Source organism: Mauremys mutica, chromosome 7 (assembly GCF_020497125.1).
Source record: "Mauremys mutica isolate MM-2020 ecotype Southern chromosome 7, ASM2049712v1, whole genome shotgun sequence".
Classification (NCBI taxonomy): Eukaryota; Metazoa; Chordata; order Testudines; family Geoemydidae; genus Mauremys; species Mauremys mutica.
Window position 1 is genome coordinate 13,319,137 of NC_059078.1, and position 1,153,433 is coordinate 14,472,569.

The following is a 1,153,433-nucleotide window of genomic DNA, read 5'->3' on the forward strand; positions in this document are numbered from 1 at the left end:
TCAAATAGCTGGACCTGCCGCCCCAGGTAACTGATCTCTTTGTATATAGACTGCATCATACAAGGACTTTCCACTTCAGGGACTTTGTGAATCCACACAAAATAATGAGGATTCCATAGGATTTATACCAAAACTTTCATCCAAATTCTGTATTGACATGGGTTTCACAGATATATGAAATTATTAATATCATTATTGATAGTAAATATTTATATTATGATCATACCGGAAGGCCCATATTAGGATTGGGGCGCCATCATGTGCCGGGTGCTGGACAAACAAAAAAGAGACATTTTCTGCCAGGCATGGCTTGCAGTCTAAAGACACAAACCAATGAAGGGTAGGAGGATATATAGGCAAACATATATAATGAAGGATTGACACAGTTTTGTTAGTTACTCGTGTTGTAGTTGAGTTTTGTTTGTTTGTTTAAATGGGAGGAAGGTAAGGCAAAAAGGAGTAGGAAATAGAGGTGGTTGATTTTCTCTTTGGTCAGGATGATTTTTTTAACAAATAATACCATGGGGAAATTTGAATTTTGCTGAAAAAATTGATTTTCTGTTGGGAAAATTGAAATGACAGCTCCCCACCTGGAAGACTCTTGTCAACTTCATTTTCTGTCAGAGAAATTGACCACGGTCTTCCTGGAGGGTCGCTGACTCTGAATGTCCTGACTCTCTGCCTCCCTACTGGCTCCAGCCACATAGATAGACAACTGGAGTGTGAAGTTTCTCCGGTCTGGAGCTGGAGGGTGGGCTGAGTGGCTGGGCTTTCTGCCTCTACGGCTCCGGAGCTGGGGGGGCGGGCGGTAAGATAGGGAGGCTGAGGGTATGTCTACACTGCAATGTAAGTGCAGGCTCAGACTCAAGGTCAAGCCCAACCCCTTCCATCTACACATAATTCTGTCTAACTCAGGGTTTCTCAAACTTCGTTACACTGTGACCCCCCTTCTGACAACAAAAAATATTACATGACTTCGGAAAGAGGGACCGAAGCCTGAGCTCCGCTGCCCTGGATGGGAACCAAAGCTTGAGGGCTTCAGCCCTGGGTGGGGGGCTGTAACCTGAGCCCCACCATCCAGGGCTGAAGCCAAAGCCTGAGCCCTGCCGCTCAAGGCTGAAGCCCTCGGGCTTTGGCTTCAGTCCTGGATGGTGAGGCTCAGACTTTGGCTTCAACCCCGGGCCCTAGGAAGTCTAATGCCAGCCCTGGTGACCCCATTAAAATGGGGTCACGACCCACTTTGGGGTCCCGACAAACAGTTTGAGAACCGCAGTTCTCACTCATACTCAGACCCTGGCCCTGGCCACAGGATCCTGCAGGTGTGGAGGGTTTGAACTCAAGTCCAGGGCCGGCTCCAGAGCCCAGCGGGGCAAGCACCTGCCTGGGGCGGCCCTTTCCCGGGGGGGCGGCAGGCTGGGCCGGCGGACCTGCCGCAGTCATGCCTGCGGGAGGTCCACCGGAGCCCCGGGAGCAGCGGACCTGCCGCAGGCATGACTGCGGAGGGGACGCTGGTCCCGCGGCTCGGCTGGACCTTCCGCAGGCATGACTGCGGCAGCTCAACCGGAGCCGCCGGACCAGCGAACCGCCCACAGCTGCGGGAGGTCCAGCCGAGCCGCGCGACCAGCAGACCCTCTGCAGTCATGACCGCGGGAGGTCCGCTGCTCCCGCGGCTCGGGGGCGCCTCCCGGGCATGACTGCTTGGGGCGGCCAAATTTGTAGAGCCGCCCCTGCTCAAGTCCCACTGGGGCTCAGGCTTAAACTTAATCATTTTACAGTATAGATACAGCTCATGCCTAAGCCCCCAGACTTGTGTCCTCAGAGGCCACCAACGCTATCCCACAATCCCATGGGGCAGTTTTCTTTGCCCTTTCTATCTCAAGAGTGGCCAATGGCTCACAGGAAATGGAAGCAATGTCCCCGGCTCTCAAGTACAGCTGCTCGGCATTTAATCCTTCCATTTTGTTCTGACCACTGAGCTGCAAGCAAAGTGAACCTTCCCCTCCATTTGTAATGGCCGCTGACACAAAGAAATCCTTTGCTATGCGTGCTGCTAGCTGGGCATGTGATCACAGACTGATAGATTTTGGTTAATTTCTGTTGTAAGGTGAGCAAACAGTTTGTTTTTTAGCACGAGTTCCAGGAATGACGACACAGACTGGATAACAGCAAAGCAGCTGGCAGCGTTGGGGATTCATCAGACCAGTGACCAATGCAGGGAGCAGATTATGTGGCTCAAGACTGACCACTGGAAAGCCAGGGATGTGAACCGCACCTCTGAGAACACGCTGGCATCCTGCCTCTTCTACAAGGAGTTTGACTATGTTGGGTACAGTACCAGACACTGAGCTGGGTACTGCACTGAGCACAGTGCTCCACGACAGCCTGGTCAGCTGGGACGGTGACCTTGTCACCCCTGAATCCAGTACAGAAGTGGAGGGGAGCCAGCAAGCACTGGACAAGGCTGCCAAAATGACTCTTGTACTCAAACTGGTCCCTGAGGAGACCAAGAAGCTCTGTAATTTTTTTTTAATTGAAATTGTACGCAGAGGTGGTGCTAGCCCACTGAGGTCCCCGAGCAGCAATATTTTGGGGGTTCCCCACAACACATAATAAAAAGCGAATAGGGGGCCCTAAGCAATTGCTTTGTCTGCTTATGCCCACTGCTGGCTCTGATTGTAACTTACCATTGTCTGTGTGGTCTTTTCACTGTGATTAACTGAATTTTGTTTAAGGAGATTCTGGGAGTTGAGGCTTTCCTCTCAGAATATACTGAGCTTTGTTTTACAAAGTATAATTTTTTGGCCTTGAGATTCCACAGGGCTTTAAACCTGTTGTGAAGTACTCAAACAATAATGCACTGTTTGATGTCTGCCTTTAGGCCCTTTGAGCGAGGCTGCTTCTTTCAGCTCAGCAACATGAGCCCCTTGAAGGAGGTCCCTGGGATCAAGGCGGCTCCAGGCACCAGCGCACCAAGCGTGTGCCTGGGGCGGCAAGCCACGAGGGGAGGCCTGCCAGTCGCCGTGAGGGCGCAGTCAGGCAGCCTTCGGCAGCATGCCTGCGGGAGTTCTGCCGGTCCCGCGGTTTCGGCGGCAATTTGCTGGCGGGTACACCGAAGGCGCGGTACTGGCAGACCTCCCGCAGGCATGCCGCCGAATCCGTGTTACCAGCGGACCTCCCACAAGCATGCCGCCAAATGCCACCTGACTGCCATGCTTGGGGCGGCAAAATACATACAGCCACCCCTGCCTGGGATGCAGAGCAGTCATGGACCAGTCCAAGTGGAAGCATTTCGGTGATCAACTTATGGTGGACATTCTCGACAGAGCCAATAAACAGGTGCAGTACTATAGGGAGAAGGGTTCACAGTTAATAGAAAGGCAAGTGGAAAGGCAGTCAGGCCGCAGAGCAAGAGGACAGAATTTTAACACGTGAGGAGAGGCTGGCAGGCTGCCCTCGAGCAATTGTTGTGACACTGGAAGATCGGGGCAGGCGGCCCATAAAGCTCCAGAAATGCAGCTCTCTTCAAGAGAAAGTTCTGGAGCCACCACTGGTCATACCAGGTCTGCATGACTATGTGAACCCACCAGTGTGTGCTTGTGGCCCTGAACAAGAAGCATCGGTCTACGTAGGGGGCATTAGCAGCTATACGTAGAGTCACAAGCAGCAGCATCCAGTTGGATTCTTCCATGTCTGTATCCTCCTCCTCCTCCGTCGCCATCAGGCACCTTCAGTAGGTCAGAAACTGCCACTGGAATGTGTGCCATCATGTCATAGACGCTTTGCCTGTTTGCTGAAACAAGAGTGAGAGCAAGCAAAAGAAGCTCTTCAAGCAGTGACTCCTCTGGGTTGCTGGCTCTGGTTGCCGGGAGCTTGCAAACCCAAAAGAAGGCCTGGCAGGATGGGTTGGGAACTTAGTGGGATGCGACAACTTTCTGTAACATGGACAGTCAAGTTTTCACACATACCACCATGAACCAGAAGCAAAAGGGGCTACAGCAGGGGAAGGCAGTAGGAAGCTTGGAATATGGTGGTTTGACTTGGGTCTGCATACTGCAGTGTGGATGCTGGGGCCCCAGGTATGGAGCCTGGTCCCAGAAATTCTAAACCTAAGGTCAATATGCAGCATGGCTGCTCAAGTCTGGTCTTGCAAACCCAGGGTCCATGGACTCAACTCCCACTAAGCCTGAGCTTGGACTGAAGTGCAGTCATACCCTGCATGGCCTGCCCCTACATCAACTGGGCTGGAAGGCTTTTGTCATTTTCCCTTGTGAAATTGACAGGAGCCCTCCAGGAGGGCAGCTAGGAATCCAAAAAAGTCCCCAGATGGATTTTTTCTTGAAAACCCTTTGTGCATTTTTGACATTTCATCCTAGTTTGTGATTTTTTTTAAATGCTAAATTTTTTCTCTGGAAGGGTTTTCTATTTTCCAGCCAGCTCCTGTAACAAAAAGGGAATTAGGAGAGAGAGGAATAGTGCCCTCTCATAACCTGGCCTGCTGATCCTGTAGGCATCACTGATAGAGGTGGGTCTTAAGGAGAGAATTGGATGCTCACGACAATAAGGGCACTATGGACTACACCCCCCCTTCCATTGCTACTCAAGGAGAACAGCCATTTAAGTTCATGTTGAAGACACAGTGAAGTTAATGGGATTCTGCATAAAAGTCAATAGCAGAACACGGCCTTACTTCTTGAATTCACTCTGTGACGGAGCATGGGGTGAAGCTTTGCTGATACATGAAATAGGGGTGATGAACCTCAGTCTTGACTTTGATTGTCCCAGGACAATTCGGTATTTAAAAGCATTGGGCCACACCTTTGTGTGCACTTGCATCATGCTCGTACCAGCTCACTTTTGATGCAGAAGCTTGCTAAGTTATTAAGCAAGTGTCACCGCAATGCAAGTGTGATCCTGTACTGACATACAGCTGATGCTCCTACATATATATGTCAACATAGACTGGGGGAGGTGTGGTTACTAAGAAGTGGCTTAGTAGGGACAACAATGTGCTACAGCAATCCTAGGTTAGCTGTTTGGTACCTTGTGACCATTACACGCAATTATCTGGATGCTTTAATGCATAATATAGGACATGGGCAGCATCAGAATCAATCCAAGTAGGATCTTTCCTCTCCTTTTGTTCATCTGATCCTGAATTTCTGCTTTATGAACTTTATTGATGCCTAAGCATCTTGCTTTTTTCCCTTAGATTTATACCTGTAATGGAAGACCTAAATTACATAGGGCCAAATTAATCCTTGGAGTAACTCCCTTGAAGGTAGTGAGGTTATAGCAGGAATTAATTTTGCCCATTTTATTTATGCAAGAGACCATAGCAGCTCCAGTTTGGGTCCCATGGGAGTCAATACAATGCGGCTTTTATCTCCACTACAATGCCTTGCTTTTAAACTGTATATGTTTATATGAGGTTTGTGTCTTGTAAAATAAAGCACTGGCTGCTCTTCCCTGTCTGCTGTCTGATATGATGCATCAGTAACATCATGAACAACATGGCATGCTACACTGGGAAAGCAGAGGGAAATTTAGCAACCTAATGAGCAGTGTGTGCTTTCTTTTACTTCTTCTTTTTTAATAGTTACAGAAATTTGTTGTTCAGTCAACAAGCACAATGCATCATCCTGTGCTGTTGACTATCTGCGAATCAGAGAAGGTAATAAACTCAGTGTAGCTTTCACTGGAAAATCACCCCATAGTAACATTCTAACTTGTTCCACAGCTTTCTGAACTGCTTGTCACCAGTGGTCCAAATATCCCAGCATGAAGTTTTCAAATAATGTGCTGACTGCTAGCACCATGGGGTTAATACATGAACAAGAGCATCATAGTGAGCCTAAAAGAAAATGCTTGAATAAGCTCATCAGTAGTACAGTAAAGATAGTTCATACAAAGCTGAACCTGTTTCTATGATGTCTGCCTTTCAGTGTAGGGTTTTGTTTGGTAGTCCAGTGAATTTAGAATGAGGTGTCAATAGGGTTCTGGGCTCCAGCCACTCATGAGCTACTGACGCCATATGGGGTAAACATTCAAACGTTGTGTATTAATTTTCAAGTAACAGTAAAACAGTCAAATAGTTAAAGTGTTAGGAGATTCCCTTAGTATCATCAGATGCAGTGATTTGAATATTCCCTCCTGTGTGCCCCACTTATAGCCACATAATCATAAAGCCAAATGTCATCTTTAGTCACACCGATAAAATCCATCATAGGTAACAGAAGAGGAAGATTGGTTAGCACCGATGCAGCTGCTGTCATGCGTCTGATGAATATGTTCTAGGAGGATGGGAGAGCGCTCTTCCGTTGGCATAATTATTCCACCTCAGCAAGAGGTGGAAGCTATGTTGGCGAGAGAGTCTCCCGCCAACAGCGCTGGTGTGGATAGCGCTTAGGTCGCTGTAACGTGTGTTGCTCCGGGGGGGGGAGGAGGGTGCCTTTATCCACATCCCTGAGTGACACAAATTAGATTGACTTAAGCGGTAGTGACAGGTTTCAGAGTGGTAGCTATGTTAGTCTGTATCAGCAAAAACAACAAGGAGTCCTTGTGGCACCTTAGAGACTAACAAATTTATCTGGGCATGAGCTTCTGTGGGCTAGAACCCACTTCATCAGATGCATGGAGTGGAAAATACAATAGCAGGTATATATACATAGTACATGAAAAGATGGGAGTTGCCTTACCAAGTGTGGGGTCAGTCTAACGAGACAATTCAATTAACGGTAGAATACCAAGGGAGGAAAATCACTTTTGTAGTGGTAATGAGGGTGGCCCATTTCAAACAGTTGACAAGAAGTGAGTAACAGTAGGGGGAAAATTCGTATGGGAAAATTAGTTTTTGTAATGACCCATCCACTCCCAGTTTTTATTCAGCCCTAATTTGATGGTGTCCAGTTTGCAAATTAATTCCAGTTCTGCAGTTTCACATTGGAGTCTGTTTTTGAAGTTTTTTTGTTGAAGAATTGCCACTTTAAAGTCTGTTATTGAGTGACCAGAGAGGTTGAAGTGTTCTCCTACTGGTTTTTGAATGTTATAATTCTTGTAGTCAGATTTGTGTCCATTTATTCTTTTGCATAGAGACTGTCCGGTTTGGCCAATGTACATGGCAGAGGGGCATTGCTGGCACTTGATGGCATATATCACATTGGTAGATGTGCAGATGAACGAGCCCCTGATGGTGTGGCTAGGTGTAAGTAAGCTCAAAATGTGGCCCAGGGAATTATAGAAATGAAATATAGAAAAAATCACTCCATTTAATATCCCTGCCAGTACAGTACATGGCCTATTGATGAGTCCAGCCCTTTTTTTTTTAAGACTTTTTTTTTCATTTCCTTTGGCAGACTATTCCACAGCCTCATATTCTACATCTCACTATCAGGAAGTTTTTCCTTGATTTTCAGACTACATGCAGCTTATTTTCCCTTTCTTAATTTTATCTGTTTACACCTAGTTTTAGCCATAGAGAATTTCCCTCCATCCATAGCAAACACAATCTTCAAGTGTTTGTGGACAATGATTGTGTCTCCTCTTTGTCATCTATCACCCAAGCTATACATATTTATTTCATTTAGTCTCTCCTCATAAATCAATGTAACACCCCACCCCTGGTAAATTTTGTTGCTCTGCTCTGAGCTCACACATATATTTTGCTATGTTTCTGGTAGTGTGGGGCACGTAATACCCAGGTGCAATCACAGCAGTCATAAAAAGTAGTCTATTACCTGATGTCTCCACGTATTCAGCCCCAAGTCACATTCTTTTCTGCTGCCATATCACAAATGCATGTCTAAATTTGCTCCCCACTATCACCCCAGAGTCCTTCCAGCATAACAGCTTCTCCAGATTTTTAGAATGAAAATGTGAAATAAAACCAGATCTAAATCCAATTACTGTGGTAACCCCCTGAACTCCTCCTTACAATTTGATTGATTAGTCTTTATTGTTGCCCTTTATTTATGATCTTTGAGTCAGTTCATAGTCTACATGAGAATGTTCCTGTCCAAACCAAGTTTAATTAATGTCGACAGTAATATTGTGCATGGCACAAAATCAAATGCTTTACTAAAATCCAAATACATTTCATCTATTGCACTCCTTCATCCACTCATTTTGTAAGTGAATTACTACATTTAAATATTAATATTTAAAACAAATCAAGTGTGTCCAACAAGATTCATTATTTATATTCCCAGCTGCCTCTTGCTCCATATTCAGTTATGGCTCAATCCTGCAATGGGCTGAGTGCTCTGGACCCTATCTAGAAAATCTCTGAAGAATGCACTCAACTTAAAGCATGGCCTCAGTCTCATTGTTTTCAGTAGTAACTTTATGCACACACTTATGTGTTTACCAGCATCAGGGCTAACAGCCCATTACTATACCCTTACTCACATAATTAACGTTTTCTCACACGAGATCTCATGGATTTCATTAGGATAATTCCCTTGAATAAAGATCACTTGGTTAAGTAAGGTCAGGCTCTACTTTCTTATTCAAACAAAAAATATCCATTTAGATCAATTGTGATTTTGCCCGATGAACAAACAAATAGGTCTTCAGAATTGAGCCCTCACTTCAAAATACTGAGATCACTGCTTTTTTTTAACTTAGCTCCTGTAACATGAAATACGTTCTGCTAGATTTCTTGATTTACCATAAAAGTTAAGTATCACAGTTTAGCCAAATAAAAATGATTAAAATATGACAGCTGGCAAATTATGCTAACATCTGGCAACAAATCATTCTTGACAGTTCAACAGTACACTTCTTATAGCACAGCTATTAATAATATAAACAGTGAACTCAAAAACTGTAGTACTTGACTAACATATTACCTGAAGCGATAGAAGAAATGCACTGTTTATCTTAATGTGGAAGAAATGTCATCCTTTCCTTCATCAGTTTTGAGGCAGATTGAAAATGAATAACTATAAATACACAAATATTTTAAGTAACATTAATACTGTGTATCAAAGCAACTGAAATAGGGAAATTCAAAATGCAGGATGACGGTCTGGCCACTCAATGTGCTGATAATGCAGATATAATGTCCATGTATCAGCAGAGATTTAAGAATGTGCATTATTTGGATGATATCTCACATTGATTCTGACAAAGCCATTGTGATCTGCTATGTAATCATGGCAAACTGGGAATATTTAAAATAAATTCTATTGACCCAATAAATATAAATATTTCTTAGAGAGATCACACACTTATTTTTACCTGAATGTATTCTAACTTGTGAGGCCCAAATTTAAGCAAAACATTGAAGCATGCGCAGAACCTTAAGACTACAAAAGTAGTCCTATTGATTTCAGTGGGACTACCCTCTTGCTTCTTGTTTATATGAATGCTTATGTACCTGTTGAATCAGAGTTTAAGTGTGTATTTGGGGGCTTTCATACCATGGTGTCCAACTCTAACTGGAAACTCCTTAGTATTCATATCATGGATACCTAAAAACTCCCCAAATGGATTGCATGCAGGTGTAGATTTAGCCCATTGTGTCTACAGCCCATATGCATGCATGAAAGGTAACAGCTGCCCAGCTCACAAGCCAAAGAAAATGGTCTGGGTACTGCAGAAAACCAGAGTAGATGGAGACAACAGAAACCTCCCGCAGGCCATGGAAAGGAATCAGAACTACTAGTCAGCTCAGGATTGCAGTTTCTCCCATATGCTGTACCTGCCCCCTTTAAGCAGCATGCAATGCAGCATGCAAAAGATGTAAAGCTTTTGCACAGGCTCTTCAAATCCCATGGAACAAAGTCATTCTAGCCAATGGAAGTTGGAAGGGTGCATCACTTCTCAGGACATAGCACATTGTAAAGAGTTTCCCCCAAACCCATCAGTGCAAGGTACCCATACAGAAATTAAAGCAAAGATCAATAATCTAATACCCAATTATACTTGAAGGATTAGCCTCCATAAGGCAGCACCTCCCAGGGCTTGTCTAGCTCAGTATATCTCCACACTGCGTTTTACTAGGTTTTAAGTGCAATTGGCACAAAGACACACATCTTTGGCCCCTGTTCCAGCTGCTTTGTGCCCCTGAAGCTGGCAGGGGAGCAGCCAAATGTTCCCTTTAACAGTGTGGGGAGGGAGTCAGGAGTAGCGAGGGGGAAAGCAAGGCCACAAGGGGATGGAGTGAAGCAAGCAGCATTCTTCTTGATTCTCAGCCAGTGCCGAGTCCCTTATGGCAGCTCTAAGTTGCACCTGGGGACATTTTGGCCTCTAGCCAGCAAAGGATTGGGAAAGCAAAAATGTACCTAAGAGCCATCTCCCCCTCTCCCTTCAGCTGCACTCAGTGTTAAAACTCAACACAATTGACACCCTGTCCCTACATCTGTAAATCATAAAAGGTACTTAGTGTACACACATCTGTCACACACATTGAAAGTGGGTGAAATCTTTCAATACATATCAAAGTGTCAAACTATGTGACATAGACTGAAAAAATACTTCTGCATCCTAGTGACTGCTGTCTATTCTAAAATTAATCTATGTGATTTCCATGAAGAAATGAGCAGGAATTTCACAGTTGGATTTTGCACATTTTTTGATTAGCAATTTTTCTTTTAAATACGTGTGTTCCTAGTTTAATTTCAGTGTGCTGCCGTGAAGTAATTGTTTCCCTAATGAACATGCTGTTGTGCACAGTTTGAGGATCTAAAAATAACCTATAGCAGAGGACTCATAGATTTTACCACTTTTACAGATAATTTATGGAATGTTTTGCACTTCTGCGACACTCAGCTCACAATTCACGTTCCAATACATGAGGAGGTATTGCAATACATTCTTAATGAAATTCTCTGAGTTTTATCTTCTAAGTGTTTTATTTTGTGCTTGGCCAGAACATTGAAAGTGTGTTCACATATGTTCGTGCAATACAAGTGGAAATAAACCTACTGTACAAACTTTAAATACACATTGGCTTCGTAACATTCTGCCATCTAAAGTTAGTGTGACTAATACTGCCCTAAATGTACTATAAGAACTATGTCCTTGCATTTATCTGCAGGAGTTGCAATCTTCAGGAGTTCATTTCAACACATATGTGAAGTCTGAGGGAGAGACAATGTGACAACCCAGGCTGCAATATCTGCATCCTGTGTGACAGGAGGAGTGTTTTTCTTTTGTCTCTAAGGTTCACAATCTAGGAGTCCTTGTAGATCCCTGGGTGCTTCTGTGCTTCCAGGTACCATCACTAGCCTGGAGAACTACACACTTGTGAATTTTTGCTTCAGACATGATGAACCTTAACACAGTTGTCCATAACACTGTGTCCTCCATATTGGACTGCTTCAGTGGGATCAATGTGGCTTTCCAGTTGAAGAAAGCACACAGAAATTACAGGTAATGCAGAACACGGCTACCTGTTTGCATAGAGGTGATTACTATGTGGCTCACACTTACACCTGGGTTCTGTAACTTGCATAAGCTACTGATCTCTTTCTAAAATTCGAGACGCTGATTAATTTGATCTATAGGTTTTAGCTTACTTTGGGTCCAAGGTAAATTAGGGACCTTCTCTTAGGTATAATCTTGACAGTTTAATACAGCTGGGGTGCTTTTGCTAGGGTGGAGATCTATGGGTTGGAAGTAGGTTATTCTGAGTGGAGAGCCTTTGATTTTGGACATAGGTTCCTGTAGCGGGCCTGTCACCGCAGCGCCTCCTTGTGGCAGGGGTAGGATGGGGTGTCCACACCTCACCACTCTCCCGTCCTTGTGACCACCCCTCTTCAGGTGGCCTGTTACAGCCTCTCGGCCTTCTTCTCTACTGTCTCCCTGCCTGGAGCAGTAGCGCGGCCTAGCAGCCAGAGTCCACATAAACCCCTTTTCAAGCAGGGTAGTGTGGCCTAGCGGCCAAAGTCCATATAAACCCCCTTTCGAACAGGGTAGCATGGCCTAGAGGCCAGAGTCCATATAAACCCTCACGGTTTGGGGGTGAGGAGGTAGGGGGACTCGGACCTTCCATCTCCACCAAGCCCCAACCCAGGGCCCTGGCAGCGGCAAGCTTTCCTTGCCACTCACTCGGTGGGGATCCTCCTGCAACACGCCGAGCGTCACTACAGCTTTAACGCCATTTATCTCTATAGTTCCCCATGGTCACTTCCTACCGTGAATACTAGTTCCTCTGCAGCAGGGGGTCCTCTGGTCTGTTCCTCCCCTGTGACGCCCTCTGTCGGGGTCTTAGGTAGGGCCTCGGCTTGGCTGCCTCCTGGATCCTGGCTCGCAGGCCCTCCCTCTGCAGGAGCTAGTGGCATGCGTCCTTCTCCTCCAGTGGTCAGCCCAGACTGAGCTGATCTGCAGGCCTTTATAGCTGATCTCCAGTTGGAGCATGCCCAGCAGAGCTTCCGGGGCGTGGCTTCCTCTGCCAGAAGAGAAGAGTTAACCCCTGCTGTACCGGTGCAGGGCCGCTCTGCCCCGTCACAGTTCCCATATTGGTCTGGCTAAGCTTACGTTTGTTAACCCTCAGGTTATGGTACAAAGATCATCAGGCTTTTGCTAGCAGTGAGAAGGTGGCTTAGATGTAAAGGGCTCTTGATGTTATGGGAAGGAGAGATTTTGTTTGGGGCTGGCTTTAGTCAATTTGTTATTTGCAATATGATAATTTATGAATTTCTGTAATGTTTATTGATGGATTTATTCCGGTTTATACAAATACAGAAAACTCCTATATTAAGAACACAGTGAACTAACAATGTAAACAGATGCAGCACCAAGAAAAAATAAAGAAAGTAATAATAATTCCAGCTTCAGTCTTCCACCCACATTATACATATTCCAGTGGACACTACGTCCCCAAAAGCCTGGGGAAAAAATGAGAGTAGGGATTACAATCTATGTGTGCGTGTAAGAGACAGATTGCATATTTGAGGAAAGAAGCCTTGTATAGTATTTTACATGTGTGCACTGCTTGTGAGTGTGTGTTTGATTCTCTTTTCCAAACTCTTTATTCTGATCATGTAAGCATTTTGTAGCAGTTTGTTTTGTAAATTTAGAGTGACAACTTTCAGTAAATTATCTGAAGAAGACCATAAAATTGAAATCTTTGGATTGCAGTGTGCATGGATCAATGTTCTATTTTCCAAGGTTATGATAATGAGTTTATTTTAAAGATGTATTGAGTGATTTGACTTTAATTCTGCGATTAAAATTTGCCTCATGTCTGGGCAGCAGTAAGGTTTGCTACAGTGCTTGAGAAGAAATCTGGGCTTCAGAATGTAAATGAGACTCTCAACCCACAGTTTTGTGGTGACTGTGTAGAATGGGGAGGTGACGTACTTATAGGCAGGAGGGATGGTCCTGCAGGACTGGACGGCTCAGAGGATTGACAACAGTATATGATTCCAGTTTCTGTATGCAATGAGTTTAGTGTTTGAATCTAGTTCTCAGTGACAAGAATCCACATAATAAAAGCACCTCCACAACTTACATGCTTGATGATAGTCATAGCAGAGTGGTCAAGCTCTGAGGGCTACATTCCACCTGACCTTCTATGGAAGCACAGGTTAGGTGTAGAGAGTGTAAGCTTCACCCTTATACAGCCTGTGTAAGGGCCATGTGGAATTGCAGTGCCTGTGTTAAGGGACCCCAAGGACTGTTCTTTCCGTACCTCCCACAGGACTATGGTGCTATGGTAGGGTATACCAGGCATTTGTTGACCTTTGCCAGAGACACCGCTGCCTTGGCACACCCTGTTCTAGGAAACTGTTCTTTAAGAAGAGAAGCACAGTGAGTTTGGTCCTCTAGGTGTTGCCTGAAAAGGCTTGCCTGGTGATAGAACCAGTGAGACTTGGTCCTCCAGTGGCTAGAAGGGCTGGTAGCAGGAAGAGGCCAGTCAAGGTCCAGCACGCCAGGTTAAAAGTCCTGGTTGCTGCTATCAAATGTCAGTTCTGAAGAAAGCCAGGAGAGAGGGAGAAAGATAGATCCTCCCTCTGCATTAGCCCAAGAAGCCAGGCCTGGTCAGAGATCTAATTCTGACTGCATTCTCTGACTAGGTCAATGAGAGACTTTTAATGTATTTTGTGAAATGTAAGACCCAGGTGGGCCATCCTGATTTAGATATTACTTGGATTGCTGAAATCTAGCATACCAGATAGATTCAGGAAGCATTCTGAGTCAGATTGCTTCCCAGTGCTTCCCCTGAGGCACTGCTGCTCCACACTACCCTTATCATGGACCTAGCCCTAAATTATCATAACACCACCCTCTGAAGGGGTTTCCCCAGGACAAGGTTGAGGCCTATGCATGGTACATCTTACAAAAGCTTGCCTTGTTGCTGTCTGTTATGTACTCCAGCTGATCTTAACTCACTCTTCAGATCCATGCAAGAGGAGAAAAGTTATCTGCAGATGATTTCAGTGAAGACAATATTCCATAAAATAATAAGGAAAGGTTAATAGTGCAGAATCCCTCAACCACTGCTACTACAGCTCTCACATGGACCACAGCCTTCCTTTTTCTCCTGTTCCAGTGAGTTGATGTACATTGGCAGAAGTAATTCTGTGGCCATTACTGCATTCACATCTGCAGCTATTAATGCCTCAAATCCCAAACCACAAGCAGTTTCCTCTAAAGATCAGATAGATAATGTAAGTAATCCACTGCAGAAAGCTACTCCTTTCAATCTAATCAAGAGAGGGAAAGGTTCTGGTCTACTCTCCTTCCAGAGCAGACCAGAAAAAAATCAAAAACAATTGTAGCAATGCAATACATGAAAGCACTTTCATGTAGCATTTTGTTACTTGTGATCATTTATTTCCAAACTACCGTATTTTTCAGTTTGTCACAGAATTTAGCAATACAGCATGGGATACAATTGTTTTCAGAAGAAAAGGTAGATAAAAGTTTGGTACATCATGTTAGCAGGCATTTTTTCCACATTTTTATAATGCACAGTAAGGATGTATGAAACTGGCGAAACAATTTGTCATAAGATTTCACACCAGGAGTATCAATAATTCATTTTGCACAATTTCAAATCCTTAAAATCTCTTTTCATAACATTTGATGGAGGCTTTGGGGTTTTTTTGTTTGTTTGTTTGTTTGTTTTTTCCCCAAGATCCACTTGCCAGCACACGCTTTTAGCTTAAAATTTTGCATTTTCAGAATTTCACACATTTAAATGTTGACACCCCCGCCCCAAACCATCTTTGACAATTCTGGCTTGCAAATATGAGAAAGGGATAGGCAAAGCTACATATAAGTAGCAATACACAAATATATAGAATATTCTATTCATAGACATGCACATGTAGACATAAGCCACTTTGGAGGGGGAAGGGTGGTGGAAGCAGCTAGTGATATGCACTCCAAGATACCCCACTGAGGGTAATGTCGCCCTGGCACTAAAATCACAAGATACCAGCAGTGGCTAGATCTTACCACTGAGTGGAAACAAGCAGTGGCCCATATGAGAGCTGTCCCCTATTGATTTAGTGCTGCTCTCGCACAACAGGTCCATGCACAGGAGAACTATTTAGGGATGAGCCCTGAACAACTAGGGAATTGGTTGCGAAACAGGAAACACAATCTTATCCTACCACTATGCAGCTGATTCCAGAATGTCCTGCAACTGGTGATGCAGGTGACCAAGGGCTGGTCCACACTAGCACTTTAAATCGAATTTAGCAGCGTTAAATCGAATTAAGCGTGCACCCGTCCACACCAGGAAGCCATTTAATTCGACATAGAGGGCTCTTTAGTTCGACTTCGGTACTCCACCTCGACAAGGGGAGTAGCGCTAAATTCGACATGGCTATGTCAAATTAGGCTAGGTGTGGATGCGAATCGATCTTAGTAGCTCCGGGAGCTATCCCAGAGTGCAACACTCTGCTGACGCTCTGGACGCCAGTCCGAGCTTGGATGCTCTGACCAGCCACACAGTCAATGCCCCTGGAAAATTTGAATTCCTTTTCCTGTCTGGACAGTTTGAATCCCATGTCCTGGTTGCTCATCGGGGCGAGCTCAGCAGCACCGGCAACGATGCAGAGTTCTCCACCAGAGGAGTCCAGGCAATCTCACACTACAAAGAGGTCCCCAGCATGGACTGACCGGGAAGTCTCGGATGTGATTGCTGTGTGGGGCGATGAGTCTGTGCTTTCGGAGCTGCGCTCCAGCAAACGGAATGCAAAGACCTTCGAGAAGGTCTCCAAAGCCATGAGAGACAGAGGATACAGCCGGGATACAACGCAGTGCCACGTGAAAGTCAAGGAGCTGAGAGAAGGCTACCAGAAACTCAGAGCGGCAAACGGACGCTCCGGAGCCCAGCCCCAGACATGCCGCTTCTACGAGGCACTGCATGCCATTCTCGGTGGGTCTGCCACCACTGCCCCACCAGTGACCGTGGACTGAGAGGATGGGATACTGTCGACGGATTGTTCCTCGGAGATGTTCGCGTACGGGAAAGTTTAAGAGGACGAGGCAGTCGACAGCGCTTACAACACAGATTTCCCCAACACCCAGGATCTCTTCGTCACCGTCAATGAGATCCCCTACCAACACTCCCCACCCGTTACCACGGACCCTGAATCACGAGAAGGATCAATCGGTAACTGCTTCAAACATGTTAACATTTATTTTTTAAATAAACTGGGAAAACAACTAGGCGAACACAAGGTCTATGTACAGGTGGATGGAACTGTCATCTTCCTCTGACATCTCCAGGAAGCTCTCCAGGAGGTAATCGCCAAGCCTCTGCATGAGGTTCCTGGGCAGGGCTTGCTTATTGGGTGCCCCGAGGAAGCACACTTTTCCACGCAACGCTCTCAGCTGGAACTCGGGGACCAGCGCCTTCACGAGCATGGCAGCATAGGCCCCAGGGTTGTGTTGGCTTTCCTCCAGCATGCGCGCTCTCTCTCTCCATGACACTCTCCTCAGTGTGATGTCGCGTGCAGACTCCTGCATGTAATTAGAGTAATTTGTGTACCATTATTAATGGTTGTGCTTAACTGTTCCTTTGCATAACAAGAAGCGTCACTGTACAGCCACGTGTAGGAGGCTGCAGAGTGGGAGAATACAGGGATCTCTAACAGGGAACGGCCGCGAGGGGCTGCAACAGGGGCACCGATTCTGCTTTCATGTTTGCCTGCAGCAGGAGGACAGTGCTGTAGATGCAACTTAAAGCTGCAAAAAAAATTGGCTTACCATGCCTGGCCGCTCCATGGATTCTTCTTTCCTGCCCCGCTTCTCTGGTCTGCAGTGCAATACCACAGGCAATGAAAGCGAACCCAGAGAAATCGAACTTTCCCCAAGTGAGTGCTCATGAGAGAGGTGCTGTGCTTGCTCTTGTTCACACACACTGAGTAGACTTTGTTTCTTTTTTGACCAAAAATATCTCTCTATGGTATTCACTCACTTTTTCCCGTCACACAGGTGCAACTGTATCCCTACCTGATCCAGGTGCCTTGTCGATGTTCTGCAGCACCGCAGGAAGGAGGACGGAGCTCCCCTTCACTGCATCTGCGACCGCCGCCCCCCGCCGCAAAGTCCAATCCCACCATCACCCAAAATGACAAGAGGAAGGGGCACCAGGGGCCGTGAAAAATGTTAATGTACCACAGCAGAGTGCTAAACTTACAAAACGCTCTCAGTACCTTACTTTTGAGAAGTCCTTCCCTTAATGTGCTGTTCATTATAAAAAGTTTTTATTTTTTGGTAATTTCTTTTCCCGTCAGGTTTCTTTGCAGAATACTTTCCGTGAAGGGGGGAGAATGGTTTGGGAATTGCCTAGGACTTTCACCGTTAATAGTGGTACAGATATGGGGGCAAGATCAACAGCTGGTCACTCACAGAGTGCAGCCTCTAGTCACCCTGGTCAGTCTGTGGGGTGATTTTCATGTTCTGCTCATAGGCGGAAAGTGCCCTGCGCCAGGTATATTTGCAGGTGGGTCTCTCCACCGGCCATGCCTGGATCGTGCCCTGTCCCACACGGGTCTCCCCCAGCCCCGTCAATTCCCTGCCTGGAGCAGGTACCAGCCCCCACCTGCCACCCCTCCCCCGGCATATCGTCTCACATACCCCCCGCCGCGCCGCGTCCCTGTCTCACAGTAGAGAGGCTACCCGCAGAAATGCTGTCTGCTGCCCCAGGGTCATTGAGCATGCCATCCACAAGTGGCAAGGCAGGTTGCCCTCACCCTGCCCTTCTATCGTAGCCCTGAGCCTCTACAATGCATCAAACCATCAGCCCCCAGCCTGCAACCCCCTACACCTCCTCCCCATTATCACACACCACTCACACCTTCCTACGCCCCCAACCCCCAGCCCAGAGCCTGCACCCAAACTCCGTCGCAAAGCCTGCACCCCTCACCCATTCATGCACACGCACCTGTACCAGTCCTCACCACAGAGACCGCTGTACGAGCAGGAGCCTATCAGTCCTATAGTCTAGAAGCGGTCTCTACATCACTGCACACCCAACCCACCACGGTCACCGTCCTTGTGTCAACCCTTTCACGCGAAGTCAGTAGTCCAGAGAAGGTTGTTGCTGAACAATGCTCTATTAACTTTATTTGTACACGTGTGTTGGAAGGGGGCAAACGGGGTGAACGGGATATGAAACTGTAGAGGAGAGTCAACAGAAACTGGGTAAAGAAACAGGGGCAGGTTCCACTTCTCTATACACAAAGTTAATAGTCACAGGTTACCCTGCTCCCTGAGGAACCTGGCTTTCAAAGCCTCCCTGATGCACACGGCTTCCCGCTGTGCTCTTCTAATCGCACGGGTGTCTGGCTGAGCGTAATCAGCAGCCAGACGATGTGCCTCAAGCTCCCATCCCGCCATAAACGTCTCCCCCTTGCTCTCACACAGATTGTGGAGCACACAGCAAGCTGCAATGACAATGGGGATATTGTTTTCGCTGAGATCCGAGCGAGTCAGTAAGCTCCTCCATCTCCCCTTCAGACGTCCGAAAGCACACTCCACCACCATTCTGCACTTGCTCAGCCGGTAGTTGAAGAGTTCCTTGTCAGTGTCCAAGGCGCCTGTATAGGGCTTCATGAGCCAGGGCATTAGCGGGTAGGCTGGGTCCCCGAGGATCACTGTAGGCATCTGCACATCCCCAACATTTATTTTGTAGTCTGGGAAGAAACTACCTTCCTGCAGGCGTCTAAACAGACCAGAGTTCTTGAACACACGCGCGTCATGAACCTTGCCCGGCCACCCGACGTTGATGTCGGTAAACCGTCCCCTATGGTCCACGAGTGCTTGCAGCACCATGGAAAAGTAGCCCTTGCGGTTTATATACTGGCTGGCCTGGTGGGCCGGTCCCAGGATAGGAATGTGAGTCCCATCTATAGCTCCACCGCAATTTGGGAATCCCATTGCGGCGAAGCCATCTATGACGACCTGTACGTTTCCCAGGGTCACCACCTTCGAGAGCAGGAGATCAACGATTGCGTTGGCTACTTGCATCACAGCAAGCCCCACGGTAGATTTGCCCACACCAAAGTGGTTCGCTACTGAGCGGTAGCTGTCTGGCGTTACAAGTTTCCAGAGGGCTATGGCCACTCGCTTCTGCACACTCAGGGCTGCTCGCATCCGGGTGTCCTTGCGCGTCAGAGCAGGGGCCAGAAAGTCACACAGTTCAAGGAAAGTGCCCTTACGCATCCTGAAGTTTCGCAGCCACTGTGATTCATCCCAGACCTGCAGCACTATGCGGTCCCACCAGTCCGTGCTTGTTTCCCGGGCCCAGAATCAACGTCCCATAGCATGAACATGACCCATTGCCACCATGATCTCCACGGCGCGGCGTACCGTGCTTTCTGAGAGGTCTGTGCCACTCTGAGACTTCATGTCCTCACCACGCTGCCGTTGCCTTCTCGACCAAGTTCTCAACATTTCACTGTGGAAGAGGTGTTCGATAAGGTGCGAGGAGTTGACAACGGCCATAAGTGCAGCGATGATCGCAGCGGGCTCCATGGTCGCAGTGGAGTGCTGTGGCGTCCGCGCTGTCACTTATAACAGGAAAAGTGCGCGAACTGATTTCCCGCCGGCGGGAGTGACGGTTGAATGATGACAGTTACCCAAAACCACCCTCGACACAGTTTCCCCCCCCCCCAGCATGCATTGGTGGGAAATCCCAGCATTCCGATGGGCGGCGGGTAGTGCGGGAACTGTGGGATAGCTTCCCACAGTGCACCGCTTCAAAAGTCGACGCTTTGCCCGTTACTGTGGACTCACACAGTCGAATTACTGTATTTATTGTGGATACACAACTTCGACTACATTAGGTCGATTCCAGAAATTCGAATTAAGATGAATCGAAATAGTCTTGTAGTGTAGACGTACCCCAAGATGTCAATGGGGAGAAGCAATGGAATCAGGTATGTCTGTCGCATCACTGGTAATGGGATCCTTCTTTGGCCTTACTGATGGTGTTGCCACTGTGAATTACTCTTCTCCTCCAGTCCTTACAGCCCATGGAGAGTGGCATACTCCTGACAGCTGAGGACATAATAGTTTTGAGGCAGTAGAACAGCCAGCCTGTTTCTCAGCAAAATTCCACAGTATATCTAAACATTACTGATTCCTTTTAGCAGTAAACAGTGACAATAAAATAAACACCATGCAAACCCCAGCCCCAACACTGCAAAATGATGTAGATCCTGGGAAACTGGATAGATAGTGTCAGGGTATAGCTAGTGAGGAAAGGAGCATACAACCTTGATATTCTATGATTCTATGATTGTGGACGGGGAAGCCCAATGGAGTCAGTTCTTTCTCATTCCTCTGAAAGGTTGAGTTTAAAAGGAATAAAAGATGCCTTTGCACTATTGTCTCTTGACATTTCCTAGCCTGGGCAATCTTATGCCTTTAAATCTTCCCGCTGACAAACCCTACAGAAGAAAGAAAGGACAATAGATAGTAATCACTTGTATCCCCCACTACCTCAGTCTGTATGCACTATATTCTTCCTCGTAAACACTTGCAGCCTTCCTGCTCTATGGACCAAGTGTCCAGTACAACTGACAGGTTGGTTTATTAACTCTGCTCTGTGTTAGCTTTATCACTTCCAAATGGCCCAGGTTTCCAATTACAAAGACAGTTGCAGATTAGCTAAGCAATAAAGATATTTTTTTACAGTCATAAAGAGAGAGGAAAAATGTGGATACTCTAGGGAGGAAAAAAACCGCATTTTTTTTAGGCTTATTGTTATTATTTACTATTTTTATTAGCGTAGTGTCTAGGCGCCATCATCGTGGACCAGGCCCCTATTGAGCTTTTGGTACGCTTTTTGAGATGAATGATGTTCCTGTAGTTCAAAAACTGCAATGGGATACAGAACAGTTGGATTCAGTTCTCACCTCCACTACAATGTTCTTGTGTTACCTTTGGCAAATCGTTCAAACTGATTATGCAAGTCAGTGAGATTACTCAGATGCTTAAAGTTACATACATATCTTGCTGAATCAGGGGTTTAAACTCTCTGTTCCTCAATCCCCCTCAGTAAATTTGAGGGAAATAATATTTCCTTTTCTTCCACTCTTTATCTGTCTTGCCTATTTAGATTCCATGCTCCTAGGTGCAGGGACTGTCTCTTATGATGTGTCTATGCAATACCTAACACAGTGGGGCCCTTTTCTCAGGCCTGGTCCACACTAGGACTTTAATTCGAATTTAGCAGCGTTAATTCAAATTAACCGTGCTCCCGTCCACACCAGGAAGCCATTTAATTCGACCCAGAGGGCTCTTTAGTTCGAATTCGGTACTCCACCCCGACGAGGGGAGTAGCGCTAAATTCGACATGGCTATGTCGAATTAGGCTAGGTGTGGATGCAAATCGAACTTACTAGCTCCAGGAGCTATCCCACACTGCACCACTCTGTTGACGCTCTGCACAGCAGTCCGAGCTTGGATGCTCTGAACAACCATACAGGAAAAGTCCCGGGAAAATTTGAATTCCTTTTCCAGTCTGGACAGTTAGAATCTCATTTCATGGTTGGACATCGGGGCGAGCTCAGCAGCACCGGCAGCGATGCAGAGCTCTCCAGCAGAGGAGTTCATGTAATCTCTGAATAGAAAGAGGGACCCAGCATAGACTGACCGGGAACTCTTGGATCTGATCGGTGTGTGGGGCGAGGAGACTGTGCTTTCGGAGCTGTTCTCCAAAAAACGGAATGCAAAGACCTACGAGAAGGTCTCCAAAGCCATGAGAGACAGAGGATACAGCCGGGATGCAACGCAGCGCCGCGTGAAAATCAAGGACCCCAGACAAGGCTACCAAAAAATCAAAGCGGCAAACGGACGCTACGGAGCCTGCCATCACTGCCCCACCAGTGACCATGGACTCTGACGATGGGACAGTGTCGACGGCCAGTTCCTCGGCGATGTTCGCGGACGGGGAAGATGAGGAAGGGTTTGTGGAGGATGAGGCAGGCGACAGCGCTTACAACGCTGCTTTCCCCAACAGCCAGGATCTCTTCATCACCGTCACGGAGATCCCCTACCAACCGTCCCCGGCCATTAACCCGGATCCTGAATCAGGGGAAGGAGCAGTCGGTAATTGCTTTAACCATGTAAACTTTTATTCTTAATATAACAGGAATCTGAAGTATGTGAAAAGGAGGTCTCTCTATATATGGGGATAGAACAGAAATCCTCCTGGGAGATCTCCACGAAGCTCTCCTGGAGGTAATCGAAAAGCCTCCGCAGGAGGTTCCTGGGGAGAGCTGCCTTATTGGTGCTCCGTGGTAGCACACTTTTCCGCGCGAGGCTTTCATGAGGTACTCAGGGAGCATTGCCTCCCCGAGCACGGCTGCATAGGGCCCTGGTTTGTGCTGGCTTTCACGCAGCATGCGCTCTCTATCTCCTTCAGTGACCGTCCTCAGGGTGATCTCGCTCGGAGACTCCTGCATCTAATTAGGGGAATTACTGTAATGTTACGCCTGGTCCAAAGTATTTTTAAAAAATCTCCGGACAGACGGCATAGCAGAGACTCAGCATGCTGCTGCGTGACGAGCGTAACGGAAAGCCAAAGAATCAAATGGACGCTCATGGAGGGAGGGGGGACTGAGGACGCAAGGTATCCCACAGTTCCTGCTGTCTCCGAAAAGGATTTGCATTCTTGGATGAGCTCCAAATGCTTCTAGGGTCAAAAACAGTGTCCGCGGTGGGTCAGGGGATAGCTCGGCAATTTACGCAGCCCCCCACCCACCCCCAGAAGTGAAAGGGAAAACAATCCTCTCTTGACTCTTTTACATGTCACCCTATCTTTACTGAATGCTGCAGATAGACGCGATGGTGCAGCACTCAACACCAACATCCTTGCTCCCCCCACGCTATGGATGGATGATGGTACAATAAGACTGATATCCATCGTCATCATCAGCCTATTGGCACATGGGGCAGTGCAAAAGGACTGGTAACCATGCAGACTACCATCCGTTAGGTCGATCAAGGGCGCCTGGCCCTAATTTTTCCTGGTAGATGGTACAGTATGGCTGATAACCATCGTCATCATAGCAACAGGGGGCTGAGCTTCATCAGCCCCCACCCTTCATGTGTAAAGAAAAGATTCAATTGCCCCTGGACTAGCAGCAGGATGCTGGGCTCCTCTCCTCCACACTCCTTAACGTCCTATCTGGACTATCATAGCAACTGGAGGCTGCCTTCCACTCATTTCTCACTAACAAGTCACTGTGTCTTATTCCTGCATTCTTTATTACTTCATCACACAAGTGGGGGGACAATGCTATGGTAGCCCAGGAAGGCTGGGGAAGAATGGAATGAACAGGTGGGGTTGTTGCAGGAGCACCCCCTGTGAATAGCATACAGCTCATAATCTATGCAGGATCTGACACAGAGCAGCTGTGCTCTCTGGTTCTCTGATACAGTGGTTCTCTAGTACACTTGCCCATATTCTAGGCAGGACTGATTCTATTTTTAGATACCAAAAAGGAGGGATTGACTCAGGGAGTCATTCCCAATTTTGGCTTTTGCGCCCCTGGCTAAGAGCAGCCAGGGGCACTTATGACAGCAGCAAATGGTGCAGTGCAAAAGGACTGGTAACCATGCCCATCTTATTACCAATTTATGGTATGGTAGATGGTACAGTATGGCTGGTAACCATCTCTGCTGTCATGCAAAAGCAAAAGCATGCTGCTGTGTAGCGCTGCTGGACCGCCTCTGTCAGCGGCATCTAGTACACATACGGTGACAGGCACAAAAGGCAAAACAGGCTCCATGGTTTCCACGCTGTGGCATCTGCCAGGGCAATCCAGGGAAAACGGGCTTGAAATGATTGTCTGCTGTAGCTTTCCCGGAGGAAGGGATGACTGACGACATTTACCCAGAACCACCCGCGAAAATGGTTTTTGCCCCATCAGGCACTGGGATCTCAACCCAGAATTCACAGAGACAGACTAGACTGTGTTCATTGTTCTCAAAAATTTATCTTTGCAAGGAATTCACTCCCTTTTTCCCATCACACAACTTCGACTGTCTCCAGACCTGCCACAGCATCCCCCTCACAGAGGCTGGCAAAGATTAGGCGGCGAAAGAAAAAGACAGGGACGAGATGTTCGCTGAACTTATGGGGAGCTCCCGAGACGAGGCGGACCAGCAGAGCCAGTGGAGGGAGACCCTCTCTCTGTTCCAGCGCTCACACAGCGAACGGGAGGAGAGGTGGCGTGAGGAAGACAAGCAGGTGACTCAAACGCTGCTTGGACTAATGAGGGAGCAAACGGACATGCTCCTGCGCCTTGTGCATGTTATGCAGGACCTCAGGCAGGAGGACAGAGCCCCCCTGCAGTGTATCTGCAACCGCCCTCCCCCGCCACAAAGTCCCATACCCCCCTCACCCAAAATAACCAGAAGGAGGGGCGCCAGAGGCCGTGTAAACTGTCACTGCACCCCAGCAGAGTGCTCAAGTACCCAAAAGCTCTCATTCCCTAAATTTTGAGAAGTCCTTTCCTTCCCGCCTCACCCAAGCCCCCATCCCAGTTTCATCCCCTAACTGTCTAGTTGATAATAAAAAATACTTTTCTGTTAATTACTGTTTCCGTCATGTTCTTTTAGAGGAGACTGTGTTTGAAGGGGGGGAAGGGGGTTAGTAATTTGACAGGACAATCACCTTTACCAGGGTACAGACATGGGGGCAGGATCAGCAGCAGGTCACACACACACTGCTGTCAGTACGCACCCTGGTCGGTATGGGAGGTGGTTTGCAGGTTCTGTGTGGGTGGGGGGGTACGTGACTTTGTAGCGGGGCAGAGGGGTTACAGATCTCATGCAACGGTCCCTGTCCTGGACCACAGAGCCACGCAGCAGAGGAATCTGTATCCGTCCTCCCCCGCCAAAAGGCCACATAGCCCCCGCACACAGAGTCCCAAAAAGGAGGGATGGCAGGCTCCGTTGAAACATCCAGTCCGGCACTGCAGACCGCTCTGGGAGCAGGAGCCTGTCATTCCTCGAGTTTACAGGCGGTCTTTACATCACTGCACACACTACCCAGCACAGTCCGTGTCCCGGTTTCAACCCTGTAACGCAAAGTCATCAATAAAGAAACCTTTGTAAAGTTACAGTGGAACATGTATTTTATTTTGAAACATGTGTTGGAAGTTGGGGAAGCGGGGTGGGCGGGGTATGTAACTGCAGATGCTAGTCAACAGTCACTTGGTAAAGAAACAGGGGCAGGTTCAGCTTCTCTGTAAAGAAACTGAACAGTCACAGGTCACGCTGCTCACTGCTCGCTGGTACTTGAAGAGTTCCTTGTCGCTGTGCAAGGCGCCTGCACAGAGCTTCACGAGCCAGGGCATTAGCGGGTAGGCTGGGTCCCCGACGATCACTATAGGCATCTGCACATCCCCAAGACTTATTTTGTGGTCTGGGAAGAAACTACCTTCCTGCAGGCGTCTAAACAGACCACAGTTCCTGAAAACACGCACGTCATGAACTTTGCCTGGCCACCCGACGTTGATGTTGGTAAAACGTCCCCCATGGTCCACCAGTGCTCGCAGCACCATTGAAATGTAGCCCTATTTCTCAGCAGCTGACTGTGGAAGAGGTGGACGATAAGGTGCGAGGAGTTGACAACGGCCATAACTGCAGCGGGATCCGTGCTCAAAGTGCTGTGGCGCCCGCGCTGTCACTGAGCAGAAAAGTGCACGAACAGATTGCCCGCAGGCGCTTTCAGGGAGGGAGGGAGGGAGGGAGGGAGAGAGGGCGTGATTGACGGTTCAATGATGACAGTTACCCAAAACCACCCTCGACACATTTTTCCCAGCATGCATTGGGGGGAAATCCCAGAATTCCAATGGGCAGCGGGGAGCGGGGATAGCTTCCCACAGTGCACCGCTTCCAAAGTCGACGCTGGCCCCGTTACTGTGGACTCGCACAGTCGAACTAGTGTATTTAGTGTGGATACACAACTTCGACTTCATAAGGTCGATTCCACAAATTCGAATTAAGTTGATTCGAAATAGTCTTGTAGTGTAGACATACCCTCAGTTTAGATTGCTGGGGGCAGCAATAATACCAAAATAATAACTTTCAAGACGTGTTTTAAGTTTATTAACATATATCATTTAAAAGATAATACTTACAGGCTGGCACCAATAGCACTTTACATGTTTCAAAGTGCTACACAAATATGAAAGGAACTCTGTCTTGTTAAGTGGTCAATATTTGAAAAGAAAATCATGACAGTTTTAGGTTATGTTACTAAAAAAAGTTATTTGTTATAATGGATTCCTTTTTCACTATTTATGTTGCTTATTTATTTTTTGCCTTTCTGTCCTCTCAGAAGATGAAAACATGCAAGTCATTTTCACTCCTCCCCCAACATATTTTCTAGTAAATGTCACATTCTCATATACTAACCCTATGCTTCTAAGTTTAGGTTGCAGGCCCTGGAGACAATGGTAACTTTGTTTTGTTTGTTTATTTAATAAGTTGCATGCTATAATGCGTGTAATGGGACTCTACAGCCTGATTCTGATTTCACTCACAGCAGTGAGTCAGAAGTAACCGAGGTCACTGGAGATATTTAATAGGAGTTTTGCCATTGACTTCAATGGAGCCAGGATTTCCAAACTCAAGGTTTCCAAAATCAGGTACTATTTAATACTTGCTTCCCTGAAGCACTTTCTGGCAACCCAGTGAATTTGATGTCTACCAGATTTCTCCACTCATGTCCCGATGCAAGCATTTTAGATGACTCCAGTTCACAGAGTACATTTTTGTCTTAGATTCAGCATATTAATTGTGAACGGTATTTATTATTAACTAGGTATAAATATTAGATAGAACTATGTTGAATATGTCATGATAGAAAACCTGTGTCTGGATTTCTTTTCATTCCTGCACACAGGTTTGGCTATTCATTTTCTACTTAAAGGTGGTATAGCACTTAAGTGAAGAAGCTCCAACTCCAATGGGAGAACTTCTCCCATCAGCACAGTTAATCCACCCCTCTGTGTCACTTAGGGATGTGGATTTTTCCACCCCTCTGTGTCACTTGAGTGATGTAGACCTGGCCTCAGACACAGAGAGGAAAGGAAGGAGGGTAAAACAGCTGCGGGAGTTGCTAGACAGTTATAGATCATTATAATAAGCCATGAATACTGTGTCTCTATTAGGTTCATGATTTTTAGTGTCTAGCAAAATTATGAATTTAACCTCTCAGGCTCATCTTTTGAAAGTGTTGGGCAGGTTTCCTTTGAGGATTAGGACTAATAGGTCAGATATAAAATGATCAGTTTGTGAAAAGTGTGCACACACAGGTGATGTGGTGTTTTTTTTCTTTGTGATTATCTAGTTTCATCCACATAGTTGTTATTGGGGCATTTAGTACACTAAATGAGGTACGCCACATGTTGTGGGATCTTGAAAGGTGTGTGGTGGTGAGGTGTTGATCATTATATCAGTGGAAATATTCTGCAGGTGGTTGTTCTGGCACCCTTTGCGTTGGTGTCTCCTGGTTTGTGGGGAGCTTGTTTCTGATGATGAGATTGGAGAGGTTGGTGGGTTGTTTGAATGCCAGAAAAGGAGACATTAGTAAAGATTTATTTCAGGAGGGGGTCTCCATCGAGTATGGGTCATGGCTGTTTCATGATACCCCATTTGGGTTCCAGTGTGAGGTGGTAAGTGTGGTCAGATGGAGGTTTATTCACTATTGAAGCAAATTCTCTTAGAGTACTTGGGTGGCCCATTTCATGATGTTATCTACTTCTTTGTTGCAGTGTCCTTGTTTGGTGAAGGTGGTTTTGAGTTTAAGATGCATATCCTAGATTTAGTTCTGCCCTTCCCAGAGGTACTACTTCTGGAAGACAGTATATGTGGAAACAAAAGATTTGATGGTATGTTAATGTAAATGATGAAGGCATTATGGTTCATAAGTGGAACTTTCAAAAGTATGTCCACGTTATTGAAAGTTAGCGCTAAAAAAAGCTTTACTAATTTCTATGTAAAGTTGCTGAGGCAATGGAAATATTTCCAGATTCAAAGTCAGACACTTTACAAATCTTTTGTTAGAAAATAGGGAACAATCTTTGAAATGATTTTTTAAAGTTTTTTGTGGAAAACTTGTTTGTTAAAGGTAATTTCAGAAAGTACTTTCTAGACTGTCTTGCTGTGAAAGAATGTTCCTTTAGATTATGGTGTATTAGATTATACAGTACAGAGAATGTACCTAAATGGATATAGTTAAGCACCTAAGCCTGAGAAATGTTTTAAAGAGTATGATTATATAAAAAATGGCACATTACCATAATTGTCAAAGTAGCCATAAAGAAATGACAGAACAATATTAAGTGCCTAATTCTGCCCCCTTCACTCATGTTGATTAGTACCTGACTCCATGAGCACTCCCATTAAATTCAGGTACTACTCAAATTTAATACGAGTGTCCGAATCAAAGCCTAAGATTATTTTAGAAGAGCCAGTTTTTGTGAAGATACTTGCTCAAGTGTTTAGGGTTATTTGTTTTTATTGCAAGTGCAAGAAAATACGGTGAGATAGCTGTTTCTAGCTGTAGGTATATACAATCCTTAATCACACAATAGCATGGGAGTGGGCAGACCGCTACACCCACTCGAAACACTTATGAAGTCAATAACTCAGTGCCATGGTCCAGCCATGCAGATATTATTTCAGGATCAGTGCCATAAATAGTCATGCTTAGAGATGGGTGCAATTAAACAGGAATTATTTGTTTAGAAGTTGTCTTTTCTCCATTCTAATTAAAATGTACCAAACCAGCAGACAACAAAAATGCAGTATAATGGTCATAATGATTGATGACAATAATGCTATCTAGCTCATACATAGCACTTTTCATCAGCGGATCTCAAACACTTTGTAAGAAGGTAAGTATCATTATCCTTCTACATGTGGGGAAACTGAGGCACCAAGCGGTGAAGTGACATGTCCAAGGTCACCAGGAGGCTAGTTGCAAAGCTAGGAACAAAACCCAAATTTCCTGAGTCCCATTCAAGTGTTCTACCAAGTAGGCCACACTATGTCCAGAAATGATCTAAGAGAGAAATAAATTATGAAAATAACTCAAAACTCTGAGAAAACAAATTTTGATTTCCGGATAGCATTTTATTAAATAGTAGATTAAAGGTAGAGGTGGTAGGGAGACTGGTAAATCACATTATTCTATAACTTGGATTCTAAATTGTGCTGGAATTGCTTTTAAAAAAAAACTTTTCTGGCAGAATTTAAAGTGAATAATAATAGTAAAAGCACACATCCCACCTCTCACCCATGGGCAGCAGATGTAAGTGCAACTGATAAGCTAATTAAGCAAACAAACAGAAACAACACATATCTCAACACTTATTAATAGCTTGAAATCAAATGTGTGATTGCTCTGAAAATCCAGATTGCTCAACTTATTTTGGTTGTCTAAAAGCTGGAGACAGTTTGCCCAGTATGAAAGCTGCATACATTTTTTTTTCTCTGTCCTTGCATTTTGCTACATTAATTTACAGCATGACCACCGTGCTTTTGCACTACTGGAAACACATTTAATCTCCATCTCAGTGCTTTAGAAAACAATAGATGACATTTAAAAGATCAGCCTTCTGATTGCTGATTACCTGTTTGCGCCATTTCTGTATCTGGTGTAACATAAGAGCTGGAAACTATATTTGAAGATGATAATTTGGCACATTAAAATGCTGGACTATTTGAGCAGTCTTACTTTTTTGTAATATGAATTGTCCTAGTGAATTGGGTGTGCCTATGTCAATCTGAAAGCTAGGGATAGGAATCAATATAATCCGGTGACCAGTGCTTAATTTGTAGTGAAAGAGGTGCTGGGCGCAAGCAATTTTTTTACATTCAGAACCGATGCAGCTAGCCAGAGGTGCCAGGCCTTTGAACTGCCAAGCCTGGAGGTGCTGGGGCTCAGCCGTGACAAGCCCTGGCACGTAATAAGCACTGCCTGTGACCCTTTTGGTATTACTCTTTTAGGTCCTGATTGAAGGCCCACTGAAGAAAATGGTAATACTTCCACTGACTTCAGTGAGCTTTGAATCAGGCAGTTAATTCTATGACGGTTGTTTGGATGACTGTGGTTATAATAGAAGGAGTGGCAAGAAGGAGTTGCTCATAGTAAGTGAAAACATAACTGAACAACACAAATAAGATGTAATGGAATTGAGGTATTATAGATGCACATCCAAAGATTTAGGAGTAGCTCATTCTAAGCCTTTCTGAATGCCAGTAAATGGTGAACTATCCAATATACCTCACATATTAATTTTATACAAAAGTCATTTTAAAACTAGTTTTACAAAAGACTTGCCATATAATTTAATTTGGAATTGACATTTACTCTGTTTTTATCAGCAAAACTGGAGTGTGTTTTGGTGAACTCAGAAGCCATTTGAGTTCAAATCGTATCTCTAGAAATACAGTACAAAAGAAACGCGGGATCACGTGGAGGTAATTGGAGAGACTGTAACTGCAGATGATTGCCAATGTATTTGCATATGAGGCAGTTCTGTTTTATTTTGTTGTAAGTGGAGAAAGGTTTATAATGGACCAAACCACACTCATTTCATGAGACTGGGAGGCATTTGGTACATAGGATTCTGTGCTATTACAAAAGAGAATATTGAGTCTTGGAGCCATGGAACTGCACCCACTTACACAAGGGCTGCATCTAGCCCTTAGGTTCACCTATGATACCCACTGGAGATACATTATATAAAATCATTTATTTATGCTCAAAACTTGACGTGATTAGTAAGAAGCAGCAGAACTAATAAAAGTCATTCCTTGTCCAGAGATTTTAGGTTCACAGATACTATGGCAATGAGTGAAAATATAGAAATCTAGATAGATATTCTGCTGATACCATGCTCACTATAGCTGTTGCTTTGTGTATGCAGAATTTGTACCAAGAGCAATCCTTCTGGCAGAAAAGATTTTCACAAGCACTGTTTCTCATTCACTCTCTTCAACTCTTTTCCCTAGTGTACTTTTTGTCTAAGAAAATTTAGTATAAAACACAATGCTAAATAAACCCTAAAGTCATGTGTATCAGCCCTTTGGAGTTCTGGAGAAGAATCCAGAGACAGAAAGTTCCCCAGGCCAGCCTTATCATGGAAAGGAAACTCAGTCACGCCCCTGAATGAATTCAAGCCTAGTAGAGGTTAAGAAGTAGTTGAATTTGCAGGCAGGTGTTCCTCCTTATCCTGTTAGGGAAGCCAGTGGGACATAACCTACTGATTTGCTCAGGGGGTCACAGAAACTAACCGCAGACCCAGCACACCGGATATCTGCAAAATAATCTAGGTAAGTTATCCTTAGCATTATTCTACAATGTGTTAGTAGTGAACAGCATCTCTGGCCTATGACCTTCAGTAAAAGAGATCTTTGTTGTTTTTCACTTATTTGTTCTCTCAAACACTGAATTAATTTGAAACCAGGAAAGAGAACTTTTGTTTCACACATAACCCAGTGTAACTAGTGTCTGCTTCTACAAAGAGTCCCATTCTACATTGAAGCACCTTGATAAAAGACAAGAACTTCCAAGTCAAGGGTGACACCTAGGTTTTCATTATAGTTTGCTGTTGTTTCAACCTAACATTGGTTGCTTACTTAAACCCTTAATTCTTTTCCTTCCATTCCCTGTACAAAAAAATGGTGAATGCCCTGTGCAATCAGACATACTGAAGAATTGTTTTACTAAAGTATATGAATCACTTTGCATATCCCTTGACCATCTGAACTAATCTAAAGCAAATTCTAGACACCTACAGACTGATTTCTCTTAGGAGCTTAAGTAGGAAAGAATGTAGCTATAGTATCTAGTAATTTAAAGCATTAAAATTGACCATACTGTTATATTATTCATCACAGCCCTTACAGGAAATGCATAGACATTCATAATAGGTTGTAGACAAACTGAAAGATTTGTAGGCCACAATGCAATTGTAGCAATGAAGATTGAAATGATCGTTTCCTGCTACCATTCTTTCATCCGGGCCAGGTCCCCTGCTGGGGTTAATGAGCATAGCTCTTGTTGACTTCAAAGGTGCAGCTCATAATTTGACTTCAAAGGTGCTGAGGATCTGGCTTATAATATCTACAGTTTTCTTTTACTTCCACATTCCAAAAAAGCATTTCAAGAATTATAGTAAAGAAAAACAGCTGTGCATTTTTATCAGAGTATTATAGAGATAAGGTCTAAAATCCAGGTCACATTGTGTAGTACTTGATCCCACAAGTAGTCCGATTAAGGCCAATGGAATCAGAATCTATAGTAGTATGTGGATATCAGAATCTGCCTCTAAGAACTAAGATGTTAAAATTAAAATGTAATTCCTATTTTCAGCGGTTCTGCCTTAACCATCACTAGCATTTTATTTACAGCTAGATATAGTTATTGCCTGTACAATCTACTCACTTCCCATGCATATATGTAAATATCTGAATACATACCTGAAACTATTATCTACTTTTGAGGACTTCAAAGTTTTTTTTACCATTTGATCTTTCTTTCTTTCTCTGTGTGCAACCTGACAGTTTTCCTAGCTAACCCCCAGAGTTTTCATACCTTTTTTTATCCTTTCATCTTTTTTTATGATTATATTAGTTTATCTTTTCTCCTCTTTCATTAGCCTTGTTATTTCTGTTTAACAACCTGACAAAGAACTCTTGGATAAAACATCTCCAGTTTCTAGTTTCTAGAAAACACAACTCTTTTATTTGAATATCTCACACTAAAGCATCATTTTAAAAAAGAAAATGTGGCATCTTATCATTACAAAGGTAATGTCACTACTTTAGTAGTGTAGTGTCACTACACTTTAAGTTAAGGAAACCAAAGGCTCATGATAGAGCCTTTATAAAAAGTTTAAATTTTAATTAGACTGAGTTTTCTTTGTCCTTCTCACACTATCTAACATTAAAATTTAAGACAATATTCACGGAGACTTCTTGGTACTGACTGGCAATTGACTCTTGGGCTACATTCTTAGTGCAATGAGTAGAAATTTAATAACATTATTGCTATCCATTTTAAAAGGACATAACTAAAACCTGCAAAAGAAAAAAGTAGCCCTAAATGACAACAGAATTAGCTCTTTAAACAAACATTTTCAGTTTTTATTTATATATCATTTTTATTAATGTGCTGCTGTTGAGAATAGAGTTTTTAAAAATAGGATGTCAACTACTCTAAGGTCGTTCTCACTGTTTTCATAATCAGAGGGGGTATGTGTAGCACAGGAGAGAAGGTCAAAGTTCGAAATGCATTCTCCAAGTTGAAACACAGAAAATAACTCATCTAATATTTTGCACATCTCAAAAGCTAGAGTGATGTGAAAAACTGAGAAGCAAGACACCTAAAGCAGAGTTGTGCACACAAATACCTTTGCAGGAACAAGGCCTGTGTTTTTGTTTTTGTTTTTGTTGTATTCTGTGCAGGCAGAATGTAAATGTATACCCACCCAAATGGTCATATGCAAATATTGTTTGCACAGAGTAGGAGAGTCTAATTTAGAAGTTGGATTGAGAGCATTTTTCAAAATTACTCAAGTACACTGAGGTCATCTAATATAAGAGTCATCATTTTCCAAATTCCTCATCGTATTTGAAATGCTCACCCTGGTGAGTCACCCATTTTATTAAAGGTAAGTTGTTTAGGCCCACAATTCAGACACAATGGTGATGGCAGCTATGTTAAAAACCTCAGTAGATGGAAACATTGATTTTTGAAGTGTGTGTCATGTCTGAGGAGACTCCTCTAGGTAACATGCAGAGTGGCTTAAAAATATCTATCCTCTCCAAGGGGAGACATGAAATTTATTATTATTATTATTTATTAGGGCTGCCAAGTGATTAAAATAATTAATCGTGATTAATCACACTGTTAAACAATAATAGAATACCATTTATGTAAATATTTTTGGATGTTTTCTACATTTTCAGATATATTGATTTCAATTATAACACCAAATACAAAGTGTATAGTACACACTTCATATTTATTTTTATTACAAATATTTGCACTGTAAAAAACAAAAGAAATAGCCTTTTTTTTCAATTCACCTAATACAAATACTGTAGTGCAATCTCTTTATCATGAAAGTTGAATTTATCAATGAAGAATTATGTACAAAAAAACCCCCTGCATTCAGAAAGAAAACAATGGAAAACTCTAGAGCCTACTAGTCCACTCAATCTTACTTCTTGTTCAGCCAGTCGCTCAGACAAACAAGTTTGTTTACATTTGCAGAAGATAATGCTGCCTGGTTCTTGTTTACAATGTCACCTGAAAGTGAAAAAAGGCGTTTTCATGGAACTATTGTAGCCAGCTCGCAAGGTATTTACATGCCAGATGCTCTAAAGATTCATATGTCCTTTGATGCTTCAACCACCATTTCAGAGGACATGCGTCCATGCTGATGACAGATTCTGCTCGATAACGATCCAAAGCAGTGAGGACCAACGCATGTTCAATTTCATCATCTGAGTCAGATGCCACCAGCAGAAGGTTGATTTTCTTTTTTGGTGTTTGGGTTCTGTAGTTTCCGCATCAGAGTGTTGCTCTTTTAAGACTTCAGAAAGCATGCCTCTCACCTCATCCCTCTCAGATTTTGGACTTCACTGCAGATTCTTAAATCTTGGGTCAAGTGCTGTAGCTATATTTGGAAATTTCACATTGGTATCTGCTTTGCATTTTGTCAAATTTGCAGTGAAAGTGTTCTTAAAACAAACAACATGTGCTGGGTCATCATCCGAGACTGCTATAACATGAAATATGTGGCAGAATGTGGGTAAAATAGCACAGGAAACAAAAAATTTTCCCCCAAGGAATTCAGTCACAAATTGAATTAACACATTATTTTGTAACGAGTGTCATCAGCATGGAAGCATGTCCTCTGGAACAATGGCTGAAGCATGAAGAGGCATATAAATCGTTAGCACATCTGGCACGTAAATATCTTGCAACGCCAGCTACAACAGTGTCATGAAAACACCTGTTCATATTTTCAGGTGACATTATAATTAAGAAGGGGGCAGCATTATCTCCCAGAAATGTAAACAAACTTGTTTCTCTTAGCGATTGGTTGAACAAGAAGTAGGACTGAGTAAATTTATAGGCTCTAAAGTTTTGTTTTTGAGTGCAGTTATGTAACAAAAAAAACTACATTTGTAAGTTGCACTTCCATGATAAAGAGATTGCATTACAGCAATGGTTCTCAAACTAGGGCCGCCACTTGTTCAGGGAAAGCCCCTGGTGGGCCAGGCCGGTTTGTTTACTTGCCATGTCCGCAGGTTCGGCCAATCACAGCTTCCAATGGTCACAGTTCACCGCTCCAGACCAATGGGAGCTGCAGGAAGCGGCATGGGCCGAGGGACGTGCTGGCCACCCTTCCTGCAGTCCCCATTGTCCTGGAGCTGTGAACCGCGGCCAGTGGGAGCTGTGATCGGCCGGACCTGCGGATGTGGTAGGTAAACAAACCAGCCCAGCCTGCCAGGGGCTTTCCCTGAACAAGCAGCGGCCCTAGTTTGAGAACCACTGCACTACAGTACTTCTATGAGGTTAATTGAAAAATACAATTTCTTTTGTTTGCCATTTTTACAGTGCAAATATTTATAAGAAAATATAATATAAAGTGAGCACTGTACACTTTGTATTCTGTATTGTAATACAAATCGATATATTTTAAAATGTAGAAAAACATCCAAAAATGTAATGAATTTTAATTGGTATTCTATTGTTTAACAGTGCGATTAAAACTGTGATTAATCACAATTAATTTTTTTAATCTCATTTAATGTTTTGAGTTAATCATGTGAGTTAACTGTGATTAGTTGACAGCCCTATTATTTACAAATATTTTGACTCAGTTTTGCATACCGTTTATGCAGCCTCTGATGTGAAACTGAAATATTTCTGTTTGATGTTTAGTGAATAAGGGAGCAAATAATTTTCTCTACAGGAATTATTTACTTGAGGGATTTTTTTTTATTTTCTGTGCCACTGTAGAAATGCAAACTATAAATACTTGCCTAAATCATTCTTAATCCCACTATGCATTTAGGTAGGTAATCAATATATTGTTAAAATTAATCTTAGACTATAGACCCTTAGCACTCACCCTGCATCGGAAAAAGTTTGTACTGTGTCAAAATTACCTTGTACTTTGCACTTGCAATTATTTTTTCTCAACACTATTCCTTGTTCAGAGACTATGCAAATGCAAGTGATTTTTAATAGTACTTTGGAAATGCGGTATGCCAGTTTCTTGTTTAAATTTTGGAACAAGGATTCATTAGCTTAATGTAACTAGATGCAATTATCAGACAAAATAAATACTATCCTTTGGTTTGAATAGTCTTTGGTACTGTTGTGTACATATCCTGCTAGATGATTATAGTGACATTATGTAACTGACTGCAGTGGATATTTTTCCATTTGCCCACAAAACTGGAGATAAATTTTAAATTGAAGTATCACTAGAAAATGCATTGAAGAGATAGAATGGACTTCAGCAGCCAAGAGGAGGTATGCCTGCATTTCACATTTCAGGTGCCTTCTCTGGAAAGTCACATTGATTCCTTGGAGAAGTTATGATCCACAATCAAAGATCTTGCAAGTATAAAGAGCAACTGAATGTGGAACAGGTAATCTTCTTTCCCACAAATCAACAATCAATTTTAGCAACCAAAAAAGTGCAATAGTTTGCATTTATTTTGTCACTGTTAATCTAAATCCTGGAGTTCTTATCCATTTTTACTCATGCAAAACTCCAGTTGACTTGGAGTATGGGCTGGATGGATGGACTATAAGGTGGATAGAAAGTTGGCTAGACCATTGGGCTCAATGGGTAGTGATCAATGGCTCCATGTCTAGTTGGCAGTTGGTATCAAGCGGGCCGGTTTTGTTCAATATCTTCATTAATGATCTGGAGGATGGCGTGGACTGCACTCTCAGCGAGTTTGCAGATGACACTAAACTAGGAGGAGTGATAGATATGCTGGAGGGATAGGATATAGAGGGACCTAGACAAATTAGAGGATTGGGCCAAAAGAAACCTGATGAGGTTCAACAAGGACAAGTGCAGAGTCCTGCCCTTAGGACAGAAAAATCCTATGTATTGCTACAGACTAGGGACCGAATGGTTAGGCATCAGTACTGCAGAAAAGGACCTAAGGGTTATAGTGGATGAGAAGCTGGATATTAATCAACAGTGTGCCCTTGTTGCCAAGAAGGCTAATGACATTTTGGGCTGTATAAATAGGGGAATTGCCAGCATATCAAGGGACATGATCATTCCCCTCTATTTGACATTGGTGAGGCCTCATCTGAAGTACTGTGTCCAGTTTTGGGCCCCACACTACAAGAAGGATGTGGAAAAATTGGAAAGAGTCCCGTGGAGGGCAACAAAAATGATTAGGGGGCTGGAACACATGACTTATGAGGAGAGGCTGAGGGAACTGGAATTGTTTAGTCTGCAGAAGAGAAGAATGAGGGGAGATTTGATAGCTGCTTTCAACTACCTGAAAGGGGGTTCCAAAGAGGATTATTCTCAGTGGTACCTGATGACAGAACAAGGAGTAATGATCTCAAGTTGCATTGGGGGAGGTTTTCACTAGGAGGGTGGTGAAAAACTGGAATGGGTTACCTAGGGAGGTGGCAGAATCTCCTTCCTTAGAGATTTTTAAGGACAGGCTTGACAAAGCCCTGGCTGGGATGATTTAGTTGTGGATTGGTCCTTCTTTGAGCAGGGGGTTGGACTAGATGACCTCCTGAGGTCCCTTCCAACCCTGATATTCTATTCTATTCTGATTCAAGGGATTTTTGACGTAAAAGGGACTCAGTAAGAACTATAGAATTTCATCCATTAACAAAAAAAAAGAAAGAATAGTATATTTTTCCCCAAATAAAAATTGAAATATTAGTTATAAAATAATATCCTTAAAACACAATACAATGTGAGCATCAGTAGATAAAAGAGTAGGATAAAGTGTTTTATATTGGCCAGCCCTAGTATTTAAAGGGTAGGTGTTTCTTACTGAGGGACAAAAGGTAGGATTTTCAAAAGTACCTATGTGACTTTGAAAAACAAATCCCAATCACTGGGACTTCTCCTAAGTCACATAGGCATTTTTGAAACTGTCCCTGACTGCCCTCTAAACAGGTGCATATTGATAATGCTACAGATTGTAGCCAGCCTCTGCAAGGAGAGGTGGGAGGATACAAAAAATATTTCCTATGCATACTCCCTGAACAGGGCACTGCCACAACTGCATTTTTTGAGTATTTCTGAGGCCTGGTCTACACTGGGGCGGGGAGGACAGGGAATCAATCTAAGTTATGCAACTTCTAAGTCGACGTACTTGGACCTCCTCACAGTGGTGCCTTCACTGTGGTGAGTCGACTGCTGCCGCTCCCCCGTTAACTCTGCCTGCACTTCTCGCAGCGGCGGAGTATGGGAGTCGATGGGAGAGCACTCAGGTGGTCAATTTATCGCGTCTAGACTAGACACGATAAATCGACCCCCACTGGATCGATTGCTGCCCGCCGATGTGATGGGTAGTATAGACATACCCTGTTTTGTAAGGAATGCCTCTGGCTAGAACTTCTAGTCACATCACCAACCAACATAAGGGTGGTTGGAAGGCAGTGAGGTCACAGTTCCATTCCACTCAATAATAGCCAGGTTAGACAGGGCTGGCTTCAAAGGGTGATATGCTGGTGAATATGTTGCCCCCTGTATTCCTGGAAGCTCTGGGAAGCATTGGGCTACCATGCCTTCCAGAGGATCAGCTGGGGCAGCCTATCTCCACACCATCTATAATGAAGGCTTATTATATGAAGGTACAAGCAAGCCTTTTAATGTACACTTGTATTCAGGATAGCTGAAGCCTCTTCTAACAGCCATATCGATTTTATAATTTGTTTTGTAATTCATCTCTAAAGTTTCCCTACCACATATTATGCATATACCACAGTGCAGTATACTCCTGTTTACCACTCCGTAGCTGATGTAGGTATGACAGATTACACTTACACTCAGAATGCAGTGTCATAGCCTAGATTTGTATGAATATTCTCAGCATCGGATATATGATATACTGTACTTGGTTTGCTCAATTTTTATGAAATGTAGGTACACACTGGAGCTGCCAAATAAAATGTTAAAGAGCAGTGTCTGTGTAGAAGTTTTCATTTATGTTTCAGAGTAACAGCCATATTTTACAGTAGACTACATTGACTGTTAATTTGGGCCCAATATGCAAGTATATTACATTGCAAATATCACTTAAAACAAAGTGCAATATGGCCTCCTATTCTACTGCATCATGAAGCATCCATTTCACAGAACTTCATTCGTTTACATCAGTGGTCCCCAACCTTTTTGTCTGGTGGGCGCCAGATGAAGAACCGTGGTGGCGGTGGAGCACCTGCCGAAATGTCACCGAATTTCGGCGGCATTTCGGCGGCGATGCCTCTCGATGACATCACTTGTCAGCGGCAAGTGGCGTCATCGAGAGGTGTCGCTGCCGAAATGCCACAGAAATTCAGGGGCATTTCAGCGGATACTCCACCAGCGGCCAGGACGCGGGCGCATTTAGATGCCCCCGCAGGCGCCATGTCGCCCACGGGCACTGCATTGCGGGACCCCTGGTTTACATCATGCTGCATTGACTTGCATCAAGCCAGGAATTCATATATAAGATACACAGCCTACATAAGTGTAAATTTTCACATTTTCTCCCTTTTTTATAGGTACAAAGTAAAACCACAGATTTGCTCCTGTATTTTGTACGTGAAGTTTGCTGGCTCAGAGATAAGTATTTGGTCTCTGTCATATTATGGTGTGAATCAGATGGTTTAGAGGCACTGAAACTCAGATTTGCGTCCTCAATCCGTTCTTGAACAATGGAAGTAAAAGAAGTATGGACTTCTAAACAGGTGCAATGTACCTCTATACGTGTGCCTACCTATGTCAATACTATACATTTCCAGAGTTACTTTGAATTTATCCAGGCACACCATACTACAGCCCAAAGGAATTTTATGGCTAATAAAGTAGGAGTTTATGGTATGTGTGTATTATAAGGCCCTGATCCTTCAATTATATCCTTGTGTACTCCTGGAACACAACTGAGATCCACCTGAGTCTTAGCCCAGTAAGGACATTTTAAACAAAGTTCATGCTATTACTTTCAATATTTTTTTTGTTTCTTTATAAAAGTGGAGTGTAAAATATAATAATGGTTTAATTGAAAATGCAGTATGTTTATCAGAAGAGAATCGCTTGGGTTGTGTCCATTACTATTAGACATATATCCTGTTTATTATTTAACACACTTATTCAATTAGAGTCTCAGTGAATACAGCGATGTGATGTATGAACTGATGAAGCTCCATATAGCAGATGGTTAAGGCACTGGATATAAATAAAAGAAAGAACATGTTGCACTTCATTTTAAGTTGCATTTCTAGAGTACTGTATTTAAATTGTAGGTACTGAAATCAAAGCAATGTGCAACATGGCAAATGCACTGCAGAACGTATGCATTGTTACATGTAACATGTTACACTTCATTTTAATTAGGCACTCAATTCAGACCCTTCCTTACTTTGAGTAGACTGAGCATATAAGTATTGTGCAGTGTTTAGCACACACTAGATTTGAGTGCGTGATGACCTGGGTAACTGTAGGTCAGTTAGCCTGTCACGAGTCCTAGGAAAAATAATGGAAAGCTTGTATAGAATTCAATTAATAAAGAATTAAAGCACAGTTTTTAGGGAAAACAGGTATGATCAAACAAATATGTTATTCTTTGAGATAAAAAATTTGTTTCATAAAGATAATTAGGTAGATATAATATACTTAGACTTTTATAAGGCTTTTGACTCAGTACCATATGACATTCTCATGAAAAAATAGCACTATACAATATCAGTAAAGCGCATGTCAAAGAATTAAGCAATTAGCAATTAAGAATTGGCTAAATGACAAATCTAAAAAATAGTCATCAACAGAGAGTCATCATCAAATAAGGGTGTTTCTAGAGGGGTTCTGAAGGGATCAGTACCAGGCTCAATACTGTTCAACATTTTATTAATAATCTGGAATTGAAGATAAAATCATCCCTAATAAAATTTGGAGATGCCACAGACATTGGTGGAATGGTAAAAAATGATGAAGATGGGGCAATCCTACAGATAGATCGAGATCACTTGGTAAATTGAACCTATAGTTCTCATACAGCCAAATGCAAAGTTATATATTTAGGAAAAAGGAATGGAGGCCATACCTATAGAATGGGATATTGTAAGATGGAAAGCAGTAACTCTGAAAAAGATCTAGGGGTCATAGTGGACAAGCAATGCAACATGAGCTCCCAGTGCAGTGCTGTAGTAAAAGGGGTTATCGTGATCCCTGGATGTATAAACAGGAAAGGGTTAAGGAAGTGATTTTATCTCTGTATATGACATTGGACTGGAATACTACATAAAGATCTGGTGTCCACATTGTAAAAGGATGTTGAAAACTTGGAGAAGGTGCAGAAAAGAGCTACAAAAATGATTTAGGGATAGAGAAAGTGTCTTACAATTATAGATTTAGAGTGCTCAATCTGTGTAGTTTTTTTTTAAATAAAATTGAGATTACTTGATTACAGTGGATAAGTACCTTCATGGGGAGAAAATACTGGGTATTAAAGGGCTCTTTAATCTATCAGTGGAAGGCATAACAAGAACCAGTGGTTGGAAGCAAAAGCCAGGCAAAGTTGAATAAGAAATAAGGCACAATTTTTTTTAACTGTGAGGGTGATTAACCATTTGAACAAACTACCAAGGGAAGTGGTGGATTCTCCATCTCATGATGTCTTCAGATCAAGACTGGATGCCTTTCTGGAATATATGTTTCAGCCAAACACAGACACAAGTTATTGGACTCAGTACAGGGGAAACTGAGAAAATGTAAGGACCTGTGATATACAGGAAGTCAGACTAGATGATCTGGACTTAAACTGTATGAATCTATGGATATGATGCTTGGAATATATTGTAAATACCTTTCTTATATGTATTCGTGACAAGTATATCAAGCAATCAAATTAACTATAGCATGCTTCTGTTGAGGAGTTATTCTTTCATTTGCATGTGCAGCAAAAAAAAATCTGGATAAACAGCAGAGCAAGCATAGAACAAAGGGAGGAGAGAGAGCAACAAATACATCTTTTATAATGTCACACATATCTATGCACCATGCACTGATAGATAAATTATTGATAAATATGAGAAGCATCTGACCACGAACAAAAATGCCAAATTAATAATGCATCCTATTCCATTTATTCTTAGTCTAGATATGTATACCAGATACAGATGTTTTACATGTGAATTTGCAGCCGGTGTAAGGTTCTAGATGGACATCACTGGAGAGTGCAGTCTTCTTTTTTGGCTTGATCTTGAGCAACACTAGCTATGGGTCTCTCCTGTGTACTAGTAGTTGCAGATAGTCAACACTTCTCAGGGTCAGACCCATTGTGCATAGAACTAGTTCTCCATGGGCAATGACATTGCAGGCTTTATCACCCTGCCTGTACCCAAATGAAATGTGTTCCATTTCTAGCCAGGAGGAGCACTTTTAGAGGTGTAAGAATGCAAGTTAGCTTCATGTCCATTCATACCTTGACCTCTCCTGAGATGGTCAAGAACAAAAATAATAATACATATTTAGCAGTTGTATAATATTTTATGGCCTAATCATCAGAGGTGGGTGAAAATGTGTTTTAACCTGGGTGGACCAGATGCAACCAATTTATGCTGCTCATGAGGGTGTTATGACAGCCAGAGAACACCAGGTCACAGGTCACAAGTAAATGTTATCCGTGCCTCCGTGCCAAAAGTTGGGAAGGAGTAACATAGGTGCTACTACCATTAGGTCTAAGCCACCAGAGTATCCTCCCACACTATGGTAATCCTCTCTCATCTGCTTTCGCCAGGTCTACATCAGCAATGCCATCCCAAGCAGCAGCCCGGGATCTGACCTTATCTTTTCAAAGACCTGTATGAATTATAACTAAGGTTTCATTTTGTGGATGGTGGCAACTATCTATTAGGACCTGGATTGATATCACAATTCATTCCTCATAGCCCATTGAGCATCTGTTCAATGGTCATAAATCTCAGTCAATACTGAGCTGTTCTGGAACTGAACCAGTGAGAGAAGAGTAAATAGCTCCATATAATGCCAGATAATGCACTTTCAATCAGGTTCATACAACTGGAATATTGTATTTATAGCTAACATTCAGGGATTTTTTTAAATGTCTATTGTTAATACACTGCTTAAAAGCAAAGAACCATGAAAAATATGACAAGCTTTCAGAATCTGTATTAAGTCTAATGGATGATTCAGAGTAAAATGGATGGGATGGCACTTCGTGGGCACTGAATTAATACAGAGAATAGAAGTTTACTACAAGCCCATTTTACTCACATAGTTAAACTTTCTTAAAGCTGCTGGGGAAAAAAGATTCACATGATATATACACTTTCAATGCTTCTGGCTAACACCTGCCATTTCCCTGTATGTGGAACAGGGACAGGATATAACTCTTAGTACTTTCAACTAATCAAACTCATTCTGCTCCTAGTTCAACATAGTAAATCAAGAATAAAACAACTGGGCCTTGTCCTGCTCCCATAATATCACTTTAGCTAGAACAGGTTTGAGACCATTACCATCAGTGGAGTTGCTCTGAATTTACACTGATGCAATTGAGAGCTGAATTGGTCTAATTGTGTTTAAAACTTCAGCACTTTGGAAACAGAAGCAGAGAAGTTCCAAAGAGTGAAAAGATGAGCGCATATTATATACAGAGCAGGTGCATTTTGCCTATTCGTAGGCATTGTACAGCACATACACAATACTACAACCACTGAGAAATGATCATACATTTTAATAAAGTGAAGTAATAATACTTTGCCCTTGTATCAAATATTTCATGCACAGATGGCCAAATCACTTTACCTGGGGTGAAGCCTGTGCACCCTTTTTGAATATATAGTGGTTGGTTGCTTTTCCTATGTCTGCATTAGATTATAGTAGCAAAATGGAGTTTATAGTAATAAAATGGAGTAAAGTGCAGGACATAAGGATTTATGCAAACCCAAAACACCAGATTATTAGACAAATTATAGTGCTTCTTGCAAATGAGTTTCCTCAGACCTAAGATACATATGTGTGAACCTCAAAGATCAGGAAATAGCTGCTGATATTACAGCAAGTTCTGCTTATTAAATAAACTGATACTATCATTTAAACCCCTTTTCCTCAGAGAGTTATGCTCAGAATTCATATCCTCCCTTACAGCACATATGATTATTTGACCTGCAGGTTATATTATCACTGAGGTTTTGCCAAAGGGAACGTGAGGGGAAAAGTACAAATGAGTCCAGATATTTTTCTCAACCTGTTTTGTCAAAGGTTCTTGTCACCCTTGTCACTTGTTTGAACTACAGATGGTCAGCGCAGCAACAGCCTTTTATCATGGAACTCACAGGAGAATATCAATACCTAGTGTAATCCCTTAAAGACATCCAACAGATACTGAATAGCTACACTATTATTTACATCTCACCAGATAAGGGACACTGAGCTAGAGAAATGTGTGTCTTGTTACTTTCTGTTTTTTGCTCCTAGAATGCTGCATGCTGTCACAATCCTGTCCATTTTTCTTTCTTGGGATTACTAGTTAATTGGTTCCCTTCAAATTCTGCCACATTGCAGTAAAATTGTACTTAATAAGATTGGCTTGGAAGACTATGTCCTCACAGTTCCTAAAGGCCCAGAATAGACTATTGTTAGTGGTTTGAACATATCCTAGAAATGTTAACATTTTGGAAAGTTTATTAAAGCCAACCTAGGGGATGTGGAAAGCAATATAGATGAGGTGTTTTAATCTCTTAAGCATCTTTCAAAATCTCAGTGTTAGCACATAAATTTAAGAGTGTGAAGTTGACCATCAAATGTCAAACTACTCTGAACAGAATTTTCCATTTGACTTTTTTTATCTTTCCTATCTATAAATATCCTTTCCTTGGTTTTGGATGAAAAAGTTAAGAGTCAGAGGAAAGGCAAGTACAGTATGTGCTTAGAAGAGTGCAGTGGTTATTTTGTTGCCTAGGAAAATCATAACTAGAGGTAGGTGTGCAGCATTCTGCCTGTGCACTTTAAAATTGGCTTCAAATTGTATGTTATCTGACTTGTCAATTACCCGTTAAGAGTCAGTGGTGGAACATGTTCGTAACTCACTTGAGTAAATTACAGCTATTCAACCCCCTCTCCCATCTTCCCTCTCCAGGCTAATTAGAAAAGCTCAGTCATTGGGGCCTTTCTTTTCACATTACCCCTTTTGTCTGATACTCCCATCATCATCAGAAAACTCAAGAGACTTTCATCTTGACTTCATCTCTTTCTATTCTTGTATTAGTCACATCTGCCTGGCCTCAGGAGTTTGGCCTGAGGCTTTGTGAGGATTTCTCAGACTATTAGAGTGACTAACTGTGAAATTATTTGATTAAAATATGATCATGTAGATCATTGTTTGTATCACTGTTATATAATTGCAACAAATCTTGTACAAAGTATGTCAAGTAAGGTGTCTATGGAAAGGTTATGATTTGCTGACTATGATTATGCTATTTGTATGCATGTATCATTTTTTTATCTGAAGTTATGAATACTAACTATGTACCTGTATTTAAAATGTTTGCTCATATGGTAACAACGCACATCATGAAGGGACTATTCATGTTAAATGGCCCATCAAAGAACACTTAACACACAATGGACCATGGAAGATGCCTATCTACACTTAATGGATTTTCCTGAGAACATTCTAACTAGAGTATGGGTAATGGCCTCTGCTATGACTAAGCAAAGTCTGCATGGACATGTGACTTACCCATGTGACTCCAAATTCCATCTTGTTACCTGTAATTTTCCACAAACTAGAACAATGGGTTTCTCTTCACTTGGCAAAAGCTATAAAAGGCCCTGGAAACATCTCCATTTTGCCTTTTTCTTGCTCAGACCTGTGGACTAAGAACTTATACTAATGAGAGCATTCTAACCAATGGACTTGAGGACCTTCCAATGATTTGGAAGCAACCAGAGACTTAACAAGCCAGCTGTTTGTTCTATCGCTGCTACAAGCCTGATCCAAAAACTTTGCAACTATTGTATGTATTTGATTCCTTTAACCAATTTTAACTCTCACTTTTCTTTCTTTCTTCTTTGTAAATAAATCTCTAGATATTAGATACTAAAGGATTGGCAACAGCATGATTACTGGGTAAGATCTGAGTTTTATATTGACCTGGGTATGTGACTGGTCCTTTGGGATCAGAAGAACTCTTTTGTTTGATGTAATTGGTTTTAAATAACCACCATCATTATGTCTAGCTTCTGGGGGTTGAATCCAGGACTGGAATACCTAAGGAGGCTGCATTTCTGACTTCTTGTTAGTCACTGTGGTGAGACAGAAGTTTACTTTTGTTGCTGGTTCATTCTCATGGAAGAATAATCACCAGTTTTGGGGTGTGTCTGCCCTTTTTCCCAGCAGTTTGTCCTGAATTTGGTATTCTCATTTGCGACCCATGGAGGCACTGGGACACTAACTCCAAAATCTCAGGACTCACATTGAACTAGTTTTCATGGTTGCCACACATGCCATACTGATAGTTGTTGTAAAACTGAAAGTGAAGTTGAGTGGGACAGAGGTGATGGAATTGTTCTGGAGCTCCAATTAGGAAAAAATTAGTCACAATTATTCTCATTTGATAGGAAATATAACATCAGAATAGAATGTAAATCAGAAGGAGCACTGGCAGGCAGATGGTCCATACGACCCATCAAGCCTTTTCTATCATCCTCTAATTAGGTGAGTGGTAGCTGCTCAGAAACAAGAATATGAAGGGAGAATCACATCTCAAAAGAGAAAGGCAAGAAAAATAATCTAATCCAGCAGTTTCCCAAACTTTATTGGTTCACATAACACCTTCTTAAAAATTGTTGTGAGATGAACTGATGGAACATGAAGCTCTTGTACACATATCAGAGTTTGGGAACCCCAGTCCAGACACTTCACTGACCTTCATCTAACAAGTTAATAGGCAAGTCAAAAGAGTGGTCCAGGTAGCAGATTAAAAGGACCCCAATAAGTGGAATCTGAGAATTTAGCTCATCCCTTCCTGCCAATGTAGAATTGTTCCCTTCCATTTATCTACCATTCCCTTGTCAAATCTTGCTGTAATTGATTCAAGGAAATATGGCTTCCAAACATTCCACTGGAGAACTACTGCATTCCCAAAGCCAATAGGACTCATCAGGCCATTATATTCATGATGCTTACACTCATTTTGCCTTTACTTAATTTCATGTCATTAATCTTGGTTTTACAGTGCTGGCAAATTCTAATTAATTAGGGTTTTTTTGTGTTTATGTCCTTCAAATGATATAAATGGCTTCCACATCCCCACATAGTCTTTCATGGGCAAAATTCATACTATTAAGCTCATTTGCTCTTCCTCGATACTATAAATCCAGTGTCACCAACCCCTTACTCCTTTTTAGTGTTCTCCCATCAGTTTTTAAACAAATCTTTACAATGCAGGTATACAGAACTGGGAGCTCATGACTAGTTAGTCATGAAGAAATGTCTACAGTCTTTATTTGCACTGATCAGTGAAGTGGCTTAATAATGAGGGTTTTTTGCTTTTTAGTTTGCTAAAACTTGAAATGAATGATATCTAATAAACTAACTGGGTGGAAAAATAGCACTGTGGGCATTTGGAATATTTGCTTCTTAACATTTTCAAGAGGCTTCTTTTTTTTTTTTTTCAATTTAATCTGTGTAGCTGTTTTCAGTTGATAAAACCACAACAGAAACTCTTTTATCACAGTGGGGAGTTTACCTCTCCCTTCAGATTTTGAGCAATAACAATTCTGTGGGGTAATAATTATTCCAGATGCAGTGTACCATGTAAATTAATCTATTGCTTTGGTAGTACTGTTCCAAAAGCAATGCTGATGGTGAATGCTCAGAATGAGCAAATTAATTAGCCAAACTGTGAAATCAAATAAATCTCACAGCAGTGACCTCTGTGTCACTGAATAAAGAAAGACATTAAATTCCTATAGTCGCTTTAGTTGAAGTAAAACCAGAACTATCCCAATATAAATGATGATGGCTTAGGGCTAAATACAACCCATGATGATACATTTTACATAGTAAGGAAAGGAGAATTTTAAGGAGGGTAAAGTCAGCACACAGGCATCAGCATGTGGGTGTGCAGATAGTGCTCAGAAATGCAGTAGCCAATATGTACTACTTGGGGGGAGGGATAGCTCAGTGGTTTGAGCATTGGCCTGTTAAACCTAGGGTTGTGAGTTCAATCCTTGAGGGGGCCACGTAGGGATCTGGGGCAAAAATTGGTCCTGCTAGTGAAGGCAGGGGGCTCAACTCAATGACTTTTCAAGGTCCCTTCCAGTTCTAGGAGATTGGTATATCTCCAATTATTACCTATTACTACCACTGTAATGACCCAAGCAGCTTGGTAACATGGGTTGTGGTATGCAAAAAAAGGAACATGGTTAGCTCAAAATCCTGAGAGCATGTCTGATTTTGTCTACCATACAATGAATGCAAGGTAGTTCCGTTAGGCTTGAGTCTTTTGCTTCTGAAGACAGTAGGAATAAACAGTGCCCTTTTTTGGGCATCTCTAGCAATGTTCACTGACCTTTTGGCCTATTTCAAGAGTTTGATGCTGAGCGTTCACAAACAAGTGCTAAAGTTTTAGTCAGATCTCTATTGTTGTGGACGAATTTCAAAGGGAACAGGAGGAGGTTGTTGACTGGAGTTATGGACTTAGTGGCCGGGAGAGTCTTTAGCTGGAAAAAGATTCTTGTAAAAATGACATTCTGGGGTTCCATGTCGATTGTCAGAAAGTCACTCATTTCTATGTTAAATGTGATCAGTTTACAAGTAAAAAGATGGGTTTTTTTAGTCTGCAAACTCAACCTAAAGTTAGTGGAGTTATTGGCATGTCAAGCTGTTTTCTTTCTTTGTTTCTCAGGCATTATCCCCATTAATAAAGTTTCTGCAGATCAAATTAGGCATCAGTTATTCCTTGGCAACCCCAATGATTTCAGACTATGCCATCAGTGACAACTGGGAAAACATGTTGCCTTCAATTGATCTACATAGGAGTGACTGATAGGTGCTTAGCGAGAATTTATATGGATGATGCACAAGGTGGGAAAGATTCCATTGAGTTATAGATGTGTTGGCTCTGCAGGCCTGCTAAGCAGTAAAGATCATTTTGGCGGGAGGTTACCAACAAAAGCGGATATGTCACAGGTCATGTTTGTATGGGTGTTTTTCATGGTGGAAGTGCACTTTAAACAGTAATAAACTCCAGGGTGAGTATTTACAGCAAAAATAAATAAATAAATGCATGAAAATTAAAAGTGTTGAAACTTCTGTGCTGAGAAATGAAGTCGAAGGCTGGCACAGGGTGTAATTCAGCACAGGACTCGGCAGCACTTGGAAGACAAAACCCAATACAGAACCCAGCAGGAAAGCAGCACTTCATTCTCAACATCCCATTAGGTTTATAATATGGATTCTTTAAGCATCAAAGATTTTTTTCCATTAAAAGGAAGACTGTTCCTTTTTAAGGAATTTGTTGGTGATAATTTTCCTTTAGAGGCTTAATTTGTACTACATTCTCTTAGAAAAGAGTTCAGGTACTTTCTTGTGGAGCTTTATTTAATCTCTCCCAAGACCCTTCTCTGTTTGTTTAGGACTTTGTAAACTCATAACAGAGTGAGATGCAGTCTATGGCATGAGCAGAGTAGTTGGATCAAAAAAATCCTGTGTTTAAATCCTGGCAAATCATTTAAATTATCTTCCTCAGTTTTCCTATCAATAAAATGAGGATAAATATTACTTGCATAATTATTTCCCATGGGTAATATGAGGATTAATTTACTAATAATTAGAAAACACTTTGAAAATTAAAGATCATATAAAAGTGCTATTATCATATACATATTTTGAACATTGGACTGAAAGAGTGCTTTTTTAGATGCAAAGGGGATGAATCCAGAGTAATCCCAGTTCATGCTCTGTTGATGTCTACTCAGCTAAATGTCTTCTGGGGTTGAACATCTACAGCCTCATCCTGTTCTTGTGGAAGTCAATAGAAGGACTGCTTCTGACTTCAATGGGCATAGAAAAGCATTTTTTTTTTGCAGGGACAGCTGTGGGCAATTAGCTGTCTGTCCATGGCACAAATATTCTCATGGTGTCTGATAAAGCAAATTTGCCGTGTTTGGGTCCAGTTTGGCATAGTTCCATCCCAAACCATTTCCCTAGCTTTTTAGTTTCAAAGCTTGCCCTGAATGTTCTTTCCAAAGTGTGGCATGTTTTTGATTTTCCTTTCCAGAATGATTGCTGAAATGAAGTAATTGTGAATATATACTACTGAATGTTATTTCAGTGTCTCATTTAAGTATATACAGCTTGTTTCAACTTTTGTTTGTTCCAGTACGACTCCATTTATTTACTCTTGATTCGCACCAACCTCAGGGAAGAAGAAACAAGCCCACAAAGGGTTCACCAGGACAGTGGGTTCTTCACAGGAGCATAATTTTAGAGCTAGTCAGGAACCAGAATTTCCCTTTCATAGAAAATCATGACATTTCAAAACATATATTGTTCTGAATTGGAATCAAAAGCCAACATTTTAAAATTTCCCACAAAACAAAATGTATGAAACATTTCGATTCAGGCCCATTGAAATGTTTCATTTTGATCACGTCACATCATTTTCTTTCAATAATGTTAAATTATTTTATTTTGATAAGGAGAAAACAATTTGTTTCAATTTGACTTTTTCATTTCTACTCCTATTGTTTAGACTTTTATATTGGAAATATTATATGCACTCTATAACATTAAATATAATATACAACCGTATAATATATTAAATTTAATAGTTTAATATAATGTGCAAGTCTAAGCAAAATGAATTGAAATTATAAAGTCAAAAAAATTCAGTAGACCAGGCGGACTAGAACCTAAGTCTCCCAGGTGAGTGCTGTAACTGCCAGACTACAGAGCCATTCTCATGCTTGCTTTCTGTCTAGCCAAATGATTCTTTTATTATATATCCAGAGTGCAACAGTTTCAACAATTACATGCTTTTATTTGCAGTTAGTACAAACAAAAATAACAAGCCTACTCATTTCATCCCTTCTGCGATTTCCTCTGGGCTAATTAACGTGTATTCTACTGATACCTCAACTGTGCACCTACAGGAGATTGAAAGATTTAAAGAGACAAATGCCAAATCAGTGCAGTGGTCTCCATAATGGATTGTTTTTGAAAACAGGACTGAAGGGGTATTCATTAATATTACAACTGAGAAATTTCTGTAAAACTTGTAGTAATAGATTTACTATCACAGATATACAGAATGACCACCCCACACGGGTAAGCATGGGAGGGCGGGTATTTGGTTGGCTAGCTGAATGAAGGGAACAGTGCTTTATGGTTGGGAGGAGATGAAAACTGTTGCAAAAGAGGACAGCTGGGTTGCTGACTCATCCCCTAGGAATTCAGGTTTTAAAAGGGGCAAGCCTGCCTTTTAAGACCCTTTTACACAGAGCAATCTGAAGCATCAGGCGGTCAGTCAGTCGCCATTAATATGTTGTAATTCCATTCAATGGAGGCGGTAGTGTGGATCTGTGGGCATAGGATTGTTTTTCTGATGCACATAAGCAGACGTCCTAGTGGCCTTAACAGTTGGCAACCAGGGTCCAGTGATGAGGCGAGTCTGTGTTGGCAGGGAAAGAAAAGCATGTTATTGGACCAGCTCATGCCACTGCTGTGTGCCCAGGGGCCCATCAGCAGTCACTGACATGATGTGGCACATGTTGGAGAACGCTGTGTGTAAAAGGGTTCCATTACTGTCCAAAACAAGAAGGGACTTGATGCAGGTCCGGCTTGTCAGACATTCATTAACGCAGGGTCTGGCTGGGAGCCATGTGACACCACCTACGGGGACAAGGCTCGACAGATTCTAACAGGGGAGTGGCCAAATCCCTTGGGGTCATAAAAGGCTCAGCAATTTGGGCATTCTGGGGAACCACATTATTCAGGGAGGATGGGGTTCGCCTCAAAGCCCATTTGTTTTGGCCAATATAAAAGGGGGGCAGCAAGAAATGTCTGGGAACCTGACTGAGTTCGGGTGGGGGGGAGGCAGCCAAGCTAATTGCTGGTGCCTCCTTGTGGTGGATGTCCAGTGCAGGTACTCCGTAGGAAAGGTATACAGTGACCAGATAAATGGCTTGGAAAAGGACTTAAAAAGAGGTGTTTGGTAAAGGAACAAACAGGGGGAGGTTGGGGACTCCTATGATTGGTACAGCAGGGAGCCAACCCCCCATTCTGATAGCTCAGCTTTAAGCCTCCTACAAGAGGGTGGATGGTAAGGTCCCAGCAATGGATTTACTGGAGGGACTTGGATGGAAAAAGAGGAGGAGCTGGTAAAAGCCCCCAGTGTGACTACAGAATAAACATGGGGTTACCTGCACTGTACACTTTTATCTGCCGGGTAGTTAAAGTTGCGGCCTAATTAAACCCATGTCAAATGTCTCCTGTCCTTCTTTTGGTATAGACAATAGGCTTTATCATTCTGAATAAGGAATTAGGACCAAATTCATCCCTGATATAACTCATTCAATGTACAGTACACTGCTGAACTATTGGTATAACTCTGATGCAGTGCCATGCATACTGATATGACTGATATCTCTACTACTGCATTGCGATATCAGCAGTGGGTGTGGGAGGGGGGATATGCAAATAGTTTGTTTTTAATCAGAGTGGATGTTTTACTTTAAATATGTTAAATGATTAATGATTATCCGAACCATGATACATGATATGACATCTATTTTAGATACAATGTAAATGTCTACAATGGTCAGAAAAATGACTAGTTAAAATTGTCACCAACTTATCCAACAGATTTGTAAAATGAGCTCAGTCTCATTTAGGCACCTAAAGGAAGTGGCCAGATTTTCAGAAGCAAGAACAGTGGGAGCTGCTGGTTGGTGAGCCCTTTTGAAAATCTGTCTACTTTGCTTAGGTGCCTAAATGGGAAAATTACCCTTTTAAAAAAAATCTGGCTTATTAGGCAAATTTCCATTAATTTTTTTTACATTGACATTTGCATTTTTAAGTAGCATGAATAGAAAATTCTCTCTATACTGAGGGTATGTCTATACTACCTGCCGGATCGTGGGTAGTGTTCTATGTATCGGGGATCGATTTATCGCATCTCATCTGGATGCGATAAATTGATCCACGAATCGATGCCCATACTCCACCTTGGCAGGAGAAGTAAGCGGAGTCGATGGGGGATCCACGGCAGTCGACTCACTTGGCCGTGAGGTCGGCCAGGTAAATTGAACTAAGATACTTCAACTTCAGGTACGTGACTAGCATAGCTGAAGTTACGTATCTTAGTTCGAACCCCCCTGCTAGTGTAGCCCAGGCCTAACACGAGGATGGTATTTTTCTTTTCTATTTCTAGAACTTCTTGTTGACGAGACTTTTATACCAAAGTTCAGTGCATATTAATTTTTACAACCTTTAAAGCTAAAATGGATATGCTAACAGTCTCGGATCCTTAATTAGAACTGTACTATCATTCTCTGGTGTAAGAAATAACAATTCACTCAAGCTATTTGAATCTATCCATTAAAACAGAGAAAACTCTAGTGGTCTCCTGCAGTTTTTGTTTTCTCCAAATGTTAGTACTTAGCACAGTTAATTTTCTGTCTGCCATAAATAGTAAGGTTTTGATTGTTTGTTTGTTTTTTACCATCCCTTATGCAGAAATGTCAGTGAGTCTTAACAATTTTACAGGCATTTAGCCCCCAGGAAATGCCTGAGCAGTCATGTAATCCAACTGTAGGTTTTACACAGGGACATGTGCTTCAAGGATATTTAATTGTGTTCCATGTTTGTTGTGGCTTTACTTTTTCTTTTCCTTTATAAATGCACATCTGTCCTTTGCAGTGGGTTTGCTTATTTGTGATTTCACTATCCATTGCTCTTTGTCTTTTGGAAGTAACTGTAAGTCTAGAGCATAAGAAAGAAAAATATAACATAAGCATATCCATGAGGGAGCTTCTTTCATTTTATCCTCTTGCATTCCTCTTTTCATGGATTCATATCTCCTTATTTTTTATTTTTACCTTCTAATTTTTTTTTTCACTTTTAGTGTCAGGCCAAGACTGGAACTAGAAGGGCCAAAATACCATGATATGTGCTTTTCTCCCAATTTCTGGCCATAACCAGAAGAGAAACTGCTGGAAATATGAGACAGCCTGGTCTCCTGAGGTTTTCAGACCAGTTTCTCAGAGCCATGAGGGGGTTGGTTAGTTCATGTAAGCTTTGGAGCAAACATTTGAGTGGATACAAACAACCTGATCTCTGAAACCTTTACGCCTTTACACATCACTTGAAAATTGCATCTCCAGTATCTTTATTCGAGTGTTAACGGAAAAGACACTCATAATTTACAGTGTAGCAGAAGATCCCAGCAGTCAGATGGTTAACCAAGGTTGTAAAACACTGCTGTAAACAATAAAAGCCTTGCCACTGCTGCTGACAGAGAATAAAGGGTAATAGGAGTTAAAAAAAACCAATGTCTTAGTGGGAATTTTCCTTTTAAATATTCTAATCATAGCAGATCAGAGTCATACAAAATAATGTTACTCCACGAGTGGTCTCATTTATTGAAGTCGATTAACTATTCATAGAGTAATGTTCTACTCAGCATGAGTAACGGAATTAGAATCTGGCCCAAAGAGATTTTGGGGAGTTAGGCATTACTGTCTGTTTTGTTCTTAGCTTTATGCAGAAGTTGTGCAGTCATCTGTCTTGTCATTGAGCCTGCTGTGTTCCATCTGTATGAAAGGAAATCCTTGATCTTCTAATATGGAAATTAATTTGGCTAATCAGCTATTTGAGGTAATGTGACCAGCACTAGACTAGGACTTCTTAGACCTTGGTTATACTCCCAGTTCTGCCAGTGTCCGGCTGGGTGACCTTAGGAAATGCTTTCCAATTCTGTGTCTCAGTTTCCCCATCTGTAAAATGGAGATAATGACACAGACATTCTTTGAGAGCAACTGATGAAAAGCACAATATAAGAGCTAGGTATTTGCATTATTGTTATTATTTTGTTTAATGTTAATTGTGAGGGAGCTGATTGTACAGGGTAGATGTCAACATCCCAAGGTAAAGTACCCCATCATTAACATTGAAGGGTACTATAAGATAATAAGCACAGGCTGTCTGGCAGAGAAAATCTGTCCCTGGCATGTGTCTCTCCATCCGTTCTTAAACAAATGCTGGGAGCTCAGTCAGAGTGTTGAATTGGAGTTATAAATTTTCAAGGACAAGTATGATATTATTAGAATAACAGACACAGGACTGACCGAGAAAATAGAACTGGGGATTCAAAATACTAGAATACAGAATTTTCCAGAAGACTGGGCAAAATAAAAGAGGAAAGAGAAGCGGTAACACTGATAAGGGATTATACTGAATCTGCAATGGGAAATGATATTTTGGCAGACAAAGCAAAGTTGTTTTGATGAAACTTTAAGGTGACAAAGTTAGCTGTCATTTCTATTATTTCATCTTTTACTGCATTGCTCCTTTGCATGTGTCTTATAGCTCGTGATAGAACAGCAAGCAACGGACTCAATCTTTTTCTGTTCTCAGTCTCCCCAGCAGAGATGGGAGAGCCAATAAGAAACTGGAAAATGCTATCCCAACATTATCCTGGACCTACAGACATACAGTTGCTTGTTCAGCCCCCTGAAGATCTAGGACAGCCTTAAGGCTGCTCTAAATTCCACCTCTACTTTAATGGCTCTCCAGGGGCCATCCATAGCTGGAGACTATTGTAGCAGTTCACTCCAGCCTAATGTCCTCCTATTCCCAGCACACACAATGAACTGGGAGGGGAGTGTTGTAGTGGCAGTTATACCAGCTGCTGCCATTAGGAATTTGCCCCTACACCATACAAAGCCATAGATGGTTGTTTAAGCTAGCTATCTGGCCCCTTTGGAGGTGGCAACCATGATCTATCCAAATAAATTAAATAGATACATTGACATTGAAGACATTTACAATAAAACCTGTAAAACTAAGATTTGACATTAACAAATGTTTTAATGGATCACTCTCACCACCTACATGCACACTGTCTGTAATTATCAGCAGCCTTTTCTTTTAAGAATAAAAGTAGTTGAAAATAGTGTCATGACACTTTGATTTTTCTCATTGTGTTCACATGAAAAATGTTTTAGAAGCTGTGACACTGCTGCTGTGAAAGGGAAATCCAAATGAAATAAGATTTACCTTCCTTTAATGTAATATGTTGGTGTACAGTAATTATATAATTGCAAGTAAAGGAAAAAAAAGGGATGCTGAAATCTGGATCTGTATACAAAAATGCACAGGTTAACATACTTTTAAAGCTTTGAGAAATTGATTTTGCATCCTTGCACAGGATTTAGCACCATGAAAGCCAGTCCCATTTAATTATGTGCTATATAAATGCTCAAAAAAACAAAACCTGGAATGATATTCCATCTAGAGTAACACTGTAGCATTCAGCTCATGACATGCTATGAACACGTGACCTGGTAGGACACACACAAGCCTCTGAAATTTCATGGATCCTAGTCTGCGGGAGGTCAACCTATCCAACGAAGAGGTTGTCTTGCCACAACGACCTGTTAAAATCAAATAGAAAAAAGATTATAAATAAACCTACTGCTGAAAGTTACAAAGCTGACTATAAAGTGGAGAACTTACGGAAATGCATTTGACTTTCTGCAACAGTCCTCAATTCCTGCCTTTCAGTCACTTCATTCATTGCTATGCTTCACCACATTAGCATGACTTTTGGACTCAGCCATAGCTCGGTCGTCACGGTATCCTATTTGTGAAACCATTTCATACAGGACATTAGATCAGAGTGATTTCAGTCACTGTTGATCTGATCTGGGTATTAATATTCAATTATTATTGATGAATATCAATTCAATTAAACATTTTTTCATTGCTGGCACTGACTTTATTAGTACAACACTAGTGAGAGAGTTACCTGTATGCAAAGCAAACTGGAACCCCATTCATACTAAAAAATTGGCCCATTGTTGAAAAAGGTTATGGGAAACTGATGCAGGGAGAGAGTCAGAGCAGTGCTGGGTACCTAAGGGCACTGGAGACAGGGCCAGAGCTATGAGAACCTACACTGTACCCTGTTACAAGTTATACTGGTGTACTCCCCCATACTTCCAGGATATTCTGCCTGCTCAGTTTTCTGTTTCAGCAGCTCCTCATGCTTTGGTTTTGTCTGCACTGCTGTGAGCAGCTGCCTTGATGCCTTAGTCCTTAGCTTTAATGCAGACTAATAGCCGGTAGGTGGTTTGTTGAGCAGTGATCATCTTAGAAGGCGCAGCCGGCCTGGAATCATAACCTGAAGCAGCTGTTCCACACTCCCAGTCAGTGCATAGGGTCTGGTTCCCAGACTGGGAGTATGTAATGTCTCCGGCTGGTCTGGTAAATTTCTATAACAGGCAATTGCCCAATCACCCACTGGCCAAATTCTGACTGCATGCACATGAGTTCTCAAAAGTAAATTCAGCTCTGAATAGAAATAATGTACAGTATATCCTACTAACTCACACAGTTCTGTAAATCTAGATCTACATCCAGACCTCATTAACTGGCTTCTGTTCCCCTTTACAACAGTGTTAATCAGAGTAACTCAACAGAATAATGGAGGTACACTGGGATGTAAACAATGTGAAATCATCCTCTGGCCCCCTGGACCCAATTGTACCCTCTTTTGATCTAATGTAACTATTTTGACATTAGTGGAGTTACATTACAATCACACTAGTATAATGGAAAACAGAATTTGCAAGCCCATTGTTTTTAGTTTATTCATATGATCTAGCGTCAAACTCCAAGACAGATTCTTTCAATCTTACTTGAGTTGAATAGTACCTTCTTGAACATTCCCACTGATATCAATTGCATAACTTATTGGATAAGTTACTACTCAATGGGTGAAAACTTGTCCCCATTGAAGCCAATGGGAGCTTTGTCTTCAGCTTGAGTGGAGATGGGATTTCACTCAGTATGAGCCAGGGCAACATAATCTGGCTCTGCCATGGTTCTGGATTCAAAGGATCAGATTCTGATCCTCTTACTCAAACTGCTGAAGTACTGTACTACACAAATCATCCCACTGAGTCCTGATAAGGTTATGGACTGTTCTTTGTTACCTCTGTGGGCTCAGGTATGCTGAAATTAGGCTACATAGGTCAACTCTGTTCTCAGTTACACTGGTGTAAATCCATAGGAACTCCTTTAAGCTAGATCCTGACTTGCATTGAGGAAGCTTGGTGCCACTCTGCAGATGTATAGCTCTACAGCCAGCTAAACCAATTCCCAAAGGATCTTCCCTATCTACGGGGATTGTTGTATATAGATCCACTATAGCAGCTTCTGAGACACTCCCTAGGAGCCCTAGACTTTGAGTAACATCTGTTTACAACATAATGATGACTGGAGTGATTGAAACTGCCACTTTCTGGATTCTGCCTATTAAAACATATATTGCTTCTAAATGGTTCATAGGGTGTAGGATTTCAGTCACCAGGAATGTCATTGTGACCTTTTAAAAGAACTAAACTCACTTTAAAAAGTTAAGAATCCTCACCCTTCACTATTCCCCCAAAACCTCATGAAGATGAGTTACACGGTATTAATATTTTGAGGAGCTGATTTACAAGAGAAGGCCAACACTTATTTTAATTTGCAAAGAAGAAAGAAATCTACAAGACCATATAGCTACGACGTGGATCTATATTGTACCTCCACAATACAAGACTAAATTATCCTCTAATTCTAATAAGAAAGCTATTTCACCCTGACTAAATAGATTTTGAAAGCTTTTAAGACATAGAAGGGAAGAATCCCAGGAACAGGTGTGACTAGTGAAGTATTATTTGCAGAAAGTCAATACTATGGCTTTCATAACGTTGTTTTTGGGTTAACATTCGAGGGAATGAAGACTCCAGATACAGTAATTTTTGAAGGTGCAACTTGAAAGGCTTCAATTTCACATCATGTAATATGTTAAACCTTCTTCACTTATAATATGATACAGGTGTGTGTTCAAAAGCTCTATATTATTGGTGCAAGTTGAGCTCTGCACACCCATCATTAGATGTCTAGAATATCTGTGTTTTCAGGAAGGGTCTCTTGACCCTGCCACATGAATTTGCCAAACTTTTTGGTAAGATTTTAAAACACAGAGTAAGACATATCCCTGGAAGTTATTTAAAATAAATATTTGGGGAGAGCTTGTTTTAATAGAGTTAATCCATCCAGAAATGGATAACAGCAAGATATTTAAACCCGGCATATCCAGTTTAATCACATTTAGAGTCCTTGGAAATTGAGTTTATACAACTTCTTTAATTTAGAGGCCAGTATAATGCCTAAGTATTTAATCTTCTTAGAATTGATATTGGACTTAAGTCTTTTGCAGCATTTCACAGATAGAAATAACACCCATTTTAGGAAACTTCATGAGGAATTCAAATTAATAAATCATCCACACCCAACCTAATCCAGGTAAAAAATGCGGGGCTTGTTCTTTTTACCCCAAAGTTTGTTACAATCTGATGTTCCCTTGGATACTGACAACTATGACAACAATAGCACTGGCACTCGTGTTGGGTTGTGATTAGGGAATGGGTATTCCAAAGTGATGATTTCCTTCATTCGATCTAAGGCTGACTGAAAAACTTAGAGGGAAAGTGATGGGGTTAGAAATCCCCACTGCCCTCTGGAAAACCTGTACATTTTATAAATTGCTCTGGGACCTGTGTTCAACTCTATTTTAAACTACCAGCTTACTCCAGCTTGTGGCTTAAATATCATTGGCCACAAGCAATATATCATCTATATTATTGATTTTGTTGTTGTTGTTCAGTCACTCTAGATTTTCATCCAGCTGCTCGGTTTATCATATAGTGTTTCCAGAAACTTTTGTGTAGAATGACCAGATGCCAGTAATTTATTTCATAGCAGGCACAGAGCAACACTAATCCTGCTTTGCCTTTATATCTATGCAATCCTATTAAAGTCAATGGGATTGTATGGAAATAAATGAGGGCAGAATTTTAGCCCTTGATATCTATTATGATTCCTCAACCTTCTTTTTTGAAGAAGGAATGTTGCTGATGAGCAATCCGCTCTATTTTGTAGGACCTTAAAGGGTGCAGAACATAAATCTGCCTACTTCAGCAGAGACTGAACCTCTTACCTGCACTAGCCAGCATTTAATCATAGGAGTAACCTATTGAAATCAATGAGACTAAACAAGGGAGTAACTGTTCATAAGTGCGAGTAAAGAGTTCACAGTCTGTCTCTTAATTAAAAATAGCCTATGTGAAGAGAACCAAAAACTGAAGTACCAAAAAATAAAATGAATAAAGACAGTTTTTAATGGTAATGAAAATAATTAGTAATATGTGCCTGTTTGCTAGGACATCCTTTATGAGTTCTGAGTAGCATCCCTAAAAATAAGTAGCTCTTATCCATGGCTTTTGTTTTTTTTATATCACTGAATATCTATGCAGTTATATCTCAGCAAACAGAGTGACAGTTTGTCACAAAAGTGTTTTTATAGTGTTTGGACTTTATATCTAACAAGTTTGATCTTGCTAGGTTCATTGAATAAGGAGGTTGCTGTAAATTTAGTGTGAGCTCCTTCTCTAAAGAACACAAAATATTTTCCTCAAAAAGTTTGACATAAAAGTGAAATAGTAAATTCTAAAGCCATCCATGCAGATAGTTTCAATACTAAAGTGAATTCATGGGCAGATTTACAATTAAATTCCTCGTAGAATAGAAATAAAAAAATGCAATAGTCATTTGTAGCATGGATTCAGCTGGAAACATAAATCATATTCAGTTTCAATAAAGGCTTAACTCATGATATCTTCAAATATCTGATCAGAGTGGTTTAATTTAGAACATTCTTCTAGAAATGGAAATTTGTTTAAATCAAATGTTTCTACTGGCAGGAATCAAGCAAAACCAGAAAGGCCTTCTGGTGCTTTGCAGGAAAAATCCTGCAACTCTTGCATAGATGCGGGAAGTAGGGGTGCTGCAGCCTCTGCCACCCAGAGTCCTGGCCGCTGGCCCTGCTGCTGCTCGGGCGCTCCACTGCTGGTCCCGGGTCCCACTCAACCCCAGGTCCTGGTTGGCCTGCCAGCCCCAAACTTGGGAGCTCTGCTGCTGGCCCAGGGTCCCATTCCACTGTCGGCCCCAGGGTCCCAGCTGCCGGGCCCAGGTCCGCAGTCCTGGCTTCCGGCCTCACGCCCAGGGCTCTGCACCCGCCCCTAGCTGTGGTCCCAGCCTCCACTGCCTTACCCCTGTCCACATTCCCCCCCTCGTAGAGCCACAACCCTGGTCTCAGCCCCAGCTCTAGGGGGTGGTGAGGGGCATGGAGAGGGATGCAGCTCAGCACCCCATTCCAAAAATTGTTCCAGCATCACTGAACTCTTGCCATGTTTAGGTGAGATCAGGTGTCATTCTGCTGCAGGAGTTGAGACCATATACAGTCCCGCACATAGCATTGAATCTAGCTCCTGGGGCCCAGTATTGGGACAGGATTGGTAGCAGGGGTAGGACCGATAGATTCACAGTTGTATAGATTCACCACTTACTGCCCTCTGAAAGATACCAGTAGAGTACAAGCTACTTCAGCACTTGGGCTGTAATAATTTTTCCTGTGATGCTTGGTAGCCTGTGAGGGGAAGATTCCATCCCCCTAATACTCCTGTGGGACCACCTTTGGCCATGCCTGGCTGCTTATGTGTGTAATATAGATATATATTACATACACATATACATAATATATGCAACTCTTTGAGCACAGAAAGCATAATTTTTTGCTATAGAAGTGAATTGAAAGTGGTTTGCTGCTCAAGGCCACAACCAGAAAATGAATCCAAGTTAGTCATAATGAAAATAAAACCCCAATATTAAGTCTGTAGGTCATTTTCATCATGCATACTCAAACCATTGTATAATTTATAAATATTAGGACTTCCTCTTTAGGTGAAGATCCAATTAAAAGGTTATTTTCTTTTTCTAATTCATAGCATGTTTAGCCACTTTACATGGTAAACGATGTACCATACTGCAATCGAGTACTGTACTTGAATGTTCCTTAACCTTTAGGGAGTTTGCTGCTAGCTGAAGCAGAATATCAGTGTAATGAATAACTGACAGAAACAGCTTGTGATATAACAACTGTTTGCCTTGGCAATAACCTATCATTTTGTTTCATATGATGCTCCCATCTCTCTCCACAATGTTTGATCAACATGGAAACACTGAGTCAATAATTGAGCTATGTAAATCCTTACCTAAATATTTAGGCTTATGGGGACTATGGGTTGCTGAAACGTCTCCTATGAAGTGTTGAGCTTCATCAACAACTAGAGATTGCACTGGGAATTGGAGATATTTAGAGCCAGCTCCTCTGCTGGGATAAATTGGTGTAACTACACTGATGCACAATATTTTTGCATGATTGAACCCATAGCTCTTAATTATTGGGGCTGGCATAATTTGTATGGCCTTTAAGTAAGATTACACCTTCCCAACTTGCTTCCATCCTATGACCTCACATTTTGTTTAGCCCTTACAGCTGTTAAACAAATTCCAAAATTTCTAACGTAGATATTTTTTTTAAATAAATGCCTGGAATTTGTTTGTAACTGAAGCGTTCTGAAATTATTAATAGGCCTTAAGAGATCACATTGTATAAACTGAATTTATACTTAGCCAGGAACATTTTACATGAGGCTTAAGTATAAGTTTTGCTTTGAAAACAGGTATCATTTTCAAAAGTGAGTGTCATAACAAATGCTCATCATAAAATAGACACAAAGGCAACTACTCTGAAGGGGAGAAGTTCACCTATAGGTAGATGGGTACAGCTCCCATTGATATCCATTAAAACCCTATGGGCAAATTCCTGACCCCCTTTAAGTCACCGGGAGATTTGCCATTGATTTCAACAGGGCCAAAACATCACCATATCTCTTCATCTGAATGACAAAGGATTTACCTTAGCTCATTGATTTAAATAAAGATCATGATATTCATAAAGATGGTCATAAAATTGATTAAACTAAATTTATTTATGCCAAATGAAAACTAAGCCTGATACCAATACCATACAATTAAATTTCAGTAGGATCACTTTGACTAGAGTCATAACATAGCATGTGCATATATGAATGGGCTGACTCCTTCCTTCAATAGATTACTTCTAGGTCTTGATAATGAGTACCTTATATCCAATATATTTTAAATGTGATTTCAGGACAATATTAGAGATGTATCCATAGCAGGAGCCAATACTTATAGTAGGTCTATACAAAGCATACACTAATTGTTTTATTACGTATATTACTTATGATTATCATCTAGAAAATCTGAGGTAAATGTCTCCTATGATTCCACATGCACCAGCAAAGGTTTAGTGGTGGCTTTCACATACAGCAGATAGAATTATTTGTTGGTTGCACCATTTCCTAAACACAAAGACATCTGGGAACCATTTAATAAAGTGATTTCTAACTGAAGAAGGAAGATATTAATGTATGCAATTTTGTACATACTCATTATCCTCTTGTTACTATGTGAATCACTCTGATTTCATAAGCATAAACCTGTTTAACTATCAGTGGGTACATTGTTAATGCTGTAATGGCTTTTGTTGATTTCATTCATTATTTTTATACTATTAATATTTTTTTATCATCTGCCCTTTAAAACTATTGGGTTGAATGGCTCTTTCTGTTACAGGTGTCTCTGATCTCTCTCTCCCTCTAACTCTTTGTTTTTGGTTGTTCTGGTGGATAAAACATACCCATCCATTTTAAACAAGCTTTAAAATGGCTCACAATTATGTGCCTCTATTTAAGATTCAAACCAATTAATTTTTTGTGTAAATAACCATTTATATATCTCACTTACCTGTCTGAACTTGCAAATAAGATAATTTCATGTCTAAAACCTGTTATTTGTGCCTACAGTTTATGTGGATGCAAACTTAGTGGCTGGATTGAGGCCCCTTTAAAAATTTGCTCCACTGAATGTATGTACATATAAATAAAGATGACTATGCAAACTCTTTATTATAAGGACAGGACAACATTGTCAGTACCTTGAAATATGGAGAAGAGGAATCCAAGTCATTTCAAGGGCCCTAAGAACCCAACATTGTCTACCCTCCCACAGCCTGGTTATCGTTGGCAGGAGGAGAAACACACAAGAATGTCATGTCATCGGAATAAAACTATAATGATTTACTAGTGAGCACTTCCTCCCTTAGCTTTCTTACCCCAAATGCCAACAAGCAAATCTGAAGAAAACAGCTGTCTCAAGTACCTGCTGATGATGAATGTAAAGTTAGGAACATCATGATCTCATTTTGGATGAAACACCAAATCCAGCCTGCAGCACCAAGACCTGGTTTAATGTCACTTTTAAAGCTTAATCTGATCTGACAAGCTACTGAGTACATCTACAAATCATGAAGTAGCCTTGAAGAAAATGCAATGTATCAGTTGCATATACACTGAACCTTTCCTCAACTAACCCCTCAAGTCCCTGCCCATGGGTTCTGTCCACAGGGACATGGTCTTGCGCTCTATAGGATACAACCTTACTGGAGTCCCTACATATCCTGCATAAGAGGGTGAGATGTAACTGTGTCTTATATGCTGCATGTGAGACCTCCTCCTCCTACAGAGAAAATGGGAGCAGGATTTGACCAGTTATCAGCAAGAGCTTCCTTGTTTAGGAAAGAAAAACATACACTCAAACAATATTTGGAAAACAAAAGTGAAAATCCCAAATCTCACATGGACATCTATAAAATACCCCTTCAAATGACAAGGCAAACTCATTTATACGGGATAATGGGTTATTCTTACCATGCTATCATTCAGCTATATCATTAGAGTTTTCAGAAAGCAGGAACACAAACACGTGCATTTCATAATAACCCTATTGATATTTGAAGAAAGATCAAATACTATGGTTTTGCAGGAAAATGTGTCCCATCCTAAGTTATTGAAATGGAGATCAAACTGATCTCAGCTACAACGTCATTTTTCAGCCTATTTGTAAGACAGCTGTCAAATGGAAAAGGGATCTGTTGGCAGTATGACAACTGTTGAATTTGCTACAATATTCCCCTCTCCCTGTAATTTTACTTTTCACCTGCCAAACCAATCCATTTATATGCTTATATCCTGCTATTATATAAAATCAGGGTGACAAATTGTATGTCTGCAACCCTCTTTGTTCCCATTCTACAGCCCAGTGAACATTTGTGGTGTACATCAATTTGACGGGAGTGTAGGATGTTTGGGGTTGGTGAAAAATGTTACTCTGTGTGATTCATTTTCCTGCAGCTAATGCCAGAAAAACTCTACTGAAAACAATAGCATGGTTCTTGGACTTTGCACATATATTTCTTTTGTCCAGTTGTTCCTTTGTTTAAGCTGCTATCCAGATGGAATAATCAGGACTCTACAAGCAGAAACCTAGCAACAGTGGCATTATATATTATGATTTCTAAGCATCAGTAATGTGTGTCATTATGTGGGTTGTTTTTTCCCCCCCAGATATATGAAACTATGCCCATCACAGAGCCATTGGGCCAAATACAGCCCTGCTGTAAGTAGGTACAACTCCATCCACTTAATTCAGTGGAGTCTCACCCGCTTGCATCAAGATAATAATTGGTCTTTTGGATGAATTTCGTACATGCAGACAAAGAAGATGCCAACAATATCAGCACACTGCTGCATACACATGTGTTTCAAGGAAATACCTGGAGTAAAAGCTTGGCTCCATTGAAGTCAATGAAAAAACTCCCATTGACTTCAATGGGGCCAGGATTTTCTCCATGACTTTTATGGCATTTGGCATACAATTTAAATAGGGCTATGGGGAGCAGAGGAGAATCTCACCACCTTAAATACCATATGTTTGTGATTCTGGAAAATGATTAACTATTTTAGGATCATGTCAGATTTTCTGCTGGCAAATCTTCTTATATGTCAGTACATCGTAGGAAAGTCTCAGTAAATATCCTGTGATAAGGATACAGAGGAGAAATTCAGTGGTGGGGGAGATTAGGGTTCATTTTAACATTACAACTGAAAAAAATACAGTTTTGCTGAGTAGTTTTCCTACTTTAAAAGGGGGGAAAGTAAAAGACAGTGAAGATTAAGGAATTTCATGTTCAATCATGAGTTCAATTATGAATAAGCCAGGAAATGGAGATGGTGTCAAGCTCTCAGTACTAGGTAGTGAGGCCAGTGGTAGGAGTGATGGTCAAAGCCAGACAGAGTCAGGAATGAGCATAGGATGGAGCTGAAACTGGGGTTCAGGGACAGTCTGGGTGTCAGAACCAGGGTTAGAGTTCATAGGCAAGCCAAATGAGGATTGTAGTCAGGGTCCGGAAGCAGACCAAATGTCAAAGCCAGGTTGGAGTTGGTCTGGGGGTCAAGAGAGAGGTGCAGTTCTGGAGCAGGTCAGGAACAGCACTGGAACAGGGTCAGAATATGGCACAGCCAAGGCTGAAGCAGGATGGAACAAGGCTTGAGCACAGCTGGCAAAGGGATAGGATTGAAAGCAGACTAGAAATCTAGAGAGTCTGTAATATTGCAAGGCAGCAGGAGGGTTCCTAGCCAAGTGGCACTGTTGCACAGATTAACTTGCAGCTCTAGCAGTGAAGGTGAAATACCTACCTGTGCCCTGGGGTCATGACTTGAGCCCTGCCTAGGGATAGGCTGATACAGCATGCCTGAGGGTTGAAACACTGCAGGTTTTGCTTGAGGGATGAGTTGGTGCAGCAGTATGCCTAGGCAATGAGCCACCGCAGAGTCTACTGGAGGAGTGAGTTGTAGCTGAGTGAGCAGCCCTTGTCCTGCTATGGGTTAGTGTCACATATGGGTGCAATCCTCTTCCTAAGGAAGTCAATGGTAAACCTTTGAAAGGGCCCTTGGTTGGTTAAAAATATATATGCTTATATTTTTTCCTTTGCCTACTGTGTCTTTTATTCTGGCCCTGTACCATTGCATGTTACATTATTTTAAGAAGCTCATCAGGAGATATATTTGACACTTGTAGTTTTGTACATATCTTCCTTGTTTTTGTAATACCTCAACTGAGGCCTGATCCAAAGACCACTGAATCATTAGGAGGATATTCCATTGACTTCAATGGGAATTGATCAGGCCCTTGAAGAATAAAGCTTTAAAATGCCATTAATGCTCTTTTACTCACCATTTTTTAAAAGTCTGTAATTGAAAATAACCCACTTTACATTGCCTTTGTTTCATCTGTGAAGCTGCCATGTCATATACCAACTGTGCAGTTATCAGCAAAATGCCATGCAGCATTTTGTGGTAACACAGTATATATCTCGTGTCACTTCTTTATGAGACGTTAGCACAAAATATAACCCTATTAAAATTACAATGCATTTATCACCTAGCTCAGTTCAAAGAACTCACAAGCTGCAAAGAATTTAATTAAAAAAACGATGATTTAATAGGCAGGATCCATCTATTGTTTACTCTGGAGGTTAAGATTCTATTTAAAATTGGGTCCCAAATTTAATTTAGGCTTCCACCAACCTTGTCATAGATATGACTGCTTTAGGGTGAAGCCGACTTGTAAATGTTTCATGGAGGGCCCTTTGCTTTGAGTCTACTTCAGGAATGGAGCACAAAATTTAAGATGGTTTATGTTTCATCTTCATGTTTGCTGCAATGGAAATGCAAAGTGAGTAATTACAGCTTAACCACATGTCATATTCCAAGCGTGTGGAGGTGACAATGTGAAGCAGCTACCTGGAAAGGGTTAAGGGATCCCTGCCTGTCACATACTGGGCAGGATAAAAGAAGAAGCAGCTGGTCCCAGGGTGTAGAGGGGAGGGTGTGTTCTTTTTCCCCTGGCTGGTAGAGGCTCGAGGCACTGTGGCCAGCTTTGGCAGTTGAGTTGATTGATTTTGTTATTTATATCTTCTGTTTGCAAATAATAAATTGATCCCTGAGACCTTAAAGGACTACGGTGTGATGTTTATTTCCCTTGCCAGGCTGGTGAAAGAGTCCCCTAGCTTACAGAAGGGTTCCACAACAGGGCGTTAAAGAGGCACAATATTGTCAATAGAATACTGTAATATTAATAGCAAAAGATAACGCAAAGGGAAATACAATATGCAGGGGGAAAGTACAGTTCCATTTTGGGACAATCTTGAATACTTTAAACCAAGATGTGGGGAAAAGGTGTCGACAAATAAATGATTGCTTTATTGCAAGACTGTGCAAATTATACCCACAATGGGTAAGTTAACCCCAGTAGGGGCTACTTTCAGGAATATATGCATAGCAATATGACGAAGGGTTGCACAGTTTAGCCCTTAATTTCATATCTTGCAATACCACTGTATCTAAGGGACACAATGCTTTCCAGTGTGAACTCAAGTTACATTTTTGCTATCTTGCATGACATCTTTGCAATTGCTTAGTATTACATTGCAGGGCTGATTTATCCTTTTTTTTTCTTTTAAACATATCCGCTGGTGATCCATTACCAAAGTTTCAAATGCACACTCTGCTTATCTAATCCACAGAGCAGCATTCACCCTTTGGTATGTCTGACCTTCAATTTTGAAGAACAGAGATTCTGGGGTCAGAGTTTTTGTCTGATTTTTTTCAAACCAGTATTACAAAATGAAAATGAAACATAAATATTGGCTACTTGAGCTACAGTACTGTATTTGTTTTATCACTTTAGAAGTATAGATTAGATCAGTATAAAAATTGGGTGTAACTCATTCTGAAGGAGGATATGTTAGAGGATTTCACTGATTTTCAATAATTTATTAATTATCTAGAATAACCACAACCAGCATAAGAAAAGGTGTTTCTAATAGCAGTAAATTCTAAGTCACGACTATCTGGATTACACATTTTTAAAGCTCTATCAGGAGGCAAATGAAGCCCTGTTTGTACAGATGGATACTGGTGTGATTCAAACAAGATCTTGTACACACTTTCTATAAACAGAAAAATGTTAAACACTTGCCATCAAGAGCGTGATTTAATGTACAGATAAGGAAAGGCAATATGCCTATTTCTCACTTTTAATTGAAACTCTGATGGAAGATTTATTTATTTATTTAATTTGCATTTGAGAAAGCTGAAAAGCTTTCCTCTCCAAATGCCATGTTTCTGTGTATTGGTTGAGCAGTAAATTTGAGTTGTAGTAAAATGTTACCTAGGTTTTATGGTAAAAGACTTTTTTAAGCCATTTTTCTTTGAGATTATATCTCAGCTGTTATAGTTATATCCAACTTTGTAATAAAGACATTTTATGAAAAGTCTGTCCACTCTGCAAAAGGTCTCATGAAAATATGTGCACACATGATTTAGATGTACAAATCCATTGTAACCCTTCTGCCGGGCCGTAACGATAGCAGCAAGGGCCGGGTTCAATACATAGGGGTCCCTTCCCCACAACATAATGCAAAACCAGCTCGAGCCCCCACCCAGTGACCTGGGAAAATCTTACACACACCCCGGGCGCCTCGAGGAGGCAATACTTCCCCTCTCGCAAGCACAGAGTCTTGGTGTAACAGAAAAGGTTTAATACATGATAAACAACAAGCATTAAATTGGGAAAATACCTCAGCTAGAGTTCATGGGTCAAACCGTGAGCAAAGACCCACCCCAGCAAATTGGGCCGTGTCCTTCTCTCGGGGCCCTTGAGTCCAGCAACCCCCAAATCACCCACAGTCCCAAAAGTCCCGCAATCCAAAAGTCTCTGTCTTGGGGTCAGTGCAGCCCCAGAGTTCAAGAGTCTCTCTGCAGAGGTCCCCCTCCCCAGCCTGGGTAGAAAGGGCACCTTACGTGGTTTCGAGGCCAACTGCCCTGCCTCTTCGTGGGGTTCTGCTTCCACTAGTCGCCCCACAAACAGCTCAGCTCCGCTTGCTCTGTGGGCTGCTCCGCTCTGCCAGCTGCTCTGGTCCACCAGCTGTCCTGTGACCCACTCCAGCCGTCCTCGCGAGCTGCTTGGCTCCACTCACCCAGTGGCTGCACAAACTGCTCCACTCCGCTCTGCCAGTTGCTCTGCTCCACGGTATTGCTTCAGGCTCCCCCCACTCATTAGCACAGTGCTCTCAGCTCAGCAAGTCCGGCTCTTCAGTGATTTCAGCTCTTAGTGATTCCAGCTCATAGTAGGGGAGCCCCAGTGCCAGCGAGTTCAGCTCAGTAACCTGTATCTAGATTCTTAAGGGAATCAAAAATTAACTCTGACATTCCACAGTGGAGAGAGGCACAGGTGGAACTGGTGCTTCTGGCTCACACAAGAAGCCTGCACCACCCAGTACAGATATCTGTCCCCAGCCTCTCTCTCTTGACTGGGTTTTGGAACCCATGTCCCTTGTCTAGCAAGTGCTATTTAATTGATAATGAAACCCTCTATCATAAGACAGTTTTGTAGTTCCTCATTTACTTAATCGGGGTGACAACATTTTATTGCTCCTGCCCCAAAACAATGAAATTGGGGCTCCCACAGCTGTGAAAATAACCATCCCATGCTGCTTTGCGGTATGCTAAGTGGGGTGGGAGTGCTGATGCAAATAACCAAAATACCAATGCAACACTTTAAACTTCTTTCTGCACTCCCCATAATGTACCACCAGATGTCAGGGTGGGGCTCATCCTGACTCTGCTTACACCATTATATGTGTATTGTTAATGCATAGCAACCCTGATCTGCTTTATCAAGAGATCTGTTTGTCTACGTCAGTGATGTGCAAAACTATGTATGATTTTTTGTACACACATATTGGAAAATGTGTACCTATTGTGAATAGAAAGAAGTAAAGGGAAAGACAAGACTGTCTAAAGTCATTTTATATTACTGTTATACTATCTCCTGGGCAGATAAAGGGGGTATCAGATTTTAAAGTTCATAAGACTTTATTTTCAGCATTTTAGATATTATTGGGAAGCAGTTAATAAAAAAGGGGAGGGGTAGGAACTATTTTATGACATTTACAAGCCATCAGGGTAGTGGTTATTTCATTCAATCTCAATATGGAAATCAGAAACCTTTGGGAAATGTAATTAATTCACAAAATGTATTTCAATACCATGAAAGGCCAAATCTACCACTCAGATAAATGGGAGCAGCATACTGACTTCAGTGCAGATGAGCCTGGTTACATCAATGTCAAACGTCATGAAAGAGCCCAGGTTAAACACAGAAACTTGAGTTAAAGCTGAAACACCTGTTGTGTTTTATATGTCAGTAATTTAGATCTCACATGGTGATAGTCATGTTTGTTCAGAGAACTCTAGTACCGTTTCTGTCCCATTTGACCCCTGAAAATGGGATTAAAATGCTGAATATGCCCTTAGCACAGAGATTCATTTCACCCACAATTTTTAGAGATGGTAACAGTAATGGTACTAAGACAGAAATAGAGAGCAGTTACTATCATTATTATTATTTAATATTTATGTGCTTTGGTGTCCAGAGGCCCCAATCAGGATCAGAGATCCTAAGTACTATAAAAAAACATCTAAACACGGGATCCCTATCCCATTTTCAGTTTTAGAAAAAGGTTACAATTCAAGACAATGAGGTTATTTCAAAATCATAAACAATCATTACAGAAGTTCACTAAATATTTTTGGAAATCTTGTGTTTATATAATAAGATGGACAGAAGGGAATTTTCTTTGAGACACAACAAAGGCCAACCTCAAATTATCAAACTAAAGATCTTACTTAGGGACAGATTTTGTAACTCAAATTCACATAGGGACACCTTACTCTTGTGAATAGTCCTATTGGAATTCCAAGCTCTGTCATTGATTTTTTATAAGGCCTTTAGGAACATTAAGGCCAAAATAGGACTACTTGCAGTATAAGGTACTACTCAACATGAAGAGGGATCTAAGGCTATGTCTACACTACCATGGTAAGTCGACCTACGCTACGCAACTCCAGCAATGTAAATAACTTAGCTGGAGTCAACATACCTTAGGTCAAGTTACCGGGGGTCTACACCTCAGGGGGTGGACAGGAGAAACTCTCCCATCAACTAACCTTACTCTTCTCATTGGGGGTAGAGTACAGGGGTCCATTGGAGAACAATCTGCTGTCGATTTGGCGGGTCTTCGCTAGACCCGCTAAATTGTCCACCAGTGGATCAATCTCAGGGCGTCGATCCCGCCTGTAGTGCAGACCTGCCCTAAGGCTAGATTTCCAAAGGTGTTTAGCTGCCTAGAGGGATTTTCAAAGGGGCTGAAGCTGGTTAGGCACCTAACTCCCCAGTATTCATCTTCAGATGCCTTAATAACTTTGAAAATCAGATGTCTTCCTGTAGCAGGGTGAACCCCTGCTCCTGCCCTGAGGGGTTTAAAAATGGCCTGGCAGGGCTTGAGATCTGCTGCTCTCAAGGCTGGGCTGATTGAGGGAGTGGCTGCAGGTGAGGCCACGCCCCAAACTGAGTGACAGCTGGCCCCTATAAAAGGCCAGGAAAGCCAGAAGCTCAGTCAGTCTTCCTCTGCCTGAAGAGGAAGAAGGGCCTGGCTGCAGGGGCTATAGGCAAGGTACCTAGGGTGAAGCAGGGCTGGGGAAAGGCTGAGGAGCTGGGGAGCTCCAGCCTAGAAAGCCCCAGGCTGCGGCCGAGCAAAGGGCCAACTGGTACTGGGGGTTGCAGAGGGCAGCCCAGGGGTAGGCCAAAGCAGCAGGTCCAAACCCCTTTGCCTGTGATGAGTAGGCTGATACTGCAGTCTGCCCCAGAGTGTGGGGCTAGATAATGACTGGCAGTAGCCAATACTGAGGCAAGGTGGGGCTAGAGGGTGGGGGTTCCCCAAGGAGGGGAGACCCAGAGAGAAAGGGGTTACTGCCAGGGGCAGCACCCCATGTGAAAGGGCACCGGGTCCAGGGAGGGACACGGGGGCCAGAAGACAGGCGGATCACCGGCCTGCAGAGGTCATTCCAGCGCTGGACAGAGCTAATTCCCGGAGTCACCAGCAGGAGGCGCCACAGGGGTGAGTCCGACCCGTCTACACTTCCCTTCCTGCCACAGCCTAGAAAATTTGAAAAACAATGCACCAAACTGATCCCTGGTGGAAATCCATTGAGTTAAGCAGAATTACACTAGGATGCATTTGGGCCTAGAGTTGATGACCTAATTTAAATCCTGCCAAATTGCATCATCCATTACCTGTCTATAATAAAAAGAAAAACACTTTTTTTTGCAGCCTCCCTCTCTCTCTCATCACTTCTTCCCACCTGCCAACTGCTAGTCAGCTAGAACAAAATAACTTCACGGTGAGTATTTTTTTAATTTCTTCTGCTTTTTTCATCTCCATTAATCCTGTTTGTAATCCAGTCCTGCAAACTTTGCACATCTAAAACTCCCACTGACTTCATTGTGAGTTGTGGTTCTAAAAGGACTACTGGACCAAGCCCTAGATAGCTGCATATAGGAAGGTGTTATTTAAATATGCTAAATTTGTTCTCATCAGCACTTGACATGGAAGGTGATGCTGACAATACAGGGTCAGATTCTTATAATGATCAGCACTTCATTCCCTGGGCAATCTCTTTGAGTCACAATCTCTTCCATGATTCCCTCTTGCTTCTAGAGGGCAAGCAATTTACTTCATCCCTTTACTGGGTGCAGATTATTTCCCTTCTTGCACTGACTCGGTCCTGCTGGTCAGTGCATTGGAGAAGGCTTCCCCCACTTCATGACATTCCCTATCCACTTGCTCAGTGGAGAGTACAGGGCTTGCAGCCCGTACTGTGCCCCTGATGACTGGGAGTCAGGGTGAGCCGAGCTGTAACACAGATACACAAGGTCTTATTATCCTTTATTTCCTATGCACTGCTGCATATGGCTGTATCTCAATGCAGTCCCAATTCCATACATTAATTGCTCATTTAAAGAGAAAAAAGGGGTCAAATGTCTGGAGGGAGAAGTAGAAGGACAGTGGAACTGAATCTGGGGATTGCTGTGGGGGATGAACTGTTCAGGAAGGATAGGGGAAGGGAATTTAGTAGCCCAGATTCTTAGTCAATGTAAAACATCATTGTCTCACTAAAGTCAATGGATCTACACTGATTTACACCAGCTGAAGATCTGGCCTGATGTATTTAACTTTAAAATATAACTAACAAGACATGGGATCATCATTACTCTGATCATCTCACTATTACGCTGTATGCTGTTCCCCAATACCTCATCTCTCTTTATTTTTTAGACTTCATTCTCTTTGGGGGCATGGGACTGGGTTGAAAATCACCTAGCACATTTTGTATGGTACCCCCGATCTCAATGACAAGTAATGGCAAGGAATTACAAAACTACCCCCACACAGGGCCTGACCTTACCAGGTTCCGAGTATCATTCCCTTCCGTGGGAGTTGAGAGCTCTCAGCACCTGGCAGGTTCAGACTCCTATTTAGCAGGAAACAGTTTCATATCACTGGAGGTTTCCGTTGCTCAGCTGCTATGGAGTTTAATCGCGATTTGGAATTGCTTGGCTGAGTGCCCGTTCCATGGCTTCAGTGGGTTTCTGCAGTGAAGAAAGCGGCAGACCATTTCTGCTGAATAGATCCATAAATTATTAACATTACCTTCATATAGCATCTTATTGACTACAGCATTGTAAAGTACCCTATTAATGTTTTAAGCATTTCACTTTATTTTGATACAAGTAAATTATTTAGGAAATGTTAAAATGCTTTATGCTTTGACTAATGAGTAGAAAAAGTGTATACTGCATCTTATTTTAATTGGCTGTTTACCATATCCTGTGGAAATCAGGCATTTATTATTTCAGACTTAATTAACTATGCATACAATCCCTGATGGATATGCATTCAGTTCTTCCACTTGATTTAGTCATTAAGAGACATAAATGTGCAGATTGTTCTTATCTGGAAAAAATAATTCTATTTTGAGGGAACTAGGTTAGTATCTATGGAGTTCAACACTGATCATCCTGATTTATTCAGTTTCCTAAATTAATTCAATACAATAGGTTAAATTTGGGATAGTTTAAATTGATTCAAATAGTGCAGAAACATTTCCTCAACCTGAAGCGGATGATATCTTTTGATTCTCACTTTTATCTTCCATTAAAAGACAGAAATGTTCTTAAATTAATAGTAACCTGAAGATTACTTTCAATCACTGTTTATATGATATTATATGTACATATATTTCTGGAATGTGTCAAAATACCTTCATAATATTAAAAGTCTAGATTTTCTTTTGCTTTACCATGCAATGCAGGGGAATAAGTGATGTAAAGATCTACATTATTCCCTTGCACCATTTATTCATATCACAGGTAGCAGTTTCCTCTCCTGCACAGGTAAGCAGGAAGGAGTTTAGGAGGCCAGTGCACCAAGGGAGGTCATCTGCATCAGATTTTGTATTCAGATATCAAACCAGGGTGGGAATGAGGAACCAGATTGTGAATCTCTCATAATATGGTCCCTAATCTGTTCTTGGCACAACACAACTACACACTGTCTCTTACATAGGGCTTGTAGCAAAAACACAATTTAGACCAATGTCATTATTCTTTGTTTTATTACTGTATTTACATGGGTCTCCTGGGTGTTCTACTAACAAAAGGAGCTGAGATATCTGCCCTAAACACCTTACTCGGGGTCTGAGCAAGATTAGTGAAAGTCTAGAAGTCAATGCCAGTTAGATACTCAGAGTGTTTGCAGGATAGGGTCTTTGACAGAAAATACATGGGTCAAACAGCACATTAGACATTGCAACACTGTAGGTGGGGAACGAGAAAGACTTGGATGACAAATATCAGGGAAAGGAAATCGTAAACAGTTTAAAGTATTTTTTTCCTTTTTACTGTATCCATGAGCTGCTGTCATTGAATTATCTTACTTTTAATATTAGAATAAATAAATATTGTACAAGGTCCAGACAAGGGAGTGGCCATAGGTAGTGCCCAGGTAGGAATGAGTAGTTATCTAACCAACATCAGTGATGTTCATGGGGTAGAAGAATGTATCAAGTAGAGGCTGTTGGTGTGGGAAATGGTCCAGATTCGTGCATCGGTAGAAGTGATAATGGACTTCTAAGGTAACTTGGTAGAACATTGGGCACAGGAGAGGTTGAATCTGAGTCAACAGACAGAAACCCATTGACTCAAGGGGAGGACATGGTTGCAGTGCCGGGAGAGGAAGATGACAGTGGCTATATGGACTTTTATGAGTGTGCATCTTTTTAGCTACACAAACATTAATAAACCAAACATTCAAATCTGGGTCTGATTCTCCAGTTCTCTGTGCCATGAGTTGTAGTTTACACTAGTACAAAGTGGATATAAAGCACTATCGAATCAGAATGGCAGTGATTTACTCTTACTTTTCACTGTGTGAATGACTACATAAGGTGTAGGGCAATGGAAAATCAGAACACTTGTCTGTTATAGAAGTTGCACAGTATTGTGTTACATTATTTGAAACAAATTAGTCTTTCCCAGTCATAACGTTTTAGTAGTTTTCTTAAAACCATCCATTCAAGAATTACTTTCCAAATTACCACACATGCTTCATGGAACTATTATAAGAAAGCAAAAATTCTATTACTGCTATGCTAATTACCATATTGGCTTCTGATCATTTTGGTTGCCTTAATGTTGTGAAATTGAGTCTTTCAAGACAGATTTCCTGCCTGCATATGCTGTAGGAAATGACTACTGGGGGCAGGGGGGGAAGCTCTCAAACTTTTAAACTCAATATTTATGGCTGAGTCTAATTCTGCCCCAGAGAAACTTAGCAGCTGAGTTTTAGACATCTGCACCTACTAACCTCCCATTTTTCCAAGTTAAAAAAGATATTTTCTGATCCAAGTGGTTATGAAATATGCTACTAGCACATGTTCTTACAACATGAGTCCCATTGTGACTTCAGTAGGAGTTTATTCAGGTCTTGGGGTGAAATTCATCCCTGTGGAGAGGACCAGCCAAAGACTGGGGTGAAAGGAACACAGGCATTGCCATGCAGGATCAGACCAATGGTCCAGTTAATTCAGTTTCATAGGAAGATCCTATTTCTGGTATAGGGGAAGTGAAAGAAACATGCAATAGATAGTTATGGGATAACCTGCTCTCAGCAAACATTTCTTCCTCACCCCAAATAGCTAGAGGTTGGATTATACCATGATGCATAAAATGTTTCTATTTCATTTTATTTTTCTTTTCCAGTTTATTTTTTAATATTTACCAATAAAACTCTGGGCATTCTCATTGCCATATAAATATCAAATCTTTTATTTTTTGAATGCTGCTAAGTACTTGGCCGCAGTGATTTCCTGTTGCAATGAGTTCCCTAGGCTAACTGTACATTGTGTGAAAAGGCATTTACTTTTATCAGTTTTAAATGTGCTTTTTAGTTTTATTGAATATCACCCTTGTTCTTGTATTATATAAAAGGTGGACTAGCATCACCCAATCTACCTTTCCTATGTCATTCATTATTTTCATTCACTTGAATGACTTTCTGTGCTGCAGAAAAGGGATGATATCTCCATTATAATGAATTAGCCCAGCAGATTGCAGCCCTTTGAACAAGCATTATGTGGTACAGATATCATGTAAAAACATGCAAAAGGGACAATTGCTAGGTCTTTACGAATGCTACAATGCCTGCATTGAAAGACAGCCAGTCTAAACGGCTCATGGACCTGTGCGCTTTAAAAAAAAATCATGTCTATATTTTGAATTGGAATTAAAGATTGGGTCACCTCTTTTCTTAGTTAATAAAATAGCATTATGAGGAGACTTCAATGAAAATTGTATGTGCTCAGCAACTTTCTTGATCAGACCTAAATTTTGGATTGTTATTAGTACCTATCCATTTGTTTGCAGTATAATTTGAAAAGGGGAATGCAAAGAAAATAATACACTTGAACTTTTTATTATTTTCATCATTTTGACCAGAATCTACTTTTATAGACAGAGAGACCCAGCATCCTGGAGAAGTATTTGCCAAAGTACGGCATGAGCTCAATTAAATAAAAACCAATGAAATAAATTACTACATTGAACTAAGCAAAATAGGCCAGAAGCTCAGCTAGCTCCATACAATTCATTGGGTTATGTAGATTTGCACCAGCTGAGGATCTGGCCCATTGTGTGTCAATAATAAGATATGGGGGAAGAGAAAGGAAAGATATTTTGGCAGAAAGATTAAGTATGTTCTCATGACTCTGGGTTTCCTACAACTAGTCCTTGGTTCCCTGCTGCCACTATCAACCTTCTCACTTGGAAATTTTTTACCTCAGGGCACTCCTCCAGCTTCCTTGTCATAAGGACACCATCGCCAAGAGGGGGCAGGGCTCTTAATAGCTACAAGAGGTGTTCATCAAAGGCCACTCTAGGAATCACCATTAACAATAGTTGCCCTCCAGATTGCATTAACAAATATTGTTTACAATTAAAACCAGTTAATGAACTCTGGTACTGATGAGCTGTCCTATCAAAGTGCCAGAAAGTTTTATTTCATACCCCAGTTCAGGCTTCCTCTTCATAAGTGTAGCAGTGCACAGCAGGGACCCCTTGGCTCCTATCTCTGCTAGGTCCACAAAGTCAGTCTAAGACCCTGGGAATAGTAACCACTAGTGCAGTTTTATTCACAGGTTTGTTTCCACCACCATTTCAGCATGTATAGTTGGCCCTTCACCATCTGCAGGTAGGGGGAAAGAGCTATCTCCTTGCTTCTGCTCCCCCTGGCTTCCTTCCTCTGAGGCTTTATACAGCCCCAGGCTAATTAGTGGCAGCTATCTCTGCTTCCCCAATTAGAGCCAGGTTACCTCCAGCCAGCTCTAATTTATTCCCCTAAATGGGAGCTGGTGTGACAGAGGGATGAATCAGCAACTCTTTGCCCAGCACCCTATCACTATAAGCCATGGAGCCTGAAGTCTGGTCTCAACCCCCCACTCACTGCCCCCTCCCTGATGGACCACTCTCTAGAGTCTGGAGACCTTGCTTCCCAACTTCAACAAGCCATGACCAAACCACATCCAGCCAGCCAGTCTCCACACTAACCCCTCCAAGAGTCCTCAAACTGCCAACTTTTGAATGAACAATCTGAGGTTGCCCCTAGCAACCTAATGGGCCTTCACAGAGTCCTTAGGTTCCAAGCCACTTTTACCAGCATATTTTATATCCCAACTTCCTCATACCTAAAATAATACAAACATATACACTAACGGTCTCCACATATGTGAACAAGGTTTTATCATTATTTGCAGATTTGGTAAAACTGGAACATTTTGTGGAAACAATCCAATTTCATTGAAGTTCCAACAGAACTTGTCTGATTTCCTACCAGCTTGCACACAGATTACCAGTAGCCACCTTGGTCTTGGTGCTGAAGACCCCTGGTCTTCCAGGGTCCATGAACCCAGGACATCCTGCCCATGACTCGGGGTTAAATTCACTTTCACAGGGAATTTTGATATTTTTTATTTTGGTCCTGACTGGAATGAAACCAGATTTCAAAATATTGGTATCTTCCACGATGTGGAATTACTTTTCTCCACATCCTACCAACACTTCTGCATGTCAGTAACTTTATACGCTGAGTAACTACTGCCCATTAATATTACTTACATACACATCAGTGAAGGTTTGCAGAAACAGACCTAGCTTTGTTGGAAAAAAAATGATTAAAAACTCTCTATAGATCCATTAAAGAAGCAGTTCTGCACATTTAAATCTATCTATGTAAGGTACTTATATGGCCTCCATTATTGTAGTATTTGAGCGCCGCACAACCTTTAATGGATTTTTCCTCTCAACACTCCTGGGAAGTACGGAAGTGCTATTATCCCCATTTTACAGATGGGGGACTGAGACACAGTTTGATTTCAATGGGAGATAGGTGCCTAAATGCCTTTCAGGATCTGGGCCAAAGAGAGTAGCTGACTTGCCTAAGTCACACAAGACAAGCACAACCTTGACCCCAGGTCTGTTAAGGCCTAGACTAGTGTCCTGATCACAGGACCATCCTCCCTCTCTAAATGACCTAATAACATCAGTGGGAATGTTGGATGTATATTTGGAAATGAAGTTTAAGGTTGATACAGGGTATCCCCTACTACAGGGTTAATTTCTTTCTCTTTTGCCTCTCTGTCTGCTTAGTATTCATTCAAAATACTACTGGAAAGTTCTTATGGTATTTCAAAAACAAAGTGCAGCAGGTAATGAAACCATCTGGGAACAAAACAGAGCAGGTTTGGCTAAATATCGTATGACTGGAATTTATCATTAACAAGATTATAGGCCACTAAAGACCCCAAGACCTTAAAAAAGTGATAGCTTAAAGAAGAGAAAAGCAACTCAAATCACTCTGAAGAACCTACCTCAGAGGAAGCAGGTTCTCTGTGTTGCATTGACACACAGTTTGGAGGGTGTGTTTTAGCAGTTATAGCTAAAGCTGCAGAAAGCTAAGTATTAGAAGCAAATGCTGCATGGGCTGCCAAAGCAGGACAGAGGGAAAGAATTTATTTTCTCCTATATGGGTTCATACAAGAAATGGCATTTGTGGTCAGATCTTCAGTTTCTTCTAAACATAAGTCTAGTTCATGGATTGACAACCTTTGGCACATGACCCATCAGGGAAAGCCACCTGTGGGCCGGGACGGTTTGTTTACCTGCAGTATCCACAGGTTCGGCCGATCGCAGCTTCCAGTGGCCGTCCCAGGCCAATGGGGGCTGCAGGAAGAGGCGCAGGCTTTGCTGGCCACCGTTTCCCGCAGCCCCCATTGGCCTGGAATGGTGAACCGTGGCCAGTGGGAGCTGCAATCGGACAAACCTGTGGATGCTGTAGGTAAACAAACCATCTCGGCCCGCCAGTGGCTTTCCCTGATGGGCCACGTGCCAAAGGTTGCCAATCCCTGGTCTAGTTGATTTAAACCAATCAAGGAATGAATGTATATTTATTTATTTATTTGTCATATTTCCTTTGGCAGGTATGTATATTTTTAAAGAGCTGAATTTCAAGCCACTGCGTATGTCTCTAGCTCTCTCTGTTGAGAAAAATATTGATGTATGTGTTAATTTGATGTAATAAAGGCTTTTTTGTCTATTTTCCACTTAACACTACTGTTGATCTTATGTAAATAAAGTACAGATGGCTATAATAATATTATTATTATGTAACATTTCACTCTACATTTATAATTTAGGTACTGCACATTGCAGCCAGAATGAGATTTTCCTAGACAGAACAGGTAATTATTCGGACCATTTTATTTATAGTAATCCTATAATTTTGTTAAAAGAACACTTTCAAGTTAAAAATTACATAAGTATGGGTAAATATTTTTAAAAAATCTTACCTGTGTTGCTAAAAACATCCTTATTATCCAAAATTATTTTTAGGCCATGATTTTACAGTTAGATCTATTAGTGTAGCTCCCTGCAACCTGAGGAATCCAGATGACTTCAAATAATGCTCTAGTATGGAATTTGGTAACTGTAAAATATAGGATTTTTTGTAGGGCTAGTCTGAGCAATTAGTCTTAGCCCAGACTAAAGGGCAGAATATAGTCAAGTCATTCCGGGAACAAATTGTGACCCAGAAAGTCACATTTTCTCAACTGCTCCTCTCATTCTCTGCGGCGGGATTACTTAATGCCCTTTCAGGGCACCATTTACTTCTCCCAGGTACTCTGAGTAGTACTTCCTGGTCTTCCTCTGCCCACTTGTTCTGCCAGGGCAGAGTGTTGGATGAGACCTTTCAGCTGAGCACCTGGATCTTAGACAAGAGAAATGCAGAGAGGTGTTATATGCATACATATATTTTCAATGATGAGAGAAAGACGAGTTCAAACTGGAACAGGTGCAGAGAAGGGCTACTATGGTGATCTAAGGAATGCAAAACCTACCTTATGAGCAGTTACTCAAGGATTTGGTTTGTTAGGCTTAACCAAAAGAAGGCTGATGGGACTGAGCCAGAGGTTAGGGGGTCTATTACAGGAATGGGTGGGTGAGGTTCTGTGGCCTGCAGTGTGCAGGAGGTCAGACTAGATAATCATGATGCTTCCTTCTCACCTTAAAGTCCATGGGTTTATGAGAAAGACAACTGAACACTGCTAAGACTCAGGATCAGTGTTAGCTCATAGAATCATACGACTGGAAGCTAACACAAAGAGGTTTTCTAGTCCAGTCCCCTGCACGCAAGGCAGAACTAAGTATTATCTAGACCAGTGGTTCTCAAACTTTAGCAACCCAAGAACTCCCATTTTTATTTAGAATTTTTCACAGATCCCCAAGGCCCCAACTCAGCCCCAGACCCCACCCCCAGTCCACCCCTTCCCCCTAAGTACCCATCCCACCCCACTTCTTCCTGGCCCGCTTCATTCCTACCCCTCTTCTTCCCTGCCTCTTTCTGCCCCCTCCCCCGTGCGCGCCCCATCCCCACTCCTTCCCCTCACTCCCAGCACCTCCTGCATGCTGCTGAACATCTGTTCCCCACCGAGCAGGAGGCGCTGGGAGGAAGGCGGAGGAATTAAGGGAGGGAGGAAGAGGAGTTGATCAGCGGGGCCTGCGGACCCCCTGGAGTACCCTCAGACCCCCGTTTGAGAAACACTGATCTAGATCATTCCTGTCTAACCTGCTCCTAAAAATCTACAATGAAGGAGACTCCACAACCTCCCTAGGCAATTTATTCCAGTGCTTAATTACCCTGGCAATTAGGAAATTTTTCCTAATGTCCAGCCTAAACTGCCCTTTCTGAAACTTAAACCCATTGCTTCTTTCCCTATCCTCAGAGTTTACCAAGAACAATATTTCTCCCTCCTACTTGTAACAGCCTTTTATGTACTTGAAAACTATTATCATGTTCCCCCACCCTCCTGTATTCTCTTCCCCAGACTAAACAAACCCAGTTTTTTCAATCTTCCCTCATAGGTCACGTTTTCTAGACCTTTCATCATTTTTGTTGCTCTTCTCTGGACTTTCTCCAATTTTTCCACATCTTTCTAAAATGCGGTGCCCAGAACTGGACACAATACTCCAGTCGAGGCCTAATCAGCATGGAGTAGAGGGGAAGAATTACTTCATGTGTCTTGCTTACAACATTCCTGCTAATACATCCCAGAATGTTGTTTGCCATTTTTGAAACAGTGTTACACTGTTGAGTTAGATTGTGATCCACTATGACCCCCAGACTCCTTTCTGTAGTACTCCTTCCTAGGCAGTCATTTCCCATTTTCTATGTGTGCAACTGATTGTTGCTTCCTAACTGGAGTACTCTGCATTTCTCCTTATTGAATTTCATTCTATTTACTTCTGACCATTTCTCCAGTTTGTCCAGATCATTTTGAATTTTAATCCTATCCGCCAAAGCACTTGCAACCCCTCAGCACTTGGAATTGTCACAAACTTTATAAGTGTACTCTCTATGCCATTATCTAAACCATTGATGAGGATATTGAACAGAACCGGGCCCAGAACTGATCCCTATAGGACCCCACTTGATATGCCCCTTCCAGCTTGTCTGTCTATTCTCCGGGAATGGTTTTCCAACCAGTTATGCACCCATCATATAGTAACTCCATCTAGGTTGTATTGCCCTAGTTTGTTTATGAGAAGATCATGCAAGACAGTATCAAAAGCCTTACTAAAGTCGAGCTATACCACATCTACCACTTCACCCCATCCAAAACTCTTGTTACCCTGTGAAAGAAAGCTATTAGGTTGGTTTCAAATGATTTGTTCTTGACAAATCCATGCTGACTCTTATTTATCATATTATTACCTTCTACGTGTCTGCAAACTGATTGCTTAATTATTTGCTCCATTATCTTTCCAGGTATTGAAGTTAAGCTGAGTGGTCTGTAATTGCCCAAGCTGTCCTGTCTTCCATGACTTTTCAAAGATAATTTTTAACTCATTCTTCTCCATTTTAGCCTCTGATCCTACCTCATTTTCACTGGCAATCAGTATGTTAAATGTCCAATCACTACTAATATTTTTGGTGAAAACCGAAACCAATTCCTTTAGCAAGTCTACCATTTCCACATTTTCTGTTATTGGTTTTCTCCCCATATTGCATAATGGGCCTATCCTGTCCTTGGCCTTCCTCTTGCTTTTAATGTATTTGTAGAATGTTTTCTTGTTACCCTTTGTCTCTATCTAGGTTAATCTCATTTTGTGCCTTGCTCTTTCTAATGTTGTCTCTGTATGCTTTTGTTATTTGTTTATATTCATCCTTTGTAATTTGACATAGTTTCCACTTTTTGTAGGACTCTTTTTGGAGTTTCAGATCATTGAAGATCTCCTGGTTAAGTCAGGATGGTCTCTCATCTTACTTCCTATCTTTCCTACTCAGTGGGATAGTTTGCTTTTGTGCCCTTTGTAATGTCCCTTTGAAAAACTGCCAGCTCTATTAAGCTGTTTTTCCCCATAGACTTGCTTCCCTGGGATCTTATACAGACTCCCTGAATTTGCTAAAGTTGGCCTTCTTGAGATCCATTATCTTTATTGTTTTGTTTTCCCTCCTACCATTTCTTAGAATCATGAATCCTATCATTTCATGATCACTTTCACCCAAGCTGTCTTCCACTTTCAATTTCTCAACCAGTTCCTCCCTATTTGTCAAGATCAAATCTAGGACAGCCTCTCCCCTGGAGGCTTTCTCCACATTCATGTGTTCTCTTTTAACATATTAGAAGGCAGGGAAGTCTTATTGCTGCAAGTTACATTAAGTCTGCAGTATCAAAACCAAAGCCAGGGCAGAAGTTGGCAGGAAATCCTGATGTAACTATCTATGATTTGAATGGTCATAGGGCCAGGACATAATATCCAGTACACAAAAGCACTCTGTGATACTAAGCACTTTACTACAGATGCTCTCAGGCTGGGAGAGTCTTGCTGTTATATATAATTTTTCAAGTTCCCTGGTGCAATAACCTGCAAGCTGTATTGTTTTCAAACAGTGCAGATGTGGTAGATGTACAGTTTAGCCTTTTGTACACATTTTATTGTGTAAGGTTGAAAAGAATATCATCTAGTTCAACCCCCTGCTTAAAGCAGGACTGATCCTCAGACAGATTTTTACCCCAGTTTCCTAAATAGCCCCCTCAAGGATTGAACTCACAACCCTGGGTTTAGCAGGCCAATGCGCAACCCACTGAGCTGTCCCTCCCCCCAAAATAAAGGTCATCAAGTCTATTCCCCTGCCTTCACTGGGCAGCACAAGTACTGATTTTGCCCCAAATCCCTAAGTGGCCCCCTCAAGGATTGAGCTCATATCCCTGGGTTTAATCAGGCCAAATGCTCAAACCACTGAACTATCCCTTCTAGAATGAGTAGACATATAATGTTGCCTTTTTCAAAGTAAGATTGTATCGCCATATATAACTTCTTTACAGATCTTCTTGTTCAGTTGTGACACAGCATTCGTTAGGCTATCCTCTTTCTAAGTGTACTGCAGCTTGTTCCAATGGATTTGCCTTGCAGCAGACTGACTGGAGTTCTGCTTTAATGATAAAAAAGGAAAAGCATACAACTTTTACTCTAACAGCTTCTCTCTGTCTGCAGTTTCTTTGAACATTAGTAGATGCTTCTGGTCTTGCTTATGAGGCTCTCTAAGTCATGCTGAATCCCCAGTAATATGCTCAAAATTAGCAATGGGAAAACTGGATGTGTGTTGACTGTATAGAAGTGCAATAAAAGTCTGCTTCCAAAATGTAAATCTTTTATCATGGGAGACAAGAGGGTGAGGTAATACCTCTTATTGAACCAACTTCAGCTGGTGAGAGAGACAAACTTTTGAGATACACATAGCTCAACATTGCATAGAATCTTTTATCATACCAGTTTACTAATCCATATAATGCTGAAATCCATTGAGGGCAATAGCAAAACTCTCAGGAACAACCATGGTGTCCTAACTCCCACTGAGTAGAATCTTACTTGACAAGTAACCCCATTAACTTATTGGACTACTGGTGGCTCATTCAACGTGAATAAGTTGTTCAGAATCTTACCTTTTGATTGTAAATTCTTTGGGACCGGGACTATGTGTGTCCAGCTCCAATTCCGGACTGGGCTCCTAGGCACTTCCACAATACAAATAATTAATACCATTCATTTAAACAAGAGTTGGATTTGTACTATAACATTCTGTATACATACTAACTTTTATATATGTACAAACTGGTCAGTAATTTGGTAACAGCTGGGTATCAGTGACGGACTGAAATCAAAATATTATGTGGAAACTGTCAAATAGGCACAATATGATAAGCCACTGCTTTGGGGAAAGCTCTTGACAGTAATCCTCAATTTCTTTGGAGTGCTCACAGGTCAGAGGACACTCAGATACTACAGTAATGAGCACTGTTTAAGAATAGAATAAGTAAGGCAATACTCACCTCTACTTGCTGACAAAAAAATTGTTTTCAACCTGTTTGGCACTTGGTTTATCTGAAAAGTTGCTTCCTTCATATTTTTTTTTCCTGCCTCAGCTCTTTCTTGTTGTCAGGGAGGGATTTATTGAGACTGCCATCACAGCTTGAATTGATGACCATTATATGTTTAACATTCTGAGGGTCTGATGCTGCAAATAACTTTTAGAGATGTCCACATTTAAATGTTTACAATATCAGGCCCTTACTGAAGAGCAGCTATTTGAAATTTTAAAATGGTTAAAACACCATTTGGTTATCCCATTTTATGAAGAAAGTGCTCATATGTTTACAGCACAGGCCAGGTCCACTACACCTGGGGCAGACAAAACTCCCAATGAATGAAAATGAGAGTTTTGTTTATGTAAGACCCTCTGTTGTTATTCTATGCTTCAGTAGTAAATGGTCACAGAAGTACAGAAATAACTGGGAATGTTTGCCTTTCAGCATTATTCATCTTGCAATTCAATATACAGAGACCAGCAACTGAATAAAAGCATTTAAAATACAGGGCCTGCTTCCAATCTCACTTATACTAGTGTAAATCAAGAATAATTCCACTGAAGGAATGGAGTGTAAAACTGGTGTAAGTAAAATCAGAATCAGGACTATATACTACACCTCTACCTCAATATAACACTGTCCTCGGGAGCCAAAAAATCTTACCGCGTTATAGGTGAAACCACGTTATATCGAACTTGCTTTGATCCACCGGAGTGTGCACCCTCCTTTCTCCCCCTCCCCCGGGAGCGCTGCTTTATCATGTTATATCCGAATTCGTGTTATATCGGGTCGCGTTATATTGAGGTAGAGGTGTATAACCTTACATTTGCATGGAATGTATTGCTAAAGGTGTTTATGGATACTGCTATTATAACTAGCTTATTTTCTTGCACATTTCATAGATCAAAGGTGTCCAAAGTGATCTTCTAACATGACTAAAATAAACAAGTATATTTATTGCCACACAACTTGCAGCAGGATTGATACCCTTGTTGAATCTGAATACAAAAATAGTGATTGATTTTTGTTCTTAGTTTAATAAAAGGAATCAGAAAACACTATAAAAACATGCATTCATTTAATTTGACTGACATCTTCAATTTTGGATATATATTCTAACTAATGGAATGAAAATTGCAATACATGAATCAATTATATTTGTTCAGTTATCTGTTTGCAAAGTGAGAACAGCTTAAATTATATATGATCCCACTGTCTATATATCATGGTATCTTAATTGACAACAATACCATCAATAAATTTGTTTTTAATGAAGAGCTTATCAGTATGCATACATAGTTCATTTCTGATCTATTATTATTTATAGAAGCAATAGGTTTGTATTCAAGTGTCTTGAAACACAGTCCCCACATTTTTAATTCAGGACAATGGGAAGAATTTGGTTGACGTGTACAAGGATTTACTGAGATAATTAGCAACCCTATTAATATTATATTATTATTGTATCATAATTATGTTGCTATTAATAGAATTATAGCAGCATATTTTTTATTTAAGAGTTCAGGCTGTATTATCAAAGCCCTTTCATGGCAATGATAGGCCCCAGCCCTGCAAACACTTATCTGTTGACTTGACATTAAGCACACAAGGAATCCCACTGAAATCATGATGAAACGGTGTGTTTGCAGGACTGGGGTCATACTTTTGCGGAGGTTATAGGAAATAGGTTACAAACTTTAATTGGGAGTGGAAATATTTTTCTCTATCATCTATCTATCCATCTATCTATCTAAAACACTTTGAGCCTTTTGTTAGTGGTATGGGCTCTGTCTTACAGTCCTTACCTATGGATTAACATTCTGTGTTTGTAAAGAGTACATTCATTGAAACTTTCTGAATTTCACATTTTGATCTGCATTTTTTCCCATTTTTGACCAGCTCTATGATTTAGCATAAATAGGTTAATAAAAAAAATTAATGTGGTACCTGTGATGGAGTTTATATCCTCCTCTGGCACTAAGAGAGTTCACTTGGAGTGAGAGAGCTTAATTAAGGCACATGGTTGCACCGGGATGGTGGATCAGGCCCACCTGAACATGAACTCCAGCTGAGGGAAGAGCTATTGGAGAGCATAAATGAAGAGGAAGCCCATATGAGAAGGAGGCTGGCGAGAGAGAGAGGAAGAACTCTGCAGTCCCTCTCTGCTTTGTTAGAGAGTGAAGGAAGGACCTAGAAAGAGGTAGATATGCAATAAGCCCAGGGAGGAACTGTGGGAAAGGGCCTAGGCAGGAATAAATTCAGGGAGGTAGCAAGGAGACTAAGGAAATAGACTTACCTGCTCACCACAGGGACCCTGGACTGGAACCCAAAGGTGGTGCAGAAACACCGTGATGCAAGAGAGTGAAGAAATGTGAAGTGAAAGCCCTGAGAAGTGTTTCTCTGCCCAAGAATGGAAGGACAACCCTGCAGAGCCCAGGAAGGCATGGAGAGTCTGTGGAGGAGAGAGCCAGGGTAGGGTGAAGAGTTAGCTTCATTTGAGTTTAGTTTATTGGACTGTTTGGTTACCCCAAAATGGGTGGGACCAAATGTGACCTGGTCAAAGGGCTGAGTCATGAGAAGAGATGGGCAACCATGGAGCCAGAGAGAGTGGCTGTTGGCAGGGCTGCTAGAAGAGGAGGGCCTGCTATGCCACACCCAGCCACAAGGGGGCATGCTAGTAGTGAGTCCATTTTTCTACAGTGCCGGTCACAGATTATATAAGCATGCTAGTGGTCAAAAAGACCAAAGTGCAAAACTTTAAAAATCACTTAAAGAACCAACCAGCTCAAAAGAATGGCCAAGCAGAAATAAAAGGCCAGGTTCTGCTGTCCATTACCCTTCTGGAGTTACTTCAAATTTATATTTGGACAGCTAAGAGCTGAATTTGATGCAGAAGGATTGGCACTTAGAAAAATTTCATGACCCAAAGCAAATTTTAAACTAGGGGAAGAAGGCGCAGAATAGACAAGAATAGGCCAACCAAAGCAATCTGGACTTACAGTGTGCCCTAAAGACAGGCTGTAAGAGATTCTGATGAACCTCCTGTTATAGAATCTAATCCAGTGCCCATTGAAGTCATTGGAAAGACTCCCATTAACTTCAACAGGTATAGTCTGTTAAAAGCCAAGAGCTCTTTACTGAGCAACCTCATCCTCTCAGTGCTGCTAAAAGAAACGGTAGATCAAGAATAGACCCATCTTGGTTAAATGGTGGTTTCAGTTAGGATCATAAGGTGGGCAGTGTTTGTTCAAATACTTCCTAGTTAGATTATTAAGGGATCATTTATCTACTATTATTATGATTTTCCTTTATATACAAAAAGAAACTAGAAGAGAAATATATTTACTTATGATGTGGGCAAAGAACACTCGACAATTTGAAATAATTTTAAAATAGATGGGATACTGTATAGTGAAAGTGACTTTCTTTTAACTAACCTCTAACAAGGAATCATGGCAGGTGATGGGTTTCATTTACTTTTTGTAGGTTTTCCTCTGTGTGTGTGTGTAGTGCCATGCAGTTTGGAAAATCAGCTTCTGCACATGCACAAACAGTTTTAGAAGGGTGCAGTGATGCACAGTGTGTTGTAGAGGACAGGACTGAGTCCCTAGTGTGTAGGCACATCTGTTGCATTGACATGACAGACTATCATGTCTCCAAAGTATCCTTTGGCTTCTATTGGTACAGTGATCTGGGAACTAAAAAGGAGCAACATAATCGAGCATAACAGATGTGCATGATTCATTGCAGTCTACTGAGTAACTAATACCCTTTTTGGAAATTAGTAGGCAGACCAAAATAGATATTTACCTGATAAACTATAATACCATCAGTGAATTGAGTATATAATGCATATTGCTAAAATAAACACTAAATATTTCCCCAGTCCTATGGCTATGGCTACATGTCAGTTTCCATTCACTTCCAATTTGAACACTCTCTCTCTCTCTCTCTCTATATATATATATAAATGGTTGCTAAATCAATGAAATATATATAAATCAAAATCTTAGTAGGATTCGAAAAGAAATTGGCCATTACAGATAACAAAACATTCAGAATTACATAAAAAAGATCATTGTAAGGTATATATATCCTCATGCTTCATGCCGCAAGGCTAATTAATGGAGTGTAGGAAGGCTCTTTCTTGGTCGCCAGCTTATGCCATAATTGTCTGTGAGAGAGTTTTTTCTGCACCTTTCTTGGAGTAGCCTGTCCTGGCCTCCATCAGAAACAGGTTAATAGACAAGATGGATGGCTGCTATGAGTAAATGTAGCAATTCCATTGTTCCTGTAGTCATGATTGAGCTCCCTTTTTTCAGCTATGGCTGAGGACTGCCTACCACAGCTCAGGAAAGCAAAGATCATGCTACCAATCTTGGAACTGCTGGGCATAAGGTTAGTCCTTAACAAAACTTGAAATAGCCTGAAGGGATAAATATTGTGGCCCAGGGCATATGTAGAATCATCCTGTCCATATCCTTCTTCCCTGGCCATGCCCTCTACAATGGATGCAGAGAGGATGCACTGTACTGGCTCTACACCATCAGAAGATCCTCCATATGCTGGGTCTTTTTTTTCCCACCCAGAATCCGCACTGTAGCAGAGAATTGGCCCTTGATACTCAAGTCTTACTTTACTTTGCTGTTCTTAGGTTCTTCCATCACACATAAAATATGATGCGTCAGATTAATTCCTGGTGTAGATCTATTGATTTCAATGGAGGGGCAGGTTGAATTTAGCCCGGTATGAGTCAGTAATCTCACATTCCAAAGCAAACCAGGATAAACTAAACATCTTTTCCCACAAAAGTTGTAGCTCTTTGGGGTTGGGAGGTCCTCTCTGCAAGCCTTCTCAGAAAACCTTCCCTAGCCAAGGACACAATTTCTTGAACCTCAGACTTTTCATTCCCCTCTGGCTTCCGTCTGCAAGGAGAACTCTAACCCTAAGTAACTGGGAATACCTGGAAGACTCCTGCTGATATCATGGATTTTGTTGCTCATACAATATACTCTTTTCATTACTGTGAGGAGATTGAATGAACTATAACGATAGTTATCGGTCTGCAGGAGACTACGCACCTTGTGCTTACAAAACAGCCATCAAAAATCATTGTAAATCATTACTGGTATTCATGGTACTTCAAGCCATAATTCATAGAGACCAGTTTTTAATAAAATGAATTATGAAATACTTATCCATCACCATGAAATTGCTGTGTGCACATTCAGCAAGGAGAATTAGCAATTTATTTATTTATAAGTTTGTCTCTTTTTTTCCCCCTCCATCTTAAAGAGAAATCACAAGAAAGGTTGAGTGGCATGTTTGTTTATGAAATTGGCCAGAAAGCATTGTTCTCAATTTGATTTGCAAAGGCTAATGAGTAACATAATTTTTAATCATAGATTTTCAGGCTTGACACAATTGACAAGCACATCCTGCATGTGTTCTATTCTGCATGGCATAATGTAAGCTGTTGTGTATGCTAACAAGAGAACAAAGGCAATGTGAAAAAGATCAATGTACCATGAGAGAATAAGACTTCTTTGGCAAACAAGCTGTGGTGTAAATATCTTTTGGTTTCAGGATTAGCACAGTGAGTTTTTATACAAACTGAAAGATTTTCTTTGACTTGGAACACAGAGGAGATGGAGGGGGTGGGAGAGGAATTAAATCAGTCCTCCTGTATTAGTTAATTGAATGCTAGCAATCATCTGAAGTATAGAAAACATAAGATCCTAAAATCCTATGTTCCTGCAGGATGATTTTTAAGACACTCTAGATGGTACATCAGGAAATATTATAAGAAAATGCATACTGACAAACTTCATAAAATTGATTTTCCCTCACCAGCCTACCAAGAGCATTTTTTTCAATTATAATATAGAGCCAGATGTTCAGAAGTTCCACAATTTTCCACTCACAGGGCCATATTCTCAACCCTACTTTACTCCAATTGCACTGTAAAGATGATGGAAATCTACCCTAACGGGGTATCTGAGGATTCCTCCCATCTACGGTTGTTGAGGACTGGAGGAGTTGCAGCTTGCTCCTTGCTCCCCAGGGGACTGCTCTAACCTGGAGTTGCCCCCAGGATTGGAGGAGTGCAAAAGTTCCATAAACCCACATTTCTTCATCCTCCCTCCCCCACCTTCCAGTGGGCCATGGGCAGTTCTTTTTTGCCCAGGAGCCCCTTCCACTCTAGGAACTCCTAATAAGTGACCCCCTGTAATCACCACTCAAAGAACCCGGGCTTCTTTTGGATCCTGGAGGACAAGCAGAATTTGGGGGCAATACCACTGCCATTTCGTGGAGGGTGCAAACCCTCTACCTTCTTTCTTATGTAGCTTTTGGTAAAGAGTCATCAAGAGGAGTCTCACAGTCCTGCCATCCCAACACTCACATACCCCTTCCTTCCAAAGGATATTTCTGTGGATAGGAATCCATGCAGGAAGGTTCCTCTGTGCAGGGGGCACTCTGCACCTATATGATTTGCATCAGCTCGTGGCCCAGAAAGGAGTGGTGTAACAGGGGCCAGGGACTCCTTATTTATAATCCTGGATCTGTCTCTGATTGTCAAGTCAATTATCTTCTCTGCCTCAGTAAAATGGGGATTATAATGCTTACTTACGTACATCACCTCGGTACCTTGTGGATTAGGTAGTTAATACCAGCAAAGCACGTTGAAGAAGAAAAATGCTATCAGTATACAGAGTAAATGAATAAGTATATATTAGTATTCCCTGGACAACATCTTGCTTGAATGATCATCAGGTTATGAAGTCAGATTTCTTTATAGTTTATCCGTTAACACAAGACATACAAGAAGTCATTTTGGTCTGGAAAATGATCTTTGTCTCTATTGTCCCAACCACTCAGATCCAGTGTAAGTGGAATTGATGGTATGTGTTTCCCCTAGCACTCACTCATAATGCCATTGACATGCGTTGGTAAAGCTTCTATAACTTTTCTAGGTATTTAATTTTACTTATTCATTTTCAGCTGAGAACAGAGAAGGAGGGAGTGAGAATCTGCTTGTGTGGGTGAACAGCAAAGATCTGGGTAAATGAAATGTTTGAGAGGAAAAACAGGCCTGTAAAGTTTTTTGCTTTTGATTTAGCTTTGAAAGTTATTCAGTATTAGAATATCAACTTGCTTTGCATTTTAATCTCCATAAATCCCATCAGGATGTGATAAATGCTGCCAAGTGCTATCAGAAACTTGCTTCTCTGCTGCCACTATTTCTGAAATGACAGCGGAAGAAGAGGTGCGGGTTTCTGGCCACCTTTATCAAAAGAGACCACAGGCAGATGTAATTTGTAAAAATTGAAAACTAAAGAATATTTATAATACCCAGCCAGCGACCTTTATACAACATAATAAAAGGGACACTGACTGCAGTGTGTGACAATAAAAAGATTGGGCATTTTTTGTTGTTGTTTTTACTGGTAGCCTAATGGAAATAGAGCCTGATTATTTTTGACACATGTTAATGGTGCTTGTCACATTCTCTGTATTTTCATCATGACATGCATAATTTTTTATGACATGTGTCACCTTTTGTATATTTCTTAAATATATGTCATTTGCTAAAAATATACAAGATATTGGCAAAGTATGCATACCAACAATTGCATCTCACAACAGCAAGTGCACCAGTGATTGGCAGGAGGTAGATACAGTTTATTTTTTAAACTACCGGTAAGTTACAAAACAATTTTTTCCCCAAACCCTTTTTAAATAAAGGTGGTGGTTAAAGGTTATCTTTGGGGGTGGGGGATGATACCAGGGAGAGAAAGAGATAGCTGGAGTTTTTCTGGCAGATATTTGCCTTTTCCTGCTGTGGAAAAGCGGTAAAATGCTGATACAGTAATGTGGTAGTCATTGATTTATATGGTTTGGCAAAAGCTAGGCCAGCTCCTCTGAGGAGGAAAGGGAACAGGAGAGACACATTTCAGTCTGGCATTGAGAAATGGCTGCTCAGCATTCGGGATGTGACCTTCCGCCGTTTGAAGTGTATGGTTGATATTATTCTTACTCTGGGAGAAGCAGTTGGGGATTACTGGATGTTTTAATATCCCACAATGCACATAAAAACTGGGGCACCTGGAGAAACGGCAGGTGACCCCTTTTGGATCAGAATGGATGACTCACTTTGACTGCTGTTATCTTAAAAATACCTCTCAACAAATGTAACTGTCCTGTATACCTTGTACTGTATATATGTAGATATAACTATAGGGACACATTGTCCAAATAAGGTCCCATTCACTGGCTTTGTACTGATTTTTGTTGTTGTTACGATCACTTTCTTGACATTGAACTACAAGCAAGGCCTCAGATACTAACCCCAGAATCAGATTATTGTCCAAACTCCCCCAAAGTTTAGAGGAATTTGGTGCTCCGGTTTGGTCCATTATAGAAAGAGATCTAAAAAATGAAGGTGGGATCAAGACCCAATCTTTCCCAAAGTTTAGGTCGATTATTTCACTTAGCACCCATTGTTGGTACCTGGCACTGTACTGCTCAGTGCAGTCACCAGTCAGTGGTGAGTGAGCCCAGTCGCTGGTATTTCTAGGCCAACTGAGTCTCGGTAGATTCCAGACACTATTTCCAGTTCTGAACTCTTAGGGCACATGCCTTGGCTCAGCCTTCCTGTTTGATGCCTTTCATGAGGCATTGTCACCCAGGGGTGAAAGTAACTTACAGGACTTACCGGTACTGCCAGAGCCCTGAGGGGGGCGTGGCCTCATCCGGAAGAGGCGTGGCCTCTCAAGATTTAAAGGCCCTGGGGAACCAGCTGTGGCTGGGAGACCCAGGGCCTTTAAATCAACCAGGGGCTCCCAGCTGCAGAGGTGGCTGGGAGCCCCCTGGGGCTCACGGGCAAATTAAAGGGCCCAGGGCTCTGGCCGCCGGTGGGAACCCCGAGCTTTGTGGGGCTGGGGCAGAGATTTAAAGGGCCCAGAGCTCCTGCCGCTGTGGGAAGCCTGGAGCCCTTTAAATCCTGGCCCCAGCCCGGGGAGGAATGCAGAGCCATGTCTGCAGCCTGGCTGAGGAGGGGGACGGAGGAGCCGAGAAACCAATGTGACAGTGAGTTTTCATCTTCCACCTGCTTTTATTAGCTCTGGATTTAAGCTGTGCAGCCAAATGCTTGTATTTGTTGTGTATATTAGTACTGGAGAGTTCCCCTCATCCCAGGAGCAGAAAAGGACTGCCCCTGCCGTGGTCAAACACACCCTCCCTTCAACCCCCTCCCCTCAGCTACTGTGAGTGAAATTAACAAGGATGCCAGAAACCTAGCCCTGGGGGCTGAACCATCAGAGAACAGCTGAGTTTAAACTATTCTTATGCAGGGAACAGGCTTCTCTCTCCCTCCCTCAGTCAGTCTCCTTTTCTTACTGGTCCTCCGTACCGGCCCGTACCTGCTTACTTTCACCTCTGCTGTCACCCTAGACCTTGAAACCAATGTCTGAGACCTCCCTGTGTCCCCCTCCATCTGCTGCTTATACACATTCCCCCAGAGCTCCACCGAGGCTGTGGTCACCCTGGTATTCTAGTTTAACTCTGTCAAGTGCAATGTGGTAAGAAAGCAAGGAAAACAAGATTAGCAAAGGAATATCTTAACCAGGGTGATTTTACTCTTAAAGCACCTGAGAGTTATAGATTGTTTAAAATACAAAAGTCCTGAAATGCACCCTCACCTCATCTGATCTCACCCTTCCTGTCAGTCTGAGATTCATTAGCATTTCAAGTTAGGAAGAGTCCCTCCTTACCTCTTTCTCCTGCGGGTCCTTCTTACATGTTGCGATGGGCATCCCGTGCTCAGAGTAGCACCTCGCTCTCAAGTAGACTCTCTGCCAGGTGCTCAGCTGAGACTCTCCAGTCCTCTTCTCTACCCGCTTTTGTCATTCTTGCTCCACCTGCAGGCCCTTGTGTAGGAAAAGTATTGTTCCATGAGAACAGCAGGCAGAGACAATCAATGTCGATGGCCCAAGATTGCCATCTGGTCCTTCAACAAGGTATCAAACACCTGTCCTCAGCAGGGCAACTGTCTGTAACAGTAGGCAGAACAATAGGTTGTCTTTGGGCATGTCCAGGCTTGTGTTCAATACATAGTACACAATGGAGTTCATGGTTTGATATTGACATATCCCACTCTGTCACCCCCGTCTCCAGCTTTAAGCCTTGGAGGAACACTGACAGTTTGTAAGAGAAATAAATTTTGCGGAAAACATATACAGAATGAGTGTAATTTTCAGTCACAAATAAGCGCATATTTGACTAGTGAAAATCTCTATGAAAAGCAGAGCTTAGTATTCAGTTGATACATTTCTGCTTTTCTTTACTGAGTGTACTGTATTATCCTATTGTTTAACTGTCTGAATATAGAATCTGCAGGAAATTCTGATACATTGGGATGGGGAATCCACTTCAGATAAAAATAAGAACTTCTCTGAACCACTGCCTAAAACACAAGCTGAATTCCAGCAAAATGCTGTGTCATGCAGAAAGTTGAGATAATATGTTAGTACTCATTACCTTTTATTTTAGGGTTTGGTTGTACTCTGGGATATAGCAATATAGCAAGGATTGGAATGGAACGTACCAACAGTAAAATAGCAAAGTTGAATGGTCAAGAGTGTGGACAAATGCTTTCAATCTAATGGATAAAAGGACCAATCTTTCCAAGTAACTGCACTATAAAGATTAGATGGAATGACAATATTGACTATGTTAATAGAAGCAAAGGTATACTTTACAAGATAGTAAATTCTAGCCATACAAACACGATTTCTCCTTATGGAAAAGTACTATAGAATTTAGTAGCATATGAAAATCTTTCTGTAGAGCTTTTTATCAGGGATAAATATACTGTTACTTCCTCAAAGCTGGTTTTAAAAGTCTGTAGAGTGATTTCTACAGAGCCCTTTTTCTTCTGTTCCTTTTCTGGTCCCAATTCAGCAAAGCATGTAAGTCCATGTTTCACTTCAAGCCTATGAGTAATCCCATCCCTATTCAGCAAAGCACTTTAACCATGGGCATAAATACTTTGAGAAATAGGGATAGGATTACTCACATGTAAGTAATTTGCTGAACTAAAGCCTAAATTTTGTAGGACATTTTCATAAAACTGATGACAAAAGCATGAGGATTTGTTTTAATTTGATTGGAAACATGTAGCTATTGTAGTTCTTCACATACACTTCACCTGTAATACCCATTTATTTATTGTATATTGAAAAGTTGCAGTTATAGTGTACAGTAGACTGCACACCATGAAATTTACAACAGTTTTTGAATAGATGAGGTTTTAATACTTATTTTAAATACCTCCAAAATATTATTTTGATATAGAGAACACATACAAGATAAATAGTTAGATCCTACATTTAATATTCTGAGTGTATGTTGTAATGCATACACGTCTCCTTGTAAAATGAAACAAAGTGGTTGTGCATGTAGAGTAAGTGGCTGGATGACTGAATGGAGCTAGCAGAAGTCATAGTATATTAGCCTTACAAATGAAAAAGAAATCTTATAATGAGTGAAACTGGAAAGGATCTACCAATTTGGTTGTTTGACGGGAAACAAGAACTCTGAAATTTACTTTGCTTCCTCCCAACGAGTGTAGGTCATGCAAGAAATTCATTTTGAGGGGATTCAGAAAGTTCCCATTCATTGTAGTCATGCATTATAAAATATATGATGCTTATAAAACAGAAATGTTTCTAGGGGGAAAGGTGCTCATTTCATTGTTATGGATTTTAATGATATATAACTGAGGCTTTTAAAGACAGGCCTGTATTAGTAGGTTGGAACAGGAGGTGCACAGACCCCATAGCAGTGCTTGGAGGCATTACACCTGTGCAGATTAAGAAGAAAGATAAAGCTCTTGATTCTCCTGTGTGATGGAGCTTTGCTCGATGCACCAGGGAGTGCTCTCATGAAGCCACCTCAAGGTCTTTTGTTGTTAGGGCCTTCCCACCCGCAGTGTGACCTGATGCTTCTGAGTAGAGCTATGTGAACAGCTGAGTTTTCAGTTCACCATTTGCAATGTTGTAGCCACGTTGGTCCCAGGATATCAGAGAGACAAGGCGGGGAAGGTTATATATTTCATTGGACCAAAGTCTAGTGACTGCAGAAGTGTTAACAGGCCACTTCACCTTGAATGGTCTCTTATAATATGTGTTAACTACTTGTGCTAAACAATCTGTTCCACCTTGTATTCAGCTGTGACACTCTAAGGCCATGTCAACTCTAGCGAGCTTACCACAGAGCAGCTGAGTGACATAATTTTTGCCTAAATAAGTGGTAGTGTAGACATGGCATTAATACCTTTCCCAGACCTGAAGAAGAGCTCTGTGTAGCTTGGAAGCTTGTCTCTCTCACCAACAGAAGTTGGTCCAACAAAAGATATTACCTCACCCCGCTTGTCTATTTTTCAGTTCACTGGCGGGTCTGAACATTTGAAAAAGAAATTTGTTTTGCGTCAACCCAAAATGGATTCTTTGATAAATCAAAAAGTCAGAAAAAAGTTTCAGGTTGAACAAAATGTTCAGTTCAACTTAAAATGAAACGTTTTGTTTCCAGGCATTTTAATTGTTTTGTTTTTTTTAAATAAAAGCAAAACAAACTTGGAAACAATGAACTAGCTTAAAAAAAAAAACAAGAGGAGGAGAGGGTGTGCCCCCATTATGCCAATGGCTGAGGCACTCACTTGGGATGGACTGGAACAGACACTTAAACCCAGACCTCTCCCGTCCTCAGATGAGTTCACAAAGTTATTGTGTGTTCTCTAGTGGTGTTCTTCTCCTATTGGAACTGTTCCACTCTGTATAGATAATTGAACATGCATTGGCTCAGAGTGTGAGAATGACTCTATAGCCTGGTTGTTAGGGTACTCACCTGGGTTCCAGTTCCAGTGAACAGTTAAGTTAATAATCTGGTAAGAAAGATTTTTCACAGCATGTTTGAGCAGTACACGGGATTATGTTACTACAGAACTGACTAGGGATTACACAACTCAAGTCCTGGTTCCTCTCTCATTTGCACCAGTGTAAATCAGGTGTAACACCATTGGAAACAGTGGACATATTCAGCTGTATAATTGGCATAACAGACAAATAAGGTCCTGAGTCGTCTTGAATTAATATGCAGGTTTGGTCAGAACGACCATGTTGCTTAGGCCAACAGCTTTGAAGAAAGTGTTGCTTTAAAAAAAAAAAGCATGCAAGCATTCACACTTTAAAAATAGATACAAATATATAGGTACTGGATGTGAAAGGTAAGTTTATATTATAGAGCCATTAACACCGACTAGAAAATAAATTATTTTTAAAGTTCAAATATTGAGCTCTAGAAGAAAATCAAAAGTGCTTTCCTGCTGTTCTTTTCAATATTCACTTCATGTTTTATTCTGAAGTTAGATTCATCCACTCTCTAAAATGTACTCTACTTTTATCTTAAGTATTGCTATATCCAAAGGAACAAAGAATGTTTCTTATCAGCGTCTTCCTGCTGGACTTCCTAATGCATTTGATTTCCAGCTATTAACCCAGGAGACCTATGTTCACAATCACTTTGTGGTTCTTTAGACCCTACAGGTTTAGTGGTGTATAGACATTCTTATAAAGATTATTACTTTATTTTGTACTGAACAATGTTTGCCAATATCCTCTTGGCTTGTGGCTGAAAGATGACTAGAAAATCAACCAGCCAAACCACTGGGGATCTAAATATTTCTCTTGCACTGCTATTTGCTTTCAATAAAACCCCGGAAACATGAACTTTCAACAGCATCTTACACTATTTTAAGTGGGAAATATCATAGTGTCATCACACTCCAGCCAAAAATAGTTAGATGAACCTGTTCAAGGCTTCTTGTAAAAATAAATGTCAGACTCATCACAAAATCATACTGAAAACTGATTTACAAATAAAGGTCTCTTTGCAGTCAGTGGGCCGCATTCTGTTCTCACTTATACCTGAATAAATCAGGAGTAACTCCACTGAATTTAATAGCCATGTTGGAGTAAAACTGACATATGTGAGATCAGAATTTGGAGAAGAAATAGGGCCATTGCAACACACAGGCTTTGCTAGAATATACGGCACAGAAATGCTACAAATCAGAATATATACCCAATTCTCAGCTACTACCTAAAATGTCCAAATACAGATATTAACTTACTAATAAAAAGCAATAACTACTTGTAATATTCTGGGTTTTTTTTAATAACGTGCTTTAAAGATGAAGCTTAGTTATAACAAACTCCCAAACTTCATACCAACATGGCATTTTTTTTTGATTGGTAATTATCTTAATTTTCTTAGCAGAAGGCCATGCCCTCCATCACAGGCATTTTGATCAATTTTGCATTACCCAATTTTATTCAAAATCATAAGTCATGCATTAACTGTTTTTCTCCTGATGTGATTACAGATATATTTTTTCCTGCCATTTACATTTATGAGATTTATGGGACTAACTCTTTTAACATGAATAGGAATGACACATTTAAGGACCTGATTGAGGAAAAGACACTTTTTCAGAGAAGCACTTAAACATGTGTTTAAATCCCATTGAAGTCACAGGCTTACAGGTAAGCACAAGCTTAAATACTTTCCTGAACAGAGACTAAACATGGTTAATTACTTACCTATATCAGGAGCTACCGGCCCTATTCAGCAAAGCACTTAAGCATGTGCTTTACCTTAATAATAATCTTAAATGCCATTGACTTCAGTGAGAGTTGAGCATGCACTTAAAGTTAAGCAACCGTTTACATGCTTTCCTGGACAAGGATTCTAAGCCCTCCCCACCCAGAGCAATGGCAAAGTAGATGCCCAAAACTGCACAATTTATGGGGCTGACACATTCGACTCCATAGTAAAGTATCCACACTATAATATTCCATAAACTACTAGTGTTCTAAAAAGTAGGGAAAGTCCCATCTATAACAAGCAGACTGATTCTAAACATCTTAAAAATAACTTTTCCTGGGCAGGAGTTATCTTTTCTGCAGCTGCCAAAAATGTATCAGTCTAGTCATCAAAATGTATTCTTCTCCATTGTTGCAGGGTGAATTCAATCACAGGCTTGGTTCTGATATTATTCACTTAAAACTTTTTTCCAAAGCATAATCCTCCAGCATAATGCTTTATTACTCATATTTCTAGCAATAAAAAAGAGAGGATATATCATTTTACATTAATTGGTTCCTTCTAATCCTAAACTCTAATACCCATGGACTATGGCAACTCTGTGTGACAGAACAGGTTTATTTAATATACACACACATATACCAGCTCATTTTTGGTGTTGAAACCCACATGTAGAACTTGGTGAATATATCCAAATGCTTCCAAAAGCTGAAATCACTTTATTCACACCCATTTTGCTCACTTTTTGCTCACCTGAGGTTTGCATTACCCTTGCACGTGCCATAGAAACACCAGTCCAGCTTGAGTGGGACAGGTGGCCCCAGAGCTCTTGCAGAAGCACAAAGCCTTCATATGGAAGGTCTTATGCCTCTAGCATATGTCTTGAGATCTGTGCATCTCTTGGGAATCTAGAGATTGTTGGGCAGAACCTCCTGTTTGTTTCACTGTGGAGAATAATCCTCTCCCCCAGGGGCTGAATTATTATTTATTATTTGTATTGCAGTGGTTAGGAGCCCAATACTGTATCAGGACCCTATTGTACTGTATCAGGATCCCACTGTATAAACAAACAAAAAAAGATGGTCTCTTCCACAAATTGCTTACAATATAAGTAAAAGAGAAAAGACAATAGGTACATACGTACAGATATGTGGGAAGTGCATGGAAGCAATGAGACAATATTAGTCAGCATCACAGAACACCAGCTGCCAAAGTACATAAAAAGATAGTAGTAGTCTTCTAAGCTCCACCTACGATATAAGCTCCACCCCATGAGAAGCCAAGAAGAGACATCATATCACTATGTACTGCTCCAATTTGAGCCCTGCATCCCCCATGTTCTTTTTAGGAGAACCTCATAAGCATTTCTTTTCTGTTCCCTTCCCTCTTTCATATTTTGATTTTATTAGAAGAGAAGATTTTCTCATTGCACTACTTTTTCACAAACTACAGGGATGTACCAACAGGATTCATATAACACATGCTTTGCAAACAATCACGTAATACAGTAGCACACTCAGGTTGAAAAACTGCCTTCAGATTTGGTTTTCAGATCTGATTTGGCAGTCAGATGGATATTTGGATTTCATTCGTATTAGGATCAGAATTTTGACTGGGCCCAACATTTGTTTCCCAACTTTTTTTTTGAGGGCAGGGGGGAACCTCAACTTTCAACTAAATGTAGAGAAAAGCTATTTCTAATACATAGATGGCCTGTTCCTCTGCACAGTTTGCACTTGATTATGAATGGCTTTTTGTGTTCTAAATGCAGTACTGAAAACACTTCCAATGTGCTGCCTTAAGATTAGTGGACACTTTACCCATTCTGTGAACTCTACATAAATCCCAGAACAGCGGCAGGAAAAAAGCAACATAAGCTCAAACAGAAGGTCTCCGTTTATTGGAACTCCACAAACTGCACGCTTGAATGGCTCCAGGGTAACAAACTGCCATACCTGCCTCTATATACACACAAAATCAGAAAAAGCAGATGTTGACCTGACCTCCATCCAATACATTTGTGTTGCTTTACCAATCTGTATTTATTTGTGCTCTAATTATGTTGCTATCTTTATTTTTGCTACTTTAATTGTTCAGTTACTTGTAAGGCACCTATTACCCATGCTGCCTAGGTGTGTGTTATACCCACTAAAAAGAGCCAAGAATGGGGGCACATACTCTGGCACTTTTCAGGGAACCCAACTCAGTTTCCTTGAAGAAAACTGAGGTGGGAACTCTTCAGTAGATTAACTCTCAGAGGAATCTAGCAGCAGTCTTCGTTGGAAAACTTAAAAAGAGATGTATCTGATATCTCAAACTTGAACCAGGCCAGGCTGGGATTCAGATGTAATTCCAGTGGGATTGAGAGCGTGCTACCAAGAACGTCTTACTATGATGCTCTTGGTGTTCACATTCATGATATCTAGTCAAAGCTTTTTACTCAGAGTGGAATCCCAATTTTTGAGCTAGCTGGGTCCCAGAAATGAACTTGCAGCCAGTGAAGAGTTTGAAGTACATATGTGATAGGATCTCTTCCATCTAACTAAACTGTGGGCAGTAGTCGATTGCAATATCCAAAGTTTCCAAGTGGCATTCAAAGCTAGCCCCAGTTTCAGCTCGTTCCAATAGCAGAGCATTGAGGTGATAAAAGCATGAATTGCTCTGATGTGCTCCGCATCTGAGAGAAACCTTCTGGCCAGGCAGAGATAAAAGATGCTCCTGGTTGCTGCTGCCTTGTGTCCTAGGATCAATGAGGGCCACATTTAGTCCACAAGACTTTGAACCACTTTGGCAATAGGAAAACAAATGGAGGGCAGAGTCTTTACCAGTTCCTCATAAAGCTTCCTTCAGCCAGCCAAGCATCATTTATTTCCTTTTTATTTATACTGAGCCTCAGCCATCTGGCTTTCATTCAGGTCCTATATTTCTCAGGCACTTAGAGGACAGGGGAAACAGTTCTGTCAGGGTCCAATGAAAAGGAGACGGAGAGCTGAATATCATCAATCTATTGATAACATTGTAGGCCATACTGTCTCACAATTTCCCTTGGTGGTTTCTCATAAACATTATTTGAGAGTAGTGGCAAGTTAAAGCCCTCTAGGACTACACAGCTGAGAGAGAACAATTGTCCTGCACTACTGTTTGCAGTCTCTCTGAAAGGTCCCATGTCTCATAAGAAGTGAGTGACCCTTCAGGGTCTGCTTTCAAAGCCATTGATGCCAATGCAGCAAAAATGTCTGGCCTCTGTCAATTGCCCTGAGGAGATCATGAACCATTGTAATTAATGCATTGTCCCCATAGTATAATCTGATCGGAAGCCTAACTGAAAGCAGCCCCAAGACATTGCAGAATGCCAGGAATAGCAAGAGAAGGCTGGCCATTCCTTTGTTATTGAACATCCCTGGGAAGAGAAGGTTAGAGACTGGATGCTAACTAGTGAGGTTGTCTCTCTCCAGCATCATTTCTATAATCAAGGGTCAGTGCACAGCATGTTTAAGAGTTGTACTCCCATAGGAGGAAAACATGTATTCATCAGTATAGGGCCCAGCAAAAAAAGACAAAGATCCATCACAGAGCTAGTTGTGTGAATTTCTTCTAGTGTATCGAGGACTTTGTATTGTAAGAACAGATTAAATTTAGTCAGTGAAAATGGGGAACTCCTTCCTTCTACCACTGGAACTGCTCCTGTGACTGTGAACATTGCCCTGAATCTTCTAACAGATCCTCTCTCTGAAGTAAATTTAGAGTTCTACACAGAATGAGACTCTCACCTCAGGGGCTTGCTGGACAGTTTGGGTTTGGGTTAATCAAGTAGCTCCACTTCCTCAAACAGTTCTGTTAGTCAGATCTTTGCAAGTGGAGGTGCAAATGAAAAGAAGGACTACTTAACCTGTTCATTGACTTCAGTGCAGGGGCGGCTCTAGGAATTTGGCCGCCCCAAGCAGGGCGGCATGCCGCAGGGGGCGCGCTGCCGGTCCCGTGGCTCCGGGGGACCTCTTGCAGACGTGCCTGCGGAGGGTGCGCTGGGAGGGCGACAGGCGGCTCCGGCGGACCTTCCGCAGTCATGCCTGCAGGAGGTCCACCGGAGCCGCGGGACCAGCGAACCCTCCACAGTCATGCCTGCGGGAGGTCCACCGGAGCCGCGGGACTAGCGAACCCTCCGCAGTCATGCCTGCGGGAGGTCCACCGGAGCCGCGGGACCAGCGAACCCTCCGCAGGCATGACTGCGGAAGGTCCGCCGGAGCCGCCTGCCGCCCTGTCGGCAAAATGCCGCCCCAAGCGTGCGCTTGGCGCGCTGGGGTCTGGAGCCGGCCCTGCTTCAGTGAGAGGTCAAATGTACTAGAAGTTCAGGACTGGGTCCAATGTTTTCAAATACTATTTAAAGAAAAGCAATGCGTCTTGTTGCTGGCTTAGCTAATCAACCCCACACATATAAAAAAAGACACTCTTAAAGATAATATATTTCCAATGAGCTGATTGTCTGTCATGGGAGTTTACTCTCTTTCTCTTTCTATAGCTTTAATTACAAAGCCTATTTTATAACTGTGCCATTGGAGGGATAGCTCAGTGGTTTGCACATTGGCCTGCTAAACCCAGAGTTGTGAGTTCAATCCTTGAGGGGTCCACCTAAGGATCTAGAACACCGTCCTGCTTGTGAAGGCAGCAGGCTGGACTCAATGACCTTTCAAGGTCCCTTCCAGTTCTATGAGATAAGTATAGGTTTGAGTATGTTTGGGTTTTGTTGTGATTATAATTGGGAGACATTTTGAATCTATTGTTAGTTTTCCTGGCCGGTGTGAAAACTGGATTGGGTTTTATATTCATTTTACACCTTTAAAGCAAAAGTAAGCAGGTGAAACTCACCAGGTAGTTAGGAGTAATAGAAGAGCCTGAACGGATGATTATACTCATTTTGTGCAGAGGCTAGTGATAGTAAATAAAGAGCAATGGAAGATTTATCAAACCTTGTGACTTTAGAACCAAATCACAACAGAGAAGACTTTAACGAGATGATTGTGAGTAGGCAGAGGGAAAGTCTTTAGGTCGCACCGTGAGCAGGTATAGTGTAGCTTCACACTTTGCACCTTGCCACCCTGGTTTCTTCACACACCTGCTTCGGACTATGCACATGCTAGCATAATCATTCTATCCATGGCTAGCGCTACACATTTTGATGCCCAAAGAAGCAAGCCTCCCCTGAAAGCTTTCTCTGGAGGGCATCCTGCCCTCAGCAGTAGTCCTGTTTTGATCTCTACATGACATTCTGCTTTGCAGAGAATAGCTGCAGCTTCTCCTGCTAGGAAAGTACTATTCCGATAACCTTCACACTTTTATCAGCTGTCCTACGGTGGCCTCTGTGCAGAGCCTATCTCTAACAAATTTCTTAGCTCTGTAGTAAAGAAAGATAGTGAACATTTCACAGATACATAGATCCATCCAAGTTCCCCTCACTTTCCCCCCTTTTCATTTTACCCCTGTAAAGTTGATCCTTTTTTAATCCACCAGTAAAGCAAAAAATCATTTTGTGTTGCTGGGTTTCCTCACTTAGGCCTGGTCTACACTCGGGGGGGGGGGGGGGGGGGTGAGAAATCTAAGTTACGCAACTTCAGTCGACATACTTGGATCGACTTACTGTGGTGTCTTCACTGCGGTGAGTCGACTGCTGCCGCTCCCCCATCGACTCTGCCTGTGCCTCTCGCTGAGCTGGAGTACAGGAGTCAATGGGAGAGTGCTCGGGGATCGATTTATCGCATCTAGACTAGATGCGATAAATTGACCCCCGCTGGATCAATCGCTACCCACCAATCCGGCGGGTAGTGAAGACGTACTCTTACTCTTGCTGGAGTTGCTCCCTTGAGCTTCCTCTCTGGTTGGCGCCACCTCTTTCTCCTCATCTTCTAGGCCACCAATAGTTCATGGAAGATCAGAGATTTCAAGAGGTACAAAAGAAGCTAATGAAACATCAAGAAAAAGGCAGTTGATGAAGAAAAACCTGATATTTTGCTAGGATCTTGATTCTTCTAAGAATTGGATAGGACAAATCAGGTAAAGTCAATCTATCCCTATTAATAAAAGGATTGACTTTTCCTAATGAAAAAGGAAACATTCTTCACTGCAGCATGCACTCAGTTCTCTTCAGTGCTGACTGAAGCAACAGCCAGAGGGGTCCTAGTTTGCTAACCTTTGATCAACAGCTCACTTTATAATATAATAATATAGAAAATTTCCCAGACAGCTCCTTGCTCTCTTAAAACATACCCAAGGGATTCCGCAGACCCTAGAAGAAACAGTTGGCTCAAAATAATATTAGGTAATGATCCACTTGGGTGAACGACACTATTTTTATGTCTATCAACTGTGCAGGAATTTTTTTTTTCAGCCCATTCCACCTTGGTGTGAAATATAAACTGTGTGCAAGATATGGGCAGATGCGTTCATGCCATGTGTCTGACAAAGTGGGTATTGACCCCCGAAAGCTTATGCGCCAATACATCTGTTAGTCTATAAGGTACCACGGGACTCTTTGTTGCTTTTTACAGATCCAGACTAACACAGCTACCCCTCTGATACTTCATGCCAGTGTGTAAGCCATCTGTTGGCTAAAACTCCACACCAATTGTTAGTTTTGCGATACAGGTAAGAAGGGGGATCCAGGAAAAAAGAATTTGTGTAATCTTCTGATCTTCTGTCCCATAAAGAAAACCATGGTCTAAGCATGGTAAGATATTTTTGGGGACATCTTTCTCAAAGCAATCAAGACCTATTCTAAACTTGTTTAGCTTCCCTTGAAGATCAGACTATGGCTCCCTTTGGATATTTTGATAGTACAGCATTTCAGATTACCCAGATGACCCAGTACTTTCATTCCTTTCATATTTCTAATATGAGCCCTTTTCAGGAAATGGGAAAGAGATCATTAAATAGGTCTTTCAAAACCTGGATGAATGTTCTGCTTTTGCAGTCTGTTTTACAGATAACCTGCAATATTTAAGAATAGTAGTTCTCTCCACTTTGATTTATTTTGCACTGCTTCTAAAGACAATTTTCTCAAAGGGAAAGTTACCTTCTAAATTAGCTTTGCAAAGATCATATCTATAACCCATTTAAAATAGACACTATTGTCTTTACCTGAACAAACAGAATTAGGTCACCAGATGCATTAAGTGCACACCACAAATGATTTTTCTTCCGCTCAAACACACAGAAGCCAAGAGCAATGTGAAATCCCACGTGGACATTTTGTGCTTAGCATAAATGAAATGAATGAATGCTTATTGTTAGGATGAGGGTCTGTATATTCTGTGAAGCAGCAGTCTTAGCAGCAAAATAAATCACTGAAAAATGTTGAAGTTGTTCCCTGTAAAATTACAAAATATAGTCAGCACAAAGAGAATGGAAATTATTCATATTTTGCCTTAGCATATCAGCATTTACACTCAAAAAACCTTGAAACTCTGGGATTTAGTAGTAGAATGGCTGATTCTTCACCAGAACTATGAATGTACCCACAAACCTTGTGGTAAAGGGACAGCACAGAAAGGAAAGCTGACAATCCCACTACTAACTAACCCAACAGGGTATTTAAAATTTCTCACATCACAGCTACCATTGTGATTACTGATCTAAGCCAAAAGTGTCAGAGATGTAGGAACTTCTTTGGTTCATTTTGGGAGAGCTGAAATATAACCAGGACTTTAATGTCTAGCCAATTTGTGTACAACTATAGAAAATAAACTAATTATTTTACAGAACTGTACAGTTATCACTGATACCTGCAGGAAATAATTGTGCATGTATATATAATCTAATGTTTAACTCCCTGATAAGGTGAGTGCTTCAGTTCCTCAGGCACTGTTGAAAGTCCCACCCAATATAAATACATGGACAGGTAGAACCAACTACATACTTGTTTGATGTTTGGAATTTTTTTCAAATGAGACATATGGCTGAATTATGGGTCCTGATTTTCCAGAACCTGCACCAAAGTCAATGCATCATTTTGTGCATATTCAGCTAATGTGTGCAAACAATATATGAAATAAGTCATTTGGGGATTAAATCCTAAATGCCAGATTAGGAAGATAGGAACACAGTGTGACGAATCAGGACCTGTAGCACAGCCAGTCTCCAGGCAACCTAAAGAGCTCACCTGGACTGTAGTAAGCTGCCCGATTGACTACCGTGCATGATTGGTGGGAGGAGTCAGCAGACCTGTTCTTAGTCCCATTAGCAGCAGCTTAGTGGCTGCTTAAAGCATTTGCCTATGACTGTGATAGCTCATGCTTCAGACCCAGCCCTGGCGCTATACTTCCCCGTGTAACCTAGCTCTGACCTTTGGCTTTAGTTCCTGACTTCTGATCTCAACTCTGTCATATGGCCTCTGATCTGGGTTCATACACCTGGCTACCAATGCCTGCTCTAACCACTGGGCTTGAAGCCTACTTTAAGCACAAGACACAACTGCCCTTGTCCCACTCACTGACACACAGGTATTTCCATTCTGCCATACATACCTATCATTTGTTGTTTGGCTCATGCTCGTGGAGAAGTGTTCTTATCCCTTGTACATACTATGAAGAAGTTCTCATTAGCCGTATAAATTCCTAACCCTTTTCTCAATCCTACCATGCTCTTGGTATCAATTATATCTAGTAGCAATAAGTTCCTACTAGTAACTTTAATGGGGTCACAGAGGGTATCAGTCGGGGAAGAATCTGGTCCTACAGCAATACAACAGCTGAGAAATAAAGACTATTTTTCTTCAGGTTATGACTTCACTGCTTGTTTGGCTGAGCGGATTTTTAAAACAAGTGTGCAATCCAAAAATATATTGGTTAAAAACAATTGCAAGAGAAAAATAAAATTGTCTAAAACTTAGATTCTGTGCTGAAAATGGCAACGATTTGCCAGAGAGAAATCTCTCTATATTTTTTGTTAATTACTTAAAATTTAGGGACAGATTCTACAACTCTTACTCAGGCTGAGTAGTACCTTACTCTGCATCTAGCCCCCATTGAAATCACATGATTGTGTCCTTCTCCCTCCACCCATTTTATGTCTCTAATCTTTGGAGACTATAAGGCCAAGATCCACAAAGAGACTTAGGCATCACAACACTGAGCATTGCAGTGCCTAACTTTTAGGTGCCTAATAAATCCCAGAACAACGCTGTGATCCACAAAGCTGAGCAGATGCGTAGAGTCCCTCTACAATGAAGGGGGAGAGATGGGCACCTAAGATTGCAATCCATAAAAGCTAGCATACTAGGTGGCTCCCTGCCTAAAATAGCCAAGATACCAATGAAAGAGGTATGTCCTAAGCTTACTCCTCTCTCAGGGCTAGTCCACACTTACCGTCCGGGTTGACGCGGTGAGTTCGACTTCTCAGAGTTCGAACTATCGTGTCTGATCTAGACACGATAGTTCGAACTCCGGAAGCGCCGCGGTCGACTCCGGTACTCCACCACTGCAAACGGCGGTGGTGGAGTCGACGGGGGAGCCGCGGAGTTCGACCCCCGCCACGTCTGGACGGGTGAGTAGTTCGAATTAGGGTACTTCGAATTCAGCTACGCTATTCCCGTAGCTGAATTTGCGTACCCTAATTCAAGCCCCCTTTTTAGTGTAGACCAGGCCTCAGGCTAGGTCTACACTAGGCGGGGGAGTCGACCTAAGATACACAACTTCAGCTACACGAATAGCGTAGCTGAAGTTGGTGTATCTTAGGTCGATTTACCTGGCCGTGAGGACGGCGGCGAGTCGACAGCTGCCGCTACCCTGTCAACTCTGCTTCCACCTCTCACGTGCAGTGGAGTTCTGGAGTCGACTGCAAAGTGATTGGGGATCGATTTTATCGCGTCTACACTAGACGCGATAAATCAATCCCCAATAGATCAATCATTACCTGCCCATCCGGCGGGTAGTGAAGACCTGCCCTCATAGATAGGTGCCTATCTCTACTTAGTGATCCACAAACAGGAAACATCTTCCTGAGATGCCTAAGACATTTCCTAAGGGAATGAGTTAGGTGCCTCACTCCACACAAAATGGCCAGAGTTTTTTTTCCAACTCTATTTCACAGTAACAATGCAGCACATAAACAATAGCAATGGTAACTATTCAATAATTGATATTACAAAAGCCAAATTATATCCCGATAATGGTAAAATGAACTAGTGTCCCTGTTTGAAGAAGGGTGTTTTCTCCTGGAAGAGTGCCAAACCAGGTATGGGAGTCCTGGAACACCTTTTGTTTCAGTAATATATATTAGTTTGATTAAAGTTAATAAAGCAAGAACAGCTTTAGCAAATTGAACAAATGTTCAGAGATAATTTCAGTTATAATGAATGAACCAGAGATGGGGAGATGTAATTATAGGAATCTGCTAAAGACCTCTAGGGTGAAATGAACATGACCACAGCACACTGTAGGAGGAAACAGAACAAGCAACAAGACACAGTTAGTAATAAGATACTTTAATTACTCAGAAGTAAATTGGGAACAGCCTGTGGTAACAGTGCCAATATGTTTGTAACAATGTAGAGCTACTGCAGGATTTTCTAAAACCAGTTGGTAAGCAGTGTTGCAACCGGGGTGCAGGAAATATATAAAGTAAGTACTATTATAGATTCTGCCACTCTTCCTCACATGGAATAATACCTTACTATATCAACATTACCTTTAATTTCAGTGGGACTGTTCAGAGAGGTGCTACTCAGCATAAAGATACCCAAGACATTTAGGCCTTAAATGAAGAGAAATTGCAGATCTTTATATATTTTCTATAACTTTATGTTTACTTAAAAAAATATGACACTGGAGTAACAGTTTGAAGATCAAACTTGGGAAGAAATCATAGCAACAGGGAGCACTAGTTTGTCTATCAACTGGCCAGACATGGTTATCAGTATTGGCATCTGTGGGAACACTTGTTCAGCTATGATGAATTCTCACTTTTAAAAGTTGCAATAACAGTTAGTTGTGCTATTTTAATCAAAGACAGAAACCTTCGATCAATAAAAGGGTGGTTTTAAAAATCATCAATAACTTATTCATAATTTTTCAGCTTTTTAGCCTCCTAGCAACACTGATTATGATTTTTTTCCCCCGATGGAATGAAGTAATTTCATCATGAATGACACTAATTAATTTTGTCATTATAGGGATATACACTAGTTGCTACAATAGCAATTACTGAATAGTCACTATTCATTCTGTTTTAAAACACCATAAACACTGGTAAACAGGTTATAGATATTCTATTATTGCTTGTGTCTGTTTAAATGTTGTGCAATTATTATTCAAGTTGTTTGGGGGACAAGGTCACTTTCATTATATCAGCGTTAACTGTCTAATCTCATAATGCCTGTTATATTATCTTCTGATGGAATATGCCCCAGTGCAACATATAATAATCAATCAATTCTTACTTTATATAGGACTCAATTTCTGGAACCCAAATTAAATGAAAAATGCTGTTCTCTTCTGAATATTGTTTCTGTGAAAATGGCACGGTGGAGTGGCGTGTTTCTTGTCTCTCGAAGATGTCTGTATCAGATGTTTTCCATTTACAAATAAGGGGTTTTTTTTGGTTGGTTGGGTTTGTTTGTTCATTTTCCTAAGTGCTAGGCCTGCAAACACACCTTGGGCCCTGAGAGTCAAGCTGGGTTCTTTACTTCTTGTGTATCATCACCAGCAATAAGGGGTCTGCAGGTTCTTGGTTGCACCTGAACAACACATTGGTCCCAGAGGTGGATTAAGGTTTCCTGGGGCCCTGGGCCAGAGCAAGTGGCCCTCCCCTCCTTCCACCTGTGATCCCACCCTTGTTCTGCCCCCTCCACATGTGACCCCACCCATGGCCCCACACCTTTCCTCCCCTTCCCCGGGGCTATGTTCCACCCAGGGTCCCCCCCATTCTGTGCCCCCACTGTGGCCCCAAGATCAGAAAAGCTCTGTCCCCCATGCCTCGGCCCCAGGCTCCCCCAGCCCTGAGGCCACATCAGGTAGCTTCTTCCGTCCTGGGGCCACAGTGGGGGTCCTGGTGCTAGGGCTTCTCCTCCTGTCCCCGGCTTCTGCTGAGGATGGGGTTGGGGGGCACTGGGCTGGGGGCTTCCCCTGCTGCCAGGGATGGAGTCCGGGGGTGCTGGGGGTTCTCCTGTAGCCCCCTGGCTGCTGCCAGAGACAGCATCTGGGGATGCTGGGGGCTTCCCCCGCCACCACACCCAGTCACCTGGTGGGATGGGTCAATATCCCCATGCTGACCTGGTCTGCAGCTGCAGCCGAAAGTCATCCTTGGCTCCCTAGTCCTTAAAGGGGCACAAACCTTTTCCAGCAAATCAGACAATGGCCCCCACCACTTAAACTGCGGTGAGGTCATTCTTTTAATAATTGAAATAAATTCCTATGTCAACCATGCAGAACATATGAATTTAGTTCCTTTGTTCAGATAGTTTCACATCTAGAAAGAAACATCTCATGCCATTGGCTAAGTTTATGAACAACGAATAACTGCAAAAACCTAATTATAGAAGCAGTTCATGTGGTGATACACCTTGACTGGTCTATCTCAGGTGTTTCTAATGTGCCTATCTCTACTCTAACCTAGGCCTGTTCTACACCTAGAACTTAGGTTGACATAGCTACGTTGTGTGAGGGTGTGAAAAATTCACACCCCCAAAAGACGGAGTTAAGCCAACATAAGCCCTGGTATAGACACTGATAGGTCGATGGAAGAATTCTTCTGTTGACCTAGCTACCTCTTTTTGAGGGGTGGATTAACTACAGTGATGCAAAAACCTCTTGTATATAGTGTCTACATTATAACACAGCAGCACAGCTGCAGAGCCATAGCTGTGCTACTTGCAGGGATCGGCAACCTTTGGCATGTGGCCCACTGGGGTAAGCCCCCTGGTGGGCCAGGCCAGTTTGTTTACCTGCCGCATTCACAGGTTCGGCTGATCGCGGCTCCCAGTGGCTGCAGTTTGCCACTCCAGGCCAATGGGGGCGGTGGGAAGTGGCAGCCAGCACATCCCTCAACCTGCACCGCCTCCCACCATCCTCATTGGCCTGGAACGGTGAACCGCGGCCACTGGGAGCCACGATCGACTGAACCTGCGGACATCTCAGGTAAACAAACCAGCCCGGCCTGCCAGGGTACTTACCCTGGCAGGCCGTTTGTCAAAGGTTGCCAATCCCTGTACTATAGCATCTGTAATGTAGACAAGCCTAGAGTGTTTTTACTATAAATGGGGCACCCATAATTCAGATACAGGTCAGTCCTCAGAAGTACTTATTAACTTTTGAAGCATAAAATAACCAAATAACAAAAACCAAAACAAATACAAGTACAGAAAACAATTGTTACCTCAAATTGTTTTTTGCTTGTAACAATAATAGACACAACCTCATGTGTGAAAGGTGATTTTAATTTTTTAACAGCAAAGGTACTGTTTGCTTCTTTTGCTTTAACTGCAACATTTTTCACCCACCTCTCAGTACAATGCTTTGTCTTTCCCTGGTGTGATCATACAATTAAGCCACAGTGCCGTGTTTTTGACACATCTCTGATTTCTATGACAGCAGATTACAAAATCATGCGTAGCGAGAACGGGAGATGAAAACTAAGAAAAATGTTGCAGCTAAATGCAATTTTATTCAGTGTGCAGAGGGATGACAGAACGTAGGACGGGAGTGCACAACAGAAGCATTCCTGTGTAGGAGGGATGTTTTTCAATGTACGTTGCTTCCCTAATATCAAATGGCATAGGGTTTAGGTACCTCACACTTGAAGAAAGGAAAGGGTTAATATCCCACTGTGGTAAAAGAAGAAGTTTTACCCTGCTGAAGACAGTGGCCCTGATTCTACAAGGTACCAGAGCAGATGGCTATATTTAAGGACCATATGCTTAAAGCTAGGCACATGGTTAAGAACCTGGCTGAATCAGTGCTAAATAGCCCTCCAGGTGGGACTCAGAAAGGAGTAGGAGTAGAAGAGGAGGCAGTAGGATACTGGCTATTTGGGGAAGGGAGGGAGGGTAGAGTTGCAAAGGTACGTAACTCTCATTTTTAGGTGCACTGAAAGTCACTAAACTGCTCAGCTGCTGCCTAATCGTGTGGGCACCTAAACATGCTTGGCACATAAGGGCTTCATTCACAAAGGGTTTTAGCTGCCTAGCTGAGGTTTTAGGCACCTAAATCCAGGATCAGGCACCACTGGTAAACCTAGAAACCCCACTCACCTGCCAGTGAACCCTCTACATGCCCCAAATCACTCAGTGCCTATGTTTTTTTTAGTAAAAGTTTCCTAGAGACCCAGGCTTCTGCCTCTGGACATGCATAATGCTGCTTCCCTCTAGGCACCTTGTTTCCTATTTCCTGCCTGAGAGCAATTTGTGAGATGGAGGAAGATACATGTACCTCCCCCTAACTCATCAAGGGGGTCTTATCTGGTAGGTGTGCTCAGAAGCCACCTAGCCCCCTGTCATGGGATCTCACCCCCACTTTGAGCTTGTGGGTTCAAAGATGGGGACCCGCAGGTATTCTCCCCCCACCCTAACCCTTAGGGTAGGATTCCTTCTCGCTGCCACCAGTCAGGTTAACGTGTCTGATGCACTGCCTGTCCCCCAAGCTTCCCCTGGGGAACCCAGATTCAAACCCCTTGAATCTCTACACACAGGGAAGCAGCCCACTTCCCCCCTCCCTCTCCTGCTCTCTCTCTGCTTGGAGACAACCCTTGTCTCCACCGAGTGGCGCCTAGCTTCCTTCCCCTGAATCCACAGGTAAGGAACTTAACCAAGTCCTGAACTTAAAAGAGTTTATTAAAAGAATAAAAGAAAGAAGAGAAAAAAATACACAATCTCTATGAATCCAAGATAGACATTCATAGGGTCTAATCTTATTAATCCCTGGAGAAATTTCTCCCTTTTCCTCAGTACAAACAATACAGGCAAAATTACGAATAATCAATGCAAACACACAGAATTGCAGACACAGGATTCTCATATGAAATTACCCAGTTCTTTTAATACTCACTAGCTTGAATAGAAGAAATTAGTTCAGAAAGATGAGCAGACTTGGTTAAGCGTCTGGTCTGGTGTAGGTCCAGACGGCTAAGAACTCAGAACAAAGAACACAGAGACCCACGTTCCCGCTCTCTGGGATTTTCAAATTCTCTTCCCTGATTGGTCCTTTGGTCAGGTGTTTCACCAGGTCTGTGTTAACCCTTTACAGGTAGACCTTAATGCAACTGCACAGTCTTCCAATCCTGCTAGTAGACCATCCACCAGCCTTTGGAAGGTGGCAGGTGCATTCCGCAGTCCGAATGGAAGCACAGTAAACTCATACACCCCTGCATGGGTGATGAAGGCAGATTTTTCCCTGGCGGGTTCATCTAGTGGTACCTGCCAGTATCCCTTGGTTAAATCAATGGTAGAGATGAACTGGGCACGTCCCAACTTTTCCAATAGCTCATCAGTGCGTGGCATTGGATAGTTGTCTGGACGAGTTACAGCATTGAGCTTACGGTAGTCCACACAAAAGCGTATTTCCCCATCTGGTTTGGGAACCAGAACCACTGGAGATGCCCATGCACTGGTAGAAGGGCGGATGATACCCATCTCCAACATGTTGTCAATCTCCTGTTTAATAGCAACTTTGGCATGAGGTGACCCTGTAGGGTGGGGTCCTAATCGGGTGAGCATTACCTGTGTCAATGGAGTGGCAGGTTTGCTCAGTCCGTCCTGGGTTGGCTGAGAACAAGGGCGCGAAGTGAGTGCACAGCTCCTTGATCTGTTGCCGCTGCAGACGTTGCAGGGTTGTGGTGAGGGTCACCTCTTCCACACCACCATTTCCCCCCAGAAACCGGCTGGGAAGAAGAGGAGGTGCTCCCTCAGAACTTTTTGCCCAGTGGCTAGGATATGCAGCCAGGATGTGGGAGACCCCCCATTTCAAGTCCCCCATCTGCCTAATGAGGAGAAGGGATTTTGAACAGGAATCTGCTACTTCTCAGGTGGAGTGCCCTAAACATTGGACCATGGGATATTCTGATGTGGGGTTCCCTCTGTCTCTGCTGATGAAGCTCATCCACTGTGGATAAACAATTAAATATGAATTGGGCCTGACCAACACTGAGTATGGCTTTCTAGCCTGGTGGTTAGGGCATTCAGCTGGGTGGCCCAGGATCCAGTCCTCCTGCTTCAATGACACTTTAATCATTTATCCATACTGTGAAACAGCTTCAACAGGAGAGCCTGAGGAAGACCTTAGAATCCTAACTCCAGGAGAGGGGTCACAGCTGAGACACAAGCAGAGACAGGCACTTCCCTCCAGCCTAGACTTAGGCACCCGTCTCTGTGAGAGTGGGTTTAGGACAGACTTCTGTAATTAGCCTCTCCCAGGGCCTAGCTTAGGCAGCTTCCTGCCTTCCATACTGGCTTTGTGAGTTGCAGTCTAAGGTACCCATCACTCCCCCGTCCTTGTATAGAGAGCCTAGGTGCCAAACTGAGGCTTTGTGGATTATATTTGCAGAGGATTGTTCCTGTGGTTTTCTGGGTGCCTAATAGTGAGCATTGCAACACCCAAGTTCCTTCATGAATCTAACCCAGAACCTTCTTCATCCTCATGGAAGGAATGTTCAGGCTTTGATAGGCCCTGAAATGGAGGGCCAGTGTTTCTCTTTCTCTCCATGGTCAGTCAGAGGCAGAACTGCATGGTAGAAGCTGGCGCATGTTATGTTGAAAAAGGGATGAACAATAAGGTAGTGTGTCCCTTTAAGGTGAGCCTTGCACCAGTAAGCCCAGTTCTGAGGTAGAGCCCTGTTAAGAACAGGTGTTTGGGTCTGGTACAGGGAATGATCAGAACTAACTGGGGAGTGGTCAAGTGATTGCCTCATGGGCACTGATTGCTATAAAGGCTGAAAGATCCCATTAGGGAGAGCAGCAGTAAGAGCAATGGGAAGTAGATTAGTGTCTGTGGCAGGGGAGCTTTTTAGGTAGATGATCTCTGGGATGATTGAGGAAAAGCTGTCAGCAGCAGGGAGGCTTTGGGGAGAAAGCCCTTGAGTCAGCAGAAAGATAGATGTTGGATTTACACAGAACTCTTATTCTGAGGTTTGCTGAAGGTTGTTGGTGCAACCAATAAATGATGCCCTGAAGGAAGGGCCTGATCAAACTCTGGGTTGGGTGTTTAATCCTTCCTGGTCTGAAGTAACAGGATGTTTCAAGCCCAAAAAGAGATAAGATGTTAATTAAATCCTTGTTTAATGGTGTAACTATGAACATCTCAGTGTTCTCTGGAGTTTTGTGCTGGTAACTCCCAGTGTAACCACTGCCATTAAAATACCTGTTAAAATGTTTGTTATTAAAGATACAGAGAAAAAGGGAAAAAAACAGTTAAAGCATTTGAAATTCAAACTATTAAGCCTTTCATTTAACAGTCCCTTATTCTCTTTAGCTATAGAGAGTTCTAGAATTTCTTCCCCTACTCTCTCCTTTGAAGTCTTTCAGATGATGATAATTAGGTTTTGTTTTGGGGTGGGGATATTTTGGTGGTGAAGAAGAAGTGAGCTGAGATGGTCTGGAGCTGTTGTTGCTGCTGTTAAAGTCTGCTTCCAAAGCCCAAAAATGAGACAAAAACATACAAGAGGAGAGAGAAAAAATAGCAAAGTTAGAAAATACAGCTTCTGTCTCTGGTGCTGATTCTTACTTGCCACCTAGCAGCTAGAGAAATGTTTTGGCACAGTGTAGTCTTATCAGCCACTCCAAGACGTGGCAAATGTTGCCAGCACTGGGCTCTTTCGTACATTGCTCTTAGCTGCCTCGCTGACCGTTGGCTCAAAGCAGTGTTGCAAAAGATAGTTTTAGCCAGTTAATCCAGACTCTTACTGAACAGAAGATAAAAGGAGAAAGATAGGAAAGAAGAAACAAGATATGGAGGGGGGGGAACTGGGACACTGGGGTTGGGGAGACAGCAGGAACCCAAGACTGGCATGCCAGGTACTGTTCAGGATTTAGCTGAAGCCAGTGGCCACCTCTAGTGATGTCATTGGTTCCCTCTCTCTTTCTCAGCACTCACTCCTAAGGATGCCTTTCAGGATCAGGATGATAAAGCCCTGCCAGTGTGATAGTGGGGTCCAATGAGACACTGTGGGTGACGGCCATGATGATAAAACATATTCCTTTTAATCTATGCATTCCTCAACTCCCATTGAGAGACACCTAGATACAGTGTCCAAGAAACGGTGGCCTCTATAGAACATCCTTAGTATGAGACACGTAGCCAAACAAACAAAACTGGACTCCACACTAATTCAGAAAGGATGAGGCCTAATTAGGTTCTGCAGGCATGAGCAGAGTAGGCACAGAAACCTGACAGAGGGAGACTAAGTATGAAGTTGAAAGGAGAGGTCTGAGATAATATTTAGACTCCCTCTTACTATTACTGAAGGAAGGGACAGAATAATACCGTAATACGAAGGCTGACATTGTCTTTGATTTCCCATAGTTTCTTTTGATAATCCTTACAGTTGGGTTTTTTTTTCTTGAGGATTTTTCTCAAAGGTTGAGGAAATTTCTAGACTATTCACCACCAATTTATCTGCACTGACTCACAATGAAAACAGTTCTCACATCGTGCACAGAGGAGCGCTCCAGAAGAAACGCATAAGAATTTAAAAGGCTTGTGAATAGCTTTATCACTAATATACCCCTTACTGTGCTAAACTGTGAATTCCCTGGCATTATTTTTGCATCCCTAAACCATGCAATATACGTGCTATGCTGGCTCAATGTGAATATTACATATGTGTGAAACAGATTTGAGCTACACTAAACCTAGATAAATCTAAACTTCCACTCTATTGCAGGTGGAAATTAACATTGTATAAAACAAAGCACTATGCACATAGCTTTTATATTGTACTTGTACAATGTCCCAGTAGAGAGAGAGCATAATTCACATGTCTCCAGAGTTCTGTTGTCTGTAATAAATCATGATAATTGAAATATTCATCACAAAAAATAAATCAAGGTTTATAACCTCTTGGAATTCATACAACTTGCTGTAAATGAAACATGAGAAGTTTTACATCAGGGATCCAGACTGCCTCCCAAAAAATGTAAGACCAGGAACTATTGAAGAATTTGGTTTTTTCCCCCTTGTATGTTCATCATGTAAGTGATATTAGACAATAAAGTGCATTGGGTTGAGGTGATTGTTCATGATTTATTTTACAGTGATCTATAAAAATTTCCAAACACTATAATTGGTAAATGATCTAGTTGGAAACTGCGATAAACAATCCACTCCCCATACACTTTTAAAAAAAATAAATGGAGTGCCATACATTTTTATCTGGGGAAAGGAGGAGCCTGTTGATGCAATATTAAAATCCATAAAGTGTGCTGAAACCAGATTAAAGTAGATAAAGGACCTGATGCTGCATCCCTGGACTCAAGCAAAACCTCCCATTAACTAGGCTTTTTCTCTAACCCAGGGGTAGGCAACCTATGGCACTAGTGCCAAAGGTGGCACACGAGCTGATTTTCAGCAGCACTCACAGTGCCTGGGTCCTGGCCACAGGTCTGGGGGGCTCTGCATTTTAATTTAATTTTAAATGAAGCTTCTTAAACATTTTAAAAACCTTATTTACTTTACATACAACAATAGTTTAATTATAGAAAGAGACCTTCTAAAAACATTTAAATGTATTACTGGCACGCAAAACTTTAAATTAGAGTGAATAAATGAAGACTCGGCACACCACTTCAGAAAGGTTGCTGACCCCTGCTCTAACCCCTGGTCTACACTAAAAACTTACTTCAGTATAACTGTGTTGTTTAGGAGTGTGGAAAACCCACACCCCTGAGCAACACAGTTATACTGAGCAAACTCCAGGTGTAGACAGGGCTATGTCAACCAGAGGGCATCTACCATCAGCATGGCTACCACCTCTCGGGTAGGTGGGGCACTTATGCCGACAGGAGAACACTCCTGCATGGTAGGTAGCATCTTCACTAAGCACTACAGCAGTGCAGCTGTGGCGCCATGAGTAAAGACAAGCCCTCAGTCAAGGATTACAAAAAGAGGCCCAGTAGTAGTAAATTAGTTAGCCACAGATCTATTCTCTGGATGAAGTTTTCAGATAGATGTTTTATTTATCTAGGTATCTTATACTATATCCATCACTCTAGTTATGGACATTCACAACATTTTTTTCTAAACTGTGAACTCCCTGTCTTACGTGCTTGCCCAGTTCCTTGATCTTGGGGATGATACTGAAATATAAATATTAAAAGGGCCAGATCCTAAAGTAGTGTAAAATACTGTCAATGGAGCTACTTGAATTTACACCAGCTGAGGATCTGTCCTTCAATCATCATAAATTCTTCATAGCAAGCTTCAATATTATTTGGTGTAGCTGGTGTCTTTCGGGCAAACTGCATCAAAAATGTTATATGGAGTTATAAGTTAATATAAAAAGCAGATGGGGAGAAATTAAAAGGAATAATCAAGGGAGGAGAGATGAGAGGTAAAAATAGATGGAGCTGGTGAAGCATGGAACTTGCAAACAGGCTGTTCCAGAAGCCAGGAGCTGTGGAGAAGAGAAGTGTCTTATCAGCACTGGTGCAGAGAGGGCTACAAGTGTGAATTTGAGTGGTGAGGGGATATACATCTGAAATATCTCCCCACCTGTTTTCCCTCCAGCCAATGCTTCAGTGGAGCACCCACTGGTGACAGAAAATGCAAGGCATAATAAGATCATTATTCCTCAGACTACATGCATTAGCCTTGCTGATCTTTATGATCAGAAGATAGGATGAATAATAATAGGGACATGGGTTATAAATGGCAACATTTATTTCAGAGTATTAAGTCAACATTGGGTGAGTCAAAAGTCAAACAAATTTTTAAATTCTTCTGTTCTTAGAAATGACATGGTGAATTAAAAAGAGATGTATTTGTTCATGCCCCCATATCGTTATCTACTCTGAGGTTGACACCTTATTTAACTTTGACTTATCCTGGCTATATTTAAAAAGAAATGGATTGCTTAACATGATATTTATATCCAAATAGCTTGTTTGCAATCTTGATAACAACTGAGGCATATTACATAGCTATATAGGGCAATGAGCAGGCCACGTGTTGCTAGACACAGGTAACTCGTAGTTAAGGGTGTCTTTCAAAGGCCATTGAAGCCAACAGAATTCTTTCAAAGTTCACTTCAGTTGGCTTTGAATCAAGCCTGATCTACTCTGTCATCAAGTAGGGGCTACTGATAAGAAATTGTGGAATGGATTGCTAACTGCCATACACGCTCCTTGGATGGAAACCATTTGTATACCACTGTCACTTCATTTCTGTACTATCATTAGTATCATTTGTTTAACTTCTTAAAATTCTGTGCAGATGTCCAGTTTTAGCTAAGCACTCAAAACCCATTTACTGGCCAGCTGGGGTTGTTCATGTATTTTTAGGGCTATATTCTGCTCTAGCTCCTGTTGAGTAGCACCTTATTCTGAGTATAATACTATCACTAAAATACTTCTGGCAAAACGTGGCTTTTGGAATTTTGGTTTTGCACAAACATTTTCTTTTGAATATTATCGTATTTAAATACTATTCTGGGGCAAAGTCATCCCATGAGGTAAGCCCATAAACCCACATAAATCAAACTTGAAAAATATGTATTCACCTTCTATACTTCTTTTTAATCTAAACAGATTTTTTTTTAGGAAAACGTTAATTTCTTGTAGCTTCACTCCTGCTAGTCCACTGCTTGAAAAATGACCAGGTTAGGAAGAAATTCTTTCACTCCCAAGGTATCTCTGATAAATTCTGCCTTTCTGAAATCCATGGCAAACACTGGATACAAGTTTAATCTCCAGATTACAGGCAATTCTACAGTAGATGGCATTTCTATTTCCCATTGAGCATTCTCTACAGAATTATCCTCTGCAGCTCACTTATTGTCAGTCATTATTATAAAGAAACAGTGTCATTGTCACATAAGTTGTCTTCTCATTATTAGTTGTTCTTTCGGGATTGCTTTTAATTATAAAATGAGCCAATTTAATCTTGTTTTGCGTAATCCTGTTTACCAGATATTCTTTACCCAAAACAGTCTAAGTTTTGTCTTTCCTTCAAGTGTTTGTTACCTTGGATTCAATTTGCAGCTAACTCTAGGTACAGATACCCTGACTCTTTATACTGAGAATACCTACTTTAAGTAGTAGGCAAAATATCTTCCTGAAGACTTTTTAGACTGGAGAGAGCTTTGATAGCATGAATAACTAAGTTTCCCTATCAATACAAAGTTTAAACAATGTATGAGTATAGCAATCAGATCACATCGATGACAATGGCCATAAAATGTCAAGTATATTAATGATGTTATAAAGTAGCATTTCCTAGTTTTTCCTCAAACTCTTGTTAGGTTTACCCATAAATTTCTCATAAGCTATAAATATTCAGGAAGGGAAGCCAGTTACCATATAATGACCTCTAATAGGCACTATGAATGAATTCTATACTGTGTAATAGCCAGGCACCTGTGAAAAAGGACAAGAGGATGTAATTTATATGTGCTATATGAAACAGCTTGCTGTATCTGCAAAGAACACTAATTATGCTGTGTAGTTAGAAAATTAAAATCAGAGTGCATCTACCAAAGATGTTGCTTGAACTAAGAAATGTACAATACTAGTACTTCTTACTCAGTAATCAGTATAGTAATTAGTTTTGCATTTAACCAAATTGTAAGACCTTCAAAAATTCAACTAGTAAGCAAATATTTTTTTAATTAAAAAAAATATTTTCAATGCTTAAGTGATCGAAGTCAATGAATAATTTAAAGTAAAAAAAAAGTCTAAGAATATTAGAAAAACACTGTACCATATCTGCAAGCAGTCAGAGAGAGAGAGAGAGAGAGAGAGAGTTACTTAAATGCAGCCATTGCTGAGCTGATGGAAGGAAATATATTTCAATAATTTTAGTGCCTATTTTTAATATGCAGTCAATGTGCTCGCTATAGTATTTTAATAACTCTTAGGCTTTTTTTCCCCCTTCTCTCTCACCAGTAACAAAAAAGCAGCCAGATCCCTCTCCCATTGAAGTCAATGAGACTTTTGTCACTGACTTTGATGAAAGCAGGTGTCTCAAACTAAGGGCCTGCTTTTTCAAGTGGGCATTCCTGTATCCGAGCTCAAGCTTAGGGATCCAGCGGGCCAGTTCTGGGCCAGAGCCACAACGTTTACATAGCTATTATTAATGCACTAGCTTGAGCTGGCTAGCGTGAATCTGTCCACCTGGGCTGGGATGCCCATTCCCAGCTGCAGAGCAGACATATCCAGAGAGGCCACTCTGCAGACCCTCCTCAGTAGGTGCTGTGGAGAGATGTTCCATGGGATTAAGTGACATGGGCTGGATTGTTTTATATATGGCCTCTCACTTGGCAGTGCTCTCCCTACATGCTCTTCTTAAATCTTCTCTCCCTTAACATAGATTCTGTATGCTCCAGGGGGCAAACCTGAAGCCTATTCCCAATCCACACACCTAGGCTTGGCATACGGAAGTTGCAAAACTCCTGCCACTACCATGCTCCATGGCCACTGCTTCAAGCTCAGTAATGCAGGGACCATTCTGGCAGTGAACCCCTCTTCTGAGGAAAAAGCTGATTCCCAATCTCTGCTGGTTCTGTGGAAATTAGAAGTTTCTCCCTGTGGCTCCTAAGCACCAATTTGGCCTCAACTGTTAATAGAAAGAAAATATGATTAACATAGGAGTGATGAAAGTTATGTGCCTCATGAATTCATCTCAAGGTGAACTATCATATATTTAGGGAGGTGGGGAGAACTTTTCAACTGTATTCTTTCAGTTAAAAAATCATCAACAGCTTAAAGACTATGGGCTAGAATCCTCAGATGATGTGATAGATCCATTGATTTCAATGGACTCTATTAACTTACAGCAGCTGAGAATCTAGCCCCATATATTAAAGGTTGGCCATGGAGAGGCATTTCAAGGCTGTAGAAAAAAGCTTACCATGATTTGAATCAAAGTAATGAGCATTCTAGGAGGACTATAAAGAGAATTGAATTCTTTTTAAAATTTATGGGAGCCCTTTATCATTCAAACGCCACTGAAAATGAATGTTTTAAAGATTGTAACAGTCACACAGCATTCAGATGTTTTAGAGCCATGGAATGACTTTTAAACTTTATCACATTTTATTTTAAAATACAATTTTAAAAACCTGCAAACATAAGGTGTTTTTAATGGCAGGTTCATCCTTAACATCGTAGTCTGTGGACCACAGCTTCATTTACTTCTATTGATGTAAAATGTATACATGGTAAAACATTTGGGGCTAAATTGAGACACCGTTCTTTAGGACGTGAATAATCTCCTGCTATGGGTTTGTACTGTGACTATCACAATGAGGTTCTCAGTCTCAACTGGGGACTTTAGATGCTATTGTAATGCATTTTACAACTTTTACAACCCTACAGACTAATGTAGTTCATGGCACTATATGTTTTATTGTGAAACATGACCAACCCTAGTCTTCAACACTGGTGAAGCACAGAGGTACGTATGTACATAAATACTGTAGATGGGAAATGCACATTCTGATGTATAGTAAGAAAATTAAGATCCTATATTTCTTATCTGGGTAAAACTGCCTTAGCTTGGTGAATTGCACTTAGGCCTTAATTTCCATGAGTAGCGTATAATGATCAATAATATGAAAATTAATTGTATAGTGAAGCATATTGTGTACATTTACCATCTGTTCAAGATAACTAGCCTAATACTTTATAAAGTTGGAAATGGACATAAACTATTTTTTCCCCTTGCACACTATCACTTTTTGTAATAGAACAGAATTTCCCTCCAACAGCTGAATATAAACACATTTCACTTACTGAACTGTTAACCTTGCAAAGAATAGATTTCAGAGAATCTCTGGGAATTAGGAAGTGCTGAGGTATTGATCAAACTGCTAGTAGCCTTGTGTAGCTGGTATAATATCAATTTTTAACTTATTTAATTGAAAAGTGCAAAGTTGTACTTGGATCTCTATCAGTAATGCACAAAAAATCCACACTTAAGCAATGAATTGCCGTTTTGTGCACATTGTCATTATACAAGTCCTGAGTCAATATATCCTCTTATAAACTGTCTGTGCCCAGTAAATTTTCTGATTTACTTGGATGTTATGCGTGGAGAGAAAGCAATAAAAATTGTGATTATTAGTCACTATTCTCCTTTTCTGTTATGAGTCATTAACATCAATTACTAACCACTGCATTGTCAATTAAGACTATGGTGTGCTGCTATTCACTGCTAATGTGCTAATTGTCATCAATTTACTGCTCCAATTATGTGGTCATACACTTGCCTCAAGGTGTATTGTCTTCCTATAGTGCTGCCGAGGAGACAGTCTACTCCGTGTTTTCAATGTAAAAAATATTTTTAAAAAAAACAACTTTGAATGAAGCAAATATGTATGATTGCAATGTATTTTGAAAAAAAATGCTTCACCGGATTTTATTTTATTTAAGGGAACTGAGTTTAAGAATATAAACTATATTTTTAACTGAGGAATTTTAAGGCTTCCTAATCATGCTTGAGAATTCCAAGGAAATACAGGTTTCACCTGCAGTATAATTAGATTCATAGGTCCACTCAATCTATAGGGTGTGTGTGTGTGTAATATACATATTATACACACACACACACACATTGCTGACTCGTATCTGATTGGCCAGTGCAGGTTGCACTTTCTAATCATCCTTGAAGTCTCAATTTTCTGCCTGTTCTGAAATGGCTGATGAGAAGGAATATGAATGGTCACTTTGAAATCCAATGTGCTGTGGTCCCTTTGCAAAGCAGTAGCAGATTTTGACACTCTGCAGTTTCCTTTTGGTTAGAAGTAGGGCCTTACCAAATTCAGGGTCAATTTTTGTCAGTTTCACGCTCATAGGATTTTAAAAATCATAAATTTAATGATTTCAGCTATTTAAATCTGAAATTTCAGTGTGTTGTAATTATAGGGGTCCTGACTCTAAAAGGAGTTGTGGGGGGCGGGGTTGCAAGGTTATTGTGGCGGGGGAAAGGGGTGGCTGCCGACTGAGAGCCCAGCTCTGCAGGCAGCAATGCAGAAGTAAGGGTGGCAATATCCAGGGCCAGCTCCAGCTTTTTTGCCATCCCAAGCAGCAAAAGGTGAGGGAACCCAATTGAGCTGCTGCCGAAGTGCTGCCGAACAGGAAGAGAGGGAGTGAAGGACCCGCTGCTGAATTGCCGCCGAAGCGCTTGAGCTACCGCCAAAGACTCTTTCTATTGGCCGCCCCAGGCACCTGCTGCCTTTGCTGGTGCCTGGAGCCGGCCCTGGCAATATCATCCCATCCCATCCTTGCTTCTGTGCTACTGCTGGTGGTGGCGCAGCCTTCAGAGCTGGGCAGCTGGAGAGCGACAGCTGCTGGCCAGGAACCCTGCTCTGAAGGAAGAGCGGCCGCCAGCAGTAGCGCAGAAGTAAGGATGGCATGGTATGGTATTGCCACCCTTACTGCTACACTGCTGCCTGCAGAGCTGGGCCCTCAGTCACCATCCACCACTCTCCAGCCGCCCGGCTTTGAATGCAGCTAGAGATCAGCTGTCCCATGAGCTCTCTGCTCCCAGCCGAGCTGCCCCCACTCTGTTCCCCACTTAGAGCCGGGCTGCCCCCGAGGTCCCAGCTCCCACAACCCAGCTGCTGCCTAAGTACCGTGCTCCCAGCTCCAAACCATTACTGCAGTGGTTATAAGTCGACCTAACATAAGTCGACTTTAGTTTCTAGTGTAGACGGCCTGAGACACACCAACATGGCTCCAAGGATCCTTGATGTAACTTGATCCAAAAAGGACTGAAGCAACATTAAAGTATTTGTAGAATGCGATTTTAACATGCATGATTAGAATGAAATATTTAAAAGCAATATTGACTAGGTCCGGTCAAAATTTTTCCATCATAATTATTTTTTAATGACAAATCAGGTTTTGATTAAACATCATTATTTTTGCTAAAAGTATTTTCCATTGAAAATTTTGATTTTTTTTCCCCATCAAAAACCCACCCAAAATATTTTCGGTAAAATTCAGAATATTTCAATGCTGATATGATTCCTCATGGGGTTTGTAATATGGGTGCCTCGCGTGCTCATTCTCCTCAGAGCTAGACTATGTAGCCAGACTTCATCTCCCATGTTGCACTTTGGCCATGGGGCTCCCCTTGTGCGTGCCTTCCATCACCAGGAAAGGAAACTATGGTTCATTATAGGAGATATAGTCTGACCCTGGACCCTTTCCTTGCAGGAGAATGAGATCACGAAGCACCCAGAATACAACTCCCGTGGGTCACCGTGGCAGGATTTCCAAATAGAAATATTTAAGTGCTCATCCAAAATATTGTTTGTTTTTGCCGAAAAGTCAACTTTCACAGGAAACCCCCCTGCTTTCTAACCAGCTGCACTATACAGACCTACACATTTCTTGTTTTCCACTGAAGCAAAGAGTTTTGTGACATTTAATGGCAATCTTTTAGTAAGCAGTAACTCTCATTAATTGTAAGAGAGAGTTTTTCCATTGTTCTTTATAAGTGGAGTTGAGAACAAAAGCAGAGGAGAGTGGGTTCCCCAGTGCTGTGGCCTTTCTTAGTGCTGTGTACAATTACCTTATTCTATGGACCGCTAATGGTGCATGTACATAGGATTTTACGATATATCTGTCTACTAGGCTTTAATTTATGTCTGGCTCTGTAATTCTGCACCTGCTTCTAACTTTCTCATCTAATGACATTTTAACATGAGAGTTATTTTCCCATTAATCAGCTCTTACAATAGTAAATGACCCTTATACTCCACATGCTACTTGAGGGAGACAATGTTTACAGCCCTTTGCCCTTTGGTAGCTGGCTTCTTTGCTTTCTCTTGACAAGTCCAGATCTGATTCCAAAGCTATTTTCTAGCTAAACAGGTGCAGCAAGTGCACTGTATTAATTTAAATTCTAATGAAGGTGAATGACATTAAAACCATTTGGCCTGAAAATCAGCAAAGGGCACCAGTATTATGACTTCTCTCCATCTGCTTGGGAATCAATAGCTTAGTGTGAGGAAATTCAGAAAGGGGGGGGGGGGCTAACATTTCTAACCTGATGGGCCACGCGCTGCTCTCAGTTTTAGCACTGACTTCATGGACTTCAATGGAATTGCAGTGGTGAAATCAGAATAGGCTTTGCTCCATTAACTCCAATTTTAGTTTCCTGTTTATCTGCCGTCTTAGCTATGTTGCTGGATATGAATTTCCTCAGAGGAAAGTCATGTACAGTGTGATAGAGATTAAACCTAAGGGGTTTTATTAGATATTTAATATCGCTATAGAAATTTCTTTAATAAACATATAGATTTCAACAGAGAATTCTGTCCGTACTATAGTGATATTAAGATATTGTATTGAATTCAACAGCACTGGTATAATTCTCTGTTAAAAACCATAGATTGGTTTTAAAATGTATTAAGGTTATAATTTTCTGTTAAATTCCATAGTATAGTCCTACACTATAGACTGGGCAAAAAGTAATGTGCTTTGCTCAGTCTCTTCTGTGATTACCCTCCTGGCTCTGAAAGGGTTAATGTGGGCTTGAGAGGTCAGTTACGCTACCTGGCTGAACCTGGAGGGTGGGCCCGGCTTAATTAAAGATGAAATCCAGGTGGGGAAGGAGCTGTGTGTTGACTGTTGAAAAGGGAACGCAGATTAGAAGAGGCATTATATATTGCATGCAGTGCATTTCTTACAACACCTATATGTGTACTATAGATAGCTTCTAGTGAAAGTCCAGCTACGCTGTGAATGAAATTACTGGATGTAACTGTTAGGGCCAAGTGTAATGATGAAAGTACCAAACAAATATATGAGGACTGTTGGGATTTTGATAGGCGAATTATAGCATGCAATGTCAGAACTCCACATGCCATCTGAGTTAAAGTGTGCATGAGAAAGTTGAAAGACAAGGAAAAGCTATACAACATCAAAACTTTTTGTCATGGGAAAATTAGTTATCGATGCAAAGTCTCATGTTCAACCGTGGCTTGAGATTTATTTGTTGTGTCAAATATATACAGATGGGTCCTCCAAATCCCCCCCCCACGCCCGAGAGTGGGGACAGCATATTGTATACTGGAATTTGGAATTAGTACATCTAAAGGATTATTCCATTTTGTAGCTGTCGTGACAGCCAAACTAGCAGCAATTATGTTAGCAGTAAATTGGATCTGGGATTAATGCCCAGCGGTGGCCGTTTTTTCAGATTCAATCTCTGGTCTTATGGATATACAAAAGGGTGTCTCAGTACATAAGTGATTTAATCAATTAAATTATATTTCTAAGAAAGTTTGTGCAGATGGGGACACCTGTAGCTTGGATATTGCACATATCGCATGGGTGGCCAACCTGAGCCTGAGAAGGAGCCAGAATTTACCAATGTACATTGCCAAAGAGCCACAGTAATACATCAGCAGCCCCCGCCACCGCCAGCACCTCCTGCCCTGCCGATCAGCACCTCCCCATCCCTCCCCATGCTTCCTACCTGCTGCGATCAGCTGTTTCGCAGTGTACAGGAGACTCTGGGATGGAGGGGGAAGGAGCAAGGGTGCAGCAGACTCGGGGGGGGGCAGGAAGGGACGGGGGCCTTGGGGCAAGGGGTGGAGGGGAGACAGGGCCTGGGGTTGAGCAGTGGAAAGTTGGCACCTGTAGCTCCAGCCCTGGAGCCGGCACCTATGCAAGGAGCCACATATTAACTTCTGAAGAGCTGCATGTGGCTCCAGAGCCACAGGTTGGCTACCCCTGACATATCGGGATAACAGGGAATGAAATGGTGGACAAAACAGCTAAAAGGGCTGTAAGAAATGGAAATATTGGCATTGAAATACCCTTGTGTAAACAGGAATGCAAAAGCCTATTACACAAAAGTTTAAAAGAGGAACGGCCACCAAAAAAAAATTAATGAAAAAAGAGGAAGAGTTTTTTAACTGTGCCCTAGAGTTGAGGATAATGAAATACTTCAGGGCCTGGATAGGAAAAATGAAGTGCTTTTGTTTAGGGTACTAACTGTCCATTGTGACTTACACAAAAATCATTTTTGAGTAACCAGACATAGCAGTGGATTATGTGAGCTCTCTAAGGTGGAAGAAACAATTGAACACCTTTTATGGGTACGCAAGGGCTTTGATAAAGAAAGGGAAAAGCTTTCTGACAAATTTAAATGCCTTAAGGGAACAAAAGTTACATTATGTGATTAAGTAAAAATATTGGCAAAATGGGTTCGCATTAGACAAGTGTTGTTATGTTACCTGAAGAGCACAGGGCAGAGTGAGAGTATATAAACTGCTAAGTATTTAGGAATAATAATTAGTGGAGGCTATAAACTATTCAGTCAAGTCTGCTTCCCCATTAATACAAAATGAAAAGAAAGAAGGGGGCTGCATCGAAAAACAGTGGAGTTGCTTTCTGGCACTAGAGAGATTGGCAGGGTCAAGGAGGAAGCCCAGGGGGAAAGTAGGTCCTGGGATCCTATCTTGAGTGGTGAAGTTTGGTAGGAGGCCAGGAGATGCAGAGCTCACCCACCAGGAGCAACCAAGTTGATATTAGGGCATGATCTGGACTTCCAGAGAGAGAGCCCTGGGAGACATTTAAATGAGCAACAGAGAAGGACAAAGTCAAGCCTGAAGAGGGAAAATGGGGGATTACATCTGGGATTTTCTTGAGGAATATCAGGGGAGATTCCTATGAGTCCTGGCTCTGAAGGAAGGAGGAACATAGAGAGGCTGTGGGAGCGGTCTGTTGACAGATTATGGTAGGAAGAAGTTCAGGCAGGCAGCAGCATGGAGTCTGAAAGAGCAAACCTTGGCTGCTCGTTAGGGAGTCCTTGAAATGGAATCCAGTGTAGTTGATGGTCCTGGGTTCCCCAGCCACTGAGGAAGGTAGTGTGAGGCACCTGAGAAGATAAGGACAACAAAGAACCTGAGTGAAGGGTACGAGGACCCAGGGGGGACCAAAGATCTTTTGTAAGGACGCTGGACTGTTGTTTGTTGGACTTTGTTACTCTGGAAGGAGTGGGATAAAATGTGACCTGGCTGGACAGCCAAGTCACAAGAAAAGATGGACCACCATGCACGTGGAGCAACAGGGAATGCAAGGGGAGGAGAGACTGTTGTGCCACCCAGCGATGATAAGATGCTCTATCAGTGAGTCCACTCTTCTACACCTTCACAATACAACTGTAGGGCTGTAGCATCAGCATACATGCAAATTAGTTAGGCTTGGTAGAATTCAATTTTTATTTTTATAATTACTGCAGAGGTGTAGGGAACTCAGCCTTTCACCTCTGCCTGGTAAGTTTGAATTGTACTTAGGTCAACAGGGACAGAAAGACTCTCCCATGTGGCAACTCCTGGCTGACTTATGTGAAATGAGTTTGTTTTTATCATCTCTATTACTGTCGCCCTAGGAACTCCAGTCATTGACCAAGACTCTGTTGTACTAGTTACTGTACAGAGAATAAAAAGACAGTCCCTGCCCCAAAGAGCTTACAGTCTTAGTATGAGACAAGAGACAACAGATGGCTACAGACCATAAATATGCACAGCACCTAAATTGCCCTGAAGAGCTTCAAAAGTACGTTCATACCAGGGTTAACATTCCTCCTTTCTTCAGCTACCTACCTTGGGTTTGTTTTCTCTGCAGTTCTGCATAGAAAGGTGGGTGAACAATAATGACAAACAACCACCTGTAACCTTTCTCAGAACACAGAGACACTGTTCTTAAAGAGAGAAACTCTTAACTTGAATTTCAGTATTTTTATGGTACAAAATCTATCATTGATTCTGACTGTGCCTTTCAAAGTGAAGAAGTATAGAAAGAAAGGGAGGAAAGAGAAGACAAGAGACTATAATGAAGGGGAAGAGTAGCGGGAAAGGACTTGTCATTTTGTTTATTTCAATTTTTGAACCACTGTTCCAGTTCTCTATTGTGATACTGAGCTGCAACAATGGCACAAGTAGGCTGTAATGCCAGTGTAGCCTGCCCCGGGTATCCTCTTGTAGGATACACTGCCCCGGGTATCCTCTTGCAGGATGCACTGCCTTGTGACTGCCGTGTGACCCATGCTTTGTCAGCACCTTGTTAAGAATACTGCTGTGGTCCAGCTATTGCTGGGTACTGGAGTGGCCCCTTTGGTCATGGCCAGCTGGGGAAAAGTGAGAGCAGCCCTGTAGAGGTCTGAAAATGGATTGGCCTCATTGGTAAAGGTTACCTGGCCACATTCTTCTCTGGTGCAACACTACTGACTTCTGGGCAGTTACACTGGGATCCCATGAGGTCTTGTCTTTTTATTTTAGTGGAAGATGAATAGGTATTTGGGTGCCTAACACTGCTGAAGCATTTTTGCAAGTTGATTAATCCACAAAAAGCTTGTAATTATCTGAGTGTCTCCCTCTGGACTTCTGAGCATGTGTTTGTGTCTGGCGCTCTCTCCGCCTAGCATATGCTATCCATTTCCCAAATCTATTACAATCCGATCAAAAATTACTTTTCCAGAGTCATACCACAGAAATATATTCTTTCATAAGCAATGTGGTCTTTGCTTATCATGTTGTTCATTACTTTACATGGGTAAAAATTCCATAGCAACACACTGATATAGTTAAAGGTAATGAAGTACCGTACTGATTACAAGAGAACCTAATTAAAGACACATTTTAACATAACTTCAACTCTTGTTGAATTATGGATGTGAGGGAAGAAAGCAGCATTTAGAGTGATGTTATAAATGTAATTTGAGGAAACGTGTGGATGTTATAAATGTAATTTGAGGAAACTGTGTCCTGACATTTTTGATAGACAAAACATCTTGTTTATTTGTTCATTACTGTTAAGAGTAAACTGTGAAACATCTTTACCTTTTGAGGATATAAAACTAATTAAATCTCATATCTCTTGACCTATCAAATCTTCTAAACCTATATTGCTCCCCATAAAGTGTACATGGTCACCAATAAAATATCTACAATTACCAACCAGTTCCCAAATTATGGTATCTGAGAGCTTGATTCAGTGCCTATTAAAGTCAAAAAGAGTTTTTCCACTATCTTTAAATGGATGGTTTTTTTTCTTTGAGTTTGCAACTATGCACTATTTTAAGACACACTTTAATATGAGATGCCACATTGTAGTAACAGATTGGTAAATGATGATTTTTTTTTCAAATGACAACAAATGGAGTTCAATCAGTATCTGATCTCGTTGCTATAGGAAGACAATGGATGCTATTCTGTTCTAGTCAGGTTCTTAAACCACAACCATCATTGCGGTATTTAAGCTCTTTCTAGAATGAGAAAATTAATCAGTTTCCTCTCCATTTTTTTCCCCATGGGGAAGGGGAAAAGATGTATGTATAGCATGTGCATAGAGTGTCAGGGACTGGTGGCTTTGGGGGAGGCTGGTGGGTTGTTGTTTTTGTTGTTATGGGTGGGTGGGTGGTTGGTTGGTTGGATTTTTTGGAAGCAGAGGAAAAGAAGAAAGGGGAAAGTGAATAGAGTGTGCCTTACATTTAGACAGGAACCCAGTGAGGTTGTGGTATTTCACAGCTCCTACAGGAAATCGTTTTATCTTTTCTCTTTCTCTGTGTCATGTCCATCTGGCCTAATTACATTTAAAAATGAAGCTTTGAAACAGCAAAAAGTGTCAGAAAAGACACATTCTATCTCTGAATCAGATGTGGCAGGACCTTGCGGTCCTTCCAGCACGTTGATATCCCCTGTGACAGAAACTTTTATTACAATTGCTGTAATAAGTGGCATATTAGGTATCTCAAAAATGTTTGAAAATATTTAGTCAAATCAAATTTGAGCCCCTTTGTATGTGCTTTCTAGGACTATTTTAGCCACCATGATTAATAGCAGCAATGTTCACAGACACAGCAAATTTTAAGCACGTTGGTGGAAGGTGAATGTTGAACTAAAAAATTCAAGGACCACACTCATCTAACCAGGGAAGAGGAACAATATCATATGACTTATCTGTCTAAGAAAAATTTAGCTGGGATTACAAATATATACAATGAAAAGCTTGGGAACAATCTACAAAATAGGAGTTATTTGCCAGATTTATACAAAGATTAAGTTTAAATAATTAATGTCTGTGGAAAATGCAGGCTGTTCACAGACAATTTGTGAATAGAATAAGTGAAATGCATTGAATAAACTATTTGCTGAGAATTATTTATTTATCTCTAACAAAAACTTTCAAACCAGGCCAAACACAATACTCAGCATTACCTTTGGGTTTGTTTGGAATATTCTGAGTTCTCAAGTTTCCCTTGTTGAGTGGCCAAACGACCATCTTGTTCATTTCATCATAGAAAACACTTTTTTCTCATATTAATACCAAAAGCAGTTTATTTCCTTCTGACCTCAGAGACCTCTGGATCCAGTATATTACTCCAGTTTTTCTTATGTAGGCCTGGCTTCACATGAGTAATTAAACATGGGGGAAGCCTCATTTTTTGGAAAACAGAATTAGGGAGGTAACCAGATTAGCAGGCTAAAAATGGAATGTTTGTGTTAAGATAAGTAAATGGGTCCTTAAGCTAAAAGACAGCTAAGATATGAGGGCAACTCTCAGAGAAACATTCGCTAAGAACAAAATGACAATGGACAAGATAAGTCAGAAGCGTAAAGATGAGGTACGAGTAAACTTGAACATGAACAGTGTATGGGCAGAGCATTATACAGAGGGATTGGTTCCTGAAAAGTAACCAAGCCAGTTCCAAAACATGTGATGTAATGCATATTGAGTGCAACGTGATGTGTAAATCTATATAAAAGAAGGTGGTTTCTGTGTGACTTTGGATGTATAGTATACCCTGTACCTACTCCCTCCGTTTAATTCTAGTCAACTCAGTGTAGCTTTGCTGTATGCCAAATAAAAGAACATGAGCGATGAAATTGAAGTCAAATCGAGTTCTTAGCCAAGTGGCTATCGCTACATGGTGGTGCCATGACACTGATTGGGTCCATGTAACTTATAATTTATTATATGCGTAGCTTAACAGTTAAGGGTCACAACCCAGCAGTTTAGCAATGGCATTGGCAGGGTTTAAATTTGAGGAGGCTTCCAGGGTGCTGGAGAAGTAGGTTAAATGTAAGGGTGGATCCAATTGACTCCCTAGAGAGACAGGACTGGGTGGAGACGGAACGCCAATGAATAGCGCTGAATAAAAAATGCAAAAAAGAGATGCAAAAAACTTGTTATTGCAGGGACTAATCCTGGAAATAGAAGCCCTGTGTAAAGTAAGAGGTACACGTTATGTAGGAAATCTTGAGAGAGAAAAGAATGGGCTGAAAGAGCAAACAGAAATACTGTATATGATACATGCCATGCAGTCTAACAAGGCATTTTTAAAACCTAATAAAAGTTGTTAAAAAATTAAACAGGTACTTTAAATGCCTATGTAGAAAGTGCTTGGCAAAGCACACCAAAAGTTTGTGACACTAAAATGTTAAAAAATAGGAACCCAAGGGCAGCCATACAAAAATCTAGAGGGATTTGTGTTGGGTTTTTTTGGTTGGTTGGTTTTGTTTTAACACAAAACAAACAAAGGCAGCAGTTTGACAAAATTATTTCTCGTGGCTAAAACTTTACCAGCAAAATGTGCAACCTTGAAGACTGAATGCAAAAGCACAAAAAGCAAATCAAAGTTGTATAGAAGGAAACAAATAAATTAATTGAAAAAAATTCCTGAACGTTCAGGGAAAAAACAATATTTATCCAAAGTAAAAAGCAGCTGTCCTTGAAGGCCTATATTTAGGGAGTACAGCTTTGCGAGCAAAGTATACTTAGTTAAAAAATAAGTGCAAAAAACACAGAAGAAGCTTAAAACTGCAGAAAAAAAATCAGCTAAAAAGTGTCACTTTAAAAAATAAGGTGGTTTTTTTTAAAATTAAAAGTAATAAAAAAGATTTTGCACAAATTAAACACTTGGGGGTTAGGAAAATGTTAAAAAGAAAAGGGGGGGTTAAAAAGTGTTAAATTCTTGGTTTAATAATGAAACCCAGTTGTACCTACATATCTCAGTGCAGTCCTGCTTGGTAAAATTCTTAGTAATCAAACAAATTATGAAAAGGAAAGGAGAGGTGGTAACAATTACCACCATTATGCTTTTTGCCCCCAAAAAGCCTTTACAGTCATTCTAAAGAAAATTGGCCCTTCCCAATAAATGTGTATTGCATGCGGCTGTAGGTACAAAAACTATCTAATTTAAATAGTTTAGCTATAAACAATGTAGTTAAAATAAATAAAGGAAATACAGAAAATTTTATGATTTGACTGCTTCCAAATGTACCAGTAAAAATGTAATACAAGCCCCCCCAGTAACAAATTGTTGTGCTAAGTTTAAAAAAAAAAACAAAAAAACCAGCAGCTAAAACTGTCAGAAAAAGTTAAGTGTAATAGTAAGCTTATGAAAGCGTCAAATAACTAAAATAGAAAAATAAAACAAAATAAAAAAGTAAAAACAAAATGTTGCTAAAATATAGCAATCATCAAAGCCCATGCCAAAAAGTTATCTTGCCTATAAAAAAAGAAACCTAGTCAAAGCTTAAATATAAAAATCAAATTTGCAATTTAAAAAAGTAACCAACTTAAATGTGTCATCTGCTTATAATTTACAATTTACAAAAGGAAAACTTCAGGGCTGTAAAATCATTTAAAAAAAAAGTTCAAAGGCTCTGCTAGCAAGGCTAAGCACAGCAAGTTTAAAATATTTATTCAGCCTCTCATAATAAACTGTTTACAACATAGCAAGGGACCACATTTAAAAAAAAACTACTTAAAAATGTAAAATGTAAATGTAAAATAAATTATCTTGTTTAAAAAAAAAATCCACTAAAAACCCTCCAAATCTTTCATTCAAAGTTGTAAAGCTAACACAGACACTCTTTGAGCAGCAGCCAACATTTTCTGGCAGACTTAATTATGTTAATTAACCATTCGGGTATCTCAATACTTTTACAAAGTTTAACATTTTTTTTAAATTAAGTTATAAATGTTAAATATAAATTAGTAAATAAAAACCCAAAAGGTGGCCAAAACCAAAATAGTAAAAACAAACAAAAACCCCTCTAAATTCCTTTTTCAGTAACAAAGCAACAGCTAAAAAGCTGTAATATTAATATAGCTAATATTATTGCAAGTAAAGAGTGAATTATAAAAAGTGTGTAGTCCTATGAATAGGGACCTACCAAATTCATGGCCATGAAAAACGCGTCATGGACCATGAAATCTGGTCTTTTGTGTGTTTTTACCCTATACTATACAGATTTCACAGGGAGGGGAGACAAGCCCTGACCCAAAAGAGAGTTGCACGGGGGGGGGGTCACAATGTTATGGGTGGGGGCACAGTATTGCCGCCCTTTCTTCTGCGCTGCCTTCAGATCTGGGCAACTGGAGAGCAATGGCTCTTAGCCAGGCACCCAGCTCTGAAGGTGGCGCCCTGCGAACAGCAGAACATAAGGGTGGTAATACCATACCATGCCATCCTTACTTCTGTGGTCGCAACTCTGTCTTAAGAGCTGGGCTCCTAGCCAGCAGCCGCCACTCTCTGGCATCCAGCTATGAAGGCAGTACCGCTGCCAGCAGCAGCACAGAAGTAAGGGTAGCCGTACTGCAACCCCCGCACACTCACACACACACACACACCACTAATTTATGGCTCAGGGTCCCTAAAATTACAACACTGTGAAATTTCAGATTTTAATAGCTGAAATCATGAAATTGACCATTGTAAAATCTTATGACCGTGAAATTGACCAAAATGGACCGTGAATTTGGTAGGGCCCTATGTATGAACCATGTATACAGTAAAAGGGAGGAAAGAAATGTAAACAAGACATGCTACTTAATAAAAATCTTATAATTGCTCCAAGGAGGGCGGGGAAGGACCACAATGAGTTGGGGTATTTGTGGGTTTTTTTTCTTTGTTTGTTTTCAGATGTCTGTGTGCTTTTGAAAGCAGAAACAACCCAGCTCTAAGAAAATCAGTAAATATAAGAAGCAAAGTCCAACCATCAAAATCCTATTCGGAAGTTCTGTTTCACTGTGGTATAAAATAAATGCTAATAAGCAGGGCCAGCTCCAGGCACCAGCTAAAGAAGCAGGTGCTTGGGGTGGCCAATACCAAGGGGCGGCCCTCCGGCCGCTATAGGGGCAGTACGTCTGGGTCTTCGGCGGCAATTCGGCAGCGGGTCCCTCAGTCCCTCTCGGAGGGAAGGACCTGCTGCTGAATTGCCGCTGAAGAGTGGAGCGGCGCGATTGCGCTGCCACGGTGGGTTTTTTGTTGTTGTTGGTTGTTTGTTTGTTTTGGGTTTTTTTTTTGCTGCTTGGGGCGGCAGAAAACCTGGAGCCGGCCCTGGTAATAAGGGAGTAAAACAAACTTTATGGTGGAGTTTCATAAATATATAAAGAGATTAAAATGTCCTAAATTGGAAATAAGTCCAAATGGTTTAGGGTTCAGACCTATTAAGGAAATACTGTGCAAAGATATTCAATTTATTTATGTGTCAGTGTTATTAAATTTTACCAATCTGCAATTACCGGAGGCCTATAGCCATGACTTTGGTCTGAATTATTTCTAATTTAGTTGTCCTAAAGAGAGGAAGGATGGTCTAGTGGTTAAGGCACAAGCCTAGGAATTTGGGTTCAAATCCCTATTTTGCCATGAACTTCCTATATGATCCTTGGGCAAATCACTAAGGCTGTCTCTACACTGCCACTTTCAGCGCTAAAACTTTAGTTGCTCAGTGGTGTGAACCCCTCCCGCCCCCGAGCAACAAATTTTTAGCTCCGGCTCCCAGCGATAAAGGTACCACCCCTCATTTGGGCTGGTTATTTTTTATCACCGGGATAGAGCTCTAGCCCGGTGATAAGATACAGTGTGACTACACTGCCCATGTCACAGCACTGCTGCAGCCGTGCTGTAACATGGGCAGTGTAGACATACCCTTAGTCTATCTGTATCTTAGTTCCCCATCTGTCAGTGAGATGACAGTACTTCACAGGGGCTTAAATAGCGTGAGGTGCTCCAGTACTGTGGCCATAGGGCCATTTAAGACAGACCAGTAGGTTAAAGTGGCTCTCAACCTTTCCCAATTACCGTACCCCTTTCCAGAGTCTGATTTGTCTTGTGTGTCCCCCCCCCACAAGTTTCACCGCACTTAAAAACTTACAAAATCGGACATAAAGATACGAAAGTGTCACAGCAAATGAAAAATGGCTTCCTTTCTCATTTTTACCATATGATTATCAAATAAATCAATAGGAATATAAATATTGTACTTACATTTCAATGGATAGTATACAGATCAGTATAAACAAATAATTGTCTATGAAATTTTAGTTTGTACTGGCTTTGCTAGTGCTTTTTATGTAGCCTGTTTAAAACCAGGCAAATATCTAGATGAGTTGATGTACGCCCTTGAAGAGCTCTGAGTACTCCTAGGGGTACATGTACTCCTGGCTGAGAACCACTGGTTGAGAGCCTAACTTTTTTTTTCTTTTCATCTCAAGTGGGTGAGCACAGTTTAAAACTAGGGGAAATATTTACTAAATAAAAATTAGTACATAACTCCACAGACACACATCTATCTATCTATCTATCTAATCTAATATATTTGCTAGTGCAGACTCTTGATTTCTATGCCATGAGTCCATAACAGGTGAAGCTAGCAAATAGCTTTGAACTTGCAACAAAAAAAAAACAAAAAACCCTGTGCTATACCATTGTTGGTGGGGTGATGATAGGAAAAAAGTGGAATTGAAAAAGTAAAATCCACTTTCCATGAGAGATTTCCTCCAAATGAATCTTGTCCTTGTAATCAGCTATACTCAAACTATTCAAAGGAGGTCTTGGAACCAAAAAGTCTGTCTAGAAGCCTCTGAGAAACACTCTCAGAAATCTATCAAGCCGTAGTGTACTCAAGTCACCAACTGTTTGTGCGGTTTGCATTGTGATTACTTATCAGGTAACACTACGTTGCTTGTTATAAAGAAATCTAGCCAGTAAGACATAGGCATCATTAAAACAAAATGCATCTGGTTCTATCAAACACATTTGTTACATTTGTTAAGAGGATCTATTGGCCTCTGATCTGTTAAAAGGATTTGAAGCCATCTATTTAAGCAACTAGATATGCAGATATAGAGGAAAATGTGCAGACAGAAAATTAAATTGTATAGATCATGAACATCTCTGAGTTGATTAAATTGAATGAGAGTGCATTTCCTCTTTCATATGGAAAGAAGCTTAACATTAAAAAACTAATCTTTTTTAAGATAAAGTTCATTAACACAATGATTATTCATTTGGCTTTTATAATGATATTACTGCTTAATCACCAGAACATTGCTTCTTGTGCTCGATAGGAATCAGCAGGAAACATTTGAAGAGATCGTGCTGGTGTTAATGTGATGGCAGACGGAATGGAAATCTCACTGCTCTTCATTTCCAAAGCAGCAACACGTTCTTACTCAGGTTTCTAAAAATCTACCCATCAAACAGTATGAGTTTTAAACCCTCATTAAATGCAGAGTAAAGCTTCAGGTTTCCTGTTCTCCACAGTTAATGTGTAAGGTTACTGTAGGGTGCATTTTCATTATTTATTATTATGTTTTGGTTTAAGCAGCACCCTAGATTAGGATTGTAATTAGAAATGGGGCCTTATTTGAGTACAGTCATACAGGACAGGATATGGGCCCCTTGTGTTTATAGTCTAATTAGATGAGATAGACAAACGGTAATAGACAGATAAATAAAATGCTTGAGGTGCTTGTCTTGTTAGTTACTACTTTTTGGGTTGATTTCTCTGCATTGTCCCAACTAAATCCCTATGCCAAGCTACCACAGCTAATATGCACCATTGCTTATGGAATGTCCCTTTCCTCCACTCCACAGATGGCTTTTTATTTTATCTTTATCTTTGTTTAGTTGTGTTCCATTTTAATGCTTGGCTGTTAGCTGCTTTCATGGTAGTTTCAACTCCTAACTTAATGGAGACCAGTAAAATGAGGTAGGATCAGAGGCTAAAATAAGGAAAGAACAAGTTAAAAATTACTTAGACAAATTAGATGTCTTCAAGTCACCGGGGCCTCATGAAATACATCCTAGAATACTCAATGAGCTGACTGAGGAGATATCTGAGCCATTAGTGATTATCTTCGAAAAGTCATGGAAGATGGGAGACATTCCAGAGGACTGGAAAAGGGCAAATATAGTGCCCATTTACAGAAAGGGGAATAAGGACAACTTGGGGAATTACAGACCATTCAGCTTCTGTACCTGGAAAGATAATGAACAAATAATTAGACAATCAATTTGCAACCCCCTAGAAGGTAATAAAGTGATAAGTAAGAGTCAGCATGGATTTGTCAAGAACAAATCATGCCAAATCAACCTAATAGCTTTCTCTGACAGGATAACAAACGTGGCTAGAGGGGGAGTGGTAGATGTAGTATATCTTGACTTTAGTAAGGCTTTTGGTACTGTCATATGACCTTCTCATAAACCACCTAGAGAAATACAACCTAGATGGAGCTACTATAAGGTGGGTGCATAACTGGTTGGAAAACTGTTCCCAGAAAGTAGTTATCAGTGTTTCACAGACAAGCTGGAAGGGCATATCAGATCCACAGGGATCAGTTCTGGATCTGGTTCTGTTCAATATTTGCAGCAATGATTTAGATAATGGCATAGAGAACACACATATAAAGTTTGTGGATAATACCAAGATGGGAGGGGTGGCAAGTACTTTGGGAGGACAGGATTAAAATTCAAAATGATCTAGACAAACTGGAGAAATGGTCTGAAGTAAATAGGGTGAAATTCAATAAGGATAAATGCAAAGTACTCCATTTAGGAAGGAAAAATTAGTTGCATACATACAAAATGGGAAATGATTGCCTGGGAAGGAGTACTGCAGAAATGTTTCTGGGAGTCATAGTGGCTCACAAGCTAAGTATGAGTCAACAGCATAACTCTGTTGCAAAAAAAGAAAACATTGTTCTGGGATGTATTAGCAGGAGCGTTGTAAGCAAGAAATGAGAAGTGATTCTTCTGCTCTACTTCGTGCTCATTAGGCCTCAACTGGAGTATTTTGTCCAGTTCTGGTCATGTTTCAGGAAAGATGTGTACAAATTGGAGAAAGTCCAGAGAAGAGGAACAACAATGATGAAAGGTCTAGAAAACGTGACCTATGAGGGAAGATTGAAAATATTGGGTTTGTTTAGTCTGGAGAAGAGAAGAATGAGTTTAAGTACATAAAAGATTGTTACAAGGCAGAAGGAGAAGGCAGAAGGCAGAAGGAGAAAAATTGTTCTCCTTAACCTCTGAGGATAGGACAAGAAGCAATGGGCTTAATTTGCAGCAAGGGTCATTTAAGTTGGACATGAAGAAAAGTTTCCTAATTGTCAGGCTAAATAAGTACTGGAATAAATTGCCTATGGAATCTCTCTCATTGGAGATTTTTAAGAGCATATAGGGATGGTCTATACCAGGGGTCGGCAACCTTCAGCACATGGCCAATCAGGGTAATCTGCTGGCGGGCCGGAGACATTTTGTTTAAATTTCCCATCTGCAGGCACGGCCCCCCGGAGCTCCCAGTGGCTGTGGTTCACCATTCCCGGCCAATGGGAGTTGGGCAGCAAGCTGGTCCAGGAGCCTGGAAACCCTGAGGTCTCCAGCCTAGGGCAGTCTGCACGATGGGGCTACGGACCCTGGAATCCCTAACAGCTGGTGTCTGAAATTGGCATTGCATGACATGACAATGAACATTTTATGGAATAGTGGGTTGTTACCAAAAAAAATGTTTTTGGTCCAACTCAAAATCAACCGAAATTTGAATTGTGAAATTTTCCCATGAAACAGATATCCTGTTTTAATAGAGAAAACTGATGTGAGATCAAACTCAGATGTAAATTAAATTATATTTCCGTGTGCTTATTTAAATTATAGACAGAGCAATGCTAAAAGCAAAGGTTCCCCCAATCCACCAAATTCATATATATCTACTTAGATGTACATATGTGCCTGTTTGCTTTGCAGAAAAAAATGTATCCACTTAAGCTGTGGTGGAGCACTATGGTTTTTAACCCCCATCATTATCCTTAAATTGACCTCCTGTCAATTATATATTATATGATGGACTCTTAACCTTGGGATCTGGATTTCCTGTGGAAACAAAAGAAGGAAACACTGAAAATAAATTATCCAGCAAAGGCATAAGAAGTTATTACAGCCAGTCCAAGTCGATCATTACTGAGGGACCTATTCCACAGACCTGCTGCCAGATTTTGTAGCTTTGCTTCAATTGCACTTCAGGGAGAGTGGGGGAGTTTCCATCATATCGTTCCTTCTCGAGTTGCCAAGTGGTGACATTCAGAGGCAAGGAATACCTACAATGGGGTAGATCATGCCAGCTATGTACCACTTCTCAGCAAATTCTGTGACATGTCTAACAGCCCCGTTTTCTAATAGGTATGAGAAGAAATTGAATGTTGTCTATTAGCTGTCCAGTAAGTCTAAATCCCTACAGTAAATACTAATCACAGATAAGTGTAGAGCAAAGCAAAAGTGCTTGAGTCTGTACAGCAATACTTGAGGGAAAGATGCTGGTTAAGGGACAGCTTAAATGTCTACAAGTTAAAAACATCAGATATCAAGTTCCAACAGCATCATCTAGTGATGGGTGAATGTTCTTAATTAATAGATTTATTTTTTTCAGAGTTTAAAATAGCTTAATTTTTTGAAAGGGGAAACGTGTGTTCTCTCCATAGAGATATATTAGTGCACATAAAAACCCAACAGATTTTGATTGTCCAAAAGGGAATGTGTAGAAATGTGGAAGTGCCATGCCTTTTAACTTAATATAACTTTCACAGATTTCAAGGCCAGAAGGAACCATTGTGATCATCTAGTCTGACCTCCTGTGTAACACAGGTCATAGAAATTCCCCAACATAATTCCTAGAGCAGATATTTCAGAAAAACATCCAGGCTTGATTTAAAAATTATAGTGATGAAGACTCCACCATGATTCTTGATCAACTGTTCCAATGGCTAATTATCCTCACTGATAAAAATGTTTGCCTTATTTCTAGCCTGAACTTGTCTAGCTTCAACTTCCAGTCATCAGATTGTATTATCAGCTTTCTCTGATAGATTGAAGAGCTCATTATTAAATGTGTTCCTATAAGTTCTATAAGTACCTTCATAGGGTAATCAAATCACTCCTTAACCTTCTCTTTGCTAAGCTCGATAGACTCACAGAGCTCAATCTACCACTATAAGGCATGTTTTCTAATCTGATAATCATTCTCCTGGCTCTTGTCTGAAACCTTTCCAATGTATCAACGTCCTTTTATAATTGTATGGGAACCAGAATTGGCCACAGTATACCAGCAGCAGTCTAACCAGTGGCAAATATAGAGGAAAACTACCTCTCTACTCCTACTCAAGATTCCCCTGCTTATGCATCCCAGGGTCAAAGTATCTCTTTGGGGAACAGTGTCACATTAAGAGTTCACGTTTAGCTGATTATCCACTGCAAACCCCATGTCTTTTTTCGTAGTCACTGCTTCTCAGGATGGAGTCCTCCATTCTCTCAGTCTGACTGACATTCTTAGATGTGTATTCATGTTCCTAGATGAATACACTTACTTTTAGCTGAATTAAAACACATATTGTTTGCTTGCTTCCAGTTTACCCAGTGATCCAGATCACCTTGGATCAGTGACCTCTCCGCTTCATTATTTACCATTCTCCCAATTTTGTCAGCTGCAAGTTTAAGTTGCTTTAGCAAAATTCAAGATGTCTTTTGTTTTATCAGGAGGCAGGGTGGCCTCATGGTTAGAGCTCTGCAGTGGGATTTGAGAGACTTGGGTTCTATTCCTGGCTCACCCGCTGGGTGACCTACTCAAGTCATTTCACTTCCCTGTGCCTCCATCCCGCTCTGTAAAATGGGAGTTATGATACCAGCCTCCTTGGTAAAGGACTTTGGGAAAGTCAAGTATTATTAATATATTTTAATGTTCTGATCTTGTGCTGGGATGGTCAAGGCATTGGATGCTTGTAGATGGCCTGTGTAGAATCTGGGTAGATACAAAGGATAGCTCCTGGGTATCCATATTTGAAACACTCAGGCTCTATCATCACTAGCTTAAGCCCCAGATTGTTGTTAATATCATAAGCCTTTAATATGGAAACACGTAAAACTGCACAAGACCATAGTTTTTTCAATGATCTTTTTAATTAATAAACACAGGAGGGAGGGGGGAAGGAACCAGAAAATGGCCTGGTTCCTTTAAAAGGGCTTTCAATGGAATTCACCTTCTGCTCACACTGTCAGCTTTTAATTACAGTCTGTGTCACTTCCTGAAGTTCCTGTTCATGTTCCCTGTGGTTCATTTCATGGTTGCACGCAGCAGCAGGGTGGTAAGTAGATTTGTTGCTCATGTATGTTCATTGTTCCAGTGGGAACGCAGGATGCAAACAATAAAGGCGATTGTTTGAAACAACACATTTTTTGCTCTAATTGGAGCAGTCTCAATCCAAATTAACGCATAAAAATCATTCTAGAAAGCTACATGGCACTGAAGCAGCAAAAATGAACAGCTAAAATAGAAACTAGAACCCAGACCAGGTAGCAGGAATGAAGGTCCAGTGGTTAGGGCACTAGACTAGGTTTTGGGAGACCTGGGTTTAAATCCCTATTCTTCACCAGACTTCTTGTGTGATCTTTGGCAACTCATTCAGTCTCACTGTCCCTGAATTTTCCATCAATAAAATGCAGGTCATTGCAGTTCCTTAGCTCACAGTGGTATTGTGAGGATAAATGTATTGAAGATTGTGGAGTGCTTTACTAATGTAATGGGAGCCATGTAAGCTCACTATAGATGTAGTCCAATAGGGCTGTGCCTCTTTTCAGAGACTCCTCCCACACATATCCACCTTATGTTTCTACTTCCCTTTACTCACCCCTCCCATAAAACATACTTCTTAGAAGCTGCAGGGATCTTCAGAGAAGCCCCAGACAGGCTACATCCCTCAGCAAAGGAAATAGGAGTTGGGAAATAGCTGTCCATTGTCTGATGGCCCCATTTTTTTCTCCACAACCACACACTCCAGAGGAAAAAGGAAATGTGATGTGGGATATACCACCCGATGCCTCTGCTTTTTATTATATCTTTTCTTATTTGGATTTATAAAAGCACAGCTGATGCCTGCCTTACACTCTAGGCACCCCTAACAATTAATTAGAAACAAAATCAATACCATACAATCAATGCAAACCAAACAAGACTGAAAAGCTTAACAATAACTAAATGAACCATTACACCTGTCTTTGGTACTTGGAGAAGCACAAACTGGGCAGGGTTGGCAATTTTTCTGTGCTTGAATGAACTGGATAAAAAATTTTTACTTCTGAAGAGAGCATACTGATATCAGGTGATATCCTACACTACAAATGTTCTTCAGATGAAAACAATTAACTATTGACATCGATGGGAATTTTGCTCATAGGCAACTTTCTTCCCCAAGATATTTCTAACATAAGCAGAGTTCTTACGGCAGAAAAGGCTCTTTAATCTTCAGTTTATAAGAAAGTAAATGATGTTTTTGTCTCCTTTCATTGCCAATCACTGATATCATGAAAGTGATGGTGCAGGTTATGTCTGTGTAGATATGGTCTTGAAGCGCACATATGTTATTTAAATTACAATGCTGGGAAAAACACATTTGTGTTAGTAGCTTTCCATCTCCTCTGTGAAGCATTAAAATAATGGCCAGAAGAAAGCATCATTTCATGAGTGCTGCTGTATTTTCCTCTTTTCACAAGTCAGCTTGTATCATCTGAAGAGCTTACTCATGCATTCCCATCCAGTTCATTTTTATTACAGCTATGGCTTTGCTATAGATAAGCTCAGAGTATGCAATTACAATTTGGGTTCCTTCCATAGTCCATGTATTTTTCTAGGTTTTAATAATTACATAACACTACATCAAGCTGCATGGTTGCACTTGCCAAAATAAAATTGCCAAAATGTGCTTGTCAAAGTTTTCAAGGATTTAAAATTCAGATAAGAAAGACTGAGATATTGAACCGGATCATCAGTCAGGACAGGATCATTTAAGTTTCACACAATATAAAGGGGCTGATTTATTCTTTTCTTTTAAAAAATTTAGTCTTTTTTCCTTTTTTTATGCATTGTTTGGAACAAAGTTATCTCCTTTATAGCTGATTAACCCCCTTTCCTCTCGCAATATATCCAGCCATGTCCAAATCCTGCTGCTTTCTTCTCTATAGCATTCTAAAAGCTGATCTGTTCTTTCTATCAACACCAATTAAACTTGTGTCCAGGCCTTCATCGTCTAACACTCATGAGTATTATAAGCCCCCTTTTTTTGGATTCCCTATTATCCAACTCCAGTCCATACCAAACACAGAAGCTAAGGTCATCTCTCTTGCCCATCTGTCTGACAATATCACCAGATCTTTGAATCCCTCCAGAAGCTCCCTGCCTTCCATGTTGTTGTTGTTGTTATATTTATCAACAATATATAAGGCCCAACCTGCTTTTGTTGTGTATCCTAAACTCCTACAGAGTAGCTAACTTATAGCTGTAATTTTCTCTAAAACAAGAATAAGGTCTCATTTAACACCTCCTATTTTGTCAAGTCACAAGTTGGTGGTACTAGCCTCCATTTTCTGCTGAGATGTGTTTTCTTCCATGAACAGGGCTCTAACTTGATTGCACTTCTTCAGGAAGTAGATAATGAGCTATAATCATGTTAACGTCTCCTAAAGAGTAAATTTTCAGCAGGGTAAGTGGAAGATAAGATGTACTATTTTAGAGGCATGACCCATAGAAGTTAATCACAGAGGTGCAATTTCAGTGTGAACCAGAGAAGAATCTGGCCCAATGTAGTCAAAGTAAAACCAAAAAAGGACTCCAGCAAATTCTGAATTTTTAACTCCTACTACCATAGCTGAGCTGTTCTACTGGTTCAGTGTGAGTGGAATACTCCTTTTTTAAATAAATAAATAAATAAATAAAGGTTAGAGAAACAATATTCATTCATTCATAAAGAATCATCTAATCAATGCATATGGCATAGAGAATAAAAACTATTCTGAAATAGAGAATATCAGAATCCAATGAAGAGGAATTTATTCAAGTATAAAATGTAATGTCTCTCTCCTGCAAGCACTTATGCACATGCTTAACTTTAGTCCCATGATTAACCCCATTAATTTCAATGGGACTATTCATGGTAGTATAATAAAGCATTTGCTTAAGTGTTTGTGTAACGAACAACCCTCCTGCGTGTGGTGTCTGTCCCATCTAGTGGAACCGCGACCACTTAGCAAGAGATTAATGAGTCTGCTCTAGAGCCTTAGCTAAGAGCCATATGGCTTTTAGCTCATGCAGTACAGCAGGGATTGGCAACCTTTGGCATGCAGCCCCTCAGGAAAATCTGCTGGCGGGCCGGGATGGTTTGTTTACCTGCAGCGTCCACAGGTTCAGCCGATCGCAGCTCCCACTGGCTGCGGTTCACTGTTCCAGGCCAATGGGGGCTGCGGGAAGCGGCAGCCAGCACATCCCTCAGTCTGGGATAATAATACCTTTCATATATTAGTGCAGTCTCCAACGAGGCTCACTAGTGGCCTTATTTAAGTCAGTGGAAAAGACTCCTATTGATTTAATGGGCTTTGGAGCAGCCCTTTTCTGGCTTGATTCTGTACCCACTGAATTCAGTGGCAAAGTTCCTACTGACTACAGTGGTGCAAGATCAGGTCCTAGAAAGACAGGTGTGGTTTTATATTATCAAGCAGGAGAAATGCATCAACACAATGCATTCTTGATGTTGACATTCCTGCTTAATCTACACTGGATGCCTTTGAAGCTGCTTCACCCTTTTGGTGCCATTGAACACACTTAGGTAATATACCCTTGGGTATTATGTCATGAGATATTTCCTGGATCCTCAGATATAAAGACACAGACTATAGATTGCACACATAATATGGACCTAATACCAATGAACAAGGCACAGCATTACTGAATGTTCCACAGTTATGATGCTTGTTTTGGGCCACATCTAATGCCAACCAAATGATTCACATTGACATCAATGGGCCTTTAGAGTCCTGCCAAAAGTACATTTCATAATTTGGATCATGGTTCTCATTGTTCCAAGCTTTGGAGTCTGCAGTTGTGCTTGTGTGTGTGTGAGAGCAAGGAAAAGCAAACACACAGTGGAGCATTTTCCAATGGATTACGAACAGTAAGATGACAAATGGGCATCATTTTCTATTAGCAAAAAGTATTGTAAGAAAACTAGACTTTGTGTGACCATAATAAATGTTACTGTTTATGGTGTTCAAGGACAGCAGTTTGAGTTATTAAGATATCAAGTGCCTTAAAATAAACAATTTGGGGGGAAGAAGCCTGAGAGAATGAAAAGGGAAAACAAGAAAGTAGTGGGGATTTTTGACTTGGTCCCAAAACAGCTGTTATAAGTGTTTCCCAAAATAGGTTACTTTTATTTTATATTTAAATTTCATCTCAAAGGTGGAATATTCTTTCTTTGCATTCCATTTGTTACATCTGATACCAGCCAGAAAGAAATAGAAAAAGCATTGAGAAAATTATACATGCACATTAAAATGTTAAAATCACTAGGTTTGTATTTTATAAAAGAAATAGAAACAGTCTCACTGCTGATAGAGGAACCTGGGACTCCCCTGAAACACCAGGAACCACAATCAGAAAAGGAAGAGACAGGTTTACCAAGAATCCCCTCCTGCTCCTTTCATTGTTGCCGACAGCACCTTTCGGCTCTACTTCAGAACTGTGATTTTTTTTTTGAGTCACTGAAATGCAGTTAAATAGGTCTAAGCACAGATAAATACAATGTAAGACAAGACAATCCCAGTACACTGCTTTTAAAACAAATTATTTGGAGATCAGAGAGCTGTTGTCCCTGCCGTAATATATAATGATGCAATACAAAAAATACATGTCTCACACCTGGACGTGAAGCGCTTTCTTAGGTGGACTTGAGAATGTGTTTACTGGTGGGGAATTAAAGAAACTTTCCGCATGGGTCAGGTTTTCTAACCCTTTTATCATTTCTGTTGCTGTTCTCTGGACTTCCTTCCATTTTTCCACATCTCTCCTAAAGTGTGGTGTCCAGAACTGGACATAGTACTCCAGCTGAGGCCTCACCAGTGCCAAGTACAGCATGACAATGACCTCCCGTGTCTTACATACAACACTCCTGTTAATACACCCCAGAATTATATTAGTTGTTTTTTTTCCACTGAGCTCAGGGATATGGGGAAAAGGTTAGCTTGTTCATAAGACATGAAGTTCACTCCTAGGCAGGGGGTCAGTACAAGTTTATGTACCACTTATGTCCTGTTTAAGCCCTATTTTTAGATCTCAAGTGAGACCTGAGTGGTGCATATGCCTTAGTGCTGGCTCTCTGCACTGGGGTAAATTTCACTCAAGGTGAATTGCACTGTATTTCCCAAATTACAATCAGGGTAAAGAGTAAAACATTACAGCAGAATATTAAAAATAAAGTGAGCTGCAAGGCTTGAATATTTGATGTTTTAATATTCATTAAAAACAGTAATTATCTGATTATATCTGTCAATTCTGGAACATTAGCTTGCTTCATCCTTTAAACTCCACAGTTAATTTTTGTACAGATTAATTAAAATAAAAAGAACGCCGCTTTGTGTGGCTTTTTTATTCACAAACTTCTCTTTTACCTGAGCCTTTCTTTTTTCAAACAAGTTGGTATCATTTAAAGTAAACTAGACACCTCCCAAATGGAACAATCTCTTGAGAAATGAGAAATGAGATTCTACAAGAAAATGAAAATGTTTCATGTCTCACTTTCATCTTCTGAAAGGTTACTTTAAAAAGTTAACTCCGGAGGAAAAACAGATGTGTCCTGAAATTAAGCATTCAAAGCATCACTAGGAAAAGCCCATTGCACCTACACAAATGATGAAGGAAAACATGTCCTGAAAATAACATTCAATTCCACTATTTTAGGCATGAGACCAAGTATTGTTTTTTTTCTTGTTGAAACACAAGTTCAGTACTACTGAGATAATGTATTCATCAAATATAGGAATGACTTCTGAATTTAGAGTGTAGGGTCCAATCAAAATCCCATTGATGTGACGACTTCCCATTGACAACACTGAGAAATGGATTGTGCTCTACATTAGGTCAAAGCAAAATTGTCCTTCCTTTTTGCCAAAGTCTTCAAAAATATCTGTACATATATATTTTTAGTGAAACTGATTAGCTCATAAATCAGGGACAGAAATTTGGGCCCTGAATTTTCTCATTTGTAGAAGAGGGATAGTGATGCTTACCTGCTTTCTGTAAAGCACATTGAGCTCTGGCAATGGAAACTGCCATAGCAGGGTTAAATATTATTATTTAGAAATCATAGTTATCACTGAAGTGCAGCCACCAAAGGAGTGGATGCACACCGGGCATCTAAACCAAGAGGCATATTCAGCACTACTTCTCAGATAAAGAAATGTACACTCATTTATCCAGGGTAAGCCTCCAGAGGAAAACAGATAGACGGACAGTCCTATGAAAACTACATAGACTGAAAACAATATGTAATTATCTGATCTTGAATATGCCCATAATGCTAGGGCTAATATAACTCTAATCCTATGAAAAGGCTCATGCTCTCTAATAATAACAAATCATAGAAATGTAGGTCTGGAAGAGACCTAAAGAAGTCATTAAGTCCAGCCCCTGTGTTCAGGGAGGACCAAGTAAACCTAGGCCATCCCTGACAGGAATTTGTCCAACCTGTTCTTAAAAACCTTCAATTATGAGGATTCCACAGTGTCTCTTGGAAACTTAATCCAGAGTTTAACTACTCTTATAGTTAGAAAGTTTTTTCCTAATATCTAATCTAAATCGCTCTTGCTTCAGATGAAGTCCATTACTTCTTGTCCTACTTTTAGTGGATATGGAGAAAAATTGATCACTATCCTCTTTATAGCAGCCCTTAACATATTTGAAGACCATTATCAGGTTCCCCCTCAGTCCTCTTTTCTCAAGACTAAACATGCCCAGTTGGTTTTCCAAACCTTTTGTTGTTTTTATTGCTCTCATCTGAACACTCTCTAATTTTTCTATATCTTTTCTGCCCAGAACTGGACACAGTGCTCCAGCTAAGGCCTCACTATTGCTTAGTAGAGCAAGACAATTTTACATACAACATTGCTGCTAATACACCCCAGAATGACATTAGCCTTCTCCATAACTGCATCACATTGTTGACTCATGTCCAGTTTATGATCCACTATAGCCCCCAAAACCTTTTCAGCGGTACTACTGCCTACCCTGTCAATCCTCATCTTGTAGTTTTTGCATTTAATTTTTCCTTCCTTAGCACTTATCTTTATTGAATTTCATCATACTGAATTGAGACCCATTTTCCAATGATGATTAGGCTTGGCCAGATTTGGTTTTTATTTTTTAATAATTTCAGCTGGAAACATCAATACATTTTAAACATTTTAAAATTTTGTATCAATTTAAATTTTCACAGTTGTAGGAAATGATGGGAATGTCAGACCATGAGAGGATCAGACAATAATTATCTACTGACAGACACTGAGATTCAAAAAGTTAAAATCTTACAACCATTAAAACACAAATTGTCAACATCATATGTCAAAATAAGCCAAGTTCTAATAAGTCAAGTTCTAATACGTTCTCGAGCAGCATTTTTCTTACTTTCTCTATCTATAAATTTTGATTATCAATGGAAATATTTTTGTCAGTTTGTGTCTGTATGTGAAATCCTTGTTTATCAACATTTACCAATAAAAATAGAATCATTTCAAGCCTGGTATTTTGGTGCATAGTTTAACATCTCAGCTGAAAAACAATTCTGATGATACAATGCCCCCCAGAAGCATGCTGGGGCTGTGCTTTAGTACTGACTTAAAAGGAATTCATTCATTAACCCATGTACAGTCATCACGTAGATTTCCCACAGAGTTCTGTCATCCAGGTACCAAATCAAACCAGACCCTGCTTAGATTATGAGAGCTGACAAGATCAAAGCCAAAGGCAATATAACTGGAGGCCAGTAGAGCACATAAAAGTATTTATGCAACGCTAAAACTTGTTATTTGCGCACCTTATTAAAATGTACCAGTAAAGAAAGCAATTTGTATTATTCTTTTATTCTTCATTAATTAAGCATTTATAAGTGTTACATTAAATTTGACCAAAGAGTTTTGAAGTGTTTGAAAGTTCTGTTCACGTCAAGGCATATATTGGAAACCAAAATCTTTTTCTGACTGCACTGCATTGATAGCATTGTCATGAACACTTCATAGCGTAATGCAAATGAGAGATGACATGTATTGTTGTTGCTCTTGATGGCTAGGTCTTTACGCATTTTACTCCCACATTAAAAATATAGAGATTCCAAAGTGAAATTTCTCCTAAAGATAAACAGAAAGCAACAATTATGTACATGTATAATGCAGTAAACTGTTTTTCCATTTTTTCTCTACTGTAGTTGTCCTATAGAATATAGGTAAAATGATACTTGATGATTTTTTATATCCTTATGGTTGAACAAGCTTTGTCAAGTATCAGCAAGAGCGGATTACCTTATTATCCATACAGTTGGTGATTTCTGCAAACAGTTTGTTGTGTCATCTCATTACTTCAATAATTGCCCTGTTCTAATGCTTACACTTTTTGTTTCTGACTGAGTTGTGATAAAACAGCTACAGTATAACTTTGAGCTTGTTTTGAAGAAATAATGATGGGCCAGATCTTCAGCTGATGTAAGCCAACATAGCTGGATTGGGCCATTCCTGATTATGTGTGTTTAGCACAGAAGGTGCCCACCTCCTGGGTTTTTACATATAACCATCCAATAAAGTGCAAGCCCATACCTTATATGTGGTTTTTTTACATAAACAGTTTTCAAGTGATGTGTGGCATTTAAGGCAGAAACACAGTATCCACTTGATTTCTGGCAAACTTTCTCTTGGGCTGTCTATGACTTCATGCACCATGGAAAGAGATGTAGTCAAGTCACCCCTTAAAATTGAGAGGCTTGTGGGAATAAAGTCTTATTTTAGCTATCATCTGTAGCCTCTTGCATTTACACTAATAATTTCTTCAGAAATTCTCTCCAATTCATTTGACATCTAACATTAAAACTAAAAGTAAGACAGTGAGGCTAGGCCTTCGGGATCTGCAAATAGAGGAAATGGCCTAGCATATAATACGAAGGTGGAACACTATTCATAATGGAAAGCAGATTCTGCTCCTTGGTTTGTAGAGGCCATTGATGTTCAATTTCTTATCCGATAATAAAGGGCACCAATACCCTTCAATTATTTCTTTATGGAATCCTATTCAGAAATCAGGAATAAATGTAGTCCATTGAGCCGAGAAAGCCAGAGAGACCACCTCATTCCTGTTCCTTCTGCTAAATGACATGTCTGCTGTAAAATGCACTAACCCAAACTCAGCCCCCTTTGTCATTACTTCATCATCTGTCTGACTGTCGCACTGAAAGAGAACAGCTGTGCAACTACAAGTGAAACGAGAGCAGAGTGCATATTTGCAATGAAACAGATTGAGTAAGCTGGAAAAAAAAATCACTGGGCCAAATTCCGTTCCTAGCTGCATTTGGGGGTGTAAATCTTGTGATGCCAGTGGATTCACTCTTGCTTCGGTCTGGTGTGAGAGCGGGATTTGGCCCAGGCACTGCAGAGCAAGGCTTAGATGGAGTGCAAAAGCCAGCAGAATTGCTGTATATAAACAATAAGGGTTGGCAGACACTTTCTTTTTGTTTTAAATGATGAATTGCATTGTCTGGTCCCTTTGTCACGCTTGTCATTCAGACTAATGCATGAATATTCATGTTTTTATTTGCTAGTAGGGTTGTGTGTAAAGGAGGAGTAAACTGCTTTTGTTCTGAGATATTCAGCTAGATTCTCCACTCACTTTCACAGGTCTGAAACCAGGGTAACGCCATTGACTTCAGTAGAGTTGTTCTTAATTTATACCTGAGGGCTTGGCTACACTTACAAATTTGCAGCGCTGCAGCAGGGTGTGAAAACACACCCTCTCCAGCTCTGCAAATTGCGGCGCTGCAAAGCGCCAGTGTAATCAAAGCCCCAGCGCTGGGAGCGTGGCTCCCAGCGCTGTCCGTTATTCCCCACAGGGAGGTGGAGTACGAACAGCGCTGGGAGAGCTTTCTCCCAGTGCTGGCGCTTTGACTACACTTAGCGCTTCAAAGCGCTGCCGCGGCAGCGCTTTGAAGTGTAATTTGGTGAAATCTGAGCCACTCCCACCATGAGTTTCCTTATTTGCAGCATAAATTATGTTTTTGGTAGAAACATAAGTGAGTTAATGATGATTTTATTATTATGACCATTGTATACATTTCTAAGCCTGTATTATGTGCATTTGGGTACCTGCAAAACGAATACAAATCATATCTCTAAAAAAGCAGCACCATCCCTTGTTCCTCCCTTTTTGAGCCACTTTCATAAAGCTTTAGAGGCCATTGCATCTGCATTTCTGAGAATTTGTGCATGCTGAGTTGCCTCTTCATAGACTTTATAGCAAACAGAAAAAATAACAATAGAGTGTTTAACTAGCACTAGATGGAACTCAAAGGACCAGATCCTCAAATCCACTGGAATAATTGCACTAATATTAATCCTGGCATATGCTTCTGAAAATGCTAATGAAGCATTATGCAAATTCTGCAGTAGCTGACATTGCTAGCAGTTGTCTAAAGTAATGGTTCCTGGATACTGTACTGTATTCAGTAGTCCTTTCCTGAATAGAACAGTCTAGTTCTGTTCAGGTCCAGGTTTATGAGCTAGAGAGCCAGGGAGATCCCTATGCCTGCATATTTAATATGATGAACATGTTTCTGATGACTCCTACATCATTTTGGTTTTTATAATGTGTATTATGGCCTTTTGAAATTTGACAAATTGTCAGCTATACATAATCATACGAGATGAGAAAATAGCAAAATGTACCCTGATGTATGTGACAGCGTGAAGTGCAAATATAATAACAAACGTACGGTTAAATAATTCAAATGACAAGGACTTTACTAATGGTGATTAGTAAAAATGCATATCATTTTTTTTTCTTCCGCTTCTCTCGCTTAGATACCACATTGACTTTCTTTTAGCTCCCTTCATGCTCCGCCACCTGTGTGAATGCCTGTTGTCCTACTGCTGAAGTAAAAGATGGCTAGCAGCTCCTTTTCTAGAATCTCAACTGATAACATCGTAACATATTAATCTCATAATATTCCCTTTAAAATAATAGATCAACAATGTGCAGTGTTTGATGCTTGCTATGCCCCCCGAAGAACCTTCTCTACAAGGTGTGTAAAGAAGCAATGATAAAATGAAATCACCATCCGTCTCTCTCTGTCTCTCTCTTAATCACACTCGCGCACACACACACACATAAACACATACTTTTTAGTGGTTTAGGACTGAAGCCAGGGGAGTCCGCAGCGGCCTGTTTAGTACAGCTTTAACTCCTCTCTCCGTTGGTGAAGAGGCATAAAAGAGAATTAATTTGGATCAAAGTGGTCACATGACTTGCCTTAGAGCCCACTAGGCCTGATGCAGTGGCCCCTGAAGTCAGGGAATCTTTCCATTAATTGTCATGGGCTTTGGATCGAGCCCATTGTGAGTTTGACTGGGCAGGAACGAAACACAAACAGGAATCAATGTGATGAATATGTAGGTCTCGCTTATCATAGATTTTAAAGGGGATGAATACCTGGAAAGAAGCCTAGAATTAGTGCCAAATTTTATTTCTGGTGTTTACATAAAACTAGGTCATATTTTAAGGTCTAGTGGGCAGATTAACATTTCATGAAACACATAAGGACAGGTCAGATCAGAATAAGAGTAAATATGCATCTTGTAAATAAATATCTTCATTGCTTGTGATTTCCCCAGTTTAAGTGGTGACAAATCAGAAAGAGAAACTTGCTCAAGAACAAGTGCATAATGGCCAGAGCTAGACAAATGTCGTTGGAAGCAATGCAATAAAGTGTTCCAGCCAGAGCCAAATGAAATAAAGATGAGCTGAAGAGCAACTAGTTATTTTTGCTAGGGGCTTGTGGGCTTCTGAAAAGTGATCTCATCTAGTGAGCAATCAACTTTCCTCCCCAGGATTTCAGATTAAATTTAATCAATTAATAGAGTTTCCATTGTAGCCAAACAGCAGCGAAAGTAGAGTTTTATGTAAATTCCTCAAGCTTTCTTTTTAACCCCTGCAGAAAAATAGGAAGTGACTGGATAACGGGCTGTTTTTTTTTTTAATTTAACTAATATTTGTAAAGGCACAAAAATGACCATATGTGAGGTATTGGATCTGCTTCAAATGACGTGTAGACATTGTTATCCTGAGGCTTAATATACTTGGACTGGACAGTTCCAAGAATAAGGAAGGAGGGTTCTATAATTAGAATAATTGCTTTCTGCTGTAATCAATGACTGAAGCTGGTAGATGCATGCCTTTAAACTTTGGACTTAATCTGTAGATGAAGCAGTTCCTGCAACTGTACCTGCTGTTCTCTAAGGAATGCAATCGTCGGTCTGTAATCTGAGCAATAAATGTGAGTACCATCTCCTGCCATAATGGCTGTTTCCTGTGACCCACTGGGACAAGGCAAAGACTGTAAAGGGTTAACAGGTCCCAGCGGGTCACATGGCTGCTCAGGGCCACCATGTATAAAAAGAAGGAGAAGCTGAGCCAAAGAAGGGGGTCTCCTCTCACTGGGGACTTTTGCCCAGTGTATTTCAATTGATTTGCTTTTGTTGTCTGACCATTTTGGGGAGGGGAAATGAAAAATCCCTAAAGAAAGATCTATATAATGACTAGTGCTTGAAGCTTTATTTTCCTTCCCTGGCTATTGAAACTGTCCACCAGTTTATATCCAGATTCCTAAGCCGGGAGAGAACCACTAGCTCCATCATGCCTAGTCCTTTGTGTAAAAGGATTAGGGAGGCATGGTGGTTGATTTTATTCTTTTTCCCTCTGTCTCCCTGTATGGATATGTGTAAGAGATCCCATTCAGATTCCTGAGCAGGGCACCTGTATGCAAGCGGCCCTCCGTGCGTGGATCTCTGCCTTCTGCACAGAATGGACAGGGTCACCTGTTTAGGTTCTGACAGGGCTCACCGCGGTCTGCACCCCACCCAGAGCAGGAGGTAGAGCTGGGTAGCCTGAAGGGAAGAAAAGACTAGGCCATGGGTGGGGGGTGTATGTAGTTCTCCCCCTTCTGACCGTACAGCCATTACTCAAAAAATACAATACAGCTGTATTATCATTTCCATGAAGCTACCACATGCCTGGTTCTGGCTTTCCCAGGATCCACCAGGCTTGAGGGAGAGTGCTACAGACTGTTTCATGAGCAGGAAAATTCTGTACCTCTGATAGAATGACTGGGGAGGAATCCCATGTGGATGTCTTCATGGAGCTTTTTTTAAGGCTGTGACTTAAGAAAAAACCAGAGGAAAGTCTGTTTTCATAGAATCCATCCAGTTTTACACTGAACTGGCGTAACCCACACACTTCCCAGGAGTTGTATTCTGTACCATCTAGTGGCACCAAGACCACTTAAAGAGAGAGAGACAGAAAATGAGTCTGCTTAACAGCCAGTTGGCTTAAGGCTCATGTACTAAGCTCCAGAGGTCCCAGGTTTGATCCCAAATCAGATCTGTTGGTGTTAAAAATGGGGACTCATCCAGGATTTCAACTGGGAAGTCTCTGAAGCTTGGGATACACTTCCTCACCTAGGGGAAGTATGTAACCCACACACCTCCTGGGTGTGGTGTTCTGTCCCATCTAGCAGAACTTGGCAGGAGAGAAAGAAAAATGAGTCTGCTCTACAGCCTTAGCTAACAGCCTGTTGGCTTTTAGCTCATGAAGTAGAGGCTCATGTACTAAGCTCCAGGCATCCCAGGTTCAATCCTGATGACCAGGGTCTGTTGGCGTTACACTAGGACAAGACTTTTAGAGATTAGGCAGTGGTGTGTGCAGTGCAGCTATCACCATGCTGTGCAGCTATCCACAAGAAAGGTAATATAACAGTCTTTGTGCATCACTAATTTATTTGCCTTAAATTATGAGGCTGTTCAGTAACCTGATACATAGGTTTACAGTTTAGAACTGTTCAAATTAGTCTACAGACTTACAACTTTGTCTTAAAAGCTGATGCTTTTATCTTTGCAAAACTAGGGTATTTCTTTTCATGGTGGTTCATTAGTGCCATTTCTTTTAATGCCCATATTCATCCTTTCCCCTTCTTCTTCCTACTCCCCTGAATAAGATTCTCATAGTGCTTCGGTTTTTTAAAAAAAAGTCTTTCAAGCAGCTTTTACATCTAAACTATGTGAAACTTTACATTTTCCTTTGTTTAAAAAATTGTGATTTTGATACCATTCAAAACTGGCCCCAAAATTATGCAAAAGGTCATGTACATGAATGAATCTTTTAATGTACCTTATCCGAGTTTCATGTTAGTAATAAAACCCCAGACCAGGCAAGTTTCACTGCTTGTGATTTGTTGCGAACATTAGCTACAGCTGTAATGGCATGAATGGCTTATACAATGTCAGTAGTTTTGGTCTGGTTTCAACTGATTAACACTGAATTCTCCATATTCTCCTTGTACTATAATTCTTTCACATCCCAACCTGTTTGGTATTATTGTGGTTGTGTTGTTTGTTTCATATTTTTTCCCACTAGTTTTTTGTACCTGTTTATAACAACTGAATTAGATCATCACAAAGTCTACTGTTTCTCAGCAAGGATCAGATCAATTTTCTTGGATTTTCTTCCATAACTAAAATATCTATGATGTACTTTCTCTCTGCTTGTTCTAAACCATTACTTTTCAAAATCCGCTATATTCTTCATAAAGGTATTCTGTAATGACCAATCCGATGTTTGCCCAAGATGAGGTCAGACCGGTGAGATCAGGCCATCGTTGTTGATTTATATTCAAGATACCGAAGCATTCTGCAGCCTGTTTTCATTGCTGCTATACTCTGGATTGTAAGGCTGTGAAATTTCCCCTACACTATGGCTGTCAGCCTGCTTTCTGATTTATCAATTACCTGTACTGCTTGAAGCTTTTAAATTTCTGCTTGAAGCTTTTAATCCAATACTTTTTTTTTTGAATTAGAAAGGAGTTGGTCACTCAATCAAATGGTATATACAGTGAAACCTTTGAGAAAGAATCATAGAATCATAGAATATCAGGGTTGGAAGGGACCTCAGGAGGTCATCTAGTCCAACCCCCTGCTCAAAGCAGGACCAATTCCCAACTAAATCATCCCAGCCAGGGCTTTGTCAAGCCTGACCTTAAAAACCTCTAAGGAAGGAGATTCCACCACCTCCCTAGGTAACCCATTCCAGTGCTTCACCACTCTCTGAGTGAAAAAGTTTTTCCTAATATCCAACCTAAACCTCCCCCACTGCAACTTGAGACCATTACTCCTTGTTCTGTCATCAGGTACACTGAGAACAGTCTAGATCCATCCTCTTTGGAACCCCCTTTCAGGTAGTTGAAAGCAGCTATCAAATCCGCCCTCATTCTTCTCTTCTGCAGACTAAACAATCCCAGTTCCCTCAGCCTCTCCTCATAAGTCATGTTTTCCAGCCCCCTAATCATTTTTGTTGCCCTCCGCTGGACTCCTTCCAATTTTTCCACAACCTTCTAGTAGTGTGGGGCCCCAAACAGGACACAGTACTCCAGATGAGGCCTCAGCAATGTCGAATAGAGGGGAACGATCACATCCCTCAATCTGCTGGCAATACCCCTACTTATACAGCCCAAAATGCCGATAACCTTCTTGGCAACAAGGGCACACTGTTGACTCATATCCAGCTTCTCGTCCACTGTAACCTCTAGATCCTAAGCTAACTGCCTTCTCCATCCCTGGTGAAAAGCCATTATCCAGAGTACTACAGTGAGATTGCTAGAGTCTGCTCCAAGAAGAATCAAATGGTAAGGGTTGGTTTTCTCAAATCACCACTCCACCTAGTGGTAAGACACACCCAACACTTTCATTCAACGCTACACAATAAATCAACTTCATTTGATTTTGTGTCCAATTTACCCTAATCACCAGTCAGCCAGTTCAGTCTCTGCCTTGTGATCAGATTACCTCTTTCATATTTGAGCATTTATCTCAGGAAGTACAGGAATTCAGCCCGGAAAGATTGGAAGCTGCAGAAAATTCTTATTCAGCTTGTGAAGGAGAGGAAAAAGGGACTCCTGACACAGGCAGGTATATCATTGCATATTGCTTATGGCTCAATTTATTGAATCAGATGTTGCTGGCACAGTTTATGGCTAGCTGAAGACTGATCAAGGGCAACTGTCAGTTAATGTCATGAATTCCTCTCCCTGAGTTCATCAGGCTCTGGGATTCTGGCGATTCTTTCTTATATGGCGGGGTTGGCCTGAAAGGAAAAGGCTTCCTGACCTTATCTTGGCTTTTCAAGGTTTCCAATCTATGCTCACTATTCCTTACAGTACCTCCTTCTGAGGTTCCAGATGAATTAGGTGTATTCTCCCATATCATCATGCAACATGACCCAGTCAGATTCAGATTCAGTCCTTGCTCAGCTAGTGACATATCTAGGAAAAGCCCTGCCTAAAGAGCAAACGTCTTAAAATATCAGTTGTTGCATACCACACAGAGACTACATGTTCATCGTCCCCCCAAAAGTGATAGAAATGAAGAACAGAAATCACTTCTGAAATGGCTAAAATAGTTTCCTCAGGGTGACAAGGTCTTAAAAGAAATCAACTTCTAAACAGTTGGACTGCAAAAATCTACATTCATAATAAAAAAAATCTACATCAAATCAACATTCATTCATATGCAAAACCAAAAAGACATTTAAACATCTCAGGACTAATGGTCCCTATTGTCTTGCAAACAAAGCAGTTGTAATATTTTATTAGGGCTGGGTGACAGGCCAAGCAATTCCTCCTTTGGAAATTTCTGCCTTGACAGAAAAGTTCCTTTCAAATTTATCAAAATAACAATGAAAATCATTTTTATATAGAATCTGTATCCATATAGGCTATTTTTCTCACAATAAGTATCTCAGTTCCTAGGTTAGTGACTTACCATTGGATTCATCCTTTCTTTGTGTGTCCTATTGACATTAAAGCCCAAAAGAAGCTCTGCTGGTCACTTAGGAGTGGCTATTGTTTCTAGGACCAATTGCGAGAGGTCATTGTTCATGTTGGCAAGGTAGCCACTTAATACAGATGATTTATCATTGTAAAATACTTGAAAGTCAGGGTGGTTGCTTAGAGCAGATGATTTCTTAATAAAGCTTGGGCCTGTAACACAAGCTTCACCGTAATATAAATTCCAAAGATGTTTGGAAAAAATCCAACAAAACTTTTTTTTCAAAATTTGCCAATTTCGTAAACTCAAATTGTTTTGCAGAGGTGATTAGATTTCACAAAAGTTATGCAGAACCAAGGCAGATTGCTAGGGAACTGCTGGGGAGCCTGGGTTTCCCTGATCCATGGGTTGGAAGTTGGGGCTCCATTACATTTCATGGAGAATTTCAAATTGTTTTGGTTTTTGTTCCAAACTGGATTAAACCAAATTTTGAAATATCATAATCCTTTGTGAAATGGAATTACCTTTCTCTGTCCAGCTCCAGCAAATTCTTTTTTATTTTAGTTGTTTGTTCTTGGATATAAAGTGCTGCATAAGTGCTCAGTAGTTTTGCTTAAGGTTTATGGTGCTTTTAACCTCAAAACCACTGATCTCATTCTGGTCCAGGTCCAAAATGGCTGCAACTTGTTAACAGCTGGACAGTGTTTGAGGGTTCATGTGAAATCAGCTGGTGGTCTTAGTCCAGTTGTCTGTAGATGTGTCTACATCATGTAAACCCACAAACTGGGCTGCCTTGCCTTGTTGTATACAGTCTTGAAACTCTAAAGGGAGGAGAAGGACTGAATGGACATGGAGTGTGAACTAACTTTTTTTCCTCCTAGAGTCTCATCCATTCAAACTGGACGGGAGAAGCTATCCATTTTGTACCTGTTCTGTGAGTGAACTGAGGGCTTCATTTTCCAGTGCTATTCATAGATTCCAAGGCCAGAAGGGACCATTGTAATCATCTAGTCTGACCTCCTGTATAACACAGGCCATAGACTTCTCTAAAATAATTCCTAGAGCAGACCTTTTAGAAAAATATCCCATCTTAATTTAAAAATTGTCATGTTGGAGGATCTGCCATAGCTCTTTGTAAATTGTTCCAATGGTTAATGTTACCAGTCTGGCCCAGTTTCTTACTGCTTACATGTACCTTTTAATTAAAAACATGCCATTTTGTTCATTAAAATCATGCCAGAAAATGCACATACAAGCAAAATGACTGAATTACACCACTAGGAAATGAAATAGGGAGCAGGTAGAGTGTTATGATGTTGGCAACAACTAGGCTCTGAGATGCCAGACAATGAAGATAGGAAAGTTTTTAATTTTAAAAAGTTGGAATAAAAGACTGGGTCACTCAGGGAAACAGGGACTTAAGAAGAAAAAAGGCCTGGAGAAAGCAGCTGCAACAAGCAGAGCTAGCGATGAGGGAGGAAGGAAGGGCCCAGGTGCCCACATGCATTATTGCCAGTTTGACAAAGACTCCAACATCATCGGAGTGGGATTTGTTCTCTTCTATATCAAAAAGACAGCTGCAATGCAATCTGCTGTTTGTGTAGGAAAGGTGTTAGTGGAGAGCAGGATGGTGCACTCCTGGGAATATTTGCTTTAAGAAGACACTAAAACAATAATCATAAAATAATGAAGGAGGAAAAATACATGATGCATGCAGCAGGCTACCAATAGCGGGGAAGATGAGGGTACAGCTGTGAACCCTTCACTTCTAAAAAGGTAGGGAGGATGCACTAAGAACAAGCAGGCACAGTGTCCTAGGGTCTCACCCCCACTTTGAGCTTTTGGGTTCAAAGATGGGGACCCGCATGTATCCTTCCCCCCACCCTAACCCTTAGGGTAGGTTTCCTTTTCGCTGCCACCATGTCCTAGGGTCTCACCCCCACTTTGAGCTTGTGGGTTCAAAGATGGGGACCCGCATGTATTCTCCCCCCACCCTAACCCTTAGGGTAGGTTTCCTTCTCGCTGCCACCACTCGATTGATTCGGTGAATCAAGACACCCCTCTGTTCCCCCCTCCTCCTTCCAGAGACTTTCCTGGGGAAGCACAGATCAAATCACAGAGGGAGAAAGATTTCTTTCACTTCCCTCTCCCTTCCCTGCTTTCTCTGCTTGGAGACAACCCTTGTCTCTACAGAGTGACGCCTAGCTTCCTTCCCCTGAATCCACAGGTAAGGAACTTAACCAAGTCCTGAACCTAAAAGAGTTTATTAAAACCATGTCATAGGTCTCACCCCCACTTGGAGCTGTTGGGTTCCAATGTGGGGACCTGACTTGGTTTCCCTCTAAACTAAAATCCTAGTTTAGATCTAGTAAGCTGCCACCACTCAATCAGGAAATGTGGATTGAGACACAGTCCTTCCCCAAAATCCTAGGGGATTCCAAGAGCCCCAAATCCATGGAGTTCTTACACCCAGGAGAAACAAACCATTCCCCCTGCTTCCTCCCCCCTCCCTTTTCCTAGGAGAGATACCGGGATCTAACTACAGAGGGATACCTCCCCCTTCTCTTTCCCTGAGAATCCACACAAGGAAAGACCAAACAAGTCCTTAATAGAAAAGAATTTATTAAAGAATAAAAAGAAAGTAACTTGTCTCTGTAATTCAAGATAGAACAATACAGGGTCTAAGCTTATCAATCTCTGGAGAGAATTCCCCCTCCCCCCTTTCTCAGTAAAAGCAATATCAGCAAACAGGAATAAAGAATTTCCTTTAGCAAACACACAATTGCAAATATAGAAATCAAATCATAAGACTAATTCGCCTTTCTAATTAATACTCACTATTAATTAGTAGAAACTACTCCAGGAGAACTTGGAGACATGACTGTCCTCTCTTAGATCCAAAAAGAGTTCTCTGAGCAAAACAGGGAACACAGACAAAGGCTTCCCTCCACAGAGATTTGAAAAAATCTTGTCTCTGATTGGTCCTCTGGTCAGGTAGTCACCAGGTACTGCATGTTAACCCTTTACAGGTAAAAGAGACCTTAACCCTGATCTGTTTATTTATGACACACAGGAAATCTGGGGGAACCAGACTGGAACAGTCTCTCCTAGAACCTTTGAAAGGGGCCGGGTTTGTCTCTTTGAACATAAAGAGTTACCCTAATGAATGAGACTCTCAAATAGGGAATGAACCAACTCAGTGAAATCAATGGAAAGATTCCCATTCAATGGAATGGGTCTACGATGAAGCCATCAAGGGCAATGCAAAAAGGGGTGTTGTTAAGGCTGATAGGCACAACATTTGATTTTTGGCCTACTATGTTTTGGCTGCATATGAAAGGCCCTGGTAATATCTCTTTTTTCAAAACATACACTTTCCTAATCCTTTCCTATAGGAAAAATAAAGATGTTAGCCCAGCTTCTGTGAGCTTCCTTGCAAGAAGAAAAAAAGAGAGGGAAAGAAAACGGTTTTGGTAGTAATAAAGTAATTATAATTATAATGAGCACATATTTAGTGCTTCACATTTTCAAAGCACTGTACAAACATTAGCTAATGAATATTTGGTAAGCAAACAGATTTCAAGCTTCAAGGAGGATTATTACAAACTGTGAGAAAAATATTTTAAAACATTCAGGTGACTTGTTCTCATTGTTCCTATATTTACAAGGTGAGTAAGCATTGCTTCATCTGTATCTTAATTATAATAAGAGATTTTCTATGGTCTGTTATATTACTTAAGCTTTTCTGTCTTAAACAGGATCTTTTAAAAGTATATTGTGTGGAGATATGGTAAAGCTTTTTAAAGTCATTTACTGTTGTGGGGAGCAAATATTGAAATAATGAAAATCATTATAATGATACTAATGATAATCATACTTTTCTGCACAATAGTGACTTTCATCTGAGCTTTTATTACGTATATTAAGGCCACAATAATGCAAGATGCTTTGTGGAAGCATAATCCTGCACCTGCAAAGAACTGACAGGATCAGTAGCTAAGATTAAACTGCAGGACAAACTATGAGGTAAGTGCGGGACATTAGAAAGGTCACATCACCTGACACTAAATTAACAGCACACAGCAACACTACATGGAATGTGCCAGATGCTCAGCTGGTAGATGTATCTCCATTCATTTTAGTGGAGCTACTCCAATTTACACCATTTTAGGAACTAGTCCACGCTAGATCACCTGCCCAAATTGTGAGTCTGATCCGTATGTCTCAATGTGAACACTAATACATGTGTTAAATCTAAGTGAGGATTGGGGGTGGAATTCTCCTCTAATTATTGAAGACTTGCCCAGTTCTGAAATATCCAAATTGCATCCAAATCTGACTGTTTTACCTCAAATTCATCTGAAATGTGGTAAATATTCATTTTTAATGGTGGTCACTATAAAATTAAATGAAACTGCAGAGGTAATGTAGGGGAGAGAAATGTAATTACTTCAGCTGCTATTTGGTCAAGTTACTGAGATTGGAACCATCACTATTATGAAAGTTGCCCTGGGGTTTTAATCAACCACAACAGATTAGGAGGATTTTAATTTTACCTCTCAAATGCAATACATCCAATGGTTCAGCAACCCCTACCTTCTATTATGCTGACATGCTGGGCCTCATTCTCTTCTTACTTAAATCAGTGTAAGACCACTGATTACAGTAGAATTATTCTTACTTTACACTGCTGCAAGTGAGAGAAAAATTAGGCCCATTGACTCAGGAGGAATATGCCACCTACTGAATCTCCAACACACCTCTCTGAAGGTCTACCATCCAAGTCTTTACCTAGTCCAAATCCTCTTGGCATCAAAGTCCGAGGTAGCTAAAGATTTATTGTGGGTAATTCTTGATATGAGTCTCCAACCTCCTTTTTCTTGTTCTGCTGCTTGACTTCAATATTTTATAGCACATATAGCTTTTCTCCCAGTCCCTGACACACAATTCCATGCTAATGGTTCCTCTGATTCATTCATATCCTAGTCTTTTTTTTTTTACTTACACACGCTTACCTCTTCCTAATCAATTTTCTCCTTTCTAAATATCCTCAGCTTTGGCAACTATACAGTAAGCCTTCTTCACATGAAGTGATTAAAGTATTCAACTTGCTTGCTTTCTTCCTTCAACTTGTCTGATTCAGTTTGTGCTCTGAGCAGTAGCTGGGCAGTGTGTATTTCTTGTTTCTTAAATTCTCCAGGTTATGGGTGATCTCTATATTAGTTTCTCTTCCAATTACTTCTGCTTCACTATCCATGAACAATATGTAGTATTAACACGTTAGCAGTTTCAGGGAAACACTAATCTACCTTCTAGCTGCTAATACGTGTGAAAATGACAAATGCCTCCCTTCTCAAAGATTTTACCTTGTGTTAGTTACCATGTGTTAACCAATATAAGGTAAGAAAACATCTTTTTTCATCTTTAACATAGTCAGTCCCTAAACTCATTGGAGAACTCTAGAAATGACTGTGATACAAATAACCAGTAATAATACTATGTACCTTTTGCATTTTTCAAAGGGTAATTTAATTATAGCTGTGTCTCTTTTAGGTAGATAGAGCTAAACAAGTTCGAATAAAATAGTAACAACTAAAAACCTAAACAAATAAACTGAATTGAACTGACCTGAACAGCCTGGGTTTTTCTAGTTTTAAAATACTTAGTTAACAACTTTTCCAGTTACTTTTTATTTTTGTTCCTTACCTGTGTACTTTTGCATGCCATCAAGGCCTGGACATAAAGAAAAAGTACTACAATGGAATTTATAATAATAACAACAATAATAATGATAATGTCCAAAGGTGTGCTGTGCTCACTCCAATCAAAACAAGAAATCACTGCACTTTTCATGACAGAGCTTGATCTTGTGGCTTTTCCAGCCTAATTTTGCCTCTAAACTTTGAGGGAGTTTACCTGGTCTCTCAACGTTTTCATATCTGCCTGTCACAGTTGTGAAGACAGAAGAGAGTGTGTTTGTTACATTATTGCCTGAAATATTACAAAACAAAAAAATCCCCCAAACTTAAAACTGAAGAAAAAAATGTACAGGAACAGTCATATATCATGGAGTTTCAGTTTCAGCCCTTAGGCTTTAGATTAGAATTTTACAAAAAAAAAAAAAAAAAAGAAGCCTGATTTTTATACCTACTGCAAAGACGCTAAACTTAGCTGGTAGGCATCTTCAGCCTGCCCTTCAGCAGGGAGCACTGATTCATCAGCAGTGGGGTTTCCCCATTGTGTTTTACCCAGATCTTCTCCTTAGCATTGTCAGGGCTATTGTCAGAGAAGAAAAGACTTCTGCCTCCTGTCAAAGGGCTGACACTCATCAAAGTGATAACACCTTTTACCTTGAGAACCTTTTAGATGAGGTCCATGAAGCAATAAAGTAAAGGATGATAAAAGAGGAAAACGTTGGAGATGTTGGAGGGTTTTTTGCACTAAAATTTGACATTAGAAGGTTATTTTATCATTTTTTCCCTTTTTACTTTATAAAAATTCCTTGATAATTTCAATGAACTGGTTTGCTTTTAGGATTTCAGCCAAAGCCCACTGAGGTCAACAGAAAAACTCTTACTAACTTCAGTGGGCTTTGAATCTGGCCATAGAAGGCCTGAGGCTAAGAATTTAACAAGATTCAAAACCCCAATAGGGGGTTACATGTGTGGTTTTGTTTGTTTTTAATTAATGAAATATATATGAAGTTACTGGAGGAAAAATAGATGCTGAACTCCTGAACACAGATGAACAAGTGCTCACCCAAGCAGTCCCATTGCCTGCAGTGGTTGAAATGTGCTTAATTCATACTTCAGTAGGATGACTCATACGAATAACTTTCCCAGTCTGGTTCTAAATAACTTCAGTGTAGGCATGTGCAGACCCATTGCTTTTTTAAAAAAAGCTGATTTCACACTAACTTAACCCAGAGAGTAAATAGATTTCAGAACATACAAGTGGCTACTCAGGTTGAAATCACACTGCATGTGAGTTGCAAAATGGTGATTTTTTTAATGTAACAAATATATGTAGGTCTCTTTCTGCCTAATTCTTTTAAAATTATGACTAACTCAGTTTTGGTGGAATACTTGTGAACTGAAAGCTTACATTTCATTGCAGTGAATGTAGCTAATTTTCCTTCCTTTGTCTGAAAAGCTAAAAATGTTTTAGTAAGCCAATATATAGGCCACATTTGGGTTACAGATTAATATTCACTATAGAACACTCCCACCTTAATCACAGGTTCATTGCAACTGTAAAACCTGTGTGTTACAAAATAAGAAAATAAAATATAATCCTTATCAAACTTGGCACAACCTAGAAAAAGCTAAGAACCAAGCTCCAGTGTTTTTTAGATTATAGCACTCCAGTACCATTTTCAGCTGTCAAACATTCTGAAAACTCCTCTTTAACAGCTTTGCACAGACATTTTCCCCTTCAATCAGGCATGAGGAATCCAATTACTTAACATTTGAGCTGTAAAACAACAGTGTTTATGTGATAAGGCAAAAAGGAAACCTTTAGCAAAAGGTGGTTTTGTTGTGTGTCTGAATTACTTACATTTCATGAAGAACAAAATCTCTAAGAAAATCTCTAAGAAAAAGAATGGTGGATCAAAAAAAAACAACCAACCCAAGGTAAATCCATAAATTTACCATAATTTCTTCAGTAATTCCTTGCCCTTCCTTAAATTTACTATAGGAAAGGACTTAAATACTGCAATTATTGAGGTTATCTAACTGCAAATTCTTCCCGGTAGTTATCCAAGGCAATTGGAAAGTGTTAATGGCCTATTATTTTGGTCAAAAATTAGAACTTATGTCATAATTTATTATACAAATTGTGTGATTCAAGGTGAATGTTTGGACAGGGTCATATTTGTTCCCTAAGATGAAATTAAGTTAATTAATAATAGAGGTAGGCTTGAATATAAATACTTTATATCCTCTAAAATAAGCCAAACTACTGCTAGGAGTTTTCAGCAGCACTCATTTAGGGTTATTAGTGGCATCAAAGAGGGGGATAGTTAAAGTGCAAATGAGTTGGATTAATCTCCAGGTATTCATCTTAACACACTTCCTCCTAAAACGAGTACATAAGCAGTGTATTTAACTACACTTCAGTTAAAATACACATGAATGACACTAGAGCTAAGTTGTCTCTCTAATTTGCACTCTGTAGACATTATTGTATCTTTAGCTACTTCACTTAGGAGGGTCACTGCAGTGGAGAGGGTACCTAGGATCTGATCTTGCAAGATGTTGAATGCCTCTATGTTGTCATTATTATTCTTTCTGTTGTAGTAGAGCAGTGTATTCCAAACTTGGGACACCGCTTGTGTAGGGAAAGCCAAGGGACGTACTGACCGCCGCTTCCAGCAGCTCCCATTGGCCTGGAGCAGCCAACTGCGGCCAGTGGGAGCCGCGATCGGCTGGACCTGTGGACGGGTTAGGTAAACAAACCTGCCCGGCCCGCCAGGGGCTTTCCCTACACAAGCGGCGTCCCAAGTTTGAGAAACACTGCAATAGAACATAGAGGCCTAATCAGGAATTGGGGCCCCCTTGTGTTAGGTCCTGTACAAACAAGTAAAACAAAGACACTCTGGAATTAGGACAAGATTCAACAGGGGGCTAAAGACAGGAGGTAAAATCCTGGAAGTAAATGGGATCAGAACTTCACCCATGGGTTTGGGAATAGGGGACAAGGTACAGTAAAGATGACAGTGTCACCATGTTTCCAGTGAGGTTTTGAACTCCCTCAGTATCCATGATTTCAAAGGGACTTGAGGGCACTAAACAACTTGAAGGATCAGGCACTTAAATCTATGTTTCTAGACTCACCTCATTTTGGGATGCACACGCCTCAAGGATCTCAGTCAGGAAGAAGAAAAACGCAACAGGGTCACTGCCTTACAAACACTGAAGGGCTTGACAACTTCTGGTCCAGCTGTAATTAACACAACTGGTACTTGTGCAAGTACTGTGAAACTTACCACAAGCCCCATGGAGAGCAATCTATTAAATCACATCTAGGGAAAAGTTAAAATTATTCACCAAACCCTTTCCTAGTGTAACTTCATTGAAATCCAATAAGTCACTGTTATATTCCAAAGAGGACAGCATTGCAAAGATTAGTTACTTTGAAGGGACAGCATTGCAAAGACAAGCTGCTCTCTCTTCTCAGAATTAAGTGTCTGTTGATTTAAACTTCATTAAATATGGAAGTGTTTTTTTTTAATTAGCTATTTCTCTGTGCTTACCAGTATTTATCGAGGTGCACTTTCTGTTAAGGTCATGAAGAATGAAATAATAATAAGGAAACAAAACACTATTAATTTTGTTCAACCGTGTCTAACAACTCAGTCAGGTTTCAGTTTCAGAAACTGAAAATTTTCCCCCTTTTCTTTTAAAATTAAAACTGCTATTTCTTGTGTTTCTTGACTGTTGAAAATCAGATGAAGACAAGAAGCTGGGTCATCCTTTCTCATGGTAAAAACACAAAAGGGGACTAAAGTGAGGAAAATCCTCTGTGAGAATCCCCCAACACTGCTCTGTCGGGGGTTTGTGCCTCTCCCCACCTCCCATCCCCCCACCCCCACACACAATGGGTAATGGAACCAGCTCTCAAATCCCGCAGCTCTTCTGGGGTGAGCAGAAGGCCAGAATCATCTATGCAGCATCCCAGCAGACACCAGAATCCTCCTGCCCCATAGCAGCATGGTTCTGTTGGAGCTGTGACACTGTGAATGTGCCCTGGAGGCTCCTACAAAAAGGGGGTCTCCACGATGGAAGGGATTCTGTGGAAAAAGACAATACACATGGGTCAATGAGGATTTGATATACAACCCCCTGGTCCAGCCACTTGCCCTATTCTGATCCAAACCCAGAGATGACCCTCCATAGGGCATGGAGGAAGAAATATTCCATCTCTGTCAGCTCCATATAGTCAGGACTCTGCAGGGTTTGAGTGGGAAATGGCAAAGTTAAGGAGCAGCTGTTCTATGCAGCATGCTACTCTTAGGAACTTGTGGATATCATACTTGTATATCCATGCAGAAGTCAAATACTGTTTCAAGCAGCATTATCTTCTATTGCATGCCTTCATTCTTCTCAGAGATAGGAATACTGCTTTCAGGAGAGTAAAAGAGGCCAGGCAACACTATAGAAAAGCCAGAAAATTGTTTGGCATTCTTTTCCCTATTAATGTCTGGGGCCTATGTGGTTTGGAAAGCACATGCTCTGTCTCCTTCTTAACCCACAAACCTCCCTTTGGAAGGGGCGCATGTGTCAGAAATTCCAATAGGTGAATCTCATGAAGTTTTCTGAGGGTACATCTACACTACCCGCCAGATTGGCGGGTAGTGATCGATCTATCAGGGATTGATTTATCGCGTCTAGTGTAGACACAATAAATCGATCCCCGATGGCTCTGCCGTCAACTCCAGAACTCCACCACGGCGAGAGGAGGAAGCGGAGTCGACGGGGGAGTGGCGGCCATCGATCCTGCACCGCGAGGATGCGAAGTAAGTGATTCTAAGTCAATCTAAGATCATAGCTGAAGTTGCGTATCTTAGATCGTTTCTCCCCCGGGTCCCAGTGTAGACCTGGCCTGGGACTTCCATGGAAGGGTGCGATAAGGCCTCAACATGACTAGCGTAAGATGATCACAGAACAAGTCAGTGGCAAGACTGGAATGGCAAATGGTGCCTATCCATTACCCTTGCAATCAGACATAACATTCTCATAAGTGTGCAATGCACCAAAGACATTTCAGAGCCAGTCAGACCTATCTTTTTCTATAATCAGACTGAGAAGTGAAATAGCTTGAATAGCTTCCTTCATCCACTGAATTCTCCACATCAGTTATGTATTATTGACTTTACACCTTCCTCTTTCAACCCAGCTTGCTGCTCTATAGCAAGTGGCAAAATAAAGTGAGATGTGATGTTGCTGCGGTGCGGAACAGAGCATAAATGTTTCACAAAAAGGGCAGCTGATATGAACTCTTCAGCTTGCTCACTGGACAAACGGTCACACTTGGCACTTTGTGAAGGGTTAGGAGCCTTGGCATTTATTTAATGCAGTTTTCTGATCTATTTGCAAAACATTTATACCGATAATAAAAAATAATGAACATTTTCAGGGAATTTGCCTTCACCAGAAGCTTCACGTCACACTACACAGGCACCAGTGATTTGAAAAATAAAATAATAATGAAGCATCTTACAGCATCTGTTGTATCTCATTTCATGTTTATTCCTATTATGCAACTGGCTCCTAATTCTCTTCTTTTGTATGCTGTCCAGCAGGGAAGACACCAAAGTATTATTATTATTTATTTGTAGTACAGCCGGGATCGGAAACCTTTGGCATGCAGCCTCTCAGGGAAATCCGCTGGCGGGGCCAGGATGGTTTGTTTACCTGAAGCATCTACAGGTTTGGCTGATCGCAGTTCCCACTGGCCACGGTTCACCATTTTAGGACAATGGGGGCTGCAGGAAGCAGCGGCCAGCACATCCGTCGGCCCACGCTGCTTCCAGGAGCACAGGTTGCCTTTGGACATTCACATACATTTTTTTACATAAAACTTCATGTCTATGTGGTATGCTACTGTTACTTCCAACACTTGCCATTTGGAAAATGTCATGTTGTCAGGTGGTGTTTGAAAAAAAGTGTCTACGTTACTAACAATCACATTGCTTCTTGAACTAATGAATAACTCATGAATATATTTGATTTCTTTATAAATATTTTAAAATCATTTTTATTCTCAGCAATAGAAATGAGCTGCATTGTTTGCAATGAAGTCAACACTGAAAACAAACATTCTTTAATCATTTTCAAAAATAATATTGTATTTTCACTGTCTTTTTTTCTCTTCAGCTTTTCCAGTAGAGTTATGTGCTGGGTTTCCTTTTTTCTTCCTTCCAATTTATTAAAAGAAATTAAAGGAAACATAGATCTGCAAACACACAATTCAGGATACTAGCTAAATTGAATATAGTGATTATCATTGGAAAGTCAGAATTTATCAAAAGTTATCTACCAATTATTTGAAGTATTTCATAATAGTTAGTTCTTTTAAGTAGAGCTGAGTGAAATTTTTTCAGCAAATCAGTTATCTGCTGAAAATGCATTTTCAGGTCAGCTGAAACTGTTTGTAAAATGTTTTGTCCCAATGAAAAATGAAACTTTTGGGTTGACTTGAAACTTTCACCCTCCTTCTCCCCGGGTTTGGCCGCTAAACTGAAAGATCATTGATTCATCCAGATCTAATTGTAAGTATAGGCAAATACTGCAGTATCTCAAGTATCCCAGTGTGATAAATGTAGGAAAATGTTGATTTATTTATGGCAACCACTGTGCATATTAAGGAGTGCTTAAATAAAACACTTTTGTGCACTAAACCAGACAAAAAGAAATACAGTGAATCTGGAAAAAAACTTCACATGAGGCAGAAGTAAACTGGTATAGAAAATTGACCAGACTAACACAGATGGTACCTGTTTTGAACTTAATACACTTTGTGTGCAACAAATTTAAATCTATTTTAAACAATAACAGGGTCCTTCAATTAAAAGAAAATACATTAAAGGGAGGAAATTTGGAAATTCAGAATAAAGATGGTGTTACCAAGTAAACATCAGACTTCCTCTACTGATTTTATTAAACCTCATTTGCTTGTAATCCTAGTAAACCTATGAATTCGGTTTGGATTATGGCAGTTTATTGCAATGGAGCTGTGCATTAAAATAACAGTCTTCCTGAACATAAGACAGTTGGCTAATCAGGCAAATTTTCCAATTGTCACCCGATACTATTTTTCATGTTCAAGAATATAGAAAGTTTTATTAATTGCTTTCAGTTATGAGGACTTTACTAAGAATGTGAAATGGAATTTAGCTAGATTGAACCTTTTTTTCCCACTAACAAGTCCCTAATAATGGGTCTTTGATAAATACCTTATTAATGAGCATGGGGTAATGTGGACACCAAGCATAACACACTCTAAAGCTGGAAACAGACCGATTTCAGGCTATCCTTTCACAGTCTGATAATGTTTCTTCAGCTCTAATTCTTTGACTGGATAAAGGAACTACCATATGAAGGAGTTTATAGTATGCCACAAAGTGACAGATTGTCATGCATTAACAACAAGTCAGAGATCTATGAAAGAGATTTGTATTTTTTTTCCTTCCCAGAAAAACTTTTTTATGGGATCAGTACCTAGGCATTTATTGATGTAGATATTACATCTACAAATGAAATGTATCTTGATCCCATCATACAGACTTCAGAAATGGGGAACAAATCTTCAGAAGACAAATTAGTAGTGAGGCCTCATTTAAGGAATAAAAACATTGATTATCTAGCAGATGGATTCTGTTTTATTTTTAATTTTTGGAGAAAAATCCTATAGATAAATTTGTTTTGTTTCTCCCAGTGGAAATTTTTGACTATTTAATTAAAGGCCTCATTGCCCCATCATTAAATTCAAAGAAGCATATCTAATGCGAGCACTTAAACGTAATGTCACTCATTAGTCTTTAATGAAGAGAAACTTATTCTTTCTCTAAAGAACAGCTGTAAAAATAGTGTCTGTGTCATCCATAAAATTATGTATTATGAAGATTATTAATGTGTATGTAATGACTAAAAACTTCCCAAGCAATGTGTACATGCTCCCCTCACTCCTCCACTCTCCTCCCCACCTCCTGCCATCAGCTCCATTCATGAAAGTGGTTAATTAAAGCCAGGACACCTGGAATTCTGCATTCTGTAACAAGGGGTATGATAATTCTATAAAATCCCAATGACAGTGATAACATGAAGCTAGGTGCTCCGCCACACTGCGGAGATCACTGGTCTGTCTTTTAACTTGGTTCTAGCTTTCATGATTCAATGACCACAAAATCCACTATTAGATATGGGATTTATCTAACCCTTTTTTCATACTATGCTCTTTTATACATACATGGAAAGTGACTGGCATGTTTACAGCATTATGAGGGGGTGGGGAAAGAGGGTTGGAGTATGAGGAGGAAAACTCAGTAGGATTTGGGATGTCTTTCCAGCCACTGTGTTTTCCACAGAAATAATTCCAAACAAGTGCTGGTGTAAATTATGCTGCCATTTCTAGAAACTGCAGAGCCAAGATTTCCAACCTGCATTTGTGCATCAGTGTTATGACTATGATGCTAAGTTATTTAGCACCACTTTGCTGCCATCTTGGTTGATGATACAAAATAAGAAGCTGTGACTCTTCTCACAGCATCCAGGGCTGTGGGTCATCTTGTCACTATTTGCTTCCAGAACAAGGGAATTTTGCCTGAGACTCCCTAACACAAGCAACCAGTCAGCCACTCTCCTCTGAGCTGCACCAGCCCTTGCAGGCTGACAATAGATGCATCCCAGCCTCTGGGGTCCTTTCAAAGTGTCCCCTTTGATCACTGGATACCCTGAATCACTAATCCAGCCCTTGATCACTGGATACTCACAGAAATCGCAGATCCTCTATTTCCAAAGGAGCAGTGTAACTGTTCACTGGTTTCACCTTAAATCACCACTTCTGTAATACACACAGCACTTGAGTTCAATTATAAAACAAACAGGAATTTATTCAAGAAAGAATAAAGATTCAAATAGAAGCCAGTGTAAGTATTGGGAACAAATGGTTACATATAACATCATAACAGGTATTTTGGAACCTAAACTTAAATAACAAGATAACCTCCTGTCTAGAGACATTTTCCTCACCTTAAGTTGGATCGGCAACCTTTCAGATGTGGTGTGCCGAGTCTTCATTTATTCACTCTACTTTAAGGTTTCGCGTGCCAATAATACATGTTAACATTTTTAGAAGGTTTCTTTCTATAAGTCTATAATATATAACTAAACTATTATTGTATGTAAAGTAAATAAGGTTTTTAAAATGTTTAAGAAGTTTCATTTAAAATTAAAATGCAGACCCCCCCGGACTGGTGGCCAGGACCCAGGCAGTGTGAGTGCCACTGAAAATCAGCTTGCATGCTGCCTTTGGCCCGCATGCCACAAGTTGCCTACCCCTGCCTTAACTCCTTCCAGCATATTACAGCCTAATCTGACTGAGATCTTCTTTTTGCCTCCTCAGTGGAAGGAACAGCCTTAGTCTCCCTACCTACCATTATAGCTCAAAAGATCATTGTGATGATTTGTAAATGGAGCTCCCCCTGCTGGTTCACTTATTTCTGTAAATTTCCTCTCTTCAGAGACTGGACAACCCTTCATTAGCACGTGGGTCAGACTACAAATAGTTGCTCATGGTAAAGCAGACAATACTTCAGTTTACATGTAAACAGATAGATGGCGAAACATATCCTGCCTGGGAAAAAAAAACAACACCCTATTTTCATCTTTGCTGGAGACCAGCCCCCAAGTTACATACCTTTAGAACATTTTTGCAGTATATATACATAACTCCTTACATAATATTTGTATTTCACAATATTTCACAAGTATCCTGGTGATCAGCGTGACACAGGCATTCATTAGAGACCTTGCTTGCCAACCTTTGGTGAACTATTATGCATACATCAAACCCAGGGGATCTCTGTACCCCATCTATGCCCTTTGCCAGTTGGCATGAAGAGGTTCCTGAATCATAGAAGCCCAAAGCAGTATTATGGTAAGTCTTTTTTGAAAGCATGTGTTGGGGAGAGCAGAATATCAGCAACCCACATGGTGACTTCCATATCTCTGAATATTGCCATCAAATTCTAGAAATAGAATATAGCAGTCATATTCAGGTTTTTCAGTAAACTTGTCCAAACTTATACGGCCAGGGGGAGTTGCCACACAGTCTCAGTAGTTCATATGGTAGCATTGTTTTACACATACACAGAGGTGCTTCCTATTTGCTCCAGCAAGGGGTGGGTGTGTGTATGTATGAGAGAGAGAGACTTTTATTCATAGCATGCAGTGACTTATTACTCTGTGTCTACCCAGCATATTATTCTGCCTCAGTAACAAACTAAAGAGTAGATACAGAAAGGGACTTAGGTGCCTAACTGCCACTTTAGGAGCCTAAGTCCAAAATTTAGATCCTCCAAACCCCCACTAACCCTATAGGCACCTAAGTTTCCACAAATAAAGTCCCTATGGTGCCTAAGTTTCTGCTAGTGTGTAATTGCAAAGTCCTCACATTGCCAAGCAGCTCAGCACCTAAGCCCTAGTGCAGTGTTTCCCAAACTTGGGATGCCGCTTTTGCAGGGAAAGCCACTGGCGGGCCGGTTTGTTTACCTGCCGTGTCCACTGGTCCAGCCGATCGCAGCTCCCAGTGGCCACGGTTCGCTGCTCCAGGCAGGTACACAAACCAGCCCGGCCCGCCAGGGGCTTTCCCTACTCAAGCAGCGTCCCAAGTTTGGGAAACACTGCCCTAGTGGGATTCACACACGAGGCATTCCCTGACCTATCTTCCTTGTGGGGATGCTCTGAACCCACCTCATACCAAATGTGATGCTCCCCTCATACCAAATAGGGGCAGTGGCTAGAGCACTTAGCCAGAATCTGCCTGATTTGGAACAGAGGCTTGAAGCAAGATCTCCCAGGTGAGTGGCTTAGCTTCTAAGGTCTAGGGAAGTGTTTCCCAAACTTGGGACACCGCTTGTGTAGGGAAAGCCCCTGGCGGGCCGGGCCGGTTTGTTTACCTGCCCCGTCTGCAGGTTCGGCCGATCGCGCCTCCCACTGGCCATGGTTCGCTGCTCCAAGCCAATGGGAGCTGCTGGAAGCGGCGCAGACTGAGAGACGTACTGGCCGCAGCTTCCAGCAGCTCCCATTGGCCTGGAGCAGCGAACCGCGGCCACTGGGAGCTGCTATCGGCTGAACCTGCATATGGGGCAGGTAAACCAACTGGCCCGGTCCGCCACGGGCTTTCCCTGCACAAGCAGCGTCCCTGTTTGTGAAACACTGTGCTAGGGTATTCTGGCTTTCTCACTCTTCCCTGCTGAAGCTGCCCCAGTTTGTATAAAATACTTAAATATTCATTGGGCTAAAGAGTGAGAGAGTGATTCTACAGCCCAGGGGTTAGTGCTCTTACCTGAGAGACCAGGTTCCAGTCACTGCACCAACGAATATTTAAATAGCGTATGCAAAGCTTCAGCAGGACAACTGTGGCGCTGTAGCCTAGTAGCTAGCCCACTCACCTGGAAAATGAAGGCGAGTGGGGTTCAAGTCCCTACTCCAAATCAGGCAGTGGGTATTTGAACCTGTATCTACTGGGCATAAGGGAGACTCCTCCTCAGTAATTTGTGAGAAAGGGCTGACTGGGTTTTTGTGCCTAACTCCAGCATAGGGTGCTCGCCTGTGAATCTCAAGTGGAGGGGGGTGTCTAACTTTATCTGAGGGAGGTGGCTTAAGCCCTACCCTTTCTCTCTCATTTCAGTTCAGTCCTGGATAGGTTGTGCTGCTCTTTGCTCATTCTACTGGCTTCTGTGAATTCTTAGGGGTTTAACTCTCCCCCTGTATTGTATAGGGAGCCTGGGTACCTCACTCAGCACCCAGGATTCCACTAGGTGACAGGGCACCTTAGAGTTGGGCATTGTAATGCTGAGCCTAAGAGTATATGTGTAACTGATACACTCTGGGCCTTTTTTCTTCCTTTCTAGTTAAAAAGCACTGAATGCTTTGAACTGTGGCAGCTAGCACATTGCAATCTGAATGGCTTTGCTTTCTATTTACCCAAAGTTATCCTGACCATGTTCAAATCCATACGTTAATTACAAGTCAAGAACAGCCACGTAGGAGGGAAGGAATGAGCTCATTTGGTAGTGGTTAGCCAAGTAGCTTCTGAAAGCATTGACACACTTTTATATAATGGGAGTCTGATTCTGATCTCACTCTGACATATATCAGAAGTAACTCCATTGAACTCACTGGCAAAACACCACTGTGAAACCAGTGAAAGTGAGATCAGAATCAGGCCCTGAAGATCTAGTACAAAACCAATTCTTCCTACAGCTAATCCCATATTATGTAACTTTGCATGAACTCTCAATTTCTCTTTAATTGCATGACCCCAATGTACCCTGCAGCACAGCAACATTTATGAATCTCTTTAGTTTTAGATAAATTCTTTATTCCTATTTCGGGAAGATTGTGTGGTTCAGTGGACAGGACCCTGAACTAGGAGTCAGGAAGGGCTCTGGTCCCAAGTCTGCCTCTCAGCTGCTATGCGTTTGAGGCAAAGAGAATTGTCTATTTCCCAATGTGTAAAATGGGAGTGATATCACTTACCTTCCATTGGAAAAAGCTTTGAGATGTATGAATGAAAAGTGCTAGATAGGAACCAAGTAATTATGTCTCTGAATATAGAGATGCATCCATACAGCCTGGAGATGAGAAGGAAGACTAGAAACTGTGGCAGTACTTCTAAGATAAACATGGAATTGTGTTTTCATTTACAAATAGCTATGGTGCATTTTCTAAATACTTCCTGCTTTATAAGATTCTGAATACCAACCGGATGTTTGTTTAGTTTGATGGAGGTGAGCCTATTGAAAGCTTATGTTTTTAATGTACTATCTAATGCTTGAGAGGGTGGTGGGTTTTGTTTGTTTGTTTTAAGAATACTTCCCTTCCCATTTCACTATAAGATGTCAGGTACCATCATTCATGCTATTTTGCATTAAGGAATGGGGTGCAAATGTATTCACTGGCACACCTAATAAGTTATATTTTTTTTACTACATGAAGGCAAATCTATTTACTTTTCAAACAGCACTGGCAAAAAAATGGATTTAGAACAGTTCTCATTTCATTTACACTCATAAAAGCTAGTCTGGGGTTACTAAATGGATTTGGTGTAAGACCAGAATCTGTTCCACTTACTTCTTTGTAGCTTCTGAAGTAAAGAAGTCCTGCTTGTTTCAGGACCTATTCCTTAATACACAAATTACTTTAGTCTTATTGTCTGTGTCCCCCCCGCCCCCCGGCATCTAGCTTGCCTTAAACCACCCACAGCTGGGCAAGTGAGAGCCTATGGTGACGCTTTAAGGGAGTGGTTGGTGTGGAAGGAAAGTGCATTGCAAAGTCACTTATCCTAGATCAGGCTGCATCTCTTCTTTCCTGATACTAATCAAGTAAGGCACTTTCTACTTCCTCAAAAGTGCTGCATGTGGGATAACCAAAATAAATGTAAGCCTTTTAATCTTAACTCAGTTACTTGCACTCTAGTTTTTTTGTTTTATAGTTACTTGTTAATTGAAGGTACCTCTTTTGGTGTTCATTAGCTGGGAAGTTTTGTTTGGGGTTCGGCTCATCTCTTGAGGAAAGAGCTTTTGTCCAGCTACACCTAAACACCAATATCTCAGGAGCTCTGCTGGTCCTTTTAGGGTAAAAGAGAAGGGGTGGGGAAGGGACAAATTCTCCCTGCTTTAGGGATGGGTTAAGAGAACAGCACAATTTCTTTCAGAAGAAAGAAAAGGGAAATAGAGAATTATATACATGCTATGTATCACTGATAGTTTGCCCATATGTGGAAAAGACAGAGGTCCCAGATCTGGAAAGGGATTATTAAAGGGAAATATTCATACATACAGCAGAGGAAGAAATTAGTGTTACTGTGCAGACAAGAGAGATCCTCATAAATTAACAGTAGCACCACTAAAGAAGACCTGGCAATTATGGAGAGGCTTTACCAATTTTCCTGAAACTGTGGCTATCTTGGAGAGAAGGTGAGGAAGCATGGAGTAGGAGGCAGTCTTGCCTAAAGCTTTGACCTTTTAAAGTCAGTTTTGTTATAGTGAGACTAGATGTTACGAGCGTATATGCTATTCCAGTCTCTCTACCCTCCTTCCCCACCCGCCTTAACACAATCTATTAGTATCTCTGGAGACTCTTATGTGAGCAAATAAAAGGAGAAGTTGACAAAGAGAATGAGAGAGACAAAACAAGAAATATTGTTCTTTGGAAATAACACGAGGTCTTTTCCCCATGAGACTTGCGGCTTAGTTTGGCAGCTGTGAGAGGACAGTAGTGAAGAGGTTCGGATTATTATCAAACTATTGTGTGCTAAACTAAAAGGAAGCTAAACTAGAGCTGGTGGGATTGTTGTGTTTGCAAATCCAGGTAGAAAATGCCAGAATTCACACTGAATATTATTATAGACTAGCCATTACAATCAGTGGTTGGGCCCTGATCCTGAAAACTCATCCACACAGTTCTATCTATATCTCTCTATATAAGGTTAGACCCTGGTGCCCATGCAGAGTCATGGAAGTCAATGGATGAGAACACTAGATCCTATAGAGAGGGGGACTACAGGTTTTCTATTTATTTGAGCAGATTTAAGTTATTTGAGCAGATGTAAATATGGTTGAATAAAAATAAATAATGTAAAAAGTTATTCATAAATAACTTGATGACAATATTGCCAAAATTCATGATGACTTTTTGGTGTCGCGCTAAGCTGAAACATTTGAGGTTTGACTTCAAAGGACTTAAGCAGGTGCCTAAATGCTTTTCTGAATCAGAGTTTAAGGATTAAAACATGCGAGCAAGTGCTTTGTTGGATCAGGCTTAGAGTTCTCAGCACAATACAGGATTGAACCCTAAAACTCTCTGGGCCAAGGCCTCAGCTGGTGTAAAGCAGCATATCTCCATTGACATTAGTGTTACTGTTTTATGGTTTCCAGCCATCATACTTGCAAGGAGTTTTCTGTCCCTGCATATGAAACACCTTGTCTTTGGCTGGAAGTGATGGTTCACTTTTGTAACATCCTTCTTAATCTAGAAAGTTTATTTCAGACCTCTCACATTTTGCAGCTGCTCATGATTTTCAACAGTTTCATACCTGACTTTCTGCCAGTCTGTTTCCTGGCATTTCTGGCCTTTGCTTGATCTTCAATATTTGTGGGTTGTTTTTCCTTTTTTTAAAATGAGTTCTCCAATGTTCTAACAGCTGTTTGTTTGTCATTTGGAACTTGTATCTAATTATTAGATTTGCTCTCTCAGTCTGGAGCTAACCTCTCTCAACACCTTTCTGTTCATAATCAAAGCGGTGTTAACTAACATTAGAAGGAAAATTTGTCTGGCATCCTGAATATTGCAAAATACAAGCATAGTTGATGGGAAATTGTGTCTTGAATTGTGTAGCTGTTAATACAAGTAGCATTAGTCACTGTGGAATATTCTAATTTATGGCTGTCTCTAAAGAACATATTTGCCAATTAGTATCTTTATTAGGATACTTATTTTTATCATTTGGAAATATCATTTTAACTGAAACCAGCTATGCCCCAGAGAGGAAGATGTGTTTATTAAATAAATGAATAAATTAAACCTCACTGTCAGTAACCATGAGGGGAACTGGCTCATACCACATGGGAATCTTTATAGATCTTATCATCTACTATCTCTTTTAAATTCATCCAATTATTGAGAAACACAATTTCAGTTAACATGATATTGTCTTGCTGTGAAAAGTATAGACAGGATATTGGAATTTCCTTGTTTGTTAAAGCAAGTAGCTCATTAGGAATAATTAAGATAGAAGAAGCCGGGGTATTAAATTTTCATGGTGTGCTGTCAGCTAGATAGCTCTACTAAAGGCAAAAGCAACACGGTCCCTCAATTAGTACATTGATCAGTTGGTGTTTAACATAATTGAGATGCTGCTTTTGAGAACGTTGCAGTTGATATGGGGTGATTTTGGCATCTTTCATTAAAAACTTAGTAACTCTAGAAAAATAAACAGCATAATAGGGTTGGAGGGATACGCATCAGCCCAGAATTCAACTCAATGGACATTGCATCCATCTAAGGGCAGAACTAGGACAAAACCGGCTGATTTTTTGGTAACACAGAAGACCAATTTAAGAGAAATGTCCCACAGCAAGACTGATTGAGTGTACCCAGGCATCACAATGTTGCCATGATACACTCTTCCTCAAGAGGGATGAGGAGATAGGCCAAAGCTACTGTTATAAGTATAAATTCTGTCACCCCACAAGTGTCTGGCTGCCCAGACCTATAGTTGAGAAGCCATTACTGTGAGAGGGACCTGGAGTCCTTCAGGGAGGACTTACTCCCCGTTGAGTTCAGAGGAGTTGCATAGGGTGGATATCTGACTCAGTTCTATTCTATGCGAACAGAAACACTTCTTGCTCTACTGCTGGATAACTTCAGGATGATGATAAAGACCTTTTACATCAAAATTGCATTCTTCTTTGGCACTTCGATGCTACCTTGCACCACCATGGAACCAAAGCCAATGTTTTTAAAATATATTTCTCCACCAACCCCATCAAAAAAAGAAATACATTTGAACTAAGCTTGAAATAAAGACGTGGAGTTGGCAGGCATTTTGGCAGCATGGAGGCCAGGTTGTGCTTCTGAAAAGGGATTTCTGGAAACTTATATTGCCTGAGATGTTAAAATTCTATGTGTATGAGTACACCAAGTAGACACCCTGAGAAGTCACAAACTCTGTCATTGAAAAATAATTCCTCATCTCATATGAACTGCAGAGAGACGGCAGCAGGGAACAAGCCAAGCTACAAATGACTGAAGCTGATGGAGTTCAAAATATATAGTGTTGCCAACTCTCATAATTTTGTCATGACTCCCATAATTGTTTTCTTTAAAGCCCCAGCTCCTGGAGTCTAGTGGAGATGTGTTAATTTCAGCCTTAGTTTTTCTCTAAGAATGAAGTTTCGAGCCCTCCTGGCTGTGGAGGAAGCTTCAAAATGAGACCCCAGTGTACCGTAAAGGCTCAAAAAACAGAAGGCAAATAAGAGCACAAAATCTATTTTTTTTCCATAATCTCATTATTTTAAGGCAAATCTCCTGATTTTTGGTGAGCCTGACTCATAATTTTTGAACATTTGGGGTTAGCAATACTGGATATGTCTTGATTGAATATGAAAAGTGAGGTATGTGGTGATAACTAATCACTAGTATTAGGGCTTGTCTACACTTACCGGGGGATTGACACATGGCAATTGATGTATCGGTGATCGATTTAGTGGGTCCTAAATCGACCGCAGATCGCTCTCCCATCGACTCCTGTACTCCGCCGGATTGAGAAGAGTAGGGGGAATTGACATTGTGCAGTGTGGTCCCCGTGGTAAGTAGATCTAAGCTACGTCAACTTGAGTTATGCTACTCACGTAACTCAAATTGCGTATCTTAGATTGACTTTTCCCTGTAGTGTAGACAGGGCTTTAGTGTTTCTTTATTCAGGTTGTGAAAGAAAATAAACCTTTACTGGCTTTGGTGAAGGCAATGATACTGTTATAGATCAGCTGGTCCTTGTCCACCTACACACTGTGAATCAGTAGAAATTCAAACTGATTCATCTGGTTATTTTTATCAGCAGTTGGAGTCTGCAAATTCTCACTAGCAAAGTCTTGGCAGGTATAATCATGAAGTGTGGGTTTTTCTTTATGGGTGATCAAATGCAGGGCTGTTATTACCATACCCCGGAGAACCCTCGCAGTGTGTAAGTCATTACTTAATTGGTTCATGTCCTGTTTAGTCAGCAGCACATTATTATCATTAGGAGTATGGCCATCTGCCATGTATCAGCTTTTTGTGTAGGCCGGGGGGCATCTGCAAAGCCAGTCGTATGGTCACAGTTCTGCAGGTGTGGTGAGAAGATACTTAATGAATCGCACTTTGGCTCTGAGCCAGCAAAGCAAAGACGTCTCTTCAGTCTTCATAGCTGAAATAGCTTACCTTACACATTTTGCCATAGAAAACCCTTAGGTAGCAAATTATCCAACTTAATTCTAGCTTTCAAATAGCACAGACAGATACATACACATACCTACATGCATAACCACATGGTCTCCTGAATCCCCTGTGGTATTCCACTGCAAGGGAAGTTAAAATAACATCTCTAATGTTTTGTTATCCAATCTAATAAGATTTAATGTACAAACAGCCTGATAAATATTTAAGTAACAGAAGATTTAGGATTGCTTTGGTCTTCTGAAAGTACTTTGGGGCCTACAACTGAGTTCAGTCCTGCAAACTAAAGATCTCCCCCTCAGCCCACTGAATTTAAAGAAATTTGAGGGGGCTCAATATCTTAGATGATCAGGCCCACAGACTATAAAACTGCATTTTTATTTACAAAGTAGATAAGTTGGCAATTCCTTTGTAGAAAGTAAGTTTCCTTGATATACTGTTTTTGGATCCCCGTCAGGTAGGCATGCAGTATTTGGCCACAAATAAAATGTTTCTCTTATATGCAAACAATGTATATTTGTTTTAATTAAATGAATAATACCAGGCAAATTAGGTTACCATTCAAGTCATCAAATCAGAGATGTTATATTCTCAGAACATAACGTTGTGCCTCACAAATTATCTCCCAATCCCACCTGCTCTCAGCTCTTTATATCTTGGCTATCTGCTTTACTATGATTGCTCCATAGAAAAGAAACAGATGGGGCTGAGGAAAATCCAAAAAATAAATGGGGTAGAAACTGCCTCAGGCCTTTTGAACAGCATAAGGGTGTTTTTCAAGCAGGAGGGGTGGCAGGGGTGGGATGGTACCTACACACGTGCTGAAACATAAGATATTATTATTTAATTTTAACCTATATTTTTAAAAAAAAGTTCTAGCTCCTTTTAGAGAAAGAGAAATTCTGTTTTTTAGTTGTTGTTGTTTTTTTTAATCAGATAACTGCATGATCAATATTGGTATTTGAAACCTATATTAAAATGTGTGAAAATCCTTCTAAAGCAGGAGACTGTATATATTCACTTCACCATACTGAAAAACTTAGTAATCTCATTAATTAAATTGCTTTTCAAAAAAAGGCCAGTTCCATTGATACATGACAAAGATAAATTATGCCCTGGAATGGCTTATATTGTCCAGCATGTGCATGCCCTTTATGTGTTGACTTCCACTTAAAGAAAGCCCAGCTAAACATGGTTCCCCCCCCCCCCCCGCCCATGCTCCCATGATACATCAGTATATTGTCTGAGGGAAGAATGCTCTTCCTCTGTCTCTCACATTGTTTAGTGACTCTGCTCAGAGGTGACCTTACTAGTGGCCTTTAGAGATGATTCTTCTCTTGTCAGTCTTTACCTATATTTATTAACTAATTTACATAGGGGAAAGAAAAGAGAGAAGTAAAACTGAGATTATTTAGTGACTGAAATCTCATATTTAGACCAAAGTAGGATGGAAAAAACAAACAAATCAGATATAGAAAAGAACACTGTGTACTGTGTGGTGGATTTTTTAGAGTGTTTTTTTTTGTTTTTTACTTGATGGTGTCATTTTTACAGTGTATCCTGAATAACTACTGGTACTTAGCTGTTATGGTGGGGAAAGGGTACAGGAGAAATAATATTAGATATGATATAATTATTCCAGTAGGCAGGTAAATCCCATCTTTGTCAGGGGCCTGGAATTCATAGACAGAAATAGCAAATGAGTGTTTGATCTCAACAATACATTCAAGGCCAAGTTCATCTCTGGTGGAAAAAGGTGTAACTCCATTGAGTTCAATGAAGCTATGCTTGTTTTTGTGAGGCCTGAAGTGGGGCTGTGGACTATGGCTTTTCAGTGTAGTGAAGGTGAACCTTGCCCTTTTCATAGACTCCACACAAGGCATATGCATCATTTGTATTCTTTATGTGCAGCTATTGTGCAGGGCCGCCCCGGGGGGGAGGCAAGTGGGGCAATTTGCCCCAGGCCCCGGGTCCCACAGGGGCCCCCGTGAGACTTTTATGGGGCCCCTGGAGCAGGGTCCTTCACTCACTCCGGGCGGCCTGGAAAACTCTCGCGGGGCCCGGTCCTCCGGAGCTTCTTCCGCTCCAGGGCTTTGGCGGCAATTCGAAAGTGGGGGGGGTCCTTCCACTCTGGGACCCGACGCCGAAGTGCCAGGTCTTCGGCAGCAGGGGCCCCCCAACGCCAAAGACCCCAGGCCTCCTGAATCCTCTGGGCAGCCCTGTTATTGTGGTGCCTTGGGCCTTGTACTGGCCTCCTGTGAATGAATTTGTTCCTTACTTTGGTATGTGAAATTTAAACATTATCATTGTGTTTCTCATAATTGAGAATAATTGCATTTCTCATCATTCTCTGAGTCAACCAAGCCAATAAAATGTCAAGGGAGCCAAACAGAGCTTCCAGAATGACTAAGTTCTTAAGTCCACTTAAAACCTCTAAATGGGACTAAAGAGGTGCATAATCATTGTGTTGGGCCTGTGCACAGGGTGAATTTGGTCCCTTGGGCACTTAATCTCACCCTAGCTAAAGCAGTTTCACCAGTAGAAAGTGCTGCTTCTGTCAAACTGATGGAGGTGGAAGCTTCAGTGCATGCCTGATATCACTGTTGCAGATGCATGATAAATACCTGAGATAGAACTGAAGATCAAATTGGTAATCTAGACATTATATTGTTTTATCTTGAGAGATGAACCTCAGTCATGTGACCAGGAGGACATCTTTGAAAGAGTGGAAAGATGCAGAGTATATATGAGAGCTATGAATGTTTCAGGAAGTGAAATTTAAGGAGAGAAGTACTAAAGTTCCCAAGCTTTCCTTCAGTGGTGGTGGTCCAACATTTATATGTAATACCATATATATGCATGATGCTTTACAAATGTAGCATGATGAGCGGAGCTAGAGAAAGAAGGTTTGGTTTCAGGAGGGACCTACTTTGGAGTAACACCAGGACTCCAGAGCACATGCTGGGGTGAGGTTGCTAACAGACAAACTCTAGAGCTTTAGTATGTAATACTGGTCTCTCAGCACATTTAATAAAACTCTCTCTTTATTACAGCTTGCCACATCTCTTATTGCTAATGAAACATCAATGAGAAAAAAGCCATGTCCCCTGCCCCAGGGAGCCGACAGTCTACATGAAGGGAAGGCAGATATGATGGTTACACCTCAAGCTTTTAGAACCAGAGTTTCTAGGTTCAGTCATCACTGTCAACAATCCACCAATGGGCACAGCATAACAATGAGGCCATAGAATCAGCTCCTATTTTATACTCCTTACATTCCTCTTGAAGTAAACATCTCTTACCTGCTCTGAATTAGTGAAGCAATTTTATGTGGTCCTCAGTTAATGCAATGGTAAAGCATGCATTAGTTATCAAGCAGTCAGCATCCCATGTGACAGCTTCATGTCATCCTTTGGTATAATTAAGCCATGATCTATATCTGTGGTGACACTGAAATTGGAAGAGTACAGTAGCAATCGTACAGGGGGATTGAACCAAAGCACAAGGCTAGCTATTGAGATTACAAATATGAGTGCTGTAGGCAATGAAGTGATCCAGAACTAAAATGTCAAGCCCTACATCCAAAGGAAGGAATTAAACAAGACAGATTAAAATGTGGGAACTAATCAAGTAGTCATATATCCTCAAATGAAAGTGAGTGTATATTTATCTTGGTGCTGTTCTAACATTACTGTTTCATATAACCATGGTCTCTATTTGCTTCAGGGATGATGTGGTTGGGTGGGATTGGGTGAATAGAATGTTCTAGAAATGTGGGTCTATATTAAGAAATGGTCCACTCCATGGAAGAGTTTTAGAACTACTTCTGTTGTTAATCAAAGTGGTAAAGAGGAGACACCAAGCACACATTTGACCTGGCCTGGGGAGGGAGACGGGGACCAAATTAACATGATCATGAGGGGCAGGGAGGTGATGACATCTATATAAGCATCACAAATCACGGATGTTAAAGCTTATTATGTTCTTTGGGCTATATTAGGTCTGTTGGACACTGGCCCACATTGAGAAAGCAATGAAATAGTGCACAGCGCCAAGAGGAGCTCAGAGAAAGCCCATTTGCCCCATGGGCTGCACCATATTCACAATATACATGGTCTTCCTTGCAGGTTGGTGCAGACAAGGTGGCAGATCCATGGCACCGCCTACAGGCATTGAGCAAGAGAAGTAGTGGCTGCCGACAGGGACTGCAGTTTTCACAGACTCTTACAAGGAGCATGCACAAAAAGGAGAGAGGGTCCTTAAGCACTCTCCCCATATCTGTGCACTCATGCAAAATCCTGTCTGAATCAATGCCTTTCTCCCCTCCCTCAGTCTCCATATAAGAAATCAGAAATACAATAACTCCTCGCTTAACGTTGTAGTTATGTTCCTGAAAAATGCGACTTTAAGCGAAATGATGTTAAGTGAATCCAAGTGAATTAATGTAAATGGGGAGGGGTTTAGGTTAGGTTCCAGGGAAATTTTTTTCACCAGACAAAAAACTATATATTATATAGATATACACACAGTATACGTTTTGAACAAACAATTTAATACTGTTCACAGCTATGATGATCATGAAGCTTGGTTGAGGTGGTGAAGTTAGAGGGTGGAAGAGGGAGGGATATTTCCCAGGGAATGCCTTGCTGCTAAATGATGTACTAGCACTTGGCTGAGCCCTCAAGGGTTAACACGTTGTTAATGTAGCCTCTCACACAAGGCAGCATGAACAGGAGGGAGGGGAGACAGCATAGCAAACAGAGACACACACACCTTGTGTGTAGGGGAGAGAGAGATGCACACTGCTCCTTTAAGTAAGCTGACCCACTCTTAAGTGCATTGTCTTTTTAAGTGGATCAGGAAGTTGAGACAGCAGCTGCTGCCCCAAGCTCTCTCTGTCTCTCTCCCTCTGTGTCCCCTCCCTGTTGTATATGGGGTGCAGGAGCAGGGGGGAGGGAGACACCCTAACATTAGAACCCCTCTCCCCTGCAGGAGTCTCTGGGAGCAGCTCCAAGGCAGAGGGCAGGAGCAGCACATGGCAGTTGGGGGAGGGAGAGCTGAACTGCCAATTGACAGACTGCTGGGCGGCTGCAGCACAGGGAACTTAGGGGAGCGGGGAGTTGATGGGGGAGGGGGGGCTGCCGGTCCACCCTGATTCCAAGCCCCCACCAGCTAGCTGCAATGGGCTGCTCTTCCGGCAAGCAGTGAACAAAACAGGCGGCTGCCAAATGATGTTAGAAGGGAGCATTGCACAACTTTAAATGAGCATGTTCCCTAAATGATCAGAAACGTAACAACAAAACAACGTTAACCGGGATGACTTTAAGTGAGGAGTTACTGTAGTAGCAGTCAGGAGAAGACAAATGCAGGACTCCTTGTGGAACTAACAAAGCAAGAGAGTAGACCGCACGGTTTAAACTGCAGAGAGTGAGAGGATCTGGCTGAGAGTTGAGATGATATGGGGCTGAGTGGTATGGTATGCTGCTCATGAGAAGCAAGATGAGGAAGGAGTCACTTGCCAGTTTGCATCATTATGGAGCCTGCAAGGGAAAACGAACATCACGAGTGTGCAGCTTTTTTTCTCTTTAGGTCAAAAGGGCAGTGGCAACGCAATCTGCTGTTTGTGTAGAAAGAGTGCCAATAAAGATAAGACTGGGAATGTCTGCTCTAATATGCCACCTGCAAACTATCTATAATGTGGCAGAGACATCTGCATGCAAAAATCCCCTGGCCAGTGTATGTTGAGAAGACAAATCGCCAGCACGCTTAAACTAATGTTCTTAATTGAGATGAGTGCAAATCAAAAAGTATCAGAGCATTTGAACCTGGGGTCTTAGTTCAGAATTCCATAGAGATAAGAGACGGTGATAAAATGCAGATCCAAATCCCGGTTGAGATGTAGAACACAGGGAGGTCATGATATGTATATATGCAAATGTATGTATGTGAATCTGTGTGTGTGTGAGATCATTTATATACACCCCAGTCTCTGTTTGGTACTGCTGTTTTATTTTTATATTTTTGTTGAATTTTTAAGCAGAATACAGTAATACATTTGTAATATTACCCATATGGTAAGATACCTACTGACCCCAATGGGAGCCTCCTGCATACGCTAACTACTGGGAGTAGTAAATGTTTACGGGATCATGTTCAAAGACCACTGATAATTGTGACCACTGATAATGGACACAAGTCTTCTGTAGTCTATGATATTTCTGGGGTGCTGACTCCAGAATTTACTTGCCACTCTTTATCATCATATTAAGAATAGTCTCCTCCTTTCCCTTCCCTATTCAGATTCAGAATCTAGTTTTCCATTATTATTATTATTTTTTTTTTATTATACCTGAATGCCACAGCTGGATTGTACTGAATGTTTCATTTCTGGAAACAAAGGGAGCAGAGTTGAAAATGTGAATGACAAGGCCCAATTCTGCCACCCTTACTAATTGTGAGTAGTAGTACCTGACCAATCTGAGTAGTAACATGACTGGAGCTGGTTAACAAAGAGGGCTTTCTCCTCCCTGTGGAAAAATTTCTATGAAAACCATTTTATTTTTATCTACATCTTCCATGGAAAACTTTGATTTCCAGCAGAAATTAAAAAAACACACCCCAAAATATTTCCAATTGGAAATGCTCCCATTGTGCCACATGGGACTTTTAGTTTGGGAGTCTCAAGCTCCCATTATCCCCTTTATTCAGGTCTTACTTGTTAGACTACATAGCCCATGATACATCATGTTCTCCCCTCTCAGAGAGAGGAGAGAGTACCTGGTCACGGCGCATAATGGAAGACGTAGCCCAGATGATGAGCTTACCCAGGAGAACAGATGAGGACATGAGGCACTGTGGCAGCATTTCCAAACTGAAATATTTTGCCTTTCAGCTGAAGTACTTCCGTTTTGAGGTATTTGTTTTTTCAACAAAAAAATTGAAATTCTCTTCAGAAAATATTTTGCCAAAAATCTAATATTCCATCAAAACCAGTTTAAATGGAAAACTCTTGTGGACTTCAATAGACTCTTTTATACTATGGGCACCAGGGTAGGGAACAGCCATGCAATTCTGACCTGGGTGAAAATTTCCCTTAAAATTAGCTTTGTTCTGATCTGAGACTTGATATGGGTCTATCTCTAGTTTTTGATTAACATGTAAATTGCTCTGTCTGAAACCTGAAAAAGATCTTAGGTCCACAGATTTGCAAATATTCAAATTTAATTTGGATTCAATTCCAATATATTTCTCTGGGGGAAAAAAATCTATCTGTAAGTTTGAATTTTACAATCGCACTACCTGCAATCCTAGCAAAATGTCACATCGCATGTGTGTGACACACCACAGGAAAGTCTATGGTATGAAGAAGTGTCATAATTAATTGTACATTAACAGACTTAAGGGTTTCTGAGACTATTCGGTATAATAGTGATACAATCAGTGCCTGGATTTAGTTCGGAAGCACTGAAGCTGCAATATTCATTGTTTCCCAAACCATTATTTTTGCTCTACTGAACAACAGCTGCTGTATGGCAGTATTTTGAGCTATCCTGTTAAAGATCCATTCACTGATGCAAATAGGAAATGTTATGTCTTCTATTATTTTTGATAGATCTCCTGTGGATTTTTTTTTTACAGTTGAATATAAATCACATGTAAAATCCCTTCTTGTAAATATAGCATATGTACAAGGAGTAAATCAAGTTGATACAATCTATTCCATTGTCGTAATGCATCTCCTATGTGGAATACATAAGAGAGTGATAAATAATATTTCATATATTACTACACCTGTGCGATATTTCACTAGAAACTGACAGATCATGGGAAAGCAACTGCTGGAGAATTCTTAATGAAAAGTAAAGAAAACTAGTCATTTGGGGATTTTGTTCTGTATTTAATACAGCTGAATATATAGGGCTAAGCTATCTTTACGCACATCCCTGGGTAATGGGTGGAACACTGGAAGAAACTGAGAAGAATCCCTCAAACACAATTATTTCCAGGATTCCCCTGTTGCATTGGAGTAATTTGTGATATGCATTTCCCCTCCCTCTCCATGCAGCTAGCCAATTCTGTCCAGGAGGGGAACATTTAGATTAACTTCTTTCAGCACCTAGAGCTCACATCTAGGTAGCCCTAATGCCTCCAAGTAAGGGCGTGGGGAGAGTGTCCTTCACCCCCCCTCCCCCGCTCCTTTAGATGACTGCACTGAGGCCATGTCTACAGTACAAAATTATGCCGACCCAATTTACATAGGCATACAGAGACCACAGTTATTAAATCACTTGTGTGTGTGCACACTTAGCTCCTTGTGTTGTCGTCCTCACCAGGAGCACTTATATTGATTGCATTGTCAGCATGGGGACATTGTGGGATGGCTCCTGAAGGCCAGTAACAGTTGACGTAAGCAATCTAGTGTCTACCTTGATACTGCATCAACCTAATTACATCGACTGCATTGCTACGCTGCTCATGGAGGTGGTGTTACTAAATTGGCATAGAGAGACACTTATGTTGGCAGGGCCAAATTTAAGTGAAGACACTTCAACAGCTAGGTTAAATCAAAGCGCCGTATGTTGACCTAACCATGTAGCGTAGACCAGGCCTAAGGCTATTCCAACCTCAGCTCGGGATGCTGTAGGGAGCTTGGCCAGATGCGTCCCCCAAGGGGTGAGTGGGTGGAGAATAGGCAGCGGCATAGATCATTTACTCCTCTTCTTCTCCACCTCACTCTGTCCCACACACACACACACACACACGTTAATCAGTGGAGCTGGCTAGATGCAAGGGGTGAGGAGAAAGTTTGCTACATTCCAAAATGTTACAGGGTGTTACAAGTCACTATTCTTCTGTCTCCTTCTTCTTTCCCCCATCCCCCATTCAAACAAACAAACCTCACAGGGCAACAAGGGGGCCTTGTGAAACAAATATAGAACAGAGTGAGTTTAAAAAAAAACCTCTGGAATTTATAAGTCACAATTGGAGGGGAAGAAATCCCGTTATCTGAAAAGTCAAGTTCACAAAACCAAGTGTACCAATTGAAACACAGTATTTTGTGAGGATCTGAAAATGTATGCATCTGTCCCCCTCCCTCCACATGTATTGTGCCCCTCTATATACAAAGATGCATAGTGTAAACATAGGCCTACATTCTAAGTACAGCAATTTCACCTGGGTGAATTTTGAAGTAGGTCAGTGTCCCAAGGTACATACATGGCCAGGTTCTGCTGTTTCACTGTTGGTTGCAGATGCGAGTAGAGCTGGGCTATCAGGGAGACGGTTACAGCTCAAACCTGCATCTCTGCCAAATAGGACCAGTGCAGGTTAGAGCAGTTATGGGGCTGCTCTAAGCTGTGCTGACCAGCAACTCTCCACCAGCTGGGAATAGCTGGAGAGCAGAATGTTCTGATCCTCCCTTAACCCTCCTTCTTACACATGGTCCCCATAGCCCCAGGACCTGGCTACGCTGCCTGTACACCTGCAAGAGGAATCTGTTTGTGGAGATGTTTGTGGCTTTTGTTCCCTTTGCTATATGGCAGTTGAACAGGCCAGAGAATCTACCCCAGTAACTGAAAGCCATAATGAAAAGAGTGTAAAGTACATCCCTAAACGTTTGTTCATGGTTAGGCTCCCTACCCCCTCCCCTCTTTAAACAAGGGCTTTTTAACTCCAACTTGGAGTTCTAATTGCCAAATAGAGCTGGTCAAATAGTGTGCAATATTTGTATTGGATTACAGTAGGATGGATGCATGTAGTGTACTTGTAGCCATGTCAGTCTCAGGATACTAGAGAGACAAAGTGAGTGAGGTAATATTTGTTATTGGATCAACTTCTGTTGGTGAGAGAGAGAAGTTTTTGAGCCACACAGAGGTCTCCTTTAGGTTGTTTTCCCAGTCCTGAAAAAGAACTCTGTATAAACTTGAAATCTTTTCTCTCCCACCAACAGAAGTTGGTCCAATAAGAGACATTACCTCACCCATCTTGTCTCTCCAATAGGAAGCATGGTCTAGAGTGGGATTTAAGAACCCTGGGTTCAGATCATGGCTTAGCCACAGGCTTCCAGTGTGATCACTGCAAATCACTTAATCTCCCTCATTTTTTTCCCCATTCTGTAAATTAAGATTAATACTTCCCTACTTCACAGGGGCATGGTGAGGATAAAATCTCTTCATGATCGCGATGTGCTCAGATCCTAGGGTGGTGATATGAACGCCTAGCTAGAAAAAAGAGGCAAAACTTATCTATTCACCAATTGCCAAAAAACCAAGGGACACATCCAAAGCATGCAGAGGTGCCTTTGCCTGAGTATGTATTGGCATGTGTGAAAACTCAACTTGTGTGCACAATTTTCTGTAACTGCAAATACAAACATAGGCTGGCAGATGTAAGTGACATGCAGACCTCACTTCATGAAAATTTTTTGTGCTACTGCTACAGCTAAATGACACATCCTTTGCTTCGTTGTTTCCAAATTATTCTCAAACGATGTAGTGTGTCATTTGTATTCATGTATTTGTGCCTCCATGCTGTATTTATTACTAATCTATAATTAACCCAGTGTTATATGACAAATATTTAAACGCTTACAAATAATCATTCAGTGTTAGATGTCTCCTCTCATAAAATATTGGGTTTCAGTGCTGTGCCTCTTGTAACATTAAAAGGATACAAGCAATTATAAAAAGTACATTAGAATAATGACTGGCTGTGCTTACAGCTGGGATATTTTTCAGGTTTAGTCTTTAACAGTCACTGTTCCTACTATTCAATGCTTTCCCCAGAAATATTTTCATTAGTCTAATTAAAGCAGGCAGTGAAAAAGATCAGTTTCAATTAATTTCAGAAATAAGAAAGGTCAATGGAGAAAATTGTCATTTGAACTCACTTGTCATTTTAACTTTCCAGATTAGCACAGCCATTCTTTCTGAAAGTGCAAGTGTAGATGCATCAACATTTACATTACAGGGTGCAGGTAAACAGATTAATGCAGTTTTTGGCTTTCATAATGTACAATTGACACATTGCATTTCCACAAAGAGGCCAGAACACAGCAGCACACTGGAACTGCTTGTATCCATGGGAAATGGGTAGTAGAACTATAGCCTCAACATTATCAATATATACAGCACCTTGACGGTCAGGCTGATATTCAAACAGCTGCCATCTCACATCCCTTGCTGCCAGTGCCAGTACATCAGTGTTTCTCAAACGGGGGTCGCCGCTTGAGTAGGGAAAGCCCCTGGCGAGCCAGCCTGGTTTGTTTACCTGCCCCGTCCGCAGGTCAGGCCGATCGTGGTTCCCACTGGCCACTGTTTGCTGCTGGAAGCACTGCGGGCCGAGGGACGTACTGGCCACCGCTTCCAGCAGCTCCCATTGGGCTGCAGCAGCCAACCGTGGCCAGTGGGAGCCACAATTGGCCAGATCTATGGATGAGGCAGGTAAACAAACCAGCCCGGCCCGCCGGGGGCTTTCCCTACACAAGCGGCAACCCCAGTTTGAGAAACACTGCAGTACATGCTGTTGGAAGAGGAACGACGGGGTATACTGTGCATATACTTGTGCTGAAAGGAAGATCTGTCCTCTTAAAAGAATGGATCTAGGGCTGGTCAAATAAGTGGAAGCTCTTCCAGTTGCTCTTCCTTTACATCGTTGGTGGGGTGAGGAGAGTCATAGAAAGTGAAGTGGCGAAAGGCTGCTGTTGAGAAAGAGCCTGTTTGTTTCTCATGCACTGGACAAACTGTTTCAAATTGGCTAACCATGTGATGTTACAATACCCACTATTCTGACAAGGTCAAGGAGACCTTTGATCATTCGCTAAGTAAGTGCTGGGCAAGCAAATTAAAATTGCCTGGGGTGGCTTTTCCATATATGCCAAATTTATCTTAGAGTTCTGTGCTCTCTTTCGAACTTTAGCTACGTAGCCTCTCTGGCAACTTTCCAGAGATTCAAGAAGGATTCTTACCAGCATGTGTGAAATGGGAGAGCCCACACAGATTTGGGGGCAAAGCTGGTGAGAGGCCAATGGAATGCATTGTAGCAGCACAAGATACATTTTGAATGTTGTGAATTCAGTGACATAAGTAAATAGAAATTTGATAATCTCCTTCTAGCAAAGGAGACACAAAGACTCAGGTAACCGAGGAAGTTAGCAGACCATTTGCCTTCCTGTGGCTATAACAATGCCAGTAATGAGTCCTTACACAATTTGGCCCTGGTAGGTAAATTTGTACTTGCTCCACTTACCATTAAGAAAGGAGTTGATGCTAATGTTATCACCTGTTTCTGAAAAGTGAACAGATCCTTTGGTTTGTTTTAAATCCACCTGAAACTCTATGGAAGGGATGCTCTGAAAGTAAATGCTCTTAAAAGCTCTACAAAAATTAAGTGAACTACCTGGGTTTATCAAATATAATGCCTGTGACACTACACACAGTATTGTAACCCCCAAGAGCTGCAGTACAATGGAACAGATCCTCAGCTTGTAGTATAGCCTTCAGTGAAGCTGCACTAGTTTACACCAGCTAAGTGCCTGAACCACTAATTTGTGCTTCACCCCAGCAAAAGTACTACCCAGAACTCAGTCCAGAATCCAGTTTATAAGAGGTGGTATCAAGGATAATAACCAGAAGGACATGGTTGTTCCTACAGTTGTGTAAAAGTTCCATCCTGAAACCTGAATTCAGGTGCAATTCCTTTAATTTTGGGTCTAGTAGCTTTAGTGGATGACAACAGAATTTCTAGTGAGTTTGGTTCAAGTTCTGTTTGCTAAGGATTTATGGCTTCAGGTGGAAACCTGTAAAACTCAGTGGTTTGGATTTTTTGTTAGATTTTTTGGGTGTGTTTGATCCAAAACTCAAATCTTTTATTTATTTTATTTTATTTTATTTTATTTTATTTTGCAGGGGGGTGGAGGGGGGTAGGATTTAGAACCATAGCAAATGCTTGCCACATATCCCTGAAAAGTCACCTATCCAGTTTCCCATGGTTCATCCTTTTATATCAGTGAATGTTAGAGAGTTGCGGGGACATAAGTGGAACAATTTCACTTTGAGTGTATGTTGCTTGCAAAGATATAAGAAGCAAAACAGTGTGATTTGTACAAATATGGCATTCGTGGCTTTTCAAAACAAGAGCGACAACACAGATTGGCCTGCTGTAAAAAAAAAAAAAAAAAATCATCCCTGGTGTAAGTGAACACGAATCTCATTGAATGACTGCCTGGGGACACGCAACATTAAGTCTGATAGTGTGGCGGGGCGGGGAGAGGAGGAGGGAAGCAGGGTTGCTTTAGTTCATATATTCCCATTAGCTGTTTTACCTACTTCACTGGCTCTTTATTTAAATTGCACTCATTTAGGACCAGATTCTGATACCTTTACCAATAGGCACTTTATTGCATGATAATCTCAGTGGCTCTTTGTTGAGTAAAGTACTATTTCAGCATGAGTAAGGGTATCTGAATATAATCCTTGAATGCCTCAATGCTGCAAGATGCACTACTTGTCACATAGGTCTGTTTTCTGACTAATTTATAACTAGAGCTGGGCAAATATTTTTGCACAAAACTTTGCATTTCTCAAAAAAAAAAAAAACCATTCAGTGAAACCAAAACTGTTGTCATTTCCTGTCATTTTGCCAAATTGTTTTGGTCAATACAACAAAACCGGGGGCGGAATTCTGATCAATTTTTTTCTATTTGTCACAATTGCAGGCAAAAAGAAAAATCTATTTTTCGCTCAGCTTTACTTATCACTTATGTGTATTCTACTCCACTGTATTAATTGCAAGTGGATGGGCTCCTCCGACTTCCGTGGGAGTGGCACCCAACTCCTCCAAGCTGCTTTTGTCTGAATTTCTGCTGCTATCTGAAAAAAATGCACAATATCTGCTAAAATGTTTGATATTTTGCACCAAATTTGACTTAACTACCTTGGGTGATGCTAAGCATCATCTTTTCTTCTATGCCATTTTTGGTTGTGTTTTTGGGGTGTTTTGCACACACCAAAATCCATTGTGCTCTGACCTAACCTCTCATGTTGGCTCCAATTCCTTGCAGTTGCTTTAAACGTACACAAATCATTTCACCCACAGGAGAAACAAACATTGGAAATAGCTGGATCATGCAATCTTTTTAGCAGGCATAAAATAGGAAATAAGCTTAAGGTTGTTTTTGTTTGTTTTTAAAGCCTTCCTATAAATTAAATAGATGCTGGTCAGGTCTAAATTATTTCTCTCCAGCCATGCATAGATTATTTTTTAATGAGAAGATATTTCACAGGATGCAATAGAAATATGGGATATTAAAATGTCTCGTGGTCAGTGACAGCCACTATCCCACACCTATCTATGAGGAGGTGCTTCAGTGGTGGGTCTGCTCTGTCACATCTTACAGAAAATAAAACATTCTCCACCATTCAAACCCATTGGGTATATTTGGGTGAAGGAGGTACTTTCACTATAATCAAAATCCATTTCCCTTTGCTTACCTTCACTGCATTTCCAAAGCCTTTTAGGACTATGTGGTAAAGGTTGCTAAGAGAAAATTCTTTTCATGCTGGTCAGAAGCGTGCAGGCCAGATAGTCAGGAAGCAATACCCGATGGCTATGTCAACAGGTAACATAAAAGGGAAATCTATGGGTCTCCCTCTTTGTATTCCAGGCAGACAAAAGAGCCTCAAACTGAGAGAGACCGTGAGACAGGGCATGCATGAATAAAAAGAAATCAAAATGTAGCTGAGTAAGTTCCTGTCATAGAAGTTGGATAGAGGGCAGGGGACTTTGGGGTGGTGGTCGGGGGCGGGGGTGTGGGTGGTGGTCGGGGGGGGGAGAAAACAGGGGCAGGGGCCCCAGGGGGGCAGTCAGGAAGGAGGGGGAGATTGGATTGGGCAGCAGGGGACATTCAGGGGCAGGGGTTCCGGGGTCGGGCAGGGGACAGGGAGAAAGGGTGGTTGGATGGGGCAAGGGTCTCAGGGGGGCTGTCAAGGGACAAGGTGGGTTGGATGGGGCAGGAGTCCTGTGGGGGGCCACAGGCCCCTCCCCAACTGTCCCTCCATACAACTTATGAAACCCGATAAAGCCATCAGGCCAAAAAGTTTGCGTGCCCCTGCTCTATACTAAGCCATTCTGTAAAAATCAATCTAGACATAACGTTCCTATTTCCAATGATGGTCAGACAGGTAATGGATGAGAGATCTGTTGACCACTTGTCTCCAACCACGGTATCATTTGGTAGCCCGTGTAACTTCATTGGAAGTATTTGTACTGATATTGTTCTGTAGTTCTTTATCACAACACTTGAGGCTAAAAATGATTCACCACTTTAAAAACTCCAAAAATATATGCAAAAATGAGTATGTTCTTAGCACATCCAGCAATTGAGGTTGGAAGGCCTGCAACATTTAATTTTGCAACAGTCCAGATTGCATGATGAGTAACAAACTATAACACTTGAGCCAAGGCTGAGGAATTTTGTACCTGACTTGGAACAATGTCGTGTTTTCCATTGATCTAGTGTTGGTCTGACTGAAACTTTAACTTTCCAAGGTCTTTTGTACAACAGAGAGTTCCTACCATTACTATTTTTAACAGTAACTATGCAGCCAAAGCAGCATAGCTACACTTACACATTATTTTATAAACATGAATAAGCTGAGGACCTCATTGGGTATGTGTTAAAATCAAAATATGTTCTTAACAAAATAGGTGGTTGGGTAACAATTGCAAATGTGCACAAGGCTGTCAGGGGTTGCCTTTGGAATTTATTGGGTAGATACACACTTTTTTGTTATCAAGACTTTTTAATTTTCTTTTTTTTTTTTAAATGATTTATACAAAGCTGTATAAACGTGATGATGACTTATCTGCTTTAAACCTGTAACAAATCAGAGTTACAACTGAACTTCCATCTTCTGTTGCTCTAGATATTGCAGGCCACATAATCTTCAGAGCAGGGCCAGCTCCAGGCACCAGCACAGCAAGCACGTGCTTGGGGCGGCCAATGGAAAGGGGCTCTTCGGTGGCAATTTGGCAGCGGGTCCCACAGGACCTGCCGCTGAATTGCCGCTGAAGAATGAAGCGGCGCGGTGGAGCCACCAATTGCGATCACAGCAGCTTTTTTTTCCCCTGGAGCTGGCCCTGCTTAAGAGCTGATGGACCATTTCCTCAAAGCCATGGTAAAAGGCCAAAACATCCATGCTGGTACTGATAGTCCTACTGGTAGCCTTCCACAAAGTTAATCATGAGATCTAGCTGATTCACTCATGACCTACTGAGGGTGGATGGAGCCTTGTTGTTATTGCTTTGCTCCTTTTTTATTGCAGAGAGCAAATGGTATACAACCTCACTGTGGGTCCTCTCTTGTGGAGTACTAAATGTCTCTATCTTATTTTCTCTCTCAAGCAATTTATGGCATATGTGAAGCTGCTGGGGAAGACGGTATGGATTCTGTTGCCACTGACGTACTATTGATTCCCAACTCCATCTCCTGTTCCTTAAATCCACAAAGTGTGGTGGTTCTGTTGTTCCAAAATTTGAAGGAAATAAAGATCTGGGAAAAAAGCTAGCTCATATTAACATAGGCTAAAGTAGTGCTGACTGGAAGAGAGAACTACCTGGAGTAACTAGCAGGAAACTTCAGTTCTTCTATTAAGAATGTCTCTCCTTATATTTGTTAAAAATCTTGGGGTCCTACTACACCAGTCCCAACTCAAGAACATTGCAGAAACAACAGCCATAGATACCTTCTTCCACATTTTGACTAGTCACGAAGCTATACCCATTCCTTTAGGTGATCTGTGCTTTTGTCACTTTAAGGCTAGATTACTGCAATTTATTCTACATTGACCTGACCCAGAAGGCCATTCATAAATTAAATTTATCCAAAATGCAAAAGATAATGTCAGTTCTACCCCAGGTAAAATTCAAGCTCCTGGTCCTTATCTCAATATAATGTTAAATCTTTCTAATCTCTTCTGTAGCCATGTTCCCTGCAATTCCTAGGCAGTTTGCAATGAATTAATGAAGGAAACTTCAGATTTAGCAATGAATCTTCTAAATTGCACTCTTAATTAGAGATGTGAAATATTCATAATGAAACCTGAAACCAATTAAACATTTGTCTGGTTTTAATTTGACCTGGTTCCTAGAAAGGTGTGTCTAATGTGCCCCCAAAGGTTTGTGAACTCATGGTTTTGCAGTGAAATCAATAACTCTCAAGATGTTATCTGTAAAATATGGATGTACGTATAAGGAAACTGGGGCAAGACAAGATGATGTCTATAATCCCAGTGTCACACTGTGAATTTATGACAGAGCCAGCATTAGAATTCTTGTCTGACTTTGAGTTGAATGCTTTACCCCTGTGTCATGATGCCTCCCCACATGCTATAATTATTTGAGCTGCTTGGAACATTTTTGACTCAATTAAATTTTGAATCTTAAACTGGTCCGCTGAAGTGCTTGCAACCCCTCCTAGCTTCGTATCATCTGCACATTTTATAAGCATGGTCTCCACACCATTATCCAAGTCATTAATGAAAATACTGAGTAGTACCTGACCCAAGACTGACTCCACTAGATACGCTGTTCCAATTTGACAACAAACCACTGATAACTAAAACAAGACATAGATGATACACATCTGCTTTTCAACGTCACATTGTAAACAAGCATATTAATAGAAACTGATAAATGATTTTTGAAGAGCATAATGGCTTCTGTTTTCACAACATATTTACAGTAGGTTGAACATTCATTGTCATGCAAACATTTTGCCACTTTACCTTTGACAAAACTAATGCCAGTTAATAACTATGTTTCAAGTACCATTATGCCATCTAAAGTATCAAAGCACTGTGCTAATACTATATTTAAATAGATCTCTCAATATCTCTATGAAGAAGGCAAGTATTACTACATCCACTCTACAGATAGGTAATTGAAGGTACTCTTAACATCCATTGGTTTTATTTCTATTTTAGTTTTTGGTCAAACAAGGAGATACTTAGATGATCCCAGCAAGATGCAGCCTTGCACTAGCTGAGAACAAGACAAATGCAATGATGGGGTAATGCCCAACATGCAGAAGAAGGTATGCTTTTACAGAAGGTCTGTACAGCTGAGGTAGAAGAAAGTAGATCAGGCGACTGACCATGAATGAGATTGGAAGATGCAATTTTAAGGAATGTAAGAAGATTAAACCATTCCATAATGGCTCTTGCCAAAGGAAGATGACTTCCAAAGGACTGTTCATGACGGAAATCCATTCTGTGTGCCACCATGGCTACATCATAGCCACGTGAATCTGCTACTACTTCAGAAATGAAAGCACCCATAAAATAACAGACATGTAGAGCTGGAGGAGACCTCAAGAGGTCATCTGGTCAAACCCCCTCCACTGAGGCAGGATTAAGTATACTAAACTATCCCTGACCGATGTTTGTATAACCTGTTCTTAAAAGCCTCCAAGGACAGGGATTCCACAATCTCCTTAGGCAACATGTTCCAGTGTTTGTTTATCTTGAGAGTTAGGGTTTTCCCCCTCCCCCAATATCTAACCTGAATCTTCATTGGTGCAAACTAAGCTGATTACTACTTGTCCTAACCTTGATGGACCTGGAGAACAATTGATCACCATCTTCAAAACAACGATTTACTTATTTGAAGACTATCTCCCCGTTCATCCTTCTCTTCTCTAGGCTAACATGCCCAGTTCTTTTGACCTTTCCTCATTGGTCATATTTTTTAAACCTCTCATATAGTGTCAGAATATGAATAGGTTCCAGATAATCTGATTCCAAGTTAGTTGTGCTAATTCTTCCAAGTTAGAAATTGAGCTCACACATGTATGTCAAGATTGATTCATAGGGCTCATAATCCCTAAATTTGGGCTAGTATTTGAGTTAATTTGTTTCCCCATAAATCTCAAGTAGTGCAAAGTTTGGGTTTTCACTGGACCTGCTCGAGAACATCTTGGAAAATATCATGGAACTTGCTCTATGTAACACTTTTCAGACAACAGAATTAAAACTATAAATTGACTAACAAATACAAGCTTGACATTGTACAAATGTCCAGATAAGAGTGAGAGACATTCATCTGTATTTCTGGTGATGAGTTTACAGACATGAATACATTTGTGTGAATGACTCCTGGTTCCCAAAGGTAGGTCAAAAGCAAACCAAGGCTGCATTTTAATGAAACTGCGATTAAGAGTTGAATATCTCACATGCCTCTGTTTCTAGTATCCCAATTTCAAATGGTGGCCAATATTGCCTCTAAAATTTTTCCTTTGCTTAACTAGTACATTTCCTAACTAGTTAATGAACGGGCCAGGACAAGGTGTGTATCCCCGAAATGTAATCCCAGGATTAATATCTCAGAAGATAAACAAATGGCTAAGACACAGTCTAAAAGCTAACAAGTATTTCTCTTATGTAGACATTTCAATGAATATTTGCTGTTGAACATTCAAATTCCGTTGCCATTCCCGTTTAGAGCAAATGGCATAAAGCAAAGCTCTATCAGACACACAGTAAAAGTTGGTGGGCACAAAAATTTGACTCCTTTTGGTTTGGATTTAGGTCAGACTGTGACTCCCTTACTCACACTGTCGAGCAGTCGCTCTTGTGATCTATCCCATTGAAAGCAAGATTGTGGTTGAGGCATCGCTGCAGGCATTTCAGAATAGGTTAGATATGAATTTCAAGCAGATGGATTTTATTGCTTATGAGCATAGGTTCTACAGAACTCAAATCATTATAAACGCTCCCTTCCCCTCCCCCTCGCCAGGTGCCTCTTTAAACTAATGCCCTCCTTTCCCTTGTAAGGACTTGGAGAACTTAAAGGAACAGTGATAGCCTGACATCTTCCCCTCCTCCCACCACTTTCTCTTCTACTTTTGAGAGGAGAAGCAAACAGCTCCCCATAACATGCACTCAGGGGACCATAAAGTATAAAGTTCTAAATCTGGAGAACATAAGAATGCTCATACTGGTCAGACCAAAGGTCCATCTAGCCCAGTATCCTCTGTACTGACAGTGGCCAATGCCAGGTGCCCCAGAGGGAGTGAACAGAACAGATAATCATCAAGTGATCCATCCCCTGTCACCTATTCCTGGCTAAGATGATATTCTGAAGTGCATTGTAGAAAGCACCTACACTGCTGAGAAACACTCCTCTTGTCAGCCTTGTTCATGAATTCAATGACAACAATGTCATGTAATCTCCAGCAAGTGGCTGCTAGTATGCCCCTCTGGGGGTTTCACGAGAGATCATAGTGCATCTCTCCCCCAGCCTCAGTACAGAGGGAGTGTTTCCTGGCCAGTGTGATTATGTAAGAATAAGTATTACTATGATCAGAAAACCTCCACAGGCTCAAAACCTGTGGGTGGAAGTGAAAATGTACAATATGTTACTAGCAAGCTGTGTCATCTTTTTTTTTTTCCCCAGCCTCCACCACACAAACCCTATCCCATTTCTTTTTAATCATGCAGTTGAAAAAGACAAGGATAAGTGTGTGCGGAGGTGCTTTTCCCTAATTAGAAAGCAGGCAATGGTTGACTGGAAATATTGACGAGAGAAATTAATACAAGATGTACAAATTACCTCCTATACTTAAAGGAAATTGGAGCTGTTCCCCCAGCTCCTTTTGCTTCAGTTTACAAAAAAATTATTTACTATTTCATCATGTTCCAACTGTGCACTTAGCACTTTATAAACAAATAAGGAAACAACATTCCTACTCCTAGAAGCTTATGCAAACTAGCTCCGACACTGGCAAAACAGAGCAGAGACAAGTAGCCACGTGGTATTCCTGAATGAGCTGCTGGTGATTTAAAACTATAAAGCTGAGGTTAACTATCTCTGTGAAGTTTTAATTACAGAATTGTTTAAAATACATTACCATTTAAAAATTCCATGCGTGTTATATGTCTGCATGTGATTCAATATTATCCTAAAACTTGTCCTGAGGAAGACTGTATTTGGGGTCTTAAAATACCTTGATGCACAAATGTGTAATGACTTTCTTTAGGCCTTTGTGAGCATGTTGCAGAAACATGTTTATCGGCTACATACTTTCCTTATCCACATGTAATCTTCCTTTTAGAAGAAAACCTAGCATTTCAGGCTGCAGTGGATTTGTTCCAACGAGCACTCTTTTGAAAGAAATACATTTAGCATAATACAGTCACTTAGTTCCATAAAAATATCCTTTCTGTGATATATTTCGATGCAAATCAACCTTTTCAGGATGTATTCAACTATTCAAAACAATTGGAAATCTGCGGATCAGTTGGGAGCATCTATAAAGCTAAACATGTGTGGATCCTCTTTCAACAGACTAGGTCTCCCTTACTCACACTAGTAAGCAGTCACCCCTGTGAGCTATCCCATTGGAGCCAAGGTGGTGGTTGAGGCATTGTTGCAGGCTCTCAACAACAAGTTAGATATGAATTTTGAGAAGATGGATTTTATTGCTTAGAGGTATAAGTTCTACAGACCTCAAATGATAATAAAAACTCTCTTCCCCTCCCGCCATTGTTAGACTTACAATGAATAAAAAAATTGTTCAAAGACATTATTACTGCAGATTATCCACATGGCTTTACTTGAATATAATAATGTGCTAACCCTCAGTAAATGGTGACTTTTTAAAGATAACTATGCTATGTATCTGGGGTAGAGGTGGCTTTTGTATGTTTTTGTTTTGTGGGGTTTCTTTTGGAGTATGCATGTTTTCAATTGCACTTAGACTTATCCAAACAAACACACACACATAATAGGCTGGCACAGGTAAAATGGTCACTAATTAGGCATTATAGCCTCAAACTGTAGCCTGAATGGTACAACATATGACATGTAGACAGCTAATACAGGGCTTTAAAAATGACCGGCAAATGCCTGGGAAGAAACAACCACAGTAAGAAGGCAGGTAATTGCTGTACTTTCCACAGAACTAAAAATAAATCAGAAGGCAAGACAATAGTGAGACAGTCTGCATGTGGCTACATGGAGTACACAGTAGTGGCACTTGCAGCAAATGCAGAACATTTAAAAAATAACTTAAATTAGCTAGATTGCTCCAGAAAAGACGATATTCCTTTTTAGCTATTGTACCAGCCCCATATTTCCTCTCTTCCCTTTCAAAAAGCCATTAAGCTATAGTCTGTATTTTAAAATAAAGACCAAAATGAAGATGGTCCAAAAGTGACAAGAAGCAGATTCTCTAAAGTTCTCACTCTTCTCTGCCACTAAGTAGATGCTATGGGGATCATCAGGCTATGGATGTATGCTAGAGAATTCTCCTGTTGGAGGAAGAGAAACTCCCTGCTAATATGAGTGTGTAGGATCTGGGCCCTGACCCAGCAGTCTCCCCTGCACCCACACCCTGCCCCGTGGAGTAGGGGGTATGCTGGAGGCACAAGTAAATGGGACAGCTCAATTTCACTTTGCCAGTCCTCCACTGGAATAGGCTATTAAGGACCCTACACCAGTGGAATGATTTAGAGTAGCCTGGGAGCTGCTCTAAGGACATGTCTACCATTTGAGATAGTAGATGTGATTCCCAGCTCACATTGATGTACCTGTACTAGCTCAGCTTGAGCTAGTGCCTAAAAAGAGCTGTCTGTCTTCAGCAGCATAGGCAGCTGCTTATGGTTAGCAGCCCAGAGTACAATCCTGGGCATTACTTTGGCGGCTAGCCCAAGCTGCTGCCCATGGTCTCACACTCACTCTGCTACTTCTAGTGGCTAACTCGGGCAGAACGAATGCAGGTGCATATACATGAGCTGGGAATCACATCTCTGACCTCAAATGTAGATGTACCCTGCACCACACTGTGGCCAGAATCAAGGAGCTTTCCACTAACACCCTGAAAATATCCCCCCCCCCTTCCTTTTGGGCCCAGGTGAGTATCTAGTGCAAAGCTGAAATTGTGGGGGATAGTGAGTAAACTCAACTTTCACTGGCAGTATTTCCCAGCTGGCCCTTGGCCTCTCACAGGATTGGGCCCTGAATTTATTCACACAAAACTAAGTTGGATGCACACACGAGCATTTAAAACCGGATGTGATGGATGACACAGAGGAAAAATGCTACTCCTGTTAGCATTAGTATCTCTGAGAAGCTGGCTTCCATGGGAACAAGGAATGTTAACAGGGGACAGATGGATAAATCAATTCCAGCCCCCTCCTAACAGTTAGATATTCAACTTTTTCCTATGCTTTTTCGCATATACTCATTTGCTAGCTCAGGATACACTTGTAGCACTTCTAAGATCTCTTCTCCAGTTGTTCCACTAATAGCTAATGCCTATTGGAAGCATACTATTCACGAGATTGTCAGCAAATGTTCTGACTCCCTTTTCATCTGAGTGCAATTCAGTGTGTTTATTTTGGTCTCTAATGCCCAGCATGGCTTCAACCTTGGCTATCTGAGAACCAGCCTCTCTGCCTATGAACTGCTGATGTGAATGGGTGTTGCTGTAGCCATGTCGGTCCCAGAATATTAACGAGACAAGATGGATGAGGTAATATCTTTTAATGCACCAATGTTTGTTTGGTGAGCGAGAAAAACTTTTGAGCTACAAAGAGCTGAAGAAGAGCTCATAAGAATGGCCATACTAGATCAGAGAGGAGAAGCAAACAGCTCCCTATTACACACGCTCAGGGGGCCATAAAGTATAAGCCCCAATCTGGAGAACATGAGAATGGCCATACTGGGTCAGACCAAAGGTCTATCTAGGCCAGTATCCTGTCTTCCAACAGTGGCCAATGCCAGGTGCCTCAGAGGGAATGAACAGAACAGATAATCCTCAAGTGATCCATCCCCTGTCGCCCATTCCCAGCTTCTGGCAAACAGAGGCTAGGAACACCATCACTGCCCATTCTGGCTAATAGCCATTGATGGAGCTATCCTCCATGAACTTATCTAGTTCTTTTTTTGAACTCTGTGTGGCTGGTAAGCTTGTTTCTCTCACCAACAAAAGTTGATCCAATAAAAGATATTTTGTCTCTGATGTGAATAAGGTCAGCTAACAGTCCTAAGACTGAGGCATGAAGGGGCTGGTGACAGGGCAGTAGATACCCACACTGGACTGACAAACCTGAGTTTTCTTGGCCATCCAAGCTCAGTGCATATTTTGATTTCTCAGATAGTCACCTGGTAGGGATTGATTTGGCTGTAGGACTGGTATCTTGGCCACCTCTGAAAGATGTAAGTTGTATTCACTTGTGACAGAGTCCAGGTCACCTGATTTTTATGGAAAGCCACATTTCACAAAATGCCATAATCAAAACCAATCTGATTCCAAAACATTCTCATTTGAGCATGCTCTTATCCTAATCAAGTACCTTGTGCTCAAACCTAAAAAGATCAGTACAATTGTTTTCCTGATACTTAGTAAGCCTTCTCTGGCCCCTGAATAGTTGTAATAGAAGTAGATTCCTCACTGACAAGAAAGTATGGGAAAAGACTATTGTTAAATGGGTAGTAGGTGCAAAATATGGCTCTTATGGCCATCCAAACAGGCAGCTTCCAGCTGCTGTACCTTCTCCCCTTGCAACTAAACTAAGATAAGCTTCTCTGGTAGCTGATTCACTGCCCTCGGCTCTAGCTCTAATTTCCTCAACATCTGATGAGTAGCAGCTCTAAATCTGTCAATATGAAGCACAAAAGGATCTTATTGATGGTCCAAGTACTATGCCTTTCATGGATGGTGCCATCAATCTCATGTCGTACACATCCATTATTGCTAACAATTTATATTGCATGTTCGGTAACTCCTACGTGGTGCTTCGTGACTTTATGCTGCTGTCCAATATACCACAGTCTTTGTGCTACATTTATCAGACTTAATGTATGGCTGGAATACATTTTTGGGACACCATCCTTATTTCTAAAGTAGCTTGCTATGAGGTACTCTTTATTTTTCCAGATAAGTATTTTTGGCACACCTTGAATTATTCCCCATAGTTTGACTCTCTTCCTGAGAAGCAGCATTGTTCATTAAGACTGTCATCTAACGCTCATAAATCAATGGAATAGCCTTAATATAAGCTTTAGTGGAACAGCTCAGCATTGCTAAGGAAGCAATGCACTTCCTTAAAGCTTCAACAAAACACTCTCCCTTCCTTTGACTGGGCTACATTTGTTTATCAAAGGTTCTTAGCTTCTGCAAGATCCCAACTGCACTTTTCTCTACCCTTTTGTGATAATGAAATATCAGCTGACTCCCACCCTGATGCAGTGAGTATCATAGTAGATTACACAGAAGTAGAGTTGAGGGGCAAGATCTGTGCATCTATTACATTAATTATACTTCCTACTAATGCTGCAAGGAGATTACTTTTCTTTCTTGATCTGCCTGCATGGATCTGATTTGCAAAATGAATGCCTGGGTTAGGAATTTCAAAATGTGTGGCCTGCTCTACTGCAGCACTTCTGGGCAAAAGCCTTTTGGCAGCTGTAACCCTCAGTTGCTGGTGGTGACATGGTGAAGTAATTGCATCTCTGAAATATTGTTTCAAGGTGGCAGATAAGTCAATAAGATGGGACTTTGTGTAGATGTTAGTGGCATATACCACACAGAATGCAAGCTAGCATGGTCTCATTGCTAGGGTAGTGAACTGGAAGTAGTGAGTTCTATTCCTGGCTCTTGCAGTGATCTGCTGCTTTACAACTGGGACAAGACACTTAACCTTTCGGTGTCTTTGTTTTCCATCCCATCCTTTGTGGGCCATGTCTGTTTGAATCATAAGCTCTTGGTGGCAGGGACCGTCTGTTGCTATGTGTTTGAACAATTGGGCCCCAATTCTGATTTAGGTCTCTAGTGATTCAAATAATTTTAAAAATAAATAAATCTGTCCCTCCCTATAAGACCTCATATAATTTCAATATCTTAGGTAGTATATATGTACTGTGTTTCATAAGGATATAGAAAAGATGCAAATATTTAAACACAAATTTGAATATAATTTTCCAGACGTTACATAATAGCTCCATTAAGCTTTTTTATAAAAATTACAGAAATGGTCCTTGACTTAACAATAGTGCCCCCCCCCCACTGAAATCTTCACAGCTGCCGTTTGCAAGTAACTCATGTTACCATGTTATTCCTTATACTAACTAGCAGTAACATTAATTAAATAAAAGGTAAAATTCCATAGATTTTAATGGCAACCACTATGTATTTCATAGTATTGATACTGAAGTATTTTGGACCATCACTGAGAAATATTTTAGTACTTCTATGCTAGTTTGTCTTTAGTAGTTTTGGCACATATAGTATATACTTTAGGCTTAATTTTTTACCATTAACAAATTTGATCCAAGATCTTAATAAAAAAAAAAAGTCATGAAATGTATATAGACACATTATTTTCAGAAAATAGCCTTAAATACTGTTTATTATTAAAATGTCTTTGTTACATACCAGCACATCTTCAATTTATGATTTGCAGCATACTTTTAGAGATGATTGTTAATAACTAGGGTGACCAGATGTCCCGTTTTTAAAGGGACAGTCCCATTTTTGGGGACTTGTTCTTATATAGGCACCAGTTACCTCCCATCCCGTTTTTTCACAGTTGCTATCTGGTAACCCTATTATTAACTTGCTTATTAAATGTCCCCTATGCCCCTCAGAAGATTGATGGGAGGAAAATGCATCTCTGAGTTTGTCTTCTAATGGATTTGTCTTTACCTTTAATATTAACATACTACTACACTTCAACATCAAACTGTAACCTATCATTACCTGAATGAGGCTTATCGGTTATTCATAAACTGAAGAAGGATGTTTTCACCTACTACTTTATCATTTTCATTTTTTTCTCTCTCTTCGTGGTATGTAATGGCCTCTAGAGAAACCTCTCAAATAAAATTTCTTTATCACTTTTTTGCTTGGCACAAATGTATTTTTCCCTCTGTTTTTGAGCTGAAATTAACCTGGTTCTATTTCTGTCCTTTGTTGTCTCTATATTGATGAGACTTTCTTGCTCAAAATTGCCTCTGTGGCTGCTGGCCCAAGGGGAAGTCCAAGAGGTCTTACAGTTCAAGACTGTTCCTAGTTCTGTAGGGATGCATCATTCTTCCTAGCAGCCACATAGGATGTGGTCTTACATCACTAAGTCAATGGGAATTTTGCAGTTGACTTCAGTGGGAGCAAAATCAAGCCCACAATGCTAATTTTGGCTACTCACCTGTGAAATCACAGGGTCTACCTGTGACAGTGATCTAGATCTGTGTGTATCTACATATATGTGTGTAAGATATGTAAATGGTTAGGGTGCCAGCAGATGGTGCTCAAGAACAAGTAGCATAGTTTCTGGCTTCCTCTGGGCAGCTTTTTACACCAGCTCTTAACAAGGCCCAGTCCAATTGCCATGCTAATTGCAATTATTTTCAGGGTATAATGTTGAAGGGACACAACATTATCATTTCAAGAGGTGAACAGTGGGGTGCCTCAAGATTCCATGGTAGGGCCAGTGTTTAATGCCTCTATTCATGAACTGCAAAGAGAATGAGCCCTGAGGTAGTGACATTTGAGGATAACACACAGCTATGATTATTCAAGTCTAGGGAGAACTGTGAGAAAATTCAGAGGGTTTTCGCCAGGCTAGGTCAATGGGCAACACACTGGTACATGGAAGTTCAATATTAATAAATGTAAAGCCGTTCATGTTGGAAAGAAACATTTATAATTTTCTTGCACCTTACAGGGTTCAGACTCTTTGTAACAACTCAAGTAAGGGACCTGATTGTCATTGTGGACAGCTCTATTTGCAGTTGTGGTCAAAAATGGAAGCAAGATGTAAAAAAGTATAAGGGAGGAGATGGAGAGCCATGTAGACAATATTGTAATGCAATTAAATAAATCAAGATAGCCTCTCCTGGAATACAGTGTGTAATACTTGTCATCTGAACTTAAAAAGAGTATTGTAGAGTTAAAAATGGTTTAAAGAGGCCTATATAGTGATAGACTCAAGGAGCTCAATCTATTTGGAGCTTAACAAAGAAAAAGTTAAGGGGTGACTTGATCACAGTCTATAAGAACCTACTCAGTGAACAAATATTTGATAATTCTCTCTTCAGTCTAGTAGACAAAGGTATAACAAGATCCAGTGGCTGGAAGGTGAAGCTAGACAAATTCATACTGGAAATAAGATATAATTTTTTAACAGTGAGGGTGAGTAACCATTGGAACAATTCACCAAGGGTTGTGGTGGATTCTCCATCACTGGCAATTTTTAAATCAAAGTTGGATTTTTTTAAGAGATGTTCTAGTTCAAAAGGAATTATGTTGGCAGAGTCCTATGGCCTGTGTTTTACAGGAGGTCAGACTAGATAATCACAATGTTTCCTTCTGGCCTTGGAATCTATGAATGGTGACTAATGATTAGGGGCCATGAAAAAAGTCTTATATGAAGACAGATTGAAAAGATCAAGATTTTGTAGTCTTAGAAAGGAGATGAAAAGAGGTGATGACAAGAGTCTATAAAATAATGAATTGCCTAGAGAAAGAAGATGGGGAATTTTTGTCCTTGTTTCATACACAAGAACTAGGGGAAATTCAATGAAATTAAAATATGTCAATTAACTGATTCAAGGAAATAGTTTTTCACACAATATGTAATGAATTCCACAGTCTAATTGCCACAAAATGATATCGAGGCCAGAAACTTAGCAAGATACAAAAGAAGGCTTTGACCCTTAAATGGATAACAACAATATCCAGAATTATAATAGCATTAATATAAATTTTATAGTGATATTAAACCTGATGCTTTAGGACTTCAGCCTATCCATAACTAGTAAGGGTTAAGAGGTTTTTTGCATTTTCCTCTGGAACGTGGTGCTGGCCACTGTCAGAGGCTAGATAAAGGATGAGATGGACCACAAATATGATCCATTATGGCAAATCCTATGTCCAATGATTACCAACTCCCCTGTATCCTGACATGAGTTCTCCCTAACCAGTCATCCAGCACTCCATTGGCCTGAAGATCATATCTCCATGGCCAAACTCTCTTGGGAAGAAAAGCCATCCCTTCAGCCACACTCCTGCAACTGGATCCACATGAGACCACATGGAGATTGACTGAGGTCAATGGATCACCAAAAGGCTGGAGGCATGTGGATCAGATTGCAGACTTAGAGCCTACACATGGAATACTAATGAATTTCTGGTGCAGCACTTATGATGGAAAGTGACTTCAAGTGCCTGGACATTTTAAACTTTTGCTGAAAAGGCAGCATGGCATTTTTGATGGATGGTTAAACAGCCTTTTTTTCTTTCCTTCCCCAGTATCTCCACCATTTTCTCCCTCTTATCTGCCCATTTTTACTACCCACCCTCACTATATTTTTATCCTTGTAGCAACATGCTTTCTGAATTTAACACAATGGCCACAGACATTGTTTTGTTTTTCAGTGAGGTCCTGAATGTGCACAGTTGGTGCACGAAGTTGATTTTCCATCAACAGGCCCCACTAACGAATCTTTGGAAAATCCGTGACCACAGTCACCTGTGATAAGTGTTTCTTTAAATACATTAACCCAATATTTTGTTTTCCATTTAAAATGTTTACAAGTAATAAAGTATTCCACTGGCACTAGACTGTATATTTATTAGTCAATAGCTGACTAATAGGCTTTATTATGCAATGATTGTGTATCTCTTCTTCACATGACATTTAGAAATGTCAGCACCTTATCATGCCAACACAGTCTGAATGTTGTGTGTGCCTGTGTTTAAATGTATTTGCTTCTGATTTACATTTTTCCATATATGTTTTATAATTCAAAACTTCCCTTTTGTGCTGAACTCAAATGACTGTTGAACTTTTCTTTTAATAACTGAAATAATGAGGTGCATAGTGTTAAATGTAATCTGAAAAGTTCACAGCAGATAATAGTTTTCTATATAAATGTGGTTCTTTAAGTACTAAGATCTAGAGGTAGATGTCATCTTAGAATCCTAAACACGATTAAAAATAATTTACAGCCCTTGAACTGAGAAGCTGCAGGCTTTTCCTGTGCTGTTTTTTTTTAATGTGTTAAAAAATTACAAATTACAATTATAATGGTACCATTTATTTTCAAATTACATCATTTCTATTATAAAACCCCTAATTTCAGGATTTGGAAATTCAATCATAAAACTTTGCTTCGGACTTAGACATGGTATATAGGCATTTTGTTCAAAGAGTTGGGAGGACATTTCGATACCTTGGATGAATGCAACAAAAACAAAACAAAAACAAAAAAGACTGGGTTCAGATGCTCTGTTGCACATTTTAAGATTAAAAACAACCTTTTGCTTTTACAAGTCTAGTTTAGGGCAAAATCCTGCACTTCTTAATTCAGGCAAAATTGCCACTGACTTCCCTGGAAGTTTTGCTGAGGTAAAGAATGCAGAATCAGTAGTGGATTTAGGTATCTTCAAAAAAAATTGTATCTTGAAAAGTGAGTGCAATCTACATGCTACACTTTTATCCATGAACAGTAGGGACATAAATATGAACATCTCAAGGCTGTATTGAGGCTCTACGGATATTAAATGAATTGTTTGGTTTCCATCTGTGACAGATATGGCCATTTCCTGCCATATCCTTGGGAGACTTTACTGAATTAAGTTGAAATATCTTTTGGGATCCATTGTATTAAATAAATGGTTTATATATTATTGTTGGCCAGGATTGTCTCTAATCTTTCAGGGGGCAGATTTGACAGATGTAAGACCTGAGGGTTCAATGGAGTATACTGAACAACGTGCTCAACAATAATGGACTTTTGAAACAAAATGTTTAAGTGCTTTTCTTGGGGAATATGTTAGGGGAGGTGAATGCAAATTTTGGGCTAGGCAAAAAACCCAGCCATTTGAAGCTACATCCTGAGGAGTGAGGCATTGTCTGCTGATCACCATTTCCTGAGGCCAAGATCAATGGCCCAAACTGTGTAAAGGAAAGATTGAAATATTCATGGTGGTTCTGGTTCTGATTTGGAGAAAGTTATGATCACATAAACATGGGGAAACCCCAGTTCTGAGTTCTGAAGGATGGACTACTACTGGAACTCAAGGTTAGAGTTGGGGGTGACCCCGGTAAGCTTTATAGCATGTGTGAAGGGGTTTTATTGGCTTTTAATGTTTTCTTTGTAATGCTTTCACCTTAAGAATAAATGTACTTGCTTATTAAGCTCAGTATAGTAACTTGTAACTGTGGGGAATTACAATGTTCATAACAAAGCAAAGTGCAGATGCTGGCCTTTCAGATGGTCTGGCTCGCTGGGGATCTCACAGTGTAGGCAAAGAACTGTGCAGCCTAGAACATCCCCAGTCTGGAGGGAGAGAGATCAAGACAGGTGATGGCTGAGGAGCTGGGAACCTAGAAAGGGTTCCCTCAGGGGATGATGGAGGAGAAATACATGTGCTGTTGCCCTGAACTGTGAAACCACCCATCTCCTAATAGATAAATGTCCACATTACATAAACCCTCCACCATAATTGGCATCTCTTTTGGCCAGAGGCCAAGGATTGAATCAATTTGGAGAAAGGAAAACTCCTTCACTTTTAGAGATGATTTCTGAAATAAGGGTCAAAGCACACTGGCAGAACACCAAGGTGCTTCTTCCATTCCATCCCTTTTCACTGATGGGACTTCAGCCTCCAGGACTTTCAATCCAACACCTCTTCATCAGCCCTAAAATCACTTAAAACATTGTCTAAAAGATTTATACTCCCAGGATTCAGTGCATTAGTGCCATAGTCTTTGAAAACAGTACCATTTATGTTGTCGCTTATCTGTGAACTCTAGAATATTTACACATTATGCTGCAGATAATGCTCTGCAGAAGTTTGTTACAGCCTATTGCTTTTTAAATCTTCTTTAAAATGCATATTTGGAGTTGAATCTCTAAATGAGTGTGAATAATTATTTACATGAAAGGAGCTGCTGTGGCCAGTATATGAGAATTGAAAATGCATTTCCTTTTTTTTAGAACACTGTTAAGAAAACCCACACACAGGATTTTAACCTACATTGTACCAGGTAAGCAGAGTTGTACAAAACTTGCTTTAAGAAACTGTAAATGAGCTAAATCTTGACCTGGTTTCGGGCTTTGTTACAAATGAAGAATTCACCCCTAGTTCATTTTAAGTTTCTGAACCCAGAATTGGTTTCAAGCATATCAGGGCTTTGTTTTGAACAAGAAATGAAGTAAAACCATGGGTTTGTGTGTGAAAATGCTGTTTTATCTGAGTTTTGCTTTGATTTTTTGGGGGGATCATTTGAACCTGTGACTTAAAGTGAAACTCATGGGGTAAGAGCCCACACAGATCAAAACAGAAGAACATATCTGCACAAATCCCTTTTTACTGCAACCACTGAGCTACAAGAAGTGCTAGAATTAAAAATCCCCTGAGGAACTAGCAAATACCCTTTGCCTACTAAAGATAGCCTTGGTATTTAATTAAAGGTCAAACAGAATTGTACTGCAAACCTTGGGGATACTTTGAAGTAGTTACTTAAGACAGGGTTACCTAGTGAAGGCTTCAGTGTACAAGTAAAAATCATTTTCAAGAGTGACACAAGCTATAGGATAAAGAAGCTACTGCCAAGTGAAGTTGGGTGGTGGGTTCTGCATCCCTAATCCTGCGGCTTCACCCCAGCACTCATATATCTTGTCCTGACATTTTGTCATAGAATAAACCTCTCCAGAGCCATGCAATGGATGTACATCTCTACATGCACATTCACAACAGGCTGCACAATGAAACTGCAATGAGGAGGAAGGAACTGGATATGCAACCCGGTACATGTGTTTGCCAGACTCCTTAGGTCCTCATTTATAATTCTATATCTGGACATGATCGAATGTTAAGGATTATGCCAGCTTTTACATTTTACTTGGATTGGATTGCCAGCATGTGTTGAAACCTTCATGGTAATTAAACATAGGTTTTGTGTGTTTAATTACTGTTATCACGCTACGTACTGTTCTTGTTATGATGCCCTGAAACGGGTATTCTGATTGTCAATCATCTAGTACAATTACATAGCTGTGTGCTTCTGAAGGTTGGTCTGTAAGGCATTGGCCAAAATGTCAGCCTTATTATTACAATTGATCTTAAAACAGTCTGCAAGGCAGTTTTGTAGCTGAATTTATCATCCTGTCTATGAAATATTTTAGGCTATTTTCTAAACAGAATGCATCTGAATTTTGAGCTAAGGCCTTTGATTTGTGACTGCTTTTGTCCACCTTTGACTTTTTCATGAGTTTATTTGGAACAAAGCAGTTAGGCTTGTTCAGTGATGGGTTATAAAATTTGCACAGAAAATGTGCATGGGTGAAATGCTGCTTAAGCAAGTAATCTCTTCATACAGATGTCCCATGATTTACCTATTGCACATTATTTGCTTTTGCTCACCACCCAATTGAGGGGATGTGATGTATTTCTCTGGTGTTTGCAAAGATGTTGCATGCTCAGCTGGGCTATGATGATGTATTCTACACATGTCCTTTCTGAAAAATTCGGAAGCATTTTCAGCGTTGATTTCCCTTAAGAGTTATTATACCCCACACAGATTGGCAGTGCAGTGCCACAATACCTGGATTTATGAGGTGACCTTGGAGACACAGGCTTTCCCAAATTGAAAGCACTCGGAGCTAAACCTGAAATATATATATTACTGAACATGTTACCATTGTATAAATCAGAATGAGATTATGCAAATAATAAATAACATTTATGGAACATCTCATGAAATACAGCACTAGAATTCAATCATGTACTGGTCAAAGGCATCCCTCTCACATCTACCGGATCTGGCTCCCATCCAATCTCAAATCGGGAGTTGATTTCAGTGGAAGCAAGCTTGTGTCCCTCTTAAATCCACTGTGGGAGGCTGATTCATTTTATTATCGGATTTTGAGTCCGTGTATTTAGATTGTGCTCAGAGATGCTGAGCAATGGCCACTCCCATCAAAGACAGTGGGGGATGCTCTCAGGATTGGGCCATAGCAGGGATTTGGGGGTGGGGATGAACCCTGATACTGTGTGATTCTTTCTTCGGTACTGGGGAACTCACACATGCTGATATTTTCCCACCCACACTGCCTTTTGTAATATCCCAGGCTGTGCGGTCTGAGAATGCTGAATCCCTGCAATTTGGCTGAGGGAGCTCCCCTGCTTTCTGACAGAAAACTGGTCAAGTTGTTGTTAGGATCCTCACTCTCCTAGCTGTTTGGGAAAAATCAATTGATTTGTTATTAAAGCCAGGAGCTGTTCCAATAAGGAGGTGCTGATAAATGGCAATGAAACTGCAGAGCGGAAGCATGTGGCGTGCAGACCTAGGAACAGCAATAAAGGCAAACCCAACCTGCACTAATGTTAATTGTCATTTAGTTTATATCAATGTGCAGTTTATTAAACCATAAAGCAAGGCAATGTGCACAGAGAGCTGCACTGGAGATAATTAAATATAATCAGGGTTTCAGTTAATCCACCAAAACCCAGGAGATGCACGGTTAAGGTTAAACACCCTGTGTGCACTAAAGACACTGTTTGCACAGTCATTAAGAACATGCACTGAACTTAGACTGCAACTCAGGGTATGGCTACACTTACAAATCTGCAGCGCTGGTCGTCCAGCTGTGCAGGGCCAGCGCTGGTGTGTGGCCACACTCACAGCTACCAGCACTGCAGTGTGGCCACATTTGCAGCATTTGCAGCGCTGTTGGGAGTAATGAATTATGGGCAGCTATCCCAGCATTCAAGTGGCAGCAACGTGCTTTTCAAAAGAGAGGGGTGTGGGGCAGTGTGACAGGGACCGGGGGGGGGGGGGGGAAGAGAGAGTGGATTTTTGGAACTGACACTGTGCAAAATCAGAAAATTTTCCCACCCCCTTACTGTTAACTGCAAACAGCCTGCATCCAACATACTCTCTTTTCCCCCTCTGCCCCCTCCCCCTGTTTCTCTCAAGCAAAGCAAACACTCAACCCCTGTGAATGACTCCTTTTCTCGCTGCTGGTCAAGCAAAATGCAAACACTCAACCCCTGTGAATCACGCAGGGAGGAGGATCTCATTTGATTGTTCACAGATTGATCACAGCAAACAGGAGCTGATAAGCAGCTCCAGTAGAGCAGCTCCGGTAGCAAGGGAGCTCCGGAGGTTCACAACAAAACAAAGAGAGGCTGCATAACAAAACAAAGGGAGTAATTTAGTTAAAAGCATTCTGGGATACACCCTTATACTCTGGAGGCCAATAACAGCACTGGTGTGTGGCCACACTTGATGACCAGCGCTGCAATCCTTATTCCCCATGCTGAGTGAGGTGTACGGCCAGCGCTGCAGCCAGGGAGTTGCAGCGCTGGAAGTGCCCTGCAGGTGTGGCCACTTACTAATTGCAGCGCTGGAAAGCCTCCACCAGCGCTGCAACTCGCAAGTGTAGCCATACCCTCAGGTGTAAAGGCAGGTCCCACCTACAGCTTTAAACACAAATTTTCTTCCTTTTTATGTCTTGAAATAACTTTGAATCTCCAGGTAGCTGTTGGCTTACTTATTTGCATTGCAGTAACAGCTAGAGGCTCTAATCAGGACTGATATCTTCATGGTATCAGATGACCTACCTACACACAGGGAGAGTGGGTCTTGCTCCAAAGAGCTAAATCTGCATAGAAAAGAGGGGCAAAGGGCAATGTAGAGGGATATACCATATCTGCAAAACAATCATAGTGATGGAAAACACTATGTATGCTCCACTCTTCTCATCTGAGTTGATTTTTCTTTGGGATTTTTTTAAAGCGTGTGATGAGGGGTCAGGTTGGGCTGATGAAGAAGGCATGCAGGTAGGGATGGATACACAGGAGTAAGGGAATGGGAAGGACAAAAGAAGAGGACTAGGGAGATTGAAGGTGAATGGAAATAACAGGGAAGAAAAGGTGATGAGAAGCATGGAGGGCAAAGAGAGTGAGGCTGAGAGCAGAGCAAATGGCCAGTAGGTAAAATAGAAAACATCCAGAGTTGTAATTTACGAAGTCGGAGTCTGATGACATCACTACTGTTCACAAGTGTAAAACAGCAGGGTGCTGTGTGGGCTTCATTCTCTGATCCTTCTGAAGGGGATTGCTTTGGGCTCTTGAGGCTTGCTTAGACTCCAAGAGTTGCTGCTTATACTTCCACTGAGCCCAAGAGGGTGGAGGGCGTGGGCTGCACGGGCAGAGCCCTAATCACCAGGCTATTGGTTATTCTGGTGCCTGCTGCTCTTGTTTCCCCATTAAAATTTTTGAAATGTCTCATTTTTGTTCCCATGTAGAAAAAAAAAACTATTTGCAAAATTGCATTGTTGTTTTCTGGCCACCCCTATGCCTAAGGCTTGGTGCCCAGGCATGTGCTCTTATGATCATTAGGTCTTGAAGAGGGAGCACAGGTGGAGGAAGGAGAGCCACTTGGCCTTGGCCCTTCCCCCCAAGCAGTAGGGGGCGTGCTGCCGGGGTAAACTTTAGAGTTTTTCAAAGTATATCTTGTCTGAATAGAATCCAGGCCTTTTTATCAACATCAAAAGAAAAAAATTCTTAACATTCTGAAATGAAGCCTCTGAGTAAAAGTAAACCGAGAAATAAAGTTTTGTTTTGTTTTTAAAGAGGGTGGGAACATAGACTTGAAAGAACTTGATTTTTATTTTTTTAATTTCCAAAGATAATATCTACATTCACTTTAAGCATTTTTAAAAGACTTTTATCTATTAAAACCCACAATTTTGCACAACTGTGAAAATTTAAAGCATTTAAAAAAATTATTGATCACAATTTTCACAGTAGTGGGAAATTAAGGGCGTGTGTGCCAGGCAATCATTATTTTAATACCAATAAACATTGTGATTAAAAAGTTAAAGCTTTATAATCGTTATAACACAAATTGTCACCATCACACATCAAAATATACCAAGTAAGTATCTTTAAGTCAAACTCATAAGTTCTCAAGCAGCATTTTTCTTACTTTGTAAATAGCACTTGTCAGCCATGGAAATATTTTTTGTCCCTTTGTGTATGGGGAAATTGACATTTACTGATTAAAAATCTTAACTCCTCCAAGCCTAAACTTAGTCCAGGGAATAGAGCATCAGTCTGGGGGCCAGGAGCACAGGCTTCTATTCCTAGCTCTGCCCCTAAACTGCTGTGACTTTGGCTGTGTCTACACTGCAAAAACAAACCCTGCCACAGCCAGTCTCGGAGCTTAGGTCTATAGTACTAAATAGAGCCCTGTATATGTTCTGGCTCTTAAAGCGGGCCAGGGATGGGTTTTAGAGTTCCAGCCCAAGCGCATAGAGCTACATGGCTATTTCTAGAGTGAGCCAGAGTCTGTAGACCCAGGCCTCCAAGGCTTGTTGGGGGGCGTTGTTTGTGTGTTTGCTGTGTAGACATACCCTCTCTCTGGTCCTCTTTGTCTGGTGTTTAGCCTGCACGCTCTTTGGGGCAGAACGGGGTCCTGACCGAGGTTGTGCCTCCAGATGCCACTGTCACGTCAATAATCAGCAGTGAGATGTGACTCCTTGAAAGCCTTTTCTCCGCAAGGGAGAGCGGAATGACTCCTTCTGCAGCAAAGTTGTAAACCCGGCAAGCAGTTGTAATGAATGGAAAGAGGGGCTGAGCCGTGCACAGCTGCCTCCCTCACCGAAGGGGCATGTTAACACGCACAGGGAGGCACTGCAGCCAGGCACCTTTGCACCCGTTCCCGGCACGAGGAGCGGAGCAAAGGGGTTAATGGAGGAGCCGCTTGCAGTGAGCGCACCCGCCTGCTCTTTAATTCTCTCCTCTCCCCCACCCACCCACGGGCGGCCAAGGCTCAGGTTGGGGGGGGGGGGTTTGCTCCGCGCTCCCAAATCTCTGACGTTCCATGTTCCGGCCCAAGGCGGCTCGGTTTAACAACACACCTCCGGCAGAGCGGGCAGGCAGCGCGCGGGCAGAGGACGCTCGGCTCTTCAGCGGCACAGAGCCGAGGCGCCTCAGAGCAGCCGCCGCCGCTGCTGCCGCCGCTGCTGCGGGGGGACCCGACTGCGGCTCGGAGCCCGCTCGGAGGTAAGCCCGGGAGCGGAGCAGGGAGCTCGGCGCACAGGCGGGGGAGAAGGGGCAGCAGCGTTCCGAGGCGCCGGGGCTCCGGCTGCCTGGCCCGCCGGCGGGTCGGAGCTCCCGGCCGGCTCTGGGGCGCGCTCCGCAGACGCGCGGCTCTTTGCAGGCGGGTCCATTGCGCCCGGGGGTCGGAGGCGGCTCTCGGTGCGAGGGCGGGTACGTAAGTTTGTTTGTTGCCGGACGCGCGGCTTCCTCCTCCTGCCGGCCGGGGCTCGCCCTGGGGAAACCGGCCCCAGCAGCCCAAGCCGTGTAGGGTGGCGGTGGCAGCCCGCTCGCCCGTGGCCAGGCACCTGTCCCCCCCTGCAGCTGGACGCTACCGGTGATTTGCCTCTGTCCCAGCTAGGAGACTTTTTTTATTTTGCGCACGAACAGGTTCGTTACGGGAGGGCGGAGAGGGGACCGGCCGGTGTTTGGTGCTGCGGTCTCACGGCAGGGAGGGATGGGGAGGCAACATCACGCAAGGGGCTGAAGTTGTGTATTTGCCAAGGGGCTCGTGAACTAGACGGAGGGCGCTTCCCGGCCGCCTAGTCCGTATCACCCATCGCCCCGTAACCGCCCAGCCCGATCCTACGTTATCCGGAGAAGTCAAGGTTTTCCCATCAACTTTGCCAGATAGCGGCTCTCTGTGCAGTCACCTTGGCAATGAAGCCGAGACGGCTGCACACGGGCTGCATGGCTCGGCTCAGCTCAGCTCCCCGTTTGTGATAAGAGGCAGCGGAGCAGCGTGGTGGATCGCGGCGAAACAGACACTCGGCTGATCAGCCCTGAAGGGAATTGCGTTAGTTCTTCCGAATACTTCGGGGCGTGTTAATTTATCTCCCTTGAAGCAAAAAGGGCTGCGCTAGATCCCTGACATTCTGCAGCGCTGCCAAGCAAAACCCTTTAGGAGCAGGAGCCTGGTGCAAGCGAATGTTTCGCGGAATGCCAGGCTCTCTCCTCTGATCTTCGCAAGTCCAAAACGAAACGCATGACAGAGATCGATCAAGCCAGTGTCCTTGGGAGATTTTTTAGATGCAGAGTGCAGCTATCCGAGCAATAGGAGAGGAAAGGACCAAGCTGAGCGTGTGAACGAGGGGGGGAGGGGTGGGACCTGCTATTTCGCTTTCTAGCAGAAACCTATGCATAACTTTTGCTTGTTGCAAACGAGTGTTTCTTGATGTTTAGGGGTTTTGGCTGCTCTTGCTTTCTAAGGGCTGATGTTAGCTTTCCGTGTTATGAGCAACATAATGCAGCATGTTGTTTTATTTATCCCAGACAAGAGTGATTTACTCTCTAACCTACAAATTAAACGATGTTGCTTGCATAACAAGTGGAATTAGTTGGTATCTTACATACTAATTTTAGATCATCTCTTAGAATAAGTGAAAGCAGATTGCTGTAGGAAGAGATAAAGGCAGGCTTTTGCCTGAGGCAATGAATTTGTTTTTTTCTTAGTGGATAAAAGAGAGTAAAATATTAAAGAGCTAGATGCCACAAGTATTCATACAAAATTATTTCCTCTCTTAATGAATTTCATTTTTGTATCTGTACTCATTTTAAAAACATCTATCTTTATATCTTGATGTGGTCCCTGATCTTTATGCTAACACATAAGTTACTGGAGTTATGTGCCATAGAAATTGATGCAGACTTCATGTTAAAACTGTCACGTTCTTTTTGAAATCCTTTATTAAATAATTATTGGGGTATTTTTTCTTTAAAAAACAAAACACCTGTTTTCACTGCTGGGGATACCACGGGGCATAAGATCAGAGCATGTTTAACAAGGCTAGTTTGCCATCTGAAATAATCCAGTCATTTCTCTAGCTATTAGTAAATCTTTGGGGGGGGGGAGAAAAATTCCTGGTGCTTCTGCTGCTTCACTTTGCAGGAAACTTAGTGTCTTCTCTTAATGGGTTCATCAAAGCTTTTGTGTCTTTAAACTGCATTTGCCAGTTACTGAATCTGCCTAAATAGCTTCTGAATAATCCCTTAAAGTCCCCCACCCCTTAATCTTCTACCATAACTATTTATTTTATGTGGATAATCCCCCTCTTCTGCAGTAGTTCTATTAGTTTCTGTACTTCCTCATTTAGAGGTACGTAGTCAGCTAATTTCCCCAAAACTCCTGATTTCTTTTAGGCAATGGCTTCCAGTGGTGAATGCACTAGTATATTCATTTCATCTTCACAGCTCCAGAGTTTGCTTTTGGTGTGCACAAAGGGCATGATCCAAACACCACTGAAGTCAATGGGAAATATGTCCATTGACTGTAGGAGGCTTTGGATCAGGTCCTAAGTGAACTGTGACAGGATGAACTCTAAATTTGTAGGTATTTGTACATAATTGTGCATGTGCTCAGAAAAAAAAATTATTTTTTCATGTTTGAAAACAGTACCCATTACATGTTAAGTTGTTTGACGATCATGCTTAAGTATTGCATAGTGAAACCGTACACCAAATGCCTGGATTTCTTAAAGAGCAGTTTGATTTGAATGTATTCAGATGAGCTGGGATGAATAGAACTGAAGAATTTGGAAATCTCTTGCAGTTTAACTTCAGAGCTCCATTCTAGCCTCTTTCATTTTCCTGACACGTAAGCTTTTCTTGGATCACTGAATGTATCTGTTTAGATGTGACTAGTAGGAGGTGAAAGAGCTTTCCTTAACTAGAGGAGGTCCAGGGAGTTTTGCCTTAGCATAGGGAAATTTAATGGTAAAATGACACTGAGTTCCTTTAACCATGAACTTGCATGACAAATCCAGCCATGTGCTATGGATATTTGAAATTCTCTACTGGAATTGTGTGCAGCCATTCGGTGCCTACATATGTTGTGATGTGACACCAGTTGCAACTGGTGGCCTCTAGTCCTCTTTCCCATGACTTGAAGGAAGGGTGTTTGACTCATATCTTTTAGTCATAACTCAGGACAGCACTCTTTATGACGGTTGGTCTTTGAGATTTCCACAATCCTTCGCTATTACTGCCTTATTTATATTTGTAGTCCCTCTATTGTTCGTTTTCTGAATGCTGATGTTTTACTGTCAGCTGAGAATCACTTGTGCTGGAGTCAGAAATAATAGCACTGCAAGCCAGCAGACAAGTGGTGTTGCTGAGTTCAAACAACTTGCAGAGTGAGTGTGTGACCTCCACAACACATATGCCTCTCAGTCACCTGGAAGCAAGAACCTCTATTCGTTCCTGAACCTGAATCTCCTAGATGGATACAAATATTTGCTGTTGATCTTCAGGTTTACTTTTTAGTCTTTTTTACACTTATGACACGGTTGGGTTAAAATTCCTATATTTTATTTTTTAAGAAGCAGACAGTTCCTTATCTGTGTTATTAGTAACACTTGTGGTATTAAAAAAACAAAACTCATTTCGACCATCAACATAATGCTGTTAATGTTTTTACATTAATTTCAGCTGCATCAGCTTCACATGCCATTGTAGCGGGGTTCATGTTCGGGTTCCATTTAGCTATCTTGATCCTGATGTAAACTCCTAGTGGAAGACATGGCACAGGTAGTTTTCACCTCAGTGTAACTACTTGAACTCAAGACTGTGCCCCCACCCCACTGGAGTTCACATCCACTAGCTATATTGAGGAAAAAACCTACCTGTGCCTTGTAGGAGGATCTGAGATATATCTATAATCTAAGTACACATAGCATGGCCCTACACTAGCATCATGCTGCAAAGTTTGGGTTTCAGACACTGCTGGAGAATATTATTTCTTTAAAAATAAAATATTTTAATTAGAATCAAGGAAATGTAGGGCTGGAGGAGACCTCAGGAGGTGATCTAGACCAGCCCCCTGTGCTGACACAAGAACACATAAAACTAATTGAAATTAAGAATAATCATGGTCCTATTTCTGATGATGATGGATTTTGTAAAATGTGGCTTTCTTACCACACTTGTATTTGTGACCTAAATTGACCTGATAGTGTCCCTTTAAATATTGTTTCTAACTCACTTTCATGTTAGCTGGGATCTGCTACTTACAGCTATACACTAGAGTGGTGGTAATTTTGAGAAGTGTTTGGGGAACCAGATGGGAATTTTCCTTCAAACACAGGAATTATATATTGTTTGTTGCTGCATGAGTGATGTCCACCTCTGGTGCAAAAGTAATCACAAACACAGAAAAGTAACATGAATCACAGGAAATACACAGATGTCAGCTTTAAAACTCAAAATCAGCCAAAAGTATGAGTTGTACACATTCTTATTGTCATCTGTTACAATGGTTATATGAATGTTGTGATGCTAGTGATTCATTCTTTTGATTATTTGTTAGATAAATACCCAATGAGGACTCCTAACAAATCTAATGAGTTACATGGCGGTATATAATCACTTTCCATTCCCTCAATAATACACCTCCCCACTAAAAAATAATAATTGGGGATTGTGATGAGGTGTTCACCCCACACCAGTCTTGAAAGGGTTAGGGTATGCTAGATGGGCCAATTAACAGCATAGGCTGCACCTGGAGGGAAGCCAGGGCTCCGTAATGCTTAATTAAGGATGAAGCTAACATAGGCAGGAGCAGGTGGGGCTTCAATAAAGCTAAGAAGCTGAGAACAGAAGGGGAGCAGCTGAAAAAAGTAGTCTGCAGTCACTCCCTAACAGGAGAGAGATTTGTTGGCGATTACAGGGTCTGGCAAGAAGCCAAAGGGAGAAGTAGCCACAGGGAGTGGGGGAAGCCCAGATGGGTGGTAAACCCAGAGCTGCTAGAGGATAGAAGAAGGAAGTAAGACAAAGCACGGGGAAGTAGCAACAAAGTCTGGGATCATAACTGTAGACTATAACTGCAGAGCACAGGATCCCAGGGCTGGAACCTGGAGTAAGGGGTGGGTCTGGGGACCCTTATCAGCTGTTGGGGAAGTGGCACAGCCTTGGATGTAGGAGAGAAGACTGCCTGGAATGGCAGAGGACAGCTTGTTCAGAGAAGCATTGGCAGACCCCCGAACACAGGGACTATAGGGACCTGGCCAGAGGGTCAAGTCACAGAGAGTCCTGGAGGGCGAGGTTGAGATAACAGGCTGAGCATCTGCTGGAAGAGGCATCCAGCCTTTGTCAAACTAATCCCCAGATGAGCATAAGGAGGTGCACCTGTTACAGAGATATGAAACCCTCAGATGTCAATGTTAGGATACACAAGTTTAACATTTCCTTGCAGAACCTGGGCAACAACATTTCCTACATGAAGCAATGGTTGCAAGACTGTATATGCTGTACTGAGGAAGTAATTTTGTTCTTTGCTACTCCCTAGCTCTAAACACTATTTTTTTAAACTTAATCTGAGGAATGAAAACCTATTTTAATGTGATACCAACAAAAATAAAGGCAGGGATTTTAGAATTGTTGGGTCACTTACTGAAACGGTGGCCTTTGTTATCAACCAATTCCAAATCTTTTAAAAACATTTAATCTAATGATTTCTTAATTATGTGCATGATGCATAGGTAGTATACTACCCACCTGGGCAAAACGATCAGGCTGTGGCCCTATTAATATAGATTGGGATTTTGTAAGGAGCTTCAGGGTATGGCTACACTTACGGTTTGCAGCGCTGGTCATCCAGCTGTGCAGGGCCAGCGCTGGTGTGTGGCCACACTCACAGCGCTGGTGTGTGGCCACATTTGCAGTATTTGCAGCTCTGTTGGGAGTGATGCATTATGGGCAGCTATCCCAGCATTCAAGTGGCCGCAACATGCTTTTCAAAAGAGGGGGGTGGAGTGGGGTCTAGTGTGACAGGGAGCGGGGGGAAAGAGAGGGGATTTTTGGAGCCAACACTGTGTGTTTAGCTTCCTGCATTGAAAAATCAGAACATGTTTCCGACCCCTTAGTCTTAACTCTTAATTGCAAACAGCCTGCAGCCAACACGACTCCCCACTGTTTCACTCCCTCCCTGCCTGCCTCTCATTTGATTGTTTACAGCCAGGTACAGATGATCACAGCAAACAGGAGCTCTGTTTGTTTTTTAGATAAGCAACGGAGCTCCGATTGGAGCTCGTTCATAACAAAACAAAGAGAGGCTGCATAACAAAACAAAGAGAGTAATTTATAAAAGCATTCTGGGATACATCCTTATACCCTGGAGGCCAATCACAGCGCTGGTGTGTGGCCACACTTGATGACCAGCGCTGCAGCACCAGCGCTGGAATCTTTATTCCCCATGCTGAGTGAGGTGTACAGCCAGGGCTGCAGCCAGGGAGTTGCAGCGCTGGAAGTGCCCTGCAGGTGTGGCCACTTACTATTTGCAGCGCTGGTGGAGGCTTTCCAGCGCTGCAACTCGCCAGTGTAGCCATACCCTAAGGCACCTACCCCCCAACATCACAGTGTAGGTATAATAACATGAAGGACTTAAGTAGGGTAAGTGCATCACATTGCTACTCCATTTTAAAAAAAATCTTGGCTAATTTATTTGTAGCAATTATGGCCTATTTTCTGGAATACCTACTCTTTTAAGATCAATGTCTCAAAGGTAAACCAAATGATTGCATTAAAAAGCTTGAAGGGGTAAGAACTTGGTCTTACAATATTCATTGTTCTGTTAATTCTTCCATTAAGTCCAAGTGAACCACAAGCTGAGACTAGTACTATATAAAATTTCATTAAGGGCACAAGTTTCGGGGTAAAGCAAAATTGTTGTTGTTGTTTTTTTAACAAATACAGTGGATTATATATCTCCATATTTATATTGTCAAAAACAAACAAAGTGACATTTAACAAGCAAGCAAAGCACATATTAAGGGAGAATCCATTCAAATGTAATTTTTAATTTAATTAAAGGTTAACACGAGTTTTAAAAAAAGAAACACTCCTCAGTAATGGCTTAATAGTTAGCATGAATACACTCAGTTGAAATGAACCTTACATAGTAGAGCTCAATAAATAGAATGATACATTATGAATCCACATCAAATGGGTGTATGTTAAGGATCAAAAGATGACTGTTACTTAATACACATTTTTCCCTATTCACCCTTTTCCCTTCCTCTCACTAATCAAATCTGTACCCCTTCTCACCTGACCACCTCAGAGAATTGGCCTTTTCCCACATTCTACTTTCCCTTACCAAGGAGCACAACCTTCTTCCTCTCTCTCTCCCATGATGTTCCTTCCCCTTTCACACTTTGGTCCTTTCTCGCTCTTTTGCCCAGTCTAAGGTCTCCGCCACCCCTTTAATTATTCCCTCTACACTTTATAATAATCATTTTTTAGTCTATGGTCAAGTTTTTGGTATAGCTGCTATCTTCAAACTTGCATGTTCTGAGAGGTCCCTGAGTTAAGAGAGTTCTAGAATGTATCATATGGTTGACGCCAGAGCATCCAAGATTTGAGGACAGCACCCAGGAAAGTAGAGATTGCCCTATGTGATTCCACAAGGGGCCACATCAAGGTAGCAGGGTCTCTGATGGGCAGAGTAGATGTTATACTGAAGAAGAGGTGTTCTTATTAAAATTGATTCAAACCTTCGTTTGAGTTTGATGGCTGGTCTAGAAGGTTTAGGCCAATTCTACTTTGTTAGTAACTCAAAACTCATTTGCCCATCTGTGATAGGATAGTCCACCATAGAGGGCAGTAGCTTCCAGTGGTCAGCCCACTCTGCCACCTGACTTGAACATTTAAGGCTTGAGAAGGGTCCAAAAGATACATGTAGAGACTGAGTCCTGGTGCTCAGAGAAGGAATCAGGCTACTGTACCTTTAAGGGACTGAAACCCTGCAGAGAATGCAGGGAAGGGCAAGGCTCCCCTCTAACCCAACTAACTGGGAAGAGGTTGGGAGAAGAGGAGCTGTATAAAGGCTGCCTCCTCCCTCACAGCAGGGTGATGCTGACAACAGAAGGTTGGCTTGCTGTACCCTCCAGATTGGAAGGCTAATTAGGCCAGGCGTTCAGTGGAGGGGAGCTGGCGGAAGGCCTTGCAACTGACTAACCAAAAGCAAGAGACTGAGGCACCCTCCCAGCTCCAGGGTGATGGCTGAGAGGAACTTCTCCTCAAAGGAGAGAGCTACTGACTGCTTTAAGGCAAGGGACAAAACTTCTAGTAGTACTGTCCATCCACTGAAGAGAGAAATGGAGACTGGTTTGTAGGCAACACCTCCCGAGCTAGTCCCAAGAGAACCTGTGAGGAACCACAGAATATGTCTACGCTGTAATTAAATGCCCATGGCTAGCTTACGTCAGCTGACTGTGGGGCTCTGTCTGTGGAGCTGTAAAGTTGCAGTTTAGATACTCAGGCTTGGCCTGGACCCTCTCCCCACCCCCACGGGATCCCGGAGCTTGGGCCCCAGCCCAAGCCCCAACATCTGTACTGCAAGTTTTCATCCCCGCAGCCTGAGTCAGCTGACATGGGCCATCTGCGGGCATTTAATCCCATGTAGACTTGAGCTCAGAGTACAGGTGTTGATACTAGAGTCTGCTGATCTTGTGAGGAGACTGATAAGTGAAGTAAAAGTAGGAGCAGCCCTGGGGAAAATGGTGGAGGGACTGAAGGAACCGTCCTTAACCACCTAAATAGGGTTTGTTGGCTGGAACCCAGAGGAGAGGACAGGTCTGGGTTCCCCCATCTCTTCCCTAGACCAAAAGGGGAAACGTGGGCAACAAAGATTAAAAAAAAAAAAAAAGCTGATAGAGGCTGGGAGATGGGCGTGGTAGCCATTAAACTTTGAGTTTCCTATTTTGGCAACTTTTCTATTTACTGCCAAAGGGGACTGAACTGAACAGTGACCTGGCCAGAGAGCTAGGCTGCACACAACGACACATTGTTGAGGCCCCCAGAATGAGAGAAGTGGGCACTAGGCTGGGACAATCCCTGCAATGCCTCATCCAGGCACTAGAAGGCTCTACGGAGGTGAGAGGTTTGATGACACCGCCCCTAAATCATATACAATACAAGGTAATTGTAGGCTTGAGACAATATATGCCTTTGCATTTTATTTATATAAAACGTTTAACCTGATTTATATATTTCCCATTTAAACTTGATATGCATAAGGCTTAACAAGTAATTTTAGTCTTAAATTAGAGGACTAAGATAATGAGCAAACAGTTAAGATTATTTTGTTTATAATGGAAAAAATTTGCATTACAAATGGTAATTAAATCTTCATGTCCTGGGTGGCAGTAATATACAAGGGTTTTTAAACCAAACTTTAATATCCATCTTATGAAACACTTCTTATGCAGGTGATCACAGAGTATTATTGCCAATACTTACAAATAACATCAAACCTAGAGAATTATTCACATTTCCATATATATGCTTCTAATAATATATGGGTGTAAAGACTTAAATAGCTATCTGTGAAAGTCCACAGAGCTTCTGAATGTATGTTGCATGCATGTTTTTTTCATAATATAGTTAGCTCATTGTTCTGTTCTCCAGCCTTTGTCTTTTATTATCTATAGCTTGAAAAAAAGTTTGACCAGGTGCCTTTCCCAACTTGCTCTGCAAATGCAGTCCTCACTTTAGAGTCCGAACTCTCCTCCTTGAGTTCGGCTTTCGTTAATAATCAACAGTATGATAAAGTTCCGTTCAAGCTGTGTTTAGCTGTTGCCCCTCAAATCTGCTCAGCCCAATGCCTTGATCTTCATTCTCCAGATAGTCACTCCCACCTCCATTAGAGTGGTGACTCGCCACCAGGTTAGATGGTGACTCGCCTCTCTCCGTGAGTCAACAAAATTTGCAAATGATGCCAAGAGGGTTTTGTTTGCAATGCATCTCTGTATTTGATTAATGTGATTAAATACTTATGCCAAATTCTGAGCTGATTTAAACCTAATGTACTCCCACTCCATTTAGTTACAACTTTCCTGAACATGGTACTATAAATCAGGGCAAGATGTGGCCTCTTAAATTTCTATTATTTCTTAAGGTGAATTTACTCCTCATGAAAAGTGACAGTTTAATAGCTCTGAAATGTAATCTTCTGTCTAGCCACAGGACAGGCATAACAGAGTCATTGGGAAAAGCCAGCTTGTCTATGTCACTTCATCACTGTCCTGGAATTAATATCAGTAGAGTTCAGAAGTTATTCCAATTGTTAATCCTCTTAAAACCTTGGCTTTTTTGTGGGACAATCAAAGATATGAATTTTGCTAGGGTGGAAGCTTGTCCACTCAGCACTGGAGTGAGACCACCACAACTTTATTAGGCCACTGAACCCCTGTCGTCAAATAACTATGTTTTATCATTACTAGACTGTTCTGGTGGAGGGGGATGAAAGCTTTTTATTCCAGTCTTTTGAAATGAATTCCTGAACAGCACAGAACTCCTGGCTTACAAAAGAGTTGCTTGTTTAGCATCAAAGCAGAACACTTGCCTAAGATGGTTTTAGTCTTGAGAATGACTTCTCCTATTTAATTGTACGTATATTGTTGTTGTTCGGTTAGGAGATATCTAATGCCCTCTGCTGTGCGTGTATGGCTAGAAGTAGAAATCATCATGCACTGCAGGAGGGAAAAATACATTTCAAATAGCATCAACCCTTGGCAACATATGAAACAGGATTTCAAACCAGCCCTTGATATATGCATGTCAATAGGAGTTTTGTAGATACAGCAGATTGGTAATTTTTGCATGCAAATTATTTTGAATTACAATATTTTTTCATTATTCTGAGCATATTTGAGTGTCCATTTCTTCCAAATCATTATATAAATATGTTTTTAATCCAAAAGAACCTTTGGAATATTGTTCAGTGTTTGCAATTAACTGGAAGCAGCTTGTCAGGTTTTTTTTTCTTGAATCATGTCAATAACTTCATTTTCAAAACACATGTCCAATTCAGTGGGCAGTTACTTATGAATATAATCTCTGTTTGCACACACACAGTAACCCCTCTTCCACTAGATGGTGGCAGCCAATGCATAATAACTTTGATTATGGCATCCTCTAGTCATTGGCAAGTGGGTTTGAGGCCATCATTAGTGTGGTTATTTTGCAAGGCCTCCAGTTTTCATGAGATTGTGCACATAGTGGGCATTGCCCAGACTTGGATACCAAATTTAGTATCTAACATAGCATGCACAGTGCTCCAAGGAATCAGTGAGCCAGTCTGGATGCACACACAGAAGTTTCTCTTTAGGGCAAGGTGCTAGAGGGAGAAGTATTTTGAGAAAAAGGACGTGAAGGGAAAGTAATACCATGTAAAGCAAACAGCATCATCCTGTTGACCAGAAAATAACACTGACAATTCAGCTTTTCCAACACCCTGGCTGACTGTTCCTCTAGATCCCTGAAGCCTCAGAAGCAGATTTGTCTGCATGGGCTCAGCCAAAAGCTCATGGCAAATTTACATATACATGCAAACTATATGCAAACTTGCATTTAATCCCTAATGGTGTATGTCACTACCCAACTCCTCCACCAGAATCCATAACTTTTCCCAATACACCTCTATCCCGATATAACGCTGTCCTCGGGAGCCAAAAAATCTTACTGCGTTACAGGTGAAACTGCGTTATATTGAACTTTCTTCAATTTGCCCGAGTGTGCAGCCCCTCCCCCCCCAGAGCACTGCTTTACCATGTTATATTCAAATTCGTGTTATATCGGGTCGCGTTATATCGGGGTAGATGTGTATCTATGAGCTACCCCCACACACATCCTTCCCCTTTCTCACATTCTATCAATGTCCCCATCAATTCTCTGTCAACCCACAAATCCACTCTCCTCCTTCATTACCCTTCAGTTCTCTGCCCCTGGTTGCCCCTCACCATTATCCTCCTTTATTATGACGTCCTGGGTGTTGAGCTAGTCTTCTCAACAGCAGCAGCTTCTGTAGTGGTTTGACTGGGCTTAGATTTCCTCCCACTGCCCTGCCTTTGCTGGCTGTTCAGCATTCTCCTCTTTGATCCTCCCTAACTTCCTTTGTCTTTCATTGAGAGGGAAATGGGGGAGAACTCAGAACAAGCAAAGAAGGAGTCTTAGGCCTGGTCTACACTAGGGTTGGGAGTCGAACTAAGGTACGCGACTTCAGCTACGCGAATAGCGTAGCTGAAGTCGAACTACCTTAGTTCGAACTTCTTACCTGTCCAGACGCCGCAGGATCGAAGTCCGCGGCTCCCCCGTCGACTCCGCCACCGCCGTTCACGGTGGTGGAGTTCCGGAGTCAACGGGAGCACGTTCGGAGTTCGAACTATCGCGTCTAGATTAGACGCGATAGTTCAAACTCCGAGAAGTCGAACGCTACCCGTCGACCTGGCCGTAAGTATGGACTTACCCATAGATACTAGCCCAGCCCACTCTTGTAGCTGGCGCAACCCCCCCTCCCCGCAACAACAAAAAAACCCTGGAAGGATCAATGAGTCAGGTGGGGTCAGAAAGCTGGAAGTTGAGCAGGCCTGCTGTCAAGGTCACCCTAACAGTCTTGCTAGAACATGCTTGAACAGCTAACAGTTCCCAGAGCTCTGTGTTCTCTGGACCAAATGTTGGCAGATGTCTGGCTGGGCAGTGCAGTTGGTAGATGGGCAACAGTTTCAAAGTAAAGCAGGAACCCATGTGAAATGGTGACAGCAAGGTGGGTGCTTGTTATGAGCGCACATTCCTATACAGGGGTCCTGTGCTGAAATGCAGGGGACTTAGTACTGAGTCCTGGATAGAGCATAGTCCCAGTACCCAGGCTCCCTTGAGAGTTTTCTAAACCTACCTTATTCACTAGCTAACTAGTTGTAGAGACATCTCCTCCTGGGTATTCCCAAATACACACATAGTGTAGATAAGGGCCAGCCTGGTATTTCAGAAATCTACGTGGGCATGGGAATACACTGCTCAATTCACAGGAGGCAGGTCACGTCAGCTCTCCACAGGAGTTAAAGTGGCACCCAGTGTCCAAGCCATGAATCTCCCTCAGTAGACCAGGAGAGAAAGGTCTGTGGACTGGAACAACATATCTGTGCAAGGTCTAATGGGCAGTGTGTGCTGAAGGCTTCATAGCCTCTTCCCTTCACTCAGTACCGGCTGGAAGGTCAGTAAGATAAAGCAAGGGGCTGCAGACAGGTTTTTTTCCCCCTCTCTCTCTCTTATTTCCTGTTCTCTCCAAAACCTGTTCTTTTGTTGTCTCCCTTTCTAAACAGTTTTGCTCATCCTTTCCACACGCTCGGCTTCTTTACCTGGAAAATGGAGAAAAGCAATGTGCTACAAGAGCAGATATTCCCAATTCAGTGGGCATTCTGTACTGGTATCCTGGACTTCTCAGTTAGTTCCTGCTATGATCAGATGTTTCTTGCAGGAGTAAACCACACCATAAGAGGAACTTCACAGAAATACATCCAACTTGTTCATGCATGGCTCCCCATTTCTGTTCCAAGTCATGATAGTTTCCTGCTATTTTTTCCTAGTGTTTTGTGTACATACTGCACAGTGAATATTAAATGTACATATTAGACATTTAACACACTTTACTGGGGGGATATTTTGAAAGAGGAGGCATAATGTTAAATCTTTTTTTATATGAAATGCTAATAATACACTATTTTGAATGAAAGAATTGCTCAGGTGAATTTAAAGTTTGATATGCTGCTTGTAATTGCAAATGTAGAGAAAAACCACTAGTCAAATAGATCTGAGAATGAGGGAGCACAGATGTAGACTGACTCAATAGTTCCTGAAGTCAAGTGGAAAAAAAGGCTAGTACTAGAATCCTTTAAAGATCAAACTAATTTTTTACTCATGTGAAAATGGGAAATCCTTCTATCATTGATACAGTGACAGCAAAATCTCTTTTCACCACTATGATTTACTTGCTGGTAATTTAGAGGAATTTTAAAAAAACCCAAAGCGTTCCTCACCAATTTAATTTAGTTTTTGATCCCTTTGAAGAGCTGGAGATTCTAAAGACTTTGAAAGTTGTTTTTCTGAACTACTACTGCTGCTAGGGTCTGATCGAAAGCCCACTGACATCAATGGGTGTCTTCTCACTGATTCCCTGGGCTCTGGATGAAGCCCATGATGAAGATCCTAGAGTTTTTAAGTCACAGCATCACAGTTTTAACCCTTGTCATTTGATAGGAACAAAACAGAGAACAGAAAACTTGACCGTAACTTGCTGTTTCCAATGATGAATCTGTTTCTGTTTATTCCTTTAGATTCGGCCTTGTGGGGTGAATAGTGTAAATAACTAACATATACACGTTTACTATTGAAGCAGGAAAAGGTATCCAGCTCCTCACTCCCCTCAACTGACTTAAATAGCCTTGCTCATCCACAGCCTTCCCCCCGGTCTCTGCTATCACTGCCTGATGTTTGCAAGGGCTCTGATTTCTCCATTATGCATTTCTCCATTAATCATGGTGCATAATCTCCTAATTAGGAGGTGCTCAAGCCTCCTAATCATTTTTGTTGCCCTTCGCTGGACTCTTTCCAATTTTTCCACATCCTTCTTGTAGTGTGAGGAATGATCACATCTCTCGATCTGCTGGCAATACTCCTACTTATACAGCCCAAAATGCTGCTAGCCTTCTTGGCAACAAGGGCACACTGTTGACTCATATCCAGCTTCTCGTCCACTGTAACTCATAAGTCCTTTTCTGCAGAACCGCTGCCTAGCCGCTCAGTCCCTAGTCAGTAGCAGTGCATGGAGTTCTTCCGTCCTAAGTGCAGGACTCTGCATTTGTCCTTGTTGAACCTCATCAAATTTCCTTTGGCCCAATCCTCTAATTTGTCTAGGTCCCTCTATATCCTATCCCTACCCTCCAGCATATCTATCACTCCTCCCAGTTTAGTGTCATCTGCAAACTCGCTGAGCGTGCAGTCCACGCCATTCTCCAGATCGTTAATGAAGATATTGAACAAAACTGGCCCCAGGACCGACCCTTGGCACTCCGCTTGATACTGGCTGCCAACTAGACATGGAGCCATTGATCACTACTCGTTGAGCCCGATGATCTAGCCAGCTGTCTATCCACCTTATAGTCCATTCATCCAGCCCATAGTTCTTTAACTTGCCAGCAAGAATACTGTGGGAGACCGTATCAAAAGCTTTGCTAAAGTCAAGGAATAACACATCCATTGCTTTCCCCTCATCCACAGACCCAGTTATCTCATCATAGAAGGCAATTAGGTTAGTCAGGTATGACTTGCCCTTGGTGAATCCTGTTCCTGATCACTTGCTGACTGTTCCTGATCACTTTTCTCTCCTCTAAGTGCTTCAGAATTGATTCCTTGAGGACCTGCTCCATGATTTTTTCAGGGACTGAAGTGAGGCTGACTCGCCTGTAGTTCCCCAGATCCTCCTCCTTCCCTTTTTTTTAAAGATGGGCACTACATTAGCCTTTTTCTAGTCATCCGGAACATCCCCTGTTTGCCATGCAATCGCATCCGCCAACTCCATTAGCACCCTTGGATGCAGTGCATCTGGCCCCATGGACTTGTGCTCGTCCAGCTTTTCTAAATAGTCCTGAACCACTTTTCTCCATAGAGGGATGGTCACCTCTTCCCCATACTGTGCTGCCCAGTGTGGTAGTCGGAGCTGACCTTGTTCGTGAAGACAGAGGCAAAAAAAAGCATTGAGTACATTAGCTTTTTCCACATCTTCACTCACTAGGTTGCCTCCCTCATTCAATAAGGGGCCTACACTTTTTCCTTGACTTTCATGTTGCTAACATATCTGAAGAAACCCTTCTTGTTACTCTTAACATCCCTTGCTAGCTGCAACTCCAAGTGTGAGTTGGCCTTCCTGATTTCTCTCCTGCATGCCTGATCAATATTTTTATACTCCCTGGTCATTTGTCCAATCTTCCACTTCTTGTAAGCTTCTTTTTTGTGTTTAAGATAAGCAAGGATTTCACTGTTAAGCCAAGCTGGTCGCCTGCCATATTTACTATTCTTTCTACACATCGGGATGGTTTGTTCCTGCAACCTCAATAAGGATTCTTTGAAATAAAGTCAGCTCTCCTGGACTCCTTTCCCCTTCATGTTATTCTCCCAGGGGGTCCTGCCCATCAGTTCCCTGAGGAAGTCGAAGTCTGCTTTTCTGAAGTCCAGGGTCCATATTCTGCTGCTCTCCGATCCTGAACTCGACCATCTCATGGTCACTGCTTCCCAAGTTCCCATTCACATTTGCTTCCCCTACTAATTCTTCCGTATTTGTGAGCCAGCAGGTCAAGAAGAGCTCTGTCCCTTGTTGGTTCCTCCAGCACTTGCACCAGGAAATTGTCCTCTACACTTTCCAAAAACTTCCTGGATTGTCTGTGCACTGCTGTATTGCTCTCCCAGCAGATATCGGGGTAATTGAAGTCCCCCATGAGAACCAGGGCCTGCGATCTAGTAACTTCTGTTAGTTGCCGGAAGAAAGCCTCGTCCACCTCATCCCCCTGGTCTGGTGGTCTATAGCAGACTCCCACCACGACATCACCTTGTTGCTCACACTTCTAAACTTAATCCAGAGACTCTCAGGTTTTTCTGCAATTTCATACTGGAGCTCTGAGCAGTCATACTGCTTTCATATATACAAAGCAACTCTTACATACGAAGCAACTAGAGACCTTCCTGATAGTGCTTCAGGAGAAGGAAAGACATGACAGCTGCAGGGAAGTGAAGAGATGGAGAAGGGCTGGTGAACATGAGACAGTGCAAGAGGCAGGGAGAGAAATGCAAAGGAGTGATTGGGGATTGGTCAGTGGAGCGATGAGAAAATCATTGTGTTCAGTTATTCTGCCATCACTGACACCTGTCTTCTCCCTGCTGAATCCTTTATTTATTGTTCTGATAGCTCCGCCACTACTTTAAATGGAGCATGAAGAGATCTAGTTGGAAGGGTCTCACAGAGAATTGGACCATGGATGCTTCCCATCTGGCATCACAGCTCTTGGGGAAGACTCCTGCTGAAAAACTCTCCATGAGGGTCTCGATGCCAAAGAGGGGATTGCTACTTCAAGCAGCATTAATGCAGACTTAGAAATCCATGTGGATGCACTACATCGGGAGGGGAGAATGATGGTGATAGACTCATCTCAACCCTAGCCCACTCCCCCACCCCAGCACAGATTTACCCTTTTTGAGCTCTTCTGATGGGCTTCCACAGGGAAGAGAGGCCTGTGTGGCAGACACATCCTTTTCCCTTACATAAGCTAAAGAATGTCAGCAAGTGCACATGAACTCCAAACCAACAGAGCACTTGAAACATCTGCTTAACTTTAAGCACGTAAGTCATCCCATTGAAGTTAAGTGCTTTCCTGGATTGGGAGGTCATGCCATCTTCATACAAGATTGGGCAGTTACTGTGTCTCCACCAATATGATATTACTCAACTATAATTCAAAACTACATTCTATACATTTAAAACATTAACAAGAGGGAAACTCCTTCAAATCTTGTTGAAATGCATTTTTAATGTGGAATCTGAGGCTACGTCTACACTACAAACAAAAACTCTCCCACCTCACAAAGTCCTAGAGTCTGGGCTCTAGCCCAACCCTGGAAGTCTACACTGCAGTTAAACAGCCCCGTAGCCCGAGACTTTCAAGCCTGAGTCAGCTGGCACAGGCCAGCCATGGCTGTCTAGTTGCTGTGTAGACACACCCTGATGGTATTCAGAATCCAAAATGTACTGAGGACCAAATGCTTGGCCAGTTCCTTCCATTTCTCCAAGTGCAGGGAAGTTATTGGTGGCTTCGCAAAAATTTTTGTCATTAACATGTAGTTTTCTGGCTGTTTAGTGGGCCAACAACATCCCAAGACAAATTTCACAGTATTCAGAGAAAGGAGGGCTAGTTCTGTTGGCCTGTTTGTTTGCTATCAGTAGAGAATAAAAAGTCTCAGAACCATTTAATATTATTTATTAGTGTATTTCAGTACTATTGTACAAAATATGGAATTGCTACCACTAGAAAAGTAGATTATCTTTTCCTGGATAGTTAATTTCATTTCATTCAGCAAAATTTGATTCATATTTCTGAAATACTGCTGCCAAACAGCTTTCTAAGCAGAGTTGCAGTGAAAGACAAAATGAGATCCGGGTAGGGAGAAGTGAAACATCATTGTTGCAATTGTCCAAAGGGGATGAATGAAAATAATCTTATAGATCAAACTTAAATTGAGTTCAGATATTACAGAAATAACACAGTTCTATATCTATAAAATCAATCTGTCAACTTCAGGGTCACACTTCAAAATGGTACATCTATTCCTGGATTATCCATCTTTGTCTGTAACAGACATAAAATGTTAGTTCCTTACATTACAGTGATAAAAATCTGCAAACTACTTAAGGGTGTATCAGTTTTCCCACCAAAAAAACCCACCAAACAAAAAACAAAACCCCACACTTTCAAGGATTTATAAAATAGTTAAGCTGTTACAATTTGCTCTCAGTCTGAAATGGCACTGTCTTAGTCCAAAAGTGACCCTTTGGGGAAAAAAAAGATTCCAAAAATTAGACTAAGTCATTTATTATGGTAAAAGACTGAAGGAGGAAATAAGTTAATAGTTCTGAAGTGGGTCAAGAAACAGCTTATATCTATATTATCTGTCTCTATCACTTAACCTTTCAAAATGGGCAGAAAGGCACCTAATATTAACTTTTTATATCAGCCATGGATTGCATTATAAATCTATATCCTGCCTAATTAAAATAAGAAATGGTCTTGAGCTGCAAAGTTTTATTGTCTTTGCTTCTCCCCCCCCCCCCTTGGTTAGTACATTCCTCAAATTTTCCGTTTTAGCCATTGGAATATGTAGAATAGATCAGTAGTTCTCAATGTCGGTCCACTGCTTGTTCAGGGAAAGCCCCTGCGGGCCAGGCCGGTTTGTTTACCTGTCGCGTCTGCAGATTTGGCTGATCGCGGCTCCCATTGGCCGAGGTTCAATGCTCCAGGCCAATGGGGGCTGTGGGAAGCAGTGTGGGCCAAGGGATGTGCTGGCCGCCCTTCCCGCAGCCCCCATTGGCCTGGAGCGGCGAACCGCGACCAGTGGGAGCCGTGATCGGCCGAACCTGCGGACGCAGCAGGTAAACAAACCGTCCTGGGAGGCTAGGGGCTTTCCCTGAACAAGCGGCAGACCGGCTTTGAGAACCACTGGGATAGATTATCTCTAATGCAGAGTCTCTTAAAATTCATTACTCTTCCTATATTTGAAGGACTAAATTAAACTTCTGAACTTAAGGATTGAGTACCTAATCAAACACTCGGGTTTCAAAATGTATTTTATTAATTTTTCACAAGCAGAATTAAATTGCATACACATTATGAGCAGGAATAAACACCACAGGAAAACCTAATAATAACTAGATAGTAACATATATCAAACCCTTACATTACAATGGTATAAATCTGCAAACTACTTAAGGTTTTGCATAAAACTTATTTTTTATAATATCTCAATCCAAGTGCAATCATTTTAGATTGTTTCTGGCAGCCTTAATAATTGATTAAATGCCACATAACACAAGACTGTAGTTCTTCAGTGGAATATATTCTGGTGATGAAAATTGTATACGTTGTCTGGCTCAGATCATCTCCTTTATCCAATAGCATAAAGAACGCTGTCCTGCAATTGAAAATTCCACCCCATGAATTGTATTTTTAAAGTCAATTAAAGTGAACCATAAGTCTGTGATTACAGGTAAAGCTAAGCACTTGTGTGTTTGCCATATTGTGACAGAATGTACCCCTGTATTCCAGGCCCTGCACGCTATTGTGATAAGCTTTTAACAAAATGTGCCTTGTAAGGTATCATCTGAAAACTAATAGCTTGCTGGTCAAAAATACTGTGGTAAAATGTATGTATCAAAGTTTTATAAAGAGGTTTGCTTGACAGAGGACAATCTTAAAGGGATTTGTATTAACTTCAATTTATGGATAAGCTTTAAAAAGAGTCTTCAGACAGCAGGAGGGGGAAAAAAGAAGACCAAGAAAATCTGCATTTCATTGTACACAGGTGAAAAGAAACAGCATGAAGCCTCCTTCCTCCACTGGACTCCATGTCTTCTTGCTCTCAGCTGGAAAGAACTTTAACTAGAGGTCATACTCAGGAAAGTGCTTTTAAAGGGTGGCTAACACATAAAAATAAGTGATAAGAAAAACCCATCTCCTCCTATCCATCTCTCTCACCTAAGAAAACAACACACACAAAAATCCCAGTCATTGGACTTTGGGAACAGATCCTGGCTTTAAAGTTTAATCAGTAATGTACTGAAAACTTGTGGTAAGGACTTCACTTTGAATCAAATCAAGTTTAAGTTTAGAAAGTGTTTTATCTTTATTTTTCCTGTAGCCATTTCTGATTTAAAGCCTCATTACTTGGACTAATTTAAAATCTCTCTCTTTGTAGTTAAATAAACTTGTTTTGTTCTTTAGTGAAAATTAATCTAGCATTGTGAATTGTTTGGGTAACTTTACTGAAGGTGGCAAGCTGTTGTGTATAGATTCCTTTAGTCATGTAGAAAACACCTATTTCTGCCCATTTCTTTTCTTTGTGTTTTTGGGTTCATTTTCAAGGGGAAAAAATGTGGTGGCTGAACTCATAAGATTTACAGATAGGCCGAAAAAAGGTTGTGTAAATCCCTGAGAAGGAAATTTGCCAAGTCTCCCAAGGGCTCTATTACTGCAGAGTATATTGTGTATTATTTATATAAACAATGTGTATAAATGACTGGCACCACTTATGCAGGCTTTCTATGAACTTTATCATTGTTTCCAGTATACTCACCAATGCATTAGGCACTGATCAGAAAATGTAAGAAGATGGTCACTGTCCCATATAGTCCAAAAAGAGACAGACAAAGGGTGGACAGATAGGGATATAATATACAAGAGAAGTAGTCAAAGTGATATATGGCCATGTCTTGATTAATACAATGACTTGTTTTGTGATCTTATGGACTACATAGGAACATAAGACATAAAACTGGAAGGGAACTCTTGGGTCATCAAGTCCAATCTCCTGCTATCACGCACAACATTATCATATAATCCTGTTCACAAATGTATCAAGCTCCATCTTAAAATCAGTTTAGTTGTTTTCCCCACTTATTCCTAGCTCACAGCTAAGATGTTCTTTGTGTAAGCACGATGTGAAAGGAAGCACAGAGTTGATAGCTGAAGAACAAACAATGTGCCCATGTCCACATCACTGGCAGAGAATAGGGGCCTGGAGGGATCACTTAAAAAGAGACAGGAGGGAGGCTGTAAAACAAGGAGAAGAAGCTTGAAAATGTAGTGGAAGAAGAGGGGTAACAGACATGGAAGTATAATTGGTTGGATAATTTCCAATCTAATATTTTTTACTGTCAGAAAATGCCAATTTGTCAAAATCGAAACATTTCACCTTTGACAAAAATTCATTTTGAAAGACAAATTGAAATATTAGGGTTTTGATAAGCTTGAAATGTTACAACTATTTTGAATGGAGTATTTCAATTTTCCATTTCAAAATGACTGTCTTTTTTTTTTATATTATAACATTTTTTTAAAAGTAAAAAATAAGAACGAAACAAAACTGAAATGTTCAACCCAAAATATACATAATTTATTAATTTCTGTGCATGAGTAATTCCATTTTTTTGTTTTTTAACCATTCTGGAACATTACAAGAAATTCTGAAATTACATAACTTACCTATAAAACAACAAAAAAATCCAAATCCGCACGGCTCTACATGGAATTTAGACTGTTTTTTGTATGGACTGAAAAGGACTCATGAGTTTTACGAAGACCAAAGAGGGAGGAAAAACAGCCTTTAAAAAAAAAATCTTTGTGTTCCAACACACAACTGTAGAGGAAAGGATTAAAACTGTTTAAACATTTCATTCTATCATTATCCTTATTGGTATTTCAGAATATATTGAATATATATAAAATGAAATGTTACCTTTCAATAAGGTCAAAACCTTTTCATAATTCCCTAGTAATTCATTTCTATGGAACATTTTGATTTTTGTCAAATCAGCATTTTCCAATGGCAAACTGTTTCATCAGGGAATTTTCTAGCTCTACCCAAAACGTTCACTCATTTCAAGAAGTGAACACATTTTGTTTTGACCTTATAATTTTGTTCATGCTTTTATATTAAAATATTTTAAGATGATATTATATAATTATATTTTATGTATATATATATATAGAGAGAGAGAGAGAGAGAGAGAGAGAGGAAAAATACTTTATATTATAATGGCTTGACATTATCAAACCAAAATGTTTCCAATTTTTTTTTAAATTTCCATTCTATGGGAAACTTCTGACTTTTTCATTGTGAATGAGAAAGAAAACACATTTTGAAATGTTGGAATTTCTAGCAAAATAAGAACATTAAAACAACCCTATTGGCTCAGACCAATGATCCATCTAGCCCAGTATCCTGTCTTCTCACAGTGACCAGTGCAAGGGGCTTCAGAGGGAATGAACAGAACAGGGCAGTTAGCAAGTGATCAATCCCCTGTCATCCAATCCCAGTTTATGGCGATAAAATTCCCTTTTTTGACCAGCTGTAATTACGACCCTTAGGCTACGGCTAGACTACAGAGTTTACAGTGGCACAGCTGCACTGATGCAGCTCTAGCACTGCTAGTGCAGACGCTCTAAGTTGAGGGGAGGAGCTCTCCTGTCAACTTAATTACTCCAGCTCCGGTAAGTGGTGGTAGCTATGTGGGCAGGAGCAGAGCCGTCCGTTGGGTAGGGCGAATCAGGGCAACTGCTGTAGGCTCCGTGTTTTGGGGGACCCCGCAGGCCGGTGCGATTGGTCCCAGAAGACATAGGTGCGGGAACTAGGGGTGCTGGTGGGGTTCTGCAGCACCCTGGGCCCACACCCAGCACCAGGCCAGATCTGTCCCTCCAGCCCAGTCACCAGTGCAGAGCGGGGCCCCCAAGCCAGCAGGGGCTGATTTGTCCCAGGCCCTGCACCCCCTCTAGGGATGGCCCTGGGCAGGAGAAGCTCTCCCGCCAACATAGCTCTGTCCAGATGGCGCATAAGTCAGTAAAACTTGCATTGCTCAGGGGGATGACTTATTCAGACCCTTGAGCAACTTAACTTACACCAGCCTAAGCTGTAGTGTGTACATAGCCTCAGATAACAAATACAAAGCAAACAAATATACAATTAACTCAAAGTTGAAACTGAGTTTGGATTGTACAACTTTTGAAAGAATAGTTACAGTGCATATTGTATAACTCTGTTTTTAGAAGTAGGAGTGAATTGATAATATAAGCTATATCAAGTCTAAAATATTTTCTGCTTCTTTCACAGCTCTAGCCTTATCTCGCAATAGATCAGGGTAGAAGTGCTGGATTTTGAAGCATGTACCCATTGGCATATATTAATTAAAAAATAAAAAAGAAGACAAAGTCAAACCAAAAGCAAAGGTGAGCACTGTGACTGCAAGCTGGTATTACCTAATGGTTACCATTGCTGGTCTTCATAAGATACATTCAGATGTTAGCAACATCATTAACAGACATAACAGCAAAATGGAAGTTTCTTAGTGCCATCCCTTTGTACTGAGACACACATTCACACTGGAATCAACCCATTCTTCATTATGGTAATGATTAATGAAGGGAAAGAATGTATTGAATACATGACCTTGTTCTGTTTCCTCCATCCTCCAAACCTACTGTCACTCATTCCCTTCATTTTCAAACCTTATCATTTAGTATTCCAGGTATCAGGTTTGATCCATCCTTCAACTGTCACTAACCTGGCAGATACTCTAAACATTTCCCGATATATATTCTGTGCAGCTCATGCAACAAGATGAGAATCTCACTGTTAGAACTTGGCAAATCATTGATTTGATACGACTTTGTTCTTTCTATTTTGAGTTGTTTGCCAAAATTGGAGTTTTTCAAATGGGTTTGTTTGAAATTTTTCAATGAATAATTCCTGGCCTATAATTCATTTGTGAACATTTGTGAACACTTCATTGCAAGTATTTAAAATAAATGTTATTTTGATAAGAGACATAAGGGGAAATTCTTCCCTCAGTTACATGGATGTAAAGGCCTTTTTGATTTTTGTTTCTGTGGACTTCATTTGTTTCTGACTTGACTTAGTAATTCAAGTTGTATTTTATCTCCAACCTCTTCTGCATAATTAATGGGTAACAGCAAAACATGGTAGCCATTAGCTCCCATGTTTTGTTTCTGTTACTTAGATTCAAACATACTATATTCCTTCATTACATAACAAATTCTTTTCTAGGCCTTTACTCCATTTGGTCTTTCTTGATTAAAAAACAGAGCTGTTTGGGAAACAATTTTCCTTTCTTTGTCCAGTTCAGAACAGGAAATTTCAAAGTCAAAATCTCAAATTTTCATGAACCAAAATTAAAAATAAAGTCAGTTCAGGTTTCATCTTCCAAATTATTAAGTCATCTTTTATAAAGAGAAATCATGCCTCACCAATCTATTAGAATTCTTTGAGGCTGTCAAAAAGCTTGTGGACAAGGGTGATCCAGCTGATATAATCCACTTAGACTTTCAGAAAGCCTTTCCCTTGACAAGGTCCCATACTAAAGGCTCTTGAGCAAACTAGTCTGTCATGGGGATAAGGGTGGATCAGTAACTGGTTAAAAGACAGGAAATTATGTACAGGAATAAATAGTCTGTTTTCACAATGGAGTAAGGTAAACAGCAGGGTCTCATAAGGATCTGTACTGGGACCAGTGCAGGTCAACATATTCATAAATGATCTGGAAGAGGGAGTAAACCATGAGGTGCAAAATTTGCAATGATGCAAAATGAATTAGTCAAGTGCAAATCTGACTGCAGAGTTACAAAGGGATCTCACAAAATTGGGTGACAAAGCAACAAAATGGCAGATGAAATTCAATGTTGATAATTGCAAAGCAATGCACATTGGAAAACAGAATCCTAACTGTACACACAAATGATGGGGTCTAAATTAGCTGTTACCACTCAAGAATGAGATCTTGGGATCATTGTGTATAGTTCTCTGAAAACATCTGCTCAATGTGCAGTGGATGTCAAAAATACTCACAGTGTTGGGAACCATTAAGAAAGTGACAGATAATACAGAAAATATTATAATGGCACTATACCAGTGGTTCCCAAACTTGTTTCACTGCTTGTGCAGGGAAAGCCCCTGGCGAACTGGGCTGGTTTGTCTATTTGCCGCATCAACAGGTTCGGCCAACCACGGCCACTGAGAGACGCAATTGGCCGAACCTGCGGACGTGGCAGGTACACAGACCGGCCTGGTCCGCCAGGGGCTTTCTCTGCACAAGCGGCGGAACAAGTTTGGGAGCCACTGCACTATACAAACCCCTGGTACACCCACGCCTTGAATACTGTGTACACATCTGGTCATCCCATCTCAAAAAAGATATATTAGAACTGGAAAAAAAATGTTTAGAAATGGGCTTATAAAAATGATTTGGAGTATTGAACATCTTCCATCTGAGGAAAGATTAAAAAGCCTGGAACTCATCAGTTTAGAAAAGAGATAACTAAGGGGGATATGATAGAGGATTATAAGATCATAAATGGTATGGAGAATGACAGGATGGATCACTCAATGAATTGCCCTGTTCTGTTCATTTCCTCTGAAACACCTAGCACCAGTCACTGTGGGAAGATAGGCTACTGAGCTAGATGGAAAACTGGTCTGACCCAGGATGGACATTCTTATATTCGTATATTATGTTCTGCTTTTTCATCCCATATTTACAATTACTTTACTTTTCTACTCACAATGTATATAATAATAATTAATGCATTATGTTTGTGTCATTTGTACTAGGACAGAAGAAAGAATTAAAGCACATCCAATATTTTTGGGTAGTTTGTCATTCTGATAGCGCGATTCCCGTGCCCTCAATAGAATGTTAGTCCAATGGCAAATACTTGTGGAGAGAGAGAAAAGAAGAAAAACTTCCTGAGCTCCAACCTGCAGAGGCAATGTGTCTCTTTATTTAAAAAAAAAATTAATAACAATACAGCATGGCAAATATTCAGAAAACAATGTTCTCTTGAGACAGCAAAGTCAAACTGATTTAGAAATCCTAATTGACAGAAATAGCTACAAGAAAATATAGTTTTAATAATTTTGCATACACTATTAAAATACTGTGCACTGTATTTTTATTATGCAGCATGAATATTTCATATATGAACAACATCTTGTTTGGAGGAGAGAGACTTCTAGAAAACAGATAGAGGAAACCCTTTGAGACTCAATGAAGTCTTAATTTCAGCTTTTCCTTGAGCAGCCTAGCAGCACAATAACTTTTGGATGCTTACTGAGTTACCCAACTGTTTCATCAAGCCTAAAGGCAAATGAAAAGTAGTACCAATACTCAAACTGTAATCATGTCTGCTCATAAGGAAAACTCATGATTCAAACTTCTCTTCTTTAAAAATAAACATTAATATTAAACAGGTAGTGTTCCCCCCCAAAAAAACATACACTTTGCATAAAATATTGCAAGTTGCAAAACAATCTCCTACAACTGACAAGTTTATGGTTATGGTTGACTAATGAAACAACAGGAGTGTAGCAATATACTTTTAAAAAGTCCCCGGCAGACTAAAGGCATTCTTTTAAAAAAAAATTATATATACACTGACAAATGAACAGACCAGGGCAAAACTAGTGGTTTTAGTTCTCAAGGGTCCGTCTTTTTCAGTTTGATTTGCATGCGTTTGCAGTCGACTGAGTTTTGAGGTTCAAAAGTTAAACATAGCCAAAATAGTCACATTTTGCCCAGCTCTGTTTCAAAACCATACGAAAAAGCATGCCCTCTCAAACCATAAATTAGTCCAAGTTCAATTTGAAAATCAAGCTAGGCTTGCTCAAATCTGAACTAGCTTTGCTGAAGAGGTAGACAAGTGAGTTTTGCCTGGTTTTGTTAAAAATCTGTCTGACGTGTTTGTAAATTACACAATAACTCCCAAACGAAAAATACAAGTACAGTGAATAAAATGTACATAATTTAAGTAGTAGTGATTATTCCGTGATGGTAGTGACCTAAATATTGGAAGTGCTGTGATGTGTATTTCTGGGAAAATTGCATTAGTCCTTGACCTTTGCTTACTCATTATTTTGTCTACACATAATTAACACATTCATAATACCACATAAATGCCACTTATTGATATTGTCCCAGGGGCAACTAGTTATCTGGAAGGAACATGGACACATTAACATTTACTGACTCATTTAGCTTGTCTTCCACATTAAACTGAAGAAATCTCTTGTCAAATCCTATAAACATGTATATTAAATAGGCAGTATTGGCATACGTATAGCAAGACAGTGTTTTGGATTCTGTCAGACTCCAGTAACTTTAATTTAAAAGTACAGCTAAACAATGTGAGCCAGTATTGTGCTTGTGGGGTATAACAAATTGATATTTGGTTTATCACTGATGGAACATACAGACAGATGGAGATTTAGCCAAGTTTGTGATCTACCTATTAATAGGTCCCATATAATTGACTTATTGATCCAGATATTCTTAACAATCATCTTGAGAAGAGAAACCAACCATATGATTAAAGAGAATAGCCACCTGGAAGTAGACCTATGGGGTCAGATCCTCATTTGGTGTAAATCAGGATAGCTACAGTGACTTAAATAGAGCTCTGCTGATTTACACCAGGAAGAACCTGACCCATAAACTTGAAAGGTGGGTCAGATTACTGACAGATCAGCTTCCACTTTGGAAGGATAGCGGTGCTTGGAATCATTCAGCAGCATAGATGCTTATTCAAGTTATCCATATCTTGAGCTGGGCACCTTGCAATCTCAATGAATCAATAATAGCACTTCTCTTCTCCCTTCCCTTGAGCTATGGCTCTAGTCCTGCACAAATCCTATTGTGGAAGGTCAGGTGATGAGGGGGAGAGTGTTCGCATCATCTCAGAGGATTGGGCCCTTCTGTGATGGCTTTAAAAATCAATTTGTAGAAAGGAGTAATAAGACTGTGGAATCTCATGAGACCACAGCATCCTGTTCCATAATGAAATGCCAAAATAATAAACTGAACAAATAGCTATTGAATACAAGTGTAACAATTTGCAGTAAATTGTTAAGCCATGAAATCTTAAGAAACATATATATACTGTGCACTTGACCTAAGTTATAAAGACTTATAACATAATGCAATGTATTAGGTAAGGTCAGATTCCATCCTACAGAACAGGAAGGGAAAAAAGCATTCTGCCATTGAGAAGCCACACTATGTACTGCATATTAACACTGTCAACAGGTATCAATCTTCTGAATTCTCTCAATCTGGGCTATGAGTTAGGCCAAAATAAGAAGCATTCAAATTTGAACCAAAATTAACATTCACTACTTTTAAAAAGAAGTCTTAGCATGTTTAGACCATTTCTGGTTTGAGTTACAACTAGAAATACCCTGGTACTTCAGATCCATCTGTACCAGGAAACACGGGAAATCTAATGAGATTTTTTTTTCCATAAAATTTCCTGTTAGAGGAGCCTTGGTTAAGTTTTATCCTAACCATACTGAACCACCAAATCTGAGTTTTCCCATCACAATGGACATAGGATGCCATCCCTGATTGCTGCTCCCATTGGATATGTGACTTGGAACCATGGCTCAAGAGCATTGTATGCCTACGATTTTTAAAAGGGGCATCGTAAAAACATAAGAAGGGCAGTACTGGGTAAGACCAGTGGTCCATCTAACCCAGTATCCTGTTTTCCAGCAGTGGTTGGTGCTAGATGCTTCAGAGGGAATTAACAGAACAGGGCAATTTATTGAGTGAATCATCTCGTCATCCAGTCCCAGCTTCTGCAAGACAGAGGTTTATGGACACCCAGAGCATGGAGTTGCATCCCTGACCATCTTGGCTAATAGCGATTGATGAACTTATCCTCCATGAACTTATGTAATTATTTTTTGAGCCCAGTTGTACTTTTGGCCTTCACAACATCCCCGGGCAATGAGTACCAAAGGCTGAATGTGCATTGTGTAATGAAGTACTTCCTTATATTTGTTTTAAAGCTTTCTGACTATTAATTCATTGGGTAACTCCAGGTTCTTGTGTTATGTGAAGGGGTAAATAACAAATTTTTTCGCCACGCCATTTATGATTTTATAATCCTCTATCATAGCCTCACTTAGTCATCTCTTTTCTAAACTCAAGAGTCAGTCCTTTTTAATCTCTCCCCAAATTGAGGCTGTTCCATATCTGTAATCATTTTTGGTACACTTCTCTGTACTTTTTCCCAGTTCTAATATATCTTTTTTTCAGATGAGGTAACCATAACTGTATGCAGTATTCAAGATGTGGGCATACCATGGACTTTTATAATGGGATTAAGATATTTTCTATCTTATCACCTATCCTTTTCCCTATGTTTCCTAACATTGTTAGTTTTTCTGACTGCAGCTGCACATTGAGCAGATGTTTTCAGAGAACTATCTATGATGACCCCAAGATCTCTTTCTTGAGTGCTAACAGTTAATTTAGACCTCATCATTTTGTATGTATATTTGGGATTCTGTTTTTCCAATGTGTGTTACTTTGCACTTATCAGCACTCAATTTCATCTGCCATTTTGTTGCTCTGTCATCCAGTTTTGTGAGATCCCTTTGTAACTCTTCACAATTAGCTTTTGACTTAACTATGTTGAGTAATTTTGTATTTTCTGCAAATTTTGTACTGTCACTGTTTATCCCCCTTCCCAAATCATTTATGATAAAGGGAAGGAAGAATGAAAATGGAAAGTGGCTCCTGCTTTTCAAAGAGTCACAAATTCATCAATATATTTTAACACAGGTTAGATGGTTTCAGATGGCCTAATGGTCCTCTAATTCTCTATTTAGATTTTAAGGGTTTGATCCAATGCCCACTGATGTCAACAGAAAGATTCTTCTTGACTTCTGTGGGGTTTGGATGATTCCATAAGCTCTCAGGGCAGAGACCTTGTCTTTATATCTGAGTAAATTGGATCACATTCTGTCATGACACAGAAAACAAATAGCAATAATGATAATAGTCTCCTATAAACTGCTCTCTTGCATGCAAAAGCGTCTGACAAGGTTGTGACCTATTCCTTTAAATCAGGAAGCAGGGGGATGATCCTTCTGATCACATTAAATCATTGTTTTTAAGAACATATGTTTTTCACAAGTCTAAATAAGAATATTTATGCAATGCTAATTACCTTGTCACTGTAAAGATCTCATAACCTTGGATCAGATTGTCCCCTCACTGATCCTCTACCACTGCCTTGGGAATTTCCACCTGAAAGGGGGGGCAGATAGGTTGAAAAATGTCTAATCTTTTTGCTCAGCTTCTCCTGTTGTCTTGACTATGCTTGGAAATTGCCAGTTGCTGACAATGGGAGTTGGGTACAAGTGCAGCTGATTATGTGGTTATGTTGTAAGTGCAGACAAGGACAGGCTATATCTAGCCCAGGGCAGAAAGCATGCCTAGATCCTGCTCTGAGCAGATTCAATCTGGTGACCTGGTCTGGAGTCATTACATGTACAGGGGTACCCCCCCCACTCATGATTGCTGTCAGGGGTGAAGCTGTATCACTGTTAACAACGGTAGGGGATTTTGCAGAGGAAAAAGCTAGTGTAGATGCAGCCATTGTGGAAGAGATTCTGTTCTGACACTGGGGTGTGAATCTGGTGTAGTTCCACAGAAGTCAAAGGAGTTACTCAGGTTTTGCATTGATGTTAATGATCACACCACACCTTAAATGGTGGTGGGAGGGCATTGTCTTGCTTGCCGGGGAAAGGGGCATATCGCTTTAAAGATGGGGAGTGAGAGCAGAGTGGGTCAGTTTGAGGACACTGAATCATCCCCCAGGGACTGGAACAGCTGGGAGTTGATAAAGTGTAAGCCAGGTGAAAGCCTTTTCCCTGAACCAAATGGAGCAGCATCCCCCCACCCCCCTCCCACCCCACTCTTGGGGGTGGCAAAATACCACATCGTCAGGATCTTCTGTGGGCACTGCATTAGCTGCTCCTGTCTAGTGGGGCTGGAAAGGATTTTTTCCCTCACCACCAGATTGGCCAAGGTGGAGTGGGGGGTTTTCACCTGCCCTGCTGTGGGCTCGGGGGGTGGGGGGAGGTTTTGATATAGTGAGTAGGGAAAGGAGTTAGGCTATGATGTTGCAACTCATTATGTAGATGTGGGGCAGATGTCCAATGAAGGTACTGCATAGGGAAGGGATACAGTGATCAGATAAATGGCTTGGTAACAGAAGTGTTTGTTAACAGAGCAAAATGGTGGGGAGCGGGAGGGTTTTCAACACCTATGACTGGCACAACAGGGAGCCAACCCTCCATCCCCTTCCTTTGTTCTTAATTCTTGTTCGAGGGTGGGGGATGGTAAGGTCCCAGCAATGAGTTGGCTGGGGACCAGGATGAAAAAAGGTGGGATGGGTGGAAGCCCCTGGGAAAATATTTAAATGATCATGGAGTTACCTGCACTGTACACTTTTATCTGCCGAGTAATCCCTGACATCTAATAATAAAGTTGTGGGTTGATTTCCTGATTAAACCATATCCAGCATCTCCTATCCTTCTTCTTTTGGAATAACCAGACAATGACTAGAGTCTGGTCCAGTGTCTTTGTGAATACTCCTCCAAACTGGCTTTTAACATTTAATAATTCACTATATTGTTGAATTTTGTTGCATGTTTTTCAAACAAACATAATTGTGGATTCCTTTTGGAGTAATAGCCCCAACTGAATCAGTACCATGGCCAAGCAATATAGTACATTGCATCATAATCCCCAATTGACAAGATATTTGGCATTGAGGAAGTTTTATTCATGAGGCTGGGGATTTATGCAGCACCTCCATCAAAGCCACATTACCTAGCATTTTGTTATTAGAAACCCCAGCTATTTGCATCTTAATGACATGCACAGTTTAATTCCAGGAATACAGTCAATTGTATACCCTCAAAAATTGTTGTTCATTGTTTAGTTTACTTGCATGAGTATTTATCCCTGTGCCAGACTATCATTAAGACAGAAACGTTAATCTTTCTTATTCTTTCCATTCTGGCAGTACCCTTGGTGTACTGCTGATTTTTTTAAATACAAAATGCCAGTACCTGGTGATTTCCCTGGAGGACAATATTCTTGGTCTTTTCACATAATTCCTCCTAATTACTGGCAATATATTTTGTAAATTATATGGCATATTTTTGTTGTTGCTGTTTCACTGAAATAAGTATAATCAAGTCAAGTTTAACAACCGTATATAAACGAAGACATTTTTTCCTCAGGTCACTATCAGCATATGCAATAGAATAGAGCAAGTTAGAGAAACAGAGGCCATAGAGACATACCTATACAAACCTTTCTCCCTCATAACAAAGGGATTTGCTAGGCTGCAGTAGCTTCTCCTGCATTCCATCCTACTGAAGCATCACTCATAATTTGTCTCTTGCTATCTGCCTCTTGCTATCTGCCTCTATATCTTTTCAAAATCCATGAAGAGCATGTGTACCTTCTTGGCATGCTCCCAGTTGTTTTCAAGGACCAGCTTTTAAGATAAAATCAGGCCTGTAATGCTCTAACCTTCACACAAAAAGCATACTGCTCTTTCAGAAAAGTGATGCTTGGCAGCGATGAGCTTCTGTATTTTCCATTACTGTAGACTTTCCAAAGATTTTTAGCATGATTTCCTGATAGCTGGCAATCTCAGGAATCACTTCTTTAAAAGAAGTTGCTCTTAAAAGTCTTTCCCTGTAATAACTGCCTAGCAAGCTTGGTTTGTCACCATAAAGCGACGCAGACTCATTTGCTTAGGAGGCAGTGTGGTCTAGTGGGCAGATTACTGGACTAAGGCGTCAGGAGGCCTAGGTGCTATTGCTGGCTTTACAGATGACCTGCTTTGTGATCATGGGCAAATCACTTCACCTCTCTGTGTGTTTTTTTCCTACACACTTTGTTTCTTGTCTATTTAGATTCTAAACTCTTTGAGGGAAGGGGCTGTCTTTCTCTATATGTGTATAGCACCTAGCCTAATGGGCAACCGATCTCTATTGGGGCTGCTGGGAGATACCCATACTGCCAAAAATAAGTGGTTAATTTTGGAGATTGGTTTTAGGTTCAGCTAAGGTTGACAGCAGTGCACCTTGGAGTGTCTGACTGCTAGACTTAAATTTATTTCTGTAATTATATATGGAACAGATATTTTCTGTAAATCCTTCCCATGTTTTCAAGTTGTGGCCTTGGCTAGCTACATGACCCTGAATTTCTATAAATAATTCCAGCGGTCGGCAGGGGTATGGGGAGACTATCTTTTTGTGGACTCTGTGAAGGACCGTACTATCCCTTTAAGGGACAGGATGGAACCAATGGTTAGGACAGTATGGGGTGTAATCAAGGAGGCCCTGTACTAGGACTGGGATATATAAAGAGAAAGAGGAAGCTAAGGTTGAGAGGAGTAGAAGCCTTTCAGGCTGCAATGGTTTCTCTCAGGCTCCAGGAGACTAACCTAATCAGACTCAGAGACTTGGTGTTATGGATGCTAAATCTGGGGGCTCTGAACCAGGGTCCTGGGGTGAGAACCTTATCAACTGTTTGCTGTAATTGCTCCTGTACTGGACTCTTATGAAAAAAGGGGACTTACTATTTTGTTAATGTATGTTTGCCTTCTCCTTGTCCTGGGCTCATAAACTGAACCTGTTGCTGCCCCACCTGAAGAAAATTCAAGTGGCGCTCCCTCACAGTGCAACACCAGATCACAAGGGGGTTCATAAGGACTGCCCACACCTTTACAGGCTCCTTAGGGATTGAAATTCTCATGTGGCTGCTTGATACATATAAAATGCAGCAAATTCATCCACTCTGTGACCTTCATATGCATTAATTAGTCATGCCTAGTGTCTTTAAGATTATTTGCTGTCCAGGGAACTTTCTTCCTTTCTTTTCCAAACACGTTAAAATACAAGTACAATAAATACTGTTATTAGGATTCATAAGGTCTATCTGCTAACTAACTGTGAAAGGTCTCCATTTTATTTCCAATGACTTTAGTGTATTCAGGATTCATGTGGGCACTGTTCAGCATAGTTTTGTGGATTTTTTTTTTTCCCCTCAAGACATTTGTTTGATATGCAGACTGCAGTTACTCTGTCATCACCATTCAGTTTTTTCGTTTGGTTGTGCAATGCTTTCAAGTAGAATGGAAAAAAATATCCCTTTACTTACCTTGAAATTGACTGTAATCTCCTTTCTCAGGTTCTCTGTTCTGTTTAATATTGCCAGTCAGGTGAATAGCTAGGAAAACAGCCAAACACATTTAGACCCTTTTGTTTTGATTTCTTTCACTGAATGATTTCAGATATTTTCATATCTCGCCATGACAGAGATCAATTCCTGTTTTTTTATTTGATATTTTTGTCTCCCGTGAAAATAATAGAATCTACAGATGAAGAATGATTAAGATGTACATTTTAAAAAAGAAACTTTATCCTACCCATACACAAATAAATTGCAAACTGAATAATCCAGTTGAGATTAAGTAAAAAAGCTACTTGTATGCTTTCCAGTGTTTCATTTCCTCCTCCAACTGGAGCCATGTACCCGTGGCTTATTCCCTTTTATGAAATAAGTCAGTTCAGTTCTGATGTAGTAAAGGTATCTCAAATGAATAAGAAGGTTGGAGCCAGTGCCTTCGCTATTAGAGACATCATATTCCTATGCACTACTGATCTGATAACAAGCAGCGACTGGCATGCATATTAATGATCCTGCCTGTACACCATCTCTCAGAGGATTATTGTACAGCCTTCCCGTGATGGGTGCCATGAGGAGTGACTGCAGTGTGAAATACCTCTGCAGTGTTGGTAAAATGTCACATTAAAGCTGAAAGCTCTCTCGAAAGCTGTGGCTGTCATAGCTCAGCTTTGACCTTTTTTAATCTGGACCATAATAAGGTCAGTTTGGTACAGCATGATGGTTCCATCAATTAGTTCAGTCATACTCCTAACAAGCCTCACAGTCATGCATGTTCAACCTCCGGGTTACATGTATTTGCTAGTTAAATGACCTACAAATCAGGGTGCTGCCATTTCCTTCTTTATGATTGAACTACATGTCACCATCAGATTTCTCAGTCCCCCTCTCCCCTCCGCCTTCATCTCACTCACACGTACAGTCTCTCCCACAAGCTGGCCCATATGCTAGTACTCCCCTTGATTTGGTCCACCATGGCTCTGTTGTCTTCTCCCTTGTTTCTGCTTAAAACACACCCTTCAAAAGACCTATAAACATTAACACCTTCTACCTGTTAGGGGATTTCTAATGCTGCTGTCGGTCTAAAGTACCCTGCTCCTTGCATGCAGGGAGCACACTGGTTCTGCCTGTTGCCCCACATTGATAAGCACATGGGGCAGAGGGTTGCTTCTGGCCTACATTCTCCATGCAAAGGCACGCTGGGCTGAATGCACTCCAGTAATCATTGTAATTGCTGAATCATGAAACTGACGTTATGTATCAAGTTGTGCAAGCTAGAAAAGTGGGTTCTGATCAGAAGTGAGGTGTGTAACACTTGCATAAGTAAGTGTTAGTGTTAGCCTTGCAGAGCCAGCACTATTATAGGACAGTGAACTAGATTATTTTTGTTTTGCATATCAGTGGAATTGTTAGCTACATTTTAGTTTAGTGTTGATAGAGCCCAAACAAACTCTTCTCTTGACTTCAGATACATAGGATAAGTTTGCAGGGTTGGCAACTTGAAGAATATCCTGTTGCTTGCAGCTTCATTAGATTAGTTCTACAACTCACTGATGGATAATGAACATGTGCCTTCACTACGCTGTTTTTATAGAATGTCTTTTTGAACTGTAAGGTCACTTTGAAGATTTTTATGGTGGCCTTCCATTTTCATTCTTTTTATGTTTGGGTTTTGGCAGGCAAGTTGCAAGCTGCAGTCACTTGGTACCTGTGGAAGATTATATGATCGGGCACATTCATTCAGTGTTGAATAAATAATAGCGGTTTTGTTTTAAATATATTTTTGGTGACAGGGAAATTAAATACAGTTAAGGAAAGGCATGGCTTTAGAAAGGTGAAGAAGTCCACTTGGAATAACAGAAAAATGTTCAGACTCACTGGCAAACAATTTTTGAAGAGTTAGGTGGCTAAAAAAGAGTTCTCGGATATAAAGTCTTGAGTGCTACCTGCTGTCCTTGTTAATGTGGGTGTTAAGTTTTAGCAAAAAAGATGTATAATTAAAACTATGTAGTCAGTAGGGGAATAAAGAAGCTAGAAACATAATCCAAGAAGCACCAATAATTAGCTATGCTAGTCTCATTAATTATTTTAGACCCTCAGTGCATGCTGAATGAGTATTTTGGTTCCTGGTTTTTAAGTGTACAGTAATGAAACACGAAAACATGTATTAATATGAAGTGGATTCAATATGATCGATCTTTAACTGCATCACACTGAGGTAAAGATCTGTGAAGCATTCCATTTTTATATAAACTCCATACAGTTGAATAGAATTATCACCCCAGGTACAAAGCTTCTTGAATGCTTCAACTTGATATGAAAGTTTTGACTTAGGAAGAAACTGTCTAATAAACGCTGGGAGTAAAAGTTCATGTAGTGGAAAGTATTTCCAGAGGGTCTGGAGACCTTTGGTTTTTGTTTTTATACCAATTGTCTTTCCAAAGCTGATATGACATGCTGCGTCAGTTAACCTGTAGTGATTGTACATCATTTGTGCCTATTTTTAAGGAAAAGAAGACGCATACACCAAGAACTGTACTTCTTAAGTTTAAGTAATGGCGGACCACCCCAAAAATCCTAAGGATCTAATTACAGAAGCACTCAACATTAGCCTAAAGGGGAATTTTACCACTGAATTCAGTGGGAGCTGAGTTAAACCAATGCTGAATGCTTTTGAAAATCCTATTTTAACTATTTTATGTTTAAAACGTAGCCCTGCCCCCAACCCACAGCACAATGAGAAGTGAAGTCAATGTATCTCTGTGTGGGTCTGTTTGAAGATTCAGGCCTTTATTTCTAATAGCTGGGGATACCTCTGGTACCAGAAATATTTTTTTAAATGTTATAGCTATTCCCTGTGTACACTCAAGCTGTACGCAGCTTGGAACATAACATTCTAGCTTCTGTTACGATAAACTTCCTAAATACTCGGTGCGTAACAAATGATCAAACAAGCACTAGGTGGGCAAGGAATTCTTCACCACTTGCCATGTATAAATGCATAAACGTGCAGTTTTTGTTCTGTGTCTGTGCAGTGCCTAGCACCACAAGGCCCTGGCCCTTAACTAGGGATCTTAGGTGCTACGGTAATACAAATAAGAAAAAGTAATAATGCTTAAAGACTGAATGACTTGATTGAGGATTACCAACACTTTACATGGTAATGGGAAACTGATTTTCGGTGTTGCCAACACTTGTGATTTTATTACTAATATCATAATCTCCGATATTTTGTGATATTTAAAGCCCTGGCTTGTGGAGGCATGTGATTAGGTAAGAATCTCACATTGTTTACTTAAGTAAATTTCTAGTCCTCTTAGTTGCAGAAAGAACCTGAATAAGATGAACTGAGTGCACCCTAAAGGCTGACAAACCAGAAGGCAAATGAAAGGAACCCCAAATTTACTATTATTTTAAAATGCTCATGATTTTTTAAACCAATCTCATGATTTTTAGGGGACATGACTCATGACTTTTGAACTCACGGGGTTTACAATATAGTTCTCTCTACTTAAATCAGTCAGTATATTACTTTACCACATACATGCAGGAAATCATACATAAATGCCCACTCACTGCATTATTATTTTTTAATCCAGGCAAATTGGATCCCCCAAATAAACTATATCTTAAACTCCTAGTGATGACTATGCCAGGAGTTCCTTGCTATAAAAAAAACCACGTTCAGATTTCAGAAACTGAACAAATGCAGACTGGTATACAGCACGTACTAGCTGTTTCATGTAATCCGAAAAGCAACAAAGCACAGGCATGGATTGAGTAATAAGAACTATGCTCAACATAGGCACTAATAAAAGAAGAAATAAACATCATTACTAGGTCAATGTAGCTAAATTGGTATCCTCACTGTATTATAAGAAAGTAATGAGAAACACCTTCAGCCTCAAACAGAAGTCAATAGAACATCAACAAGCGGCGACTGCAGGCATCCTTTATCTAGCAAGGATCTGACACAACATGCAGACATTCAAGAATAACACAAACACAAAGAAATGTTTAAAAAGAGGACAAACAACTTCTAGTAAGCAGCAAAAACAACCATCCACATTTTTATGCATAGATTGTACTTTTTTTCCCCCCTGTAAGCTGGTGAAACAATGAAAAAAAAATACAGGTCAAAGCAGAATTTTGGAGGCATTCCATTGCAGACAATTGGTTGATAGCTGCAGACGGCCACACAAGTGAAATGAAATTGAGTACCGGATGAAGGAATCTGAAATGAAAGTTAAAGATAAGGTTTCAGAAATTTCTCTCTCCAAATGAAATTGCAACAGTCGCCTGTTGCCAGCAGCACTGAGAACGTAATGATAATGACAGAAATTATGCAGGAAAATTATGGTGGAAATATCAAAATGTGAATATGTGAACTCAGAAAATATTGTCATCCTTCCCCTCCCCTATACAGGGCACAAGCCATCATGTTTGATGCATAATGCAGTGGTGTATTGAAATAAAGATAAGTGATTAACTATGCATTACACTTAACATCTAACATAGTACTCAAAGTGTAATCACCCTAATTTGCAATTGTAAATCTCCTATCAATTAATTTACACTGCACAAGTAACCATCTGATTATCTTTTTACATAGCTGTATTTACACAGTAATTAAACTGTAAGTAATTAGCATGTAATTGCACATACTTATTTGCACCTTGTAAAGGGAATGGTGTATTTAGACATCATTAAATATTTGAATTTAAGGAAGTTGTCCACAAATCTTTCACCCTTCTTCCTCACCACGCTCTGTCAAACAGTGACTGTAGTAAGATTCCTCTGGCTGATGTTTTGGGTGGGGCCCAGCTTGAGTACACCTTAAAATTGGGACCCCTCAGACTATCTCAAGACGGGCAGTCAAACATTAAGGCACCCAAAATCACTGGTCATGTATGAAAATCTTGGCCTGAACCTACATGGCATTTTAAAATAATTGCCGTCCCTCATGGCACCCACCCTCTGCCGAAGAAGAGAGGTGAGACTGCTAGATCTGTTTGATAGAATTCCCAGCGTAACCCACGAGGAAGCCTGGAGACAATAACCTCTATTCTTGGCATGGAAGAACGCTTTCCATGTAGCAGCTATAACAAAAAATATTACCCCATTGAGATACCTACTAAGGGTACGCTCTATGAATGTCATCAAGGGCAATGGTGGCTTTCATGCCCAGTATTTCTAATGGGAATTTTATTCCCCTCACACTGCTATTCCTTTTTATTCTGTCTGAAATTATTCTGAAGGCAAGACTTTTTACAGGTGCACTGCTTCCTACCCAGGAGTCATTTCAGAAAAATGGGGGTGGAGGGAGGGGCAGGGGGAGACAAAGTTCTATCAGTGTAAGGAGAATTATATGTAATTATATTATGTCCTGTGAAGTTGGTAGGGGCAGTGAGTGGGGCATATAGGTCTATGAAAAATTTGGGGGGGTAAACTGAAATCAGGGGAGGAAACTGCTCCCCTTGCCCACTAGCAAATGCTGCCCCAGTTTGCCAACAGTTATCACAACTCTGTATCTGAGATCAACTTAATTTTTCCTTATGCTTAGAATAGGAAGGATCTGTGGTAACAGCTGGTAAATATTGGCCTTATAATAACTTCTGGGCTAGGGTTCCCTCACTGTGGCTTCTGCAAGTTGCTGACTGTCCCCTGGTGGGAGTGCTGAGTACCTTCTGTTCCCATTGACTTTATGGAGAGTTAAGTGTGTCCAGTACCTTGGAGATCAAATCCTGACTATGCCCATACCTAAAGGTCAATTCAGATTAGAGATAGGTAAACTCAATGAAGTTTGAGGTATTTGAGAGAATATTTGGGATTCACAGAATGAGTTTGAGTGGCATGGAAAGCTGTAGGACAATATTATCATTGGTACAGCCAGGTCTCCTACCAGGCTGGAGCTTTGTATTAAATGGTTTTTCTCTGCTCTGCTACATCGAACCCCCATGTATTTAATGAAGAATTTGCTCTCTACTCCTTAAAGATCATCTGTTTGAAAGAAAATCTTTGTCAACCTCTTCCTGTTCCTTTCATCCCAGCAACAGGATTTCACTCAGCCATGCCAGACTTCCATTGTCTGGAAATCTCAGGATGTAGTAATTGTCTCATTAGTTATAGAAATGCTATGAGGGGCATTAATCCACATGCTCTAGGTGCCTTAGATGCAATTTAAAAATACATATTAAATGTAGCAGTAGATTGCTAGTGGTAGGTTATCTATAAATCAGCCAAATTTAAAACTGAAATCATCTGCACATCCAGCAGTTCCCATCACTTGTAATTCCGGCTATGGAAATAAATGCATTGTTGCCAACTCTTGCAATTTTATTGCAAATCTTGAAATAATTGTCTTTTCCTAAAGCCCCAGCTGTTGGAAGCAAGAAACTGCATGACAATCTGCTTTCATTTAAAAAAAAAGTAAGTTACTAGCCCTCATATTTGCATCAGAAAAGCATGAAAATGTGACGCAAGTATAGCCTAAAGGCTCAGGAACCAGAAGGCAAATGAAAAGAGCCCCAAATGTATGTGTTTATTTTTTATCTTATTTTTAAGCCAATCTCATAATCACTGGGGACCTAGCTATGATTTTTGAGCGATTGGGACTGGCAATATCAAACATGAGTTTGACTAGAAAGCAAACTTACATTTATTCAGGCCAAATGGAATGCTCCATTTTTAACGGTAGACTTAAGTGAATCCAAAATTGAACATAACACATTGCCCTGCCCTATTTCAAGTAGCTTTCCCATATGTATTCTTGCACATTCTCTCTCTCTCGCTGTCATTTTCACACACTCATAAACACCACTTGTAGCAGGCAGCTGCATTAGTATACACAAAGTATAGAGAGACAAGATGAGTGAGGTAATATCTGGGTCAACTTCTGTTGGTGAGACAGATACATACAGCTCTTCTTCAGCTCTGGGAAAGATACTGAGAGTGTTGCAGCTAAATAAAAGATCGAACAGATTGTTTAGCGTACGTAGATACGTTCTCAACCAGGAGTACGTGTCACTGAGGATACACAGAGTTCTTCCAGGGGGTACGTCAGCTCATCTAGATATTTGCCTGGTTTTACAACAGGCTACATAAAAAGCACTAGTGAAGTCAGTACAAACTAAAATTTCATACAGACAATAAGTTGTTTATGCTGCTCTATATACAATGTACTGAAATGTAAGTACAATATTTATATTCCAATTGATTTATTTTATGATATGGTAAAAATGAGAAAGTAAGCAATTTTTCAGTAATGGTGTGCTGTGACACTTTTGTATTTTTATGTCTGATTTTGTGAACAAGTAGTTTTTAAGTGAGATGAAACTTGGGGCTATGCAGGACAAATCAGGTTCCTGAAAGGGGTACAGTAGTCTGGAAAGGTTGAGAGCCACTGTTCTAAGGGACCATTCAATGCGAAGTGGCCCATTAACACCCAGGGCCGCCCAGAGGATTCAGGGGGTCTGGGGCAAAGCGGGGGAACTGCGGCGCTTGTACTCACCCGGCAGTGGTCCGGATCTTCGGCGGCATTTCGGCGGCGGGGGGCCCTTCAGTCGCACCGCGTCTTCGGCAGCACTGAAGGGCCCCCCCGCTGCCGAAATGCCACTGAAGACCCAGACTGCTGTCGGGCCAGGGCTCGCAGGTCCCCTGTGGGGTCTGGGGCAAATTGCCCCACTCCCCCCCATGCCGGGCGGCCCTGTTAACACCCTTGTATTCATAGGACCAAAAGAGGGGTTAGTGGATTACAGATTATTGTCTTTTTAAAACCATTTGAGTGTCTTTTTAGTGTCTGAATTTAAGCTTCCAGGCTCGTCTTTTGAAAGTGTTGTTGTTCAGGTTTACCTTTGAGGATGAAGACTGATAGGTCAGATACAAGAGATCTCTTTGTGAAAAGTCACTACACTTTGATCTTAGCTCCAAGGAGCCGAGAAGTGTTCACCCTCAGGTAATATTGTGGGGTTTGTCTTTTTATCATTTTCCTACATGAGTTCATTCGAGAGCGCAGTGAATGTTTGGTTGCACCCACATCATTGTTGCTGGGGCATTTGGTGCACTGGATATAGGACACCACATGTGGTGACAGGCAAGTGTAGGACCCATGGATCTTGAAAGGTGTGTTGTCGTGGGTGTTTATCATTGTATCAGTGGAGATATATCTGCAAGTTTTGCATCTGTTGTTCTGGCAGGGTCTGGTGCCTCTGAGTTGGTGTGTCCTGGTCTGTGGGAAGCCTGCTTCTGATGATGAGGTTGAGGGGTTCTTTGAAGGCCAAAAGAGGAGGGTTCAGGAAAGATTTCTTTCAGGATGGGTTCCCCATCGAGTATGGATTGTAGTTGTTTGTTGATACCCACTATGGTGTGGTAGGTGATAATTGGGACAGAGGGAGTTTTATTTCTGTATTGAAGCTAGTTCTCTTGGGGTATTTGGGTGGCCCGTTCCATGATGCCATCTGCTTCTCTGGTTGAGTGTCCTGGTTTGGTGAAGGTGGTTTGAGTGTAAGGTGTATTTTCCAGACTTTCTCCTTGGAGCATATTCTGTGGTAGCTGAGTGCCTGGCTGTAGATAACAGATTTATTGGTGTGTTTGAGGTGGTTATAGGACTTATGATGGTAGGTGTGGTGATCCCTGGTTTCATATGTAGTTGTCTGTAGGATTCCATTGTTGAAGCTGATTGTGGTGTCCAGGAAGTTGATGTTAGTGTGGGAGTGTTCCAGCAAGAATTTGATGGATGCGTGGTGGAAATCTAGGAGGCAGATTAAGCCATCTGTCCAGAGGATGAAAATATAATCAATGTATCTCAGGTATATCATTGGTTTTTTCATGCACTTGTCCAGAAATTCTTCTTCAAGGTGGCACATAAAGAGATTGGAATACTGAGGAACCATCCAAGCTCCCATGGTTTGGACAAAGTGTTTATTGTTGAATGTAAAATTGCTGTGGATGAGGATGAAAGGGATGACCTTGGCAATGTGTTTGGGGTGGCTATCTGAGAGTTATCCATTGTCTTGTAAATACTTGAGGCAGGCAGCTATTCCATGATTGTGAGGGACATTGGTGTATAGGGCATGGTGGCAAGAATGGTATTCTGAGGGAGGATGTTAAATGTTGCAGAGTTGGAGAAAGTCGGCTGTGTCCTGAAGGAAGCTGATAGTGTGTGCGGTGAGTGGGTTTGAGGATGGTTTCTATGAGTTCTGATAATTCTTCAGGAATAGAGCTGTGGGCAGATACGATGGGTCTGCCTGGGTTCCCTTGTTTGTGTATCTTGAGAAGCATGTTACATGTCTCTGGGATGGGTTTCATAGTCCAGGTGTTAACTTGGCAGCTCTCAATGTTCCTAGAACAAGTATTTGCTACTGCATCTGTTTACCGACATGCAAAAATTTAAAAAAAAATCAGAAGTCATGGATGTTGCTTTAAAAACATATAAATAAAATCCATGGATTCTGTAACAGTTGAGACAAAAGTACAGCCTTAATCATTGAACCATGGATAAAATGGCTGGAGAACCAGGTAAATTCATGGTCATACTACAGTTGTCACATATAACATTAAATGTCATATTTGCTGTTTGATCACTGAACAATTTTACTACATGCCATTTCATAGTTAAATTGTAGATTCGTGATCTATGTAAAATGTTTATTCAAACCACTATCTGCAAATCAGTTACTATTATGGAGTAAAACTCTTGAAGCTGCAGATATTGGGCTTATTCTCATTTTCATAGAAGTCAATTACACAACTGCAGTTGATTTAAACAAATCCAGAATAAGACCATAACAACAGGTCCCATCTCTGATTCTCCCTGATTTCCCCCCCCCCCCCAATTAAATGTACGAGCAACAGAGTTGATACCTGCCTGTTTTTAAAACAATGTAATGCATTTTTATTAGAGCTGGTTGGAATTGTTTTCTGCAGAAATCTTTGACTTTTAATCGATTTTTATACTCTAGATATTTTTGGTTTTTCATTATTTTTTTTTTAAAAAACCCTAAATTTTTTTTCAAGGAAAGCACACTTGACAACATGAAAAATTTCACAGAAAACAGCTGTCTGTTGAAAAATTTCCATGCTTTTTTTTTTAAACTAGCCTTAATTTTAATCTTACCCAAACATAAAGATCACTTGTTTTCACTGCAGCGAAATAAGGACGTCACAAAAAGGAGGATTTGATTTTTAATTATTAAAATTAACGGGCAAAACTCAGCTCTATTTATTAAGCTGTACTAGTTTACTCCCAAGCTGAATTTGACTTTAATCAGTATGCAATCGTGTTATTAAAAATTGTCATAATGCATACATGCAAAGCAGCAGAATTGAGTATTCTTAATTTTGTCACCTTCTAATTTTTGAGTACTTGAGTTAGCAAAGTTAATCTCTTAACATAGTTTTATATATAGAATATAGATACAAATACAGACTAAATGTAACGCTGTGCAATATGCCTTCATAAACATACCTGCATACACTCAATTGAATAAATCTATAACATACACAATAACATCTTGATATATTACTAGACAGATATTATATTTTATATACATTATACTCTATGCACATATAAATGCAGTGCCTAGGAACACTGTAGGCTGATTTTTTTTTATGCTTACCCCCACAATTTCTATATTTGAAATAGACTCTATGGCATCATTTGTGCTGTGAGAATGGAACATATTTTCACATAGCCAATCATTGCACCGTAGCCACAACAAATCTGTTCTAGTAATAATAAATGCTTGGAGAAACAATGTAATTAACCAACTGGCTATTTTGCCATTCAAGGCTGCAGTCGAGTGACTAGCATTGCAGCTAGCATATCAAATATTACACCAAACTGTCAGACCTCTTCAAGCATATGTTTATGCAGGCGACAGCCAACTATGACGCTCTTTCTAATCTCACTAGGAGGAACCTGCTACAACATGTAATAAAAGCAATAGGTATCATTCTAAATGAAGCCTGTGATGTTCACCACATTGCCCATGGCCTTCCTGATTTTCATTTATATCCTTTTTTGGAGATCAAAGGCCCGCAGCTTTCTTGCAATACACTATAGGTAACATAAACATGCTATTTTATTCTAATAGGTTCAGAAATGTAGCTCCCTCACTAAATAAAACACACAAATGTCGACAATCAGTTTGTAGCTGAGTAGGAAATAGCCCAATAAATGTAAGTTCTTCCTTTCTGTAGCTTTAAACTGTAAATACGCTCCAAAACCCCTCATGCTTATGCTGTGGAGTATCTTACAGTACTCTGCTGAAGAGGTAACAAGTCTACTTGGAAAGCTGCATCTCACTTCTTTCTCTAATGGCCTGTGGGTCCCCTCGCACTGTAGAAGATAATTGAGAGTTTTTCCGCAGTGTTTAAAAAAAAAAAGTTTCTGAAGCTGCAAATAATATATTTTTTGTTACTTAAATAAAACGAAAAGACCAAACGTATTTAAAACTATTTTTTACTGTACACTTGCCCCTGGACTATAGACCTGTGAGGCGCTGGATGTGAAATTCTTCTATGAACAACTGAAATGGCATTTCATGATGAGTGTCAATGGGATCAAAACCTAGTGAACCAAAGTGTTCTAATATAAGGAGTACACATCAGGATAGATATTCTAGGTACCCTGGATACATGGTTTAGAATCCTAACAGGGTTGGCTCAGCCCTTCTTCCTTCCAAAGAAGAGGAAATTACTAGCAAGGAATTTACCCTGTGGGTAATTATCAGGTTCGACCTTAAAGAATAGGTCATGTCTGATGTGCAAGGATAATAAAACTCCCAAGGCACTTCTTGCTGGGTTTGCCTTAGAGTCCTAGTCAAACCATACCTTTCCCCCTCCCCTCAATTGTTGTACGGTAAACTGCGTACCAATGGGGGATTGCCTGGGTCTTCAGAAGTAGCTACATGGTAATGATGTATACAGTTTGGGAAGCAATCTGTAATCTTTGTGACCTCAATCATTCTAGTTATTTATATGGTCCCTATAGCTGGTATCTGAGAGCCTATTATTCTCTCATGGTTGAAAAGTGATGTGTTAATAAGAAATGCTGTTAGTTTAGAACATCATTAGTACTTTTGAAATTTTAGCAGCAACTTCTCAGCCCCAGCCTCTCTTTCTGCATGCCAGCTTTAGCGCAAAATCTTGCCCATTTTGCACAGAAGCAGACTCCATGTGCCCAGGTATTGTAAGCCCTACCGCATAGGCAAGAATAAAAATTTGGCTCACATCATCTCATGACATGAATTACTTTTATGTACAAATCACAGAATGAAGGGCTTGAATATGCTGCCACTTGATCAATGGCAGTAGGATCTGGCCCCAATACAATGCTGTATGTGTGTGTTTGACCCCATTAATGCCTTCTAGATTATCCAATGTACAGATTAAGGGCTAAATGCGGCTTTCCCTATTCATACAGGCAATCATTCATTTCAGCTATGCTAATTGTCTATGTAAGCAGGGCAAGGCTTGGTGGTAAATGGTGAAGAGGACTCAGGGTAAAACAGGTGAATCTGAGTAATATTCTTGCAATTGTAACCATTAAACCAATTCTTCATTAGGAATAGATCTTGCAATCTGTGGAGAGTGGGCAATTATACAGAAATCCAGGAATAGATTTTAGCTAACTATGGGTTTAATATTTTTCTTTCTTTTTTCCCCTCTAATTTCCCCTGAAAACCCATACCATTTATTCACGATGTTGTTACAATAATTGAACCAGTCTTGGAAACAGAAAAAATCCAACTTACAAATTACTACCCAAGACCTATGTTATTTTGACAGGTGTCATGGCTGGATAGTTTAGCTCGTTCTAATGTTTGAAATGGCATGGTATCATTGGGACACAGACTAATAGCTTTCTGCACCTCTGCATGTGGATAGATTACACTGCAGCAGGGTGCCCTTCCCCCCAACCACCTTTCTTGTTTCCTAGTCATAACCAAGCAGTTTGAAGTAGTGAATAAATTGGTAGAAAATTCCCAAGTACTTTACATGTCTTGTTAACACAGCAGTTTCTCTTCTGGAAGTTGCGGGCGGAGGCGGGGGAAAGAGTGGGGAGGAGGGGGAGAGGGAGTAAAAGCAGAAAGATCATTTCCTACAGGAGTAGGTGCCTATGGTGATTTATGAAGCTCACAAAGAATTACAAAATTCATTCATCATAGTTTCTGATATTTCTCTGAAATAATCCAAATATAAAAATAGCTGAGATCGAAAATGAAAAGCTGTCTGGCTACATATGTCCAGCTTTCCTACCAGGCTGTGATAATACTTTAGAATATAATTAGGAAACGTATCATGATCAGTGGAACTGCAGTCAGAGGAGCCATGTTCCCTGGAGAGACAGGGAATGCAGGGAGTGAGGCCAGAAACAATTTAGCCATATGGATAGAGCAGTCCACAGGGTTTAATGAAGTTCCACTTGTTCAGTTTAACCTGACTTCAGCACATTCTTTGCAAATGAAACATGGTGGCAATGTTGGAGCTCTGAGTTTTCTGCAGTGCAGCAGCTGTGGCAGTGTGAGCCATGGAACTTGGTCAGAAGCCCTGCAGAGCCCTGGATTTTGCAGACACAGACCTAGGCCACTGATGGACCTTTTGGAAGGTAGAGTTTGAACTGTATGCAGATGTGATAGTGCAGGAGAAGGACAACATCAGGAAAGTAAAACTGTTACTTTACCTTATTGGGGAACAAGTCAGAGTGGTCTGCATCTCCTGAAGCTCACCACTGCCTCAAGTCTCACAGCAGTTATAGGAGCCCTGGGACTTATTCCTTCCCAAAGCAGAATAAAACTGTGGAGCAGCATCACATGTTTTTCACTAGAGACGAGTCCAAAAGGGAAGGGATTAGACCTCTCTTTTACTGCCTTATGCACACTGGCTGCTACTTGCAATTTGGGGGAATTGACAGACTTCCTAATTTGGGACAAGATAGTCTGCAGCACTTGAGATCACCAGCTGCAGGAGTAGCTGCTCTAGGAAGGTGATGTCACATTAGACAGGTGCTTAGATGTAGGGCTTGCAATGGAAAGCAGAAGAGAGAAAATGAAAGCCCCAGGAACCATTAGACCCCCAGTAGTCCATGCAGTGAAGCCACAGTAAAAAAGAGCAGGGGGGCAGGTTTCCATACCCATAGTGAGATGCATTTACTGCAACAGACAGCGTGAGAAGGTAAAGAAAAAGTGCCCCACACTAGGACAGCATTGCAAGGAATGTGGCAAGCTGAACTAGTTTAGCCATACGTGCAAGAGCAGTGGAAGGTCTCAGAAAGAGTCAGTTAGACTTGTGCACAAGGGGGATGGCACATCAGACAGAGGTGATGACGATGTAACGCTCTCCTGGAGTTTGAGAGCATATCAGGTTCAGGTTGTTGGAATAGGAAAGCAACAAGGGACGACACCAATCTTTGTGCATGCAACAGTGGTAATCGGGAACTGCCCTGTGCAATTTTACTTGGATAGTGGGGCTTCCTTCAATGCACCCATTACCAAGAGCAGTCACAATCTAAAAATGTACAATAGGACCATAATGCATCCTGTAGGAAAATGTGTCCTCATAATAACTAACCTGAAAAATAACAGATGGTACCATCTGATGTTTGTGGTGGTTGGTGGTAAGCACACAGCCTCCTTTTGGTGAATACAGCCATGCAAGCCATGGATCTGATCAGGGCGCAGCATCAGAATTTTATAGCTGCAGTGCAAGAAGCAACGGGGAAGAGCAGTCCCGTACACAACAGACAATTAAAAACATTCTGGATATGTTTTCAAAAGCAACAGGTGCCTCCAAAAAAAAAGAAGAAAGAAAAAGCTGCAACTGGAAGTAGACCCTACAGTGGAACCTTTATGATTATGAAGGAAAATTCTAGTTCACTGCATAATCCAGTACACAAGGTGCTTGAAAGTCTGCAGAGCAGGGGTATCGTAGCATCTGTAGATGCCAGTACAACCTAGGAATGCAGTACAACGGTGGTAAATAAGCCATCAGGTAAATTATGCATCTGCAGAGATTCAAAACCACTGTACTGGGCATTGAAAAGATGCCACTATCCACTGCTCACAATTGATGACACCTTGCTAGGATTTTGCACAGCAAGAATCGTTATGGCCTGTGACATGAGGAATGGATTTTGGCACATAAGCCTGTATAGGGATTCCAGCATGCTGACAACCTTTGCAACACCACTTGGTCGCTGCAGATGGTTGTGCATGCCAATGGGTATAAGCCCAACACCAGAAGCATTTCAGTGAAGACTCACCCAAGTGCTGGATGGACTGCATGAGGTGAAAATAATTGCAGATGATATCCTCATTTGAGATGAAGGAAATAACGATACAGCAGCTGAACAAGACCAACAAAACTACAAGCTTTTCTACAGTGATGCAGTGATGACAACATAAGATTCATCCTAAAAAATTTGTGATTCAAACAGCATGAGGTGACATACGTTGGTCATCTGCTCACAACCTGGGCCTGAAAGCAGATCCATCCCAACACGATCAAGGTAGTCGGAGATATGCTAGCTCCAGTGGGTGTAAAAGGAGTGCAGTACTTCACTGGAAAAATGTTCTGTTCAAATTCTGTCCACATTTGGAAGCAGTAGTGGAACCCATATGGCAGCTCACGAGATTCTGAGTGGGATTGGGCAGGTCCCCACCAACAAGCATTTGACATCCTGAAACAAATGATGAGAGTGCCCTGTCCTGAAGTACTAGCAACCAGGAGAGCTCCAGTTTTGATGCAATTGGGTGGAACATTTTTTCAGGAGCAGCTGTCAGTTGCTTATTCCAGCAGAGACCTGTCAGACTGAACACAGGTACACCCAAATAATATAGCCACCCAGTAATAGTTCAATCAGACCAAAAACCTGTAAAGACAATCACAGCAAAGCTCCTGCTTAGTGCACCAAAGAGTTGATGCACATCCAGTGCAACCAGGTAGAGATTGGCGATTGTCCAGGATGTTTACTGGTATTAGTTGACACCCTGAGCCGGGCATGTATACTCAGCATCAGCGAGTTGGGAGGAGGGAATCAGGTGCAGCATGTTAAAGGATTTAATCTCCCAGTTTCAACAGTGAAGCTGATAATCAAAGAGCCTATAGGAAAGGAAGTCCAGCTACAGGCGTCAAGAGAGCAATACTAGCAGGGTGGCCAGAAAATATATTCATATTTTCAAATAAAAGAAATGATGAGGGGAGCGTGCAGGATGGAATCATAAGGATGTCATGCAAAAAATACATGTCTCATACCTGGGCATTGACAGCTGTTCTACAAGGACTCAAAAATGTGTTTAGTGACTGGGAATGAGTGCACGCCTCTGCTTCTTCATAGACTGGTGTGGTGTCTGCCACTCATGTGAAAACTGAAAGCAGAAAGAGACTCTATTACCACATGAGCTCCCCACCCTACTATTTATCTACAAGGAAAAGCAATACAGATTACTGTGGACTGTTTTTCAGATTTCTTGGAGGTCAATGCCCTCCTGATACAAAAAGAGTAGGGCTGTCAGGCGATTAAAATAAGTAATCGTGATTAATAGCACTGTTAAATAATAATAGAATACCATTTATTTAAGTAGTTTTGGATAGTTTCTACATTTTCAAATATATTGAGTTCACTTACAACACAGAATGCAAAGTGTACAGTGCTCACTTTATATTTATTTTTATTACAAATATTTGCACTGAAAAAAACCAAAAGTACTCTAATAGTATTTTTCAATTCACCTAATACAAGTACTGTAGTGCAATCTCTTTATCATGAAAGTTGAACTTACAAATGTAGAATTATGTACAAAAAATAACTGCATTAAAAAATAAAACAATGTAAAACTTTAGACCCTACAAGTCCACTCAGTCCTATTTCTTGTTCAGCCAATTGCTCAGACAAACAAGTTTGTTAACATTTGCAGGAAATAATGCTGCCCATTTCTTGTTTACAATATCACCTGAAAGTGAGAACAGGTGTTCACATGGCACTTTTGTAGCCAGTGTTGCAAGATATTTATGTGCCAGATGCATTAAAGATTCATATGTCCCTTCATGCTTCAACCACCATTCCAGGAGACATGCTTCCATGCTGATAACGGGTTCTGCTCGATAACCATCCAAAGCAGAGCGGACTGATGCATGTTCATTCTCTTTGAATCAGATGCCACCAGCAGAAGGTTGGTTTTCTTTTTCGGTGGCTCGGGTTCTGTAGTTTCCGCTTCTTAGTGTTGCTCTTTTAAGACTTCTGAAAGCTTGCTCTACACCTTGTCCCTCTCACATTTTGGAAGGCTCTTCAGATTCTTAAGCTTTGGGTCGAGTGCTGTAGCTATCTTCAGAAATCTCACATCAGTACCTCCTTTGCATTTTGTCAGATTTGCAGTGAAAGTGTTCTTAAAACGAACTACGTGTGCAGGGTCATCATCTGAGACTGCTATAACATGACATATATGGCAGAATGCGGATAAAACAGAGCAGGAGACATACAATTCTCCCCCAAGGAGTTCAATCACAGATTGAATTAATGCATTATTTTTTAATGAGCATCATCAGCACGTCCTCTGGAATTGTGGCCAAAGCATTTAGGGGCATATGAATGTTTAGCATATCTGGCACGTAAATACCTTTGTAATGCAACTACAAAAGTACCATGTGAACGCCTGTTCTCACTTTCAGGTGACATTGTAAATAAGAAGTGGGCAGCATTATCACCCGTAAATGTAAACAAACTTGTTTGTCTCAGTGATTGGCTGAACAAGAAATAGGACTGTGTGGAATTGTGGTCTCTAAAGTTTTACATTGTTTTATTTTTGAGTGCAGTTATTTAACAAAAAAGATCTACATTTGTAAGTTGCACTTTCAAGGTGGAGATTGCACTACATTACTTGTATGAGGTGAATTGAAAAATTTTGATTGCCATTTTTACAGTGCAAATATTTGTAATAAAAAATAATATAAAGTGAGCACTGTCTACCTTGTATACCATGTTGTAATTGAAATCAATATATTTGAAAATGTAGAAAAACATCCAAATATATTTAATAAATTTCAATTGATATTCTATTGTATAACAGTGTGATTAAAACTGCAATTAATCACAATTAATTTTTTAAATCACAATTAATTTGTATTAGTTAATCACATGAGTTAACTGCCATTAATCGTTAGCCCCCAAAAAAGAGACAGTAATTCGCAAATGTAAGGCTCACCTTGAGAGAGAACATTCTGGTTGCTATATTCATCAACAACAGCCCCCAATTTGCCTCAGAAGAATTCAGTGAATTTGCATGCAAATGGGAGTTTGACCACTACACCACCTCCCCAGCCTGCCCACAAAGTAATGATAAGGTGGAATCAGTTGTAAAAAAAACACCAACAGACTGTTACGCACAGCTGGTTCTTCTGGTTCAGGTCCCCTTGTTAGCATTTCTGACACACAGGAATACCCCAAAACAGGGGGGCCAAAACTGTCTCACGCAGGCCCTGATTGTGGGACAAAGGACCAAAACCTGCTACTGATGAGGAGAGACCTGTTGCAACCAGAAAAAATGGGTATATTGTAGAGTATGACAGGCCAGCCAAGGACCTGTCAGCCCTGCAGACAGGCACTCCTGTGAGGATCCAGCCACGAGAGAGACAGAGAGCGAGCAAGCACAAGGAGTGAACTAAAGAAGTTGTGAAGGGTGCAGTGGCACGCAAGAGAGACAAGTGATCTACAGGAACGAGAGACAATTACGAAGAAGCAGACACAATGCCCAGAGAAGCTAGAGAGCTAGAGAGATCATTGTAGAATGGAGAGACAGAGAACCATCTGGAGGCCAACTCCCCATGGAGGGAGGAGACTCCACAGATAGTTTTGCTAAACTTGGAGACAAGTGACAAGGGGACATAGAAAGGTAATTCCTAGTGTGGTCACCTGTTGAGGAAACCAAACTATCTCAAAAAATATGTAAATAGCTGAGTCTATGTTTTAAAAACAGGACTCCAGTTCAGCTTTAGGCTAGCAATCTCTGGCTGAAGGGACACGGGGTGGGGATCTGGGAGTCGATCATTTTTGTTTTTAATGCTTATGATAAAATATTTGTGAAACATGGAAGATATATCATGACCAATGGAAATAGAGTAGAGGGGACCATGTTCCCTGGAGGGACTGTTATTGACAGGACACCAGGAAAATAGGATCATGGGGGAGTTAGGCTGGGAGCAACTCAGCCATATGGACAGCGCAGTCTGTTGGGTTTAATGAAGTTCCATTTATTTAGCTTAACGTGCATTCAGCATCACTCTTTGTGAATGAAATGCACGTGTTTGTTTCAGATGATGTCTGCTTCAACGATGTAACACTGATGTGAATAAACAGCTATGTCTGCTAAATGCTTTTATTAGTTCTCTTTTAGCATGTGGGAGAGGTAGTGGGAATTAGAACTGACCTGAAGAAGAGCAGCAAAGTTAGGACTGTTATCTTCTGATATGGCCCTCACCACTGTAATATCTAAATACCTTACAGTCCTATCCTGACAACAACCCTGAGATGGGAACTGCTATTCCCAATTTACAGCTGGGGAATTGAGTCTCGGGGAGGATTAAGCAACTTGCTGATGATGGCACAAGAAATTTGTGATTGAGCCAAGAATTGAACTGTTGTCTGAGTTCCAGACCAGTGATATATCCCCTATAACATCCATCCTACACTATTGGTACTGGAGCATATATAACTTACATAGAGAATGAATGTGTATAATACATAGTCTTACTGGAAATGGGAGACTTCCAACTTCTCTGTGAGCACTTGCTTATAGACCATGAATGTCTTGAGATAAGAAACATTAAAATTATGACTTTTAAGTAGTAGAAAGCTAAAGGTTTTAAGAGTTTTATTAAAGGTTTTTATGGCTTCATCTTCACTCTCTACAGATGGTTACATATGGTAACCAAGGCACCTGCTTTACAGAAGAGAAATCCAAAAAAGTGTCTAAAAGATTCCTGAAATAGTTTCTCTGGCATGTACAGAATGCACGAAGGCGTGGACTGATGTACAGGTTTTATTGGCATCCGAGAGTAAAGAAAATATCCCAAACTCATGTTTTATAAAACCTTAGTAGTACACTTTTTAAAGCCTTCTTTGTAAGGACAAGCATTCAAAAGTTAGGCATAAGGCTACCTTAATTCTGGCATTTCCTTCCTGGCTGGGTCATGAGCATGTATTGAGTGCTGTGAGGTTGGTGCATACCAGTGCAGAAGGATGTTGGATATTTCAGTAGTAAGCTTCTAACAAGCTGTGATGAACGTGTGCAGAAGGTGGCTCTCAGAGGCTTATGACTTCTGAGTGAATTTTGATGAAAAAAACAAAAGGTATCTCTTTGACACTAAGATGGAGGTGTTAGAGCTCTGCAAAGAAATGGTTGGGATATAGGTTTTGTGAACATTAAAGCTATCATTTCCCTAAGCACCTTTTCAGAAAAGGCTGAACCACTTTTAGTGAAACTTGCCAAAAAAGTTCAGCCAGCGGCAGAGAGAAAACATGGAAAATTTTAGCCGGAATGGTTAAAGTTTAGCAAAATTATAAGCAACCGAAAATAGGAGTTTAGAATGGAAAGTGATGTTGTAATGTACATTGTATCTTTTGCATGGTGAACTCATATACAACAGGACATGTGCACAGAAACTACAAGCTAAATCCATGTATGTGAAAGGTATTATTATCCCACTATCTATTTACCTGAGCTATCTCTTCTCCATTACTTTCCAGTATTGCATGAATCCTCCTGAAGGAACAGTATGACTGAAGTTGTAATTTCATAACATGAGGTTTCTGATTAGTGGCAGAATTGCATTGAGCAATAAATCCCAAATGCTGTCTCATAGGGAGTAAGATTTATTGTACATCAGTTGCTAATGACATTCTCCCTTGCTTTGGAAATTTTCATGAGGCCTTCACTGTCGCTTTGTGCACTATCAATTTTATTATCATTCAGGATGTGTCTTATTTCCTTTCTTGCTCCCAGTGCATTGTTAAGGGAGACTGAACATAGGAAAAATAAAAAGTATTCAGATAGAACTATATTAAATATTAACTCAGAGTGAAAATCAATGTAAGATTTGACTGATGGTTAGAATGGGTGTTTATTGTGCTCCAAATAAGCATATGAACTCTTTTAGTCATGATAACTTTTACTAAGTATTATTACCCCTTTGGCCCAAGCTGTTGGCCAATATTTGGGGCCTTCCCTGTTTCCTTTAGGAGGAGAAATTAATGACATGAGCTAGGTATTTCTTTGGTGCAATTGGTGTGGTGGGCTTTTTTTTCTTTCCGGTTCTGTTTTTGTTTTTACAAAGAGTATACACGCAGTCATGTTTCCCTGAATAAAGTAGAAACTAACAGCAGTTTCCTTGCTCAGAAATCCAAGTCTGCCTTTCCAGCAACTACTGTAGCCAAAAAATCTGTGTCTCTGCTTCCTTCCAGAGCCATGCTCATGACCGCTTCCCTCAGTTTCTCTTGGCTTTCTTCATGTTTTCTGCCTCTCACAAACATAGCTGCAACCAAGCCCCTGTGTTTGCTGGAACTAAGAGTCTTGGGGGTGCTACCACACTCCCTGACTTGAAGTGGTTTCCATTATACACAAGGTTTACAGTTGGTTCAGTGGCTCTTAGCACCCCCACTATAAATGCTGTTCCAGCACCTCTGTTTACAATCAGTCCCAGGGAAATCTTTCAGGGTGTGTCTACACTGCAATGAGACATTTGTTGCTGGTCTGGATCAGCTGACTTTTTGGCTCCCAAGGCTCAGGTTTTATTTTGGTGTCGACATTTAGGCTAAGGCTGCAGCCCGAGATCTGGGGCCCTCCCACCTCAGAGAGCCCTAGATCCTGGGCTCCAGCCCGACCTTGAATATCTCCACTGTAGTTAAACAGCCCCTTAGCCCAAGCCCTGTGAACTCAAGCCATATGGCACAGGCCAGACACGAGTGTTTAATGGGAATGGAGCCATACCCTGAGATTAACTCTGCTCACACTTGGCTATGTAGCCTAGTGCCTTAGGCAATACCTTTTTCTTGTTTTCGGTTATCACTACAGAAAGAAGCATTTAATTGTTCCTTCCATTTAGCTTGAAAAGAGTGGTTAGCACACCAATCAGCTTTAGGCAGGTCCGTGACTGATGGCAGCCATTAACACCTTCCAGCATTACAGTCTATAACTGTGTTTGCATTGTGCTCTCAAAGCTGGCAGACAGCACAACTTCTAGTAATGCAAAACCAAAACAAGATTTTTCCCCCCCTCGGGATCATGTTCTCTGTCTTCAATTGGAGCTCTCCAGAGTACTGGATTTTGCTGGTTGTTTCACATATATATTGAATCAGGCATCACATGGAGTGGACAGGGCAGAGAAACTCCACTTCCCAAATATCCTGTAGGAAAAGAGAAACTGCACTGAGCTAGGAGTCAAGATATGAGTTCCAATCTCGCTTCTATTAAATGCTATTCACATTACTGTACACTTCATAGCTCGTACTGAGCGAGGCCATAAATCCTTGTCTTAGATGGTAGTCCAGTATTGTCTGCCATTTTACAACAAGCTTTTACAACTGAGAAATTGCACAGTCACTCCAAGTGGAACTGGGAATATAACTCAGATATCCAATGTGGAAAATGTAAGTGTTATCCTCTCCTCCTTTCAGAATCAATGTGCCAAATATACGTTCCTGGCTGGTGCTCTAGCCCCGGCACCATGGTCCTCTCTCTGAGCCAGGAACAGAATTCTTGATCCCCAATGTTCTATTATCTAGTAAGTGTTGTGTAAGCCACTGGCAAAGTGTGTTACATCATCTTCAGTGTATGGTCCATATAAAGGAAAAAACTATTTTTAATCAAATGATAGATGTTATCCTGTATTTTTTTTAAAGCTTAGTTAATTAACCTCCTTTGAAATGGGTTTCATAGCTTTTTTTAAAAAAAATTGTAATGTCAATTATGGGATGCCATGCAACAAAACCCAGGCATTCCATGTTTAATTTGTCATATTAGAATTACTGATATCACACACTGGTAGGTTTGATGGTTGACATGCTTCCCATACACATATGCAGCTCCCAGTGACATATATAGAAATTGGCCACTGGGTCCTGGAGACAGAATTTGACGCCAATCATAATCTTTGAACAACTAATATTTTTGGGTGTTATAAATTAAAAATCCAAAAAATGAAGTTAAATTGGTAATTTGGCCCCTATAATATTGAACACAAAAGTTATTTCAGAAAATAATTCATTAGAGGGTGACTTTTTCTTAAAAGTCTTTCCAAAGTTTTGAAGTATTTGGTTCCAGGTTTTGCCTTGGCCTGTTAGAGAGATGCGTGATGGCATTGAAATTTGGAGTTGCATCTGAATTTTGTCAGAGTGCAGAGTTATATGGAAACAGCATTTTAGTGGAGGTTCATCTGTAGGACAAATGTGATACTTAGGTTGAAATTTGTAGAGCTATTTTCACCATATGCATATGGGGAGCAGTCTGATCATTTCAGGCATTGTTGTTATGGCTCTCAATTTTTTTTAAGTTATGCAGATGACCAAAGATACAAGGTTTTTTTTTAAGTATCATAGGGGTAGCCATGTTAGTCTGGATCTGTAAAAAGCAACAAAGAGTCCTGTGGCACTTTATAGACTAACAGACGTATTGGAGCATAAGCTTTTGTGGGTGAATACCCATGCGTCTGATGAAGTGGGTATTCACCCACGGAAGCTTATGCTCCAATATATCTGTTAGTCTATAAGGTGCCACGGGACTCTGAAGTTGTTGTGTTTTTTTCCTACCATTTCATGGCTGTTCCAATATCAGAGCCACAGGCCACGTGGGCTAAGTTCAACCCAGATGACAGCTTTTGTTCAGAACGCAGAAAGAAATTAGCATGGAAGCTGAATCACGATTGCACTTCAAGAAAAAAGCATGGGCCCTTAGGTCATACGTCCCTTGGCCAAGAGATGTGGAAATGCTTCCACAAAATGTGTAAGTGCTGTAATTAGCCTACGCCATAAAAGCGTCTTTCTTTGATAGTATTAATCCATAGTTCTTAGGGGCATTAATAAAGGAAAGAAGCTACTGAAAGGAGTAAATGTTACTGCCTATGGATTGCTGGAGTCTATTGTCCTGTTTTTTTGTTTGCTTGTTTAGGAGCTGCTACAGTAGGTTCATGCAAACTGTTACTTAAAAAACAAAACAAAAGGATACTCTCTCTAGAACCATGGAGGCTTATACTAAACAAACAAATCAGACCCAAAGATAGACTCTGCAGCTCTGATTTTCACCAGGCTATCAACTGAGCCATTGATTTTTCTTGCTGTAATTATACACCTGGAAATAATTGCAGGTGCAATTCCGTGAGGGCATTTTGGAGCACATAGACCTGATTTGTTTGCGCAATAACACTACGGGTCAGATTGCAGTCAAAATCAGGTAGCTCTCTCAATGTCATGAAACATAACATCTCACACTCTGCTGTCTGGAGTGCGAGGATGCTTCCAGAAATGGAGTAGAGGCATGGAGATTTTGATGCAAATGAAAAGGTGCTTCTTTCACCCAAAGCCGAAAACTGCCATCAAAGGACTATACGCTTTTAATATCAAGTGAGTCAAATAAAAGAACATATGCCTAAAGAAAGCATTAACAAAGCTGAGCTATAAACTAGAGGGTTACACATATAGGCACTGACTTTTATTTTTCTCCAAGGATACTCTGCCTTTTTCCCCAAGGCTCATGCTTGCTACTCTCCACCTTCCCCAAAGCACCTTTTCAGACACCAAACAGCTAATCAGTGGTGCTGCCGAGCAGCTGTGTCTGGCGGGTGTTGAGCACCCACTATTTTTTTCCATGGGTGCTTGAGCCCCAAAGCACCCATGGAGTCCATGCCTATGGTTGCATACTTCATTGTTTCCATAGTCCAAGCTTATTGCACATGCCAGGTGCTCCTTGCAAGTCCCCTTTCCCCTCTCCACCAACAATCTGTAATTTGTTTAATTATTTTCTTGTTGTCTGGGGGAGGATGTGACGAGGTCCCTAGGGTGCAGCCTGGGATCATTGGTTAGTGCCCCCTTAACTCTCCAGCCTGGGCTGTGTCTCTCTCAGTGCTTTGCTAGTGACAAGCAGCAAACCTCTCCAGGCGCTGTGATCACTCAGCACAACAGCATGGAGAGCCCCCACAGCCAGCTGGATTGCATGAAAGCTTCCAGAGCCTCTCATGAATCATACAGAGTAAGGCACCAGCCAAATTCCCCCAGCTCCCAGCCTTGTACCCCAGGAATATACCATCTGTACAAAGGACGCCCATACCATATTACCCCAGTCTATGGTCAAATATATTAGGCACTACCTACAATATTGATCTGGGTATTGAGAGGTGCAAGTCCAGAGCCTGAGTTGTCCTGTTCTGGCCAGGCATGAATACGTTTTGATTGACCCTATACAAATAAATTTGTGAGCATTGTGCATTTGCAAAACATTGAGATATGTTGACTTTTCATTCCTTTTCAGGATATGAAAAAAGTTAAAAAATCTCAGAAATTCTGGTGGGATGTTTGACAGGGTGCTGGGCAAAGGGTTCCTGATTCAGCCCTCTGTCATGCCAGCTCCACTTTAGAGGGGATAGATTAGAGCTGGCTGGAGATAACCTGGCCCTAATTGAGGAGGCAGAGACAGCTACCACCTAATTAGTCTGGGGCTGTATAAAAGCCTCTGGGGAAGGAATCCAGGAGAAGGGAACAGAAAGAAAAGGAAAAGGCAGGGAGTGGAAGCAGGGAGGTAGCTCTTCCCTTCCTCCCTCCTGCCTGCAGACAGTGAAGGGCCAACTGTACATGGTGAAACGGTGGTGAGAACAAGCCTGTGAATAAACTGCACCAGTGGTCACTAACCCCAGATCTCAGAGTGACTTTGTGGACGTGGCAGAGGGAGGAGCCGGGGGGCCCTGCCACGCTCTGATACAGATGATGGGAAAAATAACATTTCCTGTCAAGCTGTAATGAAAGTGTCTTGCCCAAGATCATACACCAGGTCCGTTGAAGAACTGGGAGTACAACCCAGGTCTCCTGAGAGCAGAACTGGTCCACTGTCCACTGGAAACACTTTGCCTCATCTGTTCCAGGGTGTCTGGATCATCTACCCACACACCGTTCTAGATATCACCACTTTTGTTTTATTTATGAATTGTTGGTATTGGTCCATGATTAATTTTAGTGGGTATTGTGTTTTATTTCTTTAATTTAAAAACAAAAGGAAGCTGTCACAGTAGCTACTGGAGTCGACCACAATATAAAACTAAGTCCCTCACCCACACTCCTGTGTGTCAAGACTTTTCTTATACAGTGATGGGAGGGTCACTTTATTTATTTTATTGGAGTGAACTTTTCAAATTTTGTGAGATTCTATGATGAGAGTACATGTCTATGTCCCGTGACCCAGATACATGAGCTTGCAAAATTCGTTGCTAAATTGGTGTAGAAAACAAACGGTTCTTTGTTTTGTGGAAGAGAAGGCAGGTGTGGGGGAGAATGTGGGTGATCTGAGATTGCAGCTCCTAGTTTGTTCTGAAGCATAGCTGAGAACAAATTAAAGAAGTCTTAAGAAGTAAAGAAACAGTATATAAAAAAACCCCCACAAACCTACACAAGCTGAGAGAGATGGAGCTGTTATGCCAGGCAGGCCAGAAAGTGGGTGTATCCTTCTGATCTTATCACAGAAAAGTGAGAGAGCTGTCCTAAAATCTCACTTACCAAGCTAGTCATTAGTGACAGTAGAACCTTGATAAAATGTTTAACTAGCATTAAATATTCAAAGCCTTCATTCAGAGTAATCAATGGACTGGGTGGATGAATATATTAGCTGGCGAAGAACCACAAAATCACCACTTCAAATAAACAGGAGTTGAATTCTAAAGAAATGCAAAGTGGATGATACAGTGACGTCAATAATTACTACAGACGCTGTCCATAAAACATTGATTGTTTAGGCATTCTCCTGAGCTCTTGACATCCGGTGTCCCGTTATACTGGTCTTACTAAGAATCAAAATCAAATACACATATATAGCCATGATCAGGAAAATGCTAAATGATTCTGAACCACTTTTCCCCCCCAAAAACAAATTTGAAAATCAGAAAATTATAGATATTAGAAATGGAAAAGATCTGATGGCCATCTAGCCAATTACCCTGCTATATTAAGATTTTTGCCTACTGTATATCTTTCTTTCTGATGTGTTGTCCAAAGAAGATGCACTGACTTACCATGAAAAATCTTCATTGTATTGCATCTTTGCCTTAGTATGATATGATTCTTTGGCAAAAGATGTAGAAATACAACAGTTTGGAAATAGAAATAGAAATACAGAATCACAAGAAACCCACATTTGTTCATGAAAAGCTGTAGACATTTTGGACTTTTGAAAGTTATGGATTTTTTCCCTCCTTTAATCACCAGTGGTTGGCTGGAATTTTTCTTGCAGGAGGAAATGGGGCACTTCAGAGACTCGGTCAGCATTGTTCTTTCTTTGGCCAAAGGAGGCATTCTCTCCCCGCTTCCTTATAGGCCGACAGTGTTATGGAGACGACAATGACTGTTTGGATGCTCTAGAGAGTGAAAGACGAGGATCAGGAACTGAACACTGATCCTCCAAGAGAGAAGAGCTCTACCACTTGCCACCAGGTTGGCTGCTACTTATTAGACATCTCATTAAAAATAAAGAAGAAACAAATACATCAGCAGATTAAAATGATAGTGTATGAATTCTGACTGTTCACTGAAGACTGGCTACCACCTGATGCAACCAATAACCCTCTGTTTCTCAGAAAACCACTGTCTATTGGAAGATGCTGCTAAAGTGACAAGAAAAAGTTCAAATAAGCAAAGCAGAAATAACTTCAATGGTAAAAATGGAGATTTGTTGCTGATGGAGTCTGGCATACTGTTAAATAATCTTTTATGATAAGTGGCTGGGTTGATGTGCTGTATGCAAATAAGTCAAGAATCACTTACTCAGCAGTTCAGAGACTAGTGTATCACTTTGAGGAAATACAAAATGATGTATGCATTTCATTGCATTTAAAGTGGAAGGGAGATTAACATAATGTGTTCTAATCCAAACTGCATTCTTTAGTGATCATTTATTTTTACTGACAGATATACTTTAACCTGTTTACACCCACATAGCAAAATGTTTCCCTAATAATTTTTTTTCAGGTTCATGCCTCTCTTTCCTATTTTCAGTATATTGGTGTGTATTGAGCTTAGCTCAATGGAGGGTGAAAGCCCACTGTAAACAATAGAGGAGTTAGAAGTTTAAGATTATGTGGCTAATATTTTCAATTTATGAATCAGCCTGAAATCATGTCTACGTTTCTTTGACAATTTCTAAAGATGATTTTATTTGTCAACATGCAGTCAAGCAGCTCAATGTTCATTTGAGATCAAGAACATTTCATTTTAAAACCTGAAATCAGTAGAGATTTATAATACTGTTCTCAAGCTGATGATGTGTGTGTTCTGCTACCTTAAAAAAACATTTTCAGCGATCGAATTTTCACATTTAAGAAGTAACAAACCATCTGAGATCTTTGTTTTGACAACATTTTTCTTTGAAGTTAAACAGATGAACGCTGGGAGAGGTACCGTGGCTATTAGACTTGGAGTCCTCTTTCCATGAGACAGATTGCACTTAGAGTGCTTTTACCGAATGTTTAGATGAACAAGAAATGTGCTTATGACAAATACATACAGGATTTATATTTCACCTCTGAACTCATATCTCTTCAGTTTAGTTGTCATCATCAATCTATTGTGTTAAAGACTATGTATGAATTCAGGGGTAAGAGGAAAGCCAGGGATTCAAATATCTGAGAAAAGTGTTCATAATTTATCAGCTACAGCAGGTAGGTGAGTAAAATGTGGTATTCCTTTCAGGCAAGATGATTGCTTGCTGTGTGCACCTGCACAGGGGAGTAAAGCACGTCATTGTTCCCCTTGGTGGCTCAAAGCACAGGGGTGAGGCAAAGTTGTAGGTGATCAAGGAAGGGTAGGGGCTGAGTGGAGCTGTCCAAGTAGCACAGCTGAGCCGGCACCAAGAGGAAGTGATCTCCTGCTGCTCGGTAACAGTAACACATGGCTTTCTCTAGGAGCAAGAAGGCAACCAGGAAACGAATTGTGACTGAACCAAAATTCATCCCTTGGTCTGCTCTGGGGGCAGTGCAGCTACATGGTGCACTTTATTGAGGGTGGTTAAAAAATATCACAATCTAGCCATTTATTAGGGAAATAATCGACAAACGAATGGTTAAAAAAATGAACCACCTGCTGCCATAAATCAACTCTTCTGAATCTTTTCTCTTTTAGGAAAAGAAAAATATAAACCAGTGGATGCATACTGTGGATTAGAAGGCAAAAAATCACTAATGAATAGAGCCGAATTAAATCTTTTGGAAGAATGGCCTATTTCTCCCAAAATGTAGTTTAGAGTCAACCGAAACAAATTTGACACAAATTTGCCAAATTGTTCCACCAATTTCTTGAATTTCACAAGGGAACTTAAATACTGGTCACAAAAGCAGAGGTGGAGATGGAGGTAGCACTGGCAGCCCCTTTATGCCCAATACCCACTGGTTAAGGCCCTCACTTGGAAGATGGGAGATCCACGTTTTAGTCCCACTGAGTCGCAATTCCTATCTAGTGCATCTCGTGCGACTGTGGAACTGTATTCCAGCCCTGCACAGGACAAAGGCTCTGTCTACCCCTGGGTACTGCATATGCTTTGTGAACTTATTGCCATTTGTCTCATAGCTTATTTATTTTTATTATGTTTGTTTTTTTATAAATAAAGCGAAACAAACAAACAAAACCTGTTCCAGGCTTCCGTCACGGGACTGAAAACTACCATTCGTACAGTTGGAGAAGGATATATAGAGTCAAATTCTTGGCCTTGCTGTGGCCCATTTGCTTATACAACACAGTGGGGACTTAAAGTAATTCTGTCGGAAGGAGTGAGCTAGAAGGAGTGGCTTTGAGCTAGTGATTCCTGCTCTGTTCAATCTAGGAATTCATCAGATTCCTCTCACAAGCCAGAGGAATTTAGAACAGACCGGAGACTGCTCTGAATTATGCCAAGCATGAATTATGCCAAGCATGATATGAATCAGGCCCTGCATCAGTTGTCTCCCTCCTATAGGTACAGAGTGCTATTCCAGCACACTTGAGGATTCAGCCCCTACAGCTGAGTGACATCAGAACAGCAAAGATGCAACAAATTGTTGGGGCAATGATTTTTGTAACTTTATGTCTATAACAATAGCATTAACAATCGAGTATGTAATTAGCCACGACAGTACACATAATAGTATAATCCATAACAGGGCATGTTGTATGTAATAATCTGAACTGTGGGATTCAAGAGTTCAGAAATGCCAGGGGGCCTATATTCTTTTCATTGTACTCTGAGCCCTTCCTACAGCCCTAAGAAACTTTCTCCGTGCTCTCCACTCATCCCATCACTCATCATCCACTTATGAACAGCTCCCTTTGGAGTCAGTCAATGCCACTCTTAAATTGGCTGAATAATTGTTCTCCTTCCCTGGGCCAGAGCCTGCTGCATTCACAGCATAACCACGGGCAAAAAGATTATGTAAAGTTTCTGATGCCAATTACCTCTAAGTACTTCACAGTGAGGAATCACAAAAGAAGGAGGATAAGGAAGGATCAGATAGTGAATATGGTGCCTGCTAAAGACCTACGTTCAATTCCTGGCTCTACCACAGACTTCTGATATGAACTAATTCTCTTCCTTTCTCTGTGCCTCAGTTCCTCATCTCTGTAATGGGGGAAATAGCAGTTCTCTACCTCACAGGGTGCTGTGAGGATAAATGCATTAAAAACTGGGGATTGGATGGTAATTGGAGACACATAAGTGCCTGAGATAGATGTGAATGTGCATCTTTGGTGGTATGGCTTCTTTCTCTTGAAAAACAGCAGTCTACAGTAATGTCAATATAAACACAAATTGCAGACTCCCAGAACTGAGCAGATGCAGAATGCAGCGTAAAGATTTCTATTGCCAACCGACAACATCAAATGGTCTTTAGGCTGTCATCAGTAGCTCCCAGTAACCAAAAAGCTGCCTTCACCTGAAAAATAGATTTTATTTTTGTGCAATTAAGCAGGAGTTCTGTGAAATGAAGCGGTGTCTTTTTAATTTTTCTCCTGAAGTGATTGTTCCTTTGGAGCGCGTTACTCTTTTATATAAAATGAGGATCACTTAAAAATGAATCTTTTTCGTTTCTTGGAAGAGGCAACTGAGAGATCAAAACTCACAGGTGGTAACTGGGGAGCCACATTAAAGAACTGTCCCTTTAGCTTTTGGAACAACTTTATGTCTGCATTTTGCAGCTTTTGATTTTCAGAGAAAGGCGTACAGAAAATTCTGAGCAGCTTAAGAACTCAGGATATGTTGTAGTGTATTATATAGTGGCATCTAGGAGAGTGTTATGTTTGTTTCAGAGTAATTTCATAGTTATGAATTCCAGTGTGTTCCCCACCTGGGTATGAAGTGAGTGTTTGAGTTGATTGGAAGCTATGACTGATATTTATTCTAAAGCAAAATTGCTTGGGGGTTGCTGGTTGTTAGGTGGTAATGTAGTTTAAATGCATTAGATTTTCAAGTGTGGAAATCTGTGTTCAATGTGGCTTGTGAGGATACAAGTACAATTACTTTAATCACCATCTCAAACATGTGTCTACCAGAGCACTATACAGTTTGGGTTAGAGCGGGGTGAAATATCTGCAGGGAAATTAAAGCACTATAAACTTGCCCTTCTTCCCAGTTTTCGAGTCACCGTGTCCATGTAAATGTTGTGCTTTGCATGAAATTATCCCTAGAAGCAGTGCTTCTGTTTTGAAGCTGAAAGTTCTTCGGCTTTGACTATTTCACACTGCTAATAATCTTTTGGTAACACACAGGCCATCACGACGGGAGGAATGACTAGTTCCCTTCTCTTACTCCACCTTGTTTTTTGTGGCCTTGGCTACAATGGTGAATGCAACAAGAAGACAGTGGGTGGCGGCAGTTTTTGTCTGTCCATTGCCTCGGCTTGTTTGTGAGGGGGAGTTCCTTGAGCAAAGGAAATGTGGCTATGATACAGATAAAATATACAGCTAGCTGAACAGAAAACTGTATAAAATATACAAAGGTCAATGGAATGCCTTAGAACTTACATGTTTGAAAGTGTCTATTGCTGTGTATAGACAGACACATACGAACACAGGTACTTTAAAACATGTAGGTTCTAAGGTTTTCCTCTGACCTTTGTGTATTGTTTTATAAGTAATGTGAAATTAACGGTTGAATCCAGGAAAAGAGTGAGGGAAAAGATTTAAAAAAACAAACAAACAAACAAAAACCCAACCCGGAGAATGGAGGGGAAAAAGGGAAAATGGACAGAGGCCACCCAAGACAATCTGATGCTCTAGGCAAAATTTCAGGGTGCTGCCCCCCTCTGACTGAGATTTGGAACTGCATCAGAATTTCTGTGGGGGTGTAGTGAGCCTTTTTGATGGTTCGGTGGTTATGGTGGAAGTGGCCCTGGGAGAGGGGGACCTTGAAGCACCAGCTTGCAGCACCACTCACTCACCTGCCTGGCTCGGTAGCCCAACTACCACTGCCTGGCTAGGCAGAATCTGCCTCACTAGGCAATTACCTAATTTGCCTAAAGGTAAAACAGCTCCTGTGAATGGATATTTAAAGAATTATAACATTTTGATCTAATAATTTTTCCTTCATGTAAATGTTTTCATTTCCAAGTATATCCTGAAACTTAAAAAATCATTCTGGGCTCAAATCTGTCACCTTGAAAAAAATATCGCATTAAATGGACCCCGTTATGGCCAAATGCTTTTTTCTTGACAATGTGCAAAATCACAATGCTCAGGCGTGAACCTCACCCCACTTTAACAAGCTCCTTCTAAGGAGCAAGTGGACCGATATGCTTTTCATCTCCTTCTTGTGCACCTAAAGCAACAATACAGCCTGGAATGGTGAGGGAGGATAATGATCCTAAGCCCAAAACACTTGAGTTTGAGAGGAGGATGGGTAATAGAGGATGACTTGCTTGTATCCACAGCAGCACCATCCTGTGTTGGAGGGAGGCATAGGAGGAGTTTCAATCTTCTATGGAAATCGCCCTGAGATACATTTCACCTCCATCACCCGTTGCTCGTATTAACTAATAAGTAATGAGAGGAGGTAGTTAAAGACTGCTGCTATAGGAGAACGAGGAAGTGGGGCTAGTCTTAGGGTCTGGCAAGCAAGGCAGTTGTTCTGGGCACCCATCTCCGACAACATCAATTCAGCATCTGGGGGGGGAGGGAAGGAGGCACATTGATCAGTCACTCAACCAATCCACCTTAGCCAGGCTGCTTAGGGAAAGGGTGGTGCAAATAAAGTTTTCCATCCTGGGCAGCAAGCGACCTGGGCTCAGGGGTGGTGGTGGGGGGAGAGTTAAGTTTGTGTGCAACCTGAAGTGTGGTATTTCCTGACTTAGAGTGCTTAACCTCTTAAAGTAGGTTTGGGGTCTTTCTGTAGGATATATATTAATTTCACATGCACACATACATCTACACACACGTACAACTAGATATATTGTTGCAATTATTAGGGGGCAGTTCAGTGCTCTTTTGAAAGAAGAAATACGAGTGAAATAATAAATACTGGTGATGTTTTCTAATTCCATTCGTTTTTGTATCTGATGGGGTGTTTTGTCAATCATCTCTTTTCCTCTCTGCTAAATGTAAATGTATGCTTGCACCTGGCCAGCTAGTTATCTGTTTGTCAGTCAGTTGCCTTTGCCCTCTACTGTTGTGCTATGGAGAAGTGTATCTGTGGCGGAAATTAAATAAACGTGACACCAATTAATGAAACAATAAGAGGATTTCTGCTGTTGATATTTGAAGATATATACCACAAAAAGCTTGTAAAACATATTCGTCAACAGTGTGTCTGTAGAGTTAAATGAGAAGTTCCTTGAGAGTGTTTTTATTTTTTTAAGTACTAGTTAGTGAAGAGTTCATATAAAAGAAAATTAGTTGCAGAAAAACTAGAAAAACGCAGGACCCATATGAATGCAAGACCTCAACTCTCATAGTTCAGAGCTACTTCAAAAGATTTTGTGGTTATTTTGGAACTTATTTGTGTTTTAAAGGGCACAAGCTTAGGGGAGATTTTTAAAGACACAAAGGAAACTCGGGCTTTCAGCTCACATTGACTTTCAACTTCAATGCCTCTTCAGGGTGAAATGCTGGCAGATTCCTGTGAACCCAAGGTTATTTGAATACACAAGAATCTACACTTCAAATTCCAATAATGAATATCTGCACCTCTGGTTATAGCAAACCGTTCACATAGCCATATTGGAGCCTGGCTCTGACAAACACTCCTATGCGCTGGAATAATTTTCTTCTGACTGTAATGTAGTTGTACCATTTAAAGTTTCCATTGGCACGAGTGTGGGATGCCTTGGCTTTACCACTAGCGAGTAATGCATTCATTCTAAACTCATGCCGATGGAAACTTTAGATCATGTACCATGCAATGATTTTGCCCTCCTTTTTCATATAGAGATAAGCAAATAAAGAATATCCTTTCAAAAGTTATTCTGAGATCACAAAACTCTCTTAAGGAATACCAGTTTATACGTAGATCCTAAGGAATGAACGTTAATTCTCAGTTGTATACTTTGACTCTACTGGAGTGTTGAACAATGAACATAGAATAGTGACACTGTTATTGCCTGAATCCCAGGAGAAATCCTTCTAAGAAATGTTTCAGGCTGCTACTGCAGATCAGTTTCAGAAATATCCCAAAACAGTGAAATGAGGAGTGGATTAAGATCACGCTAGACTAAACTGATTTATGTGAAACCAAAGGGAAGTCTTAAGTAAACCAGTGGAAAACCAAGTGCACAGTAGAAAATATAACTACAAAACAAAAACATGTAATGTCTGGGAATCAAAAGGTGTAAAAGTTAGGACATCAAAACTGATTTGTGAGCTTAATCTGGCAGTTTTTATGCAGGAAAATTCCCATCCAAGTCCAGGCTTGGCTGTCCCTTATAGGACATTACTTGAAATACAAGCTGTCATTTAGCATGTCTTTATACAAATCTTGCAGAATCTAGCTGAAGAAAGCTACTAGATTTGTAGTTTGTTTTGATTAATTTTAAATCATTTTTAGATAAAATCTTAAATATAAATTTGCCCATGCACTAAAGTACTCCCATAACTTGCTATTTTATTCAACCCTTAGGGTAGATTGATTTAAAACAGAGCAATTTTAATCATGATTAAAATCAGTGTTCACTGCTTCCTGATTTAATTCATGTTTTTTTTGTTTGTACTTTTTGGTTATTTTCCTAAAGAAAGGTTGATTCTCACTAGTGGCTAACAATCAAAACATATTGATTTGTGTTTAAATATAGCCTTTACACATTTGTTACTTCCTTTTGTTAACCAGGGGGATATATTTATTTATATTTACATTTATTTAAGCAGTTTTATAACTTACATTTATTCAGATTCTTAATATTTACATTTTTATTATGTTAGAAAATGATGAATGAAGTATTTGTTTACTAGATTTTTTTTTTACTTCTGATGTGTCTATTTGGTTGGAAATGCAAATCCAATTAAAATGCACAAAAACATTTATTTTTAGAAACTAGTATTAAATAATTACCTAAAATGTCTTGGATACACAAGATAAAATGTATTAAAGTTTTGCATTTAAAACTGATTTATCAGACAAAGGAAGTATTATTTGTGGTTAGTGCAATGAATTCATTGTTTCTGGTAACCATGCCCTTAAGTTTTTAGAACTAGTAGCTCTCATTCTCACACCTAGTTTTTAGTTCATAGATTGGAAGAAGAAAACAGATTTTCCTGCTTTTGTCTCCCTTGGTTTCTTAACTTTGAATGAAGTAGTGTGTCGCAGCACACTATTACTGAAAAAATACTTACTTTCTCATTTTTAGCATATAATTATAAAATAAATCAATTGTAATATAAATATTGTACTTATGGTACATTGCAGTGTATAGTGTATATAGAGCAGTATAAACATGTCATTGTCTGTATGAAATTTTAGTTTGTACTGACTTCACTAGTGCTTTTTATGTAGCCTGTTGTAAATATCTAGATGAGTTGATGTAGCCCCTGGAAGACTTCTGTGTACCTCCAGTGCTGTGTGTACCCCTGGTTGAAAACCACTGATCTAGATTTAAGACAGAGTAAGCAAGATCAGAAATTCCCCCTCTTGGGTATGGGAATATTTGGAATTCTACTCAAGCCATGAATTCTAACAGATATTTATTTTTAACTGCAGATTCTTTAAATAAATGATAGTCACAGTGAATAAATTGTACCATATACATTGTTTTTTTCACCTTTATTATATGCATTCTTTTCAATATCAAGGGATAGATTCTGAGATGGTGTATATCTACATAGCTCCATTGACTTCAGTGGAGTTATGCTGACTCAAACACTGGCTGAGAAAGTCTGTCAGTCCTCAGGAAAAAGTCTAATTGCATGTGCTGTGGTAGATATTTGTAAAATGTGCCCATTACATTTCAATACAGAATAGCAATGTATAATTGCCCCACATGAAATTATAGTCAGCAAAATTGTTTAATAGTCTAGAAAGTAATTTAGAGCTTAATCTTGTTTCCAATAAATTAAATGGAAGAGTTCTACCAGAGACTTCAATAGAAGCAGGAATGGACTCACATTCTGGGCACTACATTGTTGAAAGATATAAAATTCCTTATTTCTTTCCCCTTCAGTATTACATCATGATATTAAATAATGCAACCAATGATACCTACCAGCCTCTCTGTATCAGACTTTCATTTTACAAAATAAACAAATGTTTTCATATTCAAAGCAAAATAGCAGATTTGGTTTGAAACTCAGTGAGGCACAGTGAAGGTGGTGATATCAGTAGCTCCAACTCCATTGATATCAGTGGACTTATACTAGGGCTGAATTTGGCCAATGACTCTTAGTTTTTGGCTATCTTGAAGAGTCAGAGTTTACAGTAAAAAAGGGATCTGCACTTATTCCTAAAGAAATACCCACACAAATGCTGCGTAAACATTCTTTTTCATATGGCAACTTGAAAAGCAACATTAAAGATTAACATCCAAGTTTGTCATCCACTCTATGGCTTTTGATGAAACAGAATGAATCAAGGCTATTCCTCTGGAGAAAGCAGCAGTTTATTAGATGTTCCATGGTTTGGATGTCTTCTTCACATATGCATACTGGCCTGTTCTTCATTTGTGTAGTAAGTAATTGCAACACCCAGGAGGTTCAAATGCAGGTTGCTGTGATCCATATTGTATGTGGCATGGTGAAACCAGGTGGTGGTCTGTAGGATCTGTAATCAAGTCTTGATTCTTGACATCACTGTTTTATCACAACTTCAGACACTTGTCTTTTCATGGCAGTCCCAAAGCAATGAGAGTTTTAGCTGTTAACCAGAAGTAGGTTTCTGGGCTTCAGGTGGCATCTCAGGGCTTCTTTGAGATCTTCATAAATGGGCAACTCTGAGTTTATCACAGAGATGTATTCTTGTATTCTTGCTGCTTCTCATAGACTCATAGACTTTAAGGTCAGAAGGGACCATTATGATCATCTAGTCTGACCTCCTGCACAATGCAGGCCACAGAATCCCACCCATCCACTTCTATAACAACCCCCTAGCCTATGTCTGAGTTATCGAAGTCCCCAAAATGCGGTTTGAAGACCTCAAGCTGCAGAGAATCCTCCAGAAAGTGACCTGTGCCCCATGCTGCAGAGGAAGGTGAAAAATCTCCAGGGCCTCTGCCAATCTGCCCTGGAGGAAAGGCGGGATGGTGGTAAGATATGCATGAGGACAGGAAGCCACCCTGTGACTTCAGCAGTCTGACAATTCTCATAGCAATGTTCAATTGCACATCGACAAGTTTCATATATATGCTTACCTGTCCATCCTGGCATGCAATATTCAGTTGCTAAGAAGATGAAGGCCCAAAGTGGCTATCCACAAGGTGTGAGCGCTGTTTCCCAACTGATCCTGTGTAGTTTGTGGATTACATTGTTCCTAGTCTTTATCTTGGCACCCATCCTCATCAGATGTTGTCAGTATGTGAGGCTATGATCCAGAATCACTCAGATATTTCAGGAAGTCTTTGTACCTGAGTGTAATGTTGAGGAAGGTGACATTCAGGCACCTCTTTGCATGTTGGTTGCCCTAGTAGAAAATTGAGACAGCTGGCGTTTTTTTAGGGTTCGGATCAGAGTTGCCATGACCAATAGTACTCCAGGTTTTTTTAGGTCTTCTGTGAGGATGTGTTCCACTTGGGTGAAAATGCTTGCTTGAATGATGAGTGCAAAATAATCCATGTATCCAAATTTCTGTAACTGGGTCAATGATGTGTCACTGATATAAATATTAAAAAGCAATGGTGCAAAGATGGATCCCTATGGGAACCCATTGTTCAGTAGTTGAGGTCTGCTGTCTGTTCCATTAATTATGTGTGAAACTTGCTATTGGTGGCATGATTGTCTGCAGGTGCAGCGTTGTTCTGCAACACGGTTTTCAACACTTTTTTTTTTTTTTTTTTTTTTTTTTTTAGAAGCAGGTCACTGAATTTATACAAAAGCTGACTTTTATTAAGCAACTGATGTTTGCATGTCCCATGGCTGGGTGTTATGCTAAGTATATTACAAACTTATTATAAATCCTTATATTGAATTGTTTCCATATTTTCAAATGTTTCAATTATTTCCTGTCATGGGGGTCCACTCTCCGCATGTGATGCCTCCTCTTGGTGACTCTGGGAATTAACTCTTGCCAGGCACTGCCCTCCTCTGGTGGTGTCTCTGCCCATCTCTTTCACCCTGCTCACGTTCCTGTTTGTGGCTTGGTCCTCCGACCAGGTCACTAAGGTCTGCCCTTTCTGGGGAATTCAAAATCCTTCCACACCAGCTGTCTGGCTAGTGTCTCCAACGTTCTGTGACACTTTCATTCGCTTGTAGGGGAACCCAGCCCCACCCTCTACACTGGGTTCCAGCCCAGGGACTCTATAACAAGCAGCCAAGGTCTACACAATCCTACCTCTGGCTGTTGTTTCCCTGGGCTTCCGACTTATCTGGCTTCCCCCTCTTCCTGGATTTGTCAGCCCAAACTCCTTCCCCCCAGGGGGTGACTATAGACTACTTCTTAAACCCCCTGCTGCTTGCAGCTCATCCACTTTATACAACCCCCTCCTGTTCCTGCCCACCTGAGCCCATTTCTAGTTTTTGCCCTTTTCCTGGTCTCCTCCTTCAGGTGCAGCCTGGGCAGTTAATTGGCCTGCCTAGCCACTTTAACCCCTCCTGGCCTTGTGTGGGGTGAGAACTCCATCACATTTACCCTAAACCAAAATTTGAGTAGATGGTAATTTGGGTTAACTGGCTACCTGCAGAGCTAGAACTTCTTGGGAACTGGATGGGCTGCAAGTTAGAGTGATCTGACACTAAGCTTTAGGGTTTGGGGCCTATACATTTTGGTGAGCTAGAAGCTATGAGCTAAAAACAGTTCTTTTTGCGGATACAGACTAACACGGCTGCTACTCTGGAAGCTATGAACTGTGATCTTCAGGAACTGAAAATCCTATCCATGCAAGCAGTGAAAGTCTGCCACATTTGGCAGACTGAGAACATTTGTGCAGCAGAGGAAGCTGGATTTTACTGGGAGGACTTGGCAGGCTATAAGAGCATGTTCAGCCCACAGTTAAGTCCAAGCCGCTGAAACCTTAAGTTCAAATAGCCACAAGTAGAATTCTTGAACTTGAATGTAAGCTACTGAGTGCAGTGATTGGTAGGTTTGAGAGTTGTATGCTACTGCCGAGAGCTGTTCAAGAGAGAATTAACTCAAGTAGAAGGGATCTGTGAATCATATGGTGGGAAAATCCAGTGGAGTACTTGGCCTAACTTACTTTTTTAACTCCCTCTGTTGAATTAACCTGTTGATTTTCAAATGATTAAGCTTTTAAAAAAAAGTTTTGACTTTCATAATCCAAGAACATATATGTATTGGAAGAAATGCAGGAAGAGAAAGGTTAGTTTTTTTGGAACGTGGAAGAGATGATTGCATTCAATTGTTTATGCTTGACTATTGTCATCACTGTATATATTTATTTGGTGTCTATGACTGCTTACATTTACGCTGTCACAGAACACTTTTTTTCAGATCAAGTAACTTTGCTGCCCATCATACCTTTGTAAACTTATGTTCCAGCATTTCAGTTTTATATTGTATTTTCTCCAAAACCAAAAAATCTATTTAGTACCAAATCCTGAAGTCTGTACTCAGTCCTGACTCAAGGCAAATTTGTATTGACAACAAAAAGTTTAGCCCTGAGTAAAAATAAAAGACATAGGGATCTGATCCTTGTAATACTTTAGGTCTCAGCTGCATAGAGAGACATTTGGGTACCATCACGCAATAAGTCTTGCATGGTATAGTCTCATCCTCCTTCATTAGCAGCACAGCACATGTGTGTTCATATAACTGTCTACTTGTCGTCTTATCTTCTGGTACAGTTTGAATTGCTAACCTGTAGGTACCCTAACTGTTTCATGTTGTAATAACCGTAGATTATATTCTGTTTTGTAATTCCAAATAGCTCTACCCATCCCTCCCCACAGGTAAAAATGATGTAACACACACAATTAATCAGTTTACTGATAAAAATCAGTCTGACTTATATTCTGTATGTATTTATTTTTTTCAGGTTATGGTGAATTGAATGAAGAGTACGTACCATGCACTGGAGTAGGTAGAGCTTTTATATTTTAATATTTATTGTTGAGTCATCTCTCATAATTCCTCTTATACCATAGTTTCTCAGTTTTCAAACTACATTAATTTATTGAATGATAGTTTAATTGGTAGCAAAGGCCCTCTTTCACTTCTGAAAACTGAGTGGAGACATTTGTTTACTGTTTACCTAGTTAAATGACACAGAGTCAGTAACATAGGTATAATTTTCGAGTTATAGTTTATATTGCATAAATTAGGATCGACAAAACATACATCACTCCATTTAACTATTTTCATCTTACTCTCCTCCTTTCCCCTCATTTTTCCAAAAGTAACCTCGTTTGAGATTCCATGTGCATTTCTGATAGAATGGCCTTCTCACAGAAATTGTGTTTTATGGTCAGGCTGTATTTTCTGTCCCTTCCTGTGATTCTATCATAACATTTCTAAACCTGATGGTTAGTAAATCATTGAGGATTTAGAATAAGAGTGTGTTTATTTTAATTGAGTTACTTTTAAGTATGTCATTTGAGTGTAAAATGCTGGGTGCTCAGCAAATTTACATTACCTAGGTTTGAAAATTTACTGGTTTGAGATGAGATTTGGGCCTCCGTGTTTTAAGTTAGGTCTGGCACGCCAGAGCTCCCATTGATTTCAATGGTGCAGGGTAAGGATTTAAATCTAAATTTCATTGTGAAAGACGTTTGAGGCCCAAGTCTGCTCCCATTCAAATCAAGATTGGCAAAAATGAGCTCGTTTGGGGTCAGATACTGTATCCCATTCTATAATCTGTTTTTCACCTTCTCTAATATTGAGGTAGCCAATTTCCACTGTTAAATAGCTATGCACTAGAAGTACTCATGGTAGTAAGTATTGCATTCAGTAATTTTGTTGGATCTATCTACGTCTCTTCAAAAGTTGTTCTTTGAATCATATTGTGGGAGATATGTATGAATTTGCTTGTGGTGTTCTTCTAATCTGAGATTTGATTACTCCATCTCTACTGGGTAGTTGCAGACTGCACATCATTAAAATATTTATTTTTCTCAGTTGTTCTCCTTTTCTAGATGTGAATAATTTAAAATGTTTCTCCTGGGCAGCTTGCATGTTGTGTAGAAAGCCAGTTGAAAAATTTTATGTGTTTGTTTGAATTAGAAGAGAATTCAAGTGACTTTGTCTAAGCAATGTGGTCCTTTTGGAGATTGGATCATCTTTCTTGAACTTGCAAAGTTATTTTTTTCTTTTTTCTTTTTAAATATTGTTTGATAAATTTTGCTCATGTGACTCATCAGTTTCTAATTGTCCAAAAGAAAGAGCTTAATTTCCTTTATCTAAAGGAACTATTATTCAGAAATATTGTGCTGTAGTATATTATTTCTAAACTGATCTTGCAGTCTCTCCACAAGTGAAATTCCCATTACTATGAATTTTCCTGCAAAATGATGAATAGTGATACTAATCTTGTTGTAAAGTGCTTTGAGATCTACTGATGAGAAGTGCTATATAAGAGCTTGGTGGGATTATTATTACTACTAATAATTATTATAATAATTAATAATTAACAATAATGGGGGTTTTGCCTGAATACGAACAGTAGGATCAAGGTTTGTGTTATGAAAAAGATATTCTAACTTTGCTAGGTCTGTGTTTTGCACTCTGAATATTCAAAGCATCATTTTGATACAAAGAAAAGTTCTGGAACAGTAATAGATGTGCTACTAATGACCCACAAACATCAATAAAACAACTGCCTTATATACTTATCTTCTGTTTATCAATGCTATACTAGATAATTCTACACGAATGCTGTTTCAATTTGCATATAAAATGTGTTCCATTTGTATTAAATGCCTCCTTAACCAGCATATTTGTTTCCAAATTTAATATATGTGACTAGTAATGTAGTTTAAAAACAAACATTTAGTCTCCAAGATTAACTGCTGAATATGTGTAGTCTAACACTTATATGCACACATGCTAGATGTATTCCCTTCATGTGACATTATAGCTTGTTTATGATAGGTGTGTATCTTTCTGTGGTCCAGTATGTAAGCAAGATGTTCAGCATCAGCTTTTCATTTTCTAAAAAGAGTCCAATAAGTAAAGATTTGTAGGCAAATATTTATAAACATACAATTAAAATAATGTGGAATCTGTTTCTTTATTACCTGTTGAGGTCAATGGAACATCTGCCTGCAAACAGTAATCTTAGAAAGCCTTTAGCTGCAATGCTTTGTATTCAACACCTAAGTTGTCAGTGTAATTTAATTAGAAATATTACCAGCAAACATACTGTACTGTTGTACATGAGCTTCAGTGCCATCATTTGCTGCTTGGAAGTTCTGGACAATAGCTCTAGGGTAGGAAACTGTAATGGATGCATATTCTATTATATGTAGAGCATGCATAGCAATTAGTTATTGAAAAGATCTGAGACTGTTTTTTCCCCTGAGTATTTATTGGCAAAGTGATAATTCTGGGGTGAAGGAGTAATTGTGGAAGTTGACTATTAATAATTGTCACAGACTGACTGATATTTCATTCAGTTTGGAGACGTTTCTCTATTAGTTCAATTAGTCAATGTCCTTAAATGGACTATTTAAGATGTAGATCTTCTATCTGTCTTCTTCAAAGGCACTGGGAGCTTTTGCTGTCCCTGTAGTCTTCTCAACCCCACTGAAGAGAATTATTTCTCCTCCTAGGACTTCCTTGATCATTACTAGGCTCTCTCTCGCTCTCTCCCCTGCCCCTCCTCCTTCTCCCCCCTGCAACATCCCCTATCTCCTCTTATTTAGGTCTTTTCTCTCTCCCCTACTTCTGTTCCCTCCTAGTTGTTTTCATTTCTCTTGCCAGATCTCCCTACCATTACCTTTAGGTACTTTTTTTCTCCTCACTATTCTTCTTGAAAATATTTGTTGGATTTCTGCTGCTACCATTACTTACTCACATGGTATTCTCATACTGTTCATGGGCTGTTCATGGAGGGTTAGCGTGAGGGTCTCAACATGCTGCTATTAAAAATGCAACTTTCAATGTCTTAAACTTGTCAATAAATAAATGCATTAGGCATTTCTTTGGCCTGATTAGGCAAATACTTTTTAAACCAATTGTTTTGACGTAATGTAAAAAAATCAGTAAAACTGTTATCTGATCTTATAACTGTGGAAGCTCTTCTTTCAGAGGAAGCGGGTTCTGTAGTACTCCTTCTATCAGGTAAATTAAAAGATTGCACATTATTTTAAGCACTGTGTAATTTTAAGTCTTTCCAAGACTGGTACCATATAATGAGACACAATGATGACCTATTACTGCAACGTGCAAAGCTCCTCTTGCAAGACGATGAGTTTTCTTTACTTCTCATGAAGTTGCATTTCAGAAGATATCCAGAGGAAGCTTTCTTTGTCCACAGCATATCCAGATGCGTTCCTCTTGACATCTACACTTTGGGCCACACTTGGTCGTAGTACAACGGTGTTTAGCATTGGGCTTATTATGACTTGGAGAATGAGGAAAGGAGGGAAACTATCTGGGGCAGTGCTCATTGTTTGGTGTTAATTCAGTAGTTTTGTACCCACTATGATCACAGGGTGAGATATTTGAAAGAACTCTGTGACTAGTTTAAATTAAAAGATGTGGGCAGCTATCCAAAACAGTGCGTATTGGAAGTTCTTCTATTCCTTTAACCGTTAACTGATTTTAGGGCTGATTATTTCTTTTGCTGTGCATGCCAGCTTTTCCATTGATCACTGCAAGCCTGGCTTTCAGAATGACTGCACTTGAGTTATATGGTATTTACTCTCCTGATAAGAGTGCATCGTGCTCAAAATAACACCAAATATCTATTAAATTAGCAAGTGTACTTACATGTTTATGAAATCAGATGGAGAAACAGTTTCTACATCAGCGCAAATCCACTTTTCTTCACTTGGTTGATGTACAGAGAGATTATCATGGTCTTCTGAGAAGGTTAAACTGTCATCTAGTTAAATATGTACTGAAAATAAATAATGCTGCTAAAGCTGCTGCCACTTGTGATTGATACTGATGACGGATGGTAGTTTTAAATCTTGTGTGTGTGTATGTGCAGATGCACACAAATTGCCCATTTTCCAGACATTTCAAGGTTCCTTCCTTAGATTATGATGTAATCTGGGTTTCTAGTTGCATTAGACATCTCTTCTGATTAAGGGGAAAGTAACCGCAATGCTGAAATAGCACTAAATCTGGTGCTACAGGATAGGTCTGGTGATTTATTGCCCACTTATTACATGAGTGACAGCATTATATTTTGGACAATAGGGGGTCACCCCTATGAGGATTGCTTTTCTGTGACAAACAGCTCGTGGCTTCTGTGTGATAATGGTGGCGGCATAGAGGCATAGTGCTATCCTTTCTTTTCTTCTTTTTATTTTTTTTAATTTTTTTAAAGCACTCATTACTATGATAGATAAAGCCCTTGAAGTGAATAATAAGGTTTAAGTAAGTGTTAAAGTTGGTCTAGTCCTCTCAACTTAATTTCTATAACATCACTGGATCCTGGTGCTAGCACACCCAACCCTTTTCTTCATGTGACACCAACAGTCATTTCTCCAATGTTGTTACTATGTGTGCTAAGCCCTGGCTGAATTTTAATTCCAACGCTTGAACAAAAGGGAGAATGAATAAAAACAGTTTTTTAAAGAAAAGGCCAATAATGTTTGTATCCATTCGGTAAACATTATCAATCAAAGTTCTCCCGGCTTTATACGGGCTGTTTCCTTAACAAATACATGTATGCTATGACTATTTATCAAAGCTGGGAGTTTAGGTGATGAGCTTGAGCACTCTCTCAGGCTAACAATAAAAATAGCCCGTTCGCAGTTTTGTTGAGTGAGCACTTGAAAATTGGCAGAATAAATGTGTTGTTCTGACATCAGGAAGAGCCTCTCAGAGCTTGTTTGTGTTTTAAGGTTGGGAGAGTGCTCCCACTGCAATCTCTGACTGATCTTTTGGAAAACACCCTTGTATAATACGGCGGTCAGGTCAGGTTTGGGAGTTTTTGAAGAAGTGTACATCATGTGTACTATCCCCTGCTCAAAGCCTATAAGTAGAGAGTCTTCTAATGGGTGTAAAGGTGGTTGGGGCTGAATGTGAAGAGGTCTGTCGGAGATAAACTACATTTATTAAATGAAAGAGGGAGAGAGCCTTAAACAACAATGATATAGGTAGCTGCTGTCATGAGTACTCTTTAAAAGGAATGAAAAACTGCTTCATGGAAAGAATTACTGTATTGAAAAATGAAATGTTGCATCACTGTAAGCAAGCATGTGGTATTGGTTCTAAAGGGCACGGCAAAACAATATGTCTGGTGCAATAAGAAAGATGAAAATTGCTACAGGAGCTGTTATTTCAGATATTGCATCAATCATCCCATGTCTCAGGACTGTAGATGACTCAAGGGACAGTTAAGTGAATTTAGTGCTCATGAAAGATGCCAGATTGACAGTCCTGGAAGTGAGGTTCTCTGTTTACTCACAGCACATGCAGCAAAGATGCAAGGTTTTTCCATGCTAACTTATACCTGACCAGAATTGATACTCTTTTAGGACTGAGGAAAGTGCAGCCTCTGTGTTTCTTTTTAAGACTTTCAAGCAGATTGCTAACTTATCTCAATTGCCACAGTGGTTTGGGTGCCTTAGGAACTGAAATGAGACCGCTATCTTATTTCCTGAAGCCTACCAAGTAATCAGCAACTTTGAATAGCTTATGCCTTGGGATGAATGAAGCCTAGGGCCTTAGGTACCAAACAGTATCAAAAGTACTGTACCATACTATATCATACCATAAGCACATAGAGAGATACATAGAGATTTAAGGTTTTGCATATCTCGCAAACTAATTTCAATTGCTGCTTTCCCCCTTGTAATTTAAATCCATTATTATTATTTTTTTAAAAAGAGAAGATGCACTTTTCCAGCTAGCAGAGGTTAGGAGTCTATTACAGGAATAGGTGGATGAGGTGCTATGGCCTGTAATGTGCAGGTCAGACTAGATGATCATGATGATCCCTATGTATTAGGGGGAGAAAATTACCTCTTTCCAAAGGTTAGACTCAGTGACTGGTTGGTATTTGGTATAGACTGTTTCACTCCCCCCCCCCCCCCACCACCACATAAACCCTTTCTGCTGTTCTTTCACAATCTTTCCACATTTGATTTGTAACTCCGCCTGCTTTTTGCTCCCTTTTTTGCCTCCTTGCATTTCTTTTGGTTTTCTCTCCTACCTTCAGGCCTGGGGTGAGGATGATAATAAGCAATACTTAAATTTCACAGAGGTAAGTGTTATTAGACTATACATTGTACAGATAAATAAAACAGAGACAGAGAGAGATTAAATGACTTGTCCCAGGTCGCATAGTCAATGTTAGATCCAGGAATAGAACCTGAGGTCTCCTGAATCAAACAGATTCGAAAGTGGGCAGAACAAGTTCACCCATCTCTAGCCTCTACCAATCTGTGCTGGATTTGAATTGGTGACCTTGATAAGAGAGATTCCATGTTCTACTATTCATCTCCTAAGCCAACTAGTCCCACTGCACATTTTAATTTAACATTATTCAAACTACTACCAGTGTGAGTGCTTGTTATAGGTAAGAGGAGTCACTAAACTTTGTGAGTCAGAATGATAAATTCACCCACTATTCCCATCTTAATAAGAATGAGGTAAAGGTAATGTCTGCATTCCAGATCGTCCACATTTCCATAATTTAAATATTCTCAGAGTTAACCAGGGCAAAAAGCATTAGTAATCTACAAAGTCCTTTTCGGAATGAAAGAGAATTTAGAGGCAGCAACAGCTTGATCAGAATCCTGCATCAAAATGAACATGAAAGAACTTTCTTGGGTGTGAAAGGCAAGGAAGTCAGAATTGAACCATAGCAAATATGAATGCAAAAACCTTGCTTGGTGCTGCAGAGTTGAAAGAGGAATCTCTTCTTTGGCTGAAGCAATGGCTGTCACAATTATAAATATTAAAAGGTATGGAGCACAAAGAAATGAAGGGCTAAAGAGGTAAGCCACAGCTTTAGCAAAGACCCACAATCTCTCCACAAAATTATAACACAGTGATGACACGCATATACACAGTAAGGGTTAAATAAGGCTGCAAGTCTTGAGAAAACATTCTGCCTAGAGAGAGAATTTGTTTAGATTTGTTTTTTCTCCCCAGCCAACTTTTCATGTTTGTTCGGGCAAGTCAAAAAATAGGCGTGGAATCCCTGAAGGGATATTCAGTGAATGCATTTGCATGTTGTGGAGTCTCTTTAGGGATTCCAAGCCTATATATAGGCCGGGTTCTTAGTCCTGCTGACTAGTTTCTTACAACATGAGTAGTTCTGTTGGATTTAAGATGCTCAGGTACAACTTAGTGTGAGTAAGCAGGATCTGGTCCTTTAATTATTTAGGTAGGGATTTTCAAAGGTGCCTGAAGGATTATTTATTTGCCTAAATCCTATTCAAATTCAACAGGATTGGGGAACCTACTTCTCATAATTTCTCTTGAAACTCCCAGCCATGCTCTACATCTGTTACTTGTTTTCTATTAGAAGAAAAGTCCTATTTTGCTGCTATCTTGCCAGTTTGTGCTCTGCAGCCTGGAACTCTGTTTCTGGCCCAACATTGACCCTTTATTCCCATTGTAACAGGAGTTGATCTCTAGCTCCCCCTCTAGTCAAAACAACCAATGGCTTTGGTCAGCTGTGATGCAAACAGTACCAAACCTTCCTTTGTCATGCAGAAGGTAAGTGAGATACCCAGGACCTTTAAAAGTGCAGTGGACTTTAAGAGGACCTAGGGTCATACTAAGTCCTATTGTAGGTGCACACAACTCCGTTAACTTCAGAGGAGCTGTATCAGAGTAAAATTTGACCTTTAAGATTTATTGGCTCTTCAGTCTATTGACCAAATAAATCAAATGTTCCTAATATCTATTATAAGAATAGCCAGTCTGGATTAGACCAATGGTGCATCTGTGGTTAGATATTGATAGATGTTTAGCTGCGTGTAGTTGTTCCCTCTGTGTGCCACTCCAGCCCTACACAGACAGCTGGCTTGGCAGACCTCGAGAGAACTGCCCAATGACCACAATATCCATTAAGGGATGAAGGCACCCTGCCAGGTTTATTGTCAATGAAGCATGGTACTAGTATCCTGCAGTCTCTACCGGACCACTAATACACGTATGTCCATAACAATGGACCAGCTCAGTAAACCGCGGGACTTTCCGTTCCTCCTTAGGCTAGACAAAAATACTCCCTCTGAGATAAATCTTTATACCCTGATACAAACAAGTTAGTACTGCCCCTCCAACATAGTTACTGCCCCCTCATGTGGCTAGTTATCACCCATCACCTTGTACATGTTGGTTCAGTCAAAACATCTCTATTGCGTACTGTCATCCTGACCTTATCTTTTAGGAGGAGTCAGTGTGTGCCTGTTATCCTTGGGGAACGTTTTTGTACCATACTTGATATCGGGATGTTCTGGTACCACTTGATATTGGGATGTATTTGTGTGAATACTCTGTGACTAGCACTTCTTAGGAATGTGTATTTCTGCAATATCAGCCCTGTTCTTGCCAGATTCTGTGAGCAGGTCCTGCCTTATGCCAGGGCTTATGTCTCAGGCTCTCTTCCTACTACACCAACTAGCCCAGTATCCTGTCTTCTGACAGTGGTCAGTGTCACAGGGAATGAACAGAACAGGGCAGTTATCGAGTGATCCATCCCCTGTTGTCCACTCCCAGCATTTCTATGTATTATTTGTGTTTGACCAGGACCCTACTATGCTGGGCATTATACAAATGGAGAACCAAAAGACTGTCCCTGCCACAAAGAGTTTACAGTCTATGTCGGGGTCGGCAACCTTTAGCACGCGGCTTGCCAGAGTAAGCGGCCTGGTGGCCTGGCCGGTTTGTTTATCTGCTGTGTCCGCAGGTTGGGCAGATTGTGGATCCCACTGGCCGCGGTTAACCACTCCAGGCCAATGGGGGTGGCGGGAAGCTGTGGCTAGCACATCCCTTGGCCCGCACCACTTCCCGCAGCCCCCATTGGCCAGGAGCGGCGAACCGCGGCCAATGGGAGCCGCAAGTGGCAGAGCCTACGGATGTGGCAGGTAAACAAACTGGCCCAGCCTGCCAGGATGCTTACCCTGGCGAGCCGCGTGCCAAAGGTTGCCGACCCCTGATCTAAGTTGACAATACTGTCTAGATAAAAATCTTGTTCACTAGGTAGTCTCCTTTCTTTTGTATGATTATTTATTGCAGTATGAAGATAATGCTCATTCATAGATAGGGAGGATATAAAGGCAGAGTATACTAGGAGGTGCCGATTGACTCTGGCAAGGTGATCAGTATCCTCAACTCCTTAGTAAATGAGATGCTTGTCACCTCTCAGATTCAGGCCCAGAGCCAAATTAAAAGTAGCCCTACCTTGAAATGAAAAAGAGAAGTCAAGTTTCTGAGATTAATAGTGTTTTCTGTCACTATAAATTAGATCGGCTTTACTAGCTTTTCAACAAGCTAAATAAGAATGAATGCTTTTTGCCACAGATAGTAAACCACCACCTTATCTGTCATCCTGACCAGTTATTAAAATAGTTTCCTTTTGCTATCAATTCTCCTGTTGTTAATTGCCTTGTACACCTTGACAATGCCACTGGCAATTTGTAATAGTGCCAATTAACATTTAGGAAATTCAGCCCAGTCATCCATTTTGCTCCAGGAATGCTAATAAACATTAAACAGTTAAACATTTGCTCTAGGAATGCTAATAAAGTGCGTTGACATTGTGTTTTCCAGGTTAGTGCAGAGTACCTTACTCTGAAGTAAATCTGATTTTGGACTAAGGTACTATTCAACAGGAAGAATAAGGGTGGCACAGCTGGATCCTTTGCTAATAAGAATAGCAACAATAACAATGCTTGAGTAAATGACTTCACTTTGGTTTACAAGGGCAAAATTTGGTCCTAGTACATTTCAGCTAGTACGTTCATAAACATCTCTAGTGCTGACTCCTCCACCATTCTCTTTGATTAAAACAAGGGAACAATGCATCAATCCATCAATGTTAAAACAACAAACAAAAATCCTTAGTCAAATCATGGAGTCTGCTCTCAGTGTTCTTTTGGAAGGCAAGGTTACCGTTGCAGCCGATGAGAATTTTGCATGAGGAAGAACTTGAGGATTTGACCCTTTAGATCATGTTTATTTTTTTTCCTTTTTCATGAACAGATCATTGCATCTAGTTCTGCAAGGGTAAGTTCTGTAAACAAACACCCTTCATTTCTTATACTATTTGCTTTTCACTGCCCTACTTTTCCTTTATCTTCTGGAGTTGTGTTTACCTCTTTCACTAACAATGACCCAATTCTCACTGACTAGGAGTAGCCATATTGATATCAAGGTGCCACGTGGCATAAGAAAGGACATCAGAATCTGGCCCTTGTTTTGCCTTCAATATCTAATTGCTACCTTATACTCCTGTCTTGTTACTCCCTCCCCTTTTCATTTAATGTACAACTCCCTGTCACCCTTCAAATCTTTCAGAAGTTATCACTACAGTCACATTTTCCTTCAATTTAATCTTGTAAAAGAATTGCTTTCCACTGATTGCCTTTGCTGTAGCATCTTCCCTGTATTCCAGGCTTTCTCTATCCTTTTCCCTCTTCCTATTTCCACCTATAGACTGATGCACGCTAGTTCTTCTAAACTTACTGAAATCAAGTGCAATATAGTAAACTCCCCAATTTGAATATCTTAATACAAGGCTTCATCATGCAGCCAGTGAAGTATATTGCAAAACCCCGCTGATTTCAGTAGTGCAAGATTGCACTCATGTTCAGCTCATAAGCTCCTCTTCACTAGCAGCTCCAGGATTTCACTTATTTCCTCTTTAGAACATAATACAGTCTAAAATTCCATTTTATCTCCTGTCTCGTTGACACATGAAGTTATCTTCTGTACAGTCCAATAACTTCCTTGATGACTTAACTCGTAACAAAAGTTTGAGTTAAAATAATTCATGAATAATAGTGGCCTGTGATTGAGTGAGTGTGTGTGTGTGTGTGTGTGGCATTTTCTATGTCTGTTCCAGAATTAAATAATCATTTCTGTCATGATTTAGGAATATGAGATACCTACTGCAAATTTGTATCCCTCATCTTTGTCTCTTCTTCTGTCCCCTAAAATGTCACTGTTGCCACTTATTTCATTATCTGTCTGTATTGTGTAGATAGTATAAATTCTCTTGCTGAAGTAGGTAAGCTCTTTGCACACACCCTTGTCCATTCAAAACAAATTGTACCCTGCAATAGTGACAATCTGGTGATCTGGTTTATTACCCCCTCTTTTTGTGATAACATTACAGATACAAGGGTCGTAATTCTTCTCCTGTACCTCTTATCGTAGCCTTTTCCTAGTTGTCTTCTATAAACTAGCATCCTAGAAGGTTCATTGCTTAGTCCATATGTATTTTTGGCCAGTTTAAACTCTTGATAACTTAAATTTACACTGGAGTTAACTCTACTGAGGCCAGTGGAGTCACTCTGGATTTACAGATTGTTCCCTCCCCGCAGTTGGCTTTCCATTGTGATATTTCCTGGGGGTACTTAGGGTTGTGAGGAAGCCTTGTCTATACCTGTTGGTGATCAGCTCCCCAACCCCACCAGTCACGGGCAACAAAAGCACTCCCCTCCAGGCCAATGCAGGCTCTGCTCACTCTCTATAGGTTAGTGATAGGCACACTCTAACCACTCCGAGGGTGCTCCTGGGGTGACCAGCCCCTGGTCCACTAGGCACACTCAGAACTCAAAGATCCGTAACTCCCAAAGAACCAGTACAACCAGCTTACCAGTTTCCTTTCAGATCATTGCTCTGTTTAATACACACAGAACTTAGATATGTTTGTCATGCTATCTGGAGTGGCTCACAACTGTGAGTGCCTACATCAGAGCAGACTGTTGGAAAACATGAGCAGACACCCCAAACTGTTGGTATGTTCCATAATTAAGTTTCACCAAGCCAGTAACAAATGTGACCTCCAGGATCACTATACCTATTTTACCATGGTGTCACAATCCCCTTAGACACTCCAGCCTATCTTGCCATGCAGACAAACTGGACTTTGATAAAAGGTCACTTAAACCCAAACTCACACCACGTCAGGTGTTTTGTCCAGTCCCAAGAGACCAGCCACTTACCCCAGATCAATTGGTACTCTGGATATTACACCAAAGACAATGCCAGTAGCCAGTTCTGTAGGAAACTAACTGAAGGTTTATTAGCTAAGAAAAAAGAATGAGAGTTACTGAAAGATTAAAGCTGGTAAAATATATGTACAGGTGAATCAGTTTGTAACTCCAAGTGGTGGCAGAGATGTAATAAACTGCCAGCTTCCCAAAAGTCTTTCAGGGTACCCAGGTTGTCTCTAGGGATCTTGACTGTGCATCTGGCACACTCCTCTGTAAGAGTCCAAACAGTTAGAGATAAAGGATCTTTCTTTGAATCCATATTTATATCTTCTTCTCACAGAAGACAAACTGACAGTTTCTCTACCCATGTGGGCTTTTCCTCTGATGACAGGGAGTGAGGAATGCACTTTGAGTCTCTGACCTCAGGTCATCATCACAATGGCCATTTGCTTTTGAATTAACACCTTTGCTGATAAAGTCCTTCATTAGCATTCTCCAAGTCTTTTTTTGATGTCTGAGTTCTTTAGTTACAGGCGGATTTACAATGTAAATGTTTTATATACGTTATGACAGGAACAGGTAAGTGAAAACAATGCATGTAACATCTCATTAGTTTTGTGAAGTGTAAATACCCAAAACACTAATCCCTTCGATCTATAATACACAAATGAATTGACCTGAAGACAATCTAGCATGACCTGGTCAACCAGCATCACAATGTTGATGGTGAAAACAAGTAAACGTTTATTTAACAATGTATAGGGATTTGAGAAGTTGCGAGTCAAATAGTGGAAACCAATGGTAATATGTAAAATAAAATCACAACATGCATCCTACAGCATAGACATGATTAACAAAATATTGCCTTGTCTTAAAGGAGCTGAGCTCACCCAAAGTCTTTGCAGCATTTTCGAGGCAGGTTGGTTAGAATCATAGGCTTAGCAGGGACTGCAAGGGTCATCTAGTCTATCCCCCATGCCAAGATGCAGGATTTTTTGTGTCTAAACCATCCAGCCTCCTTTTGGTTCCATTGTCCTATTGTTCTTACAGTTAGGATGTTAGTTTATGACCCAGCTGTCATAAGACCAGTGACAGTTTATCTCCTCATTGTGTCCCCAGCTATACCCCCTAATTCCATTGTCTTTACCTATAAATGCAATAACCCCTATTGTTTTTTGTTTGTTTGTTTTTTGCTGCATATCTTCTCTCATGTGAATTCACAATCTCTTCAATAGCCTCAGGTTTAGCAATGCAAATAGGCTTACACTATGAGACACACAATGATCAGCCAGAGAGTCTACATCCCTCTGCTTACACAAAACCTTATGACCCGTCATAACTCTCATATCTTAAGTATACAGTTTTCATGCATAACTCCTTAAATGTCATCTGTACATACATCTCACAATGATTAGGATGACTGGTGCATCAGTGGCTGTTGGTAGAGACCTCATGTGGCCCTTTGGGGTACTATTATGTAGACATTAGACCCAGAAGACCCCTATAAACCACTATGCACCCATTATGCCCTCAGCTAGTTGGCACCAATGATTCCGTGGGTGGCACCTTTATTTTGTCTTTGTTTGCTACTCATTCCTGTTTTACTTTCAGTTTGATTGTATAGCCCCACTTTCCTCATCAGTTATAGTCTAAATCTCCTAGATAGACTTTAAAATTGGAGAGCAGTTAATCCGAGCCCACTTGAAAAGTAAGAAAAGAGGGAATGTCTGACTTCTGCACCACAGAGACCCCCGTGACAGGGGAGGAAGTCTGAGCCAAGGATGAACTTCGTTATATACAATCCTGGAACCAAAAATTCTGGATGGGTGATGTCTGATTTAATTATTCAGTACATTCACCCAGCTGGGCAGGAAGGGCATGTGGCATTGCTAAGGCTCCCAGACTCGTGTCTCATGTTTGACATGTCCTCTAATTGCCTTACTCAATTTATTTTCTTTCTTTCTGTGTTCAGAAGAAAAAAGGTCAGCAAGGAATAGATTATTCTAGAAGAGTCTATACCGAGGGTCCAGTCCTACAATAGAATTTCACATGAATCATTTCCCCTCACTAAAAATGCAAATTCAGGGAGACTGTAATAATTCATGAATGTGGGTTGGTGTTAGTTGTTTCAGCTGGTAAATTTTTTCAGTTGAATAAAGAACGATAAATTCAGAAATATTGAAAAGGTTCGTTTGGGACATTTCTGAAGAGAAGTGTTTTGCCTTTTCTGTTTCAGAAAGATGTTTCATTTCAAAATGTCACAGTTTTATTTTTAAAAAATGTAAAAGCTTAAAAATCTCAAAACATATTATATGGGGAGGGGGAACCACCAAACCCAAAAAATCAGTTATTTGCACAGCTCTATCAAGAACCCAGTTTAAGGATAAGACTCCACACAGATGTAGCACTGCAAACAATTGCAGTATCTGGGCCCAAGACTCTGTACTTTTTGGTCTGTCATTGAGAATATGGAAAGCTGCAAATTATGATTTTTCTATAGATGGCTCATGTTGACTTTGCCCCATTTTCCTGATAATCGCCTACCAGTTTCCACTGGGTACTCAATTAACCACATTAACACAGGGGTTGTGAATGTGTTTTCAACTAGGATCGGAGTGTCATGCCTCTAAAGACCTCTGGTCTCATTTACCTTCTGACACAGAAGCGTGTCCATCAGCCAGCTCTTCCAAGCTGCTCAGATACACTTTGCAAGAGCTAGAAATAATTGTGCAGTATGTTGCAAGTAAAATGAGACAGGTGGTATTCTAGCTCTCTCCTTGCAATGCACTGTTGTGAGTCGGAAGTTAGTGGTTTAATTTCCAGACAAAACTGCTTACATTGAAGATGTCTGGGTATTCTCTGTTTGTGCAGTTTTTTATTATTGTCAGAACTGATCATATAAATCTGTCTCACTGTATGTGTGAGATGCATGCTAAAAGTGATTTTAGTATTTGCACGAGTCTCCAGCATGCTGTCGTCTTCATTTTATTTTCATTCCCTTCTCCTTAGTGCTTTCTGCAACTTACTGTAACTCACAAATCATATTGTCTCTGCTTATTACCCAAGCCCATCTCCAGCTGGTGAAATGCAGTTTCTGCACTGCTATTTTCAGGCCCTTTTTCTTCATCATGTCCTGAGTTTACTCCATGCATTTATATATATATACATACACACACAGGTTTCAAGTATTTTTATAACCCCCGTATAGAGCATATTCCATGAAATTGTTTGTACAAAATTCACACTCTGAAGTAATACACCCAGTGGTTGCTAAAAAGGGATGCATTATATTTCTCTTCTGCTGCTACAGCCAGATATGTTTTTCGCTTTAATTCCTATTCCAGCTTCCGCATATAATTTTGAATTTTGTACTAAAGCATTCCTATGTTGTGTAGTATTTTGACTAATGAGGTGTGGCTAGTACCAGCTTGGAATTTCTTGTACCATTGCAACCAAGTAAAGTTCGTGTTAAAGGCAGAGAAGAGGCAGTGAACATAGTGCCAACGAGTTAAAAGGCACATTCATTTTTATGTGTGAAAAGGATGAGAACTGGCCGAGGACCAAGTTATTTAACTGTTTCATTTAGTGAAAGATGTCAGTTATGAATTGATAATACCTTCCATCTGAACTGCTTCATGAGTAAAGAACAACATCTCTGTGTGAGCAGGTGGTTTCTGAATGACACTGAAATGTCAAACTATTGGGCACAGTTTTAGGGTTTGGTCTTTTACTATTGAATGTTATCTCTTAACAGACTTATCATTTCCAACTTTCCTATTAAGGATGGCAGCATCAGCAAGCTGACAAATTTTCTGCTTGAGAATACTGACACCAGAAAGACCAACGTCATAGAGTCAAAGGGAAACTTGTGATAGTTGTTCTTGTTCTTGGCTTTGGATGCAGAGGCATAAATGAATGAGGCATTGTTCATTATTAGAGAACTTTACGTGAACTAAAAGCATCTAACTGCATGGAGAATATTTAACAATCCTGTCCCTGCACCATGCAAAGGAGAGGGAGAAAACGTTAAGAAAACTGGGCTGGGGGAAGGATCTAGTAATGATACTTGGTCAAAGTCAAGCTACAAAGTGAGTTGCAAGGCACCATTCAATGGTAAAGCACTTGGGGAAGAAGGAGGCTTTAATAATCAAGTGTTTTCACTATTATTTCCCATAAGAGGCTTGAAAACAGCTCCGCTTCACTAATGTTTTATATCTATGCCTTAAGCCAGTAAACTGTGTTATGTGTCCTTGTTCTGTAGAAATGCAATTTCACATACTGTAGATTAGGTAACTTCAATAATCGTTTACTGATGTAATACTGCCCTCTGCTTAAGAAATGCCAAACTTCATTGAACAGTTATAAGCCTATTTTTTAAAAAAGGAAAGAAAATATCTGCAAGCAAAAGGTGAAATGTTTAGAGATAGGCATTTTTATCTGGAAATTTGATCAAGGGCCAGATGTGGAATTTGGATTCCAGAAACCAGATCTGCAACACAAAACAAAGCCATAAATAGCATTACTGTCTGAATCTAGTATATTAAAGTTGGATCCTATTGCTAATATTGTGTCATGTTCTTTTGCATCACTATAAAAGTATTAAATTTGTGCTTTATGCCAGAATAAATAACATAATTATTAGTCCATTAGGAGCTTCTTGATTGGGAAATGCCATTCTGCATAAGAAAGCAGGTAATTTACTTCTGTATGATTATCAGAAGGATTCATTGTGATTAACATTGTTGAAATAAATACCAAAGGGACAAATTATTTTTTGGCTACTCATCTGGGATGACCTAATGCACTTCTTGGTTCTGCCTCATTCTGAAACAGAGTAAAATGGCCATTTCAAAATAATGTATGTAAATATTGTCTTTTTCCCTTTTAACCACTGCAGGTATATTAATATAGTGATATTAATATAGTATTAAAATGACACATTATAATATCCTGAAGTCTCATTTTTAGATATCACATGGACTGTAGTTACTGACTGGAAAGGAAGTTCACTCAACAATGATCCCACTCCGGCTAATTAAAGTAACACAGATTCTGAAGGACCCTCCTTTTTTTTTTTTCTTTCCTTAGTGGAAGGAAGGTGAATACACCAAAGATCAATAGGATTGGGAGTGAAGATGGGGGCTGGGGAGAAATGGAAGATCCTTCATGAACTGAGAAAATGTTATGTATTCACAATGTCACCTTTTCAATGGCATCTCCAATTTGCACCTACAGTTTCTGCACACAGTTTACCCTGAGTGCAACTCTGCAGACAAGCGATGGTAGGTACTGTGTTTGATAAGCAGGTTGCTAGATCCTACAAGCCAGATTGTCCCCTATATGCTGTAAATATTTTTTCTCAATTCCAGCTGAAGGTATAAAACCAGAAACAATTTTTAAAAGTTAGTCCCAAGAGCACAGTAGGTACATCTGATTCAGTCGCACTGATTATGTTAACCTCTTTTACACAAGGAGAAATATAGTTAATGATATTCAAATATGTAAACTCCATTTGACTTTTTATCTTCATTGAATGTGACTTGTGCATCATCATTGCTGGTACTTCTGTACTGACCTCATTTACATACACTGGTGTATCCCTGTCATTATTTTGATTTAGAAGGAACTAAAAAGGCACCAATCCCAGGCTCTAGGCACCTGTGATGATATTGTGAGAAACCAAAGATCTATCAGCAAATGCTACTGTATATTTAGGGCCCTACCAAATTCTTGGTCCATTTTCGTGGTATAGGATTTTAAAAATCATAAATTTCATGATTTCAGATATTTAAATCTAAAATTTCATGGTTCTGTAATTGTACGGGCCCTGACCCAAAAAGGAGTTGTGGGGGTTTCACAAGGTTATTGTAGGGGGCAGAGCCATCGCCAGCAGCAGCGCAGAAGTAAGGATGGCCTGGTATGGTATTGCCACCCTTACTTCTGCGCTGCTGCTGGTGGGGCACCGCCTTCAGAGCTGGGTGCCCGGCCAAGAGCCACTGCTCTCTGAAGGGAGCACAGAAGTAAGGGTGTCAATAGCACGACCCCCGTTAAATAACCTTGCAACGTCCCCGCAACTCCCTTTTGGGTCAGGACCCCCAGTTTGAGAAATGCTGGTCTTCCCCATGAAAAAAGCACAGAAAAGACCAGATTTCACGGTCCGTGGTGTGTTTTTTCATGGCTACACATATGGTAGGGCCCTACGTATATTGGAGATAATACACCATTCCTAGATAGCCACAGTCGGGCATCAGCCGCCTCCACACAAGGCCTGGTAAAAAGGTGATCTTTGCAATGTTCCCTGAAGGTCAGCAGATAGACCTGGTTGTTTTGGACCAAGGGAGCACATAGTCCAGGGTCCTTCATAGACATGGTTTCACCAGGAGCACCTTTCCTTTCAGACTGAAGGAGCTCCATCTTGGGCATCTTTGTGAACCTCAGCTGTGGCAATGTGGCACAGGGAAATGTGTGATCTCTGAAGTAACAAGATCCCAAGCCACTTAAGGTCAAAACTAACACCTTGAGCTACAGAAACCCACAAGCAACCAGAGAAGACCTCAGAACCGCAATGTAATATGCTTGCAATTAGAAATCCTGTTTATCAGCAGGCTGTTGAATTCTGTATCAGGTTTGCTAAATTGATTTAAGATGTAGCCCCCAAGTAGAGCCTAACCTAGAGGTGACAAACTTATGAATCACTGTACTGAGGGCCATATCTGAAATAAAGGTCACAGATACAAAGGAGAATTGTGCTGATATGTGACTAAACAGCAATAACTAGAAATCTACTGAGACTTCCAGGTTGCAAACTCGGATGAAAAATGTCAGGCAAACGCGCGCAAGCAGAGAGACAGATAAAATCATCTATTTGCCCCTTGGATTTGCTTTCCTCATTCCACCAGTTCAACTCTTTTTTTTTATGTTGGCTGAGCCTCAGTTTGTTAGCTCTTGGTCATACTTCAATCTCAACAAGATACTGGACCAAGGCACTAATCTGCACCATTTAGACTGGAAGAGAAATGACCTGTTAAAACAAGTGTCATCAACATACTGAATGCACCGCAGCCCCTTCTTCTTCGCTAAGGCATGATCTTGTGCCTGTTGAAGTGAATGGGAACATTCCGACTGAATAAGCCCCTATGCATCCTAATGACCTTATACACATTTCTCTCTTGTTCAATAATATGGAACTTTTGTAGAAACCCACATGGTATTTTACAATATCCAGACACTTATGGAGCCAGGCCCTCAGCCAGTATAAATCAATGAAGCTCCGTTGGCTATTGCTTTATATTGATTTATCCCACCTGAAGATCTGTCCCATGTTCCATCAATGACTCCATGTGAAAAACAAGCCAATTTCTAAGCTCTTCTTTATGTCTAACTGAAGTGAGTACAATGAGATGACAGCGCTAAAACCGGGATGCATGTGTGTAATATATAAATATTAGATGCAATATTATGTTCTGCTTTATTTTTAAAAAAAATCTGTTTGGCACTGTGTGTTATGGAGGGCCTTACTGGGTCCATAGCAAGTGCATAAATTAGTGCTGCCTTATGTGGTACTGCTAATTTATGCACATCAAGTTTTGAAAATGTTATAGAATTCTTCAGAAGAGAATATGTGCAACTGTGGTAGGTTAACACAACTCTTTACACAATTCTGCCAAGCTCCTCCATCAGACACATGCTGTAGTTTATTGAAAACTCTGTTAAAATTGTAAGCTGTCACTTCAAAATTAAGAGGTTTTCCTGATCTTGCTTGCAGGTTAAGGGGCTTTGTAGGGATGTCTATGAACTGGGCCTTGGAACGGTCAGTCTGCAGACAACCTTTTTGTAGTAAAGTTATGTGAGTTGTGCCTCTCTGTTTTAGGGATCATCCTGCTTTGTGTCTCTCTGGAGTTCTTGTATGTTATCGTTGTGAACTCTAAGAAATAAAGTAGTGCTACATGGCAACCTTCCAGCAAGAATATATATGTATTTATGTAACTTCTCTACATGTATGCTGTGACCATAACACGCATTTGTGTGCAAGAGAGGAAGAGTAGAATGCCCGCTAGAAAAGGATAATTAATAAAAGGATCATGTAGACCAAGTGTTAGAAATTCATAGGGCAAACGATTAGGAGAATGAGGCCCATCAATGCTTCTTACCTATTACTAGAGCTGACTGAAAATTCACAACCTGAAATTTATTGCATGAATGCAGCATCCATGTGTTTCTACCAAAATATATGTGAGGATTAATCCCGCTAATTAATTTGTCCAAAATTATTCCATGAATATCTTTTCAGTATTGATGTGGAGAAGGAAGCAATGAGACATATACCAGAGAAAGGTTAATGTTGAGGCTGCAACTTTATTAAACAATTAACCAATGAGGAACCTCAAATTACCTGACAGGGCAGTAACAGTGCAGATTTTAATTGGACACCAGTGACCCTGGGTTCTGTACACCTGTGGATGGGTATGAGGGCAATCCTCCCTCAACATCCCCAAGCCTGCCTGGGGACCCTGGCAGGAACCAAAGTTCTCCCACACACCCAAAGAGTGCAGAAAGAAGGATAGAGTGGCACTTATGTCCCCACTGCTCCAGGTCCACAAATTACACACCACAGTTAATATGGTGAGTCTTTTTATCAACTCTGCATTGATCATTAATATCTGACATTTCAGCCGTGCTGCCTAGCTGTGGGTGATGAGATAAGTCACATTATTGTTCCTTGATTGGATGCTCTGCAACAGGGGTCGGCAACCTTTCAGAAGTGGTGTGCCGAGTCTTCATTTATTCACTCTAATTTAAGGTTTTGCGTGCAGTCATACATTTTAATGTTTTTAGAAGGTCTCTTTCTAGAAGTCTATAATATAGAACTAAACTATTGTTGTATGTAAAGTAAATAAGGTTTTTAAAATTAAGACACTGCATTTAAAATTAAATTAAAATGCAGAGCCCCCTGGACCGGTGGCCAGGACCCGGGCAGTGTGAGTGCCACTGACAATCAGCTCGTGTGCCGCCTTTGGCACACATGCCATAGGTTGCCTACCCCTGCTCTGCAAGCACTTCTAGTTTGAATCCCTGCATTTGCAAATCTAAAATCATTTTCTGCCAATATTTGCATACTGGACTTTGAAATTTGCCTTCCACAAACATTTCTGCAAGTGAAACTCCATCACTTAAATGTCTATGGAAAGTGAATACCAAAGGGATACAAATGGGACTAAAGAGACATATTTAGCCCTCAACCCTGGAGCTGACTGCACCTGCATGGAGCCCCAGTGAAAACAATTTATCCACCTGAACAGAGCCATTTGCAGGATGAACACATGCAAGTATTCAAATTGTAAGTCATTACTGCTCATCCAATCAAAGAACAAAAATTATACCACGTGATTCATTTGACTTGAGTGGAGTTCTGTGGGGGCATCCAATTCATCCATGCAGATTGCGATGTAGAATCGGTGCCTAAGGGATTATTGGCCTCATCCAGCTGCCATTAAGTTAATAGAAAAACTCATTTTGATATTAATGGGTGTTGGGTCAGGCCCTATCTCACTGACTCTAAATCAAATAGACTCGCAGGGACCCCCTTCCTTTTCAGAGATAATATGTATCTAATACCTAATTAGTAACTAATACCTAATCTAATACGTAATACTAATCTAATACTATCACCTCAGAATTTCAGTAGAGCTATAACAGGTTTAGCTACACCGACCGCTGCCAACATTTTGTACACATTAGCTGCCCTACTCTAGGTATTTATATAGCCTCCATTATTGGTTATTGAAGTTATCCATTAGGGAAGTATCACTATCTCCACTTTACAGATGGTAAATTTAGTCAGAGAGAGATTACATGACTCTCTCAAATTTACTTAAGAAGTCTGTGGCGTAGCCATGAAGAGAACCCTCAGCTTCTGTGTTCGTCTAATACCTTCACCAGAAGGCCATAATTTGTTTTAGGAATTTAATCTAGATTTTTTGAGCCATATTATTCAGTAGCAAAGTCTTCAGAATTACACCCTTGTAATTAAAAAAAAAAACATGAGAGGAAGTGAAATAAATAAATAAACCCATAAAATGAGTACGTGCTTACAAAGCTTCCATTTAATCAATAGTTATGTCACTGCTGATTGCAAAACTTTACTACATTAATTTAATCAGAGAGGTTTTTCCTGGCACGTGGGCAGCAAGTATACTGATTAATTAATTTCTATTCCTGGAATGAGACAGCCTCCCAGCAGAGCAAATCTGAACAGTTTGGTGACAGTGCAATATGCAGTAAAAATGTAAGCAGCTCCTTAGTTTATCAGGCCCAAGACAAAAACATAGCTACTGCTGCAACTGTTTAATGAAGAGAGCTAGTCCAAAACAGTAAGTGGCACAATTTAAGTGCATGTACGTGATAAAAAGGAAAAGAAATTCCAGTACTTCCTTGCAAGGTGGTATGGGAGAGTATGTGATTATTTTCTGGCTGGGAACATTTTTTTAAATAGTTTTTCAGTTTAGTGCTATCTTAGGATACACATCTTTCCTTTCTGATTTGTATAAAGTACCTTGGCTCCAATATTCTGCCCTTCCTAAATAAATGGAATTCCATTTGCTGTCACGGAGAAGAGAAGAGAGCATCAGAGACAAAATTTGCTATGTAGGTTGGACAGGACAATGTTTGTGGCTTACCTGTTGTTTTTTTTCAAATTGTCTAATGGATTTTGTCTTGATGTGCCTAAAGACTAACATGCATCATACATGTAAATATAGTGGACCAGATCCTCAGCTGGTGTAAATCAGTGTAGCCCTTCTGACATCTCAGGTTCCAATCCTTCTCAGGTGCTGAGGTGGTAGGTTTGGTTTAAGAACCTAGGTGGGCCTGAATGGGACAGTTCATGAGTTCAGTCCCGGGAAAGAATGTCTATAACATCTCAAGGTGGCAGTGCACAGGTGCTGTTCTCTGGCTGTTTGATCATCTCCATCACCAATGGAGTCCTAAATCTATAAAACCATGTGGGGATGTCTAGAGTGGAGTGTCTCTCTCTCTGAACAAAAGAAGTTGGTCCAATAAAAGATATTACCTCACCCACCTTGTCTCTCTAAGGATCTATTAGCCATGTAGTTCCTATAATTTTCTCTTTGTCCCCAGAATATTGAGGCTTAGGACAATTCCATCAGACATGAATGTTCTCCCTCTTGCATGTGTCTCAAGCATTATTATACATTTCATTTAAACTTCCTGGACTGAGCTTCCAATGATAGATATAGTACTTTTACAGTGATTTTGCTTCATTGTGTCCCAGAGAAAGAAAGTGGCAACCCATTCACTCTTTCATAGTCATTTCTTTTATTTGCTATCTTCCATTTTTTCATGAATCCACCTTTAACTTTTGTTTTCACATTCAATACTAGGAGCCTCTCTTCTGTGTGAAGAGAGATGGAAATGATTGGAACTGTTTAGTGTGGAGATGAATAAGTGGGGATGTGATGGAATATTCAGAATAATTAATGCTGTGGAGAAGGTACTCATATTCACCTTTTCTCATAATACGAGATCAAGGGAGAGATTCAATTAAATGGATAAAAAGATTTAAAACTGATTTAAAAAAATTAACTGTGGAACTCACTGTCACAAGATATCACTGGGATGAAGAGCTGCCTAGGATTCAGGAAAAAAGGGTGCAGAATTTATATGGACAATGAGACTACTAGCACTTAAAAAAAGAGAAAAACTCCAAATACAAACTAACTACTTCTAATTGAAGAAACATCTCTATGGGCTGGTAACAACGTAACTCCATAACTGTACTCTGCACAGTTTCCTGCACCTTCCTCTGTAGCATCCAGTACTGGAGAGATATGATACTGGACTGGATGGACCACTGGTGTGGCGCAGTTGGGTAATTCCTGTGTTCCTACAAATTCTTTGAAGTCACAGAATTAATCCCATATTATTTCTGGTCTGGTACATGGCTCTTTTTTTATGTCTCTGAATGATATTTTGAAATTTTCTTCCACTTTATTATTCTTTGAAGAATATTAACAAGATAGTCAAATGCCAGAATTTTTAATTCCATCATATTGTCTTCATAGAGCCTCTCTATAAATGTCTTCATCCTTCAACATTTGCTGTATTATCCCAGTCTCTCAGGGAGCTATAAGAGTTGATGGATTAAAAGTGGAGTTGTATCTAATAGGTGTTAAAGATGAAGGAGGGCAGCTACCTTTAGTTCTAACTGATAAAGGTACTGACCTGGAAAATAAGTCTAACACAGGCAGTTAGGACATTTATTTGTTGTCCTTGTGGGTTTTTTTTCATAGGAAAATAAATGACAAAATATTTTAGGGGAAATCCTGCTATTATTTGGATCTTCTTGATATGCTTCTCTATAGTAGTTTAGCAATTTGGAGATTGTGAATGAATCTGTCAAGATGGGTATGATTTCAAATCGGTATATCAGTCCTTTCTATGGGATTGTTATTTGTATTGCAGATTTACGAAATGGCCAATCTGAGTATTAGAGAGGCTCTTATATATAATGCCGTGCTCTCTGGTTCTAAAAGCATGAGCCTCTACTGCCTGAGCTAAAAGACCCAGATCTGTTAGCCAAGGTTGTAATAGACTCATCAACTTCTCTAATATCGTCTAGCCACCACCAGAAGTAGATGGAATACCACACGCTGCGTGGGTGTGGGTCACTTACCAAATAAATACAAACTAGTAATAGAATTCAGGACCTACTGCAGTTTAAAAAACATCCTTTACCACTTGTACTAATGGAGAGCCTCCATTGGGTGTTATTAACTTTGAACCTATCCTCTGTGGAGGCCACCCCTTCAGAGTAGCACGGTCTCAAACCCTTGGAGGAGCTTTGATTCCATCCAGCAGAATGCAGTGGTATACAACTGCTATTGCCAGTTAGCATGTACAATCAATTGATCTAATCTGTCTATCTGTCATTTGATCTATCTAATCATCTGGTAGATTGGATGGTCTTCTTATGTGCTAAAGGCCTGATTCTTATCTTCCTTACACTGGTGTAACTCCATTAAAGGCCATGGAGTTCACTGCTGTAAAATGAGTCAATGGGAATACTCAAGCGCTTACATGTGCAATAAATAGTACACACAAAATTAGTGTTTCATGGAACCTTTTAAGGTATTAGATGGCAAATGCCAAGTATGTAGTACACTTTTTGATTTTTTTTATTGGACAGTTGAAATTTGCTCCTGCTTGAAATTCTTATTCTGTTTCTTAAAAAAATAAGTAGATGAAATATATGTCATGATCCACTAAGCTCTAAATGAACTGAAAGTACTTTCAGCAGGGAATGAAATTAATGTAAACTATAACTCAAGTTCCCTCTTCTACTGCTCAGTATATGACAGGATGGTACACTGCACTTCTTCAGCATCCCACGAATTAAGGTAGTCCTGAAGAGGTGTGAAAAGTCCAATATAGACACTTTTGAGTTTAATTTATATTCATGAGACATTATGAATTCAGACTTGACTCTAATATTCAAAGAATTACAACAGTTAAATCATTCAACTGACCATGTTCAAAATTTCCATTAAGTATCATTGTCAGCACTGACTCTGAGAGCTGATTTCTATCCATGTTAAAGGAAAAAACCTTCTTTACTCCATGAAAATCAGATAATTTCGCTGAAATTAAGACCATATATTATGGAGCTTTACAGAGGAAAATATGAACAGTCCAGCATATCTTCTGCACCATCCACCATATAATTTGAACACTCCAATCTTATGAAAAGCAAAATTCTTATGAAAGCAAATGTCCTGCTGTTTGTAATTGTCTTTATTAAAAAAATTGACCGGATTTCAAGTGGTACTTTAGGCTTCTTAAGTGTATGTGTCAATCTTTCCTCCAAGATAATTTTCCCTGAGCACTGTGCAAATTGCATTTAGGGCCTGATTCAAAACCCATTGAAATCAGTTGTATTTTTTCATTGGCTTCAGTGGGCTATGGATCGTGCCCTTAAAATCTTTGTTTTGTAAATGTTTCTAAAAAATGAAATCTTCTAGAATTTAGATCCAATTCTTCAAAAGTGCGTCTGTCTAGTCCAGATGCATAAATTGTGTACATGCATTGTATATACCTAATTTGGACACAAGTAGATGCACACTTTTGTTCATGCATATTTGAAAATTTAGCTCTGTTTTTCTTTGGCACTGATATAAGGAGATGAAGTTGTGAAATCTGATGTGGTTATAATTTGCTTCAATGTAAAAGGGAGGTGTACCATCATGACATGCAATATATAATAGAGAATGTGAGTTGTATCAAACATATACTTGGTAACGTTGCTTCTTTTTTCTTTTTTTGTTAAAAGAGATAAACATTTTTAAATAGTGAAGTGGATTAGATAAAATTAAAACTAACACAATTTTTGGAAACCTTGAAATGAGCATTGTTTGGAAATAGTTTGGTTGATTTGGTTTTCTTTTTCCTTTGCATTATTTTTACCTCTGCTTTCCAGAGAGCATAAAGGACACTTTTATTTGATGATTTACAAACTGGCTGCAAACTGGAAGGACCACAAATCTCACAAGAAAGTATGTCCTTGAGATTTCCAGCCCAATTTTTATAACCATAAGGTTTTGAATAATTCCCATAGATTTTGAATAAGTCTCTGAATTTTCTGGGTGTTCAGCTGGACTGAATCCTGAATTCCAAATCTTTAGGGTTTCATTCATCACTATTCATTACAGTATGTCATTTGGGTCAATAGCGAACAGAGAGAGAAATGTATGAATATTAAGGGAATTAATTATGTTAAGAGCAAATGGGGAAGTTTTTCAAAGTCATATCAAGGTTGCTCTCCATGGTATGTATCTTATGCAGAGCTTAATATCCGTTTCACAGTTTGCAGACTTGTTGGAAAACATGCAGATGGAGTCTGAAGAGTGTCTGTGAACTCTGCCAGTCTTCCATAAAGTTATTTCCATTTTCTCCAAGATTTTAATTATTTTATGTCACTTTAAATAAGCAGCACATTACAACTTGTTGAACCAGATGCAGGAACCATGGTTGGCTTCTGGGGATAGGGGGGCTGTAAGGAATAGGGATGGCTGTAATTGTGTCTCTGTTCATCTCAGACACTCAGCAGAATTTCAAGAGGAGTCCCTAGGGCCCTGATCTTGCAAATTACTGCACTTGAGAGCAGCCACACAGCCATTCAGAGCCCTAGTGAAGTAAATGCAAAGCATTGAATACACCGGTGTAACCAGCAAATTTTTGATCAAAATCATAGAAATGTAGGACTGAAAGGGCCCTCTGTAGGTCATCTAGTCCAGTCCCCTGCATTCAAGGCAGGACTAGAATCCGAGTTAGGAACACCTTGGGAATGGAGATCGTTTGTAACTCTGAAATGTTCGTGACTCTGAAGAAAACATTATGATCGGTCTTTCAAAAGTTTACAGCTGAACATTGATTTTTATACAGCTTTGAAACTTTACTATGCAGAAGAAAAATCTGCTTTCCCTTTATTTTTTTAGTAGTTTACTTTTAACACGGTACTCTATTGTATTTGCTGTTTTGTTTTTGTTTTTTGTCTCTGCTTCTGCCTGATTGTGTACTTCCAGTTCCAAATGAGGTGTGTGGTTGACTGGTCAGTTCGTAACACTGGTATTTGTACCTCTGAGGCTCTACTGTAAGTAATAACTAGAATATTCCTGAAAGGTGTTTGTCTAACCTGTTCTTAAAAACCTCCAATGATGGAGATTCCACAGTCTCCCTAGGTAATTTGTTCCAGTGCTTAACTACCCTGACAGGAAGTTTTTTCCTAATGTCCAGCCTAAACCTCCCTTGCTGCCATTTAAGCACATTGCTTTTTGCCCTATCCTCAGAAGTTAAGCAGAACAATTTTCCATTTTCTCCATGTAGCAACCTTTTATGTAGTTGAAAACTGTGATCATGTCCCCTATCACAAATATGTGCAGTTTTGTGAAACCCCCAGGTTTCATTGGGAATAAAGAAATAAAACGAAAATAGAGAATTTTGGTCTGGCATAACTATAAGTATTTACATCATACTTCATGCTCTAATTCAATCAAAAGGTCTTTATGGAGGAATGACAAGGAGAAGTTGTACGGCTTGTGTTATGCAGGCAGTGAGATGAGATGATTATAATGGTCCCTTCTGCCTTTAAACACTGAATCTATGTTATCTTCCAAAGGGCAGTAATTAAACTATACAAGTGAGAACATCATGTTACAGGGGGAAAAAAGGCTTGTTGTTTGGTTTGTTTGGTTGTGTTTTTTGTTTTGTTTATATCAAAATGGAACCAGATGCACTTTGCTTTAAAACCGAGAAAAGAATGAAATTATGAATTATGGCTGAAGTAAACAGTCTGGGTATGTCTACACTACGGGATTATTCCGATTTTACAGAAACTGGTTTTTTAAAACAGATTGTATAAAGTCAAGTGCATGCGACCACACTAAGCACATTAATTCGGCAGTGTGCGTCCATGTACCGAGGCTAGCGTCGATTTCCGGAGCGTTGCACTGTGGGTAGCTATCCCGTAGCTATCCCATAGTTCCCACAGTCTCCCCCGCCCATTGGAATTCTGGGTTGAGATCCCAATGCATGATGGGGCAAAAACAGTGTCGCGGGTGATTCTGGGTAAATGTCGTCACTCAATCCTTCCTCCGTGAAAGTAATGGCAGACAATCATTTCGCGCCCTTTTTCACCTGGATTGCCCTGGCAGACGCCATAGCATGGCAATCATGGAGCCTGTTTTGCCTTTTGTCACTGTCACCGTATGTGTACTGGATGCTGCTGACAGAGGCGGCACAGCAGCATTCATTTGCCTTTGCAAGGTAGCAGAGACGATTACCATCCCTATTGCACCGTCTGCCATTGTAAATTGGCGATGAGATGATGATTATCAGTCATTTTGCACCGTTTGCATTTGGAAATTGGTGATGATGGTTATCAATCCTTTTGTACTGTCTGCTGCTGTCATGGGTGCTCCTGGCTGGCCTCGCTGAGGTCGGCCGGGGGTGCATGGACAAAAATGGGAATGACTCCCTGGGTCATTCCCTTCTTTATGTTTTGTCTAAAAATAGAGCCAGTCCTGCCTAGAATATGGGGCAAGTGTACTAGAGAACCAGAGAGCACAGCCACTCCGTGTCAGAGCCCCAGAGATCCCGCAGAAATGATGAGCTACGTGCCATTCTAGGGGGTGCCCCTGCAACAACCCCACCCGTTGCTTCCCTCCTCCCCCAACCCTCCTGGGCTACCATGGCAGTGTCCCCCCATTTTGTGATGAAGTAATAAAGAATGCAGGAATCAGAAACACTGACTTTTAGTGAGATAAAATGAGGGGGAGGCAGCCTCCCGCTGCTATGATAGTCCAGGCAGTACAGAATCTTTTCTTTAGACATGAAGGGGGGGGCTGATGGAGCTCAGCCCCCAGTTGCTATGATGAGGACGGTTAACAATCCTTTTGTACCATCTGCTGGGAATGACCAGGAGTCATTCCTATTTTTACCCAGGCGCCCCCGGCCGACCTCACCGAGGCCAGCCAGGAGCACTCATGGGCTGATGATGACGATGGATAGCAGTCATATTGTACCGTCCCTCACCGGGAAGGGGATGCTGGTGTTCAGCACTGCAGCGCCCCGTCTACCAGCAGCATGCAGTAGACATAGGGTGACATTGAAAAAAGGCGAGAAACGATTTTTTTCCCTTTTCTTTCGGGGGGCGGGGGGGAAGGGTGTAAATTGACAACATACACCCTGAAACACCCGGGAAAATGTTTTTGACCCTTCAGGCATTTGGAACTCAGCCAAGAATGCAAATGCTTTTCAGAGACTGCGGGACTGTGGGATAGCTGGAGTCCTCAGTACTCCCTCCCTCCCTCCCTCCATGAGCGTTCATTTGATTCTTTGGCTTTCTGTTACGCTTCTCACACAGCAGCGTGCTGAGTCCCTGCTGTGGCCTCTGTCTATCATAGCCTGGAGATTTTTTCAAATGCTTTGTCATTTCGTTTTCTGTAACGGAGCTCTGATAGAACAGATTTGTCTCCCCATACAGTGATCAGATCCAGTATCTCCCGTACGGTCCATGCTGGAGCTCTTTTTGGATTTGGGACTGCATCGCCACCCGTGCTGATCAGAGCTCCACGCTGGGCAAACAAGAAATGAAATTCAAAAGTTCACGGGGCTTTTCCTGTCTACCTGGCCAGTGCATCCGAGTTCAGATTGCTTTCCAGAGCGGTCACAATGGTGCACTGTGGGATACCGCCCGGAGGCCAATACCAACGATTTGTGGCCACACTAACCCTAATCCGACATGGCAATACCGATTTCAGCGCTACTCCTCTCGTCGGGGAGGAGTACAGAAATTGGTTTAAAGAGCCCTTTATATCGATATAAAGGGCCTCATTGTGTGGACGGATGCAGGGTTAAATCGGTTTAACGCTGCTAAATTCGGTTTAAACGCGTAGTGTAGACCAGGCCTCTGAGTCCCCGGCATTGCATGTTGCTCTACAGTAATAGTAATACTCTATTAGTAATAGAGTGAAGTTCAGGGTGGAATTTGAGCTCCTTGCTTATGGGGGTTGGATCTATTGTGGGAGGTGCGTCATTTGACAGGTGTCTAGGGAAGGCATGCTGTGTTGGTATCAACAGCTATCTCATTCCTAGAGTGGCAGTGGCAGACTTCAGAAAGCTCCGGAATGCTGCTCTCCTCACAAAGCAAGGACTGTAATTTTCATGGAAGAACCTATTATAATCAGTCTAGACAAGTTATTCCCTATAGCCCTTGTCTGTTGTAGGGCTACAGAAAATTACTTTCTCAGACATAATGATGTAAACATCTAGTTTTAGTCTTTGTTTTAATGCATGTGAGAATTTTCTGAGGCATTCCTCTTTATTTCTTCAGTGTGGAATATTCTTGGATCCATTGGTGGTTTCTTTTGACTCCTGCAAACACCTAACTGTTCAGCTTCAGCCTAATTAAAAAAAATTATGAATCTCACATTGGTTAGAATGTGGGAAACTAGATGCCAACTATTGGGAATAGAAGAAACAGATTCAGGGAAAAGGACCTCAGAATATGAGAAGAGGCCACAGAGGAGGACTACTCTCTCCAATCACCAGGGACTATAGTGGTAGAGCTATGGCACCATAGCTATAGGGGTAGAACCCCACTGAGGTAGGCGTTTTCCCATCCCTGTAGGATCTACACCTCCCTGAGTGATGGAAGCTAGGTTGATGGAAGCATTCTTTCTTTAACCTAGCTGTGTTTACATTGGGTGTTAGGTTAGCCTAGCTATGTCAGTGGGGGCGGGGGAGGTGATTTTTCACACCTCTGAGTGCTCTAGCTGTGTTGATGTCAGTTTTAAGTATAGATCAGGTCCTCAGCTCTCTGCACAGACCTATTTAAAGACATGACCCACTTAAATCATCTCCTAGGCAGACGGTCTCAATAGTTGGGTGTTGTGGAAACATATTTCGAATCAAATAAAATGCGCCAGCACCAACCCCCTTTTCTGTTTAAACCTAGTTGCTGTTCTCTTGACCACTTCTGCTAAGCTCATCAGTCACTGTATCATGTGACAAGATGGGCTGGCTCAAAGGACTGGATTCTGCCTGACCCTTAGGCAGCTGCACTGCACATGTGAGTTGAGGGGGAGAACAGAAAGGAGTCTTCAGCCAGCATAAGGAACCTCAGCTGTGTCCTAGGCGGAATAGCAGTTCCTGTACTCCAAGAAGCACAGGGATAATTCTCACACTGATGCCCTTGAGGCAGGAAGGAAGAAATGTCCTTATTCCACCCCTTCCTAAATGCCAGTCATCTCCACTGGCTGGCTGTTTGGAGGGCTAAGTGTAACCCATTTAGTGGTGTAATAGCAAGTATGCAATCTCTGTATATCTGGGGAGTGTGCTGGCATAATCCTTCCTTTTAAATAATTCTGGGCCTAATTCTTGTGTTTAATACCTGGGACATAAAATGGAATATTTTGCAGAGTAAAGCACTACTCAGCATGAGGCAGGTGGCAGAACTGAGCACCAACTACTGGCTAGCACATCACAAATCCTCATTGACTAAGGCTCTCATGTTATCCCAAGAAGAATAGAATTAGGGACACAGCATGTGTAGGACTAAAGTCACCGCTATGCAGGGGAACCATGGGTATTTTATGCTTAAGGGTAGAGTTCATGCTGCCAAAGTACTGAACGTGAAGAGATAAGTGGCTGTCATCTGTGGCTGATAGCCAGAAGCACCCTTTAATGCAGGGATTCTCCAATGCTCTGAACATTACAGCTAAATTAAAGAAGACAAAATAATCATAATGAACATATTTTAAAATTAAAAACAAATGTATTTGTCATGCCTTCTGAGTGAGAGTCTGTAAGGGCCATGTGGATGGTCTTTTACCAGCTACCATGAATTATTATTATTATTCAAGAGACTTAGACACACAAGATGGGTGAGTTAATATAGTTTTTTTGACCAATAAACAATATTATCTCACCCATCTTGTCTCGCTAATATCCTGGGACCAAGACGGTTGCAACAACACTGTATATTCAAGGGAAACATTAAAAAAAAAAAAAAGCAGAAGTTGTGGTGTAAGTGTCATTAAGAGTGTGTCTATGCTACAAAAAAGTTGTGTTCTTAATTTGGGTTAAATTAGCAGTGTAGACACACCAACTCAGTTTTTAGGTCAGATTAGCAGCTCCAGTGCAAGCCCGGGTCCTCTATAGCTTCTAGCCTGAGTCTACTCCCACTTTGGGCTGGCACATGCTCCATCGGCCATTTGTTTGAAAATTTAACAAGCACAGTCATACTTTCTCCTATGCTGCTCCTTGTTCTTGAGAGGAGCTCTTCATAAACAACTGCAAAGCCACCTCTTTGTCCTCCTTGAAATCCCTCCTTAAAACTTGCCTTTTCTGTGATGTCTACAAAAAACTTGACAAGAATTAGGCCATTGCTGTGCTGATACCACTGCATCCCATGCTGAGCAGTATTGTTTCCGTGAACTCCACTATCCGTCTGTATCCATCTCTTGTCTTATACTTGGACTGTAGGCTGTATGGGGCAGGAATCGTCTTTTTGTTCTATCTTTGTACAGCACCTAGCACAACATGATCCTGGTCCACAATTGGGGTTTCTAGGTGCCAAAGTAATACGAAGTTATTAATAATAGAATAATACATTTCAAATATCAACTGCCTGTTGTCATCAGTTCTCTGGAGGTTTAAAATATATATGTTCACAGAATGCTTTTCTGTAATCTAATAGTTTCTAGAAAATCTCTTCCGGGATAGTCCACATGAAAAGAAAAGGTTGCCTTCATCTGAGGATGATGATTCCATTTGTGCAAATGGATTACTCAACTCTAGCGTGTCTGGGCTGTGATTTGGAATGGCTGAAATCTTTCTTTAGTCGTACAGTTGGAGTAATATACCCTTTGATTCAAAGCAATTACCTGTCTTTAGTTAGCTATGGTAAGTCAGGAAATAGTTGTGAATACTCATTGCCTGTTGCTGCAGCTGATCTTGTCCTACTGCTGTTCTGGAGCATTTTAATTTGTACTACAAGCTCCGGATAACATAGGACATAATGTTACCATATACAAACCCAATGTGCAATGAATAGCATGGACATAAAATAAACCTTAATAGCTCATACCTTTAACTCCTGCTCCGTTGATAAATGTGCTTCTTGAGTAGAGTTGTCTTGTTTTGCATAATTACAGTTAACTTAATTCTACCTTCATTTAAATAGGTGCCATCTCATTGAATTCAATGGAAGTGCTCGGGCATAAATGAGACCTACATTTCAGTCTGTGTGAATGTCCTAATGATACATCTGTTGTCCATTACTTGTGACAATGTCATTTTCTCCGTGATAATTAAAATAATATTGTGGACCCTCTTCCACACCAGTTCCCCATGTCTGGCAGCCATTATTCATGCCGTAACAAAATCTACAACTTTATATGTAAATATTTAATTCTGAGAAGCCCCAGTGTACTTATAGATCCCATTGTACGATAACTCTCCTTCTGAGCAAACTGGTTACCTAAGGAATCTCTCAGTGCCTCTGTATGGGATTGACTGTCCACAGTCTTGAACCTGTGAAGTCACTTTCTCCTTTGCAAAATGAGTGTAAACCACCACCTTTCTGACATGCTAGCATATTTCCATCCATTTTGCCTCATGTAAATGTCAACAAGAGATGTGGAAAATTAAGCAACAGGTGTTGATCAGTGCTGCACTACAGCACAACCCTTCCTCTGTGGCTGAACATTCTGCTTTTGTGTATCTCTCTCAGTTCCTGCCAACCTAGGGGGGGAAAAAATGAGCTCTGTCCAAAAACCCTGAGTAGCAATAGATTCATCTGTTGGTATTGAAACTGGCCAGCCTCAAGCTTTGTTCTTTTGCTTGGGACTAAATTTGCAAGATGTCTCCTGCAACATGCCTTCTACCCCTCTGTGGGCATTTAACGTGAGATGAACGCTCTTAGCACACCCAAAGAGATGCACAGCATCTTGCAGGATTAGTCCCTGAATGAAGTTTGGATCTTTGTTTCATGTCCTGAGTTTTATACACTTTTATAAAAAAGAGAAATTAATTTTAGGAAGTACAATTATGCATACAAATTTTATTGGAAAGTTTTTTTTTTAAAAAGCAACAGACACTGATAAGTAGAAACCACACAATCAATGATTAAATGTGATAGGTAACTGCAAGATATTTGGAGCCAGGTCTACCAAAAGTAATGTGCTCCTTGAATAGAGTTGTCTTGTTTTGCATAATTACAGTTAACCTAATTCTGCCTTCGTTTAAATTCTGCCTTCATTCCTATAAAAGGAATAATGTTTACAAGGAACTGAGTTTTTGATTTAGTTGGGGATTGGTCCTGCTTTGAGCAGGGGGTTGGACTAGATGACCTCCTGAGGTCCCTTCCAACCCTGATATTCTATGATTCTATGATACCATCTGGTCAAGATGACAAAATTCACTTGTAAAGCAACAGCATTGTGCTTTCCCATTATGAGGCACTTCTTGCACTGCAACTAATAGGCCATCATGCTGTAACTTTGAAACTAGGTGCAATTTAAATGTGGCAGAATATGCAGTAGACTTTGTTTTTTAATATAACCGGTCTGTGAACAGTGACGGACCTTAATTGGCTTGACATGAATTCATTAAAGAGAAAATTGTGCCAAGCCATGAAAGGTCAGTGAATGAGACCCATAAATATTGAGGTCAAACAGCAAAGGATACAGCTAATAACCATCTGTTTAAAAAGTTTTCTCCAAAGAAAAATTATACAAGTTGAAAATTAGCATTTGTTTTTGAAAGGCTATGACAGATAAACATCATCCTTGTGCAATGGCACATAGTGAAGACCAAATTTGGATGCTTACATTTAATCATTTTAATCTGTGTTTGCATATGGATTTACAATAGGGGCAAAATATTTAATTCTGGGTACGTACAGTTAGGCACCTGAATCCATATTTATGTATTTATTTAAGTAGCCTGACTTTCTCAGAGGCACACATCTAGATGAAGTGAATGGGAGCAGTGAGGGCAAGCCTCTAGGCTATTTTGGAACTGATCCAAAGCTCAATGAAGTCAATGGAAATACTCCCAGTGAGTTCCGTGGGGTTTGGATGCCAGGCCTTTATTTATATTTACATATGGACGTAGGTGCCTAATATTAGGCTCTTATTTGTGAAAATGTGGTTTTAGCACTAGAATAATGCTGATCTAAATTATTTTCCTAGTAGGGAAGGTACCTATTTATTTGTACCTTTTTTTTTTTTTTTTTTTGCAATTGATATGATAGCAAAATTAACTGTAAATCTTCCATTCTCCTGGTCAGTGCCGGGGCAACCCATTAGGTGACCTAGGCAGTCGCCTAGGGTGCTAACATTTGGGGGATGGCGACCGCGGCGGTTGGATCTTCAGCCACTCCAGTTGTCATCGATATTTTGGGGGCGGGACCTTCCACCCCCTCTGCCGGGGGTGGCATTTCAGGGGCGGGACCTTCCGCCGCCTAGGGTGGCAAAAAAGCTGGCAGCGCTTCTGTTCCTGGTTGCTGTTTTTAAAGTTCTTATGCAGTTTAACTTTATTGGTTCACTTAGATGCTAAAGATTTCTTTTTTTTTATAATACATCTGTTCAAAAGTTGTATTAGTCATATGTATTATAAAAAGCCAAGGTCTAATAAATTTCTTCAATATTTATTTAATCCTTTAGAGATGTTCTGAACTGAAAATTGTAATTAAATATTGATTAAACAGTATTAAATCTCTGTAAAAATATTTTAGGGTTGTTAAATATTGAAAAACCTTCCCAGGAAACTTTGCATCATCTGGCATTTTTTTTTCATAGCAAGCGAACTCCAGCCACCAGAAAAGAGTACTGGGCTCCTTAGGGCTGAGCAAACCAGTCATGGTAAAAATCCAGCCCCATCTGGGACGTGTCTGGGTTATAAACTAGACACTCATGCTAGGTTCATGAAATGGTTCTTCCTCTGAAGTGAGCAAATCTTTTGAGTGAACCTGCCCTGCCTTGTGATTTTTGCCTTGAACCTCACAATCAAACTGAATTTTCATTGAGTTTCATCTCAATTTTGAGTTTCATCTCAATTTTGATTTAACTTTTTTGGTTCGTTCAAACCCAAAATTCAGAGTGAAACTCAAAGACTGAGCAGCCCCACAACCCAGTTCTGAAGACAGGGTTTGAACTGTGCTCTGTATAGGAAAGCAGCAATTTTTTCAGAGCACTCTTCCTTTGTCACTGACTTTGTGAGCACCAAGACCTTGGCATACAGTGTATAATCCAATGGCAGCTTTCAAAGAAAAGCAAAGACATTAAAAGCAAAGACCCTCTAGACAAAAGTCTGAGAACCCTCCCGAAGTTCTACTTTCAGAAGTAATAAAAGCTTTTATCATTTCAAAATTGCAGCTACCAGTACATGGAATCAATTCCAAAAGAGTCATATGGCCTTCCATGTTCGCCTGAGCTCAGGAAATATTTAGGGTAGCTAGGGAACACGCATATATTAACTTTCTGGGCAACTTGATCATAAATGCTTTTAACTTATTTTAGATTATTCATTTTGCATTAAAAATGTTGAGGGGCTGTTAATCTTAAACCATCAAATGGCTCTGTGTGTGTGTTGTGTATGTGTACAAAGTTTCTTGCTTTTAGAGCAATTATTTAAAAAAAAAGTACAAATGGATTGAGTTTAGAAAGAAAACTGTGTGTGTCTATATCAACACACACACAACAAGAGGACCATATGGCATAATATATCCATCCATCCATATATATTAGAGAAAGATTTTATGGTCCTCTTGTTATACGTGTGTGTAGTGTGTTTTTGTGTCTGTACACAGACACATACACACACGTCTTTCTAAAGGTTAATCTGCTTGCACTTCATATATGTTTTTTAATTTTTGCACTAAAAGGCATGAAATGTTCATAATGCTGATGAAATTTGAACAAATATCTTGTAAAAGTAAATTGCAACACCAATTATTTTAATTTTTGTATGTATTGCTTACTGAGATGCATTTTAGATGGTTTTAAAATAAAATATTCATTAATAGTATTAGAAACATGTAGTCCTTTAGTCTGGTGTATCTAAATGTTCATTAAATGTATTTCAGATATAAATGGTACTGTACCAGGATTCAGCTCAGAGCACTAATTAGACATAAAAGCTTTGGTTACGCTAAATGTTCAAGTACTTGTTAAGAATGTACTGTTCTCCATCATCTTTACCATGGATGTCATTAAAGAGCATTAAAGTTTATCAGAAAGAAGTGCTGACACTGACTAGATGTACTATTAGAGATATAATAGTTATCTGAAGATGGAAGTTGGAAGGCTGAGCTTAAAAAGCTTTTGGGCGGTCGGCAAATTCTCATGACAAAGTTCAGTCAAATTGAAATGGCAAAACTAGCTTTGAGGTTTAGTAGGGGAGTTTAAAAGGAGGGAGAGAGGACTATTCAGCTATCCTAAGTGACAGGTGTTGTAAGCAGAACTGCTTTTGGTTAATACACACTATCATTTTTCCCCCAAAGAAAATTTCACTGAACTAGAAAATTGGACATTAAGGACAGAATTCTTTTCTGAGATATGCACAGTGTACTCTGTATATTCTGTGTACCTGGACTCTGATATTCTTCTTTCCCTATATTCCTGGAACTTATGAAATCTGAAAGGATAATTTTGGCCTGAAGATCTACAACATGCTTGCAATTTGTGTTATAATTTTCTCTCCATCCTCTTGCAAGTCCTCTTTTATATCAGTTAATTTCAATACCAGTTTTGTCATTATAAATATCAGGTAGCCTGAATATTCTGAATTGCCTGTAGTATTTTGCTGGGCTTGACATAACCATAGCAAGCCAGAAACAGTTCCCAAATCAGGTCTTCTTTGCCTTCCCAAAGTCATCAAATATTTAACTCTTCACATTGGCCTACATCCTATGTTGGGTCCCCCAAATGGATATGATCTAAATACAGCAAGGGATGCCATACTTCACCTGCAATGGAAAGCAAGTCAGTGGAGAGCCCAGCTGGGGGATTTTAAATGTGCTCAAACGAGGCTGCAGAAGACTTCAATCTATCTTCACCTCCTCCTCTCTAGGGAGAGGGAAAATTGGCCATGCTGAAGGGCTTGTTGAGTAGGTAGCTCCCCAGCCATGGCTTAGATGGGTCTGATGGACATTCTCATTCAGAGGATTTCTTCCTTTAACCCTGATGTGCTCCAAGCAGTTCCCTCAGAACTAATCCCTTTATTTGTCTAGGCTCCATCTTCAGGACGTGGCCCGTTCTGTCTTTAAGCAAGAAAAGCATCAATGGCTTTGGGCTTAAGTTACAGCATGTAAACGCTGGATTAAGCACTGCAGGGAACTTGTTATAACAAGAACAAAAAAAACTTGTCAGTGAAATCAAGCTGTTCAGGAATGGCTTTATGATCTGCAGGATGCCAAATAAGAATGGACCCCCAAGCTCCAAAATGGGCTGGGATAGTGTTTGGCTCACCACCCTCACTCTCTAGTGGTACAGATGCAAGTCTAGTTGAACATTGTCTTCTCCATTACTGCCAGAGAAGGAGATTGTGCTCATGAGTTACCAAGTCCATGTGTGGCCCTCAGAAACATTAGACCCTATACAGCTGTAACCTACTGGTCAGTGGGCTACACAGGGATATTGCTTATACATAAAGCTACTTATGGAAGGTGATGGAATCTCCAACACTGACAATATTCAAGGCTAGACTAAACATCCCTCAGAAGAGGTTAGTTAAGGAGACAATTAAACCAGCTGTGCTATGATGTAGTTGAATCAGCTGACCCAGTAGCTCTACTTTTAACCAAAACAACTCTCTGAAGGTATTTGGCCACTACACAGTGACCTTGAAATAGCACCAAGACTTCATTATTTTCATGTCATCCTATTTGCATTATATACTTGCATGTATAAATGGAAAAGAGCGAAACAGATTATGAATATCTCTAAACAGTGTCATTATTGTTACTTAACAGTAAATTGCAGTATAAAGAAGAGATTTCAGTGCATCGTAAGTTATCCAGAGATCTCAGTTCTGGCATAGTTCCAGCATTGAACTTATGTTTTTTTTCTTAGATTCTTCTTTGTCTTTCCAGAAAAGCTTAATCATAAAGCTAGTGCACAAATGAAGTTTATACCAAGTCAATGGTGTTCACCAAGTCAGGTACAGTATTCCGCTCCACTTGAGTGCTAACAAATTGGATAATTGTGTGGGGGTGTTTTTATGAATAATACAGATGTTGGTCAGATTTCTGAGCGGAGCGGGCTTGTGCAAAGACATCCTTGCACCTTTGTCCCTGTGTCAAACTCAATAAAAGTTCATAGTGAAGAAGAAAAAGCAAAATAAACACCGTGAAGTTGACGACTGACTATGCGACATGTTGTCATGAATGCAGCCAGTCACCCTTTTAGTACCTGTTACTGTAAAATAAAATCTTTGTATGCACACACTAATTACCTCTGTAATGGAAAAGTAAACAAAAATCTATATCAATATAGGATATTATGCTCCATGTAAGTTGTGTTCATGAATAATCCAGTTTACGCATTTATTAAACTATAATATTTTTTTTTATAAATCTAGTTGACATTTAGGTATTTTATTAAACATGATAAATGCCAGAGAAAATTGAATTAAGAAAGCTTTTAACATGCTTTACTACTAGTTTTGAAATTTTGCCTAGCTGTAAATGGACCTTTTTTATATGAAGAATAAATCTGTTTGAAGACTGGAGAGTATTTTTTTTCTTTCATTGCCAGAGGCCCTGACCTTTTTGTTGATGGCTGGTTTTTAACAGCTTCACCTTATGGTTTTATTCCTTTTGATTCACAAGAAATTTGATTATCTGCCCTGAGCAGTAGTCATAATCACAGCAAGAAAGAGGTAAGCCATTTAGGGGATAGTACAAAATACCTTCAAATTCTGATAGAGTGAGAGTTTGAGGAAATCTGAACAAAACTCTAAATCAGTCATGATGCCATAAAGATCTTGCAAAATATAAGTGCTTCTCTAAACATATGTAGTCCTTTCCCAATGTTCTTCAAGCCACTAAAATCAAGAGCTCTAAACTTGTTCTGCCCCACCCCACCCCATACCCACAAAAAAAGTGTCAACCAAATGGTGTAATTACCTCCGTGAGGTGTGGTTCTTTTGGCACCAGCCCACAACTTTCTGTATTATTGCAAAACAAAGAACACAATTTGTAACATACCTATTGTTTTAAAACTGTTTTACGATCATTTCTCCTGCAGGAAGTTGATATTTTGTTTGGCTTATCAGTTTCCGGGTATGTAAAAATGCATCCTCTCCTTCCTTATGCCTTGCAACAAACACTGAGTTCAAAGTTTTTCTTATTTACATGTAAACCCTATAGGTTTTCATCCACAGAGAGATAACTCTCATTTTCTCATGAGTGTATATTTCCATTGTATACATGAGTGTGGAAGGGGTGGAGAAGGGAACTCTACAATTATTTTACTGAATAGGAGAATTTTCCTTTTGATGAGGTACAGTTGCACTCCACTTGCACATTAGATTTATGAAAAACAACGAGGAGTCCTTCTGGCACCTTAGGGACTAACAAATGTATTTGGGCATAAGCTTTTGTGGGTTAGAACCCACTTCATCAGATGCATGGAACGGAAAATACAGGAGCAGATATAAATACATGAAAAGATATGAGTTGCCTTACCAAGTGTGAGATTTGTGGTTACTTCCTTTTCTCATGGGGCTTTATCCAAAGCCCACTGAAATCAACAGAGACACTCCCAGTCATTCAGTTGTCTTTGGATTAGGACTGAATTTGCAAGAGCAATTCTATAGCTTAAATGAGACTAATTTTGTAAGGAAGTCTCACTCTAGTCTAAGAGAAGTCCAAGAACATTGCTCCAGAGAGTTGTAACTGAGAATGGAGTTTAGCCCTTAGTCTTTTAACATGCCATTCAGCAATAACATATAAATCTGTGGAGTCAGAAGGGTAAAAACCTCTAATTCTGCTGCTGAGTTTTCTTATTTAATTTAATTGAAGCTCCAGTTCAAGGAAGCATACCTATCCAGGACAGCATTTAAGCATACGTTTAATTTTAAGCATATTTAACTATTATAAATAAGGATGAACTTAAACATGTACTTAATTGTTTTTCTGAGCTGGGGTCCAGGGAGATGAGGTTTATGGAATATTGCAAATACCTTTCTGCTTATTAGGAGGATTATTAACCTAAACACATTACAATGGTATAATGCACTATAAATATTGGCCAAATCCTCAAGTGGTGTAAATTGGTTTAGCTCCACTGGCTTCAATGGAGCTCTGCTGATGTTCACTACCTGTTGATATGACCCTGTGTGTGTGTGTGTGTGCGTTCAACATTTTTCAAGCTTGAGAGTCTAAAGTTAGGCAGGTACTTAAATGTCCAGAATGTTAGTGGTGCTGAGCACCTGTAGTTTCTGTTGAAAGTGAAAGGATATAGAAGTACCACTCAAAACCAAGCTACTTTTTATTTTGGTGCCTAAAATTAGGCTCTCAATTTTGGAAGTTTGGGATATAGTTTGGAAACGATTCCATGTAAATTAAAATATCTGTTACTTACCCTGGTTAATATTGGGGATGGGAGAAGAAGAGGGAAGGAAAGGGGCATTCATTTATTGACATTGCAAACACTTACCATCTTTTCCACTTCAGTTTACAATATGATTTAAATCTTGCACTGCTGGTCTCAGTAATTAGGAAAAATAATGAAGTGCAAAAGCCAGACTCCTCATATGACCTGAGCCAGAAAATGAGATGTCATGTGACATTGTATAATATCTTGATATATAACACACCAAAATATACCCGTGTGCATGTGAGAGACTGTGTAATTTATTCATTTAGACTTCAGTCTTATGCTAGCTTCACAGCAAAGGGTGACCAAAGCTCTGGACAACGTTGGAACCTTCCCCTAAGAAGTAACAGATCACAGCAAAAAAACCCTTATGCAGCAGCGAGTGTCAGAGCCATGGTTAACTGATTCGGCTTTGTGGGGCTTGTGCTGCCAGGCTAAAAACTGCAGTGTAGACTTGTGGGATGGGACTGAGCTCTGAAACCTGGTGCAAAGTCCTCCTTTGGTTGCACATGGCAGATATATTCTGGATGGGGTAGAATTCTAAGTATAAGATTTTTTTTTTATTTGTGGTTATAACATAAAAGGTTTGTTTGTTTTTATCCACTGACCCTTTAGGTATCACTTCAACAGAATGCCATTATTGTTTGCTTTAGCTGTGAAACTACCCTCATTTTTATTGGCCAGTAGCCATATCACCTCGGGCTCTGAACATATCAAACCTAAGCTAAAACGAGCCAATTCTGGTTAATCTTTAATGTAAAATCCTTGAGGAACACACAGGCTACTGTAAGATGTGATGATGGTGATTCAGAACATGGCTGTCTTTTCTCTTGATACTCCCCCTCTGCTCCCAGTACAATTTTATGTGGCACTGTGCTGCCGGAGATGCTGTCTTTCAAGTGAGTCCTAAAACAATGGCCCTGAGTACTTGATCATTCAATATCCCGTCATATTTGTTTCCAAGAAAAGAGGTATCTCAGTCTTCTTACATTTTACATAATTAAGCTCTACCTACATAAATCTCAGCTAGGTGATTTCACTAGCATGTGGGACGATTCTTCACATCTGCCATTAAAACATTATAGAGCAGTGGTTCTCAACCTAGGGTACATGTAACCCTGGGGGTATGCAGAGGTCTTCCAGGGTGTACATCAACTCATCTAGCTATTTGCCTAGTTTTAACAGGCTACATGAAAAGCACTAACAAAATCAGTACAAACTAAAATTTCATACAATGACTTGTTTATACTGCTCTATATACTGTACACTGAAACATAAGTACTATATTTATATTCCAAATGATTTATTTTATAATTATATGGTTAAAAATGAGAAATAATTTTTCAGTAATAGTCTGTTGTGACTGTTTTTGTATTTTTATGTCTGATTTTGTAAGTGAGATGAAACTTGGGGTAGCAAGAGAAATCAGACTCCTGAAAGGGGTACAGTAGTCTGGAAGGGTTGAGAGCCACTGTTATAGATAATGCTGCTCTGTGCTATCAAGTACTTTCCAAATTTAATCTAAGGATTGATTTAGTTGGGTTTGGTCCTGCTTTGAGCAGGGGGTTGGACTAGATGACCTCCTGAGGTCCCTTCCAACCCTGAGATTCTATGATTCTATGATTCTATGATCAACTGCATCTTTGGGGAGAAGGTGGGGATGAAGTGATTCTTATCTGCCATGTACACAGATATGAAATGTACAAACAAAATATATTATGATTTATGATAGTTTCTCACGGTGAATTTAGGATATTGGTATAGGCACAGAATAGGGTGAATGGGCCGTCAAAGCAATGTCTCCACTGGTAAAGTGGAATCTCTAGTTATATTTTCAACATATGCAAGTAAAAATGAGACTGTAAGCCAGGCTTCCTTATTGTACATTAGGGACAAGCAAGTGATAGCAAGAGGTAGATTTCCCCATCAGCTTAGACCCTGATTGACCGGGGAAGACCTACAGATTCCAGCTGGATACATGTTTGTCAAAGCTCTAGGGAGCACATTTCTGACAGGCATGTCTACCACAGGTTCATTATCTGCATGGTTTGGTATTTCTCTTTTGTTTGCTGCCATTTGTTGTTTTGTTTATGTGCCAAGATTCAAGGGTTTGTTGTCGAGAATTAATAAAGTGGTGTCCTGAAGTTTCAAAAGCGAGAGTGCGCTCTGGTTTAGTCGTGTGGAGGAGCATTGTGTTTATGCTTTTCAGTGAGTCAATTGACCTAGAATATTTTCCCAAGGACGTAGCTGTTAAGGGATGAGGAAAAAACAAATCTGGTTTTAATTCCTTATCATTTCCCCCCTCTTAGAAAATGAAAATGGGAGAACAAGTGGGTTTTCTGAAACTTGGTTTTTCTGGTGTCTTTGTCTTGGGCAACAGGGGGAAGGAGAAAAAGGTATATTTATAGCTTCTTCTGGGATGCTGGTGATCACACGAGTGTGTCTAAGCCTAACAATACTTTTTCATACTGTTCTGTTCATTGAAAGCTTCCCCTTGCAAATACTGTAGATGTGATAGGCATATTCTTTTCAGCCCTTGTGCTTTTCAATAGAGCATGTTCAACAAAGGAATAGCCTTCGTGTCTCACATAATGTAAAATGCCTGTCACTCACTATTAGTATAAGTAATATCCTCTATGATTTAGGAAGCTACTGTGTAAACATGTATCTAGAGGAACAATCAGCATGACCACCTATTCACTGCACTGCACCAGAAATCAGCACGCATGCTGCATTTTCCTGTCATTTTCATTTTGATCGTGTAATTTTCAACATACACAATAGCAAGACCTATCAGTTTTATCTCTGTAAATTATGTTGCGCTTTCTTCTGACATGTTTCCTGTTTTAACCCCTCCCCCATGGCCCCTCTGCTGAGTGGCAATGTAACCCACACAGCTCCTGGGTGTAGTGTTCTGTCCCTTCAAGTGGCACCGAGACCCCTTAGAGATTAATGAGTCTGCTACAGCCTTAGCTAGGAGCTATGTGGCTTTTAGCTCATGCAGTAGAGGCTCATGCATTTAGCTCCAAAGGTCCCAGGTTCGAACCCGCCTGCCGCCGAGCAGCATCTGCCAGTGTTACAAGTGGAGGATCATCTGGAATCAAACCTGGGATCTCTGGACCTAAATGCATGAGCCTCGACTGCATGAGTTAAAAGCCACATGGCTCTGAGCTAAAGCTGTAGCAGAGTCATTAATCTCTGAGTGGTCTCGGTGCCACTAGAGGGGACAGAACACCACCCCCAGAAGGTATGTGGGTTTCAACAGCACACATATTCAGGACCATACGAGTTAGCTTCCTGTTGAAGGAGAAATCAGTGAAGTGTAGCCTGGGTATATTCTAAGTGGAACTCTCTTTATTTGCAAACACATATCAATCCTGAAATAAATGATTAAACACCATGCACGGCAATCCCTTCTTCCAGGAATCTGAGCCCAACACCAGTGCCCAGGTCATGGGGATAACCCCACCTCAAGAATTTACTCATCCTTCCATTAGAGGTGAAAGTTGTTAATTTTGTTTCACAGGGGTTGTGCAAACTTCCTTTAGTTTCAACTAATATATATATAGGCACAGCCATTATTATTGCACAGTTTCACTCTCAAATACAAGTTTAAAGGGGGAATTCCTGCCCCCAAACTCACAAACTGAAAGAAGCAAACTGGCTTATTTCACAGCTAAGCCATGTGAAACCAGAAATCTTTCCAAATTCCCTTGGATGTGGGCGTAGGTATGCTCAAAACTGTGCCACTATATTTACAATACTGTCATACAGGGCTGGGTGAAAATTTTGTGTAAATATTCTTTGGAAAACAATCTGAAAATGTAAAATATGTTGAGTTGGATATTCTGCTGTAGTGTTTCATGGGAGAGGTAGTTTGGTGTCCTCATATCCCCATTTGTTGTGGGTTGGGCTCTCCAGCTGGACTACATCTCCCATGATGAATCATGGCCTTGGATTCCCATGATGCATCATGTCTCCTCACAAAAAGGAGAGGCCACAGTGCATCGTGGGTGGCAAAAGTACTGTGATGGGGGAGAGGGGTGGGTGGGTACCGGAAGCATCCGGACTACAATTCCCATAAGGCACTGTAGCATTAGCAAATCAAACAATTTTGGTTTTGGACAATATTTAGTTTGTCCTCAAGTCACTGAAAAATTGAAACTTTGTGCACTGGGGGAGTACATTTTCTGACCATCTCTACTCTCTGACTCTTTACCTAACTATACCAAAATGGTTGATGTTAGATCACATCCTGAAAGCAAAACTTATAAAGAAAGATGCTACGGCAGCAACACAGCAACTTTGTGAGTTCTGCACGTTAGTGCAGACTACAATCTTGTGAGTTAAGGTGGACCAATTGCAGATTATTACTGTTTGAAAGGGGTTTTTAAACTTAGTGCTTATTCTCATAGAAATAATTATCTCCTTTTTTTTGCTTTCTGTGAACATTGTTACATTTTTTTCCTTGTAGTTTCATTTTCCAGTTTCAAAACAAGCATATGAGAAAACTATGAACCAGAAATTGGTAGTAATGTAAAGCAGTTCTCTTGATGCTGTTTAAATGCAATGTAACTCTACTGAATTAATTGTATTGCAGTAAGTGATTGGCTAGTCTGGATTTACAGCAGTACAAATGAGATCAGAATCTGGCCCACTGCATGACATCTGGTAATGTTCTTTCTTTTATTTATGTTGTTATCCCATTAGAAAGTTGAAAGAAATAAGGAAAAAAAAGTGTTACATGAATAAAGCCTTAGGTAAATATTAGTTGTTCACCACGTGGCCAATCCTTTCACAAGCAATAAGGCTGCTTTGCGATGGCCATATTAGATTTATAAACAAAAATCATCATCTTCTGTTTGTGTGGTTTTTGTAAATCATTTCCATTTTGAATAACCTAAAATGGAGCCAAGCTCTCAAGGTTTGTTTTGTTTTGTTTTGAATTCTATGGAAGACCATAGCTTTGTTGTTATCATCTAACAATATATAGATGACAATAATTATCTCAATGTTCACCACCCAGGCGCCCGTGGTAGCTGCAGTGTCTTCCTGTGCTTGGGATATGAGACATTCTGGTCTGCAATCACTGCAGAGTGGCAGACCTTTAGTTTATAATGGCTTAACCTGCAGTGCAGCAGGCCCTAAACTGAGAAAGAGAGAAATGGCTGGAATTTTCAAAGAAGAGAAAGGTACTGAATACTAAAAACAAAAACAAAAAAATTCTCCTCCATTAAAATAGTATTAAGGGCTGATTGGAATTGATGAAAGAAAGGGAGTTCTAATTGCTGCCACTCTGTTCTTTACTCACCCTGTCCTGTCTGGCTATTCCAGCATTCATGAATCAGAAACCGTTTTAAGATTTAGCTACAATGGATTTAGTTAATAATGAATTGTCTGCTTTGATTTTAAATATGTTGCTCATGTCTTCTGAAATCAGCTTCTTAATATTATTTTGATATCCGTTCTGTATTGGTTAATTTGCTGCATTATTTAATTGTATAATTGAAATAAAACATAAGAAAGAAAGTACTTTAAATTCTGCTTACACTAGAATTGTTAGGGGTTGTTTTTATTAAAGTGTTAGCAATTTCCTTAACATCATAGTACCTGTTAATGGCATTTTGTGTAATGATAACCCTGCAGATTGCATCTTATTCTGACAATGGAAAACCTCATCACTTACTAAGAATATTACGCAAGATCCTGGCAAGACAGGGACATCATAATTGCTTGGAAGTGAATTGTTATGTAAATATTTGTACTCCCATTCAAACCAAATTTAATGTGATGTTTTCAGAACACTCATGAAGTAATTCGTAGTATGGAATGTATTGTGTATGTGCATTAGCATCTGTTATGAAAGTTGCTAAATGCATGCAGTGCTACTTTCCAAATATAAACAAGCTTAGTTATATTCTCATTTGGTTTCAAATGCTGAAAGAACTGAGACCACAACATGGTGAAATATGAGGCTATACATGTAAGTTCTAAAAAGGAAGTACAAGTTGATATCTATCTTGATATGCAGCACACGAGAATTCCCCTAACATCTGCAGATTGGTACTCACAGACCTTAAACCTGACTTAGGAGTCATGAATATGTGTCAGCTGGGACTGTAGAATATCCCCCCATACTCATGTACGGAGGTGGACCAAATCTATAGTTGACATTTGACTGCATTTTTCATGTCCAAGTATTCCTCTAAACTAGAGTGGGCAAAAAAGGTTGGGCCAATTTTTTTTCATGGAAAAATGCGGATTCAGTTTGACTGAAACATTTCATGAACTTCTGTAAAATTTGTTGAATAGTTTTGGTTTTAAAAAAAATCTGAAAAATTGATATGGTGTGATTTTTTTTTCAATTCAAAATTCCTTTGTTTTGAATTTTATTTTTAAAGGGTTTAAAACACTCAAAGCCTTTTTGTAATTGAACATTTTGTTCTATCCCAAACTAATTTGATTTTGACTTTTTAGTTTGCCTAAATATTTCAAACATTTTTTTGTTTGTTTGGGTGGACCTGAAACAACTCTCTCCCCCTCCGCCCCACACACATTTTTTTGGTTTGACCAGAGAACCAAAAAATCAGTTGTTTGCAAAACTCTACTCTAAGCTTGTTTCTCAGTTTGTTTTGGTTTTGTATTTGACAGTGCCTTGTGTTGCCATTTTCACTTATCCCCCCAACAGCACAGTGATCCAGCAAAACATTTAAGACATGCTTAACTTTATTTATATGAATGGGCCCAGTAACTCCAGTTACTTCACTATTGGGACACCCTTCTTTAAGGTCCATTCTTATGTATATTGCCCCTTCATTCTGGAAGGGCTGCAGCCAGCACAATCTTTCATATACACAGTATTAAATTCATTGCAACTTGTCTAACAAACACAATGTGGGTTGGTTGCTTAGCCTGAGGATATCACCAAGGCAAAAAGAAGAATTACAAGAGTGGGACAAGAAGAGCATAGGGAATGATATGGAGAGTCAGAGGAAGTGAGTGCAGTGATTTAGATGCCTTTAATGTTTGGATAGGAAACGAGAAGCCTGAGCCTAAGCACCTATGGCCTAAAATGATCTTAAAGCTGTCTGGAAGAGGGGAATCCTCTGATGGCAAAGTGAGCTTGCGGGGATTGTCTAGGGTGGAAAGCGGGTCTGACAGGTCAGAGGGGGAGAAACTGGAGTGTTGATTCCTCATTGGTGGAATGGTGACAAGGGTACATGCTGGAACAGAACATACCTGTGATTCCTCTAAGTTGTGTAGGAGCTGGTTTGGGTCCTAAACTTCCCAAACACGGGATGAGGAGCATTAAAGGGGGTTTAGAGAACTGGAGGATTGAGCCCATTGCTTTATTTGTTTCACCAGCTAAAGAATGCAGCCTATCTGGACATCAAAGGGTGTTCACCAACAATGTATAGATTTTATTTTTCACTTTGAAGCTCTACAGGTAGTGGATACCTCATTAGAATATCCAGTTCCTTTTTCCTTTAAAAAGGGTGGGACTTACAGAAGAATAGTTCAACTGCCTGGCCATGCTTGTCGAATGGCTCAGAGGGGTGTAAAAGATTAGATTCAGGATAAACCTGCTCCTTCTGTAAGTCTGTGGAAGGGAGCAAGCACTTTCTCATGCTGGAGAGCTCCCAAAATGACGCTTGAAACCATCTAAATTGTTTTATTTGTTGTTCTTTAAAAAAGTGTGACTGCACAAATTTCACGGAAGTGTTGTGTATCTAAAAGGAGCACACACATATATGTATATATGTGTGCAAGTTTGAGAACATGCTGTTTGAAGCCTCTGCTTACATGCTGATTTGAATGGCTGAAATATGAACTATTCAAAAATGAGATTTTTTTAATGGAATCTGATAGACTTCTGACTAAAGCTATGCTGTGAGGCAGTGCTCTGTCCATAGCATAATGTGATGTCAGTTCAAGTAATAAACAATATAATAAAGTGTGTTTCATATCTTGTCTAGCCAATAAGGTTAACATCATAACCGGCCTTTGAAGTTGAAAAGACTCAATCCGCAGTGCTTGTAATTCTTTGGAAAGAGAGCATGAATTTAATGTGTTTGTGATATTAATTTATCCTTTTAGATCAAGATAAATAACACATGTAGACACATGTCATGAGCACTTAGTCATATGCATGTCACGCTTGCTGAAGTAGCGAACTTCAAGTGTTTTGACTGGATTAACACTAATCCAGTGAAGTAGTAGGGGTTTCATTTAGCTTAGCATCAATTTCTGTTAAGATCAGATATTTTTAATATTTTTGTAACGTGAAGGACAGGTTGAGAATTCATCAAATTAAAACTACATATACCGAGAAAAATCAATATGTACATTTCTGCTCTAGGTAGTGCTCCTTACCTGAAAACACTGTCAGGCAGAACACCAGAGGTTCCAATTGCTGGGTCAGGGTGTGTGTGTGTGTATCTTTCTCCAGAAGCTTTATAGTACCACCAGCTCATGTTACATTTGATCGCCAAAGCATTCCTTAACATGTTATTCTGAGGAGTGTAATTCTTTTCTGTTGGGCAGCCATAGTTTACAGTTGCTTTCGAGGCTGCATTCTATTTAATTTGTCAATTTTTCTCATACAGTGTAGCTGCTGTGAAAGAAATTGGAGCTGTTACACTGTGTCCTTTGATACACTTTGTAAAATGCAAGGTGGGAGACAGTAAACCAAACACAGCATGCCAGTAATTTCTTTAAAATTGCTGATGTTCCAGAAGTGTGATTCCATACCCTAGTAAGCTGTCACTGCTTCCCCGCAAAAAGGATAGCACTGTTTAAATGTTTCCTTTTCATTTGCATTGACATTGTGGTACTGTATATTAAATGAAATCCTGGGCTGCGGTTGGGAGGTTTCACACAATTTCTTGTCTCTAATGAGACAAGTCTGGTTTGTATGTGATAATACAAGTCAAATCCCAATTTATCTGAATGAAGAATGTTTATCCTTGGAAATAACTAAATAACTAAGTTCATTGATCTTTCCTGTATTTTATGAACGTGTCTAGTAGTTGTGACACTTCTACATAAACAGAAAATACTCTATAGCAAAGGGATGGCTAATTCCAAGCTCTTTAGAATTTTCAAAGTATAGAGTGGGAATTCTCTTCTTTTTTCAGACAGAAAACTTTGATTCATGCTAGTAACAACAGGCAACAGATCCACAATTGGTTTAAATGTTTATAGTGGCCAGTAAAATTGATAAAAATACACTGTCAAGCTTGAAAGCTTGTCAGATGTTTCCCAGTTGCTGTGGTCAAACAGTCCCTGATGGAGCAAGGTAGTGGCAGATTTGTCATATTGCCATTAACCATTTTGAAGCAAGGTGCATTGACACGTTATGTGAAAAATATGAACAGTGCAAAGCAAGGATACAATAGCCTGCAACAGTCATTGACAATCTTGTCTGTCCCACAAATAACTATGTTTGTGTTTCTTGGGTTGATCTAACCTAGCACATACATATTCACCTATAGTGTTTGCTGAATCCTCATATGTTGACAGTGACATGAGATTCCATCATCAAATTCTCATAGCTCTACTGAAGTCAGTGGAGCTACAACTACTTATATGAGCTGTGGATCTGCCCCTAAGAATCAACAGGTAAACTCCAGAGCCAGGTGCCCTAGTGTACTACCTGCTGACTCAGCTATCTTTGGAATGTGAGAAGACTATTTCTGACATTGAAGAACTGAGGAGTTCCAGGCAGCTGGAGTGATAAATCAACTCAGGTGAAAACAAACATGACTTGGGCCGCCATTTCTCTGTCTCCCTTTCCCCAGACAAGCTGAATCTTTTATAGCAAATTTGAAAAGTTAACTAGAAAATATACTGTGTAATATTGAGGAGCATTGAAAATCCTCTTTAATATCTACAATATTTCAGACTAGATACTTAGTTTGGTCTTTTGGGGTGGATCTTTTGTTTAGAAATTCTACTACAACCCATATTGTAAAAATAACAAGCCAAGATGTATTCGGCAGCAATGCTTTCCAAACTATATATTGTGGATTCGAATAATACAGAAAGAGGGTGTGTGGAATGCACACTGTTGAAAGAAAAGTGAGTATGAGTTCCATGAGTCAGATCAAGAATCTATGGAGATTTTCCTTATAAGACCACCCTTCAGAATTCATAGAGAGGAAATGCATAGGATTCCAGAGAAATTATAGTTGAACTTTTGAAATTTTACAGCCCCAAAGAAAAGGGATGTTCAATTAGCTTTAGTTATTATGTTCAAATACATTTTCTTTGTATACAGGTTTGGTTGTCTCCGTTCTCAAATTCTCTGTCTCTGCATAGATAAAGGGATGGGGAAAAATCAGTTCACCACATCATGGGTGATTATAAATCTTCTATTACTAAAATTGCTGCATTCCAAGCAGAGTGACTGGAAAGTACATTCTGATAGTCTTCTAGAAACAATTTCCAACATGAACTCACGTGGGGACATACTAAATCAGAGCCAGATCAGATAGTCCAAAATACGACAGATTGTATTTTCATACTGCTGCTTGTTAGAGAGTGCTGCTGTTGCTGATTCTGTGACACACCTGCTATCTACTGTACTGGCTTGTGGAATGTGGATGATGGTACTCTTTCCTCTTTAATTCCACTGTGACGGGGGCCCTGCGTGTCGAGCTGGGGGGCTCCCATCAGCCCAGTGCGGGGTTAATATCCCCCATCACCCAGTCGTCGGGATTCCTTGTTAAGCAGGTGATTTCAGTCAAGTGGTCCTGGCCCCCAGATGGGTCACTTAAACGAATAGTCCATGGGTCCCTGAGCGGGCAAAACAAACAGTCTGTAGCCCTGAAGCTTCCTGGCTGGGGCAAACAATAGTACTTAGCAGCAATTAGGCTGCAGCAAAGCAAACCAATAGTCTGGAGCCCGGCAGCCTCCTGGCTGGGGCAGTCATTAGCACTTGGGGAATTACCCCCTGGGCAGGGCAAAGCAGCAATCAGGTTGCAGCTCCCAGGCAGGGCAAAGCAAACAAACAGTCTGGAGCCCTGCAACCTGGCTGGGGCAAGTGATAGCCCTTGCGGGTGGTAGGGGAGCCCAGCCTCTCCCACTCCACCAGGTTCTGACCCAGGGCCCTGTGAAGCAGGGGACTCCCTAGTTAAAGGATTAGGCAGCAGCTTCCACTATATCCCCTGGGTCACTTCCTACCACAAGCTGTATCTCAGGTGTCTCCTTGGCTGGCAGCGATCTGGCATCCCTGTCAGTCTCTGTAGTCAGCAAGTTATCCACAGTGTACTCTGGGTTATCCACGGGCCTCTGGAGGAGCCCTCAGGACATGTCCTTCCTCCTCCGCAGCCAGCCCCGACTGAGCTGGGCTGCCTCCTTTTATCTGGCTCCTCCACTTGGAGCATGCACAGAAGGGAAAAAGGGCATGGTCTCCTGGGTTCATAATGATTGTTCTGTCCCCATTGGCCCAGTGCGGCATTGGAACAGCTCGTCACATCCACTTGCTTAGTTACTCTTCTGCTTTCTTCATTCATTTCTGCTTCTCTCCTTATGCACTAAAAAGAGAAGTACAAAATTTGGAAATTTCTATCATCCTATTTTATAGTTCACTATGAGGAACTTTCACCTTCATTGTCAATTAGTCTAAAAGTGTCCTGTATTCTGTATAGTATTCTAGGATTTAACAGAAAATGGTAAATTTTCTGTAAGTTTGTTGTAACCATCCTCATTAATTCTATTCTACTTTGTAAGATACTTCAAAAACCCATAGGAGGTTGATCATTCTCTATGAAATTCTAGATTAATTTCTGTAGATCCTGGTTATATTTTTAAATTTCCAGAGAGCCTCCATAGTTTGATCCCAAATAATTCTAGAAGACTTTTCAATAGGGAAATTAAAGCATAGAATCAAATTTATTGAGGGGATTGTTTCTGATGTTACTGTTTGTATGTACACATTTTTTTCTGTTTTTATCCCCTGTGCATTTTCTATGTGCCAACACAGAAGCATTGATCATGGAAAATGGAGTGTTTCACCTTGATAACACAGTTTCCAATCAATCCCATGTCAGGAATGATTACCACCCCCACCTCCCTCAAATTTACCATCTAATGGTTGTTCAGTGGTTTGTTTTTAAATAGTTGGTAGTTCTTAATTTACCTCCTAGCTGTATTTACATCACCATAGCAATCATCACAACTGGCAGCAATTTGGCCCCTTTACAGGCAGCCTCATCAAAGAGACCAATTAATGAATAATCCCTCAGAACAATTTTAATGCACCTAAAGATGATCCCTAAAGGGTTGCTTTGGTAGACCAGTGTGAGGAAATTTGCACTGCTACTGCTCTATCTCTGGATATATAAGAAGACTTCAACCTCCAGGACTGTCATTCCAGCACCTTTCACAAGCACTATATTATCTTTAAAAAATGTATAAATGAAAAAAAGAAGGAACATTACATGGATGCTTGATGTTGAAGAACTCATTTCTAGGATAATGCATATTCTCAAAAGTTATCTTAAAGCAACAGTTGTCTCTCTAATGCTGTCGAATCCAAAGTCAGAATGCTTTTCTACCATATAAGTGAAAATGAGGCAACTTAAACCTGCCTGGAGGCTGGAGTAAATTCTGTACCCAAGTCTGTGTGCATTATTTAGTGTATCTTTTATAGTCTTGGTTCCAAATTCAGGACTCGTGGAAACAGATGCAACTCCTTTGAAGTTAATGGAATTGGACCGGGCCTGAATTTGTATTATAATCTCTTGTTTATGATCTCTTCCTCTCATCTCTCTGTGAAACTTCCATATTGCAATTATAGGTGACTCTGTGTCTGCTGACAAATTGATGTGTATCCAGAGTTAGTTTCTTCTTGCTATTGACCTTCATAGCGTACCTTTATTGATATTGATAAGCTCAATGGTACATTCATTTTATACAAGTTATCAGTAACTGTTCCTTTTTAATTTACTATGGTAATATCTACTAGTGTATTATGCTCGTGTAGCACTTTACCGCAGTAAATTATCCTGAAGCAATTATCAATATGAATTCAGAAATGTGCATGCTGCCGTGTTCTAAAACCATTAATGCTACTGCTCAGAACAAAAACACGAATCTATGGTTAGTTGTCTGTTTCTCTGGGATGTGATGAGTATATTCATCATAATGTTTGTTATCTTTTCACTGACTGGATAGGAACATCCCTTATGTATTGGTCTGAAGGAGCATTTTAATGAATGATACGAGTTTGTTCCCTATTCAAATATTACAAAAGCTATGTGGAAACGTTATTAAGGTGAAACACTGAAAAGTTAGGAATGTCAAAATTAAAGTCACTCATGCAACCTTAATTTTGCCTCCTCTACACTTAGTGTATATTAATTACAAGTACAATATACTCATTAATTACATGAAGACATGGTGTTTTCTCCACAAGTCTCCTGATCTCGGTAATCATCTGATCTCAGTCTTCTCCTCCACCCCAGGTTCCTTGTTCAAGTCTCTTTGCCCAGCCAGTGTGGATGAAGGTGTTTATGCTTCAAGCCCTGTCTACACTAAAGAAATTTTGCCCAAATTTCTCACAACAGCTAGGCTAGGTCACTTCCACAAGTGTTAACAACACTGAAGGTCTTAGTATATCTGGGCCACAGGCTGTGATTAAAATTTGTGGGATCTGACTCTGTGCCCTACTCAAATATCTCCAGTAACCTGTAATCAGCACATATGATTAAAACTGTCAGTAACCTCTTATTTTAAGTCTGAAAATTCTTGCATTTATACTCTATCTATATGTTTCAACTGGTTTTATTCACCTGATTAAAGAGCTAAAATCAAACGAAAGTATGACTCAAAAGCTGAGGGCTGAGCACTGTACAGTATCACTGAAGCTTACAGTCATGAGTTACATGGTTCAGCTCCCTCTGCTGCTATATGGGTCAGGAATTGTAACTCTGACTGCACAGAGCTCAAAAGACTCAGATTGATAAGCAGAGGCATTATTGGTCAAGGCAGCTCTAGCAAGAATCTTAAGTGATTTTTCAATATGAGCAAGAGTACTCCCAAGGAATCAAACTGTCCCAATTTAATTTCATGAGCATACATGCAACTCTGATTACTGCTTGATGAAATTCTGCTTGGTGGGTCAAAAACTTGCCATAGGAGGACTGTATAGGATGTGGCTCTACAGATTTCTAGGCTCTCTTTGCCTGTCTCATTGGAACAGTGTAGTCAGAAACTAACAAAGCCCTTTGAGAGAGATACATTGAGCTGGACTCATATCTCATATAGCTGTTAATCAGGTATAACACCATTGTCCAGGTATGTTGAAAAAAGTTTTCACATTTGGAAACAGTGAAGGTACCAATGCAGTAAACAAGTATCTTAATTAAGGATAATGCCTTGTTACATCAGAAAATAGAGACGTTAGAAAATGTTAGGAAAGCCCCCAACATCTACATATAAGGTATGTCTTCAATGTCCAGAGGAAGGATCTTATTGGTGCATCACTGTGTCAGAGCAGCACTCCATTAAAGTGAATGTGTCGCCACGTGGAGGCTTGGACATGTTAATCTATTTGCAAGGCTTGCCCCTAATTCTGAATTGCTTCTGTTTTTATTCTTTGCAAATATTTGATCTTCCCCTTCAGTTACCTAAAGATATGTCTACACTGCAATTTAAAAACTTGCTGCTGGCCCATGCCAGCTAACTTGGGCTTGTAGGGCTTGGGAGAAGGGGCTGTTTAATAATGGTGTAGATGTTTGGATTCGGGCTGGAGACTGGGCTGTAAGACCCTGAGAGGTGGGAGGTTCTTTTGTTATTTTTGGTTATGAATTAAATCATTATTAGAAGTAGTAATGGTATTACAGTAGCATGAAGAATCTTTAAGTAATGTTAGGGCCTCTTGCTATGTACCATATTAACACATTGGCTTACATCTACACTACGAGCTAGGGGTGTGATTCCCGTGCTTGTGTACATGTATTCACTCTAGTTCTCCTAGAACTAGGGCAGTGGTTCTCAACCTGTGGCCCGTGGGCTGTTTGCGGCCCAATCGCCACACTGTTGCATCCCATGTGACATCTTCAGGGCCATACAGATAATATTGCATGTGGCCCACAATGGTAAATAGGTTGAGCACCACTGAACGAGGAGGAGTATAAATAGCAGTGTAGCCATGGTAGCATGGGAAGTGCAGCAAAGATATGGAGCAGAGAGTCTGCTTATAAAATTTGCAGATTACACCAAGCTAGGAAGGGTTGCTAGCACTTTGCAGGACAGGATTAGAATTCAAAACTACCTTGACAAATTGGAGAATTGGGCTGAAATCAACCATGCAATTCAATGAAGACAAATGCAAAGTACTACACTTAGGGGGGAAAATCAGATGCACAACTACAAAATGGACAATAATTGGCTAGGCAGTAGTATTTCTGAAAAGGATCTGGGGGTTATAATGGATTAAAATGGAATAAGAGTTAACAGTGTTATGCAGTTGTGGAAAAAAAGGTGATATCTTTGTGGGATATATTAACAGGAATGCCATATGTAAGACATGGGAGGTAACTGTCCCATTTTACTTAGCACTGGTGGGGCCTCAGCGGGACTACTGTGTCCAATTCTGGGTTCCACACTTTAAGAAAGATGTGGACAAATGGGAGAGGGTCCAGAGGAGAGCAACAAACATGACCTATGAGGAAAAGTTAAAAAACTGGGCATGCTTAGTCTTGAGAAAAGAAGACTGACTGGACCTGATAATTGTCTTCAAATATGGTAAGAGCTGTTATAAAGAGGACAATGTTCAATTGTTCTCTGTATCCACTAGAGGTAGGACAAGAAGTAAAGGGCTTCATCTGCAGCAAGGAAGCTTTAGGCTAGATGCTAGGAAAAATCTTTCTAACGGTAAGGGTAATTGGTTCCGGAATAAGCCTTTAAGGGAAGTTGTGGAATCCTGTCACTGGAGGTTTTTAAGAACAAGTTGGACAAACACCTCTCAGGGGTGGTCTAGGTCTGCTTGTTCCTGCATCAATGCAGGGGACTAGATGACCTCTCAAGATCCCTTCCAGCCCTATATTTCTGTGATTCTATAATTAAGACATGTCAGACAAAAGGTGTGACAGAGGACTCATTATCATTACTATTTTGCTGCTAGTGAACTAAAAGCACAAAGAGATTAAGTGACTTGCTCAAGGTCACACAGGAAGTCTATGGAAGAATTCGGACTTAATCCCTAATCTTCTGGGTCCTAATCCAGGGTTTTTATCACAATACCATCCTTATTAATGTTACAATTATTCTGAAATAATAGATTTTTAAAAAAAAAATCTTCTGCCTTTCATGGATTCTTTACTCTTCAAGGTGAAGCCCACTGAACAACATTGCATTCCAGTACCAAAAAAAAAAAAAAAAAAAAAGGACACTTTTTTTCTGCAAGATGAGAAGTGTTTTAACTTTTAGGAATACAAAGAATCATGTTGCTGGATGCAAAGAATACATTGTAATAGCCCTTAGTTCACTGAAATAGCCTGGTCTGTTCTATGTCATTTCTAAATCTAGATAATGTATTATGTGTCAGCTCTGAAAAGAACTCTGATTTTGATCAAGTTCGGAATTGCCTTGAAATGACCCTTCATATATAGCAGAAACGTCGTTCAGATAAGAGAAGTATTGAATCATCCAGTACAGAATAGTGGCCAATCTGGGTAATTTAGTCTGTGTGCTTTATTACCTGTGCAAATATTCAAGTTAGCTACTTCCTACGTGAGATGCGGGGCACGTAACTTCAGGAAATACTATGTTTCGAATTTCCAATATATTATTATATCACATCTCATAAAGTGACATATTAATCAGCGGTGATGTGACACAAATTGGCATGATAGAACTAGAAAATGCAGAGTGACAGGTTTCCATTAGAGCTGTGCCAAGGGTTCTGCACTATTGGTGAAATCAGCAGAAATTCATTTTCTTCACTGGATTTGTGAAAAGCCAAAAGCTTGGCATTTTCTCCCTGTCTTTCCTTATGGGAAAAGCTGTTCCTTGCAGGCACAAAGCTTGTCTTTCTGGTTGATGGAGTAGCCAGCTGGCAGCCCAGCCTAAATAAAATGAAGCACCTTTTCCTAAGAATTTTCATTCTCTCTCCACCAGCACCTCTAGTGTTTCCTGCTTTGGGGCTAAGCTGTGCCTTGAATGCACCACTTGTATTAGGGATGGTGTAGGCATTGTGTTTCAGGCAGCCACACAGCACCATTGCTCTTTGGCATGGTGAACTGTGCAGTCCCCCTTGTATGGGGCCACGTTCACTGACTGGAGCTAGGGTGACCAGGTGTCCGGTTTGGTGCAGCAGGGCTGGGGCCTCAGGAAGGGTCAGAGCTAGAGTGTTCGGTTTTGTGCAACTAGGAAGTTGGCAACCCTAACTGGAACAGAGGAGGTAAGAGATCACGCCTCACTTCTTGCTCTTCTTTGGGGGTTTTAGATCCCACAGCCAGTAATAGAGACCCCAGCTTCTTGCACTCAGGGAACAGAAGGTCTGAGGTGCGCAGGATGAGGGATGGCTCTTTGCATGCTGTCTCTCTCTCCTTCCGTTTGCACCCTTGCATGGCCAGGCCCAAATGAGTTATGAGGAAGACTCTGACTCCTTGTAGAGTGAGTGGATTGTCCATAAACTAACCACAGTCCTTGGGTATATTCAGAAAGAAGGTTTGATAGACACCCCCTCCTCAATTCCAAATAAGTCCAGAGGGGAGCCACAGATGGGGGGGATGAAGCTCCCTGTCTTTTATTCTTTACAGGATTCTAAAAAGGAGTGGGGGAGAGGGTCTCTACCAGGATGAGTCTCCTACGAGGAGTTTTAAGATTTCACAAAGCACCTCTTAAGCCTATGGTGGAATGAAGCAAATTAATTCCTTCCATCTCGCAGGCAGCAAAGGAAAAGAAAACTCAGAATATATTGCAAAATAAACAGCAACCACAAACAACACTTCTATCTGCCATACAAGATAATCCTGAGGTGATTCTTAGTTCATTGTCATATAATTAATTTACTACTAATTACAGGTAATCTACAGCCCCTTCTATATCATAAAAGAGTTAATGGCTTCAGGGCTATCCCTAGGGCAGTGCGGGGCCCGGGACATAGGTGCCGGGACATAGGTGCCCGGGGGTGCTCCCCTTGGTTCCCCTCCAAGGCCCTGCCACCACTCCACCCCTTCCCCGCCCAGTCTCACCCCCTCTCCTGAGCCTGCTGCACCCTCGCTCCTTTCCCCTAACCCCCCAGTATCTCCAGACACAGCAAAGCAGCTGATTGACAGTAGGTGCTGGGAAGGAGGGGAGGTGCTGATTGTCTGTGCCCACCAGCAGGCAGGAGGTGGAGGGAGGTGGAGGTTGATGGGGTTTCTCCTTGCCCCACCTCACCCACCCATCCGCTGCCTCACCTCCCTGCCCACCTCCTCATGAAGCGTGGGGCCCCTGAAAGCACGGGGTCTGGAGTGGTCACCCCGATTTGCCGTACCCTAGGGATGGCTCTAAATGGCTTAAACAGTCGCTTGGCCAGAATCTAAGTAAATAACAATATTTTGAGAGGAAAATATTTATAGACAATCCCTCCCCCCATTCATTAGTACTGAAGAAGGAACCTGTTTGGGGTAGTCAGTTCTGCTGATGTAAACTTCTTGCTTGTGCCTCAAAAGACTGTAGCATTTGCCTGCAATTCAGCTAATCATAGGACTGGAAGGGACCTCAAGAGGTCATCTAGTCCAGTCCCCTGCACTCATGGCAGGACTCAGTATTATCTAGACCATTCCTGACAGGTATTTGTCTAACCTGCTCTTAAAAATCTTCAGTGAGATTCCACAACCTCCCTGGGCAATTTATTCCAGTGCTTAACCTCCCTGACAGGAAGTTTTTCCTAAGGTCCAACCGAAACCGCCTTGCTGCAATTTAAGCCCATTGCTTCTTGTCCTATCCTCAGAGGTTAAAAAGAACAATTCTTCTCCCTCCTCCTTGTAATAACCTTTTATGTACTTGAAAACTGTTATCATGTCCCCGGAAGAGAAACCCTACATTACTTGGAATGGTCTGTGGAAGTCTCTAGTTCATAGAATCATAGAATATCAGGGTTGGAAAAGCTGTAGCACTTGCCTGCAACTCAGCTAATCATAGAATCATAGGACTGGAAGGGACCTCAAGAGGTCATCTAGTCCAGCCCCCTGCTCAAAGCAGGACCAATCCCCAAACAGGTTTTTACCCCAGTTCCCTTGCATGAGAAGCTGGCTGGAGATAGATGCACATAAAATGAAGAAACCTAAGTCTTTAACATTCAGGGTTTTTGGTTTTAGTTTGGTTTTGTTGTTTGTCTTTCTTAGACAAATTACTTGCATGACATTGTAATTGGACCAGTTCAGAATGGGAGGGGGGTCAAGATAAGGGATAACACATTCCAGGAGATGCATTTAGAGAGGAATTCATGCCTTTGGTGCCTAGTGAGGCCTGAGGCCAAGTGCCTTCTGTTCTTGAGAAGAGAAGTTATTATGCAAATAACACATGCCCTGATATGTATTTGTGCTTAGAACATGGTGTGTTTCACTTTTCTGAGTGAAAATAAAGACTTGATAGGGCTAAATAGCACTGGACCATATAGTTATTATCCTATAATGGGAAATTTGACTTCAGTGAGAAACGGAGGGTGCTTAAATAAAAAATTAAGTAGTGTCTTTCTTTCTATGCATTTGTTCTTCTCCTAGTCATCATAGAATCTGACCACCTCAAACCATAATGAGTTTATCAACACAACACAACATCCCTATGATGCAGGGGGATATTAATATCTACATCCCAAAGAAAGGGAAGTGAGACCGGGAGATTAAGCAACTAGCATAAAGTCTTATAGAAAGTTGGTGACAACAGATCTCCTGAGACCTACTCCAGTGCTTTTGCCACAGGACCATCTAATTAATCTTGAGGTGCACATGCATTCTCACTCTCTGGACACACAGTTTGTCCAACAGTCAGTTATTTCACTGAAGAGCTTCCAAAGGTTAGAACATATAAGAACATAGCATAGCTTACTTATAAAACTTCTTGGAATAATGGATAGTTTGAAGTGGCATGATTGGCTGGGTCACATCGACAGCTGGCTATGTGAAGTGAGCATTGCAGGTAAAACTGCTGCTCAATAGTCTAAACTGCCAACTTCATGGTCACAAACAATAAATACCCATTTTCTTTTCTGTAATGAGTTTTTATGCAACAGTGTGAAAACTCCAGGGACTCTTGTTATCAAGAGATAATCATATTCTGGCAGTGTCACTTATCATATCCAGTAAATGTCCCAAGGATGTGATTATCTCCTGATATCTCTGTAGCCTGTATGCTTTGTTATTTACTTACAATGGAGAAAGTATCTGTAATCTTTGTATGTAGTTCATATTATTCATTGTGATAATGATAAAGGAATAAAGTGACCATTTACTTGTTAGTGTCAGGCTTTGTGATTAGAAGCCTAAACATATTAAATTTGTTAATGCAGAAAAGTAAATGCATTTAAATATAATCTCTTTCCTGGTCTTATTTCAATAACTCTCAGTGTTCATATGGTTTTAACCAAGCAAAATTAATAGGAATTCTGGAAACAAATAGATATTTTAATATCTGTATGACCTTTTCTTCCCACAGCAAATTCAGATTGGTTCTCAAATACCTATATAGGAAGCAATTGAAATTTCCGAGGCTTCCCACAATTAATCAGGTGCTAATTTAACTTTAATTTAATTTAACAAGATTAAATATACGCAAAATAATGTACTGGATTTTAATAAGAGTGGGAGGAAGACATTTTGAAACTGTATTGGTGTCTTTGTGAAAAGCAACATGGACTGCGAGTGAATAGGTTACTGGACTGAAAGTGGGCAGACCAGAATTTTATTCCGGCCTCTGTCACTGCTGAATTTTTGTGACCTTGGGGAAATGACTTTACCTCTCTCTGCCTTAGTTTTCCCATCTGTTAAATGGGGATAATGATATTAGGCTAACTTTGTGCAGGTCTGTGACAAAAAGTAATGCAGTATATACTTGATAATTGTTAGCAATCATTTATTGCTTGTACATATACATTATATTTAAGACTGGAGACCAGCTGTATATTTTTAGGCAGCAGACACATAGCCTGTGTTTGTTCTCAAATAATTTCCACCCCCAAAGAGGAGATTATAATTGAGGCTCTGATAATCCTGCGCAGTTTGATCATATGGAATTCATAGCCGGTTGCGGCAGTGAACTCAGATCCATCCCCTTGTGTGCAGCAGCTAGAGAATCCGTGGATGTTTCCTAGCTTCCAGGCAGTGGATTGGATGCCACATAAACTTGACTACATGGTTCCTGGAACTGCCTATTTCCCATATATGTGCTGTGCTCACTGCAGCAGTCACAGGCAGCATGAGCAAGAGTCTTTCTGCTGCTGTGGAGGGTAATCCCTGCGCATCATCCCTTGAAGAATATCTAAGGATTGAGGCTCAGTGGTACTTACTTTTCTCTCTTCTTTCCACACCCCCCCCAAAGAATTTATTGAGGCAACTGACTGGCTCTCCCTGAAGACCTCAACTAGCTTCATCCCACCAGCCTCAGGTTGGAGCAAGGAGGCAGTTCAGGCCAGAGGCTGCCCATAGGCAACAAAGATAAGATCTTGGGGCCTTCAGAAAAGGAATAAAATGGAGGAGGAGGGGTGGGCTGTGTAAACAGCACTAGCTGGGGTTCATTGCCTGCTTGTAAACCTGGGTTAATATTTGAGGTTGCAGGCAAACTCTAGTCTAAATAACTTCTGATACTTAAGCACAACAGGATCTTCCCCTGATCAGGGTAAAATCAATAGAGGGGCTACCTAGCTGCATTATAGAATATAATGGAGAACTAGATACTTCCATACTTTTTAAAGACTACCTATAGAATTCTATAGCCGGATGTAATTGACTATTATATTATACTGTATGGTTTAAAATTTATAGAAAGGTTATCATTTTCTATTAAATTCTTACAGGAATGTTCTGCTTTTCATCACCCATGTTCCTCTCCTCTTTTGGAGACTCCTGCTGCTTTCTCTGCAGTCCTTTCCCCTTCTCTTTTCTTTTTTTAAAAAAGGAAAGAAATCTTCTACCATTCCACCCCTTGAGGGATTTTCTGGTACTAACAATCATTCACTATGTTTGTTAAAGGGACATCACCTAAAAAAAAAAAATGCTACTTGAAGCAGAAAATATGTACCCTTTGGGAATTCTTAATGGGTGCACTTAGGGGTAAATCCTGCAGCAAAGATTAGCAGGGATGCAGTCTGTACACTCTCTGCCATAGACATCTTCCCAACCAGGGAGCAGGGGCGGCTCCAGGCCCCAGCACGCCAAGCGCGTGCTTGGGGTGGCATGCCGCGGGGGGCGCTCTGCCGGTCGCCGGGAGGGCGGCAGGCAGGCAGCCTTCGGTGTGCCTGCAGAGGGTCCGTTGGTCCCACAGCTCCAGTGGACCTCCCGCAGGCATGCCTGCACAGGGTCCGCTGGTCCCGCGGCTCCACCATCCACAGACACGCCTGTGGGAGGTCCACCGGAGCCGCGGGACCGGCGACCGGCAGAGCGCCCCCCGCGGCGTGCTACCGTGCTTGAGGCGGCGAAATGTCTAGAGCCACCCCTGCCAGGGAGGATCCCACAGGGCAGTCTTGGGGATTATACAGCAGGGCATGTTTTTATGCTACTTTGAATACAAGCAGCATGTATCCTTAACTAGTCCTTGCTGTTGATAGGAGTATATGCATTAATCAGCCAATTCCTGGAGAGCCTCTTCTCACCCAAACAGCACACAACCTCTGCTTGTCATGCCTCCTTCAAGCACTAGAGATGGATCCTGCCCTGTTACTGCATGCATGGGGGTGAAGGTGAATGTGTTTGGAAAGGGCAGAGGTTTAGTCCATAAGTACAAGTTATATTCTGAAGTCATATTCTGAAAATACTGTCATCTTTTGGGCTATTTCAAAACAAGATTTTCAATGTGCAACCCTTGCTGCAGTTTTATCTATCAAGGTTTTTACCAAATAAAAAGAGAGAAAAAAAAAGTTAAAAAGGGGGGGGGGAACCTACATCTCATTCAGTCTATTACATTAATCAGCGAAAAAAATAGAAAGGGGGATTTTTTTAAAATTGGTTTTAGAAACATGAAATGAAACAAATTTCAACTGGAAAGCTTATTTTTGGTTTCATCTTGAAATTTCCCAGAAAATTTTTTTTTTTCAAAATATCCTTCTCCAGCAATATTCCCCCAATGTTTTTGACAGGAAAATGTTTTGGTCAGAAATTTTCAACTAGATCTAAAGATAGCTCTTCTGATGTCAGGATTTCAGAACTGATGCTTAAGTGTCTAAATCCCAAGGTTTATTTTGTTTATTTTGCATAACTCAAATGCCATTTGAATTTCACTTGTTTGAAGAATGAGTTTTTGTGTGCAAAATTTTTATCCAGTCATTATAATTCAAAGCTTAACTGATTCTTAACAATTGAAGACCTGTAACACTTGAGTAGCTAACAAATTACATTTGCAAATATCTTTGGGAAACAAGAAGACTAGATGTCACTGGAAGACTGTGATTAGTGCGGACCCTTTAGCTAATGCCTGATGAAAAATGCTGATTCATTACTTTTAATCAAATTACTGCATTGGAGGTATAAATGTTACTATGTTTTCTTTCTTACTATGTTTTTTCAGTGTTTAAAAATTCTGTTTATCTTGTATATTCCTTTTTATCTTCTCCAAAAAGCACTTACATCACCTGTTTAGAACCACTTTTGCAGCCATTATATTTAGTGAGGCACTTTTAACCACATTTCTGAGTCATGTCTGCTAACCAAACTCGTGGGCTCCGAGAGCTCCACTTGGCCACTAAGAATGCTATTGTTTGGCTTGGTGAATATGCAAATACTAACTAAATAAATAAACCACTTGGGGCCAAATTCTGGTGTTGGTTTCTCGGGTGTAAATCTGGTGAAACCTGATTTTGCATGAAACCTGGAATTACTTCAGATTTAGTGCATTAATTTAAATGAGAGCACAATTTAACCCAGTGCCTTTACCCTGGCCTGTTTATCATGTGCAATGTATATATCAGAATATATTTCATATGTATGGAACTAGATTGGATGTACAATTTTCAGAGATTACATAAATGTAGTTGCCTGTAAAACTCAGCTGCAGGCAAGAAAAGATGAAGCTCTAAAGTAATAGAGGGAAAATATCTTTACACATAGGCTAATTACCATGTGGAATGGATTAGAAAAGGCACAACAAAAGCTGCAACCAGGAAGCTATTTAAAAAGGAATTAGACATGCACTTTAAAAGAAAAAGACATTACAGGGTATTAACATTAGTAATATAGGTAGATGGGTCAGCGTGAGCTGTCAGTCCTCCTTACTCCCACTACATGACATAGTTTTAATCCAATATAAGACTGGTCCACACTGTTTTGATCTGGATCCAAAATCATATTTTCCTTTAAGTTTCAGGTGTTCAGATATACAGAGTTTTGACTGCGGCCAATCTCTAGTTGCAGATATAGACTTGTGCATATCAATAATAGAATCATGCAAGATCCGTGTGCTCAGAGTGTCGATGTTTTCATTCCTTTGAACAATGCCCATGCACTTGCGTGCTTGTGAAACAGAAGTGTCCAGTTAAATATGCCTGTGGGATGGCGCATGCATGTGTTCCATTTGTGTTGTGTTTTCTAAGTTAAATATGGCTAGCTTGAAGTTAATCATTTTTTCGTCATTTGCCACAGGGCCCACCTTGAAGGGCTCCCTGTGTGGTAAACAAGGGTTAATTGTAGATAATATTATAACCTATGCAGGTTTACATGAAGGGCCAAATTCTGCTGCCCTTACTCATGCTAAACTTCTGTTGAAGACAGTCTATCAGTCTACATCTGTATCCACCTATCTATCTTAGAATATATATTGTGTTTATGTCTCAGAGCAAATACCCTTCGCAGAGAGCTTCTAAATAAAAATGCAGTGAAACACATAATTGCTGGGGTTTGCTGAATTTATTTCATTGTTAATTTAAATATTATTTCCCTTTAAAATCTTAATGTCAGCCACTCACTTTATTATAAGTATGAAAAGTGCTGCAAACACTGCAGAACAAGTAAAGACTGAAAATACTGTGCTTAGGTACATAGAGGCATAGTGAACCTGGAGGATTTAATGGCACTGCCATGGAATTTGTCATGAACTTGTATTTAATATATTTTTTTAAAAATATATAGCACTAAAATCTGGTAATGTAGTTATTATTTAGACTTCTTTCAGTATGCAGCACTTACATTAACAATTGTAACTCCATGGTACACAACCAACAATAGAATCTTAGTTCAGAGACAGGCCCACAAGGGGAAAATGTTCACATTATACACATAACATGCTTAGTTATCAGATAGGAAAATGTCATCCACTTTCTCTTTGGGCCTTTACACAGAGTAAGGCAGAATTTGTTTCCTATGAGAGACTACATCTCTGATAACATTATTATACTCGGTGGTGATATGACAGGGATCATAAGGTGAAAAATAGACTCACTGACGCAAAGTACCATACTGAGTATGTTTGTACTGTACTTGAAATACAGCATCTGTACTAACTTGTTTCTAGAGAGGATAGCAGCAAAACTTGGTAATTGTGTGAAACAAAAGCCAATTGGTATCCTGTAAAAAAGGTGGTTTCAGCATGAAGAAGACTCAAATGCCCTACAGGACTTTACAGGGTAGGAGGTCTTAGCAACAAAACAAGACTGACCATCCATTTAATTGGGGCCTAAAAGATCAAAATTTTAAGGCTTTGTCAGGGATAAAGAAAGAATACGACTTGGTTCATTTAGCAAAGTAATTCATGAAGAGAAGCTTTGGAGATAATGCTTGTGCTCCTGATTTCTGGGTGTCAGCTCAAAACCATTTTTCTCTTGATAAAAGATGTAGACATCTTAGAAAGTGAGATTAGATTCTAGATGCACGTGAAAGAGACAGATGCGGTGAAAAAGCACTATTAAATCTGCCTAGACATTTAGAAAAAAAGATGTTACTCAATGGAAAAACATGCCCTTTCATTGGCAGAAAGTGGGTCTTATTACTTAATATTCAATGCATCAGAAGTCATCTGTTGCAGTTACAGCAGATAAAGAAGATACTGTACAGTCATTGATGGGATTTATGTTACGAGTAAATGAGACCTTATTATTTTAAGCCTCAATTCCATTATTGATTGTAACATCCTTCTAATAAATCAGGTAAAAGCCTGTATTTAAATTTCAAAGACTGCAAATTCCTTTTGTACCATAATTTCTGTGTGGCATGCATCTTTTAATGAATGTTAAAAGGATATTGTTCCTCAGATAATAGCCACTTATTCATAATTGTCCAAGTAATTCAATTGTAAGTTTGGCAGATCAGGTGTTGGATGAATGTGCATTTACCAGTTGTCAACATATTGTGATGTTTTCCTGATGCCTTAAAATATGTCCTTTGTCTACACTCCTGCTATATAGAAATCCAAGTCAAAATTTCATTGTGTAATTATTTCTATTTCCATTCCTATGGCATTGGGACTCATTATAAATATTTTTAAACAATGGAGTCAATTTATCTGCCACATTTTCCCAATGTATACTTCCCCAACCTCTCATAAGGAATTTTTCCCCAATTATGTTCCCCAGTCAAACACTTGAGCAGCTTGGTTATTTGTCTATGCATCTTGAATAAGACCTATATAAGAATATGTGATTAATCTTTTTAAAGTATCCAAATATTCCTTGTGGCCAGTATAGTTTCCCCTCCCCATCACTTAATGAAAATCAGAAAAAATATAAAAACAATTAACTGAAAAAAATGCTAGAAGGAATTTATGGCTAATACATACACATGGCACGCATGAACAGTTTAAGAAAATAGGGAAAATCATAACCCTGTACTTTGGGGTACAAGCTTGGAATCATTTAAATGAAATTTTTAGGTTGGGTTTTTGGGGGAATTTAGGCACATAGACTCCATTCACATATATGCATGGCCAAGATTTTAAAAAGTGAATATTGATTTTGGGTGTCTCAGTGTTTGGATGCCCAACTTCACACATTAAAGACGCCTGATTTTCAGGAAGTGCTATTCATCTACTTCTGAAAACCTTAGGAATTTCTAGTTGGCCACCCAAACTCATTAGTCGTTTTAGAAGATCTTGGCCATGTATATATGTGTGTGGCTGTGTAACCTAATCTAATAAATGAATTGATATGAATAATTTTAATCTTTTATTCCAAATATGGAGTGGTCCTAAACCAATTTTATATTTCTTCATGATGGTGTTGAGATTTTCCCTTACAATGACATTGGGGTTGCTTGATTTTGCTAAGATAGAGTATTTTAAACCACTTAGAGTCCACATAAAATATTATTCAAAATGTATTAGGCATATTTTGTGAAGTGACAGTGCCTCCAATTTCTCCCAGTACATGATAGCTACTTGTAAATGCGGCAAAGAATTTCAGGGATACAGGTGAAGAACAAGGTTACATAAGAGAAGTCCTGACAATGATCACCATATTAAGAAAAGCTGCAAAAGCTTCCTGTTTGATAAAGCTTTTCCACCATGACCAGAATGACATTCACAACATCAAACACTCCTTTACCATCACCCCCTTAAAATAAACCAGAAAAACATAAATAAACAAACACAAAGCAGAGCTTTCTATAACCTAAAAAGGGAGATGTGTCAGAGACTAAAATGTACTGGGGCTTCCCTACTGCCAGTTCCACAGAGAGCTCAGATACTGTGGTGATGGACAGCAGTACAAAACTCTAAGGAATTGTCTACACGGTGCTTTAATCCACACCAGAAGGGTGCACCATTTAGCATGTGCTAACTGGCCCGTGTGAACTCTGCTGGTGCACAGCAAAAGTTCCCTAGTGCATATTCATGTAGTCCTGTTTCAAACATTACTATGTTAGTGCTCACTAGGGAACTTGGAGTGCGCCCCAGCAGGATTCACATGGGTCAATGAGCATGTAGACTAGGCCTAGGACACTTGACTGATTAGATAGATGATGGCTTGTTTTCACTTTTGATGCAAAAGATGTATCAACACTGTTTATTCTTGGTTTTGTTCACAGCTTTCTTCATTTGTTAATCCAAAAATATAGTTGCATAATAGTTATTGGAAGTATTTTCAGAAACAGATGACAATATAAGGAAAAGACAACCTATGCTACACCTTTAATTATAACACAGGTTTCCAGATTAATATCTACCAGTTGAATTCATGCAGAAACAAGAGCCTATCCCACTTGACTAAATGCTCCCTCTGCCTCAAAAGAAGTTGCTCCAACTCAATTTTGTTTGTTCCTAAATAAATATATTACATTCAAAAATAATATGATGCTGTCATGGGAGATAAATCTGTTCAGGCAAGGCATGATTAAGTCTGTGATGGAGGGCCTGAGTGAGAATTTTTACAGTTAGCATTGATTAGGAAGATTGTATGATAATTTATACATTATTCCCCATCTTTACCTGGCTGGAGAATCAAAGTGTTGAGATCAGTTCTTAAACTAAAGGGGAAGACTAATACTACAAGCCGATTTAAAGGTGTTTAGCAGCGATGATGTGATCTGATCCATACATTACTTATAAAATTCAGCAGGAAAGCCATCCAACTCTGAACTCCTAAAAGACTGCATGGATTTTATGGCCTCCTTTATCTTCCCTGCTGATACAGCTTCCTGTAATCCATCTCTCTGTTTGTTGTTTAGCATGGGGACCTGAAATCCCATGAGGAAGAGGCTCAAATCTGCAGGCTCAGATATAGTACTTTCAGAATATATATATATTACAATATAAGGTCTCAAAGGCCTCTTATTTCCTCAACTGATATTTCCTCTTTAGCATTTGGAAATACTTTGTATCCATTCCTTCTTTTCTAACCCTATTACATAATAAACCTGTACACTCCCCAGACTGCTAGCATTTTTGTTATGATTGAAAAACCTAAATTCAGGGCTTTCATTATATACCTTATTAATTCCATATTCTGTCTATGTAAACCTCATCAAAGTGGTATAATTTAGTTTGCCAGCATTGCCTTCATTCAGTTCAACTTTACCAATAAGTTTGTTCACTGTAATCAATGGACAGACGGTACAAAAAGTAAAATACAGTCACTGCCTGAAAGAGTTTATAGGCTAAATATGTTTTAAGTACAGTGGTCAGAAAATTTTTATTCTCCAGGAAATTCCAACATTTTGAATTTTTTCTTTCCAAATGAGAATGAAAAGCAGAAATTTACCACGGAATAAAAAAATCCACACAAAATAATAATAAATATTCAAAACCATCAGATATTTGTATTTTGATGTCAGACATTGCCATATTAAATAAAATATATTAAACATAATGTGTAATCTACATATAATAAAATTAACATTAATATAATAGTCAAAACTACATACATTAAAATGGTAAAGTCCAAATGAAAGGAGAGAGTTAAAGTCCCACAAAATGTTTACATTTTGATTAAACCGGGGTTTTGACGGAAAACCCTTCTACTGAAAATGTTTTCAACCAGCTCTCATTTTCGGTTTACCCTTCTAAGAAGCCATATTTGGCTCACCCAATGTCTGATTAAACTGTTGTATTTCTTTATTCAAAATCTTGTGAAGAGGGAGGAATTAAAACATCACTTAGGAGTTGTCGTCTATACATTTCCTACCTATTGTTAGGTGAATTGTTTTACTTCATTACACTTAGGGAAACCACACAGAAGTTTCACCTAAAATAAACATGGCAAACTTCAAAAATAAAGATCTGTAATAGACTTTGCCCAGCCCCTTGCATATGGGACTTGCTACTTGTATCCCCACCTGCACACCCAGAGGAACTCGGCATCATTACAGTCCCTGTGTTCAGGTAAGCAAAAAGACTGTGGGTCCCAGGGCCGCCTGGGGAAGGGGGGGGGGGCAAGTGGGGCAATTTGCTCCAGGCCCTGGGCCCAGAAGGGGGCCCTTCAGTCGCTCCGGGTCTTCGGCAGCATTTCGGCAGCGGGTCCTTCAGTGTTGCCGAAGATGCGGAGCGACTGAAGCCCCCCTCCCCCCCCCCCGCTGAAATGCCGCTGCCGCAGACTCGGAGCGCTGCCCGGTGAGTACAAGCCCCCCCACTTTGCCCCCTGAATCCTTCTGGTGGGTCCAGTCCTGTGAGGTGTTGAGTACCTCAGCCCTGATTATGTGAAACACAAAAGTGTGGGTTTAATCTGAGGCATGCACGTAATCCCACTGACTTCTGGAACTGAAATACGTGCTTCAATGGGCTTTGGTGTATTGAGACCGGAGTGCTCAGCATCTACCGGAATTGAACTATCAGCACTAACACTCTCAAAGGGATCTGGGAAGGGGGCCAGGCCATGCTTCATTTCACTCCCCCTCTGCACCAGTCAGTAGCTCTGATTTAAAACTCCTGTAGAATTCAATAGAAAATAATAAACTTTATTTAGTTGGTGGAGTTATTTCCCCCTTACTACTCGATAGACAATCCGTTAGGGAATTATATCCCTGGTATAGAATTCTATAGAAAGTTCCAGAAACCTACAGAGGAGATTTCATTCCTTGTTCAATCCTATGGGATTTTTTAGTGTAATTTCTATAGAACTAGTTTCATCCCTCGTAAATTCTATAAGAAAGTAGTTCATGCTGGACCCCAATAAGGTGGGGTGATGTCTCTCTGTAACACTGTTTATGTAGTGATAATCACCATGATTTCTAAGAACCTTACACATTCTGAAACCAAACCCATTAAGGATCCACCACATCTTTCTTTCCACTCCTTGGCTGGTATGTGATATCCGTTCATCTTAGTGGGGGGTAGGGGTGTAAAAAAGATGGGCTTCGTAGTTCAGTCTGACGATGGTGTGGCTTCTGCAGTGTCGGGCAAGCTCCCCGGGAAACTGAATCCCCTTTACTCTCGTGACTGATTTGTTCCATTGAAACATGCATGGGACCTTGGTAATGAGAGCTCAGATGGCTCGGCTCTAGGGTGACCAGACAGCGAGTGTGAAAAATCAGGACTGGGGGGGCAGTGGGGGGAAGAATAGGAGCCTATATAAGACCCCAAAATTGGGACCGTCCCTATAAAATCGGGACATCTGGTCACCCCTACTCGGCTCAGCCAACGGAGGGCTGTGAAGTTAAGGACCCAAATGTGTCACCTTTGTTTTTGAAAGGGAGCCAGTGCAGAGAGCAGAGCACCAGGGCAATGGGTTCTAAGCAATCTGTGTCTGCATCCTTTCATCCACAGCAGGGCAGTGCACTGTCACCAACGTGAGGTAATCCTTGTAAGGCACTATTTTGCCAGTAGTTTCTTTCAATTGACATTGGTAGCCTCCAAAGATCAACCAAGTTTAAGACCATATACAGTAACTCCCCACTCAACGTCCTCTCGCTTAAGGTTGTTTCGATCTTATGTTCCTGCTCAGTTACAGAACATGTTCCATTTAAAGTTGTGCAATGCTTCGCTATAACGTTATTTGGCTGCCTGCTTTGTCCACAGCTGGCAGCCCCCACCCCCACAGTGCCTCCTGCCTGCTGGCAGACCCCGCAGATCAGCACCTTCCCCCTCTCCCCCCCGCCTCCTGCCCATGGCAATCAGCTGGCTTGTGGCATTCGGGAGGGAGCGGGGAGGAGTGAGGACATGGCATGCAGAGTAAACGGGGGGGAAGAAGAGGAGGGTTAAGGGTGGGGGCTTGGGGCAAGGGGTGGAGTGGGCGAGCCGAGGGTTGAGTCCCCCGCCCTTGGTGCTTGCAGAGTAGGGGAAGCTGCTGCTGCTGTGCAACGTGCTTCCCGGAGCCTACAGCACCTTCAGCCTCCTTGCCTGCCTCATTGTCTCCAGTGCCAGTGAGCTGTGCCTGTGTGGGGTAAGGAGGGGGCACCTCCCAACTCTAGTACTGGACTGTATGGCAAAAAATTTTTTTCCTTGGAACCTAATCCCCACTATTTACATTCATTCTTATGGGGAAATTGGATTCGCTTAACATCGTTTCACTTGAAGTTGCAGTTTTCAGGAACGTAACTACAACGTTAAGTGAGGAGTTACTGTACCTTAGAAGTACAGCACTCTTCATCAGGGAGATCAGTATTTCTGAAATGCATATTTCTAGCTCTGCCTTTTCCCTTGTGGTTGTGTGCTAGAGACTATAAAAATGTTCAAATAACTAATATTGTATTCAGAGGGCAAAAATAAAATATCTTGAGGCAAACGAAGAGACAGATAATAATGCTGGTTCCTGAGATTACCTTATGCCCCTGCTTTGGGCTTTTGACAGCTTAGACATCTATAACCTGACATGTTTTACTCTCTGAGACATGGCAAAAAATGAAAGTGCTGCTGGATTTTCTACTTGCTCTTAATGAGCTTAATAAGTCCCCATGGGGCCTTTGATATAGCAGAGAACTCTATTTTTTTAAGCTCATGTTTTTAATTTTTCATATATTTCTCCTGATAGTAGAGCGACTTTCTCCCATTGACACAATATTAGCTGCCTTACAAGAAGAGCATTAACATGTCATAAGGGCAATGGCTGAACTGATGGAATGTGTAGGATCCTTACCTCATTTTGGTATATTCAGTTCACAGATGAAAATAAGGCCTTTTCTGAGCAGATTGGGACTTAAAAAAAAACAAAATTTATTATTAGGTTCTAGTTCAAATCTGTTAATTCAATACCTTTACGATTCTATTTGGGACTAGCAAATAATGTTATGGGCACAGAAACAGAGCTGTATAGCCTAATCAACAGATTTTTTTCCCATGCTCCTTTTCTTTTCTCCCTTGAGACTTAAGAATTTGATTTTCCCTTCAGCAGATTAACTTCTTTCTATATTTCTTCTATTTAAATACTGTATGAAAAAAATTAAGATAATTATTTCAAGGAAACATGAAACAGAAATGTACCTGATCAAATTTGACAGATAAATTAGCTATATTTGTACATGCTTTCTGTGGATTCTTTTTTACATTTATTTTTTATGTGCAATCATACAACTGTATGAAATTAGGAATTGGGTGTTATACGCATTTTAATTAATTTTGATAATTAAGATGCCTACATGTTAGTAGCTAGCCAGTGAACTATAAATCAATAAAAATATTGGATCTGAAATATCTGATCTTACAGCAAATTAAAATGCCAACCTCAATGTGCACAATTTATGCACGGGGTCAAGATTTTCTCTTGGTGGTATCTATGCAATCCTTCTGAGGCCAATAGATTAGCAGAGAGGTGTACATCACAGCCAAGGACCTTATAAAAATGAGTTGCCCAGTTTATAGCTCGAAAGGTTCTTTCCCTTTAGCAGCAAGGAAAGCTGTTTTTTCTACAGCAGTGGGGTGCAAGGAAACAGATGAGTCTCTTGTCTCCAAACCCCTTCTCCTAAAAGATTTTTTCCCACAGATTGGGGGAAAACTTTACTCAGCTAGCCCTACAACACTGATTCAAGGTGGAGGGCTGCCTGTCCTCGTACCCTCCCTGATGCCTTCCCTTTGTCCTCACAGGATTGAGATTAGTGGGAGGGAGGGTTTAATGCCCTTAGTGCACTGGGCCTGATTCTATGTTGCTTCATGCTTTGTGTAGTCATCTGCAGCAGTGCCAAGTGAGTGCAACCTATGTGTAATCTGTTACCATTCTGATACGGTAACATTTTGTACCTCTTTGGTCTGGTGTAAACATACAGAGCAATAGAGACTCAGATCCACTGAGTAAGGAGGCATATCCCTTTAAAATGGAGGGATTGTGTTTAGGGATTAGGACCAGTTCAAGATAAACTGGGCCCCTTTGCTAAGTGATTCAGTTGTTCTAATATCCCTTTTCCACCAATCTGTATTAATTGTATAGTCTGATAGTGGGCAGGACGTATACACTAACTGTGGCTACACTAATTGGTTGGAAAGAGGAGAAGCAATAGATATTGTATCAAGAGCTAGGTAGTATGTGCCTAAGAGAGCTAGGAGAAAATGTGGATGAAGGTTCCTTGCTTAAAAACAAGGACCTGAGGAACCTGTCATATTCCCCTGCCAGGACAGGAGTCAGAGAAGACATTCTGTTTTCCCCAGGGATTCAAGTTATAACTATAGGTTTCCTAGTCAGGAAATAGCAATTCTCACTCAACACCATATGGCACTGAAACAAGAACAATACAGATCCCATTGGCAACTTTGCCCTATTGGAATGGGGCACCTTGTAATAGCAGATCTGGAGGTATCGCCTAAACCAATGTTGCAGGGAATGGCAAACTGTGAGTCAAGAAATCTTGGAGGCTCTACAGGAGGGAGCTAGGGGAGGAAATGCAGCTGCATACACAGAGCTGAATGGTTTCCAGTTACTATTTGGAAATGACTTTCTCCCAAATAGAGTCAATATTTGGGCTAGTTGAGAATCTGTTATTCTGTTCACACAATTTTAACTATTACCAATACTGGGTGAAACAGCAAAATCAAACAGATGGCTATAGCCTGAAAGTCAATCAGTTTCCCTGAAGTCTGAATTAATAAATTATCTACTCTAGCTAAGGAAGGAGCATAACCTGCAAAGGTGTGATCTATATGATGCAGTTCATACACATGGAACAAATGGTAGCCATCTGGAGGTTGAGTGATGTGCCAAAAGATTGTATAAATTGGAAGACTTGATGCTTTTAAAGCCTTGAAAGGGAATAGAAAAGAAGCTTCAGCTCATCCTACTCTATCTAAATTCTCCAAACATTGGGTAAAGTAACAGACCTGGTAAAATGCTTCCTTTTCCAGAATCTGTACTACTTGTTGATCAGATCCTCAGCAGCAGTAAATTAGCATAACTCCATTGACTTTGATAGAGTTATACTGACTTACACAAGCTGAGTATCTTGCCCAGTGGAGAGCAGAATCTCATAAAGACACAATTTCAGTAAATGAATAGGATGAATTAAGGTTTCAGAGATCAGAATAGGAAAGTGTAAGTCTGTCTTGCTAGATTTCCAATTAATATAGTGTTCTTAATAATCTCCCTTAATTCCCAAAGCCCCATGAATTATGTGAAAGACAAATGCCATGATCATTGGAGGAAACCATAACAGATAATACCTGAGGCCTCTGAATAGGTGCACTGATCAATACTGGGTTAATTTAGTTTGTATTAAAATGTAACAAATTGCTGCATCTATGACTGGATTTATGCTAAACATCAAGTTGCTTCCTGAGTTCTGCAGGAACAGAATGGAATCAATGAGTATTATTGGCATGGGTTTTATACTGCAAATACAGAAGACTGAATGGTACCCTGTGGGAGCATACAAATGCAGAACTAAATATGATCTTGACTGGAACTCAGGTGCCCCGGTGCATCACACTGTGGAGGCTAAAGCAAATAGAATCATCATCAATCTAGAACGGTACCTGGAAACCAATACAAAAAAAGCCACGTGAAATAAAAGCAGGTAATAGCCAATATTATAAAAAGCATAAGAAAAATCCTCCAGTGCTTCATGCCTGGTTAACAAATATGTGAGAGCTGCTGAACCCTTGTGTCTCAGCAGTGCTGCGGTCTGTTCAGAAGTTGGGCTAAAACTTATCATAAAAGGTCACGCTCTCAAATATATTGCAGAGTTTTCGTCACTTCCTATTTTACTTTAGAGCTGCCTTAGAAATAAAAGGAAGATTAGTAATTAGGTGAAAGCTAGCTAGTTACTTGCTAAAAAGAACTGAGGCCTTATAAAATCAGTAATTGCAGTCATCTTCAAACAAGACGGAAAGGAGCCTTGAGGAAGTGAAAGATTAACAGTGTTAGTAAGAACTGAGCCCAAAGTATGTATACAATGTATCAAGAGCCATCAAAGCCAAGGACCAGAAAAGCAGGTGGAAGGATGAAGCTGCTGAATAGTCTTCTTAATTTCATCAATACTTACCGGGAAGGGAAACAAGAGGGGTGGGGAAAAACACAAGTTGCCGATGGCAGTGAAACAACAACAAAAAAATATATGAAAGCTACCAGGAGGGGCACCACTTAAAAGTAATTGTGCCCTGATTCTAGTAACTTTGTAACAGAAACTTGCATCATACTGTGGTTCTATTTATTTATTTATTTTATTTATTGTACAGAATAATGAAATAAAGAGATTTTGCATAAATATATTGAGGAGTAAAATACTGGGACCATGTTTACTTCAAAGCATTCAATCACTCCATAATATTAGAGAGCCCAAGAGCTCTAAGCAATTCTCCTCCTTTCCTTCTACTCCATAAAACACCATGAGAAGTAGTGGCTGGCTCTCAGCTGTTTGGTTCCCAAAAATGCTATTTCATCAGTTAAATAATAGTTGAGTTAAATTTTCTGTCAGCTCTCAATGTAGGGAAGAAATGCAGAGTCACAATAAAAAATGAGGTCAGGGAAGATATTATAGATCCCTATCTTTGTCCATGGTTATCTTCAGAAAGACCTGACTGATCAACCAGAAAACAGCAACAAACTCTACACACAGTCTTTGCTGTAACATATGTTGTTCACTGTGGCCCCAATCCTACAGACACTCAAACTTCAGTGTCATATTCTTTCTCATTCATCATGTGGGCCTTTGGGGGCATAACAGACCCAGGGCTAGAATGCAAATCATGCACAGCTAGGATTGTACCAACAAAACAAATAAATAAGTTATTTTAAAATGGGTTTTTAAACAAACATTGGAAGCTATATTTCTACAATTTCCATTTTTCCCCAGTCCATTTTTTATAATTGATACCAATACAGGAAATTCCTCCAGGACCTCCACCTTCTTATACATCTCTGTCTGACGAAGTGGGTATTCACCCACGAAAGCTTATGCTCCAATACATCTGTTAGTCTATAAGGTGCCACAGGACTCTTTGTTGCTTCTTATACATGATATTTTAAGTCAAGAAACTCCTTAGTCCAGCTCGTAGCTTAGCTTCCTGCAGACCTGGGTCCACGTCAGTGGTGATGTTCACAGCAGGTAGGCTGCAGGAGGAAGAGGCACTCTTGAAGCATTGGGTGGTTTTACTCAAGCAGCAATGCTTCAAAAGGAAACCATTGATTCTCTGAGCAACCCAGGCTCAGAGCTCAGCTACCCACCTCTGAGAAATAACTGGCCATCTTCAGAGTGGACGTTGAGTGCAGAAGCTGAACTAAGAGGCACCTAATTCACTATCTTGACTTTAAAAGGTCCCATTAAAATAATGGTTGAGCTTGGGGAGAGAATGACTGAGGAGACATAGACAACTGGCTACTTTCAAATCACCTCTTCCCTCCTTCCATGGCCCTAGCTCCTGTTTCTGCTCAGGTTGAAGATATCTATTCTAAAAACTAGATAGGAAAATAAATCGCAATTACTAAGATGAAGAATAAGGGACCTAACCAGTGCTAATTATGCAAGCAAAACTCAAGGTAAATGCCAGAGCCCAAGATAAAGTGCAAGTTCTTTTGTGAATGCATTCACTGTGACAAAATCACGAGGTTTAAAAAATTATTAAACCTTTCAGAAAGTAGATGTTCAGGAACATCAACGTGAATATTAATGTTTCCCATAAAAGAGCTTTTGTGCCTGAAGTCCATGTTCATACAGTCAGCAGAAAATTCAAAATTAATCTTTGGTGTATGATAAAAGACCAAGATAGAACAAAAGAAAAGAAGAGCCTAAAGGAAAAAGTTAGGCACAGAAGAAATAATATCCTACAAAAATACCTTGCACAGCTGTAGCCCCTTCTGAAATAGGCTGTCCTCTCTTTACCCCGATGATTAGAGACTGTACCAAAAGAGAGATTTAAAAACACCTCTTATACAAGTCGGAGCAAACCAACCCATTCTCTGTCACACTCCAAGGACCTGATCTGAAGTCCGCTGAAGTCAGCGAGAGCCTTCATGTTAACTTCAGTGGGCTTTGAATTAGGCCCTATACATCTGATTTATTTTCAAAAGCAAAGCCATAAATTGTGGTGGTAGTGATTCAGTACTTAGAGAATTTATATTACGATTTTAAACCAGGTTCTCCCTCCCCCCTATTTTGTACTGCAAACACCACCACCTGGTTAGGCATAAACCATTGATTGTGTACACAGATTTCTTTGTCATGTCAACCACCCTAGCATGCTTGTGCTGCTTAAACACAATCTCAGGAGCTCCAAAAAAGGTGAGATACCTCACCTGCCCCACACACCTGACAAGTTGCCATAGCCTATTCAGGGATAAATAAAAACTGAAAGGCCTGGCAGTGTGCAACAGCAGCATGATCAGGAAGTGTCCAGAGCTAGGACATCTGGGAATATGTTAACATGTGGTCCTGGAGAAGGTCCAAAAAACAGTCCTCATGTAAATTACAGAATATGGTAAAGAAGAATGCAGTAATAGAACACACATCTCTGATTTTCGTCTCAGCATTCCTCAGTCACAGCTCTGCAACCTGCAAATCGACCCTACTTGCAGTTTGCCAGCCCTCTCCACAAGCAGAACAGGGACTTTCCCCTACATCGTGGGTCACTAACAGGGGTTTGCCTCTCTTCATTGGCTCCGTGACAAGGGCTCGTTTTGGCTTCCCAGCACAGCAGTCAGGTCTCTTCCCGGTTCCCTGGCTCTTAGACAAAGCATTAAGTAAGACAGTCCAATGTATTCCTACACAATACATAAGAAATTGAATTAAAATAACATTTCTTTATATTTTATTCTCATCCAAGACTTGACTAGTAAATCAGTAAGTGGGAAGAGAATAGAATAACTGGATGCGGTGGTTTGCCATTGAAATATTGAAGTAAAAGTAGTTCAGGACCTCCGTAATCAGAACACAGAACTCAACCCACACTAAGGTTTATACTGTGGAAAAAACAATGAACAGTACTGGGATTTTCTTCATAATCATCCTATGATTCTCAAGTACAGTAAGTGCAGTAAAGCTATATAAATGGAGTATGTCTACTCTGGGCCTGATTGTCTTCTCCTATTGGTGTAAAAGAGGAGTAACTTCATTCACTCTATTGGGGTCACATTGGTGCAGAACACTAAAAGAGGGAATCAGGGAGGGTGAAATTTTCATTTTTCTCCCCAGTCAAGTCCTTTGCAGTAAATGTCAGGAAGCAGAAGTTAGTTATGGATGTTAAAATTGCTAATGGAGCAAATCTTTCAGTACTCAAGGGACCATTGGGTACCATCCATCCTGAGCTGTAAACAGAAGCCAAGGAAAGGAAAGTCCACCAATGCCGACTAAAGTCAAGGAACGAGGAAAGTGGCTGTGTTCCCTGCTCCTCCACTTCATTACAGCATTTGTTTGGGGTTTTGTGGGTTTAGTGAGGCGTTATTCGGGTTTGAGAGCTGAGGTAGAGAACAATTGCTGTGTGTGGCATGTTTCTAAATGGAAACATCAGCTGGACAGGAACTAATGGCAGGGTCCCATCCCCCTCTGCAATGTTTCAGTCTCTACCTGAGGGATGCATTCCTTGGAAACTCTGCAAATTCAGACCCCTTGAATTTTCTGGGCATTTCCCTTCCTTCCATACAGAACACCAGTATTTGCTTAGTGTAGTTAGTATTCAATTCCTTCGTTTCATCAAGGATGTAAGGAGACCCCGTGTGGGTAACTTGGGACTTGCCAGGCTGTGTTAGTCTGCTGGGTAGAGACCCAATAGCTGTGGATCAGTCTGTGTCTAATAGCCTCAGTAAATAATCACTGCAATGCCATGTGGTCCTCTCAGCTCCCTTGTGCAAGACAACACTATTAGTAGTGAACACTGCTATATGCCAGAAGACCCAGACTTTCCAAAAGTGGTAACTGCCCTTGCAATTACTTGTAAGCTCAGTAGGTCTAATATGCCTAGTAGCACAGAATTATATTATTTCTAGGATTGCATGATCAATCTATTGTAGCCTTTTAATGAGAATCGGGAAAGTGAGGGTGACTGTCAATGAAAGTCTGATGCCACACACAGAAGCAATCAGTTCTGTACCATTTAATTCAGTAATAGCCAGTAATTTACAGCGAGGCTGTATTGTTTTAACAAACAGGAATACAAATGAAATCTAGTGGCTTCTGTTTGAATTTAGCAAGGTCACTGGTAATAGGTTTTTTTTATTGTGTTTTAATTAGTTTTTTGTGTTGTGCAGGGCCTGGAATGTATTGTTGGTGTGGGGAAAAAGTGCAAATAAATAAAATTAATTATTTTGTTATTGGTCAATATTATGAATAGCTAAATATCAACATACATGCACGAATATCTTCTATATGTTATAGATTGCTGTAAGCTTGTAAAGATCTTTGGAACCCTTCAGGATGAAAAGTGCCATGTAAATGTAAACTATTATTAATAATAGAGGCTAGATCCTCGGCTGATGTTAACTGGCTTAGCTCCCTAGACTTCATTTTACACCAGCTGATAATCGAATCTGTTGTTGTGAAAGTAATCCAGTTATATTATCTAAAACTCTACTCCACACTACTGCTTCTGGTGAAGCCTGAAACCAGGACCTATAGAAATGTAAAATTTGTTTTCAAAATATTATGAAAACTTACTTTTCATATTTTGAACTTCAGTAAAGGTCTAGATTTGGCTGTAAAAGTTCAGGCCAGTTCTTAATTTATTCAAACTTGTTTAAATTCTAGTAGCCATGTTGCTTCCTCAACTCTTTGAGCTCAAGTTCTCTTGTGTAAGTGATAATGACTGAAGTGCTGTGGTCGTGCCTTTAACAGAAGCTAAGAAAGAGCGAGACGTTCTTCTAGTGCTAGTGAGTTGTGAAGATGTTCTGCCTACACCCCTCTAGTCACCTGGCAATTGGAAATCAGAAACCGCTTAACAGTATGTACTGTGGGATAGATAGAGAGAGAGAGGTTTCCCAGCAAACTGAAGTTTTAATTATATACTGTTGTGAAAGTCTTATTCTAAGAGTTCTGCTCTCTTGGGGCATAGTCTAACACTTCAAGCACGTGAATAGTCCCATTGACCTAGAAATGTGCTGACATGGTCAAAGTTAAGCACATGCATAAGTGTTTGCTGGACTGGGACCTTAGAAGGCCATCAGGGACCAAGTGAGGGATATGAGTAAATTGGATTGCATCTAGACCTCACTCAGAAGCTGGTTCATAGGATGGTATTGATAGTAACTTCAAAGGTGGTCTACTAGATGAAGGAAGAGAGTTGTGCAATTGTTCTTGCTAATGGAAGTGAGGAAGAGTGAAGAGTTAAATAGTTAGAGTACGAAAAAGGTGATCACTAGACCATTCTCCAATGCTAGTAATTCTCCACAAATGGGAGAATAAAGGGAATTGTATGTTGCTATTAGGGCTGTCAAGCAATACCATGATTACTTGCACGATTAATCGCACTGTTAAACAATAATAGAATACCATGTATTTAAATATTTTTGGATGTTTTCTACGTTTTCAAATATATTGATTTCAATTACAGCACAGAATATGAAGTGTACAGTGCTCATTTTATATTTATTTTTATTACAAGTATTTGCACTGTAAAAAAAACCAACAGAAATAGTATTTTTCAATTCACCTAATACAAGTATTATAGTGCAATTTCTTTATCATGAAAGTTGAACTTACAAATGTAGAATTATGAAAAAAAAAAAAACCTGCATTCAAAAATAATACTGTAAAATTTTAGAGCCTGTAAATCCATTCAGTCCTACTTCTTGTTAAGCCAATTTCTGAGACAAACAAGTTTGTTTACATTTGCAGCAGATAATACTGGCTGGTTCTTGATTACAATGTCACCTGAAAGTGAGAACAGATTGTCATGTCACTGTTGTAGGCAGAATCACAAGATATTTATGTGCCAGATGCACTAAAGATTCATATGTCTCTTCCTGCTTCAACCACCATTACAAGCGACATGCATCCATGCTGATGACAGGTTCTGCTTGATAAGAATCCAAAGCAATGCGGACTGACGCATGTTCATTTTCATTCTCTGAGTCAGATGCCACCAGCACAAGGTTGATTTTGGTGGTTCAGATTCTGTAGTTCTGCACTGGAGTGTTGCTCTTTTAAGACTTCTGAAAGCATGTGCCACACCTTGTCCCTCTCAGATTTTGGAAGGCACTTCAAATTCTTAAATCTTGGGTCCAGTGCTGTAGCTATATTTAGATATCTCACATTGGTACTTTCTTTGCTTCTTCTGAAATCTGCAGTGAAAGTGTTCTTAAAATGAACAACATGTGCTGGGTCACCATCCGAGACTGCTATAACATGAAATATATGGCAGAATGTGGGTAAAACAGAGCAGGGGATGTACAATTCTCCCCCAAGGAGTTCAGTCACAAATTTAATTAAGGTATTATTTTTTTAACGAGCGTCATCAGCATGGAAGTATGTCCTCTGGAATGATGGCCAAAGCATGAAGGGGCATACGAATGTTTAGCATATCTGGCATGTAAATACCTTGCATTGCTGGCTACAAAAGTATCATGCAAATGCCTGTTCTCACTTTCTGGTGACATTGTAAATAAGAAGAGGGCAGAATTATCTCCTGTAATTGTAAACAAATTTGTGTGTCTTAGCAATTGGTTGAACAAGAAGTAGGACTGAGTGGATTTGTAGGCTCTGAAGTTTTACATTGTTTTGTTTTTGAGAACAGTTATATAACAAAAAAAAATCTACATTTGTAAGTTGCACTTTCATGACAAAGAGATTGCCCTACAGTACTTGTATGAGGTAAATTGAAAAATATTTCTTGTGTTTATCATTCTTACAGTGCAAATATTTGTAATAAAAATAATATACACGTTGATTTCAACTACAACATAGAATGCAATATAAATGAAAATGTAGAAAAAACATCCAAAATATCTAATACATTTCAATTGGTATTCTATTGTTTAACGGTGCAATTAAAACTGTGATTCATTAATCACGATTAATTTTTTTAGTTAATCACGTGAGTTAACTGCAATTAATCGACAGCCCTAGTTGATATGTCATTTTGTGTATTTGTTCTGGATATCTTTTAAAAGGTTACTGTGTTTAGGAATTATCAATTATAAGAGTAATAATAACCCAGCAAGTCTGTGGTTAGTGAAGTAAATTGTGCCACATTCTTGGGTAGCTGATGAGTTGTGGATTCACGTCAAGCTGCAAAGCCTACTTGAGTTACTTGAAATGAGCTACGTGGCCCTTTGAGATATAATATTCACTCAGCCTTTACTCTCAATTGACTCTTAAGCAAATTGAAATAATTGAGATGTATGTACCTCTTGTGTATAGGGTCAAAGTAGATGTGCAGTGTGTTGTGTTGTGTAAGTTGCAAGTAAGGCAAAAATACAATAGTACATCATTGTTTTCTGATATATGAAACTCATGTTATTGGTTCTAGCCACTATATATTATCCCCTACAGTTTGTACAGGACCAGACCTGGTGGCGAATCTAGGGCATTGCCATGACAATATAAATCACTGGAACTTCATTCTTTTATATAATTTTGTTCAGACCTCCCTCCTAGTTGTAATATCGCAAACAGGGGGAACTGGTTTATTTTTAGGTGTGTAAGTAAATAAGACGACAAATAACTAAAATGTACCAAAACCCTCCATTTATTTTTCTTTTCTTCTTTCCTTTTGGAAGCAATAATTAAAAACATTTTGCACTTCCTTTTATGTGAGAATCTTAAAACACATTAAAAACATTACTTATGACCTGTAGTAGGCCCCTGAGGTAGGAACAGTTAGTCCTGTACTTTGACTGTAATCTCTTTGGGACAGGGACCATCTTTTTGTTCTGTGTTTGTACAACGCCCTAACACAATGGGATCCTGGTTTCTGACTGAGGTTCTGCTGCACTACAAATTATAAATAATCATACAGACTAACACGGCTGCTACTCTGAAATAAATCTCTGGAGCACGGACCATCTTGTCATTATGTGTACCAAGCTTTAGCGTAATGGGCACAAATCCCTGACTGGAGTATTAGGTGTTAATGTAATATAAATAATAAATACTAATACTTTTACTCATTTTGCAGATGGGTAAACTGAGGCACAGAGAGGTTTGAGTAAGCTACATAATTCAAACAGAAAGCCTAAGCTAGAGTTGAGAGTAGAGAACAGCCATGTTAACTTATTTCTAGCTGCTAAATTACATCAAAAGAAATAAAAATGCATTACATGCCTTCCTAAGTTTAGTTTCCCATGTACAGAGTTGCTGTAGTTGCCACATAGGTATTATATCATCATGAATGAGGGTGGAAGTGGTAAACAGGACAATTTCTCTAGTGGGATGTTGTTCACACTATAATAATAATAATCAGGGTGACCAGATGGCCCGATTTTATAGGGACAGTCCCGATTTTTGGGTCTTTTTCTTATATAGGCTTCTATTACCCCCGTCCCAATTTTTCACACTTGCTGTCTGGTCAACCTAATAATAAAATAATAATAATAATAATAAATATAATAAAAAGTTTGAGAACCCCTGACTTAGATCATAAAGTGTTGAGGTTAGCACATCTGTGATGCCTGGAAAACATGAAAGATTAAATAGGTGCACTGTGCATTCTTGAGTGGAACTAATGCAATATAGTATTGTTCAGGAAGCTATGTCAGGATGCTGGGCTTTTCTCTACAGTGTGTTTATGTAGGATTTGCTACAACTGCAATACTTGCAGGGTTATGTATTATGTGTTCATTTTGTATGCTGAGTATAAGTTTGCTCTGGTAAAAGTTGAAGCAATACACTTGATTGAGAAAGTGTCTGCCATATGTTAAGATTGTGTGAATTTAAATCCTGTTGGGATTGCGGTTTGTTTTTGTTTGTTTTTTCACACACATCTTTGTTGACTAACTTTTCACTCCCAATTGCCTTTAGCATCCTCAAATATGCTGCATTTCCTTAAAACACTTCAGTAGTTCCTTTTTGGTTGAAGAAGAAAAATAAACAGTACGTTGTCTGATTTTTCATTAAATTAATGTGTGCATGTAGGTAGTCACATGACTAGAGCATCTTGGTATCTGTAATTGCTACATATGAGGTGTAACTCTTCTGCTGCTGGGCGTGACTCTGTGTCTGTGCTGTCATTGAAACAAGTTAGATGACAGCACAGTAGATATTGTTAGTCCCAATGGGCTAGATCATCCCCCACCATCCATATCAGAGGTTCTCAAACTGTGGTCCGTGGACCACCAGTAGTCTGTGAGCTCCATTTATGTGTTCTGTGGCTAGGTCCCTCTAAGTTCCGCGCCTGGGCAGCCGCACATGAGAGAATGAAGGGCCACCCACCTAATTAGGTGTCTGGACCCTGGAGAAGACGCACATGTAAGGTGAGGTGGTGGACTTAGAGGAAGTATGGGGTAGGTGGGAGGGGGCAGTGGGGTGAGAAGATGGAGTGAGGGGGATTTGGGATGTGCAGACCTGCGGCAGCCAGAGAAAGTGGCACCTTTCCCCAGCTCCAGGGCTGCAGCTGCCAGGGGAGAGAGAGCCCTCCTTCCCAGCCTCAGCTCTGTGGCTGCTGTGGTGGGGGAGAGACCCCCATTCTTTCCAGCCCCAGTTTGGGGGCTGTTGCAGTGTGGGAGAGAGGGAGAGACCTCCCCTCCTTCCCAGCCCCAGCTCGGGGGCTGCCGCAGCAGGGGAGAGAGGGCACATCCATCGCATTAGAAAGGTAAGACTACCAATATTAAAATATGAGTTGTGTGCTTTTATTTGTAGAACAAAAAAAGTTTATTATTAAAGTTTGGTTTTTTTATATAGCGCTTTTATCCAAAGCACTTTACAATAGTTAGCTAACGGTACAAACAACATTTGGAAAGATCATTAAGTGGTTCACCGAGACCCTCAGCAATTTTCAAGTGATCCACACAAAAAAAAGTTTGAGAACCACTGATCCATATGATTGGAGAGGGTTCAGATCTGCCTCATCTACATGGGATGATGATTTTATGCCATCACTTCCTTCCATCCCATTTCCTCATGGAATACACTCGGGTGCTCTGTACCGATGGAGAGGAGAAGGAGATAGATGAGTTGGGCTCCTTATGCAGCCCCATCTTGCCAGAAATCATAAGGAAGGAGCAAGCAGGATTATGCTGATGATCTTGATGCTATGCACAGAAACCTTGGCAATAAACACACCTTAAGAGACTAAATAGACTAAAAAATGAAATAAAAAAGCCCTAGATCTTCATCCTAACTGACATGACCACACTCCCCCCCGCCTCTCCACACACACTTCCAAGAGAGGGACAGGGACAGGTGCTCAACAAAAAAGCCTGGAAGCTTCTACTGAAAACTTATTGCCATGGCTGGGAAGCATTGTGAAAGCACTGTGACTCCATAGAGAGACCTGCATGTTTGGAGGGGGCCGATCCCATCCCTAGCTGGGACACAATGGTAGGAATTGAAAGAATTCTTTCTCCCTGTTAGAAACAGCCAGATATCATGTTTTCATGAGATATCCACTCTACTCTGTGCTGATTAGGCCTCAACTGGAATATTCTGTCCAGTTCTGGGCACCACATTTCAGGAAAGGTGTGGACAAATTGGAGAAAGTCCAGAGAGAAGCAACAAAAATGATGAAAGGTCTAGAAAACATGAGGGAAGATTGAAAAAAAAAAAGGGTTTGTTTTGTTTGGAAAAGAGAAGACTGAGGGTGGACACGATGACTGTTTTTAAGTACATAAAAGGTTGTTACAAGGAGGAGGGAGAAGAATTGTTCTTCTTAACCTCTGAGGATAGGACAAGAAGCAATGTGCTTAAATTGCAGCAAGGGAGGTTTAGGTTGGACATTAGGAAAAATTTCCTAACTCTCAGGCTGGTTAAGTGCTGGAATAAATTGCCTAGGGAGGTTGTGGAATCTCCATCACTGGAGATTTTTAAGAGCAGGTTAGACAAACACCTGTCAGGGATGGTCTAGATAATGCTTAGTCCTGCCATGAGTGCAGGGGACTGGACTAGATGACCTCTTGATGTCCCTTCCAGACCTATGTTTCTATGATTCTAGGTTTGTGTGTGTTATATCCATAGGCGGTGAGTTATATTCCCACGTGGTGCCTGGGCACCAGCAATATTCAGAGCCCAGGAGCCCAGCTCCACCCATCCCGAGTGTCCCCTGGCCCCCTCTTGCCTTCCCGGGGCCCCGGAGCAGAGAGTCACTGACTCTTCCATGCAGCTCCATGCCACCTCCCTGCAGCAACTACTGCCACATGGTCCTAGTGCTCCTCGTTTCGACTGCCAGGCAGACTGACTCTGAGCCTGCCTTTCCACTCTGAGCCAGACCCTTCCCTTTTCCGGTGGGACCCTCCACCAGCACAGGGCCCTCCTCCACCCGCAGTCACCGCTCCTGCCCCATGCTGGGCAAGGAGGCAGCCCCATCCCTCACCCCCATTGAGGCTACAGTCAGGGGTAACAGCAGGGGAGGAGGCGCACACAGCACTCCCTGGCACCCACCACGGGGGAGGCGAGGAAGATTCCTGGACCTGAGAGAGGCCCTAGGAGCACATGCAGTGAGAGTGGTGGGGGTGAGTGTGCTGCTGGGGTGGGGAAGGGGGGATCCTCCCCCAGAGCTCACTGCTGCTGGCAGGGAAAGGACTGGGGGGAGTCCTCCTCTCTGTCCCCTGTCCCAGAGCAGCCTGCCTGCACCCCAAACTCATCCCCATCCCTGCCCCATCCCACATCCCTAACCAGAGCTTTCACCCCCCCCACTGCACCCTCAACCCTCTACCCTAGCCCTGAGCCCCTCCAGCACCCCAAACACCTCATCTCCAGTCCCAGCCGGAGCCCTCATCCCCCCCACTCCCCAACCCTCTACCTGATCCTGAGCCCCCTCCAACACCACAAGCCCCTCATCTCCAGCCCCAGACAGAGCCCTCATCCTCGTGTACGCCAACCCTCTTCCCCAGCCCTGAGCCTCTAACACCCCAACCCTCCCCCAGCCCCAGACAAAGCCCTCACCCCCACACTCCTACTCTCACCCTGAGCCCCTCTCACACCCAAACCCCTAATTCCCAGCCCCAGACAGAGCCCTCACCCCCTATGCCCCTACTGTCACCCTGAGCCCCTCCCACACCCCAAACCCCTCATCTGCAGCCACACCCCACAGCCCTCACCCCACAGCCCTCATTCCTGCACCCCCCTCTGCACCCCCTCCCATCCCCAAACTCCCTCTCAGAATCTGCAGCCCCTCCTGCCGCACTCCCTCCCATCCCCAAACTCCCTCCCAGAGCCTGCACCCTGCACCCCAGTCCCCTGCTCCAGCCTAGGGCCTGCACCCCAGACCTCCTCCCCCACCCATACTCCCTTGGGCAGGTTGGGGGTGGAGATTGGGCGGGGGCGGGTTCTGGGCACCACCAAAATTTCTACAAACCTGCAACCCTTGGTTATAGCTAAACTAGTTAGAGGGGCTTTCTCATGTCAAAGAATGCTAATTAAGATATTGTTGGGATTTATGTTTTTATCTATGGAAAAGGATAAATGGACACAAATCAGATATTAGGAATGGCAATATACAAAAACCTGTAGGAGAACATTTCAACCTCCCTGGCCACACAATAGCAGATCTTAAGGTGGCCATCCTGCAGCAAAAAAACTTCAGGACCAGACTTCAAAGAGAAACTGCTGAGCTTCAGTTCATCTGCAAATTTGACACCATCAGCTCAGGATTAAACAAAGACTGTGAATGGCTTGCCAACTACAGAACCAGTTTCTCCTCTCTTGGTTTTCACTCAACTGCTAGAACAGGGCCTCATCCTCCCTGATTGAACTGACCTCGTTATCTCTAGCTTGCTTCTTGCTTGCATATATATACCTGCCCCTGGAAATTTCCACTACTTGCATCCGATGAAGTGGGTATTCACCCACGAAAGCTCATGCTGCAAAACGTCTGTTAGTCTATAAGGTGCCACAGGATTGTTTGCTGCTTTTACAGATCCAGACTAACACGGCTACCCCTCTGATACTTGTTTTTATCAGTGTTGCAAACAAGGCTAATTTTTCAATGGATATCAAAATATAAACACACGTGAAATGGAGAAAATACATAAAGAATTTGAAACACAAAAATACAGTGATACAGTGCTAGTCATGTGAGCTCAACATGTTAAGAAAATAACATTTTGTTCCTTTTGATTAATTCCTTTCCTTTTGGCTTTTCTCATATTGATGTGTGATAGAGAACCATTTATCATATATATTAGATGTCTCTTTCCAACTTGGTTCTTGAATATTAACTTTAAAAATATCACCTCTTAATACAATCAACATTTTCTTTTTCTGACATGACTGGCTTGGAACATGTTTTAAGATTTTTAATCCAGTATCTCCCTACTTCAAACACCATTAATTGAAGCCAGTCATTTTCCATGTACTCCATTTACTGTATCTATCAATAATAACACTGGGATTTTTCCCCCTTTTAATTTGACTTTAAACCCTAAAACATTTCTATGCAGGGTCAGATGCAGGTTGGACACTAAGGAGAACTGTATGGATGGATGCATGCTGCATCTTCAATGAATGCTTTGTTGTCTATTCAGAATGGATTGAAATGTGCTCTAATTTCAGAAACACTCCACTCGTTTCATGGTGCTACATCACGAAGAACTGACAGGATTTATTGACATGGATGTGCAGATAATCCATATAGAAATTCCCATGGACAAGATTACTTACCCTGATTTCTGTTCTGAAATAGGAATGAGAAAAAGTGAGATACTTGGGCTTTGATTAAATCAACACTAGGTGAAATGGGCACATTTCCTACCCAGCTGGGATTCAGGGAAATGCTGGAAGGTTTAATAAATGGAAGAACAATTATTTGCTTATGCCCTACCTGACTGTAACACCCTTTGAGAGAAAAGCACTAGGATTTGGGAAGCTGTGATGCAGTACGGTAATGCACTGCATCTTTGAAATGAACATTAAGAGAAATGAGAGCCAATAGATGGGGTGTCATCTTCTGGAAGCCACAGACTTTCATAAACAACTGGCTTTTATTAAAGAAAATAACAACACTCTCTAAACAGTCATTCATTACTAGTTTAATTAGAAATGTAGGTCTGGGATGCACCTCCAGAAATCATCAAGTCCAGGCCCCTGCACTGTGATAGGACCAAGTAAACCTAGAGCATTCCTGACAGGTGTTTGACCAACCTGTTCTTAAAAACCTCCAATAATGGGAGGTTGGAGGCCTCCCTTGGAAGCCTATTCCAGAGTTTAACTTTTCTTTTATAGTTAGAAAGGTATTTTTCCTAATAACTAACCTAAATCTCCTTGCTCCAGATTAAGCCCATTACTACTTTTTCCTACCTTAGATGGACATAGAGAACAATTGATCATCCTCCTCTTTACAAAAGCCTTTAACATATTTGAACTCTATCACTAGGTCTTTCCTCAGTCTTCTTTTCTCTAATTTAAACATGACCAGTTGGTTTTTTTTTAACCTTTCCTCATAGATCAGGTTTTCTAAACTTTGTATCATATTTGTTGCTCTCCTCTGGACTCTTTCCAATTTGTCCACATCTTTCCTAAAGCTCCTAGACTGGGGCATAGTACTCCAGCTAAGGCCTCACCAGTGCTGAGTAGAGTGGGACAGTTACCTCCTGTGCCTTACATATGACACTCCTTTAATGCATCCCAGAATGCTATTAGCCTTTCGCACAACTGCATCACATTGTTCACTCATATTCAATTTGTAATCCACTAGAACCTCCAGATCCTGCTCAGCAGTATGACGCCTAGCCAGCTACTCACCATTTTGTGGTTGTGCGATTTAATTTTCCTTCATAAGTTATGTACTCTGCACTTGTCTTTATTGAATTTCATCTTACTGATTTCAGACCAATTCTCCAATTTGTCAAGGTCATTTTGAATGTTAAACCTGTCCTCCAAAGTGCTTTCAACCCCTCCCAGCTTGGTGTCTTCTGCAAATTTTATAAGCATATTCTCCATTGCAATGTGCAAGTCATTAATGAAAATATTGAAAAGTACCAGACCTATGACTGACTCCTGCAGGACCCCATTAGATACATACTCACAGTTTGACAATGAACCATTGATAATTGCTGTTTGAGTATGGTCCTTCAAACAGTTGTACACCCACCTTCGAGCAATTTAACCTAGACCACATTTGCTAATTAGAGTGTCATGGGACTGTGCCAAAAGCTATACTAAAATCAAGATATCGACAGCTTCTCTTCTGCATACTAGGCCAGTAACCCTGACAGAGAAGGAATTTAGGTTGGTTTGACATAAGATTTGTTCTTGATATGCTGGCTATTCCTTATCCTATTATCCTCTAGGTGTTTACAAACTGATTGTCTAATAATTTATTCCAATATTTTCCAGGATATCAGATTTATGCAGATTGGGCTATAATTCTTCAGGTCCTCCTTGTTCCCCTATATTTGCCCTATTCCAGCCCTCTGGGACTTCACCTGTCCTCCATAAGTTCTCCAATTAATTACTAATAGTTCCAAGATTTCTTCAGCTAGTTCCTTAAGTACCCTGGAATGAATTTTGTCAAGCACTGCTGACTTGAATTCATCTAATTTATCTAAATATTCTTTACCCATTTTCCCCCTGATTTGGCTTATGTTCATTCCCCCTTGTTGTTAATATTGATTGTGTGGAGCATCTGGTCACCATTAACCATTAATCTTTATCCTTGTCTTTTTTTTTTTTTATCAAAGACCACTCCCTTTCTTGAATTTTCAGTATAGAGCAGAGACATTGAATGGCTGGGTAGCATAACCGCAGCTATATCTCATTAAAAGGTGGGGGACAATTTTAATTGCTAGTGAAAGGAAAGATCACCATTTTGTAATATAATTCAAACTGCATATACACAAAAAATGGAATTGAGGTTAAATGCTAAGAAGGAACATCTGCCTTGTAAATACAGACCATACAAGTCTTCCAGATACCCTCAGAAATTCCCCTCCGTTTCTCTTTCTGATTGTGATCTTATCTAATGAAAACCATCTGCCACAGAGATGCTAGAGAGCAGTGATGCCTAATGGACAGAGTATTGTACTGGTCTTTGGGGACTAAGGTTCTACTTCCAGCTCCACCACTGGCCTGTGGGCTTACCTTGGACAAGTCACTTAAACTGTTCTGTGCTTCAGTCTCTCCATCTGTAAAAAGAGGATAATGACACTGATTTCCTTGGTAAAGTGCTTTGAGACCTACCTATAAAAGCCCTTTATGAAAGCTAGGTATACTATTACTTGTTAACTTCTGGGTCACAGCTGGAGTGGCCTTCCATTGCTGTAGACTTACTCACTGATGTTAGACTAATATCAACCAAGCTTTTTGTGTGTTCAGGCAAGTGCCCAATATCAGTTGTATCAATTAGAACTGATAATTCTTTAATTAAAATAATCATTTAAATGAATAAAAACAAAGCTTTAAGCTCTGTGGGTTCCTTCTTGAGATCCAAGATTTTTCTGATATTTAGTTTCATGTATTAAGGAGGGCCTACTGAAAATCTTAGGCTCTGGGACAAATTTTAAAACTTCCACATCTAATCCAAAAAGATGATTGCTAGTCCATCCTGAACAAATCTTCATGGAAGAAATAGAACCAGTGAACCAGATACCAGGATTATAGCCCTGGTATAAATATCAGAATAGGTGGACTGTGAACTCTCTTCCTTTCCTAAAACCCCGACCACCTCATACCTCTCAAACCTCCTCAAAAAGTCTCCTGAAATATTGGTCCCCAGCAGTAAGGAAATCAGGTTATTTCAGAACACAGGTGAAATGAACTTCAAAGTTAAGGGCAGTGCATGGAACAGTTTCTAACATCTTTTAACCAAGAGGCTTCTGAACTTGTCACTGTGGCAAACAATATCAAATGTATAGGCACGTCCCAAACGACTTGGGTATTCATAAATAAAAATGAATACAGATTATGGAAAACCTTCATTGGAGTAATAGCGCAGCAATTTTTCTTCAGGAGCTACCACAGTTTTTAGTCTATGACCCTGTATGTGGTATATGAAAATAGATCTCTTCATGTACCTATTATATATGAATGTTAATTGTTGGTTATTACTCCTTTTATTATTAATTAATAATATGCAAAATATGGGCCTGAGCCCTGGTTCTTTATTCAGGCCAAACTTCTTTTGGCCTCAGTGGGGTCAATGTGAGTTTTGTGTTAATGTATAAAATTGCAGCATCCAGATCTAACTTTGTAAATCTCCTTTGTATTTCACGTTGGCCTGATTCTGTGAGCTGCTGCTGAGCACAATCAGCTCTCTCAAGTTGATGAGAATTGAGGGCTGCCAGCACCTCACAGGATTGAGCCCTGTATGCTTCCATAGATTGAGAGTATGCCAATGCTTTTTTTTATAATCTTTGTGAAATCTTTTTATAGACATAAATACCATGGGTCAGGAAAAGCACAGATGCAGTGATCTTATGATATTTTCCAGTATAGTCAAGTTTAATGACATTTGAAAGAGCTAACTGGACTGAGGATAAGTATGATAGGGTGACATATGGCAAAGTAGATATGGGCTTACCGCCTACTGCTTGCATTCATGTTTGATCTAAGTATAGAAGGAAATCTGCCTAATGAGAATATTTGATTCCAGCTTGTTTTGCATCTTTATTTCATCTGGGAGAGACCTTCTCTTGAGCAGCGAGTGGTTCTCCCAGCTGAAAATTGGTATCTATCACATTATGAGTTCAGCGAGAAGTAGGTGTTTTGAAAATACATTAATGTGCAAATAGTTATACGCATCTGTAGCACATAGGTGCATACTCTGCACCCTACTGACTTGACAGTTTAAATAAAAAAGCATGCCAGTGTTCTATGAATAATAGTTAATTGGACAAAACACCTTTGCTGGTATTTGAATTACTATAGATGAGTTCATGTCAAGGACTTAAAGTTTTGAGGAAGCTCTTATTTTGTATCTGGATACACTGGTGTTCTGTCAAATAGTGTGAATAATCATCTGAATTTGTGTTAGCAGAGTGAATGAGAAAATAAGTAATACTGGAAAGGAAATGGATACCTTCTCTTGTGTATAATAGCTCACTATGTCTGATTGCATGGTTATCTGTCAGTCTCCATTGATGAACACATGTGTATGTAGTAAAGGTTCATTACATTTACACTATAAGGGCCAGCTCCTCAGCTGGTAGAAATTGCATAGTTCCTCTGCTGATAATGGAGCTAAGCCAATTTATAGCCAGAAGGGGATCTGGCTAAAAAACTCTGTCCTGCACAGACCACTATGTAGAACAGGCCTGCACAACATATGGCCCACGGGCTGCATGTGGCCCGTGTGGGCTCACTGTGTGGCCCGCAGGGTGTGAGTAGGCAAGCGGCGGGGTGGGACATGCCAATGGCTGGCCGGCCGGCGGGTGGGCGGGGTGGTGAGGAGGCCAGTGGCAGGCTGGGGAGTGAGGGTATGCCAGCATCAGGGGGTGGGGCAGTGGCAGAAGGTAAGAGGCCAGCGGCAGGCAGGCAGGTGAGCTGGTGGCAAGGGGAGCAGGCGAGCCGGCAGCGGACAGGCAGGTGAGCTGGCGATGGTGGCGGTGGAGGGGGCTGAGGAGGCGAGTGGGTGGCGGGGGGGTGAGTAGGCGAGCCGAGGGGGTGGGCGGTGATGAGCCGAGCGGGCGGGCAGTGCCGGGGGGGCAGGTGAACCGGCGGCATGGGAGAGGGGCTGAGGAGGCGAGCGGGTGGTGGGGGTGAGTAGGCGAGTCGGGAGGTGGGGAGTTGACGAGCTGAGCGGGAAGGCAGTGGCAGGGGGGCAGGTGAGCCGTCAGCGGGGGAGAGAGGCTGAGGAGGCGAGCGGGCAGCGGGGGGTGAGGAGGCGAGCTGGGGTGGGGTGGGGGGATGATGATGAGCCATGCAGGCGGGCAGTGGTGGGGGGCTTTATACTTGGGGTGGGGGGGCGAGGAGTGAGCAGCGAGTCGGTGGCTGACCTGTTCTACTGATCTTGTCTCTCATAAAAATTGGTCCTTTTTGATGCTTTTCTCGGGGCAGGGGGTTGTCCCAATGCTGCAAAGAGGGTGTTCCCAAGGGAAGGTGCTTGCTTCTAACCCCTGAGGCCATCAGTATGTTTGCTCTTCTCTAGTCAGCCCACTTGACAAGTTTGATTGACCTTTGTCTGGTTCCCATGCCGTCTCCAAGGGTTGCAGCTGTCTGGAGGTGCTGCCTTCCACGCCTTCCTCAGTCACACCTCATTCATTCAACAGGGCAATTGATTATAAAGTGGGGAGAAGATCATATTCTACTTCTAGCAAAAAGATATTTTTCTTTTACCTTAATTATAATACTTTAGGGGCCCACTATAACATATTACCAAGGTTCAATACCGCTGTTTTGGCAGGGCAGCGCTGGGAAAAGAGGGTTTGTTTCCGTGGGGGGGGGGTGTTTCCGGGGGGCTGGGTGGTGCTGGGGGGAGTGTTTCAGGGGTGTGGGGGTTGGCCCTCAGCTGTTTTCTTTGGAGTAATATGGCCCTCTCTGCTTTACAAGTTGTGCAGGCCTGATGCAGAATATGCCACTAGCTTATCAAGAAGTTAGGAAGATTCTGAGTGTCAGGAGACACCCTCCCTTTTTGTTTGGGCTTCCTTTCTTTTTTCCATACACTGGACTGACGTGCATGCTGGTATTCAGTTTCTTGTTTTCAGAATTTGAGGTGGGCCTGTGGGTGATTTCTTTCAAAACATATCCTACCAGTGATCAGAAACTCTCCTGAGCAGTGGTGCCAGGATATCACAAACTCTCAGAAGGGAAGAGCTGGAGCTTCTAGAGGGAGAGTCATTTGTGCTATTACCTAGTTGGGAAATACAAAATGACAAATGATTATAGCTGCTGTATTTCTATCTCTCTCTCTCTCTCTCTCTCTCTCTCTCTCTCTCTCTATATATATAAATTAGGGCTGTCAATTAATCTCAGTTAACTCACGTGATTAACTCAATAAAATGAATCACAGTTAACCGCACTTATAACAATAGAACTGAATTTATTAAATATTTTTTGGTTTTTCTACATTTTCAATACTGATTTCAATTATAGCACAGAATAGAAAGTGCACAGTGCACACTTTATATTATTTTTATTACAAATATATGCACTGTAAAAACGATAAACAGAAAAATAGTTTTCAGTTCACCTCATACAAGTACTGTAGTGTAATCTCTTTATCATGAAAGTGTAACTTAAAATTCAGGGTTTTTTTGTTATATAACTACACTCAAAAACAAAACAGTTTAAAACTCGAGAGCCGACAAGTCCACCCAGTCCTACTTCTTATTCTGCCAATTGCTAAGACAAACAAATTTGTTTACATTTGCAGGAGATACTGCTGCCTGCTTCTTATTTACAATGTCACCTGAAAGTGAGAACAGGTGTTTGCATGGCACTGTAGTAGCTGTTGCAAGGTATTTACTGCCAGATATGTTAAACATTTGTATGCCCCTTCATGCTTCGGTCACCATTCCAAAGGACATGCTTCCATGCTGATGATGCTCGTTAAAAAAATAATGCATCAATTACATTTGTGACTGTACTCTTTGGGGGAAGAATTCTATGTTTCCTGCTCTGTTTTACCTGCATTCTGCATATATTTCATGTTATAGCAGTCTTGGGTTATAACCCAGCATATGTTCATTTTAAGAACACTTTCACAGCAGATTTGACAAAACGCAAAAAAGGTACCGATGTGAGATTTCTAAGAATAGCTACAACACTCGACCCAAGGTTTAAGAATCTGAAGTGCCATCCAAAATGTGAGATGTGTGGAACATGCTTTTTGAAGTCTTAAAAGAGCAACACTCTGATGCAGAAACTAAAGAACCCAAACCATCAAAAAAGAAAATCAACCTTCAGCTGGTGGCATCTGACTCAGATAATGAAAATGAACATGCGTCAGTCCACACTGATTTGGACCATTATCAAGCAGAACCCATCACCACCATGGAAGCATGTCCTGTGGAATGGTGACTGAAGCATGAAAGGACATATGAATCTTTAGCGCATCTGGCATGTAAATATCTTGCAACGCCAGCTACAACAGTGCCATTCGAGTGCCTGTTCTCACTTTCAGGTGACATTTTAAACAAGAAGCAGGCAGCAATTATCTCCTGCAAATTGTAACCAACCTTGTTTGTCTGAATGATTGGCTGACCAAGAAGTAGGCTGACCGCAGTGGGGCGGGGGGCGATTCCCCGCTCGCTTCCTCCCTCCCTCCCTCCCAGAAAGTCCTAAGCGCCACCAAACAGCTGTTTGTCGGCAGGGGAAGCACTGGGAGGGAGGGAGGGACTTGTAGGCTCTAAAGTTTTACATTGTTTTATTTTTTAATGCAGTTTTTGGTACATAATTCTACATTTGTAAGTTTAACTTTTGTTATATGAGCTGAATTGAAAAATACTAGTTTTTTGTTTTTTACAGTGCAAATATTTCTAATAAAAATAAATATAAAGTGATCACTGTACACTTTGTATTGTGTATTCTAATTTAAATTAATATATTTAAAAATGTAGAAAACATCCCAAAATATTAAAAATAAATGGTATTCTATTGTTGTTTAACAGCATGATTAATCATATTATTTTTTTCAATTGTGCGATTAATCATGATTAATTTTTTTAATTGCTTGACAGCCCTAATAAAAATAAAATGTTGTGTGGTTTGACTATAGATGGATAAGCACTGAGACCAAGTGTGTATGTACGTATACACACACACTGTAATTATCCTTTTGTATTGCAGTAGCACCCAATACAGTAACTCCTCACTTAATGTTGTAGTTATGTTCCTGAAAAATGCAACTTTAAGTGAAAAGATGTTAAGCAAATCCAATTTTCCAATAAGATTTAATGTAAATGCGGGGGGTTAGGTTCCAAGGAAATTTTGTGGGGGCAGACAAAAAGGCATTATATATCGTACAGTACTGTACTATGGTGGGGAGGTGCCCCTGGCTTATACCTGGGGGGAGGGGGTGCAGGGTCTAGGAGGGAGTTAGGGTGTGGGAGGGCGCTCAGGGTGGGGTGCGTTCTGGCTAGCCCTGCCTGCGGTGGGGCGGGGGGTGATTCCCCGTTCGCTTCCTCCCTCCCAGAAAGTCCTAAGCGCCACCAAACAGCTGTTTGTCGGCAGGGGAAGCGCTGGGAGGGAGGGAGGAAGGGAAGGGGAGGAGGCGGAGAAGAGGAACTTGTGCAATTCTCCCAAGTAAAGTCAGCCAAATGACGTTATAAGGGAGCATTGCACAACTTTAAACGAGCATGTTCCCTAATGGAGCAGCGACGCAAGTTCAAAACAGCGTCAAGTGGGAGGACGTTAAGTCAGGAGTTACTGTATGCCAGGTGCTGTACAAACGCATAGAAAGTCACAGTTTCTGCCTCTGAAAGCTTTCATTTTAAAGGGGAAAGGAGAAGATTTTCAAAGGCACAAAGGGCAGTTAGGTCCCCAACTCCAGTTCAAAATCACTTATAATTGGGCATCCAGTCTCTTAAATGCTTTTGAAAATACTCCCCCCCACACACACACACATTATCACAAAGATTATCTTACTGCACACTTGCATAATAAAACTAGTCTAATACATACACACACACCTTTCTTTGTAAGCTGCTTAACTTTGCTTCTTAAAGATTCTAAGCATGATATGAAAAATATATAGTGAGTTTGCCATACACCAGAGGTCTTATAAATAGGCTTATGCCATTTTTCTTCCACTCCCTGGCCGATTTAAGAAACACGTTATTCTCCTCACTACTTTTCTTTTATCTCCCCTCTTTCTCATGTTTCTGCATTATGTTTCCTCCTTCAGTCCCTGGCAGTAGCACTAGATGCTGATTAGATAGTAGTCAGTCCATCCCAAGGCAGAAATTTTAAGGTCATTTCCTCAGGTTCTTTATTGCCTGCCCTGCTCATTTCCTTGTACTTGTGTTTCAGGTTAGCCAATTATATGCAGTTATTTTTATGATACTTGCCCAGCTTTACTAGCCTTAATTTCTTTTCCTCTTCATTTCCAGTAACATAAACCGTCTCTGTAATCTAGTCAGAGCTGAAGTTCATAAAAGGAATCCCTTAAGCTGACTGTGTGAAATGAACAATCAGCCACACTCACATGAAAAAGAAAAAAGAAGAGGAATTTTTATGGGAACTAAGTAAAAGCGAGTCATCATGACTAGTGTGGTGATGCCATTGCATTACATGCTGCTGCCAAGGGGGAAGTTACCAGGATTTGTGTAAATTTTGGGCTCTCATTTCCATTTTTATATTTGTTGGAGATCCCAAATTTTGGCTTCCTGGGCAGTGGGGAACAGAAATATTAAAAAGAAGACTGGCCTGAGATGTGATCCCGTAAAACCAGGAATTGAAGGGTCAGGCCATTCATTTCCAACTGGGTCGGGTGTGTGGCCAGCAACTACCTAGCCCTATTCAACAACTTATTCTGATTCAAGGATAATCTTGTTATTCTTCAGCTTAGTGTTTTCTGTCTGTTAGTATTGTGTCAAATCATACAAACCTTTAATAAATAGGAGTTTTCAGAATTTGGCCCACTATTATTTATTATTATGGTTGTCTCAACGTTGCTGCAATGGTGTTTTAGGAAAAGGAATGTAGAGAAAGATGACAAGTTCAGGAATTAAAACATGAGCTTTCCTATGCTCAACTGTTTGAGGTCCACACACTGTTAAAGGTCGCCACGACCAGCAAAATAAATTCCCTTATTATTTCAAATTCAGTTCCTGGTTCCACTTTGTTAAACTCCAAATAAATACTAAATTAGTCCCTGAAAGTTACAATTCAGAGTAAAGGAGCAGACCCTTATTATAGCTTTAGGAACAATAAAAAAATAAGAACATTGAATATAATTTGAGTGTAATTTAAAATGGATGTTGGAAGGCAGCACCATTCCGCTGGAAGCGTCTAATTGAACTTCATCTTCTAACAGCAGAAAGATGATGATATAGAGTAGGAATAAACTTTCTTAAAAGACCTTACAGCAAAGTTGAAAATGTATGAGATAAAGTGTCGATTTACAGTTTTCTTGCCTTGTTCTCTATAAGGGATTGTGAGGGATGAGTGGTATTTTATCATTATTTAATGAGACCTCAGTTCCAATCCTGATATTATGATAGTTCCTACAGGTTCCAGGCAGGATTGTAGCACCGTTTTGTCACGTGCTGTACAAACACACATAGGAAGGCCCAGTCCCTGCCCCAGAGAACTTAAAATCAGTGGCCCTGAGCCTTCAAGATTCTCTGTACTAATGCAGGAGTCTGCCCACCTTTACAAATCCAGGAGTTAAATTAAGACAAGATGCAATCACTGAGCTGCCTCTGCGTAGGGGGAAGTATGCTGTAGTAGTCTCTATGTTTCCCCACATAACAGAGAGCTCCAAAAGGCAGCCATTTTCCCTGGGACAGAATGCCCTAGCCATGCTGTTGTACCACCCTGCCCTAAACACAAGGCTGTATCTGAATCTAGCCCTTAGTTTGCAGTTTATTGGCTTTGACATACTATACACAGAAAGCCCAGATAATAGCTAATTCATGTTTGTTGCTGCAAGGAGTCCATGATAGCTATATATCTGTAGACAGTAGACCAAAGTAAGTTGTAGGTTGAACTTTCCCTCACTCACTTGGTCAGTAGGGATTTTAGTGAGGAGAAAGCATTATAATCTCCTTGCATGGATGTCAAGTGGAAGTTGTGCTTTGCTGTTTAAGTGATTTGCCATAAACTGGAGAGATTGGGAACCAGGCTGCGTAATCAAAGAGGCAGCATCTTTATGAGATACCAATTTGTCAGGTTCTCTAGATATTAGAAACATTTTCAGAGGGACAATTTAAAGCTTGAATCTCTTATATTTTTCTGGCTGGACAAAAACAATTTTAGTCCATGTAAATGAACAATTTGCATATTTGTGTACAAATGGTGATAGTCATGGCTGTTAAGGTCACAGAGTTTTTGTTCCCACACAAGCCAGGAGAATTCTATAAATGTGATAAGTGCCTCAGTACCACTCATGAGAATGATGACATCCTGGTCGTTACCCTTTCACATCAAGGACAGGCACTGTAGAAGTTTAAACCTCAAAGGCTGAAACAACATAATGAGACAGCTGATTTGTATGCATACTGAATACAATAAAAGTCACTTCAGCATTACAAGGAATGAAATATACTAAATATGTGAAGGGCTTGCCTTCTAGAATTTCTTATATTGATTTATTTCAATTTATTTAAAAAGTGCACCCAGACCCCACCATCCAGTGCTCTAGGCACATGCATGCTTACTATTAGAGCATAGCAGCAATTAAGACCAACAAACTGAATCCACCAGACCCCACCAAAAATCTTCATCCTTTCCTACCGCTCCCACCCACCTACTCATCCCTCCACCTCCTGGAAATGTCTGGGAGAATAACTGGGTCATGTAGCATGAGTTGTACACACTTTGCTGTTCCGTGCACTCACCTGGCCCATGTACAGAGACCTAAGGAGAGAAAGCTCCTTGCCATCTGTCCTCACCTACACAGGGGTGGCATAAGCTAGCTCTCTAGCATGTGTAGCCAGGTCTGATTTTCAAAGAACTATGATACAACTACAATTGAAGTCAACTGGAGTTCTGGCTGCTCCACATCTCTAAATCTCAGCCCTTATGAGTGGCCCGTGAGGCCTACATAGGACACAGTAAATATATTCATAGAGTTTCAGGGAAGAAGAGACCACCAGATCAATGGCCATCAATGCCAGCCACCCAGCACTAAACCAAGCAACCAAAATGAGACCCAAGTATTACAGCCCACAGGAGACAAGCCTATTGTGTGCCACAGGCAGAGAATAGGAAGGGCCATCGTGCACTAGTGCCTGAGGCCCCCACAATGGCAGGGAAATAATTAAGTGAGACACACCCAGATAATCATGACAAGTGACCTGCAGCCACATGCTGCAGGGGAAGGCAAAAAACAAACAAACAAACACAAAAACCCAAGGTAACTGCCAATCTGATCTTGAGGAAAAAAATTTCACAACCCCATATATGGTGATCAGTTTGACCGTGAGCATGTGAGCAAGAACCAGCTAGCCAAGCACCTGAGAGAGAATGCTTAGTGCCACCTCAGAGTATTGGCTCATCCCATCCAGTGTCCCATTTCCAGCCATGCCCATTCCTGATTCTTCCGAGGAAGGAAATTTAAAAACAACAACTACAACAAAAACAGAATACATTATGCGTGGTTGGGGAGGGGCGGGGGCGGGGGCAAAGGGGCTGATACCCTGAAGCATGAGCTTGTAGGAACATAAGACATAAACTGGACGTGAGCCCCAAGGCTGCTGAGTCCAGCCCCATACCATCACAAGAAACCCTGGTCATACAATCTGCAGTTAGCACCTGGAACGACATATTTGGATAAAGCTAAGCACATGTGAACAGCTTTGCAGGATTGGAACCTTAGTGGCCTGATTTTCAAAAGTGCTTAGCACCCAATAGCTCCTCTTGATTTCATTTGTCCTGCAAGTCCCATAGGAAATCAGCCAATCTATGAGAATAAATAGATAAAGTTCATTAATTGAAGTTGCAGCCTTAAATGTGCCTTTAATTTTCCCTTCAGTTGTGGCCTTTTATCCACGTCTGTTAAAACTTCACAGCTGCCCTCCAGCTGATCTGAAACCAATATCTGAAAACAGCTGATGCCCTGCCTTAGCAAACCTACTGCTCCAACCTGGCAGCACAACTAATCTTGTGCCAGAAACAGCCATTTACCAAAAAAAAAAAAAAAAAAAAAGTCCAGTCATATTTAAATGTGTTTTCCTGTAGCAGCACTAGCTGTTAACAACAATAGCTGTAATGTTTTGCTGGATGGAATGACACTAAAATGAGAGTCTGGGCACCTTAAAACAATTCAATTAAAATAAACAAATTGCATTACAAATATACACACAGCGGAAGAGAGACACTCTCTCTTTAAACTCTAAACTGGAATTTGATAGGCAAATCACTGTAGGCTCTTAGAGAGCATGTTCATATTCAACCCACACGCTATGGTGCATTTACTGTGTATTATCAGATACGTTTCAGACATCTGACAGAGACCTGGAATCAATTTTTATCCATTCAGTTGATTATAGATGCTGGCTGTTGTGACTTCCAAATCTCAGAGGGTGGATTATGGTGGGATCCATGGATATACGGATCTGTTCGTGGTGCTGGGAGGATCAAACTTTGGATTCAGGGGTGCTTGGAGGGGAACACTGCCAGAGGGGACTGAGGAGCAGGAGGTAGCTATGGCAGAGCAGGGAGCCAGGAATCCCACAGACACTTTAGCTGAGGAGTTGGGAAAAAGCCTTTGGTTGCATTGCATTTGGACCCCAATTCCCTGTTTTCCAATTTACAACTATATTTCCAACGTAATAAGGTAGGTATGGAGAGGTGACAGACATGTTCATGAGGTACCTTACAATAGAAGTAAAGTACATGTCGCTCCACATACATATTACAAATGAAATATTTTACTGTATCCCATGCAAATATGTACACATAGGATTTGCTGCAAGTATTCCAACGTATATGAGAGATGAAATGCTAATATAAGGGAACCAAAATTGATCCCAGGCCTGACTCAGTTGACTTCAGCTAAGTTACACAAAGGATTGCATTGGCCCAAGATGTGTGTTCAAAGCTTTTATAATTTTGTTTGAGCAGACAGGAATATGAGTGCATCTTATTTTAAAGCATTTAAAGTTCTCCAGAGCCTGAAAAGCTCTTTAAAGGTCAACCTAATTAAGACTAAGTTTGTTTGTACCAATATAAAGTAGATACTATTATTGGAAATTCATTGCAATGCAATATATGGCATTTTCACTTACAGTTTAAAGTTTTTCAAGCTCAATTTGGAAAGAGCAGAAATGATCCTTTTGGTTCCCTGATGTCTTACTTAAAATGACATTTTAATCTATTATAATGATTTTTTTTTGGTTACGATTGAAACAAGTTTCACTGTTCGTGATGTGTAACGGAGTGCAATAATTAAGCAACGATTTACATACTCTTGAAAATGGGGAGTGGATATATATAGACTGGGGCTCCATTATATTGGAAGCCATGGAAATTTTGAAGCAACTATTGTCAACAGCAGTATTTACCTTCTCTGTGTATGTTTAACATCTCTTAGTTCAGGGTACTCCCTAATAGCAATATTTCCTTTTTCCTTTTTTGGTTTGTTTGTTTTTGTTTTTGTAATTTCATGACATTTGGTATGAAGATATGTGAGCTCCATAGCTCTTGTCAGAACTCAAGAAAATGAAGACCTGCAAATTCATGACACTATCTAAATGACAAGTACATCAGTTCCTCCTTCGCTTACCTGATAGCTACTGTGCCTTCCCTCACCTACTCCATCTTCCCCAAACTAATGATACCATCACAATTATACAATAAAGAGTGTACAGGAAAATGCTTCCTGCTTTGCTGGAGAGACAATAAAGAAATGTGATGTCAGGACTAGGCAGATAAGCAAAAGAAGAAATTATGTTCAGATAGAGTTGGAACCAAAGGACATTGACGGCAATGGGGAGTCTTTCCTCTCATTTCAGTAGGCTTTAGATCAAGCCCATAATTTTTTTGTTTGTTTTTTTTAGAAAGTGGGTTTTGCATTTCTCCCTCCCTGCAAACAAAACCAGAATAATTAGGTTCTGTGTATAGGATGGAAAGAAGGGATCTGTCTGAGCAGACCATGAGGTTGCAGAGCAGGCCGGTCCATGACTCCAGTTCCAGTCTCCAAGTTGGAACAGTGGCTGCTGCCATGCTCCTTCCAAAGCAAACAATAGAGAGTCAATATTGACTCTCAAACAATAGAGAGTCAATATTGCAACGGGGGAGGTTTAGGTCGGATATTAGGAAAATTTTTCACTAGGAGGGTGGTGAAGCACTGGAATGGGTTACCTAGGGAGGTGGTGGAATCTCCTTCCTTAGAGGTTTTTAAGGTCAGGCTTGACAAAGCCCTGGCTGGGATGAGTTAGTTGGGGATTGGTCCTGCTTTGAGCAGAGGGTTGGACTAGATGACTTCCTGAGGTCCCTTACAACCCTTATATTCTATGATTCAATGATGGGTCTCCAAGTCATGTTTCAGCTTGATTCTGCCAGCCTATTTGGAGCCCTCTTCTACCCTGTAGTATGCCAGCAATGCAGAAGGCCCACTTGTGTGGTCTCTTTGCCAATATAGGACTAAAATAGCACTTCTGTGGCAAATAAGGCATCAAACAGGACCTCCATTCACCCCTCCTAAGATGGGACCTTAAAATATTATTTTCAGCTTTCTTAATTATAAAAGGTATTAAATAATTCAGTTTAGCAGTTAAATTTTCTGATTCTTTTCTTTGTAATGACCCTGCTCGTGTTTGAGGGTAGGCTCTAAAAGATGCTTAGCCAGGAGGGAATCAGCAGCAGCAGCTAAGCAATATACGGAATGCTCCTGACCCAGACTTGGATTGCTTACAGAGCAGCTCTAGGCTGGGTTGACTTTTTTATCACCTGCTTTACACTATTTTTATGGTGTGAGAATATAAGGATTTTTTGTTATCTAAATTCCATAAAGCGAGATGGCACTATAAAATGTAAAAACTATCAATCATCCATTTCACTGAGTTTCTTGGAAATATTAAATACTTTGGGTTTTGTCCAGATGTTCTCCTAGCTCTAGTTATGTCTGCCCTAAATATATCAACTGGAAAAGAACAGCTGTTCTTGCATTGCCGGAACTCCACTCTTTCAACATATTGTTCAATAGTTTTCCTTCTTCGGCTAACCTATTTTTGTGCCAGGCAAAATTGGTCCCAAAACATTTGCACAACCTTACAGTAAAAACTTCTCATCCCATACCTTTCAGGGAAAAGCATCTCTCCACATCAATGGCTATAGAACACACGCTAACTCAGTTACTAAACAAACACAGTTAGAAATAAATTAGCTGAGATGTCAAGAACAGCTGAATGTCAACACAGTATCTATGGCTGAAGGTGGGGACAATAGGGAAACCCCAGCCAGTGTCCTGTCCCCCTCCTCAGGAGCACTTGGAGACCATAGCTCACTGGTACTCCACATTTTGTACTGGTTCCTGGTTACTTCTGGCATCAAATCAAAACCCTTAATCTTAAATGTTGCAGTAGTTTAGAGCTTGACTGCATCAGGGTCATAGAGACAGCTGTACTTTTCTGGGAAAATGCAGATAAGGGTATAACTCTTGAGAACTAGAGATAAGGTGTTCTTGTCCAAGTGCGCTTGACTATGGAACAACCTACTGGAAGAGATAAGAGCTCAAGAGTGATTGTTATCAGGGTTTGATTTTCAGGTGTGCAGATTTTGATCAAAATCACTAGGAGCTGTGAGTGCTCAGCAGCTCTGGAAATGATACTGTCATCATTTTTTGCAAATACATTCCTGCTAAAACTGGAGAGGAGGAATTACAGTAAAGAAAGTGGCTGTCTCAAAGAGTTGTGCAAACAATATGGGCCACTCTATATGAATCTTAATGACTGTATTTGAAGCTCAGACTATATTGTGATGGGAACCTTTGATACATAGATACCGTATCACGTCATTCCCATACATGACATGGTTGAGGGTTAATTTTTACTCTTTAAAAAAAAAGATTCAACTAATTCATAAATATTGTTCCTGTCTCCTTGTTGCACTGAGATTTTGTCCAGCTGTTGCTGCCAGTGCTGTCCTTCAGCATGCTGCTAAGTTGTGTCATTGCACCTTTATGCTACTTGACTACTGAGTTGATGTCTTTTATTATCACACCCTCCTTTTGCCTGTCCATCCTTGTGAAATGCAGATGGAGAATTACATTACTAGTATAACTAAAATAGAAAAATGTACCATTGTAATACTTGAATTCCTGATACACTATCCAGTGGTTTTACATGCAGCAGATTAAGATTTTACCCTGATAGCCTTGCTATCTGATAGGTACCAAGTGGAGTGGATTGTTCACTATCTAAGCATCTGTAATATAAATACCAAGTTGTGCCTTATGTAGAGTACATTAATAGGATGCTCAGCAGTGCCTGCCTGTCTCAGCCTCTCTCTGTCTCCCTTTTACCCACACACATGCCCTGTGGTGGCAGCACGGATGTGTTTTCGCTGTGCAGCATTACAGTTTTTTCTTCAGCGATGTGATGTCTGCCTGGGAAAGGTCAGGTTGGTGTCCTTGTTGTTCACAGTGGCTTCCTTTTTGATTTTCAGAAGAGAGAGCAAGATTAGGGTTGTGCTGAAAAGTGCAGCAGAAACACAAGTTGCAGCAAACAAAGAAATTACTCTCTATATGGTAAAAAATCTTGTAACACTTTGTTTATTGCTTTGTTTTGTGTTTTTAACAAATGCCAGGAAGGTGGAAAAATGTATTTAGTCAAAATTAGTATAGCATGAGCTGCTAAGTATGGACCTAGGATTTAGCAGAACCTGTTGGAGTGGCACTGTGGTACAGTATATAGGGCATTGGAGTGGAAGGCAGGTCATCTGGGTTCTGTCGCTGACTGTGCTAGTGACATCTTGGCATCTCATTCACTGCCTTGTGCCTTAGTGTCCCCACCTGCAAAGTAGGGATAATGATGTTTATCTTCCTTTGCATCTACCCTGGAGACAGATCAATTTTAAGGAGCATGTGTGTGTGTGTGTGTGTGTATATATATATATATATATATATATGTATATATATATAACTGTAAGGTACTTTGAGATTCTTTTGAGATGAAAGGCCTTATACCAATGTAAAAAGATATTATTTCTAGAATGATAAAATAATATTCACTGGCCAGGTTAATTTTACCCAGGGGTGTTTTTTTCTGAGTGTGCAGGGGATCTCTGTGAGGTTTTGCAACACACTGAAGTGCTTTTATTCAGGGATTAAATGAACTGTCTCATACTGGGAAGGTTTTCTAGTGTCGGAAATGAAAATGTTCTTTAATTAAAGTGTATGGCGCAGTTCCGATGTGCAGACATATCTTGCTAATCTCAAATATGAACTTAGAATTCCCATGGAATCTAATGTAGACAAGACTGAAGCACAAACATATATAGTATAGGAATCAGATTTTCAGAAATGCTGAGCATCCACAGAGCCTATTTGGGCCTGGATCCACTTCTGAGAACCAGGCCCTAAATGTTTTTCTTGTGTTTGTGCTCTCTGTTTACACTCTTCTAGCCAGGATACTCTCTGACCTTCCACAACATTTGTTGCTTAAAAGGGCAAAACGATAACTTATTAACAATACTTAGGCAGGAAAGACTTAAAAGATCTGATTCAATTCTTAGTTCTACCAAAGACTACCTATGCGACCTGGACCAATGACTTAATTTCTCTGTATGACAATAACCCAGCTGTAAAATGAGAATGATAATACTTCCTTTCCCTGTCTTCTCTATTTACACTGTAAGCTATTTGGGGCAGAGACTGTCTCTTCTTTGTGTGTACACAATGCCTGCCACAATAGGGCTGCAATCTTGGTTAGATTTCTAGGCACTCCCATAAGACAACCTGAGAATATTGATTTAACTTGGCATATGCACTTCAGGCATCCAAGGGATAAAAAGACCTATTCCTTTCCCCAAGTAATGTGCGTTCTGTGCAGTTGAACTTAAATCTGTCTTTTACTGTATGTATGGCTATAGTGCAAGTTGTATAAGAATAAATCATGTCAAATCTACCTATTATCTGTCTTTGAAAGGGTAGGAAGGCTTGTGGTTAGGGGGGAAGCTGTAGATGTGGTATAATCTTGACTTTAGAAAGGCTTTTGATAGTCTCATGCATGACTGTCTCATAAACAAACTAGACAAATACAGCCTAGATGGAGCTAGTATAATGTGGGTGCATAACTGGTTGGAAAACCGGTTCCCAGCGAGTTGTTATCACTGGTTCACAGTCAAAGTGGAAGGGCATAGTGAGTGGTATCCCCCCCAGTGATTGGTCCTGGGTCTGGTTGTGTTCAATACCTTGATAAATGATTTAGATAATGGCATAGGGAGTACACTCATAAAGTTTGTTGATGATATCAAGCTGGTCGGGTTGCAAGTGCTTTGGAGAACAGGATTAAAATTCAAAATGATCTGGACAAACTGGAGAAATGGTCTAAAGTAAATAGGATGAAATTCAATAAGGACGAATGCAAAGCACTCCACTTAGGAAGGGGACAATCAACTGCAAACATACAAAGTGAGAAATGACTGCCTAGGAAGGAGTACTGCAAAAAGGGATCTGGGAGATCACAAGCTAAATATAAGTCAACAGTGTAAAACTGATGCAAAAAAAGCGAATGTTGGCCGGGGATGTATTAGCAGGAGTGTTGTAAGCAAAGACACAAGAAGTAATTCTACTCTACTTACTCCACACTGATTAGGCCTCAACTGGAGTATTGTGTCCAGTTCTGGGTGCCACATTTCAGGAAAGATGTGGGCAAACTGGAGCAAGTCCAGAGGAGAGCAACAAAAATGACTGAAAGTAAGCATGACCTATAAGGAAAGATTGGAAAAAAAATGGGTTTGTTTAGTCTGGAGAAGAGAAGACTGAGAGGGACATTACAGTTTTCATGTACATAAAAGGTTGTTAAGAACATAAGAAAAGCCATACTGAGTCAGACCAATGGTCCATCTAACCCAGTATCCTGTCTTCCGAAAGTGCCAGGTGTTTCAGGGGGAATGAACAGAACAGGCAATCATCCAGTGTTCCAGGAGGAGGGTTACAAGAAGGAGGCTGAAAAATTGTTCTCATTAACCTCTGAGGATAGGACAAAAAGCAATGGATTTAAATTGCAGCAAGAGTGGTTTAAGTTGGACACTATTTGTCAGGTTACTTAAGCACTGAAACAAATTACCTAGGGAGGCTGTGGAATCTCCATCATTGGAGGTTTTTAAGAACAGGTTCTAGTTATTACTTAGTCCTGCCTTGAGTGCAGGAGCCTGGACTAGATGACCTGTTGAGTTCTACACTTCTATAATCTGATATTTAAAATACGTCATAGGTAATTATGATGCAAGACATTTTTTTTAGCTTTTGAAAGAATGTAAATAAAACACATTTTGTATTACAAGAATAAGACCACTATCAGGGTAAATGTCTTTACAGTTGCTAAGATGCTTGTTGCTAATTTATTTATATGCTCTGACAGACATGATGAAGACATCTGAAGGAAAAACTTATTTCTGCATATCTTATTTCCTAGTGGGTATCAACAAGACACATGAGAAGGGAATGGCAATTTACATTTACTGCATCTGTGCTACCACATTTCCTCCCAAATGATCTCTAACAACATTATATTATTACACATAAATTGTAAACTATACAGCATTACAGGAATCACTTTACCCAGTACAGAAATGCAGCTACCTCTGGGGTGAAAAGTGACATCTGTTGAACAGCACACAACAACTCTCCATAATGAGAGATAGGGAAGAATAGCTTATTCAACTGATATTACATGAGGAATTTAGGATGTTAGGGTGTAATTACTGAAATAGAAATTTGACTAGCACAATGGGGCTAAGACTTCTACTCTTGGGAAAAGGGGCCAGGGGATATTTAATAATGACATTTAGTCAGTATTTCAGTTTTGTCTCATCAAAAGACTTGGAAAGAGCAGAGAGTTGATTTCTTGATTCAGAGGTCCTAGTTTCCAAAACACAGTGCAGTGGAAGAGATAAGACAAATTGATTTTAAATTGTTCTGTTAATAATGAGTGAAGACTGAAATATAATAAGGTCAGTCTCTTAAACATCTCAGTTCAAAAAAATCCACTTTTCTATTTGAATGTACATTTCAGCTCAGCAGCATGGCACGGAAATAGTAAATGATATAACGTAAGAAATATGATGCTGTTTAGAGGAAACGTAGATTATAAACAGATTAAATATTTAGCTGACAGAGAAAATTTCCAGGGTTAATTTCAAACTTAGCCTGGCATTTTGCCAATCTATCTAATGCTCTTTTAGCAATGTGAGGTTCAGCTGACACATCGCTCTCACTAGAGTTTGAGTATAATTTGAAGTTAACACTGGAGATATAGCTGAGCTTCATTATACTTTTTTTTAAAAACCTGGCAGCAAAGACAATGCAGATGTAGTAATTACCAGCAATTTTCATAGATAATACAGTTAAAAAAAAATCAGCTGAGCACATGAAGCAGTATAGATGTTCTTTAATTGGAGACATCGCATTTGCAGCTTTATTCATGGAGCACACATTGTCTGTTCCTAAGGATGGATGAACTTTGCTCAGCTCAGTATTTGTGCCCTTTTTTTTTATTCTGAAGTTTAAATGACACAGCAGTGGAAATCTCTCATGAAAATCATTGGCATTTTACAAGAAAAAAATCCACACTGGTGGCACACTGAACCCTTTTGATTAATTTAATTTCTCTTTAGCAACAAAATGGTATATTTGATATGCACATGCGCACTCTGCTGCACATGGACCTCATCCTTCACTTTTCATGGAGACTACTTCCCTTTGAAATCAACAAGAATTCAGCCCATATTAGGACTGTAGAACTTGACCATCTGTTAGTTGATAGGGAGAGGGACACATATATGTAAGTTGTGTATATGTATATAGATACAATACTTGTGCTTCATTTTATATGCATGTGTAGTTGCATCACATTCACAACGAGGGGAGAATACAACTCATAGGATTTTTTTAATGGTTTCTATAGGATGCCAGTTTCATAACTAGATATGAGAAAAATAAGGCAGTGGTTTAAAACTAATCTGTCAGTGGGGAAGGGTGATTTTGTCAGATGAAGGAAAAGATTAAATTATATTTAATTGGTATAGACTTTACTTGAATAGAGGCTGTCTACTAAAGAATCACTAACTGTGTTTTCAAGCTCAAATCGTTGCGTATATTCTATGTTCTCTATTGTGGCTTTGCTTTTATCTTTTGACTGAAAATGCATATTATTGCTTTAATCATTTACTGTGCCAATTTAGCAATACATTAAGCACGCGTTCTTTTATTTATTCATTTATTTAAATACCTATTTTAGTAGAGCAAATGCAACATTTGAGTGTGGGATTTTCAGTGCTGCTGGGAGGGGTGGGGTTTGAAAGTCCAATTCCCATTAAACATATTGGGATTTGTGGGTAACATTTTCAAAAGTATCTAAGCCCCATTTTCAAAAGAGATTTAGGCACTCGGGAGCCTAATTCCAATTGACTTTCATTGATACTTAGGCTTCCTCAGTGCCTAAATCACTTTTGAAAATGGGTCTAAGGCTCCTATGTCACTAAGGGCCAGATTTTCAAAGGCATTTAGGCACCTAGAGATGCAGAAAGACACCTAGTGAACTTTTTCAAACATGCTTAAGCAGGCTATGTACCTAATTCCCATTGACTGCAATTCACTTTAATGGTATTGAGGCAGCTAACCTGCTTTTGAGAATCCCATGTGGTACCTATCCATATCTTTAGGCTAAATACCTTTGAAAATCTGGCCCTAAATCACTTTTGAAAATTTTACACTGGATATCCAAGTCCTGTAAATGCTTTCAAAAATCTCAGCTTTAAAGTCTAAATTCAGGCAACACAAGCTTTTATTTGAATGAAGGGCTAAGAAATTGCACATAAAATGGCAGGATGTTTGCACATGACAGTCAGATTGAATTCCTACCAGAATCTTTGCAAATGGCATCCATATCTTTTATCATATCAAATGACGCGAAGTACGGATGCGCAGCTACTAATGACTGTGTGAATTCAAAAGCTACAGATTGACTTCAGTAAATGCTATATACACATTTTGTTCAGAAGGGAACATTATTAAATCCACAGGAAAAAAAAAGTAGCATAAACAGAATTGTCGGTGAAGATAAATAATCTTTGATAAACTTACACTTCTAAATTCACCTTAAATTTGTTTCTTTGAGGATGAGATTGCTATTTCTCACAGGAGGTTTTATGTTCTGTTTCTATCTTGTAAAAAGATATAATGCTTCTGCTCAGGTCTCCTTGGCCGTTGCTCTCTATTGTTCTTGATGCCTCTCCCATTATACGTGCACTGCGAGCCTCTCTAGAAGGCAGAAAACAATGTGAACTGAATTGGGATTAAAACTGGACTGTGCTAGATTAGTACCCATGTTTTAAACCTACATAATCTTGTTCAAAATGATGGGATTAGAATGCCATTTAGAAATTCTTAGTTCACATACAGTGATTTGATTTATAAAGCTGACACCGGGGTCTTTCTTAGAAGTCCTTCTTCCAGATGCATGGCTCAGTCCCCGCCCCGGTGCTGAATGCTTTCTTAGATGTGCTGAGGATTATCATCTCCCATTAATGTCAACAATTTTCTGTATATATAAATTATATACAAAATAACCTATTTCATTGAACCATTTTAGATCATGCTCAATCACATGTTTAGCACAGGATAATTATTAATAACAGTTCAACTCTGTTGGCCTAGTTAACTTACATTTAAAAAAGCAGATACAGATAATTAGGTATCAGTTGCCTGTTAATAGTCAACACATGCTTTTACTTGAATGACGCTCCCAAGATTGAAAAATGTTTCAAGCCTCCACTTACAAACATGCAAAATTGCACATGTACTTCCACTTTTTGCCCCAGATCATTCCCTGTAAAGTTACTCTCCCAAGCTCTGCCCTGTATGAAATGCCAAAACAAATGCCATTCACAGTGAATTGTTCAGACCTTCATTATATGATTGTCCCTGGCCTTTCTTGCATACTTTGCACTGCAGTGAAATAGTATGGCGTGTTCACATTTACATTATCATCATTAAGCTGCAGAGTTTAACATCCCTGTTAATCTAGGCTCAGGCAGATATCACTGGTTTAAATTTAGTTAACTTAGAAAGGGCTGGAGACTTTTTAGTTTTTCAATCCAAGTGCCCACCACAAAAACTACTGCTTCAGCCAATTTGGCTGTTCACTTGAATCTGAAATGTGTAAACAGTTGTGTGCATACTTTAAAATATATATATGGCACTCTGCAGGGCTTTACATTTTGAGCCTACAAAATCCGACATAATCTTTTCCAAACAGATCAAATAAATACATACATATAAATAGATTTATGTTTTTTTTCAAAAGCTCCTGATTGATTTAGGAGCCTAAGTCACATTTTCAAAAATGACTTAGCCCAATGTTAAGACTTAGGCACTTTTGAAAATTTGACCCCTACACAATATTCTCAAAATCCAAACAAGAACTGTTTTCTTCTCAACACCAGTTTCAATTTGTTTTAAAAAATGAATCAAACTGCTTGAGAGTGCTTTTGTGAGATTTGTACAATGCAAAATTAACTCTGAACAAATAACCAGGAATTCAGCAGGCCATTTTAATTTCTAAATAATTATTCCTCGTATATTGCGTAGAGTGGAAGATTTTGTTCGGAGTCTTGCCAAAACTCAGTTTTCAAATGAATCCCTTTTAAATAGCATGAGTTCCAAGAGGCATTATGTTTTTATGGAAAATATAGTGTTGTTCAAGCATATTTTGTGGCTTTGTAAAATACGAAGTGCCAATCAGAAGACTTAATGGCTGTTATCTGGCCTAAAACTTTAATAACAGGTGTTACTTGCAGACTTTCAATAGCTAGTCTCTGATAGAGATGGCAGCTTTATCTTTTTAAGGATTTAATTTTGGCTCTCATGGTAAAGTAGCAGTGGACATCATACTAGCATTATACAACAGTTACAATAGAAAGACTATCTTTATTTGGAGGGTAATTGGATATCTGCCACTTATTCAAATCAAATAGCAGGTATCCAGTTGAAATATGCTAAGCAGATAAGAGAGTGAACTAGAGGACACAATAAGAGAGTATGGCAGGGGTAGGCAACCTATGGCATGCGTGCCAAAGGTGGCACGCAAGCTGATTTTCAGTGGCACTCACACTGCCCAGATCCTGGCCACCGGTCTGGGTGGCTCTTCATTTTAATTTAATTTTAAATGAAGCTTATTAAACATTTTAAAAACCTTATTTACTTTACATACAACAATAGTTTAGTTATATATTATAGACTTATAGAAAGAGACCTTCTAAAAACATTAAAATGTATGACTGCACGCGAAACCTTAAATCAGAGTGAATAAATGAAGACTCAGCACACCACTCTGAGAGGTTGCCGACCCCTGGGGTATATGTCAAACCCTATTTTATTTTTCTCCCGGATTAAATCTACACGATAACCCCGTCTATAACCATTTATTCATAAAATCTTAGTGTCTGTTATAAAAACATTAATTATTACTCATTAGTCAGGGTAAACACTGAAAATTAAAAATGGCTTTTAAAAAGAAATAGAAATTTCTCTGTGTGAAAATATTGATCTAACATGGGTTTAGTTTAGATCAGTGTTGGGCAACCTGTGGCCTGTGGGCCGCACATGGTCCATGAAGGTAATCCACAGCTCCTGTTGGCCGGGACCGGTGAACCGCAGCCAATGGGAGCTGTGGGCGGCCGTGCAAATGTAAACAAACAGTCTGGCGGCCGCCTGTGGATTACTCTGAGGGGCCGCAGGTTGCCCACCACTGGTTTAGACATGCTGAGCATGTCTCATTCAAGTAGATTATAAAGCTTAAAACTTACCCAAACTTTTACAATTTGTGCTGAACCTTATCATGGTGGGCATCTGCCTCAGGGTGAATTGTTTTGGAAAATTTCAGCCAAAACAGTTTGGTGGTTTCCGAGAGTAAGGCTATGTGCTTTTTAAAAGGCCACTATCTGTGTCTTTAGACACTTAAATACTTTTAAAAATCTGGCCTATCACTTTTGAAAATGGGAATTATGCACTTTTGAAAATCCCAGCTAACGTGTGATTGGGAAACCAAGATGAAGTGGTTACCCTATAAACCTCGTAGTCTGTCATTTTTCATTGTTTCCATATGTGGGCTTCACATCAGAAGTGGGTCATGAGGAAAAAAACAAGAAGAGGCTGGGGGCCAGACAGACTGGATTGAAAAATCAATCCATGAAGGGACTGCATGTAAGACAGCAGGAAAAAGGGAGCATTGAAAAGAGGTTATGAAGCCTAATGAATCATTGAATGGCCATACAGCATTTCTGGGATATAAAAGAGAGAGATTTGTGTTGAGGATTATTATCAGCCTTAATATCCAAATTTCTGAGTGCCCGAGAAAGTTAATTTTTTTTATAAATTTAACTTATGTCCTGAGATGACATTAATGCCACCTATGTTTATTTAGACAGAAATGTCGTTGTATACCGTACCTCTTTTGCAAGGACAGAAAAAGGAATTAATTTTAAACCTAAAGTAGAAGTTTTAACTTTTCCTTTTGCTCAGGCTCCTACACTGTCATACATAAATCAGTGGAATATGAAAGAACTAGTAAAAGTGACTGTATCCTTCTGGGGCTGTAATTTGGCGCCATGAATTATTAATTATTAGACCAGTATAGCATCAGCTCTTCAGAACTCAATATAAATGTAAAAGGCTCACCTTATCAGTCATAATCTAAGAAGCAGCAGTAATGTAATTCTTACCATTTAGCACTTTGTGGTATGTTGAAAAGGAATAGGATATTAGACCATTTAAAGTTTCTGAAATGTAACACAAAGTAAGGAAGTATTTTTTCTTACCTCTGTGAAATACTGTAAAAAGAGATGAATGTGCACGGATTTCTCAAGGTTTTTGGACTTGTACAAGTGACGAAGCTGTTTCATTTGTGAGAGAGTCTGTGGTTGAAGGAAACTGTCTGAAAATAAAGGGTTGAAGCTACTTGTATCCACAGCACTGGTAAGAAGAAAAGAAGAAATACACTATGTCTTGAAATTACGCTAATGCAAACGAGAGTACAAAGACATCTCATACTGTAAGTACAATTTTTCTCCATAAGAAATGTAGTTCTTCTCTTCATTTTTAACATACAATATTAGAAGGGTGTGGTGTGCATTAATTTGTTTCAGTGTTATTTAATAGAGGCTTAAAATGTTGTTTCACTCTAGTACATATTGCCGTAATATTTAAACGGTCTGAAAAGAAATTAGAACTTAAAATTCTTCATTCTTTTTCTTATCACAAAATTATATTTGCATAGGACACACTTACAAAGGTATCAACATTTAAAGTGGATCTGGGTACAAATTTCAGTACTCCAGTTTTTATTTGGTCAGTTGAGAACTAAAATTTAAAAATCTTTTGGAAATATTTTTTCTTCACCTATGAAGATAATCTGTAATAAATTAACAAGGAAAGAGGTTCACATGTCAAATATTATAGTATTGCCGTTTGTTTTAAATGTTCTGTTTTAATTTTAATAGAATATAGAATGGAATTAATGAGAAATTGGGTCAAGATTTTTTTTAAAAAATTACAACTCTTTAATCACCATAACAGTATAAAATGCACATATGGTGATATTATAGTGAAATTCTAATGTGAAATTTTAACAGGGACAGCTGAAAGAGTATAGCACATTGCATAGTTAGTACCATTTGTACCTTATTTAAAAAAAAATTGCTTCCATCTGTTGATTCAAGCAATTCAGACAACATTATTAAAGGAGTAGTTCAGGGTGGTGAAGAAAGTGCATATAAAATTGGTTCTCAGAAAATTAATTACTCCATATAAGATTTCAAAGGAAGTATGCAAGCTCCTACACTAATTATGGATTTTTTCATGATTACATAGAACAGTGAGTCATTTGGTATGTGATACCATACTGGGAAAAAAAGTTGAAAATATTTTTTTTAATCTTGTTATTTTTTTCTGACTTACTGTTATCCCCCAACTGCCTCTGAGAGTGTAGAGCCTGAAAAAAGAACTGATTTCCTGCTGGGAAAATATGAACATTATTAACATCCATATTTCTAAAATATCTCTATTAAAAAAGGTAATTTTCAACATAAGCAAACTTGGTAACACAGATTTTGATTCACCATCTGCAGTCCCTAAGGCCCTGTCAGGTGCCTTGCTGCTATTTAGTATCATCTTGGAAGCGTCCTCTTCAGAAATCACTTCTTTCTGGAGTTCAATTTTCCTGCTGGAAAAGTTAAATCAACCATTCTGTGACATTATTCCTGGAACTACTGCCATTGTTTCATCATGTCAAGTAAAAAAAAAAGGGAGGGGGGGCAAGGGGGACCGTGCAAGTATAGGTAGCTAGTCTTTTGTAAGTCTGCATCTATATTAATTAAAGCTGTTCTGTAAAGTATCCATATTAGGACCGCATGCAGGCAAAGATACATGGATATCACACACATGCTGCAAAGATTATGCATGCAATCTACAAGATAGAAGAGTGAATGTCTTAAATCAGACATGAACATTGCATTAAACCAGCAGTTCTCAACTTTTCAGTGCTTTTACCTTAAAAAGACATCAGCTCCCATTTAGCCTGGATTTAGATGAGACCCCTCTCAAATTTAGCGACATTGGAAGGACAGGATATTTGTAACTCCTGACAGCCATACATGACCAGCTGGGAGATCACAACGTCCAGGCTGAGGATCCCTGTCTTACAGAGCTTTTGTTGCAAGCTGTCTGAAGATTCAGGCAGACATCACCAAATTGGTTTATGTTCAGTTCATGTTTCCAATACCCAGGTTAAGAACAACTGCATTAATTCTTGAATAATTGATCTTGGCATGCCCTGCACGACCCCTGTGTGATCCTTGCACTTTTGCTACTGTGGGGCATATTCTGTCCTTAATCCATATGTGACCTATTCTAACTGAAATCAAATCTGTCCCATTTACTTCAATAGGAGCTGCATTTGCCACTGTCAGAGCTGACACAGAACCTCAATGCACCACTTTGGTTGGAAGGAGATTAAATTAGTTCTTTGTCCATCTATACTATGAAATGCTGCTTGCGGAATTGTGGAAGGAGAAGTTCTAAAGTTTGCTTTGTTCAGGCTGTGAAGCAGAAGGCTTTTCTTTCATTACTAACTCACCACATAATTGTGCTGTGGTGAGGCACAACCTGTTAAAATAACGTCTGCATTTTATTTCCGCTATAGGCAGTGGAAGAGGGCGTTTCATTAATTATAAAATCTTTCAAGGCAAGGTGCATTTGTATGCAGCGTGTTGAATAATTTAATGTGGCAAAGGTAATTAGGAATGATTTCTTCATAGAGTTAAACTTTTTTATGATATCAATTCCCACTATGTTAAAAAGTCTTGAGGGGCATACAATGTGTGATCTGAATATTGGGGCCTAAATAGCAGACCAGTCCTTGAGCTACCTCCAGATTAGCTGGTCTCACTTGTTCAGTTGCAGCTTATATCTCCCGTAAGTCATTTAGAACACCGTCATATTTACGTCAAAGTCAGATGACGGAAATCAAAATGTTAAAGGAATGAGTCACTTCTTTTTTTGTTGTTGTTGTATACTTTTATTTCCAGTCTTTGACTATATTCCTGGTCAAGCCAAAATACCTACTCTGTACCTATATTTCCACTGTGTTATATCTCTGATGGCAAAACAGTCCTATTCAGCTGCTGTACAAATGCAGAAGTGCTGTTGTATGCCTACAGCCATTGCATAATGCTTGCACAGGCGTGAAGCAGGCTGACCAAAGCAGTTGAAGAGGGTCTGTTTCGTGCCTGACTTATGCCTGCGGCCATCATACTACTCTGCCTATGAAAGCATGAAACTGGCCTGCTACAGTAGCTGAACAAGTCCTTCTTCATGCCTGTCTGCATTCAGCTGCCATATTCTTCTTGTGTATTTGCAATATCTCCAGCAACCCTGCAGCTGAAAAGAGAGGCCCAGAGTGTCACTACCATTGTGTCTCATTCACTCTTATTCAGAATAATAGAAGGTTCCTTCTGTCAGGCAGTTCTTTATTGTGAGGAAAATCCTGCCCTTCCGTACCCACCTGAGTAACACTGCTGAATTGAGTATATTCACACAGGGAGAAAGCTAAGGCCAAATTTGGCCGTAAGATTAGAGGAACATTTCAAACTCTTCTTCCTGCTTTAGTTACCTGGCTTAGTCACATAATATTTTTAGATCTCGTGTGGGCTAAGTTAGTGTTCCAGGGTGTGTTACAGATGAAAGAAGCAAATAAATTGCTGTATTAAAAGAGTAAGTTTAGTGGGTTCTCCACAAATCATCCTTTTTAACATTTGGATGCTTTGAAATATTTGCTTTGAATGCTTTGAAATACCTAGTCTAAATCCCATTTTCAAAACAGAAGTTAAATCGATCTAACGCTGCTAAATTCGACCTAAACTCGTAGTGTAGACCAGGGCTTAGAGAAATCGATTCCAAGGCCAGAAAGGGACCATTGTGATAATCTAGTCTGATCTCCTGTATAACACAGGCCATAGAGTTTCCCTCAAAAAATTCCTAGTGCATATGTTTTAGAAAAACTTCCAATCTTGATTTCAGAATTGTCAGTTATGAAGAATCCACCACGACCCTTGAAAAATTGTCCCAATGGTTAATAACCTTCACTGTCAAAAATGCACACCTTATTCCCAGTCTGAATTTGTCTTGCTTTCACTTCCAGACTTTGGATCGTGTTATACTTTCCTCTGCTAGGTTGAAGAACCTATTATTAAATAGTTCCCCATGTACATACTTTATAGACTGTAATCAAATCACCCCTTAACCGTCTCTTTGTTAAGCTAAGTATATTGAGCTCTTTGATTCTATCACTGTAAGGCGTGTTTTCTAATCCTTTAATCATTCTCATGGCCCGTCTCTGGACCATTTCCAGTTTATCAGCATCCTTCTTGAATTGTGTGCACTAGAACTAGACACAATATTCCAGCAGCAGTCACACCAGTGCCAAATACAGAGGTACTCTACTCCTTCTCGAGATTCCCTTGTTTATTGGTACTCCTGGTACTTTTGGTATTCCTCTGCTCCTACTCTAGATTCCTCTGCTTATGCATCGCACGATTGCATTAGCTTATTTGGCTACAGCATCCCATTGAGAGCTCATGTTCAGCTGATTATCCACCATGACCCCCAAATCTTTCTCAGAGTCACTGCTTCCCAGGACAGATTCTCCCATTCTGTAAGTATGACATACTGTACATTCTTTGTAATTAGTCATATACATTTAGCTATAATAAAATGCATATTGTTTGTGCCCAGTTTACCAAGTAAACTTCTTCGCTTTGAATCAGTGGCCAGTCCTCATTAGTGTTTACACTTCTCCTCTTCTTGTGTTATCTACAATCTTTATCAGTGATGATTTTATGTTTTCTTCCAGGTCATGAATAAAAATGTTAAACAGTGTAGGGCCAAGAACTGATCCTTGTGGGACCCCACTGGGAACACACCCATGCAATGACGATTTCCTATTTACAAGTACATTCTGAGACCTATACATTAGCCAGTTTTTAAACCACACAGTGTGTGCCATCTTAATTGTATATCATTCTGGTTTTTAATAAAAATGTCATGTGGTACCAAGTTTAATGCCTTACTGAAGCCTGAAGTATATTATGTCTACACTACTACCTTTATCAACCAACCTTTGTAATCTCATCAAAAAAAGATATTGAATTAATTTGATAGGTTATATTTTCTATAGACCCATGTTGATTTGCATTAATTACATTACCTTCCTTTAGTTCTTTATTTATTGAGTCCCGTATCAGCTGCTCCATTATCTCACCCAGGATTGATGTCAGGCTGACAGGCCTATAACTACCTGGGCCATCCTGTTTACCCTTTTAAAAAATGGCACAACATTAGCTTTCTTCAAGTCTTCTGGAACATCTCCAGTACTTCCAAGACTTATTGAACATCAACATTAACAGTCCAGTGAGCTCCTCGGTCAGCTCTTTTAAAACTCTTGGGTGCAAGTTATCTGGACCTGCTGACTTAAAAATGTCCAACTTTAGTAGCTTCTGTTTAACATGCTCCAGAGATACCAGAGGAATGGAAAGAGTTTTATCATCAACTTACGATGAGACTATGTAATCTGTTGTTCCCCCACATACAGAAAATAAATATTTATTGATTTTAATCAATTAATATTTATTGCCTTTTCTGCATTATTACTGATAAATCTACCATTTCCATCTAGTAGTGGATCAATACCATTGTCAGGATTACTTTTTTCACTGAAGACTTGGGAGCCCAAGTCTCATTGAAAGTCAATAGAGTTTAGGCTCCTAACTTCTTAAGTCATATTTGGAAATGTGTCTTAGTCTCCTAAACTATGTAGGCACTTTGTAAAATTGTTCCCTAAGTCTCATTGAAAGTCAGTGGGTAAAATTGTAATTTGCTAAGGCTGTGGTTGACAGACTATATTCTCTGCCCTCCAAACTGTAAAGGGAAATCATACCTCACCAATCTACTAGAATTCTTTGAGGGGGTCGACTAACATGTGGAGAAAGGTGACCCAGTGGATATAGGGTACTTGGACTTTCAGAAAGCCTTTGACAACGTCCCTCACCAAAGGTTCTTAAGCAAATTAAGCAGCCCTGGAATAGGAAGGAAAATCCTGTCATGGATCAGTAACTGGTTAAAAGACGGGAAACAAAGGGTAGGAATAAATGATCAGTTTTCAGAAATGAGTGTGCATGTTCTGTTTGGGCACACACATAAGCATACACACACACACATCATTGTGCGTAACTTCCCCTTTCCACAGCTAGGCATTAATGCTTGATGGACTGACCTCCCCTTCTTGAATATCATTAAAATCTGTATATTTAAAAAATATATATATTTTTAGTTGGCTCCAAAACAGATTTTCCCTAGTTTTCCCTCAGTCCTCTTAAAGGTAAATTGCACATGCCTGGATAGTTCCTTTACCTGTATTCAGAACTAGCCACACTGCCACAGAAAGCTCAGGAGATTTAATATTTTAATCCCTCAAAAGCAATTTTGTAAGGCTGCAAAATGGTAGCTAGATTTTCAATTTTTCTCAGAGGAGACAGACTTTGAATGTAAAATATGTTGGAACTCCTCTCAGGGCAAAGAACATCTGCTAGGCTGTAATCTAATAAAACAGAATCAGCTGAAGATGAGGTCTTTGACATGTGCACCGCTTGTAACCGCACCTGAGCAACCCCTGCATTTTTTTATACATATTGTTAAAAGGGACAGGCACACATGGCTACCAGAGTAGCAGGAGGGACAAACATCTTTCTACCACTATTCTGTCTGAACTGAATCCTCTAGTGAACTGCGGGCACAATGTGATTTATAGCCTCTCATATTGTCTGCCCTTAAGTATAGTGGTGCCTAATGGTTAGCCCACCCTGTCATTTTGAGAGGCCCAATATGTATATGTGTCTGTTTGTCTATAAAAGGATCTCAGGGATATTGACAGAGAGGAAGTGATCCTGGGAATAAGCGGTGATTGGGAGATAATCCCATCACTGTATCTTTAAGGACTTAAAGCCAGAAGCCTTGCAGAGGAGGCAGGGCGAGGCTCAGCTCTCACCCAGACAATTGTAGATGAGCTGGGAGAAGGGGAGGGTGTAGACACCAGCAGGGGCCAGTTGAGGGATAAGCTGGGTAAGGTCCTGCAGCTGGCTAATTCACCACCCCACTCCAAGAAGGTGAGCTAGGGATTCCTGTTAAGGGAAACAGCATTTGGAGCACAAGCCCGGCCCCTCAAGGGGGACTTGGGGCGGGGGGGAGGGGGGTCCAAAGAGGGATAAAAGATGTTTTGGTAGCATTCAGCTTTGTTTGTAGTTTTGGACGTCTAGTGGGGGGCCAGGGAGAAGTAAAAGAAGAGTGTGATTCTGTTTGACTTGTAAGGACTTTGCTGCCAGCCTAGGGGAAGCTGGGTGAATGGACCTGCTGGGGAAAACCGGCTTGGGGCCTGGCCAGTTACAGCTGGACTTGGATACCTGAGAAGGGGAATGCATGTCTGAGTAACCTGGATGCAGGGCTAGACCACAGAAGACTCAGACACAGGCAGCCAACAGGAGGTGACCAAGGGTAAAATACAGCAAACCCACAGCCAGCCACAAGGGGGTGCCAGCCAGCGCGTTGCTTCTGTGCAAATGGGGCTTTCTCTGGGGTGGGACCCCATCACACACATGTATTTCAAAGTTGGAGGGCCACATTCTCCTCTCAGATTTACGCTGCAGATCCCTGAAATTTTGAGTCAGTTGTACTTCAAAGGAACTAATGGCAGCCTCACCTAGGCATATCTCACTAAATCATTTCCCTGACATTGCAGGGACCTTGAACATTGGTTTACCTTGGTCTTTGTTGTTCTCTGCCTGTGATATACAATAGTTTAGTCTCCTGAGTGCTGTGATACTTTTCTCTAATTCTACTTGTTGATCTTGATGGGGAGGGCGTGGCGGGGGAGGGAGTGTTTATTGCCCTGTCATAGCTGGAGGTCAGACTGGATGATATGGTTGTCCCTTCTGGCCTCAGAATCTAGGAATCTAATGCTATGGGAACTATTAGTTTTCCGGTATCCTCCTAAATATGTTACTCCTCAGAGAGAAATATTTTCCTTGTCTGTGATGACAACTGCATCAGAGGGTGTCATCTCCCTGTATTGGGAGAGTTGGGTTTCCTTCAACTAATTCCTACGATTCTGCTTGGGAAAGGTGGGCCTGAAAAAATTTAGTGAGCACAAATTACAAATTGACTTTGGAAAGAATAATTTATGCTATCTGGCCTTTTTAGATACATAAACAATAGCGAACTAAAGCAGTGTTTATGCATCTTTCATTTGAACCAGACATCTGAATGCAAATTGGAGCATTCAAAAACACTGAATAGATTTATAACATAGTCTGGAGGACTTTGGGTGCAGAAGACCAAGGGCTGGATCATGTTCATCCAGGAATGGTGCTGTCTTTATTAGTGAAAATTACAACACTGAGAGCTAATTTAGTGAACCGTTTCATAAGTCCACGTGTAAGAGAGAAAGCAGAGATTGTCCCCACATAAAGGTAGGTATTTGAAGCTTTGTGTAGTTTTGGCATGTCATAACCCAGTTCTCAGCTGTTGGATGCCTCTTCATTTCAGCTTTCCTCCACCCTACGTGCTCAAAGGCAGGGCTATAATAGTGGCAATACAGGAGAGAATGCAGTTTGACTCTGCACCTCATGGAACAGGGTTGAATTTCAAACTGGGATGTGTTTCTGTTTACTTTTCTACAATGTTAAATTATTGGCCTTGCTGGTTGTAAATATTACACTTGAAGAAGAGACCTTGCTGACTCTGGCTGTTTTTTATTCTGCTGAGACATTCCTTTAGCGTACAGCAGCCTAAACCATGAAATGCAGCACAACAAAACAGTGAAACGGCAATGTGCAAATGTTTAAAGGTTTGCAAGTTTGGCTTGAACATGCATCCAGAAGTTCAGACCCCAGTTTTTCCCAAAGCCTTATTGGGAAAGGGGCAGAACAGCTTGTGAAAACAGCTGTGCTGACAAGCTCCCCATTGATCTTTACGGCCTCCCCAGCTGACGGCGGCTGGAAGCACTCATTCAGCAGGTCCTAAGAATAGATGTCTTTTTAAGGTCTTGTGCTATCAGGATCCTAGAGCTATAGTTGCCCTTGCTCACTTCTTCCTAACCTCTGTTGAACGTGGTTTGGTCCAGAGTGAAAGAGAACACTCTGACCTGCCTCACTATAGACAGCAACAAAAACTCCCCTACTCCTATCAAGGCAGATTTATTCTAAGTGTGGTGGAGTGAACTGCACCAGCCTATGTGTTCCAATGGGGCCTCTGGGCCACAATTGTAATATAAATATGAAATAATAGTAAGTAGAAATAACAATCAACGTATTTCAGGATTTAAAATAGTAGCAATACTAATACTATGAACAGGTAATCTGACAGATATGTAGCATTCCTAACAGGGTGTCCTTGGTAATAATTCCAGCCCATAAATAAGATCCTAGACATCCGGCTAAGTGTTAGGACTTGAAGAAGGTGAGGGGAATACAAATCCAAAGAGTTAGGCATCTAAAGTAGATATTTTTTCCCCCAAGCAGATTATTCCACAGTGAAATACATCTCTAAATGAAGACACTAAAAATAATTGTGCTTTGATGGCTTTTAGATCTCACAAATTAAATCCATTTAGAACATCTTAGCTTTTCCCCGTACAAAATTACACAGCAGAAAACTGTCTTAGTCCATGTTCCGAGAAGTAGAGAGAAATATGTACTTTATGGGCCTAAGACCGTTATGGAAATGCATATTGCTGGAATGGAAGTACATAAGAAAATGGATGGCTATTATCCAGCTGTAACTTCCACTATTTAAATGCAAACAAAACAAGAAAATGAAATGCAATTTTTAGTTTAATCTACTTTCATGAGTCTTCTGGGAAGCCCAGAAGTATCTGAAAAGAGCCTCTGGGACCTGCTGGGTTTAAATATGGATTTTGAAGTCTGTTCAGTAATAAGTGGTATGCTACATTTGGTCTAAAAATGAAGCTTAGCAAGTGACATCTGTGTTTAAATGAATATACAGGCATCACATTGGGAGTGGGGGGACAAGGAGGGGAATGTGCTAAATTTACTGTTCACTTTAGTGATGTATTAACCCTTTCTATTGCCCAGAGTTCAGACTAAATTTATCCATGCCCCAATCCAGTCTAAAAACAGCAAGTTAAGTATAAGTACTTAACTTTACACCCACTGTAGATTGCTTAAGTAAAGCTACTTTGGTAGAAACAGTTAAAATTTACAACCAAATGCATTGGACGTTGGCCAAATTATCAGAGATCATCCAGGAGGGCACAGTGAAACATGATCAAGATGAATTGCAATGAAAGGGGTATATAATTGTCCTGCCAACAAACCAACTTCTAAGGAAAGAGATTTAATAACAGGTACTTTATGCTATGGAAAATCATACTTCCAAATGTCGAGTATGGTATATAAAGTGTGGTATATATAACTGACCCTTGATGCAATACTAAATGCTTTTCAAATCACAAATAAATTCCATTCTAAGAAGAGAAGAGTATGAAATGGAGTCTGAAGTTAATATTTTCTATAATTTTAAGCACTAGATTGGCCTGGGACATCTCTGCATTGATGTCCTTAGAGTTACATTTCCCTTGAGACCAATTACAAAGGTTCACAAGGTTGTTTTTATTTTCCTTGATGCCTTTTTAATGAGGCCTCCTAGTAAACAGCACGCATTATGCTTTCCTGTTGTATTCCTGTCTGCCGCCTTCAAATGTTTATTACTAATACATCTGGGAAATGATTTATAAATTAAATATTAGGAAAATGTATTTTAAAAAAATAGTAGTAGTATGGAGGTATAAGTTATAATTCTCATATGGGGGGAAATTATGCCAGCTGTTTGCTAATGGAAGTGCAGAGAAAGTCACTGTTAAAGGACTGTCATGGTTTTATGTAATAAATAGAGCTAATAGATGGAGAGGATTTTTAGCACATATTTGGACCTGTGGTTCATTTTAATAAAATGTGGATATGAGAGCTAATTTTTGTTTAGAGCAGCCCATGGATAATTAGGAATGAAGCTAGCATAAAAGACTGAAATTTAATGTTACAAAAACTTAGCATTTAGGTGATACTTTATCATCCATGTAAAGATACAGATCTAGTAAAATCTCCTCCTTCTACAGCTAAGGCATAACGTTGGTGGGGGGAGAAACGCGTGTACATGCAGACACATCTGAGACATTTTCATGTGAGTCTCTGTTATTGTCTCCTGTTTGAATTTAGAGTAACATTATGATACTTTGCAAGTACATCATTTCCATTTTCTGAGAAGCTTAAGTTAATCTTTTCCTTGGTGTCCTACAAGTTAAACAGGCGCCCTGATATTTACAATGTTGAGGCCCCTCAGCTCCACCTATTCCCACTAATGGGAGTTGTGAGTCTTCATTACCTCTGAAGATCAGACCACATATTTAGTTTGGTGCCTAAATATGGATGTAGGTGGCACCCAAGGTACAAAATTTGTCATTAATTAACCTTCCTAAATGCTGCTGCGTGTCAGCGTTGTCGTTCTCCAAAGATTCCACGTGTGCAGGATTCTCACTGCTGACTCTTAGTGCTTTAGTGCATGACTGAGAGAATTCACGAGAGGGCAACAGGACAAATAGCATTCCAGGTCACCTACTATCCACTGCTCTGGACACTATAAATCCCAGCCCTGGAATGGTCCAACCAGCTGCTTCTTAATTGTGCTGCCTCTTCAGTCTCCAACTCTTCTAGATTGCAGAGACATCTTCTGAGGTATTCTTTACCCTCCATTACCTGCTAGTTGGTTTTAATATGCTTGTATGCTAGTGTGTGCTCAGTGTTCAATCACAGGAAGACAAAGAGAGCCAAGACAGTGCAATATTCAGGCTTCTGTTCCTTCCTCCACATGTGGTGTCCTTTCCATGAAGCACTTCCTGCAAGAGTTCTCCAAGTTCCTAGACTTAACGCTATGCATACACACACTACAATGCCTCCTATAGGAAAGCCATCTATCATAACACTCAGATTCCTGGTCTGATCTCTCCTGGTTCCCACTCACTTTCTTGCCCCTTTCTGTTAAGGAACTCATCCCTATCCCGGGTCTTATGCTTTGTAGCCCCCAGTAAGGCTGCCCCCTCTTTCTTTTATTCCCTTCTTTCCCCCGTCTTGGGTTTCCCTCTTTCCCTGCCCCAGGATTAGGGATTTAGCAGTTATTTCCCATTTCCTAGACAGTATATCCCCCCTCTCCCCCGATTCTTCCAGTGCTTCAGGGTGTGATGTCACCTATTGAAGTGGTTCTATGAGCAGGTACTGCTCTCCTAATTCATCTCAATGCATCCTAGTCCGCAACATATTACCTCAGCATACTCTGATCCAATACCCAGTGAAAGACTCCCATTGGATTCAGTGGCAATTGGGTCAGACCCTATATATCACTGAAACTACGTAGTCTGGAATCTCTGCTTACGTTCGGGTCTCACCTCTCTCTTCTACTCAGCCTTCTGTGCATCAGTGGATATGTTGTTGTTTTTAACTACATATGGTTCTTAAGGAAGTTCGCTGTTGTATGTGGTTTGACTTTGAATTTTTTTACTGGTGTTTTTCTTAAGTTGTCTTCAGTTCAAACCTCTAAACTCCCTCTGATTCCTTCCATTTCTCCGTTGGTTTTTACGTCCTTTTGCAAGGGGATGAAATCAGTTCAATCCGCTCTGTGCCCTTAGCAGTAATATATTAATGACATTGAGAGTCTATTAGAAAATTTAAAGAAGTATCCAGAGGGCTTTATATTGGTCTGTTCTTTTCTATTAATTGCATATTTTTGGTGATGCATCGTTATACATTTACACTCTGTTTGATACAAGATGCTTTTCTATGTTATAAAGTAGTGTACAAAAATGTGGGAGCTCCGATCATGTGATATATTACAGTACTTTGACCATTTTGATCATGTATATCTTAACTGGTTCATCCCATTCATTTGGCATATTTACGGCTATACTACCCTGTGATGAAAACAGTAGGTTGGCTAGCTAATCAGGATGCAAAATATCAAAAAGGTCAAAATGAAACAGCATAGTGCCGTAATTCACATAATATAATAGGTACTACATTCTTATGAGCACAGACCATTACCATAACATTAATCCATTCAAAGCAAAAAGAATTGCAGTAAGGAGGATTAACAATGTAGATTTAACCAAATCAAGTTGTCTCCCACAGATGTTGTTCAGGGAAGAATAAGAAGATTGAATAGCTCTGATAAATCTCTTGTGTGTCTTTTTTTTTCACTGCAACTATATTGAAAACATAAGAGATCCATAATTAAACCAAACTAATAGCAGTCTTTACATTATGAGGAGAACAGAATGTTAAACATTCACAAGACAAAAATTGGAATAATGGTACTCTGATGCAAAACTATTTTCTTCTTATAAAAATCTTTAAATTACACCACATGAGTAAAGACAATGGTATGAAATTCATGTAACCCTTCCATATCAGGGAATGAAAACAGAAAATTATATCAAATTAATTCTTTCTTCTTGCCAGTTTTAAGATTGTAATCCTCTATATTCATCCTCTCAAACCAAGTTTGAAGGGTCTTTAATTCTGCTATTTTTCATATCTTCTTTCTTATCCCATTGTGAACAGTATAACTGATTTCAAAGATGATTTTCTGTGGAGGTTAAAACAAAAATGATTCATCCTATCCATTCTGTGATGAAGATGTTATTATCAGGGGAATAAGTGGACTAGTTTTCTTGATTTTCTCTTAATTTTTGGAGTGAAAAATGATTCTCTCTTAATTTTTGGAGTGAAAAATGATTCATATCAAATTTTCAAATGGCAAATATTTTCCCCTCTGAGAAGCTGATGAACAGTGTGTGTGTGAATGTGGATGTGTATTAGAGGGCTATTATAATTGGTTGTAGGGGTATTGACATTACATTGTTATTTTTAACATAGTCTGTTTAATTGAGTGGTGGGTTCTATCAGTTTAATTCCATTGATTTAATTGGAATTTTGCCAGTGTAAAATTAGAGTAACACAGTGGTGAATCAGTGGAGTTTTGATTGATTTACACTTGCATAGCTGGGTCATAATCAGTCACCAAGAGTTTATGGTCACCCCAACATGTGCTATTATCACTTTAAGATGTTCAATTGACTTCACGCATCTGTGGCTAATTTTCTTGCTACTTTTCTCCCAACGACTTCAAAATGGTGTAGTTGATCTATTCCATTTGTTCTCACTGTGTGGTTTGTCTCTTGACACACATTTTGTTAGACTTTAGGATTCTCAGATCTTCCTTGTTCAGTATTATTTAGTATTTGTTGCTGCTTGAATTTAATTTTACCAAAATAAGTACAGTAAAGTGTTTTCATATTATTATTTATTACCAACTCTCATGTTAGCAATGGGAGTTTATTTCCTGTCCGTGGCATAATTAATCTTGTATGTTAATTTGGAGACCCCTTTGTCAGTTATTCATAGTTCGTTGGTGATAGGAAACATTTCAGTATGTGCTTGCATTATAATTTAGAATGAATAAAAGAACAGGAGTACTTGTGGCACCTTAGAGACTAACAAATTTAAGGTGCCACAAGTACTCCTGTTCTTTTTGCAGATACAGACTAACACAGCTGCTACTCTGAAACCTGTCAGAATGAATAAACTGTCTCTTAGTATTTATTGCAATCCATTGAAGTGGAATATAGGGCTCCTTTTTGTCCTTAACAGCATCAGTGGCATAATCAGGATGAGTTTCACCACACATTTTGGCACATCTCTATGTGTATGTGAGCGACCACCTCAATCAAAAGGTAGACAACATTCTGATCTCTGATTTTCACGGATCTGTGTTCATGGATTTGGCTATCGATCTAACTTTTATTCTGCACTTTTGGTAAATGAGGATACTGTTTAACTTAAGAACATAAGTGCAGATTTTTCCTCTGTGTGGGGGAAAAACTCTATTAAGGGAAAAGAAATTCTGTGAAATCCTCCTCAAAGAGTTTCCACCAGATCATACAATTGTCCCTGTATATCTCCCTGTCTGCTTTCCATGAAGTGGGCAGAGTTTGGGCCCAATGAACCTGAAGAGGCCAGGGCTACCTGTGTACTGATGTCATGGTAACCTGCAGCTCTTTTACCCCCTGACAGAATGAATGCCCCTCAAAGCTGCCTCCATTTCTTTCACTACCACCCTGGCCCCCTGCCAACACACAGAGGGCTGTATTAGTTTATAGACTTGGGTTGTATCAGTGCTTCTGTGAATTCCCTGCTGGTTTCTGGGGTGACGAATGACATGCATTGCACACTTATTACAATAGCCCCATGGCAAACACCTCCTCACACATAGACCCAGGACTCTATGGAAGCCTCTCCATGGCATGCAGGATGAAGAGTATGATTGTTCAGAGGAAGCTGACTCCCCCCGCTCCCCGCACACACACACACACCTTCTGCCTCCTAGCCAGAAATATACTGGATTTTCATCCACTTTGTCTAAAGGCACATTGGACAAATCCAGTCCAGAATACACTTCAGCCAGGTTTGCTCTGTCCCAGAGGGAAAAATGTTCAATACATGAAATTCACTTATTATTCTGTCTCTAAAATTCTCTGGAGAGTGTTTCAAATCTGCACAACAACTGTCCTGAGCAGAACTGGACAGCTCCTGCAAAAAGTGTCCCTGACTCTTCATTTTAATACTTAAATAAATTAACTTCAGTTGTATTTGTGTCCATTTCATATGTGCTTTCTGAAAATATTCTTATGAATGGGGTTAATGGCAGGAATGTTCTGCAAACATTCCGTGAGTATGAAGTGAACATTGAAGACTATTCTTGGAAAGCAACACAAAAATCCTGAGTGTTTATCCAGGTAATCTTATACTGAGAGTATCAGAGGGGTAGCCGTGTTAGTCTGGATCTGTTTTAGCAGCAAAGAGTCCTGTGGCACCTTATAGACTAACAGACGGTTTGGAGCATGAGCTTTTGTGGGTGAATACGAGGAAGTGGGTATTCACCCACGAAAGCTCATGCTCCAAAATGTCTGTTAGTCTATAAGGTGCCACACGACTCTTTGCTTCTTATACTGAGAGTTTTACACATCCAATCAGGGAACAGAAACATTGCACTTTACCTATGGGTCTAATCAAAACTAACCAACACATTGTAATTCAAATATTGAATACTCACAATCATGCATACTACTCATGAATAGTATGTAGACCACAGAGAATATTTGCTAAATGATTTAAATATTAAAGAAATCTGAGAAAATCATAAGATGTTTGTGGACAATTTGCAAACAAAATTATGAAATTCAGCTAATAAATTATTCACTCTGAGTAATTTGCACAGTATGTGAGGATTATTCTATATCTGGCCAAAAATTGGATGTTAGATTTTTGTTGAAAGATGCCTAAAATCTAGTTTAGATAGATAGCTATATTGACTACTTTCTTACTTAAGCAAGAGCATTATGTTGTTCCAGCAAAAATCAGGAATAAATCTTAGTCAATACATTGGCTCCATAATCCTAACATAAGGGGCCTCAGATGGTGTAAATTAGCATAGTTCCATTGGCTGTCCTATCAGTGGAGCTACGCTGATTTACGCTAGCTGAGAATCTTATCCACAAGTTTAGAAGGTATTTTAGGAAGAATTTTAGGCGTATCCCTTTTTCGAGATCTGCTGTTGTAGACATGTATGATGTGTGGATCGAAAGTTCTCTCCACTTTTGTGAGTTTAGCAGAATACTTGAGGGATCAGCAGTTTAATATTGTTTTGCATGCCCCTTCAAAACAAAAGGCCATCCCACACTCTGGACATCAATACAGTGGAACAGCAGGCAGCCCTAATCCCTTAACACTGGTATATTTCAATTATTGTGAGCGGTGAGAGTCTTGAACTCCCTTTGATTTCACTGGGTATTGGAGGATGTGCCACACCTTGTAGGACCAGTTCCTAAAGGAGAATTTATAAAGTGTGACTAGAGACAATGATCAGCCATTTAAAGGAGAGGGGTATCACTAGAATGGCCATTTAATCATACATCATGTTGTCAAATGTACTTTGCCTTATCACATTTCATGCTAGAGTGTTGACTCTTTCTTCTGGTTTCTGATCCCTAACCTTCTCAGCATGACTGACCATGCCAAGAGCCGACATATTTGTACTGGTATTGATTGTGTTGGTTTGTAAAGGCTCCTTAATGTTCTACCCAAAGCAAAATAGAATTATTTGAATGAAGAGAGCAGCATAGTGTGTGCCTCTGTTATATATGATTGCAATTTATATTTCAGTTTTGCAGTAGCATGCAGTACTACGCAATTTAATCAATGTATACTCAGATATACTGGGCATTTAGACTATTTCTATATTTGTCAGACTCATTGGATCTGGCTTCAAAGTTCTACAACAGAGCAAAAATATACATACATAATTCACAGAGAATTAATCGTGTTCATTTTCTTTCTATTTTTGACAGTATTTTTAGTACAATACTGACTGAAGGAGGAAAGAGAACCCTAGATTAATTTTACTTGATTTTCGTTAAAGACCAGGACTGGACATCAGGATGCCTGGGTTCTGTTGCTGGCTCTGCCACAGACTTCCTGTGCAAGGCAAGTCACTTAATCTTGGTTTTTCAATCTGTAAAAGCAGGATAATGATATGTACCTCACTGGGACAGGGTTTCACAACGTGGAATGGGCACCAGACACATACTGTAGGATAGGAAGAAGGCTGCACTATGCAAAAGGGTGTTACAGAGGCAGGAGGAAGTGAGAGGGCCAGATTCTTCCACCATCAGTGAATAATGCAAGGGGATTTACGAGGCCTTACAATGCAATAGTTTTTCAATCTATAGCCAATCATTTCCAAAATTTCAGGGAATGTTCTAAGCATCGGTGGGCAGAATCATATCGATTTTGGTGAAAATCAGAAGAAAACAAAGGGCGGGGGGATGTGTGGGAGACACATTGCTATCAGCTTCAACCACCTCGGAAACTAGAGCAGCCATTAACACATTCTAGCAAAACAATAATCCTCATTTTAGCTCTGCCCTCCCTCCCAATACAATGTAAAAATGCTGATATCCTGAAAGAGAGAGAAAAATAAGAACAGTGGGGGAAATAGGGAGGCATGGGATGAGGAAGGAGACAAACTGGGGGTGAACCCAGAATCCCTGGCATAGGGGGAGAATGGGGAGAAGGGTGAATAAGGGACATACCGAACCTTTAGGATGAGGGGGCAGGGCACTCAGAACTCCCAACAGAGGGTGGAATAGGGAACATGGGGGAAGGGAGACATGGGGGCACGCACAGCCCCTGGTATTAGGGGAGAATGGGGGACACACCGACATACCTGATGGGAGAAATGAGGGGCACACAGAACCCCTTGTTAGAAGGGGGCAGAATGCTGAAGAAGAGAATGTGGCACCCCTACAATCCTATGGGGAAGGCGGCAGAATGAGGGACTTGGCATGGAGCAGGAAGGAGGACACACAGAACCCCTGGCATTAAGGAAGGAAGGTGAGGCATTGCTGGAAACCCTGATGGGGAGATGGGAGCATGGCACACAGGGACCTTTTTGGGTAGAATGGAGAGATACAAGGAACCTCTGGGGCCTGTAATCTGCTTGGCCTACAGAAGCTATGAAGTGTGTGACACCCTTGTTGCTATTGTTGTGAATTCAGATACTACTCAGCATGAGAAAGGGAAGCAGAATCTGGCCAAAAAAGTTAACAAGACATTTGTGAACCTTATAAATTTGACATTCAGTTCTAGCTGTGAGATGGTTCCTTTATTATCCAAACATGCTAACATGTACATCTCTAATAATTAGTGTTGACATCGGGAAGGGAAGGAAACAACAGCTTGGAAGCAAGCCCTCAAACCATTCATTTCCTCAGACTCCTCTAACCAAAAAGCTGCAAGAGGCTTCTTAAACAGCAGGCGCTCAGCCTAAAGGCATTGAGTCTGGCAGGGCTACTGACACAGGGAGATAAAAAAAAATGAGAGGAACAGACACAGCTGTAGCAATTGCTTTAGGTTATCTATGCCTATCACTTCACAGGAGTATTTGTAGCTGCAGCACCCAGTGCGGAGGATCAGATGCGTCTCCTGCTGGGAGACGTCTATGCCTGTGTTCTGTGTTAGAGTTCCAAAGTAATTTGCTGTCTACTAATCAGAAAGGAAGAATATGCAGCTAAGATTTACTCATCTTCTAATTGTGCCATTGCCAATGTACCAGTTCCTCTAGACCTTTCCAGCTATAAGCCAAATACAGTCCTCACTTGAAACCTCACTGAAATAATAGGGCTTCACTGGAGGATAATAGGGGCAGATGCTGGCTCTTTGTTGAAAGCCATACTGCAGCAGAAGACAACATCAGTATAACGTGAGTGTTTGCCGTTCGGCTGAGCACTGTGCTCTGTGTCCATCACCCACAATGGTGGCTTTAGTATAAGAGGTGAAAGGTCAAAACACCTGCTGTAGACGTCTGATGTTAGCCCAGGTAGCTGCTCAGAAATGTGAATGATTTGGATAGTCTACCTGAATTTACCTGCGGAAATATACTCTACCTAAAACTTACTTGAGGAAATATGTAAGTATATGCTCTTACTATATTTAAAATAAACTTTGAACATTTTTGGTAATAAACTCCACCACCTATAATAACTAAATGATTCAGGCAAGATAAACATTACCACTTGCAGGGGAATTTCTTCCTGGCATCTCATTTGTAACTGAATTTTAAAGCCTTTTTATATTTAAAAGTTTATTTTGATGAGGTTTTTCTTTTTCTTCAGATATACTAGTTTTGCAAAACAGATTCCTTCTAAGGGCAGTCAAGTGTCAAATGCAAAGTTATGGATGGTGCCAGCTGCATTTGGAAGCACACGCTCCATTTATTCATTATAGCTGTGAAAGCTTAGATGCACAAACATCCAGTGCCGTTTTGTGTACCTGTCACTTTAGTGCTTTTAATGAACATTGATCATGTTCATCCAGACATATATTTGAATAAAGCAAATAGGCAGCAGTTTCTGAAAACACTTCATGAACTTTTCTTTTAGCATAATATTTCAGAGAGCCCTTAAGAAGTACCTGGAAAGATGTTCCCTTTTTTCAATGAAGCATAGGCAAATATAAATCTCAGTAACATGCTTCCCTCTTAAGTAAGTAAATAAATAATCCTCTACAGAATGAGAAATAGGTTAGCACAGATTCACTTCAGTCTTCTTGCTAAAATTCATCAAAAAGTTTATTTTGTGATTCATTTGTACACTATGAGGATGGATTTAATCCCCATGGAGTCACTTTATAGAGCAGCTTGCTGGGAAACCAATAAGTTAAAACAAAAAACCTAGAACTACCCTTATAAATTCACATTGGTGCAAACATTACGTAATATTCCCTTGAATTATTATTATTTTGCTTGAGTTTGAGAATCTGAACTTCATGTTGGTAATTCCTTTCTTTCTGGTTCTGCTTACAAGAAGCACTCCTTAACAGTGTTCATATATGTGAGGGTTCTGTAGTTTTAGGCAAAAATGTCTACCTGTTCGCTTATTTCATATCATCTTTTGTCACATAGGAATTCCACTCTTCAGCATTGCACAGTCATAGTTTATTTCTAGGTGGTAGGTGTTTTGATACTATATTTGTATGGAGATTTGTGTATCTATAGATTGTCTACTGCACTGGGCCCCAAAAACTTGGAGACAGACGTGGAAATGTAGAACTACCCAATACAAATATTTGCAGACAAACCGAACAAACGGACTTATATTAGAGTAGGTGCTTGCTGACGACTCCAAATTACTACCGAAAAAGATTTCTCTTCCAATGGACTATAACTGGAAATCAGTCAGTCATTCAGTCAACTCTTCAATCTCTCTGGCCCATTATAAGCAAAGAAACAGCATCTTCTGAGTATCAGCTTTGTTTGCTGGTATTCCAGAATAAAGGACAGAAATGACGTATAAAAGAAGAGGGATAAAGAAAACAATAAACTTTTATTGGCAGGTTTGATTAGTTGCCCTTGCATGAAAATAATCATTTCTTCTGCAATTAACCCATAAAAGCTTAACTAAAATGCAGTAGATAAGTATTCAGAGTGTAGGTGTGTTGAACATTACTGTTGTGATAGTGCAATAAGTTTTGCTGACATTTAAATTTAAGGCCGGTCTTCCATTACAAACACAGAGTTGAACCCCTAATCTGAGATCACCAGAAGTAAACCAGCCCCGACCCCACTTTTTTCTGGAAAGTTTAAGGTAAATTGGATGAAGTATTTGGGAGATATTGGACTTCAGAGTGACATATCTTGCTATACATTCTCCTAAATCTTCTTATTTTACTTGACAGACCTCCAAATGGCCCAGGGGTGCCAACAGTATTAATCTATTTTGCTTGGCAAAGACCGCTGCCTTTGTCTAGCTGTAGTGGGTTTCTTTATGTAATTATTTAATAAGAGCAGGTTGCACAGAAGTACCACGCATGCCTTAGGAATGCTGCATAGTGTGGCTGTTCCAAAATAGGACTTAGGAAGTAAAATGATTAAGGACCTATGATGTAGATATTTACTGTACTTTAGGAAGCCTGTAATCAGCAAACAGAAGTTTCCTAAACCACACGTGACCAGAAGATGAGCCACTTAAGTAGAGACCACATGGACTAAAGGAATGAGTATAGGGACTGAGGGTGGCAGAGGCAGATCAGCAGTGAGAGCTTTTCAAAAACCTACCTTTAAATGTTATTTAGGGCTGATCCTATGAGTTGCTGAGCAGGACCGGGCCCTTAGAATTCACAGCAACCCTTTGATGTGAATAACTACCCTTCTATAATTGGGTACCCTGAGACACAGAGACTAAGGGACTCTGCATTCCCCTCATTTACAATGCTTTCTCCTTTTTTGTTTTCTTTTCAAAGTATAACTTTGAATTTCCTTCATTTGAAGGAATGTTGAAGCAATATTTCTGAAACTGTGTAGTTGAACTCCCTATTTCTATAGATCTTGAAGACTGATTGATCCCAGTCTACCCTACAATTGCTTCTGTTTTAACTACAGCTGATGCAGAATTTTCCATTTACTTTTTTTTTATCAGAAAATGCAGTTGATGCAAAAATCAAAATTGATTGATTGATTTATTTTACCGTTGGGAAAAATGTAGCACAATATTTCATTTTGGGTCGGGTCAAACTTGGTGAACAGTCCCCCAAAATTGCCATAAGTCTAAGCCCATACTATCTCTTTTGCAGTTACACATTACACTTTTGGGGTTCTGAAGGAAAGATACATAAATATTAATTCTCCAAAGGACTGCCATCAGAATTGGTGGAACAACAAAAGGTTTTAATGATCAATTAGATATGAATCTAAGAGTTTGGATTTTTACACAAAGCATGTTAAAATGTATGCGTAACTCTTAGGTCTAGAAATTAGTATAGAAATCTCACAAAAATAGGCTGTTTTGAGATTTCTAATAATTTTAGATTCTGGCCAGTTTGAAAGTACCTTTTTCATTTACAGGTTCTACTTCTGTGTTCCCAAATGAAACCAGGATATTGACACGTGTGTGAGGAATAAAAGCAAATGTTAAACAATTTAAAATAAATAAAATTTGGTTGGGATTTGTTGGACTATAGAAATTTTCACAGTGGAAAAGTCAGATGATCCTCCTAATTAGCTAACCCCTTGCTGACAGCAGCTAATGCTGAATTTTTAGCCTGATAGAGCGAGTCAATTTATTCACTGTAAGTAATTGATCTGATGAATTTTGGCATTTTTGTTTGAAGAAATTATTTGACACTTTTTTTTTTCATTATTTTAATCTGCGCTGTAGAGAGTTGACCAGCAAATAATTTATTCAATGAAAATCCCTGTCAATTTTTCAGTACATTTTATGAGAATAAATATTTTTAACATTCTTCCAGAGGCCAGCACTCTGCTTTTAAATGGTTCATAATGACACTGATTTAAAATTTGATAGCCAATATTTTTTTCCAAGTGATTTGTCAGAGGAATTCCTTTTAATTTAAATAGCTTTTCCCCTTAATCCTCATGTATTGTACTTTCTACTGATACCTAATATTTATGCTCAGATATACTGTCAGAGCACAGACTTTCTGGCTTGTCATCTCTAATAGGGAAAAAGGAGTAACTAGACTGCTTCTCAGAATAAGGATGCTTAATTGGCCAGCCACATGTTTGTTCATTCCAGGAGTCACTTGAGCATAGCACAAGAAGATTTCAAATGAAATGGAACCCACTGTTTCACAAAATATTGTGGAAACTCATGTTCCTGCTTTTTGCATAGTAGATAGTGCCTCCAGAAAAGCATGTTATAATTTGGGGAATCTGTCTATGTACAACTTGTGAATTCCAGCTTGATTTTATGAACTCTCTGTATCCTTATGTGTTATGACTGTAGCGTGCTGTGCTCTGCCTCATACTGCTTGTGCTTTGGAGACATGAAAGTGGGGCCTACATGTCTGCCTATGAATAGGTCTGTCCTTAAAGATGATCAGCACCTGAGTAGTTCTGGCCAGGGAAAATAAAAAATAGCCAAGGCTATGGCTGCACTATCACGGTAAATCAACCTATGCTATGCAACTCCAGCTATGTGAATAACGTAGCTGGAGTCGTCGTACCTTAGGTCGAGTTACCGCGGGGTCTACACCACAGTGGGGTGACGGGAGAAAATCTCCCTTTGACTTACCTTACTCTTCTCGTTGGGGGTAGAATACTGGGGTTGACTGAAGAGCAATCTGTAGTCTATTTGATGGGTCTTTACTAGACCTGCTAAATTGACTGCCGGTGGATCTATCTCAGAGCGTTGATTCCCGCTGCAGTGTAGACCTGCCCTAAGGGAATAACTGAATCCTAGATAAAGCCAGTTTTCTCCAACTTGTGTGTGTGTGTGTGTGTAAGTGTTAATGCTAGCATTTAAAAACTCAGAGAGACTAAAAGCAACCAGAGCATCTGGAGGAGTCTGCACTACTCACAAGGCATAGCTAGTTGGAATGCCGGAGTGTGCCTATAGATGGAGCGGTAGTGTCTGGACTCTGCTCTGTCTCAGGAAGCTTAAAGCACATGGCTCCAGTGTTGGGACCTGAACACTGTAGCCTGGTGAGCATCCCGAGGGAGGAGCTCAGCTATGGCTGTGACAGAGCCCGGTAAACTAATGTCTCCGTACTCATGAAATAGAATCAGATTTTCACAGTTTCATGAAAAAGCCAAAGGATTATTTTTGGCAGTGCAGTTGGTTTGTGTGTGACTGACACATTTTGCTGAAACAAAAGGTAATTTCTACAGGCGGAAAAGTTGTGCTTTGTTGTTGTTGTTTTTTGTTTTGCTACAGGAACTTTGTCTATAAAAAAATGGCAAAATTTGCAGTGAGTATGGGATTTCTTTTTCTGGGTGTAAATATCATTACAATTTCAAGGTTTTATCCTCCTAGCAGAATTTTGGAATTTCATCATGAAAAGATGGATTTGAAATTGCCAACATTTCATCTTGGTTCAATGCATAAATATTTGCAAGAACAGGATTTTGTCAAAATGTCGGGAGGATTTATTTATTTATTTTTTTACAAGTGAACAACTTTAAAACAAAACTGTAGTTTGGAACAGCTTTAGTCTCCATCCTTGAGTTGAGGCAATTTGCATATAGTAAGCCAACATTTCATGCACTGCTCCTAAAACAGTGTATGTTGGCTATCACTCAGATAGCGGTTGTTAGTAGCATGGCATGTTCCTGTGGCTGCCATTATTTTAGTATATAATATGGAAATATTTTAGTATGTAATACAGGGATCCTTGTCAGTTGATGGACTCTTCTAATGTCATGGACACATGGGTAACCTTCAGAGCCTATCAACATTGAACATAGCAATGTATTTTCCTTTCTTTCTTTGTGTAGTTGGTGCCATTAATCTCTAAAAGATATTCTGACCTACTCAGTACATCAGGAAAAATGCATTTCTAGTGCTGACTTCTGTAGTAGGTTGAAATGCAGAGTTTTTAAATGAAGGAAAACACTTCAAAGTAACTGTACTGTATCCTGTGTCTATAAAGGAGGCCCAACCAACAGAGATGGGATCACTCAGAGAATTTATAGCTGCCTCAATGTCATTTTCCTGATGGTGATATTTTACTTTAACATGTTCTCTCTTCCAAACGCTTCAGTCTTGTTTTAATAACTTAATATAGTCCCCTTTCCATTGAAATAAGTGCAATGTATGGCCTCTGGTAGAACTTTATGCACAACTTCTATGATTTGCTTCCATGAGCACTTTATTCCTTTGCAAACAATGACAAGTCTAAACTCCGTTGATGCCCATTTTTCTCTTTCCTATTGTAGTTCTTCCAAATTAAGAGCTGGTCTTTTCAGAAATATTATTTAACAGGGGGTATGAAAGCCATTATTTAGAGTGACATCATACCAACAGGAGAGGCAGTAGAAGATGGATGCTCTTTGTATTCCTTACTAATGGAACTGATTAGCATTTTTTGTCATAGTGGAAGACCCCATAGGACTTGGATTGACTGTAGCTGTGTTGTTTTGTATTCTGTTTCTCTGTAGTTTCAAATTATTCCAGTTGTTATAGTGAAAGACAGAAAGGAATATTAAACATAGATAAATGGAAGTCAAGTCACAGAGTGTCCAACACTGGCAGTCCCTTTTACAGTCAGGTTGTTATTATATGAAATAAAGGTATATATTCTATCCTGCTTCTCAAATTTCCCTATGTAGTTGGAGGAGAGGGTGATCAGTTAGTGATAAAGATAGCTTATGGCAGTAGGTTGATGAGACTGTCAAGTCAAGTAAGAAAGCAATAAAGCACACAAAAATATTAAAATATTTTGATTCTTAGTGGGCTCTACTTCTGATCTTTAGTTTCTGCTGCCTGAGGCTCTCATTTCATCTACAGGCTAGAGAAAAGATTCTGAGACCCCCGCCAATACTCACTCTTTAACACAATATACCCTTTCTCAGGAACTTACATAGTGTGTATGTTAAACCTTTCAAATCTTTTGTGACTACAGAGGGGAAGGGGTAAGAATGACAACAAGAGCCTCAAATAAAGTAACTTCTCAAATCAATTAAAACTATATTGAAAATTAAAATAATTAAAATAAAGAAGGTGCTATTGGTATCCAGTTGATAAGCTTCTGGTCAGCCAGTTAAGATGGAAATGTTTCAGGACACACAAATCTGCTCATCCAACATTCATTAGCATTTACAGCCAATGGGGGATCCTCTGTGTGGCTTTGAAAGAGTCACATGGAGAGACTGAAAAGCAAACTAAGGAGAAATGTATAACATTTTAAAATTTTGTCTCTTAGTGACTAATAAGGTATGAAGAGATCCTCAAAACCAAGTAATGCTCTCAATGTGAGAAAAATAAATCATAACCTGTCTCACCAAAACCATGAATTTGAGCTCTTCTCTGGAGGACAGTTGTGTCCTATTTTTAATATCCCATCACATGCCCTTTAGTGACACACTGTTGCCTGTAGGGAGAGTTCAAGAAAAAATGGAAAGATTTACCTTCTCTAAAATTATCTTGCAGGATTCAGACTCCTGGAATTTAGCTCCTTAGTGTGAGACGACCAGAACTCCCCTAGCTTTGAAGGTTTGTGAACTATGAGGTGCAAGATGGAGCACATGCCATCCCATCCCTTGCCAAATGTAAATGCTGCCCTCTGAATGTTTTACTCAGTTCCTTTCCTTGCTCAGGAAGTGAAGCTCCCAGAAGCAAATTACAATTCAAGATGATTAACATACAACCAAAAATATGACTTCAAAGAGTAAAAAAAAAAGTGCTGGAGAAAAATACCCCCGAGAGAGAAGATCAAAACACTGAGAGGAGATGGGTGAATGGATGAATGGATGAGAATTCTACACGGTGAGATGGTTGAAAGACTGTACTCAGAGTACAGTTATTAATGGTTCACTGTCTAACTGGGAGGACATATCAAGAGGGCTTCCTCAGGGGTCTTTCCTTGGTCCAGCACTATTCAATAATATGCTTGCAAAATTTGCAGATGACAACACCCCGGAAGGGCTTGCAAGCATTATGGAGGACTGTATTAGAATTCAAATGATTTTGATAAATCGTAGAATTGGTTTGAAATCAGTAAGATGAAATTCAATAACGACAAATGCAAAGTGCAAAGAAGGAAAGAATCAAATACACAACTACAAAACAGGGAATAACTGGCTAGCCAGTAATACTTGAGAAAATGATCTGGGGGTTATAGTGCATTACAAAATGAAAGAGTCAACAGTGGTGCAGCTGCAAAAAAGGCATATGTCATCCTGGTGTGTATTAACAGGAATGTCAGATGTCAGACATGGACAGTAATTGTTCTGCTTTACTAGGCCCTGGCGGGTCCTCAGGTGGAGTACAGTCTCCAATTCTGGGCACCATGCTTTAAGAAGAATGTGAACACATTGGACAGAATCCAGAGGGGACTAACAACCAAATATGAAATGTCTTAGCTAGGTAGGGTAGCCTTGGGAAAGATGAATGTCCTCCCAAAGTTGTTGTTTTTGTTTCAGTGAATCCCTATTGGTATCCCTGATATGACATTAAAATTCATATGGAAACAGAAAAGACAAAGGGTGAGTTCTAAAGGTTCTATATAAGCCTACAAAGTGGCAGTGGGCTAGCTTTTCCTAATGTGACTTCTTATTTTGTATCACAATTAAAAGATGTGGTCAGTTGGGTTAACAATAAACCATCCAAACATTGAATAAAACTCAAAGAAGACTGGAGCCCAAATATAGCTATTTATAGCAATTGTTAGGTTAAAAAGAAATTTAGGTCACCAAAAATAAAATTTAAAAAAATCACCTGTTCATCCAGACCACTTTAGCAGCTTCGAGGACATTTTTAAAATTCCTGTCACTGAGGCCTTCTCCCTTAGCTACTTTCATTCATAATCAGGAATTTAGCTCTAGAAAATAGCCAAGTGACTATTAGCTTTTGATAAGAGCTGAGATTATTCAATTTGGATAGCTGTTCCTGGGTCCTGATTTGAAATCATACCAAGATATCTATAATAATGTCTACAATAGAAAGGTCCCATATTTTCAATATTTATAAGTCCAACATTTTATTGTGAAATCTGGATACAAGACGGCTCTGCCAACACCTATAATGACATCTGAGGAGTTGACCTGGGGCAAGCTGGAAAAAAAAGGTTTAATTTGTAAGATAATATACCACTTTGACTGAAAAAAGATATTGACAGGAAAGCAACCCAGATGAAAAGTTGGGAGAGGGATTTGGACAAAGAAATTGATCCAGGTCAGTGGATCTCAAAATGGGAAAGAAGATATACATCTTCAAATTGTGTAGCTCACAAAGAAAATGTTTATAAATTACCGTGTAGAAGGTATTTGACTCCAGTTAACAGCCATCATATTTTTGCTACTAGGGATGCACTCTGTTGGAGCGATTGCAGGGAAAGCCACTTGCACATGTAGTGGCTATGTCCAGGAATTAGACTGTTTTGGGCAGACATTATTAAAGAGACCATTTTATAACAAAATGCCAGCTTCAAAGTAAGAAGGTCTCCGCCCTATTTACTTCTTGTTTCAGCAAAGGATCAGCATTTTAATAGGACAACTTAATTCCTTTTTTTTTATAGTTAGCAGCAAGATTTTGTATTTCATATGATTTGAAAAATGTGACTTCTCCTCCTATGGAACTCTGGCAAAATAAAATATGGACTGTCCTTGTAATGGAAAAGCTTTCATACGAAGTATGTGTACACACGCAGATACGCGTGCACCAAGAAGAGGTTAAGTGTTTAAAAACTCAATCACTCTCTTTAGCATACTCAGAGGAAGAGGATGCTCCAGCCAACAAGCCAGAATCTATAGAAAGGTGTATTGAATATTAACCTGATCCTGAATAAGTAAGGTATGATGTAGTTAAGGTTTTGTCGTAACTAGGTTTTAATAAAAGGGGAAGAAGGGTTGTTGTTTTAAAGAGGTTCAGAAAAATGACCTATGAAGAAAGGTTTGAAAGAACTGGGCATGTTTAGTCCAGAGAGGAGAAAGAGAATCCCATTTGTACTGTATTGTTCTCTTGCTCTCTCTCTTTTTTAACTAGAAAATATTACAGTCATTTCACCAGAGGTAAAGTTGGAAATTATTTTTTAAAAAGTAAATAAAATAAGTAGGTGATAGTTATGATCAGAGAATTAACTTCAGTATCCACAAGGCATGATTGAAGTCATAGTGAGTTCCAAAATATATTTTCATTTAGAAGCTATATTGCTTTTCTTATAAAGTACTGCTTTAACCTTTCAATCAATTTATCTTTAACATTTCATCTAGAGGTAATTCTGAATTTGTTTTGCAGGTCAGACTATAGCAATAGCTTTCTTTTTGCACTCGAAAGAATACCAGAGAGACCAACTTTGTGTTACCTTATTCAGTTTCATATTATGGTTCTGACAATGTATTAGAGCTAAGAAGGGAAACTCCTGACAACTTTTCACTAGAGACTTTCCAAGATGCTGCTTTTGTTTTGATCCATGTCCCCATATGTATCTACAAAATAATCTTGTTCCACACATGAAAGGAACCATCAGTAATAATATGTTTTAAACTTAACAGTGACTCAGTAGGTGGCACTCTTCCCTTTGAGTCAGTAATGTACCATTGAACCAGAAAGGCGTTAGTTGGCACAATGTTGCTTGAGGTGCCAGCTTCTGGATCCGATAAGGTGTCAAACTGGGGAAAGGTTGTGGATCCTTCCCTCCCCCAAGCAAAACATTGGTCCAGCTTTTTTCAAAACTTTTTTTTTTTCAAATAGAAGCAGTCAGATATGTGTGTATATGCTACAACTATCTATTTCCTTCCTGCCCGGACACCCACTCATCCAAGAGCCTACCCATGAGTCACACTCAAAGTCCTTAATCTGTGTCTGCACCCACATGTCAGCCTGAATTAGTCCAATTGCAGGACTGGGGCCTTATTTTATATGGGTTCATCCCAGGATCCTGGTCTGGACAAATTTCAGTTTTTGTTAACTGCATAGAATCTCCTTCCTTCCTTCCCCCATTAATTTTACATAAGTCAAATACTATTCATCTACTGCCTTGCACTTGCATAATGTTGCTCTGTGCTGTTAATCAGTTGCTGTCTCCCATCTGAGAGATGGCTACATTTGGGTGTTCTCTCAAAGCAGGGGGGGTCTATGAATTTGGCCGCCTCAAGCAGGGCGGCATGCCGCAGGGGGCGCGCTGCCGGTCCCGCAGCTCTGGGGGACCTATTGCAGACGCGCCTGCGGAGGGTGCGCTGGGAGGGCAGCAGGCGGCTCCGGCGGACCCTCCGCAGTCATGCCTGCGGGAGGTCCACTCGAGCCGCGGGACCAGCGAACCCTCTGCAGTCATGCCTGCGGGAGGTCCTCTGGTCCGCAGCTCCGGTGGACCTCCCACAGGCATAACTGCGGAAGGTCCGCTGGAGCCGCCTGCCGGCAAAATGCCGCCCCAAGCGCGCGCTTGGCGCGCTGGGGTCTGGAGCCGGCCCTGTCTCAAAAGAGTGATATAAGGAGAGTTCCTTCCCACATAATGTCCAGCATAGAAGAGGGGGAAACAACACTTTCTCCTTCCCAACTTTCACCCTCTTTTCTCCAACCTTGGAGGGGGAAGGAGGAAGGTTGCGAGGGTACTGGGGGAGAAAGCTTTCAAGCTGTTAAGTGCAGCTCAGCATTCTCCTGTCTTCCCCATTGACCTACTGTCCGCTGATAGACTGAGCCAGGAAGGAACAGCTGATATTGCAGTAATGTCATTATGCTGGATAGGCAGGTGGCTGCTCTCTGGAGCCACAGCTCCCTTTCTTCATTCTTCCTTCTGCCGGTTGTGAGTGCAGCTGGGGCAGGTAGAAGGCTGAGTTGGCTTTGGAGGAGAGACCAACCCTTCCCAGCAGCTCCAGCTTCTCCTCCTCCTTTCCACCTTCTGAACGAGGTTCAGGATTCAGGATTGGAACTGAAGGATGTGCACAGGTTCGGGGGGGGATGGGACAATGAGGGTTCAGGCACAGGCTGAGGGGAGGCACAGATAGCCACAGACTCAAGGATGTAGGCAAGGTGGAAGGATTGAGGGAGAAACCCTGGGGAGGAAGGATGTTGCAGGGAGCACAGGCTACAGAGGGAGACCTGGGGAAATGAGGATGTTTGGGGGGGAAAGGGAGGAGAAAGTTGGAATTTGGAAGGAGGAGCGAGGTGAGCAATGTTTGGTTAGCAAGACAGTTTTAATGGTGGGGACGGAACATGTTCTGCTGGGGCCGCCTGTGATGGGCTTGAATTACTGAGCATCTGTATCCCCTTCCCTTTTCTTCCTCCCACCCCCCACAATGAAATTTGCTGGTAAGATTTGGTCACTGGTGATTCCTGTAAACATAGAATCAGATTATACCTCAGATAAACCTGTACAGTCTTGATCAATTCAATAGGGTTGAGACCATTTAAGTGAGAGCAGAACTTGGACCACCACAGGTAAATCAGTTTGAAAGTTTTGCAACACCCTGGGGTACTCTGGATCAAAGGCATTACATACAGTATATGTGCAGTATTAGTCCCATAATTAATTTGAAATGTGCCAATTTGCTAGAGGCTAGCAAGGAGGCAACTTTCTTAGAATACTTGCTGTTTTCAGCCAGACTGTGTTATCTATGTTTAGTGGGTCACAGTGGTCCAGAATAGCACAACATATTCCCTCTGCTTCCCCTCAGATACCCACATTTAGAAGTAAATTTCTGAATCTTATAAGACAATTCATATATTTTTACCCCAAAATGAGCTTCAAAAGCTAAATCTCAGCAAAAGTTGAAACAGGCATCTAAAGTGCATGCCTTCAGTAATGTTACTGTTTTAACATTTTCTGCCACTCAGTTATTGAAGCAATTTATTTAACAAATGTATAAAATACAGCTGGGAAGACTAACTGTAAAAACAAACAGCCAGTCTCTGCTCCTCCAGAGGAAAGAAAACATTGTTTGGGGGATTTGTCCATTCACTGTAATTGGTACACTGACTCCCTCCCAGTTACCAGTGACCCAGCCAGAAGAGAGTAGGAAATGGTGCAAGAAATGGATATTATAGTCTAATTTGTCACCCAAAGTCTACAGTGTCTCTCAGTCTATTCAGGCTGCTTGTGTTTCTTCCACCTACTCATGGCCATCCATCCTCATCGCTTTGGTTGTCTTCCCCCCCGTTAACCACAGTAGTATGGCTGCCCTCTCAATACTGTGGTAACACTAACTTCCTTCAGGGTGATTCAACCTCTCTTGAAACAGAGAATGCAATAACCAGGCAAGCTCAGCAATAGAATTCGAGAGGGCAAGAATCCTCTCTGAGCTCTTTGGAACATTCTAGATGTAGCACAAAATATTTTGGATGCTTTCCCTTTAAATACCTAGATAGACTTTTAAAATTATTATTATTTTAAATAAAGTTTTGTTTAGCAGAGGAATGTATAGAGGATCCCAGATTCTGATCTCAGTTACAAGTGTAAATCTGGAATAACTGCCTTGAAATCTCTGGTGTAAATCCCAAGCAGTTGAGACTAGAATCTGGCCCAGAAAGTTTTTTCTCACTAAACTGAGAAGTTTATATCTTAAAAAATAAATGCAAGCAATCAGGCTGAAGACTCCTTTTTGGTCATTATATTATAGCCTTGTGGGGTCCTTTAGTCTCGGCTTTCTCTCTTTGGAGTCTCCTCTTTCTGCTTCCACGGACTCCCTAAATCCCACCCTCTTTTCTTTCCTACCACAGACACAGTGTTTCATCTGACGAGTCTTTTCCTGACACCCTCTTATGCACTCTAACCTAATGCCTCTGATATTTCAGTGTTTCTGTTCCCACCACTTCTGAAACTGGCTGCTAGAATCACTTCTCATGCTCCTTTCACTGCTTCCTCCCCTTCTTTTTCCTGTGACACCACTTAACCAACCTACAACAATTTGGCTGGCTGAGTAGGTACAGGGAGCTAAGAGAACTATCACTCAAACTCTCACTTTCCCTTGCCAGCCAGCCTTAAAAGGAAAACATTATAAATAGAAACTGAACTTCATAATATTCAGTTCTATTGAGAAATTTTGAACCAACAATACTGAAGTGGTTTTTAAATTCCCCAAAGCAAGTTCTTACCATCCTTTGTAAGAATCAGTGTTGAAAAACAAACAAAAAATCTGTTTGCTAATGGAGATTTTCTTTTGTAGTATGCCTGTCAGCAAAATGGATTGCTTGGAGAAAATAACACTGTCTGAATATTTCTCTTTAGCTGGAAAAAAACAGTCTTTAGGGTTTGTTGCTTAAAAATGAAAAGCTGTCATGCAGCTATCTACTGACACCAGCCACTGTCCAAAGAGAGGATACTGAACTATATGGACTATGGGTCTGACCCACTCTGGCCACTCTTATGTTCTTAGGTACTTTCTCTAAAATTGTGTAGAAAAACAGAGTACAGAATGTTTCCCTTTGTGAATTGATACTTCCTGTTCTGCGTTGTCTTTTGCTTGGTCACCTTTTGAAAAGGAAGTCAAGGGAAAATACATAAATTAAGAATTAGTACATATTCTTGAACATACAAACTGAATGCTTAAAACAAGTTTTGTTTTGTTTTTTAAACCCAAGCAACCAAAACTCTGCAAATTCACTAGAGATGACTGAACTAATCCTGAAAAATGTAACTGTCCCCTACCTTTTCTTCGTCCACCCTATAAATTCCTGGGATTCTCCCCTCTCCCCCCAATTCTGGAAAAAACTTGAGCCAAAGTTTACAGATGTTTGGCTTTTTCTTTTCTCCTCACTGAAGGGTTCCAGCCTGAATTAAAACCAGAAGTGATAAAATAATGTGGGAAGCTTTTTCATAACATTTTATCCAGGACTGTGATGTGTATTTGATAACACCTTCAAGAAAAGGACTTGTGGTACGGGTGACAGTTTTATCTTCAGTTGTGCCAAATTTTGCCCTCCTAAAACAAAGGAAGAACGTTATATAGATCTATGGGCAGAATGTGTCCCTATGTTGCTATTCTGAGAGGCTTCTGGTCTGTGGACAGTGTTATGCTCATACAAAGCCCACGGGATCTTTATAGAGGAAGGTAAATACACAGCATTTATTGAGAATACAATAGTTAGCATATGCTTTTTAGTCACATACGCACACACATAGTCCTGCCAGTGATGTTCATAGTTACCAGGCTGTTGTAGCTCGACTCAATCTAAGGGCGAGTTAGATTGGGCATGAGTGTGGAGCTGGGCTCTTGTCAGTCATGATCCGATGCTCCTGGAGTGTGGCAAGATGAACCCAAAGTTCTATGGCCAAGCACCCTGTTCTTATAGGTTACAGAGTAGCAGCCGTGTTAGTCTGTATCCGCAAAAAGAACAGGAGTACTTGTGGCACCTTAGAGACTAACAAATTTATTTCAGCGTGAGCTTTCGTGAGTTACAGCTCACTTCTTCGGATGCATAGAATGGAACACACAGACAGGAGATATTTATACATACAGAGAACAGGAAAAGGTGGAAGTATGCATACCAACAGGAAGAGTCTAATAAATTGAGATGAGCTATCATCAGCAGGAGAAAAAAAACTTTTGAAGTGATAATTAAGATGACCCATAGAAGGTGTGAGGAGAACTTAACATAGGGAAATAGATTCAATTAGTGTAATGACCCAACCATTCCCAGTCTCTGTTTAGGCCTGAGTTAATTGTATCTAATTTGCACATTAATTCGAGTTCAGCAGTCTCTCTTTGGAGTCTAGTATCAGAGGGGTAGCCGTGTTAGTCTGGATCTGTAAAAGCAGCAAAGAATCCTGTGGCATCTTATAGACTAACAGACGTTTTGCAGCATGAGCTTTCGTGGGTGAATACCCACTTCGTCGGATGCATCCGACAAAGTGGGTATTCACCCACAAAAGCTCATGCTGCAAAACGTCTGTTAGTCTATAAGGTGCCACAGGATTCTTTGGAGTCTGTTTTTGAAGTTTTTTTGTTGCAAAATTGCCACCTCAGTGATAGACTTGTAGCTCACGAGAGCTCATGCTGAAATAAATTTGTTAGTCTCTAAGGTGCCACAAGTACTCCTGTTCTTTTTCCTGTTCTTATAGTTTTTTTTTTCTGTTGAAGTCAAGTCTATGGATTTTGCTGCATCAGTTTGTGACTGGTTACTTCTTAATTGGTGTAAACCTTCCAATACACCTCCAAGAGGGTCATCCTGTCCTTTGTTCTGATTTAATCAATTGTCCTTAGGGGTGCCAGCCTTCACCTCAGGGTCTTCAATCTGCCATTCATTATGGATGCGCGTTGATCATTCTTTGATGTCCTTTAAGTCTCTTTACTCCTTCTTTCCTTGACTTTGGCTATAACCTTATCTTTTCCTGATGCATATATTCCTCATTCACACAAACAGATTGAGAATACAAACAGTAGTATTTTATATTGAGCAAAAAGGCATTGCAAATTAAACCTTGCTAAGTTTTACAATCAATAACCAAGACAATTTACATTGAGACCCAGGCCTTCAATGTTTCTCTAATCTACTTAACATAGACACAATAGAGAATCCTGTCTCTTACTAACTAAATCTTAAAACAAAGAGTTAAAGAGGGCCCAATTTGTAATGCATATGGGAAAACAGAATTTCATAGTCCCAGAGAGTCATTTCTTTCTGCTATTCAAAAAGGATGGCTAGCAGGATGAAATCAAATCATACATTAATTCTTGTGGGACATTATAAAATCCTGCTCCTACAACAGTAGCAATTATGTATGTTAGGCCAAATGTGCTGCTGATGTCAGTAAGGGCAATCCATTGAAGTTGGAACTACGGCTGCTTGTATTGTGGACATGCTCCACATAATCTGTATCTGATGCACACAGTTAAATAAACATACTTTACCCAGTCACACATAATATCTGCATCAAAATTCACTCACTCACAAACGGTAACTGGTAATAATTAGAGCTGCACAACTTGGCTCTTTTGCTTTACAAGGATCTGTGCAAACATTCCTTTAAGTCTCAATCCACATAGCTGAGCTTAGCCTCCCACACCTCTAGTCATCCTGTTGGGTGTAGTTTGACACACTCAGGCCAATACTCACATTTATTAATTCAAAACTTTATTTGAACCAAAAGCGTTTTTGCAATTAACTGCTATTGAAGCAGTAACAGATACACAGAACAAAAGAGAATGATCAATTAACTTCTTCTGGAGCTTTGGAGGTTCATGATGGATTTCTTCTACAATACTCCACCTACCCACATGCATTCTAGTATATATGTGTATATCCAAATTACATATTCATTAGCACTCTTGCAACTGGCATTAAGCGTTATGTATCTTCCAATTCAAATCAGGAATGTATGCAAACTTAGACATTAACTGTTTCATTGGTTAATTATCATTGGTCATACATAAACCATATATTAAAGAGAAAAGTAGATAAAGTCATATTTTTATTGGATTAAGTTCTGTTGGTGAAAGAGACAAGCTTTAGAGGGCTCGTCTTCAGGTCTGGGAAATGTTCTCAGAGTGTCACAGCTAAATAAAGGCAGAACTGAAGGTTTAACATAAGTAGCTGACACCATGAAATGTGGGAGTGGTGCTCCAAACTGTAGAGGAGGCAGGTATTTGTGTGTGATGGCTCTGGCTATGTTTAAGGATTACTGGATTTAAAGACAGTATGGCCTCAGTTCATTCCCTCAGCTGTCCCTTGTGCTGCACCATGAAACTGCAAATAGCATGGTTTTGATGCAGAGGCATCTCTTGGCCAAGGTTCATCAGTGCTTGTTCCAGGTTTGTGACATCTGTCAAACCTTTCATCCAGCATGATCCAGATTTCATGCGTTGCAGTCAAACCCAAAAGCAGGTGAATGTTTGCAGCTTTCACTCAGAATATTTCTCACAGCTCTAATCATAACTCAGAAAAGCAGAGACACTTGCGTCAAACATTTGAACACTCAATTTGAACTAGAATTTAACATCTGATTTCAAAGTAGCAAATGTGCTTTCCATAAAAATTCCTTTCATGTTCACACTCCACTTTAGCTACAAACAGAATCTTTCTATGGCTTTCGAACCAGAAATCATCTCACCCTTTCTTCTGTGTAGTTCGTCCCTGTCTTTGGTTCCAAAATATAGTGTAATACACATAACATATGTGTAAAAATTAGATTTTCCCCTTGCTGACTCAGGCAGAAAACATAATAATATGACCTGTAATAGATTTTATTTTGCTCATGCACAGTGTTCTCTGGATTTTTTTTTTAAAGAACGTGGCTATCCCATTAAACTGACACTTCTCTTAAAGGTCTGTTTGTCTTCATGCCAATTATTCTTTTATTCTCTTTCTGCTTCCCTTCACTAGAATTCAGCAAATGCACATCTTCCAGCACATTATTGTTATAGTTCATACCTTCATCCTCAGTTTGTTTGAACTTATTCTGTATCTGATGTTGAACTTTTTCTCTGAATGTGAAACATCCTCTGCTATAAATAAATAGGGCATAGTTATCCTTAGAGCTGATACCTATACTGGTAATATAAGCATGTGTTCTGTTTCTTTCCATTAATGAAGTACATGGGGATCTGTAGTTTCCTTTTTAAGCGAGACAATTCTTACATTTCTCTTTGGGCTCCAAAGAGCAGCAAATAACCCGTGCTCTCCTGTTAAAATGGATACTTATTTGGAGAGCTTCTTAGCCTATACCATCAGAGGCACCAGATATATGGGTATTAGGACGGGGGTTAACAGAAATATTCCAACAGCTACAGCAGCAGCAGGCTTCTTAGGGCAGGTCTACACTGGGGAGGATCGATCTAAGATACGCAACTTCAGCTACGTGAATAGCATAGCTGAAGTCAAAGTACCCTAGATCGAATTACTTACCGTCCTCACGGCGCGGGATTGACGTCCGCGGCTCCCCATGTCGACTCCGCTACCGCTGTTCGCGTTGGTGGAGTTCCGGAGTTGACAGGAGCGCGTTCGGGGATCGATATATCGCGTCTAGATGAGACGCGATATATCGATCCCCGATAAATCGATTGCTACCCGCCAATCCGGACGGTAGTGAAGATGTACCCCAAGCCTCTTTAGTTTGAGACACTGATGAATGGTTTAAAGCAAGCAGGAGACTAAATGAGCAGCCTAGCCACCGTGCTGGTGGATTGTATATGTGCCAATGATGACTTGGGGGAAGGAAAGTCATTCAAAGGGATAGAGGGTGGAGCTGCATATGACATTGCCTAAAACACCTGCTAAAGTCAGCCAGAGTACGTACACTGCAATTTTGTATGTGCAACTGCATTTATTTATTTTTCATGGTCTCAAAGACGGGGACTTCTATAAATATAGCTAATTAGGTACCTGTTGTATCTGAGGGACTGATGGAGCAACTACTTTTGGTTCTGTTTTCTAAGTAATAAGGAAGTTACCATGGGTAGAGTTGGTTTAAACAATAGCCACTGCATAATTTATTCACCAAAGTTAAATATTTTAAATAAATATATTTCACTTTTTTATTTTCCACCCCACTTACATCTCTATGGAAACAACGTGTGCACATTAATTATTGTAAATAGAAAAATCATTAAAATTTTCACATCAAATATTTGTATTTTTGCCATTATTTTCAGATTAGGAATGCCACCATGCTGGTGGATTGTATATGTGTATGGATTCTTGCTAGTGTTGTTTGAGGTGAAGGAAGATTATTCAAAGGAATAGAGGGTGGAGCCGCATATAGACTTGTGGTTGGAGAACCTCTAGCATGGTTTGGATATAGCTTGGATCTCAGAATAGAATCCCTGTCAATACTAAGTGGAGAAATGAAGCTAGAATCAGGCAAGCTACAATTTTGTTTGAATACAATCATAGTTAGCACAGTTTTAGCCGTAGTACAGAATGAAAGGAAAAGGTGCAGAGAGTTAAGTAGAGAATCTGTACATGATCTACAATAATCTTTGGTTTTCAAACTACTTTTTGGTCTTTTCTGCCTTCCAAAGAAATTGCAATAAAAACAGTCATAAATGAAATCTTCCATCTCCTGGAAGCTATTCTAAAATAATCTTTGTAATTTGTTTTGTCATTTTGAATAAACCCTAGTGGGGGAGAGACGTTATTTAAATACACAATAATGTTTACTGCTCAAACTAAGAAAACTAAATAAAACCATTTGTTCACATCTGCAGGGAGAGCACATTAGAGACAGAAATAAACTGCAAATATCTTTTGACAGTCCTATCAGCACAAGCCCAATCCAAGTAGTTAACATGCTTTTTAAAAAAAATATTTTTCCTAAACAAGCAGAAAGTTCTCTCAACTGTCTTATAAAATCTCTGTGCTCTCTTTTTTCCCCTTCAGTTAGACCATACCTCCCTTTTAGATTACTGATTTGAATCCAGCTGAGGAGTTGGCACAAAAATCTGTTACCACCTCAAGACTGTTCAGAGGCCTGTATGATATATGCTTTTTTTTTCCCCTTTAAAGATTTTTACATTTCATATTGGCACTGATCACCCTTTTTGTTGTTTTCTAGATAAAGCAGCTGCTTCAGAGCTGAAAGAAAATATGGTAGTCTTAACCTAATAGCATTTCTGGTAACTTTTAGTCCCCACAGTTAAAATTACTCTGAGGATCCCAAAACAGAAGAAAGCCACAGCTATGGGTTTCAGTCAGTCCAGAAAGACCATCCATAGATGGCTTACTAGATTATGAATAATATGAATTTCAGGAAAAATCTGTGAGAAACTCTGACCCCTAAAGACCAGTTTACTCTTACAAGTTTATTACCACAACAAAAAAGAGCCAGAGACCTTCCCCATCTGAATCAGATGAGTGTTTTTGAATCCCCCTTGGAATGTATCTATAATTGGTAGAACTGACTGGAAACCAGAATTTTCTTTCAATGGGAATTTTTTTTTAAAAGTTCCAAAATGAAATAAAAAAAATGAAACTTTGCAATTTCCCATGGAATAGGAATTCAAAAAGGTCATTTAGAAAAGGTTATAATGGTGCTGGTTTAACTTTTGACCTTTTTTAACAAGGTTCTGAATCTAGAAAAAGTTATAGTTAGGCTTGGAAGAATTAGAATTCTTTACCTGTAAATGTCACTAAACATCAATTTTGCCAGCCCACACAAATTGACAAAAGTATTCCATTCCTGGTCATTGAAATTTACAAACAGACGATATAAGAAAATGCTATTTGAGAACTTATTAGAGTTTGATTTAGGGATATTTACTTTGTACGTTTTGACATGTGACAATGACAATTTATGTTTTAACAGTTATAAACCTTTAACTTTTTGAATCTCAGCATCTGTCATTAAATAATTATCTCATGGCCATGAACTTTTAAATTGATAAAAATAAAAAAAGCTTAAAACTCATAATTTTGTGCACTGTGACTTTATATTGATAAAAATTGAAAAATGCTTAAACTAAACATTGATGATATCTGTTGAAATTATAAAAAATAAAAACTTAATTCTGCCAAGCCTACTTATAATAATGCTTTGTTTCACTTTTAACCTTTTCAAAAAGGTTCTGAGGCTTCTCAAGCTACCCGGAGCCATGGCAGATGGCTGAACAGCTTTGGAGCCTGGAACGGTTGGCTGCCCAGAAGTCCACCAGGCAGGCTGCCAAGTAGCAGGGGAGCCATAGAGTCGGGAATGATTTTCCAACAGAAAATTTAAATTCTCTATCAAAATTTAAAATTTTCACATGGAAAATTTTGATTTTGTGGAAAGTGAGATTTACCTCAGAAAATCATTCCAATGGAAAATTCCTGACCCGTTCTAGGAACTGGTGATCTCTCTTCTGTTTGTTTACAGGCTTTTCTCTGGCTCTCATCTCAATATTAACTCTACCACTGAGTCTAAGAGCTTGGCTGACTGAACTAGAGTACCAATATATTTAAAAAAAATCCAGAACTTTGGGGCAGTTCTAATGCAGATTAAAACACTGTATGTAACTCACTCACGTTGTCTGTGGCTGTGATGCTATCCAGATGAAAGCAAATTTATGAGTGCACTTCATTTTGCTGACAGTGGCAAGAGACATACCATAAGAACACTAATATACACCATTGGTGTGTTAGGTAGTTGTTATCAGGTAATTGTTTGGCTTTTGTTTGCCATAGGGATTGCCAGTTATTGTGAGGTAAATTCAGCCAAGACTGCATTTACTGCAATAATAGAAAGCACAATGCTGTTGGCAAAACAGGACTTTATAGACGCCTAGCACTGCAAAACCAACTTCTTTGTTATTCCATATCTCAGAACAACTGATGCATTATAATGTACCTGTAAGTACCAAATGTACTTTAGTGATTATTTTTCCATCAGCTGCAAGCATCCTTAGCTCTAGGAAGAATTATCTCATTAGAAATGCAACTTTGCCAATCAGAAATGTGTAGTAGATACTAATTTTCAAGTGATGGCTCCTTACTTATTCATTCCCTTGCTGTGATGCATTTGGCATCAGTGCAGGCTGACACAGCTAGTCCCTCCTCTGTCAGTGAGAAAGGTCCCAACTAATGGGAGTGAACTATGTAGCCCTTTTCCCCTCCCCTGAAGATCAACCCCTCCCTCTTCTGACTAGGTTCAGAATGTGTATTGAAAGGTGGCTCACGGCTTTGCCTCTGCTAGGATTGTATATTCTTTGTTTGCAGTCCTTTATTTTCAGATTTCAGAGTAGCAGCCGTGTTAGTCTGTATCCGCAAAAAGAACAGGAGTACTTGTGGCACCTTAGAGACTAACAAATTTATGCTCAAATAAATTTGTTAGTTTCTAAGGTGTCACGTGTACACCTGTTCTTTATTTTCAGCTCTTTTACCAATCCTTATTCAGACCTGGAGTAAACGAGGAAAAGCCAGTACTGTTCCACTTGATAGTTTCCATTCACAGGGAGGAGATTTTCTTACAGGATCATTCCTTGCTATGACTAGGTTTCACTGATGCCCTTGCCCTTCAGTAATGGTGAAGCATCCTCAGTTAATTTTTGTTGTGGCCTATCCTAAGAGCCTGATCCAAAGCCCATTTGACTCAACAGAAAGTTTCTCATTAATTTCAATGAAGTTTTGGCCTGAGATTATTACAGTTCTGGATCATCTGGATCTGTTGTAGTACATAGGAAGAACTGGCACTTTGGAAGGCACCAAAATCTCTATTGTCCTCTAAGTCACATTTGGTTGTCACCGGTCTACCTGAAGAGCAGAAGATTACTGATAACTTTTTGAAGATGTGGCACTTAAAAACTTGTCTCTTTTACCAGTAGAAGTTGGTCCAAGCAGCAGAAGAAATATCCATTAGCTTTCATAAATGGAAGTGCATCACAGAAGAAAATGATCAAATAAGTAATTGTACTTTTAAGATGCCTTCGTTGGCTAATAGGTTAGTAATGAGATATAAAATATTGCAACATTGCAACGCATATTGTTTGCTTTTGTCCAGCTTACCAAGCGAACCGGACTACTCTTTGTCAGTGACCTGACCTCTTCGTTAGTTACCTCTGCCCCCATTTTATTGTTATAGGTAAACTTTATGACTGGTGATTTCGTGTTTTCTTCCAGATCATTCAAAACATGTTAAATAACATGGGGCCAAGAACTGATCTCTGCAAGACCCCACTAAGCACCTATTTGATGATGATTCTTGGTTTACAATTATGAGTTGAGATCTATCAGTTAGGCAGATTTTAATTTATGTAATGGATAGCATGTTAATTTTATACTGTTCTAATTTTTTAATCAAAATGTCCTGTGGTACCTAGTCAACTACCTTCTAAAAGTCTGTTACATCAACACTATTACCTTTATCAACCAAACTTATAATCTTATCAATAGAAGATATCAAGTTAGTTTGACAGGATATATTTTTCAAAAACTCACATTGGCAGTAATTTTATTACTCTCCTTTAATTCTTTATTAATCAAATCCCATATCTGCCACTCCATTCTTTGATCGATATCAGATTGACAAGCATATAATTATCTGGTTTGGCATGTTAATACTTTTTAAATATTGGCACAACATTTGCTTTCTTCCAGTCTTCTGGAACTTTCCTGGTTTTTCAAGACTTATTAATGGTACAGCGAGTTCCTCAGCCAAATCTTTTAAAACTCTTGGATGCAAGTTATCTGGACCCGCTGGTTTAAAAATATCTAACTTTAATAGCCACTGTTTAATATCTTTCTGTGATACTAGAGGAATGGAAAGAATTTTATTATCACAATATGATGAGACTATTTAATCTGATTTTTTTCCTCCAAAAACAGACCAGAAATATTTAGTGAATTTATTCTGCTTTTTAATAATGCTTTTTTCTGCATTATTGATAATTTTACTGTTTAATGTCAATCTGACTCAAAATTAAACATTTTGTTACTATTCAATACAATGAATTGACACATTTCAATTCAGCAATGTTATAACATTTTGTTCAAATTGAAACGTCAAAACAAAATGTTGAAATTTCCAAATTGAATATTTTTTAACTTTTCATTCCATTAAAAATTTTGATATTTTGATTTTTCATCTTGAATCAACACACAGACGCATGCACACACACACACACACACACACACACACACAAAGTTTAAATACCTGAATTTCCCAAAGGATTGAAATTCTGATTTTTCACTCAGCTCTACTGAATAAATGTCCACTTCTTCACAACTGCCACTAATCGATATCCTTTTTGGCAGAGGGGCAAGGTTGAACACATATAGGAAAAAAGAAAAAGAAAAAAATAATGGAGTAATAAAAAGCGTACTATGACTAATTCTCTCCACCTCTAGTCAAAATGTGTAAGTTTATGGGAGAGATGGAGTTGAAAAAAGTATCTGTGGGTTAAGTTTAAGTAAGGTAAGAGAATGAATAAGAAATTATAGTGACACTGCTAGGATCATCATCTGAAAGACAGCTCAGTTTACTACCAGTAGATCCTGTTATCTGGAGATTACAGGGAGAAACTACCATACTGGGTGGGGGAAGGGGAGGAATTCTGCAGAATACCAGCCTCAGAACTCCAGAATACCAGCTTCGGAAAGAATTTTGGCCCCAAAGGATTTGGATATGGCCAGGGAGCAGGTGCCCTTGTTCATGCTCAGTGAAGGAGTAAAATCCAAGACTGATTATGATTCAACAAGACTCTTCCTCTGCAACAAGGCCAGGGCCGGCTCCAGGCACCAGCAAAAGAAGCAGGTGCCTGGGGCGGCCAATAGAAAGGGGCAGCACATCCGGGTCTTCGGCAGCAGCTCAAGCGCTCCGCTTTAGTCTTCTGCGGCAATTTGGCAGTGGGTCCTTCACTCTGTCTCTTCCTCTTCGGCAGCACTTCGGTGGCAGCTCAATGTTTTGTTTTGTTTTTCCTTCACCACTTGAGGCAGCAAAAAAGCTGGAGCCGGCCCTGAGCAAGGCACAGCTTAAGTGTTACTAGTTACTGTGAAACTGACACTAGTATATTATAATATTGCTTATGTTGAACTTTTACCAAATACTAAACCACTACATATTTCTCTATTTTTCTTGTGCACCACATGTTCATGAATACTATATTAGCACTGTCAGTCCTCTTCAATAAAGCTTTGGGGGAACAGGGAAAGAGTTTATGCAGCACAGGGAGTTTATGGACATGGAAAGAGTTTATGGAAGAGAGACAGGAGAGACAGAAGTAGAGAGAGGTTTAAAATCTGAAGCAGGGGGAGCAGAGGAAAGAGAGAAACAGGCACTAGGCTTGCAGCAAAGTCAAGTATGTAGTAATAGTAATTTGTTCTAGAATAAAAGTGATACATTTAAAAAATGAAGATAGACTCTAGAAGTATATTTAAAAATGCTCCATAAAAATACCTGTAGACTATCCCGGCTTCTTGTTCTCTTATATGCTAATAATAACCATAACATTATGGTCAAAGCATGAAAATAATGAAGTAAGAAAAAGAAATAATTGATTTCATAATTTCTCTCTCAATACTGTTCATTAGGAAAACAGGGTAGGGAAACAAATGAACTTACATTTGGAATTTGATTAAATAATCAATATTTATAGCAACAATAAAGAAAAATACTGGAGTAAGGGAATTAAAGTGACCTTGAGTCCAGGTACATTATTACTGTATAGGTATTGTTTGACTTTAATTTTTATTAATGTAGATAATGGCTTACACGGGCCTTATGTCTGCATTACTAGAGCTCTAAAATTTAATTAGATTTTTAGAGCAGCCGTTAATGTCTTCTCTAGGATTATATAATTCAGTGGCAATACCAGCAAACTTCATCCATTTCATTTCATTGTGCTTGGAAAAGAAGCAGAAATGAGGTACTTTGTCTGAAGTACTTATCCTGGATTTTTGAGCCTTTCCTGTAAAGTAAGTAAATAAATATGGCCACAGTGATTGCTTGTTATCCTTGTGACACAGTTTGAATGTGGTGTGTACAGCATGGAAGGCAAAAGGTCTTATTAAAAGAACATACTTTAAAGAATGTTTTCAGAATTAGGATTTGCTCCCCCCTCCCTTTTTAAATTCACATTTTAGGGCCTGATCCAAAGTCCATTGAAATCAATGGAAACACACCCACTGACTTCAGTTGACTTTGTATTGCAGTCCATATGTAACCCATGCCTGCTCGGTGTGGTGCTCTGTCCCCCTCTAGTGGCACCTAGACCATCTAGAGATTCAAGAGTCTGCTGCAGCCTTAGCTAAGAGGCATATGGCTCATGCAGTAGAGGCTCAAACACTAAGTTTCAGAGGTCCCTAGTTTGATCCCAACCTGCCAAAAGTCGGAGTCTATCAGTGTTACACATATACAACAAAAATAAACACAAGTTCCCTTAGGTAGATGTTTACTCTGCTAAAGCAGTGTGGGTACAACCACCCAACCCTGCACTCATTCCTGTAGGATCATGGATCATCAGTATAGTAGGCATATGTGTCCTTAGTATATTCTCAAATTAGGAATTGTTTGCGCCCTTGCCCTTTCAACTTTAGGCCCACTTTTAGAATGCCTTTCGGTAGCTCCTATCATGGTCAGCCTGAAGAACTGCTCCTGCCGATATGTGGGACCAGCATTGGGTTGGAAAATATCCACCACCCTCTTCCTTGCCACTAGATGATGAACTTCTGGGCTTAACCATTGATGGACAAGTGTTAATCTTATCTTATAGTGTTAATTTCCATTATAAAATAAAAGGGTGCTAGATTATTCTCCTGCATTGCTGCATAGCATAACACCCATTTTGTAATGCATTGTAGAACTTTTAAAGTAAGGGTTACAGGATAGGTTGAAAAATATAACAGATTTTAAACTGGTTTTACATTTTCAAAACTTTCTGCAATATGGCAGGGAACTTTGCAGTGTCTAAATTGCAAGGTTAATCTATGTTGTCACAGACTTTTTCCCCCTCAACTCCTACTGACTGGAGGTGAGACAAGGATGAGAGTGTTGCAATTTTGGGAAGCAAAAGGAGGGCATCTTTCAGTTCCTAAGCAACTACATTTTTAAATCTTATCTCCAAGTGAGTTTTCTTAATAACTACGATCAAACAAATCTGCCTGACACTACAGAGTTCATCCGGTTATGGCACTACTTACTTGATGACTACACTACAGGCGTAAACCGCTGGCAGCAGTTTGGCACATGGCTGATTTTGATGTCCAAAGATATTACCAAAACATACACAGCTACTAGACAAGAAAATGATGGATATCATAAATGAGCAACGTATGAGTGAAAAATGAACCAATTTATATGTGGTTTCATCTATTTTAGTTCCTGTTGGGAAAATGTATTATTTAGACTGGACTTAGCATGTGCACAGAGCATTCTCATTGAGATATTGAATGTGATCTAGCTATTTTTGCATTTGTCATGGCATCATTCATATGACCACATCTTGTCTTTTCTACACAGATATGAAATAAAATTAGCTGGAAGAGAATAATGCACTAGTTTCAGAGACTTTGGCCCAAATTTTGTCCACAGATAACCACATAAATCTTCTGTTGAAATTAATGGTCACTCCTGCATATGCTGTCACCTAGACAGAGCTGAACAAATAACTTACAGTGAATAATTCATTTATTTAATTTAATCTTTTTCCATTTGTCAGTTGTTCACAAGCAGCGTATTGTTTTGTCTTATTTATTTATTATTCAAAACTTTTTGCTGAGTAACTTTAGCAAACAATTCTGTCTGTAGATTGTTTGTGAGTAGTTTGTTGTGATTATTCCTTATTTTCATAATGCATATCACTGTTCTAAAAACAAGCGAACACTGCTCTATTGTGTTACCTTTAAAAGGATGAGAGAGTTTATTTTAAACACTTTATTTATAATCTCACTTTGATTAATCAGCCCAGACTGAAGACATTTCTTCTACTAAGCTTTTTCTAGAAAGCAGTTAAGAAGTCCAGAAAAGAGGAGGGAGGAAGGAGCAGTTACTGCAGGTTTTCATCACTTTCCTTCAAACAGAAAACTATACATTGTGTTTCTTCTAGTTTACTGTAACATGTCTGTAAACTTTTCCCACAGTTTATAAATAATTAACATCTAGTCCAGGAAAGAAATATATGATTGTAAACTGGTGTAGCAGGGGCTTCTTTTTTTATATGCTATGAACTTCATTTGGTCAAAACCGCTTATACAGATTAAGTCAAATAGCTGTTCATTTCCAATTAATACAAAAAGTTGTGAAGAAATAGTGTATTTTGCTGAGTAAATGCAATGGGGAAAACTGGAATGAAGATTAGGCATCTAATACCAGTAAAAACTTTTGACCAGATGCTAGAGGGATTGTGTAGAAAGAGGAAAAAATTATTCCTGGTCCCAAACAAATTAAAAATGACTAAGGTAAATTACTAAATTTACATATGTTTTATTAAAAGGTTGATATGTAACCTACATGCATACTCCTTTTGACTGGTATCTTAAGCTTTAATTTACATTTTAATGCACTACAATGTATAATTCCATATAAGACCATAGAGTTAGAAAAACTTTCAAAGAAAATATGGTGCATTTGAATATTATATGATACATAATTCTGTAAAAGATCATGTGGTTAAACAATCCCTGCTCATTGGCAAAACCAATGGAGCGTGTTTTTTCCCAAGCTCCCAGCAAAAGGGTTTCTGCCATTAGGCTCTCGGTGCTTAATGGGATTAGCTGCTTTTCTTTCTTCTTCTCTCTGCCATTTTTCATATATATATAAAAACTTTCTTGGACAACTCTGAAAGTAAGTTTTCATTTTTTAACCACATTTCTCACAAGATGTAGAGCAGCTGCTCTCTGTCCATATTTTCCCCCTCACTTTGCGACCATCATATATTAATTTAAAATGCCATTATTTACAATTGTAGTAACTGAATAAAAGAACATTTCCCTCTGGAAAGAGAAGGAAGTTGCATGATATATATACAAATGTCTTATTTATTTCTTTGTCATTAAATTAAATAATTGCACAGTCTCATTTAGAATTGTACTAATTGCATAAGAGGAAATGAGGAATGAGGAAAATCAAATGAAATATATACTTCCCATGTATTCTTCACTTACTATGCCTTTTTTGCAGATATTTGTTGTTTCAAATTTTACCAGCAGTTTTGTGCAATTATTTAATCTTTTTTTAAAAAAGATGTTCTAATTGTAGAAAGAACATATTTTCCTCTGAAAAAGGAGAAAAAGGCCTGGGATCTATATTTATTAATTTATATGATTACAGTAAGGATAAACTAAATACATTTTTAAATTTTCCCTTCCAAAAATTGCTGAATGGTGACATAAATACACGTGGCCAAAAATGAAACATAATGTACATTTACACTGCAGATGTCAAGTGCTTCCTAGCACAGCTAGACAGACTGCACTATTTCCACTCAAACTAGTGTGCTAAAAATACCGGTGTAGCTGGGGTAGCATTGACAGCAGCTCGGGCTAACAGCCCAAATGTGTACCCGGGGCCCAGGCAGGTACTCGGGTGGCTAGCCCAAGCACAAACCCGCCTGGACCCCCTAGGTACGAACTTGAACAGTTATCTAGAGCTGCCACCTGTGCTATTGTAACCTACACACCTTCTGAGTGTGATATCCTGTCCCATCTAGTGGCACCGAGACCACTTAGAGAGAGAGAGATAAAATGAGTCTGGTCTACAACATTAGCTAAGAGGCAGTTGGCTTTTAGCTCATGCAGTAGAGGCTCATGCACTAAGCTTCAGAAGTCCCAGGTTCAGTCCTGCTCAGAAACAACCGGGGTCTGTCGGCATTACACTGTCATAAGCTGTTAAAAAATACATGATGAGGAAAGGTAGAGAGTTATTACTACTTTGCATATTTACTTAAAGACAGCCTAGAAAAAAGTAATATCACCCACCCAAGGTGACTTCGGACTTATCTTTAGACAGTGTAAGTGCTGCAGTAATTGCTTAGAACTTCATTGGTATTAGAACAATATATTAGAAGATGTGTAGAGCTGGCCCTTAGCTGCTGTTATGCACCTTCTAATGAGGAAAATTAAACAGAGAGGGAAGGAGGGCATATTTCAGGCTTTGTAAGATCTTGTCAGCTTAGTTCTTCATTGTGTCATGGTAATTATCAAGAGTAGATATTAACTGGAAAAAAATGTTACAAAGTAAAAATGGATGTTAACAGATCAAAAGACTGGCTAAGTTAGGTAAAAAAATTATAATAAGTGACAGTGACCTAATTCCTGGAACAATTTTCCAGTATAAAATAAACTACTAATTTGTAATTATATGATTAACTCACCAAGAACAAAATCAATCATGTCAAAACCATCAAATAATGTATCAACTCGCTACACGTTTTGCCACAGTGCCTTGAGTACTGTGGAACCTCCTCTGTTGCTTTCCGTTAATTCTCCTTTTGAATTCAGTGCTGAAGATTAAGATGCAAAGTCAGAGGGCAACAGCTCAATTGTTTGATATTAGAACTAAATGGGAAAGGGGCAAGGAAAAATGTACCATCACGTTAAAAATAATTTCTAAGCTTTGAAAGAGAAAGGTTAAGGCCATGTTTGGTGAAGGGTATCCATGTACTGTGGGTACAGTTTGGAGCTAAAAGACGAATACACAATTTGAAAGGCAGGTGAACCAGAGTTGGAAGTAAACACAGGAGGTGCAGCTGATCATGTTACAAATGCGATGATAAGGGTAATAGGACTCAGAACCCTGAGGGGAAGCTGAGAAGGAGGCAAGAATGGGACTGAAATTCTCCCTACTGAGTCAAGAAGCTCCCTGGTTCCCTCACTACTGTTCTGCACCACTAGAAGATAAACACACACAACAATCAGAGCATAATGTAGAAAAGGTCTAGCAGTTGTCATGTTTGGAGTAGTGCTCTGCAGAAATCTTGAAGTAATTAGAAACTTCTTTCCCTGTAGAAATACAGTCTTTAAAGGACTAAACCCCCACCCGCAAAAACTGGATTTCACTCAAGTCAGAATATTACTGTTATTGCTATAATACTGTAATTAGACATACTGTAAGCCATTTAGAAATAGAAAGCCAGACAGATTCGAGTGCACTTTGCCATAAATATCTAAGAGCAGTGGCTAAATCGCTAAATGTTAGATGCATTTTATCTGTCAGCAACTGTAGAGACAAAAATAAAACCTGTAAATACGGCATGGAAACAACAGATCATTGTACAATTAAGTATATTTAGCAGACTGTAAAGCGTGTGGGTTCATATTCTACTCAAGGAAAAAGTATGTAGTTTCATCGTGCTGAATACAGTGAACAATGGACTGTGCTAGACAAATTGTTCAGAAAACACCATGCTAATGACCATAACACACCTTTAAGCAGGGGAAGGGGGAATTTGATTGGCTGGCCAAATTAAGGGAACAGTGGTTTATAGCTGGGTGGGGGGAAAGAGAGGAAAACTGATGGTAAAGAGGAGAAGGGGCCAGCGTGATGACACTGACTTAGCCCCTGAGAACCGGATGGATGGAAGGGTTTAAAAGGGACAGCTCTGTGCATGAAGCCTCCTTTGACATGGAGCAGGCGGAGGCAGCACCTGCCCTCCTTCTCCTTTAGGTGGTGAAATACCAGGTTTGCTTGCATATATAGACCTGCCCCTGGAAATTTCCACTGCATGCATCCGACGAAGAGGGTATTCACCCACGAAAGCCCAGGCTCCAATACGTCTGTTAGTCTATAAGGTGCCACAGGACTCTTTGCTGCTTTTACAGATCCAGACTAACACGGCTCCCCCTCTGATACAGGTTTGGTCAAGACCTGCTGTGGGCATTGCACTAGGTGCCCCTTTTCAGAAGGGCTGGGAAGGAATTTCTCCCTTACCACCAGATTGGCATAGGTGGAGTTGGGGGGGCCGGTTTGCCTTCCCCACAACGCGTTTCAGGAAGGGCTCTGTTCATGCATGTCATAAAGGTCAGTAGAGGCTGTATGTCGCAACTCATTATAATGTGGTAGATGCACAGTGCAGGTACGCCATAGGAAAGGTATACAGTAACCGGATAAATGGCTGGGAAAAGGAGTTAAAAAGGAGGTGTTCATTAAAGGAACGAAACGCGGGGGGGAGGGGAAATGTCAGGGACTCCTATGATTGGTACAGCAGGGAGCCAACCCCCCTTGCCTATAGCCCATCAGCCTACGGGGCAGGGTGTGGATGGTAACATTGCAGCAATGGATTAGCTGGGAGGACCCGGATGGAAAGAAAGGGAGAGCTGGCAGAAGCCTCTTGGGTAATTATGGAATGAACATAGGGTTATCTGCACTGTACACTTTTATCTGCCAGGTGGTCCCAGACATCTAATAATAATGTTGTGGCCTGATTAAACCAATATTAAATGTCTTCTGTCAAGAAGTTCAGAATCGTAAAGGCTGAGACACAAAATGAGTTACACCTAAGCAAGGGACATACAAGGCAATAAGAACAGGTTCATTAAATCCATTAGCAGCAAGAGAGAAAGATGAAAGAAAGTGTTGGCCCTCTATTTAGCAGGGAAAGCTAATAAGTGATGAGATCAAAAAGATTGAGGTGTTTCATCCTATTTGCTTCAGTCTGCACTAAAAAGGTTAATTATCACCAAATACTCAACACAATTAATATTATCAACAAGGGAGAAGGATTGAAAGCCAAAAGAGGGCAAGAACAGGTTAAAGACTATTTTGATTAATTAGATGTATTCAAGTTGGCAGGGCTTGATGAAGTTCATCCTAGGGTACTTAAGGAACTAGCTGAAGCAATCTTGGTGCCGTTAGCAATTATATTTGAGAACTCATAGAGGACGGGTGAAGTCCCAGAGGACTGGACAAGGGTGAACATAGTATCTATCTTTGAAGAGGGAAACAAAGAGTACCCAGGGAATTAAAGACCACTCAGCCTAACTTGGATATCTGGAAAGATACTGGAACAAATGATACAAAAAATCAATTTGTAAACACCCAGAGGATAATAGGATTATAAGGAATATCCAACATAAATTTGTCAAGAACAAATCATGCCAGACCAACCTAATTTCCTTCTTAGACATGGTTTACTGGATGGGGGAACGTAATAGAGGTGATATATCTTGATTTCAGTAAGGATTTTGGCACGGTCCCCCATGATGTTCTCATAAGCAAACTAGGGAAATGTGGTCTAGATAAAATTACAATAAAGTGGGTATACAACTGGTGGAAAGATTGTACTCAAAGAGCAGTTATCAGTGGTTCACTGTCCAACTGGGAGGGCATATCTAATGGGGTGCCGCAGAGGTGAGTCATAAGTCTGGTACTATTCAATATTTTCATTAATGACTTGGCTAATGGAATGGAGAGAATGCTTATAAAATTTGTAGGTGAAACCAACCTGGGAGCACTTGTGTAGGACAGGATTAGAATTCAAAATAACCTTGGAAAATTGGAGAATTGGTCAGAATTCAACAAGATGAAATTCAATAAAGACAAGTGTAAAGTACTTCACTTAGGAAGGAAAAATCAAATGCACAACTACAAAATTTAGCATCACTGGCTAGGTTGATAGTGATGCTTAAAAGGATCTGGGGGTTATAGTGGATCACAAATTGAATATGAGCCAAAAATATGCCTCTGCAAAAAAGACTAATATCATTCTGGGATGTATTAACAGGACTGTTGTATTTAAGACACCGGAGGTAATTGTCTTACTCTACTTGGCACTGGTGGAGTAGTGTGTTCAAGTCAGAACACCACACTTTAGGAAAGATGTGGTCAAACTGGAAAGAGTCCAGAGGAGAGCAACAAAAATGATAAAAGGTTTAGGAAAACATGACCTCTGAGGAAAGGTTAAAAAAACTGGGCATGTTTAGTCTTGAGAAAAGAAGACTGAGGTGGGGACAGGATAAGTCTTCCAATATGTTAAGGACTGCTATAAAAAGAACAGTGATCAAATGTTCTGCATGTTCACTGAAAGCAGGACAAGAAGTGACGGGCTTAATCTGCAGTAAGGCAGATTTAGTTTAGATATTAGGAAAAAACTTTCCAATGATATGGATAGTTAAGTATCAGAATAGGCTTCCAAGGGAGGTTGTGGAATCCTCATCATTGGACGTTTTTAAAAATATGTTGGACAAACACCTGTGGTCTAGGCCTCAGCACAGAGGGTGGATCTTGATGACCTCTTGAGATTCCTTCTAACCCTCATTTCTATGATTGTGTGATTAAGAACAAACTGTATTAAATGGCTAAAATGTCCAAAGTGCTATGGGAGAAGTGAAACAAAATCCTGAGATTGCTTTGAAATTGTTACAACAGTCTGTGACAAGCCATTATTCATTTAGGAATTAAATGATGCAACAGTAGATAGCCTCATTATTCAAAATAGAAACAAAGCTACTACTACTATGCACTTTAAAGAAGTCTTCTTGTATTTTCAAGTACTTCTAAATTTTGTAATATGATACTGTGAGATAGAAAGTGTCTGTCTTCCTTCCTCATTTTCACTCTCTGAAAGTTCTGTGAAAGCAGCTTAACTTTACCTATGTTCCTTCAGAATAAGGTACTCTTCCAATGAATCTGATTCACTTTTTAGGAAAGCTTCACTTCAGAAACTCTGATATAGATTTGAGGTCTAAATCAAAATTATTTTAAATTCAAAGATCTCTAATCTGTAATTTGCAGACCCTTTAAAACCATGGTTGATGCAAAAGGGCTTTTTCTAGTTGGTATTTAATAGAGCAGAGTTAATAATTCATAATTTCATAATGTATTTTATTAATTTTGCCTCTTTTTCCTGGAATGTCCTCAAAGGATCTAACAATTATCTCTAATGTATTTGTTGTCTGAATTTATTCAATGATGTTTTTCTTTTGTGAATATCATGTGCAGTTTGGCTTGCTTTTTCAGCTGTATTGCTTTGTTTTAATTGTGTTTCTATTCCCTGATTGGGTGAGCCTAACTACGGCATAAGATTTCTCTTGTGAAGGCTTGCAGGAACTGAATTTAAAATTTGCTTCTGATGAGTATTTTAAGTGTGTAAGTTTAGCATGCACTTTCTGTGAGCATTCTTGTTAGTAATATCAATTGCACACAACATATATGGAAAAGGGGTGCGGACACTGCTGAGGTGAGTTTTGTTTAAACATTCAAATCAATATTGCAGCAAATGTTATACACTATTGGCACATCTGTATTATTTAAATGAAACCAAGGCAAGAGAACCCCAGTAACACTCAAAATATTAAGAAAAGAAGATCTTGCTCTACATACTGCTCATGGAGCCCTTTGACTTTCTGAATTGGAGAAGAAAAAAACCTGAAGGGTTTTCCAGTTGCAAACAGGAGCTTTGCATGGTCTCCCTGACACCAGGTTTCCTTGGTGAACAGCTGCTGGACTGTGATAGTTATAGACTATATATTAACGCCTAGTTCTATGATCATAACTCTCAAATAATCTAGTGAGGCCCCTCTGTTCTCTTGGAAAGACCCTTTGTCCCCTTTTCATTCGTGCCTTTGATATATTTTCTTCCTGCCAACAGAGGAGATTTATATCAGTTAAACATATTTTTTTAAAAGCTAGGAACTAACATGATGCTTACTGTATACCTAAGCAGCCCCATAGCCTTGGGGGTTTTGTTTGTTTGTTTTTTCCTTCTTCCCTCCATTGCCCTTCCCTCTTAGCTCCATTGCTCTCTTTGGTTTATCATGCTTGGATTGAAAACTGTTGGAGCAGGAAGCAGGTCTTTGCTTGCTGTGTAAAGTGCTAGACTTGTCTATTGTGCTATATTCAAATGTTAAAAGAATAATAATATTTAATACGTAATCTGTGTCCTAGCACAAGTTTGGAGGAGTGGACGATACTGAGAACTTTCCAACTTGTGTTTGCATCAGAAAGCAAGAACATTTACCTCACTATCTCAAATATTTGAGAGTTCTCAAAGTGCTCAAAGTAAAACAAAATCTCCGTAGTTATCATTTTAAGTGCTCTGGAACTGTGCAGTACTGGTCATGTATTGTTTTTGTTCTTATCTGTTTTGTGGAACCTTTTCTCTTAAACTAGTTATAAAAAAAAACAATTTTTTGCACACGTTTTCAACTTTAATTGTGACCTGAAATCAAGTTTGGTGATTCCTGGGCCACCGACCAGCAACCGATGCTTTCTTTACCCTCTGCCATCACCACTCTTTTTCCTGGTGGCCATGTTCCCTTGTGGCAGTTAATACTCTATTTCTCAGCACAACCCTAACTTTTTCTCTGCCACCACTCTCACTTTGAGGGCACATTCACGTATGAAAATTCTTTTGAACTGATTAATCGTGTCTTTTAATTCACAAAGCCCTTACAGAATTTTAGAAATGAGTTAGAACAATCACTTATTCTGATATGGAGGACTTTCAGGGCTACAGTTCACTTCTTTGGTATGCATCCGAAGAAGTGAGATGTAGCCCATGAAAGCTTATGCTGAAATAAATGTGTTAGTCTCTAAGGTGCCACAAGTACTCCTGTTCTTTTCGCGGATACAGACTAACACAGCTGCTACTCTGAAACCTGTTATTCTGATATGTATTTACAAAGTAAATGGGAGTGGATGGGTCACTACAAAAACTAATTTCCCCATACTAATTTCCCCCTACTGTTACTCACACCTTCTTGTCAGTTGTTTTAAATGGACCACCCTGTTTACATTGGCCTCATTACCACTACAAAAGTGATTTTTCCTCCCTTGGTATTCTACTGTTGAGAATAGCCACTTCCACTTTAATTGAGTTGTCTCGTTAGCACTGACCCCCCACTTGGTAAGGCAACTCACATCTTTTCATGTACTGTGTATATATACCTGCCTACTGGTTTTTTTCTACTCCATGCATCTGATGAGTGGGTTAAATACAAGTCACTTACTCACGAAGTATCTTTTTCCACAAACCAGAGGTTAAGACTAGCTGTGCTACATGCACACGGACAATGGTAGTAGTTGCAGAACACTCAAACATTGATCACCACCAGCTGACATAGAAAAGCTATTGCCATCTCTGTCAATACCAAGTATATCAAACCGGTTGATATCTTGATATTATCAGATTCAGTACACTGTGTTGTCATCACAACTGCAACATCACATGCCATCTCTGTTGCTAAGTAATAGCTATATTTACACATAAATGCTAAGCATACAGGGAGAGGGGCAGAGAAAGTGACTTCCATTTCCTTGTACATTAAAGGGAAAATCTGGTTCCAGGCACCTAAGCCTAGCAGTTGGACTGGGCTCTGCAGAATTCTGTAGGTGTAACTTGGAAGGATCCTCTCCAAATTTATGATGGACGTAGTAGTGGAGCCTCTCTAGTGTTATGAGGGTTAGAGGAGCCACCATAGCTTCTGTGACATCACCTCCATATAAAGATGTGCATAGTGTCAGAGCCACCTGCCCAGCTCCAGTCCAAAGCCCATCTGAATATGGGCATGCAGAAATCGCTTGCGGAGCTCGGATCTGTGCTGCAGAGGTGAGCTCTTGAACTCCTACTCCTCTCAGTGAAGCAGAACTTCAGTGGTACCACTGCCCTTTCCCACATGCTGAAGAGGAACAGAATTTGGAGCCAGGGATAGTACATGGATGATTTGAGGCAGAGGTGAAAGCAAGCCATAATATTAGAATATCTGTAGAAGTTTAGAATTCGCATCCAAAATTCATAGCTAGTATAAAATATTGCTGGACTTCATGTCTTCATGGAGACCACCAAAATTCATAGTGATCTTACTTACAAAACTAAACATTCTGAAAGGGTTTGGAAATATATGTCATAGTCTCAAAATCTGAGTGGGTAGGAAATGTATCAGACTGGGTTTTGTGATGTGATGTACTCATTTTCCCTATTCATTTTTTCCCTTTTCTGGAATTTATGAATTCCCAGTATGCTCTGACTGAAATCAAACTACACAGACATGTTGTTCTGGGAATAGATAGCTCTTACCCAATTGATGAAAATCTAACCATACAAGTAGCTAATAAGCTATGTCCTCCCCGGTGGCAGGTGCACTGAAATGTGCAGTGTTCTAACAAATAATTTAATGACATGCTATATACTGTTGTATGCATATATTTGTTAAATTAAAAGTTCAGCTCATAGGCAGTGGAGTTACAGCAAGGCTGAATTTGGCCCAAGGATTGAATGCATGCTTTTCATTATGTGGAAGTTATTTCTTTTAAAAGAAATGGATGAATGAAATAGAATGAAAAAAACTATATATGGATTTAAAGTTTCATGGCTTCATCAAGTGTAAAGATATTAATTGGCCATTATCTTTTCTCCACCTCTGATGAGCTGTATATAGTGGTCATTTGGAGTGGACATGCTAGTGAAATTTGCATGCAATTTGCAAATTAATTTTTAAAGAATTAATTTTCTCTGCTAAGACAGCACCCATAAATATTAGTGATTTCTTTTACGGTGGTCAGGGACAAAAGGACGTCTAATGACTTTCTTGTGATAATGAAGATCTTTACTTATTTTGCATACTCAAAGGTATTTCTCGACTGGTCTTTTTCATTAGTACCTTTTATACATTAATGCAAATGAAACAGTGGCTATTAGAATAAATTGCTGGGTGAAGGATTATAACTTACTGTTTTGCTATATTAAATTCCCCCAACATACTGCCAATTGCCAGTGAATTTTATCAAATTGGACCTGGTTAGTATTTTAAGGTTGCTTTTGGGTTTTATTCTTAGCCATATTTGATTTGAATAACCTTTTTTTTAGAGTAACACACTTTCTTGCAGCTAAAGCAGCTAAGAGGTGTCAGCACTAGATTTTCCCTTTAAGTATCAAATCTGATAAATGGATATCCCATGGTTAGGAAAATTACATACACTTAATACCTGAGGCAAGTGAGTTGCAATCTCAGCAAAAGCTTAAATGATAACCCTGCTCCTTGTAGATGCAAAAGGGAGTATTAACACTTTCCTAGCAGCATTCATGGTAAGGAATTATCGTCATCTCCTTCGTATATTCATGGGGAATATACCCCAAAAAAACCCCAAAAAACGTGGCTGGTGACTTTTAACAGAATGTTACAGTAATATATATTTTAAATATATATTGTAGCTATAACCTTATTAATCCCTGCACATATTCATAGAGAATTTGAAAATTGGAAATACTCAAGTTTTAGAGGTTTTTGATTATATTAATTAGTTGTATACCTTACCCCCACGCTTACATAATCTGTTACACTAGTTGCATTATTACTGGCTTCAGAATGCCATATCCAGGACAGATCACATCTTTCAAAGTAATGGCTATGGCATTTCCACTGACACCTTTAGTTGAACTGCTGTGTAAAGGTCTTACACAATAGTAAGGTTGTGTTATGCCTGAAGCTCTACATGCCTAGGATGGGAACATGTAAGATCTCATCAACAAAGCCTGTTTAGTAGTTGGATGGGAGATCTCTGTGGAACTCTTGAGATTCTCTATGAACTGCCGTTGGTGATTCTGCTGCTAGTCTTTCCTCTGAGTCAGGACCGTGCCAAAAATGTCTGATCTGGTGTTGGGGGCCACAGTGCGGTTAGAGCTGTCCTCTTTCCAATGAGGCAGAAAAGTGAGTTTATAATAGCCTGTGGTCATTAAAGTTCTTGTGACACTTTTAGTATTAGTAAGTATGGTTGTGATCCTGCAAAGACTTGCACATGTTCTTACCTGTACCTGCTACAACTAATTACATTGACCTCAATCTGACTAGTCACAGTACATAAAGTTAAACATGTGTTATCCATTGCGGGATTGGGGCCCAAGCTAACCTCAATCTCCTAGGCAAAATTCAGTTTCAGTAACTACGTGGTACTTACTAAATTCCCTCTGTGATTCAGATACGATAGTGTTCACTTATCGTTCTAAATCCTTGAGTAATGATTCTGTCAAATACCAACCCAGAGCTTGCCACATTTTAATGGTGAGTGGGAGTCCTTTGTAGTTTGTAAAGACTTTACTATCTTATGCCCTGAGACTCTAAATAAAAGTTGTTTTAATTAAGAGTTTGAGCATAAAGGGGAAAAAAAGAAATTCTCATTTTAAGTGGCAGCCTACAGTAGAAGACAATAAAAAGTCAACATCTGTCAGCAGTCTTCATAGATATTTTTTCTAATCTAAGCGTAGGGGAAAACTGTTGTATCTTCCAAACACTATTTGGTAATCACTGGAAAATACAGTGGCTGCAATTAAACTGGCAATGTTAATAAATATTTTGTTTATTTTAATCATTTTTTGTGCAATGAAGTCTCGTGGTATTTAAAAGTAGACGCATACAATTAGAAAAGCAATGTTCAGGCACATAATTTGCATACGGCTGGGATGAGGATCTGTGCAAAGGCCCATTCAGAAATATGCAAAGGAATGCCAATTGAAAACTGAGTTCATTTAGGATATAACATCCAAAGAAGAACAGACACATTTTTAAGGAAGAATGAACAGAGACTGGGTGAAGAGCAAGTTGTTTCCTGTTCACACTAAAGTCGTTGTCAGAAGGATAAATTAACGTTAAGGTATTTCCTGTTCAGTACACACCTCAAGAATGGAGAATATCTCTCCTAAATCATAGGAATTACTGTAGTGGAACATGCTACTATGATCTTTTTCAATATTTAGCATTTCAGTTGGCTGTCTAAACTTCTTTTCTCCTATTACAGGCAACAGCCTCGCCGCTCTGAGAGGCAGAGGTATATATTCATAATATAGAGTCAGCTTTGTACTGAGTAGTGATAAGTGTCCAGGGTATTGCAGGTCAGCACCCTGTTGCAGGAGGAATCAGTGATGCAGAGTATATTTTTAGTTTGCTTTACTTACAAATTGCCTATCCCTGGAGCAGAGGTGGCCAAACACCATGGAAATCTCTTCTTTCCAAAACTGCAGCCCAACAACAATGCCCGCTTCTCAGGGAGAAACTCTGTCTCAAGAATTAACTCTACTCAGGCCTTGTGTACATTACACAATTAAGTTGACTTAAGTTAGGTCGACACCACCAAAGTAATTACTACAGTAGTTCATGTCGGTGGTGTGCATCCTCACCAGGAGCACTTCCACCGACTTAACTGTGTGGGGCATTGTGTGGCACTAACAACTGGAGCCCCCCAGCCCTAGGGCCAACAGCCCAAGCTATCAGTCTCTCACGGGGCTCTCAGCTGGAGCCCCACTTCTCTGGGGCTGACAGCTGGAGCTGAGAGCCCCATGTGGGGTGGGCTGCCAGCCCTGCATTGGTGGGGCTTCAGCTGTTAGCCCCGCATGGGACTGACAGCCAACAAGCAATGTAAGTAATGCAGAGTCTACACACATACTGTATCACCCTAAGTACATTGACCAAAGCACTGCACCTCTCACAGAGGTGGTTATTAGGCTGGTGTAGTGGGAAACTTATATTGGCATGAGCAACCTTCTAATGTAGACACAGCCTTAGACAGATTGAGCCAAGAGTATATTCCTCTACTGCTTGTCACAACTTGCCCTACCCCAAAGAACCTGCAACAACAAAATTAACAGTACATTGTTGCTTGCAAGCAAAACAAAACAAATGTGCACACACGCACCAAAACTTGTAAGACCATGCACAAGAGTGCCATCTGGTGAGTATTTCAACAACAGTATTAATTCCTTTTGTTCTGCTTATGACCAGGCCTGATATTAAATTTTAAAATTGTAGCAAGAGTATAGGCTATAACAGATGTTTTTTGGACAACAGATGCGTAATAACATGTTAACTTCAAAGTCTTCAGCATTGACTCTCCAGCCCACATATGGGAGATTTGAAAATGCAAATCTCTTTTATAGTATTTATTTTTCTATTGTAGCAGCATGTAAGTACGCTTGGAATCATTAGATTTTTATTGCTAAATGTTGGTAAACATTGATTTCACTGTACATACACAAACTGATGAAAAATATTTCCATCAAAGATCACTGAAATGTACAGATAGGAAAAGTAAGAAAAATGCTGCCTGAGAGCTTATTAGAATTGGATGTAAGGGCGTTTACTTTGTGTATTTTAACATGTGACGCTGGCAATTTGTGTTTTAATGGTGATAAACCTTTCACTATTTGAATATTAATGTCTATTGTCATTAAATAATTATTGTCTGATTTCCCACAGCTATTGAAATAAAAAAAACTAAAAAAATTCTCATAATTTTGTGCAACTGTGAAAATTTAAATTGATAAAAATTGAAAAAGTTCTTAAATATTGATATTGTCTGTTGAAATTATAAAATAAAATAAAATAAATTGAGTTCTGCCAACCCTAACATAAGGAACCCAAGCAGGGATCATGGCCTCATTTTTTATTAGGCGATGTACAAATAACTAACACAAAGGTGAACCCTGCCCTATAGACCTCACCGAGTGAGTATTTTGCCTGTGTAAATAGTCAGTGCATCTACAGAAGAACAGACCTTCTTAAGAGTAAGCTGTTCTCAGAAGACACTTTAACCAAGGCATGTAATACAGCTGAGTTTCATCCCAAAGTACTCAAAATAAACTTGTCCTTTTCATCTCAACAGTTTCAGGAATTATAAATTGCTACATATGGAATAAATTCTATTAATAAATTTGTAATAGGAAGGGAAAGGAAACAAAGAAAATGGTTCACAGATAAACATTTAAGTTCAGCCTTTATAATTTTAATATTGGTCAATTCCCATCTGCCATTGATTTACCATAAGATCATGGGCAAATCACTTAGACACACTATGCCTTAGTTTCCTTGTTTGTTAAATGTTATGACATCACCTATTGGGTTCTATTTCCTGTTCTGCCATCAACTTCCTACATAACCTATCTTGAGTTTTTTTCCACATCTGAAAGCTGAACTTATACACTCTCCTTCTAGGCTACTGGGGGGTGGGGTGGGGGGCTTTTCTGAGAAATGTAATAGAAGGAATAATTTTACCAGGTCACATGGTTTCACTTTTGAACAGGATCCCAGTCTGGTTGAGAAACTGATAACATTGACCATAATCTGAGGGTTTTTAATATCAATGTTTCTGTTGACTGGGGATCCTGTCTAGTTTTCAGATAATTGCAATTTCTTAAATAATTTACTATTCTTGCCCTTGAAACCCTTCTCCACTGACCAGTGTCAAAAGGCTGTGCTACCCAACGGCTCTAAGAGGCATTGTTCCCTCTAGAGTAGCTGCTGGGTTGCTGAAATACCACGTTACACCCAAATCAGGAATGCGGCTATATATATATATAGTATAGCACAGAGTAAAGAATGCTATGAGTGTAGCAGTTTGAAAATCCTAAACTTTTGGTAGGCAGGATGCTTATAAAACTTCACTTTCCTCAAAATTTGGGTTCTCAGTTTGGCCTTCAGTTTTGAAGAAACAATGGTGATACAGTTTTTCCTCTGATTTCCAATAAAGTAGGGAGAGATGGAACAGTGTGATGTATAGTAAACTTTGTCGATTTGATAAATTAATTTCAATAATCCTCCTATAAATCTGGATCGCTTTTTCCATTTTATAATTTGAAAACTTTAGTTTGAAGGAGTTGTGTTCAGTTTATTGCTCAAAAGTTTTATCATTTGAAAGTGACTCAGTACATCAATTCACATTTTGTTATGGACAAGGTCAAAAACATCAAGTGTGCAAGTACTTTGTAATTGACTGTCTGTTGTAAACACCAGGGGACTCAATCTATTACATGCACTTCAGTGCACTAAACCAACACTGCATGAAGCCATCAGAGCATAGAATAGGTTTGCTAATCTCTCAGAGTAATTAATGCAGGTGATCCTGCTCATATAAAATGGACATTCATCATATGATGGACTTTAAAAAAAATCACTAAAAGCATTCAATAATCAAACACATCTTGAACCTTCATCAGACATTAAGGAAAATAAATTTAAAAAAGAAAAATCTCTAAAATGGAAATTCTGATCAATAGTAATGTTTCTCTGGCCCATAAAAAATTACTGTAGATAAACATCATGGAGGAGTTGTTGTTTTTTTCACATTAACTATTATAACTCCAGTTGATATTCATAGAAGGTACATGTGCAAGGATAGAAAAAGAGACATCTCTGAGCCTGTTCCAAACCACCTTTTGAAGTCAGTGGAAATTTTGGGTGCACAAGGAATGTAGGATCAAGCCCAATGTACTGTATATTTAAAATGTTAAGGTCATTTTACACAAAATAACAAAAAATAGGGAATTCAAAGTTAAGACTGACACCGTTCTTATGAGGTTGAAGGTGTGGGAAGGGCAAAAAGCACAAAATTATGGTCTAAAGAATGATTGATAGCCTTCAGTTTGATTTCTCCCCACCCCCTTGCCCTCCATGTTTGAAACATGGGACTATTGTCTCATTGTTTCCTTGTGCTCCCTCGTTTATCTTTCTATATTTGCCTCTTGTCTCATGTCTTACTTTTAGATTGTAAGTTCTCTGGGGGCAGGGACTGTCTTTTTTGCTACGAATTTGCATAGTGCCATGGGCCATGACTGGGGCTCCTACTTACTACTGCAGTACAAATAATTAATAACAATCATACTAAATGGTAACTACAGTAGACATTGCATTTCTCTCTTATCTAGTTATAGTATTTCTAAATTCCTGGTACATAAACTAATTCTAATGTATGTTGTATTATGTCAAAACTAATTTCTCATTTATATACATATTTCAATTAGCAATACATGATTTTGACATGTTTATTTTAAATGAATATTATTTAAATCTAATATTTTAAACTGATTATCATGTTTTAGCTATATCAATAATTATTTATGTCATGAACCATAGTGTCAGCAGAATTATCATATGTTATACATATTCCACTGTTTACAGGTTATTATTTCTACACTCATAAAAAGATCTATTGTATTACTCAGCTACTGCAGATTTTCCTAAAATTAAAACATCCATATCCCATTACCAATCACTAAATCATCTGACACCTCATTTAAAGGTGCCAAAGTACTTAGTCACTGTTTAATTTTAACCTTGACATTTGGACTAAATACCAGTCTTTCCTGTTTTAAGATTCAAATCACTGCTGATCTATATGTTTTGTTTTGTATCATTAATTACAGCCATATTAAAAATAACAAAAAGTTCATAGTATTAGGTAACCGCAACAACAACAACAACAACAACAAAATAATATATATGAGTGTGATAGGGTGCTGCTACAGAAGCCCTTAATCAGCTCCTACCACTCCTGCCCCAATCCCGGAGAATGGATTGGGACTGGGTGAACTGCCCTATGGTTGCCTGGTAACTGATCACATTTGAAGCCAAGATGACATGTCCTCCATATCTTTATTTCTAAACATAGAGGTAAATTATCAAAGCATCATGTGCTGTTAGCCATGTAATTCCAATTAATAACAAAGGAATTTCTGCAAAAAGAAGTCAACACTACACTTTGAAAATTAACCTTATAACAAATTTAAAAAAACAAAAACAAAACTGAAATCTGTCTACAAAGCTTAACGGATGGCTCTGTGAAGGCAGGATTACTATTTTGTCAAATACTGGACTTCGATATATTCTCCTCACAACAAAGATTTCTCCTTACCCTACCATAGCCCATAGCTAACCACACTTCCTCCTGAGAACTGTAATCAAGATGTAGTATAGAGAGTCAGTAAAGTAGAGAGTCTACTGACAGAGTAAGGTGACCAGATAGAAAAATCGGGATGGCGGTGAGGGGGTGATAGGAGACTAGATAAGAAAAATACCCAAAAATCGGGACTGCCCCTATAAAATCGGGACATCTGGTCACCCTACTGATAGAGTCACACCAGACACATCTGTTCTGACTTGAATAGGTCTGAGTTTTACCTGCATTCATAAGCATAAATAGTCTTGCTTTTTCTTTTGGGGGATTTTTTTGTCAGTTGCTTTTTTCCTGTGTTCTTTTATTCTCTGTTCTTTTCTCTTTGTTTTTGGGAACTTGTCTTGCTTTTGTTATCCTTTCTGCTATGCTTTTTTTTAATCTGTTATTTAATATATGCTTTTTCTGTTGTCTACCCTTTCTTGTATATATTTTTTCTTCCCGGTCTTCATATTCTTATCCATCACTTCCTTGCTTCCATTTGTCTGTTTTTTGTGCTGGCTCTTTTGATTCAAGCTTCCTGGTTCTGGCCACAAAGAACACAATAGGCCTTTCTTAGTAATTTTCTTGCTTGAAAGTAATCCAATCATCTTTCTAACCTGGACCATTGCTATCTAAAGCACATTCTTGTGTGTGTTGAAAGACCAGAATCTTAATATATGAAGGGAATCTGCTAACTGGATTATTTTTTAAAAAATTTTAAATAAAAAGATCGTATTTCTGAGAGGACACCCTCAAAATAGTATTTCATTGTTTTTATAAAGGTTTTGTGTGGGCCCTAGAACAAAACACATGAAGACCCACCAGACTCCCTATCTTGTCCTCGTTGTATGCTCTTATTTCAGTTTCACTGTTGCTCCTGCTGTAACTACTAAAACATCTTCTTGCAGGGCCTGTACAAATGAGCAGTGCATGAGGATGCACCAGAATAGTGTGTGATATCATGCTAGTACATGAGACCGGAAGTGTAACTGACCATCCTCAAAACAATGGAATGGACTTTTTACTGTCCAAATGCACAAAGTAAGCAAACTTGAGTGGGGGAGTGTGGGAAGGAGGGAACAATGTTGCCATCTCTGATCTTGTTCAGTTATAGTAATTTTAGGAGGTTGCTTATAATAATAGGTACAAAAATTACAGATTAAACTATGATTTTTTTCTTTTTTTTAAATCTGAAAACTTGTTCCATGATCCAAGACAACATTTAGCAAAAAAGTCACAAATAGTGTGGTATGTGGAGCTGCATAATATTCTAGGCACCAAATTACTGTGTATCTAGGACTGTAAAAACTTTATAGGGTTCTTGTCACAGCAGCACTATAGTGTCCTACCAGTATTTCAGTTTTAGTCTTTTGGGCTACTGTCGGACATTGAATGTTATAGTCTGGCCATTCAAGATACCTGTCTGGCATGTATGACCACTTCATGCAGCAGGGATTGAGGAATTTTGTGATATGGAGTATGCATAACACATACATGAGTGTTGGTTTTTGCAAGTTACCTAAGCTGTGCAATGGCACTATTAATTTAAGGCACAGCGTTGTATAAGGAAAAATAATTATTCGTGCCATGTATGATGTACTGCACAGTATTGTAATAACATATCACATTTTAAATAGGCATTTGTTTCTGTTGTGTTCTCTTACCCAAACAATTTAACTTCACCTACTCGTTGGTATGGCCATTCCCCCGTTTTATGAAAATTGACCAAGACAAACATATATATGTGTAATTCTTGGAAGCTCCCCTTTTTGGGGGGCTGGCATCATACCAGATGAAACAAAATTTAGTACACAGGCCATTGCCATGTCCTTAAATGTACAAATAATGCCAAATTACAAAGGTCAGGAGTTTGGATCTGATAACAGATGAATATTGTCTTTTTGGACTGTATCCCATCTGTATGTATTTGCAGCATAAACTTCCACCTAGATCATTTTTTCCTCACTTAAGTCCAAGCTTTGTGGACCAGGATTTAACTGTGGATGGTTCCACTACAGGTGGTTTATAGTCTCTGCATCTTTTCTTAGATTAGTATTTATTTCTATTGTTGCTACTGAAGGCCATAATCAACAAAGGGTTCTACTGTGCTAGGGCAAAAACCCTAGCACAGGGTTTTTTCTTTGGGCAAAAACCAAACCCAAAGAATCTACAGTTTAAGGCCTTAACCCTGCCAGTTTTTATCCATTTGCCTAACTTTAAACACATGGTTAGTTCCAGTGCGGCCTAAACTGATAAGCAGCGTAACAGGACAAACAGGGTGGGAAAGTGGAATGCAATTTTTTAAAGGACACACACTTTAAATGTAATTAAATAGGAATTGATTCATTAGGCAAATTTGACCATTAATATGAATTAGAGTGGCTGGATTGTGCAACATTATGAACAGAAGATGCACTTTTTCAGCTTAAACAAAAAGGCAAAGCCAGCCTTATACTCTTCATTCATCACTATCCTCCTCCTTACACATTTTTCCTGACAAAATGCCCTTTGATAAGGTTACTTGAGCCTGGCTACCAGTGCTGATGTATAAACATTCTGATAACATTCTACATTTTTAGGTAATGTATTAATCAGGGTGCCATATACATCTCTCAACTCATAGTACTTTTATTACCTGCTATCCCAATTACGTCGTGACTGTCTGACTCATACAGCAGCGATTGCTTGGGTGACTTCCATACAGTGAAATAATGCAGACCCTGTCTGCTGCTTTTCCTGCTCTGCTTGCTTTATGCTGTAGAAAAGAAAGTGCACCAATGTGTTTCTGCTTGTTTCATCTCATCAGCCCCATCAGCTTTTGCTCAAGGTTTTTGTGCTTGGCTTTGTGCATTCTCATCATGTCATCCTGATTTTAAATACTCTTTACCACATCTAATACTTCATCTGTTCTCCAATCCTATTTTTTAATATTTTTCTTTATTCTTTTGTTTAGACCAAGGGCTACTGTCATCAAGAGAAAATTGCTAGTATTTTTGCCTCTTCTCGGTGCCTCCCCACAATCTTCAATGTCCTTTGATGTCACAGCTCCTACTACACACCCTCCAAACTTTTTGTGCTCCTTATGTATCTCACTTTCTGTAATCTCTCTGTCTCTCTGCCAGTAGACTAGCATGTTTATTCTTCCTATACATTTCCGTCAAGTAGCCATTGGTATATTTCTAACACAATACAAATTGTTTCTGTCCCCACAGTGGTCCTAAACCCCAACTGACATCAGTAGCTCTCTGTATGAGAAAATTACTTCCCTAGCATTGTTTGAACAGAGTGAAATTGATGCTTGTACGGAGAGCCTGAACAAGGCTTATATGTCCCTCTAAAGACATGAAAATAGGACTTAAGTGATGGAGAGGGGTCATGGGGTCAGAGACCTTGTCTTCATACTTGATGGTAAAGCGCGATACACATCAATGGTGCAGGATACATCATGAGAAAACATGTCCTAGTGGTTAAAGCAAAGCATATGAATCAGGAGTTCTGGGGGATGTTCCTGCCCATATCACTGACTCACTGTGTCACAAGCGCTTTTCTGAAGCCCTGTTTCTCCATCTAGCAGGGACACTAATATTTTTCCTATCTTACAGAGTGGTCTGTGACTTAATGAGCAGAAAACACTTTGAGAACCTTTGATGGAAGGTGCTTTAGAAGTGCAAACTGTTGTCATTTTGGAGGGTTATTTTTAAACTAATAGAAAAGTACAATATTCTCTTCAGGGCCCACAATAAAGGATTCAGAGGGTCTGTGAAATCTTCCCGGGAAGCAAGAGACATCTGTATTACTTACAAATGTTTCCTGCTCTGAGGGACCTGGCAGGAAGCCTTGTACTCTTCAGCTGTCTCCATTGTACATCACGCTGCATTTTGTTTCTGAAGTAACACCACTTTTTAATCTGATATCCAATACCTTCAGGATGGAAGCTCTCACCTCAAACCACAACTCATGTATTTCAGCTGTCTTATAAGTTTGACATTCTAGTAATATCACACTTTCCATCCTGTAGTTGCCCTCAGTCAGTTTTAAGAATGTACAGAGAAGCATTACAACTGTGTTCTCTTATAGGCAGAATTTAGCTATTGCAAATTAATGGTTATTATTTCCTTATCACGGCTATCACAATAGGTCAAAAGATGTATCAGTTGCCTGGGCACTGGGTAACTAAAACAACAACAAAGATTCAAGCATAGTTAATGAACAGCTTCCAAAGAAAGGTAGGATCTTTGTGTGTAAGGGACACAGAGAGGAAGGCTAGGAGGTATGGTTGGGGGAGGGATACGCAGGACTAAAATGAACAGCACTGTTCCCAGTCCTTGATTACAGCTTATGGGACCAATGCCTAGGGTGTAACTTGGAGAAACCCTTTGGCTGCTCTAAGTTATGTTATATCTTGGCCCCCAACAATCCATGGATTGTGGAAGGCAGAAAGGTAATGAGCAGCCACCTTCCCCATTCCTCAGCTCCTCCAAATGTGAGCTGGGCACAGCTAAGAATTCCCACCATACCTCTGTAGCTCACATCCACTCCATCTCCAGTTATTTTTTCCAGTGTCCATGTTTAGCCCGTTTTGCTACCATCATCCTTAAAGCATCAACATTTTCATGAGAGATGTGATAACGTCAAGATGTCTATGGTACACACAAAGATCCTTCCCCTCAGTGGGGAATGCCACTGAATTCAGTAAGCACAAGAAGGTCAAAATGGGGGGAAATGAAATTCTTTCCTTTGCAGTCTTTAATTACAAGTAAAAGGTTTTTCAAACTAAGGAGGTTGCAAAGCAGCTTTGTAAGCTCTTCAAATAGCTACACTTTTTAAAATGTAATATCAGAGCATGGTTCTGCTCTAAAAAGAGATGGTAAAAGGGACAATGTGGAGTTCCAGGCGTATTGCGTCTCAGTAAGTTCAGTTTACAAGTAAAAAGATGTTTTTCTTTTCTCCAACTGCTAGCTCTGCTGGCTCTGTATGAAATCTGAAAGTCAAGCTGTGCTCTTTCTGGCTTGTACATCTCCATCAGCAATAAAGAATCTGCAGGACAAATTCTGTCCTTAACTACACCTGCGCAGCCCCATGGTTTTCCAGGATTTCACAGGTGTAACTGACAATAGAGTTGGCTCTGCAGTTCCTCTGAAAATCGAGAGTGTAAAGAACAAGAATAGCTGAAGGGAAAAGCTCCAAGGAGTGAAAGGATCTAATTAAAGTTGTACAAAAAGGTGTGTAACTAGAAGTGAAAGGTGAAAAAATAATCAAGATAACATTTAAGCTGAAGAAATGTATTGAGCATGAGCTGTATTGGACTGTAGAATATTCTCCCTGGGGGAGTAGAGGAAAGCCCTTTACTTGAACGTTTTAAATGAAATTGGCTAAACACTAGAAAATGTACTGTAGGGAACAATCCTGCATTGGCAGAGATGCCCCAACACACACTTAAGGGGAGAAGGTAAACGATACACTTAGCAGGATGTTTTACTGACTAATGTGTTTACTAACTCCTAGGATTTAAAAAAACTAGCAAAAGTAGCCACTAGCACTCCGTGAGTTTATCACTTAGGATTTTTTTCTCAGAACACAATATTCCAAAATCCATATGCTTTTCGAAGTAAGAGATGCATATGACCATCTAATGCAACCAACTCATCTATAGTCATTTGACATAGTCCACTTAACACGCTGTTTCCATCTCTAATGTCTATGATTCCATGAACAACAGAAGCCATTAGAATTTAAGAATCCTGAATCTAGCTGAGGGACTGAATGACACAGGGGACTGATAAGGGGATAGAGGGCCTTTCACTTCTAGATTGCCATTTCAAATTCAGCCTAGGTCAGCAGTGACTGTTACCATGTGACATCTGATTGGGAGTGTAGATGAAATGTCACAATTACTAATTGTCAGCGGAGTGGAAACTGAATAGATATGGAGAATAAACAACCCATTTGCCCTGCATACGTGCTGTCCAGAGGTTAAAGCATGCTGATGGCACAGAATGATGAGGCCTGTACTGCTGCTTCCTTGGATAGATCCCATTCTCTGTAACTACGCATTGTATCATCCTAGGCTGTCAAACCAGGCACCTCTCCTGGATACTACAGTCTCCCACTAACATATCCACATCTTTGGGGATATGGGGAGAATGATTCTACTTTCTGAGAAGTTGACTATAAAGATTCTCCTAGCATTCTCCTAGCATCGAGGAGATAATAAACAGGGAAGGTTGAGATTTGTCTGATTCTTAGGAACAGAGGGCTGGATGTCAGGGAAAACGATGTTCGGGTTTAATGAGAAAAGTTGCCTTTAACCAAACCATCGTGAGACAGCAATAGGGAAGCATTTAATCCATCACACCCTCTTATTCTCATCAGACTGTTGAGAGTACGAAGATATATCAATCCCTCAGACCACGAAACTCATTTTTACCTCATCCTGTGGATATAAAAAGATGGAAGGCCCCAGCCCTTATGTGCAGGCTACTATTAACAATAAGCAGGTAAAAAGAAATGGTAACGGTACTTTCATCTTAACATTCTTACAACTCAGGGTGTTTGTCCCTAGGAAGCACTGTTCTGCAATACTAAACATTTTGAAATAGTTACTGTGCTCAGGAGATTGTTTCCAAGAGATTTACTGAGGTTTGAACTAGTTATTTCATAGCTATATTTATATATACACATATTAAAAAGGATTATGGTAATGGCTCATTTTGCCCATATCAGTCCTGTTTACTTTTAACAATCTCTGTAAAGCATTCACGTTTTTAATATTCAGTTTAATTTCCATGAGCAATTCATCATTGTGAAACCACATGTGCCCCAGCCATTAACTCATGCAAAAATAAACACAAACTTAACCATAAACTTTTCAAAATGGTGGAGCTTTTAAAATCAGAAATGTTGAGCCAATGAAAATACACACGGAAGAATTTTGCTTTTTTTTTTTCCTTGTAGAAAAAAAGACTGAAATTTGCACCAAATTTGAAATTAAGGGTTCAGTTCATCACACATTCATGTCTATGTGACCAGTTGTGATTTAGTTGGTGTTGGTCCTGCTTTGAGCAGGGGATTGGACTAGATGACCTCCTGAGGTCTCTTCCAACCCTAATATTCTATGATTCTATGAGTTGGGTTTCTTTAGTGGAGAAATTCAACAGAAGGAAAATCACTTTTGTCACACAAGCACATGCAAAACTAATATGCCAGCTACATATAAATGGACTTTTACTGCACCACAATGAAAGCAAATAAATTCACTGTGGAATTTTATCCACTGTTAGGAGGGTGAAACACCAGCACCATTCCAGACCCCTTTAATTATTTCCTTTCTTTTCTTCTCCTTTTCGTTCTTCTCCTTTCACAACTCACAACTATAATACAGTATTCATTTACTGTAGGGATGAGTGTGTGTGAGAGAGAGACAGAGAGAATTTATGAAAATGCCATTTGCTGCACTGTTCTGATTCCCTCTCACAGCACAAACAAAATGGTGAATTGAAGACAGCTGCCACATCAAATTATCTGGCTCCCAGCCACCATTGCTCTCTTCTTTGAATCTCTCTCCCTTCCCCCCCCCTCCTTTGCCCTATGGTTCCCTTTCATAAGAAATATTTTACAAAACGTGCCAAGAAGAATGGAGGCATTCTTAAAAACAACTTGCTAAAAATAAGGGAAATATGCCTGTGAACCAGAAGTCCTTAAAACAAATACACTACCCATAACAGATTCAATGAGCTCAAAAGCAGTTACATAAATTAATATAGAATTGAACAGCCTTTAAGCTAGTCACATTTTAATTAAGTTGAATAGGTTTCTGTAGATTACACAACAGATGATGCAATCTCATCATATGGTGGTGTAGTGAGTCGGTGTGGCTCCCCTCCTGCCCAGCAGAGGGAGCTCCCTCCCAGACACCCAAGTGGGTGGAGCTACCGCCACCTGTCCCCACCCCCTGGAAGTCAAGGGGCGGGACAGGAAGTAGAAAAGCCGGCAGCCTGAGCTCAGTCAGAGCCCAGCCACCGCCGAGAGCAGACGTGCCGGCGGGAGCTCCTGACTGGGAACCCTCCAGGGCCCGAGGCAGCTGCCCTGACTGGCCGGAGCTCCCTCGCGCCCGGTACGACGAGGAACCCCGGGAGCTTCCCCGTGACCGGTACCCAGAGGGGCCGCTGGAACTCCCCGATGCCCGGTACGAAGAGGAGCCGCCGGAGCTTCCCCGTCCCTGCTGCTACCCGGAGGAGCCGCCTGACCGCGCCGGGTCGGACTTCCCGGAGGAGCTGCCGGACCTGCCACCAAGCCCTGGTCCTGAGGAGCCTATGCAGTTAGACTGGCCTGCATCCGGTGCGACCCACAAGGTAGGCCCCGAGGGGGATATGGACAGTAGCCCGGGGGTAGCCGACCCCTGTCAGGCTACAGAAGGAGAGGTCCCGATGTCAGTGTGTTGTGGTCAGGACCCCACTGACTAGCGGCAGTGATAGCCACTGCTAAGGCCCCGGGCTGGGACACAGTGGAGTGGGCGGGCCTGTTTCCCCCCTGCCACCCCACTCACGGGTGGCAGTTTTCCCCCTCACCCAGGTAAGGGCCTGGGCCTATACGCCTGAGCTCACTGACTATTTGCTGCTCCCCCCTGCTTCACAGGGCCTGAGCTCACTGACTATTTGCTGCTCCCCGCTGCTTCAAGGGGCTGGAGCTCATTGACTAATTGCTGCTCTCCCCTGCTTCAGAGGGCCTGAGCCTCGTGACTATTTGCTGCTCAACCCCTGCAGCCAAGGGCCTGAGCTTATTGTTCTGTACTGCCGCTCAGCCCCTGTACCGAAGGGCCTGAGCATTCTAATACTGTTTCCTGTCGCTCAGCCAGCTAGAGGAGACAAGGAGCGAGTCGGTGTGGCTCCCCTCCTGCCGACGGGAGGGTCGAGCCCCGGCGCAACTGATTACAGGTGGTAACACTCTTTCCATTCTAGTAGTATCTCTGGAGATGTTAAACCAAAACTACTAATGTCAGAGATTTTTAAATCAGCATGTCCAGATAAATTGCATCCAAGAGTTTTAAAAGACCTGGGTTTCTGAACCGTTAATGTTGATTTTCAATAAGTCTTGGAGCACTGGAGAAGTTCCAGAAGACTGGAAGAAAGCGAATGTGCATATTTTAAAAGCTTAAATGATAATTATAGGCCTGTGAGCCTGATGTTGATCCCAGGCAAGGTAATGGAACAGCTGATATGGGACTTGATAAATAAATAATTCGAGGAGGGTAAAATAATTAATGCAAATCAACATGGCTTCGTGGAAAATAGATCCTGTCAAACTAATCTGATATCTTTTTTTTTTTTGATGAGATTAGAAGTTTGGTTGATAAAGGTGATAGTATTGATATAATATACTTACACTTCTATAAGGTGTTTGACTTAGTATCACACAACATTCTGATTAATAAACAGAATGATATAAAATTAACATGGCACAAATTGCACGGATTATAAACTGGCTAACTGATAGGTCTCATAATGTAACTGTAAATGGGGAATCATCGAGCGGGATTGTTTCCAGTCGTGTCCTTCAGGGATCGGTTCTTGGCCCTACATTATTTAACAGTTTTATGAATAAAATCATCATTGATAAATTTTGCAGATGACACAAAGATTGGGGGAGTGGTAAATGATGAAGAGGACAGGTCACTGTTTCAAAGTGATCTAGATCAGTGGTTCTCAAACTAGGGCTGCTGCTTGTTCAGGGAAAGCCCCTGGCGAGCCGGGCCGGTTTGTTTACCTGCCACGTCCGGAGGTTCAGCCGACCGCCACTCTCAGTGGCTGCGGTTCGCCACTCCTGGCCAATGGGAGCTGCAGGAAGCGGCGCAGGCTGAGGGACATACTGGCCACTGCTTCCCGCTGCCCCCATTGGCCTGGAGCGGCGAACCGTGGCCAGTGGGAGCCGCAATCAGCCGGACCTGCAGAAGTGGCAGGTAAACCAGCCCGGCCCGCCAGGGGCTTTACCTGAACAAGTGGTGGCCCTAGTTTGAGAACCACTGATCTAGATCAGTGGCTCTGAACCTTTCCAGACTACTGTACCCCTTTCAGGAGTCTGATTTGTCTTGCGTACCCCAAGTTTCATGTCATTTAAAGCTATTTGCTTACAAAATCAGACATAAAAATGTAAGTGTCACAGCACACTATTACTGAAAAAATTACTTTGTCATTTTTATCATAACGTTATGAAATAAATCAATTGGAATATAAACATTGTACTTAAATTTCAGTGTGTAGTATGTAGAGCAGTATAAACAAGTCGTATGACATTTTAGTTTGTACTGACTTCACTTTTCACGTAGCCTGATGTAAAACTAGGCAAATATCTAGATATGTTGATGTACCCCCTGGAATACCTCTGCATACACTCAGGAGTGTGCATACCCCAGGTTGAGAACCACTGACCTAGATCACTTAATAAAATGGACACAAGCAAACAATATGCATTTTAATATTGCTAAATGTAAATGTGTGCATCTAGGAATAAAGAATGTAGGTGATACTTACAGGATAAGGGACTCTGTCTTGGGAAGCACCCAAAAAACTGTGTGACTGGGCAACAAACGGCAGATGTTGATAAATAAATTGTATTTGTAGACATGCCCTTATACCTGCCTTGAGTGCAGGGAATGGACTAGATGATCTATTGAGGTCACTTCTGGTCCTACGCTTTTGATTCTATGATATCTCCACTGCTACAACGATCAACACCCCTCACAAAAAACCTTTCAAGATCCATGGATTCTACACATGCCTATCACAATGTGGTAAATTATAACATAAGACTAAATAACGGGTATAATGGGTATATGGTAGATGACAGTCAGCCAGCCAGTCAGTGTGGTGCATGAAAGTTACAGAATAAGGAGGTAAAATGAGGAACTGCAGAGAGGAAAATGGTTATATTTTTTGTGCATTAAAAAGGAGAACTACCCTAGAGCCACTGGAGGGGAATTCAGCAGGCAGGATTAAGGCAGATTTACAGGATACAATGAAGGAAGCTTGCCCAGTTGCCTCCTGCTCTGGGGGTAAATAGAGGATTTAAGTTTTCATATCTGTCAATCTGACACATTTAATGAGCATGAAATGTCATTAATAATATTTGTGAATTTGGGTTTGCTGAGTTGTTGCAAACAATGGAGCAGACTTAAACAAGTAGTGAAGACTACTTCACCCCATCTGGTGACTGTACTTGCTTCATTGGCCAAATCCTGTAATCCTTAGTTAGTCAAAACTCCTTTTTGTAGTCAGAGGAAACGTAGCAAGCATAAAGACTGCTGATTTTGGCTCTTCTGCATCTTATCACAGCTGAGGTTCAAATTCATGGTTTGAGCATCTTTCCAGGCTGAGGTAAAAAGAAACTCCCCAAAAGGAAGTTAGACTTGCAGGAGATGAGCTGAGTGTCTCTGCATAATGTATATAACTGAAATAAACATAGTATTTACAAGTTTCAGAGTAGAAGCCATGTTAGTCTGTATCCACAAAAAGAACAGGAGTACTTGTGGCACCTTAGAGACTAACAAATTTATTTGAGCATAAACTTTTGTGGGCTTCAGATGCATAGAGTGGAAATAGAGACGCTATTTCCCCATGTTAAGTATCCTCACACCTCTTGTCAACTGTCTGAAATGGGCTATCTTGCTGATAATATCTCATCTTAATTAATTAGCCTCTTAGAGTCGATATGGCTACTTCCACCTTTTCATGTTCTGTATGTATATATATATCCTTATTATATGTTCTATTCTATGCATCTGAAGAAATGGGCTGTAGCCCATGAAAGCTTATAGTATTTACAAGACCCTTTTGGCAGGCAAGCAAAATTATTCTTCAAAACAAGAGCTAAATACATACACTGGGCAGTAATAGTTTTATCTGAAAAATAATTAGGTCTTCTTTGTCCTAGGAATGCTTGGGTCCTTGAAGGCTGTACCCACAGTACATATGGTCAACTCATGACTAGCAAATTTGGACGCCTACATGGGCTAGCCGACCCTTTCAGTTTCATTCTGCCTCTCGTTCTCAGTGTACTTTGCCAATTAAAACACCAAAAGCAATTAAACTGTCTATAATTATCCCGGATATCAAGTTGGCTTTCTGGGCATTAGCCACAGCACATTTTACAATCACTTACACTTCAAATACAGCAATCAGTAATTATCTAAAATGCATAGGCTTAACAATTAGCAATTCAAGTTCTTGTTTGCCGTAGAAAGTGAGCAAAGAAATTCCATACCATACACAGTGAAACAATAGCTGGGAGCTAGCACAAATCCTAACTTTGGTATTAGTGCATTAACATCAGCTTCAGCTGAAGTGGCTTTTAGGAATGAGAGAAACAACTGACTGTCATAATATTATTTAAATTGAGTGTAGGCACCATTTCTGGTAATGGATAGTTTAGAATTCATAGATAAAAAGGCATGATAAATAATACAAAAGAGGCCGAATCATTCATCTTAGCATTGCCCTATAGAGACTTGCTGACTTGCATTAGCTTTCATTTGGCATACAGCCTTGTTTTGGTTTTGCAAATTATTTTTTTGTCTTTGGTTATGCAATGAAATGTAGTTGTTTCCTGATTTTTATTTATTTATTGATAAAACGATGAAACCCTTTACCTACATCAGCTGTTCAAGGTTTGCTGATAGTCTACCTGGAAACTGTTCATTTGAAATAAAGGGATTTCTATTTTATTTTATTCTTTGACCATTGTGATTCATTTAGGAAGTCATCAAAGATGTAAGAGAGAAAATAGTCCCCTCCACAGACTGATTCTTTCTAGTCTAAAACTGCATAAGATGATTATTTTCCCTATTTTATTGCCAAACTAAGTTCCATTTTCTGAGTCCTCCAGTATGATTTTCCACTTATGCAGGATATCCTTTCAGTAGATAGCTATGATGTTTTGTGGAAGCATTTGCTGAAGTTCAGTAATTAATGTCATTCTTGACCTCTCATATTTACTGTTGGCAACTCAGCAGGATCATAAAAGACCATAAATAAGTAGAGTGCTTTGTTTGAATGGTTTCCTATATATATTGTTCCTGATGAGTAATGCTACAATGACATACGCAACAAAAAAATAACTGGAATCTAACATTAAACAAAGTTTAAATGATACTTTTTCAGCACCCTCAGCTCCACTAATCTAGACTGGAAGATCTGTCCGTTAGAAGATGTGCAGCAGCAGGAAATGCTTGTGACCAAAGCTTTTAGTGTCAAGGGTCTCCATGTCCCTCTGCTTCTTTTCCTAATCTCATTCTACCATAAAGAGACAGTTCCAGCTGTTCCTTCTGTACCTCCCCATTGCCCTTGTTTTCCTTTACAAAATGTTTCATGACTTAAGTAGACAAATGCAGTAGTGAAATAGTGATCTTCAACCCATTATTATTGAACCCATTTGCCTTAGTGGTGCACAAGACCCTAGCTCCTCATTGGCCTAGCATACAGGGTGCCAGACACCATGCAGATTCACCTGCTACATCCCTCAGTCAAAGTAGAATGCTGCAATGAGAGAGGGCACTTTCGCAACCCTAATCCCGTATTAGTAGAGACTGTGGTGTCACAGGACCGCTCTCCTCCAAGATGTAATCCCTCACCTTTTTCCCCCCCTTTACTAGCCAGTCAGTGATTACTTCTTGGCTATGGATCTACTGGAAATTGTGATGGTGACTCTTCTCCTTGTTAGGTTAAGACTCATCCACCCTGATTCCTGTAGCAAAGATGATGAAGATAGCATGAGAGGTCTCCTAGAGTAAAATCCTTTCTGGTAAGGGCAAGCCAGTCTCTTCTAGCTTTCCTATGTAGAAGAAACGATATGATTTTCCCTAACAAGAATAAAAGAATTAGAGCTAGATTCCTTTTTATTTTTACACACACACACACAAGCCTGGTTCTTGGAGGCAGAGAAGAGAGAGAGAGAGTGCATTACCATCTTTTAACTCCTTGGCAGTGCTCAACATACAGTGGTCCTGGCCACGGTAAAGCAGTCCTCCAGAGGGCCAGGGCCATGCAATCTGGCGGATCAAAGCAAAGTTCGATATAACGCGGTTTCACCTATAACACAGTAAGATTTTTTGGCTCCTGAGGACAGCGTTATATGGGGGTAGAGGTGTATCATTAGTCCCCTCATATGTCATAGTATATAGTTTGGGAAGAGATTATACCGCTTTCTTATTTTGGAGGTGCCTAAAAAGCCTTTGGATGTTGATAGTAATTAATGAATATAATATTGATAGACTAGTTTAAGTTTATTTATATTTTATTGTCAAGTCAATCAATTTTACAGGAAAACATTGCAAAATACAGTGTCTGGGCATGTTGAGCTGTACAATTTTAATTGTATGAACATAAAAATTGATTACCCTTGAGCATTATAAACTATTTTTTATGGATTGAAAATATTTTCTCTGCATAAATGCTAATTCTTGTAAACAAGTGTCTATTTTGCTTTCAATATTTAAAGTCTTTTAATTGTAGGCATAACTGGTTATCCTCTGTGATAATTATGACCTTTCCCAGAGGCATCAAGTGAGAATGAATTAAAATGGTGGCATTCTCTTCTTTAATTTATTTGGAATGCCATCTTCTGCAGAGGTCTAGAACTCAAGGCGGGGAGGTATTTTACTCAAAAAAATAGGAAACAAGCTGATGCAGAGAAGGTGTGTTCATGGGGGAATATAAATCAAATAGAAGATGTGATGAGCTATTGTGGATCTCCCATAATACCCTTCCCACAAAGCTATGAAATATTGCAAAGTAGAGAAGACATCAAGAACCAGGAAAGTAAATGAAACACCTTCTTGGGCTGATTTTCTTCTTCTGAAGTAGCAGTGGCATGCTTTGAGTTTTGTGATGGAGAAGAGCATCAGCAGTTCTACAATGTCTTGGCAATGCAACATTGGAAGCTAGAATTACATGACAGCGTCAGTGATGGTGGTCTGTAAAACAGCCTACTCCATTATGAATAATGAATTATCAGCTTTGATGAAGGATGACTGTTGCAGTTCAGGCTCCACCCTGAATTTTTTTATTCTTTTGCCTTTGATGAGGGGAGAGCCGAGTAGAATTCCAGTCATCAACTTGAAGAGAAGAAAGGTGACCCTTCTGAATTATACTGATACAATAAAAACAAATAAGGGTCAGGTATGAGTGGAGGAGATCCCAAGCCAACCTCATCTTAAACAAAGCAGTTGGCAAGTCCCATGTTCTTTAGTTGGATCAAAAGTGGCAAAAGTTATCAGAAACAGCAGACAAATTATGCACAGCATATTTGACAGCAAAAATGGAAAAACAGTTTATCTCTCTTCTTCTTTATTTAATACTGGTATTGTGGTAACACAGAGAGACCATAGTCAGGATCGAGATTCCATTGTTCCAGCTGCTGTTCAAACACAGAGGTAAACATGCCCAATCAGCTATAAATAAATTATCGTTTTTGCTGCCTCTCTAGACATGTGCACTGAAGTGTAATCTGACTACCCTGATATTTATTTGGCCATCATCATTGTAGTGTGTGAGCACTTGCAAGAGAGAAGGCACCTGGAAATAACTTTTCCAGTTTTCTTTTAAAATGTGAGGCTTTCATCTTTAGCTGAATTCAGCTGGGTCTGGCAAGTGCCCCCAGCATGACTTAAGATATACTTTGAGTACATGTTGGGTGGTTGTAATTTTTGCTAGAGGTGCTTGTAGTCCCTATTATTCTTTCATTAGTTTCTTTGGCACTCCCAGACATCCAGGAAGATACTCTGTTTTATATGATATACCTAACATCCACATGGGACTTCAGGAGATGGAAGAGGGTGAATGCTATGTCTTCTGGCAATTTGCTTATGAGAGCATCCTTCCAAAAATCAAAGTCTGCCTGGGGAGGGATTTTTTTTTCAAGTCTTCCCAGGAGAGATGGATCAAGTAATGTTAATGGCACATAGTCTTCACTTTCAGACGTGCATGCTTTCCCCCCTGCCCCACTGCTGTTGCTGTTGCAGCAGGTGAAATCGATGTGGCTGTTATTTCTCCAATTTCTTTTGTCTTGTCCAACATTCTAAAAAAATGATGTGTTTTAAGATATATACCTGACACATGGGATCTAGGGAGATGGAGATGGAGGATGTTGAAGATACAGCCTCCAGCATTTTGTTCATAAGAACATCCTTCAAAGCACATTTATTTCTGTGTAGGTTGAAGTATGGTAACCCTCTAGTATTTGAGATACAGACTTGTTGACAATATCCCTTTTGAGCATATTTGATTCCTAAATCAGTTAACATCCTGAAACGGGGTTTCCTTCCACCTTTGTGACTACAAGTGTCTTTCTTTAGTTTAAAAGTCACTTTGCAATTATTTTTTTTTAGTAGCAAAACTGGTAATATGAAAGCAACGGTTCTATGGAATGAATGTTTAAGGAATAGATATATCTCTGGTCAGATAATTTTAGAGCTCTTCACTCACTCAAAAGATTGAAGCTCAATAAATACTGAGATTTTTGTTTCAAAATATGAGCTTCTCCATACAGAATTGGCCATATTCACTCTGGGTGAATGTAAGTGCTGGCCAATGAAATTGCCTCCACTTAACATCCTGGGAGAAATGTAGCAAAATAATCTACTATCTTAAAATGAGCATAGCTCCATGAACTTCAATAGACCTCCACCAATTTGCCCTTGCACCCTTGAGTGTAAATTTGCAACAAAACAACTTCATCCTTTTACTTATTTTCAGCAGTGGAATCTAAGAACCATTGTGTCCGGACCAGTTATAACCATTCCAGGAAGGATTCTGGAAGACTGGTTTACAGTGTAATAATTGTGTATGTGGCTCTTTTCAGCAGTTAGAGGTAACACTCTTTGCCAAACATGGGGTTACCACCAGTACCCAACTGACCGTTCTTTTATCAAGAATATCTGGAGGAAGAAATTCTGCCCAGTACATTCTTCAGAGTTGGCAGCTCTGAGTTGGCAATTGGAGAAGTGATATGATAGTTGCCTGCCTGTTTGGATGGAGAGTTTGATTCAGAATAATATGTTTAAAAACCTACTTCTGATGCCTACTACACATGGCTAGATAAATATCTTGCAGCTCCCGTGATTTGAGGGTATTAGCTGAGAGTTTTTTTCTCTTTTGGTTTTGTTATTTCTGCAGGAGCACCTCCCTTCTTTTTTTTTAACCCATTTTGTTCCACCTGGCACACCATGGGCCTCTCTGTTCCATCAGGTCCCCTAATTTTCAATAAGAAGCTCAAAGACACTGAATATACATAGGATTCAAAAAGAATCTGAATGCTTCCTTGCATGTAGTACCTGCTGCAAAATCCACTGAGGTCAGGGAAAGACTCCTATTAATTTTAGTGGACTTTGCATTAGCGCCAGAATTTGAATATACACTGCCACTCAGTAAGGCAAACTATTGGATTTGAACACTGCTCTGTTGACAATAGGGGTAGAGCAGTTGGTCCGAGGTAAGTGGAATATGCTATTACATTAGGAATCAACCATGAGGAGAAGTTTAATGTAGAATCTTGTTTCCTAATTACATAGACAGGTAGTAAAAATAATAATGTGCACTTGTATATAGTGCCTTTTGTCCAAGGATATAAAACTGCTTTATAAATATTAATTAAGCCTCAAAACACCTCTGTGGAGTAGGTAATTATCATTGTTGTAACCAGTTTACATATAAGACAGAGAGATTAATGGCCTTGTATTCCACAAACATTTACTTTACCAAAATTAGACACATTACAGGATGCCTAATATTTTCTTTCATGCAATTGCCATAGTTGCCTTTGAAAATTGTATATTTATGCATTTTAATGGCAAGTCATGCATCTATCTGGTCATTTGTACATGCAGATACCTGATGTGTAGAGGTAAAAATTAGGCACACACATCTGATGTGCAATACCGTGCCTGACTTTTGGAATATCAGTCTTGAAGTGACTTGCAAGGCCACGTAGTAAGTCAATGGAAGAGGATCAGGAACAGGAATCCTGATTCTGGTTTTTAGTTGTCTACTCATTAGACAACATTCTAGACAACTGATTGATTTATACAATAAGAAAAAAAGATGAGTATCTAAGATTCAAAGTGCACCGACAATAGGTTTGCCAACCACCCAGGATTGTCCTGGAGTCTCCGGGAATTAAAGATTAATCTTTAATTAAAGATTATGTCATGTGATGACACCTCCAGGAATATGACCAACAAAAATTGGCAACCCTAGCCTGTGACACATTACAAGAACAAAAATGAAATTGAATAGCTGCTTTATTCCTGACAGCCAGCAGAACTCAACCCCTGTCAAAAACACAGAACTCTTTCCCCCATGCAGATCGAACCTCGCTTTCTGCAGTGCACACAAATAGACATGCTTGAAGATCAACAGATTTGGGCTTTTTCAGAGCAGGGGCCTAAGCTTGACTCAGAATTGAATGTTCATCCTGGAGAAGGCTTTACCATCCCCAGCCCCATTTATTAAACAGATTGAGCACCTCCGCTGATCACAAAGTGTGGCACTACATCTTTAAATAGGGAAGAGTCAGGTAGGGAGGCCCCAATCCATGTAAGTCCTTATAGATAAGCTCCTTGGGAAAGGATCCAATTTTTTGTTCTCTATTTATATGGCATCTAGCAAAGTGGCATCCTGGTCTCTGACTGGAGCTCCTAAGTATTACCACAATATAAACAATACCACTTTCTAGCTTCCTACAAAGCAATGAATGTCAAACATTACCAATTCAGATAGTTCTTTTTGTTATTTTTATTTATTTCAACCTATCTCTTTTAACAATACCTATACATGTCTTGTTTGACAGCTTTCTGTTGGAGAAGGTCTGTCTGTTTTCTTCAGCCTTTCCATAAATAAATTATAAAGATTCCAGATTTTATAGTTCTTATTTATTTTCTCATCAATGTTGGTATTCCACTTTCAATAAAGAAATAATGATTACATCACACAATTGAAGGCTTTGTATGATTCTGCTTTATTTTTCTAATAATTTTCCTCCAAGGGGATTACACGAGCGATTGATGGAGTTTAAGAAAATTGTGGTTACTAATTATCACTTATATTTTGAAACAAGTGCAAATCACTGGGCACCACAGTGTATCCAACCCAAACAATAATCAAAAATGAATCTAAATAACTACCCAGCAAATAAGACTTGAATAGAACTTAAAATCAATTAAACCATTTATTTTCAACTTTATTACTGAATAAATACTTCAGAATATATTAATTTGCTTCTCTTTTTATTTGCTCCTGTGGTCTGCTTACTAATATGACTGAGATGCACAATTGCTATTTAATTAACCTTTTTTACGGTCTGCGTCTCACATACTCTGTGTGAAACACATAGGCTGAAGTTCCCATAATGCCAAGAATAAAAATAAGGGACTTGTAAGCATCAATCAATTAGCAAGTAAATTCCCATCAAGCCCAATATCTGAAATTTTGGACCAGACCCTCTGTCTCTGTAAATCAGAATTCAGTTCAATTCACTGAATTCTGAGGAGCTAGGCCAGTTTACGTCAACTGAGAATTTGGCCAAAACAATTTTCACCAAAGGTGTGGATTCAGATTATTGCATGTAAGTTTGACCAGTGTCATTTTCATTTTTTCACATTGAACGAACAAAAAATTATTCACTACTTGACATGCAAGTGAAGGCTATTTCATAAAGCTGAGTTGTGTATTTTATTCTTCATGTTAATAGGGGTACGTTTACTCCTATACAACACAGCGATATTTTTAGCCTGTCTGGGAACTGGGAGTCATTTGCCTGTCACTGCAGAAAACCTTGGTCAAAATCCTGACTTGGGTCACAAGTGAATGTTTTACTTCATCTTGGCTCTTAGAAGATTTATTGTTAGACTGTTGCACTCTTTCCAAGGCCAAAATCCCTGATCCCACAAAACACTAAGAGCCTTCAGTTCCCATTGGGAAAACTTGAAGTTGGTGAGACTCAGGGTAGGTCCATACTTACCCGCCGGGTCGACGCGGAGAGTTCGACTTCTCGGAGTTCGAACTATCACGTCTAATTTAGACGCGATAGTTCGAACTCCGAACGCGCTCCCGTCAACTCCGGAACTCCACCACCGCGAATGGCGGTGGCGGAGTCGACGGGGGAGCCGTGGAGTTCGATTCCGCGGCATCTGGACATGTAGGAAATTTGAACTAAGGTAGTTCGACTTCAGCTACGCTATTCGCGTAGCTGAAGTCGCGTACCTTAGTTCGACCCCCCCTCCGTAGTGTAGACCAGGCCTCAGCCTCTGAAGAGATTGTGCCATTGGAGAGTGGCATGACAATGAATGAGGTGTCCTGGGAGTTCTGTGAAGAAACTTTCATGTGGTGGGCTCAATTCTTAGCTGGTGTAAATTGCTGTGTGCTGACCAATATTTTCTGTTTACTTGTACTCCCGGTCTGTATCCATCCCTTGGCTGTTGTCTTATTCTTAGATTGTAGATTTTTGGGGGCAGAGGACCATCTCTTTGTTCCCGTGTTTCTACAGCACCTACCACAATGAGGTCCTGATCCATGATCAGGTCTCTGAGGCACGGTGGTAGTACAAATAATTGATGACAGAGTCTGCTATCCCTCTGCCTTGTCCTAACTGGTTTTCTCAACAAATAGAAAAAGGTTATTTTTTTAAAGCTAGTGTATTTTAAAGCTACCTTACATATAGACGTGTGAGGATGGAGAAAACACCTTTCAAGAGATGAATTTTACACCAACTGTGAGCCCAGCCTTTAAACGGCTAGAATGGCTCACTTTCACAAAATGTGGCAACTGGATACACACCCTTTCCTACACAGCCTTCTTATGAACTAGTGGATTTGAAACTTAAATAAAACATGCCCCCAAAAATAAAACCACCGTATATTAACAAGAAAAATACAAGTACAATAGTGCTCACTTTTTAAAGAAAACTAGGTCTGCTTCTGATTCTTGTGGCAGGACTGTTATCCTCAGTGAAAAGACTCTTCAACACTAGGGTCAGAATTCACCAAATCTCTGTTCCCCAAAGATTAAACCTGAAAAGGATATAAATATTACACAGAGAAGGGGTGAAAATGATACCGCAGTGTGTATGGCACCATGCAATAGTTAAATAGGAGTGCAGAGAAGACCTGACACAGACTTGTTGGATTATAACAGCATAGTTTACTGTATATGTAAAGCATCTAGTTTAATTATACGGATTTGTGTAATCATCTTATATGTGGTCATAGCAAACATAAAGCCCTCATTGAAACCGGTGAACAAGTATATATATTTTATCTGGGTTTTTTTGGTAAGGTTTGACACACTTGATCAGTGAACAAAATTGATTCCCTAATCAGAATCTGTGTTAGGATATCCAGTTAAAGATGTGTGCAGCTCTCTCTCAGTATGCATCTTTGATTCATGTGCTAATTGTGTAGGTCCTTTGGGGGAATACAGCGGCGAAGCAGTGTACTTCCTGATTAATGCTGGGGAAGAGACATGCAGTGCTCAGTGGATAGCAGTTAAGCATCTCTAGTCCCAGCTGAGAATATGGTTCCATTATCTCCCAGCTGCATAGACAATCCATAAGGGCCTGTTCTGCCTGGCTGATCAGCATAGTGGAAGGAGTGACTTGCTGAGAGCTGAAATCTTTGTTTGATTTGCTGTAAAATGTAAAAGAAACTGGGACATTTTACTTTACAGTTCTGTAAGTACCAGTTTTTCCTCTAAAGCTGCATGTGAATGTGACTTTGCCCAATGCATTTGATTTTCTATTCCACTGCTCTTTGTTGAATCTAACGGGTGAGACAGGGTATAATCTGTTTAGAGCTTGCAGTTTTCTTTGGCTCCTTTATACAGGCATGTAATTGATTCACTTAAGCAAATTAGTTGTCTTTTTTTTCCCAAATGCTTTTTATGAACATTAAAGATCTCGCTACATAGGTAGTATTGTGTTGTTTCAAAGGCTCGTGTGAGACATCTTAAAGCAGGCATTTTAGTCTTTTACAGTTTTTCTATGCATATCAATGACAAAAGTATGACCAAAAATTATTTAGCTGAAACAGGTGTTTGTATTCTGTATTATAATGTAGAAAATACTTGTTGACAAAATAGTTCATTCAAGCTGCCAGCTTTCTGTCTTCCCCATAAACACAGTATGGGAAAAGAGAAGTGAAGTGTTCAGTGAGTTGCGAAGTGCTTTAAAACTTTCTTTTTAAAATGTACATACATATGTATAATGGAATGCCTGTGATATTGATTAATTTCACTTAAATGTTGAGGATTGAGTTAAAATGTAAGATAAGCATGTGCTATATACAGTAAGAATCTCATTTTGTTTGCAAGGCATATTCTGAACACAGATCTGACTAACTGAAATTTGGAGTCGGTGTTTTATTTATTTTTAGGAAAAGATGCAATATATCAACATGCTTTATATAGCCCTGATTACTGTAATATCTAAGCAGCCATCATGTTAATATATGTCATTTACAAAGATGCATTAATCTAGCACTATACTTGCAGAAGTAATAAGTTTTTGCAGTGACTTGCAAATTATAAGTGACAGCTGTGGCATTAAAATTAATATCAGTATTAATATTATTTTTTTCTGGCTTTCATGGGCTTTGTGTTCCAGTTCTATACATTTATGTAACATGGCTTTACATACAGTGCCCTTAGACTTCTTGTGCTATAGATCAAGCCCTGGAATAGATTAAAGTAATTCAAAATTGTTCTGATTTGAAGGGTAGAATAGTCAGACAAGCTGAATGAAATCCTGTGATGCAGAAGGTACATAAGGAGTGCAAATATTTTTTTTCCTGTATAGGCAATAAGTCTCAAAGCTAAGAAAACCACAGGCTGTGAAGTATGAAAGTGTCTTGCTAGTGAGGACAGAGTATGTTCTCATTAGACTTGGTTAAGGGGAACAGCACAAGAGTCACAATAGATGGCTACCTGCGGTAGTACAGATATTCTTCGATCCTAGGGATCCAGGGAGAAAATAAGGAAAATATAACATTTAGTAAGAGGAGATGCTAGAGAATGAATACAGTATTTCCATGTGCCTTCCATATGCTGGGATTTTAGTGTGGAGGTTTCTGCTTCCATGGAAAAGGGTAAGTCTGAATTAAGTATTACAGAAAACATGTTTAAGGTTAATTGTTCTCAGCAACTGCCTCCTAAGCATTTTTTTTCCATAATTGAAAGAAGAACGTGTCCTCATTTCAAAATAGAAGGCATCTCCAATGAGCCCCGCTGTAGAAAGAGCTACATGGGGATTATGATAATTTGTTTCTTTAGTAACGGTGTTATTTCAGCATTTCTGTAATGATTATGAGCACATGCAGCATGAAATGTGATATTGCTTTAATATGCGTTAGCTAAACCAATGTACTTAGTTATCTGTCAGCCTTTTGCAAATATGTATGTTTTCATAAAAATGAGAGCTATCATTTTCATTTGTCTCAGATTTTTACACTGGGAGATTTGTTTGCTCGAACTTGACCTCCTAGTCAAACTTCCCTAGCACACTTAAAATTTACTGTTTTGCGACTATACAGCATGATTTCTCCAAAGATTTTGTTTTTATTTTCATATCTGTTATTTAGTTTTCAGTTTAGTTTAAACTTATAACTAAGATGTGGAGGAGAGTACGAGCTATGTGGGAATGTTCACTAGTCTTACTTAGCCTCAAGACACAGATATTTTGAATATTAGTGAGCAGTGTTTGCGCTTACTGATTTTTGTAATGTTTCTAATCATTTTGGGAGATTTGAAAATTTAAGCATCTGACTGCAATGGTGATGGAGTAATCAGAAGCAGCTATGCAAAATATCCCAAAAAGGAAATATACTTGTGGAAGGCAAAAGTTGAATTACGGACCACTGCAGTTTGTTGCATAGTGCTAGCACACCTTGTGGGCCGGTGTGAACTTGAAACAAAGGGTTTTGATTTCGATCCAAATTTGCTTAAAAATGTATGAGGGAATTAAAAGAAAACTGAATTGCCAGCAGTGCTGCAGAACAACACCACAGCAATTATTATTGTCCATACTAAGTAATCAAGTGGGGAGTGATTTTACTGGTCTTGTAAATAATAATGCTTAAGCTTACAGCCCTGGGTCAGCAAGATACTTAAACATGTGTGTGGTTTTTAAGCACATGGGTTGAAGTCAATGAGACTCCTTGTGCTTAATGTCAAGTTCATGGTTAAGCACTTGATTGAATCAGGGCCTTATATAGCACTTTCCATATGAAATTCTCAAAGTGCTCCACTAACTGATGAAATAAGCCTCACAAGGCACCTGTGCCCTGGCTCAGCATTATTATCACTCTTCTACAGAAGTGGAAATTGAGGCACAGACTCACTTGGCAGAGACTTGCTCAAGGTCACAATACAGCAAGTCTGTGATGCAACCAAAAGTGTAAACCTTTGCACCCAGTTTCTAGTCTCCTGTTCTAACTACTGGTCACTTCTGATGTACAAAAACAAAACAAAACCACTTGTTGTAAGGATTAGGAACAGTGCTTGTTGCTTTGATCACCTGCATTGTTCGTGTCTCTCCACAGCATTAATTAATTAATTAATTTCCATATAAGACAAAAGAAACTTTAAAAACACACTGTACTGGTTATTGCAACTTAAAAATATGGCATAAAATTGCCATAACAATAATAACATTCATCTTTTCAGCGATACAGAACTTGCTGAATGCCAAATGAGTCATTACCCATTTGTTTCTCAGAAGTGGAGTTGTACATGGGGAATTTTATTTCTCTAATGTTAAGCTATTGACATGACAAAATTAGGTCAATGCAAATTATTTGCTAAAACTGGGGACGTAACACGATTTGTTGCATATTACAATCTCTCTAACCCAGTAGAAGTTTTAACTCTGAAGCAACTCAGATGAGCTACTATTGCTGCTCCCTCCACCCCCTTACTGCCCCGCCCACCCCGGGAAAATAATAATCCTGGGAAATACTTATGTTGCATTGATTATGGCTTTATAGTAAGTACTTTCAAACCTGTGGTTCTTATAGGACCCTACTTTAAACATATAGTTACTGACCTCCAATTGTTGCTTCATCACATGAGGATATTTTAAAATGAGCATTTGTTAAGTAACTGCAAGAGGATCAGATTACTATGATTTAGTTTTCCACAGGCTAATTTGTTGAAAGAAAGCAAGAAGGAAAGAAAGCTAGTGGAGAGTGTAAATTTGTTCATGTACTTTACACATAAATGGCGACAATCAGAAATTATTTAATGAGCACTTCTTTAAGAGCTGATGGACACTGATTCTCACTAACATTCAATGCTTGTATGCTGATGTGGAGGAATATATGTAATATAAAACAGGACAATGCAGTATTTTCTGGATGCTATGAGTGTATGGCATACAACTGTACGTAAATGTAAACAAACTTCTTGAGAGATAACGGCATTATTTCAGGTTTGCTGTGCTGTACTTTAGGAATTCTAATTTCACCTCTTATTAAAGTTATATAGTGTAACATATTGAAGCAGGAAATAGTTAATTTTTTATGAGATCAATGCAGTATGTGAAAATCATTTGCTTTTGGTTTCCCAAGTATCAGTATGCTTGCTGGACAGCACAGAGCCAATTAAGTGAAAGCAGCGATGCAAGATTATCTATACAGTTTTTGTCATTGCATTCTTCCTCTCCATCCAGGAAATGAATTTCCATATTAAAGTAAAATATACTCTTATCCACATAGTCTCTCTCTTATGCAGAATAGAATGATGACAGGCAGGATTTCTTTACACTGTTAATTCTTTAGCTGCAGTCTTATATATTTTCTTCAATGGCATCATGCATTTGGGTTAAACCAATGAATGAGAAGATTTTGGAAACACAGTTCAATATTGGTTAGTTAATGGTTCCAATGGTGTACCAGACAGTTTTATTGTATTGTATGAGAAAGCTATAAATCATAGATAAGACATGGCTGTATTTACACAAGGACCATCCAGTTAGAGTCCTTTTTTTTTCTATAATTAAACGGTACATGTTCTCAAGGAAGGAATAAAGTAGTAGTTTTTTATATAAAGTAAAACAGGAGTAGCTTGTTTTTCAACAAGGCAAAGCCAGTGATTTAATATTAAAAGGAAAGCATCAGAAGAACTGCAAAGAAATAAAGTATATCTTATGGCAATATATAGAATGCAGTGCTGTAGATTTTAGAGGAGATGGCAGAATTTACAGAAGCTGACTATCCCAGGCAGTTGGCAGAAGGGACTAAAGAAGACAGATTTAAGACTTGCCAAAAGGAAACCCTATATCAGTGGGTAGATTCAAGTGCCCTGCAAAGGAAATGTAAATAAGGCAGTAGAATCTGAGAGTTCTGTGGTCAAATGGTATGCACAGAAAGAGCTTCAATCCGAGGAGGGAAGATGTGGTATATATGGAAAAATATCAAATATAAGACCACTGGGACAAATTCAGAAACAGCTGCCGCATGCATTGGTAAGTTACTGTGTAAATGATTATGAAATTTGAATAGCTTGTAGTGAGATGTTTAAAAATAGTTTCGTTTAGCTGCTTTTTGATACCTAAACATGTTAATAAAATTACTGTGTATGCTTTTAAAAAGATTTAAAAAAATAAAAACTACTACTCTGTGGGAAGTGGTTATGGTGATACTAGAAGTGCCTAGGATTCTGCTTTAGAAACACAGAATCTCCCTGCAAGGTTACGTGAATGTGGTTGCCTGATAGGTGTTACTAAGCAGTTTTCAGTGTTGCAATGTTGTAGCCGTGTCAATCCCAGTATATTAGGGAGACAAAGTAGGGTAATATCTTTTATTGGACCAACTTCTGTACATTTCCCAGACCTGAAGCAGAGCTCTGTGTAAGCTCGAAAGCTTCTCTCTCTCACCAACAGAAGTTGGTCCAATAATAGGTATTACCTCATCCACCATGTCTCACTAAATAATAGGAAATTTGTATCTATAAAGTACACTTTCTAGTCTTGGGAGCGTATTATTGTGAATGAGTGGTTCAAGCTGAAGTGTGTATGTGTAATTATACCACAAATATGGAAAATGTGTTTAGTTAGCAAAAAGCCATGTATTCAGATGCTATAGACATTTAGTAAAATGTTGTTTGTCTTCTGGACATATTAATGAACCAGGTCAGTCATTAGGCACAGTAATTTGAAAGTGGTTTCTTGTTCTGCTTCTTTGGATTTTTGTACGTTCAGGCACCTTTTAGAGTAGAAGAGCTGCTTGCACAGAAATAATTTCATGACACTAAAAGAAATCCTTGGGGTGGCTCTCAGAACAGAGTAAATATTGTGATCAAATATGGTTTCTAGGGAGTGTAAGTGATGTATGTTGCAAAAGCAGATTCTGTAATTCGAAGTTTTCTGTTTGTCTTCTTCAGCTGTTGATATATTTATGGTGTGGGAAGATGCAATGGCTAAGAGATACTCCTGGGTCCCGCACACTCCCTGCCCTGGCAATACCCCCTTTGGGAAAACTTATTTACTACTATAACTTCTATTAAATTATTGCGTTTCTTGTTGAAACTATGTAGAATACAGTGCACTTAAAAATTACATATGTTAAATAACTCTATAGCTACACTTGTATGAGAGAAAGTGCTATTTCACTATTTTACAGTAAATGTAGGCAAACTATTGAGATAATATTTAGCAAAATGTTCTGTTTTGAAGGTTAATGCTTCCCTGCAAATTAGAAAACTTGTGTAAAGATACAAACACAGTATTTTTTTTATCTTGGAAAGTTGCCGTGTAGATGGAGTAATATGCTAAATGTGTAATGAAAGAGGTGTACAAATCTAGATTTTTCACCAAGTAGATTGACGTCAACATATCTCACAATATCCTCTTTATATGCTTCATAAGATGGAATTAGTATCCTACTTGAAGGACTAGATAAAGACTAGAGACAGTTCCCTGACTTCTTTTTTTTCAAGTAAAACTAAGCAGCTGCAGTTAATGAAGAGCTACTAGATCATCCCACATCTGTCAGGGAGTATTCACCCAACAGAGTGAAGAAATGACGTTAAAGATTAGTGAGGGAAAGTAGGATAGTTGCTAAATTGAGCAGAATAGGCAGCATTGCACTGCACTATTAATAGAAATCCCGTAATAATTTTAATCTGTGCAAGATGTATAGTTCTAGAAAGAAAAGCAACGTAGAATAACAGCAGGTAACTTGTCTCATAATCCTATATTGGGCTATGCTAAACTTTTCCTATGTGAGGTTGAAAATTATGAACCTAAAATGTGGGAATCAGCAAATACTGGTGCAATGTGTTGGCATAACAAACATAGGAGAATATACTTGTACATTCATTAAAGCCAAGTGCATTTTCTGATGGGCAAACAAAACCTCCTTCTCCTTTAACATGATTGTAAAGTCTGGGTTTGTGGCTGATTTTCTAAATTTTCAAGATAGTTTTACAAAGCTGAGTTTTATTAGAGATGGGCCTAAACTGTTAAGTTCAGCTCTGGGTCCACACTTCCCCAAGGTTCGAGGGTGTTTGGATCCAGGATTTCAGCTCAGACATCTAGGCATTTTGGATTTGTTGCAAAAATGAACTGCTGGGGAAATCTGAAGAAAAGAGTTTGTGAAAACTCAAGGTTTAATATCATGTTCGACTGAAGACCCATTTTCAAAAGTGACTTTCAGCACTTAGAAGCCTTATTCCCATGCACTTTCAATGACATATAAACTACTACCTGCCTAATGGCCAGATTTTTAAAGGTATTTAGGTGTCAAAAGATGCAGATAGGCTTTAGTGGGCTTTTCAAAATCACTTATATGCCTAACTCCCATTGATTTCTATTTGTGTAAGGTACCTGTTTGCTTTTGAAAACCACATTAGATGTTCATGTACATCTTTAGGTGTCTAAATACCTTTACTAATCTGGCCCTAAGACTCTTGAAAATGGGACTTGGGAGCCTAAACCACTTAGGTACTTTTGGAAATGTTACCCAGAATCTTTGATTGTATATTTATTTATTGGCCTTACGGAGTGAAGTGTTTCAGTGAGTCTTATGAGTCAATTTCTTTCATTTATGACATCCCTTGTTCTACTCTTAGGATGAAGTTTAGCTCCACTGTTTCTCTAGCTAAGTTTGTGGAGATTGTTGGCATGAATGATGTTTCTGTGCAGAAAAAGAGTTCAGAGGCTACAGTATTATTGGTATTGCCTTTGTGGTTGTTGCTTTTGCCAATCACAGTGGTTCTGGGGTTTCCCAGCACAAGCCTGAGCAGGAAATACATTAGTTTCTCCAGTAATTCTATAGTTCCTTCTCCTGGAGGTCTGCTAACCACTAGTGGGAGTTGTGCTTGCAGGGAGGTGACAAGGTAGGGATGCTGTATGTAGCAATCTGTGGCCTTGGGATTGTATTATCCTTCATTTTTTGATGGTAGCTATCACTTTACAGAAGACAAGTTGCCGACTCACTGGTCAGTGTGTCTCCACTGCCCAGGCACTATGCTGGTTAAAAAGTAGTAAGGCTGATTAGCCCTAACGGATACGGGCTATTCTATTTCCAGGTCAACCAACAAAAACAGAATTGATTCTAAATATACACTATAACCACCTTGATGCATATTTTATTCCACAACTCTTTTGTTTCACCACTTCCTGAATTGTTTGAACTGAGTAGCTTGAAGTCCTACATGAGATTTGAGCTAGCCATTGAAAATGATTTATAGCTGACAGCTGTCTTTTTGCAATGTCCAGAGATCGAAGATTCATGTAAGATTAATTGTGATGGAAGGTGCTTGCATTTCTTCTAGCGGTAGAAAAGTGGGGTTTGGTATCTTTATATAGAATGTGCCTCGGAATTCTCACTAGAAAATCCCAAATTTTCACTGTCAAGGCTATTATTAGCAGTTCCCAGTATCCAACATGTTGATATTGGCAGCTTTGTTTAACACAGAAAGGACATGAGTGACGGAGTAGTCCCTGATATTAAAAGACTAGGTCACTGTAAAATATATATATAAGATATTATGTATCTAATATTGTGGTCTTAAGGGACAAGGGGATGGTAGGTAGATTCTGATTCCTTAACTCACAGTAAAAAGAAACACTGCACTCCACAAATAGTCCCATTGAAATCTGTGGGATAACTCATGGGGTAAGGTGCTATTACATGAGAGCAAGGCTATCAGAATCTGCCCCTAAATGTGCACCTGCAATTTTTTGTTCATGATCAGTTGTGGGCTCTCAAGTATTCAGACCTAATTTTGCCCTTAGCTATGGAAACTAAGGGACCACATTTTCACGATCATCTGTGCCTACCTGATTGGAGTCTCCATTTGCTGACACATTCTGGGTTTTGTGGGCATATGCAGTGGTGATTACAGATTTTAAGTATAAATAGAATACACTTAATGAACCATTTTGAAAAAATTAAACAAACAAGACAAAACCTTATGTGACAGGTAAAATTATAATGTTTATAACGTTTCCAAAATTGGTTTCTGTCTCTATAGGGTCATATCCTCAGCTGGTATCAAATGGGATAGTCCATTTAAATCAAATGAGCTATGTCATTTTACACCAGCTGAGGATCTGACCCAGATTCTTTAGCACAAAAACGTACCTCCTGACTGTTTCTTAGTAGCCTAGAAACTCCTTTTATGCTAAGTGGCAGATTGCCTGGTATCAAATTGATGTAGTATTTTAAAGTTAAAGATCTATACACACAGTGTTAACAAGGTTGTTGCATTTTCCACAGAGACACTAACAAATGATGCAGTCTTAAATATCAATTGATTTAGAATATCTTTTAACCTTACATCAATATTAGGGCTTAGTATAACTCTTCCACAAGAAATCTACGATGTGATCTTTGTACTTCATGTTAGAGTGCATCTTACATACATCCTGTTATGTTAAATATAATCTCTTTCATAAATTATCAGACATTTTTATCCATTTGATTGTATTGTTGTTTAGATTTTTCTAGTCACAAACATGTATCTGTGGCATTGGTAAGCAAATAGTCAAGCAGCCAGGACTTTAGAAACTTGCTTTTGTATTGTGTTTTGCAATCTTTGCAGCATCTTTCCACCAGTGCTATCAGTAAAGAACTATGTTCTTCTCAATTCTCGCCAAGCTATGCCAGTTTCTATACCCAGGTCAAGATTTTCAAACTAGATTAGTGATTTTTGGGTCCCCAGTTTGGCCAAAATCAGGCCAACTTAAATGGGCCTGATTTTCAGAAAGAGCTGAGCATCTCCTTTCTGAAAATTAGCATCCTGGAAGATGTGTCAAGTTAGGCACCCAGAATAGCTTAGTCACATCTGAAAATCTTGCCCCAGTTTTTAGGTTCTACTTTTATACTGGGCCTGCACATTCTTGGAGGACACATGTATTATGAAAAATCCATTGTGCCTAGGGAAGTGTAAACTCATGCTGAATTTCAAACCCAGTCAAACCTTATAGGTTTGAAAGTCTTACTTGATTGTTTTTAGCTTATAGTCCACTTATCAAAGGCTGGTGGGGATGGAAAGAGTAGAGAACAATCTGAGGGGAAAATATAGAGAGACTGATTTTTTTTCTTTAAAAAAGAGGAGATAGAATGGGGAGAAGAAATGTAATAAAAAAAATAAATACAGTAAACATCTCACATATAGTATGTGGCAGTGAAATCTGTGTGATAAATTGTTTTTAACATTCACCTTTGACCACTTCACCTGCACGTTCTCACTAATCCATCTCTTTTGCTACTACAGGGTACTTCCAACATTCCAAACCTATGAAAAGCCTGAAACAAATGTGTTAGTCCATCATACCCCTTTAAAAAAGAATTACACTGGTCTGAGGGCCAATTCAGATAATGTCCTGGACCAATGTCAGGGTTAAAGTCTGATTTCTCTCATCATATCAGGATTAGAAACAAGAGGATGTTTCCAGCTTTCCCTTGAGTTGTACAGCACTTGATTCTAGGGTGTGAGTTCCCAAAATATCAAACCTTAAACTTATTATAATAATAATATATATATACACAAAAGGCATTTTCTATACCACTTTAACATTATGTATGAGTTATCATTTTCCTCTCCTGCAAAGTCCTGTACAGTTGAACCCCATAATAATGTGGAGGAATCTGACAAATTGTACTAACTCTCTAATTTTTCCCCTGTAAAATATGTGGCACGTACAGAAAACAGGATGGTGTGACAGATTTTACTAGCAATCACATAGGCCCTTCCCAAATAACTCACTCAAAGCTTCATCACTTGTGTGGAACCCTTCCATCTCAAATTCATGCCTGCCAAAGAACTGTGTCTCCCACCCCACAGTAACATATTTTGCCATATGTGGAGGGCCAAAATAGCTTAATACATAACATAGATTTCCTTTTAACTAGTTGACCCACCTACTGATTTAAAGTAGCGGAGAAAAAGGTGTGCAAACTCAAGCAAGTTGGAGCTCTTTTAAACTCGCTGGATGGCCTACTGTTAATTGTGATTGTTTATATTAAAAAAAATAAACAAAATAAAACCCCTCAATTAATGAGCTCTCATGGCTTTTAGGCAGGTTCAGGCTGCCATCACATTTGCTGGAATATTTTTTTAGACTTATTGTAGGTGGGGAGAACAACTTCTCTTTCTGAGAGACGGAAACAAGAAACTCTGACTTTGGAATTTATTATCTATGCTCTCGGTCTGGAGTATGTTTTTTCCGGGGAACTTTATTTTCCCCTACACAGTATGTTGTGTGAGGTGACCAGGGTCTGCTAGGAGCTTTACATCCTGTGGCTACCAATAAAAATGTTTATTTTTCTTCAGCGTATTGCATATTTCATTGCTGCTAGTGACAGCTCTAGGGATAGAGAGACACTTACTTCTCCCTGCTATAGTGACATGATGACAGCTGCCATGGGAAGGGGGAAAAATAAAGTGTTTTTTCAAAGTTCTCCAGATGAAGGTATATTCAGTGCTATAGTTTAAGGGAAGTTGCTTCAGGTGACAGATTTTGGAGCACTCAGGGCATATCTCCACTGCAATTAAAACCCCAGGGCTGGCCTGTGCCTGTTTGCTCAGCCTAGGGGGCTATTTAATTGCAGTGTAGGCATTTGGGGCACAGTCTAGAGCCCAGGCTTTAGAATCCTATGAGGTGGGAGAGGCCCAGAGCTCGGACTGCAGCCCAAGTCCAAATGTCTACACCACAACAAAACAGCCCCTTAACCCGAGCCTCACAAGCCCGAGTCTGCTGGCACAGGCCAGCTGCGGGTGTCTCCTTGCAGTGTAGACATACCCTTAGTGGTCCTTTTTGGACCACGCACAGTCCTACGGAATGTGACTTTCTCATCTAATTTATTAAAGGTCAGTTGTTCATGTTGCAATAAAACACTCATCTGACATATGAAAGAGGCTTGTATGAGTCCAGAAGTGTGTGTGAGAGAGAGAATGTGAAAAAAATGGAGGAGCAGTCCTAAGTCAGCCTTAATTTATGCGGAGCACTGCACAGGATGTCACAAATCTTGGCAGAATTAATGGGGTGTCTTTAAGATAAACGGTTCTTTGTAAAGGTTTCTGAAGAGCAATATTCAACACTAAATATTTTTAGTACCAGGAACTTGTGTTTCCTTTTCTACAGGGAAATGTTTTCATTGTGGTGAGTGTAAGACAATTCTTCTTCCCATTTCCACCAAGTCTTTCCACTTCCCCCAACTGGAACAAAACTAATAAGAGCAAGTGAGATAGAAAGAACTCAAAATCTTGGGAGAGCTCTCCAGAAAGAAAAGTTCTGCAAAGTTCTGCTCTAGTTATTACCAGTGTCCAATGCAATGGTACCAAATTGTGTTTTTCAGTAGGGCTTAGCACTCTAAAAACTGTTTGCATAGATTGTTCTTGAAAATCATACAGAGAATGCATCTATGCTGCTGCATAAAACAACAGTGAGAAAAAGAGTGTGTAATTTATGTATGTATCCAAAGAACAATATAAGAATGGAACTGCTCAAAACAGGCTAAAATAAGAACGACATAAAACTTCACCCTAAACTCAAACAAAATTTTTAGACTTGAATGTATTTTCTTTAACAACTTGGTTCTGGCTTGGTGCAGACATGCTACTGTGAGAATACTAACTGATTAACTTTTTGAAGGTGGGGGTACCGTGGATATTAAGAAGTTCTGATTAAAAAGTAACTTTCAGTGGTACGGTCTCAATCACAAAAATGGCTTTCTACTTTGTTTATAATTTTCCTAATGATTTCTTTATACAGTCTCAATAAAATGTGCAGATATTAGCACTCAGCATCACAGTAACGGAAAAGTTATATATGATGGGAGTGACATTGCCTTATCCTAAAGAGATGTCCTTTAGACCCAGATTCTGGCATGCTTACTCATGTTGAGTAATACATAGCTTCACAGCAAGTCCCATTGATTTCAGTGAGGTGGGCAAAACAGAGTGCACAAGGTAGCGATCTGGGAATAGTATAAATTCAAGAAATATATGCATCTGTCCTAGATGAGTTGTGGTATCCTCATCAGAGGACCTGTTTCATGGATTGGTGCTATCTACTTTTAGCAGCAGAGTTGAATATTTCTCATTACAAGGAGTTTATTTGTTGCGTATTTGTGAGCAAGATCACTTGGATTTAGATTAAGCTAAATAAAAGTGGTCTTACTTTCATAAGTGCTGAATTATCCCTGGTTTCCAAGTCATTTATCATAGATCATCTGAGGCTCTTGAGCTAACAGTTACTAGTTTAATTGTGACTGGAGGCAGGACATTTCAGTGAGAGGTTCTTGACCATGGAACTCTCTTCAGTTCACCAAAGGTCAGATCTTGTTCTTTCAGATAACACTCCAAGACCATTGTCTGGCTACACCAAAAGAAAGACAGGAGACATTTGACATGGATTTAATCAAAACGCAACTTTATTATTAGATGTCTGGGACTACCCAGCAGATAAAAGTGTACAGTGCAGATAACTCCATGTTTATTACTGAATTACCTGGGGGTTCTTACCAGCTCCCCCTCTTTTTCCCTTCATGTCTCTCCAGCAAATGGATTGCCGGGACCTTACCATCCACCCCACCTCGTAGGGGGGTTAAGGATGGCTATACAAATGGGGGGTTGGCTCCCTGCATACCAATCACAGTCGTCCCCAATCTCCCCCCATTTGTTCCTTTAGTGAACACCTCTTTTAAGTCCTTTTCCAAGCCATTTATCCGATCACTGTATACCTTTCCTATGGAGTACCTGCACTGGACATCCGCCACAAGGAGGCACCAGCAATTAGCTTGGGTGACCTGCCCCCGCAAACCCAGTTGGGTTCCCAGACATCTCTTACTGCCCCCTATTATATTGGCCAAATGGGCTCCAGGCTTTACAGGGGAACCCTATCCTCCCTGAATAATTTGGTTCCCTAGGACGCCCAAATTGCTGAGCCTTTTATGACCCCAAGGGATTTGACCACCCCTGTTAGAATCTGTCGAGCCTTGTCCCTGCAGCTGGTGTCACATGGCTCCCAGCAAGACCCTCCGTTAATGCATGTCCGACAACACGGACCTGCATCAAGTCCCTTCTTGTTCTGGGCAGTAATGGAACCCCTTTACACATTCCCATATAGTGTTCTCCAACGTGTGCCACATCATGTCTGTCACTGCTGATGCACAGCAGTGGCATCAGCTGGTCCAATAACATGCTTCTTCCCTGCCAACACAGACTCGCCCCGTCACTGGACCTCGGTTGCCAATTCCTAAAGGCCACTAGGACATCTACTTATGTGCATAAGAAAAACAATCTTGTGCCCACAGCTCAACACCACTGCCTCCATGGCCGGTCTTCCAACATTGTTCTGCTTCCGCATGGAGCCATGCGGCTGAGATGTGCTGAAGTGCTGTGTTCACTCCTGCTTCAGCCTGCTCCGTGCGAAAGAGAGGCTTTAGATGCAGAGCTGCCCCTTTGAAACCCTGCATTCCTAGGGGATGAGTCAGCGACCGTGCTGACCCTTTTGCAGCAGTTTTCATTCCCTCCCTCCCCCCCAGCCATAAAGCACTGTTCCCTTCATTCGGCCAGCCACCTAATTACCTCCCTGCTTAAAGGTGCAGGGCAGTCATTCGTTCTTCCAGACTGTTCTTCCAAAAGAAAACAAGTTGATGGATTGGATGTCAAGAGGAGTTTTGTTAAGAGGGCTTTTGGGGAGAGTCCATTTGTTGACCCTAACTTTTATTTTGACATCGACTGTACATGAGCCCAAAGCACTAAATACACGTTTGCCTATAAAGTGAAAGCGAAAAACGTTAGTGAAGCTAAAAGATGTTAGATGTCACATGACTCTTCAGGTGTAGACCACACTACGTGGTTTTTCAATACAAATATATACCTATAATCTATATAACTGTCAGTCTGTCTCTCTATATAGATGCTTCTAAGCATTTATCCCTTTGGGTGTATATGTGCGCTTTCCTTTTCCCCAGGTTGCTAGGAGATATTTTTCTTACAAGATTTGTCACTATTTTTTATGATCTGAAAATGGAATTGGAAGAATTGACTTTCTGTCTATGACGTTTGAAGGAATATTGAAAAGAGGAATTGTTAAAGATTAAATTATTTGGTCCACAAAATACCATAGTAAATTAATTTGAGGGTGTTTTGGTCTGTATTTTTTTTTAAATGTTGGATGAGATGAAAAAATATTTGACCAATCTGTGTTATTTCTGTACTTTGAAATAATTCCTTCTCCTGTACATCTATACTGGGGTGATTTCATTTTAAATTCCAGCAGTTTGATTAATATTTGCTCAATTCACATGTAGCAAGGCTAATCAAGTGAGCTTCAAAATGTAATAATGTATTGCAGAAGAACTACCTCCAGTTTCATCCATAGTCTTTCATGATGCATTATCCCGTTTGGAGCAAAATTCTGACTGACTGGGCCCTTGGGTCCTTTGGATTCGCAGATTCTACTCTCCCCCTCTGCTACCTGATGGGAATTCCAACGGTGATGGCTTGCATCTTTGGGGGAATATAACCACTGACTTCAAAATGTATGCCTGTGCATTCCATGTTTTGGCAGGTAGCAGTACTGGCAGACTATGCAGGGGGGCTTGGTTTGCCAAAGTGCAAGCACACATTAATGATACTTTCATAATGGTGTCTATATATGCTGGTTTGGGGGATGATCTGGCTCAGTGCCAGCATTTATTACTTGCTCTGAGTTTAGCCATTTCTGTGTTTATTTGTCCAATAAATTAAAAATATTTTTGCTTGTAAGTGGATGTGGCCGCCCATAGTGCCCCTGCTGGACAAATGTTGTACTGCAAGGGCTCCCTGCACCGGTTTCCCTTCCTGAGATGGGTTTCCTCAGCTCTCCACACACCAGTCAGTTCTGGAGCGGTATCTTAACTCTCCAGCCAAGTCACAAAACAAGAAGTCTAAACTAAAAAGTCCTAATAAACGAAAAAAGTTCTTCTGCCCTTTGGGGCTTATCTTCAGGCTATGCTCTGGGCCCTATTCCTAGCCCCCTTCTGTGCTACCTTTTGAGAGTCTCTTTCTCTGGTCTGGGCTAAAGTGCTGGCCCCAGGCTGGTTTTCCTTTCCCCTCCGAACCCTGGCCCAGTGCCTTCCACAGTAGCCTACCTGCCTGCTCTCTGTGGCTCCAACTACCAGACCGATCCCACTGTCAGTCCTTTTATAAGGCCCAGGTATCCATTAAGCTACCATCTGACTCTCCTTAGTCCTTCCCTCTTGGGCTGGAAGCAGCTGCTTAAGTCACAGGTATGGCTGGCCCCATCTCCCCTTAAAGAGGCCAGTCACCCTATGACACTGCTGCATTGATTGGAAGCTGAGAAGTGCTAGGTGAGTTTCAGGTTCTTTCAATTGTAAAAGTCACAGTGCAACTCAGAGTGAGAGCTCCTGCAAAAGAAACCGGAAAAATCTGGTAAGCATTTACCCATCTCTAACACTGACACACTTCAGCCCATGTGATTATCACTGAACAGAGTTGCCTGCTGTGAGTTCGCTGTCATTTCCATTCTCGTGTGCAGTGACTTTAAAAAAAGAAATAGGATTCTTCCTTATACCTTTGTAGCCTTATGCCAGTTCTGTTCCTTTGCCATCTGTCTCTGAATTCTTCTCAGTGAGGCCCCATATCCCTCCTCACTCTTCCACTGCAGAAATTGAACACAGTATATCTGCAATGCATATAGCATCTCTCTTGCATGCGTTCTCTGAAAACCCTGAATCTTATCCCAGCTTACTTCCTGCTGCCCAGTGCCTGGCTCATGTAACACCTCTGATCTGGCTATGTTACAAGCATCATCTTTATTGAAATATTTATCTTACTCCTAGATTATTTATGAGTTTTCTGGTTCTCTTCTAGTAATACTTTGAGTTCCCTCTGAAGAAATAGTATAGCCATGAAATATTGGGGGGGGTTGTTATGGGAATGCCTTTGGATGCTGCTTTAATTTGGTAAAAAGTGGATATTAAAGATGCTTCTTTAATTTAAGTGTAGGGTTTACCATCTCTGTGTGTTTGGTCTATTGCCTCTCTGTCTGTATATTATCTGCACACACAGCACCAGTTTATCTGACAGGCTGTGATTTATCTCATGGCAATATTTTTTTCCCACTAAATGCAAATAATATAACTGTTTGCACTATGGGGCTGATCCAAATGGTTTTCCATTAACATCAGTAGTCTTTGGATCAAGCCTTAAAATGGGTTACTCCTACCACCATTCGTATTACAAGATATAGTTACTTATGGTGGTTGTAACTATTTTAATAGGAGAGAAATTAACTGTGATTTTACATAGCTGGATTGAAGTTTATTATATGCAGTAAATTCTTATTTGGCTACTCAAAAGATCACTTTAATGTTATAGAATGAAAAAGCAAGAAATACAAAGAAATAAAGATAATTAGAATCACAGCCCCCATAAATGAAATGAATTCCCCTAAGCTGGATTCCCAAGCCTTCCCCTTTAGCCTTAGCTCTCTTTCATTTTAGAGCCTCTTCTTTCAATTGTAAAGGTCACTTTTTGTTTCTTGTGTCACGGCTTCCAAACCCACACTCTCTCTCATTCATTCCCTTCCTCCCTCACCCACCAAATGTGTATTTTTATCTCAGGTCTCCTTCTATCTCCCACCGGTTTCTGTTTTGCTTCTAGGTTTCTCTCTGTGTCTGCACTTCCTGCTTCATGTGCTTATTCCTGTCTTCCCTACTATTGATTCTTGTCCATGCTGCCCAGTCACTCTTAATGATTTTTGACATATTTAAGGGAGGAGTGCTTCCTTGTGCACTCTACTCTGATTCTCCCCTGGCAGGATACAAGTAACTCCCATCACAGTCAATGAGTTATAGCTGTATCCTGCGAGGGGCCCACCTGAAGAATCCTTTTGCATTTAGCCTGATCCATCTCTGGTTTCATAGCTGATGTGCTCTACTAAGAGTATTCTGTATGAAGAATTTCCTTAATGAATGCATTGAAAAATCTTCCCATTTGATTATATTGAAACTTTTGACCTTTCCAGCTGAAGACTTGTCCTCCAGTGGGCTCAAGAAATTATTCACCTCTCAGAGACTGTTTTAGAAGGGATTATATAACCAAAGTAAAAACATACTCGAGGCATGAGGTGACACTACTGAGGTCAGGCATTAAGAACATTCTGTGTCTTTCATGCTGCAAAACCAAGAACAGAACCATGAGCTGCTAAAAAGTCTTACTTTATTGCTTGCCTTTATTCTTGCTATTGTGATAATTTTTGGAAAGGTTAAAGCCAGATCCTCAGTTGATGTGAATTGAGCTACACTGATTTACACGAGTGGGACATCTGGCCCTGAGACTTTAAGGTAATTCAGGGAAGCTTCAGGTCAATGAGTTTCAAACCTACAAAGATGAAGTGTGTGAAATGATTAGTCAAATGTATCTTTTCGTCCCCTTTTTTAATTCTTAATTCTCTGGCTCCAAGCTTGAGGTTTGAATCCTGTATCTAAAATCATTATTATACTTCTCTGATGAGTTGGTATTTGGACTCTTAAGGCTTTTTTTTTTTTAATTAAGTAGTTTTAAAACATTTAGTCGTTAAAACAATAAGGAGTTCTGTCAAATGTTGAAAATATTCAATCTGGGTTAACAAATATATCTACAGAGGATGAGCAACAGAAACTGTTGACCATGTCCGGAATTGAATTGGTACTTAAGGCCTGTAGATAAAGAACAGGTGAATGCTGAAAGGTTAAAAATTAGCACTCATAGATAATATTAAACCAGAACTTTGATGGGCAATAGAGAGGAGAATTTCTACTACATCAGATTGTTTTAGACATAATCTGACAGATTGTTGGAACTCTCTGTGTTTGCAAACAATGGGCACTTTAGTACTTTTATAGGGGAGTAGCCTACGTTGTAGAGTGGATACAGGGCTGCCCAGAGGATTCAGGGGGCCTGGGGCAAAGCAATTTTGGGGGCTCCTTCCATAAAAATAGTTGCAATACTATAGAATACTATATTCTCATGGGGGCCCCTGCAGGGCCTGGGGCAAATTGCCCCACTTGCTCCCCCTCCCCCCCCCGGGCAGCCCTGGAGTGGAAACCCCATGAGTTTGCACCCACTGAATTTCCTCGTAGACTTTAAGACCAGAAGGGACCATCATGATCATCTCATGACCTCCTGCACAAGCTCACCAATCCACTTTGTAATAGGTCCATAACCTGTGGCTGTGTTACTGAAGTCCTTATGTCTTCTTTTAAATGCTTCAAGTTACAGAGAATCCACCATTTACTCTAGCTAAAACCAGCGAGTGACCTGTACCTCATGCCGCAGAGGAAGGCAAAATAAACCCCATAGTGTCTGTCAATCTGACTCAGAAGGTGGGGGACTCCTTCCCAGCTGCAGATATGGCAATCAGTTAGACCATGAGCATGTAGACAAGACCCACCAGCCAGATACCCAGGACAAATTCTCTGTAGTAACTCAGAGCCCTCCCCATCTGTGGCCATTAGAGATGCTTGCTAATAGCAGTCACAGATGCACCATATGCCACTGTAAGCAAGCTCATCATACCATCCCTTCCATAAACTTAGCAAACTCAATCTTGAAACAACTTAGGTTTTTGCCTCCACTACTCCCCTTGGAAGGCCGTTACAGACCTTCACTCATAAGCATTTCGCCTGTGGAAGGTGGGGGAAGGGTTTGCCACTCCGCAATGTGCTTAAACCCCCAAACCTGGGAATCCATTGAGATTCAGGGGGACTTGCTTCTGGCCTCCATACTAAGCCCTTACTCCTGTCAGCTCCGCCCCTCTTCTCCTGTGTCTTCCCCACCATCAATTTGCTGTCTCCCCACCTGAACTGCTGGAACCCAACTCCTCCTGCCACTCTGAGCTCGTCTTCACTGCAAACTGTAGCTCAAGGGAGAGTGATCACATTGGGCAACAACTGGAGTTACACAGAGTGATTTGATTAGCAGCACAGAGTCACTGGACTAGCAGAGTGATTGGATTAGCTCTTGATGAACTGTTGCTGTTACATTCCTAGCTCGAGCATCAGTGTCCCTGGAGCTTCTTCCACCCACTTTTGCCAATGGGCCAGCTGGTTCAAGCTTAAAGCCCCACTTCACTCAAGCTAGAGATTGTTTGTGTGTGGACAGGAGTCAAGGTAGGGGTAACACCCAAGTTATAACTTTGAGCTAACTGTGCTACGAAGACACACTGTGAGTGACTTGAGGGAGGCGGGGTTCTGGAGGGCTGTGGAACATGTCAAAGATGTAGGACTTCCTCACGTTGTGGCTCAAGGAGAGAAGGGGAACATAGAGCCCGAAGCTAGGGATAACAGAAGTGTATATTTCTCTTCTCGCACCGAGAAGCTATTATACATAAATCAATGTTGTATTCAGGTTTGCTTTCCTTTATTTCCTTTCATCTGCTGCATATGACAAGAAAACCAAGGGATTAATGTGACATCTCAACAAATCCTCTCACTGCCATCCGGCCATTCCTGAAATTCCATGCCGTTCAGATCATTTGACATTAAGTTCTCCACTGCAGAAATACTTATCTGGCCACGGGGTTGCTTCCTCCAATAATTGATATTCCAGAATGGGAAACAAAACAGTCTTCGGTGCCCCCGCGTTAGCATACCACAGCTGGCTGCAGCACACTTACCAGCTTGACAGCCTGTGGCTACGAGGGAGCACGCAGACAGTCTGATTTTTTTTTCTAGCAGGAGCCAGTCCTTTGTGCAAGGATGTCTTTAAACAAATAAATTTCTTCTGTGAAAAATGAAAGAGGCAGAAAAAAGCAATAATATCACATAATCTGCATAGTCAATATGTGCAACTGCAAGCATGTTTTCAGCCCTCTAATAGAGCATCATAAACATGCAGGATTTTATGGCATTCAGCTAAAGAATAGCTTACATAAATTAGATGAAATGCAATTTCTTTGTTTGCAGTCTGAAGTTTATTTCCTTTTTATGTTAGTAATTAAATCAGGGGGAAAATACTGCATCGTGGAATGTACCAAAGCATAGCCATGATTACATGAGGATACCATAGGAGTGACCTCCTTTTGCTCTGGACACTGTGTAGATTGTATCTTTGGACTACCAAGCATGATTCATGTAGCTGAGACAGTCAAAAACAGTTTTGCATGGTTGCCCTCCCAACTCGTCCAAGGGGCTTGGTGCCAGAAGAACTATTGACTGGCTAGTCAGGGCTCAGTTGTGCTTTTGAAGTCATGGGCCTTCATTAGGGGGTGTGCAGAGGTTTATTGCCCCAGTGGGATGCATGTTTAAGGTGGAAAACATTTCCAGGAGCTCCAGATACACAGGAGACTCCATCCCTAAAAGGGCTGCTGGCCTCTCCTTTATGGTTTGCCAACTCCTGTAGCTAGTGGGAAGTAGGATATTGGTGGTCCCATTTCTCTGAGGTGGCTAGATGCCTATTCCTGTAGGGAATGGCAGTTACTTTAAAATAGGCATTTTAAAATCTCCTGTGTCTAGACAGACCAGTATGCTGTTGTCACTACTGCCCAGTTCTATCCACAAACCTCCGACATAACATGACTCCTATGGTTGCCACCTGAGAAGCAGGGCTCTCTTCCCTCTATATATTGTGCCACAAGGGATTTGCTTCTTAAGCAAGGTTAAATCAGCTAACAACACAGAGCATGGCTAAGCAATTCCTATCGGGAAAGGATGAAGTCCTTTTTGCTCTTCAGTTCAAAGACACTGAACGTTCTTTAAGCTATGTTGTAAATGTGGGAGATTTGTCCTTGATCTGCCCTGGGGGATTTGAGTCCTACCAATCTACTGATTTCTAAGACAGTGAGCTAGTTCTTTCTGTGCCGACAACATTCAGGACTGGATTTCCACACAATCACTTACCTAGAGGTCAACCAAACACATTGAAAGAAAAAATATGCCTTTCCTGGTAGGATTTTGACACATTTGCTACTTAGTTGTTTTAGATTTCCTAGGCAAGTAAGTAGTCACACAATCTTTGGAGTATACGAAATGGTAAATATGCACACAGGTATATGATGGATATGCTTTGAATTCTATGGGTGTAATCCTGGCCCCATTAAACTTAATGGCAAAATTCCCCTTGGTTTCAGTGGGCCGAGGATTTAACATTGTCATTCTATTACTTTGCCATACCATCATCTTTGCTAGTGTTATTTAATTCCATATTAGAAGAAACTCAAAATTACATTAGAGCAATTTATAATTGAGAAATCAGTAGTCAGAAAATGGGGAGTTTAAATAACAACTTCAGTGTTTATTTTGCCCTCATGCATAAACATAATATTTTAATAGCATAAAATGAGTTGAATATAATGTTAGGTTTAACAAAAGTACAAACAATTGTATTGTATTAGATTTTAATTTTATATTAATAAATAGTTTATGAAATAACTGACGGTAAATGCAGGCAATAATACAAACTGGAATTTCTTTTGCAGTCTTGAACTGTTAGTTTCAGTCCAAGAAATAGTCTTCAAACTTGTCTGCTTTCATAGGTCTTAATAAGATTTGCAATGTTAGTTCACAAGTTTAATTTTAATTTTTGTATTAGAAATTCCATTTTGCTTCTTGGATCTATAGAAGTATCCCACAATATATTGTGCATTTCTATACAGAAATTAGGGTTTTGAACTAACTGAAGGTTGAGTAGTTCATAAAATTGAACATCTCAAAGTTACAGCATGCATACAGTTACAGTTCGGTGCATAAGTTGCAGTATGGCGCACTGCATCTATTTCTTCTTTTTCTTCAAATCACTGCAAAGTGATTTCTAATGCACTGAAGGCATCAGAATATGAAGGGATGTTGACTTGTCCTTCATCACTTCCATGACATGATCTTCTTTTTTTTTTATCTATTGTGAGGAAAAACGGTTCGTATAACTGGTCGGGTCTAAGACTGGCATTCATAAAATCTAGGTTATGCTGTATACAAGTACAGAATTTATAGGAACACTCCTCTGACTGATATGTATTAAGTCATTGATGTGTCATTGTTATGTATATAGCATTAAAACATTTGGGGAACGAGAAGAATTAGAGAATGCAGTACAATAAAAGCCAGTAACAAAGTACATGAGCCCTTGTTACAAAACAAATTCAGTAGTAAAGGGTTCGTGTTTTTACATTTTTATTCTTTAGTACATCAGCTAGATACAATTTCCAGGGGAAAAAAAATCTGTACTTTTTCTACCGGGCATATTTATATTTACAGTGGTGGTAACATACAAGTTAAAGGGACATCACTGACACAAATATCACTCTGCTACCTGAATTTTTTACCTGATATTGTTGTAACAATAAGCATCATGTAAGCTTACTACCACAAAAGAGATTTGAGAGAAAATAAAATAAAAAATCTTTTTTCTCAGTTTATTTATATGCATTTGGTGGCAGTTCTTATGTAGTCTCCTGCTCAGGCCTGACACATGACTTTAAGAATTCTTTATTTAATTTCCATGGCAATCAATTGGATTTGATTGGTTCCATTAGCTGAAGCCAATGAAACTACTGACATGAGTAAAATGACTTCAATGAACATGTGTTTGTAGGGTCAGGCTTTACTCCGCTCCCTCCTCTGTGTGGCTTTTTCACACCACACTGAGATGAGAAAAATATTTTTAACATAAAAATATAATGGGATTGTTAAATCACAAAACTTGGCTGGGGGATGGAGGGTCTGCTGTAGCAGCTGGAACTCAATTTCTCCCTGGTTTTCTGAAGTGACTAATTTCCGAGTTGGCTGTTTCCCTTTACAATACGATTGGCCTCATTTTTGACAAAATTGAAGAAAAAAAAAAGTTAAGACATGATTGTAATGTCGAGTGTTGCCCACTAATATTAGGAAATTTACTGTAAATGTCCAAATTATAAGGATCACAGATACTACTGACAACTCTTCAGGAAAAAAAAGGTACATATTGAAAACTTGTGGGGCTTAACCTTTTTGACACCTGTTGTCAAACTTTTGTCAAGAATAACCTCTTTGGAATATATTTTTTTAAAAGACTTAAATACATTTGTTATAAATTAACTGACAGCCAATGACAGAGGCTGTAGTAGCCAAGATGTTTCAAACAAGCACAAAAAAATTCACTGTAAATAGAACCATGCACTAAGGGATTCTGGATTGATGTCATGTAGAGTTAAAGGACTCCTTTAATCTGCTAATTAACTTGGAATGAGAAGGAGCAACTTTTACTTGAGATTTGTGCCCTATGAAATATACTCTAGTTAGATTATGCGTCAGAGACCTTGCAATGCAATTCTTCACTGTTTTTAGCTAAAATGGTGAGAACATAAATGTGCTAGTTACAGTACATGATTTTAGACTTTTATTTTAAGCTTAATCGTGGCTGAAGAAAATATTTGGTGCAAAGTTTAGATTGATAAAATTACCCCTGCCATGCTAAACTGAGCTGAATGTTAAAACTGTAAACAACTGGGACAATAGTCGTGATGTGTCTCTCTGCTGTCGTCTGGAGCTGCAATAAATTGGTTATAAGCTTCTGAGAATATCCAAAATTTATTTAAAACAAAAAAGTGTGGTTACCTTTTTTTGGAATTTGAACAAAATAAATACATAGGCAACGATAAGAAGTTGACCAAACACGAATGGGCCGTTTAACGATAACTACAGAGTAGGAATAAGATATTTTAATTCTTGTATGGAAAAGCCATGTATGTTAATCATGATACTACATTAAAATCCTTTACCAGAGCAAGGTTAAAGTTTGATGTTTTAAGGTTTTAATAATTATTTATTAATAATAAGTAGTAACCTGAACAGCTATGTAAAACGCTAAGACTGGTGGTCATAAAATCATAGCAATTATAGATGGAAGAAACAACAAATGTATGGAGCCAGATTTTCAGCCCCTCTATTTTCAAGTGCCAGTTTTAACAGACGCAGCTCAGCACATCTGCAACATTGAACATATTCCCAATTTTTGCCTGGAAACAGCTCTCTGTGGACAAAATTTATGTGGGAGGAAGGGTGAGCAAAGGGCTAGGGTGTTAGGGTGCTTCCCTGGGCTGCGACTCAACTCCCTTCTCTGCCACAGGCTGCCTGGGTGAATCTGGGCAAGTAACTTAGTCTCTCTGTGCCTCAATGCCCCATCTGTAAAATGGGGATAATAGTTCCTTAGCTCACAGGGTGTTGTGAGGATAAATAAATTTAATATTGCAAGGTGCTCTGATGCTGTGTACTATATTGATAGATGAAACAGGTGTGCCTGTTTTTGAGATTGTAATTTACTCTATGTAGAAAAACAGAAATGAAAGCCAGTTTGAGTTTGACTGATTATTTTGTGCCATTAGTTCATGTGGGCCACCACTCTGCCACTGCAGGATGTTTGCTGCAGTACTTTGTGCAGAATAATTTCTTATACTGCTGTTCAAGGAGTAGTCTCTCTGAAGAACCCAATGTCTTAGGGTATAGTTCTTTTTCATTCAATTGCTGTTTTGACTTCAAACCATGTGCAACTTGAAACAAAACTCCCTTTCTCAGAATGGAAATTTGGATGTCGCCAAGCGTGCTGTTCATTGTGAAGATTGAGGCACAAATAGTTACAGATTAGTTCTAGGGCAGTGAAATAATTTCACGGTATGAGAAACCTATTGTACCTGATTTGCTTTTAGGTGGTTTGGATGGATTTTGTTGTAAATATTGCCAGAATAGTGTGGAAGTTCTGTGTTATTAGATAAATTGGAAAAACAGAGCTTGGTGACTCATTGGCAGAGTGAAAGCAGAGCAGGCTGTCATGTGGAGACACCTGCATTCTGAACCACACACAGCAGTTACAGCACCAGTTTTTGTTCCTGACTTCAGGAATATCAATTTCATTATGAAAGGAGTGACTGTGGTTTGTGCTTTGAGTTCCCATTGGTGGTAGATGTATACTGCAGACTTGGCATACCTCTTGAAGGAGAATATTTTCCTGCACTTCCAGCTTGATTACTGTAGAGTTTGAGGCAAATCCTGCGTAGGTGTATTGTCTGTTGTAAAGGAAGAGGAGAAGCACCAACTAGATATGACACATTTTGCACCTTTTCCTGTTATGAATTGTGCCCAAACAAATTATTTTCATGCATGTATTAATTATCCATAATTATTTGTTGGATAATTACTTCAAATCATTTTAAGCCTGTTTTGCTGCTGTTGTGAGTATTCAAGTTCTTTTGATTAGCATGTATAGGTCATCTGGTATATTTCTGTTCTCTGACTGAATAAACGTAAATGTCAGAATCACATTTTTGGTGGGTGGGAGAGGGGAGAGAAGCCTAGAGGATTCTGATTTGAAAATGTGCTTTCTCCAAATATTCTGCCATGTCTCTGAAGGACATTCCTGCAAGTAAACTCATACACTAGAATTTTCCTAGAATGTAATCACAGAAGAGGCGAATTTGTTTAATACGTTGAACAAATTCAAATTTTTTTAGTGCTCACCCAACTCTGAACCCAAACAATGTTAATTTTATGAAAGGTCGCACACATCTAGAATTTTGGGCCTGGCTGTGTTAGAGGATGCTGAGAGATAAATCCCCTCACTATTTAGTTCTGCTTCCAATTGCAGAGATTGGAGCCTATTTTTGTCAGTAAGAGAAAATATATGGCTCACCAGATGCCATTAGTTTGAAAAATAAGGAGGATGTCTTTTTGTCTGAAAGGAGTAGAACATTAATGGGATCACAGCAGTAATGAAGAGCTAAGCTGCTAACTTTAGCTTTGAAAAAGTCTTAGGATGAAGACACCGCTATTCACTTACAGCCATTCAGATTCAGAAACAACCTTTTAAAGTAAACTCGGAAGAAAAAAATAAAACATTCCATAAGGAAATAGTAAGAGTTACCAGGGAGTGAGATTTTTCCCCCCTCCATAGGAACAGGCACTTTTTTTAACAAAATAGTATAAAATATTTGGACCCACAAAACTTAATTTTCATGTTTGAGGACCTTTGCTGGCTACGCATGATCTTGTGTAAATAGACAACGCTGACAAGGAATATATAGTAGAATATAAGATGCAAGACTTGCACCTCTTAGAAAAGTTTAAAGAAAGAAAAATCCTCAGTAAAATTAAGTGAATTTTATACTCACCAGAGGTGCCAAGATTATAGCATTGAAGGTACAAAACAGGCAATGCATGCTTCATGTGCCATCACTTTAATATGTCACATTCCTAGTGAGAAGGAGCCACTGCCAGCAGAGACAACCTGTAACTCTTGATGGTAAGGGTGGAGAATTTAAAGGTGTGGGTTGGTTTTTTTTGTTTGTTTGTTTGTTTTGGGGGGGGGTAGTGACTGCCCCACATGTCGCCTCTGGCTCCTTTCTCACTCCCCCTGCACCTCCCACACCCAGTCCAAGTCGGCACCACCTTGCTCCCACTTTCCTCACAGCTCATTTCCCCACTTACTTCTCCTCTAGCCTCTGTGCTGCGGGCACAGGGCAGGCTGGAGCAGGCTCTGGACATCTATTGCCAAGCAGACAACTGCGGCTGCGGGAGAGGAAGGGACGGGTTTCGGAGGGCTTCCCTGTGCATCCTTTGGCGAAGCTGTGCTGCTAGCCCTGTCTCTTTTTTTCCCTTCTCTGGTCACCTCCTAGCAGAGCTCAGCCGGAGCACTACCTACTGGAGCCTTTCCCAGGCATGTCCCTCCCTCAGCCAAACTCAGCCTGACTCCCACCCGGCAGAAATCTGGGGGACCAAGTGACCCCTCGTGCCCCTGCCACACATCACCTCTGACCGCCAGAGATGGTCTAACTCAGCATCCATGACCATTCAATTTCTTCACCTAGTGTTGGAGTTTCAGAGAAAATTGCTGTTCTTGGTGATGGCGTACTTTGTGGTGTGGACTTATAGAAACTTTTTTTCCCTACAGGCTGTTGAACACCCACTGGATAATAACTTTGTATTCAACTTACCTCTCTTGGTCCAGACTCAAACCAATATTGTAGAAGTACAACAATCTTTGTCACTGTCAGTCCCTTGAGCTATCTTTCCTAGGGAAAAAGTTCAATGGAATTAGCCACTGAGATACTGGTAATTTAACCCCCCCTACTTTTAAAAAGAAAACCAATCCTTGGGAAAAGAAGGGCAATAGGCAAAGCTAAACGCTACTCCCACTGCCCAGTTATATCTCTGAGGCATTAAACACCAGATCTTGACAAAGAACAGCACTTCTATGGAAAGGCCTCCAAAAATGTCTTGTCCACTGTCTTGTACAGCACCTGATGGGCTATTTTGAATTATTGGTGGAAGGGAGACAAAACAGTTTGGAATATACCTGTTTGTGTTGAGGTGACTTTGGGACAAACATCTCCTGATTTCTGCTGCACACTCTGCACTGTTTCATGTGCAGAACTCCCATTGGCATCCATGAGAATGCTTCCTGAGAGTATGCGTCAGATACCTCCTCTGCGGATACAAGATCTGCTGTATGGCAAGAAGAGGTACATTTTATTTCTTGAATATAGAGCCTAACATCTTCCATGTGGTGCTGTACTCCAAGGTTATAAGGAATAAAGCTTGCTGTCTCTAAAACCAGCTTCTTTAGCATGTTTTACTGTTAATTCCTTGGGTATACAGAATATTTATTTATTTTAAATTTGCCAAACAACTAAAGGGATAATCTTATTCTGCATGCAGCTGGGAATTGTTTGCAGGCTAAGGAGAAGATAGGATGGTCATTCCATAAGAACACAGTTTTTTCCAGAGACTACAATGTCATTTATAGAAAATGCTAGGCTATGAAATTCCACTCCTGCACAGCGGGATACTTCAGTATTCAGCAAGAAGTTTTGGGAGTTGTAGTGGATGCTTACATGCAGGTGGTGAGCAGAAATGGCTGTCTTACATAGGGGAGAACACTGTTTTCTCTGTGTAAGAAGAGTTGCATGTTAACTGATGGTGTAACCTTGGCAGAGCACTCCATCTCTACCTGCACGAGGGCATGTTTCAAAGTTGAACCATAATTAAGTCCCACTGATGGATCCAGAGGCAGCTACATTAGTCACCCAATTGTTCTTGCCTTGGGAGGATTCTGGCTACAGTGTTGGACCTTACCAGTGCAAGTAAGCAAGCAAGAGCAGTGAAAATCATAGACTCATAGAATATCAGGGTTGAAAGGGACCTCAGGAGGTCATCTAATCCAACCCCCTGCTCAAAGCAGGACCAATCCCCAACTAAATCATCCCAGCCACGGCTTTGTCAAGTCTGACCTTAAAAATCTCTAAGGAAGGAGATTCCACCAGCTCCCTAGGTAACTCATTCCAATGCTTCATCACCCTCCTAGTGAAAAAGTTTTTGCTAATGTCCAACCTAAACCTCCCACACTGCAACTTGAGACGATTACTCCTTGTTCTGTCATTTGGTACCCTGAGAACAGTCTAGATCCATCCTCTTTGGAACCCCCTTTCAGGTAGTTGAAAGCAGCTATCAAATCCCCCCTCAATCTTCTCTTCTGCAGACTAAACAATCCCAGTTCCCTCAGCCTCTCCTCATAAGTCATGTGCTCCAGCCCCCTCATCATTTTTGTTGGCCTCCGCTGGACTCTTTCCAATTTTTCCACATCCTTCTTGTAGTGTGGGGCCCAAAACTGGACACAGTACTCCAGATGAGGCCTCCCCAAGGCCGAACAGAGAGGAATGATCACATCCCTCGATCTGCTGGCAATGCTCCTACTTATACAGCCCAAAATGCTGTTAGCCTTCTTGGCAACAAGGGCACACAGTTGACTCATGTCCAGCTTCTCTTCCACCGAGGGATCTGTGGTGGTGTGTGGGTCCCTTAAAAGGCTTTAATTTGTGGGATTTTCTCAATGGTAGCTGCACTCTGATTTGAAGTGTGTAAAAGGAAAAGTTATACAACTGGGAATATTCAGCACTTCTCTGAGGCATACTGCTGCTTTTATTATGTTTTTCTTTGCAGTAAATGACAGTAGGGAATATTACACCAAGCAGAACTGTTAGCAGATAATGATCATTATGATGATGATTATTTGGTATTTTTGTTACACTGGTGGCCAGGGGCTCGTATCAGGATTTGGACCCTTTTTATGCTAGGTGCTGTACAGCAATAGAAGCAGGCACTGTCACTGCAAAGATCAGATTGTTTGTTTATGATCAAAGACGATACAGACAAAGTGATGCAGGCAGGAGGCTGTAGAGTATATACACATATTTTTCCCTCTTTTAAAAGTTTGTAGTTACGTGGCTTAAAAGAGTTTTCTTAACTGCCTCTCCACCAAACCATTGTACAATATGAGTATGTAATATGAGGCCTGTGTGTTCCACACAAGCCAGCAAGAACAAATTATGCTCAAATTCTGTTGATCGTAATGCACCAGACTGGACATCATCTTGGTTACCAGACCATCCCTTCAGTGAGCTATGCTGCTGTTAATTGTGCGCATGTTTGTTCTCTTAATCTATTTTGAATAGTCTAGTTCAGGGGTTGGCAACCATTCAGAAGTGGTGTGCCGAGTCTTCATTTATTCACTCTAATTTAAGGTTTTGCGTGCCAGTAATACATTTTAACTTTTTAGAAGGTCTCTTCCTATAAGTCTATAGTATATAACTAAACTATTTTTGTATGTAAAGTAAATAAGATTTTTTAAATGTTTAAGAAGCTTCATTTAAAATTACATCAAAATGCAGAGCCCCCCCAACAGGTGGCCAGAACCCGGGCAGTGTGAATGCCACTGAAAATCAGTTCGCGTGCCGCCTTTGGGGGGTTGCCTACCCTGGTCTAGTTGTTTATATAACCATTAAGGGTAGGGTGACCAGATGTCCCGATTTTATAAGGACAGTCCTGATATTCATGGCTTTTTCTTATATAGGCACCTATTACCCCCACACACACATACCCCAGTCCGGATTTTTCACATATGCTATCTGGTCACCCTAATTGAGGAGCAAGTTTATGCGTGATTATGTTTCTATAACTGGTGCCACCATGCAGTATTCCCTGCAATATGTTGACATCATCATTATCTGATAAATTGTTTCTTTGTAAACCACCATAAATTTAAAATAAATACATTAATCCTGGCATATGGAGAGTATTGCATGCAGATGGAGCTGAATGTGCCACAAGCCTGTTTCTTTTTTATATGTTCAATCGCTTTCCTTGGTCTTCTAATAGTTCAATTAGTGAATGAAGAAGAGTTGTAGGAAGTGATGGTCTATTACTCTTCAGTAATATGACTGGGTTTATGGCATTGCCTGCCGGTAGCGTTACTTAGCCCAACCCTGAGAGATACTGTGTGACTCAGTGAACTCAGTCAGATCTGATGGCAATCAGAACCTCAAAGGATTTGGATCCATTGTGCTGATCTTCTTGGAATGTTCTTTTCCTGGGCTTGTATCCCCATGGTACAGAATAGTAGAAATGATACTAAATATCTCTAGGTTGGATTTGTTTGAGGTGGTTCAATCGAACAGGAGCCAGCTTACTCTCTGGCAGTTGCATACCTTTTCATTTTCTTCAGATTATGATGACTGAGCTTTGTGACAGCCTATGGCAGATGTGCAACTGAGAGATGAGACTTCATATGCAATGCATGCCAAAGACCGAAAAGGTCTGACAAATATAAATGACTAGGGTGAGTTGGAAACTTGTTTCTTGAGGTGTTAAAACTTCTTGAGAGGCAATGAAATGAAGTCTCTATCTAGCCAGTAAAAATAAATGCCCAGAGGAGACAGCAAATTTGATGAGGGTGGGTTTTTTTTTAAGATATTCAAATTTATGTTAAAAAGAGCATCTCTCTTCAATTTATGATGAACATATTCTGTAAATGTGTTACATATAAAGTTGTATATCGTTTGCTTTATCAACCACCAAATATTAAAATGCATTTTATAATGGAGTTTTGAAGAGGATCATTTCAGCAAATGAACTTGAGATATTTTGGTATGTGACAAACATGCTGTGAGAATAACAACAATGAGTAGAATACAGTGAGAGATGTCATTGGTACTCTTCCATTACCTTCTCTTCTAGCTAGCTCTATTTTATGTTATTATTTATTTATTTTTGTAATGTGAAAGGGCTGTCTCTGAAAAGGCCAATTTTGCATAACTTTTTTTATGTCGAGATTCACAGCAACACCTACAACAGTGAGAGGGTTAAAATCAAGTCCTAGGTTTTAAAAAAGATTTTGGCAATGTATATTAAGAATATAGATTTCTGTAAAGACTTGGATTTTGTGGGACATACATTGTAGGCAGCTTCTATTTTGGTACATCAGGTTTTGTGTGGGTCAGTGATTCCACCTGTGAAAATGAGTATGTATCATTTAGTGACACACGGTCTACATTTGTGACCTACACCTTAAAACTACTGGAAAAGTGTGGCTACCTACTTACAGTGTGTTTCATGAAGAAAGGATCATGTTTATGCTCTGTGAGTGGCACAAAATGCCTGTCGATTTTCTGAATGAAACTCAGGCCCTGAAAAGCCTTGCGTTGTTTGAATCATAGACAATTTTGAAGCCACCTAAACCACCTCTTCCATTGTTACCAACTCTTACTAATTATTCCTCAGTGACATCATTTTGGCCTCTGTTGCCAACATGCTCGCAAAGTTGTCTATCCTTCACACAATCTTGATGAAGAAAAATATGAGACAGACAGACTCTCCTCACACAGTACCCTGTAGTCTAGGGGAAGCTGACTTCTGGACACATCTTTTCCACTAATAATTGTTAGTATTTCTGTGATCTTCACAACTTTATTATGAATCAGAGCCTCGTACTACTTTGAAGGTAACCATCTTCCACCCATTTCACAGATCAGAGTGCTCCCACAAGGATACTTTAGGCATAGTTAAGGGTAGCACTCCTGTGTTTTGATATAAGAGAGCTAAGTCTCATTTGTTTTGGCATGCAGCCTTTCAGAAGGAATGTGTCGAATTAGGTGCTTCTGTAACCGAGAACAACACAGTATTGATATATAGATGTTTGACTGCTATCTCTGATGCTAGCAGATATGATTAAGTGGCAGAGGCTCATTCTTTTTATATCCAGAGGTCCCAGGTTCATTTTCTGCTCACAACCCAAACAGAGGTAGTGTTACATTTGATTATGATATTCTGTCTATAACCACTAGATCACACTCTGCTTCCAGAGCCAGGAACAGGAATGCTGATGCCCAGAATTTTTCTGCTGTCTAGCAAATAGCAGTGTATCCCACTGGCAAAGTATAAGTTGTGTTTCTGTGTACTGGTGGTCCACATATAAGAAATCAGCATGTTTTTATCCCACTACTTATGCCTCTAGTTAAAATAGATGGGGTATGTGCTGTGGATCTGAAGGTTATGAGTTTAAACCTTATGGAGGACCTACGTGGACTTTAAAAAATTATACACATATGTTTAAATGTTAATACAAGGACCACAGAGCAATAGCTGAGATTATTATATCTGCCAAACGTTGACTTAAGAAATGATTTTGAACATTGTGTTAATATTTGTTTTGTTCTTGCAATTTTATTGTTTGTCTTTTGATTAATGGAAGCTGTGCCTTTAAGATCCTGTGTTTGAGTCTGAGTGTGTAGGAGATTATCTCTGTGTGTCCAGAGACTGGAAGACCCAATCTATGCAGGATACATTAATGTCGGAACTTGATTTAGTAAATGTAACTTTCCAGAAAGCAAGCCACGTTCTCAAAGGTGTGACATTAATATTTCCGGGGGACTGGATGCCTCAGTATACTAATAACACACCTTTCACCTGAAGTTCACTAGTTTGTATTCTGCTTAATTAATGGGTCTTTGGTGGTCCAAAATTGGATAACTTTTGTGGTTCCTGGTTCCAGCTCTCTCATCACAAATTCACCACTGTGTTCTGCACTAGACTGCAAGCTCTTCAGGGCAAAGACCCTCTCCCACTATGCGTTTGTACAATACCTGGCATAATGGTGTCACAATCTTGGTTGGGTCTTCTAGCAAGAGCTCCTGCAGGCCAAAACTGCCTTATGATAAATTTGCAATTCGGCAATTGTCACGTACTTTCAAGGTGGGCAGGGTGAGTTAAAAAATCAGAAGATAAACCTTTTAAAATGATTTTTTTTAAATCTCATGATTTTGGGACAAACTCACAATTTTTATTTATTTTTTTTTAACATATGGGGTTGTCAATACCACTCCACATGTGGGGATGTGGCAATTATGAGCAACTAAAGTGCTTGAGGTGACAACCACTTAAATGAAAGAGTAGGTTTGGGGTGACAGGATATGCCCAGAAAGGAGCCCTTGACTCTGGAATTCACTTACTTCCCTTGGTTTGACAGAGCCTGGATTTGTGACCTTCAGGTAGGATGACCAGATGTCCCGTTTTTAAAGGGACAGTCCCGTTTTCTGGGACTATTTCTTATTTAGGGGCTTATTACCCCCCACCCCCTGTCCCGTTTTTTCACAGTTGCTATCTGGTCACCCTACCTTCAGGAAACTCTTATGGGGACTTTGCTGAATTTTTGAATGTTAATAGTGATTCTACAGCACTTAAATGCCTAGTCCACACTTCTTTAGTTGGGAATAAATGCTGTTATGTGCACAAATGAGGAGAGAGTGCCTGCACCCTACAAGGCAAGTTGAAGCTTTATGTAAAACAATATCTTTCTGATTCAGTTCTGACTAGTCTTCTGAAATATTAAACCAGGAGGGATCAGATAAAGTGTATCTAGGAAGTAAAGTACTCTCTTAAGATCTGATCTTACATGAGCAGTCTTTATACACACAAGCAGCAGTGGGACAAATTGGGTAAGAAAGAACTGCTAATTGGTGTAAGAATTTGTAGGCTGAGACCCTCAATAATTATCACAGCAACTGAATGCTTCTGAAATAACTTAGTTCATTTGTGCCATTTTCTCTCATTTCTTTTCTCAAAAAATTGACAAAAATAAATAAAATTAAAACAGCACAGGACATTTGATTACAGAACTTAGAAACAACTCAAACTAATGAGGTCTTTATTCTCAAAAGTGATTGGTTTGGTTTTTCGCATAATTCAGCCATTTGTTATTCACAACCGGTAACAAGAACTACTGAAATTCTTTGCCCCTACAATATGTCCACAATGCTAATTTAAGGAGCTAGGTTTATGTCATGATACAAACTTAAATAGTGACATTGCTATTGTGCTTATTGTTCCTACATTTTTATAATGATGATTGTATCATGCTCTGTGTAATGTGTCTTTGGAACGATCACACATTTCTAAAGACAAACTTTTTTTTTTTAAATCTCAAAAATCCTACTCTGGTTTATTTTCAGCCTTTTTCATGAAAACAGGATGAATTTGTTTCTGTTTGTGGTCTAATCTGAACAGTCAGCAATATATTTTATTTAATTGCCACCCAGCTACAACATTGACAATATTCATTGTATCGTGTGATCTAAATAATATTTCACTATTTTTTTTCTCTAACCTTTTTGGCAGCAAGTAGCTATTGAATAATCTATTGAAGATGATAGAATCAGGAGGGTAAATATTAAATTTATCCCACAAATTCCAAGCTGTCTGTCACATTAATGTTTGTTTTAAGTTTATGTCAAACAGAGGAAGAAGGAGGCACAGAGTCTGCTCTTGGGAAGGTCCTTGCCACTAAAGGCATATAGCCAATATCTATACAGACAGGAAGACAGTACAAGGCTGAGCAAAGTCTCAAAGGAGGCACTGTGATCTAGCAGCTAGAGAAGGGGATTGGGAGCCAGCTTTCTTGGGTTCTGCTACTGATTTGGTGTGTGATCTTGGGCAAGTCTATTCACCTCTCTTTTCTGCCTCAGTTTCCTTATCTTTAAAATGCTAATATTAAATCACCTTTGCAAAGAACCTTTAGTTCCTTGGATGCAAGTACAAACTGTAATAACTACTTTCTCGTTTACTTGTACAGCATTATAACAAGGAACATAAACAGTTTTTAAGAGCCGTTGGTAAGTATCATGGTGAAATGCACTATTTACATGTCTTGCAAGGTAATGCTCAAAGGACTGAATCCAAATGCTTCATCCTTTCGGCATGGAGGGCTCTGAAGGCAGCATAACCAATGCAATTCTATAGGGTAGAAGGGTTGACATGCCAAACATCTGTACAAGGTGTCTTCACATCCCCGTGCTCCATGGAGTTGTGCTCTACGGGACCCTTTCCATATGTTTACGGTGATTATGTTTGAAGGAAGAATGGGCCCAGACCGTGTCGCTCTGTGACTGCACAGATGCTAGTCATTTACCTGTGTGTGGTGAACAGTTCAATGGGGTAGCTATTGAGAGGCTCTCTTTCTTCTCTTCAGTTTGTAAGGGAGGAATCTTCACTTCCAGTAGAGCATTGCTGCACCAAGCCTTTCTATTCCTGTTTCCTGGGGACTAGTATATGACTCGTGTTGCATGTTGCATCCTGAATTTCTGAGTTTGAAAATGACCAAAAAGACTCCTGGCTTTGAGAGGTTACTGGTATGTGGCTTGAAAGCTAGTATGTAAAATAGATGAATCTACACTTAAATCTTTGTGCTCCTAACTGCACTCAGTTGAGAGCTGTGAAAATCATAGGGTACTTGCCACTTTAAATCTGACAACTCATACATTAGGTTTTGGAGTGTTTTGTGCTTACCTTTAGCTCTTCTTTTGTTTAGGTGATTAAAAAATGCCTGTTGCTGTCTGTATGTGCAACATGCTTCATTAACAGTGATTTATTTTGGAGTTTAGAGGAATTGGCAGTCTGTAGCACACCAATGGGTAGAAGAAAAACAAACGTGAGATGATTGCTAAGAAATCTTTCTTGCTACTACTAGTTTAGCTGAGAGCCTGAGGCATTTTGCAAATTTTATTTCTGAATGTCTGCAAAAGTGGAGGGTTTGTATGCTGGACTCTGGGCACTAACATTTTCATCAAAGATTACAGTGCTTTCCTTTACACTGGAGGGAAAAAGAGGGATCCATCTATTGGTGTTTTATTTCTGTACAATGTGAACTCACCAGCCCAAGTGCCCTGAAGGCTAAAGGTCTCTTTGGTTTTGTTTGTTTGTTTGTTTGTTCAGAAGCATTAAGCACCCACATGTACAGTTGAGATTAAAGAGAGCAATGTGTGCTCAGCATCTCTGGAAAACCAACTCCTAAATGCCTCAACAACTATGCACATCTTCTTTCTTCTAATGCCTTATCATGCTCAAAGCTTGTACAGTCAACTTTCTCTGTCAAAACCCAACTATGAAAAAGGTGCCTTTCAGACCAAATTGATACTGATGGAGGCATTACCAAAAGTAAGGTTACAAAAGCATCTGTTTTGAGGTCGGGTATATCAGAGGGGATATAATTAGAGTTTAAATCATGAGTCTCTCATTTTAATAGCTTAAAAAAATTGTATGATACTTCGACTCCATTGATATTTCCTTTTTAGAATAAGAATTCCTTTTATGAATGTTCAGGTTTGCATTCCTTTCCAAAAGTGATACCAAAGGCTTTTATTCAACCAGAAAACAGAAATTTGAGATGGGAAGGATCTTTTCAATTATCAAATTCATTGCCCAGGCTTGGTTGTTTCCCTTTCTAAGGCGGTAGTCATAAAACATGTACCAACACATACAGCACAAACATAGCTGTCAGCAATGGGCCTACTGGCATAAATAATAACTACACATGTGAGAAAAGGTTTTCAGGATCAGGTTCATTGATATGTGAAATGGGGAGAAGAATCTGGGATTCTAAGTATAGGAAAATGAAGCATATTTAAGATACCACCTTATTTAAATATTGATGAATATTATTTCTAATGGTGTGCTCGCCCCCACCCCTCACACACACATTTACTTTTTACTTCCTCTCGTGATGGGGCTTGCATTATTTCTATTGGAAGATTTTCCCATAGCCCATTAGATGTCACATTTAGGGACCGGGGTAGGTATTTTATCATGCAATGCCAACGTTGGGATGGCATGCCAAAAATCCAAGTGCCTGTTTGCAATGGGGCTTCTGGGAAAGCTGTTATATAGTACCAGGAAAATAATGCTTCTGAAACTGTAATATCATTCCAGGAAATAATTGCTTTCAGCAACGGCATTTCTGGGAATGGCATCAAAACACGGTACTGGTCCATGAATTTGGTGAATTTCTATATCTGCTAGCACATCCTCAAGGAATATATTATAAAGCAATTACTAAACCTGATATACCTCCCCACCCCTTATGTGCATGAAATTCTCTTTGAGATTCGTGGAAGTTCTGAAGGAGACAAGTGCCATATGTAGGCTGGTCCTTCACGTCACAAATGATGAGAATTTCAACTTTGATTATGTCATGCTGGCTGGAGTGGTTCATGGCAGTGAGTGCCAACCTCAGGGCAGACACACCACACTGTCTATTCTGTAATTAGATTTCACCAACCCAGTAAGAAATGTGAATTCTGAAGCACTATAACTGTCTTACCACAGAGTCATAGACAGTCCCCTTGTGCATTCCAGTCTGTCATGCCACCCAGGTATGCTGAACTAGTGATAGCTGATTGCCATACACTAACGATTAATAAAGATTCAGGTTGCTTCCAGTCCAAAGAGCCCAGTCACTTACCCCAGGTCAATTTGTACCTCAGATCTCACACCAAAGACAATGGTTATAGCAAATGAAAGAGTTATTTACAGGTTAAAACACAACATACATAAACAAATCAGTTGCAGATATGGTTCCAAAAGGTGACAAACATGCAGTAATCTGTCAGCACTCCATGTCTTTTAGGGTTAACCCAGGTTGACCTTTGGGATCTCTGCTTCTGTTTCCTAGCTGCAGCAAACAACAAAGAGATGAAGAATTTTCATGCCAGGTATCTTAATTTCCAGAATTCAAGATAAGGGGACCAGCTTCCTTGCACATAGCACCTTCATCAGTGTGAGAAGGCCATTAACCCAGTCTTTGTATTGTGATGTGTTACAACCACCCATTTAGTATTGATAATCTTCCTCCTCCTGCCTGGGCTCACAAATTCAGAACAGACATTTTTACAGTTATGAAGCAAAACTTGCATATTGCCTTATAGCATGAGATACAGACATTACAAATAAGATTCATTCATGTAGCAACATACAAGTGTTAGACTCGCAAAGATACGTATCTTGAACATGCAGATGAGCTGGTCTGGTTTCCAGCTATGAATTTGTCTGTGCTCAGCTGAAGCCTACAGCCTTGGCAAGAGCTGGCACCTGGTCTACCATCATCGCATATTACTTCAAAATGCTTCTTTAAAGCAGACACATCTCCCTTTGATGTCTTCTGATTACATTGAAAATGTTGAAATAAGCAGGATTTTAGGGAGATTTTCACATTTTCCATGGTATTTGATAAATAACTGTGCTGAATAGTAATAAATAAGTGTGTCATCATTTTGTTTTCAGCTAAAACCAGGACAGGTAGTTGTGGTGTTAAAATGATTTTATAGAAGGGAAAGAAGCTGCCATCTTGAATGCCTTTCCTAAATGTTTAGAAGAAATTTATGGTAATAACATCGTGTCAGTCAATGATCTACTTTTCTCTTTCTTTTCCCTGTATATTGAAATTTTCTATACGAGTTTTGAAAATGTGAATAGAGATATATCTGCATGTTGTGGTATCATGTATACTTGGAAGCCACCTTAATACTTTATCCCACTAAGACCAGACACAGCACAAATATGAAAGGTCCCAATTACTCCCCTGTGTGTGAGCACCCCAATTTCTGGAAGTAGGATGGCAGTACTTGTGACGGCCATGGCATGTTTTGGGGTTTCTACCAAAAGATAAGCACCTCAAGAGAAGGAGTTAGAAATTGCAGTATGAGCCACATGAATGACAGATTGCCATTCGGTTGCTTTCTGATGCCTATGGAAAAATGGGGAAGAAAACAAGCCAGAACTCCAGGCGTCTAGTTCCAGTTCTGTCAGTGACTGACTTGGCCATCAATTTGATTGAGTTACCTACAAACTGATCCCCAAAGTCCATTGAATCAATGGAAGTCTTTCAGCAGGTTTTTTGGATGAAGCCTCTAGCCTCTGAATTCTCAGTTCTTCATCTGTAAAATGGATGCTATAATACATCCTTACCTCATGGGGATGTATGCAAACCACCTGGAGAGTTTTTTCGCTTGAAATTGGTACTGTTGTTGTTTAACCTTCCTACTAAAATGTGACTGGGTGAATGGGATCCAGGAACCACTTAGTGCCAACTGGCAAGGGGCACAGAAGGGGGTACAGGGATCTCCTGGGTCTGGTATGTCCATTATGGTTCACCAAAAAATGTCATGTGAGGTCTCAAATAAAAGCCAGTGTCACACTGGTTGTCATTTCGAAATGCATGTATAGATGTTGTGTAAGGAGTTATGTATATACAGTGAAAATTGTGTTCTAAAGACTTTGTCTAGGGAATGGTCACCTGCAAAGGTGAACACATTTTCTGTCAGATATGATTTTTTTTTATCTAGGGGGCTTTTACATGTAAATTAAGTATTTACAGTGGACAAGAAGCTGGATATGAGTCAACAGTGTGCCTTTGTTGCCCAAAATGTCGTTAGCCTTCTTGGCTGTATAAGTAGGAGCATTGCCAGCAGATCAAGGGACATAATCATTCCCCTCTATTTGATATTGGTGAGGCCTCATCTGGGGTATTATGTCCAGTTTTGGGCCCCACACTACAAGAAGGATGTGAAAAAAATAGAAAGAGTCCAGCAGAGGCCAACAAAAATCATGAGGGGGCTAGAGCACATGACTTATGAGGAGAGGCTGAGAGAACTGGGATTGTTTAGTCTGCAGAAGAGAAGATTGAGGGGGGATTTGATAGCTGCTTTCAACTACCTGAAAGGGGGTTCCAAAGAGGATGGATCTAGACTGTTCTCAGGGTACCAAATGACAGAACAAGGAGTAATGGTCTCAAGTTGCAGTGTGGGAGATTTAGGTTGGATATTAGGAAAAACTTTTTCACTAGGAGGGTGATGAAGCACTGGAATGCGTTACCCAGGGAGCTGGTGGAATCTCCTTCCTTAGAAGTCTTTAAGGTCAGGCTTGACAAAGTCCTGGTTGGGATAATTTAGTTGGGGATTGGTCCTGCTTGGAGCAGGGGGTTGGGCTAGATGACCTCCTGAAGACCCTTTCCAACCCTGATCTTCTATGATTCTATTGTGTAGTTTATCAGGGATCTCTTCTCACCAGTCTGAACTGAAGGTTAATGAAGTATTGTGGGAATTTGAAAGAAGAAAATTAACAGGAAAGCAAGCAGCAGGGAAGAGAGGACATATCTTGAGCTGTTCATCAAGGGTTGCTCTACTGTATTTGGGGGACATCCTTTCCATCCTTCACCAAGGAAGTAAGCAGACAGTGAGTTTACTGCATGGAATGGGATTACAACCAGGCTTGGTTGAAATGGCTGGAGAGAAGTTTGAATGAGATAAGCTTCTCTATAAATGAGAGGATAACTTGTTGGTTAAGTTTAGAAAGCATGTTGTGATTCTCTAGAAAGCATGTTGTGATTTTATTTTGCTTGTAACCATTTGTTTCCAATATTCTTACTCACTTTCACTTGAATCTCTGTTCTTTGACAATAAATGTACTCTTGTTTTCACTATAAGTATATTTTAAGTTGTGTGGTGTGTTAATCAAAGTAATGATCCTGAGTTAAATTTTACACGTTGGTGTGTACCGTTCCGTTGGGAACAGCAGACCTGGAAATTCTGAGAGTGTTCACTGGACAAGGGGTGGGCACTACAGGGAACAGCCCCAGGATTTGGGAGTTGATGTGTGCCTATTGCTACCTGTGCAGAGAGAGTGAGGTGCATGTGTTGCCAGGGGCTGGTGGTTTCAGGGAGCTGATCCACAGCAGGCACAGACCAGACTTGCTAAAGCCAGGTGTTGGTGAGGTGTCTCACAAATCTCAGTGCCCCTGGGGATCATCATAGTTAGTCTTTCTATATGCTAGTAGCTGTGTTTTTTGTGGCATGTGTCTGTGTGTGCATTGGAGATATTTTCTGGCAATAGATTAAGTTAATTATAAGAGTTATCCTACCTCTTGTGTTCTTAATTAGGTATCAAAGGAAATACTACATGTAAATTACTATTCTGCTCAAGTTCCACTCCGTTTATTCCATGAAGTGAGAAGAATAATCCTAAACCATTGAACTGCCCCAGTATAGTTCAAGTTTTATAAATAATACCTTATACATAAGGATCTCTGCTTATTGGTGAGAATACATAGTTGGAAAGCCAGAATGCAAAGAAAAAATTCACAACATGATGTTGAACGTAGGACAAAATTCTACTCTCAATTGCATTGATGTAAATTGAAAATAACTGCCTTGAGTTCTATGGAGTTACCCTGTACTTATGTTACTGTAACTGAAAGCACAATTTGGCACAAAGAGCATAACTAGTTTTTTTACCTAATATGAAATCTGTATTACGAAATTGGATACTTTTCCGCATTAATTGCTGCAAGAGAGAAACAGCTTAACATTGTAGATCAATTCAGAGGTCAGTCATGACTTTTTTAAAAATAAAATTAATTATTAATACCCTAATCATTCACTTAAGATGTTATTAGTTTCATTGATCAGTCCTTCCTGCTTATCTACAGCCAGTCTAATCACCAGTCATGTCAGAATATCTGAATATATTCAGTTAGTCTTCACCCTCTTCAAATTACATCTTCAGATCAGAAGATAAGGATTCTTAGTCTTCTCAGCACATTGAACCTGATTTTATTAGAAGAATCTTATCAATTTTAGCTCACAAAAGCAACCAGAGACTTCTAATGATACTACTTCAGTTTCTATTAGTCATGCAGTTTGTCTAGCAAACATGAAGGCTCCTTAACTTCCAGACATCAGAGATATGAATAAATGATAAGAATGTATGATTGGGTGGAATTATGTATTTATTTACAGTATTTAAATGCCTGCTGTGGTTATTTCCAGAGAGGAGCACTATGTAGAAAAGGGGTATTTTCTCCCCCTAATTTGTCATGGAGCTTAGAGTGCCAGGAAAAGATCAGATTTCATTTGGAAATGCTTAGATGATGTGTTTCGGGTTCCTTATCTGAGCATGGGTAAGAGTGCAGATGGTTCCCAGAGAAGGGGTGGGAAGAAAAAAGTCATGCTCTACAGAAAATGTATTGACTTGAGACAAATTGATGTGACTCTCAAATGTTTTACAGCACCGTGATCCTTGGCTGGCTTGATGGTCTAGTGGCAACATGACATACTGCCATGCAGGAAATCTGAGTTACAGTGTAGAAATTAGTCCCAAGCTGACCATGTCACTGCAGGCTCATGAGGAGGAGAGGGAGTGCCCTGGTTCAGTAGGCAGAAAGAAGCCTCACCGCCTCTAGAGACAGTCTCCTTTGGACAGAGTGAGATTTACGATTTCTGGAGGTACACCTCTACCTCGATATAACGCTGTCCTCGGGAGCCCAAAAAATCTTACCGCATTATAAGTGAAACCGCATTATATCAAACCTGATTTGATCCGCTGGAGCGCGCAGCCCCGCCCCTCCCACCCCCCACCCTCCCGGAGCGCTGCTTTACCACATTATATCCGAATTTGTGTTATATCGGGGTAGAGGTGTAGCTACATTTTGCTCAGTTCAGTTGCTGAAGTACTTTGAAGTTGTCAGACAGTGAAGAGGGATCATAATAATACTTTCATCTTCAAAGTGTTTTACAAAATTAACTAACTAATAACAGCTCCCCCATGAGGCAAACAGGTGAGTTTACAGAGGCGAAAAATGAGGCAGAGAAGTTCAAATGACTTGCCCAAGGTAACAGAGAAAATGGAGGACGCAGAACCATTATATCACAGGAGTATGCCTTCCAATCCTATGCTCAGATCACATAGTCTGCACATCTCACAGATATAGTGCTCCTCTGCAAATACCAACACACACTCTGTAAATCCTCTTCTTTGTTCTTCAGATCCATAATTTTTAATTCCCGCCTCCCACCCCCACCCCGTCCAGACTGACTTTATAAAACAACAATTTCTGTTTCCCTCCAGGTGTTAATTTCATTTAGCTCACATGGAAAGATACACTCTCATAGTGTAAAAAGCTGTAATCCTAAATCTCGTTGTAATGTGTCTCTCTTTTTTCCCCCCCACAGATTAAAGGTTGTGTAAAACTTAAAAGAAGCAGCATTCTATTCACTAGTTATTGGACTCAAGCCTCCTTTGACCTCGGAAACTGAAAATGAGGTTGCTATGGGAACTGCTCGTGCTGCAATCATTCATGTTGTGCCTTGCAGGTAAAGTGTCACTTTAAAACTTTTTGATTTAAAAATGCCACTGTATTTCACACTAATTCAAAAGTACACCAAGTTTTATATGCCAAAGATAAAACACCAAAGTAAGACTCCACTCTGTGAACTGCATTAACAAAGGCTGCTGAACAAACCAAACGAACGCTCTCAACCTGGTTCTTTAATATTGATTAGTATCTCCAAAGCTAGACTCTGCTATTTCAGATACCAGTTCTACCCATTTTTAATTGAGTTGCTGTTGACGAAAGCTATTGTTTTTCCCATGTTCCATGCTAAGCAGTTCAATGCTCAATTAAACGCTGGTATAGTGTAGCATTAAATCCTATGAGAACAATATTGAGAGGAATGATACAAATCATTTGAATAATATGATGCAACAATGTACTCATCTTTTTAACTGCTACAGCACTGTTGTGAATGAACTGCAGAGTTGTCAGTATTTCAGTCCTCCCTCCTCCCTTAATGCAATCCAACACTCCTTCAAATGCTTCATCCCTGTCCACCATAGTCCAGATCTTTTCCCACCTATATTGTTATCTTGTTTTTCCAACACCAAGGTTGCGTAGGCCTGAGGTTATGAACAGACTCCATCCACATCTGTTCTGAGGCATAATTTGAGCCTGTTGGGTGTTGCCTGGATGGTTTTATGTTATACCGCTGTCTCCTTGGACATCCTTGTCCCCTTTCTTTCCGTGCACACGTCTAGAAAGAAAAATTTCAGGCGGTCGGTAATGGGTTGTTCTACCTGTTATAGTTGGCACCTTCTGATGATTATAGTCATGCACTGCACTTTCGGTCATCTTCAGATGTCATCATTCTTAGTCTGTCTAGCCTTGTGACATTTAAGATATGGCACAGGCACTTCATCTCAAATTTTGCTCCAGGTATTTTTTCAATACCCATGTTTCACAACCAAAAAGTAATGTGGGTACAACGAGTGTTGTTTGTAGTTGTGTTGTAACTCGTATGGACACTGCTTTTAAGATCCACACACTTTTATTCAGGAAGGCGAACATTGTGTTGGTAGTAGCTATCCGCTTGTTGATGTCATCTTGATAGCAGTTGTCATACAATGGAGCCCAACTAGCAGAAACTCTGCTTGTTCAATGTCTACACCATTAATGACTAGTTTAGCCTGTTTCTGGATTTCTTGATGTTATCATTGGTTTTGACTTTTGTTCCTTCATTTTTAAGCCCCATTCTATGGATGTTGTGTACAAGATAGTTGCTGCTTCTTAGTTGTATTCCTCTATAAACACAATAATTATGATATCTTCTGCAAAGTCAAGGTGATTGATAATTTTCCCCACTGCAGGCTCCACCAATATTGCTGAGGGAGTTGAACAAGACATTTTCAAACTGTACAGTAAAAGTATTGGACTTTATATGCATCCCTGTTTGACTCCAGTTTTCACTTCAAACCACTCTGTCAGCTTGCTGCTGACTCATACTGTATGTCAAGCTATGTTTTACAGACTCTGCAGTATTGAAATCAACTTGCTGCTAAAACCATACCACTTGATTACTTGCCACAGAGCCTCTCTGTTAAGAGTTGAATACTTAGTCAGTGAATATGAAACAGGTATTCGTTGAACTCTGTGTGACTCCAACATTTGATGAAAAACAAGTATCTGATATGCCATAGAACATCCAGATCAAAAGCCAGCTTGTGACTCAAAAGATTTCCTCTGCTCTTTTTTTAATTTGGTCAAGAATCATTCTACAGCAGTGCTGGGCAACCAACATGTCCCTGCAGCCCGTGCCACTTCCCGCAGATCCCACTGGCCAGGAACAGCAAAGCGTGGCCACCGGGAGTTGTGGGCAGCCGTGCCTGTGGATGGTTGATGTAAAGAAACTGTCATTCAGCCTACCAGGTCATTACTCTGCTGGGCTGCAGGTTTCGATTGTATTATGGTAGCAGGATCATGTTTCCCTTGTAGTTTAATGCTCATTATGCATGATGAGACACAGCTAAAGCTTTTCAAAGAGCTGTGAATATTTTCTGATAGGTTGAAGGCATCTCCTTCATTCTGGGCATTGTCTGTGCTTCCACAATAGATGACTTTATGGTGCTTTGTGGAAAGTTCACCACTTCCAGTCCAGTGTGTCTCACAAATGCCAAAAATGTCTATGGAAAAAGATGCCACTCTAGTTCTGAATTCTGCAATTAAAATTCTGACTTTGTCTCATTCATCCACCTACTTAGAACTATAATCCTCCCTGCAAAGATGGATAAGTTGATTTCCCTTCCCTGTCTCCCAACCTTCTCTGCCCTGTTTCAATTTTTTCCCTGCCTGCATCTCAGCTGAACCTTCTGACCCAGTGCTGTTTTCTAGTTTGATTGTCTGCTTTACAATATGTAACTGGGAAATGAGTGCTGTGGGGAGTGTAGGCCTCAACTAAGTGAGAGTTTCTGGTATATGACTCCTAGCAAGAGTGCTATACACCCCAAATCCCTACAGTGGGAAAATCTCCAAGTCCCACGCTATGATCCGTAATTCACCCCTCCAGACGTTTTAAGCAGCCTGTCTCCTAGGTATTATCCACTTGGGACATATTCCATTTCTTAAACGTTAATCTTCAAAATCACTTCACACACCATATCTTTGCAAAACACAAGCCCTGCTAAATAAGTTAGTATTATTTTTTTCTAGAATGGAGGCCTGCTTTTCCCCCCTCTCTCCAGAGACATGTAACTTGCCTGAGAAGCAAAAGCACTAAGGCAATCCAGCCAAGCACACACCCTAATTCAAACAAAAAAGCGGCTCCTTTGCAAACAATGGACCTGATTCTGATCTTATTAACACAGGTGTAAAACAGGAATAGCTACATTTGCATTCTACTACTAAAATCAGTGTGCGTGAAATCAGAATGAGGCCCAAAACTGTGGTGACAAACACATTCAGAGGTAGAACAAAGGGGTGCTCATGGATGATAAAGAAATACAGAAAGAGCATTTTGAATCTTCATCCTCCCTCGTTAAGTCTTCATTGATGGCTTTCTCATTACACAGTATTAATGTTCTTAAACACGTGCTTTGTTCTGAATGGGGGTAGTTAGGTTTTAATTAATGTTTTTTGTCATCTTGTTGTTCATCTTGATTGCTCCAATTTATCCAGTGATTGTTATTCAGAATTCTTAAGTGTTTTCTTCAGTAACTTGTGTTTTTTCTCCCTTTTATATTTTTTGTTTCTATGTTACTTTTGAGTATTCTCTAAAAGCCAGTTGAAAATATGTTTATTCTCTTATACTCAGTACCACTGAACATTAGGCCTCTTTGTCTAGGTGCCTAAATATTGATTTAGGTACCTAACTTGAGGTACCCACATTTGAAAATTTTGGCCCAAGTCTCTTAAATGTACTATGACAATTTCAGAGCAGGATGAAAACTAGTTACAAAGTGTTATGCTATTCCATACATGGTGCTAGAAATTCTAACTCTAACAGTGTGTCTTAGGTATAGCTCTAGTATAATTCTATGTTGTTTATAAATAATAATAATAAATTCACCCAATCTCACAAACCAAAAGAATGCATGTTTATTTGCTATCATTTCCATTCTAAAAAACTCATAAATAAAAAATCTGTTTCTCCATGAAATAGAAAGCAATTCAGTAAAAGAATATTTCAGAAGATTGTGTTTGGGTTTTTAGGCCTGATGTTTCTTACATTCCTACTTCCCATTTAATTTAAATGGAAACTGGCCTTAACACATATTGTTCTGCAGCAGCAGTTTTTTCCTCTCCTGTGCTTTGCAACGAATTTCCCAATGACATGGTGTCACATTCTGTGTTCCAGTTAAGTTGCACTCACTCCAGGAATGGAGGGGGTGATATCAAGTTTTGGGCAAGTTTTATTTCAGGTGACTGATGAATATATGAGGCTTGGTTTTATGGCAAGACAGAGAAGTGCTGCTGCTTTGAGACAATGTTTGTAACTCCTGCATTATTGTAACTTCAGTTGTTTGCCCAAGATGGCCAAAGCTTTGGATAAGGACATCCTTTGATGTGGAATTTTCCCTTAGAGTGAAATCGAAAATAAATAATGTTGTACTGTCCTGGGACTGTTCTAACTTAATCTCAGCTGTAATGCCCCCCTATGGGCCATTCTGCGATGGAGAATAGCCACAGCCTGGTTTGCTCAAGCCATGACCCCACCAATGGGGGAAATGTGGCAAAAATGTAGAATATGACATGGTTAATTACAATTTGTTATATTAGTATGATGGCGGTTAATCACTAGTTCTATAGCTGCCTTACTGTATGATGTACATTACAATACATAAAATATATAATATGCTAAAAAACCCACCACCTATATTAAAGAGTTTGCAGTCTTTATTTTATGTTATGTATTTTTAGAGCACCACCTATGTCTAGGCACCAAAATAAAGTAAAGTTAAAATATAAGAGTACTATACTTTCCTGTTCCTAGGGAAAAGTATACATGATTCAGGCTCCCTTCAGAGCATCTCTCAGTAAAACTGAGATTTTCCCAAAAATATGTCCTAATTAGAAACTAACAAGATGAAAGGGAGGTTAAGGCTCCCCAGTTCCTAATTTCTTGAATTGATTGTATGGGATTTAGTCTCTTGGTTTTATGGATAATCCTTGTTCATCACTACAGACAGGGAAGGAAAACTTACCTTCCAAATATGGCCTGGACCAAACATCATTACTCTCCCTTTCTGGAACTCCTAAATTAACTCCTTGTGATATCAGAACATTGTTTTTACCTGTGAAAACTTGTAAGACTCTGCGAAGAAAGAGGGGTGTCAGAGAATCCCACTGTGGAACTAGCACCATGAATCAAATCAGACTTTTTGAGTTTCTTTAAATTTTCAAAGATTGTGTATTGTTTTGTTGGGTTCAAAAGAAACCATTTTTTAAAAGTCCCATGGTGTTAGCTACAAAGCTTTGTTGATGCCACCTCTTCCAGAAAAAAGTTTCAATCAAATCAAAAGAATATAATGAGGTAATTTTCAGTTTTCATAACAAATTACGGTTTTGTACTGTAGTAGTCTGAGATTAATCCAACCTCGAACTCAAAATCTGAACACTCCTGAACCTTACTCTTCAGAATCCAGATTTGGATCTAAATTTTGAAGCCTTTTCCCATCTCTTAAAAGTAATTAATTCATCCCAATTTCCAGAAACCACCTTTTTAGGGCATTACCAATTGTCATTTTAGGTATCCAGTTAGGAAATCAGCCACTTATCTACCTTTCTGGTTATTACTATGAGCTTTAAAGGTCAGAATTCTTAGCTCTTTTCTCACATTGTGGAGCAGTTGCTCACATGAGCGGTGTCACTGAAGTCAGTGGGACTATTTGTGTGAGTTGTCATCAGTGTAAGAGGTTCACAGTCTACTTTAATATTAACTCTAATGATCCAACGAGGAGTGTTGGAAAAATAAATTATATATAGACCAATCCTGGACTGTATTTAAATGTTACCTACTGGTGAAAGTCTATTAATAATCCCCTGAGCTATCTAGTCTCCTTCATATCCTGCACTGCTGAAGGTCTACCTAGAACAAAATAAAACTCCCAACATATCCTATTCAACATATACAATATACCCTTGGATCAGTCTTCAAAGTTCATTTTTACTTTGGTCATTCCAAGATTTTGTTCATGGACACTGATGGCATTTTCCCTGGACATTATAATTAATGCCAGTTGTGACCTCTCACCTGGGGTGCTCTTTACAATGCTTTGCTGCTGTAGCTTCCAGCCTGGACTGCTCACAAACAGCCTCCAGCATGTCAGTCACTCCCAGTTATGTCTCTGTGTGTGCTGCAACCAGCCAGCCACACCTCGGCTCTTACCAGCCTTGGTTATGGTGCTGGATGACCTCCAATACCCCCCAGTTTTGGAATTTCCCCCCCAAAATGTATGTTCTGTACTGCTCTGCCCTCTTATGGAGAATACACATATTTTAAGTCTGTTATTCTTTTCAGGGAATAATGTGCCAGTTTATTATTTCAAATAGTTATTCAGACACTTCAGTTTAAATTAGATTATTATTATAAAGATTATTATTATAGATTATTAGATAAAACAGTAAAAGAAATTTATTAACTACACATAGATTTTAAGTGAGTACAAGTAATGAGGCATAAAAGTCAGAAATGGTTACAAGAAAAATAAAGATGAGACGCTTACTAATGCCTAACTTAACAAACTATATTCGATTCAAGCAAAGTTTCTTATCACATGCTCCAGTAAATTACTGACCACATCAAAAACTCTCATATAAGACCACTCCCCCAGAGCTGAACACCTGCTTTCTTTGTCTCTGCGAGTGCAGTGAATGAGATAGCCAGACACACAGAGAGAGGTGTCTTAGGGTATATGTCCCTCTTTTTTATTGTTTCAGTCCTCCTGTCGAAAAACATTTCCAGATGAGAACCAGTCTATGTGGAAGGATATTCCCTGCTGATTTTTTCACCTGTTTGAACTTCCTTTGCCTTCCTTTCCTGCTGGATGACTCTGTTTACTGCTTAAATGCAAATTAAGACAACCACACATTCCTTTGTTTAGGAGAGACCTGTTGCCAACTTCTGTTTGGGCAGGGCTGTGAGGTTAGGAGCCATACAAAGGGATCTTATAACGTCACATATAATGTTGCCATAGATATTTTACAAGGACAGTGCTGACCAGGAAATTAGGAGTTTCCAAATGAGACCTTACGAGGCATATTTTGTACAAAGATTATTACAGTAGTGTGTAGGGTGTGAATGCAAGGGTGTATTCTGTCAATATTCTTAAAGGCTCTGCTATATTTTCTATCAGAGAGGTAGCCGTGTTAGTCTGGGTCTGTAAAAGCAGCAAAGAATCCTGTGGCACCTTATAGACTAACAGACGTTTTGCAGCAAAAATTTGCTGCTATATTTTCTAGACTCTTTCCTTGAATTTCCAACTTTGTAGAACTGTACTCCCCATAATTACATGAATACTACAATGCCAAACAATCCTTATTTGTTAGGGCTGTAAAAATCCTGATGCTAATAATTGTAAACCCAAAGGAGAATAGCCCATAAAAAACACTTATCAGGCTTTAGCAAAGATCCAGCAATATCTTTCTTGGAAAGTATGATATAGCCATATGTCACTGAATACAATATATGTGGATAGGGATGGGAAACTGAAGCTATGGTATACAATGGGCCATGTGAAGTCAAAAAATGACACCAGGGATATATATGGTCCAGTATATCTGCCATATACTGCAATTCTCATGCAGAAAATATCTCCCCCACATCTCCCAGAATTTTCTGAGCATTTATACACAAAACTAAAGCAGAAGAATGAACTGAGGGGAAAAAAAGATTGTGTGTTGATTGACACTTTGTAGTAATATATGGCTATAAATCCTGCATATAAAAATGACACATTCTACTTGGAGATGATATTCAGATGACATGTGACCTTGAAGAACTAAAACCAGCCTACAAAGCAAAATCTTCCAAACCCCACTGCAATTTAATTAAAATGATCAAAGCATAAACAAATGATAAATTCCACTCATGAGACTAAACTGAATCCAAGTCAACCAAAACAGTAGTAATAAAGAAGGACTAATATGAACCATAAGAGAATCTAGGAAAGTGTTGTGGTGATAAACAAAATACATCAAGACCTCACAGATGTAGCATATAAAGCTGAGTTAGCAAGGTGAATAATCAAAATGCAAAGCCACTGATTAAAGTGTAATACTCCAATGTAAATGATACCTACACCAGAAATAAATTAATACACCAGAAAAGCACTCCCATTGCTACAAAGAAATGAATGTCAAGACAACCAGCTAAGCATAAACTTGTGATTCAGGAGCAAAGCACTGTAATAATTTTTAGGGAGCATGAAGATTAAACTTTATAGAAAAAATCAGTTAAATCAAGTAGGTTCTGATCTCAGTGAAATGATCAGATTAATTTTTACATATGGTACCAGGCCATTCTGACCTTAGGTGAAGCCCACAATTCATGGGGGTATAAAATCAAGTTTATCAATCTATTGGATCTTTTGTATTCAGATTAATATGATCTACCTGTGGCATGGTGGGGTCTGTGTTAGTTTAGTTGATTCACTTAACTTTTCTAGGAATGATACTTTTGCTTACTGGGTGGCATATTGTCTAAAGTTGAATCCGTTTAATGCAGTTTTATTTATTTTGTTAATTTCCATAATGTAATGTTTTGAAAATTTTTGGTTGCCCTCAGCAAGAGTCTTTCCTAAAAGGTCATTTACCTCTCAGATGGTTGCTATGACTCATGGAGCATGTAGAACAAAGCAAAACTCCCATTGATTATATTGGGGCTGGGATGTCACCAGAGACTTTTTTTTCTTTCTTGAGATGAATTTGTGTGCTCATGAAGGATGCTGGATTGACAGCACTGAAAACAGAGGCCATCTAATTTATCCATAAAAGAAATAATAGAGGGCAAACTTCTCTTCCCCGTCCCAGTAATGGACTGTATCCTCAGGTGGTGTAAATTGCTCGATTGCCTTCTCTAGAAGCAAAGGCACAGATTCATTGTCTTCTACAGAGCTATGACAATTTACACCATCTGAGGATCTGGCCCAACCTGCCTAAAATCTGATTAGAAGAGACTAGTACTACAGATAGTAGTAGTTCTGTATGCATAATATATACTTGACCTCAAGTTCCCAACAAAGGCGCTTCTTGAGGTGGTGGATTGTGTGATGTTGTCCACCACTTCATTTAACGTAGGCCACCAAGGAGCCATCAGACAGTAGAAGCTTTAGGTCTGTCTTCCTTTCCAGGAGAGTATCGTCACTGATTACAGCAAAGGGGAAACGAGGAAAAATATATTTGCAAACATGCTTGCCAATTGCCGTACAATTTCGTACATGCACTTCTTTTCTTTTCCTTTCTTTTCTTTTTCTTTCTGTTTCACAAAAGAAACATAGGAATTGCCATACTAGATCATCTATGAGCGCCATCTAGTTCTCTATCCTGTCTCTGACAGTGGCTGGTACCAGATGCTTAGAAGAAGATATAAGACCCCCTCAGCAGGCAGATGTGGGATAATCTGCCTCCAATATTAAGTCTCATCCTGGTCTCTAATAGTTCCAGACTGCCTTAAACTCTTAAACATGAGGATTAATATCCATTTCTAAATTGTTACCATTAATTGTAATTCTGGATATTCTTGTTGCTCATATAAATGGCCAATCCCTTCCTGAATATTGCTAATTTCTTGTCATCACTGACCTACAGTAGCAAAGAGTTCCACAGTCTAATTACACATTGTGTGAAAAGTGCTTTCTTTGATCAGTTTTGGACTTGCCACCTTTTAATTTCTTTGAATGATCCTGTGCTCTTGCATTATTAGGCAGCCAGAGAGAACAGAAATTCATGATCTACTTTCTCTATACTGTTTATTTATTTGATATGCTTTTATCTTGTTGCCTCTTATTGATTTCCTGTTTAAGGAAGTCAGGTCTTTATTCATACATTTGGAGTAGGACCTTTTTTGTGTACAAATATGAGTAGTCACATGCGACCAAGCATATTCACCTGAAATGTTTGCGGTTGAGCTCTCTGTACCCTCCCCACTCCCCCTTTTATAGATGTATAAAATACACAGACGTGTGTTTGGAAGTGAGGATGTTAGAAAACATGGAGAAAGAGAGTAAGGAAACCAATGACTTTTAAGCAGAATTTGTTTGCTTCTGTAATTTTCCTCTCTCTAGATCTTCTGGGACAATTGGATTTCTAGTCTTGTTGTTCATAACAATACTCAGCACTCTTTGCAAAGCAAAACTTGTCAAGTAAAATTGTTTGCCTTCCTTCCTTTTTTAGAATGAAGCTCATAAACTCACACTCAAATAAACGAATCCATAAGTGACAACTTGTTATGCAGTTTTATGATAATGCTTTTGTTTTTACTAAGTGTGTTTTGTCATAGGGAAAATGCTATAAAGAGTTTATCCATTTAGTATTTCTGAGTGATCGGTTTTAAAATTAAAGTGGCCATTTAACAGACTGCAAAGTGTGCAGGCCAAAATACAAAGGCTTGATGTGTCACATCATGAGATTTATATTTGCTTTATTGATTAAAATGCATGAAGAATTTTATTTTTACTCTCCAACAACATAGCTTGGTAATGAAACTTATTGGATTGTCTGTATAAGTCTTTGGTTTATAACCAATGAAGTGATACATATAAAGATGAGTTTGTTGTCATCGGTTTGTTGTAAGATAGGACCCGATCCTGATAGGTGCTGAGCACTGCTGCTAGCTCCCAGAATAGTTTGTATATATAAAAGGAAAAGAATAGTTGAAATTTTGGGGGGGAGAATGGCAGGGATGGGGAAATTATGTTGGAACCCTGCTAAGAAAGAGGCTGAATTGTGCCTAACATGAAGGTGGCCATATAGGGAGTAAAGAGGAGTTAGGATTCCACCACTCTTCAGAGATCATGTTAGAGCTTCCCAGATCCTAGCTCCTGGCACTGAGGAGCAGAAGGGTTGTTCCTGAGGTGCTCCTTCCTTGAGAAAGTGTGTGGTGAGAAGGCAGAACCATGACACCCAGCCCCCTATATGCACTGGCGAGTGGAGCTGGTTAGATGCATGGAAGAGAGTATTTTATACCCCTAAAAGGGGTGTCACAGATTGCTTTCCCATTAGTACAACATGAGAGCCCTGGAAAGAACACTATCCTGCTGAGCGGTGTCACTGCCTGCCCTACTGATCATAGAGGGCAGGGATTAAATTGAATAGGTGCAATAATTATGAAAGCTAGAGATGAGAGGGATACATAGTTAAAACAAGGCTACTGCAGAGAAGGAGAAAATGATACCAATCTAAAACAAAATAAGAGGATTGTAATGAACACTTACTACAAAATGAGAACCTCTTCCTCCTGTCACACCCTAACTCCACCTCAACAGTTTTTCTTGGTTGTCTGCTGGGATGTGTTGTGTGTTCTCAGACTGTGCTTGTGTGAAGCATTATGCACACTTTCCTCGCAGTGTATTTTCCTTTCTCTCAATGCATGTATTTTCTTTCAGAACATGAAGTGGAACCTTTACTGTTATGCAGTACTTGAGATTAAAAATCCCGTTGCTCTATTCAGTTTTTTCAGTTAAAAATCTTTGCCTGTTACCCATAACATAACTAGTATTTTTTCAGCACTCCAGATCATTTTCAGGGTCGCATACTCAGCAGTAAAGTCAGTGGAGTTATGCTCATTGAAACCAGCTAATGTTCTGTTCCTCCAATTCTAATTTAGGTAGGGATTCCCTTTCTTCTATCTGTATGTCCAGTAAAATTGTCCTCTGTACATCTTGGGTTTCTGAAGATAACCAGTCTCCCAACTCTGGTGACACTTTGATACATAGATCTCCGGGTATCTCTCGGACGTAAAATGAATGTGTGCTCAAAACACTCCTGTTAAAACTGTTGTACTAGATGGAGACTACCTCTATATAGATGGATAAGGTGTGATCCATATTTTCAAAAAGATGTGTGCAGATGTGTGCACATTTCATATGTTGCCCCTGATCACGCAGCAATTCACACTCAGCAAAGTGAAGGTCTACCCATGCTAGCTTTAATCTATCTAACACTGGTAACAGTAGGGAAGATGTGTTGGCTCAGGCTTTAGCATGGGCTAGAAACCCATGTACGTACCCAGGGTTCCCAGTAGGTTCGTATTTGGGGGTCTAGTCCACATTGAAACCTGATCTGCTTTATCTTCACTATTATTGTTACTTGTGCTGGCTAGATCAAAGCTAATATAGATATACCTGCCTGTGCTGCAACCACACCAACACTAGACTCACCCCAGTGGCAGAGCCAGAAACTGAATCCAAGAATCCTGACTCATCACTCCCAGATTTAACCTCTCTTCAGAACTCCATCCTCAGAAACGGAACAAAACAACCCTCCCACCCCAAACCAGTGGCAGATTAGCCACTGTGGCCAGGTGCCCCAGCCACTTGGGGGACCTCAGAAAAATGGGCACACCCATGCCCCGACCCCACTTCCCCCTAGCAGGAGGACCAGGTGGGCAGAGTGGGGCAAGCCCCTGCACCTCAACCCCAGTCCCCCCCACAGGAGTTCCGGGGAGGGGCTGCAGACAGAAGGGTGGGGAGGGGCCCCCACTTGCTCTGGCCCAGGGCCCCACAAAACCCTAATCCACCATTGCCCAAAACACAAGCAACCAAAATGCCTAAAACTTTTTTTATTTTAGCATAATGTGCATTCTTTCATACTTGCTCTCAAATTGCTATTAACCAGTATCAATTATTCTCTATCGTGAAAAAAAAAAATCAGAGGCTTACACACCATAAGTCACATATGTCCAGGTTTTCAAAAAAGCCTCATCACCAGATTTTTCAAATGTGCGGTACCTTTTGGGGAGCAGATTTTCCAAAGTGCTCAGCTCCCATCAGTTCCTATTATGACACTTAGGGCTAGATTTTAAAAATGGATCAGCACTCTAAGTGCAAAGCTCTTTCAGAAATCTAGACCCCTATTCCGGTGCCTAAATGCCAAAAACTCCTGAAAATCTGGCCAACGGTATCAAATACCTATGTTGTCCTGTTACTTTATGAAGCATATGCTGTTTTAACATTTGAAACATAACTGTTAATGGTGACTTTGTTGCTTATCACCACCTTGTGTCCTGGCCCTGAATTGTTCTGAGTTCCTTCAAGATGTCTGACTACCACTTCTTGGGTTTGGGACCCTTTCTCTGCTTACACATTAGTTCATTGGCATACACAGCACAATCCATCCTTTTTTTTTATTAACACCAAATGAACAAAACAACACTGTAATTCTTCATACAACGGTGAGATGAGATTCCCTTGCTGCTCAGTAGCTTTCAGTTAGTCTCTTTGGGTTTTTGACCATTATGCCACAATGTGTCCTCGTCTCTGCTGTAAGTCTTGGGCCAGCATCAGTTTCCTGTGCCTATGGCAGTGTTTCCCAGATAATCGACCTGGGTATCCGATGATCTTGCGTCTGATAAGTCCACATCCATAGGCATCTCAGCAAGCTGTATCATTTTGGTATGTGTTGATGTGACTACTGGTATGTGCCCAGTTTGATGTGTAGGTGGTCCTGCAAGATGTGTGGAAGTAGCTCATCTCAGATACTTATCACTGGTACCTGTAAGAGATGCTTACGGTTCCATCTCAACAACCAGTCCTGTTTTGTTTTGATCTCATATGATCTTGGAGCAACCAGCTTAATCACCTCCGTCTTATCTCCCCAAGAACCATTATTCTAAATGTTAACAGATTCTCCAGCACTTGTTACCTCAGGCACACTGAGGTTTTGCCACAGTGGAGCCTTTTAATACTTTTACGTATTTCCCTGTTCTTCTGTGCATCTGTTCCTTAACTATACCTTGTTTCATCTTCAGATGAGGAAGTGGGGTGGGATAGGTCAGTGGTTTGAGCATTGGCCTGCTAAACCCAGGGTTGTGAGTTCAATCCTTGAGGGGGCCATTTAGGGATCTGGGGCAAAAATTGGTCCTGCTAGTGAAGGCAGGGGGCTGGACTCGATGACCTTTCAAGGTCCCTTCCAGTTCTAGGAGATTGGTATATCTCCAATTATTAAAAAAAAAAAAAAAAAAAAAGTTTAATTCTTATCTGATGTCCTAACAAAAGCTCTGCAGGTGACTTACCACATTGGTATTGGTACTGCTCTGTGATTCAGCAAGGCAAGAAGAGGGTCTTCCATCACATGTGTTGCATTTTTAAACAGACACCTAACAATTTTATGCCACATTTTGCAAGCTAATTACCCATGTGGCACAGCTATTTACTATGTCAGTGATGTCATCATTCATGCCTGGCCAATAGAGTGCTTCCCATGCCTTTCTTTTGCACTTCCCTATACCCAAGTGCCTTCAAGAATGGCCTTTAGCATGTTTCTTCTGAGTTCAAATGGAATCACAATGCTCTTACTTATGAGACGGACATTATCAACCATAGACAGTTTGTGCGTGAAAGGAACATGCAGCTTAGGCGTGAATTGTTTTTTCCCTCCAAAGTGTAGAGCATGAATCATGAACTGCAGCATCTAATCTTTCACTGTAGCACTTTTTAGCTGTGCCCACATGTGAGGTGAAACAGCTTTTGAATATTTTGTCACACTGATGTGAATATCTCTCAGGTTCAGTTTCTGTATCCACAGCTCTCTGAGATTCATCCCAGATCCTGGATAGTATATCTGCCATGATTAAATGATTTCCCAGAGTGAATTCAATGATACAGTCTTATTTTAGAAGATTCATTAGAAGTCTTTGAATTCTAGGCAGTTCCTTCCACTGGTACTTTTTGAAATGATTATCAACAGTACTTGTGACTCACTCTGCACTTTTGTCCAAATGCTGGGCATTGTGAGTACATGCATTTGGTTCCACACTTCCAACACATTTATTTGGGCTAACCCTGACATAGAATGTTGTTGGGTTTTTTGCCCTTCCTTATATTGTCTGTTATCAGTGTACCACTTGTTTGTGTATGTTTCCTTCTTGTCCTCCTATAGAGTCTCCCTGTTATCCTCTTTGCTTAAAGTCTGCATTTGCAGTTTTGCCTGCTCTGCTGCTTTGCACGTTTATGGCTTTTCCCAAAGTTAAATCTCAGTTTCTCAGTCGATGCCCCTGCAGCTTTGCATCATTGTAGACTGCCACCAACCTATCTCTAACCAAGAAATCTCTCAGGGGCCCAAAATGGCAAGATTGGCTCTTACGCTTCAAGTCTATGATGTAATCGTCCAGGCCTTTTTGTTTTCCTTTTCTACTTTTGCGTGGGAAAAGGAGTCGTTCATGAGTTTGTCTTTCTAGGAGTTCGGTGTGCCTCAAATTGTTCTCAGACCTTATCAAAACCTTCACTCTCTTCTGTAAAAAGAACTAGAGCTTCACACACCAGCTTTGGTTAGCAGTAAGGCTACTTTCCAGGCTCAGCTCAGAAAGCTTGCATCGACTGCTGTCATATATAGCAAAACAACACTGGGTAAGCCTCTTCCAGGATTCCTCCATGTTCCCCGCTAACCTGAGTTCCAGCGGTGGCTTTATGCTATCTTTTTTTTTTTTTTGTCTGTGTTGCAGAGGAGGTGGGTTTCTGGAGCGGGGGTGGGGAGAGGGAGGGTTCCTCTTAACTGTTCTATAGTGTAATGGCGGATTGAAGCAGTCCCTCTCTCCTTTATATGCTGACTTTAGATGTTTTCCAAACAGTGCTCTCCCATCAAGCCACTTCTGGTACCATGTGTAGTTCTGTTACTTTATGAAGTGTACGCTGTTTTATACAAAGGATTTTTGTTTAACATTTGAAACATAATAGTTAGTGATTGCTGATCACTGCCCTGTGTCCTGACTCTGCATTACTCTGAGTTTCTTCAAGATGTCTGACTACCACTTCCTGGGTTTGTGACCCTTTCCCTGCATGTGCATTTGTTCATTAGCACAATGAGCACAACACCTTCTCTCATCTGAAATTGTAGAGTGAAATTCACAGAGCACCAGTGCAAGGCATGTGCACCACTCAGGCAAGTGGGACTTAAACACTGCAGTCCTTGTGCTGGTCTTCTCTACATGGGAGAATGTCAGAAGTAGGGAGTAATGTACCATCAGCACCTGTCCAGCTTCAGACATTCAGTAGGATGATATTTTTCTCTGCATAATCATTTATCCCACCCACAGTGGATTTTTTTTTTAACATCGAAACATGTACGTGAGAACAGAGATTCTGAAACTGGAGACAGATTTTTATGAGGTATATTTTCAGTGTAATTTTCAATACTTTGTTTTCAAGCATTTCAAGCATTATCTCTGGACATTTTCTCTCACATGATGGTATAACATAACCAAAGACCTCAACCATATATTTCTCAACCCAACAATAAAAAATGATACAGACCAATATTCTTCAAACATACTTCTATGCTTCACAGAAAAACTCCAGTGTATTTTCTACAATCCTTGTATTTTCATACCAAAAATCAATGTAACCAAATCAATGAATTCAACATATAAAGGGATTGATTCTGCTGTCAGACATATGGCCATGCCCCAGTGAGAACCTTGTATATGAGCCAAATGCACATGCTTGTATAGGAAAAGTTTCCAAAAGTGAATACATTAATTAAGGCAGGTTTCAGAGTAGCAGCCGTGTTAGTCTGTATCCACAAAAGAACAGGAGTACTTGTGGCACCTTAGAGACTAACAAATTTATTTGAGCATAAACTTTCGTGGGCTACATCCGAAGAAGTGGGCTGTAGCCCACGAAAGCTTATGCTCAAATAAATTTGTTAGTCTCTAAGGTGCCACAAGTACTCCTGTTCTATTTAATTAAGGCAATGATTTTAGATGGTTACAAAGTCCATGATGTAGTATATGCGTAAAAAATATATATATAAAAGAATATGTTGCTTAGATACATAAGCCAAATGTTTCAGAAAAATGCAATATTTAAACTAATTTAGACACAGATTACATGAAGAGGAATCAGACAAAATGTATATACAGTATTGTCGGTGTACCCCAATATACCAAATAAGATATAAGGAGATTTTAAAAGGCACAATGGAAGTTAGGAGCCCATTGAATTTTAATAAAATCTGGGTGCCTAAGCCTCTCAAATGCCTTTAAAAATCCAGATAAATGCTTAGGGAACCTAGTGGAATTCATGTTTCAGTACAAATGGAGACTACAAATACAAGAGAAATTCTGTTTGTGTCTATAGCTAAGTATGAACCACTAACTCAGGAAGTACTTTTTACTGGTGCGACGTAGTTTCCACACCACCTACTTCAGTGTTAACAATAGATAGGAAATGATCAGTTTTAATTATATAATTCCTTTAATTTATGTATTTCCAGTAATTCCAGTACCTGACTGCCTAGTTAATATTTGTATAGCACTTTGAACAGGTAAAAATGGTATAACTGTTTTTATCATCAGTACGTGTCTAGCATAATAGCACCCCATTGTATCAAAACACTAATGGCTTTGTGATGCATAATCAGCTCTCGCAGATATCAATGAGAGCTGCTTTTATGGGTTGAGATCACGATATGGCCCTTAATATTCAATGTTTTCCTGAAGTGATTTGTCATTTCTATTCAACAGCATAAACCAATGTATTTTTAAAAGTAAAAAATGAAGCAAAAGAATGCATGAACATCTATAGAAATAATGGCGCATATATGTAATTACGGTTTTGCCACAAAAACTAATAAAAAAATTACCCATATGTACCACCCAGCACTATCTGGAGAAGCCATGGTAGTTAAAGAATATTGTCACAAGTACAGCACACTCTGCTTTGGGTAAGGTATAAAAATTGGTGCCTAAAAATATGCTTAAAGTTGCCTCCAATGGAAGATGCTAAGTATTTAGCACTTTTGAAAATTAGGCTAGTTATTTAAGTATTTTAATAAGGACTGAGGAGCCTAACTTTTTTTGGAAAATTTTGGTCTTTTAGGTACAATCAATATATTTAAAAAAAAAAGACTTCAGAAATAAACTGTTATTTCTTACTCAGATAAGTACAATCACTTTAATTATTTGTTTCATCTTGGAAACGGAAGGTAGGCTTTATTACTTTTACCTCTCTGACTTAGAAGGTTCTATTTTTTTCCCTGATGAACATTTCTTGCAACTGTACGTATTTTAACAGGCAGGCGGCTAAAATATTATTCATGTCTTGGTTACCTCAGGAATTGATTTTAGGAACTGATACTTTTTTATGGCCTTCCTCCCGAGGCTATTTCTAGATTGCAATTTGCCCACAATCCAGGCACTATATTTGCCTCTCTTTGATCAGGTCTCCGTTGACTCCGTTTTAACCCAGATAGTCAAGTATTTTTACATTAATATCACCAAACAGGGTGTGGGTGGGTGTGTACATATACATCATATCATACATAATGATATTACTAAAAAGTATGATCACACACTCTGGAACATCTTATAAAACATGTCCTGTGGTATATAACTAATGGGAGGAGAAAAAAATCAAAGTATTCCTCTGGTGCTTTTTAATATTCTAATCACAGTGGGTTTGACTTTTCAGGGACCAATTTTAATCTCACTATTTGGCACATCTCTATTTAAAATTAAAGTTGGAAGGTGAAAATATGTGTAATATTTTGGTCTGCAATAAAGCCAGAGTGCATGACCTGACTATAATTATTTTTTTTCATGATTCAAATAAACCAAAGGGACTTGACTGGGAATTCAATGTAACTAGACTTAGAAACTGAATAGAAAAGGTTGCTAGCAGCTACTGTAATGTATATTAGTTCAATTAGTTGATATACTTATGCATGTAGTGATTTGACATTTGTACAAACATTCCCCTAACATATGTACAAAGGATATTCAGTGGTTCTCAGCCAGGGGTACGTGTGCCCCTGGGGATATGCAGAGGTCTTCCAGGGGATACATCAACTCATCTAGATATTTGCCTAGTTTTACAACAGGCTACATACAAAGTATTAGCAAAGTCAGTACAAACTAAAATTTAATGCAGACAATAACTTGTTTATATTGCTCTATATACTACACACTGAAATGTAAGTACAGTAAAAACTGTTCTATCCGGCATGTTCGGGAAATGGGGGGTGCTGGTAAGTGAAAAATACTGGTTAACTAAGAGGGAGGGAGTTTGGGTACAGGAGGGGGTGCGGGTCGCAGGCTCTGAGAGGGAGTTTGGGTGTGGAGGGGAGGGGCTTGGATTGGCGGCGTGGGGTGCTAGATCTGGGGGGCACTCTCGAGCGGCTCCCCAAAAGTGGTGACCTGTCCTGGCTGTTCCTAGGCAGATGCGTGGCAGGCGGCTCCACACTCTGCCTCCGTCCCATCCCAGGTGCTATCTCCGCAGCTCCCATTGGTTGGGCACTGCGGCCAATGGGAGCTGCGGGAGCGGCACCTGCGGGCGGAGGCAGCGTGTCAGCTGGACTGTAAACCAGAATTTCAATGAAGATCAGAAATGCCAATCTATAGAGCTTTCCGGTTGGTGAAGTGTGGAAAAAACAGATTTTACTGTACAATATTAATATTCCAATTAATGTATTTTATAATTATATGGTAAAAATGAGAAAGTAAGCATTTTTTCAGTAGTAGTGTGCTGTGACACTTTGTATTTTATGTCTGATTTTGTAAGCAAATAGTTTTTAGGTAAGGGAAAACTTTGGGGTATGCAAGACAAATCAGACTCCTGAAAGAGGTACAATACTTTGGAAAGGTTGAGAGCCACTGATATAGATGATTAAAAAGAATGTGCATGTTTCTCTATGTCACTGAGTTACATAGGTAACATACTCTAGGATTTGAAGGCAGCAGTTGCAAATACTTTAAGGTGAAATTCACCTGTGAAGTAGAAAGCACTCTGTACCACATAAGTCCCATTTTGGGGCTGTGCATGGGGTTGGGGGAAAAAGGAATGCAGGAGAAAGAGCCATCCAGCGGACGCAGAAGGAGTTTCCATGCTGGCCCACTATCGGGCATTGTGAAGGTCAGCAACTGGTTCATAGAATCTATATTTATATGGATTGGCCCCAACACACTGCACAGGTGATAGGAAGAGAAAGCAACCTTTACTGTAGCTATAGGCTGCAATGGCAGATGTGTCCTGCCCAGGGTTGGATGAGTATATTTAACCTTCCAGCCCACCAAGAGTTCACTTGTAAAAAGCCTGGTTATTTGGGATTTATGCAGGTGAAGTAATTCCACTCTTAGTGTGTTTGTGTACGATATTTTGGGTTTTTTTTCCCTCCGGAATATGACATTCTTTGATTCCTTGGCATTAGTTTACAAACACTTCCTTTTCAGTGGAAACTGCAGTTGTGTTGTGTGCACCTCAGAGCTTTTATCTTCACAAACTTACAGTTGAACATGTTCAATGAATATAATACTTACTGTTGATATGTATTGTTCCTTGCGCACCATACATGTGGGTGAGTCTATACAAACGTAGAAGTCCCTGACCCAAAGGAGCTTCCAGTCAAATTGGCCACAATTAATACAGTGGTCAGGCAAAAACCTCACATAAGTTGGGGCAGAGATTTTCAAACTGTGGGACGCACCAAGGAATATTTGGTGGGGCGGGGAGCGGTGATGCCAAGCGGCTCGAGCTTCAGTCTAGCGTGGTGGAGCTTATGCTTCAGCCTGGCAGGGCTCGGAGAGGGAGTGCCACCTCCACCCCCTGACTCACTTCTTTTTGTCTGGGTTGAGGGGGCGCAACCAAAAATTGAAACTCAAAGAGGAGGTTTACCTCAAAAAGTTTGAAAACTGCTGAGTCGGGTAGGGTGACCAGGTAGCAAGTGTGAAAAATCGGGATGGGGATGGATGGTAATAGGAGCCCATATTAAAAAAAAGCCCCAAATATCGGGACTGTCCCTATAAAATTGGGACATCTGGTCACCCTAGAGTCAGGGGAAAAGTAATCTTTGTTAAATGAAAGATCATTATCTATCCAGTGGACACTCGTTGAAAGCTATTGTGGAAGGAGTGACCTAAAGAGGAAATTGTGGAGAGGAAAGAAGAAAGTGTGGGTGATTCCCACACAAGGGGTTGGAGATAATTTTAAGCATAAAGAGAGGCATGGAAAAAATTTAAAGTCAGGAATTGGAAAAGAGATAAAATATCACTTCCCAGAATAATAAAATATATCAATTGGCATGTGCCCCAGGTCACAGATTAATTTAGCCCAGAAGTATTCCCTGTTTGTTGGAGGGGGTTTTCATTGGTTAACATACTTTATTTTTTTTTGTCTCGTTGGCAAAGTCTGGTCATCTTTTAACTTTCAATCATGCTTCATCTCTCAGCCCTCTCCCAATAGACTGCAGGAGTATAAAGAGCTGGTGTATACCACAAAAAATGTTGGAGGATTACGATACGAGTTCTGTTACCCCAACGCAGTTAAGTCATGGGTCTGACTTTTCATAGACTCAACCTGTGTCCCAAACTACGTTACAGCCTGTTAAACACGGTTAGATCCCATCAAAATTTTAAGCGTGTTTTCACTATGTCTGGGGACAATTCTGTTATAATAAGCAGGAGTGGTTGTAGCGTTGATAGGACTTGCTACTGTAAAAGTAATTGCTTGTGGCAAGAAGAACTATGGGTGATCAACCAAAGGAGGCCAAACATCACAATTTGCAGCTGACAACATGTAGCAATTTGAGATCAAATCACATAGTGGTTCCACCAATGTGAAGCATTTTATAAGATTTAAAGACCTCCCAGGCTTAGAGTTACTCTCCTTGTTAGTACAGAAAGCTTTAAATGTTTTGAGGAGTTTTCAGATGCAGTACAAAATGCTGTGCAGAGACAACTGCCTAAGGAAAGCTACGCCTGCATGCTGCTGATAATTGTCTGAATAAAACAAATTAGGGGAAAGTGAGAACGAACATAGACATTCAATATTCCCTAAAAATGATGATAAATGCTTATTAATAGTGCTCAACATTCCTAATCACTGTGGAAAGGCATTTGTTTCTTTTTCACACAGGGTTTTCTCAATTACAAAGGTAAACTTGGTAGCTGTAATTTTAAGATGTGCAGCATCCTCAGATAAAACACACATTAAACATTTTCATACCAAATGTGCTGCTAAATTTACATTCGTAACAGATTTGTCCTCCTTTTAATTCCTTTTAAAATGGTCCCAGACATTTTATTTTCTATATAGAAAATTCCAGTGGGGAAAAAAAAACATGCCCAACCCTGCAGACTTTTTTTCCCTTTCAGTGAGGAAAGAGAGCAGTATCAGGCCCATCATGAAAAAAGGATACATGGCTTGTTATATGAGCAAGTCCTATCCCTTTTGCAGGGGATACTCTATTAGCTAAGTCAGGTATAGCACATCTCAAAAGGCTTTGGCAGTTCAGTTCAGAAAATTACCCTGAATCCATATGCTTATCTGTTTGGTCTCTTGAATCCCCAAAACTGGGCTAGTAAGCTCATGAGAACAGACTGACTTTTTTTAAATCTAATTTGCTTGTACATTCTGCTTCTGATCAGGATCCAAGTACTTCATTTTCTAGTGCTGTTCAGAAACCAGGAAGTACATTGACATGTAATATGGCAGGAAAGTTATTCAGCCTTTATAGATTTTGTACAATTTCCATTTCAATTTGGGGCTAAAATTCAGGAATTATACTCAGCTCTGTTAGTCCCTCTCCTGACAGCTCTGTCTCAGGGTTCTCTGGTCCAGGTCTCTCAGCAGCTTGCTGTATGACCTTGAACAAGTGCTATCCACTTTACAGGAGTACTCGGAGTCATAATTAATTAATGTTTGTGAAGTGCATTGATTTGGATTTAAGGCACTGTAAAGGTATCACCACTAATAATAAATATTATGAGTCATTGTGCCACATCCTCTGGTATTCCTGATACACAGAGGGTGGAAAGATGATATGCAATGCTAGCATGATGCACCCATTTGATCATATATCATTTAATGCATGTCCTAACCATGCCCTTTACTAACACAGCATCAGGGCTTCACTAAACTATGCTGGTTTGTAACAGCCACACAGGGCAGAATACTTAACCCAGCACTGATATAGAGGAGTGTCATCTCAGCCACAACCTCTTTTAGATGGTGACGCCCCTGTTCCCAGTAAGCAAGCAACAATGAGGGGGTGTGGCCTACGTCAGCTAACTCCATTGCATTAAAGTGATCATTCATACAACTTCAATGGCCAAAATCCTCCAGTGGTGTAACACAAAGTATCTGACCCATAATTTCCAGCTTGTGGTTAATGCAACAAGTATGAAAGTATCCATAGAGAGAGGCAACAGCATTATAATTTGCCCAGCTTTGTTTTCCACACAAACTGCTAGGTATTTTGTGGTTCTATCCTATCAGTCCCAAATCTATCTGGACGTGATTAATGACATCTTCTAAGAAAAAATTATTGATCATAAAAATATACAGAAGATCTTTTGTAAGAAAATGTTCCAACTATTTGGTTGCATATTGATCCTTTGTGTATTTTATATGATGTCTCTTTTCATTTTAGTTTCTTTGCTTTGAAAATTAGTTGTGTGGAGATTGAAATTAAATCTGTTAGGGAGCCATAACATAGCCTCCTCTTAAATTAGGTGAGAACGCAAAGTATCACTCTGTTGCTAGTAAGTACCAAGTGCCATGGCATTGTTGATTGCTATACTCTTAGGTCGTTTAAAAGTTTTGTGTTCCATGGAAAATCTGAATTGTGTGATGGGGTAGGAAACTATCCTGTAATCCTTATCCAGTCATTGAAGTAAATGGTAGTGCTGAGAGAGAACATGGTCCAGGAGATGTCGGACTGAGGATCAGGAAATCTGGGTTAATTCCTGGCTCCAACACTGAGCATCTGTGTGACCCTGGAAAATACCCTGTCTCTTGTTGTTTTATATTATTAGCTCTTTGGGGCAGGGCTGTTGTCTGAATACAGATTAAAGACAGGATCTAGAAAAAGTGCCATTTGAATTCATTGCATGTTATAATGCAAACTGTCGCCAGCTCTATTACTGGTTTATTTAATGTGGATAATTAAGCTTTGTGCTCCTTTTGGTCCCTACCCCCATCTTGAACTGCTAGGAAAAAAACCCAGTACTCCTAATCAGAGTATCTATGGCTGTGTCACAGTCACTTTAACGCCCTCTGACTTTCCCTCACACACAAAGGGAATTACTTCACTTATTCTATCAATTTTTTTTAAAAAGTCCATCATTTATAATAGTAACGATAATCACCAAGGGCACTTAATTTCAGTTAATAACTATTTGGGTTCAGGTCCCATGACTTAGCCTCATGCCCCTTCTCCAGTTTATCATTAACTGCCAAGGAATGCAATTGCCATTGGTCATTATAGCTTAAATAAAGACCTTTCAGCCATGCAATCAATGGATGGGTCACTTCCAAGGAGGATGGAATGACATGGGAAAAGGGGCATTTCAAACCCTGGTAATTAATGATACTGTAAGTGTGGGGAATGATTAGAATTGCCCTTTTCTGACGATATAAAGTGTAAATATTATATCTGGCTAATATTATCTCGTGGGGAAAGCAAGCGTTTCCTCATATTCTTTATTTAGTTGTTGAGGAACAAACCCTGAAGTTATTACTTAGACCTTACACTGACTACAAATAGGAATTTTGCATTAGTCAGATTGCATGATTTTTGCTGTTTGTCTGTAATAAAGAAAGAAAGAGAGAAAATCAGTTCCACCGGCATTGGACCCCTTTTTGGCTGGAGGACACTGGAGAATCTTGGAGCCAGTGAGCAGGACTGCTGTACAGCTCCTCCCAGTAGATGCCGTTCCATCCTATCAGCTGGAAGAACAGCCATAGCCACTCTGCACTAGTTGTGCTGGAGTTTGGGGCTACAGAATCTGCAGAATCGTAGATTATGTGGTCTCTCTTCTGGCCCACCCTCATTGTTGTCTTTCACACCAGCCTAAGTGGTTCACTGCTGCATGACTGCTCCCCTCATATTTACTGCATGCAGCTTGCTATGAGAGTTTGCTGTCACTCTGCATCATGGGCTGGATTCACTGCCATTTTAGGTGCTTAAATCTCAGAATCAGACTCCAATGGGATTCTGCCCCACACCAGCATCTGGAGGCCTAAGCCCTAGAGTGATTCATGTACTGAGGAAAATAGGCATTCCTCTGCCTAACTCACCAAGGGTGCCCAGTCCAGTAAGTGTGCTCAGACATCACCTACCAGATCAGACCTTTATAGGTGAACTTACACACAGCGGCTTAGGGGTGAAGGTAAGATCTCCCTCAGAGCCTTTAGTTCAGTGGTTAGGGTACTCATCTGATGTGGGAGACCCCAATTCAAGCCCTCCCCCTATCTCAGGAGGAGAAGATACTTAAACGGGGATCTTCCTCCTTTCACTGAGTGCCTTTGCCACTGGGCTATGGGATATGCTGATGTGGGACCCTCAGTCTCTCCTGTTGAAGCTGTGAACACATAAGGAAAGAATCATGGAGGATGGGGTGGAAACAAGAGGCAAGCAAGAGATGACACGGTAGCCTGATGGTTAGAGCACTCCCCTGGAAGCAGGAGTTCAAGGATCAAGTCCCTCTGTTCCAGTTTTTTTTTTATTTATTATCCACAGTTGAACAGCTTCAGCAGGAGAGTCTGAGGGAGCCCACATAAGACTAAACCATACCTCATGGTTAGAGCGCTCACCTGCAAGGTAGCAGAGCCCAGTTCTAGTCCTTTCTCCCTCTCAGATTTAGATGGGGGGCTTGAACCTTGGATCTCCCACATTCCAGAGGAGTACCCTCCCCACTGGGTTAAAAGTGATGAGGGAGGTCCCTCCTCATCTTTCTCCTCCTCCTTTCCCCCACCCGCAGCTTCTTGCTAAAACAGTGTAGATGCCTAATGCCAAGAGGAGATTGGCAGCTGAGAATCCCAAGCAGAGGTAGGTATCTCCCTGTAACGCAGGCTTGGGGGCCTATGTCTGAGAGAGAGGTGGGGCTTTGTGCACACCCCTCAGCTTGGAATGTCCCATTGGCTAGTTTAGTCAAAGAACTTCATAGTGTGCTGGCCTTAATAAATCCCGTTCTAAAGCACCTGTCTTTCCACATTCATTGTCAAGGCACTGAACTGAGGCTTTATGAATCCCAATGATTTTTCTAATCACCTAAAATTAGTCATGGCAACGCTCAACATCACCACAGCGAAGTTTCTTTGTGAATCCAGCCCCATGTGTAGATTTCATCCAAAAGCCTGAATCTGAGAGGGTGCTGGGGTACCCTCACCTGGCTGTTGAGGGTGCTTAGCATCTCTCAGGATTAAGCCCTTACCATGAAACAAGATCCTTATGTATTCCTGCAAAGGAATGTTATCTCCCAAAATGGCAGGTATGAGGATTGTTCACAATAAATATTATTTTTAATGAATACACCACAAAATGATATAGTGCAACTCAGTCATTGAACATTGTTTAATGCTGGTTTATTGAAGCATTTGTCAAGTATTGTGACAACTTGCACACTGAAATTTATTTACCCATGACAGGCTGCACTGAGTCATTATTGCAAGTTTTAGAAAAGTTTTCTTATAAATTATGATGAAAAAACAAAACTTGTAAGTTATCACCTCAGTGCTTCAGTTTATTTCTTTATTTTTTCTTGTGCATTATTTTTATTTAGCAATAAAATATTCAGATTTAGCATCATAAATCAAACTAAGACACAACTGTTAAATAGTCTATATCATATTAATTAGGCACTGAAACAAGGCAAGCATTACAACCATTTATAATCGAGTACTACACAAGTTGCTAATCAATGAGAAAGGTAACTAATTAACAAGCTGGCAGTCAGCATCTTGAGCAGAAGTTGGTGACTTTCAACTTATTTAAACTTTTCAGGTGCCATGGAGGCTATGAAAGAATTTTTACTCTGTGAAATATCTTAATTCCACCTTTCTTGATTTTGAAAACATTAAAGATCATATCTGTTTTAAGGAAAATGATGTGGCTTAAAAGCAGCGTCATCCACAAAGCACATTTTATTAGAAGGAAAAACAAATCTCCAGCAATTAAAGCATCCTATTTGAACTCTGCACGCAGTTCATCTCAAGCACAACTTAAGTTAAAATATCATCCGTATGACCATGAAGGTTAGGTACATCCAAATGCTTGTGGAGAAATAACGAGTATAATACATGGTGCAGGAGAAAACTGAACTGTGTTGACAATGGTTTTCACAATGTGTGCCCTTAAATTGGTATTGAAAATGCTTGCAATATGTAGCGAAGACTAAATTGCTTTCTGTTCTGTTTCAGAAAGACTCACTGAAACTTTGTGGATCTATTGCTGAGAGCCATTATCAGCAATAGTTCAGTTCTCTAGTGTAGGCAGGGCTGAAATGGTTTTTGTAAAGTGGAGCAGAATGGATGAACATTCAACTACTTGTTGATTTAACTCTAGTCTCACACAGGTCAATGGGAGTTTTACTAGTGACTTTGGTATAAGCAAAGTTAGACCAATGCTGAGAGCTTTTGAAAATCCCTTTCTCTCCATTTGGATTTGTAGATTCCTACTGCATGCTCAGTTGGAGGTGCATGTTTTCTATTCTGTCTCTTTTTGGACTTGATCCTAAATTGACAGCATAGCATATGTGTGTTATCGCCTAATGAGTGACTAATTAGTGATATGTCATCAGCTTGCTTGGAGAGACACAATATACCATTTCCCTATCAAAATTCTGTGAATTTTGGATGTGAGCCAGGCACTCATGTGGTTGGAATGGGGTTCAATAAATTAATAAGGTCAATGACAATTACCGGTACTTTAAGTTGTATTTTATTGCTCAACTAATATGTCTCTCTCTCAAACTTTTGGAAACTTGGAAGTGGCTTTGTAATAAGAGTTGTCATGTATAATTTGTAAAAGGTAGTTGTTGAGCCTATTCCATAGTGTCAATTCTTTGCCACTATACTACAAGAAAACAGAGGTGTGGTCTCCTCTCAGGATATCAAATTAATTGAGGTAAATCAGAAATCTTAGGCATTAACAAATATGCCCCCAAAATGCCTTTTCTCAAATTGGGACTTTCAATGGCAATCCTTTTATATGAAATACTTAGGAATACTGATTCCCAAAAATATTCATAACATCCTTAAGATAAATATAGAACAAATTATTGTGCATGCAGCTAACAATTTGGGGGGATGGAGTTAATTAACCCTCAGTTTGTGGGGTAAAATGAATATGCTGAAAATGAATGTCCTTCCCAGAATTTTGAATGTCTGGGGTCTCTCTATTTCTGTTCCTCAAACTTATTTTTAAGAAATTAAATATTATTTTTAGAACATTTTTGGGGGGTACAGGTAAGAAAGCTAGCCTAGCTCTGAGCAAATTACATCTCCCTGTGTCTCTGGGAGGATTTTGTATTCCCAACTTGGAAAATATCATATCTCCTTTTTGTTAAACCAGGCATCTAAGTGGCTGTTAGATACGACCCCACAGACCCCACCTTGGGTTCAGATTCAACAAGAATTGGTACACCCTGTCCCCCTTTCAGGCATTGTAAAGTCAAATTACTATACATGTTATGGCTCCAGAGCTCCCACAATGATGTTTATGAGGCAAGCTTGGTCAAACTTGGCTAGAAAGTTCTGCTTCCAACCATTTTTCCATGTAGAGGTGGTCCCATGGTGCACTCCTATCCTTAAAATCACTGGCAAAACCTTGATGTGGAGGGATTGTGATGGACAGAGGAATTATGACTATGTCACAGCTAATTGACTATGATAAATTTTAAACAATTTGTAGATCTTCAACAATAATTTAGCTTGGCCTGCTCTGGAGCATGGACATATCTTCAGCTAAAGTATTTACTTACAAATGTATTTGGACTGGATGCACTGGGAACTCCAGAACTTTTATTTTGGAGGAAACTTGTATTTTCTTGGCCATCGGTATCCTTTTACACTTTTCTGGCCCAAAACCCTGTTGCAAAGATTGATCATTTGAGAGTTGCTTGGAATAGAGATTTGGATACTCTATATCCAACCCATTGGAATACAATTGTATCTAATGTTTTTTTTAAAAAAAAAACATTTAAGGTAATAATTGGAGATATACCCATCTCCTAGACCTGGAAGGGACCTCAAAAGGTCATAGAGTCCAGCCCCCTGCCTTCACTAGCAGGACCAATTTTCCCCCCAGATCCCTAAGTGGCCCCCTCAAAGATTGAGCTCACAACCCTGGGTTTAGCAGGCCAATGCTCAAACCACTGAGCTGTCCCTCCTCCCCAGGGATTTATACACCTGAGACTACAGATTATTCATCAAAAGACACTTTTTTGAATATAATGGCCCCCACATAGGCTAATGGTAATGGATCTCATACATGCTTACCGCTGTTGGACATGTAACTCCCTTGGTGCTTGGTTAGCTATTGTGCTTTGGAAGTGCCCTCGTATCAAGAATTTCTGGTATGCAGTGGATCAAAGGATTGATTCAATATTGGCTGCTAAGTTGGAGCCCTCCCCTTAAATTTCATTCTTGTATATACTCCTGATACCTGGAGATTGCCTGGTAACAAAGCGGCATGGTTCCAATGTGAAGCTTTGGTCTCTAAAAAATGAATCCCGCAAAAATGGAGAAGTCAGTCCCCACCAATTTATGGATGCCTGGCTCCGTGAGATGGCTGACCTCACAGCTAACAAATGACTTGCATTCCACAGAAAAGAAATATCTGAAAAACTCAAAGCAATTTGGTCTGACCTTTTTAGAAGTATATAATGAACATAGACTCTAAAGATAGGTATTCTGCTTCCCCTCCCCTCCCTTTATCCAAACCCTTTATCCAAACCCTCTTTATTTATTTTGTGTATTATGATGAATTTGATGTTATGGAATATTTGTTATATTTGGAAAAATTATAATTATAAATAAATTAAAAAGAAAACAGATCTGTGTGCTTATATATGCAATATAACCTATTTATCTAGGGATCTGTATAAGCAAGCACTTAGAATAACCAAGATTTAAATTTTTGAAAATATGTGAATGGGTGAAATAGGAAAACTTGAGTTAGCAAACTTTGTTCTGAAAAAAAAATGGTTTGTTGGACCTGGAAGGAAAAATAAATGAACACGCGCACAAAGACCTCTACAACTATCACATGTGATGTGGAAACCTAAAGAAACAAAATAATTGGGTTGATCAGAAAACTCTAAATGTAGAATGACAATATGGGCTTGGATCCTCAGATCAATGCATTCACTTCTATCAAGTTGTGCCAGTTTATACTGGCTGATGGTCTTGCCCATGCTTTTATAATGACATCACCTTGCATTTCTACTTTCTATTTTCATGCTTCTTATCAGTTTTCTGTGCCTTAGTTTGTTTATGCGATAGATAGATCATATTGTGCAATATCTACATTATTGTGGTAATCATCAAATTATGAATGGGGGAGAAAGGTCAAAGGAAAAGTAAACACTGATGTGTGCAAACAAGCATGATGGATGTTAGTTTCCAAAAGTGTTCTTTCTTTTGTTCAACTTCTACATTATCAGCAAGAACAGGGGGTATGAATGATAAATCACAGGAGCTTTCCCTGGTGAAATGGCCACAATAGAAACAGCAACAATAACAAGGTCTTTGGGTTACATCATGGGAACTGGGAGTAGAGAACAAAACGCATTAATACGGTATCAGCACTGATGAAACATGAAATTACTGCACCCGGCAACTGAACAAAAAACAAATCGCACTAGGAGCAGAGTTGAATAAGAAAATGCAAAACATGATGGCAGTGTGTTATAAACCAGTACAGAAGCTTTTTAGACTTCAGTCACAATGACTGAAAACGGGCAGAGATAGAAGCATTCTGAACTCTTCGCTTCTATATCATTGCAAACCTGACCACATTCTGCTTCAAGTGCAAGGTGCGTTTTTGTCATTGCATTCTCTCTAGTGGTATGTAAATTTTTTTAAAAAGTCTCTACCAAAACATTTCATTAGGTACACAATTCTCTTCTGGGGAGAAGATGACAGAGAGAATGAACCACGTGACACATGCCAGTCACATCAATTAGTGCACAAGCAGGATTTGGTCAGATGCTACAATGAAGAGGGAGGTATAAGAATCTATATAGAATAGAAAAGAATGTATCCACATTGCAAAAATACACTGTCAGCTATAGCTGATGCAAGGAATTCACTTTATTGGTAATCTTGGCACTGAGCCCAAGAAATGAATGAGACAAGAGACTGTACTTTTCTCGTCTTGAAGTAGTAAATCCTGCTCTTCAGGGGGAATGTCGTTTAATAAGACTGAGTTCTTGTTTAAAAACAAAACAAAACACTCCCTTCCTGCAGGACAGGTCAGATTCAAGGTGCCAGAATCTATGCTGTGTGTCTCAGAAATCAAAGCACAGAAAACACAGGTCAGACAGAGCAGAGCAGAGGTGGCTTCTGACCATTTTTGCGTTTCCCATATTCTGGTCTGATTCAGAGGCCAGTGCAGCCATTGGAATAAGTTAGAGCAACTGTGGACAACTGGAGCACATAACGCTTGAGCCACTCCCACTCCCCACCCACACTCCTCCCCTTCCTACCTTTAATATGGCCCTGTACTGGTGGTCTGCCTCTGATGGCCCAACGCTTGATGTTATGCCCCCTTTACAGAAGTGGAATAAAAGGACCACAATCGGGTCCAGTATTTTGCCACAGAGCTCTGAGATGAAAAAATAGATTTTATTCTTTAGCGATGTCAGTCTTTCATGTTTAATTCTTTCAACCTTTTAATGACTGCTAACATTTTACTTACACACACATACACACACACGCGTGCATTGGAAAACTCTATTTTAACATTTTATGCTGACCTAGAAAGAAATCATGACACTTTTATGACAAAGATGTTCTCGCTGAAATGATCATTACAACCAATAATAAAGTTTGCTTAATTTTTCATAAGTGCATTATTCTTTTCTCATTTAAATTTGTTCTGAATCCTGTTGAACCAAATGTACCTTAAATTATATTTTATAAACTTAGTTGGAAGCTCTCTGTTTTAGTTTATTCGAGAACCATGAAAATCTGTGTGTGTGTGTGTGTGTGTGTGTGTATATATGTGTGTGTGTGTATATATGCTACTTTTGAAATAACCTTGCTATGCATAAAATATACTTATAGCTTCACTTTTTCTTAGTGATGCAACGTTAAAATCTGTCTATCAGATGTTTGCAGATTGATGTGTAAAAGGTTGTTAGCCTTCTGTTAGGTCTTACACATTTGAGTCAGCAGCAGAATTCACAGTTCGTGTTAGGTGATGTAGTTAAAAACTAACACACAGCCTTTCAACACAATTTTTTTTTTAGCATTCCTTTATGTGACACCCAATTACTGGTAAAAACTACCTCAAGCCCCTGTCACAGTGGAATTTACTGATTATCTGGAATCTTTAACTGCTTGTTTCTAAAATTATTCCTTTTTGAATATAAAAGAGAGGGAGAGATACACATGAACAAACATAGCAATTAAAGAGTATTTTGCATACATTGATAGAAGCTGCAACATTCTTTAAGAAACAAAATAAAGCACATTTTTAATATTTATCAATTAATAAAATGTGGTCCTACAATTGATGGGATTATTCACATAAATAAAGATTTGCACATGCTTAGAGGTTTGGAGGATTGGGACTATGGTGAACATGTTCATCTTGGGTTTTAAACTTTAAAATATAACAGTGAATACTTTGGCAATGAATACTTCTGCATTCTTATGCAGTTGGATGTATTACCGATGTGTCAGAGTACTCCAGTGATGGCCAGGATGTAAATGGGAATTAAACAGGGAGGTCCAGGACTCTGAGGTGGGACCGAGCATTCTCTCTCAGATGCTTGGCTGGCTGGTTCTTGCTCACATGCTCAGGGTCTAACTGATCACCATATGTGGAGTTGGGAAGGAACTTTCTTCCAGGTTAAATTGGCAGTGACTTTGTGGGGAAAAGTGAGGGGGGCACCTTCCTTTGCAGTGTGTGAGTGTAGGTCATTTGCCAGGGTTGTCTGGGTATTTCTCCACTTAATCATTTCTCTGCTATTGTGAGAGCCTCAGACACTGGTGCACCATGTCCTTCATATTCTCTTCCTGTGGCACATAGTAATTTAGTCTCCTGGGGCTGTAATACTTTGGTCTCATTTCAGTTCTTGGCTATAGTGAGTGGGTGCTGGGTAGGGCTGGCGGCCTGTGATATACAGGAAGTCAGACTAGATGATCTGCTGGTCCCTTCTGGCCTCAGACTATATGACTCCCACACTGAATGAAAAATAAGGTGTCTTCAGCCCCAGCCCTCTTTGGTGAAATCCAACAGCAAACAAAGCAAGTGTGGCTCCCATGGGTTTCATTTGTTGGTGTTGTCACTTACTCTGTGGCTGAATGTGGCTGTTTTTGTTCAGAGTTAAGAACTTCAGCACATCTGGCTTTCTTAGTTGATCAGAGTGTGATCTAGTTAAAGCCAAACAAATCTTTAAGTTTCATAGATTTTAAGGCCAGAAGGGACCAATATGATCATCTCATCTGATCTCCTAGGTAAAACAGGCCATGTAATTTGAATCAGTAACATGTGCATCAAGCCCTTAGCTTCCTGGTTGAGAGAGAGCATATCCTTCCTGCTGAATTAACCCCCAGAAAGGAGCTTGGTCTGGGGCAATGGTCTCTGCTCTTGGTGTTGCTCAGAGTTGGGTTTTTTGGTCCAACTTGTTATCATTGGTTCACTGAATGAGTCAAGTGTTGTCAGTGAAACAGGATATGTTTGTGGGGTAAAAAAAGCAAAATGTTTTCCTAGGGTTACAATTAAATCTGTTTGGTATGCTGGGTAACATGGCACCAGAGTTGTTTCTAGGCCCAAGGTCATTAGACATTCCTGGCTCACTCCCTTTATCAATTTATCCCCTTCTCTCTTTTCCCTCTTCTTGTTCCTCTTCTAGCTCATCACTCTATTTTCTCCCTCTGAATTTTTTTTAAGTCAAATATGTTGTGGATGCCTAGATCGATGAATGTGCTCCATCCACCAGGGTATGGTGATTGGAGAGCTATTGGTGAGTTCTCCAATGGCACTACCAGGCTTCTCCTATTGGGATCCATTTTATCCATGTTCTACTCCGGAGACAATAGAATGGAGACAAGGATTTGCCTGACAGTTCTTCCAGGACTGCAGTTAGTATAGAGAGATTTGGGACCTAACTATCTTCTCTTTGCTTGAGAGGTCTGCCTGATGATTAAGGAATTTGTTTCCTGCTTATATTCAGACAGGATCCTGAACTGTGGCTTAGTGGATAGATCCATGTACTGGCCATCAGAAGCCCTGGATTCTATCTTGCTGTGCTGTACGTGTACCAGGATGTTGGGCAATTAACTTCACCCACCTGTGACTCTGTTCCATTTCCTACCACTTCTCTGTGTCATCAATTTAGTTTGTCAAATGTGTGGGGCAGGGGTTATCTCATTTTGTGTTTGTACAGCACCCACCACAATGGAGCTCCTATCTTTGTCAAGGCCCCTAGATGCTACTGTATTATAAATAATAATAATCAGAAAGCTGGGACAATTTTTTATTTTAAATTGAAGATTTCAAACATTTAATATGTGTTTTGGTGCTGATTTTATTTGTTTTTGCATTCTAAATTGCCTTGACTATTTGAGATGATATTTAATGATAATAGTATCAGAAACTTCACAACAGAATATCTTCTCAAATTGTTCTATAGAGCAAATGGGCCCTGAGAAATATCCCAGTCCAACTGTGCAGCCCTCACCTAGAAGTCCTGGTACTAGCATCTGTGGAGGCATTAACATTGTCTTCTGACCTCTAACTTTCTCCTAGTCAGTACTCCTGGGGGAATTCCCCACCAAAATATTAAAAATTCTGCACACAATATTTTAAAATTCTGAATATTTTATTTGCCAAAATAGCACAATATAATCATGCTGGTTTCAGTTATTTTGGTAGGTAATTTATTTAAACTACAATACAATGAATGGAGAATAGGAGTGGGGCTCATTAGAGGAAATCTCCAAACCTCCTTGTCTAATAGTAATGTAGCTAGGTTTGACCATTTATTTCTAGTTATTACTCAATCAATATACGCACCATATGTTCAGTATTACACCATAGGCAAGTAAGGGCTGGTGAATCAAACTCACAATTTGTAATTACTACTGACCATCTCCAGAAAGGTCAGTAGCAAATAGTTCATGGAGCAAATTTTGATAAGAAATATTTTCAGTCCAAATATTTAGACCAGTTCTAAACACTAAAGCACCATAAGCATTTATAAGCCATACTGTCCTTAAAATAAGACTCTTCTACACCACAGAAGTAATTTTTCCATGGGGAAGCAAAGACATCTGCAGGGGACATGAATTCTGCACACACTCAGTGGCATATAATTCCCCCAGGAGTAAGTCACTATATTAACGGCTCTCAGAGTGAGGCAGGCATAGTGAAGAAACATGGAGAAAACATGAGTTTTTAGTTACTATCGGCTTTCTTTAGTCCTAGTTGATAGTAGAAATAAATATGCTGACACACTCTGTACAAATGATATCCTACTCATTACCATCATTGCTTTTTGTGAACAAGAGAATACAGTGGCTTAAAAATGATTTAAATTGTTTCTGAGGTCTTTGGAGGATCTCATGTAAATTCATTAGTAACTCTGTAGTTGCCCACATTGCATTTAAAGTAATGAAAAATGTATTAGTTTCACTATACAAATGTATTGGCATCCACTCTGTAGTTAAATGAAAAATGTATTAGCTGAACTATACAAGTGTATTAGCAGCCTCTCTTTACGTTGATATACGATGCTTAACTTCACCTAGTCCTTAAAGTATAAATAATATTTAAAATATACAGTAAATACTGGATTATAAACTGCTTCCTTTGGTTTCTTTTAAGTGGCAGAAATGATTGTTCATAGAATATTTCCGTATGATAGTAAATATTGTTATCACCCATCTTAAAGATGGTTGAACAGCAAACCTTCCCAAAAAACAAACAATCTCTGATTTGTGAATATCCTTGTGATATGCTTTGCTTTGATATAACTGATGAGGTCTTTTTTTGTGGAGTAGGAGAGGCATTTGTGAGTATTCAGAGGACTGCCTCATAGTCCTGAAAATGCTTGTGGATCCCAGAAGTTTCATGAATTAGTGTTGCAAATGTTTGTCTGAATATTTGAATCAGACATGTATTAATTCTTTATTAATTATTTTTCCATTTCAAAAGTTTCACTTATTCAGTCAGTGAGCAGAAACAACACCATAGGAGATAGGTGAGCAATAACAAATAACTCAAGTTAACAGCTTGTGGACATTGCCTAGGCTGAAAATGATTTGTTGAAACTCTTGAGTAAATAGTTATGAGTAGCAGTTAGATTTTCAGAACCCAGGACTAGTTCACAACTAAAGACGGAACTTGTATGGATGAACATTCTTAGTTTGTCTCCTACATCACATCTGAATTATATACTGTATATGTTGAAAAGAGGATTTTCATTTTTACATAAGATCCAGTCTGGAGAGATTTTAGATTCGTCCAGATTCAAGGTGGGGAATCCTAGCAGGTGCAGAGTATGTGGTCAGGGAGTTTGCAGTACAATGCACCCACAAACTCCTCTCCCTTCCCTTATGTGATGAAAGTCGTGTATAATTTAACAGAATATGAAAACTTCCTCTCGGTATGTTGGACTATCCTATATGTTTTAATGGATAATTATATCCTTGCTACAGGTTGAAAAACATGTAGAGAAGATGTCAATCTCTAATACATTGTATAGGTTTTATTAATTATTTCTATAAACCCTTATTAAGGGTTCAGTCCTGCCAAGTTCTGAGGCCTTCTGAGAGATACTGAACACTCTCAACTCCCACTGAAGTAGGCAGGAGCTGAAGGTACTGAACACCTTTCAGGATTGTTCAATACCACACAGGACACAGCCTTTATAGTTTCCTATTGGTTTCATCCCAATTAAAATTTTTCAGGACTTTTTCCATAAGGCCCACTCTGCCAGGGACCTTGCAGCCAGCTAGGGCTGCCCCAAAAGTGGGTGTTGCTGGTGGAGAAGAAGTATTGGCCAAATCAGTCCATTGGAGTGCTGATTTGGAACAGCTTCTCCAAGGAATGCTGCTGTGGAGCCCTAAGTTTCCACAATATGAAGATGTTCTTCACCTGTGCCACAGGACTAAACTACAATGCATTGGTGACCTTCCAGAAAACACCACCTAGCCACCATTGATGTAGCTACACAAACATCCCACACACAGATGGAATCACTCACGCCCCTTCTCTACCTACGCTACATTGATGACATCTTCATCATCTGGACCCATGGGAAGGAGACTCTGGAAAAATTCCACCACGATTTCAACAGCTTCCACCCCACCATCAATCTCAGCCTGGACCAATCTACATGGGAGGTCCACTTCCTAGACACCACGGTGCAAATAAGTGATGGTCACATTAACACCACCCTATACCGAAAACCTACCGACCGCTATGCCTACCTTCATGCCTCCAGCTTCCATCCCGGGCACACCACACGATCCATTGTCTCTGCTTTTACAGATCCAGACTAACACGGCCTATCCCTCTGATACTTCTTCACTTGTGCAATTCCTGGGAGAGGGCAATATGCAAATGCCAGCTGTTTTTCTGTGGGAGTGGGGGAGGTGGGGAAGCTCCCAATGACACACCGATGCTGCCTGGCTCAGGGAACGCAGCTTGCCTCACTTCCCTGGATATGGAAGGATCAAGTCGTGAGGTGTTATGGTAACTTCGCTGTGTTTACACTGGTTCAGTGGGTTGTCGTGTGGCCCTAATAGTTCTAATCAATGTGGTAATTTCAGCTTAACAGCATACATATCCTTACTGTCCTGAGGATTTTTGAACAGTAGCCTGCCTTTCCTGTAGACATTCCTCCAAGGGAATTTACTCCCTGGTCTGTGGGTAGTTTTCTGCCCCTGTCAGTCTATATGGTTTCACCTGCTTGATAAGAGTCTCTTGTAGTGACAGCATTACAAAAAATTGGCTAGTTTACTTTCTGAACCAGCATAGGCCACTGATAAAGTAAACTTGGGATTAGTAGGGTTGCATCTATGGTGAGGCATGTGGAAGTGATACCTTTTGATATGGGGTCCAAAATTTAATTCCCAGGACCACTTGGGTAGTAGCTTCAGCAAGATCATCTGCATGTGTCAATTGAGCGGGATTTGGCCCTACGCGAGTTAAATTGCCTTGCTAAAATAGTGGTTCAGATAAATGTGATCTGTGGAACAACAGCTTCCTGGGATGCAGCCTTTGTGTGAGAAATTTGCATTCATGGATGTGAAAGTGCATGTATCCTGAATTTCTGCCTTGTGCAACTTTTGTGTATTATGAAGCTGAAGGTGACTAAACTGCAAAAGTCACTGAGGGATGTTACTGTGGATATGAGCCCTATTACTGTGACAATCAAGGAGCCATTAATGCACAAGCAAGGTGCATAGTTACACTATACAGTGTCTGAGCTTTACTTCTGCAGTAAGCTGCATTGAGATGATCACAGTACAATGTGGTATAATCTTCGTTATTACAAGGAAAGCTTAACTGAAAGCCTTAACCCCAGAGCTAATTAGCCCGTCTAAACACGCCTTTGTGGTGTGTAGCGCTGACATAGATCCTGAGAATACTAGTATATCTGTATAATTATATAGAACAGTGGTTCTCAACCAGGGGTAGGAGTACCCCTGGGGGTACACAGAGGGCTTCCAGTGGGTACATCAACTCATCTTGATATTTGCCTAGTTTTATAACAGGCTACATGAAAAGCACAAGCGAAGTCAGTTCAAACTAAAGTTTCATCCAGACAATGACTTGTTTATACTGCTGTATATATTATATCAGTGTTTCTCAACCTGGGGGGTCATGATTTATTTTATGATTACATGGTAAAAATGAGAGAGAAGCAATTTTTCAGCTACAGTGTGCTGTGACACTTTTGTGTTCTTATGTCTGATTTTGTAAGCAAGTAATTTTTAAGTGAGGTGAAACTTGTGGTATGCAAGACAAATCAGGGGGAAAGGTTGAGAAACATTGATGTAGAACATTTCATTCAAGGACTCCAAAGGTCAATCAAACTATAGATGAAGCTTCACTGCATCCACTTTGTAATGACACCTCACAGAAGTGGAGAGTTGGGGGCAGGGGGGAGGTTGTCTTTTGTTCGTTCATTTCTGTGGTTTCTAAAAGGAGTCCCAACACATACAATTGGTTGCAACTTGGAGAATCTAGGGCTCAATTTCCTCTTACTTCTCCCACTGTTCCCTAATTAATCCTCGCTTCTTTCTGCCCTGACCTTCCTTGGCATGTAGCTGAGTTTATCTGGGCCGTTGTCATTACAGTCCTGAAAATGGTATGGGGAGGAGGGAGAAAATGGAGCACTCGGTATCACACATCTCAGACAACACCTCCTTAATTTAGCAAAACTGATTTTTATTTTTTCTATACTTGGATAGCAACCCAGGATGCAGGAAATATGGGTCAAGTATTGAATCATTTCTAAGAACACCTGTGGAATGAGAACTAGCTTTAGCACCAGCATCCTACCCTGAACAGTGAAGGCAGCTATGCAGGGAAGAAGATGGAAGGATTTTGGAAATGCCTGTTGTGAAGAAAATTCATCTTCTTTAGAGGAAACTCACATACATACATTGAAACGGAACGCAAAAAACTGAGCTGATCAACAAGGAAAGATATTGTATATTCATTCATTATCCCATCTGTCCAAAGGTGCTGCATCATGTCCTGCAGGGATGTATTCGGTAAAGTATTATCCCATACATATGACCTTTTAGTTAATGGGAATCAGCTAATAAATGGCTCTGACACAGAAAGATGTTCTTATGCAGCATGATACAGGTTATTTTGTGTGTAGTTCTGTGTCTAATAAAAGAAACTCCCTCTTCTTTGGTAGAGGTAGGTGTGTTGGAGCCACGAACTGCAAGACTGGGGCACCATTTTCCCTCATGCAGGAATTGCCCTCATATGTGAGAGGACACTTTGTGAGTTTTAAGTCATGGTATTTCCTTGGAATTTTTATATTCGGGTAGTATGGTTCTCTCTGCGCACACACAACAGAGGATCTGCCCTTAACCCTGTACTTCCAGCTGCCTTTCTTGCCTTGGCTGGCCCAGAACTTTTTCCATGGCTGGGAAGGGAAGCAGCAAAAGTTAATATACAGGCCATAGGCCTTTGTGTTGGGGAGGAGAAGATCCAGTGTGCTGCCCTCTTCAGTCCATGGTGCTTATGTAGGTTGGGAGAATGGAGTGAGCTGCTCCTGGGACAGAACCCTTCTCTATTCAACCTGTCCTCTACAGGAAATCAAATGAGGGAACCTGGAGGCAGTTAGCTTTTCAAGGATAGTTAACTCTGTCCACTGGAGAAAAAATGTTCATTTCTGTGTAAAATGAAATCTGTTTTTCTATAGGGTGAAGAAAATCCAGCCAGAAACAAGGTTTTGCAAATGAGTAAGGGAACAGTTTGACTTTCTTTCTTTCTACCTTTCTACCTTCAAAAAAATCCTTTAAATCTCTGTAGCCTTAGCAGAAAAAAACTACAGTGTTTGGGAATCTTTCCTTCAACTGAAAGCAAGGCAGGCAATAAAGAGGTGAAGGATTATGACTGTTTCAATAAACTAACACTTTATCACATTGGAAAACCGACAAAAATATTCATGAGAAAGATCAACTAGAACCATAATCTGCCTGGCTGCTAATGTGACTCAGGGTTAAATGTTTACATTCAACACATACATTCAAAGCAGGAGTGTAGGCGGGTGGGCTGGCTAATTAGGATGCTGTCATCTTTCACTAAAGAAGTGATGCTTTAGTCATAAGAACTTAATGCATTGTGGTGCTCCTCTTTTGGTTGGAGGATCAACAGTATCAAAGATCATGTTAGATTTTTCTCAAAGTAATGGTGTAGTAACCATTTAACTTTTTAACAACGAACAGTAACATGTTGCTTACAGAGATGAAACAAGAAAATGCCTGCAAAGTGATTGTAATGTGTTTGGGTCCAGCTGCTGCTTTCAATCTCCAGAGGTGCAAGATGACACTAGATTGCCTTTCCCACTGATACACGTACAGTGGAACCTCTTCTTAGTCAGGTTGGATACAGTGGAACTCTGTGTAGAGGAGCCTCTTTTTCCCATAGGAGTAGTGGGGGCAAACTAGTTTTAAGATGGAGATTGATACATTTGTGAATGGGATTATATGACAGGGTGGCCTGTGGTAGCAGGGGACAGGACTGGATGCCCCAGAGGTCCCTTGCAGTCCTCGGTTCCTTAATACAATTTGAAGTCAAAAGTTATTCCATTACAAAACAATCTGTACATTCACAGTTCCTTTTATAGTTCACTTCTAGTTACCATGCAGATGTTATGTATGGGGAAGGAGGAAAGGCATCTCCATAAAAGGGACTGGATGTTTTAGGTGAATTGAGAATAGGCCTTTCATTTCAGGTGGTGACTAAGGGAATTTGCTCACTAGTTGTCACTTGAGTTTTTAGTTTAGGGCATGATTCCTATCTGCTTTCAGGTTATCAGATAGCAGGTATGACCAAGAGAGGTTTTTTATTCATGCTCAGTGGTTTGCAACAAAGGGTGTAGATCTGACCCTCGCTACCTTGATCTGTGCCTTTGTCACCTCAAGAGTAGACCCCTGCAAAGAGCTCTATGTGGCTCTTTGCCTTGTCCATTTGGGATCGGAAGCTAGTGTAAAATGCAGCAGCCCCCTCGTTAACTAACTGAAGTTCATCAGAATCTGGCATGGAAGAATAGACGTTTTCCATCCTCCTCCCCTAAATAGCAGCAGCCCTATTCGCTATTCTTGTTTCCCTTTTCTCCATCCGATTGGGGGGATCCAAGGGAGCTGCTCCAGGGATGGTGGGGTCTCAGGGTGGGAGGAAGAACAAAACCCATCGCTGCAGGTATTTCCATTCTGTCTAATGAAGAGACCACGCCAGTTGCAGAGTATAACGGGACCTACTGAACTTCAAATGTTAATCTGAGGCCGTTGAAGGCACATCTCTTGCTTTGTAATGGGGAGGAGCTCACAGGACTGGAGACAGGTCTGACAAGGGGGTGAGGAAAGGGGGACAATTGTACTGGGACCCAAGCTTGGGGATGGGGGACAAAATGTCTCTAACATCCATGTAAATAAAGTGAAATCGAGAGGTGGGGGGCCCAGTGAATGATGTACACTGGCCCCAAATTTCTGTCAACCGGCACAGCTGGAGGTCTCTATCCCATCCCAGCTTCTGGGTGGAAGCAGGTTGTGTTTCTGTCCTTAATCTCCTGCCTGTGACTATAGAGCTGTCCTCCGAGTGCAGTTATAGTCAACTTCACTATGAAAGAAGTCTCACTTCCTTGTCCCAGCACTCACTGGAGTTAGAGAAATCTTTGTGTCAGAAGGACCTTTCTCTTCTTTTCAGGCAAGCTATCCCGCAGCTGTCAGCCAGGAAGCAGGGCCGGCTCTAGGCACCAGCACTCCAAGCATGTGCTTGGGGCGGCACTTTCCAAGGGGCGGCACTTTCCAAGGGGCGGCACTCAGGCTCTTTTTTTTTTTTTGGCCTGGGGCGCAAAAAGCCAGGAGCCAGCCCTGAGAGAGGTGAGGTGGGGCTGGGGATTTGGGGAAGCGGTTGGAATGGGTGGGGTTGGGGCGGGGCCAGGGGGGGCATGGGAAATTTTTTTTGCTTGGGGCAGCAAAAAACTTGGAGCCGTCCCTGCCAGGAAGACCCACTTAAAGCCTATTTGAGGGGTAGGTTTCACTTACAGAGAGCCACAGTCCCTATAGTCCAGGGGGAGGGAAGCGAGGGACGACTTAAGGGGGAATTCTTTGTGTTTCCCTCACTCTCTTTGCACTCCATCCTCTGGGCACATACTGGCTCTGGAGCAGTTATTTTTTATCTTGTTGATTTCTTGAATTATTTTTCTCATATATTAACTGTTTAAATTTTTAAAAGTATAGGTGAAGTATAGATGCAGGTCCTCACATCTGTACCCTAGAGTTCAGAGTGGGGAAGGAACCTTGAGTGCTAGTGGATTGTTTCTCTACTGTATTTTACTATATTTTGTTGTATTTTTATTAGAAATGAACATAGCAAATAATTTATTTGATGGATTTCACCCAGTTTCTGCTCATGAATTGTCTGGAAACAGATTGGGACATTGTCAATTATTTACTTATTTGTTTTTGTTAATTTATTTCCCAATAATTACTGCAGTTTGCTCATGAGCAGTTTGTTGTAAATATTTGATATTGGGTAGTTGAGTTTTATTGCTTAGTGTTGATTGGAAACACAGGTCACATGGTATGTTTCTGGTAGGATCAGTATAACTCTTAGTAGCAGGTTTCTGCTTTGAACAGTAAAGTTTGAGTTTGAATTCATTAATTTGGAATCGTCTCTTTAGATGTGTGGTTTCCTTGACCTTTCATGCAAGGAAACTCATTTGCTAAAGTATTTGTGAAAAGAATGCACACACACAGTCAAATCAGATTGGTTTAGAAATACTAATAAAAATACACACAACTTTCAGCAGTATTCACCCAACTCTGACTGTTACTTTTATTAAATGGGTAAAACTTATTTTAGATTGTTATATTTTAATTTTCTATAATTAGCAGCCTGGCTCTCTCCCAGGAACTCCTCTGATACAAGTGAAAAGGCCATTTCCATTCTTATAACTGACTGTGGACAGTATATTTTGTTGACCATCATCATATATGTGAAGTTATTTAAATGCTGGATTTTAAATTACTTATTCCCATTAATGAACAGTAAGTTGAACAAGAAGTCCTACTGATTTCAAGAGGCTACTTATGCCAGTACCAGTTCAACAGTTGGAATAGGAGAGTTATAAATGATCAGAAGTCTCTCTCTTCTAAGGAATTGTTTTCTCATTTTTTCTTTGCATTCTGTTAACATTGTCCTGCACCCTTTTGTTTTATCAAATGTGCAGTAGTAAAAGTTAAAACATAAGCTGATTTTCCTAAAGGGATCATTTAATATACTGTACTGGTAGCGGTTTCAGGATCACTGAGCTTAATGTTAATGTCAGATTACTAAGGATGTGTGCAGTGTCTCACATCTCATTCATATGTGTTCTTTTTTATGTTCCTGGATTTTCTAAAGTCAGATAAGAAAAAAAAAAAAAAAGTTTTCTGCTGAAAGTCTGGTTTTGTCTCTGAAAGCATGGAGTGTTTTAAAGATCAGTGTGTTTTGTTTACATATTGTCTATAGCTGACATAAAAAACTGGAGAAGTTGTGACAATGTTTTAGTAAATATTAGAAGAGTAATAATACAATATTGTAAATCAGAAGCGTAAGCAGGATTCCTCTTTAGAAGGTACTCTTGACAAGATCTTTGAAGAGCATTGTATTATTAATGCTGACAATGACTGCCTATAAAATATAGCTTTTGCATGGCACTTTATTGTGCTACAGGTGGTTATTTAAGACAATCAATTTACAAAGAACAATTTATTCTTTTTTCATGCTGTTAAAGAAAATTGGCATGTAATTAGATTTATATACTGAATAATCTCATTTGCATATCCAATTAATTCTTTCTGTTTTAATTTGCTAGGGTTGAATTCACATTAGTAGTAAAAATAACACTTAAATTATCAAGGACTCAAATTTTCCTTTGCTATAATTTGTTCAAGATGTTTCATTAAAAGTTAGTCCTGAACATCCTTCTTCTTTTTAGAGGCTATAAAATAAAATTAAATTAAAAAGACCCAACCAAACCAAAACAAACCCACCCTCCCTGTGTTAAAAAAATATTTTTCTCTTTTATGCTGACCAAAGCAAATACATTTTGAATGTACGTTATTTAAACAACCCCACTGTATCTTGTAAGTATAATAGCTATGGATCTGAGCCTTCACCCATGAGTTTAACGATAAAACTCCCAGTGATTTCAGAGGGGGCCCAAGCATCTTTTTTCTAAAACAGTTTTTTTTCAAATCACGAGTTTCTAAATCTGTACTTAGAAATCTATGTAAAAATAGTCTGATTTGCAGAGATGCTGAGCACCTACAGATTCCCCTGGCTTCAACAAGAGATGAAAAGGCTCATTACCTGTGAAAATTATGCAACTTTTACTTAGGTGCCTATATATATATATTAGGTGCCAAACCTTAGGACCCTGTTTGAAAATATTGGCTGAAGATTTGTTCACTACATCCTTATTTAAACCTTTGTATTTTGCATCGTTTGTAATTTCAATATTATTACAGTATCGAAACATTATGAAAAGGAAAAGTATCTTCCTTTTACTTGCTTTGGATCAGTAGGTCATTTATTAAGACTAGAAATCTTATCATTCAAGTGACTGTGATATCAGCCTAACATTGTGATATTCCATAGTAAAGAATGTTGTTTAAAGCAAACATATTAGTCCAGTTTAAAGCATTTTAGAACTCTATCATATTTGCATTAAAAGCACATGAAATATTCCAAGTTTTAAGGCTGGTTTTGTGCTTTTATTTAAGATCAATTTTTTTAAAAAGTTTTTATATGATAATATAAATAAAGTAAGTATCAAGCTATCCAGGTTATTGGAAATAGCTATAAGGAGGATAATGTTTTCTAAAACATTATCTGATTTTTATAGTTCAAGATTTTTAATGGAAATGTTGTTCAATCCTGAATGAAAGTAGCAAGGGTATTATTCTGCTGTACTTACCAACCATTGCCTCCTCCCAAATCAGAGAATACTGTGAAAGATGAAAAGGTGTTCACCTTTTTCATTCTTCTCTGACACTGACAATACATACACTTCATGCAGTGTCTTGATGGCTTCTAGGTATTGTAGGAAGTGTGTGATTTTTATACATTACTTATACTGGTGAAAGACAGAGTGCTGAAATACTCCAAGAAACATTTGTAACACAGTGTTTCTGGTCTGGATGGAGTCAGGAAATACCTGAAATGTCATGATAGTCTGTACTTGTGAGATTTCTGGCAGGTAATGGCCTGATAATCACTCAGACTTTTAGGATATGATCCAAAATCCATTGTTATCAATGGGAGGTCTTCCACTGATGTCCAGTGTGTAGGGGCCACAGCAAAAATAGGGAGGGGAGGGTGAGTGCTTTCAAGAAGCCAACTCCCTCTTTATCTGAAGATGCATGAGCACATCATGTTTTCAATGTGTGGATATGAAGTCCTGCTTCCAAGCTACTCTTAGTAGCTCGTTTACTTAGGTTGGGGAACATGGACCTAATGGCCCTATAAATAAAAAAAAATTCTATTTTCTGTGACATGACTCACAACCATGAGAGCTGGATGGATTGAGTTTTGTTATAGGGCAGATTTTTCTTTTATAGTACTTTTCATACACCGGGTATCTCAAATTAATGGGATACTTGTAGTACAGCGAAAGTGTAGGCAATTAAAGGAGTGTCTAAATTCTCGTCCAGACTAGGATGTTAGAACCTATTGTACTAAGATTGGGAATGGGGTCAGGACAATGTAACCTAGCTGTTTCAAATGTGAGTTTGATGCATTTACCGTCTACGTGGGCAAAAGGGACATCACCGAGCATCTCATCTGAAGAAAACCCCCGTACCATGCTGTAGTAATAGCATGTCAGTGTTATATACAGTCTAAACTTTGGTGTGCAACTTGAGCCTCTGACCTTTTGTCTGGGGAGGTGAGTGAGCTGGATTGGGCACTGTCCCCACTGAACTCTTACCAGGCATAGGTCAATGGGGATACACGGGGATTGCCAATGTTACAACTTTCATGCTCCTCTGAGTTGCTGTGAATGTGTTCTTTAAAAATAATGAACTTATACAAGTAAGGGTGAGATGGGAGAGGTGAAAGAATAGGGAGGGGCAACACTTAGCAGCCATTGGGAGAATGTAAATGCAGGGGAGAGGAAAGGAAAAGAAGAAAAAGTGAGGGAGAGATGAAGGGGAGGGATGGAACTGAACTCAAGGCCCAAAATGGGTAGGTACGGTGGCTGAGAGTGAACGAAGGAGCCAGACACAGTGGGGAAAGGAAATGGCAAAGGGAGGGGAATGCGTTGAGGGGACACAGACACCAGGAGGGAATGAGTCCTCTTGTGGGTAAGCAGGGCTTTACATGATTATACATCACATAATGATACTTCTGGGGATTGTCTGTAGGGGCTGTGCTTTTGCTGCTATGTCACACCTCAAGTAGATCATGGCTATGGCCCTGCTACAGCATATGTCTCAAGAACAAGAATGTAGTTGCACCAGTACTGTTAATTGCTAGGCTGGGAAATGCTTGGAGGTTAAATAGTAGGCTAAATTATATTGAGTGTGCAAAAAAGCATCTTGTATTCCAGATTTCTCATGACAGGAGTACTGAAATGTAATTGATTCCAAATATTTAATTGATTCCAAATATTTCCTAAGGTAAATTGCAATGGATATCAATTAACAGTTAAATCATAATGGCAAAGATATCTCATGCAGTTAGCTACATCCAGTGCACAGAAATAAAAACTGCTAAAGAGAGCTATGTGTTTTATTGCCTGCATCTCCTGCCACTGCAGCCATTCTATGACATTGTGCTGTTTCCACTAAGGTGAAGTAACTACTGGAGTGTTCCTGCCTTGCGGGGAACAAGGAATACCTTATTTGTGTTCCAGCAAGACAACATGAAATACAAGCAAGTTAGAAATCAGTGACAGCTATGAATAGTACAAAACAATTTCTGTCTGCTAGTCTTACTTGATGTGAAACACTTCTCCTATTCCTACTTAGTAATAAAAAATAAATTACATAATGGGACCAGCAACTGTATTAGGTTTGGAGGTAGATACAAGAAAAGAATGTATATAGATAAATGTTGCAAAGTACTTGACCAAACTACAAACACAGCTTTCAGATTCTAAAGAATGGAAAAGACTGTAAACATCTCTACGTGTCAGAAAACTAAGTGAAAATGACCTTTAGCTCTGAGGCACTTATTGAAAACCTATTTTAAATTGAATACACAAGCCAACATAATACAGGCTGTTTGATAAGAAACATTAGAGAAATCCATAACATGAGGCTTTTTATTATAGGTTTATTACATCAATCTCTCCAGTGGGTAATGGAACTTGTAAATATACTCTTATGTAGGAGTCTCCTTGCGGGCTTTTTATTCATGCTGAAGTAAGCACAGCAAACTTATTTGCTGTCAGGGTACATTGAATTTAAGATTAGTATTTATTTTGGTTCTAAAGAGGTTTTGCTTTTGTGAATTGAAAGTTGGAACAGCTACATGAAAGGAAGATAGAACTACAGGGAATGCAGGAAGTAAATTAGTTTTCTAAGTGTTCTGTAAACTACTATTACACACAGGGTGTTGGTGTGTATATGCAGAATTTGTGTGGTTGTGTATGCAGCCTGGCTCTTTATATTCTTCCGGGTCTTCAGGAAGAAAGTATTTTATTTTTGTTTTTGTTCTTTAGGAACTCAATGCTTTTCAATGGCATTCACCTAACAGGGGAGGAAATCACATGTGGGATTGGAAAAATTTAAAAAAGCCAGGACTCTATGTGTATGTGTGTGTGTTTACGTACATCTATACTATTATAGATGGAGCAGCTGGGATGCTTATAGTGACGATTGCCAAATACTTTTTGTTAAAGTTATAATGGAAAAATATTTCAGCTGCTGCTAGCTTTAACAAACTATAATTATTCAAGTTGAAATTTTCCTTTTGTCTAGTCTGACCATCTGTGTATGACAGGCCACCAATGGCACCTGCACACTAGTCCCAACAGCCAAAATTAGACCAAAGTATCACATCCTGAGCTATTGTTTGCCACAGATAGAGGATAAGAGGGGCTGTTGTGTATCTGACTGGCAAATTAGGTGTCAATTTCTATTTTCAGTGACCAGCACACAAAGAGGATGACAGTTTTCTAATGATACCGGCTAACTGATATCAATTAATCTTTTAGTTCAAATGGTAGAGGAATGTAGTGTGAAATAAAGATCCTGGATTCACACTCTGCCTATGTTATTGCACATTATTATTGTTTTCAGATTTATTTATTTGTTTGTTATTATTTTATTAATTTATTTAAGGACCCTATGAAATTCCATTAAATGAACACTCAAACACTTTAATGTAAGAATATGCCAGAATTAAGGTTGCCTATGCAACCTTAATTTTACACCTTTATGTATATCATAGTCATTAATTATATGATCACATACTATTTTTTTCTCAGGAACTTTGCCTCATTGAGGATGGATGGTGAATGAAACAAGGTTGTGTAATTAATGAGGTGGTTGTCTTAGGACCTCTGCCTTGTTCATTACAGAAACGAGAAGGTGTATAGTGAATGAGAGGGAAAGGGTTGTAGAAAGAGAATATATGGCTTTGTTATTAAGATACTGGTCTAGGAATTAGAATCAACAGAAAGGGCAGCTCTCAGGATTTGGTTTTTACTTCACTTTACTGTGCACATAGAACCAGATCATAGAATCATAGAAGAGTAGGTTTGGAAGAGACCTCAGGAGGTCATCCAGTCCAACCCCCTGCTCAAAGCAGGACCAACACCAACTAAATCATCCCAGACAGGTCTTTGTCAAGCCGGGCCTTAAAAACCTCTAAGGATAGAGATTCCACCACCTCCCTAGGTAACCCATTCCAGTGCTTCACCATCCTCGTAGTGAAATAGTGTTTTCCAAATATCCAACCTAGACCTGAGACCATTTTTTCTTGTTCTGTCATCTGCCACCACTGAGAACAGCTGAGCTCCATCCTCTTTGGAACCCCCCTTCAGGTAGTTGAAGGCTGCTATCAAATCCCCCCTTACTCTTCTCTTCTGCAGACTAAAGAAGCCCAGTTCTCTCAGCCTCCCCTCGTAAGTCATGTGCCCCAGCCCCCTGATCATTTTCGTTGCCCTCCGCTGGACTCTCTCCAATTTGTCCACATGCTTTCTGTAGTGGGGGAGCCAAAACTGGATGCAGTACTCCAGATGTGGCCTCTCCAGTGTCGAATAGAGGGGAATAATCACTTCCCTTGATCTGCTGGCAATGCTCCTACTAATGCAGCCCAATATGCCGTTTAGCCTTCCTGGAAACAAGGGCACACTGCTGACTCATATCCAGCTTCTCATCCATTGTAATCCCCAGGTTCTTTTCTGCAGAACTGCTGCTTAGACAGGCAGTCCACAGCCTGTAGCAGTGCATGGGATCCTTCCTTCCTAAGTGCAGGACTCTGCACTTGTCCTTGTTGAACCTCATCAGATTTCTTTTGGCCCAATCCTCTAATTTGTCTAGGTCACTCTGGACCCTAATCCTACCCTCCAGCATATCTACCTCTCCCCCTAGCTTAGTGTCATCTGTGAACTTAATGAGGGTGCAATTCATCTCATCATCCAGATCATTAATCAAGATGTTGAACAAAACTGGCCCCAGGACCAACCCCTGGGGCACTCTTATGCTGATCAGATCCTAGGCTGAAGTGAACAGCACTTCATAGATTTACATCAGGTGAGGATATACATCTTTTGTGTATGTTATATGTACTGCTCTGGTAGCCATTAAGGAAATCAACATTTACAATGTGTTAGTATCTGAGAGGCATCAGTTACTACTTCTTCGAAGTTATTTTCCTATGTTATTTCTCAGAACCCACAATGAAGTATCTATTAGTAAATATTCACTATTTTTTTAAATTGTAACCATTGGATATATATTTGCAGTTTAATATATATGAAATTCCTCTGAGATGATATTATGGGTATATTGATATTATAAAAGGGTTAACTAAAACTTTATACATTTCCTCTGAAAGTTTATGTAGATGTGAAAGGAACAAAAAAGAGAGAAAAGCAAATTAAAATTAATCAAAAACACTAAACTGAAATTGTTTCTCAATTTATTTTCAGTTAATTTCGTGTGTGGACAAAACTGCTTAACTGTGGGATGTTAATTGTTCAAGGGTCAAGAGACAGGATAAATAAAGTGTCAGCAAAGTCAACACTTAACCACATTGTGGCAACTTGGCTATTGCAGTTAATTCCTAATATACGGTAATGCTATAACGCATGTACTCTGCAATAAATATTTGTTTTGGTTTTATTTTTATTGGAATTATACTTGAATATTCTGCACTTAGCACGATGTCACATATACCTTGCAACCTTCTTCATTCATCATGTTTTTTTGAATGCTGTTTGGAGTCCATCTTTATATTGGTCTTATCTACAGAACTGAAGTTTCTCAGATCTAGTTTTCATTTGTAGTCAGCAGAAGATGTAAGTTTCTTAATAAGCACTTAGCATTAGTATTGTTCTATATACAGACTTCCCACAACCCTTCCCAAGAGCTCCTCTTGATTGCTGCTCCGACATGAGGGCAATGGCTAAATGCTTCACTCTGGCCTTAGTTGAAGCTAGTGGGGGGCATGGAGAGTGTTGCCCCTCCATTATGGAAACCTCGGGTAGGGGTAGAAGTTGCCCCATCCCCACATGTGGCCCCATTGGCAGGACTGGAGATGCCCCCCCAAATATAGATGTCAAATTACACCTATGCTGAAGCTGTAGTGGTTCACGCTTTTAGTTCACACAAATTGGGGCTTGTCCAGTATCCAAGCTCCTGTAGCCTCAGTGCCTCAGGATGAGCTTTCTCTGACTCTTTGTGTGTGTGTGCTACACTTTCCCCTCTGTGACTGATCCACGTAAGATGTAAGTCTGTCACCGCCCCCTATTAAGTGGCATGGCTTTTAGTTCAGGCTATAGAGACTCATGGCTTTCAGCTCTGGAGATCCCCAGTTCAATCTTCTGTGTTGGCCAAAATGATGGCCATCACATTTTCATATTGTTTGGAATGCCAGTATTTTCTTCTATTTACTGAGATACATGTATATACTGTCTTTCAAGTGGATGTCCCCATCACCACAATGCAAATCCCAAAAAGCAAGGATATAACAAGGCATAGGTAGGCCATCGTTAAGCCATATACTTATACCATAGCACAGTAGCACTGACAGTAACAAGACTTCACATTGTCACAAGGGAGCGCCTGCAACTGATAAGGAAACATGCTACCCACAGCATAATCTCTCTCTCAGTATAATACAAATCTTAATTACAGTCTCAGGAACATTAGCAAATATGCAGGTTTGACATATATAAACAAGTTATGCCTGGAGTGGGCTATATGTTTACGTGAGAAGCATGAGTCCAAAACTTAGGTTTGCCTCTACAATACAGGAATCAGTTCATAAAGCACTGAAATGCAGCTCCTTTTTTGTTGGAACCCGATAGTAAAGTAGATAATTAGTGTTTGGCATACTGCAGAACAATGTGCATGTATGTGGGAGAAGGTGTGGAGCTGAAGGTGGAGGCATTTTTTGGCAGAGATCCCAGTAAAAGCCCCTATTTCACAAAAGGGACATAGGATCATTTATGTCAATAGAAAAGGCAGGACTGGTAGTCTCAACGATCATTTCCATTTGCATCTTCGATAAGAATCTTGCTGTTTTAAAATATTTGATCTGAAAGATCATTTATAAATAAAGCAGAGAGGTGTGTAACTATCCTTATTGCATTTTGTAGTTGTAAAGAAGTCTGTTTATGTCAAACCTGATGTTTAGACCGCCAACCCAACCATGTACACCAAAGTCATGTCCATTCTATTTAGAATATGCTTATGAACGTTTTCAGATATAGTATTGATGCCATATGTTTGATCTGTGTTCATTGCCTTTTTACTGAGAAATCTTAGGAGATCTCGGTGTGAAGATGTATTCTAGAAACAGTGGCTGTAGCAAAATTAATGAGCATTGAGGTGTTAATGACACCATGTGTTTATATGATAATGCTGCTGTTGACGTGGGTCACCAGTACTATGGTATTATTTTCATTAAGATTTAATGAGATATTATCATTAAGCCCATTCAGCTTTCACAAGTTAAATGATTTTTTTTTTAAATTAAATTCTCTTGACTATGAACTAGTTGTTGGCAATCCTCTAAATGTGTTAGACTTTTCTTCTGCTAACAACAAAATATTAATGGCTCTGATACCTTTCATTTTAAATTCTATTTCATATACAGCAGGTTGTGAAACAAACAGGTCAAGAAAAACCCTTCTGAACATCTTTGATTTTCTGCTCTTTTCTGAGCATTGTTCTAATAAGAAAGCAGAGTGCAACCAAAGCAATCTATAAATAGTTATTCTTATTTTAATTACTTTGTCTGCAAATTCCTCATTATGACATGGAATGGCTTACTTTTTAAATAAGTACAGCATAAAGTTAAAACTAACGCACTCAGACTAAATAAAAGACTACTTAGAAAAGTTCTTATTTGTCATCAAGGCATTTAAAAAAATAACCTGTAGACTCTGTGTAGTGCAGTTCTCAATCCAGTATAATCCTTTAATTTCAATATAGAGAAACCTATTATTTAAATTGTAATGAAAAAAAATTGGGGAAGCAGTGCGTACATTTTGATTCCCTACTGAGCTCTTCTCTCATTGAATAGGAAATTATATTTTTCTTTAATAGTCTTTCTTTTAGCTTCTATAACTTGTAATTTAAAAAGAAAAATACCTGAGACACACCGCTCTCAAACTGGCATGTGACCACCTGATAAAACACTGCAGGTAGTTATAAATTCTCTGACTAGTAACGTAGGTGTATTAAGATTCTTCAGCTTTAGTGCCTTGTGAATGTTTTGTTTCATGTGTTAATCCTAGTAAAATATGTCAAAGGGTAACATTTGTTACTTTCCATTGAAATTCTAGTCTATGACTTTGCTTATTTCTTAAGAGATTTTCTTAACATAACGTCCTTCATTACAACATCAAAACAAGAGCTTCCACAGGGGGCAACTAGCTGTGTTCCATCTCTTGAGATACAATTATTCTGTGTTTATCCTTAATGCCTTGGGGGTATGGTGATGTAGGAAATCCTCTATGCAGCATACAAAAGAACCTCCTTATTTGTTAGTGCTGAAAATAGTCTTGCATCATACCTAGGTATCAGTTAATAACTGTACTGTGCAAAAGTTCTACTTTGTCATTAACCTGGTTCAAAGGCCTTTGTAGATTTGATAGACAGCTGTACGTCTATAATAATAATTGGAGATATACCTATCTCCTAGAACTGGAAGGGACCTTGAAAGGTCATTGAGTCCAGCCCCCTACCTTCACTAGCAGGACCAAGTACTGATTTTTGCCCCAGGTCCCTAAGTGGCCCTCTCAAGGATTGAACTTTCAACCCTGGGTTTAGCAGGCCAATGCTCAAACTGCTGAGCTATCCCTCCCCCCTTACTGTTGTCTGTTACTCTCATGCTTGTTTGTAAATAGTTTAGAAGGAAAGACACCTTTTATCTTTCCTGGCTTTATGTATCTAAACTAAAGCAATTGTTCAGGTACTGCTGGATTAAGTTTGAAGTGTAACTTGAAGTATGTGTTTGAAGTATCAGCATCAACATTAATAGCCTTTCCACTGGATGTACATCCCTTGTGACAAGAAGGACCATGAATGGGATCCATCTTGTTGGATGCCTGAACAGAGAGGTCAAGGTTTGAATGGACCACTGAAAATGAACAACTCTTTCACCTCTACAGGTGATACCACCAGGTTAGAGTTGAAGCATTAGGAAGTTTAAATTGTCAATGCTATACCAGGTATGTGGATGACATCTCTTTCCCCGTGTCATACATCTTGACAGCTTTTATGAGCGCTACATTATACTGAAAAATGGGGTAATAGTGATCATGTTTCTATATTATACAGAGGTGTTGTGAAGATTAATTACAGTTTATAAACCCTTTTGAAGATTCAAATATTTATATTATATGTGCAGAAAGGATCCTAAGCACTCAGATACATTTTAAGTTTATACCAGTAGCTCTGTGGAAGTCAACGGAGTTACTCTGAATTTACACTGATGTAACTCAAGTATCAGAGGGGTAGCTGTGTTAGTCTGGATCTGTAAAAGCAGCAAAGAGTCTTGTGGCACCTGATAGACTAACAGACGTTTGGGAGCATGACCCACGAAAGCTCATGCTCCCAAACGTCTGTTAGTCTATAAGGTGCCACAAGACTCTTTGCTGATGTAACTCAGAACATTAAATTAAATGTTGTGTTTTTGTGTGGGATTTTGTATGCGTGTGTTTACATTCAGTGGGTCCAAGTTCTCAAGTCCCTCTACAAATGGAACACCAATTAAAGTAAATGGGCACGTGAAAGGGTCTGTAAGATTGTAGCCCATAAAAGAAAGAAATGGTTGATGGAACATTACTGGACACTTGTGAAAAATTTCTTGTGCCAAAAGCTACTTTGCTCATACTAAGCAGGCATAAAGGAAGACTGTAAGCATATACCCCAATCCCAAATAAGGTATTGTAAAGTGTAAAATCCAGAGAGAGTGCTAAAGAAAGTCCTCTTAAGATCTAGTGTTCACAGGTTTTCCACAAATGATTCAGCATTGTGTGTAGCCATTCCAAAGGTTGTCCTGGCAATGTGTGCATTAATTATTGTACATCTGAGGAAAACTAAAGTGCCTTATAGCTGCTTCAGTTTTAGGTCACAGTCGCTTTAAGATTGAGACCCTGCTCCTCAGACAGTGTAAATTTGTGTAACTCCAATTACTTCAGTGGAGCTACGCAGCTGAGAATCTGTCCCCATGTCCAAACAACATATATCAAATAACATAAATCCATTTATACATGGTAGCAACTTGGAGATTATAACACTGGATCCTGTTTAGAGGATTGAACATTTGGGAGAAGTGGGAAAAGCTAGTGAAACTTTCACAACTGCCCACAACCACACGCCATCCGTTTTTGAAGCTATGATGTGATATATGTTGGCCAGAGCATCTGAAGAGGGAACTTGATATAGTGAAGAACAAAATCATACAAACTTTGCTTTGATGTGGCATTGGGACATAGTAGTATAAGAGAGGCTTTTGGCTTTCCAAATCAGTTCTCTTTAAATTCCAAGCAGACGGCTGGATTTTTGTGGTGGTAGGCAGGCATTCTGATCAATGAAAAATCAAAGAGACAATTGCAAGCTGCTGATGCCTAGGTTTGCACCAATGAATGAATGAATGAAGATGAGGAGGTTGCCATTCCCTGGCAATTCTTCCAATTGTGTTGAAATCTGTGCATAAAAATATTTCTTTATTGTGCCTGCCTTTGTTGGGCTATAGACTGTAACTGCTGTCAATAATAAGAGAGGGCAGGATGCATGGTTTAATTTAGGGTGTAATATACCAGCCTGGTTTGTGTTATGAAGCAAGCGTTTAGAAGCTAAATTTCTCTAGCATTAGAATGTAATAGAAGGGACATAAGTAGTAGAGCTGGCTGGAAAAATAAGAATCAAGCAGAGTAGAGACTTTAACCTCAGTCTCCCACCTCTCAGGTAAGTGCCTTAACCATTGGGTCATTGGCTATTCTGGAGAGAGAGAGAGAGAGAGAGAGAGAGAGAGAGAGAGATTTTGATTGATTCCATCATGGATCTGAGGAACCTTCTCAATGAAATTTTTGTCAGAACCAATACTTGGTGAATTGGCATTTTTTAATGAATAAAAGTTTTGTCCAAAAATTCCCGGTCAGCTCTAATAAATAGATACACTTCACCCTCCAAGTTCTCTGGTGAGTATCTCCCTCCCTTATGGTGGTTTTCCCCACAACTTACTACAGAAGCTTTTCTATTGTGAAAAAAATTTGCTCCTGGGCAGAGACCTGGAACCAGGGGCGGCTCTAGGCACCAGCAAACCAAGCTGTTGCCTAGGGCGGCCAAATCTAGGGGGCGGCAGGCTGGGCCGGTGGACCTGCCGCAGTCATGCCTGCGGGAGGTCCACCGGAGCCGCGGACGAGTGGACCTGCCGCAGGCATGACTGCGGAGGGGGCGCTCGTCCCGCGGCTCGGCTGGACCTCCCGCAGGCATGACTGCGGCAGCTCAAGCGGAGCCGCCGGACCCGCGAACCGTCCGCAGTCATGCCCGCGGGAGGTCCGCTCGTCCCGGGGCTCCGGTGGACCTGCCGCGGGAGCTCAACCAGAGCCGCGGGAAGAGGGACCCGCCGCGGGACCGAGGAAGGGCGGCGCAGCACACCGCGCTGCTTGGGGCAGCCTATTTTCTAGAGCCGCCCCTGCCTGGAACGTCATGTTTAATATGTAGTACAGACATACTCTGAGTTACGTACATCCCAAGTGAGGGAGTTATAATCGAGCTATTGACAGCCTTCTCCCTCCAAAGCATAAGCATATTGGTCCCACTGGTAACTTAGGTATATAAAAATATATGAATATTATCCAAAGTAATTGTAGATACAAGTAAATCTTGGGAAAGACTGTGCTTTTCTCCCTTGTGATCCTTCCTTATTCTTCTCTTTATTGAAATTCAATAGGAAAAATGCAAATCCCAAACTCTTTTTTTGGGAATCTGTTTACAGTTTAATTCAATTGCAGTCTTTCTATAAAAGCAGCTGTAATGTCAATAAAAGGGGTCTGTTAAAAGTGTGACTGTTTTCAAAATGATCCCATATAATTTTAAGGGATTAAAACATGAGGGTAAATTGATTTATACAGGGAACAGAAAGGGCTTTCTCTTCAACCTACTTCTTTTAATCTTTGCTTTGCTAGATCAGATCATTGCTGGTTTTCTCAGCTGTTTTAAGCATGATCTAGGACAACCAACGTGAAAATAAGACGACCTTACTTTCCAGGTATTGCCAGGTATTTTTCCAAAACTATGATTGTGGCTCCAATAATTAGAAACAGTCCGTTTAATATACCATTTACTTGAGTGATTAAACCAGTATTAAAAGGAGAGATTAACCTGTGTGAAATAGGGAGAGAAGAATCTAATCGAAATGGTGAGCCCCTGAAATCATTTGAATCTGTATCCCTCCCTGTCATCTCAACAGGGCCTGTCCCTCTCTGCTCCCTTTTTGGACTTTAACAGTCTTACCCCTCTCTGCAACCCTCACTCCTACCTGTCTTTAAAAGAGCTTCTTTATACAACACAGTAGGTGGCCACCTGTCAACCAGGCTTGGCCAGTCAACTCATTTAAATTTGTTATGCTTCCTCTTCAGAAGTGTCTCCAGTTTAGTCGGCTGACCTATTTAACAGCTACTGCTACACTGCTTACTAGCCTGCCCCCCTCTTTTTGTTTTAAAATTAAACTTTACATTGTTCTGTTAAAAAAAATCATCTTTCCATTCCATCCATTACATGGTCGAGGATGTGACTATAACACTAACATGTAAACATCAAAGCCACTATATAAGAACAGACATACAACAGCCAAAGGGTGAGATTTTCAAAAGAGCCTAAGTGAGTTAGGTACCAATCTCTCTTTGAATTGTCAATGATGCTTAGGTGCCTAACTCACCCAGACTCTTGAAAAATACCATCCAGGCCTGATTTTCCCACCACAGGATACAAGCTGCCTATTACCCCTATTTTGTGATGGTAGAACTGGGGCCTTTGCTCTTTTACGATGTCTCTTGACCATTCCTGCATAATCAATTTACTGAATTAACTTCAGTTCCTTTAAAAAAAAAAAAAACCTCTCCCTGCTGAAAAAGAGAAATTTCAGTACAGTATTTATTCAATACAGTACAGTTATTGTGCTCTTACGATAATTATTTATTATTTGTAACACAATAGCACCTAGGAGCCCATTATGGCTCTGGAGTGTATTGTGTCAGGTGCTGGTACAAAAATGGTCTCTGTCCCAAAGAGTTTACAAACTAAGTAGAAAATAGTTATACATTTAACTTTTATAATATACATTTAATTCATATATGGCTATAGTTATCTATCAATAATTGAAGCACCACTCAGTTTTGGAGAGGAAAACCAACAGAGGATCCCTGGAACAGTTACACTGGTCAGTCTTGAGCCATGAAAGATGCAGTCAAAACAGAATGGTAAAGACTGGGAGTTATAAAACTTGGTTCCACCCCCTGGGGCCTAGAATGAGAGAGACAAGTGTTTATGCCCATCAAAAAGCAGCCAGACGTCTTTAAGTTTGTTTTTCTTAGGTGGGGAGGGGAATCAGGGTTACCAGAAGTCATATTACAGTTCATTGGTAAATCTGTGGGAATGTTAGCACAGAATTACCTTCAAGTACTTTTAACCAAATCTAGAAGAGAGAGAGAGCAAGAGAGAAGATGAAGACGAAGAACCCAAATCAATCACTCAGACAGTGCATGCTTCTTTAATCATAAAATGAAATACAGCCATGGAAAACACTTCCTTTTTGACAGGTGGGTATGATGAAATTTCATCACACTCACTCACTGGAATCCTGTTGTTATGTCCTCCCAAGAGCACTGTTTTAAGTGCTCCTATTGTCAAGACAAAATATGTAGGTAGAACCACATGGATTTTTATTGAATTGGTTAACTAGCATTTTACTCTTCACTGTGTATAAATTTAAAAACCTGCTTTTGATCTACTATTAGCATTAAAACATGCATGTTAAAATTAACAGCACTCTCCTTTTAAAAAATATTCCCAAGATTTCCATAATTGTGCAGCAGCCTTGCTTATACTGGATACAGCCAACTACATATTTATACCACTCACCAGCTCACAATTCTTACATGTAAGCGCTAGTCCTCTTAAAATGTTACCACTATAAACATCCAGGGCCTGGTGTATCCTGTTGCCTTCATTGAAGCAAGACCAGTAGTGCTGTTACTCTGCAGTATTGTGTCATGTTTCCTGCTTTATTTACAAAATATGCAACTATGACATAGAAAAATGTATTTTGGCTGCTCTGTTAGGTAACAGAATACAGCACAATTGCAATCTAGTGAGTGCAAATTAGGTTCCACATCCTTCAGTTAAAGAAACATGCCAGACAGATTATCTAGTATTTGCTCCTACCCAGGAGAAGTATTTAATTACTCATAGGTAATTTTATCTGCTTATTCACAAATATTTGAGAACTGAATCCCTTGCCTAAACCTTTCTGTAAATAGCAGGATAAAAAGTTGGCAGGAATCAGCTTTACTTCTGATGGTCCTGAGGTACTTCGACCTGAAAATAAAAACATGAGGCTCTCCACCGAAGTTGTGATTGAAAGAGAATTCCTTTCACTTTGAGGATTTCTGCAAAAGGTTGTTCTCTTCAATTAGTTTAGAACCTGTGCATATATGTTAAGAATTCACTTTAGCTTTCTAACCATTAGATGATACAGGGATTAATGGTTACTCCAGTCTCCAGTATTTTACAGACTTGTGTAAGGTGGTTATTCCATAACTTTTATTGACTAATGTTTTCTTTAGTGGAAAAATAGTCTTTCTAGCCTGGCTTTTGTATAACACTTTCCTTTCCTTAAGAACCCTCATGTTTATTATCTAGAGATTTTGAGTTTAAGGCGCTCAGATAACCTAAATTGTCATGAAAGCACCTAAAGAGACATGAAGACTCTAAGCTAGACAGGAAGCTGTTATATCAAGATAACTATAGTAACGCCTCACTTAACGTTGTAGTTATGTTCCTGAAAAATGCGACTTTAAGCGAAATGATGTTAAGTGAATCCAATTTCCCAATAAGAATTAATGTAAATTAGGGTGTTAGTTTCCAAGGAAATTTTTTTCACCAGACAAAAGACTATATTTTATATATATACATACACAGCATAAGTTTTAAACAAACAATTTAATACTGGTACACAGTGATGATAATTGTGAAGCTTGATTGAGGTGGAGGAGTCAGAGGGCGGGATATTTCCCTTACTGCTAAATGATGAAGTAGCAATGGCTGAGCCCTCAAGGGTTAACTTTCTCACTCTACAAGGCAGCAGTAATGGAGGGAGATGTGCACAGTTCCCCTTTAAGTACACTGCCTTGTCTAGCCTGATTTAGGGTGTATTGATAATATTAATTTGGATAATATGGGAATTTAGTTTATTAATGTATTTTATTTGATGTTAATAATAATTATTATTATCAGTATTAATTAGTATGGGTTTTAGGCTCGCCAATCTGTTTGATCAGAAGATACAAGTTCTTGTCCTGAATCAGGCTCCACAGAATTTATAAAGGACCCTCGGGGTATGACAGGGAGCTCACACTGGGACAGATATAGCCTTAAAGACTTTTTATTAAAATCAGTAATAGTAAGTAAAAGGTAAAATACTTGAGTTACAAAGTTACAATTGCATTACTGCTATTTAAAAGATACCAGGGCCGCCCAGAGTGGGGGGCAAGTGGGGCAATTTGCCCTGGGCCCCGCAGGGGCCCCCACAAGAGTTTTTCGGGGGCCCTGGAGCGGGGTCCTTCACTCGCTCTGGGGGCCCCGGAAAACTCTTGCGGGGCCCAGGCCTCTGGAGCTTCTTCTGCTCCTGGTCTTCGCCAGCGGGGAGTCCTTCCGCTCCGGGGCGGGTCCTGGAGTGGAAGGACCTCCCGCCGCTGAATTACCACTGAAGCAGGGGCCCCCCGCCGTCGAAGATCCCAGGCGCCCAGAATCCTCTGGGCAGCCCTGAAAGATACATATGAGAATATAGTATTATATGGAACAAAGCTTTGGTTAATATACACACACCCTTCCTTGATAACCTGGTGGTAAGAGACACAGGACCAGCCTTGCAGTTCAGGTTTCTGAATTCTTGAGTGAGGGATGCAGTGCTTAGAAAATGCTTAGAGCTGTTAAAGCTGACTAGGGTTTACTTGACTATCTTAAACTTAAATCAAAACCTAATAAACAAAGAATAAAACTTAGGGAAACCAAGCTTAGCCTAGTTCCCTTGAAACTTAAAGTTTAAGAAGAACAAGTTTAGCCTACAAATAGTAGCAGTCATCATAGATAGATAGAGTGGAAGAAGTAAGTGAGAAATGGAGATAGAGAGAAAAATGGAGATCTAAAGCTAGTAAGAAAATGGAGATAATGGAGATACTCTATTGAGGTGGTTACCTCTTTTATAGGGCAAATGCCGGACCTCCTTCCTCTTATGCCCAAATTTCATTCCTCACCGACAGAAATGTTAGGGTACACTTACCCCGTAGGCTAGTATTTATGTGTGTATTGGTCACAGGTATGTACGCACATCAGTCTCTTGTGGTGTACTTGTTAAGTCTGTGGGAAAACCCCCTATGCCATTTGTCATTGTTGATCAGTCTAAATAAAAGGTCATAGACATAGGCATGGGTACTCATCTATTTAGGTAACAAGATATAAATCAACTTTGCCTTCTGAATAAAAGGTCTTAATATAGATGTGCTAACTTTGCTTTAGCTTAACATACAGGATATGGCCTGTAGGTCTCTTGCATTACAGCCAAACTTACTTTAATATAAATCTATAAACCTAATACAATATATCAAATAACAAGATATTTATGCAAGCAGGTTAGTCCTATAGGCTACACTTGTTAATTAGATCAGCTTGCTGAGACCATAGCTGTTGCAAGCTCCCTCCGTCCTGAGCCCTGGTATGTCCCCCCTGCTCTATGGAAGATGGGGTAAGTGGGGTGCAGGAGCAGGGGGAAGGGGGACACCCTGACAGCCCCCCTTTCTTCCCTCCCTCCCTTCCCCCCCCCCTTGCACAGCAAGCAGGAGTCTCGGGGAGCAGCTCCAAGGCAGAGGGCAGGAGCAGCACGTGGCAGTGGGGGGAGGGACAGCTGCAATTGCTAATCTGCTGGGCAGCTGCTGCACAGGGAACTTAAGGGAGCGGGGAGCTGATAGGGGGACTGCCAGTCCACCCTGGTTCCAAGCAACGGGCTGCTATTCCTGCAAGCAGCAGACAAAGCAGGTAGCTGCCAAACGACGTTAGAAGGGAGCATTGCACAACTTTAAATGAGCATGTTCCCTAATTGATCAGCAACGTAACAACGATAACCGGGACGACTTTAAGTGAGGCGTTACTGTACTTGAATTGTACTAAAAAATGAATAGCAAACCAGGACGGTCCCTAGAGAAAATTCATAACTTATCTAACAACATTCTTCACTAGAGAAAGCTCCTGAGCGATCTTCTAGAGTAGCTCAAAGTAAAGTTCAGTGCAATAATGCAGCATGGAAGTTGCATGGATTGCTGTGGAGAGAGCCAGATCAGATAGGAAAGGCCACATGCCAGTGAAAAAGATGTTCTTGGTTATCAGACCCAAATGATACTTTGGTAACAGAAGTCTCCAAGGGTGCCCACAAAATCAAAACTGTTTGACAAAGAACAAACATACTTTCTCAAAAATAGAGGCAGGAGCTATTTGTCAGCCCACAAGCATCTTGTCACTCTTGTCAAGACTTAACCACAGCTAGTTTACCCCGATCCAAGTTCCAATCCTCTAATGGAGGAGGAGCTCATGAGAAACTTGTTAATAGAATAATTTCTGGTGTATACAAGCAATAAGCTTTGAGTTACAAATACTCAAGGCCACAGTTCATCAGATATGGAACATGGCTTGAACCTCAGTGTAGTATCTGTGACAGACCATCAGCGTGGCTTGTGAGGATGAAGAATAGAAAGAAGATGGTTAGAAGCTATTGTGTAAATGGTTGAGAATAATGACATTCTTGGAGCAGGCTACCAGCAGCAGAAAAATCTCCCTTAAAAAAATAATGAATCCCAGTTGGGTCCCCCTGTCATTGACTGACCTCCCCAACTTGAACTACAAAAAGCCCTGACCTGGAAGAATTAATTATAAAATGTGCAGTAATTTTCTTGAAACTGTATGTTCACTAGAGATGTGCCTGAACTCTGATGTAAAATAAATGTACAATGCTATTGAAAACCAAACAAAACAACTGACCCCATTTTAGTTTTAATGTGTTAGTCAAAGATACAGATTTGATGAAGTCCGACTACAATTAGTAAAATTTACTGTGAAGAGTAGTACATGAATGGGCGCACATACTTCGGAACAACTTCCAACTTGACCTTCTCTTCCTCCTCCCCACAAATATGACAGAGCTTACATAAGCCTGGGCATAAAATTTCTGTAATACTGTACCGTATTTGTTTAGCTTGGTTCTCCGTATGCTAGTGGAGGAGGAGCTCATGAGAAACTTAATAGTGCATATAAGGAATAAGCTTTGAATTAATTAGGTAGATAGCATAATACCCTCAATTTTTACTGTATGTATGTGTGGGAGAGTGAAGAAGGTCAAAAGGGAAGAAATAACCAGCAATTGAAGAACCAAGTTTCAGAGTGTGGGTTTGGCTTGGTTCTGATAAGTCCCAAAAGTATGGATGTAGTGTTCAAACTCCAATGATGTTCTAACAGTTATGGGAACAACCCAAACTCATAAGAAGAGGCGCATGTAAAAGAAAAAAATAGATTAAAAACACTTCTAGATGCAACTTCTTTAATTCCTGAAATAAGCAAAAGTTTCAGTGGAGTTTTTAACTTTGACTTAATTCACCTATTGCTAGCTGTAAAATTCATACAGCTCGGCTAAATAATAGAAAAATTCATTCTCCAGCTGCTTTTGAAGATGCATATTTATTCCTGTTTCTCTTCCTGAAGTTCTTTGTATATTTTTCTTCATCCTATAGTACCGCTACAGGTATAGCTATAGTTAAGGGTTGGTATTTCGAAGTTCCCATTATACTCCTGTATTTCCATGGATGTACAGCATTACTCTAATGATTTCCTCTAGGCTCAGACTTAACTAATAAGACATCAGCACAGGACTGATTTTGTTTTTTAAACTACTTTTCAGAAATGTCCCTTGAGCAATTCCTAACTTTCAGAAATTGAAAACAACAAATGACTCGGTCATTAATAAATATGCTGTGGGGCCTGTCTCTCCTTGATAACTTATCTCATGTCAAGGGACTTAGAGATGTCCCCTTGTGTTTTATGTATTCTTAATATGCATTGTAATTATACATTGTATCATTGTATCATGCATTGTATTCGGCTAATATAAGTAATCCTAATGGAGTAGTGTGAATATATCCGCTTATTAGCTGCGGTCAGCTGTGGAGGACCAACTATATGGAAGGTTGGTGTCAGAACATTTGTGTCAGTAATCCAGAAACTCTGTGCTTTTGTCCTGTACTGAAGAGAAAGCATCTGTGATCATGATCATAGTGTGGAACTAGAGGGATGACACAAGTTACAGTCTAATAAAAAAAATAGAGGGGGGGGATGGAAAATGTTGATACGGTTCATTTGACATTTTAAAAATGAAACATTTTAATTTCTCAGGCTAGATTCACAGGGAGACTGGGGTAGTAGCAGTGACCCTCTATATCCGATAGCCCAGTGGTTAGGGCACTCACCTGGGATGTAGCAGACCTACAACTGAAGCAGGGACTTGAAGTCAGGTGTTCCTTCTCCCAGCCTAGCAGCTTTTCTGGGGTGGGGCACTCTTGGTACCTGTTGAAGGCATTACATTTTGTATAACTAGTTAAAGATGAATTGGAGCAAGGGCTGTCGTTCCCACCCCCAGGTGAGTGCCCAGCTCCAAGGCTTTAGAGTCATACTCATTCTCCCTGGCTCAGTGAATGATGGACTCTGCTCCGTGACTTTTGAGTAAAGCCCACTTCTATTGGGCTGGAGGTATGTTTAGCCTTGTCTTTGACTTTGATTCAAATATTTCAGACACTTAATTTACTCTCTTACGGTGATCTGTCCATTCCCACATCCATTTCAGTGCTGGAACCCTTCCACAGCTAAATTAACACTGGAATAGCTTTATTTCTTCACATCCTCAGAGGCTAAGGAAAACTATGGATTTTTTGTGGTCCTGTTACTGGTGACAAGGTATATCTGACACAGTGTCAATTGGCTCAATGATGTACATCACCTGTTAGACAGTTCTCTCCACTCCACAGCTGCTTACACTCAGCATAACCGTGATCTGTAGGAAGTGAAGGAGAGACGAGAGAAGATAACTGGGGGAGCTGCTTGGAGTATGGTCTTTTGTAGGCCTTTGTTCAGAGTTGCAGAAGTGATGTGACTGAGGTCAAGAGGGATTGCTTGTACTAACCTACAGAGACCACCAGCAACCACGCATCCAGGTGTTTGCCATTTTACTAAGATGAGTGCCTCAACTTGGTAATACTCCCTTCAATTATCTGTGATGAATTTGTTCTGTTCTCCATGGCTAAAATAGATCAGCTGTGGGTTGGTGTCGCCAGACCCTTTGTCTTTGAGATCTGTGAGTATGATGATATTGATCCTCAAAGGATTCAAATTGGTTTATGATGAGAATGCTCATGATTGCATGTCTGATCTTGACCCTCTTGGTTTCTTAAAAGCAAGCGATGTGGCTGTGGTGCAGGCATTATCCACAGTTCTGTTAGCAAGGGAAGCATGCCAAGCATCCGTAAGCATGCAGGGGTTGGAAAGCCTCCTCCATAAAACAGCTCTTTATGCAGGATTGTTAACATTTTTTTTTTACTGTTGCGCATCACACCAAAAATGCCGGTTGCAACTTGTTTATTAAAAAACCCAGATTATTATTAATATTATTATTTATTTATTGTATTAGAAATGTCCTATGTGAAATCTCATTCTTATCAGTTAAATATTATTAGCAAGATATGTTTGTGCACTGGATGTAATGAAGGTAATTGACGTGATAGGCAAAAAGGAAAAAAATAGAGAGAGAAATTGAGAGTGAGTTTTAGTTCTTTTCTGCTCTGGAAGTCTTAGTACAACTGACTCACCTTGAAGAGCATTATGTTGTTTTAATCAGTGATGCCCTTCAGCTGTCCAATCTATCTGCCTTTTTATTTTCCTGAAAAGAGTTGCTGTTCCCAAGGCACAATTTTGTCTTGCAGAAATACCGATTTGTAACTCTGTATGAAAATACACTGGCATAGGTAGTTAAAACTAATTCCCTAGGAAGAAAACAAGGAAAGGATTTTCATCATTTAAACTGGCTATATTCCAAGAATTCTCTGTTCAGTTTTATTAGCTTTCCCTACGTATGAAATATTCAATTAAACCATCTCTCAGATTGGCTATAATTTTCAATGGAAATTTTAAAAGTTCCATTTAGCTAACAATATCAATCACTGAGTATAATGTTCAGAGAGAATAAGAACGGCTTCCACCTGTTCATATGAAATAAAATGTTTAACCTACGTTTACTTTAAACACCTTTCAAGTTTCATTTTAATAAATGTACAGACAGACAACAAATGCTTAGTACTTAGCAGCCTGCTGAATGCTTTCTTATTTTGCCTTGGGTTTTGACTGATGGATACAGAAAATGTACTGTAGATAAACAAAAAGTTTGCAGGATCTTCATGGTTTCTTTTAACCAAATGTTGTATTAGATTTTGGAAATTGAGGAAACCTCTAGCTTTAAAATTGTAGTGGACCACCCCATGTGTAAAGGAAATATGAGTTTCATATACCTAAACGGTATATAATATCTTTTCAGATGATGCATTAGTGACTCAGTAACATATGAAATAGTACATTTTCCTATAACTTTAAATATCTGAATAAATACGATTGAACATAAAACCAAGATGTCAGATATAAGTTGCATACATATCATTTGCATATAATTTAAATACCACATGGTATTTCCACATGGAAAATATTCTAAAGAGCCTCCTAAAGTGTATCTTCAAAATATGTGTGCATACCCATTTGAGTCTGTAAATCCTATGGTTACTGTCAGGAAATGGGTAATTGCATTCAGAAATGTAAGATTTTGTACAGGCAAATAAGTTCACTTGCAATTTTACATGTACATACTAGGAGGATATAGAAAATGTGCCCCAAAGTGTATATGGGGGGGTGGGATGTGCAAACAGGTTTGCTTCTATCATATTTCCTGCTATTTGTATGCTGTTTATGGCAAAGCAAGTAGAGGGAGGGTCAGATAAAATTGACCTCAAAGTTTAAATAAATAAATAAATAAATGAAGGTTGGGGAGAAGTGAGAGCTGTGGGGATATAACAGCTGATTTCAATATTTTTATTAGATCTTACAAACTGACAAATAGCCAACCTATAATGGGTGACTTAAACCAAAACAAAACTAGGTTATTATGATGCCGTTAAACCAGTATCTATGCTTTAAACTTATTACTGAACTCCTTGTGATTTGGCAGCGGAGTCAACTTTTTTGGGACGTGGCCTGATGGGGATCCCCTTAAGCTCGATTTTTTTGATCTGTGTGATAGATTCATGGCGTAATCAGAGGAAGCCAAGTCCAGCTCTTGGAAGGATGCCCTGATGCTGATATCAACAGGAGTCAAATGTATATATCCTTGGGCAGATCCCTGCTTGAGTAAAATATCCGAGTCTTTCTGTGCTTATTCTGTGCATTTTTTCAGAAAATTATACAATATTAATTCAGATTTCTTCCATAACAAGTGATAATGAAGCTTCAGTAAAAGTAGCTGAGGTGAATTAAATATAGAGCGGTGGAGATGAGTGGAAGAAAACAGGGAAAGGGCTTTGCATAAATGGAAGACTTAGAGGGGAGAATCGTCTGAGTACAATGCATTGAAGATGTTATAATGCTAAGGGAACATTACAGGCATTTCTCTACATACGATTAAGTCACATCTCAAAGAGATGTGAATAAAGTTAGGCTAGAAGATCATTAGGGCGAAACATCAAATTGTAATAAATAGATGAAACAATGAGATGAAAAATTCTGACAACAAAAAAAGGAAGGACTTAATATGCATGGTATAAAAGTTTATTTTTCAGTCCATGTGGGGAAGCATTCAGACATCAGCTAATCAAAAGGGAGGATCAAATGGTTATAAAGTATCTTAAAGCTCAGAAGAGGTTTGATTCTGAGTAGCACTTAATTGGTCTGTTCTTTTCCACTCCCCCAAGATGCCACTTTCCACAAACAGCCCTGCCACAGTAGTTGAGGGTAGTTGCAATAGTTGCCATAGTAGTTGGGGGGCTTTCAGTCATGCAAAAGACAGATCTGTGAGCAAAATATCCCGGACCAGTGTGTGTTTTAGGGAGGGAATAATAGATGTCAGTTTTCTATTAAACAAGAGGGCAAAACCTGTGATGCGCTCCAACAAATGTTGAGATGGGATGGAGCTATCTTCATTTTCCAGGCAGCTTACCTATTATTTCCACAGAGCAATCAGCCACCAGATAGCAGTTTGCGAGTCAAGTCACGTGGCACTAGAATTTTCACACAAGTGAATTTTGCTCCCGATGGTGACAGAAGACTTCTGGCTTGGGTCCCCTGTAGTTGTAGGCTGAGCAATCCTTCCGAGCCAGACTTGTCAACATAAATTCAACAGCCCTCGCCCCCCAAGAAGTAATCACTTTGTTGGGACTCCCCTAGAGCTGGTTGGAATTTTTCTGATGGAACAGTTTTCCATCTGAAAATGCTGATATGTCAAAAGTGAAAAATTTTGCAGAAACGTGTTAATTTCAACAAAATTTCATTTTGAGGACAAAATGAAAAAATATTGATTGACCCAAGAGGATTTTTTTGGTTTGGGTTTTTTGGTCTCATTTTGGAACAGAATTGGTTTCCCACAATTGTGGAATTTCCCTGAAACAGAAAGTCCAGTTCATGCCCAGCTCTAGACACCAGTGACATGGGTAAAATTTTGTACATTAAAAAGACTGAAACTAGACAGCTTGGGACAAGATTTTTCTTTTTTATTCCGATAAAGAAATTCTCTTTGATAGAATAAACTGCAGTTAGTAAAGAAATTTCCAGATGGGTTTTCCAATTACTTCATTTACTTTTTTATAGTGAATTTAGTGTTTCTGAAAGCTGAGGGGTTGACAGCCCAAGAAAACCATGGCTTCTGTGTATCTATGGAACATACATAATATAGACAGTGGCTCAGGACTGGGCTCTCCTGCAGTGCCCAGCGAGTGTGTTGGAACCTAGACATGAAGGGTGAAAATGTAGATACTTTCCTATGTCCACTGTGTTCTTGGGACCTGATTCTCAACTATATCTGAGCTATGCTTGGACTTAGTAGACGGGGTGGCTCTAGACATTTCGCCGCCCCAAGCACGGCGGCATGCCGTGGGGGGGTGCTCTGCCGGTCGCCAGTCCCGCGGCTCCGGTGGACCTCCCACAGGCGTTCCTGCGGAGGGTCCGCTGGTCCCGCCTGCGGGAGGTCCTGGGCACACCTGCAGGAGGTCCACCGGAGCCCTGCCTGCCACCCTCCTGGCAACCGGCAGAGCGCCCCCCACGGCATGCCGCTCCAAGCACGTGCTTGGCGTGCTGTGGCCTGGAGCCACCCCTGTTAGTAGACTTTGTGGCTGCAGGGGGCCAGTTGCTGATCACTGATCCACAGCTGTCCGGCCCCAATAGAAATAGAACAGCAAGGGACTTTCCTCTGCAGTATTTATTGCTGGACGCTCTGTCAAAGACAGGATTCTGGACTAGATCCAGCCTGGCAGTTCCTATGCTACTGTGATTAAAAGAGAGTTTTTCTCCTAAAATTCAATGCAAGTTGGTGTGTGTTGGATGAAAGCCTCACAAGCATAGAAAAGCATGCTCCTTTCAAAGGAATCGAAACCTTGATCTTCGCTTCTGTCTATTTTTGCTGATAGGAGAGGAGACGCCTTTTGGAGGTGAATCACTGTTTGCAACTGGCCTTAAGCTTAAGCTTGCTCCATGTTCATTTTGGGTCAGCTGTGTCTGTCCTGAGTAGCAGATGCAACTCAAAAGGAATCTATTATTGTGAAAATACATAAACAGGAAGCTTAGCTTACGCATGAAGGGTATTTCTTGTGCTTTCACAGAAAAGTAATAGATCTGTAAAGACTAACACAGACCAGACAGTAGGTGCTGGAAAGTAAAGGATCAAAGAGAGCGCTATGAATCATGTGGTAGTAGATCTTTGTAAAGGTAGGTGCATCGAATCATCATTTTATAGGAGTAAAAGAATAACCATGTAAATGTTCTCCCCACTTAGGGCCAGATGTAAAGCTCACTGAACTCAACAGAAGGGCTTCCATTGATGTCAAGGCTCTCAGTTGGTAAATCATGGCCCATGGCCACTACTGATATTTCATATTATTTTAACGATACCCACGGTGTGGTCTGTTAGTCTTTACAGATCTATCCATCTATCAATCTTTCAGCCATGGTCCCTATCAATATAGAGAGATCTATAAAAAGTAATACTATCTTTATCACTTTATTTTAACAATTGCATCTAGTAAACATATACTTAGATAAGGAAGCCTTTTGGTGCAAGGAGCATCTTTTTGGTGTGTGTTTGTACACCGACTAGCCCAATGGGTCTTGAATCTGTGATTGAGATCTCTTGCCATTACTGCAATCTAAATATTCATCATTTTTGTGGTGAATTTAAATGCTATTGCCTATTTTACAATAACAAGCATCATATAACAAACCTCTTCCCACAAAATGACATGTTATAGTAAAGTAAAATGTATTTGCCTCATGATATACTAGATTCTGTGTATATTAAATTCATTTTTTATCCAGCAATATTGTAATTTAATCAAGACTATCATTTATGTGCAAACAGTAGTTTTCCACATACAAGAGACCAGACAGCAATTTTGTTCTGTTTATTAATTGCTGAGTATTTAGAGTTCTTTGGCCCAGATCGTCATCTGGTATAAATCAGCGTAGCTCATTTGTTATCAGATACGATCATGTCCTGGTTTCAATAATACATTGGATTGTGGCAACAAGACTGTGTGGGCTATGGGCTAACCAGTTTGGACTTGCTTATCTTGGCTATGCACAGGCAGTGATTAGGAAGAGAAAGAAGAAGGAAGAATAGCCACTCAGAAATACATTTGAGAAATAAATTTAATTGTGCGTTGTTATAATTTTTCTCTTCCCCTTTTGTTCTACTTTTATGCTGACAGCTGTTCCCAGAATTTCTCATTTATTTTCCTTAACCAATGCAATTTTCTCTTTTGAAAGCCAAGTAGTATTTTTAGCTGTGCCTGTTGTTGTTAGGTAGCAGAAAAGTTGGTTGGGGGGGGGGTGGAGTTGGTGAGGAGGGTAAAAGACAAATGTTAAAAGGTGTCAAGTGCATGTATTTTAGTATGTGGAAAGCAACTTGATCTAATGATCCGTCATCAACTTACACTTGATGTCATTTTGTTATTGGCACCTGTGGGTTTGATACCAATTAATTAAATCAATGAACACAATTATTTTACCTAACTGAGGCCATTTCTACCTTTGAATTCTGTATCTCTTGAGTGTTGTAACTAGTTTTCTTACTACCCAGTACAATGCTTGGACATGATATAAATAGGTTGCATTTATTTCTTAGAAATAAGTGCCAAATCAAACGTCTGTAGACATTTTATGAACCAGTATGGATGAAGCTTGAAAACTGGTGTCTCGTCTGCTTGTCAAAATTGGTGCACTGGCAGAGGATGAAAGAGCAAATTCTTTAGGCACCAGTCCTGCAATCAGGTCCGTGCAGTAACTAATCCTCTTCCATGGTCCCTCTCGAGCCGTGCACAGAGTGAGGTATTTATGACCCTCTGGCACACTGTGTGTACTTGCCCCACCTTTCATACCAGAACCACATCAGTTCTGTAGGAATAAGCCACTTAAAACAACCTTAAAAATTACACCTTGGCGTCAGCCATCATATGTCTGCCAAAGACCAGCAATAAAGAAACAAGTTTGCTGTGTGCCTTTTTTATGAGTTTGAGTATCTGAGCTTAACGGCAACCATCCCCTTTTAAACCTGAGGTATATTTTCTTGTGATCCTGTGACTTTTAGTATGATGTGACGCAATGTAAACTGACACCCCACACTTGAAATAATGTGAAACGACAACACAGTGTGACTCAAGTACCTCGATGTGGGGTAACTTAGATAATGTAGTCGATACAGTAGATATCTGCGTCAGCATGGTTCGCTGCCTAATAGAATTATGAGCGGATAGTTTGTCTTATCCCCGCCATGATCAATCAGTCTACCTATGATATTTCTAGGCACCATAGTATCGGAGCATCAGGACAACACATCTATTGAAATTAGTTGTTTATTAATGCTCATTTCTGTTTTTGACAATTTGGAACATTGAAGAAATTAAAATGTCCTTAATTTTTTGTTTTAAATCCAAACAGTATAAAAGTTGAAGCTATAATCCCTATGGGCCAGATTTCAATTGCCTTCCTAATGCTGCATGCTTTACCCCTGAAGTAGTCCCTTTGAAGCCTATACAACTACTCAAGGCATAAAGTACCTATGCATATCAGAAGTGAGTAAGGATATCCCAATCTCACCCTGAGGTGGTGGTGGTGATTATTAGTTGTTGTTATTATCTTTCTTTTTCTGCCAGCAACAGTAGCTCCTTGATAATCTTTGTGCAGAGTCTCGCTCAAATCATTACATAACAGAAGCAGAGTTTTATTTCTGAGATTATTTGCTATGGTTCTTCTGACACCCCTCAAAACAATTCAGTAGAGTTCCTGAATATCTGCTAGAATCATACGTTACCCCCACCAGCTCTACTCTCTCACAGCTGCCTGGCCATGAGTGCCATGGATCCACTGAGACGCATCTTCCTCACATCTGATTGCTTCAGAGTATTATATCACAATATTATTGCTCCTCTTCTCATTTCCAGCTTCGTTGTCACTCCTCTATGTGACTCCCTTTCTCCCGCCCTCTCCAATTTTCCTGAGAGTTCATTGAGGAGGCAGTAGGGCACCAGAACAAGGTGGAGGGGTAATACCAAGAAAAACGATAACCTAACCTCATGTAAAAATTATTTAAATGGTTAATTGAGTTGAGAATCCTTATCCTTAATTAGGAGATTGGCGCCTCTTAGGAGGCTTCAAATTAAATCCATACTTAGGTCACAATCAGTAGTGTAGTTGACAGCAAATGTGTAAACAGAGTCTACCTCACTTCTCATTTGTGGAATACAGAGTTTAGGTTAGATTATCTTTTCTTTTCTATTCGCCGATGCAACAAGAGCTCTCCAGGTTCTTGTGCAAGAGTAATGGCCTGTGCAGATCCCTGTTGACTTGACTAGGATCTGCCGTGTACATTGTGTTGTAGCATTAGGACCTATTCCAGAAATTTTATAGATGGAGAGGTCAAACTCCTTTTAAGGTCAATGAAAAGTCTCTCTGACTTCAAATGGAGTCTGATTGGGCCTTGTGACATCTAGCAAGGAGCCAGTATTTATGATACTGAATAACAAAATTTAAAAAAACAACTGGTTGACAAAAGCAAGAAGAAAGATTAATTATTTTTGAGAGAAAAAATTAGATTTTGCTTTATGTTGTGTACAGTTATTCTAAAGATAATATCAAATCACGCAGAAACATGATCTGTGATGGTAATGAATTTATGTTATAATACAAACTGTGTGTGTGTGTGTATATATATTTATATATACAATGTTGGTGTTACTTTTTGAAATACTATTTTATATTTAATTATGCCACAATGCTAGTGAACCCACAAGAAATTCCTATTAACATATCATAAGAATGTAAGAAGCTCAGAAATTGTCTGGATAATTGTAAAAATATGAGTCCTTTACAACATTTTAAAAAGTCCAGTTAGATCACAATGGGAATTTGCCCTAATTAGTAGTTTTAAAATATCTTTGTGGCCCGTTTTAGTAATTACTGGTCTTTGCGTTTGTGAGAAACATGAGCCGTATTTGTCATTTCCTATCAGCTATATCTAACATAACTCCTAGAAAATAGTAGAAGGAATTGTGGGTAAGAATGAGTCCAACAATATAGTGATAGATTTTTAACTCAGACATTGACTATGAAATCAGGACATTCTGTGGTTCAGTTAAGCATGCAAAATTCAGGTGTTTTTCCAGTTTCTGTACAGGTTTATCCATCAAAGCTCTTAGGTAAGGTAACTGGACAGAAATCTTGTGATAACTTTTTTTGTGAGTTTTTTTTCTTTTATACTTTCAAGTTGAACTTAGGTCAGAAGTGCCACCTGCATTGTCTCCCTCACACAATTTAAATTCTGTTGCCATTTTTAGTCTAGGAGGCACAGAAGCCTGAAAGCAGAAGATGGGAGATGAAAAGTTAACTGAACTTTTTAAACTCTTCTGAAAGGTCTAGTAGTCAATGTTTGGCCGAAGGTTTGGGTTGCTTTTTATTTTCATTGAACCAGTTCACCTGTATCTCGTAGCAATGCTCACCTTTAGCTCCAGGCATAATAAAGGTTTAAAAAAAAATATGGAGAAGGTTAGGTAATAGGAAGGAGGGCCGGGGGGAATGAAAGGATTAACAGAAGATAATAGCAAGGAGGGTATAATAAATACAACCCTAGCTAGGTTTTCATCCACACTCTCCCTCTCTAAATTACTGTAGAATATTAAGAGGCTATAGCAAGGGTAGGCAACCTATGGCACGTGTGCCGAAGGCGGCACATGAGCTGATTTTCAGTGGCACTCATACTGCCCAGGTCCTGGCCACCAGTCTGGGGGGCTCTGCATTTTAATTTAATTTTAAGTGAAGCTTCTTAAACATTTTAAAAACCTTATTTACTTTACAGACAACAATAGTTTAGTTATATACTATAGACTTACAGAAAGAGACCTTCTAAAAATGTTAAAATGTATTACTGGCACGCGAAACCTTAAATTAGAGCGAATAAATGAAGACTCGGCATATCACTTCTGAAAGGTTGCTGACCCCTGGGCTAGAGCATTAGTTTCATTTCATATTGGGATGTTCTTCACTCTTGACTCTTGTACACCAATTTAGGACATTTTTAGTTTACATGGGGCGGGAGGGCAGAAGGAAAACCACACATTTATTTCTGAAAAGTTCAGAGCCCATTTGCCATGAGCTCCACTCAGCCAATTCTGAGTAGCTAAACATACAAGTGCTCTTTTTGCAATAAACTTTGGCCTGGTCTACACTAGAAAATTAAGTCGATTTAACTACCTCACTCAGAGGTGTGAAAAATCCACACCCCTAAGAAGCATAGTTAAACCGATCTAATCCCTGGTATAGACAGCGCTAGGTCAATGGAAGAATTCTCCTGTTGAACGAGCAATCACCTTTCAGGGAGGTGGATTACCTATACCTATGGGAGAATCCCTCCCATCTGTGTAGGTAGTGTCTACACTGAAGTGGTGCAGCTGTACCGCTTTAACATTTTAAGTGTAGAGATGCCCTTACTATGGGTGAAGAGTTCTGCCCATATGTCCATGTGGCGTTCATTGCAGGATCAAGACCATAGAAAGAAGCACTTAACTCCTTCACTGCTGTATCGTGTACCAGGTACACGATACAAAATGCTCTTATAGTAATTGTTGAATGCTTATGATAATAATGATGAAAATATCATAATAGTTGATGATAACATAAATAAGGCTACATCAAGTGGTAACTGTGTGCTTGAAACTGTACAAAACAAAAAATAAATAGAGACAGTGTCTGTGTCAAGGATCTGATAATATGAAAAGTATTTTACAATATTGTGTGGCAAAAGAACCCCTTAGAAATGCCAGTATTTCAATGAACTCTTTCAGTACACAGGGGTTTCAGTACACAGTGAGTTAACAGTACCCAATTATCATGCAGGATTTTAGCAGACCCTATAAATACCTATGAACCTACAGCTCACATTATTTTAAATATTGCATTTAAAAATGGTTTCAAAATAAAATGCTTCTTAAAGATAATGTCTACATCAAATTATGTAAACAATACACACAAGAATAATAAATTCTTATTTTAATAGAAGTATGTGTGGGCCTGGGGGATGGGCCTGTTCACAATCAATTGCAGAACTGGGGCCTATGTGAAATTCAAATCTGTCAGCTGGTTATGTTTACGTTCTCTCTAGTGAAAGTCCAACAGTCAGTGTGAAGATAGCAGTATAAGAGATTGTATGATTGTAGAATCAATCTTTTGGCTTCTTTTCCCAGTAAAAAAGTTGTTGGTCATTTCTAGGGTGAATGATATACCAGATGCACCCCTCTCTTAATATGTTTCTTTATATTTGTAATATTAAGATACTGTCCAATACCTGTCACATTTTTGTTCCATGTAACACAGATGACAACACGCTGCATGGGCCAGTTTTCATTCAGGAACCAAACAATGTGATTTTTCCTCTGGATTCTGAGGAAAAGAAAGTGAAGTTGAGCTGTGAAGTAAAGGGAAATCCTAAACCAACTATCAGGTTTGTTATATATTTTTCTATTCTTTAGCATGCCCTCTCCAAGATCGTGTCTCTCCAAGACACATGTCTGCATGCATCCCACACAGAGAAGCTCTTTCAGAATTTGGGATGTGATGTATCTTTATTTGCTGGTGTGTTTCGATTTTGAATTGATACAATAGTTTAACCTTGCTTAGCACTTTTAAAATCCATGAAACACACCAAATACAATAATTTAGTTAATTTGAATCCCATTCATATATTGCTAAGGCTTTTAAGAGTTGCATTGACACGTTAAATGAGACATTTGGAATTAAAATCTTTATTGCAATACATTGAATCTACCTAAAATCCCCTGAACTTTAATACGTTTAAAAATCTGGTCCCTACGCCCAGTTTTTTCCACAAAAATGGCACAGTAGCGCTGTGTGCAAATAAGCAGTGTGATGTCTAACTTTCTGTCTAGCAATCATGATAATTTCACCGAAATTATCTGCATGCAGAACTGAAAATCTGTCCCTTAAACTCTGTGCTCAATGATCTTTAAAATCTGTAAAATTTCAATAATGGTATTTACAGTTCCTAGCTTTATAAAGTGCTTTGAGAACCTTGGTGAAAGAAGCTATATCTATGAAAATATGCTGTTGTAGTGGTGCTGTTGTTATTACATAGAATTAATCTGGGTGTTTTAACCAATTTAACCTGGTGTCTCCCTTCTTATTTCCCCCCCCCACTTTTGCTCTCTAGTGTAAATGCCACTTTGAAACCGATTAAAATCATAAGACCCCAATCCTGTTTCTGTCTTCTGGCAATACTTAGCATTTAATGCAGTAGAATATGTTGATTCACTCATGCAAATATATTCAAATTCCTTCCCCATAGCTTCCAATACAGGGAACTGCTCTGAGGATCTAATCCTTTATATGTTCCATCATGGGCTGCTAAAGATGGCCGTTGTAATTGGAGGGATGTTTTGTTAGAAAATCTTGATGCCCCAGTTTGTTAAAACATCTGCTGTGAGTGAGTTTTCTTAAATTTAAAAGCAAACAAACAACTAAGGCAGAAAACGAAAAGAAGCCACTAAAATTCTGTTTCTGGGGCTTCCCCTTGCAAAATGATTAATTCTAAAGACTAACATCATCAATAACAACAGCCAAAACAATAAGAACATTAATCAAATCAGTGACTGAAATATATGTTAAGGATGTTGCTCTATAAGTGAAATATTAGAACGTTTCAATGCTGTGCAGGAAACCTGCATTTTCATGCTGGGTTTAAAAATAAGAAATCAAATGGGTTTGAATGTTTTCTGTATTTACTGCATGTTGCTTTAGAAACGTACAGAAATATTGGTTAATGGTAGCAGAATTCAACTCCTGCAATTTTTATACGATAGGTGGAAGTTAAATGGAACCAGTGTTGATGTCGGTATGGATTACCGCTACAGTATAGTGGGAGGCAGCTTGCTGATCAATAACCCCAATAAAACCCAAGATATTGGAATGTACCAGTGCATAGCAACAAACTCATTTGGGACCATTGTTAGCAGAGAGGCAAGACTTCAGTTTGCTTGTAAGTAGCAATTATAACCCTGGGCAAATACTTAATCCTTGCAATATAATGCTGGAAAAATGGTAAGATGATGACTGTCTTTTTTTTAAACATCATCTAATTTGTTATTCATTATTCTTTGCCGAGCTGTTTGTTTTGTTTAGAAAATATCTTGACTAAATCTGACTGAGGATTGGAAATGTTCTATTTTGTGGCTATTTAAGTAAATGGGCGTACAGCACAAAATGTGTATATTTGCCTATCTGTGAGAGACAGTGGAAGTGTGAGTACGTGGCTGTAGGAAACATTCTACTAACACTTTTTACAAGTGAATAATAGAAATGCTCAAATGTGATTTTTTCCCTCCAATGGAAAACATAGATTTTAAAGCTTCAAAAGTGCCCAAAGGGACATGCCCTTCAGAAGCAGCAGTTCCATAATGGCAATTTCTATCACTCCTGTGATACAAGATCCAGTAGGAGGCACATATCTGACAGTTTTTAACTGCTGATGTAACCCACACACCTCCTGGGTGTGGTGTTCTGTCCCACTTGTAACACCAACAGACCCCGGACCTCTGGAGCTAAATGCATGAGCCTCTACTGCATGAGCCCTTAGCCATATGGCCCTTAGCTAAGGCTGTAGAGCAGACTCCATTAATCTCTAAGTGGCCTCGGTGCCACTACATAGGACGGAACACCACACCCAGGAGGTGTGTGGGTTACACTGACACTGTGTGTGGGTGAATATATACACAATATTGAAATGAGTGTAAAGGTGATGTACAATGTATAAAGTTCTTTATATGTGCTGTTTATGTATCATGTACATTGATTTATTTGATCATTTTAGAAACACCAAAGTTGTTTTTTTAAAGGCTGCCTTATAATATTTATTTAAGGCCTATTCAGCACTTTTGACACACCTTCATGAATGAGGAGAGCTAAACAGGTTTTTATGGGCTTGAACCTGCATCGTTTGAAGCCAGTAAGAATTCTGCATTTGACTTCATAGAGTCCAGGATGAGGGTCCTTTAAAAGGAAGACCATGGATTATAAAGAGCCATGGCCAGCCTCCTTGGCTAGCTGGCATCAGAGCACTGAGGGCAAGTCCCTCCTCCTTCATACCTGTAAGCTCTGAAGATATGTCTACACAGCAACTAGACACCCTCAGCTGGCCCATGCCAGCCAACTTGAGCTTGAGGGGCTGTTTCATTGCTGTGTAGGTTTCCTGGCTTGGGCTCAGGCCCAGGCTTTGCAAAGTGGAAGGTTACCAGAGCTCAAGCGCCAGCCCAAAAGTCTACACAGCCATGAAACAGCCCTGCAGCCTGAGCCCTGCGAGTCCAACTCGGCTGTCATGGACCAGCAGTGGGGCCCTGCTACTTTCTGTGTCTACTTGCTGTGTAGACGTACCCTGAGAAGCCTTGTGCTGTGAAAGGTGCAAGCTATACCTTAACAATAATTTTCTTCATGTGCTTTTTTTGTCAGACCTTAGTATTTCTGAAGCATAATTGTAATGTTAAGGTAAAGCTAGACTTTTAATATAATGCAATATGTTTAATGGACTGGCTAATAGCTACAATTAATGTGATCCTATTACACAAGTAAAAGGGGTAAGATGTCAAATTTATGCCCGATGCGCTGCACGCAAAAAGGTGATTTGTGATGAGAAATAGAACTGTGGGAAGCTAAAGTCTTCCCTCTCTCAGAGTTGTTCACAATATATTATCAGTTTTTCTTATGATCTGCTTCTGTTTTTCCATTACTGAAGATGCTCTTTCACTGTAGAGTGCTAATGAACGGCTTCCTCAAAACTCATCTAATAACGTTAGATTTCAGTATGTCAGGGGGATTGTTTCATAAATATTGTTCTGGGCCTGCTTCTCTGCATATCACATGCTTCACAGCATCCCGAATCTTACAAATCAAGGACTTTGAATATCCATCAGGCTAAGCCTTTGCAATGTCATTATTCATAGCTAAGCACTTGAAAACAGTTTGTGCTGTAATCGTATCATTTATGAAAGTCAATAATGATCTCAACATCTAGCTACCTAGAGAGTGAGAGCAGGTGTACTAAGTTAAGAGTTCAGTGATATAAGGCAAGGTCCTGCTCTCATCAAAATCAATTGTCAAATTCCCACTGACTACTTGAATGGGAGCAGGTTATGCCACTATATTCATTAAGCCATTTTGCATCAATTGACCATTAGCTGGTAATCACAACAATGCTGCATTTAAAAAAAACCAACCAAACATAACATTTCATATTTATTTTCAAACATGGAACCTTAATGTCTATTACATTTATAATTAATTGATTTATCTTTCTTGACAATAATAAATCTGGACTGTACTTGGAGTTTTGATAGATGACCAAGCATAAGATAGGCTTGACTGATTCTTAATTAAGAAGGTTGCTTTTAGAAGCAAATTTTGTTTCTTAGCACTTAGATGGTGATGGATGAGTGTTTGGATAAATAAATTGCTCAGATTTAGATCAATTAGATTTTAATCATGTTAGGAACATTTGGATTGGAGATGGGGAGAAAAACAAGCATTTGTTAAGTCAGACTCCGTTCTTCAGCAAAATAGTAAGTCATTCCGAGTTATATGATCAAAGAGATTGCAACCAGAACTGGCTGAATTCTGAAATATCCACTGTAGTTTTAATTTTATCACACAAGCTTTGCCTCTGAGAAGTGTGAATCTGTTTTAATAATGCATGTTTTTTAACACTGACATGCCAAGATATGTGGATGTACCAGTGCTATTTAATACAATGAAATCAACAATAAGAGGCACTTGTTGCAGGAACTGGAAGTCCTAGCTAATTCAGAGCACGTAACCTCTTTCCCTTATACTTTTTTCTGACATTATCATTTTTGAATTGCCCTCTGTAGGTTTTTTATGGAATAATCTAAAAATATTTCCTAGCAAGAATCCATTCTAGCAGCTTGAAGTGTCTCAGTAAAGTCCATTTGCCCTCAATTCCCCTCTCTGGATTTTTTCCTTTTACCAGGGTCATTTACCCTGAATTTAACCCCTTTGTCTGGCATTTGGAGACCTAGAAATTTGCTATTATTGCACTTGCAATCTCTGACCTACCTGCAGCTCCAGCAATTCAACTGTGGTCTCTCAAGCATTGTTACCATTACGTGTTATGACATTTTTAGCTGTGGAAAGCCATTTTGTTATAGAGTCCAAGACTCAGTTGTTTTACCAGCCAGCACCTTTTACTGCTTTGCCTTTAAAATGAACAATCAATTTTTCACCGGGCTGCTCTGTATTTATGCTGTTTGTTATCTCGTTCTTATTTGTGAGCTAAGTTATTGCCAGCCCTTTTGAGACTAATACTCGCTTTTAAGTGCAAGGGTTAAATTCCGAATCCAGGGGCATCATTAAAAGATGTTCATTCTTATTTCAAGGGCTAAATTATTCTTCTCTAGCCTTTTCACTGCAGATTAAACTCTGAAGTAGCTATTCAGCCTCCTGTAGAGGTCAGAAAGGGTCAGCAATTTATCCCTGAAATATGTATTTAGGTTACAAACTAATTATGATGAAAGTGCTAATATATGCCCCCAAATACTTGCTTTGTTATACATCATTAACATTTCAAATTTGCTCCTTTTTTTCTTGACATGCTAGTTGTCTCTTAAATTGAACACATTTTCGAAAAGGAAGGAGACTGCTACACCACACTAATGGAATATGGATTAATGATTCTTTAAACCCTGTGCTTGTAGCAGTACAGATTCACAAGGGGGAAAAAAGCCTTAAACTCTTAATATGAGACCCAACAATTGCTTTTCAAAATGATATATGAAAACACACTTAAGCTAAATTAAATTGTGTGTTTTCTTTTTTGTGGAGGAGGGATAGTTTGACAATTTTATTTGCTGTTCCATAACTTGTGTGCAGAACTAAAGGGCCTGAAGTTGATAGGGAGTCTTGCCTAGGTAAGAAATGCAGCCTCTGTGATGTAGTTTTAAATGTATTCACCTATTCAAAGATAACATTAAAAATTCTACTATGGCCTCAGTCGTGCTTCCATTGAAGTCAATGGTAAAACTTCTACTGACTTCAGTGGAGTCGGATCAGGCCCTGATAGCACATCGCTTCATCACAAAGTGCCTGATCCTTCAAGGTATTGAGGATGGATTACACCTGAAATTCTTAACTCCACAAGTATTCTGCCTGATCCAGCTCCCACTGACAGCAATAGAAGTCTCTCCACTGATTTTATGGAGAGTCAGATCAAGGCCACATGGCCTAGTTTAGGCGTGAGCCCTTTGAGAAGTATGTGTGAAGGGGGAATACTGTTCAGACTGTTCATGGGTTTAGGAGTCAGTAGGACCAATCTACTGAGCAGATATTTGGAGGGAGAGGGGGTGTCTCAAGACAGGAGCTTGAGGAAGTCCTTGGGAAAGATGTATACATCACAAGATATGTCTATTAATTTTTTTGAAATCCAGCCACATTCAGAAGTGTATTTGTAAACTGATCATCTACTTTCTGCTTTAGTGTGTGTGTGTGTGTGAATTTTCATTTAAACTAAGGCTCCTTTCAGGGAAGCTCTGACTGGGGAAAAAGTACAGGGAACTTTCAAGCTTGCCTTCCCCATGTAAAGCCTATGGTGAAAAAGAGGTGTGCCCATCACCACATACACCAAAGAAATTCCACTTAAAGAAACACAGTTATACCTATGCCTTGACACTGAAAACCCTTTTTTGATGGGTAATAAGGAGCACAAGGCTGTACTCCCATCAGTGGCGGCTCCAGGCACCAGCGCTCCAAGCGCGTTCCTGGGGTGGCAAGCTGCGAGGGGTGCCCTGCCGGTCCCTGAGAGGGCAGCAGTCAGGCAGCCTTCAGCGGCATGCCTGCAGGAGGTCTGCCAGTCCCACGGATTCAGCAGCAATTTGGTGGTGGGTACACTGAAGCCGCGGGACCAGTGGACCTCCTGCAGGCAAGCCGCCGAAGGCAGCCTGCCTGCCATACTTGGGGCGGCAAAAAAGCTACAGCCTCCCCTGACTCCCATGCACATGGGAGCAGAAGTTACAAATGGGCACAAGTAACGTTGAATACAGGGGGCTTGATCCTGCACAACACAGGTGCAAAGTGTTGTACATATAAATGTAAAGTAATAAGTAATGAGCTTGGACAGGAAGGGTACACAGGGAGTGTGATCCTAGCACTGCGGCATGGCTGCCAAGTAATTCCTAGATACTAGCAAGAGTAAGATGGAAGAGGGGAAGTATTTAACAAAGCGTCTCCTTTCCATACTGAGGACTGCGTGTGACACCCATGTCCTCTCAGACATGGCCATTTTTTAGCCTCACCTCAGGTTGTGTGTATGCTATTAACAGTAATAACAGCAAGGTGACACGTGGGCTTAAGATTTATTTCCACTTGTCTGGGAACTCTGCTAGTTCCTAGTCTTACCTGTGCATAGTTACCCCTACTCAGACTTGTCCTGGAGTGCACCAGCCTGTGCTTTGACTTGCAAGATCAAGGCTTAAATGTTGTCCACAACTTTTCTAGAAGTAAGTCGCAAGCCCCCTAGCATGCACGCTCCCTTATTCTCAAGAGCATGGGGTACAAAATGCTTGGACCAGTCTGAGTGCTTAATTGCTGTTCTCAGCATAAAAATTAGGTGCTCGGCTAGCCACTCCTCTCAATGGCCCTTGAATGGGGTAGCACCCGTGTGACTAAGAGAAGAATGTAGGCCCCAAAACCAGTTATAGAGAGACAATTGTTACAGGATGCGGGTCTCCTACGGCTGCATAAACACTGAAGGAACATTCTGGGGCACGTATGCAAAATACTATAAATGTGAAGGCAAAGAGGAGACATTTTCTTTATAAGAAGGTGATGTTGATTCCATGGAAAGATTCTTTAACAATTACTTCATTATTGTATAAATGATTGACATCCATTTTATCACTACATCAGATGGATATACAGTAGAGTGACGGTTGTTCACTGTAATATTATTGAGTGGCCATATTGTGATTGATTGGCAAAACTGAAAAAAACCCAGCTCTGTTGTATGTTTCAGCTAATTGGAGCCCAGCTCATATGAGAGGCTAAACCTACCTTTGGTTTACTGACCTGTTGGGGTGCCAGAAATCTCCAACAACTCATGCTTTGTGACCGCTTCCTAGCAGAAACTATGTTGTTGTAGAGAGAAACCTTCACGGCAGAGCTGAAAACCCAGGGATAAACCCCATATCTATGCCCCTGGAAGAATCCCAACTATCACAAACATTTTGTCCAGTCTCTTTCGATCCAGCCATCACTAACCAAAGAATGATGATGAAACAAATTCAGTTGCCTTTATTCACATTGGGTAGAGCCTGGGACGACTTGCAGAATAAGATACCACTAAAAATGAGTAAGATTTGCAGAATCAGTGCCAAAGAAAAGAGGGTAGCTTAGAAGGGTTGGTAAAAAGCTGTGATATTGTTTCAGTTCCTTTGCTTTTGTTCACAAACCTTTGTTAAATGACTTTTTTTTAATTAAATCTGTTGTTTTAAAATCCATTTGAGTTAGTGGAAGGGAGGTGAAGGATGACAGTAATATCTCTGTCTCATACGCACACTGACACACACACTCTGGCATGTATAATATAATATAATCTTACATTTCAGATAACTCACTTTATTTTCTGTGAAGCACACAGTCTCCTAATATGATAAACTTAATGTCATATTTTATTTCATTAAATGCTCAACCGTGACTTTACCACCAGGCCCGAGTAAGGTGGGGTGCATTTAGCGCTGCCTCAGGAGCAGCCCAGGAAGGAGATTCTGACTCATTCTCATAGTCTCCCTCCTGCTTGTGCTGCTACTCTGGGGACTCCGTAAACTGCACCCAGTCTATAACCAAGCCAGCGTATGTTGTCTGGTACATTGAGGATGGAGAGCCAAGGCTCCGCCTGCCCACTTCCTGGATACCAACAAGACCTGCCTGTGAAAGGGGTGGGATTTAGCAGCTCTGTAATGCCTACTCCCTCACTGCTACCCAGGATGCTAGCAGCCAGCAGCGGGATGCAAGGAAGGAAGGGGGCCCTGATGTTGCTATGGTAGCCAGAGTAAAATTTGGCCTGAAGTACCTGAATTCTTCAACAACATATACAGCTAGACATGCAAAGATACACAGGCAGTAGCTATATGTAATAGCTTTCATTTAAAAATAAATAGACTGCCCACAAATTGGGATTTATTATAAAATGGCCATAAGGTGAGCCAGATGAATATATTTATTACAACTACAGGTTCTCATCACATGATGATGATCATGCAATAAAAATCTAGAGGGACAAAAACAGCACACAGGGACAGGAAGGAAGTGAGGTTGTGTCTGCCCTGTACTACAACCAGCCATTGGAAATCAGTCATGAAGCGGGGTAACAAGAGGTGCTCTGACTCTGCATATCTGGAAGCTCCTCCTTGAACCAGAATGTCTCCCAGTGCTCTCCCTGGGTAGTGCAGTCCTGCACGGCAGGGCTGTGCCTACAAGGAGTCCATAGTCAGGGACTAGACTGACTCCTCTTGGAATCAGTGAGGGATTATTACTTCCGCTTGGAGCCCAATCTCTGCTGTCATTGTCAGTGGGAGTTCTGCTATTGATTTCAAGCCTCTAATGAATTCTATTGTATATTACATTTTAGCTTAGTTGCAGTGTAAAACAGGAAAATTTATGCTAATTTGTTGCATAGTACGGTTTTCACTCAAATTATACGTGTTCTCCATTGGGTGCGGGAGAGGTATTCTCATATTCTCACAACCAATGGAGTCTTTTCTGGGTGCACTTTACCTACCTACGTTTGCATCAGATACACTGTAAATTTTACTTGATGTTGTAAATTTAGTTCTCAGCATATCTTTTTCACCAGCTGCTATATCCAATGACCATCTCCTCTCAAGCAGTTGTTTCCCTCATATACAACCTACCGCAATCAGGGCAAGAGGGCTCCTCAAAATAATGTTTGGCTATTTCTGATTGAAGAATGTGGAGAGACCGGCTGGTGGGTGCTGCACGAGATGGTGCAATTCTACACACCCTCATATCCCACAGCCAAGTCAGTCAGCTCTTCAGAGCACTTGTACTCTAATCTTGTTAATAGCAAAATTCTCATTGATCTCAATGGGAGTAGGATAGGCCCAGCTGTGTAGTCGCATTGCTTAATGCACTACTGGAAAGCATTCAGATTAGTACTATGGTGAATGCGGTATCTGAACCTGGATAGAATAGAGTAGCTTTTACCAATCTAAGACCCAATCCTGCTCTCCTTAAAATCAATAGCAAAACTCCCATTGACATCAAAGGGAGCAGAATTGGGCCCTTGAAGGGAAATAATCCTCAGAAATTTGCCTACCAGCTGAAGCTAACAAATGTAAAATGTTTTGCAGATGTTTATGGTCAATGTTTTAGTATCGACTCTCCAAGATGCATTCATTCATTATTCATGTATCGTCACACCGAGTACCTTAAAGATGAGACTGGGGGGAGGGAGGACAAGAGAGAGAAAGCAAAGCTCATGATAGTGCAGATGGTACAGGTGAAATGTGCCCAGCAAAGGAGTTGTTAAGAGCAAGTACAGTGTTATGTGAGAATGAATTGCATTTGGGAAACCTGGTGCATTGGGAATAGCAAGGGTCCAAAACTAACACTTAGTAAATAGCACAGTGCCAGGAGAGACCTACGTTGCCAGCAGTGCTTGGCAACAGGGAGCACACAAGGTCTACTAGATACTAGATGCAGACAGACAGGTAAAGCCAAGTTTTATTCTGCTGCTGAGCCATAGGCAACAGGGAAATTCAGAAGAGGTTTATTTAACAAAGGGGGGTGAGGAATCACATATTGGGCCCTATGCTCCCTTCCACTGCATAGTGCAGGCAAGAGAAGGAGACAGAGATGGAAGGGAAATGAAAATTGTGAGAAGAGGAGTGGAGCAGAACTGATGGATGCACTCTCTTTGAACTGCCCCCTCATGCCTGGGGTCCCCTGTGAGTTTGGCGAGTACGGCTGGCAGAAGGAGGAAAGCGCAAATAGGAATAACAGGATTGAAAAACACAAGGTGAATATTAGAAGTGCAACACGTTAGGCTGTGAAATAGTCCCCCAAGGAGAAGTCAGGAGGCTTCCTTGCTGTGGATAGCTGAAACAAGACTGGACAGAATACTAGTTGTGCAGCAGGGAACAAGCTTGCATTGGCCTCTAGGTGATGGACGGGATGGCTCTTTGGATCTAATGAGTCTTTTCTCTAATTTCTGTTGTACAATGAGCCATGTACAGCCATCCTAGGCAGTTTGATTTCTTAGGAAAAGCACAGATTTCCTGTCAGACTGTAATGCTTCTCCCACCCTGATGTGTAGGAACTGGGGAACTGAGCGAATGGAACACTGCTAGGAAGTGAGATGTGCAGCTCAGGGAGTGACAGGGCCAGGATAACATACAGAGGAATGTATTCCCCGGGCAGCTGACCTCAGATATACTGACTTGAGGCTAGGATTCCCCACAGATCTTTGGAGTCCCCACAGTTCACAAGAGAAGGTGTCCATTGTGCACACTGGGGATATTTCTTCATAACCCCTGTCAGTTAACCAAGAAATGTTCCCTGGATCGAGAGGGCTTATCTCCTGAATGCATTTTTATACTGTCTGTTGTAAATATGGGTGATCTTACTGGAATTGATTCTGACTTCATTTACACTGGTGTAAATGGGCAGGCTTAAATGAGGTCAGAATCAGACCTATTTTTCCTATAAAAGTTTAATCCTTTTAAAAACACTACTACATTCATTGCCTCTATCTCCCGGCAGTGAATGCCGCAGGTTTTCCACAGTTTTAAATCTGTTGTCTTTAATTTATTTGGGCATCCCCTTTTTCTAGTATTAAGAGAGAGGAAAAATAGGAATGCCTTGCTCATCGTCTCCAGAGCATTCATTATTTTATAACCTTCTCTTATGCTACCTCTTATTACTCTCTTTTCTAAGCTAAAATAATTCTCATTTTCTAAATCTTTAGTACAGAACTCATTCTCTGATCATTTCCCTTACCCTCTTCGGATATGTTTTCTACTTTTCATTTTAACTTTTTTGACATGTGGTAATGCTAAGCTCGGCATCCGGTCTTTATTGCTCACTCATCATCTACTGCTTCACTGCAGGCCATACGGGCTCTTCCACAGACACAGACGGTGGTTTGTTTCCATTCCTAACCATAGAAATCACATACTGTGTAACAGTGGTCCACGCATTGCCTTCGCTCAGGATATCTGACCACTAAAATGTAGAAAGTTTGGGGACTTTACCTATTAATAAATATAGTATTGAGTCAAAGCCTGTCCCTTCCTGGACTGGTGTGATGGACTCTACCTGCAGAAGAACTAAGCAAGGTCTGCTGGGCCAGGATCATGGCTTCTGGGACTATTTTGGCAGAGCCCATCTCTGCAGTGGCTCCTTCCATGCCACTCCAGAAGGTTAAGGTTGTAGGTGAAGCAGAGGCAGGCTGGGGAGGGAGCTGGGGTGGAACCTGTGTAGATCCACCAGTTCGTTGCACATGCAAGGGTTGGGGACAAACAGTCAGAGAAGCTACATTACTGAATTAGGTTTACCTTAATGGTTTTGGAGCACCTGGAGGGGAGGTTTCTCTCCCCCATAGATCTCAGGCCAGTTATTTGAGCTGTTTGCCTATGGCAGCATTTACCTCTTGGCACTTATATTTTGCAAAGGACTGCACAAACATGAGCTAATTAATCATCAGAATTTATCCATGGGGCAGGTGATATTATTAGCCCCATTTTACAATTGGGGACACTGAGATGCAAGTCTAGCCCTCCCCAAAATAATTTGATTGGGTTAAAAATCATGAGATTTAAAAAAATCAAATACAGTGATTTTTTGGTCTGCTTTCCGATTTTTAAGCCTGAGGAAAATCTTCAGTCCCAATTAGTATGTAATAATTTCATTTTGAAAATTTAGCTGGGGATGCACTAAGAAATGTAGGTGTTACCTTTGTTATTTAGAGGAGGGAGATTCTACTTACACACTTCTAATGTTTTGGGTTTGAGGATCTACCACGCTAACATTCTTCATCTTCCTCCGAGCCATCTCCCACACGCATTTGTCTCTCTCCTACCTATCCCCAGCCTGGGTCATGGAGAATTAAGGGAAGCCATCTTGTCTGAGGGCATCATCACTGCAATCCCATTGGAAATAATAGGAAAAAGGTGATTCTTTACTGGGGGTAAACTTTCCATTCACAAGTTTTAAAGAATCAGCCTCTTGGCTTCAGTCAGTTTGAAAATAATGGGAGATGGTAGCTATTTTCAATAAGGGTAATTTTGCATTTCTTCAGGAGAAGCTATTTATTTGAAGTTATCAATTTTATTATTTCCCAAGGTTTCTGCAGCATGTCTGTTTCTGCTTCACTCTGGTGTAAATCAAGAGCAACTTCATTGCAGCTAATAGAATTACCAGTGTGAGCCTGGTGTAAGTGAGAACCGGGACCAAAACTGATTCATAGCCAAAATATTTTTAAATGTCCACTATATTTGGATCCCTCAATTGTTTGGGAGCCAGCATGAGATACCTACGGCCTGATTTTCAGAAATGTGAGCAGCTCTCATTTAAAGGGTAACTGAGCACATTTAAAAGTCAGGCTTATAGTTTTCCAAATTGGTTATCCAAAAGCAGAGGACGTTTTTGAAAACCTAACCTGAGTGACCTGCCTATTGTCAGAGGTAGTGAATCAGGGTCACAGTTGATATTAGAACTCAGGAGTTTCTGGTTACCAGCCACATGCTTAATCCATTAGAATATGTTGCATCACATTTATTTTTCTTCATTGTTTCTGAAAAAATCTGAGGTTTCTACACCGTAAACTTCTTAAGGGTGAGATTGTTTAGACTGCAGAATAGCTGTTGAAGCCCTACCGTCTGAAACATTTACAACTAAATTGGACAAAGCACCACAAGAATAATTCTGCACTGGCATGGTGATGAAGTAAATTACCCAATAGGGTCCACCTTTGATATCTGTGGACCAAATAATTTCTAACGGAAGTTTTGACCCTCCATTTTAACATCTCCTGGATGCATTCTCTAATTAGATACAACTTTAATAACATACATTTATTTCCTTCTGATGCTTGGTTTGTATTCTTATGATTCAGAACTGATTTTGATATTTAAACCACACAGACTCTCTTTGGTGGATGCAATTTGTGCCAGCAAAACTTCTGCCAGCAACTGAACAGTGTGCACCAACATGAGTATCTGCACTTTGTACCACCTGATTGTGGGCCAGACTAGGGAGTTAGAGATGCAAGTATTCAAACCTATCCCTGCACTTCATTTCTGATGGAGCCAAAATATTGATCCTTGCACCCACCAAACAGAGGTTGTTCCTAAGGCTGGCTAAATATTTGCTACACAACATTCATATTTTCTAAAAAAAAAAAATTAATAACATTTTATGGGGGATGGAGCGGTTTCTTGAAAATCTTATTATTTTGGTGTGATTATTTTTTGATGAAAATGTGGGCCACGAGTCTGATATTTGTATGGAAACTGCTGAACTGTAAATTCCCCGAACAATTTAATCTAACAGATCCACTCACATTTTGTGGGCATTTTCTCTATTCTCTATTATGGTTCCTTTCTTTAAAATCCTTGTTGATTTCATTCAGATCCATTACAGAAATTTTAATTTGCTTTAACCAAGAGGATGCTTTTTTAAGTGCAGGAAATAGCTTGGAGACCTATTCCCTCCCTCCTCCCCCATGGTTTATTAAAGGAATTTGTTTTATAGAAATGGTACCTTGAAAATAATTACTTTGCATGACTTAACAGACAGTGTGCAGCACAATGCAATGCAATGGAAGTAGCAAAAACAATAATAATGCACTGGTAATGAGACTACTTTTGGGGTTTGACCTACCAGTCCCAAAATAATTTCACTATGATAGTGGAAAAAGAAAATTACTCCCAACATTATACAATAAAGCATTTTTGCAATATTCCCAAAGCTGTAATGATTCCTGTAATATTTGGTGGTAGAGCAAATCCCATAATTTTTGCTATTAGTTGCTAAGAAACAAATTATAATTGCTGCTCCAATTCTTTACTGTTGTAGCCTCTTATTGCCCTGAAGTGCATTCATTTTCTTTCTGAAGATTAAATGATCAATGAAGTAATTCTTTCAAGAACAATTAATAATGAAAACATTTACAGAAAGCCACCAATGCCTCTGCATTTTTCAGGACAAAAATAAATATATATATAAATAAAAAACTCAACAACAAAACTCCCTAATTAATTTTATTGATGTTATTGTATGAAACTGAACAAAGCTTTTGGCACATCTCAATGAAATCATTTCCAAGGTGGTAACTGTAATTTCTGGCTGCTGAGAAAAGATGGTGCCTTTAATAATCAGTAATTTAATTATCAAGCCTCTTGGAAGTCATTATATTAGATGAAAAAATAAAATCTGGAAATTAAGACCTTGTGTGCTGGTGGTTCTCTCGCTGGCCCAGAAAGGTTTGGCAAATGATTGCCTGAGTTCATCTCAACCTTGAACTTTCTTCTTTTTTTATTTTTTTTTCCCAGATCTGCCAGCAAGGGGTAGAAATCTAGTTCTCCAGGTTACTCCCTATCTCCTTTCCTTTGTCCAGTTGTTTTCTGTGGATGTTTTTCTCAGTCTCCATGTGTTTCACCCAGGCATTGAGATCCCACCCACCATCAAATATGAGCTGATGGACTTACTGGCCCAGGAAGTTTGCCAGACAGTTGCCCAAATCACCTGGGCAACCAGATGGTGAGGGATGCAAGTCATTTTAGGGACCTGGCTATGCTGAATGCTGACTGAGAGAGAGCAGTTCATATGCAACTCTCAGATAAACGGCCAGTGGAGCATAATCCTGTAGAGATCAGTCAGGAGGAAGGGCCAAGAGCTGAGTGGAGTGAATAGGGAGGTGTTAAGGAGTAAATTGTGTCCAAAGTCAAGGGCCTGAGGTGAACTCAGGTGATCAGCTGCCAGATTTCCAGGGCCTGTGAGTGTCCATTGGCTCAGGAGCTCTGCTACCCAAATGGCCAAATTATATAACAATTCACTGTCCACATAAGATTGATGTATCTCATTAACATGTGTGTCATGGTTTCCTTGGAAGGTTTGTGAAAGGAACAGAGTCTTTGGAGAGCTAGCTGTACGACTCTCAGCATACATAGCGAGCCCACATAGTGATCTAGTCCCACATTCAGTTCAAGAGCTAGTTCACTAGGATGAACAGCTGATACAACACTTAGTGTTATTTTTTTTCAGTCATGGTTTGGCTTTTAGCCCCCTCAATTCACATTGACTTTCATGGGATTGTGGGGCTAACACCTTTGCAGTTCTATGAAAATGTCGGGGTGTTATATTTTTGATTTTCTGTGCCAGCATTTACACTGTGTACATAACCACTGCACCAAGGCACATAACCAATGCACTTCTGCCCCCTGCTCAGAGTCTCCACTTTTTCACAAAACCCAAACAGGTTCTTTCAGCTGCAGACTTCTCCGGGAAATAAAACATCACATGCATTTTCTAAACTGAAGAAGCGGTTTTCTTTGTTTCACTAGCCATTGCCCAACAGAAGGCTGATCCACCCATCTTAGAGCTCAGGAGACATCCTTCCTTGGTGACTAATGTCTTTGACCCATAGCCAATAAAAAGCTGCTTATAAACATTCAGTCATGCCTGTTTCCAAGCAATAATCAGGCAAACAATCAGTCACTGTAATACACATGATGTATTTTGTACCATCAATAAAACACTGTGAGGTGAGGCCCCTTAAAAATAAGCTTCATTTTTTTGTACAGTTTGTCCTTTAGTTGTTTGAAAACCCAGATGGACGCTTACATGTTCACATGCTGACTGCCTGACCCAGGCAATCTCACAGCTGAGCACAGTTTAGATTATCCAATTTGAATGTCCTCAGCATTTCCGTGTTCTTTCTGATTACTGAGTGCCCAAGCTGTTCACAGGGTAATTTCATGAACTAGGCTTCAGATGCATTAAGAAAAAAGACCAGAAGGTTAGAGGCAGCAAACCCTGGTTTCCCTGCACATGGCCAAAGAATTGCATTATTGCAGCATCAATGCATTCTTGAGCAGCAGCAGCACCATATGCAGAAATAATTCCCCTCTCTCAGCAGTATCGCTAAGCCAAGCACAGTTGTGTACAGCCCAGCTATAACTCAGAAACCCAACATTCACTTCCACTAAGCTGACATTTACTGTCCCAATACTCCCAGGTCCATACTGATTTCATACCATTGGGATGTAAAGCCAGTCTGTCAAATGCAGTGGAGCATGTTAGGGTCTTTACTGGTTCCTTAATCAACAGGAAAGCATCAGTGTTGCTGTATCAACCAAGCAAGGTACTAACAACTTCAACAGGACTTTATTTTTTACAGTGGAAACCACTGTACCAAGCTGCTGCTGCACCCTCTGTAACTCTCACTCAGCCTCCTCAACGCCTCCCCACTCCTTCCTGTTTCCTGTCCTTTCAGACTCCCAACAGCCAGTGCTCCCAGTTCTAATAATTACAACCACAGTTGTGAAGATGGTTCTGGGCCTGGTTTACAGCTCTCCACCATGGTACATGCAGGGCCAAAGCCAGGCAGGGAGGGGAATCAGTAGCATCTGACATAATTTTGAAAGAGCAGATCTCCTCCTTCCATTGTAAGCTCTGTGGAGAAGAGAGCTGTGTCTTCCTATCTCAACACTTAACAGAGTAGGTCCTCAATCTTTTTTTGAATTGCTATTGTTTGTCTTACAGTAGGACTTTGATGTTCATCCAGAATCGGAGCTCCATTGTTCTAGGTCCCATGTGATCATGTTTACTATGATGCAGGAGAGTGTGTTCTGTACAAGATGACATGCAAACTCCTTCCCTGAATTTCTGCTCATACAAATGCTTCCAAATTACATATTTTCTTCTTTTCTTACATCATCGTTTCACACACAGCTGTAATAGGCACATTAGCAATCTTTCTGGTATCAGCTGTACAACCTCTGCACCTTTTCAACCACATACTCTGAGTAGGAAAACATTCTAAGCACCATCAGCTTTTTTGGATGAGTAGGACTAATATGCAGTACATTACAGAGGATTGTTTTATAACCTTAATGAACAAGAAATAGAGGCATACGGATTTATATCCAGTTTGTTTCTACTTGAGGGTTCTGAATAAAATAACCGTGTTATTGTTATTATTTAAAACAGTGGCAGGGTGTGTGTAAATAATCAGCTCACCCTATCCCAAAGCTAGTAATTTTGTAAGCCCCCTTTGATATTCAGAAAATGGTTTTCAATTTATATCACACAGAGAGGCTACTATTGAAACAAGAAAACAATGCACAAGGGAGTGTTCTGTCCTAATATAGATACAGTTTAAAAGGACTATCACAGAAGTAGCTACTCTAAATGTATTGGATAACTGCCATCAATTTCTATGTTGTACCTGACACAGCGATATGTTAAGTAACCGTGGGCCAATGTAAGCTAACCTGTTTGTTTAAAAAAAATTGCTTTAGAAGTATAGCCAGAAATGCTGCAAAAGTGGAATATCTGTAACATTTGTCCCTCCTGGCGACCTTGGTATTTATAAATTATATCTATAATCTGCGAATGCAGTAGTGCCCACATTTCAAAAGTGGCCTCAAATTCTGGAGACCTCCATTTCTGGCTGCCAGATCCTCAACTGCTGTAAATTGAGGTAGCTCCAATGGAAGCCAATAAAGACCAGTTAGCTGCCCTGATTTACACCATTTGAGGATTTAGGCCCCAATTGGGCATCCAAAGGTGGAAGCACCCAAAACTGAAGGCAAGTTTGAAAATTTGGACATAAACGCTTATCTTACTCGATCCCTAACATAGCCCTTGAAATATGCATTAGATGTTTTATAGACAGGACAGAGTAGATGATCCTCAAACATATGTGGGGCCAGCTTTACCCTGTCTCACTTGTTACTCAAAAATTCTGTTAATCTTTCCTTTAGTGAAAAATAGCCAGATGCAATAACAAGTCCAAAAATAAAAATAAAAAAAACCCCTGTGACCTGTCTGAAGTTAGAATTGAAAGAAGACTACAATTAAAATGGGATTGAGGGAGATTGCATTGATGGTTAATGAAACATGTTATAGTTAGCAGAGATTTTTCGGTATACTGAGAGATAATGGACTGTGAACTGAATTCCCCTACCTGAGCTTTAAGCACATTATCTCTTGAAAGTGCCTGTAACAAAGAAAACTACTGTTATTGGAGCACTTTCTTTAAAAAAAACTAGTCATTCTTAACATCTAAAATGACTGGCTCTTCTGATGACAAGGTGAGGTGGGGTGAGGTAATATTTGGTATTGGACCAGCTTCTGTTGGTGAGAGAGACAAGTTTTCAAGCTTACACAAGGCTCTTCTTCTACTCAAAGAGTCATAGCTCAGGCTACGTTTTAGTCATGGGTACTTTTAGTAAAAGTCATGGACAGGTCACAGGCAGTAAACAAAACTTAATGCCCCGTGGCCTTTCCATGACTTGTACTATATACCCTGAGTAAGTCTTGGGGAGGGGGCAGTCCCGGAGGGGAACTCGGGGGGGCAGCCCAGAGGGGTGCTGTGGGGACTGGGACCCCCCGCTGTTGTAGATGGCGGCACATGGCCCAGGACCTGCGCTGGTGCTGGAGGGGAGGGAAGTGTTAGCAGGGCTGGCTGGCTCCCTACCAGGCTCTGCGCCCTCCCTGGAAGGAGCAACATTCCTCAGTTCCTAGGCGGAGGTGCAGTCACACAGTTCTGCATGCTGCCTTCTCTACCAGTGCTGGCTCTGCAGCTCTCAATGGCCAGGAACCACGGCCAATGGGAGCTGTGGAGGTGGTGCCTGCAGATGGCGGCAGTGTGCAGATCCCCCTGGCCATGCCTCCCCCTAAGAGCCGGAGATAAGCACCACCCAGAGCCCTCACAGAATCATAGAATCTCAGGGTTGGAAGGGACCTCAGGAGGTCATCTAGTCCAACCCCCTGCTCAAAGCAGGACCAAACCCAACTAAATCATCCCAGCCAGGGCTTTGTCAAGCCTGACCTTAAAAACCTCTAAGGAAGGAGATTCCACTACCTCCCTAGGTAACCCATTCCAGTTCTTCACCACCCTACTAGTGAAAAAGTTTTTCCTAATATCCAACCTAAACCTCCCCCTCTGCAACTTGAGACCATTACTCCTTGTTCTGTCATCTTCTACCACTGAGAACAGTCTAGATCCATCCTCTTTGGAACCCCCTTTCAGGTAGTTGAAAGCAGCTATCAAATCCCCCCTCATTCTTCTCTTCTGCAGACTAAACAATCCCAGTTCCCTCAGCCTCTCCTCATAAGTTATGTGCTCCAGCCCCCCTAATCATTTTTGTTGCCCTCCGCTGGACTCTCTCCAATTTATCCACATCCTTCTTGTAGTGTGGGGCCCAAAACTGGACACAGTACTCCAAATGAGGCCTCACCAGTGCTGAGTAGAGGGGAATGATCACATCCCTTGATCTGCTGGAAATGCCCCTACTTATACAACCCAAAATGCCATTAGCCTTCTTGGCAACAAGGGCACACTGTTGACTCATATTCAGCTTTTCGTCCACCGTAACCCCTAGGTCCTTTTCTGCAGAACTGCTGCCCAGCCATTCGGTCCCTAGTCTGTAGCAGTGCATGGGATTCTTCCATCCTAAGTGCAGGACTCTGCACTTGTCCTTGTTGAACCTCATCATATTTCTTTTGTCCCAGTCCTCTAATTTGTCTAGGTCCCTCTGTATCCTATCCCTACCCTCCAGCGTATCAACCACTCCTCCCAGTTTAGTGTCATCTGCAAACTTGCTAAGGGTGCAGTCCACACCATCCTCCAGATCGTTAATGAAGATATTGAATAAAACCGGCCCCAGCACCAACCCTTGGGGCACTCCACTTGATACCGGCTGCCAACTAGACATGGAACCATTGATCACTACCCGTTGAGCTCGACCATCTAGCCAGTTTTCTATCCACCTTACCGTCCATTCATCCAGCCCATATTTCTTTAACTTGCTGGCAAGAATACTGTGGGAGACTGTATCAAAAGCTTTGCTAAAGTCCAGAAATAGTACATCCACTGCTTTCCCCTCATCCACAGAGCTGGTTATCTCGTCATAGAAGGCAATTAGGTTAGTCAGGCATGACTTGCCCTTGGTGAATCCATGCTGACTGTTCCTGATCACTTTCCCCTTCTTCACCCCCTCTCACACCTCAACCCCCAGCCCTAAGCCCCCCACCCAAACTCCTGCTGCTGCTGGTGGGGGCAGTGACTGCTGCAGAAGTCACGGTGGTCACAGAAAGTAATGAAATCCATGATTTCCGGACCTGCATGACAGACTCGCAGCCTTTGTTATAGCTAAATACAAGGTGGAGCAGATTGTTTAGCTTAAGTAGTTAACACATATTGCAAGGGACCATTCAAGGTGAAGTGGCCCGTTAACAACTGTCCAGTCATAGGGGGGAAAGATTGGGGCTGGGCCGTGAGGACCACCTGGGGAGTTGTTAATGAGTTATAGATCGTTGTAATAAGACATAAATCCAGTGTCTCTATTCAGTCCTTGATTTTTAGTGTCTAGCAAAGTTATGAATTTAAGCTCCCAGGCTCTTCTAAAGTTTACTTTAAAACCTGGCATACCATTGAAATGTAGATATACTAGAAGCCTCAGTAAAAGACTTGAACATTTCAATGACATTCTAAGGTGAAATCTGACCTGGTTACATTTTGTGGTGATTGTTTTCACATGCATTAGATCCAGTTTTGAACTGCAAAAAAAATCTCAGTTTTTACATGTGCAAGGGGGAAAAAAACAGAGGCTTTTTTTTCACCTCATTCATCTGACATACTTACCTGAATCAGTATCATCTCCAGAACTGATATAAAGTCATTATTTTTTCTGGTTGTTTATTCTTTTTATTAAAATAAGCGAAGGTGCCATTTCTAAGTAGAAAATAAAACAAAGAAATCAAGATAAAAAATACTTTTTTACCTATGTTTAGATCTTTAGTCAGTGTAAATCCCATTAATTAATTAAATTAATTGGGTTACACGGGGTATATGAGTCAGGATACAATTTGGAAGGGTTTCCAAAATTCTGTCTTTGAGAACATAGATTTGTCATTTACTTACTTATTTATTTATATATAATTGTTAAGGTCTCGAACATTTTTTCTGGCCAATGAGGTCTGTAGAAGGGCTGCCAGTGACTTCAGAGAGCTGTGGATTGGGCTCGTGTTGCTTATTAAACTGATGGTAAAATAGCACTCATTTGAGCACAGCATAGCTAGGGTTGGAAATGTGAAACATTTTTTGCAAAGTTCTGCTAATAAACTTTATATATTGCAAAGCATGCTGCTATTATGATTTACTCCGATTGCTACTAGATTGAAGTGAATATAAAACTTCCCATTTTTTTCTGTTATTTCCTGGATATTAGGGACAGGTTTTCACTTTAAAATAAACCAGCTGTCCGTGTTTTTAAAGGTTTACACACATACACACACGCACATAATTATATGTAAAAATATACTATTCATAAAGAAGCCAATATAAACCTTCAATAGTAAGACTGACGAAGGTCAAGGTGATTTTTACCTTTTACCTGTTTACCACAGCCTTGCAGAGAATCTCATACTGTACTATTATCAGTGAAATTTCCTGTTCTCTTCTATCTCATTCCCAAAGCCGTTATAACCTACCTGTATTACCACCAAGTTAGTTCCAGTTCATGGCCCATTTGGCTGTTTACTCCTGATTATTAGAAACTCAGTGGAGTTTGTCTGAAATCTAGCCCAGTCTTTGAAAGCAAAAATAAAGAAATTAAAAAAAAATGGGAATGCTAATAGTCCCTTAAAGGTAAGTAGCCTGTTATGAATATTAATGTCTCTTTAGCTGTGGTGTTAATCCTCTGAGCATGAATATATTCACCAAATATTTTTCTTGGCCTTTTGTTTTTGTTTATAAAGACAGGAGTAATTGAGTAATATAGATTGGTAAGTAGCTTTTATTATATTGCTCATCTCTGTGTACATGGAAAAAATTGTGCTATATTCATTGACTATAGAACATCTGCAAATCATCAGTACTTGGTTTATTTATTTTTGCAGTAAAATAGCAGGGATATATAAACAGAAGTAGGAAATATACTATGAAATGAAATTATTTTTTCAACAATAAATAGAATAATCGAGTAAGGCAGATGATACTGTAAAGCATAGTGTCCAAGACAGCTGTAACTATTCAGGGATCCTGATTATTCAAAAGGAGAATACTGAGATGTGTCCTAATTGAAGGGTACTGACTTTTCAAAGAAATGGAGACTAGTGATGCTGGAAAACTATCTGAGCTATTGTGTGTCACATATAAGACCAAAATGATATGGCTCAGGAACATTCTTGCTAAATGAATATAATTATTTTAATTCTTGGAATGTCTTTAAACAATGATTATTCAGAAAGGTACACAAAAGTCAGAGATCAGAACAGTTGGTGTAAGTAATTTCATCAGGAAAAAATATTGTGGGTTACAACAGGTCTCTCAAAAGAGAACATAATGACCTAAAAATCCCTCTGTCTTCCTTCCATCCTACAGAATTCTACTAAATATAACTGTTTTGTTATATAAATAGCTGTTGTATAAAAATGCCTTCAAGCTTCTTTAACATGAATAGAATGAAGTTTGGTACTGAACCAAAGGGGGGAGGGAGAGAGAGAGAGAGAGAGAGAGAGAGAGAGACACACACACACACACACACACACACACACACACACACACACACACACACAGAGTATCCATAATGATTTGATTTGAATTTATCTGAATTGATTTGATTTGACTTGAATTTATAGTTAAGAAAATCCTTGATATTTCTAAGGCTTGAAAAAAGGAGACCTTTCCTTGTAATATGTTATGATTATAGTGTTGCCAACCCTCCAGCATCGTCTTAGAATCTCTAGGAATTAGTCTTTTTAATTAAAGATGTCATGTGATGAAACCTACAGGAATACGTCCAACCAAAACTGGCAACGCTAGTTATGAAGGAGAAAAAAAGAACACAAAATAATTGATTTTTTTTTGCAGATCACCTTTATGACCTACATATTAGCACATTCCATTCTAATTGTCTAGAACCATATTATCGACTTTAATTTCTATGTGCAACTGTTGCTAGTATCAGTGAAAGTTATACATAAAGATGAACAACATGGTACGACCCTTAATATATAGTCAAAACAAGAATTCAGTTATCCTCTCTATTTCTTTGCAAATTATATTATCTTTCTGTATCTGCATTTTCATTTTGTATATATCCATTGTTTTCAATTTTCCATTTTCAGTGTAGATAAATGCAAAGTAAATGCACATTAGAAAACATAATCCCAACTAAACATCTAAGATGATGGGGTCTAAGTTGGATGTTACTACTCAAGAAAGAGTCATTAGCGATAGTTCTCTAGAAACATCCATTAAATATGCAGCTGCAGTCAAAAAAGCCAACTGAATGTTGGGAATCATTAAGAAAGCAATAGATAATAAGACAGAAAATATCATACTGCCTCTATATAAATCCATGGTATGCCCACATCTTGAATATTGCATGCAGATGTGGTCATCCCAACTCAAAAAAGATATATTGGAATTGGAAAAGGTTCAGAAAATGGCAACAAAAATTATTAGGGGTATGGAACAGCTGCCATGTGAGGAGAGATTATTAAGACTGGAAGAAGAGACGACTAAGGGGGGATATGATAGAGGTCTATAAAATCATGACTGGTGTGGAGAAAGTAAATAAGGAAGTGTTATTTACTCCTTCTTATAACACAAGAACTAAGGGTCACCAAATGAAATTAATAGGCAGCAGGTTTAAAACAAACAAAAAAGTATTTTTTCACACAACACACAGCAAACCTGTGGAACTCCTTGCCAGAGGATTTTCTGAAAGCCAAGATTATAACAGTGTTCAAAAAAGAACTAGATAAATTCGTGGAGGATAGGTTCATCAATGGCTATTAGCCAGGATGGACAGGGATGGTGTACCTAGCCTCTGTTTGCCAGAAGCTGGAATGGACAGTGGGATGGATCACTTGGTGATTACCTGTTCTGTTTGTTTCCTCTGGGGCACCCGGCATTGGTCACCGTCAGAAGACAGGATACTGGACTAGATGGACCTTTGGTCTGACACAGTATGGCCATTCTTATGTTCTTATTTTTTCTAACATGGGAAGAATAATAGAACTATATAAAACTTACATAATGAAACCTTAAGTAAACAAAATTTGTCAGGTCTTTTCATTACAAAACTAAAGCTTCAGTGAGATTTGTGAACTTTTTGGTTTTAACATGTTTCATCTAAAACCACACAGATTTCTGTGGCTTCAGTTGAGGTTTGGATTGGTTCAGTTTCTTTCAGATCTTAAACTGAAATTAAAATTCAGGCCTATGAATGCACCTGAACCAGAATGTACACAAACCCCAGTGAAAAGCAGTCACCATCATTCATAGAGATCAAGAGGGCAATGTCTATAACTTTAACACTGTTGGGATGGAATGCACAAAGCTAATTGTGTGCATATTGCATTCAGCTATTTAATTTTTATTCAGCTCTGTCTAGTGAATAGAGCACAGGACAGGGAGCCAGGATTCAACTCTTAAGATGACTTGCTGTGACACCTTTGTTAGGTCATATCACCTCTTTCAGCCTCAGTTTCTCCATTTTTCTAATGAGGATAATAATACTTGTCCATCTTTAAAAAATACTTTCCAATTGCATTTGCAGTAGGTAATAGATAGCTTGTGTTGGACCAGGCTATCTCTGAAGTATAGAACCCAACTGCATCTTTTCAATTTCTCTCCAGGATTTTAGACAGTGCCCACCAACATAGTATCAAAGTGCCCCCATGAGCATTTAGGGCTATATCTTGCCAGATAGTTGAGTGGTGGTTTTGAATGTCCTCAGCTCCCTTTGATATCAGTGGGAGTTGAGGCCACTCAGCACCTGGTAGGATGGGGCCTTGTGGATTGTGGGTTTTATTAGGACATTCTAATGAATTGAAAACAATCAATCTAATTTCAGTGCATGAGCTTCCTTTCCTTCCTTTCTCCTTTCCCATTTTCTTTTCTGGGAGGGGAAAATACAAAACAATGAAATTAATTGTAAGTGAGGGACAGTGGGACTCTAAACACATGTATGTCAGGATATCTCTTGTCAGTTCCTTTTGCCTATCTGCCACAATATATGACTACTACTTTATAATTCACTAGAATAGAAATACGAGCAGCAAGAATGAAATGTCTGTTATTGAAATCTGGTCTTGCGTTGCATAATAATATACATCTTTCATGGGCAACCTGAGTCACCACCTAAACTGTAATGCTCAGAGTGTCTGCTGGGTGCTTTTTATTCTACAGTAGAACACCAAAGTTATGAACAGCAGAGATATGAACTGACCAGTCAACTACATGCCTCATTTGGAACTGGAAGCACATAATCAGGAGAAACACACACACACATGAAAAAAAGCAAATGCATTACAGTACTATGTTAAACATTAACTACTTTAAAAAAAGGGAAAGTTAAAAAATAAGATTTGACAAGGTAAGGAAACTTTCTGTGCTTGTTTCATTTAAATAAAGATGTTTAAAAGCAGCATTTTTCTTCTGCACAGTAAAGTTTCAAAGATGTATTAAGTCAATGTTCAGCTGTAACCATTTGAAATAACATAACGTTATGCTGAGAGTTACGAACGTTTCAGAGTTATGAACAACCTCCATTCCCGAAGTGTTTGTAACGCTGAGGTTCTACTGTACTTCTGTTGAGTTCAGAGAAATCGTCCTTTTGAAAATTCTAACTCTGTGTGCTTGTGTAATGTTATGTTGCCTCATTTTACTGCCATGCTAGTATACATGCAGCAGCCCAAAGTAACAAGGTGTGATACAACATAATCCAACAGGTTTGGTGTGCTGAAGGAGGTTCTCAGAGGACCCTTAATAATGTGCTGTAATCAAGCAGAAGAGAGGGTTAGAGTGCTTTTCCCTGCCTCTGATGGAACTCTTCTCTCTTTAGATACTGCTAAATAATCTACCAATAATCTTTCAATGAAGGTCATGAAGATACTTCTGAAGAATAGATTGATTTTGAAATGCATCAAATTGCACTAAAACAAAATCTTAGGGAAGGCAATGTCCAGTACTCCACACACATGCATGGTCCTCACACAACGTTCCTTAAGCTCAAATAAAGCAAAGCACTTAAATCTCATTGAAGTCTATGGGACTTAAGTACAGGCTCAAAAGTTTTTTTTTTTCTGACAGGATTGTTCATGTGCTCGAAATTAAAGAATATGCATAACTGCTTTGCTGAATGACAGCCATAGTTCAGATTACACATGTTGAATGCTGTACTATAACAGAAACAAAGGAGAATCATTTCCAGCAGATACATTTAGTATGCACCTGTTTGTGTATTTGTCAGCTTGCCTCCTGGTTATAATAAAGGATTTTGCTTCCATGAGTAAGCAAACGAATGAATAAATTTGCAAGGCCCTCAACCTTGCTCTTTGCAAACACACTTACTCCTTGTCATGGGGAAGAGGGTGGCAGGAATTTTGTTGGATCCCCTTGCTCCATCCTCAGTGCAAGAGAGTGTTACAGTACAAGCGTTTATGTACAGTATGTTGTTGTTGTTATTATTATTTACTTGTATTTGGATTACCGTAGGGCCTAGTAGCACTAGTCGTGGACCGGGACCTCACTGTGCTAGGTGCTGTATAAATACAGAACAAAAAGATGGTCCCCAAGGAGATTCTAATCTAAGTATAAAACAAGAGATGGATTCAGACATACAAGGGAACAATAAGACAATACTGATGATAGTGCTCACAGAGCACCAGCAGCCCAATTATTGTCAAGTAGTTTTTTGAGGCATCAAGGCAAAGGAGAATTTTCTAGAGGGATGTGAAGGAGGATAATGGGGGTAGTTCTGTGGTTGTTTGAGGATATCCTCCCAAGACTGTAGGGAAGGATGGTAGAAAGCAGAAAAGTGCTCATCTGAAAACTTTACAAGTGGGTGGTGGAGGCTGACATCATGGGGTGATTGAAGGCGATCATTGACAGCTCACTGAAAGACAGGGTGGGGAAAGACCAGGAAGGGCCTTGAAAGTGTTGACAAGCAACTTATGACTGATGGGATAGAGAACAGGGAGCCAAAGGAGGGATGCAAAGAGAGGGGTAACATGGTCAAAGCAATGGGCTAGGAGAATGGTTTTTACAGCAGTGTTCAGAAGGGGTATGAGCAGGGTACAATTGTTTTATCAAGACTAGAAAAAAGTGTGTTGTAGTAATTGAGATGTGAGATGAACAAGAGTTTTAGCTGTGTGTATAAGAGAGGCCATATCTTACAGATATTATGCAGAAATAATCTGCAAAATTTAGACATAGCCTGGATGTGAGAATCAAGAGAGAGATTTGAGTAGAAGTTGAGACACAGTTACAGGCCTCAGGAATAAGCCCCTCATGTTGTCCACAGTGATCAAGAAAAGAAAGGTAGCAGGGAAGGCTTGGGAGGAAAGATTAAGATCTCTGTTAAAATTATATACACATTTTGATTATATCCCTCTCACTAACCCTTCATATATTGCTTGCTTCTTAGGACCTGATCCTGCAAAGTCATAAGCATGTGTTTAACTTCCATTCACTTCAGTGGAGCTAACATGATAAAGTTAAGTCATCGTGGGGTCTTAGATTGTAAGTTTCTTAGGCCAGGGACTTCCTTTATGATTGTATAGATCTTAGCACAATGAACCCTTGATACTGATTGAATTTTCTGCATATTATTGCAATAAAAATAATAATGATTAATTATGGAAAATATTTTACAGAAATATTAATTACCCTAGAACAATTAAACAAGACATGACATATTCGGTTTAGTAATTAGCACACTCGGTATGCGATTAAGTGAAATCCCCAGTATTTATTTAATACTTTCATTTAATAAAACGGAGTTTAACAAAAACAAATCTGTAACAGAAAATAAAAATGTTCAACCTTATACTGCCTCTTGTTTAATGCACACAGTAAAAATCTCATAACATTATTTTCATAGGGAGTAGGGGAGTTGCGGGCCTACCCTCTGAAACTTCTTCCCCTCCCCCTCAATTAAATTCAAATCCCAGTGAAACTTCTATTCCAAAGGTCAAATTAGAAAGCATCCATCCTAAAACTTGTAAACTATTTCTCAAATCAGTGACTCTAAAAATTATTCATTAAAACACAAGCTCTTAAACTCAAACACTATTAAGCTCTGTATCAACAGAGTTTATTCTAAACTACACAGGCAGCTGTACAGTCCTGACACCACAGCAAGGACACAGGCAGAAGAACTTAATCTTTATGTCTTTGTGAAAGGGATGACATAAAACCCTGCTTTTAAAAAGTCAGCCACAGGTTTTATACAGACAGTGTTTAGCAATATTAGACCCATAAATATCAAGAGGGAAGTCTTGTCTGGTGTTTCGAGAGCAAAAAGCTTTACTGTTTTTTGGGTGCTACTCATCAGTTAAAGTGCTTTCAGCCCACTGTCTTATAGACAGGCTATGATTTCCTTTAAGCTATGTCCTCTAAACTCTACAGCTTATTGAGTTGGCCTGGAGTATGCTATTTAAAAGCTATGTTATGGGCCAGATTAGAAGATTTTATAGTCTACATCTAGTGAAGTCACATTACTCCATATGCAGCAATGCAAATGGCTTCTTTTTCCATCTGTTTGTGTATTTGTGTCCAGGATATGAAAGCATGGCTCTGTTGTGTGTATTAGAGCTATGCAAATCTGGTGAAAGCAATTTGGAAGACTGTGTATGAGCAATCTCTTGATAGAACATGCTTTATCCAATCTAAAATGAGCAGATATGCCAACCTCTTTGGTCTGTGCTTTCAATAATATGTCATTTCTGACTTACTCATAATCACTTGGGGCTGAATTCTGTGGTCCTTAATCAAGCAAAATGTCCATTGATTTTGTTAAGGACAACTGAATTTTACCTTAAAATTCATACTACATCAGAGATCCAAGATACTTTACATCTGAAAAGGTCATACACTATTGAAAATATTTGAAAAAAATAGCGGGTACAAACACAAACCATTGACTATTAATGGAACTTGGGCTCCTAAATCTTAGGCCGTTTTCAAAATCTCCTTGTGTTTCTTGGCTATTATATATCTGAAAATATAGCTAGGTAAAATACTATAACTTAGCCTTTGCCTTAGTAAATTACCATATTAATTATGGCTTGGGTCCTCAGTGCAAGATCAGGTCTTTAATATGGGAAATGGCTGGTAAAAATTCTTAAGTTTGCCAAAATATGTGCTAACTATAATTTTTCTGGGTTGTGAACTATTCACACCATTTTTACACTTGTGCCACTAGAAACATAGAGTATGGGTCGATTGCAGGTAGGAGGGTTGCTTCCTAGCATGTGTAGACAGACACATATTAGCTCTGCTCAATCTAGTGCGCTAAAAATACCAGTGTGGTCTCAGTGACACAGGCAGAAGCTTGGGCTACATTCCCAGGAGTCAGGCAGGATTGTACTTGGGCAGCTGGTCTGAGCCATTGTCCATGTGATCATAACCATACTGCTATTTTTAGCATGTAGGTGGAGCAGAACTAGCATGTGTCTGTCTACCCATGCTGGGAACCACCCTCCCAGATACTGTGTAGACATACTCTTTGAGCCAAGTATAGCAGCATAATAACATCCAATATTTTTGCTGTAGGTCCCGAATCATGTTAAATCGGGATTTAACAACGTATAAAGAATTGATCTATTGATCAAATTTTGATCAAACTAGCCAGAGACATAAAGAGTAACAAGAAAACTTTCTACAAATACATTAGAAGCAAGAAGAAGACCAAGGACAGGATAGACCCATTACTCAATTGGGGAGGGAGGGGGGAATGGCAGAGGTGCTTAATGACTTCTTTGTTTTGGTTTTCACCAAGAAGGTTGGTGGTGATTGGATGTCTAATGTAGAGAATGCCAGTGAAAATGAAGTAGGCTCAGAGGAGGCTAAAATAGGGAAAGAACAAGTTAAAATTATTTGGACAAATTAGATGTCTTCAAGTCACCAGGGCCCAATGAAATACATCCTAGCATACTCAAGGAGCTGAATGAGGAGATTTCTGAGCCATTAGCAATTATCTTTGAGAAGTCATGAAAGACGGGAGAGATTCCAGAAGACTGGAAAAGGGTAAAGATAGTACCCATCTATAAAAAGGGAAATAAATACAACCCAGGGAATTACAGACCTGTCAGCTTAACTTCTGTACCCAGAAAGATAATGGAGCAAATAATTAAGCAATCAGTTTGCAAACATCTAGAAGATAATAAGGTGATAAGTAACAGTCAGCATGGACTTGTCAAAAACAAATCGTGTCAAACTAACCTGATAGTTTTCTTTGACAGGGTAACAAGCTTGTGGATGGGAGGAAGCGGTAGACATGGTATATCTTGACTTTAGTAAAGCTTTTGATACTATCTCGCATGACCTTCTCATAAACAAACTAGGGAAATGCAACCTAGATGGAGCTACTATAAGGTGGGTGAAAAACTGGTTGGAAAACCATTCCCAGAGAGTAATTATCAGTGGTTCACAGTCAGGTTGAAAGGGCATAACAAGTGGGGTCATGCAGGGATCAGTTCTATGTCCGGTTCTGTTCAATATCTTCATCCATTATTTAGATAATGGCATAAAGAGTACACTTACAAAGTTTGCGGATGATACCAAGTTGGGAGAGGTTGCAACTGCTTAGGAGGACAGGATTAAAATTCAAAATGATCTGGACAAACTGGAGAAATGGTCTGAAGTAAATAGGAGGAAATTCAATAAGGACAAATGCAAAGTATTCCATTTAGGAAGGAACAATCAGTTGCACACATACAAAATGGGAAATGACTGCCTAGGAAGGAGTACTGCAGAAAGGGATCTGGGGGTCATAGTGGACCACAAGCTAAATATGAGTCAACAGTGTAACGCTGTTGCAACAAAAAAAAAGCAAACATCATTCTGGGATGTATTAGCAGGAGTGTTGTAAACAAGATCACAAGAAGTAATTCTTCTGCTCTACTCCTCTCTGATTAGGCTTCAACTGGAGTATTGTGTCCAGTTCTGGGCGCTACATTTCAGGAAGCATGTGGACAAATTGGAGAGAGTCCAGAGAAGAGCAACAAAAATGATTAAAGGGCTAGAAAACATGGCCTTTGAGAGAAAATTGAAAAAATTTGGTTTGGTTAGTCTGGAAAAGAGAAGACTGAGAGGGGACATGATAACAATTTTCAAGTAAGTAAAAGATTGTTACAAGGAGGATGAAGAATTTTTTTTTTCTTAACCTCTGAGGGTAGGACAAGAAGCAATGGGCTTAAATTGCAGCAAGGCAGGTTTAAGTTGGACAACAGGAAAAATATCCTAACTGTCATGGTGATTAAGCACTGGAATAAATTGCGTAGAGAGGTTGTGGAATCTCCATCATTGGAGATTTTTAAGAGAAGGTTAGAGAAACACCTGTCAGGAATGGTCTAGATCAGCGGTGGGCAACCTGCAGGGCAATCGGATTGCAGGCCGCAAGACATTTTGCTGACATTGACCATCCACATGCATGGCCCACCGCAGCTCTCCGTGGCTGCAGTTCACCTTTCCTGGCCAATGGGATCTGTGGGAAGTGGCAGGCCACAGGGACATGCTGGCCGCTGCTTCCCACAACTCCCATTGGCCGCAAATGGTGAACTGCACCACTGGGAGCTACAGGGGGCTGTGCCTGTGGATGGTCAACTTTAGCAAAATTTCTCATGGCCCAGAATCAGATTACCCTGATGGGCCGCATGCAGCCTGCAGGCCGCAGGTAGCCCACCACTGGTCTAAATAATTAGTCCTGCCAGGAGGGCAGGGGACCGGACTAGATGACCTCTCAAGGTCCCTTCCAGTTCTATGATTCTATGATTGATTTAAGCATCTGCTGCTGTTACAATATATCAAAATGAATAGTTATTTCTCATATAAGCTGTAAATTTAAAAAAGGAAGTTAGAAGTATAGTAGATAAGAAATAACATTGAAACTTTCTGTCCCAATCATTATAAAATGCTTTAAATGATAACAAAGGGTTAACCAATGGAGTATGATTTTTTGACAGTGCATCATTCAACCAAATGCACAACTGTGCTTATTTTTGCAAGATACAGTCACATAAATTGGCTTTCTAAAAGACATGTAGACACCTGTCACAACCAATTTGAATCATTTTTCTACTGTATTTTTGTTTAATAGTTATGAAATATTCCTCATATGTGTGTAACACTCTTTTAGTTTCGGAAGTGGAATAATTACAAAAAGCATTCTGGATTCTAAAAATATGCTAAGCATTTTTTCATACAAGCTTAAGGAGAAACAACCATGGAAACACTCCTCTGGCAAAGAAAGAAATGCAAAACAGAGCTTAGCTTTCATAAAAGATAGGAAGCTCTTTGTCAAATCACCAATGACCTGAGACATGCAGCCTCCTTAGGGAAGTCTTACTGTTTTCATTCTTGTTTCCAGGGTGCCTGGAGTTCAGTAGTTGAATTATTTCCACATTGTAGCCAACAACAGGAAGCAAGTGGACCTAGTATACAAATGCTGTAAACATGCCTGACTTCAGATGTTCAAAATTAATCAATTACGTGAGCAGTAAATGAAAATGGGTTTAAATACTAACAATAGAGGTCAAACATTACATTATCTGTAGCTCATTCTACCCATGAATCCTTAGTAAAGAGAGATCATCTTGCCTTTTTCTTGCCACTTGGTGCATTTCTGATCTCTGCTATTAACTGATACGACCTTGGCATAAAAGATCAAATTGTGACTTTCAAGACCTCTCTGGAAGTAAAAGTTATATGCTAGAGTTTACAGATTTTATATTGCTTTAATCCCTGGCCATGTGGACCCTAGTCATTCATAATTAAGGAAAAATACAGCAGCCCTGGTTTGCTTATTATTTAATCTTCTTAGCCTATAAATATTGATGATTGTGCTTTCTGTGAATGTTAAAATATGGGGAAAATATTACCTACCTCGGCCAAAGTTGGATAATTATAACCATCAAATGTTATATGTTCCAAGTTAAAATTTCTGTATGAAGTTTACGGAGGTAAACTACAGAGGCTTGTGGGTTTTTTTAAGGGTTTTTTTTGTGGGGGGGGCTTTTATTCCATCACATATGATGTTACAGAAGTGAGTCATGCAGTACCCTATATAAAATGATAAACTGGAAGGAAAAGTTAAATGTGGTGCGATATCATGCTAGCTGCAGCTGGCAAGTTTGACTGACCTTGGACATTTTTCAGAGAGTTAGTATGGTCTAATCTGCTTCAGACTGTCGTCATTTCATTCTACCAAAATAAGGTGCATTCATAAAAGTAAGGAGTTTCAATATGGCATGTTAATAAAGGTCACAGAAAAAACTAGTATTGCACTAAAAAGAAAATCAAGTTTGTACTACAGGAAGGTTGTTAACGCATGCATTCGAATAATATCTTGCACTTACTTGGTATGTTTCATCCTAGGATATCAACTCTCTTTGCATATATTAATTAATTAAGCCTCTTTTGAGGTATATAGTTCGTTTTATTATAACCATCTTTACAGATGAATAAACTTTGACACTGAGAAGTTAAGTGACGTACTCAAGGTCTCACAGTGAGCCAGCGACACAAATCAACATTTTCTTCACAGACTAAATATATCACAAATTTTCTTACAGTCGCTTGGGTTCAATGACAGTTGATTAAGGGTGACAATACTAAAGAGATGATACAGTCTAAGCAGTGTTCCTCAATTTTTATAGGTTGTTTCTTCACGTTTTGAGACTTATCCAAAGTAATTGTGGTGTGCCTGTGACTAATCTTTATTAATTTTCATAAAGAAACCAACAGTAAAAAGTACAAGAGAAAAATGACCTACAGCATGCATGTTAACAAATACTGCATTTTCACAGGATAGCCAATAAAATGATGCAATTTTACAACTTGTCGAAACCGCGAGACCAGACCACACAAAATCAGACAGTATGACACAGACATAACAGGTTAGGAGTCTAACTGGAGCAGATGCAGAGAAGGGCTACTAGGATGATCCAATCAATCCTTATAAGAGGAAACTCAAAGAACTTGGCTTGTTTAGCCTAACCAAAAGAAGGCAGAGGGAAGGTATGATTGTTCTCTATAAATACATCAGAGGGATAAATACCAGGGAGGGAGAAGAGTTATTTAAGTGCCAGTGTGGACACAAGAACAAATGGCTATAAATTTGCCATCAACAGCTTTAGGCTCGACATGAGGTGAAGGTCTGTAACCATCAGAGTAGTGAAGTTTTGGAACAGCTATTCAAGGGGAGCAGTTGGGGAAGGGGAAACCTAATTGACTTCAAGGCTCAGCTTGATACATTTATGGGGAGAATGGTATGATGAGACTGCCTACAATGGCACGTGGCCCGTCCTTGACTGTCAGTAGCAAAAATTCCCAGCAACCAGAGATGGGACACGAGATGGGGGAGGCGTGTGAGTTAGTACAGAGAATTCTTTCCCAGGTGTCTGATGTGTCTTGATCACATGTTCAGGGTCTAACTGATCGCCACATTTGGGATTGGGAAGGAATTTTCCGTTGGGAGATTGGCAGAGACACTGGGTGTTCTTCACCATCTGCAGCATATGGGGCACAGGTCACTTGCAGGTTTAAACTAGTGTAAATGGTGAATTCTCTGTAACTTGAAGTCTTTAAACCATGATTTGAGGACTTCACTAACTCAGCCAGAGAATATGGGTTTATTACAAGAGTGAGTGGGAGAGGTTCTGTGGCCTGCAATGTGCAGGAAATCAGACTAGATGATCATGATGGTCCCTTCTGATCTTAAAGACTATGAGTTTGAGTCATAGATAACAATATATATATGTACACACACACACACACAAGACGTACACAAATAGGCAAAAAAGAGAAGGAGGGGACCAGGGACAAGGAAGGGGCAGGAAGAGGAAGGAAAAAGGCTGAGGTCAGGTGGAATGGAAGTTGATTGTTCTTTGAGTTATCTCAGCATCCTTTATCAAAATATATAATGAAACAGGATCCAATTTTTTTTCAACTTTATATAACTGCTCTTTACATAATTTATTATAATACTGCTAACTCAGACAGGACTGAATACCACTGCTCTCTTCTGGACATTCATCTAGTCCATTTTTGTAAAATCATGCCTTTGGTAATCATCATGGCCCCCAAGAACCTTTGTAGTGGAGTTAAACCCAGTTTAGTAGATAGGTACATAATCTAGGATATAATTTGCAGATGAAATTTGGTTGCTGAAAGCCATGCTCTATTTCACCCTTGTGTCCACCTCTTTCCATAGCTGCCTGACCATTGAACAGTCCCACAGCATATGCTTCACGGTTCCTTTTTCTCTATTATAGCACCAACGAATCATGGAGAAGGTCCCCATCATGCACAGCCTCTGTGGTGTCCAGTATATTTTGAACAGCACCTCTTGCTGTGTTAGGTGTACTCTTAGGTCTACACAATGTAATTCTTCTTAATATATATTGTATAAGGCAATGGACCAGATTTGAAGGATCTGTATCAGACCACCTTACACTAACTTAGATTCCCTTATGCTCAGTCAGCTTTAGAGCTGATTACATCCATTTTACTGATATCTAAGAGAGTCTAAGTCAGTGTAAATTACACACCAAAGAACTGGAAGAAGGTATAATTAAAGTAGGATGGTGACTACTTTAACTTATACCTCTATACACCCTCAACTGGGCCGCACATATATGTGCAACAATAACTTACCCTCCGTTAGACATCAGTAGAGTGAGAGAAAGTAGCTCTAAGAGAATTGAAGTCAGTCTAAGGGGATCATTACACTTCACCCCTGAATCTGGCCCTATGAATATATAGCCAAGGTCTGAATAGTTAATTCTAGATGGAATCTACATCGGACCAACATACACATTGAGGGGAACTTAATTAGACTCCCTTTAGGCTTTCTTAAGGTTATGATTCAAATCTGAATTTGTAACTTTTGTGAGTTCCATGTCTACATCATGGAAGGCTACAGTATTCTCCAGCTTTCCTGTTGCTGATATTTAATAACATGAGAGTTTTTGAATTGTTAGATCAAATTCTGCTCTTGGCTACTCTTGATATGCACCCATTTAACTTGGAGCAGAATTTGGCACAATCCAGAAACGCTATTTTGATTGGTGTTGCTTGATTTTATTTTAATCTGTGTTCCTCATTTTTGTAATTTGCATCACATAATGAATTAAAGCGCCTCACTAAAGGCAAATAAGTCTATTTTTTAAAATACATGGTTCATCTTTGCCTCCACTATTTCCTTAGGAATTTTATCTGCAAAGTCAGGGCATGCCTTATTTATAGGTATAATTATAGATAAGTTTTGATCTCTACTATGCAACACACAAAAGCAAGATAATCAGCAAATATATATCTCCAAATGAACAGCAAAGCCAAAGAATACCAAAAGATGCAATTTGCAGAAAGAATCAAGATTCATAAAAAAATAATTTTCTAATGATCAAGTCATCTTTCTGTCACCCATTCTACTTTACCATTATTCTTTCAAAAAGCTATACCACTAGATGTGGCCCTGACAGCACACTCCCATCCTAAGCAAGAACAGGCTGGAACAATATATGAAAGGGGAAATCTCTATGGAAAACCAGAAAGTGATGCTGGTGATTCAGCACATGGTACAATATTTTGAATCAGCACTGGGTCAAAGCTGCTGTGCTTCTGGACATATGTTCTGGAGAGAGACAAAAACAGGTCTTGAACAAACATGGTCATTACAGATCCTGTCGCACTTTTGCTAAGATTGACTATGTTAATCCTGGTGGCATACCCATATTCAAATTACTTGCTGCCTAATAATCACCCCTCTGCAGCATCAGTTGGAAAATTTACTGTTTGCTTCTTAATAGGAATGTGATATCTCTGTGCCCTGTTAAATATTTGGTACCTTGCAATGGCTGATGAAGGGATCCTTCTGTCTGGTTTGTATAGACCTTTTGGTTGTTATGAAATGAATGTAAACTCATAATAATCTCCCTGTAGTATAACTTTCATCCACCAAAATTATCGTTGCTTAACAACAAATGTGTGCTATTTTGGAATACTCAGATTAAATAGAACCAAAACTCTCATGTGCATATTGATGTTAATTCTGGTTTTTTAAGCAATTATAAAAAAGAAACCCTGTTTTATTTAGTTTGGTATCAAGGTTCTAAAAATAAAAACCTGATTTGAAAGTAGGTCCCTGATTCAACCCTTTCTTCTTCATCTTCTTTTTTTCCAATCATTAAATAATCACAAATTATGGAACAAGACAGTGCATAAGTTACTGATGCTCAAGGGCCATAGAAATTTACATACGGTATAATTTATGCAGATTTTATGTACCTACTTGATTTGTATTTCTTTCTTCCCTACATTTTAATTCTAACATAAAAATTTTATTCTCTGGAGTAATTTTCAATTACCAGTTCTTTTTATTTTATTTAAAATGTCCACTTAGTGGAATTGTGCAGACACACAACAGTTGTTGTACATGTGAGGTCTTGGTTTTGGGTTGGTTTTTTTTCCCCCAATACAGTAGTTGATTTTTTTGCTGATATTTGATTTGATGAAAACAAAAATATATGATAATTTAATACTCATTTGAACAAAATACAGCATATATTGTAGTCGCTGATCATGCAAGCAATCTGTGATGAACGGGGCATGGGATTTTTTAGACATATTCAGACTATCAGTCCATCCAGTTAAATATCCTGCTTTTGACAGTGGTCAGTATCTGAGAATAAGTATTATATTCAGAATAAGTTCCCACTTATATTTTTATCATCTGCCAAAACAAACGTGAAATGCAGTATCAGGGTATGAAGTGTCTTTCTTGATCATGTGACTAGAAAGGGTATTTCCTACTCCTCACACATGACCTTGCTGCCACAAAAAAATCTGGATTATCCTGGCATACCCTGATTGAGGGCGTGATCTAACAAAGTGCTCGAACATGCACAGAGCCTAATGTCATATGATTTTTTAATCATCTCAGGGGTCCCCAATTTTAGTCACGTCGTATTTGTCTTACATATAAATACTCTTATTGACTTGACATACAAATATAAAGTCGGCTCCCTTCTTCCACAAACATTGTAAATAAATGAAACAAAAATATCCTCAAACCTTTTAGTTAAATCCCCAAGCTGCAGCATTCCAGTATTGGTCTCACAAATGTAAAATCACCTTCCTGCTCACTACTGCCCTGGGTATACATCCAAGGATCACATTAGCCTTTTTTTCCCACAGTATTGCGCTTGGCGCTCAGGGTCAGTTGCTTCATCACTATGATCCCTAAATCCTTTTCAGATTCGCTGCTTTCCAGGATACCGTCTCCCATTCGGTCATTATGGCTTGCATTCTTTGTTTCTAGATATGTAACTTCGCATTTGGCTTTATTAAAATGCACTTTTGTGGTGAAGAGGCAAGTACCTCGATGGCATCATAGTCTTATTGATGAAGGCGTTTGGGCAAATCTTAGGAGCTGGTTGTATTCCCAAAAATATGGGTGTCTACTGACTTCTGATTAGTGGATTGGGGGAAGCACATGTACTTACCTGTAATGAAGGATGACATAGTATACCCTGCTCTGAACTGATCTCTTATTACATTACCAATATCTTATTGGGTGTGGAAGGATTGTACTATATAGGAAGTGGCTTTTCATTGTCTGTGGATCTCAATATCTAGCACTACCAATATGTTACATGGAGAAGGTAATGTCTTGTAGAGATATTATGTTCATATAGTACAATGTATCCAGGTGGGTTTGTAAGCAGATGAGCTAAACAGGGTACCTACCATGGGCAATCAAGGGCATCACAGAACATATGAGTCACTAATATACATCTCCTCTTGATACTATAACTTGCAAATTTTGACTAGATTATGGTCTTGATTCTGATCTCAAACCAATGTAAATCAAGGGTAATCACACTATGAAGTCTGTGGATTTCAATCTGTGTGATCAATGTAATTGAGGTCAGACTCAATCCGTAAACCTTTTCTTATAGCCTGACTGTTTTTTCCCCCACAGTCTTCAAATAAAGCATTATTTTTCTGTTCAGTTGTTTGCAAAGCTCCATTTAAATTTATTTAATTTCATCTACGATATTGTTGATTTTTGTTATGCGAAGACATCTTTTATTTGTTTAAACAAATAAAATTGTTTAGAAACCAAAATAATCAAGAATTCATTGGAGATTTATACCGTATAATGATTGAAGCCTGTTTCTTATATAAAACTCACATAATCCTTTGTGGTTGTGATATATAGTTTAATTCTCAATGTCATGCTTGGTAGCCTATTAAGTTATAAAACTCCCATGGTAAATGAAGACCAAATAATTGTATGATACATCACTGACAGCGTGGTGAAAGTACTACACCACTGGTAACCATATCTATATATTTTCATGATGCTTAATGTTTTATTCATCTCAGTCACGTCACATTATTTGAGTTCTTCTCACTGGGAAGTTCATTTGTGTAAGATATAGGGAGCATTAACATTTCTTGTATCTCAGAATTTTCATTTTAAGTAGAGTTAATTATCCAAAGTCTTTTTATAAAGAATATTTGGAGAAGGTTAGGAGCGTGCCTTTTCTCTATCAACATAGCTGATCTTAGCCCATCCAACATGTGTACGTATTCATGCCCATATTACCAAAGCTGTGCTGTTACCTGCTATTTAAGTGCTGTAGGAACCTGGGCATTATATTCTGTTTGGTAGTTACTGAGAAGGGGAAGGAGTTATCTTGTGTTGCTGCAGGGCTGCTGGCTGAATCCTTTTCTTTGCTTGCCACCTTTTGGCTCCTGTACTCTTCAATGTGGGTTTCAAAGAAAGGGAGATGATGTCATCATGGGAAGGGGGTGCTATGAATTGGTGAAGTCTGTACTACTTATGAACTCTGATTGATATTGTGAAGTTGTACTATGAAAAAGTGCTTTATTATGAGTGCCTATATGTATGTGGGTCCACCATTGCTGACAGCATCTATAGCATGTACACCCCAGAGAGATACAGAAGTAAATATTTAAGGTTAAGGATGGTACTTACACCTCACCGAGAAGCAGCTGCATCCTTAGAGACAAACAGTTTACCTGGTTCCTCTGGAGGGAGGAGGGGAAGGTAGGAGCAATGGACAATAATTGGGAGGAGAATAAAAGAAGGGTTTAAGATAAAGAAACAGACAGGAACAGGGGCCATACAGGAAGAGGAAGCATGGGGCAGGAGAGGGCAAGGTCACAGCAGCTGGATAAGGGACTCCTTGAAAGAGACTGAATAGCACGCAGCAGCCTCACAGCGACCGGCAGGTCGCCCCTCGCGGCTTGCCGCCCCAGGCACGCACTTGGTGCGCTGGTGCCTGGAGCCACCCCTGCTGCATGAGGTGTGGACACACTCCTTTCCTGGACCCAGATGGTTCCCCAAGGACTCACAAGAGAAGAATCAAGTAGAAAATAAGGGATATTTGTGGTTTCAGATGTTTATTGTTTTGTCTGAGCTGTTGTCTCCTGTGCTTTGCAGCATTAAGTATAAAAGAGCATAATAGTGTTAGACTGTACTCTGTGTGTGAGTGGACTGCTTCACCGCTTCGGCATGCCCCTGAGAGAATTAAACTGTAAACCAAAATCTTCACACCTTTGGCGTTCTGGGAAGGGGGTGTGCTTAGGTAGCTGGGGTATCTTGGGTGTCAGTGCTGGTCCTGGAGGCCCCAAGCAGGTGGGCTGAGGAGCCTCATTTCCAAGCAGGGGTAGCAGACTGGGAGTCAATACCCAGAAAATGTGCCAGAGAGGCCAGCCAAGGGCTTCAGAAATGTAACACATCTCAGGAGATGAAGGGCACAGAGGCTTGGCTGTCTAGTGTGTGGCTGGCAGGAGGCACTTGCTAGGATCTGTGACTGGGGGAAAGAAAATAAAATAAATGGTATATTTGAAATTAGTTTAAAGTTTGGGAGCAATGGGGAAGAAAGAAGATGGTGGAGAAGAAAAAGTTGAAGGGATGAGAGATGGTGAACTTGGGTCAATGGCAGACAGAAAGGCAGAGCACAGGCGGATCTTGGCAATCGGAGCATGAAACTAGGGTGACCAGTTGTCCCGATTTTATAGGGACAGTCCTGATTTTTGGGTCTTTTTCTTATATAGGCTCCTATTCCCCCCCCCCCCGTCCCGATTTTTCACACTTGCTGTCTGGTCACCCTAAGTGAAGCATATGGGGAGAGTCAGCAACAGAAAGGTGCAGACAGGAACTGGACAACAGAATATGGGCAGCAAGAGTGGAGGGATGTGAGAGAGAGAGAGAGTGAAATAGACTGAGGAGTGGAGCAACAGGGGCTGAATGAGCAACATAAGGTGCAAGACAGGAGAAGAAAGTGAGTTATTTTTGCACTTTTTTGGCATGGCAAATTACTGTGGATAATGTGCACCCCACTTGCTCCTAATTAGGAAAATGCCCGACTATGCAATATGTATGCTATCACCTCACTCAGTGTAGATCTAAGAACAAGCTTGTGATTTTTTTTTAATTGAAAGTCATTAATCATATTAACAACCAGTCGATGGAGACTAAGTGATAAACTCACTCATGGCCCCTGAGACCAGTGAGAGAAACAAAACAGGAATAGAATCCAGGTTAGGATTAAACAAATATATCTCAGCCACCAAAAGAAAAATTAAAACCTCTACAATTGCTAATGTATCTGGTAGATATGGGAAATCCTTACAAAGTGTTAGGCACCTTCTTAGAAATTCAGAGTGCCCTTAATTCCCGCTCTCAGGAAGTGCTCATTTTCTTGTAGCATTAGTGTCTAGAAATACCATGCTTCTTTTAAAAAAAAAAAAAGAAAGAAACAAGATTTTCAGATACTATGGTAATGGGAGTGATTATAAAAATCTGGTTAAAGGATTTTTTTTTGCATCTATCGTCACTGCAAAGTATGTCAGGGAGATTCCCACACCTGAGTTATTTTTTTTAGGTGATAAATCTGAGGGACTGTCCCAGATTGAGGTGTCAGTAGAGGAGCTTTTGTAGCAAACTGATAAATTAAACAGTAATAAGTCAGCAGGACCAGAAGGTATTCACTCAAGACTTCTGAAGAAACTAAAAAATTACTGAACTACTAACTGAGGTATGTAACTTATTCCTTAAATCAGTCTCTGTACCAGATGACTGGAGGATAGCTAATGTAATACCAATTTTTTTAAAAAGGCTATTTTGGAAAGAATCAACATGGCTTTTGTAAAGGGAAATCATACCTCACCAATCTTTTAACATTCTTTGAGGGTGTCAACAAGTATGTGGACTTTCAGAAAGGCTTTGATAAGTTCACATACCAAAGACTCTTAAGCCAAGTAAGCAGTCATGGGATAAGAGGGCAGGTCCTCTTATGGATCAGTAACTGGTTAAAAGATAGAAAAGGGTAGTAATAAATAGTCAGTTTTCATAATGGAAAGAGGTTAATAGCAGGCTCCCCCACAGATCTGTCCTGGGATCTTTGCTATCTAATATATTCATAAATGGTCTAGAAAAAGGGGCAAACAGTGAGGTGGCAAAATTTGCTGGTGATACTAAATTACTGAAGATAGTTATGTCCAAACAGGCTGCAAAGAGTTACAAAGAGATCTCACAAAACTGAGCAACAAACTGGCTGATGAAATTCGGTGTTGATAAGTGCAAAGTAATGCACTCTGGAAAACATAATCCCAACTATACATACAAAATGATGGGGTCTATATTGGTTGTTACCATTCAAGAAAGAGATCTTGGAGTCATTGTGGATAGCTCTCTGAAAACATCCCCTCCATGTGCAGCAGCGGTTAAAAACACTTAACAGAATATTAGGAACCATTTGAAAAGGGATAGATAATAAGACAAAATGTCATAATGCCACTATATAAACCTACGGTATGCCCACACTTGAATACTTCATGCAGTTCTGGTTGCCCTATCTCAGAAAAAGATATATTATAACTGGAAATGGTACAGAGAAGGGCAACAAAAATGATTAGGAGTATGGAACAGCTTCCATATGAAAAACAGATTTAAAAGACTGGGATTATTCTGCTCTGAAAAGAGACGACAAACGGGATCTGATTGAGGTCTATAAAATCATGACTGATATGGAAAAAGTGAATAGGGAAGTGTTATTTACCTCCTTTACATAACATCAGAATCCAAGGTCACCCAATGAAATTAATAAACACCAGGTTTAAAACAAACATCTGTAAGTACTTCTTCAGAGAATGCACTGTCAACCTCAGGGGATTGTGAAGGCCAAAAGTATAGCAGTGTTCAGAAAAGAACTAGATAAGCTAATGGAGGATAGATCCATAAATGGCTATTAGCCAAGAGAGTGAGGGACACAACCCCCTGCTCTGGGTATTCCTAAGCCTCTGACTGCCAGAAGCTGAGACTGGGTGATAAGGGATGGATCTCCTGAAAATTACTCAATTCTGTTCATTAATTCTGAAGTATCTGGCACTGGTTACTGTTGGAAGACACAATATTGGACCATTGGTCTGATCCAGTATGGCCATTCTTACGTTCTTATGCATTGTGGCAGAGCCGTTGCGACTCCATAGTTAAGCAAGGGTTTGGTTTTGCACTTGATGCAGGACTTCACTCTTGGTTTTTGTATGAAAACCACAGCATAACTGCCTCAAATTTTCAGCACGTAATCTCAGAGTGAAGCTTGAATTTTCTAAGGAGTTTCAAGTAAGTCTGTTAATTACTTTCCTAGTTCTAACTAATTACAAATTGGCTAAAAAAAGTTCATGTTCTGAGTCTCATGACTTTTAAGAGCTCATCTAGCTTTCAAGGAACAAACTGTAGAAAGTCAGAATACTGTAGCAAGAGCTCTTTTAGAGTTGTGTAATTATTTTTTTAATTAACTAAAAGAAAAATAAAACCTTCCTTATGTTATCTAGAATCTGAGAATTTGTGGGCAAGCCAGACTGTAGAGAATACATGACCGGTTAGGAGTGATAGTCACAAAGGGAAATATACATAGCTGTACCATTTGCACTGTAAGTCACCGTAATCGGAAGTTGCAAAGGCTTATTTTCATTTCTTCTCCAAAGCCATCCCATTGATCTTTATGGTAAAAAGTACAGAGAACAATTTCCCACCTACTCTTCATGCAGGAGTGGAGAGGCACTAGAAAGGTGTGTGGCCTATGATTGAGGATAGCATAAATCAAAGGAATAAAATGTACATTTAACTTTTGTATGGCAAGTGGTCTTGCTCCCATGTACTGATTGTTCAATTGTGCAGAATTTAATTCTGAAATGGAACATTTTGTACCCACTTGAATACAAGTTTCTAGGCAACATCTCCACTTTGCACAGCATCCAAGGGTACAGCAGAACCTCTTTAATTGGCACTTCACCAATCCATATATTTTTATAAATAAGTCAAAAAAAGCCATAATTTATCCTCCCGTCTCACAAAAAATGTAATAGCAAGATACTGTGTACCACAGTAAATTCATTTGTACACTATGGAGACGCATAAATAAAACAAAACTATGCACTTCAAAATAAGGGAATGAAATATGGTTTGTGATGCATCAGCCTTTAAGTTTTATTCATGTTTGTTCACTTAGGACTAGATCAAAAATCCTTCTTACACACATTAGTGAAAAGTTACTCACAACCGAAGCCAACTGGACTACTCCTGTGAGTAACAGATTCACAGTCAGGCCCTTGTTTACAGTGTAAGGCTGAGTAATGCATGAGCACTTGCCTAATTTACAAAATTCAGTAATTTGCAATGTGAGCATGAGTGATGAATGATCGTCTATATTCATAACCTGAAACATACCCGGAAATGAGTTCTGGCCATTATTCTGTCATCTCTCTGCAGCTCACTCAAGTGGAGACATTTTTTCCCCTGGTTATAACCATTTTCTTGTCATAAATAGATTACTGGCTGTTTTGCCAACAAACTGGTGTCCTCTGAGTGATTTTCTTACACCCACAAAGAAGCTAGAAGAACAGCTCTGGGTTAAAACTTACCATTATGTCGTGTACTTTCTCCCCATGCTGAAAGAACTAGAGTTACTGATGTCATGACAAATGACCTAAGAATTTTTTTAACCATCCTTACCAGCAAAATCCCCAAGAGAAGTAAATCAGAATATAAAAAAAAAAAAATTCTCCCTTTTCAGCCAATGGGATTATTCACAGTTTTAAAATTAAACTCCCACATAAGTGTTTGCAGGATTGGGGCCTGAAAACTGTATTACGTACAGTCTGTACTGTGCCTTTTTATATAATGCAAAATTAAATACTTCAGTCTATGGTGGAGGAATAATTGAATAGCTGAGTCACTGCTTGAAAAGTCTATTACTATGTGTCTTCAAGACTTTGAGATTATAATACTTTTAAAATTTTCTTACTAGATAGATGGACACATTTTAAATACTGTACATACATCTCCCTTGATGAGTGGGACCATGATGCCTTTTCTGTGGAATTTTTATTTATCATCAATATTAATCATTAATTTTTTCTCCAAATGCATTCATTTGTGCAGTTTTAACTTTAGATTTCCCAGATGATTATATTAATTGGTAGTAACAGTGGTTGTGGTAGTGCAACCCTTACACATGTTGGTAACCATTACTCATGCAAATAGTCCCACTGAGGCCAATAGGACGATTTCAATGATTAAATTCTCATCGATATGAGCTAGCCCTTAGCTGTACAGTATTGGTAACCTCAAATGTTGAAGCCTGGCCAAAAAAAATACTGATATTGGCTTAAAAAAATCATGAGATTTTTTTCAAAGGGGTTCTTTTTATTTGCCTTCTGGTTTCTGAGCCTCAGGTGTGGCCTTGCTTCATGTTTTCAAACTTTTCTCCACAACCACAAAGCTGGAAACTTACTTTAAAATAAAATAAAAATGAGATAATCATAGAATGATGTTACTCATGAAATGGAGAGTAATCGTATATTGCATGTTTTGTCATAAAATAGCCACAGTTGGCAACACTGACTTTAATTTCTCTAGAATCCCATCTTTTTGTTTGTGAATGCACGTGAAAAAGTTACCTGCATTTATTTGCTGCTTTTTTTCACTAATCTCATTAATCTGCCGTCACTGTTATTGTTGACTTGAAGAGAAGTGATGTTGGTGAAGTCTGATACCTAAGCAAAGATGTCTGTGTGGATGAATAAAATCGCAGCTGAACTGACTGGAAAAGATCTCCTGAGTCATCTAGTCCAATGGCTCTCAACCTTTCCAGACTACTCTGCCCCTTTCAGGAATCTGATTTGTCTTGTGTGCCCCTCAAGTTTCACCTCACTTAAAAACTACTTGCCTACAAAATCAGACATAAAAATACAAAAGGGTTGCAGCTCACTATTATTGAAAAATTGCTTCTTTCTCATTTTTACCATATAACTATAAAATAAATCAACTGGAATATAAATATCGTACTTGCGTTTCAGTGTATAGTATATAGAACAGTATAAACAAGTCACTGTCTGTGTGAAATTGTAGTTTGTACCGACTTTGCTAGTGCTTTCCACGTAGCCTGTTGTAAAAATGGGCAAATAGCTAGATGAGTTGATGTATCCCTAGAAGACCTCTGTGTACCCTCCCAGGGGTACATGTACGACTGATTGAGAACCACTGATCTAGTCAGTCCCCCTGCTCTGGGGAACTGATCCTGCAGCCTATACCCACGTGAGTAGCCCTGGTGGAAATCAACGATCAGTGACTACCTCATATGTTTAAAGCTGCAGTTCAAGCCCCTGGGGCAGAATTGCTGTACAACAATCTCTTGAGTCTGTTTTGAAAATCACTGGTGCTTTTGTTATTATGTATGACAACCTCCCTTGGCAGATTATTCCATTTTCAGACAGGTTCTCCAGTTTAAAAAAATCCTAATATTTAATTTATTTTCTCCCTACTTTGGTTTCAGGCTATTAGTTCTTATGTTACCATCCGCAGCAAGAATGAAGTTCACTCGTACATTCTTTGCACAGTCATAACTAGTCAGTGGGAGTTTTGGGGAGGATGAGGAATGCAGGACTGGACCTTTGAAAGCATCACTTTCCCTTTTGTGTGTTATTAATTTTGAAGGTATATTTTTGCCTGTTTGAAAAGACATCACCATTGTTTTTTCTCTAGGCTACAACCACAGTAATGCGGTGTGAATGGAAGGGAATTCTTTTCACCCACAACTGTCTGTTGCTTGATTTTCAACATTTAGTAACTTCCCAGTCAAGGAATATGACTCTGTTTTTCTTCCCTATTTATGCATGGTTTTGTATTCTGCATTGTTTTTGTTACATATGTTCCCAATCTTGAATCAGGGTTGCCAGTATAAACCTCTGTCTCACTGTGGAGTGCTATCGCAATGGTCCACACTAGTTGATCCAATGCAGAATTGGGGCCGAAATTATTATGACACGTTATTTAATTTGGATCATAGCTTTGAGACCTATGTGTTACTTTGATCTTCCCTAAGGGTCTGATCATGTAAAGCGCTTAGCCAATTGCTGACTGGCCTCAATTTGCTTATCATTGCCTCAGTCTACTAACTTCAAAAGAAACTGAGACGTGTTGATATTTTGGACTGTAATAATTTTCACAACACATTCACAGTGGAAAAGGGCTTTCCTTCACCCCCTTCCCTGGTTCTTGTTACACAGGCAGAAAGCAGAAGACCGGAAGTCTGAAGTGCAGGCAATGCAAAGTTTATGGGGGTTTAGTTCTAAGCAAACATATTTTGAAGCCCTTCACACCAGTCAGGCTTATTTTTATACGCCGATAGTTTCCCCCTTTCTTCCCCCAGCTACAGTTCTATACACCAATAGAACCCCTTCTCCTACCCCCTAGCTACACACACTGCTGGAGCTGTCTCTTCCCAGGGTTCTGTTTCCAGCTCTGATGCCACAGAGCATTTATCCTGCGTCCCCCTTGCCAGCTCTGACGCTGAAGAGCCTTGCCTGTGTCCCTGTTCCTCCTTGCCCCATTGTGCCATTACCATTCCCCTTCCCACTCCTCCTTCTCAGCAGGCCCAAATATACCTGCAATGACGCATCTAGTCACATCCCTTATAACTTATGGTCATTTTCCGTTCTGGAGGGTCGTGAGTCGGGGGTCTTCATCCCACCCCGTTTGTACACCATAAGGGGAGGGGTAAGGAGTGAGGCTGTGCTCTGGTCAGGGGCAGGCATTTCTCTGATCTTTTAGTGTTTTACCTCCCACCCAATCACCCCTTACCGCTCCCGACTGGTTGCCTGACCTTGCTTTGAGATAAGGAGTTGTGGCAGTCGTCAAGTGTGCGCTCATATATTACACTCCCACTGTACCCTGTACCACTTTCAGCTCCATCGCTGATCTGTCTCATTGTACTAAAAGCCCCATCTGGTTGTGGGAAATGCAACACACAACATCTTTGTCCTTTGTTCTTCACACATATTAGTAAAGATGTAAGAATATTAAAAGTCAAACCCAAAATTCTGTCTCAGGCTAACAAACAGGCTTGTATGCTAACACACAGCAGTGCACAAGTTTCCTTATCTCCCTTCACAAGCCATACACCCTCTGAATATTGTGCAATATTATTCAGTCATTTTAAAATATTAAAATGTATAGCATAAGGACACAGCAGATCTGTGCTAAAATGCGTATAAATTTTAATTGTTGCCCATTATTTGCATTCTGATGACTGTTTTTACTTAGATTGTAAACTCTTTGGGGTCAGGGCTGTCTTTTTGTTCTGAATTCATACAGCACCTAGCGCAATGGGATACTGGACCATAGAATCATAGGACTGGAAGGGACTTTGAGAGGCCATCTAGTCCAGTCCCCTGCACTCATGGCAGGACTAAGTAATATCTAGACCATTCCTGGCAGGTGTTCGTCTAACCTGCTCTTAAAAAACCTCCAATGAGGGAGAGTCTACAACCTCCCTGGGCAATTTATTCCAGTGCTTAACCACCCTGACAATTAGAAACATGGCTGGGCTCCTAGGTGCTACCATAATACAAATAATAATAAGCCCCTGCCTTGTCCCCAAAAAGTCTTTTCATGATCGGGCAGAACACTCAGGCCAAGGTGTAAGAGGGGACTTGGCCCCAACCCTGCAAAGAGTTTGCACATTGTGTAGCTTTACTCCTGAGTAGGGTTACCAGATAGCAACTGTGAAATAAGGGACAGGAGGTGGGGGGTAATAGGCGCCTATCTAAGAAAAACTCCTCCAAAAAGGGACTGTCCCTTTAAAAACGGGACATCTGGTCACCCTACTCCTGAGAGTAAAGGTATGCGCATGTGTAAGTGTTTTGCAGGTTCAGAATCTAAGACACTACTTTGAGATTAATACCTGAATAGCACTGTGGTTAAAGTGAAAAATGGAGTTTTCTTAATAGCTAAGAGCACTACCGATGGACCTGTGTTAACTCTTCCGTAGCAAAAAGATCTAAAGGGGATAAAAATTCAGTGTAATGTTTTTCACTTTGTAACAGTGTAATGACATTCCTGTTGTTCACTTACCTCCTGTGTATTTTCTGTGTTTTTCTGCTGCGCCAAACAGCAGTTTTGAGATCAGCAAACAATGGCTCCGTTGCATTGAAAGGAAAAACAGAATGGAAATTTAAAAACAAGCCACTATATAAGATAAAAAGGCTATTGGGGTGACTCAATATACTAGAGATCTTGCACAGAATTCCCATGGCAGCTGATGCTGCTGATCAATACTTGGTGCTGCTAGTTGGGTCACAAAGTGTAACTTCAACAATTAATAGTAACTTTCTCAAGATCACTGTGGAAGACAGAGAGAGAGGGGGTCACATTTTCCCAGTGTCTAATACCTCCAGGACAGGACAGGAGAGAAATGAAGTGAGGAATTTAGTGCAATAAAGCACTGTGCAGCTAACATACATTGGTGGATTAATGTCAGTGTTAGCAGGGAACTTCACTATGGGGAATCTTTCCCATGTTCCGAATTGCAGATTTGCATCCACATGTGGGTTACATGGGACATCAATAACAAAACTCATCCAAAAGGGAAAGACTCATAATCTGTGGGGAAACAGACATGGATTATAAAATAAATGAGGATAAATGGCAATTTAGGGCAATAATTTCTTCTATTGTGTGTTATAATATTAACTGCACAAGCATAATACATTGTTATTTCTGAGTTTACTTTGCCCTCAGTGAATGTCCACCAGTACCAATCCACAATCACCCAAATATTTATTGAAACTTTTGCTTCCTCCGATGTTTTGCTACACTAGGCAACAGCCTGTTTTGCCTGTGTCTTAGGAGCAGACTTCTACAAATATCTTTCCCAAACTGATGTTCATTTTGTATTTCCCTCAGAAAATAAAATAAACAACCCTAACATATGCAGTCCTTCCAGAAGAGAATACTAATGCCATTTCATGCACTCTTTCTTGTTAACAGACCTTGAAAACTTCAAGACAAGAACAAGAAGTACAGTGTCAGTCCGACAGGGCCAGGGAATGGTACTGCTGTGTGGACCACCACCACATTCTGGAGGTAAATCATATCAATAATGCTATTTTCAATATTCAGTGGCAATTTGCAGGTATCTCTGGCTTTTGCTCCAGAATAGGGTTTCAAGAGTTCTTAAAGCTTCCATCCAGGGAAGAAGCAGGTGATAGTGTTGGATTGAGAGAATGATCCAACCTGAATGGTTCTTGCTGGGCATACAGACACCTTGATAAATCTGCTAAGATCTTGGTGTGATAAACCCAGACAAAGGATAAAGTTTTATCATCTAAATGCATGCATGGAGAAGAAGAAACTAATGCAAAGGTCAGTGTGTGCCAAAGTGGAGCAGATGAACCTAGATTAGATGGAGCCCATACATCTGTTTAAGATCTGCATGTTTGGTTTTCTGCAGTTTTCAGTCAGCAGGGAGGGTAACCATGTAGAAAGAATGTGGGTCACATGTTGAGCCTCTTTCCATTGCGTTATTATTTCATTCACAATAATGAATTTCACCCTCAGTGCAAGAGAACTTGTATCCTCTGCACCAAATTTAGCCCTGAGGCACAAGTCCCATTGAAGTCAATGAGATTTGAACCCACCTATTCCAGAGCTAAATTTGACTCTGTATTATGTGGTTCTAAGACTTTAAATAATGTGGGGAGAAATGAAAGGATGTTATCAAGTTAGTGTAACTTCCAAATATGAATTAGCTTAAAACATGGTACAAAACATCCCCTATATTCTAAATATATTGCTTTTATAAAGAAATATTCAACAATCTTTAACAGGGAAATGAAAAAGAACACACTACAAATGCTCGTGTGATTTGTTCTCTTTTGACAGTGTGTGATATCTATCAAATCCTTGTCCCTAATGGGAATCAGCATCATCGATGCTGCCGTTCAGACAAGTTAACAGGGAAGTTTCAATAATAACTCAGTGTTTTCTCAGTGGCAAAGAAAGTGGTATATGGCCCCCAAAAAAATCAAGTTTCTAAATGGATTTTATAAACTATGAAGACTATAACAATTACTTTACTACAACATCATTTTAAAAGGGGATGATAAAAAAAGTTTAGAAAATTCAAAGCAATCATTTTCAACTAAAATTGTATAAAGATTTCTTGTTATATCCTATGTAGATATGTAACGAGTGGTGCCAAAACGATCTTGGTTGACTGGGTATTTATACCTGTGTGTTTCTGTGTTGCAATTCTCACAAATCAAGCATCGGAAAGATAATTAGTTAGTTGTCTATTATATCAATTGATTGATATTGGACTTGATCGCGGGCAATGCATTGTGTGCCCAGCAGTCAATGAAGTGTGTCATACGACTTCAGTGTATTGTCACTAATCACTATGATCAGCAGCCATCTATTTTGGCTGGGTATACACCCAAGTGGTATTTCCAGTAATCCACATATAACTTTTCAGGTAATTTCTCTCTCCTTTTTTTTTTTTAATTGTAATCATGTTTTTAAATCTATGTGCCATTTGAGTCCTCACTCATCAGCTAAACATTGCCTAGCAAACCATTTGCCACTGTGGTGCTTTTACTGCTCAGACACAATGAGGCAAGTATTTACTGAGCCCATTTGTTTTTGACCAGCTGTCAGGAAAGCTTGACAAGTCTGCCAGCCTCCCTTGGCCCCTGGGCTTCACAGTCCCCAACTAGACTGCCACTTGAAAGAAACAAATTTTTTTTAAAAATGGTTTGGAAGGCCCCTGGGTCTGATACTTTAATGACCTGTGTGATCTGCTCCTGCTTACAAATCAAGAAATCTTTTAATTCTGAATATCATCTGTAAGCCTTGACCAAACCTTTTTGAATCAGGATAAACCCCATACAGACATCCCACTGACCCCTATTGATCTGAGTAAATATTTTTTGCACCAACAACATTGTTCTGCATTTTAACTTGTGGGAAGCTCTGAAGTTTTTCTTCACCAAAGGTACATTCCGTGCTGTCACTGTATGGGGGAGAGGGAATGCCATGATAAAGGATAACCATCTACCTAGTTTCTGTAACTAGGACACCTTTCGCTTTCATTTTTTTAGGCATTATCCCTTTCCTTCAGTGTATAATATTACCATCAGAATTACAACTTCTGGAATCTCCATGGAAGTACCCGTTACAGGGACATGGTTGTTTCATCTGCAATCTAAGGCACTTTGTTCCTACCTTAAAGGTTAAATTTGGGACCTAACTGCACTGTGCTGCATTAGGGCATCTGCATTTATTAACTGCTGAGCACTCGAGCATATAGTGGAAGGATTGGCTCTTGTCAGCTCATGTAATCTGGTGTGCCTAAGGTTTTATAGAATTCCCAGATCCCAATGCATACCAGCTTACCCAACTTTTCAGTAGAGATGTGAGGTCCAACACAGATGCAACGAAACCTGCATTTTTAAGGTAAAGGGGCTGTTACTGGAGGGTTCTGCTGGAGGAAAAAGACACTGGGGTTGTAGTGGTTGACATTTGAAAAGTCAGAAGTAAGTGTAAGAGCTTGAAGGGTCCGGTAGGAACTTTTCAGTAAAAAGTACCCTGAGCTGACTCCTATATTACAAGCCTGTTACCTAACTCTCATCCCCAGGTGCACAAAGCCTCCATCACCTGCCACCCACTACCACCTGCTTCAGCTTTTCTCCCCCCACCTGCCCAGCTATAAAACCTTGTCTCCCTCCCTGTGACAAGTTTCCTGACTTGATTTCCCCAGCTGCAGGCTACACCTCCCCTACTCCTATGATGAATCCCCTTTTGTTTAAAACAAACAAAAAGAAATATTTTTTCACAAAACACAAAGTCACCCTGTGGAACTCCTTGCCAGAAGATGTTGTGAAGGCCAAGACTATAACAGGGTTCAAAAAATAATTAGATAAGTTCATAGAGGATAGATTCATCAATGGCTATTATCCAAGATGGAGAGGGATGGTGTCCGTGGCCTCTGTTTGCCAGAAGCTGGGAATGGATGAAAGGGGATGGATCACTTGATGATTACCTGTTCTGTTCATTCCCTCTGAGGCATCTGGCATCGGCGACTGTCGGAAGACAAGATACTGGGCTAGATGGACCTTTGATCTGACCCAGTAGGGCCGTTCTTCTGTTCTTATGTTTACCTTGAATTTAGTTCTTGACAATGTGACATAAATTGTTTTGCTCCTCTTTTAGTCATTGTTGTTTAGCCCTCGCCTCCCAGGTGCTCAGCCTCCCTCTTTTCATGCCATAGTCTTGGGAGGAGCTTTTTGGTTTTTTTATTTTGATGGGGGTTGGGGAGTTGTTTCCCTTCTGGGCTGTTTTAGTGTTATGATCATGTTTATTACCATGCTGAAATCAAAGCTGTGCTGAACTTTGAAGGAGGCTGATACTTGATCTACATTCAAATCTCTGTTTTTGACTAGAGAAATGGGATTCAAATATATCTCCTGAGATACTCATAAGAATTACACATCTATTATAACCGTACCAGTAACTAGTCAGTCTTTGAACCCATTGCTTTATAAAAATGCTGAACAAACATTATTCTAAAATGCTTAAAATTGGCTTCTTAAAGATATAATAGTTTCAGGTACTTTTAAGACGTATGTATGCAAATGTCTATCCATTTATTTGTAATGAGTTCACCATCATAGATAGAGGCACTGTATACCAAGAATAAGAAAAGCATATTACTGGCTGAAGGCACCATCTTCCCCCATCACACCCCGTTCTCTCCTCCCTCTGTCCTCTCCCCTGCTTTCTGTGTGCTCTATGCAGTTAGTTTCTGTGGCTGTATATTGGTTACCTAGGAAACTGCTGTAGGCTGGAATTCGACTGAAAATGCTACTGGACTGAGTGTCAGAATTGTGGCCTGTGTTTCAAGTGATGCATGAGTGCATGTACAATTTTGACAATTTTATTATTATTTGTGACATAAAATAACGTCAAGCACTGGTGCCAAATCCATACATGGTGTAACTACATTGATGAATTTGGCCCACTCTCTATTGCAGGCTGTCAGTGCCATTTAAACCAAAATGTACACCCATAGAATCAGTGATACTCCCCCTGCATACATCCAATACACACTCTCCCATAAAACCAACGCTACCATCCCAGGCTCTCTCCTAACATCATGAGCCCTCACAAATTATCCCCCACCCCTATCCTGACAATATTGTCACCAAGTAAAGAGGCTGCCATTTCCCAGTAGGGGCAGGTAATGTAGAAACTTATAAACAAGAGATAAGACACAAATAAGGCTATTCACAATGACTCTCTCCTACCCAACAATTAATTCAGCTGCCTTAAAATCAAACCATGCTCCTTTTATACCACCCCTGATGAGTCTGACCTCACCCTTACAGAGAATTGGTCTACATACCAAAAACTCCTCTGCCACGAAGATTAAATGCATAAATTAATTTAGCGTGAGCAATGGGAATTCCAGATTATGTGCTGAGGGTTTTTTTGTTTTGTTTTATTTTATTTATTTTATTTTTTTGCTGTGAGGAATTTTGTTGCTATTTTGCAGATAAAATGGCTGAGATCCAGATTGAACTGTCAGATTGGTGTGTTGTGTGTAAGTGACTCAAAGACATTTTAATGTAAATGTATTCAGTGATGACAGTAACAATCTAAAGAGCTGATAAAGTTATTTCCCATTACTGTGATCTGAATATATACAGCATGTAAGGAAAGGCATGTTATGGTGTCTGTGAGATAAGCACACTCACTTCTGGTGCCCAGCAAGGCAGAAGACTGAGGATATTATTACTAGATCCACAGTTAGTTTAAATTGGCACAGCTCCATTGTTGTCAGTTGGCCTGTGCCAGTCTACAGAAGTTGATGTTCTAAACCATTTTCAATCAGAAGAAATTTTATAAAAGGCAAAGTAATTCCAGTCTATTCTGCCCTGGATCCTGGTAATCTCACTTGCCCTGCATGAAGAAAATGTCGTCATCTTTTTTTTTTTAACAGAACCTAATTTGTATTTAATATAATTCACCCTGCTCAGCAGGAAATAACCTGAAGGAATGGTAGAATTTTTAGGCTCCAGAACTAGTGATTATTTCCAAATTGCATTTTAGTTAGCCAACTAGCTTGCTCACAATAAACGTTGGAAACTATTTGCTAATGATTACTGCACAATTACTGCAGATATCTCCTTTTCCAACTGTGGGGAGATAGAAGTGAGCATGAGAATATCCGATGTTCCTGGCAGGTACTCTTTCTAGGGATGTTTTATCAGTGAAAAACTATAGCAGCTTCCATCCCAAGGGATCCCAAAGTAGTTTTTACTGACCAAAACTGTAGAGATCACTTCATCCAATACTGTAGTTCTGCCATCTCTGGGATGTAACATAGCAATTGTTTAATGCTTTACTACAGCAATACACAGCAGTTTTAGGCTAGACGCGAAGAATACTATATGTAATTGAAAATACAAGAGCAATTTAGAGAGAGAAGATACAATTATCTGATTTGGAATTTGATTAGGACACTGTGCTTAATGCCATCCCCTGGCAAATAGTGCCATGGACCTGTAATTTACCTGCTGAGGACCAGAAAACAAGAAATCTGTTTCGTGAAAAATCTTGAGATATCAACATTTGTTTTCCTTTCACATCTAACTCTAGACATTTTGAATTTTTTTCTCAAAAAAACCCCACAAGAGAGAGACACACACACACCCCAGAATAGCCAATGGTGCAGTAGTTAGCAAGTGGGAGATCCAGGTTCAAGTGCTTGTTCTGCCTGATTCAAAATAGGGAGTTGCATCTGGGCTTCCGGATCTCAGGTAAGTGCCTTAATCTCTGGCCTATTGCCTGTTCTGAGGTGAGTCTCTCTCCAAAAAGCTTTGGTTTTGACAGATTGGCATTTTATGACAAAAAAAATTTTGTCCAAAAAATCCCAACTATCTCTACTGAGGACAATGGTTTTACATATCATAAAAAGAACACAGTGCCTCTTCACACTGTGACTCAGATGGAATAGCACCATCTAGTGAATCATCACTAGCACATCCTCAGCTACTCCTTGGAGAAAACTCAGCTGTGGAGTGGCCCAGCCCAACCCTCCTTCGCTTGGGAGATCAAACAGGGTGAAAGCAGTAAATGTATGGCACCAGGACAATTTTTTCCCCTTTGTTTTATCATTAAGAAAAACTATTAATGGTTCATCGTGTTTAAAAAAATAAATGGTTCTACTTCTTTGCTTCCATCCCCTACCCTCATTCCTCTCAGCTGTAGTTTGCTACATGTATGTAAACAGAAGTTTGGTCTTTGGGATATATCTGTTTCTCAAAGAATTTTGCCCTCAGCGGCAATCCATGTTGGATTTCATGTGCTACTTGAGCTTTGATCCATTTACTACCTTAGAGATGCTAAAAAAAAATCAGCTTTCTTCTATTAAAATTCTAGCCGTAATTTATCCTAATATGAGGCAAATGATTAACAAGTATTTTCAGCTTCTTAAAGGGGACCGAATACAGTTCATACATAATCATTTGGACTTTCAAATGCAAGATGCATCACAACAATTCTTATTTTAATACAAGCTGGAAATTCACTGTATGAATGTGTCGAAGAAAAACTCAGTTCTCGCTTTTTGTTTGGGTACAGCAAAATTAAATACTTTATTATTTCTCCAGTAATTACCATGGAGGGAGAGAGTGCCATAGGACACAGGGTCCTGGACAGGTCTCTCAACTGGTAAACAATTACATCAAGCCTTTATACCTTTGTTACGGACAAGCTTAGACACTCATGGAGACAGTAAAAAGCAACAAATACATTTTGTTTATACATAAGCTTCTCTGCTATCTTACTAGAAAAAGCAAGACTGCACATTGCAAGGTCGTAATACTTTCACACAGTTCACTCTGTCTTACGTTATCTTGCTTCTACAAATCTCACGTCATAAGGGTCACAGTATGGCCTGACTCTTGCTAACTGACTAACATGCATTAAAATCCCCTTCAAATCCTTATTAATTCTTCCCTTGCTTCCACAAATGTAATCCTTTTTTTTTTTCTCCAGCTGAAAAAGAAATGTGTATTTCTTAGGAGACATTTTCAGCAGGGAGTCAGCATTTTGTCAGGTCAGTGCATCATAGTGTTACATTGTGTTAAGCAGCATAATGATGCGACATGCTGAAATGCTAAAATGCTGGCTGAGCGCTGGAAATTTGGAAGTAGACACCTATTTGGAGCTGAGGAATAAAGGCAGGAATGGATGTAAATCAAACATTTGCCACTGTCAGATGTTCAGCTCTTGAAACATTACATAGATGGGCACAGAAGATTGGCTTGCTGTATTTATAGGACCCTATCTTTTAGAAGTTCGCTTTTTTTTCCCCTTCCCCATTTATTCACTCATACCTATTAAGCAAGTATAAAATAGGGAAGTAGTAAAACTAAGAATAGTAAAGCTACCCAAGTCATCATCTTTGTTCCTTAGCCATTTATCCTATCACATTCATGTATTCCTTCCCAATACTTCTCAGATCTCTCATCATTAAAAAGTCAATTTCTAATAATTCCTTCATTCATACCACGACACCTAGATCCACTGGTTATTGCTGACAAAGTGCTTTATAAAGATGGGGGACGTTAACAATGGCAACGGCGCCAGTAACTTCCGTTCTCTGAAGGGGAATCACAGTGTTGAATATACTCTAGGAAAGAGCAGGATTTAACCGTTGTAGTAACAACTTCAATCATTTTACATTGTAAATACTTCAGACAAAAGACTACATCTATCTCTGTTTTCACAGCAGCTAACAACATTGAGTCCTGATTGCAGCCTCTGTGTGCTACCATAAAATTAACTAGTCAATAATAGTAAATCCTAGTATCTCCTACTAAGTACATTAAAAACCAATGGCAGTTTTAGGAAATGTTAAGGAACTTAAAACGTTTGGGTGGCTTTCTTGATGAGACAAGTTGTGGGTTTTCAGTGTTTCTCAAGATCAGCCCTATAATTTGGAGGTAGCAAAAATAGTACTTATAGTGCTTTACATTTTCAAAGTACTGCTAGATCGATACCATCTGAAGATGTGTACACTCCGTAGGGAATGAGACACCCCCGTCCCCTTGGAAATATTTCAGGGATTCTTTCCCTTTAAATGAATTCCAGTACAAATCTCCATATTTAATATCTCTTCACTAATTCATGTCGAATCAGTGCTAATACACTGGTACTTTATTCTGTGCATTTATGGAAATTGGGACATTTAACTGTCATATTTACCAGATTTATGTTGTTGCTGAGTGCTGCATTACCTACTATACAAATAGTAATTTAATTTTTGAATACTTGCTAACAATATCTCTGCTATTTCATTATGAGTCTATAGATTAAACAGTGACATTGAACTATTTAAATCTGAGCCGGCTTCAATTGCACTGGTTTACTGAACACTAACAGCCTCTTTTTGTAACTCTTGCAGCCTGCAGGGACACAGAACACACTCTTGTAGTAAAAGCCACAGGAGTGGGATGGAGGGCCCTGGAAAGTTCATGCGGTTGTCCTTTTGGTGTTCCTGATGTACGATCTCCTTTCAGGGGCAGTGCACATAGGAATACAGGGCAGGCAGCTTGCCAACATCAGTGACCTATGGGGGAGTATAAATTCTGTCACCAGCTTCTCTGACCTGTTCTGTTTTGGGGTGACTCCCTTCCTTCTGGAATCAAAGCACTGCAAGAATCAGATCTGCATTGGCTGCCCCACCTATATCTGTGCTATTCTGCATCTCCATGAGGAGAGGACAGTGTGGAATTTAAATACATATCAAAGCATCAGTTCTGGTTGATTTTGCCATCAGTGTCCCTGCCATCTGCGAATCCTGTCAGAGAAAGTAATTATTGTGTGCCCTTGATATGTCCCTCCCATCATCGAGTCCTGGCAGAGAAGATTTAGCTGCTGTTGTTGTTGTTATTATTTATTACATGCAAGAGAACTATATTAAAAATTATTAAAGTTGCAAAGTCAAGCACTCAAAAATTAGGAAATGCCAGAATTAAGGTTGCCTCTGCATGCATTATAATACTGTCTTTAATTACATGATCATATACAATTTTTTCCACAGGACCCCAGTCTCATTTCCTACACAGGATTGCTGAATGTTGTGTAGTTAAGGGGGCTGTTGTCTGGAGGACCTCTACATCATTTGTTGCAGAAGTTGGAAGGTGTGTAGTGAATGAGGCAGGGTACTGCAGAAAGAGAAAAGACAGTTGCATGGTTGAAGCAGTTGAATGATGCCCTGGAGAACTGGGTTCTGTCCCTGCCTTTTCCATAGAGTTCCTGTGAGATGCCAGTCAAGTCACTTAAACTGGTCTTTTCAGGGGTGATCACTAATTGTATGTTCCTCATGTTCTGAATTCCTGATTTCAGACCCTGGGTATGATTTGCAGGAGTGCTGAGAACTGCAACTGAACTCAGCGGGAACTAGGCTGTGAGTAAGTGTGTGAGTAAAAAGTGCTATATAATGCTAAGTACTCTGCAAAATCTGGTCCTACATATCTCGAATTGGGCACCCAAAATTAGTAAATACTTCTTTACCTTTTTCTCTCTGTGCCTCCATTCCCCATCTGTACTAAGGATGTAAAAGGTTAACCAGTTAACCAGGAAGCATTAGGCTTACCGTTAACTGGATTTTAACTGGCCAGAGGGATCCCAGCCCTGGCCGCGGCGGGCAGGTTGGTGTGGCCCCAGCCACCACGGACAGCATGGCGGGCTGGCTGGGCCACGCGGCGGGACCCCGGCTGCAGTAGGCTGGAGCAGCCCCGGCTGCAGCAGGTGGGCTGGGGTGGGATCCCGGCCGCAGTGGGCCAGGTGGGCTGGGGTGGATTGGTCTCAGCCATGGTGAGCCAGGCAGGCGGGACCCCATCCCCAGCTGTGCGGGACCATCGGGACCTCAGGCCCACAGCCCCAACGGGACCCCAGCCAGGCCAGTGGGACCTCAACCCCTGCCACCCCACGCCGCCCTACCTGGGTGACCTTGGTTAATGGTTAACCAGTTAAACGATGTAATTTTAATCATTTAGCCAGTTAACATCCCTAATCTGTCTGGGGGGGGGAGTATGAAAATAATTTTCATTGTGTGTGAAGCACTTGTATTCTATAGTGATGAGCACCACAGGAAAGCCCATGAGGAAATGTATAATTCTGTCTTCAGAGCAGGGCTTGAATAATGTGATGTAAATAAGGCATGAGACCACACATTGAGCAACATGGAGAAAACAAAATATGGACTGTCTGTTCTGTGCACTGAATGGGGCAGGGTTGCTGTGCAAAAAATAGTATGAGATCAAATTAACCTATTCACATAAAGGGACCAAAATAAGGTTGCATCGCCAACTTTAATTCTGGCATTTCCTAACTTTTGGGTGTTTGACTTTGCAACTCTAATAATCTTTTAACGTGGGGTTTTGTGTGTGATTTCATACCTCTTAAAAAAAGCAAACTGAAAAAAACAGAAATTATATCATGTGGCATCATATTGATATCTGCGTAGATCATTAGCAGGCGTGAAGTCTTTAGATATGCCACACTGAGCTCTGCCACTTAAACTACTGGAATAACCGATAGCAGTAGTAGGTCATTATTCTCCATGTAGGCCAGCTCTAGAGGGAGATGGGACATTTTGCCAGTGGGTTTCAGAAATATTTGCTGACAGAGGAGGGTGCAATTCAAGACTCTGGAAGTGTGTGCACTCTAGTGGACATAGACTCTTCTGACCACAGGCACTGACTTTTAATTTTCCCTATGGGTGCTCCACCCCCACTCTGCCCTGAGGCCCTACCCTTGCTCCGCCTCTTCCTGTCCCCGCTCCGGCCCCGCCCCAGAGGCTCTACCCTGGCTCTGCCCTGGCCTCCCCCGAGGCCCTCACTGCTCTTCATCCTTCCGCCAGCCGCCAAACAGTTGATCAGTGGCCCCACCCCTATTTTTTTCCTCTGGGTGGTTGAGCCCTGGAGCACCCACGGGGTCGGTGCCTATGCTTCCGACCATTGCCCACAAGCTTGGCCCTTCTGCCCTGTTCCCCCGAACATTTCCCTATTCCAGTCTTGTCTCTGCCCCACCACTAGCTCCTCATCGCATTCCTATTCTCCTTGCCTACCCAGCCCCAGTCTTCGCTCCTCGGGCTGCTGATCCCAGTCCCTGTCCCTTTGCCCAGTAAATCCTAGTCTTACCCCTTCACACCTCCCATCCCACTCCCAGTATCCTTGCCCAGCCGGTCCCATTTCTCTTCCCTACTCTCGGATGTGTCTCTGTTTCCCTCCAATCTCCCGTCCCTCCTACGCACATTTCCCATCCCCACGAGTTCCCAGTCCCAGTCTCTCTCTCCAGGTTTCTCATCCAATTTGTGTCCTCGACTCCATCAGTTCCTTACCCCAGCCTATACCCAGCCAGTGCCTATTCTCCCCTTGTATCTCCTGGCTCCTTGGCAGATCTATTTTCCCTCCTTCTCCACCCCACACTGGCTCCCAGACCCATCCCCCACCTGTTTTTTTTTTCATCTGATCTCAGTTTCTCCCCTACCCAGTTACATTCCCTGGTTTCTCAGTCTCTGCACCGTGCAACCTTCCTGTCCCAGGCTCCTTGTCCCAATCCACTATCCCAGTCCCCCCCCCCACAATGGCCTGTCTCTTGCCCCCTTCTGAATTTGAAGCAGATGGTTTCTTTCTCCATGCTACCTAGGTACCAGAAGGAGTTTACTGAAGACACAGGAGAGAGAGGCTTCCTGCTTTCAGTCCTGGTGCCCAGCCGCATCCTTGCCCAAAACAGCTGTTACAGGGGAAGGCTGGCTTCATCCCTGTATCTCTGGGCTGGAGCACACTTAGTTGTTCTGTGAATACAGTACATGTGCTGTCCAGTCACGTGCAGGAAACAGGAGGGGATACAGCATGATCGGTCACTCTCTGAGGATGGTGTATACACAGTCTGGTCACACACAGGAGCTGTGAGGGGATGGAGCAGGCTCAGTGAGGGTTGCAGCTTCAGAGCTTTTAGATGTTAAGCTCTAGAAAGTCTCTACTGAGCATGTGCAAACTGTGATTTACCAGGTCTGGACAGATTTTCATGGGGATGGCAAGCAGAGCATCTGTGGCACAAAGGCCACCCACATGACAGATTTCATGTCCCTGCTGCAGAGTATGGAGGTGCTAGAGCTTTCCAAAGAAAGGATAGAATATTTTTTTTAATATCGAAAATATTATTTTCTCTAGTCTCATTCTCATAAACAGCAGAACTCTTTGGGCTGAAATTTTCCAGAAAGATTCAGCCCAAGGCAGACATGTGGCATGGAAAGTCTCAGCCCAAATAATTCAAGTCTGGTAAAGTTATAAGCAACTGAAAACAGGATTGTATAATTGAAAGTAGTGCCCCACCTATAATTATTTGTATTGCGGTAGCACCTCAGAGACCCAGTTGCAGATCAGCATCTCATTGTGCTAGGTGCTGTACAAACACAGAACAAAGGGAGTCCCTGCCTCAAACAGCTTGTAGGGAGCTCCCAACAGGCTTTTGAGGAGACTGGGGCTTAGCCACAATGAGTCATTCTCCTCCTCTCTTTTGCCTTTTGGGCTTTTCTTCCCCATTTTTGTTTTGTTTGCTCACCTCCATGCCTCTTCATAAGAGGAGCCACATAGGTCTATTCCCAACCCTGGTGGGAACATCCTATAGAATAATAGAGATGAGACTTCTAGGGTGTTATAAATATTACTTTAAACCAGCTGTAGGATTCACCAGCAAATTCCATAGAATGGTTTATATGTTCTCTCTCTGTTTTAGTTATATGGTTTCCCATGGCCATAGCACCTCACAATATTTAATGTATTTAGCCTCACAGCACCCAAGTTAGATACAGGAGTGTTGTTATGCCCATTTTATACATGGAGAACTGAGGCACAGAGCAATTAAGTGACTTGTCCAGCATCACACAGGAAGTCTGTGGCCGAGCTGGGAATTGAACCCAGGTCAGAAACTAGCACCCTGAGCACTGAACTATCCTTCCCCTCCCATCATTTCTTTAGAAATTATACCAGATTATCAAATGTCTTCAGTGGAATTATGCAGATTTACACCAACCAGAGGATCTGCTATAGTATTTTCGGTTAAATGCTATAGTATTTACCCATAAAAGAGACTTTTAAAAGATAGTTCTAAATTTGTATCCAGAATCTCACAGGAATTTCAATGCAACACAACCCTGATCATTTCATAGCTTGATCTGTGTTGTCTGAACACAGACAGAATTCAGCTATTTTTCTTCCACCTTGTTCTATTAGAACTATAAAAGAGGTACGTTTTACTAATTAAAATAGAAATATGCACTCATGTTCAGATCCAAATGCTTGAAATGAGGCTCGTACATTTGTATCTAGTCACTTATTTTTCCATTTAGGAGCCTAACTTTAGGTACCCAGTTTTAAAACGTTGGCACTGATTAGTAGGGCTTTGTTTGGAAAAACAAGATTTAAAGGAAAGTGAGTTGACACCTTGTTCTTTGGAATTATTATATGCATACATGTTACGAAGATCCGCTTGCTTATTTCCACCTTCCCAAGGGGAAGGGAGTTACTAAAGATCAACCTGTTGAAATAACTCTTAACTATCTCAGGCCATTACTTTTGATGGAATTGCACTTGTAAGCTCTGTGCCTTTGAGCTGCTATGTTGACAGGGAATTATTTTCACATCTTTTTCACATAATGGATGAGCTGCTAAAGGTTCTCTCTTTTTTTTGTTCTCTCCTGACTTTTTCAATAGCTGAGAGAACTTTTGGTTCTGTTGCACAGCTTAATCAAGTAGAACTAACTAAATTTTAGCATTTGACAGAAGAGATGGCAATTTTGATTTCATCTCAATCTCAGCCTTTCATGCTATATGGTAGGTAGTGAAGTGCAGCTGCCAGCCCTGTTTTCAAAATACACTGCCAATTATAGCAGGAAAGCGCTGCAGACAAGTCCTCAGCACAGGGTGTCATTGGCTGGGGAAACACACAGAGTGGCCTTACAAGTGGGCAACACGGGTGACTGCCCAGCCCCAGCAGGCCTGGGGAGTTCCTTGCAGGGCAGGATGGGGCCAGGACTGGCTTTGTCCCTGGGCCATGCGCTGGTCCGCACGGAGACTGGGGGGTGAGGAGAGCGCCCGGGGGAGAGCTGCTTCCACCCTGTGTCTCCTGCACTCACCCCAGGCTGCCTGGTGCAGCTAGGGGGACCAGACAGCAAGTGTGAAAAATCGGAACGGGGTGGGGTGTAATCGGCACCTATGTAAGAACCCCCTCACACCCCGAATATCGGGACTGTCTCTATTAAATCGGGACATCTGGTCACCCTAGACACAACCTGCCTGCCAGGGTAGCTGCTCACTGCCCCTGAATGCCCGTGGATCAGGGGAGGATGGGGTGTGCCCAGGGTAGTGGGGGTGCACAGCAGTGTCTGAAGTTGGGCAGCACTGGGGAACAGAGGCAGCGGGGCTCCCTGGGCAGGTTTATGGTAGCTCAGGGAAACAGACCCTGTGCCAGGTGCGTGCTGTGCTAGGCTTCAGTTCGTACCTCGCAGCCTTGCCATCCCCCCGGTGCTTCGCACGGTTGCCAACCTGGTGTTCTTGCCGCGGGTGCCAGTGCAGTGGTACACACAGTCCCGACTGTAACTTAAAGCTTCTCCAGTGAACTCAAGGTGTGTGACCATACTGTACTTAAACTCAAAGAAAGGGCGGCAAAATACAAGTTCGCCCCGGGCACCATTTTCCCTAAGGCCTGGCCTGAAAACACATTTGTCTTCACTTGAATTTTTTGGAAAACAATGGCAGGCATTTCACAGGCTGAAAACACTACAGTGGTTTTGGTTGTAATCATGAGGAGGACGAACTGTTGTGTGGAATGAACTATTTTTTGCCTGTGCAATCATCTCTGCATGGATCATGTCCCAAGTTCTCCCTCACTTACCCAACTCTGCTGAGGAGGAAGTGGGGGAAAGCAGGAAAAGTTGAGCAGGACTGTTCAGTAGGAGTCTCTGCAGACAAGAGTAAGGTACTACTCAAAATAAGAAAGGCTCTCATCTCCTCTAACAAAAGTTTTGGAAAAGGAATTTTTTCCTGCAGTAAAAAATCTGTATATGTCCAAAAAGGGACTTTGCAATGAGCAAAGTCATTAGAATAGGCCAATATAGAACAGAGAAAACCAAAGCAGCCTGCATCATTTACCTGAGTATAATATTAAAAACTATGCTAAAAAAAAAAATCACACCGTTGTATTCAGTCAAATTAATGGAGAGACTTGATTCACTGGTTTAACTAGTTGTCTAACTGCTGAATCTGTGCAAAATACATTGTTGATTGTGGTGAAGGTTGGAAATGTGAAAATGTGATCGTTCCCTGGTGCCTGGGGGGGAAAGCAGCTATCACTAAACTGCTTGAATTAGCACTAATGACATAGCTGCTGCCTTGAAACATTTAAGATCTCAGAAGGTGAACTTTCGTCTGTGCCACTGAGACACATGTTTACTGAGGTGAATGAAAGATGCAGTGAGGGAAGACAGAAAAGAACTGGAGATGAAACAGCTAAATAAACCCTAGCCAAATGGGGGTGTGGTGAATTTCAGAGATCTTCAGGTGGACAAGAGAACTACTTCACACTCACTCTCTCTCTCTCTCTCTCTCTCTCTCTCTCCACCTTGAACTAGCACTCCCACAGGCACATGTTTAATATTGTAATTCTGGGTTATACTTCCTGGAAGCTGGTGGGCATAACCATAACCTTCATTCAGAATAAATGTAAGAAAACAGTTAGGCTCCTTTATACAATAGATAGCTGAAACAGTAGGAGACTCTGTCAGAGGCAGAGCTATGTTGGTAAAGGTTTTTCACTGGTTATCATTTGTTGGAGGTGTGTGTGTGAGAGAGAGAAAGAGAGAAGATGCAACCAGAAACACCACTGAAGGAGACAGAGAAGACACATATGCAGAAGAATTGGTACCATGACCCTGAGAAAAGGCTAAGAGAAAGAACTTTGGGCTAATTGCAGGCTGGAAAAAGGCTTGGAACTGTGAGCAAAAAACCTGGCTCCTCAGATTCCAGCTATGTTTAGGGAAACAGGATTTTGTGTTCATTCTTTGTAATAAAATATGATTTGATCTATCATGGATTCTTCTCTCCCTCCCCACCCCCCCACCCCGCCCCAATGGAAACAACCCACAAGATCCTACCAGCCATTTGGATCAAAAATAGTAACAATATTAGAAACTGCACCCAACACAATAGAGAACTGGTCCATGACTGAGATTTCTAGGTGCTATGACAATACAAATAACTAATAATATAAAAGTGCTCTCTATTCTGCAGAATACATGTTTGGCTCTGAAAGCCATCAAGTGACATATTGCAGTCAGAGAACCCAAACATTGCTGCTCCAAATCCTGCACACTGCAGTATGAATTTTTGGGCCAGATCCTCAGCGGCTGTGAATTAATGTAGCTCTATTGAAGCCAGTGGTTGAAATCCTGTGTACCCAGGTGCAATCATTTATCAACAGAACAAAATTAATGTAAGTTATCTCATTAGGTACTGGTATTACAAATAGCCTGTAAACAATGAGTCAGAATCAAGAATCCATTGCTGGACAGTCCCGCAGCATATGCACCAGGCAGTATTTGAAAACAAATACAAGCTATAAATCATTTACCTTTTTGTACTTTTCATTGTCTGTTCTTTTATGAAAATCAGTTTTAAAAAATTATAGAAGAAGAGGCCATTGCTGAATTAAATATGACATTACAGGGTTCGGAAACCTTACAATCAAGCATAATTCTATTCTCTCTGATTCCGCATGTTGAAGAAGTCTCCTGATCTGCAGAACAGGTTTCTTGAAACTTAAAATCACTCATAAAAACTCTACTCTAATTTAAATTAGAACGGGTTGAAAGTTGTAACTTCCATTTAAAGTATATGGTCCATCATTTACTTTTTATATGCAGCCTTAGCAACTGTTTAAATTATTAAGATCAAGAAGTAAAAAGCTTCTCAGGAGATAGACATGGAGGAGATTAAAATTAATCCTCCATAGTCTTTGTTTTAAAACTGCTCAGTCAGTGTGTGTACATGTTTATCAATTTATTTAAGGGTGGGAGGGAAATAGATTACCGTATATACTCATTGATTAGCCTGTTTGTTTATAAGATGACCCCCCCAAAATGGATAGGTAAAAATAGCAAAAACTGTATGACCCTTTCATAAACCGGCCCTATATTTCAGGGGTTGGAAAACTTTGGCTCTCAGCCCATCAGGGTAAGCCACTGGCGGGTTGGGATGTTTTGTTTACTTGGAGCATCTGCAGGCATGGAGCCCCTCAGCTCCCCGTGGCCGCGGTTCACCGTTCCCAGCCAAGGCGAATTATTCCATGATTCCGTAGAATTTAAAATCATCAAATTTTGGTGTAGAGCCATTTATAAACCGACCCGCACTCTTTGATGCATCACTTTTCTACCAAAAATATTTGGCTTATGAACGAGTATACACGGTACATATTTTTGGTTTTGGAACTTCTTTTTTAAATGTCCCATCACATGTGTGTCCTTAAGCATTTTACTGGTCTATCACCTGTTTGATTCTAACATTATTACAGATAAGATTGTTTTGTTGTTGTTTTGTTTTAATTGGGAATTCTAAGAAATTGCAAAACTCTACTCCTGGTTACACTGGTATAAATCCAGTTTACTTTGGATTTACACTTCTTTAACTACTTGATTTTACAACCCTTTCCAAAGTAAGTAGTCCCGTTGATTTCAGTGGGGACAACTTTTGTGAACTGGAGTTGCAGAAGTGGGCCATAACCGAGAGTAGAATTTAGCTCAGATATTTGGAGCCAGTTGGTGTAATTCAGTGGTTCTCAAATTTTTGTAGTGGTGACCCCTTTCACACAGCAAGCCTCTGAGTGAGACTCCCCCTTGTAAATTAAAAAGCTTTTTTATATTTAACAGTATTATAAATGCTGGAGGTGAAGCAGGGTTTGGTGTGGAGGCTGACAGCTTGCAACCCCCCAAGTAATAACCTCGTGCCCCCCTGAGGGGTCACAACCCCCAGCAGGGCCGCCCAGAGGATTCCGGGGGCCCGGGGTCTTCGGCGGCGGGGGGCCCTTCCGTTCCGGGACCCGCCGCCAAAGTGCCCCGAAGACCCGCGGTGGGAGCCCCCCGCCGCCGAATTACCGCCGAAGCGGGACCGCCGCCTAAGCGCAGCCCGGTCTTCGGCGGTAATTCGGTGGCGGGGGGGGGGATCCCCGCCGCGGGCCTTCCGGGCACTTAGGCGGCGGGTCCCGGAACAGAAGGGGCCCCCCGCCGCCGAAGACCGGGCTGCGCTTCGGCGGCGGCGGCGGCAGGTCCCGCTCCCACCCCCCGCCCCCAGTCCTGGTCCCGGTCCCGTTCCTCGCCCCCGCCCCGGCCCCAGCCTCTTACCAAGCACGTCTCCGGCGGGGCCTGAGCTCCGTCCCGCTCAGAGCCGCGTGGTGAGGGGGCGGGGCTGTGAGCTCCACGCCGAGCGGAGGCAGCTGCCCCGCCCCCTCCCCACGGCGCTCTGAGCGGGGCGGGGCTCAGGTCCCGTTGGAGCTCCCAGCCCCGCCCCGCTCACCACGCGGCTCTGAGCGGGACGGAGCTCAGGCCCCGCCAGAGACGTGCTCGGTAAGAGGCTGGGGCTGGGGCTGGGGCTGGGGCCGGGGCCGGGGCCGGGGCCGGGGCCGGGGCGGGACCGTCTCTGAGCGGGGCGGGGCTCAGGGGCCCCGCTGGAGACGCTGAGGCTCCAGGAGAGAGTCTTGGGGGCCCCTGCGGAGCCCGGGGCCCGGGGCAAATTGCCCCCTTTGCCCCCCCCTCTGGGCGGCCCTGACCCCCAGTGTAATTGATTAGCACTTTGACTTCAGTGGTGCTACACTGATTTATACCATCTGAGGATTTAAGATTTCTATTTATGAAAGGAGGGAATAAATTTGCCTACAGTTTCCTCTTACAGCTGCCCTATACCTCTGCAGGTTTAATATATATATAATTTTTTGGTAGGGTAACCCCACTATGTATCATTTATGCACTATTCTTGTAGATTTTTACCCTTCAGTCACTTAGGAGCTGCAACTCTTCATGTAGACTAATGATCTCCTGCTGACTGACTGCCCACTTGCAGTTCTGTCTTCAGCACATCTGTCAGTGCAGCTTCCCCAGGGATCTGTATTCAAGTTTGAAACGGTGACACATGTGCATTAACAACCCAGTGACTTTTCTTGTTAATAACTGACTAAATCTTCGAAAACAGCAAGTTTCCTACCAAACACCTACTATTTTCCCTTATATGCCAGTTGGGCTGGTTGACTGCCACAAGATAAACAGCAAGGGAAAAGACATCTGGCATATGTAACTTATGCTGCAGTCACAAAAACTAAAACAGAACAGATCCATCTCCCCGGTAAAGACCCTGGATGATATTGAAATAATAAGGAACAAGACATTAATGGATTTGTTTTATTCTTTTTCAGTAATGGCTCATGACAAGGATTAAAAACAAACAAATAAATATTCTTAAAGTTAGGTATGTGCTTAACTACCTCGCTAAACTGGGACCTATACTGAATGAATATTGAAGGGAGACGACTAATGGCTGACACCTTTCACCTCTGAGTAAATAGACTCTGTAAGTTATGTTACATTATTACCATTTCATGGTCTATGTACAATACATTGGAGACCCGAGTCCTGTTACTAGTGTACTTTTCATCACATCACAACCACACACACCTTCCCATAATAATTTGAACTTTGCTTGGCAGTCTCCCACAGAGATGTCAAAAAAGGAGCAGAGACTGTGAGCAACCTTCAGGTCCTTAGAAACAGTCCTTATAGAACACAAACCATATGAGTGAGACAGTTGTCTGTGTACATGTACCCACAAATTATATATGCAAAACACTACACTGGTGCATCTCCAATCTTGCAGTTAGATCTGCTTGCTCCTGTAGAGTCCCATTTAAGTTAATGAATCTGACAGCACAGTCGTTTATTCACGTAGTCATTTAACACATATGTTAATCCATGTAAAATAAGATGATTGAAGGCAAAATCTGACCTTCAATTAAAACAAAAATTCATGAGCAAGGTCATGGTACTGTGAAAATCCTAACTTGTGCATTTCCTCTGTGTGTGTAAATATGTAACCTTAATATTGTCTGAACATGGGATAATTTCCATGATTTTTTTAAAAGAAAACAGAGAAACTGCCCAGCTTAAAAATAAAATAAAACAAGTAAGGTTTTAACCCCCAAATGCAGAGTTTTTTCAGAAAACAATGTGTCTTAATAAAGTCCTAATATAACTTTACTTACAGCAATTAAATCCAGCTCATCTATATAATGTTGTTTTACTATGCATGTTACAGTAGCATCATATAATGTAATGCAATCATAATCTACACAGATATCAAATATTTTCTGTAGTCTCATATTTCCTAAAAAGGACATCTCTCCTCTACTATTTTGCTAAATATTTCAACCTTGGAGTTGATATAAATAACTTCAGTAAGAAAATTCTCCACAAGTAACTTTCTTTTAAAGGTTTGATCTAATCTCTTATAGCTACAATAAGAGGCTGATCAAAAGTAGTGAAAGCCTGGTATTAAAGGATTAGCTAGGTCACATTGAAATATGTTTTAAAACAAGCACAGGGCCTTTAGATCAGGCTCAGCTCGAGCGAGCATACAAAAGGGCTTTAAGCTAACTCTTCATGACTTTAAATAGAAAACAAACTGACGGATTAAATCTGTGAATCACTCTTTAAGGTGATATTGTATATAGCTTTATATAGTACATATCATAAGCTTGGGAAATATAAGTAATGGTTGAATTATGTAAAGGACAAATATCTTCTAGCGTTAAAAATCAATTTTAGTATCATTTAAGTCAGTGTTTCTCAAACTGGGGCCGCCGCTTGTGTAGGGAAAGCGCGTGGCGTGCCGGGCCGCTTTGTTTACCTGCCCCGTCCGCAGGTCCGGCCGATCGTGGCTCCCACTGGCTGCTGTTCACTGCTCCAGGCCAATAGGAGCTGCTGGAAGCAGTGACCAGTACGTCCCTCGGCCTGCGCCGCTTCCAGCAGCTCCCATTGGCCTGGAGCAGCGAACCGCGGCCAGTGGGAGCTGCGATCGGCCAGACCTGTGGACGGGGCAGGTAAACACACTGGCCCGGCCCACCAGGGGCTTTCCCTACAGAAGCAGCGACCCCTGTTTGAGAAACCCTGCCTTAGCAGGAAGACAAGATTAATTCTATCTCTGGCTGCTATTAGGAACTTCAAAAGTCTTCTTTGGAACAATATGTATGAGGTGGATTTCTAAGGAAGTATTTTGGGGTGAGGGAAATGCAAGTTCTCCCCTCAGAAACCAACTTTTGGAATAGAGAGACTAATTGTGTACTAATTTTGGAAGAGAGAGTCTAATTGTGTACTAATTACCTTCTTCTGACAATTCCAGATTAAAGACCCCTGAACTGTATAAAGAGTGAACTGAACAGGTTATGAATAAGGCCATGATTTAGTCACGGGAGGTCACAGCCATCATGGATTCCTTGACTTTGCCAGACCTCCGTGACTTCTAGGGCTTCAGGAGGAGGAGGCGGGACTGTGCGCCCCTGCCCGCAACTAGGGCTGGCTGGAATCAGGGGCTGCAGCCAGGGCCACATGCCCCAGCGCCGTAGTGACCCAGGCTTGGCAGGGTCCATGTGCCCCACCCCCGTGGCTTTCACCGGAGGCTGCAGCTGGGGCCACGTGCCCCATTGCGGCTTCCCAGGGCCGTGTGCTGCCCCCCCTTCCACCCTATGCTGTGGCCGGAGCTTGGCGAGGGCTGCAGTTGGTTACACACCTCTGTCCCGCAGCTAGGCCAGTCCTGGAGCAAGGGCTGTGTGTCCCCCGTGACTGCGATCCCTGCTGCAGCCATTGGAGTAAGGGCTGTGCCCCCTGCCATGGCGGGGGGGGGGCTCAGCCTGTCAGTCCCCATCCCCCCTCCAAGGGACTCCATTCCTCCCCCATTCCTAGCCCTGCCCCCAGTTATTTTTGGTAAAGTAAGGGACAAGTCACGAGCTCCGTGAATTTTTGTTTATTGGCTGTGACCCGTTGGTGACTTTTACTAAAAATAACCGTGAAAAAATCTTAGCCTTAGTTATGAGCGTGCTTGTTCTGAGCTGAAGCTGTGATGAACTGGTAACCACAGGACATCCCTAAGGTGTGGGGTTGGAGGGCTTATCCTGTCGGAATCCATGTTAGAGTTTGGGTTAACTCTGGGAAGCTTATTAGCATGCATGCAGGTTCTTTTATTGTTTTAATACAGTTTCTCTGTCATGCTTTCATGGGAAGCCTGTGTGGGTACCTATCTGTAGCCTTTACACTTGGTATCTGCCTCTAAAGAAAAAGCAAGCAATCGTCCTTGGGCAACCTGGCTGTGATGGGAAATAAGGCAGAGAACTGTGCAGCCTGGGAATACCCCTCAGAGGAGAGAGGGAAGCAGGTCTCCACCCATGAGAGGCAACAGATGGGGACCTGGAAGCCTCAGAGTAGGTCCCCTTCTTGGGCCACTGAAGGGTGCAGTTGCCCTGAACTGTGCCAGTGCCCATGCAGTTCTTATCCATACAGTTTACTCCAAGACCTATCTGTCTGCATGCTAAGCTGGGCAGGGGAAAAAAAATCTGCTACCCATGAGAAGTTTCTGAAATAGGTTTGTGTATTTAGCTGTAATAAATACAATACAGAGGACTTTCAGTCTTGTAATATTTTCCATTCTGTCATAGATGGAGGCTACAGATGATTTTTCTCCCTGAGGGAACTTTTAAGTTAAGACTGTGTCAAAATCCCCAATGGTATGTTGGGGTAATAATCGTTAATGTTTATAGTTGCTATAGCAACTAGGATAGCAACCTGTTTGTAGGAGATAAGCTAGGTCAATTATTGAACAACTGTCAAATCTTTAACCATTTTAGAGATCTAGAAAAGCAGAGATAAGGAATGGGTCAAACTGCTTATTGACTGGAATCCATATAATACGGTAGTTCTTACACAGTTTTAGTTCCTTAATGAAAATATAATTAATTTGTATGTTCAAAATATTGTAAGTGGGAAAAGATAGGTTTAAATGCAGGAACATATTGTACAGGAGAGTGTATATGTGCATGCCTAATATGTATATATATCTTCATATATTATGGTATAGCATCTCCTCTATCACTTATTACTGTGAACTTATGATACACACGTGATTAGTCCCATTGAAGTCAAAGGGACTACTCGAGGTAAATTTAAGCACGTGCATAAGTGTTTGCAGGACTGGAGCCTATGATATTTATACTGGTCTTTATTAATGTTTCCCATCACATAGGCCTTCAGCTTGCAATTTTCATTCCTTTAAAGTATATTCCAAATTTCTTAATTATATAAATTTCCTGTTTTGCCTCCTGAAACCCTCAGGTATGAGGCAAGTTCTTAAAGAGGTGGCAATTATTTTTAAATATGCTTCTTAAGTGCTACATTCCTATTGGAATACACCTTGTATCAGTCACCAAAAATCTTCTGATGTTTTACTTATTGAGGGCCACATCATATCCTTTTACATAGAACTGGTCAAATACAGTAGTACAAAAAGATGATTCCTGGATTTTTTGAGGCTAACAGTAGTATATTTTCTCTACTGCTGTTGTGGGTTCATATTATTTGTTGTTGCAAATAGTTAGATGGCTGCTGAGCATCTGTGACAATATTCACAAATCCTGAAAGTTCTATACATTTTAGCACAAGTATGCCATGTGGCATGTGCCCAATCACACACCATGGTTAGTGCCTAGCAAATAGTCAAAGTGAAGAGTAAGTGAATAAATCAATGGTCTTAAATTTGGTTCCTCTAAATTATTAAGCAGATCACTTCCCTTCACTTCTTGACTCCTTTTTCCATTTACTTGGGGTCACAGGTGCCCCATAGTTATTTGCCCCGCCTTTCAGTCCACAGCACGTTTTCAAAGGTCTTGGAGTTCCACTCCTTTTCTCTTCAAACCTCTCTTGACAGCGTCTTTCCATTGTATCCTCAGTCTTCCACATTGTTTCTTGCTGTCTTCTTCCTCCCAAGCAATTCAAACATGCACTCTCCAGCCTATCACTCAGATTCCCAAGTTGATCTTCCGTGTGCCCTGATTTCTTCCATGCATACTCTGTCTACCCTTCACTTACCTGCCATGTTCCTCATTATGATGTTTTCCCCTGTCTTCTTTGTCCATCTCCACAAGACCTACCATTTCCAAACCATAGAGCAGGCAGGCACAAACACATGCAACATATGCTTTTCCTTTCAGTTTGTTACTTAATTGCCTGCCACCTTTTCCACTACTGCCCATGCACATTTTTGGTTCTTCTTTTCATTTCTCCAGATCACTCTCTAATGGCACTGAATGTACTTCAGAAGTGCACAAATTTTTTGTTCTGATTCAGCTTCTTTCCTGAAACATCCGTCAACAGCTCATTGTCTACCTTCCCGTAACTTCAGTTTTCCTTGTGTTTACCTTCAAACCAGGATCTTCAAACACCAGTGCCCCTCTGATACTGTATTTACCAATTCCTCTCTGCTATCAACCAAAACGGCCAGATCATCAGCAGACATCATTTTTTCTCGGTGTCTCCACAGGCTTGGTTCTCCTACTAATTAACTCCATAGCCAGGATGAAGAGAAGTAAACTCAGCACACTGTCTTGTCTCAGTTCCATGGTCATCTCAAAAGTCTCTGAAATTCCATGTATTGTTACACCTTAGCTCTTGACCCGCTATCATCTCCAATTCTTGCAGGCCCCCTCCCATCCAGCTCAGTGCTCCAAACACCAACTGCTGCAGAACCAAGAGACGTGCTTTCTCAAGATCTATAACTGCTACATAGCAGTTATGGCCTCCATTTATCATTCTTTCAAACTTCTGTCTCATTGCCAATATTGTATCTGTAGTACTCCTTCCCTTCCTAAAGCTATGTTGCTCATCTCCTAAATTTTCCTCCATCTCGCACCTCAATCTTGCCTCCAAAACTCTCTCAAGGACTTTGAGAGGCTGACTTAACAGGCTGATGCCCCAATAGGTGTTAAAATAATTTGCATCACACTTACTCTCCAAAAGAGGCACCATCAACCCCATTCTCCAGTCATCAGGGTTGATCACAGCTTGATCCCAGTAAACACATAATAATCTGTGAAGACACTCTACACCAGTATCTCCAATCGCCTTGATCATATCAAGTTATCTCACTTTCACCATCTGCTTTACTATTCTTCATTTTATTCGGTGCTGCTTCTGTCTCCTCAAGAGAGATCTTTTGAGTTGTGAAGAGAGAGTTGTGAGTGCAAGCACCACTGACCATTAAATTATTAAGCAGATATTTTTTTAAAAATTAATACATGGATAGAAATTGGGGGATCAACTAATAAATATTTTGTGAAAAGAGAAATGGGCTAAGCTCACAACAAATATTATGCATAACTAATAATATATCTAGCTTTACTGCCACAGTACAGTTCACGGGAGAGAGGCAGAGAAGCCAGGACACTCTACAACAGGGGTTCTCAAACTGGGGGTCGGGACACTTCAGGTGGACGTGAGGTTATTGCATGGGGGGATTGTGAGCTGTCAGCCTCCAGCCCAAACCCCGCTTTGCATCCAGCATTCATAGTGGTATTAAATAGGAAAAAAAGTGTTTTTAATTTATAAGGGGGGTCTCACTCAGAGGCTTGCTTTGTGAAAGGGGTCACCAGTACAAAGGTTTAAGACAACAAATCTTGCAGAATTCCAGACAAACACTCCACTCAAGTGAGAAGGAGCTTGGGAGGCTGGAGACAGGGCAGAATTGTGTTAATCAAATCTCACAGATTGGTAGCTCCAACCCCATGATGAAGCCTTGTCTTCTCTTCCCCTTTAGTTGCATTGTGCCACCAGTCACCAGACTGCCCTGGGATCAACCCTGTCTTCATCTAGAGAAGTACTAATTCATCTACCTGGCTGAGAAGGGAGTATTCCATGAACAATGGTTGCTCATAGACTTCATTCCCCCTCCTTCTGCCCTAGAGCTGCAGAGCCCCATCTGTACAGTGGAAAACGGAAGGATTTTTGCAGGCTCACTGAGTAGGACCAAATGAAGGGACATATCACTGCTTTCCTCTCCTGCTCCTTTTGTGGTTTCTCTGACAGCTTCACTACTCATGTCTTTCTTCCCTGAGGAGCGTATTGGTACTAGACCAGTAGTGTATCTTTTTTTAAAAACCTGTGAATGCAAGTTGTAGCAGATTCTTTGAAAATTCAGTGATAAAAAGTAAGAGATTGTCCCTCTCATTAAGGGTCTGATCCTGCGAGATGCTAAGCCTCTTCAATTTGTGCTGAAGTTAATGGGAGCCCAGTTTTTTGCAGGGCCTCCTCTTTTATTTTAAAATTGAATGAACATCAACAGTAAAGACTAGTTAAAAAAGAGAGAGCGAGCAAAGGTGCTAGTGCTTTAAAGTGTGGATTGAAACAACCTAAGAATAGGTCACATTCGTCCCCACACCATAGGCACAGGAGTTTGACTGGTTGTAATAACAAGAGCATATTGACAACAGCCATATTTGCATCTTTGGGTATGAGCTTTGTGAGACAGTGTTGAGCTTTGTGAGACAGTGTTGCGTGTCTCGGTGCACAGTGTTTGTTCAGGGTAATATCTGGCAGGAAACAGCCATATTCCAACGCTCTTCAGCTCCCCGCCCTCCCAGAGCCTCTGCACTTTTTATGTTACAAAATAGATGATGGTGTAAAGAAATAAAAGTGAAGAATAGCAGCATTTGGGAGAAGGAATGGAATGGTAGATACCAGAGACAGCTGGGATGTATGTGATGTGTCAGTTCTGTATTCTTGTTACCTCCGTTTGTGGCTGCTAGGGGAAATGCAGCAAAATACTGGCTCCTGTTACTTTGTTAGGTAAGTCTCCATGGAAATTACTATGGAAATTCAAGCAAGCATATTAAATATAATGTTAAGAGTCTGCTTTCAACCCTCCATAGCCAAGACATTTTCAGATAAATCTACCATGGGCCCTTTTGCTTGGTATCGTTGAGGCTTTGCCATGATAGCTTACAGCACAATATATGGTCTTCTGTCACAAGCTGCTGTATTATATGAATGGCAATAGCATATTTTTATCCATTACCTATAGCTTAGCAATAATCGTCATTTATCAAGGCAAATGCAAATCTGTTCTCTAGCCACAATACCAGCCACCTAATGTCAAATATGATTCCTATGTAGGTGGTTACATTCGCATGCTTGACCTATCACTAGTTTGTGTATGGATGTGGGTGTGGGTGTAAAAACAAATGTGATCTGTAATATAGTGTTCAGTACTTCACAGGAGCAAAGGGAGTTGTTCTTAGGATCGCTAGTCTGGAGTACTCAGAGCAACATGAGCTGTCCTCTCTCCTGGGAGATCAGGAGTGCGGTACTAAAGCAGTGGATGTGCTGCTGGTCTCAGGAAGCCATGAGAATGGAGGGAACTGAGAATCCTGCAGAGCATCGAGCCTCAGGAGCAGGCCTACAATTTACAGAGGAGGGGGACAGAAGAGGTGACTCCCTTCATACTCAATGAAGACATTAAAAAAAGCCCTCACTTCCTCCTCCTCCCACCCCACGCTCTGTTTAAGAGCCAGTTTTGCAGCATCTTCATGCTTGGAGTTCTGCTAATGAAGTCCCTGCAGACTGGGGCTGGAACTTCTTCTCCACAGGGAATGGCTGCATTTAAGGGGATGGAGTGTTCATGTAATGTGAACGTGTTTGGCCTGGAGGAGGGTTTTCTGCAGGAGAGCTCCGTTTCTAGTAGCCTCATGCCCCTTTTCTCCAGCTAATCTGCTTCTCCTCTTCCAATTCCTGAACCTGCCATTAGGTTTAAACTGGCAATGGGGAGTGAGAATGACATCCCCCTTCCCCCTGGCCTATGTTCCTGTACAGAGAGAGACCCAGAACGGAAGCAGGCAGATGAGGGAGAAAGGGAACACAGACACACGTGGGAGGCGCCCAGTTAGGGCACTTTCCGAAAGGTTGCAGAGTGTCAGGCTATGTGCACACTACAGCTTAGGTTGCTCTAAGTTACATTGCTCACGGGTATGAATATGCCACCCCATTTACACTGACCTAAGCACCGATGTGGACAGCACTATGTTGGCGGGAGAGCTTCTCCTACACACATCACTACCAGTGCTCGCGGGGGCTGGAGTAACTAAGTCGACAGGAGAGCTCTCTCCCGTTGGCTTAGAGCATCTGCATTAGCAGCACTACAGTGCTGCCGCTGCATCGGTGCAGCTTCGCCGCTGTAAGCTCTGTAGTGTAGCCATAGCCTAACAAAACTTGGCTTCAACCATCTCTACAGTGGGAAGAAGTTTGAGTGCCTGTTGCAAGGATAGAGGGGAGTATGTATCTGCATCCATCTTCACTTCTTCAGGGGGAGGCTTCAAAGCCAATAATCGATCATTTGTTTTCAGCATTGTAAAATAATTTGTATTATTTATATGAGACGCCACCTCTCACTGAAGGGTGGGCGGAGTGGTTTGCTAATCTGATTGGTGAAGAGGCAGTGCAGTCGTGACAGGTGCCGGAGACAGTAATTCAGGTTGGAAGCCTTTTTCTGTCTGTCATACCATGGCTTTAATCTAAGACACTTTAAGGAGCAAGAAATACATTAACTGACATTTTTTCCCCTCAATTTGAGCACATACTCACTGTTGCAGCAGCTTGGAGACTTAGCCTACTTTCCAAAGAGTAAAGATATTTTTTGTGTACAATGAAGACAGCCAAAAGAATTGTCTCTTTCTGCAGAATTCAGCAGGGAGAGATTAGACATTTTGCAGACTAATGTAGTGAACTCTGTTACAATGGTATGCCCTACAGTGCAATCAGTGTCCAGACGTTGTGTGGATGGGAGCATTAGAAATGCATAGATAAGATACATGGAGATAGAGCTTTTGGGTGCTGCCATTATATGAATATTTCATAACAATCTCTGAGCTTAAGTGAAGTCCCTAGTAGGGTAAAAAGTCCTTTTGGGGTGGGCTTTTTTGTTTTGTTTTATGTTTTTAATTATAAGTTTGATTTATTTCAGGAGTTTTTGCTTGTTTGTTTGCCATACTAGCAATAATGATAAAGTAGATATTTTCCATTTAAAGTTCATAGCTAGAGCCATATACTATCTGAAGAGAATAAATAAAGATACTTCATACTGAGGCTCGACCCCTGTTGAAATTAATGGGAGTCCTTCATTGACTCCACTGGTAGCTGGATTAGGCCTTCCCATACCACTCTCATCCCAGGGTTAAAGATAGTTTTTAAAAAGTGGTTAAGGTATAAATATCCCCATTCTACCAATGATAAACTAATCACAAACATTCTGAATGATTTTCCCAAGATCATACAGTGAATTTGTGGCATACATATCTTTTAAAATCTGTATACATTCTTTGTCTATATGAGATTTTACAGCAAATGTTGCAACCTCTGTGATTAAAAGGGAGTCGCAATTTTTACCCACTTGTTGAGGATGAAATATTGGGTGATAGTATATAAATTAGAGGAACTATTAATGATCTGATATATCTTTGTAACTTTCAGTAAAGCCTGTAAAATCTAACATTGCATATTACAGCACACTGTTTGTATTAAAAATTATAAACATTCCCCATTTTGTTGTTAATACTCATTTACATTTTTTACTCTTCCATTTAGCTTTATGGTACATGAAATCTTGATGTTTTAATAGCTTTTTCCATAATCATTATATAGACCTTTTAAATTTGCTCAGTGACAGGACCTCTCTTTATGGAAAATGTATATTTTGTCTAAAAGCAATACCAAAAAGGAAGCTGTTAATGTATGAGACATGAAATCTGCATTTTGTATTCACTAAGAGGAAAAAAAAAGGTTAAAAATACATGGTAGCCTGAGAGAACATTATTTTGGCAAATCATCTGTCTAATTAAAATAGTAATTCAAAGCATAAGTCCTGTTCAGATTTCAGTAACATTTTTGACAACTTTGTAAAAGTTATTATTTGAGAACATTTTGCAATTAACATTAACTTCCTTTAAGTCTGTATCTTTTCCTAAAGTAGAAAGTATGCTGCAGTGTTGTCCTGGGGATGTACTGGGGATTACGCTCTGTTTCATATAGATTCTCATCAATTAATTAGAAATGTAATGAAATCTGACTCTCATCAGCTAAATGCAAATCTGCCAGGGTTCTGGGCCATGCCACATATGCTGGGCCATGCCACATAACAGGGAGTAATGGAAATGTGAAAGGGGAAGGATATATACAAAAATGTTAACTGTTCAAGGTTTATATATTCAGATGTGCTCTAAGCAAAAAATTGCCAAGCACTATATGTGGGAAAGTGCAATGCAAAGAATATATTTCCCAAATGCTCTTTGGAAATATTGTGGGCAAAATTTTGCTCCCATTCACACCAACATAAATGCAGAGTGGACATTGAATACCACAGAGATCATCTATATTTCATGGTGTAACTGAGAGCCACTTTGGCAGAGCCGGGCAAAAATTTTTGGATCCGTAGTTTATTCTCTAAAAGTTCAGTTTCGGTCAACCCAAAACAGTCTGTGAATTTGGCCCAGGTGGGTGAGGTAATATAATTTATTGGACCAACTTCTGTTGGTGAGAGACAAGCTTTCAAGCCACACAGAGCTCTTCTTCGGATCTGGGAAAGGAATGCCTAGTCTCTCAGCAAAATGCAAAGTGGAACAGATTGTTTAGCAGAAGTAGTTAGCTCAGATTGTAAGGGACCATTCAAGATAAAGTGGCCTGTTAACACCTCTGCAGTCAAAGGACAAAAAGTGGGGGTTAATGGTAATAAGCCATAAATCCAGGGTCTCTGTTCAGTCCAGGTGATCTTTGGTGTCTAGCAGAGTAATGAATTTAAGCTCCCAGGATTGTCTTTTGAAAGTGTTGTGCGTGTTTCCTTTGAGGATGAGGACTGATAGGTCAGATATAGAATGATCCATTTAGTTTCGGTTAGAAAAATGGTTTTCAGGGTCAGCTTCAGAAGTGAGAGAGAGAGACAGTGTGTGTGTCTATGTGTCCATTCCTTTCCTTCCCCATAGCCTTTAGCCCAGTGGTTAGGGCACTTGTCTGGGATGTCATGTGGGAGCCCGAGGTTTAAATCCGCATCCTAGAGCAGGGTTGAACTCAGATCTTCTCCTTCCTGGTGAACATCCTAACCAATAGGCTACCTTCTCTCCTATTGAAGGTGTTCTACTTTGTGTTCATACTTATATATTCATTAGGCCAGAGAGAGAAAGTAAGAACAACTCTATAGCCTGGTGATTCAGCTCTTCTCTCTTCCGGATTCATATGTAGGGATTTGCTATAGAATGTGGTAAAATCATATTTCTAGTATGACTGAAAGTAATTCTCAGTTTGGGCAGAGGTTTGAGTTTCTGGAGAGGAGTGTGGAGTCTGAGGTATTCCTCGGGTAGGTCATGCTTGATTATGTGCAGGGGCGACTCTAGCCATTTTGCCGCCCCAAGCACGGCGGCACGCCACGGGGGGCGCTCTGCCAGTCGCCGATCCCGCGGCTCCGGTGGACCTCCCACAGGCATGCCTGCGGATGCTCCACCGAAGCCGCAGGACCAGCGGACCTTCCGCAGGCACGCCTGCGGGAGGTCCACTGGAGCTACCTGCCACCCTCCCGGCGACCAGCAGAGCGCCCCCTGCGGCATGCCGCCCCAAGCACGCGCTTGGCATGCTGGGGCCTGGAGCCGCCCCTGATTATGTGCCTGCCTTTCAGGAGAACTGAATACTATTGAGAAGTGCATGATGGTACTCAAGGGAATAGTTCTTGTCAGAGTAAAGAGAATCCATGGTTGCTTCCCGAGTAGCACTCCCTTGAACCAAATTCAGAAAATAATTGGGTGACTCCATCCCTAAGCTCTCATGCACAATGACAGGATCCAAGTATCAGAGGGGTAGCTGTGTTAGTCTGTATCCACAAAAACAACAAGCGGTGTAGTGACACCTGAAAGACTAACAGATTTATTTAAGGTGCCACCGGACTCCTCATTGTTTTAATGACAGGACCATTTGTCCACTGGCATCCCAGGCACCTTGTACCTATAGATAACAAGAATATCTTATAGAGGACATATATAGAGCACTGGATTGGGACTCAGAAGACCTTGGTTCAGTTCCTGGCTCTGCCACTGCTTTTCTGGGTGACCTTGGGCAAGTCAGATCCTTGTGCCTCAGTTTCCCCATCTGTAAAATGGGATAAATAATAATGACCACCTTTGTAAAGCACCTTGAGATCTACTGATGAAGAGTGCTGTGTAAGAGCAAGCCATTATTATTTATTTATTATTTGCATGTACAGAAGGTTTTTGTTGTCCAGGGTATTATGAATGTCCTAGGAAAGTAACTAGTCTTGGCTACAATGCATATATTTTCAGGTCATCCAGCGCAGCTAGCTTCTGAAATCTGGAGTCATGGACTTATGGTTATTTAGTCAATCTAGCATGCAACAAGATGCAAGACATTTAAGACAGTATGAGGAATGTCAAATTACATATTCACAAGTCATATGGTTATGATTCAAGGATTACATTTAAAGAGGAAATTGGCCAATCTCAGTTCTTAGAGAGCTATAACGAGAGTCCCAGAGAACCAGGCCAGTGACCAAGAGAACCTTTGCCAGCTTGAAGAGCACTACAGTTATTTAGCTTGCACCTTGGAAAGAGCATCATGTGTTCACAGTAACATGCAAGCTCTATAAAAGAGCCAGAATGGGGTAATCCCTTTTTCATCAGGTTTAGCTGTCAGAGAATGAAGACTGAGCACATCTGCAGCAAAACTGGTCTCTCAGATACAAATGTTCCTGAAGACACTGCACTTTCTACTTACATTATAAAACCTCTGTGAGTTGAATGAGATGATACTATAGCAAACTAAGCATGCATCTGAATGTAAGGTACTCTAGAGAAGCCAGACAGGAAGTAATGACACAGATGATAAATCAAACAGAAGGCACAGATATCTCAGTATGAGCGAGCAAGTGGATGCTGCTAGCAGAAAGAAGACACAAGGGGCAGACAGAGTGATGAGGCTGCTGATTCCTTCTGTCCTCCTCCATTGCCGGGCTAAAATGCCATTTTTCTCTGTGTCTGTATGATGCTCTATACATCTTTCTACACTTCCGTCTCCCGTCATTCCACAGTCAGGCCATGTCTAGTGATACTGTTTCTGGTGCAGAGTGATTGCCTTTGTCTGCTTTATCTGTAGATTCTCTAGTGGCAACTTGTGTGAGAGGTTTCTTCAGCAAAAAGCGGAACTTTGCCGGCATATAACAGGCCAGAAGAGACAGTATCTGGGAAAAGATTTTTAAAAATTAGTGTCTTAAATTAGGTTCCAAAATCTTTATTTAAGTAACTTAAATAATTGGTCAGTTTACAAAAGTGTTAAGTGAAGTCGATGGGAGTTATTGGATGTTCTAAACTTTGGAAAATCAGGCCATTTATTTAGCCATCTAGGAATGGACTCAAGAGCCTAAAACTTTTTGTTTTTAAATCCTGGCTGAGATTTGTAAATGGGTTCTTTTTGTTTGTTTCTTATAGTATAGAATATGGATTTGTGATCAACATACTCGATTCTGAAATGCAGACATAGTCCAAACTGTTGTGGAGCGAAATTGTCACGCTCAGGCATGTAGTGGGGGAAATCTATGAAGATGATGAAATAATTTAAATAAAGGGTTCCTATCTTTTAATATTGCACCTGAGTAGAAGCCAAGAACATTCATGGGGCTTTGAACTGGGATAAAGGTTGATGTCCTTTAGATCAGGGGTTGTCAAACCGAGGGTCGGGACCCCTTAGGGGGTCAAAAGGTTATTACATGGGGGTCGCGAGCTGTCAGCCTCCACCCCAAATTCCGCTTTGCTTCCAGCATTTATAATGGTGTTAAATATATTTTAAAAGTGTTTTTAATTTATAAGGGGGGTTGCACTCAGAGGCTAGCTATGGGAAAAGGATCACCAGTTCAAAAGTTTGAGAACCACGGCCTTAGATGGACGTGTTTGAAATGTATATTCCACGTGTAGCATGCAGTCTATCACATTCCAGTGCTGATCACTAATCCATAACATAAAATTAAATATATTAATATTAATAATGTTAATATGTTCTCTGTTATCGCTGTGTGCCCAGGCTTTCCCTAAAAGCTTATGGTATTTACTCTTGTTGGTGAATGTTGATGGCTAACTAAATGCAGTACATTCTTAGGTACTACTGTGTGGTACATTTCTCTGTCATATGTTTATATGACTTCCATTTCTGTGACTATATATCTTTGCACTTCTCTTCCACCTTTTATTTTAGCCAGAGTGAGACCAAACTTCTCTCAACAACCTAATGTGTTCCCCACCTTTTGCTTCACCAGTCTTTACTTGTGCTTGAATTTACCAAAGGCTCTCTTGAATTCTGAGGGATATTATAGAGTTTTAACATGCTGTTCCATATCTGTATTATCTCTGCTTCATTGCTCCAGAGCCTTAGAGCAGATCCTAGTATCTTGTGACCTTGTGAACAAAGAGGTTCATTCTTTGACAAAAGGAAATCTGCTTTCCTTCTCTTGGTGTGCGATAAGCTTACTGCTATTGCACTGAGCATCCCAAGTATGTACAGCACTAACAGCAGCGTAAGCTGATGCCACCAGTTTTCCTTGATCAGCAGCATACATGTGTGTATATATAAGGAAAAGTTCTTAACATGGACAGTATAGTGAAAAAAGTTTCTTCTTTAACGTCCTGAATCCAGTGAATTTTAAAAAGTTGTGGAAGCCTGTGATCATGCCTTAAAAGTTCAGAAATAGCAGTTTTCCTCTGTCCAGGCCTGAAATCCCTGTCAAAGTGTGAATTTGCCAGCAGTCTTTTAGATTTGTTTGACACACCTTTATCTCTTTTGGAAATGCATGCAGTCAAAACACCTCCCCACGTGGAAAGTGCATCTCCCTAGGAAAAGAAAGGTACATTATGTATAAAAGGCCAGTTCCTCGGCTGGTATCAATCGACTGAAAACCAATCAAGCTTCACAGATTTTCACCAGTTTCAAATCTGGGTCAAAATGTGTAAAATAGTGCACCACATGTAAGAGATTTAGTTTAATGTATTTTTAAAAGGCAAATAAAACATTTTATGCATTGTAGTAAAACATTGTCTGGTAGCCAAAATTACATGCGAAGGAACCCAAGTTAGAAAACAGAACATCACGTTAAGTCTTCAAAGGATACCTGGTATAGTCTGTGTACAACCTTTACACTGTGAGGCACCTTGTTATAACCCACACAAGTGTTTCAGTCACCCACCAGAATCACCAAATGCTATCTCGTTCTGTATTTTAAGTGTCTGTTTACTCAGATGTTACAAATTGCCTATGGGACAGGAACTGTCTGTCACTTCCAGAGCAATTAGTATGTGAAACCTTATCAAAATAAATCTGTCAAGTTTGAAAAGACATAAATATTGCACAGGGATCTCTAAGGAAATCAAATTGAGTATGGTACAGTATGTGTTTATGTATTGCTACACAAGGAAATGTACTTAAGGCTTCTCCAGTCTGTTTTTTTTCCCCCATCCTTTTTATTATATCACTTGATTCAAACTCACTGTAATTCTACAATAATAAAAACTCCCCAGTTATTTTAGAACAAAAAAATTAGAACTCTGAATAGTATCACCCAGTTATTTTAAATACTACACAGCACAGCTGACTTGGTAATGCTGTCTCATGCCTTATAGCTACAGCAGTTATTGGTCATATAGCTGTAGTATATGTGCAGTGTAACTGTGTTAGAATCAGAGTAAGGCAGAGATACTAAATCATTAGATCTTTATTAAGGCTGAGATTTTCAAAAGTGGCTAGTGATTTGGGGTTCCTCTTTTTGTTTTTTGAGGGTGGGGGAGGGAAACCCAACTTGAGACAACTTAAAGGAACCTGATTTTCAGAAAGTGCTGAGCATCCATCCTCTGTAAATGTGTCCACTTTAAATTGCCTCAAGATGAGCTCCCAATCATTGACGTACTCAAAATCACTAGCTGGTTTTTAAATCAGTCTTCCCCATTGCATACAACATCCACACAGCCCTCTTCACTCTTGCAATCTGCTTGCCCAGGGTTTCTAAACTGGCACTGAATTCGAGTCAAACAAATTGTGGAGTACGCTATTAATTGCCTGTGCTGTAGTTACTACATAACATTTTTGTCTTAGGCTTTTCCGTATTTTGCTGGGGGGACCAAGGTCTGGGGAGATTCACTCAGAGCTAAAAGCTGCTCTTTGCATTCCAAAGCGAAAATGTTTGTCTATTGTTGGATGCTTCTGGGGGAAACAAGTTAATTGTTCACCAAGAGTAAATTAAAAAAAAAAATCTAAATACTTGCAGAAAATAATAAGCCTGCTGAGAAGTGCTACCTTGTTTACTCGAAGTATCCTCTTGACATCAGCATGGGGTTACTTATAATTAGATGCACATGTGTAAATACAATGATTAGATATTCCCACATAAACATAATTATATCTTCCAAGAAGTCTAAGCAGACATTTTATAATCCTGTCATTAAAAAAATAATAAATAAAATGAAAAACACAACAATCTGCATACCCCCTCCTATGTGTGTAAACACTGGAACATTAGGACAGACTGTATTTCCTAAAGTACATAACAGTACTTGAGGTCAATTACAATTATGGCTCATTAGAGTATTAAACTAGGAATATGCTGTTTACTATAATTAATGTTCCCTTTACAAAGCTACAGTGATCTTTCCTTACTGTAATTTCTCAAACATTTTCAGTGTTTGGGTATTAGTCTTAGACAAATATAATGGGGTTATATTACATTAACCTAACTTATAAACTCTGCAATCAGAGTATGCAGTATGTCACTCACTGTTTTTTTCTTTTGCAAATAACTTCCAAAGGCATGTTATAAATTAAAATATTATCTAATTAGTCACATTAAAGATTATAGCTACTTAATTTAGTGTATTAAAAAAATCCAAAGTATAAAACCATACAGTTCACAAGAACAGAGTAAGGCAGATTCCACCCTAATTTATCTTGAAAGGAAAGAAGAAATAAAGTTAAGAGTATTCTTCATGACTCAGGAAAAATGAGATTGTTATGGGGTGGTCCCCTGTGAGTCCTTTCAGGCCACAGACCACAACTTCTCCAGGTCTCCTTCACCACCACCTTTATTTATTGTATTCTTCCAGTAGGCCACAGCATATAGGGTTGTTCACATATAGTTATAGTTCATAGCCAGCTTCCCCACTTGCTGCTAGCAAAGGGAACAGTACTACTAGCAACAGTCAGTCCTGTCTACTTCTGCCTTCCTTCAGGCTCCCAACTCTTCCTGCTGCCCTTCCTTCCTGTCTGCTTATATGGGCCCAGATGTTGGGGCTGCTTCTACCCACTTAGCCACTCAGCTGTATCCCCATTCAGTTAATTATCCTCTTTTGTCAACTGCCTGTCTTTCAATCAGAACTCAGTTAGTAGAAACAAATGGGGATTTGAGTGACAGAGTGCTGAGTTAGCTCCTGAGTCAGCACACCCGGTTACAGATATGTTCTTGGGGACAAAGGCATAACAATTGTTCCACACTTTGTTTCTGTGTAATAAAGCTTCCTGACTTGTCAAACCATTAAGTCTGAATTCTCTGTGATATGGTGGATGATAAACTCAAAGAAATTTGGATGTGGAGCCAAATGAGTTATGTGCACATACAAACATAGTCACCCACAATTTTGATGCGCAGTTTTGGAAGCGAAGATGTAGATATTTGCTTGTGAAAGCTGGTCCACTGTCCACTGGTCCTCAACAGTTCTTAAAGGTGAACTACAAAGTAAGTTTCCCTGCCAAAGACAATGGTTCGTTTCATTTGAATAATGGTGGAAGGCCTGATCCTGCTAAATGATCAGTGCAGAAAGACATTTGTGGGGCCGTGACTTGGGAATTCTACATGGGCATAAAAGTCAGCCAGCACGGTAACTTTGCAAGATTGGGACCAAATGCTATGGCAGCAGCTGTATTATTCCCTGTTATACTTTGTGTCTAAAGTTTTTTCAACACTTGCAAGAGAAAAATAGAAGCCTGGACATAGTCAGTATAGGAGGAAAATATATTCAGTTTTAACCAGCTTCTTTTTAAATATGTTAATGTGTAAATTTTTAAGACTACATACCTGTTTTATTGTCGGTACAGGATATCCTGGTTATTAATTTGTAAAAAAAGACAAAAAAACAAAAATCAGATTGCTTTATACAAAGCTGACATTTTTGGTGAAATTGTTTAAAAAACTGAACCTTTGGGTATAAATCAAAGAATTCCCACAAAAATCAGCATTGCAATGGATGTAAAAGTCCACTAAACAAGACCAGCATTATCTATACCCAAATGTGACAGGTTTTCTTACTATTTTTTTCCCCAAATTAATGAATAGTCCAGAAAAAGAAGCGAGATAGTGAGAACCCTCTATTCTATAAGTTACTCTCTATCTGCATTTCTGCTTCTTTACAGAGCCCTCCTAGTTTATGCAAGGCTGCTCTTGAGTCATCTTTGCCATAAATAGCTCCAGCGCCTGTCTGTGCTACAGCTCATCACTTTTCTAAGCCATGTGAAATTGGCATGATTCTTGACAGTTTCAGAATATCATTAATGAAATTCTCGTTAATTTCATTTTGTTCTGGTTTGGAAAAGTTGAGGGGCAACAGAGGCATTGGAGCTATAAGCTGTCTGTCTGAAGACTCAGAAAGACAGCACTGCACCAGTACACATATGGAAGATTATCATCATAATTGTACAAACAAGACATTTTCATTTCATTATGAGTTAGTGTCCCCATACTGTAAGTACAAGTGACAGGGAGAAATTCATTTTCAGAGTTTCAGTTCTGCCCTGGGATGACCATATTTTAAATTTTAAAAAGCATTAAGTTAATAATACTAATAATACCTTTTACTTCTAGAACTGACTTATGCATGGATCTTCAATGAATACCCATCATTTGTGCACCAGGATAATCGTCGCTTTGTTTCTCAAGAGACTGGGAATTTGTACATAGCAAAAGTGGAAACATCTGATGTGGGCAACTATACATGTGTGGTGACAAACACTGTAACAAATAATAAAGTTCTGGGCCCCCCAACTCCTTTGATACTGAGGAATGATGGTAAGATATCTGGTTTGATTTTTTTGTGTGTGTGTGAAGCAATCATTGTGCAAATATTAAGAAATAAAAGATAAATAAGATATAAAGATAAATGCATAGTCTCAACTTTCTAAAGATCCACTGAGGATCTGAAGAATGCACAGACTCAGTTTTCAGTTCTATGTCATAGAAATCAGTATTTTTTAAAGCTGTAGTTGTGAAAGATACTTTGTCACTGGAAGATGCCACAATAGCACGCAATGGTTGTAAAATAAAATACAAACTTGGAGACACTTGACCAAGGACAGGGAAGAAAACAGATTTTAGTGGATTTGCTGCAGTTTTGCTCATTTTATACAGCCCAAAAATGATCACACAAGTACTTTGCTGTTTTGGAGGCTAATAGCTTAGGCAATAGTTCCCAGTAGAATGAATGCTATTTTTAGTAGTCAGAGGAGTGGTACAAAAAGGGAAAAATAAGTAAAGATTTCTAATTTTATACCGCAAATCGATCTGTATCACATTAAGTTTTTTAGTAGATACATAAATCATATTTTCATGATTACTTGCAGTGTTTAAATGAGGCTTTAGGAAGTCAATGGAGTAATGGATAGCAGAATTTGGCCCTTAAATCCAATATAGGTTATCCAGTGCATGAAAGAAAAAGGTGAAAGCTAAAAGCTGTCAAGTTTTCTATTAGCATCTGCTTCATATGAGGAATAAACATAGCCTGTATGTTATGCAAGATCTTCAGTCACAATATTTTACATAAATCATACCATGCTCTGCTTCCACTGACTTTAGCAGAAGTAAGATTGGGCCCTGTATATGCTGCTGTTCTTGAAATGGAGCATAATGTGATGATGTGTACTAGTTGTACTCACTGTGAAGCATATCGCCAAAGGTTTTACCTTAGCAAACCGTTCCTCTGCACACTCACACTATCATATTTACAGGGTCCAATTGCCTTCCTGAAGTAATTCACACAAACATACTCCAACTCCTTTGATATTTACTCTAGAGTTTATTATGGACTTGAAATTTTAATTGAACTGCTGAGGAGCCCTGGAAAACATTGCATTAAACAGGAAAGGTGCTATAATGTCCATTTAGCAAAATATAGTCAGATTTCCCCAGCTCAAAAATTAGTATATTTAAGATGTGCTACATTTGTATTTTGAAACTACGCTTGTCACTAACATTGTGGGCAACATCTAAAATCATTTCCAACTTAGTTTCTAATACAACAGTTAGTAATCAAATCTGGACCTAACATGTTACGATGCATCAAAAGAAAAAACACAGTACATTTCAGAAATACAAAGAGCACAAATGAATGAAATGGAAACCACAGAATAGCCACATTGTATTTAAACTGGCAAATATGTCTTGCTTGTCTTTTGGATTTATGCCGACATGTCCAGTACATCTTAATATATGACATATTATTCTCATTAGACCGCTGTATCATTAAATTAGCAGACCAAGAGGCCAATTCATCAACAATTAATGTCCTAGTTACATCTAATTTCAATTAGAATTACATGGGAAAATTTCACAATGTACCTCTCCCACTTTACTTAAAATATACTAAACTGTTATTAATCGATCTACTGTAGAGTACATATTATTAAACATGGAACCATGTAGCAGAATTCCTGTCTATGGTGAGGTAGAATAGGAAGCCTCTTCTCCTGTTTTCCCCCCCAAAATATAGGCTAGACTAGGGATGAAATTCTCTCCACCTGTAGAAAACCTGAGGTTGAGATCCTTTCCACCACTTTGGCTCCTTTATGCTGCGTTGAAGGGCCTTAGTAGCCAGGGGCGGCTCTAGAAACTTCGCCGCCCCAAGCAGGGTGGCACGCTGCGGGGGCGCTCTGGCGGTCGCCGGTCCCGCGGCTTCAGTGGACCTGCTGCAGAGGTGCCTGCGGAGGGTCCGCTGGTCCTGCGGCTCCGGTGGAGCATCCGCAGGCATGCCTGCGGGAGGTCCACCTGAGCCGCGGGACCAGCGGACCCTCCACAGGCATGCCTGTGGGAGGTCCACCGGAGCCGCCTGCCGCCCTCCTGGCGGCATGCCACCCCAAGCACGCGCTTGGCGCGCTGGGGCCTAGAGCCGGCCCTGTTAGTAGCATAAAGGGGGCCTTAAAAATCCCAGTTCTGCCTAGGGAGGATTCCCGCGGCACAGGCATTATAGAAGACAGCCATAAGACTATCTCCTGAGGATCTCCTTGCAAACCCTGATGTAGGGTGTGTGTCAGGAGCTGAGGATGGGAGAGTGTGTCTGGGATGGGGCTACAGCACACATTACAGCAGAGACCCCATCCCAGAGACCCACATTACAGCAGAGACCCCAGGTAGCAGTGCATTCCCCCCCTACACCTTGTCCAGCCATTCCTACCCTCCCTTTCTCCCTCCAGCTCCTAGTCCTATCTCAGTGTTTCTCCCCAAGCCAACTGGCTCCCAGTCCTGCTCATTTCTATCACTGGCTCCCAATCCCAATTTCCTTGCCCAACCAGCCCGAGACTCTCCTCCCTCCCTCTCCTCGCCAGTTCCCAGGCCCAGTCTCCTTGCCCAGCCCGTCACAGATTCCCTCCCCCTTTCAGTCCCAATGGCACCAAATTCCTTGTCCCAAGCATTTTTTCCTCACCCCTGGTCAAGCTTCTGTCCCTTCTGCATTTGAATCCTATGGTTTCTTCCTCCATGCTGCTGGGGTGCCAGTGTAACTTTTGGGTGGGCCTCATTGCCTTTCTCCAGTGCCTAAAAAACCCAACTCCCATAGAAAAGTACCTGGAGACTCAGAATTCAGTCATGGAGGACGTTCAGCAAGGATTGCACAGGGTCAACCTCCACACCATCAAGTCCAAAAGGAATGTACTCTATGCTTAAGTACGAAATTTATAACTTAATTTTAATAACAGAACATGGCTACTTTATAAGCCACGTACATTATCTTCACAATTATGTATAAACATAAAGAAAATAAATTTAATATAAACAGGTCAGTACCCACAGAAACACAGTGTGATGAAACCAAGGGTTTTCACAAGCATAGGTGGAGTTCACCCGTGTCTCAGTTAGAAACTTAGGTCACCAAATCTATACAGTCTGCTGAGTCAAAAGTAACATCTTCCCTCTACTTGCTCGTAGAAATCTTCAATTGGAATCCATTCAGACTCTTCCTCCTCCTCTGCTGAAATCACTCAGTTAGTTAGTCAGCTAACCAATTAACCAACCACTCAATTAAGTATACAGATTTTTAAAAAACCTGTTACAAGAAAAATGCAAAACTGAGAATAGCAGAATAAATGATTCTTTCCCCATTATCACATTTATATAAAAGAAAAGTTGGTGAATCATACTAGCTGAGACCATTTACCGTATGTACTTGTTCATAAGCTGAATATTTTTGGTAAAAAAGTGGCACCGCAAAGAGCTTATAAACGGGTCCTCACAAAAATTTGATGATTTTAAACTCTGTGGAATCATTTAATTGAATATCTAATACATTGTCATTTTGTTTTAGCTTGAGCGTTTCAGGGGCCGCGGTTCACTGTTCCCAGCCAATGGGAGCTGCGGGAACTGGCGCACCACTTCCCGCAGCTCCCATTGGCTGGGGATGGCGATCCATGGCCACAGAGTGCCGGGGGGCTCCATGCCTGCAGACGCTCCAAGTAAACAAAATATCCCAACCCACCAGCAGCTTACGCTGACGAGCCGGGAGCCAAAGTTTTCCAACCCCTGAAATATAGGGTCGGCTTATGAAAGGGTCATACAGTTTTTGCTATTTTTACCTATCCATTTTGGGGGATTGGCTTATAAACGAACGGGCTAATGAACGAGTATATATGGTAACTAAAAAAGAGTTTGGCTAAAATTAAACATTCAAAGTATACAATTAAAACAAAATAAATTAGTTTTCCTTCTCAATTTCCTTTTTCTATAATGCACACTTCCAGGGCTCCCTGTTGGAGGGCTAACTAACATTCTGCAAAATGCTTCAGCCTGCTTTCTGCTCCTGTGGCTCAGCTTCTCACCACCCACACAGTGCACATGTGGCCTTTTGCAAAGCAGCTGTCTTTATTACCTGCCCTCCTGGAGTCTGAGTCCAGCAACAGGGAACCTCTTAAGCATGCACAAAACTACCACACCCGATTCCAGAAACTTCTGGATGTGGAGTGCTAATTGTGCATTTGCCAGGGCCGGCTCTAACTTTTTTGCCCAAGCGAAAAAAAAGAGCGCCGCCCCGCCGTACCCCCCTGCAAGTGCTGCGCTACTGAACCCCCCCGAGTGCCGTGCCGCCCAAGCCCCCACCCCCCGAGCGCTGCACCGCCCAAGGCCCCGCCCCCGAACTCCACGCCACACTGCCCAAGCCACCCACCGCCCCCGAGCACCACGCCGCCCAAGCCCTCACCCCCCCGAATGCCGCGCCACCCAAGGCCCCCCACCCCTCCGAGCGCTGCGCTGTGCCGTGCCACTCAAGCCCCCGCCCCCCGAGTGCCGCACCGCCCAAGCCCCCCACCCCTCCGAGTGCTGCGCTGTGCCATGCCGCCCAAGCCCCCTGCCCCCCGCAAGCGCCATGCCACCCAAGCCCCCCCCGAACGCCGCACCGCTGAAACAAAAACAAACAAAAAAAAACCCTCCAGCGCCGCCCAGCCGAACCAAAAAAAAAAACGAGCCCCGCCCCACCCCAAGGTGCCGCCCCAAGCACGTGCTTGGTCGGCTGGTGCCTGGAGCTGGCCCTGGCATTTGCCTAGCAACAATGACCCAGACACAACTCAGTCCTTTCCTCCACCACCACCACCACCCCGATAGATCTCTTAAAGGGATATCTCCTATTAGGCACATGAGTTACATTAGCACAGGGTCACAGAGAGTGTAGGACAGACCACCTTCCTGCTCTCAGTTCCAGTCCTCAACCCTGCCCCAGGCCAGAGCAGCTGAGAGTTACAATTACAGGAAAAGTCAAACTTCGTCCCTGTAGCTGTGGGCTGGATGGTGTGTGCTCGGACACTGTGTGGGTATAGCTCATGCACGGTCTGGGAAGCACTAGGAGCTGTGAAAGGCTTGAGCATGCTCAGTGCAGATAGAATCTTCAGAGGTTTTAGTGGTTAAAATCTAAGTCTTTAATGGAGCATGTGTCAATTCTGATTTTTCAAAGATTTTCAAGTTGCCAAATTTGGGCAGATTTTCATGGGGATAGCAAACAGCACATCCCTGATACAAAGGCCATGCCCCTGCAAATTTCAAGTTTTTGCTCCAAAGCATGGTGATACTAGAGCTGTTCAAACAGAAGGTAATCAGAATTTTTTAACATAAAAAACCCATGTATTTTTCTCTAGCCTTGTTTTTGGAAACAGACAATCCATTTTGGCTGATATTGTCAACAAACACAAAAAAATCATCCTGAGGCAGACACCAAGAATAGAAAATTTTAGTCCAAACGGTTGAAGTTTGGGCAAGTTTTAAGCTACTGAAAACAGGGTCTTATATTGGAAACTGTCAGGCAGCCTTAATAATGGACAGCGCTATCAGACCCATCCATATTATAATCTCCAAAGGCTGAAAAGTATTGGGCCTAATAATTCAGACTGAAATGCCTAGGATAGTGACATTCACTTGTGAGTTCCCTGGTACTTTTATGTGTCTTGTTGTTTTGCTAGTAAGTGTTGTGTATTCATATTGTTAACAGACATACTTTGTTCAGATGACTGATTTTATGTGGCAGCTGCTTTTTATATAATGTACAGACAATGCTCATTTGAAGCAAATGGATTGAAGGAAGGTAATGTAACCTGTTCTTGTATCAGAACAAGTAATATATAGGTCAAGAAGTAAAAGTGGATTTGATGTATATCTTAGCCCACACACACACTTATCCTGGGCATTTTTGATATAAAACAATCCCAATGTGAAAATGCAAAGCAAATAGCCTCTCTAGCTTCTTCTTGCTCTCATTAAACTTGCACCATGCAGTACTTTTTATAAAGCAATGACACACATGGCAATACAGCAGATAAGAATAAAAGACCACCAGAACTACTTCAATACATTTGATTTACTCATCACAATTAACTCTGTGGGAATCTATGCTGCCCAAATTCTGAATCAGTATGTATTGGTAGCAGTCATTTTTCTTCATCAGGTGTGCTGTTCCCTATCCCCAAAACTGCAGGACTGCCCCCATTCTTGAACACCAGTCCTGCATGGTGGGCCCTCAGAGAGAAACAGTTAAGATTTAAACTACGATCATCAATTAGTTTATAATCACTATCGGTGAAATTATATGTACCAGTTTTAAGACGCTGCAGTCAGTAGAAATGTGGCAATTTATCATAAATTTAATGGCTTTTTTATGTGCACAAATTTTTAAACACAATTTCATAAAAATCCTGCCATGATACATTATTTAATAAGGCAGTTAAAGATCAAGAAATTACTAGTACAGTATATGATCTCTGAGCATCTAAATCCTTAATAGGAGCCCTAATTAGCCCCCAGTGTTTTAAAAACTTTTTCTAGTGGCTATTTGTTCCACATTACATTATTCAAAAGGTGGTGATCTTACTTTATCATCTCTTTCCTTCTTTTACAAGATACCTGCAAAAGAACTAAATATTAAAAAGCAAAAAAGTAATGGAAGCATGAAGAAATTTAATCTTAAACAGATGGAGGGGAGCTGTGATGCAGATTTTCCTCTGGCAGTAAATGGGAAGAGAGCCCACAGTACTCGGCTGTTAGAGACAGGCCCTGTTTTAAATGAGCAGATTAATTGGGCAAGTAATGATGTATAGAACAGCTCTGCGATAATGCAGGAACACTTGAGAATGTATTACAAAAATTCAGCCACGCTTTAGCATCTATGATGTGTTCACAGGGGTGATGGGTGAATATGAGCCAAAAATAGAAGTACAGGTCCCAGAAACTGTTCCGTCTGCAAAAGGAACAACTGTGAAACTGGAATGCTTTGCCTTGGGAAAGTAAGTTTTGGTTCATTATTATTACTTTAGCTTACACAGATATAATAGTACTGTATATTAGAGTATGCTTTTTTAAATCACTTGCTTTATTTGTAGTATAGCTATTTGCTGATTTCCTTTACATGCAAGAGATTTATCTTACATTAACCAGCCATAAAAATGTAGATTGCTAAAGAGAAGAAAATAGACAATTTATTTGGTAAAATTGCATCTAGGTATATTCTGTTACTAAGATTCTTTTGGCACCTGAGAGGCTCTGAAAAGTGTCACATGTTGCAATTAACATACATTTTCAGCACATATACAATTAATATATGGGGCAGATAGGAAAGTGGAGTTGTTGACCCTTATTCATTGACTCCTGCTCAGCAGGCCAGTGCAGACAATGTGCATGATGGGCTAGCTGGTAAACCGATTAAAAAAATAAATTATGCAATCAGTGACCAAACTACTCCAGTTCCTGGGCAGAGTATTCACCCTGTGGAGAGAGAAGTCATCATATATTTAACAGATGGAGCTGATCAGATAAATGGTTATCTTAATCAGGCCAATACTATACCAATATGGGGCCCAAACCTGCTCCCTCTGAATTTCAGTGGGAGTTAAGCTTAGTCCCAGGGAGACACAAAATCAAAATGACAGCAGTGTTCACTTTCCAAGAGAAGTATCAGGAACACACAATTGAGCTTTGGGTGATCAAAACAAAGAATTAAAATTAAGCTTGTGAAGTGCTTGTTGAAATGTTTTCAAGAGGGTAACCAGCTCTCACTTAGCAGCATTCATAATATATCGAGATAGGTTGATGTGTGTGTGTCATCACCCTCTAGTGACTGGCCCACAGAGAGAATAAAGAACCTATTATTGTAACCAGCTATTGAACATCCTCTTCACCTCAGGTGATACTCACCTGTGTTTTTGGAGTTAATGCATCAAAGTTCTAGTCCTGATTTCCAAAGTCAGAAGGGAAGGTGGGGAGCGGCTTATCTAGAGACTGGGTCTGTTGCTTGCAGTTTGGATTCACTGCACAATGTACTTAGTATATGAACAAAATTATTGCTTTTAGAGAAACAGAACTTCTACTGGTTCTACTTTTTAAAATATGAATGAATAACCCAGTAACAGGATGTAGCTTTTACTATTAGGCTCTTTTGCTTTATTCTTATTATCAGCCCAGTTCCTACTATTAGTTGGAGAAGAGCAGATGGTAAACAAATACCCAGGAAAGCCAGGAGACAAAAATCGAGTGGAGTTCTCGAAATCCCAAACTTTCAGCAGGAAGATGCTGGTCTATATGAGTGCGTGGCTGAAAACGTGAGAGGAAAGAACATGGCACGAGGGCAGCTTACATTTTATGGTAAACAGCGTGACAACTTTCCTGCTTTTTTTTATTGCAACACAAGCAATGTGTAGTAAACATTTTGTCAGGATGTCATTGTTTTTTTATGTTTCTTAAATTATTTTATTTTGCCAGCAGTCGTGCTCAAAGAGTGCAATTTGAAATAAAATAAAATCTTTCTGAGTAGGGCATATTGATTGTGACTAAGAAGTGAGGGGAAATGAAAACATGCATTGTGGAAAGGAGACTGGCATGGTAACACACAGAAAGCAATTGTAAAGCAATTTATTTGCCTTTCCCTACAAATAGCTGCAAACCTAACACTCCTGTGAGGCATTCTGGTTGTTATGATTTGTGATTTATTATGAGAGCTGTGTGCTGCCCTTCATTAATCATTGGTAATTGCTCTTAGCTGGTTAAGGGCTGTTTTTAGAAGGGGTTTTGGTGGTAACACTACACAGCCTGAAAACTGTTGGTGATTAACCAAGTCAGTGCCTGACCAATCCTTCCCACTCCAAAGACTGTCTGTATCTGCTCTTGTTAGAGTCAAATCACAGATATTAATCCGAGCACGATTTAAATGTGAAATTTCAAATGCCTGGGCCTCCTATTAAGCTTGTATTGGTGCCTCTAATCCAAATAGAAGTGTCTGCAGATACATGATCATCTGTTCGAAATTCAGCCCAAATTGTGTCAGCCTTTAGGAAACGAACTGAGCTTGCAGTTGCAAAGTTTGAGCTGGTCTAAATTACATTAGATTTACTCATTAGGGATCCAAGGGGGAATCATGTTGCATTTTTTAAAGGTAAGAAAGCACTGGCTAACAATGTTCATGGTTTGGGATTTATTTTCATTTTGGTTATTTTTTTGGAACCTGCAGAATATACAACTGTATGCGCATGCACGCACACACACACACGCGCACACACAAACACGCACACAGTTGTCCTTGCTTTACACTCCCAACAGGCTTCAAAAGTCCCTGTGGCATAGTTACCACTCTATTTCCAGACACAGCTTCTTCTGGAGCACCTTGGTGTCCTCCACTGAGGGAACAGTTGTTCAAGCGTGACCCAACGTTCTCTCTCCTGCACTGGTACTGAGCACAGTTATTCTTTAGAGTGCAGAGTTCTAACCGCCTGGGAGACTGGATTGAACTCGAGACCAAATCTATGTTCCCCACCAAGACAGTACAGCATGTCTGCACTGCACTTGCTGGCACAACCTTTGTTAGATTATAAGAAGCAAGCATAATGAATTTGGTGACCTCAGTCCAATTCCCAGTGGACAACTGTCCACATCACAAAAGCCACAACCACAATTGCTGTCAATTGTCATACTTATCAGCAGTCTTGGCAGAGAAGCTAAGGCTTTTATGGGATGATGGAGACTGAGCTACCCTCTTATCCCTAAAACCTGTTCCTCCAAGTCAGGGTTGAAGCACATTGCAGTGCAATGCTGAGAAGCTTGTTCTACTGCTGTCTGTGCTCCTATCTTTTCTCTGGGTAAATAGAGGAATTCAGTTTCCAGAACTGTCCATCTGTTACCAGTGACCAGTGCTAATTCCACTTTTTATTTGAAAGATATTAAATTAAAATATTATCTTTTTTTATCTTCACTAGTGTCATTTTGAAGCTGGCATAATCGGTCCAGTTTTCAAGGAGACCTTTTTTTTTTTTGGCAGCTATTTAATGTTGAAAATGTAGACCGTTTTCAAAACTTAGGCCCTGAAACTTGACCCTGAGTTTCATACAAAGGCTAAAAATTGCATTCTGAAAGCAACTTTGTATAAATACTTCATATGAACAGCTAATACTGAATTAAAGCATATTCCTTTAATCCTTTTTCTTGTTGAAGCTGGGAAATGTTATATTTTATGGAAATATAACTAAGGTTGTTACAGCTTTTCAAGTTGTTTCTAGTGGGTCAAAGGTTCACATCCTAGAAAGAGGAACACTCTAGAGTATTTGATATGGAAAATCAGACATGTCACTTACTTGCAGCATTGCTCAGGGAAATGTTCTACCTCAGAGATTAAAATCTGGCTCTAACAGTGTTACTCTTTTAAACTGAGTTATCTACTTCTGTGAATAGTGGGGGGAAAAAAGAAAATGAAATTCAAATTTGCCTGCTTGCTTTAGATAACCCAGGCATTCCTCCTGTGTCGCCACTTTTGGTGCTTCAGAAAGTTATCAGGAAAGGCTGACTTTTGTTGTATTTCACTCTTGTATCAATGCTTATTCTTTTGTGTGACTTTTCCCTTTGCTAGCATATCAGTGACACCAAAGTTGTCTGGCATTCTCACTGCAGCAGGAAAGAATAATTAAACATGAAAGATGTATTCTTCCATAGAGTTCTCTGTTCTGAGACACTAAAATATGTTGTGGTGTTCTTTTCCAAAGGCATGATTCCTGTTATCCAGCTGTCCTATTTCATTATTAGAAAATGTATCAAATTAATATAATTATAAGTACTTGTATTTCTCAACCAAAAGTACATGGCAAACCCTGACTTGAGCATTGCTTTCCTTGTTATTTTTACCATAAGATGCTGTCATAACACACACAATGCCTAACAGGTGTTTTGTGTCTGAGATTAACTCTTGAATACTAGTGAATTAAGTTTGGAAATGTACCTCTCTCTTTTTTTAGCCCTTATGTATTGCTTATCCATACAACATCGTAGCAGTCACAGGTATGTTGTATGGTATACCTGGTTTTGCAATCTGCTCCCTATTGAACTGGAAAAAAATGAGCTTTTCATAACAAGATCTAGTTTGAACCTCTGCTGCTGAAGAAGGTGTGCAAATTCCCTCTGCAATGCAGTGAGCCTTCAAACTTGAGTCTATTACCAGATCCAGGGCTCCCAGATGGTAGGAATGCATTATTGCCATATGATTTGGACTGGCTCCTGGGCTTCTGCTTTCTCATTGAACTGTTTGAACTTGGAAGTAAGGTTCCTCAGAAGTCAGAGCAATATGTTTTGATCCAAAACATTTCTGAAGTATTCACTTTAACCTGACTTCTATTTTTAATCTGACTGCTCGTAAATTTTAAACTTGATAACCTTACATGAAGCAAAGATTTATATCTTACGCAGAGGTAAAAACCCAACACTTTTAGGGTTTTCCAAGGTGACTCTTCTGAGCTAATTCTGAGAGAGAGCTGCTTTTCCTTTCACCAAACTGGCATCAAGATAACTTTTTTATTTATTATTATTTTTTATTATTTGCCATGGCTCCTGGGAGCCAAGGTGATGAGCCAGGGCCGCATTGTACAAACACAGAACAAAAAGACAGTCTCTGTCCCAAAGAGCTTACAGACTAAATATAAAACAGGAGACAGTGAGTGGACACAGACTGATGGGAGAACACAAAAAAACAATGGTGTTGCCTTTTCAGCTACTGTGATTAAAAACATTCCTAGGAAAAATAGGCCAATTACATTCCTGCTATAATTGTACTGAAATCAGTGAACCTAATTCTCCACTGTCTTGCACTTAGTGGGAGCAAAATGCTACCACATCATAGCATTTTATACTCATGTTACATTCCTGTTGTAGAAGTGTAAATGACTAGAGCTGGGCATAATTTTTAGCTGAAAATATTTTCAACAAAAAACACTATTCGGTGACTCTGAAATGTGCCCCAAGTTTGTGCCAGTTTTGACAAATTGGGTCAAAAAAAACAAAAAAAAATATGAAAAAGTCAGTGTTTTGTTTTTACATTTCTTAAAAGAAATGTTTCAAATTTTTGATTCAAAATGACTTTTTGTTTCAGAATGTCCTTTGCTGGTATTTTTTAAAAAGTTAAAAACTGCTTAAAAAACAAAACAATATTTTTTCCATTTTTCTATTTGCTAAAGATTTCAGTTTTGCGTTGACCTGAAACAATTTTTTTTTAATTTTAGAATTGCCAGCAAACTTAAAAATCAGTTATTAGCAAGCTCTATACATGACAGAAGTCTAAGTATGTTACACCAATGCTATTACCTTTGGTGGATACAGATAATAGTGCTGGCGTAATATACTTAGACTTCCACCTCGCATGACATTTTGATTAAAAAACTAGACACAGCTCCAGTCGAGGCTTCACTAGTGCTGAGTAGAGAAGAACAATAACTTCCCATGTTTTTGATATGACTCTCCTATTAATACACTGCAGCTTGAGATTTCTCTTTTTTGGCACAGCATCACATTGTCGGCTCACATTCAAGTTGTGATCCACTGTAACCCCCAGATCTTTTTCTACAGTAGTATCATTTAACGAATTATTCCCCATTTTGTATTTCTGACCAGTTCTCCACGTTATCAAGGTCATTTTGAATTCTAATCCTGTCCTCCATGCAATCCTGCCCACTTGGTGCCATCCACAAATTTTGTAAGCATACTCTTTACTCCATTACCCAAGTCATTAATGTATATATTGAGGAGTACAGCACCCTGGACAAAACTTTGAGGAAATCTACTGGATACATCCTCCTAGTGTGACAGTAAACTATTGGTAACTACTCTTTGAGTCTTTGATTCAAGGAGCTGAATCTATTTAGCTTAACAAAGGTAAGGTTAGGGGGTGAGTATCAAATATTTGTAATTACCTACAAATATTTGATAATGGGCTCTTCAGTCTATCAGACAAAGGTATTGCACAATCCGATGTCTGGAAGTTGAAGTTAGACAATTTCCGACTAGTAATAAGGTGTAATATTTTAACAGTGAGGGTAATTAACCATTGGAACAATTTACTCAGAGTCATGGTGGATGCTTTATCACTGGCAATCTTAAAATGAAGATTGAATGTTTTTTTAAAATCAGATACTCTAGTTCAAAGGGAAGTATTTGGGGGAAGTTCTATGGCCTATGTTATGCCAGAGGTCAGACTAGATATCACAGTGGTCACTTCTGGCCTTCCAAGCTATGACTATTCAAGGTGCAAAATACGTTTTCAGCTCTGATTTTTACTTCCACACTGTGATGTAGTCCTGAATGGACAACTACGAGGATGTCCCCACCAGCATGACCTCAGATGCATGTTGTGCGGTGGACGCCATTTTGCTCTGCATCCTCCATGTAGTTTGAGGTTGCGCTGTGTGGAGGACACCATGTTGAGAACAAAATGTCATCCTCCACATGGCAGACATCCCAGTAAGCTGTTCCAGTGTGAACTGGCCCCACTACAGTGCTGTATGCCAGCTGAGCAAATGCACTCAGCTTTGCCATGCACCCTTTTACAAGTCCCATGTAAAACAAGTTTTCACGGATAGTTACATGATGTCTTTAAAAGGCCTTTTGCAAGTGAAATAAATTTTCAAAAGTGCCATCTCCGATTTTAAAACAGTGATGTAAGCACTGGAGCACCTAAACCCTATTGACTTTTAATGAGACGATGTGTTTTTTGAAAATTTTACCCAAAAGTGACTTAAGAGCCTAAACCCCATTTTCAAAAGTGAATTAGGCATTTCAGAGCCTAAAGTCAATGTCTAGAGTGGATAGTGCTTGCCAATCAGCTACAGTGGGAACCACATTGACACATACTCAGAGAAGAAAGAACAGTTACCCTACAGTGGTTCTTTGAGATTGTAACAGGGTGGCTTACATCATGGGCTGGAGAGGCTGGAGATAAGCCAACCTCCATTACAGAATGATCTCCACGTGAGAGGAATCAGGTAATTCCAGTACAAAAAGGAGCGGGAGGTTGCAGTGAAGGTGGGAACCCTAGGAAACTCTGGCTATATTTGTACACACTGCAGGGAACAGCAAGTCTCTGAGTCAGCAGGGGAAAGCTCAAGAAGTGCAGAAAGCTCTTGAAGCAAAGAGGCCTGAGAGAGACCCTGTCCAAGCTGGGGAGGGACTGCAAAGGCCCAGCTGCAGGAGAAGCAGAAAGGCGGTCCCTCAGGGAGCTGGGTTTGTCCCAACTGAAAGTGGGGTGAAGACTGTGTTTGAGTTTGTGGTCTATGTTTGAAAGTGTTATTTTGATACTGAACTGGGTTTGAGGCCCAGAGGGCCAGTATGCACCTGAGAACTCAATAAATAGGATCCTAGGAGGGGATTGTTTGAACTACCTTTAAATTCAGTTTTTAAAGGCTCTCGAAGAGAGTGGGAAGCTGAGGCAGGGTGCTGTAGAGTGACCTCTGGCCACTGGGGGGTGCTTGGGTTACAGAGATTGTTGTCAGTGCAGATCCCAGGATCATCCTCCATCCCCACTTTTCAGTGTTCTTGGTGACATGGGCTTTGGATTGTGAGGGATCTGAGGGCCCTGCACCACCCTTTATGCCCTCATATGGGAGCGCTGAGAGGCTTGGGGCATATAGGTGACCCTGATGGTAAAAAGGCTCCAAATTCCTATAATGGACTCCATGCTGATGACATCATGAATAACCACACTTATTGTAGGGTAAGAAACTGTTCTTTATAGACTGTGCCTTTCTCAAAGAACTTACAAATGAAAGTCATGATCCTGCAAACCCTTATGCATATCCTTTACTTAAGCACATGTGTAGGCCTATTAGCATCAATGTGAATAAAGTGAAGTTAATTTAAGTAAATGCTTGCAAGTTTGGGGGTGTGAATGTGCATGACAGACAAAGGGAATCTTAAGCTATGACTATGGTAGACACCTCACAGCGGCATAACTGTACTGATGCAGTTGTGCTGCTGTAAGATCTCCCATTTTAGCCACTCTATGCCGAGGGGAGAGAGCATTCCCGTTGATATAATTAAACTGTCCCTAATGAGCGACAGTAGCTATGCTAGTGGGAGAGCGTCTCCCACCAACATAACACTGTTCACTCCAGCGCTTCTGTCGCTATAACTTATGTTGCTCAGAAGGGTTTTTTTTTTCACACCCCCGAGGGACAAAAGTTATACCGACAAAAGTGCTAGTGTAGACATAGCCTTACTATCCTAATTATACAGATGGGGACCTGAGGAGCAGAGAGATTAACGCCCAATGTCGTTCAGAAAGTTGGTGGCAAAACTGGGAAGTGACCCCAACTCTCCTGAGTGCCAGTATAGTTCCTTAATCCCAAAGCCATCCTTCCTCTCTGAGTTTCTTGACTCTGCTGTCAAACTGGCTAGAGCAATGGAGGCTGAATTTTGGAAACCTAAAAAAAAAAAAAAAGCATATAAAGTATTCAAATGTCTAAACAAAATAGGGCACTACTAACCAAATAGTAACAGAAAAGTTCCAATAGAGAATACTTTCTACAAACTCCTTTATTTCTATATAGTATCTATTTCTATAGTACATGAGCACACCAAACAAATCTTTAGACAAGAAAACCGGGTCAGGCTGAAGGGACATTCAAGAAGTTGCTGAGTTTATATCTCCCTTGAGATAGTGTTCCCTGCAGAGCACTTCACAGATAAACAACGATGGGGGAAAACATTAAGGTAGGCATCATGATTTCTAAAAATAGCAGAGTAGAGACGAAACAGCATTCTTCTGTAATGAATTGCATTTATTTATTTATTTAGTAATAAATTCTTAATTGGGACGGTCCATTCAGAGTAAATAACCTTCCAATTCAGGCCCTGATCCTGCAAAGAATTATGTGAATGCTTATCTTTACACACATGAGAAATCCTATTGTAATCTGGAGGCCTGATTCTCATTTATACTAAGGCCACTTTATACCATTCTGGCAATGTAAAGCAGCCTTAAATGTAAATTATATTATTCCTGCTTCTAGGTCTCTTTTACACTGCCAGAGAGGTGTACTGAGAACCAGGTTCAATAAGTCTTTGTAGGGCTGGGGCTTGAAATCACAGGCTATTTTTTTAAAGTCCAAAAAGACTTGACGTGAAATAAAATACTGTTCAGCTAAAATACAATTAAATCAGTATGATACTTAGTATAGTTTATTAGTTAAAAATAAGTTTGAATGATGATCATAAGACCTTCCAACTTCCCACAGTCTCTTGCAGTATCTGCAGTCTGGTGCATAAGTGAGTGAATAGCAAAAACTTCAAGCATACTGCTTCCCTTTATAAATGTATACCGAGTCTGTAACACATGATCATCAGATCCATTGCAAAAGGCAAAAAAAGAAAATACATAATTGTACAAAATGTTTTATGAAACAGGAAATAGGCTGGTATAACTAGGCAACATAATGTCAAATGAAATTCAACATAGATAAATATAGTGTAAGGCACATTGGAAAGACCAATTTAAATAGTTGTTTTTAACTGTTCTTTTGTTAACTCCTTCAAGTTCTTCTTCTACTACTTCTGTGATATTATAGTATTGACCAAATGCCCCAGTCAGGATTGCTCTGCTGCTGTACAAAGAGAGCAAAGACAATCCCTTCCCAGAATGAGTTAACTTTCTCCTAACACAAACAGGTGAAGGGTAGGATGATGAGGGTACAGCATTCAAGCCAATGAACTTGCTGAAGTTGCACAGCTTTGTTAGATGAATGGATTATCATTTGTTTTTTACTGAGAGTAGAGAAAAGGAAACAGCTTGTCACCTGCCTCCACATGGTCACTAAGAATTCTAACAGATTAGGGATGAATGAATTAGCGAGACTACGTTCTTCTTTCTCCCAATATAACATGTGTGCTTAATGGTCCCTCACAGGGGGCAAACATCATTCACTGTGTAAATGCTTCAGAACAAAAAAATGCTTTATTGTTAATTATTTTGTTCAACTGTTTTAGTCAGCACTGGTGTTTGGCTCTCTGGTCTGATTCCCAGGTTCACTTTCAGCGTCTTCATAAAGGCTAGATACAACAATAGGCAGTCTTCTAGCCCTTCAATAGAGTATCTGCTGTTAATGATGAATTACACAGCCTGGGCCAGGTCCTCTGCTGCTATAAATTGCCTTAGCTGCACTGAAGTCTATATACAGCAATTGTGAATCTAACAATGTGTGTATTAGTTGCTCTTTTGCTCCAGACACATCTTTGCTAGTTTTGTCTATTTCATCTTCAAACTTGCTTTTAACCCTTTTAGTGCAGGATTTCGGGTCCAGCCTTAGCTGCGTCTCCTTTTTGGCGCTTGCAATTTGGGCATTAATTGCAACACAGCTTAGGCTATTTAGACATATAAGTGCCAGACTATATTTGCACTTATTTGGATTAGGGTGGCCAGGTGCCTGGATTTTGACCAGAAAGTCTGGTCCAAAAGGGGACCTGAAAGTGTCTGGTCAGCTCTACTGCCAGAACACCCAGAGTCCAGTTACCATGGGCGGGAGAGGCAGGGTGGCGCTGGGTCATCACCCACTCCAGCCCCTACTGTGCCAGGGCCGCCTTCTACCTGCGTCAGGCAGCTGCAGCTCCCAACTCCGGCAAAGCAGGCAAGTCCCTCCTGACCCGGGCAGGGGAGTGGGTGGGGAAAAGCGAGCGAGGGGAAGAAGGGGGAAAGAGGCATGGATAGGAGTGGAGCCTTGGGGGAAGAGATGGGCAGGAACAGGGCCTTGGAGGAAGAGGCGGGGCAAGGGAGGTTCTCGCATTCCTACTGGAGTGTCCGGTTTTTAAATATTACCAAATTGGCAACCCTCATCTGAGTATAGTTACTCACTTAGCTGTCTAAATGTCCTAAACTACACCTTTAAACCTCTGAATGTGGTCAAAGGTGAGCAGGGCTTTGGAAATGTGTCCCTTAATCTCCACTTTACAGAGACTGAGATCCAGGCCCTGATTCCATCACTTGAGATGGATTTCTTTTCTTTAAAGAATACTCGTATCCATCCGTTCATCCATTTCTGTATGTTTTTCTTGCCCTTTTTTTCCTTTCTCTCATAGATGTGACATATCCCAATTTCTTGTGACGTTAATATCATTCTTAAATTAGCTTCCATGCTGGTTTTATGATTTCTAATGGCCTAGCTTTTCCCTTCAGGGGTTTTCAGGGGTCTGGAAAAAGCTCTACTAACAAAGGAGCAGTTTTTTCAATATAGCTGCCTTTAAACTAGCAGCTGTTGCCAGCACAGCCATGTCAGTCACACATCACACCTCTTCACACCCCAGACCTATAGAGCTGTGGCGTTAAAAGTTTGTAGTGCACACCTGGCCTTACACCCTTATTCTATTTTTTTTTTAATTAGCCTGCTTGAAGCTTTGTATCACTTTACTGCTTCTTTGTATGACCCCCAATGGGAGGACGTCAAAATTTCATTATATTATGGCAGCTGGTTTTGGTGGCTCAAACACACCTATTTCATGAACCAGCCCTGGTGTTTTACATTAGACTAAATTAGGAGAATGTCTTGTATTCTCTAGAACAAGCGGTTCAATGGAGAGTTTGACCTAATTAGGAATGTCTCCCAAAGAGAAGCAAAGAACTGCATTCCTGTGAAACAATGGGCCCTGCTGTTGTCACTGAGATTTATTATTGACCTACTAAGCTTTCACTATAGCTGTCTGCATCATAAATAGCATTAGGATAAAAAGTTTAACCAGTTCACATAACTAGAATGGATGAACACTGAACTATGGTTCAAGTCTGTGGCTCACAGGTGCTGCACAAGAGATTATAATAAATAGCTTCTGTAGCTGCTTGGATCATTTCCAGCATCAGAAGTGAGAGTCTCAATGCAATTACTTGCATTAGGATTTAAGATTTTGTAACCTGAATAAAATAAAGACTGGAACGTTCTAAAAGTAGGGATCAGATTGCTCCTTCCAGTTAATAAACACTGGCTCAGTCCTTCAATCCAGGACTGGACAGGCAAAAATCTGCCATTTGCATGGGTGAAATCTTTGCTTATGCAAGGAATGTAAGATTGATAGCCACAAAAGGAAAAAGAAAGATCTAAAATCTCACCTATTATAGAATGAGTTCTTATCATTTCACCTGAGACATTTATATGTGACATTCCAATATAACTATGCCACAGAGCACACTGTACAGATTATGTAGATTTTCTTCATTAATGTGGGAGCTGCTTTTGATTACTTTGTCTATTTTTTAAAAAGAGCAACTTGTTTTATTGGGAAATGGGAAATGAACAAAACAAAAAGGAGGTTTTTATAGAGCACCTTTTATAACATAGAGTATCCTAAGGCTTTCTTCAAAGTTATGAGTTAGATGCTAATAGTAATAGTAGCCATGTAAACGAATTGTGCTGTCAGCTGTAACTTGCAAATAGCATTAAATCTTGGAACCTGTTGCACTGAAAGAAGGAATGTATGCTGGAACTCATTACTTCATGTCTTATTCAGTACAGGGCTAGACAGTTGCCACCCATCTTGCTCTGTTTCACAGCCTCCCCTTTTTATGTCTCTCTTGGGATGCATGTTCTGAACAAGCCTTAAGTCACAGGTGGGCAAACTACAGCCCACAGGCCACATCCAGCCTGTGGGACCCTGCTATCCGGCCCCTGAGCTCCTGGCCCAGGAGGCTAGTCCCTGGTCCCTCCCCTGCTGTTCCCCCTCCCCTGCAGCCTCAGCTCACTGCGCCACCATCGCAATGCACTAGGTGGCGGGGATGCCTGACCCGGTGCTCTGTGCTGCACGGTGGCGTGGCTGGCTCCAGCCAGGTGGCACGGCTGCATGTTCTGGTGCTCTGGGCAGTGCGGCTCTAGCATCGCCAGCCACCAGTGCTCCAGGCAGCGTGGTAAGGGGGCAGGGAGCGGGGGCGGGGGTTGGATAGAGGGCAAGGGAGTTTGGGATGGTGGTCAGGGGGTGGGGTGTGTGGATAGGGGGTGGTCAGAGGGTGGGAAACAAGGGGGGTTGAATGGGGCCAGGGGTTCTGGGGGGCAGTCAGGAAGGAGAGGGGGATTGGATGCGGCAGCGGGGGGCAGTCAGGAGTAGGGGTTCTGGGGAAAGTCCAGGAGAAGGGGTGGTTGGATGGGGCAGGGGTCCTGGGGGGGTCCATCATGGGGCGAGAAGCAGGGGGAGGTCAGATAGGGGGTGGGGGCCAGGCCACGCCTGGATGTTTGGGGAGGCACAGCCTCCCCTAACTGGCCCTCCATACAATTTTGGAAACCTGATGTGGCCCTCAGGCCAAAAACTTTGTTCGCCCCTGCCTTAAGCATAACACTAGGAAAGGAGGAGAGGGGTAAACCTTGTCCACCTCTCCATTTTCGGTTGTGACGTCAGTTTAAATTCTACATTAACATTCAAGAGTCAGAGGGGTAGCCTTGTTAGTCTGGATATGTTAAAGCGGCAAAGAGTTCTGTGGCACCTTATAGACTAACAGACGTATTGGAGCATGAGCTTTCGTGGGTGAATACCCACTTCTTCGGATGCAAGTAGTGGAAATTTGCTGCTTTTACATTAACATTGTTTCACCATATTAAGTTTGCCTTTCTGCTTTTGTAATCCCCACTGAGTATTTCTGTGGTGTATTTCAGATTCTATGCAAATTTCTGTGTTTTTTCCCCCTTTGGTTTGTTGTTTATAGACACAGTGGGAGGGGAAATATTCAATGTGGCATATGCGGAATTAGGTGCATATCTGTCATGAACAGCAACATCAGTTGAGACTAATTCCCCAGACAGAACATTTAAAAAGTATCCCAGCTCTCTGAGGTTTCTTGGGTCTATCAGCAGGAACATATAAAGACAGACGCAGCAGTATTTAAAGTGTAGTGATGTCAACTTTCCATTCAACTTAACATTTTGTGTTTGTTATCAAGTTTGTTTTTTTCATCTATTCTGTCAAACCTCATCTCAGTCTAAACGGGATTTATAAAGCTGTTGTCTTTTGTTTGAGAAATCCTAATTGTTTTATCTGATTATCGAGGGAAAATATAGAAAAATATTATCCAGGTTCTTGGAGACCTCTGCTGGTAAAATATATTTTTTTAATTCTTTCAGGTTCTGTTTGTTGTTTTGAAGTAGGGGAAATCTATCTTTAAGAAAAACCTGAAACACATCTGATTTTAGTACAATCCTGAAGCTCAGACTGAGGTGTTTGTTTTTTAAAGGGTCACTGGGGTTTTGGCAGTGAACTGGACACAAACCTGCGCTAACATAAACTCAGTGTTTTTTCAAGGTTTCCAGCAAAACTTGAGACTTACAGCAGAAATTTGCTCTCTCTTTTGAGTATGGATAATCTCAGGGTGTGAAAACCTACCTGACACAAGACTAGGAAAAGGTTTATACAGACACCTGAGAATGACAAATGCCAGTTTTCACGGAGATCTTTTTAGAAGATTAAGTATGTGAAGTCAGTACTTTAAAAGCTATTGTATTAAGGTCCCAATCCTCTGAACCCTTATTGATATGAAATGCCTTTTTATACACATGTATCCTTTATTCACACGAGTAGCTCAAGTTTTGCAGGACCTGTCCCTAAATGAGCAAGAGGCCAAGATGTGGTATTAGGATCTGCAATTAAATCTAAATACTAACTATCCAAAATTTGAATTTAGGCCCATTACAGGGGCATGACTGAGAATAGTGCTTGAATGTGAATCCCAAAGCGTAAAGGGTTTTGAATGAGAGCCGCGATCCAGCAAGTCACTTAGGCTCAGTTCGTGAAAACATCAGGAAAGCACTAACTTTAAGCATGCCAGGAGTCCCATTTATTTCAATGGCACTTCTCATGTGCTGAAGTACTTCATTCCTGAAGATGCGATTTTTTTAATTAAATACTTATATTAAAAATAAAAGTTGGGAAACTATAGGTCCTGATCCTGTTCCCATGGACTTCAAAAGAAGCAGAATTGGACCCCTAAGAAAAAAATCCTCAAAGCAAATCCAATAGTATTAAATATGTGATTCTTTGAGGAAAGCTATTTGGGGGATTTGCTGGCATCTAGAAAATAGACTCTTGTTTACAAACGTGGTTTTATTCATTACTTTCTACATTGCAGCACCACCTAACTGGATTCAGAAAATAAGTGATGCGCACAAAGCTATAGATGAAAGCATCTTTTGGGAGTGTAAAGCAAATGGGAGACCAAAGCCTTCATACAGCTGGCTAAAGGATGGTGAACCACTGATGCCTCGGGTAAGAATATTTCTGAAGTCTAATGCCTGTGTTCTTTGAACGAGGTGGTCTCTTGCAGAATGTTCTGTATGGATTCTGCTGATTTGGCAAATTTCTCATGTCTGCATAGTTCACTGCCTTTGAAATAGAAGTTCAAACAGTGATGGAGCCTTAAAATTCAAGCTAGAGCATATTTTCTACCCTCGTGGGTCAGTGCCATTGTATGACATTGAGTTCCTGTATTGGAGAAAAATAGTCCTTTACTTTCTGTAGGATGATGAGGAAGGCTTCAGGACAGGTCCAGAAGAGATTTATATTAGGGAAAACAGGTTACATTAAACAATTCTACTTTTACAAGTATCTATAGCTCTGTGGAAAGAGTAATTCATAATACTAATCTGATGGTCAAGAGGCCCCAGTAAAATCAGCGGGGGTTTGGGACATACAATGATTTTAATTTGATAGTTTTCAGCTGAACTTCAAATGTTAATGAAACTTTGGCATTTCCTCCAGTCTCTGAACAATAATCCAATTCCTCTTGTTCAGATTTGTTCCTGTACAGGCGACCAGAGACTTGACCTGCCATTAGCAGTGCCATGAAGAACTGCCTACAGATTAGCAAGCCATAGAAGTGTGGGCTAAAGCTCACTCTCCCCCCACCCCACTCCTTCTCTCACTAGAGGGCAACTTTGAGTCCCAGGATTGTCTCAATTATACAGCAAAACTAAAGCAAATTACTAAAGGGTTATCAGGGTAGCCTGCATTTTTCTCCCTCCACTTAATGTGAAAGGAAATGGCTGCCTAGATTGGATCAAGTTCTAATAAAGATTGCACAAACATTAAATTGCCACCCTGCAGCCAAGTAGAAAGCCAATAGCTCTTTATATTCCTTATTTTTTTTAAAATGGCAGAACTCCCAGGGTGGGAGGGAACATTTTGCTGTACTTATTAAAATTGATAACATGAGTTCCATATCCTTAGGCTGAGAAATGATACCATGGTCTTTTGTTCCACACGCTAATTTTACTTCATGCTGGTCACTAGCAGATGGTCTTGTTCTTAAATCACGTTAGTGGCAGAAATAAAGTAAAGGATCATTAAATTATTAACATCTACATTTTTTCCCCAGTAAACTGCAGCTGATTTTAAATGTTTCTCCCTGCATCACCTAAGATGATTACTATGCCTATTAACCTTCAGATGGCTACAGGCTAATAACTCAACTGTTTTAAATGCTCTCAAGAATGTATTTGACCATGATACACTACCTTAAAACAGAAGTGCATTTTTAGATTCGAGTTTATCTCTTTGAAGGGGATATTAATCTGAATGGTTTAGGTATTAAATCAATGAGAACTCAAGGGAGAGTCCTCCAATTTAAATTGCATTTACCAACTACGGTATTGGTTTTTCCATTTAACGTCTAACCTGATATAAATTTAGTTGACAGACAAATAGATTGTAGCATGTAAATTGTTCATATTACTATTTTTTTCTTGTCCCCTGTGATATAAGATATGACACAGCTGCTGTAATATATAAATTCTAAGGTGAGGTTTCCTTATTTATTTTGTTGTTCTACAGGACAGAATTCAGATAGAACATGGAGCACTTACAATAACAAATGTGAATCTGTCAGATGCAGGCATGTATCAGTGTGTAGCAGAAAACAGACATGGAGTCATTTTCACCAGTGCGGAGTTGAGTGTAATTGGTGAGTTTCCTTTCCTAAAAACCGAAAATCTCTTGTAACCTATACCAATGTTGTGAAGCTTAAATGTCTCTGCCAAGAGTACATCAGTATACCTCCAGCACCAAGAAAACAAGTATAATAAAAATTATTGAGGCAGGTGGAGATACACAGAATAAAGAATTCCCCATATCAGTCAATCTGGTTGTTAATACAGTTACCTGAGCATGGAAAGTTGGTGGTGTACCATACACCTCTTGGTGTTTAGAAGCCCCTATATCAGCCTTTTAATAAGACAGTGGGAACCAGTGATAGTGCAGTTGGGACCTGATCCATGTTGAACTCAGTAAATCTGTCTATTGAATACCGAGTCTGAATTGAATCTCTTTAGGAAACATTGCAAAACTTTCCTCTTTGAATAGCCTTTTCATCCTAAGAGTGACACTCACAATGCTGACACCCTCTTCAACCCCTAAATCCTTAAAAGACCTCTACCTTAAGCAGAGTTTTGACACCACAAAAAGGGAAGTGCCAGAGACTCTGTAACATCTCGTAGGGACTTCATTATTGCTACTAATTTTATGTGGAAAGCAATATAAAACCCCAAGACAGAAAGAGACAGACTGACTTCATTGGGTCATGCCCATCTTATATATCCATATTAGTGAGCATAATGACAGCTATAAATTGTGTCAATGTATTGCAATAGTAAAATTGCAGTTCTTCCTATATGTCTGCTTATAGTCAATTGTTCTATGCATTTTTTTTTTGCAACAGTCTACTATGAGTGTGTGCTGAGCAGCTCATTTGTCAAGTGATTGTCAATCCACACATGGAAATTTAAAAAGTGTTATGCACTCTGAGGCCAAACACTTTGGACCTGGTATATTGGCCTCTATTGCACTGGAGTACATTAAGAGTAACTCACTGAAGTAAGTGAGTAATTTTACACTTGGTAAAATTGGTGTAAGCAAGAGGAAAATCAGGGTCAATTTGTGTAGCACTAGAGCAAATCCAGGCTGTTCATTGGTGTTGCATATTGTAAATTCCATTTAACCAGGGGTTTTGGCTATCCCTTCATACCATAAAATAAAAAGAGTTTTAGATAATGAGGAGACAACCAGACAGTTTTACAAGGATCCATGGACTGAGCCTCAGACCATCACTTTGAACTAGAAATCTTGTCTCCTTATCTTATCTGCAGAAGGGGAAGCTGGAGCACAGAGAGACTAATTCTGATTCTCCTCTCACTTATTCTGGTGAGAATCAGGAGTAGCCCCATAGTATTCATAGGCAGCATAAAACTGGTGTGAGATCAGAATCAAACCTAAAGGGATTTCCAGGAGGTGTATGTCAGAGCCAGGGATAGAACTCATGTCTCCAGACTCCTAGTCCTGCATTGTATTAGAAAGCTGCCCTTCCTTCCTTCCTTCAGTATAAGTTTGCGAGTAGCTAATTTGCTCGCTTACAATGCTGGGAAAGTTCTTTCCATCAGAGAGAAAAGAGGGAACTAATAAAGAGCTCAGATTACATGCAGCATTTCCAAGTGGAAACTAGAGTTTCTGATTTAAGCAATCTAGTTTTAGGAGTTTTCAAAGAGAATGTTCAGTACCATTGTTTGCTTTGTCCTTAAGAACAAGGCACGAGGTGTGTTCTGCACATCACATTTCAATGTAGGTCATCCTTTTATCAACCTGAGAGATGCCTACATAGAAAAAAACATTTTCATCTGGGAGTTTGCTGCTCAAGGAAAGTACAATTGTGTTCAACAAATTAGGCTTCACAGCGATAAGATTTTTTGGGCATGTTGCCTACTGTATAAAAGAAATCCAGATAAACCCACTGATGCTTTTCCAGTCTATTCAGAACTGTTATACAAATGAGCCTTGTAAGGTAGGCAGAACGTAGCATGAGATAAAGACCCTGGTTCTTCCCTGCATTCAGGCAGCTCTTGGTAAAAGGGGCAGATCCAGGGCTTACCTGTTCCCTAATAATCTCTGGATGGTAGAATGGCCTCTTGGAGCTGTTGGCAGCTGATGTCATTTAGAGTAGCCCTGAGACTGCTCTCTCATTCCTGTGGCCTGGACCAATTCACAACAGCCCTAAGATCAGGAGTACAGAAACATGGCTGAAAGTCACTTTTACTTTTCCAGTGTTTGGCTGCCGCTGAGGCTCTAGGCCAGTATATTGTGGAGTTGGTGGGTGATCCTAACAATAGCCCCTAGAGAACACAGAGAGGAAAGTGTATAGTGCAGTGGCTTCCCATATCCACACAGGAAACTGGGATGGATTTTAGATGGCTTTTGCCCTGATCCTTCACCTCTAAGAAAACCCAACTCATCAAGGTCAGCATCTCTTAAAGCAGCAAACAAAATCCCTGTTTCTCTATTCTGTGTGCCTCTTCAGTAAATCCCTGTGCTAGTACGACACTCTGCCTGTCTGATGGCAGTCCTATTCTGTATTATACCCCATTTCATCAGGGCCTCTGCAAAAATTGTAATGGATAAGCAAAGAGTGCCTGGGGTCTTTACATACAATGTTTTCCATCTTCATCAAGCTCAAATGTAGAACAAGTCTAAGAGAACTGCTCCATGCATAACTAGCAAGGACCTTAAAGAGTTAGCCTTAAAAGCCTGCAGATCAAGAGAAAGATATGTTTAATTCTAGATTTGCTTTCTTCACATTAAGGTTGCAATGACTGTGCTGTTGAGGAACTGATCCTTCTTCTATATTAAGACCAGTTCTTTGTTCCAAATAAATGCTTGAAATAGAAGAACTAGTAGAATACCGAAAAACCTGCTTTACAAATATATTGGTAAATCCAAGACCTGAGTTCAATTTTCTGTGATTCCTAGGGTTATATTATCTGTTCACAAATATTTAGGTTGTTGCTGAGTATTCAGTATCTTATACGTAAATCATAGTACGCTTTGTGTGGTTCCCCCCCCCTTCCGCACACACACACAGAAAATGACAAGAATGATGATTCTGCAATAAATGTAGTGTTCATTATTTTCCAGTTTAAAAAGTTACAGCCATCGCATACCATCAGGGAGCAAAAACAATAGTACTGTGTGACTTGGGTTACTATACACAGAACACGTGTATACGAGTAACAAAAGTGAATAGTCAATGCAAACACTTTACAAGCAAACCATACTCTGAAAATGAGTTGTCTAAACAGTTCCGTAAACATTTAAAAGTAACTGATCTATTCAATAATTGAATTCCAAATTATTTTTCAATCGAAAAAAAGTGGCACATTTTATTTGAAAATTGGTAATTAATATTGTTCTCAAAGAGCAATGTGACCAGCTCTGATATATATAGTATATTAATATGTAGAGGTCCTCACTGTGTGTCTTCTATTTTGAAAGGTTTTTTGACTCCACTGTTGTTTTTCTGGTACTTTGATAATCTCCTATATAACATACCGTATGTACTTTCCTCTATGCCAAAATGGAACTCTCCATCTATGATTACACATAAAAGGCAAGACAGCCCAGATGTTAGTTGACTCACAGATTCACAGAAACTGGAGATAAAAGAATTCTCTCATGGGTTCTACTCTCCAGTTTTGTGCTACTCTGCTGCTTCAGGAGCATTTTAGACCTAGGCCTAGTTTGACTTCTATATTTGAGGGGGCAGCACCAGTGCAGACAATGGGACTATGCATGAGGGGGGGGGCAAAATCCGTGCCTACCTGAGATTGCATTTGGGGGGGGGGGCAATACCTCCCTCCCTGTCCCTCCCCAAACTACGGCCATGATTTTAGATCATTATGTGTAACATCTACTTGATCTATAAACAGTGAATTAAAACTCTCCTGAAGTGGCGGGGTAACACAAAACTGCCGAGCCAAACCAAATCTTTGGGCTCACTTCTAGAATTATATGCCATAACATGAAAAAGTTTTTAATTTTTGCCACAAAGCATTTTGGCTACGAAGTTCGATGTATTATCCAGCAGAAATTATTTGCCAAAACAAACAAGCAAACAAAAGGTCTGCATCCTAGAAGGGAGTTTGTGAGGGCAATCGTGCATTGGAGCAATAACAATAGATTTGAAAATAGAATGCAAAATGAATGTCAGAACTCTTAAAAGCCAAACATGGTGCCAAAGCATTGTATTCAAAAGTTTGTAGGTGTCACATTTATAGGGCTGGCCATTTTTTAAACATGGATTTGTGCATACGTGTTAATTATAGTAAATACAGTATGTACTCCATAACTGAGTTGAATTCTGGAAGTTGTTGAAGACATTTTAGCAAACAAAATGTACTGTATGCTTAAAGATAATTCAAGTCACAAACTCTTGGCTTGACACTCTGTGTTAAGTCCTAGTACTTTCCATTATACTGCACAAACCTTCCAGGTTAGCCACAGCTGACAAACTATCCAGTGAGCATGGAGAGAATTGATCATTGTTCCAGGTGGTCTGTGGGTTTCTGAATGAAGTCTTCAGGGGACACCTACAAAATGTGGTTTTTTTACTTAGTTTGATTTGTTTTTTCCACACCTGTGGTTTGAATTATAAAACATATTTTTTAAATAAAACTTGAATGTCTACTGAAATGGACCAAACTTTCAGCAGGCTTCCTTGCATCTTCCAAATTTCCAGGCACTTCTGTTTGCACATGCCTGTGTAGGCGATTGTTCATGCAAATGGGTGCATCTGTAAAATGTGCAGATGTATTTAAGAAGGCCTGAAGTAAATGTTGCTGTGTAACAAGATTTTTGTTCCCAAAATCCTGGATGACTTACAGATCGAGGGGGAGGAGGAAAGTGCGAGCACCAAGTTCAGTCAAAAAGCTTCATTTTGGGTTTGGGACAAGTAGATAAAGATGTATTTGGTCAGCTGAAAAATATTTATCAAACCCTTTAACTGTCACTATGTGTGTTAAGTTTGATTCTGAACCCAATGAACATATTTATATACTATGGGGCTTATTTTGACCTAAAATTGGTTTTATACAAATGTAATTCCACTGACTTCATAGTACTTCTAGCTTATTTACGCTAGAGTAAAAGGAGAATCGGTTCTTGTATCTATACAAAACTATGCAGCTTATTTGAATATAAATGTTACTTTTTCTGACTCGTTAAATTGTAGACACTATTAGCATGTCAACATCTGCCAAGAGCTCCAACATGATGGAAACCGAGATATCACTTTTATTCGGCATTCTAAGTATAAAGTAAATTGCGCTATCTCAGAAACCGCTCTGGAGTAATTGTTTGCAAATGCTGAAAGTTTAAAGCTGATCACTGTACCCACAGTAAAAAGTGTTCAAACAAGAAACATTTATGTTATAATAAAAAAAAAGCTGAAAACCTAAATGTCCCACTAAATTCCCTGAGTCACTCAACCCCTATTCAAATCACAGCATTTATTGTCCTATATTATGTGTTCCATTCCATAATTATGGCAACAATCACCTCCCTGCATACTGTTGTATTATGCACACACAGTACTGGGGAAGAGATCTGTAATCTCCTGTGTACTGTTAGGCATCTTAGCATATTTTCATCGTCACCACACACTGTTATGTTATAAACATGGAAGAATGACACCCACTGCACATATAAGTATTTCTGATGTGAGCTTCTCCAAATTGCACTATATAAAGGGAGCCTGATCCCTAGGTGGTGTAAATCAGCAAGTTTCCATTGACTTTATTAGGGCTACACTGACTTACACCAGCTGAATATTTGGTCCATGATCTTTAGGTTTCGTTACCAATACATTTTGCTATTAAGTATATCTTTCCAAATAAATTAAGCTTTTAAGCACAGAAGTATCTATTTTCCTAATCAATCTGCATGTGTAGCTCCTGATGCTGATAATTACAGAAGTTACAAATGTAAATTGGTGAGAAGATACACCAGAATATTCTAATGTTAAAAAAACTGATTGGTTCTTTCCAGAGTGAATTCTAAGCTTCTTCTACTTTTGTTTTTCAGCTTTGGGTCCAGACTTTTCCAAAACCCTCTTGAAAAGATTAACTCTTGTTAAAGTGGGCGGTGAAGTAATCATAGAATGTAAGCCAAAAGCTTCCCCCAGACCTACTTATACTTGGAAGAAAGGAAAAGAGATCCTAAGAGAAAATGAGAGGTAAACTCTTAAAGTAACCATTACTTTTGTTACCTTGCTCCAACCCAAGGGCTTTCAGCAATGAAAGCTAAAATGGTCATTAATAGCTTCCTGGAAATGACTTGCAAATAAATGTGAAAACAGCTAGTGTTCAATCTGTGGTATTTGGGGTGGGAGATCTGCTCCTCTTGTGTTTATCCCAGGCTCTGTTTAGTGTTTTAAAAAAACTGCCAAGAAGCTTATCCACTAAAGATATAGTCTAGAGCAAATATTTTGCTTTTGGATTGCTCCATATAGCCATAGTTCTTCAAAAAGATTTCCCAGGAGATCCTTTCCATGAAACTCTCTACTGCAAATTACTGTCCCCTTGTAAATTATTCAGTCGCCCAGCAAACAGCAATTATTTGGGGTCAGTAACTAGTTTGGCAATTGTAATGTCTGACTTGGAGACAGTACTTTCTGAGTGGCCAAGTCACATTTATTTTATACCAAGGATGATATTTGCAACCAGCCTCAACATGGCCTCTAAATTTGCACATGCACATTTTGCACATACAGTCAGGTGTTGGTACTGAATGTTTTGATATCTGATGGCTTTATCTACCCAATTTATGCAATAGCTGTGCTTGTAATTATGCACAGGAAAAAAATAGAAACCATTCTTTGAAAACTTGTCTCAAGGAATTTATGAGATAGTGTTACATGCCAATTTTGGTGGCATTAGATCAATTAGCAGAATCCTGTACTGCTAGCAGATAGCTGACATTTTATAGCTCTTAAAATTAATGCATGTAGCTCTATGTGTTTATTAAAATATTGTCAGTGGAAATTGTCAAAGCTTCTGGTACTGTTGGCTTTCACCTGCCCACAAGGATGACTTTATCCTTCATCCTTCAATCAGTCATGCGCGAAATCAGCAAATGCAGAAGTGCCCAAATACTACTTTTCAAAATATGTACCAACCTTTTTCAGAGCTTAGACTGGCTCAGGTTTGGTTCACCTGAAATTCTAGCCTCATGCTTTGTTTTATCTGAACTGCTTACCTGTAATAACCCCATTCTCATTGCAAACATTAGAATGGGTATGTCAAAATTTAGGCTCATTTATGGCCAGATGCTAAAACATGATGAAGATAAGGGTGCTCATTGCTTTGCAATAGCTGGCATTTATTTATTAAGCTAATGCATTATGAGCTGTTTGCTTTGAACTCTCAAGATGCCATTTTCAATTGGCCAATCATTTTGCCCCACTCCCTCTTTAAAGTGGGCTACACCATGCATTGAACCCATTGAAGTAAGTGCAAGTTGTGCCTGGATGAGCACTGCAGAGTTTTGTTCAGTCTTATCCTGTGGATGAAGTATAGAGCTATCTCTGCCAACTAGACTATGAGGCAAGTCTAGATTAAAGTTATAAAAAAGTGCTTAGGACTCAGGATGTATTGGGTTTTAAAACTGAGATATCGTATTCTTCAGACAAAAGACTGTAAAGAGAATAGAAAATGTTGAACATTTAAGCCTTTACTGTCTCAGAATTGTGAGCTCACTGTTCTCCTTGCATTCTGCACTAGCCAAACTCGGTATCTGGAGTTTGCATAAGCATCACCTGTGCACATTTTCTCATGTGCAGTGGTGGGGAGGTGACTGAGGCTTGGTTTGTTTGGACAAAGGGCTACTATCTAGAAGGAAAAGTATATGAATATATATTTCTCATCTAAATATTTACTCTGACTGTGATACAATGCTGACCAAGCACAATTCTTTGGACTTTAACCTTATCCTCCCAGAAGAAAATATGAACTAAAACATGAAAACTCTCCTTTAACTCCTATAGTTATTATTAGAAAAGGGTTGGATACAGAACAGTTGGAGTTGGAAGGTAATAGATACCATTTGAATTTAAGCAAGTGTGGTTCACCAAAATATTTCATGAAGGTGGGATCATTTTGGCTTCTAATGGGGAAAAAATAATCAAATAAATGAATGGTTCAACAGGACACAGATTAACTACGATATATTAACTACTCATTCATAAAAGCCTTAGCAATTCACAGTATTCCATCTGTTCCATATTCACTGGAGAGAAGCAGGCAAGAGCCAGATGCAATTGTGGAAAAAATAGCAAAGAAGATAATGATGACTAATGCAAGATCTGAAGCATGACATCAATATATTCTTTCATATGGACCCAAATAGTATTACTGTTCTTCCAATTATTTCTACCAGCCCTAATGCCTTAATAAGACAATTTTCCTTCTAAGTTTCCCGTACTGTATTTATTACTACAAATCCATGATAACCTACACGCCCAGATGTAAAACTGGGTACCACTGGGGTTGCTGGCTGCTTGGAAATATAAAAAACTCTCTCATCTGCTACATTTCATTTATTGTTAGAATGAAATTCAAACTCAAACTTTTTAAAGGCACCAAATATTGAGAGGGTTTTTTTTCCCTGCACCCCTCCCCCTCCACTTTTCGTTTTTCCATACCATGGAAATGTCTCTGAATGCACCCAGCTCAGATCTCGAGTCTTGCAATTACTTGCTTTGGGGTGGAAATATGCAGTCCTCTCTCTCTTAGGGCTTCTCTACCCAGTGAATTAATGTGCAGCAAGCCAGGGTGTCAATCTACAGTGCACTAGCCTGCTGCGTGCTAACTGACCATGTGAACTGTGCACTAAAAATTCTGTAGTATGCTCTGACATACTAGCCATGTAGACAAGCCCGTAGAGCAGGTCCTGAGTTCATTACCCCATATATACTAACCATTTATCACTCTGCAAGTCCAAATAGATTTGTGGACATCTGTTTGATCCTCCCTTCAGGAATCCATGGCCAGTGATATTGAACAACAGCCTTCTTCATACAAAGTACTCATATTTAGCAGCTGGAACAATGTGTCAGAGAAAAATGGATCTTAAAACAACAAACAGCCTGCATGCGTATTTAGTTTTATCTAATCTTATGCTTCCCTTCAAGCTATGTTACATAGGCTTTCCCTGTAAGTTACAGGAACAGAGACAATCCAGCTTTCATTCTTCTCACAAAGCTCAGATCCTCCAGTGTGTCTGTGGGTCTCCCAGTCTCTCTCTGACTGGTTCAAGAAAGCTCCTCCCCATTTCTGTGTAGGGTTCTGAGCCCACTTACCATATTGGTCAATAGTTTCTCTGCTTACAAGCCAAAATGTGGCATCTTCTGGTGTTTCAACCTGAGTTCTTCCAGTCAGCGGGATCTCACACCTCCAGTTCACCCAGCTGCAAAATGAGTATCTTATGCATCAGGTTACGGCAGTCAAAGGCAGTGGGATGAGATGCTGGGCACATCAGTCCCTTATGTACTATTGGCTGTGAAAGTGATGTGCCTTAACCCTCTCAGCTCGATGAGCCATTGGTTCAGGGATCATTCAGCAGGGCCTATCCAGGAGAATGCCCCTGCAATGGCTTCTGCTCCACTGTTTGGGAAATTAAACCCATTCATTCTCAATGGGGTACAACCAGTGGCCTGATTCCTGTCTCCCCCCTTGCGGGAGGGTGTTGAAACTGCCTGATCCCCTTGCTTAGTCTAACAATCCATTTTAGAAGTCAAGCACACAGCCCGCATTTTAGCTACAGATCAAAATAGGCAATTTAATGCAGAAGCCTTATGGTCCTATTTGATCCCACCAGGGCACACCGAGGTTGAGATTGTTTGCTTTGCCTCTAGGAGACTCAGCACAGAACTCGCAGCCCCAGAGGAGGGGGAGGCTCTTCCCCCCCCCATGTAATTTAGACAGCTTTAGGGGCCTAAGTTACAGCAACCACTGTAGTTGCCCTCTGGGCAGCAGCAGTGCTCAGAATCTGTACAGCCCTGCCATGCCCATCCTGCCCCAGCTCATCCCTGTGCCAGGGTTTGCAAGGGGATCCTCACAGCACAGTCTTCTGGATGTCTTCTGCAGTGCCTGTGCCAAGAGAATCCTTTGGCAGGAACCAGGACATCTTAAACCCCTTTATGCCGCTGCAGCTCTCTTACCAGGCACAAAGGGGCCAGAGCAGGAATGAGTCCCTGGTTTCAGACTGAAACTGAAAATGCTAAAGGTCCAAAGGCTTGTGGTAAATCTTGCATCAACTAGAGCAGGGGTAGGCAACCTATGGCATGTGTGTCGAAGGCGGCATGTGAGCTGATATTCAGTGGCACTCACACTGCCTGGGTCCTGGCCATCGGTCCAGGAAGCTCTGCATTTTAATTTAATTTTAAATGAAGCTGCTTAAACATTTTAAAAACCTTATTTACTTTACATACAACAATAGTTTAGTTATATATTATAGACTTATAGAAAGAGACCTTCTAAAAACGTTAAAATGTATTACCGGCATGCGAAACCTTAAATTAGAGTGAATAAATGAAGACTCGGCACACCACTTCTGAAAGGTTGCCGACCCCTGAACTAGAGCCTTTAAATCCAGGATGGATGTCTTTCTCAAAGATATGTTCCTGTTCAACCACAGTTTATTGGACTTGATGCCGGACTCATTGGGTGAAAGTCTCTGACCCGTGTTATGCAGGTCAAAGTCGTTGATCATGACGGTCCTTTCTGGTCTTAAATATATTGAAATCTGTGGAAAAAAGAGCATAAATAATAGCTCTTGCTGGGATATTTTCATCTGGGCTGGAAGCAGACGTTTGGGGTAGCACGTGAGAAAAGCTGTTCCCACAACATTTCCAGCCTAGCCGACTCTGCAAATTTGTGAACTTTGAACGAGCATCTGAACTTCTGGATACTTCTCCTAAGTGAACCCCAGCTCTGATACTGTGGAGGTTAATTGATGTGGATAGTCCTTCCATTTCCAAGAGGAATTAAAAGCAATGTTAATGTGCCAGTTCCCTGAGATGCTTTGAATTCTGCCATATCATGGCAATCATTCAAGTTCCTACCTTGGGGCTCTTATGACTTTGCAGACAGAGTGTAATATTAGGGAATAATGTCTAGAGGCAGAAATAACATGTCTCATGTGCTGCTGGGAATCCTGCTCTGGGGGCTACTGCTGTCCAGGAGGCAGAACGAAATGCGATGCTCAATGTTTGCCTAGAAGGCACAACCTATCTTGGAAAAGAGAGCTTTATTGCTTTAGGTTTTGTATTCTTCTCTGGAGGCAGAACTACTGTGTACTGTGCCCTTAATGAACAACCTGCCCTGGAGGTATCGCTGACTGGTGTTTGAGAGCTCTACCATTGTGTTGTTAGGAATTCTGCCCTGGGGTACAATTATATTATTGCAATCATTAAAGGCAGTTCATCTCCATAATAATGGAAATCCTGCCTTGGAGGCATAACTGCATCAAAGTAATGTTAGCAGCCTGGCTCCAGAAGCTAAATTATATATAGCTATAGCATAGATATAGACATGCTGCACAATCAGCTCTGGAAATAAAGACCGCTCCTACATAGCTATGGATCCAGAGTTCATTACCCGTTCGTGGTGCTACATGAACATCCAACACATTATTCACTGCCAAGAGCCTATTATGTCCTATAGGCAACACAGAACATAATCCTTGTGCAAAACCACATGACATATGGCTGAAGCAGCCCAGTAGAGGATTTCCCTGAACTGGGGTAACTCTTAGTAATGCGGTGCTACCACAGCAGCTCCCACCCTCCAAGCCTTCAGCATAAGGGTTATGGCCAGATGTCCTAGATTCTGGCAATTTGTGGTTCTCAGAGTAGACCCTTGAGACTCTGAGCACCTGGTAAAATGTAGAGTAGACTTGCTGCTCTGCCTTATGCCAGATAGGTGTGTATCAGGAAGAGGAGGTTGCAAACTTTTGCACCACCACCTCCCTCCATTCTGCCAAGCAATTTGGCCCTATAATTTTTTGAAAGTACTAGTAGACTAGCAGCAGGGTCTGAACCAGATCGACAGATCCTAATATCATGTGGAGGAGAGAGGAGACATGGGCCCTACCTTTCTTCTCCCTTCCCCACCCTTTTGGAAACAGAACCAGGGCTCTAAACATTGAACAGTTAATGAGAGCTTTGATCAGAAGAAAATGCTGATTGAATCGTGGTGGTAATGGAAACTGAGCCATGTTCAGTCACAGGGCCTGATACTGCTCTCAGTTACACCAGTGTAAATCAGGAACAACTTCACTGGACTGAATAGTTACCCCAGTGGGATGCTGGTATAAATGAGAGGAGATTCGTATTCTTTGGGGAGACTCTTCTCTTAAACTCTTGCACCTTTAATGCAAGTTTTTGATCAAGCATTTTATGTTTCACCATATTCCCTATTTGTGACAAAATTTCTTAGCATTAAATGCCATATACTGTTGGTCAGGAAGACTGGGTTGGGGGAATCATGACAGACTTGTTCCTACGGGGTTTGTGAATCCTCTCATAATAATTCAGTTACACTGTTAGATAGATTTGTTACCTAAACTTGTGTTTTAACGCCTTTATTTTTCAGGTGATCTTATTACAGAAAGCTTTACATTTCTTTATAATTACAGTATGGTTCCTGCAGGGAACTTACTCTCAGTTATAGATAGAATGCCTGATTCAGCTCTAGCGTACATGGGTGTAAATCAGAAGTAACTCCACTAAAGTCAGTGACTATAGTGGTTACTCTTGGTTTATAATATAAGTGAGAGAGAATCAGGCCCTGGATGAGTACCAATAAATACAGGTGGTACACAGAGCGCTGTCAACTAAAGCTATGATGTCAAGTATCAGAGGGGTAGCTATGTTAGTCTGGATCTGTAAAAAGCAACAGAGAGTCCTGTGGCACCTTTAAGACTAACAGATGTATTGGAGCATAAGCTTTCGTGGGTGAATACCCACTTCATCAGACCTATGTTCACGCACAACCATGCTCATATTCCAAATTGAGTAAGAAATACCCTATAATTTAGGTAACTATCCACCTGGAACTATGTAGTTATATCAGAAGGCATATTTTTAAATATTTATAAATAAATATTCCCCTTCATTTTAGCATAATCCTCCATAGTCCAAATAATTATAACATTGCACAATCCAAAAAGCTTACAAGCAGTACCATAGATGCTAAATGGATAAAGTTTGGCACGTTCAGCCAAAGGAGCATTGTAGTTAGTACAATATGATTTATTAATCTGCATTACCAAACTCACTGAAGCCTCAAGGTTGGGTTTTCTGTAAATACCTTATTGCATTTTTGTGTGTTTGTAATATATGGAAAGAATATTTCTGTCTGAACTGATCTTATTCCACAGAATGTACCTCACTGTTGTGAAACCATGTTGCTGTTGAGGAGTGTTGGGCAAGGATTAGACCATAGGTCTTGCATCCAGAAGTTATAGGATCCTTTTCTTGCACCATCATGGATGGCCTGTCACTCTCTCTCTCTCTTTCCCCCTTAATTTACACCCTTATATATTGGGGATAATCACACTTATGTACTTCATGTGTGTGGGGGGGTTAACGAGGCTAAATGAATGTTTGCAAAGCACGGACAGTCTTCAGATGAAAGGTGCTGTTTTAAGTCGTAGGTATTCATTTTAGAATATCAGTCTCTCTGTACACACGTCAAAGCTTATTACTTTTCCATGACCAGTCACAAAGAACAGAATTTTTAGTAACTGTCTTGTCTAAATGCCAAATCCTACTCCCCAAACATTTCTGCATAGCTCCAGTAAGTAGCTTTTGCAGGGATGATCCAAGAAGGGTTTAGTTGAAGGAAATCTTCCCCAAAGCCCCGGAGCTTGTTGTGGGGGTGCTGTGCACCCATTCCACTGATGTTTCTATAGCCTAAGGACAATAATGGCACATGGGAGCACTGTATACCCCCCTATCTGAAAGAATTGAGGACTATGGAACTGCATAGTGATGAATCCACTCACTGCTCTCCACCCCCTAACTCCTGCTGTGTACTGCTTCTGAAGACAGGCGCTGTAGAGCAAATCTCCACAGCACAAAGGGTGTACTCGATCTGCTTTCATGGCAGCTCACAGCTAGGTTCCGCCCCGCCCCCCTACTGCAGAACCACAGTGATTCAGTTGTGATTTAATGCCTTCCATCCCCATGAAGGGGATGACCGCATTTGGCCCTTACGCAGGCTAAGACGTGGACATGCTCTCTCTCTCTCTCTCTCCCTCTCCAGGTGTAGGTAAGTGAAAAATCTTATCTTCCCTTTTCAGACTTCGAGCTGTGCAATATGCAAAGATAACAAGAGACCCTATGCGTGTGTCTTGCCTTCAGATTCAGTCATTCATCCTTTTCCCCTTCCATCACACATTGAGCCCCATAGTCTATTGTCAGTTATCCAGTTTGCCAGCTCATATCAAAACCAGAGCTTGAGCGTTTCCAAACCAGTTAATTTTCTGTTAAAATAATTAGTATTTAAAATTCACAAATGAGAGGCTCATGTTCCTAATGTTTTCCTGAAAGACACTGAATATTAAACTGACGCTGTTAGAAAACTAACTTTACTTTTATGCCAAAAAAGATTACTCTCCTCCCATTCTGGCTCATGTTAAGCTCCTTTACCATTAGAATTCTCTCTTTTGTATGAACATACAGTGTGTGAATTGTTTATTCAGTTCATTTGTAAGGGGAAAAAATCATAAAAAGTAAATGATGTTCAGGACTGCTAGCAAAGAATGTGAAAGTGTCCAATTAAACAGCCGCTCACAAGGACTTGTATAATAGCAACATCTGTTATCTTAATTAAACAAGTTTCTTTATAAGGGGCCTTCATGGTGCGCTTTGTTACAGCACGATCTGACCTAGATACTCTAGGCATGCGTGCTATCTTCATGGGAATTTTCCCAGTTGGTCCCATTTATGTTGCAGCCTTGACAAGCTTTGTGATATATGAGTGCACAGACACATGCACAGACACAAAGCCGTATTGTTTAAGTCCAGAAGGTTTTCTTTTTTATGAAAACCAGTAAAACAAAGAAATGCAACATTCAAACTGATCTCCTTCTGTTTAACTCACTGAGCATAGGTACTGCAGTACTTGGAGGCCTGGCGCATCGCTCCTTAAATGTATACTTCTGCCGTACGAAGGCTTGAGGGGACAAGCTAAGGGGATATGGTAGTATTTTCAAATGTGCCTGAGGGCCAGATTTTGAAAGATATTGGGAGTTAGGCATCTATCCCTAAAGCCAATTTTCAAAGGTAACTAAGGAGGCTACATCTCACTGAAAGTCACTTAGGCCTGGTCTACACTGGGGGGAATCGATCTAAGATACCCAACTTCAGCTACGAGAATAGTGTAGCTGAAGTCAATGTATCTTAAGTCAACTTACCTCGCATCCTCACGGCGCGGGGTCGACTGCTGCTGCTCCCCCGTCGATCCGCTTCCACCTCTTGCCACGGTGGAGTACAGGAGTCGATGGTAGAGCGATCGGGGATCGATTTATCGTGTCTACACTAGACACGGTAAATCGATCCCTGATACATCGATCACTACCTGCTGATCCGGCAGGTAGTGTAGACTACCCTTAGGCTCCTACCTCGCTTAGCTTGGCTTTTAGAAATTTTACCCCTAGTGTCAGCACGGACATTTGGATTTCTTTGCATTGACTTCTTGGTGTCACAGACCATCTTTACTTAAACACAGAAGACCACAAATTGTATATGATTCAACACTGTGATGCAGTGGCAAAAAAGGCAAATGTCACTGTGGGATGTATTAACAGGAGTGCCACATGTAAGACATTGGTGGTGACTGTTCCACTGTACTCTGCAATAGTGAGGCCTCAGCTGGAGTCAGCGCCAGAAGAGCCTTCCCAGAAATGGGGGGCCAGGGGCTCTACCCCATCCCTCCCCTTCTGCCCGAGGACCCGCCCCCAGCCAAGCCGGAAACTGGAGCAGGCCGAGAGCCACAGACCTTCCACCTGCCTCACAGCATCCCCCGGACCGTGTCCCCGCCCTGCAGACCCCCTGCCCAGGGCAGGTGGAGGGTTCATGGCTCCCAACAGCTGTCCGCATGGCTCTTACCCCAACCGAGCTCTGGCTGGGGTATGGGGCCTTGGAGCAGCAACCCAGCCATGGTAAGAGCTGGGCAGCCAGGCCCGTGAGGTGCCACGGACCCACCACCTACCCTGGCCAGGGGGCCCAGGGGTGGGGACATGGCGCGGGCACTGCTCTTGGCCCCTACCCCAGGGAGGCAGGGGGTCTGTGGTGGGGCACCCCCTGCTGTCCGGGCTCCCCAGCTGGGCTCCAACTGCCAGCCTGGCCAGGGGGCCTTTAAGGGGAAGAGTAGGAACAGGGACGGGGGGGGCCATGGCAAAAAGTGAACAGGCCAGGCACTGTACTCTGCAAAAACACTTTCAAAAAGTGGGAGGGTCATGTCCCCCAGGACTCCCCTCTTCCAGCGCTGAGGGCTGGAGTACTGTATCCAGTTTTATATCACACTATAAGAAATATGTGAACGAATTGGAGAGTCAGAGGAAGAGCCACGAAAAGGTTTAGAAAACCTGACCTATGAGGAAAAATTGAAAGAACTGGACATGGAGTGGATATGTTTAGTCTAACGAAGACTAAGGGGACATAAGTCTTCAAATAAGTAAAAATAATTATAAAGAGGACGATGATCAATTGTTCTGCTTTTCCGCTGAGAGTAAGAAAAGAAGCAATTGGCTTAGTTTGCAGCAAGGGTGATTTAGGTTGGATATTACAAAAAACTTCCTAACTATAAGGATAGTTACACCGTGGAACAGATCACCTAGGAAGGTTGGATGGTTGTAAGAACAGGATAGACAAATACTGTCAGATCTAGGTATCCTTTGTGCTGCCTCAGCATGAGGTGACAGGCTTAGAGGACTTTTTGAGGCCCCTTCCAGGCCTACATTTCTGAGATTCTGTAGTTGTTTCAAGGCATCCTACTCTCTGCTATAATTATAGCGTTGGAGTAAAAAGACTGGAGTTTATTGAGCCCTTCAAATAAACAAGAATCCCATCACTTTAAATCATTTAGCATTTCATTTCACCAACACCATTAATAGCACATCAATCACATACTGAGGATGAAGTAGTATTGGATATTTCAGCTCTCTCTTGATATCCTTACTTCATTGATTCACCAATGAAATGACTTGCCCAGATTACCTCATCAGCTAGGAGCTCGGAAAGGAATTCAGTCCTTCTGCATAACCAGAGCAACCCTGAGAATACTGCGTAGTCAAAACCAGACGGAGACTATCTCTGTCACTTAGATGGATTTTTTCTGTAAAGAAAAATATTTCTTATTGCAATACATAAAAATGACACAGTATCATGCAAATTAAAGTTATCTTGTCAAAGCATGCATTAAGCCATTTCCGATTTCTTGCTTTCTAAAAATACACGGCTGATTTTTCTGGCCCTGATTCAGGAAAGTGCTGAAGCACATGCTTACATCCATGCTTAATCATATAGCACTTAAGCCTGTGACTAATTGCTGATCCCGAAGGATGCTGTTCTAAATTTGGGCTTCTAATTGTGTCAGTTTCACTAATGTAGCATGAAATCTGGACCCTGTTGAAGTCAGTGGGGCCAGGATTTCATCCTTGATATATGTACGCTTAGGTCCTAATTCTGCAAATGTAGCGTCTGCCATGTGGAGCTCCTTGCAGGATCGTGGCCTCAGTGCACTCAGATCTGTGACAGGAGGCGAGAACACAAAAGCTCCAGAAGAGTCCATTCATCTTGGCACCACTACAACCCAGGAGGTATCGTCCAGAAGCTAGGTGTTCAAACTGAGAATTTCAAAGTAGTGTGTGCAATTCAGGCACACTTTTTTCTGCAAAAATGATATAATGTGAATCAGACTCCCCTATTCTACTTTGCAAATCTCAACCTACATGCTCAGTTGTCACTCTTCTAACTAAAGTTAGTTCGTGGAGAATTAGCCATAAGATATGTTTGTGATTTTTAAATGATAGCAGTTCTTGGGCTCACTAGCATTACTTAACCGTCAAATTGGACTTTTAGAATTGTATCTGAATAGCCTGGATGTGATGGACTTAATTCATCCCCATTGTGCTACTTCATTACTTTTATCCTACTGCAATTCACCTTATTCACAATAATGGCCATATTGACGACTAATATTAATAGAGTAAGAAGAATTTAGCCTGTTATTTGAAATCTAACTTATCTTTATTTTGACAGTGTACTGTATACAACCCCCTTTAAAAAAAAATCTTCTAAAAGCTCCCAAATAACTAGCAGCACTACTCCAAAATACGAAGCTACTGCCAGTTAGCCAAACTATTGTTTTTTATGTTCGTTACTTTGCTTACTCAACTGAGTGTATTTTCTTCACAAAATTGAATATTTTAAGTTAAGCCAGTAGGTCCATATTCCATAATGACTTACCAAAGAGGTTAAAATTTGGCCCATAACTTTAAATAAGTGTGTGTGTGTGTGTGTGTACCGCTTTCTACTTTCTCTGCAGGGGGTAAACTGAATTGAGTGATAGAAAGGTAGAGATTTTGCTGTTCAACTTTTATTTTTTGGAACTTTTGATCCTTAAAGAGGTTTAACAACTTTGCTTTTCTAGGGGAAAAAAATATATTAATCACTGTTTGCTTCCAGGCTGTCATTTTGCATGCCAAGAACCGTGTTTAAAAAATAAAATTTTTGGTCTTACTCACAAACCACTAAAAGTAGAAGGATTTTGCGTAATGGAAATTCTGAGGTTATATTAACTATAGTTCTATATAACTGTACCATTTTAAAAACAACGAGTAAGGAAAAATTGCAAAGCCAGATAAGAAAGAGAACGCAAATTGGTTTTCGCTAGCATTTTAGATGTGTCTCGAGTTAAAGAGTATTAATACAGATTCGGGGGAGAGGGGTTGATTGCCTTGAACGAACTTAATTATTTCTTAACTGTTCTGAACATCAAAAAGAAAATGACAATAGGATAGAAAACACATAGTAGCCACATGGTGCCTGTGTGCACACAGAGATATTAGTTTCATATTGATAACTTGACAGATGTAGTGTAAGAATTTGTTTTGGACATGGAGTCTAGTGGCATTCCAGAGAAGACCAAAACCCCAAAGGAAGCTTCCAACCATTGTCTTGCATTGATTGTGCTGGCTTTTTTTTTTTTTTTTAATAAAGCACCTATGCAATTTCTTTTAGGCAGGCAGGTAGCCAAATCATCAATAACTTGTCGTTTTTTCATTACATCCTGCCTTGGTAGAGTGAAAAATGACACTGTGTAAATAGCTTTCTGAGGTTTGAATCGACATTAGAGCATTTATCTTATTCTCAAAGAGGTGGCTTTACCTTGTTTGAACATGTGAAATAACTGGCCTGTCAACTTATTTTAACCCATTTACTGCAAAAGAGAGCTAAAATGAAGAAGTTAACTACTTGATTGGACAGAGAGAGGTCCAAAATCACTGGGTATTCTGTCCTTAAAAGGAATCATTTAAACTGATTATTTCTCAGCAGAACCTGTGCTTCTCTGCATTTTATTCAGAGAAGGATCAAAGCGTGATGTCGCACAAGCTCATGGATATGTGTTCAACACTTTCAATCTAATTTGTGGGTTTGTGGAGTTTCTTTTATAAAACACCTTGGCTGCCTTTTCTACAGGTTTAGCTCAGTTGGCATTTGGAGGTGACTCTGAACCACACATTGTTCTTTTATGCTCTGATGAGCAGCCAAAAATGAGCCACGTAGGCTGATCCATGAGATTCCTGGCATTTGCCAAGGCTGCTCAGAGTTCTGAGGAATAGTAACTTGTCCAAGTCTAGTCCTGCAGCTCCACGTGAGTCATTTGTGACACGGTAGCTGCCTATTCCGAAGGGAAGATACCATGGGCCAAATTCTGCCATCAGTTACAGCCATGCAACTGTACTGAGTCAAATGCAGTATTCAAACCTCTCGTTCCACTTTGCCTTATCGTAATTATGACAATTGAACCATTGCAAAGGATATCAAGAGGCGATGGCTGTAAATAACTGAATATTTGGGTCTGGCATAGGTCTGGGAAAAAATGTTTTGGGTCCACACAAAATGAAAACATTTCCAAATTGTTGTGAACCACAATGTCAACAAAATTGTGTTGATTTGGGGATTTTAAAAACATTTAAAATGTTTTTAAAATAAAATTAGGGAGAAAGCCAAAACAAAATGTTTCAGAAATGTGGAAATAAACTGTTCTGACATTTCCAAATTTCTTTTTTTTTTTTACCAAAACAAATCACCAGAACCAACCCGAATTTGCAAATTGTTTCAGTGGACCTGTATCTGCATTTTTCAGCCAAAGAAAGGTTTTTGCATGAAAAATTTCACTCAGCTCTACAAAAGTCTGAGCTCACTTTGTTAGTGAATTGAATGAGTTCCAAGATTTCCTAACATGAAATCAGGTTTTGCTTCCCAAGCTGACTAAAGATCACTGGTTTATGGAATTACTTTAAGGAGGTTAGAGTCCAGACTCTCCACTGGTGTAAATCAGCATAGCTCCATTGAAGTCAGTGGAGCTATGCTGGTTACATCAGCTAAGAATTTGGCTCTAGATGTATTGTGCTCTTTTTGGTTGACAGTTCCCTCATAACACCCCCAAGGCTCAGGAGATGAGCAGGAATCCACCCTCATTTACAGAAATATAGTATGTTTTATTGGTTTTAAAGATTCAGTTTTAATCCTCAGATTCAATCCATTTGGCTCATCTGAAGCAGCACATGATTATTACTCTGAGCAGAGAATGAGGCAGAAAATGAGGTGGTGGGTGAGACGCGTTTCTCTTTGCTTTAGTCTTCTTTGTTGCAAATATTCAAAAAAAATTTAGCCATTTTGTTCCAGGAATTGATTTAGTGAAGTCTTGAGCACTTCCTAAGAGGTGGCTCAGCATCCTTCACTCTCGATTAATGCTTCAGTTCAGCAAGTTACTAAGAACGTGCCTAACTTTAAATGTGTATTTGCTTCAATACTTTGCAGATTTGGGGCCCAAGGCAATGAGAATTGAAGGTGCTTAGCGCCTCTCGAGAGGAGCTCGCAGAATCAGACACCTAATGACTTGCACTTGGAGGATCATAGAAACATGGAATCCTGTTTTGAAATTATGAGTCTGTCCTATAGTCCACTATAAAACCAACACCAGGTGTTTCATCCACTGGAACCTTAAAGTATTACAATACCAATTTCACTTTCCCCTGTGAAGGGCACCTCCACAATGACGCGAATTTGAAAAGCAGATAAAAATTCACTGCATTAAAAGTCGTTAAGATTTGTGTTTCACTATAGGTAGGGTTTTAAACTTCCTGTGAAACATAGGGTGTGGCACCCTCCTATCCATTATTTAAGCTTGCCGTAGTGCACTTGCTACAATGAAGGTCTCCTTCTACTCTTAAACAAACTAATTTCCCAGTGAAGCCTCTTCCTCAAATGAGTATAACATTATCTGAACTCTTCATTTAGTGCCATTCTCTCCTCCCTCCCCCTTTGTAAAATAGTTGCAGTGGTGACAAAAATGAGCTAGGTCTGTCACTTCATCTCACCTAGCACTAGGAAATGGTTTATCATAATCATCCACAAATTCCATGGAGGATTATGAACACGATCAATTTCTATGAGGGGACTGAGGTCTAGACCTCTTCATATTAAATTGTCACAATGTCAGAAGTCTGATCATCAAAAAGGATATTGCAAAGAAATTGCAATTATATTTATCAGTTTTTTTCATTGACCTTTGAATTCAGTTCTCCATCCCCATGGTAGAATTTCAGAACGTGCTATCAAAATCAATCTGACTGAAAGAGGCTTACTTCATACCCTCCTAATAAGGGCTTGTCTACAGGGGGACATTCAGGAAAGTTAATCCTAACTAACCAAGGGCTGGACTACACTGGGAATTTACCTCAGCATACCTTCGTCACTCAGGGGGGTGAAAAATTCACCCCCCTGAACAACATCATTTAGCTAACCTAACTCCTGATGTAGACAGCGCTAGGTCGACAGAAGAATCCTTCCATTGACCTAGCACTGTCTACACCAGAGATTAGGTTGGCATAGCTATACAAAATTTTTAGTGTAGACCAGCCCACAGAATTAAAGTGGCCTTAATTTTGTTGAGTTTAAATCCTTTCCAGGGGTTTAAAGTGAACTAAACTAAGCTGAATTAAGACCATTATAATTACAAATGAGTGTGTCCACACAAAGATTTAATGCATTTTAACAAATCCGTGTTAAATATCTACCTTTAGCTAATTTGGATTAATTTTTCTGAGTGTCCCCATGTAGCCCCAAATGTTCTCTGCATAGGACAGTGGTTTGTTTTCATTATAACATAACCATCCTACAAACTATAAAATTAATAATTTCCTCTAATTTCCTAACTTTATGGATATTTGAACCTTGTATTATATGGACTTTTTTGATGTAGCATTTAGTGTGTATTCTTTTGTGGTCATTTTTCTATTCTTTAAGGTTTGACATTCTGATCCATATGTAGTTTTCAATATTTTTTATGCAAAAATTGCTACGGTTAGTTGGAAAGTAAGAAAATGCAATAAATATACTTAGCTTTTATGAACGCATACAAGTTCAATGAAAGCTAATGGGAGTTGTGTGCATATATTACTATTTTCTTTGGAAAAATTTTAAGTAAAAGAAAAGACATTCTAAAAATAATTTGAATACATTGTAAAACTGCAGATATGTTGGTTAACTGATACCACATTTATCCATAAAGACCTAGTTGCCTCTTTCTTGTTCATTATATTGAACAGTCATTTTGTGTCATGTCATTGTCATCAATACTGGACTTTAGAAGCATGTCTATTAAAAAGTGCAAAAAATGGATACTTGCCCTACCAAAAATAAAAAAGAAGGAAAAATCAGAAAACTGCTCATTGGAAGCAAAGGTGTTTTCTGCTTTTATTTTTATTTATTATTAATGCTTAAAGGCCCTGTAATAAGCTCAAAACTTAGCTTTCTTTTTAATTAGAGAATTTAGTGTTTCTAAAAAGGGTTGGATTCATAGCCCTGGAGAATGAAGCCCTCATTTTATCCCCAGAAGAGTTATAACACTAGCAATAGCAGTGCAACTTTCACCAACTAGTGCTCCTTGACTGCTCAACTGGAAGGACCATCAGTGAGTGTCATGGAAAAGTTCAATGTCCAGGCCTCTAAAGTCTAGTGAGAACATAAGAACAGTCATACCGGATCAGACCAATGGTCCATCTAGCCCAGTATCCTGTCTTCTGACAGTGGACAGTGGCAGATGCTTCAGAAGGAATGACTAGAATAAGGCAGTTATCGAGTGATCCATCCCCTGTTGTCCAGTTGGAGTTTAGGGACACCCAAAGCATGAGTTCCATCCTTAACCATCTTGGCTAATAGCCATTGATGGACTTTCTGGTTTCCAACTAATGTGTATTTAGGGACAGATTGTAATTATACAATTTACCCTGAGTAACGGGCAGTGCGTGGTTCCACACAAACAAGTCTGAGTCGCAGTTCAGTCTTTGGCGTCACCTTGCTCCATGGAGGAAGTAATCTACCCCAGTCCTTTGCCAGGTGAATGCCAGCTGAATCAAGATTTGCACACTTCCCACTCCTGCCTGTGCATTTTGTATGAGAGGAAGAGTGGCAGCCGCAAGGAAGGTATTTTCCTCTGGATATCCCACCTACTGGAGTAAGCAAGCATCTTCTACCCTCTTATTCCTCTGTGCAAGTGCACAGGGCAAGCCATGATCTTGTCCTTAGTACGATCATTTGTTGACTAGGAGTGGAACTCCTCAGTTCATTTTACAGAGGTCACCTAGCACATTCAGGCGATAATGAATTTGTTAATACCAACCTAAGCCATATTTCAACCAGTGACCCGTAGCTGACAGGCTCCATAGCCCCTTGACCTATGCAGTGCTCTGTATTGTCAGAGATGTTTTAGTATTGAGCGTTTCATGCATGTTATTCTCATGGAATGAGAGGGAAAAGTACTAAAACAACGGTCTCCAACCTTTTTACACACAAGATCACTTTTTGAATTTAAGATCAACCCTGGATCTACCCCGCCCCTTCCCTGAGTCCCCGCCCTGCTCACTCCATTCCTCTGTCCCTCTGTCCCTTGCTTCCCCCCACCCTCACTTACTTTCAGGGGGCTGGGGTGCAGGAGAGGGTGCAGGCTCTAGGCTGGGGCTAAGGGGTTCGGGGTATGGGAGGGGGCTCCAGGCTGAGCCTGGGGCAGGGGGTTAGGGTGCAGGAGTGAGGGGTGCAAGCTCTGGGAAGGAGTTTGGGTGCAGGGATCATACGGTCACACTGCACCTAATCTCATAGAATCCACTGGACATTTGATGGATTTTACTTTTTATTAGTGTCATTTGTGGTTTATAGATCCAAAATCCTTCAAGAACTGTCACAGATCAGGGTAACACTCTCCACTATGGGGTGTGCATTGGCTGAGCCTGGGGCAGGGGGTTGGGGTGCAGGAGTGAGGGGTGCAAGCTCTGGGAGGGAGTTTGGGTGCAGGAGGGGGCTCCAGGGTGGGGCAGAGTGTTGAGGTGAGGGGTGTGGGTTCTGGGAGGGAGTTTGGTGCAGGAGGAGGCTCCGGGCTTGGGCAGGGGATTGGGGTGCAAGAGGGGGTGAGAGGTCTGGGAGGGAGTTTGGGTGCAGGAGGAGGTGTGAGGTGCAGGCTCTGGGCTGGGAGGCGCTTACCACAGGGGGCTCCCAGCCGGCGGTGCAGCTGGTCTCAGACAGCCTGCCTGTCTGCCGTGGCCCCACGCCACTCCCGGAAATGGCTGGCTGCTGGCACGTCTCTGCAGCCCCTGGTGGGAGGGGGGCAACGGGTCTCCATGCGCTGCCCGTGCCCGCAAGCACTGCCCCCACAGCTACCACTGGCCAATTCTGGGGGTGGAGGCAGCGCGTGGAGCCACCTCCGCCCCCCAGGGGTCACAGAGATGTGCCAGCAGCCAGCCACTTCCGGGAGCGGCATGGGGCCAGGGCGGGCAGACAGACTGCCAGAGGCCCGCTGTGCCACCGGACTTTTAGCGTCCCGGAGATTGCGATTGACTGGCAGAGGCTTCAGGTTGGTGACCACTGTACTAAAATATTTGCTCATTATGCAAGTGTTGAGCATTCTGTCCTCCTCGTCATCATTGTGTGTGTGTCTCACACACACACACACACACACACAATGCTAGTTAAGTCTGCCTAGTCAAAGTAATGACTAACCTTCCAGCAGCAGTTTCACCTAAAGAACCCAAAGCTGTCAACAGACTTCTTAACCTTGGGCTCAGTTGTGACTTTTCTCAGGTGGCGTTTGGTGGGTCACAAGGGGGTGGAGGGCAGAGGGAGGAACTGGTGCCTACAGACAGCATTGCCTCTGACAGGCAGCATGCCTCCTGGAGGCAGTGAGAGGCATTATGTGCTTACACCTTCCTAAGAAATAGTGTCATTTGCTCTGGGCTTTTAAACAGCTGTTGCTTTTCATACTGGAGATGGCTACATTTCAGTGACTATTAAAGTTATCCCAGTGTACTGTACATAAGGCTAAATTATTACTTTCACCCTGTGAGTGCATTATAGCGAAAGATAGAGCTATTCCCTGCAGTGAAACTACACAGGAGACTGATGTAATCTGTCTCCAAGTAGCAGGGAACTTTTCTTAGGGGAGGGCCTAACACCCCCTCCCCCCAATCCCGCACACACCCCTCCCCCAAATTTTCAAATATGCTAAAATGCTAGATTCCTAAATGCAAGAGTAGATTCATTCATTCACACACACACAGTATTCCCCTAATCCAAAGAAACTGATTTCAGTAACTTTTATGCATTTTAAAGGAAAACATTATTTATTATCAAGTATTTCTTTTCTACGATCTTTCCATAATTTAAAAAAGAACAAGATATTGATTCTACATTCAAGACTAAGCTTTAAGAAATTTGTGTAATGAATTTAAAATCTGAGGAAATAAGTATATGTCTGGGGGGAGGGGGAGAAAAGGATTTCTAAAGTAACTTTTCTCAGATATTCTAGCATGTTCTCATAGTATTTTTGATGAGTAATTAAATATTATGTTTATGTAGTTTAAAATGTGTCTTTGGGACTTTAAAATCCATGTTAATGTCAATTATAAGTGAAGTGGGTAATCTATCTTTGTACCATGGACATTTTTCATTGAAACTAACAAAAAAAAGAATGTCTTGTATTTGAAAGACTATGCCTTTGGGCTTCTGTTCAGATGGTATCAGCTGGAACAATAAGCTGAGAATGCATTTACTGCTTCTTTTCTAATCTCATGAATGGTTCCAAAAATGGTTTGTGTCAGCAGCTGATTCACATAGAAAATCTGTATGAATGTACATATTTTTCCACTTTAGAAAATAAGTTGCTTTTTTACAAGAATGTGAAGAGTTTTAGTTTAATGCTTCTGTCCTTCAACACACCCAAGTGCCTAATGTAAATAGAGAGGACTAGAGCTTGTCATTCCAGCTGGTAGAACTGTTAGAGCAGGAGGCTGGAAGTCACAATTTTTGGGGTCTCTTTAGCACTTCCACTGAATCTGAGTCACCTTGGGAAAGCCACTGTGACTGGTTACAATTACTCTTTGTAAGAATGGGCTTCCTGATACCTAAAGTACCCCCACTGGACTTCAGATAGGCTGAATGAATTAGTTTTTATAAAGCACCTTGAGACACTTGTGTGGAATTCACTTCACCTGTATAAATCCTGAGTTTATTGGGCTTATATAGTAACAGAATGATATGTGTGAGCCCTTCTCCCCAAGCCATGGCCTGTCCGCTGCTCCTGCTAAAAGCTAGAGTAGCAACTGTAGCTCCTCCTCCCCACTTAAAATGTGTTTTGGGGTGACTAGGGTATCTGTGGAACTGATGGGGTTGAAAAGAGGTTGGGCAGGGCAGCTGAGAGACAAACAGAGGAAGTTAATACGACCCCAAGCTGTATTTACTTCTGCTGGTGTGGCTGCTCAGCACTGTGGAATTTCCACTGGGGGATGGGGATGGATCATTCCTGGGGCAGATGCAGATGGCAATTGGCAGATACAGAGATTCTGAGGGGGTTACACTGCTGGTGGGAAAAATCTTGGAGCTCTAGAGATGGTGTAGTGTCACAGGGTCTCTGGTGGGTGGCTGAGTCTCTGGGGTGTGTGTGAATTTGTGCAGTTTGTACCTCTCGTGGATCCTCTGTGATCTGTGTGATCCTCTGGAACTCTGTGGCTTCTGGCCTGGTAGCTGAGCATTTGACTTCGCTGTAGGGAAAATGCTTCCCTCGCAATGGAAAAATAAGGCGAAGGACTTTTTTAAAGTATTTTGTAAAATTAGACCAATTCCCTGATGCATCTGAGTGTCAATGAGGGGTGTCTTTCACCCTGAACCAAGGGCATTTTTAGTGGGGAGGGGAATCTAAATTTGAAATTTTATTTTGACTAATATTAGTTTTCTCAGCAAAACGAGAAATATCATGCTTTATGGGGGAAGCTGCATTTGGCAACATATTGAGGAAGAGTGTTTTGTACAGTTTGTACTTGTGAATTACAATCACCTGGAACATCGATTCAGTTATGTAGGTGGTAAATTGGTTAGAAAACTCTGAGGTAAACGGAACCCTGCATGATTCAGTGGAGCTGGTTTTGGGAGTGCTCCGAGACCACAGAAGGAAGCCAAAGTTAAAATAAAATGAAACTTCCAGGAGGTCTTTCTAATTAACAGTCACATAGGGCTGCATTTACCCGATTGTATTTTAAAACATAGGCAATCAGACTTTTTTAATATAATCAGTTCATAGCTAATTCCTGATACTTATCTCCTACAGAACACAAAATGGACTTCCTTCAATGAAGTGAATTGCGATTTAGGAACTTATTTCCACTTTAATTATACTATTGTCAGTAGAGATAGTATAGTTAAGACTAAGGAAGATATAAGCTATAATTTTTCGAGATTACTGTTAAGAAGAATTGCAAATATTATTCTAAAAGGAAAAGAAAACATTTTTACTGAGAGGGATAAATCAGTATAGCATCATAGACAAACTACGTCAATTTACACCTGCTAAGAATCTGGCCTCTTATGTTTTTTTACAATGAAAATAACAAATGGTTAAGCCACTATTACAGAATATTTTAGCATGGTTTGTAACTTGAACCTGAGAAAAGTTACATGTGAATACTCCCAATGATTACTCCCTGATTTCATGTGTGTTTTTCGGTTATTGGGAATACAAAAAGCTCTTCGTTATCATCATCTCCTTAGAATTATGGAAAGGCCTTTGTCATTCTGGAATATTGAAATTTTCCAGAAAATGCAACTCTTTAGCAAAATGTCCTGCCAACTGATTTAATTAGTCATTATAGCGAATTGCTTGGGTGATTTCACAGCTCTTTCCAGATTGGTTGCCCATCAGGGTCTGAGATTCTACAGTACAAAAAATAACTGTCACCTGGGAAGGAGATGATAAGAGGTGATCAGTTAAACTTTGGATTTTTCACATGATGGTTGGTTTGTCTTCTGTTTACAAAATAGCAGATATCCATTTCACTGTGAACAACTATTCCCTAAGGCAGTGTTTCCCAAACTCGGGACGCCGCTTGTGCAGGGAAAGCCCCTGGCGGACTGGTTTGTTTACCTGCCCCGTCTGCAGGTCTGGCTGATCGCGGCTCCCAGTGGCTGCGGTTCACTGCTTCAGGCCAATGGGAGCTGCTGAAGTGGCGGCCAGTACATCCCTCGGCCCACGCCGCTTCCAGAAGTTCCCATTGGCCTGGAGCAGCGAACTGCAGCTAGTGGGAGCCGCGGTCGGCCGAACCTGCGGACACAGCAGGTAAACAAACCGACCCGGCCCGCCAGGGGCTTTCCCTGCACAAGTGGCATCCCAAGTTTGGGAAACACTGCCCTAAGAGAAAAGCACATACTTTCTTTGCATCTATCAGACTCAGGTGAGAAGTGAAATCCTGACCTCACTGAAGTCAATGGCTGTTTTTCTGTTGACCTCAATAGGGTCAGCAGTTTACCTGATTTTTTTTTTTTTTTAGCAAATGTAAACCTTTCCTGAGATTTAGTTACAGTGGTCACTATTAAAAGACCTGTCAATTATAATAGACAAGTAAGTGCAACATCCAGTGCCCCCTGAATCAATGGAAAAATTCCCAGTGACTTAAATGGTTTTTGATCAGTCCCTAAATAACATTACCTTAGTATTTGCAGTAATCCCTGAATATTTCCCATACTATTGGGGGTTGGACTAGATGACCTCCTGAGGTCCCTTCCAACCCTGAGATTCTATGATTCTATGTGCTGAGGTTACTATCTGCTTAACTAAAGCAAAACTAACAAGAGAGGCAATTGTGTGTGCACAATGCAGGACTTAGCCATCTATTGCCTAGTTTTTCATTCAATTCTGAGTTTAGTTTGATAATGAAATTAAAATACATTCTAATGCAGTGGTAACAAAAACTGCCTGTCTTCCCTGTGGTCCTATCTAATGTAATGACTGTATTACATACCTGTGAATATTGTTCAGGTCCCTCATTTCTATTTCTCAGTTAATAATATGATCTTCAAGTAGTGTTCAGTCACTCCCACAACTGTAGTAGCATGGATTTTCCCCATGCCACAGATTTTAAAATGGGCAGAAATATCATATGGTACCCAATCATCCCATCAGAATGATTTGATCAGACCAGTCTATAAGAATATTTTCTTCCCATGCTTTCCCTATCTTAGGCTTTTATATTGCCACCTGTGTCTGAGCCATCTTCCATGTAAAATCAGTAGCAATAGTGAAGTTTCTAGTGGAATTCATGGAGTCTCTGGCATTTGTCCCTTTATGGGGTAAAAACCTTGCTTGGGGTATTTGTTTGTTTTTGAGTGGAGAACTATACTGTGGTGACAATTTTTGATCACTGTTCTGCAATATACGGTTTTGCATCAATGTCTTATCTGCCACTTGGTAGAATCTGATCTGGGAGACGGTGATCACTGCCTGTGAGACGGTGAGCGCTTTAAACTTCCATTGATTTAGGGTGTGATCCAGTTTCCATAAAAGTAAATGGAACTGAGGTAAATGGGATTTAGAATGGGCCATTAGGGCAAAACTCTGCCTTCACTTTGTTAGTGATTAATTTCACAACCGTGGTAAAGAATGGTCTGAAATGCAATATTTGATCATTATCAGAGGGGTAGCCGTGTTAGTCTGGATCTGTAAAAGCAGCAAAGAATCCTGTGGCACCTTATAGACTAACAGACGTTTTGCAGCATGAGCTTTCGTGGGTGAATACCCACTTCTTCAGATGCATGACCCACATGACTTACATCTGAAGAAGTGGGTATTCACCCACGAAAGCTCATGCTGCAAAACGTCTGTTAGTCTATAAGGTGCCACAGGATTCTTTGCTGCTTTTATTTGATCATTGTTTGTTTGTTTGTTTATACAGAATGCAGGGTGCTAGGAACTTTACACTCAAGTATGAAGACAAGCATTTTACAGTATGTGGGTCATATTCTGAACCAACCCCTTTCACAATGTGTTGAGCAGTCACTCACAATCTCACTGAGTTCAGCAGCAACACATTTGTGAGTCATCGTGAGTGAGGGATTCACAGTCTGCCCTGTCAGCATTTTGCTTATTTTACTGAAATCGATTAATGGCTAATGCTTGTTATGGGATCACTTTAATAATCTCAACCTTCTGCTTAGTTCAATGGCAAGAAATAGAAAAGGGTAACAAACTTCGACAAGGCTATTAGATAGAAATAAATTAAGAGAGATAATGTGGTAAATAATAAAATGCACCTGAATCATCCAGATGCTGAGCACCTCCGAAGAGGAGATGCTGAGCACCTCGGGTGCTCAACAGCCTCACCCTTCCATTGAATTCATGGCAGAATTGGGTCATGCGTTAGGTTAAATAAGCTCTTAAAATGCTTTAGGGCCTGATTCTGTCTGTAGAATTATGGCTAGAGACTGAGCAAATAAATTGCTAGGAATACAGTGTGGTCTGTCTGATCAGTGCTTCTTTTTTTCTCCCATAAGGTTCAGAGGACGGCCAGTGAGCCATTTATCATACAGGCTGAAACACAGGTGCATTTAACCTAAATCTTCCCAGAGAAGACAGATTACCTTTTAGAAGAACTCTGTCACCACAGTCTCTTTTCAATAGCCATGTCAACCACTGCCACAAAGGCTGTACATGAAGGGATCAATGGTAGTTTTATCTGAAATTGCACTCAGTGTGTGTTTCTTCCAGCTGACATTCATTTAAATTCTTGCTCCAAGACATCTTTTCTCCCCGTAATAAAAAAAGGATCAGACATCCTAAAAATTGTTTCTTGGGGAACTAAAATTTAAAACATTCACTTGGCTAAGCATGAAATATTTCTGATTTATATGTTTAATCAACAGCCAAAGCAAGTAAAGATCTGCTTGTAATTCATAAATTGCAATACTAATATTATCACATAAGCAGCAACATAACTGATTTCATTGCAGAAGAACTAATATGCCCAATCTGGAGAAAAGCCACCATATAATTGTGAGTAGTTTGCTCTAAAGAAACCATCCTTCAAGTCAATACTGATATCCCAAAAGTCCTGTAGCCTGTGTCCATATCACTTCTTTATGGAAGGTAAAAATGTTAATGTTGCACACACCATATGCACTGCCTTCTCCCCCGCACCCGTTCATATCACAGAGCAGTAAAAAGAGGCATGTGGAGAATTGTATAATTGTATACATGTTGCACATTGAGAATTGTATAGATGGCTCAAATCTAATTTTTCAAACATCGATGCAGTCGCATGTACTTTGCAGGTTAGTAAATAACTCAAAATGAAATACATTAGCATTTTGCATGCCAGCAGAGCACCTACATGCACATGTACAAGGGCATCTTTCTCCCTGATCGTTGCAAGGTACGATGATGCTGTCAATCCCTGGCCAGCAAAGGTGCTAGATTTAGTGCTTGGATCCCTTATAGATTTTTTTTAATTCAACATGCTGCTTGGGACAGGTTTTTACAGTAAATAATGCAAGGTTTGGGATTTCTAAGTGAATACAGGATTGAAATAGGAGTTTGAAACTGAAGAATGGATCAATGGCATGTTTTGGTCAAAATGCATATCTTCAGACACACAAAAGATCTGTCAGATTTCCTCTGAGGTTTGGTAAGGGGTTTTCATTGATATCCAGGTTCGTGATGAGTTTAGGAGATCCTTTTCCTGTGTAACTTCAGGTCATCAGACAAATGATGCCAGAGAGCCACTCCTGGTGGTGAGGTGGTGCTCAGGAGGCCGGCTACCCATTTATATAGCCTGATCCTGTTTCCATAAAGTCAATGATAAAAACTCTCATGGACTTCAGTGGGGCAGAATCTGATCCCAAATTTGTTACTCATTGAAAAATATAACTCCTACTCAAAATTCTGCTTTCAATATTTACATTTTTCTTTCATAAGAGAGGCTTTGGCCTGTAATTCTCCTTTGTGTGTTCTCCTTTCCAAGGTCCATGCCAGCCACATGAACAAATGCCTTAAGACACTTTCTCCTCTTGCTTCAAAGACAGTTAAGGGCATTCGCTATCACATGGGCTATCCAGCATCAATGAAGTGCTGTCATGAAAACTGCGTATGTATCAGTTTTGGGATAGACCTCTTCCTTAGGGTGACAGGAAGTGTGCAGCTTTTGTCATTTGCTGCTGCTGCAGGGGAAGAAAAATCAGCATTTTTACCATCTCCTCAGACTGGTTTTGATTTACACGAAGAACAAGGTCAACTCTTCAATGGTTAGAACCCAAAGCCTCATTTTAAGAAACAGAAATTCAATTTATCTCATAAGTCCAGATATGTTCCTACTCTCAATGGATCTGAAATCTCTAGTTGACAGCCAAGACCGGCAGCTTCTGTATATTACAGATAATGTAATATGTAGCAGATAAGATGACCTATCTTTATAAAGGGGTGCTGAAGTACTTGTCTCTTCTTTATTTTTCCACCTTGATACTTTTATCTTCTTTGACTGTTCTGTGATATTGTCAGTGATTAAAAGGCAGCCTACAGGTCTGTCAGTTTCACTAGCCTATGCAAGAGTAGAAGCAGATATACATTTTCAGTTCTGATCTAATGTTATCAGGATTCATGGGAATTAATAGGGAACCCGATGCTCAGTATCACATTAATAGTTGCAAGTCAGTCCGTTGTTTAAAATTTGAAGGCCTTGAATTATATCGACCCCAGAACCTGGAACATCCAACCTGGACAACAAACTGACTTCAAAAGAAAACTTCATATGAGCATGAACAAGGACAGTTTAATCAGTCGCAGTGGAATCTTTCAATCTCGCTGATACTCATGGAAAGAACAAGTAAATGTGATTAATCTGCCTAACCAGTTATTTGTGTATAGTCCTTATCCTTTAATCAAATAATAATATTATTATTTACACAGATAGTAAGCATTTTGCAATCCTAAATATTGGGTAAAGGCACAACTGAAGTAGATTCTAAGGGTCTAATTCTGAAAACACATTAGATCAATGGGAATACTCTGTGAAATCATTGGGAGTATTCACATATAACTTTTCTCAGGTTCAAGTTACAAACCATGCTAAAGTATTCTGTAACAGTGGCTTAAGCCACTAGTTAAAAAAATTACTATGTCCAGTCCTTTTTAAGAAGACACTTAAGCCACTAAATGTGGGTATTTCAGATATGAATTATTCATTGTTAGGATGATGGTTACCTTCACAAACCTATCTGCATGAGCCTGGTTTCATTGAGAGTATGCATGTCTTCTACCACAGGCGTTAGAAATACAGTTTTAACAAATATGGGGCATTTGAAAAAGTTCATAATTGAAATGCTTATCTCAATGGGCTAGACCTGACTTTAAAGGGTGCTGAATTCTTTGTTGTAGAAAACCCAAAAAATGAGCTTCAACTCTCACAAGCCCAACCTATTTTTGGTTGAATCAGGCCCAAAGCTACCAATTTTTGTCTTTAATTTTGCAGTCATGGGCGGCGGGTAGCATAGACAGGGGAAGGCTGTGCCTCTCCAAACAGCCTGGCATGGCCTTGCCAACGCTCCAGCCCCAGTCCCCCTCCTGCCTGCTTCCAGTTCCCCTCCCTTCCCACTCTTCTGTGCCGAGAGGCTGGGGCAGGCAGTCTGGGGCCAGTGCACAAAAGACCCCAGGGCTGGGACCATGCCACGCCATGCCCCCCCCCCATCCATTCACCCAGTGCTGGGACTATGCTGCCCACCCAGTGCTCCAGGGCTGGGGGCACTCCAGGGCTTGTGTGTGCTCCAGGCTCCAGCGCAGGAAATGGCGGATGGAAGAGGAGGAGAGGGACCTTGGGCAAAGGGGGAGGAGCCAGAGGGCTAGCATCCTCCATGAACGCATTCACCCACCACCCATGTTAGCAGTTATATAAAGACAGACTGTCTAATACTCTTGATCCTGCTCAACGTAAGATACTAGTCTAATAGCTACCTTAAAGATTCAGAGTTTCATGGCCACTCTATAGAACTGGAAGTGGCAGACACTTTCCAGTTCAGTTCTCTCTTATGGATAGAAATAACTAGCCATGCAAGCGGAAAGTCCGATGTATAATCCTACAGCACGTTGTAATATCCATATTTAAGTGCTATGTGCCAGATCCAAAGCCCATTGAAGTCCGTAACAAGGATCTCTTTGATTTGAAGGGTTCTGGGTCAATTTTAAGGATTCTTTATTATTTTGAGCCTACGTAGCATCTTAATGTATGTATTGGCTTTGCCTAAAAACTTTTGCTCAGTATACAAATAAAACTTCAGCTTTTGCCACTCAGCTGTCCAGTATCATTGCTGCCAGGTTGCTATGCTGCTGCTGAAGTATTCTTCTTAAATTCATTCTTCCTAAAGATCTGGCTTCTGCTGACTTTAGATGCTTTGGGGAATTACACATTTCATAAATACCTTCTTAGTACTTTGGAGATGATGGGAGAAAAGAATAGGAGAAGAGAGCGAAATGAAGAATGGTGAAAAAGATAAGTCTGGCAGGCCTTTCCAAGAGGTGAAGTTATGATGAGCCTGGTGGTTTCTGTAGCATTAGGCTTGCTTGATGTCAGCAAAGTGATTATTGCCTGTTGAGTCTGGATAGATATTTCTGTAGCCCTAATCTGTCCCTTGTGGATCTTTAGGATAAGAGTAACTCTTAGGGGCCTAATCCTGAGCCTATTGAAGTCAATGAAAGTGTATTACAGAATAATATTTAGATAATACTGTGCTTGTATGGCTCTATATAAATAATAATGATTCACAGACTCTGAAAAATCATTCGCGTTGAGTTGCAATAAACAAGGCAAGAGTTTGTGGAAACTTTTTACATTTTGCTAGACACATATAACTATAAATTAATTGCAAATAATAGTACAGTTAACACAGTCTCCAGGGAAAAGTACTGGGTATTTTTCTTATTTTCAAGTTTGAAGCAGTTTTAAAGGACTATTTAATTTGGAAAAAAATGTACTCCGCGATTGACATTTGATTCTCCACTAAAGTAATACATGCATTTATGGAAAATGTTGCTTTAGTTAACATCGTTCCTTGCAACTAATTAGAAAATGTGTTGGTGGGTATATTTTAGAACAAAAAGTATGCTGAGCAAAGCTTCATTTAATTTGAACTTCTCATCAGGAAAGAACATTTTTAACCAAACTGCTGAAAATGGTTGATGAAGACATGTTTTCTTTCAACCCAATTAGCAGTTAGAGAGCTTTCAATGGCCTACAATGAGCCTTTTCCCTTGTTTTAATGTGGCTACATCTACAAAGAAAACTTGTGAAGCAGTGGAAGTCAAGTGCTGAAACAATTGTTCCTGTTAACTTCTACCACGTGAGCTTCATATTAAGGGGCAAAATGTACAGGTTAGAAGAGTACTTTCAGCAAGATGGACCATGAGGCCCACTTAATCAACGAGTCACAGTTTAAACAATAAGCTTGAAGATCTGATTTACATTTGTTTTACATAGGTATTTGTCAGTTTTAACGTAATCCTTAGAATGAAAGTAAGAGGGATTACGTACTGGAGTGTGGTTTCAGAATTATTAGAATGCAGGTGGAGAGGTTTATGTAGGTACTTAGTGGACTGCTGGCAATCTCATATCATCATTAAGAGACACCCACCTGTCAATTTTTAGAACCACCCACATGAACCTCAAAATTAGAAACAGAAGTGACATAGATCCTCATTCAATAAAGCAGCACTACCCCCCCTCCCCTTGAAGTGTGCACAAAGCTGATATTAGACTCACTGGCATCATCCAAAGGTCACTTCTTTGGAAGCTGAAATCCAAAATTCTTTTCAAGTGATCAGCAAACTAAATTTATGCTGTGAAGGAAGCTCATACAAAAGAGAAAGGGTAGCATTTGGAAGCCAGAGAGAGAGAGAATTAGACAAAACTCAAAATTAGAGCCATTTGAACACTGGATAAAATTAAAATGCATTATTCATGAAATACATTAGCTGATAAATAGCTTCCAACTAGCTCTATGCGAAATAAAGATCTATGATCCATCCCCTTAGGAGCATTGTGCCAGTACTTAATAGCACTTATCTAGCACTTTTCATCCACAGACCTCAAAAGATTTTCCAACATACATATGGGGAAACAGATACTGAGTAATTGACTTACCAACTGTAACAAAACAGGTCAGTGGCAAAGCTCGGAGGAAAACCCAGGTTTCCTGACACACTGTTTGTGCCCTATGGACTAGGCAGCACTGCCTTCTGAATTCTGCACATAAAGGAGTCCCATCAGACTCTCTTGTTCACCCTTGAACTTGCCTCGTGCCTTTTTGAAATCAAATAATCACCTTTTAACTAAATTTGCTCCATCTGTTCTTCCCCCCTGAACCACACTTGGCTCTTTTCAGCCATGGTCTCATTTCATGTTGCCCCCGGACTCCTTTTCCAGCAGACCCAAGAGCGTCATTCTCCTGTCTGTACAGCTTTGGCTTCTGTTGAAAAAGTGAAACGGTAAACACGGACACACAAGGGTGGGGGTTTTTTTTCAAACTTTTTTTTTATTCTAAAAAACTAAATTAAAATACACAATAATTTTCCCTTTTTGGTTTCAAAAATGTGATTTTTTTTAATAATGTTCCTTTTGTCCCTTTCTTTAAGTTCTGAAAACCAAAAATAAAATATAAAATTATCACCTTTATTGGGCTTTTGTGTAGAGCAGGGGTGCTGAGGGCCAGGTTAGGTTGGGGGTGGGGGGAATGTATGCTGCGGATGGAGAGGGTGGGTGGGATTCTCTTTTGAGGATTGGAGAATATTTTGAGTTCTTGTATTTGTTGTTTCATAGAATCATAGAATCTCAGGGTTGGAAGGGACCTCAGGAGGTCTTCTAGTCCAACCCCCTGCTCAAAGCAGGACCAAACCCAACTAAATCATCCCAGCCAGGGCTTTGTCAAGCCTGACCTTAAAAACCTCTAAGGAAGGAGATTTCACTACCTCCGAAGAAGTGAGCTGCAGCTCACGAAAGCTCATGCTAAAATAAATTTGTTAGTCTTTAAGGTGCCACAAGTACTCCTGTTCTCACTACCTCCCTAGGTAACCCATTCCAGTTCTTCACCACCCTACTAGTGAAAAAGTTTTTCCTAATGTCCAACCTAAACCTCCCCCTCTGCAACTTGAGACCATTACTCCTTGTTCTGTCATCTTCTACCACTGAGAACAGTCTAGATCCATCCTCTTTGGAACCCCCTTTCAGGTAGTTGAAAGCAGCTATCAAATCCCCCCTCATTCTTCTTTTCTGCAGACTAAACAATCCCAGTTCCCTCAGCCTCTCCTCATAAGTCATGTGCTCCAGCCCCCTAATCATTTTTGTTGCCCTCCGCTGGACTCTCTCCAATTTGTCCACATCCTTCTTGTAGTGTGGGGCCCAAAACTGGACACAGTACTCCAAATGAGGCCTCACCAGTGCTGAATAGAGGGGAATGATCACATCCCTCGATCTGCTGGAAATGCCCCTACTTATACAACCCAAAATGCTATTAGCCTTCTTGGCAACAAGGGCACACTGTTGACTCATATTCAGCTTTTCATCCACCCCCGTAACTCCTAGGTCCTTTTCTGCAGAACTGCTGCCCAGCCATTCGGTCCCTAGTCTGTAGCAGTGCATGGGATTCTTCCGTCCTAAGTGCAGGACTCTGCACTTGTCCTTGTTGAACCTCATCATATTTCTTTTGGCCCAATCCTCTAATTTGTCTAGGTCCCTCTGTATCCTATCCCTACCCTCCAGCATATCAACCACTCCTCCCAGTTTAGTGTCATCTGCAAACTTGCTAAGGGTGCAGTCCACACCATCCTCCAGATCGTTAATGAAGATATTGAATAAAACCGGCCCCAGCACCGACCCTTGGGGCACTCCACTTGATACCGGCTGCCAACTAGACATGGAACCATTGATCACTACCCGTTGAGCCCGACCATCTAGCCAGTTTTCTATCCACCTTACCGTCCATTCATCCAGCCCATACTTCTTTAACTTGCTGGCAAGAATACTGTGGGAGACTGTATCAAAAGCTTTGCTAAAGTCCAGAAATAGCACATCCACTGCTTTCCCCTCATCCACAGAGCCGGTTATCTCATCATAGAAGGCAATTAGGTTTATGTCGATTTGAATTTTTAATGCATGTCCAGGGCATCTTCAGCTTTTAGAAAAATGCTTCTAGGTCTGTTCTTAAGACTTGAAGTGAATAATAGCACCAAGTGTTTCCTTTGAAACAGCTGGTGCTGGCCTCTGCTGGATTTAGGATACTGCACAAGATGGACCATTGGTCTGATCCAGTAGGGCAATCTCTATGTTCCAATATACAGTTCATGTCACACGTACATTGATACCTGGCAGTATACAGGTAAAGACAAGTAACAACATAACAGTCTCCTCTAATTATTGGGGAGGTAGCACCGAATCTAATATGGGGCACTAGATTTCTGTAACAAAGTAAAAATATTAAAGCTGACTGCAATGACCTTATGAAAATCCCTAAGCTATTCAAACTACACACACTAATGAAACACACGCCGTATATTCTGTAGCCTGCCAAGTACCACTTGGCCTATCCATAGCTCCTGCTATGTAGCCTCCACATGATGGCACAGCTACCGTTGTGGATGCATCGTACAGCAAGCTCAGAACCTCTGCCGCCGCGTTAGCCAGCTCCATGCATTGACAGTGGACATGTCAGGCGGTGTCTGTCTCCTCATTGCGCACGTTGACAAAGCACACAAGTGGCACAAGGGCTGGACTAGCACTGGCTCTTGTGACTGAAACAACTCCTTAGTCAGAACAGTGATTGTTGGTAGCTGTCACATCCAACTCTGCATGCGCCTGAGAAGGTTCCATAAATGGCTCAGACAGATGTGCTTTGACCTCATCTTTAGCCCCGTGGAAGAAATATTTCCCAATATTTCACCTGGGAAGAGGCCAGATGAATATGAACACATGATAAATGGCAAGAAACTCACATTTGTAGATGACATGACAGAAGGTTTGATGATGACGGAAATGGTGGATTATAGCTAAAAATACATTACAGGACTTTTCTGCTGCTTTTTAACACAACTATCCTTTTCCTTGAACATTTACAGCTTTGTTCTTTACCTTACTTTTAATATCTAGTTTTGCTAGCGTACATTCGGCTCCTCCAATGCCAACTCCTCAGTCTTCCTCCAACAAATGTCTCTGGTGCTCCATGCGCTGGGGGTTATAGCGGATCACAAATTGAACATGAGTCAAAAATGTGATGCAGTCAATAAAAAGGCTAATGTCATTCTGGGGGTGTAAGACATGGGAGGTGATTGCCCCACTCTACTCAGCGCTGGTGAGGCCTCAGCTGGAGTATTATCTAATTTCAGTTGCCACACTTTAAGAAGATGTGGACAAATTGGAGAGTCCAGAGAAAAGCAACAACAATGATAAAAGGTTTAGAAAAGTTGACCTGTAAGGAAAGATTTTTTTCAAAATGGGTATGTTTTGAAAAAAGAAAATTGAGGAAGGAATTAAGTCTTCAAATAAAGAGGATAGTGATCAGCTGTTCTCCATCTCTCTTGAAGATAGCACTGGTAGTAGATAGTACAGATAGTAACTGGTTACAGATAGTAATTGGCTTAGTTTGCAGCAAAGGAAATTTAGGTTGGATATTAGGAAAGACTTTCGAACTATAAGGATATTTAATCTTCCAAGGGCAGTTACGGAATCCCCATCCTTTCAGGTTTTTAAGAACAGGTTAAAGAAATACCTGTCAGGGGTAATCTAGGTTTACTTGTTCTTGCCTCAGCACAGGGGGCTGGACTAGATGACCTCTTGAGGTCCCTTCCAGCCCTACATTTCCTTGATTCTATAATCATATGTTGTACAAGGAAAAAGTTAATTCAGCTCCGAGAATTCCTCTTAATTTCTATTGCCTCACAATGTGGAGAATATTTCAGAAGTTTCTGAACAAACAGAGAAAGGGAAACGCAACATGTTGCTAAAGAGAATCAATAGTGTTGGTGTGAGATTTCCCCTGGAAAGGGTTTGGAGAGAGTGAAACACTCAGGGACCCCCAAACCCAGCATTTGCTGAGTCTTGACAGATTTACCACACCATGGAAAGCTGGTTATATTTGAATGGATAAGATGTCAGCTCCATAACGTGAGTGTGGATGCCGGGTGCCGGGAGAGTTAACGGCAGAAATAGGCTTCGATGAGGAATACATGAGCGTTATCACAGAAGCGTAAGTAAGGCACTCAGTGGGAAAGTGAATCGCTTTAATGGAAGCTGGGCTGTCATAACCCCACGCCATGTGAGAAAGTGCCAAGTGCAGGCAGAGTTGCCACACACTCGGCGATTGGGCTTTAGCATGCTGAATTAGATATAAGCCAGACAGCACCCAAACATGCATACTTGCCACCCTAATGGTATAGGGATCAACATCCTAAGCACTTTTTGGTGCTCCCATTTATGTACATAGCCTGTGATGCAGGGAATTTCATCAGTAGGAATGGAGATATTCTGTGTCCTTACTGAGAGTTGCAGCAGTGAAAAAGAAAATGATTAGCACAGAAAAAAAGTAAAATGACACTGTAAGATGAACAAGCCCTTAAAGCCAGTCCTGGCCTAAATCTAACAGAACGTATAGAAGAGAATGGACCAAGTATCTATTCCCCCCATGCTATATGTTAACATTCAGTTATCCAGCTGCCCCCTGCTGTGCAAGCAAGATATAACACAGCATGTTGTAGGAATTCTATTGCAAAGGAAAGTTTACAGGACTTCTCAAACCATGATTGTGCTGTCAGACATGTCATGGAATAACTGCAATTAAAACATCCAGGTGCTAGGTGTTCAATAAGCAGAACATTTTGTACCCTTATTTTAGAAGCCACAAAGTGTCTTACAGAAAAATCAAAGAAAGCAAGTCTAAATTTTGTAAGAACTTGGTTTTGCAGTATTAAGTAATTGACTCTAGATTTTTAGGTGTAGCATGTGCACCGCATGTTGCAAGAGTTGTTCCGGTGAGCACTGACTGTGCAGATTCACATAAAACCTACACATGCTGCTAGTGTGTAAATTAAAGTTGCCCTCAGGTAAAAACACAGAAAACTCATGTAAATGGTACATGCAGCATTTATGAATTGGGCCCTCTGTAACTGGCAATGGACTATGTACTGTTCAAAATGAAAATAATTGATACAAACTCAAAATAATTTTATGCTATCTTAAAAAAACCCTTCATGCCTGATTGTCTTTCCAGAATCAATATTATGGATGATGGAAGCCTCCGAATTGTCAATGTCACTAAGGCAGATGCTGGAAGTTATTCCTGTATAGCAACAAACCATTTTGGTACAGCTAGCAGCACTGGAAGTTTGGTGGTGAAAGGTAACAACAGCCCTTATTACACATCGCTTATATCTCCGTCTTACTCTTAATCTCTAATAGAGAAAGAAGAAGCCACACATGTTCCACGCTTTTTAATTTCTCTGCTCCTGAGTGGTACTGAATCCCAACAGCTCCCAGTGAAGTCATTGGGACCTGTTGCCATACATCCCCTTCTGCTGAAAGGCTCTATGGAGTATACAGAAATTACTGATTCTCAAATATCAAAGCTTACCTAATGCCATTTAGTATCACTGAGGCCAAAGATATGTTAACAGTAAAATCTGTTTGATGTCTTGAATAATATATATAGCAAGTTGGTACTATGTTTTGTAATATATATAAGATTAAACTGAATGAAATATAGGAACATAAGAATTGCTGCACTGGATCAGATGAATAGTCCATTAAGTCCACTGTCCTGTCTCTGACATGCTTTGAACTACATGCTTAACTTGAAATCCATTAAATTCAGAATATCCATGGAGGAATTTTTTTTTACCCTAAGCAGTTAATGGCTAGTTTGTCCTTTTAAAAATGTTAATCTAATCTAATGCATCTGCAGATGTCTAATCCTTTTAACAGTCCTGGTAAACTCTTAATACATGCAGGTTTGCAAAATAATATGCAACTTTTTCCCTTACAATACATTTTTTTATTTTCCAAAATATAATCAGTGTGTGATTTAACACTATTTAATAATTCTTGCCACTGAGTGATATCTTTATACATCCCATGAATCCCAAGTGTATGCCCAGAAATTCTCTCTCAACAATTTTTTTTTAAAAGGAAACATAAAATGTTTGACCAAGGAGTTAAAGTTCAAATCTGTTAAATGCAGTGACAGTGACAAATGTTTTAAAGTTATGCACTGTTATGAGAAGTTGCGTGTCTGATAAATTATCATAGGCAACAGGCATATAGATTATTACATTGATAAAAACTCTCCATCTCTCTCTTATTTGTGGAAAATGCTGTGTTGGATAACAGATCAGGAGAGATTGATTTATTATTTTGTAATCAATCACAGAGCTCTAATGCTGTCAGTTTTAATTCTCCCATATATTGGCACTTATGGACAATATTGGTTTAGAGGTTCTCCCTATCAATTATTTCTATAGTATACAGAGACTTCTTTAAAATGCTTTTAATGCGAGTTTAAATGGGTGCTTTTTATAATCAGAGTTAAAGCAACGAATCTCAGGATAGCTGGCCCTGAGAAACACAGTGATCCTCCATGACGCTTTACCTGCTACAAACCTCCGTGTGTGTGAGATGCAGCACCAGCACATTCATGGAGCAAAATCTTCCCTAAAATATTGAGTGTGCACATGTGTCTGAGGACAGGAACCGTCCCAATTATATTATTAAATCTTCTCTCTCTCTCTCTAATTTTACATCCTTCTCTTTATATTAGAAAAAGGTTTTAAGCATATTGGGGCAATCCTCAGCTGGTGTAAATTAACGTGGCTCCAGTGAAGTCAATGGAGCTTCATGGAATAACACCAGCTGACAATCTGGCCCTTTGTGTTTTGTGCTGGATTACCCCGACTCTCTCCCCTTGGGATCTCTGGTTGTGCAGTGTAACATCCTGTCTCTTCTGTGATACCATCTCAAAATTTAGCAGTCCTTTCCCAGATAGAACTTCCATTGATGAGGCTGGTACATGTGTAGGAATTGAAGGGACAGTCCCTACAGTAAGACAACATTGGGTAAATACACCTGCATAATACATATTTCTTTTCTTTCGTGCATGTTCCTTTGTGCAATTTTTATTTTAAAATTAAGGCTATAGGGGGACTATATTATGTCTTAGAAATAAATTGGACTTAACGTAGTCACTTCCAGTTTGTGCAGCTTGTACAGCATGTGCCTCAGCAGATATTAGTCTCTTTGAACAGGAAGTCCCTAAGGTTAGCAGTAGGTCTGTGTTTAAGATGACTCTGGCTGCCAGAGTCATTTTAAACATTAATCCCTGTTATCCTCAAGCAGAGGCATAACAAATAAGTGTGAGTGAAATTCTGGAAGTTCCTGAGAACAGGACAGCAGGAAAAGTCTTGCCCAAGGTTCTGAGCACCTCCTGTAAGGGGCAGAAGGCTTTGTGCCCCACCACTGAAGTCAGCTTTGGACTTCAGCAGGCACGGGAGGTCGCCCTGAGTGACCGCTGCTCCTACTGATTTTAGGAGAAGCTGAGGGTGCTCAGCCCCTTGTAGATTTGGATCTCAATAGTCTCTCCTCAGGGAAAAGTCTACTTGTGGATCCTTTGTAAATTAAGGTACTAATTTAAATACATTGTTATTGCATGGAAAACATAAACAACAGAATATAACAACCGACCTTATTGACACAGAAGGATACAGTTCTTAAGCCCTGTATGTTAGTACAAGAAAGCAGATAGGCTAGGAATGTGACTGGGTGGTGCAATGGCCCTTCCATGGACTATGATGAAGTTGCACTCACTTATGGCAGCGGTGAAATTGACTCTGAGCTCAGATCTTGAAGATGGAAGCACCAAATGAGTGTGAATGCCAATGTGTGAACCCTCATTTTGTGGACATCTCAAAGCCACCATACAACTTGAAATAACTAACCCTGGTTGTCAATCTCAGGTCAGGAGAGGGCCAGGGCTAGACTTAAGAATTTGTCAGGCATTAGGTGCAGTGGTAGCTATATGTGAGAACAACGCTTACCCAAAGCATAGCCAGGTCAAGTGGGACACAGAATTTTCATGGGGGCCAGTCCAAGACTCTGGAATGAACTCTCCCAGGAACAAAGGACCATCATAAACCTCACTGTGTCTGCTCTAAGTGCAAGATTCATTTCTTTGACTTTGCCTTCTCTAACAAAAAAATGTTGCCCCTTTTCAACCAAAGCACCTGGTCAAAGTTCATGGCCTTAAAGATGTTTCAGTTGGAAGTAGAAATTGATGGAAATCTGATATTTTCTTTGATGCAGTTTTGGTTATTTATAAGGAAGGTACAAAGTCCTGTGTCTCTGAATGCAGAAGGAACCAAGAACAAAACTTATTTTACAGTGCCACACTAGAACTTAGCTTTGTCCATGGTCACACTGTGCTTACAGGCTCCTGCTTGGCTTTCTTGCCTCTTCTGTCTCTGTTCTTGTCTGGTCTCAGTTTATGTGTGATACCTTTTTCCCCTCCTCTCCCCACAAACATCCCCACCCAAAACAATACTCAGCCAAAAGCTCCTGGGTGGGTTCACACACGTCTTTTGTCTGACACACAGGGCCGGCTCCAGGTTTTTTGCCGCCCCAAGCAACCAAAAAATAAAAAGGAATCCCACCCCTTGATAAGGGCTGCCCCAAGCTTGAAACGCTGGTGCCTAGAGCCGGCCCTGCTGACACAGGGGCTTATGCTAACAGTTATGTTAATTGAAGGGTGGTTTCACACCTATCCGTCTCAGTGGGGTTTTCATTCAACCCATAACAATAAGCAGCAACATGTATATTTATCAAACACAACCAAAACCCCTGGGGAGCAGATGAGAGAACAATCCATGACAGATGTCAGTCACGTTGCTCAATACTAGAAGGTGCCCAGAGACTATGGTAATGAGAGTGGTATTAGAACTAGCACTGCTGGGGGCGCTACCACACTCCCTGGCTTGAACTGGTTTTCATGGTATACAGAGCTTCCAGTTTGATTCATCAGCCCCACCATACAAATTGTTCCAGCACTCCTGCCTCTATAGATACAGAAGCACACTTTCCTCACCTTTGTGTGAATTGTAACATACTGTTTTAAATAATAACAATTGAGAGCTCTGTGTCTGAGGACAAATTTGATTCTAGTCAGCCCTAATGAGGGGTTACATAGGTGTAAATGGAGGCAGAATTTGCCCCTAAGTTATGTCTACACTGCAGCTGCACACATACCTACCGGCATGGGTAGACAGACACGAGCTAGCATGCTAAAACTAACAGTGTGGCTGCAGTGGCATGTGCTGTCGTTTGGGCTAGCCACCCAAGTTCAAACCCGCCCAACCCTCTGGGTACATACTTGATGGATAGTCCAAGCCACCTGCCATGGCCATACTGCTATTTTTAGCATGAGCTAGCAGAGCTAGCACATGTCTGCCTGCCTGCGCTGGGAAACACGCTCCCGGCTGGTGTCCAGACAAACCCTTAGGGACTGATTCTGATCTCACTTGATGTAAATCAAAACTAACTCTATTGAAGTGAAGAGGGTTACATGGATGTAAAACCAGCATAAGTAAGATGAGACCCATACCCTGGGTCTTTAGTTTAAATACAATTGATACAGGGTCTGATTTTCAGAAATGCTAAGACCCACATCTCCAATTGTAGTCAGGTGCGCCTCCACAAATCAGGCCCTGACTGCACATCCATAAAAGGTTAATATTTAAAAATATTACTTTGTTTAGCTGATGCTGTTGAAAAGTAGTCATTTTGTAATTTAAGAATTATCTAATTCTTCCTTATTATTATTATTATTAGAGGCAGCCTGTTTGCTACTTACTGCAAGAGTATATATTACATCTCGTCATTCTTTATTAGTCACATGGTTTAAGTATCACTTCACATTGTGTTAAGGTTATAAGAGATTAGCAAGTATTATTTTTTCATCTTCAATGCTCAGTAGGAACTTGATCCCATTAAAATGAATAGGACCTATACATATGTGTGAAGCGGAGAATATACCCCGAGGTCTGAGACATGGATATTAACAGTGAACACAATTTTAGAATCTAGTCCACAAAAAGTATAAAATCACATAAAACTGTTCTGAACTCTAAATGACTGTGTAAAGTATTGTATTTTACACTGAAATATCTGAGTTTCTATGATTTAAGTAACACATGTACTAGTTGGGGTGAAATATTTCTGAATGCCATATTTTAATTCAATGTTGTGGTCTACAAAAGGACTAATTTATCAGCTGATGTGTTCTCTGACCTTAAAATATTTTTTTTATTCTTTTTGATCTCATCATATGTCATTGATTAAAAAACAGTGAAGGTCATACATCAGAAGACATCTTTTCTAACCTTTCTGTGTTCTTCCATTAACAATAAGCATTTCTCTTTTTTAAATCCTATTGCCCTCTTTCCCCCTCCCCCACCAATTTGAAGAGGGATGTCAATAGTGTCACATATAGGGTGAGCAAGGACGGAGGATTTTGGGGGGGGAGGAAGGAGAGGAAGGATAATATCTGTTACACCAGATCCAGGGAGGCTTAAAATAATCTCTGGCAAACAACCAGAGAGATGAATAAATATTCGTATTATGCATGAGTAGATGTCTTAAAAATATAACATTCTGACAGGTGCCCATAGGGCTGTTTATTAACATGCCATTGTCAGAAATTCTGAACTTCAGTGGTTTTCGAAACCGATCAGAATACATTTTTGGTTTGTTCTGTTAGTTCTAAGTGAACACTGTCCTGGCCTTTGAGACCCAAATTCTTGCAAACCTTGCATGTATGGTTTGACCTTTACATTAAAAAGCAGGGATTGCAACTTTATGGATAGGGAACAATTCAGCAGATATTATTAGGAGCTGTGTAGAACACGGGTTGTGTTTACATGCAGCATATACATATTCATTTTCAGTCATTTTTCCATTTTCTCTGTACCTGAGGCTAAATGTTCCAATTCTTCCATGACATAAAAAGACTTAGTACTGAAGTGTTTACATGACAAATAGAGTAAACAGTGTTAGGCATATACTGTCGAATGCTGGCTTATTTGTACTTTAATGTAGTCACATAAGTGGCTTTTTATAGTGGTAGCTCTGAGCTGCTGGAGGACTAATTCAGATTTTAATGGCAAAGCTGAATACATTAACTATAGAGAGACTTTGGGAAAGGGAGCTCCTTTAGTTACCACAGTAGCAACTTATTTCCAACTAGGTAGCTCCCCTGCGCACCACAACTGCCAATCCTGACTCCTGTCTTCTGCCTCTTTCAACTCCACATTCTCAGAGTGGGCGCATGCAGCCTGCTGGAATGGTTCCCCCGAGCCTTGCATTGTCAATGGCTAAGGGAGGACCAGCTTCCTTCATCTTCCCTGATGTGTTATTTTGTGTCTTGTTTACGTGCACAAGTCGGATACCATTTGCTTGCAGAACGGCTTAATTACCAACAGTTCCCTTCTCACTCGGATAGCAATGACTAATACACAAATGAAGTTTCTCTGGTGCGCAGGGGTTCCGGCGGGAGCCATGTAAACAAGCTAATTAAAGCAAATGATCTTGCTACTGCTCCCTTCCCAAAATAAGATAATCCTTCCGATACAGCTTGGTGCCTGTGAGTTACACTAAATACTTACATGAGTTTGTGGCAAAATTACTTTGACGTACATGATCGTCTTAATATGATTTAGTCCTGTAACTTTGGAGAAATGGAATGATGATATCAGTTCTTAACACTCAAACTATGTAAACAGGTGCAGTGTATACCTGTTTTGGTATAACCCTCTGTATCATGTAAAACAGCTTGTAAGTCCGAAACAATATTGGTTTAATTGTTCGGCCAAGTTTGGTAGTATATGGCTTCACAGCAGAGGCCTTTGCACTATCCTAACAGGAAATAGTGATGCTGCAATGATTATTGAACTAATGGTTCGTAAACTGTGATTACATTGGAGAGATAGGGTCGTGTTCCTCACTGCCCTGCACCTTGTACTACTCAGTGTATGTAAAACACTACACATTCCAAATGGTAATGATTTGCATCCACTTTGCCTTGGTGTAAATAGCTAGATAAAGTTCAGGACAAGGGACAATCTATGGGGTTTGTAAGTAACAGTCTGGTGGGAGTGGCTTTATCACTTCCTGGTGTCCTCTATCACAGTAGGTAGGGATAGAGTCAGTATGTTTTGTAGAGTGATGTTTCATGCTTACATGCTACCAGGGCAAGGTCAAGTTCTAATTACATTATTTACCGGTTTCATTTTGGGAGTAGGGTTCCAGCTACCATTGTGCCAGCATTCAAAGCAGTGAATGGCTTAACAGATTTAAATAGTTGTTTACTTTTATTTTTGTTTGTGTCTCAGACTAGCTTGCATCCATCTCATATTGGCTGCTTTGGTTTTCAGCTGTTTACCTCCACGCAGGACTAATGAGCAAAGATATGGCCAGTAGGTGTATTCCCACCCTGGAATAGACTGAGATAGAGATCTTTGCTAACAGCCTCGGCTCTCTCCAGCAGCTCGGGTTTGGATTCTTTTCTCCCACTCCCAGCGAGAATGTTACTTTGCGGATACACTGATTTAATGAGCTGTTTTTTAAAATCCTGTGATTTGGCAAAATTCATCAAATTCCTCTGAGAAATATTTACCTCCATTGTCTGGGAGCTTTTCAGGGATTCTGTATCTGACAATTCATGGATTATTGTAATTAATTATTGTAATACCTTTGATACTGTTCAGGCTTGTATTAATCAGTATTGATACAGGCTTTATTGTCCCACATAAACCACATCCCTGGTCTGGAATGGTCTTGCAGACATTAATTTGCAATCTATAACTCTTTTGTCTTTCACACACACCTTTTGTTTGGACACTTTGAAATAAGTGGTCAACTTGCTGCCATGTGCCAGGCTGAGACAATATGTCCTTACCTCATGTTTTGTATTACACCCATAGAACCCATGTCGATTTGCACTATTGTATCTTGTTTTAGTGGATGTGAAATAACTGTTTTCTCACCTTCAAAAATTAAGATTATGCCATCCAAGATAGAGCTGAAAAGAACTTAACTGTCTTGTTCCAAAACTTCGCTGCACTAGAAAAACGTTGCTGTCTAATGTCTGGCCATCTATCCAATATTGCATGTTTCAGAAGTTTTGTTCTGAAAGTGATTGGTGCTGGAGAATTTAGTGTTTCTTCAAGTGATTTAATTTTTCTATAATAGAGTGATTGAGCCAATACTAATGATCACACTTGCAATCAGATGGAATTGCTTTTCTGCTTGTGCATAATGCTCTTCAGCTTGGTCTGAGTGACTTTGTTACATTCAGGAGTAGTCAGCCTTTCTGAGGCTCTACTGCACCAAGGCCATTCATAGAAGCATCTGTTTGGCAAGGTCGACTTTTCAAATAAAAATGCAGGAAAACACTTTGGACCGGGTTAGGTTGTGAAAAGTTCCTTCATATTATGGGAAGCAGTGTCATGTTCTTTATCTTAAATGGAATTCGTTGACTTGTTTTAGTATGGCCACGGCGGTGCATTAATTTCAAACAGTTTGGTGCAAACTTTACCAGCTACAGTTGTTAACTTTGAGAATGTAATGTAACTCTGCTCCTTTATGTGGTTGTTTCATGTTCTTTATTAGAATGATTTAAACTGGATTGGTTTGATCCCATTTCCATCAAAAAGTGTTCCAACTAGTTTACCTCCAGTACACACAGCATATCAGACATATCACTGAGGCTGCTTAGAAGAAGAAGCCTCTTCTGTATTGCATTGCAGTAGAGTTTTCAGACCCTTGCAACTCCTTCATAGGTCTCATCACTCTTGCATTGTAATTCTTCTCATGGTCGGATGATGCTTAGAGTGTCAGATTTCACGTTGTCAGCTGGATCTGCAGATAACCCCAGTTTAATAACTGCAAGATTTAAACATGAAGCAATGGGCTCAAGTTGCAGTGTGGGAGGTCTAGGTTGGATATTGGGAAAAACTATTTCACTAGGAGGGGGATGAAGCACTGGAATGGTTACCTAGGGAGGTAGTGGAATCTCCATCCTTAGCGGTTTTTAAAGCCTGGCTTGACAAAGCCCTGACTGGGATGATTTATTTGGGGTTGGTCCTGCTTTGAGCAAAGGGTTGGACTAGATGACCTCCTGAGATCTCTTCCAACCCTAATCTTCTATGATTCCAGATCCATAACTGAAGATGCTTGAGTGTTCATAACAAAAATCTCAGTCCTCAGCATGTCTGCGTTTCTGCTTATATTTGTGCCTTATACTTTGTCATTTAGTTCCAGAGCCATAGAAACTCTTACCTGTACAATGCAATGGAACCAGAAGGCTGAATTTGCCGAATACAGCATGTGCTTTGGTATAACGTTTCTTTGGGCTCTCCAGTGTCAAGTTTAAATCTAACATTATGAGATCAGCAAATGCTTGGCCTGTGCATGACAGATTTGTTTCTCAAACATTAATGCTGATTATATCAATTGTGTTGTGTTCAGCAACTTTGTCCTTTATCATGTATTGGTCAAAAATATATATGACTTGGTTTGAGTCATATCTACATGCCTTTCCCAAGTTTTTCAATGTATTAAGTTTAGTACAGTGACCACCATTTTTGGGGTATATTATTTCATTTACAGGTCTTTAACTACAACATTTCTGTGCTTTATGGATATACAAAGTGCAGATTTTCTGCAAGTGTTTGAGCTGTCTTTCTGTAGCCCCCTTTTTTTCCCCCCATCACTGACAGCACGTGCATTTTATCATCATGCATTTCACCTGCTATTGTTCCCAGTTATGATTGAGGTACTTCCTGAGACACATCTATATCAATTGTTTTTCACTTGAGGACAGCTGGACTCCTTGATCAAGAAGATATTCCCTAGGAGAGAATTTGCATCGAATACTTTACCATTACTCTAACCATTTCATCACTGTCTGCATAGTATTAGCCACAATGTTTGACTTAAGAATTCTAAATCACTGGTCAAATGTCTCTTTGAATTATTCCCCATAGAATTTTTGTCTAAAAAAAAGTCTGAATTTGCTCCAGGCATAAGGTATATTTCATATTTACCAGAATAAGATTTTAGAACCTTATCATCCTCTTCACAGATGCTCTGTGAGTTATGACCCAGTCTTTCACCATATCAATATAATAAATTGCTGCTTTTTCCTTTTCTCTGAGATTTGTTTTGAGATGGTGGTGCTTTGTGACTTGCAGTTGCTTTACATTTCTTTCCCAGTTGACTGATGTACATCATCCAATTTTAAACTCCTAAAAAAGTTCATCCTAGCGCCAGCCAGGAAGTCTGCTTTGAACTGTGAAAGTTAGTATGATCAGGCTGTCATTTCCAGAAGCCCTCATCGTTCTCTCTGACTCTGCCATTGAGAAGAGAGCAAGTTTCAATGGCAACTGAATGTTGAAATAGAGGGGGATATACCTGTCATGCTGCCTGGCATGGGTCACCACTGAGAATGCCACATTCAGGGCAGACACCCCAAAACTGGTGGTTATTCCAACATTAGAGTTCACCAAGTTGGTTAAAAAACTGAACTCTTGTATCACCACACTGGTTAACAAGAAGATAAAAACACAGTCCCCTTAGGCATCCTAGTCCCCAGCTTACCACCCAGACAACTGGGCTTCTGTGATTATTAAAACCAGAAATCACATATAAAGATCTTCCAATCCCAAAGGATCAGACACGCACCCCAGGTCAAAGTATACTTCAGATCTTACCCCAAAAATCACACATAGCCAATCCTTTAGGAACTAAAAACTTTAATAATATAAAAGAAAAGGAAAGATAGTTATTAAGAGGGTAAATGAAATGTGCACATTACAGTTGATTTCAGAGTTTGTAGATCAGGATAATACCAGTGATGTTAAATCTGGTAGTTTACAAATAAATTTCTTTAGATCATACAAAAGATTAGAGCCAAAATGACAGCTTAGCTGTAGTCTGTTAGAGTCCTTTCATGAATTATCCAGGGCAATCCAAGAAGTTACTTGGACATCTCTGTCCAATAGCTTAAACTTTCCCTGTTTAAAGTTCGACAGACTAGAGATGGCAGGATCTTGCCCAAGGTACAGTATTTATAGCTCTCCGGCAGGCTGACAAGCCTCCTTACAGAAATTGTCACAGCAAGTTGGATCTTATTGTTAAACTACGACCCTTCTTTGAAATTAACCTTCTGCTTCCCATGCATAAACAAACAAACCAGATACTGTACATTGATTTACATAAGGTAATTGCTGGCCATTCATTATAACAGGGATGGATATTTGACAACCATCAGTTATTATCATTAGTCCTCATGCATTATATACACATCTTTGGTTTTAAGACTGATTGAGTACAGTCACATACATCATCTAAAGAGACATGAAAATGATTTGGCATCTATAAGCTGATTTGGTGACATTGTTAAACTTCTAACAGGATATAGGTAAACACGGACAAATATATTTAGCATTTACTCTTGATTCTTATCACTACACATGAACAAGTTAGTGATTGCTAGTCTAATTAACCTTTCTTTGATACTCACACACAAGTGAATTGTCCTGATTTCAACCCTATAAGGGTCATACTGGTTTGCCAGTGTCACAATACCCATTCAGAAAAAGGCATAGTTTCTGTAGACCAGCAATCAAAGAGAGGCAATTTGGGCTGCCTATGGCTTGTTTTTTGGTAATTATATTTGATGGCACACTGCGTGTTGTCAGCTAGTATCAGAGCCAAAACTATTCAGTTACCCATCATCAAGAACTTTAAAATGGTCAAAAGAGGGGTGGAAAGACAATTTTAAAATATTAAGTAGTGGAGGACCATTTTTATGGGAACTCATCGTATATATGTAAGATGTGAGCATTCCATAAAAAATAATACTAGTTTAAAGAAATAATTTTGGGTAAAGAAATCCCAATTTTGGCTTAATGTTTTTAAAAACAAAAAAAACAACCACTGTTCATCTCATGCTTCAACAAATCCAGATTTTTTTAGGTAAAATTCTATGGGGAAAAATACAGGGGATATAGAGACATTTGACCTCTGATTTATTCATGGTTTTGTTTTGGTTTGTTTTGTTTTGGTCTTTCTTACTTAGTTTTGGAATAGAAATATAAAATTGATTCCAACTTTGGTTTTCAGTAGATAGACCATGTCTGTCCATTTCTTTACCACTTTCTAAAGAAAACTGTGATAATTTTCACATAGTCTGTTGACTACTTACCAATGTGTGTAAGTATTGAAAAATGTTTCCTGTCGTCTGACTCATAAACAGTTAGAAATCAGTAATGAACACTAAATTTTAGCAATTAACAAAAGCAATAACATTTGGCCATAAAATTGCAACTGAGTACATTCTCCCTAATTGGACTGTTTCCAAGGACACCAATTATTTTCTAGGACACAAGTGTCTTCTAGTAGGATTAAATATGATCCAACGCATACACTGTATGAAAGAAAAGTTTTTAAATGAGAAAGTTATCCATTTCACTGATCCTTCTTTGTCACCTCCCCAAACTGTTGTAGCCATACTCCCTGGGGCTGTCGTTCTGGTAGTGGATCTTCTAAGCCAGTGGTTTACAACTGTTTTTCATTTGCAGACCCCTACAAAATTTTGAATGGAGGTGTGCACCCTTTGGAAATCTTAGACATAATCTGTGAAGCCCCGGGGATCCATGGATAACAGGTTGAAAACCACTGTTCTGTGGTAACGAGAACCTTTCGTGGACCCACAGCCGTAGTCTGCCTCCCTCCTGGGGTCTGCAGACCACCGGTTGAAAATCACTGTTCTAAGCTAAGCCTGGTCAGTAGTTGGACAGAAGTGAAAGATGTGTTGTTGATGTCCAGTAGGTGTAATTTTGCAAGAGCAGTATTACAGTTTCAAGCAGAATTCCAGTGTGTTGCCTAACTGCATTTCCCCCATAGTTTTAGTTGGGGTAAATTATTCTTCACTTTTTCTCCTAAATACAGTAGTTGAAAGTCTCATTGTAGACCACTTTGGGATCATCATTGTGAGACACAAGTCATTTCCACTCCAAATCATATATGTAGGCTCAAATATTCAGAAATCATCTTCAGAAATCAAAATTTGTGGGGGTATGCATTTTATGCATGCAAAACTTGCATTTAATAATACAAGGTGCCTTTCACCTGAGGATCTGAAAAAGTACTTTGGAAACATTGACTATCGTTCAGAGAACACCCTTTTGAGGTAAAATAAATTGCATTATTTCAGTATCTCCATTTTTCAGATGAGTAAATTAAAGCACAGAGATTGCAAATTGTCCAAGGTCACACAGCAGAGCCAGGATAGAACCCAGGATCCATGCTATAACCTTTGAATCGTATTCCCTTCACCCCTCAAATTTTTGCAGACACTGTTAAGGAGGACTGATGAAAATGTGACCCACAGAGTATAAAGTGTGTGCGTGCCATAGAATGTGTGATTTTTACCATCCTCGTAGTTCTTGTTAGAATGTCTTTTCCTTTTGGTTTTCTTAATGCCAACATGACAAGCAGTACGGCCATGGACCATTAGCACTGTGTTGTAGTAGAGAAAGGTCAGTAACTTTCCATAACATTTGGTAAAGATTTTAGCAAACATAATGGCATACTGAACGTGGCCCTTGTTTAGAGCCCCATCCAACTACCACCGAGTTTTTCCATTGACTTCTCTGGGAGCTGCGTCAGTCCTATAATTGGTTAACAACTGTATATTGTTATAAAACTGCATTCCTTTAATTTATGATCATTGTTGAACAGAAAGTGCTTTGAGAAAAAATGCTTGTTTCTTGCCCTTTTTACATTTAAGTTCAACTCTGATACCTAACGGATTTAAAAAGTGAATAGAACACGCTCAGGCAGCTGAATTAAAGTGTAAAGTATAATACTTTTCACTTAGGAAAGGCTGCTCAAATGAAATAGATTACTTTTTTTTCTTGTAAACACTTACTGATCATAACAAATAAAACTTGTAAACATAATATGACTGTTTAGCCTCATTAAACTTGTAGCAGACACTTAATTTTTTCAGGCAATTCAAATGGTCGTCTGTAGTACTGATTTAGTTTAATTGAACCATATTACCATGAGCAGATAATAAGAAATATATTGAAGATATCCATCTGGCTTGCATTGAAAACCTTGTGCATTTCATTCTCCATGGCTGTCACAGGCCTTACTAATTGCTTCATTTTGGCTGTTTTACAATCAGTATGATTTAGCCATTAATGTGATAAAAGTCTTACTGGAGAAAAGCTAGATATTAAAAAGCATAGATCTCTGACCTACCTCACTTGCCAGTTTTGGACTTATCTCTAGCATTATTAAAGTTATATTTTTAACAGCAGAAATAAAAATATATTGACTCCTTCTGAGCTTCTTCTTTCAGTTCAGTTTCTTATTTTGCCTATCCAACTCTGATTTAAAGAAAGCTGGGTGCTGTGAAATGTCTATTCCATTAAATATTAAATTCAGAAGGATTTTCCTCCCCCATTTACTCTTTTAGTCAATTAGTGGTTTTAAACCAGATAATTGCACAGATAAATAAGCATGTCAAGACAGGAGCAAGTGTCTTGTGTTTCTAAATATTTCTGTTTCAGTATGTAACACTTATGGGAAAATGACTTTTTAAAAGAGGTCAGCCATATGTCTACATTCCCTGTAGAAAAGGAGAAGTTTTTCCATTTGTCGCCCTGTATTTTCAGCTTAAGCCCACAAGGCATAGCTAACAAATTTACACAAGCTCACATGTTAAGACTAAGAATTATTACAACCTCTCCTACCATAAAAAAAAAACTTAGAATAATTCATAAAAAGGTTCATGACTTCCGTTTTAGGAATTTACTTACCCTCTCAGAGAAAGGAAGAGGTTCAAGAGGTCTCACTTAATTTCACTGTCAATAGATGATTCAGTCGATTTGCCTGTCGTTGAAGATCAAATGCATATAGCAGTTCAAAAAGGAGATGACCTGTAGGTTAAACACAAATGCTCAATGAGATGAAAGCAGGTTAATTAACACTGTTTCATCAACTTGTTCCAATTTAGTTTAACATTCTCCCTTTCAGAAAGGTTACAGTATTTTGCAGTTTTCTGAATACAAATGAAAGTTCAATGTTATTAAAATGAAAGCATTCTCAAAGCACACATAGTTGTTTTCTGATATATATCTGATGCCTACTTACATCTGCATCTGAGCGTGTATGTGTACGAGCGAAAATATCAAGAATAAGTTACTTTGCACATGGCCAGATGGAAGCTGTTTTAATTGCATAGCGAGGGAAGACATGTAAAGAGCAGCAAGGGCTGGTTAACTGAAGATTATCAGCATGGTGAGTGTGTTTACAATAAAGCGGATACATTTGGTTTATCATCCTACCCACTTTCCTCAGCTATCAGTAATAGAAAGTAGCTCAACTTTTGCTGGACTCTGACTTAGGGAAATGAGAATGTTTGTAACTTATAGCATATGAGAGAATCTTTGAATCCAGTAAGTCAGGCAGTGACAACGTGGGAAGAAGGCCACATATGCCTTTGACAGATTAAGTCAGTTGGAGGTAGCTGCAGGGTTAGAACAGGAGTGATGAGCTGACTAACCTTTCCTTCATCACTAAGCTCTGACAGTTAACAATTTGTACAGCTAACGCCAATGTCTGCACCATAAGAATAAAAAGAAGAGTCCATTTCTAATTGGATACAGTAGGCCAGATTCTTAGTAGTGCAAATTTGAGTAGCTTCATGGACTTCATGGAGCTACATCAATTTACACCTGCTGAAGATCTGGCTCAGTGAATTTGTATGTTTGTTTGTTCCTTTGACTGTTTTGATTCTTATAAAGTTAAATGTGACGGCTGTGCGGCCATGGCTTAAAATTCCTACTGTCCCAGAACATCCCAGTGCAGGAAAAACCCACATCATAGGGGCTAGTCAAACTGAGTGACTTTCAACTCTTAGCATGTCTTCCTACTCATCCACTCCAGTCTGAGGGGTGGGGTTTATCCCTTTCCAGAGCAGGCAGGGAATAGACCTCCAAACGCATCACTTTTACAAGGATCCCACAGATCTGGGCAGGGTAGGGGAGAGAGGGCAAGGGACTCTGCAGGATTGCCTCATATCTCCTTTGCCTTGGCAGCATGACTTCAGCAGGAGGGAGAAATTGCAGACAGGGTCGCTGTTCTTTTATGCTGTTATTTCCCTGATATTCTAACAGGAAAGGACATCACAGAGAACAGCACAATCCCTCCCTGAATATGCAACCCTGACTTGGAGGAAAGGGAAAGCCTGTCATCAAGTCAATGGCTGTCAAAGTGTGGGGAGCAATCTGACTCCCCTCCATTCATGTTACTGAAGGAGAATGGAGACCTAAACCTAGATATTACACACATTGAAAATGTGACTGAATGTCTCAGTGCCTGGTGATAAGCCAAAGGGAGCAATGGGGGGGGGATGGGAAAGGACAGCAGTGGCAAGAATTTTTCAGTGCTGAAAATTGTACCCAGTGAAATTTGAAAACAGTCACTCTGAAATCAGAGTAGCAGGAAGTCTCTTTCTAAAATCTAAATTACTGATCTAATGAAAAACATTATGTAAGAGCTGGGTATTATTATTATTATTGTTGTATTTACTAGAAAAAAATAGAGAGAGATGTGGTATAGTGATTCACTCACATCTCAACACTGGAGGCCTGAATTAATATCCTGACTTAGGTTACAATAGAAAGTGATCTTAATGATTTACGGCTAGACATAAGTTGCCCAGATATCCAAAGTGTCTGATATATTTCAAGATGACTGATCTTCTCTGTTCAAGAGAACCATGAATGTGAACGGCAAGGAGTGGTGTTGCAGATAATGATTAAAGGGCATCAGCAGAGCTAGGTCGGATAGCTACTATGGTAGCTACTAGCACTGGCCAAATTCATCCATGGTTTAACTGCGTTGAGGTTGGGATGAATGCCCCAGTATGTCTTGGAGCAGGTACCATCTTTTCTTTATACACCTCTACCCCCATATAACGCTGTCCTCGGGAGCTAAAAAATCTTACCGCATTATAGGTGAAACCGCGTTATATCGAACGTGCTTTGATCTTCCGGAGTGCGCAGCCCCGCCCCCTGGAGCGCTGCTTTACAGCGTTGTATCCGAATTTGTGTTATATCGGGTCGCATTATATCGGGGTAGAGGTGTGTATATATATATATATATATATATATATACAGTGCCTAGAACAGCTGAGCTCAGATCCCTTATTATTGTCTATACCCAATGCAAATAATAAGTAGTTACAGCAAAACCTAACACTTTTAGGCTGTGGCTACACTTAGCACTTCAAAGCGCTGCCGCGGTAGCGCTTTGAAGCACTAAGTGTAGTCAAAGCACCAGCGCTGGGAGAGAGCTCTCCCAGCGCTGTCCCTACTCCACCTCCCTGTGGGGAATAACGGCGCTGGGGCTTTGACCACACTGGCGCTTTGCAGCGCCGCAATTTGCAGCGCTGGAGAGGGTGTGTTTTCACACCCTGCTGCAGCGCTGCAAATTTGTAAGTGTAGCCAAGCCCTTAGTTGCTCACTTTTATGAACACTAAACCCACTCTTTTATTTAACCATTTAAAAAATTCTTGAAACTAAAGTTTGAAATATGAAAATTATTTTACATGTTGGTATACTATAGTTTGTCTCTGTTTGTATATCTTTATAAGTTAGCTCTTGAGTCTCATTATGAAGTGATCTACATAAGGAAACCTGTGATTGATTTGGAGTAAAAATCTGTGAAGGGGGAGCAACATTAGGGATGCTTTCTAATAATGCTTCATATTGTACTATTAGTCAGGAGTGGGAACTGGAGATTTTCAGCCACCTCTGAAGGAGGGATGATCTTGAGAGTTTTTTATTCTACACATGATTTTTCATTGATCCTTCCACTTTTCTCCCCCATCAATGCCAGGAGGTTATCAGTAATAGAAGAAAAGCTCAGCTATCGAAATAAAAGTTTGCTGTCTCAAGATCTGTCAATGGGACAAGGAAACATTAATCAGTATCTTGCAGGATTCCCAAGTAAATTGAGAAGAGGTTATCCTCTTCACCAGAAAACAAATTAGTCTCTTCTGAGCATGGAATTTTTTAAAAAAAGGTTTGTTTTGGAGGGTTTTGTTTGGTTGGGCTTCTTTCAATTCTTGGCATTTGGTTCTTTTAGAAAGATGTGTTTTTTCTTCTGTGTTGGATGCAATAATAGGGCAAAGGATCAACAGGATATAGGCTAAAGATGTATTTTAAAATAAGAATTATCTACACTTATATAGTGGTATTTCCCTCTATTATGCGGTCATGTCCCAGGGCCTACTTGTCATTCCCCGGTTGGTCCATATACAGGCAGAATGTAACTTTACATGGAGGGCCTGATCCCACACTCCTTATCTTTTTGTGCAAGTCCCAAATATGTTAGGTTGGAACCAAACCAAGTGAGCTGTAACAACCACAGGTCGTGTTATGACCTACACCTCTGCATATATAACAGTAAGTTAATATAGCCTGCAGTCTAGTTTGTTTCTTTATTGTATTACAAAAGCACAGTGTGGTTTTTAGTGTGGTTTCTAAAAGGCTTAAGGGTCTTAGACTTGACATTTGTGTTATAGAATCTTTTCTTTCAGGGAGCTATTTGCTAACACTTCTACTAATTTTCTTCTAATTATAAAATAGTGGCAGCAGATGCTGTTTAGAGGAATACTTTGGTTGAAGTCATCTGTGGGATTGACTCAACAACCCAACCTGCAGAGAAACCATCATAATAACAAAAGGCTGTTGCCACTCATTGCTGAAAACTGAGGTGGTAATTTTTCCGGAGGAGAAATAACTGTAGGTCCCAGTGTGAAACTCTTTGCTTTGTTCTTCTTTTACAGTGTCTTTTGTGTTCCTTCACAGATTCCAATATACAATAATAGAATTTGGTTTCCAGTAAAATCAACTCTGATAGGCCACTTCCTGTCTGATAGTCCACTTCCTGTCCAAAAGCATTTTAAGGTTGGAACAGGGTTTTTTGGACACAACGATGGGGAGGAGGGAAGGAGAGGTAAATTGTGCATCAACTCAGAGATAAAAGGCCTGATTCTCAGCTAGAGCTAAGCAGTGTAGCTCTCTTGAAGTCAAAGAAGCTAAGTCAATTTACACCAGTTGAAAATCTGCCTGACTGTGTTTTTACTTTAAATGTAGGGCTGTGAGTTTTGTTCAACTTGCTAAATAGAATAAATACTGGGAGTCCGCCCCAGTGATAGTTCTGTTTAAAAAAAAATTAATACTTTGTGGCATTCAGTTCTCTGTATCACTGAGGGAGTCACAGATAGAGAAAATAATTGAAAATTGGTTAACTAGTATGAAAACACTTACTGTTCTTTATTTTTGGAAAGTTTTTCTTCACCCCCTGGTGTCTCAGGTTGCTGAATTGAGGGCCGCATTTGCTAATTTTATCTTCAGACATTTCAGCATAGTCCTTTGATGCACATTCTATAGCCAAGACTTTCAAAAGTGTCTGGTGATCTAGGATGCCTAGATTGTGATACTGCCTAAGGGTCTGGATTTTAGAAAGGACTGATAAGACACCCTTCATTGGTACTTCCAGTGGGGCACCAAAAAAGTGAGTCATTAAGAATTACTAATTAACCCCTGTAAATGAAAGACAATATGTAGCTGTATTTAGATATGTTATGTCAGCAGGTGGCACTGTTACATAGTCGTGGATGTTCTTTTTCTCAGTGTGCAAGCACTGTTCAGTCTTGGAAAAAATGATTGTATTATTGTTAGTTTTGTTATGTAGTTTCTTCTTGTGGGACTTACGGCAAGCAATAAGATGGAGCTGCTCTCTGCCTTAATCTTGCTAGTTAGGGTCAATTCTTGTGGCAGAGTTGCCCCTTGGGAGCCAGGCATTGGTGTTCAGAGTGAGATGCCAGAAAGTGGATTGTTTGTGTGCTGTTTGTGACCATGACTGTTCAAGGACTGATGTATCTATTGTAAAATAAAAAAAAGTTGCACTAAGACTATACCTAGACTCCACATCATTGATTTCTCCTCCACCAGGGAACCAAACTGCAAGGCCCTGATATCTGCTTCTGCTCAACAGAGGACGATAGATAGAATTTTGTCTTTCACACCTTGAAGAAGTTTGTAAAACTTGCAACAAATTGGCATGAAATCAGGAATATTTTATTTTTTTAAATGTGCAAGAGGTGTCCTTCAGTAACCCAGTACAGTTCAAATGAAATGTTATGGCCAGTAACTGTGTTATTCTGGGGCAAAACAGGAACTTTTGTGAAATAAACATTAGAACTTGACTCCTAGCCAAATGGAAGAAAAAGGAGATGTTTTCCTGTGGCTTTATCTGCAACATGAATTGAGATCTAAAAGCCAAGTGTGTGGCCTTTATATTTTTTACTATAACATCTGAGAGACAAAATACTTATCCGTTGAGTATGATCCCCTGAAATAGATTGTTGTCACCCCCTAAGACATGTACAATCAAAATAATGGCACCAGGATATGGGCAGCTATATACCAAGATAATGCTCCTCATCCATTCCCAAACACACACATGCACATATGCATGTGTCCATATACTGGCATACAGCTGCCCCATATATATATTTGTGTCCTATAAAATAATACAAAGTACAGATTTGTAAAGAAACTTCATTACAAAATATAATACCTAAGAGTTTTGTCTTAATGAATAAAACTGACACAAAATACAGCTTGAGGTTTTTATCCATTTCAAGCAGCCAGATACAACAGTTAATATTTTACATCTGATTAACATTGCACAACATCTGAGCAGGAAGAGAAGGAAATGAGTGAGAGAAGATGGGAAGAGGGCAATATAAAAGAACTGAATAGGGAAAAATCAGAAGAGAGGGGTATCCAGTTTTGTCTCATTATTACCTTGTGCCCTCTCCCCCGCTCCAGTAATATCTATGTCTTGTCTAGACCAGGTCTACACAAGGAAATTAGGTCGGTATAACTACATTGCTTGGGGTTGTGAAAAATCCACACACACACCACCGCCGAGTGACACAGCTAAACTGATCTAATCCCTGATGTAAACAGTGCTAAAGTGACAGAAGAATTCTCCGTTGACATAGCTACCACCTCTCAGGGAGATGGAGTGCCTATACCAACAGGAGAAGCCTTCCTGGTGGCATAAATAGGGTCTTCATTGAAGCACTACACGGGCACAGCTGTAGCATTTTAAGTATCAAGCTGCCCTAATAATTAGACCGTAAGCTCCATGAGGCCATGGATGTCTGTTCTGTTTTACAGTGCCAAGCACAGTGAGGCTCCAGTCTATGACTGGGGCCTTCTGTGGCTACCACAATACAAATAATAAGTAATAATAAATTCATTAACTTTGATTCCAGCAACTTCAGCTTTCCGGGAAGTGGTCATCAGACAAAAGGATAGTGTCCGTAAGTGGCTGAGAGTACGATAGTCTATATAGTAAATGTCCTGGAAGGCCTAGATGTTTGCCTAACCCTTGGGACCAATGACCAATTCATGGTATGACATCCATGATACTAGGGATTAGAAACTAATGCTAACGTTCATTGGAAATCCCGGTTTTCCATTGATGTCTAATGGTATTCTTTAGCTTTGGTGACCCCGGAGATATTAGGCTTTAAAAATGGTTTATTTTGATCTTACTGTTGCATGTTCACTAAATCCTGAGCTTTAGAATAACTTCTTAGCCTACATCCTGGGTATGGCGGTAGCAGAGCAGAGATAAATATGGTGGTGTGATGGGCATATAGAGAAATGTAAGAATACATACAGCTCCATACAAATGCACAAACTATATTAATCACCTTATAGCTGATGTGTTTGAGTGCATGCATATTAGTTATTTTTTATTGCTCACCTGTAGCCCCTTGAAAATTTAAGCCAGCGTTTCTCTGTATTTACAATATCATTCTAAACATATTTTAAAACACCACAAATCAACAATCTCAGCAGGCTACATTGTTCAAAGTGGCAAAATTCTTTTGGATGCCGGGCATGTGACAGTAGAACACACTGCATGTCATCACATTTGTGCAGTAACAATGGCTCGTTGCAAGGGGAACTGATGATTGATCCTTGAGTGACTTGTAATTTATCAAAGACCAGATATGATTGCTCCTGTATCTGATTAACCTTCCTTGTAAGATGGCCATCATTTTTTGTAATGACAGTAGATTATTCCATACTTGCAAAGATGGATATCAGCTAGTATTAATCAATAGCCCACAAAAGGTGACACCTTGAATTCACTAGTTTATCTATAAAGTCTGTCACAAATGGTACAATCATTTGTCAACTATACCAATTTCATATACGGTACTTCTGAAGTGAAGTGCCTTTTATTTTAGTGCAAAATACAAAGCGATACATGTATAGCAAAATGTATGCTTTGTTTTCCTAGCGTAATCAGGCACCAATGCTGACTGCTACAAAAGAGCAAGTAAAAATTTCTCTGAGTGACAGGTTTGATTGTCATTTCCAGACCCCATTACATAGGATTCTCTTTGTCACATTTGATTTAATAAGATAGCATTGCACAGGATAAAATGGAGGTTAAAATGAAGTATTGTTCCCTGTTCTTACTTAAGAAACACCCTTTGTGCTCTCTCTCTGAACCAGATATATTTTCATTTATTTTTGTCTTCATGGTGTTATATGGTGCATCCCTCCCCGGTATCCTTTGATGCAATTCTATTCTTAATGTGTTTTCAGATTTAAATTAACCTTCATTTACTATTCAGCCACACAAAGAGTGTGTATTTCAGTATGCAGAAATGCTTGTCTGCTGATTGACTGCCTGGTCCTTTTCTGGGAGATGGGAGGTGTTAATTCTGGGAGGGAGACTCTTACATCATATTTAGACAGTTTTCAATCTCTGGGAAGCTTTTTTCCAATGTCGTTTTAAGAAATGCATTAATAAGTTGTACGAAAACAGCCGTTCAGGTATGAATGGAGCTAAGAAGGAAACCGCCCCTCTTAAAAGTGAACAGATGGACAGCATAGTAGGAAAAGCAATGGAACAGTATTTTGCTCACATTTTACTTAAATAGAAAAATTGCCCATGTTAAAATGAAATGGATGGTCCTAACAGAAAATGGCTCAGGAGACACTGTAACATACATCTAGAAAGTATATAAGCTCTCTCTTTATAAAATGTGGTTCTAACGTAGCAAAGACTAAACATGTTAAGTTGCCAGGGTTGAAATCATGCAGACCCCCACTCAGGAAAGCATTTAAGCATGTGCTTAATTGCTGAATCGGGGATGAACTGCTGAATCAGGACCTTTGCTCCTTCAGGAAAGACCACATCTCTCCCCCTCCAAGCCTCACTCCCAATTATATACAGAGCTATAAATCACTGACATCCCTTATTACAGAAGAGCATGGCAGGAGTATATAGAAACACTATGGGTTAACTTTTCAAAAGCACTTAAGTCCTATTTTGAAAAGTGACTCAGACACTTAGGAGATTAAGTCCCATTGACTTGTCATGAGACATTTTATTCTATATCTGGCAATATCATACTACTGCAGAAAATAATCAATAACAGTCAAATGCTATACATTTTCTTATATGGATCATGACTTACAAATCAGTTCCTTTGCTTGAGAGCACACATGTACAATGGTTCATTGTACAGAAAACATGGAAACATATACTGGTGTATGAAAAGAGCAATCCTGAGTCTCATTTATGATATGTGGACCATTCTGTGCTGTTGCCTTCCTGTAAGATTGACAGCATATAAGTGAAAGCAATGCAGGTGGATGCTGTGATATTGTAAAACAGAAGATTTTGTTTAACCGTTCACCTTTGCTCTGACCTTTCCCCGTTCCTTACTAAAATGAATTTTGGCCATGCCCCATAAACTATTCAAACAATCCATTAGGATAGCTGTAGAAATTAGCATAGCCAACTATCACATGTTAGTTTAGCTATTCACCGGTTATTAATCTTCTCAGTTCAGGGTCACATTATCCTGTCTTCAGCATTTTTCACAGTGTCTGATGATGTCTAGAGTGTTAAGAGGTCTCAGAAGTTTGATAGTCACCAAGCTTCAGATGCTTTTGACTTTGTCAATTGGCAGTTCTTGTATAAATGTTGCATTAGCAAATTAAAAAAAAGGAGGGGGGGATGCTGCTTGTCTGAATATTTAGTGTATTCCTGTAGGTGATTTCCAGTCTTTGATCACATATCAAAAGCAGAGTGATTTAAATGCTACTGTTGATTTGTATTATCTCTAGTCACTGTCTTGTCCTGCAAGGTCTTTCATAGATTGTCAGGCTAGAAGAGACCATTATGACCATCTAGTCTGACTCATACATAACACAGGTGATAAAATGTCACCCATTAAGAGACCTGCATTATGACCAATCATTCTTGGTTGAGCTAGAACATTCTATTGTAGAAAGTCATCCAGTCTTGATTTAAAGACTCCAAATAATGGAGCACATACCACATCCCTTGCTAAACTGATCCAATGGTTAATTATCCTCGCTGTTGAGAATTTGCATTTTGTTATGTCTTTGTGGAATGCAGGCATATGCTAGGGAACTGGATGATGATTATAGATTTTTAAGGCCAAATTCAGAGGTAACATAAATGACAGCATAAGTTTACGTGTCACCTCATCGTTGTAAGTGGGTGAATTTGGTTCAGTCATTGGAATTTACTTTTTTATTGTGTTTTCATTGGGTCATTACTCTGGTCCCATTTACCTGGATAGGTAGATATTCTGCCTGTGTTACATGGATGCCTTAGGCTTTTAACACTTCAGTTTAATCTGTATCTGCTAGCTCACATTGCCACTTTTAAGGCAGTCATTATTTTCTTTAAAAGTTTGACAAATTTGATGATTACACCAAGACTGTTGATGAGCATATTTGCATGATAACCCACGTTTTATTTCTGCCTGCTCAAAAACAACAGTGTGGCATTCAATCTTCACTGTCTGCACAGGCAAAAATGTCACCTACTTATGCATGTTTAAAAAAACAAATCTGTGTGTCTTTTTACTCTCTCTTTGCTGTCACGGTGCTGACTGTTATCAGTCTGCTTCTGGGGGCTTTTCCAACCACTTCATATGGTCCCCCATCTGCTTAATCTCTCTCCTTGTTTGTCAATATGCCCTTTTGTCACCAGCATCCTGCTTCTTGACCAAACTACAACTGCAAGTACTTCTGGTTCCATCACATTATCGTCTATAGAAACAGAAGAAGAGGTTATTTAATTTATATCCTAGCTAATTTATATCAAAACACTGGCAGACACCCAAATAACCCTTTCCCGGAGAATTAAAGTCAGTCCTAGCATGGCAAGGGAAAAGGCCACTGAATTATTTACATAATAGAATAATTTAGTCACAGACCAAGAATGACCATAAACATCACTCATAAAATAGATCACCACTGACTCCAAATATTTTCATTTTCACTCTTTTCCTGCTTTATTCTACAGTCTAGAATTTAGGTGGAGGTGTACAGAAGTTGTTGCAGCTTTGTAATTCTCTTGTCCTTTTTGAAAAATTCTGACTTCTTTTTTTCCTAGAACAAACCTTGAAAATATGTTTTGAAATCACACACACACCCTCTCCATGTAAGGTTTCCTGTTAAACTTACATTCAGGCACCAAGTGTGGTTTAGTACCAATATTATGCCATTAAAATATTCCTGGAAAATGGTGAGATCATCTCTTATCTTACTGGTGTTTTGTTACCCTTACAAGACAACCTAGCTTCTTAACCCCTGATGTTGAAGCCAAAAGTCAGCAAGCAAAATTTCAACAACACCAAAATGACCTAAATTTGAAGGTGCAAACATCTGCTCACTCAGGTGAGATACACATGCAAGGAACGCTTTAAAATTCTGCAGTTTACACAAAGGAAGATAAGACTCAGTCTTACTTGAAACCAACATAATGCTCTACAATGCAGGGCAAAATCTAGGGCATGCTGTTTTGGTATGCTGCCCATTATCTCCCTTCATAATAGATTTCCAAAGTAAGACACATCCAAGGCAAAATGAAATGCCTGGGAGCAGTTTCGGCTATATCCGTCTAATCCCTGGTCCTTGTCAATTGAAACTAAGTAATGGAGATCTTTGAACAGCTACTTATGGCAAAAATAAATAAATCAAACAAAAATATTTCAAAAATCATCCCCAAAATTCTGGGGTTATAATTTATCTTTTAAAAAATGAATTTACATCTAAATCCTTGTAAAGTTGTATGAGTGCCTAAGCAAAAAATCAACTTTGAAAGTTAATTCTGATGTTTGCATCAGAAAATCAGGTAGTTAAATGGGTGGGGCTTTTATTTGCACTTGAAAATCATTCCATATCCACAACTGCAGGCACAATTGTTTGTATCTACAAAAATAGATGTGGAATGGAGGCAATAGAAAAAATATAGCCCTGTATCTGCTTTTGCTATGGGTATGCACATCAGGGTCAAGCGAGGCCTATGAAATCAGACACAAAAATGAATCAATGTAATTTATTGAACTAGCCTTTCAATATTGTTAATCAAAGTAATTTTCTCCAGAATCAACCATGAATGCACAATCAAAAGTGATAACTTCATGCTTTTGAGTGGAATTTAGTAAAAACTGTGGTCTATTATTCTTCCACGGGAGAAGCGGGGGTGGGGAGAGAGGTGTTCCTAACATTGTTAAATACCTGAAGCCATAGAATGGCTGGCCTCAAATATGTAGCTACTGCATAAATCCCCAGACCCACACAAAGGATGTTAAAACTTTACTGAACCTTTTACCTAACCCTGTTGTGTCTTATCTGATTACTGTACATCAACAGCAAAGGCAACATTCTGTCCATTTTCAATAGTGTTGGACTTGATCCTTTGTGCTCGGCATTGCTTTCCTTTGTCTTACTGCTTGTTTAAAGCAGCTGGTAATTGAACATAAACTCCTGCACTTGAGCATTCATGCTTGAACCTGAAATTACCTTGTCTTGACATTGGCTTTCATTAACATCTAACAGATGCCCTGGCATGCTCCAATGACAATACATGGTATAGGAAGTCAGCACATTGTGTGCTGAAATGGCCTTGGCCTATACAGCACTCTCCCTTCCAACTCAGAATAAAATCCTCTTCATTGCTTTCTCCAGCAGCCACTTCGGCCATTCTTTGCTAGAGCTACTCAGGCTCTCTAACTCAGGCATTGCCTCCAAGTCAGTTGCTAATATGTGGGTACCAAATGGTACCCAGGAGCTTGAAGAAAACTCCATGAGTTACCTGAGCAAAGACTCACTTTCTATCTTCCAGGTAAAGAGCCAGACCAGGTTTGTTCTCCCTCCATGAGCTAGCTTCTATTCTTATGTATGTAAAACATGGGCAGTAACCGTCCCTCTCTGTTTGGCACTGGTGAGGTCTCAGCTGGAGTACAGTGTCCAGTCCACTCTAAGAAACATGTATAAACTGAAGAGTGTTCAGAGGCAAAATACAAGCTGTCTAACTATACGGGTAATTAAGCACAGCAATAGGCTTCCAGGGAAAGCTGTGGAATCCCCCACACTGCCGGTTTTAAAGAACAGCTTAGACAAACACCTGTCAGGGATGGTCTAGGTATACTTGGTCCTGCCTCAGTGCAGGAGGCTGAACTTGATGACCTGTCAAGGTCCTTTCTGGCCCTACATTCTGTGATAATAGTCTAGTCTTCTGAAGGCTATAGTACTTCGATGTAAGTTTGAGTGGTGTGTTTAGCGTGTGGATGCTGGGTGGTGTTGATGGCATGTGATATGCAGAAGGTCAGGCTAGATGATCTCGTGGTCCTTTCTGGTCTTAAACTCTGACTCTATGAAGCTCTTTGGGGATCTGGGTCTGTGTCTTCCAATATGCTTATACAGTGAGAAGCATAATGCTAATCTTCTGGAGATGTTAATAATAGTGGAGAGCAGAGCGAGACCAGGTGCCTTATGAACCCTGTCCATGCCATTCTTTACATCAGTCCAATGGGGCTTTATGATCAGAGCATGAGAGCTAGTGCAGCGGTTCTCAAACTGTGGGTCAGGTGATCCTGTTTTAATGGGGTTGCCAGGGCTGGCTTAGACTTACTGGGGCCCGGGGCTGAAGCCGAAGCCTGAGCCCCAGCATCTAGTGCTGAAGCCCAAGCCTCACCTCCCAGGGCAAAGCCCGAGGGCTTCAGTCCTGGGTGGCGGGGCTCAGGTTACAGGCCCCCTTCCTTGGGGTTAAGCTGTTGGGCTTCGGCTTTGCCCACCCCCGCCCAGGACAGTGGGGCTCGGGTGGGCTCAGGCTTCAGTCCCCCCTCCTGGGGTTGTGTAGTAATTTTTGTTCTCCAAAGGGGGTCGTAGTACAATGAAGCTTGAGAACCCCTGATCTAGTGATTACAATATAGGACGGGGGGCCAAGGCTCCTGGGTTGTTTTTCTGTTGAGCACTTCCAGTGACTGGTATAACCCTGAGAGAGTCAGTTTGGCAAAAAATGTAAACATAGGGACTTGAAGCCAAGCACTTACATATGTATTTAGGCACCTAAATAAGCTGTCTGGTGCTCAGAGGTGCTAAATTAATGGAAATGGTAGGTGCCCATTGTTATGGTGATTTTTATTTGTACTATAGTAGTGCATAGGGACTCCAATCAAGATGGGGGACATTTGTACAATGCACCCCACATACAGAGGAGAGAGTCCCCACTCTGAAGAGTTTATAATCTAAATAGACAAGGGTGGGGGAAGGGAAAGTGCTATTATCCCCATTTTACAGATGTGGAATTGAGGCACAGAGAAACTGATTTGTCCAAGGTGTTGTAACAAAGCCAGGAACTGAACCTCCAGCTCACGGGTCCCAGTCCAGTGTCTATATCACAAGGCTTGCCTTTTTCAGCCCAGTACCTTTGAAAATCAGGTCACTTGTTTAGATGACTAAATACATATTTCGATCCCTAACTTTAGAGACCCACATATGAAAACATTGGCCTTATGTCTCTTTGGGACCAATCATTTGAGATGCTCAGCTCCCACTGAATCACAACTCCTTTTGTTCGTCTCAAGTCCTGAGCATGTTGTAAACAGTATTCAGCCTTCTGGGGTTTAAAATACTCTTCCCCCCCCCCCACCTCATTCAGGACTTAGGAGGCTTCATCCTTTGTTTGCTACATACTTTGATGTCTTTGAATGAAAGGCACTGCAATTATTAACATTATAGCATTCCCGTCCCTGAGCACACAACATTGCCAGGTTGGAAATGAACACACTTGAAATGGGATCCTGTGTGGCGGTGCAATGCAGGGGACCAGCAAACCAGCCTAGCTCTAGTTAGAAATCACCAATTCATTTGAAGTCTTTTTGGTCACTAGGGATAAACTATTATCCACTGTGGTGTCGTTCATTACTCTGTTTTTGCTCACTCGTTTCATTCAGAAGCTGACACTTTCACATCGGGCACCGACTTTAAAAAAATGCATCTGTCTCTGACTGTCTGCCTCTGATTTATTTATGTTGCTTATTGTGTCCCACAGCAGATTGTGTCCCACTGTGTCATGTACTCTAGATCAACATGACACAACACAGCACTGCGTGATCTACAACAAGCAAATATGGCAATGCGGAGCTGTTTATTCTAAACAAACAATCCCTCCTAATGGACACAGAATCAATAAAAAAAAATCAGGGCAAGCTGGTTTCTTTTCAAATTGGATAATTTGTTCCCCTCAGACAGTATCGGTGATACATACAGCTAGGCGGTTTGTAACTATAAAATGTGTTGCAACTTCCCGAAATGAGACATGAAAACCAAATAGTGCAAACAGCCAGAGAAGATTTTCTTCTGGTAGAATGCAAGTGACAAAACCAACAGTTACAGCAGGCAAATGCTACCCACATTGATGACAAATGCTACCCACATCTTCTCACTTTGAAGGTTAACAGAAATACTCTTGCTAAAAATATAGTGCAACATAAGCAAACTAAACTAAACTAATCAGAAATACAGCAGATTCTGGTAGCCTGCCATCAACAGTAAAATAAAGAGAAACAATGCAGATCAAAAGATAAGTCAGGAAAGCTTGAATTCTCTCTGAGCGTTCTTTTGTATGTATTATGGGCCAGATCCTTAGCTGGTGTTAATTGGCATAGCAGCACTGAAATCAAAGGAATAATGCTGATTTACAGTAGCTGAGGATCTGGCCCTGTAAGCATATTCTCTTCTCAAATGACCTAAGCTTTAATCAAAACACACTGGAAACTCAGCCAGTACATGATCTGTCAGATATTGTTGGCATGCAAAGAAAAATTGTATGTAAAATAAGAAAATGAAGTTTCCTTTACATGATAAGCACTAAACCTTTGGTCCTGAAAATTGCTGACTTGAGGGCAGCTTTCTTATTCTACTGAGCTTTCAGTGACACCTACAGGCAAGAGTGTTAACTACTCATCGACAGTGTTTGTAGCAATGAGTCAGATCAAACTGTAAATCTCATCATTTACTGCCTGTCCTCTCAATACTTATCTAGGAAAGCCTTTCTATTAATTATGGTTGAAAGCCATCCCTTGGCAATGGGAATTGAACTCTTTCATTGTACGCCAGGGCTGCATTTGGCCGTACGTATATTAATCTACATTATACGCTTACATATATGCATACAAAACATGCTATTTCACTCAATTGCTCATTTTCTTAATCTGTCGTTAGTTCCTTTTCAAAACTGGAAAGTGGATTTTCTTTTTTTACCCATTTGGTGTTTGAAGAAGATAAAAACCTCTAGAGGAACGGAACATTACCTTTTTCAATTTAATATGCGGCTGTATTTCCAATAGTGTCCAGGCAGTAATGCTAGCTGAACTTTCTCAGAACTCCCGTTAAACAATTTTGATTGCTCTTATTTTTGAAGCCAAAGTGCACAAGAGGGCTTCCAAAACCAAATGTTCACTTGAGTCGCAAATAAAAAAACCCTTTGTTTGACCATTTTTTAAAAACAATTAGCTGCCCTTGGAAGTCTTCCTCTGTGTAAAGGTTACTTAACAAAGATAGCTGAGGAAAATAATCTGTATTTAGGAGAACATCATGGTGGAAGAACAAACCCAGCTCTGCTGTAGTATATAGGTGAATGGTTCGTTCGTCTTTCTTGCATAGTAACTAAGAGCAATAGAGAATGAATAATAAATAGTTATTTCCTGGCAAATTTTGACTCGCTCATAAAGATTCTTTTTGTAGCTAACTTTGAAATATGGAGGCGAACCAGAACAAGTTTGGTGTCATTGAAGCACTCTCTTCAAACTATGGTGCTTCAAACTATGGATTTTAACAATGCAAATCAAATAACTTTGATTACCATTTGGCCTCATATTGCCAAGGTCCGTCCACTTGACTGTCCTCAACTGGCTTGTGCATAACACTTTTCATTTGCTGCTGCAGCTAGAACTATTAAATAGAACTTTTCCTTACTTTTCCAGTCCTTGAAAACAGATTGGTAAGCATTCTCCCCAGAGTGATTGGGCTCACATTCATGCTAAATATGACTAGGATCAAAGTCTTGCCTGTATTCCACTCAGGTGTCATTTGTCATCAGGCTGTATCAGCCGTTCAGTGAAAAACAGTATGTTAAAATATAACATCACTGTGCTTCTCAACACTAAGGGATTAGGAACCTGAGGCAAGGGCACCTGTAACTCCTATCAATTTCCTCGGGGATTATGCTTAGCATCTCTGAAAGCGTGTGTGTGTGTGTGGTGTGTGTCTCTGTGTCTGTGTGTGTGTTTCAGCAACCAGTCCATGCCCTTCCCTTCCCTTTTGTACTGATGACCTCTTACATTTTTGCAGGATGTCACAGGGAAGTACAGACTAGACTCAGCAAAAACTAGCCACTAATATTTGTTTAGGGCACAATCCTGCAAGATAAATTATAGGACTCTAGTGGAAGCTGAAGGTGATCAGGACAAAAGCTGTGGGGGAGGGAGGGATTTTTCAGTTTGTTAGCAATTCCAAAAAGTAAAAAAAAAATCATTTCAGATCCACTGAAAAATTTTGTTTTGGAAAAAAAAACATTTTATTTTGATTTTGAGCATTTTAAACCTTTTGATTCTTTTTAAATAAAATTACTGGAAATTTGGAAAAAAAATCTGAACTAAAAAATCTAAACATTTTATCTTGAAAATGTAGAAACTGGCCATTTCAACATATCTGGAAAATTTTATTGACTTTTTTCCAAAATAAAAAAAAATTCAGCTAAATCAACATAAATTCAAGAAATATTTTGGTGTCACCAAATCAGTATTTTTTAAACTAAGGAAAATGGTTAGTGCAAAAAAATTTGCCCAACTCTGCTCATAAACATGTAGGAGAGACTCATTTCTTCTCAGGATCACACACTTAAACATTTTATAGGGTTTTTGGAGAGGGATGAGGGAGTTCCTGTCCAAATGATTACTGTAATCCTGCTAGGATTTTATGGTAGCATTAATGATGTGTTAGGACATCTAAAGCCTTTGATAGGTGAGTTTTTTTATTATTATTCTTTGAAATTATTCGGGGAATGAGTGGACAGAAATGGTAAATTAAGATTTCCTTTGAAATGCTAAGTGCCCTCAATTTCCATTAACTTTACTTCACAGGATCAGGCCCACAGGGAATTTTGCATGAGTGTAGCAACACCAGTGAAACCCTCACTGGTACAAACCCTAGGATAACATGCTGGACTGGTTTAAGAGTAGCTTGTCTTAATCAAGTGTGTCTTAATCTATTCCAGGGGTTTGGGGGTGGAAACCAATGTACTCAATCTTTTAGACTCTGAACCTCTAGCTAAAATATAACATTTATAATGAAACACAATAGTCAGTACAGATGTTGTAGGCCTACTTATGGTAATACTGTACCTGAGTTGGGAGGTACAATACTGCAGGGCCGGCTCCAGATTTTTTGTCACCGCAAGCGGCGAAGCGAAAAAAACAAAAGATAAAGCTGATCGGCAGCACTTCGGCAGCAGCTCAAAGACTGAGGGACCCGCTGCCAAATTGCCGCTGAAGACCCGGACGTGCCGCTCCTTTCCATTGGCCGCCCCAAGCACCTGCTTCCTTCGCTGGTGCCTGGAGCCGGCCCTGCCATACTGTATTTCCTTACCTGTTCTGCTAATTTTCCTGCTATACATTATGGAAATCTGTATTACCCAAATCTTCTATTCCTTGTATTTATGTAGTTAGTGAACCAACAACAGTTCAGCTTCATTCTAAAGTCCATATGGTTTGAAAGCATGATCCAAACCCTAACAAAGTCAGTGGGACTCTTTCTCTTGACTTCAGTGGAGTTTGAATCAAGCCCTAAATGCTCAGATTTTAAACATTTACCTTTGGATTAGATACATCATGTAGGAGATACCTGCACGATAATTTTATCAGCCTACTGTGGGAGGCCAACCCAGTTATCTCAGCAATCTGCCAAGCTACTGTGCTCTTAAACCCTGCCAAATTGGGCTCCTCAGGTGAGTTAGGTGGCCAGATGCCTATCTTCCCCAGCTTGTGAATCACTTTGGGGCATAGGCAGGAGATGAGCACCCAGACGCCCACAGTAAGGCAGCAGTGTGCATGCTCAGAGACAGAAGCAAAAATTTAGGTGCCAAGTGAGTTTAGGCACCTACAGGGTTTCAGTGGAAGTTTTGTGCATCCCAGTGGTCCCCAAAACTGGGACTTGGATGCCTAAAACAGACAGGTGCATAACTCCTTTTGTACATTTAGGGCCTTGTCCCCTGGCCTTGTCTTTTAACAAGCTGTAAAATGTTCAGCAGTGTTTATGCATAACGTTTGTGTCAATGCCATCATGAGAAATACTCCTTAATATCATTACATTAGTGAATTTAGTCTTCGTCAGTCAGGTATATGGTGGAATATTTGCTTTGTGGTATCTCTGGGAATGTCACTAGGATCCTGCTGTCTAAGTATTGAAATATCTGATATTTCAAGACAGAATGAGAAATTCTTCATAAAGAGCTGTTTGGGAGGAAGGGTCACTGCTATTTTAGAAATGAAATAATTCTTTTGGCTTCAAAGGCATGTAAATCAAGGGGTGGGTGGGGGAGGAGAGAGGTGGTTGAGAGAAAGTATCTGTTGAGAGCTACAATATAAGCTTAGAAATTTTAATAATGGTAAAATTCATCCTTGTGCAGGGAGCCAGCATAAGGCTTACGCATCACTTAAAATCTCCCATTTAAGAGGAATGTGGTGCATAGGCCTCGTGTGGGCCCTCTTCAAAACAGAATTTCACCCAAAAGGAACGGACTTAAGAGCATCAGAATTGGGAAGATGGTAAACAGGTGTACCAAACAAACACAGTTTGCGATAAGAGCCACTGATAAGCAGGGGCGGCTCTAGACATTTCGCCGCCCCAAGCACGGCAGCATGCCGCAGGGGGGCGCTCTGCCGGTCACCGGTCCCGCGGGTCCGGTGGACCTCCCACAGGCGTGCCTGTGGAGGGTCCGCTGGTCCCGCGGCTCCACCGAACCGAGGGACCAGCGGATCCTCGGCAGGTACGCCTGCGGGAGGTCCACCGGAGCCCTGGCTGCCGCCTTCCCGGCGACCGGCAGAGTGCCCCCCATGCAGGGTCGCCCGGGGGGGCAATTTGCCCCAGGCCCCGGGCCCCACAGGGGCCCCCACGAGAGTTTTTCGGGGCCCCTGGAGCGGGGTCCTTCACTCGCTCCGGGGGACCCAGAAAACTCTTGCGGGGCTGGGCCCAGGAGCTTCTTCCGCTCCCGGTCTTCGCCGGTGGGGGGTCCTTGCGCTCCGGGGCGGAAGGACCCCCCGCCGGCGAATTACCGCCGAAGCGGGACCTGCCGCTGAAGTTCAGCTCGGTCTTCAGTGGTAATTCGGCGGCGGGGGGCCCTTCCGTCCCGGGACCCGCCACCGAAGTGCCCCGAAGACCCGCAGGGGGGGCCCCCCGCCGCCGAATTACCGCCAAAGACCGGGCTGCACTTCGGCGGCGGGTCCCGCTTTGGCGGTAATTCGGCGGCGGGGGGGGCCCCTCCGCGGGTCTTCAGGGCACTTCGGCGGCGGGTCCCGGAAGGGCCCCCCGCCGCCGAAGACCCCAGGCCCCCGGAATCCTCTGGGCAGCCCTGTCCCCATGGCATGCCGCCCCAAGCACACGCTTGGCGAGCTGGGGCCTGGAGCCGCTCCTGCGGATAAGGGAGGTTCTGACTGTCTTTAGTTTGATTTTAGTATGTTCTTGCTTCACTTTGATTGCTGCTGCTTTAGCATTCTGTATGATTCAGATAAGAAGTGCACATTAGTCCATGAAGGAATGGTATCGAGGTAGTGCTCAGTTTGCAGAATACCCACAACATTTTTTGATAACACTAGTGAACCAATACATTGGCTGATAAACCTTGCAGCATGTATTCCCAGATAAAAAGAGGGTGATAAACTGACAAGGGGAGGATAGACAGGTTCTGATGAAATATTCTCTAATCTTTGGCCCCTTCCCTACATTGGAACCAAACCTTTCAAATTTGATTTCCCTTCTCCCCACCCCCTCTCTACATCTGGCCATTACCTTTTTATTTTCATACACCTCTCCTTACACTTCCAGGCTGAAAGATTTGCAGGTGGTATTTTCAACTCAGCTGAAAACAGAGGACTCAAGGGCCTGTTTTTACAAAATTCCCTGCCCAGTTTTACAAACTTAATAGTTCAAATGTTCCTTTAAGCATCCTCCTAACTCTTAAGTTCTTGTCTTAATTGAACCTCTTAACCTTTTAAAAGTTCACCCACCAGTAAAGAGGTTGCAACAAGACACCTAGTGTTGTAATCAATTCTTGAAATCTATGTATTTCTAAAGGAGAAGGGATTCATTCTTCTCTTGTGTGTTCTCTGTTTGTTATTTACAGATCCAACACGGGTAGTGGTGCCACCTTCCAGCACGGACGTCACTGTTGGAGAAAGTATTGTCCTGCCTTGCCAGGTATCTCATGATCACTCGCTAGATATTATGTTTACTTGGTCATTTAATGGACACCTGATAGACTTTGAGAAAGACGGGGATCACTTTGAAAGAGTTGGAGGGGTAAGTATTAACAACCCCCAAAAGCCATTCACATGTTATATTGAGACACAGTAATGACTGCAGATAACTGAGAAAAGGACTGTCTACCCAGAACCAGATTTAAAGAGAAAGAGAAAGTATATCCCTGCTAATAGTGAGAACTTTATCTTGTGTTTTACTGACTACTAAGCAAAGCATTAAATAGGTACTGTATCCTAGTTTTGTAGTAATTCATATAGCCCAATATGAATGAGATTTCTCAAGGTCTATTTTTCTGTGGATTCGTGGGGAACATATTTTATGCCAATAAATCCCACTAATGCTAAAGAGACCTACAATACATTGGCAATTCCCTTTGCGTAGAACAGATTTCTTAATCTGCCCCAGGGTGGATAAATTCCGTAATGTTCTCCTCCTTGCTGAAGCAGCCAAATATAAATTGAATGTAATTGTAAAATTCTGTATTCACATAAAAAATGGAAGGAATTTGGGGAACGTGCTTTTCTGGAGCTCTGTAACCTGTTTGATTAGTCTTTGTCATTTTGTCAGCATGTTTCTATGCCCTCATAAATCAATGTGTACTCACTTTACATCTTCAAAATAAGTATCCCCCCCCCCCCCGCAAACTACATAATCTGCATAGTATTATGGACAGTGTTGCCTCTGGGATCAGGTTTTCTTTCAATGTTTTACCATCTGATTTTTCTGTCTGTGATGTGGCTGGCTGGTATTAACGCCACTTAATACTTTTTTGTTTATCTGAAATCTAAACTGTGGCACCAGATAATGCAAATATTTTCAATGACCAAAGAATATGCTACTCATAGGTTGGAAAGATGGGGCCCATGAAAATACTATATGGAGTAAAAGAGCAGGTTCGACAAGGGTTGTAACCATTTTGGTCACATTCAAAATGTAAAATCGCTCATTACAGAATAGACTATGGAATTAGGAAAGCATCCATAAAAATTCCCTCTGCCTTGTGAGTTACATTATTTCATTTCAAATTCACTTAACTAGCGACCCCACACCTTTCACCTCTAGGTCACTAGTTCAAATGCAGCAGCTCCCAAAGTTGTTACTGTCTGATCACTGCCTAGCAGCCTGTGTGAAATGTGTCCACGTTCTTCTAGAGTTGTTTGGAGCACATCAGAAAACAACTGCCAAATTCAGCACTAATTAACACTTTTGCTAGCAGCCTCCAAGGAGAGTCTACGAGCTAGATGGGCATGAGGCATGAACCACCCTCTCCCATCTGCTGAATGAGGCATGGTAAATTGGTGTGACAGTGTGGGGAAGTTTGCCCGACTGCTACCTGTGCCAAACCTCTTCTGTCTGTCAGTAGAGGTCTCCATGGCTGTGAATCTAGTACCCTTTGTGGCGATTAAACTCACTGAAAATACCTCCATGCCTCAACCTTATCGTTTTCTTTTGTTTTTAAAACAAAAGATGTTGGGCCCATTCCTGGTCCCATTGAAATCAATGGGAATTTTTTAATTTAGTTGTATGGGATCAAGATTTGGCCATTTTTATAGTATTAATGGGTCATATTGTCTTTTCTCTTCAAGGATTCACTGCATGGCAGCAGGAAGAGCACCATGAGGCAGCCAATCTTTCTGCATGGTACCTTGTCTGTGACAGTATGTTTGAGATTTGACTTAATAGATGTAGGTTGGTATTTTCAAAGGAACCTAAAGGAATTAATGCATCCAAATCTCACAGAAATTCAGTGGAAGTTGAGTGCTGTTTATGGATGGGCCCTTTTGAAGATCCCAGCTGTAGTGAATATACCAATTGTCAAAGCCACTAAGTTGCAGTCATTTCTCGAAGTCTAAGGCCTTAAATATACCTTTGCAATCAAGGTCCTCTGTATGAAGATGACAATCTCATGGTGCTTTTGATGTTCCTGCAGTGTTCACAAGCAGGTTTCCTCATGGGGCCTGTAGGAAAGAAAAATGCCATACTACTTCAGTACAAAGTCCTAGAGATGCCTTTGAAAAGAAGACAAGGGAGCAAATCAGGAATAGAGTCTATTTCATTAATCACATTAGTACTTGGCCTCTCTACTGAGATTATTGACATAGGTATCTCATTTGAAAGGGGATTTAGTAATGTGAAACCACATCCAATAAGAATGAGATCTCATTACAGATGGACTCATGAACAGCCATCCTGAGGTAATAACTTTCACTACCAACAGTAGTCAGGATCGAACTGTTGACCTAGAGGTGAAAAGAGCCCCGGAGTCATCCAATGCACCTTAACATCTAAGTTCTTAACAGTCACTTGAGGCAATCCAAGGCACTATTGTCAGTAGTTTGAAATATGAATAATACACTCGCTGGTTTAATGTGTTTTCACCTGTAATTGTTTTTAATTTTCACACTCTTTTGTAATACCAACCATCTCTGGGAGTCTTACACATTGGATGCTATAAAATGTGTGTGATTAAGTCAGGGCCGTCTCTAGGGAAGTGCGGGGCCCGAGGCAGAAGTGACGAATTCGTCACTTTCGGGACTGAACCATCACTTCCGGGACTGACCGCAATGGCCAATTACACCGGCCCACAGGGTTCCCCAAAGCATGAGGCCTGGAGCAGTCACCCCAATTGGCCATATGCAAGGGACAGCTCTGGATTAAGTCATTATAATGGAGGTTGAAAATAGGAATAACAGATCCATGAGTCTCTCCCCACAACCAACCAAACTTTTGGATGTTATTATTCTGATTGAAAAAAATTGATAACACAGATGAAAAGTTTTCACTCTTTAAATTTTCAAAGGGGTAGACCACAGGTTGAGTTGTTATGTGTGACTTCTTTTGAGGTCACTTGGGCCCACAGGACTAAAATCCCTTGCAGTTCACTGAAAATATAAGGTTTAGGTTCACTTGTGTTTCATTTAAATAAAAAGTTTGAGAACTGGGTTGGGTGAAGGTACAGTGCAGTATTTCATACACAGACAAAGTCCATGTATCTTATCATATTACATGCTTACATCCCCAACTGTGGTAGAAAAGATAAAATATGATGCGTGCTTAAAAAAAACAATGTGTCAAACAAAAGCATTAGCTGTCACATACTCAGAGCATGGATGGAAAGTTTGCTTTCGTTTGGAAATTCTATGCTATTTTTCACATTTCCGATTTCATCTAGTTGTACCCACTCCATTTTGTACAGGTCTGTTGAGGGTTTAATCTCTAACCTAGCTGCAACAGAAAAAAATATTTCATTTTTTTCCCTTGTCTGCTTGCATTCAATGTAGCTAGCAGAAAAGATGGAAGAAACCAACTATGTACTCACTAGAAGTAGTGGAGGGAGAGAAAAAGGTTTTCGCATGTGACTTTCATGGACATTTCACAAAGTTAGAGCCTTTTCTAGACTTTATACAGAGTGATGGTCTCCATTTACATTTGTCAGGTGTGAAATTTAGTGCTGCAGGGAAAAGCAAATGCAATTTATGAGCCTTTTGTTATCATTTTGAGGGTGGGGGCGAACAAAATTAATTTGAAGATGCATCATATCACTCAAAGATCTGCACTCTAGGGTACACAGCGACAGAGACAGCTGTTTCTAGTGATTGCACTTGATAGGGCTACAAAACTAAAATTGCAAACTTTATTAATATTCTTCACTGAAGATGCCGTAATCACAATCTTACACTGAAAGAATTGTGTCTGGTGAAGAGTATAGAAATACTGAGATACATATACACCTATAAACATAATTAGTTCTATTCAACTGTTAATCAGACATGCATTAGTGTTGTTCCACTCCAGGTGAAGCAAGATTTCCTTAGAGAGTGGTGTTCTCATGATCTTTAATATGTGAATTGTGGGCAATCAAAATGCTGGCTGTAAGACAAGGCTGTCAAACTATTGCAGATGCCTCATAATTTAGGCTGGTTTTCACCTATGAAATGACTGTAGGCAGAACATAGATATCTGAATACCAATTAAGTCTATAAATTGGACGGCTGGAGAGAGATAAATAAGGAATCATACAGAACCTGCGTCACATACGTTTTGTCACATCATTTTAATGGTAAACTGTCTAACTGACCCAAACCCGACTCCCCCATCCCTTGTAGAAACTATAATTTTAGAAATGCTACTGCTCTTATCTTCAAGGCAGGTTCACATATTTATAATAGGCCACCCAGCTTCCATTACTAATGTTTTCATCAGCCGGTGTAAAATAAATCCATTAGTCACAGTGTCCTTCATGTGGTAATGATGTTTAGAGCTCATTAAAAAGTAATTGTAACCACTTTTCCCTACTTTATCAGCAGGATTCAGCTGGTGATTTGATGATCAGAAGCATCCAGCTGAAGCATGCTGGGAAATACGTCTGCATGGTGCAAACAACTGTGGACAAGCTATCGGCTACTGCAGACCTGATTGTAAGAGGTATTTGAATTTTGTTGCTGTTGTAAAACTACTTTTTGCACTATCTGCTGTTCTTGGTAATACAATACATGGTCTCAGAGAAATTCATTAAAATCCCAACACCTTATCGTTATTGTAAGAAATAAGCTCCAAGATACCACACAGTATATTTTCCAAACACTGCACACAGAAATCCTTGTATGTGTGTTTATATATCCATCACAAAACTTTCATAACTTGCAGAAACAAGATTGTATATTGTTACTTCTGCAACTGAAATACTGTAATATTAATTCAATAAATTTGTTGCTGTCAATACTGCATTGCTTCTCCAGATTAATCATGATCTAGTAAAACCACCATCATGGTTAACTTTGAGATTAAATCCTTAGTGTGCTTAGATGATCTGTGAATGTGGCCTTTAATTTGAATGTATTAAATCTCCATTCTGGGTCACTAGCATGAATATAGTCTGTATTCAGTGTGTAGTTGCTGTGTCGGAAAAAATAATTGTTAGTTTCAACCAAACCAGTCCCTAAACATGCCCATTCTGCTCATGCCAGGTGCTGAGAAATCTCAGTTCCTACCAATTGCAGCAGAAGTTGAGGATGCTCAGTACCTCAGAGGAATGGACACTGTCCCAAAACCCAGACCTGCAACTTGCTCTAGTTGCATTTGTTAGGTTGCCTCAGCAAAGCAGTTATGAATGGGATGGGAATTGAGATCAAATTGGACTCTGACCCCGCTTAAGATGTCCCTCTGGGTCAAGGTAAAGGCAGGTACATATTGGGCAGTGTGAGGAGAAGCTTGCATTCTTATCTGCCAATGGAAGACTTCAGTTTTTATTGCTGTCTACCCAATGCATTCCTCAAACTTTCATTTCACTCCAAAAGGGAAAAGAGAAAACTATGTAGCAAGGGCTAAATCCTGTACCCCTCATCTCATGAACAGCCATCCTGAGGTAATAATTTTCACTACCAACAGTAGTCAGGATCGAACTGTTGACATAGAGGTGAAAAGAGCCGTGGCAGTTTTGTAATAGTAAAACATAAAAGATTAGGCCAGAAACCTACCATCACAAATGTACCCCTGTGTATAGATGGGAATTCCTGAAATCAGCATCCTATTTTATGAGTTTAAATATGTTTACTACTTTAGGAGGTGAATGCTGAAGTTCTTTAACCACAGGCAAACCGTCAGAGTCTAGCAGAGAGGAAATTATTATTGTCCATTAAGAAGACAATCATTGTTTGTCACTCCTTCCCTTGTAGGATAAAAGACATTGTTGATGTTCTGAATGTATACTCCATTTAATGAGGATGATGCTCAGATCGGCACTTAAATGTCAATAAATTAAACTACGAAGTATTTAAATTAGTAGTATGTGAAGTTTGTAAGTGATATTGCATACTTCATTTTATAGGAAATAACATTAAATTCTGCTAGGAATTTGTCAATGCCATTCTTAGAAGAAAACATATTCTAAAAAGCCCAGTGAACACAATGAATGATTTAGGTCTTTTGTTCCTAAACTCTGAATTTCTCTTTATTTAATTAGCAAAATAGTTGAGAAAAGCTACACCTATGGGAGGAATGACTGTAACATTCATGTTTTCTCCTCATGACTCTATCAACACATGCTGATGACAGCTGTTGATGAAATGGCATGTGCCAGATCATCAAATCATTGTTTGTGAGAGCATGTGTGGAGCAAAAACTCATTAGTTGTTATATTCAACATTCCCTGTCCAATAAGGAAAGCTGCTACCCGGTATCCCCAGAGAGCTCAGCTACTACAGTTACATTTCTGTTTCATATTTTTTGTCCTTATTCTTTTAGATAAATATTTTTGCATACACATTTCAAAACAGTCCGCTGATGAGAACATGAGTTAGGTAACTTCCCGTAAACCAGCTCTGTAATCAGTCAACAAGAACATGATTCTTACAACAAAATGACCACAATGATATCAGAAATAGTGACCTTGCCACCACAAAAAACACCAGTCTGAAACTTTTCCAACAAGACGGTTGTCCCATGGTGACTATGCACACTCTTGTTCATTTTGCCACCTCAATTGAAAAGCAGTGCCATTTTTGTTGCTATTTGTACCGATCTTACCAAAATAAAGAAATCATTCAAACATAAGTGGAGGGGAAAAAAGGGGCCAGGGAAACTGTGGGAACTTTCTGTGTCAGGATGGGTGAGGAAACAGAAAGCAGGTAACTTATTGATAAGGGTTTATGCATGCCACAAAGGCAAATAAATGTATTGTCAAAACATTAGGGTGTGCGACCAGGAGCCATAGCTCCCGAGCTTCACTTTTGGTTCTGCCACTGACCCTTATGAGTAGTCATTTATGTCCTCAGCTTCCATAACCATATTAGGCTGAATAATACCTATTGCACCATTGTGAGGCATACTGAGGGCTGTCCTTACTAGTAGAGCTGGGGAAAGATTCTCAGACTAAAAATTATTTGACCCAAAAAAAAGCAGGCAGGCTCAGTCAGTGGCGGGATTTACCACTGACAAAGACATCCACTCAGGGATCCATTCTTATACACAGGTACAAACAAGTTACACATCACACCTGACGCATCGAGGTACAACTCCTCTGCATGTTGGGGTGCTGCCTCTCTCCTGTTGGTTCGAACAAACCAGTCTATCCATCATATTATCCTTTTGACCCTGTCTTTTAGGATGGGTCAGCCTGTTCCTCATTATCTCTGTGGAATGTTTTTGTACTGGACTGTTCTGGTGCCATCCTGGCACATGTTTATCCTGTTAGTACTTGATACCCTTTAGATATGTGTTTAAGTCCAATTAGCAGCCTTCTTCTTGCCAACTTTTGTGAGCAGGGCCTGCCTCTGGCTCACAGCTTAACTTTGCTTTATGTTAGGCAAGTCTTGACTATTACTTTAGTTCAGGCCTTATACCGGGCCTCTGATACCAAGGTTTTGTGTTTCAGGGCCTCATCTTACTACATTCCCCTACTTTTTTGTCTTTTTATGGGGAGGATGTTTACCCATCGTCCCAGAAAACCATAATCATGGACTCCAGATAAACCAGTGGGCTAAACACTGTTATGTGGTTACCTCATTTTACCATCCTTACACTCATGCCCCACCTGTCTTTTCAGTCTGCACATTCCCTCATACGACTAATAGACAGATTTTATTATCCAATTATTTTTTAGTGCCTTATGGTGGAACTTGGAATGTTAGTCCTGGGACCATGACTGAGAAATGTAGTATTGATTGAGTGTCAGAGGCACTCCCAAATAATTAATATATGTGAATAATATGGATATGGTGTATATATTTGTAGAATATATGCTTATATATGTATAGTATGTATGTGTACATATGACACCGCCTTATATCCAAGCATAACCATGTTTTTCCAGTCTGGTGTTGTACTCTGGCCCTTTTACTTTGGTGACACAGATAGAAATACAATTGTAGTTATCACCTGTATCATCATTAGTAATAGGCTGAGTGTTTTGAAATAGTGGGATAGGCATTGTTACTGTGTTCCACAGTATTATGTATATAAGTAAAACAGAAATTTGGAGTAGTGACACTACAAATGAGGCCTTTATATATAAATGTCTTGTAATTAATTACTACCCAGTACTGTTCATTCATGTTATAGGTCACCCTTATTGCAGGTTATCACCCTCTGGTAAGCTTTGCTGGGCAGGAAACAGGAATGGCTAGCTTTTTTCTTCCTTGGATTGCATTGCCCCGTGATACACCAGTAGTTGACGTAGATCCAGCTGTTTTTATGGGTGTTGTTTTCCAGATAACCTACTGAATGGACAGTAGCCAATTTATCAGATATTGCTGTGTCAGGATGTAGTATTGGTATCCAGACACTAAGCAAGATTGTTTTGAATAACATGTGCCTTAGTTAGGATGCAGTGTCAGTAATCCAAATTATGATGGGTACTAACAGGGAATTTGTTTACCCAATTTGTAGCTACTGTGTAACTTAATTTCTTTACCAATTTGTTTTGTCCTTGCCTTCATGTTTGCTGCCATTCATTTGTTGGTTTTTACCTGTGTGTTGGTTAAGCAGTTTAGCAAAGTTATGCACATTGTAAATGTTGTATGGAAATACAGCAGTACAATGATAATACAGTAGTACAGCAGTAATACAGTTGTTTTTACACAGTAACCAAGTTGAAATTAAATGAGAGTTTATCCTGCTCCAGCTAGTGGTTTTTAGCTGATTGTTAACTTAGTTGTCCATATGTGGTAGATAGAGGTGTATATGACCAGTCTCTTATTTATAAAGCACTTCATTGTTCTTTTCTTGATGCTTGGGGGTTTCTTCACTGTATTCTGATATTTTTCTGGTGTCTTTGGTCTGTGGGATGCAACTTAAACAACTTTTGTTAGTTAACATAGTAAAGTTTTTGTTTGTTTTCTTGTTTTTGTTTTCAGAAACCCAAACTTAATACAAAATTTAACTAAGTTTCTTTACAATGTAATAGGGACAATGTAATAGGGACCGAGTCTTTTATAACACAAGCTATACTTTTGCAATTGTTGTATAGACATTCATTTTTATTTGAGGTGCATTACTAATATTTTATACTAAATGTAATGCTTAACTGCTAAAATAAATGCTCACAATCTTCTGTGCGAAGGCGTATTGCTTTTTTTTCCTGATGAACACTCTGTTTTAGCAAAAGAGTCAATAGCATAATTTTTACCAAGCTTTTTAGAGTTAATTTGCTTGTGATACCAATTTCACTCTTAACTGTTTAGAAGCACAATCTTTAACAACCACTGCTTCCCATTAACATAATAAAAGAAAAGTGTATAAAATTAAACCAACTATAAAATTAAACCAAAATAAATTTTAAATACAGGTCCATGCAAATACTTTGACAATATTAAACTTTCATGATGCTTTGTTCTGTTTAGGATCCAAAGGTGAAAACCTATTGAAAACGTGGAAACCTGTTGAAATTGTTTGGTTTGCTTTATGCCTAAATTGATATTTTTAAACATTTTTGCTATCACATTCTTATAACTATATTTAAAAGTGCAAACAAGTTTATAAAAACCCAAACAAGAAATTTACATTTTGTTAATATTATCTTTACCTTAATGTTGAGGTTTCCCCTGACATTTTTCCTTTGAATAACAAATAAAAAAAACTTAAAAAACAAAACAAAACCATGACTAATAAAAGAGAATTATTTTTGTTTGCAATTGCATTATTTGTTGAGACAGAAACATATGTACACATATTTGTAACTGAAACCTTTTTGAACTTTGCACAAAAAAATTGGTGTTGGTAATATTATGATTATACCCCATCCATGATCTTAAAATAGTGTGGTACCACATATACATATATTTTTTAAAAGGGTATAAAATTGACTTTTGTTGCAACAAAATAAAAATAATAAAAAATAGTCACATGACACACACAACACAGGACAACACACATGACATACAGGACTAATTTACAATTAAAAACAAATGGTGCCAGAATTTTCATAAGTATACCAAATAAGGCAAACAAAAATAAAAAGGGTTAAACATTTGAATAAACAAGTTATTACCTTATTTAAAACTTTTAACAAAAATTGATAGAAATATATATTAATATTTGCCAAATGTATTGTATTAATTTGGTAACAAGGAATTTTGCATTACTTTGTATTTAACACTATTTTAAAACTGTGCTATATGGAAATAAGAAAAGCCCATGTTTCAAATATTAGTGAGTGATTAGGATTAGAAGCAGAGTGCTTGGCAACCATATCTTCAAGAAAGTTAGGAATAATTCCAGCTGTTGCATTCCTGAAGGGTTAAAATAATTAATTTACTGGTTTATTTGAAGTAAAGTTTTTACCTTGTTTTCTTTTCGTTTCTTGTTTTGTTCTGTTTTCAATTGCTTTATCTTTTGGAGGTTTCTGTAAAAACTATAACTTTTAACACAGAGAAAGAGTCAAAGTGAGGAGAGGCAGGGAAAAAGGAGTATGGGATGTTGAAAAGCTACCTAGGAAGGTAGTGAGATTTGAGCCAAGAAAGATTAACTCTTAAGGTACAGGCAGTAGCAGCAAGTTTAGCAAACTGATAAAGGATATAAAAGAAAACATGCTGGTATGTAAAAATATTTGAGAAAAGAAGTTATATTTTTAGCTGAGTGCAGAGTGTGGTTCCGTGGGTCAAAGCAGTTGGGAAACCGCACCCTGGGTTTTAACCCTGGCTCTGAGATGAGAGTGGGAATAATTATCTGCTCTTGTGAAACCTGAATTTGTTCCCCCAGTGTCTGTTGCTTTTGTCTGCATGCCAAACAGATTGAAGGAGAGCCCTTTTCTTCCTGCAGTTAACTGTTTTTGGGCAACTCCATATGTTAATGCATCAATTCTAGGTGTTAACCTGCTCAATTTTAGTTTTTGACTTTGAAATTCCTTTTTATTCACTCCCCCACAATTCAGTCACAGCTCCTGTGTTGTAATGTGTCCTGTGAACTGTTCCACCTTTTCCTTCATTTGATTTACCAATTCAGTGAAAGTAATTTGTGCACTTACTTGTCCTCTTCTGACAGTCTAGGTCCTGGTTTAGGTTCTACCAGAACCTGGCTTTTATCATAAGTGGTTGCACTGCAGTGGACCCTGTTTCATCTTTTAATTTTACTAGGGCACCTTTTTCCACTTCTATCCCCATTCTTCAGGCACAGGAGAGCTACCTGAAGCCTGCTGTTTGCCACCAATATTAATAATAGGAGACGGCACATGGGTTTTTTGGTAGGTTCCTTGCAGCTGTTTCCAATGTTTTATTCTGTTCCTGGTTGTCTCTGGGCTGCTTGCCACCCTGCAAGGGAGGTGGGAGCATTCCAGGTCTGTGTAGCATCTTTTGATTCTTTTAACTCTTTCTTTGTTACTGTTACTTGCCCTGCCAATTTTGCAGTGTGCTGTTTTAACCACTTAACAGCCATGGTTATAGTTTGCACTATAGTTCTACATTTCAAGGCTACTGTCTCTGCTCTAGCCTTACAAATTACATTACATGTTTCTTCCCCATTATATTTTTTAAACTCTGTGGGGATTTGCAGGGAGGGGTTAAGGGGATTCCCTAGCTCGTGGTTTTCTGTCATGTTAGATCGTGATTCCTACAGCGGACAGCTCGCTTACTCACCAAATCAGCCGTTGGGGTCACCCACGTTTTCAGACATCTGCTCTGTTCAATGATGATAACAGTCGGCTACGTGCGTGTGTTCCCTCTGTGTGCTGCCCCAGCTCTGCGCAGATAGCTGACACAACAGACCCCGAGAGAACCGCCAATGACCACAGACTCTGATAAGGTAGGAAGTCACACACCCAGGTTTACTGCCAAACAAAATACAGTCTGTAGCTCCCCGAATCAGATGTCTATAATTCTGCTAGTATGTATGTGCTCCCTGACAATGGACGGGCTCAGTCAGTGGCGGGATTTACCACTGCCCCCTAGGTCAGACAAAGACATCCACTCAGGGATCCATTCTACAGGTACAAGCAAGTTACACATCACTCCTGACACATTGAGGTACAACCCCTCTGCGTGTTGGGGTGCTGCCTGTCTCCTGGTACATGTTGGTTCAAACAAACAAGTCTATCCATCATATTATCCTTTTGGCCCTGTCTTTTAGGATGGGTCAGCCTGTTCCTCGTTATCTCTGTGGAATGTGTTCATCTCTGTGGAATGTGTTATCTCTGTGGACTGTTCTGGTGCCATCCTGGCACATGTTTATCCTATTAGTACTTGATACCCTTTAGATATGTGTATAAGTCCAATTAGCAGCCTTCTTCTTGCCAACATTTGTGAGCAGGGCCTGCCTCTGGCTCACAGCTTAACTTTCCTTTATGTTAGCAAAGTCTTGGCCATTACTTTAGTTCACGCCTCAGGCCTCATACCGGGCCTCTGATACCAAGGTTTTGTGTTTCAGGGCCTCATCTTACTACAATAGGTAGAGCAAAGGAGCAGGAAGCTGGACCGAGGTATGAAAATAGGAATTGGGAGCAGAGGAAGATCTGGGATAAGGAGGACAGGAACTAGGTAGGGTACAAAGTGGCAGCCAGCCAGGGATTCACCTAGTTGCTCAGATAACTTCCTGGGCCTCCTGATGGCTTAAGTTGTGCATCTGAGCCAATCTGTCGGGCCAGACATCTCCCCCAATCAGGATATTTTGTGGACGGATCCCAGAGTGAGCTAAAGCTCTGCTAGTCCTCTTCTTCAGTTCCAGCGAGCTGACAGATGGCCACTGCAGTCCGAGCACTACCTGGGGACCTGTAGGCCCATGTTCATGACCTGCAAGACCTTATGCTGTTAAAGATCCATATGTCTTCCAGAAGAGGGGAGCCATCCTTTGCAAGGTTATGGTCTATGGTCTCATAACAGAGGAGCAGCAGGAGGGTCACGGCTCTGTTATTTTCTGCCTTTCCATACTCATGCTGGAGAGGCTACCTCCCAAAACGACAGCACCCCTGCCTGGGCAAGAATGCTGACTCTTTCAAGACCTCCTTGAATGCTCACATGTTCCGTGCTTTGTCTAGATGAGTTTCATTCTCACTACACTGTAGAGTGACCAGACAGCAAGTGTTAAAAATCGGGACCGGGTGGGGGGTAATAGGTGCCTATATAAGACAAAGCCCCAAATATTGGGACTATCCCTATAAAATCGGGACAAGGTCACCCTACTACACTGACATTTTGTTCATATTTTTTGCCTTTGCATAATAGGCAGAATGACACCACACAGACACCCTCCTATACCTCCCAAAAATAAAAATAAAAATAAAAAACCCATAACAAACAAATAAAACAAAAAACACCAAACCAGAGTTTGAGCCCAAAAAGGAGGTGAGCCAGAGACTCCATAAAGTCTACTAAGGACTTATAGCTACCAAGTTTCAAGCAAGACACTCAGATACTGTGATCATGGGTGAGAGTATAAAATCATAAAATAGATTTTTCTGTTCTTCTCTCTCCCCCTTTACTGGGGCACACAAAAATTGTTCCTCTGTAGAGACCCACTAAGATGCTGTGAGGATAGGCATGGAGAAAGAGGATACATCCCATAAAAGTGTGTTGTTAAATGCAAAGAAAAAGTTTTAATAAATGTACAATATAGCCATTCAAATTAGGTTAAATTAATAACACAGATTAGATATGGTGTGTTATTCACATCTAGAATTCAAATAAATTAGGTACCTTATGTCAGAGGATACAAAACAAGAAAAACTGACAAGATAATACTGAACAAGCATACCTGTGGCATTGTATAAATAACAAATAAGCCACCCATCACAGGCTTAGCGTTCTACTCATTCTGAAGCTATGTAATGATAGTGTCTCTAGACTGTGCATGCTTGCAGCTAAAACAGGCACACATTGCTGAAATGAGGGTAGATCAGTATCTTAATTTCATTTTCTCTTCTCTCCCTTTTCCAGCTGTGTCTCTAGTTTTCAGTAAATTTAATTAGTATAACACTGAAGAACTTCTAAGATGTTATCAAACTATCTTGTCTAAGGAGAACTGTACTCTCCCAGAGTCTTGGAAGTAAAAAGTATCACAGCAGTTGCTTCAAAGTTTGGTGTTATTGGGGAGGGTTTGTTGTCTAATTTGTAAGACACTTGACCAGGCTGGTTGCAAAAGAAGCAAGTCTTACAGCAGGTAATCTAAAGTGATATTATATTGGGTATTTGAATAAGGTACTAGGTGAGAGGCCTGTTGGTCTAAATAATCTAGATTTAAAAGCTGGAAAATCTTGTAAATCAATTTCTGCCAAATTTTGCAAAAAATACTTTTGATTTTTTTTCCTTTGGAATTTTGAAATTTGAAACATATCCACCAATATTACAGTCGGCAAAAATGAGGGGATGAGAGGGAAGAGGATTGTGAAAATGTAGGGTTTTTTTTCTTATTTTAGAATTTTGAAATGTCATTGAATTTTTAAAAATTTCAACCAGCTCTAGTAAAGCCTTCTCTTAACCAGGTTTTAAATAGGTCTTTATCTCAGGGCCGCCCAGAGGGGGGGGCAAGAGGGGCAATTTGCCCCAGGCCCCGGGCCCCACAGGGGCCCCCACGAGAGTTTTTCGGGGCCCCTGGAGCGGGGTCCTTCACTCGCTCCAGAGGGGACCGGAAAACTCTTGCAGGGCCGGGCCCAGGAGCTTCTTCCGCTCCCGGTCTTCACCGGCGGGGGGTCCTTGCGCTCCGGGGGGAAAGGACCCCCCACTGGCGAATTATCGCCGAAGCGGGACCCGCCGCCGAAGTTCAGCTCAGTCTTCGGCGGTAATTCAGCAGCAGGGGGGCCCTTCCGTTCTGGGACCCGCCGCCGAAGTGTCCCAAAGACCCACGGTGGGGGCCCCCCGCCGCCGAATTACCACCGAAGACCGGGCTGCACTTCAGTGGCGGGTCCCACTTCGGCGGTAATTTGGCGGCGGGGGGGGCCCGCCACGGGTCTTTGGGGCACTTTGGCGGCGGGTCCCGGAACGGAAAGGCCCCCTGCTGCCGAAGACCCCAGGCCCCCGGAATCCTCTGGGCGGCCCTGCTTTATCTGTATCATACTCCTGCCTTTCTTCTTTATAGAAGGAAATCAGAAGTTTGAAGTCTTTGTCCTTTCCTGTGCACTTACACTCTAGACCTATCCAAATCATGGCTTGAGTTTGCAGGAAAGTTGTCCGTTTTATCACCAGAGGAAACCCAGTTGGCTATCAAGCAAAGATTTTCCAACTTCAGTAGTTAGTAAAGAGGAAGAGTCTGACTTCTTGGAATTAGGAGAACAAACTTTTATGTTTCTTCTTTTGGATATTTGGCACTACAGGTTAATTCTTTTCAGGCCATTGCTGTTGAATGCTCTCTGATAATAGCTATTTCACACAGAGGTCTGTACAAATTCTAAACTAATTGCATTGGATTATTACTACAGTAAAGTGACTGAACGAGATATACTATCGCTTTAAAGCCCTGATTCTGCAAATCATTTAAGCATGAGTTTAAGTTGTCTAGAAAGCACCTAAGCACATTCTTATGTGTTTTTCTAATTAAATTCTCTGCTGTAAAGTCTACTTCAACTGTAGCAATTCTCTTCTGGATGGGCTACACTGCCCATGGTCTGCCAGTAAGGTCTGGTAGGTCTGGGTAGTGCTGGTTCTAGGGCTGAGCAGTAGCCCTGGGCACCGACTTCCTTGGGGATCCACCACACCACTGGGTGCTTCTTTTCCCCTCTCCTCTGACAGGCTGTTTTTGCTCCACTCTGATTAGCCAGCTGTTTTTGCTCTGCTCTGATTGGCCGGCCTTTGTTTTGCTCTGCTGATTGGACAGTTGTTTGGCTGTTGTGGGTTTTTGGTTTGTTTTGGGAGATTTTGGTGTTGTTGTTTTTTGCCATACCTCTGCAAGGGGGTATGTGCCAAGTACATTTTTCACCCCAGGTGGCAAAACAGCTAGGGCTGATCCTAGGTCTAGGTGCTAGAGGCAAAAACCACAGAGCCATTCTGTTCTAAGGCTGAGCTTTCTGTTACTGAATCTTAAATGAAGAATAGAACATTCCTTCCTTCACATGCTATATTATGTCATCTCAATGATTTGAGCTGAACTGTTTTGTATGTATTTTATCACAGGTCCACCAGGCCCACCTGAAGCCGTGACAATAGATGAAATCACTGACACTACAGCTCAGTTATCCTGGAGGCCAGGAGCAGATAATCACAGCCCCATTACTATGTATGTAATTCAAGCAAGGACCCCATTTTCTGTGGGATGGCAAGCAGTGAACACAGGTAAATGCAGCACTCAATAGTAACTAAAGTTGGCCATGAAAGAATTCTGTACATGTAAAAACTGATCCATCAGTACACACACATACAGAAAGAGTAATGTTAGCTATACAGCCAGAATAACTCATCTTCCAGCACAGTGATTACAACTGGTTGGGAATTTTTCACCAAAACCCTTTTTGTCTGAAAATGCCAATTCAGTGAAACTGAAACTTTTTCCAGGAACCTACCCGTTGAGATAAAACTTTTGTCAGGAAAGGTTCCTCAGGTCTGTGAGGGAGAGAGAAACAGACAGATATGCAATCCGCCACCTGCTCCAGGATAGCCAATAGCCTGGTGGTTAGGGCACTTACCTGAGATGTGGAAGACACAGGTTCAAGTTCCTGGTCTGAATCAGGAATTCTCCCCTAGGTCTCCCATGTCCTAGGTGAGTGCCCTGACCACCTGGCTATGATTAGGTGGGTCCCTCCCATTTTTCACAGAAAAACTTCAGAAAGTCTCAGGTTTGTCTCAAGATGGAACGGGAAAAATGGCTAAAATTTCAAAAAGTTTCATGGAATGGGAAAACCACTTCCTGTCCAGCTCTAACAGCGATACATTTGGTCTTTCTTAATCCTTTTCATGATTTGCCAACCTTGCTGTGGTATTACTCAATCAGTTTTTCTCATCAGTTTTTCTCAATTGTATTTTCGGGGAAAGGTTTCATTCCATTCTTTCAAATATTACACACTACTACGCCAGTAGAGTGACCAGGGGCGGCTCTACAAATTTGGCCGCCCCAAGCAGTCATGCCCGGGAGGCGCCCCCGAGCCGCGGGAGCAGCGGGCCTCCCGCGGGCATGACTGCGGAGGGTCCGCTGGTCGCGCGGCTCGGCTGGACCTCCCGCAGCTGCGGGCGGTTCACTGGTCCGGCGGCTCCGGTTGAGCTGCCGCAGGCATGCCTGCGGGAGGTCCAGCCAAGCCGCGGGACCAGCGAACCGTCCGCAGTCATGCCTGCGGGAGGTCCACTGGAGCCGCCGGCCGAGCGTCCCCTCCGCAGTCATGCCTGCGGCAGGTCCGCTGCTCCCGGGGCTCCGGTGGACCTCCCACAGGCATGACTGCGGCAGGTCCACGGCCCAGCCTGCCGCCCCCCCGGAAAAGGGCCGCCCCAGGCGGGTGCTTGCCCCGCTGGGCTCTGGAGCCGGCCCTGAGGGTGACCAGACAGCAAGTGTGAAAAATCGGGTGGGGGAAATAGGAGCCTATATAAGAAAAAGACCCCAAAATCAGGACTGTCCCTATAAAATCAGGACATCTGGTCACCCTATACGCTGGTGATGTACAACCATGACAACAACTATGGTACGGTAAAGACATCTTTCAGGTGACAGACAGTGTCATCTGGAGCACCGTCTCTTTTGGCGGAATTACTTTCTCCACTGTATATTTGCTCATTCTTAAATATGTTCATTTGATTCAGCTAATTGTTATGAAAGACACAATTTATAAAAATTGTTTCAACTGTTGTAAGCAAAAAGTTCAGAATGCTACAGTATGTATGGAAAGCCTTCTCTACACATGAACGTTGTACTGTTTTAACCAATCCCATATAGTTAAAATTATACAGCCTCCCTACAGAGAACATAATTATACTGATATAAATGTGCTTTTACTAGTATACCTATTCCTGCATGGGAAGGGAAATAAGCTATAATGCTATAAGGCACCTTCTTACCTGTGTAACTGAATCCACACTAGGGTTTGAACCAGTATATCTCTATTAGTTAAACCAATAACCACCTAAACAAAATAATCATATGGTACAAAAACTGTGTGCAGATCAGGCCTAAGTTGTGTTACCTTTTAATGAGACCCTATAAGGATACTGTGGTAATTCTGTGAGGATGAAAAGTCAATTTCCTTGATGCCTGCATATTGTTTGTATACAGCCTGCTTTGCTTCCCCATACTAAGCATTGACAAAAGAGTAAAATGGGAAGACACACTAAGGGCCCAGATTCATAGTCCTTAATCGTTCCGCTCTCAGGATGATCTTCTATTGTTTAATAGTTTCAAGACTGTGCCTATAGATCAAGAGGCTACTGTTCTTCAATGACTGAATATGTGTAATTGCTCTTACTGTCCAACTTTCGCTCTCCTAACCTGGGGGTATATTTCAGTTCCAGATATCATTGATGGCAAGACATTCACTGCAACCGTGGTGGGATTAAACCCTTGGGTTGAGTATGAATTCCGAGCAGTTGCAGCCAACCTCATTGGGATTGGGGAACCAAGCAGACCCTCAGAGAAAAGAAGAACTGAAGAAGCTCGTAAGTAGTAGAAAGGAAGCTCAATAAAGTCTTTTTATAAAAGCACCCTGCCATAAGCAGTAGGTTACCTGGAACAAGGTTAGGAAGTATTTTCTATATGACAGTTATATTATCTAGTTTCTCCTCTGCCTCATCATATAACATTTACAAAGAGCACACACAAATAGAGTAGAATAGAATTAATAGAAAAAATGAGGCCAAGATGGGCTTTAATCCATGCTTTCTAGAAGTACATGACCGGGAAGAATTCCCCCAATTCCCTCATGTCCTGTAAAGCCCAGCTGACAAAGGGCATTTGAGGAGAAGTGAATTCAGCTTCCTCTGAAGATACTGATGTGAACCAGTCTAGTAATCCCTATGTTGTCCCACATATGTGCGGAGGAAACACTCTAGAGAGTAGAGTACAGTATGATTACTTTTTTCTACAGATCGGAGGAGAGTTTCTGGTCTACTCCTCTCAGGTACATTTACACTTCGCACTCCTTATGGCGGAGTGTAGAGTACATACATTTCACACCCTTTCAGCATGGGTATGAATAGCAGCATATACTGAGGCACTGCTTGGGCAAGTAAGGATGCTCCTGATCTCTCAGGTTAGAGTACGTAATCTCTACAGCACTGTACACACCCAAGCAGTGCCTTTCCCTGAAGCGTCGTGTCCCACTGCCAGAGTCTTTCCCTGTCACAGGGAAAGGCTCTAGCAACATGGAAAGGCTCTGGCAGGGGGGAAGGTAGCCAGGAAAGGCTCTGACAGCTCCCCACTGCTGGAGCCTTTCCCCACTGCAGTGAAAGACAAGATGCTGGTGCTGCATGTGCCTCTTTCTTTCTCTGTTTAAAATGAATCAAACAGACAACCTTCACCACTAGGCTTTTGGCTACTCTGGGGTGGGTCTTTCTTGAAATTCTCACTGACACCAGTATGTTTCCATGACACATTTTGGGTTAGACAATGCAGCATTTCCACCAGAAATAATGTTTGTCAAAAAAATTTCCACCAGCGTTATTTACTGCAGCCTCTCTGGATTGTCCTCTGGGCCACAGCACTGCCCATAATCTCTGCAGCACTGTGGGCTGTATCCTCACTCCTGACAAGCAACACTCCCTGACACCTTTTAAACTAGTGCTCATTAGGAGACCCTTACAAGGCAGCCTTATAGCCGTCTCCTGCAGTGTCTGAGCCAAGGGCCCCTTTATGCGGCTCTGGCCCTTTCACCTGCCCTAAAGGTCTTGGAGCGGGGTTGGAGAGATCACCCCAGGCAATTATCACCAGGACTGTTCATTATGGGTTCAATCTTGTAGTTCTTGCTCTGTCTTAACTCAGGAAAAATTCCTACTGACTGCAGGATTTGGCTCTAAATTGAAAAGCAGGAATCAATATTGTGAAAATTAATGGACCTTGTTATATAGAAAAATAAATATTTAAAACAAGCAATTAGCAACTAGGTAGATGGATAATAGACATGCTCTTTGTCCATCTGACTGACAAAAAGCTGGAAGTATCTGTTCCCTGTGCTCCTTTGATAGTCAGGCTCATTGTCCCAAAAGGGAAAAGTCACAAGATGCCAGTGCTACATGTGCCTCTTTCTTCCTCTAGTTAAAATGAATCACACTTCTAGCTTCAAAATTAATTGCTTGTGCTTTCCATGCTACCTACTGTAACATTTCTTTTACACAGTTCCTGAAATCACCCCAGCTAATGTCAGCGGAGGTGGAGGGAGCAAGTCGGAGCTGGTCATTACCTGGGAGGTAAGTGAAGTATAAACCAATGGGAGAATTAATGCATCTGTTTTATAAGGCTGGACGATCGAGGTGCTAAAGGAGCACTCAAGGACGATAAGGCCATTGCAGAGAAACTAAATGAATTCTTTGCATCAGCCTTCATGGCTGAGGATGTGAGGGAGAGTCCCAGATCTGAGCCATTCTTTTTAGGTGACAGATCTGATGAACTCTCCCAGATTGAGGTATCATTAGAGGAGGTTTTGGAACAAATTCATAAATTAAACAGCAATAAGTCACCAGGACCATATGGTATTCACCCAAGAGTTCTGAAGGAACTCAAATGTGAAATTGCAGAACTACTAACTGTAGTCTGTAACCTTTTATTTAAATCAGTTTCTGTACCAGGTGACTGGAGGATAGCTAATGAGATGCCAATTTTTAAAAAGGGCTCCAGAGGTGATCCCGGCAATTACAGGCCTGTAAGCCTGACTTCAGTGCTGCGCAAACTGGTTGAAACTATAATTAAGAACAATATTGTCAGACATATATATGAACATAATTTGTTGAGGAAGAGTCAACATGGTTTTAGTAAAGGGAAATCATGCCTCACCAATCTACTAGAATTCTTTGAGGGGGTCAACCAAGGGGATGCAGTAGATATAGTGTACTTGGATTTTAAGAAAGCCTCTGACAAGGTCCCTTACCAAAGGCTCTTGGCAAAGTAAACTGCCACGGGATAAGAGGGAAGGTCCTCTCATGGATTGGTAATTGGTTGAAAGATAGGAAACAAAGGGTAGGTATAAATGGTCAGTTTTCAAAATGGAGAGAGGTAAATACTAGTGTCCCTCAGGGGTCTGTTCTGAGACCAATCCTATTCAACATGTTCATAAATGATCTGGAAAAAGGGGTAAACAGTGAGGTGGCAAAATTTGCAGATGATACAAAATTACTAAAGATAGTTAAAACCAAGGCCCCAGGCAGACTGCAAAGAGCTACAGAAGGATCTCTTAAAACTGGGTAACTGGGCAACAAAATGGCAGATGAAGTTTAATGTTGATAAATGCAGAGTAATGCACATTGGAAAGCATAATCCCAACTATACATATAAAATGATGGGGACAAATAAGTTTCAAGAGGCTAAATTAGCTGTTACCACTCAAGAAAGAGATCTTGGAGTCATTGTGGATAGTTCTCCAAAAATGTGCAGCGGTAGTCAAAAAAGCAAACAGAATGCTTGGAATAATTAAGGAAGGGATAGATAATATCATGTTGCCCCTATATAAATCCATGGTACGCCCAAATCTTGAATCCTGTGTGCAGATGTGGTCGCCCCATCTCAAAAAAGATATATTGGAATTGGAAAAGGTTCAGAAAAGGGCAACAAAAATTATTAGGGGTATGGAACGGCTTCCATATGAGGAGAGATTAATAAGACTGGGACTTTTCAGCTTGGAAAAGAGACGGCTAAGGGGGGATATGACAGAGGTCTATAAAATCATGACTGGTGTGAAGAAAGTAAATAAGGAGATATTATTTACTCCTTGTCATAACACAAGAACTAGGGGTCATCAAATAAAATTAATAGGCAGCAGGTTTAAAACAAATAAAAGGAAGTATTTCTTCACACAACACACATTCAACCTGTGGAACTCCTTGCCAGAGGATGTTGGGAAGGCCAAGACCATAACAGGGTTCAAAAAAGAACTAGATAAATTCATGGAGGATAGGTCCATCAATGGCTATTAACCAGCATGGGCATGGATGGTGTCCCTAGCCTCTGTTTGCCAGAAGCTGGGAATGAGCAACAGGGGATGGATCACTTGATGATTACCTGGTTCCTTTCATGCCCTGGGGCACCAGCCACTGGCCAGTGTCGGAAGACAGGATACTGGGCTAGATGGACCCTTGGTCTGACCCAGTATGGCCGTTCTTATGTAGTGTGCAGCACATGAGTGATGCTGATCTGCTCACGCCGATTCTATCCCATTGTATTTTCATTCTCCAGTGGAGATACTGCTGACTTATGCCTGTGTATGTGAGCACAAGACCACATTTATTGAAAAGGTTCCTGCCTTTCAGTCAATTGGACTAAAATCCAGCCTGTTCTTCCATGCCCATGGAAGCTCTCCAAGCAATGGAACTAATGCATGTTTGCTGTGCAAGGCGGGTGGAGCTGGCTGTGGGTGGGTGGTGCAGAATGTGTGCCCTACTGTGTGGCAGTGAGCTCAGCTCCACGATGACCCCTGCACATCAGCACGGACAATGGCAGAACACGGATGGGCTGAGCTAGGGAGTAGAGAGAGAGAAAGGATCCTCTTGTCCTCCACCCCAGGAAGCAGCTCCATAGTCTGGGGACAGGGGGTAGGATTCCTCCATTCTTGGTCCTCTACATACCTGCCCATCATCTGATCTGATTACTCAGGCCAGCCACTGCACAGAGGATTAACCTTGGTGTATAAAATAAGTTTCAAGAGGCCAAATCCTGAGAGGTGCTGATTTGCTTGGTGAGTTGTGGGTGATTAGCGCCAGGCTATTTTCGTTGTATAACAGTAAATGATCTGAAGGTGTCTCATATAGAACTTGCATTACCAGCTGATTTCAGTCTATCACAAAGCCTAGAGAAGAAGAAAACACAAATGAAAAAATCTTGAAGGCAATTGAGGATGAAACATTCGTTGTTTTGACTGCTCATATTTTCATATTGTGGTACGATGGAGTGAGTTAAACTAGCCATTAACGTCACTAGATTTGATACTGCCCACACTCAGCACCTCTTTTGAGCACCCTGGCAGCTGTGAGTCACCAGAGGTATTTTTTAAGATTATTAAAAATCTGCAAATGTGTTTTTATCCTCACTACATGGCTCAATGTGTTGAACCTTATCCTCCCTTGGACTAATTAGTTTCACTGAATCCCTTAAAGACACTCAATATACTTTTTTTTTAAAGCATTAAAGAGATGTCAAAAACATCATCCATGACTTTGAATCAGGCTTTGCAAGTATCTTAGTTTAGGCTCCTCTAAAATGATCAACACAGAGTCATTTTCTTATCTTTTTTTTTAAATCCATATAACACTGATTATGGAGCACTCATTTAAAGTAACTTTTTTTTTACTCTGATACTCAGAAAAAGCACACACGTAAGATTCATTGACTTTAGTGAGACTAAAGTACATAATTGAGTATAGGGATGCTTTTACTGACTTGGGGCTTTTACTGCTTATGTTCCTTTTCTAAGGTTAAAAATATGAAGCTAGGCAATTGCAGCATGTACAAAAGTGACTTGAAGGGGACAAATCTCTTCATCTAGATGTGATACATCATTTGCCTGCCATTCTCCATCACTTTTATGACATGCCACTCACTGCTATCTTACAGCTATTAGTATACTTCACACTATGCTCTTTGCCTGAAAACAAGCTACTTACCATGACCAGGAATTTGGAAACTGCACACAGAGTAGCCAGAGGAGCACACAAGCTAATGCCTTTGATGGTTATAAAGTCAGAGATCTGAATAGTAAATACACATGGTTGATGTCAGTTTATATAAACAATGGAGCCACATATTAACTTAGAGATGCAGATGAAAAACTGACTGAAAACAAACGGGAGCTGTTCTGCGGATTTAATTTACCTGGGATATGCTACAAAGATAGGTGCTATCACAGGGCTGTAGCCAGCCCTAAGAGAGGTAGACAGTTGTGTCTGCAGTTATGATGTGGCTCAGAATGTTTTATACAGAAATTTCTATATGAATTTGAGGAGCTGCCTTGCAGATATTTGGCAATTAGATGCTCTGGCCTAATTATTAGCTGCTCCTACTGCAGAACTACCGTTGTTTCCTGTTTTGAATGTGCCATTTATGAGGGAGTTTCTTAAAGGGACCAAACTGAGAATGGAAAACCTGCGAGAAGGAGAAATAAATCCAGGCAATACCTGACACTACTGATTATTCTGTGTATGATCTGCCCTCCTTATAGACGGTGCCTGAAGAATTACAGAACGGAGGTGGCTTTGGTTACGTGGTGGCTTTCCGACCCTTGGGCACAGTGAGCTGGATGCAGACTGTAGTAGCTTCTTCTGATGCCTCCAGATACGTGTTTCGAAATGAGAGCCTGCCGCCATTCACGCCCTATGAAGTTAAAGTGGGCGTGTACAACAATAAAGGGGAAGGTTCTTTTAGCCCCGTGACAGTTGTATATTCTGCAGAAGAAGGTACAGTAGGCTGCGCACTGCACTCCCTTCCTTTGCATTGTCTTGAAATCCGATGCATGAGGCATGCCGCTAACTGTTTTTGAAAGGGTTTAGTATCCCACGTGGACACATCCATTGATATCTAATCCTTGCTCTGATTTATTATAAATGGTGAGTCACAACTAATTCTTTTGATAGTAATTAAAATAACATTAATCACAGTGAAATCTTTCGATATTAATGGGAACGTAATACGTAATCTTGAAAGAAATTCAACTGAGATTTAACAGGAATTAATGTCCACTGATTAGAAAATGTTTCTCTTGTCCTAATACCAATACATAGTGTCCTGCTTTAAGTGCCCCCAATGACATCTGATTATTTATTACACATTGGCATAATGAATTCCTGCCTTGGCCTGATGGGTCACCATTTTAATTTGAAACATTCTTTTTGGCTGCCTAACCCCACTCTCTTCCAGTGAGAGGAGTAAATCCTGAAGCAAAGTTAAGCCTAGAACCTATACTGAGTCCTTTTTTTCCCCCAAAACTATACATATAGAACCCACCAGAGCTCCAACCAGCGTCTTTGCCAAAAGCCTTTCTGCTTCGGACATTGAAGTTTATTGGGCCTCTCCACGTGAGAATCAGAGTAAAGGAAGGATACAGGGTTATGAGGTATGAGAATAAAATGTGATATCAGGCTGGAACAGACTTAATGAGAAGATCCTAGCAATATATAATTGAAGGTCACCTAAACACTGCTTCTTACACATGCATCTGCTGGCTGACGATGACGTAAAGCAGTGCTTGCTCACTGTTTTTTCCCTTTGTACACGGGGATGTCTCTTTTTAAGGTACAAAGGAAAATATCCATGTAATCCATGGTGAAAATGGGTGGCAGTCTGTTGGGGGAGGAGGGGGAAATCTGCCTTCTCTAGGGACTTGTGGAGACCACAGTAACCCCCCAGTAAGTACTGTTCAGTGGAAAATTGAGATCTATAAATCTATCCATCTCAGAGTCCACTGAAGGTCAGAAGCACTGACCTCTGGGTTTATGAACATTTCCAGTTGTGGTCTTCTCTAAGATGGAGAGAATGGCAAAATTTACAGAGTGGAGCTGGAACATTAATACAATTCTCACTTCCAGGGTGGTGAATGGCCCTTTTCCATTAGACAGTAGTTAAGGGCATGTTATCCATAGAGATAAATTTTACATTATTAATCTCGGGATTTCACTTACTGCTGTACCATATCTATGGGGAATTAAGACACGGATAGGCTCAATATCACTGAGTTAAGTAGGTAAATGTACATATTCTGTTTTTTTTCAGGTTAAATGTTGGAGACATGAAGATAAGGAAGAAAATGCTAGAAAAATCAGGACTATTGGTAATCGAACATCTACAAAAATCACTAATCTGAAGGGCAATGCATTATATCATTTAGCTGTCAAGGCATACAACACCGCAGGGACAGGACCCTCCAGTGCTACAGTCAATGTCACTACCAAAAAGCCACGTGAGTATTCACTGTGATAGATCATGGTCTAACATTGGGATCCCAACAAGCACTTTCCTTGTTGGCATTTTCCAGGTCTCTCTCTAATTTGAAGATGCTGTGAGGTTTGTTTTTTTTCGGTAGCTATGTTCTTCCTGCAAGAGCTTTGTGGGGTTGTTGTGGTGGGTTGGTTTTTTTTAAACGCTTCTGAAATCATTACTGTGCAGGAAAGTTAAACATTCATATCATCATTAAGGGGGGCTATCTCTTCTGGTCAGACTCACCTCAAGTAAGCAACAGAGTCCCTCTTCATTTATACCACTGTGTTGTGTAAGGGTATGTCTTCACTATCGGCCAGATCGGCGGGCAGCGATCAATCCAGCGGTGATTGATTTATCGCCTCTAGTCTAGACACGATAAATCGATCCCCAAGCGCTCTCCCGTCAACGCCTGTACTCCAGTCCAGCGAGAGGTGCAAGGCAGTGTCGACGGGGGAGCGGCAGCAGTCGACTCACCGTAGTGATGACACCACGATAAGTCGATCTAAGTATGTCGACTTCCGCTAAGTTATTCACGTAGCTGAAGTTGCATAACTTAGATCCCAGTGTAGACCAGGCCTAAGACCTGCTCTGACCTGGAACACAGACCTCGGTGCAACAGCTCATTAACTTACCAGAGCCATAGGATTCTGTAGATGTTCAGCTACTATGGTGATGGAAGCCATATAAGTATTTAGATAGATTAAGCTAGAAAACATTGCTACTTAACCATATAATACTTTGTATATTTTAATATAGCACCGAGTCAACCCCCTGGAAACATCATATGGAATTCGTCTGACTCCAAGATTATACTGAACTGGGATCAAGTTAAAGCACTGGATAATGAATCAGAAGTGAAAGGATATAAAGTGGGTAACTTCTTAGCATGGGCACATAGGACTGGTTATTTATCTGTATTAACTGCCTCTTGACAGTAGGCCTGTGATGAACTCATCAGATTCTACTCCCCTGGGTTTTTCACACTGGGTTAAAGTGAACCTGTCCATGAATCCACAAAACTGAGTTTAGAGTTTGCAATAAAATCAGAACTCAAGAGTAGGGTGAACCTACGGCCCGGTTTGGCTGGAACAGTCCCTTTTTTAAGCCCTGTCCTGATCATCAGTTGGCAAGAGCAAAGGAGACAAATACTCAGTTTTGCCAAAAAAAGTGGGGTGCGACCCCTAGCGGGGCACAGAGGAACATCCTGGGACGATGTGTTGGGTGAGCGGCTCCGGCCAGGCCAGCCTCACACGGGCGGGGAGGCGGGGAGTCGCTCAGGTGAGTGGCAGGGGCCAAGGGGGGTGAGCAGTGCAGGCTGGGCCTGAGTGGGCAGGCAGCTCAGGCTGACCCCACGTGAGCCAGGACGGGGGTGAGGGCCTCGGGGCGGGGGGGTCAACAGCACAGGTCCAAGGATGAGCAGCATGGGTTGGCGGCTCGGGGCCTGGCCCTATGCAGAGGGGGTGGAGGGTTGGGCCAGCGGCTGATGCCAGCCCCATACAGAGATGGGGGCAGGCTCAGGCCAGCCCCGTGGGGAGAGAGAGGGCACTTTGGGCTAGCCCCAGGGCATTCACCTCTAGAGATTCCTATCTGTGCCAGGAAGAAAGAGATTTAAACTCTAGCCAAGTTGGAGCTCCTCTGACAGAAGTGATGAATTTTCTGGGCTGTACTAGCCAGAGCCAACACGTTCAGCCAATCAAGGGTTGTGGGCAGCTTGCACCACTGTACCCCTCCCCTTAACAGACTGGCTCCCTGGGGCCCACCAGTGGCTGAAATATGCCCACTAATTGCAGGAGACAAGTTAAAGTCCTTGCTTGATGGTTCAGCTTTGTTCATAAAGCAAAAGGAAGGAGGGCGTGAAGTCCCAGTTAGTAGCAATCTTGGTAGGGTATCAATTATAAGGAGAAAAATCTTGGGTAGAATTCAGTCCTAGATCTATTCCAAGACCTTACTTTGGCCTGAGAAAAGCAGTGATGGCAATTTTGCCAGCAAGTTACATTGAGTTTCAAGCTCTGCAAACCTTTTGCAATGGAACCTGAAACCACGGAAAATTTTACGAAGTTTCCAGTTTTGTTAGGAACATGAAACTCAAGCCAGATTCATTTACATTCATGAACCTGGGCCAAGTTTCGTGCATGTCTGTGCTGATATTAGACCAAATCTAGACCACGTTTTTGTATGGTCAAAACTTGTTTCCATCCAAACGCAGGCAAATCTCAGCAGTTTTGGCCAAGCTTCAGGTCACGTTTTTGAGTTCAAAATTCAACCAAAAGTCAGCCTGAAATGGTGGAAGAGAAGCCCTCCTGAGCTTTCCAAAGCCGTCTCATCTAGTAGTGTGTCTTTTTTGTAGCTCCTCTTTTTCTTTTTTGTTACAGTTGTACAGCCACATTATTGCACTTATATGCAGAGAGCAAAACCACTTCTTTTTTTCTGGAAATATGCTATTTTGTGGCAGGGTTTATATTCTAAATAAGTTGAATTTCCAGATCTTAGGAAAAGAAAGAAGGTAAATCAAAGAAGCAATTTATTCTGTGAAGCTGCTAGTGACACTACATCAAATACGCCAGTCCAGTTTTCTGAAGCACTATAATAAGATGTTATGACATCTCTAAATAAGCCAAAGGATTTATTTTAGTTTGATCCTTAGCAAGGACTAAGGTGATACTGAATTGGATGTCTCTGGTGCCCAGAATTGAAAAAGGAGGCTTAGGGATCTTGCTAATTTAAGGAAAATCATATTCAGCTCCTTGCATTTAACAAGTATAAATTAAGGTGATCTAATGCTACTTTAGCGAGGGAGGAACTCAGTGTTTCTGAATAAAGTTTATATGTGCCTGGTTAGCTCTTTGAATGGAAGGGTGATTTATGCCAGGCTCATCTGATCACAAGCCACGGCAGAATCACTTTTGTTTTTTATTTTCCAGTAGAAGTGCTCTTCCCTGCTACTCCCAACAACCTAGTGAATAAAGAGCCCAGCAGCAGCACCTGTTCAGACTGATTTCTGATGGTTGACCCATAAATTAGATTGCCCTTTTGCAGCACACCCGCCTGGCTAAAGCTGGCTGTGCTGGAGAGCTTCTGAAATTGCTCCAGCTGATGGGAAAATGAAGTTTAATCAAGCTGAGAGGCAGAGGTGCTCTGCCAGTTACAAGGGCCTCTGCTGAGTGTCATGTGGCTTTATGACAGGGCTACACATCAGAATTCCAACAAGAGCCGCGTTCCGCAAGCTCCCTCCATAGTTAGCCTTCAGTGCCCAGTGGCTTCACATCAGCACAAAGTGAAAAATTCACAAATGTGACTTCCTAAAGCACCCATCAGGTTCAGATCAACACGTCTGTGAAATCTGCCGGGCTTCTGATGATAATAGAAACAATTCTGTTCTCTGGGAAGGAAAAGATCAATAGTAAATCTTCAGGTTGTTATGGAGATGATCAGTTCTCTTTTCTCTCTCCCTCCCACCCCCACCCATTCTCCACTCCAATGTTTTGCAGGTTTTATACAGATGGAACAGACAGAGTAGCACATCTGTAATCGAAACTAATAAAACATCTGTCGAGCTTTCTTTGCCTTTTGATGAAGATTACATCATAGAAATAAAGCCATTTAGTGATGGAGGCGATGGCAGCAGCAGTGAACAAATCCGAATTCCAAAGATATCAAGTAAGAATGTTGTCATTGTGCTTGTGTTTCCAGACCATGGAGCATGGATTCGTAATGGATCAAGGGCCAACATTTTCGGATGGCGTCCCATTTTTTGCATACTAAAATTGAGCTGTTGGGGGCACTGTGGCCCACTTTGCATATGCAGAATATCAGCGGCAGCCACAAAGAAAGGTTTTGTGCAAGCAAAGTGGGGTGTTCAATCACAATGAAGGCGGGCTTCAAATTTGCCCAATTCCGCATGTACGCAGCGAGGTATGCTGAGAAACAATAAACCAGAGACGAGACTGAGCTATAGTGCTCATATTCAAACCTGAACTTTCCCAGAATTTATGGGCATTCAAACCCAAGGTTTTGCTTTGGCCCTTACTCAAGAATAAACTATATGCAACGGCATAGTAAAAAGGGTTCTATTTTACTGAGCGTTTCTAGACTGACACACTCAGGGTTTTTTTCATTTGTTATTACAGGTTTTGATAGTCTCTTCGATACCAATATATTGAGTCTGTTGTTTCACTGCAATCGGTGATCAGAAAGTGTCCAGTATGAAGTGCAAAAACGTATTAATTTATACTGTCGCCTTATATCAGTACTTCACTCTGTGTTGTGTGCATATATACTCATTTAGGGAAATGAGGCTTTATCTCCATGTAGAAGCTGATATTTTCCTTTTAAATAGAGAAAGGAGTAGCTATTACAATGCACTGGTCTTATAAAATGTCTGTGTTCCACCTTCCCAAGTGATTTCCATGAGTGAAGCAACAGCTGGCAAACTGATTTAATCAGGTGGGTGAGGGATTTTGTGGCCCTGGGCCAAATCCTGCCATCATAACTCAGTCAAAACTCCCACTGAAATAGGATGGCAGGATTTGATACGTACCATGGGAAAGTCAGGGGGAAAGCCCCAATCCACCTGAGATGGCTGAAATTCTCCAAGCAGGATCAGAGCTGATAGAGCAAGACACAGAGCTGAAAGTTTAGGCTGGCTATTTTTGCAGGTTCTTCAAGCCTGACCCTGGCATAAATTTGTCAGAGGAGAGGGTGTTTATGGATGTTCTGAAGGGAATTTTTAAGACTGGGTCGCTTTTGCTTGCAGTGTTTGACTAGATTTGGATTTAAATCCAGATTGGTGGTTTTACTGGGAATCTTTAATATTTCTCAGAGTTCTGGATGCACTACTCACGCTAATCCATTCTAAGGGCCTGATTTTGCCCTAATTTACAGAGTAACTCCACAGCAGTCAGGAGAGTTACAGCAGTGTAAAAGGTAATAGGCTACGATTCTGATCTTATCTATGTATATATGTACCTTCTTTATACAAACATGTCAGGAATCTAAGCATCAGTCACAGAAAATCATAAGATCAAAAGCCGGTAACACACATGCTATTTTTCTCTGATCTAAAATGGAATCACAGATTCCAAGCTGGTATAAATCAGCTAGCCACATAAGGATCTGGTCCATCATGCCATGTTGGTATGGTGTTTGGTAACTTCAACTTTGTTCTGTTCTAAAGAGATACATTCCCTAAAGTCATAGAATTTTGCATGTACCTTGAATACAAATGACTGGGGGAATTCAAGTACAATCCATAATGCAGAATGGCTAATGAAAGTAGTAGGTCCCATTAAATAAACAGAATCTAGAAGGGGAGAAGAGGTTGGTTAGGTCCAAGAAAGAGAAATTCCATCCCATCTTCCCCCTGTGTTCCTCAAACTAGGACTGGGAGATTTACAAATCTTGGGCATTCAATATGCTTGGCTAAAGTGAATTGATTTGTGTGGGAGTTTGACCAACCCTGTGCCTGTACTCATGATATCCCATCAGAAGGCTGTTGTAGTAAGATTCTTAGCCCAATTTGCAAATGTACAGTTTGGCTAAACTTTGCAGGAATATGTAAACTCTTGGGTCTGTAGCCAAACTTACTTTGAACTCTGGACCTTCGGAGGTCACCACCTCCTCGTTTGTGGTTTGTTACCCATTTTGCTGTCAAATGCATTTTGGGCTCATCATGACAGGATATAATGGCTGTGGGCTGAATCCTGCTCTCCTTACTGTTTCTTTTCTCTCTCCTTTTTTCAGATGCATATGCGAGAGGATCTGGTACTTCTACTTCAAATGCATGTACGTTGTCAGCCATCAGCACAATAATGATATCCCTCACAGCTAGATCAAGTTTATGACAAAAATTACATAAAGGACTTCCTGTTTATAATATAAGCAACATTTAGCTAGTTGTTTTGAAGACACCCAGTACTAAGTAATATTGTTGTTCAAGTACATCTTACTACTGGAAAAAAATGTTTTATGCTTCTTTAGGAATGGCATTATACAGTACTTCCTCAAAGCAAATATAGCTTTGTTTGAAGTTTCCTTGGAAACTCTGCAATGCACTGAAAACATCTGTAATATGATGTTACCAAAGCAGTTTACATATGTCCTTATATGCATATTTTTTATTATATATTTAGTGTTTTATAGAATTTTTTAAAGTTAACATATGATGTAGATATTAATTTTTCCTCTGCTATAAAATGCTACAGATAACACTATCATAAAAATATTGTTTGGAAGTTTTTCCTTTAAAACTGAGAGTTCAAAGTTGTTCTCAGTAAATTGGTTACAAATTGATTGTACAGTTTTGCAAGGGTACACATTGGGAGAACTGTTTAGGACTTGGTTCGTAACTCAAGGCAGCTGTATTTAAACGACAGTTATGATGGTTCCTATGTTAAATCAATTGCTTGAGATATTTTTTTCATTTTGGATCAGATGAGTATACAAGATAAACCTGAGATAACCTTCAAGAACAGCTACAATCTTCAAAAATAAGTATACAGATTTTTGTTCCTAGCCAATACTTTGACATCATATATTAAGCTTTCATTTTATTGTCTTTAAGTAGCTTTGTCTTGATCATAATTAACATTAAATTGAACATTAAAGTTGATATTACATAGTCGTAATCTCTTCCTATAGTAACATAGACCAAAAGTTACTGCAGCAAAAGGACCAGATTCTGACCTTAGTTACCTTGGTGTAAATCCAAAGTAATGCTAATTTAACTCAATTATTTTACTCTGGATTTACACCAAGGAAATTATAATCATAATATGCATGTCTTTAAGATTTAAAACTAATTCTGGGTTCCACTGTCTGAATATGTATTTCTTTTCAGTCTACATTTTAAATGTAATTCATAAATCTTCATAATTTAATCACAAAGTTATGTTTTCTTATGTAATCTCTTTTGAGTGTAGGTCATAAACTGAATCTGACAGATGTATCATGTTTCTGGTGAATAACTCTCTAAAGCACATTTTTCATATTAATTTGCAAAGTATCTTTGTGTGTATGGTCCCTTAATAGTTCTGTGCTAGGAAGTCTTTGTTTCTTTACAAACTCTTCATACAAATATGAAGTTTTAATAGAATCATATTGGAAAATGACAATATCAACAGAAAAATAACTCTTCTTGAGAAAAGGACTGTTTGTTACTATGGGATCATTTTGTAAGTCCACTCAGCTGGATCAATGCTGGTAAAAAGGCAATGGAATTTTCTATAAAAATTTTCAAGTTTAAATGCGCTGCAGTGCTTTATTTTTTTCCTGATAGCTTAAATTTGCCTGTAACTTGTCTTTTTTGCTTACAAAATACTAAAAGTTAACTTTTAAACCTTCTCAATATATTTATTCAGTAACTCATAATTGGGATTCCACTTGTGTAAAAGTCAGGGGTGTTAACCAGAGAAATATTGTCAATATTTCAAGCTGTGTTCCTTTCTTAGTTTGATATGGTTACTTCTATGTAAACACAAAAACAAAAAAAACCACAAAAACAAAAAAATGAAACAAAAAAAAGCCTATGTAGTTTTCTCCCCGGTGTAAATGATATTTATCGGTGATCTAGCAGATGTAATCTTTTTTTAAAGGTATTGGTAATAAATATTCTGTCATTTGTAAAGATACTGGTCTTTCGGGAGCATTTTTCCTAAATACCTGTTTACAATTTGAGACAAACTTCAGCACTGGTTATCTCGGATTGCCACTGACTTAAAAGTGGGAAGCAGTCCAACCCAGACTGCTCCTCCTAAGGGGAGGCAGAGAAATCAAATTACATGAAGTCTCTAGGCTTATTCTGCTTCCTACACTATAAAAAAAGAGTATCTGATGAATTTTGGATGATTCCAAACTCTGGTGTAGCTCTGTGACCTTTCAAAGCTTATGTGAACTAATATCATAGAGTCTTTACTGATGGAGAATCTCAGTTAGCATCTCATTTAGTTATGGAAAAAAGAAACAGATGAAATGTTTATCTTCACAAACCCATTTAACACTTCTGACAGTTAAGGAGGAAGGACACGAGCTACAAAAGTTCAGCAGGTAGGAAGGAACTGCAGTCAGAACAAGTACAGGTGCCCAATTTGCTGATAACATTTGCAGATAGTGCAAATACAGTCCAGAGGATGAGAGGACCTTTCTTCTGGTGCCTGAGGGAATATTAATTCTGTGCATAAGGATAAGCTTTATCAAGATTCCTGCTGGCTCTTGGTGTTACTGCTGAAATTTTCTTCTAAATGTTCATCCAATTCTAAGTTATGCACAATTCCAATGAACCTTCACCTGGAAGGCTGTTGTTTTGTGTTTTACAATGTACATCCGGGTAGTTAATAGGTGGACTGCAGGCCAAATCCACTTTTGAACAGACCCCAAAATCTTTTTAATTACTTATTATTATTCCTGGAGTCTGGATCTTGACCAAGAAATTTGGACCTTGACAAAAGATAATGCACCATCCCTGAATTTAATGTGCAGGGTGTCAAGAATGTATATATTGTCATTTATACTGTGAGGGTTCTCTTTGATTCAACTCTAGAGAGGCTAACAGTTTCTTTGATATCAGTATTATCCTCAGTTTGTCAGTGCTGCTGGATTTAGGGTAATGGTAAATTGAAAATGGCATTAAAGTCAGGAGTTGGCTTGTATATGGCCCATACTGCGGTTTCATAAACTCTGTGTTCTGCTTGTGAACGTGATCTCTGGATCTGGATATGAGCTCTCACTGGATGCTATGTGGTAAATTTAACAGTAAACAGACACTCCTCAAAAGGGTGTGGAGGGAAGTTAATTGCAGCCCTTATGTGGATTTAAAGAGGAGTCTCTATTGAATGGACCAAGCAGGAGGTCCAGGCAGAGCAACAGGCTATGTGAGCGAAGGTGCAAGATTTCCAGGCAGATCTTCCCAGTTTGATGCTAGCTGGCTTACCACTCAGTCCAACATAGCTCTTCTTACAGACTGCAACTTTCCAGTGCTCAGTGAACAAGGAAATCGATCTGCACAAGCGGGGTGTGAATATCCTGCTGTATTACATTTCTAACATTGAATTTAGGGCGTACCACTATGCAGAGGCGATATGATTATAGCACTCCAGTGACGCTGTACATTTTCAAAGGAGCCAGGCTCCACTTTATGATCAAGGGAGCTTAAAAATCAAATGGCCTGGTAGCATAACTGAATTTTAAATTTGCAATATTCAGTCAAGTTCAGAATGTAGTGGTAGGCATTCCCCGTGCTGACTCTCCAGCTGATGTTATCTCAGATATTTTTGTGTTGATGTATATAATGAATGAATTGGGTTTGTGTATCCTAATTGAAGACAAAATTTGTGTGAAGTATTCACTTGGGTGTCTAGCATAAATGTACTGAACCTACTTGTAATTCAGATCTAAAAACACTGGTATAAACAGGCTCAATATTTGCTTCAGCACAGTTGTAGCCGCCACGCCAGTGGTAAATTTGGCCCATCATCTCTGCCATATTACATGGTAAAGAGGCAGTAATCACTAAATGATAATACTGCAATTAACCATGAATATTATGAGTGTATTAGAAATTTTTCAGGGACTCAAATTACTGTCCTGTGGCTTAAATTGCTAACTGACAGTAAGGAATGACTTACTAGAGAGTTGTTTTATTGTGCTTTTTAAATAAATGGCTAGTCCCTTTAAGGCACAAGCAAAACTTCTCAATGTACATCTGCATAAGAGCGGCAGTTCTGTGATGTCAACAACAGCAAATACAATGGGCTAGATCTTCAGCTGGTAGTTAATGATTCTATGTTGATTTATATCAGGTTAGGATCTCATCCCATTAAAAGAATAAACCCAGTATAGATCTGTGCTGTTGGCAGTAAGAGGTGCTGTAAGGAGGGAAAATAGTGATTGCCTTGAAAAATACTTACTTCCTATCATCCGATACACACAAACATTTTGTCTTCAAAGGGAAATTTACATCTTGAATATCTTTGATGATGTAATAATAATATTTAGCTCTTCACTAAGGCTGTTAATCTGCAGCTCTCAAAGCATTTTACAAAGGGATGTGAGGTCATGATGCCCTTTTTACAGAGGGGGAAACTGAGGCACAGAGCGGCAAAGTAACATGCCCACAGTCACACAGCTAGGCATAAAACCTAGGCATCTTGATTCTCAGTCCAGTGCCTTATTCACTGACCACGCTGTCTCTTTCAATTATATTTACAAACTTGCCTGATTAGACTTTCTTTCTAGAATCTTATTGGAAATTTTGTGGTTTAGACAAGACAACGCCTCTCTGGAGATGGGGTACCTGGATTTCAGAAGAGCGCATACCAGCATAGATACATGGAGATGCAGTACTGCTCATCTGTGGGCAGAACGAACAAATCTAGGTGTCAGATCCTAACAGTTTGTTGCTGGATATATATCTTTCATGTTATATTTTATTTAAATGCATTTTTCCAAGAGCAAGGCAATGGCTATGGTCCCCACACAGCATTTATATTCGATGGGCTAGATTATAATACCCTTACTCTCACTGCATAATACCTTACACGTTGTGAGTAAGGTTTTTGCAATCTGGCCCTTCTTGAGCAAGCGAGACATTCCTAGAAGTGCTAAGAATCTGGAGCATTGTGTCTGGCTTTATGAAAATCTGTACACATTCTTGCATGTTTTCATCAAATCTTTGCAAATGTTTGTGTAATTTCCTCATGCACCATCCATCTGGCTCTTGTCAATAACACTAAAACTTGAAAGATTGTCTTTCATTTTTATTTGAGACGTTAATCAGGAACACAAATATTTGTCCAAGTACGCCAGCCTAATATACCTGTCTTTTATGTTTGGTCACATCGCTAGCTTGGCTGGTAAATTCTGAGCATTTCAGACAGTTTCTAATCACTTGAACCTATAGTAATACAATGCAAAAATTATTTAAATATACTGCGTAATCCCTGCAGTAGCCTTCTATTAAAAGGGGCTTAATAAATGAGAGAGAACTAGATTTAGCATTCTTATATATTAGGATACTTGGTGGCATAAAACAAATAAAATGCATCAATAGCAAATTTATTCTCCTGTGTTCTCATTTTAAGTTTCTGTTGATCTAACATACTGTTTTTAGGCTGTTATATCTTGGCTCCTCCGATCCATTAAAATCACCTGAAGGGAAATTTTTAGGCACAAAAATTCAAAGGAGTCATACCAATTTACACCAGTTTGAAAACTGACTAATTAAAATAAAAAAAAATGAGGCACCTTAGAGACTAACAAATTTATTTGGATGTAAGCTTTTGTGGGCTAAAATGATGCATGGAGTGGAAAATACAGTAGAGAGGTATAAATACACAGCATATGAAAAGATGGGAGTTGCCTTACCAGGCACCTATTTAGCAACAGCACTGGACAGTGGTAGCACTAACTTCCTGGTAGTATTAGGAGAAACTCTGCACAAGTTGCCACACCTCATGAGCATCAGCAAAACAAGTTCCCTTTCAAGACAAAGTTGCCTGTGTGGTTCTGAGATGAAGGTTTATTTTACAGTGTGCTCTGTGGATTACACAAGGCAAGCATACAGATTGCAAGGGAGGCAACAAGATTAAACTAGAAGAACAAACACTGGCTTAAACTCTGCTTCATTGGGGTTGGACTGGTGCAACTGAGAGCTGAAACGTGTAGCATACAATGTAGGCAATACCAGAAAACTGTATTGATTAAGGCTGGAATTCTCAAGTATCCTAAGGGAGCTGAAATGAATGGGGAGTTGGGGGCCTAACTCCCTTTGGCTCATTCAGAAATCCCAGCCAAGAGCAATAATATTTCTCTGAGGGTTTTCTTTCACCTTGTCACAGGTCCAGCTTCCTTGCGCCAGAACAGGCGCTCCCAGGCTGGCTAGTTAAGAGGGCAGCACAACACCTGGGGCTATAAAGGGTCAGGGAGAATCTAAGAGGAAGAAAGACGGTGAGTCGAGGTTGCCAGAGTCAGTCAGGAAAAGGCAGTTGGGAACTGCCCAGGTCAGTCAGGAAGGGCAGGTGAGAGCTGCCAAGTGTTTCCTGAGGCAAGGTTGAAGGCGAGGAGAGCCACAGGTTGGGTTTGCCAGCTGACCTCCCCAAGCCAGAGAGCCATAGCTGAAGGGGGCTGAAGGCAGGAGGAGCATCGGAGGGAGGTGCTGGCTGGTTCTAAGCGGGAGAGCCAAAGCTGAGGGATGAAATCAGGGGAACAGCAGTGGTGCTCACCCACTGATGTCTCCACTCTGCAGAGCTGGACTTGGGAACAGTGAGAAGGCTGGGGCAGCAAGCAGGGCTCCCCTGGTGAGGATGCTCTCCCAGCAGAGACACTGTGGAAGTTCCCAATGGAAAGAGCAGGCTTGCACTTCAGTCAAAGAGGCTGGGGTGGCTGTCCTGGAAGAGGGACTAAAAAGGACTGACAAGGACCCTAGGTGTGGTGGAAGATGCCAGAATGTGGTATGTGTTACGTTAAAGGCCAAGAGGATGTGTGATTTTTTTTTAAGGACTATAGGCACTGATTGTGATAAATGGACTTTGTGGGACTTATGTTTTGCACTATTTGTGTTACATTTTTTAATAAACTGGCCCCCAGGAGGGATATTATTCAATCAAGAGAGCCCAGCATGGAGTCCCTCATTTACCTGAGTGGACAATCTGTGATGAGTGGACATGTTGTGCCATGGCCTGCCACAAGAGGGCACTCTCATCAGGATGACTTTACGAAACATCCATATATATTTGGGGACTTTCCCATGCCCTCTACTTTTCCATGCCAACCTTTTGCAAGTGTTACTTAAGACCACAGAACTGGGCATGCTCCTGTTTTATGCACAGAGATCCATTTGTCCAATGGTCGCTGTCTGTGGCTACAGAATGGATGTGCTTCTATCATTACAGGTGCATTCAACTGTTTTCATAAAAATGAGCATGTGAAAACAGAGGCTAGGGCTGAAAACATAGTAACTGAAGGGCTTTGTTTCCCTCACTCTTTCTGGGGTTTCTTCCATCTTCACATATTTATAGCCTAGGAAGTGTGCCAATGTGCCTAGAGACAGGATCTCACAAACTTACTGCTCCAAACAGGGTTCTTTTTCAGAGTGGAAAATTACTTGGTCGGGTGAGAAACATGATTTTCAACATTTACTCTAGCACTCAGTTTTTTGCTTGGGCAAATGGCCAGGCCTCAGGTTAAAAGCATTCCTAGCACAACAGTACATTGCTGAAGATATCGGGCACTCAATCACAGATGTTGTGAAGAACATGCTTGAGAAGAAGCCATGAGAGGGCACCGGACATGCTCCAGAGAGGTGCTAAGTGCCTGCCACTCCCACTGACTTCAGCACGTAGGCCCAGAATTTGTTTCATCTGCACAAGCAGAATTTTCAAAGTAATGATGACGATTTATTAGTTAAGTGCTGATAATGTGCACAGCACTGTCTGTAGACGGCACGTAGTACAGATGGGCTTTATGCTGATAGGCTAACCATTTCACAATGTTTGAAAGGGCCACTACCAAGAATCTGTTGTCTTCCTCTTTCCATGTGAATGTGTGACTTTTGTTGGTTTTCTGTTGAACTTTATAGATGTTGCCCTGAATGCTTTTCAGTATGAATTCATCAGTGTTTGAATTTGGCACACTGATACCATTGCAGAGCACAAAGCTATTATCCTGATGCATAATATCCAAGGTTGCATTGATTGCACAAACAATGAATTATCTGAATGCACACAATCACTTATAAAAAACTAGCTTTTTGCATGCACACAATCACTTGTGTGCATGCAAAAAGCTAATTTGCATGCAAAAAGCTAGTTGTGCATGTGCAGTTATCAATTGCATATGCAAATTAAGCAGCCTATTTTGGATGCTGCAGAAAGTAACTAACTTGTTAAAAATCAGGCTCTCATGATCTCACAGTTTACAAACTCTTGTTACTGTAATTTAAGAAGACCAGATGAGCCTGATCTGCCATTATCCTGCACCTGTTTAGTCACTTACAGCAGTGCAAAAAGAATGCAAATATAAAGTTTTATACCCATTTTGTACTACGGTAACTAACTGTACAAGGTAATGGAGAATCGGGCCTTGATGTCTGACCTCTGGTTAAATACTATGAAACAGAGTTCTGCACATCAAATTTCACACACCATTAAAGCAGTTCTAATTACAGAAAAAAAAAAGGGGGGGGGGGGAGAAAATCCACATTTTACATTAAATCGAGTACAGTTTGCCTAATTAGGTAAGTTGTTAGTATTTGCTTATACTTCCACTGATATAAATTACACTTTACAGATATTAAGACACAGGTCTTGCAAACTGAAAAGCTTACAACCTAAGATGAGTTCGACAAACATAGGATGCTGAGGGAATTAATAGTGAAAAAGGGAAGGCTGGAGGGAGGATGGAGTTCATAGTACCAGATATTAGAGCAGCTAAGGCGACAAAGGCTGTATCATAATTTCGTTCCATTTTATATCGGTGGGGGTTGTTTGTATGGGAAAAGGTGAGTTTAAAAAGGGAGCTGAGGGCAAGGGACTTGCGTAACAAAACACAGATAGAGCCACTACCTTTTGAAAAAGTTCTTTCACTGTATTTTGATTTTTGAGTCTTTCTGGCCATGCCCCTCCTGCGCTCACAAAGAGCAAAGACTCAAATGTGATTTATATAAGTGTGGTAGCTCCCTAACCGCTTCCTCAGAACATACAGTTCCAGGAACAAAAATATTCCAGTTATCGGAGAACAAAAGCAGCAATAGGAGACCAGTTCTTCAGCCCACTCTTATAGGAGAGGTTCCACTTGGCCAAATTCAGCTCCGATGTAGCTTCACTGCGGTTAGTGGAGTTCTCTCTCTTAGCTGCCAAGCAGAAGACGTCTTTGGCTCTCACGCTTTGATAAGAGATACTTACAGAGTGTGTGATGTTGACGTCTGGTGTTGCCTGGACCAGTGATCTGCTAGGTCACTTCAATCCTTGACTCTGGGAGCCAGCCTTATCCTGTTCTGCTGTGAGAACCCCCACCCCTGAGCTGTTCATGCACAGCCTCTGGCATGTCAGCTGCTCCCAGCTACTTGCAAGCAAATGACACTAGCCAATAAATCTGGTCTCAGAAACAACCCTAGGAACCTCAGTCTTGCAGTGTCCAGTTATGTCCACTGGACGCTGCAAGCTTATATAAATTCATCAAAGAAATTGATATGTACCAGGCTTGTTCTCCCAAGGGGAGTCTCTGACACACTGCAAACCAAACACATTGCTTCAGGTAGAATAAACAAACAGATTTATTAACTATAAAGGTAGATTTAAGTGATTATAAGTCAAAGCATAAGTCAGATTTGGTCAAATGAAATAAAAGCAAAACGCATTCTAAGCTGATCTTAACACTTTCAATGTCCTTAAAAACTTAGATGCTTCTCACCACAGGCTGGCTTTTCAGTCAGGCTTTCCTTTTGCTCAGTCGCTTGGTGGCGGTGGTGTCTGTAGGTGTTGATGGAAGAGAGAGAGAGCATGGCAAAATATCTCTCCCTTTTATCATGCCCTATCTTTCCTCTTGGCTTTGCCCCCCCCCCTTCAGAGTCAGGTGAGCATTACCTCATCGCAGTCCCAAACTGCCCAAAGGAAGAGGGATGACTCCCTTGAGGGTCTAACAGATTCTTTTGTTGCTGCCTAAGCCATTGTTCCTGTGAGGCTGCGCTGGGTTTGTCCTATCCATGCCCTGATGAGGTGTGAACTGCCTCTCTGTTCTTGGAGAGTTTTTGCCTGGGCTTGCTTTAAGCCATGAGGATACATTTTCAGCCTCATAACTATATACATGAAATTATAACCTATAACCTTACTGTAACATCACTATAACAACCATGCTCAGTGCATTATGAGCCTTCCAAAGACACCCAACATGACAAACTTTGCATTGGCTACCACACAATCATTTTATAAAGATGAACATGGGGGTGTAGAGTGTCCCCTCGAGGTACAGAGCGTCACAGAACGTACTCACTTTTTTCTTTACAAGCTAACACGTACAAATGTCACTTTTTATTAAGCAATTTCACCTTTTGGAAGCAACGCATTTTTCTATGTTTGAAGCACTGATGATGGTATGATCTGAAGGTTTATCCAATCTAAGCTGTTGTCACTTGCAGTAACACTGCTGTTAATTTCAAGCTCATGAATGGATTAATCGTTCATATTACAAGAATCTTCAAGGACATCCGAAGAAAGGTCTTCAACATAGCTTCCAAGATCTTCCAAGCAACTTCCAATTTCTGTTTCCGTTTCACTGGTAAAGGTACGTGCTCTCTGAAAAAACAAACACTGCTATTAGCTATCAAACGGTAGGTGAAAAATGCTTTTGAGCTACAATTCATGACAGTTCAAAGTTCACAATGATTAAAAACACACAACTGAAAAATATATATTTTTGCTTGAGATTTAACCTCTGAAACTTGTGTGTTCCAGGAGCAACGCCCATTAACTTATCCAAGCAGTATGAAATTTTGCAGGGTGCAAAGTATGTCTCAGCAGGGGATAAACTGTGTAAAAGTTTATATTACAATTAACCCAGTTGCTGGTTGTGGCCATTTTGCTGATGCATGTCACTTTTGTCATGGCAGTGTGAGATCCATTGACAAAGGTCACAAATGTAGCTTTGTATAATATTGCCTTAACTGGCAGAAGAAAAATGCTAAAGCACTGACTGTGGGGAAAATGGCACTATCTTAGACCACAGATCTGCCCCAGGTGTATTTGATGTCATATCTAATTATTTTCATTGCAAAATCAATGCTTGACTTCTTTTTTTACTCTGTCCTGTTAGCTCCAAGAGCAGTGTGGTACACCGTACCAGCATGCAAGAGACTTGGGGTTCTATTCCTGGCTTGGCCACTGGCCTGCTATAACCTTGGACAAGTCCTATAAAATCCTGGTCTCACTGACTTCAGTGGGGATTTTGCCATAACTTCAGTGGGATCAGACAATGTAAAGTGACAATGATATTTTCCCTCCTTGGTAAAATGCATTGAGATCTATGGAGGAAAAGCACTATGAATAATATTAGGAGAGAGTGAGGGGGCTATCCATCATATAGAAAATGCTTAAATAAGAATGGTGGTGCCAAATTCTGACCTCTGAACCCCAAATGGGCTTTAACAGGTGTAATTATGGGTAGAATGTGACCTGCAGAACCTTAATACATGAACCAGAAAGAACACAGTTGGACTTTCATGATCCAAAGGTACGTTTGTAGGGCTGGCAGAGAGATAAGATATCTGTTTCCTTGTAAGTTGAACAAAGCTGCCTTGGAGTCACTGAAACACAATAAATATGGAAATTGTGAATTGCCATTTTTACACAGGCCCTTTTCTGAGTTGAACCATACCCTAACGTTAAATATTTAAGAACTGACGGGCAACACCACGATGCTGGCAATCTCAGCGGAGACACCAAAATTGATCTGGCACAGAAGTGGTCCCATCAGAACAAACTAAAGCAGGGGTCAGCAACCTACAGCATGCATGCCAAAGGTGGCACGCAAGCCAATTTTTGATGGCACATAGAGGCGGGCTGAGCGGCTCAGCCCACCGCCACTCTGGGGTTCTGGCTGCTGCCCCGCTGCCAGTCTGGGGTCCAACCACTGTTCCCGCTCATCCCGCTGCCAGTCTGGGGTTCCATTCACTCAGCTGGCAGCAGGCTGAGCGGGGCCGGTGACCGGGACCCCAGACCAGCAGCAGGTTGAGCTGCTCAGCTGGCTGCCGGTCTGGGGTTCCATCCGCCAGCTCCTGCCAGCCGGGGTCCTGGCCACCGGCCCCCTTCAGCTCACTACCAGCCTGGGGTTCTGCTCACCCAGGCCGGCAGGAGGCTGAGTGGGGCCGGCAGCCGGAACCCCAGAGCGGCAGCGGCCTGAGTGCTACTGGCAGCGGACTCGGCCACTCAGCCCCCCGCCGGCCCCACTCAGCCCGCCACCAGCCTGCTCAGCCCACTGCTGGCTGAGTGAATCAAACCCCAGGCCGGCAGCGGGCCGAGCGGGGCCGGCGGCTGGACCCCAGACAAGGATCCCAGGCAGGGATCACACTAAATTGCTACGAGCTGCATTTTAATTTTATTTGAAATGAAGCTTCTTAAATATTTTAAAAACCTTATTTACTTTAAATACAACAATAGTTTATTTATGTAATATAGACAGAGAGAGGGACCTTCTACAAAGGTTAAAATGTATCATTGGCCGCAAAACCTTAAATTACAGTGAACTTGGCACACCACTTCTGAAAGGTTGCTGACCCCTGAACTAAAGCATGTTGGTGCGGTGGAGGGAAATTTGCACTGCTGGCTGCTCACGTTGTGTTGTATTCTATTGCTAAACACAGGCCTTCGGCCTCTAGGGCTATCAATCTGGTTTCATTCACCTGCATTAAATTTACTTTAAATAAAAAGATTGCTAAGTAAAACCCAGTGCTGCTCTCAGTAATGTAAAATGCTCTTTGTCTTAGTTCACTTTTTCTAAGGATTGCTTAGCTGCTATGTTAATATTTGCTATTTCTCTTATTCTAAAATCATTTTGTCATACCCAATCATGTTATTTTCCACAGTTGACTTTACTTTAATTAAAAACAAACTGAACGCTTATACAATAATCTCTTAAGCCTGTTTCCTTGATCAGACTGTGGAATAACAAAGGAAAACTTTTCAGAGGGTGGGAGGGGGAATTAGAAGCAAGTTACTATACAGAAATTCTCCATGAAAAGCCAAGGCGAAGTTACACCTTATCTGTAAGGCAATTATATTTTTTCAGGAACAGCAAACATAAGAAGGCATAAAAACTGCTTAATATTAAGTCCAAAGGATTTCTCATCAGTTTTCACAAAGTAAATCAGGTCAGAAGACAGAAGTTAGATGGTGTTTGCATCCGTGCCAACACAGGGCTATCTCTCTATGGTACTTCCATATCCCCCATTACCGTAATATCTGAGTGCTCCCAGTCTTTAATGTACTTATTCTCACAGCATCCTTGAGAGGCCATTATCCCTATTTTACAGGCGGGGAACTGAAACAGAGAGACGAAGGGTACTTACATTGCTATCGGAGGTATGGTTGCAGCTGGAGTAGACATACCTGAAGTAGCTTTGCTCTAGCTAGCTTGGGTACCAACAGCAGATTGCAGCACAGGCCCGGAACCCTGGGTACCTACTCGGACAGCTAGCTCATGCTGCAGTCCGTGCTGCCATGGGTTCACCGCCATTAGTACCCAAGCTGGCTAGATTAAAGCTACTCAGGCAAGTAACATACTACACTCCTACGTCCGATTGCAGTGCCCCGTTTGACTTGCCCAAGAAGTCGGTGGCAGAGCAGATAATTGAACCTAGAGTTCCCAGCCAGTACCATAACCACTGGATCATCCTTCCGCCCTAGACTGTTTCCTAAAATACATTCTTTAGAGCTTTCTCCATTCAGGTTTCAAGTTTCCTCCATTCAGGTTTCAAGTTTCTCCATTCAGGTTTCAAGTTTCCTATGTGATGGACTTTTCCAGCACTTCCCACCATTCCTCCACCACATACATCTTGCTGTCAGCAAATGTTTCCAGATAAATCTGTCTTGGTTTTCCCTTTCTTCATTTCATCAGATTAGTCCTAGTTACACCACTTGTACTATCTTATACAAATCTGCCATTAAATACCTCTGGACTCAAACTCCACTTCACTGTTTAGGAGACAGCTCCTTTCCCCATCATAGCAATCTGGGCTCACTTTGTAGCAATCTGGGCTCACTTTGGAACACCTTGTGGGCACAGCTTCCAAAAGTGAATTCTAAATCGTAAGTGCAAATCCGATAGCTAACTAAGCAAGCTGGCACTCTGGCCTTCCAATGGGTAGCTTGCTATGCACCTACATGCCTCTTTGCCTGAGCAAATGTGTGATTTGGGTGCACTTTTATGTGGTCACCCATGAAAATCTGGTTATTTCTCTCAAACCCTGAAGGAACGTATATGGCTTCCCCTGGTTTCCTCAGTGGGAAAGCTACAGGCATGGCAGGACGTATCATGCCTCACATTAGAAGGTAGTAGCAGGCCACATCCACTGCTCTCCCCCCCTCCCCGCCCCACACAAATACACAATTGTAGCCAGCTCTAGTCTAGCTACAGATATTTCTTCAAGCAAAGGCTCCTACCCAGGTTTGTCCTTTTACCAGGATTTGTTCTTATACCTTTAACATTGTGGCTTATTTTTAGTAGAGCTATGTAATATATAAGGCAACCCTTTAGGATTTCACAAAAATATGCAATGCACAAACAGGGCTAGGTCTAAGGTCTTCACTAAAGTCAACAGATCTTTGCTCATTTAAACCAGTTTGAGAGTCTGGCCACAGTTGCCATAATTGCACACACAACCTCACTAACTGCAGGTGCAAATGGCTAATTCGGTTTCTAGCTCATCTTTTGTGCTTGCAGTTAGGATTGTCTGAGTTATTGCATTAATTGCACACACAAATTACATGCACGCATTTCTGCATGCACTAGTCTGAAAATGTGGCTCACAAGTAACATTTATGTGGGAAGTTATAAACAGCAGGAAGGGAGTTCCTAATCAGAGCAATGTTAGTTGCTCTCCAGAAGGACAATACACAAGAAATACAGGCTTAGCATATGTCTAGGAAAGAGGCAGCAGCCAAAGACTGTTAATTGTCTTCTCTGTGCAAATAGTATAACACATTTCTTTTACCTGATAGCTCTTATTTAAAAACAGATTTTTTAAACTGTTTTGGGGTGTTGGAATTGGTGGAAATAGTCTGCTCCATAAGTGATACCTGTGGAAACAGTAAAGCAGGTTTATGAAATAAATCAGTTGTTTTCTTCACTCTACCATGATTAACAATTATTTGATTCCCATGGGCTCTATTGTCACATACACTCAACTCGCCTGCCCCAACTCCTTTTCAGATTGTGACTCCTGCCACAGGGAGGTGAGCTGGGGGGCTACTCCCCTGTTAGTAAATGCCTGAGGCCAGTGCAATGAGGGAGGAGACTCCACTCACCCCTAATGACTGGCCAGAGCAGCTGACCTAGCACACAGTGGGTAGTGAAGTGCTGCTCAGTGAAAAAGGATGCAATAACTTATGCTTTCCCCAGGGAAAAGGAGAGGGAATGTGACTCTGTGTCATAATCTGTTCTCTGAGGTGCTCCTGGGATGGTGCAGCTGTAACCCATGTGCCTAACAGAGAAAGATCTCTTTAAGAGATCTATGGAGAAGGGGGGAAGGGGTGGGGGTTTAGAAATGACTGGGTCATTGGTGCTTGGCAAATGCAAAATTAGCACGCCACACCCAGAAGTTCCTGAAATTGGGTGTAGTTTGGGACATGCGCAATAGGTTCATTGTAGCTGGATTCCATTGAGGGTAAGTAGACAGGGCTTCTGCTTTGCAAAAGCCCATGTGGCCTGTATGCCGTGTCCCGTTTGGGTGGGCTAGAGTTTACTTCCCTTCTCCAGTGCCTTCAAAACCCCATCTCCCCTAGGAAAGCACATGGAGACCCAGAATTCAGTTGCTGAAGATTTTCAGCAAGGCTTGCACAGGGTCAACCTCCCCAAACCAATTCTAAAAGGAATTAACTTAATTCTCAACTACTAACTTTATAAAATCTTATAATGCTAAAGAAACAGAACAACAATTTCTGCATTATAATGAGGCTACTTTATAATCCACATACATTATCTTCACAGTTATACATAAACATAAATAAAACAAAGTAAGGTTAAACAGGTCAATCCCCACAGAAACACAGTGAGAAGTAACTCAAGAGCTTAGGTTGAGTTTATCAGAGTCTCAGTTACAGTGTTTGATCACCAAAATGAAACCTATAGTGTCTGCTGAGAAAAAAGCACTATTTCACTTTCTTAATCATGTCAATGCAAATATGAGAATCCCACAGCACCATGACCTGCAGAACCCACCAAAAACAAGATTAAAATCCCGCAACCCCCTATGGAACCATATCAAGATCCTTACACCCAACTTTGATGCTAAGGCTCAATGTTGCACTTTCACCCAGGCTGGTAATCCACCTACTCTGCAATATGGACACCGGCTCACTCATTTGAGTGCTGATAGTCCTCCACTACCTTCCCACAATTCCTCTTTTGTGCCCAGAACAGACATGATCCTGTGATCTCCATGACAAAACTATATCCTTAATATACATGCCCTAATTGTCCATTCCGTTACATGCTGGTATGATTTAAGTGAAATGACACTGGGTTAAAACCAGTGCAACAATTAGGGTAATCTCTGTTGATTAGATGCTCAGCTAGCATTACATCTTCACCACTTTCATCTGTGTTGGTTGGGGTCAAGGTGAGAACTGCCTGTTTCTGGTTCACTCTGTTATGTGCTGCTTAAGGAAGAGGCAGTCCTATACTATCCCCACTAAGCTACTGATCCTTTTATTTTATGACCACTGTCTCAGGTCATCTGGTTGGTTGAACTCCTCCATTACCATCACTTTGCCCTTGTCAAAAGCCTTTTTGGTTCCTGCCAAGCTCTTTTTAGCCCACATTCCTTCTGATCAAATTGTCTAAAGTAAATATATGCTACTAACTTAGTCCCTTTCATGAATCCCACTTGGGCACTTAATTATACCCCAAAGAGAGCTCCTTCAAAGTCTTCCATGACTATCATGCAGTATCGTAGTTGGTAGACACAACCTGGCTAAAACGGCTACCACCTCAGTAAGTAAATGTTAAAACACATATTTGTGCTTAGCTAATTATTTAGTGACATTATGATGAAAATTACAAGTCACATGTGACTACACAGCCACATTAAAGTGCTACCACCATTTTTTTCACAACCTGTGCTTTTAGTTTGACAAAAGAAACTTTGTGGGAAGGAAATCAGCTGAGGACTCATCAGGTGAGCAACTAATTTAGGAGCCATTAAAGAAATTAACAGGCAGTTAGTGGATTCATGGACAGTGCTTAAATTATGGGGAGCATTTTTATTGTGAACCTGATGGTTGCTGCTTGATATATCTCTTAGGAAGAGGAGTTTGTAATTACATTATTGATTCTTTGAATCATCATTGATGAACTGACTTCATCATTGATTTATGATTCTCTTCCTTGATTTCTGGATACTGCCACTGAAATCCAAAGTATTTCTGGCTTTGTTCACACAATGTCTTTGGAAGGTTGGCTACAAGGGCATCCATTGGGCCCTAATATTAAAAAGAAGCTGCTCTAAAATACTTGCCAGACCAGTCCTAGAGAATAGTTAAATGTTAAGGGTGTGAGTCAATACTGGCTTAGTTTTCTGGTGGTGCTCAACACCTTTGCCTCCCAGTGAAGTCAGTGAAAATCAGGCCACATGTACAGGTGCCTAAATATGGATTTCAGGTGCCTGGTTTTAGACCACAAGTTTGAAAATACTGGCCTTTGTCTTTAACCATGAAAGATGGTTTCTCTGAGCAGCTTTTGTTGGGTCTCGAGGTGGCATTCTTCTATGGAGATAAATGGCCAGCAGGGTCCATCTTAGTGAGGACTGAGCAAAGTAGATAAGTTAGCGTCCCGACAGTCCATCTCACACTGAGACAGTTCAACACATGGCTTTGGAATTTGAGATTAAGTTGAGCATTCTCCTAAACTTCCTCAAATTCACTGAACAACTTTTATCATGTTATCAATATTCTTGATTTGTATTAATCATGTTTAATACCAAAATAAAAGCCCTTTGAGTACAGAATAATTCATTTAATGATTCCTCTTGCAAATTTATTCTATGCTAATTAGTTATTGCCTAATCAAAAATACTTACTTTCTGCATATTATAGCAGTAAGCAATGCCGTGGAACATACAAATACTATAAGTGCAATGAGAACCGTGTAGGCCTTGGAGTCTACTGGAGTCCTTGGCTGGTTTTTTCCTAGATTTAAAAAAAAAAAAGAAAGAAAGAGAGAAAAAGGTGGTGAGATTTTTTCCTTTGGAAAAAACACATTGGGGAAAAATTCTTCTAATAGATAAGCCCTTGGAACCAAGCTTACTTCATTCAGTGGGTTTACATGGATGTAACCGAGATCACAATTTATCTCTCTCCATATAAAATCTTTTATATCTGTGACTGGGGAACACTCTGTAGCAAATTCAGCATTAAGAACTTCTTCCACATGGCTAGGTTTCAATGTATGCATAGAAGAAAGAAAGCAAGCTAAGAATTGTCATAAATCAGGGCCACAATCATTATCAGTACAGTACACCCTGCTATGTTAACATACTGAGTTGTGCAATTCCACACAACAGGCAAATATGGCTGAGTCTGCAAAAAAAGAGACAGTTTGCTTATAATCGTGGTCACAAAAAACTTTTTCCGTTAAACCAGCCTTCAGTTATTTATATTAATCCTTTCAAGTCAGGAGTTGGATTTTCCTGACTTAATAGCCATGGCCAATAAAACATGCAATGAGACCACCGATCTTTCTTTGAAGTCTGTTGTTTATCCTCCCTCAGGAAGAATGTCACTGCTCCAACTGCCTGGGGGCAGAAACACCTATTACATTAAGGACAATGTTCCTGTTTGACAAAGGTGTTCCTAATGTCACATTTCACCACTCTGAGCTATAGAAAGAAAACATTTACATTTGAACATTAAAGTCCGCCCCCATGTCTATGAGAATGGCACAAGGCCCATATCGAGGTGACAGAATGACTGTCACTGAATAATTGAAAGGATATAAATTGGTGAGTAGCACAATACTCAGGTTTCAAAAAGAAATAATATTCACCTTTGGAACAGATCCTTTTCTGGGGAATGAAGGACTAAGTGTCTAAGCATGCAGATCTTAAGTGAGTAGTCTCCCTGTAGTCACTGGGACTACTTTTGTGGGTATGGAGTGCTCACATGAGAAATGATTGCAGGATTGGGTCCTGTGCCATTGCAGCTCAGCGACCTGGGCTAACATTGTGTATATTAATTACCACCATTGATTTAAATAGGTTTTTTTTTAATTCTGGTTACATTATATACTATAATGAAGTATATTCTTCATTATACTTCCAAGAAAATGAAGCCTAAGGCCAAGCTGGGCTAAGGGCAAGTCTGGGAGGGTGGGGTGGAAAGTAGCCCTAAAATGCATTTACATTTTCTTAGTCCTAAAACTGGAGTGAGCTATTCCTGGTTCCCAGCACAAAGTAGAACAGTCTGAAGCTTCTGTGCCTTAATTTGGCTGCCTGTGATCCTAAAGAGCCATAAGGTAAGGCAGGAATCAGGAATACAAATTTCTGTTTGTAAATAAGAGAAACCTAGCAACCTTAACTGAAACTGAATTAAGTTTGTTGTGGGGAATTTAATTGGGTTTTTTCAGGTTTTAAGTGAATGATCCTGGTGAGACATCTAAGTGCATTTTTAGTTTTTTCATCAGTTTGAATACGTTTCATGTTTGCAATTAATTAGTGATGCAACATATGAGGTTGCAAGTTCAAGTTCTGCAAAACACATGTGAAACCAGTTCTCCACTGCAGACGCACTTGACGCATAAACAGTTCATTGTCGTAGGCTAGATCAGGTCTAATAAATTCTCCACAGACAAGCAGACTAAGATTTACCCAGTTATCCTCTGCAGATTCAACGTTTGCCAAAGTTATCACAGTGTGCTACCTGAGACAAGGCAGTATTTCCTCATACTTCAAATAAGAAGTAAGGGCCCAGCTAATGGCAGGCCAAGCCTACACTATGATTTTAGGTCGAATTTAGCAGTGTTACCTCGATTTAACCATGCACCAGTCCACAAAATGAAGCCCTTTTTTTTTACTTGAAGGGCTCTTAAACTCGATTTCTTTACTCCACCTCCGACAGGGGATTAGTGCTGAAATCGGCCTTGCCGGGTCGAATTTGGGATAGCATGGATGTAATTCGTCGGTATTGGCCTCCAGGAGCTATCCCAGAGTGCTTCATTGTGACCGCTCTGGACAGCGCTCTCAACTCAGATGCACTGGCCAGGTAGACAGGAAAAGTCCTGCGAACTTTTGAATTTCATTTTCTGTTTGGCCAGCATTGCATGCTGATCAGCACAGGTGACCACGCAGAGCTCATCAGCAGAGGTGACCATGGAGTCCCAGAATCGCAAAAGAGCTCCAGCATGGACCGAACAGGAGGTATGGGATCTGATCGCTGTATGGGGAGCTACCTTGGCAGTTATCCCTCTGTGTGATGAATTAATAAAGAATGCATGAATGTGAAGCAACAATGACTTTATTGCCTCCGCAAGCGGTGATCGAAGGGGAGCGGGGAGGGTGGTTAGCTTACAGGGAAGTAGAGTGAACCAAAGGTGGGGTTTCATCAAGGAGAAACAAACAGAACTTTCACACCGTAGCCTGGCCAATCATGAAACTGGTTTCAAAGCTTCTCTGATGCCTACCGCACACTCATGTACACTTCTAACCACCCTGGTGTCTGGCTGTGCATAATCAGCAGCCAGGCAATTTGCCTCAACCTCCCACCCCGCCATAAATGTCTCCCCCTTACTCTCACAGATATTGTGGAGCGCACAGCAAGCAGTAATAACAATAGGAATATTGGTTTTGCTGAGATCTATTCAAGTCAGTAAACTGCGCCAGTGTGCTTTTAAACATCCAAATACACATTCTACCACCATTCTGCACTCGCTCAGCCTATAGTTGAACAGCTCCTGACTACTATCCAGGCTGCCTATGTACAGTGTCATGAGTCATGGCATTAAGGGGTAGGCTGGGTCCCCAAGGATAACTATAGGCATTTCAACATCCCCTACGGTTATTTTCTGGTCTGGGAAGAAAGTCCCTTCCTGCAGCTTTTGAAACAGACCAGAGTTCCTGAAGATGCGAGCGTCATGTACCTTTCCCAGCCATCCCATGTTGATGTTGGTGAAACGTCCCTTGTGATCCACCAGTGCTTGCAGCACCATTGAAAAATATCCCTTTTGGTTTATGTACTCGCTGGCTTGGTGCTCCGATACCAAGATAGGGATATGGGTTCCATCTATCGCCCCACCACAGTTAGGGAATCCCATTGCAGCAAAGCCATCCACTATGGCCTGCACATTTCCCAGAGTCACTAACCTTGATATCAGCAGCTCTTTGATTGCGTTGGCTATTTGGATCACAGCAGCACCCACAGTAGATTTGCCCACTCCAAATTGATGCCCGACTGACCGGTAGCTGTCTAGCGTTATAAGCTTCCAGAGGGCTATCACCATTCGCTTCTCAACTGTGAGGGCTGCTCTCATCTTGGTATTCTAGTGCTTCAGGGCAGGGGAAAGCAAGTCACAAAGTTCCATGAAAGTGCCTTTACACATGCGAAAGTTTCGCAGCCACTGGGAATCATCCCAGACCTGCAACACTATGTGGTCCCACCAGTCTGTGCTTGTTTCCCGGGACCAGAATCAGCATTCCATGGCATGATCCTGCCCCATTAACACCATGATGTGCACACTGCCGGGGCCCGTACTTTGTGAGAAGTCTATGTCCTCATCACTCTTGTCACCGCGCTGCCGTCACCTCCTCGCCTGGTTTCACTTTTGCAGGTTCTGGTTCTGCATATACTGCAGGATAATGCGTGTGATGTTTACAGTGCTCATAATTGCCACGGTGATCTGAGCGGGCTCCATGTTCCCAGTGCTATGGCGTCTGTGCTGAAAAAAGGCGCGAAGCGATTGTCTGCCGTTGCTCTGACGGAGGGAGGGGCAACTGATGACATGGCTTGCAGGGAATTAAAATCAACAAAGGGGATGGCTTTGCATCAAGGAGAAACACAAACAGCTGTCACAAAGAATGGCCCCCCCTTAAGGATTGAACTCAAAACCCTGGGTTTAGCAGGCCGTTGATTTCACGGAGGGAGGGGGAAGCCAATGAATACAAAACAAATCTGATCTATTTCTTGTTTTGAGCCACTCCATCTATCTTATACATCTTAGGCTGGCAGCAGATGGTGCAGTACGACTGCTAGCCATCTGCTTGGCAGAAGATGCTGCATTACGATTGCTGGCCAGCGTCATCTCCTGGGTGCTCACCAGAAGATGGTGCAGTACGACTGGCGAATGACCTAGCTAAGTCACTCCCACGTCTGCCCAGGCGCCCCTGACCAACCTCACCGAGGTCAGCTAAAAGAGCACCCAGGAGTATGATGACGATGGCTACCAGTCCTAATGTACTGTCTGCTGCCAAAAGGCAATGAGCTGCTGCTGTGTAGCAATGCAGTCCCACGTCTGCCAGCACCCAGGAGACGTATGGTGACGGTGAGCTGAGCCGGCTCCATGCTTACCATGGTATGGCATCTGCACAGGTAACCCAGGAAAAAAGGCGTGAAACGCTTTTCTACCGTTGCTTTCATGGAGGGAGGGAAGGAGGGAGAGGGAGACCTGACGCCATGTACCCAGAACCACCTAGGACACTGTTTTTGCCCCATCAGGCATTGGGCTCTCAACTTAGAATTCCAATGGGCGGCAGAGACTGTGGGAACTGTGGGATAGCTACCCACAGTGCGACGCTCTGGAAGTCGACGCTAGCCTTCATACTATGGACGCAGTCCACTGAGTTAATGCACTTAGACCATTTTGTGTGGGGACATGCACAATTGACTGTAAAAAAATGATTTCTAAAAAAATGACTTCTATAAATTCGACCTAATTTCATAGTGTAGACATACCTGCAGCTGAAAGCTTAACACAGGGCCTTAACCTGGCAACTCAGAAATTGTGAATGTGGTAAATTTTGACCCCTGCTCCAGTAGGTTCTCAAACTGTGAGGGAGTGGAATGTATTTAGGGGAAGGGGGTGAGAAGCTTTAGGAGAGCAGCGGTTGGTGGCTGGGCATCCAGCTCTGAAGGCAGTGGAGAAATAAGAGTAGCATGGTATGGTATTGCCATCCTGACTTCTGCTCTGCTGCTGGTGGCGGTGTTGCCTTCAGAGCCGGACGCCCCATCAGCAGCCACTGCTCCCTGCTCTGCCTTCATAGCTAAAGTGGCCAGATATGTACTTGTGGGCCGGGAGCGGGGCAGGGAGGATTGTAAACTACTACAGACACAAAGGGGGTATATGCAATCAAATCAGTTTGAGAACCACTGGCTTATAGGAGCTATAAATGAGTCATAAAGGGTTGGGGAAAATTTCTCCAGCATGGAAAGAGAGTAGGGCCAATGTAAGCAGCCCTATACTGCCTTCCTTCATTTTGTGGGCAGAGCTTGGTTAGCACCAGAGCACTGCTGTGGCCCCACTTCTGAAGGACGCGCTGTTACCAGGAGCTGGGTGAAGGTACCCAGCAAATTCATTAGAGCCAACTAGGCAGATTAGCACATTAATGTTCATTAAAGAAGAGGTATAAGGGCGTTGAAGAGTTTGGTAAACAGGAGAGAGCAAAGTGAAGAACATTTTTTTTAAAGAAAATCAGGAAGTAAAGAAATATAACTCCAAAGATAAGAGTGAGAGGGGATGGCTGAGTACAAACAGTCGATAATGTGTCATGATAAGATAACTGCTACTTCTATGAAAACATGTTCAGCAATCAGGAAATGCAGTATCAAGTGGATCAGATCTAGGCAAATTAATGCCTTCCAAAGATGCTAATCTTCACAGATCCCCATGGGAGTTCAGGTAACGTCTAATAAGGAGTACCTGACCTCACTATTTGCTTTGACTTTTGGCATTAGCACACCAGCACCCATATCACCGTGGGGGGGGCGGTGTTTGTGGCAGGTATGTGTCAAATTTAAAGAAGTAAACAGCTAGCAGGACATGCTGATTTCTTCAGGTGTGATGCATGTCAGACCCAGCTGTGCCAGCTCAGGCTAGGATCTTGTCATATTTCACATGGAGAACAAAATTGCCCCAGGCTAGTAATTATATGGAGACATCTAAGGACACTGCAGGTTACTACAAGAGGTAGATTCAGGAGGTGGCATTCATTTCTCTGAAATAGTATTCCACCAATCATGTCTACACTTGCCATTTAAAGCGGAAAAAGTCCCTTTTTTGTGAAAAACCAAAGGAGCGTCTACACTTGCCAATGACTTTTTCCAGTAAAACTCAGAAGTTTCACCGCAAAGAGAGAACCACCTCCACGAGAGGGGTACAGCTCTTACCAGTGACGCTTTTGCGGTGATGTGCAATTGATGACACGTTCTTCCTGTTTACACAGCTTTTAATCTCTGCAGGATATCCCACAATGCCTAGGTGACCACTCTGGCAGCAGCTCTGCTGCTGTGACTCCAGGTAAACAGACATTCACCTCTCCCCCTGTAAAGCCCCGGTAACTTTGAAATTCCCCTTCCTGTTTTCTTGCAAGTGCTCACTTATCATCTGGCCAGGTGACAATGCCTGCTCCAGGGAGCCAATGATCCCCTGCTTGGAGCAATGCTGAGCTACTGGAGCTGATCAGTGGTTGGGGAGAGGAGGCTGTGCAGGGACCCAGGATGCCCCACAATTACCCCCCCCCCCCCCCCCCACACACACACACACTTCCCACAAGACCTATCCTCAAAATGGAGAGAGCTGCACTGTGGAATAGCTGCTCTCATCGTTGATGGAAGTGCTGCAAATATAAACACTCTCTGATGCCTGTGGAAGTAAGTGAGTACACAAACCAGCACTTTTCTTTCATCAGTTCACTAGCACCGTTGAAACTGAGAGCGCAAAAACTCTGCAAGTGTAGACATAGCCAATGCTCCAACATTGTACCAATAGGCAGGAGGGAGCTCCCCTAGGATCCTGATTTCAGAGGTGCCAAGCATGCACAGCCCTCATTAACTTCACAGAGAGTTGTGGGTGTAGTTCAGTCAATCCTTTTCAACCAGCTCTAAAACTTGAACCAGTCAGTTTCATTTTCTGGTTCTCATGTGTTAGCAATACAATTGCATTTGTGTTTACAACACCATGTTTATTTTTAGGAAGCTGTTTTTATTGATTCTTTTAATTAAAACCTGAATTTGGGATCTAAACTATTTTCAAGTGTTCTTTCAAACAAATGTTTCATTTATCCACACATTTCTTTATGAATGGAACCCATATTCTGGCCTACCCAGAGGTAGCAAGTAGTAGCAACAATTAAAGAGTCAATGTACATCCTCAGATACACTTGCATAGCTTCCATTGAAGTTAACGGTAGCAGTATATGCTCATGATTAAACAGAATTTAGCCTTCAGTAACATATGTATTAAAATACCTATTAGACAAATACATTTTGATTCTTACCAATATAAAGAGGTTCAGTCCAATTACTCCAAAATCCTTCAGTACACCATGATTGATGATTAGCTCTTATCTGTACGGAGTATCTGCAGGTGTCATCAATACTTAAACTGAAACTATTTAACTCTATTTCCAGTATCTGTTAAAAACAACATAACTCTGTCATAGATTTCTTAAGACTAATATGGTCAAGACAACAACACTTAAATTGCTACAGTTACTAAACTTCAGAAGTAAATTTACAATATTTGCTTTAGGCATAAATATAAGCATTGTTACAAATTGATTATTGTGTTTGTTCTTCTTTTAAATTAGCTTTAATAGCATAGAGGTGGATGCCAAAGACTTGATTTTCACACAAAACCTCCATATTTGTGGGCACAATTTTGCACCCACAATTAATTACATCCACCATTTTTCACCTGCAATTCATTCAGGCCAAAATTTTCAAAAGTATTCACTGGTTTTGGGAGCCCAGTTTAAGACTCTTAATGTTGGGTTTTCAGAGTTGCTGAGCACCTGTACCGTTGACAGAATGGACCTGGATGCATCAAGATGAGCATCCAAAACTGATGAACATTTTAAATTGTTCCATTAGTGTTTTCCAAGCTAAAATGTGGGTATAATTCATAATTATGGGTGAAATCCTAGTCCCACTAAACTCAGTGGGAGTTTTCCCATTGATTTCAGTGGGACTAAGATTTGACACTAGATCTGTAGATTTTAGAGGATGGTAGTTGGAGTTCTGGTTACATGCATAATTTGAAACTCAAAAGATGTCCATGAACCAGAAGACTTTTTCGCTAGATTACATATGAGACCTTTTCTAGACATATAAGAAAGACAGTTCATATTCAATTCTATACAGAATACCTCAACTTTTAACAAGCAGTTACCTGTTTGTAATCCATCTTCCAGTTGTAGATGTAAAGTTGATATTCAAAACAGTCCTCTATGAAAGAAGAAACTGGCATTTCCCACGTGATCAGGAGGTTGTTTTGTTTTAAAGACACGGTGACATTTCTGGGCGGATTCACTTTCTCTAGAAAATGAATAAGATACCAGTGTGTTACCAATAAAGCAAGACTCTTGGCAGGAGGTTGTTCAAAGCTTGGCTATGGTTTGGATCTGGTTGAATGTATAGCCCATGAGTTTCACTTTGAGTTTGTTGTATGATAGGTTTAAAAGAACTGAATATATCAGTGGAAAAACAAACACTGAAAAGTAGGTAAAGCCACTGATATATCAACAATTACTGAGAAACTGACCTCCTTTATTAAAATCCTTTACAAGATTTAAAAAAAACAAAAAACAAAAAAAACCCATTCAATTATTTCATGCCGTGTAAGATTCATTATTGACAAAGAGAAGGTAAGATTTTTTTCATGCAAAATATGTCTTGTTGCTATAACCTTTCCCCCCTTTTCTCCTTAGCCTCCATCAGCTTTTGTAGGGTGACCAGGGGCGGCTCTAGCTTTTTTGCCACCCCAAGCATGGCAGTCAGGCAGCCTTCGGTGGTGTGCCTGCGGGAGGTCCCCGGTCCTACGGATTCGATGGCTTGCCTGCGGAAGGTCTGCCGGTCCCGCGGCTTCGATGTACCCGCCGCCAAACTGCTGCTGAAGCCACGGGACTTGCACCTCCAACATCAAGCCACCAAAGGCTGCCTGACTGCCGCCCTCGCAGGATGGTGGATATGGACGCTGCCCTCCACATACAAATCTTGCCTCTCCTGTGCCAAAGGTGCTGCTATATGTCCTGCTGAGTCCATCTATGTTGTAAAACCTTCCCATTTTTCAACATCCTTTTGGTAATATGGTGACTGGAATACAGTACTTCAGTGTACTCCAGGCACCATGATGCCATAAAGTTTCTGAAAAATTGCAAGAAGTTCAGAGAAGAGCATTGACATGGAATATGTGGCTACCTCTAAAATGTAAGTTTAAAAAGTTAAATATGTCTCTCTTAGTTAAGCAACATATGAAAGGAGATGTGATAAGTCTATAAATAAGTGAAGGTTGTAAAAACTCAGAAGGGGGAGGAATTATATAAGAGAATCAAAGGAGTTTAAACTAGACTAAAGGGATGACATTAAGAAAAGTAAAATTAACCTATCAGGAAAAGCTTCCTTCCAATGAAATGTGTTAAACTGTATAATAAAAACTGGTAAAAGCTGCATTGCTTGGGACATTTAAAGCTAGACTGGATAAAGCAGTAAAAAAAATATTATGGGAAACCATACTTTGGCAGACAGATAAATTAGATGAACTAATAGGTTATTTCTATCTCTTATTTTTTATTGTCCTAGAATTTAAACCTAACTGTTAAAACCACACAGTTAAAATCATCATATTTCCCCTAGTTCCACACTAACACATCCACTTTCAGAAAATATCCATGCAAAACCTTAAACTAGCCCATATCTTAAACTGGACCATGGATCATTCAAAGCACCAATGAACTTCAGCAAATCTTTAAACCAAAATGCAGAGCAGGTTTGAGTTTTATACCAGAATATTTAAAGATTTCACTGAAAACATTTCACCAAGATCTAAGAAGTTATACTGATATTTTAATGTGTAAAAACTAAAAATATTTACTCACCAATGGCATTTGGATTAAATAATTGTTCAAAAGGTTTGATTGCAGTGTACTTGCTTGACCCATTAATGTGTATGATGACTTCATCAGCTTCACTAGTCTTTATGTAAGTGTTTGAAAATCGGCAACCAATATTTCTCTCCCATTTGTCTTTACTATATTCTTGGCATTCTTCAGTGTAGCTATTATACCTAAATTAGATTAGTTTGTAAGACACTATTATCTTAAGGAAACTAACATGGGGTAAAAATAGAAGCAGACCCTTACCTGTAAAATAGAAAATATTTTGTATCTTCTGGTGCCTCTTTGCCAGCAAGCCAGGTGCAATGAAGAGATGCAGTATTATTAATGTCCGTGTAAATCACACAGGATAAGTTAGTAACTGATGTCTCAACAGCACCTATAGCACCAACAATACATAAAAGGATGCACTTGTAAGATAATAAGTGCTAAATATTTACTAGCATGTTCTTATTACTCATGAATATAAAATAACATAAAATACAATTGATTACAATCTTTGGTTCCTTGTATATGTATATATTCTATCTAATCTGTCTAGATATCAAATATTTATACAAGAGTGGGATGAAGCAGTTCATCCCAAACACTGCAAATTGTTATTTTTATACCAACGGACACCATCACGTTGTCTGTGTATGCCCCTCGGTTACGGGAAACAATGTTTAGAAATGTTTTAGAAAGTTTTAAAATATTTTCTCTTAGCCCCATTCACTTGAAGCAATTTCTTTAAACCCCATTCCAGCAAACACTTAAGCACGTTATACTACATTTGATGGTCTATATGAGTACAGCCCTACTTCATTTGCGACAGTATGCAAATTGCAGACCTTGTGGCTTCCACTGCAGTTTTTATTTTAATTGGCTTACTTTGCACAGTCCACAATTTTGCAGACATTTTTATTATGCAATTAATACTGCACTAACGTTCAATGCCTGTAAAAGGCTAAAGTGACTGGACTCGATTTCTACAGCAGTTGTGTTGAGACTTTTACTCTTCTGAATTTTATATTGTATCAGTCACTGTTTTAAAATGAATGTAATATAGTTGCAGCAAAATGGTTGGTGATCAAAAATTAGCAGGCATAACATAATACTTCAGTGTTTATATAATTCCAGTAAATTTTTCTTAAACAAATAGGTCTACTTTGGCTTTTCCAAATTACTACTATTAATAAAGGTCCATTATTACTTTTCCACGATTTTCCATGTCTTGTTCACAACTCAGCCATAATTATTTAAAGTTTGTCCCAATATTCAAGTCAGGCCTTATATATCAGCCTAAAGAGTTAAAGGTGTTAACATGACCCTGTAACTTTCCAACATTAAACAGTTTTAAACAACCTTTAACATTTGGAAAACAAAGACCTCAGCCTGCTTAGTACCATTGCAAACACATCATTAAAAAACCTTTTAACCTGTTATTCAAGATGGAGAAAAGAAGGGAAAACAGTTAAAACATTTAAAATGTAAAGTATTAAGCAAGACTTTCATTTTAACAGCATCCCTTGTTCTCTTTTCCTTTACCTATAGAGAGTCTTTAGAAGGAAAAAATCTTTGTTTATTAGTCTCTTAAATGGCCCTTTTTGGGGAAAAGAGAAAAAGTTAGTTGAGGTGGGTTGGAGCTGCTGTTGCTGTTCTTTTTAAAGTTTGATCCCATTTCCTAGAAGGCAAAACAAGACAAATACACACAAGAGAAGAGAAAAGAACAGGAAAGATAGAAAATGCAGCTTTTGTCTCTGGTGTTAACGCTCATTTGCAAACTTACTGCTAGAGAAACACAAGCATGACACAGTCTTATCAGCCACTCCAAGACTTGGCAAACTTGTACAAGTGTTGGACTATTTAGACACTGCTTTTATCTGCCTCTCTAGGCACAGGCTCACAGACATATTGGAAAAGTATGCAGTCTTGGCTGGCTAAGCCAGACTTCTATTAAATAGAAGGCAAATGAAGAGGGATAGGAAAGAGAAGAAAAATAAGGTGGGGCGGGCAAAAGATATACAGGCAGAGAAGAAAACAACACAGTCTCAGACCCCAGATGGTGTCCGGGATTTAGCCAGAGCCAGTGGGGGTAGTGATATCATCTGGGTCTTGCCTTTCGGCCGAGTCTGTTCAAAATATCTCTTGGTAGTAGGATGACGAAGACCCACTGGCGTCACAGTGGATCCCAGGGTTCCAGTAGGCAGAGGAGGGAGGAAAGCCATGGTGGTGAAGCTTGCTTGTTCCTGTTTTCCCATCTTTCAGTCGCTGGTTATTGGCAGACAGCTGCTGCTTGACAAGGCTTTTCTTTTAAGGCACCCAAAAGGCAATGATGGGCAGAATAGCCCATTGCCTCATTATTTTGTTCACCAATTTTGGTTCACTGAGTGCCAGTCCCAGACTTTTCTTGTTTATCAGGCATGAGCTTAACACAGTGCTTAAGTTATAACAGTAGGCTAATTCTGTCTCCCTTTTGTACCTTTCCCCATCAACATTTATTGTATGGTATGGGGGAAGGATAGCTTAGTGGTTTGAGCATTGGCCTGAGCATTCACCTGCTAAACCCAGAGTTATGAATTCAATCCTTAAGGGGGGGCCACTTAGGGATCTGGGGCAAAAATTTGTCTGAGAATTGGTCCTGCTTTGAGCAGGGGGTTGGCCTAGATGACCTCCTGACATCCCTTCCAACCCTGGGATTCTATAATTGTGACATTTTCTGAACTTTCACTCACTTCTTACAACTGAGCTCACAATTAGGGTAAATTTGTAGGCTCAATTATTACTACACACATGCATAATTTTAAGCATCTCCATAGTCCCATTGACTTGTAAGGCTTCGAATCAGGCTCAATAGTATAAGGCTTTCTCAAGCAGTTTGCATGATGTCTGACAAGTACACATACATACACACACACATATAAACAGACCTATCTCTCTCTAAATAAACATGTCAAACATCAAAAGCTTCTTAAAATCACGTCCATTTCATTCTTCTGCAGAATTGGTTGAACGTGTTTGCATAAAGAAAGTCAGGCTAGAACAGATACGACACTGCCCTTCAGGCTTTATGATGTAATTGGCACATTTAGACTTGAGCTGGTCTAAACTGTCTCTAGAGCAGAAGTGAACTGAATTATTAAATAAGAGGGGATTAGATGATCTCAGCTACTGTCTTTCAAGAACTCTGTTGTAAGAATTATCAAAGTTGTACAGCTGCAGTATGTATTCCAGGCTTGAGGGCTTCAAAGAGTGAGTCTGGCTAGCATGGAGATGACAAGAGCTCCAGAGAGATTGAAATCAGATACAGATTGGAATGGAGATAGAAGAAGCAATGGAGATAACTATGATTCTCTGGGGCCTGTTTGCTTAGCTTTTTTGTAACACAAGGCTCTGATTGCTGATATTGCTGGATATCAGGCCAACAATGAAAACAATGCAGGATAGAGATGAGGACAACTGGGAAAATGAAAATTCTGTAAGAGACGAGTGCTACAGACTTGTCTCATGGAGAATTCAAAATCCTAAAACAGGAGTATGTTTTTTAAAACAAAGGGTGGGATGGTTAGATTTGATTTAGAAGAATGCGAGTCCATTTACAGGATGAAATCTTACAACAGCAGTATAATCTTCTACATGCATCCCTACCATCTAAAGTGCCTCTATCTTGACCTTTAGGGATCATTTCTAAGGTTGAAAAATAGTGCCCATCTCCATTCAGTACTTTCAGCATAGATAGACAATTAGTTAAAACTGTGATGAGGAATCAGCTCCACTAGAAACCAAACAGGATTCCCCAACTTATTTCACAGACCTCTCAACAGTTTTTAAGTAATAGTAGTTTAAAGTCAACCAGTGACCTACAGGTGAAAAAGGCTGTTATTCTGGTACCAGTCCCCTGAGCCAACTAATCTTCCAAGATGTGCATCTTTATGTTCTTTTCATTTCAGGATCCTACACATCCTCATGATATCTCTGCCCACTCCCTGCTCTGACAAAACCACTACTCCACCTCCTCTTTATCAATTATATTGGCAAAACCAGGCTAATCTTAACTGATACCCTAAATCTCAGCCATCTTCTGCTCCTTGGGAATTTATGTGTTGTCTCTCCTGCAGGACAAATTCTGATACCCATACTCAGACTGAATAGCACCTTGCTCCACAAGTAGTGCCATTGACAAAATGAAGTCATGAATATTCAGTGTGAATAAAGATATACAATAGTTTTCTTCCAGATTCCAATAAGAACAATGTCATGTAGAGCAGGAGATGTGGCTTCCTTTTGAAGTTTTTAACCTGTCATCCTTTTTCATGCTTTCTTGTCTACAGACTAGAACATAACATAAAATTAAATCCTTGTTCGTAACACATCTTACCTGGTGGAGCTTGAAGTTTAGCTGTAACCCAGTTACTTTCTATTTGTGAGTTGTTATAGAGAAGCAATGTCCGAATACGTGCAGAAAAACCATTATGAAGCACAGCCGTACGGGTACTGCAAGTTTTCTTTGTCTCATACTTGAAAAATAAACAATTTATTAGTATCAATTGCAATTAAACCTAACCTAGGTTCTCACTCAGGGGACCAGCAAAGGTTGATCTCCTAACAAAAGTGGTCTTTAACTAAGGTTCAAATCATATGATATTTGAACCTATATGAAGGTACTTTAAATGTAGTGCTTAAGATGGGGGATTGCATACTGGAAATGGGTTAAATGAAGGTTTCCATGTACAGAATTTTGGTGAAACATGGACTCAAATGCTATCTATATACTGGTGTCAATCTGCAATAAATACAGTAACATCAGTGGTGGATTATACCATCCAGAAACAGTGCTGATTCAATACCTCTCCTGGACAGCCTTCAATGGGCCAAAAATTAACACTGCCCTCACTTAGTAGAATTCCTTGGGAAGAGTGACAGCAGTACTGACACCTGCTATCTCCTGGGGTTAATCTCCCTTGGAACAGAGTTGTTCCCATAGACAGAGAGAGAGAGATGGATCTGGGTTAATATATTTGTTTATGATTCAAAACCAAAAGTAAATCTGATGAGCCAATGTATCTGAAAGTCATATCTTAATCAGTAAATCTTGGGTTTGAATTTGATATAGCACATTTAACCCAACATGTATTAGCCATACTTTACACTTACCGGTTCCGGCTCAGGAGTCAGAATTTCCACATTGTATTCAACAGTGTAGTTCTTTTCTTGATCAGGGTTTGGTTTCCATTGCAAAAGTACTTCTGCTAGTGCAGTGACTGTGAGAGTGAAGTTAACAGGTGGGAGAACCTGAACTGTTGATTAAGGTAGAAAACAAAAGAATTAATGATATACTAATGAATAAACTAGTAATAGTGAGTAGTTCAGAGCAATAGCTACTTTCAAGTAACTATCACTACAGGAAAAAGGTTACAGACTTCATTTAAATGTTAGACTGCATTCATTCAATAGCTTCTTATAAAACATGTTTCTTATATGCGGGCAAAAGGCTGAGAGTTAGGAGCAAATTGATTATTGAATAGGAATTTAATTAAAACCTAACCAAGCTAAAATTATTATGAAAACCAGATTACTTTAAGTTCATGAAGTTGAGTAACCTACTATCACATCTAGTTTGTTTAAAAAATATAGTTTTGGATCCTTCAAGTTGATTTACATGGATGGATCCCTGAGGTCCATGGGCATTTGTGTTGGCCCAGGGCTGTCATCCACAGATCAGTTTGCACAATCAGGGCCTTACAAACAAGATGGAATTGAGTTTTGTCCTTGGGGTAAATGTATATTAAACCATACAGAGAGATTTAATGGAAAACACAATAATTTATATGTGTAGGCTTCCCAGGATTAGATTTTTATTGTCAAATGTCCGTATACATCGCTTTCACCCTACGCGCACACACACACAGAAACCGATGAAAAATATTTCCATCGGTAATCAAAATTTATAAATAGGTAAAGTAAGAGAAATGCTGCTTGAGAACTTATTCTTGTTTGATTTGAGGATATTTTCTTTGTATATTTTGACATCTGATTTTGACAGTTAGTGTTTTAATGGTATAAAGCTTTAACTTTTTTAATAACAACACCTGTTGTCATTAAATAATTGTCTGATACACACACCCATAATTTTGCCGAACTGTGAAAATTAGAATCAATAAAAATTGGAAAAAAGGCTTAAAATAAACATTGGTATTATCCATTGAAATAATAAAAAAAAATGAATTCTGCCAAACGTACATATATGTGTGGAACATATGTATGCTGAACAAGGAAACAAGGCATAAATATTAGCAGAGATAGAAGGATGGGATTGACAATTTAGAAGGACAAGGTGACAGAGACCCCCGGGAGAACAAATGATGAAGCGTGAAAAATGTAAGCATATAAATGGCAAAAGAACAAAAGCTTCAAGTATCACTAGAAGAAAATTACTTACTTCCTTTAGCTTGCAATAAGTTTGCCTGAAACGCCATCATTCTCCAAAGGAGAACTGGAAAAATGCTCATCACGATGGCCATAGCCTGTCGGTAATAAACGATAATGGTTAGTTATCAGCACACGCCTCAGCCCATTTCAACTAGACAATACAAGATGCAGCCCTTTATCTATAAATTAACACACAAAGTTTGTAGTGTAACATCTGAGGTTGCTACATGCAAATAAACAAAATTAAGGAAATTAGGTTGCCACCTTACAGTGCCTACCCTCCACTCCTTCCCCTGCAGGTACACATCTTGCCATTACCAAATTTCTGTGGACCACCCACCTAAAGAGGACATGGGGGGGGGGGGGCATGTGGGTCACATGGTGTGGCAGATCCCCCTTCCCTGTGCAGCAGCTGTTGGCACTGGTGAGCTGCAAGCTGCACCCTGCAGGGAGAGGCAGGAGCAAAATCTGGGAGCTTAGGGAGGGGCCGCTGCTTTCCGGAGTGGGAGACTGAGGGTAAAGGAGCGGGGTCAGCCTGGGGGGCGGGGGTATGACTTGAGGCCAAACCTTTAAATTGTGTCCTCTCCCCCTCCTCCCCCCACTATCAGCAGGTACAGGTTGTCTCTGCACACACCACAACCTTCATTCTACCCTCCTTCCCTTCCACATACACTATTTTACTAACTTACCTCCTGTCAACACTGTTATTGCTGGATGTGCCTGAACTGTTACTTCCATGTTCTTGCGGTATATAATAAAACATGCTAGCAGGCTAGCCCTATGGGCTACAGTCTCCAGGGACTTGCATGTCTGTGTTTATTACTGGGTGTAAGAGAAGCCATTTTTGTTTGTATTAGACCAGGGGTCAGCAACCTTTCATCAGTGGTGTGCCAAGTCTTCATGTATACACTCTAATTTAAGGCTTCGCGTGCCAGTAATATATTTGAATGTTTTTTAGACAGTCTCTCTATCAGTTTATAATATGTAACCAAACCACTGTTATATGTAAAGTAAACAAGGTTTTCAAAATGTTTCAGAAGCTTTATTTAAAATGAAATTAAAATGCAAATCTTATTAGTTTAGTGTGATCCTTGCCCTTGTTTTTCCTGGCTGAGTTTTCCAATGTCTGGTGGCACCTATTTAGATACTTTAAGCTGCACACAGGCTTCTGAGTTATAAGTTGCTAACCGGCTGGCAGGAGGTCAGCGGCTGGAAGCCCAGATCGGCAGCTGAGGTGAGTGGAGCTGGCAGCTGGTAGGGCTGAGCAGGGCCGGAAGCCTGGACCCTCTCTGGCAGGGGGCCTGCACTGGAACTACAACTGGAAGCAAGGTGAGTGGGGCTGCGGGGACCCCGGCTGGTAAGGGGCCAGCAGCAGGAACCCCAGTGCGGCGGTCTCAGCCCGCTGCCAGCCCGGGGTTCCTTCCTGCCCGCCCTGTGTACCCTGAAAAATCGGCTCGCGTGCCAGGTTTGGCACGCGTGCCGCAGGTTGCCGACCCCTGGACTACATCTTAAGAGAGAGACTGTCTCACTAAGAACGTCCTCAGGCATGATTGCATTCCCTCCCATTCCGACTCACATAATTTGTCTGTGGCAACTACAGCAATTCTTTACATGGAAAAATAACACCGTGAAAGTATTTAGTGTATTTTAGTTTCTGTAAAGTGGTTTAGCAGCTGGAAAGGAAAAGAGCATCCCATGACCTAGCAGTTTTCCATGACCCATCAGCAAGTACTCTGCCGATCCCCAGCGATCTAGCAAGCGCAGGTTTGGAAACTTCTGCTGCAGAGGAACTATTTTTAATGTTGAGTTCATGAAAACAAGATGTTGTGTAACATCCAAGTCCTACTCCATTCTCTATGTTTATATCCTGTGGGGAGCTAGTTCTTTGCTGGTCAGGAAAGTGCATGAGTCTGGTTGGACCTGTGGTGTTTCTAACTGCTCAGTCTCAAGGGAGCCAAGCTTGGCCTCCATCTGCTACTATGGAGTTGGAAGCAAATTTGGCCTGACACTTGATGCCCTTCTGAGATCCGTGCGCATTTCAAAGAATCATGCCATGGCCATCCACATGCCTGCACAATAGCTCCAAGACCACTTGTGCTGAACGGCAGTATAGCTCCTGAAAAGCCAGGCACCTATGGATTTCACCATTGGCTGTCATTACTGTGGAGGCTGTAAGTCAATAACATAGGTTGAGTTAGGGCTACAGTGGAGACAAGCCTTAAGATGGGCTATTTAATTGTTGCCTAATCTGTATGTAAAGACACAGAAATCATACCAATAAAAATGTCTTTGTGTAAGAAAAGACCCAGTGGGTCTTGTAAAAATATGAAATGTAGCATTTCTTTAAAATTCCGTTTGCAAGCCTCATACAGATGTTCAGTTCTTCTTCCATAAACATTACTAATGATACAAAAATCTACAGACAATGGCTAGATCATATTTCTGCTAAAACACATTCAAATGACTGAAAAGTTAGACTAAACACATACATAGTCTAACAGGGAGGTCTGAGCCTCATAGAGGCAATGCAACAGTACTTACTGTTTAGTTCTGGTATTATTTAAGCCAATGTAATCAGAGTATTGAACTAGATTCCACTTATGATTACACTTTTTAGCTATGGGAGGTGCTTTATTATTCTATCATAGCTGCAGCAGGTGTGGATTATTATGTAATGTTTTAAAGAGAGCTTTATAATATTCCTCTCAGTAAATGGGGAGCACAACACCGGTGATCAATTTTTTCAAACACAGGTGCCTAAAGTTAGGCACCTGAGTCCACCTTTAGGTTTCTAAAATGCCCAGCTTTTCAGATGTGCTGAAGACCCACCTCTCGTACTGACTTCAGTAATTTCAGAACATTGACTTGGATGGAGGCAGCTGGTGCTCAGCACGCCTGCAAATCAAGCCATCTATTTAGTAGCCGAAAGATGGATTAGGGTGCCTAACACCTAAGTTTGTAAATTTTCACCTTGGAGCCAGGAGATGTGGATTCTAATTCTTCTTCCACCACATATTTTCCCTGGGACCTTGGATGGACACTAGGCCCTGGTCTGCACCACAGAATTACTTCAGTATAAGTACATCGCTCAGGAGTATGAATAAGCCACACCCTTGAGCAAGGTAGTTATACTGACCTAAGCTCCGGTTAGACAGCACTATGTCAGCAGGGGAGTTTCTCCCACCGACATAGTTACCGCCTCTCCTGGAGGTGGATGAACTAAGCTGACGGGAGGGCTTTCTCCCATTGGCTTAGAGTGTTTTCATTAAAGTGCTACAGCAGCGCAGTTGCATTTGGGCAGCTGTGCCGAGCAGCATTTTAAGTGCAGACCTGCCCTAAGATTCCTGGACCCTCAATTTCCCCATCATTTTCATTTTTCCATCATCCCAGTACAGAAAAATTAACTCTTTAAAGAGGCATTTCCATACTCATGTGATACTACAAACTTTTCAGATACATTTACCATTGTACTGTATCATTTACTGCTGGGTTTGTATGTTAAATTACTGAAAATGTAATCAAACGAAAATGTATGCAGGGTAGATGTAGCCGTGTTGGTCCCAGGATATTTCAGAGACAAAGTGGGCAAAGTAAAATCTTTTATTGGTGTTAACTGGCCACTTTACCTTGAATGGGCCCTTATACTGTGTGCTCTAAGCAATCCATTCCATGTTGCATTTTGCTATGACATTGCAAGTACCTTTTCCCAGACCTGAGGAAGAGCTCTGTGTGCCTCCAAAGCTTGTCTCGCTCACCAACAGAAGTTGGTCCAATAAAAGAAATTACCTCACCCACCTTGTCTCTCTGATCAAACAGAAGTGTAATTTTAAATCATTAGACAAGCTGATTAGACATCTGCAATAGCATTAACAGCCTATTCATTAATAAGCATGATAAGTATTCACACTGAAATAAGAGGCAAGCAAATTTTGATTACGTATGGTATACAATAAATACTGTAGAAAATTATAAATAGTACCTTCCATCTTAAAAGACAGCAGAAAAGCCAAAGTTGCAGAGAACAGCTGCTAGAAGTTAAGGTTTTTCTTACTTATTAGCACAGCTGCAGTCTAGTCCACTGTCAAGAGTTGACTGACTGGGAGCAGGTTCCAGACTCTCATTTCCCAGTGCGTGGAAGACAAGGTAATCTGTAAAGGGATACCCAGTCACTCCTCCAGAAAATGTTCTTTGAGGTTCCCAGCAGAATCCTACGGGTGCCTTTCAGATTCTTTGCTCTGTTTCTGAAAACTGGCCTCTGGGCAGCTCTCTCTGTGTTTCTTTTATAACTCTGCTCTCTGTTTAAATGCAACTCTGAGAGGTACGTTAGAAATGATGACGGATGATTAATTAGGAGCCCGTGCAAAAAAAAAAGGGAACTGTGCATATAACCACAGAATGAAGAGCTTTCTTAAGCCATGAAATGGTTTTACTTCTACCTGTATTGGCTTAATTATATACCATACTACGGTGGGTCTATAAATAATTTGGCATATAGCAATATGATATAACACACCACAATGATTTCTGTCTTTCATACAAACTGCATCCCCAAATGCTCTGCGGGGTTAAAGATTTCTGGCACAAAGTTACAATTAAAAGTGATAGCAAAGGAAATGAGAAATTAAGAAGCAAAGGAAAAAACAAATGTAGAGAACTGATTTGTAGGGAAAGCAACCTTGTCATTATCAATGGACAGTTTCTGTAAAGGAGGAAAAAGGAGGCTAGTTTTAGGCTTGGTCTACACTTAAAACTTATACCGGCATCACTATGTTGACAAACACATCCAGTATAAAGAACAGGAGTTCTTGTGGCACCTAACAAATTTATTTGAGCATAAGCTTTCATGGGCTAAAACCCACTTCATCAGATGCATGCAGTGGAAAATACAGTAGGAAGATATATATACACAGAGAACATGAAACAATGGGTGTTACCATACACACTGTAATGAGAGTGATCAGTAAAGGTGAGCTATTACCAGCAGGAGAGAAAAAAAAAGTGTGAGGAACTGTAAGGGGCGGGGGAGGAATAAATTTTGTGTAATGACCCATTTAAATTAGGCTTGAATAAAGTTCCTCACACCTTCTTGTTAACTGCTGGAAATGGACCATTTTTTATTACCACTACACGAAGTTTTTTTTTCTCTCTTCTGCTGGTAATAGCTCACCTTAACTGATCACTCTCATTACAGTGTGTATGGTAACACCCATTGTTTCATGTTCTCTGTGTATATATATCTTCCTACTGTATTTTCCACTGCATGTATCTGATGAAGTGGGTTTTTGCCCACGAAAGCTTATGCTGAAATAAATTTGTTAGTCTCTAAGGTGCCACAAGTACTCCTGTTCTTTTTGCAGATACAGACTAACACAGCTGCTACTCTGACACCCAGTATAGATACAGCTACACTAACAGAAGAGTCCTTCTGTTGCCAAAGCTAATATTATTTGAGCAGGTAATGTTCCTGCACTGGCAGAAAAAACGCCTTCATAGCTATGCCACATCAGCCTCAGAGCTGGGACAAATTCATGCCCCTGAGAGCTGTAGCCTGTAGTTATGCTGACCTATCCCAGGTGTAAATGTGGATTGGATAGGTCAGTGACAGAATCCTTCCATCAACCTAGCTACCGCCACTCAGGGACAGATTCTTAGTATTCTTCCCATGTTACACAGGCCATTATATATATATATATCAGATTTTTTGGAAGAGTTCATTTATACTTGCAGGCATTCACTCTTGCAATGTCTTTTAAGTGTTGAATGCCAGGAAAATCTTTCCACAGCAAAATGCTAATGTGTCAGATTACTTTGCTTAAAATGTGAGAAAAAAGATTGCATTTATGTATAACATTGCCTCCCATTTGCAATGAACATTTGAATACACTTGCTGCTGAGACTGAGCTTTATCCAGGCTGGGAGTTTCCAAGGAGGCAAAGGAAGTCAGACACCCAACTCCCAGTGACTTTCAATGAAATTTGGATGTGTAACTCCTTCAGGCTCCTTTGAAAACCCCAGCCTGCCTTCTTGTTCTAATGAGCCAAATTTGTCCCTTTACCTCAGTCAGTAGTGTCCTTCTAACTTTCTAAGAGGTAATTTACCCATTTTTTAATCATTCCCTCTCAATAAAGTTATACCAAATACCCAAACTATTATGCAGTGTCACAGAGCATTGTTGAACAGCTCTCAAGTTTAATACCAGAAGTTCATTACTTGAAGTGATCTCTGTAATTAATGTATCAGTTATAAACCCATTAAGGTCTATATAGGCCCCACAAGGCTCTGTGTGGGTGGACACATTTTGCAGAACATTTGGGGGCCTATGTTTGTAAAACATTTCAGAACGGTAAACATTAGTTACATTTCAGATAGAGTTCTATTAATTTTAAAGTGGCCTGAAGATTATGAACTTGTATTTAATGATGGGAATTTTTCTGAACACAATTATAAATGTATTCTTTCGTAATCATTGTCTGTGTTTTTTATTAAGAAGCTGAAGTAACAACACTGACTGTTCCTTTCTGTTGTTTTCCCTGATTATCTGTTTACCTTTTGTTAAAATCTCATTTTATCATCTCTCGATACTTGTGTGTTTTTTTTCTTTACTGTGTGAGTACTTGCCTGACTGCAGCTGTGCTCAGGAGCACCTGCAGCCTGATGCACAAGGGAAGCATTGCCAACTGTGCTCACCTTAGGAGGGAGGTCACATGCTACATTTGCCAGAAATCTGAACATTTGCATTATGATGGTTCAGTGAATAAGAAACAAGCAGGATCAGGGTAAGTACTAAGCAAACCCCTGTGGTACTTTTCTTTGTGATTGTCTTAAATGCGCCAGAGGATGGACCAACATCAGCATCTTCCCAAGTTGATTTTAGCTTAACAACAAAATTTGTCAATGGACCCAAACAAGGTCTCGCTACACCAGTATATTCTATCTAAAGCCTTAATGAAAGGTTTAAGTGAGGCATAGTGCCCTCTGCACTGGAAAATGTAGGACTATCAAGTTTGCAATACTAGGACCAGTATCCTAACTACTGTCATTATTTCACAGGAAAGCAGAATGTCCACCAACCTAATGCACCTCAGAAACTGTGAAATGCTTTTCATGGGGAAGAGATCCTTCTGACCCTGGGGCTAACATTTAATACCCGGAGTATCAAATTCAATGGGCTCTAACATTGCCTTTGTAGCTATAATTTTGTTTTTCTGGTCACAGAATTATCCAGGCCATTATTAAAGCCAGCTACAGCATATAATGTTCTGACCTCCTGTATTAGTGAATTCAGCTCACTGACTAAACACACTGTGAAGAATTATTTTGTTTTATATCAAAAGTACCAACCATTAATTTCAAGTGACCCCTTGCTCTTGAGATCAAAGGTAAGGAGTACACTGGAAAACTACTTAGCTAACAACAGGAAATTAATCCATGAATTTGTGGACTCTGAACTGACAGGGCCAGATGCCTTATTATGTTCTTTTACAAGGGACCACATAAAAAAAAAACAGGTCTGATTTTTAATTTTAAATACCTCAAATAAGTGCTTATATATCTTTCACAGTATTTCTAATGTACCTGTCCCCACAGTCTAGGCTATGATATAATACTTAAAGCTGTTAGAGTGTTTACATTTTCAAAGTTTTGTTCAAATAGTAATTAATGCTCAAAACTATATCATTTGGTAGGTAATATGCAGATGAAGAAACTGAGGCAGCAAGGTTAGGTGACTTGCTCAAGGTCAACAATGAGTTACTAGCAGAGCTGAGATTAGAACTCGGGGAGCGCCTGGCTCAGAGTACTAGCTCATTATATTTTGTAGTTTACTGTGCTTTTGCTTTTCAGTCTCTTTCTACAGACATATCCTCATAAAAGACTTCTAACCATCTTTACTGTCCTTCACTGAACCTTTTGAATCTCAGCTATATCTTCAAATTGTGATGCCAACACTGAAAACAACATTCCAAATGGGAATGTGCTATTTTATTATTTGCATTTGTGGTGTATTGAAAGCTGTATTAAAATAAGATGCTATCACTGTAATTTGTAAGGGGTTTGCTGGTCCTGCTTGCAGGTTTGGGGGCTATATAGGGAAGCATGTGATCTGGGTCTTTCTCAGCAGACAGTCTGCAGAGAGCCAGCTTTAAGTGAGTTGTGTCTCTCTGTTTTAGGGAGTCACCCGCTTTGTGTCTCTCTGTTTTTAAGTTCTTGTGTGTATTGTTCTGAATTCTAAGAAATAAAGTAGTGTTACGTTGCAACTTTCCAGCAATAGTATTTTATGTTTTTATATAACATCTATATATCATGTGAAACACTATTATATTCAGTACCTAGAGGCTCCAAATGAGATCAAAGTTCCATTTTGCTACGCACATATAATAGGAGATGGTCCCTGCATACAATTTGCTTACAATTAACAGTTAAACTATGTTCTGCATTATTTTGGTTCATAATGCATCCAGGCATGCTGCACACGGGACCTCTGTTCTGCTTGGGCTCTCTATAATGAAATCTAAGGACTAAAGACTTCGGAAATTTGATCTATTTGCATACATCTCTCCATCCAGGCAGAGCCCCGCCAAAGGTAAGCAGGTGCAACTAGGGTGACCAGATGTCCCGATTTTATAGGGACAGTCCTTATATTTGGGGCTTTTTCTTATATAGGCTCCTATTACCCCCACCCCCATCCCAATTTTTCACACTTGCTGTCTGGTCACCATAGGTGCAACCAGGCTGATCTAGCTGAGATTCTAGTCCTAAGACTTTACCACAGAATACTCCTCATGTTTACAGCTCATCAGCAGAGTGGCCAGCTCCGGTGATATTATTGCAAGACTTGCAGGACTTTTTATTAAAGTTCAGACTGCTGGAATGAGGGGATTGCATGTGAATCTCAGCTTTGATTTTTTTATTTTATTTTTTATTTTTTGCAAATGTAAATTTCTAGCACTCATAATTGCATAGTAAAGCACCCTTAAGGCTCAGAAAAGTCCAAGGCAAATAAACACATTTTTTTATTTTTTTAATCTCATTATTTCTAAACCAGCCAGTCATGATTTTGGGGGGGGGCCTGAGTCATGATCTTTGAACTTTAGGGGTGGGCAACAGTGCATCTGTATGAATTAAAGGACAGTATGGAGTCCCTCATGGGAAGTTTTTAAGTACGAGTTGGACAAGCATCTGTCAGAGTCAGGGATGGCCAAGGACGATGAAGTTCCCTCCAGCCACTACACTTCTGTTTGCCAACATACTGTAGTAAGATGTGGCCCTGAAACATAAACCCTTGTATCAGAGGCCCGGTATGTGGCCTAAGGCCTGAACTAAAGTAATGGTCAAGACTTTATTAACATAAAGCAAAGTTAAACTGTGAGCCAGAGGCAGGCCCTGCTCAGAGAAGCTGGCTAGGAAAAGGCTGATGTTGCAAAAATACACATACCTAAAAGGTACCAGAACACTCTGACACTTGCACATTCCACACAGATAACAAGGCTGACCAATCCTAAAGACTGGCAAAAGGGTAATATGATGGATAGAGTTGTTTTGTTTGAACCAACATGTACAAGGTGAGAGGTGGAACCTTACTACGTAAAGGGGTTGAATCTCAATACGTCAGGAGTGATGTGTAACTTGTTTGTACCTGTGTAAAAGAATGGATCCCTGAGTGTATGTCTTTGTCTGACCTAGGGGGCAGTGGTAAATCCCGCCACTGATTGAGCCGGTCCATTGCCAAGGAGCACATACGTACTAGCAGAACTACAGACATCTGATCCGGGGAGCTACAGACTGTATTTCATTTGGCAATAAACCTGGGTGTGTGACTTCGTACCTTATCAGAGTCTGTGGTCATTGGCGGTTCTCTCGGGGTCTGCTGTGTCAGCTATCTGCGCAGAGCTGGGGCAGCACACAGAGGGAACACACGCACGTAGCCAACTGTTATCATCATTGAACAGAGCAGAGCACCACACCAGTGATGTCTGACAACATTGGTGACCCCAACGGCTGATCTGGTGAGTAAGCGAGCTGTCCGCTGTAGGAATCATGATCTAACATGACAGAAAACCACGAACTAGGGAACCCCCTTAACCTCTCCCTGCAAATCCCCACAGAGTTTAAAAAATATAATGGGGAAGAAACATGTAATGTAATTTGTAAGGCTAGAGCAGAGACAGTAGCCTTGAAATGTAGACTATTGCAAACTATAACCATGGCACGCCACAAAATTGGTGGGGCAAGTAACAGTAACAAAGAAAGATTGTGAGCATTTATTTTAGCAGTTAAGCATTACATTTAGTATAAAATATTAGTAATGCACCTCAAATAAAAATGAATGTCTATACAACAATTGCAAAAGTATAGCTTGTATTATAAAAGACTCGGTCCCTATTACATTGTCACTATTACATTGTAAACCAACTTAGATAAATTTTGTATTAAGTTTGGGTTACTGAAAACAAAAAAGGAAAACAAACAAAAAACTTTACTATGTTAACTAACAAAAGTTGTTTAAGTTCCATCCCACAGACCAAAGACACCAGAAAATATCACACCCCGAAGACACCAAAAGAAACCCCCAAGCATCAAGAAAAGAAAAATGAAGTGCTTTATAAATAAGAGACTGGTCAAATACACCTCTATCTACCATATATGGACAATTAAGTTATCAATCAGCTAAAAACCACTAGCTGGAGCAGGATAAACTGTCATTTAATTTCAACTTGGTTACTGTGTAAAAACAACTGTATTATTGCTGTACTACCGTATTACCGTTTTACTGCTGTATTATTGCTGTACTGCATTATTGCCATACAACATTTACAATGTGCATAACCTTGCCAAACTGCTTAACCAACGCAGGTAAAAATCAACAAATGAATGGTAGCAAACAACATGAAGGCAAGGAAAAAACAAATTGGTAAAGAAATTAAGTTACACAGTAACTACAAACTGGGTAAACAAATTTCCTGTTAGTACCAGTAATAATTTGGGTTACTGACACTACAGCCTAACTAAGGCACATGTTATTCAAAATAAGCGTATTCAGTGTCGGGATACCAATATTACATCCTGACACAGCAATATTTGATAAATTGGTTACCGTCCATTCAGTAGGTTATGTGGAAGACAGTATCCATAAAAAACAACTGGATCTACATCAACTACTGGTGTATCACAGAGCAGTTGAACCAATGGAACAGAGAAGCTAGCCACTTCTGTTTCCTGCCCCGTGAAGCTTACCCGAGGGTGACAACCAGCAGTAAGGGTAATCTATAACATGGATGGATAGTACTGTGTAGTAACTAATTACAATATATTTATATATAAAAGCCTCACTGGTAGTGTCACTACTCCACATTTCTGTTTTACTTCTCATGTACATAGCAGTGTGGGACACATTATCACAGTCCCTATCCCAGTATTTCAAAACACTAATAATGATACAGATGGTAACTGTAATTGCCCTACTAAAAGCAGGTTGCTATCTGCAGTACCACAAGGGCCAAATTACACCACCAGATTGGAAAAGAATTGTTATGCTTGGATATAAAGTGCTGTTATAGGTACACATACATACATATATGCATGTATACACTACAAATATATACACCATATCCATATTATTCATATATATTAATTATTTGGTGTGCCTCTAAGGCTCAATCATAATATTACATTCCTCGGGCATGGTCCCAGGCCTAACATTCCCAGGCATTGTCAGGGAGCACATACGTACTAGCAGAACTATAGACATCTCATCTGGTGAGCTAGAGACTGTTTCATTTGGCAATAAACCTGGCCGGGTTCCTTCGTACCTTATCCGAGTCTGTGGTCATTGGGCAGTTCGCTGGAGATCTGCTGTGCCAGTGATCTGCGCAGAGCTGGGGCAGCACACACGCACGCACGCAGCTGTTATCAACATTAGATAGAGCAGAGCACCACACCGGTGACGTCTGACAACACATATCTATTACCGTGCACCATGTTTCTTCTGCCCACTTTACCCAAGTATGTATGGAAGTTCTCATGCTACGCTGCAGGCTGGCTTCTGATTTTCTAGTGCAACTGATAAATACCCCAATTTAAAAAAAAATGAAATCGGTGTATATTCAAAGAGAAAGCCGCAACCCCACCTGTTTTTTTGGACAGCTACATAAAACTCAAACACTGCTGAAAATACCCCCACCCCCAATAAAATTAATAAATGCCAAAAAACAGAAGCACTGTCTGTGGGTTAGTGACAGGATCAGTCAAGGTGCCCTACAGGGGTTAATAGGGCAAGTGACCAGGGTCCCTCAGACTTGCGTAGGGATGGATGCTCACAGGAGCGGGAGGCTCATCGTTACCTCCCTCAGCCTGGCCCAGGGGAGGCTGAGGTGATCGGGGGAGGACGACAGCGTAGAGCTGGTGCAGGTTGAAGGCTCAGTGCTGGCTGTTGAGGGGCTGGGGGATGAGATGGTCTAAGAGCACTAGGACACTGGGGGCACTGGGGTTCCCCAGCCCGCACCTTCCCCAGGGGCCGGCAGGGGGCGCTGGGCCCGACAGCCCGCACCTTCCCCAGGGGCCGGCAGGGGGCGCTGGGCCCGACGGCCCGCACCTTCCCCAGGGGCCGGCAGGGGGCGCTGGGCCCCACGGCCCGCACCTTCCCCAGGGGCCGGCAGGGGGCGCTGGGATTCCCCAGCCCGCACCTTCCCCAGGGGCCGACAGGGGGCGCTGGGCCTGTCACCCTCTCGCCCCGCGACCGGCTCCTCCCCGCTCTCGCGGCGCGCTGCGCTCACGCGCCCTTCCCGGAAGAGGCGGCCGCGGCGGGGGAGCTCGGCACAGAGGCCGCAGGCTGGGTAGGGCGGCCTCGGCCCCGGCCCCGGTCCCCTCCTCCTCCTCCCCGCGATCCGAGCGCGCCCTCCAGGCCGCACCCGGGCCCAGCGACCCCCTCCCCCCCTTGCGGCGGGCACCGGGGGGGGGAAGAGGGGGGTCTGCGGCGGGCACCGGAGGGGGGGGGTCTGCGGCGGGCACCGAGCCCCGCGCGGAGGTCGCGGACCCGACCCGCTGAGCCGGCCCCCTCGGAGCGCTGCCTTCTGCCCGGGGGGGGGGGGCTGCGCCGGGACTCGGGGGGTCTTGGGGTGCAAGGGGGGGGTTCGGGTCCTCGCTCCGCTACAGTTTGCACAGGGCCGCTCCGCGCGCCGGCCTGGGGTCCCGCCCCCCCCGGTGCGTGCTGGACCCTCTTATTCTGGAATCGGAACCTTTCGGAGCCGGTTGAGCGAAGCCGGAACAAGGCACCGCTACTGTGGCCTGGGTGGGTCTGTGCCTCGTCAGTCAGGAGCCGTCAAGCGGAACCGCAGCGTGGGTGGGCCGGGGTTTAATTCCTGTTCCTTAGTTCCCCGTTTGTGAAACATTATTTCACAGAGCCGGCCCTGAGCAGACAGTCATGGAAGTTCTGGGGCTGCTCCGGGGCTGTGGTAACTGAAGGGGGCATAGTCATGTCGAGATCAGGCGTTTGCCCCTTTCCCACCTTTGTGGAGAAGCTGCAGAGAAGGGGAACTTGGCTTTCTGGCCTCAGCTGCGGGTTGCGTCCCAACTTAAACTGGGTCCGTTCCTTCTCTTTAGATGTGGTGTCAGCTGTTCCTGCAGCGCTGCAGGGCGGGTCTCCACCTCTTCCCCCTCACCCAGAGCGGGGTCCGGGTCCGGATCCAGGGACGGCACTTGGTCACCATGAAGCTGGAGTCTCCGGAATTCCAGTCTCTTTTCACCCCAGGGCTGAAGAGTATCGCAGGTGAGAGACCCTTATACCTCCATCCTCAGAGGTGACTTCTGGTCAAGCAAACCCTTGGCAGTGGAGTTCAGAAAAGTGAACAGATCATTGCAGATCACTAGCTCGGAGCACTGTTAGCACTGATTGGAATTTGGAGGGGTCCAGGCTGTCACTCAATTGATGAAGGTAATATAGAGGGAAGCTTACTTCAACCTTGTGTTGGTATAGTGTGCATTGATTAATGGTTAGAGAAATATATATCGGAACAAATCTGAGTGTGGACACAAGTGCATTTCTCACCAATGAATGGTTATTTCCATCAGAGAGATCTCTAATGTACACATGGCCCTTATCTGTACGCATGTAGGAGGGGCTAGGTATTGGTGCAGTTACTGCATGCTGGAACATGTATGCTTTTGTTTAACTGTAAAATTCAGTGCTTCCCGCAAACATGACTTTGTGTAAATGGTTCCATATTCATCGACTCTTACTCCATTATTTGTGAACTCAGAAAATGAAAGGTGGAACCTTACCATCCAAGGTGAAGATATTGTTCTCTGGGTCAAGTTGTCTTGCAGAAGCACGAGAGCATGAGTATCAACCTCAGGGCACACTGTCAAGAAGTTGAGCACAAGCCCCAAATTGATTGCGAGCTCTGTTCTTAGATTTTACCAACCAGTATCAAGACATGGGAAGTAATTCTTCCACTCTATTCAACACTGATAAAGCCTTAACTGGAGTATTGCGTCCAGTTTTGAGCACCATACTTTGGGAGGAATCGGGGTGAAAGTGAGCCAGTATGGGCCAGTACTCCGTACTGGTAAGAACCCTCACCGGCCCATACCCAGCCCACTGTTGCGGCAGCGCTTTAATATCCCTGCCCCTTTAGCCTCCCCTGTCGGCAGCCCTACTGGTAGGGTTTGTACCGGCAGGGCCGCTGACGAGGGGGGCAGGGCTTTAAGGACTGTCCTTTGCTGCGACAGCGCTTTAAGGATCCTCAAAGCACCGCCGCAGCAAAGGACCGTCCTTAAAGTGCTGCCCCTTCCCCCCCGTTGGCGGCCCTGCTGGTAGGGTCCATACCTGCAGAGCCGCCGATGGGGGAGGCTAAAGGGGCAGAGATAGGGCAGCGCTTTAAGGACGGTCCTTTGCCGCGGCAGCGCTTTAACGCTCCTGCACTCCCCCCCCCCCCCTGCCCCTGTCGGGGAGCGGGGGAGGGCGCGACAACATTAAAACGCTGCTGCAGCAAAGGGCCCTGCAGCACTTTAATGTCTCTGCCCCATTGGCCCCCCCGCAGTGTCCGACAGGTGGGGGGGTGCAAAGGAAACAGTTGCACTGGGGCTGATGATTTAAAGGGGCCTGGGGCTCTGGACACTGCTGCCGTTAGTGCAGCAGCGGTGTCGAGAGTCCCGGACCCTTTAAATCAACATGGGAGCCCCGAAGGGCAAGGGCCAGGCGGCCTGAAAGGGCTGGTTGGGGGATGCTGACCCCCAGCCCCACCCTTTCTGCCTGAGGCCCCGTGCCTTCCAGTTTCTGAGGTGCATTAGGTTGGTGGACATTCTGCTTTCCTGTGAAATAATGACAGTAGTTAGGATACTGGTCCTAGTATTGCAAACCTGATGGTCCTACATTTTCCAGTGCAGAGGGCACTATGCCTCACTTAAACCTTTCATTAAGGCTTTAGATAGAATATACTGGTGTAGCGAGACCTTGTTTGGGTCCATTGACAAATTTTGTTGTTAAGCCAAAATCAACTTGGGAAGATGCTGATGTTGGTCCATCCTCTGGCTCATTTAAGACAATCACAAAGAAAAGTACCACAGGGGTTTGCTTAGTACCTACCCTGATCCTGCTTGTTTCTTATTCACTGAACCATCATAATGCAAGTGTTCAGATTTCTGGCAAATGACCTAACTTACTTTCACCCCCGAAAGGAGTGGATATATTGGGGAGAGGCCAGAAGAGAGCAACTAAAATGATCTAGAAAACATGACCTGTAAGGAAAGATAGAAAAACTTGGGTTTGTTTAGTCTGGAGAAGAGAAGACTGAGGGGGGATGTAGCAGTCTTCAAGTGTATAAAAGGTTGTTATAAAGAGGAGAGTAATAAATGGGCTTAAATTGTAGCAAGGGAGATTTAGTTAGACATTAAGAAAAATTTGCTATTTGTCAAGGTAGTTAAGCACTGGAACAAATTATCTAGGGAAGTTGCGGGATCTCTGTCATGGGAGATTTTTAAGAACAGGTTAGACAAACACCTGTCAGGAATGATCTAGATAACACTTAGTCCTGCCTCAGTGCAGGGGACTGGACTAGATGATCTCTTGAGCTCCCTTCCAGTCCTACATTTCTGTGATTCACATTTCAGATATGCCAAGCTTGCAAGTGTTTTTTTTAAAAAAAAATTTATTTTTTTTTCAAATGTCATCTGCACAAACCCTGGGTGTTTTCACAGTCAAGCTGGATTCTTTTATTTTGCTCATTGCTATCTGCCAAATTGCACTTTGGCAACCTCTCTGTCTTCAGATTATAGGTAACACCTATGCAAAGTTACCGAAGGCTGATAGTGTGACTGAGTGCAAAATCTGAAGTTTATGGGACCGCAGGCATGAAGTTACATGTGGCTTGCAGAACCTATATTACTGGTGGTGATTTATGAAATGGAGAGAAGTAGGGGTCCAGAGTGAGTTTGTGGGTGTTGGCATTTAGAAAACAAATCTTTTCACTTCCAAACTGAGCAAATTTAAAATGCAGTTCAGTGAGACAATGTATATGGAGTCCCACTGTGATATTTTTAGAGATTAATTTCCTGAGGGTAGAATTGTATTCTAAATTCAGAGATCCTGTTAGCTTAGCTTTGTAAATATATTAAAGATTTGATGGTACATATACTGAATTTGGATTTGCTCTAGTGTGTTAGACAAAATTTCACTGACTTTGTGTGCCATTTGTTTGCTGTCCCTTCCAGAAGTTGGGGTGTTTTGTGTAATGTGTGAAGTGTTTGGGATCTTTTGGGATAGTACTATGTAAGTTTAAAATATTATTAAATCACTTTGTAAAATAAATGAATAAATACATTAAAGTGGCTTCATATAACATTTTATTCTAACTTAAGGGGACACTTTCAAGAAAAAAGAACATTTTAATATGGCTGATGCTAAAATGCCTTATATTGTTGAAACTGAAAGCTTTAAACAGTTGTTTTTCCCCCATGTATGTTGTTTCCTTGTTTGCATTTCATTCAGCTAGGACAGTATAATTGGCACATTTGTCAAAGCCATTTCAGTCAGTTTTGTCTATTTGACTTTTTGGTTCTCATGTGCGGGTATTATTAAGGATTTCAACACTATAAGGGACTAGTTATCCTCAAAACTCTTTTAATTGAAATAATAAATGAAAACATTTTTATTCACAGTAGGTTTATAAACAATGCAAAAATCAACAATTTTGTTCCTAAATTAGTATGTATTCTTGTTTCTTCTGTCTGGGTTTTACAATTAAGAGGTCTAAAAAACCACTGCCTCGCTTTTAGCAAACTTGGACATTTTAACGCATTTTTATGTATAATATGTTCTTTGTGTTTCTCTTTTCTTTTTAGTTGAAAACAAATCTCACTTCTTGAGTCTGACTTTTTCTTTTAAACTTGGGGTGGAAAAACTGATTTTGGCCCCGCTGAATGAATATGGTATTGCAGTTACACCTCTGACCTTGAATTGAGATTTATCAAATTTTGAGGTTACTGCATCAGTAAATCTGTCAAGAAGAAAACATTGGAGATTGGGAAAACTGCACTGTAATAATATTTATGTAAAATATATTGTGTCATTTGCCAGACTGTGGTAATAATGTACTGACCATGCCTCTCAACTTTAAAGGGTGTCTTTTGAAACCTTATTTGAAAAAATATTTTAAATTCTAGTAAACTGAATGTATTGCCTGAAAGAAAATAAATATTTGGTTTCTTAGTCATGAATCTTGCAGATACTTTTATTTCAGTGTATTGCAAAGCTTGCAAGAATCACTTTTCTAAATTAATTGAAGAAGTTGCCCCTTTTAGTAAAACATTAAGACTACAGGGAGATATGTACTTTGCCATATATTCTTTTTTTTTTTTTTACCAATTTCAACTATGACAATCATTTGTATAAATTCCAAAGAAGACAGTGCTCCTCATAATTTATGTCAAGAAGCTACTGAAGGCAGCAGACTAACTTTTTTAGTTCTTCAAGGTCATAGAGGCATTTCTTCACACTCTGGGTCCACAGTGACAAAAAGAAGTCACTACTGAACCATTACTTGCAGTAATCTTTAAACCAGTGATACTAGATTGAGTCTCGCAAGTCAGAAATGTCTCTTTAATGTTTCTCCTGCAGCTCTCATTTTGCTGTGATACTTGTGTGTGTGTGTGTGTGTGTGTGTGTATATCTATATATATATAGATATACACACATATATATATATTCCATACATAAAATATTAAATAAAACAATGAATTCATACTACTGTGGCTCTTTTGGGTAATGTTGATCGCTAATTTGGCTTCTGAACCGCTGAGATCTGAGTGTCACTGCTTTAAACTGTTAGCACATGTTTTAATTTCACATAGACCCAATGGTAGATGTGTGCATGTTCGGGCACTTGCACAGTTATTCTTGTTTAGGTTCTCTTGTGGTGCTATTCAGTCTTTACAACAAGTATAACCTTATGCAAATTACGGTAACCTAAATATTTATTTACTAAATGCAAAAGGCCTATATTGTCTGTCTTTGTATTTTAGGCGAAACAAGCCTCTGTTAACATGATGTACTGGACTAGATTTTCAAATGTGTGCATGCGATGTCATGAATGCAAACAGATTTGCGTCCATACATGGCCAGTTAGGTAATCAGCTGGCTTGGTTGTATGCGCACATGCATAGTTTTTGTTTTGTTTTGTTTTACATGCAATCCTGGTATTTGTGCGTGTTTAACATTTGCCACATCTTTGAAAATCTGCCCCAATATATGTGTGAGACAAATCTACAGCTGGTTAAAGATGGATATTACATTTTTAAAAGAAAATATTCTTACCATGACTTTTTCCCCTCCCAGAATTATTTGAAAAGGAAAAGTATGAATTAAGAATAGCTGGAGGTGCTGTCAGAGATTTATTAAATGGAATGAAACCACAAGATGTGGACTTTGCCACCGTTGCTACACCTACTCAGATGAAGGAAATGTTCCAGTCTGCTGGTGTTCGTATGATCAATAACAAAGGAGAAAAACATGGAACCATTACTGCCAGGGTAATCGCAAACTAGGTTTATGAATCATGTAGGCTCTTAGTCGTTAGAAAAGATCTGTTAGATCAGAGGTGGGCAAACTACAGCCTGCAGGGGGCAGTCGGGGACAGGGAGAAGAGGTGGTTGGATGGGGCAGGAGTCCCGGGGGGAGGAGGGGTGAGACAGGAAGGAGAGAGGGGGTTGGATGGGGCGGCGGGAGGCAGTCAGGGACAGAGGTTCCAAGGGCAGTCGGGGACAAGGAGAAGGGGTGGTTGGATGGGGCAGGGGTCCCAGGGAGGGAGTCAGGAAGTGGGGGAGGGGTTGGATGGGGCAGCAGGGGGGCAGTCAGGGGCAAATGTCCTGGTGGGGCAGTCAGGAATGAGAGGAGGGGTTGGATGGGGGGCAGTCAGGGGACAGGGAGCGGGGTTGGGTGGTGGATGGGGCAGGGTTCTGCGGGGGCGTCAGGGAGTGAGAAGCAGGGAAAGGGTGGATAGGGGGCAGAGGCCAGGCCATGCCTGGCTATTTGGGGAGGCAAAGCCTCCCCTAACCGGCCTTCCATACAATTTCCAAAAGCCGATGCGGCCCTCAGCCCTGTGATACTCCATCCCCATATAAAAGCAGGATATATTGTCCCCAATAAAGGGCTTATCCAATAGTAAACTGAACTATGCTTGATCTTATCCAAAGTACTATTGCAATTATTTCCTCCTATTTGTATAATTATTTTGCTTCTGTTTTCTCAGTAAAAGTATAGCACCCCAAGTAGCATGAGAAAATTAAAAATGAAACCTTACCTAACTTAAAGACAATGAACGTATTCTGATTTTTCTGTTCATGGAATTCATTGTACATGTGTTTAGAAGCTGGATATGCACAAAGAAACATTTAACTCTTGTACATTGATTCCTTTTCCCTATTGTGTTTGAAGATAAAACAACAATATTGTGTGAATTGCAGCTTCATGAACAGAACTTTGAAATTACCACACTTAGAATTGATGTAGTCACTGATGGACGACATGCAGAGGTGGAATTCACAACTGACTGGGAAAAAGATGCTGAAAGAAGAGATCTCACCATCAACTCTATGTTTTTAGGTAACTTCTCCCAAAAATAAAATACAATTTCTGTCTTATTGTTGAAGGCAGTGTTTCATCTAGGCCTTCAACCAAAGCCACAAACTGCCTCCACTTATTCCTATAGCTAAACTAGGGGTTGCACAAATGGAGGAGATCTGACAGTCAGACGATATCTTGGCTTTCATGTCTTCTGGTGTGAACGTTTTCTTCATAGAATCATAGGACTGGAAGGGACCTCAAGAGGTCATCTAGTCCAGTCCCGTACATTCATGGCAGGACTAAGTATTATCTAGACCATTCCTGACAGGTGTTTGTCTAACCTGCTCTTAAAAATCTCCAGTGATGAAGATTCCACAACCTCCCTGGGCAATTTATTCCAGTGCTTAACCACCCTGAGAGTTAGGAAGTTTTTCCAAATGTCCAACCTAAACCTCCCTTGCTGCTATTTAATCATCTACCCAGTAATAGAGTATCTTCTTAAAACTAAGTGTATAATGTCTGCTGCTTTAAATTAACTAAATTCTAGGCTGTTTTTACATTTACTTAAGTATGCCTTTTAAAAACACTTTTTCTGCACTAGGTTTGGATGGCACGCTTTTTGATTATTTCAGAGGTTATGAAGACTTAAAAAACAAGAGAGTCAGATTTGTAGGACATGCAACCCAGAGAATACAAGAGGATTATTTACGAATACTGAGATATTTCAGGTAATACTTCGCTTTTCTAAATAAAGAATAACATTTGTGAAGATTGTTTGAAAATAACTATAGTCTTATATTCCACAGTCAGTTGGATAAATAGAAACTTAGTGTGTCGTGAAAAACACACAAGCCAAACTCATATAGTGCCTTGTCCTCAGTAAGATGCTGAAAATAAGGAATCAAATGTAATTTTGGTAATGTTTTTCCCTCTGCAGTGATAAATAGGGCAATGGGTCTTACCACATTGGTTTCTGCAGCTTCATGTCCTGGTTATTAACAAAACATGTAGATGGAGAAACAAGACTGTCAGCTTTAGAACTGTAGAGTTAATTGATAACGTGAAGCTCAATTTACTGTTTACTTTGACCCCTCAATGGATCTAATGTTACCATGCCTAGAAATTTTCAGTGATCAATCAGCTTTTCTTTTGTCATTGCCTCTGTTTTGGCAGCAGATGTCCAGAATTCACTACAGTGGCTTGGAAAGTTAGTGGGTGTGTAATATAATTCCTCTGTTGAGGAATGGGGAGTGTTGCCATTTGTTGCAGGGGAAGTTAGAGTAGAGCCAACATGGTATTAACCTCTCAGGAATGGTTTATGAATGACACGTTATCTGAAAACATGCAGAGAGAAAAGGAAAGAGGTATTCTGAAGACATAAAAGTTGGATAATCATTACGAGTTTAGCAACTGCTTGGTTCATTGGGAGTAGGTCATAGCAGTCAGCGACCAGATTTTCAAAGGCATTTATATAGCCATCTAAAGATGCAGACAGGCAACTAGTGGAATTTTCAAAAGTGTCTAAACAGATTAGCTGCCTGTCTCCTGTTAGGCACCTAATCTGTTTAGGTGCTTTTGAAAAACCCTCTAGACACCTAAATACATCTGAAAATATGGTCCTAAGAGACTTCAATTCTGTCCCAAGATCTGCCACCAATTTCTGTAAGACCTTTTTCAACTGCACCTCAGTTTCATCTGTAGATGATGCCTTTGAAAGTGTGATGTCCTTTGACATCTGTGGATATATAAAGCACTATAGAAGTTCTAATTATGTAAGATCAGTTGCACTTTAATACTCCATGAATACTTTAAGATTAGGACAGTTAATAGTGCCCTGAGGTAATTCTCTGAGGAGAAGTAATAAACAGGAGAATCGTTAAATGTAGTAAGATTTAGAATTCTTATTTTGTAGGTTTTATGGAAGAGTAGCAGAAAAGCCTGGTGACCATGAACCTAATACTCTGGAAGCAATTAAGAAAAATGCCAACGGTTTGGCTGGAATATCAGGAGAGAGGATTTGGGTGGAACTGAAAAAAATTCTTGTTGGAAACCACGTAAATCATTTGGTTCGACTTATGTATGAACTCGATGTTGCCCATTATATAGGTAAAGTACAATGAGGGTTGGATAAGAATTGTATAACACAAATAACTGCAGACCAGCATATTAAGATGGCAGTAGTCTCCATAGTCATTTGTGTTGTTGTGCAGTACTTGATTAGACCATTTTTTCTACTGATTTGCTAGTTCTTTTGTAACACTATTTCATGATACTTTTTGTGTGTCCCCCTTCAGGATTACCTGTTAATGGGAGTTTAGAGGAATTTGACAAAGTCAGTAAAAATGTTCAGAATCTGTTTCCAAAACCAATGACCGTTCTAACATCACTGTTCAAGGTACAGGATGATGTCATAAAACTCGATTTGAGGCTGAAAATCTCAAAAGAAGAGAAGAACCTTGGCCTTTTTATAATGAAGCATAGAAGAGACTTAATCAAAGCTATAGATAGTCCAGAACCACTTAAACCATATCAAGACTTCATTATAGATGTAAGTGCATTTCACATCACTGTCTATATTTTATTTCTTATGTTTAAACTCAAAGCTGTCACTTAAGACAGACAGGAAAAGAGGCAGCATTGTCCAATGCAGAGGACCCTGGACAGGGAGTCAGGACTCCTGGGTTCCATTCCCAGACATTTTACTGACCTGGTTTGTGATTTTGGGTTAGTTACTTCACCTCTATACACCAAAGTTTTACCACCTGTAATATAGGGTTCATAATACTTTCCTTCCTTTCAAAAGTACTTTGAGATTTGTGGATGAAAAGTGCTATACAGAGTTAACTATAGTTTACTCCTGGGGGAATTCTATGTCAAAAAAATAAAAAATTCTGCACATGATATTTTAAAATTCTGCATTTTTTAAAATCAAAATAACACCATTATAAGCACATCAGTTTCAATTATTTTGGTAATTTGTTCAAAATATCTGTCAGCAAGTATGACAGTAATAATACAGGGGGAAAAAAAGATTCAGGAAATGTTTTTTGACAAATAAATTCCTTACTAGGCAAATTAATACAGAACTTTGAGTAATTCATTTAAACTACAGTACAGAAACGTATTTCTCATACCCCTCAGTGCAATGGCTTCGGGGAGTCTGGGGCAACGGAGGAGCTGAGGGAGAGGGAAGAACCCTGGGAGTGAACCTGGAGGGTTGTTGGGTGTGGGTGGGGAGGTTTCGGGGGTCAGGGGAGGGATTGTTAGAAAGTTAATTACTATAATAATAAATCACTTGCACATAAAACACCAAAGTTTGATATTTTGAGCCCCCCTTCAGAGCTGCCATTCACATGGACACCTGTATCACATTTTGATACCTAAAAAAGCCAAAATTTTCAAATGTGATGGTTTGTGTTAGGCTCCTAAAATCCATATGTATGCGCCGCCTTAGAAGTAATATCATTTTTAGCAGTGCTGAGCTGCCCCAACTCCGTAAGGTAGCAGGTTTTGCATGGGTCTATCAGTCTAACTTTAAGGCAGCCAGATTTTAAATGTTGGACTTAAACATCTGAAACAAAAGTTTGAGTCAGTGCTGCACAATTCCTTGCAAACATATCTGGGGAATGTTAGTTTGGCTGTGACTGTCCCAGCTGATCTCTACTGCTGCATTAACACAGAAGTAAAAAGGTTGATGGCCACTACTATCTGGCTTTCCAAAAGCCTCCAAGGATCTGCCAAAAATCCCCAGATTGCAAACCTAAGTAATAAAAGACAGGCTCACTGACTTGGGATGAAAAATATCACCTCCACTATTTCTTCTGATTTGTTCCACCTTCCCCAAAATGCTAAAACCAACTTCTCATCTGGGTCAGTCTGGTAGCTACAGTGGCTCTCTTGCAAGTGCCAGTCTTGGTTAGATGTTGCAGAAAGCTAATCAACTGCGCAGTCAAAATGGAGATGTTATGTATATATTAACTTGCCAAGAGGGTGCCAGTTGTGGTGTCAGTTTGTGATGTTGAGTAGGAACTGATCTGAGACTAAGCTGTTTTCTGACACTTTAATAGTTGTTGTGTGTTTTGTTTTAAGTCTAGGGAACCTGATATGAACTCCAGGATCTGTGAGCTTCTAAAATACCAAGGAGAAGAGCATCTTCTAAAGGAAATGCAAGAGTGGTCTGTCCCTTCTTTTCCTATCAGTGGCCATGATTTAAGAAAAATGGGAATTTCTTCTGGAAAGGAAATTGGAACAGTGTTACAGCAGTTAAGGGATCAGTGGAAGAAGAGTGGTTACCAAATGGATAAAGAAGAACTCTTAACTTGTGTAAAGAAGGTGTAAACTCTAAGAGTAGTAGGGTTTGATGATAATTTAGTAATACACATAATTGTATTTACCTTGTTACAGGAAGAATCAAAATATTTGTAAATATAATGCTACTACCAGCCAATATTGCATTTGAGTTCAAGACTTTTAGGCGCAGAATTGTTTCATGTTCAAAATTCATACTGTACTCTGAATGCTGCAGTAACATGCGGCTTTATTTCTGCCAATCTGACTGAAAACCCTACCTCTGTTTGTTATGTTTAAATGGTAACTAATTAATACTTGGGGTTTTGTTTTTTTATCTCTTGTGTTCCTAATGGCAAGTAGAGGTGACACAAGGATTTTTGATACTCTGACTTAGCTATAGACAAGGTGAATGATTTCTGTGCTCCAGATAAAAACCTCTAACACATTATTTTTTATTTTTTGTAGTCAAAGCTGAGTATCAGATTGAAAGGTTCACTTCAGCAGTTCCCAAACAAATGATACCCTATCATGTGAAACAACCCTGTTTTCCTAAAGGTTTTGGTTTTTATCTTAATTCCAAAATCAATTTTAGATTAAACGGATCACTAGTCTAAATCAATATCAACGGTATCTACTTGGGTATAAGTACTTTTTATGTCTTACGATTTTTCAATCATTTATTTCTCATTTTACAAGTATACAAATTGTTGGAGCCCCTCTGCCCTTTTTCCTAAAATATATTTTAATTTTTGTACACGAAATGAGGGATATTAAAGTGTAACACTAACCACTGAAAACTAAAGCAGATCCAGAGCAGCTAGTCCAGATTTCTCCTCCCAGTGTCAGGTCATCACATCCTGGCATAGTAAAAGAGAGCCACCTCCTATTTGCCTTTACCCTAGGCAAAGTGAACCTGAACTGTGTATATGCTTTGAAGTACTGACATTCCAATGAAATATGGGCATGTAAAAAATGTCTAGCATTTGGGGGGATAAGAAACTGACTGTAAAAATATATTTACTACTGTAATATCCCCACACCTCTCAAAATAACTGACTTAGGGCCTAGTTCCTGCCACCCTTACTTATGTTTAGTGTCATTCCATGAATAGTTGAATTGAAATCAATGGGATTAGTTCAGGAAAACAGACAATGACTCGAACATTAGATGACAGTAAAATCAGAGCAACTTTACAGCAGAACATGTATTTGTCTTCTTTCATGTGGCTAATTATTACTGGGGGTGTTGGATTCCAGTTACTTACATGCTCAAGACAAGATACGTTGTTCTGTAGCAATTTAGGGCCAATGATCTGAAACTGAGGGGAAAACATAGATCCTTGAGTACTGTATTTTCATATTAATAAGCATGGTTGTATTGTGTTAGTCTGATATGCTTATCACAGCATTCTACCTTTACAATTTGTTAAATAAAGTATTTTTGTTTAATTTTGCTGGGGGGAAAACATGGTACAATTTAGCACTGAAGTACGTCCTTCTCTCTAAGGAACTTAAAACACTTTACAGACTTGAATTAATCCTTAAAGCAGCCCTGTGAGGTAGCAACTTAGTGCGGCAGCTTTGAAATTTCTCTTCTCAGGATGAAACTCAGGGAGGGTTTGGTATCTTTGACTTTTCTATCCTTAAAGTCTCACGCTCAGCAGATTGAGAAGCAAGTTGCTTTGAAAATAGTGTGATTAAATACAATCACTCTGTTTAATTGCAACCTGCTTAGCACCTCAGATCAAATACCCCAATTAAAATTCTTATTAAATTCATGGTGCCTACCTCGGGTGCATTGAATGCTCAACATTTGTTTCACAGAATTTGGAAGAAATTAAATTAAATTAAAAGGTGAAACTGTGAGATCAATTTTCATGTCTGTAAATGACTACGTAACATTTTAAACAAACTATTCTGTTAAATTCTACAAAACATTAAAAGCTGCTGTTAATAACTCTATTTTCTAATTCAGTATGAAATTTAATTATATTCAATTCCACAATTAGGCAACAACGCTGTTGTAGATATGGTCAAATTTACTTTAAGTAGTGCATTCCATAATTGGCTTAATTAAGTTATATTATTCATAATTTGTATTAATTTGTAAAGTTCCATATAACAAAGTCACATTAAAACTCATGTTTTGGGTTTGATAGGCTGTAAGACATCCCTGTTCCTTAGCCCTTTCTTTGACGTGGCTGCCAATATTAATGGTTGAATGGATTATTTATCATGGTTCTGTGAAGCCAGAGTAACTACACGTTTAGGACAATATAAGCTGCCTTGTCTCAATCTAGCTGTGGCAGTGTCTTCACTTACATTTGGCTCTCACTGATGTAAGTGCCTTTCTAAGCCTATTGTAACATGACCTCTCTGAGCAACCTAGAGTCAGTCGATCTAATTAGGTCAGCACACTGTCAGTGTACACACTGTTGATTATGTTGACCGTTAGGCCTTCAGAAGCCATCCCACAATGTCCCACTCTGATAATACAAGCGCTCCTGGTGAGGGGAGACACTGCTTTCAGAAGGAGCCAAGTGTGCATACACACAAGCAATTTAATAACTGCAGGGGCTGTCTGCTGATGTAAGTTAGGTCGATGTAATTTTGTAGTGTAGATGTCCTCAGATTTTACAGACCCAGTCCCCCCTGGTGTGCAGTCAGGCTTCCTCATTTGTTGCCCTGTATCACTGAAAGGAACTGATGGTTCTGTTCTGATACACCATATTCCTTTTATCCTTCAAAAGAGCTCCCACCCACCAAGCAGCAGAGGAAGATTCCTCGTGGAGAAAACCAGGAGGAAGAGTTGAAAGTGCCCTTCCACTGTCTCTTCCCTTCAACTTTTCTGCTCTGTCCCTTCTGTTTTTTCTTGCAGAGAGTCAGTGCTGCCAGGCTTAAGCAGGGGTGGGAGTAGCTTTAAACAAGGCCATCATACTCTGCTTCTGTAGTCTTCTGGGGTTTAGCTAGGCAATGACTAATCATCCCGGGATGTCCATTAATGGAATGCTTAGAAAAGGACATATTTAGAATGTTACCAAGGATACCATGCTGAGGTAGCACCCATCGTCCCAGGGCGAAGGGAGTTCTTTCAGTCAGGATCCATAGCGTAGCACAAGACCGATTCAGCCTCACTTGGTGCAGAACTCCAAGGGATACCCGTCCTTCCCCACATCCCCAAGGGACAAGAAAAGACAATACGCCACCGCCTCAGATAAGGAACCACCTGAGGAGAGCAAAATGGGCAATAATGCTAATTACGTACCTCCAAGGTGAGTTGTGAGGTTTAATGAATGTATTTACTGTGCTTTGTGTAAATATTAATATCCCAAATGGGCCTGAATGAATCTCAGAAGGAAAGGGCAGAGCCAGCAGGGTGGGAGCAGTATTATCGCTACATTGGGGCTTTTTATGCCCCCTGAGAACTCTAAAGGCTTACTCAAGGGAGGTTAGGAAAATGACTGTAAGGACCTGAGGGCTTTTGGAGTACATAGAATGTAGGGTTTGATTTCTTTAGAAAACACAGCACATTGAGAGCCAGGTATCATTGGTTGAGTCCAGCGCTCAAGCGAGTTTGACATCGGTGCTAAGCAGAGGATGAGCAGGGCAGCCGAGGCCTGGCTTGAGTGGGAGTGTTCACAAGCACGCATGAGTGGCTTCCTGGTGGGGTTGCCAAGTTTGGTTGGTGGTATTCCTAGAGATTTCATCACATGACAATCTTTAATTAAAGATTCATCTTTAATTCCTGATGAGTCCAGGACAATCCTGGAGGGTTGGCAACCCTACTTCCAGGGCATTTTTGGGTTGTTCCCCCCACCCCCGCTTTCTTATTCACTTTATAGCAATACTTAGCACTTATACAGAGTTTAACATTTAGAAGTGCTGTACAGACATTAGCTTAACATTCTGACTTGCTAAGTTGTCTGTTAGCAACCCGTGCAATTCACACCTCTAAATCCTGGCATCAATGTGATCTGCTCAACTGCAGGAGCTAAAGTTTTACAGATAAGGCTACCACCAGCCCATAAAACCAGTTTTTTCAAACCTTTGCCTTAATATTCATAATCAGAGGCCAGATCATTTTTTTAATCAAAAATATATTGCTCAAATCGTGTCTGCGTTTTAGAGCTGTGGCATTTGGGAAAAAAACACTTTTTTTCCTAGTTCAAACTGTTTTCCCCACTAAATTTCAAAGTCCAGTGCTAAAATAAGCATCATTAAACTAGGGGCTAGATTTCAAATGCCATTTATATGTCTAACTGCCACTTAACGTCAATGGGAGTTCGGTGCCGTTTTTGCTTTTGAAACCTATTCGCAGAGCCTTATGTGCAAGTTATTAGCATTGTAGGATCCAGTGCTACAACTGGATATTCACAGACACCATTCCCCCACATCTGCTTAGCGCCTGACATGGATTTCAGTGGTGCTTGGAACAGGCATAGCAGGCTACTTTCATGGCTCCAGTAGCAAGGTCAGGACAATAGTTTGTAAGTTAGGCATATCTGCTGTGGTTATGCCATGCTTAAACGGTGACTCCATTTGGGAAATACGCCCACCACCTCAGCTAGCTGACAAGTAACTGTTTGGACCATTAAACATTTAGATGTGAAAGACTGAACTCTTAAGAAACACTGGAAGAGTATTGATAAAATAATCTATTGTCAGGTATAGCATAGTTACATGTGTTTATCATTTAGCAATAAGCTGGATACATTTAAGTAGGCCTCAGAATGCCATTGCCCATGCTGTGGGTAACAGATGACATTGGATTACAGCTGCAGTAATTTGGCAACTTTCTCAAACACTAAATTCTCAGACAACATGAACAAAAAGCAAATTCTGTGAGCGAGTGTATCTAGCAACGTAATAGTGGTGACTGTTAGACCTGGCATTAAGGTTGCGTTTCATGGGGGAAGCGCTAATATAGGCTTGTCTTTATGGCAAGGACTTCAAATTTACAATAACTAGCAGGATTTCCCTTGAATGTGCCACAGTAACTGTGGTGTTCATTGTTATTGCACATGCCTGCCTGCTGTTGGAGGATGGCTTGTTCTTTCCTCTTATAACAGTCCCCAATGGTTAGCGTTATGCAGAGCTTGTCCATATAATGTTGACAAGCTCAGTTTGGGTAATTTGCAGTATACACCAGTTATCCAAATTAACCTATGTGCAAGAGACTGTAGCACAGGAACTGCCAAGCAGGAATGCGCTCACAAGCCAGCTAACCTGCTACTCTTCTCTGCCAGTGCTAATTAGCTACAACAAGATGACTCCCGCTCTAGATGCCTAAATCCAACATTTAGGCACCACTAGCATGCCTCCATACCTGCTACCAAACTTATACCTACATTTCTGCCACTGGGCATATGCACTATGGCCTCAGACAAGCATCTCTTGCCGAAGCCCCAACAGGATTCTTATATGAGTGTGAGCTGGTAATTGGAGGCAACCCATAACCGTTGATAGTGGGGGAGGGGCACAATTTAAAGGTGTGGGGGTGGGAGCACATGACCGCCCCATCTCTGCTGCCCACCCATTGGCCCTCCTTGCTGCCTCCTCCCCCAGTGCCTCCTCACACTGTCACCTCCCCACTTTACCCCTTCACCGCCCCCACTACCAGCGGTTTTTCAGCCCAATTAGGCTATTTCTAACTGACAGTTGTGGAGGTTTGTTTTAGCAGTTGTGGGTTGTGGCTGTGGGCTATTCTGCTGCCCTGCTGCTCGGGATTGTGACCAGGAAGAGCTTGAGCCCTGCAAGTACCAAAGCCACCTAGAGCAGCGGGGGGGCACAGTGGAACCTCTCCCCCGCCTCAGAAAAGCACTGAATGGGTGTTGGGAGGGGGAGAGAGATGACATTTCCAGCCCAGATCTGCCCTCTATTTGCAGGCTCCGTGGCAAGGACTTCACCCCTCTGCCGGCCTGCTCGGCTTGAGCATACGTGCTTAGCCCCCACCGGCAGCCAGCTCCCCACCACGTCCCTCCCAGAGTCCCAGCACCTACCGCTCACCACAATCAGCTGTTTCACAGAGTGCGGGAGCGGGTGGAACTGAGCAGGGTGGGGCAGGGACTTGGGAGAAGGGGTCGGGGGGTGAGCACCCCTCCCCCCAGGGCCCAGAGGAAGCCAATGCCCATTGGCCTGAGGGAGCACAGAGCTGTGCCATCCCCTAGGCTTCGTGAGCGGAGCCATGTGAGATGCTGCACCTCCTGCAGGGGTGTGTGTGGGGGTGCCCTTTTGCTTGGCTCTGCAGCTGCTGAAGCCCTGGCAGCCAGGGGTTAAGCCTCCTTAAGGCTTAACCCCTTCCTGGCCATGCTGCATGAGGCAGCTGGGTTATATCCATGGCTGGTAGCTGCCTTTCAGTACTATGCAGTATGGGAAGGGACAGGAGCTGCTTCCAGCTGCAGCAGGGAGCCAAGGGGAAGGAATGACCACTGCAAAGACACGGGCCAGGGGCGACTCTGGGGCAAGGCACAAAACAGCCTGGGACAGAATACTTTCCCTTTATAACTGTTTGGCCCTGGTGGTTAAGGCACTTAAGTGGGATGGGGGCTCCTTCAAGTGCAACTCTCCCTTTGCCTAGTGAGACGGGATTTGACGTTGGGTCGTACACTTCACACGTGAATATAACGTCATTCTCACTGATGCTCCAGCCCAGTTAATTATTTTTCAGCAACAGTACCAGAAACCCACCTCAGAATAGGCCAGTGGTTTGGCACTCAGTGGAGTAGTGAGAGACCTATGTTCAGAGCCCTTCTTACGTCAGGCAGAGGGCAGATTTAAACCAGGCTCAGCCATTAGCTGTGTGTAAGTCACCATCAATGGCCTATTAGCAGTCACCGCATCCGTCCAGTTCCCCTTTAATAATCGCTGTGTCACAGGACAATCCAGATGGATTTGTAATCAAGTTTCAAGTTGGTTCTTTAATCTGAAATAAACTGGCCCTCGTTGCACGTGACTGTACCGGGGGGGCTCAGCCACCTCGAGGTGGTTAGTCCCGCCAGAGTCCATATAACATTTAGGGTGCTCCAGTGCATACATTAGACTTCCATTTCCCAGTTCAAAATAGCTCATCTTATTACTGCAGCTCTTTGTGAAAAGTGGCTAAGAGTGCAAACTTGCTGCTATTTTTGCCTTATCGCTAACAGGTGAAGGATGCAGTGAAAGACATGAAGTGACACGAGCCCCGTTTTTGTATAACTAGTACTCACTGAAGTAAAAAGCCAGTTGCTTGTACCTTGCTTTGGATGTTTGCAGTGACAAACAGGCCACTCATAATAGAGTCAAAACAGCCCAGTGCAAGCATCTAGTTTTATAGATGAGGGTGATCGCAGCAAAGCACACATTTAAGTAAAATTTACACACTGGGCCAATCCTTTCCATCTGCCAGCAGGCAGTGAGTGCACGTTGCCGGCTGCTGATTTCCACATATAGGTAAGGAAAGGAAGACTGTCAATAAGTATTTTTATGTACTCTTTTCATGGACACTAAGTCCTTTTTTTTACCAGCCTAGCTATAACAAGCTTTTATTTGGGCACGTGTGCTATTAAGAGCTTTATCGACCGCTGGTGGCATGACACATTTGGATAAATGTGCTTTATTTTCCTGTCCCCCTTGGCGGGGGGGCTGTGTCTATCTTGTGTGTGTGTGTGTGTGTTTTCCTCTAGGAGCTGAATTCTGCCACATTAAAACACAAAAGAGCTTGCTTCATGTTTGCTTTGAGTTTAACCCTTTGTGATTGACGAAATAAATTAGAAGGTTGAATGAGAGCGAGATAGAGGAGTGAGAGAGGAGTCCCTGTGAGGTTTGGTGCATGTCTGGGTTGCAGGCTTACTCCTGTAGTGCCTTACCAACTATATCCCCCCCCACCCCGCCCTACTCTGCTCACCACTTCAAGCTGTTACTGTCTAGTTTAGGATTTTCTGTAGCCCACCATTGCCGCAGCCAAACATTTTGCTGCAGCATTTCAGTTCACACATGTGCACTAGGATAGGTGAATACACAGGAGTAAACACATGGGAGCAGATGCGCGCGCGCACGCACACACACACACACACACATCTACCCAAAAAGGTATACACACACACGTGCACACACAGAGTAGCACTTTCATGCAGCCTCCCCAGCATATACATGTGTATGTGCACCCCACCCCCACCCCCACACACACACAGTAGATGTAAAAAAAAAGTATATTTAATAGCAACTAAAAAGCTGGTTTACTCTCTGACTGCTCAAAATGGCAGTGCAGGTGCTTTTGGCAATCTGACACTTCTGCCTAGCGACCCCTCAGGGCAAACAGAGGGACCGCAAGCTAGCACTAGGCTTGCAGCGCATTAGCTGTGTCTGTGCCACAGATGCCAACGTGGCCTGCTTGCCCTCCTATGGCGGAGGCGGAAGCGCGCTTCCCACAGCCGCATCTTCTGCCTGGCAGACTTACTCGTGGCCTTTGCCCAAGGGTTCCCCCAGTGGTGCTAGGCTTATATATACGAGTTGCGATTCCAGCCCTCTGGGATAGCTTCCTTCTTTGGCTCCCATCCTGCAGTCAGCGCTGCTAGCACGGACCACTGTGCCTGTGTACAGCCCTAGACCCGCTGCGCTGCATAGAGGGTCACATCAGTGATGCTGCTTACAGGGCCAAAGCCTTGGTTTGCCAGCAACCTTGAAGCCATACAGCAACAAACACCCTGCTTGCCATGTAGTTGCAGAGGACAGATGGTATGTGTGACTGAGCGAAGCACAGAGGCGTGATGGTCTCCGGTACAGGGCACTAAAAGTTTGTTTTATGCCATGCAATTTCCCCCAAGATTAAGAACAGGGGGTTGGCACACTGTAAAATCATCATAAATCAAGCGTGTCATGGTAGCTTTCAGTTAAAGAGACATGATCAACAAGATGGTGCAGTAGTGTTTAAAATAATATCTCTTACTTATGGGTGCATGTATATGAGTTTGGGGAGGCTAAGCATCCCCAAAATTAAAAAGGCTGGCCATGCACATGCTGGATGTGAGTGCCCCCCCACACACACACACTCTTGGAGGCATGCTGTACCGGCTCCCAGCCTTGGAGCAGGAGTGCCAGAGGCTCCCAAGAAGTGGGAGTTCCCCCCGCCCCGCCTTCCCATGGCCCTGTCACCACTCAGCCTCTTCCCCGGAGGCCCTGCTGTCACGTGCTCCTCTCCAGTCTCTCCCCTCCCCGGCATTGCTCACCCTTAAGGCAGGAAAAAGGTGGGAGGGCTTTGGGCGCAGGTCTGGAATCTGGCTGCAGGGCTTCCCGCGAGCGCTGGCCCCAGGCTCACCCCCACCCTGCCATCGCCCTTCATATCCGCTGCCTCCTCCAGCCCCGGGCTTCAGCCACATGGAAGTGGGCTGTCTCCCATCTGCAGGCCCCCAGACATCACCCCCCCACCCTGCCCTTCCCACCATCATGCCTGGTGTCCCACTGCCTCCTCCGGCCCTGGGCTGTGGCCACGCAGCAGTAGGCTCCATTCCCCAGCAGCAGGCTCAGGCCCCGGGATCTGGCTGTGGGGATTTGGGCTGTAGCCCCTGGCCATGCAGTGGCAGGTGCCAGCCCTGGGATCATCCCGCCACATTGCCCCAATTGCCACCCCCTTTGGTTGGTGCTGGTTTGTTAAAAAAAATCATCTTCAAGGTGCAATATTTTTTTTAGTATCACTTAGGTACTTATTGCTGTTACATAAGACTTACCTGACCTGGGTAATGCATCAAAGAGACTACTGTGTCTAGGGGGGCGGAAAAACCCTGAGAATGGGCAAGGCTAGTTACATTGTGGAGACCAGTTTTAAAAATGAGTTAGTATTCCACATACTGGACTGGTACTGCTGCACGTAACTTGAAGGAGCATGTTTCTGAAATGTGAACTAGCTTCTATAAAAGTAATGGCATACACGACTTCCTGCATTATGCCTCAGAGTGGAAATAAGAAAATTGAACTATAATTAGATTTAATGCTTTCAAATTGGCCTGATTGGATCTAGAACAGCAAAAAAGAACTAAAAATAGCAAACCAAATTTAGCCCTATGGCAAAGAAAAAAAATATTGTGCTTGTGACTGTCAGTGCTGGAGTTTGAGCAACTGGGCATGCTAGTGAAGGGTGTTGTGAGTTAATTTCCAATTACTTCGTCCTCCCGCCCTGCTCACCCCATGCAATTGCTTCTCATTAACAAAGCAGAATGAACACCTCAGAGGGTGGAGCGAGAGAGAGAGGCAGACTACACATGCTAATCTGAAAACCTTTTGTTAAGCACTGACATTTAGTTTAAAAGTAAGGAGCCTGTCCTGTAATTTTATTTACTGCCCCCAAAACAGCATTAGCACAAGGTTGCCCTTGCTTGGGAACGCCTAGTACCTGTCTAGAACACCAAATGTGCCTATACTTAAAGCTCTGAAAAAACTGGAAATACAGAGCGAGATAAACGCTGCCATGGGGACTCTGCTCACCCATCCGACCTATGAGGTTCAACATTGCTACCCACATAAATGCTCCCCCTTAAACCCACCTCCCGACAGGGCCAGCTCCAGGCACCAGCAAAGGAAGCAGGTACTTGGGGCAGCCGATGGAAAAGGGCGGCATGTCTGGGTCTTTGGCAGTAATTTGGTGGCGGGTTCCTCAGTCCCTCTTGGCGCGAAGGATTCGCTGCCAAATGGCCGCCGAAGAATTAAGCCGCGCGGCTGAGCTGCTGCTGAAGTGCCGCCGATCGAGGCTTTATCTATTTGTTTGCTTGTTTTTGCTTCGTTGGTTGGGGTGGCAAAAAGGTGGAGCCGGCCCTGCCTCCCGACTCGGCCATGCTGTGTATCCCAAAGGGCAGCAGGTTCCGACTCTGTTTGACCAGTTGGCTGAATCAAGTTGAAGAGCTTAGGGCACATCACCGTTAATGTTCTGGCTGCCACACTCACCGACTTACATCTGGTTACCAGTTTCAGTGCCTGGCCTGATGGTGAATACTTTGGTACAGCACAAGACAGAAGTAGTTGCTCTCTCTGTCACTGCTGTTCCTACTGAGTTACAATCAGGGCCGCCCAGAGGAGTCCGGGGGCCTGGGGCAAAGCAATTTCAGGGGGCCCCCTTCCAAAAAAAAAGTCGCAGTACTATAGAATACTATATTCTCGTGGTGGCCCCTGCAGGGCCTGGGGCAAATTGCCCCACTTGTCGTCCCCCCCCGGGCAGCCGTGGTTACCATTTGCCAGTAGCTCATCACATGGCTGTAAGAATCCTCTCTCCAAACCTTTTGTGTCAGTCTCAACCATATGTAAGCTGGAAACCATTCAAAAGCGTCCATTAATCCTAGACCATCACCACATACAGCAGGTACATTGCCTGCGCGGCTGTGACGGGCTGTATGAGGTAAAACGGGTACTGTTAACATTAGAATCGAGCTCGTTGAAGGGCCTTGCTGACTCCAGGAGTTGTGCGGCCTTTGTCCATTCTTCACAGTGACTTTCCAGTAGCAGTCTGTGGGAGTCTGTGAATGTTATGTGAGGAAACCTGGTAATAAGAGTCAGGGTCAAACATGGCTGCGGCTGGGTTAAGCAACCTGATTATCTGGGAGGCTTTTGTCTCTCCTATATTCATGTGGAATCCATTTGCTGATAGGGTCGCCAGGTGTCTGGTTTTCCACTGGAAAGTCCTGTCAAAAAGGGAACCTGGTAGTGTCCGGTCAGCAGTAACTGGCCTCTGCTACTGGGGCGGGAGCGAGGTATCGGTTGCTCCCCGCATCCTGCCACCCAGTTTGGCTCTCCCCGCCCTGTCCTGCCCCACTCACCCTTCCACTCCCAGAGCACGGCTCACTCTGCCCTGCCCCACTCACCCCTCAGGCCTAGACCCCTGCTAAATAATAGCTCATTAGAGCTAGGCATTTATACCACATGCATTCCTATAGTGTTTCACTGTGCAAACCCGCTGTCTTCAAAAACGACTGCCAACTGTCTGCAAAATCCTTGAGGCATGAGCACAGTGGAATCAGGTGCTCTATGCAATGCAAGGGCCTGGGTTCACTAACCAGTGGTGACAAAGCAGCATTTATGCAGTTATGACATTTTTTCATTGTTTGTTTCCAGGCCTGTAGTTCATTTGCTTGTGTGTGTCTGTTACGCTACAGGTTGCTATATGGGCCTAAGCCATAAGAAGGGATTTAGTTAACATTTAAAGCCTAAGAGCTTGGCTAATGTTATTGATTCACATTTTTAAATGGGCAAACAATGTGCTTGGTGCTGTAAGAGACAAGGAAAGAGTGGAGCTTGTGCAATAGTTATTGTGCTAGAGGGAAAATTATACCACTGAGAAATGAATTACTGGGAGGTGGGTGTCAGGGCATATCAGACACGGCATATCATAAAAAAGGAGTTTAAACAAGTTATCAGGTTGCATAAGGAAAATAAACTCCATGTGCAAACTGAGATGTCTCTTTTCTAATAGGTTAACCCATAATCTGACTTAGTGACAGCTAATACATAGGAGTTGATCAGGAGGAAGACAATATAATCCATTTCACTCTCAGAAAATGAGCCTCGTTCCTCTTGTAGCCTCATTTTCTCTGCGATAATATTTCTGCACTAAGGCAGCATTAATGAGGACTAGGGCTGTTCTTCTGATGAGTTTCTGGCAGTGATATTTATTTGCTGTTTAAGCATAACTCACAGCGATGAGTGTTTCTTCAAATTAACATTTTTACCCTTTTCCATTACTGAAGAAGAGAGGAGCAGCTCAGGCTAAAAATGCACAATGAGACGGACATTATTACCTCAGCTTTCTGTTGGGCACAAATCACACACGGACAGCAAAACATACATACGTAGCCAGCTTTCTATATATGCACATGCACACTCTCTTGCTCTCTCTCAGGTAAAAGTAAAGTCCCTCTGAAGTATTTCAGATAACTGGACAAACACCCTCCAGCAAGATGGTAGGCACCATCCATGCCTTTCTTTCAAGACACATATTCCAGCCAACCAGCAGCGCTTCTATTTTGGGTAGACAATCTCATCCAATCCTCTCTCCTGTGTAGTCAATGAGAAAGAAAATTTTCTGCCCTTATGCAGGGACCAAGGAAAGCTGTAGAGTCATGTGATGTCAGCATTATCTCCCCAACAAAGGCAGGTTAAAGAGAGGACCATGACTGGTGAGATTATTAGCAGCAGGAGATGCACTTGAGCAAGGGCCTAACATCATGTTTTGTATTTACACTGAGTGTGATTATGGCCATAGATTTTCTTGGCAAATCACTTAATCCTTCTGTGCCTCAGTTCCCCATCTGCAAAATGGGGGTAATACTTCCCTACCATGCAGAGGAGTTGGCAAGGTAAATGCTTTTCACACCCACCGACACCATAGCAATGGGATGGCCTACCATGTACCTAGAATAAGGTGTTAAACTCATTCATTGCAGAGACTAAATTCCATTTTGAATACACCTCTACCCTGACATAATGTGACCTGATATAACATGAATCCCGATATAACACGGTAAAGCAGTGCTCCGGGGGGGGGGGGGGGGGGGGGGGGGTGCTCCGGTGGATCAAAGCAAGTCAAATATAACACAGTTTCACCTATAACACGGTAAGATTTTTTGGCTCCTGAGGACAGCGTTATATTGGGGTAGAGGTGTATAGTTTACAGGCTGGGATATAAATTCAGGACTTCATCTTGCCCTCAGCCCACAGAAGATCCCCTGCCAATAGCAATGGGAAGTTAGTGTAAAGATCAAGGATAGACTACATTTGTGTGGCGAATTAACTTTAGTTACTACAGTTATGTGTGTGTTCAGTACCCTATAGTCGCAGTATCACTCACCAGAAAGAAAATCAAGTCCACTTGAGGACCACTGCTATTTCTCTTTTCCCCCATCTTCCTTTCTCTGCTCCTCTCCCTTGCTTTCTCTCTCACCGTTGCACTGTTTTCACTGCAGCAATTCCCCTTTCCCCAGGCTATCCACTAAAATGCTAAGCAATTAAATAGTTAGTGTTGATAAATTGTATAGGCAATTGCTTGACCACAGGTTGGTTTGTTAGTTCTTTATGAAATATATATATGAGACCAAATAACCAGTGCCAGTCAGATTTGTTAATATGGTACAGGAAGAGGGTTCTATATCGTACCATTCTCTTAAGAGCAGACTTGTGCAGCAATATTACATTCACCTATGCAGAATGTGTGTGCCTCAAGTTACACATTTCAGAGGGTATTATTTATATGATTTTACAAGTTACACATTTCTTTACACATCACTAAAATCCAACAAATCAGTTTGTTTCAGTTCCCTAACTTCTTGTTCTGTTCCTTCCTTATCTTTGTTTTGGATACTAGCATCCCAGGTACTGATCTGTGAAGGTCCTTCCCTAGCTTGTACTAAGACATAGAATGAATGTATCTTGATTTTGACAAGTTTCTGATCTGCCTGTGCCATGTGCTTACTTCAGCAAATTCTAGGTGTTATGGGATACTTAGCATGAGTGAACAGGATTATGATATAGACCAGTTTAGGCTATATCACCATTACAATATTTGGACTTAATGTTATTGGTGCTTAATGCAAATATATATAGTGCAGCTAACAACATAATTGGGCTCCAGGGTTGACATTCCAATGAGAGTGGGGGTGAATTCACACATCTGTCATTGTTTCAGGCTAACTAACAGACTAGAGTTCGAAACTTATTTCTCCCTGTGTGTGGATGACAAAGGAGAAAGCCTCCTGGGTTCTATTCCTGACTCTGCCATTGACTCACTCCGTGACCTGCCTCAAATCATGTCACATCACTTTGCCTCAGTTCATGTAACTCACATCACATAATACCTATCTTGCTTTCAGGAGTGTTGTAGCTTTATTGCTTTGAATATCTTGAGATTCTAGGGCATATGGTGCAATAGAAGTGCAAGGTAGTCTTTCAGGGTAGCAACCATCTTTTGTTGTTGTGTGTTTGTACAGGACCTGGTCCATTACTGCGGCTCCTAGGTGCTATTGCAAGATAAATATTATGACTATATTGTTTGGCTTCCTAAATTGCAAATGTTGTTATGAAGGAAAACATTCTCCTAGACATCAAGGGTTAAATCTTTACCATTTTGAATTAATAAGGTCTGTTTCCAGCTACCCAGACTGCAGGCTAGTGCCTAAAGCAGCATTTTAATTTTCCCCTCTACTCTTCAAAGTCTTATCTCTATTCCTAGCATAGACTTCAGCAATGAACGGACACAATTTGATTTATGAAGGGACTTATGCTGCATTTGCAATGTGATGACTTTTTTTAAAGACAAAGACAAATCTGTTGCTCTTACATGAGAAAATGATTATTTAAACCTAATTTTATTTTATGACAAAGTTTTATTCAAACTTTATGCTCACTGAAAGCAAATGGTACTCCCCAGGTATTGGGAAGAATCATTTTACAACAAATACATTTCTAATGCAATTGTAGTTTAGTTTATCACAAGGACCACACTGTACAGATTCAAACTGACTGAGACTGCGCTAACATGGCCCCGGTACATTACAGCTCAAGTGACACATGAATACGAAGTATCAGATGAAGGCAAGTTACAATAGGCAGGCATGTGATGGCTACATTTTTTGTTAATCTCACTTTTCTCCCGGCATTGGTTTTTAGCGAGATGCATACAGTTGGATTTGCTGGTCTGCTGAAGCCGTTTTGCACAAGGCGGTTTTAAAATGGCTAGAGATAATGGGTCGAGAATTTCCCTTCTGTAGTGTAACCAGAGCTAATGGGGGAAGAAGGGGATGTCAGGTACTTGCAAAGGCAGGAGGGAGAACAGTGGAACGTGGTGGTCCATTATGGCCCTTATGCCACTGACTCAGCTAGAGTATGCCACCTCCTTTTTCTAACTTCCACCAGAGCCAGGTGTCAAAGAATTAGAGGGCTGCAAACAAAACTCTGCAACTGCCACTCTCCTCTACATCCGAGCACTGCTGGAGAATCAGGGTCAATGGTACTGATTGTTACACACAGTGAATGAAAATAAAGACACAGTTTGCAAGTTTGGTATTGATTATTGCTCACTGTGTGACCTGGACAGCCTCCCTCACTGCAAGGTAGTTTCTACTGGGTTTTTCTTACCTATGGCTGAGTTCCACAGCAAACAAACAATATAATGAATGCACACCACTTATGTTTGCCTCAGATTTTTGAGCTGTATTTTTAAATGCTATGGGTCAGACCTTCCGCTGGTATAAATTGCTGTAGCTCCAAGAACTCCAGTGGAGATTTATCAATTTACAGGCTCTGGCCTTATTTGTACAGTTAGTTGTATTCATTTACTTTTTGTATTTTATTATTGAAAGTCTATGGGACTTGTCTCCTCAATAACTTGAGCAGTTTTGGAAAATTTTACCCATTGTCTTTCGGATGAAATGTAGAACATGGCCCTCGTTTGTGGTCAGTGCAGATGCCAGGAAACTTTTCACAGAAGGGCTAACCCCTCTTTTTATGGTGGGTAATATACTTTGCCTACGTCGGTATGCCCAATGGCTCGTAGCTAGGTTTCTTGACTCCGGCCTGGACCCTGAGTGTTATTCCTAGTTCCTTACTGAATCATTTGATTGCCTTGTATAAGTCACTTCTCGTTTCCCCATCCATCAGAAAGGAAATGATGGATACTTTAGCCATGTTTCAAAAGCAAACAGAGGTCTACAGCTGAAGAAACACTACATCACCGAGTATTAAAATCTCCCACGTGCTTTCATTTCTGTAAATTATTCTTTACAGCCTAAGCTTTTGTGAAGTCCCGCTGTGCTCTGTTAGAGTGTGTTGTGCTTCACCTTATACACTGTTGTACTTCAATTTGGAGCAAGAGTGATTCCTCTATAGCTTGCACAATCAATGTTTGTGCATTGGGATCCATTTGGCTGAATGTGAAGGCAGAGCATTATCCTTATGTTACTTGCCCATCTGGTATAGACATGAAGGCTCATTAACTTCTGTGGGACTCTCAGTCTCAGATGATAGTTTTTATGACAATACTAACCTTTTTGTTCCTATATATTACAAATGGAATTACTAATAGGTGAGGAAAATGTGCACAGAGAATAAAATACAGATTGCAGCCCTTTACAGACAAGTGCTACCGTATTCAGACATAGATGAAGCTTTTCAATCAGTTTGTCCTCTAAGTCCTCTAAAAGTCATATTTATTTTTTTTAAAAGTCACACAAAGATTAAAGAAGTCATATAACATGCTGCCATTCCAGACCCTTTGTAATTTCTCTATGGATTAAATAAAGCCTGTGATAATATCTTTATCCTTATCTAGTATTTTATCACTGATTTTATTCAGGTGGTTGACCTTTCTTATGAGCTTCAATAAATCAGCAAATCCTATAGAATACTGTGAAGCATGACTGGTTATAGTCTAATAATACTTCCCTTCCCCCCGCCCCCCCGACAAAATCCTCTTCAAATTCCAATGGGATAGTAAAGCTTGTTGCTTTAACAGAATGTTAGTGCTAAAGGAGCTATCAGTGCCCTTCATTATCAATGTGTGTAAAAGGACAAGGATTTAAAGTCTTGACATTTTAGGTAATTTCTTCATAACACAATAGCTCTTTGAAAGTCTGAAATTCAATTCAACATGCTCCACTACCTGCATATAACCTTAAGTACAAGTTGTACGGCCTCATTTAGTCATAATATCTTTAGACAACTCTACCTAAAATCACATACAGCTTGGGATCTGTCCTCTTCATATGGTACAGGCTTACATTTCTATGCAGAATCTATGAACCCATGCCCAATAGCTATGCATTTGTCATTAGCCCCTAGTGGATTTGCACAATGTTGAAAAACATGTGATCTCCCAAGAAAGAAGGGCAGACATCTTAAATTTGTACTGAGTCAAGGATCTGGTAAGCCAATCAATGGCAACTTGTTCATGAGAAAATGCATGCATGGTTTTTCTTGCATGTTAGATCTTGTGAGGGAGAGGAGAAGTTAGAAATGCATATAATATATAGCACTGGATAGCTTTTCAGCCATGTGATTATAAACTGCTGGAAAATATTAAAAATAGCAAACACTTTCAAAATATGACCTGAAAAGCCTATGCAGAAACTTAGTCATACACCAGCATTTGTGAAAACATTAACAAACAGGAACTGGACAAGATTTACATTTCATACTTACTGGGTTTCAGAGTGGTAGTTATGTTAGTCTGTATCAGCAAAAACAACTAGGAGTATTTGTGGCACCTTATAAACTAAAATTTATTTGGGCATAAGCTTTCGTGGGCTAAAACCCATTTCATCAGATGCATGGAGTGGAAAATACAGTAGGAAGTTATATATTTCAGTACACGAGAATATGGGAGTTGCCATACTAACCACCCTCCATTACAATTCTTGCCAGGTCACCGGGGAAAACTCTTCCCACTTTACATCAAGCCTTGGGATAAAATTTTCAAAAGTGCCTAAGTGAGGTACACTCTTAAGAGACATTTTCAAGTGACTTAAGCCCTTAGCCCAGTGGTGCCCAAACACTGCCTGTCCCCCCCACGCCTTCATTACTGCACAGTTGGCTCAGCAGTGGAGCTTGGGCTGAAGGTGGAGCTGGGGGAAGAACTGGGGATGCTTTCTAACAGAAAAGTAGTTTCTGGCCTGTACTTGGAACGAAAACGTCAACAGCAAAATCAAGTTACTCTATTTCGTTAGGTAACCTAGCCCAGAGGATACAACGTTAGAGGTAAAAAAGCTCAGATTAGACAAAGTCCGAATGCTCCTGGGGCATGTGATAGCACACATTTGAGAGCACATTCTTGGGCTCATATCGAAGCCGAGTCTTTGCTCTGGCTCAATTGCACTTGATGCAGAACTTGAGCAAGAGCCGGAGCGATGGTGGCTTTACATCATTTTTATATTTCCCTCCATCCTGGAGCCAGCTGGTCCCTGTGCTTATCTTAGACATTCAAGATGCTTGTAACAGCTTTGAAGGCCCTACCTCAGGATTTCTCAAACTTCATTGCACTGTGACAACCCCCCCCAAAACAAAACTTACACCATGCCCCAGGAGGGGGATACTGCGCTGGGGTCGGGGGAGGGCGGCAAAGCCGAAACCCAAGGCAGGGAGCCTGTAACCTAAGCCCTGATGCCCAGGACTGAAGCTGTTGGGTTTAGTCTTTGGCCCCGGTGGAGTTGGGCTCACGCTTCAGCTTCGGCCCTGGGCAGTGGGGCTCGGGCTTTGGCCCTATGACATCCTAGCTAGCCCTGATGACCCCATTAAACGGGGTTGCGACCCACAGTTTGAGAACCGCTATCCTACATAATTGTGCCAAGTCTTCCCTGGCCTTATCATATCCTCATTCTCCTCCTCTCTGCTAATACTGCCAGGCTTAACATACCATTTGTTTGCCTCTCCAATCTTTGTCTCTGATCCTTTTTCTGCCTAGCTCCCTGTAGATGGCACACTTTCCCTGAACCTATCTGCGAAGGCCATAGCTACCCTCTCCTCAAAACTCCCTTCTTCCATGCCTTTCAAAAACTAGCTGCCTAAGTCATCTACTTATTTATCTAAACTCTCTGTTAATGAAGGATTTACTCATTTAAATGGAGCTAAACGGTGGAATGCTAGAAGAGATGGAAACAAAAATTGGAATTGAAGCTAGGGATTGCTTGGGTGGGTGGAAGCAATGGGCTAAGGAGACCATCTTTTCAAAAGGCAAAAGTGGGACACCATTGGTGGGGGGAGGGAGAAGAGGAGCAAAGGCTGGGCCTCATGGCGAGGAGGCTAAGGCCGCCGGAAAGAGGACTGGTGCCGCCCCTGAGCCTCAGGCAGGTACTAGAGGGAACCCAGGCCAAATGCTGTCCTGGAGTCATTCAGCCCAGGATCGGGATTTGAACTCTGCATTTTGGAACTGTCCAGGATAGGTGGTCATCCTAAAAGGGCTGATGGAGGAGGGGAAGGGAGTAAGGGAGGAGGGACTTGAGTGTTTCATTTAACCCTCCCCCTTCAAAAACAAACAAACAAAAATAAAACCAGTAAAACTACTGAGCCACACATGTACCATTTTGCTTCTATATTGTATGACTATCTTACATCTTTTGTCCTTCTTTGCCTTTTCAGTCTGCACGCTCTGTGAACTGGAAACAGTGTCCTCTGTATTTTGGAACACACCTAGGGCATTTTGGATGCCAACACAATCTACATAATAAATACAAAACTGAATGCTTTCTTTCCTTCCCAGCCCAAGCACCACCCAAAAACATGATCCTAGGCATTTGTTTTGAAATATATTTGAAAGAGTTTTATTTTTTGCAAATGTTTGCAAGCAATGAGATTTTCTGAAAACTTGTTTAAAAAGGCAGACAAAGGAACAGTTAAAGCAGAGTGTGTTACCCTACCTGCAACTTTACAAAGAAGTTTTAACAGAGTCAGATGAAAAACAGGTGGATGAACAAAATGTTTCATGTACAAAAATAGCATTATTATCAAATAAAATAAATGATATAGAACTCCAAAACACTTTAGAACAGAAATAGCTACATGCAACAGAAAACATTTTATTATGGTTCTGTTTATGCATCAAAATTTAACAGAAATTATTTTGAAATCTTGATATTTGTTAGTGAAATGGACTGTCATATCAATGATATGTCTTAGGGCAGGTCTTCACTACCGCCGTAACGGCGGGTAGTGATCTATCTATCAGGGGTCGATTTATCACGTGAAGTGTAGACGGCCAGGTAAGTCGACCTAACATACGCCGACTTCAAGTTGTGTATCTTAGGTCGACCCCCCCGGTAGTGTAGACCTGGGCTTAGTGCTACTGCAATAATGACTTTAAAAGAAGCAACTGAATGAAGCTGAAACAACTGTTTTCATGATGTTCAGTGATTGGTTTAGTACTTGACTCTCAGAAGTATGTAATCTCTGTATTTGAATGATTTACTGGTAACAGCTGACAATCCTAATATTGTAGTAGTTTTTCCCCAGAAAAAGAAACCCGTTTTTCTAAACATAGAAAATTTTAACTAACGTACAGAACCTTTTACAATTCTACATCTATGCTATAAAATACATATTGTACATATGAACGATCCCTACAGTTGTAGTTTTTTAATGGCTAGGTGTCCCACAACAGAGTTTATCTTCTTTGCAATTAACCTGAATCACATGTTTTCAACTTAGAAAATGTCATGAACTTTGTAATGGCAAACATTACACAGAAGTTTAGGCAGAGTGAAAAACAACAACATTACGTTACTGCTAAATTAACTTCTTAGTGATCTCACTCGATTATATTAGTTTTACATTTTTATATATGCACAATACCAAAAATATGCCTATTTCATGCTAAAATATTGTCTCACAATGTTATTCTCATCTTTTTAGTTGAGGCAATCTGATACAGACCTAGCCAAAAATAAAAGCACACTATTAGGTTTGATGATAGCCGAAGACAACATCCTTTTTGAAAAATAACATTCACTGAATTGTAGTGAGTGAACAGTGAATGACATGATTTTCAAAAGTGCTAGGCATCCACAAAGCTCAGTAATGTCAATAGGAACTTCAGGTGCTTAGTACCTTTGGGAAAAAAAAGTCAAACTAACTTAGAAAAAAAACACCCTCAATATGATTTGAATGAGTATAGTACAGATAATTCACAGACTCTTGCTCTTTTCACACTAGTGCTTAACATTTAATTTTTTTGAAAGCTGATTCTAAAATAACAAACAAAATCTAGAATGCTTTAAGACAACAAATCATCTTTCACCCTCTATTTGTTCAGAATTATGTTTAAGCTAATATTGCTTTTCGCAGCTCACTGATAAATTAAGAATGTTGCAGAATAAAGTGAAATTTGATTTTACAGATATATATGGGATAACAAAAAACATCATAGAAGCACAGAGGTAGAAGGCTCCAAGGAATTAAACCTGAGTTACACCATCATTACTCTCTAGATACCTAACATCATAAAGTTTTCTAATATCCTTTCAGCAGGTAATATCTTGTATCATTTGAAAATCTTTTTTTGGCTGCAGTACACCACACACCATGGCATTATCAGTAAAGTCAGTTGCTTGTCTCTTAAAGATATTTGTCCTTATTCCTTTACTGGAGTAACATATTAATGCTACACACAACAAACAAGCATGGTATGTGGGGATGGATGAAGCATTTCATAAATATAATCCTAAGCATTTTAGTATAATTTTTCTTTAACAATACAAGTAACCACACATACAGGATCTCTAAGATTTACTTTGAACAAATAAAGAGTGAACAGAAGAGCCTCACAAGAAAAAAAAAATCTATCTATATATAGGAGAAATCTGTCATCTTCAGATTCTACCATCCAAGTGCATTCTGAAAAAACAGCAAAAGCTGCACTCTTTTTGGCACCCTTTTCTGTAGCACAGTGTCTCAAAAACAAACCTGCCTTTGATTTCTGCTTCATTTAGAAACATTACCCCTTTATCAGGAAAGAATGATGATAAATGCACAGCCTTTCACTTATGATATGCAAACAAAAAAAGCAGTAAAGGTATGCTACGTTTCCCTAGTCAAAATACAGATGTGAGCAATTTCTAATGTGAAGTATTTCACAGATTACTTCACCGAACTTTAGGCATGTATACAAGGTAAATTAAACTTCAAAGGGAAATTGTTTAAAAAAATATAAACCTATTTAATTGTATTGACTGAAATTTACTAATGTATTATGGAAGCAAATGACAATATATTTTATGCACTGGAATCAACCTGTACATTTTATATTAATAATTTAGTTTTTAAATGATTGCTAATCAACATGTCAAACATGCTAAGTATATGAAATAACTGTTAAGGACAAAACAATTAATACAGGATTCCTTTAAAAAGGAACTGTATACAGTAGTTGCTTTAGCAGCAGATATCAGTAAGTGCTTGGCTTCTACCATTTACAGCATCGCTACAAGGATGACATTAACCAATGCAACATCAATCAGTACAGAGTTTAGACCTGACACGCTCTTTGATACTTGTTTAGGCAAACATTTGAAAAAAACAAACAAACTGTGTGAATGTGGAGCATTTCATATAGTTAGAAACAAGGATTTCTCAGCAAAATATACTTGAAGTATACTAATAGCCAATATCCCACAAACAAAATTTGATATTTACCATCATACATAAATTGTATGAATCAAATACTGTTTAATAGTACTTTTTTTTTGCATATCTTTTACCTTAATTCAATAGCAGTAAATATCTTCTTAAATTATACAGTGGCAAGTTTAAGTAATCTGTTTCAGCATTTATCTGACATTCCTAGAATCAGATGCATTTGCTGGTCTCTCACTGTACTTCTCTTCCCAGTTGTCAAATTTTAAGACACAACCTTCAATTCCCAGTGTATTGGGAAACAACAGTACCTTGTCTGTGCACCAAACCCAAAATGTAATGATGCTTGTCTTTTTCTTTGCTTTCATTTTTCAAAAAAAAACAAACAAACGTATTTAAGCAAGCATCAGAAGCAGCACTGACCACGTTCAACTGAGAGACACTGGCGGCTGCTTATTCGTTCCAAAAACAGGTTACTAGATTACAGGCATAGTAATGGTGTTCTATCGTTGCCTGAGCCATCTTCTGGAATTCTAGGCAGGAGAGCAGATCGAGTCAATCCCCAGAATCTTTGAGGAGACAGATCTTTTTTAGCAGCTGTGAACTTCCACCCCATGTGATTCCCACAAATTCTGCACTGGGCTATAGTCCATGCATACCTAAAAAAAAACGTGGAGTCACATCATTCATGAGAACATTTTAATGGAACTGGAACACAGTTAAATAATTCAGTAAGAAGAAAATATCAGTTTTAGTTTGGGATTTTCAAATGGGTTTAAGGGATTCAGGCACCCAATTTTCATTGATTTTTCAATAGGACTTGGGCACCAAACTCCCTAGGTCTCTTTGAAAATCACAGCCTTCAAGATTATTACATTGTCCACAAAAAGTATAATAATAAAAGCATTTTATTTCAGTAATATGATTCATTATTGTGTGCCAATACAGGAGTATCAAAAATGCTTATCATAATAAACTTAAGACATAAGGGATGGTTTTAAGGCTCTATTTAAAGGAGAATATTAAATCCATCAGTAACCCCAAAAAATCAAAGAATGAGGCATCTAGCCTGATGGAGCAATGGAATCTTTCTTTTCCTAGCTTCTAAAGGAAGAACACCAAAATTCTGCTGCCTCCAGAGGAGAAAAGGACAGAAGAAACATCTCAGAGTGAGAAGTAAGGACTAACTTCAGAATAGATAACATGAGTCATCAGATGCCTTCTGTGATGAATGCATGAAAGAAAAAAGATCCTCTGAGACAGGGGTTCTCAACGTTTTTCTTTCTGAGGCCCCCCGTAACATGCTATAAAAACTCCACGGCCCACCTGTGCCACAACAACTGGTTTTCTGCATACAAAAGCCAGGGCCAGTGTTAGGGGGTAACAAGCAGGACAACCGCCTGGGACCCCATGGCACAAGGCCCCCCATGAAGCTACATTGCTCAGGCTTCAGCCCCAGGTGACGGGGCTCAGGGTCCCGGGCTTCAGCCCCATGCCGTGGGGCTTTGGCTTTCTGACCTGGGCCCAGCGAGTCTAATGCTGACCATGCCTGGAGGACCCTGAAATCTGTTCACGGCCCCCCAGGGAGCCCTGGACCCCTGGTTGAGAACCACTGCTCTGAGAGGTCACTGAATTTGTTTTTCCATATATCCTGATGACCTCCCACTGACAGGTGGACTTGTGTTCAAAGGAGAAGCAGGCAGCAAGGTGAGAAAGGGCAAGCTTAAATGTGTGCAAAGGAATGGCTATTGTGGTAGCTATGCATTTGTTTAACTCAGCAAGTGAATGCAAAAACAGGGCCCAATTCCTTTAGGAGACAACAGATTACCATAGAGAAACAGACTGGTTTAAGGTGAGTTAAATTTGATGAGCAAATTCTTTCTGATAGTATGGCACACAAAGGAAGAGGCAGAAAACCATTTATGGATTACAGTTAAGGACAGAGTTGTAGAACACAACCTACATTTCAAATTGTATGTGAATTATGACAGCCTTACAGGTGCAAGGTTTTTTTTTTTTAATTATTCTAAAATATGCTTGTCTATTCAAACCAAAAGCTTAAATGATTGTGGGCGGGATGGGCGGCAACTTTAAGGGATAGTAAACTTCAGTTGGAAGGATCATAGTGGTTGCTTAATAAAATAACAGATAAAGGACAGAAAAAAACCCTCAAAATCACATCAAACCCAAAAGGTCTTATCCCGAGGTTTTATAGGGGAGAGCTCAGGACATGGCTGATTGTACAAGTACAAGCTGGCATCAACCTTTCAAACATGTGTACTATCTAAAAGAATTCATTACTGTAATTTTATCTTAATCGGTATCACTTCGCCTTGCCAAGACTTGTTCTGTGGAATAACCTTCTTTTGAAAATAAAAGTCCACGGATAAACCATGAACAACTTTGACTGCTCTAAATTTGTTCAGTTTCCCCTTTGATTCTTGGCAGGATCTGAGACAGTTCCTGCACCTGTACATTTTGTTCTCCTCCGTGCCCTCTATCGCCTTCAAGTTAGAAAAACAGGATTTATTAGCACCTTTCACTTGCCAAAATGTACACACTTTTTAAAGTGTTCAGAACTCAAATAGCTTCAAAATTAGGTTATTATTCCAGCAGTGCTACTGAGTTTATTTATAAAATGGTTCAGGAATAAACTAACAAAATTAGGTTATTGTTCCAGCAGTGCACTATACACACTAACGAGGTTATTTCTAAAATGGTTCAGGAATAATCACCTTTGTTAATTTTTAAAAATAACTATTTTACTTCCTCAAACAACAGAATGCTATCACTGCACATTTAAATCAGTATCTGGATAAGGTAATATTTCGATTTTTCAATTATTATTAAAGCATAGCTGACAGTTCATGGATTTTTAAAAAATATTGTATATAGGAACAACTCCACATATGCATCAGGTTTTCTGTATTTGCCTCTTACTATATCACCAAAGATAGCTGCAGAGAAACAATATGGCTTTTTTCAGAATTCATCTGTTTATGCTGTACAATTCCTTGTTTAAATTTATAATCTTCTGTTTGTGTTTTTTTGTAAGGAAAAGACTGATCTCTATGGAAATAATTAATTTATGTTTTCCATAAACGTGTCTATGTCACAGACAGAGAAACACTTGGGAAATAAATATCCCACTTATCTGCACCAGAAGCTGGATTGTGTCTAAATATATTATTTAAAGTTTTCTATTTTATTTTAAAAGGTGGGTATTCAAAATCTTCAACCTACTTAAGAAGCTACTAGTCGAGTTATATGGTTTATATAGGAGATTTTCCTTGTAATTTTTTTTTAGACAAGATGAGTAACATGACGGTCTGAAATTATAAATATGCTAAATATTCTGCTTGGCATTTTGCATCAACTACACTTGTAGGGAGGGTAGGGATGGAGCGTCAAAGATAAACTGACGAGATTGAGGGAGAACAGAAGTAAATTACACTTAATCCTTTTCAATGATCTATCAGATATTTGATAGTGAGGAATCAGTAGTCAGGAGTCAGTATTAAAGTGTGCACCACTTAAAGTTTCTAATATGAATAAAATCTATACAAATCTATACATTTTAGTCCATGAAAGACAGAATTCCCAACCACAAGCAATATAAACAATCAAAATAGTTTAAAACAAGGTCCTCAGATTAGTAAATAATCTCTAGTCATAACGAGAGACATGCACAGTTTACTATATGAAAAGTTCTAGGGTTGGAGATTACATACTGAAGACCATTCAAACTGGGAATGGAGGATGGTGGGAAGAAGTAACAGTAGTATCACCCTGGAGAATGAAATGTTTTTAAAAAGAATGAAAGACGTGATCCCATAGCAAACAGATTTTAAGATGATTATTAATGTCACCTGACACTTTAGCTGCTAGTTCTTTCTCCATCTGTGTGAAAGACTGTAAGCCCTTTGGGGACAGAGTGTCTATTTTACAATGAAGCCCTGATACCTGATTGGGGTCATTTGGTACTACTACAATACAAATTATAACACTCCCTGTTATATATAGTTATTTATCAAGATGCTAGTTGGGTAATTAAAAGAGAATTATTCAAAAACAACTTTTAAAATGTGGCAAAATGTATGCACAATTTTAAAGGCACAAGAGAATTTTGAATACGTTTTATCTAACTTCTCCAATTTATTTTAGATTAAGAAGGAATACTAAATTTACTTTTTTCTTCATTTACACTAGTTAAATGATCATTTTTAAGAGTTTAGAAAATAATGTAATGTCTGCTGCTCAGTGTTTGCAGGCCAGAATACATTTAAAATCAGAATAATTAATTTCTATTATTTGCTAATAAGATTTCTGAACTGTATTTTGTAATACTGGAGTACATTATTAGTATAAAGAAATACTGTTTTACCCAGGAAACCAACTGTGCTCTGTAGAAGGTCGGCCACTCAGACTCAAGTTGCAGGCTTTGTACACTGTAAGGGTCTCATGGACATATCCATGAGGATTCACATATGCTGCCATAGGTCCACACAAGGATAAACTACAATGGATAAATAAGAGCCAGTTATGTACTTTGATAGTTTCCCCAGACATACATCAAAAAGGAAAACAGGGCTGAAAAGCGTTCATAAAATTAAAACAACTCTAATTAGAAAATGAATAGAGGAAGCAAATTGCCAAATACTTAAAAATATTTTGCATAAAAAGAAGTCTAATATGCTTGTAGACAAGGTTTATGAGTTACAGTATTAAAAGACGGAATAAAAATAGGTATGTATACCTTTATTACATGAGACAACATCACAATAATTTCCCAAACTTTATACAAATGTAGGGCCTGATCCTATTATCCTTTACTCAGTTAGTAATCTTTACTAACATGAGCAACTCCTGCTGACTACTTCCTAAGGCTCTGTTTCAGGAAAGGCACTTAAGCAAGTACTTATATACTTTCCTGAAAATTATAAACTCACGCTTAAGTGCATTCCTGAATTAGGGCCTAAGTGTTTCTTAAAGGCGACAAGTTAATAACTGCAGGCCTGACGGAATGTTGGCATGGAAAATACCTCATTTGGAGTGGGTGATTGTCTTTACCTCATCAATATGAAACTAAGGGCTAGAACAGAAATAAATTACACTTAATCCTTTTCAATGATCTATCAGATAGTGATAGTGAGGAATCAGTAGTCAGGAGTCAGTATTAAAGTGTGCACCACTTAAAGTCAACCTAAGTAACGCTACTTCAGTTACATGAATAACGTAACTGAAGTTGACGTAGCTTAGGTCGATTTACCAAGGTGTCTACATTGTGCTGTGTCGACGAGAGACGCTCTCCCGCTGACTTACCTTACTCTTCTCAGGGATCTGGAGTACCAGAGTCAATAGGAGAGTACTCTCCCATCGACTTAATCGACACCACTGTATTGATCTACTGTACTGATCTACAGTGCCGATCTACTGGTAAGTGTACACATGGCCTTAGTGTAAACAAAATACAGGATAATTTGCCATTTACTTTTACTTGCCTCCACTGAGTAAAAACTTACAATGAAAACAAATAGCAACACTACTCAGCCTCTTAATTCTGCCTTTAAAATTGAGCCGTCAGCAAAAATAAGCATTTACCACGCTATTTTCTCAATTTCAAAAAAGTAGTTAAAAAAGACACCCCACAAATGAACATAGCAGCAGCTAAGAGTTCCACAATCTATCGTTTAGTTAATTACTGCAGCTGCTTATCACATGGATAAAACAAAACAAAATTACTATCATGAGTCTTTGTTAAGCCAAGAAATCTTCTAACCTTCATATCATCATAGGTGATAGATAGATATTAGTTATCCTGAGTGCAGCTGGAGACAAGGCCACCAGCAGTGGTAACTGTTTTCAAGAAATACTATCCTGACACAGCTATTAATGAGGACAATGGATAGGTCAGGCATATAAGAATGAATTGCCTACTACAACTCTTAGAATGATTTTTAGAGTGTTTGACATCAGGTCATTTCCAATGATACATGTCTTCCTTGCTTCACAACATACTAATAGCACATCTATGATACTAAAATCACATACAATAATCTGAAATCGGTGCTTGTTAAAACGTGGAAGTATTATGCACAACTGAGATTTTTTCCCCCTATTACTTCTGAATTAGGTTAATCAGTGATATACAAGAGTTTGTACTCCAAAATTCACCATAAGAGTACAACCCCACATGGCTCGGTGCTGGGCCAGATAATATAACATGGCCTTTCAAACTCCAACTTCCATTATTCTAAAGTCATCATAAATAACAATTTTGTTAGAGGTCTGTGGACTGGATGATGTCTTTGAATTTATTTTACTTATTTTGTTTTACACAGAGAATTTCCTATGAATATTTATTGATCAGCTCAGAACGATCTCAGAAGAATAAAATGCAAAGAGAAAATGAGAGTTGTAGGAAGAGCAAAACTATTAATACATACCCAATTCTCATTTATTGTAATGTTGACATAGCACAGCAATTGCGTGTTTTCCAAAGAAGAGACTAAACTAATTAAAAACTCACCTGAATATTTCATTCTTAGTTGTTATTTCTGTGTCTTGACATTGCTTACAACAAAGAGATGTACACTTCAAAAGAAAAACAAATACACTATCAATAGGACAACTTTACTCACTTCTGCATATTTGTTATCGAAGTAACATAATCACAAGCTTTTTTGGTTTTGTTTTTTAAAAGAAAAGGCCTCTGACTATGTAATTGTAATAAATTAGGGAAAGGTCTGTTCTTTCAAGAGCTTTTGAAAAACTAACTATTTTAGAGAAATAAAAATATGTTGCTATTTAATATGTAACACAGAAGAGGTCAAGTACAAACATGCATTTTTATTTTCTGCAAAATGTATGAAATACTGGGAGGGAGTGCTTTTAACGTCAAGAAAAAATATTAATGGATTGACTCCCTCACCATCCTCCTCCTTTCCCCCTCTGAAGTACTGTAACAGATTAATCTACCACTTAAAATTACTAGAAAGTAAGCTAGAACAGAACAATTCATTACTGACCTTTCCCAGAAACTAAACCTTTAAAAATCAGTTCATAAGAATAATTTATTCCAGTATAAATTTTTCAGATGTAAAATATTTCCCACCTTTTTTTAAAAAAAGAATAATACTTTTGAAATTGTCAGTGAAACAATTTAAGAAGTTTATAGGACAAAATGTTGTTTTAACAATGTTCACTTAAAACAATTTATGTAAATCACAGTTCATACTTTTGGTTCCAACTAAGGCCTGGTCTACACTAGGCGTTTAAACCGGTTTTAGGAGCGTAAAACCGATTTAACGCCACACCCGTCCACACTGAGAGGCCCTTTATATCGGTATAAAGGGCACTTTAAACCGGTTTCTGTACTCCTCCCTAACGAGAGGAGTAGCGCTAATATCGGTATTACCATATCGGATTAGGGTTAGTGTGGCCGCAGATCAACGGTATTGGCCTCCGGGCGGTATCCCACAGTGCACCACTGACCGCTCTGGACAGCAATCTGAACTCGGATGCAGTGGCCAGGTAGACAGGAAAAGCCCCGCGAACTTTTGAATATTTCCTGTTTGCCCAGCGTGGAGCTCCGATCAGCACGTATGGTGATGCAGTTAAAAATCAAAATAAAGAAAGAGCTCCCACATGGACCATGCGGATGTGATCGCTGTAAGGGCAGGCAAATCTGTTCTATCAGCGCTCCGTTACATAAGACGAAATTCAAAATCATTTTTAAAAAATCTCCAGACAGATGCCATAGCAGGGACTCAGCGCACTGCTGCGTGACAAGTGTAACGGAAAGCCAAAGAATCAAATGGACGCTCATGGACTGGAGGACTCAAGCTATCCCACAGTTCCTGCAGTCTCTGAAAAGTATTTGCATTCTTGGCTGAGCTCCAAATGCTTCTAGGGTCAAAAACAGTGTCCGCGGTGGGTCAGGGCATAGCTAGGCAATTTACGCACCCCCCACCCACCCCCAGAAGTGAAAGGGAAAACAATCCTCTCTTGACTCTTTTACATGTCACCCTATCTTTACTGAATGCTGCAGATAGACGCGATGCTGCAGCACTCAACACCAACATCCTTGCTCCCCCCACGCCATGGATGGCTGATGGTACAATATGACTGGTATCCGTCCTCATCATCAGCCTATTGGCACATGGGGCAGTGCAAAAGGACTGGTAACCATGCCGACTAGCATCGGTAAGGTCAATCAAGGGCGCCTGGTTCTAATTTTTCGTGGTAGATGGTACAGTATGGCTGATAACCATCATCATCATAGCAACAGGGGGCTGAGCTCCATCAGCCCCCACACTTCATGTGTAAAGAAAAGATTCAATTGCCCCTGGACTAGCAGAGGGATGCTGGGCTCCTCTCCTCCACACTCCTTACTGTCCTGTCTGGACTATCATAGCAGCTGGAGGCTGCCTTCCACTCATATCTCACTAACAAGTCACTGTGTCTTATTCCTGCATTCTTTATTACTTCATCACACAAGTGGGGGGACAATGCTACGGTAGCCCAGGAAGGCTGGGGGAAGAACGGAATCAACAGGTGGGATTGTTGCAGGAGCATCCCCTGTGAATAGCATACAGCTCATAATTTCTGCAGGATCTGACACAGAGCAGCTCTGCTCTCTGATTCTATGATACAGTGGTTCTCTAGTACACTTGCCCATATTCTAGGCAGGACTGATTCTATTTTTAGATACCAAAAAGGAGGGATTGACTCAGGGAGTCATTCCCAATTTTGGCTTTTGCGCCCCTGGCTGATCTCAGCCAGGGGCACTTATGACAGCAGCAAATGGTGCAGTGCAAAAGGACTGGTAGCCACGATCATCTTATTACCAATTTATAGTATGGTAGATGGTGCAATATGGCTGGTAACCATCTCTGCTATCATGCAAAAGCAAAAGCATGCTGCTGTGTAGCGCTGCTGAATCGCCTCTGTGAGCGGCATCTAGTAGACATACGGTGACAGTCACAAAAGGCTAAACAGGCTCCATGATTGCCATGCTATGGCATCTGCCAGGGCAATCCAGGGAAAAAAGGCACGAAATGCTTGTCTGCCGTTGCTTTCCCAGAGGAAGGAGTGACTGACGACATTTACCCAGAACCACCCGCGACAATGATTTTTGCCCCATCAGGAACTGGGATCTCAACCCGGAAATTCCAAGGGGCGGGGGAGGCTGCGGGAACTATGGGATAGCTACGGAATAGCTACCCACAGTGCAATGCTCCAGAAATCGACGCTAGCCTCGGACCATGGACGCACACCACCGATTTAATGTGTTTAATGTGGCCGCGCACACTCGATTTTATACAATCTGTTTTGCTAAACCGGTTTATGTAAATTCGGAATAATCCCGTAGTGTAGACATACCCTAAGTTCTGACTCTTACTCCTCGTGTCCTATCTCCTGCTCACTTCAGCATGTTGCTCTTTATAACGGCCTGATGAGCTATGCGCTTGAAAGAACTTTGACTTTGACTTAACATATTTGAAAACTTATCAGGTCCCTTTCAGTCTTCTTTCTCAAAATTAAATATACCCAGTTTTTTTTAAAAACTTTCCTCATAAGTCAGGATTTTTAAAGCTTTTATAATTTTTGTCCACATCTTTCCTAAAGAGTGGCACCCAGAATTGGTCACAATACTTCACCTGAGGCCTCACCAGTGCCAGGTAGAGAGGAAAATTACCTCCCTTGTCTTACATATGATACTACTCTTAATATACCCCAGAATGATATTGGCATTTTACAGAACTGCAGCACATTGTTGGCACATATTCAGTTTGTGATCCACTATATCTCTCAGATCCTTTTCTGAAATATTACTGCATAGCCAGTTATTCCCCATACTGGTGATTTTTCCTTCACAAGTGAAATACTTTACTGATTCATCTTGATTTCAGACCAATTTGTCAAGGTCATTTCAAATTCTAATAGTCTTCTCCAAAGTGCTTTCAATCCCCTCTGACTTTAGTGTCAGCCACAAGTTTTATAAGCCAACTCTCCACTCCATCATCCAAGTCATTAATGAAAATATTGAATAATACTGGCCTCAGGACAGAGCCCTGTGGGATCCCACTAGACGTGGCCTTCCAGTTTCACAGAGAACTATTGATAACTACCCTTTGAGTATGATCCTTCAACCAGTTGTGCACTCACCTTATAGTAATTTCATCTATATCACATTTCCCTAGTTTGCTTATGAGACTATCATGTTGAACCGCGTCAAAAGCCTTACTGAAAATCAAGATATACTATATCTACTGCTTCCCCACCAGTAACACTGTCAAAGAAGAACATTAGGTTGCCCTGGCATGATTTGTTCTTGACAAATCCATGTTAGCTATTACTTATTACCCTATTTTCCCTAGTTGCTTACAATTTGATTGTTTAGTAATTTGTTCCATTTTCTAAGTTAGGCTGGTTGGTGTATAATTTTCCAAGTCCTTTCTGTTCCCGTTTTAAAAGATAGGTACTATGCGTGCCTTTCTGTAATCCTCTTGGACCTCATCCATCCTTCATGAGTTCTCAAAGATCATTGCTAATGGTTCCGATATTGCTTCAGTTAGTTCCTTAAGTACCCTAGAGTGAATTACCGTACATACTCGTTCATTAGTCCATTCGTTTATAAGCTGACACCCCTCCCTCCCCCGCCAAAATGGATAGGTAAAAATAGCAAAAACTGTATGACCCTATATTTCAGGGGTGGGAAAACTTTGGCTCCCAGCCCGTCAAGGTAAGCCACTGGCGAGTTGGGATGTTTTGTTTACCTGGAGCGTCTGCAGGCATGGAGCCCAACAGCTCTCAGTGGTCGCGGTTTGCCATTCTCAGCCAATGGGAACTGCGGGCCTCCATGCCTGCAAACGCTCCAGGTAAACAAAACGACAATCCATTAGATCAGGGATTGGCAATCTTTGGCATGCGGTCTGCCAGGGTAAGCACCCTGGCGGGCCAGGCCAGTTTGTTTACCTGCTGCATCCGCAGGTTTGGCCGAACGTGGCTCCCACTGGCCGTGGTTTGCCACTCCAGGCCAATGATGTGCTGGCCACCGCTTCCTGCCTGTATTAGATATTCAATGCAATGATTCCATAGAGTTTAAAATCAACAAATTTTGGTATAGAACTGTTTATAAGCCGAACCCTACTCTTTGATGTGTCACTTTTTTACCAAAAATATTCGGCTTATGAACAAGTATATACAGTAAGTATCCTAGCCTGCTGAATTGAATATCTCTGACATCTAAACATTTTTTAACTAATTCTTTCCCTATTCTGGTTTGTGTTCCTTCCCCCTTGTTAATATTGATTGCGTTAAGCATCTGGTCACTGTTAACCTCTTTAGTGAAGACTGGAACAAAATAGGCCTTAAATATCTCAGCCTTCTGTTATCTGTTATTAACACTCAAACGCTCCTCTCTGTGCATTTCTTGTAGCTCTTTCATGTGAAGTTAATGCATTTACACTAGATTGACAGCCCATTTGAACACACAGCTATTGTAATTCTTGAGTTAGATAGTCTTGGTTAATTTTTAGTTCCAGAAAACCCATGTAAAAGGACAACAAAAGACAAGTTTTAAATCATCTTGGAATCCTGCTTCTTATCAGGGTAATAGATGTTTGAATGTAAAAATCCTTTTAGTCCAATATTTATATAGTCTTATCACTGTAGGGATATATCATACTTTATAAAGCACCAAAATCCACTCCACTTATCATGGCACAGCAATATTTCATTACTGTATGTTTTACTGTAAATGCGTTCTGATTTTAGAAAGAATGGTATTAACTGCATCAGGCTTCTAGCACCATCTCTTGGCTGGCACAGTACAATAAAGTGTTGGAACATCATTTTAAAAATATGATTGTCATTCTTTCAAGATAAAAAAAAAGCCAGCAAGTACTTTAGCGGTATTGCTACTAAATATAATGTGCCAGTCAATATCAGTGGACCACATATTCTATCACAGTTAAAAATAAATAGGAAAAATAAGAAGTTCTAAAAAAATACCACCTCTTAAAATATAACTTGGAAACGGCAGAATTTTTTTTTTGTTATAGATTATACAAACTCTGCTCTTTATTACCTGGTGACATTAAATCAAAGTACCATAAATTAAACATAAATAAGATACTTACTTTGTTCATAATATCTAATTCACACCGCAGTCGCTGAATAGCGCTACCTATTTTAAGCAGCTGAATACGTAATGAATCATCAATTGGCAGGCAAGCAGCAACTCTGTAAGAAAAATCTGGAGAAAAGCACCATGCCTGTTACAATATAAGAAATAAAAAAATAAAATACAGATGCCTTTTATTCAGTTCTCTATGTCTGCACAATATTTCTCTTGTTTAGAAAAGCAAACTTGTACTAGCAAAAATATACACTTTTCACACACTGTATCCAAGTGGCAATGTTGGCTCTAATACCAACATTTGCTTAAGTATTATATCATTGGAAGGATAAGCATTTTCTGTGTGCATTCATTTCTGTAGGGTTCCAACCCCCGATTTGTACACAGAACAAAAACATACCCAACAATATTCACACATTTCAGTTTTGATATACTCAAGTGATTTTTATTTTTAAAAAATTATATAAAAATCATCTGCCTTTAACCAGACTTTGGAATTTATGCTCTCATAAGGTAATGGACTTTACTGTATTCATTCTTGTCCTTAAGTCATCAAAGCACTGTTAGACCACAGGACAAGCACAGGCCTGATATACTACTACAGTCCCATCTCATGGTCAGTCAGAAATTCAAAGGCTGGACTTTCGAGCTTTAAACATTAAATTTCTAGCAGTTCAGAAAACAACTGCTGAAAGTGTGTTGGAAATTTTTTGATAAAGGTGCTTTGTTAATGGACCAGTACATGCTTTCAGTACACATAATCTCTTCCCAGTAGTCGTCGTGGGCTAGCCAGCAAGAAGAAAAAAATTTATCCTTACCTTTAACAAAATACGAGGGGAGAAAATACAAATGTGCTGAAAACCAAGCAACATAATTTTACAATACCTATTGGATTTGATGGAAGAGATTCATCTTTAAGATTTTCATCCCACTCATGTAGTTGCCTCTTGACTCTTTCCATTAAGGTTTCCTTTCATTAGAAGAAAAGCGTAATTTAAATATACATTTTTTCCCCTTTAAAATAAAAGCAAAATGGGGAGTGAGCTATTGGCCTCTAGTGGACATTCTCTTTTAAAAAACTTAGCACAAAGACAGTTTATCTACATGGCTACATATTTTAAGCTAACAAGTTAAAAATCAGCCAAGGTTTCCCATCAGGCAAGGTGCGGACACTTCTCAGAAACAAGAGAACTGATCAGTTTTGGAAAAGAAATTAACTACCTTTAAAGGATTTCTATGCTATGGTAGTATCAGGGTGGTTGGTAACAGAACCACCCCCCTCCCTCCTCTTGTGACAGGACACAAGGAGTGAAATCCTGGTCTCACTGAAGTCAATTTCAAAACTTCCACTGACTTCAGTGGGACCACAAGATTTCACAGATGAGGTAATACACTAACAGCCAGGGCTGGTAGTGCTCAAGTTCTTCACAGGATGTCTATTCTGTTTTGTTTATAATGATTATGGTAAAGATTGAGCAGACTTTATTGGGAGGGAGGGGAATACCTGATTAATTTAGGGCTGATTAAGGATTCTAAATGTGTAGTTTTTAATTAAAGTGAACCTTTCAGTACTGGATCAACTATTGGGGTAGGTCATATTCTGTGGGGGTCCACGGTTTCTACTAATTCATGTACAAAGACTATAAGATAGCAAATAAAAATCCAAGCTACTTGATCTGGAAATAAAAACAAAAATTGTTATTGTGTTGAGTATTTTTGCAGTAAATATGTGTAAGTTTGTTAAAGATATATTAAAATGTGTGTCATTTTGGCTAATATTTTGATAATGCCGCAGTCAGTACTTAAAAACACAAAATAAAAATAGGTTATATGGTTTTGTGCTACTTAATAATGAAATACCCAAAAGCATAAAATTAATTATAGATACCTGGGTAAGATCTGGTTTATACTTACAGCATCATATAAAGAGTAGAGCCATGGAGGCCAAGAAGTCAAACTAGCACAGTGAAACTTTCGCTGAAACAGAAAACATAACATTTACTTTTGAATCATAACACTTCTGTACATCTTGTACAAACAGATATAGGGGAGGAGGGATAGCTCAGTGGTTTGAGCATTGGCCTGCTAAACCCAGGGTTGTGAGTTCAATCCTTGAGAAGGCCACGTAGGGATCTGGGGCAAAAATTGGTCCTGCTAGTGAAGGCAGGGGGCTGGACTCGATGACCTTTCGAGGTCCCTTCCAGTTCTAGGAGATTGGTATATCTCCAATTATTACTAGAGGAGAAAATTATCTAGGAAGACATCTACTTATTTAAAAATGCCATGAAATGTCAATCAACATAACACCACTGGGGACTTGTTAGCATATTCAATCCAAAAATCTCAAAATATTTTGCAAATGCATTAAAATCCACAGTACCCACGTTGTAGATTTACAAATAAACAAACAGAGATTAAATCTCATTTAATGACAAATAATCAACAAGCAGACGTGGTCTTTAAAGATACATCATCACCTTCAAATCCAGTCAGTTTTATAAAAAGTTATCAGTAGTTTCAGGTAGTTTGCCTGTCCATTAGCCCATTGTTAATTTTTGTGGGTTTTACAATCACTTTTTTGTATATTAAACATATTTATCCCTCTCCTGTTGCTATATGAATGATCCCCTCCATCAATGGGGGCTCGGGGTGGGGAAACTGACTGACTACACAGGGTAAACAATCAAATTATTATAACCAAATGCTGCCAAATGCACATGCAAACTAAAAAAAATTGAGAACAATGGGCCAGATAATTAGCTGGTGTATACTGTCCCCCTGACTTAAAGAATTAGCAATGGTAAGTGATACTTGTAAAAACCACAGGTAAAAGCACTCACATAGATGTTTGGTTTTTAAGTTGCCGAAGTGCGCAGATGACAAGTTAAACACACACAAAAATCTGTGGACAAGCCAGAAACAGAATCCAGATTGCCCGAGTCTCAGCCCTGTAGTAGTCTTGTAAGTAGATCCAAAGAGTGCTTCCTCATAGTAAAACAGTTGTTGAGTAAGGACATTTCATATTAAATAAAAAACTGTGGTCAAGTCATGAGTCCATTGCTATCTAAACACTAACTGAAAGGTAAAAATGTTTTTATGTGGCAATCGTCAGTGCTAAACATTTTCAAGACTGCTTACCAAATATCAATGCTTATTCCCAATCTATTGGAAGCCATTTAAACAACATAGGCACTTATTGTTTCAATTTAGATATATTAAGTACGGCATAAAAATACTTATACCATACAGTGTTCTGTAAAGGACAATTCAGGTTCAAATGGAGTGGAATGGGAAAGATGTGTCAAAAGAAGATGAGGAAAACTTAAAAGCACTGGGAATGTATTCACTGAAGGTATAATGAGTAACATTACTTAAGTGCCTTTTTAAAAATCAAATAATTGCATTATTGATACCATGATTGTGGTATTAGACCCTAAAAATAGAAATAGAACAAATTTTACTCTACTTAATAGACTGCATATACACACACACACAGGGAAGAAGTTTGAGATGTAGAACGAATCATAACCACAATGATTACATTAAATTCTATGGTCAAGAGTGACCGGTGTTAGCTGAATTGTTCTCAAATGTGAAAACAAGTAACATGATCCATTGATTTCTGCTCTAAAGAAATGGCACTACAACATACAGAGTGGATTCAGAGAAGCAGCATCAAAGGGAAAAGGCTCAGCAACATCACCTCTCAATGTTCAACCTGTCCAACAGTAACACAGTTTTTCAGTTGTTCAAAAAACAAATCAAATCGAATGCTCGTTTCAAAGAATTAACAAAAGAATGAGAGAGATTAAGAATATTAGCAATAATGAGGAAGACACAGGCTACTTGCTGGGAATAAATGATTCTCTAGGAAGGCTGATGCCCCAACACAAAACAAGGACATCTATTATGACTGATTTCTGCAGTGAAAATACTTGGTCATTACATACTTAGAGACCTTTTACTGAGATACTGAACTCAAGTACACAAGACTGGCATTTTATTTTATTTCTTTATTTAAAGAAACTAGTGTGGGTGTCTTAACAGTTGCACCTACCGCAATAGTCTAGCTAAAAATCTGTCAGCATTTAATTATAAGCCCTTATTTTCAGGGATATTACTGGGTCAAATAATCTTCCTTCAGAAATCTTGGCATGTGAAGGTACCAACCCAAAAATTCCTTGTTCGTTTTTATTCTAATAATTTGAAAACTTTATATTATTCACTGACATATGAGAAATGAATACGGTGCGTCTCTGTCCATTAGCAAATGGACAGAGGTTTACTCTCCAAAAAACAAACACAACACCCAATCCTAACTGAGACCTTTGGCCTTGTCTACACTAGAAAGTTCCGTTGGCGTAAGCCACTTTGTGTCTACCTAGCTCTGCATGTCTACATTTCAAATTTGTCCTCCATTAACACAGGGGTTGGCAACCTTTCAGAAGTGCTGTGCCGAGTCTTCATTTACTGTAATTTAAGGTTTTGTGTGCCAGTTAATACATTTTAACTTTTTTAGAAGGCCTGTTGCTATAAGTCTATAATAAATAACTAAACTATTGTTGTTTGTAAAGTAAATAAGGTTTTTAAAATGTTTAAGAAGCTTCATTTAAAATTAAAGTAAAATGCAGAGCCCCCGGACCGGTGGCCAGGACCTGGGCAGTGTGAGTGCCACTGAAAATCAGCTCACGTGCCGCCTTTGGCACGTGTGCCATAGGTTGCCTACCCCTGCATTAACATATGCTCTCCATTAAGCCAACACAGTAACACCACCTCCCTGAGCAGTGTTGAGCCATGGTCAATGTACTGAGGTCGATGCAGCATCAGTGTAGATACTGTGTTACCTATGTTGACCCTAACAGTCCTTTCAGCAGCTGTCCCACAAACCCAGACACTAACCACTCTGGTCACAACTGTGAACTGCACTGCCCAGGGGTCATGAATCATAGAATATCAGGGTTGGAAGGGACCTCAGGAGGTCATCTAGTCCAACCCCCTGCTCAAAGCAGGACCAATCCCCAATTAAATTATCCCAGCCAAGGCTTTGTCAAAGTGGATTCTACCACCTCCCTAGGTAAGCCATTCCAGTGCCGAAGAACAGTAGCCAACACCCCCTTTAAAACCACATGAATTTTTGAAATGCCTTTTCCTGATTGTCCCTCACGGCGAGCAAACCTAGCAGCTATGTTGTTCGGTGCAACTGCCCAGATGACCACGTCAGCTACATGTTCCAGATGTGCTCCAGCTTGGAGTAGACAGGACATATTGGCCTCCTGGGCAAAGAGGCTGTGCAAGCACAGCTATATAACATGGACATCTACAAACAGATTGCAGGTAGATGCAAGAGAAAGAGTACAACTGAGATCAGTACCAGTGCTGCATGAAAAACAAAGGAACTGCGTCAGGCATACCAGAAGAGGCCTACAGTCAATCCAATGCTGAGCTACAGACCTGCCGCTTTTACAAAGAGCTGTAGGCCATATTGGCGGAGACCCCACCACCACCCCACACACTGCTGTGGATACCTTTTAGGAACCCAAATCACAGGCCCCAGACATGAACAGCAAGAATGGGAGGAGAGAGTCGAGCTATACCGCAAGCCAGGACTTGTTTGAGATTCCACCGGTGTCCAGTCTCTAACACACTCTGAACAGCACTGGAACAAGATAGTTCAAGGTCAATTAAAAACTCATTGTCCTAACACTCCATTGGCGAGAGCTCAGGTCTGGATGACAGACTTGATCATCTTTTAGAGTCAGCAAATCTGGAACAAGAGGTAGTCTCTCGCAGATCCCTGCTGAAAAGCACAGAAGGTCTGTGAACCATTGCTGTCTGGGCCATGTGGGTGCAATTAAAATGACTTTGCCTTGCCCTGTTTTTTTTTTAAACTTTGAATCCAGCATATTAGGTTTATAGGAGGAAAAAGCACAGAAGAGACACTGGCTCCAGGACACAAGGAATTCATCCAAAATGTGTCGCACTGCTTTCAAACAAAGCTTTTGACATTTTGCATTCTATTTGGTTGTAAAGAGGTGACGGTGTCCCCAGCGTGTGGAGATTTCCTGTATCACTGATGTTTTCAGTAACCACTCATGGGTATCTACTGGGATTTGCTTAGCTGGTCCATCAGATTCTTGTTCTTCCCTGATAGATGCATAACTAGAGAGTCTATAGAAGAGAATGCATCATTCCCACAAAGCCATTGCTTCCCTGCAAAGATGAGTAGAATGGAAACGCCCTTCTTCTTTATATAAAGCATTGCAGTGATGCTTCCATAATTACATGGACAACTTTATGTTGGAGATGAATAAAGAATGCTCGTAATGTCCAATGAATGGCTCTGAGCTTTAGAAAGTATATATGTAACTCTGTCTAAGGGGAATGGCAACATCCCCACACTGTGAACCTGCTGCAGTGAACACCCCATTTTATGTTACATGCATCTGTAGCACTTGTTATAAATGGAACAGGAAGACTGAACAATAAGGCTGTTGCAAGGTTGAGTTCACCAATCTAAAGATACTGTATTAGCACTTTCTTTAGAATGGAAAGCATTTGATTCACTATGTATGTACCTTGTCTGTAACTGGTTGACAGCCAATATTGTAAAGTACTAATACTGAGATGTACTTGTGACACTGGCAGGCCAGATGCTAGTTCTTGCTCAGGCTGCAGGCATTAGCTAAGAACTGACAGCCTCGCAGCTGGGGACCAGACCAGGTCACCAATGTGTTAGTTTTGCTCTTATAAGACCGTACAGTAGAACCTCAGAGTTACAAACTGACTGGTCAACCAAACACCTCATTTGGAACTGGACATACATTATCAGGCAGCAGCAGACACACACACACAGCAAATACAGTACAGTACTGTGTTAAACGTAAACTACTAAAAAGAATAAAGGAAAAATTAAAAAAAGATTTGACAAGGTAAGGAAACTGTTTCTGTGCTTGTTTCATTTAAATTAAAATAGTTATAAGCAGCATTTTTCTTCTGCATAATACAGCTTTGAAATTTTACTAAGTCAATGTTCAGTTGTAAACTTTTGAAAGGACCACCACAATGTTTTCTTCAGAGTTACGAACAACCTCCATTCCTGAGGTGTCATAACTCTGAGGTTCTTACCGTATATTAAATTCATTTATATATTATCTATTCTCCCAAATTCTTTATGGTATTAGCAAAGTGCATTTGACTAGTAAGGCCAGAGTATTGGTCCATAACCTGTGAGTGACCTATGATTGAATATTAGACTATAAGAGATCCAACTCTGTGGGAAAACAGAGGTCCAGGAAAGATTTCCACTACATGCATATGACGAAGTGGGTATTCAGCCATGAAAGCTCATGCTCCAATACGTCTGTTAGTTTCTAAGGTGCCACAGGATTCTTTGCTGCTTTGTCCAGGAAAGAGACACCCTCAAACTACCAAAAGAGTCTACAGAGGTATAGGAAGGTCTGTTTGGTAAGGAACAATTATTATTGCAGATGTTTTCTGCAATGATGAAATGGGGATCTATTAAAAGATATCTTGGGGAATTGCCAGTTGTCAGGAATAGCGACTTGGTTAGAATTCCCGTTTTGCTTATCAAACCTGTAGCCTACAAATACCATAAAGGAAATTCCATAATTAATGAGGTAAACAAAAACATTAAAACAACATATGGCAAAAATCAATCATGGGAAAATATTTTTCCATCCATAAAAGGGGTTTCTTTGTTTCGTACCCCATTAAAAAAGATAGACATATTATAAGAATTAGGTAGGGAAATGAAACCTGTCATCATCACACCAGTTACACAGGGGAGAGATACAAAGGCCAGCTCTAACTTACACCAAAGGTGGTAATATATCTTTTCTTTCTGGATGGTGTTGAACTAATCTCTGATTAAATCTTTGATTAAATAATTCCATTTGAGCTTGTTATTTGACAGTCTCAAATGGTTATTAAATTCAAACATGCAGCAACAGCACAGACTGATTGGATTAGCAGAGTGATTGCATTAGCTACTGTAATTTGAGCTCTTGCATTACTAGCTTGAGCATCAGAATCACTTGAGCTTCAACTCACTTCCCTGATAGGCCAGCTAAGGTTGAGCTTAAAACACCTCTTAATTTAAGGGAGAGATTTTTGTATGTGGACAGGAATTGAGTTAGGAACAAGACTTGAGTCATAACCAGAGCTAACTGTGCTGTGAAGACACACCCTTAGGTTCTTTTGAAACATTTACATTGTAGATTATCCCAATTTCAGCCATTGGCACAGCTGCAATGGTGCAACTCCACGGCATAGGGAAGGAGAGAGGATTTGCACCAGTGGAGCATACTCTGGGGAAATGAATGAAATTGAAGTTAAATTCCCATTAGTCATGACCAACACCTTATTAAAGTACAATAGCAGTTTCTCCTCTTCTCTTTTTTAAAAAAAGTGAATTCAATTCTAAAAGCTAAGTTACAGCAGCATAAAGCTGCATCTTTAAAAAGGAGACAAGGAAATAAAATAGTTAAGATTCTCATAGAAACACCAATTCATATATATTATGCCTTCTTTCACTTGTTATTAGAACTTACAGACAGAGCATATGCAACACAGGCAAATAAAGGTTTCTGTGTGAACCTTATGCTTTGCATCTCCTGACTTTTAAATATGTAACCTTAATGTTGCATTAAATCAAATTAATTTTCTGAATTTAAATTTCAAAATATGTAACCAAAAATTATATACTAGCTCTTCTGAAAATGAAATATTTGTATTGAACTTATGCCAAGAACAATGAAGTAGCATTAGAAGTATATAGAGTTTGTCCAAAACAAATAGGTTAAATATAAATACTGTAGTTCTCTGGTAGACATAACTTACTTCGGTGCCTAATAACCTGTCCAGTATGCAGAAATACTTTGTATATAATTTCAGACGTGGGTATCATATTGAGAATATATGAAGAGAGATGTAATTACAACATGAATGTGCTAAAAATGGGCTATATTTCCGCTTCTTAGGGTTAAGTACCAGCTTCTCAGGTGGGAGAATTGAGATGCAAGGAATTTTAGGAGCACTACACACCTGATTTCTTTTGATTCCTGCAGAGGTTTGGTCTTCAGAAAGGCTGGATTTGCATTTTCTGTTGATGAGTTACTTTCTGCAGGTAATGAACTCTGGCCATAAAGCACCTTTTTTCACTGCAAAAGTGTGGGGCAACCTGATTAACATATGCAGGGAGGGAGGGAGGGACTTGCAATCAGCTATGCCCTGCCTTCTTTCTGATTCTTTTCAATAACGAGGGTGAAACAGGATTATATTTAAACAAAAAGGCATTAAGCAAATATCAGTTTGGGATATTCAGGATTCTTCAGAATGTGTTATTCAGAAAGGGACATATTATTTGTATTGGATTAACACTTAGGGGCCTCTGATCTTAAAACATGATGCTGTCAATTTATTAAAAAAGACCAAGTAACTTCTATTTCTTGTATTATATTGTCAGCCTGTTCATGAACCTCATTTATAAAATTTCCTTTACAGTATTTAGTAGAAGACAGTAAAATGCATCCAGCCTATGAGATTGTCGTCTATGGTCTAGGATCACCACTCCTAACATGAGAGGAAAAAACTATGTATTTAAATACAAGAAGTTGCCTCCTTGTGGATAACTACAGGAATACAGTGTCACCCGTGGATTACCTCTCACCCACATATCAAATGCCTGGAAGGAGATTAGACCACTTGCAGATGCTCCTCATGCTCTTCCACTGGTGCAAGTTCTCAGTGCTCCCACAGATCAATAAAGCCACAAAAAGAAGCCACCTCTGCCCTTCAGCTGAATTTACCCAGCCACAGAGAAAAGACAGGAAATGACGGCACTCTAAAATTTTTCACTACAAATCAGCTACCACAACCCTCTTCTCTCCTACAGCCAACCCAAAGCCACGGCAGCAGCACCAAGACAGGAGCAGAAGCAGTAATAGCAGCACTGATGGCCAATAGTTTTCAAGTCAAAGCTAAGCCCAGGGCATGTCAAGAAGAAACCCTTCTATTTGCCCACAAAGAACAACATATCCACTTGCTGACCCTATCCCCAGCTCTCAGTATTCTACAAACCTCACTAATCAGCATAAGATTAGTGAGGTTCAATTATGTACATGATAAAGAAGTCTAGTTTAGAAAAAACAAACCAGGTACACTTACAGAAGCGGCTAACGCAGAACATTAACATAAGCAAACTAGTAAATGTTTATGTCATGTGGGACTGTTTCTAAAGCTTTACTAAAATCAAGATACATAACAGGTACTGCTCCCCCCTCATCCAGTAGGCCAGTAATCCTGTCAAAGAAGGAAACTAAGTTGGTTTGACATGATTTTTCTTGACAAATCCATGCTGGCTATTTTGTTTAGGTGCTTACAATTTGTTTCAGTATTGAAGTTAGGCTGACTGGTCTATAATTCACCTGAAGTACTAGAAGTTGGGATGATAATGAAAGAGGAAAGAAACTGATGGATGACCAGAACTAACATGAGGGGGGAAAAAAAAATCTTAGTGAGAGGAACTAGAAATCAAGCCCTTTGATACATAATGAGAATTAAATCTATCACCACAATCTCCTAACACTGACCATCCCAATAGATAGAATGCGTTTGTAAATGTGTCTTGAGAGCCTGGGATTCTTAGCTTAGCTTTTTTTTTTTTTTTATGTTTAAGTGCCACCACAAACATTAACAGATTTCATGTGGACTTAGCCACATAAGATATGTAAATAAAAAGGCACTCTTATGCCTAAATAAGAGTGTCCACATGGGGAGTTATGCCAGTATAATTATAGCAGAATAACTGTAATAGTATAGTTCTGCTGGTGAATTTCCCCATGTAGGCAATCTTTATACCGTCCCAGCAATTTAGCAAGATATACACATACAACATTACTTCCCCTAAAGAAATGACATGGTATTTAAAATACGACTTAATTAATCTAATACAAAATGTGTATCTGCCCACTGTTGTCCATTGCTAAACAACCCACACAGCCTGCAGCAAAAGCAGAAGGCTGACATATAGGGTCCTAGTTTGTGCACTTTTCTTTAAAGACGCACAGATAGAACATATTGATTTTTGAAATGCCATAAAAAAAAAAACACAAAAAATACACCCCACAATTAGCTTCTGACCTTTTGATATTTCTGCCACCATTGATGTATATGTTGGTCCTGCCATGCTGTAGGTTTGGAAGAAGGAAATATGTGGCATCTATTGAGAGACTCCAGCTGTACTGCTGACATAGTCGAAGGCAGCACTCGCTCAGGAAGGATTTGTACTTTAGCCTGCTGGATTCTGATAAAGAAAAAATATATATACATAAAAAATTTAGAAGAGCAACAGTTTAGATTCCAACGCCTATGTAAATATGTGCAGAAGAACAAACCTTAATACAGCACTGTAAAACTTCAAACATGAAGCCATTTCATTAGATTTTTAAAGTTACTTAAGTCTCACTTGTATAAACTGAATTACTGTTGTGACTATATAGCATAGAATGTATGTATTTGAAAGCAAACAGAACACATCTTTGCTAAATTCAAAAGGTGTGGTCCACTGAAATTTGTTCCAGTTAATAAACAAACCACCAGAAGCACTTTTAGGTGCTAAGTGTATCCCACATTTTCAAAACAACATACTGAATAAAGTATCACTGTTTAAGAACAGTTAGATTTCTTAATCTGTATTTTTTTTTCTTTAAATGAATATTCTGTTATCACATATTTTTATGCAGGAATGTGGAAACTACTACCTAAAACTTTCAGCATGGTTACTTTCTTCCTTTCTGAGTTAGCTTCCTTTATCATGAGATACAAAATAAGCGTCATCAACATTTTTAAGGGCATAGGATATGTATCAGAATTGTGATTAGAACTGAAGTCAGGTTGGAAGTAGAGTCAGAGCAGAACAGTCTACCACCTCAGCATTATATTTTTAGATTTTTGTCTCCTCAAGTTATTTTTGGTATTAAAGTAACAGTCAGCTAATACATACCAAACTCTCGGAAAGGAAGTTTAGCTGAAAAGCAGTTTGCATTCTTTAAGCCCTAAATCTTGTGATTAGCTAGAATTCAAAATCGGCAGAAATAGGATACAGACAGTAATAATATTTTAATACTCCACTTATACATCAGGTCACCTACTCCCCAAAAAGGCCAATGTACTTTAAAAAAACCAACAACCTCTCCCCCCCGCCCCCACACCACCTACCAAGAATACTGTTTATTAGGAAAGTATTTTATAAGTTCTGTTCTCTTAACAGTATAATAAATCTGTGACGTTGCAGTCTACATGGTTTTATAAAAATATGCTAATGAGTGAATATAATGTAACTGGAATATGCTTCATGCAAAAGGTCTCTAGTAAGGTATCATTACAAAGCTTATTATCTACGGAGTGTGATCATCCTATCTGTATAAATGTACCACTCTTGTAGCTGAAACTAGAAATATGAAATATAACTCTGAGGGCCTATTGTAATGATGCAAAGTGTGGGCCATTAATGGTGGTTTGGAATCTTGATGACTCCTATTAACCAGGACAATTGTCTGCAGATGGCTGTGCTTTACCTGTAAGTCTTCCTGTATACCTGTGTGCTGGCAAGTGGGCAATGAAGTCTTGCAGTGACATGTGATCATGGCACCTGAACTGGAATCCATCTTTAACCTGGTGTCTTTCCATTGTGAAGGAGGGGGTGAGAACCCAGAGAGGGACAAAGGATTCCCACCTTATGCAAAAGATACATAAAGGGACAGAACAAAGAGAGGAGCCGCCATCATGAAGAATTCCCTAGCTACCACCTGAGCTGGAACAAGAGCTGTACCAAGGGAAAGAATTGTGCCCAGGCCTGGAAAGTGTCCAGTCTGAGGAAAAAACTTACTGAAGCATTTCTGAGGATGAGATTATCGGTATTCAGTTTGATTAGACATAGATTTGCGCATTTTATTTTATTTTGCTTGGTGATTTACTTTGTTCTGTCTGTTACTAATTGGAACCATTTAAATCCTACTTTCTGTATTTAATAAAATCACTCTTTACTTATTACTTAACTCAGAGTATGTATTAATACCCGTGGGAGCAAACAACTGTGCATCTCTATCAGTGTTATAGAGGGTGAATGATTTATGAGTTTACCCTGCATGAGCTTTATACAGGGTAAAATGGATTTATTTAGCTTTAGACCCCATTGGGAGTTGGGCATCTAGGTGTTAAAGACAGGAACATTTCTGTTAGGTGCCTTCAGTGAAGCCTGCAGCTTTGGGGCAAGTAATTCAGAACCTGGGTCTTTGTTGGAGCAGATGGTGTGTCTGGCTCAGCAAGACAGGGCCCTGAGCTGGCAGGGAAAGCAGTGGTAGAAGTAGTCTGGTCACAAGAGGTGGAAGCTCCCAGGTGGTTTTCGTGATTCAACCCATCACAGCATCAAGAATGCTAAAATACTAAAATGAATTTGTCAGCTTAAAAGTGTGATTCCACATGTTTCAATTCAACAAGAAAAGCATGAGACTTAGGTTTCTGCTTCTTTTTTCTGGTATATTTAATGTGTACTTTCCCATTGCATATTTTTAGTAGTAACTGTTGCCTTGACTACAAATGCTGATCATATTCTAAAGTGATATTTTAATATTTACTGAAGATAAATAATAGGACGAAAGTGAGCAATAAAAAAAAAGAATGGCACCCTTTAGTTTTTGATAGTCACTTTATGTGACTTAAAGAATAGAAAGGTTTAAAAAGGTTCAAGAGAAATATACTTAGGTAACCTTTGATTTTTAACTGTGGTTCAAAGGTCACTCTAGGGAAGTTTAATACAGCACACTGGAGTTATTAACTATGTATTTGTTGTACAAGGTGTAAGTGCAGGGAACAGTTTCAAATATGAGAATGCCTCCCCAACTATGCAACAAAACTGAACATGTGTTGGAGACTATATTACAAGATCTGAAGCACTACAATAAATTTAATCTTTAAAAAGTTAAGCAATATCTTGTTTGTAGATAATTTTTAGACTCTATCTTGAGTTAGTTCTAAAAACCTAAAAAACAAATTCCTTAAGGTTTCACATATTCTTGATTCATATTTTGCTGTGGGATAATAAACTTTCTAAATCACGTGTAGAATGTAATTGCCATAGTAAAATATTCTAGCAGCAGAACACAACAGCTGTATCTTTGCCACCTCCAGATAGTCAATTTTCATAACAGATGTGATTGCTACTGTGGTTAACTCTGTACTGCCATCTTGTGTTCAAACAACAACTTTCTTGTTTCAAAATTCAAATGATCAGTGACAGATAAGCAAAAAATTAGAGGGTTAGGAAGAGCAGAGCAGTACTGGCCTTTGTAAATGGCAACAAATTATTTAATCTTTTACTTAAGGTTACTGTAAAGTAACAGAATGATTAGTTAATCAGATTGCTCAATTAGCTGATATTCTAATGCTTCTTTTTAAAAAGAATGTTGCTGTGCTGAGCAATGAATGCAAACATTTACTTTGTTCCTTTGAAGTGGGTGGACAGGAAATCTCATTTCTAAATGTAAATTTAGAAATGAAAATATTATTTGTATTTTGGTACCACCCATAGTCCTCAGTAGGGACAGTGCAGCACTCTGTACAAATATATAGAAAAATACGGTCTCTAACCCAGAGTGGTTACATTTTAAATAAAGACAAGATCCAACAAGGTGTAGAACATAATTGGAGACATAGGTGCTGGAACTAGGGGTGACGCTTGAAGTGGTTTCCACTGTATACAGGGTTCAGTTTGGTTCAATGGCTCTGAGCACCCCCGCTATACCAATTGTTCCTGCACTCCTGATAGGAGAAGGAGAAAGTGGAATACATGGGTGACAGTACCGGGAATATAAAGTTGCATATATTCTCAACTGAGTGCACAATTTAGAAGTGTCTAATTTTTTTTTTTAAATAAGCAGACAAGAGGTCTTAATGAATCACCTACAGGCCACCAATCTAGCCAATATCATTATATAGTTAACCACAGGCATCATAATAGAGAACAGAGAACTTCCTTGCAAATTGATTAGGGAATAGTGTTTAATGCTTAATGGGCAGCATGGAAGAAGGTGAGAAGTGATTATGGGAGAAATGACAAGCTGGTAAAAGAGGCTGACATCATTGGTGGAGTGAAGGAGATGGATCACAAAGCAGTGAGATAGGATAAGAAATTGATTACATTATGGGAAAGCTAAACTGTGAACTGGTAAAGTAAAGGAACAAAAGTTAGTGTTTGATACAGAGGAGAAGGAGGCGCCAATGGAGTAATTTCACACTGAATGCCCAGAAACAACACTCTGATGCAGAGGGGATCAGGGTGGGTTGTGAAATACAGGTCTCCATCACATCTCGAAGAACCAGTTAACAACAAATACCCATTTTTTCTTCAAGTAGATGCAGCTGTGTATTCCACTTAGGTGACACAAGCAGAAGTGCAGTGTCCCCCAGCTGCAGCAGGCGGTGTTCAGAGTCTACCTAAACTCAGACTGCAGGACCTCACTACCAAAGCTTGCATCCACTGTGGAATATGAGGTTATGGGGTAATGGTTTGTGAACGAATGTATCAATGACCACATAGCACCCTTGCATATTTCCAATATGGAAATGTCACTGAGGAACGCTATGGACATTGCTTGAGTCCTCACAGAACAAGCTTGCACCCGCTGAGCAGACGTATGCCATCTTGATGCAGGATGTTATCCATTTGGAGACAGTCTGTGAAGAGACTGCTTGAACCCTCATGTGGTCTGCATATGACACAAATAAATGATGCAAAGCACAAAATGGTTTAGTCCTGTCCAGATAAAAGGCTAAACATTGCCTGACATATAAGGTATGGAGATACTGCTCCTCTGGAGCTGAACGCAATTTAGAACAAAAAACCCCCACAGGTAAATATACTGGCTAGCTCAAATGAAACAGAATGAAGGTTGCCTGTGCAATTTTATTTTTTCTTGTGAGTATGTGATACAGTCTTTAATTACATGATCACATACTACTTTTTCCACAGGACTTCTGCCTAATTCAGTGGACAGGATGGATGTGCTTACTTATTCAGCATTTTAATTTCTCCTTACTGTTCAACAAATAGCCCCAGGCCTTATTTATTGCACACTTATTCCTCCCTGCTCTGAAGACAGAATTAACTTCCTCATTGGCTTTTCTATGGTGCTCATCATTATAGTGTCAAAGTGCTTCATAAACATTAATGAATCTATTTCCTCAATACCTGTGTGAGATGAAGGCATAGCATCATCAACATTTTACAGATGGAGAAACTGAGACACAGAGATTAAGGTCAACAGTATCCACTAATTTTTGGGTGCCCCATTTGAGATGCTGAGGACCTGATTTCCCCCCGCCGCCCCCGAGCATTTACTATTATATGGCACTTCATATGTTCAAAGCATAGCCCCCATTGACATCAGTTGTAGCTAAGAGTCCTCAGCACCTTCTGCAAATCAGACTCCAGAGACTTAGTCAGGAAGGCAATGAGGAACTCACAATTAGTAACCAAGTTTGGTTTAAGTGACTTGAGTAGCATCACACATGAACTCCATCAGAGGCAGGGACAGAAACCAGTTATCCAGAGCAACACTCAGCTGACTTAACCATGACATTCTTTTTCTTCCTGTAATCCCCTACCTCATTCACTACAAACGTTCAAACATTTGCAACAAACCAGGGGTCCTACAGGCAACAGTCTCCTTCACTATACAACCCTGATTCACCCTCAAAGCAGGTCCATTCTCTGCATTGAAAGAGGCAGGGGTCCTGTGGAAAAAATAGTCTATAATTACATTATCACATACTATTTCATAACATATGTGCATAATGGGGATATGTGCAGAGATGGAATTTAGCTGCTAAAAATCTAGGAAATCTCTACTGAACAAGTGAGAACTGTGATTTTTCAAGGGCTTATAACTTGACCAAATCTGGGTGTGTTTTCATGGGGATGGCAAAAAGCACATTCCTGACACAAAGGCCATGCCCTTGGCCAAATTTCAAGTCCCTGTTCCAAAGCAGCGGTGGGTAAATCTTTTAAAAGAAGAAGCTGCCAAAAAAAATTAACACAGCAAATCAGTGTATTTTTCCTTAGCCTGAGTTCAGAAATGGATGAACCATTTTGCGGTTAACATTTTGTAAAGTTCTAGTCTACTGAAAACAGGGTCTTATAACAGGCAGCGTCAGGCAACCTTAAAAATACAGCCTGATCTGTAATGACTAATCAGTTCAGTGACCGTGAGAGGCATGATTTCCCAGCACTACAGTTAAAATGTTGCATTGGGAAGAGTAAAAATTTTCTTCAGAGAGAAAATTTTTTCAGAGTCATATTTTACCAACCAATTACAAAAAGTGCTAGAAGTCACTAGTTTTGCTGAACACAGAGATGCATACATTATCTATTTTCTTACCCATCTGACTGAGTTCTTATTTCAAGCACCTTGAACCTCTGTCTTCCTACTGCTTTCACTTTGACTGTTTCAATTCCAAACTCCTGTTCTTCTCGGTAGGCATATATTTCTGCTGTTGTTCCAAAATGTGCTTCCCTTTCACGTATATTGCTAAAAGAGAGCATAAGATACACATTGTAATCTGTACGGTAGGTAGTGTTCACTCAACTTCCATTAACCCTCCCCGCCTCCATTTTTCACTCATTCATCACTTTCTTAAAAAGTCTCCTTTGGAGCTGAAATTATCCATGCTTCGTCTTAGCCCAAAACTATTTTTGTTTTTAACTTTGAGGAGGAAAATCTCTTCAGCTATCTGAATTATTACAAAGGGGAAGCAATATTTGTTTTCATTTAAAAAATAAAGTCTAATTTTGTTTATTTTGTGCGTTTACCAATTATTCAGAAATTACTTAGCAAAAAACCCCTTCAGACTCAGCACACGGCTGATCTGCAAGGAGAATGATTCTGCCATGACATAATCATAACAAACACAATTCTGTCTTTAAAATTGATAATGAACATACTAACAAATTCTTAAGACTGTATGGTTCTGAAAATAGCATCTCTTGCTCCCAGTATGATCTAGTAACATCTCGGGGGGGGGGGGGGGAAGGAGGGGAGGTGCAAATTCTTAACCAGTCTGGGCAATACATAGGCAGGACTTGATTCTGAAGTGAGGAACCTTGGTTAACACTCCCAAGATTGCTGGAGTTCGAGAAGACCTTCAGATACTGAGGGGCTGCAGTGGCTTCTCCCCACATCAGCTACTGTACAGAAAGCAAACCATATTTCTACTTCTTTCTAATCCCTTGTGGAACATCTCTTTGGCTGGTGCAGGTGGGGAGTGAAAGAGGGAAGGAAGGAGGAGCTATTGCAACTTGACTGTTTTAACTAGGACTCATGGAGACCCCTCAGCTCTTATATGGCGGTGAGGCACATGGCAAGAACAGCATCTTTCCAGGGTACACTGCCTATGACAGGGGAAGGGGGAAACAAGGGAGAAAACAACAAGGGACAGCTAAGAACCAAAGCAATGAGAAAAGCCTGACATCTTGGCTGGCAGGCAGGCGCGCACGCACGCACACACACTAGCTCCAATATCTCCTCATTTGCCTTAGCTCTATTTGAATCATATGTCTAAGTATGTTACATACAAGTTATGCGGTCTGTGGTTTTAATTTGCGGAAAAGAGAATCAGAAATACATTCTTTCGATTACACATGCAAAACACACTTTTAAATAAATAAAGTTCTAGAAAATAAGAAGCTAACCTCTGGTTTGTGTCCTTATATTCCAGATCCTGAGACTTTTCATTTTAAGCAAAGAGGGGCACTGCATTCAAACATTTAATTAAACCAATAAAATATTCACATAAAAAAACCCCAAAATGTATTATCCTCCATATTTCAAAAGGGATTATGTTTGTGATGATGTCATGAAACAAACCAATTAAATCTTTACATAATTAGGCAAACTTGGTTTTCTAACACACAACTCTATAAGCCATTAAAGCATGTAATATATTGCAGAAGTGTTTCAGCCATCTGTTTTTAATATTCTGCCCAAAGAAATCAGTGATAAAACATAAGCTTCATAGCACCAGTAACTATTGAGTATTTTACCTGTATGCAAGAACAGCAAAGGTTCTGTCTTTCTGAATTAAATTCCGCACCATGCTAACCTCTTGAGGGCGAAAAAGCTGAAGAGGCAAGGTTTGTCCAGGAATCAACATCACTACCACATGGGGCAACACTGGAATCACTTGACAGCTGTCGTCATCGTGCACCGTTCTCCCATGAAACTCTTCCATATCAGAACCCAAATACTGTAAAGCAAAAAATATATATCACAGCATATTACTTTTGAAAGCTACAAGAAGTTTTGGTGCTTAATAGGTATAAAGCAAGACCAAACGTCTAGCCTGAGGAGATGACAACATAATAGTATTTGCAAAGTTTCTAAAAATATTGAACAATGAAGGAATAAAGATTATAAAAAACTGGTTCTAATGGATTAATACAGAGGTTCTTTGTGGACTGCATCTTAATATTAATAGGTCACCTTCCCTCACATTCACAATCACGTGTACCCATCTTATATTTGAGATCACATAACATTCCTGTGGCAACTATACCAATTGCTTAAATGGAAAAGTAATATTAGGAAAATATATAATGATTTAACAGCTAGAAATGAGCAAGAGAACCATTGCCAAATGATCAGTCAGTTCCCTGCAGCTCATCAGCAAGCACTCCATAAGGGGCTTCTGGCCTGCAAGCTGCACTTAAGTTACAAAAATGCCCATCATCAGAGGGGTAGCCGTGTTAGTGTGGATCTATAAAAAGCGACAAAGAGTTCTGTGGCACCTTATAGACTAACAGATGTATTGGAGCATAAGCTTTCATGGGTGAATACCCACTTCGTCAGCATGCATTCACCCATGAAAGCTTGTGCTCCAATATGTCTGTTAGTCTATACGATGCCACAGGACTCTTTGTCGCTTTTTAAAAATGCCCATTGATTTAGTAACACTCTAAGACAAGTGGAAGGACAAGAGTGCAGGAATCCTGCAACATTTTAATTCAAAGGAATATTTTACAGGTTGTTCTGCTGGCCTTACAGTAAACATAATTTTGCACATTGCTATCTAGAGATGGTGCCCATTCAAGTTTATGAAACCTTGAGTTTTTACTGTGTTTGATTTTTTTAAAATGCTTGGCCTTTTCAGCATGTAAAAACTTTGAATTATATTTAAATTGAAGATTTTTCAATTAGTTCTGAAACTTTGATATACTTTTGCTGGATGTGTGAAGTCTGTTATTTTCAGACAGAACTGGCACGCCAGAGGCTACAGCCGTGAACACTTAGTGCTTTGTCAAAATGCCACAACCTTACTCTGGAAGACCCAATTATACATGAGAGGGTGGTGGCTTCAAGTAGCCATTCGATTCTATACTGAAAATAAGGGTGACCACTGCGGCCATTCTTAGGATATAATCCCTGATCCATTAAGTATATGATGGAGATCACCAACTAGAACTGCGCTAAATTAAATACCCACCATTCATTTCTTGTAGAAGTTCAAGTTAATTATATGTACCTAGGGTCTCTATTCCATTACTACTATAACTAAAAGGAGGGATTCCTGGGACAATATTTGAAAGAATAGTCTAAGTAACCTGACAACACTAGGAATGCCACCGCATTTATTCAAAAGCTTTAATTAAATCCAAGCCTGTATATTTATAAACAACTGGATCAAAACCTCTTCACAAGAATGCTTAAGATGCTGTGGAAAGCACACAGAAAAACTACATACCACATGTGATGTTGGCAGACTCGTGTCAAAATTAATGTTTGGCTTTTCAGCTTCTTTACTGTCTTGATCTTCAACTTCCATTTCAAGGTCATCCTCTTCCTCACTCTCTGCTAGCAATCAGGAAACAGAATGTCAAGAAGAAACATCATCCAACAAGTGTTAAGCTGCCTCGAAAACGCAAAGCATCAGGAAAAAGAGGATACACAGCATCCCTGGAATATATCCTTCGGTAGGCAAATAGTCTTCATATTTATAAACTGGTGAAAAACAAATGAGTTTTCCCTTTTTTTGGGAAACTATTTTCCTGATGTTGCACAGAATCACATTTTCACAGAAACAGTCAAGTGCTGGTAATATGTTTTCAAGGCACCAAACAGAAAAAGGTGCAGCAATTATTACATGAAACAATATTGTCACCAAAGATGTCCAATTATAATACAAAGTAGTACTTCTTAATTCCAAATTTTTACTCACATTATGTAAGGAAATTAACTGAAGGAACCCAGAAAACTAGGCTATATGGCAAGATGTTTAAATATGTTATTACATTTATAGTACTTTGAAATGTAGACAATTGCATAATAAAAGTTCATAGTAGTATCTACACAAAATGAGTTAAAAGAAATATCAAGTTCTACGCCCATTTGAGCCCCTCAGACAATATTTCAGGCCAAGTTTTTTGTTGTTGTTGTTAACCACTCATCATTGTGTGAAACACCCACACAAATCAGTAAATGAAACTAAGTTACTATGAAGGAAAGCTATTAACTTGATTCTTTAGAAATTGCTGTCAAATACAAAAGTAAATAATATGTAAAACTGGAGGAAAGTAGTAATCTCTTGCATTACAGTAATTAAACACGTTACTTCTAAAAATATTTTCAGACAAAAGTGTGATTTTTAAATTTGCAATGTCCTTTTTAGTCCTTTACTTCCATAATCTATATGTAGTAAATACATCTCCTATATAAGAGAAGTATTTAGTGATTCGGTGCTCGCAATAGTTACTTCAGTTACATATAAAATGTGTTTAAAAATTTTAATATTTTTCTACTGTATTAAATGTAAGAGACTACAGTGGAGAAAATCAAAGTAATACACATCTCTATAAACTGCTAACTAGTGATCATTCTAGGCATGACCACTGACTACATAATGGCTACTGTTAGTTTATTCAGGGGTAGGCAACCTGTGGCACGCGTGCCAAAGGTGGCACGGAAGCTGATTTTCATTGGCACTCACACTGCCCGGGTCCTGGCCATCGGTCTGGGTGGCTCTGCATTTTAATTTAATTTTAAATGAAGCTTCTTAAACATTTTAAAAGCCTTATTTACTTTATATACAACAAAGTTTAGTTATATATTATAGACTTATAGAAAGAGACCTTCTAAAAACATTACTGGCATGCGAAACCTTACATTAGAGTGAATAAATGAAGACTCCGCACGCCACTTCTGAAAGGTTGCCGACCCCTGGTTTATATCCATATAGTGCAATGAGCTAATTAAACAACACTTCTCCTTTAGTTGCACGACACTCATACTTTTCCTTCAGAAGAGGAATGAAAATGACCTTCACATGATATATTCATGCCTAGTTTTCATGTAAGCTGTCTAAAATAGATTTGCAGGATTCTAGCAATAAATGCTGAGTAGTGAATCTATTGTAATGGTGTTGAAATACATCACTCAGATCTTGAACTACAACAGAGAACGGACCTAATATAAGGGTTGCGACAGATTTCTTGCTCAGCTTTTGTCTTTATAATTCATATGTTCTTTAAAATAAACAAAGAAAACAAACCAAATACAAACCACAAATACTGACAAAGATCAGCAACTGCATCTTATTTCGAAATCACAATAAGAGAGGTCAGGCTTATAAAAGTAAGATGTCTCAGGATGAACAATTCTAACCTCAGCAATGGAAGTGCAGGCTACATAAACCTTCCCTTACCAAGACCCTATTGTTTTCAAAAGTAGAGGTAAAGGGGCACAATGAGAAAGAAACCAACAGCCTTTCTGGGACTCTGATGATGATGCATGACAACCTGCATGTCTTTTAAGATATGATGTGTCTGTAAATGATCTTAAAATAAGGTAAATATTGAATAGATTGCAAAAGCAGTGAACATGGCATTTCTTAAATTCTCCTCTTCACCCATCACAAGTGAATGCCACAGATGCAAGCTTTACCAAGTACTTGGCTGACAGTTTTCTATATGTTCCAGTGGACAATTACTACTCCTGGGGGAAATCTGTGCTACTGCATGTGCGCATAATTAATGAGCCATGCATACTTTTAATTTTTTACACAGAAAAAAGCTTCTGCCAAAATGTTGCTGCAGTTCTGCCTGTTGCTTACCACAGGGCACTGTGGCTGGCGCAAGAACAGCAGCAGCTCCCAGCAGAAAATAATTTCCGCAGTTCCACCTTTTGCCCACCAGAAGGCACTGTGGCGATAGTCCACAGCAGCAGCTCCCGGCCAGCTAGCGAATAGAAAGAGCCTGCCTTCTTCACAGCACCAGTCAGGCCAGGTCAGGAGACAGGGGCTATGGAGAGACTGACAACATGGGGTGCTGGGCGGGACAGGGGCTCATAATGGCTAGTGGGGGAAGACAGACTACGCAGCATGGGCTGAATGGGAGTGGAGGAACAGGGCCACATGGGGGAGGGAGGTCCAGGGCCACATGGTGACAGGGGCGGGGGTGCAGAGCTACATAGGGACAGAGGGTGGCTGAGTGGGGAAGAAGTAGATTGCATGGGGGACAGTGGCAAATGTGCGTGACTGAATGGGAGAGGCTAGGGGTCAGCCAGAGTCTGCATGGGGGAAGCTCCCTACAATCTCTCCCCTCCACCCCCAAAAACCTGTTCCATACTTTTCCCACCCATACCCAACAACCCTCCAAGTTCACACCCAGGCTCCTTTCCAGCAATTTACTTCCCTCTCCCTCAGCTCCTCCGTTACCCCTGACCTCCCCAAGCCTTTGCACTGCTTCTGAATGGTGCATAAAATACATTTCTGTATTGTAGTTTAAATGAATTATTACTCAGAGTTCTGTCTTAATATGCCTAATAAGGAATCTATTTGTTAAAAAATATTTCCTGAATCTTTTTTGTTTTCTGTATTGTTACAGACACACTTACTGACAAGTATTTTGAAATAAATGACCAAAAATAATTGAAACTAGTGTGATTATATTGTGTTATTTTTGATAAATAAAATATGCATAATTTTAAAATATTGTGTGCAGAATTTTTATTTTGTTGGTGCAGAATTCCACCAGAAGTAAATTACATTTGAAAATGTTGTGCTAATATATTTTACATAACTTTCCACATAGGAGGAAATGAACTGATTTGTCTGTGTTATGAACCTTGCACATATCACATTTCTCCCTCTGATATGAATATTTTAACAAGCTGGCTCAATTTTCGGTGCAGAATGCATATTAATAGGAATTGACCGGGTCTGACAACCCCCTAATCTCATTTCCTATATTGTCTTAACTATATTTTGGAGCTCTAAACACTTGGACGTCTTCCCAGTTATTTTTGAAACACATTTAATTTCTACTTAGAGTTGTCTCCCACTTTCTCCAGGGAGAAGTCCTGCGTATATTATAAAATCAATTGTATTCAAGTCAGTATTAGGCCCTCCTTTTTTAAAACTTCATACCCAAAAGATTTTTGCTAGTTGATTCCTTCCATGTAAAAATGATATTCTGGTTTAAATGAACTCTCATTCAGTTATATCACTGGGTAATGGGTTTCTGTTGTGTCCTGCAAAGTTTTGCACAGCATTGCCAAAATATATATTAACTGTGGTGTGCTGGCCGAATGAGCCTGGAAGCCTCTGAGGAATGATGACTCATTTTACTGCAGTAGCACAATGTGAACACTGAAAGAGCATCAGTGTCTTTACTTTCTACAAAATTTTATCAGAAAAAAAATGAGAGGGAAGACAGAAAGAGTACATCTTGCCTTCTCTTACCTAAAAGAAACTATTTGATTTTTCAGTTGAAAGTAAAATGTGACCTTTAGTATATTAAAACTATGCCAAAGTCAGGGCAAGTACCCAAGATAATATTCAAACCACATGACAGACCTTACATTTACTTTGTAGAAGGCAGATCACTAATCTAGCTACTCAAACGTATCTCATCAATCAAATATTAACGAATTTACTCTCAATGCCTTTGTGAGGTAAGAAAGTACCTAATTTTATAGCTGGGAAAAGGAGGTGCAGGGAAAAGATTACGGCAGGCACTTTCAAAGGCGTCTAAGGGAGTTAGGCACCCCACTCACTGAATTTCAATGTCAATTAAGCACCTAATTCTCTGGGCTTATCCACAACAGGAAATTTACTATTATAACTATATCAGTCTGGCTCCCCATGTGGACACACTTGGTCTGGAATAGGAATGCCTTTTTCTAGATTAATTCAGAACACTTCCAAACCAACATAAACTAACATGGAGAAGGCACTCATTCCAAAAGAAGCGTGTCCACATGGGGAGTTATAGCAGTATAATTATAGTGGTTCCCTTATGTTGGCAAATTTCCCCATGCAGACAAGCACTTAGTCTGCTTTAAAATTCTTATCTTGAGTGGTTCAAGGTCACACAGAAAGTCTGTGGCAGGAGGAGGAATTGATTCTAGATCTCTTGAGTTAAGTGCTTTAACCACGGTCCATCCCAGCTTCCCTGCTTATTAGTGCGATTTACAGTGATCAAACTGAAAGTTTCTTCTTGGACTTCAAACTAAGATAGTAACTCTTGAGCTATAGATAAAGGTACCTGCAGTTCTCCTTGAATCAGTGCTCAGCATTCCCATAAATCATAGCTTTACATAAATCATATATTGAATATCCAATTCTCCGTTTACATGGGCATGGACTTGATCTAAAAGATAAAGTTTCCATTCCTAACTTCTAACACACATTCAATATTTAATTATTTTGCCCTTCTATGCTGGCTCCTGGCTGATGTTTAACTTCTGTACATTCCCTGCTGTAAGTAAGCAGCAAGCCAATACTAGATAATGACATGACATATGAAGGCTCAAAGACTGCAGCTTCATTTGCAAAGCACTGTTTCCTCTGCACATCTTACCCTCTGCTTAAATACTGATTGCAACTACATGAGCAGCAATAAAAAAAATAATCAGAGAACGCCTCCCATTTCTGTCTAAGCTTCCTCAATACACACAAACAAAAGTAAAAGTGAAAACAATAGTAGATGCTGCTGCTGCTCCTTCTTCTGAACAAGAGCAGCCCTCTGCCAGGGCTATTCTCCTGGAAGCAGATTCAGAGCACCCCTGAAACCAGGAGGGATGGCTGTACATAAGCAGTCATAAACACCACATCCTAACACAGCCTGTCTTCCTTCCCTTCCTCCAACCTCATCGTCTGCCAAAGGACCTGTTCTCTCCTACTTTCCCCTAATCTGATGATGCCTAGTCCCCCACTGAAAAACACCTCTTTTAATATCATGTTCCTCTATTATTAGTATTCTACACTGAGCCCGCTATACTGCAATCCCTCCTCCCCTGCCAAAGTCCTCAGGTTGCCTTCCTAGTTCTCCCTCCTCTGCTCACGAGTCCAAGACCTTTCCCTAGACGTCTCACTTGCTTCCCCACCATACCAGTGCTGCAGTATTCCACCACCCAGCCCCACTCCCTATTCCCCAATGATGCCCCAGGCTTCTGGATCCTGGTGACATTTTCAGAGCCCCCCCCCCCCCAAATGACACCCCCCCTTTGTTCTTCCCCTCCCTGCACCATAGTCTCCTGCCCCACTGCTTCTCACTGCAGTTCCATACCCCACCATGCCAGATTTCTGCCCCCCCACCACATCCCTCTTACCCCTGTGCCACAGGCTCCTGACATCCCACACAGTCCCCTGATACCCCTGCATCACAGGCCCCTGCCCCCCCATTGCAGCCCCCTGCTCCCTTGTGCCACAGGCTCCTACCCCCCACCGCATCCCTCTGCCCCCCACCCCACAGGGCCCTGCCCCCCACCGCAGCCCCTGACCCCCATCCCACAGGGCCCTGCCCCCACTGCAGCCCCTGCCCCCCATCCCAGAGCCCTGCCCCCCCACTGCATCCCTCTGCACCCCCATCCCACAGGGCCCTGCCCCCCACTGCAGCCCCTTGCCCCCCATCCCAGAGCCCTGCCCCCCACTGCATCCCTTTGCCCCCCATCCCACAGGGCCCTGCCCCCCACTGCAGCCCCTTGCCCCCCCATCCCAGAGCCCTGCCCCCCACTGCATCCCTTTGCCCCCCATCCCACAGGGCCCGGCCCCCCCCTGCAGCCCCTTGCCCCCCGTCCCAGAGCCCTGCCTCCCCACCGCAGCCCCTTGCCCCCACCGCAGCCCCTTGCTCCCCATCCCACAGGGCCCTGCCCCCCACCGCAGCCCCTTGCCCCCGCGCCCAGCCCGTCCCTCGCTCTCCCCCCGCGCAGGGAGCCGGGCCGGGGCGGCGGCAGCAGCCACTACCGGGTAGGAGCTGCAGGTGGTTCCCCATGTTGTTCTCGGGCTCTCCGCCTCCCTCCTCGGCAGCCATCGCTGTTTACCCGGAGAGGAGCCTGGGAAGCCGCCGCCGCCGGGCGGGAGGAGGAGCCGCCGGGGGATCGCGCGGACCCGCAGCCATGACGAGCCGCGGCACAGCGACCCCTGGCGCCCAGCGGGGCGGGAGCGGACGGGAGAGCGGCGGGCCGGGCGCCCCTCACCGTGTCACGTCCCGCGAGGGACCTGCCTCGCGCTGCCGGCAGCGGCGGGGTTAACGTGGGGCGGGTGCGAGGCCGGCGCGTGGGTCCCGCTTACCGACCGCCGGGGCGGGGGGTTAATGGCTGATCTCTCCCCCCCCAGGGCCGCAGCAGGTTCCCTGGGACCCCTTCGTCTCCCCGCCCCAGCCCGGGCTTGGGAAGAGGGACGGACGGAGGCAGCCGCAGGCAGCCCGCAGCGAGCACAAGCCGCGGCAGCGGGCGCCGCTGCGTTTGGCATCAACTGGTTCCTGTACTTTCCACTGTGGAGAGATTTGCTTCAACCCCAGCCCGCCCTTGGCGTCAGTCTCCTTATCGTGGCGTCAGTCCCTCTGCCCCCTTCTGCCTTCCCTGGCCCCCTTACTTCCCTCCCGCCCTTCAGTGTCCCTCTGCCTTGCTTTGGCTTTCCACTTAGCCAGTCCACTCCTTGCAAAAGCACCCGCCACCACCAGCCCCTGGGGCCAAGAAAAAATGCAGCTCTCATAAGACTTGGGCAACCCTTCACTGTACGTGATATCCCTCTCTCCCACCCTTCCTCGCTTCATTAAAAAAATGAAAGCTGAGATCTCCTATTCGTTATTTTGTACTGTGTTTAGCACACTGGAGCCGCAAGCCCAGCTGGCCTCCAGGCATAGTAGATGAGCAGAAGGCCCAAAGTAAACTAACTGCAGGGAGCAAAGTGAAAGTGCAGTAAGCTGTGCTCGCCTGCTAATTCTTCCTAACATTCCAAAATATGCCCCTTTTTTTCTCTGCACAGCTAAAACGCTCAGCTCCGATCTTGATTTCTATAACTTCCTTCTTTTAGCCGTTCCGGATACCCATCGCCCTGCCACAATTTCAGGGTATCATTCCTTTGCAGTCCACTCCCGGAGTCCCCAGTCAAGTCTCAGGCTTCGAGCTGTCAACTGTCTCTGTACATTTGCACTTTATTCCATGCTGACCCTGCTTAATGTGCCTTCCCTTCCCCTTAACAGCATATTTATTTACAACACAATGCTTTAATTTTTTTTTGAAAACACCAGTGAGAATTATCTTCCAAAATGTGGGATGGGATTACAGTATCTAATGGCCTATGTACACAAAACGGTGCTCTCAAGAAATACTCTTGGCTCATATTTGTAATATAGGACATTTTGGTCAAATGCATTTCCGAGTTAATCCATCATGGAACAAACAACACGCTGGTCTTTTACACAAAAAATTGTGCTTTGGCTAATGATATTTGTCATTAGGAACAGAATTCATGTACTTTCAAGTAAGAAACTTATTAGGGAGCCCACTGTGTGCTTTGAGGCCAGATGTTACAAAACTAGAGATGAAACTAAACTGAAACTCCAGATAGGAACATGCTAACCCTGCCTGAGGTTGGGGGATGTTTGAAAAGTGAACCCAGATTAGTATTTTGTGGGCCAAATTCTCAGATGATCTAAACATTGGCTTTAGTGTATCTATATTGATTTACACAAGTCAAATATCTGGTCCTACAAATGGCCCATACTTTTTAATGGGCCAACTCTAAAATGCAGATCTTAACACCTCAAAGTTTTGATGCCTTTGAAACCTGTTTTTTTTTTATCCATTTTTTCAGTACGAGGATATCTACTCAGCACTCCTAATGCAGCTCCAGATATGATGCTCATTGCTCTATGAACACAAACACTGACAAATACTTTAGAAATAACATTCTTCAAACTAGTCAAAACCTAGATCCTCATCCCAGGATATGTGTTTTTGAAATGGTAGACTCTGATAGGAAGTTTGGCAGCCCTCAGCAGATATTTTCAACTCACTTTTATTTAGAAAAGATTATGATGTAGACCGAAGTGTTTCCCAGTACTGCTAAAAGATTTTTCAGAATCAGTAACATCAAAAAGGCAGTTTATTTTAATGGGTATCTGTTGGTATCAAATACTTTTCCAGTGATCCATAATGTGGAACAGTCTGCATTTTCGACCCAGATATATGTTTGTTATATACTACCAAAAAAAAAAAAAAGGAGTCAAATCAACGTGAGTGTTCTGGTATTGCCAACCTCAAGCATTCAAAAGTCATGAGTTAGCATCCACAAAAATCATAAGTTTGGCTTAAAAACTCAAGATATTTAAAAAAAATACATGCAGAGGTTTTTTTTTGTTTTTGTTTTTTGGCCTTTCAGTTTTTGCATCTTGGGTACATGCATGCTTGGGGTCACATGTTCAGCTTTTTCTCCTCAATCATGAGGGCTAGTGTATAGGAACTAGGTACTATCCCTTTAAACCATTTGGAAGCCTTTTAGTTGGACTTTCTCTTTTGTTTAGAAGCTGGAGCAGCAGTGCACATAAGTAGCTTTGTCTTGTATATTTGTATTTAGTTAATAAACATCGTTATTTGAAATCCAACCATGCTATTGTAGTTTTCCAAAAAAAATTAATACTGTATAGAAAGACAAAGACATGACTAGATTTTTTTTTTAAATGAAAGCTGAGATCTCAACTCAAGAGGCTGGAATATTAAGAAAAACACTAAATATTATTTGGCTCATGATAAAATTGTAAGTGCTGAGAATGCAGACTGGGAGACAAGAACTCTTGAGTACTAATCCTGCCTTTGACAGGGACTCCTCCTGTGGCCTTGGATAAGTCATTAGACATGCCTCGGACCTATTTACAAAGGTGCTGAGCATCCATAACTCCAGTGGTGTCTAAGATTAGAAACCCAGAATTAGACCATTAAAAATGTAGGCCTCAACCTCGGACTCAGTTTCTCACTGTAAAATATGGATGATAATTTCTACCAGCCTTCTGCACAGTGGCTTTGTCTGCAGCTATATTATGTTAAGGAGTATTGTTATTTATTTTGTTCTTAATTTTGCTAAATTATACTTTTTCAATTTTTGAACATTGTTAAATGTAATTTCTAACAGGATTTTTAAATTGATAGATTAATATTGGCTTTTGTACCACATCAGGCAATCACTAGGCTGAAAGGTCTGATATCACAAGGTTTCATTCTTTAATCCATCCCAGCAGAGATCAGTCTGCTCCAGAGTTCATACCAGAGTTAGAAGTCAACTTAACTTGTACACTTGTCATTGTACTAACTTGGGTTCTGATAGAAGAGGGCAACCAGCAACAAGAGGATGGGATGTCAGAGACCAGAAAGCTGCTATAAAAATCTCAAACTATTTTAGTTAATCTGGTCTGAGCCAGTGACTGTGTATGTATATCCCAAGCTATTTTAGTTAATCTGTTTAGTGCCAGTTTGTCTGTGAATAGCTTAAATTATTGTAATTTTAAACTAAGACAATGCACTTGAAGGAGCCCTTCTCTCTCTTCCTTCATTTTTTCCTTTGCACCTGTCGATTGGAGACACCCAGAGACAGCTGCAGTGAATTTGCATTTTATTATTTCAGGAGTACTGTGTTTTAGAACACTGGGATGAGAGAATACACTTTACACACTTTTCTCCCTGAGTCTGTGGCATGTTATCTGCCTGTGTCCTAGAAGACAGTGTTATAGTGGGGGGTTAATGGCCATATGCTACTTGCAAGACTACTGATGGCTGATGTCAGAGTGGCTTTGGTGTCATAGGAGGGTAATGACCTTCCCAGAGGAAAGGAACAGAAGAGGAGCAGCAATATAAAGGAATTAAAAATAAATTAAAAAAAAATCAATAAGTTAGGATTCCAATGGTTAGTTTGGCATTGGCAGAGAGTGACACTAGTGATATAAAAAATGAAGACCCTGGTGTGAGTACACAGTACATACACATTAATTTCATGTGCAGTTTGCAGTGTTCCATGGCTGCCAACACCACACTCATCCGCAAATTATATCCATGAAATAGAATTTACATTCTTTGGCTACTAAAAAGAAAGGCCTCTACCCAGAAAGCAAAAGAGAGAATTCCACTTCTGTAACTACGCCAGTAGAGGGAGTTGATATATTCAGCCAGGGCCTTATGATTTAATTATTCAATCACAGAAACTGTCCTATAATTTACCTATTGATCAAGTTGCTTCTTGCCCCCTCCCTGCAACACACACACACATATATATTATCTCCCCCTTTGTTCAGCATTTCTCCCACAATGTGGAATGTAGTAGATTTCATGTGCTTGCCCCCGGCCTGTATTCATGAGGGGAAACTGTGTGGTTGGTTAGGGAATGGAAGAGTGGCAGCCCCGAGCAGCGACAGCGTTGCACTGGAGAGGGCTTACTGCCACGTCAAACTCCAGAGTTCTTTTAGAGCTATTTGCACCCTACGCCTCAGCACTGATTGAGAGAATACAGTCTCCAAAAAACAGTCTTCAAAAAGTGGCAAATATGAGCTTCCTCTGCCTAACATATATCCCCAAGTGAAGTATAAACTTCTGCATTTAAGATTAATGTACTTTATTGCTATGACTGGAGTCAGATATAATTGTTACAAACAGATTTGAAAGTTTTTTTTCATAGAATGTGATCACTAGTTGGTCTTTGAAGAAATGGTTCATTGTTAGTTTTGTGATGTATTTTGGGGGGGGGGGAGCAGCAGGAGAGTTTGCTCTTTACCTTAATCTTTCAAACCGCAGCCAATTCTTGGGGCAGTGTCGCTCCTCAGGAACCAGACGTTGCTATCTTGGCTGAGATTTCTACAACGGGCTTGCCTGCTGTGCCGTTTGTGATCACTTCTGTTCAAGAACTGGTGTGTATAGATAGTGTAAATAAAACAAATAACATTAAGAAAATACCCAGACGAGGCACTGAACTCTGCTACCATGAGGCAGAAGAGTAACACTATATGTATTTAAATGTAAAAAGTGACTCCTAGGCTCTAGGTGGCTTGATACATAATTGAAAATATAGTATCTATAGCAAAAACAATAAATCAGGACATGACATTTATGACTCATTTAATATTTGTTGACCAGGCATCTGATGGGGCCAGGCTAGTGTGATGAGTGAGCATCTCAGTGGACATGGAAAAATGTTTTTTAGGCAAAGAGACTGTCACTAAATATGCCCAAACTCTCATGCCAATAAAATCTGGCCAATGCATTCCCAAGTAGCAAACGATGTGGCTGGTGTGCAAAACTTGTATTCAACTTTAGTGATACACAGCATGGGAGAGAAAGTGAATGTGATTACCGTATAAAGTTAAATGTGCTAAAGACAGTAGAAAGGGAATATAAAGTCATAGGGTTAGGCAATGTTGGGGAAAAGGAGTATGCAAACCAGCCCAAGAAAAATCCAACTCTATCCCTTCCCCAACTTGGTTCAATGCTGCCCCATCCACTGCTGTCTTTGAGGTATAGGGAGGGTTACCGCTTCACAATCTAGTTGTTGCCCATAGCAGATGATTCTGTTGTAGTGAGAACAGGGGCAAGGAGTCCTTTCCCATCTAAATCTATGGGTCTAATGCTGCTTGTGATTAATCTCTGAGCAAAAGTATTGCCAAGCTTAAAACGAACAAAGGTATTGTCAGTGTTAGGCCTCAAACTTCCGCTTTGCAGAATTACCGCCCAAGACCCGAAGCGGAAGAAGCTCCCGTGGCCCGGGCCCCGCGAGATTTTTCCGGGGCCCCTGGAGTGAGTGAAGGATCCCACTCCAGGGGCCCCAAAAAACCTCTCGTGGGGGCCCCTGCGGGGCCTGGGGTCTGGGGCAAATTGCCCCACTTGCCCCCCCCCTCTGGGCGGCCCTGGTGCTGCAGCTCTGACCAGCTCTGTCTGAATGAAAAGTGAAGTTAATGTAGGGCTCACTTCTGCCATTTCTGCTCACAGCAAAATGAGGGGGAACTATTGGCAAAATAAGGCACTGCACCACATTAACTTGGGCAGGAGAGTTGGGCCCCTAGTGAGCCAACTGAATGAAATGTGATGTAAACAGTCAATTTACAAAGCTTCTCTTGGATGTGTAAATATTTCCAAACAACAATCGAAGGGAACACAAGATTTAAACAAGGCACAGTAAATCACTGGGTAATGGAGCATTAATGTTAGGTTTACATATGTATATATTAACCAGCAAAATCAAAGATTACATTATTTCCATACATTATGTAGACTAGTTTAAAATCATTGTTTACACACATTTATACCGAGAACTAATTCATAAATTAGACTTAAGTCTAAAGCATAAACTGAAAGCATTAGTTTACATGCACAGTTTATACTGTTATCTCCATTTCTCATACAAAGTCAGTCAACAGTGAACAAACTTCAAAAAACTTAATGCAAGCACATCATTTCCAACAATATTTGGCATTAATTTTAGGAATACATCCTGATTTGGTTTAAGGATTGCTTCAGATTTTGATGGTTTCACAGTGGAAGGAGCTAGTTTTAAGGAAAGTGAATAATATATAATCTCAGCAGACTACAGAATTTAAAATGTGTTACCCAGTCATATTTAACACTGACAAGGGACTGTAAGAGTCTCAGTAACAGTTTTAAAACCAAGACCCTCACAGGTTTTTTTCTATGCTAATGTATGGAAATGTACATGCAAACATTGCAACTTCCCTTTGAAGGACTAGTGGGGACGCAACATTATATTCAGTACATACCACTAGCAAAAAAAGTCTTTCAAAATGTTAAAACCCACTGGTTTGCTTATGATATGGTACTGTATATATCTCAGTGAAGTACCATTGCACATCCTATGCTAGATAGTACTTGCTTTTTGAGGGATTATTTTTAGGGGATTAGAAGTATACCTATGAAAAAGTAGCACATGTGGCCATACAACTTTTGTCATAAAGCATAAAGCTTACATAGGATGGATTTTAGTTTCAATTCAAAGATTTGCTAAGCAAACCATTTGGCCAATTATTTGCCAGCTTGCACTCTCACTGGGCTTGCCCTGTCCTGCTCCTTTACCTTAATGCTTTGAAAGATTAAGAATCAAATTCGGTTTCATGAGTGCAACTTTTATTGTCTTTATTGTGAGATGGAGCCACGTTGCTGATAGCAGAATTTCTGTTCTGTGCAAGATGAGATGGTTCTATATTTTAATCTCTTATGTTCTAGATTTAGGAGATGTGTGATAAGATTATTCTCCCACCTGCTCTCCCCTGGGGCACAACCAGCTCACAAAGAGTCTTGCCCACGAAGCCCCTGAATGGGGGAAGATGTCTAGCCCTACTCTTTGGCTGGGATGCACTTCTTAAGCCGGAAAGAGGCACAGGCGAATCCCTGTCTGAGCAATTATGTGAATACCTGGTTCACTGCTACTATGGACCTGGCCTACTTGCCTGGCTCCCGGTTCCTCCTCTTCTCATCCTAGACCCTTGTCTGCTCCTGGTTCCTGCTTTCCTGCCTCACACCAGGTCCCTGCTCCTACACCCTACCTCCGACTTTGACCCCGGCTCCCGTTCCAGGCTCCTGACTCTAACCATTAGGCATAACTATGTCCCATTCACTACACAGAATTCATGCACACTGCTTCTTCAGTGTCTGGAGGTATATTATATCAAAAAATAACTAGATAAATTCATGGAGGAGAGGTCCATCAAGGACTATTAGCCAGGATGGGCAGGGATGGTGTCCCTAGCCTCTATTTGCCAGAAACTGGGAATGGGCAACTGGGGATTGATCACTTGATGATTCCCTGTTCTGTTCATTCCCTCTGGGGCACCTGGCATTGACCACTGTTGGAAGACAGGATACTGGGCTAGATGGACCTTTGGTCTGATCCAGTAGGGCCGTTCTTATATTATGGACAGTATAAGGCAATCAGTCCCTCTGGATTTGGACATGCTATGTTCACATTCCTGGCTCCTGAGAGCCCAGAGAGTGAAAAACTGAAAAATGAACTTAGTGTTCCTGGATAACCATCCACAGCCCTATCACTGGGCCAGCAGTGTAGCCCAATCTGTAGATTATGTAATAATTATATTGATTACTTAAAAAGAATTCCCAGTTATCACTTTGAGGGTAGATAGATTCTCGTCCCAGGATCAGGCCCAGTATTAAAATTACTATACAGTTGGAAACCCCAATGTCTACAAGTGCAACACTCACACTATAGGAACTCTTCTATATTCCCAAATAGTTTATTAATACATCTAGCAAAGTCAAACACTATAAGGAATAAGGAATAACTCAATAAGGAAGATAGAGAGACTATAGAATGTACATCTGCCCACTCATACCGTCCCTTGCAGGATGACCTGAACTGTTAGCCAGTATCTTCCTCATCATCATCATCTTCCTCCTTATCACCAGGGGCCATCATTCTGGCCCCTTCCAAGGGCTACATCTCTTTCCCCTACTGCCCACAGGCTGGGATTCAACTTTTATAATATATTACACAATGCCACTATATCTAATGCATATTCAGTAGGGGTTTCCCCCCCTTTTCCTTATTTGTATTTCCCCATCTGACTAATGTTGATGTGTCCTCCTTTTATAGGTTAGTATACTAATACATGTTGCGATGGAAACTCCCTTTGGGAACTGCCAACTGATGTGCCTAGATTGCCTCTGAGCCTGTTTTCCCTGGCAGCTTGGGACTTCAGAACCTTGCCTAGTTTGAGCCAGACATGCTAGCCTGCTACAAACATAGACCTCGGTCTGAACCACGTCCCCTAAAGGCTTCAGGCTTAACTGAAGACAGCTTAAAAAAAGTGTTCCTGTCTCCAACACTCAGCTACCCAGCTCTCAATGGGGTCCAAACCCCAAATAAATCCGTTTTACCCTGAATAAAGCTTATACAGGATAAATGCAAATTGTTTGCCCTCTATAACACTGATAGAGAGATATGCACAGCTGTTTGCCCCGCTCCCCCAGGTATTAATACGTATTCTGGGTTAATTAATAAGTAAAAATTGATTTTATTAAATACAAAAAGTAGGATTTAAGTGGTTCCAAGTGATGACAGAACAAAGTAAATTACCAAACAAAATAAAATAAAACAAGCAAGTCTAAACCTAATACAGTAAGAAAGTGATTACAGATGAAATCTCACCCTCAGAGATGTTCCAATAAGTTTCTTTTACAGACTAGCCTCCTTTTAGTCTGGGTCCAGCAATCACTTACACCCCTGTGGTTACTGTCCTTTGTTCCAGTTTCTTTCAGGTATCCTTTGGGGGTGGAGAGGCCATTTCTTGAGCCAGCTGAAGACAAAGTGGAGGGGTCTCCCAGGGACTTAAATAGACTTTTGTGGGTGGAGACGCCGTCCTCTCTCCTGTGTAGAATCCAGCTCCAAGATGGAGTTTTGGAATCACATGGGCAAGTCACATGTCCATTCATGACTCAGTCCTTACAAGCCAGGCCACATTCCCAGGAAAGCTCAGATGTGGATTGGCGTCTCAATGTTCATTGTTAGCTTAAATGTTTCTTGATTGGGCACTTAACTTGCAAATTCCTTTCTAAAGAAGCTGACCAAATGCCTTACTAAGGCTACTTAAGAATCAAACAAGTACACATCCAATATTCATAACTTCGAATAAAAAATGGATACATGTATACCAACGGGATGAATATATTCATCAGATCATAACCTTTACAGAGATATGTTACATGGTATATGTAACATAAAACATTTTACATTTATAAGCATATTTCCATAAAACATTATGGGGTGCAATGTCACACATGTAACTACCATTTCAGCTCATGATCCTACCCGTCATCCCTTGCTTAAGTGGATTTGTGGTTATTACTTCCATGTTCCTTGTGGTAGCACTTACTGGAACATTCTGGCTCCTACCATTAAGCAAGCTCTCCTTAGATCCTAAAATCTAAAGGTAACCAACCATTGATCTATACCCAGGGTTATGGCCTACCTAACCACACTTATGCTAACTTATGCTTCAGCTAATGTCTTTGAGGATACAGGATACTGTAGGTTTCTTCTATTTCAGCTGATTATAATGAAAGCAGCTAAATATAATGAAGACAAGGAAGTGAATACAGTAAAGGCAAGCTAGCCCTTTGGGCTACAGCAGGCAGACTCATCATAAAGTTTTCAGAAAAAATAAATTGGATATTGGGCTAATTTTGCTCTTAGTTACACTAGTGTATATTTGGACTAATTCCACAGCTATAAGTGAGATCAGAATCAGGTCCATAACTATTAGATGAAAAGCAGAGCACTCTGGGTGAAAAGCTAGTGTGTTTAAAGTAACTCCTATTATCGTCTACCATTTTATTTTAAACTGAAAAGTCCCATGTAAGAGAACAATAAATCTGTGTTGTGCCTCATTCAGAAGAGATTATAAAAAAGAGAAAAGAGACCACAGTAAATATATTGTCCAGAAATTACATTGTACCTATGTGTTGCGTTGTAGCAAAAATATTTGTAAAGGTGGTTTTCACAAACAATATAATCACTTGCTATATATTTTTGACTCAGTGACTTTTGCCCATAAAATGATGCTATTTCAAAACCTTTTTGTTTTTTCTTTCTTGCCTATGAAGAAACAGATTTACACATTGCTGAGTAAACTATGCAAGAGAAATGTATTTTAGAAATTGTTTTATAACCCAGGAAAGTTTTTACTGAGTCTAATAAAAGCGTGCTACATACAGATAAAACCATGATCTAGTCTGTTTATCTTTTAGTTTTAAAGCTCTTACAGTGCCCTGGAAAGGGGCTAAACACATTTATGAAAGTTGTGGCACTATCCTGTTTCGGTGTATCACTTTTCCATGCACTAGCTCTCACTGAGCAGAGGAGGAGGGAGAGAAGAAGAGAAGTTGCCATAACCCATAGAATGCCAAGGCAGAATCCTTCTCTCCCAGTCTTTCTATGGCTGCCTCTCCCATAATGGTGACTGATAAGGAGGTGTTCTTGGTACAGCTGATGTACTTTTGCAGTAAAATTATGGCATATACATATATATATATATATATATATATACACACACACACACACACACACACACCATCCAGTTGCCACTGCAGAAAATGAAGAAAGACCTTGCCAACTGCTAGGGTGAAAAGAAATATTGGAAACTCTGCAATATTTTTCCTTTACTAAAATATCCTTCACAAAGAAAATTCCACTATATTTAATAGCCTCCAAATGAAATCCTAACCTAACAGCCTTTAAAGGAACTTGAAACAAAATGACAGCCTGTGAAAATCTCTGCAAGTGTGTTGATTAAAAGGTATAATGTTCTGAGTGTTTTCAGTAAATGGTGATTTTTTTTTAAATCTGCAAATTGCATGGCCTGATTTAGAAATAGTGAGCATTTGAATATCATTAACCCAGGAACCCATACACTATTAACTATCCATCCTTCAATTTTAAACTCCCAAGAGTAGGCATGAAAATTTTTTTATTTGTGTATTCAACTCAGCTTGTTATTATATTTTTATTATCATATGCCTAGGACCCCTGTCACATACCAAGACACTATTGTGCTAGGTGCTGTACAAGTGCATGAATAATAAAGAAATAAAAAGACAATCTCTGCCCCGGGAGCTTACAATCGAAGCATAATTCAGACTTTGTGGATGCAAAATTAGAGGCTGTGGTTGAAAATTTAGTCAGATATAGATAGATTCCCAAACAAGGAAGCAGACAAAGAAAAGCTCATTAAATGGATTTCTCAGTTGAAATATTTCATTGTTGAAATAATGATGCAATATGTCTAAAAAAGTGTCATACATGTTAACCATCTGATTTGTTCGACTGATAAATTTCCAGTCTAAGTGCCTTTGTACCGGAAAATAAGACATTCTAAAAAAGGACACTATTAAATATAAAAACACAATTATATATTTTAAAATACTTTTGTTCAGGTCAGTGTGGTCAAGTTTATACTGTCACTCCTTGGGCTGTACATGTTCTGCAGAAAAACAAATTCAGTTCTCAGAGGAACCAAGCCGACACCTTTCACCTTGGCTAAGAGTAAATGTAGGCTGATGCTCAAAAGGAAACAGATGTTTTGACATAATCACAGCTAATTCATGAGGATAATTACTTGTAAATACAGTTAAACCCTGTTATCTCGACGGCCTAGGGGTTTGCCAAAAGCCATCGAGATAACCAATGATCGAGATAAACCCCTATCCACCCCCCACCCCCTCCCTGCCCCCTTACCGCGCTGCCTGCACGTGGCTGGATCCGGCAAAGCGGAGCCGGGCGGACGGACGAACGGACGGACGGACGGGCGGGCGGGGAAGCGGAGCCGGCGGGCGGGCGGCAGGCGAAGCCGGGACCAGGTATGTGGGGCGGGGACGGGCAGGGACCAGGTATGCGGGCCGGGCGGGCGGGGACAGGCAGGGACCGGGTATGCGGGGCGGGGAAGCGGGGACGGGCGGGCGGGGAAGCGGAGCCGGCGGGCGGGCGGCAGGAGAAGCCGGACCAGGTATGTGGGGCGGGGACGGGCGGGGACGAGCAGGGACCAGGTATGCGGGCCGGGGCGGGCGGGGGGACAGGCAGGGACCGGTATGCGGGGGCGGGGAAGCGGGGACCGGCGGGCGGGGAAGCGGAGCCGGCGGGCGGGCGGCAGGAGAAGCCGGGACCAGGTATGTGGGGCGGGGACGGGCGGGGACGGGCAGGGACCAGGTATGCGGGCCGGGCGGGCGGGCGGGCGGGGACAGGCAGGGACCGGGTATGCGGGGGGGGGAAGCGGGACCGGCGGGCGGGGAAGCGGAGCCGGCGGGCGGGCGGCAGGAGAAGCCGGGACCAGGTATGTGGGGCGGGGACGGGCAGGGACCAGGTATGCGGGCCGGGCGGGCGGGCGGGGACAGGCAGGGACCGGGTATGCGGGGGCGGGCGGGGAAGCGGAGCCGGGCGGGGAAGCGGAGCCGGGCGGACGGGCGGACGGCGAAGCGGGGAACCGCGGGCTGGGGAGCGGGGGTGCGGGCGGCGGGGGACACGGTGGGTCGGGGACGCGGGGAGCCGGGCGGCTGGGGACGCGGGAAGCGGGCGGCTGGGGAACCGCGCGGCTGGAGAGCCGGGGAGCCGGCGGCTGGGGACGCGGGAAGCGGGCGGCTGGGGAACCGCGCGGCTGGAGAGCCGGGGAGCCGGCGGCTGGGGACACGGTGGGTCGGGGACGGGCTCGAGATATTAGGGTTCGGCAAATCGACATAAGGGATGAGAAACTCATAAGCCAAAGAGGGAGTCTGGCGGTTCCACTTGTAAACCGTCGACTTAACAGGATTGGCAAGTTAACCGAGGTCGACATAAATGGGTTCGACTGTACTAAGGTTAATAGGATTTAATACCACTATGCACCAGGTCCAAAAAAACTGACCACAGTTAAAGGTTTATGCATCACTTCAGACCCATTTTAGCTCTATTTTCTTCAACTGCTTTGAGGGCAAAGTGGGTTTGAAGTGATGCACAGGCAGTGTTGTGCTGTCTGTCTGCACAGGGGGTGAATTTCATTCCATGTTTAAAATGACAACTTTCTAAAATGGTAAATTTGAGAAACTCAAAATCTTGAAATTTGGCATTGATTTTATACTGCATTTTGGGTGATTTTATTCCCCTTCACCAGTATTTGAAAAGATGTTATTAAAAGCCTGTTAAAGGGCACTTGAAAATAAGTATCACTTCAGTGAAAGGAAACAGATCTTTTACAAAGGGACATAAAGAGTTTCACAAAGACATGAGAAAAACCAGCTGAGGAGCTGTGATGTATCCCAGTGGAATCTTTAGTTTAATTGGTAGTGAAACAGAATCCTACAATGGTTTGCAACTTGCTCTGCTCAATTGCTCATATGATTCCTGAACAAATTCTAACCAATGGAACCAATCCAAAAAATCTGCCAGATTCATGAAGAATTTTATGGTTCACAAGTTTTAAGGCCATGGAAAAGTCAACAAAAATACTTCCACAATGAATTGACCTTCCTTTTAATGATATAATGTTCTGAAAGGCTTATCTGAATAGCATAACATAATGCCAGATTTTCAGGTGTCTCTATGGGTATGTCTAAACTGCAATTAGATACCAACAGCTTAGCTAAGACAGCTAACTCAGATTCTCGGGGCTTGGGTTAAGGTGCTATTCAGCTGCTGTGTAGACGTAGGGCTGGCTCCAGGTTTTCCGACACCCCAAGCGGCAGGAAAAAACAAACTGATCGGCGGCACTTTGGCAGAAGCTCAATCGCGCTGCTCCATTCTTCGGGCAGCAGTTCGGCGGCAGGTCCTTCGCTCCTTCTCTTCCTCTTCAGCAGCACTTCGTCGGCAGCTCAAAGAGGAATAGAGGAACGGAGGAACCCGCCGCTGAATTTCTGCCAAAGAATGGACGTGCCACCCCAATAGCGGATGGAGGGCCACCCCAAGCACCTGCTTCCGTAGCTGGTGCCTGGAGCTGGCCTGGTGTAGACGTTGGGGCTTGGGCTGCAGCCTGAGCTCCGGGACCCTCCCACCTTAAAGGTAATAATTGGAGATATACCAATCTTCTAGAGCTGGAAGGGACCTTGAAAGGTCATCGAGTCCAGCCCCCTACCTTCACTAGCAGGACCAATTTTTGCCCCAGATCCCTAAGTGGCCCCCTTAAGGATGGAACTCATAACCCTGGGTTTAGCAGGCCAATGCTCAAACCACTGAGCTATCCCTCCCTAGGCTCCTACTGGATGACTGCACTGCAATTAAACTGCCCTTTAGCCCAAGCCCTGTAAGCCCAAATCAGCTGGGACGGGCCAGCCCTTGTTTTTTAATTGCAGTGTAGACATAACTACTCTGTCTGTGCAAATTTCTGCTCACAAATTATTGTACCTCTCTTTTCACAGATGTAGTAAATTGCATGCGCATATAATAGCTATGCATCTAAGTACTTGAGCAGCTAGTACAAACAGGTACTCAAATGTGTAACTACTAACATTTGCAAAGATCCTATTTTGTGGGTGCAGTCATTTTCTAGGCATACACAGAAAAGGAGGTCAGTTCTGAAAAGCTTGACCTAAAGTTCTAAAAATTGAATTATTCAATTAATCTTACAATAAAGAAAGTTAAGTATAAAAATGTGCTCTTAGAAAATCAAAGCAGAATAGAAAATCCTATTTACTGTCTTTATAAGGATATGGCATCCTCAAACTTAGAGAGGGGTTGTAACAACAATACTATTATAGCAAGCATATATAAAGGTTATAAATGAAGGCATTGGGGAGATTTTTCAAAGGCACAAATAGAGTTAGGCACCCAGGAAGCCAAGAGCAGCTAGGTGTCTCACTCCACCCGTGCTTTAAAAATCTTCCCTACAGAGTCTATAATATAAGGAAATAAAAAGGGTGGAGGAACAGGGAACTTAGCTCTGGAAAAAGTGGTTTAGAAAGGCCGAAGATGATTGTGTAACTGATGCACATTGTGAGGCAAACTAAATTCAGAATCACAGTTGCCAACTGTCACGTGGTAAATAAGCCAAAAATCAAGCTAATCCCATTTCAAAACAAGGCCAAAACAAGCTAGTCCCTAAGAACCCCAACACTCAATGTGACTAGATCCCCCCAGTGTGCAGTCTGAGACTGTGGTGGGCCTGCTGTGCACACCTGATTCTCTCCCCTGCTTGCCCCTTACCCCTGTTTGCCCCCCCACCCACGCCCCCTTGCCCCTGCTTGCTGGGAGCCAATCAAAAAAATGGCAGCAACAAGCTACAATCCAGAAACTAGCCAACAAGCAACTCACAAGCCAATTAAGCCAAAAACAAGCCCAATTTCTGCAGGGTTGTTTTTTTGGGGGGGGGCGGGGGGGATGGGCATGTCTGTTCAGAATATGTTTCTGTGTTCAGGTAAGAGGTATTTGAATGCCGTATTTTCATTTTCATTGGTTAGGGTCAAATAATGAAATGGCAAAAACTGACCATTTTGCAGAATGCAAAACTGATTCGTTCTCTTTTTATGTCCTGTTTATAAGCAGCTGTAAAAAAGGAAAAGGAAAAGCTATTTCCCTTGAGTGCATGGAGCTCATCTAATTATATTCAGTTCAGACTAGCCATGACAGCTAGGGTAAAAGAGCAACAAGAATCAATAAGCCTTCTCTGGTAAGGTTGATAGGTTTACCATCCTTGAGACAGAGATATTTTCTGCACAAGTAGTCCACAGAACAGGATTTTTACACTGCCAAGGAAGCATATAGTCTGAGAAAGTTGATTATAACTTATGAGGGTGCTATTTAGAAGACTCCCAAAGTGCATTGCAAACTGACTTACTATGTATCAAACACCTCACACACTGCAGCAGAAACTGGACTTTTAGGGTAGGATTTTCAAAAGCACTCAGCACTTCTGAAATTCTTAACCTTATTTAGTATCTCCAGTCATCTGACCTGGATCAGTGTTTCAGAGATGAATATGTACCCTGTGACACTATCTAGGGTCATGAAGCTCCTTGCTTCCACCAATACTTAGCATGAGGAAGCCTTGGCTGTGCCTGCCAGGGGTCAGCTGCCCAATTCCAGTGGCCACAGAGGAACACAAGCACTCCCTTCTAGGCCTAAGCAGTCTGTCCTGCTGTCTCTCTCCAGTTTAGCTATATGCACACTCCAATCCCCAAACCCTCCAAGTGTCTGCCTGGAATATCCCATCCCTGTTCCACTGGACACTCGCAGTACTCACAGATTCATTGCTTCCAAAAGAGCAGTACACCCCAGCTTACCAGTGTCACTTAAGACCACAGCTCCATTTGACACACACCACTTAGATATTTTTATAGTGGAAACAAGTAAAAGTTTAGTGTTGGGAACAAATGGCTACATATAAAATAAAATCATAAGATTCATTCTAGAATCTAGACTTGCTAAACTAGATACTTTCATGTCTTACAGAGCAATTCTTACCCAAAAGTCCTTCCAGCATTATACAGTCAGATTTGACTGTGATCTACTGTTCATGAGACAAGTCACGTCATCACTTGCCTCCTCAGTGAAAGATCGAGGGTGTCTGTTTGCACCCCCCGATATATCAGAACAATCCATTGTCCTTAATTATAAACAGGACCATCTTCCCATTCCACTCCACCCCACCTCCCTGACCCTGCTGGTTGTTTTTTCCTGTATATTCCTTTCTTGTAGATGTCACAATCTCTTAATCGAAATCTGGCTCTGTGCAAATAGGCATGCATTGTGAGACACACAATCCTTGGTGACCAGACATGGAAATAGGTGTCTGCTACCCCCTGCCTTAAAAAACCTGTCTGAGACATGCCACCCGCTGGTTACCAGCCTCAAGAACATAATTCAGTATAGACCCATAACTCCTTAACTAGTATCTGTACGTATATTTCACAATGATTCTGATGACCAGTTGGCCGTTGGCTCTCAGCACAGATCTCCCATATCACCCACTAGTGAATTATTATGCATATATCTGACCCAGGGGACCCCTGTAAAACTCTATGCATCTCCTGTGCCCTCCACCAGTTGGTGCCCAGTTATACTTGGGTCACACACCATTGCCAAAGTGCAGCTTCCTGAGGGATGAAATCTGTGGCCGTGTCTGCACTCAGGATTGGACTGTTTGTAACTGAACCTATTGTAGTAAACTAATTTAAGCATAAATGGTTCAGTGTCTTCACTTGAGCCATGCTGAACTTCTTTCAGAACAGCTTCAGTTTCCTTGCACTCATAGTCCTGCAGTTCCAAACCATTATAGTTGCAGTGCTTTCTGGGTACCAATCCTACAATTCCCAATACAGCTTCCAGAAGTAGTGGATCCTGGGAGATTTCTAGAGGGGATTGCTTTAAATTTACAACAGCTTATTATAGTTCCTAACTGAACTATACTGAACTGACAAAGCAAAGCTGTGTTCCACCCCATGCCTCCCAGCCCCTAAAAACTGTCTTAGGCTGGAGGCCATTGTCATAGATACAAGCTCTGCTGGCTTTATAGCAGCTGAGATCTACCCACCTCCCACCAAGGGAATTTTCAGCTAGGTAGCTACAGCCAGATTCTGGTCCTATATACATCTCAGATGGTGCAAAAGGGATGGAAATAAGAGAATCTGGCCCAGTATCTTTTGAATCTAACACTAATAAATGAGTGAATTCAACAAATAGCTAAACACGCTTTTCCTCATTCGTTTTCGTTTACTCAGAAATCTAGCAATCACTGCTTGCAAATTAACTCTGTACTTAGAAACAATAGTTTGCACAGGTCATGTTTGTTCAAACAAGAAGAAAAAAATTGCTATGTTAAACAGACCTGATGCTAACAGATTGTATTTTCAGACGTAAGGAATCCTTAATGCTTATTGTCCATAACTACATAACTGATTTGCAAGCCATTCTCTTCTTGACTAGATTAGATGGCCATGTTTATGGTTTAGTTAATTATAAAAGAACATCATTCAACAGAGACATTAATTTAAATTATTGCAATGCATTTCCACAGTCAAGTTCTTCCAAGCTGTTAAACAAACTTTACTTTTCATAAAGAAGACAATGTTCATGGAAGGACGCATTTCAGTCACCCTTGGAAATTAGATTTCTCATTATTCATTCCATCCTCCCCTCCCCCCCAGTACTCCTTGTACACATTACATGCAACTCTTGATGCGCACAAAACTTAAGGGAGCAATTACAGAGACCAACTTTCAGACTGGCTGAAAATGTGGTCCAGATGTTTTAATAGCATATAACTTCCCATATCAATGTCACAGTCCCCTTCTGCTTCCATATTACAAAAAGGTCTTTGACTATATGCTCACTCAACATAATTCAAAATGTTGCATCTAGTTAGTAAAGGTTATAGAAATATCAGGTATTTTCCATTGGTTAATATGGTATAATTTGTCAGATGATGGAACATCAGCTGTAGTCTGGTGCCCTAATGACACACAAATTCCTTTTTTTCCTGGTAAGTTTCCATTTTAAGTACTTACTAGGTCCACCTTGCTTAGTTTGCGAGATTTGGCAAGATCGCAGCCAGTGCACGATTGCTCTAGGTTAGTGATTGTTTTGTTTTGGTTGGATTCATTGAAGCGCTTAGATCTGTACAAAATCTACAGTTTTGAGGACTGCAAGACCAGTGAAGTGAGAGCCTCCCCCCGCCCCACCCCCCAGTTCAACAATAAACTCCCTGATATCCAAAGATGAACATTATACTAACAACATTTTTAATCAAGATCCTGCCTGAGAGCTACAGACTTTAACTGGGAGTACAAGATTAGGATACAAATCCTGGAACAAATAAGGTCAAAAGTAATCCTTTTCACCCTGGTCTGGGTCAGTGGATGCCCAGCCACTCAGAGCTAGGCCATCTATGTCTCCTAGCAAAAGTATCCGAAATAAATACTAGGCCAAATTCATGAACACAGCGTAGAGTTTTGTGGTCTTACACTCCATCATCATAGAGAGATAAGGTGGTTGAGGTAATATCTTTTATTGAACCAACTTCTGTGGGTGAGAGAGTCAAGCCTTCAAGCTACAAAGATCTCTTTTTCTGACCTGGGAAAGCTACTCTGAGCATTTAGCTGTGATGCTCATAATAGCTTTCCCAGACCTGAAGAAGAGCTCTCTCTGGCTTGAAAGTTTGTCTCTCTCACCCACAGAAATTGGTCCAATAAAAGATATTACCTCACCCACCTTATCTCTCTATTATCCTGGTACTGACTCAACTACAACTACATTGCATACTCCATCATCCTGGCATTTACTGTCGCTCTGAGAGTGACATTTGTTCATTCATCAGCCCAGCCAATGGAAAGAATGTACAAAATAGGAACATGAGGGATCAAAACCAGCTAGCATAAATGGGAAACCAATTGAAACACAATATCAAACACTTTCCCCTCCCCATAAAAAAGATTCCAAAATTGTCCATGTTTTGACAGAATACAGATTAAAGCAAAAGCGTTCATATGCTTCTGAAGATTAACCCATGTTCTGTAATTCACCATTATGATCTTCATCCCAGTAATAGCAGTAGAGATGGACACGCAGGATCACATTCTATTCTGCACGAAGGATGCTTTGTGCTGCTAATGGCAAAACAGCTTCTCAGCTAGTGTAGCAAGCCCTGGAAGCATCTTCCCAGTGGTGGAGAGTTATTGTAGCAGCCCTGTGCCATTCCTCTCCTGGCTGCCAGTGTAGGGAGTGTGGCTGGGGGAAGACAATGTGGCCTGAGCTTCCCTACGCCCTTGTGATTCTTGGCTGTTGTAACGGGCCCTTGGACCAAATGGAACCCACTGAAAATTAAAGCAACTTACAAGCCTAGGACTGGGGACTAGAAAGGCCGGAAAGCCACCTTTACATTTCCTTCTCTTGAGATGCACTGTGTGCCACTCAGCTGCAGCCCAAAGGGGTTATGCATGGGATAGGAAGCCAGACAGCATGCTCTGGGTAGAGGTATATACCAATCTGGTAATGTTTTCCTGAAAACCCCCCCAACCTTGTCAGCAGGTGTTAATCATGCTGAGAATGGGCAGAGTGAGTTCTGCTGACTAAGAGACAGGTGTCTCATTAAATTGCTCAGCTGTGAAGGAGGTGGGATTGGTGGTGGTGGTGAGATGATCAGGAGTGGTCCTGATCAGGAGTGGAACCCTAGGCCCAAGCAAGAAGGCATGAGCTGAACTTTATGTAATATTATTGTCAATTTGTGTAACAAAACCAGACTCCCAAGGGGAGTATACTTGGGTATATTTGGACTTAATATAGTGTCTACATTGAAGAACAGGCTGATGGGCACACTGCATATCAAAAGTTACTTTCATGCAACTCCAAGAACACTTTCTCAGTGAGTAATGGTGTATTGGATCCACAAAGGTCTATTGAGATTAGGCTCATGTAAATTCACTTAGGTATCATGACATGACGTCAAAAGGGACTGTACATATTTGATAATCAATGAACTCTGTTTTGTGAGATATTTCAAAACTTTTCATTCCAATTTGGAACAAAAACAAATTTCAAAATGTCAGAATTTCCTGTGGAACTTCAGTTTTCTGACCAACTCTAACCTTGACTTGCCTGGGTAAGGAATGCAGTATTGGACCCAATGACAATATATTTTGTAAGTGTTGCTCCATTTCTCTGATACAGAATCAAAGGCAAAGAATCAGTTCCTTCAACCAAAGAGAGTGAAATTATTTCAGGTAATTCTGAATGTATACTAGTACAGAGCTGATTGATTAAACAGTTAATACCAATTAACTTTAGTTAATGTATGTACCCTGCTTTTAAATCATAATATACTACATAAATGTTAAGTATTATTATTTGAAAGCATCCTACACGATTTTACTAAAATGGATATTGTAGTAGTATTATCCTGTTTATTCAGAACAAATACCACATGCTACCCCAGAGTTTTCAGGGGTAGGAATTTTCCATTTAGACATGGAAAAAGAAAATTATTTACTCCAAGTAAACACCATATAAATTAGCTTCAACAAGCCAGTCAATACGGATCAAATGTGTTATTTTAAAATAACTGCATTGTTTTCTATATTATTATTGATTCCAGCATAATTGATTAAAGCAAGAGTATGAGTAAGTATAGAGAGGAAAAAGAGACAGATATTAATGTCATCTTCCATCTTCTTATGAGCTAATATGACTGGAAAGTATTGATTACTTTAAGAGCTCCAAGTAACCCAAGACCCATTGACTTAGTACTTACCTACCATTTGCTCTACTGCTCCATGGAATTTTACAGTAAATCTTGGTGTATTTTCTGTTAAGGGTCTTAGGGTTGAAGTTTATCACATACTTATTTGAAGTGCCAAATCTGTAGCTGGTCCTATACTTGATCACAGCTTTGTTAATCAGAGGTAGGAGCAGTCATAACTCAAAAGGTGCAACATTATTGGTTTTAGAGCTTTTTAGAAGCCTTGCATTTAGTTTACGGATTTATTTAATTCTGTAAACATGTGCTTTTTAAATAGTATTTTTATATTTATTATTATGATGATTATTGCATAATCTGTTAAAGTTATTTTCAGTGGAAACTTTAGTTCAGTCATAATTATTAACCACGGGATTAATTATTGTGAACAGCTTCCACATCACAACACATTCAGAGTACAAAGTTCTTGTCGATAGTTATGGTTGATTGGCCCTGAATGTCTTGTCCATCACACCCAGATAGCATGGACTCTAAACACCTGCAATACTCCAATAACCAGATATTGATCAGAAAACTACAGAGTCAAAAGGGTAGTGAAAGGAAACCCACCAAGGTTCTCAAAGCTGCAGACCCAGGTAAAGAATAAATTATTAAAGCACATTGGGAAATGATATTTTCTTTGAAATTTTTAGGGTTTCCCTTTTAACAAACAACCTTCTCCCCAAATGTAATTTGGGGGATTTTGGATTTTTCAGTGAAAACCCCTAAATTGATTCAAATGGATTTTTTTCTCAAAAACATCAGTTGAATAATAATAATAAAACCCCCTAACTTTCCATCAAGAGTATTTAGATGACAATTTTCCAACCAGCTGTGGTAATTGTACATTTATGAAATGATAGTACAAACCACAGAAAATATATCAAACAGAAGTGGGTAGATTAATTATTGGCAGAGATATGACTGAATGTTTAGAGATGGAAGCAATGAGAAGGAGATTTTCCTGGCTACCCTGCAACTAATAAATAATTGGATCATTAGCTTTGATATCAGGCAAAACAAAAATGTGATCTGCTCAGAAAGTCTGACATCACTGGCATTATGTTGTATTCTAAGCCAAGCCAGATACTATTTTTAATTAAGGGAATGTAGTTTTGTTTAAAGGTTTCAGAACAGCAGCCACAGAGACTTATGCCTTCTATCTTCTGCACTGGCACATCATAGCAGAGGCTATCTGAAGTTTCCCTATCCAGCCTTACCACTATTAATGCTGAGGGGCTCCAGCCAAGGATTGTGCTTGGCATTGTACAATCAAGTAACAAATGGACAGTCCCCACCTCAGATAGTTCACAGTCGGCTTTGTGACTCAACACAAACACTTGGATCAAACAGGGAAGAGGAATGGGGGGAGGGTTGGAAAAAATGTGGTAAGAATACAAGTAAGTATAATCATAATCAGTTCTAGCCTTAGCTCTCCACCCATTTCAGTCTTTCTGTACAGAGAAAAACACAGGAGGTCAGAGAATCAGTTTTGGTGACCTGTTAGCCCTTGGTTGCTGCATTAAGACTTTCAACACAAGGCCCAAGTACAAGGGCATCCACTGTGAATTGGCTTGAGCCCATAACTCATTTTACACAAGTCACAGAACAACCATGAGCTAGCAGTGATTTAGAGTTTGTCTGCACATGAATTGTACCACTTTCCATATACCAGTATAGTTAAAGTGGCAACTCCCCCCCCCCACACACTCCTGTGCGATTTTTATGGGATAAGGAATAAGTTATACCAGTATAAGGCACTTTTATAACCACATCCACACTAGAGATTGTATTGATTTAAGCATTTCTGTAAAATATCACCCCCTCTACCATTTATACAAAAATTGTGTTGGCTAGACCATTCAGCACCTCCCGCCTGGCCTGAATTCAATTTCCTACCACAGACATAACAGGTTCTGCCTGTCATCAGAAGCCCCCTGAGCCATCCAATCCCTTTCAGAGCCACATTTGACAAATGCCAACGTTATCACAAGACGTTGCCACCTAACACCACAATTATGAGAATAAAGCTGGGTTTTTTTGGGGGGGGGGGAAGGGTTGTTTTAAAAATGTACTAAGAGAAAATTGGTTGAGATTTTTTACTCACTTAGACCTTGGTAGAATAGTTAGTGTAAAGCTTGGCTTTAATCGCTTAGTGGTAAACTTAGCACGTGGCATTTCATTATTTTTTTTTTTAAATCACTGGAAATGAACTGTGAATTTCTTAAGAGCCACTGGAGCAAAATGTTTTCAGTCAATCTAACCACATTATATCGCAGATCTTTAGAGATTGCTTATCTTTAAAACATTGAAGTTTATCTGTGATGCTTCACTGGTTAGTACTAGCCCAAACATGAAAGTATTAAGCATTAAGGCTTGTGTGTCTTCCATGAAATAAAAGCAGCGAACACTGCTTCCTCCACAAGGTCTTCAATGGGACTGCTTGTGCAGTAATGTGCTATTCAGTGAAAGGATATCAGAATGTGCACTCTAAAAGCAGGATTAGAGATTTATCTTTGGAGGCTGCTTGGGTGAGCTAGTGAGCCAGCTACTCTCACACCCAGTTGGGCCCAGGATAGGCCAGCCCTGTGCATTTTGTGGGCTATTTCAGCCAATTCTGGGCCAGCAGCTGGAACGGAAACACCCTTCTGACTCCATTCCTGGGCAACTTTCTGCTGCCAAAGGCCTGAAGTTTCCAGATATGTATCTGGCCCATAATGTTTTCATTATACTCCATCCAATCATTACCCTGGTTCAGCTATCCTTCTTACTTTGACTAGGCAGGGTTTTTCCCCCAAAAAAGCCAAGAAAAGAAAAAAAAGAGAAGGTATTTTTGCATTTTCAAAATCTGCATGGGTTGCCATTTTTCCTGTAATCCTGATTTCCACTCTTGCTGGTATTATTATTACTACTATTTGTATTCCAATACCTGAAGATGCAACATAAAGAAATAACCTCGATAAAGTCAAAAGGAGAATCAGACCCCCATGGCCAAGATTTTCAAAATGGTTCAGGGATTCTGGGTGCCCAACTTGAGATGCACAACTTGAGACACCTTCCAGGAGCCTGATTTTCAGAAAGTGCTGAGCTCCTGCCCTCTGACAGTTAGGCTGTCTCAAGGCACCTAAAGTCACTAGTCATTTTTAAAAAAACTTTGGCCACACTTGAGTCTATTATGTAATAAAGATTTTTAGCCATCATAACTGGGAAGTTTTCATTCTAGTCACAGATGATGCTATATGAATTCAATGCACACAAACATATACCATCACATTGCCCTTGGTACTCAACATTGTTGTTTATATTAACATCTTTCTTGGAAGCTCCAGAATCATTGTGGAGATCAATTAGTGGATTCTGCAGAGTCTCACTAAAAGCCAGAAGCAGAGGTGAAAGTAAGCCAGTCCGGTCTGGTACGGCGTACTGGCAAGAGCCAGTACACCACCGACCATATTGGCAGGGGGCAGCTTCCCCAGGCCAGCAATTTAAAGGGCCCAGGGCTCCCGGCAGTGGCTGGAGCTCCAGGCCTTTTAAATCGCCACCAGAGCCTCGGGGCTCCAGGTCACTGCCGCAGCTACCGCTACCATGGGGCTCTGGCAGTGATTTAAATGGCCCAGGGCTCCCAGCTGCCGCTAATGCAGCCCTTGGCCCTTGGATTTAAAGGGCCTGGGGATTTAAAGGCCCTGCCTCTTCTGGTTGAGGCTCCACCCCATCTGGTCGAGGCCCCACCCCCTGCTCAGGACTCCAGCATACTGGTAAGTCCTTTAAGTTACTTTCACCCTTGGCCAGGAGAGAAAGCAGCCCAAATGCTATAAACTGCTTTCTCTAAGAAGTTGTCATGGTAGCCACCTCTTTGCAGAATAGAGCACAAAAGGCTGCAAGGGGAGTAGCGCTTAAACATTGGCTTTTAATGACTCTGCAAACATGTATATTTGAAAATAACACTAGAGTGATAAAAGCACTGTATAATATGGGCTACATTTTCAAAAGTAGCCTATACATTTTCAACTGTGCTGTTCAGTGTGCTAAAACTCACATTTATGCCCACAAATCACGTGTAAATAGACTTGCTCAAATGTAGATTTTAGTGCTTGTGCAAAAAAAAAAAAGTGACATTTCAGAAAATGTGTTTTGGACCCATGTGACTATAATTAGAGCTGTGCAAATAATTTGCAATGGAAAAATTATTCAAGGAATCTAGTTTTTTTATTTTCTGCTCATGGAATAACTGCAAGTGAATCACACTTTCCTCAGATTTATTCATCGTGAATTTATCCAGCAATCATCTTTTCAAATTGTCTGCTCTATGGCAGGATCACAAATATTCAAATTTCAAGTTGCGCTGCTCACCTGTGATTAGCCAGGTAAGTCACATGCTCAAACTCTTCTGGCATGAATACTTGCAAGGCAAAGTTATGGAGACTTGCTTACCATTAAATGAAAACATTGGTCTCTTCCAATCACTTGAAAAACGTTTAAAATCCGCTGGGAGCTGACGGAGCATTCATACTTTTCTATCAAGAAGAACGATGTTCTTGTGGTTAAGGCATTGGACTGAGGCTTAAGAGCAGCATCTAATGCCTGGCTCTGACGTAGGCTTCCTGGGTGACATGTGGAAACCGAAATGCACAGGACCTTCCCGAAATCAGTGGAGTGACACCAGCAGAGAATTTGTTCTATACGGGAAACCTTATCAAAGATATCAATGGGAAACCTTATAAACTTTATAATAAAGACTAAATGGAGCAAAACTTTGCTCACACATGTTAACTTTCTCTACTTGATCGTTATTTGTATTACAGCAGTATTTACAGGACCCAGTCCGGGACAGGGGCCGCATGATTGCAGCCATTATACTGTTCTGACTTTCTAGGCATAGTATTGTTCATTTGCTTATTATTATTATTACTAAAATTACTATTGTTGAGGTCCTAACATTTATGTATTGCTTAAACTTGGATTGGGCAGCACTTTAGGTGTATATACTGTGACAAAGTCAGGCCGGATGGCTGCAGGAGGGTCTGGGAAACAGGTATGTTAGCCCTAGAATGCTAACCTGGGAAGAGGTTACTTCAGGGCAATTAGGGACACTTGAGTCCAATTAAGGGCTGCCTGAAACCTGTTAAAATCTCTCTCCTGGTGAAGGAGGGAGAGACAAACTGCTGCAAGGCTGGAGGCAGCAGGGAGATAGGCTTCTCCACTGTAAGAGACTGCGCCCCTCCCCGTAGGGGAGACACCTGAATACCCAGGGCCAGCGATAAGACAACACCTGCCCCAGTGAGGGGGCCAGGGAAAGGTATCCCCCTTTTGTTTCAGTGCGTTATAGACTTGTCTCCCTTTGTTTGGCAGAGGAACTCCTCAGGCCTGCCCCGAGGCCTACCGGAAAGGCTCTGAGAAACAAACTCTGAAGAGGGAAGACAGACATACTCCAGAGTGGGGGCTGATTTACTCCAGGCCCTGTCCCTGCCAGAGGAGGGAGTGCTAAGTCTGCTGAGGCAGAAGGGGTACCTTGACACAATACACATACACACACCCATCCAGTTAGTTCCAACTTCTGCTTGAAGTTGTCCACCAGTGATGTGACATCTCCTTAACATGCCACCTGGAAGGTAACAATCAAGGCTGAGGGTCATGACAGCACTCTGTGATATCTGAGGATGTTGCTACGCACTGACACTGATCCCCATTATGCCTTTGCTTAGGCAGACAAAAATTCAGTTTGCAATACTTTAGATTCTTCTTAACTACAAATAAGAAGGCGACAGTGAAGGCGAGTTAATGTTCTAATTGTGGCCATCATTCAAACTGTGTCTTTTCTTTAAACTAATAAACCAAGAAGCCAAAATGAATTTCACTCCAGTAATTTTCCTTTTGCCAATTACCACTTGTACAATAAGACACAACTTCACATTTCTTTGTGCCTCAGAAATAAAGAATTGTTTAGATGTTTAATAAACAAAGTTGAATCAAATTAGTCACATTATATTGTCTGGGGTGTGAGTTAATTGGAAGACACAATGATTTACTAAAGTTTTAAATACCAAATGTGTTTTCAAGTAAGTTAATGACAATTAGAATCAAAATTCCCATTTTCCACAGTTACATTCTATTTTAATTCTTACCAAAGTACTTTTGTAAATGAGTTTGCTTTTGGCTCATTGAAAGAGGTTGATCACAACTCAGTTTGCTGAGTCTTACATATTTAAATGTCATCCAAGGATATTTTAAATAAGGTGACCAAATCACATTCATAATAATATACTGAGTTGTGTTTGAACATTTCTAAATCAATACATGAAACAAATAACTGGAGTAGGTTTGAGGACTTATTTCGCAGACAGGAGAAACCAGGAATGTTAATTGCTTATTGGACAGCATGACTATGAGGTGGACGGAGGTGGGAAAATCTAGTCTCAAAGATGGCATTGATATTGGCCTCAGAAGAGTCTCTCTGTACATCCTACAAGAAACTAACTCCTGCAGTTCTTACACCAGAAAAACCTTACACAGCAAAGTTTGCTTGGATTATAAGGAATGCAGGATTTGCCCCATTGTGTAGGAGGGTACGTTGCAGCAATTCTAGCCAGCAAACCAAATGGGGCAGATGAAAGAAAAAGTATCCGAGTCAGTGCCTGGGTTCCACTGGTTTTCACCATGGTAGAAACTCCATCAGCAGGGGATAACAGTCATACAAGCCACACAACCTCTCCACTGCTGGGTGGGCTTGAAGCCAGTTGGTGCAGTCCAGAATGCAAGAGTGAGATCATTCAGGGGGTGATGAAGGCTGTCATTGCAGGTTTAGGGGGACTTAACCAACTGCTAGTTTTGCTGGTGTTTGGGGGGCAAACCTGGCCCTGTCAGAACGTTTAGGAAGGAACTCCTGTGCACTGGAAAGCCCTTTACTCAGCTAGGTCTGGGTGTTACCACTACCCGCTTGCTGAGAAGCATCATGCTCAAGAGTGGGCAATCAGATACACCTCTGCAATTTTCAGTGTCTGATTCTGCCACCCTTGGACATCTCCCTGTTTTAAATGGTGCCATCTGAGGAAAGCACAACTCCGCATGAGTAAGGGAGGCAGAATTGGGCCCCCAATACTTAGGGCCAGATCATGGCTTGCATTACGTGGGTGTGCAAGAATCAGGAGAGATTGCAAGGAGCACCCACTGTGCCCTTCCAAAGTGTGATGGAGCGGCCTCGCTAGAATACTCTCCCCAAATCCACAGAAAGATTTTAGCCAGCCAGAATCGCTCCTGGGAATTTAGCTGCATCTTCAGTCATATCCACAATGCAGGCCAGGGCTCAAAGCCAACCTAGCCCTTTTTTTCTTTGTATCCATCTGTCAGTGTCATACCAAGCTAAGAGTCCAAGCTTTACTTTTTGAAACATGTACAGTATTTATGATGATTCGTATAGGAAACATCAACACCATTATTTCAGAGAATCAGCATGACAGTCTCAGAATGTATTTCTTTTTTAATCATTAGTGCAGTCACATTTTGTGTTGTAGAAGCATCTGCAAAACTGTCTGCGTATCTGCACCCTAATATATACATACAAGTAACAGAAAGGGATCCAAATTCTCTCAGTGACGTGAGTAACTCTACTGAAACCAGTGGAGTCCAATGAACACAATGCAAAGCTTAAGATGGAGTTACATTGTAAATAACTGAGCAAAATTTGTGCTATTAAAAATAAAGACTAAAGTCAATGGGAGAAGGATGTACTGTTTTCAATCTTAATATTCAGCAAGGCTGCAAAGCCTGAGAAATACAAATCCAATGCACGTAAAGCACTCAGCCACCAGATGGTGTAGGTGGCACTTGGCCGGGTCGGTGAGGGTCTCTGTACTGATATGGACAGATGTTTGAGCTTTCTTTTAGAAAAGTAAAGTAAATTAGAATGGTAAACAGGAGAGGAGAAATGAAAGCTGTTAGGGGAAGAATTATTATTTATATTCAATATTTGAGTATTTCAAACCATGGAAAGTAAGACTAAAAAAGCAAAAATAAAATTGTGTTGCTGTAGAATCACTGCTCTGCCATTGCTTATGCTATGTCTTAGTAGCTATGTATTTTAAAACAATAGTGTTAACTACTGTGATCTGCAGCCATCAGGAATCTGAACTGTCTTCCAGGTACTTCCAAAGACTATATTACATTTTAGAGTGGGGCTAAATTCTCCTGACTTCATTTACTGTGAGAGCATCTAATCTCATTTTTGTTGTTATCTAGAGACTATCAAATTCCCCTGTTGCATCACACCAGGAAATATAATCTGTCCTCCACAGTTCTCTAGACTTATCCTCCTCTCTAATGGCAGGAGCCAGCTCGCTGGTAACAGACAAAAAAAATCCTGCATTTCTTCATCTTCTCCCCATCAGCATGAGCCAATGGACTTATTTTCACTTTTATTTCTGTTTTCTGCAACTAGTTTTGAAAATTCTTTGCTGGTACCTAAATATTCTCTGCAATTTGCTAGCAATTCAGGGACATATTCTCAGCTGGTGTAAACTGACTTCAAGGAAGCAAAGCTGATGTATACCAGCTGAGGACCTGACCCTGTCAGTATTTTATTTTCTGCTCCTGTTTTTCTTATCTTTTAATCATTCTCCCCAGAAGGCTGGTTGTTGTTTTTCTAAATGCCTCCAACCTTTTGCTTGTTCTCCTTTATAGCCCAGTTTAAACATATTGCTTCTGTTGCCCTTTCTTGGTGAAAAATGGATCAGGATGAAGTTCCATTGAAGCCGTTCCATCCATTTGAGTTAACCCGTCCCCCTCCATCCCTCCCCCTACATTTCCTGTTTTCCCTAGTTGAGCCTCCACATAGTATAAAATTCCAGTAAAAATAATTAAGGGCAAAAAGTCTCTCGATTCCAGCATTCTGCTTTTCTTACAAGTGTGGAGCTTCCATTGATGATGGAGATCTAAGCTCTAACTTCTGATGTCCTGAGAGGTGGATGCACCTTTAGAGCAGCACCAGCCAGCTAAACTACTACAAATTAGAGTTGCTGAGTTTTTTTTAATTTTTTTTTTCAGTGAAAAATTGGGTATTGTTGAAAGAAAAAAAAATGAAAAATTTCAATTGTAATGGTTTGGAGCTTAAAATTAAAAATAAAAAAGCCTGTTTTTTGGTATTTTTGAAATGTTTTGTTTTAAATTGTTGTGAAAGTCCAAGCCTTCTCTCCATTTTTATTTCCCTTTCCTCTTTTTTTCCCAGGGGAAAGTGTGAAAAAAGGAAGAAAAAAGAGAAAAAACATTCTCTCATACTTAACTGCATATTTCTCAAGAAAAAAAGCGTAAAAGAATGTTAAAAGTGAGAAAAGTAACACTTTCTCATCCTCTTTTTTTTTTAATAAGAGGAAGGGGAAAAAACCAGGAAGTTTGAAAAATGGTCTTTTAATTAAAAATTCATTTATGTTTTTTCCAGTGGAAAAAACAAAAAGTGAAAAATTTCAAGAGAACCCAAATTGTTTGCTTTCTTTTGAAATTATTCATGATCTCACCTGCTCACATTTTTCCAGATGCCACATTCCACCCTCAGATTTCTACCAGCTATACTGGTAATGCATTTACAGTGTGCAAGAGACTGGTTCAGTCGTTTTTGGTTACCAGGGTTTGCAAGTGGCTTAATCTGCTGTAGTGCCAATGCCTGCAGTCACTGACAGAAAGAGAATTCTCACTGAATTATTTAAGTATCCCCTGCAAGTGCCCCATCCAACTCTCATTAAAGACACTGGAAAGAATCTCATTGAATTGGACTGTCTCCCAGCTGATCAAGGAGCACCTTATGTGGATTCATGTCCTCTAGTAAAAATGATGGGTGTAATTATAGAAACTCAAAGACTGGGAGGAAGTAAAGAGGGAGTAAGAGCTCTACAGGAATATGGAGGACTCTTGAAATAATATCTAAAGCATTTAAAAATCCATTCACTAACGTTAGTATTTGTGAGCTAGCACTCACTCCCATTAGCACTACAGATTTAATGATACTGTGAGCTTATTTATTTATGGTTGATTCACTGCCAAGCAGGAAATTTGAAATAGTTTATAACTATGCTAAATGTGTTAACAGACACTAAGGCCTGGTCTACACTGGGGTGGGGGGATCGAGCTAAGATACGCAACTTCAGCTACAAGAATAGCGTAGTTGAAGTCAACATATCTTAGATCGAATTAAAATTACTTACTTGGCGTCTACGCAACATGCCGTGGCTCTCCCGTCGACTTTGCTTCCGCCTCTCACCGAGCTGGAGTTCAGCAGTCGACGGGAGAGCAATCAGGGATTGATCGCTATCCACCGATCCGTCAGGTAGTGTAGACGTACGTCAGCGGGTAGCGATCGATCTATTGGGGATCGATTTATCGCGTCTAGTGTAGATGCAATAAAATTGATCCCCGATAGCTCTGCTGTTGACTCCGGAACTCCACCATGGCGAGAGGTGGAAGCAGAGTCTACGGGGGAGTGGCAGCGGTCAACTCGCTGCTGTCCTCATGGCCAGGTAAATTGACCTAAGATATGCCAACTTCAGCTACGTTATTCGCATAGCTGAAGTTGCATATCTTAGGTCAACCCCACCCCCACAGTGTAGACCTAGCCTGAGAAAGGTGGCTTTGTTACTATAAACGTCCTCTCATAGCTATTTGAATACTTGTTATCCCAATCAATAGCTGAGGAATTACAAATACCCTCCATACATTCCACCCTTTTTACAGACATCATTTTATCTACAATAATGCTTGCCAATCTGCTTCCTCTAGATGCCCTGAAAGTATATAGCAAGATCTAAGAATCCTCAGCTACTGCCTTTAGAATCCTTACTTTTTCTTCAAACTGTGTTACTATAAAGCAACCAAAAATATGTGCACTAATGCAAATGATAGCTGGTAGTTGGAATCTGAATGCAAGACGCCAAAGGAAACACTTTACACAACTTTGTAGGATGATAATCCACTAGAGAGAGCTAAAGAGTAACTTGTTGCCAGGGGGACTGTGTAAGACATTCAAACAGAAACAGTGGTTATCTGTGTGGCGGTAGTGTACATATGGATTCCTCTCTGGCTATAAACTCCCCAATTCCACCTGTTGGAGCTTGTGGCAGATGCAGAGCTGCTATGTAGTAATTTTCATGAATCCTGTATGTGAGAAAGTCATTGAGGTAGTTATGGTATATTAGCCTTTCCTGTAGGAATGTATTGATCTAGGGAGGGGCTGTTGGAAAAACAAAACCGGAAGGCAACACAAAAACTCTCGATAAGAACACCAAGGCACATGTTTGAAAGACAATGGGGAAACTTTTTAGCACATGCTATCTCCATCAAGTCAAAAGACTTGTTTGCCAGTACTGGGAACTAACAGAACAAAAGGTTACAAACAGTTAAAAACAGAAGGTGAGTGATCAGAAGGACTAAGAGGCTTTAAAGAACATTCTCTGAAGCAGAGAGGAATGAACTGATTTATGAGTTATGGGGCCAGATTGTACCATCTACACCAGTGGTCCCCCACCTTTGTGGCCAGTAGCACATTCATGTTTTCAGAAGAGCGTGTTGGGCGCCAACAATTTTTCAAGGCTTATTTTGTATTTGTCCATTAAATAATATGAAAAACATCATATTTAATGTAACATAATATATGAATCCAGAGAGAAGCCGGAGAGAAGCCGCGAGGACAGAGAACACGGGCGCCCACAGCCTGCAGCCCTGGAGTTCTCTGTCCCTGTCAGGCGCGGGGCCACGGCTTGTCTCCCCTGCTGGGCACTAGGCTGGTGCACATAAATGCCCCAGTGGGTGCCTGGTGCCCATGGGCACCACGTTGGGGATCACTGATCTACACCCTAGCGGTCTTGGTCGGGGGGTATCTGGGAAGTGTAGTCCTACCAGGATTGCTGTGTGGAAGATGGATAACCTGGTAAGCTAGACATGCGTATAGTCTGTTTATTATTTTAAGACCTGTTTTCTCTTAAATGCTTCTGTTCTAAATAAATAATACTATTTGGTCACTGTTCTGACCATTGGTCACTACTCCCATTGGGAACAGAACTGCAGAGTCTGAGCCTAAGTCTGACCTATTGAGACAATCATAGTTAATACCTGGGGATTGTAGACCAAGGCTCAGTTTGAGAGTGGCAGAACTGTGATGACACCTCAAGAAAGGAATGATGGCTTGAAGCCCAACACCTTCGAGGGGGGGGGGGGAATTGAAAAAGACCCAGAAGGGTCAGAGATGCAGACAGCCCCGTCATTGTGACAGAGTTGTCGTCTGGAATTCTCACTGTACAAGCTTCCAGCTGGAATAAATCTGTTCCCCTCTTATTTACCTCAAATAGCACATATGACTTTTCATTTGTTAGAACCTGCTTTGGGCCTTCACAACCTTTTTACTGATATTGGGAAGCTGATCAACTAACCCAACAATACAGGTCCCTCAATAGTTACATTAGTCATTTGTTTTATAAAATGAGGCACTAATAAAGTGCTATTTAACATGAACTAAATGTTGGCAACCCGTGTATTTGTGCCTTGGAAGAACAGTTTTACTTGCTTTTTACTACATATTCAAGAAAGGAAATAGGAATGTATATACAAAATATGTTTTTTTCAATGAGTGCAGTTTTTATGTCCTAAAATATAGCACTATATAGAAAGTAAAAAGCAGTAAGGCTACACAAACCCATCTCTATACTTCTAATTAATCCTGTAATACATTTTATCAGAACACCACTGAGGGCAAAAATGTATTTGCCTGTTAAATCATGCCAGTTTTAAGAAATACTGAATGGGAAATTGGGATCTTGCAGGATAGTTTGTTACTCAACACATTCTGCTTTGTATGAAAGGACAGCTGCTGTATAATCCTGCTTCTCACAGCATGGAAAAGTGTGATGGCTGTTATCCATGAAGTAAGTTCCTTGCAATTTATAGCTCTTTTCCTTTCAATTTGCTCTGCTAAATGATTCTGCTCATGACAGCTCTCAATTGTCCAAGTTGGATTGTTCAGCATAAAAGCAAAATGACAGAGTGGTCCCAGTCAATACGTACTCGTAGTAAATTGTGAATATGTGCCTCCTGAATTAGGCTGTACAGTGCAAGTCTCTCCTCTACCACATTCAGATGTTTGTGTGTAGTTCCTATGTGACAGCAGATGAAGACATTGCAAAGGGAGACAGTGTAGTAAACCATGGTATCCTCATCTAACCTCCAGAGGGTAGTAGTGTAAGGCACTGTGTCCTCATTTAACTGCAAATGCAATTAGGACCCCTTTGAACACAAACAATTGGCATGTTAAACTAGAGACAAAACCATCAAACACATTTGTCTACTGACCTCTCTCTCTCTCTCCTCTCTTTCTGACACTCAGTTCACTCTCAATCTTCCTTTGTCTCACCTCCCCACAATCTATTCCCTAAAACAGGCTCTCTTTTGCCCTCCTATACCCTGCCACAATCCCGTGCTTGTGCTGATACCCTAGAAGTGAGGAGAATCATGGATGCCAGCTCAGTCTAGATGAGTAGCCCCTGTATCTGTTGGATTACTTGGATATGCAGCTCAGCTGACTGTAACCTTGCCACTTAGAGCATTGCCTGGAGTAACTCACTCCATGTGACTATGTGCAGGGTTAGACTAGCTCAAGGATTTTTGCAGAGTATGCTCACTGGGAGACCTATAGGGGAAAGGCAAAGTGTATGCATGTGTCAGGCCAGGTGGGGAATGGTCGCTCAGACACACAGGTTCTCAGCCTGTCTGCTGTCATTTGAAACAGTGCAGGTGGCAGGTTGCTCTTTCAGGTACAGTCCCTAGGGCTAAACAAAAGCCATAACAAACCCATCAATTTTTGTAAAATCAGACACCACGACCAGCCCTGAAACCAGAAACATGAAGCTTCACAGCTGTAGGACTCTCGTGCCTACATACATCAAGACAGCTCCTTCACTGGGCTGTGCAGCATGGCAGACAAGAACAAGAGCCAGAACGAGGCACGTATTTGACTCTGTAAAGTTCCACCTCAGCTCAAAGGGCTCTTTACTTCTCTGATTCAAAAATATTAAATAAGAGTCTGTATTTTATTTTATGAAGAGCCAATGACTGTTCTTGAGTGAGTAAAAAAACCAAAGTTGCCTACCACAGTGGGGTCCTGGTCCATAAGTAGGCCTCCCGAGTGCTATAATAATACAGAAAATAAATAATAAAGTTTGTGGAAAAGTCAGAATAAATATAATAGGGATAAGGCCAATAGGGCAATTCAGAACTTACTGCAAAAAAAATAAAATAAAGCCTTTGATGAAGAATGATAACCCTTCAGTAGGTGTTTTGCACTATCCCAGAGCAGGGATACCATTCTCTATCAAATTCTATAGGAAGGTCCAACCCTTCCCCCCCCTCAAAAACTAAAAAATTTGAGTTTCTATTAAATTCTGCAGGACTTTTCCAGCCAGAAAGCAAAGCTCTTGTCATTGTCCACCAAAACCCTGTAAAGTTTCTGACTCTGTTACTACAGAACAAGCTTCAAAGAGGGGTCAAAATATGCAAGGAGGAACACAATTATAAATATGTTAATGATTCAGTACTCTCTGCTGATACCATCTCACCATCCCTCTTCAATTTTGAAATCAAAATGGTTTATAATAATGGAGTAAACTAGCATCTTAGTGAGGCAGATAGCAGTGTATGTCACCCACAGGTTATTAAAAACACCACTGCATATCAGTAGTCATTTCAGCTGCTTTTTTCAGAATGAGGACTATTGAATTGAGAAAATAGCTGACAACCTTTATTGTTATCCAACTCAGCACAGAGCAGGTCAGGACTCTTTGTTTCAATATTTACAGTGAATCCACTGCTTCTTTGCTTTGAGATTGAAAAGCATCCCTGGCACTCATACAAATGTATCTTCTTTTTTGAAGTCTTCTCTGACTGCAGGGTCCATGTGAAAAAAAGTCAGCACTATTGTGACATACCAGGGCACAATCCAGACTAGGAGGGGCGGGGGCTGTGTCACCCCTTCCCTGCAATCTCGGGTGCCTTACAATGCCTTGCTATAGTAGCTCCCACCTGGGATGCTCACAAACAGCGTTCCAGCATGCAAGCCACATCTTGAGTATCTGTGTGCAACTGCCGCTGGCCAGCTACATACACCCTGGCTCTCACCAGCTTTGGTTATACTTCAGGGTGACCCCAGTCCTGGAATCTTTTCTCCCAGAAATTTATGTCCTGTACTTCCCAGTCCTCTCCTGGCCAGTACAAATATATTAAATTCATTATTTATTTCAGGGAATAATATGACAGCTTATTACCTTAAACAGTTATCCAGACACTTCAGTTTAAACACACTGGATTAGATAGAACAGTAAAACAAGTTTATTAACTACAAAGAGATAGATTGTAAGTGAGTATAAGTAAGGAGGCATAAAAGTCAGAAATGGTTACCAAGAAAAACAAAGATAGCTTCTTAAGTAGATGCTAGTAAGCATTCTATCTTTGTTTTCCCTTCCTGGTTGATGACCCTGTTTATAGCTTAAATGCAAATTAAGGCAAGCACACATTCCTTCCTTTGTTTAAGACAGACCTGACTTCTGCCTGGCCAGAGCTGCGTGGTTTGAAACGTGTTAGTAACATCATAAAGGGGAATCTTATAACTTCACATACAGTGTTGCCACACATTTTACCAGGACAATACTGACCAGCAAATTATGAGTTTTCAAATTACACCTTAACTAGGCATACTTTGTACAAAGATTATTACGGTAGTGTGTAGGAGTGTATTCCATAAAAAATGCCATGAGTATTTATCAGGTATAACTCAGTTTTTCTCTGATGTTTCTACAGCTGCATCCACATTCTCTGGATCTGTAGTAATCAGCACAAGGCCAAGGGGTGAGAGCAAAGCAAGTTGTTGGTCACCTTTGGGTGGTTCATCACTAGACTTTCCTCAAGGGTCAGATGAGAGAAGCCTAAGGGCTGTTGTAAACTGAACTGCTGATAAAAAGCTCCTAGGGCAGTTCCAAATGTGGCTGCATGAACTATTTATGTCAAGAGGGATAGAACTAGAATGTTCTGCCTCATCAGCCCAGCATCCACCATCTGAACAAAAGAAGAATCCACATTAGCTGCAGTAGTATTAGTGCACACATGTTAGAATCCAGCCACTAGAAAGCAACGTGAGGCATTTACATGAGTAGGTCTGATATTCCATCCAGTAGAGGGCAACATTTGCCAGGTCTGCATAATGCTAATTGCTACCAGATGTAAAGAGCCAGATTTTCAAAAGAGAGCTCTGCAGTTGAACATGCAAAGTGCACTTTGCATGCACAAACTACATAACTCCATGCTTAGCCTTTGTGGCCATGCATTTGCCAAATATGTTCATGAAAATTCCAGTTTATGGTGGCATGATAGGTGTATGCATACTCATACAGGCATATCTACTGGGTACGCACAGTGTGGTGTGTTTAACATTGGATAAAAACATCCAAAGGATTGAAGTAAGACTATGTAGAAACAAACAATCAATTTAAAAATGGATGAAAGAAATACTTATTTTAGCTCAGAGCCTCAAATGAATCATTAACAAATCTAGACATCTAAATACCTGTCTGTTTGACCTATACATTGTTATTTTAGCTACATTTCAATCTGGGATGTACTTTGTACTCTTGACAGTTGACTGCAGGCTTGTCCCTGATGTGCCCCACTGCAGAGAAACAGTCCCAAGATAGAGGTTATTAAAATGTTCTGATGTATTGAGGTTTCTGTGGGGAAACCAGACCCAAAACACATTCAAAAGGGTATTTTGAAAGTGTCAATCAAACCAAACTAGAAATGCTCCAGTTTTCTGGCACAGGGAATGTTAAAAACAGTGATAGATTAGGACAGAAACTTGAGGCATGCGAGACTCTTAAATAAATTCTCGCTCTACTTTTTTAAGTATAGTTTGGTAGCACTCAACTCAGTACAGCTCAGCAGCTTCATGAAGCTCATTGCCAGTTGACACAACCCATTCCTGAACTTAACTTTAGAACATCAGAACAGGCCTTCCTAAAATTATAGCCAGCCCTGAAATGGTTTCACAGAAGAGTGCAGACCCCCCTCTGACACACAATGCCAGGTTTTCCTTTATCTTATAGATAATAGAGAAAATGTGTAAGTTTCAGACTTCTCCCCTTAGGCCCCTTCAAGGGTCAAGGACCCTGAACAACTCTATCCTCACCTGAACCTCCACTCTCATTTCATCCTATAGCTTTTTTGTTCCTATGTATCGTCTCTCATAAATGCTCCCTTTGCCTCCATGATGCTTCATATGCTTAGAACAGCCTCCCAAGCACTCTGCCTCTATCAAACCCCACCTTAAAACCTATTTCTCTTGCAGAGCTTTCTTGTTCTGCTCTCATTAGTTATGGGTTTGACTCTCTTCCTCCTGGTACCTCATGTTGTCATTTACACCTATGCAATCTGACTGCAGAGTGGTAAATTCTGATCTGGTGGTATACCTGGCACAAGGCAGCGGAGAATCAGTGTCTCTCCTTTCCATCTCTTGCATCTAAACCAATGCCTCATAGTTGTATTATACTGTAATGTCCTCAGGGACTTGGTCTTTTTATGCATTTTGTAAGGTGCCCATGAGCAGTTATGGGGCTCTAGGTACCACATGAAGGTCAGATAAAATAAAGTAGGGGAAAATGCAACTAGACTTAATATTTTGGCACCTGGCAGAGAGTAAAACTGAACCACAGATTCTGGGATGTATATTTCAGTGAAAGAAACACATACTAATTACATAATATCTTTGAAACTTCTAGGGTGAAACCTTGGGTGAAATCGTGGCCCTATTGAAGGCAATACGAGTTTTGCCATTGAGTTAATGGGCCTTCATCCCATGGCAAAATTTGTACATTAATAATACCATATGATCTAGATCTATTCAGAATCATTCGGAGACCAATGTAAACAATATCACAGTGGGCTGCTGTGACACTGCGATGGGGTTCACTCACCAGAGCAGCACCATCTGCTGGTTGTCTTGGGGATTAGCTCTCAGCTGGCGTGCCCTCTCCTGGTGGTGCCTCTCTTTCCACCTTCTATGCCTGCAGACCCATCTCAGCCCAGGAACTGAAGTGTCCTTCTCATGACTCAGCCCTCTGGCCATGGCACCATCCGTATCTTCCCCCTTTCCGGGGGTGGTGGTGGCGGTGGTTAAGAATCACCCAGGTCTATAGTCCAGCCACTTCCTCAGTGCGAGTGGAGGGGATCCAGGCTGACCCACTAATCTGGGTCCTGGCCCAGGGACCCTGTAGATAACAGCCTCCTGCTGCCTCTCCTTAACTTCTTCACCACCACTGCTTCACTTCCCTGGGCCTCTTTCCCCAATGTCCCAGCACCTTCCTCACCCTCTTCTCAGAGCCTCCAGCCTGCAAGTCCCAGTAGCCAGTCAGGAGCTCCCTCTTGTGCCTCTGGTCCCTGCCAGCAACTGCTCTGTCCAAGGTGCTACCTTCCCACTAAGTACACAATCCTCTCTCCTTGGGTCCCTGCAGCTACTGACTATCTCTGGCCCTGCAGCTTCCTTTTATGTGAGCCTGCTGGGCCGTGACTGGATGCTCCATGTAGCCTCTCTCCAATTGGCTGCTCTCTGCACAGCCTCCCTAGGCTGCTTTCAACCCCTTCCTTTCTGGTGTGGGGTGAACACCCCATCACACGTTGGAAAAGATTCATGTTTTTTAAAGCCAGAAGGGCTCATTATGGTAATCTAAAGTGACTTTCTGCATAAGACAGGCCAGAGACTTTCACCCAATAACTCCTGCATCAAACTCATAATTTCTGGTTGGACTAGGGCAGGGGAAAAATTTTCAGAAGCAGCTAAGTAACTAAGCACCATTTCCAAAAGTGACAGGCACTTAGAGTATGTCTACACAGGGATAAAAATAGCACTGCTGGCCTTGGTCAGCTGACTCAGGCTCAGGCTCCAGAGCTGAAAAATTGCTGTGTAGACATTTGGGCTTGGGCTGGAGCCAAAGCTCTGTGATGGTGGATGGTCCCAGAGATTGCGCTCCAGCCTGAGCATGAATGTCTACATGGCAATTTGGAGGAAGACAGGCACCTAAAAATGGGATTCACAAGATCATAGATTCTTATGGTTGAAAGGGCCTTCAGAAGGTCATCTAGTCCAACCTCCTGCTCAAAGCAGGCCCAATCCCCAACTAAATTTCTAAATGGCCCCCCTCAAGTATTGAACTCACAACCCTGGGTTTAGCAGACCAACGCTCAAACCGCTGAGCTATCCCTCTCCCCAAAAAAACAGATGCTGAGTGGAGAGCCACCCACATTAGCCAGTGGGAAATGCCAAGGAAAGGGATGTGTTCTAAGTCCCATATCGGTCAGGGAGTTTGATGCCTAAGTCCAGGCAGGAGGGAGATGCCTATCCCTGTCTGAGATTCTCAGCTGTGAACCACCTCCTTGAGGTAGACGCCGAAGTCATTTCTTGCATTAAACAGAGGAGGAAGGAGTCCTTCAAAACTTCTAGCCCAGTGGTGAGATGCAGTAGATTTCCCCCTCCCCCTCTTCCTATTGAGATGAAAGGATTCAAATAGGGATCTGCCACCCGAGTGCCTTAACCACTGGGCTATGAGATATTCTGATGTGCAGCTCCCTCATTCTCTCTTGTTAATACTGTTACACTGTGGATGAAAGTAAGTGGAGGAAGGTGACTGGGTCTCCCACAGCCGGGGCAAGTACCACCAGGCTATAGAGTCATTTTCATGCGTTCTCTGACTTGGACCCTGACCACCCCTCCCACTCAGCTGTTTTGTGAGGAGGTAGGCTACTCAGAGAATGCTTACTGTACTGGGCCCTGCAGGTGAATTAGGCAAGGGTTTATGCATCATACTGGGTCTTAGGCATCCGAACACCTAGTGTGAGACAGCAGTGTGCATGCCCAGAGCCAGACACACAAGTGACTAGGGAACTTTCACAGCACAAATTTAGGTGCCAAGTGATTTTAGGTGCCTACAGGGTTTGGTGGCAGCTGAGCATAATTCATGGGATGAATACAAGTGGCACCTAAATCTGAGACTGAGGTACCTGAAGTGTCAGTTAGGTGCCTAAGTTGCTTTGAATCCAGCCACAAGGGATTTCCCAAGGTCAGATAAGAAGTCTACAACAGAGCAGGGATTTGAACCCAGGTTTTTCAAGCCTCAGGCTATCACTGTAATCACTGGACCGTCCTTTGTCTCACTGATAAAAATCAGTGTATATTTCTAGCATAGGATTTACTATATAACCCATCCCTTGCACTAACTAAACACATGGGCATAATTCTTACATTTAACAGTCGTTGTATGAGATTTAATAAATGATACTTTGTAAAGCACTTTAATAAACTATGTTATATAAGCTCAAAGTTTTGTTACCCAAATTTCAGACGTACAAAACAAGAAATATATATATATGTAAGTCATCAAGCCCTTACAATTTTGGTTAATGACACTAGGAGAATTTGTATTCAAGAAAACACTAAAACTGAGGTCCTGATCCTCCATCCTTTAAAACTAGTTTTATGCCATGGCAACTCCAGTGTAAAACAGGTGTAATAAGGTGGAAAATTGGGACCTAAGCTTCCATTTCATCAGGAGTTGCAGCATATATAGCAAGGGAATAATTTGACACACTTTTCATGTTTGTGAGTTATGGATTGGAAAAATAGTTCCAACAACTTTAATTAATGTGAACTTCACAGAAAAAATGTGGACCATTTTCTCCCAATTACTGGCCCTTTACTGAGAATTGCATTTATCTGCCTTTTAAGATAAGAAAAAGAGTGTGTGATAAAATAGTAATTACTTGTTTGTTGGCAGTTTAAGCTCTTTATACAGCAAATTAAGTTAGAAGTAAATTCTGAGTCACTATAGTTGATGTGACAATGTAGATATTCTATACTGTACTAGGTGAATACACAGTGAATACCCAGTGCCATCATCTATAATCTATGAATTGATTCTATCATCACTCACCCTTACTTTTATGTGAATTGCCCACTGATACCATTAGTTGTGCATAAGTATGAACTGCTGTAAGAGTTGATTGGAATATTGCTGTAAACAAGAGCACTGGAGACAATGGGAAATATCTTGGACAGTGTCTCCTGGGTTATTACTATGTTGCCATAGTGACTTTGCAAGGCCAGATTTCCAAAACACATCAAAGCACTCAGCATTTCCCATTGCTCTTAATGGGAGCTGCTGGTTGCTGAGCACTTCTGAAAATCTGACCACTGCATTTAGGTATCTAAATGAGAGCGGAGGTCTTTTGAAAAATCGGACCCAGTTGCAAGTGAGCACTTTGAAAATCTGGCCTGTAATGGTTTTGTTCTTCAGAACATATGAATATGTTCTTTGTTTAGGACCTAGTCCTGCAAGCTCAATGGGTGGCACCATACAGGAAATGCTCAATGGCCTGCAGGATCAGGCCCTTAAACTATTTTAATCACATTGAATGTTAGAGTTGTGCAATTAGAATAGTAAATTCTCTCCTCTTCCATCACAGCACTTCCTGATCCTCTCACACCCGGGGTGATAGGTCTGGTTTAGGGGGACTGCCCTTTCTCAATGGGTATGCATCTGCCATTAGCATTAACAGGAGTTGCATGCATGCACTGAAAGGAACATATACCCCTTTGTGGCTAGTTTAGTTTAACTACAAATAGCTCAGAAGTAAATGATGTGATCTTTAAAGATCACTAACAAGTCTTTATTCTCATTTTAGTGTAACTGTTAAATCACCCCTGTGGTTAGTCGAAATATTAGCGATGGCTTCATTTTACAGGGCACAGATAATACTTGATTACGTTCAGCAAATTGTGTAACAATTATCTCAGAAATTAGTATGTACACTAGGGATTGAACTGGCTTAGAAAATTCAAGAACTCCCCCATCAATTCCTGTACCTTTGCCCATTTTTAGATCCAAGTAAGAATCAGTTGTATGTTTGAAAATGTCCATTCACATTTGTACCCAATATTACTTTTCATTTTTGTGTGGTTCCACATTTCCAGATTCCAAATAGGATAAAAAGCCCCAAAATATTGTGAGAAAGGCTATTTTAATGTGATCAACTGGGCAAATCTGAAGACCCAGCCACTGAATTGAACTATGACACTGCAGACTTTTGTACCTCAGTACCATGCAGGAACTCAGTAAAATCACCCAGCTGTGGATAGTGCTTTAATTCATGGGGCAGATATAATAAATTACACATTACAATGAAAGCTTGTCTCTCTTATCAACAAAAGCTGGTCCAATAAAAGATATTACCTCACCCACCTTGTCTCTGTAATATCCTGGGACCAACCTGGTTATAACACTACTGCATACACATTACAATGGCTGCATTATAGAATCATAGGACTGGAAGGGACCTCAAGAGGTCATCTAGTCCAGTCCCCTGCACTCATGCCAGGACTAAGTATTATCTAGACCATTTCTGATCAGCTGTTGTCTAGTGGATTGAACATAAGGTTGGGAATTAGGATACCTGAGTTGTAATTCCTAAAATGTCCCTGACTGGCTGTGTTAACTTGGGCAAGTCACTTCACCTCCCTGTACCTCAGTTTCCCCATCGATAAAAGGGGGATAAGGATGCTTACTCACCTATGGATGGATGTGCTGAATATCTACTTCTGGCGGGCAAGTTTTACAAAAGTGCTCAACACCCAGTAGCGCCCATGGCTTTCAAGTCCTATGCTTAAAGTAAAGCATGTGTTTAAGTGCTTTGCTGGATTGGGGCCAGAGTGGTCAGCACCTTGCAAGTCAAGCCCTGAGCCTTTCCAGTATAAAGGGAATGACATATATTGGTCTTAAAGACTAATTGGGTGCCATTCTAATGCTTAACTTTTCTCAAATCATTCAGGCAATTGAGCATTCTGGAAGAGTACATTGCACAATGGATTTAGAAGATTACACCGAATGCACATTTCCCCGGCACTTTTCATACCATTGTATATCACCAAGCGCAAGCCTTAAAGCAATTGGGAAAATTGTATGTTCACTGAATGCTTTCGTCCTCCACCTTTCTTCTTGACTGGGGTGGGAGTAGGGGGATCAGATTGCTGCCGGCAGCAATAGAAAGACAGATGATTAAACAGTCTGATCAATCACTTTAAATGGGGGCGTGGGGTTATGCTCATATAGAAAGGCAGTGAGAATTTAAATAGTTGCAGGAATTAAACTATAACTTTAACTGGTGCTGAAATTGATTAATGCTTTTGATTCCACAATCATTTTACTTAAGGGAATAAAATCTAATTTTGCAGCTATTGCATGGAAGATATAACCCATTTTGCTTTGGTAAAAAGTGCATTGCATCAACTGCTGATCAAATACAAATCTTCCAAAAGTGGACTTGGAACGTGCATTAAACACCGATATAAAATTATTTCACCCAAGAGATATCCCCCTGGACAAAATGAAGCTATAACTATTAGACTTCAACATAATAAAATTTTTAAAACAGAATTTTATTAAAACTAGGCAGATGCTAAAATAAAGCTGTGATTTATTAAAGGCCACATTTGATTTTTTAGAAAAATAATGGACTAATGCTACAGTATCTTATACTGCCACAATGAGAGTAAATTATGGAACAAACACATCCAATACACACATATTATCTGACCCCTGCCAATGGAAGGTACTCTTGCTCTCTATCTCTATACAAAACTATAGTTCATATGTAATATCACATTAATGACAGGTTTTCACTTGCAAACTGCATGTGGGTTGGCTGGCAGCCAATGTGGGAAGCACCTTTCTACGATGAGGTCAACTTGTTTATGGATGGAAATTACATATTAAATTACAAAAAAAAAAGAGGTTCATATTTCAGACTAGAACAAGAGAGTTGTTTGGTGGGGTTTTAACAGGAAACACATAGGATTCATTATAGGCTGCAGTCATACCAACTTGGCTTGCAGTTTCAGCATTTCTGACAAACTAAGCTGCCTGGAGGCCTCTCCAGAACGTGTATATGTGTATGTACATGTATAACATCCAGCGTAAACTTCCAGAAGGGTTTGATGATTCAGGAGGGGGCTCTCTTCCTTCTGAGCTGTGTACTGAACCAATTCCTAACACTGTGTGAAGGGGCAGCGTTTTCTTGGAAATACCATCTTTCAGATGGGTACACTGGAGGTCTTAACAACACATAGGGAGTTGGCCTTATAATTATAGGGCCAGAAGTCAGATGGAGTTGAGGTCACTAGACTCACAGAATGTTGTCCTAAAGTCTTCTTTTTCCCTCGCTCCCAAAATGATCATGTATGCTGCCTGGCCACTGTTAAACAACAGCTGCATTCCACTCCAACAGTGGCTGCATTTCAGTGGCGGGCGAAGTGATCTCTCTCCACAGAAGGTTAATTCCTTCCTCTGTGAGAGCCAGAAAAGAGTGAGGCGCCCACTGGGTAGTGCTCCGCCTTCCTTTGACCCAGTGGATGTTCTGCAAGTGAAATGAATCGGGGCAGGGACATGGCTGCTTCTGGTGGCATTGTAGTATAGGACCCTGCAGGGAACCATTAAGTATGATAATGCCAGTGGTGTCTGCATTATCACACGCTCCATCCTGCTGCAATGAACGAAATCTCACCCCAGGGTACGGTTCAAGGGCAGTAGCAAGATGAACAGCTGTGCAAGATTTCTTCCCAAACCCACCAGCTCATTCCCATCCTGCCCCCAGCAATGCTGGCTTTCCATCTGATCTCACGTTTCAGGTAAGAAAGCCTTTATTAGTTAAGGATGCCACCAGCAGGCTTTCTAACTCTGGGCTGAGGCTTTTTGCTAATACTGGAAACATCCTCAGTTGACTTTACAGGCTTCCTTCTAAACTCATCTTTTAAATGAAGATCTCCTTTTGTAATTCTCAGCTGGGGAAATCCTCTCCTGCCAGGAGCCCGACAGGTTTTCACACCAAATAGGCTTCTTGCAAACAGGTTTAACTTTTTGACATCCCTCCTCATTGTGACAGATGTATCAAATGCTAGGTAAAAATAGATCTATTTCATAAGGCAATTGGCTTCTAAGAATCACCACTAAGAGACTCTTTACTATAGGGGGGGGAAAAATCAATCTTCAAATATTTCCTCCTCACCTGTGTTAACACCTTGGACTATTAAATTGAATTAAGAGAATGTAGCTTCCATGCCACCATTTGTGCTATGTGAATCTCATTCAGCTTGGGCAGCATAATGAGACCACTTTGTTCTTGTCAGCAGGGATGTGACAAATGTCCTTTCCTCACCATTTGGGTGTAGGTCAAACAGGAGCAGTTTGCACTGGCTGAATGTGGGACCATGCATGTGAATAATCTGTAATCCCCAGTAGGTCTCTAGCTGTTTTTTGCTGGAAAATTAGATTTTCAAAACACTGAAGGTTTAAATTGTGCTTCACATAAGAAATGCCACATGTTCATCAAAAACCTTCCAAGGTTTTGGAATTTTTTCAGTTTTTCAATGAAAAGTCAAAATTTTCCCAGGATGTTTTTGATTAAAAACATTTTTTTTTAATTTTGTCAAGATTTCTCACATTTTTTCCCCCAACCAGCCCTGCTGAAGAGCTGCCTTGGCAGTTCCAATAAATGGCTACCACAGACTGAACTTGGCAGCACCCTCCTCCCCAGGAGTAAGGAGGGATAGGATGGTACCTGAGAAACTGCAGCCTTTTGCCATTGAAAACACTTGATTTAATTCAGCCACTCTATAAAGGGCAGCCTATGAATTAATACCAGGGGGAAAGTTTCAAAAATGCCCAAAGGGACTTAGGCTCCCAAGTGGCTTAACTTGCATTCACTTTCAAAGGGATTTAGGCTCCTGAATGATTTAGGCCCTTTTAGAAACATTACCCTTAGGCTCATTAGAAATTTTATCCTAAGAGATTAAAATAATGTCCACAGCCTTGAAATGGGTGCAGGGCCAGGGAGAGAGAGAGGGTGCATGTACACAGGGATAAAAGACCTGGGGCACGGCCGCGGCTGGCCCGGGTCAGCCCACTCAGCTGTATGGAGCTTGGGCTGCGGGGATAAAATATGCTGTGTAGCTGTTCAGGCTCAGGCTGGAGCCCAGGCTCTGGGACTTTGTGAGCGTGGAGGGACCCAGAGCTTGGGCTCCAGACAAAACCTGAACATCTACACGGCGATTTTTCAACCCCGGAGGCCAACCCTGGCAAGCCTGAGTCAGCTGACTCAAGCCGGCTACAGGTTGTTTATCCTTGTGCAGACATACCCACAGAGACAAATAAAGGAAGGCAAAGTTAGCTGTCCAACTTCCATTGAATTTCAATGGCATTTGGGTGCCTAAACCCCCTAGGGTCTTTTGAACATTCCAACCGATGCCTGTAAATAGATGGGGATGGGAGCAAAGGAGGAGTGGGGAAAAGAGCCAAATACCTTAATTGTTCATATCCAGACTTCCTAACATTTACTTTTTTGTTTTGTAAATGCTTTTTGGATGGTAGTGGGACTCCACTTTTAACATTCATTCTTGGTTATAGGCTTCTGTTTGGGAATAGAATAATAATTTGTGAGAACTATCTATATCCATGGCAGTTATATGGCCCCCCCATTAGGTTAGGATCTGAGTGCCCCACAATATCCCTTTGCCCTCCCCATTTAAACAGATGGGGAACTGAGGCACAGCAAGATGAAATGACTTCCCCAGGGTCACACAGGACGTCTGTAGAACAGCAAGGAATGAAACACAGATTTCCCAAGTTAGCCCCCTAACCATTGGATCATCCTTCCGTTTGTGGCCTTACTCTTTAAGCACTCCAGATGCAGAAGTCTCATCGACTTCAAGGTGGGTTTTGCGTTCTATGACCTTTGCAACATTAGCCCTCTTTTGTGCAGCACAAATTCAGCATTCAGCTTTCATGGGAATTGTGTTGCAAAAAAATATTAAAAACTAATTATTATATTAGTTTTAAATATTATTAAATTTATTTTAATATTTATTAATATTAAAAATTAATCTCTTAGGATACAATTTCCATTGCACAGCTACAAAATGGAACAAATACTAAAGTGCTCTGCATAGATTTAAGCAAATGCTGTGTCATAAAGAAATAGTATTTTGCTTGTTCATGGGAGAATGTATTTCAATGCTTTCAAGATTCTGGAATCATGTATCAACTGAATATAAATAAAAAAATTCCCTTCTTCTCTCCTTGTCAGTTTCTGGTTCTTACATATGAACACAAGGTTCTTGTATTTGGGTTGCAAAACACCAAAGAGGGAATGCTTAAATTCACAAAACAATTATACAGTTGTCACTGAGGTTGTTTTAGAAAAATCCACAAACACTGATTTTAAATTCTGGATTTTGCCAAAAATATATATTTTAATGAAAGCTAATTTTGAGCCCTAGATGTCTTGATAGTTTCCCTTTCAGTGTCATTCAGTTGTTAAAACCCTTTAAAATCCATAAAGCACTGATTTCAATATTAGATTTTTGTAACTTTTCTTCTTTAAAATAACTCCAATGTTTTGGGCCTTGATGATCTCAAAGCTTCCCTTTTAGTGTTTTTCAAACATTAAATCCCCCAAACAGAAGTAATGGAATTTTAATGCGTGAAGACACACCCATTACACTGAAGAGGATGAGTATAAAGCAATATGTAAAAAGAAACAGGAAACCACTCAGCAACATTAAGGGAAAACAACATGAAAACATTCCATAAGATGAACCCAGCATATTTCTTTGGCAACTCAGCAGAAAACAAGTAACCTGTTATGTAATAAAAAAAAGGCAGATTTACTCACTAACCTGATTGTAAAACAACAATGGAATATACAGTGCAACACTTTCAAACCCATTAAGCACAAAGGATATTAGCTGCAACAGTAAATTTGAAGTTTTAGTATATATTTTTTAATATCGTTCAGCATTTCCACAGTACCTTTCATCTAAGGACCTCACAGTGTTTTACAAACCTAATTTAAGCCTCATAAAAGCTCCTTTCCAAAGGGAAGCTCACACAATTTATGGGACTTTTCTATAGTGACACAGATGGGCACAGAACTCAATTCCCTGGGAGCAGTTATTATAGGTAGAGCTCAGATTCATACTCATTCAAACCTTCACGACTCAGCCTGATTTTGAAACATTTTTACAAACATGTAGAGAATGTTTATATGATGGGAAACAGCCAAAACCCTTCTGAGAACATCCCCTGCTAACCAGAGTCCCTTCCCACCTCCCCCTTTCTCAGTAAATCCAGTGAGCTTCCAAATGACCATTCCAATGTTCTTACTTGGGTAACTTTGTGAGCCAGCCAGTTGGGACCCACTCCAAATTTGCTGGATTTTCTAGGTGGAGGCCTGGATGTAGTCTCAAGCCCTTTTCTTCTACTTATCCTCCTTCCCTCCCACAAATACAGAAAGCAGAACGACAGGGAAACACATCCTCTTCCAATGCAGTGACTGCTAAATTAAAACCAAGGAGCATCCTAGTGTGCTCACTGGAAACTAAGGATTTTGGGGCTTCTCTTCCTGGAATGTAGCTGCTAGAGATACCTTTGGATTCTTAAGTTACTTTGCCTTACTAAGCCTTATGGTGAATGTGACAGTTCAGGACATCTGCACCTGTATTCCACCTGTGTGGTCTAGCAAGGGCACCCACTCTTAGGTTCCTGGATCCCCAGCAATCACCTCTCTCAGACAGAGACATGCATCTTTCTTTACCTCCTGACAGGAGTATTTCCAGGCTGCACAGATCCCTGACTACACTGTGTATTCTCCAGCAAAGTCAGATTGCCTCAGCAGACTTGTTCACTTTTCTCCTCAGAGAAGTAAACAATGTAATTGCCACAGTTAAGTTATCACACAGCTCTTTCTAAACAAGTACATTTATTCTTAAGGTAAAAGCATTACAGCAACAACGTATTAAAACGATAACAGAACCTACACACATGCTAATAAGAGATCACTCCAACTCAGGCTCTGGCCAGTCAACTGTCTTTCAAATCCTACCAACCATTTTTTTCCTGTGGTCATAAATTCACAACAGCTGTTAGTTCAGAAAGAGCACATGGACTGGGGCATGTCCATCCACCCTTACTAGGAAGGCCTGAGGCCATCTTTGGATAGAAGGTCCTGATTGCTGCTCGATCAGAAAGAAGGCCCTGAGTCTGTTTTAACTCAGGCTATTTAACCAAAAGTCCTTTCTTTGTCTATTGGTTCCTGGAGAGTCCAGTTTGAACCAGCATATGGGCGCCTCTCTCCAGGTGGTGTTAGCTCTCTGAAGGTGTTATAACTTGAGTGAATTTGCCTAACTACCTACTGCTGTTCTTAATTCCTGGAGGGCTATGGTCCCCCTCCCCCATTGAACTGCATACAATCCCTGGCCCACAATGACACATGAACTTAATTCAATAAGCTTTGTCCAGGATATTGCAGGACACTGTCATCTCTGTGACAGGGAGCTCTCTGCCCTCCAGCTGCAGCATGGTGGAAGCAGTAAGGCCACTACTTGGTCCCCCAGAAAACGGGATTTGTAGGTTAGTGTTAGGATGCCAAGCAGGATCATTGCTATCTGAAGATGCAATAAATGGCACCAACCACCTGGCTACCCCCAAAAGACCCAGGAAGGGGCCTATCCCAGCTCAAGAAGCATCACAAGATACCAGGGGGTTACCGGTTTTCCCAGAGACAGGAAGAGTGTCATAGGTCCTTGCTGGAAGTAAGGTAGAGAACAGCTTGGAGAGTGGGGGAGAGAGAGAGAAAAGGGGCCCCCAGGGGTAAGGAAGCAGTTGGGTGGTCCTTTGGAGGCTTTGTACAGTTCTCTCTCCAAGGAAGCATGAAGACATTGGTTAACTTGCAACCCCTTGTAATCCAAACCCTGTAGTTTTCACATAAGCGGATAATTGAAGGTGTCCAAGCTAACTACATAGCAAAGGCCATGGAACTGAGTATTCCACCAGATCAATGAAACTGCATTTGTAAGAATTTGCATTTTCATTTCACACTTCATAGGTCAGACCTTAATTAGCAGAAAAAATGTCTGGAAGTCTCAGAACAATTCTTGAGTTTATCTCAACTTTATTTTTTGAGCAAGTGAAAAAAACTAAAATTCATTTGGAACTCAGTTTTTTTCCTCTGTTCTTGCATCCCTGGTAGAAGCTGTAGTATTTCAGTTTGGCACGTACATATTTTAAAACTGACTGGGGGTATGACAACTATCATGCAGCCACTGAGATGGAGAGGATGATTTGGCATTTTGGAGGCATTTGTCATGTTTGATGAATGTGTCTGGTTATGAAGGGCAATGAAAATGCAAGATATCCTGCTGGTGTGAGATAAAGGGTGTTTCCTGATGTGTAGAGTAGAAGTGGAATCTCCGTACATTTTATTTGTTTCTCATTTACAAGTCTAAGGGAAGGTGAGGAAGCAGGACATCCTTGAGTCATCTCTCTGAGGTATAGATGTAGAGAATATGTAGAAAGTTCTAATGCTTTGACAGTAATACAATGCTTAGTCAGCTGGTTTCCTAGGCAATTCAGTAAGTAGCACCCTTCTGCATCCCAGCCTGGTGGGCTTAGAAGGTATCCATCTATTGGTGATGTTATCTTTCCATCTAATCTATCAGTATTTTGATATAGCTTCTATCACAACAGTTGCTATATAGTTATCAGAGGAGACCCAAAACTGAGGTTCTGACTACTTGTGGCTATTATAGATGCCATGGCACATTTTCCAAAAATTGGGTTGTAAACCAGTGTGTCCTACCCAATTATCAAGTCAGGTCATTACATTGTGCCTGGCTAAATTGCCCATTGTAGTTTCAACTGTAAGGCATTCATCATTTCCAAGCCTAAATAGTTGTCTAGCAGAACGATATGCTTGTCACACAAGAGGAGGCTGTATTCCAGTTTGTCAAATTTGTAAATCCTTTTGGAATCCTATGGAATGAAAAGCACTATGTAAATACAAAATATTATCCCACTGAAATCAACACAGCCACTCATGAAGTAAAATGCTACTCACCATGTGAATAGGAATCAGAATCTGACCCTTTAACTATAAACATTTATCAGTGGTGATTAGTCTAATTGAGCTCCTGCCTCTTCATGATTTTGGACATCAGACAGGAAGAAAATTTCATTTCAGAGTTTGCTGAAATTTCTAGTATGAGCAAGAAAGGCATTTTTTCATGCCACACTAGAAGGTTTACATCCAACCATGCATTTGTTGAAAGCTTCTCTAGAAATATTATGTGTCCAAGCAATCTCATTTGCTTTCAGTGGTGCACTTAATATACACTTCAACTTCCATCTATAAGATCCACTGAGAAATAATGTCTACTAAATCCTCTTTTTATCAACTAGGCATGGCTGGTATACTGTCCCAATGTCATCAGTCAAGGAGAGAGTTTTGAAAATTTAATAACTGCATTCAGCTGTCAAAATGAAGTGGTACTTGAAAGAAAGGTCAATATGAGGGTTCCCCCCCCTCTAAGATTTCTTCTACTTTGGATTTCTGTGAGGTTGAATAACGTGCCTTTCTAGATGCTAATGCACATAATACAGGGCACTGTAATGGATTGATTATTGGCTATTCCTAAAGTCCTTCCCCAGGCAAAACTCCCACTGACTTCAAAGGTCCTGGTCCTCAAAGGTATTGAGTTCCAGCATCAAAAGAAGAGCTGTCTTGGACTTTTTGGTAGGTAAAAGTCACCAGCGGTTAGTGCTGTTTTCTTTAATGGGATAATTCAGTGATCCTGCTCATTTACTGTATTTTAAAGTAACACTGAATTAGAACCAGATTCTGTCAATTTCGCTCCCATTGAATAGTATTTTACTCCACAAATAGCCCCATTGAAAATCAATGGGACAACTGACTCATTGGGACTAAAGGTGGCAGAATCTAACCCATAAGGAATACAATATTTTGTATATTGGCTTCATCTCAATCAATTTTTGAATGTAAGGTTTTACAGTTTTGCATGTACAAAACTCCAAATGCATGGTTTGCATGCAAAATTGCTGCTATTGTGTGCCATAATCATTACATGCAGAAATAATCAACTGGCAGTCTATTTCTACAAGATATGAGCAAATAATTGGTTGCTGAAATGACCTGAAACAATTTTTTCCCCCAGTTTGTTTCATTTTCTTAGGTTTTTGGTTGTTTTATTTTTTTTACCATTTACATTTTTTTATTTAAAAAAGTCTAGCTAAATTTCTAAACAAAACAATGTTTCAAAAGGAAAAATTGAAATGTCTGAGTTCTGAAAATTTCAAAACAAATGGTTTCAACTTTTTTTATTTTTTTTTATTTTATTTTTTATTCAACCAAACCACTTGCTTAATCCAAACCAAATTGGTCACCCTGAAACTGCATTTTTGGGCAATTTTTTTTTAAACCCAATTCTGTTGTATATTTACTGCAACTGTGCATGTAACTGTGCTAGCTATATGCACCGTACTAAACATTTGGGCCTTTAACTCTAAAATATGCCTTCTGTTATTTAATCATTACTGAATATAGTTCACCATGGACATTTACTACCTGACATTTATTCCTAGTTATCAATCTTAGGTACTTCTGTGGCCCCCAATAAACTTAGAATTGGAGTGCCTCACATTCTTTAATGTATTTATCCTCACAGCAACCCAGTGAGACACAGAAGTGCTATTAACCTCCCTTTACAAATGGGAAACTAAGGGTACGTCTACACTACGGGACTATTCCGAATTTGCATAAACCGGTTTTGTAAAACAGATTTTATAAAATCGAGTGTGCGCGGCCACACTAAACACATTAAATCGGTGGTGTGCGTCCATGGTCCGAGGCTAGCGTCGATTTCTGGAGCGTTGCACTGTGGGTAGCTATCCCGTAGCTATCCCATAGTTCCCGCAGCCTCCCCCGCCCCTTGGCATTTCCGGGTTGAGATCCCAGTGCCTGATGGGGCAAAAATCATTTTCGCGGGTGGTTCTGGGTACAGCCTCACCCCTCCCTCCCTCCCTGACAGCGGCAGACAACCGTTTCGCGCCTTTTTTGCTTGGTGAACCGTGCAGACGCCATAGCACAGCAAGCATGGACCCTGCTCAGCTCCATACCGCAATCGTGGATGTTTTAAACACCTCGCGCACTCTCGTGCAGTATATGCTGAACCAGGACCTTCGAACCGAGGCGAGTAAGAGGCGGATACGGCAGCGCGGCGATGACAGTGATGAGGACGTGGACACAGAATTATCTCAAACCGCGGGCCCCGGCGCTTTGGAGATCCTGATGGTAATGGGGCAGATTCTATCCATTGAACGCCGATTTTGGGCCCGGGAAACAAGCACTGACTGGTGGGACCGCATTGTGTTGCAGGTGTGGGACGATTCCCAGTGGCTGCGAAACTTTCGCATGCGTAAGGGCACTTTCATGGAACTTTGTGACTTGCTTGCCCCTGCCCTGAAACGCCATAATACCAAGATGAGAGCAGCCCTCACAGTAGAGAAGCGAGTGGCGATAGCCCTGTGGAAGCTTGCAACGCCAGACAGCTACCGGTCAGTCGGGAATCAATTTGGAGTTGGAAAATCTACTGTGGGGGCTGCTGTGATGCAAGTAGCCAAAGCAATCACTAAGCTGCTGCTACGAAAGGTTGTGACTCTGGGAAACGTGCAGGCCATAGTGGATGGCTTTGCTGCAATGGGATTCCCTAACTGTGGGGGGGCGATAGATGGAACCCATATCCCTATCTTGGCACCGCAGCACCAGGGCACCCAGTACGTAAACCGGAAGGGGTACTTTTCAATGGTGCTGCAAGCACTGGTGGATCACAAGGGACGTTTCACAAACATCCACGCGGGATGGCCAGGGAGGGTTCATGACGCTCGCGTATTCAGAAGCACTACTCTGTTTAAACGGCTGCAACAAGGGACTTACTTCCCAGACCAGAAAATAACAGTTGGGGATGTTGAAATGCCTGTCGTTATCCTGGGGGACCCAGCCTACCCCTTGATGCCATGGCTCATGAAGCCATACACAGGCAGCCTGGACAGTGGTCAGGATCTGTTCAATTACAGGCTGAGCAAGTGCAGAATGGTGGTGGAATGTGCATTTGGCCGTTTAAAGGCGCGCTGGCGCACATTACTGACTCGCTCAGACCTCAGCCAAACCAATGTCCCCTATGTTATTGCTGCTTGCTGTATTCTCCACAATCTCTGTGAGAGTAAGGGGGAGACCTTTATGGCGGGGTGGGAGGCTGAGGCAAATCACCTGGCCGCTGATTACGCGCAGCCAGACACCAGGGAGATTAGAAGAGCACACCAGGAAGCGGTGCGCATCAGAGAAGCTTTGAAAACGAGCTTCATCAATGGCCAGGGTACAGTGTGACTGCTGTGTTTGTTGATGAACACCCAACCCCCTTGATTGACTCAGTCCCTGTAAGCAACTCCCCCTCCCCTTCGAGTACAGCTTACTTATGCAAATAAAGTCACTCATTTAAAAAGCATGAATTCTTTATTGATTCATTATAAAAAGAGGGAGAGAAGTAAGGGTGTGCTTTGGGAGGAGGAAAGGAGGGATGGAGAAGGCCATTAAAAAAATAAAATTCAGAGTAACGACATCCTTCTGGTTGGGCTGTCCACGGGGGTGGAGTGGGCGGGTGCACGGAGCCTCCCCCCACGCGTTCTTACACGTCTGGGTGAGGAGGCTAAGGAACATGGTGAGGGGGGAGGGTGGTTATACAGGGGCTGCAGCGGCACTCTGTGATCCTGCTGCCGTTCCTGAAGCTCCACAAGACGCCGGAGCATGTCAGTTTGATCACGCAGCAGCCCCAGAGTTGCATCCCGCCACCGCTGATCTTCCTGCCGCCACCGCTGATTTTCCTGCCGGTCTTCCTGCCGCCACCTCTCATCTCGGTTGTCCCTCCTGTCCTCACGTTCATCCCTCCTGTCCTCACGTTCACTGGCCTCTTTCCTGTAATTTGAAACCACGTCCTTCCACTCATTCAGATGAGCTCTTTCATTGCGTGTAACTTCCATAATATCCGAGAACATCTCATCTCGCGTCTTCTTTTTCCTCCGCCTTATCTGTGCTAGCCTTTGGGATGGAGGAGGGACGCTTGAAATATTTGCAGCTGCATGAGGGAGATAAATATTTAGAAAGATACATTTTACAGAACAATGGTTATACTCTTTCACAGTGAAAAGCACTATTCACCTTACATAGCACATGTGATTTCCCTACAAGGTCGCATTTTTCATCTTAATAGTGCCTGCTTGCAACTCTTGGGTTACAGATCTCAGACACAGGTCCAGGCATCAGGATTCAGCTTGCATGCGGCCATGGTAAGCCACTGTCTCAGTGATTTACCCCTCCCCCCCCAACGCATGGCTAATACCACGCTAGCTCCCTGCTAATCAACAACCTTCCCCCTCCCCCCCACCCACTGCTTGTCCGGTAGCTTGGGGAAGATCGCCTCGCCGGTGACCAAACAGAAAAGATCATCGGCATTTCACTCCTCCCCTCCCCCCGCTTCGCTACGTGCAGGAAAGTGTTTTTTTTAAGCTGCTGCATTCCACGAACCCAGTAGAAAAATGGCCATCCCCCTTACTTAAATTCCTGATTTCTAACCAGGTTATCCTGAACGATATCACTTTGCTGAGGATAACAGAACAAGATAAAGAGCGCATGCTTCTTGAATGCCAGCAGTCACCGGGACCATACGCCGCTATGCTTTGCCACGCAATGATACCTGATTACTTGCTACATGCATGGCATGGTAAAGTGTCCTACCATGGTGGGCGGAACAAGGATGCTTTGCCCAGAAACCTTCTGCAAAGGCTTCTGGAGTACCTACAGGAGCGCTTCATCGAGATGTCCCTGGAGGATTTCCTCTCAATCCCGGACATGTTAACAAACTTTTCTAAGTAACTATACTGTCTGCGAATGCGTCCCAAGTCCTCAGGGCAAATCAATCATTAAAAAAGGCTTGCTTAAAAAACACTGTTTGCTATTTGCAAAGGTACACTCACCAGAGCTCCCTTCCATGGCGTCATTCTCTGGAATAGTTGCTTGTGAGGGCTGGGAGCAGGGTAATTCCGTCAGGGTGATAAAAAGCTCCTGGCTGCTGGGGGTCACGGAGTGCTGTGTGCTCTCTGCGAGGTCTTCCTCCTCTTCTTCATCTTCATCTTCCCCGTCTGACATGGCAGAGATTACAACCCCCACCTCGGAATCCACGGTCAGGGGTGGGGTACTTGTGGCGCAGCCCCCTAAAATTGCATGCAGCTCAGCATAGAAGCGGCATGTTTTTCGACCTGCCCCGGACCTTCCGTTTGCTTCTTTGGTTTTCTGGTAGGCTTGTCTGAGCTCCTTAACTTTCACTCTGCACTGCACGGAGTCCCTGCTGTGGCCTTTATCCGTCATAGACTTAGAAATTCTTTCAAATACTTTTTCATTTCGTCTTTTGGAACGCAGTTCTGTTAGCACTGAATCCTCTCCCCATATAGCGATCAGATCCATTACCTCCCGAGCGGTCCATGCTGGGGCTCTTTTTCGATTCTCAGGAGACTGCATTGTTAACTGTGCTGATGAGCTGTGCGTGGTCACCTGTGATGATGAGCTCTCCACGCTGGGGAAGCAGGAAATGAATTTCAAAAGTTCGCGGGGCTTTTCCTGTCTACCTGGCCAGTGCATCCGAGTTGAGAATGCTGTCCAGAGCGGTCAGTGGTGCACTGTGGGATAGCTCCCGGAGGCCAATACCGTCGATTGCGGCCACACTAACCCTATTCCGATATGTTAATACCGATATTAGCGCTACTCCTCTCGTCGGGCAGGAGTACAGAAACCGATTTAAAGAGCCATTAAAATCGATATAAGGTGCCTCCTAGTGTGGACGGTTGTGGCGTTAAATCGGTTTTAGGCTCCTAAAACCGATTTAAACGCCTAGTGTAGACCAGGCCTAAGAGACAGAGATTCAGACTTGCCCAAGTTTGCACAGGAAGTCAGTGGTAGAAAAAGGAATCAAATCTGAGTATCCTAAATCCCAAACTAGTGCCTTAACCACAGGACACTCTCCCCTAATCCCAAATTTTTGGTATCTGTAACAGAAATACATGCCACAGATAAATAAAGTCCCAAGAAGTCAGGTAAGTCAGATTCAAAGTTTTTCATCAAGGCAGGAGAGAGGAAATCAAGGAAGACATTTAACAAGAGGACTAAATAAATTATAGGAGAGAAAAATAAAAATAAAAATAAAAACTAACCCACTTACCACACTGAGACTTTTGTAAGTAGAATCTAGATGTAATGAGGCCAAGACCACCTTTTTTATTTCTTTTGATTTCACATACAATTATCCTGAAATATTCCATGTATTTTGTAATCTTAACTTTCATTGTTTGGGGTTTTAAAATAAAACATCTGATTAGTTTTCAGCTGATGACCAATCACAGAACCCTACCGTCTCTGCACTGAGAAAGATTTATATGCTGATGCTGGCTGAACCTAACTGAAATTGAAGTGTTCGCTCAACGTAGCTAGTTATAGACCCATATTGAAAGTGTCAATACACACAGTAATGCTTATGATGAATAAATTGATTTTCTCACTGTTGTATGTTGGGTGAAAAATGATTTGATTATGTATTTAGCTACTAATGGAAACTCATTAGCAGAATTCATTTCATGCTTATTTGCACCTGCAATCCATTTTTTCTTGTCCTAAGGACTGTTTCATTTAGTTTGCATGTTATAAATTCCATTTCTTTCATTTAAACAGATATCGGCAGCCAAAAGTCAGTATCTGTGGTCTGAAATAGCTCTGGGCCATATTTCTGAAAACATAATCATTAAAGCATCACATTTCCAGTGATTTGTTGTCATTTACTCCTCCTACACATTTTTTAAAAAACCCAACTAACCTCTTCGTTTATTGTTTAATTTTCTTTGTGTGTTTATATTAACTAGTGACAGGCTCTGATATCTTGCTCTGTAGTTTCCCACAAGTTCCTTCATGGAACACCACAAGTCTTCTCTTCTAGTCTCGTTAGCCAGGCAGGCAGGAGACATAATTTCATCTCAGTCACCAGTTTCATCTCATCCACCATTAGTGAGATAAAACAGCTTCTTTATGGCACAGGCAACCTAGGAAAACAGGAAGTGATGAGACCTGCATAATTTCCCCCTGGAGTCTAACTCTTACATTGCAGGAGCAAGCTTCCAATCATCTCTCATGCAAGTCAAAGGGCACAAAACTGCTTAGCTCCATTGATTTCGAGAAAGCTATACCAATTTACACCAGCTGAGGATCAGGCCCAGTGAGAATATTTGTATGAATACAGACAGCAAGGGTTATATCACTGTCATTACTATAATAATTATCCTAGTAAATAACCCCATCAAACACAGCTAAAACATATGTCTGATGGTCAGTTGTTTTCTTTGCAGGGATATATTATTTGTTCTTTGATAATTCTAATACAAACATCATTTAGTTGCAGTGCCATCTGCTTCTGTTTATTTTTATAACAGTTTTTGTGTGTATGTATTTTATAGCCCAGAGGAATGAATTATTGGCCTTAAGAGTATTAAAAAAGAAAATCACCTAATGGTCTCAGTTCTACACCTATTGAAGTTAATGTCATTCACATCAATGAAAACAGGATCTCGCCTAATACTTGGACCAAGACCAAAGTAAATCACCCATTCGTGTCTTGGTGCACTTTGGTTTCAGTTCAAAGAAGAATAAGTAGCTGCAGCAGCTCCAACCTCAGGGGTGACACAATCAAGATGGGAGTGTTATGAGGCAGCATATTTGGATTTTGACACTGTAGCAGGCTCCAGCAATAGACAAAAAGCCATAATTCTGAAACCATTCTGCAGAGTATGAACAGCACAGTGGAGAGCTGCATCTATAGAACACCCATCTAATGACATCTTATTTTGGAAAGATGATGCCTAAGACATCTTAAAGTTTATTTATCATGGTACGGGAAGGAGGGGATAAAACACCTGTGTAGCACCGTGACTCTCATCTCTAAGAACTCTCTGGAATCTAGGAAGACAGGAATTGCCAAACTGGATTAGAGTGGCGGTCCAAGAGGTCCCTTCTCCATCTGTGAACAATACCAGATGCTTCAGAGGATGGTGCAAGAAACTTTTGAAATTGACAGTTCTGGAATAATGTGTTCCTAGGGGAAATGTTTTCCTGATCCCTTCAGTTAGTGGCTGGGATGAGACTTTCTTTAATTCATGACTTTCTGAGAGAAGATAAGTGTAAAAGCATATTTAATTTGTATACTCCTGAGTTGTGGATTTTGATTTCTTTGTTGAGCTTTCATCTTAGTATTGTAATAACATTTCTGTAGACTTGCACTGATGTTGTAACATGGGCTACACTAGTATTGAGCCCAATCCTGTTCCCACTGAGCTTAGTGACACTGAGTTTAGTGACAAACTCCTGCTGACTTCAGGAGGGAGAGAATTGGGTCTATTGTAACATAGTTTCCCCATGACATACTAGTCATAATATCTTTAACCACATTTTGTTTTCTATTTTAAATATTTTTAAACTATTAGTTAAAAAACCCACCACCTTATTTATAGAAAATATAACACCAAGCAAAGCAAAATGCCAAGGCATTTTAATGGCAACCTCACTGTTACCAAATCGCAGCTCAAAGGGAGGAACCATGTAGATATCTACCAGAGGGGCACATCCAGTCTCAGCACCTGGCTGAGTAGGTAGACTAGATGCTGCAGCAAGGGGCAGAGGCCCTTCTTTGCAGATAGTCCTGCTGTACGGGGGCCTTCTTTCTGCAGCTGGTGTGAAAGATGAGGGATTTGGTCCCTAGCTTCTGTTTTTTTTCTTCAGGAGAAGAACCAAACTGACACAGGAAGGGTCCCTGCTGCATTATGAGATCACATTGTATTAGTTACAAGTATGATACCGTGTGCATAGCCAAGAGCAATGGCTTTGTCATAATGTTTGAACTAATGTTTCTTGCCAGCACAGCTTGTTGTAGCTCATCTTTTTGATGTGTCTATACCAAAGGGCTCTAAGGCAGATACAGCAGCAAGGCAACTGGTTCTAGATGAAGTGAACAGTATGCAGTTTATTTTGCAGAGTGCTGCTGGCTCTAGCCACAGCTCATCTTTAGTAGCATTACACAGTAAGTTCTAGAGATAGCAATGTTTTCCTTCCTATTCTTTCACTTCCCTCTTGTCTTCTTGCATCTGGGAAATGGAAAACTAGCCCCAAAGAACTACAAGGAAAATTTCTGGGAGTATCCAACACTCTTCCAAGCGTTTAAAATTTAAGCACAGATTTCCATTGATCTATGTGTCTGAGTCCTGGCTGGTAAGGAACCCTGGGCCCAACTTAGATCCAGTGATTCATTGGTGGGGGCCCCGTAGCTCATCAAAAGTGGAGGTAGGAGGCACAGAGTTTAGACATTCTGGTAGGGACAGCGGATGACCTCAGCTGAACTCTCATGCCTTTTGTGTTTGATTTTAGTTGTTGGATTTATTTATTTGCCAGATTCTGAAGCAGTGGGCCAGAATCTGATCTCATTTGGACCCATGTAAATCAATGGAGTTCCTCTGAATTTACTCTGATATAGCAGAGATCTGAATCATTGACTTGCTGGTGGATTAATAATATCCTTGCTCTACAAATATCTTTCTTATCAGGGCCAGCTCTAGGTTTTTTGCCACCCCAAGCAAAAAAAAAAAAAAAGGTGGACTGTCATTCCTTGAAAAGGAAAAGCGCCGCCCAAAGGACCGGAATGCCACCCCTTGAAAAGTGCCGCCCCAAGCACATGCTTGGGATGCTGGCGACTAGAGCCGGCCCTGTTTCCTATCGACAGGCTGATTCCACTCCCAGTGAAGGCAGAAGCAGATCGTGAACGTGTTTGTTAAATGTTCCTGATCAATAAAATGAATTTTTCATTTAAATAGAGGATGTTGGGTGTACAGGTACTGCCTCCAGGCCAGAAAAGATTCAAATGAAACCAGATATTGAAATATAAAATTGTGTGATTTTTGCTGTCTCTTAAGTCAGATATAGCAGCATGCAATTGCAGTTCTTGTGAATGCTGCGGATTAAATTTCCTTGCTGTAATGACCACTAGGAATTAGTGAAATGTTAATCTTCCTTCCACCTGCTGTGTGTGTGATTATACACAAGTCTAATCAACCTGGTTCTGAAAGAAAGCAATGTCTGTTTTTATATTATATTTTCTTTGTTGCCTGCTTTAGTTCTTTTTTTTGGACTGTAAAACTCCTTACCCTACATTTTAAAGCAGAAATAATAATTCAATTAAAATGTGTAAAGGGAAGCGATGGAGACTGATAGTAATTGCTTTTCAGCAGATATCATAACTGATGCTCTGAGGATTTATTTCAAAGCACAGAAGTCAAATTAGAAAGCTAGCTTTATCTGGATTTGAGTTGCTTTGATGAAGTCACTATGTCTTTATGTGTCTTGGTTTTTAGCTAAACTGTTTTTAATGAGAATGCTAATAATTACGTTAACACTAAATCATTTTATGGACACAAGAGGATGAAATGCAAATTCTGCCTTTCACTTAAAGATGTACCACAAATGCATCCACCCTTTTGCTATAAACTATTTGCAAAAAGCCCTAAAACACGTTACTAGAGAAAAGAGGCGCATTTATCCGTTGTGCTAGTAATGGATAACACACATTACCAAATTCAAAGACAGCCATTTAATATATTAAAGGCAAACTAAGACGGGCTAAAAAGACTCTGTTTAATGGTATTTTTCCTGCTGGATGTCTTAATAAGTATGTGGAATTTCCACATGAAACTGAAGGTGAATTGAAGGTCGCAGGCACATAATAGTTATTTGAGTGTGAGTGTGTGTTAGTTTGCAAGGATAGTAGAGTTTCTTTTAAAAATGTATGTTCGAAACCTAGGAAATTCAGAGTTAAGGTCACACGAAAGCCAAACCTTTGAAAGTATGGGAAGTCACATTGTCCCCCCTCCCACTAGCAATGCCCTGAAACCACTGGAAAGTCACACTACCTTATCTATCCATAAGGAACGGTTTTATTTTATTAGTGACCACAAAAACTAGAATGTCCTAAACTTAATTACACTGTGGTTGTGTTGCCTTATGACCTGTTTTATGGTTATATACAGTACACATTCAAGAATTTTACAACCCTCTGATTAAACAATATATTATCAGATCGTCTGAGTCTATGTGGCTACCAATTATTATAGTGTCATTAGACACAGAGCTAATATTACTTCATATACAAATCTAATAAGCCCAGAGATGTAAGAAGCAAATTATAAAACTAATGTTCTGTGCTACACATTTTCAATACTCTGCATGCAAAGAAGAACAGATGGTATGCTGGGATCTGCAGGGGGCAGAGTTAAGGTAGTTGAGCTACCTGAAGTGCAAATTTCCTTGCTTTCAATAGTCTAGTTTTTTTAAGCTTTAGCCTGAAGTCTGAATTTCCTACATTTCTAATTCTTTTTTTTAGTTTTTAAGTCTAATGTTAGTTTTTAAAAGTACACTGAGTTCTCTAATATATTTCTGCAACTTTATTTCACTTTAAAATAAAACACAACTTTGTATGGGGATTTCCTTATTTTCTTTTAAATTGTCCTAAATTGGACTGGAACTTGAAGCAGGTTGGGGGGGAAGGGTGGGATTCCTGATGAGTGTGGGAGAGGTACCTCACTAATGAACACCTACTAAGATCCTTAGAAGGACAGCCTGTTTTCTGTGGACACCAGGTGTGCACAGGAATAGAGTTCTGTGTGGATAAATCCAGCAATCCCATTGGCAAACCTTTCTGGCCAACAACCCTCCCCGCTTCTCCTCTTTAGGCTTTAGCAGCATAGCAGACCAAATCCAGAGCCTTTGGAGGGTCTCAGAAGCCTCCCAGATCACTATCCCCTAAGCTCCAGCCCTATCCCCATTTGGATCTCAGCTAGGGCATCCAGGAAACGAGGTTTTGTCTCTCTTTCTATTTTCTGTTGGAAAATTAAGTGTGTGTTGATACTTAGGGCATCATAATTTGTAAAGCCCTCATCCAAGTCACATCAAATTTTTTAGACAAATTCTACCTAGACCCCAGAAGTAATATATCACTTTTGAGACCATTGATTTCACAAGGGGATGCTGCAGTTGGACTTATAATGAAAAGTCAGCTGTAACCTTAACTCTGGAGTGGCTACCACTGCTCCCTATCACTGCATTCTTTAAATGAAGAATCCATTAGCAAAGCGGAACATTTTTCATTTTTGTTCATTAAACTCTTTAATCAGATAAACATTCTTGTCTCTATGCCGCTTGAGGTTCCATGGGAATAACTTTTGAAGAGGAATCACAAATCTGTCAAAGGAATCACAGAGCTTGTGGATTTAACCAATATTCTGGATTTAAGCAGCTTCAGCAGAGCAACTCATTTAAGTAGCCTTAATAGCATGGGGCCAACTTCGGGCAGGAGAAAGTGCAGGGCTGGCCTTGCGAGTGGGCGACATGGGTGACCATTCAGGGTGTCGCACTATGATCAAGAGGCAAGGAGCGGGGCGGGCCTGGGATGTGAGGCTGCGGGAGTGAGCAGCAGCGGGGGACAGAGGTGCAAATATACAAGTTCGCCCACGGCGCCATTTCCTCTAAGGCTGGCCCTGAGGAAGTGGCAACACCACTACCCATAGGAGCAAACATTCATGCCGCAAAAGCTGCAGTCTTGTGTGTTCAGATTTTGGCCACCACCAGTCCCAAACCCTGCTCGCCCTTGTTATAGTTCCTCCTTTCTTTTCTCCAACACATCAGGGCAGATGACTCTTGCCAGACGCCCGAATAAATTCTCTCTGAGGCTGTGCACAAGAGTCACTGGCAGGTCAGGGGCCATATCAGCAAACATATGGATTACCTCTTTGTCTCCTTGGGCCATACCCACTCCTTGTGTAGAGCTCCCATTGCTTTAAATTGGAGCGCCATGCTCATTAAATGACAAGTGATCTTCAGCTGCATTTATAAGCTTTGTAGATGAAGTGCCATAAACTATGCTCGAGCCACACTCAAAAAACTCCTGCTGAAGTCAAGAGGAGTTTAGCACAGAGGTAAAGAGATCTGATTCTGTCATCCTTACTCAGACAAAACTCCCATGGAAGGATTGTGAGACTGGGCTCCCAAGACTGAAATGGAAATAGTGTTCCTTCTCAGACAGGTCCCAGGGATGAAATACCTGCCCCACTGAAGTCAATGGGAAAACACGCCCACTGACTTCAGTTCGGCCAGCATTTCATTCTGCCAGTAGTTTAATTTTCTTGCTTATTCCCTTCACCGTTTTTGAAAAGTGCAAGGCCTTGTCAGAATTCTCTCATTTCCTCTGGTTGGCGTGGGCAATAAGAAACTTGGTGGCACAGCTGCATGCTATTACTCATGCCTGTCACATTGACAGCATGACTGCTTCCTCTAACTTCAGAGAGAGAGAGAGAGAGAGAGAAATATAAAGGTTGATGACAATCGCGGCACAATCATCCAATTAATTTGTACATTTCATTTTTCAATCTCCTTCTGCTTATTGGCAAAATAAACACAAAAGATCATTAATGATGCTTCTCCTAATGATACACAATCTCCATTTTCCCCTTTAAGGCAATCTATTATTCACTATATAAAGGAGATTTAGAAGGACTGTATTTGTCTAAATTCACACATCAGTGCTAAGAATAGCTTTTTAAGGTAATGATTCCTGATCAACCTCTAATAAAAGGGCACGTATAGAATCTAAGGGGAACTTTCTCCCCGCATTTGAAACAAATGGGAGTCATTCAAGGGCAACATAAGCTATAGGTAGGATTCATAACATTCAACAAACATTGTGGGCAGAGGCCAAGCTGAGCTCAGTGCAGAAAGGTGAGGGGCCAGATTAGATGTGTGCCACCTGAATTCGGGAGGCACACAGGGAATGGAGCAGTCCCCAGAGTAAGTTAGGGTTGCTCTAACGTTTTGCTGTGTTGCAACGGCTCCCTTAGATTGCAAGTGTCTCCCAGTTGCAGGACTGTTTTGTGGTTATTGTATATTCACAGAGGTACAGCCACATCATAGGCCCCGAATTCTGTGCTGCTTTACACCCTATTTAACCCATTGATCTCACAGTAGGCAGCACTGAATTTGGCTTACTGGGCTGTATTGCCGTTGATGTGATTTCAAAGTGTGTCGGTTCAGCCCTGCAGGAATAGCACAGACATTGCAGGTCAGGCTTGAGAGGCGTGCAGCAGAGTTTGCAATGCCTCTGTCTCCCTCTGTAGCCTGTTTATATAAGCCCCCAAATTAAAAGCAACCTCTGAATGTTAAAATGCAGTGAAATATCCTCACTTTCAGTCTCAGCCTGCAACTGTCACATTGGCAGCATTCTCACCAAAAATGCTGTAGATGGGCCCAAGATACGGGCACACTGTGCGACCAGTAAATCTGAATTGTTTCTTGAGCTACAAATAACTGGATGCTCAAGACAGCTGTATTAAATATGAGGCTATCTAATCCCCCAAAGCAAATTTCTGGGATTCATTGCAGGAGTCTGTCTAGCTGTAACTGTGTCCCAGAATATTCCCATTCTTAGACACTACCACAAAAAACGCAAATATGCAGCCTTTCCTCATTTAACAGAAATTTCTTTGCTTTGAAGACCTCCTACATCTGCCATCCTTTAATGATGGAATGTAAAACCTTTAACTGAGTTTCCCTAATTGGATTTCAAGCTTCTTCCAAGTTGCTCCCATATATTCCATCTTCTAAAATAACCTCCACATGTTCTCCCATTCCAATAGCCCTTTAAATTTAGAAAATGCTGATATGAGCTAAATTCTGCTTTCAAAAACTTGTGTGTCAATCCTGCTGACTTCAGTGGTCTCTGTGCACAAGTATCTGAGGATAGAATTTGGCTCTTAATCTTTTAGAAATCCTATGTGGGATTTATAAAAACGCAGTATTACAAGAATACTTTATTTCTGTATTTATGCAAATAGTTAATAGATGAAGTGGCAGTAGATGGAGCTCAAGAATATGTAGCATTGTTCATGGATTTGATAGGTGCAATAAAACTTGGTGTTGTGAACTGCAAAAACCTTCCTCTGTGTACCTCTCTGCACAGAACTCATAACAGTCTTGTATCTTCTTAAATTCATCCCTTGAAATGTACAATGACAACACAGCTCAATGCAAGCACAGAATCGGTGCATTTCCAAGAATTTTTTCTCTCTCCTTTCCCTGAAGACTATCAGCTATGCAAGCTGTAGTTCATTAACAACAATTGAAATAACTCCTTAATTTCCCAGCTGCTTTACCCATTATCTATAACATTTTAGACAATGCAACAATAATATAGTACAAAAAACAATTTGTAATGACGTCCTTAGGTAATAAATGCACTGAAAGGGTTACAAATGTAATGAGAAGGGGGAAGCATGAATATGATTCAAGACCTCCTAGCCTATAATTCTGAAAGCTTTAGCTTTGCCAGTTGGACAATATCTTTTACTTGCCCTTTAGATGTAAAATATCTTCTTCCCCCACATAATTCCTACGAAACACCGGTATATCTGTGGGCACACAAACTGCTCTAATCCTGATGATGTATTATTTGTATTGCAGGCACAAATCAGGATTCCAAAACTCAATGGGACTTTTGCCTGAGTAAGAATTAAGAAAAGACTCCAAGATATGGCCTACTAGGGAGGTAAGGGCGTGGACATCCTTAGCAATACTGCATCACTGTTATATAAGAGAACATAACTATATGCACATTGAGGTTCTCAGGCTTACCTTAGAGTCCACAGGACCTTCAGGGAAGAGGCCATGCCCCCTTCTCTGCAGGCTGGGTGGGTTGTGTCTTTTGCTCTTTTCTTTACACAAAAACAAGAAAGTGAAGAAGCCACATGGTCAGAGCTGGGTGGCAGATAATTATATTTGCTAACTGCAAACAAACATGCAAGGCCAAGCTATACACATACTGCTGCTCTGATCAGTTCCTGGCATCTGCAAAAAGAGAAGATGTTGGGTGCCATTAGAGGGCTCACAACTATTTATACACAATGGGATGTTTTTCACTGCAGTGAAAATCTTCAGAGAACTACACATACTTGCTGGGTTCTCTGCATTGTCCCTTCTACTTGTACAGGTGCACTAGTCATCAGTTTGTCAATACATTATTCATAGTGATGGGTTAGAAGTGAGACATAGATATGGATTTAGATAATCTCAGTTCTTTGTGTGAGATTAAGTTTCGCATGGCGGTGCCACAGTGCCTTACGAATATAGATGGAAAGAAAAAATAAATTATCCTTCTGTTGAGAATTGATCATCATGTCACCTCTTCCCTTGCCCCCACCCCACTTCTAAGTAACTGAGAAAGCCGTTGTTGACATATCAGTATGTTCAGAAAATGTCAGGCACTAATTGTCATTCATGTGCTGAATCAATAATGGAGCTTTGACATACCAGTACAATAGATTGACTTCTTGTGCTATAATCACATTGTCATTTCTATTTTATGCAACTTAGTTCACAGTTGTTAAAACAGACACAGTTTTGTACCTCACATTAAAATTAGTCAGGAGGATGTTAAAACTGACCTCCCACTGGAGTGTCAGCAATATTTTCAAATTTAAAATTTGTGCTGTTGAAGCAATAATAAAATATACTGCCGATATTATCACCAAGGACAAATGTATTAAGATATTTAAAGTGGCACAGCTAGCTAACACCACAAAGTTTGTATTGATTAGAGATGGCTGAAAAAAAAGAGGCACTTTTTTGTGCAAGTTCCACATTTTACAAATTCAAGATTTGGAATTTAATGTTTCTTTTAACAAAATTTGAAAAAGTGATCCTTTTTCTGAAATTTCAAAATTTGAAATTTTCCAAAATAACTCTACATTCAACATCACACAGTCTGGCTTAAGTACTTTAGCTCTTTCTGAACCTTGGTACATAGTAAGTAAGACTGAGAGAAATACGCCGTATAAGCTTATGTGAACAAAATAAAAGTGCTTGAAGGAAAACATGTGAGTAGCCACAAGACTGGCATTTGGATGTGGCAAGCACAGATTGGTGATGAAAGAGAGCCCAGTCCAATTCCCACTGAAGTTAATAAGAATCTATCAACTGGCTTCAGTTGGAGTTAGATGGGGTACTAAATACCATCTCACAGCTTTTTAGCAGCCCCATAGCTAGCCTGAAAGTGGTAGGGTGATTGTTTGGGTACAGTGAAGAAAAAATTAGGGCTGTCAATTAATCACAGTTAATGCATGTGATTAACTCCAAAAAATTAAAATTAATCGCGACTGAAAAAATTAATCACAATTAATCTCAGTTTTAATTGCATGGTTAAACTACAGAATACCAACAGAAATTTATTAAATATTTTTGGATGTTTTCTACATTTTCTAATATATTGATTTAAATTACAACACTGAATACAAAGTGTACAGTGCTCACTTTATATTATTATTTTTATTACAAATATTTGCACTGTAAAAATGATAAACGAAAGAAATTGTATTTTTCAATTCACCTCATATAAGTACGATAATGGAATCTCTTTATCATGAAAGTGCAACTTACAAATGTAGGGTGTTTTGTTATATAACTACACTCAAAAACAAAATAAATGTAAAATTTTAGCGCCTACAAGTCCCACTTCGTATTCAGCAAATCGCTAAAACAAACAAGTTTGTTTACATTTGCGAGAGATAATGCTGCCTGCTTATTTACAATGTCACCTGAAAGTTTGAACAGACGTTCGAATGGCACTTTTGTAGCCAGCATTGCAAGGTATTGACGTGCTAGATATGCTAAACATTCGTATGCCCCTTCATGCTTCAGTCACCATTCAGGAAGATATGCTTCCATGCTGATGACGCTCATTAAACAAAAAAAAAGTTAATTAAATTTTGACTGAATTCCTTGGGGGGAGAATTGTATGTCTCCTGCTCTGTTTTACCCGCATTCTGCCACATATTTCATATTATAGCAGTCTCAGATGATGACCCAGCACATATTCATTTTAAGAACACTTTCACTGCAGATTTCAGAAGAAGCAAAGAAGGTACCAATGTGAGATTTCTAAAGATAGCTACAGCAGTCAACCCAAGGTTTAAGAATTTGAAGTGCCTTCCAAAATCTGAGAGGGATGAGGTGAGAAGCACGCTTTCAGACGTCTTTAAAGAGCAGCACTCTGATGCAGAAACTATGGAACCCAAACGACTAAAAAAGAAAATCAGCCTTCTGCTGATGGCATCTGACTCAGATAATGAAAATGAACATGCATCGGTCCACACTGCTTTGGATCATTATCAAGCATAACCCGTCATCAGCATGGACATATGTCCTCTGGAATGGTGGTTGAAGATGAAGGGACATACGAATCTTTAGCGCATCTGGCAGGTAAATATCTTGCAACACTAGCTACAACAGTGCCATGTGAACATCTGTTCTCACTTTCAACTGACATTGTAAACAAGAAGCGGGCTGCATTACCTCCTGCAAATGTAAACAAACTTGTTTGTCTGAGTGAATGGCTGAACAAGAAGTAGGACTGAATGGACTTGTAGGCTCTAAAGTTTTACATTGTTTTATTTTTAATGCAGGTTTAATGCAGGATCCCGGTTGTCATCGGGCAGAAATGAATCTGGACCTCAGTGCATGAGCCTCTACCGCATGATGTAAAAGCCAATTAGATGTTAGCTAGGGCTGCAGAGCAGACTCAATCTCTCTCTCTCCTTAAATGGTCTCAATGCCACTAGATGGGACAGAACACCACACCCAGAAGGTGTGTGGATTACATACATAATTATACATTTGTATGTTCAACTTTCATGATAAAGAGATTGCATTACTGTACTTGTATGAGGTGAATTGAAAAATACTAATTCTTTTGATTTTTACAGCACAAATATTTGTAATAAAAATAAATATCAAGTGAGCACTGTACACTTTGTGTTCAGTGTGGTAATTGAGATCAATGTATTTTAAAATGTAGCAAGCATCCAAAAATATTTAAATAAATGGTATTCTATTATTGTTTAACAGTGCGATTAATTGCACGATTAACTGCGATACATTTTCTTAATTGCTTAACAGCCCTAAAAAAAAAAAAAAAAAAAGAATGGGAAGATCTGTGCAGATCCTCCCCAGCACATTTTGAAACAACAGCATTTTAGACAAAAGATTCCAGGAGAAAAGCAAATTAACAATCTCCCAGGCCTACCTGCTATTTGTTTAGAATCCCCAAAAGTAAAAGTAGTCAGTGGTAAAGAATGTTCTATTAAATCACCAGCTAGTACGCGTTTATACCCTTGAGCCCCAAATGATCCCATGTTTTTCCCATCAGACACTGAAAGTATATGGAAACATCGTAAAAACATAGTGTGGGCATTTTGTCCGTGTGTGTTTTTTAAAATAAAGCAGGTTACTCTCTTCTCGATATGTACTGTTGGACCACTACCTACTTCTGGCCTTCTCTCCTTACCTCTTCCATATGAGAGGCGCTCTGCTTGCTGTCCTCCTGTAAGGCAATAGGCCTGCTGTGGGGTGACCTGCTGGTTGAGCTTGTAGAGAATGAGTTAATGGTTTCAGTCATGGTACGCAGATGTCTATGTTACAAGTAGCCCGTCTTGACCTCTCAGCCGAAAGGCCAAGGAAGGAATGGCCTCCAAGAGCAGACATATAGCACGTAGCTCATTTCCCAAGCATTTCATAAATCATTTGTATTTGCTGGAACTTCATTATACACCTTCAGAACGTTTCAGTTGTCTTTGGAACGGAACAGCTTTGTCCATGTATACACTCTATGGTCTAGATGTATAGGAAATAGCATGGCAATGTTATCTACTTATCAGTGGCAGCGATATTATTATTAAATTGAATTGCAGGAGTGCCTAGAGATCAGGACCCCATTGTGCTAAGCATTCTACAAACACTTAACAGAAAGATGCTCTCTGCCCAATAGAGTTTATGACCTATAAAGTTTTTATAGGTGACAATGTCTTGAGATCTTGGCTAAGAATAGTAGTATCTCAATCCTGCTCCCACTGAAACTTAATGGCAAAATCCTCATTCATTTTGATGAGACCAGGAAAAGAAGCCCGGCATATGTGTTTATTGAATGTCCTCATACACTGAATACTAATACTATATACTAATGCTAATACTAGACAGATGTAGCCTCCTCATTCACTGGGTTGCACTACACTAAACGGCTGAGGGAGCATCGACTACAGTCTGCCCTGGCACTGCAACCCTAATCCCCGCCCCAGCCTGCCCTGCACTCAGCCCACAATGGCAGCTGCTGTTCCACGGGGTTGGGCCCAGCTGCCCATTCTAGGAATTGTGACCCGACACATGGGGTCACAATGCCACTCACTCAAATTTGGCCCAGCCACCCCACCATCACAGAATTATAGAAATGTAGGGCTGGAAGGGACCTTGAGAAGTCATCAAGTGCAGCCCCCTGCGCTGCGGCAGGACCAAGTAAACCTTGACCACCCCTGACACACCTGAGATAGGGGCCCTGTTCAAGTGCTCCCAGTGCCCACCGGTTAATCCAGCCTGATTTCTGTGTGTGCAGTTGCACCCCTGGATCCTGGCTAAAGCTGCATACATATTTATGATTTTTAAACAGATGTCTTCAGTTTATTAGGGATGTGGGTACTCAGAGACAAGTGTAGAAGGTTATCTAGCTGCAACAAAAGCCACATGACATTTCTTAGAGGGAAAACCGAGTTTAGGAATTATTCATAGCCTTACACACACTCCTGTGAACAGTCAAGCTGACTTGGCAGACTGAAGCTAATTGGGTTTACGGTAGAATGAAGCTCTGATTGAAGTGCCTAGTTTTTAAAAAAATGAGTTTATATATACACACACACACACACACACACTCACCAGATAATATTACTTATAAGCATGTACAACAACCACCCCATAGATTACAAAAGCACAAGTGTAGGGTTTTGCTAGTGTTTTTACAAACCAGAGCCCTACAACTATTTTGACTGAATAATTTCTAAATGTTTGATGTAGTGCATTGTGATCCATAATTTAGCTGTTGCAGAAAGGCTGCGTGTGGCTGACATTTCAGTTTGCTTTTGTAATTCATGAAGCCCCTGCAGTTCCCAGGTGGTGGAACCCTACGCAGGCAAGGGTGGCCAAAGTCTCGAGAGTTAATGCACAAGTTACAAAAACCTGGAGAATGGAAATTAACATCGCCCCAGGTTTACAAACTAAATTATTCAAATTCTGCTCTGGTGATTTATGAAAATAAAAGAGACTTATTTAGCAAGCCCAGCAAGCAGTAGGTGTTTCCATTTTTGCACATTAACAGCAACAAGAAAAGGGCATGGGCTTCTTCTTCGTCTGGGCTATTTTTCCAGTTTGCGGCTATAGTTTAAAGAAGAAATGTTCCAATGTGATATGGGGCTGTGCGTTGTACAGCAAATTTGCTACTCAGGAGGACATACAAACATTTTCTTCAGTCTTTACCCCCACTGGTTTGGATGTCCATCCCATCAAGTGGAGTTTCACTTATAGCAAAGACCTAGAGAAGAAAAAATGTTTAATAGGTTTCTATGGAAATGACTTTAAAAACCTATGCCTTTTAACAGAAGATGGGATCTGTGCTGAATCAACGCCTATAGGTTTTTAAACCCATTCTCTAGAATTCTATGCAAGGCTGTAATTCTCTATTAAATTCTGTAGAAAGATCCAAAACATCTATGCAAGTTATTTTCTATAAGGAAATGTAGGGTAGATGGGGGGAAGAGAAAAACATGACAAAAGGGAATGGGAGCTTGACAGAGGACAGGAATGGGAAGAGGGGAGGAGAGGATGAGTGGGAGATGGAAAATATATGGGTGAGAGAGGAATGGGAATGGGTAAAAGGAAAAGAACAGAAAAGGGAAATAAGTGCAAATGGATCCCATAAGAACATAAGAATGGCCATACTGGGTCAGAGCAAAGGTCCATCTAGCCCAATATCCTGTCTACTGACAGTGGCCAATGCCAGGTGCCCCAGAGGGAGTGAACAGAACAGGTAATCCTCAAGTGATCCATCCCGTCACCCATTCCCAGCTTCTGGCAAACAGAGGTGAGGGACACCATCCCTGCCCATCCTGGCTAATAGGCATTGATAACTATCCCAGACAGGAAGAAAGCAAGAGTACAGGGGACAGGGCACAACAAAGCAATCAGGGATGGGAAATAGGATCGGTTGTGATTTAAGACAAAAATGTCTAGTGAGTTCATTTCATATGATTCATGGTCTCATATTTTATAGCATTCCCATAGGAAACAGATTTTTTTTTAAAAATGAAACAATGGTGATGAATTGACTTTGAAGCCATGTCAGGGAACCATCCAGGAATTGTTCTGCCATGGCAGGAGTTGGAATTGAAATACAGCCACTTTGAGGGTGTAAAGTGGCAGCTGGTGATAGCAAAATCAGGCATGGAGAATCAAAGAGAGAGGGAAACACTGAAGTGGAGTCCCCAGTGGCAGGAGCAGTCTTCTGTTATTGTAGTGAAGAGACATGCTGCACTTGGATTTCCCTATTGGGTTCCTTTCCTTATTTGTCTGGTGAGTTTAAAAAAATCTTCCCCTATTAAAAAATCCAATCTTCAAAGCCAATCATCTACCCTTCTGCCAATTTTATCAATCAGTAAACACTTATCTAGTCTGTTGCATGTGATCATCCTGGAAAGACACAAAAACTCATCTTCCTAATTGATTCTCATATGGTTCATTGTAGGAAAATGCCTAATTAAGAGAGAAGATGACATTTTTGAAAGTAAACCTGATGAGACTCACTGCTAAAAAAAACCTAGTGATGCAAAGGAGGGAGATAGGCATGAGGTACACATCACAAGCAGGGCCGGCTCCAGAGCCCAGCGGGGCAAGCACCCGCCTGGGGCGGCCCTTTCCCGGGGGGGCGGCAGGCTGGGCCGGCGGACCTGCCGCAGTCATGCATGCGGGAGGTCCACCGGAGCCCCGGACCAGCCGCAGGCATGACTGCGGAGGGGACGCTTGGCCGGCGGCTCCAGTGGACCTCCCGCAGGCATGACTGCGGACGGTTCGCTGGTCCCGCGGCTCGGCTGGACCTCCCGCAGGCATGCCTGCGGCAGCTCAACCGGAGCCGCCGGACCAGCGAACCGCCCGCAGCTGCGGGAGGTTCAGCCGAGTCGCGCGACCAGCGGACCCTCCGCAGTCATGCCCGCGGGAGGTCCGCTGCTCCCGCGGCTCGGGGGCGCCTCCCGGGCATGACTGCTTGGGGCGGCCAAATTTGTAGAGCCGCCCCTGATCACAAGAGATGGACAAGCACACACAGGAGGAGAACTTTGAATGGAAACTGATGCCTATGAGCATATTGAATTACAGTGACCAGACAGCAAATGTGAAAAATCGGGATGGGGTGTGTGTGTGTGATAGGAACCTATATAAGAAAAAGACCCAAAAATCAGGACTGTCCCTATAAAATCAGGACATCTGGTCACCCAATCTTGATTTAGAAGAAATTTAGACTTTAAAACTACACATTTTATGTGTCATAGGTTTGCTGCCTGACAGCAGGTTTCCCCGAGAGAGGTCGAAGAAAGATCCTTGCAATGCTCCCCACAATGCAGTGTCAGATCAAAAAATCTGCTAGACAGTGATTGCAGATCAGAGATGCTCAGAACTATTAAAGCTAGCAATTTGCCACTATCCAGATGCAAATCAGGATACCTCACTGCACATGCATTAATAAATGAATGAATTCATTAACGAATTCCTTGTAATTACATACAAAACAGCATATGAAAAGACTCTTTCACAATTACATAAAGTATTCTGCCTAACAACAATTATAAAAAGGCCCCAGCCGCCCTACATCACCTAGTTTATACCCAAAACACTCTAAAAAAACTGTGTCATCAAGTGAACTAATGAACTAACATGATAACTTTGGGGACATCACTATAAGAAATCCTAGAAACCAGTTGCAATGCCGCCCAAATTCCCACTGCCACAAAATAACAGACTAGGAGTCAGAGCCAGGGGTATAAGATTAAGGCCCTGATCCACTTAAGCACATGCTTAACTTTAAATCTGAGAGTGGTCCCATGGAAGCTAATATGCTGGACCAGGCCATAACCAAACTCTCCCAAACGACTGAAAAATGACTGCTTTTGGTTCAGTTCAAGGGATGGGAAAAGGTTCGTCTGGTTTTTACTCAAATTGTTTGCCTTTCCATAAATAATTTACCATAATCTTTGCATTTAATAAGTCCTGCTTTGATAAATCCATAGTCCTTTTATGCCTATTTTGTATAACACGGTGCACACTAATTACCCTCAATATGTGATAAAATAAATAATAATAATAATAAGATAGGCGCTAATATGCCTTTCCTATTGAATTTAACAGACAGTGAAATCCATTCTATAGAATTTTTAAACCGACCTATGTAATCAGATAGGATGGGTTAAAAATTCTATAGAAAGGATCTAAATTCAGTGGACCAACTTCTCTAGTGGTGTAAATTAACACAGCTCCATTGATTTCACTGGAGCTGTCTCACTTTACATCAGCGGCAAATTTGGCCTGACAGGCTTTTACAGTGATTTCTATCACCCTATTTTGGCTCTAGTTCAGTGGGGCATTCAACAAGATAACTCACATGCTCAATGTTAGGCATGCATAGAAGCATCTTGCTTGCAGATCTGGGTCTAAATGTCCATTCCAGATTGGGGTGAAAATAAAATCCATGTGTAAAGAAATCTACCAATGCTCTGCTATCTGTAACTGGGCAGTTGAGTTACCTATGTAAAGAAAAAGATTCCTATCACCAGAACAGCACAATAATATGTTGATACATACTCTAAGCACAGTACACACCAATGGGGCTTTTACAGAGAGTTTAGTGATAGAATTTCATTCTAACAACAGATGTTGCTGTGGCAATTGGAAATCATTTGGCTAGCACTAAAAATAAAATTAAAAAATAGATTTTATTACAAAAAGCATAAAATGCCTGACTGCTGCTGGTAATCTAAATTTGGAATGTTCCGTTAATTTGATTGGATGTTATGACTGAGGGGATGATTTGAAACTACGAGCCATTTTTCTCCCTGGAAGAGTGGATAACTGAGTCTATTAATCTGACAATACGTTTAAACTGAGTTATTGTGACAAGGGACTTCCATTATCCATTTCATCTTGTTGCAAACTGTCAGAATAAATCTCAGGGGGTTAGGGAAAAATCTGCCTTCCTTTGTTTGCAGTTTTTATATGCCACAACAGTTTAGATTTGGTTCACTTTAACTCATGATGCTATACAAATGTACAAGATGGAGAAAAGTTTTCAGTTACGGGAGAGTTTGCACTGAATAGTTCTAAGATATTTTTTATTATTTATTTGTATTAGAGGAGCACTTACCAGGTACATATATAATACCCAACTTCTAAGTGACAGTTCCTGCTCTGAAGAGCTTACAGTTTAATTACACAAGATAGACAAAGGGTGGGAGTTCGGTAACACAGGTCCACCTAACTGACTGTCCAAGATCACATAGGAAGTCCAAGGCAGAGCCAAGAATTTAAGCCCATCTTGATGTCTTAACCATAACAACATCCTTCCTCTTTTTGGCCTTAATTTGCTACTTTTCTGTTCAGACAAGTTTTAAATGTTTAAACTGACTTGCTGTACAAACCAGATAAAAGTAGAGTAGTGCAGCTTTGGGAAAACACACTTTTTCATTTTGAAATGATTTATTAATTGGTTCCAAGGGGAGAAAAAAAGAAGCTAGCGCCGACATGCGGCAATTTTTCTAACAAATCACAGTCCAGATAAACCAACAATAAAGGTTCAAATTCTGTCATCCTTACTCATTTTGAGGAATACCTTACTCCTTGAATTCCCATAGAAATCAGTGGGGCTAACTGCAGAGCAAGATAGTGCTTCAAGATTTTATTAAAACAAGAGCTTAAAATGAGTCTCCTAAATCCATCTGAAGGCACCTGCCTGATTTTCAAAGAGATGAGCTCTCCCTGAAATCAACAAGAAACAGAGAAATAAACAAAACATCCAAACAAAGGACCAAATTTTGGCCTCAGATCCAAGAACAGGGCTCCCGGTAAAGTCCGCTGACTAGAATAATGCAATGTTTAATGGGAAACTACCAAAATACCCTTAGTACAGGACAGGACAGGACAGCCACACACAGAGCCCAATCTCTATGTGCACCCCCCCTCACACACAAATTTCTTGAAAGAGAAATCTCAGAAGTATTTAGAGCAGAGGTGGGCAAACTACGGCCCGCAGGCCACATCAGGCCTGCGGGACCCTCCTGCCCGGCTCCTGAGCTCTTGGCCCCGGAGGCTAGCCCCTGGCCCCTCCTCTGCTGTGCTCCTCTGCTGGGCGGCGGGGCTGCGAGCTCTTGCCGTCCAGCACAGCTGTAGAGCTGCGGCCTGACCAGATGCTCTGTGCTGCGTGGTGGTGTGGTTGGCTCCAGCCAGGTGACATGGCTGCCTGTCCTGGTGCTCCAGGCAGCACGGTAAGGGGGCAGGGAGCGGGGGGGTTGGATAGAGGGCAGGGGAGTTCAGAGTGGTGGTCGGGGGCAGGGGTGTGGATAGGGGTTGGGGCAGTCAGAGGGTGGGGAACAGGGGGGTTGAATGGGGGCAGGGCTCCTGGGGGGCAGTCAGGAATGAGAGGAGGGGTTGGATGGGGTGGCGGGGGGCAGTCGAGGCAGGGAGTCCAGGGATGGTCAGGGGACAGAGAGCGGGGGTGTGTGTGGGGATGGGGCAGGAGTCCCGGGGGGGCCGTCAGGGGACAGGAAACAGGGGAGGTTGGATGGGGCAGCAGTCCCGGTGGGGCCGAGAAGCGGGAAGGGTCAGATGGGGGCAGGGGCCGGGCCACGCCTGGCTGTTTGGAGAGGCACGGCCTCCCCTAACCGGCCCTCCATACAATTTTGGAAACCTGATGTGGCCCTTGGGCCAAAAAGTTTTCCCGCCCCTGATTTAGCACAAATTCCCTCATAACTGCCAATGTTTTTGTTCTCCTAGGCTTGCTGCAAAACTCCATTTTGAGAATCTGCAAATTAGTTCTCAAAGGGAGAGCACTGGATGCACTGAGCTAGATTCTCAGCTCTGCTATGACAGCTGCTCCTTACTCTGGCGGCACTCAGCTCTTCTAAAGCTAGTTCACCCATATCCCCAGGCATGGCAGAACCACCCTAGCAATTCCTAGGGTGTCCTTCCAGTTCTTGACACAGGTAGCATGGCTGGGATATCCTAGCGATCTAGCAAACAGAGCCCAGCATTGTAAAATATAAATGAATATGTTCACCAAAAAGTGCAGTTTGGGGGCCACTGAATCTATTTGCAAATTTGAGTCAAATTCAGAGTATAGTTTTGGCTAAAAATAAATAGGTGAAAAAGATCAGAATAATCTCAACATGTTTTGACTTATTTTGAAATGTTTTCATTTAGAAAATTGCCATTAAAAAAAAGTCAAAAAAGAGTTTATCACCTCAAAATGTAAGGAAACGTGTTTCAGGTTGAATGAACTTTTAGTTTGACCCATGCCAAGCATCCCTGGCTGCTGGAATGGCCCCCTTTTGGCCACCAGCACAGTTTGCCGCAGCTTTTAGGCTGCTTGAACCTAAACCAGTGAATAGTTTAGTGCTCAGTGGGCAAACGAGATAGCACTAATGGCTTCTTTATAGCTCCAGCAATGTGCTACGCTGGATGCTCTGTGGCTGCATCTCCACCAGAGGTACCACAGAGGAAGCTGAGGGCAGACAACAGTCAGGTGTTTTTATCAGCACTGTGTCGTCCATGTACAGAAAACATGATGGGGGTAAAAGCAACTGAGTCCTATCTTCACTACAGTTTCTACAGTTGCCACCACCGGTGTAGCTACATCTGGTGAAGTATGGTTATGATATCTGTAGTGGCGATATACTCTAAGGGCTAGATACTGCCATCTATAGTCATTTAAAAACAGTACTTTGCACCAGGAATGGTCCTACTGATTTCAACATGATTGCTCGCAGAGGAAGGTGCTACTAAGTGTGAGTAAAGGTGGCAGAATTTGGCCCAAAGTACGTCTCCTCAGGGCTACTGCAACAGCAAGCAATTTTTATGCAGGTTCTGGTTTGCATTTTCAGTATCCTCCTCATATGAACCATAAACCCAATGTTCCTTCTGCCTAGGACATATAAATGTTCCAGCCAGCACTCCCATGGGATTGTGCTCAATTTGGGAAGCCCACGTAGAGTTTAGGCTTGCAGTCTGCACATGTAAAACACCCATTGAATTCAAGCAAATCTTCTTTATTAAAAAAAAAAAAGTAGCTGACAGCTTGCAAAGCCCCATGAGCCTGCTTAGAGAGCTTGTTTTTCACCAATCCCAAAGGACTGTATTACTTGAGTCAGCCCTCGCTGATCCCCTACTGAATTGGAGCTTTGAAGGTTGCTTCTTGTGGTAATGACATTTTCACCCCCACCAGGCACTCAGTTGTCAATTACCCACCTCAAGCTCATTTCAAAGGCTTTGTAGAAAATCCAAGGAATGGCAGATATAATGGGCTGCAAACCCACTTGTTTCCATTATTTACTGATAAATATTAATGTTTAACAGTGAACCAGAATGGTTTAAAAGAAATTCTAAAAACTGACAGATCTCCACCAAAACACATGCATAGGCTTAGAAGACTGAGTGCATTAGCGAAATATGAAAAAAACCAAGCTTTAGGATGGTAGATAAAGCATACATTTAAATAAAAGAGGGGCAGAATCTTAACAACTATTGTTTGAAATAGGTTAGCCAGGTCTAGGATGTAGTATATGTGAAATATTGAGAAAGAGGAAGGTAGCAGAGGAAAGATATCTGTGGCCATTGTAAAATCTTCTGCATAACGTTATCTTCCAGTAGGGAATAAGCATCAAAGAAGACTCCAGTAGGAAATAAAAATTATGTGAACTAATTTTAATTCTACCATCTCTGTACAACTCTTATGAAACAGTGAAAACTCTAATTCATGACTATCCCTAAAGTCATCATTTGGTCTCGGTGGGTGGTTAGGACACTAAATACAAAACATTACAACTTCACAGCCCCACACTTCTCTTTGATCAGACTTGGGATCTGAGCAATATGCTCTGTGCTTTCCTGCCACTGCAGAGTATTCATTAGTTTTAATTTTTTTTTTAAGTTTTAAAGGGAACCCTTAAAAATGAATCATGAATGGAAGGAAAGGCAGCATATGTGACATAAAGAACAAAACATTTTAGGATATACACGCTTTTAGTTTATTCTCAAAAGAGGATTAAAGTAACATGGCAACTGTCATAAAGTAACATTTACTATAAAAACCATGGAGATTCATTGCAAAGCTCAGCTAAGCTGTTACATGTAAGAAGTTCCATTTACTTTCACTCATTCAGCTTTTCGCCATCGTACCAAAATTTTGTCCATTTCTATGGGCCAGGCCCTGATCCAGATGAGCACTTAAACAGGTGCTTTATTTTAAGCAGGTATGTAATTTGACTTCAATTGGATTATTCATGTGCTTAAATTCACACACACGCTTAAGTGGTTGGCTGGAACAAGTCCCAAATCCTGCAGTCCATACTCAGGCAACAGGCCGATTGAATGGCAATGGGAGTTTTGCTTAAGTAAAAGACAGCAGGATTTTATCCCTTTTGGCCTCGTTGTGCTCTCATTGTAATTAATGGGACTTCTACCATGGAGTAGGGTCAGGCCTATTATCTCATTATTATACATCACTAAATGAGGGTGAAAATGTAAAGAGACAAAGAGTCTGAAAGGTATGGATCTAACCAGACTGACCATCACAGGAGACATGTAATACTAGACTGAACAAAGCACTAGAAAATGTACTGTAAGAACAATTCTCCCTAGAAGGGGTTGGGTGTATGACCTAATGGGTGTTTTCTGTTTTTACTTGGAGGACTCTATTGTTCTCACATATAACTTCCATTAACATTTATATTCCTGCCAAATTTCCAGATGCGAGAGGAACTTTGCCACCATGCTCCTCGTTAGATGGCTTAAAAAAAAAAAAGAATAAATAGATATTTGGCAGCTCTCCATTTTGCCTATTTAGAATAGTCATTCGACTCCTCTCTGTATCAGCTATGGCACTTCTTTTCCTCCACTATTTGCTTTTACCAAAATGTCCAAGTTCAAGGGCTGGCCAGGCAACCCTTACTCAGAGAAATGGTCCTTATGGCACATGATATAGGCAAAACTTAAGCCTTATTTTGTGCACTTGATTGACACAGGCCTTGCGTAGATAGGGTGACCAGATAGCAAGTGTGAAAAATCGGGACAGGGGGGTAATAGGAGCCTATATAAGAAAAAGCCCCAAATATTGGGACTGTTCCTATAAAAATCGGGATATCTGATCACCCTATGCGTGAATCATCTGCAAAGGGGCACATTTCACACTATATAAAGTAGTCCCATTGTCTTCAAGAGGGCTGTATGCAAGTAAGGACTATTCAACTGAGTGAAGATTTTCAGGATCAGACCTTTGGTGTGGCTTCAGCATCTCAGATCTGATTTCAAAGTTGAATATTTATCATAACTAAAGGGAAACTGGATTTAAAGCCAATATAATTTTTAACTTGTATTCACTGATTAAACCTATCATATGGTTGGGGAGAAACATCAGAAAAAGCAAAGATTTACAGGAGTGAGATCTTTCCAAGAAGAAGGCACTAATATTATGAAGTGTTCCTAGTAAAATCTGGAAATCATAAAACTTTAATATAAATTTTATAGCTTTTTTACTGTATGTCTTGAGGACTGTGACATGACATACACTGTAATTATGTGAAGAGAGGAAGCAGAGATAGCTCTGTACCCTCTACAGCCTTGTTAGAGGAGATCATATTAACTAAACTGGGTAGTACAAAGCAAACTGGGGCTTCTCCAAATTTCTCCTCCAGGCTTCTCTACCACCATTTGTGATCAAAACCATCACAAATCAGTGGCAATTTGGCCCCTGAAATCAATATGGATTATACATGTTCATGCTTGATTATAATCTAATTATTAAATACACTTAAGGCCTGATTCAAAAGTCCATTAAAGTCAGTGGAAAGATTCCCACTGACTTCCAAGGGCTTTGGCTTAGCTCCCTAATGCATTTTTATTATAGTGAGGGATGAACGGGTTAAATGTCCTAAACTAAGCCGTCCAGAACTCTTCCAGGTTACAGAAATGAAAATATAAATAGGAGCATAAACTATAGGAGGCAACATTTTAAAATGAAATCTCCTGGAAATGTACAGTGTTGGATTCTTAATTATAATTATTGTTTCTTTGGCATCAACATACTTCGTGCTGTACAATACACAAAAATAAAGACAGTCCCTGCCACAAAGAGTTTAGGGTGGGATCTTAATGCTAACTATTTGTCTAACTCTGTTCTTAGTGAAAGAACTCATGAGAGTTAAGAACATAAGAACGGCCATACTGGGTCAGACCAATGGTTCATCTAGCCCAGTATCCTCTCTTCTGACAGTGGCCGATGTCAGAGGCTTCATTGGGAATGAGCAGACCAGGCAATCATCGAGTGATCCAGCCTCTGTCGTCACTCCCAGCTTCTAGCAGGCAAAGGCTAGGGACACCCAGAGCATGGGATTGTATGCCTGACCGTCTTGGCTTATAGCCATTGATGGACCTATCCTCCATGACCTTCTCAAATTCTTTTTTGTACCCCATTATAGTTGTGGCCTTCACAACATCCCCTAGCAATGAGTCCCAGAGGTTGACTGTGCACTGTGTGAAGAAGTACTTCTTTTTGTTTGTTTTAAATCTGCTGCCTATTCATTTCATTTGGTGACCCCTGGTTCTTGTGCATGTAGTATTAAAGGTGTGGGCATACCATGACTTCTACAGTGGCATGATATTGTTTGTATTATTATCTATCCCTTTCCTAATGGCTCCTAATATTCTGTTAGCTTTTCTGACTGCTGAGTTTTACCTAGTTAATGCCAATGGGAGCAGAGCTAGGTCATCAGTCTGTATTTTTGATGACCTTGCCATAAGGTTTAGGAGCTCAATTTTGCAAACACTCATATGTGTGAGTAACTTTATTTACTGGCAGTAGTCCTGTTAACTCAAAATAGAGTTTAGATTGGCATTTAGGGGATTGTAGAGGCCTTGTGCTAGAGGTATTCACACAGGTGATTTTCACACAAAATAATAAAGATTTTTTAAAAGAATGAAGTTTAAACTGGGGAAGCTAAAATATTATTAATTCCTGCAGTTAATCTCCCTGAGCCACATCAGTCCTGCTGTAAGCTTATTACAGTGAAGATGAATTTAGCTTATTCACTTTGATAGATAATAAACATCTATGACACATACTGACTTATCACACATTACTATCTGATGTAAATATTCAAACACATCAGTTGAAAGAAATTAAGGGAAGAAAAAGCCATGCAACCAGCTTGTGTTTGTGAGTTTATAAAGGCTACAAGAGAACAAAGTTTATTTCTGATTTCTGCTGTTAAAGGACAAAACCAAGCTTTCTTTACAAATGGTCAGTGGAAATTAACAAATGATGAAATGTTGGATGGTCAAGCTTTTTAAATGCCCCAAGAGGTCCCTTTTTCTTCTTCTCACGTATTAAATGTCTAACTCAATATTTTTAATTTCAAAATTCAACTCAAAGCAGCATAAACTGACAAACTCTAATGTCAGAGCAAAGCACCAGGAAGTATGTGAGCTGGGCTCCAAGACTTGCCCTCCTCTGGGGAAAGACACTGGCTTTAGAAATGCAAAAATGAGCAGAGCTTAGAACAGGGACAAGGCAGGTACTTCTCATTTCACAACTCTAAGCAACACAAGAAATAAAGGTCACTGAGTGCACAGGGAAAAAAAATGAACATCCACTGAGCTGGGACTGGAAACAGAATATACATAATGGGCCTTGGGCTTTAAAACTCAGTACGAAGGCCTCATTTCCAACAGTTGAATATTTATAAAAAACTTAGTTTTAGACCTGTCTATCGAAAGCTAGCACTGCCTTAAACTACATACTGTACCGACACCATGAAGTTAATCATTGCAGATTGTTTTAATTTACACTAAGGCCTGTCTACACCTCTTTGGAAGCATTAAGAGCTTTAAAGTGGGTGCAAGTGTAATTTATACCCACTCTATATCCCCATTACACAGACAATGTGGTGCTTATTGTCAATGAGTACTAAGAGAGACAAGGTGGGTGAGGTACATCTTTTATTCAACCAGCTTTCTTTGGTGAGATACAAGTTATTGAAGTTACACAGAACTTTTTATCAGGTCTGCGTAACCTTGTCTCTCTCACCAACAGAAGTTCATCCAATAAGAGATATTACCTCACCCATCTTTTCTCTCTAATATCTTGAGACCAACATGGCTACAACACTGCATACGAGTTCCAAAGCCTCTAGGCTTTTGAGAAACAGCTATATCCCATCATGTCTGACACTGAGGAAAAATGACACCAGAACTAAGTGTAAAATGTATACGCTATTCTCTTCTTCCAAAGCAAGTTGATGGTGTTTGAACCCTGGCATGGGCAAGCGTTCAAAGATTTACAATTCCCATTGGCTCCTTCTCATCAACCACTCAGGGCTGGTCTACACTAAGGGGGAAAATCGATATAAGATACGCAACTTCAGCTACATGAATAACGTAGCTGAAGTCGAAGTATCTTATATCGATCACTTACCCGTCCTCACGGCGCGGGATCGATGTCCGGGGCTCTCCATGTCAACTCCACCACCGCCGTTCGTGGTGGTGGAGTTCCGGAATCAATAGGAGCGCGTTCGGGGATCGATATATCGCGTCTAGATGAGACGCGATATATCGATCCCTGAAAAATCGATCGCTACCCGCCGATACGGCGGGTAGTGAAGACGTAGCCTCAGTGGTGAAGAAGAATTTAAAAAGGTGTAAATTAAAGCTGTTTAAATGACAAGGAATCATTTAACTTAACAAGAGGCAGGACTAAGGCACTGATATACCAAGCCCTTTGTATCTTGGTTAAAGCACCAGTTTCCATTGATCTTGTCTTCACTCTTTAGGAGTTGGGAAAAGATGACTAACCTCTTAAGTTTCCTTCTGCTAGATCATGCTTAGATCTGCTCTGAAGGCTTCAAACAAAGTGCTAATGGACCTGGAAAACCAGCTCAATAAGTCTCACACTCCCCCCAAGATATCCCTCCCTTGCAGCTGGCCACATTTCCATTTCTCTTCAGCATGACACAATACTATTAAGATGGCTCTAAGAACCTATTTCACAAAGAGTAAGAAAGTTAATCAGTGTTCCCAGGCTATTCCATACTCCTTTAGAAAAATGTTCTGCTTCTAGCTGGATGACCAGCATAGATGAGGACCTCATGTAAACATTTTGGGCCAGATCCTCAGCTGGTGTAAATCAATATAGTTGGTGTAAATCCAGTGACTTCAATGGAGCTATGGTAATTTACACTAGCTAAGGATCTGACCTGTCATGTGAAGGTTGGCACCTTTAATAGAGCATCAACTTGATTTTACTACACTGCATTCACACTTTTCCAGGACACAGTTTCATCTTAATCAGGTGACCTTATAGTTCCACCTGCATTTCCTACAGGTGATTGGATACAATTGGGATGAACTCATCAATCAGCAAAATAGCCTGGGTAGCACATTATATCACGTCCAAAATTAATAGAAACATTTACTTTCACACTGAATGAGTCATCTGTAAAAAATAACACAGTTGTCGGGACTAATTTGATTCAACATACATTGCACTGAATAGATAAATTTATTTAGAAGATTTAAATGAACGCAAGCCATAAATATATTTATGTAATGCATGTTAAAATAAATCTGCGCAGATAAGTGTGTTATTTTTTGCTTATGACATAGTTGTAGCCATCTGTAGAAAACATTGCCATTTCATTCAAAAGTGATTAATTTATTTCAGTAAAGTAACATAAAGCATCAGATCCATTCGGGTGTAACCAAAGAATCAGGTTATTTTTAATGATTCTATATTAGAATTGCACGGGATCCTAAGCTCTGCATTGTAGTCAGACATTACGTAAAATTAGGCACAATAGGGAGAAAGAATCAATCAGTCCTAGCTAAGGAATTGAGATAATAATGACTCATTGGACTGGATTGCTTTAGAAAATTAATAATGACAGAGGTAATTACTAACCTGGGATAGAGGCAGTGCTCATTATTCTCCTCTTATTCTATTGAATATTAAGTATTATGAAGACATTTGTTGGAAATGCAGGCCTGTCTTCAAGCTTTGAATCAGTGAAGGGATTCCTTCCACAAGTTGGTTGAAAGCTAGGCCTCTTTTTGCACTTAATAGCACAAAATCTTATATTGATTGCAATGTTTGAAATATACCATGCACAAGGTAACAAAGACCACATTGCTGAAGTATGAAAGCAGGCCAGTAGTGTTCTTGCAGCAGTGTGTTAGAGAGGTATTGGGCCAAATCAGCATAGCTCCATTGTATTCGATTTACATCAACTGATACTTTCTCTCTGTAGGGGAAAGATCTCTGCATTTCTTGGAAGATCCCATCATTTCATTAACAGTTTTATCCCCTGCACTGCAGCCACCACATCCTTCTAGCTGAAGATGACAGAATGTGGCTCCCTTTACAGTCCGTCAACCTCACTCCTTAATCAGATAGACAAGTCAATGTCAAAGGATAGAAGGCGCTCCCTCACCTCAGGGGCGGAGTACACGTTCTCTGCAGTGGTCTCAGCCTCTTCCAGCCCAGGGGCATGAACGCCAGGGCTAGGAATCAGACCTAAATTGACTGCAGACTCCTGAACACTCCATCCTTAAGATGGCCTGGTGCACACTTACAGCTGAAAATAATCTTTAATACAACTATAGAAGGAGACCAGATTATAAAAAGCTGAAGGTGACTAAAAAACCCCGAACATCTAACAGATGTGCTTTTAAACATCTGTTTTATGCAACACAGTGCATTAAAAACTACTTATTTATAGCTTAAGTGGATCAGCTGAGTGTTTACCTTATGGCTGAACAGCTAGCATAGAAAGTAAATATCCTGCCCATAAGTCGAAAATTTGAATCAACTTCTCCTTAACAATTTAAAGCAGAAACAAATGTCTAATTCTATAAAAGATCAGGTATCCAGCTTCTTCCCATTATTTCTCTATTTGACCATTTCTTCTTAGAATAATCTATGTCTTAAACACAAATATCTCCCCCTTCCAGCATCAATGCTTTCCCCACTAGAGTTAATGTCTGGGTTGTCAGCAGTGAGAAGCAAACCTGTGACCTCTAGATTATCTTCACTTACAAAACCAGAAGGCAGCATTGTGACCACTTCCTCCCTAACAAAGGCAATAAGACATCCCTGAATTAATTCCTGTTTGAACTAGAGCATATCTTTTAGCAGAACATCTACTCATGATTTAGAAATTTCCTGTGATGGAGACTCCACCCCAAGTCTTGATAAATTGTTCTACTGGTTAATTACCCTGTAATTCTCACTTTGTTTTGCATTTGAGTTTGTATAGCATCAGCTTCCAGAACTGGACTTTGTTATGCTTCATCTGCTAGATTGAAAAGCCCTCCATTATCAAATTTCTGCTGCCCATGTAGGTACTTAGACTATGATCAAGCCACATCTTATCGTTTTTGATAAGATAAATAGATTGAGTTCCTTGAGTCTATCAGTGTAGGCATGTTTTCCATGCTTTTATCATTTACATAGCTCTTCTCTAAACCCCATCCAATTTTTCTGACATCCTTCTTCAATTGTGGACACCAGAACTGGATACAGTATACAGCAGGTGCCAAATACAAAGGTAATCTAACCTCCCTACTCTTGCTTCATATTCCTCTGTTTAGACATTCAAAGATAGCATTAGCACTTTGACTGGGAGCTCACGTTCAGATGATTATTCACCATGACTCCCAAGAGTTTTTCATAGTCCTCTGGAAATTTCCCAATATTCCAAGACTTATTGAAAATCAGCATTAATGCACCAGAGAGCTACTTGGCCATTTCATTTAACTCTCTCAGATGCAAGTTATCGAAGCATACTAATTTTTAAAAGTCTAACTTTAGTAGTTGCTATTTAATATCCTCCTGAGTTACTGTCGGAATGGAAATTATTTTCATCATCATCATCATATGATATGAATAGTCATTGATTTTTTTCCCCCACATACAGAACAAAATGATGTAATGAACACTTTCGCCTTTTCTTCATTATTATTATTAGGCTTGGAAAGATTTGATTTTTATCAGTAAATGTCAGTATATGTTGGTTTCACCATACACATACAAACTGACAAAGAAATATTTCCATTGACAATAATCAAAATGTACAGATTGGCAAAATAAGAAGAATGTTGCTTTAGAACTTAATAGAGTTTGATTTAAGGATATTTAATTTGTTTATTTTGACATGTGATGTTGACAATTTGTGTTTTAACAGTACAAAGCTCTAACTCTTTGAATCTCCACATCTCCTGTCATTAAATAGTTATTAACTACCATAATTTCTTGCAACTGTGAAAATTTGAATCGATAAAAATGGAAAAAAAATGCTTAAAAACAAACACCAATATTATTTGTCAAAATTTCAAATTCTACCAAGCCTAATTATTATTGAATATTCTACCATTACATATAATAGTCTAATACTATTGTTAGCATCCTTTTTGTTCTTAATATACTTTAAAATAACTCATTCTTATTGTCTTTAACTCTGCTAGCCATTTGTTTCTCCTTGTGTCATTTTGCTTCTCTGATCAATATTCTATAATTCCTAGCTTCTAATTTATATTCATTACTAGCAACTTCCCCTTTTCCCATAGAATTTTTAAAAATGTATAGCTGCTTTTGCTATCCCTCTAAGCCAGGTTGTTTTTTAAGTCAGAACAGTCTTTTCTCAGTTATGAGACTGTGGATTTGGGAACATCTAGTAAAATATTCTTTAGCGGTTCCCAATTATCATTCACATTTTACTCTCAGATGATTTGGATAATTGTTTTTAGCATTGTGAAATTGGCCCTTTTAAAAGTACCAAGTATATATATTAGTGGTTTGGACTTTATTCTGTTTGTACACAACAAATGTAATCAAGCCACAATCATTTGCACCTAAGCAACCAGTAATTTTTAGTTCTGAGATCAATTCCTCTTTATCTGTCGATATGAGGTCTAATATAGAATCCCCCCATGCTGGATTTAACACTTTTTGTGTTAAGACATTGTAAACTATAACGGTTAGAAATTCAGGGGATGTTTTAGGACCGACAGCATGAGACTCCAGCATGTGTCGTTCAGGGTGTGTCTACAGTAAAAACGTAAGTCAACCTATACTGGCTCGACTTGTACCACTGCCGTAATTGCTGCGGTGGTACATGTCCAGGCTACCCTCTTTGGACTGATGGTACACATCCTCACCAAGAGCGCTGCCCCCAACCTAAGAGGGGCAGTGTGGGGGGCTCAGAGCCTGCTCTCTCAGCTCTACTGGGCCTGGCTGCCCCCCTCCAACCTCCTCATTCCCCATCGGGAGCGGGGTCCAGCTGTCCTGGCTTTTCATTCCCTCCCCACTTGCCTGCTCCCCACCAGGAGCCGGGCAGCCTTGTCAATTTCATGGCTCTAGCATGGAGCCGTGAAATTGACAAAAGAGGCAATGTTCCCCACTGGGAGCAGCCAAGCTTCTTGCCCAGGCTCCCTGCCAGAAGTGGGGTTCATTTTCGCACTGGATCCCCCCCGGGAACAGGGTCCAGCTGCCCAGCTCTCCAAGGGTGATGAAGGCAGTGAAACTTAGACAAGAGCTAGCAGCCGATGTAAGTAACACAGTGTCTATACAGACATGGCATCGCCCCTAACTACTCTGACATAAGCCCTACACCTCTTGTGGAGGTGGAGTTATTATGTCAGTGTAGCAGGACACTAAGGGTATGTCTACACTACCCGCCAGATCGGCAGGTAGTGATCGATCTATTGGGGATCGATTTATCATGTATAGTGTAGACATGATAAAATCGATCCCCGATCACTCTGCCATCGACTCCGGAACTCCATCGCGTGCGAGAGGCAGAAGTGGAGTCGACGGGGAAGTGGCAGCAGTTGACTCGCCGCCGTCCTCACGGCCAGGTAGATCGACCTAGATACGCCAACTTCAGCTACGCGAATAGCGTAGCTGAAGTTGCATATCTTAGATCGACTCCCCCACCCTAGTGTAGACCTGGCCTTACATTGGTGGCACAAGGCTATAGTGTAGACACTGACATAATTAGCTGCCTTATATCGACCTGTGTGGTGTAGGCCAGGCCTCAGTTTGAGGTCCTCCATGATAACACAGTTCTCCCCTCCTCTCCTCCTCCACATTATAGATATGTGCTAACAGAACCAGTCATGCTGTTATCAAGTGTGATCTGATGATCTGTAGCAGACACCAACTATTACCCCATCTTAAAGCATGAGCCTCTATCTCTTCAGCTAAAAGAACAGCTACACTAGCCAAGGATGTAGCAGGTTCATCACGTCTGGTTGTAGCCCACCCACCACTAGAGGATAACAGCACACCCCACCAAATTGGTTGCACATGTATGTCTGATGGCAGCATTTAGGACTTTTCATCTTTTCAATATATGGATATCACAGGGATTTCCCTACATGCAGAACCAGTACAATAGGCATCCAGTGGGCATTCTCCCGTATACCTCTTAAATCCCAGAGAGCCACTAATGTGAAGAGTCAAGGCTTTTATATGAACACTGGGGTATCGTTAATATTATTTAGGTTTATGAATTAGCTCCATTATTGTTGAGTAAAATGGTTCTCAAATAAGCCAAGAACATTCCATCTAGGGCTTCACTGAATATGTGGTAATTCCATGAAATGTCAAGAACAGGGACATCAGTTCTGCTGGGATTAATGAATATTTTAATTTTTAACTACAACTAAAGTTTTAAAGCTTCTTGTTTAGCTGCATGACAAACCCTTATAAACGCAGTTACCCAGTCATACGGGAGACTGGTTGCTACACAATGCACACATCCAATTATTCTGTTGCTGACAGCCTGGCATGACAAAACAAACAAAACCCCTTCTCTAGGAATAGGACGAGCAGATTTTCAATTTATATCCAGCTCCTTCTACCTCAAAAATCAATAATAAAACTCCCATTGGCAGGATCAAATTCTTGGTGACACCATGCTGTTGATTAAAGATTAAGAACGATTTAAGACCATTGCTCTCCTAGTGGTAGAACCAGGTTTATCACATGATTGGATTTTTGACAGTGATTTGTATGGGATCATAAAATGGCCAAATTGGCCAAATGCAGATAAGCAAGCTTGCGTTGTGTTGCTGACCCCATAAACAATCCAGCCATTATAAAAACCACATACAGTAATATTGATACCTGTCTCTTACATAGTGCTTTTCACCAGTAGATTTCAAAGTACTTTATGAAGGAAGTATTATCCCCATTTTACAGATGGAGAAACTGAGGCATTGAGAGGTGAATTGACTTGGCCCAGATCACCCAGAAGACCACTGGCAAAGCGAGAATAGAACTCATGTCTTGATATATGTAATCCCTCTAGGGCAGAAAGTAGCCAATGGCCTGATCCAAAACCTGTTCAAACCAAAAGGGAGTATTTGTGCTTTAGAGCTCCAAATGGATTACATAGCAATGAAAAACATTTCAGGGTGCATGAGACACTTCATACAACTATTCTGAAATTCACTAGACCACTAGGGCTGGAATATTCAGAAGGGCCTGGCGCCCAATGATAGAACCAGAGTGCTGAGCTCTTTTCAAAATCTGGTCACAAATCTGCAGAGCACTTCTGAAAATCTGGCCCTTATTTAGTTGTCTAAATGGGAACTGAGCTGTTTTGAAAATTTGGCTCTCAATGTGGGTGCTGAACACTTGACCATCTGGCCTAGGTATATAGCAAGTCAGCAATTTGGAAGCCTGGGGATGCTGAAAGCAGAATGAACACATTAGTTTTGCAGAACAAGCACCGTAGAGCTTATCAGAACTGTAGAAACTTGTCAAGTTCTCCATCTTCTCCACCTGCAGCTGTCCTTAGCTTACACGCATATAGAGATCTAAACAGACAGTTCTGTTTAGGAGTATGCCAGTTTCAGGCATATTTCACAAGCAAGCACAAGTGTAGTAAACCCATGATCATTACCGATTATAATATTTTCAATGAGCCATGTCTGTTCTGTGCATTTCCTTTTTCAGCGCTGATAAAAGTACCAAATTTCTGTTCAAAAGTGCATTCAAACTCAGAGAGTTAATTACTGTAATTATCAACTGAACAGAATGCTAATCCATTATAAAGTGGATGGTTAATTGGTATTAAACTGCCATTTCCCATATTATCAAACCGACCTGGAGCACAGCGGTGTTGGAAAGCCAACCTGCCTATAATTTCTGGCAAACACAGATTACAAATTTTAGGAAGGAAAAATAAAACACACACACACATTTAATTGAGATTATGCTGAGAAAATGCTAAGAATAAACCAGAATCTGATCCCATTGGCTTAAATGAGAGTACTTCTATCTGATGCTTATTGTACTCTACTTTCTATTAATGTCTTCTTACAGCAATTAAATGCAATTACAGCAAGATGAAAAAATGAAGTAATTAGAATGCCAGAATCTGATACTCTTAGTCACACTGAAGAGCACTTTTCTCTTCAGGGAGTCTTGTGGATTTCACCGGAAATGCCCATGGACTGCAGAGCTATTCGACATGAAGTTGGGTATTAGAATGGGTCCCACAGGACACAGCGTATGTTCTACTCAGTGCTCTGCTTTGAAAAAATGAAATGAGTGGTAATTGCTCTAATGTATGCACTGTGCACGGCCATTTTTAAAATTAACACACACACACACACACAGAGACCAAAAGGTTAATGAGAAAAAGTTTAAGGACAAAAATAAATGTCTGAGAAAAGTGTTAATCACAGCTCAGCTCACCACAGCAGCAATTCACCCTCAGATCACTCCCGCCCTTCAAATTCCTCTCCCAAAGCAGCCTGGATTAGCTCTGATGAGGGCACAAGGGGTAAGTCACGTCTTACCAGCCCCTTTCTCCACCCTATTCAGAGCAACCCAACCAGTCAACTGGGCTCTGCAGCCTCCTTTCTCCTCTTGCCTTCCCATAAGGTGCCCAGCACATTTTGGTGGTTTGAAAAATAAATAATCCCGATGTGGTTCATTGTGCACTACCATAACAATCAGTAAAACCAATTCTAGTGATAGGAAACTGGCCAGAGAAGAAACATTACTTCTGGTTAGGGCAGGGGACTGCCAGGATCTACCCATGTCTCTGATACTTACTTGCTGCGTGGCCTTGAGCAAGTCACCTTATCTTTCTGCCCTCCGAGAGGTAGGGAACAGGAAAACAGGCTGAACATTATTTGGGGCTGGAAATCACGTGTTCTTACATCTATCTGCCCATCTTAGATGTTTTTAAAATGCCCATTCGGACCGTATCTAAGCACATCTCCTAAGTGCCTACGACAATTATGCACTCCATGGGCTTTATTGTAGATTAAAAAGCAAACACTACACCTGGGAAGGTCAGCAAACACAAAGCAAATGTAACCCTGCAGCCCATATTTTCAAACACTCCCTACTTCTGCACCTGCAGTTGATGAAGTTTGCAAGTTAGAGGCCAGGCTCCAGCTGCTTTGACCATCTGAATTGAAACCCTGACCTACACCTTTAATTTATAAGCAAGAAGGTAGAGACAGGATTTCAGTTTAGCCTTCTGTGATATTTCAATTCTAGTCAAAAGTATCCGGACTGGGGAAGGGAAAGGAAGCACCATTTAAATATACTGCAAGAAAGAATAGAGAGAAGAGAGCTGGCATTTAAATTATCACCATCAATAGGTACACAGCTGACTACTGTCCCCAACGTGATTTTAGAAGTGTCACAACTTGCTTGGGTGTTTCTTCGTGTAATTCTGGTGAGTGACATTTATCTAACTAGTCTTTCGTTTTGTTTAAATGGCCTTTCCAAAGTCCACCAACGGTTCATTACATGGTATCATTTCATTATAGGGCAGATTGCAATATCCTTAATTGAGTAATATTTTATTCCATGCATACTCCATTGAATAATAATAATAATAATTTTAAAAATATCTAGCAGATCGCAAAGCCCTGTACATAAGAGGTCAGTATCATTATCCCCATTTTACAGATGAGGAGACTGAGGCACAAAGAGGGGAAGTGACTTGCCCAAGGTCACCCAGCAATCCAGTGACAGACCTGGGAAAAAAACCCAGTCTCTTAAGTCCCAGTCCAGTGTGTGACTACTTGAGGAGTAAGGGCCAGATTTTTAAAGATATTTAGGCACCAAGTGAGATTTTCAGAAATGTCTAGGTGCTAAAATCCCATTGGTTTCAATGGGATTTTATTCCAGCTATTGATTTCAATGGGTGTTAGGTGCCTTTGCACTTTTGAAAATCCCCTGAGGCTCCTATCTGCAACTTTAGGCACTTAAAGTGGCCCTAAGACACTACATAAGTGAGTATCTGACACGAAGCAATTCAGATAGCCTACAAAAACATAGTATTGCCATTTTCTGATTTGCTCTTATGAAAATTGTCCCCCCAAATTTGACTATACCCAGGGAGATCAAAATCTCCAGAATTTAGTATTACGCCTAACTCTTCTTGCATCTTTCAATGGTACAAATGTTGCTCTAGCCCATTTATGTTCTATTCTTCTTTGACTCCTTCTATCTTCTGCTTTGTATGTCGAAAGTACAAACTCGAACATCTGAATTAAATGAAAGCTTCTCTAGGAACTTGGTTTTTCTTTTTAACTGAGGACCTTCTAAGTGAACTAGGGTGCCGTTACTAAAAGCATTCCAGTGGTCCTGGAACTCCATACACCACATCGTCCTACATCTATCAGTGGGTCTCCAGTATTACTCTTCTCCTTTCTTCCCTTGTATTCTGCATTGGAAGGGCACTTGAGAGATTACCTACATCACTACCATCTTCCCAGATCAATAAAGCTATTCATGGCCACATTGATTCTTTCTTAGTAGGTAACCTTTATTTCACATGGAAACCACAGTATATTTTAGATCACTTTGATATGGGTTATCCACGTGTGGATGGTAGCATACCATCCTGTTTACTTTTTTTGGGTGTCAGATGTATTCAGATATTTCAGTGATTGTTGTGCAAAAATGCCTAGATGGACAGAGCTATATTTTTGCCAGCATACTCCATTACATTTAGATTTCCTGGAAGTCACCAGCTGGCGCCATCACAGTCACATAAGTTATGTTTATCTGACTGTATAGCAGTTAGCTCTTGGAGAAATGCTTGCTGTCAGCTGTGATGCAGGTTTTTGTTGTTTGTTTTTTTAATAAAGAAGTGGTATTTTGCTATAGTCAAGGCTCAGTCTCCCAGGACCAAAAGGAAAGCATATTAGCTGTGGAAAACAAAGCAAAAGATAAAAGTCCTGCACCAGGCCTACCTGACCCAAGGAATCTCTGGCATTTAGCAGTTTTTGGACTTCTTTCAGGAGTCTCTGAATATCCCCTGGTCCCAGCCTGGCCTTTCTTTAGGTAGTCTCTAGAAAGGCCCTAGCCCAGCCAGGCCATCTTTCAAGGAATAGCACAAGGGCTCTACTTCCTCTCCCAGTCAGCCATTACTCCCTTTTAACCCCTCCCTCCAGGCTTCACACCTCTCACAGGTGTAGTGGGGCAGTGCTGATTGAGCCCACAGGCTGTCATTAATCCCCTCTTGACCAGTAGGGAGTCTGTATACCCCTTCACATTTCCTTGATTCTGGTCAGTGGTTAGGTTACTGCCAGCCCGTGCCTTTTCTCAGTCTGCCCGCTCACAATCAGAACATATTGTTGGTGACTAGTTTGAGAGACTCACTGGCCATTTATCCTCTGCTTATCATACTAGCCTTTCAAGTGCCACATCCTCCCACCTCTTCTCTTGTTCCTTTACCACTATTCCATTCATTGTTTCTACTTGCAAAGTCTCCAACGGTTCCTTCCTGTGTGTTTTATCTGATCTGGCTACCTTATTTTCTGCCACTGACTTCAGCTTTCAATCTAGCCACGGCACATCTTCCTTCAGAAAGGAAAACAACTGGTGCATGACACAAACATAGCTCTTTTTTCGTTCAAGAAAATGAGCACTGCAAAATTTCCACAGAGAGAGAGAGAGAGAGAGAGAGAGAGAACAATCACTTGATAGGTTGGGAAATGCTTGATGATGTCAAAGGCAGCTGGGAGAGTGCTGTCAAAAAGTGAAGTCTACCCACTATATCTTACTTTGTGCTTCAGCTGCTTATATTTGTTTTTAACCTCATTTTGCTCATATAAACTGATCTGCTTCAGGCTGGATGGAGGCACTGCAATGGCAAAAAGAAATTGTAAATATCACTATCTGCTATCACTTGTGAGAACATCAACAAACATAATTAGTGCTGCACATACAAATTATTTTGCGGTATGATAAGACAGGCCTCAAAATACAAAAACCCAAATAGGATAAAACATTTTAATTTCCCAGGTTTACGTAAACATAGATAAGGGTATAAAGGTGGGTGTCTCTCAACAGAGCTTGTTCATTCAATACTGCTGCCATACTTTGTCATTCCTCATCCATTATCGAGTACAATGCCTGCCGGATGCTGCGCCGTGCCAGCCATCGAAACAAAATATAGGATGGTTTTTGCATTTTCGCCCTAAGCGCAAATGGTTTAATTTCATGATTTGATTTGGTTTGATGGTCAGAATAACCAGTTCCACAGTCTCTCTCTCATTCTGTGAAGGATTTGATTTGATATTGGATAAAATTTCTTGAGCCTTGATGCCTCTAAATTGCCAAACAATAAATGCAATCCAGTGGGTGGGAGTATGTTTACACATTCACACAAGATTGGGTGGCCTATCTTAGGCTACCCACAAAGCTAGGAAATTAAGTTCTAACAGAAAAGTTAACTAGGACACATTGCCCATCTGAGACATCCATTTGCACATTTCACAAGTCAAATATACAAGTAGAGGGCTGCATTCTGTCACAGGTGCACAAGGTGGTGGGGAAGACAGGGTGCAAGCAGGGGCGGCTCCAGGCCCCATCACGCCAAGCACGTGCTTGTGGCAGCAAGCCGCGGGGGGCGCTCTGCCAGCGCCAGGAGGGCGACAGGCAGGCTGCCTCTGGCAGTTTGCCTGCGGAGGGTCCGCTGGTCCCGCAGCTTCGGAGGACCTCCCGCAGGCACGTCTGCAGGAGGTCCGCCGAAGCCGCGGGACCAGCGGACCCTCCGCAGGCAAACCGCCGGAGGCAGCCTGCCTGCTGTGCTTGGTGCGGCAAAATCCCTAGAGCCACCCCTGGGTGCAAGAAGTACAGTACATCTTCCTGATCCATACTCGGTCATTGCAAAATCCTGTTGGGGAACACCATCCCTGCTCCCTGCTAGTGCTCGCTAGTGCCCCTAGTGTTCACATGCTGGTAGCTGTTTGAAAGGGGAAAATGAGTAGACAAAGCTGACTGAACATGGTGTGCTCTGTGCAAATGTGGTAAAGCTACCACTCTCATATGTGCACCTCTTCAGGAGCCAGAATTTCTCATGGTGACTCCAGATGCCATGCAGTGCTACTGTAACCACCCCCCACCCAGCATGGCTATGGTTGCCTTGCTCAAAGACAACTGCTGATCAGAATGGGAGGAAGGGACAGACAAGTAAACAATTGAAAATGAAAGGAGATAAGTGGATGGAAACCTTGAGTTTAGACTCCAGAATTTCCCAGGTAGGCTGGGAAATTCTTGATGCTCTTATTAAAATCTCCTTCACTTAGATGTCTCCATTTTACTTGTCAGGTAGGGCAGTGTGGAAGGTCAGGAGCTGGGCAGGGTTTGGGTAATTTTAACTATCAGTGATCACGTGAATTAACGGTGTTTTAGAAAGAAATAAAATGCTCACTTAAGGGTCTTTTCTTCCTAAGTAATACATAGCTTGCAACCTTCATGACAGATTATCAAAATGGTTTGTTTTGTTTTGTTGAAAACAGACTTTAATCAATACTGCCAACCTCAAGGATTCAAAAATCACCCCCTCAAAAAATCATGAGATTGGTTTCAAAATCATCTAATTATATTACAATAATATATGTTAGGTTCTATTTTATTTGTCTTCTGTTTTTGAGCCTGTGGGGTGCACTTAGGTTTCAAACTTTTCTCTGCAACCATGAGAGCTAGAAACTTATGTTTTAATTTAAATGAAGGTTGAGATTCTCACCTAATCCCATGACTACAGGAACTAAGGCATTAAGAAAAACTCCAAATACCATAAAACGTTCAATGAAATTGCAGGAGTTGGTAATACTGTTAAATATCTACAAATTTGCCCACTAGGACTTACATTAGTCACCCTTTAACTTAATACTTATTTTTCCCATTGCAACTTTATGATATTTGTGTAACAGACACTCTACAGGATAATTTTTCATTTGCGTTCTAATTATTCATTTCCACATCACACCAGTGATTCAGATTTTCTTTGTATTCTGTATATCATTGGCTTACATCCAGAAGCCCTAGAGAGTACAGTGAACCATTCTGCTGTGGATAGAGGTAGCCACAGGGTGTAGCAGTGAAATTTGTTTAGCATTTATTAGCACTTCTCATAGCCAGGTTTTAAAGTCTTGCGTGCTGTTTAATGGGAATGAAGTATGATTCAAAATACATAAAGGAAAGTGGCTCTCACATCTAGATATCACTCTTTTAGAGCATGAATAGTCAATAGAAAATCTTGTTGAACTGAGCTTTTAATTCATATTTGATCACTTTAATATTGACATTAGAACGAACTGATTTCATAGGGACCCCTCATATAAGAAGGTGCAGGCGGAATTCATTGCAAGTTGCATCTCAGACACTTTGTAAAAGATAATATTGAAGGAAAAAAAGAAAATCCGGGAAGCACTTTAAAGTACAATATTGTAAGATTTTTTCTATTTCTTAAACCTGCCACTCAAAGATCGGCACTCCTCCTTTAGCAAAGGTCTTGAAAGACTGTTCAGTTCCATTGAGAAATGGAATACTTAGGCAAAACTTAAATTTTAGCAAATGCCTGTGAGAAAAATCATCCTTTGGCAATGGCTGAATATCCTTCTACACAGGCCTTTGTTTCTGATAAGCAGCTGGAAAATGTCTGTTCAGAGCTGGGAGGAGGAGAAACTTGGATCACTATATTTTTATTTTTTCCTTTGACTAGTGATTGGCTATTTATATGGGCTCTAGGAACATAAGGATTTTAATGCGCGCGCACTCCCACACCCACCATTGGCTCTTTTGCCAATTTGAAATAAAGATTTGGGTAGTGGTGGGTGTGGGAGTGCGCGCGCATTAAAATCCTTATGTTCCTAGAGCCCATATAAACCAACGATTCTTGAGCTCAGTGCACAATTGTCTTTTTCCATCCATGTAAAATGGTGGATAAAAGTTGCCAACTAACGTGTGTGACTCGGGTCTGGCTTCCATTGAAGACACATGCTAAACCCATATTGGCTGCAATAGGAATAGGCTACTCTCCATAGCTTTTACAATTCTGATTAATTGGTAATAGTATAGTAAACAAAGGAACTGTCGTTGAAGCAGACCAGTCAGGCAAGGATGGGAGTGATCATATGGTTACTTATTTGTGACTGTTCTATTTGCACTCCCATGATTTGAGTGGGTGCTATAGCTTTTCTTTGATTAAAATGATGTATTTAGTAAATGTTTTGAGAAGCTGTGAGAGCCTCTGACTTTTAAACCATTTCCTTCAACCTCAGTCCCTTTTATTGTGATACTGAGCCTGATTCTGCAAATCATACCTCACGTGAGTAAATCTTCTCTCACACGGGACTAAATTATTACAGTCCTTACACAAAACACACAGTAGGCACCCAGTTACTCCATTGCTCAGACTGGGACTCTTGCTCCAGGGGTGGGGAGAACGGGGCCATTTGCTCGACATGCTTTCCAGTGAGCAAGTGGGCTGGGCAGGGGTGAAGTTCCCTAGCTCCGTATCTCCCATATGCCAGTTAGAATAGGTGCACTCATCCCCTTAGAGCAAAGAGGGAGGATGTGCGACTCTCTGAGTCCCAATTCGTTCTTGTGTCCCTTGTGACAGTGAAGCTATGTGCTACTCCCTCACTCAGAGCAAGTTATAAAGTAGTGGCTTCACCCATAAGAGTGAAGGGCTGCCTCCCCACAATGTGTTTTTTTCCATGTAGTAATTTCCTAATTAACAATCTCTGCTCTTTGAAGGCTCACACAAGGAAATTGCTTTTGTATTAAAGTGTTTTTCTCCATGGTAGCAAAATTATTTATCACATTGCCTAAAATGAAGGCTCATTTTATGCTCAAATACATGTTGATAAACAAGGAGCAATAAAAAGAAATGCACAAAGCTACCCCCTCCCCAGATCAATGGGATAGTTCTTATCTTTGGTACCTGCTGGCAATTAATCCTGTGTATGCCTGAACTTACAATTAGCAGCGCTACTGTAATGTTACTCAATTATACAGTTCCATGTTCTGTTCCCAGCAATGTCTTCTCTTGGCATTTCTGCTCTGTGCTGATCATTGGAGTGCTATGAATTTCTCTAGGCACTTGTTCCAATTAACGTGAACTGAAACAGTGTCTGATTTAACCCATGGCATCCTCCTGTGGTAATCAGCAGTTAGAAAATACATCTGACACTTTTGGTTAGATACTGTCTTGAGAATAAGTGAGAGACATGTTTGTTTATGAGTTTCAGATATCTGATGAGGGGGCAGAAGATGCCTCCTGTGACACTTCCCAGGATCCCTAGAGTTGTGAGGCACCTTGCAACGATCTGCCCTTAGAGTGATGAAGCCTTGGCCGTGCCTGCCAGGGGTCAGCTCCCAATGCCTCTGGCCATGGGCAATACCAGCACTCCTATGCAGGCCCTGCTGTTCCTCAGCAGGTTAGTGACAGGCACAGCCCAACCTCTGAGCCCTCCACAATCCAATGCGAATTAAGCTAAATCAAATTAAGGCCCATTTAATTCCAAATAAGAGTCCACACCGAGATTTAATGTGCTTTAACTATCTGACTTCAAATTTGCACCCTTAGTTATTTTGGATTAATCTTCCTGGAGGTCTCCATGCAGACAAGCCCCAAGACATACTAGCTAGGATGTTACTTGAGCAGCTCCCTTATTAATTTTATATACACCTTGGAGTCTTTTCCTCAGCAGCTTAATCATCAGCAAGAACATTAAAGCGCACATTTCAAGAAGCTTGTTTCTGATTGTTTTCTGCTAATAGCCTATTGTACCTCTTAATTTCCTCTAGCAACCTTAATTGCTGGCTTATTAATTAACACAATAAACAATAGATCCATATTTGCATGAACAATTCCATGGTAAAGCAACCCACTAGAGACAAGCTGCATGTTTTCCAATGCTCCCATCTGCAGTATGGACAAAAGTATAAAACATCTTTGTAATTCTTTATAGAATAAATATACTTTCTCTACACAAGGCTTCTGAAAATGCAGGTGTTTCTGCATCTGTGTTTAATCTAGACCTATTCTTCCATTAGTATGATTGTTATGTTTTTGGGGGGAGTTGTATGACATAGATGGGAAAAATAGACCTTTTAATGTTTACAACAACAGCACAAAACTGGCATAATTATAATGTAGTAAGCATCTCACAGATTGCAGGAACATTTGGACTACTGTAGAGTAAAAATATATACCCAATAACACCATTGTCTCAATACATTTCTTATCATTCTTTTCTCAAGGCAAGTTTCTTTTGTCTGTTCTCAATTATGCTTCATTTGTTTTTATCACAAAATTTAATTTGAAGCAGTTGCTTTGCAGATGGGTTTAAAGCAATTTAGATGATCCAGGCAAAAGGAGACAAAACGATTACTGGTATGGTATATACAATTAAAAGCTATTATAGCGTTAAGAGGGGAAATGAGCATGTTGGGAAAAGTTCAGGTATATGGGGAATAGCTGTGTGTGTGTGTGCACGTATTTTGTACCTGAATAACAGTTATCGTCATGCCAGCGGATCAGGTTCCTGTCTGAATTGTCCTGACAAGCCCTAGAGGTATTTCAGCTTGAATGAAATCTTCCCTTAGCCTTAGAAACCATTCACTTTGATGGGATCTCTTTGTGATTGTCTCAAGTCATCGCAGTTTGCCTCTGACTGTGAGATAGTAACATTTAGCAGCTGTGGCACCAGATCTGGGTGGGAAGAGATGGTCCCAAATTTTGCAATCTTGCTAAAATGGTAACACTTTTGTTTTTAATCACAAAATGTAAACTATTGGGGAGGGGAAGCGGATTTGATTGTATGGTTTACAGAGGGAGGATTGTCTCTCTAGCAAACTACACTGAGCTAACTGTCAGGAAGGGGCAGAAAGAGAAAAGGAAATCAGTGAGAACCAATAGGGTCCGGGGGATAAGGCACAGGACTGGGTAGGTTTAGTTTGGAGAAGAGGAGATTTGGGGAGGGAGTGTGGACATGATAGCGGTCTTCAGATACTTGAAAAGAAGATGGAGAAAAGCAGTTCTCTCTTGCCATGGAGGGCAGGACAAGAAGCAATGGGTTCAAACTAGAGCATAGAAGATTTAGATTAAATCTCAGGAAAAACTTTCCAACTAAGAACAGTAGGACAATGGAACAGACTGCCTTGGGAAGTTGTGGAAGCTCCTTTACTGGAGGTTTTCAAAAAGGAGACTGGATAGCCATTTTTCTTGGATGGGTTAAACACAACAAATCCTGCATCTTGGCAGAGTGTTAGACTAGATGATCCTTGAGGTCCCTTCTAACCCTATGGTTCTATTATTCCATATTCTGTTACATGGAGGGATACATCCCAGTTGGTTGGGTTTCACTGTATTTACATGGAATTCCAGAACAGAAGCAAGCTGAGAGATTAAACCATATGCATAAAAAGTAGCTAAATCTAAAAAAGAAGAGTGAAACATGAAAGGAAGAAGGAATTTATTCAAGAGAAAACAAACCCTAGGTAAAAGCTTCATATTCAGTAAAGGACAGTGTCTAAGACTGCTCCAGGGCAAGTCTTCCTTACACATAGAGCAATTACTGCACAATGGAGTTTGCTACAAATAGTTACTATAGTAACCCTAGTTTTGCATAGCATTCAATACCTTAAATTTACTGGTAAATCTCCTATAATGATAATTAATCCAATCTCTTCATATTGTAATTGTGACTATCTTCCATTCCCCACTCCAACTCACCCTCCTCAATTCAAACAATTAACATATGGATGGAATCAAATTGCTGAGCTGACAGTTTTCTAAATAATCCTCTGGTTCCTTAAAGAGTTTAAGACAGTCTTTCATGCATAAGAATATCCTAATGCCCAACATTTCTGGAAAATATTCCAAAACCATCATGCAGCAGATGATGTTGATGGAAAATAAATATTACAACAATAAAAGAAAAATCAATTCATGATTTTTTAATCCTCTTTCCAAAACCACCTAACTTTGTGCAGAAAAGTTTTACTGAGCCATTAAACAAGTAATATTTCAATATTCAGAACCTCTCAGCTCTTCTTGCTTTATTAGCCCTAAAATTGAAGGAAGAAGAGCTGACTTCTTCGGGAGACTCCAAGGTTCTCTTTTGGTGGTACAGAGTGGAGAGGGAAGCAGATATTTTGGTTGACCTCAGTCCAGATTATTTATTAAGGTTGCATTGAGGTTAAACTATGGCATTGGCAGTAGAAAGTAACAAACCATATATTTTCTAGCAACCAAAATGCTGCTTTTCTTAAATAGGGCTTGTCACACTCACCCAAATGTTTTGGGGCTTTGGTTGTGGATACAAAATGGTGCGATGCTATCCTCTTGAGTTCTGTCACTTTCTTCCTGCGACACAATTGCCATGAGGAAGATGGGTCAATCTTGGAGAGACCTGCTGGTCATTTATAACAAGAACAGTTGCAACAGATGAAAGTGAGTTATAGCCATGAAATAATGGTTTGGCATGTATGAATTTCCCTTTGGAACTCATAGAGGGCAAGGATTAAGGGGAGATTTTTTTGTGGATAAGAAATACCCAATTTACATATTCCTAAGTACAAGACTGGGGAGGGTTGTCCAGTGAGCAACAAGTGTTTTGGCAGTATCTACAGGATAGTGAGCAAGCTGAGTCTTTTGGTGATAGTTCACCTCTCCCAAGTGAGCTCATAATTAAAGAATAGCTTGCTATGGTTAAGTAGTAATATATAGGGAAATTTTGTTTTTGAGAGGTGCTGAAAGTTAGGTTCATAATAAGGTGTTTAAACATAGACTTAAGTGACCTGACTTTCAAAAATGCGGAGTATCCAACAGTTCCCTTGTGGGTTTTGAAGCCTTATTTTAGGCATCCATTTTTTGAAATCTTGACCATAAAAAATAACTCCTGTCAAGGTTCCTCTCCCACTCTGAACTTTAGGGTACAGATGTGGGGACCTGCATGGACACTTCTAAGCTTAATTACTAGCTTAGAGCTGGTAACACTGCCACCATCCAGAAATTTCAGTGTCTGGATCACTTTCTGTCCCCCCAAAACCTTCCCCTCCCTGGGCAGCCTTGAGAGGCTTTTTCACCAAGTTCCTGATGAACACCGATCCAACCCCTTGGATCTTAACACAAGGAGAATTTAACCATTCCCCCCTCCCTTCCCCCACCAATTCCTGGTGAGTCCAGATCCAATCCCCTTGGATCTTAACACAAGGAAAAAAATCAATCAGGTTCTTAAAAAGAAAGCTTTTAATTAAAGAAACAAAAATGATCTCTGTAAAATCAGCATGGAAAATACTTTATAGGGTAATCAGATTCTTATAGCCCAGAGGAACCCCCTCTAGCCTTAGGTTCAAAGTTACAGCAAACAGAGGTAAAATCCTCTCAGCAAAAAGGAACATTTACAAGTTGAGAAAACAAAAATAAGACTAACCCGCCTTGCCTGGCTATTACTTACAAGTTTGAAACATGAGAGACTGATTCAGAAAGATTTGGAGAGCCTGGATTGATGTCTGGTCCCTCTTAGTCACAAGAGCAAACAACCCCCAAACAAAGAGCACAAACAAAAGACTTCCCTCCACCAAGATTTGAAAGTATCTTGTCCACTTATTGGTCCTCTGGTCAGGTGTCAGCCAGGTTTACTGAGCTTCTTAACCCTTTACAGGTAAAAGAGACATTAACCCGTAACTATCTGTTTATGACAACTCCATTTCAATTGTAATTAATTTTAGGTTACTTAAGTAGGTAATGCATAAGCATTCGTTTCCATATATTAAACTTGCAAAGACAGGTTTCAGAATGGAACCGGTACAAAGTGAGGTAGTCACAGGAAATGACCGGTTAATACTTCTTGACATTTAATAAAGATGTTAATTGATATGTAACCTACTGCAGCTAACTTTGCATAAGATAACTAAGAGAACCAGTCATATTCCAAAGATTTATGCAGTTCAGTGACATTAGGTTTGATTTTTTATCATCTTCTTGAGACAGTGTGCATTGTGCTTGCGATACACAAGATAAACCTACATATAAAATATGCAATTACTTCAACAGGCACACACTATCTTATTTACGATCAAATGCAGGGGCTTAACATACTTCATTTACTTTAGGTTCTATGGTAAGTAAATCATTATAAGCCCACGAGCCAGATTACAAGAGGGTATCAAGGTTTGCTACCATCCTGCCAAGTTAGCAAGATGCATGATTCTTTCTAAGGGATATCCAGCAGCTACTGTTAGTAAACAGTAAAAGCAATAGCTAGATTCAGTACTACTTACTGTTTATAAAAGACAATAGAGCAAGGACACATTGCTCTGCTGCTTAGTGTGAGGCCTGCACTGAGAGATGTCTTCAATAAAGTCCCCACCCCAAAGGCCAGAAGAAGGAGGAGGCAATAGGAAATGTATGCACGTGTAAGGGCTGCTAGTCCTTCCATTACCCCACTTCCCACCAGACCTGGCCCCAGCACCTCTCAAACCCCACCCATCCACACAGCCAGGACTTTGGTCTGTTTGTAGGAATATACAGGCCCTGCCCCCAAAGAACTTACAGTTTAACAAGACAATGTACAAGCCTGATCCAACACCCACTGAATTCAATGGGAGTCTCTCCTTTATGATAGCAGCGATGGGTCAGACCCCCTGATCTGGGGTGGGACCTGGTGTGCTGGGGTCTCACTGAGCCTGCCCATGTCACCAGTCTAGGCTTACTAACCCTGTCTATGCTGTGCCAGGCTGTCAGGCCCTCAAGCCTTCTCTAGCACACACACAGGTAAGGCCACACCCAGCTGCAGACACTGACTGAAGTCAGCTCTGTGTGAGAGAATTCAGCTTGGAGATTCACCCAGCACTCATGTGCACACCCCCTTTGGGGAGTAAACCAAAATAATATTGTCTTGCGCTGTACAGAAAAATCTGCACAGTGCAAGTTCATAAAAATCACCCGCTCCCTCAATGTGGAGAGAGAGATGGACAGCTTCTTGCCCCTTCCCAGATATGAATTGCACTGGTTATGTTATAAACAAGAAAGAAGTTTATTAACTACAAAAGGTACATTTTAATGATTATAAGGGATAGCAAACGCTACAAAGCAGATTACTGGGCAAATAAAACAAAACACGCAAACTAAGCTTAATACACTCAAGAAACAGGTTAAAAATGTAAGTTATCACCCTAAATGTTGTTTTAGGCAAGTTGCAGAGTTTCTGTGGCATCGAGTTCCAGTTATTTCTCTTTACAGACTGGACCTCTGTCTCAGCCTGAACTCAATCATGCCTTTCCCTTCAGGTGTTTTTAGCCATCTTCCTTGCTGGGCAGGCAATGGAGGAGACTCCTGAATGCCTTCCTTCCAGCCTTAAATAGAATTTACATAAGGCAGAAACCTTTGTTTCCAATGGAAAAGTACCAGCAGTGTCCAAGTTGGTATTTTGTGTGAGGTGACATTATCACATCACTTTGCAGTGTCAAGGCAACCAGGAGACATGTTTTATTTACAAAGTCCACAGGAAGGAACACCTGGGAAGATGGGGGATCCACATCTTCGAAGACTCGTTGTCTTTTCCAAATGGTCCATCGAAGCTGATTGTTTACAGTTCGATGAGCGTTTCCCGAACACATACCAACACAGTTGTAATTGTTACATAGACAGCATTCCTAACTTTAGATACAGAAATGATACATGCATACAAATTGGATAAATATATTCGGTAAATCATAATCTCTCCAATGATACCTCACATGACCTATCTTGCGTAAAACATATCTTAGTTATGCCATATTCATATTTTAACAGTATTTCTATGAAGAATATGAGGCATAACATCACAGTAGCTCCCTGTGTTTGTACAGCACCTTGTGGAATGGGGCCCTCATCCACAATATAAATATTGAATAATGAATAAAGGACAATTAACAAGTTTTCTGCAGAGGAAAAAAGCATTCCATTTTGGTTTTGCAAGTGCTTTATCCAACAGTACGTCTAAACAAGCATTTACTTTCCCACACAACTGCTGGCAGCCTACATTTTTAGCTACTCACAACTGAAGAAGTTGTTGCATTTCCTAATGCTGGGTCAGATTCTTACTTATACTAAGGCCTCTTTATATGGCCAGAGCAGGAAAAGGGTTAGTTTTAGCTTGAAAGATGAAAATTTTCAGTCCCTTTAAATTGCATCTACCTCCCATGGCAAGTGGCTGTTTGAAACAGATCATAAAAAGCCTATTTGCAAGGAATTGGCATAAATATTAGGGTAAATACAAATGACATGCCAGCACATTTGGCAAGGAAAGTGTTTATATCTGATGCTGAGCACACACTCAGCACTGTCCCAAGTAGTCTGCTTGTGCTCCCAAGTATGGGAGCTAAATTCGATATAAATTTGAACATGACCCTTGCAGCATGAAATGCAAAGGGAACGTGGCAAAATATCTGATGCACGTTGCTTGGTGCTGTGAGTAAAATCCTGCCCAACTGGAAGTGTCCCAGAATCAGCTACTGAAGGGATGAAAAGAAAATTAGCAATTTGATGACCTGAAGATAAGCAGTGATATCTATAACCAAAAGAACTGGAGGAAGTGGAGCAGAGGGGGGTATTCCCTCTTCAGCCAGTGCAGACAAAGGAGACTGAGTTTGTCCCTGAGATGCTGCACAGCTTGGTGAAGTCACAGGAAGGAAGTGCAGGCTTTTATCCATCTTCCCAAAGCTCCAATGAGGCATGCAGGGCCAAGCCAGCCAGTCCCCACCTTTTCCCCCTTATCCTTGACACACCCAGTAATACCAGTGCTGAGGCTCTTGTGGTGGAGGTGTGGCAGACTTGTTGGGACAGGCCTTCTGCTCTAAGGGTTATCCTCTGGGGTAGGAGGGTTATGACAATCGGGCCTACAAATTTACAGTAATTCTGAGCTCAACTGTGAAAAGTGTGTGAAAATTCACAAGATGTCTATAGTGGGGGCAGACACTTGCCACTCATGAGCATTTCCTGTCAGCTGGGTGTAATCATGCACACTTTCCTATTTCTGTTCCTGGCACCCCCTGCTGGTGGTTGTAATTGTCAGGCAGTGGCTCAGCCCTCATGCTAAGTCACAAATAGTTTAAAAACACATGAAGGAACCCCTTCTGGGGTAACACAGTCCAACAAATGGTTGGCCATCTCCAGGGTCTTCAGCCCTGGCTCTGGGCCTGTTTAAACTCAGGCTCCAAAATGAAAGTTGTCCTCTTCTCAGGGCTTTGGGCACTCCACCAGTGGTAGGACCCAGGCCTGCCCACTACTCCAGATCTCAACCCAGGGACCCTACAAATAGCAGTCACATGCTGCTTTCTTTACTAGCTGCTACTTCAGCATTCCTTGGGCTTCTTCCCACTCTGTCCCACCACCTTCTTGGCTTCTCCATCTGTTCCCTGTTTAAGCAGGGTCTCTCCCAGGCCTCCTTGCCTGGAGAGCTTCTCAATCTCTGTCCTGGTTTCTCTTTGCCTGGAGAGCTTATAACAGTCTTTTCACCCTTTTAGTCAGGGAGCTCTCCTAGGCCTCTGCATCTGGAAAGCTTTACAGTCCTATCCTTGCTTGAGCAGGGCTTCGCCCCAGTCTCTTTACCTGTGGAGTCTCACAGCCTTTCACTCCTTCTTCACCCTTCTAGTTCTAGCCAGCAACTACCCTGCCTATGCCCTATAGCTCCTTTTAACTGAGCCTGCTGAGCTCTGATTGGCTGCTTCCCTGCAGCTTTTCTAGGCAGGCCTGGAGGACCCAGCTTCACTACTCCTTTTCCTGAGCTGGGGTATGGTAGGACCACAGGGCCTCCAGCAGGGGGCCTCAAAGGCCTGGAAACTCCATCACAATAACCTACAACAACAAATGTTGATGGGAAAAGGTCTGAAGGGGAGACTGAAAGACTGAATTAGTCCAAACAAGGTGGCCGACTCATATAACTCAAGAACTGTGTTAAAATCATTCTTGGCCAACAAGAAAATCCAGGTCTAGAAATTAATGAACCAAAATTGGTGTGTTGGATATTAGGCCTCTTTGGTAGGCAAAGTAATGAGGGGATGGGCTAGTCTACCCATCACTGCCTTTTTGGGTCCTTAAAAAAACTGGCTATTGGTGTGAGCTTCACCATCATGTCTGCCACCCTCACCATCTTCTTAGACTCCCGACCTTCAGCCTAATCCTGAGAGACAGTTCTGACTAAACTGAGTGACAGAGAGGGACCTAGGTGACATCATCACTTTTAACCAGCTCTAGCTGAATTCCAGATAACACCAGAGATGAACCAGGATCGTACTTCAACAGCTCCAACCATCTCAACCAATTTCTTGTCTTTTCCCCAAAAGAACAATTATGACCATCTTTGATACCATCTAAGAGTCTGTCAAACAAGGGTTTTTTCCTTCTAAAAACTGTCTCCAGCAAAAGGGAAAGAGGAACAAAAGATGTTGTTAAAATGAAAGCCTTATTCAATACATTTGAGAAGCTTTGACTGTTTTTCTTTCTTTTCTGCATCTTTAATAAAAGGTTAAAAGGGATTTTTAATGGTGTGTTTCCATGGTACTGAGCAGGCTGAGGTCTCTGTACCCCAAACCCCAGGCCTTGTTTAACACCATTTAATGTTGGACGGTGACTGACCTATGTTAATGCTTTTTGCCCATTTATTCCATCTAAATTAATACAAGCGGCTGTGATGGTTCAAAGACACCACTGGGCAACTATGACTCAGGCACCAGGAAAGGCTCTTTATCATCCTGGTGTCAGAATACAAAGCTGGGAGGTCAGGGTGGAATGTATCATTCAAAAGGTAATGTTTGGACTTTGATCTACAGCCTTGATTATCATGTTGACTTGGGCATTCTTAGTAAACCCATTCCTTTAATAGGTAGATCAACTACATTGAGATAACGTTGGCTGTAGCTTTAAGAATTTTGTGTAGTCTGATTAATCCTGAACATGAGTAGTTATTTTGGGAAACAATATCACCAGTAGAGATAAAACTTGCAGAAATTAGTGATAAATAACTTACACAAATATTCTGAAAACGCAAAGAGGAACAATGATAGACCTAGAAGAAACTGAGGTGCAGTTTGGTAAGGCACCATTTAGAGAGGGGAAGGAGAGGTGGGAACTTCAGGGCCTGTATACTCTGTATGTTTCAAAGAGTTTTATTATGGCAGCTCCCACTAGTGCCATTCTATAGCAGTGAAGTATAAAATCAATAGTGAAGCATCAACATTTCCATTATAAATCCCATTTTGTTCAGGGGGGTTTATAACTCAGCCCTGAGAATTTGTGTTGTGCAGCAGCTTGGCAAAAAAGATTATGATTAATCTAAGGGGAAACTTCTCAAAACACACTTTGGAACTTGTGTGCCCAAAATTGGTTTTGATTTTTTTAGAAAAGTGTGATTTAGTAGATAATTAGCCCATGATGTAGTGCTGCTTTGGGAAAGTATTAAACTTTCAGTATATGGAGATTGATTCTGATCTGATTCATGCTAGCGTATTATTAGTTGTATTAATGTACCATCTAATGGCCAGCTGAGATTTGGACTCCATTTTGCTAGGCACTGTGTAAACCAGAGTAAGACACAATTTTTGCTTCAGAGAGTTTACAGTTTAAATAGGCAAGACAGACAAAGGATGGGAAGGGAACAGAAAAAGAGAGAAGTGGAGTGGCTTGTCCAAAGTCACAAAGAAGGTCAGTTGCTGCAGGCTGGGAATGAGAAGCCAGGTCTCCTGGGTCACAGTCCAGTGCGCCATCCACTAGCCAGTGCTGCCTCTGGTGGAAAACAGGTGTAATTCCATTCAAGTCAAGGAAATTACACCAGTGTGAAACTGGGTTTGAGGCCAGAATCATGCCTATTCGCAATATAAATGATTATAAAAACATGCCAAATTCCATCCTCTAATATATGCCTGGGGTTTCCATAGACTTCCATGTCAACCCAGATGTCCATCCCAGTACAAAAGTTTACCTATTCACTTTATCACTCAAAAGATGATACTGATTGAGTGAATTCATTATGGTCTCATTGACCGTAAGTGGCTCCAGCCAAGAGAAGCCAAGTGCACTAAGCCTACTTTACTACACTGGCTGCAATGTTATTTTCTTTCCCTCTTGAAATCTTAAAAAAAAAGCGCCTGCAAAACATATTTCCTTTCAGAAGAAAGTAGGATGAATGAATATCGTGTTGCAACACTGCAATTTTTAAAAATAAATCATGCTTCATAAATATGGGCCAAAGTATGCTACTCTGAATGAGTATGGCAAATTTATGCACATTTCAAAATGCATATCATGGTTCCTGCACAAAACTGAGGAACTCAGTTTAGCAATTTCACCAACTCTGCACAATGTCCCAGTGGCACCCCAGAAAATGCAATGCAGGGAGCAAAATTTTGAGCTGAATGTCCCGTATCTGTCAGTTCTGCTTGAGTTCCTGGTTTAACTCCAGGGGCAGACCACCCTAACCATTCCACAGCCTGGAAGGATCAGGAAAATGGATACAATGAACTAGTAAGTAGCCAAGGAGGCATAAACTATACCAGAACTCTCACATTGTATGACTCCCCGAAAGCCTGAACCGAAGGCAAGGGGAAGAAAGAACTCCCATTGACTTCAGTTGATTTTGGATCAGTCCTCTAGATTTCACTTCAGGAAAGCATTTAAATATGTACTTTAATTAAGTGGAACTTAAGCACATGCTTAACTACTGTCCTGAAGAGCAATGCTTTCCTGATAATCTCCACACAATTTTTTTCAAGAGGTGCAAAGCAAATGAACTGAAGAACACAACAGGGGGCAGATACCAATTCATAAGAGCTGACAAGCCGAGACTGCCGCCAGAAGACAGTGTAAGTTAGGAAAGAGAAATGAGTTGGCCCATGGAACCAAACATTTCTCCCCTCCTAACCCTCAAGTGTTCACAGACCTTGTCTTAAGGGTATTGTTGGGCTTTGGCAGGAAACAAAGACAGAACAACAAAGATGAAGAATGTTCCTACTATGATAGCTGCAGAGTTTCATAATCCTATGTCCTCTGGACCACCTTCAAGATGCTTAGAGACTCTGTGGAACTTCTGCACCATTATCATCTGCTACTGCAGACATATTTCATCACACAGGGATGCCATAGTTGTCTCAAGCTGTTCACCATGGTCGCACATGGACTTTTAAGAAACTTTGACAGCTAATCACTCATTTGGAAGCCACAAATATATGGCCTTGTATAAATTCACAATAACCCACTTTGTTCATGAGCCAAAAGTAATAACTGGTCTGTACTAAGCCCCTGGCTTTAATGGTGCCTTACAGTAAACCTAATGGGGAAGACTTTCTCCCTAAGAGGTGTGAATAAAATTGTTAGTTCAAGTATCCTTCTATAGAATTTTGAAAGAGTTGGACTTCACCATCTAAAATTCTGGCACTTCAGCTGTTAAATGATATGGCACTTTTACATTTGCTACAACTGCTAGAATAATATCCTTTGACGCAAGACTTCTCTCCATAATACAATAATGCTTGAAAAACCAATATTATCTGCACTCCACGCAGTACTGTGGCCTGTTTGGACTCTTCCGACGGTTTCATTGAATGGTGACCTGACCCTCTCAAACACATGTAAAATACATTGCAAACAAAATGTACTGCTTGCCTAACGGAGCAACAAATTTGCAACATGAAAGAATCAAGCCGGTTTATGGTGGCCAGTTGAATTACCTGAATCAGGGATAATGAACAGAATTCTAATGTCAAGATGAGCTGAAGAGTTCTGAGTAATTAAAAAAAAACAAAACAGAGGAGAAACGCAGTTTATACAGGCATCGGAACAAAAGAAACATTTGATTCTTCAACGTGTCCTGTTGTCGCTAGGCGTTAATGGGATAGATTGGAGCTGGCCATTGCATGGGTGTACAAGAGGAGATGGGGTGGTGATGAGAACCACCTCTCCTTGTGCCTATATGAAAGAGCAGGCACAGTGACTGTCCTGCATTCAGGAGGGCACAGGAACAACTCTATTCTGGTGCTCCAAGGAGTGCAAGCTTCACTAAGGCAAAGGGGAAGGGTAGAAATGTAGCAACTTTCTGTGGTAAAACTGAATATTTCTGGGGTTTCAATAAAAATGTCTCTTTTTCATTTTCATCACTATTTTCGGCAGAAAAATATCCCATTTTACAAACAGTTCTATTCATAAATATATGTAAAACAACAATGATATATACTCTAGGATGTGATAGAAGATAGACAATACAAGGTCACCTAAAACTTCACACTATTGTTCTCCTAGAGCCATGAACAACAGCCAAATACCTTTGTTAGAGCTGGTCAAAATTTTGTGCCCCAAAAATTCACATTGGTTTTGGATGTGGTTTTTGTCAATGTGGTTTTTTCAACATTGAATTCTTTGTGTGTTGAAAAGTGTTGATTTTGACTAAATGTTTTACTTTTCCAATTAGAAAACCTGAAATGAAAAATTTCATTTTAAACTGACATTTTGAAACAAAACAAAATTTTTTAATTTTATTTCAACTTAAAATGTTGCTGGGCTTCTTGAAAACTGAAAAACTTCAGTTTTCCATTTTTAGAGCTTTGTGTTCCGCCCCCGCCCCCCACTTCCTGTATTACTCCCTTTCCCCCTTTTCCCAAGTAATAAAAAAAAAGTGTGAATGAAAAAGTATGTTTAGATTAAAAGAAAAAAAAACCTTCAGAAACCCCAAAATTTTTCAGCTGAAAATTTTGAGAAGAGGAGCTCGCCTACAGAATTTGGTGGGGGTGGGGGAGAGAGAGGGGTAATTGGTGCTGTTTGTAAAGGGTTAAACAATTTTAGTGTAACTTTAGTCTCTGTTCTCACTGCTCCGCTACCAATTTTATTTCCATATTAGTGATTGATCTAGTTCACAAAGTTTGGGTCCAGTGCCATACTTCTCCCAAATCTGGGAATACGCAGACCTAGGGTTTCTGGTCTGGCTCTGACAGAGATGGGACACCTGTAAGGTCTGAACATTGCATAGTTGAGGTGGTATATGGATCCGGAGCACGTCCCGTATTTTGAAGGTGGGGTTACAGATCCCTGGAACGTCCCATAGTTCAGGAGATGTGCTGATCCAGTGACCAGATTTTGATTCAGGTCTCTCTCTATTTTGTACCTGGAATGGAATTCAAAATGGCTTTTATGTGTCCAACATACTGTAAAGATGTAGGAATCAGCAGACTATGCCATGCCGACATGTTGGGGGCTGCAGAAAGTAAAGGCTTCCACCACTGGGAGTGTATGCATGGCTAATAGACCTTTTGGGTGGCAATCAGACTTGTAAATGGGACAGTTCACAACAGACAACAAGCTGGAGATAGTAAAAATGAATTGTTCATGTTTCACTGATTTGATGTGGTCAAATCATCTGTAAATTATATACTCAGCTGTTTTACTAGTTAGTCATTATTCTATCACTTGATTGGCTGCCAATTCTATCCTTCCTAACCATATGCATGGTTGTAAACCCTGAACGCAGCTGTCTCCAAAGCAAGCCAGCTCAGGAAGAATAGGAAAACAAATTATATAAAAGCAGATTAACTTCTGTTTAACATCTTTTAAAATATCCCCCTTCCCCACAACAGCCTCTCTAATCCTGCTTTTTAAGTGAATTCTGTCTCTTTATTTGTTATTCTTATCGGTGTGACTTGAATTCAAAGCATTATACTTCACATTGCTGCCTGTGGGCCTATTATAATCATAATCTTTCGTTTGTTAAATTGTGGGAACTGTTTTTTTGCACAATCTTCTGCCTTTGAAATTCATCCTTTCTGGCAGCCTGGTGCTAAGTTTATATACCGCTGTTGGCTGTACTGCTCTCCAGTCATCACGACTGACATTCTGGCCGTAAACTCAAGATTTTAACCCTGTAACCCTTAGGATGCTGCACTAATGTGTTTTCTGCTTAGAATGGAACACCCCTTCTTGAGCTAATCAGGAATCAGAAAATAGCTCTATTTGATTGGTCAGCTATATATTGTAAATAGCCCTGGAAGTCTGTGGTCAGTAGGGCAGCTTCATCATTCAAGGCGCAACAGCTAGAAACTTTTGAAAGTTGACGCCCTTGCCTAGTATTAGTAACATCAACGTGTGTGTCATGTGTCCTGAATGTATTAAGTGATGCTGCCTAAAGCTCAGCAAAATCTTGTGTGAAAAAGGGCTACATCATTGGGATTCCCTGTTGAACTCTCTAAAGAATGTTGCTACATGCTTCACTTAGATCAAGGTAGAAGGGTCATATAGAGTAAAGGAATAGGCACCATATGGTCTGTGCCAAGGACCGTAGCTGCTGGAATCATATGCTAGAATCTCAGCTTTCATTTAAAGAAAATAAGCCTCTAGCCCCCCGTAACCATGAAGAAAAGGGCAGCAATGTCCGCCTGAGTTTGCAGAGTGCCTGGAACAATAGCTCAGATGTGCAGGTGGCTTCATGCATCTCAATGGGGTGTTTAGACCAGGCGCTTTGCCTTGGGAAGCCCTGCCAACATCACTTCCAGAGGACTGGCTGTATGGCAGGAAGAGAAGAGTTAAGTGGGCCTGGCCTATTCATATATATATAAAAAACCTGGCTGCTGGGATAAATACTGAGGACTCAATGTACCACCCCTGTTTTATGGGGTAGAGAGGATCCCCAGAGCTGCCTTTGCTGCTCCAAAGGAGACAGGGGTCATATGCCACAGACCCTGATTTGCTGCGAAGTGAGGAAGGCTCTATACCACCACGTCGCCACGTGGGGTTAGAGCCAGGCAGCTCTGTGTCCTTGTGTGTCCTGCACCCCAGATTGCCTCAACCCAGCCTGGGCTGGCAGCAGTCAATGCCTTTCACTAACCCTTCTCCTTGTGGAGAAGGGCCAGTGTATATGTATAGTAGCTGCTCTCCTGAGCCCTGCCTATTCTTCTCCCAGTCTGTTCCTGAAACACCCCTTATCACTGGACTGCAGTGAGCCACAGTATGGTACAGCTCTGTGCAGGGCAGAACCCCTGCACAAGGACCCAATCCCCTGTTCCTCCTTGCTACACTGGAATCCCACCAGTTTCACTATGTCACTATGTCCTGTGCTTTGAGAATCTGTGTGTAGTGTGGGGGCAGAGGGGAAGGATTGTCCCTTATTAAAGAGCAGGGAGACTGCTGTAATTTTGAGACAAGAATAAAGTGGGAAATTAAGTTAGCTCCTTGTGTCCTTTGCAATTAAAAGAAGCCTGAAAAAGCATTAAATGTAGCAATATCTTGCTAAATATCCCTCCTGCTGCAGTTCAGAAGAGTCTTTTTCAACTTTTTGATAGAGGATTTGGCTGGAGAAGAGAGCATGGTGATACTAAGAGAAAAAGAAAGGGAGTCTGAGAAGTTTTTGTACCTTTCATCAGTTCTTTAAGGAACATTCAGGCAAGTTTGACAAACTTTGCATGTAACCAGAAGGAAAGAAATCATACTTTAAAAATAATAATTAGAGTTTACTCTTTCCAAACATGACTCAAATACTTGCAAACCTGGTGGTGTTTGATGGGTTACTCACGGTTTGTCACAAACAAGATTTTTACGTTGCACATCAGCTCTTATCTGGTGCTTTCCTTCAATCTGTAATGAAGCAATTTGCTTTGTTATACTGCTTGTGTGGGAAGAGGCAATATATTACAATATAAAATGAAAAGCAAACACAGCAAAAGTAATTAATGTTGCATAGCGCATACAAGCCATGTGAACCAGCCAATACTCTAGTAGGGCCTCATCCTGTGATGTGCTGTGTGTCTCTTGGATACAATTTGAAGTGAAAGTACGCAGCACCTTTCAAGATCAGGCCCTCTGGGCACACATTACCCTGAGAGAGTCTGCCAGAGACACTGAAGTAACATTTTTTCATTAAATGCTTTTTGTTCTGCAAAGTGCTCATTCATTCTACTATACCAGAAAAACTTCCACAATGTGTTCTCCCCAAAATAGTTCAGCTCACATAAACTAACCTGTCATTATCCTCTTGCTTCAGTGTAGCAGCTGTGTCTGACACCTCCTTGTTAATGCATAGGATAATAAATAAAATAAATAATAAATAATAATAATAAGACGACAAAGGGTTCTGAGCCTCTACATAGGCTTTGTAACCTACTGGCTGGTGTAGACTGAGATTTCTGGCTCCACTTAGACAATACAAAGAAGCCCCTTAGAAGCCCAGGAGTCTCCCTCGGAGTTATCACTTTTCACTGAAAGGTCACAGGAAAGACCCTGAGCCTATAGACATTCCTGGGTGATGTACCCAAAGAGGACACGCAGGAGGACCAACCTCTTCTATTCTGAACAAACCACAATGACAGTTTCATTACCCAGCCGTGCACTGCATCTTTAGTGTCATTTAACCTGCGTCAATCTTTGCAAACAATTCCCAGCCCTTTAAAAATAAGAACTTCAGAATTACAGACCACTCTATGCAACACTGGTGCAAAGAAATTAAGTAGGGGTGCCTGGGACACATGTGGGACAGCAAGTTGGCTGCACGCCTTAGAGTTGGCGGGCCATGCTAACAGTGACCATCTGGCCTGCCTTCGGGACATGTTGAGGACAGCTCCTGTAAGTATTAATTTTTGTTGAACAGAGCTATTCTAACCTACTGTTTGCATCTGTTAGTCTATTTATACGGTACGGTAATTTGAGGGGACCTGACATTTGGCTGCTCTCCTGAAACTTTGCTCAGAGTCACAAGTGGGGAATTCTGAGGGAATGGCCAGGAGGAAATATGGCAATAATGTGGGGTTAACAGTCCGAGGCCTCCAGGTCCAGTGAGGAATAGTGAAACAGTGAGGATATAAGGAAAAAAAAGTCGAGAAAGACATTTGGGATGAATAATTGCATGAAAAGAAATATGTTACTGTACATAGTAAATAAGGAAGGCGTAACAAAACAACAAACAGAAAGGAAAGAAGGGATTACCCATGTTCCACCCATTGTTCTTTACATTAAGACACTAATTCCCTCTAGGAAGAATCCTCCACAAACCCATGATACAAGGCTGCGGTATCAGTGGGGATTAATTCCCAGAGAGTTAAATGGCAAAGCTTCACTCATCGCTTCTGAACCCTGACTAGCTGATAGCAGCAGTCATTTTGATATCGTGTTCATTGCAGGGAATTTAGCTGGCCTCAAAAGTTGTTTTTCACTCCAACACTTCTACCATCTTTAAAGTCTTAGGGCCCAATTCTCATTTACACTAAGGCTCCTTTACACCCTTTGGCAATATGAAGGAGCCTGAAGAACAGGGCAAAGAGATGTTATTGTAAATAAGTGATAGGCCTTTAGGGCTAGATCCACAGAGGGCACTGAGCCTCAGTGTTGCAGGGCTTCACCTCTAGGCACCCTGCCACCCTGAATTTGGCACCCAGGCTCCTTATACAAGGAGTGGGAGCGTTAGGTGCCTAAGAATGGGATTTACAGAAGCCAGCACACTGAGCAGGCAGCCACCTGAGGGAGCCAGTAGGAAACGCTGAGGGAAAGCAGTTTGGCCTAAGCCCTGCCCCTCAGAGGGACATAGGTGACTAACTCTGGGCTGGAGGAAGCATCTCCCTCAACTCAGGATCCACAGCTATGAATCCCCCTCTGAGGTAGGTGCCTAAGTCAGGCCAGCCCTTTCTCACAAAAACAGAGGAGGTGGTAATGGCACCACTCATCTCCACAATCCCACACAGCCACCCCTTATATCCAACAGACCAGTGGTTAGAGCTTTCACCCGAGACATGGAGGCCCACATTCAAACCCCAGGTCTCCCACATTGCAGGTGAGTGTGATAACTACTGCGCTATAGGCTCTTCTGGGGTGGGTCTTTCAATCTCTCCTGTTTAAGCTGTTCCACTTTGTATAAAACAGACTTAACTATCTACTGGAGCAGAACTGGGGTTTTGCAGGAGAGTGCTCTAGCCACTGGGCTGTAGAGTCACTTTCTCTCTCAGGCCAAATGACTATTTAAGTATTTAATGGAACGTGAAACCGATTCAACAGGAGAGATTGAGAGACCCATCCTAGGATACACTAGTGTCTCATGGCTAAGACACTCTCCTAGGAGAGCTGGGTTCAAAGGCTTTCCTCAAATTGGGCAGAGTCGGGTCTTCTACATTCCGGGTGAGTGCTTTGGGCCTAAAGTGGGAGGTGAGCACCATCACCTCTGCTCCTCTGTTGTCTATTCCAATAGGTGTGCTCCTGCCTTATAGGCAAGAAGCAGGGAATGTCTAGTTTGAGAATCATGCTGGGACTAGGCCAGGGTCATGCGCAAAGCCACCTAAGTCCTACTCATCAGCAGAAATGTAGGTATGTGGGGACTTCGGGCAAACAGAGGGTTAGGTGACAGCTAAGCAGGGGTTTTGAGGATCTAAATATTGTCTTAGGGGCCCCAAGAGATTGGCAGTTAGGTGCCTAAATCCTTTTGTAGATTTAGCCCTTAGAGGCTCAGGCCTGCAATGAGCTCCATGCAAATGGACTTCTACACCTGCACTGAGCCCCACTGAAGTCATTGTAGCACCACAAGGGTACTGGGATCTGCCCATGGGGAAATCACTGAAACCTTGAGGCCTTGGCTCTTGCTGTCATTAGTACAGTTGGTTTCCAGACATTTTTAGATTTGTTCCAAAATTAATCAGGTGCTATCAAAGCAATGAGAAGGGGGGAAATATCCACATTTACATTTTTCCCCTTCGCTTGTGAAAGTTTCCTCTGTAAATAGCCCTCAATTCTGCAGTACAAATTAGGCAGCTGTTGAGAACATGAAATGTGGTGCACTCACGGCACTTCCTAGCAATGAGGGAGATAAAAAAGCTCTCAGAATAGTTCCTCCTTCCATTTCTTCTCATATATTGTTTTTAATTTCTTACAGCAAAATGACCATCAAGTCATACCATATTTGTCAGGTGAAACAAGGCAGAGAAAAGAGTGCTAGAGACAGCTTCATCTTAGAACACGTGAATGTCCCAGGTGTTCTAAAAGCTGAATGCATTTTAAATCTTCTTGGTGCCACAAGAGAATGAGTTGTGACACTTTACCCAGATTGGCTAGGCTAACAGTTTGCTTAGCCTGCTGAGTAGTATGAATATTTAGTGGATAACTCGAAAACAGAAGATAATAATTTTCATCACTTCCCCATATTTGGAAATCAGGATTCAACCACTTAATTCAATGGGGTTACACAAGTGTGAAATTGGTGTAAGATAAGAATCATAAACAACCATAAGCTTGGAGGACATTAGCAGCATTACATAGAAAAGGAACACAGTTTTGTAGTTTTCAACCATTTCCATTTGAGATAAATTAACTCAAATTTAGGACACACTACAGGGCTGCAGAATTGGGTCCCAAAGCTTCAACAATTATAACCCCCCCACACACACACACACACAACTGAACTAAATTTGTTTGCATCTTTAGAGAGGTAGCTGTACATTTTTCTAAACATTACACTAAGCTTGATATTCTGGTGACTGCAAATTAGTAAATGTCTAAAAATAGCTCCACAATAGATTGCCGATGAGGTATACAATGGACACGTGTTCTCGCATCAATTCTTAATGTTTACTTTATTTCGATGTCATGAGATTGAAACTCATGACTTCTGGGAACAATCCCAACTATGCAATCGAATTCTAGGTCACATTGCTCCATCTCTGATAAAGCACGGGAGCACCTGGAGCAGCAGATGGCAAGACAATGAAGCTATCACTGGTGGTTTTAATTTTCCTGGATTAAGAAGTGAATAGAGTACAAGTGGTCTGATCTGCTAAAGACACAGTAGCAACACTGGCATAAGAAATCCTTTTGGTATACTCATGACTACCTGCTTTATGTCACAGTTTCTGGTAGGAATGTAGATCTATACTCAGCTTGATCCCATTGCTCTCCACTTATTTCCATTTTTATCACCTATGGATCTATACTCACACTATTCTGCCAAAAATGACTATTTAAAATCTAAATGCCCCAGAGTTAAGGTGTCATGCATTGTTCCATGTGACCGTAAATAGGGGAAAATATAGATCCTTGGTCTGTTTTGTAATTTTGTGCAACTGAACCTATTTCATGCTACGAATCTGAAGTCTTGAGCTCTGTTAGATGCAAGAAAGATAGTTTAGCACTAAAAGAGTGGAAAAAAATAATACCATTCCATTCAAAGAACAAACTGCATGCTACCAACTAGAGGGCTGATATTACTCATATGAGTAGCCCATACTACTTCACATTACTGTCTAGTACACTGCAGTCAATGGGGCAACTCACATGGATCAGGACTATTCACGTGAACAATAGTTTGCAGGGCTTGCCCTAGGATGAAGCTTAACTATTAGCTGCTGGATGCTGAACACTTTTGCTGGCCCTTAGGGGTAAGTAAAGAAAAAATAGTGTGTTGGAAAGATATTTCATGCAAGGAAAATATGAGCTAGTATTAAAATTAGCCTAGTTTATGCTTTAAGCAAAGGTTAGCAAATGTAGAGTAACATATTTCATATGCTGTTATAATGGGCAAATTCATCTCTGGCACAACTCAATTGGCTTCAATGGAGTTACAGGAAGAATAGATTTGCTCCAGTATATATATAAAAATCTCCACAGGACATTTTTTAAAATAGATAGACAGATGTGAAGATTACCAGTAGGTGCCTAGATTTAGAATGTATAGATGAGTTTCTTGTTTTCCTATAAAAAGGGTTATGGCAGGATTATGTAGAGAAAATGACATGCATTCATACTAAATTTTATTTAAAAGCATCTTCAAGTGTTATATTAATAAAATTAACTGGCCCCACCAAATGCATTATTCTAGCACAGCACTCTTCTTTGATTAGGGGGAAAAAAGAGAAAAATCATATTACTTGTTTTCACAGCTATAAAATTTAGAAGAAGGAATAGCTTAGACTGTTCCTATGTGTATTATCAGGACAGTCAATGAGACATGAAACAAGGACAAACTCCATTTGCCTGGGCATAATGCCCAGTTTGGAAGTAATTGCTGTAGTGGAGTAGCAGCTGCAGATATAGTCAGATCAAATCCAAAGATCAAATGCTTATTTCATTTTGATAAAAATCATTAAACCACAAATCAACTTACTCTGGACTACAGTCAGGAAATGACTCTGTATATACCATCTGCACATAACTGTCCCCTAATAAATTAAAATGGCAACAGTGACTTTTCTTATATAAAATCCCAAAATATAAATTTCATCAAAATATAAACATTTATCATTTAGATTTTGTTTAGCAGCCAAAATAATGCATTAAACATAAAATCAGCAATGAAGATCTCCCAACACACTGCATGTTCTGCAATACTTTGCCATAATTTATACTTCAGGAACTCTAATGGGCAGAACTGAAACTTCTAAGAGTATTTGAAACACTCCTCCTTCCCTTTCTCATTTGATCTCATGGTGATGACTACAAAGAAGCAAATGGGTTTATGATAAATTCATGAAATACAAAGCAAGTTTTGGCCTTGAGACCTTCTTCAGGAATGGTCTAAAATGGGAGGAAGAACACAAGAGAAAGTAAGTTTATATAGCGCAGCAGATATTTGACTAATTTAACTACTAAAGTGCATTTGTCAATTTAAATTAAATTTAATTTAATTCAAAATTTTGTTTTGAAGAGCTTTTTGGTTGTCCATTATGCAGGCTGCTTATGTATTCATGGGGCTCTACCCAGCAGATTTAGGATGACATTATACATAAGACCTTAAAGGTTTTGCTCAGTGAATGGACATTTGCAAATGTGACTACCACTCCCCGAAAGGGAATCTAACAGTATTTAGCTGACACCCAATTTCTACTCTCTGCATCACTTACAAGATTATAGAAGTCATCACTACTGAAAAGTATGTGATCCTACTGTGCGTTATGACTTCTTTATTGGCTGATCTATGCATCCTAACTAAATCAGATTGAATTACAGTGCATTATGACTTCCATGTTAGCTAATATGCAGTGGATAGCATCAAGAAGAGTGCCTAAAGCCTGAATAAATACAGCGAGGCTATGCAAGAATTTGGGATTGTTGTAGCAGGGCCAGATTCGGATACCCTTACTCCTACTGAGTAGCATCTTACTCCCTCGTGTAGTTCCACTGAAGCCAATGGGCCCATTTTTGTAGTGTAAGGGTATCAGAATCTGGCGCTGAGTTAATTATATCTACAAACAAATCTTAGCCTCCATTATGACTGTATAAATGGATCTCAGACTCTTTCCCTACAAAATTAGCTGGATGTTCTGTACTTTCCCATCTACACAGCTTCCTAATACCACCAATATTGACAAAAGATCACGGCTCTGTCTAATTTTAATCATTTTCTCGGACCAAGAATCAGTTTGATTATTTCACCTTAGCCCACCTACCAAGAAAGATTATTTCATTGTTGCTTGCATCCTTCAGAAAATCCTTTGACCATTGATTCATGGATACAGAAATAGAGGATCACTTCTAATGCTACCAATAAGGAAATATCAAGGTAATTCCATTTGACCTACCCAGGAGAGCTGTGAAGTAGTCACTTTCTTTGTTTCACAGAAATGTTTGATGTTTCATTTTTGCATGGTTTTGCAACCCCTTGATGCTTCATGTTTATGATATTTGTTTGTTTGTTTGTTTAAAGTGACACTAAGTTCTAATAGTGGCCAGTTCTCCCTGGTAAATGGGTCCATATGTTCTAAAATGTAATCTGAGTGTGCAATGATATCTGAAGAACCATGAATTTTGAGTACTACTTCTTTTCATTGTAATGATTAAAAAACCCCACATCTACTATAGAGTACACAATATAATTACTCATTTTTAATACCGAGAATATGTATGTGCTTCCCAATAGTAAACTTTTGACCATAATTATAAATATGATGGGCCAGGTCATTACCCATCTGGGACAAACTCATGAGACAGAGCACTCCATAAAGTGCCAGTCACCAACCTTCAGCCTCATTGCTCCTTCAGGGCTGGAGTTTCTCCAGCAATACAGGACTGCTAGGGGATCCAGACCTTTAAAATCCATGCATTCCACAAGACCTACATGGCTAACTGTGTCAATGGCCTGCACTGCTTAGTGGCCCACCACTCCATATTCCACGGAAGCATGGTTCTCGAGTCATGCTGCCATGGCTTCTCTTTCAGTCAACTCCTTTGGGATGGAGGTGGAAGGGAGTGCAGTGCATGCACTGCCTGACACATTTGTTAATGCATCCTGCACAATGCTGGGGGATGTTGAGGACAGGGCAGTCCCCCACCAATCCTAACCCTAGCCCTCGCCATACCACTTCATGTCCCCCATTACCTACAGGGAACTCACAGAGGAGCTTCCATGGGGTCAAAGAAAAGGATGCGGGATGCCCCACATTTATCATATGCCATTATTACCATATTCCTCCAATCAGGTTCCCATCCACTTGCATAAACAATGAATGATTTGAAGAAAAGATCTCTGCTGTATATAACTTGGAATTATTACAATTCTTGCAATCTATATAGAGAGTCCCAAGATAAAAAGCAAGGTCTAAAATGAGTTTTGAAGTGATATTCTCTAAACTAATATAATAGTATAACTATTGGGTGATTCTTTTTTAAACCAAACTCCACCAATGTATTTTGTCTATGCTAAGCCTCAAGCTATTCTTACTCTAGGCCACACTTTTCAAATATCAACCAGAAAGAAAGGTAGTTATTCTGCAGTTATCATCAGGAGGCTGAAGGAGGTTGGTCTTCTAAATGTGATATTAATAATGACATTTATGCTGCAGGAATTAAATTAGACTGAAAAAGAATTTGGAGTGAAGCGATCACAATAACTCAAGATAATGTGAAGTCAGTGCAAAGGCATTCAGTCTTTAATCTACTACCCCCCACACTAATTAAAGACAAACCTGGAAGAACTGGCAGAGTGACTGGAAATTAGGGATCACTAGAATGCATGCTGTCAGATTAGATTTTCCACTTTTTGATGCTTTATTCAGATAAAGCGAAGTGTAAATTACTTTCAAAACATAGGCGGGTGTATTTTTAAAAAATATAAAACCCGCTTGCTTTTAATAGAACAAATAACCATCACGAGGCTTGGCTATTGACAGTGATCTGTTTTTTCTAAGCACCATGGAATAGTGACCTGTAGGACACCTAAACTGAAGTAAATGGCAGCTAGGAGGACATCCAATTTATTTGTACTGTCTTTTGAAAATGAGTGTATTTCTGTTTCTACATGATAAGTTCCATTCCAGATATTGGCTTTCATTGTGTGCAACCCATGTACATCAAAAATATTAAGCAGGATCCTTCTGAACTAAAGCTTAGTTAATGCACTCCATGTAATTATACTTAGCAAGCAGGTAAGGAGCCCCATGCAAAATATTTCAAGATGGTCAGTAAAAAGATCTTTAAAGACTTATTTGTAAGTCCTTTTTTCAGTGGAACACTTAAGCTCAGGCTTAACTCCAAGCACGTGGAAAGGCACCTTTTTATATTCTTATTATGGGCGGAAACCTTTAAAAAGACGGTTCAACTGTTCGCATAGTGACTTACAATAAGAAATTCAACAAGACTTCTTCACATTTTGATAGCCAATGGCTTTCAGATGTGGCTCTTTCCTCACTTGTTTCTAACAATCCCCATCTATAGTAAGTTACCATATACATAGCACTTGGATGCAGGCATTGATACATTCAAGCTTCCCTGAAGTGCCCAAACTCATCAAGAAATAAATAGAAATGGTGACAACTTATACACTTCACTCCTTCTTAGCTTCTTGCTAGACTCCTTAATCTAGGGCAGGATCCCAGGGCTTACTCTCCCACTGAACCTCCTCCTTGTTCCTGGAAGCCTCCCTCCTCCCAGGGAGCAACTGCAGAAACCTTCCCCTGTAGCTTCTTCCAGCTCTCACTTCCTGGCTTATAATCTTAGCCCAGCTCCCTTTCTTATAGCAACCAGGCAGTTTTAATGTTCCTCATGAGGCCTTTTAACAACTGAGTGCTGGATTTCCTACCTAAGTAACTCACTGCATACCAACAACCATATTATCTTCACTAGGCATGTTAACTGGGAGATCATGGACATTTTATGAGCAAGGAAGGCAATGCATCAGCTGCCCCCTGTGTGCAAATTCCAAACTGCAACTTCCAGCTTTGATCCCACATAAACAACGGTATTTTTGTTTTTCAGCTTTCACTCGCACGAGGCTTAGAGGACTCTGGGGAATTTAAAAGTTAAGGGAGGAAAATACATTTACTAATGCCATTTACTAGTGACAATTTAAAACATTCCAATAACTGTGATTGTGGAGTTCATTTTGAGAATATTATTCATTCATTTAGATTTCAGGCTTATGCAAACTCCACACCAAAGGTGCCTATCCAAAACACAAGAACATAGGAGATAAACATAGGCGTTTGTAAGTTGCTGGATTGATTTATGGCCAAATTTTCATTGTTAGGTGCATGCCACCATCTACATGCATGTACCTCATCTACCTCATCTTAGCAAATACCTAATATATGTACACAACTCACTACTTACATGTGCATGCGTGTGTGCACACACACACACACACAGTTGATTGCCAAACTGGCCACATGCAAATACAGTACCTGACTTTCATGTCATCGATTGGATATTTATATGCATAAATTAGGCAAACGACTGCATGTGCCAACCTGCAAAACTTCATCTATTCCTCTCTATTCTTGTCCTTATTCAAGGTCACAAGTTTTTTTCACAGCATTAAAATGCTGTTTTCAGCTTTTCAGTGTTCGGTGCATATGGTACTCCCCAGACCCATTTCCGATTGCAATCTTTCTGCCACCTACCAGTCTGGCCTCAGGCTTTCCGCACAGGTGCTGTGCCACAATCATTCTTTATTGCTGCTGTGGGTGTTGCTGGTACTGCTGCAGTCTGCTTTCTGTTCGTCTCCTTGGTTCTATACATTCGGTTTTCATCTGCACTAACTTGTCACACCAAGTATGTATAGCAAGAGTTTGAATAAAAGGCAATGCTGAGTCAGTCATCTTTTTTATCCCCAAATGAGTAGACTGAAGGTCTTTTCACCAGTATCATATTACTTTATAAGAGCATACAGTGCTATTCTTGCCAAGACAGGACTCTTTTAGAATCTAGTGGGGATCAGAAAATCTACCATAATATCAAAAATCAAATCAATTTACACACCAGGATCTAATGATCCAGTTACTGTAAGTATAACAGTGAAAACATGAGCTCTGCCAATTGGTTTGATTTGGATAACTGGATAGTAGTAACCCAAGTTTCTTCTAACACTTCTAATTACAGTACACGAGATCTCATTGATTTTAACCAAGAATTTGATATAACAATATATTTCACCATGGGAAAGTACTACCAGAATCTGGGACTAGATGACAGAGGATGGATCACTCAGTAATTGTCCTGTTATGTTCACTCCCTCTGATGCATCTGGCACTGGGCACTGTCAGAAGACAGGATATTGGGCTAGCTGGATCATTGATCTGACCCAGTATGGCCGTTCTTATGTAAGAGCTTTGTATAAGTTCAAAAGTTTCTCTCTTTCACCAATAGAAGTTGGTCCAATAAAAGATATTACGTCACCCACCTTATCTCTCTAGTATCCTGGGACCAACAAAGCTACAACAACACTACAATATGATATATAAATACTAGGGCTGATGATTAGTTGCAGTTAACTCACACGATTAGCTCAAAAAATTAATTGCTATTAATTAACTTAATCGCAATTAATCACAGTTTAATCTCACCGGTTAAACAATAGAATACCAATAGAAATTTATTAAATATTTTGGATGTTTTTCTACATTTTCATATATATTGTATTATGTATTGTAATAAAAAATAATATACACTTTGATTTCGATTACAAATATTTGCACTGTAAAAATGGTGAACAAAAATATTATTTTTCAATTTACCTCACACAAGTACTGTAGTGCAATCTTTGTCATGAAAGTGCAACTTACAAATGTAGATTTTTTTTGTTGCATAACTGCAAAACAATGTAAAACTTCAGAGACTACAAGTCCACTCAGTCCTACTTCTTGTTCAGCCAATTGCTAAGAGAAATAAGTTTGTAAATAAGAAGAGGGCTGCATTATCTCCTGTAAATGTAAACAAAGTCACCAGAAAGTGAGAACAGGTATTTACATGGCACTTTTGTAGCCAGCACTGCAAGGTATTGATGTACCAGATATGCTAAACATTCCTATGCCCCTTCATGCTTCAGCCACCATTCCAGAGGACATGCTTCCATGCTGATGATGCTTGCTAAAAACATAATGCGTTAATTAAATTAGTCACTGAACTCCTTGGAGGGAGAATTGTATGTCCCCTGCTCTGTTTTACCCGCATTCTGGCATATATTCCATATTATAGCAGTCTCAGATGATGACCCAGCACATGTTGTTTATTTTAAGAACACTTTCACTGCAGATTTCACAAGACGCAAAGAAGGTAACAATGTGAAATTTCTAAAGATAGCTACAGCACTCAACCCAAGGTTTAAGAATCTGAAGTGCCTTCCAAAATCTGAGAGGGACAAGGTGTGGAGCATGTTTTCAGAAATCTTAGAAGAGCAACACTCTGATGCAGGAACTACAGAACCCGAACCACCAAAAAAGAAAATCAGCCTTCTGCTGGTGGCACCTGACTCAGATAATGCAAATGAACATGAGTCAGTCTGCACTGCTTTGGATTGTTGTCGAGCAGAACCTGTCATCAGCATGGACGCGTGGTTGAAGCATGAAGGGACATATGAATCTTTAGCGCATCCTACACATAAATATCTTGCTATGCTGGCTACAACAGTGCCATGAGAATGCCTCTTCTCCCTTTCAGGTGACATTGTAGACAAGAAGCGGGCAGCATTATCTCCTGCAAATGTAAACAAACTTGTTTATCTGAGTGATTGGCTGAACAAGAAGTAGGACTGAGGAGAGTTGCAGGCTCTAAATTTTACATTGTTTTATTTTTGAATGCTTTTTTGTACATAACTCTACATTTGTAAGTTCAACTTTCATGATAAAGAGATTGCACTACAGTACTTGTATTGGGTGAACTGAAAAATACTATTTCTTTTGTTTTTTTTTACAGTGCAAATACTTGTAATAAAAAATAAATATAAAGTGAGCACTGTACACTTTGTATTCTGTGTTATTGAAATCAATATATTTGGAAATGTAGAAAACATCCAAAAATATTTAATTTGATACAATTTATTATTGTTTAACAGTGCGATTAATCACATGATTAATTGTGATTAATTTTTTTAATCGCTTGATAGCCCTAATAAATACTATTATGGCAAATAACTTATTTCCAGTGTTAGAACTCCCAAGAGTTGGTAGCTTTTTTAAATTAAACTACACATTTTTTGTCTTTACCATCTCTTTATTAGACCGTTTAAACAACACTGTTCTTCTCTTAAATGTGCTGAATATAACTATGGACCCTAACTCTTATGTTCATGACATACACACAGAAAAGTTGGATTAAAAGCAAATACTCCTGCTGGAAGATTGCAATGTAACAATACACACAAGAATTAAAAAAAAAGAGTGATAAAGCAGGCTGCTCCCTAAAACTCACCCCACCTTATTATAGATTGGCTGGCTGCACACCTGACTCTGTTCCCAGATTACATGGTTCGCTACAAAGACCCCAGTTTAAAGCAGAACCAAGAACCACGTCTGCCTCCACTTTCAATTCCAACAGAGTGCACAATACACCACTTAAACTTTGCAAAGTAGCTGTAACAGTGTGGGTTGGTAGAAACCCATGTTAGCCTTGAACTTGAAAGTCATTGAATGCTACACAGCAGAGTGTGCAAAGTTGTTGCATCATCTTGGTGGGGTACTTCCTTCTTCGACCTCCTTCCCACTATTAGGCTAGGAGCATCTTGGTGCTGCAACAGCAGAGCTCTCATTAATACAGAATCAAGTTCCTGCCAAACCTCTTTTGGTGGTTTTTTTTTTTTCCAATTCACTATGGGAAGGCTGAGACCTTCAAACAGCTACTGATGATAGGATGTTTTGTTTCACCATTCTGACTCCAGCATCTATGTAGTGTGGTAGGTTTTGAGCATATACTATATTCAGATGCTTAGTAACTCTTGGTACAAATATGTCATGATAAAGATGACAGCAATCATATAGAATGCCAGAAGCCTACCAGGCTAATTATTTAATATCTAATTAATGATACAATTTAGTTCTTGACCTTCTAATCATACTATGCGAAGTTCTAATTAACTGATAAAAATTGAAATTACCAAGCGTGTTCTTAAGTTTTGTTGAGCCAGTAGTCAACTTTGATTTCAACCTGCTACAAGAAATGATCTCCAGTTTATCTGTAAAGTTTAGTGATGCAGACTGACAGGGACCAGGTAATGAACTGTTGTTAATACACCTCTACCCTGATATAACACTGTCCTCGGGAGCCAAAGTGCCTTACCATGTTATAGGTGAAACCGCATTATATCGAACTTGCTTTGATACGCCGGAGTGCGCAGGCCCGCCCCTCTGAAGCACTGCTTTACTGTATTATACCCGAATTCGTGTTATGTTGGGTCATGTTATATTGGGGTAGAGGTGTATAATTTTTGCTACATTATAGTAGTCAGGTAGCACGACCTGCAGCCCCAGCACCTTATGCTGATATAACGTCAAATCTCACAAGTCAAGCTACACAAGATCGAGTAATTACTTGGATTGGAGGCCTTCAAGGAACACCTAGATGCGCCAGGAAATGGTACCCATTATTCAGTAGGGAGCACTGATTTGCTTGATCTGCCATCTTTTAGATTGATTTTTACCATTAAAGCCATAACTATAATAATTAGAGATCCTACTGCATGTTTCCCCTTCAAAAGTAGGAGGTATGCCTTATCTTCTGGCCAAAATAACAACTCTGGTTAATGACACAGACTGGATTTTAGAAGCCCAGATTGCATGGAGTTTGAAAGTCTCAGCCACAATACCTGCCTAAGTCCACAGTGCTGTTTCAGCTAAATACAGAACTCTATACGTTCTGCTTTAAAGTGGTGCACAGTGTTGCTGTGGGGTGTTGGTGTTATTTTTTGTTTGTTTGTTTTTTTACAACCTGCTATTTTTACACGTGTGCATTTCCTAGGTGTGTGAAATGATCTCAATATACAGCTAGGAATTTTTATACCACTTTGGGATCCTGAGAGATGAAAAACACCTTATGAGTGTAAGCCACCTTATACTTTAAGGTAAAAGCTTTATAAAAAGTAGCATGGTTATTATTTTGGAGCAAATCCCCCACCCTGTCCTGGGCTGTGTGAGTGCCTTACAGGGATACACAGGAAGCTTCTTTCTGTCAAAGCAACAGTGCAGGAGCTCCACTTAACCCTCAGGAGAATGCTGGAGGGGACCTGGAGTGAAATTCTGACCCCACTGGTGTCAACTGAAAAACTATGGTACGTGGATTCCTAGCCATGTCTCAAAGGGATGTTTTTATCCAGCTAAAGTACTGAACTAGGTCCCCATTACCTAGAACGTATGCTGTCCTTTGTAACACACGTAAACCAGGGATGTAAAATGCACAGGGCAGAACTCTTCCTCCCTGCCCTCTTGGAGCCATCCTGGCTCTAGGCCAGCAGAACGTCTCTTGTGTTACTATAAAAGGCAATAGCCCCATCCCTCCCTGCCCCTCCATCAAATGGAAGGCAAGATTCTGTTTTCCCTGTCCTGTCATGTGCATAAAGTTACTCACATACGTGTTTGCAGGGTTGGACTCTCATTCCATACTAAAGGAAGCAGATGTAACTGAACAGACACAAGATGTTGGGTTAGTAAATATGACACCACCTTAGTTACTTATGAAGAGTAGAACTGCACTTTGAGATGCTAGTTTTCATATCAACTGGACCAGCTGATTTGTACATATTCAGATCTTCCATGGATTCCCCTACTTGATCTTTAAATAATTACTATTTTAGCAAGGTTTTCATTACTACCCAGTTATCTCAACTTTTCCTTTATTTTAATTGTTAAAAAAATATCAAATTTGAAAGTGAGATCAGTAACTTGGTAGTTTTTAATCAATTTCATTCCCCTGCTTATTTATTAGTAGGCCTGCTTTCTCTCTAGTACTACTTTCCTCCCTGTAGGAAAAAAAAATCCTTCATATGCAACTCATTCCCTTTGGCAAGGATGATTATAAAAGCCAGCATTTAAAAAATTATTTCTGGCCTCGATCATGCAAGACCAGTGCTTGGGCAAAGCCCCACGGAGTCCTGGAAGAACCCCACTGACTTCCATAGCGCTCCATGAGACACTCTCTGCAGGATCAGGCCCAACATCTGTATTATAATCATATGATGGGTTCTAAAAGTGAAAGGGGAGGAAAAAGAAGCAAAGCAATAATTTGGAAGATGTCTGCTTCCCAATATGGATTTTGCTTACTTCTTTCCTGGGGTGCTCTCTCTTTCAATTGCTCCATTTATTGACAGCTGCAAAGCAAGACTAATGAACTATTGATGACCCCAGCACAAAGGATTATGAATCAAAGCATTTTTATTCTGTGGGTATTGATTTAAATGTCGTAACTGCTGAAAATGGTAGTTTAAATAAATGAACTGAAATACTAACTAGGTTGTGTCCAGTTGATTGCTTGTCACTGGACAATTCTCTGCATGTTTCTTACATTTTTGGAAAGCTGTTAATTTGAGATGTTTTAATGATAAAATGGAGACCTAGGGCAACACAAACATTATAGCACAGAAAGTCATGGCAGTGGGTAGGCCACAGTAATAGAGCTGCTACCCTTTCTGAAGAAACATGATGGATTAATATACACCACATTGCCATCCTGAGGCCATCAGTTTCAGTCTGGCCTTCTGGCCTTTCTAACAGGAAACAAGAAGGGAGGATGTTTCCAGCCCCACGTGGGGACCAGTGGTCTACAGATAAAAGCATGTAAACGGGATTGTCTTCCCTAGAATTGGTCACTCAGAGCAGTCACATTAAGAAAGAAATCTGCTGGCCTGAGAAGGAGAGTGGGCTGGAGGAGTAGACGCATATTACATCAGGCTGTGATGGTCATCCCCCTGAAGTGACATTTGCAGCCGCCAACTGTCATTCTTTGGAATCCTGAAGGTTGTCCAGGGTAAAACTGCTAACTGGCATCCATGTACGGAGGAACTAGGTACTTGTCTTGAGAGTCGAGCAGAATCAGCACTGGAATTTATAGTTCTCATCACCCGTAGTATTCATAGGACTTTTACTTTGGGAGAACAGCTTAGATTGAATTGAGATCATCTACAGTGATGAAAGCTGTTCCTTTAAAGTGGTGAGCCTGGGGAAAAATTTTAGAGGCACAGATGGCAGTTAGGCACCAAGCTCGAATTGAAAGTCAATGGGAATATGATTATTTCCCTTTGAAAATCTCCCCATACGTTCTTTCCTAGTGTTTTCCTCCTACCTCTCCTCGTTTGATAAACAAGAGTCCCTTAATCAAACCTGCAGGTTGCCTTTCCACCTTCATACTTAATAATCAAATCCCCTTAGTTCATGACAAGTTCAGGCACAATAATATGAAGTGTGTGTACACAAAGGAACCACGGTTGCACTTTTTAATTAAGTCAAGGAGCCCATCTTTGTTGAATTAGCTCAACTAAGGCAATAACAATCCTCAAGGCCCATGAAGGAAAGCCTGTGCCACTGTACAGTGTTAGTCTGGAGAACTAATATGCAACTCTATTTTAATAATCTATTCAGGGGAGGGGATTTTTTAAATATAGTTCAAATCATAAGAGCAAGATAGTCTTTGAGCCTCATGTTTAACAGTGCCAGAGGGAAACTCTCTCTAATATTGCAAAGATAGGATTATCTCATGAGAAATGATTCCTCACTATTATTATTGCTGGTGTAAAGCTGTAAGTTTGTCAGGGTTTTTTTTAAATTTTATTTTAATGCTAGTAAAAGATTAAACTGGTACGTCAGGATGCTGAACTACAGTTTCAGCTGAGCTCTCTGGTTCACAAAGACTTCTAAAAAATGGGAAAATTCAGCATCCAGGAGATATCACGTAGCACATAAGGTCTCACTCAAGATGCAGTAGTCACAGCAAAGGGCAGCCAGGAATATGGGAAGCATTGGAAAAGGAAAGATTTACCGCCTCGGCAGCAGGGTCGGTGGGCAGCAGTAAGCAGGATACATGTGTCTCCTTCCCTGGCCCAGCCTTCACTGGGCTAGGGTCTCTGCTTTTTCTACTTCCTGCCCTGCCTCTCAACTTCTGATGGGAAGGCCAGGCCTGGCTGGACCCCACCTAGCTGGGTGGAGAGAGTGGTCCCTCCCTCTCTGGCTGGGAGGGAAGCCACACTACCTCACTATAGTGTGTTTACATATATATCGTTAGACGTTGACAATGTAACCAAATGGTTCCTGTCTATCACTGTATTCCATTAATTCAGAGATCAAAAGGAGATGTTAACATTTAGATGAACTGTGAATGTAGTAATATCATTGTCTTGATTTCTCTTTGAAGTTTATAGTAAACTACCTAGCAGCTAATTACCGGTGGTGCTTAGGAAATAGAAGGTTTTTATTTCAAAGCCACAATGTTTCACCCAAGGAACACCTACTCTCAAAAGGCTGTCAATAGCCTATCAGAAATCTATAAAAAGAACTCTAGGACCCTGATCAAGTATCTCAGATCTACTTAAGCTTCATCTGGGAAGTTTGAGTCACAAGACTGAGGTCTCCAGTTCCATTCTAGTTATATCATTGCATTTATAGTTATATCATTTAAAAACTAATTTCATATTAGCAACAAAAATATGTAAAACACCATCTGACAATCCTGAAAATGACTCTTATCAAGGTTAAGATATCTGATGTTGGAATGATGACTATGCAGTTAAATTATGCTGACCTTTCAAAAGAAGTTAATTTTCCTTTAGGATACACAGATGTTTTCTTTCCTTGTCCTGGATGTACTGCTAATGATTAAACATGAAAAGCAAATACATAATAATATAATGTAGACCATGACTGACACCATTAGTGAAACGTATCTGCTTTCCTTCTATGTTATCTCACATAATAAAACCCCACAACCCTCAGTTTCACTAAGAGCCAAATTAAGCCCAATGATCTGCTTATGCATCCCCTATTGGAATCAGTGGGAGTGACACATGCCTATCTGAGGGTAGAATGACTTTTAATTTATAAAAGTGGTGCTGAAGGAGTCTCATGAAATGCAAGTATGAAGGAGTCAACTCATCACAGGGGTCAACTCACCACCTCCTTATGGACAGGCCTGGCATAGCAGCTTTCTCTTCACTGGAGGTCTCCTGACAAAAGTGGCCTGTCTCTTCCTGTGACTTGACTTTCCAGCCAGGTTACTGCAAAGTCTCTTTCTCCAGGGTAGCCCATGAACAAAAAGCAAGGGTAATTATCACAAATAAACTGAATTAGTAAGAGATTCAGGGGAATGACGCCTCCTCAGGGTGTATCAGGATTTGGCCTTCCCTCAGGGAGGGGCCTTCAAGCAGTGGCTGTCTGAGAAGCCTTCCCTCCGCCCTTTCCTCAGGAGCTGAAAGTTGAATGTCTGCTCTCCTTCCTAATCTGCCCACAAGTGAGCTGTTCTGGGCCCCTTTTAAGCTCCTCCTCCAGCCTGTGCTTACCTTGCAGGCGTGATGGGCACAGTTTGCTGAGCCCAGAGCAGCTCCTTAACCTCTTGTTGGCCAGTGTGGGGTTGCATACCCATCACAGTAAGCAATATGCATAACATGTTGGAGACACATAATCATCCCTAAGCAATGACAATAGGTTGTCTGAAGTGAGGATAAACTTGCAAAAGTTGTTATGTGGGGTAGGGATGGCCTTAAGATTTCATGTGGTACTGCACCTAATGCAGTGGGGTCCTGATTCCTGATTGGGGTCTCTAGTGATACTTTAATACACATTAATAAATATTAATAACAACACTGGGTAAAACCTACTGCATTTGGCAAAATTCACAAGTATGTCATAACTGTTTCTAGTTTCATAATGAGAATTTTCATGAAACAAAACATACAAGGTTAGCTTTGCACTAGCAGAAAAATCATGTATTAACTTGGTACATAAACCTTGGTTGACTGAAAAAATGCTTTCTCCCCACGTGAGAAGTGTGTTTACATCCATGACAATTCTAAATGATACTGACATAGAAAAGGATGTGTATTGGCGGCTTGCAAAGTCTCTGGCAAAACCACAATTTTTATGGTATGATGTGCTGAAATAAGTTACACAATCAAGTATTCAGTAAGCCTCCTTATTAATTTAGGACCCTTCTGTTTCTTATTATATTTTATATGAAACCATTATTACTCTGAACAATAGAATGTCTTCTACAGAAATCTGGTCTAATCTAAAAAAGAAATGATCTTTGCAAACTTCAGGACTCAGGGGATTCTATGGTTGTAATATTTTAGCACTAAGTCAGAGGATATCAAATTATGTGCTATGAGCCTTGGAACAGCATTTCTTAAAGGATAAAAAAGGCTGAACTTGAATATTGGTTATGATATTATATTACTAATATTGGACTATAAGCCATCTGGATTCAGAAATTGCTGTTCATATTTACAGCATCCATTGCACTCGTATCTCAGAATAAAAACCAATAAGCCAGAGTTTCCACTCCCAGCATCTTGTGTGGTGGTTTAAAGCAGTGGTTCTCAAACTTGGGACGCCGCTTGTGCAGGGAAAGCCCCTGGCGGGCCGGGCCAGTTTGTTTACCTGCCGTGTCCACAGGTTTAGCCGATTGCGGCTCCCACTGGCTGCGGTTCGCGGCTCCAGGCCAATGGGGGCTGCAGAAAGGGCGGCCAGCACATTCCTCGGCCCATGCCACTTTCTGCAGCCCCCATTGGCCTGGAGCCACGAACTGCAGCCAGTGGGAGCTGCGATCGGCCGAATCTGTGGACGCAGCATGTAAACAAACCATCCAGGCCCACCAGGGACTTTTCCTGAACAAGCGGCAGCCCAAGTTTGAGAACCACCGGTTTAAAGCCGTGATATGGAAGTGTGGAATGGTGCTACTAGTGTGAATGGAAAAATCCAGTTTAGTAGCATTTTGCATTCCCCTTACACAGACATAGGGCCTCATTTCAGGAGGATATAAAAGCACATGTAATTAAAGTTAGGAAAACTACTCACATACTTAAAGCTATGTGCACAAATACCTTGCTGAATCAGGTCCTAAATGACTATGAAGCGTGCAAGCTGGAGGTGAATCAGGCCCATCGGCTTGGGACCTAACTCAATTTCTATTTAAGTCAATGGCAATGTTCTCAGTTACATCAGTGGGATGAGGATGAGGCCTTTGGTGTGCATTTCTTAATTTAATATTTGGCATTTGGGATCCCTTGCACTCAAAGGATCCCAAAGCATTTTGCAGACAAAGGTTCCTGTACCAAATGTCACATTACAGAAGGAAACAAATCTTGGAAATCCAATGGAAATAGGCCTTGGAACTGATATGAAAGGAAATGTGGCTCTAATAATTTCTCTGTCAACCTCCAACTTCCTGCCTCAATTATCCACAGAGGAAAGGAGCTGTATAGGAAAAAAGAATCTTATTGGCCAGACAGCACAAAGGAGGAATTAGGGAACTACCCCCCCTCTCCCTAAACTGCTTGTTCCCTTTTCTACCTAGCCCATTTTCTACACCAAAGAGGATTAGTTAATGCTGCTGGCAGCCATGCTAACTTTTCTTTCATAACTCCCATTATACACAGGGCACAGGAGCAGTGGGGCATCCAGGCCAGCTTTGCTGCCATTTCCAAGACGGGGGACTGAAAGGATCAAGGAGAGAAATGCCATTCGTGTGTCCAGTCAGGGATCTGCAGACTGTTAGCAGAGCTTTCTGTAGTTCATTGGTTTGCCCAGTCAGTTTAGGCCCCACTTTCAGGCCCTTCTGCATTTCTGCAGGCCTTGCATGAAGAAGAGATGATGTGGTGGAGATGACACAAAACTATCAAGGTTTTGGAATAAATACCCCTGGCCTACTCATTTTGGACTAGATCCAATGCCCATTGAAGACATTGGTAATCTCTCAGTTTAATTCAATGGATGTTGGATCAAACCTCTTTACTCTGAATGGGACCATAGGAACTATTACTGGAATCCAGCACTGAAATGCAACAACTTTCAGGGTGGAACATAACTGTTTAAACAAACATAACACAATAGGGACCTGACCCAACCACTGGAGTCAACTGGAGTTCTTCCATTGACTTCAGTGGGCTTTGGTTCAGATTCTTGAGCAGCAAGAGTTAAGGAGGTTGTATCCAATTGAAACTTCTGGTGGATTTCAGATGAGCGTAATTGATTTTATTATTTTAGGATTTGGCCAGATCTCCACAACTGTTACCAGTAGTGTTGCAAAAAGTACCATGGGATCTTCAGTAAGCAGGATCCACAGGTTTACATCTAGTCTGAAAGTTGTATTTATATGACTACAAGACCTTCACCTTATTCTTCCTATAATTGCACATTGTCACTATCTGTGTAATAACTCTCATGAGGATTATTCTTAAAATGGAGATAATCTCATGTGCTACTAATAAAAAGCTTCAAGTACATTTTAATAGATATAAATATATATTTTAAAGTTCTGAAGACTTATAAATACAAAGCTGCCTTGCATATGAACCACCCTTTTTTATATTACTTCCCATTTCTTTCCTTGAATTAATTTCTTGATTTAAAATAACAGCTTTTTGTCTAATAAAATATAAAAAGCAAGCCTCTTGCCAGTTTTATGTAGCACTATGTGCTGGCCTTTAGTCTGGTAATTAACAACTTCAGAAAATGGCACTGATCCCACAATTAAGCTGCACAATACCGAATCAGAAAACTGATATATTACCTTAGGACTTCATTTATTTTGCTCACTTTACTAAAAAAAAAATAGTATCTCCACATCTCTTGTCAAAAAATGTGCCATCAGAGGCTATAATGCGGTCTTATATTACTAAGATTTCATTATTTTCAGAAAAGTCTTACAAAACATTTAACACTATTTACTATCAAAGTGTACTATTAAGTATCGTAATAAATCATTAAAATTAAAAGACATTGTTATTTCTTCTTTGTGATTTTTCCTCTTACCTGCTAATTCATCTACTTTAGCGATTTCAATTTCAAATTTCCCTAGTCATTCGTTGCTAATTAGAGGGGCAAAAAGAGATGGAAAATCAAAGGAACATAAAAACGGCCATACTGGGTCAGACCAATGGTCCATCCAGCCAGTGGTCCATCTAACAGTGGCCAATGCCAGATGCTTCAGAGGGAATGAGCAGACCAGGTAATCATCAAGTGATCCATCCCATCACCCATTCCCAGCTTCTGGCAAATACATGCTAGGGACACTTCAGAGCATGGTTTTGCATCCCTGCCCATCCTGGCTAATAGCCATTGATGGACCTATGCTCCATGAACTTATCTAGTTATTTTTTGAACCCTGTTATAGTCTTGGCCTTCACAGCATCCTCTGGAAAAGTATTCCACAGGTTGACTGTACATTGTTTGAAGAAATCCTTCCTTTTATTTGTTTTAAACCTGCTGCCTATTAATTTCATTTGGTGACCCCTATGTGTTATGAGAAGGAGTAACACTTCCTTATTTACTTTCTCCACACCAGTCATGATTGTATAGACCTCTATCCCCTCTCCCCTTAGTCATCTCTTTTCCAAGCTCAACAGTCTCAGTTTTAGTAATCTCTCTTCATATTGAAGCTCTTCCATACCCCTAATCTTTTTTGTGTGTGCCTTTTTCTGTACCTTTCCAATTCCAATATATCTTTTTTGAGATGGGGTGATCAGATGTGCATTCAGTATTCAAGATGTGGGCATATCATGGATTTATATGGAGGCACTAAGATATTTTCTGTCTTATTATCTATCCCTTTTGTAATGATTCCCAACATTCTGTTAGCTTTTTTGACTGACGCTGCTCATTGAATGGATGTTTTCAGAGAACAAACAACAATGGCTCCGAGATCTCTTTCTTGAGTGATAACAGCTAATTTAGACCCCCTCATTTTATATGTATAGTGGGGATTATGTTTCCCAATGTGCATTACTTTGCATTTCTCAACATTGAATTTCATCTGCCATTTTGTTGCTCGGTCACCCAGTTTTGAGAGATCCTTTTGTAACTCTTCACGGTCTGCTTTGGACTTACCTATCCTGAGTAGTTTTGTATCATCTGCAAATTTTGCCACCTCGCTGTTTACCCCTATTTCCAGATCATTTATGAATATGTTGAACAGTAGTGGTCTGAGTACAGAACCCTGGGGGAAAACTGACACCTCTCTCCATTCTGAAAACTGACCGTTTATTCCTATCCTTTGTTTCCTATCCTTTAACCAGTTACTGATCCATGAGAGGATCTTCCCTCTTATCCCATGACAGCTTACTTTGCTTAAGAGCCTTCACAATCATTAACTCTGATTTGAAATTATTTTGAATTAGGCCATGTTTGCACTTTTCCATGAGCATTTGTGTGGTTGGATGTTTGTTCACCTGAGAATTGGGAAAAGAACTGTTCTTTATGCAAACACCTTTATGCAGACACACACGTGCAAGGATGTACACTATTTGCATTGCAAGTGCTTGCCTCATTACAGTCACTCAATAAAACAGCCGAAGCAATATCAGGTGCCTTAACTAACTAATCCCATACAAAGAATAATGAATCAGCAAAGATATGCTCAAAATTTATAGATTGCAAACAACCTATCAGCTAACATATATTAACATAAATATACTAGCTGAAAAAATTGCACACAATGAATAAATTTGTAGAAATCAATGTCTGTTTTGCAGATAACACAAACTACTTCACTGCTGATCATTTCAGCCAAGAATCCCACAATCTCAAACCACTTCCCAGGCCTCCAGAGGTGCCAAACCTACAGCATCTTCCCTGACAACTTCCATAAGTCAGTGATGCATGGTCAATGCGATCTTCTGCAGCACACTGAAAAAGGAAAATGCAGGACAGCCTCAAATAAATTAAATTTATTAACAAAATACATACAACAGAGGTGACTATATTGACTGTATTGCTAATTTTCCTAGTTAATCCATGTATATATGTACACGTACACACACACACACACACACAAAACATCATCTATTTTTAAAATTTAAATGATGCTGCCACAGAATATCCATTGCTAGAAAAACTAGGAATTTTACTAAAGAGTTTAGGTCCAACTTGCCCCTGAGTATACCAGGCCTTGGTAACAAGCCTCCAAGGCTAACAACTAGAAGATATGGACATATACATTGGTGTTTATGGAGAACCAGTTATGGGAATGGGAATTATACAGTATGGGGAAACTCAGCTGAGTTTCAGCTGTAATGCTGCTTTGGTTCATTGAAATTTACATTACCTCAGTGAACATTTTGGTCCATTTGCCCGTTAAGGGTTAGTAAGAAAATCCCAAACAATGGAGAGTTTAGCCTTGTGAATGTGTTGGTTTTTTAATCAGGTTTTATTGCAAAATCCTTTGTATAGATTAAGGCTGCAAGAAGGTATTTAACTCTGGTCTGTGACACAATCATGTACAAAAATGGGAAACAGGAAAAAATTGTGTCAACTTCTTCAAACATCAGTTTGGGATCAGTTCTTATTTTAACGATACCAAGCTGGTGAGCCTTATTCTTAAATCACACTTCCTCTCTAGTGCTTAGAGTATTCAGGCCATGATTTTCAAATGTGATTAGTGCTTTGGGGATAACAATTTTTCGGTGCTCAATTTGAGAGGCTTTAAAGACCTCATTTCAGAGGGTAGGTACTCAGCACTGTTTGAAAATTAGACCTCTTTTAAGATATCTGAAGTTGGGCACTGAAACACTAAACAATTTTAATAATCTTGGCTTTTCGCTCCCTTCTTTTTTCAACATAAGGATATTTTGCTGTTCTGCACAGAACACATTATTATTTCTCATAATTGCAATACTAAATTTGTGGAGTCTACCTTTTTGCACCTTTAGGAGAGATTTGCTCTATTTTCTCAGTGCAGATGAATGAATAGTGAACAGTGAAACATTCCACTGGATTTCAGTTCTGCTAGAACTCATAGAATCCAGGGGCCATGGACATAATTGTGCAGTAAACAAAATAATCTATTGTTGAGGATTCCTCGAGGATTCCTGATGATGAAGCAGCTAATAAATTACTCATTTTTAAAGAAAGATTGTTGTTTCAAGGTGTGATGTCCTCAAAGCAGAACCAAGGTAGTTAATTTGATTCTTAATAGTTCTCCCATCCTTCAATACCAAAATAAGGGATATATAAATAGTAAAGCAAAAGGATTCTGCTAAATGTTTTATATATATATATATAATCAATAAAATACACACACACACACTAAAACATTGCACTGTGACCCTTAACACTGTTATTTCATTAACTGTAAAAAATACACATTTATTCCCCTTATAATACAGAAGAACTGGATCAAAGTGGGTCAATTTAAAAATTTTCTGCTGGTTTGAAAGCTATTACCACTAATACTGGTAGTTACCATTTGGGGCCTGAATTGAACTCCCATTCAGGTAAATGGGGTATCTTCTTTCCATTGACCCGAATGAGAGTTGCATTAGGCCCTTGAAGTGTTGCATCAAATCTTTCAAACAAGGAGGCTTTTTAATTGAGACCTGTGTAAGCCATTGCAAACATGCACATTATTCTACCAATACAATTTTTAACATCCATAAAAGAATTTTCTGTAAGTAGGTTCAGATCTAGATAAGGTTGGAAAGGGCCTATGACAACTGTTTGTACTGTAGCTCTTTGAGATACAAACAAATTATTGCACCGTTTCAAACAGTCTGCACCAGCAGAAATACATGAGTTAGCATTGGAGGTGCTCGTGCAATCTGGAATTGTAGCAAAGAGCTGAGAGAACATTTCAAAGGAGAGGAGAGATGCATATACTTTTTCTATGAGAAAACAAAGGCAAGCTTCTGCTTTCCAGGAAGAGAAGCACATTGTGTGTAAAAATAATACAGTTTGATGGATTTGGCTGATTGCTATGCAGCCCACTCTCAGTAAAAACAGAATTCATCTATTCTACTGTTCTGTCAAGCAAGCAGACAGTCTGTGCCATTCTGAAAGTTGATAGGATGGAACTTCTTCCATCTGCCAATTACAGTGACCTTGGGAATCTATTGGACTGTAACATTCACTCTTTTGAGAAAACTGCTTAATCACCAGGTACACTGAGAAAAATTACACAACCCAACGATAATCAGTGTAAGAACTCTCTTTTTTCCCAGTTACTAGGTGGGAGATAAAAACATTTCTTCCTTTTCTTTATTCCCTCATGATTTGTTTTAAATGTTGTCAGCATGTGTCTTACATTTTTTCAAATGTATTCCAAATAAGCTATCAGGAAAGAAACAGTGTTTGCCAGTCCTGAGATGAAGTAATCTTTGCTGATATGAAACATTATCATATAGCAGTAGGGGGAAAATGTTTAAATCAAGTGTCGGAGGAAATTTCCACACAAGTAGTACGATTTGGCAACTTGAAGAGCCAATGACTGTTAAACTACAAATAAAGAAAATAGGTTAGTGCTGTTCACTGAGCAGAGTGAATACTTTCCCAAAGAATTTATTTCAATTTGTAAACGAATTTCATTTTGACTGCATCTGCACCTCTTCCCTAGGACTTGTCTACATAGTACCTTGGTCCAGACTAGCTGGGGTGTAAATTATAATGTACACCAGTCTGTTGCACTAACTGGTCTGTATGGACCCAGCTGGTGTGCACTAAAATTTCCCTAGTACATGCTAATGTAGTCCTGTTCCAAAGGGTACTATGTTAATGTGCACTAGGGAACTTTTAGTGTGTGAGACAGAAGCAGGGCCGGCTCTAGACCCCAGTGCGCCAAGCGCGCGCTTGGAGCGGCGTGCCGCCGGGAGGGCGGCAGGCGGCTCCGGTGGACCTCCCGCAGGCGTGCCTGCGGAGGGTCCGGTCGTCTGGCGGTTCCGGCGGATCTGCCGCAGGCATGCCTGCAGGAGGTCCACCGGAGCCGCGAGACCAGCGGACCCTCCGCAGGCATGTCTGCAGGAGGTCCACCAGAGCCGCGCGACTGGCGACCACCAGAGTGCCCCCCGCAGCGTGCCGCCCTGCTTGGGGCGGCGCAATTGCTAGAGCTGCCCCTGGACAGAAGGATCCACGTGGCTCAGTTAGTGTGCAACACACAGGTGCACATTAGAATTTACACATCAGCTAATTCGACTTTAAGGCCTTGTCTACTCTACGGGGGGAGATCGATCTAAGGGCTGGTCTACACTGGGGGGGGAAATCGATCTAAGATATGCAACTTCAGATACATGAATAGCATAGCTGAAGTCGAAGTATCTTAGATTGATTTACCTCTTGTCCTCACAGCGCAGGATCGACGTCCACGGCTCCCCCTGTCGACTCCACTACCGCCGTTCGCGCTGGTGGAGTTCCGGAGTCGACGGGAGCACTTTCAGGGATCGATATATTGCATCTAGATGAGACGCGATATATCAATCCCTGAGAAATCGATCGCTACCCGCCGATACGGCGGGTAGTCTAGACGTACCCTTATTTACGCAACTTCAGCTACGTGAATAATGTAGCTGAAGTTGGCGTACACAGATCTACTTACTGCGGGGTCCACACTATGTAATGTCGACTGGAGATGCTCTCCCGTCGACTCGCCTTGTGCTTCTCGTTCAGGTGGAGTACAGGAGTCGACAGAGCGATCGGTGGTCAATTTAGCGGGTCTTCACTAGACCCACTAAAATTGACTGCTGATGCATTGATCACTTCACATTGAACCCCTGGTAAGTGTAGACAGGCCAAGAGTAGACAAACCCCTTAGTTCCTTTCCTCTAACGTCCCAAGGGCTGAATTTTGACAGTGCAAACACTGTTGAAAAGTGAATTTTAAGCTCAGCTATTCATCAGTGGGGAGATTTTCAAAGGCACAAAATATAGGTTAGGTGCCCAACTCCCACTGACTTTCAGTACAAGTCAGGAATCTAAACTGTCCTTTGTGCCTTTGAAAATCTCCCTCAAAACTGAAGTTTGGTTTGTATATTTATTATAATATTCATTATTAATGCTCTGTTGGTAAATTACTCAAATCATTCAATCAAGTTACAAAGACAATGCCAAGTGATTTATGTAACTACTCAAGGTCCTGTTCTTGCAATTGGATATGCTCAAGCCAAGTCCTGCACCTATATGCTGTCCCAAATCACTGGATCAATGTATGGGTGGAAAGTCAGTCCTGGAGGATTCAATTATGTGATTGATACCAAGAAAGCAAACATTTTAAATACTGAATATTCCCAACAAACTATTTATGAACTCTTCATACATGCGATAACAACAACAAAAATTACAGACACATTTGTGAATAATTTCAAAATAAATTCACCTGAGGATTTCAGTCTTTTTGGTTTGCAGCTAAAAAAGAGTTTTGAAACGTATCTAAGAAGTTATTTGTTAAACATTATTTGCTTTTATTTAACACATACATAAATTTGCTTTCTTAGATGGCAGGGATCCTTTGCATTGTGTATACACATATTAAGCCGACAGCAGACCAATGGGTGACATCTCTTATTCTATGCACTACACATCAAATGTTTTGAGAACAGGTAACTATTCAGTGCCATATGTCCAACATGTCCCATACATTGCTCGGAAAGTTCTCTGATAATCCAAAATACCATCCAATTTTTCATGTCAAAGTGACTGGCTGGTTTAGGAGATTCTTATTGGGATTTGGGAACTAGAATAGCTGCCAGATGCCAAATTTTGATCCACGTTGGCCTGGGCTAACCTACACCTGAAAGCAGTATGCCTTAGCAAAGTGAGCAAACATCCAGACACTAGGAACATTTTAAAAAAATCTCTTCTCCATCACTGACTCACTGTGCTCTTGAGTAAGTAATTTATCTATTAGGTGTGTCAATTTTACCTACCAGTAAAATGGGGATTACAACACTCACTTTACCTGAGAGGGGTGTTGCAGGGATTAGTTAAAAATATATATAGTGCTTAGGACATAGATAACACTTTGCTTTGCCAAAGTGAGACAAAACAATATAGAAACTTGTTTCATAGTTTTTCCTACATACTGTTTTGTGATGATAATAAAATGAATTGCTGTTTTCCACAGATGTACTCTACCCTAAAACAGACATAGCTATATACACATAAGTAGACATGGGTGAATATTATAAAGAATTTTCATGAATATTAATTCACATTTGCAAATTAATACACTTCAACTGTGTTTGCATCCCCTGTGTGTTTACTTTTCATGAATATTCTAGTGAAGAACTTCACTGGCAGGAACATTCATCAAAACAGAAAGTTTTAGGCAAGTATATTCATTATATTAGCTATTCATTTCCAATAATAGTAGACGTTAGAAAATATTCATGGGAAGTGAATTTTGAATTCATGAGTATTCACACCAGAAATCTGATTCTTAGAATTACGCTCAGTCAATCAAGGAGCAAAAACCTTTCATGTTGGCTGTTTAAAAATGAACTACTGAGCAGGTATTATTTACAAGAATTATTCAGCAAATAATTTGAAAAAGCAAATAAATCTGAGAAAATCATGCTATCTGTACAGACATGAACACAAGGGAGGAGACGTTCATCAAAATGAATTATTCGTTATGAGTTATCCACACAGCAAATACATAAATTACCCAAGGAAGAAGATACCAGCAGAACCTGACCCTAGCTATATTCTCCACTTACAAGTTAAGCACCTGCACTTTTGCAGGATCAGGCACACATTCGAGCACATGGTTTCCTAGTGAGTGCAAAACTAGGAAAACCAACTAAATTATCTAATCTTTTATTTTTACTCCCATCTGAACACAGATGTGGCATTGTAGTAAAGGCCCTGGAGTGGGGCTTAGAAGATCTGGGTACATTCAGTACAGCCTTCTTATGTGTGCTCGGACAAGTCAGTCCGTATCGGTGGGTAGTGATCGATTTATTGGAGATCGATATATCGATCCCCGAACACGGTCCCCATTGACTCCGGAACTCCACCAGAGCTCCCCATTGACTCCGGAACTCCACCAGAGCGAGTGGCGTTAGCGGAGTCGACGGGGGAGCCGCAGCTGTCAATCCTGCGCCGTGAGGACAGGAGGTAAGTCGGAATAAGATACGCCAACTTCAGCTATGGTATTCCTGTAGCTGAAGTTGCGTATCTTACATCGACACCCTTCCCTGGTGTAGACCAGGCCTTCCACAGTATTTGACTCAGGCCCTTTATCTCTTTGTGCCTCCATTCCTATCCATAAAATGGAGATGATATTTCCTTTCTCCCACATGTTGTTTATCTATTTACATCATAATCTCCTTGGGGGGTTGGGGAGGACTGTCTCTTACAATGTGAATATACAACAGTGCCTAATACAATGAGGCTCCAAGCGTTGTATAAGACAACAAACAAACAACAATAAGAATAAAAACAACAATTTATTTGACCTTGCAATTTAATCACAGAAGTGGTAGGGCATTTAGTGGTCATTTAGTTCAGCCTTCAGCCTTTGTGTGTGCATGGGTGCGCTTGTGCAGTACTCTGATTTTCCATCTCAAATTGATGTCTATCAAGCTGTCACAAAAAAATTCTACAGCTCCTGACTCAACTGCTTCTATTGAGTGAGATAATGGAGATAACTAGGGCTGTCAAGCAATTAAAAAAATTAATCACAATTAATTGCACGATTAATCGCACTGTTAAACAATAATAGAATACTATTTATTTAAATATTTGTATTGGAATACTAAATTAATGGAAAACTAATAATATTTTTATCTGTTTAAATAGTATATAGATGCACTGGGTGGGAGGTAACAATCCAAAGAGTGAATATGAGGAAGGTGTGTTTACTTGTTTTCCAGGGCAATTTTCTTATATTCAAGTAGTCAGGCTTTTCCTTTTTATTACTTTATCAAGTTGTACTATGATGGTTGCAATGTAAGTATCGGCTATTATTATAGATGCCTTTGTCAAGCATGTAGTCCAATGCAGTGGTTCTCAAACTTTTGTACTGGTGACCCCTTTCACATAGCAAGCCTCTGAGTATGACCCTGCTTATAAATTAAAAACACTTTTTTATATCTTTAACACCATTATAAATGCAGGAGGCAAAGCGGGGTTTAAGGTGGAGGCTGACAGCTCACACTCCCCCGTGTAATAACCTCGCGACCCCCTAAAGAGTCCCGACCCCCAGTTTGAGAACCCCTGGTCTAATACCATTTAATTCTTTATTTTTTTTCAAACAGATACACTTTTGTTGGAAGCAGCAAGTGGGTGGCTAATTTTATTCCTCACATTTTCCATTAATTAAACACTATAGAAAAGTTGAAGGAAGTTAAGCAGCCCCCAAGGTTATGGATGGGAGGAAAGAAAGTAAGTCTTTCAAGTAACACTTTGATTATTCACATTTGTGTTGCTTTATACTGCTACTGTATGAGCAAAAATGGAAGACTAACAGTATAACTCAGCATGACCAGCAAATAAATATTTTAAACAGAAATACCCCTGGTCAAAAATATTTCCTAACATGGGGCCTGATCCAAAACCCACTCAAATCAAAAGAAAGAGGCCCATTGATTTCAATGAGCTTTTCATTGGGCCCATGAGTAGTGACAACAATGTCATTTACTCATAGGCCTCAGCATGGGCGGCATGTGCCATGCTGGCTGAGGGAGGCTAGCCCCCAGCCCGCCTCTTCCACCTGAGGCCATGCCCCTGAAACCCAGAGCACCCCCGCACACACACACCCCAGGTGCCGGCTCCCACCCCTGGCTGGCTAGTGCCTACAGCCCCACCCCCAGCCCTGGAGTACCAGGAGGGAGAGCGTGCGGCACTGCTGGAGTTCCGAGAAGGTGAGCGGTGTGGCCCCAACCCCTGGATCCCAGCAACACCACCAAAGTGGGGCCCTGTGGGTGGAGTGTGGGTGGGGCCATGCCTGGCTGTTTGGGGAGTCACAGTCTGCCCCAGCCTCCCCCATCCACGGGCCTCAGTGTTGTGTAAACCACTAGTCCGTGTATTTTGTGTGTCCTCTCTGTGTCCAATCCACAGAGGGTGCGTAATAGCAAACTCTAGGGCATGGTCTCACTCCTACTGAAGTCAGTGACACTACCCCTATTTACTTCCTGGGGAGAAGGATCAGGCCTCGAGAGCGTGACTAAGAAAAGGGAGTGGAAGCACGCGGAAGAGTTAAACACTGCTTGCAGGTTCTGATTCTTAAGAACATAAGAACATAAGAATGGCCATACCGGGTCAGACCAAAGGTCCACCTAGCCCAGTATCTGTCTACCGACAGTGGCCAATGCCAGGTGCCCCAGAGGGAGTGAACCTAACAAGCAATGATCAAGTGATCTCTCTCCTGCCTTTGAGCACATCTACTCAAAGGTGCAGCGGCAGCGGGGTAAGAAGATCATTACAGGTCCTGTCCACCATTAAGGTGGATAGGAAGGACTTTATTCGCTTATACTGGGCCTGATTCATTGGTCCCTTCATGGCACCACAAAGTAGTTAAGAATCCCTCGGTGCAGCTCTCAGCTCTGCACTCCCTCCCACAGCAGGAACCCTTGGTGCAGGACATGTGTCAAAGGTGGAAGGGAGCAGGCAGTGGGAGGGAGGAGTCACATCTACTGTAATCTTAAATGCCGGCTATTGCCCAGCTAACATATGTCCATAGGAGCCAGGCAATGTTGTTGTAACCATGTTGGTCCCAAGATATGAAAGAGAAAAGGGTGTGAGGTAATATCTTTTAGTGAACCAACTTCTGTTGGTGGAAGGGACAAGCTTTTGAGGGTCACAGAGTTCTTTGTCAGGTCTGGAGAAGGTAACCAGAGCGTCTAAACTAAATACAAGGTGGGTCCATTGTTAAGCATAAGGGGTTGACATTATAGTACAGGGGTGAAGCAGAGGGGCCATGCAAGCCAGGTTGCAAGTTAAGGCAGCCTTCAAAGCAAGCCACACTAAGCCCCCAGAATTGGGCCCACTCTGCCTGATTCAAACCTCAATCTCAGAAGTATTAATTCATTCATAGCACATGCACAATTCTCCCAAAGCTTAAGCAATCTCCCTCCCTTTAGGCCTGTTCATTACTGTGCCACCCTTAGATCACAGCCTGCAGCACAGTGTCAGTTTGTCGTGTGGCTTAGTAAAAAGAACAAGATTAATGTCTCTCTTAGTTTCAGGTGCCACAGCAGGCGCTGCAGCATGTGGGGAATAAGAGAAAACAATCCTCAGCATTCTGCTTTCAATACCCAACTGAACTCATCAGAACTGAGCAGAGCTTCATTGCTAAGCTCTGATTTACTTGGTTTTAAAGATTTCCAAAGTTAAGGGAAGCTTAGATTTTTCACAGAAGTGATTCGCACATACCTCAGCTCAAATGCAATTAATAACCAACTCAACAGTGGATTCATTTTGAAAAGTAATTATGAAAATATGGATCTAAGGAACTCTTTAATGAAGACACTCATGCCCATTTTAGAATACTGTGAGATTTCATGGTAATTTGTTGATTATCTCTTTCACATTATTCACTCCACACTAGTATTAACAAGGAAGAGAACACAGACATAATTTCACAAAGTATACTTATGCCATAATTCATACTTATTCTGCTGCTCAATATTGAGAAGCACACTGCATAGAGATTAAACATAATTTGTGCCAGTGAATGGGCATAGACATGATACATCTGATTTTTTTAATATTCAAGTCATGGCTTGAATATTAGCCATGGTTATAAAAGCCTGAAAATGCCAGGCATAGATATTATGGGTTTTTAATCCTTTCTTCTTTAAGACATTAAGTTCAAGATCAAAATCAAGATTTCAAATATGCAGACACCAAAGAAAAAAAATGCATGTATAGTTAGAATAGCAGAGCATCCAGCTGACGGCACCTATCTAGTAGCTAAAGCATAGCACTGACAGTCAGAAGAGATGGTTTCTTTTTCTGGCTTCACCACCAATATATTGTGTGACCTTGGGCAACTCTGTAAAAGCGCTTAACTTTCACAAGGGCTAAGCTCCCACAGCTCCCCTTTACATCATCTGGGGTTTCAGGAGTTCAGCACCTGAGCAGGCAGGCACCTGACCTCTCAGGCTCTCAGTTTCCTTGTCAGTAAAATGGGGATAATAACCCACCTCAAAGGGGTACCACGAGGCTTAATCATTATTGTTTGTAAAGCACTTTGAAGTTCTCAGATGGAAGGGCTACAGAATTCCAAACTGGTTCTTGTATTAGAGTCTTGAGACCTATCTATCTTAGGCCTTGTCTACACTACAGGGGAAATTCGATCTAAGCTATGCAATTTGTGTTACATGAATAGCGTAACTCAAATCAACACAGCTTAGATCTACTTACCGCGGGGTCCACACTACGCAATGTTGATGGGAGACACTCTCCCGTCGATTCCCCCTACTCGTCTCGATTTGGTGGAGTACAGGAGTTGACGAGAGAGCGATCTGCAGTTGATTTAGCGGGTCTTCACTAGACCCGCTAAATCGACCACTGCTGCATCCATCGCCGATCCCCCAGTAAGTGTAGAGAAGCCCTTTGGCAAGTTAGAGATACTTACTTCCTTGATTCAAGGCAATAGTTGAGAAGATAGAATGAAATATCCAACAAGGGGTTTTCTCCTCTTCTGGGGTTTCCAATGCACGTTTACAAGTGCATGTTAAATAGCTTTGTTTTCATTTCATTTTTGGATAGTATGTATGTGGAATGGCTTTATCCAGACAGAACAGTTTGCAGCCCAGCTTTAGACCAAAAATGCTTTTATCCCTAAAGAAGGTAAGTGGTTGGTTTTCCAGACATCAGATGCTGCAACCAGTTGACAGAATAGAAGAAACCAAGTTTCTTCTGCAAACAACTTGTTGAACCCTATTGTCTTAGCTCAGAGCATAAACAGTTTAGAATACCCACATGCCCAATCAGATAGAAACAGACAAGGGATGAGCTAGAATCAGCTTTATGTGAAGAAAAAGGTTCCCCTGCTTCAGACTCTGAACAAAATGGAACAATAGGAAAGTTTTTTCCTTTGTTCGTCCCCCAGAATAAAATGAAGTTAGCAAAAGCCACTGTATAGTAGGACAGAGACTGACTTTAGTCTGTAATGTAATTGGCAGGAAGCATTGGTCAGCTCTCTAGCTTTGATAGTTTAATTTACATGCAAGTATTAAAAGCACATGTTCAGGGGATCTGCATGTCTTTTTTGTCATATGTTGTGGGGGCACTGTGCACCTTAATACAGGAACTAAACTACTAACCAATCAAAAAGCAGACTGCTGAAGACCACCGTGTCATGGAGAAGGTCTGTGGGATGTTCAGAGGAAATGTAACAGGCAACGAGAGAGCAGGTTGTGACAGGGTCTGCTGCATAAACACTGTCTCGGGTTCCTCCAGCAAATCGAATTTACCAATTTGGGTCTGTCCAATGGATGGAGAGAGAGAAAGCTGCTGGAAACTCTGAAGAAGGAAATTCTATTAGGAGAGAGAGAGGGAGAGAGAGTAATTGTTTTCACGGAAAATTGACATACTGCCGTGAGTTATTGTTTTGTCTCGTAGCTGGACTCAAAAGCCTATCCATGAGCTCTTTCAGGATCTTGGGTAAGAAAAACTGTTACCAAATTATTACTGAAATAGTGTATTCAGTTAGATTTGCAGAAACATTAAAAAGTGCCTTTCCAGGGTGCTAGGTGCCTTTATCATACATTAAAAATACAACAATGAATACAACCAAATTAAATGCAGATGCCTCCCTGAAATCAGCCCCCCCTTTCAAAAAACACCATTAAAAAACAACCCACTCCAGACACAGATATACCTGACATGTATATGATAACAGACACCTACACTCACAAAGACTCGCTAGTCATTCCATAGACTTCCTAATTATTCAGAACCAAATCTTTTGCTGGTGTAAATCTACTCAAGCCAATGGAGTTGCACCAGCAGGCAGTTTGGCCCAGAGACTAACTTTTAATAATCCCGAATTAGGCACTGAAATCTCTTAAGAATGGATATTGGACTAAATTTTGCTCTCAGTTTCATCCATACAAGTTCCCTGAAGCCAGCTGTTACTGAGAGCAGAATGTCCTATTAACTAGTGGTCATATGGTAATGCCTTTACTTGCACTGAGTGGTATCTTACTCCACTAATAGTTCCATTGACTTCAGTGGGACTATTTATGGAGTAAAGTAAAGTAAGAGCATCACAAGCTATTCTTAGAAGCCTTACAAGTTATCTTTGATTGCCTTAATCAGGAGAATGGTAGCACCAAGGCTATTATCAGATGCTGGAAACATTCTTTTCCCAAAAGGCTAAAATTTTTCTGAGATTTGAGCAGTCTCTCATTTTATATAGCCCACACGGTCATGATTAGGACCCTACCAAATTCACAGCCATGAAAAACGCATCATGAATCATGAAATCTGGTCTCCCTCCCCCACTCCCCCATGAAATCTGGTCTTTTGTGTGCTTTTACCCTGTAAGGTTTTCACAGGGGAGACCAACCTTTCTCAAATTGGGAGTCCTGACTGAAAAGGGAGTTGCAGGGGGGTCGCGGTACTACCACCCTTATTTCTGTGCTGCCTTCAGAGCTGGGTGGCTGGAGAGTGGCAGCTGTTGGCCAGGAGCCCAGCTCTGAAGGTGGTGCCCCACCAGCAGCAGCGCAGAAGTAAAAGGTAGCAATGCCATACCATGCCACCCTTACTTCTGAGCTGCTGCTGGTGATGGCTCTGCCTTCAGAGCTGGGCTCCCAGCCAGCAGCAGACACTCTCCAGCTGCTCAGCTCTGAAGACAGCACCGCTAACAGCAGCAGCACAGAAGTAAGGGTAGCAGTCCCGCAACCCCCACCTCCACAATAACCTTGCTACCTCCTCACATCTCTCTTGGAAGCCACCATGGGATGGCAGGTCTGTACCACATCTCTGCCAGACCAGGTACAGCAGTGGGTCATTAGACTTTAAGGGACAATGGGAGCTGCGGGAAGCGGCGTGGGCCAAGGGACATACTGACCGCAGTTTCTCGCAGCTCCCATTGGCCTGGAGTAGTGAACTGCAGCCATTGGGAGCTGTGATCGGCTGAACCTGCAGATATGGCAAGTAAACAAACCAGCCTGACCCGCCAGGGGGCTTACCCTGGCGGGCTGCGTGCCAAACATTGCCGATCCCTGGACAATAGGGATGCAAAAGAACTTGCCTCTGCAGGGAAATCAGTTCTTTCCAACTTCCCTCAGTTTGAAGATTAGAAAGTTACCGGCAGCAGACCAAAGCTACTACAGTGATGATGCTAGCTTTTCTAGAGGACTACGAGGAAGCCATATTTGAAGTTTTGGGCAGAAGAAGGAAAGGGACAGGTTAGCCAAGGTCAGAGGTGAACTGGGGAGGGAGAGCTCCATTTTTCAGAACATAAGCAACGCATACTGCAGAACAACTCTAGATAATTCTAACCCCAGCCCAAAGCAAGCTCTGGTGTAGTGAGGAAACTGAGGCAGGAAAATACATGTAAAGGTTTATTATTTTTGTATAGATTTGTGCATTTCTTGTGTGATTAAGTAAAGAGCAATGATTTTAGAATCCTATGCAAAAAGTGTCTCTGTGTTACACTATTCATTTGCCCCTTGAAAAAGTAAACTGTGGACCAGAACACTAAATGGCTGGAGCTCTGGGAGAGGGTGTATTTAAGATACATTGAGAGTCTGAGGGGTCAGTACTGATTCCGGGGCTGGGCAGCTGGATCACATGGTTGCAAGATGCAAGAAGTGGTGCTGGACAGAGAATCTGCACCTTAAGAGTGTGCCCAGAACTCCAATACAGGGACAGTGCCTCAGCCCTGTTCAAACACATTTTTCCATTTCAAGCACTGCCAGTCAGAGCAGTTCATGATTAGTCTCTCACTTCCATCTCATCTGTCCTTGTGCGTCTCATTATAAGTGATCCATTGACCAGGATCTTTTTTGATCATACAATGAAAGTCCGGAGGGCTTGATGTCCTTGTCCTTCTTTTGGCCTGTGATATTAAACTGAATCAATAAATCACCATAGCTTACGAGTGTCACTAGGCTTTAATAGCCAATTTTCCAAAAGGTAATTCCACGTACTAAGATACAGCGCTTTTTATCTACAAGGTAAAATGACTTTGCATGTTCACAAACACAATTTATCACTGCATTTAGAACAGCTGGTCATTCCAAGAATACCAGCATTCTTGCAGTGTTAGATAGGCCTGACCTTCCCAGGCAGCACCACAGGTATTCTATTAAAATGAAGGGGAAAAAAACACTCTTTTTTTCTTTTGCTTTGATTCAGTTCTCTCCAAATTAGATAATGACTTTAAGGAACAGCCATGGTAATGGATAATGCAGAACAGCAGCACCACAGAGGAAGCACTGGGAGAAGGTCTGAATTCTGCCTCTGAAAAGCAGAATGCCCTTAAAGTGCTTTCTCTTCAAGTCAAGGAACACATTAACAATACAACTACCTTGATGGGGGCACAGCTTACTCCATCACTGTGCTACTCCCATTCTGCAGTGCAAAGAGGGCAGAGGCAGAGCCCTACATCCTCCCTATCCTCTTTGGGGCACCATGCATTCCCAGGGGAGTAGAGAAGGGACAGTCCCTGTGCTCCCTAGAGAGTAGGGATTACAATTATACCTGGATCATAAGTGAAATTGCAAGTGTCAGCAGGGGAGAAGACTCCACCACTACACAGATCTCACCCTTACTGCAGATAACCCATAACAGCCCAACATGTTTCTGCTCACTCCTCTGCAACTACAGCACCTACAAATGGCTTCTGATGCACCTTCCTTCCCCAGCACCCATTTATTCCACATAGAGATTGCCTCAAGTCAAAATATTCAGATCCCAAAATTCAGGTTTTTCTCAGCAGGGGCACGTAGGGTTGGTTTGACCCATTATAAATATTGACTGCCTGGATAATGTTCTTCCAAACTATGGAGATGACTCAAAGCAACTTCAAGTAGAGGGATACTCTGAGCTTGAATCAGGATATGGACTTTAAAATACACTACAGATTCTTTGAAACTCCTTCTGGCTCCACCCTCCCTAGCAACAGACTAATTTGGGGGTATATAGTGTGAGAACCAGAGCGCTAAGGGGGCTAGAAGAACCTCTAAATTTGCTTATTGCCTCATAGCAACTGAAGACGATGGAGGAGTTGAGAAACAGGATCCCAGACTTTAGAAATTCACTCTCAAATGTAGCTGTGAAATGGAACGTTCTTGCCATGATGAAACCAGAGCAGGGCTTTACAATGAAAGTCTGTCAGTTTTTTCAGTTATTTGGGGGCGGGAGATCATTCCTACTCTTTAACTTGACCATTTAACCAATTTTCTAACGTGGCTTCTTTTCTAGACATCACATGCTAAATTCAAGTCTGGTTTAAGTGGATAAAGGGTGTCATGATTTCCATGACATTTGCACGTGCTTCAGAGATAAGGTTGGCCCTACATTTTCATGATGCTGAAATGATCTTTTCCTAATTTGGCACACATGAACTATTTTGGATCAGACTGTATAAAATGGTAAAGAACTAGAAAGCTGGGGACAGTAAAGCACTGTGCCTACATCTGTTGGCAGCCATTTTACTGTGGATCAATAGCAGATTATACACAAGGCATAAAAGCTAAACTTCCCTGCATTTCCAGTTCACAGAGAACGACATAAATATCCAGAGTGACTTTGGGGGGATTTTATGTGATTGTTCACTTGCCCTCGTTCTAAAAGAAGATGAAAACAATGTCATCATTGTAGCAGACACACTGGATTTTGTCCATGAGGCAGAAACATTTTTTTTTTAAATTGCTTTACAAGTCCGCCCTTAGACAGAAAGAAAGTGAACACAGTAATCTCAGCTGGTGTCCTAGTAGATGGTAAGGCCAGGAATACATGTCATACAGAGTCAACTATTGCGAACTCTATTACACTTTCAACACAACAGTGTGTAAAATGATAGTTGGACTAAAATAGCTGAACTTGTGAAGAAAACGTTTTAATGTAGGGCCCTATTACAGACTTACGAGGTGTGAGCATTTTCCAACCAAATACATTGCAAACACTAATGCATTTTCAAAACAGTGTGTGAAATGATAGACCCTCTTAAAAGAGATGAACTAATGAAGCAAGTGCTTTAATGCAAAAGCATACAGATTTATGGGTCTTGAGCGTCTTACTCCATGCAAAGGGAACTGCAAGTAGCCAGGAGTACTTCAGTTTTTAATGCTACTGAGGGATAGTCATTACTTCTCTGACTCAGCAGTTTAACTAAATCGGTCACAACTTTGTAACTGGGTAAGCAATGGCACTAGAAAGAAGCACCACTCAAAAATGCCAGTCAAGGCACTGTAAGAGCGTTATTATATTTTACACAAGGCACTGTAAGAGCTTTATGAGAAATTAAAACCCACTTTTGTAAAGCGGCCATCATGGTAATGGACAAAATGGAATGATTAAGGCTTAGTTATTCTTAGCAGAGCAAGAAACAGGACCATTCAACCTTAAAAAAAAGTCAAATACATCTGTAATGTTACTGCTTTACCTTCTGATGTAGATAGATGTTTCATATTCCAGTTTATTTTTGTGACATAAAAGTGACTTCTTCTAAATGAAGGGCTCAGACAATGATAGTCAGAATTTAGCCCATTTACCAAGAAAGATGATCTTTTCTGAAGAAATATTAATGACTACCCACTGGCTGTTTCTTCAATTTTTCATCACTGGGGAGTGAAGGTTATTTTCATCTCTTAATTGCTTAAAGATTTGGCTACAGAGTTGTGAAACAATAAATTATGTCTCACCTTAATCAATAGTCACTAGGGTATTCTAGCCATATGGACAATGCCCAGGGATTAGTGAAGATAGAATTTGGGCCTTATCATATTTACAAAACTTTGATTTCACAATTTTTCCTTGAACATGTCATCACAACAGAATGAAATAATGTTATATTCACAGTACTCACCTATATAAAAGATGAAGTTCCACCAGTAATCAATATAAATGTCCAAGAAATCTCTCCAGTTTGTCCCAATAAATGTCACATGTTAGGAACCTGGGTGTAGGCTGTCAGATCAGAGCAGGAGCCAGAGTCTGGAAGTAAGCCAAGGGTCAGAGCCAGCAACTGAGCTAGAAGCCAAAAGATGAACAGGGGTTGGAGCCAGGACAGGTAGCCTATAGTCAGGAGTGGAGCATAGGGTGGGAGCCAGAGATGAGGCACAGATCAGGCATAGAGCAGGAGCAAGGTGGGGAGAGAGGCAAGACCAGAAACAGAAAAGGAGTGGAGCAGGAGCTGGGAACAGGAATTAGATGCAGATTGCAGGAGACCACCAAGAGTGGGGTCCAATGTGGCGGCAACAGAGTCTGTGTAGTTGCTTAGACATCCCAGTTGGGTCACTTCCTGGCTTAAGTAATGGGTGCGACCCAATCAAATGTCCGCACGCCTTGGACATTCTAAGATGTTGGGCCTGACCACCCAGAATTGGTAAGGTGCTGTTTTGTCTGTCCCTCTTGTGGCAATAAGGGAGTGTCAGAGACCCAGGTCCCCCACAGCTGCAGATACTAGACACACCAAAACCGAGGACCCACACCCTGGGATCCTTACACCTCTTCATGTGTGCTCCCCTCCAGGGAGATTCAGGGCCTGGTTTATCAGAATGATCCAGGTGACATTTTTTCACATGCTTGGGGGCGTGGACATGGGCCACAGGTTCCCAGGATTATTTCTTGGGACTGTAACCTTCCCAGTCTATGATGTATTAGAAGCCACCTTGCCACATACAGGAGTCACAGAATTTGTGCATGATATAATTATGCCCCTGAATCTCAGCTGGTGGAGGGGGTTGTTTAGACCGACCCAGAAAAAAGATTCCCTATGTAGGGCTTGCAAAGTGATGTGTGGAATTCAGGGTGGATGTGGAGGTTACTGGGGCAATTTTGCAATTTAAATTCAACGGGGCTGACCTGTTTGCAGATTTGGAAGGGACCAAGGAACTGACAATCTAACTTTTGAGAAGTCCTGCTCCTTCTGAGATGTTTTATGGTGAGTCAGACCTTCTGTCCCACCAGAAACACCAGACATTCTTGGCATCGCTGGTCCTCAAACTGCATATAGGCTTTTTTAGACTCTCCAGGTGACTTCAGAACTGCTCTTGGATATGGTGACTTCACTGGACCCAGTCAACAGCCACCAGCTTTGGGAAGTATATGGGTAACACAGGGTGGAAACGGGGATGATATCCACAATTCGAAAAGAAAGAGCTCTGCCCAGTAGAGACATGATTGGCATTATTGAAGATAATCCGGCCTATGGTAACAGGGAAACCAAGTTGTCCTGATGGAAGTTAATAAAGCACAGTAAATAATGTTCCAATACCTGATTAATCCTCTCCAACTGCCCATGGGTCTGGGGATGATATGCTGTGGAGATGGATGCATGGACATCCATTAGGTGGAGTGTTTCCTGCCAGAAGCGAGACAAACTGAGGCCTTCAGTCACAGATTATTTGGTCTGGGAGCATGGGGGCAGCCAATGTGCATCACCAGCAGCTGGACTGTCCCATTTCAGCAAAAGGCGGATGGTCAGAAGGAATGAATTAGGCCATCTTAGTTAGTCAGTCTGTGACAGTTAGAACTATGGTGTGGCCCTCAGCATTTGGGAACTCCACAATGAAGTCCAGAGTGATTGAGATCCAGGATCTGGTCAGAGTCTCCAGGGATATTAGGGTAGCAAAGTGTCTTGTGCAAGGCATCTTAGTACAAGCACATGTGGTACAGGAGAAATGAGCAAAGGTGCAAAAAGTCTGGAGGCAACCAAAGTGGCCCGTGATCATGGTGTTGTGGCATAAGTGTAGCGCCTCTAATAGGGGAGGACTCCGGCAGAATGTATATGCGCCCATTGACATATGTCAGCCCATCCTATATGGAATTCCTTTGTCAGGTGGAGTTTTCCTGGCAGAGGGTTTTCCTGAGCAGCTGTCTGAAGGAGGGTCAAGGCAGATTGCAGCATTAACTGTTATGGGGCTTCAGGAGATAAGGTGGTTCCAGGGTGGGGTCCTTGTTTCCTTAGTTCCCATTATGTGACAGGGTGTCTGCGTTCCCATTTCTGGTTCCTGGATGTTATGAAATGGTGAAGTTAAATCAGGAGAAGAAGAATGCCCACCGGAGCCATCTTTGGGCCTGAGCATTCAAATAATACTCAAGATTTTTACGGTTGTCGAAGACTTGCACTGGGTGTCAAGCCCTCATCACAGAGCATCACCACTCCTTGAAAGCAGATTGAATAGCGAGCGTCTCTCTGTCCAGTATTTCATAGTTCCTTCTGGCAGGTGTAAGACTGAGTGAATAATACGTGCAAGGGCACAGTACTGGTGTGTGTGTGTGTGTGTGTGTGTGTGTCCGTCCCTGTGTTTTATGTCTGGACATTTATGTGCATGTGTCATTATCATACTTGGAGAATTACCAAGACAATCAATGTGAAATGGATTGTAAACTAGTATTGCACACAGTACGGTCAGTCAAGTTGTTTTGTTCAATTTCATATGCATTTTTCCTTCTTTTTAGTGAATTTTGATTTTCAGTGGAAACCATCAAACCACCAAGCATAACAACCATATCAACTCTTGTTTTATCTTTTTTAAAATCTAAAGAAAAGATATGAATAGAAGTTTGGAGACACCAGTTTCCTGCATGTTGTAGTAGAAGAGGCATCAAGTTTCTCATTCCACAAGCTGTGGGACTTCTGATGCACAATGGAAGTAATAGGAGGAGATCCAGGGACAGTGATGACTGTTGCTCCTGCCAATTAATACACAGGGGGGCTATCAGTCTAAAGTGTTGTTCTACAGTGCACAGGAAAGAGTGAAGAGAAGCTAAAATTATTATTCGCAGAATTACTAGGTAGGAATCCTTGAACCTTCATTTGATTCTAACCAGGATTGGGATGGAGACACCTCCTCATTTGAATATACTTGGTTTCAATTATGATGACAGCAAACAAACAGACATAAACCTTCATTAGAAGCAATCCACTAACTTTTATCTTCTTCCCAATGAAATCATTAACAGGGATCTACATCTTGTCCTTATACATCCATTTCTCAAATGGACAACCTTGTTTTCTTAGGATCTGTTTGGATTACGAATAATCTCCGACTCCTTTCTCTGTGAGAGATAACACAAAAAGAGGAGGAAGAGCTCTTAAACCATTCACCCTAGCAGGAGCATTTGTATATTGAGAACGACAGATCCCCAGTTCTTGGTTACTTCTAGGAAACTGAATAGCTGAGTTCGCTGAGGGTATGTCTACACTATGGGATTATTCCGATTTTACATAAACCGGTTTTTTAAACCTCCAGATGCTATGATATTCCAGGCAGGACATCTCCATTACTCATTAAAGGGGGGTGGAGAGAGGAGCAGAGCCTCCCGCTGCTATGATAGTCCAGAATCTCCATTAGACATGCAAGGGGGGGAGGGAAGAGGAACTCAGCCTCCAGCTGCTATGATGAGGACGGTTACCAGCCCTATTGCACCATCTGCCAGAACTGAATCTCCAGGTCACAAAGCTTAAAGAAGGGATTGACCGGGAGTCATTCCCATTTTTGCCCAGGCGCCCCCGACCAACCTCACTGAGGCCAGCCAGGAGCACTCACAGGATGATGACGAGGATGGCTATCAGTCAAATTGTACCGTACCGTCTGCCACCGGGGAGGGGAGAGGATGCTGGTGTTCAGCGCTGCAGAACCCCGTCTACCAGCAGCATCCAGTAGACATACGGTGACAATGAAAAGAGGCAAGAAACAATTTTTTTCCCTTTTCTTTGAGGGGGGCAGGGGGGGTAAATTGACGACATATTCCCTGAACCACTGGCGACAATGTTTTTGACCCTTCAGGCATTGGGAGCTCAGCCAAGAATGCAAATACTTTTCGGAGACTGCAGGAGACTGTGGGATAGCTCGAGTCCTCAGTCCCCCCTCCCTCCCTCCATGAGCGTCCATTTGATTCTTTGGCTTTCCGTTACGCTTGTCACGCAGCACTGTGCTGAGTCCCTGCTGTGACCTCTGTCCATCATAGCCTGGAGATTTTTTCAAATGCTTTGTCATTTTGTCTTCTGGAACGGAGCTCTGATAGAACAGATTTGTCTCCCCATACAGCGATCAGATCCAGTATCTCCTGTACGGTCCATGCTGGAGCTCTTTTTGGATTTGGGACTGCATGGCCACCCGTGCTGATCAGCGCTCCATACTGGGCAAGCAGAAAATGAAATTCAAAAGTTCGCGGGGCTTTTCCTGTCTACCTGGCCAGTGCATCCGAGTTCAGATTGCTTTCCAGAGCAGTCACAATGGTGCACTGTGAGATACTGCCTGGAGGCCAATACCGTCGAATTGCGGCCACACTAACCCTAATCCGACATGGCAATACCGATTTCAGCGCTACTCCCCTCGTTGGGGAGAAGTACAGAAATCGGTTTTAAGAGCCCTTTATATCGATATAAAGGGCTTCGTTGTGTGGATGGGTACAGGGTTAAATCGATTTAACGCTGCTAAATTCGGTATAAACGCGTAGTGTAGACCAGGCCTGAGGCTGTTGCTTCTAACAAGTTGTTACTCAATATTAGGCGAATGAGCTATTGTAACAGAAATTGGTTCAGAGGATTAGCCGGCTGCATTCACTGTGAGAGCATCCATAAAGCAATGGACTTTTAAAAATCATTAAGTCACATATGCAACCTCAGCTATCTGTAGGTTCTTGATTTAGCACTAAGTCCAGTTCCTGGGTGAAGTATAGATGTGAGAGAATCAAACACAGGAGGTATAGTCTCTAGTTTGGGAGCACAGCCAGTGTATCTACTCTTACCAACTTCTCCAGGCAACAAAAAAGCTCTGGCACTTGTCTTTCCACTTCTACTTTCTCCTTGTTTTGTGGCTCACGGCACGTGGCAGCCATATGTTGGTTGAAGTTGAGTTAAAGGTAATGGTAATTAACTGTTATTTCTCACCAGTTATAGCTTCACATGTTAGAAATCATTTCTAACTTGCCCAGTTATTTGGTTGTGAGAATGGGGAAACAGCTTTATAAATAGGGAACCCTTAATTTACCATCTTCCCCAATTCTGAGTGTTAGAGCACACCTAAAAATACCATTTCTTTCAAAAAATAAAAATACCACAGAGCAGCAGGCTGAACGTTGTACTCCCTCCTCAGGGATCACTGGTTCTTAGAATAATGGACACATGGTCTCATTACTGTGCCATCAGAAAATAAGTGAACAACCAGTAAGTGTTCACAGCAGTTTTAACTCAGTCTCAGTTTATTAACAAATTGACCTAGGACTGGATTGAGAAACAGTGTTTCCATTTCAGAGGAAGGGAATGCAGGTTTGAATTAATCCTATGTGGCTGTGACAGTAGGGTGGAACGAGTTTCTGGTCAGGGTTCTGCGGTCAAGGTGTGCCAATGTTTTTAAGCAAAATTGGATAACTAGATGCAATTTAACAAATTAAAAGGTTAGTCATCATTTCTGTGCTTGGGAGTGGTTAACAGCAGGGAATTATTTATTATTATTATTATTTTTAAGTATAAAAAGGAGAAAGCTACTGTCTAAAATGTATCCCCATGAGTCACCAACAAACTCCAACCACAAGTTGACTCCGTAGGTTTGGATAGTCAGGAGTTTCGTTAAACCCTCTGCAGAATTCCTGCATTTAAGGAGATCAAATGCATGCACTCTCCTTTGACTTTCCTTAAAATTCTCACATCTAAGGGTGCTGTCTTCTGGCAGTCACTGATTGTGATTCTTGCACTCCTAATGTGTTCCTGAGTTGCTCGTTCATATCCTTAGGGATTATTATTGTTATTAGGGTTGCCAGGTGTCTGGCTTTCAACCGGAATGCCTAGTCGAAAAGGGAACCTGGCAGCTCCAGTCAGCACTGGAGCCATTAAAAGTCTGGTCGGTGGTGCAGCCAGAGGGCTCCACACACTGCCCCCGCCCCAAGCGCTGGTTCTGCAGCTTCCATTGGCCAGGAACCCTGGCCAATGGGAGCTGCGGGGGTGGCGCCTGCAGATGGGACAGCGCACGGAGCTGCCTAGCTGAGCCTCCATGTAGGAGCCAGAGAGGGGACACACCGCTGCTTTTGGGAGCTGCTTGAGGTAAGCGCCGCCTGGAGCCTGCACCCCTGAGCCTCCTCCTGTGCCCCAACCCCCTGCCCCAGCCCTGATCTCCCTCCTGCCCTCTGAGCCTCTTGATCCCAGCCTGGAGCACCTTTCCGGCACCCCATGACCCCTGATCCCCAGCCCACCCCAGAGCCTGCACCCCCCAGTTGGAGCCCTCACCCCCCGACACCACAACCCCCTACCCCAGCCCTGATCCCCCTCTCACACCGTGAACCCCTTGGACCCAGCCCAGAGCATCCTCCCACCCTCCAAACCCCTCATCCCCAGCCCCACCCCAGAGTCTGCACCCCTAGCCAGAGCCCTCACACCTCCCCACACCCCAACCCCCTGCCCCAGCCCAGAGCCCCTTCCTGCACTGCAAACCCCTCAGCCCCATCCTGGAGCCCCCTCCTGCACCCCAAATCCCTCATCCCTGGCCCCACACCAGAGCCCACAACCCCAGCCGGAGCTCTCGCCACCCCCGCACCCCAACCCCCTGCCCCAGCCTGGTGAAAATGAGTGAGAGTGGGGAGAGTGAGCAACAGAGGGAGGGGGGGATGGAGTGAGCAGGGTTGGGGCCTCAGAGAAGGGGTGGGTCATGGGCGGAGCAAGGATGTTCGGTTTTGTGAGCATAGAAAGCTGGCAACCCTAGCTGTTATTGCCGATCATACTTCTCATCTCACATTGGATGTGGAGGGGAGAGGTTTGTCCTGGTACAGAAATGTTTCTGCTTTCACCTGCTACAGTAAGCCAGAGAGCAGGAAGACTGTGTTGTCATTAAAACATAATAGACATGATGGGCCTATGGTCCGTGCCTGTTCCTACACGACTACGTAATTGTAGGTCTCTCCTCTAGACCATACCAAAGATGGGGGTGGGGAAGAGATGTAATCAGCACCTAAAAAGTATGAGAAGAGACAAAGATCTGCACTGAAAGGCAAGAATCTCACTGTCCCCCTGAGTCACAGGAGGGGAGTGACAACATTGGCTCTAGCTCCAGCACCGAGTCATTACTGCAGATGATTATACCTCGATGCCAACTCTGCCCACATATCTACACCAGCAACACCATCACAGGACCAAACCAGATCAGCCACAACATCACCGGTTCATTCACCTGCACTTCCACCAATGTAATATATGCCATCATATGCCAGCAATGCCCCTCTGCTATGTACATCGGCCAAACTGGACAGTCTCTAAGGAAAAGGATAAATGGACACAAATCAGACATTAGGAATGGCAATATACAAAAACCTGTAGGAGAACACTTCAACCTCCCTGGCCACATAATAGCAGATCTTAAGGTGGCCATCCTACAGCAAAAAAACTTTAGGACCAGACTTCAAAGAGAAACTGCTGAGCTCCAGTTCATCTGCAAATTTGACACCATCAGCTCAGGACTAAACAAAGACTGTGAATGGCTTGCCAATTACAGAACCAGTTTCTCCTCCCTTGGTTTTCACACCTCAACTGCTAGAACAGGGCCTCATCCACCCTGATTGATCTAACCTCGTTATCTCTAGCTTGCTTCTTGCTTGCTTATATATACCTGCCCCAGGAAATTTCCACCACTTGCATCCGAAGAAGTGGGTATTCACCCATGAAAGCTCATGCTGCAAAACGTCTGTTAGTCTATAAGGTGCCACAGGATTCTTTGATGATTATACCGGCAGTTAGTGCCTGTTGTTGAGGACAGCTCTGTGAGTTTGTTGACAATGGTGTGTGACAGCTCCACCCCCCACTCTCATCACCTGGCTAGCTGGCAAGTTAAACACTGTGCTACATATTAGAGCACTGTGGCACGGAACCACCTGCTGCACATGCCACATCCAGTTGCTTTATTCAAGGTAGATTGGGACTAGCAAACAGGTTTATTAAAAATAGAGTGTGTGTGCAAAACACAATTGAGTCAGTTCCTTGTAACTGTTTTTGATAGGAACTGTTTTCAAAACAGAATCAAGAGCAGGTCCTCAAGGAATCCATTTTGAAGCACTTGGAGGAAAGGAAGGTGATCAGGAACAGTCAACATGGATTCACCAAAGGCAAGTCATGCCTGACCAACCTGATTGCCTTCTATGATGAGATAACCGGCTCTGTGAATATGGGGAAAGCGGTGGATGTGATATACCTTGACTTTAGAAAACCTTTTGATACAGTCTCCCACAGTATTCTTGCCAGCAAGTTAAAGAAGTATGGATTGGATGAATGGACTACAAGGTGGATAGAAAGCTGGCTAGATCATGGGGCTCAACGGGTAGTGATCAATGGCTCGATGTCTAGTTGGCAGCCGGTATCAAGCAGAGTGTCCCAAGGGTCGGTCCTGGGGCTGGTTTTGTTCAACATCTTCATTAATGATCTGGATGATGGGATGGATTGCACCCTCAGCAAGTTTGCAGATGACACTAAGCTGGGGGGAGAGGTAGATACTCTAGAGGGTATGGATAGGGTCCAGAGTCGAAAAAGTTTACGTGAGGGCCACTATTTTAGCTGACACATTGGGAATTGAACCAAGCTAACACATCTTGGGCTAAAAAGTCCAGGGTGTCTGACTGGGTGCTGCAAGAAGCTTATATCCTTTGCAAGCACACATCAGTAGGTTACACTCCACAGGCCCTAAATAACAGCCTGATCTGCTGAGCTCTTGTGAAAAATCTAGGTCATAATGACTTAGTTAGAACTGGGTGAGCTTTAAAAACAAAAGGCAAATGTTGCTCCACATGTAGGTTCTTTTAAATACTCCCAGAACTAAGACATGCAGATTTTATTAAAAGACTACACAGAGCTCACTATAAATAATAGCTATGTAGTTTCATGGAAGAGTGTTTCCAAGGAGAATGGGCAGAGTAGCAAGGTTGAAGTTTTAAAAGTCACAGTGGAAGTGTTTGAACATAGACATTTTAAGCTACCAGATCTATATAGTCTATGTACACTTTCAATGTCTATAGCTTTTGATTTGGAACTTGTAAACAATAAAGATGAAGGAAGTACTGCACAGCCATTAACAAAGGGAATTAGACAGAGCAACACTTGAGAACATGTGCTCGGGAAGAAATCTTTGGAGGTGGGTACGCTAAGGATACATAGCAGGAATTCACAAAGCATCAAAGGTACTCTGGAAACACAAAAATCAGGTCACTCCTGTCTTAAGTCATATCTGTACATTTGTATTAAAAATTAAGGATATTGTTGAGAGCCAAATAAAACATACAGTATTAACCTGCTGAAAAAAGTTATATAAGATATATCCACCTCTCATCAGGTATGTTTAGTGCATTGAGAATCAACTGTTTAAGTAACTGGAACATTGTTATATGATACTACAAAGGTATTGCTGGCAGGTGCTCCTGCTTGAGTTTTTGCAGCATACTGCAATGCAGCTGTTGTATAACTATCCTCTGTCCAGGTTTTTAAGAGTAAGAAACTCTCACAGCTGAAAAAAATACACAAACACACATATATTATACATGCATATATACTGATATGTATGCATGAGAACATATACATTCTTCTGGATAGGCATGACTGACAATATTGTCTTCTGGTTAGGCATGACTGACAATATTGGCAACTGGATTTGCTCTGTCCTCACTTGCTAGGGATGAATACACCACACAAAATATTGATAAGGACAAATGCCATTACTTACTAAGGTGTTAGTTTGATCTAACCAATGCAGTGTAATTTTGCCAGATAGCCAGCCCAAAACAGATATTGGCCACTGACTTCTGACCGGTCCATGTATAATGTAGCTAAAAGTTCAAAAATCCACAGTAAACTGCTTTAGGACAAAATAGAGATTTAGACCCCTTATTCTGCAAGTGAATCTGCACGTGTGGCTTGCTGCATAGATATATAGTGCCCAAGAGTCAGTCACAGGCAATAGTCTAGGCATATTGTCAAATTAAAAATACACCGGAGAAATCTGACATGTTCTGAAACACACTGCACAAAAAGAGAAGCAAAATTTTGAAACAAATTAATTACACTGCTACCTCGATATAACGCCACCTGATATAACACAAATTTGGATATAACGCGGTAAAGCAGTGCTCCGGGGGGGTGGGGCTGAGCACTCCGGTGGATCAAAGCAAGTTCAATATAACACGGTTTCACCTATAACGTAAGATTTTTTGGCTCCCAAGGACAGCGTTATATCAAGATAGAGGTGTATTCTCTAAAAACCATTTGCCCCACTCAAATCTTCAGTCATTTCAATAGTCTAATAGCCCATTGTTTCCAGATCTTAGTTCCTCACGTCTACACTTACAGCACATGTAGAGTGCAGACACTTCATGCCCAGCTAGTGTGGATATGAACAGCAGTGTAGATGGTGAGGCACTGCTTAAGCGAGTAGAATACAGACACACCAGAACCTTAGGGTCTATACCTTACATGGCTCTCTACTTGCCCAAGCCAGGCTTCCATTGTTCACACTGCTATTTTTAGCAGCGCAATATCCCACTGCTTCCCCACTGCCACAGCCTTTCCCCACCACAGTAAAGGCTCTGACAGTGGGTAAATGCCCAGGCAAGGAAAGGTTCTTGCAGCCCCCTTTGCTGGAGACTTTCCCTGCCGCCACCCTACTGCCAGAGCCTTTCACTGGCACTTGTAGGTAGATCTTACCATGGACGTAGCCTGCTTTTCACAGTGACGTGTAGCTACATGTACCCTACATGACAGCACAAGTGTAGACAAGACCTAACAGTGACTGCAAGTTCCTGTTACACTCAACAGCTCTACAGGAGGAACAGATGGAGGCTATAGCTTACAACTCATGTTTAGACTTTCCCCAGCGCTGACAAATCATGTTGGACTTTGCCTCAGTATACACCCGTGATGATAGTAATACCATCTACCTCTTATATAGTGCTTTTTCAGCAGAAGATCTCAAAGCTCTTTGCAAAGGAGGTAAGCAGCATTATCCCCAATGCACTTCAATGACAATCACGTGAAAAGGGCAAATCTGCCATTTGTTGATGTGGCTAATGGAAGAATGCCCAAGAACGTTAGGTATTCAGGGCCTCATCCTAAGCAAATTGCAGTCAATGGAAAAATTCCTTTTCACTTTAGGGACATAGTTTGAAAACAAATGTAAATAGCAACCATGTGACTAACTGGAGGACTATATTGTCTGTACATCATCTCTACAGGTTGAACCTCTCTAGTCCGGCATCCTCGGGACTGTCCAGTGCTGAACCAGAGAATTTGCCAAACCACGGGAGGTCAATGCAGAGTGCCAGTGGGTCTCCATAGGCATGGGAAGTAGGGGTGCAGGGGCTTTGCGCCCAGAGTGACCTCCCACCCTGGGGCCCCGCTGCCATCTGGGGTCCCAGGAGCCAGCCTCCCGCCCAGGGGCTCCGATGCTGGTCCCAGGTCCCAGCTGCCTTTCCAAAGGTCCTTCCGCTCTCTTGAATGCCAGGAATCGGCTGTTCGCAGTGCTCCAGAAGTGCTGGGAAGGAGGAGGAGTTGGTAAGCATGGGGCCACTGGTGTGTGAGAGGTGTGAGGGTAGGGAGGCAGAAGGCGGAGCTTGGTACAGTGGATGCTCCGCACCCACTAATTTTTCCCCCTGGGTGCTCCAGCCCCGGAGAACCCACGGAGTCGGTGCCTATGCTAGACCACGGATGTTGCCAGACCAGGGAGTGCCAGAATAGAGAGGTTCAACCTGTATAATAAGAAAAATTAGAGTAGCATAGTAGTCTATGAAATGAGCAGAAGGAGACCTTTCACATTTCAAGTTTCATTTTCTGCTCAGTGTAGGTAAAGAGCTGTAAAATTAATCTCCTGGATGGTATTTATAATAATCCTTATGTTGTCTCCATTTTAATATCTTTTGTGAATTTCATCAAAGGATAGTATTAACAACTGTAATTTAAAGAAAGATATAGTGTGCCTGGGTGCTGTGAAAATCTCTGTACATTGCATCATAATTCTGATCTATCTATGCACTACCCCTGAGATTTCAGTCCTGAGCAGACAAGCAAAATTGAGTCATGGTTTAATGATATGGATAAATGAGCAAGGAGTTGGATTAGTCTATCCAACTCATTTTCATGTTTTAAATCAAATCTCTACTTATGGAAATTTAGTATATCAGCTATGATATCAACATGTATACCAGATCCCACGCAATACATTAAAGAGCAAGACATATTTTTTTCTCAATTTAATATGTTAAGATTATGAAAAGAGAAGAAAGACCACTCGGTAATATAAGATAAGTACATTTAGAACAAATAAATAGAACAAGTTGCATAAAATATGTTATCATTATGAGGAAATGACTTCTGTGGGAAGTCACTGAATCTCTATATTGTGGCTGGATATCTGAAAGGGCTGAACAATGTTTTAAACAAATAATATTTTTGGTTATGCAAGCTAAGAGAAGCCTATCCTTTTGAAAAAAATGTATGACTTAACACCTACATATTTTTGGAGTTCACCTGGCTATTGGACTATTCTGCAATCCCCTCCTATATAGTGATCAATCTTCATTAAGATTTGTTAAATATTTTTCCAAAACAAAATAATAAAATATGGTAGTAAAACGGTCACATAGAAAATTCAGTACTTGAGATGTTACACAGAATGTCATTTAAAATATTTCATTCTCTTTAGTTTTATTGATTGCCAATACAACATGCTATGCCAAGGAATGAAATTAATGGAATTCTGAGCTGTCACCACTACATAAAACTTTATGAACTGCATTAGTCATGGTAAGCTGTGTGTTCTTACAGGGCCTGATCCAATGCCCATTCAAATCAACTGAAGTCTTTGGATGAAGTTCACAGAACACAACTATTGAAGCAAAATAATTCATTATTTCAGTCTGATACTTAGAGCCTGATTCAGAAGAGTCTGTACTGGTGGTGGTGGTTACATATCATCAAGTTGGTATGAGAAGGAACCTGCATTCCCTTATATCATTTTACACTTAATTGGTAGTAGTTGAGTGAAGGGACTTGGATAATATGGTGAAAAGCGAGGTACAAGAACCTGAATAGAATAGTATAGAGAATAGTTTTTCTTGATACACCCCCTCTCCTTTTGCCCCTTCAGATTGTGAGTTACTCCTCACACCCATTCACACACATACAACGTACACCAACACTGTATCACATGTGACCCGAGTCTCTTCTCATTCAAACAAAAGTAAATAAGGAGTAACTCCATTAAATTACATGGAGTTACACCAGCATACAAGTGGGGTAAATGAGATACAGATCAGGCCCCATGTTTCCATTGGTTGGCAACATTCTTAATGCAGAAATTGCATATTTTAATAACAGTTTCCAATGGTGTCTCATGTATTGGTATTGTTGCATGTGTGCCTGAGTTACATGGACAAATTACACCACAAGAACAAATTGAGTAGTACGCTCAGACCGAGCAAGTGATGCTACTCTAAGATGTTATTCAGACGTTCTCACAATGTCTGCAGGGTCAGACCATTCAAGTAAATAGGGCTGAGTGGCTCCTTAACACCTCTATCACAAATCCTAATCCTACGAGTGCCATAGACATGAGACTGCTCAGCACCTTGCATAATCCAGTCCCTATTGTGCAATGGACACTACACTCTATTTTATAAAGCACCACTTTTTAATTAATGTACAATTTCATAATCAGGCCTGGAGAAAATATGAATGGAATTTAGTAACCATATGAAAATGATTTGCATCCCTTTGTTATAGTTTTCAAATAAGAATGGTTCGCAAGTACTATAAATTCTCAGGCTGTACTACGATTAATTATTACACAGCTCGCTGGCTTCATTTTGATTATTTAGCAATTTACTATATATGGGTGTGGCAGGTTGGATCACAGAAACCCCTTGGGAGATGCCACCCAATGTGCCCAGACTACCTCTGCTCCTGCTTTCCCTGCCAGCTCAGGGTCCCAGCACCCTACCTCTCTTGGGCTTTTTTTACAAAAAGAAAGTGTATGTAGAAAAAGCAGATGTACCAGCACTGCCACAGCTGCGTGTAAATAGGCAGGAAGGATTCAAATGACCAATGGTTCTCTCAATGCAGATTGAATGCCACCCAGTATGAACTATTCAGATATCTGCAAATATTTCAGATAGCAAGTGTCATTAAGATGAAGCTTCAAGAAACCATATTCTTGTAGTAGCTCTTAGAGATCATCTATATAGAATGAGCCTAATCGCGCTTGCCTTCCTCGTGTGGGTAGCCCCACTGAAGTCAGTAATGAAGAATTCAGCTAAAGCAGAAAACACATTGTAAGGCTTAAATACACTGTTTGGTAATACAATGAATCAGAGAAAATGCAAGCTCAGTTTAGACAATCAATATGTAAATGAACAGAATGGCTAGCGTGAGTACAGGATTGGTGCAGTATGTTTTACTATCTATTCCATTTTAGTTGAGTTAATACCCCATATAAATCCAAATCCCTCGCTGCATTATACATAAATTGATATAGAAATAGATAATAGATCTAGTTGTATAAGTATATATGTAAAATCTGCTGCTATTCCCTCAGTTCTGCTTTTCACCCTTCTGCTTTCTCCTTTTCTACTTCAGATCATCTTGCTCTTCATGCTTCACTTCTATTGTATTTCAGTTTTAATTTAAAGTGTCTGTAACTTAATTTTTAAGATTGAGATGTTCTTGGGAGCAGTGGGTGTACAAACCTCAGTACAAAATTAATTTTAATAATTAATAATGGGTGAAGTTTTCAGAGGGAGGGTTTTTTTGTATGTTCTAAATTAAAATTTGCCTGATTAATGGTGTCACCTGGCAATAGATTTCAAGGATTATTATTTTTGCTTTTCGTATTCCTATAAACCAGTGCCATACCTAATCTATTAAATAATCATCTACTTTTTCATTTTGGCATAGATGGCTGTGTGACAAGATAGTTCCATCAGACTAATGTATATGGAAATATATATGTGATATACTCCATAACACTGTATAAAATTTCCAAGTCCACCTTGCACTCAGGAAGTAGCAAATATAAATACCCTAGTTGCATTTGTTCTCTAGTTTACTTTAAAATTTATTTTAAAGTTAGTGATGTATTTTGAGGTATGATTAATGGATTTACAAATACTTTTTTCAGTCTGCACATACCAACAAAGGATTTAAAATTAATTCACATCTTCTAACTTCTTCCTTAATGGACTTTTAAGGTCCGTGGCAAAGAATCAATCAATATGAGGGTGAAAGCTCTGGCATGTAATGCATTCTGTACAGTCAGTAGGGGTCTGCATGAAAGTAGGGTGAATTAGGATATTCCGAATTAACTGGAATTATTTGCAATTATTAAGAAGACTATAACCATTTACATTAATTTAATTTTTAGGATGCAAAAATAGCAGCTCAGTCTGGCTTTACATAAATACAGCATAGAAGAGGCCAGATCTGCAGAAATCTTAGGGAAAATAGGCAAGATCAGTTGTTCCATTCTGAAGGCTCAGTTTTCTCTAATGGAAATCCATAGAACAACTCTTAGGGTACATCTACACTACGGGATTATTCCGAATTTACATAAACCGGTTTAGCAAAACAGATTGTATAAAATCGAGTGTGCGCGGCCACACTAAACACATTAAATCGGTGGTGTGCGTCCACGGTCCGAGGCTAGCGTCGATTTCTGGAGCATTGCACTGTGGGTAGCTATTCTGTAGCTATCCCATAGTTCCCGCAGCCTCCCCCGCCCCTTGGAATTTCTGGGTTGAGATCCCAGTGCCTGATGGGGCAAAAATCATTGTCGCGGGTGGTTCTGGGTAAATGTCGTCAGTCACTCCTTCCGCTGGGAAAGCAATGGCAGACAAGCATTTCGTGCCTTTTTTCCCTGGATTGCCCTGGCAGATGCCATAGCATGGCACTCATGGAGCCTGTTTTGCCTTTTGTGACTGTCACCGTATGTGTACTAGATGCCGCTCACAGAGGCGATTCAGCAGCGCTACACAGCAGCATGCTTTTGCTTTTGCATGACAGCAGAGATGGTTACCAGCCATATTGCACCATCTACCATACCATAAATTGGTAATAAGATGATCGTGGCTACCAGTCCTTTTGCACTGCACCATTTGCTGCTGTCATAAAAGCCAAAATTGGGACTCTCTGAGTCAATCCCTCCTTTTTGGTATCTAAAAATAGAATCAGTCCTGCCTAGAATATGGGCAAGTGTACTAGAGAACCACTGTATATCATAACCAGAGAGCACAGCTGCTCTGTGTCAGATCCTGCAGAAATTATGAGCTGTATGCTATTCACAGGGGGTGCTCCTGCAACAACCCCACCTGTTCATTCTGTTCTTCCCCCAGCCTTCCTGGGCTACCATAGCATTGTCCCCCCATTTGTGTGATGACACAGTGACTTGTTAGTGAGAAATGAGTGGAAGGCAGCCTCCAGCTGCTATGATAGTCCAGACAGGACATTAAGCAGTGTGTAGGAGAGGAGCCCAGCATCCCACTGCTAGTCCAGGGGCAACTGAATCTTTTCTTTACACATGAAGGGTGGGGGCTGATGGAGCTCAGCCCCCTGTTGCTATGATGAAGACGGTTACCAGCCATATTGCACCATCTACCAGGAAAAATTAGGGGCAGGCACCCTTGATCGACCTAACTGATGCTAGTCGGCATGGTTACCAGTCCTTTTGCACTGCCCCATGTGCCAATAGGCTGATGATGACAATGGATATCAGTCTTATTGCACCATCAGCCACCCATGGCAGGGGGGGGAGCAAGGATGTTGGTGTTGAGTGCTGCAGCATCGTGTCTATCTGCAGCATTCAGTAAAGATAGGGTGACATGTAAAAGAGTCAAGAGAGGATTGTTTTCCCTTTCACTTCTGGGGGTGTGTGGGGGGGTGCGTAAATTGCCGAGCTATGCCCTGACCCACCGCAGACACTGTGTTTGACCCTAGAAGCATTTGGAGCTCAGCCAAGAATGCAAATACTTTTCGGAGACTGCAAGAACTGTGGGATAGCTTGAGTCCTCCAGGCCATGAGCGTCCATTTGATTCTTTGGCTTTCCGTTACGCTTGTCACGCAGCAGTGAGCTGAGTCCCTGCTATGGCGTCTGTCTGGAGATCTTTTAAAAATGATTTTGAATTTCGTCTTCTGTAACGGAGCGCTGATAGAACAGATTTGCCTGCCCTTACAGCGATCACATCCGCATGGTCCATGCTGGAGCTCTTTCTTTATTTTGATTTTTAACTGCCTTGCCACCCGTGCTGATCGGAGCTCCACGCTGGGCAAACAGGAAATATTCAAAAGTTCGTGGAGCTTTTCCTGTCTACCTGGCCACTGCATCCGAGTTCAGATTGCTGTCCAGAGCGGTAAGTGGTGCACTGTGGGATACCACCCGGAGGCCAATACCGTCGATCTGCGGCCACACTAACCCTAATCCGATATGATAATATCAATACTAGCGCTCCTCCTCTCGTTAGGGAGGAGTACAGAAACCGGTTTAAAGATCCCTTTATATCGATATAAAGGGCCTCTTAGTGTGGACGGGTGTGGCGTTAAATCGGTTTTACTCTCCTTAAACCGGTTTAAACACGTAGTGTAGACCAGGCCTTATTGACTTCAATGATAACCGCATCAAGCTGTAAAGCCATTGAATAAAATTTTCAAAAGTGCCCAACTCCCATTTACAAAAGTGCATAAAAGTCTTATTGACTTCAACAAGATGTAGGTTCTCAAAGTGCCTACCTCACCTTTGAAAATAGGAGTTTGGTACAATTTTCAAAAATGCCTATTAATTAATAACTCAGCTCTAGCAGAAAATAGGTTTGAAATGGACAGTTTGAGCAACTCAAAGCAAGTTTTGTACTTCTTGTTACTGATCCCACATTTGATAACTGCCTGTAATTTTGCGATGACTGGCTGTGTCCTTCAATAATTAGCTTACTCACGTAAAGTTATAGCTGTTTACATTTGTGGTAGGCATTTGAACAGTGGTTACTATTAAAAACTCTGTATTTATCAGCAACTATCACACAAGGGTATCCTACATTTTGACTGAACTATAGTATCTTGGTTGCTGCTGTTAAATATTTGACAAATATTGACTTTGTAATGGTGATCACTATGTCAAGCCACTGGCATGTTCATGTCAACATATAGAAGCAGCTCTCAAGGTAGCATCTCCTACATTGAGTTGAGCCAATCTATACATGCCATAAAGCCAATATACCAGTACTTTTTTGGATCAGGTAAAGGCAAGGAGGTAGAATAATGTCAGTGAAAAGAGTAGCTCAGCAACATGTTTGGAAGTGAATACATCCCACAGAAATGTCTTTGTACTGACAGAAATGTTAAGTTACTGCTCTTGAAAGTCCTGGAAAGGGAAAAGATCAAGTGCACCATTGCTAAAGTCATTTAATTTTTTTTTGTAACGGAAGTACTCAGACTTTGACTTTCTATACAACAATAAAATAATTTGAAATGTTAGAGGGTAGGATCAAGCTAAAGCTCTGAAAAGAACTACTCAAAACCAGAGAGCTTCAGAAGAAGGACTCCTAGAAGAAGAAAAGTTCGGAAAAAAAAAGTCTTCTTAAAGTGCATTCATGTTCTTAAATGTGGTTCTGTAACAATGGAAGCAAGGGTTGCTATGTTTATTATTATTTCTCGATGATTTCCAGGCCAAATGTACTCAGTTTACAAGGATATATCAATTTTTCCCCTATCAGCCTTGAAATATTACCCTAGGATCTGAAAATCATGCCAGGTTCTCTCTCACTTATGAATCAGTATAAGTAAAGATTCTGCAGGCCAAATTCTCAGTTTCTTCACTATGGTTGTTGAGGTATCAGTGAGGACAGGATTTGGCCCTGAAATTGGAATTTAAGGCCAGATTGTGATACCCCATTCATATTATGGAGTCCCTTATTCTATGATCAGTCACGTTTATTTTGATGGGACTAATTTCGGAGTAAGGTACTATTTATGTTCAGAAACAGGGGTGGCTCCAGGCCCCAGCATGCCAAGTGCGTGCTTGGGGCGGCATGCCGCGGGGGGCGCTCTGCCGATCACCGGGAGGGCGGCAGGCGGCTCCAGTGGACCTTCCGCAGGCGTCCCTGTGGAGGGTCCGCTGGTCCCGTGGCTTCGGTGGAGCATCCGCAGGCACGCCTGTGGGAGATCCACCCGAGCCGCGGGACCGGCGACCGGCAGAGCACCCCCCGCAGCGTGCCGCTGTGCTTGGGGCGGCAAAATGGCTAGAGCCGCCCCTGTTCAGGAAGAATTTATTTTCTCTTCTTGTTGGAACTTGACCACCTAATGTCAAAATAAAACTCAAGGGTGCAAACTTAATGGGATCAAACCCAAAATATTTTTTCAAACCCAGTGTCACACACCACACTGGCATCTCCTGCTAGACATTTCGGGAATTAGCTCAGTCCCAGCAGGTGGTGGTGGCTCTCCTGTCCTTGCCTCCGCCTGCAGACCCTTTAGGACTCCTTTCTCTTGGTGTCTGCTTCGTGGCACAACCCTCCGGCCATGTCACCATCTGGTTTCCTCCCTTCCGGGGGACTCTTGTTGGAAGAGTCCAGCCTCTCCTCGCAGCGGCTTGGCAGTCCACAGCCAGGCGGCTCCTTCAGCGGCTAGTGGGGGGGAGCAGGCTCACCCTCTACTCCAGGCCCCAGCCCAGGGTCCCTGAAAACAGCAGCATCTTGCTGCTACTTCCTTCCAGATCACTGTCTCTATTCCCTGAGCCACTTCCCCACAGACCTCAGTTCCTTCTGCTCCTGACTCTGGCTCCAGCTCCTTTGCCCTCTTCCCAGGGTCTCGAGCCTGCAAGTCCTGGCATCTCATCAGGAGCTCACCCTAGCTCCTCTAGTCCTTCCTAGCACCTGCCCTTCCCCAGGTGCTGCTCTCGCTGTAGCCCTCAAGGAAGTCAGTCTTCTCCCTAGGACTCCCTGCAGCAGACTCACTAGCTCTGGTTTGCAGATTCCTTTCATTTGGGCCAGCTGGGCCCTGATTGGCTGGTCCAGAGGCCACTTAACTTTAAGCACTATTTTTCAATGGGACTTAAGGTACAGACGTATTAGGCTAGTAGACCAAAGAATTACAAAGTGTGTTTATCAAGGGATGCGGCTACACATTGTCAATCACAGTCACCAAAAGCTTCAGTGGTATAAGAAGATTGCCAGTGATGGACACAGTCTGGCTGGATATTCAGTTTATCTTAAGGACCTAGCTAGAGACTGATCTAGGTAGCGCTCAATCTGCTGCAAGGAAGCTGTGTCCCTTTGGGATCTGCCATGATGATTATAATAATTATAAGCAGGTTGAAGTACTTTGCAGAATGGAGACAACTTCTGCTGAGATTCAACAATATTATCACAATGAGTGTTCCTTGCATTACTTGATGTTAACCAAAGGACATGGGGCATTAAAAAGATCTTAGGCCTACATCATTTACTTGATTAATTTTGCATAGGAGGTTGGTACATTATGTACAATCTGTTCACAATAGATGTTAAACTGACATGGAACTACAATTAATGTAGGGTTTGGTCACTTTAAGAATTAAGACATTTAGGAATAAGAAAAAGGCCTTTCTGCTGCATTTTAAACTAAGCATGCGCAAAAATGGGAGTGATTTATCTGAACTCCTACAAATTTTGCTGGA

At 40.7% G+C, this 1,153,433-nt stretch overlaps 4 protein-coding genes and 2 long non-coding RNA genes across 22 annotated transcripts; 2 read left to right on the forward strand and 4 right to left on the reverse strand.

Moving 5' to 3' along the window:
* Window positions 1-56,631: 56,631 nt before the first annotated feature.
* On the reverse strand, window positions 56,632-79,845 carry LOC123373867. Its single transcript, XR_006580901.1, has 4 exons — window positions 79,312-79,845; window positions 75,156-75,339; window positions 57,427-57,550; window positions 56,632-57,344 (listed from the first exon to the last, which is right to left on the reverse strand). It is a non-coding gene; the product is annotated as an uncharacterized LOC123373867 (long non-coding RNA).
* A 103,477-nt stretch (window positions 79,846-183,322) lies between these two features.
* On the forward strand, window positions 183,323-852,735 carry CNTN4 (contactin 4). Of its 2 annotated transcripts, XM_045024546.1 has the most exons (26): window positions 183,323-183,426; window positions 219,985-220,034; window positions 301,077-301,117; window positions 550,523-550,663; window positions 627,126-627,252; window positions 628,628-628,803; window positions 678,458-678,553; window positions 717,556-717,759; window positions 724,613-724,715; window positions 725,885-726,069; window positions 739,817-739,953; window positions 741,517-741,646; window positions 747,586-747,736; window positions 783,407-783,534; window positions 819,091-819,266; window positions 823,532-823,652; window positions 835,256-835,414; window positions 837,566-837,715; window positions 839,391-839,461; window positions 843,418-843,652; window positions 844,193-844,308; window positions 844,965-845,151; window positions 845,928-846,040; window positions 848,660-848,828; window positions 850,911-850,952; window positions 851,601-852,735. In XM_045024546.1, exons 4-26 carry the CDS (start codon window positions 550,609-550,611, stop codon window positions 851,615-851,617), a joined length of 3,048 nt encoding a protein of 1,015 aa, XP_044880481.1. In that variant the 5' UTR covers window positions 183,323-183,426; window positions 219,985-220,034; window positions 301,077-301,117; window positions 550,523-550,608; the 3' UTR covers window positions 851,618-852,735. The 2 variants fall into 2 exon arrangements, with proteins under 2 accessions (XP_044880481.1, XP_044880480.1); XM_045024545.1 differs by lacking the exons at window positions 183,323-183,426; window positions 219,985-220,034; window positions 301,077-301,117 and adding an exon at window positions 506,549-506,629 and having other exon boundaries at window positions 850,911-852,735.
* LOC123374498 lies at window positions 758,733-829,851 on the reverse strand. Of its 4 annotated transcripts, XR_006581126.1 has the most exons (4): window positions 829,506-829,851; window positions 821,095-821,185; window positions 798,069-798,188; window positions 758,733-758,903 (listed from the first exon to the last, which is right to left on the reverse strand). It is a non-coding gene; the product is annotated as an uncharacterized LOC123374498 (long non-coding RNA). The 4 variants fall into 4 exon arrangements; XR_006581125.1 differs by lacking the exons at window positions 821,095-821,185; window positions 829,506-829,851 and adding an exon at window positions 805,108-805,527; XR_006581124.1 differs by lacking the exons at window positions 758,733-758,903; window positions 798,069-798,188 and adding an exon at window positions 806,852-808,451.
* An 8,283-nt stretch (window positions 852,736-861,018) lies between the features above and the next one.
* Window positions 861,019-898,734, reverse strand: IL5RA (interleukin 5 receptor subunit alpha). 6 transcript variants are annotated; one of them, XM_045024888.1, is made up of 12 exons: window positions 898,605-898,734; window positions 889,352-889,520; window positions 885,383-885,467; window positions 884,098-884,240; window positions 883,322-883,460; window positions 879,211-879,343; window positions 878,947-879,134; window positions 877,242-877,387; window positions 876,349-876,484; window positions 868,948-869,056; window positions 865,864-865,948; window positions 861,019-861,451 (listed from the first exon to the last, which is right to left on the reverse strand). In XM_045024888.1, the coding sequence occupies exons 3-12, from the start codon at window positions 885,462-885,464 to the stop codon at window positions 861,329-861,331; spliced, it is 1,284 nt and encodes a 427-aa protein (XP_044880823.1). In that variant the 5' UTR covers window positions 885,465-885,467; window positions 889,352-889,520; window positions 898,605-898,734; the 3' UTR covers window positions 861,019-861,328. The 6 variants fall into 6 exon arrangements, with proteins under 6 accessions (XP_044880823.1, XP_044880822.1, XP_044880821.1 ...); XM_045024887.1 differs by lacking the exon at window positions 898,605-898,734 and adding an exon at window positions 897,688-897,890; XM_045024886.1 differs by lacking the exon at window positions 898,605-898,734 and adding an exon at window positions 897,180-897,890.
* On the forward strand, window positions 898,114-911,167 carry TRNT1 (tRNA nucleotidyl transferase 1). Of its 4 annotated transcripts, none has more exons than XM_045024891.1 (8): window positions 898,114-898,202; window positions 898,969-899,134; window positions 904,199-904,392; window positions 905,326-905,464; window positions 906,027-906,153; window positions 907,338-907,531; window positions 907,720-907,973; window positions 909,515-911,167. In XM_045024891.1, exons 2-8 carry the CDS (start codon window positions 898,969-898,971, stop codon window positions 909,761-909,763), a joined length of 1,323 nt encoding a protein of 440 aa, XP_044880826.1. In that variant the 5' UTR covers window positions 898,114-898,202; the 3' UTR covers window positions 909,764-911,167. The 4 variants fall into 4 exon arrangements, with proteins under 4 accessions (XP_044880826.1, XP_044880827.1, XP_044880829.1 ...); XM_045024892.1 differs by lacking the exon at window positions 898,114-898,202 and adding an exon at window positions 898,521-898,657; XM_045024894.1 differs by lacking the exons at window positions 898,114-898,202; window positions 898,969-899,134 and adding an exon at window positions 899,162-899,299.
* A 21,687-nt stretch (window positions 911,168-932,854) lies between these two features.
* Window positions 932,855-972,787, reverse strand: CRBN (cereblon). 5 transcript variants are annotated; one of them, XM_045024827.1, is made up of 12 exons: window positions 972,239-972,398; window positions 965,944-965,997; window positions 965,741-965,850; window positions 964,044-964,246; window positions 962,383-962,532; window positions 956,087-956,249; window positions 946,841-946,903; window positions 945,812-945,896; window positions 944,928-945,043; window positions 939,311-939,375; window positions 937,166-937,297; window positions 932,855-933,440 (listed from the first exon to the last, which is right to left on the reverse strand). In XM_045024827.1, exons 1-12 carry the CDS (start codon window positions 972,303-972,305, stop codon window positions 933,263-933,265), a joined length of 1,386 nt encoding a protein of 461 aa, XP_044880762.1. In that variant the 5' UTR covers window positions 972,306-972,398; the 3' UTR covers window positions 932,855-933,262. The 5 variants fall into 5 exon arrangements, with proteins under 5 accessions (XP_044880762.1, XP_044880766.1, XP_044880764.1 ...); XM_045024831.1 differs by lacking the exons at window positions 965,944-965,997; window positions 972,239-972,398 and adding an exon at window positions 972,472-972,787 and having other exon boundaries at window positions 965,741-965,847; XM_045024829.1 differs by lacking the exon at window positions 965,944-965,997 and having other exon boundaries at window positions 965,741-965,847; window positions 972,239-972,396.
* Window positions 972,788-1,153,433: the final 180,646 nt, after the last annotated feature.

Excerpts from the sequence above, each read along its gene's own strand:
- CNTN4 (XM_045024545.1), top strand. The coding sequence starts at position 550,609 with ATGAGGTTGCTATGGGAACTGCTCGTGCTGCAATCATTCATGTTGTGC. Across the intron at positions 741,647-747,585 it reads TGCGGAGTTGAGTGTAATTG|CTTTGGGTCCAGACTTTTCC; the intron begins GTGAGTTTCCTT and ends TTTGTTTTTCAG. Across the intron at positions 846,041-848,659 it reads CAGAAGTGAAAGGATATAAA|GTTTTATACAGATGGAACAG; the intron begins GTGGGTAACTTC and ends AATGTTTTGCAG.
- IL5RA (XM_045024885.1), bottom strand. The coding sequence starts at position 897,392 with ATGAGAACTTCCATACATACTTGGGTAAAGTGGGCAGAAGAAACATGG. Across the intron at positions 885,468-897,179 it reads TGACCACAGACTCGGATAAG|GCTATGGCCATCGTGATGAG; the intron begins GTACGAAGGAAC and ends TATTACCGACAG. Across the intron at positions 869,057-876,348 it reads GACTGAACCTCTTTATATTG|GAAAAAACCAGCCAAGGACT; the intron begins GTAAGAATCAAA and ends TTTTAAATCTAG.
- TRNT1 (XM_045024891.1), top strand. The coding sequence starts at position 898,969 with ATGTGGTGTCAGCTGTTCCTGCAGCGCTGCAGGGCGGGTCTCCACCTC. Across the intron at positions 904,393-905,325 it reads ATGGAACCATTACTGCCAGG|CTTCATGAACAGAACTTTGA; the intron begins GTAATCGCAAAC and ends TGTGAATTGCAG. Across the intron at positions 907,974-909,514 it reads ATCAAGACTTCATTATAGAT|TCTAGGGAACCTGATATGAA; the intron begins GTAAGTGCATTT and ends TTTTGTTTTAAG.
- CRBN (XM_045024827.1), bottom strand. The coding sequence starts at position 972,305 with ATGGCTGCCGAGGAGGGAGGCGGAGAGCCCGAGAACAACATGGGGAAC. Across the intron at positions 946,904-956,086 it reads GGTGGCAGAAATATCAAAAG|CGAAAGTTTCACTGTGCTAG; the intron begins GTCAGAAGCTAA and ends TTTCTGTTTCAG. Across the intron at positions 939,376-944,927 it reads AATTAGATATTATGAACAAA|TGTACATCTCTTTGTTGTAA; the intron begins GTAAGTATCTTA and ends TTTCTTTTGAAG.